The sequence below is a fragment of the Phalangium opilio genome, unplaced genomic scaffold (assembly GCF_054372755.1).
Source record: "Phalangium opilio isolate 3A_F unplaced genomic scaffold, DU_Popi_V2 ptg000390l_1, whole genome shotgun sequence".
Taxonomy (NCBI): domain Eukaryota; kingdom Metazoa; phylum Arthropoda; class Arachnida; order Opiliones; family Phalangiidae; genus Phalangium; species Phalangium opilio.
This window is the reverse complement of record NW_028324234.1, coordinates 7823497-8954907: the sequence shown is the minus strand read 5'-3', so window position 1 is coordinate 8954907 and position 1131411 is coordinate 7823497. Positions and strand designations below refer to the sequence as shown.

Sequence of the window (1131411 nt, the reverse complement as noted above, 5' to 3'; positions counted from 1 at the left end):
AGAGTACGTTGAAGCTGAACGTGTTAGAAATCAGTTGAGTAAGGCTAGTAAACGCCGAGATGCAGAGTACGTGGAAGCTGAACGTGTTAGAAATCAGTTGAGTAAGGCTAGTAAACGCCAAGATGCAGAGTACGTTGAAGCTGAACGTGTTAGAAATCAGTTGTGTAAGGCTAGTAAACGCCAAGATGCAGAGTACGCTGAAGCTGAACGTGTTAGAAATCAGTTGAGTAAGGCTAGTAAACGCCAAGATGCAGAGTACGTTGAAGCTGAACGTGTTAGAAATCAGTTGTGTAAGGCTAGTAAACGCCAAGATGCAGAGTACGCTGAAGCTGAACGTGTTAGAAATCAGTTGAGTAAGGCTAGTAAACGCCAAGATGCAGAGTACGCTGAAGCTGAACGTGTCAGAAATCATTTGGGTAAGGCTAGTAAACGCCAAGATGCAGAGTACGTTGAAGCTGAACGTGTTAGAAATCAGTTGAGTAAGGCTGCCTGTCGTGAAAATGTGGAGTTTAGGAACCCTGAACGTTCTAGGAATAGATTGTCTGTGGCAGAAAGAAGAACAGATCCTGTGTTTATAGAGCAGACGTATTTTGAAAGCATAAAAGAAGGTCCAACGTGGCCATGTGAAGGGTGTTCAAATCTTTTTTTTTAAAGCATCGGGTAGCTTAGTTGAGTCTAGAGTGTTTTTGGCAGTTCCTGGGATTCACGGGTGTCAATTGGGTGACAAAGTATTTTTATGTAGTGCTTGTAATAAAGCTGTCAAGAAGAACGGAATCCCCAAGTTTTCCAGAGAAAATGGATTTGAATTTCCTGAAGTTCCGTCAGAACTAGTTAATTTGTCTAATTTGGAGGAAAGGATGATTTCACCACGAATACCTTTTATGCAAATAAGAAGGTTGGGTTGTGATCAACAAAGGGGGATTAAGGGAAACGTGGTCAACGTTCCTATAAATGTCTAGTCTACAGTGTCAGTGTTACCACGGTTACCTCGTGAAACAGATACTATTCAAATTGAGTTTATGAGGAGAATGCAATATAACACATCATATTTGTATGAAACTGTTAGGCTTAAAACAATGCACGAAGCTCTTAAGGTTTTGATGAAAACACCGTTGTTTATTAAGCATGGAATATCTGTTAGAGTCGATATATTGGATCCAATTCCAGAAAATGACCGTTAGTTAAATCAAGATGATATATTAAGGAAAACCCAGTAGGGTCAGTGAATTTAGAGAACGAAAATGAAGTTAATTTATTACCAGTCGGGAATCAAGACACGTTGTTAGTATCATTGTCCGATTTCCTTCCGATTAGCCATGCACGTTAAGTTTGCTCCTGGTGAAGGTCAAACGCCAATGTCTTGCTCTATGACGAGGACGCTGAGGAATTGTCATTCCCTAGTATTTATGTTGGTCAGAAGAGAAACCTTAAGGTTAAAGGTAGGTTTGGGGATATTGCCAAGTGGGAGCTTCGTAATATTGATCGACGTTGTGCCAAGAATGTCTCAAAATTGTTTTACGCTTTTGTTAAGTTGGAAACAATGAAAGTTAGTGAATCTATACAAGTGTGTATGAGAAAAACCAAGAGAAAAGATGGCTCTAATTACACTGCTGGGTTTTTATCGTCTGCTGGTGCACTTGATTCAATTGTTAAGCAGGATGACGGTTTTAGAGTATTAGAGAAATTGCAGTCCTCGCCTTCATATTGGCAGCATAGGCAGAAAGAGTTGATGGCTATGATTAGGCAGCTTGGTACGGCTACATTTTTCATAACGTTTTCCGCTGCAGAAGGCAAATGGCCTGAGCTTTTGAACATACTGAGAGTGACCTCAGGTCTAGAACGCTTGGAGGATAATGAAATTAGGAATTTAAGTTTTTCGGAAAAGGCCAAGTTGATTCAGAATGATCCTGTTACTTGTGCTAGATATTTTGACCACCGTTTTCGGGCTCTGCTTAAAGCTTTACAAAAACTAGGTCCCCTTGGTGTTATTGAAGATTACTACTTTAGAGTTGAAATACAGCAAAGAGGCTCTCCTCATCAACATGGGTTGATATGGATTAAAGATGCGCCTAAGCTCAAAGATGATTTGTCGAATGTTAAAGAGGTAGAGGACTTTATTGATAAAGTTATTTCTTGCGCTGATAAATTGAACGATGATAATGGGGATTTGTTAACGTCTTTGCAAATGCACAAGCAAACGACAACGTGTAAGAAAAAGGTAAATAACAGTTCAGTTTGTCGTTTTGGAATTCCATTTCCTCCCATGCCTAGAACTATTGTTTATGATCCGAGTTTAAGAGAACACGGTACTCTTGACAAAGAACTGAAATAGAGAAATTCCAAAAAATTGAATGAACTTTTGCAATCGAAAGAAAAGGAATTTTGGGTAGATAGTTTCGAGGAGTTGTTGGCAAAGTTGCGAATGAGTGAAGAGGAATATATCAAGGCAGTTACGTATGACATAAAAAATAAAGTTGTTTTATTGAAAAGACACCCTAAAGATACTAGGGTTAATCCGTACAACCCGTGCACTTTACGCCTTTGGCCAGCGAATATGGACATTCAGTTTGTACTTGATCCTCACGCTCTGGTTATGTATATTGTGTCTTATATAGGAAAATCTCAGCGTGGTATGTCAATGCTTCTGCGTGAAGCTGCTAAACGAGCGCAGTCAGATAAATGCACGGTGAAGCAAAAGTTGAAGGTGATTGCTAATCAGTTTTTGAACGCGCACGAGGTAAGCGCGCAGAAAGCGGCTTATAGCGCTTTACAAATTCCAGTCTCCAGGTGTAGTCGGGCTTGCATTTATGTTAATACAAAGGTGCCCGAGAATCGTGTTCATATTCTCAAAAGCAAAGTTGAGCTTGAACAATTTCCAAAGATAGCTTGGATGTTTTCGCTTCTGGAATGTGAGACCATTATGCTCAAATGCCAGATGATTTAGAGGCAGTAACGTTAGGTCAATTTGCGGCTTGGTATGAATTTTCCATAAGTCGTAGAGTTTCGAAAACTCAAAGTCATATTGATGACAGTGAGAACGATGAAGTTCAATGTGGTAAATGGTTAAAACTGAAAAATGATTCAGGGTTCATTAGAAAACGTGGTCATTCTAAAATTATACGGTATCGCAGATTCAATTTAGTGAAAGATCCTGAGCAGTTTTATCGTGAACAAATCATGTTATTCTCGCCTTGGCGTGATGAGAGTAGAGATATTTTGACAAAGGATGTAAAATCTGAGTATGAGCTTAGACTTGAGACTATAACGGAATCTAGAAAAGAATTTCATAATGAAATTGACGAAGTAGCTATTGAACAGGCTGTGAGAGATTTCGAAAGTGAAGCTATTGAAGCTGATCTTACTAATATCCAACCTGAATTGGTACATCAAAATGAAATAGATAGGTCTTTAATTGTTGAAGATTCTGTATTTTTAATTAATACAGTGGAAGAGGCAATAGGAAATATTGACAGAGATATTCTTGATGGTAATGAGGAAAAAACTGATGCTCCATCAGTCACGTTAGTTAATGATTCAGAATACAATGCCCTTGTTAGAAAGCTGAATTTGAAACAAAAAGAAATATCTTATGAAGTTCTGCACCATAAAGTGCAAAGAAACGCCTCTATGGCTATTTCTAACAGGAGGCGCTGGTGTTGGCAAAAGCGTTTTGATAAGTGCCATATTTCAATCTGTTACAATAAGCAACGAGGGTCTAATCCCTCAGAGGTTAAAGTTCTGCGATGCGCACCTATACGGGCAAGGCTGCCTTTATTAATATATATATATATATATATATATATATATATATATATATATATGGGGCTACTTTGCATAGTACCTTTTGTCTACCCGTTAGTCAATTTGCCGGAAACATTTCCAGACTAGAAAGTGAAACTCTTCACTATTGTAGATTGATGTATGGTTTAGTGAAGTTATTAATTATTGACGAAATATCAATGGTTGGTGCGAAGGTTTTTAACCGAGTTAACTCGAGAATGCAAGAGATAATGGGTTGCCCAGATTATTTTGGTGGTGTGTCTGTACTTTTAGTTGGATATTTTAACCAACTTAAGCTTTGTCCACATTGAGCTCGTGCTCGCATGTTCTCGCCTTCGCCTATTTGCATCTTTGCAGCAGATTATGAAAAAGGTTTGCTCTACTGTTCATATGCATGGAAATATTTTGCATTTCATATTCTGAGAGCCAATGAAATTTGATCAATCATCTACGTTGTCCATGATTATTAATAGTAACATGACTGAGATGCACACTGCTTCCGCCATTGTGAAAAAGTGACAAAAACCAAACTAATCCGCACCGTCCACAACCCACCCATCTTCTCGTCTGTGATTCTTGCTTTTCTCGCGAAGGAGCAAAATTCTTGGCCTAGTGGCAAGAATTTTGCATCTTCGCGATGTCAGGACGCAAGGTAGCGAAAATGCAGTGTGGACAGTAGCGTGATCTTGCAAACAAGGAAAGCGAAGATGTGAACCCGCAAAATGTGTCGGTCTGGACAGGCCTTTAGACCCGTCCAGGATCATTTCGCTTTTCAAAATCAAAGTGATAGTGACAATCCATATGCGTCTTTAATTTGTAAACCCAATATGGGAGGAATTCGAATTTAGTGAGCTTGAAGAAATTATGAGGCAAAAAGATGATAAGAGGTTTGCGGAAGCTTCGAATAGAATGACTGTGGGAACTATGAATCAGGATGATATTCGTAAGTTAAGAAGTAAACAGAGAGCGTATACCGCCAAAAGAAGCGATACATCTTTTCCCTACTAACGTTGAAGTCAACCAATTTAACCAAGAGACTCTTTTAAAAATGAGTACGGAAAAGTGTATTTCAATTTCAGTTGATGTTGTAAATGGTGATCTTAGTAGCGAAGTTAAAAGTAACATTCTTTCCCAAGTTCAAACGTTAGCAACGTCTTATACGTATGGTCTTCCCGAGGGGTTAGTCACTTGACTAATCAGGTGTACAAAACCGCAGAAATCGATTACTTGATTTCTAGAATTCTTTGAAAATCATCAGTAATCAAAATCATTTCTGTGGGTAATCAGAAATCTCTGATAATCACTGGAAATCACGTGAAATCTTGAGAAAATTAGAAATTATCAAATGATTTACTAGTAATCTTTTGTAATCACCTTGGTAATCACGCCTTTCGTGAAATAATCACGCATAGTCAATGGAGGAATTCGAAAATCCAAAATAAAAATCATAATCAGTTGAAATAGTAATAATCACTGCATTCATCGAAATTCACGAGGAATCCAGTGGTAATCACGGCATTGACCAAAAAATCACCGGAATTCATTGGAATTCAAATGGAAATCACAAGTAATCCGCGGCAATAACGGTAAATCAGTGTAATGATTATGGCAATCACCGAAAATAATCGTAATCACAGAAATCAAGGAATTCGTACAGTAATCATAGGAATTCATTCAAAAATCCAGAAATCAGTAATCAGGTGTACAAAATTTTGGCGAATGACTAACCCCTCGGGTCTTCCTAAAAAACTAACACTCGCTTGTGGTGCGAGATATATGATGACTAACAATGTCGATACGTCTGATGGACTTACGAATGGTGCGAAAGGTTGTTTAAGAAAGATAGATTACGGTACTAATAGGCTCGGGGAACAACTTCCGTTCGAGTTTGGATTGAGTTTGCTGATGCTAATTTTGTGAAGTTGTTGAGACAAAAGTGTCTTGGATTGTACGAGCAGAATAACTATAACAGGACTTGAACTCCTGTCGAATAATTTATTAAGGCATTTAGTAGAAAATGGAGGCAAAATAATGTTTTAGTCTCTACAGACAGTTTCCTTTGGTCATTTCCGAGGCTATTACGATACACAAGAGTCATGGCGATACATACTCGTCCGTAGTAGTATGTTGTAATCCCAGAAAGAAATTAGAGAGAACTCATTTATACGTTGCTTGAAGTAGGGCTAGAAACGCCTCCGGTTTGTATATTGAGGGTAAATTTCAAGTTCCAAATGCGCCTAAAACATTCAAGTAGAATTGAAACTTCAAAGATTACGAGAAACGAACGGTTTTACATTTATGTTCATAATGTGCAGTCCTTAAACGCGCATTTGGAAGATATTTTAGCTGACTCGGTAATAAAAAATGCACAGTTATTATGCTTTGTTGAAACGTGGAAGAAAGATACCGATGAGTTTAGTGTGCCATCCTTTAAGGAAGTGGGCGGTATTTATCTGCCAAGAATGGCACGTAGAATTGCTTTTGGTTCTTCCATTTATTTAAAAGATATAACCGAAAATTTAGTTAACGATTTGGATAATAGGGTTTTGCGAACCGATAGATCTTTCAAAAATTCGGATGTGGAACGTTGCTGGTTGGATTTTTCCATTGAAAATGAACCGATGACTGTTGTTTTGTTGTACAAATCGCCCGGAGCGAGTTTGAGATCAGTTTTTGAGGATTTTAATCCTTTATTCGATATTAGATACGATGCCTCTGTTCCGACAGTTGGTGTCGGAGAATTTAATATAAATTTTTTAAAAAGTAAAACGGCACTGAAAATGTTTTTTGATTCTTTTAACATGTCACTTCTGTCGGGTCTTGGAGAGAAAATTTCAACTGTATATCATTGCCAGTTAGATTAAGCTTTCAGAAACAAATTTTTCGAGACAGATTCGAGGCCTCTTACAGAGAATCATACCATTCGTATCATAAAGGTATATGTTTTGTTAAAAAGAAACAGCTATAGAAGTTTAGTAAGAGCAATCGTTATGGTTGGTGAGCTTCCTAGCTGTAGAAGCTTTGTAAAATCAACCGAAAGGGTTTGATAAAGTCCTAGCTCTCGAAGCTTTGTATTTTAACCCGAAAGGGTCTGTGAAAGCCCTAGCTCTCGAAGCTTTGTATTGAAATCCTTGTGAAACTCCTAGCTCTCGAAGCTTTGTATTGAAATCCTTGTGAAACTCCTAGCTCTCGAAGCTTTGTATTATATCCCTGAGAAAGTCCTAGCTCTCGAAGCTTTGTATTATAACCCTGTGAAAGTCCTAGCTCTCGAAGCTTTGTATTATAACCCGAAAGGATCTGTGAAAGTCGTAGCTCTCGAAGCTTTGTATTTTAATCCGAAAGTGTTAGTGATAGTCCTAGCTCTCGAAGCTTTGTAAAATCAGCCGTAATCAATGTTTTTGGAAATCCTAGCTCTAGGTGCTTTGTAAAATGAACTTAAAACCCAGGTGGGTTAGAAGCTTTACCATTTTAAGTATTTGAAAACCCTAGCTGTAGAAGCTTTGAATTATAACCCTTAAGGGTTGGTGAAAGTCCTAGCTCTCGAAGCTTTGTATGATCAGCCGTAATTAATGGTTGGTGGAAATCCTAGCTCTAGGAGCTTTGTAAAATGAACTCACCCGAAAGGGTTGCTTAAATTGGAAACTTATCACCCGAAAGGGTCGCTAAAATTAGAAACCTTTTGCCCGAAAGGGTCGCTCAAATTAGAAACCTATTGCTCGATAGGTCGCTCAAATTAGAAACCTATTGCCCAAAAGGGTCGCTCAAATTGGAAACCTATTACCCGAAAGGGTCGCTCAAATTGGAAACCTTTTGTCCGAAAGGGTCGCTCAAATTGGAACCCTATTGCCCGCAATGGTCGCTCAAATTCGAAACCTATTGCCCGCAAAGGTCGCTCAATATGGAAACCTATTTTCAGCAAGGGTCGCTCAGATTGGAAACCTACTGCCCAAAATGGTCGTTCAAATTGGAAACCTACTGCCCGTAATGGTCGTTCAAATTGGAAAATAAATGCCCGAAATGGTCGCTCAAATTGGAAACTGTGGAAGTAGTAACTGTGATATCTAGATATGAAGGGTTGCTGAAACTGTTATGTTCAGTTGGTAGAGTTACTATTCTCTCATTAGATATAATTGGTAAGTTAAATAAAATCACTTTTGATCAAAAATAGAGGAGGTAGCCTATCGTTAAATATAAAAAAATCACTTCTGTGTTACGTATAGTGAACAACTTTATTTACATGAAGATGCTTTTGTACAAAGCGCGATACTAGTCGTATCCATATTAGTTATTACTAATGTTTAAATAAAAACAGATGAATTAACATTAGTTGACAATTTAACAAGAAGTGTTTTTTATCTTTAACATTATTACCTTTGATAGGGTTTAAAACGTTTTTTTACCATCGTAGAAAAAGGACGCTAACCATTATTGTATTTTGTGGGTGCAATCAAGAGTACAACAGGAAGTACAACGCATGCAACAGTTAGGCATCATAGCGCCCGTCACGGAGCTCCCCGATTGGGACCACCCAATGGTAGTAGTGGAAAAACCAAAGGGAAGGTCACACCCGGAATCCTATTATCCAGTGCCTACCGCTCAACAAATCTACGCTGATCTACACCGCCCTGGACGCGCAAAGTGCGTTCTGGCTCATAGAGCTGGATGAACCAAGCTCTTACTTGTGTACATTCGCAACACCTTTCGGACGATACAGATTCCTCTGGCTACCTTTTGGTCCCTTCTCAGTGTCAGAATTACTTCCAGCAACTAGCGGTAGACAAGATAGAATACTTGGGCAACATCCTGTCCTCCAAAGGCCTTGAAATTTCACCAACAAAAGTTCAAGCGATTTAATGAAAAACGTTCCCAGACAAAAAATCACTACTAAGATTCCTTGGCATGGTGAATTATTTGGCATAATTCCTGTCCCAACACTCATTAATTACAGCTCCACTACGCGAGCTCCTGAAGAAAGAGGTCTCATTCATGTGCGACGCAAAGAGAGAAGCTGTCTTCCTAAAACCTAAACACCTCATCTCCTCGTCCCCAGTACTGGCCTATTACAATCCGCTAGCCGCAAGCAACGAGTTTTACTTCGCAGTCCTTAAAAAACTGCATTTTTACACAATCCGCGACACTTTTTCAAACCCACAAAGGGCCAGAAACTACAAATTATTATATGTATTGCAATTTGAAATGAAGTTTAATCGTTATGAGAAATTTGCTTTTAATTGAGTAGTTCAAACATTTGTTATGATTAGAAATTTTACAACAAAAACGGGTATAAGTGCGGCAATACATATAATAATTTCTAGTTTCTTGCCCTTTGTGGGTTTGAAAAAGTGTCGCGGATTGTGTAAAAATGCAGTTTTTTAAGGACTGCGAATCAAAACTCGTTTTTGTATAATATCTGTTCCTTTTTGGGGTGAAACGTTATTTGGGAATAAATTAGTTCTGGAATAGTCAAACTCAATCGTCCAATTTTTTAAGACAAATTATATAGTATTTCACTAAATCGTAACTTACCTTTGGAAATTGGAATGGTCGGATAATAAAAAACACACTATGCTAAATATTCGTTGAAACCATGTGAAAATAATAAAAATTCTCCAACTATTTCTTATTTATTTAACCTTAGGCTTAGAAAGACAAAAACTAGGCCTAAAGAGTTTTTAAAAAATCACGTGAATTTAATAAGAGAATCAAAATGGTTAAATTAAGCGCGAGATTTGAATTGAAACTCTTATTGAAATGCAGCGCGTGCTGGCGCGTGAGCTAGCGCGTGGTTTAAAAATATTTTTAAAAAATGTCAAGTTAACCTAACGCTACGAGAAATGAGATACTATACCTATTCAGCCTTTGCTAGTGCAGTAAAGTTAGGCTGTGAAAAAAGTTTACCCCCTTGGTCGCAAAACCTTGGGTATAACTCGCAAAAACTTTTCCACCTCATAATGTTAAGCTCCATAGAGTTTAACGTTACGATTTAAATAAATAGAAATTTTCTTAATTGTCATCATTAAGACTCTAACCACGCATCCAGCGCTTAGTTCTTCGCCTGCTCAGATACCAAATAACGATGGTCTGCATACCTGGCACTCATTTACAAGTGGCCGTCACGTTGTCACGTGCTCCTCAATCCACGACAGAAATTGACACATCCTACTTAGAAACCGATGAGCCGGGAGTGTGGCGCACTCCTTTAAACCAAGCTAATGGGTGGCAAAGTTTGACGGAATAATACACTTGTCGGCGATCCTACCCTATAGATGCCGTCAACCCCTTGTCCGACAGAGGTGACTTGACCCCTCACACCCCCTTCCGCCACCTCCCAAGTAAACCTTATGTCCTTACCAAATAACGATGGTCTACATTCCTGGCACTCATTTACAAGTGGCTGACACGTTGTCACGTGCTCCTAAATCAACGACAGAAACTGATACATCTTACTTGGAGCCCATGTCGTAGTGCATACAACGACAGCTCTGTTGCAAGGAAAACAAACTCAATTCATTAACGCTACCGCATCTGAGCCAGCTGCAAAAACAATACTTTTCTACATGAAAGAAGGATGGCCATGGCCATCTGCATACGAAAAATTACACACCGAGTTAAAACCGTTCTGGGCGATAAAAGCAGAACTTCATGTATCAGAAGGCCTAATTTACCGAGGGGATGCGCTTTACGTCCCGAAGTGCTCCGCCGTGATGTCATGACCCAAATTCACTCAGTTCATCAAGGAATAACCGCGTGCCTATCTAAAGCCAAGCTGTATCTCTACTGGCCACAAATGAAAAGAGACATCACGGAGTATGTCCAGAACTGTACAACTTCCCGAAAAAAGGGACCGTTCCAACACGCTATGCGCTTACGCCTCACGATGTACCTCAGCTACCCTAGCACACTGTTGGTGCGGATCTCTTCCACATCAATAATACAAATCTGATCATTCTTGTTGACTATTACTCCAAATGCGTCGAAGCTCAAGAGTTACGAAACACTAATGATAATGCGATAATAAAGTTCCTAAATCCACAATTATGTCGATATGGTGCTCCGCAGAAATTGGTTTCTGATAATGGTCCTCCCTTTAACTGGAGCTTTTTCAAGGGTTTACTCCAACAATGAGCAGTAGAACACGTAACATCCAGCGTATATCATCCTTAAAAAGCAACGGTATGACAGAACGAACCATACAAACAATAAAAAACCTGGCAATCAAAGCGCAACAGGAAGGTCGTGACCTACAGTATGTTCTTATGGAATATCGTTCGACGCCCATTGGAAAGCTACCGTCACCCAGCGAGATGTTAAAAGGACGCCGTACCAGAACACCGTTAACTATAAAACTAACAAACACTTCGAACTCACTTCTCAACTTGTTATATTCGCAAACCTTACTGGATAAAAAACCCAATGGTTAAACGTCAAAATCACGCGCACCGCACAATACCTGAAACCCTTAAGGACGGGAGACCAGTATATTACCATGTCGGACCACGGTAATGGAAACCTGCAGAAGTACTACACGGAAGCAAAGAGCCCTTGTCGTATATCCTGAAGATAAATGACGGAAAAACATTGCGGAGAACTCCCAACCAAATACGTCCGACACACCTACTCAGTACAGTACCTCAAAGCGACTACGCTGAACCCAACACGGCACAAGAAGTACAACAGGAGGAGGGCAATTGTGTTAAGCATTTGCGGCAAACTTTAACCTATCTACCCGATCCTGCGGCCAATACTTACCGAATTACTTTCTATATAAACTTGAGTTTATAAAATACTAGCTCCCTATACTTTTCTCAGGCTACATGAATATATCCAGCGATTTCTTCCAATTTTGCGCTGGGAAAGGAAACTAGGTAAAAAACCGAATTTGACGACAAGTTTTATCATACAAATTTGTAAACGTCATCTGTTTTTCATTATCAACAGGGATTACGGGTTTTTGTCGTGATTGCGCATTTTTTAACGATTAAACGTTAAATCATGGTTGTGTCACTTCGGAGACGGCCATATTATGCTTTTGCGGAGCACTCTAGTGGCTAGAACTGGTATAATTCCGGCAAACATTTTTGGCGGTATTCTCTTCTTCATTATCAAATATCCTTTCGATTATGAACAAAATCAATTTTCTTCTGGTCAACTAAAAGAGGGCTTATGGCGTGGGGAAAAAGATGCAAATCCAGCATCTGGAATACGAAACTGCGAAGCTACTGCAGCAAGAAACTATTCGACGCGACTGAAATTAGAACAAAGTTCGCTGAGTATTTCTATGATAAAAGTTAAGTATGGTGGCAATGGAGCATTCCTGGACTAGTACCGCCATTGTAATTATTCCCAGTGAAACTAATTCATAATTATTTATACCAAGTTATCAATCAAATATATTGTTAAACATGTTTATTAAATGCTTTTTTGAAATTCATCCAGCTAGTTTCAATAATTGTACTTTTCTAGTCATCTTCTCGGGTCATATCAGATTATAAAAAAACGTCTTGGTTTGGACCAAGGCCGAAAAAACAAACGATATGTGTGAGGTTTATCAATTGGCTGAAGTTTCAGATATTGCAATTTTTTTAGTTATTTTTATCCATTTAATCCTTAATCAATATTAAATTCAATCAACTGATTTTACTGTTAATCGATCTATTCCCTCTAAATTAATTGAAAAAATTACATATCTACGCTTTTTCAAGAACAATTACATTTTCCGAAAACATTTTATCATGAAATTAATTATTTTGAAGGGAGTACGTGTTGAGGGATTTAATATTGAATATTTGAAATACTGTGTCTAAAAAGACCAAGCGAACTTTGACATAATTCGAAAGGAAGATGTAAATATTTAATAGTGGATGCCAAACCAGGGTGTTGCACGAATTCATACATTTAATTTCGTATATCGAAATGCTACATTTCTAATGTCGCGACTGTGAAAGAAAGGTTGCACTGCAATTTCCCTCTTCGTACTTTATACTTTCTTGGGGTGGGGGGTTAAGTTAAGTGTGACCTTCTTCGTTTAACTAGTAATGAATGGAAATGAATACAAAAGCCATTGGTACTGAAACGTATTTCTTTTTATGTAATCTTTACCTATACCTTTGGTTATATTTATACCGATATCATATTTTTCCAGTGCTACAGATAGCTACTTACTAACAAAAACCACACAGGATAAACGATGTTGCTTTGTCTTAAGTATACGGCATTCGTTTATTAACTAGTCTGAACAAAATAAATTTAAATTATCATATTTTTTTTAACATCAGTCTTCTTAGCAACTTACCGATTTAAGTTTTTTTTTTGATGCAAACTTGAAAATTTGTCAAGCCAGCAACAATTAAAACTATGTCCGTCAAGTGCTTACACGAAATCCCTTCAAAATAATTAATTTCATGATAAAATGTTTTCGGAAAATGTAATTGTTCTTGAAAAAGCGTAGATATGTAATTTTTACAATTAATTTAGAGGGAATAGATCGATTAACAGTAAAATCAGTTGATTGAATTTAATATTGATTAAGGGTTAAATGGATAAAAATAACTATAAAAATTGCAATATCTGAAACTTCAGCCAATTGATAAACCTCACACATATCGTTTGTTTTTTCGGCCTTGGTCCAAACCAAGACGTTTTTTTATAATATCTGTTACTTCAGTCTTAATGTAATTAAATTTTGAATAATTATGTTAGCTTTACCGTCATACATTTGGGGTTGATCTATTTCTAATTCCTTAAAGAAGTACTTCAGTATCGTTAATTACATTTATCTTATATCCAATAACATTGATTTCTATAAGCATATAATGTTGCACTTTATTTATGAAAGAAGCTTAAAAACGACGGTATTTGAAATATGGAAGAAAAATATTTGTTTCGTACACTGTATACGTATACAGTGGTGTCGAGATCAGACCAACAGCTTCCTTTATGTACAACCCCCAATACTGCCAACGGGTGATGTCATACTAAATTATACAGGGTGTAAATAAATGTTTAGAATTCATGTTTTATTGTATGCAAGTGACAACGAGTGACAAGGTACAAAACGAATACTGGAGAATGCAACAAAATATTTTAAAGCACTGTCCTACGATTAGTCTTAGAACGTGGGCCTCAAATTGCAACCTCTTAACTGTTTGGTAAACACCTCAACGTAAATATTCGACGTTTCTACCATTGTGGTTTAGGCAATCTTCCAGACGACTGTCCATGTCTTGCAATACATTTGCAAGCAGTAAACTCATGACGCATGGTAAGACTAATGGTATTGCCGTCTTGGGAAATCCTCGTCCGTTAAGGCTTGATGTAGGGGGTATAATAATGCTAGTAATGATGCCCTTGTAAACTGGCACAAACAGTAGAATGGCTTAGTGCAACTTCTTGTTCCACCGCTCTACTATTAGCATGAATTGGCTTCAAAACGTGCTACGATGTCAAAATCTATATCCTCATTACAGACTATACGGTCTCTTCTACGTTCATGATCTTGCACTACCGAAATCACGAAGGTGCTCGCCAATGTCGGAAAAGGTGCTTCGCACCGGATGTTGTCGGTGTGGAAACCGTTCGGCATAAAGCACTGCCTTTAGTTGAACGTTACTGCGACCTTCACCCAAAATAAACATCCTGTCCAATTTGTCCTGGTTAGAACAGGTTGGCATTTTGCTAGGAAACGAGACTAACTACTGTAATTCTTATACTTAGCTCCAACACTGAAGACCCTTATATCAAAAGGGACCGGAAGTACCTCAAAGTTGAGTTTTCAAAGATTGCCAGATTGAGCAGGTCATGGGATTTAAAGTGATGAAGGTCGCTTTAACGTTCAACAAGTGACACCGCGGTATGTTTTTGGTGCTCCAATGTCCTCACCCGATAGGTCCAAACAATTACCATCCTGGTTTTTCGGCTCAGCGTTGCGGTATTGCCGGTTCCATTAGAAATACAAGGTCTGTAGTGTTACAATTGTAACAATACTCCTGTTAAAAAGGCACACAAACTGTACCCCCGCCCCCTCCCCCCAAAACACTTTTAAATTTCGCGCCTTTTCAATGGCTCTCTTTTCAATATGGGAAAAATGATTTTAAATTTTTTAAGTGTAAGAATTAAACAGGAAAATGGAGGCTGAGTGAAAGATAAGTGTAGTTTTAATTATAATTTGTTAGTTTAATTATAAGGTATCCATGAATTTACCAAAAACATTCGTGTTTTGGGTTAATTTCACATTAATTATACTTAATTAAGTTTAATTTAACGGTTTATCTAGTGTGGATTTAGTTTATAATACAAGTTTCAATGAAATATTAACTTTAATTGCAATTACTCTAAAATATGTATGCGCTTTTGATGTATTTTAATGATGAATTAAATTAATTCGAAAGCGAAATAGGAAACATCTGTGGCTGTGCGAAAAACTTGCGTTGTTTTAATCTTAATTTGAGCGCAGTTCGGGAGAGTGGATTAAGCTTAAAAGTATAATTTATTGGAATTTTTTACCCTAATTGGAATATTTTGTGCAGTTTAACATTTTTGCCACAGTCATTATTTTACCCTAAACTTTTGAATTTCGCGCCAATTAATCTACTTTAAACATAGTTGAAATTAACTGAAGTGTGAAATAGAAAACATTGGGATTTACCAACGGCTTGGGTAGTTTTAATCTTAATTAAACAGTTTATTTAAAAGTTATTTGAGCTTTTAATCCAAAAAATGAATATTTTTGGTTTAATTTCACGTTAATTATATTTAATTGATTTAAAATTAACGTAAGATTGTATTTCGGCAGTGTACATTTAGGTTATAAATGACTTTCAATATATACTTAACCTTAATTGCAATTTTTAGTGGGTTTTGACTCTTATTTTACCTTAAACTTTCAAATTTCGCGCCTATTAATGTACTTTAAAGATAATTTAAATTAACTAAGTATGAGATAGAAAACATGGGGCTATACTAACAGCTTGTGCAGTTTTAATCTTAATTAAGTATTTTATTTCAAAGTTACTCGAGTTCTCATCCAAATATGTATATTTCATGTTTAAATTAACGTTAATTATACATAATTAAGATGAAATTAATGAAGGATTGAGGTTTGGCAGTGTTGATTTAGCTTATAAAATGAGTTTCAAATCACCTTAATTGTAAAGTTTAGAAGAGTTTTTCATTCTTGCCAACACAATGTGTTAAACTTTTATCATACCACGTGCTAAATTTGCGGTAACATAAAAATCATCTATAACATATGTTAATGAATGATGTGATTCTATAGTTTAGCAACTTTGGCTTCAATAACAGTAATTAAATTAAATACCTAAACAATTCATAGCAATTTAGACAAATAAATGTGAACTGTGGAGATAGCCAACAACGTAACCCTCCGTTGCTGACGTGGTTACGTTGGAAAAATCTGCGCTGATGTAAACATGGAAATTATTTGACTAATTAAATTACATAACGACACTGTCCTCCTGGATTAATCAGCACCACTGTTACTTATATTTATGAATTAACAAAATCCACTGTTGGTAACAAATAGTTAAGCTGCGCTAACGTAAACATCACGACTCTGCAGTAGGGAAAACATATTAAACTTTTTGTCATCTTACGAGTAGTATTTTGAAGTTTTCGATCTTTTCACAGGGTGAAAAGCATTATCTTTATTTCAACACGTTAATAATTTGAATAGGTATGCCATTTATTGGAAGCGCACACGGTAAATACAGCATAAAAAGCCTAGTGTTAACCCGGTTAGGCTATGTTTCTAGCATAAAATTGAGCAGACTATACACAGGATTCCAAAACAAATGAGAGCTGGAAATCAGCCTTTTTAATAATCTTTAAAGAGTAACTAAAATAGGGTAATGGCAGCCCTCTGCCTTCGACTGTATTAAGCTCTATGGGGAAATAAGATGGGGTGCTATTAGTCTATACAACTTAAGCCTTGGCCGTAAAGAACGTTCAAAAACTTACTTTAAATGATATAAAAACCTCTGTTAACTGTAATTATTTACCTGAATTACTTTTCTAGACGAAAATTCGACCTGATAACGACGTATTTCTTATTAAGGGTGCTACAGTTAATTAGAAAATACATATAAAGGTGCTCAAGCTCGGTTGAAATACCAAAGTAATTTGTTAGCGTCCACTGCTAAGAAATTAGGAAAATCAGCAAGAAAGCCAACATTTGAAATATGTCAACGTAACTTGTTAGCACCCACAAACCTAGGCCCTTCTAGTTGTCAACGAGAACGAAATGTAGAATTAGGTTTAAGCGTGCTATAAGGTTAGGCTGACTTCTGGCCCAAAAGTAATTTTTTGACGTACTATCTTAATTAGTTAAATTACAAAAATTAGAATTCATTAATTAAAAATCGAAACACGTAAGTTTCCCATTTAATAAATGCTTGTTAATTTAGAAGTATTGCGAAAACTAACTTCGCTATACTTTTCCCGTATGACCTATGACCATTTCGTTAAAAAACCGAAAATTTTTTAATGCTTTTTCTATGGGACGCTAACCCTAAAAGGTGTGACTTTTTCTTTAACATTACGGAAGGGTGTCATGTCATATCTACAAGGGCCTACCGGTCCTGTAGAATATGGGTTTTATTATTTTCATTTGCGTTTCAATTTGTCGAGCTTCACGTATTTTACGCATTACATACTCTCCAAAAACACCGCACTGATCGGGTTTATCAGCAGCCGCAAGTAAAGCTATTTCTCTAAAGAAAGAGGATGCTTAAAAAGTATTCAAAGACATAGAAACCACTCTGTATTTAAAGTATACTGTGTATATATTAGGCCTACATATCCATGCAATGCCACGGAGGAAAAAAAGGGCACCCTTTTTCTACCTATCCGGCAGTGCTTTCACCCACTAGTGGAAGAGTAAATATCATCATATACATTCGAGGGAGCTGCCATGTTTTCATTTTATCAGGCTCAGAACAACAAACTTTTTCCCTGAATCAAAAGCCACCTAGAGCTTGTCTATTCTCCTCCATTGTAATTTCCTCCAAGCCCTAGCAGAAATTCTATGTTATTGAAACGAATTTTAACCTATTCAACGAGTTCAACTGTCTAATTATTGGTGCATTAATGTCTCCCTTTTCTGCTTGCTTTTTCTTCTTATTGGGGGTATCCTGCCCTGCATAGCGTGCTCTTTTATTTTCCCGAAATGACGAAGTGTAGGCTTGGCAATTAACTGGAGTTTCATTAAATTCATTAAGGTTCACTTCATTGATATCCACTACATCATTATCAAAAGTGCAGCTAGTTTTTGAAGCCCCTTCATTCGCGTCAGTAGTTTGAAGGACTTCTTTCACCTCAAATTCACGCCCATCAGCTAATTCAATCACCTAAATTGTTATAAAACTCTTAATATAATTAAAATTATTTAGAGGAATGTAAGTCATATACATCAACGGTTCCAGAGTCTTCATCGGTAGGATTGTAGTTGGTGCTTGTTCTAAAATATATAACTTGTTCATAATTTGTGTGTCAAAAACTTAGTAAGTAGCACTTACTCTCTTCTAGCAGCAATGTCTCTCAGAAAGAGCATTGACTTGAAGAAAGTCCATTTAATTTTTCCAAATTCAATGCCTTCGTCATATGCAGCACCACTTTTCTTCACCGTTGCATTGTGGAATATGTTTCGAAAATTGTCTACAAGGCCTTTCCAGCACTTTTTACATTCTTCCTCTATTTAATTGAAACAATTATAAAACTTTGCCATAATATCAAAAACAGTTTATTGTACTTGGTAGTCCAGTTTCTATTGAAACTTCATTCCAAGCTCCATCAAGAACATCACGAAGCCTATGTGAATCCAGTCGTCTATCCCAAATTGCTTCCTTTTTCCTCACCGCATCTATCAATTTTTACCTCTCCGTGTGACGTAGTCCAGGAGAGGTTCTGTAACGGCCGTGTCTGTGTGTCTGTCTGTGTGTCTGTGTGTCTGTCCGTTGTTACACCCACGTGACCGCGTTCGCAGTTTGCGAATCGGAGCAAACGTGTTCGCCATTTCCGAACTGCTTTCACAGTCACGCAAATGGCTCCTCTACTTGAGTTCTCACACCACCAGCTTCTGGTCTTTGTCCATCCCACACGGACACCAGTCTGTTCTTAATGGCTTCTAATCACCACCATCTTTTGGTCTTCGTCCATCCCACACGGACACCAGTCTGTTCTTACTGGCTTCTAATCACCACCAGCTTCTGTTCTTTGTCAATCCCACATTGACACCAGTCTGCACTTACACTGGCTTCTAACATCACCATCCACTGGTCTCCCGTCTATTCCACATAGACACCAATCTGTATCATTGGCTTCTACTCCATTATCATCGTTTGGTTTTAGGATATACGCGGCGATCAGCTAGGGTTACGAGAAACGTCTAGCCTCCCTAAGGTGGGATCGCCACCAAAGGTTTTCGCAATTGCGCTTTTTCCTTACTATTATAATGGAAACGAATCGTATATATACCCCAAAATTTGAAGAAAGCGGGCAAGAGGGGTACCCTTCACTTTAAACGTCAATATTAGCAAAGTTTGAGATGATAATAGGTATAACTTTATTTTAAACGATTTAACTATTATTAATATTAATTATTGAAGATTAAAATAATTAAAAATAATTATATTTATTTAAATATAAAAGATAAACCTCTCGTGCAAAGAGAGAGATTATCATCGCCTCCTATATCTACCAAGGCCCGTGCATGCGATATATGAATCCTTGCCTGTCTATTAATATTTTACGAAGGAGTAATACGTTTTTAGCGAAGTCTAGAGAGGATAAACATAAGCGAGATTGTTTCGGGAAAAAAATTAGAGAGCTGCAAAATGAAAATATTAACCTCCAACTCCTTCCAACTCCAAGGCAATACACAACAATGACTCCAATTCCTCCCAATGCCATAATCAAAAGTTTCAACTCCGCAGAACTCCGCCAAGCGAAATGTAAAACTACTCCCAACTCCTTCCATGAAAATTAAAAGTTCTTAAACTCCTCCCAACTCCTTCCATGAAAAATAAAATTTCTTAAACTCCTCCCAACTCCTTCCATGAAAACTTCGCGAATCAAGAAATACTAACACTAGAGTCCATTCTGATATTAGTTTTGCCTGCCAATATGCCTACTGCCTTACTTTAATATGCCTCAAAGCTAGAAAGGAGACTCTTGTCAATGGGTTTAAGAGAAAAGGAAAGCGCCCGCGGCCCCATTGTGTGAGAGACACACTGAGGGGACGTGTCACGTCGGGTTACGGGTGGAAATAGAATTTCGTACGAAGCTTCTGAAGACAAACAACGCTAAAGTCCGCTTTTAAATTGGAGCTATACCACTTACCAGACTTAAGTTTTCAAACTCCGTAGATTTCCATGTTTTAATATAATTTTCCATTGCCTCCCAACTCCGCAATTATAATTATCATAATTCCCATTGCCTCCCAACTCCGCACACGAAAACTTCCACTGCCACCCAACTCCAATTTTATCTCAGAAAAACATTTCCAACTCCTGGAGTTCCCATCGCTTAAACGCGGAACCCAGAGGGTTTCGGAGTTCTTCCACGGAGTTGCAGCTCTCTAAAAAAATACTGCTTCCACTAATGGGTTTATACTCCTTGTTACTGTTGTATAGAGTAATCATGATAAAAGCTTAAAAAATTACGAGAGAACAGACCTTTTTTATCCTCTTGTTTTATTTTTAATAAGAATATAAAACATTTATTTTGTATCAAAAATATTTTTTGGTGCTAAGATTGCTTTAAAAAAATCTAAACGGTTAGGCATTGGTAAAAAAGACAAATGATATTTTTCAAATTAAATGAGATAACGCCCACCTAGTTGAAAATTGCCCTTTTTTATCCGCGGGAGCCATTCTTAATGAGAATTTCGATGCTAGTAGGTTGTCAATTAAACTACCGGTATATTATTGTTGTTGGAAAATGCATATTAAGTCAAATTAAGTGGTTGTAAAGAGCTAGCAGGTTTTTGCCGCTTCTTTTTGTGAGTATTTGATTTTTGTATGTAAAATGGAGGAAGATAATGTTGAGAGTAAGGATGAAATGCGGAAGCGCAAAGCGCGGGAAAGGATGAGGGCAAAAAGGTCGACGTTTTCGTTGGATACTTAAGTTTATATAATCTTCTCGACACGGAGAGGTAATATTTTGGTTTTCCCAACTTGTTCTTTTTGCTCTGTTTCTAAACGCCGTTTCTCTTCTCTTTGTTTTTTAACAAATTTCTTGGTATTTTAAATATAGATTACTAAAAATTGTGAGAAGAGTAGCTAGCGCCAAGTTAAAAACAGACAACAAAGTTTTCCCGCCCAAAAAGAATCGTACGTTTGAAAATCTCTCTGATTCGATAAAAAAAGTCACGTGATATTGAGCTTAAGCTTATTCGAATAGTGGAAGCGTAAAATATTTGAAAACCCGCTTAATCTCTGCGAAATCCGCGGTTATTTTCGTTTTGATCACGCATGAAAACGACACAAGGTTGTGCCTGTAGCGGATATTTGGTGTGTTTTACCCGCTACTAGCGAGCGTGAAAATGCACCTTAAGTGTAGGAGACGCGACAGCTTGCTCAACTTCCTCTATAACTGGAAATTTTGGTTTCTTCAACCCAGGGAGATTAATTACAAATGGAAACGTTCCGTCAATCTGATAAGTTTTTGTACCAAAGTCGAAAATGGCAAGATGTTTATAAACAAAATTTTTTCTAAAATAAAATTGTTCGGCAGTGAGGGAAGTATGTGAAATTCCTGCGTTAGTTTAAATTGTCCTAAGTGGAAGTTTATTCGCGCGCGCCGCTTTGTGAAGGTACAGTCGCCGCAATTAAAAACTTTCTCTCTCGCGACGTCTTGTTTCAATCATAAGCCGCAAATTATTGATCTGATACAATGGGTATAAAAAAACGTATCTTATATTGTTATTTCAATAAATTTTTTACTAAGCGCATTTTTACACTCTCCACTTTCCATTTCCAACTGCTTAATAGGGGGTTTTGAATGATTGGGATGATTTTAAAGAGAAGGTGAACAGTTGAGCATAGCTCGTCCGAATTGCCGAATGACATTCCAGTAAAGAGAGAGTGATGTTAATTGCAATTTTCGGAATACACGTCCCCCACGGAATCAATGCCTTGAGCCATATTCTTATGGATAGAGATACCCTTTAATGTTGCACAAAGATATAATCAACAATTGTGGAATGAAACTTCAAATCTTCCTCCGGTGAAGATATGGCCACGGGTGCGACATTCTGTTCAACTATGGTTCACAAATGCCAGGTGGTAGAGAAAGATTTCTATCTAGATTAGTGGGCGATTCTTGATGTCAGATTCAACATAAGTCTGCACGAACGTTTGGTTGAAAACGACGCATTTCGGAGAGAACCATCTAGAAATTCAATGACCAACCAATTCCCTCAATATGTCACCCATTGAAAACCGCTTGGTGGAGGAAATAAAGGTTCACTGAAAAGGAGAATACCCACATTCAACATAGCATGGGTCACAAAGTGGTGCCTACATTTGAGAAAGTGGTTGTGTTCATTGTCTTCAACTAATTTGGATTCGCCATAATCAAGATGACGAACCTTTCTCAAGAAACACTTTATTTACAACGCGAAATTAGTATTATACTAAAGTTCCACTAGTCTTAGCTGTGTATCCGATGGCAAATTACGGTCTTTTTGACAATCAATGGAATCTGTTCAGCTACACGAAGTATTAAATCCTTGAAGGTTAAAGGGAAAATGAAAACTGCGAGGCATACTTTTTTATTGTATTGGTTTTGAAATTCTACGTATTCAAAAACCTTAAAAAAAAAGTCTCAGAATTTTAGATTGTAAAAAAATATTTATAAAACACTTCATAAAACCTGAACGATAAATTTCTTCGGAGGAAAAATTTCTACTTGGCGCTTATTTTTGATTTCGTTACGCGACCAATGAGCTGGTGCCATGCCTCGTGACGCTTAACTGACCAATGAGTGAAAATCGTGGATTTTAAAGATGGGGTCGGGCTTAGAAACTCGAACAGCGAGAGTCGCGACGAGAAACTAAGTTGGCCTGGGTTAGTGTACTGTGATTTTCGGAATTCGTAGAACTCCTTCAACTTTAGCCATTTAAAATCTCTTGTAATTTCCAAGGATATAATCTTAATTAGTATGAAATTTTCTTTTAAAATTTTACTTAGTTTAAATATACATTCAAATAGTTTAGTAATTCCGTTTGTTTATAAATTTGCGTCGGCTAAGCCTTTGTATGTGGGATAAACAAACAGTCAGAAGGCATCGTTTAGAACATTTTACTTAGTTTAAATATACATTCAAATAGGTTAGTTATTCCGTTTGTTTATAAATTTGCGTCGGCTAAGCTTTTGTAATGAAGTGTATGGTATGTGGGATAAACAGTCAGAAAGCATCGTTTAGAAAATGCGGTATAGTCATACATCGGTTTCCAAATGACCGAACTGAAATCATAAGTTGGCTTACTGCCATTGGCAAACCTGAAAATACTTTAGTGGCGAATGGCGACGGCGTGTGCTCAAATCATTTTTTAGATTCGGATTATCGTTGTTTACCATTACCAAATTCCAATCAAAGGCCACTTTTGAAGAAAAATGCTATTCCAACTTTGCAACCTATTCCGCCTAGAATTTTTAACGATAATGCTGATGGAGCTTCGGCTAACCCAATTTTCGTAAGTCAACATTTTGATTCTTTAGCGAATGATTTGAAAATTTCCATCAACTACAAACCTTACCTAATACAAACATCTTTTAAATGTTTAGAATGCCTCGCACATTTCGATAGATACTATAAACTATGCATCTACTTCATCTGAAACTGATCTTGCAGAAAATTTGACAACTGATATTGATATAGCGGAACATTTCACAACTGAAATTGATATTGATATAGTGGAACATTTGACAATTGATGAAAGTCAAGATTGGGAAGGCAATTTATTAGCCTCTACACCAAAAACTGATATTCCTTTAGCGAGACCAAGTTCTTCTTTAGACCATACTTATTCTCGTGATAGTGATTCGGGGGTATGTGAAAGCTTACTCTATGTAATAAATAGATTAACATGAAATTTGTTTAGGGCTCTCGGCCTTCATCTAGATTGAATAAAAATATTTTTCATCAAGAAACGCATATTAGTCACAAGAAAGTTCAAGTTCAAGTGAATTCAAAAACAAAAGCAACTGAAACTAGTAAACTTGATTTTGAGAACTAAATATTTAGAAGTGGGAAAGATAATTGTTTAATTTTTAGGTAGAATAAAGACCAGAGATATAGGAGTTCAATGCGGTTTGGGGACTCGCACGTCAACACCTGTCAACCTAAGTCCTGAATTTTCAATGGAGGTTGAAGAAGCAGTTGTTGAAGATGTACCAGATCCGGATGATCCGACATTTGACCCTGACATGACCGCCGCATCATCAATAGATATGTCGTTTTGTTCAGAAAAGGCTGAAAAGTAAGTACACCGTGGGAAATGTCATTTTATAAATTTGACTTTTTGGCCATGACATTTCACTCAAGTTCACGTGGAAGGGTTTTTATAATGAAACTTTCTCTTATAGCATAGGGGCACAGTCTCCTAATGAAGAAAAAAAATATATAGTCTTTGAATCTTGCCTGCTTCTACTTTTTCACGTTTGTTTTCAATGTCAACAATCAGTAATTAAACTAGACAAAATTGTTTGTGGGACAGCTCTCACGATAAAAACTAAATGTGTAAATGGACATAATTGCGTGTGGGATAGTCAACCCAGGTTAGGGAAGACCTTTTGGGGAAACATAATTCTTGCGTCAGTCCTTTTCTACATGGGAAATCTTCCCCACAAATTTATATCCACTATGAAGAAAGCTGGAATTGAAATTTTCGTTGACAGAACTTATTTTTACTATCAGCGTATTTTTGTGTCTATTACGCAAAAGGTAAATAATTTTAAATTTCCATACTACAAAGCTTAAAACTAGGTCTTTTTTAGATCTGGAGAAAAGAACAAACGCTCCTATTAGAAGACTACAAAAGTTCAGAAGTGGCAATTTGTGGTGATGGCAGAGCCGATTCTCCTGGTCACACTGCCAAATATGGCACATACACATTTATGGACGGAGATCGCCGTAAAATATTACATTTCGAATTAGTTCAGGTATATTAGTCTTTTCCTGACTGAATTTAAAAAGCTAATGTCCTACAAACATTCTCTTTAGTCAACTGAAGTCAAGAATTCTTTTGCCATGGAACTTGAAGGGCTAAAAAGAGGTCTTTTGTACCTCGTTGAAAGTGGTATAAAAATGAAATGTCTTATCACTGATAGACATGTATCAATTCAGAAATTCATGCGTGAAAATTATACGGAAATTAATCATTACTTTGATAATTGGCACGTTGCAAAAGGTCGGTTGCAATGCTAATAAAATGGCTGTAAGAGTACTAACGTTTATGGTTTTTTAGGTATCCAAAAGAAATTGATAGCTCTGTCAAAACAAGAGAAATGTGAAATTGTAGCCCCTTGGATACCTTCCATAGTCAATCATGTTTATTGGTGCGCTGCCACCATTAAAATTCCAGGAAAAATTACAGACAAATGGACCTCCCTTGTGAATCACATTGCAAATCAACACCAAAACCACAAAGGCTCATACAAAAAGTGCGCCCATGGTGCTTTGTTAGATCATGATGAGAGAGTATGGATTGCAAAAAGTAAGATAACAAGTCATTAGCCTTCTTCAAATAAGAAACTGATCCATCAGCTGTCATTTCGCAGACTCAGAAGTTCATTCCAAACTATCAGCCCTTGTAAAATCTCCCCTTACGTTGAAAAGTATCGAAAAATTATCTCCCAAGTGGCAAACATCTTCAGTGGAGGCTTTTCATAGTGTGTTATTGTCTAAATGCCCAAAGAGGCTTCACTTCTTCTATGACAGCATGCTTGGACGGTAGGCACGTGACATTCTTAAATATGGTTTAATGGTAAAATATTTGAGTTTATTCAGCACTATACTTGCTATTTTGCATTACAATGAAAATGGAGCTAAGGACCAAGACCTTACAAATTTAAACGAGCCGCAATGGAAAGTTGTATATTCAAAAGCCAAAAAAGGCAAGCCCGTTGCTAAACCAGTTTTGGCTCAGAGTACTTATAGTAAGAACAAATTTTGCAGCATGATAAAATTATCTTTAATAATAATAATTCTATTCCTGAAGATTATATAGACAAACTTTTAGAAGAAACTGTAACCACCTTTTCAACCGCAACAACGATTGCCAGCTTAATTCCACCTAGTCTATCACCTGGCACTTTGTCACAAAAACACTCTGAAGGTGTGGTTAAAACCGATATTATCGAACAACACAAAAGCCGCTTTGCCAAATAAGATATTAAAAAACTTGACAAAAATTGTTTTAGTGGCACAAATTCTTCATTATCCTTATAAATAACCAAATGTCATTTTCGCTGTGAAATCACTTTAATTAAAATTTAACATTGTTATAAACATACATAAGTCTCAATTTATAAATTATTTTACATTTTACACATTTATTCATTGTAGTTTTTAAAACCGACATATACATCATCAGGAAATTCTTGCCGTATTTTATTGACCACACAGCTCGGAAGAACCTTTCTCGTGTGCCAAGGAAGTTTACGCCAAATGGCACTTACAAATTGTCTATAAGCAATGTATCTAAAACGGCTGAGAAAGTTAATTGGAAGCTATTATTTTTACTTTCAAATTCACATCAGATGATTTCAAAATGAAACAAACCTATAGGGAGCTAACAACTGGCTAGGGGGAAGAGATAGTCTGACGTCACGCAGCCCCTCTCTGGTTGGCATTTTTGCGCGTAGAATACGGTTTCCAACCGTTAGGGAGGATGAAACTCCAGTAAGAGATAGAAGGGCGGGACGTTTCTGGGTCAGAACTGTTAGCTCCCTATGGGTCAAGAAGCTGAAACATCACCCCCCCCCCCAACGTTTCAACTCTAAGCCTATTAAAATCGTATCTTTTTCCCACCTATGTAATTCCAAAATGTTTCGTTGAGGAAATAACATTTCTTTCGAACATAATAACCCCATTAAAAACAAACCTAAAGCCCAAAGAAATTATATTCCACCGAGAGCACACTATATCATTGACCTATAGTTTCCAAAAGCTAATAATCTTAGATAAAATTTATTTATGCAGGAGTAAATATTTACCTTGGAGAATAATCATGTTCTTCGTTTGTTTCAGCAACATATCGAACTATGGCTGTATCCAGCACATAATAATCCAGGCATACGCGATGGAAAAATTCATGTAACGTTGCACAAACGTTGTCACCAAGCTTCGCTTGGATTCTTGCAACTTCTTTGCAACATAAGCTCTCTCTCCCCGTCTCCATTGCTTTACATTCACCACACGTGCACCTGTAAATAAGTTTAGTTCATGTTCATAAACCCTAGAAAACTGACCCTAACAAACATAACATAGCAGCAAGTACAGCCTTCTGGCTATAGTGTTAAGCCTTGGTAAGAAATGTCAAACAAAAAACTTACCAATCTGTGTTTCCAATTCGATTTTCATTTATATCAATATTTACTTCCACATCATTTCCTTCGTCGTTAAATTGACCGACGTAATCTTGCAATAAAGGCTCAAAAGCATAGGCTTCTGGCATTTGTTGCTCTTCTTCTTCTTCTAACATTTTCTAAGCAGAGCAGATAGCAGACACAAGGGAGAAACGCGAGTTTTTTCCAGATTTACTTCTAACGAGTAGTATTGAGTTCTGATTGGTCGCGAGGTGACGATAGTGCTCATTGGTCGCGTACCGAATTCAATTTTGAAATGCATTAGACCCATAGATTTTTGTAGCAGACGAAAGTTTGTCTTTTAAAAAGGTTTTTTTAAGCATTTTCAAGGTTTTAAAAAAATTTCTAAAAATTTCAATATTAGTTTTTCATATCATAGAATCAAAAAATACCAAAATCTAAAATTCTTTAAGGCAGCTTTCTTTTATCCTTTAAGTAACGACACAATTAATGCAGAGTGTGTATATATTTTATTGAGAACAACCCAACCAACATAACAAGTTAAATAAAGAATAAAAAACTTTGCTAATTACTATCCAACATTTATTCTTAATTATGAACATGGTTAGGATAAATACATTTATACGTTTTCATTTTTAATTTCATTATGCGATTAATATTTGATCATTTTCCCGTTGGCGTTTACAACCTGTTGCATTCTCTGCGGCATTGATGAAAACAGATTGCTTATATAATCGGGCCGCTCGCCAACCTCTTCCCATGCGGCCTGGATGATGGTGAATAGTTCGTCCTTATCATTGGGAATTATATTGTTCTGGGATACAATCCTTTTCATAATCGCCCAGACGTTTTCGATTGGAGATAAGTCGGGTGAATTTCTTGGCCAGTTCATTAGATCTATTTCCGGATGATTCTCCTTCAAATACGCCATGGTTGCACGTGACTTGTGTATACTCGAATTATCTTTTTGAAATATAAACTTACCGTCAAGAAAATGATTGTCTACGACATGAGGGAAAAACGTATGTTCCAATACATCAATATATTTATCGAAATTAAGGTGCCCTTCTATTCGCGCTAAGGTGCCAATTCCATGTTTTGAAATATAACCCCACACTGGCACAGAAAACCGTCCGCTCTTCTGGATTGAATAAATGTTAGCCGCATCATATCGAGTCCCTTTCTCTCTCCACACTCTTACGTGATGGTCCGTAGATTAACAAAATGTTGATTCGTCGCTGATGACAACTTCATTCCATTCATTCCTCCAGTGAAGGTGAGCGCGCGCAAATGCTAGGCGTTCTTGTTCGTGCTCTGGTTTGAGATATGGCTTCTCCGCGGCGATACGACTGTGTAGCCCAACGTCACGTAATCGGTTTGTAATCGTTGTTTCCGACGCTTCCAATTCCATGATGGATTTTACAGATCGAACAGTGATGGTAGGATTATTCACAACAAGAGCAGCAATAACGTCGTCTTCTTCTGCAGTGGAAACGCGTGGAGTTCCAGGTCTTGGTTTGTCTGTCAATCGCCCATTTTCACCATAAGCGGCTAGCCATGACCTCACGGTTGGCTTTGAACAGCCCAGTTGCTGCGCAATAAAAGGAACACCCCGACCAGCCTCATGTAACGCAACGAGCCTATTACGTTCTTCCTGTGATAATCTTGGCATACAGACTGATGAGAGAGTGAGACAAACTGATGGTCTTTATATAACAAAATTGGGTACTTTGGAAATAATAGGGAAATGTATAGGAGTTCGGAAAAGTCGAATCATAAGGTCAACTCCAGGAAGCATGACCTTATTCGTACGAAATAAATCGGCCGGTAAATGTCCAATCATTTCAATTTGATTTGATAATTTTGTTCAAGCGGCTCTTTTCAACATTCCGTTTTCATTTGTTTTGTTTTGTTGAGTAAAATTTCGTCAGGGGAAGTTGGCGAGTCTTTGTAAAAACATTGTAAACCGAGTTGAGATTTTTTAGCATCTTCGGAACAACTTAAAACCGTTTCAATAAGCGGTCCGTACTAAGCGCAGTTGCTCGATGTTTGAGTTGGTGTATTTTGAGCCAAAACATCGATTTGACTGAATAGGGAGAATAAAAACAGATTGACCGGTCCAACGTTAACCTCGATAGGTTCGAGTGCCGTTCCGTCTTCGTGAAGAATTCTAGGTTTAACTTTAAGCTTTGTCTCGGCAAGATCCATATACTCTTCTTCGTTCGATTTAACGTAAAAGGTTATCGGTCCAGAGTCTGTAATCGCGCTAATCGGTTGATAGGTTACTTCGGTAGATGATATGACATTGCTGTTTTCAGTTGGAGTTTCAAAAATGTGTAGCTCGTTACGCATCCCCTCTCTCACCTCCACGGTTTTTGATTATGGTAGAAAATCTCTCTTACTGCGAGTTTTCTTAACGCGTTTACTTTTCTTTCTAGCTCCGCCTTGTGAATTTCTTTTCCTTTTTCGACGAGCACCCGAACCGAGCTGCGAAGCACTTACGTGATCACCAGCTTTATGTAAAAGATTACTTCCAGTTAGTTTTAGATTCTTTTTAAAAGCCTTTTTCGGGTCTTCTCCAGACTGGATATCGGTATACATTCTGGTACCGATACCTAAAGCCTCGCGTCCGACAACCTTAGCCACGGGTTTTAAAATTGGTGTAATGAATTTAATTAGCTTGCGAAACAAGTTTCCAAGACCCCTCCCGCGTTGAGAAAACCAGTGGGAAAAGCCAGGCTATACCCTTTGTCGCACTAAATAGTAACGGTTTGGTCTTCATTAATGAAAAATGGAAATTTTTCTCTATAAGCATCGGGAATCGTTTTTTTCATAGCTCTTAAAATATCTTCGATATCGTGATAAACACCCGCGGGTATGATATGCGTCAATTGATTAATCTTTATGGCTTGATCATTTGGCAAATCGTCGTCACTGGAATCAATCCCTCCTTAGCTGGTTGATCATTAGAGGGATGATCATCAGGTAGATCTTCCTCACCTTTTGCATCGTTAAGAGGTTCATCTTTTTCCCTAAGACCTCTGTTTCTAATTGGTATTACGTTAATCTCAATCGCTTTGAGCTCGTCATCGACAGTTTTGGGTGCATTAATCGGATGGTCATCTTCATCGTCTACGCTTCCCGTCCTTTGTAGATTTACGGCTTTGAAATCCTTTTTTGTGGACCTTATTTCGATATAATTATCCTTGTAGGAATTGGATAAGGTTTTGGCGTGACGCGATAAGGGGAAACGGGAAACGTACCGACCCGAGACGAAATTTTTCTCTCGAAACTCTAGCACGAGAGAGAGAGGTCCTTCCGGGATTCTTACTTTCACATCCGTGTGTATATTCATCAAAAGAAACCTTTCTTCCGATTTTCGACCAACGACATTCGGATGGCGATCCAGCTTCATTTGCAATAAATCTCTATATTTTTGTTTTATTTGATCGCGCAGGATATCAATTAAAGTTTTATGTAAAGAATATTTAACCGTATGACCTTTTTTCGTTCTTTTGCACTCATAATCACCTGGTGGTATTTCTAACTTGTAAGTAAACCAATTAGCATCATCATCGATAGAGGGTGCCATGGTTAAAAATCTATCATAACTCTGAGTAACATTATCCCAAACTGGTGGTAAAACCACTTCAGCCAAACCAACCTTCCAGTTTGATAAGAGTTTAATAGGTTGCGGCAACTTTACCCCAAAAGATGATTGGTTGTTCTCGGGGAAATCGTCCATAGACGCATTACTGGGCAAAGTGACGTAAAAAGAGTCTTCCATAATTAAGAGATTTGAAGAATACTGAGTTAGAATGGTGAAAGAGTGAAGGTTTTATAGTCGGGAAAAATATCTACCCCGGGGAGGTGGGCTCGCTAACACGACACTTGTTTACTTTGGGGGCGTAGTTGTTTACTTTTCTCTTAAAGTACAGGGTTTAACTACTATTCGAAACCCGTTTATACTATCAAATTTCTGTGAGGGGAAACAAGTGGCATACGCTGCACTTCAAACCTCAATTTTACAGAAGTGTTTCAAATATTTGTAATTGTTTTTCTTTAAAACGATGTAACGCACAATGATGTGAATAACTAACGAGGAAAATGTATAATATTTACTTAATATTAATCTTGAATTTCGTCTCAACATTAAAAGAGAAAGAGTAAGGGGCTAAAATTTTGCTTTCCGTATCACTTTTTGACGCCGGCGCTATAACCCTTTTGAATCATGAGAATGCTCAGAGACGGCAGTGTATCAACCCCTAGTATGTCCCAATACAGAGGGTTGTGTACATCGAAAAGGTTTCCAGTCGTTGTAGTGACGCGCCCCATAAATACCATGGAGAAAATACATTTAGTCGGATTAGTCCACTGAACGATCGTATTAAAATGCCATAAGCTGCTGATAATTCGCTCTTACCGATTTAAGAGATTTTATTCTAACTACCCATCTGTAAAAAAAATAAATTGGAAAATTTCATGAAATGTGTATTTTTAATATTAAACACATACTCAGAGTCTCGGCGTTTTCCCTGCCATAAGTCCCGTGAGATTCCGGGTGGGTATTTTACCCACCCGGAATTTCCCGGGTGGGTAGGCCTACCCACCATACCCACAGCATCCGCCGGCCCTGAAGAAGACATAAATTTTGGTCTCATTTCTCTTTCACTTACGCTGAAAGCCTCAGGCGTAGCCATAAATTTGGAAAATTCATCAAAATCCATTTTATTCCCTTCAAAAATTAACCTAAGCACCACAGACAAAATTATACAACGTAACATAAAATTATTATATTAATATTTAAAAGTTGAATTAAGAAAAACCCACCGAACCTTCATAAACTCACCTCCAGTGTCTTCACGTGGGAGTCTCTTGGGCGTACCTATAATTTTATTTAAATTATAAATCGGCAAATTACATTTAAGATTTCAGAATGCAAATTCTAGGTACTTGTATTTAAAATATCGATTATTTCCCAGAAATTCCATTTCGTTCAGCGCCGTTTTAAGCTCCACTTAAACCATAGCTTCTTCAATCCAAAAGAAGAAGACGGAATGTACATCAATCATTTAAAATGTCAAATGTCTCAAATTTTTGCGCGTAATTAATTCAAAAGAATATAAAGAAAATATGGTACTCTCCTTTGAGTACCATTTTGGCCTCGGGTATTTCCAGTTTCGAGCCGTACAGAGTTCTATGAACAAGCCAGTAATAACATTTTAACGACTCTTCTTGTTAACCACACTCTCCCGCTAGTGTTTTAGTTGCCAGGGTAACTTCAATGAAACAGATGAATAATTAATCAAAGTTTTATGAAACATGTCGTACAATCTAATCAATTCTTCAGTAATAAGACCAGAATTAGAGTTAGAAATGGAAATATTTACCATTAACTGGAATCAGTTTTATGTAGTAGTATTGACAGCGCGGTCACCAGCTAAAAATTTTAGGTTGGTGATTACGTTTTCGTATTTTACCCGAGAAAATCGTAAATTAGAATTACGCGGGTAAATTACCATGGCAATTTACCGATTTAGAACCCTAGTTTTTTTCTGTTAAACCCCTGTGAAAGTGTCACTGCTGAGTCCAGATGGTAGGATTTCACTTTACGATAACCCCTCAACAAACACTAGTTTCTGACGAATTAGACCATGGGAGTTAATAAAATATAATGAATCAATTCCAATCGTGCCGCAAGTATTTTTAATAAACTTTTGAAAATTTTAAAATTCATGTACTTACCACTATTGAGACTAAAGGCATACTTCACTCAATATTGCAATTAAAGTTTGGGGACTGATCAAATTGAAGGACTCGCGACGGTAGCATAACTATGAAATATTAAAGACCTACTGAAACAATTCATTTCTGAAAGAAAATAGAAAAAATATTTTGAAAGAGGGGTCAAATTCATGGTGGAAGAAACAAAGTGCAATCATAATATTTAAGAAAGGTGTAATTTATTGCTTTACGTAAGGAAATGTAAGCAACCATATTTTGGAAAAGATGTCAACCTAACCTAAATTATTTTTGCTTACATATCATTACTTACATATCATAATTTGACACCTTTTCCAAAATATTTTTTCTTACATATCGTTTGGAAAAAATGTCAAACTATTGGTTTAAGTAAGCAAAAATAAGTTAGGTTAGGTTGAAACCTTTTCCAATATATTGTTTTCACATATCGTAACTTAAAGCAATAAATGAAACCTTTTCTAAATATTATTGCTTTCATTTTGTTACTTCACTGAAGAGTTTGACCCCTTTTTCAAAATATTTTTTCTATTGCTTAAGTAGCTCTTTAATATTTCATAGTTATACTACCGTCGCGAGTCCTTCAATCAGTTGAAGTCCCCCCTACTTATTATAGTATTGCCTTTAGTTTCAACATGAAATTTAAATGTTCGAAAATACTTGCGACATGCTAGGAATTTTTTCAGTATATTTTATGACCTCCCGGTGATCTAATTAGTCAGAACCAATTGTTAGTTGATGGGGTACCGCAAAGTGAAATCCTACCGTACAAGAGAAATGGTGAATTTCCGTGATTTCATTACAAATATTTAGAGGTGTGCAGTTAACCTTTTCAATCGAATAATTCGATCCGGTATTCGAAAAGCCCATTTTCACTATTCGATACGAATATTGAATACCGAAGAGACTATTAAAAACTACCAGCAAGTGCCTAGGAAAATTTTAAGAAATACTTGGCCACCAATGAGGAGAGGTATTTTGAAATTTAGGAGCTTCTAAATGTTTTTTCCTTGCATTGTATTAACTATTCGCAAATAATATGGTTACTACTCGATTAGTCGCGAGTAGTTAGGCCTAGTATTCGCGAGTATTACGGTTAACTATTCGCGAAAACTAGGCTTAACTATTCGCGATAAATCGGGAAATAAAAAAAAAATTAGCAAGGCCTAACTATTCGGTATTCGATTTGGAATAAGCTGTTCGTTTCAGTATTTTATAAGGAAATTTTTTTGGCTATTCGGTAACCGGTTCGATACTCAACAAGTTGGGAAAACCAAAATTTTACCTCTCCGTGTCGAGAAGATTATATAAACTTAAGTATCCAATGAAAACGTCGACCTTTTGCCCTCATCCTTTCCCGCGCTTTGCGCTTCCGCATTTCATCCTTACTCTCAACATTATCTTCCTCCATTTTACATACAAAAATCAAATACTCACAAAAAGAAGCGGCAAAAACCTGCTGGCTCTTTACAACCACTTAATTTGACTTAATATCCAACTTCTAAACACAAATATTTACTGGTAGATAAATTGACAACCTACAAGCAAAGAGAAATTCTCCAGAATGGCTCCCGCAAATTAAAAGGTCTATTTTCAACTAGGTGGGCGTATCTGATTAGATTTAAAATATATATTTTTGAAATTTTTGGTCTGACTGTTATCTATCCCTAGATGGTTTTAAGTCAAAAAAACAAGGAGCATAAACACAATAGTGGAAGCTTCAGTCTTATTTAAAACATGTAAAACAATTATCTTCTCTGCAAATAGCTTACACATGTCTTTTTTACCAATGCCTAACCGTTTGGATTTTTCTAAAGCAATCTCAGCACCAAAAATACTTTTTGATACAAAATAAATGTTTTATATTCTTATTTAGAATAAAAGAAGAGGATAAAAAAGGTCTGTTCTCTCGTAATTTTTTAAGCTTTTATCATGATTACTCTATACAACAGTAACAAGTGGAAGCAGAATTTTTTTTCCGAAACAATCTCGCTTATGTTTATCCTCTCTAGACTTCGCTAAAAACGTATTAAGGTGGGTTGCCATACGCGCTTGAACATATAAAGATTGAGCTCAAGCTTGAAAATTTCAAGTTTACGCTTAAGCTCCAGGTCGGTACCATTTCCAAACTCGCTTTTTAAGTAGCTTGCGATTGAAAACAAGCCCGCTTGCGCTTGAAAATCGCGTCAAGCTTGTATCTGTCGCGAGTAGATATTTCCTTGAGCTTAGACATTTCAAGCTTGACGTCATAGACGTTTCGGCCAATGAGAATCAAATTCCATTTGGCCAAGGCCCAAGTTTTTATTAGTTTGGACTCGAATTGAGAAATGAAGATGCCTACACAACGCGAATTGAAAGAATTAATTAAAAAGATAGCAGGGAAATAAAGAAACGGTGGTGGTGAAAGAAATATTTATTTATCTTGTTATAAATAAGCCAGCAATTTGGGATAGACGAAGAAAATAGATACTGTGGAATGCCACTGCAAATTTATTGCAACTGAAATGAAATTATAGAGTAGGTTCAATATATGTTTTATCTATACATTTTGCTATTCAAATTGCCTTGTTTGAGGACACGTGTAAATTATTTTTGTTTGGCTTTAACTTTGAAATTAGTTGATTATAGAACTGAATTAGCAACATATTCCGTTTAATAAGCGAACGTCGTTTCCGCTGGTTGATAATCGCCATTTTGATTTCAGAATTTTTTGAACTATGCAACGCGAGCTAAGCAGCTTTTTTTAGATTCTTTGGAAACAGGTAACGCTTGTGCTTATACTTATGCTACGGCGCAAGATGGCACTAGTTATAGGAGCGCTAAAGACACGCCGATTTTGTAACGCTCAAGCTCAATCTTTTAGCTGTTCAAGCGCGTATGGAAACCCACCTTTACTCCTACGAAAAATATTAATAGACAGGCAAGGATTCATACCATTAAAGGAGCGTAATATTATCCATATTTTATACAGAGAAAAGAAATTATTATGCTTCTGAGAGGAGCTTCCCATTTTTGTTGTTGTTTTGAAAAATATATCGCAAGGCACGGGCCTTGATAGATATAGGAAGCAATGAATGAAATATATCACAATGCACGGGCCTTGATAGATATAGGAGGCAATGAATGAAATATATCACAATGCACGGGCCTTGATAGAAATAGGAGGCAATGAAGGAAATATATCGCATGCACGGGCCTTGGTGGATATAGGAGGCAATGATAATCTCTCTCTTTGCACGAGAGGTTTATCTTTAATATTTAAATAAATATAAATATTTTTAATTATTTTAATCTTCAATAATTAACATTAATAATAGTTCAATCGTTTAAAATAAAGTTATACCTATTATCTTCTCAAACTTTGCTATTATCGACGTTTAAATTGAAGCGTACCACTCTTACCCGATTCTTTTGAAATTTTGGTATATATATGGAAATCGTTTCCTTATAATAGTAAGGAAAAAGCGCAATTGCGAAAACCTTTGGTGGCCGATCCGACGTTTGGGAGGCTAGACGTTTCTCGTAACAATAGCTGATCGCCGTGTATATCCTAAAACCAAACGATGATAATGGAGTAGAAGCCAATGATACAGATTGGTGTCTATGTGGAATAGACGGAAGACCAGTGGATGGTGGTGTTAGAAGCCAGTGTAAGTGCAGACTGGTGTCAATGTGGGATTGACAAAGAACAGAAGATGGTGGTGTTGGAAGCCAGAAAAATACGAGACTGTAGTTCATGTGGGATGGACGAAGACCAAACATGGTGGCGTGAGAACTTACGTATAGAGTAGCCAACGGAGAGTGATACAATTTTCCAAATTTCTGTGAACTGTCAATGTGGTCCGGAAATTGGGAACACGTTTGCTCCGATACGCAAACTGCGAACGCGGTCACGTGGGTGTAACAACAGACAGACAGACAGACACGACCGTTACAGAACCTCTCCTGGACTACGTCAAACGGAGAGGTAAAAAGTGGCATTCGCACACCCCTACAAATATGGCATCAACGAAAAGAACGCGTGGCAATAGCCGGAAACTCCATCTCTCGCATTCCAGAAGTGATGCGGTCAAATATTCCTTCTATCACTGAGTGATCATTCCGTGTAATATTTTACCTGAGGATATTGTCAATGCGGGTTCTACAACCATTTTTAAACTCAAACGCTTAACATTTTATCGCAGAAATTAGATGTTCTGTCTTCTACCAAAAGTATATTTAGAGCCAGCTATTCCATATTTTTCCCCCATGAATTTCTTAGGGAGGGCCAAACCAACTACAGAGTGGGCCTGGCCCACTTGTACCCACCAGATTATGCTACACTCTTAAAGGTGTTATGCTACACTCTGAAAGGTGCTATGTGACACTGAAAGGTGTTAAATAAATAGTTCTAGGTTTATTAATAGAGTCATGGGACGTTACCATAACTTGTTGGCTGTAGTGAAAGGTTTGATCAAGCAATACACTCATTCTTTTATTTATATTCTCGTTTTTTGCGGCAAGAGATATTTCAGCTGAAGTATTTAGAAAAATTGGCAATTATTCTGTCTATTGAGGTATAATGAGAGGAAAGTGTTTTCATAGCATCCGAGTTGTGAATTGAACTTTTTATAACACTTGAATAACTTGTTTTTTTGCTATAGCTCAGGCAAATGCTTATCAATATTTCAGTTTGGTAGATAAGTAAGAAGATAGTTCTAATTTTGAATCGGTGAGGTAAAATGTTCGTTTCTCAAACTTGTTTTTCTTCTACTAGAAGGGGTTTACAAAATCGATCCAATTTGTAATGTATTCGTTTCCTCTACTAGGTAATGTTTTGGAAATCGCTTGAGGACTCCGTGTTTTAAAATGATCATTAGCAAAGGTTTAGTTCAAAAGTAGAAAAACACGAGTTCAGATATGATTCCTTTGTTGATTAGTGGATAAATTAATTTACATCATGAATACTGATTGTTCTGGTTTTCATCTTTCAGCCCTGCACAAGTGAGAATACTAGAGAAGAAAAAGACGAACCCAGAAAACATTCATGAGATGCGAACCAGCTTGAAAGGTGGCAATGTTAAATCGCGTGTTTTATAGCACTTAAAAGCTGATTGCTATCTTTCCGACACTTGATATTTTAACACATACGTGTAACTACGCATTTCGAGATTAAGTCGCGAATAGGAATATTTTACAGTCGAGTGTAACAGTTCAGAGCTTAAACATAGAAGAAAATACTGATAAATTTTTATTTCGTCAATACATTATTGAACTAGAATTTCGATTATTAGTTTTAATTAATGCCAATTTTCTGTGAGAGATATTGGTACCACTTTTTGACGACCAAATTGGACCACCAGGATTTTAGTAAGGGTAAATATCTTTCATTTAAAATTTTGATTTCTCAAGGTTGATAAATAGAACAGATTTTTGATGAAAATAATTCACATTTACTTAACGGAAGGGCAGGGTGTTACTGAGGTGTTACCGATTATCTTAAAGAACTTTAGGCGAATGCTGAGGGAAAATTAACAAGTTTTCCGCGCTCAAATAGAATGGCTCTTCTTAATAGGTTGACTATTATTTCAAATAATGAAAACTTTTAAATATAAGAAAACGATTTATTTGCAAGAAAATCAGTGAAATAAAATAAAGAGTAAAGAGAATGCACGCAAAGGAGAAAAAAGGGCTGACGAAAGGGTTGCTACCTTAGGATTGTTTTACTGAGTGAGTTATTGTGTCGGTAATCCTCTAAGCAGGGACGGAAATAAGATAAATTTTAGAAACCTATGGGGGTCACTGCCTATAAATTTTTTAGGTGTGCAACAATGCTACGGTGTGCCTCAACCATCTTGTTCAGTGTCCCAAAGCTTTTAAAAATTGTCTACGAAGCCTATAAAATAGTGTTTTTTTTTTTAAATTTTCTATTTCCAAATTTAATGTGTCCGTCATACTTGCGTCTTTAGAAACATATATAATTATATATTATTGTCTACATCATGGATCCCAGAACTCTAATGAAAGTCTTAGTGTTAGTGGTAAGTACTCTACTGAATTATTGAACTTATCGAGATTGACCAGAGTAAAGTTGCGCTATATTTTATTAAGAACGTAATTTCGTTCATTGTTTTTTCATATAGATCATAAATAGCCTATTTTGTATCTGTGAGTCAGATTCAATAGAGAATTTAAGATTCCAGAATATAGTAATAGACGAAAACGTGCAAAAGGAAGTGTGAATGAAGTAGACAAAAATAATAAAAAACAGACATTAAAATTTGAAAAAGTTTCCAAATTACTAAATGTAACTCAAGAAGCCAAATATTTCTGTATATAAGTGTTTATAGACAGATTAGAGGTTGTGATTTGAGGCCTAAGTTCTAATCCTAATCGTAGGACTGAGCTTTAAAACATTTTTTTGCATTCAGACATATTCTCCAGTATTCTTTTTGTACCTTGTCACTTGTTGTCACCTGCATACAATAAAACATGAATTCAAACATTTATTTACACCCTGTGCAATTTAGTATAGAGACGTCATCCGTTGGCAGTATTGAGGGTTGTCCACAAAGGAAGGTGTAGGTCTGATCTCGACCACACTGTATATATGGTATAAATTTAAATTTGACAACCGAGGCTTATAATTCGAAATCTTAATATTTGTAAATATCACAAAATATACTTGAAAATAATGTAGCCCATTATTAGGCCACATTGTTTACGTACTCTCGCTATAATAAATTTACTTCTCGTGAAAAATCCCCCACTATACCAGTGAGAGGGGAATAATTTTTCTTTAGCAACGTGGCAACGTGAACCACACGTCGCCGATTCCCTACTTACTTCCTCATTTCCGTTACTTTCTATTTGCCTTTGTTTATTTTTCTAATACTGCTACTAACGAAGAACTATTAGTTCCATCAGGAATAGATATCTTCTTCTTGGAATCTTTAAGAGACCATAGACCCCATACTAATAACTGAGTGAATGTAAGGGGAAGGGCTTGAAAATTTGTTTAACAGCCTGCGCCTCCTTCCTCGACTTTCTTTCGCTCTTCACATGTATAGGAACAAAAAAATTTATTTAAAAAAACCCTAAATACTAGTTCAGCACACGCAAAGAGAATTGGTTTGGCGCTCAGAGGTCAAGCGAATCGCGGTGAGGGTCGCTAGCTATGTTAATATCACGTGGCGTTTTAGTTTCAAATACATGAAAAAATAACACGCACTTTCCAACCCCCCAAAAAAAGAACAATCACGTTGAAAAACTTGGAGTATTTATTAAACATGGCTCGATAATGGTGTGTAAATAAACTACTAGTTGTAAAGAGATCTATATATAACGCATGAATAATAATAACCACAGTTCTTTATTATTAAATAGCAGAAAGTGTTGCATATTCGGGTGAAACTATTGGCAAGCTAGTGTTTGACTCGGCTTGAAGAGTTTAAATTTTGGTTTCAATACTTGTTGTCTCTTTTTGGTTTTTCTAGAATCACTTCAGCTTTATTACGAAAACAAAAGATTTCAGTAAATACCATCCAGGAGAGACCCTTTACTATGAATTTCTCTTGTATCCGACAGGCCGGTAATTTTTTCCAGCGTTTTCCAAAATAATGTAAACATAAGAGATAAATTATTAGTTTTTTTAGGGTTAACATTACGTACTCACCTGTCGTCGATCATATCGACTTGGCAAGTATTGTTTTTCTACACGACACACGGTATATTATATTGGTTTAAGGTTTGTTTTGTTTTAGTGCGGCGATTTAGCCTCTACACTTTGGATGCATTCTACGGCCTTTAACTTTCCGATGCCCCCGAACAAATCCTACACTCACCCATTTGAGCTCTACGAACGCAATGTTCTGTCAATTTATCGCGAAGCTGAATACCAAGTATCATTAACCCAATGCCTACTCAATTTAAAAAGGCCCATGCATGGTGCCTCGGGAGTAGGGGACCGGACATTTTATCGGCCGCCTCTCCCAGGAGCTAGGTGGCGCTTTCTGTTGTATAAATATTTGAATGAATTTAAAGTTCGCGCCAAAGATATTTTGGCGCCAAAATGCATGATACCTAAAATATCGGTTTTTGCTAGCATAATTTTTAAAATTAAGTGGAAATACGACTAAATGATGATAAGAAAAAAATTTTTACCCTAGAAATTAACATATATCATTACAAAAATTATAATATCTTATTAATGACCAGAATTAACATTTTGTAACAAAGCGGTATTATCGCAATGAAAAATATCACACTCTTCCCCTTTAGTCTACATTCATTTTAACTTTTTAAATCCCGTCCCTAATTGTATTTCATAATATAAGAAACTTAAACTAGTTAAATTTACTAACCTTTGCGAAAATTATTTCCTCCACATCAAAAACAGTTGAGAACTCCGTTTCCAAAGAGTCTCTAATAGGATAACAGTCGTATACTCCCCCCCTCAACTGCATAGACGTAGTTTCCCTCACCCTTATTGGCTCTTACACGGCGCGAAAACATTTTGAATCCTCTGTATCGGAGAGCGCCAAGTCGCTGTGCGGCATTTTTTGGCGAATTCGAAAAAGCGAAAATAAATTAAAAAACCGAGGCATGCATGGGCCTTTATAAATTGAGTCGGCATTGATTAACCGGACTGTTTGAAATTTTCCATCCTCAGGTATGTATCTTCGCTAAAATTTATTTGACGGTCAGAGGGTCGATGCACATGCCTAAATCTCGATCTAGAGTTTCAATTAACTATGGGCCGAAGTAAGACTGCGCGAATACTCAGCTCGAGTCTCGGGTTAGGTATCGAGCCTTTAAAAAAGATAAGCCTAGGCTCGAATAGGACTCGAAGACAAAGTTCAAGGTGCTTTGAGTAATCGTATATTTCCTTAAAGGAAAATTCCTAAGCGCAGAGGGTACAGTCACTAGCTAGCCAACTACTTCGATATTTAGTGGCTTTTGTTAAGGGAAACTAGATGGTAGATCTTGATAACCAAGGCATCGAGATCTTCGCCCAATGCCATTGTAGTTCAATTTCCTAAATTTTACGTACACTCTATTTCAAATGTATTTCCGTTGTTTTCATTTATTTTTTTTAATATTTTTGTTAATTCAAGACCTCTCCAGCATAAAGAAATGGTACCCGAGTCTATGATTCTTAATATATTTGTCCATCAATAGAAAACCAATTTGAAGTCAAGAAATGTTCCCAAATATGAAATTTTCCTAATAATTAAATATTTTTAATTATTAAATATTAACTTTAGAATAATTTGAAAATGATTATGGATATCAGCGAAGGGGATTTCTACGTGGATAGTGACTAGGGTTTCTTTGTATTTTTAATAGTGTACGCAATGTTTGCATTTGTAAAAATGAGAATCACCACAAAAAGTGAAAATTGAAACGATTTTTCCATTCAGGATGATTCTACCTATATCTAGTTTTATTACAAATAAGTTTACAGGTAATAAAGTTTATTTAAACAAATACTTAAAAACGAGCTTTGCTTGTTTGTATTTTTCCTTTACGCACAGTCACAATTCGTTTACAGTTTGACAAACTGCGTGTTTTACACCATTTACATCATAGGAAGGTCTCATATTTTGTTTAGATAAGTTCCTCAAGATTCGGTCCACTAATAAAGCATAGTTTTTATCCGGTTTGCCAGTATGGAGAAGATCAAGTGAAACCCATTTTTATGGCTAACCGTGCGAGGTCCTTTCAATGAATTGAAATATCCCGAAAACATAGAAAATTTTTTAATATAAATCGGCACCACTGATATCGAAAATCATAATAATTTTCTGCTAAAGATAATATTTATGAAACGTGCCTGGAATTTCGACTACAAATTGAACGTATTTTGATGGGCAACTATATTATGTATCATACTCTCAAGTATTAATTCTCTATGCTGAATAATGTTTGAACTATCAAAGGATTAAAAAAAAGGAACGGACAAAGACTCTAGAAAAAGGTAGTACAAGTATGATAAGAGCAGAAAAAGTTGAAAATGAATGAGACTTATGAAAAATGTGAATATTGTCCTCACGGAAATAATTCTATATTTCTAGCTTCTAAACGAGTCTCCTGTACCAGAAGTCCATTCAATTAGCCTAGGAAGTAAACAATTACAATAGCTGCTATAGCGCACGTCTCTGCTGGCAAAGAACCCCTTTTAACTCCATGGATGGGGGCTAGTTTCATTACCCCTTTTCCAAACACCGTTAAAAATCTCGAGCTCCTCTCTTGGAAGTCTTTCTTCACGAGAGCGGGCCGTGACTTCTTCAGCCCAAGAACGCTGTATCTCTAAAAGGACCGGAAAAGGGGGTGGATCCCTATATATAGCAAGTTTGGTTTTTAAAAAAATAGGGAAGGGAACGGCCCAGTCGTTAAATTGTTTTTTCTTCAATTGGTTTATGAAGAATTGTAAAAAACTCAAATGCCTTGACTGAAGGCTCGGTTTTACAGTGGTAGGGGGCGTTTTCCGGTCCCTTTAGAGATCCAACGTTAATTTTCAGTCAATAGCTGTTTCTCTCCCAAAAGGGGAAATTTTGGCGTTCGAGTCGCACCTAAAACGGAGATCTGAGAAAAATTATCGCGATTTGGTGAATGTGTCGCCCTTCTTCAGTATTGCTACACAAGAGAGGGGAGACCAAAACCCCAATTTTATTTACTTCCTACGCTAATTTAATGGACTTCTCCCTTTAATAATAACGAAACTGAATTTGAAACATATAATATAATAATATAAGGAAGTTCTTTTAAATTTAAAATTCACTTTACGGCCCGAATAAAATATTTTGACTTGTGAGTAAGGTTCGAGAACGCAACATCACATTTACTTGATACTAAAATTAAGAAATTGTGACGGCTCGAACTTGCCACGAAACCGAAAAGTCAAGTCTCACACCTGTAGGCCGCAAAAGTTAACATTTTTACATTAAAATGGCGTATTTTCACTTAAAAGGTGTGGATTTTTATTGTCTTGTTCAATTACACACTTTGGAAACTCATCTTTGCGATTGCAAAACAATTCGTGCCGCTACTACCCCGGGTATTCCTTGGTGTCTCTGATGTTTTTGACAACAAATGCGAAACTGTCAAGAACATTGTATTGGCTATCTATTTTATGGGTTGTTTCATTTTGGTGGAAAACTTTAAAGCCAAGCTGTCGACAAAACTGACCGTGGACATTGATCGCAACATAAATAACTTAAACGATATCTTAAAATACCCCGACATGCCCATTATTTTTGATTCTACTGACTTCGAACTCTATCATTCCATTAAGGTAAAAAGTCGCTTTTTGTTAAGCGCATTCTTAATTTTTCGCTCCCTTGAACTGGAGAGAAAGTCTGACTGCGAAGATGGTGACTTTTATACTCATTAAATTTTACTAAGGAAATAGTTAGGTTCTTGAGGAAACAGAAAATACTCGTTGATGCAACGATTACTGAATTTTTAAATTCATTGTTGCACGGTAATTAATTAGCTAAACACCATGAAACTTGGGATTGGCTTAACATTCCCGTTGTAGGCATATTTTTACACATTTAATTACCTTCCGCAGATAAGAAACAAAACGTTTTTTGATTGAACTTTGAAGGCTATTGAAATTGTCTAATAGTTCTGAACAAGCTGGTTACTCGGTTTAAAGTCGTACTAAAAATGCAGGATTTTTCTTTGTTATAGGGGAAAATGTTTGGGGGACATATCTCTGTAGCCATATGTTGTGCACCCCATGTTCATTGATATTTTCCACTCAGTTGGGCCCAATAAACACGCTCCTTCATTATTGATGGACTTTTCAAAAATCCATCGAGGGATGGTCCGTAAAATACGTCACACTCCAAAGGGAGGAGGGAGTTTCTAAATTTCTGATAGGTCCGAGACAAAGGGGTGGAGTTCTACTATGCGTGACGTCACATTTAACATTAATCTTGTTAAGAAGTCATTAAGAAAACGGAATATTTCAAAGTCCACCTTGGAACCAATGTCTACAATTATTTACCAAAATTTATGTTCCATCATGATCGAGTGGGCTATGCTTTAACTCCAGCGGTTATTCGCCAATAATGTTAGCGAGGATGAATCGGATCCCCCTTTCGATTGAAATGGTTACGTTTCTTTCCCAATTTTTGAAATCTGAATACCACGCTCGATTAGACTAAGTTGTTCGTGTGACAATGTAGACCCCTTTACACTGTTAGAAAAACCCGACATAATTCATAGTCAATATAAAGCAAGTAATTAAGACGTGTCACCATAGCTAGGGCTGTTCGATACTACTCGATGCCAACTTGGTATCGAGTACTTCAGTCTTTCGATACCGGTATCGAGTACCGTTTTTGGGATCCGATAATGGTATCGAGTACTTTCGAAAAATCCGAAGCATCGAGTACTTTATCCCCCTATCTTTTCCCCCTGGAATCGAAGGAACGTTTCTTTTTGAAACTTGCGGCCAATCATTTGCTTTATATTTTAACACGTGTATGTTTCCCTCGTCGACATAGTTTAGTCTCTCCTCCATCCCTAGAGTAGACTGACGTCAGACGTAGCTCCTTCAACCATAGCCCATTCGATCGCGCACAAAACGACGTAAGCTGCTCGTGCTATAGAATCCCGTTCAAAGAATTGGATTCACATATATAAGCGCGACTTTTGAAGAAAATTCGGAGTAACCGAAAATTAATATTAAGTTCTGTAGGAGGAGGTATGTTTTTTTGCCAGTTCCTTCGTCCTATTGAAACAAATGACCTGAAATTTAACTTAGACGCGTTTCGACGTGTTTTATTATTCTTAAAAGGATTTTAGCTTTCAGAAAATTTATGTGAATGGCGCTAACTAAACTAAAATCACATCTTAAAAATTAGATTAAGTAAATTTAAATTAAATGTTAAAATGTTGCAGCAATGCTTTTCCGAGAAATAAAAACTAATTACAAAGATTATTATAATTAAATACGCAAAATCTATCATAGGTGGCGCTTTAAAAAAAAGTACTCGATACTTTGGGTATCGAGTATTTTTTCTCCGATACCGATACCCGGTATCGAGTACAATATTCAGTACTCGATACCGGTATCGATACCAAAAATCTTCGATACTCCCAGCCCTAACCATAGCTTTACAAATCATGGAAAATATTAATTAAGGACGAGTAATGATATCGTTGCCATGATTATGGCTTGACATCCGTTACATTCGAGGGGCTAGTCACTAAGTGTGGTCGTTGTACACGGCGGTACATTGGAAAAAGATTACGCGTAATCTATAAAACCCTCCCTTTGACAGTGCTAAAATTATTATGCGTAATCCGTAGCCGGTGAACAAGAAGTACCTAAAAGTAGCAGTAGGTGGTGACGTTTCAAATGTAGGATGAGTTTCGTTGTTTTCTTTTATAAAAGGACTGCTACTTCATGGACTTTGGGAAAGCCCTTACATTACGGAAAAAACACTTTCTTACCGAACTTTACATATTCTTTTATGTCAACCAATGCAAGCACTTTCATGAAAAACGTCATAAACATAAGGTATTGTATTCTGCTAGTTACCTAAAGAGACAATAAGAACCTTTTGTTTCGTTGGGCTCTCCAAAACATTTACTGCACTAAAAGCCTAAACGAAAACAAAAATTATTTTTTTTCTATTGAACATAGAACATTTGCTTTTATTCTGCGTGTAATAAGAAGAACTTCCATCAAAAGGATATAAAGAAAGGGTAGATTTTACTGATGACTAATATTTTTGTAGCACCCTAGGAGCGATGGCACTCGGCGTTGCCCGTGAGCCCGTCGGGTCATTTTTTATTACTATTCACGCGGACATTATTCTATAAAGAAGGGTTTTTAAGGTTTTGGCCGCCATTTAAAAAGATGGCAAAAAATCGACCATTCAGCCCATCTATAGGTTAAAGGAAACCTGTGTACTAAATATTTTTGAAATCGGTCGAAACGCGCGGACTTTGTTGCATAGAGATGATGATTTTATATTTCTTAGCGCCATATTTTAAGATGGCGGCGGATTCGAAAAATCTGTCTTAGTACGCACCTACCTATGAGTAACGTTCCTGCAAATTTTCAGCCTTTTAGGTCACGCGGTTTGGGGTGGGCGTTGATTATCAGTCAGTCAGTCAGGAATTTAATTTGTATAGATATAGATTTTACAAAAACAAGACGACCCGAGGGCTGGGCCCGTAATTGTAGCCACATCAGGCATACAGAAAATTTCAGTGAATAGTCCTCGATGAGCTACCTTTAACTGTTTTAAAATGACTATTTAATTTTTATTTTACTTACAATTATAATACTGTGACACGAACGGAAAAACTTGAGTGAGTACCCTCACGATGAGCATCCTTTGACATTGGTAAAACTATATACCTATTAAAAGAAGTACTGAGAATAAGACTGAGGAGCTCCTCTATGTCCTAACAAAAAATTATGACCCATAATCTTTACTTCAATAAACTTACTTAGGTTATAATTGCAATATCCTGGGCCACAAGCTAGTACTTTCTTTTAAAACTGTTCTCGATTTGTTGAGAAATACACTTAACTTCTAATAATAAACACCGCTTTAAGATAATCCTAAATACATCGTTGTATATATACGTCCCATCGATTTCTTAGAATGTTGAAATAAGGGGAGCGGAGTTGAAAGCGTGAAACCCTTATTTATTGTCGACAGGTGACAGTAATTGAAACCTCCAATTTAAATTAAGGCAATACCATAATCCTCTCTTTGGCTTTCAATATATCAAGCAAACCTAAAAAACAATTCAAAATGTATAACCTTACTAGAACAATTAAATTCAATGCTTAAACTTACTATTATAATGCCCATCCTTTTAAAATACACGAATGAAAAATATCACCTCATCACCTCATCACTATTCTCTCCCATTCGCTCTCCCTTCAATGACAAACGAAAAATTTTACACTGGCAAAGGCAGTACTCATTCACAACGCCGCCGCCACCACCCCAACCGACAACAGGGCAGGTCAAACTAAGACCCACATCATAGATGTTCTTCATACGATGTGGCTAAAAAGTGATTGAAAACGTTCGCAGGGAGAGATTGTTTTAACCGGTGAAAACGCCGCGTAATTAAGCTTCAAAAACGTCGTACTTAAAATATACGCAAAACAGTGCGTAGAGCTCGGCGTTTTCTATCCATTATCCACAAATTAGTGGATAACCGATTATTTATAAAGAAAGTTGTGGATATAATACGATTTAACGTGTAAGTGCTATGGATAATTTTCGAGTGCGGATAAAGATAAAATGACGTAGAACATGGATAGAGCTTTACCAGTGCAGAAGAACGTTTTCATCGAAGATATTACCATGTAGTTGGCGCCACGATTCGCGCGCAAACACAGGTATTTTAAAAAAGGAGGGAGAAGAGCATGAAGTTGATAAAAAATCGAGACCTTTGCTTTAATTTTTTTCACATTAATTAATTAATCAAATCATATCATACTTATTATTACTGAAAACTGTCATTGTAGACAAAGACGGGAAAGTCTAAAAGATAAATGTAGAAAATTAATTGCCTGAAGTACAGATATTCAAATTTTCACTTTTGAAGACAAATTTATAAAACATCAATTTTTTGAAAAAAGTTAAGCATTGCATTTTATTTTCTCTTAAAAGTTTACAATTAGGTTGAGAAATCGGCACTATAAAGAGAATTAAATGGGCAAAAAATCGTTAAGAGCTGATAAAATATAAACCATATGAAAAATTAATAAAACGTATTCGTCAATTGTGAAGATTTGGAAAGTTTTCAAAATAAACGTGTTGTATAGCTCTCACAGATCACGAACACTACTGATATTTTTGACATTAATAACTACCTCACAATGAAAAGGCCTGTGTTATTTTCCGCTTCGCCATATTTCCTATTTTAAAATTAATAAAAACTGTCTTTGTAGACAAAGACGGGAAAAAGTAAGAGATAAGTGTAGAAAATTAATTGCCTGAAGTAACAGATATTTAATTTTCACTTTTGAACACATGATTTTAAAACATCAATTATTTAAAAAATTCTTATTTTAGTTTTTTTCACCAAAATTTCATTTGCGATAAATATTTTTCAACATTATTTACCCTAGTATTTTGCTCTCAATATTAGCTCTAGAAAAAGGCTTCATCAAGAATTTTTAAGGGGTACAAGCTTGATACTACGTTTTACTTTCGACTGACGTGGTCTTTAAGATCACTGCCAACTCGGCTCTGCCCCATTGGACCGAATCGCATTTGGCCGAAACCAGTCCCAATCAACCGAAAACCCCGCCTTTTTTGCTGATTCGGTGCAATGGGACATTCCCATTGGAGCGAAAACCCGCACTTCTCCCGGTTTCGGATACTATCTATTGGGACAAGAATGCATGCGCATATACAACCGATGGAACTAAAATGAATTTAATTCCCGGGAGCGCAAAGATGCAACTTTGAAAACAAACAATTTCTTGAACTTATAATAAAATAATGGTCAAAGAAATTGAGTATCATACGCGAACATTCGGTAAAATATTAAGCACCTATTTTAGTTTAGAAGGACCAATTGCTTTCAGATCCCCGAAAATTTACTTTTTTAAGGGAATTGCAGATTTTGTTTTTTTATTTTAAGTCATATTTATCACGTTACATGGTTTTAGCTGCAGTTTTAGAGTAAAAACTAGACATTTTCGAATATTGGTTTTTAGATATGAAAAAAAATAACCCTTAAAAAACCAATTCGTTCCCAAAGATATATATATATAGTATATAACTGCCGAAATACCTAACTTAACCAAACCAAACCTAACATAGCATAACAGTAATGTTTTGGAAAAGGCATATTATTTGAGAAGTCAATGAAGCTAAACATAAATAGTTTGTAAAAGGCGTAGCATAGTTAAATGATTTATAAAATATTTCTAACCTAACCTAACATAACATAACAGTAATGTTTTGGAAAAGGCATATTATTTGAGAAGTCAAAGAAACTAAACATCAATATTTTGGAAAAGGCGTACCATAGTTAAATGATTTATAAAATATTACAAACCTAACCAAACCTAACCTAACTTAACCAAACCAAACCAAACCTATAACCTATCAATAAACCAATTACAACCAAACCTAACCTAAACTGACTTTAAAAATGTTATAAAATATTCCACCTCAATTGAAACCAGCCGTTGGGCTAGATTTTGAAATTCTAGCCAAAACGTTTCTGTCGAATGCGATTCTGTCCAATGAGATTCGGTTGAATGGGAACCCCCCTGCCAACTTTAATACTAGGCCTTGAAATGTACGATAGAAGCATTTTTTATGTGACATTTTGAATTTCGGCTCAGTAACCGTTAGATGGCTCTTTTCTGAGACGATTTTTCGCGATGACGAAAGTAAATTCGTACTGCGCAGTCTCGCATGACGTCACGTCTTTCGCTTATGGTGGACCAGGGTAGGAAATAAGGATTTTGTTAAACTACTAAATAACCTGGTCCATGTTTCCATGACCATTGACCAGGGCACATCGTCTGCTAAACTAGAGAAGTGGGTAATTAAAATATTGGAGTTTATAATGTCTGTGTCCGAATTCATCTGCCAAAGAAATATCATCCTACCTCTCCTAAGCTCGCTCATTGGTCAATCCAAATCAAACTTAAGGCATTTCATTGGCAGTGGCTGTTTTTGGGAAAAACCTAAGGGCTGTGATAGGTTGAAATTTCCATGCAGACGCCATTGACACGTGTCAAAACGTACACCAAATTTAAACTAGTATTTTTCGAACTCGGAAACCGTTCAGCATCTGAACCGGTTTATTTACCGGTTTTTTGCTTTTTTTCGAGCCGAACTTAGCAGATTAAACTTCGTCGTTGCTAACAATTTCCCATAGTTTTGAATTTGCCGCCAGATTAAAACCTCAGAAAAGCGACATCTAGTGCCATTTATGAAATCCTAATTGCCACCCCCCTTTTATTCCTATCGCAAGGCCTAGTATTAGAGAAGGCAGTGTTAAGAAGGTTCAAATACTTCCATATCTGAAAAATTGAGATTTATGAGTTTAATTTTTATATTTTTAAATGGGAAATATTGCGAAGCGGAAAGTAACATAGGCAGTTTGATTGTGATGTTGATATTAGTGTCGAAAAGATCTGTAGAGTGACATTACGTCAATTTTTGAAACTTCGAAAACTTTCAAATTAACGCACACTTTTTGTTTTGATACGGTTTTTACTTTATCAGCTATTAACATTTTTCTGTCCATTTTATTTCCCTTACAAGGCTCAACCTAATTGTAAATATTTGAGAGAAAATAAAAGGAAAACCCGTATTATTTTTAAAATGATATATGTGTCATGTTAAAATATTTTTACTAAAGTAATTTTGGTGAAAAAAAAACTAAGATAAGAATTCTTTAAGATAAGAATTCTTTCAAATAATTGATGTTTAAATAATAATGTGTTCAAAATCCAAAATTAAATATCTGCACTTCAGGCAATTAATTTTCTACATTTATCTCTCACTTTTCCCCATCTTTGTCCACAAAGATCCCCAAAGGACAGTTTTTATTAATTTCGTTTGTGTATACTCAAAATTATTTTACTTTATACAAAAATATTTTGTATCAAATTAAATACTATTTGCTTCAGCCAAACACGCTCGAACGATATGATCACAAATAAAAGAGAGTCCCGATATGGAAAGACCAATAACGAAAATCATAAAAACTGGGGTCAAATAAGCAATCGAGTATCTTTTAATTTCGGACGACACAGAGAAACTAGATGTTTTGTCACAGAGATGTTCTCTATATTTCATCATAAGTTCTCGATGACAACCCAGTTCTTGACCTGTGGATATGTAAGTGATGATTCTGAAATATAAAAGTTTCAGTCACATTCATAGTGTAACGAAATTCAATAAGAAACCATAATTTTGCACTAAAACTCTATCACATAAAGTTGTTTTGATAGATGATACCAATAATTCTTGTTAATTATCTCAAATGATAAAATTTAAGATTTTATCTAACATCAAGATGACTTACCTATTGTCAATTTTTTCTCGTAATTGTCGCGAAATATTTTTCGTTAAAGCTAATGAAGCCCGCGTCAAATAATCAACATTACTTTCTTCACTGATTAAAATTTTCTTTCCATATGTATATTTCTCATTTTCTCTTATGAATCGAAAAATAAAATTCCACAAACTAGTTGAATCTTCCATAACGACCACTTTTCCTTCAAAAAACGTCCTTAGTTCAATGTCACTAATATACTTTTCAAAAATGTCGTAATGTGATGCCCTTTTAAAAATTGACATAATCTTTGGGTTTCTTGACCCCTAGAATGAAAATGCCATGTGAAATTAAGATTCCACACACAAAATTTTGTAAATGGCAGATAAATAAGTCACTCTTGGGACTAAAAATATTCTTTTAATAAAATACATTTTCGAAATTTAAACGTGTCAGCATGCGATTAATCGGAGAAGAATTCAAGGTAGCATCATCGAATACGAACACGTTGTAGTTAGCATCGAATTAATTGGCCAGCCTAAAAGTGCTTTATGGGTTCAAAATTTGTCACAATGACGCAGCACTCCCGACCCTAGCACATTTTTTTCCACTGACGATTAGTGTGCATAGCCGTGAGGCAATAAAACCATCCCTATTGCATTAGTGATAATTTAAATTGTCATGGACTTGGTTAGTCTTTTCTTACCTTATTCCACGTTGACAAAAAACTAAATTAAAATGGTCTTAATGTAATACACCAAACCCACCACGCTCTCGATGTTAATGGAAAGTTTTACTGAGGTATATTTTTACACTTTATCGGTGGTCTTTAATTTTAAAATATTTCCTCCCCACGGTTTGTCTACCATGCATCAATATTAGTTATCTCAAAGTGTTACGATAGGGGCCTAAGTTACTGACGTGAATTCATCGATCGGAAGGTTACGCCAAATCTCAACAACCGTGCACTCTAAGAATATAGAGTGCGCTTTAGCACCTTTTAAAGTAGTTTATTTGGGTCCAAATTTGACCACGTTTCAGGTGTTCATTTACACCCCTGAAAGGATTTAGTAAAACTTATTTAGCAATGGGTGTCAAAGATAAGAATAAAAATTGTGCAACAGATGTGTAGTTTAACACCATTTTAACTCTTATATCGCGCTAACAGTTAATCTTTACTCTCATATCAGTGCTGTGCAATTCCTTAAAGGGTGCGGCATAGCACCTTTCAAGTTTAAATAACACTTTTTGCATAACACCTTTAAGAGTGTCGCGTTTAACCTTTATGAGTGTCACGTTTAATCTTTATGAGTGTCGAATAACACCTTTAAGAGTGGAAAATGTTTTAGTATGGACTATCAAGTATGGAGTTACTAGTGATCAGTTTGTATTCTGTGCCTGTGTAATTAACACTTTGGTGAAAGTACGTGTCGTGGCACAGTGCGCGAGTGCCTACGGGCAGTAGAAGACAATATTTTCTGGAAATTAACATCATCGTTCCAAAAATGGTTATAATGTTGGTAGGGTATTTCATTGGTCCTAAGGTGGTTTTTAATTAGAGTTTCAGGGTCATAGGTATACAGATGTCCGCAGACCCGTCGTATGTTTGCACAGGGCTGTTATCTTGCTAGGCCGTAACTACCTCGAGCAAGATATCATAATTCAAGGTGGAATTGTATAAGACTAGAGAGGGAAGGAGATGAGGTTTTCTTGGGTGGGGACGGAAGGGTTGATGAGGTCAAGTCACACACCGGCGGACACGCGGCAAGCCGCAAGCGGTGGCTTTAGGTTATAGTCCAGGACAGATAGGCCAAAAAGGCCTAGACCTAGAACATTTGAACATAATGATGAAAATTGGTACTTGTGTTGTTTTTGACCCAACAAAAAATATACTAAAAGTCCCCTGCTGTAGAGCGCGAGCTTTCGCCGCCATCTTGGAAAATGGTCGCCGGGAATGCCAACTACAATGTATCCCACGTTCTTCTTCAAAAATTATGAAAATTGGTACACATTATGATTGGAACCATATTAACATCATGGCAGAACTTTACCATTTTATAATATGGCGGCGAAAACTCGCGCTCTACAGCAGGGGACTTTTAGTACATTTTTTGTTAGTTAAAAACAACACTACCAATTTTCATCTTTATGTTCAAATGTTCTAGGTCAAACCCTAAAAGTCCTGGGCTATTAGCAGTGCCGTATTACCTCAAACGTTGTCGTCCAGGAGCTTAGCCTACAGGAGTGCGCCAACCTCCCGGTTCCTGACAAAGTGTGCTATAATTAATGACTGCGGATTTATTTCATTTGTGGCATGTTTCCTTAATTCAAGTTCAATGTTACGTTTATCTGCTGATCATGCATTCATTTCGTTTCCTCCTTTCAGGGGCATGCTTCACCGAGCAACCAGTATTGCGCCTATCTCCAAACAAGAGAGAGAGAGAGAGATAGCATGGAGCCGCATAGTGACGATACGCGTCACCAACTCGCCACGCTAGGTTACTAGATGCTTATCAGTGAATAGGATTAAGTCTCTTCGATGTAACTTAGAGCAAAGGACATAGCTTTCCATCTCGCTTTTTAGTGCCTGCGCTCTAGGCGCTTTGGATGCAGTGAGAACGCAGAGACGGCTTGTATGTCTGAGGGTTGCCTACCCCGTTCTTTACTTCGAAGAGGCTTATTCCGAAAGGCCGAAACCTAAGTTTAACAACAGGTAGGCGAAGTCTCTTTTACCCTTCAATCTCCAAGGTTCTAGTATTTCAGGCTTTTGGTAACTTTAGCTAATTACATGGAAATATTTAATAACGCAAAGCTCCTTGAGGGAGCCGACAAAGATAAAGCTTGATTGTTCTGGAGAGACTTACTGACAAATAATCAAACAAAGCTGAATTTTCACGAATCGCAACTTCAAGATTGGGCGTCCTTAAAATGTCGTCGATGGTTCTTATGTAGCGATTTTCCAAGACAATGGTTTTGCTACTGAGGCATCCATAATAGCATACCATAATAATATAAAACATGAAAGAACAGACGGACATCAAAATATTTAGACTAATATTAGAAGACTGGTAATGAACTAGAATTATGTTACATTGGAATCCATAACTTTACTAGAGAAACGCTTCTTCTCTTTTACCATTATTGAAAATCAGAGATACAATTAGCCAAGTCGAGTTTAAAATAGCCCTTGAGAAGGTAATTGGTACATTTGTTTTCATAAAATAAGTCAAAAGAGAGAACAACAAGGTGACAGATATAATTGTCACCATAAAAGCAATCCACACCTATAAAGTTTAAAACTGGATTGTTGTTATTGTGAAAAATCACCTCAATAGAAAACGAAGTAAGAGAAATACGTCGAGAAAATGAAGACTCAAATACTCTAGAAAAGAGGACCACTCTTCCATAAGTAAAGGGCTGTGTTGGGGCAAACTTAAGAAATGCCACTTCCTTTGTCAATGACTGGGGATGTAAAAGTGCGTCAATTTCCTATAGGGTTATAAAAACAATATTTGCGTAATATCCAACTGTATTGATTGTTTTGCTTTGAAGTGTACAATGTTTAATGTTAGAAATAACACTAGGGCGTTGTTCGAACGATACATAATTTTTACTAGGTGACATGTGGTTATGTAACCACACCTAGCCTTGCGATAGTGTTTTGTATGCATATGTGTGTGTTTTGTTTGTTTGTGGCCCCAGGTACGAAAAGAAAGCGTGGATAGAAAACGATTAAGGCAAGATTAACTACCACCTTGGAGCTCGTAATGTGAAGGAACTGCTACAGAATATACGTTAGCGCTATGGTATGATTTAGCATACGATTTCCCTGACTTCGGATAGATGTAAAACAAGTTGGGCGGTGCCCGTTTCAAAAAAAGACCTGCATGATATCCAAAAATATTTGCTTCAAAATATACGCGTACAATCTTTAATGATAGAAATAACACCCTGATAAACACTAGTGCGCTTGCTGCTCGAACCACACTTAAAAAAAAACATTTATAATTCCGCTTCTTAACCGTGGAAAAACCCCAAATGTTCCCAAATGGTATAGTACTGCTACATAACTTCATTTCAAAACATGACCATGAATAAAGAATGCGAGTGAGGAAATGTGTTTTCACTCTACAGGATAGGCAACTCCATAACTCGAACGACAGCTTATTCTGTATATACTCTGTTACAGCATCGGTTGTCAGCACGCGTAAAGCTAGGTCTCTATGTAACCTAGCTTTGTACGTGCTGACAAGAGACGAAAAACTTCAGGGTGTTCAGGATTTAAAATATCCACGAGTTTTTTAGCTCGAGTGCACGGACCTCTAGGCCTTAGTTTCAAACACGTGAAGTAGGCTGTAGGCAATTTCACACGTATTTGAAGGCCAAGAGGTCCTAGAGATAGCTTACTTCCAACAATGATTTTCGTTGCGGAAACTTACCGCATTAATCAGAGCTCTAGCCGCATCGACTTGCGAATCAACAGGTACAATCCTACTCGTAAAAAAACCATCAGTCAATTTTAAAATAGTGCAAGATCATTTCACAAAAATAAAATCTATAGAGTTTTTTGTAAAGTTACAGCATACATAAAACAGATTTTCAACAAGTTGGGAAACCAAAATAAACCACTCCAAGTCGAGCCTCAATTAAGAGGTTTTTCTTCAATAATTAAATAATTGTAATAGATATTATTTATTTTAATCGACATTAAATTACATTAATTCTAGGTAAATCGTTTTTAGAAACTTCATTCCTAAAATCTTTTTAATCATAGCTTTTGTTGACGTTTGAATTCAAGCGCATCCTTCTTTAACAATTTTTGGAAATTTTGGGTATATAAGGCGATTGATTCACAATAAATGACAAAAAAACTCGCAATTGCGTGAACCTTTGGTGGAAGGCCTGCCATTGGGAGGCTAGACGTTTTTCGTAACTCTTGCCGATCACCGCGTACTTCTTAATCCTAACGATGGGAGTAGAAGCGTAAAAATTGCTTTCTGCGAACACGTTTGCTCCGATTAGCCAACTGCGAACGTGGTAGCAGACACACACTCACTCCAGTGAAATACCTCTCCGTGACGTCATCGTCACTCGGAGAGTTAAAAAGTGTTTCCATTTGTGCATTGGAAAATACTTTATATTGTGATTCAAACACAAAACAATTACACAATATTGCGACTCTTTTATGGGAAACGAAACACGCATGATGTTTTGCTATAATCTATTTAAAAATTTGATAGTTTAATATGGTCAACTTACGTATATCCTAATGTGAAAAATATAAACTTCACAGTAGTTAAAAACCCATTAAATGATATGTCTTTAAAAGTGTACAAGTTTAAATCATTCAATGTCTCTTTGAAATACATTAACGGCTGTTAAGATGTTCTCAAAATTACAATTATGACCTTAAAAATTAACATACTAGTTTGGTACAAATAAATATTTCACCTCAGATAGAAGCATGCGGAATATTCGTGAATTATTTGTCATTTCTGTAGAAGAAAACTAATAAACTTGGTATTGATATGTAATTGATATGTTGATCTCAACTTCACGGTAAATTCATCAAGGTTTGAAAACTTCAACTTATCCGAATAGGAAAGCTTTTTGAAAGGAAATGAAGTATCTACTTCCCCGAACTGAAAATGCCTTTTTTAAATACATAGAAAGAATAGCAAGGACATTGATTTATCACCCTCAGTAGCAGCTAAATTCATCACGCGCTGTTAGTTTGATTCTTGATAGATTTCCGTGTTCTTATAACCTTTTTCTTCAATCCCTCTTACCACCTTACACTAACCAGATGTCATTAATTTTCTAATTTAAATTTCAAAACACAAGTGTTTTTATTTTTGAACAGGTGTTCAGTTTTTCCAAACTGCACATAATTGTCCTTATGGTCTGTTTGGCTATTGTATAATGAATAAATGCACGCGTCCAAACGCTTGAGAACGGCATAGATTTCAGGATTGAGTGCAAGAAAGCAATTAAGGGTAACATGTTCCCAAGCGTCAAAATGTTTACCAAAGTATAGTACACGAATAAAATTATTATATTTATTTTTATTTCAAGTTGATTCCGAAGTGAAACATTTGCTACTATGGAAACCAACGATCGCAGAAACGTTTCATGTGACGAAACACAAAACGAATCCTCTTCAAATTTCTTCTCCCTTTCCCATGATTGTATGAGCCACTCTTTTAGTCTTAGTCTATATTGGAGTAACACCGCGACTACGTGGGTCGCTCAATTTTCGGCGGCGAAACCTAGCGCCATTTTCGGAGGTGCAATACTACCAAACCCTGGTTTCAGACACATTTCCTCTGTATGTTTAGATTTATTCTTATCTATGAATCAGACGATAATCAGCTACCAAAACCACAGTTCACGTTCTTACGGCCGTGATCGAGTTAGATATAAAAAACAATCTTCTCTCCGTAAATGGTCTCTGATCACTGTTCTATATCCAGGGATGCCTTTAACAACACTCAACCTGAAAATAAGCTTTTTTCTCTGTTGATTTTATATTGACACCAATAAAATTATATTTACTTCTTCCAAACTAGAAAGGGGTGTTCGATTTTAGGGTTCATTGTTCCACGTTATAGCTGTCATCTAGCATTTTTTATAACACTCGAGTTGTTTGTTTATTATTATAACTTTAGCGGCTGTTGCTCACATAGCTGTCCGCGCTCACCTCATTTCAGTGATCCCGAGCTCGAATTGAGCGAGGCTCTTCAAAATAATTGATAAGCTCACGACCTCGAGCCGAGCCTGAAGGTTTATGAAAAATATTTCTGAGATTGAGCCTGGGCTCACAATACGTCACAAACAAAGTGAGCCTTGAGCTGAGCCCAGGTTTAACTGTAAAATTAAGGAGAGCTTACGCTGAGACCTCTTTCAAATTTTTTAGCTTTTTGAGCTCGAATGAGGCCAATTCAAAACTATGAGAAAGCTCATTTTTAAAGGGCGCTTACTGATTTCAGACTGCGCTCAGCTTGGCTCAGCGCCCCATTCAGTGCCAACAGAAACTAGTGTAACTCATTGGTTGATGAAGATTTGAAGTTTTTTAGTAGTGCGAGTCATTTGGATGGTAAATATATATTGTAGTTTTGCATTTATCACCTTAAAATAGCTGCAAAATGATTTATTTCAACATCTACACTTCTTGGAAGAAATATTCTCCGGAAATATGAGACCAAGCTCGAGCTTGAGTTTACTAAACTGAATGAGCCCGAGATCGAAGTGAGTCTTAAAATCGATCGATTTTGAGCCCGCGGTGAGCCCGCAAAAGATATTAGAGGGAGCTTGAGCCCATAAAAATTATGTGAATGAACCAGAGCCCGAGGTGAGCTCATTTATAAAAACTAACTGAGCTTTATCTCACATTGAGCACTAAGGAAACATTGTTTCAATTTTGAGCTTGAAGTGAGCTCGTTGTGAATTTCTATAAAGTAAAGTGAGCTGAGCTGAGTCCAAGTGACGGTGGACAGGTATGGTTGCTCATCAATAAAAAGCAATATAAAATTTCATATTCTGGAATAAGTGGGGAGACAGTGGTCCTCGACTCAGAAAGGTAAAATTTTTATATCCCGACTTGTCATTTTTGATCTAGGCTTAACACGTACAAGTTCTTGGGAAATTTGACGAAAAATAAGTTTTCAATATCAATTTCTGGAAATAAGTTTTTACAAAAACGGATTTATGTACAGACTGTTAAAGACGTCTGCGCGTTGCAGTTTTTGCACATATTTTATTATATTTCGAAAACTATACAAGCTAGCGCTCTGGAATAAATTGCATTATAATAATTTTTCAATTCTCTTTCATATTTTATCCGTTTCATAGTTGTCCATTGCAAACTTTTACCGGAAACCGGAAGTGTCCAAATTAGCAGCTTTTTAAATATTGGATTCTCGCGGTTATAAATGCGATTTTCGGATTCCTTGGGGTCGATTCATATCTGAAAAGTTTTCACCAAATTCAATTCGGATGAGTAGGTCACGAGTAATTAGCCTTTATTCAAAATCTGGCAACTTCGATTTAAATGGCGATAATTAATAATCGAGAATCGAATCTTTGTCGAAATAATGCTTGTTAGATGTTATGGCGCTTTATGCATATATATACAGTGTGGAAAAGATCAGAGTGCCCAAATTTTTCGGACATTTTATAAAAAAAAACTCGAGATCAATGAGGAAATTAATTGTAGTACATTTTCCAGACTCATGGAAATTTATTTAAAGAATTCTCTGGCATCCACTAACAAATCGTTCATGTAGTTTCAAATTATCACAAAAATGAGAATTTGTAAGAAATCAATACAATAATGTTAATGAAAAATTAGATTTTGTAAGATATCATAAATTTTGCAAGATTAATCCTGTGACAAGCAGGAAATTAATGTCCTTTAGCGGAAATGTTCGATGTGTCTACCATCTTGATGTAGACATTCTTCAAGTCTACTGGCCATTGATTCGCTGGCGTGGCGAAGCATTCCTGGGGTGATGTTGGCAATGGCGATTCTTATTCTGGCTTTAAGGTCGTCGGGTGAATCTGGTTCAGTTGCGTATACCTTTCCCTTGAGGAAAAAATCTAACGGAGTTAGGTCAGGAGATCTTGGAGGCCAGGGCGTTGGTCCATTCCTACCAATCCATCGGTTAGGGAACTCTTTATTCAGCCACTCTCTTACGGATACGGCGAAGTGCAGTGGCGCCATCCTGTTGAAACCACATATCCCTCACTACTGCCAAGGGTAAATTATTAATGGCATCAGTAAATTCTTGACGCAAAAACTTCAACTAACGTTGGCCGGTGATGTTCTCGTCAAAAAAGAATGGCCCAATGATTCTGTCGCCAATGATGCCAACCCACACATTGGTTTTCAAACGCACCTGATAATAATGCTCCCGAAGCCAGTGAGGATTATGCTGCGACCAATAGTGAAGCGGTTATGTCGGTTGACTGTTCCATCTTGATGGAATGTAGCTTCGTCAGAGAACATAACCTTGCTAAGGAAACCTGGAATTTCTTCATCGAGGAACCGCATTGGCATACAAAAGTCCTGATGCCTAAGATAGTCATCTCCTGTTAACGCTTGGTGTAGGTGATTTTTAAAAGGATGGAATCGGTTAAAGAATTCTCTGGCATCCACTAAACAAATCGTTCATGTAGTTTCAAATAATCACAAAAATGCAAAATTTTAATAAATCAATACAATAATGTTAATGAAAAATTTGCTTTTTATCATAAATGTTGCAAGATTAATCCTGCAACAAACAGGAAATTTATGTCCTTCTAACGACAACAAAAAAACACCTACTGCCATGGAAGGCAGAACTATTGCGGCTTTTAACACGGGTCAATGTGCATTAAGGGTTATTTTTTATGTTTGTGACCTCTAGGCCGTAAATACGAGGTTATCTCACGGTAGTTTACTTCGGAATTGTGCCCTACTTACGAATTAAATTAGCTTGGTACTTCATTATGATGTCGCGTTTTACTAATCGCGAAAAGTTCGATATGATTTACGTTATGGGTGAATGCCGAGGAAATTCTCGCCTGGCAGTTATTTTGTACACCGAACGCTTTCCGAACCGAAGCCCACCTGCTCGAAGGACTTTTGGTGAGCTAGAAGCTAACCTACTAGCAGAAGGTAGCTTTACGGTTCAAAAAACGTCAACGTAGGGTTGACCGGATAGTTGGAAACAAAGCCCGAGAGATGGAAATTGTGGCAAGGTTCGAAGCCGACCCTCACACCAGCAGTAGAGCGGTACGAGACTTGTGTGGCATTAGCCATCGTACATTTCTGTTGATTTTGCATCGGAACCGATTCCATACTTACCGAATTCACCTACACCAAGCGTTAACAGGGGATGACTATCTTAGGCGTCAGGACTTTTGTATGCCAATGCGGTTCCTCGATGAAGAAATTCCAGGTTTCCTTAGCAAGGTTATGTTCTCTGACGAAGCTACATTCCATCTAGATGGAACAGTCAACAGATATAACCTTCACTATTGGTCGCAGCAAAATCCTCACTGGCTTCGGGAGCATTATTACCAGGTGCGTTTGAAAACCAATGTGTGGGTTGGCATCATTGGCAACAGACTCATTGGGCCATTCTTTTTTGACGAGAACATCACCGGGCAACGTTACTTGGAGTTTTTGCGTCAAGAATTTACTGATGCCATTAATAATTTACCCTTGGCAGTAGTGAGGGATATGTGGTTTCAACAGGATGGCGCCACCGCACTTCGCCGTACCCGTAAGAGAGTGGCTGAATAACGAGTTCCCTAACCGATGGATTGGTAGGGGTGAACCAACGCCCTGGCCTCCAAGGTCTCCTAACCTAACTCCGTTAGATTTCTTCCTCAAGGGAAAGGTATACGCAACTGAACCAGATTCACCCGACGACCCTAAAGCCAGAATAAGAATCGCCATTGCCAACATCACTTCAGGAATGCTTCGCCACGCCCGCGAATCAATGGCCAGTAGACTTGAAGAATGTCTACATCAAGATGGTAGACACATCGAACATTTGCGCTAAAGGACATTAATTTCCTGTTTGTTACAGGATTAATCTTGCAAAATTTATGATATCTTACAAAAACTAATTTTTCATTAACATTATTGTATTGATTTCTTACAAATTCTCATTTTTGTGATAATTTGAAACTACATGAACGAATTGTTTAGTGGATGCCAGAGAATTTTTTAATTAATTTTCCATGAGTCTGGAAAATGTACTACAATTAATTTCCTCATTGATCTCGAGTTTTTTTTTATAAAATGTCCGAAAAATTTGGGCACTCTGATCTTTTCCACACTATATATGTTAGGTCTTGTGGCGCAATGCTTTGAAACAAATCCGTCGTTTATTAAGAGAAAACCCGCGTATTTTGAAGAGGATAAGCGGTTTGAAAACGTTGTCGATTGGGCCATGACATAATAATATCTAGAACTCATTAATTATGTCTGGGTCTTCAGCCCGACTCATTGCAGCCCAGTGAAAATTTCATTCATGATGGCATATGCGCTGCACGAGAGACCTCCAAATTGACAAATTGGACTCTTCCATATATATAAAACAACTTCAGAGGAGATAGCTTTTATGCTAGGAACATTCGCTACACCATTGAGCGTCGCTAAACGGAACCTAGTGTTGTCTATAGCCTTGTTGAAAATAAGTATATGAGGTTTAAATTGATGTGCATTTTTGTAAGAATGTTTTTTAAAGAATTAGGCCTAATTCGCGCGCGCGCGAAAAATTCATATTTTTTGTTTGTATTAATTTGTTTTATTTATTTTTTGCAAACTTTAGATTATTATTGTTCCTTGCAAAACAGTATAGATAGCTTTAGTCGGATATTTTGTATAAGAAAAATAAATATAACTGCTTTAAATAGAATCTTTGAACGAAGGGATCGGTTCGCTTAAAAAACAAAGTAGAAAGACTATTTAGTTTGGATAGGAGTGTTCAAAGATTCAGGGTATTATATGAAATGCACGTGCACTGTTTCAAAGTTAAGATTAAGAAAAATAAAGGAGAAAATGAGGGGATAGAATAATAAGGGTAAAGGCCGATGCTCTGGCCATAAATGCAATTGGTAAAAACAAAACTGAACTTTGAATATGGAGGTGGAAAATAGAAATTGAACTTTGAGACCTAGCAAGAAGTTAGGAATCCTCACTTGGACATAAGAGAAAAGTCGGTTGGTTATGGGCTAGCGAAGAAGCGAGAAGTCCTTAGATAGACATAAGAAAATAAAATGTTGTTAGCAAGCAAAGAAGCTAGAAGTCCGTAGTCGGACATAACTTAAATGGAAAATGTTGAGATCTAGCAAAGAAGCTAGAAATAGAAATAATAGAAATGGAGCTCAGACCTAGGCCAGGAGCTATAGTCTTCGGACATAATAAGTAAAGAATGGAACTTGGAAATTTGAAAGGTAGTCTTCGGACATAATAAGGAAAGAATAGAAAGTAAGAATAGATTTGGAAAAGGTTTAGATACCACGGAAAGGATAATGCAAGAGAAAAGCTGAAGTAAAGGAACAGTTTGAAATAAAGGATGTTGAGTTGATTGAAATAAATATAGCGTTGATTCGTCTAAAGCAAAAAACTGAGTCACTTTGTCATTCATTGGAGTGATTCTTATGAGTTTCGCGACGAAAGGGGACTTAAGCTTTCGATTTTTCAGTCGGTTGAAACACTTACAAAAATTTGAGCTCTCCCAAAAATAAAGGTAACGGATTAAGAGAAAAAAAGCAATGAAAGCAACAAGCCTCCCGCGTTTAACGCAAATGTTAGGCTTAATAATAAAGCCGCCCGCAACTAAGGCAATGGCAAGGCGCATTTCACAACTGACGTTCTAAGCTACCGTATTTAAAATCATAAAAATCAAATGAACAAAAATACAAGCCGGTAACAAAGTTAAAAACTGAAAATAACTGCTTACAGCTAAAATGAGCCCGAATGGTAAAAAGTGAAGTTGGTCTCTCTGCGCTGCTGGCCTGCTACTCCTTTTGTTTATCTTCTATGGCAAAAACACTAACTTCGGGAATCGAGGTGTAGCAAATTGAAAAAAAAAACTCCATGCTGTTGTTAACTTGATCACATATATTTATTATCTAGACCGTGATTGGGATTTTCGGGAAACTTTGGGTTTTAAGATTATTAAGAAGGAAAGAAACCGTGTCTGTTTGAAGATTTTTTGGAAAATATTATACTTAGTATCTTTATTGATAATTTGTTAAAAAGTGAAACACAATAATAATAAAATATGCAAGTAAATCAACTTCCTCGGAGTTTCAAACTGAAGGAAGTTCGTTAGCTTTATTGAACTTTTAAAAACAAGACAGTCTCTTTCAATTGTTCCTTAATATTTTATTGGCCCTCCCCTAGCCCTTAAACACATTCTTAATCTTTTTCTAAACGACAGACATAAAAGCTGAATAAAATTAGGAGGCAAAGCATTGTAAGCTGCCATGACCATATTCAATAGGTCGGCCCTGTTCGCGGGTATTCGTTTCTCCATGTGATAAACCATGTAAGCCCACATGGTTTCGATCGGGTTTAAGTCGGGCGAGAGAGCGGGCCAGTCCAGAACGTCAATTCCATTGTTTTCCAGATATCCTGCTACGATTCGGGACGTATGGGCTGGGCAGTTGTCCTGCTGAAAACATACACTAAAACAATATTTTAAGTTAGAAAAGAATAATGATTAGTTTATTAATATGAATACCGGTCGCGGTCGTCTTCATTGTATATAGCTGCCATAGAGGGGAACATGGCGTTTCTCAAGATATCTATATAAGCATTGCCGTTGAGATGACCCTCAATTGGTTGCAATACTCCCACTCGTCCAACGCCAATGCAACCCAAAACGACCGCTGGTTTTGGTGTAGTTCACATACTCAGGAACTTAGAGCTGGTTTTTGACCCTCGCGACCCACACAAAAGGCGACGATGATGAACTTTGGAAAGTCTATAAAATAATACGGGTAAAGTAAGACATAACAGCTTTGACTAAAATTAATTGACATTAGTCGCTGAACCTTTTCGTCCGAAAATAGAATATATCGTTCTAGATCTTCCCTTGGCCAGGCTTAAAGTTCCCTGCAGAACTGGCGGCGTGTTCTATTAGGCATTACCGTCAATGATGGTTTTTTGCGGACCTGCCGCGCCTTACGCCTGCCTTCTTTAATCTATCCCAAACAGTTGGGGCGGTAACCCGAACACCGGCCATAACTTCAAAACGGTCCCGAAATTGTCTTATCGACAAGAACTTATGAGTTTTAGCGTCTTGAATTAACGCTCTATGCGGCCGAGCATTTCTCACCACAGGTCTTACTGACCTGTCCATATCCTACAGCGACATAAACGAATTACTCTCAACTATATATATATATATAAATATACACATAACGTTAAGGCTCCCTATAACCGGTTCTAGCAAAAGTAACTTTGAATCCATAATTACCCGTTTCCTCTGAAACCTTTGGTAGCGTGCATACGTATACTGAGCTCCACGACTTGAACATCCAACTTGGTTCGCAATGTGGTTCCAAATCAAGCCTTCTAGCTACAATCGAACGATTACCAAACGTTGGGCTTTTGTAATACGAGACATGATTTATGAATACAATTAACAAACTCTCGGGACCATATATACAACATTTTCTCATCGTAAAAAGATCTTGTCGATAAAATTCTAAATACGCTTCACCACCTAGGAGTGGTAGAAGTAAAATCGGACCAATAAGGCGGTTGCCAAGAAGTTCGGCTCAGACATTTATGGAAAACCGATGCTGATGACCTCCTTCTCGTGTTATATGAGGTTTTTCTGCAGTCCGGTAATGCAAATTGTGAATGTTTATTATTCCCGTTCTGGAAAAATGCGATTCATCCATAGAAAGAGTCCTTGGGTACGTTCAGTAACCCTCTTTGATGACCACGCTAACTGAGCGATGTCAGATTATTCCTACTGTACGTTTTTTTGCGTTTCCGGTTTCGACCTCATGATGCTCAGCGCTTGACCATCAAAAAAATCATCTAATCGATATGGTTTTCTTGATGGCGTGACGTAGCGCTAGACTTTTGTACTCTTGATAGACGAAAACTTGGCGCGGGACTTAAAATTTAATTCACATAATGCTGTTTCTTAACAAAACTAATTCTATCATTCAAACTGGCATAATTTTCTTAAACAATTTCATTATTTGAGAGCTGGTTAATAATTGAAAAATCCATTTGCGCTTCTTTGTGACTTTAGGGCCAGTAAGACGTTGTAAGGAGCTGCGGGTGCCACGGTTACAACGTTTCAGTGCTAACTTCAAAATGTTACTTTTCCGTTCAACAACTTTATAAGTCATTGTGACATCTCGAGCCCATTAACCAAACATCAAGAAAACAGCGATTTCCTTGAGATTTTCCTTACTGTACGTATCCCATGATAGGAAGTTGGGATCGTTTACTAATTTATGAAATTTAGAATTTCTTCAACAAGATCTACCTTTACTATTACTTGTTGCTGAATTGTCACTTGTTCATGTACTAACAGTAGAACTGCTTCGACACTTCTCTATATCGCACAGTGAATACAATGTATGCTAGTTCTTCTCATGGCAGGCTTTTATTACTTTTGTAGGGCTACCTGGTCCAGGAATTTTAACTAATAAACATTTGACAATATATTTCATTATTATTATTTTAAAAATAAAGGTTATTATGAAAACCATCAATGTAGGATACCTACTATAAATATATTATACCGGATGGACTGTGAGAATTTACTCTGACAGTCAAGCCGCCTTGAAAACGCTGAACCACTGTCGGATCACTTCTCAACTGGTGCGCAGCTGCCTTGATCTGCATGCGAAACTGGCATCCCTCAACAGGATCCAGTTGTACTGGGTGCCGAGGCATAGCGTACATCATGGCAATGAGCTAGCCGATAGGTTGGCAGAGTCAAAGTTCTTGGTACCGGCGCCGGTCGTGCCCATCCCCTACGGGTACGCTAGACGAAGCCTGCGTGACAGGTTGACTGTCATTCAAAATCAGCTCTAGCGTAATATGGATGGCCAGAAACAGACGAAACAGTTTGTCAATGGCCCCTAGAGATCTCGGGCTAGGGACCTTATTGCGCTCAGCAGATGGGATATTAGGCTGGCCACCGGTCTTCTGACCGGACACTGTCGACTAAATAGACACTTCCATCTGATGGGCCTTGCTGACGACCCTCTCTGCCGGTCGTGCCGGGAGAAGGAAGGAACTCCCTGTCACATACTATGCGAGTGCGATTACTTCGCCTCACTCAGATAAGATCACTTTGATTCACATACTGTGGAGCCCTCGCGGGTCTCTTCCATAACGGTGGAACGAATTCTACGTTACACCGCGGCCACGGGTCTCTTCAAGGCCTGAATATGAGGGTGCATTATATGCCTCTGGCATCGGTGCTAGGACGTGAGCCCCCCTCTCCCCCAATAATAATAATACTATAAATATAATGGTTTCATCAAACTCCAGTCCACTCCACGGCTCCACTGCCGCTTACCCGCATCAAGTCTCCAGCAGTCTGACTCTCCTACCGTGCTTGGGTGCCAAAAAACACAACGTCTACAATTTTGCATTCTAGAAGGGGAGAGTCGCTGCCAGAGGCTAACCGAAAAATATATAGAATTTGTCGCAAGAAAGTGTAGAATGAGAAACAGTCAAGGCTAGGAGTGTATATTCGTGGAGTAGATATTTAAAATCACTTGAATTTTTAAACTGGTCCCTCCTCAATTTTCATAAATTTTTTTTAATTAATAAGCTAGTCTCAAGGACCAGTAACCCCTATATTTGGATTAAAAAAACTGGTCCAAGCAATTAATAAACTTGTTTTGGACCTGTGCTAATTCCAAGAGTACTCTGATCCCATTGAACTCTACATTATGGAAGCTAGTATCCGAGACTCCTTTGTCGTCTCTTCCTATAATGACATAGAGGTGAGAAATTCTTTAGTGAAACTGATAAGTATTAATACTTGATAAAAGTATAAAATCTACATCGTAGTTACGCAGATAGGAGAAATATGTTTAGATTATATCAATTAATTTTAAAATTAGCAAAATAAAGATGAGTAAATTTACTTTATGTTATGATCGTTACTCATAAAAAGTTATATTTACTTTCTATTAATGCCTACATCTATAAGCCCATAGAGATATGATAGGAGTGACTTATAATTGGAACTATAATGAAAAATTTTGGTTTCCAATTAAACTGAGAATAAAAAAAATTAAATAGTATGAACAAAAGCTTAAATAAAAAGTAAGGACCAGAAAAAAGATTATGAACAAGTACCTAATACCCCATGTACTTAAAATTATTACCCTACAAAGGACCTACGTATGTTCATTATTCCTCTCTTATTTACTTCATATTACGATCTACACGTATAATCCTACATACACCAAATACATAATAGTAAACTTACATAGTACCATTGTAAAGAATAACAAAATGGCTCCGGCCAGATTATGCTTTTGCGGCGGCCTCTAGCGGCTAAAACTGATACGACCCCGGAAATTTTATTTTGCGTTATTCTTTTCTTATTTATCAAATATCCTTCCTATTGTAACCCTCGTTAGTAATTAATTAAAATTAAAGGAGGATTTTCCCGAGGGCCATAAAAATAAAATAAAATAAAGACAACTTACTTTAGTAATCAAAATATAGAAGAATATCTTTTGAACTTTTATTGAAGTAATCAGTTACTTAAGGGATAAAAATCCCTTAACTAAGTTTCCGTACAACAACTCCGCCTTAGGAGATCTTACTTTTACAAAACAATTGAGAGAACTGCTCTCGACCGAAGCCAACCGTAAACTAAAAATAACTTACAATTTATCGCAGTAAGTAAAGAGGAGGAGGAGTATGTAGCATGGAGGTATAATACCTTACCAGACTCAAGGAGTAGAACTCCAAGAGTCTGGCAGCCATGCTACATCCCCCCACCTCTCGTTAGGAACTTTGGTTATACGAAAATTCAAAATAATATACAAAGGTTACCCCGAGGAACCTTACAAAAACTTATTGGCAGGGGTTGGTATCACAAAATGTTTTTTTTTTTCATTCAGGGTCTATGTCCTTTTTCTTTTCTTGTTCGGCCTCCTTCCTTTTTTTCTCTAGTCGGAGTTTTTGTCGTACTGCCCTCCGTTCCAAGGACGCTTTACTTCGTTTGCCCGGGCAATCTGAGACAGCGTGGTGTCCCATCTTACGACATCGTGAACAGATCGAAGTGGACCAAACAAAAGGGTGTTTGGCATCCTTTATTTTTGAAGGGAGTAATATCCTAGGTGGAGTTTTCGGTGTCCACCCCATCGTCCCGAAGCGCTCCCAGTTCCGGACGTCCTCGTCGTAATGTAGGGGTATCCACTGGCGTGGTGATGATGCTACTTTCGGGGCGGTAGTGATAAAAGCGGCAACTTCCGTCTGACGATGGGGAGGAGGAGGAGGGAGGAATCTTGTAAGTGACCAGGGTTCCTTTTCGCACTGAGAGGGAGATGTAGAAGGGAAAAACCCTAAGGGCTGATCCGGAATGGACTGCTGATCGGTAATTTTCTCCATCTCCTCTCTGGAATTTTCCAAGATGAGGACATCCTCTTCTTCTTCTTTAAATGGGCAAGAGTTTGCGACATGTCCCCTCGTATAACATAAGGAGCATGAATCTTTTGAGTTCATGAATCTATTATGCATATAGCATTTTGAGGCCTCTTGGCCAATTTCCTCGCAATTTCGGCATTGAATAAGATTTGTTGTGTTTTTTGGGCAATACCCTTCCAAGATTCGTACAGATAGCTCCGTTTTGCTTAGTGTTTTTTGTTGATTTCTTTGTTTTATGTTCAACCCTTTTGGGAGATCAAATTTCCAAGGAGAATTCGAGGAGTTTGAAGCCATCTGAAAATATACAATATCAGTAAGTTCTCTTATTTGCTTGGGAAATAAATTCCCGAGGGAAAACAGAAATTGCCTCTCGGGAGAAGCAGAAATGTTCCCTTGTTAAGTTCGGGACATTATTATTATTAAGGTAAACTTGGACCTCATAAGGAGACCGTAACCTTTTGTTATCGGGAGGTCGGTAGTAGATATCTACTTCATTACCTCCGGGCTGAACCGTCGCCCTCTTACATACCTCTCGTCGCCATCCCAATTTAAAAGGTTCTAAATAAATATCGGGTAATGTAGCCCTATTTAGACGAGGAGTTCTCATTGATTCCGACAATGTGGTCGACGAACTGTCAGACACATGCTGTGATTGGGATTGTGAGTGTGGAGGCTGTTCAGGGGTTGATATTTCCTCCGAAAGAGTAGAAATCGGTTCAGGAGGTACTCTTTCCTCCGAAAAACGTGAAGAAGGTGAATGGTGTATCGCATGTTCCGATATGGACTGTTCAGAAGACGTTGATTTATCTGCTGGCGTTACAAGTTCTTCTGTAAAACTGGATGTTGGTGTATGTAGCTTATTTTCCACGACTGATTCACGATCAGACGGGGAAGCCTCCCCTGCCGCAGAAGGCGGGCTATCGTTAGAGGGATGATCGAGCTGAAAAGCCCTCATATCATGATAGGTAAAAAGGAGGAGAGGAGGGTCTTCAAAAAGGGCCATGCCCGGTTCACTATCAGAATCTGTAGGTTGATGTGAATCATCTCGAACTGCAGGAGGGATCTGTTGATCCTCTGCTTGATTTTCTAGAGTAGTAGATGTCGAGGTTTGAAGGACATCTGGTATAACAGGAATGATCAGTTGATCGACTTCCTGACCGTCCTGAGGTGACGGTGACGTAGAAGATGGAGATGATTCAGATGACGTGGTTGAGGAAGTCTCCGTAAGAGGGTGGTCCATGGTACCACCATTCGTTGGGGGACTAGACTCGGGATCATCTGCAACGTTCGATTGAGAAGTGGGGGCATTTTCGGCATTGTCGAAGACAGCTACATTGGTCCAATAGAGTTTTAAATGTTCTAAGTTAACTTTTCCGACATTCTGCCCTGAGTTAGCGTCTTCTAACTCGTAGACAACGGGAGAATGTTTAGCTATGATTTTAAAGGGACCTGCCCATTTAGGACTAAGCTTTTTCATAAGCTGACCAGTCGTAATTGATAACGGATGCGTTTCCATCCATACTAGAGTTCCTACCTCAAATTCTAGAGGGTCATGACGGAGGTCATAGTATTTCTTTTGGTGGGCTTTAGCTAATTTAGACAATTCATTACTGAATGCTAATTATTCCTTAAGAACCTTCAAAGCCTTATCACGACTGGGGTCATCAGGGTCCTGAATGGGTTCTTCAATATCTAAATCCCAAGGGAGACGTGGCTCCCGCCCTAAATTCAAAAAGAAAGGGGATCTGCCCGTGGTTTCATGGGGCGCGGAATTTATAGCGAATTGAAGAAGGTCAAGGGATTCATCCCATCTATCATGGTGATTCCCTACGTAGAATGATATTAATTCACCTATTACTCTATTGACTCGTTCAGTGGGATTTCCCTTAGGGGTATAGGGGGTGGTAAAATTTGGGTTTATTCTAAAAGCTCTGCACGTCTGCAGCCAAAGTTTCGAAGTAAACTGTACCCCTCTATCACTAAGAATAGCTTTCGGGGCTCCCCACCTAGTAATAATAGACTTGAAAGCCTGAACGCAAGTCTTGGCAGTAATAGTTTTTAGTGGTATCATTTCCACGAATTTAGTCATGTAATCGACAAAAACTATTAAATATTTATAATGGTGTCCACTTGAAGGGAAGGGTCCCATTATGTCGACACTTATTTGGTCCCAAGGACTTGTTATCTCAGAAGGTTGCATTAGCCCTGGCTTCTTCCTTTTTCTAGCCTTAAATTGTTGGCATAAAGAGCCTCCTCTAACATAATGCTGGACGTCACTAACTATAGTGGGCCACCAATATCTATAAGTCACTTTGCTAAGGGTCTTATCTTTGCCCCTGTGAGCTGATAGCGGGTGGTCATGTAATAACCTCATGGCTTCTAGCCTTAACCGAGGAGGTAAATAAATTTTCTCAGGATAGTTCCTGTAAGGCCTTCTATAAAGAAGATCATTTTTTAATTCAAAAAGTTTATGCCTAACGGGGTTAGGTCCTTGCAAGGAATTAATAATAGGGGAAGCAAATGGGTCTTCCTTTTGAGATGTTCTTACGTCTTCTAAGGTGAAGACTGAATATAGGGCTCTAGGACCTGGGGGACGTACTCGACCTTCAACAGAATCACTAGAGGAAGTTGAATTACTACTATTTGTAGAATTTTGACTAGTACTACTACTAGTTGGATCCATATTACTAGTAGAATTTGAAGTAGAAGAGCTAAGGTTTATACTAAGGACGTTTATCGGAGCTCTCGATAAAGCGTCGGCTACTACATTTTCTACTCCTTTTTTATGCTTAATAGTAAAGTCAAAGGTTGGAGGTACATTGCCCATTTAACTAGATGAGAATTTGGTTCTCTAATATTAAACAACCACTGTAAAGTCTGATGGTCAGTGAGGACAGTGAATTTACGACCTTCTAAAAAGGGCCTAAATTTCTTAACCGCCCAACATATGGCTAAACCTTCTTTCTCGCTAGTGGAATACCTTGTTTCCGCGTCTTTAAGTCCTGTGCTAGCGTAAGCTATGGGAACTTCGACATTATCTTGTATTTGGGAAAGAAGGGCACCTAACCCTGCATCACTAGCATCAGTAGTTAAGATGCAAGGGGAATCCCTTATAAAGGAAGCTAAGGGATGAGCCTTACAAATTGCTTCCTTAATTTTTTCGAACGCCTGTTGCTGTTCGAAGCCCCAAATAAATTTTTGATCCTTCCTTTAAAGCTTGTTAATAGGGGCTACTATTTGGGAGTAGTGACCAATAAACCTATTATTCCATCCTGCCATCCCTAAAAGTCTCTGGACTTCCTTAACATTTTTAGGAGGAGGGAATTTCTGAATAGCTTCTATTTTAGAAGGATCTATATGCATTCCTGATTCATTAACTATGTGACCAAATATGGTAGCTTCTTTTTGAGGGAAACGACCTTTTTTTAACTGTAGGGTGAGACCCGCTTCCTTTAATCTATTTAGGACATATTCTAAACACGTTAAGTGTTGATCCCAATCTTCGCTAAGCGAAATTAAATCATCTAAATAATCATTTAGTTGGAAGTAATCCGCGTCTCTAAAATTTTCGTCAATCAAACGCTGAAAAGAGCTAGGGGCGTTACACAGCCCATAAGGGAGTACATTGAACTCGTACTTTCCCATGTGAGTCACGAAAGCAGTTTTTTCTCTACTCTTAGGGTGCATTTCCAAATGCCAATACCCTGATTTAAGGTCAAGGGTTGTAATAAACTTGGGTTTTCCAACCCTAGCTAGCATATCCTCTATATTGGACAAAGGATAAGGGTCCTTAATGGTAACGCTGTTTAGTTTTCTGTAATCAATACAAAACCTGTAGGGTTTACCCCGTTTTGTTTGATCAACTAAAACTACGGGCGAGGCCCAAGGAGATACTGAGGGTCTAAATATCCCGTCATCTAACATTTCCCTAACATTTTGTTCAATAATTTTCCTTTTCTGGTCATTAACACGAGAAGGCTGAGACTTTATGGGTGGACTAGTACCCGTATGGATCTCATGGAAGACTAGTCCGGTTCTTCCGACTTTTTCCGAAAACAACTCAGGAAATTTCAATAACAGGGATTCTAATTAATGACGTTGTTCGTCAGAAATAGGGGCTGCGGATACTGCGTCCCTAATATTCTCTACAATCTCCTTATTTATTGGATCCTTTTCTGATGGTATTAAAAAGGGATCCTTAAGTTACCCACTAAGCATTGAGATAATTCAAAATCTAATTTTTCCTCAAGAAAATCTTGACCTAGTATAAAGTCACTATTGAGGGAAGGAACTATGTAGAATTTAAACTTGAATGGTTTCTCACTTTCATTTGATTTGAGAGTAAACTCTAGTTCGTGAGAACCTTTTGTAAATGTATAACGGCCATCGCCCCAAACTACACAATCTAGTTGTTCATCTTCAGGTAATTCTGAAGAATTTCTATGTTTACAAATTTTTGGCCATTGATCTAGACTGACAAAAGAGGCATCGGCCCCACTATCTAATTTAGCGTGAACTGTCGCGTGTTCAAAAGTAACGGGAATGGTAACCCTTTTATAAACTGAACCCTTTTGGACGGATTCAATCCTCAAGGGAAACGCGACACGCTTCTTGTTAGGGGAATTTATTGGGCACCGGGAGAGGGACCACGAGCGACCTCTCCCGTCTGGGCTTCCCCCGACTTGATGATCTTTTTGTTGGGACAGTCGGGTGCAAGATGAGCTGGTTCCTGGCAACTATAACAGGTGATAGAACGTGTAGAGGGGTAGGACAAGGCGAATTGACGACCAGGAGATTTAGATCTCTGATTATTATATCTAGTATAGGATCTTTGACCTCTATTGGAGTTACTAGCCCTAGCTTTGGCTCTAGAGTCTAAAGGTTGTAAGGGATATTCCCATTGAGGAGAAGTAGGAGGATTGCAAGGGCTTTGACAATGCCCGGAGGAACACTGACTATGGGCGGAGCCCCTGTTTGCTGGGCAAGAGGACTCATCTTTAACTTTAGGTTTTGGGGTGATCTCCTCTTTTCCTTTTTTTCGGCATTCCTTTTCCTAACTTCAATATCCTTCTCAATGGTTTTACAGGAATTTCTTAACTCTTCCATTGTAGTAAATTGTAAGAAAAGGAGGGGAGTTCTAAGCTCGTCCTTTAAATTACTTTTAATTATTGGAACCAACTCCTTTTGGGCATCGCTAATGACTCTACTTGTTAATCCAACAGCTTCGGACGCTAACGTACTAATGGCCGGCCTAATAAAGGGTGTAATTTTACGCAATAAAGAATTAAATATACCGCCGACACTAAAACGACCTCCGGATTGGAAAACGTTAGCGTGTAAAGCAGGCAGAGACGATCCTCTTTGGAAATACAGAGTATATCTATTGGGTACCGTCGCTCAAGTTCTATTGACGTCGACGCCTAAAAAACAGTTAAATATATACTTTACCTAAATTAAACGGGATATTTTCCCCGTAATCGGATTTTAGTTCAATTTCAATCTCTTGTATATTGTTAATTGAAACTGGATAAAAATCGATATTGTTAAATATTTCTTGGCTCTCCTCGTCTAGCAGCAAGAAAGTCGGCATTTTTATGAAGCGTAAAAGAGGAGCTTGACCCCCACCCACTACTTGCTGACGAATAATATTGGTATAGACAAACATAGCGTCGACGCCTCTCATGATATCGGCGGGGTAATCCGACGTCTCGTTATCGATATACCGGTCCATTTGTTTACTACTAAAACCTAAAAGTCTCTCGAGTCCTCGTCCGGGTGTTGTTTTGGGAAACAAGATTGAAACCGTGTCGCTTAATTTCGAAACCGTGACGGTTCCATCTACATTTTGCGTAAATTTAAGACTTTTTCTATGCGTAGGCGACATGGCTTCGCTCATCGCGCTTAAAACATCGCTAATATGATAACATACCCCGGGAGGAATCTCGCAAGTGTAATTATCAACTCGTTTGCCTTGAGACCCGGGAATATACGGTTGGTCAGCGTAGAACGGGTCTTCTGGAAATCTATCCACATCGTATTCGCTAGTCCAAAAATTATTATTCGCTGTCAGTGTCATCGATCTCAATCGGGGATTTTTCAGAGCCACTCCCGAGTGACTGTGTTGAAAAAATTCTCCCTCTTCGGGAATGTTAAATAACTGGGCCATCGGTCCAGCTACCGATACGCGAGCACCTGGCTCTATTTCAAGACGAACATAGTATCTATTTTCCACCGCCGTTTTGAGAATAAAGATTTTAAAATACCTGCGAGGCATAAATTCTTGACCCCCAATAACTTGTTTATAATTTTCAAATGTAAAGAGAAGGGGTTACCGCACCGGTCGAGGTATAATCACAGGTATATTCGCCCGCAGGTATTTTGATTTTCGTGAAATCAGTCTTAGTAAATAGATACATTAGAGAGTCATGGACGCGATAATTTACGTATGTGTCATTAGTTGTTTTGAAATGCGTAAAATTAAGCTCTAAAGGTTTAGTGGATAGAAACGTCCCCCCAACATATTTATCTTCTAAATTTAAAATGTTTTGCAAATCCGGGGAAAATAGCATTTCAATTTTTGCCGGACAAAAGACTAAAATAACGTTCCGCTCCTAGTTTAATAACGCTAAATTCGGCATTGTGCAATCTTAAAGGATCTTTTGTCGAGGCAGCTTTGAGCATTTCGGCGATTTCGTCATATATTTTGTAATCGTCAGGCAAAGTTTGTGTCGATCTAAACTCGCCTGACACATGGAAGCCGAAATACAACCAAGGTTCTTCCCAGGGGGTATAGCGCTTTATGGTTCTATTGACTCGATATTCTAAGTACGCATTGTTTTCATTTATGGTATATTCTTCTAACGTCATGCTCAAGGGACCAGATTGATTTAGTCCATTGTAATATTCATCAGAGTCAACGTCGTGCAATTTAGCTACTTGGGGAGAAAATTTAATTTCCACCCATTCTGGTGTTTTGAAATTATACATGATTGCATCACCCCAATTATCTACTTCGTGATATGTTACTTGAATTTTTTTAAATACTAATTTTTCTAAAGTGCGGGCTACGGTCCGATAAAGCCCTTCGGCGTTTTTCTCTGGCGTTTCACTGGCTTAAAAAGTTTGCGGTAAGAACAATAGTGTGTAGTTGTCATAATCTTCACAGTTATTTGGTTCTGGCTCTTCGGTTTTAATTGGCTCGGGTTTTCTCTCTGGCGGGTCAATTGGCTGCGTAAACAAGGGTTTCTCATCAACCAGCGGTGGGGAGGGAGTCGGTAATATGGGCTGCGTTCAGAAACACTCATCAGGAAAACATCGATGTTTGGGAAAATGAAATCGGTGTTCTTTTGACGTCATGATGACGTTGCAGTTGTTGAACGGCACACTTTTGTGTAATCGATGCTTTTCAAAATGGCGACGATATTATGATAACGTTACTGCAGAGGCTTAAATAATAAATCCGAAATATTTTCAAAGATATTATACTTAAATTTATCAATTAAATCAAAATTCTGTCAGAATCCATTTGTTACCGAAATAATATATTGCTTTTTAGTATTATTATCGATAAGGATAATATTTGTCAATTCTACATTATTTAAATTGTCGCGGCGCAAAAAGACGAAATTTACGTCATGAATCCGATGCTCATCAAAAAAACCTCCTCTCACAGCCGATTTTTCTGATGGGCATCCGATGAGCATCATGACGTCACGCCCAAAGACGCGAAAAACCGTTCAGTAAGACATCGATGTCATCTTTTAGTCATCGATGTTTTTGATGCCGGTTACTGAACGCAGCCATGGGTATCTCAAAAGTAGAGGATGTTGTAGAGTCTGGAGATTTTGAAGGTGTTGGAAGGGTTTGCCCTGGAGGGAGTGGTTCTGGAATAGGAAGCTTCGGGGGATCTGCAGTTGGAATTTTCGGGGGTTCTGGAATTGGAATCTTTGGGGGATCTGGAATTGGAATCTTCGGGGGATCTGGAGCTGGAATTTTCGGGGGTTCTGGAATTGGAATCTTTGAGGGATCTGGAGCTGGAATTTTTGGGGGTTCTGCAATTGGAATCTTCGGGGGATCTGGAGTCGGAATTTTTGGAGGTATCGGTTTAGTCGAAGTTGGAGGTATCGGTTTAGTCGAAGTTGGAGGTATCGGTTTAGTCGAAGTTGGAGGTATCGGTTTACTCGAAGTTGGAAGGATCGGTTTACTCGAAGTTGGAGGTATCGGTTTACTCGAAGTTGGAGGGATCGGTTTAGTCGAAGTTGGAGGGATCGGTTTAGTCGAAGTTGGAGAGATCGGTTTAGTCGAAATTGGAGTGGTCGGTTTAGATGGGTCAGGCTTTGGATATGTTGGATAGTAGGGTTTCGGTGGATCAGGTTTCGGTGGGTTTTGTTTTGAAGGTGTTTGTTTTGGAAAAGTTATTTTGGGTGGTGGTTTAGGGGTTATTTTGGATGGCAGTGGTTGTACAGGTACTATAGGGTTCGTTGGAGCAATAGGTATTGGCAGAAAGGGGGTAGTTCGCGGTAAAATAGGTATAGATGGCGGTAGAGGCTTATTTTCCGGTTTAGGGTTTATCTTATCGGCGGAACTTCGTGGCTAGTTTTACGTTTAATGGCGGCCTTAGGAACGTACTTGTAATCAAATTTTTTTAAAAACTATCTACAACATTTTTAATTTCGATTTCCACGTAATTGTTAGTGTAATTTAAACTTATATTTTTAGCATGCTTTGATACAGGAAATTTGGATATATAAGGAACGTCTTAGTAATTATTCTCCTTAAACTCAAACAATGTGGCCAGGGGGAAATCAGCTGGTATTTTGAACCGTATGTTCTCCTCTCCTAAAACTTGCAGGTAAACGGGAAAGTATGTATCTAATTGTTTTCCTCGGGCCCCGTCTTTATATTTATTCACTAATTTAAAAGATAATTTGCTTTTTAAATACGGATGACTGTTGATATCATCATTTAAAAGCTCGACAAAATTTTGGGGCAGTTCTTACTCTTTGGTCTTATTATAACGATTGACTGGTATCTCGACTTTATGATATTCAACAGGTTCTCGAACAGCCGCATAGTTGTCACGATTCGAGTCACTTATGACCTGAATTTCAAACTTGTTAAACTCTTCGCTTATATTCACCCAGTGATTTGGACATACAGTGTGGAAGAGATCAGAGCAACACCTACCTTTGTGGAAAACCCCCAAAACCCCTGACGGACTACTTCACTGCAGTACATTTTCGAGCTCGTATACAGGGTGTGACATGTGTCATTGTATGCAAATGAGAACGTGCAACAAGTATCATAGTGAATATCGTTTAATGATACGCACTTTGAAACGTTAAAGACCTACGATTAAGCTTAGGAACTAAGGCATCACACTACAAATTAAAGGGCTGTTTGGTAAACCCATCAGCGTAATTGTTCGATGTGCCTACCGTCGTGGTGTAGGCACTCTTCAAGACGATTTCCATGCCTTGTATTACGTTTTCTAGCATTTGAGGAGTGATTCGTTCAATTGCGCTTCGAATTCTGGCCGTCAAGTCGTCTACATTTAAAGGTTCTGTTGCAAACACCTTCCCCTTAACATATCCCCATAAGAAGAAATCAAGTGGGGTTAGGTCAGGGGATCTTGCTGGCCACGGAATTGGTCCACCTCTACCGATCCAACGGTTTGGAAAGTGCTCAGTTAGCCATTGGCGAACATTGACCGCCCAATGTGGTGGCGCACCATCCTGCTGGAACCACAGGTCCCGCATCACTACTAATGGTAATGCGTCTATCGCATCACTAAACTCGTGGCTTTGGACTACTTAGATAAGGAATCCATACGAGGTTACGAAGGTCAGAATTTTCCGCGGCACTGAGAATTCAGCACATTATTCAATCAAACGTACGCGTCGTTACTAGCAGCCTAGTTCGTATAAACGTTGTAAGTCCTATGTCGTAGACGAATGGCAGCCTACTGCAACCGAGAAAAATTGGACATGACGTTTATTTTGGGTGAATGTCGCGGTAACGTTCAACAAGCGGCATTGCTTTATGCCGAACGCTTCCCAAACCGACGAAGGCCGGTTCGAAGAACCTTCACGAACATTTGAGACAACCTACGAGATTTCGGGAGTTTCGTCGTGCAAGACCGTCATCGTAGAAGAGACCGTATAATTGGTAATCATGATAGGGAAGTCGACATTCTAGCACGTTTTGAAGCCAATCCTCATACTAGTAGTAGAGCGGTCGGTGAAGAGGTTGGTCTAAGCTATTCAACCGTTCTTGCCATTTTACATCGGCATCACTACCGGCCCTATCATATCTACCTCCATCAAGCCTTAACGGACGATGACTACCTAAGACGTCAAGACTTCTGTCTTACCATGCGCGAGCTAATTGAAGCCGATCCATTGTTCTTAAGAAAGGTTCTTTTTTATGATGAGGCGACATTTCACAGGGATGGTACGGTAAACCGACATAACTTACATTACTGGACCCAACGAAATCCATACTGGTTACGGCAACATTACCATCAAATTCGATGGAAGATAAATGTTTATTGTGGCATTCTGGGGAACAGAATCATCGGACCTTTCTTCTTCGAGGACAACATTACTGGTGACAGGTATTTGCACTTCCTGCGCCACGAGTTTAGTGATGCGATAGACGCATTACCATTAGCAGTGATGAGGGACCTGTGGTTCCAGCAGGATGGTGCGCCACCACATCGGGCGGTCAATGTTCGCCAATGGCTAACTGAGCACTTTCCAAACCGTTGGATCGGTAGAGGTGGACCAATTCCGTGGCCAGCAAGATCCCCTGACCTAACCCCTCTTGATTTCTTCTTATGGGGATATGTTAAGGGGAAGGTGTTTGCAACAGAACCTTTAAATGTAGACGACTTGACGGCCAGAATTCGAATCGCAATTGAACGAAACACTCTTCAAATGCTAGAAAACGTAATACAAGGCATGGAAATCGTCTTGAAGAGTGCCTACACCACGACGGTAGGCACATCGAACATTTACGCTGATGGGTTTACCAAACAGTCCTTTAATTTGTAGTGTGATGCCTTAGTTCCTAAGCTTAATCGTAGGTCTTTAACGTTTCAAAGTGCGTATCATTAAACGATATTCACTATGATACTTGTTGCACGTTCTCATTTGCATACAATGACACATGTCACACCCTGTATACGAGCTCGAAAATGTACTGCAGTGAAGTAGTCCGTCAGGGGTTTTGGGGGTTTTCCACAAAGGTAGGTGTTGCTCTGATCTCTTCCACACTGTATGATTTCCGCTTAACCGACTTCATAATTACTACTCAAGTTCAAGGGCTGATGCAGATAATTTTTTAAACTTGACTGGGTATTGTTCGGATATACATTTAGACACGTATTGGACGCTTAAGTTAAAAAAGTCGTTATTCATGACCAATGCTTGTTTGTCAACTAACATCGTCTTCTTAAGCTGCATTTTCATGGTAGCGTGTACCGAGTTGTTAGCGTGGGCGTGAGCGAAAACCGGTTTTGCGCTGGAGCTCGGAAAACGCGCGTAATTTGCGTTTCCGCTAAAGTCAGAGGAACTTTGAGCGCGTGGTTATTTTCATGCTTTTGAGAGAGCTGGCGCGAGGAGTACACCAGCGCTAGCTTATTGTTGAAAGTTCATTATTGAAGGTTTTTAAAGATGGCGGTTCAAAAGGAAAGCAATCGGAAGAATCTTTTAAACGCTCTTTTGCGCAAGAAATTATTATTGATTGCTTTGCTAGTACTGAATCGGGTGCCTACCCAAAAAAAATACCGCAAGAAAAGATGGTGGGTTCATCCTATTTGGAAGAAAAGAAAGAGAAGGACATCATACAACACTGGTAAATTTGAGTATGAGCAAATAAGCCAATAATTTCAATCTTCATAACATATTTGTCGTTTTAAGTTGAAAGCTATGAGACAACATGACTACGCATATTATTAATTTTCGTTTTTCAAGTCTCGCATCCTTCAAGGCTTTACTAGCCATAATATAAGTTTACAATAAACTATTGACACTTTTCTAGTTCTAAATTTTATTTTCCTAAAAAATCCTACGGTCCCGAAAAAAAATCCGTACCACAGTGGCAGGCTGCTGAGCTATTTTTTTTCGATCTCTCTCCAACCCCTACTGCTGATTTGTTGCAGGAAGATCACGGGGCTGTGACGTCAAGCTGATAAAGTTAGCTCAAGCGAAAATATCTATCTCGATCTGATACGAGCGTATTCTCAATATCTGCTAAATCTTCGTAAAAGTACACTATGCGCGATGTTTAAAAGCGTTCATGAAATAAGAAAACACATGTTACAGTTAACGGATTTTTAGATTACGTTTACGCTAAAGCTGATTTTTTTCCGCTACACGCTACCATGAAAATGCAGCTTTAGGCTAACGTTATTTTATACATAAAAGATTGTCAATAGCTCGGTGGATTGGCCAGGATTCGAACTCGTCACCTTCTGGTTAGCACAATAGTAAACCCTGCCTTTACCCATTGAGCCATTGACAATCTTAAGAAACACTCCATTTATTTTCATCAAAACCGCGAAATTGTTAAGACTTTAAAGTCGTCATCCTTGAAACATCTACGTAGTTAGGTAAGCAACCCTACCCGCTTCCAATAAAAAAAGGACCACGCCCTGACTAGTTCGAGCCGGTGTCAGCGTGTTTGAGACAGTTATTATATAAGCCGTCCGGCTTTAATAGTACGTTAAAGGGTGGGGTCGGTAAAAAATAAATTTCTTGAAAGAATTGCCTAGAGAACTTTTTCAGTATTAAATTTGGCCTCGATATTTTAGTATATAAACCCCGTGTTTCGAAGAGAAAGTTATCAGTTGCCTAACTACGCACTTATGTTTAAAACTATTTAGTACCAGTACGTCAATATCTTCAAAAAGCATTTTAATACTTTTACGAAGATGTCTTAATCCAAAGATCCTGGACTCACACAACTTTTGTTGTGTGAAAAGAGACCAAATTCGATTTTTCCATCTGTCTCTTCTCAGGCATCGCCTGAAAAGAGACCAAATTCGATTCACTTCTTGCAGAGTAACTAATTGGCCATTGAACAAGTAAGAAAAAACATTCGTATAGCAAAGTCGTGTCGTAGTTTTAGTTTAGCCTGACAAAGGCTTAATGTTCGAGTTCAGAAATCGAATACCTGACAAATTTTTCCATTCCCAAAATATTCTAATATTTTAAAAATTGGTGTTTAAAACGCTTGACTTAAACTATTTCAGTGTAGTAAACAGCCAGAAGTGAAAGAGAGTATTGTATCAAGCGTTTCAAGCCCCGCAGTGGCTCGAATGTAACTTCCTTTGGGAGGTAAAGGGTCAACGAAGAATTTTATGGGACATGGCACGTAAAAGTTCACAAGCCCCGCCCCCGCATAAGGTTCTGCGTACCTTGCACCAGTTGGAACACTTTCTCTTCAGTGAGGCTCTAATTAGGATCTTGATTTCAAACTTAATAATTTCCCGACATCAACGTGGCCCTCTTCAGCGATAGAGCTGCCTGTCTTTTATTAAAATTCATCCGGCATTGTTTATCCCACGCGACTCAACATCGGCCACCAGAATGCATGAACAAAGCTTACTGATGGTGGTCGATGTGATACACAAGGTATTGCGAACAAAGCCTACTGATGGTTGTGGATAATATTCACAAAGTATTACGTCTGGATACGGTTTAATTTAAGATTTAGCGTGTAACATGTTTTTTATGCTGCTGGCGAACAAGCCATTCCCAACTCAAAGAAAAGAAGTATTGACCTTATTGATTACGCTGACAAAACATTCTCAATATTTTTGTTTTATACATTCTTGTTATTCTCTATTATCTTATTGTATATATTATTTGGTACTTGTTATTAAAAAATCTTTATTCGTATATTTGTCTTTGTTTCTTAGACATATTTAGAGGTTTATTTTATATGGCGGGAAATTCAAACGGGGATCTTGCAAAATAATTGGACTGGTTTATTAAAAGAACTACACCCTCCGAGGGTTAAGCCGGGCTTGTTTGGGGGCAAAAAATTGGTAAAACCCCTCTGAATAGTCCTAGCAGGGTGGAAGGCAGGTAAGATTTTCCTATTAAATAACACAATTTTTGGTTGGAAGTTTGGTTGAAGTTTGCTGGATGAGAGTCTGGAAGTGTAAAAACTGACATATGAATCGTGTACGGTCGTATTGATTGCGTTGTGACTCGAAGCTCGCTCTCAGACGTTATCCCGTCACTGCCGAATGCGGTAACTTTTGGCTGCTGCGTTACCGCCCTGAGCCGTTTTGTCTCTCCTTAGAACAACCTGGTGCTCCATGAGCTACTTGAAGACGACCATATTGACACCCAGCTTAACGCGGACGTCCGATGTACAGTAGTCCTTGAGTCACAGGAATCCCAACCTCATACCATCTATAGATTCTAGCTTCCAAAAGGCTGGATTACAGGAGAACGCCACAACTCCCAGCTGCAAACTTATCTCAAATAAAACAATTCAAACTTGGCAAGGATAACAACATTGAAGCTAAAATCACATTTTGAAGTGTAACAAGTTGGGTAAACCAAAATATTACCTCTCCGTGTCAAGAAGATTATATAAACTTAAGTATCCAATGAAAACGTTATTATGTTTCTGAGTTGGGGTTTACCATTTTTGTTGTTGTTTTTAAAAATATATCGCAATGCACGGGCCTTGATAGATATAGGAGGCAATGAATGAAATATATCACAATGCACGGGCCTTGATAGATATAGGAGGCAATGAATGACATATATCACAATTCACGGGCCTTGATAGATATATCGGGCAATGAAGGAAATATATCGCATGCACAGGCCTTGGTAGATATAGGAGGCAATGATAATCTCTCTCTTTGCACGAGAGGTTTATCTTTAATATTTAAATAAATATAATTATTTTTAATTATTTTAATCTTCAATAATTAACATTAATAATAGTTAAATCGTTTACAATAAAGTTATACCTATTATCTTCTCAAACTTTGCTAATATTGACGTTTAAAGTGAAGGGTACCCCACTTCCCCGCTTTTTTCAAATTTTTGGGTATATATACGATTCGTTTCCATTATAATAGTAAGGAAAAAGCGCAATTGCGAAAACCTTTGGTGGCGATCCAACCTTAGGGAGGCTAGACGTTTTTCGTAACCCTAGCTGATCGCCGCGTATATCTTGAAACCAAACGATGATAATGGAGTAGAAGCTAATGATACAGATTGGTGTCTATGTGGAATAGACGGAAGAACAGAAGATGGTGGTGATTAGAAGCCAGTAAGAACAGACTGGTGTCCGTGTGGGATGGACAAAGACCAGAAGATGGTGGTGTGAGAACTCAAGTAGAGGAGCCATTTCCGTGACTGTGAAAGCAGTTCGGAAATGGCGAACACTTTGCTCCGATACGCAAACTGCGAACGCGGTCACTTGGGTGTAACAAAGGACAGACAGACACACAGAGAGACAGACAGACAGACAGACACACAGACACGGCCGTTACAGAACCTCTCCTGGACTACGTCACACGGAGAGGTAAAAACTGACATAAGAATCGTGTACGGTTTTATTGGTTGCGTTGTGAGTCGAAGCTCGCTCTCAGACGCTATCCCGTCACTGCCGAATGCGGGAACCTTTGCCTGCTGCGTTACTGCCCTGAGCCGTTTTGTCCCTCCTAAGAACAACCTGGTGGTCCATGAGGTACCTGAAGACAACCACATTGACACGCAGCTTAACGCGGACGTCCGATGTACAGTAGTCCTTGAGTCACAGGAATCCCAACCTCATACCATCCATAGAGTCTAGCTTCCAAAGGGCTGGATTACTGGGGACGCCACAACTCCCAGCCGCAAAGTTATCTCGAATAAAACAGTTCAAACTTTGCAAGGATAACAACATTGAAGCTAAAATCACTATTTGAAGTATAAAAACTGGCATAAGAATCGTGTATGGTCGTATTGGTTACGTTGTGACTCGAAGCTCGCTCTCAGACGTTATCCCGTAGATGCCGAATGCGGGAACCTTTGCCTGCTGCGTTACCGCCCTGAGCCGTTTTGTCCCTCCTTAGAATAACCTGGTGGCGCATGAGCTACCTGAAGACGACCAAATTGACATGCAGCTTAACGCGGACGTCCGATGTACAGTAGTCCTTGAGTCACAGGAATCCCAACCTCATTTCATCCATAGATTCTATCTTCCAAAGGGCTGGATTACTGGGGACGCCACAACTCCCAGCTGCAAAGTTATCTCGAATAAAAAAATTCAAACTTTGCTAGGATAACAACATTGAAGCTAAAATAACTATCTGAAGTGTAAAAACTGACATAAGAATCGTGTACAGTCGTATTTGTTGCGTTGTGACTCGAAGCTCGATCTCAGACGTTATCCCGTCACTGCCGAATGCGGGAACCTTTGCCTGCTGCGTTACCGCCCTGAGTCGTTTTGTCCCTCCTTAGAATAACCTGGTGGCGCATGAGCTACCTGAAGACGACCACATTGACACCCAGCTTAACGCGGACGTCCGATGTACAGTAGTCCTTGAGTCACAGGAATCCCAACCTCATACCATCTATAGATTCTAGTTTCCAAAGGGCTGGATTACAGGAGAACGCCACTACTCGCAGCTGCAAAGTTATCTCGAATAAAACAATTCAAACTTTGCAAGGATCACAACATTGAAGCTAAAATCACTATTTGAAGTTAAACAAGTTGGGTAAACCAAAATATTACCTCTCCGTGTCAAGAAGATTATTTAAACTTAAGTATCCAATGAAAACGTTATTATGTTTCTGAGTTGGGGTTTCCCATTTTTGTTGTTGTTTTTAAAAATATATCGCAATGCACGGGCCTTGATAGATATAAGAGGCAATGAAGGAAATATATCGCATGCACAGGCCTGGGTAGATATAGGAGGCAATGATAATATCTCTCTTTGCACGAGAGTTTTATCTTTAATATTTAAATAAATATAATTATTTTTAATTATTTTTAATTATTTTAATCTTCAATAATTAACATTAATAATAGTTAAATCGTTTAAAATAAAGTTATACCTATTATCTTCTCAAACTTTGCTAATATTGACGTTTAAAGTGAAGGGTACCCTCTTGCCCGCTTTTTTCAAATTTTGGGGTATATATACGATTTGTTTCCATTATAATAGTAAGGAAAAAGCGCAATTGCGAAAACCTTTGGTGGCGATCCCACCTTAGGGAGGCTAAACGTTTCTCGTAACCCTAGCTGATCGCTGCGTATATCCTAAAACCAAACGATGATAATGGAGTAGAAGCCAATGATACAGATTGGTGTCTATGTGGAATAGACGGAAGACCAGTGGATGGTGGTGTTAAAAGCCAGTGTAAGTGCAGACTGGTGTCCGTGTGGGATGGACAAAGACCAGAAGATGGCGGTGTGAGAACTCAAGTAGAGGAGCCATTTCCGTGACTGTGAAAGCAGTTCGGAAATGGCGAACACTTTGCTCCGATACGCAAACTGCGAACGCGGTCACTTGGGTGTAACAAAGGACAGACAGACACACAGAGAAACAGACAGACAGACAGACACACAGACACGGCCGTTACAGAACCTCTCCTGGACTACGTCACACGGAGAGGTAAAAACTGACATAAGAATCGTGTACGGTTTTATTGGTTGCGTTGTGAGTCGAAGCTCGCTCTCAGACGCTATCCCGTCACTGCCGAATGCGGGAACCTTTGCCTGCTGCGTTACTGCCCTGAGCCGTTTTGTCCCTCCTTAGAACAACCTGGTGGTCCATGAGCTACCTGAAGACGACCACATTGACATGCAGCTTAACGCGGACGTCCGATGTACAGTAGTCCTTGAGTCACAGGAATCCCAACCTCATTTCATCCATAGATTCTATCTTCCAAAGGGCTGGATTACTGGGGACTCACAACTCCCAGCTGCAAAGTTATCTCGAATAAAACAATTCAAACTTTGCAAGGATAACAACATTGAAGCTAAAATAACTATCTGAAGTGTAAAAACTGACATAAGAATCGTGTACAGTCGTATTTGTTGCGTTGTGACTCGAAGCTCGCTCTCAGACGTATCCCGTCACTGCCGAATGCGGGAACCTTTGCCTGCTGCGTTACCGCCCTGAGTCGTTTTGTCCCTCCTTAGAATAACCTGGTGGCGCATGAGCTACCTGAAGACGACCACATTGACACCCAGCTTAACGCGGACGTCCGATGTACAGTAGTCCTTGAGTCACAGGAATCCCAACCTCATACCATGCATAGATTCTAGCTTCCAAAGGGCTGGATTACAGGAGAACGACACAACTCCCAGCTGCAAAGATACTTCGAATAAAACAATTCAAACTTTGCAAGGATAACAACATTGAAGTTAAAATCACTATCTGAAGTGTAACAAGTTGGGAAACCAAAATAAACCTCTCCGAGCCTTGACGAATTTACTTTCCAAACACAGGTCCACCATGGACGAACCAATAGTGAAGGACGGATGGCAGAGGGAGAAAGTTGAAAAATACTTGTTAATTCGCCTTCTAGCGGCAGATAGTAGCAAACCGGATAGTGGGTGAATCAAATTTCTAACGAGGGAAGCAGCTAATGTCTTATTTTGCCTAGATGGCGCTAGCGTTTTCCGGGATTTGACTCCGAATTTTCATAACCCCCTCCATTTTTGGGCTGAAAAGGGGGAAGTAAGCTTTACATTGGTTGTTTAGTCGCTTAGTAATGGGTTGCCATTGGTTCTTCAGTATTTCTTCGTCCATGGGTCCACCAACCAATGAGAAAAACCGGAAATACGTATCTAAAATTGGCGGGATATTGCGAAGGTCATTTTTAAAGGTTTAATCGTTTAACAAATCCCTGTGTATTCTCATAATTCTAATGAGGACCTCATATCTATCACTGAAGTGTGTATTTATCTTTCGGCTCACTATGAACCGTTAACACCTCTTGTAAGAGGACACGAAACAAGGCCAATTCAGGCTTAAATCTAGGATATCTTATTTCATTGATCCAATCGCTTCAACACTTATAGAGAGACGATGTATTAAGATCCATATTATGTAGTGAAATTAAAAGTTGCGTTTACACTATATATAAATGTAGTAAAGCTGAATTAAAAAGTAAATACCAAATTTGAAATGTTAATATCAAAAGATGTTCTTGGAATATTGAGATGAAACAGAGCTTTATAGCTACACAACTACTAAAAGAATCGTAATGCCGAAAAATATTTAAAATATTTCCATTTAATATTCTGCAAAAAGGAAATGTTACCGTATTGTAAGAGATCTTATAATCCAACTCGCTTTAAGTTAATTTTGATATGCGTGTAGTGTTTCGATTCGGATGCAATCTTCATTACTCGTTCTATATAAACTCTCACTTGTGTCATTACCTAGAAATAAGTTTATCTTAAATAATTAATTAAATATAAATGATATTAACTATTTTAATCGCCAGTAAATAACTTTTAAATTAGTTAAATCGTTTAAAATAAAGTTGTTCCTATTATCTTTCGAAACTTTGCTAATATTGACGTTTAAAGTGAAGGGTGTCCTTCTTGCCCGCTTTTTTTTTCCAAATTTTGGGGTATATATACGATTCGTTTCCCTTATCATAATAGATAAAAAACGCATTCGCGTGAACCGATGGTGGAAGCCCTGCCATTGGGAGGCTCGACGTTTCTCGTAACCCTAGCCGATCGCCGCGTATATCTTGAAACCAAACGATGACGAAGGAAAAGAAGCCAGAATGTACTGACTGGCGTCCATGTGGAATGGACAAAGACATGAAGATGGTGGTGCATAGAAGCTGGTGTCAATGTGGAATTGACGAAGAACAGAAGATGGTGGTGCTTGGAAGCCAGCAAGTACAGACTAGTTTCCATGTGAGTGGACGAAAACCAAAACTGGTGGTGTGGGAACTCAAGTAAAATAGCCAGCGGAGACAAACACAATTTTCCAAATTTCCGTGAACTGTCAATGAAGTCCGGAAATTGGGAACACGTTTGCTCCGATACGCAAACTGCGAACGCGGTCTCGTGGGGTGTGACAGACACACACACACGTCCAGTTTAATACCTCTCCCTGACGTCATCGTCACTCGGAGAGGTAAAAACAGACATAAGAATCGTGTGCGGTCGTATTGGTAGCGTTGTGACTCGAAGCTCGTTCTCAGACGTTATCCCGTCACTGCCGAATGCGGGAACTTTTGCCTGCTGCGTTACCGCCCTGAGCCGTTTCGTCCCTCCTTAGAACAACCTGGTGATCCATGAGCTACCTGAAGACAACCACATTGACACCCAACATCGAGGACGTCCGATGTACAGTATTCCTTGAGTCACAGGAATCCCAACCTCATACCATGCATAGATTCTAGCTTCCAAAGGGCTGGATTACAGTAGAACGCCACAACTTCCAGCTGCAAAGTTATCTCGAATAAAACAATTCAAACTTTGCAAGAATAACAACATTGAAGCTAAAATCACTATTTGAAGTGTAAAAACTGACATAAGAATCGTGGGCGGTCGTATTGGTTGCGTTGTGACTCGAAGCTCGTTCTCAGACGTTATCCCGTCACTGCCGAATGCGGGAACTTTTGTCTGCTGCGTTACCGCCCTGAGCCGTTTCGTCCCTCCTTAGAACAACCTGGTGATCCATGAGCTACTTGAAGACGACCACATTGACACCCAGCTTAACGCGGACGTCCGATGTACAGTAGTCCTTGAGTCACAGGAATCCCAACCTCATACCATCTATAGATTCTAGTTTCCAATGGGCTGGATTACAGGAGAACGCCACTACTCCCAGCTGCAAAGTTATCTCGAATAAAACAATTCAAACTTTGCAAGGATAACAACATTGAAGCTAAAATCACTATTTGAAGTTAAACAAGTTGGGTAAACCAAAATATTACCTCTCCGTGTCAAGAAGATTATTTAAACTTAAGTATCCAATGAAAACGTTATTATGTTTCTGAGTTGGGGTTTCCCATTTTTGTTGTTGTTTTTAAAAATATATCGCAATGCACGGGCCTTGATAGATATAGGAGGCAATGAATGAAATATATCACAATGCACGGGCCTTGATAGATATAGGAGGCAATGAATGAAATATATCACAATGCACGGGCCTTGATAGATATATCGGGCAATGAAGGAAATATATCGCATGCACAGGCCTTGGTAGATATAGGAGGCAATGATAATCTCTCTCTTTGCACGAGAGTTTTATCTTTAATATTTAAATAAATATAATTATTTTTAATTATTTTAATCTTCAATAATTAACATTAATAATAGTTAAATCGTTTAAAATAAAGTTATACCTATTATCTTCTCAAACTTTGCTAATATTGACGTTTAAAGTGAAGGGTACCCTCTTGCCCGCTTTTTTTCAAATTTTGGGGTATATATACGATTTGTTTCCATTATAATAGTAAGGAAAAAGCGCAATTGCGAAAACCTTTGGTGGCGATCCCACCTTAGGGAGGCTAGACGTTTCTCGTAACCCTAGCTGATCGCCGCGTATATCCTAAAACCAAACGATGATAATGGAGTAGAAGCCAATGATACAGATTGGTGTCTATGTGGAATAGACGGAAGACCAGTGGATGGTGGTGTTAGAAGCCAGTGTAAGTGCAGACTGGTGTCAATGTGGGATTGACAAAGAACAGAAGATGGTGGTGATTAGAAGCCAGTAAGAACAGACTGGTGTCCGAGTGGGATGGACAAAGACCAGAAGATGGCGGTGTGAGAACTCAAGTAGAGGAGCCATTTCCGTGACTGTGAAAGCAGTTCGGAAATGGCGAACACTTTGCTCCGATACGCAAACTGCGAACGCGGTCACTTGGGTGTAACAACGGACAGACAGACACACAGAGAGACAGACAGACAGACAGACACACACACAGACACACAGACACACAGACACGGCCGTTACAGAACCTCTCCTGGACTACGTCACACGGAGAGGTAAAAACTGACATAAGAATCGTGTACGGTTTTATTGGTTGCGTTGTGAGTCGAAGCTCGCTCTCAGACGTTATCCCGTCACTGCCGAATGCGGGAACCTTTGCCTGCTGCGTTACTGCCCTGAGCCGTTTTGTCCCTCCTTAGAACAACCTGGTGGTCCATGAGCTACCTGAAGACGACCACATTGACATGCAGCTTAACGCGGACGTCCGATGTACAGTAGTCCTTGAGTCACAGGAATCCCAACCTCATTTCATCCATAGATTCTATCTTCCAAAGGGCTGGATTACTGGGGACGCCACAATTCCCAGCTGCAAAGTTATCTCGAATAAAACAATTCAAACTTTGCAAGGATAACAACATTGAAGCTAAAATAACTATCTGAAGTGTAAAAACTGACATAAGAATCGTGTACAGTCGTATTTGTTGCGTTGTGACTCGAAGCTCGCTCTCAGACGTTATCCCGTCACTGCCGAATGCGGGAACCTTTGCCTGCTGCGTTACCGCCCTGAGTCGTTTTGTTCCTCCTTAGAACAACCTGGTGGCGCATGAGCTACCTGAAGACGACCACATTGACACCCACCTTAACGCGGACGTCCGATGTACAGTAGTCCTTGAGTCACAGGAGTCCAAACCTCATACCATGCATAGACTCTAGCTTCCAAAGGGCTGGATTACATGAGAACGCCACAACAAAGAGAAGGGAAATAGGGAGAGATAATCGCATAGGCAGCCGTGATCCATCTAGAGGGGAAAATTTGTGATACGCGGCGGCTCTTAACGCGCACCTTATTCGCGCACAGTTGACGTTATTGGTTCTCCTCTTTCTGGCTACTACGCCACCAAAATTGCTCGGAAAGGTTTAAACGTTAAACGTACGCTTTAAAAATAAAAAGCCGAGGCTTAAGTGAAATGATCAGCCAAGTGGGCTTTTTTAAGCAGAGTTATTTATTTATCAGAGGTAATTTAAAATGGTTTACCACAAAAAATGCTGCTACTTGAATTGTAGTAGCAATACGCGGTATTCAAGTAATCCAAAAATGAACGGTATAACTTTTAAACCATTTCGAAAACCTATAACCAAACATCAACAATGTGTAATTAAAAAACATCATTTCGTGGGTTCGTGTGCTCAAGCCATTTTTCTAATGGTGATAGTGATCCATTAGCAGGATTTGGTGTTATATGTTTACAAGTAAGATATTTTGAATATTTTCCTGAAACATTACACGGCTCTAATCTTATACTATCTATCTAAATTACCTCTGATAAATAAATAACTCTTTGCTTAAAAAAGCCCACTTGGCTGAACATTTCACTTAAGCCTCGGCTTTTTATTTTTAAAGCGTACGTTTTAACAACGTTTAAACCTTTCCGAGCAATTTTGGTGACGTAGTAGTAGCCCGAAAGAGGAGAACCAATAACGTCAACTGTGCGCGAATAAGTTGCGCGTTAAGAGCCGCCGCGTATCACACATTTTCCTCTCTTCTCAATACGGATGGATCACGGCTGCCTATGCGATTATCTCTCCCTATTTCCCTCCTCATTGGCCACAACACCCAGCTGCAAAGATACTTCGAATAAAACAATTCAAACTTTGCAAGGATAACAACATTGAACTTAAAATCACTATCTGAAGTGTAACAAGTTGGGAAACCAAAATCAACCTCTCCGAGTCGAGACGAATTTAATTTCCAAACACAGGTCCACCATGGACGAACCAATACTGAAGGACGGATGGCAGAGGGAGGAAGTTGAAAAATACTTTTTAATTCGCCTTCTAGGGGCAGATAGTAGCAAACCGGATAGTGGGGGAATCAAAGTTCTAACGAGGGAAGCAGCTAATGTCTTATTTTGTCTAGATGGCGCTAGCGTTTTCCGGGATTTGACTCCGCATTTTCATAACCCCCTCCATTTTTGGGCTGAAAAGGGGGAAGTAAGCTTTACATTGGTTGTTTAGTCGCTTAGTAACGAGTTGCCATTGGTTCTTCAGTATTACTTCGTCCATGGGTCCACCAACCAATGAGAAAAACCGGAAATACGTAGCTCAAATTGGCAAGATATTGCGAAGGTCATTTTTAAAGGTTTAATCGTTTAACAAATCCCTGCGTATTCTCATAATTCTAATGAGGACCTCATATCTATCACTGAAGTGTGTATTTAACTTTCGGCTCACTCTGAACCGTTAACACCTCTTGTAAGAGGACACGAAACAAGGTCAATTCTGGCTTAAATCTAGGATATCTTATTTTATAGATCCAATCGCTTCAACACTTATAGAGAGACGAAGTATTAAGATCCATATTATGTAGTGAAATTAAAAGTTGCGTTTACACTATATATAAATGTAGTAAAGCTGAATTAAAAAGTAAACACCAAATTTGAAATGTTAATATCAAAAGATGTTCGTGGAATATTGAGATGAAACAGAGCTTTATAGCTACACAACTACTAAAAGAATCGTAATGCCGAAAAATATTTAAAATATTTCCATTTAATAATTTGCAAAAAGGAAATGTTATCGTTTTGTAAGAGATCTTATCATCCTACTCGCTTTATATTAACTTTGATATGCGTGTATTGTTTCGATTCGGATGCAATCTTCATTACTCGTTCTATATAAACTCTCACTTGTGTCATTACCTAGAAATAAGTTTATCTTAAATAATTAATTAAATATAAATGATATTAACTATTTTAATCGTCAGTAAATAACTTTTAAATTAGTTAAATCGTTTAAAATAAAGTTGTTCCTATTATCTTTCGAAACTTTGCTAATATTGACGTTTAAAGTGAAGGGTACCCTTCTTGCCCGCTTTTTTTCAAATTTTGGGGTGTATATACGATTCGTTTCCATTATAATAATGGATAAAAAAACGCATTCGCGTGAACCGATGGTGGAAGCCCTGCCATTGGGAGGCTCGACGTTTCTCGTAACCCTAGCCGATCGCCGCGTATATCTTGAAACCAAACGATGACGAAGGAAAAGAAGCCAGAATGTACTGACTGGCGTCCATGTGGAATGGACAAAGACATGAAGATGGTGGTGCATAGAAGCTGGTGTCAATGTGGAATTGACGAAGAACAGAAGATGGTGGTGCTTGGAAGCCAGCAAGTACAGACTAGTGTCCATGTGGGTGGACGAAAACCAAAACTGGTGGTGTTGGAACTCAAGTAGAATAGCCAGCGGAGACAAACACAATTTTCCAAATTTCCGCGAACTGTCAATGAAGTCCGGAAATTGGGAACACGTTTGCTCCGTTACGCAAACTGCGAACGCGGTCACGTGGGGTGTGACAGACAGACACACACGTCCAGTGTAATACCTCTCCCTGACGTCATCGTCACTCGGAGAGGTAAAAACTGTCATAAGAATCGTGTGCGGTCGTATTGGTTGCGTTGTGATTCGAAGCTCGTTCTCAGACGTTATCCCGTCACTGCCGAATGCGGGAACCTTTGCCTTCTGCGTTACCGCCCTGAGCCGTTTCGTCCCTCCTTAGAACAACCTGGTGATCCACGTGCTACCCGAAGACGACCACATTGACACCCAACTTAACGCGGACGTCCGATGTACAGTAGTCCTAGAGTCACAGGAGTCCCAACCTAATACCATCCAAAAATTCTAGCTTCCAAAGGAGAACGCCACAACTCCCAGCTGCAAAGATACCTCGAATAAAACAATTAAAAATTTGCGAGGATAACGACATTGAAGTTAAAATCACTATCTGAAGTGTAAAAACTGACATAAGAATCGTGTACGGTCGTATTGGTTGGGTTGTGACTCGAAGCTCGCTCTAAGACGTCATCCCGTCACTGCCGAATGCGGGAACTTTTGCCTGCTGCGTTACCGCCCTGAGCCGTTTTGTCCCTCCTTAGAACAACCTGGTGGTCCATGAGCTACCTGAAGTCGACCATATTGACACCCAGCTTGACGCGGACGTCCGATGTACACGAGTCCTTGAGTCACTGGAATCCCAACCTCATACCATCCATCTGTTACATAAAAAGTCACGTGTACATAGAGGGCGCGCATGTGCACCCGAGTTATCTTGTATAGTAACATAGATTGTACTAATTCATTCGAGCTCTGGCTTAGCCCCAATAAACATCTCTTAACTACTGTTACTTGTAGTCTCGCATATTGCATAGTTCAAGGCCTAACATGGTGTCAGAAGCGCAGGCCCGTCGAGAGACTTTGCGGGCCCCGGGAACGGCAATGGTTCGGGCCCCTAGAAAACTTCTCCAAATCATTGGTATAGAAAATATCTGCACGCACATTGTCAGGTCCGCACTACAAACGCTCTTTGCTCGTACCAATTTAGTCATTTCAAGGGGTCATATTTATTCCCAAGCCCGGGAAGGCTTCCTATCTCGAGGCGAAGGCATTTAGGCCCATATGCCTGACCTCCTTCTTCCTCAAAATTCTGGAGAAGCTGGTGGACAGGTACATTAGAGACGAGGTACTTTCGGTAACTCCTCCCTCTTCTTCACAATTTGCCTACTAAAAAGGCAAATCCACTGAGACGGCCCTTCACGGCCTTACGAATTGCCTGGATAGGGCATTCGAGTTTCAGGAAATTTCACTGGCCGTCTTCCTCGATATTGAGGGGGCCTTTGACAAGGTCTCTAGCTCGGTTATTACTGAAGCTGTCAAGAGATTTGGCATCAGCGACACTCTTGGCCGCTGGATCAAGTCCATGCTTACCGACCGCGAGGTGTCGGCGTCCCTCCTTGGGGACTCTCTAGGGGTAACTACCAGCAGGGGCTGCCCTCAGGGTGGAGTGCTCTCCCCCCTGTTGTGGTGCCTGGTGGTGGACGAACTCTTGGGGAGGCTCGGGGGTGCTGGGGGCTGTAGCTGCTTCGGGTATGCGGACGATGTAGCGGTAGTCTTTACCGGGAAGTTCCCGGATACTGTTACCGCGCTTATGAGATCTGCTCTCTCTAGCGTGGAGCAATAGTGTCAGGCGGTTAACCTCACCGTTAATCCTGATAAAACTGTCCTTGTTCCTTTTACAAGGAAGAATACTAAGGATCTGTTCAATGATATCTCTTTCTTTGGCCAGGTCCTGACAAAGTCCTCCGAGGTGAAATACCTGGGGGTGACCTTTGATTGCAGACTCACATGGAAGCCGCATCTTGATCGGTGTATTAAGAAGGCCAAGATGCTCTTCTGGAGGACCAGGAGCTCTGTCGGCCAGACTTGGGGCCTCAACCCCAAGGCTGTACACTGGCTCTATACTGGGATCATCAGACCCATACTTTCTTACGGGGCACTTGTCTGGTGGACAAGGGTCCGGCTTAAGACGGTGCAGGCTGCCCTGCGCAAGCTTCAAAGGCTTGCCTGCATTTGTGTTACGGGGGCCATGAGATCGACCCCAACTGCTTCCCTGGAGGTGCTCCTTGACATGCTTCCTCTCCATCTCTTCATTGAGGAGGAGGCTGTCATGGGAGCCTACAGGCTCAACATTAGTGGCTGCTGGGTTCCAAGACTTTGGGATTACAGCCATACGAAGCTCTTTCGGGAGTACGCCGCACTTGAGCCGTCGCTTACGATGTGCTCTGACAAAACCGTTACCAGTTTTGATTTCACTAAGCCTTTCAGCATCCACTTCCCCAGTCGGGCAGAGTGGACTAACCTGCTGCCTCTTGGCACTGGGGGTGAAACTATTTGGTTCACCGATGGTTCCAAGACTGATTCCGGCGCTGGCGCCGGCTATTACTGCCAAACCACAAGGGTCGGCTTTTCTGCTTGCCTCGGCACCTTCGCTAGTGTGTTCCAGGCGGAAATTGCCGCGATCTGTTATTGCGCAGATTACTGTATTAACAAAGGGTATACCGGACGGACTGAGAGAATTTATTCTGACAGTCAGGCCACCCTGAACGCGCTGAACCAGTGTCAGATTACCTCTCAACTGGTGCGCAGCTGCCTTGATCTGCTAGCGCGACTGGCATCCTGCAACAGGGTTCTGTTGTATTGGGTGCCAGGGCATAGCGGATATCATGGCAATGAGCAAGCCGACAGATTTGCGAAAAGGGGTGCGAAGGCCAAGCTCTTGGGGCCGGAGCCGGCCGTCCCCATCCCCTACAGGCACGTCAAACGGTGTCTGCATGACAGGTTGACTGTCATACAAAACCAGCTCTGGCATAACTTGGAGGGCCAGAGACAGACAAAACTTTTTGTCAATGGTCCCTGCAGGTCTCGTGCCAGAGACCTAATTTCGCTCCGCAGATGGGATATTAGGCTGGCCACCGGTCTTTTGACCGAGCACTGTCGGCTTAATAGGCACCTCCATCTGATGGGTTTTGCCGACGACCCTCTCTGTAGGTCGTGTCAGGAGAAGGAAGAAACATCCGCTCACGTACTTTGCGAGTGCGACTGCTTCGCCTCGCTTAGACTAGAATATTTTGATTCACATACTTTGGAACCCTCGAGGGTCTCCTCTATTACGGTGGAGCGAATTCTTCGCTACGCTGCTGCTACGGGCCTATTCAAGGCCTGAATATGAGGATGCACAATATGCCTTTGGCATCGGTGCTAGGGCGCGTACCCTCCTCAACAATAATAATAATAATACCTTCTGCGAGTCTCTTACACCTCAGAATTTACATAATAATATGATGTAAGTATGGTAGTCTATACCTTGATATTTTACAGTATTTACAAGATATTTTCGAAACTAATAGGAATCCTCTCAAGACTTTCCCTATTTCTACCACCAAAGGGGTAACGCAGGGCTGATACTCAGAGCTCGCCTGAATTTTAGTTGAAATAGTAACCAACTACTTTGAAAAAAGTAACTAAATAGTAACTTAATAGTAACTTAATTTAAATATTTAACATGCACAATTGAAGTAAAACTCAGTTTAAAATTGTATACACAGGTGTTTAATACTTTAGGGTAGCCTAACCTAACCTAACCTAACCTATAGAGTAATGGCACCTACTTGCCTTTGACTGTATTAAGCTCTATGGGTAGTTATCATGGAGTGCCACTACTCTATTCGGCCTAACATTAAACATCAATATTTTGGAAAAGGTGGCAATTCTTATGAGGGATAAGACTTTTTTTTTTTTTTTGGAAATTTGAAAAAAGCGGCGGCCATTTTAGATCTAAATTTTACGCTCTATCGAATGGTGTGCTTGATTTTGCTCTAAAATGATTTTTGACCTTATTCACTCATACCGAAATTGTACCCTGACTTGTAACCATTCTGTAACTCGAACCGCTCTTGAAAAAATAGCAGACTGCGCGAAAGCCGAAAAACGTACTAAACGGCCGCGGCCCCCTGGCTACGGTAACGCGCTGGCGGGCGCGGCTGGTCCTTCAGCTGCAGCATAGCCCATTCGATCACACAGGCAGATTTTTAAAGGGGCTGGAAATAATACGGCTACCTCGATGGGAATAAATGTCTGATCGTTTAAAAAAATTGCTTTTTAGTTTTTTCACCCTTCATTCACTCGGAAATTATAAGGAAAACATATTTTTTTAAGAGATGGCCTATCAAATTTTAAATTAATCAACTTTTAGTAACCAAAATTCAAAAAAAGTAACTTTAAGTAACCAATTTCAAAAATAGTAACTTTTAGTGAAAAAAGTGACTCAGTATCAGCCCTGGGTAACGGTTACTCCAGATTGTAACATTTTTATCGGAACTTTGGATGGACGTGTGGGCATCGCTTTAACAGAAAATCATTTCAAACAACTTCGGGACAAGAACGATCAAATATCTTCATTTTTGGGAAGTGATTCCATTGAAAACACTTCGTTTTTCTTCGAAGGATCAGAAACAAGACGAGTCCAGCTAAGCATTTTCCAAAATCGGAGAGTGGTGGACGTGAGAGAAATCATCGTCGGAACTGGGACGAATTATGGAAAGCAGTACCTAACCAAAAGGGGTTTTACCATTTCGCAATACCCTTGGAAGACCTTGATGGACAAATACGACGAAGTCATAGCGTATTACAACGAAGTGAAACGGGTCTTCAAAAATATCAAACGAGACGTACTGGACCATATTACTGAACACGTGGATAAGCAATGCAATGGTTGCAAAATTGATCATCCTTCACAAAAACAACACGATTGTCTGATGATTGATTGGAACACCCGTTTAGACACGTATTTTGTAGACGCGATGGATACTATTAGTTATTCCGAAATTACCCATAAAATTGACACCTTTTTAAATGAAAATATTCGCTATGCGATTATGTCTTACATTGTATGTAACGCTAAAAAGATGTTGTATAAAACTGAAGATTTTTAAATTTAACAATAAATATTTAGTATTAAAGTCTCAATTCTCTAAATCGTAGATCATTTAAAATCATGGACCCAGTTATGAAGCATCCATTCACTGATCTGGTCTCAGGTCCCACGCAATGTGGCAAGTCCCATTTCATTGCGAAATTAATTAAGCATAATGCGTACTGCATTTCTCCACCTCCCCAAAGAATAGTTTGGTGTTATACTGAGCACCAAGAGAAATTATTTAATTCCGTGTTGGAAAATAATCCTAACGTTGAGTTTCACGAGGGTTTATTAGACCCGAGCAATTTGAATCCCGAGGTTAGAAATTTTATAATCCTCGACGATCTATTATGCGAAATAGCTAAAAACAAAGACGTCACTAACTTATTTATTCGAGGTTCCCATAACCGTAACACTTCGGTACTCATTTTAATGCAAAATTTGTTTTATCACGGGAAAGAAGTTAGGACCCTCAATTTAAATTCCCAATACCTCGTAATTTTTCGTTCGGCTAGAGACGTCTCCAGTGTCTTAAATATCGCTAAACAAATTTCCCCTTCTAATACCAAGTTTGTTGTCGATGCATTTCGTCAAGCCGTGGCGAAACCATACGGTTATTTATTCATCGACCTGAAGCCAAACACTGCAGATGAATATCGACTGCGAACGGGAATAATACCAGGGGAAGAAGCCGCTATTTTTGTACCGAAATAAAATGACTATATCAACATCAAAACGGGTGTGTAAAAACTTGAATTTTTTTAAAATTTTGAGCACTTGTAACGCGAAATCAGAGGAAGGCTATCATCAAACTATCGAATCGTGACGCTATATTAGCCTTAGTCGAATGTTGTATAAATGTACTACGCGGTAACATTCAACTAACAGACGGGCAAAACATACAATTGAAGAAACACCGTAATGTGTTGCATAAACTTTGTAGAAAAATTCCTCTCGCTAAGAGAAAACAGATTCTAGTTCAGAAAGGAGCTTTTCTCCCACTTTTATTAGCACCGTTACTCTCAATCGTTAATTCAGTTGCAGGCTCTGCCATAAATCGTGCCATAAATAAATAAATGGCTCGGAAAATAGTTTTGGTGTCCGAGGACGCTTTACGTCGAATAAAGAATACTACCACCGAAGATGTCGCTCTCGAATCGGACATACCATCCTTGGATTAAGAAATGAAAACTATTATCGACAACCCTCGTATTTGCGAATCGGAGAAATTAACTTTATATAATCAAACTTTGCAACGACACATTGCATCTAATAGGAAACCAGTTGAAAAACAACAGACATCGGTTAAAAAAACCTGGTACGAAGAAATTGCAACGTCTATCCCACCGAGCATGCTTCCTGACGCGATATCGTTGTATACTTGGACATTGAGGTATATTTCGTGGAACGAAATTGGTGAAATGGAAATTGGGGGAAGGGTCGTGCCCGGTTCAAACGTAGTCGATTTAAGTTACGATGCGGTTAGAAAAACCATACCAAATACCGACCCAACGGGTTACAAAAGCTTCTACGAAATATTGCAAAATAACAGAAAAAATTTATCAAAAACCCTACTAGAGCGCGTGTATTGAAATCATTATTGTTTAACGCGACACCACCCAAACTTAATCAATGGGTGACGGTTTGATTATAATTACAAATAAAACGTTTATCACTAGTTATGAATATTTATTTCCGTTTCATATCTCAATATGGATGGTTGTGCAGAAGTTGTAGCGGAAGGTATCATGTCCAGATTATTTGAATCCTTTTCAAAAAATCCAAAAATATTAACCGGCGTCTTAATAATATTGTTTCGTAATAATCGAAGTTTTCGATTTCTTAATATTGTACTATGCAACACGTACATCCGGAAATAGTACCATTTATGGATAAGCTAGAAAAATATTTATTACGACGTATCTGACTCTGGTGGGTACGCTGGTATTCGTAGATTGTTTCGTTCAGCTAAAGAGAAGGGTCTCAAAGTGACGACAAAAAACGTCAAGGAATTTTAACAAAAGCAGGATACCTATACTCTACATAAAAATACCAGGTGGCGATATAAACGAAATAAGACGATAGCATACGGTATAGACGATCAATGGCAAGCCGACCTCATTGACCTCCAGAAACTTTCGAAACAAAACAAAGGGCATCGATATATACTTGCTTGTATAGATATTTTTAGTAAATACGCTTTCGTTGAACCGGTGAAAGATAAGAAAGGAGATATTATAGTAAAGGCGTTGAAAAAGATACTGGATGGTGAAAGAAAACCAAGGCGAATACAGAGTGACCATGGGAATGAATTTGTGTGTAAAGCCGTTCAAGCTGAATTAAAATCACGAGGAATTGAGTTTATCGCGACAAACTCGGAAGTGAAAGCCAGCATTGTCGAGCGATTTATCAGATCGTTTAAATCAAGGATGTATCGATACTTTACTGCGAAAAATACTTATACGTACGTTGATGTGCTCCCCAGATTAGTTAGTGCTTATAATAACAGTTACCATCGTTCAATTAAATGTAAACCTATAGAAGTAACACCTCAAAATTCCAAAATCATTTGGAAAAATTTATACGGAGATATTGACTTTAGTCCCCCTGTGAAGTACGATTTTGAAATCGGAGACATTATCAGAATAAACAAAAACAAAGGGCTTTTTGAGAAAGGATACGTCCCTAATTTTTCGGAAGAATTATTTCGAGTAATTAAGCAAATACCGAGACAGCCACCGGTATATAAACTGGAGGCGTTAAATTCGGAACCCATTTGGGAGTTTTTTACAAAGAGGAAGTACAAAAGGTGGGAAAAGATCTCGAGACGTGCGCGTTCAAAATTGAAAAAGTGCTGAAAAAGAGAAAAAAAGCTGATAATACCGTAAAATTGGTGGTGCGTTGGAGTGGATACGGACCTCAATTTGACAGTTGGGTGCAGGAAATTGACTTACAATGAGTTTCTATATCAATTTACCATCCGATTCATCCACAAAATACTTTCCCAACAATACTACGAGTAAATTTAGGACGTATCTTCCAGAAGTAGTAAAACTTATCGGCCATTACGAAGTTGGATTGACGGAAATCAGTTATCCAAGAACCTGGAATAATGTGAGGGGAGAAAGATCTATAAGAATTTGGTCCACTGACGCTAAAACTATGGAAACGGTAGTTGTTATTCCAAAAGGGAGTCTCTTATCAATTCGAGATTTACTCGGAATGCTGTTGTTCAATGATAGCACAATCAAATTCAAGTATACTGCTAGTTTAAAACGCGTATCCGTTTTTATGGACTATAATTACACGATAAATATACCTGGTGATATCGCGGTTATGATGGGATTTACGCTTGACTCAAATGAAGATTACGTAATTACGGAATCCATGATGGCGCCTTATATCGTGGATTTGGATGCTGGCTTACATTCTCTGTTTGTTTACTCTGACGTAGTTACAAATACGATCGTAGGGGATAGTAAAGTCCCCCATTTGAGAATAATCAGCGTGAAAGGAAAAGACGGAGAAACTGTCGATGTGGAATTTGCTCGACCTCATTATCTGCCTGTACCTTTTTCGGACATACAAACTATTGAAATTAACGTTATGGATGAACTGGAAACCCTATACAATTCGAACGAGGGAAGGTGAACGTTACTCTACACTTCAGACCGCAGAGAACCTGGCTCGCCTTATAATAATACGAGCTGGAACGGGTGACTTTCAGTTCAGTGAATAGCGGCGAATGACAAACATCATGGGACGACCCCATTACATTTCCGCCCTAAGCGATTATGAGAACTACTATTTAAACCAAGCTGGTTTCGGATCTATGCCTGTATATCGGGGTGTTCCCGTGCAAAGAGGGTATGAATTAGGGAACATACTGGCTTCGGCCTTTCGGAGCGCCATGCCCCTTTTTAAACGTGGTGCTCAGTTTCTTGGAAGAAAATTTCTCGATACCGGAGCGAAAGTCGTGACGGACGTTGCTAGTGGTGTTCCAATTAAAAAGTCTCTAGTGACTGGATCGAAGAGCGCCGGTAAAGAAACCTTATTGTCAGCTGCGAATGTGGTTAAGGAGATGACAGGATCCGGAATTAAAAAGAGGCGTAGGGTGCATCGCAAAGTCTCTCGGGTTAAAGCTAAGAAGAGGAAAACATCGTGTCGTTCTTATTCCGATATATTTTCCTGAAGCCCAAGAATATGGCGTTGATGCATCCTAACTCTAGTGGCTGCGTCAATTCCGAATTGGATATTTTCCAAGTCCCGTTAACGCAAACGGCAATTATCAGTGGTGAATGGGTCGAATACCTTCCCATTTCCAGCATCAGCAACAATTCAAACTTAGTTTTCTGTATTAGTGGAAATTCCGAATCCTACACGGATTTGTCCCAAACTCTGCTTCATGTTCAAGCGGATGTGAAAATGGACGATGGATCTTCCCCGAAAGCAGCCGTGATTGCCGCGGATGGTACAGTTACTACTTCGGCGGATGTAGCCCCAGTTAATTTGTTTTTGCATAGTCTCTTTCCCGAAGTGCATTTATTTTTAAACGAGAAATCGGTTACCCCTTCCGCTCAAAATTACCCGTACAAAAGTATGATTCAAACTTTGTTAACGTTTGGAGACTCTGCTAAAAATAGTCAATTAACGAGCTCATTATTTTATCGCGACACGCCGTGCAAGTTCAACGATTTTGCGAATAACAAGGGTTTCTTGAAGAGAGCTAAATTCGCCCAAAAAGGAACTATAGATATGATTGGTGTGTAAATTGAACATTGAAGCGGCATCGTTATATTTGAGGAAAGTCAAATTGATACCTGAAATCCCGCTTGCACACGCGAAGGTGTTACAAATGTCGAGAGCGAAATATCCAATTACCCGCACGGAAGTTACTTCGTTTTCGATCCCAAAAGGCAACATGAGGGTCGTGCAGGATCATTTATTTAATGGGCAGAAACCGAATAGAGTCGTCATAGGGATGGTCGAACAAAGTGCGTTTTTGGGTGATCTAAAATTGTCACCATATAATTTCCAGCCCTTTGATGTGAATCACATTGGTTTGTTCGCCGACGGAAGTAGCGTACCACATAAACCGCTGACGCCAAACTTTACAGAACATAGCTACATCCAAGCGTACGCTAATTTATTTCTTCAAACGGGTCAGTGGAATATTGACGAAGGAAATCAAATAAGCCGCGACGATTACCCTGGGGGAAACTGTCTTTTTGTCTTTGATTTGACGGCCGATTTAATAAACAATGCCACCCATTTTCAGCTCGTCAAAAATGGAAATTTGAGACTAGAAATGAAATTCGCTTCCGCGTTAAAAGAAACCATCGCCGTTATTGTATACGCCGAATTCCAGAGTTTGATTGAAATTGATAAAAACAGAACCGTAATCTTCGAGTAGAATGGATACGATACAACTAACGAGAATTTTGAGGAAAGATAAGTTCACCAGAAATTTATTTCGGGGTGTGTTTGCCGCTGACCAACTACCAAAATTTGTGACGACTTTTCCGTCTCTTTATATCGTGAACACCGATACGTCAAACGGTGCTGGTCAGCACTGGGTAGCCTTGTATTTCTCCAGAAATGCCTTTACCGAAATGTTCGACTCGTACGGGAAATCCACCTGATATGTTCCGTTTTAATGACTTTGTCGAAAGAAATAGTAAAACTGTGACTTTTAACTCGTTACAATTACAAGGAAATCTTAGTAGAACGTGGTGAGGATTTTGTGTGTATTTCGCTATTAATAGATGTAGGGGTGTTAAAAGGTTTAATATCGTGTCTAGATTTTCAAAAAATAAAAATCCAAATGATGTGATGATCAAAGAATTCATGTATTCAAGATATTCAATAAATTTTCAATAAATTATAGTGTTTTTCAAAGTTTATTTACAGAAAAATACATTCTATATTCATATATTTAAAAAAATCGTTAAATATAAGTTCATATTAACAATATTATTACCTCTCTGAGTGACGTATGTCACGGAGAGGTTCTGTAACGATCGTGTGTGTCTGTGTGTCTGTATGTGTGTCTGTTGTTACACCCACGTGACCGCGTTCGCAGTTTCCAAATCGGAGCAAACGTGTTCGCCATTTCCGAACTGCTTTCACAGTCACGGAAATGGCTCCTCTTCTTAAGTTCTCACACCACCATCTTCTGGTCTTAGTCCATCCCCCACGGACACCAGTCTGTACTAACTGGCTTCTAATCACCACCATTTTCTGGTCTTCGTCCATTCCACTTGGACACCAGTCTGTACATACTGGCTTCTAATCACCACCATCTTCTGGTATTTGTCCATCCCACTTGGACACTAGTCTGTACATACTAGCTTCTAATCACCACCATCTTCTGGTCTTTGTCCATCCCACTTGGACACTAGTCTGTACATACTGGCTTCTAAACACCACCAACTACTGGTCTTCCGTCTATTCCACATAGACACCAATCTGTCTCATTGGCTTCTAACTCCATCGTCAACGTTTGGCTTAAGACATTCGTGGCGATCATTTAGGGTTACGAGAAACGTCTAGCCTCCCTAGGGTGGGTTGTCCACCAAAGGTTTTCGCAATTGCGGTTGTTCTTGCTTTTAACTGTAGTTCGACACCCTTATATAATACCTATTTGAGTAAGGCGAAGCAACAGGCGTATGCTTCATTTCAAACGCCAATATTAATCAAGTCTCTCAAGAATGTTTAATTGTTCTTTATCAAAATGATGTAACGCTCAATAAGGCAAACAACTAACGAAGAAAATATTTAATATTAATTATATTTATTTTAATATTTAAGATAATCTTGTTTCTCAACTCAAAATTAATACGGAAAGAGTTAAAAATCAGTCTATGCTTTTGTCTGTGTGTGTCCGTCCATTGTTACACTAGTGCGTCGCGTTAGCAGTTAGCCTTGTGTTGATGTGTTAAGAAATCTTACAGAACCTTAATATTCCCTTTTTCCTTAATATAAAGTGAATATGTGGAAATATTTTTCGTAATTATGGTGCATTTAGTACTTTTGTAGCTTTAAAGCTCTGTTTCATTTTGATATTCCAAAGATTTTATTTTAATATTGTTATTTGAAATGACTGTTTATATATTACTTAAGCTATACTACATCTGTATATAGAATAACCCTGGGTTTAATGATTTCTTGAAGAAAGCTAAGACCTAGACTCCAGCGGGTATATCAATCATTATCCGCAATAGGCTTAGTGAAACAAAGAGTAAATATTTGAGGCCTAAGGTGAAGTAAACTTTTGGCTTTGATTTTCGTGTCTGAAATGAAGAGACATCAACGGTTCAGAGTGAGCCGAAAGTTAAATACACTCTTAAATAATCAGGTTAAGATTTTATAATAGAATTAAAGATCATGGTGGCAATTAGATTAGTTAAAGGGCTAATGGTAAACGGGTAGTAGCTACAGACTTATTATTCTCTTTATGGTGCGCATTGACTTTTAGTGCGTCTAGCTACAATTTAGCTTTGGTGTTATTTAACGTTAACATTCATGTTGGCAAACTAAGACTATTGTTGAGGTGAGACGAGACGATAGTGTTTACACTGCAAACCAGTTGTTAATGTAGCTATCAGAATATAGGGTAAACAGCTGAAGCGTAGACTTCATTTCCAGTTTTATTCCCCATTGACTGATTTCCATGTGTCCAAGATTTATCCTTATTGGATGTAAAATATCGTCTGCTTTACTGTATTATTCGCTATGCTTGGAATACTGCTTCAATATTTCGTAAATTTTTACTTCAAAAAAGAGAAATAATTCCATATCCAGGTAAATAAGTTTGTTGTAGTAGACCTCTTGACTCGGAGAGGTAATATTTTGGTTTTCCCAACTTGTTTTTTGTATAGAATTAACTGTTTTGAAAAAAAACGCGACCGTTAAAAAGGTGTTTAGAAATTAAACGCAATGCATACTGGACATGGGGTTTTTCCAGGATTCTATGTTGGCGAAATAGTCTCAGCCAGCATAGATCCTCGAGCGCATTGAAGGTATAATCAACTGCCATATCGTATTGTATTTCGTAGCTTTCTATTCTAATGCGCTCTTCTCTCTCCTGTACGCAAAATGGGTTTAAAAACCAAAATTTGTCTGCGTTGGGGCTAAACCACCAGCTAGTAAAGATACTATCGTTTTCGACTTTAAAAAACATATGGTCCGTGTAATTGGAACAACCTCTAACGAGAGCGTGGAGTAAATTCGCGTCAGGTCTATAATGGTGATTATAGACGTCTTGAATCGTAAACACTAGGAAAGAGGCATTGTATGCCCCTGTCACCCTACGCCAAATGTTCCTTTTCTGAGCGTCCGTGAAAGTATTTTTATCCCAAACATCTCTAAATAAATCATCCCAAGTAAAATTCTTTAAATCAGGATTGTCATAGAGCTTTCTATTCACCCTCCATATCATTGAGCGACCGCAAGGAATTAAAATAGACATTACTTACAAGTGTTTAAGAGCTTGTAAAGCGAAAGAGAGCTACTAGAAAATTTTCGAATGAAGAAAGTAACGAGACTCTGGTCTTTAAATACTCCAAAAAATTGATATTATTTACGCCCCAAAAATACATTTTTATTTATTGTGGAGTTGATACTAAAGATTATAAAGGGTGTTAGTATATGTAACTATATAAAAAATAACTCTAATATTTCAATATTAATATATATTTATTTAGATTTAACACATGTTAAAAAAACAATTTCTGTTCCTCTTAAAGTAATTACTTTTAACCTTCACTAATAAATAGTTTTTTCTTACATAAAGCGATCTCATGCAAATTATTCAAATTTAATGCCATTTAAATTATTTAAATTATGCCTAGACAATTTTTTTTGCATACAAAAAAGAAACTTAGACCTTGGAGAGATTTCTAATTTTATGCCTAATTAACTTTTTGCTATTTTGAATTTTAGAATCTTGAAAGTATTGGCTTATTCAAATTTAATTATTCGAAACACACCCAAACAAGCTTCTGCGTACAAAAAACTAGGACCTTGAGCTAAATAGAGATTTCTAACTTTATAAATATATATATGTAAAAGTCAATTATGAATTTGTTAGCGGAAAGTTTAAGATTTTCTCCTCCCATTATACAAGGTGTTTTTGCTTGCCATAAATCAAAATGTGTGAGTTAATACTCGAAAACCTGAGAAACACACGAAACAGTGTTACAATTAATTTGTCATATAGGACATGTCAAGAATTTTCTCTATTATAGTCGCTTTGTTTTTTTCACCTTTCAACCACAAATACATTAGATTTTTTCTTTTGCGTTACCTTAGAATAATATTTCAAAATACATAACTTGTCAAAAATGATTTGCTTGCTTATTTTAATATTTATCTACACTTCTAGTCATGTTTCTTTTTTGTTTGGAAGAGTAACGCTTGCTCATTTTCGGTAAATTTATAAAATTATCTCTAGAAGGACTATAATTAAGTCACAAAACAGTAAATGAATTATCCTATAATATTTTTTACTTAGAGGCATGTATACTTATTACAGACTCTAAAGATAGCTCTAGTATAAACATAGAAAAGGAAGCAGATTTATTTAACACGTTAATTTTACAGCTTAAAAAATAAGCCACTAAGTAACAGTTTTTTAAGACACCCTCCATTCTCTACAGCATATTCAATTTAATCACCTCTATGATTGACGTAATTATTATTGGCATCAATTTCAGAGGTTTACCTCTGGCATAATATTCAGCTGGGATTCCTTGTAATATAAAAAATTGGACAGGTAAACAATCTATGGGTGCTTTTTTTAATCGAGACACATCCTTTCTCTCAATGTATGTATTTTATCCCTTTCTTTGACTAGCCCAGCGTGTAACTTTAAACCATTCCTAGGTCTTTTGTAACAAGGTAAACGTGTACGGAAATATTACTAATCCGGAAAAGGCATATTATTTGAGAAGTCAATGAAGCTAAACATCAATATTTTGGAAAAGGCGTAGCATTGTTAAATGATTTATAAAATATTACTAACCTAACCTAATCTAACCTGTCCTAAATCAACGTCACCCCGTTGCATTCGAATCGATGGGATCTCCTTATCTTACGAAAATCCCAGTGGTTTGAAAACCCGCCGTTCCGCTAGTTTCTTATCTAATTTGGCGGTTTTCGGTTGAATGGGATTACGGTCCATTGGGAATTCGGTTCTATGGGATAGTACCGGCGGGATGGCCGGAGATAGTGATGAAGTCGTTGCTGCCGAGGTTGATGGTGTACTTCTTGGTTCCGTCATTGGTGATGATACGGGAGCCAAAATACATACGCTCAAAAGCTAAGATTGTGATATTACAAATTAAGGCGTGCCTGTAGCTTCAAGCTGGTCATGGATACATAACACCAGAAAAAAATACCAATGCCTAAAGCTTTGTCCACATTGAGCTCGCGCTCGCGTGTTCGCGCCTTCGTCTATTCGCACCTTTGCAACAGATCAACAAAAACATTTGCGTTATTGTTCAGATACACGCAAATATTTTGCTTCTCCTTTTTTGAGAGCCAATGAAATTCGAGCAATCATTGCGCCATCTACCCTTTGTTTATAAACAAAAATAAAAGTTTTTGCTAGTGAAATGGCGCCTGATGAAAGAACTCGTCGTATTTTATTAGCTTCAGCCTGTTTATTGTTACTGAGGCGTCGTCAAAAATGTAAACGAAAGAGATCAATTTGGGTCAGAGAAATTTTCAGGGACCGCAAAACTGATGGGGACTTTAATAATTTGGTTCCGAAATTAAAAATGGCATATCAGATTCGTGGTGATCGATTGTATGCTGAGTGCTTCAGAATGAGTCCAACACAGGTGGAGTACCTTTTGGGTCTTGTAGGGCCTTATCTAATTAAAGAGACCACGAACTTTAGGGAACCCATTTCGTCAGCTGAACGGCTATTAATGACCCTCCGGTAATCAAGATTACACTATGTTAAAATGACAATCATAACCAAAACATTTTGCAGGTTTCTCGCTACCGGAGATGGATATCGAACAATTTCTTTTGCGTATAGAGTTGGAAAATCAACTGTTGCTGAGATTGTTTCTGAAGTGTGTGAGGCCATTTGGAAAGCATTGACCCACCTTTATTTCCAAAAGCTAACCAAACCAGCTCTACTAGCAATAGCCAAAGATTTTGAGATAAAATGGAACTTCAACAACTGTGTAGGTGCAATAGATGGAAAGCACGTGAACTTAGTGGTCACCAAATTCTGGTTCAAAGTTCTACAATTATAAAGGAAGCCATAGCATTGTCCTAATGGCCGCTTGTGATGCACATAACCGCTTCACTTTCGTTGATATTGGAAATTTTGGAAGAATAAGCGATGGTGGTGTTTTTGGAGCCAGTGAGCTTGGCAGGGCTGTAGATACTGATTTCTGTCCCCCAAAGAAACTATTGAAGAACCATCCAATTCCAATGCCTCATTGCTTTGTTGGTGATGAAGCATTCCCATTGAAAACCAACTTAATGAAACCCTACCCTGGGAAAGGTGTCACCCCAATGCGGAGGATCTTTAATTATAGATTGAGCCGAGCAAGGCGCTGCATAGAAAATGCATTTGGGATTCTAGTAGGTCGGTGGAGATGCTTGACGTCAGCATTAAGTGTACTACCTGAAAATGCCACCAAGATTGTTCAAGCAACTGTCACATTACATAATTTCTTAATGAACAAAGACGGTGAAATGGGAAATAGAATATATGCACCCCATGGTTATGGTGATTGGATCAATTTAGAAGGACATGTCATTGGTGGAGAATGGAGAAATGAGTCAAATGGAAACGGTCTTTTGAACATTGGCCATCAGGGATCTAATTGTGGCTCGCGGGAAGCTATGGCCTACAGAGACTCATTTGCAGAATATTTCATGAAAGCCGGGGCTGTAGACTGGCAATATAAGGCTCTTGAATAAACATAAAGCTACCATTGTTAATTATTAACTATTATTTTCTCGCTTTGTATTTATAGAAAATAAAACCAAAGGCTTGATTTAAAAAAAAGTACATATTTATGTTTGCTACATTTCTTCATGAAAAATTTTTAAAATTTTCATTTGTGTTTCAAGTTTTTGTTTTTTTCCCATGTCCTTGAAATGAGGCAACAGCGACAACAGAAAACTTTGATCTGGGTCAATATTCTGCCCATAATTTTGACTTATTATTTGAACAAGTGGTTCTTGAATAGGATCACTTGTTTTTGGTTGTTTCCTTCTGTTGCCGGCAGGTTTGATATTGAGGTGTTCACCCCTTGAGTTGGGTCTGGAATAATTAGAGTCAAAGGAACGGCTTTCAGAGGCTACCCCTGGAACATCATACTCTAATTCTGAATGAGAGACAGGCAACTCTTCCACACTGTCACCATTGCCCATTTGGTTCAGAATTTGAAAAGCTATTTCATCATCATTCTTTCCATTCGTAGACATATTGCTTACAGTCCTAAAATAATAAGTGCTTAAGCATTGGAACAAAGCTTGTACATACCTATAAACATATGGCTTGAAGTAGTGGCACCCCATGTTAACTTCTAACAGTGCGTAATACAGTCACAAGCCATTTGACATGAATAGAAAAAGATAATTATTTACGTGCGATGACTTATTGAATCGTCCAAAAACGAGAGAAGGTCCATGAATATCCATTTTTTTCTATTAACCGCTCCTGAGCCACTTCTTTTCAGTTCATCATTTATCTTTATTTCTCTTACATATTTGTCCCTCAGCTGTTTCCATTTGGCTTTAGCATCATCAACTAGAAATAATCCAAATACCCTAAGCCTTGGTTAAAAAAAAAGCATTGAAATACTTACCCGAAACGTTAACGGCTTCCGCAATTCTTTCCAAGTACACGTCTTTTTTCCTGCTGTTTTTATAGTTTTTGCTTTTAATATCCCATAATTCTGGGCATTCGCGAATTTGAACAATGAACGCTTCTTCAAAGTCTACATTATCCATATTTATTCCGATAGACAGTACCGAGCTGCATGCCGCTTCCGCCATTTTGAAAAAGTGAAAAAATCGTCCCTCGACTCTCTCCACACCCCACCCTTCCTCTCGTCTCTGATTGGTGATTTTCTCGCGAAGGCGCGAAATTCTTGGTCTAGTCGCAAGAAGTTTGCATCTTCGCGAGGTGAGGACGCGTAGTAGCGAAAACCCAATGTGGACAGTAGCGCGATCTTGCAAACAAGCGAAGCGAAGATGCGAACGCGCAAAATGTGTCAGTCTGGACAGGCCTTAAGTCAGTTTGAATATCTCAATAGAACCACTCTTAAGTTCCTATCTAATCTCTCTCGCATCAGATTGGGCGAATTTGTTTTCTATCCCTCAAATTTCAGTGAAAAATCCGCCAATTTGAATCTTTTGTGGTATTTGTATTTCTTCCGGAAAACCCTTTCAAGCGAGAAAACACTAAATCGCAAATTACGATTATCTGTGGTTAATAATAACCTCGTTTAAACAGATTTCAAAATTCCGAAATTAAGGCTAGATCTCGAGAACTCTATTTTGTGAACGTTTATGAATACGAAAATTAAATCAACACTTTTATTGCAAGAATCTGATTTAGTCGTGGAATTAGTTTGATCATTCATATTGAGATTTAAAAACAACAGACTACCGATCTGTGTAGCGGGCAATCGCGTATTGAGCAGCGCGAGGGGGTTGTTTGCCATAAAACTACAAAATAATTGAGTCCAACCGCACGTTGAGGATATAAGAAAAAAAAACATAAGTTTATTTACATGAATTTAGTCAAAGAAAAACCTTTTAACCTCTCTCAACCATCCCTTGGTTAGAACTGTCTTTTCCTCTCCCTCAACCCCGGCTTAACGCCTCTCGCGGACAAAAGGGGTTTTGGGATGATAGGCGAAAAAACTTTCCATCACGTGGTCAGCGCGCAAAGCGCGGGACCCGTGGGTTTTTTGGGGCATCTCTCTTGAGATGACTAAGAGGTATTTTTCAGTAGGAAAAATACCTTTTCGATACTTTTATATTGCTTGGGGAGGGGAGCCAAATACGGGTGTTACATCTGTTACTATATCAACAGAAATCTCTGTGATAAACTCTTACGCGCTCGTACACGTACAAGTGGATGGAATCGCTCAGAATTGCGCACTTATTTCGGTATTGAAAATTATGAGAATTTTATAAATGTTTATACAATCAATAGATGACGCAAAATTAAAAAAAAGTTACAACGAACAATATATCGTAAACGACACGATTATGGCTAGCCCTGGATATGAGCCCTCTCCCCTTCTAAGCGCTTGGTGTTCACGCTAAGGCTTTATGCCAAGAACTCATTCAAATAGTTTCAGCTTTAGACTTAAACATCGTCAAAAAGAACTACAAACAATGTCACAAGTCCATTTTGCTTAAAGCGCTATCCATGTGTTTTACATTTCTTATGTAGACAAGTGACATTGTCCTGAAAAATGTGTATAGGATAAAAAACCAAGCAATAAAAGTGTTAAAAGTCGCATTTTCCCACGGTTCTTTCCCAGCAAATGCCAACTCTTCGAAAAATGTCTGCGTTTTGTCTGCTTTCCACAAATGGAATATGAATTCCAATGAATTGCGGTGATTTATAAGTGAATGCCTTGATTACAACTAGATTCTTCGTGAATTACGATGAATGCAGTGATTATAGAGTGATTACTCCTATTTCAACTGATTACGATTTTTATTTTGGATTTTCGAATTCCTCAATTGATTATGCGTGATTATTTCACGAAATGTGTGATTACCGAGATGATTACAATAGATTACTAGGAGATCATGTGATTATTTCTGATTCTCTCAATATTCCATTTGATTTCCAGTGATTATCGGAGATTTATGATTACTCACAAAAATGATTATGATTTTCTTAGAATTCTAGAAATCAAGTAATCGATTTCCGCGGTTTTGTACACCTGATTACTCAAGTGACTAGCCCCTCGCTTCATAGTGAGCTCCGAAACTTAAGAGAAACGCGCTTTTTTATTTAAATCTTATTTCTTTCCGTAAAAAAAACTTCCATTTGAGTTACACTAAAAGTTTGGAAAATTACTTCCTCAGGAAAAGTGATTCTCCGTATTCCACAATAATTTGTGGTTTTATGGTGAAACGTTTTGCTAATATTGCAATAATTTTATAATTCATCAGAAGTTTATAAGGTACGTTCCATAAGTATGCCACGTCCTAGGTTTTGCGGTCCATCTCCCTGATTCGTCTCTAATATGCCTTGGACGGCGCTTTTGGTTTTCCAAGAATTTAGGAATATTTAATTACGTCACGACTATCTCTTAATTAGCTGTGGAACACTTATGGAACACATCTTATAAACTTATGATACATGTATACCTTAAGAAACCATAAATGCAGATCATATAATTAGGACTCATTTCTTTAGATATAAAGTTTCGAAAGAAACCCTCGAAAAAGAAACGGGCCAAACTTCCCAGTTTTTTCCTCAAGGGATATGAAGAACTTGTGAAAAAACACCAACTTTTAGAAAAATGCTTCTTCTTCCAAGAGAATTTGCAAATTTCTATCCTCGCATAAAGGCGTCTGGAACAATATGTGCGGAAACAATGGTGGAAGGTGTGTTAAAACGTGATCTATTGGGAAAAATAATGATTTCTCGTTTTCAGAACAAACCGTTTCAGAAGGTTCGGAGGAAAGCGAACACAAAAGTTTAGATGTACCAAGTGTTAGTTTCACTGAAATGGGTATCGCAAACGAAACTGCGCAACAAAAGCATGCAAACCTAATTTAGAAAAAAGACGTAAAAATTATTGTGATTTATTTGAAAATAGTACCATATCCTATCTAATACAATCTTTTTTAGAAAATGATAGGTTTAAAAGCAAACCTCCAAAACAAATAGTCTATTGAAAAGGATTTGAAAATTGTCGAGCAGGACATTGCAGAAACTAAAAAAAATTGATAACGAAATTGAGGAAAGAAGAATTATTAAAAATTTGAGACCTGAGATACAAGAAGAAGAATTAGAAAAAGAAGTGCAAAGGATGCTTCACATGAAAAAACCATCAATATTTTAGCTAAATCGCATGGTCTGACCGAAATCGGTTTCCTGGTTTACCTGGACAAAGAGTTAAAAGGTGCTTTGTGTTTGAAATCGCAACACTTTTATGTTCAATACTAATGATAATTATCCTTTTTAGCTTTCAAAAAAAACAAAGAAAAAGGTAATTAAGATTCGTAGACAATTTATGTAGCAGAAACGAAACCTTGCCTTTTATGAAAATTTTAAATGACAAATTATATGTAAAAATTCACTAGTTTTTATAGGAAAAACCTTTTTCAGATTATAGAGAGAAATCCAAGAAAAACGGTGAAACAAAGGTAAAGATTCATATGTAATTGTAAAATTTCGAAATTAGACACAGCGAATCCAATGATAAGGGGACAGCCCGCTTTTATAATGTCTATCGCGCTAGAAGCAGCGCCATACCAAGGCAGAGTTCACTAAACGTGTGCCAACTCGCTCTGCCTCTAGCGTGGGAAATTATAAGGAAAAGCGGTGGGTGTATTGGCTTCCTTGTATGTAATTTTCGAAATGGTCTATTCAACTTTTTTCTATGAACATTGCAAATTCAAATATAGCATTTTCAATTGAAAATCTAATGTATCATTTTCAATTGAAAATCTAATGTATCATTTTCAATTGAAAATCTAATGTATCATTTTCAATTGAAAATCTAATGTATCATTTTCAATTGAAAATCTAATGTATCATTTTCAATTGAAATTAACGTCATCTAGTTCAAGCAGTTCAAGCTCGGGTTCTTCCAGCTCGGATTCTACTAGTTCTGATTCAAGATCAGATTCGTGCGATGAAAGTAAAAATATCAAAACGCGTGGAAGCGGATCAGAAGGTAAGGCTGCTAGTTCAGCTTAGTGCCTCAAAAACTTAAAAGGGAAAGTGATCATGTTATGATAATCATTACGTTTTTTTTCAGCATCGTCTTTTCGACACAGAAGTGATGATGAAAAGAGTGAAATTGATAAAACAGGAAGCTGCGATGAAAGTAACGCAGCTGAAGGTAAAGAATAAGTGGAAAGCTTTCAATAACGTGATAACTGTTGTTAATTAACATCTATTTCAAGGAATTGCTGATTCGTCCAAAAGGGCATCAACGGGAAAAGAAAGACGCGCATTGCTGCAATATCAAGAGGCGGGGGAAATTTCAATTCCCGAAGTTTCAAATGAAATTGAAATAGGCCCTAATGAAAAAGGTATTGAGGCGGCCACCAGTCATGAAATCGATACGGTGGCGTCCATCACTCATGAAATCGATACGGTGGCGTCCATCACTCATGAAAAAGATAATGAGGTGTCGAAGGAAATACAAACAATTGTTGAAACACAGTTAGCTTCTCGTAAGTCTGCGTTAAAATCAAATTTATTAGTTTACAAACATTGACAAATTTAGTTTATTACACATTAAGTAGACCAATATGAGGGTACGAAAAGAAAGCTTAAAAAGAGTAAAGGTCCACAATATCAAGAGGAGGGAGAAAAAGAAATTGAAAACTTAGCTACGGAAATAGTTCCTCGTGAAAAAGCTATTGAGGCGTCCACCCCTCATGAAATTGATATTGAGATGTCCACCAGTCCCTAAAATCAAACAATTGGTGACCAACTTAAGGGTACGAAAGGAAAAAAAATACAAAACATTGTAAGATACAATCCAAACATAAAATATAAAATTTTGTTTTTTAATTTGATAATTTCTTTCTTTTTTACAGCAAGAACCGAAAAAAATGGAAGCTCAAAATGAAAAATAAAGAAAAAGGCATGATTTCAAATACAACAAGATTGACTTTCAAAAGTTACAAAATGTAACATTAAACGTTTAATTAAAAACAACAAAATTTTCTAAAAGTAACGAAAATTTTTACAAAAAGCAAAAAATGAATAAAATATTTCCTGCAGTGTATTAAAATGTATGTTTAATATGTTAATTTTTGAAATGTTAAATTTTCATCCAAAATGTTTAAAACTTTCATACAATGTTCCAAAACATTTTTAAAACTTTCAAATTTTATACAATCTAACAAAAAGTGTAAAATGATAAAATTTCATGCAATATAACAAAATGTTTAAAATTTTTCATGCTATGTGACAAATGTTTAAAACGTAAGAAAATGTTATAGAAATTTGAAATATTAAAGAATTTTGAAATGCCCCGGGGAGTTAGCTGTTATTCTTGGATTTTCGAGCCATGGACGAAACAATACTGTATTGGGGCTTTGTGGGTCATCGTGCCAAGACTTATGAATATACAATTAGACAGTAAGCAAGCATTTGGTTAAATATTGTGGTAAAGGAATTGTATTTAATATTTATATAATTGGTAGTATTAGAAATATGTAGGTAAATTACTTAGGAAAAAATTATTTCTGCACGCTCGCTGTAACTCGAAAGTGGAAAACCAAACCGTTGCACAAAGGGTCGTAAGGGAAAGAAAGACTTGTTTATCAGAAAAATATTTTGTAGGAACGTGTTGCAGTGCTGCCACAGTTTTCCATTTAAATATGCTATGGAGAAATATAATTGTAGTCAAAATAAAAGTTTTCTTTGATGAGCTTTTCATTGATAGATCTCCTTCAAAACTGCTCCATGGTGCAGAGTTAAAAGGTTTCTGAATTTTGTGGAAAAAGAAGTCCAGAACATTAATAATTATTTCTTTCTGGTAACCATGAACGTTACGCCGGTGTGAGCCTGGGGAAGCTGAGAGGGTATCGAAGCATGGACACCATATTCGTGGCTTTTCGGAATCGATACCGTTATTGGAAATCACAGAACTGGTTTCGAATTTACAAATCAAAAAATTTGCCGCTTTCCAATCAGTGCTAGATATCTGCCATAAAGGAGGAATATTTTCAGAGAATTATGGCTCCAATATAGTGCACTATTAAGTAAACATTTGTTCCCACTTTTATAAGACTAAACGGCATGATGTCATCAGCCGCAATAGAGAGCTTTCAGTTGGCTATGGCTACGTTCAGTAACGACAAGGAAATCGCTGATGGGCTCGAAACGTCACAGTGACGTAAAATGTTGTCGAACGGGAAAGTGACATTTTGAAGTTAGCGCTGTTTTCGAAAATGGAGTTGGGGAAACGTCTTACTGGCCCCCAAAACGTAACCAAGCGCGAATGGCTCTATTCAATTATTAACGAGCTCGTAAATAAGAAAATGATGCCCTTTTGAACGGTAGAAGTAGTTTTGTAAAGATAACTAATAAAACTACTGAAGGAATAGCATTACTGGAATTTAGTTTTTAAATCCCGCGCAAACGTTTCCTCTGTCAAGTGTTCAACAGTCAAGGGCTACGTCACGCCATCGAAAAAACCATATCGATTAGATGGTTTCTTTGATTGGCAAGCGCTGAGCATCATGACGTCAAAACCGTAAACATGAAAAAGCGTACAGTAGGGAAAAACTGATATCGCTTAGTAAGCGCTATCATCAAAGAGGGTTACTGAACGTACCCTTTACCTCCTCCCCGCTGTCCGTAATTGCCACCATATCTTTGTTAATATCATGACTACCTCATCCAGTTAAAGAAAATATGAATTATACCCTGAACCAGATGATTCTGAAACTATTATTCCGAGAACTTCAAAATTCAATAAGGGTAAAGCCGCAAAGGAATGCCAACCGATTATTGAGTCTGACACTAACAGTGATAATTCTTTTCACGAAGATGAAACTGACGAAGTATGTTAAAACTTTGCTTTCAAAATTATTTAAGTCAATAATCAATCAACCGTACCGTCACAACTTGAATGAATGATAGCTCTTCATCCATGGTTGCAAATAAGGGTAATTTCTTTAAATATTTAGAGTTAACACTAAGGATTAGTGAGGATTCTGACGACCACCCTAAACACATTGAAAATGATGAATTACAATTTCAAAACCAATCTATCAATGACGTATTAGCCGACGCTGAAATTGAATTCAGTATGGATTTAGAAGACTATATGGAAATTGAAAGTAATGAGGATTTAGAAAATGGTGCGGGATCAGAAATAATCGTGGCAGTTGCTGAAGGTAATGGAGAATTGGAAAACCAAAAAATCCTCAATGAGTTACTGAAAGAAAAAATTCGTTTTGGAAATCATGGTATTACTAAAGGAGAAGCAAATTCGCTTCTACAAGCTTTTTCTTTGCGGCATGGGCTTACGGAGATTGCCTTGGATGACCTACTCAATACGATAATTACAATACTAGGAAGCGATTCACTTCCAACTTAGTACCATTACAAAAAGCTATTTCATCAAAATACTACTGTAAAGCATAGTATTTGTAAAGACTAGGCAGAAAAATTAAATGAGAACTTCATATGCTTAGGTTGTTCAAAAAGTTATGGAACGAACAATGTACCAATTAGTTTTTACACACTTTCTTTGGAAAAGCAGCTACGTGTTTTGCTTGAAGAATCCAACATTACTTCAAAGCTAAATTACAAATTTGACCGAAATAAGAGTCAAGAAACTGAATTTGAAGATATTTATGACGGACAAATATATAAAGAGTCATCAGAGCCAGGAATGCCTCTAAATAACCCCTATAATTTATCTATTAATTTTAGCACTGATGAAGCTGCACTTTTTCATTCCAGCAAGTATTAAGTCTGAACTACCACCTAAATAACGTTTGAATAGAGTTATTCTAATTGGTTTATGGTGCTGTATTGCTTCCGCAAAAAAGATGGATTTTTACAACCATTCGTGACTGAAATGCAACATCTGCATGATGTTGGTATTAGTTGTGTATAAGCTTTTACATTTTGAATTGGTGTCAAAGCCTATATGGTTCCATCAAGTATTTCAATTTCATTTTTCACACTCGATAAATTTACAAGTGGGGACCTTCACTGTCATTTCAACAGAAAAGTGGGGTCTTTTAAACACACAGTTTCAAATTTGATGTAGATTATAATTTTATAGTTAAAATATTGATTATCAGAATGAAATTTAAGTAATCAGTCCTATTTCTAGCTTAACACTTAAGTTTTAAGCTAATTTCAGGTTTACAAGTGGGGACCTAAACCGTCTTCCTACCTTATATCTGGGGACATTTTGTGATTATACACTTTCAAGATTTTCGCAGTGACTTCATTGACAAGTGGGGACTTTCACCTATCGACATCTTTATCTGAATTTTGAGAGTAATCTGGAATTAAGGTCCCCATTTATGCGGTGAAAATATCGTGTGTTTTTAGGTCCCTACATATAAATGTCTTGGGTTCTTTTTCCACGGCGAGTGTTTAATTATATGCTTTACGGCGCTCAACTAATTATTAAATTCTCTTTTTAATGAACTATAGTTAACTCGGTCCTCAGATGTCAATCACTCCTTACCGGTCCCCAAGTGTCAATCGTGTGCCCGTATGGGTGTGTGTGTCAGGCTGTTGTTATTGACTTACACCTCAGGGGACCGCGTTCGCAGTTTCCGAATCGAAGCAAATGTGTTCGCTATTTCCGGACCGCATTCACAGTTCCCGGAAAATTCAAAACTTGAGGCTATCCACAATTCAACTGGCCACTATTACTTTATCTGACTAGACAATTGTCCATTCCACATGAACACCAATCTGTATTCATTGGCTTCTAACACCGCCATCTTCTGGGCGTTGTTTTTGTCTATCCCACATAGACACCAGTCTGTACTTACTGGCATCTAACACCACCATCTTCTGGTCATTGTCCTTCCCACATGGACACCAGCTTGTACACACTGGCTTCTAACACCACCATCTTCAGGTCTTTGTTTTTGTTCATCCCATATGGACACCAGTCAGTACACCTGACTTCTACACCACCATCTTCTGGTCTTTGTTTTTGTCCATACCACATGGACACCAGTCTGCAGACCTGGCTTCTACTCCAACATCATCCTTAAGGTTAAGACATACGCGGCGATCGGCCAGGGTTACGAGAAAAGTCCGGCCTCCCAATGGCGGGGCTTCCACCAAAGGTTCACGCAATTGCGCTGTTCTTATCCATATCTGCGATTCGAAACCTACCTATTTGAGTAAGGCGAGGAACCGGCGTATGCTTTATTTCAAACGCCAATATGAGTCAAGTCTCTCATGAATGTTTAATTTTTCTTTATCAACACGATGTAACGCTCAATAAGGCGAACAACTAACGAAGAAAATATTTAATATTAATTATATTTATTTTAATATTTAAGATAATCTTGTTTCTCAACTCAAAATAAAACGGAAAGAGTTAAAAAGCAGCCTATGTTTTAGTCTGTGTGTGTCCGACCGTTGTTACACTAGTGCACCGCGTTAGCAGTTTGGCTTGTGTTTTGCGGAAAGAAATCCTACAAAACCTTAATATTTGGTTTTCTCATAATGTAAAATTAATATATGGAAATATTTTTCGTAAATTCGATGCGTTTAGTAGTTTTGTAGCTATAATGTTCTGTTTCTTTTTGATATCCCAAGAATATTTTTTAATATTATTATTTGAAATGGATGTTTATATATTACTTAAGGTATACTACATCTGCTTATAGCATAATCCTTTCTATAGTGATTTCAAGAAGAACGCTACGGTGTTGGTCAAATGAACTTTTAATTGTCATTAGGCTTGTGAACCAAAAAGTAAACGCTTGGTTTTCGTATCTGTAATGCAGAGACATTAACGGTTCCGAGTTGGCCGAAAGTTAAATACACTTTATATAATCAGGCTTAGATTTTATAATAGAAGAAAGCATCATGGTGGAAATCTGGGCCGCGTTCAGCAGAGCTCAGCGCTGTTAGAACTGTCCTACAGAACGGGATTTTGTTTTTCAATTACGACTTCACGGTGCTCAGCGCTGAGCCAGCTGGGTCACCAAAGAAAATTGTCGGGTTTTTGGATAACGTGACGTAACACGCGTAGTTCTCAGCTTGGCGAAAAAAACATGGAGGAATTATTACAAATAGCTCTTGCTGATTCTGATGGGACTATACCTATTTAATTGGCGTGAAACCAGTTGATCACACGAGAATTTTAAGAGACATGTTAGTCTTTCTAATTTTAATTATGAAAGTTGTTCTGATCTATCTCTATAAATATGTTATCATACGATTTTTGTTAAGCCTTGGTACCTTACACGCTTTATTGCGCTAGAGTTATTTTTAAAACACCGATGACCGGAGAAAGCGCTCAGCAAAGCTATGACGACAGAGCTCACTGGCAAACGTTTCCCAAAACCCGATGTCTTTTTTGGTGAGTTCTGCTGAACGCAGATCAGTGAAAGGTCTGATCGTTATCGGATTATAGCTTCGTGTCTTCATGCTTTTTAGGGTGCGCATTTACTTTCAGTGCATGTAGCCATAAATAAGCTTTTGTGTTATGTACCTTTAACAGTCATGCTGACAAACCAAGAAAATCGTTGAGGAGAAACGAGAGGGTAGTGTTTACACGGCTACCCTGTTGTGAATATGACTTTGAACATAGAGGGTATACAGTTGAGGAGTAGAAGATTAGGCCTTTACAAACACGTAAAAGTAATATTCCTCCAAAGTTTTATCTCTTCATTTCCCGTTTTTTTCCCAATCGGATGATTTTAATGTGTACAAGTATATCCTTATTGGATGTAAAATGTCGTCTGATTTACAGTATATTCGCTATGCTTTGTATACTGCTTTAATATTTCATAAATTTTAACTTCAGTATTTGTTCATGAATAAAAAAGAAACATTTCCATATCTGAGCAAATAAGTTTGTAAGTAGTCCTCTTGACTCGGAGAGGTAATATTTTGGTTTTCCCAACTTGTATTTAACTGAGTCGTGCAGAATCCAGCTCTAAACTAATTTAAAATGTGCACTACCTTGTAGTTACTTTCCTGTAATGTTGTAGTTCACAATTAACAATAGTTCAATTCAATTCAATTAATGGAGAATGTCCCCTTTCTATTCCTGCACGCATTACTGTTTGGTGAAGGGCCTTTAATTGGAACATGCGTAAGGTCAATTTCTCCAATAACGTTTGGTAAGCTGTAGGTTACTATCAAAGACGCGTATGATCGTAACAATTACAATTAATAAACGCTTCCTTGGAATGCTATTATCTGTGTAAATTCATCCTTTCATAGACCTGTTGGAAACTATATGAAATCACCTTTGACATTAATTTTGGCATTTGTGACCCGTTCACTGCTACGACTGTCTGACGCCTGACTCATGCCTTGTTCGTAGTTGCTGGCCAGAGCCTGCTGAAAGGTCCCCGAGCCATAAAAAGCCGTGTTACGAGCACTTCATCCTCCACATTAATAACATCCACACCACGATGGTGGTCTCTTTCCAAAAGCGGCCTAAGAGCTTTGCATAAGGCGCGCACACTTAAAATATAATAATAATAATAATAAAAATCTAAGCTTTGCCTATGAAGGGATTTCCACACTAAGCCTGTGGCTTGTTTACAGGTGGGTCCCTTTACAATGCATAGAGGGGTGGTGGCTAGCCCCTATGCCACAGCTAACCGACAGCGCCCTATACTAACTATTACCGTTAACCTGATACTGTGAAAAAAGATCCTTCTAAGGTAACATGAACGCATTACGCCCTTGTCCCCCGAACTGGAGATAAAATCCCCCGCTTACGGAACGAAATCTCCAGCCTGGAGTCGATCCCTTCAGAAACTATTAATGGAGAAAACCCCTCCTAAGTACAAGAACGTTCGACAATCAATAATATTCAAATTAAAATTGCGGTTCTTGATCCGGATGGGTCAAAGACCAATGTTATAAGGTTTTAGTTATTTTGATGGCGTTGTCTAAAAAAGACACTCTAATAGGCCAATATTTCTTTTCCCTACTTTTTTAAAGATATATATATATATACATATAAGCCGTCGCGTTTTACGGATGGCGGTTAAAATGCAGATTATCGCTTCGAACAAGGGTGTAAAGAAATTAATTCGCGAGAGTTTCATGTACGTTATGCAAAAGTCGCTGAGTTTAGGGTTAATTAAATGGGAATGTTTTAGTCGAAAAAGCGGCTGTCGAGGAAGTTTAACCACTGATGAGTTTATTAAGGAAGTAGTTCGTTTTACAACGCATGACCATTTGCCTGATAGGGCCGCTTGTCGCAAGATTTAGAGCATCAATTAAGAAGAATGTAGATCAATCAAGCGCTTCTACATTACGAATTTTTGCCACCGCACTCTCCAAAACGTCCAAGGATTTAAGGCATCGGCTACCGTCTGAGGAGGCACTGAAAAAGACCATCCGACGCAAGAAAGTGGCCCTTTATCCACCGGTACCCAAGAAGCTATCGGACCTCAAAATTGAAGGACCTTGGTGAAATACTCTAGAAGTCGAGCCTCGACCCTTTCTGCTATACGATAATTATCAAAGCAACTCTCCGCGAATTTTGATATTTTCTGTTCCTGAATGCCTACAAAAGCTTAGTGAAAGTAGCGAGTGGTACATGGACGGTACCTTTAAGAACGTTCCGACGGGATTTCTACAATTTTACGCAATTCACGTTAAGATTGGCGGTGGCATTAAGGCGATTGCAGTTGTTTATGGCTTACTTGAACGGAAGACTTTTGAAACGTATCGCGAGTTTTTCCAAGCTTTAATTAAACTTTGTAATGATCATTCGTTGAACTTAAGTCCTAGAAAAGTGGTTATTGATTTCGAAAAGTCAGTTTGTAATGCTGTTAAAACAGAATTTGGTTTAACTGTTAAAGTTCAGTATTGTTTTTTCCATCTGTTAAATAGCATTAAACGCAAAGTGCAAGAATTACGTTTAACCATAAGGTGCAGAGATGAAATTTTTAAAGATTATGTTAACATGATTGGGGCTTTAGCTCTTCTTCCGGTTGATGATGTGTCGCGTGGAATTCTTTACTTGTATGACGTAGTTAATGATGATGATTTGTGGGAGCTTTTAAGTTATTTTGATAGCGTATATGTCAGAGGTCCTTATAAGAAGAAAATTAGTGGTAGTAGCTTAAAATTGCGCCGGTCAAAACCCCATTTTGACCCAGAGTCTTGGAACGTCCACGATATTACGATAGAAGGGGCTAGCAGAACAAACAATATTTCGGAAGCTTGGAATAGGAAATTTGCTTAAGAAGTAATTGTTCGAAAATAAATATTTGGTCGCTTATTGAGGGCTTGCAATTATGTTTGGATTTAGTATTAAATGTCTTATATGGTGTTGAGTGTGGAGATTCACCAAAGGCACAAAGAAAAGTAAAGTATGAAAGATACCAAATACGACTGGTTATTGGTTAACTTGGTGAAACGGTAGTAGTAAGTTACCACACTTTTAGGCATGCAAATTAGCCAACAATGATCCAAATTTGCATAATTCAGAAATCCCACTTTTGGCTATGCAAATTAGGATCTAAATTTGTATAATTCAGAGATCCGACCTTAAACATGTAAATGAACCGAAAATGATTATAATTTGCATAATTCAGAATCCCACGCCTGTCAATCAAATGCGAGTCACGTGTGAGTCACGTGTAGTGTTGTGACGTAGGTAAAATTTGTAAGATATATCAGCAACAGTGGTTGAAATTATATTAGTTCGGGACAAAACGTAAAGCTATAATGAACTGGGAAAAACTACGGCTCGAAACTTTTAAAGATTACCCCGTTAGTAATATAAAACCGTCAGAGTTTGCGAAACATGGTTTTTATTATTTAAAGAAGGGCGACGCCGTTAAATGTTTTTATTGCGATATAACATTACATAGTTGGAAAGCTAATGATAAAGTAAATGAGGAGCATCGGAAATATTCCCCGGAATGCCCAATTGTGAAAGGGTTTTCGACATGCAACATACCCATACATTGTTCTATCGATGAGATAGGGAGAGATGTACCACCAACGGAGAAATACATTTCAACTACAAGCAAATCCAAGACTGAAGAATATTGTAATAATCGATGTTGTACGCAGCGTGTTTTACAGGTTGTAAAAGAAAATGTCTGTTTAGCTGGGTTATTACTTATCCTTCCCATAACTGTACCTGTAGGAGTTATTTGTGGAATGTTATCTATGAACCCAGGAGTAGCGCTTCTTGGTTTTTATCCTGTACTCTTACCGATTTTAGATCAGAATTTTTTTAAAACAGGATTGTGTCAATGGTGTAAAAAACAAATCAAAGGATGAAATAAATTTTTTAAAAAACAATGTTTATTTGTATTGATTACATCACGATTAAATTCTGCGATAAATATTCCAAAAATTTGGAAATAAATTTAAAAAGTGTCTTTCCATCCGCTCCAAGTCTTGATGATAATAATAATCAATAGCGTCTTTTGAAAATACTTTAAAAGTGGGGTCATACGCTAATCTCAAGTTTCTATCTTCCAAAATACTTGGAAGATATGGAGATCTTGTAATGAGACTAAATTTATTTTTAAATTTTTCGAAAGTGAAAGTTAAATCCATTAAAGAATGATTATATTTATGCAATTCTTCAACAACTACGCTAATATATAATAACTTAAACAAATTAACAGTATAACTAACAGGTGTAATAATATATTTAATATGGGGGTTGTCATTGCATTGTCTGTTCTTTATAGTCAAACGAGTGTTGATATCATACAAAAGTTTTATAATTGCAGTATTTAATACCGATTCAACACTCGCTTGATCGTGACACACATACCCTAAAACGTACGCTGCTCGATAACATTGATCAAGTTCATTAGGGTTGTATTTATGTAAACTTCCTAGTTTACATGCCGAACTACAAACGTAGCGTCCACAATCTCGGGTATTGATAGAGGTCCAATCTTTCCATCCATCATGTCGGTAGTAAGATATTTTAACGATGTTGTTAGCGCACAAGTTTTTAAACATTTCGCGACGTACAAGTTGATTAATGACACGCTTCGATATTAGATTGTTTCCTTCAAACTTTTTACGATTGTTCTCAATTTCGATCAAACATAATGTACCTAATCGAGGTATCTCGTTTGCACCTTCTGATTTAATACTAAAAGGTTTGCAACACACATAACTCGAAAACCGATGATTTATATTTTTACGCGATTCAATACCAAAAACGTTCTCCATTTTTGAGAATTTTTATTTCCCCAAAAGGTGATGGTTCACTATCTCGTGAATTATAATTGACAGCGTTCTTTAAAAATAACTTCTTTCTGGGGTTAAATTCTGCGAAAATAATTCCAAAAACTTGGAAATGAATATAACAGTTTTTGTTCTATTTTTTGCAACTCTAGGCGTGCATAATCAATAGCGTCTTTTGAAAATACTTTAAAAGTGGGGTCATATATTAAACCGATTTTATCTCTCAAAATTCTTGGAATATTTTTAGATTCTGTAAAGAGATTAAATTTTATTTTCATTTTTTCGAAAGTGAAAGTTAAATCCATTAACGAATGATTAAAGTTATGCAATTCTTCAATAACTACGTTAATATATAATAACTTTATCACATTAACAGTATAACTAATACGGGGATCACCATTAATATAATAGAAGTAATCATCATTGCCATTTTTATCCTTTATGATCAAACGAGTGTTAAATTCATACAAAAGTTTTATAATTGCTGTGTTTAATACCGATTCAACACTCGCTTGATCGTGACACACATACCCTAAAACGTACGCTGCTTGACTCGAATGTTGACGTTGATCAAGTTCATGAGGGTAGTATTTATGTAAACGTCCTAGTTTACACTCCGTAGTCAAGATGTAACGTCCGCAATCCCTGGTATCGATCGAGACTACATCTCTCCAAAAATCATATCGGTTACGAGATACTTTAACAATGTTGTTGGTCCACAAGTTTTTTAACATTTCACTGTGTACAAGTTGAGCAATAGCATACTTCGATATTCGATTGTTTCCTTCAAACTTTTTACGATTGTCCTCAATTTCGATCAGGCATAACGTACCTAACCGAGGTATCGCGTTCGCAGCTTGTGATTTAATACAAAAAGCTTCGCCACACGCGTAACTCGAAAATCGATAATTTATATTGTTACTTGAACCAAAAACCATGTGATGCATGCATTCTCCAGCCCCGGAATCCATTTTTTGAATTTTTATTTCACTAAAAGGTAAATGATGGTTCACTATCTTGCAAATCCTTACCAATCCCAATCTTCACCTTCAAGTTCTAGGAAAGATGGATTGGCATTTTGAAAATCTTCGTAAGATTTGTTAGTGGCATTCTTTGAAAAAATCACTTCAGACACGTTATCAATGGATACATTGTCACGAAAGTGACCGGTTTTTACAAAAAGAGTATCGAACCTTAAAAAATGTATCCCTAAATCTAGACAGTGTATTTGATAAGGATGATTTAGAGTAATTGCCGAACCGTAAAGAATCGATTACAACACTAATATATAACAGCTTCAAGAAATTTGAGCTGAAGCTGTTAGATGTTGCGTAATTCTTGCGAAATGGGTTTTTATACGTCAGCGTAGAGTTGCATTCCTAAATGATTTTAACAATCGCCGTGTTAATTACTGCTTGAACAGCCTCACTGTCGTGACAAACGTATCCCAGAACGTAGGCCGCCTCTTTTCGATGTTGACAACGCCAGTTTTGTTTGTTATAGTACTTATGAATCCGACCTAGTTTACACTCCGTTGTAGGGATGTAAATACCACAATCAACCGTATCGATTTGACATAATGAGTCAACTGTACAGAAAGTGACCCAAGATAGTTCTACAACATAACTCTCCCGCTTGTTTTTCAAAATTTCTTCGCAAACGAGTTTTCTAATCACTGTGTGAGTTATTTTATACTTTCGCGCAAATTTCTGACGATTGTCTTCAATTTCGATTAGACATAACGTCCCTAACCGAGGTACGTTATTTTTACAATCATGTTCAATAATATTTTTTTCATTAAAATTGTACGAATAAATTTCTCTCATTTTTTGGGGAAGCTACACAAATAATAGTTTGGTTCCTCTTCACTGTCCCAGTATGAACACTCTTTTTCTTGACGTTGAGCTTTGTAACAAAACTGGTTACAATTGATACAAAAAAAACTATTGTCCAGAATCGCGTAAGCGTTTTCAATATTGGTGATTAAAACTTTACCGTATTGTTTATAAATGGCTTTTTTAAATTTTTCACAATTATTGTTAACGCAGTAATGAATTTCACCACCAATAGATGAGAAACTAGCAATATCGTCTTTTTCACAAAAAAGACAGTTTAGATCCTGACCACTCTGTAACTCAGTTTGGCCTGTGGTATTTAATTCCGAAAATTGTTTTTCATTCAAGTCTGTGAAAAGTAATAATATCTTATAAGAAACACGCACGTTGTGAGGGCCTCTTTTAAAATTATACATTTATAATATGCACCCTTCTTAAAACGACTGATAAATATTTTTCGATAGGGACGCTCATTAATATGGACCCTTCTTTAAAATCGTTAATACATAAAAAACCAACAGTTAAATATTTTTTCAAAGAAAACTAGGGATGACCTCGACGCTCATTACAAATTCCTAACTAGACTTCTTAAGCTAACAACCTTGAAAATTTCATATATAAACTGAACGGATTTCAAAGTTTCACATCATAACGCAAAAAACTTTAAGTTTGAAAATATCTTCAAAGTCTAGAGTACTACTAGAAAAATGTGTCCAGCAAAATCTTTTGACTCAAACGCTGCTCAACCGGTTGAGGAATTGTAAGTTATTTTAGCTAGCAAGTTAAAATTATTTTTTAATACCAGATCTATTTTATATATTGCCCCAACTCTGGGATATCGATGATGAATTGGAAGTAGAACCAATCATCATCCACGAGGAGCATGATATCCCAGATGGCATGGAGGAGCAAATAAACGAATTAATCGCGAATTTTGATATGTTCGCCGAAGCGGACGACCCAGATGTGGTCTCTACCGAATCATCCTCGGATGAAGAAACGTAAGGTTTTAAATAAGTTTGAGGAATTGTAAGATACCTAACAAGAAATTTTTAAAACAGCGAAAGCGAAGAACTTTACAACGCAATGATTCAAGAATACCCATGCATGCAAATTGATTTAAAGTAAAGCAAAATAAATTATTATCTAAAAATTAATAAACTAATACATGATTTTTACAGTCTTAAATATCCCTATCCAACATTGTGTTCTTGTTGTTTTTCCACCGAATTTAATTCTCATGTCATATTTCGTACTACTGAATCCCGCTATATTTTATACTTTTGCGCTAATTCTAACTGCCCTCTTTTCCAAACTATCATCTGCCTTACCTGGGATCAGTCTAATTTCTATCCAATTAACATTTTCCTAGATACGTTTTTCCTTTCTAAATATAAAGCATACCGGCTTCCCGAATACGAAAAAGATCTACAAATTGACTTAAAGTAAGTTGGAAATGAGTCTTATTGTATATAAAAAACAAATTTTAACCTATTTTTATAGTTCTACCTACGATATTCCTACTCGCTGCCCTAATTGTTACTGCCGTTCTCCAAACCACTACACTATCAGGGAAACTGTCTGCGTTCCGGAACGACGTACAACTGTCTACAAGCTCTACTTTTGTCCTATTCGAGAGTGTCCTTTATATCTACATCTCATCTGCTTCTCCTATCATCAAAAATATTATCCTGTTCATATTTTAAATAATTCTCATTTCTGTTTTCTTATTGATCGTAGACGCTTACCTAAATTATTATCTCAAATTAATTCTCAATAAAAATATATATATTATAACGAAACTTGTCTCTTATCTTTTTATATTAAGCTTAAACACTCTATAAGAATCCCCTCTCTTAAACAACCGTAGTGCCAAACATTGCTTAAAAAGTAGTTAACCTTGAGACAACGCCCAATAATAATTCTTTTGAAATAGTAGATATCTCGGGGAAAACTTTATCATTTTCTTTTAACGCTTCATCCGAGAAAGTGTTTTAAAAAACATGGGTCTCCCAGAAGATAATCCTCAGCCGCAGTTACAGGAGATGGACTCTCTGTAAGCTAAAAGTTTACTAGTTGTTTTTAAGCTTCTAGTTTCTTAAGAGTGTTTTTTATAGAACCCTAGTACCGTTAGAAATTACAGCAGCTTTAGCGAGAGAAAGGGCATCTGCAGGGTAAGTGATATTTTTACCATTAAAAAGTATAGTTAAGTAAAAGTAGCTATGTATTTTAGAATCTTCGAAACTCATTCATACGCATTCGTACCGTGTTGCGTTTGTAAAGGAAGAGAGGTTTCTGAAATCGATAGAAATATTACAAAGGCTTTCTATTGTAGAACTCTATCCTGTCCCCGATATAATAAGATAGTGGGTATTTGCATCCCCGTTTTTATGTTTAATATTCATTACCCCTGTCGCGGCCATCCCGATGATTTTAATACGGCATTTATGGAAATGTTTGATTATCCTTTAAATGTTTAACTCTTTTTCTAAAAAAAATATTAACTTTTTCCAAATATATACCATTTATTATTGTTGTATTTTAATTTTACATGTTATTAAAAGATTTTTTAAAATTCAATTAAACAGTACGAAATCATTTGTTGAATGCTTAAAACACATTGAATATTTTGAGGATTACGTAAATTATTTTCGAAAGATTTTAACAGATCGGTTAAATTTAACGTGCTGCAAAATGCGTGTAAGGTAGTTTTATACTCGCGTTTAACATCCAATAGTTTTTTTTCAAAATCACCCAAAAGAATTCGAAAGGTGAGTAGCATATTTTTTATGAAAATTCTTTGATTAATAATAAAGTTAATATGGGTTGAAATAAACCCGTTCATGGGGTCTTGCATAATAAGCGTAAATACTTCGGGTTTAATTGTCACTGGAACGCTTTCGTCATATGTAAAGACAAGACCCAAATTCGTAATAGATATATAGATGTTTTGACAACGACAAAATTTAATTGACGATTTCTGCATACAGGCCGCGAATTCAGATTTACGTTTGTTCAAGATGTACCATATTTTATACGGTATTAAAATAAAGTTTCCACTTTCAACAATAACTGTTGGTTCTACGTCTCTTCCCCGCGGACAAACAGTTACCGTTACACCGCTTTTTGTTAAGTGTAAGTTCAAATCGCGAAACATAGCCATATTTTTATAAAAATAGTATTACTCACAACACATCACGGGTATTTTTATTCAGGAACGAGCAGTGCAGTTTCAAACATTTACTTTCGATTGACTTTCCTAACAAAAACTCGGGGTCTTTTTATAGTAAAATATCTCCACTTAAAAATTCCATAATATTACCCTTAAGCGATAGAAATTCTTATACCTGATAATTACGAGAAAATAAAAACCTTGGGAGAATTCACACGTGATTTTTGAAAGTATAATTTTAACCCTTCGACCTTTTTCCAAAAATATCATCCATTTTAAGATCGGAGCACCTTTCCCCCGAAAAATCCCTGTTTAAATTCCCACACTTTTTCGTTTTTTATAAAACCATTAAATACCAATTAAAGCTTTCCATCTGTGTAGGACGTGTATTGGAAAGCGTCTTTAGCCTTCTACATAAACTCCACCCAAATCGAAGCAAAAAATACTTCTCGGTAATTACACCCAGGTGCATCGTATAAAAAAGCAATTATTTTTTTGATACAATGTAATTTAAAAAATATATTTGATAACCTAGGGGAATTCAGGTGTTCCAATCGTATATCTAATATCATTAAAAAGTATACCCGCAGCCAGATAAAAAAAGCAATTATTTTTGATACATTGTAATACAAAAAATATATTTTACAACCTAAAAGTATCATTAAGTATAATTAACGACTAGAATTCTCGGTAAATTACTTTTAAAAAATATATTTGATAACCTAGGGGTATCCAGGTGTTTGAAATCGTATATCTACCCATCATTAAAAAGTATACCCCCAGCCAGCAATTATTTTTGTTACATTGTATATACCTAGGGTATCATTAAGTATAATTAACGACGAGAATTCAAAATATATTTTATAACCAAGAGGTATCATTAAGTATCATTAACGACGAGAATTCAAAATATATTTTTTATAACCAAGAGGTATCGTATAATTATCCATGAGAATTCTAACTTTTAAAAATTTTATAGAGGCTATAATTATCTACGAGAATTCCTATCGTAATTATTACTGGGAAAAAAATATTTTTAACCGTATAATTAAGCGTTCCCCGCGCGCTAGCGCGCGGGGACGCCGTGTGTCACCCCCCTCCCCCGGGGGCGGCGGGGACGCCGTGTGTCACCCCCCTCCCCCGGGGGCGGCGGGGACGGTGTATATAAACTCTCGGGATTTTCGGATATTTCATTCGTTCTTCACTCGACGTTCGTTATGGCATCTTCATCTTCACTCGGTAAGCGAAAACTTAATATATCAGATGATGAGGAGGAAATAGATATTTTTGAGCAAATTAAAAACGTTAAAGAGGAAAATACTATCGAAAAAACCGGCATTGTCCCTCGATACGATATTAAACGAGGTTTAGCTAGTTACGTGACTTCATTACCAGCGTCGCGTGACGATTTTTATTTCGATATTCAAATATACAAGTACGAGGATATAAAAGATAGAGATAATAAAGATATTTGGCAATGCGATGGAAGAAGATTAAGATTTGTCGCGTCTAAAGATAGCGTCGAATGTAAACAAATTCGATCTATCGTGAACAAGATCGCCAAGCATATCATCGATAATCCCGACAAGATCACGAAAAATTATTCGTTTTTTAACAAAAACGAATAATTAATCAATATGGAATTCCAATATCTATTACTCGTATATCTATTAACGTATCTATATATACTATATACCCAATATATCAATTACTACTACTATTTAATATAAAAAAAGAAGACACTATGTCTACGTTTGATGGGATGGATATGAGACTCGAAGTTAACAGATTATCAACGTTCAAGATATGGTCTGTCGAAGGTATTAGCGTGGATGACATGGCAGCTAGCGGTTTTTATTGCATTAGTCCTAAAACCGTTCGTTGTTTTTGTTGCCTTACCGCCTTGTCTGGATGGAGAGCCGACAATCATCCATTGGCTGTTCATTGGCGCGAACAACCGTTATGTCTATTTCTTCGTGGGGACGGAAAGAGGTGTGGAAACGTCCCTATCATTGGTCGTAATTATTTAGAGGAAATGCATAGGAAGTTCTCGGGACCGGAAAATGATCGCAGCAGAGTTTGTAAACTAACACCTTACGCGGACATGCTACAAGCCAGACTCGAAAACGATTTAAAAGAAAAAGAAGAAAAACGAAAAAAAAATATATAAAACTCTAAACAATTTGATAAACTTACTCATTTAAAGATGAGTAGTTCGAGCGATTCCGAAAATGAAGAACCGCTAAATTTAAGTGTTAAAGCTAATCCTAAACAATTTTATACTTGCGAAAAAATATTAGATAAAAAATCTCGAAAATACAAATGTAATCAAGTAGAATGTAAAATTAAATTTAAAAATTTAGAACGTATTAAATTAACCGAAGTAAACGAAACGTTTGTTAGTATAATTAATTCCATACTCTTTGAATTATTACGCAACCAGCAAGGATATAATAGAGTTAGATTTTGTATTCGTTCGGATGAGTTGGATAGTCCGATAAATTTAAGGTTTATGAATATTAATGAATTAACGGCTGAAAGAGTAATAGGAGCTATAAGTCAAGTTGCGCAATCAAATCGAAATTTCCATTTACAAAGCTCTTTAGTTTTTGACGTTATTTTTTTACATTGCGACGTACCCGTTGGACGTCGATCAAAATCATTAAAAAATAGAAATATAGTAATTTTGGATACGTTTATAAAAACGAGTCCAAATTATATTTACATTGACAATACCGATAACTTATGTTTTGGAAGAGCTTTGGTGATAGGAATTTATTTGGCTGATAAGAGATTCGAAAAGAATACGAATGAAAAGTATCAAACAACGAACGAGTCAATTAATTATTTTAGAAAGATAAAAAAATGTAATCACCCCCTCCAAAAAGAAAAAGCGGAGCAATTATATAAAAACGCTAATATTTCTCCGGATACCGTTAATTTATTAGATATTCAAAATTTTCAAACTTACTTAAACGAAAATCAAATTATTATATTCAGAGCTGATAATTTAGAAAAATATTTTGTCGGACCTTTCAAGGAAAAACAAATTTTTCTATTGTTAGTTAATGATCACGTGCATGTAGTTAAGGAATTGCATACAATGTTTGGCGGTATATCTTATTGTTCTAAATGTTTAAAAGTATTTCACGGAACTAATCAAAAGAATAATCACTTTTGCGAAACTCGAGTTAAATGTAGTAGATGTAGAACTTTAAATGTATTCCACGAAGATAAACTAATTAAACCTGTTAAATGTCGAAAATGCCATCGTTATTTTAAAGGAGAAGAATGTTTGAATTTTCATATATCTAACGGAACGTGCGATAACTTTAAAAGGTGTTTAAAATGTGGACTAGAACTGAAAGAAAAACACTCTTGCTCGAAACCATGTAAAAACTGTTTACGCGTACACGAGAGGAACCGTTGTTACGTTATGCCTCTTTCGAGAACGTACGAAAAAACCAGATATTGTTATTTCGATACCGAATCAATCGTTAAAAATAACGAACACGTCCCTGTCTTACTCGTAAGCGCTATGCAAGAAAATGAAGGGAGCAATTACGAGTACGAGATATTTCGGGGGTTCGACTGCGTCGATAAATTTCTAAATTATTTATTCCGGACGAAAGAAATGGTTTTCCAACACGCGACAAAACGGCTTAAAGCAACTAAACCGGTTTTTGAAAATATTACGTTGTTAGCCCATAACAGTAAAGGGTTCGATTCGTTCTTTATTCTTCGTGGGTTATTAAAATTGAACATCATACCGGATATTGTTTTTGACGGAAGCAAAATGTTGGCCATTTTTTTGAAAAATCAAAAAATGAAATTTATCGACTCTTTCAATTTCGTCTCGCAACCATTAAGATCGTTCCCCGCGACGTTTTCTTTGGGCGAAAATAGAAAAGAATTTTTCCCTTACATATTCCACACCGAAGAAACTTTGGATTATGTCGGTCCACTACCGCCGAAAGAGTATTTTCAACCGGAACATATGAAAGAAAAAGATTATAAAGATTTTCTCGAATGGTACGCTACGAAATCGAGACAATCGGTCTATAATTTACGCGAAGAATTGGAATATTATACTATCATGGATGTTAAGGTTTTACAACAGGGTATGGATAAATTTAGACAATTGTTCGAGAAGGAAACTGGTTTCGATGTTTTAAATAAGAACGCTTTAACCATAGTGGGGGCCTGCACGAATATTTTCCTTCATAAATACTTGGAAGAATTTACGCTCGGAGTAGTACCGTGTAACGGCTACAGGAATAACTACAATCAAAGCAAATCTGCTTTAAAATGGTTGGCGTGGGAAGAAAAAGAACGCGGAATAAAAATTCAATCGGTTCTCTCGTTGGAAGGGGAAAAGAAGATTGGACGATACCCGGTAGATGGTTATTCTTCTCAACCCGAAATAATATTTCAACTTGACGGAGATTTTATTCACGGATGTCCGAAACATACGAAAGGAGGCGAATGGAATCCGTTATTGCAAGATACGTTTAAAAATTTATACGAGAGAACTCTGGATCGAGATGATGATATCATGTGTAATGCACCGAACGCTGAATATGTTAGAATATGGAGTTGCGAGTTTGACGAAATGTTGAAAAACAGAATCGAGGTAAGAAAGTTTTGCGATTCGTTACACTTTCGAGATCCGATAGGACCAAGATCGGCATTATACGGTGGTCGTACTGAATGCTTCAGGCTGTATCATAAAACCAAACCAAACGAAAAAATTCTATATTACGATGTTTGTAGTTTGTACCCCTTTGTATGTAAAAACAGAGACTATCCTAAAAATCACCCGGAGATTATTACGAGAGATTTTTCATTCGATTTGAATCATTACTTTGGGGTAATGTCTTGTAAAATATTAGCTCCGAAAGACGCTTACATACCGGCATTACCAATTCGAACCAGAAAAAAACTATTTTTCGCTTTGTGTCGTACTTGCGTGGAAAACGATATACAAACAGCCTGCGCGCATAACGACTCCGAGCGAGCTTTCGAAGGGATTTGGCCCACCCCAGAAATATACATGGCGGTCGAAACCGGTTACGTTATATTGGAAATCTTCGAGGTTCACCATTACCCCGAAAGGTACACCTATATCAAGGATAAAGATCCTGGTTTTTTCGGCAGTTACAGTAATACATTTTTGAAACTAAAAATCCAAAACTCTGGCTGGCCTCGCAACGTTACCACCGACGAGGAAAAAACGGAATATTTAAGACTGATTAAAGAACGAGAGGATATCGAGATTAGACCCGAAGATGTAACAAACAATTCAGCTCTACGCGCGTTGGCGAAATTAGCTTTAAACTCGTTATGGGGTCGACATTGCTTAAACAACGATAAACCAAAATCGGTTTTCGTCAAGGATTATCAAGATTTCATTAAAATTATAATGGATCCGACATTGGAATTAACGGATATGCGGCCAATTAACGACGATGACGTTTGTTTAATGACCTACAAATTCAAAAAAGATTTTTGCCCGACATATTACAAAGGATCGGCAGTGTTGGGGAGTTTCGTTAGTTCGTACGGTCGGATCGAATTATTTCGAACTCTGAATAAATTAAAAGAAAGGGTTTTGTACTGCGATACGGATAGTATTATATTTATTCACAAAGAAAGTGACGAATTTCTTCCACCCGTCGGACAATTTATGGGTGATTGGACCGACGAAGTTCCAAATGGGTATATATCGGAATTCGTTACTTCGGGTCCGAAATCGTACAGTTACAAAACAAATACCGGGCATTGCGTTACGAAAATGAAAGGAATTTCGTTAAACAGGAAAAACGAACAGATAATTAACTTTGATTCGATCAAATCGGCTTTAGACACTCCGGGAACTAGTTACACTTTGGAAATCCCCTTTAACGTTGTGCGTGACAAAGCTCGCGCGAAACTACTTTTAGGAAATCTGAAAAAAAGTTTCGGCGTGACTTTTAATAAGAGAATAATCGCGGACAATTTTTTAACATATCCGTTTGGATACTCGTTAAAGCAAGATGCATCGTGAAAGTCTACGTTTAAAATCATTCAATGGTCATTGGACTTCCAATTCGTCGGAGTTGGAAGTTATCCCCGCGGAACTAGCAGCGTCGGGTCTCTTTTACTTAAACGACGGCTTAAAAACCATGTGTTTCAGCTGTCATAACTTATTCGATTGGGGAGGATCGAATGAGACTAATGCTCACGAAGTGCATCAAAAACAAGCTCCATTTTGTAATTATATTCTCGGACTCGATATTACTAACGTGAGTCTGGCTGATGAAGAAGGGGAAAAGAGAAGATTAAAGGAAGAAATCGTGGAATATTTTGACGAATCCATCAAAACGTTTACGTCTAGTTTCGTCGATTTAATTCTCGAATCGTCGATAGATGCTTTCAACACGGAATTTCAACTCTAAAAGAAAAAAAGTGACTTTCGACGATATCCCCGTGGTTTTTATTATTCCGTACGAAGATCGCGTTAATTGGAGAGAAATAAACAAACTCCAATTTCAAAAACGGATTGACGATTTTAATAAACTTTTTGAGAAATGTTTGATGCTTGTAGAATAAAATTCCAAGCCCCCATGCAAATTTTACTGGCCGGTAGTACTATGGCTGGTAAAACGACGTGGATATTTAACCTTTTGAAACACGCCCATTGTTTGATCGAACCACCTCCGGACAGGATAGTGTACTGTTATAAAGAATATCAACCGAAATTTGACATTGCGAAAAAAGAAATTAAAAACATTGAATTTATGGAAGGACTCCCCCCAGATGATTCTTCATTTTGGGATGAAAGTATTAATAATTTTCTAATAATAGATGATCTGGCATTCTCTTGTTATAATAGTTCCCATATCGCTAATATATTTTGCGTCGGCTCTCATCATAAAAATTTATCCGTCGCTCTTTTAACTCAAAATCTTTTTGGTCAAGGTAAAGAGAGTCGAACCATTAGTCTTAACTCTTCGTACATAATTGTTTTTAAAAATCCGCGAGACGGGTCTCAAATAACTTACTTGAGCAGACAAATATTTCCGAATAATAAAAACCTTGTAACTAGAGCGTATGATTTTGTTACCAAGGGTACTCCCTATTCTTACTTGTGTATCGATTTAAAACAAAACATTCACGATGATTTGCGTTTAAGAACAAATATTTTTCCGCCTGAAGGAAATATGATTATTGTATGCGATGACAAATAAAATTTTGTATATAAAACTATTTATCGTTTCCGTATGTCTTTTATTTCGCGTTGGAACGTTCGAGGAGTTGGAATGGTTAAGAGAAAGCGTAAATCCAGTTTGTTAAAAAAAGTATTAAAAAGAAATTTTAAACGAAAAATTCGAAAGAGAGGACGTCATCCGCTACATAGACATTTACCATTTTTTCGTGGATTGGTACGTGCCAGTCAAAGTGGCGGAGGAAAATTAACCAAGGTACTGAAAAAAGCAAAGCAAAGTCAAATCAAAGCCGTTCACAACACGTTTTATAATTTGTTAAAGGGAAATATTCCTTTACCCGAAAAGGATAGAATTTATATTAAAAAACATCGAGTATATATAAGAAAAATCGCTAATAAAAGAGGTCTGGCTAAAAACAAACGGAAACTTCTTATAAAACAGGCGGGAGGATTTTTACCCGGGTTAATAGCTGCTTTGGTACCGACCTTGATATCTACCATCACTTCATTAGCGAGATGAAACGAATGGTTTTACTACCCGAATCCGCTGTTTTATCGGGAGCTGAAAAAGAAGCGACAGAGTTGGATCGTGAAATGAGTCGGATTTTAAAACAAAACACCTCTTCGGAGGATAAACTTCGACATTATTTATTAACTTTACAAAAGTATTTGACTATGAAGAGCCTGATAGAACCTCCTAACGTCAACGTTGCAAATATTCCACCAGTTTTCCAAGTTCAACAACAACAACAACCCGTTCAACCACCGCAATTTCTAACACCTAATCCGTTTTCAGTATTGCAACAGCCGCCTTCGCAACAACAATCACCTCAAGGGACCCCCCTGGCTCTCTCAAGGTCAACGCCGAGGTCACCCTCGAGGGTGCCCTCGACGATTAAGAAGTCATTCCCACGGCCTAAACTCACGTCGACTCCGAAATCAAAAAGACATCGACGATATACCAGAGGTATACCGGAGGAGGAGGGTGATGATGGTGATGATGGTGACGGTCATCCTTATCGCCCGAGACGTCTCCTTACGGGTATGAAATTGCGAAAAGTCAAAACACCGATAAAATGGTCTAAATGAATATGTACCAATTTTTTTAAAATAAAAAATATTTTATTCATTTTTTCTCTTGATTCAATAAATGTATACACATATTTAACATAATAATCACGTCGTTGTAAGGTTTATCTTTCACGTCGTACAATTCTCGTATTATTTCATTAAAAGAAAATCCGTGACACAAACTTGTTAAAACAAAAATAACGTGTCCCCCGCATGTAAATGAACTGTTCGGCTGTATTTGACAATTATTGTAATACCAATTGGAAGCGTAGCTTGATAGATTAAAACCGTAATAACTAGGGTCTTTACCGTACGAGCAAAAGAAATAACCGTTATCGTTAGTATCGATATAGACTCCTAACCAATGCAATCCTTCGTTTGAGGATGGTTCCGAATTGACCACGAAACAATAGGGTTTCCGTTCTGGTGGGTCGGGTAAAATATCTTTCGGGAACACTCCTATGAAGTAGGGTCTCGTTCGAGGATCTGTGCTTAAAAAAAGGTTTAATTCTTCCGTATTCATTTAGCGACTTTTTGTAATTCCGGCTCGTAGAATGATCCTTTTATTATTTCGTCGTTTTCGTCTTTTATTATGTAAGCAGTTGGAGTACGTAGTAGTACTTTATGCACGACAAAAATTTCATTCGTCCAATATCCAGTGTATCCTTTACCAAAGGCGCCTTTGTCGGACGTAATTCTCACCAAATCACCCTTGCGAAATTTTGGCTTGTTGCTTGTACGTTTCTTCTTGTAGTATAATCGTTTCCATATTAAATGTTCGTTATTTATATTTACGTTTTTCGGAGCTATACCGATTGTTGAATGAACAGTGGCGTTATATCCATTTACAATTTTTTGTAAATGTTTCGTGTAATTATAATTGTTATTTCTCGTCATTAATCGAAACATTCGCGTTTTCAATGTTCTGTTCCATCTTTCTATCATGGCGCATTTTAAATTACCGTAACTAGCGTACCAATGGATATCCTTACTTTTAAGATAGGCTTGCACTTTTTTGTTTTTAAACTCGCTTCCTTCGTCGGAATTTAACCTCGAAGGTGTACGTTGCTTAAAGATTGTACCGAGAGCTTTTATAATTTCTTTCGCCCCCTTTGTTTTTAACGGTAAAGCCCACGCGTATCTCGACAAGACGTCAATAACGGTTAGAATATAACGATATTTGCTATTGTATTTGGATAATTGGGGTAAATCGATTAAATCGCATTGGAAAACCTCGTTCATACTAGTGACGTACGTTTGATTTCTAGGATATATTTTTCTTCTTGGTTTATGTTTCGTATACGCGGGCTGGGAAATCAACCATTGTTCGATATCTTCCTTTGATACATTTGGTAGAGCTTTTTGTAATTTTCGCACCGATCCTAAACTCGCGGGATGTTGCGGATCGTAATATATATTTTCGATTTTACGCGCTATTCGTTTACTAACCATCTTAGAAGGTATTTGGGTAATAAAGAAAAAAACCATCTGTGAATAAGCTTTTTATTTATCAAACGTAATTGTAAAAAACATCTCTTTTCAATTCCGATACATTGTCGGTAATAATAAGAAATAATTGATCCAAATTTTCGTTCTTCTCTCCAAATCGTTTTTCAAACTCATTCTTCAGGTTCGTCTTATTTAACATCGATATCGCTTGTAGGATATTCAAGTCCGTATTCGAATTTGAGGTGCAGGATACGTGGTGCTCGATTTCGCCTTGGCAATTAAGATTACCGCAGCAGTTGGTCTTTTCCAGTAAATTTTCGGTAATGTCTCGCAAAATCATTGTTCTGAATAATTCCTTGGTATTGGCTTTTATTTCCAATTGCCGGTCCAATTCCGGTTTTATTTGTTTCAATCGACTCCACGTGGTTTTATTTAAACAAAATCCTTTACACGTAGCCATCCACAGTAAATCGTAACGATGAATATTCGAATTTTCGCATACGTATTGTCGAATGTCGATATACTTTGTTCCGGTTCCAGATACGTAACCTTCAACTTGAAAATTTTCCGGTAGGGTACTGTGGAAGCGGGGTAAGACGTCTTGGAAAAACAAGTTTATATAATCCACCAGCAACCATAAGTTTTGATATACTTTGTTACTAATAGTAACCATATACTCCGTTCTCGCATTATCGGAAATGGAAATAATTAGATCATCGCCAGCTTCGGCTATCTCGATAGTTTGTTTATCGGAGAGATTGTACTGTTGTTGTTTCATGATTTTCACGCGATCATTTGACGCTAATTCGTTGGAGACGTTTAATTTTATATTTCTTTCAACACCTTTTTAATTTCCTTAAAATCCCAACAATTACCGACGATAGTTACGTGTCTTTTGTTATTTCTAGCTGTTACGAGAAGATTATTATCTTTTCGAGTTGGTAAATAAACGTACTCGTCCATACTCTCACTCTAGTTTGTACAAAACGTTACGATCCCTCGTTATTAATAACTCGTTTTCAAACTCGGCGTATACTATGGCTGTTACCGCGAAAGTGAGTGGTTTGTTAAAACGTATAGTCAACCTTAAACTACCGTGTTTTTCTAAAGAACAGTGCTCGGCACTAGCCTGCTCTTCCGGAGTAAAGTCAACAGCGTATAGAGTGTTACCTCTAGGATAATCAAAAAGACTAATGTAGTTTCCTTTATTTTTCCCATACATATCTAGAGCCGTAAATAAGGAAGCGTATTCCCTACAGTATTGATCGTGAGTAAAATCCGGTGTGAAGGGTTGATCTGGATAATTTTTATTCCCTACTGTAACTGATAAAAAGTTTAAATCTAAGTGTTCGAAATAAAATGGATTTTGAGATATACGCCCATTGAAGGCTGATGTTTTAACGAATCCGATAATCATTCGATTAGGAATTCTACCTAAAAATAGGTTTTCTTTAATCGTGTCACTGTTCCCGGTTTCGATACTAAAATACTTTGCTACAGTTTGATTAATGGGATACACGCACGGTGTTTTTTCCAAAACCATAGCATGCGCTAGCATAATTTCAGAGTTTGGTTTTATTTTCCGTACAAATAAAGAAGCTGATTTAATAACGATTTTATAATTAGTAATTGGATCAGCAGCAGCAGCGCCAGGTTGATAAATTATTGGAAAAGTATCCGCTGATCTAATAAATTTAAACTTTATATCAACGTTGTTCAATAAGAACTTGTTCATCTTACATACATCAACGTGTAATCTCCCTATCATTTCAAATATTTTAGATGCTCCGGTTCTGGTTCTTCTAGATTTCATTCCGTTATTCTCGGCATGGTGTGAATCGGCATTTGTTAGTTTTGTATCTTTGTAAAACATTTCTAACGCCAATTGCGTGTCTTTAGCTTCTTTCCCATAATTTAACATTGTTTCGAAATATGCGATATATGGGGCTAAATTATTCACGACTTGAACCTGGGTATCGTTAAACATAACTTCTATTTGATCAAATAAACTCCATAAGGTTAAATTAACCGGTCCGAGTTTATCGTTTCCCGCGATTTCTACCCATTTATTATCAGTTGTGTTAAATCCTAATATTTGAGCCTTAACGTACAGTTTAATTTTTGAAGTGTCTATATAACTATCAGGTGTTCCGGGAATAAAAAATTCCAATGGACCACCATCCGTTATAGCGTTAACAGTTTGTAGTTGTATGTCGTTACTGGCCACAATATTCAAATTAGAGACGGGTTTAGCGAAAAAATCTAATTCTGACATCATTCCTTCCATTTTTTTAATACCTTTATTTGTCACTGTTTAAGCGTAAACTAATTATTACTCGTGTAAATTCTCTACTTTTATACCCCCCTTAGATATTTAGGGTTCTTCTTTTAAGCTAAAAAATCAGTCTTCTTCCTTATTCTTTTCACTTTTCTCTTTCCTAGCTTACTGGCTCTTTTTCTTCTTTTACGTCTTCCACTCCCAAATTGCGCTTCCCCTATTTTATCACCCGCTTTATGTAATAAATTAGACCCCGCAATTTTAATATTCTTTTTGAAAGAGCTTTTAGGATCTGCTCCCGTTGATATGTCGCCGAACCATCTACTTCCGACACCTATCGCTTCTCGTCCAACAGCTTTTGCTGCTGGTTTGAGTATGGGGGTTATGAAGCGAACTAAACTCTTAAATATAGATCCTAACCCGTTTCCTCTTTGAAATACTGGCCCAACAAACGCCTCGCCCGATTGTTGTAAATAATAATTATAATATCTATTCCGTACAGACATTATTAGTGATTACGGATCCTTCTAAAATGTAAGGTCGTAACGGTTTTTCCGAGTTTGAATGGAATTTTCGTTCCCGAATCTGTCGTTATATCTATCTCAACTAAATTAAAATTGGGTGTACGTACTGGATAATAATTAATTGGATTGAATGTTAACACGTGAGGTTTATTATCTCGACTGTTTTCAGGTCTTGGAATTGTACGTAAAAGCCCACCCCAAGAGTCACCTATTACCTGGGGGTATATGAGACTCGTATAAATGAATAAAGTTTGTACACCTCTATTTATATCTCCGAGATGTTTACTTTCCGTATTGTTCCTCAACGGAGTGTCTACTTGACTCTTATCAAATCCCAACATGTAACCTAATCCGGGATTATCTTTTGGAAATGTAATTGAAAAATAATCCATATATTTTGCCTCATTTACGGTAATTTTATGCCATGGGGTATTCTCTTTAACAATTCCAACCCCGCATTTGATTGTTACTGTTCCTGTTTTATTATACACAAAATCGAAATATTTTCGTTTCGATTCGGGTAAAACCATTTTCATTGCTTCGAGTACAGTATCTATACTTTCATACGTACCGTGAGGTATCGTATAAGCTTTCGTTTCGATTGATGCTTTATTAACATCTTTATTTACGTCAACGGGTCTATTTCGGTCCCTTGGAACAAATTGTTTGACTTGGAATTTACCCAAATTTCTGGTATCTAATTGATCTCGTGCAGTGTCTAAAGGATTACTAGCTATATATGTTTCCCGAACAATCCATCGATCCCAATCTAATTCCGCTATTCCAAGTACTTTTCCATATTCTTTAGGAAACTTAATAGCCGTTTGTTTGTCTCCGTTAATTTTAATTTGCATAAATGTCATTCCCTCTTTCGTCATTAGTTCAAAATTTATATCATCCCTAGCTTTTGTTGTTATTGACTGTTTAAACGTTTCGAATAATTTTTGGTATATACTAGTAGGTTCGTCGTTCGGTCCCCTAACTATATTACCCAATTTACCACAACCCCCTTCCCCCATTTCGTACTCATAATCAAGATCCACCGATCTAACGACAAATTCATCAAAACAATCAGTTATGTTATCCCACTTTGAAGGCATATTTATTTCCGACAATCCAACCTCCCAATTTCCCTCCGATAAATTATACGTTGTAGGTACTTCCGTCCTATAACTTGTTTTAGTATTTTCAGGATATAATTGCATCGAGGCATTACTAGGTAAAGTAATGTAAAAGGAATCGTAAGCGGGTGCTAACATTGCCATGTTTACTTGTCAAGTTATTTATTGCTAATGACTTATTCATCAATGTACTAATTGCTTTTATTAACTATTTTGATTGACAGGTGTGATACGGTTCCTTTGCATGGTTTAAGGTATGGATTTCTGAATTATGCAAATTTAGATCCTACTTTGCATAGTCAAAAGTGGGATTTCTGAATTATGCAAATTTGGATCATTGTTGGCTAATTTGCATGCCTAAAAGTGTGGTAACTTACTACTAACGGTATCATTCGAAAGAAATATCATTGGAAATATTTCTAATGTCGGTTGGTAAAACTTTCCATGCATTCTTGTAAAAAAAAGCGCATTTGTCAAGAATATCATTTGCATAAAGAATGGGTTAAATATTTTTGTAAAAATTAATAACAAAATAAAAAACTTGCATTGTACTTCAAAGCGACTTATTTTGCTAAGTGCATGGTGTATGACGCGGGGTTAGGTTATGTTAGGTTACGTTTGGTTAAGTTAGGTTAGTAATATATTATAAATCATTTAACAATGTTACACCTTTTCCAAAATATTGACGTTTAGCTTCATTGACTTCTCCAATAATATGCCTTTTCCAAAACACTACTGTTAGGTTAGGTTAGGTTAGGTTTCGGTGGCTAACGGTACTAAAAAACCGGCTGGCTTCTTATGAGTGCTTTAAATGATAACTTTTACTTTACAAATTTCGTTGGTAGAAACCTGAATTTTGGAAATAATAAAAAACAAAATCAGTAGTTTACTTCTTTTGGTTTAGTAACATTGTTTGCAATACTTTTCACTCTTGTGAATTATATTATTTTTGCATTATTATCAAACATAATCTTTGGATTTGGGCTTCCGTTTACCTTTACTTCTAAATGCCTATTATCTCGGGGGATTTTCAATAAAATGATCCTTTCGGTAGGATTTTGTTGAACAGTTTTCCTTTTGGGGGATTTTGTCCTGGACGTTTTCACAAACACGTCTAGAATCGGAGGGAAAAAGTCTTGGCAAATCCAAAATAGGGGGATTTTGTCCGGGGTATTATGTCCAGGGGGATTATGTACGAGACCCGGCTTCAAGACATCGATTCAAGTATTTATAATGTCTCATTTCTTATTCAATAGTTTGTCCATGTTTCTAATTGAAATCAGGGCTTGTGAAAGCGGTAGTTTCAGATCATACAATCGTTGTAACATATAAAATTGACTATTCCAGTGCGTCTTGACGTTTGAACAAGTTGTTTGGTTTTGTATTTAGATACCCCAAACATGTTAACTTGAGCATCGCTAAGTAACTTATCCGCTTGAGCACTGATTTTGAAATGACCGACCAAGGTCCGAGCTTTCGTCAAAATATCGGTTACGGAAATGCCTCCTAAATTTAGCTTTCCGATGCTATCATTTATAAGTAACTGCAAAGTATGACATAAGCAGGGTTTGTGGGCCCACTTTGAAATATTGATGGCCATAATGATGTTGTATGCATTGTCAGTAACCACATATATAGGAATGGTTTCTCGATGTTCAGCTGACGTCTTTTATGATAACAGCAGTGTGTTTTTCATCAAAAGGCTGGCAGGCTATGTTGTTTAGTTTAGGATCAAAGTCTTTTGCTGGAAAATTACTTGTGATGCCGAGGAAACAGTCATTACATATACTATTCCAAAACTCAGTTGCAAAGGAGATGGGTTCAATTCTTTCGTCAAAGGCTTTTCCCAAATCATTTTTCATGCTTTCTATCATTGTCTCATAGAGTTTTAGAACCACAGATCTCGAAAAGGTTGTTGGGCTAGGCATACAATATCGTGGTTCACACTCTTGTATAACTTGCTTATCTTCCACAATACTGAATGGTTGAAAATCCAAAGCAATCATGCATCCATTGGAGTTGGTTTTCTTGACTGCTTTTAGGTTATTCGGTGAGAAGAGGGTCAGTTTGCCGTAAGCCTCAAATAGGTTGTTAAGCTGTTTTGCTTTTTCGGATTGAATATGGTTAAACTCATTAGTGTGATTATGACTTAAGTGCCACCTCAAACTCGGAAGTGTCTCCACATACGGAATTGATCAGTGCTAGCCATAATTTACACGTTGCAAACCCATCTCTCACATGGTCGAATTAATGGCATATTTTGCTTTTTCGGGACAGCTTAATTGTTGGTTCCTGATTCCAACATTGGTCTTCATTATCTTGATGGCTATTTTAACTTAGTTTTTGACTATCGTCTATGCTAATATCCTGACTATCATATTCGCTGGCTTCCATATCAGAAGCTTTAATGTTTGTTAATCTCTGATTATCTGGTATCTTTAACTTTTAAATAAGTTTTTAAATCAAATTTAGTTTATGCTAAGTTTTAAATTCTAATTTAGTTTATGCTAAGTTTTAAATTCTAATTTAGTTTATGCTAAGTTTTAAATTCTAATTTAGTTTATGCTAAGTTTTAAATTCTAATTTAGTTTATGCTAAGTTTTAAATTCTAATTTAGTTTATGCTAAGTTTTAAATTCTCATTTAGTTTATGCTTAGTTTTAAATTCTGTTTGAATTCTAATTTAAAAATAAATTATAAAACGACAAAACTTCCATTATCTCTGAATCTTGACCGCTACGCCCACAACAAAGGACTTTCTACCACCGAATGGCAAATCGGCGGAAAAAAATGGCACCAATTTCCTTCAACAACGCGGCTAACGTACGATGATAAAACAATTTCTTCGACTTGCATCATGAATGCTAACAAAAACGGATTTATGTAAGAAGAACGTTGAACGTAGCAAATTCCCGACCCATCCTCGACTACTTTGTATGTTTTATGGGAGTGGCTTTTAATTTCAAAACTCGTGCTCGCCATCTATCGGTCTTATTCTCCTATATTTTAGGCTTTAAATATGGATACTGCATAAGTAAAGTAATTATTAATAACTTAGAAATGTACTACAATAACAAGTTGGGAAAGCCAAAATATTACCTCTCCGAGTGGAGATGACTATCACTACCCCTTAAACAACCTAAATATATGCATCTATCGCTTTTTTTAATTCTTTGCAAGTGCAGGAATTCAATTTTAAAATAGTCTATTGTTCAAGCCTTTTCAATATCTCTCAATTGCGGTGGAAACTCTACTCTCTCGCTATACCTCAACCGTATTCTTAGTCTACCAGTATGATTTGTAACATTTGTCCATATCATAGCTGAATCATACCTCGCCACACAAAAAGCAAATGTCCCCAAAACATGGAAGCCACAACCCAATCACACATAAGCTAGGCTCCCACTTAACCAAAATAATTATTAAACAGTTAAATACTCACAAAGATTGGCAAAATCAATCTCCTTCAGTAATACGTAGCGCTTAAATATATTATTTTCCGAACAAAATTAATCGAGCAAATTTAACGCTCAACTTTTTCTCTTGAAATTCTATCAAAGAGTGATTCAACTGTTTAAAAAAAGGTTTTTTTCGCAAATAGGGCGCTATCATATCAACCGCAATTCCGTCATATTTAAAAAATATACTTTGCCAACAACTTTTTTAGACACAATAGTGGAAGTTTTAGCCTCATTTAAAACATGTAAAACATTATCTCATCTACAAATAGCTTACACATGTCTTTTTTACCAATACCTAGCCGTTTGGATTTTTCTAAAGCAATCTAAGCACTTAAATATTTTTTGATACAAAATAAATGTTCTATATTCTTCATTTTTGAAAATATATTTTTAAGCGTTTATAATGATTACTCTATACAGCTACACTAATCTTACACAAACAAGGAGTACTATAAACCCACTACTGGAAGCGGTATTTTTGTTCAAACGTAAAACAATTTCGCTTAAGTTGATCATCTCTAGACATCGGTAAAAATGTGTCTATCACTCCTAGGTAACTGTATGCACAGGATTTTACGACATTGTAACTCAAATTCATCTGATTATGTTTTAACAAGGTTAAATCTAACTGGGAGTGAGATGAAAGGAGCAGAAGCTTATTTGTCTTAGGAAATATGAAATTTTATCTTAACAGTTCGTTAAATCATAAGTTTATAACGAAAAAACGCGGAAGGGGAAAACGAGCAGACAACAGCGATTTTTTGGGGTAGAAGGTTAAGAGCGCCATCTGTCAGTAGTATAGGGCTACACTTCGTACCTCCGTAGGTGTAGAATGTAGGTGTAGAGTGTAGGTGTAGAATGTCAAGGTCACAGTGTCAATGCCCTCTCGCCACGCCCCCTTGGGAAACCGCGCCACCTGGCGCGCCCCCAACTCGCGCGCGCCCCCTCGCGCCCCCTCGCGGGAAAACTCGCGGGCCCCCGCGCGCCCCCTGGCGGGAAAACATTGCGCGGGTATCTGGCAGTCCTGTCTACAACTGTATCTGTGACGTCATTGGCGGGAAAATCTACAACTGTATTTGTGACGTCATTGATAAGAGACGAGAATTTATTAAACGTACATGGCCAAGGCTTAAATCTTCTACAATTGTATCTGTGACGTCATTGATATAGTAGATGAGGATGAATTGATAAAGGTTGAACTTATAGCTTTAAGCGTACATTGACAAGGTTAAATAGAAAATCTTTCATTGAGAAAGTGTAATTATGGAAAATAAGTTAAGCCGAGTGTATTATAACAGTGAAAGTCCTCTCAGTTACGGTAGCGTTAAGAAATTGAAACAAGGAGTGAAAAATGTTTCGAAGAAACAAATTAAGACATGGCTTCAGTCTCAACCAACATATACCAGTCACAAAGCAAGGAGGATATACTTTCCAAGAAATCGTACTTACGTTACAACAGCCAATGAAGTATTTCAGTGCGACTTGATCGATCTACGAAATCTTAAGAAATATAATAAAGGGTTTCAATATATTCTAACTATTATTGATATCCTCTCAAAATATGCTTGGAGTCTTCCTTTGAAAAATAAAACTAGTAAAGAGGTTTTGAAAGCTTTGCGGAGAGTTATTAAAGAAAGAAAACCGTTAAGAATTAATGTTGATCAAGGTAGCGAATTTTTATCAAAATTGTTTAAAGATTATTTAAGAAAAGAGGGGATAAGTCTTTATACTAGTGTAGGTGCGATTAAATCCGGAGTAATTGAAAGGTTTAATAGAACTTTAAAGGATAAAATCTTCAAGTTATTAACTAGAACGAAGAAACTAAATTACATTGATGCCTTACCCAAAATAATGAAAGCCTACAATTCAACTGTACATTCAAGTACTGGTTTCGCTCCTGTTGATGTCAATATGCAAAATGAGCATTTAGTGTGGAAACGTCTGTATGGTAAACAATCTAGTGCAAAACCACCAATGTTAAAGACCGGTGATCTTGTTAGGCTATCAAAAAACAAACCTTTGTTCGAAAAGGGTTACAAAGGGTACTGGACCAAGGAAATATTTATCATTTCAAAAATTCTGTACAGAAACCCCGTTTGTTATATTGTGAAGGACTTTGATGATGAAGAAATAAGGGGAGCTTTTTACGAATGTGAACTTCAAAAAGTTATCTTGTAAAATATATAGAATAGTAATTGAAAAATAAAAAACATTTAAAGTTAACGAGTCATGTCGAACGATTCATTTTACGTAACTCTCGTGAGTACGGCTTCTATGAACGTGTTTCCGGGAAACACGCAATCTCATTTTAAAGTTCAATTACCAGCTCCATTGCATTTGAATGGAAACTGGCATGTGGGTTTAGCCGAAGCATTTTTACCTAAAGCTTGGGATAATGTGTCTGCAGACTATCTTTATTTTAGGGCCGGAGTCTACGATTATACGGACAATATTTGGGATCAATTTAAGGTGCAATTTACCGGCGGAACTTTACGTGGAGATGGTTACGACGCGTACAAAAATTTATTAAAAACTATGAACAATACCATACCACCGGAAATACGATCTTCGGTATACATGTTTGAAGCATATAGTGACGATAATTAAAAAGCTTTTTGCGCCCTGAGGGCTAAAAATGGGTATGAAGTTCAAATACCTGAGGAGATGGGTAAAATCCTAGGATTGAGTTCCATGGAATGGATAAAAGAAAGATTTACGTTTCCCGAAGAACTCGTTAAAAGAAAGAAAGAGGACCCTCTCGTCCTAGATAGTTCCAATAATTTTTTCTACATCAGGAAGAGAAAAGGTCATAAAAATGCTCGAGAGTTGATATTACAAATACAACCGGGGCAATATACAAGCATTGAAAACGTCATCGAAGCTATGACCAATGAAATTCCTACGGAACATAGATCTATGATTAAAATAAACCTGAATCCCGACGGAAAAGTAAATATCAAATGTGTAAATGATTATTATCTACTGTTCACGAAAGAAAAGTCGGGTCTTGGAAGATTGTTAGGGTTTCACGAGGATCAAATGGACTATCCTCTTAGAAATTCAACTAGCAAGAGTATAGCGGATATTGACAAGGGCACTGCAAGTTTATATATTTATACAAATTTAATACTACCTCAAGTAGTTGGTGATGTCTATGCTCCGTTACTAAGGGTTGTGCCTATAGTCAATGATAAATCAACAACGTTAGCCGTCCATCGGTTTCAAAACATTGACTATTACCCATTAAGATGTCCGTCATTTGAAATGATAGAAATAGACATGAGAACTGATTATGGAGAGAATATTATGTTTAAGTTAAACAAATCAGTCATAAAACTTCATTTCATACTCAAACATGACACGAAGTAACATATACCTAAATTACTACTTGAACCAAACCGGAAGTGTTCTTACCGGAAGTGGTCTTAGTCACTTCCGGGGACCAGTATTTCAGAGAGGAAATGGTCTTGGGAGCATTTTTAAAAGCTTAATAAGATTTATAACACCAGTTTTTAAGCCCGTTGGAAAAGCATTAGGAAGAGAAGCCCTAAGAACTGGGTCCAAAATAGCTGGTGATTACATTGCGGGTAGAAACCTAAAAGAGTCTCTGAAATCTAATTTGAGCGAAGCTGGAGCCAATTTATTACAAAAAGCGAGTCAACACTTGTCACAACCGCAAACTGGTTCGGGTCGCCGTAGAAAGCTGAAGACTAGAAATCGAAGCATAAAGAAAAAACGAACCAAGACTGACTTTTTGGACTAAAAAACAATAAACATGGTTGAGGGTATGATGTCAGAACTGGATTTATTCGCGGTACCACCGGCGAATTACAATGTTGAAAATAGTGACTACGTAATTTACAAGCCTTTGGCATCAATTTCGGATCAAGGCCCTATTGAGTTCTTTGTTCCAGGATCTAATGATCTCTATACGGACTTGGCTAAAACATTGTTACAAGTTAGAGTAAAATTACTCAAAGATGATGGTTCTGCATTAACTGCTCTAGAAACGGATGTGGGTCCTGTGAATTTGTTACACGCTGCTCTGTTTAATCAAGTAGATGTGTTTTTCAGAGATACTCAAGTTAATACTTCGACAAACGCTTATCCGTATTTGGCATTCTTTGAAACGCATCTAAATTACGGTGACAGTGCAAAAAATTCCTATCTAGCTGCAAAAATGTACTACAAAGATAATCCAGTAGACGCCGCAAAAATGTTTTTAGCTGCGAATAAAAATGATAACAATGGTATGTTGAAAAGGAAAAATCGCGTAGCCCTCTCAAACCCCGTTGATATGATCGGTGATTTACATCTTGATGTGTGTCGAATGGACAAGTTTCTTTTAAATAACGTAGATGTTAGGTTTCGATTCATAAAGTCAGTAAACGAATTTGCTATTATCTCAACAATAGCAAATCAAAAATTTAAATTTAAAATATTAGACGTAACTTTACTAATTAAAAAGGTTAAGGTAAATGCGGAAATAATGTTAGCTCACGCTATGGTTCATAAAAAAACATAACGTTATTTACCCTATTAACCGGACCGTGTTAAAATACTTTTCTATTAGCAGTGGTTTAACGGATATTACACGCGAAAATGAATTTATGAACAAAATGCCAGCCCGGGTAATTATTGGTTTAGTTAGAACGGCAGCCTTTAACGGCGATCTGAGTTTAAATGGTTTCGAATTTGCTCATTTCAATTTAAACTACTTGGCCTTAACAATAGGGAACCAAACATTTCCCAACCCTCCGTTTACACCAAACTATAACGTTAACGAGTATTCCCGAGAGTATCTTTCAAATTATACGGCTTTGGACTTGTTCAAAAGAAATAAAGGAAATTGTGTTTCTTACGAAGAATATAAAGAAGGTAACGTTCTCTACGGATTTGATTTAACCCCGGAAGAGCAAGCTAGTGCTGACCATCTATCACGGAATAAACAAGGAAACTTGAGAATATCAATGAAATTTAAGTCTCCGTTGGTTCATAATGTAACGGCTATTGTTTACGCGGAATTTGAATCGGAAATAATAATTTCAAAAGATCGCACCGTGATTTACAATCCCTCAGGAGAATGAACACCGTAGAAATAAACGAATTTTTAACGTGTGAATCCGTAACAAAACCATTTTTTCTCGGTGTTTTTGCCTTTGATCAAAAACCATTACCACCCAGACAGAAAAAATATTGTTTTTGTTTGAATACGGAACCAAAATCAAGCCGAGGCCTTCACTGGTTAGCAATCTACGTAGATAATGGAATAGGTACCTTTTTTGATTCTTACGGAAATGATCCTTTTTACTACAATCTTGTAGACCTTAACCTTTACGCTAGTAAATGGTATTTTAACAACGTACCTATACAATATCCTTTGTCAGAAACGTGTGGACTACATTGTATTTTCTATTTATTTAACATGTGTAACGGCTATACCCTAGATATGATTATTCAAGACTTATATAATCCTCATGATTTAATGTATAACGAAGCAATGGTACTTTTGTTTATGTGCAATCATTTATTAAATCATAAAGACATGTATTGTAATCAATAAACTTTATTCGTATAAATCGATCCATTTATTTTCCGTCTTTCGTCTTTTGTTTTGTCGTCTTACAGTTATGTTTGATTCTTCTTCTTTTGGTTTGGAATTTTTTTTAGGTTTCCTTCTTAGTTCAAGCGGAGAGTACAATTTTTTCAGTTCTTGATATTCGTGAATTACTTGGGCCATACTGTTTTTCCTATTCTTTTTAAACCTTTCAGGATTTGGTAATACAGTAGATACTGGAGCAGTAAATGTAAATGGCGGAGCTGGTGCTGTTACTGCTGGTGACTGCGTTGGCATCACATTTGTAGGTGTTGATGGAATTATATTTGGAGGCATTGTATGTATTAGATTAGGTGTCGATGTGGGAACCATTGGAACTGGCAATGGTTGTACAATAGAGGGTTGACTTAATTTTACGGTCGGTGGTTCAACAAATTTCTTAACGTTTAGAAACTTTTGTAGCGTTGTCAAATATTCTCTCAATTTTGTTTCGGATGTTCCTGGTTTTTCAAGAATTTCACTCATTTCTTTGTCTAAATCGGATAGTTCTCTATGTACGGTCGACAAAACTGTCGAAGCCGGAACTAGTATCATTTTTTTCATCGTGCAGCGTTAATCGCCGAAATTACACTAGGTACCAATGTTCCTAGTAGTAAAGGCCAGAATCCTCCTGTTTGATTCGTCATCAAACGACGTTTCTTTTTTAATGACAAAGATTTCAAAGCTAATCTTCTTATAACCCTTTTATGACTCCTAAGTTTTGCCTTTTGAGCCTTGGTGATTGGCAAGCCTCCAGTTGTAATATTATGACAAATATTGCAAATAGCTTTTATCTGAGCATTGCTACTATTTTTAAGAATATTTTTTCTTTGTTTACTATGTTTTAAAACGTGTAAGAAGGGATAGTGTGGACGAAGTGATCGGGGTACCATCGTTATGGTAAATAATTTATTTTGGCGAGTTCACGTTAATTTAATCCTCGACAAAAACTATCATAGGACCATCAGAAGGAAGGACATTGCTCCTTAAACGAAGTTTATCATCTTGGTCCTGCGGTTTCTCCGTAGCCATTTCATAGGCTTTAGCTAAAAAATGTTTCTTTTTGGGAAACGTTTGCCGTCCTAGGTATTCAACAGCGGACGAATCTCTCGGAGATTTATAGATAATTATATAAGAACAATTAAGACTTATTGTCCTGGCCTCTTTCCCCTTAGCGAAGAGGTTCTGCGTAATTAAAATCAACGAGGTATTGAGATGATGAGACCCCTTGACAAACCAATCAGAAATTTGACTGCTACTATTACACTCGGATGATGTCAGTCGTCGAAAATCAACAGATTATTTTTAGTCCTATCGAAGAAATCTTCGTCATTAGGCGGTAAACCTTTTATAAAATCGATATTTCCAATTTTTCTTTTTAATTCGTCAAATTTTGGTTGATACATAGAATAACAATAAACTATACGATCTGGAGGTGGCTCAATCATTAATCGACTATTTTCCAACAATTTAAATACAAATGTCGATTTTCCCGACATAGTTGGTCCGGAGCAAACCATTTGATAAGGATGAATAAATTTTAATCTGCATGCCATAATTTATAATAAGTGAATAAAACCTTTTTTAGAAAAACGTTAATATATACGTACGAAAAAGGCTGGTGCAAAAGTCGTCAAGACGACCTCGTGGATATGTATCCCGCGAATTACGTTGAAGAAGTTAAGAAGTAATTGTCAAAAATTGCGCTTAATTGAAAAACAGCAGCGCGTGTGTGCATCTAGGGACTAGAGTACGTTACTTGAAATAAACCTCAGAAACAGATGAAATCGTTTCTTCGGGCTCTGCCCCCTCATTTTATTAAAAATGAAAAGAACGAAAAAAGAAATATCAAGGACAAATAAACAACAACAATATCTATTCATTTAAAAAAACAAACTCTTAATGAAACATCTCTTAGGATTGAGTTCGGGTTAGGTATAGGGTTCGAGGTTGGTTACGGTTAGGGTTTGGGTTACGGGTGGGGTTTGAGTTCGAGTTACGGGTTGGGATTTGAAGTTTAATAGGAGTATAGATTGAGGTTGAGTGCTTCAAAATGGTTAATATTTCCCCGCGAATTACGTTGAAGAAGTTAAGAAGTAATTGTCAAAAATTGCGCTTAATTGAAAAACAGCAGCGCGTGTGTGCATCTAGGGACTAGAGTACGTTACTTGAAATAAACCTCAGAAACAGATGAAATCGTTTCTTCGTCCCTGCCCCCTTGTTTTATTAAAAATAAAAAGAACGAAAAAAGAAATATCAAGGACAAATAAACAACAACAATATCTCTTCATTTAAAAAAAAAACAAACTCTTAATGAAACATGTCTTGTTTGTAAAGAAAAACATTAAATAAATGACACTATTAAACATTGTGGTGAACTGTTTTATTATTAATTTTAATTTTCTTAACCAATCAATTAAGTTATTAGGATATTATTTCTGTATTTTTCATAATAGAGTTGAACTGCCTATCTGTACTAGGTTGAATTCAGGGTTCGTACAAACCTGGGAAACTGGGAAAACTAAGGCAAAAAATTCAGGGAAATTTAGAGTTTATGGTAAAATTCAGTTGGAGCGGCGCCTGTACGTAATTAACTGTTAGAACGCGTCTTCTATTGTAGGTCTTGGAGTAGTGTTACGGTTAATGTCTTCCCCCATAAAACCGTGTTCGAAGGGATAATTATTTGACGGACTATGCCAATCAGTAGTTTGTTCGCAATCGTCAGCATCTTTTAATGAGAATAATGGTTGTAAAATGCAGTTGGAACACCAACTTTTGTTATAGTTCCAGATATAATAGTGTAACGCATCTTTACTATTAACCTGATAGTGATCAGTTAACTGTTCATATTTAGCGTTTAAACAATCGTTTAAACTATGATGAAAATAGCAACCGGGACATATTCGTCTATAATTTTGAGGGCAACCACATTAGCAAATTTTTGCAAAATATTGGTAATGTAAATGATTTTGTTCATTTGTTAAGATAAATGGTGGCGTTTCTATCCGATTGCGATGCACTAGTTCAAATTCTTCAAACGTTAAGGGAATGAATTCGTCGAACACTATTTTTCTCTCTATAGACGATTTTGATTTACTTATATCCAAATCTTCGAAAGTTCCAGGTGGTCGATGTTTCTCTACTTCGGCGGCTTTAAAAAAGACTGATTCTATTTGCCCCCAAAAAGTTTTCGGTATAAAATTTTTTACATCGTTAAAATTAAAATATCTTTCATTATGCAACTTATATTTAAAAACATGCATCAAATGTTTTATAGCGATATCTTGTAAAGACGTTACTTTAACGTCTTCTATTTTTTGTTTTTTTCTCGGAGATTCTATTATATTTTCTTCTTCCATTTCGGTCACAAGAGCGTGTCTCTTACTTTGATTCGCTGTATAAAATAACTATTTCCCTTTTACTAAATTTTCTAGTCCATTTGAAAAGTATAAAGTACTCACCTTTTTATGGAAATTTGTTATAGCAAGTTGTTAGTAAAGTATTTTCCGGTCCGAATGATTCTCGTCCTTTAAGGTATGCTGAACCGAGGTTCATAGATTTTTGTAGAACGAAGTCTATAACCTTGACGTCACACGTATATTTCGAATTACCTTTGACGCCAACCTTGTTTTCGCTTTATAAAAACACCTGTTAGTTATAAGAGAGAAAAATATAACACGGTATAGGCGCTATATTATTCACCTTAGGTATAACGAAGCCTCGGATCCTAGCTAGCTTAATAGTATTTTATGGAACGAAGTCTATAACCAACAACTGTTAAAGGAGCAAAATATATTTTTATCACGGTATAGGCGCTATATTATTCACCTTCAGGTATAACGAAGCCTCGGATCCTAGCTAGCTTAATAGTATTTTATGGAACGAAGTCTATAACCAACAACTGTTTGTTATAAGAGAAAAAAATATATTTCCAATTATCTTTGACGTCAACCAACCTTGTTTTCGCTTTATAAAAACAACTGTTTATTATAAAAATATATCCTTTACAAAAGTAACCTTGGTTCGCTTGTTAAGGACTCTCGCTAAGGGGATTCGAACTCGTGATACATAGAACAACGAGTTTAAAGGCAGATACGTTAACGAGCGAGCCAATGTTACTTGAGGGTGTATTCGGTTGATGACTATAGTACCGTGGATTTATTAATATAATATGATTCTTTCCCCCCGTGACGAAAAGTATATCTGCTGGATAATCAAGTTCGCTACTAACCATAAGTTACTGTATTCAGATCAAAAAACTATCAAATTCTCCCCGCCATAATAATAGTCATGTCTTTATCGAATATACCTTCTCTGTATACCTTGGCTAAAGAAGCGTCGCGCGAAACTTTTAATATACTATACGAGTATGAACTCGCTTCTCGGCATGATCTTTATTCGGGTTGTTTACCAACTCATATCGCTACTGAACTTGAAGAAACACTCGCTACCGCCGGTCAGTGCCTCGATTCAAACATTTTAAACTATCTTTCGGCGCAAGATGTTTTCGACACTCGAGTTAAAGCGCATTATAAACTTTCATTTCTTCAGTACAATTATGTTATGACGCACCCCTCGGAATTACCTCACAATATTCCCGATTGGCGTCACGGTAATCATGTTGTAAAAGACTATTTTAAATTAGAAAATGTTTTTGCGTGCCCCAACAAAAACACACATTGCTTAAGGTGTCACGAAAACGATTCAAAACGTATATTAAAACTTTGTTTCACGTGTTATTACGATATCGATATGAATATTGAGAAAGACTTTGATCAAGTGACCCGTGTAAAATATCATTCAATTATAGATAGAAACGATATTTACGACAATATCGTTCTGGATAAGGGTAACAATTGGTGTAACAATTGCTACACTACCCCCTTATTCACTATTTTTCCGGAAACCATTTGTAAAGAAACATTTAAAAATATTTACCACGCCGTTAAACGTCCCCTAATATTCGATGAAACAGACGTCGAATTCAAAATCTTAAAATACCCCCGCTTGTAATACTACTTTTAATGTATAAATTTAAACTTTATCCCCCCAGTTCCCGTGTAATTTAAAAATCCTTGTAAAATATTGTTTAATTTCTGTTACTTTTGTATTATATTTCCTATATCACGTAATACGTGGGGTACATGTGTATTTTCACAAAGTTTCTGTAAGACTCAATATCATATTGATCATAATAACACGTGAAACAAAGTTTTTTATTTAGTTTATTATTAGTGTATTTAGTTTATTATTATTAGTTTATTTATATATTGTGCATTTATAACATTAAAGTAAAACGAAATAAATTTCCTTACCTACATCCCCAATATGACTCCAAAATTATTACGATATTTTTCGTTTGAATCAACTAACCATTCCACGAACATCTGTCACGACAAAACGGAAACAGTAGGTGTACCATTCTTGAACGCTTTTCTCCCAATGTTAGTTCAATATAAACCAACTAGTTTTTTCTACCTTTGGCTGCATAGTGATAATTTATCTTGGTTTAGTGTAGTTTTAGAGTGTTCTATTGTGTTTTATTATAGATGTATTGTACCTTAGTGTATTTTATTTACTTTTAGTGTATTTTATTGTGGTTTTTTTATTTAAATCAGCAATTATACAGATCATAAACAAATAACATTGAGATTACTTGAATATCAAGTATAGATTAACTTAGTTTTGAAAAAGTCAATATCGTTTATGATACAATTAAAAAGAAATGGCTCGTCAATTGGTTGGTTAGAACCAAAATCATTTCTATAATTTTCCAAAACTTTTTCATAATCAATTTTTTTCAAGGCTTTAATGAGGTTTTTTTGCACTCTTTCATTCCAATCACTTTCCTCTAATTCACATTGTACATCGTGAGCAATCTGGTTTTGACAGGCCTCGTTTTGACAATATTTGGTTATTTCCAATAATATTTCAGTCAGATTCTTAAGAACAGCTTCTCTCATGGATTCCACGGCTCTAGTTTTCTCTACCAACTCATTGTCAAGCAGTCCTCTAATTTTTACCTCTCCGAGTGACGTATGTCACGGAGAGGTTCTAAATTCGACGTGTCTGTCTGTCTGTCTGTCTGTTGTTACACCCACGTGACCGCGTTCGCAGTTTGCAGATCGGAGCAAACGTGTATTCAATTTCCAGACCGCATTTACAGTCCCGGAAATTGTATTCCACTTACAGGCTATTACTCCATTGCCTGTCTAACAACTCTGTTCATTTGTCCACCCCACATGGACACCAGTCTGAACTTTCTAGCTTCTAAACACCACCATCTTCTAGTCTTTCGCCCATTCCACATGGACACCAGTTTGTACTTACTGGCTTCTAAACACCACCACCTTCTCGTCTTTGTCCATTCCACAAGGACACCAGTCTGTACACCTGGCTTCTAACACCACCATCTTCTGGTCTTTGTTTTTGTCCATCCCACATGGACCCCAGTCTGTATACCTGGCTTCTAACACCACCATCATCCTTAAGGTTAAGACATACGCGGCGATCGGCTAGGGTTACGAGAAACGTCTAGCCTTCCAATGGAGGGGTCTTCCTCCAAGGTTCACGCAATTGCGATGTTCTTATCTACAGCTGCGATTCGAATCCTTTATATACTACCTATTTGAATAAGGCGAAGCAACCGGCGTATGCTTCATTTCAAACGCCAATATTAGTCAAGTCTCTCAAGAATGTTTAATTGTTCTTTATCAAAACGATGTAACGCTCAATAAGGCAAACAACTGACGAAGAAAATATTTAATATTAATTATATTTATTTTAATATTTAAGATAATCTTGTTTCTCAACTCAAAATTAATACGGAAAGAGTTAAAAAGCAGCTTATGTTTTTGTCTGTGTGTGTCCGTCCATTGTTACACTAGTGCGTCGCGTTAGCAGTTAGCCTTGTGTTGATGTGTTAAGAAATCATACAGAACCTTAATATTCCCTTTTTCCATAATATAAAGTGAATATGTGGAAGTATTTTTCGTAATTATGATGCATTTAGTACTTTTGTAGCTTTAAAGCTCTGTTTCATTTTGATATTCCAAAGATTTGTTTTAATATTGTTATTTGGAATGGCTGTTTATATATTACTTAAGCTATACTACATCTGTATATAGAATAATCCTTGGTTTAGTGACTTCATGAAGAAATCTAAGACCTAGACTCCGGCGGGTATAACAAGTATTAGCCGCAATAGGCTTAGTGAAACAAATTGTAAATAATTGAGGCCTGAGGTGAAGTAAACTTTTGGCTTTGATTTTCGTGTCTGAAATGAAGAGACATTAACGGTTCAGAGTGAGCCGAAAGTTTAATACACTCTTAAATAATCAGGTTAAGATTTTATAATAGAGGAAAAGATCATGGTGGCAATTAGATTAGTTAAAGGGCTAATGGTAAACGGGTAGTAGCTACTGACTTATTATTCTCTTTATGGTGCGCATTAACTATTAGTGCGTCTAGGTACAATTTAGCTTTGGTGTTATTTAACGTTAACATTCATGTTGGCAAACTAAGAATATTGTTGAGGTGAGACGAGACGATAGTGTTTACACTGCAAACCAGTTGTGAATGTAGCTATCATAATATAGGGTAAACAGCTGAAGCGTAGACTTCATTTCCTGTTCTTTTCCCCATTGACTGATTTCCATGTGTCCAAGATTTATCCTTATTGGATGTAAAATGTCGTCTACTTTACTGTTCGCTTTGTTTGGAATACTGCTTCAATATTTCGTAAATTTTTACTTCAAAAAAGTGAAATAATTCCATATCTAGGTAAATAAGTTTGTAGTAGTAGACCTCTTGACTCGGAGAGGTAATATTTTGGTTTTCCCAACTTGTTTTTAAGTGTTCCCAAGAAGTATGATTAAGGGAAATTCCCTCGCCAGTAGCGTACATGACGTTATATTTTTCACATTTTCCTCTAGTGTATTTTCTAATGTCCAATATACGTTTCTTTCCACGGGTAAAACATTCCAATTTCAAATTTGAAGTAGTAGGATATAACCAAACGGAAAAACGCGGCGAATTACCCTTGAAGAACGTATCAATCTCGTTGGTAATCTCAAAGATATTACACCATAGATCCTTTTGCGAACATAACTCTACACCCGTATCAGTCCTTTTCCAGTAAACCTCCGGGGATAAGACGTTACCGATCCAAACCTCTACTTTATCCGCTACACTATGAACTTGACACATCTTCATTTAACAATGATAAAACTATGCCGCAGCCCCTTACGCGACACAACAACTCTTTGAATGACGTCACAGATACAATTGTAGAAGATTTAAGCCTTGGCAATGTACGTTTAAAGCTTCCATTCGTCTCTTATCAATGACGTCACAGATACAGTTGTAGATTTTCCCGCCAATGATGTCACAGATACAGTTGTAGATTTTCCCGCCAATGACGTCACAGATACAGTTGTAGACAGGACTGCCAGATACCCGCGCAATGTTTTCCCGCCAGGGGGCGCAGCCGCCAGGGGGCGCGCGGGGGCCCGCGAGTTTTCCCGCGAGGGGGCGCGAGGGGGCGCGCAAGTTTTCCCGCGAGGGGGCGCGCGCGAGTTGGGGGCGCACCAGGTGGCGCGGTTTCCCAAGGGGGCGTGGCGAGAGGGCATTGACACTGTGACCTTGACATTCTACACCTACACTCTACACCTACATTCTACACCTACGGAGGTACGAAGTGTAGCCCTATACTACTTCTGTCGTCCGTGCCAAAGTTGAACTTCCTCTCGAAACGCAATGAGAAAGTGGATAAAATAATGCCATCGGTTATTTAACTGCGTCGATATATTTAACGACTTGACCCATGACATGCGCGTGGCAACAATGTGGTACGCATGAAACAACTAAAAGATAGGATGTGTATTTATCTTTCGACTCACTCCAAGCCTTTAAGCCCTCATTACAGAGGATTTGAAACACTATCGTAATTCCTAGTGTCTCGAATCTCTACGTTCCTGTCCATTATGAACAGTGCTGAGAGAATGATACATCAGAAAGAGCCATTCAAATCGAATTGCCGAAAATATAATCCATATTTTCATTTCATATAACAGAGAAAACAAATTATTATGGTTCTGAGAGGAGCTTCCCATTTTGGTTGTTGTTCTCAAAAATATATCGCAATGCACGGGCCTCGATAGATATAGGAGGCAATGAAGGAAATATATCACAACGCACGGGCCTTGATAGATACAGGAGACAATGTAGGAAATATAACGCAATGCACGGGCCTAAATAGATATAAGAGGCAATGTAGGAAATATAGCGCAATGCACGGGCCTTGATAGATATAGGAGGCAATGATTTAACGACTTCGGTACTTGGGTTTATCTTTAATATTTAAATAAATGTAATTATTTTTACCTCTCCGAGTGACGTATGTCACGGAGAGGTTCTGTAACGATCGTGTGTGTCTGTTTGTTTGTTTGTTTGTTAGTTTGTGTGTGTGTTTGTGTGTCTGTTGTTACACCCACGTGACCGCGTTCGCAGTTTCCAAATCGTAGCAAACGTGTTCGCCATTTCCGAACTGCTTTCACAGTCACGGAAATGGCTCCTCTACTTGAGTTCTCACACCATCATCTTCTGGTCTTTGTCCATCCCACACGGACACCAGTCTGTACTTACTGGCTTCTAATCACCACCATTTTTTGATCTTCGTCCATTCCACATGGACACCAGTCTGTACATTCTGGCTTCTAAACACCACCATCTACTGGTCTTCCGTCTATTCCACATAGACACCAATCTGTCTCATTGGCTTCTACTCCATTATCATCGTTTGATTTTAGGATATACGCGGCGATCAGCTAGGGTTACAAGAAACGTCTAGCCTCCATAAGGTGGGATCGCCACCAAAGGTTTTCGCAATTGCGCTTTTTCCTTACTATTATAATGGAAACGAATCGTATATATACCCCAAAATTTGAAGAAAGCGGGCAAGAGGGGTACCCTTCACTTTAAACGTCAATATTGGCAAAGTTTGAGATGATAATAGGTATAACTTTATTTTAAACGATTTAACTATTATTAATGTTAATTATTGAAGATTAAAATAATTAAAAATTATTACATTTATTTAAATATTAAAGATAATCTTGTTTCTCAACTCAAAATTAATACGGAAAGAGTTAAAAAGCAGTCTATGTTTTTGTCTGTGTGTGTCCGTCCATTGTTACACTAGTGCGTCGCGTTAGCAGTTAGCCTTGTGTTGATGTGTTAAGAAATCATACAGAACCTTGATATTCCCTTTTTCCATAATATAAAGTGAATATGTGGAAGTATTTTTCGTAATTATGATGCATTTAGTACTTTTGTAGCTTTAAAGCTCTGTTTCATTTTGATATTCCAAAGATTTTTTTAATATTGTTATTTGAAATGGCTGTTTATATATTACTTAAGCTATACTACATCTGTATATAGAATAATCCTTGGTTTAGTGATTTCATGAAGAAAACTAAGATCTAGACTCCGGCGGGTATATTAAGTATCATCCGTAATAGGCTTAGTGAAACAAAGAGTAAATAACTGAGGCCTGAGGTGAAGTAAACTTTGGGCTTTGATTTTCGTGTCTGAAATGAAGAGACATCAACGGTTCAGAGTGAGCCGAAAGTTAAATACACTATAAAATAATCAGGTTAAGATTTTAAAATAGAAGAAAATATCATCGTGGCAATTAGAATAGTAAATGGGCTAATGGTAAACGGGTAGTAGCTACAGACTTTTTATTCTCTTTGTGGTATGCATTGACTATTAGTGCGTCTAGCTACAATTTAGCTTTAATGTTATTTAACGTTAACATTCATGTTGGCAAACTAAGAATATTGTTGAGGTGAGACGAGACGATAGTGTTTACACTGCAAACCAGTTGTGAATGTAGCTATCAGAATATACGCTAAACAGCTGAAGCGTAGACTTCATTTCCTGATCTTTTCCCCATTTACTGATTTCCATGTGTCCAAGATTTATCCTTATTGGATGTAAAATGTCGTCTGCTTTACTGTATTATTCACTATGCTTGGAATACTGCTTCAATATTTCGTAAATTTTTACTTCAAAAAAGAGAAATAATTCCATATCTAGGTAAATAAGTTTGTAGTAGTAGACCTCTTGCATCGGAGAGGTAATATTCTGGTTTTCCCAACTTGTTAATTTTTTTAATCGCCAGTAAGTACCCCAGTAGCAAAATCGACGTTGGGCCAACGGAGTCGGCTCGAGATTCAACCGACACTGCCCTATACTGCCGCAAAATGGTCGGTAGACTTTCCTTTTGACAGTCGAAATGTCCTACCCGAAAATGGGTCGGTCCGGCGGTTTTCCAACCTTTTCAAACGTGCACGGAAAATTTTCGGGATTTCCAAAATGAGGTCGGGATAGAAATTTTGCCAGCTCTTTAACCGACTCTAAAAAGTAAGCTTGGCCAGCTCTTACATTATCAAACAAGAAGTCGGCTTTGTTATCTGGTTATGGTCGGATTATTAATCTAATTGCGGTCGGCTTTATCGACTGTTATTTGTCGGATTTATGGCTTTTTTGTGGTCGGCTTTATGGTTTGTTTAGGGTCGGCTTTATAACTTGTTTAGGGTCGGATTTACGGCTTGTTTAGGGTCGGCTTTACGACTTGTTTATGGTCGGTTTTATGGATTGTTTATGGTCGGCTTAATGGATTGTTTATGGTCGGCATTATGGATTGTTTATGGTCGGCAGTAGAATTTTTTAAAGGTCGGTTTAGAGATCTTTTACTGTAGGTAATGCGAAGTGTCTCTAAAGATTCCCTTCCATTGGACCGTAATCCCATTCAACCGAATCCAAAGAAGGGAGGTCCCATTGAACCGAATTCTGCACCTTGGGCGGTTTACGAAAAGTGGAGATAGTCATGAATGACTGCACTTAACGTTAATGTACACTGCAGTTATCTCCGATAAAAACGAAGTAGCAATGAGTTCACCGTGGAAACTGTTTTAAAGGCTTATGTAAATTAATCAAAAATGTCTTGATTAGAATCAAGTCCTAAAAAGTATCGATAAGACTGAGGTTATCACTTGTCTGAAGGATCAGATATTAATTTTTCTTTTTAATTGAAACTTAAAGGCATGCTTAAGAAAAAAACAACGTTCCATTACCGTTTTCCGTTGAAATAACTTATTTTACAGGTAATCAATTTCAAAAATTTACTTATCTCGGGTTTTCGGGCACAATTCCATTCCCCGAAAAACATTTTATCATTACATTAATTACTTTTGAGAGAGTACGTGTATGACATTGAGTTTTAAAAGATTCCCTCATTTGTGCCCGGTATGCTTCGCAGTGGATACGTTTTAAAACAATGGCGGAAAATTAAGTAGGGACAGTTAGATTTTTACTCGTGGTTATGCAAAATGATGTAATGTCTAGTGTACTTCAGTCAACAGTCATACTGTTCATTCTCATAGCTCAGGACATGATTAATGCTGCTCACTATTTCTCTCTCTAGTTTCAAACAATGGTTAGAGACCATTCAGTGCCGCAGGTCGCACATGAATATATTTCAACTACAGTTTACATCAATTCTCCGTGGTCGTACTATTAGAGGGTTAAGCACTAATTTGTTCAGAACATGTCTCGAAAGTGTGCTTATTGTAAGTTTTTAAAGCAGTGTTGCCAATGTGTGGGTAATTTCCCACATCGTGGGAGATTTAGGTTTGGTTTTAGGCTCTGTGGGGAAAAAGTAATATTTTTCCGAAATCAATCGTCGGAATTTTCCTGTTCAAGGGTTAATAGTGCAAAATTTTCAAAAATGCACTAATTTTAACTGCACAGTTAAAATTAGTGCATTTTCGAAAATTTTATCCGGTTTAATAATTTCAAGCGACATTTTGAAATAAATTCGGTGATTTTAAGTTTGGCACTGAAAAAAAAGAAAGCATATTTTGAGAATTTTAAAGCTTTATAGCATTTGTACATATTGTCAAAGCCATGCGGAGTGATATTCCATATTAAACTTAGTATGATAAAATAGTCCAGATAAATATGACTGTAAAAAAGGGGGTGTGGGAAATGCGGCAAATTTTTAAAATGGAAGTGGGAACATCCACTTTCTAACATTAGCAACACTGATTTGAAGGTTATGGTCATGGCTAAACCATAGATGGGCACTATCATATCATTTGATAGTTTTACCACTTGATACGATAGAAAACTAAATCTGCCCCTATCAAAGTATCAATTTTGATAGTTATTTTCGAGAAAAATTTGAATTATAATGATCGATTGAGTTTGATAGCTTAGAAAGTGCACTCGAAGTTGATATGATTCATTGATTCGTTGAAATCTTCTAGAGAAAAATATCGATTCTCAACGTGATCTGGCTACTAACCCCATCTTTTAGAAATAATAAAAAATGATAGGCATTATTCCTTGAGAAATAAATTGATTCTTTGAGTGAGTTTATTTGGCGACATCTGTTTTCTGATTTCATTTTAAAAAATTATGTGCTAATCTTTGATAGGCAATTTTGATAGTTATGAAAATTTCTGGAAAGATAAGTCGTTTTTTGAATGATATCGAAGTTTTTAATATATTTGAACGTTAGCAAGTGTAGGTTTATTCTATAAGAAGATTCTGTACTTGGTGGTCGTTATAACCCTCTCAAACAAATAAATAAAAATAAAATAAACGATGGTTCAACAGTTCAAACTGTGAAGACGGAGCTTCTTGTATATAGAAGCTCCGTGCTGTCACTGATGTGAACGACTACTCGAGGAGGAAGAACGATTCCACGAAATCATCCAAACGTAGAATTAGATAAATTAAAGTGTAGATTTTCTGATTTTTATTACCCACAGTTTTAATTGCAATTTTTGCCTTTAATTATTATTAGTTAACCGTTTATAGTAGATGGTTTAGATTAAATCAAGGGCGAATAATTTGAAAAAGTTTGGATAGTAGCTTTTGAACTATAGACAGTTAAAAGTCAAACTTGAGAAATGAGATTATGGAAATTATATGAATATATGAAAATATTAGAAATTCTACAAAATCAGGAAATATCAGGAATCGATTAAACAGAGTAAAAGTAGGTAGAGCCCAAATCAGTTTGATCGAAAACAATCAAATTTAAAGTCCGGAAATTAAATAATCGATTAATTTAGTCGTTCCTAAAGATTTCAATTTGATTTGATAGGCAAAAAATCTATCTAACAATGAGAGCCAATCTAACATATTGAAGGAAGATTTGATAGTTTCACCATCTATGATTTGTTGAGAGGGAAAAAATCTATCTAACAAATAATGCCCGTCTAAAATATAGCTAGAAGAATTGATAGTTTCGCCAAATATGATAGTTTGAGAGGAAAAATATCTATCTAACCAGCAGTGTCAGTCTAAAATATAGTCAGAAGAGTTGATAGTTTCGCTATCTATGATAGTTTGAGAGGAAAAATAGATCTAACCAGCAATGTCAGTCTAAAATATAGTCAGAAGAGTTGATAGTTCCGCCATCTATGATAGTTTGAGAGGAAAAAAATCTATCTAAGAAGGAGTTCCACTCTAAAATATAGCCAGAAGAATTGATAGTTTCGCCATCTATGATAGTTTGATAGGAAAAAAATCTATCTAAGGAGGAGTGCCCAACTCTGGGCTAAACAGACCGCTCATTCAGTTTTTTATTGTTTTAAAGCTTATTTTGACACGTTATCTCTCAAAAGTAATTAATGTAATGATAAAATGTTTTTCGGGGAATGGAATTGTGCCCGAAAACCCGAGATAAGTAAATTTTTGAAATTGATTACCTGTAAAATAAGTTATTTCAACGAAAAACGGTAATGGAACGTTGTTTTTTTCTTAAGCATGCCTTTAAGTTTCAATTAAAAAGAAAAATTAATATCTGATCCTTCAGACAAGTGATAACCTCAGTCTTATCGATACTTTTTAGGACTTGATTCTAATCAAGACATTTTTGATTAATATCTGCTCCTTCAGTCTTCATTTTAATTAAGATTGTTAAGAAACTGTTTTACATTTTCAAAATCTACACTAAGCAGAAACATATAAAAAGGGGACCGTAACTTTAGCTCAATCAGTCATTTATTTATAATGATACTCCAAAAAATAAAAACGTAACTCATTGAAAGTTTGTATTCTTATTGTAATTAACATAATACAATTTTTTACAACCCTTTATTGAAACGCGAGGCGCTCCCCTAAAAATTCCACAAATAGGACCAAATTGACAGTTTTACACAATTTTTTAAAACGCTGATTTATGTCTGTTTAACCTTTAGCTCAAACTTTTCATAAGCCCAATATGAAATTCGGATATCCTTAAAACTTCTCAAAGACGATCCGAGATTATCAATTTCGAACTTTTTTTGTAGCATTAACTAACGTCTGTTTGATATTAAGCTTATAAACCTTAAACACAAAATAGTCAGGGCAATGCCGACTCAGTTTATAAGGGCTACCCTAAAAGTCCACAAAGGTGATCCAAGATTGTTAATAAATACGCCTAAAAAGTGCCCTCTTCAAAATATGTAGCCGGGGAAAAGAGAGCGTGATCGAGTGGGCTATGCTAGTGGGTATTTTGGTAGTAAGTAACGGGGGTTGGGACTCCAGGCATAGCCCGCTCCATCACGCACTCGACAACGCAAAGCAACTCGCGCCAGCGTGGGAAATAAGGCGGTAACACAGGGCAAATGACGAGTTTAAAAATTGCCTGGTACAGTTCAAAAATTAAATCGGAGGGGGGTCAGTGGTCCACGAGACTACTAAAAAATTCAAGGGTAACCAGAGTCCACACATTAAAATTCTAATATTTTAATTATCCACTTCCTTATCTTAGCAGACGACGTGCTCTGGCCAATTGTCACGGACCAGTTTATTTATTCCAAGTCAGGAGGGTCTCAGGCCTAATGTCCAGTTTAAAAAAATCCTTATTTCCCACCCTGACTCGCGCTATAGCGCAAGCAGCTTGCGACGTGTTGCGCGTTATCGAGTAGGCTATGGTCCGGTCAAAAGAAATCTTCAGTTCAGCGTTGCAAATAAGGCGGTGGCACAGGGAAAATGACCAGTTTAAAAATTAAATCGAAGGGTGAGCAGTGGTCCACAGCACCACTAAGGAAATTCTAGGGTAACCAGGGTCCAGACATTATCTGAACTATTTTAATTACCCACTTCTTTAGTTTAGCAGACGCCGCGCCCTGGTCAATGGTCATGGACCAGCGGCCGTATTCTGCAGAAAAGTTGAGCTCCTCCTTCTGCCCTTGGCTCTCTGATTGGACCGTCAACCATTGCCCTTGGCCTTTTAATTGGCTACGTCTACCGATGACGTTCCTTTCCTTGGCTCAGTGATTGGAGGTTCAACCGGCAAAAATAAGCCTTTGAATTCAGTTCAGTTTGAGTTTCAAGTTGAACCAAATTTCGGTGTAAGGTCAGTGTACAGTGTAAATTTGTCACCAAAGGTCAGTGCCGTAACCTTTAACCCAAAATTAAGTTATTAACGCCACCTATCTTATGAACTAAACAGTAATTTCGTGCCGGCTATTTCAATTTAGTTATTCGTTGCTGTCTGCTCTATTTTGCTTTGACTTTATTCAATCAATTCAACATACTAGAGACAGCCGCTTGTTAAGGTAATGATATGGTAACATGGTGTAATGTTGATTAATGTATATATTTTCGTATAAACAATGTGCTTCAAACATTTGTATGAAAACTAATTGTAATTGAATTACGTTTTAAACGTCTAATCTTTCCATGTTGTTAGTCACCTTGATAATATAGAATTTTCAACCAACCACAACTACCTAAGCTTAATGAAGGCATAATTGATAGAGATGGGCCGACACCGATATATCGGTTTATCCGAGGATCAGTATCGGGTCATCTCTTAAGGGCCATACAGCTCCAAATGATAATACTAATGTAATACAATGAATTGATAACAAAAATAAAATGAACCAGTACAGACTAGAACAGGAGATACAAGTTAAAATTGAGCCATGTTGAGAAATAAAGTTTAGGACTGTGAGAGTAAATGTAAATGTGCAATTTGAATGTACTTCTAAATTGATTGGCAGAGTGAAGTTTTATTTGTCTTGTGAAGCAGTTATTTTCTTATTCCTTTGTAATTGTCAAGTTGTAATTAAATGTATATTGATATGTTCTAAAGTTGTCAAGATTTATTTGTAATTATTGTAATGAATTATACATAGTATGGCTAAAAAACTGAAAAAGGCGCCATATACCCATGACGAGTTAGACACGTTATTAACTCAGTTGGAGTCTGTTCGCTCATTGGTAGTCAATGACTTTGGGAAGACGCCTGAAGAGAGGAGAAGTAGGTGGCAGGAAATAACCAGTCGGGTTAATGAAGTCCACCGTCAGAACCGCACTCCCGAAGAAATTAAAAAAAAATGGAGCTCCTTAAAGAGTGAGGTCCGCAAAAAGGTGGCAATTCTGTCGAGGGAGTCCCGTAAAACTGGAGGTGGTGTTAATAATTCGGAGCCATTGACACCCATTGAGTCAAGGGTTGCTTCCCTAATTCCAAAGGTGTCAATGGTAGGCATTCCTAATGCCTTCGATTTTGGTGCTTCCCAGTTTGGGGTATCTTTTGATAGTTCCTCTGAAATGTAAGTACTTATTGAGTCGTCATATAACAAATCCTAACGGATATGGGGGCAAATTCTGCAACATTTTCAGTGAGTTGTGATAGGTGATAACTATCGCTAAAACAGTTTTGGTGAGTCAACACCCGATTTTATGTCAGGGCTAGGTCTAAATATCCAATTACTATAGAGTAATGTCAGTTCTACGTACGCAAACGTCATACCCTTCTATCTCTTAGCTCAATGTCATCCCCCTACCAGGCGCGTACAGTATCCCCTCTTACAAAAGCGCGCCTAGAGGGAGGGATACACAGTCTACTCCCTTCTCTACCGACACTACTCTATGGGGTCTCATCAAACCTTGAGGGTTGTGTCGCGACTTCTTTTGTGCTTTTTTAAAAACAAAGATTGTCAAAGTAAACGTTTATCTGTTTTTCATTTTCACGACCCGATGTCGTGATAACTGAATACGGTAAAATTTTAAATAGTTTTATCAGCACGAGCAGAATCGACAGATATGCAACACTTAAGTTTGAGGACACCCAAGTCTTATGTCTATTTATGTTGACTGGACCCCCTAAACTAATAGTAATCACTTGCAATAACTCGCTAAAAAAGTTACGAAATAGGCCCCATGGCCCGAGAAAGTATAGTGAACTATTATTACAAACTGCAGTGTGTTCAATTATATTTAAAACAATTGCAGCCTACCTTCTTATGCCAATAATCCCACACCTGCTGATAAGCAAGACTGTGAGGACCCTTTAATCGAAACCATAAGTAAATTTACTTCTGTCGCAACTGATGTAGGTTCGCGTTTTGCAAATTTTGGTAAGTTTAAATTTTGCTAAGGTTTTGTAATGTATTTACCATGTCATTATCATCATTTCTTTCAGAACCAGATCCAGGAGCAAGCTGCTCGTACAGCGCTACTCCCGTTTCAAGTGAAGATAGGGAAAAATCCATGTCATCACAAATATCGGATTTTTTTGCAAATTATGGTAAGATGACATTTCATTAATGATTAGTTATGTATTTACCATGTCCTTGACATTATTTCTACAGAACCATTAAGCGTTCCTACAGATGTCTCTGAAGACCATTCAGAAGCAGTTCCGACTGTTCCGCCTTCCGTTTTGGATGAAGAAGATGCCTGTCATCCACCTACTACTTGTAAGTATGACATAAACATGGTTATAACAATGGTTTATAAAAGGTATATGTAAATATTTACAACCCCGACATTTCGGCAAACCTTGAATATATAGGGTTAATGTCTTTCTTTAATTGTCCATTTCGTTGTTCTTTATTTCATCACTTCTTGCTATTGTTTCTGCATGCATGGCCTTCCGTTTTTGTTGGATTTATTAATCGGGTAAACTTTCTTATAGCCGAGCCCCTGCGCAGCAAGAAAAGACCCGTGCCAACATCCGATAGGCTTTTGGATTCGGCGGAAGCGTGTTTGGAGTCGGACCAAAGAACGCAAGAGGCCCTACGCATGTTCGCGTCTGCTATGACGGAATTGACCCAAATGGAAAAGGTCAGGAATGAAAATGAAAGGGTCAGAAACGAAAATGAAAGGGTCAGAAACGAAAATGAAAGGGTGAGGAATGAAAATAAAAGGGCCAAACATGATAATGAACGGCTAAGGCTTGAAAATGAGAGGTTCAGGCTAGAAACTGAGCGAATTCAAGCGAACAATATGGCCGAAGCTTTGAGAAGGTTGGGAGAAAAATCTCAGCCAGGGAAAAATACGGATTAGTTTCGTTTTTGTTTTTTTATGATATGCTCAAGTGCAGCATAATCCATTATCCTGTACATATTCATTTACTTAATGCCGTGATAGATCGTCAAAACAACGTCTCTGATTTATTTTATTATTTTCAATGCTCAATTAGGCATGCACTTTTATCTTCACGGCATTTATTATTCATGTTCACGTTGGCATGAACTCTTTGTAATTACTATATTCTCCATTGTCATTTATAGATTGTACTCATTGTAGATATTTCATTGACTTCTTTTCAAATGCACTCTTTCCATTCTATCATTATTATTATTACTATTATTTTCTTCACGCTCAGTTTGGCGTGCAAAATTTTCGTTTCCTTCATTACATGCGTTACTTCCATGTTTTTAGAATTTAATTTATTGCTTGCGTACCCGCTTGCTTTTTATAATCTAATTTAATACTCGCATGCATTTTATTGTCTAATTTAATACTCGCATGCATTTTATTGTCTAATTTAATACTCGCATGCATTTTATTGTCTAATTTAATACTCGCATGCATTTTATAGTCTAATTTAATACTCGCATGCATTTTATTGTCTAATTTAATACTCGCATGCATTTTATTGTCTAATTTAATACTCGCATGCATTTTATTGTCTAATTTAATACTCGCATGCATTTTATTGTCTAATTTAATACTCGCTTGCTTTTTATTGTCTAATTTAATACTCGCATGCATTTTATAGTCTAATTTAATACTCGCATGCATTTTATAGTCTAATTTAATACTCGCATGCATTTTATTGTCTAATTTAATACTCGCTTGCTTTTTATTGTCTAATTTAATACTCGCATGCATTTTATAGTCTAATTTAATACTCGCATGCATTTTATAGTCTAATTTAATACTCGCTTGCTTTTTATTGTCTAATTTAATACTCGCATGCATTTTATAGTCTAATTTAATACTCGCATGCATTTTATAGTCTAATTTAATACTCGCATGCATTTTATTGTCTAATTTAATACTCGCATGCATTTTATTGTCTAATTTAATACTCGCATGCATTTTATTGTCTAATTTAATACTCGCTTGCTTTTTATTGTCTAATTTAATACTCGCATGCATTTTATAGTCTAATTTAATACTCGCATGCATTTTATAGTCTAATTTAATACTCGCATGCATTTTATTGTCTAATTTAATACTCGCTTGCTTTTTATTGTCTAATTTAATACTCGCATGCATTTTATAGTCTAATTTAATACTCGCATGCATTTTATAGTCTAATTTAATACTCGCTTGCTTTTTATTGTCTAATTTAATACTCGCATGCATTTTATAGTCTAATTTAATACTCGCATGCATTTTATAGTCTAATTTAATACTCGCATGCATTTTATTGTCTAATTTAATACTCGCATGCATTTTATTGTCTAATTTAATACTCGCATGCATTTTATTGTCTAATTTAATACTCGCTTGCTTTTTATTGTCTAATTTAATACTCGCATGCATTTTATAGTCTAATTTAATACTCGCATGCATTTTATAGTCTAATTTAATACTCGCTTGCTTTTTATTGTCTAATTTAATACTCGCATGCATTTTATAGTCTAATTTAATACTCGCATGCATTTTATAGTCTAATTTAATACTCGCATGCATTTTATTGTCTAATTTAATACTCGCATGCATTTTATTGTCTAATTTAATACTCGCATGCATTTTATTGTCTAATTTAATACTCGCTTGCTTTTTATTGTCTAATTTAATACTCGCATGCATTTTATAGTCTAATTTAATACTCGCATGCATTTTATAGTCTAATTTAATACTCGCATGCATTTTATTGTCTAATTTAATACTCGCATGCATTTTATTGTCTAATTTAATACTCGCTTGCTTTTTATTGTCTAATTTAATATTCGCATGCTTTTTATAGTCTTATTTAATATTCGCTTGCTTTTTATAATCTCGTTTTTTACATGTGCTCTTTGCATGCGTGTTATTGGTGTGGATCAAATAAGGCAATTAAATTACCATTCATTATATAATTTATTGGATGTGTTACGCACATTAACTTCATAATTTCTTTTAACTTCATAATTTCTTTTAATGCAATACATTATTTACATTTGTTTTATCATTTGACTGTTATTTAAAAGGAAAAGTCGGTTACCCCCTGCTTTAATGCATCAATTCAATACCGCTACTGGCGTGCTTTTATTCTGTTCACGGGTATTTTGCTTTTCACGTATATTGATGACGACTACCCTTTACTCTAGACATTATTTATAACCTGCATACAGTTACCGAACCCAACAACTCTGCAATTTATTTATATTCACATACTTATTTACAGGTGGATTAAACTTTACTGGAGTTCAGTGCTGGTTTCTGTAGCCCGATTTCAAATGACATCCTCCGAAGTCTTCACACCTATTCTACATAAAACTTTACTATGCTATTGTCATTAATCACATCATTACCTATTTCAGACTTATGATATTCATATCGAGAGAAACAGAGGGATTAATATACCAATTCCTGCATACTGAAATGGAAGTAAGAGTTCATTGGTTATGTTTCATAATTTATCTCGAGTACCAGTCGTAAAGGCCAAAGCGTGTGATCTGCGAGTTCCACAGTTACTTGCAAGGCGCGAATGGCTTTACAGTCAGTGTCTGAAGAAGCTGGTTCGTCGGCAGATGGAAGAGGTATCTCGTCGGAGACAGGATTTTCAAGTGCGTCAACACCTGAATGAGGAACAGATAATTTAAATATTGATAAAAGGGTAAGTCTTCAGCATGCCATTCCATGAGATTATGATATATCAATAAGCTCCAAATTGTGAGTGCCAAAAGAGCATCAAATTGCTCTTGCAATTTCGGTCTTCCTAATAAAAATACTCTGTGCTCAAACTAGACTTTTAACATTCATTTTCATCACGCTTATGTTTACGTAACAAAAGTGAAGATACAAATTGGGTCATTTCTCATTAGTTACCACGCGTGATAGGCCCCTCTCCGTTTTTAACCCATCCGCTGCACTGAGTTCTAGAAGGTCGGTGGCCAGTTGTTATACAATCTGAACAACTAATCTTAATAACAGTCAGGTAGTAATATACCAAGGGTAATTACGGTGAGTGAGTGAACGTGATATAGTTGTAAGTTAAAAGTTTCCTTCCAATCAACGATGCATTTTAAGTTCAGCCTTGCATAGAACCACAACAATGTTTTCAGGGGGATATGAAAATTATACAATGCGTGGGGGCAGATAAATTATAAAATATATAACAATCAATCCAATCGATTTGTTTAATTTATTGAAATACTAGTTAATCACCAACCTGTAAACTTTTGGGTCAAAATAAACCTAAAGCAAAATAATGATCAATATATTTATGCAAGACACTACAGACTGAAGGTCTGGGAAAAAACCAATTGAAATATGCCAAACCATGATGGTTTTTAATAAGAGATCTTCTCCAGTTAAGTTTCTGCAGGTATTTGGTGCAATTTTAGGAACCCTTGTTTTGAAAAATAAAAACATTTGATTTTAATCCAACTGATTTAAATCAAACCACCCTGTGCAGGCAAATATTAAATTTAATTATAAAATGCATGCGAGTATTCGATTATAAAATGAATGCGATTATTAAATTAGATTGTAAAAAGCATGCGAGTATTAGATTATAAAAAGCATGCGAGTATTAGGTTATAAAAAGCATGCGAGTATTAAATTAGATTGTAAAAAGCATGCGAGTATTAGATTATAAAAAGCATGCGAGTATTAGATTATAAAAAGCATGCGAGTATTAGATTATAAAAAGCATGCGAGTATTAGGTTATAAAATGCATGCGAGTATTCGATTATAAAATGAATGCAATTATTAAATTAGATTGTAAAAAGCATGCGAGTATTAGATTATAAAAAGCATGCGAGTATTAAATTAGATTGTAAAAAGCATGCGAGTATTAGATTATAAAAAGCATGCGAGTATTAAATTAGATTGTAAAAAGCATGCGAGTATTAGATTGTAAAAAGCATGCGAGTATTAGGTTATAAAAAGCATGCGAGTATTAAATTAGATTGTAAAAAGCATGCGAGTATTAAATTAGATTGTAAAAAGCATGCGAGTATTAAATTTGTTTATAAAATGCAAGCGGGTAGTGCGAGCAATAAATTAGATTATAAAATGCAAGCGGGTGGTGCGAGCAATAAATTAGATTATAAAATGCAAGCGGGTGGTGCGAGCAATAAATTAGATTATAAAATGCAAGCGGGTGGTGCGAGCAATAAATTAGATTATAAAATGCAAGCGGGTGGTGCGAGCAATAAATTATAACATACATGCCATTAGCGTATGTAATGAATTGTATCAACAAAACCGGTGCACGCCAGATTGAGCGCGATGAAAATAATAATTTACAATGATAATGAAAAAGATTGAACATTAAGCAAACGGGAATGAAATTACGATATTGACAATCAAGACTAGAATAATTAGCAATCAAGAATAGAAATAGCCATCAAAAATAGAATAAATAGCAATCAAAAAGAGAATAAATAGCAATCAAGAATAGAATAAATAGCAATCAAGAATAGAATAAATAGCAATCGGGAATAGAAATAGCAATCAAAAATAGAATAAATAGCAATCAAGAATAGAATAAATAGCAATTGGGAATAGAAATGGCAATCAAAAATAGAATAAATAGCAATCAAGAATAGAATAATTAGCAATCGGGAATAGAATATAATTAGCAATTGAGCATAAAATAATTAGCAATAAAGAATAGAGTTCATGTCAACTTGAACATGAATTAATAAAAGAATTGAGATATGGTATGCCATGACAAAAGTGCATAACAAATAATTGAAAAACTAAAGCAATTAGGGAGACGTTATTAACAAAAGTAAAGGTAAGTAGAGCATGCTTTGCTTCAGCATGCCACCAAAATTATAGTTCTTCTCAGGCTCCCGTTTGTCGTCTAACTGCCTCAAAGTTCCGCCATGTTGCGTGCCCTCTGCGTAGTGGCCTCAAGCTTGAATCCTATTTTGTATTTTCTGATTAAACATTGTGTAAAATCATTGATCACGGAACGTAAAAGAGGCATTCCATACGATAACGACCAGTGATTTTACTACGAACAGTAAAAGATATTCAAGGACCTTACATGGAAGGTTAATTAAGCCTTGTCTAGTGACACGTCCAGCTTGAAGCAGCTCATTGTCATTAGGCGGCTCAGCATTCATTGGACCTCCATTTGGATTTGGTGCAGCTACAATGAGACAATTTGGATTCAAGCCCTCATGTCCAAATTAACATTTCAAAATCATTTATTCTACCTCCCCCGGCAGGCATAGGCTGATCCACGCAGAAATTGTGCAGAATACAACAAGCACTAATGATTGCGCATACCTTTTCAGGTATGTAGCAAAGGGTCCCTCCAGTCGTGTCCAAGCAGCGGAACCGCATTTTTAAAATGCCATTGACACGTTCAATGACATTACGGCCTAAATGATAAAGATAATCAATGAACGGATTAAGTAAAACATAGGTCATTTAGAAGTCACATTATCTTAGAGGGGCAATGCAATGGTTAGATAAGCATTGCAAAATGGCTTTAGATTACAAGAATTATCTAGGACTGTGAACAACCTAATATTAGTTGGTATGTGACATCAATATGATTGCGCTTACACCAGTTTATGGTTTTGCGTGGAATATACCAATATCATCCCATAAATAAATAACGCCCGTGAGGCCACGTTTTTACGTTTCCTGGTGGAATATTCAACCAAAAAAACTGATGGAGTACTTTGTCAATAGGGTGAAACCACGAAGTAAACAAATATGAATGACAGAGTTTGAAACATGCGGACGGAATTGAATAATGAAGATATTTCCCCCTTCTGGCCGCTATTTGTCCAAATATACGCGGATTAGGAACATCTTTCTATTGTCTATGCAAAATTTAAACTTTGTTCATAGAACAGTGATTCGGGCGTGGAGTGGATTATCTGCCAGTCAGTCGGGACTTTCACTTATACAGGTATAGGTTAATCAAAGTCTTGACGGACTTGGCGATAATCAACGCAAGCCCTAATCGCTGTTTTACAAACAAAGTTTAAAATTTGCACAGACAATTAGAAACATTTCCTACAAGAAGTGGGAAAATATCTTCCCTATTCAATTCCATCCAGATATTTCAATCGCTCTCATATTTATTTTACTTTTGGTTCATCAAAAAGCGTCATATCAGTCAACTTAAGAGATAAAGAGTTGTGGCATTGCTACTGATAGTTTTCACTAAAGGGGCTACAGAATATTTCTCCCCTCTCTCTTCATTAATTTTAGTTAAGTGTTGTCAGGCCCTTGGTGAGGCAGGTTAGTCAAGTACTGGATCAAACTGTAGCCTTCTCTCTGAAGTCTCCACTTCATCAATGGCCGAGCAACACGGGGGAATGCAAAAACCTCACTTTGTGTAACATATGCATACTTAAAGGGACTACAACTTCTACAAGGAACGTAATGGTGGGTGGATATAAATTATTTGACATACGTCAGAGGCATGTGAGCGAGGAGAGGCGTGATTAAAAGAAACTTAGGTTGTTTTTATTCGACTTGAGGGATTGGCACTGCAATCTCATGAAGACAAGGAAGAAGTGTCCAGTCCCACTTAATTTGGAGTCTTTTAATCTTGGTTTCACGTTGTGCCTGTGACGTACTTCAAATAATTCTTACGCACCTGCCGCTGCCTTCTTTGGATTCCCTTTAACAGCTTATTAGTCTATAAATCTTCTAATTGGGTATAAGATTTGCTAAGCACTCTTGTACTTTTATATGATTTATCATAAGAGAATTATCTGCACAATATTATTTATGTATAACATTGTGGAATAATAAATGTTCTAATACCTGACATATGGCGTTCATTATAACGCTGTTCATTGGGTGTAGCAGCTCGCAGCAGAGGAGTCATTAAAAAAGATTGCAGTGGGTACCCACTATCTCCAAGCAGATAGCCACGCGGCATGTCCCCAGCCTTGAATCGCTCCAACACTCCACTGAAACGCCAAATGAATGCATCATGTGTACCACCAGGCCACATGGCTACGACATCTGTAATCTTGCATTCATTGTCGCAAATCTGTTGATAATCTTGTTAATATGCATATTATTAGACAAGTATGAAATAAATAAATATTACTTACTAGTTGAACATTAATGGAATAATTTCCTTTCCTGTCCAAGAATGCATTAGGATCCGTAGCTGGGGCCCTAATTCCAACATGTGTGCAGTCAATAGCACCCAATACCTCAGGGAAAGAGCAAGTAAGCCTGAATGACTCCTAAGACATTTGGAGGCAAATGGAAATAAGAGATATAACACACAACATTTGGTACAATGATTTAATATGACACTAACCTTAACCTCAACGACTTCAGCATCACCAGTAGGGAAGCGTATGAAGTTCCTCATTCTGGTATTTATGGCATTCGTCACTCTTTCAATAGCTCTGCTTACGGAGGACTGGCTCATTCCGTGCTCGTAATTACTTGCGAGGCTATGTTGGAAGCCACCAGAACCATAAAAGAGTAACGTCACTAGCACTTCATCCTCGACAGACAAAACATATTGGTTACGGCCTTCTAATTCTTTGCGCAACTCCGGTCTTAACAAATTGCACAACTCCGTAACTTTGGCCTTCGTCATGCGATATTGGCGCAAAAACTCGGCATCTGGCATGAGAAATGCGCGCCCTTCCTCTCTAGTTCGACGATATCTTTGTCGCCGTTCTGCTGCTTCTCGCTCCTCCGCTACTTGAGCAAGCAACACACGAGCCATAGCGCCAGCCATTTTAAATTGAAATTAGTTGAAACTTGAATCTTGAAAAATGAAAGGGATTAGTGTTGTCCTTAAAACTTTGTTGAATCCTTGAAAAACTAAACAGATTAGTTGTAGCCTGGAAAAATTTAAGAGATTCGTTGACTCCGGGAATAATTCAAGAGATTAGTTGAATACTTCATAAACTAAAGAGATTAGTTGAATACTACATAAATTAAAGCGATTAGTAGAATACTTCATAAATTAAAGAGATTAGTTGAATACTTCATAAATTAAAGAGATTAGTTTTATCCTTAAATAAATTACACTCACCACTTTACTTACTTGATCAAAGAAGGGATCGTAAATGTCGTCTGCTGTGGCTGCGTTCAGCACATGGAGTTACCGAAGCTACCGTTAAAACCGGTGTTTAACCGGTAACTCATTTGTCAGTTCATAAAAAAAACATTTTGAATTTGGTGTATAATTTGATAGTTTACATCTGAGTCTGCGCGGAATTTGCACCAACCACTGAGCCAAGGAAAGGAACGTCATCGGTAGACGTAGCCAATTAAAAGGCCAAGGGCAATGGTTGACGGTCCAATCAGAGAGCCAAGGGCAGAAGGAGGAGCTCAACTTTTCTGCAGAATACGGCCGCAGTTCATTTATTCCTGGGCAGGGGGTCGCTGGCCCAATGTCTAGTTTTAAAAAAAATCCCTATTTCCCACCCTGATTCAGTTGGGAGTCCTGGAGCTCCTAAAGTCCAGAGATGCATATGACAAGGATTCATTTCTCATAAGCGAGAATGGCCAACTCTGTTGTGTAAAGAGACAGCCTGACAGCCTGGTATTTTTTTACTTCTAAGTCAGCTGGGTTTTCACCTTTAAAAGTTAATACAGCCCTTTGAATTTAAATAATTAGAAATGAGAAATGTTATTAAATGAATAAATCTATACGGTTGCAGTTGTGTCGAAATGAGAGCAATTAAATATGTGTCTTTGATATTTAGCTCTGATAATTTCAGAAAATTAATAAAAAGTAGTGTTATGTATTTAACCAGAATTTATTTTATTGAAATTTATTAATAATTATTTAATTAAAAAAAATTGTAATACTATTTTATGTTTTAAATTTTACAAATAAAATTCAAAACAGTAAACATAGGGCAAAGGTTATATTGTATTATAATTAGCCCGTGGGATTGATTTTAGCTATATCGCAATTAGAGCTCGACATTTTCTATCCATTATCCATAAATTAGTAATTAATTTGAATGAAAATAGGTGTATATCTTTTATTAATTGGGAAATAATGCACACACTTTACATTTAAATTTTAGAAGTTAATTTATTATTTACTTTGTGTATATAATATTCAGCATTAATTTCACTAAGGAAATAAACTAATTACCTACGACTACGAGGAATTAACTAGTATATATGTTTAAAATTATAATTTAATCGTTTCAAAACTAATATGGTTTTGAACCGGTCTTTGTAATTTAGTTATTAAAATTTTTGATTGTCGAGTGGTCAATATTGAAAATTAACCAATGGTGGAACGAATTTTTTTAAACTCAATGAAACTGAAATATGAATGAATAATCTACTGAAAGAGGTATCAACCTATTATTTTTTTTCAAAAGAAGGTAAATAAGGATTAGATGGCTTGCTGCTTCAAACAAGATTTTTAACCATGAATAGAATATTTTGTTAATTTTAGTCAAATTTAGATATTCGGTAATCGAGTTGATATGAATAAAGCCCTTTTTGCTCATGTCTATTTTAAACTTTAATCACAGATTTCGATTACCATTTCACAAGCATAGTAAACAGTACTGAAGGGCGCAAATCTATCTGCGATCGGTAATGGTGACCAATATAGCAATTTGCCCAATTAATCAGTTAGAACTTCATTTGCACATTTCTATTCGTTAATTTGAAATGTTGCGAGAAATTTGAATGGAATATAAGTAGATATCTCTTTCAGAAGATAATTTTTGATGTTGATATTTAAGATTCATTGAGTTAAAAAAATTGGTATTGGTATTTCAAGTAAGCTTAGATATCAACATCGGTGAATTTACGATATGGGCTTATGATGTTAGTCTGTTTATAAGATTAAGTCGTTACTTTAAGTGTCACTAGACAGTATCTACCTCCAAAATCGAGAGTTAGTAACTTTATAACCATCTCCTAGTCAGAGGATATCCGAGGGTCAATTTCTTATATCATTGACTGACGAAGGCTAAGCTTAGTCAACTTTTGGCAAGGCCTAATACCGTTTTTGCATGACTGTCGCCGTCATATTCCTTTTAAAGCATAGATCATTAGATCATATAGTATCCACCCTTGATTTTCATTACGCAACACACGTTGGATTCGTAAACCTCGACGTGCACCACGATTAGAAGCATTAAAATGCAAAAACAACACACTGACCGCATACATTTTTGGTAAATAACAGACTCAAACAGAGTCACTACAGCTGTTTTCAGGGCTGAACGAGCGACCGAGAGGGCTTTAAAGAAAAAGCCTCCGGCGGCCGGTCTCTTAAAGGGGGTAGTTTCGAGGGAACGAAATTCAAATGCAAGGCGCGTCCCTTCAACAAAAAACATTGAATTCGTTAATACGGACGTTTTAGGCAATTATAATATTGAAATTTTATACAATTAAGTATTATTTAAGAAAACTAAGCACTACTTTCAAAGTCTAAACTTTAAAAACACGACGATACGAGAAGGCGAAGTAACAACAAGAGGTAAACATTTTTATAAATGGCAAAAATTAAAGGTAAGCCAAGGCTTAGCGCAATTTCACCGCCTTAAAGAAAGTGCCAAGTTTAGAAATAGATTGTGGGACAATAAAAAGGTGGAAAATTATGAAATTAGGCTTATATTAAAGCTTGAAACCTACTTTATATTATATTTAAAATCCATCCATGAGCAAATCCTCAAAAAATATGAAAATGGCAACGAAAAAGGACCCACTCTCAAATTTTTTTCCCCTTAAAAAAATGGCGGCCACAAACGGGGTAATTTGTCACGGCGGCAATATTAAAGCAGTCTTATCTCACTATCGATAGGCCATTTCAACCAAAAGGCATTAAGAAAAAACAATCGGATTATTATGACGCAACTATACGTAAAAAAAGGCCAATATTGGTCGCGCTGATATTTACCAATAAAACAGCGTATCCATGCTAAAATATCGCAGATTGGGGTAGTTTTTAAAATTTAAAATTAAACATACTTAAAATTAATTTTTCTCAAAAACCTTAAAAATGGTCCTAGAAAAAGGTTTAAATTTTGATATAAAACCGTTCCCAAACGTAACAAACGAATATTTCATTTCAAAAGGGTGGCGACAAAATGGCTAAATTTGAAAAAAACTCCATGTTATTTCTATGGGAAAATTTAACTTTTTCACCAAAAGGGCTGATTAATTTTATGGAAATGAAAACCACCCTTAGCAACTTTATTTTTTATACAATAAACTAATGGGTGGATCTTTTTGAAATTTTAACCACATATTGAGGGCCCGAATTGTAGTTCTGTGGAATTTTTTCAAAGCAGTTAATACGATACAAAAAAAGTTATAACCAATCAAAAAACCATCCTTATACATTGAAGTCGGTATGAGGTCTTATCAAAGAGAGCTATCGCTCTCATAGAATTTAAGGGAAAGCCAAAATAGGCCGTAAACCGTAACATTTTCTTTAATGTTACTTTAAAATGATACTTAAAACGAGAGATTTTATATTTATATCAAGGTGAATAAACATATTACACTATATTGTTGATTCTAAAATTTTATTTTATGTTTTGTTTGTAATACAAATCCAAGTGTCTTTGATTTGTCTTAAAACATATGAAAATAATATATAGCTCCCTATAAGTATGAAACGTAGTACATTTTCATACTACAGCATTTGCTCCCAAATTTGACGCGCTTATGCTTTTACGCCCCGTGGGAGAAGTTTCAGTACTACGAGTAAAAGGGGGGCGAAACCATCGCCGCCACCTAAGGTGCCCGCGAAAGGCACGATGGGCCGGGGAAATATCGCCGCGCAAGTAGAGACACTCTGATACTCCTTACCTCGTACCAGTGTAGGCGCCATCTATTAATTTATTATGATAATTTTGCAATGTACTTAATCAGTTATAATTATCATAACAATAATTTCAAGACTTTCAACTATTTAATTACGATATAAAATTTGAAAATTTCTTAAACAAATATTCCAACTTTTTAACGCCAAAAGCTCTTAATAGGTGGCATTAGAAACGTTTTACAAATTGCAATGGAAGAAAATGCTATTAACATGGCTTAAATGGAGAGTTTCATACTTATAGGGAGCTATATATTACTTTCTTATGCTTAAAATAACGAAATTTGAAATGTTTAGTATTGATCGGTAGGTAGTCAGATATGTCGACCTCTCGACCCTTGTTGTAAATTTGATAAAAACCCATGTTAGTTGGTAAGGCGTTGAGCAGCCGACCTAGTCCTTCCATACACCAACCGACTTAAAATGTATCTATCAGCCAACTCTATTTGTTTGTTCTCACGTCCAATTTCAAAGCGGAGCTAGTAACTGAAGTTGGATAAGAGTCGGACTTTAGTTGTAAGTGCCGATTAGACCATAAACCGACGAATCTACCTCTAACCGACTCAAACGCGGAAGAAGCTTCATAATCTGAAATCTTTAGTATGATCGGCAGGTAGTCGGATATGCCGACCTCTCGTCCCTTGTTGTTACTTTGATAAAAACCAATGTTAGATGGTAAGGAGTTGAGCAGCTGACCTAATCCTTTCTTACACCAACCGACATAAAATGTAACTTTCAGCACACTCTATTTGTTTGTTCTCACGTCCGACTTCAAAGCGGAGCTGGTATCTGAAGTTGGATAAGAGTCGGACTTTAGTCGTAAGTGCTGACTAGACCATAAAGCAAAGAATCTACCTCGAACCGACTCAAACGCGGAAGAAGCTTCATTACAACTAAATCTGAAATTTTCAGTGTGATCGGTAGGCCGTCGGATATGTCGACCTCTAGACCCATATTGTTATCTTTAATTTGATAGAAACGCGTGTTAGTTGGTAAGGAGTCGAGCAGCCGACCTAATCCTTCATTACATTAACCGACTTCAGGGCCGGATTAAGAAGATCTTCGCCCGGGGGCAGTGGCTCGATGGGCGCCCCCTCCCTTGGCCCCATAATTTATAAAAACCAGCTAAAAATTTTAACAATTTTGTTTTTATTAGAAATATAGGGAGCTAACAGTTCTGACCCTGAAACGTCACACCCTTCTATCTCTTACTGGAGTTTCATCCCTCCTAACGGTTGGAAACAGTATTCTACGCGCAAAAATGCCAACCAGAGGGCGGCTGCGTGACGTCAGACTATCTCTTCCCCCTAGCCAGCTGTTAGCTCCCTATTGTAATTTTGTTAAGTGAAAAGTATCCCTATGTATGGCTGATACTCACTCATACGCTCAATTTTAGTTGAATAAGTGACTAATAAATTTAAAAATAGTAAGGAAAAAGTGACTAAATAAGGGCAAATTAAGCTATAAAATAAGGGCACTTTAATTGAAATGTTTTCAGACATGATCGATTTTCATAATTATTTTCAGTAGTAAAAGATATTTTAAAGGTCGGTGCCGTAATTAAGCCCAATCTATGGGCTTAGATATTTCCAGTCAAAGGAAAGGTCCACTCATAAAATTTCTACGGCGAAATTGAATTAAACCATTTTGGAGCACAGCTCAGAATGCAAAGTAATTGATGTCGTTTTAAATCGAAACTAAAACATTCATTTGAATTGGATTGATTATAAACATTAAGTTAAATATTTGATGAGCGAGCGAAGCGAGCTCCACAATTTTTTAGGTTTGATCAACTGTAATCTCGCTGTTTTTGCGTTTAAACCGTCATACAGTCAAATATATTACGTTTAACCTTGTGGTCGAGAAGATAAATAACACCGAAAGACTCAAAAATCCAAAAAAGTGACAAATAGTAACTAATTTTTGGAAAAGTGACTTTTAGTAACCGAATTTGAAAAAAGTGACTTAGTATCAGCCCTGCCTATGTCTTTGAATAGGCTTTTCTAGATTTAGACTCGGAAAATCTATTTATCGTCTCCTCCTAACTAATTTGGTGTAATAAATTGGTCTCGATAGCTAATATACCTATTTAAAAACGAAATACAGTCCCGTAATCATTCAAAACTAACGTCATGTTTTCGAGTTTTTCGAAAATTTAATAAAACAATCGCTCAGATTTGGGTATCACCAGACATCTTGGGCGCCCCTATTTTGCTGGCGCCCGGGGGCAGGTGCCCCCTCTGCTCCCCCCTTAATCCGGCCCTGGGCGCCCCCTCCCTTGGCCCCATAATTTATAAAAACCAGCTAAAAATTTTAACAATTTTGTTTTTATTAGAAATATAGGGAGCTAACAGTTCTGACCCTGAAACGTCACACCCTTCTATCTCTTACTGGAGTTTCATCCCTCCTAACGGTTGGAAACAGTATTCTACGCGCAAAAATGCCAACCAGAGGGCGGCTGCGTGACGTCAGACTATCTCTTCCCCCTAGCCAGCTGTTAGCTCCCTATTGTAATTTTGTTAAGTGAAAAGTATCCCTATGTATGGCTGATACTCACTCATACGCTCAATTTTAGTTGAATAAGTGACTAATAAATTTAAAAATAGTAAGGAAAAAGTGACTAAATAAGGGCAAATTAAGCTATAAAATAAGGGCACTTTAAATGAAATGTTTTCAGACATGATCGATTTTCATAATTATTTTCAGTAGTAAAAGATATTTTAAAGGTCGGTGCCGTAATTAAGCCCAATCTATGGGCTTAGATATTTCCAGTCAAAGGAAAGGTCCACTCATAAAATTCCTACGGCGAAATTGAATTAAACCATTTTGGAGCACAGCTCAGAATGCAAAGTAATTGATGTCGTTTTAAATCAAAACTAAAACATTCATTTGAATTGGATTGATTATAAACATTAAGTTAAATATTTGATGAGCGAGCGAAGCGAGCTCCACAATTTTTTAGGTTTGATCAACTGTAATCTCGCTGTTTTTGCGTTTAAACCGTCATACAGTCAAATATATTACGTTTAACCTTGTGGTCGAGAAGATAAATAACACCGAAAGACTCAAAAATCCAAAAAAGTGACAAATAGTAACTAATTTTTGGAAAAGTGACTTTTAGTAACCGAATTTGAAAAAAGTGACTTAGTATCAGCCCTGCCTATGTCTTTGAATAGGCTTTTCTAGATTTAGACTCGGAAAATCTATTTATCGTCTCCTCCTAACTAATTTGGTGTAATAAATTGGTCTCGATAGCTAATATACCTATTTAAAAACGAAATACAGTCCCGTAATCATTCAAAACTAACGTCATGTTTTTGAGTTTTTCGAAAATTTAATAAAACAATCGCTCAGATTTGGGTATCACCAGACATCTTGGGCGCCCCTATTTTGCTGGCGCCCGGGGGCAGGTGCCCCCTCTGCCCCCCCCCCCTTAATCCGGCCCTGACCGACTTAAAATACAACTATCAGCTAACACTATTTTATTGTTCTCACGGCCAACTGCAAAGCGGAGTTGGCAACTGAAGTTGGATAAGAGTCGGAATTTAGTCGTAACTACCGACTAGACCATAAACCGACGAATCTACCTCGCACCGACTCGAACGCGGAACACTCGTGTTACTGGGGTAACTTTAAAAATAGTTAAATCGTTTAAAAAAAAGTTGTTCCTATTATCTTTCGAAACTTTGCTAATATTGACGTTTAAAGTGAAGGGTACCCCTCTTGCCCGCTTTTTTCAAATTTTGGGGTATATATACGATTCGTTTCCATTATAATAATAGATAAAAACGCATTCGCGTGAACCAATGGTGGAAGCCCTGCCATTGGGAGGCTAGACGTTTCTCGTAACCCTAGCCGATCGCCGCGTATATCTTGAAACCAATAATAGATAAAAACGCATTCGCGTGAACCTATGGTGGAAGCCGTGCCATTGGGAGGCTAGACGTTTCTCGTAACCCTAGCCGATCGCCGCGTATATCTTGAAACCAAACGATGACGAACAGGGCCAGATTAAGGGGGGGCAGAGGGGGCACCTGCTCCCGGGCGCCAGCAAAATAGGGGCGCCCAAGATGTCTGGTGATACCCAAATCTGAGCGATTGTTTTATTAAATTTTCGAAAAACTCAAAAACATGACGTTAGTTTTGAATGATTACGGGACTGTATTTCGTTTTTAAATAGGTATATTAGCTATCGAGACCAATTTATTACACCAAATTAGTTAGGAGGAGACGATAAATAGATTTTCCGAGTCTAAATCTAGAAAAGCCTATTCAAAGACATAGGCAGGGCTGATACTAAGTCACTTTTTTCAAATTCGGTTACTAAAAGTCACTTTTCCAAAAATTAGTTACTATTTGTCACTTTTTTGGATTTTTGAGTCTTTCGGTGTTATTTATCTTCTCGACCACAAGGTTAAACGTAATATATTTGACTGTATGACGGTTTAAACGCAAAAACAGCGAGATTACAGTTGATCAAACCTAAAAAATTGTGGAGCTCGCTTCGCTCGCTCATCAAATATTTAACTTAATGTTTATAATCAATCCAATTCAAATGAATGTTTTAGTTTCGATTTAAAACGACATCAATTACTTTGCATTCTGAGCTGTGCTCCAAAATGGTTTAATTCAATTTCGCCGTAGAAATTTTATGAGTGGACCTTTCCTTTGACTGGAAATATCTAAGCCCATAGATTGGGCTTAATTACGGCACCGACCTTTAAAATATCTTTTACTACTGAAAATAATTATGAAAATCGATCATGTCTGAAAACATTTCATTTAAAGTGCCCTTATTTTATAGCTTAATTTGCCCTTATTTAGTCACTTTTTCCTTACTATTTTTAAATTTATTAGTCACTTATTCAACTAAAATTGAGCGTATGAGTGAGTATCAGCCATACATAGGGATACTTTTCACTTAACAAAATTACAATAGGGAGCTAACAGCTGGCTAGGGGGAAGAGATAGTCTGACGTCACGCAGCCGCCCTCTGGTTGGCATTTTTGCGCGTAGAATACTGTTTCCAACCGTTAGGAGGGATGAAACTCCAGTAAGAGATAGAAGGGTGTGACGTTTCAGGGTCAGAACTGTTAGCTCCCTATATTTCTAATAAAAACAAAATTGTTAAAATTTTTAGCTGGTTTTTATAAATTATGGGGCCAAGGGAGGGGGCGCCCATCGAGCCACTGCCCCCGGGCGAAGATCTTCTTAATCCGGCCCTGTAAAACATGGTTGTTACAACGAAAGAGACATTCTCAGGTACATTTATTGAACGATTTACGAATCGATCCCGATGACTGGCGGTGTTATCTCCGAATGGACGAAACCATGTACACCCAATTACTACTTTTGATGACACCTATTATAAAACGTCAAGATACTTTGATGCGTCAAGCTATATCGCCGCATGAACGATTGCACTTTCTAGCTACCGGGCGATCAAACCGAGATTTACGATTTTCAACTGTCATGTCCCATCAATCTTTATCCGCTATTATCCCTGACACCTGTCGAGCCATCTATATGGTGTTGCGTAAGCAATACATGAAAGTAATACAAAGCTTCATGATTGTTTAACCAATATTTATTACATCCAATATACATAAATATACGTCTTGCGTATCTATTCACATGGGGTGAAAGTAGTTACATATGAAGCAATGTTTTCATGAGAAGGCACATTATCGTCAGGGTTATTGACAGTAATCTTGGTTGTGGTATCGTTGGGTAATTCCTGAATATGCCAGTTGGGTAGTAGGGTGTTGATTATGGTAGGCTGTGGAGGGGTGGGTAATGGTAAAGCGTCGCTACTTGGAATGCTGATGAAACAACTTCGCGACAGAGTTCCTAATTCCCCTTCATACAACGCGTCGTTAATGAGTTTTTCGACGTAAATACGCTGGACATTGGGCAAACGTCGCAACGTAGCAGCTACATTGCGCCCAAACGCGTCATGTTGGTCCTCATTTGTGATTTCGTTCAGCTTTTGCCCTACAGAAGCGTTAACACTGTCGATCTCTAGCCCCCTTTTCTTATTATTAAGACGTCTGGGTGGTGCCGACGAGCTATCATTGCTTGGAGTAGGAGGGAACACGTCCTGGTCTAGAGCCGACTGATCAGTTAGAGAACTGCTGTTTGAACATTGAGATGGCGGGCGGTGCTCTTGGTCTTGAGGAGAGCTGACTGACTCGATGGAGTTGTCACCCTAAAAATGATATTTTTATTTCGTAGGTGCCTACATCACAGGAAGAATGGAAAGAGGTAGCGCAAGACTTCGAAAGGAAGTGGAATTTTCCACATTGCCTGGGTGCTCTGGATAACAAGCATGTCAAGATTATTCCGCCACCAAAAAGCGGGTCCTACATTTATAATTATAAAAGGTTCCATAGCATGGTGTTGATGGCAGTGGTGCATGCGAATTATGAGTTCACAATCGTCGAATTTGGTGTAAATGGACGAATCTCAGACGGAGGTGTCATTGAGCACACAATATTCCATCGCAAATTAAACGATAATTCGTTACGCATTCCGGAACCGGAACAGCTACCTAATTCTAATACAGTCCTTCCTTACTCTTTCATAGGCTATGAAGCATTTGCGTTAACCCTTAATTTTTTAAAGCCCTTCAATAAAAGTAAAGGCGACGGGTCAGGGACGGTAAATGGTCGGATAACAGGCCGAAAGGTAACGGTTAAGAGTAGGCAAGGTTACCGTTTTTCTTGTTGGCTTAAGCAATCCCCAACACAAAAACGCATTGTGGGCCAAGTAGGACATTTAGACTCCAAAAAGGGTGGTGGGGCGACACTGTTGGCCAACTCATGCCCAACGGTTGCCCGCCCAACACTTATTTGCTACTAGTGTAGCATTGAACTTGTAATTGGAAAACAGGCTTTCAACAGCCGTGCCAATCAGTTGATTTGGCATGAGATGGTATCCTAGATACTTTGTTGTGAAATATTTCACCAGTCGTTTAAAATCGAACACCATAATTCGTAGAAGGTCCGAGGTCTTATAAAAATATTTGATGGTTAACTGTAAAAATTATTTTTTATTACCTGCCATGAAAGAAATTCCTTTGCAGGATAAATGCAATTAAATTTTGCATCCCCACCTAGAAAACAAAGAAATTTAATTACACCTTTAATATTAACATTGACGGTTAGCGCATACACAATTGAGAAAGACTTTTACTTACTTCTTAAATCAAGGAACCACTCTTTAAAGTATTCAAACCCATCTTCAATGTTCTACATAGCTAAGTCAATTGGCGAGTGGACTTTTAATTTTGATTGCATGCCATTCTCAAATATCCAACGGCCGTATTCTGCTGAAAATTATTCTCCTCCTACCTTTCCTAAGCTCGCTCATTGGTCAATCCGGATCAAACTTAAGGCTTTCCATTGGCAGTGGCGGTTATGACCACATTGAACTTAAGGGTTGTGATTGGATGTAGATAAGAGTTGATAAGAGGAAGAAAACGCATTCTAGTTCAGTTCAGTTTATTTTCTCGTGAACAATGAACTGTGGGTGTAAGGTCAATGGAATAACCTTTACACTAAATATTTAAGTGCTTTACGCCATCTAGTTTATGAACCTCAACTTCACCATACATGTTTCCCACGGGTTTGGGGACCTTGTTTCTTGTGTTTAATCACACTGACATAACATTGGAAAAGCTACCTATAAGGGTATTGAAATGTAAATTCCTGTATTTTTTCGTAGGTGTAATGCAATTAAATTTTATTAAAAATTACGTGTTTGACATCAACCCGAATGGGAACTATTTTTCACCTCTAATGTAGGAATTTCTCTTCATTTTCTTCTGTCACTAACAGGTTTGTTTTGAAAATTGAATTTGACTGGTAATGAATGGAAATGAATATAACAAGCCATTGGTACTGAAACGTATTTCTTTTTATGTAATCTTTACCTATACCTTTGGTTATATTTATACCGATATCATATATTTCCAGTGCTACAGATAGCTACCTACTAACAAAAACCACACAGGATAGACGATGTTGCTTTGTCTTAAGTATACGGCATTCGTTTATTAACTAGTCTGAACCAAATAAATTTCAATTATCATATTTTTTTAACATCAGTCTTCTTAGCAACTTACCGATTTAAGTTTTTTTTTTATGCAAACTTGAAAATTTGTCAAGCCAGCAACAATTAAAACTATGTCCGTCAAGGTGCTTACACGAAATCCCTTCAAAATAATTAATTTCATGATAAAATGTTTTCGGAAAATGTAATTGTTCTTGAAAAAGCGTAGATATGTAATTTTTTAAATAAATTTAGAGGGAATAGATCGATTAACAGTAAAATCAGTTGATTGAATTTAATATTGATTAAGGATGAAATGGATAAAAATAACTAAAAAAATTGCAATATCTGAAACTTCAGCCAATTGATAAACCTCACACATATCGTTTGTTTTTTCGGCCTTGGTCCAAACCAAGACGTTTTTTTTATAATATCTGTTACTTCAATCTTAATGTAATTAAATTTTGAATAATTATGTTTGCTATACCGTTATACATTTGGGGTTGATCTATTTCTAATTGCTTAAAGAAGTACTTAAGTATCGTTAATTACATTTAACTTATATCCAATAACATTGATTTCGATAAGCATATAATGTTGCACTTTATTTATGAAATGAGCTTAAAAACGACGGTATTTGAAATATGGAAGAAAAATATTTGTTTCGTACACTGTATACATATACAGTGGTGTCGAGATCAGACCAACAGCTTCCTTTATGTAGAACCCCCAGTACTGCCAACGGGTGATGTCATACTAAATTATACAGGGTGTAAATAAATGTTTAGAATTCATGTTTTATTGTATACAAGTGACAACGAATGACAAGGTACAAAAAGAATACCCCTGCAACAAAAATCAACTGCGGGGACAGTACGAATTTTAACTAGCTGGACGGTTTTTTGGATCGCCTGATTTGTGACTTTAGACCCTACCCTATAGTGCGAAATGTCCGCCCAGATAAGTGTCTTGCTATCCCAACGTTTACTACGGTTGATTGCAAAATGCACTTTACGGATGCAAAATCGGTAAGCGAATGGACAAGAAATTTGCAATCAAACGGTCAGGAAATCAGCTGGCGAATGGACTCAAAATTGGTAGTCTAGTGGACACGAAATTGGTAGTCTAGAGGACACGAAATTTGCAAGCAAACGGTTAGAAAATCGGCAAGCGGATGGACACGAAATCAACTGGCAAACGGTTATGAAATCGCAAGGTGAATAGACGCAAAATCGGCAAGCGGATGGACACGAAATTGACTGGCAAACGGTTATGAAATCGCAAGGTGAATAGACGCAAAATCGGCGACGTTGGAAACTCAAAAATAGAGCAGCCGGCAGATTGTTCCATTACAAGTCTAAATTTAGCACGCGCGAAGCTTAATATATCGTAACTTATGGACTGTCTGAATATAGTTCTGAAATAAGGAAGTCATAGAATTATTATGGGAGAGCCAGGGGAATGTCTCATTACAAGATATAACCAAGAAGTTATATCTAGTATCTCAGAGAGAAGGTATAAATTCGCCAGATTTCCAGCTTTATCTCCAGTCCAAACGTAGGGCCGGAGTTAATCCCCGTCTCTAAATTACAACCAGCATCTCATTGGTTCTTGAAAACTCACGTCAGCGCGACGACGCGAGTGACGAAAAGCACAGTCATATTTCCCGACTGAGGAAAGGCGAAATAGACCGGCGCCTCCTTTTACGTCCCCCCTTGTATTTTGAAAGGGGGACTGGGATTATGGCGCGCTAATACAAAGGCATCTTATACCTTCTCTCTGAGATACTGATATAACTTCTTGATATAACCAAGGAAGTCAGGGACTGAAATAAGGAATAAAATAAAAACAAATGATATCTAAAACATCTAATAACAATACTAATAATGGATATCACATACTGAAATGTAGAGAAGCCGGCGGACTGTCTCATGACGATCGTCATGAGACAGTCCGCCCGCTTCTCTAAATTAAGTCTCGCATTTTCAGTTTCAGTCTGGTTATGAGACAGTCCGCCGGCTTCTCTATTTTAAGTCTCACATTTTCAGTTTCAGTCTGGTTATGAGACAGTCCGCCGGCTTCTCTTTACTAAGTCTCGCATTTTCAGTTTCAGTCTGGTTATGAGACAGTCCGCCGGCTTCTCTATATTAAGTCTCGCACTTTCAGTTTTAGTCTGGTTATGAGACAGTCCGCCGGCTTCTCTTTATCAAGTCTCGAACTTTCAGTTTTAGTCTGGTTATGTGACAGTCCGCCGGCTACTTTGTATTAAGTGTTGTGCGTTCAAGTTATACTCTTGCATAGTTAAACGTGCGAGACTTAGAGAAGCCGGCAGACTGTCTCATAACAAGACTAATACTTGAATGAGCGAGACTTAATATAGAAAAGCTGGCGCACTGTCTCAAAACATGAGTATAACTAGAACGCGACACACTTAATACAGAGAAGTCAGCGGACTGTCTCATAACCAGACTAAAACTGAAAATGCGAGACTTGATATAGTAAAACCAGCGCAGTCTCATAAACAGACTAAAAATGAGAATGCGAGGCTTAATATAGAGAAGCCGGCGGACTGTCTCATAACCAGACTAAAACTGAAAAGGCGAGATTTGATATAGTAAAATCAGCGGACTGTCTCATAAACAGACTAAAACTGAAAATGCGAGGCTTAATATAGAGAAGCCAGCGGACTGTCTCATAACCAGAATAAAACTGAAAATGCGAGACGTAATGAAGTCGAGCCGGCGGACTGTCCCATATCAAGATTAAAACTTGATCTTGCCAGAGTTAAAATTGAGAAGCCAGCGGACTATCTCATAACCAGACTAAAACTGAAAATCCGAGACTTAATATAGTCAAGCCGGCGGAATGTTTCAAAACAAGACTAAAACTTGGTCGCGCCTGATTTAATATAATCTCGAGTAAGAAAAACAGGCTAAATTTTGAGCATTCGGAAGACTGTCAACCGACTTATAAAATTAGTAATAATAATGGACTGTTTACATCATTGCTTTTCGGCTTGTGTTTACATGTATTATCAGTCCCGAGTTTTTAAGACACCTTGCAGACACACGGACTGTTAAAAGACTGTACTGTGGAGCCCATGTGCTACTGGGGTACTGGAGAATGCAACAAAATATTTTAAAGCACTGTCCTACGATTAGTCTTTGAACGTGGGCCTCAAATTGCAACCTCTTAACTGTTTGGTAAACACCTCAACGTAAATATTCGACGTTTCTACCATTGTGATCTAGGCACTCTTCCAGAGGACTGTCCGTGTCTTACATTACATTTGCAACCACTAAGCTCATGACGCATGGTAAGACTAATGGTATTGCCGTCTTAAGTACTTCTCGTCCGTTAAGGCTTGATGTAGGGGGATATGTTTATGCCCTTGTAAACTGGCACGAACAGTAGAATGGCTTAGTGCAACTTCATGTTCCACCACTCTACTACTAGCATGAGATTGGCTTCAAAACTATCTACGATGTCAAAGTCTCTATCCTCATTACAGACTATACAGTCTCTTCTACGTTCACGATCTTGCACTACCGAAATCACGAAGGTGTGATTACGTTACCGCGACCTTCACCCAAAATAAACGTGCTGTCCAATTTGCTAGGAAACGAGACTAACTACTGTAATTCTACTACTTAGCTCCTACACTGAAGACCCTGTATATCAAAAGGGACCGGAAGTACCTCAAAGTTGGGTTTTCAAAGATTGCCAGATTGAGCAGGTCATGGGATTTAAAGTGATGAAGGTGGCTTTAACGTTCAACAAGTGACACCGTGGTGTTTTTGGTGCTCCATTGTCCTCACCCGATAGGTCCAAACAATTACCATCCTGGTTTTTCGGCTCAGCGTTGCGGTATTGCCGGTTCCATTAGAAATACAAGGTCTGTAGTGTTACAATTGAAACAATACTCCTGTTAAAAAGGCACACATACTGTACCCCCTCCCCCCAAAAAACTTTTAAATTTCGCGCCTTTTCAATATGGGAAAACTGATTTTAAATGACAATTTTTTAAGTGTAAGAATTAAACAGGAAAATGGAGGCTGATTGAAAGATAAGTGTAATTTTAATTTGTTAGTTTAATTATAAGGTATCCATGAATTTACCAAAAACATTCGTGTTTTGCGTTAATTTCACATTAATTATACTTGATTAACTTTAATTTAACGGTTTATCTAGTGTGGACGGAATTATTTACCCTAATTGGAATGTTTTGTGCAGTTTAACATAATTGCCACAGTCATTATTTTACCCTAAACTTTTGAATTTCGCGCCAACATAGTAGTTTTAATCTTAATTAAACAGTTTATTTAAACGTTATTTGAGCTTTTAATTCAAAAAATGAACATTTTTTGGTTTAATTTCACGTTAATTATATTTAATAGATTTAAAATTAACGTAGGATTGTGTTTCGGCAGTGTACATTTAGGTTATAAATGACTTTCAATATATACTTAACCTTAATTGCAATTTTTAGTGGGTTTTGAATCTTATTTTACCTTAAACTTTCGAATTTCGCGCCTATTAATGTACTTCAAAGATAATTTAAATTAACTAAGTATGAGATAGAAAACATGGGGCTATACTAACAGCTTGTGCAGTTTTAATCTTAATTAAGTATTTTATTTCAAAGTTACTCGAGTTCCTATCCAAATATGTATATTTAATGTTTAAATTCACGTTAATTATACTTAATTAAGTTGAAATTAATGAAGGATTGAGGTTTGGCAGTGTTGATTTAGCTTATAATATGAGTTTCAAATCACCTTAACTGTAAAGTTTAGAAGAGTTTTTCATTCTTGCCCACACAATGTGTTAAATTTTTATCATACCACGTGCTAAATTTGCGGTAACATAAAGATCTTCTATAACATATGTTAATAAATGATGTGATTCTATAGTTTAGCAACTTTGGCTTCAATAACAGTAATTAAATTAAATACCTAAACAATTCATAGCAATTTAGACAAATAAACAAACGGCAATGTGAACTGTGGAGATAGCGAACAACGTAACCCTCCGTTGCTGACGCGGTTACGTTGGAAAAATTTGCGCTGATGTAAACATGGAAATTATTTGACTAATTAAATTACATAACGACACTGTCCTCCTGGATTAATTAGCACCACTGTTACTTACATTTATGAATCAACAAAATCCACTGTTGGTAACAAATAGTTAAACTGCGCCAACGTAAACACCACGACTCTTTTAACTGCCGTAGGGAAAACATACTAAACTTTTTGTCATCTTACCAGTAGTATTTTGAAGTTTTCGATCTTTTCACAGGGTGAAAAGCACTATCTTTATTTCAACACGTTAATAATTTGAATAGGTATGCCATTTATTACATCAAATTGGAATCGCACACGGTAAATACAGCATAAAAAACCTAGGGTTAACCCGGTTAGGCTATGTTTCTAGCATAAAATTGAGCAGACTATATTCAGGATTCCAAAACAAATGAGAGCCGGAAATCAGCCTTTTTATTAATGCCTACGAGATAGATAGAAAGCCTGAGCACGGTCCCCTTTGAGCTGGGGAAAGATAGGGGATCTGGCCTGCTTGTTTTTGCGCGTTTCTGGCCTCAGGTGGCGCTTCTATGTGACACTTTTCTTTTTAAATATTTCGTTTCCCGCCAAAAATGTTAGAACGAAAAAAAAATCTTTCGAAATTATTACACAAAAATGTTTTTCATAACAATTTTTAATTTTTAAATAAATTCTTAAGTTGAATAAAGAAACTTACCGAAACTCGTGACAAATTGTGGTAAATTATTAGAAGTTAGGTAAAAAAAGACATTTTTACCAGTTTACAAATTTTAATTAAAAACATTTTTATTAATTCAAGAAGTTTAATTAAAACATGTTTTAATTTTTTTATTTAATTTTGAGCTTCTCATAATCACAACAATGTTAAAACATTTTTAATCCTTAAGGTGTATGAACTAAATTAACGAAACTTTGGACTATTGCTTTTAATTATTCTTACAAATTAGGTATAAAAAAGCATATTTTTACCAAATTACTAATTTTGAGTGAATTAAAACTAACAAATACTTAATATACTGACCAAAAATATTACTAATTGCTCAAATGTATTGCAAATTGACTTAGAAAGAACGAAAAATTTCACCCAAATTACTCAGTTTGAGGAAACGAATCACATTGTTTGAGTTAAATAAATCACATTGTCTGAGGTAAATAAATCACATAGTTTTAGGTATACAAACCAAATATAATTAAAGTCTTAACATAAAAAATCATGTATGTCTAAAGTTTGAAGACTTTCCCTTATAGCTCGGAAAAGAGTGAAAACTAACATTTTCATTTTCGTGACTTTCGTCTAGTCCTCTCTTTTTCTTCTTTCGATTACATTCATTGCAAGCTGGCACGATGCATTTGACCATTTTTAACTAATATATTTTAATAATATTACAGATCTAAGAAATTTGCAGGGAATTACACTGAAATAAGAAATAAATTAGCATCAGCCTCTGATAATTTAAATTGCTAGGCCTTGGCTATAATAAAGTTGTCAAAGCCAAACAACTACAAAACCACTTAATAACACGTTTAATGAAATCGTGATTAAAATTATAGTTATTTTAAAGATGTTCGATATTATTTATACAATTTGTAATTTTCTTTAGCTTACCTATAATTTCGAGCCAACACAACTCATCTCGTGATTTTCGTCCGTGCCCCGCTGAAGCAGACGATGGAGAGTCCGTTATGCCGCGAAAATATTTCAAATATAAAAAAGTGACACTTCAGAGCGCCTCTGTTGGCCAAAGCGGGCGAATTAAAATATCAGAAAATATATATTTTATGAGCAGGGTGCTCAGGCTTTCTATCTATCTCGTAGGCATTGTATGAGAATATAATTACATAGAGTAGCTAAAATACGGTAATGGCAGCCCTCTGCCTTCGACTGTATTAAGCTCTATGGGTAAATAACGTGGTGTGCCATTAGTCTATACAACTTAAGCCTTGGCAGTAAAGAACGTCGAAAAACTTACTTCAAAAGATATAAAAACCTCTATTAACTGTAATTATTTACCTGAATTAATTTTTTAGACGAAAATTCGACCTGATTTCAAAGTATTTGTTCTTAAGGGTGTTATAGATAATTAGCAAATCCAATCAAAGGTGTTCAAGCTCGGACAAAATACCTAAGTAATTAATTCTAGTTGCCTTACTGTCGTCTGCTATGAAATTACGAATTTTCCACATAAAAGCAAACGTTTGAAATATATCAACGTACCTTGTTAGCAAGCAAAAAGATAGGCCGTTTTAGTTATCAACGAGAACGAAAATGGAGAAATAAGTTTAAACGTGCTAGGAGGTTAGGCTGACTTCTGACCCAAAAGTAATTTTTTGACGTACTATCTTAATTAGTTAAATTACAATAATTAGAATTCATTAATTAAAAAAACAGGTAAGTTTCTCATTTAAGAAATGCTTGTTAATTTAGAAGCATTCCGAAAACTAACTTCGCTATAGAGTTTCCGTATGGCCTGCCACAATTTCCTTAAAAAACCGAAAAAGTTTTAATGCTTTTTCTATGGGACGCTAACCCTAAAAACTGTGAATTTTCCTTTATCATTACGGAAGGGTGTCAAGTCATAATGGGTGGTGCCGACGAGCTATCATTGCTTGGAGTAGGAGGGAACACGTCCTGGTCTAGAGCCGACTGATCAGTAAGAGAACTGCTGTTTGAACATTGAGATGGCGGGCGGTGCTCTTGGTCTTGAGGAGAGCTGACTGACTCGATGGAGTTGTCACCCTAAAAATGATATTTTTATTTCGTTGGTGCCTACATCACAGGAAGAATGGAAAGAGGTAGCGCAAGACTTCGAAAGGAAGTGGAATTTTCCACATTGCCTGGGTGCTCTGGATAACAAGCATGTCAAGATTATTCCGCCACCAAAAAGCGGGTCCTACATTTATAATTATAAAAGGTTCCATAGCATGGTGTTGATGGCAGTGGTGAATGCGAATTATGAGTTCACAATCGTCGAATTTGGTGTAAATGGACGAATCTCAGACGGAGGTGTCATTGAGCACACAATATTCCATCGCAAATTAAACGATAATTCGTTACGCATTCCGGAACCGGAACAGCTACCTAATTCTAATACAGTCCTTCCTTACTCTTTCATAGGCTATGAAGCATTTGCGTTAACCCTTAATTTTTTAAAGCCCTTCAATAAAAGTAAAGGCGACGGGTCAGGGACGGTAAATGGTCGGATAACAGGCCGAAAGGTAACGGTTAAGAGTAGGCAAGGTTACCGTTTTTCTTGTTGGCTTAAGCAATCCCCAACACAAAAACGCATTGTGGGCCAAGTAGGACATTTAGACTCCAAAAAGGGTGGTGGGGCGACACTGTTGGCCAACTCATGCCCAACGGTTGCCCGCCCAACACTTATTTGCTACTAGTGTAGCATTGAACTTGTAATTGGAAAACAGGCTTTCAACAGCCGTGCCAATCAGTTTATTTGGCATGAGATGGTATCCTAGATACTTTGTTGTGAAATATTTCACCAGTCGTTTAAAATCGAACACCATAATTCGTAGAAGGTCCGAGGTCTTATAAAAATATTTGATGGTTAACTGTAAAAATTATTTTTTATTACCTGCCATGAAAGAAATTCCTTTGCAGGATAAATGCAATTAAATTTTGCATCCCCACCTAGAAAACAAAGAAATTTAATTACACCTTTAATATTAACATTGACGGTTAGCGCAGACACAATTGAGAAAGACTTTTACTTACTTCTTAAATCAAGGAACCACTCTTTAAAGTATTCAAACCCATCTTCAATGTTCTACATAGCTAAGTCAATTGGCGAGTGGACTTTTAATTTTGATTGCATGCCATTCTCAAATATCCAGCGGCCGTATTCTGCTGAAAATTATTCTCCTCCTACCTTTCCTAAGCTCGCTCATTGGTCAATCCGGATCAAACTTAAGGCTTTCCATTGGCAGTGGCGGTTATGACCACATTGAACTTAAGGGTTGTGATTGGATGTAGATAAGAGTTGATAAGAGGAAGAAAACGCATTCTAGTTCAGTTCAGTTTATTTTCTCGTGAACAATGAACTGTGGGTGTAAGGTCAATGCAATAACCTTTACACTAAATATTTAAGTGCTTTACGCCATCTAGTTTATGAACCTCAACTTCACCATGCATGTTTCCCACGGGTTTGGGGACCTTGTTTCTTGTGTTTAATCACACCGACATAACATTGGAAAAGCTACTTATAAGGGTATTGAAATGTAAATTCCTGTATTTTTTCGTAGGTGTAATGCAATTAAATTTTATTAAAAATTACGTGTTTGACATAAACCCGAATGGGAACTATTTTTCACCTCTAATGTAGGAATTTCTCTTCATTTTCTTCTGTCACTAACAGGTTTGTTTTGAAAATTGAATTTGACTGGTAATGAATGGAAATGAATATAACAAGCCATTGGTACTGAAACGTATTTCTTTTTATGTAATCTTTACCTATACCTTTGGTTATATTTATACCGATATCATATATTTCCAGTGCTACAGATAGCTACCTACTAACAAAAACCACACAGGATAGACGATGTTGCTTTGTCTTAAGTATACGGCATTCGTTTATTAACTAGTCTGAACCAAATAAATTTCAATTATCATATTTTTTTAACATCAGTCTTCTTAGCAACTTACCGATTTAAGTTTTTTTTTTATGCAAACTTGAAAATTTGTCAAGCCAGCAACAATTAAAACTATGTCCGTCAAGGTGCTTACACGAAATCCCTTCAAAATAATTAATTTCATGATAAAATGTTTTCGGAAAATGTAATTGTTCTTGAAAAAGCGTAGATATGTAATTTTTTAAATAAATTTAGAGGGAATAGATCGATTAACAGTAAAATCAGTTGATTGAATTTAATATTGATTAAGGATGAAATGGATAAAAATAACTAAAAAAATTGCAATATCTGAAACTTCAGCCAATTGATAAACCTCACACATATCGTTTGTTTTTTCGGCCTTGGTCCAAACCAAGACGTGTTTTTTATAATATCTGTTACTTCAGTCTTAATGTAATTAAATTTTGAATAATTATGTTTGCTATACCGTTATACATTTGGGGTTGATCTATTTCTAATTGCTTAAAGAAGTACTTAAGTATCGTTAATTACATTTAACATATATCCAATAACATTGATTTCGATAAGCATATAATGTTGCACTTTATTTATGAAATGAGCTTAAAAACGACGGTATTTGAAATATGGAAGAAAAATATTTGTTTCGTACACTGTATACATATACAGTGGTGTCGAGATCAGACCAACAGCTTCCTTTATGTAGAACCCCCAGTACTGCCAACGGGTGATGTCATACTAAATTATACAGGGTGTAAATAAATGTTTAGAATTCATGTTTTATTGTATACAAGTGACAACGAATGACAAGGTACAAAAAGAATACCCCTGCAACAAAAATCAACTGCGGGGACAGTACGAATTTTAACTAGCTGGACGGTTTTTTGGATCGCCTGATTTGTGACTTTAGACCCTACCCTATAGTGCGAAATGTCCGCCCAGATAAGTGTCTTGCTATCCCAACGTTTACTACGGTTGATTGCAAAATGCACTTTATGGATGCAAGATCGGTAAGCGAATGGACAAGAAATTTGCAATCAAACGGTCAGGAAATCAGCTGGCGAATGGACTCAAAATTGGTAGTCTAGTGGACACGAAATTGGTAGTCTAGAGGACACGAAATTTGCAAGCAAACGGTCAGAAAATCGGCAAGCGGATGGACACGAAATCAACTGGCAAACGGTTATGAAATCGCAAGGTGAATAGACGCAAAATCGGCAAGCGGATGAACACGAAATCAACTGGCAAACGGTTATGAAATCGCAAGGTGAATAGACGCAAAATCGGCTTGCGGATGGACAACATAACGGCTGGCTAATGGACACGATATTGGCTGGCGAATGGACACGATATCGGCTGGCGAATAGACACGATATCGGCTGGCGAATGGACACGATATCGGCTGGTAAATGGACGGTTCCAAACCATTCGATCTAAAAATTAATTCGGAGGCCCCATGCGACCGAACTCCCGCACTTTTGGCGACTTTCGTGCTTCAAATGACTGCACTTAACGAAAGTGTTCATTGCTATTTAATCTCCGATAATAATAGAGCAGCAAAGAGATATGTTTTAGAACGATTTGAAGGCTTATCTAAATATAAGGGAGGGATGAAATTAGCCATAATCCGTAACATTTTCTTTGATATTATTGTAAAATCATGCTTATAAAGATAAATTTATATTTAAATCTGGGTAAATTAACATGTTACAGTTAGTTGTTGAGATATAATGGATTTTTAAATAAATCTTTGCTTGTAGTTCAAATTTACATCAGCAGAATCGTGGAACTTTAGTGGAGAATAGGTTTCGTTATTATGTGGATTTTCTAAACCTTTATTTCAACCGAAATCCTACACTTTGGGCCGTTCACGTAGAGTGTGGGAGTCGTGATCACTTGACGAGCATGCCGCTATCCATTGGCATTAAAGGAAACCACACATTTCCATAAACCTTTATCATTTAAATAAAATAACAGAAGTTTAGAATGAAAAACGGAACAAATTGAAGAAGTCAAACATTGACATGATATAGATACAATTCAGATAAATTCCAACAAGCTCGACGACGTTGGAAACTCAAAAATAGAGCAGCTGGCAGATTGTTCCATTACAAGTCTAAATTTAGCACGCGCGAAGCTTAATATATTGTAACTTATGGACTGTCTGAATATAGTTCTGAAATAAGGAAATCATAGAATTATTATGGGAGAGCCAGGGGAATGTCTCATTACAAGATATAACCAAGAAGTTATATCTAGTATCTCAGAGAGAAGGTATAAATTCGCCAGATTTCCAGCTTTATCTCCAGTCCAAACGTAGGTCCGGAGTTAATCCCCGTCTCTAAATTACAACCAGCATCTCATTGGTTCTTGAAAACTCACGTCAGCGCGACGACGCGAGTGACGAAAAGCACAGTCATATTTCCCGACTGAGGAAAGGCGAAATAGCCCGGCGCCTCCTTTTACGTCCCCCCTTGTATTTTGAAAGGGGGACTGGGATTATGGCGCGCGAATACAAAGGCATCTTATACCTTCTCTCTGAGATACTGATATAACTTCTTGATATAACCAAGGAAGTCAGGGACTGAAATAAGGAATAAAATAAAAACAAATGATATCTAAAACATCTAATAACAATACTAATAATGGATATCACATACTGAAATGTAGAGAAGCCGGCGGACTGTCTCATGACGATCGTCATGAGACAGTCCGCCCGCTTCTCTAAATTAAGTCTCGCATTTTCAGTTTCAGTCTGGTTATGAGACAGTCCGCCGGCTTCTCTATTTTAAGTCTCGCATTTTCAGTTTCAGTCTGGTTATGAGACAGTTCGCCGGCTTCTCTATATTAAGTCTCGCACTTTCAGTTTTAGTCTGGTTATGAGACAGTCCGCCGGCTTCTCTTTATCAAGTCTCGAACTTTCAGTTTTAGTCTGGTTATGTGACAGTCCGCCGGCTACTTTGTATTAAGTGTTGTGCGTTCAAGTTATACTCTTGCATAGTTAAACGTGCGAGACTTAGAGAAGCCGGCAGACTGGGAAATGGGAAAACTGATTTTAAATGACAATTTTTTAAGTGTAAGAATTAAACAGGAAAATGGAGGCTGATTGAAAGATAAGTGTAATTTTAATTTGTTAGTTTAATTATAAGGTATCCATGAATTTACCAAAAACATTCGTGTTTTGCGTTAATTTCACATTAATTATACTTGATTAACTTTAATTTAACGGTTTATCTAGTGTGGACGGAATTATTTACCCTAATTGGAATGTTTTGTGCAGTTTAACATATTTGCCACAGTCATTAATTTACCCTAATCTTTTGAATTTCGCGCCAACATAGTAGTTTTAATCTTAATTAAACAGTTTATTTAAACGTTATTTGAGCTTTTAATTCAAAAAATGAATATTTTTTGGTTTAATTTCACGTTAATTATATTTAATAGATTTAAAATTAACGTAGGATTGTGTTTCGGCAGTGTACATTTAGGTTATAAATGACTTTCAATATATACTTAACCTTAATTGCAATTTTTAGTGGGTTTTGAATCTTATTTTACCTTAAACTTTCGAATTTCGCGCCTATTAATGTACTTTAAAGATAATTTAAATTAACTAAGTATGAGATAGAAAACATGGGGCTATACTAACAGCTTGTGCAGTTTTAATCTTAATTAAGTATTTTATTTCAAAGTTACTCGAGTTCTCATCCAAATATGTATATTTAATGTTTAAATTCACGTTAATTATACTTAATTAAGTTGAAATTAATGAAGCATTGAGGTTTGGCAGTGTTGATTTAGCTTATAATATGAGTTTCAAATCACCTTAATTGTAAAGTTTAGAAGAGTTTTTCATTCTTGCCAACACAATGTGTTAAATTTTTATCATACCACGTGCTAAATTTGCGGTAACATAAAGATCTTCTATAACATATGTTAATGAATGATGTGATTCTATAGTTTAGCAACTTTGGCTTCAATAACAGTAATTAAATTAAATACCTAAACAATTCATAGCAATTTAGACAAATAAACAAACGGCAATGTGAACTGTGGAGATAGCGAACAACGTAACCCTCCGTTGCTGACGCGGTTACGTTGGAAAAATTTGCGCTGATGTAAACATGGAAATTATTTGACTAATTAAATTACATAACGACACTGTCCTCCTGGATTAATAAGCACCACTGTTACTTATATTTATGAATCAACAAAATCCACTGTTGGTAACAAATAGTTAAACTGCGCCAACGTAAACACCACGACTCTTTTAACTGCCGTAGGGAAAACATACTAAACTTTTTGTCATCTTACCAGTAGTATTTTGAAGTTTTCGATCTTTTCACAGGGTGAAAAGCACTATCTTTATTTCAACACGTTAATAATTTGAATAGGTATGCCATTTATTACATCAAATTGGAATCGCACACGGTAAATACAGCATAAAAAACCTAGGGTTAACCCGGTTAGGCTATGTTTCTAGCATAAAATTGAGCAGACTATATTCAGGATTCCAAAACAAATGAGAGCCGGAAATCAGCCATTTTATTAATAAGAGGAAAGACACTATATGAGACTATAATTACATAGAGTAGCTAAAATACGGTAATGGCAGCCCTCTGCCTTCGACTGTATTAAGCTCTATGGGGAAATAACATGGTGTGCCATTAGTCTATACAACTTAAGCCTTGGCAGTAAAGAACGTCGAAAAACTTACTTCAAAAGATATAAAAACCTCTATTAACTGTAATTATTTACCTGAATTAATTTTTTAGACGAAAATTCGACCTGATTTCAAAGTATTTGTTCTTAAGGGTGTTATAGATAATTAGCAAATCCAATCAAAGGTGTTCAAGCTCGGACAAAATACCTAAGTAATTAATTCTAGTTGCCTTACTGTCGTCTGCTATGAAATTACGAATTTTCCACATAAAAGCAAACGTTTGAAATATATCAACGTAACTTGTTAGCAAGCAAAAAGATAGGCCGTTTTAGTTATCAACGAGAACGAAAATGGAGAAATAAGTTTAAACGCGCTAGGAGGTTAGGCTGACTTCTGACCCAAAAGTAATTTTTTGACGTACTATCTTAATTAGTTAAATTACAAAAATTAGAATTCATTAATTAAAAAAACAGGTAAGTTTCTCATTTAAGAAATGCTTGTTAATTTAGAAGCATTCCGAAAACTAACTTCGCTATAGTTTTTCCGTATGGCCTGCCACAATTTCCTTAAAAAACCGAAAAAGTTTTAATGCTTTTTCTATGGGACGCTAACCCTAAAAACTGTGAATTTTCCTTTATCATTACGGAAGGGTGTCAAGTCATATCTACAAGGGCCTACCGGCCCTGTAGAATTGTGCATAGCCAAGAAGCAAATTTCCGTGTAGATTGTATTTTCTGTCAGCAACGATTCAAAAATTATTCAACATATAGATGTCACATTTATATTCATCATCGCCAACATGTCAATGCATATTTCGATAGAAGAGCAGATGGTCCAGTTGCTGAATTTGAAGTGGCACCGCAGCCCAATGATTTCGATGTCAATGTAGATGAAATAGTTCCGGAAAATCAAGAATGTATTGAAGATCCAGTTAAACATTTAGAAAAAGTTCAGCGCAATGCTGCTTTAATGACATTGAAACTCCGAGAAAAACATTTGCTACCACATTCGGTTACGGAAGAAGTAATACAGGATGTTGGATACTTGATCCAAAATGTAGTTAATTATTGCGAAGTCACTAAAAACCGAAATGAAAATGAACAGCTTAATTCATTCAGCGAAACAGCGTCTTCTGTAACCAAAGTCATTACTAGCGATTATGCATTAAATAAATATTGCATGGAAAATCTAAATCATATTCAGCCTGTTGAACACACTCTTGGCAGAGAGCCCAGAAATGGAAAATCTTTCAAACAAAGTTATCAGTATGTTCCCGTGAAACAATTACTGGCAAAATTATGCGGCATGCCTGATTTTGCTGCAGAAATTATTAGGTACAAAAATGTTTCCTCTGAAAGACGCTTAAGTCACCCAAACATCATGTACGACTACGATGATGGAGAGAACTACCAGAGGAAGTTTGACAACAACGATGATCTAAGGCTGCATTTATACTCAGATGAACTTGAAATCGTGAATCCCCTTGGTTCCAAGAGAGGAATGCATAAAGTGACAGTGTTTTATTTCACGATAGGGAACATTTCTCCAAAATACCGAAGCAAACTTTCTCAAAACCAATTAGTGCTCGTATGCCGAGAGAGATTTCTGAAACTTTATGGAATTGAAAAGGTTTTGGAACCACTTCTAAGCGACCTCTTAAATTTGCAAACCGAAGGAATTACTGTTGGAAATGGGGATACAGTCAAGGCTCGCCTTGCAACAATATCAGCCGACAACCTAGCAGCCCACACACTTGGTGGCTTTAAAAGGTCTTTTGTAGCCGGCAGAATTTATCGTTTCTGCATGGCAACAAGGAATGACATTTCGGAAAAATTTCGCGAGGAATGTTTCATCCAAAGAACTGTTGCAGTCCACAACCAACATTTAGAGGCTGTGAAAGAAAACGATCAGAATAAAAGCATCTATGGTGTGGAAGGCGAGTCTGCTTTCTCTATCTTGCCAGGATTTAAAGTCACCGAAATGTTTCCAGCTGATGTAATGCATGATTTGCGCGAAGGCGTAAAGCCGCATTTTCATAAAAGCTAGAAGCGTGAAAAAAACGCGCGAGAGCGAGAAAATGTCGCTAGAACTCAATCTCGCTTCCAGCTTTGGTATTTTCATTTACGCTGGAAGCATATACTAGAAGCCAGAAAATGACAAACTAGAGCGAGAAAATGACGCTAGCTCCGATCTGTCTGAGACAGATATTTCTAGCGTCCCGCTTAGCGAGAAGCGAGATGTTGCTGCCACGTGATGCATTTTTAACGAATCATAAGGACATAAACAAAAAGGGGTTTCATTACGTGGTTTCTTCTGCATTTGAAAGCACGAGTTCTATGTCGGCATGATGGCGAGTAAGAAAAAGTTAAAGGGAGGGTGAAGTCGAAAATCAAGTGAATTTTTTATCGACTATTCTACTAATTATAAGACCTATCAGCATAGTGAAACATCCAATAAATAACACCGAATGATTTAAAAATTCAAATAAGTTTAAAATATCATTTATAATTTTAAATAAGTACCTTGTACCAAATGCGTAATGCCCTGCCTTTTTATTAACAAAATTCTCGTGGCACGCTCCATGTCAAATATTATTTCTCGCGAGATTTGATAAAATTTGCGCGCGGTGTAAAAATTGTGGCGCGAGATGTGGAGCGTGCTACGATTTGAAATTAAATTTCAATCTAGGCCTAATTGTAATTTTAAAATAATTCAGTGTTATTTCTTGGATGTTTTCTATGCAGATTGGTCTTATAATTAGGAGAGGAATAGATAAAAATCACATGATTTTCCACTTCATCATCCCTTAAAAGAAAAGGTTTAACACGAAAGAGAAATAAATGAAAAGATTTGAGGAGGAGACAATTATTAGTTTCATAATAATTACAGAAGGTTTATGGACAGAAAGTCGAAAGATTATAGAAATAGGGAGATCAACGAAACGTTGTGGGAGAAAGTTGCTTACCAAAATAATCAGACCTATAAATTTCGTGTTGGCCTACTGTTGTCGTTGTTTTTGACTTTTAATGTTACTTCAGAGGAGAGTGTTAAGAGCAATTGTAGTATTAACTACTTATAGTTTTTGACGGTAGAGGGCGCAAAGGTTAAAAACTTCAAGTTTACCTTCTTCAATGAAAACGCGTCTAATAGAGAGTATCAAAAATTCTCTGGATGTTTTTTCAATAATTATTGAAAAATGTATCAATCTCAATCTTGATTTAAAGGTATTACTTGAAATTTTTCCTAATTTTTGAAATTCGATTGTAATTTGCGTAGGCTTAGTTTAAAGTTTATTATTTACTTAGTTTCGCAGCGATATATTTGGAGAACGAAGTGTAACTGTTTCTAACACCCGCAATTTAGGACTAATTCGTGATGGTGTTGATCCTGTGTATGCAGTGTTTTATGAAAATGGGAAAACATTTCTGCATTTTTTGTTTATACCCGTTTGCATATTGGATTTGTCACCGTCTAATTATAACTTGGCAGTTGATCTTCAAAATACACTGAATATGATTAATGGAAAAAATTACGTTTACTGCCCAGGCATTGAATTTAATGGTACAGAACAAACACCAGTCTCCACAACGTTCCACAGCCAACCATTTACAAGACTTCAGTCTGACTCATGCCCAGTATGGTACACTAGCGACAGAATATTCACGAAGAGGGTAGTAAAGTGTGTCACTTGTAATAGAGGCTCAAATTCAATGGCAAAGACATTAAAGAGAAAGCTGGAAGAAACATCAACGAGAAGAGAAAAAAGAAGAAAGTTGAACAGCAAATGCCCTTTAGTAAATGTAACACCACGATCTAAAAAGATAAGGCTCAGAAGACTGTCACATGCCAGGTCTATCCTAAACCAACGGGTTCGTAAACTAGAATCACAGTTAGCGCATAGAAGTATTTTGCTGGGTGATTCTCAGTCGGAAGAATTAAGAACGATTACAGAAATTATTAACCGTGACCATAGAGGTGACATTGATAAAGCATTAGAAGATGTTGGGCCACACAATTAAGCTCTAAGAGATGTTTGGGACAAAGACTCGGATCGAACCAATAAAGCTCAATTTTTGAAAAACCAGATTCAGTGTGAAGACTCGTCAAACACCGGTAACAGATGGAACACTATTACCTTGAGAATAGCATTAGCGGTATATCATAGAAGTCCAGCAGCGTACAAGGCTTTAAAATGGTTCAAAAACTTAAACCTTCCTTGCACGAACACTTTGAAAAACCGCTCAAAGCATCTTAACAACCAGCCCGGTATTGACCAAGAATATCTCAGCGAGCAACAAGAAAGGTATAAACGTCAAACCTAGCAAAATCATGCAACAGGAAGCCGTTTTAGGAGAGCTATATGCTTTTGGCCACAGTGAAGTAACAAATTTGGCAGAAGCAAGAAAGCGTGCAAGCGCTTATTTACGCGCCTGTAATCAAATATTTGAAAACGGTCTGCTTTCACACGAATAAATCAAAACCTTGGAAAACAAAGCATTGCTTTCAATTAAACAAGGCTACTCTTATTTTGTTGACTGGTTAATTGAAGTTAAGAGACGGGATCCGGCAATAAACCTCGAAGACCCACAGCAGAGGTCATTTCTTACGTGGCAAACATGGGATCTTTTGAGGATTTCCGTTTTTGGCTTCCAGATGTTTGTCAATGATTTTTTACGTGGCTATCCTGATCATTTTGTTGCACCACTAAGAATTAACGGTAGTGCAATAGAGTCATATTTTTCACAGCTAAAATATGCCACTGGAAGTAAGTTAAGTGGACTAAACTATACTCCAGCGCTAAAATCTTTTTATGTTAAACATAATGTTTTTAGTGATAGTGTTTCTCACACTCATTGTCGAGATGAAAAGTTATTGCTTTCGTTGAAAGATATATAAGTTCCATAAAGCTTATTTTTATAAATATGATTTTCAAAAAAAAAATAGAAATAAGTTACTTAAATTGCAAAGTGTGTAAGATTTATTCATTTTAGATATAAACATCAGAATCGTCATTTTCAAAAATATAAGTTTTTTAACAATTGAAAGAGATTCACTCATTTCGGACCCACAAATATTGTTATTAATTGCACTTAATGGACTTGAGTTATAGGAACTAACAGGAGGAAATTGGCATTGAGTTTGCTGATTAGAATAATCATGACTAAAAATATCACATTTGTCATTCTTATTAATTAGAAAATAATTATTTGGCTTCCTAGTATATTGGTCCCTTATTATATCAAAATTAGTTTTCTGACTAAGTTCATCACTAATCATATCACATTTTTCATTCTCACTAACTAAATCATGGTTAAATTTCTGACTGAATTCGTTACCAACATGCTTTTCTGCTGTTTTCTTCGATTTACACCTCTCCTTTTTGGTCTTCCCTAGTGGTGGCTTTAAAGTTTCCTTCTAGCTTTAGCTTCTTGCTTTTCTGATTCCTTTTTGGCTTTAGCTTCTTGTTTTTTCAATTCTTTTAGGGCTTTGGCAGCTTGTTTTTTCGATTTTTTTTTTCATTTTAACTGCTTCTTTTTCTGATGCTTTCTTCGCTTTAGGTAACTGCTTTTGGAATTCTTTTTGTCCCTTCACTGACTCCCTCTTAGCCTTTGCTGCAACCTGTTTTGATTCTTTATTGGCCTTTTGACTTTTTGGCTTAGCTACTGCTGTATTTGTTGTGATTTTCTGAGAATTTTCCAGTGCCTTCAGTTTCTTTTTCAATTCTGCTGTTTTTGCAAACTTATATAATTTGTCCCGAAGCGTTTGACCTAAACCTCTCGAATAAACAGAGAAAATTTCTCCAATCCTGGCGTGAATTAGTTTTCTTGTCCAAAACTGAAAACATAAATCGAAGACCACATCATCAAATGGCCCTTCTTTGGTGTTGACAAAAGCGACTTCTTCCATAAATAGTTTTTTAATATTTTTATTTAGTTTCACTGAAGAAACGCACAGAAACGCAAGTCTATAACATAAAATCAGGCATATTAAGAATTGGAAACTCATTCACGATAACAATGGAGGAAAGTTAAATTTAGACTTACCCTGATAATATTTTTCCCAAGATTTTTAAAGCCATCCTTAGTTGAAACTTGCCTAATTGTGTCATTTAACTCGGTTACGAAAGGATAAAACGCCTTCTTAGGGTAACACATGCCACCGCGGTCCCGATTGACTAATTCGATGGGCAAATCACCATTATCTTTCTCTTCATCCGTCATTTTGACGGCAAGAGTCAACCGATACACTCTTTCGTGATTTTTCCTCGTTGTCAACTTCAGCCTGTGGTTTTCCATTTGTTTTTTTTTTGATATTTTTCGAAGCATTTCTAAAGTCCCACCGCTCAATCTAATCAAAGCACTTAAACTTTCCTTTTGAACAGAAAAATTATCTGGCTTGAGTTCGGGCTGCTCTAATTGGCATTCTTGTGAAAACCTATATATGTATTAGTTTAAATTTAATAAAAGTTCGGTAATCAAAATCTGTATTGATGAATACCTGAATGTTAATCTCATATAGAAATTGAATAGTTTTTTCTAAATAATTTTGAGTTCCAAATTGACAATTTTCGCGGAGAAACCTTTCTTTCAGCCTAGTTTAACCAACTTCCCGTAAATAACTTATTAAACACTTATTACTGAACGCAATCTGTAGCAACTCGCCAAGGCTTAAATTAAGGCCAGCCGATGTTAATAGATTCAAATGGGTTTCATTTCTTTAATTCTTTTTTTTAATGTGAATTTCGAATTTGGCTTTATCATTTAACTCTTTAGCTAAGGCTTCTAATTTATCCATTTTGTCTTTAAAAAATATTAGCACCATACGACATCCGACGTCGCCGTAAAAAATATAAACACCATCACCGTCCACATGGATGAACCCTCCATGCTTGAACTTACTCAGCCTAAAATTAGCCCCGCCTATGTTAGTTCGAGTCTCCACCGCTGTGGAGTGCTGCTTCAAAAGCTCGTTCTCGGTCGTGGCCGACATTTTAGAATTTTTTTCTCAATTTCACGCGAGCTCGGTTGGGAATGTAAAAGAGCTCATCGTCACAACTTTCAGAACGAGAGGCTACGGCAAAAAGCTTACGTAGGAAGTTGGTGTAAGATTATTCTACTTGTGGATTTAAGTATATTGATTTAGCATTTTTTAGGCATTTGTCATCTGGAGGTATTACTTCGTATAGTTGTGTAATGTCTCTCAATATGTTCTGTGCCATTTTCTCGCCGATAGAGCAGAAAATGTCAATGATTAAATTGGCACATAGTTTGGGTTTTTTTTCAACATCAATTTCCATATTCTGTATGGGATAAATTAACTTAGCAATGGTTTCTTTTGGTTTAAGTCTGGAGGTGGACTCATTAATAATTGGCCATATCTTACGGCTATCTTTACCGCAGTTACTAATTTTGTGCGCGTAATAATTATATTTTACGATTTTAATTAGATTGGTAAGTTTGTTACGATAATTAAGGTATTTTTCCTTTCTTATAAGATTAAATGGCTCTTTCAGGTATTTTCGTCTTAACTTATCTCTAGTTTTCATAGAATTAACTAGACCTGGGGTTATCCATGGTTTAAGTAGTTTTTGTTTTTTAGGATTCATATTATTAACCGTTGTGGTTAAAATATTATCATTTTTAGAAAGGTTTATGTAAAATTGCATGTGTTCTATAAAAGTATCCAGCGCAGAATAAACATTTGTTTTTTTGTATATTACTGACCAGTTTTCAAATCCTAACAACATTTGTAACTTTTTGAGGTGTTTGCTCAACTTTTTTTAAAACTGTTGCCCGGAATTTCGGCTACAGCCGTCTCTAGACAAACATTAATAAGTATCGGAAAGTGATCTGTAATATATGATTGCAAAACTACTCTAACAGTTTCTTGTTCACGTGCAAATTTAACGAAGCAATGATCTAAACATGACTTTGAGGAGTCTGATACTCTAGTATAATTTTTAATAAGTGAAGAGTAGCCCTGCAGGTATAATATATCTAAATAATCCGAGTTCAAAGCAGCGCTCTCGTTAGGAAGTATGTTATTATTTAAATCTCCAATAATAATTATGTTTTCGACATGTTGTTTGTTAAATTCTGTTAATGTTAGATTTAATTCATGTATGAAATCTTTTAAAATACCATTAGGTGATCGATAGATACATAATAGGCGATATGTTATAATACCATTGTATTTCATATCTAGGTAAATTGCGTTAGATCCTCCAATACTTATTTCACAGCTTTCGACGTTGATTGCATTTTTTACAAATACAATCACACCATCACTTTTATTTGAAAATGTCGTGGTAGATAAAGTTTGATATCCTTTAATTTGAAAATGTTTCGAGTCCTTCTCGCCTAGCCAACACTCGGTTAATACTACGATGTCTAGGTTTAATGCGAGTTCATTGAGTAGTATGCAAAGTTCATCAAAGTTTTTTGATAAACTCCTAATATTTTGATGAAATAATCTAAGCGTTTTTTATTATTGCCAAGTTTTTTACGACAGTTATCAAGATTATACCCTAGTTCTGGGTAGAAATCGTTTTCGGGGTTATCAGTAATCATTAATGTATTTATGTAGGGTAATAATTTAATTTAACAGCTGGTTATTAACACTTATGTGAATCAGTGTAAATCTTTCAATGAGGATATTTTAATTATTTTTGAACCATCTTCTTTGCACAAGAATACTTTTCCATTTGTCGTCCAGGCATACTTGAATCCTTTTTCCTTAGCGTTAGTTTTTGCTTCGAATAAAAGTTTTTTGGTGTATGACGGAAGTATTTCATTTACATAGAATTTTTCATGTTTCAGTGATTTGTGGATATTATCACAATATAATTATTCTCTATTTTGCCTAGAATTTTCAAAAAATCTATGTCGCGAATGACAGTTAAGGAATTTTACAACTATAGGGCTTGGTATTTTTTTGACTTGTTAGGGGGGTCTATATTTACGATAACACTTGATAATGACATTAGTAGGTAATTCTAGATTTAATAATTTGCCTATTGTTTGTTTATTGGATTTTCGTTCGCGGTTTCTGGGATACCCGACAACTCTAAACTATCTTTGCTTTGATTGAATTCGAGGTCAGCAACCTTCCCTTCTAGAAATTGGACTTTATTATCCACCACTTGGTTCTTCAGGACTAAACCGCCAAATTCCTCTTTCACCTCCGACATTGACTTTTTAAAGTCTACTACAACTTTGCTAAATTCATCTCTTTTATCTGAGTTGAACTAGACAGCTTTCTCAAAATCATTCATTATTAAGTTTATAGTATCTAAGGCGTCAAGCTTTCGGGACATTTCATTTATCTTGACCATGATATCATGTAGAATATCTGGTGATTGCATTCACTTACTGAATTACTGGATGCCGAGTTTTTTCGCTTTGAATCGGTTGATTTACACGGGTCACACTTCCAGGTTGTTCTTTTTGCACCAAGTTTCCGTAAATTGTCTTCATTTCTTAGTGTGGTGCATTTCGCGTGAAAATAGCCCTCGCAATCTCCGGTACATTGGATAATTTCTTTAGTAGTGGTTATATCATTATCGCAACCAGCACAGTGCTCGGCCATAATTCCGTTTGAGTAAAAAAAGCGGAGCAAAAAATCATGCGAGTTTACGAAGTTCTTTGAGGTAAATAATCCATTAGTGTTAAGTTCTAAGAGGTAATAATCCATTAGCTTGAAGTTCTAAGAGGTACATAATCCATTACTGTGAAGTTCTTGGTGTATATTCCATCAATATATTACACAACGCACATTTGGTTGACCGTTGATGACGTCAGTTGAGTTTTTCCAATGAATAGTTGAATTCTGAAGCAAATGAAGCTTAAGGTGATAAATTTTGAGGTTTGTGCATAACCTCAGAGCGATATTTTCTACTACTTTGAGTTAATAAACGCCAATAATTAAACTTCTTTTATGACAATTGTAGCTATGCTAGACTGCAACTATGACCAACTCAAAATTCATATTTTCATAATGAATATACTGATAAGATACTGCGTAATTAGCGCACACACAGATTAATGTCAACGCCGACATGTTCAATCAACGCCCTGTCGAGCTAGGTGGCGAGCTCGTACTCCTCACCCCCATTTAAGCTGTTGCGAGAATCCCGTCTCCTTATCATGAATGTGAATATGGCGTTTTGAACACTGATAATAGTAAATAAGAGCAATAATTGTTTTAGTGAATATTTGTAAATTGTAATTAATGTAAATATAATTAAATATTTGTTAATGTATCATACCCATAGCCATTAGCGCTACTTATTGTGGGGTGTATAAATATGGATGTATTTACGTGTATCCGTCATAGTTTATGTTTAAGATTATCTCCACGTTAAAGCCATCGAAATCTCCCAGGTAGGCGCTAATTACATTAAAACAAACTTAATTATTGATACTAAACAACAATAACGGAAAAATTCACTTACATGGTGTGATAACCTTTGCACCTTATCGATTTTATATGTTTTTATGTTGTTGTTTGACGCAAGAACGACTCTGGGTTTAACTGGTTTTAAACTCTTTATTAATTTAATTAAAACATTGAAGTTAATTTCCGGGAACATTTCTGACTGAACATTGCTAACTGATATCTGAGAACAGATAACTGGGAACTGAACAAACGTTATCGGAATGTTATCCGGTTATATAGTTAAGGCATCGCGATAAAAAATAAAGATTACAAGAATGACAGCGATGCATAAAAAACATAAGTATAGAAAATAGAATCTGGATATAGATAAAAAACAACCGGTATTATCTCTAATTTACAACAGTCCCTCTTAATATCGGTGGTTTCAATCTTCTATCCAGGGGGTGGTCATATAATTATTTCCAGTCCAAGGGCTTTGACGCAGAAAAGGTGCTTCGGACGGAACAGGCTCTTTGTACAGATGTCAGCTGGCATTTCCTCTGTTGGTAGATACCGCAAGGCTATATGTCCCCGGTCGTAGGTGTCTCGAATGAAGTGGTGCCGGATATCAATGTGCTTCGTACTGGCATGGAAAACAGGATTCTGAACGAGTTTCTGGGCACCCTGGTTGTCGTTGTACAGCTCGATCGCCTGAACTGATACTCCAAGTTCGTTGAGAAGTCCCTTGAGATATATGGCTTCTTTGGTTTCGTCGGACATTGCCATATATTCTGCTTCTGTACTGGACAAGGCAACAGTTCGCTGTTTCCGGGCTTCCCAGGATACTGCAGCGCCGGCTAGTTTGAAGACATATCCAGTATATGACTTCCTATCTTTCGGACAGCCTCCATAGTCTGCATCAACGAAACCCTGGATTGGCAATCCGGTCTTCCGATAAAGCAACCCATGATGAAGAGTTCCCTTCAGGTATCTCAGAACTCTTTTCCCGGCAATCCAATGAGTGTCATCATAACTTGTGTTGAACTGGCTCAATGCGCTGACTGAATACGCCATATCCGGTAGTGATGATACTACCAGGTACATGAGAGAGCCGACCAGAGATTGATACGGAATACGACTGATGTCTTCTGCTACTGGGTGTTCTGGATTTTGCAACTTGTTGTTGGCATCCATTGGAGTCGCTTTTGTTTTGGAATCTTGCATGTTGAAACGTTCCAGGACCGTTTCTGCATATTTCGCTTGGGAGATCCGGATGTTATTTTGTTTTAGATCTTGGTGAAATTCCATTCCGAGACAGTGATGGATTGGCCCCAGGTCCTTCATATCGAATTTTCTCCCAAGTTCAATCTTTACTTCAGTCATCCAATCCGGGTTGTTGCTTGCAAGGATCAGATCGTTGACATAGACTCCAATGATCATAATATCTTCCGTGACTCTTAAAACGTATAACCAGGGGTCGCTCTTCAATGGTGTCATTCCAATTTCCGAAAGTCTTTGATGTAACTTCTTGTACCATTGGCGGCCCGATTGTTTTAGGCCGTAGAGGGATTTCTTGATACGACAGACTTTATGTCCCTCTACTTCCAGGTCGCTGGTCCATTTCTTTGCTCTGGCAATGATTGACTTGTCGAACCGGGTTGACTTGATGATTTCTTCGAGGGATTCTGTTAATCCTTCCAGGACGACCATATATATTTCCTCCTCGAGTTCGCCATTAAGATAGGCCGTGACGACATCCATTTGGTGGACTTCCAAACCGATTTCCACAGCAAGGGCCATAAGCAGTCTTATTGAGCTGGATCTAATGACGGGTGCGAACGTCTCTTGGTAGTCGATCCCTGGTCTCTGGGCAAAACCTTTCGCTACGAGCCTGGCTTTCCTTTTCTCTATTTCTCCGCTGGGTAAGTATTTCGTTCGGAAGACGAGACGATTTCCAAGGACCTTTTGGTTTTCCGGACAATCAACGATGTCCCAGGTTTCGCACTTGATAAGCGAAACGAACTCTTCCGTTACTGCTTTCCTCCAGTCGTTTGCGTACGGAGAAGCCAGGGCTTGTTTCATGGACAAAGGTTCTGACAAGATGGCTAGGTTTGCTGACTCATCGGACTGGGTTTCTTGCTCGTCAGTAGCCTCTTCAGTAGACCCTTCTGAGACGCTCGGAATCATGTTGAACGATTTTTTCGGTCGTCCGGGTACTCCAGTTCTTATTTTCTTCGGTCTTCCGGGACCTTTCTTCAGAACGAGGGTTTCTGACGGTTCTTCAAAGACCTCGTCGTTTTCCTGGGAATTAGATTCTTCCGGGATTTCATCTTTGAACTCCTTTTTGACTTCTTTGATTTCTTCTCTGCCTAGCGGTTTTGCAGCGTGTGTAGTGGCCGGGACTTCGATTTCGCCTTTAGCTTTGCTTCCGTATTTCAGGTTGACTTCTGGAGTGACGAAATCATCATATCCGCCTTGTTTATTAAATTCTCCCAGGAACTTGACACTTCGACTTCGGTAAATTTGCTTCTCGGACGGAAACCAGAGTCGATATGCCTTCGAGACTTCAGAATAGCCGATGAAAACGCATTCTTTGCTCCTGGCTGCAAACTTCCCCTTCCTTTTATCTTCGTCCAACAGCAAAGCTTTGTCGCCGAAAATCTTCAAATGTTGCAGGGATGGCTTCTTTCCGGTCCATCTGGTAAATGGTACTTCTCCATTTATGCTCCGGGAAGGACAACGGTTTCGAATGTAATTAGCCGTGGCCATCGCTTCTGCCCAGAATGATGGTGGAAGTTGCGCTTGTATCATCATGCATCGGGCCATATCCAGGAGTGTTCTGTTCTTTCTTTCAGCAATGCCATTCTGTTCCGGGGTGTATGGTACGGTGAGTCTTCTTTTTATCCCAGAGTCTTTCAGGAATCTGTCGAATTCATTGTTGCAGTATTCGGTTCCGTTGTCGGACTGCAATATCTTGATTTTTCTCCCGGTTTCCACTTCAGCTCGATGCTTGAATTCTTTGAAGGCTTTCAACACTTCGCTCTTGTGTTTTAGAAAGCTGACTTCACTCCACCGGGAATAATCATCAGTGAAAACGACGATGTACTTGGCTCCACTCATCGACGTTACTCTCATCGGGCCGCTATTCCAGAACATGCGGGGTGCGGCTATCTTCAGGTTTCGGGAACGGCTCATTCGATTGCTTTCCTGTGATACAGATTTTGCAGATTCCCAGACTCCCATCTTTTTCAATGTTGAGTCCCGTAGCCAAATTCTTCCGGGCCATTTCCTTTAAACTTCTCTCGTTCAAGTGACCGAGTAGGAAATGCCAGTTCTCCAGGTTGCTTCTAGGCTTTATTTCCGCTTGCACTGCATGGACCGTTTCTTCAGCCTTTCTCAGGAAATAAAGGTCTCCAACTCTGTTAGCAACTGCAATCACTTCCCCGGTTGCCGTTTTAATCCAGGCTTGCGACTACTTGAATGTGACCTCATGTCCTTTGTCTGTCATCTTGGCAGTGGATAGGAGATTTGTTCTTAAATCCGGGACATGAAGGGCTCGTTCCAGGCGAAGAATTCGATTGTCGCTGCGATTCGTTGCGTGTACTTTTACTTCGCCAACATCTCGTATCTTCGTTGACTCTGCAGTGGCCAGGTTTAAAGATTTTGTGGTCTCTTCGTAATCATTGAAGCAGTCTCTGCTGGAAGTCATATGCGATGTGGCTCCGCTGTCCAGGCACCAGGAATCGTGATAAGCCTTCAGGTGCAATGCGAATTCTTCCTCGGCCAATTTTTCTGCCAGTACATGATGGGCGTTTTCTTTCTTTCTGGTTCTTATGCCTGAACCATGGTTTCTGTCGGGGCAATCGGCTACCTTGTGGCCGGGTTTCCTGCATCCATGACATTTTGTACTTGAAGGTCGTGCTTCTATCCCTACTGCCCATCATCGCATTCTGCACGGGTTCGTCTTCTTTAGATTGCTTGGCGTCCGATTCCTCCAGGATCTCTATTTTCAAGGCTTCTGGATCAGGTAACGTATCCCTGGACTCTATTGCGCACCGGAAGTTCTCGTACGATTCTGGTAGACTGTATAACAACATAATGGCCAGTAGGTCGTCGTTTACAGCTACTCTTATGTCAGCCAACTTGTCTACTGCGTCGAAGAATTCTCGGACGTGGTCCCGGCCATCTTCTCCCTCCTTCATTTTCTTGAGGGTCAGTTTCTTCAGCAGCGTGGCTTTCCGGGCAGGTCCACTGGACTGGTAGATGGATTCGAGCTTCTTCCATAGTTCCCGTGAGGTGGTGCAATTTTTCACTTGCTTCAACTCCGACGGACTGATCGACAAGATTAGGTCCGCTCTTGCTTTCCGATCATTACTGTCCCAGGTAACGACCGCCTGGGCGTTGCCTACCGTTCCCCGTACCAGAGTTGGCCTCGTTGAAGTTCCATCTACGTACTCCCAGAGATCGTTCTTTTGAAGCAGGGCTTCCACTTGCATTTTCCAGGTATCATAATTATCGTTAGTTAACGTCTCGATTCGTCCCAGGTGATTTCCGGCCATTCTCCGTCTGACTACGCACCTTAAAGGATAATCTTCCCGGCGTTGAACTTCTTATGACTTCTAAACCTCTGCGCAGTGGAAGCGTGCTGGGCCCATAACCTGTTGTTGTTTGACGCAAGAACGACTCTGGGTCTAACTGGTTAAAAAACTCTTTATTAATTTAATTAAAATATTTAAGTTAATTTCCGGGAACATTTCTGACTGAACATTGCTAACTGATATCTGAGAGCAGATAACTGGGAACTGAACAAACGTTATCGGAATGTTATCCGGTTATATAGTTAAGGCATCGCGATAAAAAATAAAAATTACAAGAATGACCGCGATGCATAAAAAACATAAGTATAGAAAATAGAATCTGGATATAGATAAAAAAACAACCGGTATTATCTCTAATTTACAACATTTTATTAATACGTTCAAGTTGTATAAAAGCCAGTAGTAACCTAATAAAAAATGTCAGTTGTTGTTCTCACGTTTACAAGAGTAGTCGTGCTTCTTTCACGCGTTATATACGGCGTTATTACAGTGGCGACGGAGTGATCTTTCGATTCTCGATGGCGGCATATTTGGGGTCTGTTGGCGAGTTCCTTCCGGGGGAGGACGACTGGAAGTCTTACGTCGAACGATTGGAGCTGTTCTTCACGGTTAACGACATTGACAAGAAGTTACAGGCGGGCGTGTTGCTGATTTCGGTGGGTAAGAAGGTGTATGCTCTTATCCAGGACTTATGCGCGTCGACGGCGCCAAGCGATGTATCCTACACCGATCTTGTAGCTAAGTTAACGGCGCACTTCAACCCCGAACCAAATATCACGGCTGAGAGGCGACGTTTTGGCCGATGTCACCAAAAACCTCAAGAATCGATAGCGGATTACGTGGCTTCACTGCGACACCTGAGCAAAACTTGCAAGTTCGGGGCCCAGATCGATGACTACTTAAGAGACCAGTTTGTGGCGGGTATTCGTGACGAGTCTACGCTGAAGAAACTGTTGTCTGTCAAGTCTCTAACATTTTCCGCGGCTTCAGAACTGGCTATGTGAATGGAGCTAGCCACACGGGACGCGGAGGATATCAAGGGTAATGGATCTACGGTTCCGGTTCAAGCGCTCCGGGCCCAGAAGGCACGCCCTACGATGTCGGGTGCCAGTTGTGACCCTTGCTTTCGCTGCGGAAGAAGTAATCATAGTCCGGACGATTGTTTTGCTAAGGATAAGGACTGTCGTACCTGTAGTAGGAGAGGTCACTTTTCAACTGTGTGTCGTTCCAAAGAGGGCAAAGCAGGACCTAGGAGCCGACGACGGCGGAAGGGGAGAGACCAGGGTGACAGGCCGAAAACTCAGAATGACAAGCTGAGAGATAAGGATGTACGATCGGTGGATCACACCGATATTGACGATGTTTTGATGTTTCACTTAAGTAGCGGTGCTGATCCGTCAATTATGATTCGCATCCAGTCTAATGATGCCATATTGGACATGGAAATCGATACGGGTGCCGGTGTTTCGGTGTTATCATCAAACGATTACCATCGTTACTTCAACTGTCCGTTGCAGCCTCCTACGGTTGCACTTCGGCCGTATAAATCCACTGAGAAGATTTATCCGCTAGGATCGTTCTCTACTCCCATAACCCATAATAAGATCATTCGTACTCATGAGTTTTTCGTAGTCAAGGGCAAGGAACGACCATTACTTGGCCGTACGTTTTTCCGGCAGTTCCAGATCAAGCTGGAAGATGTCCGTAGCATGAATAAAGAAGTCGGAACGGTTACACTGAAGGACGTCATGGAAAAACATTCAACGCTATTCACGGACGAACTGGGTTGCGTTAAGAATCAAGTCGCTACACTCACGCTACGTCCAGATGTGAAACCGGTTTTTAAGAAACCGCGACCTATGCCGTTCGCGTTGCTCAAACCAGTTGAACGGGAACTGAGACGCCTACAAGAACAGGGAATCTTGAAACCAGTTAAAGTGTCCGACTGGGCCACGCCAATCGTCCCGGTAATGAAGAAAAACGGGGAGGTTCGTATTTGCGCGGATTACAGTGTCACCTTTAATCCAAATCTAAGGATCGAACAGTATCCCCTACCCACTGCACCTGAGCTTTTTAGTAAGCTGGCCGAGGGACAGAAGTTCACGAAGTTGGACATGCGACACGCGTACGCGCAGGTGAAATTGGACACGGACTCTCAGAAAATCTGCACTATAAACACGCATTTGGGCTTGTTTGAGGTGACTCGTTTGATGTACGGAGTTGCATCGGCCCCAGCCATTTTCCAACGCATTATGGCGAACGTTCTCGGCGGTATCCCCGGCTGTCAGTCATTCCTGGATGACGTGTTGGTCACAGCGCAGAACGACGACGATCATTTGCTGACCTTAGATCGAGTCTTGGGCACCATGGAGGACAACGGATTCCGGCTAGGTAAGGACAAATGTTCACTAATGTTACCAGAAGTTGTCTACCTAGGTCATAAGATTACACGGGACGGTATCCAGCCGACTGAGGATAAGGTCGAGGGCATACTCCGAGCTCAAGTACCAAAAGACCAGACTCAATTACGTGCCTTCCTTGGAGCACTTAACTTCTACGGGAAATTTCTACCGAATTTATCCGAGGTGCTGGGACCAATCCATCGTCTTCTGAGAGACAATGTGCCCTGGCAATGGGATTCAAAGTGTCAGAGGGCATTCGAAACCGCAAAACAGCTGCTAACTACGGCCCCGGTATTGGCACATTACGACCCCAAGTTACCTGTGGAACTATATTGTGATGCCTCCAGCTATGGTATTGGAGCGGTGCTAATTCAAGTAGCGGACACCGGTGCGAAGCGACCTATTGCCTTTGCGTCATAAGACACTATCTACGACTGAAGCTAAGTATGTTCAAATCGACAAGGAAGCCCTCGCAATTATATTTGCAGTTAAGAAATTTCATCAATATCTGTTTGGACGGCATTTCACCTTATGGACAGATCACAGGCCTTTGGTTACGCTGTTCAGGACAAACGCGCCGATTCCGTCCACATTATCGTTACGAATGCAAAGATGGGTGATATTCTTGACTGGATACCAATATACCATACAGTTCCTCAAGTCTAGTGACAACGTTATTGCTGATATGCTTTCACGACTGTCACAACGAAGCAGACCTGAGGATCACGAACCTAATGATATAGACTTCCGTCAAGTTCAGATTTTCAACGATTTGCCGGTGACAGCCTCTATCATTGCGCAACATTCAAGACGGGATCCGGTACTATCGGCTGCTATCCGAAGGACAAGGGACGGTTGGCCAGAACAGTGTCCTGATTCCGAGTTACGTTCGTTCTTCGATAAGAGAATGGAACTTACGTTGCACAATGACTGTCTTCTCTGGGGTACCCGAGTTGTTATACCCCGCACGCTACGTATCCAGATGTTAGACGAAGTTCATAAGGGACACCTTGGCATTAGCCGAATAAAGAATCTGGCCCGCCAGCACGTTTGGTGGCCTGGATTAGACAAGGCTATCGAGGATTGCGTCCAGAATTGCGAAGCTTGTCAAGAGACGAAGACAAATCCCCCCAAAGCGATTTTGCACCAGTGGGACTGGCCAGAAAAACCCTGGGTTCGCCTTCACGTGGACTTCGCTAGACCAATACATGGTTCCATGTTTTTGCTGATCTTGGATGCGCACAGTAAATGGCCAGAGATCTTCCGTATGCAGTCCATTACTGCCGAAAAAACCATAAGGGTGTTTCGCACTGTCTTTTCTCGATTCGGGTTGCCCGAGCACCTGGTGACGGATAACGGTAGTCAATTCCGGTCCGCCGAATTCGAGTCCTTTGTCAAGTCTTGTGGAATTTGCCATACTTTCACTGCTCCCGGACATCCGGCGACGAATGGCGCTGCTGAAAATTTTGTTGGCACGTTCAAAAGGGGTCTCTCCGCTGGGGTGAAGGATGGCCTTTCAGAAGATGAGGCATTTCTACGATTTCTAAGCTCATATCGTTGTGTACCGCATACAACGACAAGCGTTACGCCAGCCGAATTGCTACAGGGTCGTCGTCTTCGTACACGTCTCGATTTGGTACGTCCGTCTCTATCGACGATTGTCCAGGGATGCAAGTCACGTCAGGTTCAATACTATGGTGGCAAAAACCGACCGTTTTCTGCTGGTGATCAGGTCCTGGCCAAAGATTATCGTCGTGGCAAGACTTGGACTAGCTCTACAGTCCTCGATCAAGATTCTGGTACACGCAACTACATGGTCCGAACGAATGATAACCAAACATGGCATAGGCACGCCGACCAACTATGGCGTCATAAACCTGGGGCTCATGGCAATGGGCAAACAACGACCCTACCCGTGCCACCAGAAATACCGTTAGCGACACCAGAGGTTCAAGAACCCCCGGTTCTTACGCCAGACAGTTCACCCGAAGTACCAAGAGTTAACCAGGGACCGAGAAGATCATCCAGAATATCACGCCCACCCGAACGTTTTGGGCAATCTTAAATTAAGAATTTAGGAGGGAGGTGTGATAACCTTTGCACCTTATCGATTTTATATGTTTTTTATTAATACGTTCAAGTTGTATAAAAGCCAGTAGTAACCTAATAAAAAATGTCAGTTGTTGTTTTCACGTTTACAAGAGTAGTCGTGCTTCTTTTACGCGTTATATACGGCGTTATTACACATGGATAATTGGGAACATGCTTACGGAATCACTCCCATCATGATGTTCATAACTTCATCAGCTCCCTCATCAAGCATAAAATGATCCTCCATTTTTTCTATTATAAGAGGAGGAGCTTCTGCGGCAATTACCCATGATATTTCGTCCATAGGGACGCGACCCGCAACCATTATTAAGATTAATTTAGTTTTAAAAAAATGGGACTCAACTTGACACTAAGACAGAAAAAATCGTTGTAAATAGAAAATTCAAAATGGCCTATGTTCCTGGGTCCAAAGTGTAGTATGAACTTCTATCCATTACCAAAAGATCAGCCTTGGAGTTACGGGAGTTATCGAAAACGGAAGACCAGTTGTTTCCACATTTCTGCAGCGGAAATGCTATGTAAAGAAGATCCTCCCAAAATATTTAAAGAAAAAAAGGAAGCTGGGTTGCTCAATCTGTTCAAAACGACTCTCATAAAGTACAGTTGATTCCATCATTCCAAAAAATATGCAGACTTCCCGGGAGGAAGACAATAATGAAGATACATTTACTTCTGTAAGTAAAATATCACGTTTCAAAACAAAAATATTTCTTTCCAACAAATGACGATCCAATTTGCTTTTAAATAGTGGAAAAATTTTGACTTCCACTCCCCTTTAAACAGAAGTGATAAAATGAGTGTAGGAAATTGATAAAGAACATAAATCCGTTACACTTCAAGAAAATGATTTTTTAACATATACAAGTTGTCTCCAGAGAAATAAATTTAATAGGGGAAATTTAATGGGAAGAAATATTCCATTTTGTTGCCTGAGGAATAATTCTCAAACTCTAGATTGAACGATTCTATGCTTACATTAATTTGTAAGTTGGATATGAAAGATCTTGTACTAGGTATTAGCAGCGATCATTATATTCGAGCTTTCTACTGAAATGATTATAATTTCAATATCTCCTTCAATTTCTGATTGGTAGTGAAGCTGCAAAGAAAGAGGTTTTAGCTCTTTTGATTCCACGAAACCCTGGCGTACCATTAGATGCTGGGGCTTATTTTCATGAAAGCGAAAGAAATACATATTATGGATTCGTTAAACACATCAAGCAAGGAACTACTAAAACCTTTCCAAATCTAAATGTTGATTGCACCGTAAAGTCTGGGAGCTAGTGAAGATTTCAATATTTGTCAAATAGATTGGCAATTTACTATTCCGTATGATAACACTCAGCAAACAAATGACTACGATTGCGGATTACTCAATCAGTTATCGTTCTACTTCTTTCTAAAAGGAGAAAAAGCTAAAATAATAGAGACCGAACTTGGTAGAAAATGGCTCTATAAGATTTTAAATAGATCATCTAAGCAAGACAGAAAGGAAAGTATTGCTGACGAGAAAACTGTTAAACCTGATATATCAAAACGTCTAAAGAATTGAACTCAGAAATAAACCTAAAAAGACCGTCTAGCAATAAGCTATTTGAAGGCAAATCTGAATCGACACAAAGCGATGGGCCTAGTTAAAAAAAGAGTAGACAGAAGATGAAGATTTAGAATTTAAGCAAAATATTGTTCAAACCGTTAGCAAAGCACCGTCTACCTTTAAGAATGATGCAGCCTGCAAAGGTCGACTGCAAAATCAAAACGATTTAATTATTGATGAAGTGCTTAAACAATGGAATTACAAAATTGAGACACTTCCTTTTGCCAAAATCAATGAAAAAGACTTCAGAGAAGACCCTAACCATTAAACTCCGATTGTGATTCGAGAAATGCTAGAGAAGCTGATAAAGACAGCAATAAATACGAAAACGAGGCCGTATTTTATACGTGTTTTGACAGCATGTTTTCACTCTTATACCGCTTATCACAAGTGTTACAAAGAAACATTTATTCCAGTTTTACACCATTTCCAAAATATTACTAACCTAAGTCTAACCAAACGAAACAAAATCTAACCTAACCTGACCTAATACTATTTAGTTGAAATAATCAACTTTAACCTAACCAAATTATCCATATCTGACCTAGTTCTTTTGAGTTCATATAACCCAGCTGGGCAAGCTTACAACATAATTAACAACTATGGTTTTTCGCATATCTGTTTTTCCGCTCTTTAGAGAACTGCTGTAACGGTACGCCGCGTTTACGAGAACCGCTGTATCGGTAATTGCTGTAATGGGTAAACTGCCATTTCGGGAACCACTATTTAGAGAACTGTTGTTATGAGGACCGCTATTATGAAATCCGCTCATAAGGGAACTGCTCATGTGAAGGCTTCCCGTGTACAGCGCGTCTCAACTAGCGTAGCCAACAAAGGCAAAAGGCACGAACGTTGCAGCGACTAGACCGGATTCTGACTTAGAGGCGTTCAGTCATAATCCCACGGATGGTAGCTTCGCACCACTGGCCGCTCGACCAAGTACATGTACCAAGTGTCCGAACCTGCGGTTCCTCTCGTACTGAGCAGGATTACTATCGCAACAACGAGTCAACAGTAGGGTAAAACTAACCTGTCTCACGACGGTCTAAACCAGTAGTGATAGCTACCTAGCTGCGCAGAGATCCAAGATGGCCGCCACCCCAAGATGGCCGCCACTACCCAACTCCAACCAAACTTCCAACCCTAGATTGGTTTCAAACCAAAGTTTTCAGACAAGTCCGGACTGGCCCGAGCTCTTACAGGCTATTTTCAAACCCCACGACGTCATCTTCTTAACTCAAACCAAAACTTAAACTATATTCAACGCTGGCCTGCTACAAAAAAAGAAAATGAGGCACAGCATATTTTGAGGGTTCCAATAGTAAATGATATTTAAATAGCTAGTACAATAAGCCTATAATTATAAGTCTGAAAAGAAAATACAAATTTACAAATAAAAATTTTTAATAACATAAAGTATATACAATAACTAGCAAAAAGACATGTATAATAACAACAAAGATATTTACAAAAGAACCCACCACCATTAAAAAATGACTAGACACCAGTCGAGCCAAACCCCCCACTCCCACGAAGCGTTGGGGTTAGATTCTAGAAACAACATATAAAACGTGTTACACGCTGAATCCTAAATTAAAACTAAAGTTATTTACCGCTGTTTCCACCGGCCTTAACAATAGCACCGGTGTAACTATTAATTGGGCAACTCTATCGCCCCGCCGGACAGTGTAGGGGGTTTCCCCTACGTTGGCTATGACCACTTTCAGGGGGCCCCGATAGTCGGCGTCTATTGTTATTCTTTAGAAATATTATACTGTTGGGCATTATAAAATAGCTAATAAACACACCTATAGTCCCTTCGGCGACAAACAGCCCTTGGACCGTTAAGCTAGTACGGCCGACAATGCGACCGTAGCTGTTCGTCGGTAGCATAACGGCTAACTCGGTCGACAAGATTTTGACACCATGCGGTTCAATCATGGTATCTACTGGACAATATAAGTCCAGTCCGGCCGACTGGGGAGTGGCACGACGAGGAGTAAGCGCTGCCGGATGAATTTTGACAAACGACAGGGCGGGTAATCGAGGAGCGGTAGAGAAAGACATCTTAAAGTGGTTGGGATTGGTGTTTAAGTAACAGAAGTTAAACAACTGATAACTTTCACCTTGAAACACGGGGCTTATATAGTAAATTGTGGAGGTTAAATCTAATTGTGTCTAGCTTTCAAGATTCTTAAGAAACTATTTTTCGATAATAAGGAAAAAAGTTAATTAGGTATGTATTCATAGATTGAGAAATCTCTCCAAGGTCTAGGTTTATTTTTCTATATGCAAAACTTGTCTAGTCACGATTGAAATAATGCAAATAAGATCGTGTGATAGAAAAAATTTATGCGCGAAGGTTAAAAAGGCGTTACCTTGGCAGAAGTCCGAGGGGGGCAGAGTTTGTTTGAATCCGTCTGGGCGTGATGTGAATAATATAATTCGAATAATATGCATGAAATTTCCTTATAGGAAAATTTGGTTAAAATTATTTTAGGAGGAAGTGAAATAATTTTTTAACATGATTTAAATATAAATAAACGTATGTTAATATTAAACTAGAGAGGTATTTTTTTATATGCGTATTTATGCCAATATCCTTCATAATCTCCAGTATCAACTCGTCAATAAAAAATGCATTTAAGGTTAAATTAACAAATCGTGCATAATTATTTTTTTTAAACATTTAATAAAAGTAAAATAAGGTGGTTTTATAAAAAAAACCACGTCTGGGCCTGTATTCGAAAAAAATGACCCTGAGATTTTGGTATAAAAGCTGGAGCATCGCCAGTAGATTTCCACAATCGAACTTGCCACCATGAACAAGTACCAAGAATCGCAGTCTCTATCACAATCGCTCCTTAAGTCACCGCCGTCGTCGCAAGAAGATTTTCCACCCCCTTCTACCAGTAGTGGAAAAAGAGCCATCACCCAGTTCCTGAAGCCAGAACCCCTCGAAATACTGCTAGACTCGGACGACGATACCTTTGTGCAGGGCGTCCTGCAGAAAAATATCGTCGGGTCCAGTGGTATTGAGGGCTCCTTTCGCGTCAGAAAGGAAGGGCAGTACTTCGAGACAAAAGTCCCCCCACGCCAGGGGGATTTTTACATAGACGCGGCAGTCTATAAATTTTTCGATATTAGAAACTCCCAGCCTGATAAGGTCTGGGAGTGTAACCACAAAAGACTGAAAATAGTTTTAAAAAAAAACAACAAAGAAGGCGTTAAATTCCTTAACGCCTTCAAGAAGCTGGTGGAGACCGTCAAACAAGACGGAGAGGCCAAACAACAGCCTCCCAGCAAAGTACGTATCTATTTAACAATGGATCCGTAGACCAAGCTTTTTTCTAATTTTTTATTTCTGATAGAGATTTAAAAAATGAGCGACAGCAGTAGCAGCGGGAGTGACTCGGAGGGTAGTGAGGGAGAAGAACACGTAGAGGTAAACCGGTACTACACAATTGAGCGGCAGCTAGACAAAACGAGTCGCAAATGGCATTGTAAACAAATCGATTTGCGAATAGCTTTTAAAAATTTGGATGATATCCCAACGCGAGATTTTTTTCAAATTTTTCGAAAAATTCTCGACGAAGTTATACGTAAATTAGTAACCGAGAATCCCGGGTATAATCGGGTTCGATTTGTTTTAAGTTCCCCCGGATTGACGACCCCCGTTAATATTAAATTTATAAAAATTGATAAATTCACCAGTAAACGAATTATGCGCACCATCTATAGAGTAACGCAATCTAGTCGGGACTTTGTCTTTAATGGTGAAGATTTTCAGTTTGACATAATTTTTTTAAACCTCGATGCGAATATAGGGACTTATTATAAATCCATTAAAAATAGAACTTTGGTTAATTTGGATTATTTCGTTAAACAAAATAACCAATTTATTTTTATGGAGAATAATGATAACCTCTGTTTTGCTCGGAGTTTAGTTCTGGGTAAAGAGATGGCCGATCGCAATTATTATCAACAAAATAAGCAAGGTCCGCCCTTTAACAAGAACAATTTTGACAAACTGAAACGCAATAGCACCCTCGTGGGTAATATTGCGAAAATCTTGCACCGAAAAGCCGGCGTCCCCGAAGGGTTCGTCACTCTAGAAGATATTCAAAAATTTCAAAATTACTTAGCTCCCCATTATAGGATCGTAATAGTTGATGCTGCGAATAATTTTACCATATTTTTCAAAGGACCCCAAGCTCCTAAATTTATCTATCTCTTAAAAATTGGCGATCATATCCACCCCGCGAAAACTTGGCACGGCATGATGGGCGGATGTACCTCTTGCGATTTATGCTTAAAATCGTTTTACAAACGTGAATTGTTAAAAGAGCATAAATGCCCCGAGGGTACAAAACCCTATACATGTTTTCGATGCCAAGGAGAAGCTTTTCATTCGACCAGCGAGGACGTTTTAAAACGCTGCGACAAATGCCACCGCTATTTCTTCCCCGGCCCCTGCTTCGACACTCATGTTCTTAATGGCACCTGCGATAGTCAGAAACGATGTTTAGAATGTGGGCGGCTGATGGGTGAGGATCACGACTGCAATCCCGAATGCTCTCAATGTAAAATAGTTCATCCGCCAGGCGAGCATTTTGTTATGCCTTTGGAAACCAAAATGAAAGCCTCGCGGTTTATTTATTACGACATTGAGACTATTCTCAGAAATAATATCCACGTCCCCATTTTACTAGTTTGCGACGTGCAGACTGAAGCTGGCTTTGAAACCAAAATTTTTTACGGCGCCAATTGCGTCGAGCAATTTTTAAATTATTTATTTAGCGTAGAACAGGTAGTTTTGACTGGACAAAAACGTAAAACGTACCGACCACGCTTTACTAACACTCAAGTCGTAGCTCATTACGCGAAAGCTTTCGATAACTTCTTAATTCTTAACGCTCTAGTTCATAGACACGTCACCCCTGCCGTTATTTTTGACGGCAGTAAAATTCTCATGATTCATCTCGAGGGACCGCAAATTAGATTCCTCGATAGCTATAACTATATTAGTCAGCCTCTGCGTAATTTCACCAGCATGATTAGCCTCGGCGATGTGGCGAAAGGATTCTTTCCATTTGATTTTCATACCGAAGAAAATCTAAATTACATTGGCGTCATCCCTGAAGCTTCGTACTTTAACGTAGCTCAAATGAAGGCCAATGATTATCGAGATTTTCAAACTTGGTACGCGTCAATGGAAGGATCTATTTACAACATCAAAGAGGAGCTTATTAAATATTGCATTCAAGATGTCCGAGTCCTGAGACAAGGCGTCGAAGCTTTTAGAAAAATTTACTTAGATCTAACCAAATTAGACCCTTTCTGCTTGAAAAATATCACTTTGGCGGGTGCTCTAACCACTATTTATCTTAACAACTATTATAAACCTTACAGCATGGGTATTGTTCCTTCTAACGGGTATAACGCAAAATTTAATCATAGTCAAATTAGCTTAAAATATCTCGCTTGGGTGGAGAAAATGGAGGATATAAAATTGCGCACTGCTTTAAGCTACGGGGGCGAGTATCGCGTGGGTCGCTATTTAGTCGACGGCTATAGCGAAACTCCACCCAAAATTTTTGATTTCCACGGTTGCTACTATCACGGTTGTCCATGTCAAAAACTAAATGTCTACAATACCCAACTCAAAGCCAGCAACAGATTTCTGTACGAGCGGACGCTAGATAGAGAGCTCTTTATTAAAGAGAATATGCCCGGCTACGAGTACACATCGATTTTTGAGTGTCAATTTGTTAAGCTTTTAAAAGAAAACGCCGAAGCAAAGGCTTTTTGCAAAAGTTTAACTTTTCGGCCTCAAATATCAGCTCGTAGCGCTCTCTATGGGGGACGAACGGAAAATTTTGTTCTTAACTGCCACGTGCAAGGTGAGGAGAAAATTTTCTACAAGGATATTATTTCTTTGTACCCGAAAGTCTGTCGTGATTTTCCCTACCCTAGCGGCCATCCCATTATCTATAACAGAGATTTTGACAAATCGCCAGGGTGGTATTTTGGCGTTATGAGTTGTCGTCTGCTGGCCCCTCAAGATCTTCACATCCCCTTAATTCCCTTTCGCAGCGGTGGTAAATTAGCCTACGCCCTCTGTCGCACGTGTTTAGAATTGCGAGCGGAAATCTGCGATCACACTGTTAATGAACGGGCTTTCGAATCAGTCTGGCCAACGGTCGAAGTCTATGCCGCTATGGAGCATGGTTATAAACTCCTCGATATATTCGAGGTGTACCATTATCCAAAAACGGAATATTTCTTCGCCCAGTACATGACTGATTTTATCGCCTTGAAAGTGAAGAATTCCGGATTTCTCGCTCACGCGCAAACGCCTCTGCAAAAAGAGGCGTATATCGCCGATATAAACAAGAATGAAAAGCTTTCTTTGACCGTGGCGGATATTCAATCAAATCCCTCCCTGCGTAATATCGCTAAAATTAATTTAAATTCTCTTTGGGGTCGCATGGCGTTAAATACGGGAAAGATTCGCAGCATCTTTATCAACAACTATTACGAATTAATACGATACGCGAGCGATTACACTCTGGAATTAGTCGACTTACGGCCAGTTACGGAGTCGATCGCTCTCTTATCGTACAAAGCCAAAAGCGATTACATTCTAGACTACAAACTGGGGTCGGCCATTGTGGGGAGCTTCGTCTCGTGCTACGGGCGACTCGAATTGAACAAGATGCTGCTTCAATTGAACCGCGCAGCCTTGTATTGTGACACTGACTCAATAATCTACCGCCATCTACCGGGAAAATTTGACATTCCAACTGGCAACCATATTGGTTGCTGGGCGGATGAACTCGGCGGTGATTATATAACTTCCTTTTGTAGTACCGGCGCCAAAAGTTACTCGTTTCGCACTAGCAAAGGAAAAGAAGTCAAAAAAATTAAAGGCCTAACTTTAAATCGAGAAAATTTGGAAAAAATTGACTTTGAAACCTTTGAAAGTGTGGCGATGAATCCGGAAAAGGAAGTTATAGTCAATGTCCCCTTTAATTTTAAACGGGATAAATACAAGCTGCAGTTGGAGACCGTTAAGCTCACCAAGAAGTTTCGCCGAACCTCGGACAAAAGAGTGTTGAACGCGGATTTGAGAACCAGTCGACCGTACGGTTTTAAAGAGTCAGCATCCGCCTCAACATCTCTCGCGCATGAATTACGAGGCTAGGCGAAGACATACGTTCGAGGGCTTGTGGGAATCTTGCGTTCCCATCGAAGCCCTGGCCAAAGCCGGTTTCTATCTTGCAGATGTAGAAACACAGACGACGCGCTGCGCCTTTTGCGGCATCACCTTGTATCAGTGGCGTTGCACGGACAGTCCATCGAGGGAGCATCGCAAGCACAGTCCATCGTGCGCGATGGTTTCCAAAAAGCCGTGCAACAACAAACCACTGCGGCAAGGGTTTCCCGACTTCCCGACCAGCGAGGGCGCTGATGTTTGCGACCATCTGGTCCAGACACGCCCAACCACCAACGAAGAGCGGTCGGGAACCGAAAAAGTGCGCATCCATCCGTCGTGTTCGCTACAGTAGTGCGTGTTTACATCCTACCACCCTCCGAGTCGCGCGTCAACTTTAACCTCCTCAACGCCCAACGCTTCCGCCAGCGTTGTCTGGAATTAGAAGAGAAACTTTTTAAAAAAACAATTACTTCATAGGGGAGTTTTTTTTGGGTAAAAGGGTTTCGTTTATATTGTTTAAATATTTTCTAATTTGTGTTTATTAAGGGTCTTTGGTTTTTGGGCTAATTGTATTTTTGATTATATATATATTATATATATATATAAACTGTTAATTAAAATAAAAATGTTTATTAATCAAGATGAATCCAGCCGAGTCGGTCTCGCATTCTTTAAAGTTCCAAACACCCGCCCAGTTTCTAATCGTGGGGCCAACGCAAGCGGGGAAGAGTTTTCTTTTAAGTAACTTATTGCAAAATCATCAACTTATGTTTGACCCGCCGCATAAACAGGTTATTTATTGCTACGCGGCCTGGCAACCAAACTACGAAAAATTGAAACAATTGATTCCGGGAATTCAATTTATTCAAGGCTTGCCAACGGCCGATCCGGATTTTTGGGAAACTCATCGCGACTCCTACTTGGTATTAGATGATTTAGCTAGTCAATTATTTAAGCAAACTCATATTGCCGATTTAGTGTGCGTGACGTCGCATCATTTAGGGTATACGGTCATTATTATTACGCAACAACTGTTTCCTAAAGGTAGCCAGTCGCGAATAATTTCCCAAAACTCTTCGTATTTTATAATAATGAAAAATCCTCGCGACGTCGCCTCTATTCGTTATCTAGCCCAACAGATTAGTCCTGATAATCCGAAACGTATTACGGATGCGTACAGGCTAGCCACTAAAGAACCCTATAGTTATTTGGTAATTGATTTAAAACAAGAAACTCCGGACAACTTACGGCTCAGATCTCGAGTTCTACCTCACGAGGCGCCTATGTATGTGTATGTCGATTAAATTTAATTGTCATTTGAATAATGGCGCCGCGCGTTAAACAACGATCAGGAAAACGTTCTCGCCTCGTAGTAGCGCGTCCCTCATCAAAATTTGCTAAATTTGTCCCCTATTTACAGAGTCTACGTCAAACTAGCTGTAAACAACGGCGTACACTCTTAAACAATAGTAGCACGCCTCAATTAAAAAGCATTCAAACAATTTGTAAGAATTTAAAGGGCGGGGGCATTTTTTTAAGTAAAGACCGTAAAAAGAGGTTGGCCAAGTACAAGAAAATTATTAGACAATTAGGCTCGAGTACCTTGTCGCAGAAAAGCAAAAAGAAGTTGCTCTTGCAGCAATCAGGTGGATTTCTCACGACGTTGCTTGCCGCAATTTTGCCTTCAATTGTGCAAGCAATAGCGGCTAAACTATGAAACAAATGGTTCTTGTCCCCGCTAGCGCCGTAACTTCGACGGCGGCGCAAGAACATTCGGCCTTGGACCGAGAGATTGATGATATTTTAAAATCGCCATTGAGTGCTCGTGATAAATTATATAAATATTTAGACGCCTTTAATAAATATTTAAGTATCGAGAAAAAAATCCCCTTACCAAAATTTGAAGTAACGATGCCTTCAATGGCGTCTTCAGCCGCGTCTATACCGTCATTATTGACCACCTCTAAAACGCCGCCTCGAAAAAAACAATCTTCATGGCCAAGTTCTGCCCCGTCATCTCCCTCCTTAAGTTCTTCAGGTAGTGCTTTTACCACGCCGCCACGCTATAAAATTAAGCCTCGGGAGAGAGTTTTAAAAAGCGAAGCCGGAACTCCTGCACCTGATGAACTTTACCAGCAATTTGGGCCAACCTATGTTGGCGATATGGTAAAACGTCAAGCTGAAGTTTTGGCAAAAAGCTTGCAAAAAACATTTTTCACGCCAAAAAGAGAGATAGAAGAAGAAGAAGAGGGGGCTGTCGGATATGCAAATCGCGATGACGACGGCGATTTTCAAGAAGAAATCGTCGATGAACAGGAAAATATACCAGAAGACAACGCGGAAAGTTTAACGGACCTAGAAAACCTGTTTGAAAGCGCCTCTGCCAAGCAGAAGAAAAAAAAACAAAAAAAGCCTCGGAAGAAAAAAGATGAACTTCAAAACTTAGGACCGCTGGTTCCATCTAACGAGAGGAGAAAGAGGCACAATAAATGGCGCGATACTAATTAAATGTAATATTTAGACAAAATAAAAATTGTTTTATTGCGAACAATATCTGTGTACATGTTTTTTTAAATGTAAAGATAAATATAATAAAGCGACATAATCGTTAAGTTTAAGATTCTGATCATAGATGCCGTCTAATATCGTCTTCCTTGAGATTCCATCGGCCCTTAGTGTTAGGTACAGACAACAATGGATGCCGCACAGTTGAAAAAAGGGTGTTGAATTTGATGCTTGTTGTAAACAACTCTTTTCCCGTATCGTTTTAAATTAACCCTATAGAATCGTGGCGAATTTCCGTATGTGCAGAACATTTCCACCGTGTCATTGCTGCAATAACACGCTATCCAATGCTGTCCAGCCTGGCCAGATGGTTCATTGTTAAATACGAAGCAAAATTTGGATTGTTTAGGACGATGCGGTAGCTTGTCCACCGGGAAGCAACCCAGGTAATAGGGTCGCGTCCTTTTGTCGCAAGTTAAAAGAGCGTTTATTTGCGAAGTGTTCATAATTGGCTCTTGACGAGGCCCGTCTCAGGTAACGAGACTTTTTGCAATTCGGCGGCGTAGAAGACGCCCAGAATTTCTTCTCCCTTCAAATCTGCTACTCGATACACGGGTGGAGACCTTGGTATGACGTCAACAACGCGAAATATTTCGTCAGTAAAAGTCCCACCAGAGCTAATTTTTCTAAAAACCCGACTGGCTATAGAAAGACGCACATGGTCGCCAATTTTAAATCTTGGCGCGTATCGATGAATTCCGTTAGATTTGCCGTACAATTTATTCCAAATAATTGATTCGTTATCTATATTAACATTTGTCGGCGCTATGCCGGTAGTTGAATGAACCCGTTCATTATAAGCTCGAGTTATTAAAGGTAAATATTTCACGTAATTTTTATTTCCCGTGGCCGTTATAACCTTGGCAATCTGCTCCTTAATTGTTCTTATAAAACGCTCGGCTAAACTAGCTTTATGCTGACTTCGGGCAAAATGTATTTGCACATTGTTGCGCTTCAAAAAAGAGTCAAAGTTGCGCGAACTAAACTCCCCACCAAAGTCAGCGTATATTTTCAATGGAATCCTCTCTCGAAATATGGTTTTGAAAGCTTCGATAACCTCGCCAGATGTTTTGTTTTTAAGAGGTATTGTCCATCCGTACCGGCTTAAGACGTCAATGACGCACAAAACATAGCGAACATTTTTATTAAAACGTTTTAATTTTGGTAGATCCATCAAATCAGCTTGAAAGACATCGTCCATGCTCGAGGCGTACACTTGGTTGGTTTTGGAGCGGAAGCGTCTAAAACGATGTTTCGTGTAGGCTGGTTGTTTCTCGAGAAAGGCGGTTAATTTTGCTTTGGACACGCCCGGTAAAGCTTTTTGTAGCCTGGCTAGCGACCCATAAGCGGCCGGATTAGCCACGTCGTAATAAATTTTTCTAATTTTAGTATCCATATTGTAGCGAGTGTAAATAACGACTAAAATGTTTTCCCAATAAACAACTTTATTTATTATCCACAAAGGTATTTTAAAATCACAATATCAGTTAAACAATTACTATATATCAATACATTTTTTTTAAACATCCGTCATATTTAATAACCATAAATCAAGGCGTTCTTTAAATCGGCAAAATTGTTGGTAAAATAAGAGTAAATATCCTCTTGATCATCTAACCATCCATTTTCATCCTCAAACTGCCTTAAAATTTTGTTCCGGTCCAGTTGAGGCAGCGCTTCGTGCAAATTTCGCTCGACTCGATCACCGAAATTCGTGTCAAATTCCGAGCAGCTTTGAGAGTGGCAGATTTGTTTTCGACACTCGATGTTGCCGCAGGTGGAAGTGACGTCAAACAAAGTGGTGGTCAGCTCGTTTAAAATTAATTCACGCATTCGACAGACAGCTATTCCTTTAGCCTTGATAGTCTCGTCAATGAGAGGCTTTAAATTGAGCAACGTCTGCCAGCCTGTTTTGTCCAGGCTGAATCCTTCGCTGGTGCTAAAGTTGAGGAAATAACGACTTCCGCTGCCTCGTTCGTAGTGTCGAAGATCAATTAGCCGTTCTTCTTTCGAATTGACGAAACATTCCAGCTTGAGGTGTTCTTTGACGGGCAACCAAATATGATAGCGGGGAATTTTTCCCTCGAGAAAAGAGGTGATTTCATTTTGAAACCGAAACAAAGCGTACCAAGCGTTGGGTTTTAATATAGTTTTTGTACGCGTATCCGATCTTTGAACTAAGATTTTAGGTTCGATTGATTCAATGACGCAAATGTCGAGCTTCGGCGTGACGGTGTGGACTTGGTGCATGTTGACTCGCGACTGATATTGTATTTTTAATGCTTTAGTCTTTTATACGTTGGGGTGATTATAAATAATTTCTCTGTTTTTAGATATAATTAATTGATTGTTTGGAAATTCGGCCATAACAATGCACGTGACGTTCTCGGCTAGCGCAGCGCTGAATCTTAACGATAAACGCAAGTTACCAGTCTGGGGCATGGAATTTAAACCTAAAGACGCGAGATGTTCTCTACTCAAATCAAAAACAACGATAAAAAAGCCTTTTTTATATAAATCGTAAGATTTAATATTCCCTCGGTCAAGACCTAATGTGTCGAGCCCCTCGAATAAGGAATTGTAACATCTAACGTATTGATCATCGGCAAAATTAGGCGTGAAAGGTATATCGGGATAATTTTGAGAGTTTAACGAAAATTGCATGAAATCGAGATTGAAATGTTGGAAGTTTAGGGGGTTGGAAGTGGCGTCCCCCACAAATTTACTATTAGCAACGAAAGCGACGACAGTTCGCGATGGTAATGGCCCTGAAAACAAGCTGTCCCTAATATAATCTTGCGTTCCAGCAGTTATTAAGAAATTTTTCATAACAATCGAGTTTACTTCGTATCGAGCGTTTATTCCGGAATTTAACATTTGGGCGTGCGCTATTTGCAATTCGGGATTAACCTCAATCTCGCGCGTAAACAAGGTACATTCCGTTAAGTCAATCTTATAATTTTTGTTCTGCTCATTGTGGATAATGGCGAAATCCGAGGAGCTGCGATGCAATCTAATCCGAACCTCAATATTATCTAGTAAGAATTTGGGCGTTTTAAACATATCCAGAAATAACTCGCCAATTACGTCGCACATCTTTGATTTGGCGACGCGTTTACTGCGCCGCCCGATACCATTATCTTCTTTGTTAATATTAGCATCTTCGAGAGCCGTGGCCGGTTCAATAATTGTATCCAAATAGTATAGCATAGAAGTTAACCACGAGTTGGCCGCCGTTTGCCCATAATTTAAAAGTACTTTCAAATAGGCCATGTATGGGAACATATTATTAGGTTGCTGGACAGCAACGCCATTAAGAAATAATTCTACTTGACAAAAGAGCGCGGCAATTATTAAATTTGTCACCGAAACTTGCTTCTCAGCCGCGGGAACGACAGTCCCATCGCTATGTAAGACGCGAAATTTTAATCTCAAAAGAGTTTTAGTCAAATCCAAGTAATTGTTAGAGGGGGGTATAATAAATTCGACATATTTAGCATTAGTTAGCGGGGCAATTGGATAATGAGCTGTTGTTTTAGTCCCGACAATATTATTGTTCACCACCGGCTTTTCAAAGACTTCAAAATCGGAGAGAACGCTTTCGTAGGTCGACATGTTTAGTCTAGAAAATCGCGTTTAGTGCGTCTCTTAGTACGTTTGCTCCGGCTTGTTTTAGCAGTCCTCTTTCGTTTTCGGCCCGTTCCACTCTGAGTATTGACAAAGCGGTCCACGCCTTTATGTAGTAGGGAATTAATAGATTGTTTGACATTTCTTTTAATAGATTCACGTGGTGATATGTTGGGGTTTTGAGCATCGCTAATAACTCGGCCTGTCAAACCAACAGCTTCGGACGCTAGCGTACTAAGGGCTGGCCTAATAAAGGGTGTAATTTTGCGCAATAAAGAATTGAAAATTCCGCCAACACTGAAACGACCTCCGGATTGGAAAACGTTCGCGTGTAAAGATGGCAGAGACGATCCTCTTTGGAAATACAGAGTATATCTATTAGGCCCCATTGCTAAAGATCTATTGACGCCTACGCCTAAAAAACAGTTTAATATATACCTTGCCTATATTGAACGGGATATTTTCCCCGTAATCGGATTTCAATTCAATTTCAATTTCTTGTATATTGCTAATCGAAATTGGATAAAAATCGATATTGTTAAATATTTCCTGGTTCTCCTCGTCTAGCAGCGAAAAAGCAGGCATTTTTATGAAGCGTAAAAGAGGGGATTGACCACCACCTACTACCTGTTGCCGAATAATATTGGTATAGACAAACATGGCGTCGACGCCTCTCATGATATCCGCAGGGTAATCTGATGTCTCGTTATTAAGATACCGATCTAATTGATTGGCACTAAAGCCTAACAGCCTCCCGAGCCCTCTTCCGGGTGTTGTTTTGGGAAACAAAATTGAAACCGTATCGGTAAGTGTTGAAACCGTGACGCTTCCGTCTACATTTTGCGTAAAATTAAAACTTTTCCTATGCGCCGGGGACATGGCTTCGCCCATGGCACTTAAAACATCGCTAATATGATAATAAACCCCGGGAGGAATTTCACATGCAAAATTGTCAACTCGTTTGCCTTGAGGGTTATCCTGTTGATATCCGGGTAGGGACGGCTGGTCAGCCATATTTGGGTCTTCTGGAAATCTATCCACATCGTATTCGCTAGTCCAAAAATTATTATCCGCTGTCAGGGTCATTATTCTTAATCGAGGATTTACCAGAGCCACTCCCGAATGACTGTGTTGAAAAAATTCTCCCTCTTCGGGAATGTTAAATAACTTGGCCATTGGTCCAGCTACCGAGACGCGAACACCTGGCTCTATTTCGATACGAACATAAAATTTATCTTCCAGAGCATTTTTGAGAATGTACATTTTAAAATACTGGCGAGGCATATATTCTTGAACACCCAATAACTGGTTTATATTTTTAAATGTAAAGAGAAGGGAATTACGGCCCCGCTTGCCGTAAAATCGCAAATATAATCGCCCGCGGGTATTTTGATTTTTGCGACACTAGTCTTAGTAAATAGATGCATTAGTGAGTCATGAACGCGATAATTTACAAATGTGTCATTAGTTGTTTTGAAATGCGTAAAATTACGCTCTAAAGGTTTAGTGGATAGAAACGTCCCACCAACGTATTCAGCTTCTAAATTTAATATATCACGCAATTCCTTTGGGAAGAGCATTTCAATTTTTGCCGGACAATGGATTCTAAAATAATGCTCCGCTCCTTACTTAATAACGCTAAATTCGGCCTGATGTAATCTTAAAGGGTCAAAATTGCGCGCAGTTATTTGGAGGTTTTCGGCAATTTCTTCATAAATCTTATAATCATCTGTCGATCTAAACTCGCCTGACACTTTAAAAAAGAAATAAAGCCAGGGTTCTTCCCAGGCGGTATAGCGCTTTATGGTTCTATTGACTCGATATTCTATGTATGCATTGTCTTTGTCTATAGTATATTCTTCTAACGTCATGCTCAAGGGTCCTAGTTGGTGTTTTCCGGAGTAATATCTATCGGGGTCAGCGCCAAGCAATTTAGCTACTTGGGGAGAAAATTTAATTTCCACCCATTCTGGTGTTTTGAAATTATACACGATAGCATACCCCCAATTATCTACTGTGTGGTATGTTACTTGAATTTTTTTAAATACTAATTTTTCTAAAGTGTTGGCTACGGCTCGATAAAGCCCTTCGGCGTTTTTCTCTGGCGTTTTACTGGCTTTAAAAGTTTGAGGTAAGAACAATACTGTGTAATTGTCATAATCTTCAGGGTTAATAGGCTTAGGCTCTTCGGGAATAATTGGTTCAGGCTTTTTTTTCGGCGGATCAACCGGCTGCGGAAACAAGGGTTTTTCATCAACCGGTGGTGGGGAGGGAGTCGGTAATACGGGTAGCTCTGGAGATGAGGGGGGTGTGGGCGAAGGCGTGGGTGTTAATGGTTCAAAGGGGGCGAGGGGTCTTGAGCGTGGGGGGCGGTGGTGGAGTGGAGGGTTTTGGGGGTGGTGGCGGAGAAGAGGCTTTCGGGGGCGGTGGTAGGGTTTGTTTCGGGGCTGGTGGTGCTGGTGCCGGTGGAGGAGAGGGAGGTTTTGGGGGTGGTGGCGGAGAAGAGGTTTTCGGGGGCGGTGGTAGGGTTTGTTTCGGGGCTGGTGGTGCTGGTGCCGGTGGAGGAGAGGGAGGTTTTGGGGGTGGTGGCGGAGAAGAGGTTTTCGGGGGCGGTGGTAGGGTTTGTTTCGGGGCTGGTGGTGCTGGTGCCGGTGGAGGAGAGGGAGGTTTCGGGGTTGGTGGAGGAGAGGAGCGTCTCGGGGGTGGTGGAGGAGGGGTTATTTTGGGTGGTGGTGAAGGTTTTCGTATTGGAGGGGTTATTTTGGGTGGTGGTGAAGGTTTCCGTATTGGAGGGGTTATTTTGGGTGGTGGTGAAGGTTTTCGTATTGGAGGGGTTATTTTGGGTGGTGGTGAAGGTTTCCGTATTGGAGGGGTTATTTTGGGTGGTGGTGAAGGTTTTCGTTTTGGAGGGGTTATTTTGGGTGGTGGTGAAGGTTTTCGTTTTGGAGGAGGGGTTATTTTGGTTGGCTGTGGTTGTACAGGTACTACGGGCTTAGCTGCAGTAATAGGAATTGGAAGAAAGGGAGTAGTTCGCGGTAAAATAGGCATAGATGGGGCTACAGGCTTATATTCCGGTTGAGGTTTTTTTCTTATCGACGGAACTTCGTGGCTAGTTTTGCGCTTCAGAGCTGTCTTAGGAATATACTTGTAATCAAATTTTTTTTGAAACTATTTCCAATTTCGATTTCAACGTAATTGTTAGTGTAATTTAAAGATATTTTTCGCGCATGCTTTGATACAGGAAATTTGGATATAAAAGGAACGTCTTCGAAATTATTCCCCTTAAACTCAAATAACGTGGATATGGGAGAGCCATCTGGTATTTTGACCCGTATGTTTTCATCGCCTAAAACTTGCAAATAAACGGGAAAGTTTAAATCTAGCTGATTATTTGCACGAGCTCCGTCTTTATATTTATTAACTAATTTAAAAAGTAATTTATTTTTTAAATACGGATGAGTTCTAACATCATCATTTAAAAGCTCTACAATATTTTTAGGAAGTTCGTACTCCTTGGTCTTGGAATAAAGGTTGGCTGGTAACTCTTAATTTATAATATTCAACAGGCTCACGAACAGCCGTATAATTGCCACGATTTGGATCTTCTATGACCTGAATTTCGAATTTGTTAAAATCTTCGCTTATATTCACCCAATGATTTGGAAATATGATTACTGCCAACCCAACTTCATAATCACTACTCAAATTTAAGGGCTGATGCAAATAATTTTTAAAACTTGACTGGGTATTGTTTGGATATATATCTAGACACGTATTAGACGCTAGAGTTAAAAAGAAGTCGTCATTCATGACTGACGCTTGTTTACCAACTAACACTGATCTCTTAGGCTAACGTTATTTTATACATAAAAAAGATTGGCCATGGCTCGATGGCTGAGCCAGGATTTGAACCTGTCACCATTTTAGGTATCACCATAGTAAACCCTGCCTTTACGCATTGAGCCATGGACAATCTTGAAAAACACTCCGTTTATTTTCATCAAAACAACAAAATTGTTAGGCCTTTAAAGTCGCTATCCTTGAAACATATACGTGAATAGTTAATTAAACCGCATCCAATAAAATATTTTCCTCAAAACAAGGAAGATGTTAAGTCGTCATCCTCGAACTATCTACGTCAATAGTTAATTAAACCGCATCCAATAAAATATTTTCCTCAAAACAAGGAAGGTTTTAAGTCGCCATCCTTGAACCATCTACGTCAATAGTTAATTAAACCGCATCCAATAAAATAGATTAAAGATTGGGGGGTCGGTAACAAATAAATTTATCGAAAGCATTGCCTAGAGAACTCTTCTAATATTAAATTTGACCTCGATCTTTTAGTATATAAGAACCGTGTTTTAAAGAGAGAGTTATCAGTTGTTTAACTAGACGCTTATCCATAAAACTACTCAGTACCAGTACGAAGATGTCTTTACCCGCCGATCGTGGACTCACACAGCTTTTGCTGTGTGAGAAGAGACCAAATTCGATTGTTCCATCCGTCTCTTCTCAGGAATAGTCTGGGAAGAGACCAAATTCGACTCATTAGAACCCGACTTGTCGGGTTCTAAGTTGGCTATCAAGTAAGATTTTCGGAATCATTTATAACAAAAATTTAGTTTTTCATAATTAAATAAAACATTACCGATTATAGTATGGAAAAAGAAAGTAGCCCTGATCCAATTGATAGCCAAGAATCAACCTTCATTGCGGTGTCATATGTGTACATACAACTGACTACCGCAATGAAGGAAAATCGAGTTTAAGTTAAGTCCTGCTACTTCTTCCGCTGGATACATTTTGGACACAAGAAGTAACGAAAAAACAACCAAGCCTCGGTCCATGATCTTCGAGAACCAATGGAGGACTTTACTTAAAATATCTTTCTCTAACAATCCTCGATTACCCTGCCTGTCTTTCATCAAAATTCATCCGGCATCGTTTATCTTACGCCACTTGACGTCAGCCATCAGAATGCATGAAGAAAGCTAGTGGCGCTTATTACGATTTAAAGAGCGGCTTTCAGTTAAGATTTCGACTAAAATATCAAGTTTTGAAAATCAAAATGTCACTTTGAACAAGATGCTTTTACACTAGAGATAAGAACAATAAAATCTTTATTTGTATATTTGTCTTTGTTTCTCAGACATGGGCTTATGGCGGGAAATTCAAACAGGGATCTGTCAAAATAACACAAGTCTGGGTTGGTTTAGACTTGTTTGGGGGGCATAGCATGGTGGAAGGCAGGAATACCCCTAGCTCGGTGGAAGGTAGGGAATATCAGGTAAGATTTCTCCATAAAATAACACAATCTAGGGTTGGAAGTTTGGTTGGAGTTGGGTAGTGGCGGCCATCTTGGGGTGGCGGCCATCTTGGATCTCTGCGCAACTAGGTAGCTATCACTACTTAAACCCAGCCCACGTTCCCTATTAGTGGGTCTACAATCCAGCCCTTGACGAATTCTGCTGCGCAATGAAAGGAAGAGCCGACATCGAAGGATAAAAAAGCGACGTCGCTTTGAACGCTTAACCGCCACAATCCAGTTATCCCTGTGGTAACGTTTCTGATACCTCTTGCTTAAAACTCTTAAAGCCATAAGAATCGATAGGCCCCGCTTTCCCGGTCCGTATTCATACTGAAAATCTAGATCAAGCCAGCATTTGCCCTTTTGCTCTACGCGAGGTTTCTGTCCTCGCCCTAGGACACCTGCTTTACCTTTTGACAGATGTACCGCTCCAGTCAAACTCCCCGCCTGACACTGTCCTCGGAGAGCCACGAGAGGCCGGCACTTAGTGCAGTAGGGTAAAACTTACCTGTCTCACGACGGTCTAAACCCAGCCCACGTTCCCTATTTGTGGGTGTACAAATTGTCTACTATTGAGGTTTTTCAAGAATTGTCAAATTGATATCGATATTCCAGGAGAACCGGTGTTTAAATTCAAAAATCTATATGAATATGACGTAGGAAAAATATCTCCCATTGGAAGGGGGAGGATTAGACAGACATCGACAGCACCCAGTTTTCCAGATATTTTTGACTACCAAAAAGGACATAAATTTTATTAGGGAGGATGATTTTAAAAAATAATTGAAAAGAGCATGGTTCGAACTCTCAATAGAAAACTGTTATTTTAAAGAACCATAGCGCAAATTGAAGAGCGCACTAAGTGATAATGCCATACATTTTAATAGGGAGGATTAGTTTAGAAAAATAATTGAATTGCCAAAATTACCTTAAAGTGTGACTGATTTAGACTAGGAATTACGAATTAGGCCAAGGTATTCGAAAACCCTTCACAGAGGGGATTTTACGTTGGGAAAATTCAATCAGACAGTGGTCGTTGAAAGCTTACTTTTCATATCTCCTAATTTTATAGTTGAGCAAATGTCAAGTGTTCGCGAGATTCATGCTGATGGAACGTTTAAAGTGGTACCGAGGATGTTTTACCAGCTCATGACTATTCATTTAGTCAATTTTGATCATGTAATTCAAAATATATTTAACAATAGGGATTAAATTTTTCATGTTAATTTTAATATTTCAGATGTTTCCCTTTGTTTACGTTCTGATGAGTGACTGTGCTCAAAATTCTTATGGAAGAATTTTCCATACAATACGTGATCGTTTCCCAAGCCTTCGACCAAATTTAGTAATTACAGATTTCGAAACGGCTCTCATGAATGCGGCTCGGAATGTTTTCCCTCTTCCCATTCAAACAAGAGGATGTTTCTATCATTTCACGCAGGTACAGTATTCGCATCAAATTTAGATAGTTTTTAAGTAATAGTTCATGGGTAATGATTTTCAAAATTTATGTATAGGCCATATGGAGAAAAACTCAAAATCTCGGTCTGGTCGATAAATATCGTAGTCATGAAATAGCCAAGTTTGCCATAAGGAAGCTCATGGCAATTCCTTTGTTACCCTTGAATGATATTCCAGAAGGTGCGCAGCTTGTGCGCCACGAAATGACACAAATTGTAGAAAAGGAACCTGAATTATACCAACTTATGATCCTTAAGAACTACTTTCGGACACAATGGCTTGAACGAGTCGAGCCAGAAAACTTTTGCGTTCATGGTAACTCGAGGAGGACAAACAACGACGTGCAGTCGTTCAAAACTGGCTTAATAAAACAATCTATATATCGCACGCTAACATCTGGATTATTTTGGGTTATTCTCACTAATCGTTTGATGTTAAGGCCCCTCTAGAAATTAGAACAGTTGATCCGTCATATCGACATTCTAATTTTAATAGAAAAACTTCGATGGGTGGAGAACGCAAAAGGAATAGATTATAACGCGGCTATGGCAGGAAGACAAATAACCAGAAATAGAAAGCCTAAATATGTTCTAGAAGAGGACGCAGAGGCAAGGCTTGCTGATGGACGCTACTCAATTTCAAATTTTTACCTCTCCGTGTGACGTAGTCCAGGAGAGGTTCTGTAAGGGCCGTGTCTGTTTGTCTGTCTGTCTGTCCGTTGTTACACCCACGTGACCGCGTTCGCAGTTTGCGTATCGGAGCAAACGTGTTCGCCATTTCCGAACAGCTTTCACAGTCACGGAAATGGCTCCTCTACTTGAGTTCTCACACCACCATCTTCTGGTCTCTGTCCATCCCACACGGACACCAGTCTGTTCTTACTGGCTTCTTATCACCGCCATCTTCTGTTCTTTGTCAATCCCACATTGACACCAGTCTGCACTTACACTGGCTTCTAACACCATCATCCACTGGTCTTCCGTCTATTCCACATAGACACCAATCTGTATCATTGGCTTCTACTCCATTATCATCGTTTGGTTTTAGGATATACGCGGCGATCAGCTAGGGTTACGAGAAACGTCTAGCCTCCCTAAGGTGGGATCGCCACCAAAGGTTTTCGCAATTGCGCATTTTCCTTACTATTATAATGGAAACGAATCGTATATATACCCCAAAATTTGAAGAAAGCGGGCAAGAGGGGTACCCTTCACTTTAAACGTCAATATTAGCAAATTTTGAGATGATAATAGGTATAACTTTATTATAAACGATTTAACTATTATTAAAGTTAATTATTGAAGATTGAAATAATTAAATATAATTATATTTATTTAAATATAAAAGATAAACCTCTCGTGCAAAGAGAGAGATTATCATCGCCTCCTATATCTACCAAGGCCCGTGCATGCGATATATTTCCTTCATTGCCTCCTATATCTATCAAGGCCCGTGCATTGTGATATATTTTTCAAAACAACAACCAAAATGGGAAGCTCTTCTCAGAAACATAATAATTTCTTTTCTCTGTATATGAAATGAAAATATGGATAATATTGCGCTTCTTCTTTTATGGTATGAATCCTTGCCTGTCTATTAATATTTTACGTAGGAGTAATGCGTTTTTAGCGAAGTCTAGAGAGGATAAACACAAGCGAGATTGTTTCGGAAAAAAATACTGCTTCCACTAATGGGTTTATACTCCTTGTTACTGTTGTATAGAGTTTATTTCATGATAAAAGCTTAAAAAATTACGAGAGGACAGACCTTTTTTATCCTCTTGTTTTATTCTTAATAAAAATATAAAACATTTATTTTGTATCAAAAAATATTTTTTGGTGCTGAGATTGCTTTAGAAAAATCCAAACGGTTAGGCATTGGTAAAAAAGACATGTGTAAGCTATTTGCAGAGATGATAATTGTTTTACATGTTTTAAATAAGACTGAAGCTTCCACTATTGTGTTTATGCTCCTTGTTTGCTTGACTGAAAACCATCTAGGTGTAGATAACAGTCAGACCAAAAATTTCAAAAATATATATTTTAAATCTAGTTGAAAATAGACCTTTTAAATTTGCGGGAGCCATTCTTGAGAATTTCTCTTTGCTTGTAGGTTGTTAATTTATCTACCAGAAAATATTTGTGTTTGAAAGTTGGATATTAAGTCAAATTAAGTGGTTGGAAAGAGCCAGCAGGTTTTTGCCGCTTCTTTTTGTGAGTATTTGATTTTTGTATGTAAAATGGAGGAAGATAATGTTGAGAGTAAGGATGAAATGCGGAAGCGCAAAGCGCGGGAAAGGATGAGGGCAAAAAGGTCGACGTTTTCATTGGATACTTAAGTTTATATAATCTTCTCGACACGGAGAGGTAATATTTTGGTTTTCCCAACTTGTTTGGTCCGAGTTGCTTATCTTTCGCCAGTTTTTTCTAGCAGAGGACGTAAAGCAGACAACGTAGCTCACGAAAATGGTGGACTTGTTCAAGGTGAAGTTGTGAAGTTGGTGGAGCAAACGTCGATCAGATTTTTGGGGATGCAGCTAACGTCCGTCGGGATGTTGAGGATGGAACTGACGTCAGTCGGGCTGGTGGGGATCTAGCTCTCGCCGGTCAGGTTGTTGGTTTTGCACGTGTTTCTGGTCGAGGTAGAGGGGCTAGACGTGATCATGTTAGAGGTCGACCAAGAGGGGCTGAACGAGATCATGTTAGAGGTCGACCAAGAGGGGCTGAACGAGATCATGTTAGAGGTCGACCAAGAGGGGCTGGACGAGGTCATGTTAGAGGTCAAGGTAGAGGCGCCGTACATGGTCGTGCTTGTGGTCTTAGCGTCGCTGCTGGACGGAGTTCAACAATTGGTCCTACCGTATTTGACGAAACCTCTGACGTAGCAGTCGCTATTCATTTTGGAAAATTCACCGCTACTCAACCATTTCAAGTTGAAATTGAGCAGCGCAAAGAGGATGAAAAATAGTAGATTCTCGTAACGGAAACTTGTGTCCCGTTTTTCTTTGGGGAGAGGGGGTTGAAACAATTCTATTTCAATGAACTTTACAATAAAGTATTTTCGTTGTACTTCTTGAAATGAATTTATCAACATACTTTCGCCGATCTTACTACATTCAATGAACCGACATCCATGAAAGGATATTCGTTGAAAGAGACTTGGGCTAGGTTACGTTAATTGTGTTTGACTTACTTGCATTAAAAACAACCGGACCTTAATCTTAATTTGAACCCAAATGTTGGTAAATACTGCTCTTAAACTATATGCTGCTTGTGTATAAATAAACAGAGTAGTATAACTATATTCGTATTTTGCGTTCTTTAGAGTTACAGCGCAAAGTTGGTTGACAATCAACCTACTTGGTACATTTCGATCGAAGTTGCGCTTTTCATACCAGTACTGTTCCGTCAGCAGACGAGACAAATCTCCATGTTCTTGCTTTTCAGGGCATCTTGCTAACGTTTTTAAAAGACAATTTTACTATTCTATGTGGTATAGTTTACTTTAATACAAATCTTTTCGATACTATTCTCATTCATATAATTTCGACGATATACCTTTCGCCATTAATCCAAATTTTTTAAAATATTTTCCACACTATTCCAATGGCGGTCTTGACGCCCCCGATGCTATTCTGTTCGATGCTAAGATTTCCGATTCAATTGCATTCGGTGCTATTGCTACAACAAAAATATTCGATGCTAATCGTTTCGACGCTAATAGTACGCCCCATTCTTTGTTCTTACTAACGACCCCGCCCTTTTATACTGGGAACAGCTAACCTGATAATCCTTTGATTACTTAGTTTCTGTTAAATTCGTTCAGTACCTTTTACTTTCTTCCGCATACGAGGCCCATAACCTATTGGAAATATTTCTAATTTTTAGTTAATTCCTATGCTAGAAAGCAAAAGTACTGGCACAACATGTTAGTGTACGTAAAGTAAAAGAACAAATACGAAAATTATTTCTGAAGGTTACAACATGTACTGAAATAGCCAGAGTAAAAAATCAATAACAGATAAGGAGAAAACTGGCGCCATCTATAACGGCTTGTTTGGACACGAACTTTAACTTTGTTTCTGTTAGATTTTGCTTAGCTTAAAAAAGAAGGCGAGCGGGAGCGTAGTGTAATAAAGAAACTTTTTAATGGCTAACTCGAAGTAAAACTAAAAAGTATAAGAACGAAAAAAAAAACAAAAATATATTCTAAACTAGAGACCGTAAGGCCATCTATTAAATATCGAGTCCGGCATTTAGATTGCACCATCGTCTGACACTTCCCCTTGACGGGCTCGTTATTTGCTTTTTAGACTTAGTTTTTGGCAATGTTCCTTTACGTGTTGTGCACCCAAAGGTTTTTAATTGGTATACCACTAGCAACATCCGTCACGACTTTAGCTCCGGTATCGAGAAATTTTCTTCCAAGAAACTGAGCACCACGTTTAAAAAGGGGCATGGCACTCCGAAAGGGCGAAGCCAGTATGTTCCCTAATCCATACCCTCTTTGCACAGGAACACCCCGATAGACAGGCATGGATCCGAAACCAGCCTGGTTTAAATAATGGCTCTCATAATCGCTTAGGGCGGAAATGTATTGGGGTCGTCCCATGATGTTTGTCACTCGCCGCTATTCACTGAACTGAAAGTTGCCCGTTACAGCTCGTATTATTATAAGGTGAGCCAGGTCCTTCGCGGTCTGAAGTGTAGAGTAACGTTCACCTTCCCTCGCTCGAATTGTATGGGGTTTCCCAGTTCATCCATAATATTAATTTCTATAGTTTGTATGTCCGAAGAAGATACAGGCAGGTAATGAGGTCGAGCAAATTCCACATCCACAGTTTCGCCGTCTTTTCCTTTCACATTAATTATTCTCAAAAGAGGGACTTTACTATCCCCTACGATCGTATTTGTGACTACGTCAGAGTAAACAAACAAAGAATGTAATCCGGCATCCAAATCCACGATATAAGGTGCCATCATTGATTCCGTAATTACGTAATCCTCATTTGACTCAAGCGTAAATCCCATCATAACAGCGATATCACCGTGTATATTTATAGTGTAATTATAGTCCATAAAAACGGATACGCGTTTTAAACTAGCAGTATACGTGAATTTGATAGTGCTATCATTGAACAACAACATTCCGAGTAAATCTCAAATTGATAAGAAACTCCCTTTTGGAATAACAACTACCGTTTCCATAGTTTTAGCGTCAGTGGACCAAATTCTTATAGATCATTCCCCCCTCACATTATTCCAGGTTCTTGGATAACTTATTTCCGTCAATCCAACTTCGTAAGGGCCGTTAAGTTTTACTATCTCTGGAAGATACGTCCTAAATTTACTCGTAGTATTGTTGGGAAAGTATTTTGTCGATGAATCGGAAGGTAAAGTGATATAGAAACTCATTGTAAGTCAATTTCCTGCACCCAACTGTCAAATTGAGGTCCGTATCCACTCCAACGAACCAGTAATTCTACGGTATTATCAGCTTTCTTTCTCTTTTTTAACACTTTTTCAATTTTGAAGGCGCAAGTCTCGAGATCTTTTCCCACCTTTTCTACTTCCTCTTTGTAAAAAACTCCCAAAATGGGTTCCGAATTTAACGCCTCCAGTTTATATACCGGTGGCTGTCTCGGTAGCCTTTTAATTACTCGAAATAATTCTTCCGAAAAGTTTGGAACGTATCCTTTCTCGAATAGTCCTTTGTTTTTGCTTATTCTGACAATATCCTCAATTTCAAAATCATATTTTACCGGAGGACTAAAGTCTATCTCCATATAAGTTCTTCCAAATTATTTTGGAATTTTGAGGAGTTACATCGATGGGTTTACATTTAATTGAACGATGGTAACTTTGGTTAGTTTTTAGGTTCTAGAGCGGTTTATTCTTCCTTCGTCACAGTTTCGCGCACCATATTTCCATTCGCGCATACACACACCATCTTGATTTTTAATATAAATATTATTTTAATTTATTTTAATTTTATTTGATACGACTATGATATTTAATATAAATATTATTTTAATTTATTTTAATTTTATTTGATACGACTATGATATTATGTACGTTTCTAAATATGAGCGCCTGTCCGACGAAATTTTTCCGAACGCGAAACCCATCGGATAAGAGTCCGAAGCGTCCTTATTCGTCCTTCGAGTGTTTTTCTACGATACTCTCTCTTTCTGGGGCTCACCCCTATATATTAGTTTTTGGGGACTTGAAAATTGTTGTTCGGAGGCTATGTGAAATCCTTATTTTGGAATTTTGTAATGGGGGTGTTTTGACAGGTTTTAAAATTTAAAGTTGATTTATAATAAGAAGCGTTAAGTGCATGCCTCTGGCCACAAGGTCATACATTTACCCTTCTTTAAGAGTCCATTTAACCTTGATACGTGCCGAACGCCAGCATCCGACATTCCTCAAGATCAAAATGGAATATTTGAATATTTATTGTATGATATAGAATTATTTATTTATTTTAACTGTAACTGTTTAGGTTTAGATTTAGTTCTTATGTTTCTTTATTTATTCAACGTATGGCAATATTTAGCATTGCACTCTCCCCAACCTAAAGGCGAACGTTCCGTGAGACCGTGAGATGAATTTTCAAGGGTGCCATCTTTGGTGCCAGGTCAATATCAATATTTTTGGAGGTGGAGCGCGAGAAGGGGAAGGGCGAGGACCACCTCGTACGGGGCGCTTGCGGCCAGAAGATAAAATGTGTTCAAATTGCAAAAAAGCGGGGCATTTCGCCCGTAGTTGCCCAGAAAAAAATGTGAGTTAAATACTTATTTAAACTTATCGCGGATTCCTAACGTGAATGAAGTTTTATTTTTTAAAAAAGTGGCGAAAATGAAAAAAGAAAAAAATGCGAAAAAAATACGAAAAAGGTACACAAGAGCCCGAGAAGCGATGAGAGCCCGAGCAGCAGCGACGAGAAAATGGAAGTGGACCCGAACCCGAGCAGCAGCGATGAGAATTTCAGCTAGCCTTTTAGTATCCCCTTTCGATTACTCCCGGGTAAGTCTATTTTCTACTTTGGCAGCCACCCATCAAGGACTATAGATTGCTGTCAAAAGCGCCGGTGTGACGTCACCCATGCTGTTTTTCCATAAAGAAAAAACGGTAACTGTTTTGGCCGCCCATTGCTGAAGGTAGACTCATGACGTTTAACCTTGGATCCAACGTCACAACTGACAGCACTCTATAATCTTTTTGGAATGAAGGTTCTAGAGATACAGTGTCCTGCAACCATTGTAAGTTAGGAATATTTCAGGAAATATTAAGTTATCCTATATAAGAATATGATTCTTATATAGGAGGTAGTGATGCACCATTTCTGTTAAAGCGCGCATATTCCAAACAACACAGAAATCTGTAGATAAACAGGGTCATTTATGTTAAATGATGAGCGGCTAAATGTGCGCATGTTTTTGTTATTATGAAGTTTTAATTTAACAACTGAATAAATTTTCCCCTTTTCCAAAATTTAACTGAATTGGGTATGTTTTTACCCCTTAATATTGCTACCTATTCCGAATTATTATTATTGTTAAAATAGCACAGTGCACAGGCCTTGATACATAAAAGAGGCAACGGTCGAGCTGCAAATTCACGATCACCATTGAAAATGGTAAGACGTTTCGCCGCGGTGAAGGCTGAGGTTACGTGAGGTAGAAGCTAAGGAAATTTTGGAAAAACTTTACTTTAGCTCGCGCATTCAAAATAAAGTTTTTTCAATAAATATCATTTCTTGGAGGTTAATTATATGATAATTAATTACATTTAAGTCGCGGAAACTATTTTAATAAATATTTTCACGACCATAAAAACCCGACCAGTTCCTTCTTCATAGCCACGAAATACCATAAAATATCTAAAACTATAACCTAACCTAACCTTTAATCCTTTAAAATGAAGGGTAAAATATAGAAAAACATGGAAAATATACATTTTAATTAATTTCCACACCTTAATTTTAACTAATTATCCTATAATTAACCTTGAATAAACGATATTTATTGAAAAAACTGAATTTTGAATGCGCGAGCTGAAGTAAAGTTTAGCCGCTACATTTTCTAAATAATTGCTAATTAGCTTGTTTATAGCCACCTTTTCCAAAATATTATTCTATCCTAAAAAGAGGCGCACTTTTAGCCACTCGTTTAAATTTGTCAAGTGCTGTGATTGAAAGTAAGTTCAAGTAAACAATTTAATATTAATATGTCGTGATTTTCAGTTATTTTTAAACTTCGGCGTATAAAAAGAATTTACAACACTTAATTTTGTTGCCGAGTTTAAAAATACTTGGGAAGTAATGACTTTAAATTTAAAAAAAACAATTTTTCCTTTATTGATTTAGGCTTAGCAAAATGGAGGAAAAGTTCAGTATCCAAGGGTGCAGTGTCACCATCAATATTTATGTAGGAGGAGGGGGACGTGGTGGTGGACGGCATAGAGACTATAAACCCCAAGGAGTGGCAGGTCCCCCGCTCTACAAGCGCAAATAATGATGTTGCTCTAAAATTGGTACATGAGAGCTTCCGGTCCGTTTAATTTTGCTTAGCGGAAGTTGCCCTGTACCAGGAAAAAGGGCAACAAGTTGAGGCATTCCTTCCACTCCTCTACTTCCTTTCTCTTTGTGGACGGCGAGGTGGAAGGGGCGGTGGTACGGGGGAAAAGCTCCCCGAAGTTAAAATTTGTTCGCATTGTAGAAAGGCAGGGCATTTTGAAGTTTTATTTTTTTAAAAAGTGGTAAAAAAAAAAAGAAAAAAATCAGGAAAAGGTACAGGAGGGCCCGAGCAGCGAAGATGAGAACATGGAACAGGGCCCGAGCGGCGAAGATGAGAAAGCAAACCCATTTTACCTTCATGTTAACTGATAACCACACCAGTTTCATACTCCTTGTTAAAGCCCTATTAAAACCATGGAGATAGGAATTATGTTCCTATCTCTATGATCAAAACCGGTTTCCCCCTATTTAAACCTAATTAAAAAATTAAACAATGTAACATAAAAATTCTTTATTGTTTTGTAGCAAAAACAACCCTAATTTTTGCTCTGGAAGCGCTGTTGTACCAGACACTCCTGGTTAGTCGCTGTCAAAGGCGATGTTGGTGGGTACTCTAATAAGCTTGACGCTTGAACCATGGTGACGTCAAAATGGGATACAGTACAAGCGCCTCATATATCTATAAGTATCATCATAAGTTTATAAGATGTGTTTCATAAGTATGACACTATACTTCGTAACACTAGAGACTTACTGAGAGCTAGTTCGAGAACGACGGCAGAATTGACTACACGCGTTATTTCAGTCCATTTTCCTATTTTTGACAGCGCCTAACCAGAGAATCTTGGACGTTTCACCTACGTTATTATATCTCTCTTTTTTTGAAGTAAAAATTTACGAATTATTAAAGCAGTATTCCAAGCATAGAGAATATGTATATGGTAAAGCAAATGACATTTTACATCCAATAAGAATGTGCCTTGGACACGTGAAATCAGTTAGCGGGGAAAAAACAGGAAATTAAGTGTATTTTTCCAAAAGTTTATTGATATTACTTTGGGAGAAATATAACCTTTATGTGATTGAAACAGGCCAGTTGTCTACCCCTCAACTGTTAACCCTATATTCTTATTAATAGCAAAAGTGGATGAGAGGAAAAGTATGAAAATGGCCAAAAGTCGCGAGTCATCAGAGTTTCGCCGTAGTTGACCGTTTTATTGGCGTAGCTATACTGGGACTGTTCACTCTCTTTAAATAGGTCTTGTGTTAATTCGCGGTTACGCGGTTACCGTCGTCTGCTATTGTGTAATCTCGGTAATTTAGCTATAGCGCGAGCAGCTTGCGTCGTGATGCGCGTGATCGAGTAGGTTATGGTTAAACCAAGGAGCATAAATGTCTGAACTACTTTCAATCGCGAGTTTGCAAGTCCATCAGTCACTAGTAAACTAAATAGTTATTGGCGAAACTTTGATGTCCGCGTTTTTTAACACAGGCTCTATGGTCATTGTCATACTTTCCCTCTCATCCACATTTGTTAATAGAAACTGTCTTTGCAGACAAAGACTAGAAAAAGTAAGGGATAAGTTTATAAATTAATTGCCTGAAGTAACAGATATTAAAATGTTGACTTTTGAAGAGATGATTTTAAACATTTAAAAATTCTTATCTTATATTAAATATATAAATATCGTACGCGTTGATAGGGGCCAGGTTCTTTGATAGGGGCGCTGTATTGTTTTCAAAATGGCCGTTTCAACGGGGTATATAATGTGTTTATCGACATAGCACAATTGAAGAATTAAGAATTTTAAATGTTGACAAGTTTAAGGTAACATTATTTAAAATTTATACATACGCGAATTACTACGAAGGGATTGAAAACGATGTCAAATAGAAGGAGAACAGATACATAAGTGCAAACACGTCGTATTATGTGGCAGTGGCTGCAAGTAGAGAAGACCAAGGCTTGACAATCGTAAAGCTTTACTTAAAATGTTCAATAAATAATAATAGCTAGTTATCTTAAATAAATTTGAAAATAACGTTTTTTTCTATTGCACAAGAAATTGGATTTTAATTTATTTAAGTTATCTTGCGCAAGGTGCTTCTAATTTTTTCATTCTAACTAGTTATCTTCTAGGGGCTTACCCTCATCAAATAATCGTAAATTGAAAGGTCAAGATAAATTCACTATTTATTGCTCTTGTAATGCAGGATTAAGCGGAAAATGTAAATGCTGGAGTGGGTGGGGTGAAGGTATTAGATTAATTAATAAAGCCGTTTGTTAAACATGAATGTTGTTTTTTATGCGCTGGTGCTGCCATCTATGACATTGTCAGAATTAGGATGAGGCGCGAAATATAAACGGGTTTCAAACTGATATGACCCTAACATCACCTTCCCCGTTTAGAGAAAAAGTTATACATCAAATGGTACGCGGAGTTTTCGTGCACGTTGCGAACGTCGTGTTTCGGCAAGGGAGGTCCCGGCGGCTGCTTGGAAACCTGTGGTTGTTGGGGTCGTCGTCTGAGGACTTCTGTCGGCGGGCGTGTTTTGGTCAGGGGTAGGAATTGAGGCACGAGCTGCCGATTGTGTAGGTGATGCATTGGCAGTCATTTGTGGAAGTGGTTGATTAACGAATCCCGGATTTCTAGGAGTTTGGCAGCGGAAAGTAGATATGGCGGGGATCGTAGGTTTGGTTTGTTGAGGCAGCAGTGGCTGGTCGGAAGGATCTTCGGCAATATTTGTACGGAAACGAATTTGGTTTCTATGTCGTTGAATTATATGACCGTCCTCGGTTCGAATTCGGTACATCATGGTTCCAATGGGTTTTGTGATTTGTCCCTTTATCCATTTGGTACCTTTTTCGTAGTTGCGAGTGTAAACTAGGGTTCCTTCAGTTGTCGATTGTGAGGAGACGATTGGTTCTAGTTTGTTTTGAGTTGCAAGGCGTTCTGTGATTGGTTCTAGTTTGTATTGAGTTGCAAGGCGTTCTGTGGTTGGTTCTAGTTTGTTTTGTGTTGCAAGGCGTTCTGTGATTGGTTCTAGTTTGTTTTGAGTTGCAAGGTGTTCTGTTTTTGTATCCTTTTTTAAAACTATGGGCGTAGCGTAGTCGTCGTGACTAATGGGAGTGATTATTCCTTCTTTCTCTAGTCTCGTGATTTCATTTTCAACTAAGTCTTTCAAGTGGTACGGTATAGACCTAGCCTTGAAAAACGGCGGCCTGGGGGCGTCAGAGCGAATGATTAATTTGACTTGATGATCCTTTAGACGTCCTATGCCTGGCAAAAAGAGATTGGCATGTTTTTCTACCAGAGCAGTGAGCGCTGCGTCTGGGACAGCTACGTGTTGGATGACGGTTGGTTCCACTATAATGTCTGGTTTTGCGATGACAATAAAATTGGAAAAAATCCAATCACGCCCCATGAGAGCAGGTCCCGGTTAGGAGGGTATGCAATATTGCACGTCGAGCTCAAGAATGGTCTGAGAAGCGTTCGAAAATCTATGCAACTTTGGTTTTGCTCTATCAGAAGTGGTCCCGACACGGACACATTCTCAACTATTTCAGTTTACAATAAACATTGAACTTTTGGAAAATATTTGAATGTTATATAAAATGAAGAGGGTATGCAATATTGCACGTCGCAATCGAAAGGTACAAGAAGCCTTCGAAAATCCATGAAACTTTGGTTTTGTTCTATCAGAGGTGGTCCCGACTCGGACACATTCTCAACTATTTCAGTTTTCAATAAACATTGAACTTTTGGAAAATATTTGAATGTTATATAAAATTAAGAGGGTATGCAATATTGCACGTCGTACTCAAGAATGGTCTAAGAAGCTTTCAAAAATCTATGCAAGTATGGTTTTGTTCTATCAGAGGTGGCCCCGACTCGGACACATTCTCAACTATTTCAGTTTTCAATAAACATTGAACTTTTGGAAAATATTTGAATGTTATATAAAATTAAGAGGGTATAAAGTTACAGATACATAAATTGCACGTCGAGCTCAAGAATGGTCTGAGAAGCGTTCGAAAATCTATGCAACTTTGGTTTTGTTCTATCAGAGGTGGTTCCGACTCGGACACATTCTCAACTATTTCAGTTTTCATTAAACATTGAACTTTTGGAAAATATTTAATGTTATATAAAATTAAGAGGGTATGCAATATTGCACGTCGCACTCAAGAATGGTACAAGAAGCCTTCGGAAATCTATGCAACTCTAGTTTTGTTCTATCAGAGGTGGTCCCGACTCGGACGCATTCTCAACTATTTCAGTTTTCAATAAACATTGAACTTTTGGAAAATATTTGAATGTTATATAAGATGAAGAGGGTATGCAATTTTGCATGTCGGACTCGAGAATGGTACAAGAAGCCTTCGAAAGTCTATGCAACTTTGGTTTTGTTCTATCAGAGGTGGTCCCGACTCGTACACATTTTCAACTATTTCAGTTTTCAATGTACATTGAACTTTTGCAAAATATTTAAATGTTATATAAAATTAAGAGGGTATAAAGTTAATGATACATAAATTGCACGTCGAGCTCAAGAATGGTCTGAGAAGCGTTCGAAAATCTATGCAACTTTGGTTTTGTTCTATCAGAGGTGGTTCCGACTCGGACACATTCAACTATTTCAGTTTTCAATAAACATTGAACTTTTGGAAAATATTTAATGTTATATAAAATTAAGAGGGTATGCAATATTGAACGTCGCACTCAAGAATGGTACAAGAAGCCTTCGGAAATCTATGCAACTCTAGTTTTGTTCTATCAGAGGTGGTCCCGACTCGGACGCATTCTCAACTATTTCAGTTTTCAATAAACATTGAACTTTTGGAAAATATTTGAATGTTATATAAAATTAAGAGGGTATAAAGTTACAGATACATAAATTGCACGTCGAGCTCAAGAATGGTCTGAGAAGCGTTCGAAAATCTACGCAACTTTGGTTTTGTTCTATCAGAGGTGGTTCCGACTCGGACACATTCTCAACTATTTCAGTTTTCAATAAACATTGAACTTTTGGAAAATATTTAATGTTATATAAAATTAAGAGGGTATGCAATATTGCACGTAGCACTCAAGAATGGTACAAGAAGCCTTCGGAAATCTATGCAACTCTAGTTTTGTTCTATCAGAGGTGGTCCCGACTCGGACGCATTCTCAACTATTTCAGTTTTCAATAAACATTGAACTTTTGCAAAATATTTAAATGTTATATAAAATTAAGAGGGTATAAAGTTACAGATACATATATTGCACGTCGAGCTCAAGAATGGTCTGAGAAGCGTTCGAAAATCTATGCAACTTTGGTTTTGTTCTATCAGAGGTGGTCCCGACTCGGACACATTCTCAACTATTTCAGTTTTCAATAAACATTGAACTTTTGGAAAATATTTGAATGTTATATAAGATGAAGAGGGTATGCAATTTTGCATGTCGGACTCGAGAATGGTACAAGAAGCCTTCGAAAGTCTATGCAACTTTGGTTTTGTTCTATCAGAGGTGGTCCCGACTCGTACACATTTTCAACTATTTCAGTTTTCAATGTACATTGAACTTTTGAAAAATATTTAAATGTTATATAAAATTAAGAGGGTATAAAGTTAATGATACATAAATTGCACGTCGAGCTCAAGAATGGTCTGAGAAGCGTTCGAAAATCTATGCAACTTTGGTTTTGTTCTATCAGAGGTGGTTCCGACTCGGACACATTCTCAACTATTTCAGTTTTCAATAAACATTGAACTTTTGGAAAATATTTAATGTTATATAAAATTAAGAGGGTATGCAATATTGCACGTCGCACTCAAGAATGGTACAAGAAGCCTTCGGAAATCTATGCAACTCTAGTTTTGTTCTATCAGAGGTGGTCCCGACTCGGACGCATTCTCAACTATTTCAGTTTTCAATAAACATTGAACTTTTGGAAAATATTTGAATGTTATATAAGATGAAGAGGGTATGCAATTTTGCATGTCGGACTCGAGAATGGTACAAGAAGCCTTCGAAAGTCTATGCAACTTTGGTTTTGTTCTATCAGAGGTGGTCCCGACTCGTACACATTTTCAACTATTTCAGTTTTCAATGTACATTGAACTTTTGCAAAATATTTAAATGTTATATAAAATTAAGAGGATATAAAGTTAATGATACATAAATTGCACGTCGAGCTCAAGAATGGTCTGAGAAGCGTTCGAAAATCTATGCAACTTTGGTTTTGTTCTATCAGAGGTGGTTCCGACTCGGACACATTCAACTATTTCAGTTTTCAATAAACATTGAACTTTTGGAAAATATTTAATGTTATATAAAATTAAGAGGGTATGCAATATTGAACGTCGCACTCAAGAATGGTACAAGAAGCCTTCGGAAATCTATGCAACTCTAGTTTTGTTCTATCAGAGGTGGTCCCGACTCGGACGCATTCTCAACTATTTCAGTTTTCAATAAACATTGAACTTTTGGAAAATATTTGAATGTTATATAAAATTAAGAGGGTATAAAGTTACAGATACATAAATTGCACGTCGAGCTCAAGAATGGTCTGAGAAGCGTTCGAAAATCTACGCAACTTTGGTTTTGTTCTATCAGAGGTGGTTCCGACTCGGACACATTCTCAACTATTTCAGTTTTCAATAAACATTGAACTTTTGGAAAATATTTAATGTTATATAAAATTAAGAGGGTATGCAATATTGCACGTAGCACTCAAGAATGGTACAAGAAGCCTTCGGAAATCTATGCAACTCTAGTTTTGTTCTATCAGAGGTGGTCCCGACTCGGACGCATTCTCAACTATTTCAGTTTTCAATAAACATTGAACTTTTGCAAAATATTTAAATGTTATATAAAATTAAGAGGGTATAAAGTTACAGATACATATATTGCACGTCGAGCTCAAGAATGGTCTGAGAAGCGTTCGAAAATCTATGCAACTTTGGTTTTGTTCTATCAGAGGTGGTCCCGACTCGGACACATTCTCAACTATTTCAGTTTTCAATAAACATTGAACTTTTGGAAAATATTTGAATGTTATATAAGATGAAGAGGGTATGCAATTTTGCATGTCGGACTCGAGAATGGTACAAGAAGCCTTCGAAAGTCTATGCAACTTTGGTTTTGTTCTATCAGAGGTGGTCCCGACTCGTACACATTTTCAACTATTTCAGTTTTCAATGTACATTGAACTTTTGCAAAATATTTAAATGTTATATAAAATTAAGAGGGTATAAAGTTAATGATACATAAATTGCACGTCGAGCTCAAGAATGGTCTGAGAAGCGTTCGAAAATCTATGCAACTTTGGTTTTGTTCTATCAGAGGTGGTTCCGACTCGGACACATTCTCAACTATTTCAGTTTTCAATAAACATTGAACTTTTGGAAAATATTTAATGTTATATAAAATTAAGAGGGTATGCAATATTGCACGTCGCACTCAAGAATGGTACAAGAAGCCTTCGGAAATCTATGCAACTCTAGTTTTGTTCTATCAGAGGTGGTCCCGACTCGGACGCATTCTCAACTATTTCAGTTTTCAATAAACATTGAACTTTTGGAAAATATTTGAATGTTATATAAGATGAAGAGGGTATGCAATTTTGCATGTCGGACTCGAGAATGGTACAAGAAGCCTTCGAAAGTCTATGCAACTTTGGTTTTGTTCTATCAGAGGTGGTCCCGACTCGTACACATTTTCAACTATTTCAGTTTTCAATGTACATTGAACTTTTGCAAAATATTTAAATGTTATATAAAATTAAGAGGATATAAAGTTAATGATACATAAATTGCACGTCGAGCTCAAGAATGGTCTGAGAAGCGTTCGAAAATCTATGCAACTTTGGTTTTGTTCTATCAGAGGTGGTTCCGACTCGGACACATTCAACTATTTCAGTTTTCAATAAACATTGAACTTTTGGAAAATATTTAATGTTATATAAAATTAAGAGGGTATGCAATATTGAACGTCGCACTCAAGAATGGTACAAGAAGCCTTCGGAAATCTATGCAACTCTAGTTTTGTTCTATCAGAGGTGGTCCCGACTCGGACGCATTCTCAACTATTTCAGTTTTCAATAAACATTGAACTTTTGGAAAATATTTGAATGTTATATAAAATTAAGAGGGTATAAAGTTACAGATACATAAATTGCACGTCGAGCTCAAGAATGGTCTGAGAAGCGTTCGAAAATCTACGCAACTTTGGTTTTGTTCTATCAGAGGTGGTTCCGACTCGGACACATTCTCAACTATTTCAGTTTTCAATAAACATTGAACTTTTGGAAAATATTTAATGTTATATAAAATTAAGAGGGTATGCAATATTGCACGTAGCACTCAAGAATGGTACAAGAAGCCTTCGGAAATCTATGCAACTCTAGTTTTGTTCTATCAGAGGTGGTCCCGACTCGGACGCATTCTCAACTATTTCAGTTTTCAATAAACATTGAACTTTTGCAAAATATTTAAATGTTATATAAAATTAAGAGGGTATAAAGTTACAGATACATATATTGCACGTCGAGCTCAAGAATGGTCTGAGAAGCGTTCGAAAATCTATGCAACTTTGGTTCTGTTCTATCAGAGGTGGTCCCGACTCGGACACATTCTCAACTATTTCAGTTTTCAATAAACATTGAACTTTTGGAAAATATTTGAATGTTATATAAGATGAAGAGGGTATGCAATTTTGCATGTCGGACTCGAGAATGGTACAAGAAGCCTTCGAAAGTCTATGCAACTTTGGTTTTGTTCTATCAGAGGTGGTCCCGACTCGTACACATTTTCAACTATTTCAGTTTTCAATGTACATTGAACTTTTGCAAAATATTTAAATGTTATATAAAATTAAGAGGGTATAAAGTTAATGATACATAAATTGCACGTCGAGCTCAAGAATGGTCTGAGAAGCGTTCGAAAATCTATGCAACTTTGGTTTTGTTCTATCAGAGGTGGTTCCGACTCGGACACATTCTCAACTATTTCAGTTTTCAATAAACATTGAACTTTTGGAAAATATTTAATGTTATATAAAATTAAGAGGGTATGCAATATTGCACGTCGCACTCAAGAATGGTACAAGAAGCCTTCGGAAATCTATGCAACTCTAGTTTTGTTCTATCAGAGGTGGTCCCGACTCGGACGCATTCTCAACTATTTCAGTTTTCAATAAACATTGAACTTTTGGAAAATATTTGAATGTTATATAAGATGAAGAGGGTATGCAATTTTGCATGTCGGACTCGAGAATGGTACAAGAAGCCTTCGAAAGTCTATGCAACTTTGGTTTTGTTCTATCAGAGGTGGTCCCGACTCGTACACATTTTCAACTATTTCAGTTTTCAATGTACATTGAACTTTTGCAAAATATTTAAATGTTATATAAAATTAAGAGGATATAAAGTTAATGATACATAAATTGCACGTCGAGCTCAAGAATGGTCTGAGAAGCGTTCGAAAATCTATGCAACTTTGGTTTTGTTCTATCAGAGGTGGTTCCAACTCGGACACATTCTCAACTATTTCAGTTTTCAATAAACATTGAACTTTTGGAAAATATTTAATGTTATATAAAATTAAGAGGGTATGCAATATTGAACGTCGCACTCAAGAATGGTACAAGAAGCCTTCGGAAATCTATGCAACTCTAGTTTTGTTCTATCAGAGGTGGTCCCGACTCGGACGCATTCTCAACTATTTCAGTTTTCAATAAACATTGAACTTTTGGAAAATATTTGAATGTTATATAAAATTAAGAGGGTATAAAGTTACAGATACATAAATTGCACGTCGAGCTCAAGAATGGTCTGAGAAGCGTTCGAAAATCTATGCAACTTTGGTTTTGTTCTATCAGAGGTGGTTCCGACTCGGACACATTCTCAACTATTTCAGTTTTCAATAAACATTGAACTTTTGGAAAATATTTAATGTTATATAAAATTAAGAGGGTATGCAATATTGCACGTCGCACTCAAGAATGGTACAAGAAGCCTTCGGAAATCTATGCAACTCTAGTTTTGTTCTATCAGAGGTGGTCCCGACTCGGACGCATTCTCAACTATTTCAGTTTTCAATAAACATTGAACTTTTGCAAAATATTTAAATGTTATATAAAATTAAGAGGGTATAAAGTCACAGATACATATATTGCACGTCGAGCTCAAGAATGGTCTGAGAAGCGTTCGAAAATCTATGCAACTTTGGTTTTGTTCTATCAGAGGTGGTCCCGACTCGGACACATTCTCAACTATTTCAGTTTTCAATAAACATTGAACTTTTGGAAAATATTTGAATGTTATATAAGATGAAGAGGGTATGCAATTTTGCATGTCGGACTCAAGAATGGTACAAGAAGTCTTTGAAAGTCTATGCAACTTTGGTTTTGTTCTATCAGAGGTGGTCCCGACTCGTACACATTTTCAACTATTTCAGTTTTCAATGTACATTGAACTTTTGCAAAATATTTAAATGTTATATAAAATTAAGAGGGTATAAAGTTAATGATACATAAATTGCACGTCGAGCTCAAGAATGGTCTGAGAAGCGTTCGAAAATCTATGCAACTTTGGTTTTGTTCTATCAGAGGTGGTTCCGACTCGGACACATTCTCAACTATTTCAGTTTTCAATAAACATTGAACTTTTGGAAAATATTTAATGTTATATAAAATTAAGAGGGTATGCAATATTGAACGTCGCACTCAAGAATGGTACAAGAAGCCTTCGGAAATCTATGCAACTCTAGTTTTGTTCTATCAGAGGTGGTCCCGACTCGGACGCATTCTCAACTATTTCAGTTTTCAATAAACATTGAACTTTTGGAAAATATTTGAATGTTATATAAAATTAAGAGGGTATAAAGTTACAGATACATAAATTGCACGTCGAGCTCAAGAATGGTCTGAGAAGCGTTCGAAAATCTATGCAACTTTGGTTTTGTTCTATCAGAGGTGGTTCCGACTCGGACACATTCTCAACTATTTCAGTTTTCAATAAACATTGAACTTTTGGAAAATATTTAATGTTATATAAAATTAAGAGGGTATGCAATATTGCACGTCGCACTCAAGAATGGTACAAGAAGCCTTCGGAAATCTATGCAACTCTAGTTTTGTTCTATCAGAGGTGGTCCCGACTCGGACGCATTCTCAACTATTTCAGTTTTCAATAAACATTGAACTTTTGCAAAATATTTAAATGTTATATAAAATTAAGAGGGTATAAAGTCACAGATACATATATTGCACGTCGAGCTCAAGAATGGTCTGAGAAGCGTTCGAAAATCTATGCAACTTTGGTTTTGTTCTATCAGAGGTGGTCCCGACTCGGACACATTCTCAACTATTTCAGTTTTCAATAAACATTGAACTTTTGGAAAATATTTGAATGTTATATAAGATGAAGAGGGTATGCAATTTTGCATGTCGGACTCAAGAATGGTACAAGAAGCCTTTGAAAGTCTATGCAACTTTGGTTTTGTTCTATCAGAGGTGGTCCCGACTCGTACACATTTTCAACTATTTCAGATTTCAATGTACATTGAACTTTTGCAAAATATTTAAATGTTATATAAAATTAAGAGGGTATAAAGTTAATGATACATAAATTGCACGTCGAGCTCAAGAATGGTCTGAGAAGCGTTCGAAAATCTATGCAACTTTGGTTTTGTTCTATCAGAGGTGGTTCCGACTCGGACACATTCTCAACTATTTCAGTTTTCAATAAACATTGAACTTTTGGAAAATATTTAATGTTATATAAAATTAAGAGGGTATGCAATATTGCACGTCGCACTCAAGAATGGTACAAGAAGCCTTCGGAAATCTATGCAATTCTAGTTTTGTTCTATCAGAGGTGGTCCCGACTCGGACGCATTCTCAACTATTTCAGTTTTCAATAAACATTGAACTTTTGCAAAATATTTAAATGTTATATAAAATTAAGAGGGTATAAAGTTACAGATACATATATTGCACGTCGAGCTCAAGAATGGTCTGAGAAGCGTTCGAAAATCTATACAACTTTGGTTTTGTTCTATCAGAGGTGGTCCCGACTCGGACACATTCTCAACTATTTCAGTTTTCAATAAACATTGAACTTTTGGAAAATATTTGAATGTTATATAAGATGAAGAGGGTATGCAATTTTGCATGTCGGACTCAAGAATGGTACAAGAAGCCTTTGAAAGTCTATGCAACTTTGGTTTTGTTCTATCAGAGGTGGTCCCGACTCGTACACATTTTCAACTATTTCAGTTTTCAATGTACATTGAACTTTTGCAAAATATTTAAATGTTATATAAAATTAAGAGGGTATAAAGTTAATGATACATAAATTGCACGTCGAGCTCAAGAATGGTCTGAGAAGCGTTCGAAAATCTATGCAACTTTGGTTTTGTTCTATCAGAGGTGGTTCCGACTCGGACACATTCTCAACTATTTCAGTTTTCAATAAACATTGAACTTTTGGAAAATATTTAATGTTATATAAAATTAAGAGGGTATGCAATATTGCACGTCGCACTCAAGAATGGTACAAGAAGCCTTCGGAAATCTATGCAACTCTAGTTTTGTTCTATCAGAGGTGGTCCCGACTCGGACGCATTCTCAACTATTTCAGTTTTCAATAAACATTGAACTTTTGGAAAATATTTGAATGTTATATAAGATGAAGAGGGTATGCAATTTTGCATGTCGGACTCGAGAATGGTACAAGAAGCCTTCGAAAGTCTATGCAACTTTGGTTTTGTTCTATCAGAGGTGGTCCCGACTCGTACACATTTTCAACTATTTCAGTTTTCAATGTACATTGAACTTTTGCAAAATATTTAAATGTTATATAAAATTAAGAGGGTATAAAGTTAATGATACATAAATTGCACGTCGAGCTCAAGAATGGTCTGAGAAGCGTTCGAAAATCTATGCAACTTTGGTTTTGTTCTATCAGAGGTGGTTCCGACTCGGACACATTCTCAACTATTTCAGTTTTCAATAAACATTGAACTTTTGGAAAATATTTAATGTTATATAAAATTAAGAGGGTATGCAATATTGAACGTCGCACTCAAGAATGGTACAAGAAGCCTTCGGAAATCTATGCAACTCTAGTTTTGTTCTATCAGAGGTGGTTCCGACTCGGACACATTCTCAACTATTTCAGTTTTCAATAAACATTGAACTTTTGGAAAATATTTAATGTTATATAAAATTAAGAGGGTATGCAATATTGCACGTCGCACTCAAGAATGGTACAAGAAGCCTTCGGAAATCTATGCAACTCTAGTTTTGTTCTATCAGAGGTGGTCCCGACTCGGACGCATTCTCAACTATTTCAGTTTTCAATAAACATTGAACTTTTGCAAAATATTTAAATGTTATATAAAATTAAGAGGGTATAAAGTTACAGATACATATATTGCACGTCGAGCTCAAGAATGGTCTGAGAAGCGTTCGAAAATCTATGCAACTTTGGTTTTGTTCTATCAGAGGTGGTCCCGACTCGGACACATTCTCAACTATTTCAGTTTTCAATAAACATTGAACTTTTGGAAAATATTTGAATGTTATATAAGATGAAGAGGGTATGCAATTTTGCATGTCGGACTCAAGAATGGTACAAGAAGCCTTTGAAAGTCTATGCAACTTTGGTTTTGTTCTATCAGAGGTGGTCCCGACTCGTACACATTTTCAACTATTTCAGTTTTCAATGTACATTGAACTTTTGCAAAATATTTAAATGTTATATAAAATTAAGAGGGTATAAAGTTAATGATACATAAATTGCACGTCGAGCTCAAGAATGGTCTGAGAAGCGTTCGAAAATCTATGCAACTTTGGTTTTGTTCTATCAGAGGTGGTTCCGACTCGGACACATTCTCAACTATTTCAGTTTTCAATAAACATTGAACTTTTGGAAAATATTTAATGTTATATAAAATTAAGAGGGTATGCAATATTGCACGTCGCACTCAAGAATGGTACAAGAAGCCTTCGGAAATCTATGCAATTCTAGTTTTGTTCTATCAGAGGTGGTCCCGACTCGGACGCATTCTCAACTATTTCAGTTTTCAATAAACATTGAACTTTTGCAAAATATTTAAATGTTATATAAAATTAAGAGGGTATAAAGTTACAGATACATATATTGCACGTCGAGCTCAAGAATGGTCTGAGAAGCGTTCGAAAATCTATACAACTTTGGTTTTGTTCTATCAGAGGTGGTCCCGACTCGGACACATTCTCAACTATTTCAGTTTTCAATAAACATTGAACTTTTGGAAAATATTTGAATGTTATATAAGATGAAGAGGGTATGCAATTTTGCATGTCGGACTCAAGAATGGTACAAGAAGCCTTTGAAAGTCTATGCAACTTTGGTTTTGTTCTATCAGAGGTGGTCCCGACTCGTACACATTTTCAACTATTTCAGTTTTCAATGTACATTGAACTTTTGCAAAATATTTAAATGTTATATAAAATTAAGAGGGTATAAAGTTAATGATACATAAATTGCACGTCGAGCTCAAGAATGGTCTGAGAAGCGTTCGAAAATCTATGCAACTTTGGTTTTGTTCTATCAGAGGTGGTTCCGACTCGGACACATTCTCAACTATTTCAGTTTTCAATAAACATTAAACTTTTGGAAAATATTTAATGTTATATAAAATTAAGAGGGTATGCAATATTGCACGTCGCACTCAAGAATGGTACAAGAAGCCTTCGGAAATCTATGCAACTCTAGTTTTGTTCTATCAGAGGTGGTCCCGACTCGGACGCATTCTCAACTATTTCAGTTTTCAATAAACATTGAACTTTTGGAAAATATTTGAATGTTATATAAGATGAAGAGGGTATGCAATTTTGCATGTCGGACTCGAGAATGGTACAAGAAGCCTTCGAAAGTCTATGCAACTTTGGTTTTGTTCTATCAGAGGTGGTCCCGACTCGTACACATTTTCAACTATTTCAGTTTTCAATGTACATTGAACTTTTGCAAAATATTTAAATGTTATATAAAATTAAGAGGGTATAAAGATAATGATACATAAATTGCACGTCGAGCTCAAGAATGGTCTGAGAAGCGTTCGAAAACCTATGCAACTTTGGTTTTGTTCTATCAGAGGTGGTTCCGACTCGGACACATTCTCAACTATTTCAGTTTTCAATAAACATTGAACTTTTGGAAAATATTAAATGTTATATAAAATTAAGAGGGTATGCAATATTGAACGTCGCACTCAAGAATGGTACAAGAAGCCTTCGGAAATCTATGCAACTCTAGTTTTGTTCTATCAGAGGTGGTCCAGACTCGGACACATTCTCAACTATTTCAGTTTTCAATAAACATTGAACTTTTGGAAAATATTTGAATGTTATATAAAATTAAGAGGGTATGCAATATTGCACGTCGTACTCAAGAATGGTCTAAGAAGCTTTCAAAAATCTATGCAACTATGGTTTTGTTCTATCAGAGGTGGCCCCGACTCGGACACATTCTCAACTATTTCAGTTTTCAATAAACATTGAACTTTTGGAAAATATTTGAATGTTATATAAAATTAAGAGGGTATAAGGTTACAGATACATAAATTGCACGTCGAGCTCAAGAATGGTCTGAGAAGCGTTCGAAAATCTATGCAACTTTGGTTTTGTTCTATCAGAGGTGGTTCCGACTCGGACACATTCTCAACTATTTCAGTTTTCATTAAACATTGAACTTTTGGAAAATATTTAATGTTATATAAAATTAAGAGGGTATGCAATATTGCACGTCGCACTCAAGAATGGTACAAGAAGCCTTCGGAAATCTATGCAACTCTAGTTTTGTTCTATCAGAGGTGGTCCCGACTCGGACGCATTCTCAACTATTTCAGTTTTCAATAAACATTGAAATTTTGGAAAATATTTGAATGTTATATAAGATGAAGAGGGTATGCAATTTTGCATGTCGGACTCGAGAATGGTACAAGAAGCCTTCGAAAGTCTATGCAACTTTGGTTTTGTTCTATCAGAGGTGGTCCCGACTCGTACACATTTTCAACTATTTCAGTTTTCAATGTACATTGAACTTTTGCAAAATATTTAAATGTTATATAAAATTAAGAGGGTATAAAGTTACAGATACATAAATTGCACGTCGAGCTCAAGAATGGTCTGAGAAGCGTTCGAAAATCTATGCAACTTTGGTTTTGTTCTATCAGAGGTGGTTCCGACTCGGACACATTCTCAACTATTTCAGTTTTCAATAAACATTGAACTTTTGGAAAATATTTAATGTTATATAAAATTAAGAGGGTATGCAATATTGCACGTCGCACTCAAGAATGGTACAAGAAGCCTTCGGAAATCTATGCAACTCTAGTTTTGTTCTATCAGAGGTGGTCCCGACTCGGACGCATTCTCAACTATTTCAGTTTTCAATAAACATTGAACTTTTGGAAAATATTTGAATGTTATATAAAATTAAGAGGGTATAAAGTTACAGATACATAAATTGCACGTCGAGCTCAAGAATGGTCTGAGAAGCGTTCGAAAAAATATGCAACTTTGGTTTTGTTCTATCAGAGGTGGTTCCGACTCGGACACATTCTCAACTATTTCAGTTTTCAATAAACATTGAACTTTTGGAAAATATTTAATGTTATATAAAATTAAGAGGGTATGCAATATTGCACGTCGCACTCAAGAATGGTACAAGAAGCCTTCGGAAATCTATGCAACTCTAGTTTTGTTCTATCAGAGGTGGTCCCGACTCGGACGCATTCTCAACTATTTCAGTTTTCAATAAACATTGAACTTTTGCAAAATATTTAAATGTTATATAAAATTAAGAGGGTATAAAGTTACAGATACATATATTGCACGTCGAGCTCAAGAATGGTCTGAGAAGCGTTCGAAAATCTATGCAACTTTGGTTTTGTTCTATCAGAGGTGGTCCCGACTCGGACACATTCTCAACTATTTCAGTTTTCAATAAACATTGAACTTTTGGAAAATATTTGAATGTTATATAAGATGAAGAGGGTATGCAATTTTGCATGTCGGACTCAAGAATGGTACAAGAAGCCTTTGAAAGTCTATGCAACTTTGGTTTTGTTCTATCAGAGGTGGTCCCGACTCGTACACATTTTCAACTATTTCAGTTTTCAATGTACATTGAACTTTTGCAAAATATTTAAATGTTATATAAAATTAAGAGGGTATAAAGTTAATGATACATAAATTGCACGTCGAGCTCAAGAATGGTCTGAGAAGCGTTCGAAAATCTATGCAACTTTGGTTTTGTTCTATCAGAGGTGGTTCCGACTCGGACACATTCTCAACTATTTCAGTTTTCAATAAACATTAAACTTTTGGAAAATATTTAATGTTATATAAAATTAAGAGGGTATGCAATATTGCACGTCGCACTCAGATGGTATAAAGTTACAGATACATAAATTGCACGTCGAGCTCAAGAATGGTCTGAGAAGCGTTCGAAAATCTATGCAACTTTGGTTTTGTTCTATCAGAGGTGGTTCCGACTCGGACACATTCTCAACTATTTCAGTTTTCAATAAACATTGAACTTTTGGAAAATATTTAATGTTATATAAAATTAAGAGGGTATGCAATATTGCACGTCGCACTCAAGAATGGTACAAGAAGCCTTCGGAAATCTATGCAACTCTAGTTTTGTTCTATCAGAGGTGGTCCCGACTCGGACGCATTCTCAACTATTTCAGTTTTCAATAAACATTGAACTTTTGGAAAATATTTGAATGTTATATAAGATGAAGAGGGTATGCAATTTTGCATGTCGGACTCGAGAATGGTACAAGAAGCCTTCGAAAGTCTATGCAACTTTGGTTTTGTTCTATCAGAGGTGGTCCCGACTCGTACACATTTTCAACTATTTCAGTTTTCAATGTACATTGAACTTTTGCAAAATATTTAAATGTTATATAAAATTAAGAGGGTATAAAGATAATGATACATAAATTGCACGTCGAGCTCAAGAATGGTCTGAGAAGCGTTCGAAAACCTATGCAACTTTGGTTTTGTTCTATCAGAGGTGGTTCCGACTCGGACACATTCTCAACTATTTCAGTTTTCAATAAACATTGAACTTTTGGAAAATATTAAATGTTATATAGAATTAAGAGGGTATGCAATATTGAACGTCGCACTCAAGAATGGTACAACAAGCCTTCGGAAATCTATGCAACTCTAGTTTTGTTCTATCAGAGGTGGTCCCGACTCGGACGCATTCTCAACTATTTCAGTTTTCAATAAACATTGAACTTTTGGAAAATATTTGAATGTTATATAAAATTAAGATGGTATAAAGTTACAGATACATAAATTGCACGTCGAGCTCAAGAATGGTCTGAGAAGCGTTCGAAAATCTATGCAACTTTGGTTTTGTTCTATCAGAGGTGGTTCCGACTCGGACACATTCTCAACTATTTCAGTTTTCAATAAACATTGAACTTTTGGAAAATATTTAATGTTATATAAAATTAAGAGGGTATGCAATATTGCACGTCGCACTCAGATGGTATAAAGTTACAGATACATAAATTGCACGTCGAGCTCAAGAATGGTCTGAGAAGCGTTCGAAAATCTATGCAACTTTGGTTTTGTTCTATCAGAGGTGGTTCCGACTCGGACACATTCTCAACTATTTCAGTTTTCAATAAACATTGAACTTTTGGAAAATATTTAATGTTATATAAAATTAAGAGGGTATGCAATATTGCACGTCGCACTCAAGAATGGTACAAGAAGCCTTCGGAAATCTATGCAACTCTAGTTTTGTTCTATCAGAGGTGGTCCCGACTCGGACGCATTCTCAACTATTTCAGTTTTCAATAAACATTGAACTTTTGCAAAATATTTAAATGTTATATAAAATTAAGAGGGTATAAAGTTACAGATACATATATTGCACGTCGAGCTCAAGAATGGTCTGAGAAGCGTTCGAAAATCTATACAACTTTGGTTTTGTTCTATCAGAGGTGGTCCCGACTCGGACACATTCTCAACTATTTCAGTTTTCAATAAACATTGAACTTTTGGAAAATATTTGAATGTTATATAAGATGAAGAGGGTATGCAATTTTGCATGTCGGACTCAAGAATGGTACAAGAAGCCTTTGAAAGTCTATGCAACTTTGGTTTTGTTCTATCAGAGGTGGTCCCGACTCGTACACATTTTCAACTATTTCAGTTTTCAATGTACATTGAACTTTTGCAAAATATTTAAATGTTATATAAAATTAAGAGGGTATAAAGTTAATGATACATAAATTGCACGTCGAGCTCAAGAATGGTCTGAGAAGCGTTCGAAAATCTATGCAACTTTGGTTTTGTTCTATCAGAGGTGGTTCCGACTCGGACACATTCTCAACTATTTCAGTTTTCAATAAACATTGAACTTTTGGAAAATATTTAATGTTATATAAAATTAAGAGGGTATGCAATATTGAACGTCGCACTTAAGAATGGTACAAGAAGCCTTCGGAAATCTATGCAACTCTAGTTTTGTTCTATCAGAGGTGGTCCCGACTCGGACACATTCTCAACTATTTCAGTTTTCAATAAACATTGAACTTTTGGAAAATATTTGAATGTTATATAAAATTAAGAGGGTATGCAATATTGCACGTCGTACTCAAGAATGGTCTAAGAAGCTTTCAAAAATCTATGCAACTATGGTTTTGTTCTATCAGAGGTGGCCCCGACTCGGACACATTCTCAACTATTTCAGTTTTCAATAAACATTGAACTTTTGGAAAATATTTGAATGTTATATAAAATTAAGAGGGTATAAAGTTACAGATACATAAATTGCACGTCGAGCTCAAGAATGGTCTGAGAAGCGTTCGAAAATCTATGCAACTTTGGTTTTGTTCTATCAGAGGTGGTTCCGACTCGGACACATTCTCAACTATTTCAGTTTTCATTAAACATTGAACTTTTGGAAAATATTTAATGTTATATAAAATTAAGAGGGTATGCAATATTGCACGTCGCACTCAAGAATGGTACAAGAAGCCTTCGGAAATCTATGCAACTCTAGTTTTGTTCTATCAGAGGTGGTCCCGACTCGGACGCATTCTCAACTATTTCAGTTTTCAATAAACATTGAACTTTTGCAAAATATTTAAATGTTATATAAAATTAAGAGGGTATAAAGTTACAGATACATATATTGCACGTCGAGCTCAAGAATGGTCTGAGAAGCGTTCGAAAATCTATACAACTTTGGTTTTGTTCTATCAGAGGTGGTCCCGACTCGGACACATTCTCAACTATTTCAGTTTTCAATAAACATTGAACTTTTGGAAAATATTTGAATGTTATATAAGATGAAGAGGGTATGCAATTTTGCATGTCGGACTCAAGAATGGTACAAGAAGCCTTTGAAAGTCTATGCAACTTTGGTTTTGTTCTATCAGAGGTGGTCCCGACTCGTACACATTTTCAACTATTTCAGTTTTCAATGTACATTGAACTTTTGCAAAATATTTAAATGTTATATAAAATTAAGAGGGTATAAAGTTAATGATACATAAATTGTACGTCGAGCTCAAGAATGGTCTGAGAAGCGTTCGAAAATCTATGCAACTTTGGTTTTGTTCTATCAGAGGTGGTTCCGACTCGGACACATTCTCAACTATTTCAGTTTTCAATAAACATTGAACTTTTGGAAAATATTTAATGTTATATAAAATTAAGAGGGTATGCAATATTGAACGTCGCACTTAAGAATGGTACAAGAAGCCTTCGGAAATCTATGCAACTCTAGTTTTGTTCTATCAGAGGTGGTCCCGATTCGGACACATTCTCAACTATTTCAGTTTTCAATAAACATTGAACTTTTGGAAAATATTTGAATGTTATATAAAATTAAGAGGGTATGCAATATTGCACGTCGTACTCAAGAATGGTCTAAGAAGCTTTCAAAAATCTATGCAACTATGGTTTTGTTCAATCAGAGGTGGCCCCGACTCGGACACATTCTCAACTATTTCAGTTTTCAATAAACATTGAACTTTTGGAAAATATTTGAATGTTATATAAAATTAAGAGGGTATAAAGTTACAGATACATAAATTGCACGTCGAGCTCAAGAATGGTCTGAGAAGCGTTCGAAAATCTATGCAACTTTGGTTTTGTTCTATCAGAGGTGGTTCCGACTCGGACACATTCTCAACTATTTCAGTTTTCATTAAACATTGAACTTTTGGAAAATATTTAATGTTATATAAAATTAAGAGGGTATGCAATATTGCACGTCGCACTCAAGAATGGTACAAGAAGCCTTCGGAAATCTATGCAACTCTAGTTTTGTTCTATCAGAGGTGGTCCCGACTCGGACGCATTCTCAACTATTTCAGTTTTCAATAAACATTGAACTTTTGGAAAATATTTGAATGTTATATAAGATGAAGAGGGTATGCAATTTTGCATGTCGGACTCGAGAATGGTACATGAAGCCTTCGAAAGTCTATGCAACTTTGGTTTTGTTCTATCAGAGGTGGTCCCGACTCGTACACATTTTCAACTATTTCAGTTTTCAATGTACATTGAACTTTTTCAAAATATTTAAATGTTATATAAAAGTAAGAGGGTATAAAGTTAATGATACATAAATTGCACGTCGAGCTCAAGAATGGTCTGAGAAGCGTTCGAAAATCTATGCAACTTTGGTTTTGTTCTATCAGAGGTGGTTCCGACTCGGACACATTCAACTATTTCAGTTTTCAATAAACATTGAACTTTTGGAAAATATTTAATGTTATATAAAATTAAGAGGGTATGCAATATTGAACGTCGCACTCAAGAATGGTACAAGAAGCCTTCGGAAATCTATGCAACTCTAGTTTTGTTCTATCAGAGGTGGTCCCGACTCGGACGCATTCTCAACTATTTCAGTTTTCAATAAACATTGAACTTTTGGAAAATATTTGAATGTTATATAAAATTAAGAGGGTATAAAGTTACAGATACATAAATTGCACGTCGAGCTCAAGAATGGTCTGAGAAGCGTTCGAAAATCTACGCAACTTTGGTTTTGTTCTATCAGAGGTGGTTCCGACTCGGACACATTCTCAACTATTTCAGTTTTCAATAAACATTGAACTTTTGGAAAATATTTAATGTTATATAAAATTAAGAGGGTATGCAATATTGCACGTCGCACTCAAGAATGGTACAAGAAGCCTTCGGAAATCTATGCAACTCTAGTTTTGTTCTATCAGAGGTGGTCCCGACTCGGACGCATTCTCAACTATTTCAGTTTTCAATAAACATTGAACTTTTGCAAAATATTTAAATGTTATATAAAATTAAGAGGGTATAAAGTTACAGATACATATATTGCACGTCGAGCTCAAGAATGGTCTGAGAAGCGTTCGAAAATCTATGCAACTTTGGTTTTGTTCTATCAGAGGTGGTCCCGACTCGGACACATTCTCAACTATTTCAGTTTTCAATAAACATTGAACTTTTGGAAAATATTTGAATGTTATATAAGATGAAGAGGGTATGCAATTTTGCATGTCGGACTCAAGAATGGTACAAGAAGCCTTTGAAAGTCTATGCAACTTTGGTTTTGTTCTATCAGAGGTGGTCCCGACTCGTACACATTTTCAACTATTTCAGTTTTCAATGTAAATTGAACTTTTGCAAAATATTTAAATGTTATATAAAATTAAGAGGGTATAAAGTTAATGATACATAAATTGCACGTCGAGCTCAAGAATGGTCTGAGAAGCGTTCGAAAATCTATGCAACTTTGGTTTTGTTCTATCAGAGGTGGTTCCGACTCGGACACATTCTCAACTATTTCAGTTTTCAATAAACATTGAACTTTTGGAAAATATTTAATGTTATATAAAATTAAGAGGGTATGCAATATTGCACGTCGCACTCAAGAATGGTACAAGAAGCCTTCGGAAATCTATGCAACTCTAGTTTTGTTCTATCAGAGGTGGTCCCGACTCGGACGCATTCTCAACTATTTCAGTTTTCAATAAACATTGAACTTTTGGAAAATATTTGAATGTTATATAAGATGAAGAGGGTATGCAATTTTGCATGTCGGACTCGAGAATGGTACAAGAAGCCTTCGAAAGTCTATGCAACTTTGGTTTTGTTCTATCAGAGGTGGTCCCGACTCGTACACATTTTCAACTATTTCAGTTTTCAATGTACATTGAACTTTTGCAAAATATTTAAATGTTATATAAAATTAAGAGGGTATAAAGTTAATGATACATAAATTGCACGTCGAGCTCAAGAATGGTCTGAGAAGCGTTCGAAAATCTATGCAACTTTGGTTTTGTTCTATCAGAGGTGGTTCCGACTCGGACACATTCTCAACTATTTCAGTTTTCAATAAACATTGAACTTTTGGAAAATATTTAATGTTATATAAAATTAAGAGGGTATGCAATATTGCACGTCGCACTCAAGAATGGTACAAGAAGCCTTCGGAAATCTATGCAACTCTAGTTTTGTTCTATCAGAGGTGGTCCCGACTCGGACGCATTCTCAACTATTTCAGTTTTCAATAAACATTGAACTTTTGGAAAATATTTGAATGTTATATAAGATGAAGAGGGTATGCAATTTTGCATGTCGGACTCGAGAATGGTACAAGAAGCCTTCGAAAGTCTATGCAACTTTGGTTTTGTTCTATCAGAGGTGGTCCCGACTCGTACACATTTTCAACTATTTCAGTTTTCAATGTACATTGAACTTTTGCAAAATATTTAAATGTTATATAAAATTAAGAGGGTATAAAGTTAATGATACATAAATTGCACGTCGAGCTCAAGAATGGTCTGAGAAGCGTTCGAAAATCTATGCAACTTTGGTTTTGTTCTATCAGAGGTGGTTCCGACTCGGACACATTCTCAACTATTTCAGTTTTCAATAAACATTGAACTTTTGGAAAATATTTAATGTTATATAAAATTAAGAGGGTATGCAATATTGAACGTCGCACTCAAGAATGGTACAAGAAGCCTTCGGAAATCTATGCAACTCTAGTTTTGTTCTATCAGAGGTGGTCCCGACTCGGACGCATTCTCAACTATTTCAGTTGTCAATAAACATTGAACTTTTGGAAAATATTTGAATGTTATATAAGATGAAGAGGGTATGCAATTTTGCATGTCGGACTCGAGAATGGTACAAGAAGCCTTCGAAAGTCTATGCAACTTTGGTTTTGTTCTATCAGAGGTGGTCCCGACTCGTACACATTTTCAACTATTTCAGTTTTCAATGTACATTGAACTTTTGCAAAATATTTAAATGTTATATAAAATTAAGAGGGTATAAAGTTAATGATACATAAATTGCACGTCGAGCTCAAGAATGGTCTGAGAAGCGTTCGAAAATCTATGCAACTTTGGTTTTGTTCTATCAGAGGTGGTTCCGACTCGGACACATTCTCAACTATTTCAGTTTTCAATAAACATTGAACTTTTGGAAAATATTTAATGTTATATAAAATTAAGAGGGTATGCAATATTGAACGTCGCACTCAAGAATGGTACAAGAAGCCTTCGGAAATCTATGCAACTCTAGTTTTGTTCTATCAGAGGTGGTCCCGACTCGGACGCATTCTCAACTATTTCAGTTTTCAATAAACATTGAACTTTTGGAAAATATTTGAATGTTATATAAGATGAAGAGGGTATGCAATTTTGCATGTCGGACTCGAGAATGGTACAAGAAGCCTTCGAAAGTCTATGCAACTTTGGTTTTGTTCTATCAGAGGTGGTCCCGACTCGTACACATTTTCAACTATTTCAGTTTTCAATGTACATTGAACTTTTGCAAAATATTTAAATGTTATATAAAATTAAGAGGGTATAAAGTTACAGATACATAAATTGCACGTCGAGCTCAAGAATGGTCTGAGAAGCGTTCGAAAATCTATGCAACTTTGGTTTTGTTCTATCAGAGGTGGTTCCGACTCGGACACATTCTCAACTATTTCAGTTTTCAATAAACATTGAACTTTTGGAAAATATTTAATGTTATATAAAATTAAGAGGGTATGCAATATTGCACGTCGCACTCAAGAATGGTACAAGAAGCCTTCGGAAATCTATGCAACTCTAGTTTTGTTCTATCAGAGGTGGTCCCGACTCGGACGCATTCTCAACTATTTCAGTTTTCAATAAACATTGAACTTTTGGAAAATATTTGAATGTTATATAAGATGAAGAGGGTATGCAATTTTGCATGTCGGACTCGAGAATGGTACAAGAAGCCTTCGAAAGTCTATGCAACTTTGGTTTTGTTCTATCAGAGGTGGTCCCGACTCGTACACATTTTCAACTATTTCAGTTTTCAATGTACATTGAACTTTTGCAAAATATTTAAATGTTATATAAAATTAAGAGGGTATAAAGTTAATGATACATAAATTGCACGTCGAGCTCAAGAATGGTCTGAGAAGCGTTCGAAAATCTATGCAACTTTGGTTTTGTTCTATCAGAGGTGGTTCCGACTCGGACACATTCTCAACTATTTCAGTTTTCAATAAACATTGAACTTTTGGAAAATATTTAATGTTATATAAAATTAAGAGGGTATGCAATATTGAACGTCGCACTCAAGAATGGTACAAGAAGCCTTCGGAAATCTATGCAACTCTAGTTTTGTTCTATCAGAGGTGGTCCCGACTCGGACGCATTCTCAACTATTTCAGTTTTCAATAAACATTGAACTTTTGTAAAATATTTGAATGTTATATAAAATTAAGAGGGTATAAAGTTACAGATACATAAATTGCACGTCGAGCTCAAGAATGGTCTGAGAAGCGTTCGAAAATCTATGCAACTTTGGTTTTGTTCTATCAGAGGTGGTTCCGACTCGGACACATTCTCAACTATTTCAGTTTTCAATAAACATTGAACTTTTGGAAAATATTTAATGTTATATAAAATTAAGAGGGTATGCAATATTGCACGTCGCACTCAAGAATGGTACAAGAAGCCTTCGGAAATCTATGCAACTCTAGTTTTGTTCTATCAGAGGTGGTCCCGACTCGGACGCATTCTCAACTATTTCAGTTTTCAATAAACATTGAACTTTTGCAAAATATTTAAATGTTATATAAAATTAAGAGGGTATAAAGTTACAGATACATATATTGCACGTCGAGCTCAAGAATGGTCTGAGAAGCGTTCGAAAATCTATGCAACTTTGGTTTGGATCTATCAGAGGTGGTCCCGACTCGGACACATTCTCAACTATTTCAGTTTTCAATAAACATTGAACTTTTGGAAAATATTTGAATGTTATATAAGATGAAGAGGGTATGCAATTTTGCATGTCGGACTCAAGAATGGTACAAGAAGCCTTCGGAAATCTATGCAACTCTAGTTTTGTTCTATCAGAGGTGGTCCCGACTCGGACGCATTCTCAACTATTTCAGTTTTCAATAAACATTGAACTTTTGGAAAATATTTGAATGTTATATAAAATTAAGAGGGTATAAAGTTACAGATACATAAATTGCACGTCGAGCTCAAGAATGGTCTGAGAAGCGTTCGAAAATCTATGCAACTTTGGTTTTGTTCTATCAGAGGTGGTTCCGACTCGGACACATTCTCAACTATTTCAGTTTTCAATAAACATTGAACTTTTGGAAAATATTTAATGTTATATAAAATTAAGAGGGTATGCAATATTGCACGTCGCACTCAAGAATGGTACAAGAAGCCTTCGGAAATCTATGCAACTCTAGTTTTGTTCTATCAGAGGTGGTCCCGACTCAGACGCATTCTCAACTATTTCAGTTTTCAATAAACATTGAACTTTTGCAAAATATTTAAATGTTATATAAAATTAAGAGGGTATAAAGTTACAGATACATATATTGCACGTCGAGCTCAAGAATGGTCTGAGAAGCGTTCGAAAATCTATGCAACTTTGGTTTTGTTCTATCAGAGGTGGTCCCGACTCGGACACATTCTCAACTATTTCAGTTTTCAATAAACATTGAACTTTTGGAAAATATTTGAATGCTATATAAGATGAAGAGGGTATGCAATTTTGCATGTCGGACTCAAGAATGGTACAAGAAGCCTTTGAAAGTCTATGCAACTTTGGTTTTGTTCTATCAGAGGTGGTCCCGACTCGTACACATTTTCAACTATTTCAGTTTTCAATGTACATTGAACTTTTGCAAAATATTTAAATGTTATATAAAATTAAGAGGGTATAAAGTTAATGATACATAAATTGCACGTCGAGCTCAAGAATGGTCTGAGAAGCGTTCGAAAATCTATGCAACTTTGGTTTTGTTCTATCAGAGGTGGTTCCGACTCGGACACATTCTCAACTATTTCAGTTTTCAATAAACATTGAACTTTTGGAAAATATTTAATGTTATATAAAATTAAGAGGGTATGCAATATTGCACGTCGCACTCAAGAATGGTACAAGAAGCCTTCGGAAATCTATGCAACTCTAGTTTTGTTCTATCAGAGGTGGTCCCGACTCGGACGCATTCTCAACTATTTCAGTTTTCAATAAACATTGAACTTTTGGAAAATATTTGAATGTTATATAAGATGAAGAGGGTATGCAATTTTGCATGTCGGACTCAAGAATGGTACAAGAAGCCTTCGAAAGTCTATGCAACTTTGGTTTTGTTCTATCAGAGGTGGTCCCGACTCGTACACATTTTCAACTATTTCAGTTTTCAATGTACATTGAACTTTTGCAAAATATTTGAATGTTATATAAAATTAAGAGGGTATAAAGTTACAGATACATAAATTGCACGTCGAGCTCAAGAATGGTCTGAGAAGCGTTCGAAAATCTATGCAACTTTGGTTTTGTTCTATCAGAGGTGGTTCCGACTCGGACACATTCTCAACTATTTCAGTTTTCATTAAACATTGAACTTTTGGAAAATATTTGAATGTTATATAAAATTAAGAGGGTATGCAATATTGCACGTCGTACTCAAGAATGGTCTAAGAAGCTTTCAAAAATCTATGCAACTATGGTTTTGTTCTATCAGAGGTGGCCCCGACTCGGACACATTCTCAACTATTTCAGTTTTCAATAAACATTGAACTTTTGGAAAATATTTGAATGTTATATAAAATTAAGAGGGTATAAAGTTACAGATACATAAATTGCACGTCGAGCTCAAGAATGGTCTGAGAAGCGTTCGAAAATCTATGCAACTTTGGTTTTGTTCTATCAGAGGTGGTTCCGACTCGGACACATTCTCAACTATTTCAGTTTTCAATAAACATTGAACTTTTGGAAAATATTTAATGTTATATAAAATTAAGAGGGTATGCAATATTGCACGTCCCACTCAAGAATGGTACAAGAAGCCTTCGGAAATCTATGCAACTCTAGTTTTGTTCTATCAGAGGTGGTCCCGACTCGGACGCATTCTCAACTATTTCAGTTTTCAATAAACATTGAACTTTTGCAAAATATTTAAATGTTATATAAAATTAAGAGGGTATAAAGTTACAGATACATATATTGCACGTCGAGCTCAAGAATGGTCTGAGAAGCGTTCGAAAATCTATGCAACTTTGGTTTTGTTCTATCAGAGGTGGTCCCGACTCGGACACATTCTCAACTATTTCAGTTTTCAATAAACATTGAACTTTTGGAAAATATTTGAATGTTATATAAGATGAAGAGGGTATGCAATTTTGCATGTCGGACTCAAGAATGGTACAAGAAGCCTTTGAAAGTCTATGCAACTTTGGTTTTGTTCTATCAGAGGTGGTCCCGACTCGTACACATTTTCAACTATTTCAGTTTTCAATGTAGATTGAACTTTTGCAAAATATTTAAATGTTATATAAAATTAAGAGGGTATAAAGTTAATGATACATAAATTGCACGTCGAGCTCAAGAATGGTCTGAGAAGCGTTCGAAAATCTATGCAACTTTGGTTTTGTTCTATCAGAGGTGGTTCCGACTCGGACACATTCTCAACTATTTCAGTTTTCAATAAACATTGAACTTTTGGAAAATATTTAATGTTATATAAAATTAAGAGGGTATGCAATATTGCACGTCGCACTCAAGAATGGTACAAGAAGCCTTCGGAAATCTATGCAACTCTAGTTTTGTTCTATCAGAGGTGGTCCCGACTCGGACGCATTCTCAACTATTTCAGTTTTCAATAAACATTGAACTTTTGGAAAATATTTGAATGTTATATAAGATGAAGAGGGTATGCAATTTTGCATGTCGGACTCAAGAATGGTACAAGAAGCCTTCGAAAGTCTATGCAACTTTGGTTTTGTTCTATCAGAGGTGGTCCCGACTCGTACACATTTTCAACTATTTCAGTTTTCAATGTACATTGAACTTTTGCAAAATATTTGAATGTTATATAAAATTAAGAGGGTATAAAGTTACAGATACATAAATTGCACGTCGAGCTCAAGAATGGTCTGAGAAGCGTTCGAAAATCTATGCAACTTTGGTTTTGTTCTATCAGAGGTGGTTCCGACTCGGACACATTCTCAACTATTTCAGTTTTCATTAAACATTGAACTTTTGGAAAATATTTGAATGTTATATAAAATTAAGAGGGTATGCAATATTGCACGTCGTACTCAAGAATGGTCTAAGAAGCTTTCAAAAATCTATGCAACTATGGTTTTGTTCTATCAGAGGTGGCCCCGACTCGGACACATTCTCAACTATTTCAGTTTTCAATAAACATTGAACTTTTGGAAAATATTTGAATGTTATATAAAATTAAGAGGGTATAAAGTTACAGATACATAAATTGCACGTCGAGCTCAAGAATGGTCTGAGAAGCGTTCGAAAATCTATGCAACTTTGGTTTTGTTCTATCAGAGGTGGTTCCGACTCGGACACATTCTCAACTATTTCAGTTTTCATTAAACATTGAACTTTTGGAAAATATTTAATGTTATATAAAATTAAGAGGGTATGCAATATTGCACGTCGCACTCAAGAATGGTACAAGAAGCCTTCGGAAATCTATGCAACTCTAGTTTTGTTCTATCAGAGGTGGTCCCGACTCGGACGCATTCTCAACTATTTCAGTTTTCAATAAACATTGAAATTTTGGAAAATATTTGAATGTTATATAAGATGAAGAGGGTATGCAATTTTGCATGTCGGACTCGAGAATGGTACAAGAAGCCTTCGAAAGTCTATGCAACTTTGGTTTTGTTCTATCAGAGGTGGTCCCGACTCGTACACATTTTCAACTATTTCAGTTTTCAATGTACATTGAACTTTTGCAAAATATTTAAATGTTATATAAAATTAAGAGGGTATAAAGTTAATGATACATAAATTGCACGTCGAGCTCAAGAATGGTCTGAGAAGCGTTCGAAAATCTATGCAACTTTGGTTTTGTTCTATTAGAGGTGGTTCCGACTCGGACACATTCTCAACTATTTCAGTTTTCAATAAACATTGAACTTTTGGAAAATATTTAATGTTATATAAAATTAAGAGGGTATGCAATATTGAACGTCGCACTCAAGAATGGTACAAGAAGCCTTCGGATATCTATGCAACTCTAGTTTTGTTCTATCAGAGGTGGTCCCGACTCGGACGCATTCTCAACTATTTCAGTTTTCAATAAACATTGAACTTTTGGAAAATATTTGAATGTTATATAAAATTAAGAGGGTATAAAGTTACAGATACATAAATTGCACGTCGAGCTCAAGAATGGTCTGAGAAGCGTTCGAAAATCTATGCAACTTTGATTTTGTTCTATCAGAGGTGGTTCCGACTCGGACACATTCTCAACTATTTCAGTTTTCATTAAACATTGAACTTTTGGAAAATATTTGAATGTTATATAAAATTAAGAGGGTATGCAATATATGCACGTCGTACTCAAGAATGGTCTAAGAAGCTTTCAAAAATCTATGCAACTATGGTTTTGTTCTATCAGAGGTGGCCCCGACTCGGACACATTCTCAACTATTTCAGTTTTCAATAAACATTGAACTTTTGGAAAATATTTGAATGTTATATAAAATTAAGAGGGTATAAAGTTACAGATACATAAATTGCACGTCGAGCTCAAGAATGGTCTGAGAAGCGTTCGAAAATCTATGCAACTTTGGTTTTGTTCTATCAGAGGTGGTTCCGACTCGGACACATTCTCAACTATTTCAGTTTTCATTAAACATTGAACTTTTGGAAAATATTTAATGTTATATAAAATTAAGAGGGTATGCAATATTGCACGTCGCACTCAAGAATGGTACAAGAAGCCTTCGGAAATCTATGCAACTCTAGTTTTGTTCTATCAGAGGTGGTCCCGACTCGGACGCATTCTCAACTATTTCAGTTTTCAATAAACATTGAAATTTTGGAAAATATTTGAATGTTATATAAGATGAAGAGGGTATGCAATTTTGCATGTCGGACTCGAGAATGGTACAAGAAGCCTTCGAAAGTCTATGCAACTTTGGTTTTGTTCTATCAGAGGTGGTCCCGACTCGTACACATTTTCAACTATTTCAGTTTTCAATGTACATTGAACTTTTGCAAAATATTTAAATGTTATATAAAATTAAGAGGGTATAAAGTTAATGATACATAAATTGCACGTCGAGCTCAAGAATGGTCTGAGAAGCGTTCGAAAATCTATGCAACTTTGGTTTTGTTCTATCAGAGGTGGTCCCGACTCGGACACATTCTCAACTATTTCAGTTTTCAATAAACATTGAACTTTTGGAAAATATTTAATGTTATATAAAATTAAGAGGGTATGCAATATTGAACGTCGCACTCAAGAATGGTACAAGAAGCCTTCGGAAATCTATGCAACTCTAGTTTTGTTCTATCAGAGGTGGTCCCGACTCGGACGCATTCTCAACTATTTCAGTTTTCAATAAACATTGAACTTTTGGAAAATATTTGAATGTTATATAAGATGAAGAGGGTATGCAATTTTGCATGTCGGACTCAAGAATGGTACAAGAAGCCCTCGAAAGTCTATGCAACTTTGGTTTTGTTCTATCAGAGGTGGTCCCGACTCGTACACATTTTCAACTATTTCAGTTTTCAATGTACATTGAACTTTTGCAAAATATTTGAATGTTATATAAAATTAAGAGGGTATAAAGTTACAGATACATAAATTGCACGTCGAGCTCAAGAATGGTCTGAGAAGCGTTCGAAAATCTATGCAACTTTGGTTTTGTTCTATCAGAGGTGGTTCCGACTCGGACACATTCTCAACTATTTCAGTTTTCATTAAACATTGAACTTTTGGAAAATATTTGAATGTTATATAAAATTAAGAGGGTATGCAATATTGCACGTCGTACTCAAGAATGGTCTAAGAAGCTTTCAAAAATCTATGCAACTATGGTTTTGTTCTATCAGAGGTGGCCCCGACTCGGACACATTCTCAACTATTTCAGTTTTCAATAAACATTGAACTTTTGGAAAATATTTGAATGTTATATAAAATTAAGAGGGTATAAAGTTACAGATACATAAATTGCACGTCGAGCTCAAGAATGGTCTGAGAAGCGTTCGAAAATCTATGCAACTTTGGTTTTGTTCTATCAGAGGTGGTTCCGACTCGGACACATTCTCAACTATTTCAGTTTTCATTAAACATTGAACTTTTGGAAAATATTTAATGTTATATAAAATTAAGAGGGTATGCAATATTGCACGTCGCACTCAAGAATGGTACAAGAAGCCTTCGGAAATCTATGCAACTCTAGTTTTGTTCTATCAGAGGTGGTCCCGACTCGGACGCATTCTCAACTATTTCAGTTTTCAATAAACATTGAAATTTTGGAAAATATTTGAATGTTATATAAGATGAAGAGGGTATGCAATTTTGCATGTCGGACTCGAGAATGGTACAAGAAGCCTTCGAAAGTCTATGCAACTTTGGTTTTGTTCTATCAGAGGTGGTCCCGACTCGTACACATTTTCAACTATTTCAGTTTTCAATGTACATTGAACTTTTGCAAAATATTTAAATGTTATATAAAATTAAGAGGGTATAAAGTTAATGATACATAAATTGCACGTCGAGCTCAAGAATGGTCTGAGAAGCGTTCGAAAATCTATGCAACTTTGGTTTTGTTCTATCAGAGGTGGTTCCGACTCGGACACATTCTCAACTATTTCAGTTTTCAATAAACATTGAACTTTTGGAAAATATTTAATGTTATATAAAATTAAGAGGGTATGCAATATTGAACGTCGCACTCAAGAATGGTACAAGAAGCCTTCGGAAATCTATGCAACTCTAGTTTTGTTCTATCAGAGGTGGTCCCGACTCGGACGCATTCTCAACTATTTCAGTTTTCAATAAACATTGAACTTTTGGAAAATATTTGAATGTTATATAAAATTAAGAGGGTATAAAGTTACAGATACATAAATTGCACGTCGAGCTCAAGAATGGTCTGAGAAGCGTTCGAAAATCTATGCAACTTTGGTTTTGTTCTATCAGAGGTGGTTCCGACTCGGACACATTCTCAACTATTTCAGTTTTCAATAAACATTGAACTTTTGGAAAATATTTAATGTTATATAAAATTAAGAGGGTATGCAATATTGCACGTCGCACTCAAGAATGGTACAAGAAGCCTTCGGAAATCTATGCAACTCTAGATTTGTTCTATCAGAGGTGGTCCCGATTCGGACGCATTCTCAACTATTTCAGTTTTCAATAAACATTGAACTTTTGGAAAATATTTGAATGTTATATAAGATGAAGAGGGTATGCAATTTTGCATGTCGGACTCAAGAATGGTACAAGAAGCCTTCGAAAGTCTATGCAACTTTGGTTTTGTTCTATCAGAGGTGGTCCCGACTCGTACACATTTTCAACTATTTCAGTTTTCAATGTACATTGAACTTTTGCAAAATATTTGAATGTTATATAAAATTAAGAGGGTATAAAGTTACAGATACATAAATTGCACGTCGAGCTCAAGAATGGTCTGAGAAGCGTTCGAAAATCTATGCAACTTTGGTTTTGTTCTATCAGAGGTGGTTCCGACTCGGACACATTCTCAACTATTTCAGTTTTCATTAAACATTGAACTTTTGGAAAATATTTGAATGTTATATAAAATTAAGAGGGTATGCAATATTGCACGTCGTACTCAAGAATGGTCTAAGAAGCTTTCAAAAATCTATGCAACTATGGTTTTGTTCTATCAGAGGTGGCCCCGACTCGGACACATTCTCAACTATTTCAGTTTTCAATAAACATTGAACTTTTGGAAAATATTTGAATGTTATATAAAATTAAGAGGGTATAAAGTTACAGATACATAAATTGCACGTCGAGCTCAAGAATGGTCTGAGAAGCGTTCGAAAATCTATGCAACTTTGGTTTTGTTCTATCAGAGGTGGTTCCGACTCGGACACATTCTCAACTATTTCAGTTTTCATTAAACATTGAACTTTTGGAAAATATTTAATGTTATATAAAATTAAGAGGGTATGCAATATTGCACGTCGCACTCAAGAATGGTACAAGAAGCCTTCGGAAATCTATGCAACTCTAGTTTTGTTCTATCAGAGGTGGTCCCGACTCGGACGCATTCTCAACTATTTCAGTTTTCAATAAACATTGAAATTTTGGAAAATATTTGAATGTTATATAAGATGAAGAGGGTATGCAATTTTGCATGTCGGACTGAGAATGGTACAAGAAGCCTTCGAAAGTCTATGCAACTTTGGTTTTGTTCTATCAGAGGTGGTCCCGACTCGTACACATTTTCAACTATTTCAGTTTTCAATGTACATTGAACTTTTGCAAAATATTTAAATGTTATATAAAATTAAGAGGGTATAAAGTTAATGATACATAAATTGCACGTCGAGCTCAAGAATGGTCTGAGAAGCGTTCGAAAATCTATGCAACTTTGGTTTTGTTCTATCAGAGGTGGTTCCGACTCGGACACATTCTCAACTATTTCAGTTTTCAATAAACATTGAACTTTTGGAAAATATTTAATGTTATATAAAATTAAGAGGGTATGCAATATTGAACGTCGCACTCAAGAATGGTACAAGAAGCCTTCGGAAATCTATGCAACTCTAGTTTTGTTCTATCAGAGGTGGTCCCGACTCGGACGCATTCTCAACTATTTCAGTTTTCAATAAACATTGAACTTTTGGAAAATATTTGAATGTTATATAAGATGAAGAGGGTATGCAATTTTGCATGTCGGACTCAAGAATGGTACAAGAAGCCTTCGAAAGTCTATGCAACTTTGGTTTTGTTCTATCAGAGGTGGTCCCGACTCGTACACATTTTCAACTATTTCAGTTTTCAATGTACATTGAACTTTTGCAAAATATTTGAATGTTATATAAAATTAAGAGGGTATAAAGTTACAGATACATAAATTGCACGTCGAGCTCAAGAATGGTCTGAGAAGCGTTCGAAAATCTATGCAACTTTGGTTTTGTTCTATCAGAGGTGGTTCCGACTCGGACACATTCTCAACTATTTCAGTTTTCATTAAACATTGAACTTTTGGAAAATATTTGAATGTTATATAAAATTAAGAGGGTATGCAATATTGCACGTCGTACTCAAGAATGGTCTAAGAAGCTTTCAAAAATCTATGCAACTATGGTTTTGTTCTATCAGAGGTGGCCCCGACTCGGACACATTCTCAACTATTTCAGTTTTCAATAAACATTGAACTTTTGGAAAATATTTAATGTTATATAAAATTAAGAGGGTATGCAATATTGAACGTCGCACTCAAGAATGGTACAAGAAGCCTTCGGAAATCTATGCAACTCTAGTTTTGTTCTATCAGAGGTGGTCCCGACTCGGACGCATTCTCAACTATTTCAGTTTTCAATAAACATTGAACTTTTGGAAAATATTTGAATGTTATATAAAATTAAGAGGGTATAAAGTTACAGATACATTGCACGTCGAGCTCAAGAATGGTCTGAGAAGCGTTCGAAAATCTATGCAACTTTGGTTTTGTTCTATCAGAGGTGGTTCCGACTCGGACACATTCTCAACTATTTCAGTTTTCAATAAACATTGAACTTTTGGAAAATATTTAATGTTATATAAAATTAAGAGGGTATGCAATATTGAACGTCGCACTCAAGAATGGTACAAGAAGCCTTCGGAAATCTATGCAACTCTAGTTTTGTTCTATCAGAGGTGGTCCCGACTCGGACGCATTCTCAACTATTTCAGTTTTCAATAAACATTGAACTTTTGGAAAATATTTGAATGTTATATAAAATTAAGAGGGTATAAAGTTACAGATACATAAATTGCACGTCGAGCTCAAGAATGGTCTGAGAAGCGTTCGAAAATCTATGCAACTTTGGTTTTGTTCTATCAGAGGTGGTTCCGACTCGGACACATTCTCAACTATTTCAGTTTTCAATAAACATTGAACTTTTGGAAAATATTTAATGTTATATAAAATTAAGAGGGTATGCAATATTGCACGTCGCACTCAAGAATGGTACAAGAAGCCTTCGGAAATCTATGCAACTCTAGATTTGTTCTATCAGAGGTGGTCCCGATTCGGACGCATTCTCAACTATTTCAGTTTTCAATAAACATTGAACTTTTGGAAAATATTTGAATGTTATATAAGATGAAGAGGGTATGCAATTTTGCATGTCGGACTCAAGAATGGTACAAGAAGCCTTCGAAAGTCTATGCAACTTTGGTTTTGTTCTATCAGAGGTGGTCCCGACTCGTACACATTTTCAACTATTTCAGTTTTCAATGTACATTGAACTTTTGCAAAATATTTGAATGTTATATAAAATTAAGAGGGTATAAAGTTACAGATACATAAATTGCACGTCGAGCTCAAGAATGGTCTGAGAAGCGTTCGAAAATCTATGCAACTTTGGTTTTGTTCTATCAGAGGTGGTTCCGACTCGGACACATTCTCAACTATTTCAGTTTTCATTAAACATTGAACTTTTGGAAAATATTTGAATGTTATATAAAATTAAGAGGGTATGCAATATTGCACGTCGTACTCAAGAATGGTCTAAGAAGCTTTCAAAAATCTATGCAACTATGGTTTTGTTCTATCAGAGGTGGCCCCGACTCGGACACATTCTCAACTATTTCAGTTTTCAATAAACATTGAACTTTTGGAAAATATTTGAATGTTATATAAAATTAAGAGGGTATAAAGTTACAGATACATAAATTGCACGTCGAGCTCAAGAATGGTCTGAGAAGCGTTCGAAAATCTATGCAACTTTGGTTTTGTTCTATCAGAGGTGGTTCCGACTCGGACACATTCTCAACTATTTCAGTTTTCATTAAACATTGAACTTTTGGAAAATATTTAATGTTATATAAAATTAAGAGGGTATGCAATATTGCACGTCGCACTCAAGAATGGTACAAGAAGCCTTCGGAAATCTATGCAACTCTAGTTTTGTTCTATCAGAGGTGGTCCCGACTCGGACGCATTCTCAACTATTTCAGTTTTCAATAAACATTGAAATTTTGGAAAATATTTGAATGTTATATAAGATGAAGAGGGTATGCAATTTTGCATGTCGGACTGAGAATGGTACAAGAAGCCTTCGAAAGTCTATGCAACTTTGGTTTTGTTCTATCAGAGGTGGTCCCGACTCGTACACATTTTCAACTATTTCAGTTTTCAATGTACATTGAACTTTTGCAAAATATTTAAATGTTATATAAAATTAAGAGGGTATAAAGTTAATGATACATAAATTGCACGTCGAGCTCAAGAATGGTCTGAGAAGCGTTCGAAAATCTATGCAACTTTGGTTTTGTTCTATCAGAGGTGGTTCCGACTCGGACACATTCTCAACTATTTCAGTTTTCAATAAACATTGAACTTTTGGAAAATATTTAATGTTATATAAAATTAAGAGGGTATGCAATATTGAACGTCGCACTCAAGAATGGTACAAGAAGCCTTCGGAAATCTATGCAACTCTAGTTTTGTTCTATCAGAGGTGGTCCCGACTCGGACGCATTCTCAACTATTTCAGTTTTCAATAAACATTGAACTTTTGGAAAATATTTGAATGTTATATAAGATGAAGAGGGTATGCAATTTTGCATGTCGGACTCAAGAATGGTACAAGAAGCCTTCGAAAGTCTATGCAACTTTGGTTTTGTTCTATCAGAGGTGGTCCCGACTCGTACACATTTTCAACTATTTCAGTTTTCAATGTACATTGAACTTTTGCAAAATATTTGAATGTTATATAAAATTAAGAGGGTATAAAGTTACAGATACATAAATTGCACGTCGAGCTCAAGAATGGTCTGAGAAGCGTTCGAAAATCTATGCAACTTTGGTTTTGTTCTATCAGAGGTGGTTCCGACTCGGACACATTCTCAACTATTTCAGTTTTCATTAAACATTGAACTTTTGGAAAATATTTGAATGTTATATAAAATTAAGAGGGTATGCAATATTGCACGTCGTACTCAAGAATGGTCTAAGAAGCTTTCAAAAATCTATGCAACTATGGTTTTGTTCTATCAGAGGTGGCCCCGACTCGGACACATTCTCAACTATTTCAGTTTTCAATAAACATTGAACTTTTGGAAAATATTTGAATGTTATATAAAATTAAGAGGGTATAAAGTTACAGATACATAAATTGCACGTCGAGCTCAAGAATGGTCTGAGAAGCGTTCGAAAATCTATGCAACTTTGGTTTTGTTCTATCAGAGGTGGTTCCGACTCGGACACATTCTCAACTATTTCAGTTTTCATTAAACATTGAACTTTTGGAAAATATTTGAATGTTATATAAAATTAAGAGGGTATGCAATATTTAACGTCGCACTCAAGAATGGTACAAGAAGCCTTCGGAAATCTATGCAACTCTAGTTTTGTTCTATCAGAGGTGGTCCCGACTCGGACGCATTCTCAACTATTTCAGTTTTCAATAAACATTGAACTTTTGGAAAATATTTGAATGTTATATAAGATGAAGAGGGTATGCAATTTTGCATGTCGGACTCGAGAATGGTACAAGAAGCCTTCGAAAATCTATGCAACTTTGGTTTTGTTCTATCAGAGGTGGTTCCGACTCGGACACATTCTCAACTATTTCAGTTTTCATTAAACATTGAACTTTTGGAAAATATTTAATGTTATATAAAATTAAGAGGGTATGCAATATTGCACGTCGCACTCAAGAATGGTACAAGAAGCCTTCGGAAATCTATGCAACTCTAGTTTTGTTCTATCAGAGGTGGTCCCGACTCGGACGCATTCTCAACTATTTCAGTTTTCAATAAACATTGAAATTTTGGAAAATATTTGAATGTTATATAAGATGAAGAGGGTATGCAATTTTGCATGTCGGACTCGAGAATGGTACAAGAAGCCTTCGAAAGTCTATGCAACTTTGGTTTTGTTCTATCAGAGGTGGTCCCGACTCGTACACATTTTCAACTATTTCAGTTTTCAATGTACATTGAACTTTTGCAAAATATTTAAATGTTATATAAAATTAAGAGGGTATAAAGTTAATGATACATAAATTGCACGTCGAGCTCAAGAATGGTCTGAGAAGCGTTCGAAAATCTATGCAACTTTGGTTTTGTTCTATCAGAGGTGGTTCCGACTCGGACACATTCTCAACTATTTCAGTTTTCAATAAACATTGAACTTTTGGAAAATATTTAATGTTATATAAAATTAAGAGGGTATGCAATATTGAACGTCGCACTCAAGAATGGTACAAGAAGCCTTCGGAAATCTATGCAACTCTAGTTTTGTTCTATCAGAGGTGGTCCCGACTCGGACACATTCTCAACTATTTCAGTTTTCAATAAACATTGAACTTTTGGAAAATATTTGAATGTTATATAAGATGAAGAGGGTATGCAATTTTGCATGTCGGACTCAAGAATGGTACAAGAAGCCTTCGAAAGTCTATGCAACTTTGGTTTTGTTCTATCAGAGGTGGTCCCGACTCGTACACATTTTCAACTATTTCAGTTTTCAATGTACATTGAACTTTTGCAAAATATTTGAATGTTATATAAAATTAAGAGGGTATAAAGTTACAGATACATAAATTGCACGTCGAGCTCAAGAATGGTCTGAGAAGCGTTCGAAAATCTATGCAACTTTGGTTTTGTTCTATCAGAGGTGGTTCCGACTCGGACACATTCTCAACTATTTCAGTTTTCATTAAACATTGAACTTTTGGAAAATATTTGAATGTTATATAAAATTAAGAGGGTATGCAATATTGCACGTCGTACTCAAGAATGGTCTAAGAAGCTTTCAAAAATCTATGCAACTATGGTTTTGTTCTATCAGAGGTGGCCCCGACTCGGACACATTCTCAACTATTTCAGTTTTCAATAAACATTGAACTTTTGGAAAATATTTGAATGTTATATAAAATTAAGAGGGTATAAAGTTACAGATACATAAATTGCACGTCGAGCTCAAGAATGGTCTGAGAAGCGTTCGAAAATCTATGCAACTTTGGTTTTGTTCTATCAGAGGTGGTTCCGACTCGGACACATTCTCAACTATTTCAGTTTTCATTAAACATTGAACTTTTGGAAAATATTTAATGTTATATAAAATTAAGAGGGTATGCAATATTGCACGTCGCACTCAAGAATGGTACAAGAAGCCTTCGGAAATCTATGCAACTCTAGTTTTGTTCTATCAGAGGTGGTCCCGACTCGGACGCATTCTCAACTATTTCAGTTTTCAATAAACATTGAAATTTTGGAAAATATTTGAATGTTATATAAGATGAAGAGGGTATGCAATTTTGCATGTCGGACTCGAGAATGGTACAAGAAGCCTTCGAAAGTCTATGCAACTTTGGTTTTGTTCTATCAGAGGTGGTCCCGACTCGTACACATTTTCAACTATTTCAGTTTTCAATGTACATTGAACTTTTGCAAAATATTTAAATGTTATATAAAATTAAGAGGGTATAAAGTTAATGATACATAAATTGCACGTCGAGCTCAAGAATGGTCTGAGAAGCGTTCGAAAATCTATGCAACTTTGGTTTTGTTCTATCAGAGGTGGTTCCGACTCGGACACATTCTCAACTATTTCAGTTTTCAATAAACATTGAACTTTTGGAAAATATTTAATGTTATATAAAATTAAGAGGGTATGCAATATTGAACGTCGCACTCAAGAATGGTACAAGAAGCCTTCGGAAATCTATGCAACTCTAGTTTTGTTCTATCAGAGGTGGTCCCGACTCGGACACATTCTCAACTATTTCAGTTTTCAATAAACATTGAACTTTTGGAAAATATTTGAATGTTATATAAGATGAAGAGGGTATGCAATTTTGCATGTCGGACTCAAGAATGGTACAAGAAGCCTTCGAAAGTCTATGCAACTTTGGTTTTGTTCTATCAGAGGTGGTCCCGACTCGTACACATTTTCAACTATTTCAGTTTTCAATGTACATTGAACTTTTGCAAAATATTTGAATGTTATATAAAATTAAGAGGGTATAAAGTTACAGATACATAAATTGCACGTCGAGCTCAAGAATGGTCTGAGAAGCGTTCGAAAATCTATGCAACTTTGGTTTTGTTCTATCAGAGGTGGTTCCGACTCGGACACATTCTCAACTATTTCAGTTTTCATTAAACATTGAACTTTTGGAAAATATTTGAATGTTATATAAAATTAAGAGGGTATGCAATATTGCACGTCGTACTCAAGAATGGTCTAAGAAGCTTTCAAAAATCTATGCAACTATGGTTTTGTTCTATCAGAGGTGGCCCCGACTCGGACACATTCTCAACTATTTCAGTTTTCAATAAACATTGAACTTTTGGAAAATATTTGAATGTTATATAAAATTAAGAGGGTATAAAGTTACAGATACATAAATTGCACGTCGAGCTCAAGAATGGTCTGAGAAGCGTTCGAAAATCTATGCAACTTTGGTTTTGTTCTATCAGAGGTGGTTCCGACTCGGACACATTCTCAACTATTTCAGTTTTCATTAAACATTGAACTTTTGGAAAATATTTAATGTTATATAAAATTAAGAGGGTATGCAATATTGCACGTCGCACTCAAGAATGGTACAAGAAGCCTTCGGAAATCTATGCAACTCTAGTTTTGTTCTATCAGAGGTGGTCCCGACTCGGACGCATTCTCAACTATTTCAGTTTTCAATAAACATTGAAATTTTGGAAAATATTTGAATGTTATATAAGATGAAGAGGGTATGCAATTTTGCATGTCGGACTCGAGAATGGTACAAGAAGCCTTCGAAAGTCTATGCAACTTTGGGTTTGTTCTATCAGAGGTGGTCCCGACTCGTACACATTTTCAACTATTTCAGTTTTCAATGTACATTGAACTTTTGCAAAATATTTAAATGTTATATAAAATTAAGAGGGTATAAAGTTAATGATACATAAATTGCACGTCGAGCTCAAGAATGGTCTGAGAAGCGTTCGAAAATCTATGCAACTTTGGTTTTGTTCTATCAGAGGTGGTTCCGACTCGGACACATTCTCAACTATTTCAGTTTTCAATAAACATTGAACTTTTGGAAAATATTTAATGTTATATAAAATTAAGAGGGTATGCAATATTGAACGTCGCACTCAAGAATGGTACAAGAAGCCTTCGGAAATCTATGCAACTCTAGTTTTGTTCTATCAGAGGTGGTCCCGACTCGGACGCATTCTCAACTATTTCAGTTTTCAATAAACATTGAACTTTTGGAAAATATTTGAATGTTATATAAGATGAAGAGGGTATGCAATTTTGCATGTCGGACTCAAGAATGGTACAAGAAGCCTTCGAAAGTCTATGCAACTTTGGTTTTGTTCTATCAGAGGTGGTCCCGACTCGTACACATTTTCAACTATTTCAGTTTTCAATGTACATTGAACTTTTGCAAAATATTTGAATGTTATATAAAATTAAGAGGGTATAAAGTTAATGATACATAAATTGCACGTCGAGCTCAAGAATGGTCTGAGAAGCGTTCGAAAATCTATGCAACTTTGGTTTTGTTCTATCAGAGGTGGTTCCGACTCGGACACATTCTCAACTATTTCAGTTTTCATTAAACATTGAACTTTTGGAAAATATTTGAATGTTATATAAAATTAAGAGGGTATGCAATATTGCACGTCGTACTCAAGAATGGTCTAAGAAGCTTTCAAAAATCTATGCAACTATGGTTTTGTTCTATCAGAGGTGGCCCCGACTCGGACACATTCTCAACTATTTCAGTTTTCAATAAACATTGAACTTTTGGAAAATATTTGAATGTTATATAAAATTAAGAGGGTATAAAGTTACAGATACATAAATTGCACGTCGAGCTCAAGAATGGTCTGAGAAGCGTTCGAAAATCTATGCAACTTTGGTTTTGTTCTATCAGAGGTGGTTCCGACTCGGACACATTCTCAACTATTTCAGTTTTCATTAAACATTGAACTTTTGGAAAATATTTAATGTTATATAAAATTAAGAGGGTATGCAATATTGCACGTCGCACTCAAGAATGGTACAAGAAGCCTTCGGAAATCTATGCAACTCTAGTTTTGTTCTATCAGAGGTGGTCCCGACTCGGACGCATTCTCAACTATTTCAGTTTTCAATAAACATTGAAATTTTGGAAAATATTTGAATGTTATATAAGATGAAGAGGTTATGCAATTTTGCATGTCGGACTCGAGAATGGTACAAGAAGCCTTCGAAAGTCTATGCAACTTTGGGTTTGTTCTATCAGAGGTGGTCCCGACTCGTACACATTTTCAACTATTTCAGTTTTCAATGTACATTGAACTTTTGCAAAATATTTAAATGTTATATAAAATTAAGAGGGTATAAAGTTAATGATACATAAATTGCACGTCGAGCTCAAGAATGGTCTGAGAAGCGTTCGAAAATCTATGCAACTTTGGTTTTGTTCTATCAGAGGTGGTTCCGACTCGGACACATTCTCAACTATTTCAGTTTTCAATAAACATTGAACTTTTGGAAAATATTTAATGTTATATAAAATTAAGAGGGTATGCAATATTGAACGTCGCACTCAAGAATGGTACAAGAAGCCTTCGGAAATCTATGCAACTCTAGTTTTGTTCTATCAGAGGTGGTCCCGACTCGGACGCATTCTCAACTATTTCAGTTTTCAATAAACATTGAACTTTTGGAAAATATTTGAATGTTATATAAGATGAAGAGGGTATGCAATTTTGCATGTCGGACTCAAGAATGGTACAAGAAGCCTTCGAAAGTCTATGCAACTTTGGTTTTGTTCTATCAGAGGTGGTCCCGACTCGTACACATTTTCAACTATTTCAGTTTTCAATGTACATTGAACTTTTGCAAAATATTTGAATGTTATATAAAATTAAGAGGGTATAAAGTTACAGATACATAAATTGCACGTCGAGCTCAAGAATGGTCTGAGAAGCGTTCGAAAATCTATGCAACTTTGGTTTTGTTCTATCAGAGGTGGTTCCGACTCGGACACATTCTCAACTATTTCAGTTTTCATTAAACATTGAACTTTTGGAAAATATTTGAATGTTATATAAAATTAAGAGGGTATGCAATATTGCACGTCGTACTCAAGAATGGTCTAAGAAGCTTTCAAAAATCTATGCAACTATGGTTTTGTTCTATCAGAGGTGGCCCCGACTCGGACACATTCTCAACTATTTCAGTTTTCAATAAACATTGAACTTTTGGAAAATATTTGAATGTTATATAAAATTAAGAGGGTATAAAGTTACAGATACATAAATTGCACGTCGAGCTCAAGAATGGTCTGAGAAGCGTTCGAAAATCTATGCAACTTTGGTTTTGTTCTATCAGAGGTGGTTCCGACTCGGACACATTCTCAACTATTTCAGTTTTCATTAAACATTGAACTTTTGGAAAATATTTAATGTTATATAAAATTAAGAGGGTATGCAATATTGCACGTCGCACTCAAGAATGGTACAAGAAGCCTTCGGAAATCTATGCAACTCTAGTTTTGTTCTATCAGAGGTGGTCCCGACTCGGACGCATTCTCAACTATTTCAGTTTTCAATAAACATTGAAATTTTGGAAAATATTTGAATGTTATATAAGATGAAGAGGGTATGCAATTTTGCATGTCGGACTCGAGAATGGTACAAGAAGCCTTCGAAAGTCTATGCAACTTTGGTTTTGTTCTATCAGAGGTGGTCCCGACTCGTACACATTTTCAACTATTTCAGTTTTCAATGTACATTGAACTTTTGCAAAATATTTAAATGTTATATAAAATTAAGAGGGTATAAAGTTAATGATACATAAATTGCACGTCGAGCTCAAGAATGGTCTGAGAAGCGTTCGAAAATCTATGCAACTTTGGTTTTGTTCTATCAGAGGTGGTTCCGACTCGGACACATTCTCAACTATTTCAGTTTTCAATAAACATTGAACTTTTGGAAAATATTTAATGTTATATAAAATTAAGAGGGTATGCAATATTGAACGTCGCACTCAAGAATGGTACAAGAAGCCTTCGGAAATCTATGCAACTCTAGTTTTGTTCTATCAGAGGTGGTCCCGACTCGGACGCATTCTCAACTATTTCAGTTATCAATAAACATTGAACTTTTGGAAAATATTTGAATGTTATATAAAATTAAGAGGGTATAAAGTTACAGATACATAAATTGCACGTCGAGCTCAAGAATGGTCTGAGAAGCGTTCGAAAATCTATGCAACTTTGGTTTTGTTCTATCAGAGGTGGTTCCGACTCGGACACATTCTCAACTATTTCAGTTTTCAATAAACATTGAACTTTTGGAAAATATTTAATGTTATATAAAATTAAGAGGGTATGCAATATTGCACGTCGCACTCAAGAATGGTACAAGAAGCCTTCGGAAATCTATGCAACTCTAGTTTTGTTCTATCAGAGGTGGTCCCGACTCGGACGCATTCTCAACTATTTCAGTTTTCAATAAACATTGAACTTTTGCAAAATATTTAAATGTTATATAAAATTAAGAGGGTATAAAGTTAATGATACATAAATTGCACGTCGAGCTCAAGAATGGTCTGAGAAGCGTTCGAAAATCTATGCAACTTTGGTTTTGTTCTATCAGAGGTGGTTCCGACTCGGACACATTCTCAACTATTTCAGTTTTCAATAAACATTGAACTTTTGGAAAATATTTAATGTTATATAAAATTAAGAGGGTATGCAATATTGAACGTCGCACTCAAGAATGGTACAAGAAGCCTTCGGAAATCTATGCAACTCTAGTTTTGTTCTATCAGAGGTGGTCCCGACTCGGACGCATTCTCAACTATTTCAGTTTTCAATAAACATTGAACTTTTGGAAAATATTTGAATGTTATATAAAATTAAGAGGGTATAAAGTTACAGATACATAAATTGCACGTCGAGCTCAAGAATGGTCTGAGAAGCGTTCGAAAATCTATGCAACTTTGGTTTTGTTCTATCAGAGGTGGTTCCGACTCGGACACATTCTCAACTATTTCAGTTTTCAATAAACATTGAACTTTTTGAAAATATTTAATGTTATATAAAATTAAGAGGGTATGCAATATTGCACGTCGCACTCAAGAATGGTACAAGAAGCCTTCGGAAATCTATGCAACTCTAGTTTTGTTCTATCAGAGGTGGTCCCGACTCGGACGCATTCTCAACTATTTCAGTTTTCAATAAACATTGAACTTTTGCAAAATATTTAAATGTTATATAAAATTAAGAGGGTATAAAGTTACAGATACATATATTGCACGTCGAGCTCAAGAATGGTCTGAGAAGCGTTCGAAAATCTATGCAACTTTGGTTTTGTTCTATCAGAGGTGGTCCCGACTCGGACACATTCTCAACTATTTCAGTTTTCAATAAACATTGAACTTTTGGAAAATATTTGAATGTTATATAAGATGAAGAGGGTATGCAATTTTGCATGTCGGACTCAAGAATGGTACAAGAAGCCTTTGAAAGTCTATGCAACTTTGGTTTTGTTCTATCAGAGGTGGTCCCGACTCGTACACATTTTCAACTATTTCAGTTTTCAATGTACATTGAACTTTTGCAAAATATTTAAATGTTATATAAAATTAAGAGGGTATAAAGTTAATGATACATAAATTGCACGTCGAGCTCAAGAATGGTCTGAGAAGCGTTCGAAAATCTATGCAACTTTGGTTTTGTTCTATCAGAGGTGGTTCCGACTCGGACACATTCTCAACTATTTCAGTTTTCAATAAACATTAAACTTTTGGAAAATATTTAATGTTATATAAAATTAAGAGGGTATGCAATATTGCACGTCGCACTCAAGAATGGTACAAGAAGCCTTCGGAAATCTATGCAACTCTAGTTTTGTTCTATCAGAGGTGGTCCCGACTCGGACGCATTCTCAACTATTTCAGTTTTCAATAAACATTGAACTTTTGGAAAATATTTGAATGTTATATAAGATGAAGAGGGTATGCAATTTTGCATGTCGGACTCGAGAATGGTACAAGAAGCCTTCGAAAGTCTATGCAACTTTGGTTTTGTTCTATCAGAGGTGGTCCCGACTCGTACACATTTTCAACTATTTCAGTTTTCAATGTACATTGAACTTTTGCAAAATATTTAAATGTTATATAAAATTAAGAGGGTATAAAGATAATGATACATAAATTGCACGTCGAGCTCAAGAATGGTCTGAGAAGCGTTCGAAAACCTATGCAACTTTGGTTTTGTTCTATCAGAGGTGGTTCCGACTCGGACACATTCTCAACTATTTCAGTTTTCAATAAACATTGAACTTTTGGAAAATATTAAATGTTATATAAAATTAAGATGGTATAAAGTTACAGATACATAAATTGCACGTCGAGCTCAAGAATGGTCTGAGAAGCGTTCGAAAATCTATGCAACTTTGGTTTTGTTCTATCAGAGGTGGTTCCGACTCGGACACATTCTCAACTATTTCAGTTTTCAATAAACATTGAACTTTTGGAAAATATTTAATGTTATATAAAATTAAGAGGGTATGCAATATTGCACATCGCACTCAGATGGTATAAAGTTACAGATACATAAATTGCACGTCGAGCTCAAGAATGGTCTGAGAAGCGTTCGAAAATCTATGCAACTTTGGTTTTGTTCTATCAGAGGTGGTTCCGACTCGGACACATTCTCAACTATTTCAGTTTTCAATAAACATTGAACTTTTGGAAAATATTTAATGTTATATAAAATTAAGAGGGTATGCAATATTGCACGTCGCACTCAAGAATGGTACAAGAAGCCTTCGGGAATCTATGCAACTCTAGTTTTGTTCTATCAGAGGTGGTCCCGACTCGGACGCATTCTCAACTATTTCAGTTTTCAATAAACATTGAACTTTTGCAAAATATTTAAATGTTATATAAAATTAAGAGGGTATAAAGTTACAGATACATATATTGCACGTCGAGCTCAAGAATGGTCTGAGAAGCGTTCGAAAATCTATACAACTTTGGTTTTGTTCTATCAGAGGTGGTCCCGACTCGGACACATTCTCAACTATTTCAGTTTTCAATAAACATTGAACTTTTGGAAAATATTTGAATGTTATATAAGATGAAGAGGGTATGCAATTTTGCATGTCGGACTCAAGAATGGTACAAGAAGCCTTTGAAAGTCTATGCAACTTTGGTTTTGTTCTATCAGAGGTGGTCCCGACTCGTACACATTTTCAACTATTTCAGTTTTCAATGTACATCGAACTTTTGCAAAATATTTAAATGTTATATAAAATTAAGAGGGTATAAAGTTAATGATACATAAATTGCACGTCGAGCTCAAGAGCGTCTGAGAAGCGTTCGAAAATCTATGCAACTTTGGTTTTGTTCTATCAGAGGTGGTTCCGACTCGGACACATTCTCAACTATTTCAGTTTTCAATAAACATTGAACTTTTGGAAAATATTTAATGTTATATAAAATTAAGAGGGTATGCAATATTGAACGTCGCACTCAAGAATGGTACAAGAAGCCTTCGGAAATCTATGCAACTCTAGTTTTGTTCTATCAGAGGTGGTCCCGACTCGGACACATTCTCAACTATTTCAGTTTTCAATAAACATTGAACTTTTGGAAAATATTTGAATGTTATATAAAATTAAGAGGGTATGCAATATTGCACGTCGTACTCAAGAATGGTCTAAGAAGCTTTCAAAAATCTATGCAACTATGGTTTTGTTCTATCAGAGGTGGCCCCGACTCGGACACATTCTCAACTATTTCAGTTTTCAATAAACATTGAACTTTTGGAAAATATTTGAATGTTATATAAAATTAAGAGGGTATAAAGTTACAGATACATAAATTGCACGTCGAGCTCAAGAATGGTCTGAGAAGCGTTCGAAAATCTATGCAACTTTGGTTTTGTTCTATCAGAGGTGGTTCCGACTCGGACACATTCTCAACTATTTCAGTTTTCAATAAACATTGAACTTTTGGAAAATATTTAATGTTATATAAAATTAAGAGGGTATGCAATATTGAACGTCGCACTCAAGAATGGTACAAGAAGCCTTCGGAAATCTATGCAACTCTAGTTTTGTTCTATCAGAGGTGGTCCCGACTCGGACACATTCTCAACTATTTCAGTTTTCAATAAACATTGAACTTTTGGAAAATATTTGAATGTTATATAAAATTAAGAGGGTATGCAATATTGCACGTCGCACTCAAGAATGGTACAAGAAGCCTTCGGAAATCTATGCAACTCTAGTTTTGTTCTATCAGAAGTGGTCCCGACTCGGACGCATTCTCAACTATTTCAGTTTTCAATAAACATTGAACTTTTGGAAAATATTTGAATGTTATATAAGATGAAGAGGGTATGCAATTTTGCATGTCGGACTCGAGAATGGTACAAGAAGCCTTCGAAAGTCTATGCAACTTTGGTTTTGTTCTATCAGAGGTGGTCCCGACTCGTACACATTTTCAACTATTTCAGTTTTCAATGTACATTGAACTTTTTGCAAAATATTTAAATGTTATATAAAATTAAGAGGGTATAAAGTTAATGATACATAAATTGCACGTCGAGCTCAAGAATGGTCTGAGAAGCGTTCGAAAATCTATGCAACTTTGGTTTTGTTCTATCAGAGGTGGTTCCGACTCGGACACATTCTCAACTATTTCAGTTTTCAATAAACATTGAACTTTTGGAAAATATTTAATGTTATATAAAATTAAGAGGGTATGCAATATTGAACGTCGCACTCAAGAATGGTACAAGAAGCCTTCGGAAATCTATGCAACTCTAGTTTTGTTCTATCAGAGGTGGTCCCGACTCGGACGCATTCTCACTTATTTCAGTTTTCAATAAACATTGAACTTTTGGAAAATATTTGAATGTTATATAAAATTAAGAGGGTATAAAGTTACAGATACATAAATTGCACGTCGAGGTCAAGAATGGTCTGAGAAGCGTTCGAAAATCTATGCAACTTTGGTTTTGTTCTATCAGAGGTGGTTCCGACTCGGACACATTCTCAACTATTTCAGTTTTCAATAAACATTGAACTTTTGGAAAATATTTAATGTTATATAAAATTAAGAGGGTATGCAATATTGCACGTCGCACTCAAGAATGGTACAAGAAGCCTTCGGAAATCTATGCAACTCTAGTTTTGTTCTATCAGAGGTGGTCCCGACTCGGACGCATTCTCAACTATTTCAGTTTTCAATAAACATTGAACTTTTGCAAAATATTTAAATGTTATATAAAATTAAGAGGGTATAAAGTTACAGATACATATATTGCACGTCGAGCTCAAGAATGGTCTGAGAAGCGTTCGAAAATCTATGCAACTTTGGTTTTGTTCTATCAGAGGTGGTCCCGACTCGGACACATTCTCAACTATTTCAGTTTTCAATAAACATTGAACTTTCGGAAAATATTTGAATGTTATATAAGATGAAGAGGGTATGCAATTTTGCATGTCGGACTCAAGAATGGTACAAGAAGCCTTTGAAAGTCTATGCAACTTTGGTTTTGTTCTATCAGAGGTGGTCCCGACTCGTACACATTTTCAACTATTTCAGTTTTCAATGTACATTGAACTTTTGCAAAATATTTAAATGTTATATAAAATTAAGAGGGTATAAAGTTAATGATACATAAATTGCACGTCGAGCTCAAGAATGGTCTGAGAAGCGTTCGAAAATCTATGCAACTTTGGTTTTGTTCTATCAGAGGTGGTTCCGACTCGGACACATTCTCAACTATTTCAGTTTTCAATAAACATTGAACTTTTGGAAAATATTTAATGTTATATAAAATTAAGAGGGTATGCAATATTGCACGTCGCACTCAAGAATGGTACAAGAAGCCTTCGGAAATCTATGCAACTCTAGTTTTGTTCTATCAGAGGTGGTCCCGACTCGGACGCATTCTCAACTATTTCAGTTTTCAATAAACATTGAACTTTTGGAAAATATTTGAATGTTATATAAGATGAAGAGGGTATGCAATTTTGCATGTCGGACTCGAGAATGGTACAAGAAGCCTTCGAAAGTCTATGCAACTTTGGTTTTGTTCTATCAGAGGTGGTCCCGACTCGTACACATTTTCAACTATTTCAGTTTTCAATGTACATTGAACTTTTGCAAAATATTTAAATGTTATATAAAATTAAGAGGGTATAAAGTTAATGATACATAAATTGCACGTCGAGCTCAAGAATGGTCTGAGAAGCGTTCGAAAATCTATGCAACTTTGGTTTTGTTCTATCAGAGGTGGTTCCGACTCGGACACATTCTCAACTATTTCAGTTTTCAATAAACATTGAACTTTTGGAAAATATTTAATGTTATATAAAATTAAGAGGGTATGCAATATTGCACGTCGCACTCAAGAATGGTACAAGAAGCCTTCGGAAATCTATGCAACTCTAGTTTTGTTCTATGAGAGGTGGTCCCGACTCGGACGCATTCTCAACTATTTCAGTTTTCAATAAACATTGAACTTTTGCAAAATATTTAAATGTTATATAAAATTAAGAGGGTATAAAGTTACAGATACATATATTGCACGTCGAGCTCAAGAATGGTCTGAGAAGCGTTCGAAAATCTATACAACTTTGGTTTTGTTCTATCAGAGGTGGTCCCGACTCGGACACATTCTCAACTATTTCAGTTTTCAATAAACATTGAACTTTTGGAAAATATTTGAATGTTATATAAGATGAAGAGGGTATGCAATTTTGCATGTCGGACTCAAGAATGGTACAAGAAGCCTTTGAAAGTCTATGCAACTTTGGTTTTGTTCTATCAGAGGTGGTCCCGACTCGTACACATTTTCAACTATTTCAGTTTTCAATGTACATTGAACTTTTGCAAAATATTTAAATGTTATATAAAATTAAGAGGGTATAAAGTTAATGATACATAAATTGCACGTCGAGCTCAAGAATGGTCTGAGAAGCGTTCGAAAATCTATGCAACTTTGGTTTTGTTCTATCAGAGGTGGTTCCGACTCGGACACATTCTCAACTATTTCAGTTTTCAATAAACATTGAACTTTTGGAAAATATTTAATGTTATATAAAATTAAGAGGGTATGCAATATTGAACGTCGCACTCAAGAATGGTACAAGAAGCCTTCGGAAATCTATGCAACTCTAGTTTTGTTCTATCAGAGGTGGTCCCGTCTCGGACACATTCTCAACTATTTCAGTTTTCAATAAACATTGAACTTTTGGAAAATATTTGAATGTTATATAAAATTAAGAGGGTATGCAATATTGCACGTCGTACTCAAGAATGGTCTAAGAAGCTTTCAAAAATCTATGCAACTATGGTTTTGTTCTATCAGAGGTGGCCCCGACTCGGACACATTCTCAACTATTTCAGTTTTCAATAAACATTGAACTTTTGGAAAATATTTGAATGTTATATAAAATTAAGGGGGTATAAAGTTACAGATACATAAATTGCACGTCGAGCTCAAGAATGGTCTGAGAAGCGTTCGAAAATCTATGCAACTCTAGTTTTGTTCTATCAGAGGTGGTCCCGACTCGGACGCATTCTCAACTATTTCAGTTTTCAATAAACATTGAACTTTTGGAAAATATTTGAATGTTATATAGGATGAAGAGGGTATGCAATTTTGCATGTCGGACTCGAGAATGGTACAAGAAGCCTTCGAAAGTCTATGCAACTTTGGTTTTGTTCTATCAGAGGTGGTCCCGACTCGTACACATTTTCAACTATTTCAGTTTTCAATGTACATTGAACTTTTGCAAAATATTTAAATGTTATATAAAATTGAGAGGGTATAAAGTCAATGATACATAAATTGCACGTCGAGCTCAAGAATGGTCTGAGAAGCGTTCGAAAATCTATGCAACTTTGGTTTTGTTCTATCAGAGGTGGTTCCGACTCGGACACATTCTCAACTATTTCAGTTTTCAATAAACATTGAACTTTTGGAAAATATTTAATGTTATATAAAATTAAGAGGGTATGCAATATTGAACGTCGCACTCAAGAATGGTACAAGAAGCCTTCGGAAATCTATGCAACTCTAGTTTTGTTCTATCAGAAGTGGTCCCGACTCGGACGCATTCTCAACTATTTCAGTTTTCAATAAACATTGAACTTTTGGAAAATATTTGAATGTTATATAAAATTAAGAGGGTATAAAGTTACAGATACATAAATTGCACGTCGAGCTCAAGAATGGTCTGAGAAGCGTTCGAAAATCTATGCAACTTTGGTTTTGTTCTATCAGAGGTGGTTCCGACTCGGACACATTCTCAACTATTTCAGTTTTCAATAAACATTGAACTTTTGGAAAATATTTAATGTTATATAAAATTAAGAGGGTATGCAATATTGCACGTCGCACTCAAGAATGGTACAAGAAGCCTTCGGAAATCTATGCAACTCTAGTTTTGTTCTATCAGAGGTGGTCCCGACTCGGACGCATTCTCAACTATTTCAGTTTTCAATAAACATTGAACTTTTGCAAAATATTTAAATGTTATATAAAATTAAGAGGGTATAAAGTTACAGATACATATATTGCACGTCGAGCTCAAGAATGGTCTGAGAAGCGTTCGAAAATCTACGCAACTTTGGTTTTGTTCTATCAGAGGTGGTCCCGACTCGGACACATTCTCAACTATTTCAGTTTTCAATAAACATTGAACTTTTGGAAAATATTTGAATGTTATATAAGATGAAGAGGGTATGCAATTTTGCATGTCGGACTCAAGAATGGTACAAGAAGCCTTTGAAAGTCTATGCAACTTTGGTTTTGTTCTATCAGAGGTGGTCCCGACTCGTACACATTTTCAACTATTTCAGTTTTCAATGTACATTGAACTTTTGCAAAATATTTCAATGTTATATAAAATTAAGAGGGTATAAAGTTAATGATACATAAATTGCACGTCGAGCTCAAGAATGGTCTGAGAAGCGTTCGAAAATCTATGCAACTTTGGTTTTGTTCTATCAGAGGTGGTTCCGACTCGGACACATTCTCAACTATTTCAGTTTTCAATAAACATTGAACTTTTGGAAAATATTTAATGTAATATAAAATTAAGAGGGTATGCAATATTGCACGTCGCACTCAAGAATGGTACAAGAAGCCTTCGGAAATCTATGCAACTCTAGTTTTGTTCTATCAGAGGTGGTCCCGACTCGGACGCATTCTCAACTATTTCAGTTTTCAATAAACATTGAACTTTTGGAAAATATTTGAATGTTATATAAGATGAAGAGGGTATGCAATTTTGCATGTCGGACTCGAGAATGGTACAAGAAGCCTTCGAAAGTCTATGCAACTTTGGTTTTGTTCTATCAGAGGTGGTCCCGACTCGTACACATTTTCAACTATTTCAGTTTTCAATGTACATTGAACTTTTGCAAAATATTTAAATGTTATATAAAATTAAGAGGGTATAAAGTTAATGATACATAAATTGCACGTCGAGCTCAAGAATGGTCTGAGAAGCGTTCGAAAATCTATGCAACTTTGGTTTTGTTCTATCAGAGGTGGTTCCGACTCGGACACATTCTCAACTATTTCAGTTTTCAATAAACATTGAACTTTTGGAAAATATTTAATGTTATATAAAATTAAGAGGGTATGCAATATTGAACGTCGCACTCAAGAATGGTACAAGAAGCCTTCGGAAATCTATGCAACTCTAGTTTTGTTCTATCAGAGGTGGTCCCGACTCGGACGCATTCTCACTTATTTCAGTTTTCAATAAACATTGAACTTTTGGAAAATATTTGAATGTTATATAAAATTAAGAGGGTATAAAGTTACAGATACATAAATTGCACGTCGAGGTCAAGAATGGTCTGAGAAGCGTTCGAAAATCTATGCAACTTTGGTTTTGTTCTATCAGAGGTGGTTCCGACTCGGACACATTCTCAACTATTTCAGTTTTCAATAAACATTGAACTTTTGGAAAATATTTAATGTTATATAAAATTAAGAGGGTATGCAATATTGCACGTCGCACTCAAGAATGGTACAAGAAGCCTTCGGAAATCTATGCAACTCTAGTTTTGTTCTATCAGAGGTGGTCCCGACTCGGACGCATTCTCAACTATTTCAGTTTTCAATAAACATTGAACTTTTGCAAAATATTTAAATGTTATATAAAATTAAGAGGGTATAAAGTTACAGATACATATATTGCACGTCGAGCTCAAGAATGGTCTGAGAAGCGTTCGAAAATCTATGCAACTTTGGTTTTGTTCTATCAGAGGTGGTCCCGACTCGGACACATTCTCAACTATTTCAGTTTTCAATAAACATTGAACTTTTGGAAAATATTTGAATGTTATATAAGATGAAGAGGGTATGCAATTTTGCATGTCGCACTCAAGAATGGTACAAGAAGCCTTTGAAAGTCTATGCAACTTTGGTTTTGTTCTATCAGAGGTGGTCCCGACTCGTACACATTTTCAACTATTTCAGTTTTCAATGTACATTGAACTTTTGCAAAATATTTAAATGTTATATAAAATTAAGAGGGTATAAAGTTAATGATACATAAATTGCACGTCGAGCTCAAGAATGGTCTGAGAAGCGTTCGAAAATCTATGCAACTTTGGTTTTGTTCTATCAGAGGTGGTTCCGACTCGGACACATTCTCAACTATTTCAGTTTTCAATAAACATTGAACTTTTGGAAAATATTTAATGTTATATAAAATTAAGAGGGTATGCAATATTGCACGTCGCACTCAAGAATGGTACAAGAAGCCTTCGGAAATCTATGCAACTCTAGTTTTGTTCTATCAGAGGTGGTCCCGACTCGGACGCATTCTCAACTATTTCAGTTTTCAATAAACATTGAACTTTTGGAAAATATTTGAATGTTATATAAGATGAAGAGGGTATGCAATTTTGCATGTCGGACTCGAGAATGGTACAAGAAGCCTTCGAAAGTCTATGCAACTTTGGTTTTGTTCTATCAGAGGTGGTCCCGACTCTTACACATTTTCAACTATTTCAGTTTTCAATGTACATTGAACTTTTGCAAAATATTTAAATGTTATATAAAATTAAGAGGGTATAAAGTTAATGATACATAAATTGCACGTCGAGCTCAAGAATGGTCTGAGAAGCGTTCGAAAATCTATGCAACTTTGGTTTTGTTCTATCAGAGGTGGTTCCGACTCGGACACATTCTCAACTATTTCAGTTTTCAATAAACATTGAACTTTTGGAAAATATTTAATGTTATATAAAATTAAGAGGGTATGCAATATTGCACGTCGCACTCAAGAATGGTACAAGAAGAATTCGGAAATCTATGCAACTCTAGTTTTGTTCTATGAGAGGTGGTCCCGACTCGGACGCATTCTCAACTATTTCAGTTTTCAATAAACATTGAACTTTTGCAAAATATTTAAATGTTATATAAAATTAAGAGGGTATAAAGTTACAGATACATATATTGCACGTCGAGCTCAAGAATGGTCTGAGAAGCGTTCGAAAATCTATACAACTTTGGTTTTGTTCTATCAGAGGTGGTCCCGACTCGGACACATTCTCAACTATTTCAGTTTTCAATAAACATTGAACTTTTGGAAAATATTTGAATGTTATATAAGATGAAGAGGGTATGCAATTTTGCATGTCGGACTCAAGAATGGTACAAGAAGCCTTTGAAAGTCTATGCAACTTTGGTTTTGTTCTATCAGAGGTGGTCCCGACTCGTACACATTTTCAACTATTTCAGTTTTCAATGTACATTGAACTTTTGCAAAATATTTAAATGTTATATAAAATTAAGAGGGTATAAAGTTAATGATACATAAATTGCACGTCGAGCTCAAGAATGGTCTGAGAAGCGTTCGAAAATCTATGCAACTTTGGTTTTGTTCTATCAGAGGTGGTTCCGACTCGGACACATTCTCAACTATTTCAGTTTTCAATAAACATTGAACTTTTGGAAAATATTTAATGTTATATAAAATTATGAGGGTATGCAATATTGAACGTCGCACTCAAGAATGGTACAAGAAGCCTTCGGAAATCTATGCAACTCTAGTTTTGTTCTATCAGAGGTGGTCCCGTCTCGGACACATTCTCAACTATTTCAGTTTTCAATAAACATTGAACTTTTGGAAAATATTTGAATGTTATATAAAATTAAGAGGGTATGCAATATTGCACGTCGTACTCAAGAATGGTCTAAGAAGCTTTCAAAAATCTATGCAACTATGGTTTTGTTCTATCAGAGGTGGCCCCGACTCGGACACATTCTCAACTATTTCAGTTTTCAATAAACATTGAACTTTTGGAAAATATTTGAATGTTATATAAAATTAAGAGGGTATAAAGTTACAGATACATAAATTGCACGTCGAGCTCAAGAATGGTCTGAGAAGCGTTCGAAAATCTATGCAACTCTAGTTTTGTTCAATCAGAGGTGGTCCCGACTCGGACGCATTCTCAACTATTTCAGTTTTCAATAAACATTGAACTTTTGGAAAATATTTGAATGTTATATAAGATGAAGAGGGTATGCAATTTTGCATGTCGGACTCGAGAATGGTACAAGAAGCCTTCGAAAGTCTATGCAACTTTGGTTTTGTTCTATCAGAGGTGGTCCCGACTCGTACACATTTTCAACTATTTCAGTTTTCAATGTACATTGAACTTTTGCAAAATATTTAAATGTTATATAAAATTGAGAGGGTATAAAGTCAATGATACATAAATTGCACGTCGAGCTCAAGAATGGTCTGAGAAGCGTTCGAAAATCTATGCAACTTTGGTTTTGTTCTATCAGAGGTGGTTCCGACTCGGACACATTCTCAACTATTTCAGTTTTCAATAAAAATTGAACTTTTGGAAAATATTTAATGTTATATAAAATTAAGAGGGTATGCAATATTGAACGTCGCACTCAAGAATGGTACAAGAAGCCTTCGGAAATCTATGCAACTCTAGTTTTGTTCTATCAGAAGTGGTCCCTACTCGGACGCATTCTCAACTATTTCAGTTTTCAATAAACATTGAACTTTTGGAAAATATTTGAATGTTATATAAAATTAAGAGGGTATAAAGTTACAGATACATAAATTGCACGTCGAGCTCAAGAATGGTCTGAGAAGCGTTCGAAAATCTATGCAACTTTGGTTTTGTTCTATCAGAGGTGGTTCCGACTCGGACACATTCTCAACTATTTCAGTTTTCAATAAACATTGAACTTTTGGAAAATATTTAATGTTATATAAAATTAAGAGGGTATGCAATATTGCACGTCGCACTCAAGAATGGTACAAGAAGCCTTCGGAAATCTATGCAACTCTAGTTTTGTTCTATCAGAGGTGGTCCCGACTCGGACGCATTCTCAACTATTTCAGTTTTCAATAAACATTGAACTTTTGCAAAATATTTAAATGTTATATAAAATTAAGAGGGTATAAAGTTACAGATACATATATTGCACGTCGAGCTCAAGAATGGTCTGAGAAGCGTTCGAAAATCTATGCAACTTTGGTTTTGTTCTATCAGAGGTGGTCCCGACTCGGACACATTCTCAACTATTTCAGTTTTCAATAAACATTGAACTTTTGGAAAATATTTGAATGTTATATAAGATGAAGAGGGTATGCAATTTTGCATGTCGGACTCAAGAATGGTACAAGAAGCCTTTGAAAGTCTATGCAACTTTGGTTTTGTTCTATCAGAGGTGGTCCCGACTCGTACACATTTTCAACTATTTCAGTTTTCAATGTACATTGAACTTTTGCAAAATATTTAAATGTTATATAAAATTAAGAGGGTATAAAGTTAATGATACATAAATTGCACGTCGAGCTCAAGAATGGTCTGAGAAGCGTTCGAAAATCTATGCAACTTTGGTTTTGTTCTATCAGAGGTGGTTCCGACTCGGACACATTCTCAACTATTTCAGTTTTCAATAAACATTGAACTTTTGGAAAATATTTAATGTAATATAAAATTAAGAGGGTATGCAATATTGCACGTCGCACTCAAGAATGGTACAAGAAGCCTTCGGAAATCTATGCAACTCTAGTTTGGTTCTATCAGAGGTGGTCCCGACTCGGACGCATTCTCAACTATTTCAGTTTTCAATAAACATTGAACTTTTGGAAAATATTTGAATGTTATATAAGATGAAGAGGGTATGCAATTTTGCATGTCGGACTCGAGAATGGTACAAGAAGCCTTCGAAAGTCTATGCAACTTTGGTTTTGTTCTATCAGAGGTGGTCCCGACTCGTACACATTTTCAACTATTTCAGTTTTCAATGTACATTGAACTTTTGCAAAATATTTAAATGTTATATAAAATTAAGAGGGTATAAAGTCAATGATACATAAATTGCACGTCGAGCTCAAGAATGGTCTGAGAAGCGTTCGAAAATCTATGCAACTTTGGTTTTGTTCTATCAGAGGTGGTTCCGACTCGGACACATTCTCAACTATTTCAGTTTTCAATAAACATTGAACTTTTGGAAAATATTTAATGTTATATAAAATTAAGAGGGTATGCAATATTGCACGTCGCACTCAAGAATGGTACAAGAAGCCTTCGGAAATCTATGCAACTCTAGTTTTGTTCTATCAGAGGTGGTCCCGACTCGGACGCATTCTCAACTATTTCAGTTTTCAATAAACATTGAACTTTTGCAAAATATTTAAATGTTATATAAAATTAAGAGGGTATAAAGTTACAGATACATATATTGCACGTCGAGCTCAAGAATGGTCTGAGAAGCGTTCGAAAATCTATGCAACTTTGGTTTTGTTCTATCAGAGGTGGTCCCGACTCGGACACATTCTCAACTATTTCAGTTTTCAATAAACATTGAACTTTTGGAAAATATTTGAATGTTATATAAGATGAAGAGGGTATGCAATTTTGCATGTCGGACTCAAGAATGGTACAAGAAGCCTTTGAAAGTCTATGCAACTTTGGTTTTGTTCTATCAGAGGTGGTCCCGACTCCGGCGACTCGTACACATTTTCAACTATTTCAGTTTTCAATGTACATTGAACTTTTGCAAAATATTTAAATGTTATATAAAATTAAGAGGGTATAAAGTTAATGATACATAAATTGCACGTCGAGCTCAAGAATGGTCTGAGAAGCGTTCGAAAATCTATGCAACTTTGGTTTTGTTCTATCAGAGGTGGTTCCGACTCGGACACATTCTCAACTATTTCAGTTTTCAATAAACATTGAACTTTTGGAAAATATTTAATGTTATATAAAATTAAGAGGGTATGCAATATTGAACGTCGCACTCAAGAATGGTACAAGAAGCCTTCGGAAATCTATGCAACTCTAGTTTTGTTCTATCAGAGGTGGTCCCGACTCGGACGCATTCTCAACTATTTCAGTTTTCAATAAACATTGAACTTTTGGAAAATATTTGAATGTTATATAAAATTAAGATGGTATAAAGTTACAGATACATAAATTGCACGTCGAGCTCAAGAATGGTCTGAAAAGCGTTCGAAAATCTATGCAACTTTGGTTTTGTTCTATCAGAGGTGGTTCCGACTCGGACACATTCTCAACTATTTCAGTTTTCAATAAACATTGAACTTTTGGAAAATATTTAATGTTATATAAAATTAAGAGGGTATGCAATATTGCACGTCGCACTCAAGAATGGTACAAGAAGCCTTCGGAAATCTATGCAACTCTAGTTTTGTTCTATCAGAGGTGGTCCCGACTCGGACGCATTCTCAACTATTTCAGTTTTCAATAAACATTGAACTTTTGGAAAATATTTGAATGTTATATAAGATGAAGAGGGTATGCAATTTTGCATGTCGGACTCAAGAATGGTACAAGAAGCCTTTGAAAGTCTATGCAACTTTGGTTTTGTTCTATCAGAGGTGGTCCCAACTCGTACACATTTTCAACTATTTCAGTTTTCAATGTACATTGAACTTTTGCAAAATATTTAAATGTTATATAAAATTAAGAGGGTATAAAGTTAATGATACATAAATTGCACGTCGAGCTCAAGAATGGTCTGAGAAGCGTTCGAAAATCTATGCAACTTTGGTTTTGTTCTATCAGAGGTGGTTCCGACTCGGACACATTCTCAACTATTTCAGTTTTCAATAAACATTGAACTTTTGGAAAATATTTAATGTTATATAAAATTAAGAGGGTATGCAATATTGCACGTCGCACTCAAGAATGGTACAAGAAGCCTTCGGAAATCTATGCAACTCTAGTTTTGTTCTATCAGAGGTGGTCCCGACTCGGACGCATTCTCAACTATTTCAGTTTTCAATAAACATTGAACTTTTGCAAAATATTTAAATGTTATATAAAATTAAGAGGGTATAAAGTTACAGATACATATATTGCACGTCGAGCTCAAGAATGGTCTGAGAAGCGTTCGAAAATCTATGCAACTTTGGTTTTGTTCTATCAGAGGTGGTCCCGACTCGGACACATTCTCAACTATTTCAGTTTTCAATAAACATTGAACTTTTGGAAAATATTTGAATGTTATATAAGATGAAGAGGGTATGCAATTTTGCATGTCGGACTCAAGAATGGTACAAGAAGCCTTTGAAAGTCTATGCAACTTTGGTTTTGTTCTATCAGAGGTGGTCCCGACTCCGGCGACTCGTACACATTTTCAACTATTTCAGTTTTCAATGTACATTGAACTTTTGCAAAATATTTAAATGTTATATAAAATTAAGAGGGTATAAAGTTAATGATACATAAATTGCACGTCGAGCTCAAGAATGGTCTGAGAAGCGTTCGAAAATCTATGCAACTTTGGTTTTGTTCTATCAGAGGTGGTTCCGACTCGGACACATTCTCAACTATTTCAGTTTTCAATAAACATTGAACTTTTGGAAAATATTTAATGTTATATAAAATTAAGAGGGTATGCAATATTGAACGTCGCACTCAAGAATGGTACAAGAAGCCTTCGGAAATCTATGCAACTCTAGTTTTGTTCTATCAGAGGTGGTCCCGACTCGGACGCATTCTCAACTATTTCAGTTTTCAATAAACATTGAACTTTTGGAAAATATTTGAATGTTATATAAAATTAAGATGGTATAAAGTTACAGATACATAAATTGCACGTCGAGCTCAAGAATGGTCTGAAAAGCGTTCGAAAATCTATGCAACTTTGGTTTTGTTCTATCAGAGGTGGTTCCGACTCGGACACATTCTCAACTATTTCAGTTTTCAATAAACATTGAACTTTTGGAAAATATTTAATGTTATATAAAATTAAGAGGGTATGCAATATTGCACGTCGCACTCAAGAATGGTACAAGAAGCCTTCGGAAATCTATGCAACTCTAGTTTTGTTCTATCAGACGTGGTCCCGACTCGGACGCATTCTCAACTATTTCAGTTTTCAATAAACATTGAACTTTTGCAAAATATTTAAATGTTATATAAAATTAAGAGGGTATAAAGTTACAGATACATATATTGCACGTCGAGCTCAAGAATGGTCTGAGAAGCGTTCGAAAATCTATACAACTTTGGTTTTGTTCTATCAGAGGTGGTCCCGACTCGGACACATTCTCAACTATTTCAGTTTTCAATAAACATTGAACTTTTGGAAAATATTTGAATGTTATATAAGATGAAGAGGGTATGCAATTTTGCATGTCGGACTCAAGAATGGTACAAGAAGCCTTTGAAAGTCTATGCAACTTTGGTTTTGTTCTATCAGAGGTGGTCCCGACTCGTACACATTTTCAACTATTTCAGTTTTCAATGTACATTGAACTTTTGCAAAATATTTAAATGTTATATAAAATTAAGAGGGTATAAAGTTAATGATACATAAATTGCACGTCGAGCTCAAGAATGGTCTGAGAAGCGTTCGAAAATCTATGCAACTTTGGTTTTGTTCTATCAGAGGTGGTTCCGACTCGGACACATTCTCAACTATTTCAGTTTTCAATATACATTGAACTTTTGGAAAATATTTAATGTTATATAAAATTAAGAGGGTATGCAATATTGAACGTCGCACTCAAGAATGGTACAAGAAGCCTTCGGAAATCTATGCAACTCTAGTTTTGTTCTATCAGAGGTGGTCCCGACTCGGACGCATTATCAACTATTTCAGTTTTCAATAAACATTGAACTTTTGGAAAATATTTGAATGTTATATAAGATGAAGAGGGTATGCAATTTTGCATGTCGGACTCGAGAATGGTACAAGAAGCCTTCGAAAGTCTATGCAACTTTGGTTTTGTTCTATCAGAGGTGGTCCCGACTCGTACACATTTTCAACTATTTCAGTTTTCAATGTACATTGAACTTTTGCAAAATATTTAAATGTTATATAAAATTAAGAGGGTATAAAGTTAATGATACATAAATTGCACGTCGAGCTCAAGAATGGTCTGAGAAGCGTTCGAAAATCTATGCAACTTTGGTTTTGTTCTATCAGAGGTGGTTCCGACTCGGACACATTCTCAACTATTTCAGTTTTCAATAAACATTGAACTTTTGGAAAATATTTAATGTTATATAAAATTAAGAGGGTATGCAATATTGAACGTCGCACTCAAGAATGGTACAAGAAGCCTTCGGAAATCTATGCAACTCTAGTTTTGTTCTATCAGAGGTGGTCCCGACTCGGACGCATTCTCAACTATTTCAGTTTTCAATAAACATTGAACTTTTGGAAAATATTTGAATGTTATATAAAATTAAGATGGTATAAAGTTACAGATACATAAATTGCACGTCGAGCTCAAGAATGGTCTGAAAAGCGTTCGAAAATCTATGCAACTTTGGTTTTGTTCTATCAGAGGTGGTTCCGACTCGGACACATTCTCAACTATTTCAGTTTTCAATAAACATTGAACTTTTGGAAAATATTTAATGTTATATAAAATTAAGAGGGTATGCAATATTGCACGTCGCACTCAAGAATGGTACAAGAAGCCTTCGGAAATCTATGCAACTCTAGTTTTGTTCTATCAGACGTGGTCCCGACTCGGACGCATTCTCAACTATTTCAGTTTTCAATAAACATTGAACTTTTGCAAAATATTTAAATGTTATATAAAATTAAGAGGGTATAAAGTTACAGATACATATATTGCACGTCGAGCTCAAGAATGGTCTGAGAAGCGTTCGAAAATCTATACAACTTTGGTTTTGTTCTATCAGAGGTGGTCCCGACTCGGACACATTCTCAACTATTTCAGTTTTCAATAAACATTGAACTTTTGGAAAATATTTGAATGTTATATAAGATGAAGAGGGTATGCAATTTTGCATGTCGGACTCAAGAATGGTACAAGAAGCCTTTGAAAGTCTATGCAACTTTGGTTTTGTTCTATCAGAGGTGGTCCCGACTCGTACACATTTTCAACTATTTCAGTTTTCAATGTACATTGAACTTTTGCAAAATATTTAAATGTTATATAAAATTAAGAGGGTATAAAGTTAATGATACATAAATTGCACGTCGAGCTCAAGAATGGTCTGAGAAGCGTTCGAAAATCTATGCAACTTTGGTTTTGTTCTATCAGAGGTGGTTCCGACTCGGACACATTCTCAACTATTTCAGTTTTCAATATACATTGAACTTTTGGAAAATATTTAATGTTATATAAAATTAAGAGGGTATGCAATATTGAACGTCGCACTCAAGAATGGTACAAGAAGCCTTCGGAAATCTATGCAACTCTAGTTTTGTTCTATCAGAGGTGGTCCCGACTCGGACGCATTATCAACTATTTCAGTTTTCAATAAACATTGAACTTTTGGAAAATATTTGAATGTTATATAAGATGAAGAGGGTATGCAATTTTGCATGTCGGACTCGAGAATGGTACAAGAAGCCTTCGAAAGTCTATGCAACTTTGGTTTTGTTCTATCAGAGGTGGTCCCGACTCGTACACATTTTCAACTATTTCAGTTTTCAATGTACATTGAACTTTTGCAAAATATTTAAATGTTATATAAAATTAAGAGGGTATAAAGTTAATGATACATAAATTGCACGTCGAGCTCAAGAATGGTCTGAGAAGCGTTCGAAAATCTATGCAACTTTGGTTTTGTTCTATCAGAGGTGGTTCCGACTCGGACACATTCTCAACTATTTCAGTTTTCAATAAACATTGAACTTTTGGAAAATATTTAATGTTATATAAAATTAAGAGGGTATGCAATATTGAAAGTCGCACTCAAGAATGGTACAAGAAGCCTTCGGAAATCTATGCAACTCTAGTTTTGTTCTATCAGAGGTGGTCCCGACTCGGACGCATTCTCAACTATTTCAGTTTTCAATAAACATTGAACTTTTGGAAAATATTTGAATGTTATATAAAATTAAGATGGTATAAAGTTACAGATACATAAATTGCACGTCGAGCTCAAGAATGGTCTGAAAAGCGTTCGAAAATCTATGCAACTTTGGTTTTGTTCTATCAGAGGTGGTTCCGACTCGGACACATTCTCAACTATTTCAGTTTTCAATAAACATTGAACTTTTGGAAAATATTTAATGTTATATAAAATTAAGAGGGTATGCAATATTGCACGTCGCACTCAAGAATGGTACAAGAAGCCTTCGGAAATCTATGCAACTCTAGTTTTGTTCTATCAGAGGTGGTCCCGACTCGGACGCATTCTCAACTATTTCAGTTTTCAATAAACATTGAACTTTTGCAAAATATTTAAATGTTATATAAAATTAAGAGGGTATAAAGTTACAGATACATATATTGCACGTCGAGCTCAAGAATGGTCTGAGAAGCGTTCGAAAATCTATACAACTTTGGTTTTGTTCTATCAGAGGTGGTCCCGACTCGGACACATTCTCAACTATTTCAGTTTTCAATAAACATTGAACTTTTGGAAAATATTTGAATGTTATATAAGATGAAGAGGGTATGCAATTTTGCATGTCGGACTCAAGAATGGTACAAGAAGCCTTTGAAAGTCTATGCAACTTTGGTTTTGTTCTATCAGAGGTGGTCCCGACTCGTACACATTTTCAACTATTTCAGTTTTCAATGTACATTGAACTTTTGCAAAATATTTAAATGTTATATAAAATTAAGAGGGTATAAAGTTAATGATACATAAATTGCACGTCGAGCTCAAGAATGGTCTGAGAAGCGTTCGAAAATCTATGCAACTTTGATTTTGTTCTATCAGAGGTGGTTCCGACTCGGACACATTCTCAACTATTTCAGTTTTCAATATACATTGAACTTTTGGAAAATATTTAATGTTATATAAAATTAAGAGGGTATGCAATATTGAACGTCGCACTCAAGAATGGTACAAGAAGCCTTCGGAAATCTATGCAACTCTAGTTTTGTTCTATCAGAGGTGGTCCCGACTCGGACGCATTCTCAACTATTTCAGTTTTCAATAAACATTGAACTTTTGGAAAATATTTGAATGTTATATAAGATGAAGAGGGTATGCAATTTTGCATGTCGGACTCGAGAATGGTACAAGAAGCCTTCGAAAGTCTATGCAACTTTGGTTTTGTTCTATCAGAGGTGGTCCCGACTCGTACACATTTTCAACTATTTCAGTTTTCAATGTACATTGAACTTTTGCAAAATATTTAAATGTTATATAAAATTAAGAGGGTATAAAGTTAATGATACATAAATTGCACGTCGAGCTCAAGAATGGTCTGAGAAGCGTTCGAAAATCTATGCAACTTTGGTTTTGTTCTATCAGAGGTGGTTCCGACTCGGACACATTCTCAACTATTTCAGTTTTCAATAAACATTGAACTTTTGGAAAATATTTAATGTTATATAAAATTAAGAGGGTATGCAATATTGAACGTCGCACTCAAGAATGGTACAAGAAGCCTTCGGAAATCTATGCAACTCTAGTTTTGTTCTATCAGAGGTGGTCCCGACTCGGACGCATTCTCAACTATTTCAGTTTTCAATAAACATTGAACTTTTGGAAAATATTTGAATGTTATATAAAATTAAGATGGTATAAAGTTACAGATACATAAATTGCACGTCGAGCTCAAGAATGGTCTGAGAAGCGTTCGAAAATATATGCAACTTTGGTTTTGTTCTATCAGAGGTGGTTCCGACTCGGAAACATTCTCAACTAATTCAGTTTTCAATAAACATTGAACTTTTGGAAAATATTTAATGTTATATAAAATTAAGAGGGTATGCAATATTGCACGTCGCACTCAAGAATGGTACAAGAAGCCTTCGGAAATCTATGCAACTCTAGTTTTGTTCTATCAGAGGTGGTCCCGACTCGGACGCATTCTCAACTATTTCAGTTTTCAATAAACATTGAACTTTTGCAAAATATTTAAATGTTATATAAAATTAAGAGGGTATAAAGTTACAGATACATATATTGCACGTCGAGCTCAAGAATGGTCTGAGAAGCGTTCGAAAATCTATACAACTTTGGTTTTGTTCTATCAGAGGTGGTCCCGACTCGGACACATTCTCAACTATTTCAGTTTTCAATAAACATTGAACTTTTGGAAAATATTTGAATGTTATATAAGATGAAGAGGGTATGCAATTTTGCATGTCGGACTCAAGAATGGTACAAGAAGCCTTTGAAAGTCTATGCAACTTTGGTTTTGTTCTATCAGAGGTGGTCCCGACTCGTACACATTTTCAACTATTTCAGTTTTCAATGTACATTGAACTTTTGCAAAATATTTAAATGTTATATAAAATTAAGAGGGTATAAAGTTAATGATACATAAATTGCACGTCGAGCTCAAGAATGGTCTGAGAAGCGTTCGAAAATCTATGCAACTTTGGTTTTGTTCTATCAGAGGTGGTTCCGACTCGGACACATTCTCAACTATTTCAGTTTTCAATAAACATTGAACTTTTGGAAAATATTTAATGTTATATAAAATTAAGAGGGTATGCAATATTGAACGTCGCACTCAAGAATGGTACAAGAAGCCTTCGGAAATCTATGCAACTCTAGTTTTGTTCTATCAGAGGTGGTCCCGACTCGGACGCATTCTCAACTATTTCAGTTTTCAATAAACATTGAACTTTTGGAAAATATTTGAATGTTATATAAGATGAAGAGGGTATGCAATTTTGCATGTCGCACTCGAGAATGGTACAAGAAGCCTTCGAAAGTCTATGCAACTTTGGTTTTGTTCTATCAGAGGTGGTCCCGACTCGTACACATTTTCAACTATTTCAGTTTTCAATGTACATTGAACTTTTGCAAAATATTTAAATGTTATATAAAATTAAGAGGGTATAAAGTTAATGATACATAAATTGCACGTCGAGCTCAAGAATGGTCTGAGAAGCGTTCGAAAATCTATGCAACTTTGGTTTTGTTCTATCAGAGGTGGTTCCGACTCGGACACATTCTCAACTATTTCAGTTTTCAATAAACATTGAACTTTTGGAAAATATTTAATGTTATATAAAATTAAGAGGGTATGCAATATTGAACGTCGCACTCAAGAATGGTACAAGAAGCCTTCGGAAATCTATGCAACTCTAGTTTTGTTCTATCAGAGGTGGTCCCGACTCGGACGCATTCTCAACTATTTCAGTTTTCAATAAACATTGAACTTTTGGAAAATATTTGAATGTTATATAAAATTAAGATGGTATAAAGTTACAGATACATAAATTGCACGTCGAGCTCAAGAATGGTCTGAGAAGCGTTCGAAAATCTATGCAACTTTGGTTTTGTTCTATCAGAGGTGGTTCCGACTCGGACACATTCTCAACTATTTCAGTTTTCAATAAACATTGAACTTTTGGAAAATATTTAATGTTATATAAAATTAAGAGGGTATGCAATATTGCACGTCGCACTCAAGAATGGTACAAGAAGCCTTTGAAAGTCTATGCAACTTTGGTTTTGTTCTATCAGAGGTGGTCCCGACTCATACACATTTTCAACTATTTCAGTTTTCAATGTACATTGAACTTTTGGAAAATATATGAATGTTATATAAAATAAAGAGGGTATGCAATATTGCACAATGTACTCAAGAATGGTCTAAGAAGCTTTCAAATCTCTTTGCAACTTTGGTTTTGTTCTATCAGAGGTGGTCCCGACTCGGACACATTCTCAACTACTTCGGTTTTCAATAAACATTGAACTTTTGGATAATATTTGAATGTTATATAAAATTAATAGGGTATGCAATATTGCAAGTCATTCTCAAGAATGGTCTAAGAAGCTTTCAAATCTCTTTGCAACTTTGGTTTTGTTCTATCAGAGGTGGTCCCGACTCGGACACATTCTCAACTATTTCAGTTTTCAAAGTACATTGACTTTTTGCAAAATATTTAAATGTTATATAAAATTAAGAGGATATAGAGTTACAGATACATATATTGCACGTCGGACTCAAGAATGGTACAAGAAGCCTTCGAAAGTCTATGCAACTTTGGTTTTGTTCTATCAGAGGTGGTCCCGACTCATACACATTATCAACTATTTCAGTTTTCAATGTACATTGAACTTTGGAAAATATTTGAATGTTATATAAGATGAAGAGGGTATAAAGTTAATGATACATAAATTGCACGTCGAGCTCAAGAATGGTCTGAGAAGCGTTCGAAAATCTATGCAACTTTGGTTTTGTTCTATCAGAGGTGGTTCCGACTCGGACACATTCTCAACTATTTCAGTTTTCAATAAACATTGAACTTTTGGAAAATATTTAATGTTATATAAAATTAAGAGGGTATGCAATATTGAACGTCGCACTCAAGAATGGTACAAGAAGCCTTCGGAAATCTATGCAACTCTAGTTTTGTTCTATCAGAGGTGGTCCCGACTCGGACGCATTCTCAACTATTTCAGTTTTCAATAAACATTGAACTTTTGGAAAATATTTGAATGTTATATAAAATTAAGAGGGTTTAAAGTTACAGATACATAAATTGCACGTCGAGCTCAAGAATGGTCTGAGAAGCGTTCGAAAATCTATGCAACTTTGGTTTTGTTCTATCAGAGGTGGTTCCGACTCGGACACATTCTCAACTATTTCAGTTTTCAATAAACATTGAACTTTTGGAAAATATTTAATGTTATATAAAATTAAGAGGGTATGCAATATTGCACGTCGCACTCAAGAATGGTACAAGAAGCCTTCGGAAATATATGCAACTCTAGTTTCGTTCTATCAGAGGTGGTCCCGACTCGGACGCATTCTCAACTATTTCAGTTTTCAATAAACATTGAACTTTTGCAAAATATTTAATGTTATATAAAATTAAGAGGGTATGCAATATTGCACGTCGCACTCAAGAATGGTACAAGAAGCCTTCGGAAATATATGCAACTCTAGTTTCGTTCTATCAGAGGTGGTCCCGACTCGGACGCATTCTCAACTATTTCAGTTTTCAATGTACATTGAACTTTTGCAAAATATTTAAATGTTATATAAAATTAAGAGGGTATAAAGTTAATGATACATAAATTGCACGTCGAGCTCAAGAATGGTCTGAGAAGCGTTCGAAAATATATGCAACTTTGGTTTTGTTCTATCAGAGGTGGTTTCGACTCGGACACATTCTCAACTATTTCAGTTTTCAATAAACATTGAACTTTTGGAAAATATTTAATGTTATATAAAATTAAGAGGGTATGCAATATTGAACGTCGCACTCAAGAATGGTACAAGAAGCCTTCGGAAATCTATGCAACTCTAGTTTTGTTCTATCAGAGGTGGTCCCGACTCGGACGCATTCTCAACTATTTCAGTTTTCAATAAACATTGAACTTTTGGAAAATATTTGAATGTTATATAAAATTAAGAGGGTTTAAAGTTACAGATACATAAATTGCACGTCGAGCTCAAGAATGGTCTGAGAAGCGTTCGAAAATCTATGCAACTTTGGTTTTGTTCTATCAGAGGTGGTTCCGACTCGGACACATTCTCAACTATTTCAGTTTTCAATAAACATTGAACTTTTGGAAAATATTTAATGTTATATAAAATTAAGAGGGTATGCAATATTGCACGTCGCACTCAAGAATGGTACAAGAAGCCTTCGGAAATATATGCAACTCTAGTTTCGTTCTATCAGAGGTGGTCCCGACTCGGACGCATTCTCAACTATTTCAGTTTTCAATAAACATTGAACTTTTGCAAAATATTTAAATGTTATATAAAATTAAGAGGATATAAAGTTACAGATACATATATTGCACGTCGAGCTCAAGAATGGTCTGAGAAGCGTTCGAAAATCTATGCAACTTTGGTTTTGTTCTATCAGAGGTGGTCCCGACTCGGACACATTCTCAACTATTTCAGTTTTCAATAAACATTGAACTTTGGAAAATATTTGAATGTTATATAAGATGAAGAGAGTATGCAATTTTGCACGTCGGACTCAAGAATGGTACAAGAAGCCTTTGAAAGTCTATGCAACTTTGGTTTTGTTCTATCAGAGGTGGTCCCGACTCGTACACATTTTCAACTATTTCAGTTTTCAATGTACATTTAACTTTTGCAAAATATTTAAATGTTATATAAAATTAAGAGGGTATAAAGTTAATGATACATAAATTGCACGTCGAGCTCAAGAATGGTCTGAGAAGCGTTCGAAAATCTATGCAACTTTGGTTTTGTTCTATCAGAGGTGGTTCCGACTCGGACACATTCTCAACTATTTCAGTTTTCAATAAACATTGAACTTTTGGAAAATATTTAATGTTATATAAAATTAAGAGGGTATGCAATATTGAACGTCGCACTCAAGAATGGTACAAGAAGCCTTCGGAAATCTATGCAACTCTAGTTTTGTTCTATCAGAGGTGGTCCCGACTCGGACGCATTCACAACTATTTCAGTTTTCAATAAACATTGAACTTTTGGAAAATATTTGAATGTTATATAAAATTAAGAGGGTTTAAAGTTACAGATACATAAATTGCACGTCGAGCTCAAGAATGGTCTGAGAAGCGTTCGAAAATCTATGCAACTTTGGTTTTGTTCTATCAGAGGTGGTTCCGACTCGGACACATTCTCAACTATTTCAGTTTTCAATAAACATTGAACTTTTGGAAAATATTTAATGTTATATAAAATTAAGAGGGTATGCAATATTGCACGTCGCACTCAAGAATGGTACAAGAAGCCTTCGGAAATATATGCAACTCTAGTTTCGTTCTATCAGAGGTGGTCCCGACTCGGACGCATTCTCAACTATTTCAGTTTTCAATAAACATTGAACTTTTGCAAAATATTTAAATGTTATATAAAATTAAGAGGATATAAAGTTACAGATACATATATTGCACGTCGAGCTCAAGAATGGTCTGAGAAGCGTTCGAAAATCTATGCAACTTTGGTTTTGTTCTATCAGAGGTGGTCCCGACTCGGACACATTCTCAACTATTTCAGTTTTCAATAAACATTGAACTTTGGAAAATATTTGAATGTTATATAAGATGAAGAGAGTATGCAATTTTGCACGTCGGACTCAAGAATGGTACAAGAAGCCTTTGAAAGTCTATGCAACTTTGGTTTTGTTCTATCAGAGGTGGTCCCGACTCGTACACATTTTCAACTATTTCAGTTTTCAATGTACATTTAACTTTTGCAAAATATTTAAATGTTATATAAAATTAAGAGGGTATAAAGTTAATGATACATAAATTGCACGTCGAGCTCAAGAATGGTCTGAGAAGCGTTCGAAAATCTATGCAACTTTGGTTTTGTTCTATCAGAGGTGGTTCCGACTCGGACACATTCTCAACTATTTCAGTTTTCAATAAACATTGAACTTTTGGAAAATATTTAATGTTATATAAAATTAAGAGGGTATGCAATATTGAGCGTCGCACTCAAGAATGGTACAAGAAGCCTTCGGAAATCTATGCAACTCTAGTTTTGTTCTATCAGAGGTGGTCCCGACTCGGACGCATTCACAACTATTTCAGTTTTCAATAAACATTGAACTTTTGGAAAATATTTGAATGTTATATAAAATTAAGAGGGTTTAAAGTTACAGATACATAAATTGCACGTCGAGCTCAAGAATGGTCTGAGAAGCGTTCGAAAATCTATGCAACTTTGGTTTTGTTCTATCAGAGGTGGTTCCGACTCGGACACATTCTCAACTATTTCAGTTTTCAATAAACATTGAACTTTTGGAAAATATTTAATGTTATATAAAATTAAGAGGGTATGCAATATTGCACGTCGCACTCAAGAATGGTACAAGAAGCCTTCGGAAATATATGCAACTCTAGTTTCGTTCTATCAGAGGTGGTCCCGACTCGGACGCATTCTCAACTATTTCAGTTTTCAATAAACATTGAACTTTTGCAAAATATTTAAATGTTATATAAAATTAAGAGGATATAAAGTTACAGATACATATATTGCACGTCGAGCTCAAGAATGGTCTGAGAAGCGTTCGAAAATCTATGCAACTTTGGTTTTGTTCTATCAGAGGTGGTCCCGACTCGGACACATTCTCAACTATTTCAGTTTTCAATAAACATTGAACTTTGGAAAATATTTGAATGTTATATAAGATGAAGAGAGTATGCAATTTTGCACGTCGGACTCAAGAATGGTACAAGAAGCCTTCGAAAGTCTATGCAAGTTTGGTTTTGTTCTATCAGAGGTGGTCCCGACTCGTACACATTTTCAACTATTTCAGTTTTCAATGTACATTGAACTTTTGCAAAATATTTAAATGTTATATAAAATTAAGAGGGTATAAAGTTAATGATACATAAATTGCACGTCGAGCTCAAGAATGGTCTGAGAAGCGTTCGAAAATCTATGCAACTTTGGTTTTGTTCTATCAGAGGTGGTTCCGACTCGGACACATTCTCAACTATTTCAGTTTTCAATAAACATTGAACTTTGGAAAATATTTGAATGTTATTTAAATTAAGAGGGTATGCAATATTGCACGTCGCACTCAAGAATGGTCTGAGAAGCGTTCGAAAATCTATGCAACTTTGGTTTTGTTCTATCAGAGGTGGTCCCGACTCGGACACATTCTCAAATATTTCAGTTTTCAATAAACATTGAACTTTTGGAAAATATTTAATGTTATATAAAATTAAGAGGGTATGCAATATTGCACGTCGCACTCAAGAATGGTACAAGAAGCCTTCGAAAATCTATGCAACTCTAGTTTTGTTCTATCAGAGGTGGTCCCGACTCGGACGCATTCTCAACTATTTCGGTTTTCAATAAACATTGAACTTTTGGAAAATATATGAATGTTATATAAAATAAAGAGGGTATGCAATATTGCACAATGTACTCAAGAATGGTCTAAGAAGCTTTCAAATCTCTTTGCAACTTTGGTTTTGTTCTATCAGAGGTGGTCCCGACTCGGACACATTCTCAACTACTTCGGTTTTCAATAAACATTGAACTTTTGGATAATATTTGAATGTTATATAAAATTAATAGGGTATGCAATATTGCAAGTCATTCTCAAGAATGGTCTAAGAAGCTTTCAAATCTCTTTGCAACTTTGGTTTTGTTCTATCAGAGGTGGTCCCGACTCGGACACATTCTCAACTATTTCAGTTTTCAATGTACATTGACTTTTTGCAAAATATTTAAATGTTATATAAAATTAAGAGGATATAGAGTTACAGATACATATATTGCACGTCGGACTCAAGAATGGTACAAGAAGCCTTCGAAAGTCTATGCAAGTTTGGTTTTGTTCTATCAGAGGTGGTCCCGACTCGTACACATTTTCAACTATTTCAGTTTTCAATGTACATTTAACTTTTGCAAAATATTTAAATGTTATATAAAATTAAGAGGGTATAAAGTTAATGATACATAAATTGCACGTCGAGCTCAAGAATGGTCTGAGAAGCGTTCGAAAATCTATGCAACTTTGGTTTTGTTCTATCAGAGGTGGTTCCGACTCGGACACATTCTCAACTATTTCAGTTTTCAATAAACATTGAACTTTTGGAAAATATTTAATGTTATATAAAATTAAGAGGGTATGCAATATTGAACGTCGCACTCAAGAATGGTACAAGAAGCCTTCGGAAATCTATGCAACTCTAGTTTTGTTCTATCAGAGGTGGTCCCGACTCGGACGCATTCACAACTATTTCAGTTTTCAATAAACATTGAACTTTTGGAAAATATTTGAATGTTATATAAAATTAAGAGGGTTTAAAGTTACAGATACATAAATTGCACGTCGAGCTCAAGAATGGTCTGAGAAGCGTTCGAAAATCTATGCAACTTTGGTTTTGTTCTATCAGAGGTGGTTCCGACTCGGACACATTCTCAACTATTTCAGTTTTCAATAAACATTGAACTTTTGGAAAATATTTAATGTTATATAAAATTAAGAGGGTATGCAATATTGCACGTCGCACTCAAGAATGGTACAAGAAGCCTTCGGAAATCTATGCAACTCTAGTTTTGTTCTATCAGAGGTGGTCCCGACTCGGACGCATTCTCAACTATTTCAGTTTTCAATAAACATTGAACTTTTGGAAAATATTTGAATGTTATATAAAATTAAGAGGGTTTAAAGTTACAGATACATAAATTGCACGTCGAGCTCAAGAATGGTCTGAGAAGCGTTCGAAAATCTATGCAACTTTGGTTTTGTTCTATCAGAGGTGGTTCCGACTCGGACACATTCTCAACTATTTCAGTTTTCAATAAACATTGAACTTTTGGAAAATATTTAATGTTATATAAAATTAAGAGGGTATGCAATATTGCACGTCGCACTCAAGAATGGTACAAGAAGCCTTCGGAAATATATGCAACTCTAGTTTCGTTCTATCAGAGGTGGTCCCGACTCAAACGCATTCTCAACTATTTCAGTTTTCAATAAACATTGAACTTTTGCAAAATATTTAAATGTTATATAAAATTAAGAGGATATAAAGTTACAGATACATATATTGCACGTCGTGCTCAAGAATGGTCTGAGAAGCGTTCGAAAATCTATGCAACTTTGGTTTTGTTCTATCAGAGGTGGTCCCGACTCGGACACATTCTCAACTATTTCAGTTTTCAATGTACATTGAACTTTTGCAAAATATTTAAATGTTATATAAAATTAAGAGGGTATAAAGTTAATGATACATAAATTGCACGTCGAGCTCAAGAATGGTCTGAGAAGCGTTCGAAAATCTATGCAACTTTGGTTTTGTTCTATCAGAGGTGGTTCCGACTCGGACACATTCTCAACTATTTCAGTTTTCAATAAACATTGAACTTTGGAAAATATTTGAATGTTATATAAAATTAAGAGGGTATGCAATATTGCACGTCGCACTCAAGAATGGTCTGAGAAGCGTTCGAAAATCTATGCAACTTTGGTTTTGTTCTATCAGAGGTGGTCCCGACTCGGACACATTCTCAAATATTTCAGTTTTCAATAAACATTGAACTTTTGGAAAATATTTAATGTTATATAAAATTAAGAGGGTATGCAATATTGCACGTCGCACTCAAGAATGGTACAAGAAGCCTTCGAAAATCTATGCAACTCTAGTTTTGTTCTATCAGAGGTGGTCCCGACTCGGACGCATTCTCAACTATTTCGGTTTTCAATAAACATTGAACTTTTGGAAAATATATGAATGTTATATAAAATAAAGAGGGTATGCAATATTGCACAATGTACTCAAGAATGGTCTAAGAAGCTTTCAAATCTCTTTGCAACTTTGGTTTTGTTCTATCAGAGGTGGTCCCGACTCGGACACATTCTCAACTACTTCGGTTTTCAATAAACATTGAACTTTTGGATAATATTTGAATGTTATATAAAATTAATAGGGTATGCAATATTGCAAGTCATTCTCAAGAATGGTCTAAGAAGCTTTCAAATCTCTTTGCAACTTTGGTTTTGTTCTATCAGAGGTGGTCCCGACTCGGACACATTCTCAACTATTTCAGTTTTCAATGTACATTGACTTTTTGCAAAATATTTAAATGTTATATAAAATTAAGAGGATATAGAGTTACAGATACATATATTGCACGTCGGACTCAAGAATGGTACAAGAAGCCTTCGAAAGTCTATGCAACTTTGGTTTTGTTCTATCAGAGGTGGTCCCGACTCGTACACATTTTCAACTATTTCAGTTTTCAATGTACATTTAACTTTTGCAAAATATTTAAATGTTATATAAAATTAAGAGGGTATAAAGTTAATGATACATAAATTGCACGTCGAGCTCAAGAATGGTCTGAGAAGCGTTCGAAAATCTATGCAACTTTGGTTTTGTTCTATCAGAGGTGGTTCCGACTCGGACACATTCTCAACTATTTCAGTTTTCAATAAACATTGAACTTTTGGAAAATATTTAATGTTATATAAAATTAAGAGGGTATGCAATATTGAACGTCGCACTCAAGAATGGTACAAGAAGCCTTCGGAAATCTATGCAACTCTAGTTTTGTTCTATCAGAGGTGGTCCCGACTCGGACGCATTCACAACTATTTCAGTTTTCAATAAACATTGAACTTTTGGAAAATATTTGAATGTTATATAAAATTAAGAGGGTTTAAAGTTACAGATACATAAATTGCACGTCGAGCTCAAGAATGGTCTGAGAAGCGTTCGAAAATCTATGCAACTTTGGTTTTGTTCTATCAGAGGTGGTTCCGACTCGGACACATTCTCAACTATTTCAGTTTTCAATAAACATTGAACTTTTGGAAAATATTTAATGTTATATAAAATTAAGAGGGTATGCAATATTGCACGTCGCACTCAAGAATGGTACAAGAAGCCTTCGGAAATCTATGCAACTCTAGTTTTGTTCTATCAGAGGTGGTCCCGACTCGGACGCATTCTCAACTATTTCAGTTTTCAATAAACATTGAACTTTTGGAAAATATTTGAATGTTATATAAAATTAAGAGGGTTTAAAGTTACAGATACATAAATTGCACGTCGAGCTCAAGAATGGTCTGAGAAGCGTTCGAAAATCTATGCAACTTTGGTTTTGTTCTATCAGAGGTGGTTCCGACTCGGACACATTCTCAACTATTTCAGTTTTCAATAAACATTGAACTTTTGGAAAATATTTAATGTTATATAAAATTAAGAGGGTATGCAATATTGCACGTCGCACTCAAGAATGGTACAAGAAGCCTTCGGAAATATATGCAACTCTAGTTTCGTTCTATCAGAGGTGGTCCCGACTCAAACGCATTCTCAACTATTTCAGTTTTCAATAAACATTGAACTTTTGCAAAATATTTAAATGTTATATAAAATTAAGAGGATATAAAGTTACAGATACATATATTGCACGTCGTGCTCAAGAATGGTCTGAGAAGCGTTCGAAAATCTATGCAACTTTGGTTTTGTTCTATCAGAGGTGGTCCCGACTCGGACACATTCTCAACTATTTCAGTTTTCAATGTACATTGAACTTTTGCAAAATATTTAAATGTTATATAAAATTAAGAGGGTATAAAGTTAATGATACATAAATTGCACGTCGAGCTCAAGAATGGTCTGAGAAGCGTTCGAAAATCTATGCAACTTTGGTTTTGTTCTATCAGAGGTGGTTCCGACTCGGACACATTCTCAACTATTTCAGTTTTCAATAAACATTGAACTTTGGAAAATATTTGAATGTTATATAAAATTAAGAGGGTATGCAATATTGCACGTCGCACTCAAGAATGGTCTGAGAAGCGTTCGAAAATCTATGCAACTTTGGTTTTGTTCTATCAGAGGTGGTCCCGACTCGGACACATTCTCAAATATTTCAGTTTTCAATAAACATTGAACTTTTGGAAAATATTTAATGTTATATAAAATTAAGAGGGTATGCAATATTGCACGTCGCACTCAAGAATGGTACAAGAAGCCTTCGAAAATCTATGCAACTCTAGTTTTGTTCTATCAGAGGTGGTCCCGACTCGGACGCATTCTCAACTATTTCGGTTTTCAATAAACATTGAACTTTTGGAAAATATATGAATGTTATATAAAATAAAGAGGGTATGCAATATTGCACAATGTACTCAAGAATGGTCTAAGAAGCTTTCAAATCTCTTTGCAACTTTGGTTTTGTTCTATCAGAGGTGGTCCCGACTCGGACACATTCTCAACTACTTCGGTTTTCAATAAACATTGAACTTTTGGATAATATTTGAATGTTATATAAAATTAATAGGGTATGCAATATTGCAAGTCATTCTCAAGAATGGTCTAAGAAGCTTTCAAATCTCTTTGCAACTTTGGTTTTGTTCTATCAGAGGTGGTCCCGACTCGGACACATTCTCAACTATTTCAGTTTTCAATGTACATTGACTTTTTGCAAAATATTTAAATGTTATATAAAATTAAGAGGATATAGAGTTACAGATACATATATTGCACGTCGGACTCAAGAATGGTACAAGAAGCCTTCGAAAGTCTATGCAACTTTGGTTTTGTTCTATCAGAGGTGGTCCCGACTCATACACATTTTCAACTATTTCAGTTTTCAATGTACATTGAACTGTGGAAAATATTTGAATGTTATATAAGATGAAGAGGGTATAAAGTTAATGATACATAAATTGCACGTCGAGCTCAAGAATGGTCTGAGAAGCGTTCGAAAATCTATGCAACTTTGGTTTTGTTCTATCAGAGGTGGTTCCGACTCGGACACATTCTCAACTATTTCAGTTTTCAATAAACATTGAACTTTTGGAAAATATTTAATGTTATATAAAATTAAGAGGGTATGCAATATTGAACGTCGCACTCAAGAATGGTACAAGAAGCCTTCGGAAATCTATGCAACTCTAGTTTTGTTCTATCAGAGGTGGTCCCGACTCGGACGCATTCTCAACTATTTCAGTTTTCAATAAACATTGAACTTTTGGAAAATATTTGAATGTTATATAAAATTAAGAGGGTTTAAAGTTACAGATACATAAATTGCACGTCGAGCTCAAGAATGGTCTGAGAAGCGTTCGAAAATCTATGCAACTTTGGTTTTGTTCTATCAGAGGTGGTTCCGACTCGGACACATTCTCAACTATTTCAGTTTTCAATAAACATTGAACTTTGGAAAATATTTGAATGTTATATAAAATTAAGAGGGTATGCAATATTGCACGTCGCACTCAAGAATGGTCTGAGAAGCGTTCGAAAATCTATGCAACTTTGGTTTTGTTCTATCAGAGGTGGTCCCGACTCGGACACATTCTCAACTATTTCAGTTTTCAATGTACATTGAACTTTTGCAAAATATTTAAATGTTATATAAAATTAAGAGGGTATAAAGTTAATGATACATAAATTGCACGTCGAGCTCAAGAATGGTCTGAGAAGCGTTCGAAAATCTATGCAACTTTGGTTTTGTTCTATCAGAGGTGGTTCCGACTCGGACACATTCTCAACTATTTCAGTTTTCAATAAACATTGAACTTTGGAAAATATTTGAATGTTATATAAAATTAAGAGGGTATGCAATATTGCACGTCGCACTCAAGAATGGTCTGAGAAGCGTTCGAAAATCTATGCAACTTTGGTTTTGTTCTATCAGAGGTGGTCCCGACTCGGACACATTCTCAAATATTTCAGTTTTCAATAAACATTGAACTTTTGGAAAATATTTAATGTTATATAAAATTAAGAGGGTATGCAATATTGCACGTCGCACTCAAGAATGGTACAAGAAGCCTTCGAAAATCTATGCAACTCTAGTTTTGTTCTATCAGAGGTGGTCCCGACTCGGACGCATTCTCAACTATTTCGGTTTTCAATAAACATTGAACTTTTGGAAAATATATGAATGTTATATAAAATAAAGAGGGTATGCAATATTGCACAATGTACTCAAGAATGGTCTAAGAAGCTTTCAAATCTCTTTGCAACTTTGGTTTTGTTCTATCAGAGGTGGTCCCGACTCGGACACATTCTCAACTACTTCGGTTTTCAATAAACATTGAACTTTTGGATAATATTTGAATGTTATATAAAATTAATAGGGTATGCAATATTGCAAGTCATTCTCAAGAATGGTCTAAGAAGCTTTCAAATCTCTTTGCAACTTTGGTTTTGTTCTATCAGAGGTGGTCCCGACTCGGACACATTCTCAACTATTTCAGTTTTCAATGTACATTGACTTTTTGCAAAATATTTAAATGTTATATAAAATTAAGAGGATATAGAGTTACAGATACATATATTGCACGTCGGACTCAAGAATGGTACAAGAAGCCTTCGAAAGTCTATGCAACTTTGGTTTTGTTCTATCAGAGGTGGTCCCGACTCATACACATTTTCAACTATTTCAGTTTTCAATGTACATTGAACTTTGGAAAATATTTGAATGTTATATAAGATGAAGAGGGTATAAAGTTAATGATACATAAATTGCACGTCGAGCTCAAGAATGGTCTGAGAAGCGTTCGAAAATCTATGCAACTTTGGTTTTGTTCTATCAGAGGTGGTTCCGACTCGGACACATTCTCAACTATTTCAGTTTTCAATAAACATTGAACTTTTGGAAAATATTTAATGTTATATAAAATTAAGAGGGTATGCAATATTGAACGTCGCACTCAAGAATGGTACAAGAAGCCTTCGGAAATCTATGCAACTCTAGTTTTGTTCTATCAGAGGTGGTCCCGACTCGGACGCATTCTCAACTATTTCAGTTTTCAATAAACATTGAACTTTTGGAAAATATTTGAATGTTATATAAAATTAAGAGGGTTTAAAGTTACAGATACATAAATTGCACGTCGAGCTCAAGAATGGTCTGAGAAGCGTTCGAAAATCTATGCAACTTTGGTTTTGTTCTATCAGAGGTGGTTCCGACTCGGACACATTCTCAACTATTTCAGTTTTCAATAAACATTGAACTTTGGAAAATATTTGAATGTTATATAAAATTAAGAGGGTATGCAATATTGCACGTCGCACTCAAGAATGGTCTGAGAAGCGTTCGAAAATCTATGCAACTTTGGTTTTGTTCTATCAGAGGTGGTCCCGACTCGGACACATTCTCAAATATTTCAGTTTTCAATAAACATTGAACTTTTGGAAAATATTTAATGTTATATAAAATTAAGAGGGTATGCAATATTGCACGTCGCACTCAAGAATGGTACAAGAAGCCTTCGAAAATCTATGCAACTCTAGTTTTGTTCTATCAGAGGTGGTCCCGACTCGGACGCATTCTCAACTATTTCGGTTTTCAATAAACATTGAACTTTTGGAAAATATATGAATGTTATATAAAATAAAGAGGGTATGCAATATTGCACAATGTACTCAAGAATGGTCTAAGAAGCTTTCAAATCTCTTTGCAACTTTGGTTTTGTTCTATCAGAGGTGGTCCCGACTCGGACACATTCTCAACTACTTCGGTTTTCAATAAACATTGAACTTTTGGATAATATTTGAATGTTATATAAAATTAATAGGGTATGCAATATTGCAAGTCATTCTCAAGAATGGTCTAAGAAGCTTTCAAATCTCTTTGCAACTTTGGTTTTGTTCTATCAGAGGTGGTCCCGACTCGGACACATTCTCAACTATTTCAGTTTTCAATGTACATTGACTTTTTGCAAAATATTTAAATGTTATATAAAATTAAGAGGATATAGAGTTACAGATACATATATTGCACGTCGGACTCAAGAATGGTACAAGAAGCCTTCGAAAGTCTATGCAACTTTGGTTTTGTTCTATCAGAGGTGGTCCCGACTCATACACATTTTCAACTATTTCAGTTTTCAATGTACATTGAACTTTGGAAAATATTTGAATGTTATATAAGATGAAGAGGGTATAAAGTTAATGATACATAAATTGCACGTCGAGCTCAAGAATGGTCTGAGAAGCGTTCGAAAATCTATGCAACTTTGGTTTTGTTCTATCAGAGGTGGTTCCGACTCGGACACATTCTCAACTATTTCAGTTTTCAATAAACATTGAACTTTTGGAAAATATTTAATGTTATATAAAATTAAGAGGGTATGCAATATTGAACGTCGCACTCAAGAATGGTACAAGAAGCCTTCGGAAATCTATGCAACTCTAGTTTTGTTCTATCAGAGGTGGTCCCGACTCGGACGCATTCTCAACTATTTCAGTTTTCAATAAACATTGAACTTTTGGAAAATATTTGAATGTTATATAAAATTAAGAGGGTTTAAAGTTACAGATACATAAATTGCACGTCGAGCTCAAGAATGGTCTGAGAAGCGTTCGAAAATCTATGCAACTTTGGTTTTGTTCTATCAGAGGTGGTTCCGACTCGGACACATTCTCAACTATTTCAGTTTTCAATAAACATTGAACTTTTGGAAAATATTTAATGTTATATAAAATTAAGAGGGTATGCAATATTGCACGTCGCACTCAAGAATGGTACAAGAAGCCTTCGGAAATATATGCAACTCTAGTTTCGTTCTATCAGAGGTGGTCCCGACTCGGACGCATTCTCAACTATTTCAGTTTTCAATAAACATTGAACTTTTGCAAAATATTTAAATGTTATATAAAATTAAGAGGATATAAAGTTACAGATACATATATTGCACGTCGAGCTCAAGAATGGTCTGAGAAGCGTTCGAAAATCTATGCAACTTTGGTTTTGTTCTATCAGAGGTGGTCCCGACTCGGACACATTCTCAACTATTTCAGTTTTCAATAAACATTGAACTTTGGAAAATATTTGAATGTTATATAAGATGAAGAGAGTATGCAATTTTGCACGTCGGACTCAAGAATGGTACAAGAAGCCTTTGAAAGTCTATGCAACTTTGGTTTTGTTCTATCAGAGGTGGTCCCGACTCGTACACATTTTCAACTATTTCAGTTTTCAATGTACATTTAACTTTTGCAAAATATTTAAATGTTATATAAAATTAAGAGGGTATAAAGTTAATGATACATAAATTGCACGTCGAGCTCAAGAATGGTCTGAGAAGCGTTCGAAAATCTATGCAACTTTGGTTTTGTTCTATCAGAGGTGGTTCCGACTCGGACACATTCTCAACTATTTCAGTTTTCAATAAACATTGAACTTTTGGAAAATATTTAATGTTATATAAAATTAAGAGGGTATGCAATATTGAACGTCGCACTCAAGAATGGTACAAGAAGCCTTCGGAAATCTATGCAACTCTAGTTTTGTTCTATCAGAGGTGGTCCCGACTCGGACGCATTCACAACTATTTCAGTTTTCAATAAACATTGAACTTTTGGAAAATATTTGAATGTTATATAAAATTAAGAGGGTTTAAAGTTACAGATACATAAATTGCACGTCGAGCTCAAGAATGGTCTGAGAAGCGTTCGAAAATCTATGCAACTTTGGTTTTGTTCTATCAGAGGTGGTTCCAACTCGGACACATTCTCAACTATTTCAGTTTTCAATAAACATTGAACTTTTGGAAAATATTTAATGTTATATAAAATTAAGAGGGTATGCAATATTGCACGTCGCACTCAAGAATGGTACAAGAAGCCTTCGGAAATCTATGCAACTCTAGTTTTGTTCTATCAGAGGTGGTCCCGACTCGGACGCATTCTCAACTATTTCAGTTTTCAATAAACATTGAACTTTTGGAAAATATTTGAATGTTATATAAAATTAAGAGGGTTTAAAGTTACAGATACATAAATTGCACGTCGAGCTCAAGAATGGTCTGAGAAGCGTTCGAAAATCTATGCAACTTTGGTTTTGTTCTATCAGAGGTGGTTCCGACTCGGACACATTCTCAACTATTTCAGTTTTCAATAAACATTGAACTTTTGGAAAATATTTAATGTTATATAAAATTAAGAGGGTATGCAATATTGCACGTCGCACTCAAGAATGGTACAAGAAGCCTTCGGAAATATATGCAACTCTAGTTTCGTTCTATCAGAGGTGGTCCCGACTCGGACGCATTCTCAACTATTTCAGTTTTCAATAAACATTGAACTTTTGCAAAATATTTAAATGTTATATAAAATTAAGAGGATATAAAGTTACAGATACATATATTGCACGTCGGACTCAAGAATGGTACAAGAAGCCTTCGAAAGTCTATGCAAGTTTGGTTTTGTTCTACCAGAGGTGGTCCCGACTCGTACACATTTTCAACTATTTCAGTTTTCAATGTACATTGAACTTTTGCAAAATATTTAAATGTTATATAAAATTAAGAGGGTATAAAGTTAATGATACATAAATTGCACGTCGAGCTCAAGAATGGTCTGAGAAGCGTTCGAAAATCTATGCAACTTTGGTTTTGTTCTATCAGAGGTGGTTCCGACTCGGACACATTCTCAACTATTTCAGTTTTCAATAAACATTGAACTTTGGAAAATATTTGAATGTTATATAAAATTAAGAGGGTATGCAATATTGCACGTCGCACTCAAGAATGGTCTGAGAAGCGTTCGAAAATCTATGCAACTTTGGTTTTGTTCTATCAGAGGTGGTCCCGACTCGGACACATTCTCAAATATTTCAGTTTTCAATGTACATTTAACTTTTGCAAAATATTTAAATGTTATATAAAATTAAGAGGGTATAAAGTTAATGATACATAAATTGCACGTCGAGCTCAAGAATGGTCTGAGAAGCGTTCGAAAATCTATGCAACTTTGGTTTTGTTCTATCAGAGGTGGTTCCGACTCGGACACATTCTCAACTATTTCAGTTTTCAATAAACATTGAACTTTTGGAAAATATTTAATGTTATATAAAATTAAGAGGGTATGCAATATTGAACGTCGCACTCAAGAATGGTACAAGAAGCCTTCGGAAATCTATGCAACTCTAGTTTTGTTCTATCAGAGGTGGTCCCGACTCGGACGCATTCACAACTATTTCAGTTTTCAATAAACATTGAACTTTTGGAAAATATTTGAATGTTATATAAAATTAAGAGGGTTTAAAGTTACAGATACATAAATTGCACGTCGAGCTCAAGAATGGTCTGAGAAGCGTTCGAAAATCTATGCAACTTTGGTTTTGTTCTATCAGAGGTGGTTCCGACTCGGACACATTCTCAACTATTTCAGTTTTCAATAAACATTGAACTTTTGGAAAATATTTAATGTTATATAAAATTAAGAGGGTATGCAATATTGCACGTCGCACTCAAGAATGGTACAAGAAGCCTTCGGAAATCTATGCAACTCTAGTTTTGTTCTATCAGAGGTGGTCCCGACTCGGACGCATTCTCAACTATTTCAGTTTTCAATAAACATTGAACTTTTGGAAAATATTTGAATGTTATATAAAATTAAGAGGGTTTAAAGTTACAGATACATAAATTGCACGTCGAGCTCAAGAATGGTCTGAGAAGCGTTCGAAAATCTATGCAACTTTGGATTTGTTCTATCAGAGGTGGTTCCGACTCGGACACATTCTCAACTATTTCAGTTTTCAATAAACATTGAACTTTTGGAAAATATTTAATGTTATATAAAATTAAGAGGGTATGCAATATTGCACGTCGCACTCAAGAATGGTACAAGAAGCCTTCGGAAATATATGCAACTCTAGTTTCGTTCTATCAGAGGTGGTCCCGACTCGGACGCATTCTCAACTATTTCAGTTTTCAATAAACATTGAACTTTTGCAAAATATTTAAATGTTATATAAAATTAAGAGGATATAAAGTTACAGATACATATATTGCACGTCGGACTCAAGAATGGTACAAGAAGCCTTCGAAAGTCTATGCAAGTTTGGTTTTGTTCTATCAGAGGTGGTCCCGACTCGTACACATTTTCAACTATTTCAGTTTTCAATGTACATTGAACTTTTGCAAAATATTTAAATGTTATATAAAATTAAGAGGGTATAAAGTTAATGATACATAAATTGCACGTCGAGCTCAAGAATGGTCTGAGAAGCGTTCGAAAATCTATGCAACTTTGGTTTTGTTCTATCAGAGGTGGTCCCGACTCGGACACATTCTCAACTATTTCAGTTTTCAATAAACATTGAACTTTGGAAAATATTTGAATGTTATATAAGATGAAGAGAGTATGCAATTTTGCACGTCGGACTCAAGAATGGTACAAGAAGCCTTTGAAAGTCTATGCAACTTTGGTTTTGTTCTATCAGAGGTGGTCCCGACTCGTACACATTTTCAACTATTTCAGTTTTCAATGTACATTTAACTTTTGCAAAATATTTAAATGTTATATAAAATTAAGAGGGTATAAAGTTAATGATACATAAATTGCACGTCGAGCTCAAGAATGGTCTGAGAAGCGTTCGAAAATCTATGCAACTTTGGTTTTGTTCTATCAGAGGTGGTTCCGACTCGGACACATTCTCAACTATTTCAGTTTTCAATAAACATTGAACTTTTGGAAAATATTTAATGTTATATAAAATTAAGAGGGTATGCAATATTGAACGTCGCACTCAAGAATGGTACAAGAAGCCTTCGGAAATCTATGCAACTCTAGTTTTGTTCTATCAGAGGTGGTCCCGACTCGGACGCATTCACAACTATTTCAGTTTTCAATAAACATTGAACTTTTGGAAAATATTTGAATGTTATATAAAATTAAGAGGGTTTAAAGTTACAGATACATAAATTGCACGTCGAGCTCAAGAATGGTCTGAGAAGCGTTCGAAAATCTATGCAACTTTGGTTTTGTTCTATCAGAGGTGGTTCCGACTCGGACACATTCTCAACTATTTCAGTTTTCAATAAACATTGAACTTTTGGAAAATATTTAATGTTATATAAAATTAAGAGGGTATGCAATATTGCACGTCGCACTCAAGAATGGTACAAGAAGCCTTCGGAAATCTATGCAACTCTAGTTTTGTTCTATCAGAGGTGGTCCCGACTCGGACGCATTCTCAACTATTTCAGTTTTCAATAAACATTGAACTTTTGGAAAATATTTGAATGTTATATAAAATTAAGAGGGTTTAAAGTTACAGATACATAAATTGCACGTCGAGCTCAAGAATGGTCTGAGAAGCGTTCGAAAATCTATGCAACTTTGGTTTTGTTCTATCAGAGGTGGTTCCGACTCGGACACATTCTCAACTATTTCAGTTTTCAATAAACATTGAACTTTTGGAAAATATTTAATGTTATATAAAATTAAGAGGGTATGCAATATTGCACGTCGCACTCAAGAATGGTACAAGAAGCCTTCGGAAATATATGCAACTCTAGTTTCGTTCTATCAGAGGTGGTCCCGACTCGGACGCATTCTCAACTATTTCAGTTTTCAATAAACATTGAACTTTTGCAAAATATTTAAATGTTATATAAAATTAAGAGGATATAAAGTTACAGATACATATATTGCACGTCGGACTCAAGAATGGTACAAGAAGCCTTCGAAAGTCTATGCAAGTTTGGTTTTGTTCTATCAGAGGTGGTCCCGACTCGTACACATTTTCAACTATTTCAGTTTTCAATGTACATTGAACTTTTGCAAAATATTTAAATGTTATATAAAATTAAGAGGGTATAAAGTTAATGATACATAAATTGCACGTCGAGCTCAAGAATGGTCTGAGAAGCGTTCGAAAATCTATGCAACTTTGGTTTTGTTCTATCAGAGGTGGTTCCGACTCGGACACATTCTCAACTATTTCAGTTTTCAATAAACATTGAACTTTGGAAAATATTTGAATGTTATATAAAATTAAGAGGGTATGCAATATTGCACGTCGCACTCAAGAATGGTCTGAGAAGCGTTCGAAAATCTATGCAACTTTGGTTTTGTTCTATCAGAGGTGGTCCCGACTCGGACACATTCTCAAATATTTCAGTTTTCAATAAACATTGAACTTTTGGAAAATATTTAATGTTATATAAAATTAAGAGGGTATGCAATATTGCACGTCGCACTCAAGAATGGTACAAGAAGCCTTCGAAAATCTATGCAACTCTAGTTTTGTTCTATCAGAGGTGGTCCCGACTCGGACGCATTCTCAACTATTTCGGTTTTCAATAAACATTGAACTTTTGGAAAATATATGAATGTTATATAAAATAAAGAGGGTATGCAATATTGCACAATGTACTCAAGAATGGTCTAAGAAGCTTTCAAATCTCTTTGCAACTTTGGTTTTGTTCTATCAGAGGTGGTCCCGACTCGGACACATTCTCAACTACTTCGGTTTTCAATAAACATTGAACTTTTGGATAATATTTGAATGTTATATAAAATTAATAGGGTATGCAATATTGCAAGTCATTCTCAAGAATGGTCTAAGAAGCTTTCAAATCTCTTTGCAACTTTGGTTTTGTTCTATCAGAGGTGGTCCCGACTCGGACACATTCTCAACTATTTCAGTTTTCAATGTACATTGACTTTTTGCAAAATATTTAAATGTTATATAAAATTAAGAGGATATAGAGTTACAGATACATATATTGCACGTCGGACTCAAGAATGGTACAAGAAGCCTTCGAAAGTCTATGCAACTTTGGTTTTGTTCTATCAGAGGTGGTCCCGACTCATACACATTTTCAACTATTTCAGTTTTCAATGTACATTGAACTTTTGCAAAATATTTAAATGTTATATAAAATTAAGAGGGTATAAAGTTACAGATACATAAATTGCACGTCGAGCTCAAGAATGGTCTGAGAAGCGTTCGAAAATCTATGCAACTTTGGTTTTGTTCTATCAGAGGTGGTCCCGACTCGGACACATTCTCAACTATTTCAGTTTTCAATAAACATTGAACTTTGGAAAATATTTGAATGTTATATAAAATTAACAGGGTATGCAATATTGCACAATGTATTCAAGAATGGTCTAAGAAGCTTTCAAAAATCTATGCAACTTTGGTTTTGTTCTATCAGAGGTGGTCCCGACTCGGACACATTCTCAACTATTTCAGTTTTCAATAAACATTGAACTTTTGGAAAATATTTGAATGCTATATAAAATTAAGAGGGTATGCAATATTGCACGTCGCACTCAAGAATGGTCTAAGAAGCCTTCAAAAATCTATGCAACTTTGGTTTTGTTCTATTAGAGGTGGTCCCGACTCGGACACATTCTCAACTATTTCAGTTTTCAATAAACATTGAACTTTTGGAAAATATTTGAATGTTATATAAAATTAATAGGGTGTGCAATATTGCACGTCGCACTCAAGAATGGTCTATGAAAACTTCGAGAACCTATGCAACTTTGGTTTTGCTCTATCAGAAGTGGTCCCGACACGGACACATTCTCAACTATTTCAGTTTACAATAAACATTGAACTTTTGGAAAATATTTGAATGTTATATAAAATTAAGAGGGTATGCAATATTGCACGTCATACTCAAGAATGGTCTAAGAAGCCTTCGAAAATCTATGCAACTTTGGTTTTGTTCTATCAGAGGTGGTCCCGACTCGGACACATTCTCAACTATTTCAGTTTTCAATAAACATTGAACTTTTGGAAAATATTTGAATGTTATATAAAAATAAGAGGGTATGCAATATTGCACGTCGTACTCAAGAATGGTCTAAGAAGCTTTCAAAAATCTATGCAACTATGGTTTTAATCTATCAGAGGTGGTCCCGACTCGGACACTTTCTCAACTATTTCGGTTTTCAATAAACATTGAACTTTTGGAAAATATTTGAATGTTATATAAAATTAAGAGGGTATGCCATATTGCACGTTGTACTCAAGAATGGTCTAAGAAGCCTTCAAAAATCTATGCAACTATGGTTTTGTTCTATCAGAGGTGGTCCCGACTCGGACACTTTCTCAACTATTTCGGTTTTCAATAAACATTGAACTTTTGGAAAATATTTGAATGTTATATAAAATTAAGAGGGTATGCCATATTGCACGTTGTACTCAAGAATGGTCTAAGAAGCCTTCAAAAATCTTTGCATTTTGGTTTTGTTCTATCAGAGGTGGTCCCGACTAGGACACATTCTCAACTTTTTCAGTTTTCAATAAACATTGAACTTTTGGAAAATATTTGAATGTTATATAAAATTAAGAGGGTATGCAATATTGCACGTCGCACCCAAGAATGGTACATGAAGCCTTCGAAAATCTATGCAACTCTAGTTTTGTTCTATCAGAGGTGGTCCCGACTCGGACACATTCTCAACTATTTTAGTTTTCAATAAACATTCAACTTTTGGAAAATATTTATTTATTTGAATGTTATATAAAATTAAGAGGGTATGCAATATTTCACGTCGGACTCAAGAATGGTACAAGAAGCCTTCGAAAGCCTATGCAACTTTGGTTTTGTTCTACCAGAGGTGGTCCCGATTCGGACGCATTCTCAACTATTTCAGTTTTCAATAAACATTGAACTTTGGAAAATATTTGAATGTTATATAAAATTATGAGGGTATGCAATATTGCACGTCGCACTCAAGAATGGTACAAGAAGCCTTCGGAAATCTATGCAACTCTAGTTTTGTTCTATCAGAGGTGGTCCCGACTCGGACACATTCTCAACTATTTCAGTTTTCAATAAACATTCAACTTTTGGAAAATATTTGAATGTTATATAAAATTAAGAGGGTATGCAATATTGCACGTCGGACTCAAGAATGGTACAAGATGCCATCGAAAGTCTATGCATCTTTGGTTTTGTTCTATCAGAGGTGGTCCCGACTCGGACACATTCTCAAATATTTCAGTTTTCAATAAACATTGAACTTTTGGAAAATATTTGAATGTTATATAAAATTAAGAGGGTATGCAATATTGCACGTCGCACTCAAGAATGGTACAAGAAGCCTTCGGAAATCTATGCAACTCTAGTTTGTTCTATCAGAGGTGGTCCCGACTCGGACACATTCTCAACTATTTCAGTTTTCGATAAACATTCAACTTTTGGAAAATATTTGAATGTTATATAAAATTAAGAGGGTATGCGATATTGCACGTCGGACTCAAGAATGGTTCACGAAGCCTTCGAAAAGCTATGCAACTTTGGTTTTGTTCTATCAGAGGTGGTCCCGACTCGTACACATTTTCAACTATTTCAGTTTTCAATGTACATTGAACTTTTGCAAAATATTTAAATGTTATATAAACTTAAGAGGATATAAAGTTACAGATACATGTATTGCACGTCGAGCTCAAGAATGGTCTGAGAAGCGTTCGAAAATCTATGCAACTTTGGTTTTGTTCTATCAGAGGTGGTCCCGACTCGGACTCATTCTCAACTATTTCAGTTTTCAATAAACATTGAACTTTGGAAAATATTTGAATGTTATATAAAATGAAGAGGGTATGCAATATTGCACGTCGCACCCAAGAATGGTACAAGAAGCCTTCGAAAGTCTATGCAACTTCGATTTTGTTCTATCAGAGGTGGTCCCGACTCGGACACATTCTCAACTATTTTAGTTTTCAATAAACATTCAACTTTTGGAAAATATTTATTTACTTGAATGTTATATAAAATTAAGAGGGTATGCAATATTTCACGTCGGACTCAAGAATGGTACAAGAAGCCTTCGAAAGCCTATGCAACTTTGGTTTTGTTCTACCAGAGGTGGTCCCGATTCGGACGCATTCTCAACTATTTCAGTTTTCAATAAACATTGAACTTTGGAAAATATTTGAATGTTATATAAAATTATGAGGGTATGCAATATTGCACGTCGCACTCAAGAATGGTACAAGAAGCCTTCGGAAATCTATGCAACTCTAGTTTTGTTCTATCAGAGGTGGTCCCGACTCGGACGCATTCTCAACTATTTCAGTTTTCAATGTACATTGAACTTTTGCAAAATATTTAAATGTTATATAAAATTAAGAGGGTATAAAGTTACAGATACATAAATTGCACGTCGAGCTCAAGAATGGTCTGAGAAGCGTTCGAAAATCTATGCAACTTTGGTTTTGTTCTATCAGAGGTGGTTCCGACTCGGACACATTCTCAACTATTTCAGTTTTCAATAAACATTGAACTTTGGAAAATATTTGAATGTTGTATAAAATTAAGAGGGTATGCAATATTGCACGTCGCACTCAAGAATGGTACAAGAAGCCTTCGGAAATCTATGCAACTCTAGTTTTGTTCTATCAGAGGTGGTCCCGACTCGGACACATTCTCAACTATTTCAGTTTTCAATAAACATTCAACTTTTGGAAAATATTTGAATGTTATATAAAATTAAGAGGGTATGCAATATTGCACGTCGGACTCAAGAATGGTACAAGATGCCTTCGAAAATCTATGCATCTTTGGTTTTGTTCTATCAGAGGTGGTCCCGACTCGTACACATTTTCAACTATTTCAGTTTTCAATGTACATACATTGAACTTTTGCAAAATATTTAAATGTTATATAAAATTAAGAGGATATAAAGTTACAGATACATATATTGCACGTCGAGCTCAAGAATGGTCTGAGAAGCGTTCGAAAATCTATGCAACTTTGGTTTTGTTCTATCAGAGGTGGTTCCGACTCGGACACATTCTCAAATATTTCAGTTTTCAATAAACATTGAACTCTTGGAAAGTATTTAATGTTATATAAAATTAAGAGGGTATGCAATATTGCACATCGCACTCAAGAATGGTACATGAAGCCTTCGAAAATCTATGCAACTTTGGTTTTGTTCTATCAGAGGTGGTCCCGACTCGGACACATTCTCAAATATTTCAGTTTTCAATAAACCTTGAACTTTTGGAAAATATTTAATGTTATATAAAATTAAGAGGGTATGCAATATTGCACGTCGCACTCAAGAATGGTACAAGAAGCCTTCGGAAATCTATGCAACTCTAGTTTTGTTCTATCAGAGGTGGTCCCGACTCGTACACATTTTCAACTATATCAGTTTTCAATGTACATTGAACTTTTGCAAAATATTTAAATGTTATATAAACTTAAGAGGATATAAAGTTACAGATACATGTATTGCACGTCGAGCTCAAGAATGGTCTGAGAAGCGTTCGAAAATCTATGCAACTTTGGTTTTGTTCTATCAGAGGTGGTCCCGACTCGGACGCATTCTCAACTATTTCAGTTTTCAATAAACATTGAACTTTGGAAAATATTTGAATGTTATATAAAATGAAGAGGGTATGCAATATTGCACGTCGCACCCAAGCAGGGCCGGATTAAGGGGGGGCAGAGGGGGCACCTGCCCCCGGGCGCCAGCAAAATAGGGGCGCCCAAGATGTCTGGTGATACCCAAATCTGAGCGATTGTTTTATTAAATTTTCGAAAAACTCAAAAACATGACGTTAGTTTTGAATGATTACGGGACTGTATTTCGTTTTTAAATAGGTATATTAGCTATCGAGACCAATTTATTACACCAAATTAGTTAGGAGGAGACGATAAATAGATTTTCCGAGTCTAAATCTAGAAAAGCCTATTCAAAGACATAGGCAGGGCTGATACTAAGTCACTTTTTTCAAATTCGGTTACTAAAAGTCACTTTTCCAAAAATTAGTTACTATTTGTCACTTTTTTGGATTTTTGAGTCTTTCGGTGTTATTTATCTTCTCGACCACAAGGTTAAACGTAATATATTTGACTGTATGACGGTTTAAACGCAAAAACAGCGAGATTACAGTTGATCAAACCTAAAAAATTGTGGAGCTCGCTTCGCTCGCTCATCAAATATTTAACTTAATGTTTATAATCAATCCAATTCAAATGAATGTTTTAGTTTTGATTTAAAACGACATCAATTACTTTGCATTCTGAGCTGTGCTCCAAAATGGTTTAATTCAATTTCGCCGTAGAAATTTTATGAGTGGACCTTTCCTTTGACTGGAAATATCTAAGCCCATAGATTGGGCTTAATTACGGCACCGACCTTTAAAATATCTTTTACTACTGAAAATAATTATGAAAATCGATCATGTCTGAAAACATTTCATTTAAAGTGCCCTTATTTTATAGCTTAATTTGCCCTTATTTAGTCACTTTTTCCTTACTATTTTTAAATTTATTAGTCACTTATTCAACTAAAATTGAGCGTATGAGTGAGTATCAGCCATACATAGGGATACTTTTCACTTAACAAAATTACAATAGGGAGCTAACAGCTGGCTAGGGGGAAGAGATAGTCTGACGTCACGCAGCCGCCCTCTGGTTGGCATTTTTGCGCGTAGAATACTGTTTCCAACCGTTAGGAGGGATGAAACTCCAGTAAGAGATAGAAGGGTGTGACGTTTCAGGGTCAGAACTGTTAGCTCCCTATATTTCTAATAAAAACAAAATTGTTAAAATTTTTAGCTGGTTTTTATAAATTATGGGGCCAAGGGAGGGGGCGCCCAGGGCCGGATTAAGGGGGGGGCAGAGGGGGCACCTGCCCCCGGGCGCCAGCAAAATAGGGGCGCCCAAGATGTCTGGTGATACCCAAATCTGAGCGATTGTTTTATTAAATTTTCGAAAAACTCAAAAACATGACGTTAGTTTTGAATGATTACGGGACTGTATTTCGTTTTTAAATAGGTATATTAGCTATCGAGACCAATTTATTACACCAAATTAGTTAGGAGGAGACGATAAATAGATTTTCCGAGTCTAAATCTAGAAAAGCCTATTCAAAGACATAGGCAGGGCTGATACTAAGTCACTTTTTTCAAATTCGGTTACTAAAAGTCACTTTTCCAAAAATTAGTTACTATTTGTCACTTTTTTGGATTTTTGAGTCTTTCGGTGTTATTTATCTTCTCGACCACAAGGTTAAACGTAATATATTTGACTGTATGACGGTTTAAACGCAAAAACAGCGAGATTACAGTTGATCAAACCTAAAAAATTGTGGAGCTCGCTTCGCTCGCTCATCAAATATTTAACTTAATGTTTATAATCAATCCAATTCAAATGAATGTTTTAGTTTTGATTTAAAACGACATCAATTACTTTGCATTCTGAGCTGTGCTCCAAAATGGTTTAATTCAATTTCGCCGTAGAAATTTTATGAGTGGACCTTTCCTTTGACTGGAAATATCTAAGCCCATAGATTGGGCTTAATTACGGCACCGACCTTTAAAATATCTTTTACTACTGAAAATAATTATGAAAATCGATCATGTCTGAAAACATTTCATTTAAAGTGCCCTTATTTTATAGCTTAATTTGCCCTTATTTAGTCACTTTTTCCTTACTATTTTTAAATTTATTAGTCACTTATTCAACTAAAATTGAGCGTATGAGTGAGTATCAGCCATACATAGGGATACTTTTCACTTAACAAAATTACAATAGGGAGCTAACAGCTGGCTAGGGGGAAGAGATAGTCTGACGTCACGCAGCCGCCCTCTGGTTGGCATTTTTGCGCGTAGAATACTGTTTCCAACCGTTAGGAGGGATGAAACTCCAGTAAGAGATAGAAGGGTGTGACGTTTCAGGGTCAGAACTGTTAGCTCCCTATATTTCTAATAAAAACAAAATTGTTAAAATTTTTAGCTGGTTTTTATAAATTATGGGGCCAAGGGAGGGGACGCCCATCGAGCCACTGCCCCCGGGCGAAGATCTTCTTAATCCGGCCCTGGCAACTTCGATTTTGTTCTATCAGAGGTGGTCCCGACTCGGACACATTCTCAACTATTTTAGTTTTCAATAAACATTCAACTTTTGGAAAATATTTATTTATTTGAATGTTATATAAAATTAAGAGTGTATGCAATTTTTCACGTCGGACTCAAGAATGGTACAAGAAGCCTTCGAAAGCCTATGCAACTTTGGTTTTGTTCTACCAGAGGTGGTCCCGATTCGGACGCATTCTCAACTATTTCAGTTTTCAATAAACATTGAACTTTGGAAAATATTTGAATGTTATATAAAATTATGAGGGTATGCAATATTGCACGTCGCACTCAAGAATGGTACAAGAAGCCTTCGGAAATCTATGCAACTCTAGTTTTGTTCTATCAGAGGTGGTCCTGACTCGGACGCATTCTCAACTATTTCAGTTTTCAATGTACATTGAACTTTTGCAAAATATTTAAATGTTATATAAAATTAAGAGGGTATAAAGTTACAGATACATAAATTGAACGTCGAGCTCAAGAATGGTCTGAGAAGCGTTCGAAAATCTATGCAACTTTGGTTTTGTTCTATCAGAGGTGGTTCCGACTCGGACACATTCTCAACTATTTCAGTTTTCAATAAACATTCAACTTTTGGAAAATATTTGAATGTTGTATAAAATTAAGAGGGTATGCAATATTGCACGTCGCACTCAAGAATGGTACAAGAAGCCTTCGAAAGTCTATGCATCTTTGGTTTTGTTCTATCAGAGGTGGTCCCGACTCGTACACATTTTCAACTATTTCAGTTTTCAATGTACATACATTGAACTTTTGCAAAATATTTAAATGTTATATAAAATTAAGAGGATATAAAGTTACAGATACATATATTGCACACCGAGCTCAAGAATGGTCTGAGAAGCGTTCGAAAATCTATGCAACTTTGGTTTTGTTCTATCAGAGGTGGTTCCGACTCGGACACATTCTCAAATAATTCAGTTTTCAATAAACATTGAACTTTTGGAAAATATTTAATGTTATATAAAATTAAGAGGTTATGCAATATTGCACGTCGCACTCAAGAATGGTACAAGAAGCCTTCGGAAATCTATGCAACTCTAGTTTTGTTCTATCAGAGGTGGTCCCGACTCGGACGCATTCTCAACTATTTCAGTTTTCAATAAACTTTGAACTTTTGGAAAATATTTAAATGTTATTTAAAATTAAGAGGGTATGCAGTATTGCACGTCGCACTCAAGAATGGTACATGAAGCCTTCGAAAATCTATGCAACTCTAGTTGTGTTCTATCAGAGGTGGTCCCGACTCGGACACATTCTCAAATATTTCAGTTTTCAATAAACATTCAACTTTTGGAAAATATTTGAATGTTATATAAAATTAAGAGGGTATGCAATATTGCACGTCGGACTCAAGAATGGTACAAGAAGCCTTCGAAAGTCTATGCAACTTTGGTTTTGTTCTATCAGAGGTGGTCCCGACTGGTACACATTTTAAACTATTTCAGTTTTCAATGTAGATTGAACTTTTGCAAAATATTTAAATGTTATATAAAATTAAGAGGATATAAAGTTACAGATACATAAATTGCACGTCGAGCTCAAGAATGGTCTGAGAAGCGTTCGAAAATCTATGCAACTTTGGTTTTGTTCTATCAGAGGTGGTTCCGACTCGGACACATTCTCAACTATTTCAGTTTTCAATAAACATTGAACTTTGGAAAATATTAAATGTTATATAAGATGAAGAGGGTATGCAATTTTGCACGTCGGACTCAAGAATTTTACAAGAAGCCTTCGAAAGTCTATGCAACTTTGGTTTTGTTCTATCAGAGGTGGTCCCGACTCGGACACATTCTCAACTATTTCAGTTTTCAATAAACATTGAACTTTTGGAAAATATTTAATGTTATATAAAATTATGAGGGTATGCAATATTGCACGTCGCACTCAAGAATGGTACAAGAAGCCTTCGGAAATCTATGCAACTCTAGTTTTGTTCTATCAGAGGTGGTCCCGACTCGGACGCATCCTCAACTATTTCAGTTTTCAATGTACATTGAACTTTTGCAAAATATTTAAATGTTATATAAAATTAAGAGGGTATAAAGTTACAGATACTTAAATTGCACGTCGAGCTCAAGAATGGTCTGAGAAGCGTTCGAAAATCTATGCAACTTTGGTTTTGTTCTATCAGAGGTGGTTCCGACTCGGACACATTCTCAACTATTTCAGTTTTCAATAAACATTGAACTTTGGAAAATATTTGAATGTTGTATAAAATTAAGAGGGTATGCAATATTGCACGTCGCACTCAAGAATGGTACAAGAAGCCTTCGGAAATCTATGCAACTTTGGTTTTGTTCTATCAGAGGTGGTCCCGACTCGGACACATTCTCAAATATTTCAGTTTTCAATAAACATTGAACTTTTGGAAAATATTTAATGTTATATAAAATTAAGAGGGTATGCAATATTGCACGTCGCACTCAAGAATGGTACAAGAAGCCTTCGGAAATCTATGCAACTCTAGTTTTGTTCTATCAGAGGTGGTCCCGACTCGGACGCATTCTGAACTATTTCAGTTTTCAATAAACTTTGAACTTTTGGAAAATATTTAAATGTTATTTAAAATTAAGAGATTATGCAGTATTGCACGTCGCACTCAAGAATGGTACATGAAGCCTTCGAAAATCTATGCAACTCTAGTTGTGTTCTATCAGAGGTGGTCCCGACTCGGACACATTCTCATCTATTTCAGTTTTCAATAAACATTCAACTTGTGGAAAATATTTGAATGTTATATAAAATTAAGAGGGTATGCAATACTGCACGTCGGACTCAAGAATGGTACAAGAAGCCTTCGAAAGTCTATGCAACTTTGGTTTTGTTCTATCAGAGGTGGTCCCGACTGGTACACATTTTCAACTATTTCAGTTTTCAATGTAGATTGAACTTTTGCAAAATATTTAAATGTTATATAAAATTAAGAGGGTATAAAGTTACAGATACTTAAATTGCACGTCGAGCTCAAGAATGGTCTGAGAAGCGTTCGAAAATCTATGCAACTTTGGTTTTGTTCTATCAGAGGTGGTTCCGACTCGGACACATTCTCAACTATTTCAGTTTTCAATAAACTTTGAACTTTTGGAAAATATTTAAATGTTATTTAAAATTAAGAGGGTATGCAGTATTGCACGTCGCACTCAAGAATGGTACATGAAGCCTTCGAAAATCTATGCAACTCTAGTTGTGTTCTATCAGAGGTGGTCCCGACTCGGACACATTCTCAACTATTTCAGTTTTCAATAAACATTCAACTTTTGGAAAATATTTGAATGTTATATAAAATTAAGAGGGTATGCAATACTGCACGTCGTACTCAAGAATGGTACAAGAAGCCTTCGAAAGTCTATGCAACTTTGGTTTTGTTCTATCAGAGGTGGTCCCGACTGGTACACATTTTCAACTATTTCAGTTTTCAATGTAGATTGAACTTTTGCAAAATATTTAAATGTTATATAAAATTAAGAGGATATAAAGTTACAGATACATAAATTGCACGTCGAGCTCAAGAATGGTCTGAGAAGCGTTCGAAAATCTATGCAACTTTGGTTTTGTTCTATCAGAGGTGGTTCCGACTCGGACACATTCTCAACTATTTCAGTTTTCAATAAACATTGAACTTTGGAAAATATTAAATGTTATATAAGATGAAGAGGGTATGCAATTTTGCACGTCGGACTCAAGAATTTTACAAGAAGCCTTCGAAAGTCTATGCAACTTTGGTTTTGTTCTATCAGAGGTGGTCCCGACTCGGACACATTCTCAACTATTTCAGTTTTCAATAAACATTGAACTTTTGGAAAATATTTAATGTTATATAAAATTATGAGTTTGTGCAATATTGCACGTCGCACTCAAGAATGGTACAAGAAGCCTTCAGAAATCTATGCAACTCTAGTTTTGTTCTATCAGAGGTGGTCCCGACTCGGACGCATCCTCAACTATTTCAGTTTTCAATGTACATTGAACTTTTGCAAAATATTTAAATGTTATATAAAATTAAGAGGGTATAAAGTTACAGATACTTAAATTGCACGTCGAGCTCAAGAATGGTCTGAGAAGCGTTCGAAAATCTATGCAACTTTGGTTTTGTTCTATCAGAGGTGGTTCCGACTCGGACACATTCTCAACTATTTCAGTTTTCAATAAACATTGAACTTTGGAAAATATTTGAATGTTGTATAAAATTAAGAGGGTATGCAATATTGCACGTCGCACTCAAGAATGGTACAAGAAGCCTTCGGAAATCTATGCAACTTTGGTTTTGTTCTATCAGAGGTGGTCCCGACTCGGACACATTCTCAAATATTTCAGTTTTCAATAAACATTGAACTTTTGGAAAATATTTAATGTTATATAAAATTAAGAGGGTATGCAATATTGCACGTCGCACTCAAGAATGGTACAAGAAGCCTTCGGAAATCTATGCAACTCTAGTTTTGTTCTATCAGAGGTGGTCCCGACTCGGACGCATTCTCAACTATTTCAGTTTTCAATAAACTTTGAACTTTTTGAAAATATTTAAATGTTATTTAAAATTAAGAGATTATGCAGTATTGCACGTCGCACTCAAGAATGGTACATGAAGCCTTCGAAAATCTATGCAACTCTAGTTGTGTTCTATCAGAGGTGGTCCCGACTCGGACACATTCTCATCTATTTCAGTTTTCAATAAACATTCAACTTGTGGAAAATATTTGAATGTTATATAAAATTAAGAGGGTATGCAATACTGCACGTCGGACTCAAGAATGGTACAAGAAGCCTTCGAAAGTCTATGCAACTTTGGTTTTGTTCTATCAGAGGTGGTCCCGACTGGTACACATTTTCAACTATTTCAGTTTTCAATGTAGATTGAACTTTTGCAAAATATTTAAATGTTATATAAAATTAAGAGGGTATAAAGTTACAGATACTTAAATTGCACGTCGAGCTCAAGAATGGTCTGAGAAGCGTTTGAAAATCTATGCAACTTTGGTTTTGTTCTATCAGAGGTGGTTCCGACTCGGACACATTCTCAACTATTTCAGTTTTCAATAAACATTGAACTTTGGAAAATATTTGAATGTTGTATAAAATTAAGAGGGTATGCAATATTGCACGTCGCACTCAAGAATGGTACAAGAAGCCTTCGGAAATCTATGCAACTCTAGTTTTGTTCTATCAGAGGTGGTCTCGACTCGGACGCATTCTCAACTATTTCAGTTTTCAATAAACATTGAACTTTTGGAAAATATTTAAATGTTATTTAAAATTAAGAGGGTATGCAGTTTTGCACGTCGCACTCAAGAATGGTACATGAAGCCTTCGAAAATCTATGCAACTCTAGTTGTGTTCTATCAGAGGTGGTCCCGACTCGGACACATTCTCAACTATTTCAGTTTTCAATAAACATTCAACTTTTGGAAAATATTTGAATGTTATATAAAATTAAGAGGGTATGCAATTTTGCACGTCGGACTCAAGAATGGTACAAGATGCCTTCGAAAGTCTATGCATCTTTGGTTTTGTTCTATCAGAGGTGGTCCCGACTCGGACACATTCTCAACTATTTCAGTTTTCAATAAACATTGAACTTTTGGAAAATATTTAATGTTAAATAAAATTATGAGTTTGTGCAATATTGCACGTCGCACTCAAGAATGGTACAAGAAGCCTTCAGAAATCTATGCAACTCTAGTTTTGTTCTATCAGAGGTGGTCCCGACTCGGACGCATCCTCAACTATTTCAGTTTTCAATGTACATTGAACTTTTGCAAAATATTTAAATGTTATATAAAATTAAGAGGGTATAAAGTTACAGATACTTAAATTGCACGTCGAGCTCAAGAATGGTCTGAGAAGCGTTCGAAAATCTATGCAACTTTGGTTTTGTTCTATCAGAGGTGGTTCCGACTCGGACACATTCTCAACTATTTCAGTTTTCAATAAACATTGAACTTTGGAAAATATTTGAATGTTGTATAAAATTAAGAGGGTATGCAATATTGCACGTCGCACTCAAGAATGGTACAAGAAGCCTTCGGAAATCTATGCAACTTTGGTTTTGTTCTATCAGAGGTGGTCCCGACTCGGACACATTCTCAAATATTTCAGTTTTCAATAAACATTGAACTTTTGGAAAATATTTAATGTTATATAAAATTAAGAGGGTATGCAATATTGCACGTCGCACTCAAGAATGGTACAAGAAGCCTTCGGAAATCTATGCAACTCTAGTTTTGTTCTATCAGAGGTGGTCCCGACTCGGACGCATTCTCAACTATTTCAGTTTTCAATAAACTTTGAACTTTTTGAAAATATTTAAATGTTATTTAAAATTAAGAGATTATGCAGTATTGCACGTCGCACTCAAGAATGGTACATGAAGCCTTCGAAAATCTATGCAACTCTAGTTGTGTTCTATCAGAGGTGGTCCCGACTCGGACACATTCTCATCTATTTCAGTTTTCAATAAACATTCAACTTGTGGAAAATATTTGAATGTTATATAAAATTAAGAGGGTATGCAATACTGCACGTCGGACTCAAGAATGGTACAAGAAGCCTTCGAAAGTCTATGCAACTTTGGTTTTGTTCTATCAGAGGTGGTCCCGACTGGTACACATTTTCAACTATTTCAGTTTTCAATGTAGATTGAACTTTTGCAAAATATTTAAATGTTATATAAAATTAAGAGGGTATAAAGTTACAGATACTTAAATTGCACGTCGAGCTCAAGAATGGTCTGAGAAGCGTTTGAAAATCTATGCAACTTTGGTTTTGTTCTATCAGAGGTGGTTCCGACTCGGACACATTCTCAACTATTTCAGTTTTCAATAAACATTGAACTTTGGAAAATATTTGAATGTTGTATAAAATTAAGAGGGTATGCAATATTGCACGTCGCACTCAAGAATGGTACAAGAAGCCTTCGGAAATCTATGCAACTCTAGTTTTGTTCTATCAGAGGTGGTCTCGACTCGGACGCATTCTCAACTATTTCAGTTTTCAATAAACATTGAACTTTTGGAAAATATTTAAATGTTATTTAAAATTAAGAGGGTATGCAGTATTGCACGTCGCACTCAAGAATGGTACATGAAGCCTTCGAAAATCTATGCAACTCTAGTTGTGTTCTATCAGAGGTGGTCCCGACTCGGACACATTCTCAACTATTTCAGTTTTCAATAAACATTCAACTTTTGGAAAATATTTGAATGTTATATAAAATTAAGAGGGTATGCAATATTGCACGTCGGACTCAAGAATGGTACAAGATGCCTTCGAAAGTCTATGCATCTTTGGTTTTGTTCTATCAGAGGTGGTCCCGACTCGTACACATTTTCAACTATTTCAGTTTTCAATAAACATTGAACTTTTGGAAAATATTTAAATGTTATTTAAAATTAAGAGGGTATGCAGTATTGCACGTCGCACTCAAGAATGGTACATGAAGCCTTCAAAAATCTATGCAACTTTGGTTTTGTTCTATCAGAGGTGGTCCCGACTCGGACACATTCTCAAATATTTCAGTTTTCAATAAACATTGAACTTTTGGAAAATATTTAATGTTATATAAAATTAAGAGGGTATGCAATATTGCACGTCGCACTCAAGAATGGTACAAGAAGCCTTCGGAAATCTATGCAACTCTAGTTTTGTTCTATCAGAGGTGGTCCCGACTCGGACGCATTCTCAACTATTTCAGTTTTCAATAAACTTTGAACTTTTTGAAAATATTTAAATGTTATTTAAAATTAAGAGATTATGCAGTATTGCACGTCGCACTCAAGAATGGTACATGAAGCCTTCGAAAATCTATGCAACTCTAGTTGTGTTCTATCAGAGGTGGTCCCGACTCGGACACATTCTCATCTATTTCAGTTTTCAATAAACATTCAACTTGTGGAAAATATTTGAATGTTATATAAAATTAAGAGGGTATGCAATACTGCACGTCGGACTCAAGAATGGTACAAGAAGCCTTCGAAAGTCTATGCAACTTTGGTTTTGTTCTATCAGAGGTGGTCCCGACTGGTACACATTTTCAACTATTTCAGTTTTCAATGTAGATTGAACTTTTGCAAAATATTTAAATGTTATATAAAATTAAGAGGGTATAAAGTTACAGATACTTAAATTGCACGTCGAGCTCAAGAATGGTCTGAGAAGCGTTCGAAAATCTATGCAACTTTGGTTTTGTTCTATCAGAGGTGGTTCCGACTCGGACACATTCTCAACTATTTCAGTTTTCAATAAACATTGAACTTTGGAAAATATTTGAATGTTGTATAAAATTAAGAGGGTATGCAATATTGCACGTCGCACTCAAGAATGGTACAAGAAGCCTTCGGAAATCTATGCAACTCTAGTTGTGTTCTATCAGAGGTGGTCCCGACTCGGACACATTCTCAACTATTTCAGTTTTCAATAAACATTCAACTTTTGGAAAATATTTGAATGTTATATAAAATTAAGAGGGTATGCAATATTGCACGTCGGACTCAAGAATGGTACAAGATGCCTTCGAAAGTCTATGCATCTTTGGTTTTGTTCTATCAGAGGTGGTCCCGACTCGTACACATTTTCAACTATTTCAGTTTTCAATAAACATTGAACTTTTGGAAAATATTTAAATGTTATTTAAAATTAAGAGGGTATGCAGTATTGCACGTCGCACTCAAGAATGGTACATGAAGCCTTCAAAAATCTATGCAACTTTGGTTTTGTTCTATCAGAGGTGGTCCCGACTCGGACACATTCTCAAATATTTCAGTTTTCAATAAACATTGAACTTTTGGAAAATATTTAATGTTATATAAAATTAAGAGGGTATGCAATATTGCACGTCGCACTCAAGAATGGTACAAGAAGCCTTCGGAAATCTATGCAACTCTAGTTTTGTTCTATCAGAGGTGGTCCCGACTCGGACGCATTCTCAACTATTTCAGTTTTCAATAAACTTTGAACTTTTTGAAAATATTTAAATGTTATTTAAAATTAAGAGATTATGCAGTATTGCACGTCGCACTCAAGAATGGTACATGAAGCCTTCGAAAATCTATGCAACTCTAGTTGTGTTCTATCAGAGGTGGTCCCGACTCGGACACATTCTCATCTATTTCAGTTTTCAATAAACATTCAACTTGTGGAAAATATTTGAATGTTATATAAAATTAAGAGGGTATGCAATACTGCACGTCGGACTCAAGAATGGTACAAGAAGCCTTCGAAAGTCTATGCAACTTTGGTTTTGTTCTATCAGAGGTGGTCCCGACTGGTACACATTTTCAACTATTTCAGTTTTCAATGTAGATTGAACTTTTGCAAAATATTTAAATGTTATATAAAATTAAGAGGGTATAAAGTTACAGATACTTAAATTGCACGTCGAGCTCAAGAATGGTCTGAGAAGCGTTCGAAAATCTATGCAACTTTGGTTTTGTTCTATCAGAGGTGGTTCCGACTCGGACACATTCTCAACTATTTCAGTTTTCAATAAACATTGAACTTTGGAAAATATTTGAATGTTGTATAAAATTAAGAGGGTATGCAATATTGCACGTCGCACTCAAGAATGGTACAAGAAGCCTTCGGAAATCTATGCAACTCTAGTTTTGTTCTATCAGAGGTGGTCCCGACTCGGACGCATTCTCAACTATTTCAGTTTTCAATAAACATTGAACTTTTGGAAAATATTTAAATGTTATTTAAAATTAAGAGGGTATGCAGTATTGCACGTCGCACTCAAGAATGGTACATGAAGCCTTCGAAAATCTATGCAACTCTAGTTGTGTTCTATCAGAGGTGGTCCCGACTTGGACACATTCTCAACTATTTCAGTTTTCAATAAACATTCAACTTTTGGAAAATATTTGAATGTTATATAAAATTAAGAGGGTATGCAATATTGCACGTCGGACTCAAGAATGTTACAAGATGCCTTCGAAAGTCTATGCATCTTTGGTTTTGTTCTATCAGAGGTGGTCCCGACTCGTACACATTTTCAACTATTTCAGTTTTCAATAAACATTGAACTTTTGGAAAATATTTAAATGTTATTTAAAATTAAGAGGGTATGCAGTATTGCACGTCGCACTCAAGAATGGTACATGAAGCCTTCAAAAATCTATGCAACTTTGGTTTTGTTCTATCAGAGGTGGTCCCGACTCGGACACATTCTCAAATATTTCAGTTTTCAATAAAAATTGAACTTTTGGAAAATATTTAATGTTATATAAAATTAAGAGGGTATGCAATATTGCACGTCGCACTCAAGAATGGTACAAGAAGCCTTCGGAAATCTATGCAACTCTAGTTTTGTTCTATCAGAGGTGGTCCCGACTCGGACGCATTCTCAACTATTTCAGTTTTCAATAAACTTTGAACTTTTGGAAAATATTTAAATGTTATTTAAAATTAAGAGGGTATGCAGTATTGCACGTCGCACTCAAGAATGGTACATGAAGCCTTCGAAAATCTATGCAACTCTAGTTGTGTTCTATCAGAGGTGGTCCCGACTCGGACACATTCTCAACTATTTCAGTTTTCAATAAACATTCAACTTTTGGAAAATATTTGAATGTTATATAAAATTAAGAGGGTATAAAGTTACAGATACATAAATTGCACGTCGAGCTCAAGAATGGTCTGAGAAGCGTTCGAAAATCTATGCAACTTTGGTTTTGTTCTATCAGAGGTGGTTCCGACTCGGACACATTCTCAACTATTTCAGTTTTCAATAAACATTGAACTTTGGAAAATATTTGAATGTTGTATAAAATTAAGAGGGTATGCAATATTGCACGTCGCACTCAAGAATGGTACAAGAAGCCTGCGGAAATCTATGCAACTTTGGTTTTGTTCTATCAGAGGTGGTCCCGACTCGGACACATTCTCAAATATTTCAGTTTTCAATAAACATTGAACTTTTGGAAAATATTTAATGTTATATAAAATTAAGAGGGTATGCAATATTGCACGTCGCACTCAAGAATGGTACAAGAAGCCTTCGGAAATCTATGCAACTCTAGTTTTGTTCTATCAGAGGTGGTCCCGACTCGGACGCATTCTCAACTATTTCAGTTTTCAATAAACTTTGAACTTTTGGAAAATATTTAAATGTTATTTAAAATTAAGAGATTATGCAGTATTGCACGTCGCACTCAAGAATGGTACATGAAGCCATCGAAAATCTATGCAACTCTAGTTGTGTTCTATCAGAGGTGGTCCCGACTCGGACACATTCTCATCTATTTCAGTTTTCAATAAACATTCAACTTGTGGAAAATATTTGAATGTTATATAAAATTAAGAGGGTATGCAATACTGCACGTCGGACTCAAGAATGGTACAAGAAGCCTTCGAAAGTCTATGCAACTTTGGTTTTGTTCTATCAGAGGTGGTCCCGACTGGTACACATTTTCAACTATTTCAGTTTTCAATGTAGATTGAACTTTTCAAAATATTTAAATGTTATATAAAATTAAGAGGGTATAAAGTTACAGATACTTAAATTGCACGTCGAGCTCAAGAATGGTCTGAGAAGCGTTCGAAAATCTATGCAACTTTGGTTTTGTTCTATCAGAGGTGGTTCCGACTCGGACACATTCTCAACTATTTCAGTTTTCAATAAACATTGAACTTTGGAAAATATTTGAATGTTGTATAAAATTAAGAGGGTATGCAATATTGCACGTCGCACTTAAGAATGGTACAAGAAGCCTTCGGAAATCTATGCAACTCTAGTTTTGTTCTATCAGAGGTGGTCCCGACTCGGACGCATTCTCAACTATTTCAGTTTTCAATAAACATTGAACTTTTGGAAAATATTTAAATGTTATTTAAAATTAAGAGGGTATGCAGTATTGCACGTCGCACTCAAGAATGGTACATGAAGCCTTCGAAAATCTATGCAACTCTAGTTGTGTTCTATCAGAGGTGGTCCCGACTCGGACACATTCTCAACTATTTCAGTTTTCAATAAACATTCAACTTTTGGAAAATATTTGAATGTTATATAAAATTAAGAGGGTATGCAATATTGCACGTCGGACTCAAGAATGGTACAAGATGCCTTCGAAAGTCTATGCATCTTTGGTTTTGTTCTATCAGAGGTGGTCCCGACTCGTACACATTTTCAACTATTTCAGTTTTCAATAAACATTGAACTTTTGGAAAATATTTAAATGTTATTTAAAATTAAGAGGGTATGCAGTATTGCACGTCGCACTCAAGAATGGTACATGAAGCCTTCAAAAATCTATGCAACTTTGGTTTTGTTCTATCAGAGGTGGTCCCGACTCGGACACATTCTCAAATATTTCAGTTTTCAATAAAAATTGAACTTTTGGAAAATATTTAATGTTATATAAAATTAAGAGGGTATGCAATATTGCACGTCGCACTCAAGAATGGTACAAGAAGCCTTCGGAAATCTATGCAACTCTAGTTTTGTTCTATCAGAGGTGGTCCCGACTCGGACACATTCTCAACTATTTCAGTTTTCAATAAACATTCAACTTTTGGAAAATATTTGAATGTTATATAAAATTAAGAGGGTATGCAATATTGCACGTCGGACTCAAGAATGGTACAAGAAGCCTTCGAAAGTCTATGCAACTTTGGTTTTGTTCTATCAGAGGTGGTCCCGACTGGTACACATTTTAAACTATTTCAGTTTTCAATGTAGATTGAACTTTTTCAAAATATTTAAATGTTATATAAAATTAAGAGGATATAAAGTTACAGATACATAAATTGCACGTCGAGCTCAAGAATGGTCTGAGAAGCGTTCGAAAATCTATGCAACTTTGGTTTTGTTCTATCAGAGGTGGTTCCGACTCGGACACATTCTCAACTATTTCAGTTTTCAATAAACATTGAACTTTGGAAAATATTTGAATGTTGTATAAAATTAAGAGGGTATGCAATATTGCACGTCGCACTTAAGAATGGTACAAGAAGCCTTCGGAAATCTATGCAACTCTAGTTTTGTTCTATCAGAGGTGGTCCCGACTCGGACGCATTCTCAACTATTTCAGTTTTCAATAAACATTGAACTTTTGGAAAATATTTAAATGTTATTTAAAATTAAGAGGGTATGCAGTATTGCACGTCGCACTCAAGAATGGTACATGAAGCCTTCGAAAATCTATGCAACTCTAGTTGTGTTCTATCAGAGGTGGTCCCGACTCGGACACATTCTCAACTATTTCAGTTTTCAATAAACATTCAACTTTTGGAAAATATTTGAATGTTATATAAAATTAAGAGGGTATGCAATATTGCACGTCGGACTCAAGAATGGTACAAGATGCCTTCGAAAGTCTATGCATCTTTGGTTTTGTTCTATCAGAGGTGGTCCCGACTCGTACACATTTTCAACTATTTCAGTTTTCAATAAACATTGAACTTTTGGAAAATATTTAAATGTTATTTAAAATTAAGAGGGTATGCAGTATTGCACGTCGCACTCAAGAATGGTACATGAAGCCTTCAAAAATCTATGCAACTTTGGTTTTGTTCTATCAGAGGTGGTCCCGACTCGGACACATTCTCAAATATTTCAGTTTTCAATAAAAATTGAACTTTTGGAAAATATTTAATGTTATATAAAATTAAGAGGGTATGCAATATTGCACGTCGCACTCAAGAATGGTACAAGAAGCCTTCGGAAATCTATGCAACTCTAGTTTTGTTCTATCAGAGGTGGTCCCGACTCGGACACATTCTCAACTATTTCAGTTTTCAATAAACATTCAACTTTTGGAAAATATTTGAATGTTATATAAAATTAAGAGGGTATGCAATATTGCACGTCGGACTCAAGAATGGTACAAGAAGCCTTCGAAAGTCTATGCAACTTTGGTTTTGTTCTATCAGAGGTGGTCCCGACTGGTACACATTTTAAACTATTTCAGTTTTCAATGTAGATTGAACTTTTTCAAAATATTTAAATGTTATATAAAATTAAGAGGATATAAAGTTACAGATACATAAATTGCACGTCGAGCTCAAGAATGGTCTGAGAAGCGTTCGAAAATCTATGCAACTTTGGTTTTGTTCTATCAGAGGTGGTTCCGACTCGGACACATTCTCAACTATTTCAGTTTTCAATAAACATTGAACTTTGGAAAATATTAAATGTTATATAAGATGAAGAGGGTATGCAATTTTGCACGTCGGACTCAAGAATTTTACAAGAAGCCTTCGAAAGTCTATGCAACTTTGGTTTTGTTCTATCAGAGGTGGTTCCGACTCGGACACATTCTCAACTATTTCAGTTTTCAATAAACATTGAACTTTGGAAAATATTAAATGTTATATAAGATGAAGAGGGTATGCAATTTTGCACGTCGGACTCAAGAATTTTACAAGAAGCCTTCGAAAGTCTATGCAACTTTGGTTTTGTTCTATCAGAGGTGGTCCCGACTCGGACACATTCTCAAATATTTCAGTTTTCAATAAAAATTGAACTTTTGGAAAATATTTAATGTTATATAAAATTAAGAGGGTATGCAATATTGCACGTCGCACTCAAGAATGGTACAAGAAGCCTTCGGAAATCTATGCAACTCTAGTTTTGTTCTATCAGAGGTGGTCCCGACTCGGACGCATTCTCAACTATTTCAGTTTTCAATAAACATTGAACTTTTGGAAAATATTTAATGTTATATAAAATTATGAGGGTATGCAATATTGCACGTCGCACTCAAGAATGGTACAAGAAGCCTTCGGAAATCTATGCAACTCTAGTTTTGTTCTATCAGAGGTGGTCCCGACTCGGACGCATCCTCAACTATTTCAGTTTTCAATGTACATTGAACTTTTGGAAAATATTTGAATGTTATATAAAATTAAGAGGGTATGCAATATTGCACGTCGGACTCAAGAATGGTACAAGAAGCCTTCGAAAGTCTATGCAACTTTGGTTTTGTTCTATCAGAGGTGGTCCCGACTGGTACACATTTTAAACTATTTCAGTTTTCAATGTAGATTGAACTTTTGCAAAATATTTAAATGTTATATAAAATTAAGAGGATATAAAGTTACAGATACATAAATTGCACGTCGAGCTCAAGAATGGTCTGAGAAGCGTTCGAAAATCTATGCAACTTTGGTTTTGTTCTATCAGAGGTGGTTCCGACTCGGACACATTCTCAACTATTTCAGTTTTCAATAAACATTGAACTTTGGAAAATATTAAATGTTATATAAGATGAAGAGGGTATGCAATTTTGCACGTCGGACTCAAGAATTTTACAAGAAGCCTTCGAAAGTCTAGGCAACTTTGGTTTTGTTCTATCAGAGGTGGTCCCGACTCGGACACATTCTCAACTATTTCAGTTTTCAATAAACATTGAACTTTTGGAAAATATTTAATGTTATATAAAATTATGAGGGTATGCAATATTGCACGTCGCACTCAAAAATGGTCCAAGAAGCCTTCGGAAATCTATGCAACTCTAGTTTTGTTCTATCAGAGGTGGTCCCGACTCGGACGCATCCTCAACTATTTCAGTTTTCAATGTACATTGAACTTTTGCAAAATATTTAAATGTTATATAAAATTAAGAGGGTATAAAGTTACAGATACATAAATTGCACGTCGAGCTCAAGAATGGTCTGAGAAGCGTTCGAAAATCTATGCAACTTTGGTTTTGTTCTATCAGAGGTGGTTCCGACTCGGACACATTCTCAACTATTACAGTTTTCAATAAACATTGAACTTTTGGAAAATATTTAATGTTATATAAAATTAAGAGGGTATGCAATATTGCACGTCGCACTCAAGAATGGTACAAGAAGCCTTCGGAAATCTATGCAACTCTAGTTTTGTTCTATCAGAGGTGGTCCCGACTCGGACGCATTCTCAACTATTTTAGTTTTCAATAAACTTTGAACTTTTGGAAAATATTTAAATGTTATTTAAAATTAAGAGGGTATGCAGTATTGCACGTCGCACTCAAGAATGGTACATGAAGCCTTCGAAAATCTATGCAACTCTAGTTGTGTTCTATCAGAGGTGGTCCCGACTCGGACACATTCTCAACTATTTCAGTTTTCAATAAACATTCAACTTTTGGAAAATATTTGAATGTTATATAAAATTAAGAGGGTATGCAATATTGCACGTCGGACTCAAGAATGGTAAAGTCGCCGCAATTAAAAACTTTCTCTCTCGCGACGTCTTGTTTCAATCATAAGCCGCAAATTATTGATCTGATACAATGGGTATAAAAAAACGTATCTTATATTGTTGTTTCAATAAATTTTTTACTAAGCGTTTTTTTTTTTGCACTCTCACTTTCCATTTCCAACTGCTAAATAGGGGGTTTTGAATGATTGGGATGATTTTAAAGAGAAGGGGAACAGCTGAGCATAGCTCGTCCGAATTACCGAATGACATTCCAGTAAAGGGAGAGTGATGTTAATTGCAATTTTCTGAATACACGTCCCCACGGAATCAATGCCTTGAGCCATATTCTTATGGATAGAGATACCCTTTAATGTTGCACAAAGATATAATCAACAATTGTGGAATGAAACTTAAAATCTTCCTCCGGTGAAGATATGGCCACGGGTGCGACATTCTGTTCCACTATGGTTCGCAAATGCCAGGGGGTGGAGAAAGATTTCTATCTAGATTAGTGGGCGATTCTTGATGTCAGATTCAACATAAGTCTGCACGAACGTTTGGTTGAAAACGGCGCATTTCGGAGAGAACCATCTAGAATTTCAATGGCCAACCAATTCCCTCAATATGTCACCCATTGAAAACCGCTTGATGGAGGAAATAAAGGTTCACTGAAAAGGAGAATACCCACACTCAAAGTATAGCATGGGTCACAAAGTGGTGCCTACATTTGAGAAAGTGCTTCTGTTCATTGTCTTCAACTAATTGGGATTCGCCATAATCAAGATGACGAACCTTTCTCAAGAAACCCTTTATTTACAATGCGAAATTAGTATTATACTAAAGTTACACTAGTCTTAGCAGTGTATCCGATGGCAAATTATGGTCTAATTGACAATCAATGGAATCTGCTGAGCTGCACGAAGTATTAAATCCTTTAAGGTTAAGTAAGGACGCAATTAATGCAGAGTGTGTATATTTTATTGAGAAAAACCCAACCAACATAACAAGTTAAATAAAGAATAAAGACACTTTGCTAATTACTATCCAACATTTATTCTTAATTATGAACATGGTTAGGATAAATACATTTATACGTTTTCATTTTTAATTTCATTATGCGATTAATATTTGATCATTTTCCCGTTGGCGTTTACAACCTGTTGCATTCTCTGCGGCATTGATGAAAACAGATTGCTTATGTAATCGGGCCGCTCGCCAACCTCTTCCCATGCGGCCTGGATGATGGTGAATAGTTCGTCCTTATCATTGGGAATTATATTGTTCTGGGATACAATCCTTTTCATAATCGCCCAGACGTTTTCGATTGGAGATAAGTCGGGTGAATTTCTTTGCCAGTTCATTAGATCTATTTCCGGATCATTCTCATTCAAATTAGCAATGGTTGCACGTGACTTGTGTATACTCGAATTATCTTGTTGAAATATAAATTTACCGTCCGGAAAATGATTGTCTACGACATGAGGAAAAAAAGTATGTTCCAATACATCAATATATTTATCGGAATTAAGGTTCCCTGCTATTCGCGCTAAGGTGCCAATTCCATGTTTTGAAATATAACCCCACACTGGCAAAGAAAACCGTCCGCTCTTCTGGATTGAATGAATGTTAGTCGCATCATATCGGGTCCCTTTCTCTCTCCACACTCTTACGTGATGGTCCGTAGATGAACAAAATGTTGATTCGTCGCTGATGACAACTTCATTCCATTCGTTCCTCCAGTGAAGGTGAGCGCGCGCAAATGCTAGGCGTTCTTGTTCGTGCTCTGGTTTGAGATATGGCTTCTCCGCGGCGATACGACTGTGTAGCCCAACGTCACGTAATCGGTTTCTAATCGTTGTTTCCGACGCTTCCAATTCCATGATGGATTTTACAGATCGAACAGTGGTGGTAAGATTATTCAAAACAAGAGCAGCAATAACGTCGTCTTCTTCTGCAGTGGTAACGCGTGGAGTTCCCGGTCTTGGTTTGTCTGTCAATCGCCTATTTTCACCATAAGCGGCTAGCCATGACCTCACGGTTGGCTTTGAACAGCCCAGTTGCTGCGCAATAAAAGGAACACCCCTACCAGCCTCATGTAACGCAACGAGCCTATTGCGTTCTTCCTGTGATAATCTTGGCATACTGACTGGTGAATGAGTGAGACAAACTGATAGTCTTTATATAACAATTTAAGGTAAAAAATATATTCTAACACATATTTGTTCTATTTTATTCAGGCAACATATATTTTTAAAATAGAACAAATATGTGTTAGAATATATTTTTTACCTTAAATTGTTATATAAAGACTATCAGTTTGTCTCACTCATTCACCAGTCAGTATGCCAAGATTATCACAGGAAGAACGCAATAGGCTCTTTGCGTTACATGAGGCTGGTAGGGGTGTTCCTTTTATTGCGCAGCAACTGGGCTGTTCAAAGCCAACCGTGAGGTCATGGCTAGCCGCTTATGGTGAAAATGGGCGATTGACAGACAAACCAAGACCGGGAACTCCACGCGTTACCACTGCAGAAGAAGACGACGTTATTGCTGCTCTTGTTTTGAATAATCCTACCACCACTGTTCGATCTGTAAAATCCATCATGGAATTGGAAGCGTCGGAAACAACGATTAGAAACCGATTACGTGGCGTTGGGCTACACAGTCGTATCGCCGCGGAGAAGCCATATCTCAAACCAGAGCACGAACAAGAACGCCTAGCATTTGCGCGCGCTCACCTTCACTGGAGGAACGAATGGAATGAAGTTGTCATCAGCGACGAATCAACATTTTGTTCATCTACGGACCATCACGTAAGAGTGTGGAGAGAGAAAGGGACCCGATATGATGCGACTAACATTCATTCAATCCAGAAGAGCGGACGGTTTTCTGTGCCAGTGTGGGGTTATATTTCAAAACATGGAATTGGCACCTTAGCGCGAATAGCAGGGAACCTTAATTCCGATAAATATATTGATGTATTGGAACATACTTTTTTTCCTCATGTCGTAGACAATCATTTTCCGGACGGTAAATTTATATTTCAACAAGATAATTCGAGTATACACAAGTCACGTGCAACCATGGCTAATTTGAATGAGAATGATCCGGAAATAGATCTAATGAACTGGCAAAGAAATTCACCCGACTTATCTCCAATCGAAAACGTCTGGGCGATTATGAAAAGGATTGTATCCCAGAACAATATAATTCCCAATGATAAGGACGAACTATTCACCATCATCCAGGCCGCATGGGAAGAGGTTGGCGAGCGGCCCGATTACATAAGCAATCTGTTTTCATCAATGCCGCAGAGAATGCAACAGGTTGTAAACGCCAACGGGAAAATGATCAAATATTAATCGCATAATGAAATTAAAAATGAAAACGTATAAATGTATTTATCCTAACCATGTTCATAATTAAGAATAAATGTTGGATAGTAATTAGCAAAGTGTCTTTATTCTTTATTTAACTTGTTATGTTGGTTGGGTTTTTCTCAATAAAATATACACACTCTGCATTAATTGCGTCCTTACTTAACCTTAAAGGATTTAATACTTCGTGCAGCTCAGCAGATTCCATTGATTGTCAATTAGACCATAATTTGCCATCGGATACACTGCTTAGACTAGTGTAACTTTAGTATAATACTAATTTCGCATTGTAAATAAAGGGTTTCTTGAGAAAGGTTCGTCATCTTGATTATGGCGAATCCCAATTAGTTGAAGACAATGAACAGAAGCACTTTCTCAAATGTAGGCACCACTTTGTGACCCATGCTATACTTTGAGTGTGGGTATTCTCCTTTTCAGTGAACCTTTATTTCCTCCATCAAGCGGTTTTCAATGGGTGACATATTGAGGGAATTGGTTGGCCATTGAAATTCTAGATGGTTCTCTCCGAAATGCGCCGTTTTCAACCAAACGTTCGTGCAGACTTATGTTGAATCTGACATCAAGAATCGCCCACTAATCTAGATAGAAATCTTTCTCCACCCCCTGGCATTTGCGAACCATAGTGGAACAGAATGTCGCACCCGTGGCCATATCTTCACCGGAGGAAGATTTTAAGTTTCATTCCACAATTGTTGATTATATCTTTGTGCAACATTAAAGGGTATCTCTATCCATAAGAATATGGCTCAAGGCATTGATTCCGTGGGGACGTGTATTCAGAAAATTGCAATTAACATCACTCTCCCTTTACTGGAATGTCATTCGGTAATTCGGACGAGCTATGCTCAGCTGTTCACCTTCTCTTTAAAATCATCCCAATCATTCAAAACCCCCTATTTAGCAGTTGGAAATGGAAAGTGAGAGTGCAAAAAAAACGCTTAGTAAAAAATTTATTGAAACAACAATATAATATACGTTTTTTTATACCCATTGTATCAGATCAATAATTTGCGGCTTATGATTGAAACATGACGTCGCGAGAGAGAAAGTTTTTAATTGCGGCGACTGTACAAGATGCCTTCGAAAGTCTATGCATCTTTGGTTTTGTTCTATCAGAGGTGGTCCCGACTCGTACACATTTTCAACTATTTCAGTTTTCAATGTACATACATTGAACTTTTGCAAAATATTTAAATGTTATATAAAATTAAGAGGATATAAAGTTACAGATACATATATTGCACGTCGAGCTCAAGAATGGTCTGAGAAGCGTTCGAAAATCTATGCAACTTTGGTTTTGTTCTATCAGAGGTGGTTCCGACTCGGACACATTCTCAACTATTTCAGTTTTCAATAAACATTGATATTTGGAAAATATTTGAATGTTATATAAAATTAAAAGGGGATGCAATATTGCACGTCGCACTCAAGAATGGTACATGAAGCCTTCGAAAATCTATGCAACTTTGGTTTTGTTCTATCAGAGGTGGTCCCGACTCGGACACATTTTCAACTATTTCAGTTTTCAATGTAGATTGAACTTTTGCAAAATATTTAAATGTTATATAAAATTAAGAGGATATAAAGTTACAGATACATATATTGCACGTCGAGCTCAAGAATGGTCTGAGAAGCGTTCGAAAATCTATGCAACTTTGGTTTTGTTCTATCAGAGGTGGTCCCGACTCGGACACATTCTCAACTATTTCAGTTTTCAATAAACATTGAACTTTGGAAAATATTTGAATGTTATATTCGATGAAGAGGGTATGCAATATTGCACGTCGCACTCAAGAATGGTACAAGAAGCCTTCGAAAGTCTATGCAACTTTGGTTTTATTCTATCAGAGGTGGTCCCGACTCGTACACATTTTCAACTATTTCAGTTTTCAATGTACATTGAACTTTTGCAAAATATTTAAATGTTATATAAAATTAAGAGGATATAAAGTTACAGATACATATATTGCACGTCGAGCTCAAGAATGGTCTGAGAAGCGTTCGAAAATCTATGAAACTTTGGTTTTGTTCTATCAGAGGTGGTCCCGACTCGGACGCATTCTCAACTATTTCAGTTTACAATAAACATTGAACTTTTGGAAAATATTTAATGTTATATAAAATTAAGAGGGTATGCAATATTGCACGTCGCACTCAAGAATGGTACAAGAAGCCTTCGGAAATCTATGCAACTCTAGTTTTGTTCTATCAGAGGTGGTCCCGACTCGGATACATTCTCAACTATTTCAGTTTTCAATAAACATTGAACTTTGGAAAATATTTGAATGTTATATAAGATGAAGAGGGTATGCAATATTGCACGTCGCACTTAAGAATGGTACAAGAAGAGAGAGTAAGGACGGCCTTATAACCCAGGTTTTACCCCCCTTCTTTCCCCCCCTTTCAGGGGGGGGGTAAAACCCGGGCTATAAAGCCATCCCTGGGGTGGGGGGGATGGGGGGGAATTGATGACGTCACGTGATGGTGTTGGAGGGGAGGAGATGGGGGGAATTGATGACGTCACGTGATGGTTTTGGCGGGAAATTTGAATTGTTGCGTCCTTGGTTGTGGATGTTTTGGGGGCATATTTTAGCGTCCTTGGTTGTGGTTGTTTTGGGGGCATATTTAAGCGTCCTTGGTGGTACATGTTGTTCATTGTTGCGCCACCTGGTGGTGGTTTTCTTGATGACGTCACGGCTAATTTTTGGTGCCGTCACGTGGCTGGTACCTGTAGGGATAGGCTTATGCTATAGTAGGCTTATGCTATTGTAGATCCTGAAAGATAGGCTTATGCTAGGTTATTCTATGGAATATCTTGAAAGATAGGCTTATGCTAGGCTTATTCTATGTTAGATCCTGGTGGGTTTATGCAATTGTAGATCCTGAAAAGATATGCTTATGCTAGGCTTATTCTATGGTTATCGTGAAAGATAGGCTTATGCTATATTAGATCATGAAAAAGATAGACTTATTATATAGTAGATCCTGGCAGGCTTATGCTGTATTAGATTCTTTGGTAAATGCAGCAAAAATATACTCTTATGCTAGGTTATTCTATGGTAGATCCTAGGCGTTTTACAATAGCTTCGTAAATGCATTTTATAACTTGATCATTCAAAAGGTTGTAGTGAAATTTCATAAAACTAAATTTCTCGTTCAGTTTCCCTACCTCGGCCTTTTTACAGTGAAGACGCTATCCTCGTTGAATACTTTATTCCCCTCCATAACGGTTACTTTTATTTTAAAGTTTAAGTAACGATAATTACCCAAGTCGCCAGTTTCCAACGCTGAATAGATCTCCGTCCACTCCTCCATAAATTCCTTCAAAACGTCTTCCGAGATGCCAACAATGGTTCCATCCACGGCATAACATTCATGCCCATAGTCTAACGAGTGCATTTGCGCGGTTTTCTTCAGAGTACGGGTTGATATTTAGCCTGAGGGTATATTGACTGATGCTTGTCTTTTTTTTTATTGTCCTTTATTGGCTACATACAAGGTGGTTTAGGACCTTAAAAGGGGGCGTGGCTAAAGCGTAACGAATGGAATTTATCCCCATCGGCTTTTATTTATAGGTAAACACGACCAGACGCGTTTTAATGACGTCACGTGTCTAAATCTTAGGCTTATGCTATAGTAATTCTTGAAGCATAGGCTTTTGCTAGGTTTATTCTTGGTAAATGCTGAAAAATATAGTCTTATGCTAAGTTATTCTATGTTAGATCCTGGTAGGCTTATGCTAGGTTATTTTAGTTGTATAGGCGGAAGAATTAGAGTTTGTATTAGGTTTAGAACATCATTTAATGAGCACGAAAATCTGATTTTTCATAGAAATATTACTACAGTTTTTTTTCATTCGAATACTACTAAAATACCCATGAATATTGATTAAAATACGAACATTTATATAATACTACCTAAAAAACACCAATTTTAACCTGCACAGGTGGCTTATTAGAAACTAATACTGAATTTCATACGAATAATACTAAACTACAAGGGATTTATATAAAATACATGCAAAGGTTATGCTGACTACTACTAAAATACCCATGAATATTGATTAAAATACGAGCTATTTATATAATACTACCTAAAAAACACCAATTTTAACCTGCACAGGTGGCTTATTAGAAACTAATACTGAATTTCATACGAATAATACTAAACTACAAGGGATTTATATAAAATACATGCAAAGGTTATGCTGACTACTACTAAAATACCCATGAATATTGATTAAAATACGAGCATTTATATAAAACAACCTAAAAAACACCAATTTTACCCTGCACAAGTGGTTTATTAGAAACTAATACTGAATTTCATACGAATAATACTAGACTACAAGGGATTTATATAAACTACATGCAAAAGTTATAGCTGATTACTACTAAAATACACATGAATATTGAATAAAATACTGGCATTTATATAATACTACCTTAAAAAACACCAAACGTGATTTATATAAACTACATGCAAAAGTTATAGCTGACTACTACAAAAATACACATGAATATTGAATAAAATACTGGCATTTATATAATACTACCTTAAAAAAACACCAATTTTACCCTGCACAAGTGGCTTATTAGAAACTAATACTGAATTTCATACGAATAATACTAAATTACACGTGATTTATATAAAATACATGCAAACGTTATAGCTGATTACTACTAAAATACACATGAATATTGAATAAAATACTGGCATTTATATAATACTACCTTAAAAAACACCAATTTTACCATGCACAAGTGTCTTATTATATACTAATGCTGAACTTGATACAAACAATACTAAATTACACGTGATTTATATAAAATACATGCAAAGGTTATAGCTGACTACTACTAAAATACCCATGAATATTGATTAAAATACTGCCATTTATATAATACTACCTAAAAAAACACCAATTTTACCATGCACAAGTGGCTTATTAGAAATTAATACTGAACTTCATACGAATAATACTAAAGTACACATGAATATCGACTAAAATACAAACATTGTTATGATGCAAAGTGAAACATACCCATTTTTTTATGAAGCAAAAGTTGAACTATGATGCTTCCACAATTCTATTTCATCTCGAAAGTCACTGCCGTACCTGATTTAAATCTCTGGTGAATCATCTGTCCATTTGTAACACGGGCACAAGTCCTTAATCCGGTATTTAAACTCACCGCACAGAGTACAAAAGTTTCGCTCGTCAAGAAGATGTTTTCGCTCTTTATGGGTCGACATACGGATAAGGTTTTTAGATTGAACTGAAACACAACGTCTGAAGTGCGCACAGTCACGTGATGTGCAGAAATAATTTAATTGGCCGCAGTCAGGCACGTCTTTTAAAGTCCCAGCACAATGAGGGCAATGTAGATGACCCGTACGGGGCATAGGGGCATACCCTAGTTTTTTGAGGTTTCCATGAACATTTTCGGCCATACCGAAAGAGATATGGTCAGATGAATTAAATATACCGGAATATTACTTATTATGCTAAAACTTTTACCGATCTTAACATTTCCGAGTAAAGTATACAAGAATATGGCTAGACTGTCTCTTATGTTTTCTATTTAGCACACATTTTAAGGGACATTTTTACCAAAACAAGAATTACATATTACGTAAGGTGCATCGGAGGAAACACGTCATTTCTTACTAGCCTTGTCACCAACCTTTCTCTCCAGAGTTCGGAAGTGAAATGACTCTCTATAGTTTACAAAATCCCCTTTTGGCCACCCAGGTGTATTTATATGACATTAAGGGGGGAGGAGGGGGGTCGAACATGGTTCATAACAAAAGAATTTATCCCAATCTGTTTTTTTTTACTTAGAGGTAAACACGTTCAGACGTGTTGTAATGGCTTTTGGGGGCGTGGTCGAACCAGTTGTATTGTTATCAATGGAATTTATTTTGTCCTTTCTTTAATTGGAACACCCACCAGGTTTTATGACATTACAAGGGGAGCGAGGGTAAACCTTTATCCCCATCTGTTTTTTTTTTATTTGTAAGTAAACACGTTCAGACGTATCTTAAGGGCTTTGGGGGTGGGGGGTCGTACCATTTGTATTGCTATGAATGGAATTTGTATTTAGAGTGATTTATTGCTTTGTTAATTGGTGGCCCATCCTACCACCAATTATTTAATTGATTCCAGGTGGTTGCCCTGAGGGCATTATCCGGACAAGTCTCAACAAGTTATGTTTATGTAGCGTTAGCAGAGATACAACATATCATTAAACCGAAGCATTAACCTAATACGTACTATATTTATCAAAATTATCAACCTCGTAATCAAAAATTTGTGGAAAACATAAAACGGTATTGAAAGAAGCATCATTCACAACGCATTTCGTGTTAGAAGTAAAAAACAATCGAAACGTTTTTGATCAACTACGTTACATTTTTTCGAAACGAAATTGAGCATTTAAAATTCCTAAAATTACATAGGAATACATGGGAAAATGAATAGACCACCGAAACGAAATCAGTCGTTTAGCATACATTCTACCGACACGAAAAGCGTCATTTGAAAAACATTTCAAATTGTTAAAAACGTTTCGATAAATTTTAGCTAAATTTATCAAAATTACTCTATGTTTCACCAAAAAACTTTTAATTTAGCACCGATTAAGAATTTAGGATACATTTCTTAACGGTATATACTCCACCCAAGGGGGGTGGGAGGGGGGTAAGGAGATCAACAAAGATGTTAACGGCATGATTGTAAAAATAACTCACTCTGACACGCTGAAGGGTCCGTTACCATTAGGTGCGGGAGGTTGCTACGTTCTCCCCATCCCCATTGTATGTTTTTAGTTGTTATGGAGGCAAGTACACAAAGGTTGACAAGAATACGCCAGATCTTGGAGATCAACCCCCTAAAATCTACTTATTGTACTATTTATTTTATTGATCTTGGGAATGCTGGAATTCCTTAATCTCTGGTTTCAGAGTTTGGATGAGACTGTTTGAAGAATGACGTCATCTTACAAACATGTTGAAACGCGCCCGTAAAGAATAACTTAATCCTTTTGTTAAGAAATACTCTTTGTAATCTCTTTTGTATTTTTAAAAAATAAATGTGTCACCTTTTTAATACTGTTTTCTTTTATTTCATATAAAAAGTAATGGAGGGGGGTAAAAGAGAGGGGTAGGAACTATTGGTGATAAATAAATCGAATGTTTCTATCAATATATTCATTCATCATCATGAACTAGGAGCTGCAGAGATATCATACTTTTTACTCCTGGCCACAAGATGGAAACTATAAAAAAGCTTTAAGTAGAGCGGGGTTTTATTCGTTACATACCGATGATCTAGTACAGTGCTTCGAATGCAACGGCATTTTATTAGCCTGGAAACCCACCGATAGTCCTTACGAAGAACATTTGAAACATTTCCCTATGTGCAACTTTATCAGAGGTAGGCACACAAAAAACATACCCTTTAGCATAGATGAAACAGAGACGTACACCAAGTCAATAAATAACAAAATCAAGACCGAGGAAAAAACACCTGAAAAACCCCAAGAAAACCAGGAAGAAATTTATCATACCTTTAAAGTTAAAACTACAGATCTCGAAAGATTAGTCTTGGAACTTTACGTTAGAAATCAACTAAACGCTTTGTATATCAAAGAAAAACTTAATGACTTACGTAAGATTTACAAATAATATTAAAATTTATCATCTTCCTTACGAAGATAGAAGAAATTACTATAGGTTAAATCAAACGCAATTTAAAATGAAAATTGAAAAAATATCCTTATTGTTAGAACCTATACTTTTAAAGAAAATAAATAACTTTTTACTTTATAAATTTATTCCTACAGAAGCATCCTTTGTTATAAGCTTACAAAACTATAAGCCTACACAATCAATCAAATATTGACAGGTTGAGAAAAAAAAGAGGGGAGTACGTAAAACCCCGCTCTACTTAAAGCTTTTTTATAGTTTCCATCTTGTGGCCAGGAGTAAAAAGTATGATATCTCTGCAGCTCCTAGTTCATGATGATGAATGAATATATTGATAGAAATATTCGATTTATTTATCACCAATAGTTCCTACCCCTCTCTTTTACCCCCCCTCCATTACTTTTTATATGAAATAAAAGAAAACAGTATTAAAAAGGTGACACATTTATTTTTTAAAAATTCAAAAGAGATTACAAAGAGTATTTGTTAACAAAAGGATTAAGTTATTCTTTACGGGCGCGTTTCAACATGTTTGTAAGATGACGTCATTCTTCAAACAATCTCGTCCAAACTCTGAAACCAGATATTAAGGAATTCCAGCATTCCCAAGATCAATAAAATAAATAGTACAATAAGTAGATTTTAGGGGGTTGATCTCCAAGATCTGGCGTATTCTTGTCAACCTTTGTGTACTTGCCTCCATAACAACTAAAAACATACAATGGGGATGGGGAGAACGTAGCAACCTCCCGCACCTAATGGTAACGGACCCTTCAGCGTGTCAGAGTGAGTTATTTTTACAATCATGCCGTTAACATCTTTGTTGATCTCCTTACCCCCCTCCCACCCCCCTTGGGTGGAGTATATACCGTTAAGAAATGTATCCTAAATTCTTAATCGGTGCTAAATTAAAAGTTTTTTTGGTGAAACATAGAGTAATTTTGATAAATTTAGCTAAAATTTATCGAAACGTTTTTAACAATTTGAAATGTTTTTCAAATGACGCTTTTCGTGTCGGTAGAATGTATGCTAAACGACTGATTTCGTTTCGGTGGTCTATTCATTTTCCCATGTATTCCTATGGAATTTAGGAATTTTAAATGCTCAATTTCGTTTCGAAAAAATGTAACGTAGTTGATCAAAAACGTTTCGATTGTTTTTTACTTCTAACACGAAATGCGTTGTGAATGATGCTTCTTTCAATACCGTTTTATGTTTTCCACAAATTTTTGATTACGAGGTTGATAATTTTGATAAATATAGTACGTATTAGGTTAATGCTTCGGTTTAATGATATGTTGTATCTCTGCTAACGCTACATAAACATAACTTGTTGAGACTTGTCCGGATAATGCCCTCAGGGCAACCACCTGGAATCAATTAAATGTTTGGTGGTAGGATGGGCCACCAATTAACAAAGCAATAAATCACTCTAAATACAAATTCCATTCATAGCAATACAAATGGTACGACCCCCCACCCCCAAAGCCCTTAAGATACGTCTGAACGTGTTTACTTACAAATAAAAAAAAACAGATGGGGATAAAGGTTTACCCTCGCTCCCCTTGTAATATCATAAAACCTGGTGGGTGTTCCAATTAAAGAAAGGACAAAATAAATTCCATTGATAAAATACAACTGGTTCGACCACGCCCCCAAAAGCCATTACAACACGTCTGAACGTGTTTACCTCTAAGTAAAAAAACAGATTGGGATAAATTCTTTTGTTATGAACCATGTTCGACCCCCCTCCTCCCCCCTTAATGTCATATAACATACACCTGGGTGGCCAAAAGGGGATTTTGTAAACTATAGAGAGTCATTTCACTTCCGAACTCTGGAGAGAAAGGTTGGTGACAAGGCTAGTAAGAAATCACGTGTTTCCTCCGATGCACCTTACGTAATATGTAATTCTTGTTTTGGTAAAAATGTCCCTTAAAATGTGTGCTAAATAGAAAACATAAGAGACAGTCTAGCCATATTCGTGTATACTTTACTCGGAAATGTTAAGATCGGTTAAAGTTTTAGCATAATAAGTAATATTCCGGTATATTTAATTCATCTGACCATATCTCTTTCGGTATGGCCGAAAATGTTCATGAAAACCTCAAAAAACTAGGGTATGCCCCCATGCCCCGTACGGGTCATCTACATTGCCCTCATTGTGCTGGGACTTTAAAAGACGTGCCTGACTGCGGCCAATTAAATTATTTCTGCACATCACGTGACTGTGCGCACTTCAGACGTTGTGTTTTAGTTCAATCTAAAAACCTTATCCGTATGTCGACCCATAAAGAGCGAAGACATCTTCTTGACTAGCGAAACTTTTGTACTCTGTGCGGTGAGTTTAAATACCGGATTAAGGACTTGTGCCCGTGTTACAAATGGACAGATGATTCACCAGAGATTTAAATCAGGTACGGCAGTGACTTTCGAGATGAAATAGATTTGTGGAAGCATCATAGTTCAACTTTTGCTTCATAAAAAAATGGGTATGTTTCACTTTGCATCATAACAATGTTTGTATTTTAGTCGATATTCATGTGTACTTTAGTATTATTCGTATGAAGTTCAGTATTAATTTCTAATAAGCCACTTGTGCATGGTAAAATTGGTGTTTTTTTAGGTAGTATTATATAAATGCCAGTATTTTAATCAATATTCATGGGTATTTTAGTAGTAGTCAGCTATAACCTTTGCATGTATTTTATATAAATCACGTGTAATTTAGTATTGTTTGTATCAAGTTCCGCATTAGTATATAATAAGACACTTGTGCATGGTAAAATTTGTGTTTTTTATTTAAAGTACTTATAAAAAACAGTCAGATACTAAAACAATAAAGTACTTATAAAAATTGAAAGTTCTTATAAAAAATTTAAAGTACTTATAAAAATTGAAAGTTCTTATAAAAAATTTAAAGTACTTATAAAAATCTAAGTTAAAATGAAAATACTAAAACACTTGTAAAAAATTGAAAATACTTGTAAAACTAAGTTAAAAATACTAAAACACTTGTAAAAAATTTAAGTTAAATTGAAAACACTTGTAAAAACTAAGTTAAAATACTAAAATACTAGGAGTCAACTAACAGTCAAAAATACTAAAGCACTAAGATATGGGCACGGAATAACTCACAAGTTTTGTTTGGGAGCAGAAGATTTCTTGGCTTGCATCAACAGCGGTCAGAAGTAAACTGATAAGTAGCCTAGAGTGATCCGCCCTTTTATACTTTCGTGATACAATTAGAAAAACAGATCCCCCTCAATGTCATAAACATGTCTTAACACGTTTGGGCTAGTCATAAAACACTCTAAATATAAATTCCATTGATAACAATACAACTGGTTCGACCACGCCCCCTTTTAAGGCCCTAAACCATCTGGTGTGGGGTCCAATTAAAGAATTGACAAAATAAGTTCTTTTGTTCAAGTTCAGCCCTCTTTTATGGCCATAGAAGTCTTGGAATGACCCAAAAAGACAAAGGGAATAGATGCTTTTGTTCAGCCCCCCTTTTCAAGGTCATAAACCAACCTGTGGGGTGGCCCAATCAAAGAAAAATAAATTCCCATGCATCTCAGGGACCCGAGGTCATTCACCCCTCCCTAAAGCCACAAATCATTTTGAGGAACCAAATTGAAAATAGGAATAATTTGAATAAATTTAGTTAGAATTTATTTCAACGAGGTTTTATCAAGACTGTAGTAGGTATAATAGCAATACAAAGAACAAATTAAGGAAAAAATTATATTTATTTCGAGTTACATTTCAAGTTTTTTGATAGGTTCTTTTATAATTTAGAAACGTAATAAGGTATGGAATATATTACAATAATAGGATCTAACTTTCATGTCGCAAAAGTTCTTGAATAAACATTTCAATTATAGCTTTCTCGAGATTAACGCGTTTAATTCTTAGTACAATATCGTCATTCGTAGTAAGTGTTGTTGGTATGGGTTGGGTTGGCGGAATGACTTTTACTTTCTCCCACTCTTCTTGAGGGACATCTCTGTACTTTCTGTTTGGCGGCATGTCTTTAGTCAATGGGTTTTGGACGAATATAGGTATGTTATTTGTTGGTAATCCTTGAAGTAGTGGATAGTCTGCCTTGAATTTCTGATGCTCTTCGAAAACATTGTCGTTAGGTTCCCATCCTCGTAGAGTTAAGTCACAAAAATGGCATTTAACAGCGTCCGTCCCCGAACTTAAATAGTAAAACCCATGACGGGCTAGTTCTGACGGTTTTACAAACGTACTCGCAAATGCGCCAAACGTTTCTAGACGGGTAATTTCACGATTCATCTTATCCTGGCGGTGTCTAACAATCAAATGAGGTCTGGACCAAATCAGACGCTATTTATATCCCAAATAAGGGGATGAAAGGTTAGATTGTAATGGATGCTGTTACTAAGCAGACGTTAATTCGCGAAGCTCTTTCAAAGCCAGGGAAAATAGTGGCCGTTACTTTCATCCTCGTAACTGTATTCCTAGTTGAATTTGCATTTTGGTATTTTAAAAATATTACTTTAATTTCGGGTAACGCAACAAAGACATAACATGTTGAGACTTGTCAGGATAATGCCTTAGGGGCAAACACCTGGAAACAATTAAATGTTTCGTGGTAGGAAGAGTCACTGACTAACAAAGCAATAAATCCGAAAATAGATTCAATTCATAAAAATACAACTGATTCGACCATACCCCTAAACCCATTAAAACACGTCTTTATAGTAAAAATAAAAACGGATGGGGATAAATTCTTTTGTTCAAGTTCTGCCCCTTTTTATGGCCATAGACCAGTCTGAACGATGTTACGTATAAATATTACGTATAAATAAAAAGCCGATGGAATGTCTTAACACGTTTGTGTGAGTCATAAACACTCAGATTCCATTGACAACAATACAAATGGTGTACCCTCGCCCCCCTTTTAAGGTCCTAAACCATCGTGTATGTAGCCAATAAAGGGCAATAAAAAAAGAAAAGCATCGGTCAATATACCCTCAGGGTAATTATCAATCCCGCACTCTCAAGAAAGTCTCGCAATAAAGACCATTCAGTTGTAACCTTTTAAACCGTAAAGACCTGCCGTAAGGATGTCCGCCAAAGTAGGAGTTTACCGCGTGAACGCCCGTGTTAGACTAAGTAATGAATGCTATGCCGTTTTCGGTGTAAATGGATTCGAGCCAAGCTTACTTTTGACAAAGAAGGACGGGATTATTCTCACAATCTCGGAAGACGTTTTGAAGGAATTTATGGAGGAGTGGACGGAGATCTATTCAGCTATGGAAACTGGCGACTGGGGTAATTATCGTTACTTGAACTTGAAAATAAAAATAACCGTTATGGAGGGGGATATAGTATTCGACGATGGCAGCGTATTCACTCTAACAAAGGCCGAGGCAGGGAAACTGAACGAGAAATTTAGTTTTATGAGATTTCACTTCAAGCTTTTAAATGATCAAGCCGAAGTTATTAAATGCATGTACGAAGCTATTGTAAAACGCATGAATGATATATATCAAAAATATTATGTAAGTCGCGGTACTATGTCTCACAATGATTACGACCGTGTAAAAAATTTCCTAGCAGCGTGTATAGTTCCTTCGAGCATTTTCGAAGATTTTTGTAACTTGGTTCGTGACAAAAACTTGACGCGTAAGCTACAATTATATAATTTATTCTACATTTGCTTAAATAACGACGCGTACATTCGCGAATTAATTGGAATTGATTGTGTTCATTAAAGGTTTTTGACTAAAATTCTGATTCATAATTATAATAAGCCTAGAATAACCTAGTTAAGCCTATGTTTTTCAGGATCTACAATAGCATAAGCCTATCCCTACAGGTACCAGCCACGTGACGTCATAAAAAAATTAGCCGTGACGTCATACCAATACACTAAAAATAAATTCAAATTTCCCGCCAACACCATCACGTGACGTCATATACCCCCCCTCCCCACCCACGGGATGGCTTTATAAACCCAAAACAATTTACCATTCTCAACTATTTCAGTTTTCAATAAACATTCAAGTTTTGGAAAATATTTGAATGTTATATAAAATTAAGAGGTTATGCAATATTGCACGTCGGACTCAAGAATGGTCTGAGAAGCGTTCGAAAATCTATGCAACTTTGGTTTTGTTCTATCAGAGGTGGTCCCGACTCGGACACATTCTCAACTATTTCAGTTTTCAATAATTATTGAACTTTAGGAAAATATTTACTGTTATATAAAATTAAGAGGGTAGACAATATTGCACGTCGGACTCAAGAATGGTACAAGAAGCCTTCGAAAGTCTAGGCAACTTTCGTTTTGTTCTATCAGAGGTGGTCCCGACTCGGACACATTCTCAACTATTTCAGTTTTAAATGTACATTGAACTTTTGGAAAATATTTAAATGTTATATAAAATTAAGAGGATATAAAGTTACAGATACATATATTGCACGTCGAGCTCAAGAATGGTCTGAGAAGCGTTCGAAAATCTATGCAACTTTGGTTTTGTTCTATCAGAGGTGGTTCCGACTCGGACACATTCTCAACTATTTCAGTTTTCAATAAACATTGAACTTTGGAAAATATTTGAATGTTATATAAAATTAAGAGGGTATGCAATATTGCACGTCGCACTCAAGAATGGTACATGAAGCCTTCGAAAATCTATGCAACTCTAGTTGTGTTCTATCAGAGGTGGTCCCGACTCGGACACATTCTCAACTATTTCAGTTTTCAATAAACATTGAACTTTTGGAAAATATTTAATGTTATATAAAATTAAGAGGGTATGCTATATTGCACGTCGCACTCAAGGATGGTACAAGAAGCCTTCGAAAATCTATGCAACTCTAGTTTTGTTCTATCAGAGGTGGTCCCGACTCGGACGCATTCTCAACTATTTCAGTTTTCAATGTACATTGAACTTTTGCAAAATATTTAAATGTTATGTAAAATTAAGAGGGTATAAAGTTACAGATACATAAATTGCACGTCGAGCTCAAGAATGGTCTGAGAAGCGTTCGAAAATCTATGCAACTTTGGTTTTGTTCTATCAGAGGTGGTTCCGACTCGGACACATTCTCAACTATTTCAGTTTTCAATAAACATTGAACTTTGGAAAATATTTGAATGTTATATAAGATGAAGAGGGTATGCAATATTGCACGTCGCACTCAAGAATGGTACAAGAAGCCTTCGAAAGTCTATGCAACTTTGGTTTTGTTCTATCAGAGGTGGTCCCGACTCGTACACATTTTCAACTATTTCAGTTTTCAATGTACATTGAACTTTTGCAAAATATTTAAATGTTATATAAAATTAAGAGGGTATAAAGTTACAGATGCATAAATTGCACGTCGCACTCAAGACAGGTCTGAGAAGCGTTCGAAAATCTACGCAACTTTGGTTTTGTTCTATCAGAGGTGGTCCCGACTCGGACACATTCTCAACTATTTCAGTTTTCAATAAACATTGAACTTTGGAAAATATTTGAATGTTATATAAAATTAAGAGGGTATGCAATATTGCACGTCGCACTCAAGAATGGTCTGAGAAGCGTTCGAAAATCTATGCAACTTTGGTTTTGTTCTATCAGAGGTGGTCCCGACTCGGACACATTCTCAACTATTTCAGTTTTCAATAAACATTCAACTTTTGGAAAATATTTGAATGTTATATAAAATAAAGAGGGTATGCAATATTGCACGTCTCACTCAAGAATGGTCTGAGAAGCGTTCGAAAATCTACGCAACATTGGTTTTGTTCTATCAGAGGTGGTCCCGACTCGGACACATTCTCAACTATTTCAGTTTTCAATAAACATTGAACTTTGGAAAATATTTGAATGTTATATAAAATTAAGAGTGTATACAATATTGCACGTCGCACTCAAGAATGGTACATGAAGCCATCGAAAATCTATGCAACTCTAGTTGTGTTCTATCAGAGGTGGTCCCGACTCGGACACATTCTCAACTATTTCAGTTTTCAATAAACATTCAACTTTTGGAAAATATTTGAATGTTATATAAAATTAAGAGGGTATGCAATATTGCACGTCGGACTCAGGAATGGTACAAGAAGCCTTCGAAAGTCTATGCAACTTTGGTTTTGTTCTATCAGAGGTGGTCCCGACTCGTACACATTTTCAACTATTTCAGTTTTCAATAAACATTGAACTTTTGGAATAAAATTAAGAGGGTATGCAGTATTGCACGTCGCACTCAAGAATGGTACATGAAGCCTTCGAAAATCTTTGCAACTCTAGTTGTGTTCTATCAGAGGTGGTCCCGACTCGGACACATTCTCAACTATTTCAGTTTTCAATAAACATTCAACTTTTGGAAAATATTTGAATGTTATATAAAATTAAGAGGGTTTGCAATATTGCACGTCGGACTCAAGAACGGTACAAGAAGCCTTCGAAAATTTATGCAACTCTAGTTGTCTTCTATCAGAGGTGGTCCCGACTCGGACACATTCTCAACTATTTCAGTTTTCAATAAACAATGAACTTTGGAAAATTTTTGAATGTTATATAAAATAAAGAGGGTATGCAATATTGCACGTCGCACTCAAGACAGGTCTGAGAAGCGTTCGAAAATCTACGCAACTTTGGTTTTGTTCTATCAGAGGTGGTCCCGACTCGGACACATTCTCAACTATTTCAGTTTTCAATAAACATTGAACTTTGGAAAATATTTGAATGTTATATAAAATTAAGAGGGTATGCAATATTGCACGTCGCACTCAAGAATGGTCTGAGAAGCGTTCGAAAATCTATGCAACTTTGGTTTTGTTCTATCAGAGGTGGTCCCGACTCGGACACATTCTCAACTATTTCAGTTTTCAATAAACATTCAACTTTTGGAAAATATTTGAATGTTATATAAAATAAAGAGGGTATGCAATATTGCACGTCTCACTCAAGAATGGTCTGAGAAGCGTTCGAAAATCTACGCAACATTGGTTTTGTTCTATCAGAGGTGGTCCCGACTCGGACACATTCTCAACTATTTCAGTTTTCAATAAACATTGAACTTTGGAAAATATTTGAATGTTATATAAAATTAAGAGTGTATACAATATTGCACGTCGCACTCAAGAATGGTACATGAAGCCATCGAAAATCTATGCAACTCTAGTTGTGTTCTATCAGAGGTGGTCCCGACTCGGACACATTCTCAACTATTTCAGTTTTCAATAAACATTCAACTTTTGGAAAATATTTGAATGTTATATAAAATTAAGAGGGTATGCAATATTGCACGTCGGACTCAGGAATGGTACAAGAAGCCTTCGAAAGTCTATGCAACTTTGGTTTTGTTCTATCAGAGGTGGTCCCGACTCGTACACATTTTCAACTATTTCAGTTTTCAATAAACATTGAACTTTTGGAATAAAATTAAGAGGGTATGCAGTATTGCACGTCGCACTCAAGAATGGTACATGAAGCCTTCGAAAATCTTTGCAACTCTAGTTGTGTTCTATCAGAGGTGGTCCCGACTCGGACACATTCTCAACTATTTCAGTTTTCAATAAACATTCAACTTTTGGAAAATATTTGAATGTTATATAAAATTAAGAGGGTTTGCAATATTGCACGTCGGACTCAAGAACGGTACAAGAAGCCTTCGAAAATTTATGCAACTCTAGTTGTCTTCTATCAGAGGTGGTCCCGACTCGGACACATTCTCAACTATTTCAGTTTTCAATAAACAATGAACTTTGGAAAATTTTTGAATGTTATATAAAATAAAGAGGGTATGCAATATTGCACGTCGCACTCAAGACAGGTCTGAGAAGCGTTCGAAAATCTACGCAACTTTGGTTTTGTTCTATCAGAGGTGGTCCCGACTCGGACACATTCTCAACTATTTCAGTTTTCAATAAACATTGAACTTTGGAAAATATTTGAATGTTATATAAAATTAAGAGGGTATGCAATATTGCACGTCGCACTCAAGAATGGTCTGAGAAGCGTTCGAAAATCTATGCAACTTTGGTTTTGTTCTATCAGACGTGGTCCCGACTCGGACACATTCTCAACTATTTCAGTTTTCAATAAACATTGAACTTTTGGAAAATATTTAAATGTTATTTAAAATTAAGAGGGTATGCAGTATTGCACGTCGCACTCAAGAATGGTACATGAAGCCATCGAAAATCTATGCAACTCTAGTTGTGTTCTATCAGAGGTGGTCCCGACTCGGACACATTCTCAACTATTTCAGTTTTCAATAAACATTCAACTTTTGGAAAATATTTGAATGTTATATAAAATTAAGAGGGTATGCAATATTGCACGTCGGACTCAGGAATGGTACAAGAAGCCTTCGAAAGTCTATGCAACTTTGGTTTTGTTCTATCAGAGGTGGTCCCGACTCGTACACATTTTCAACTATTTCAGTTTTCAATAAACATTGAACTTTTGGAATAAAATTAAGAGGGTATGCAGTATTGCACGTCGCACTCAAGAATGGTACATGAAGCCTTCGAAAATCTTTGCAACTCTAGTTGTGTTCTATCAGAGGTGGTCCCGACTCGGACACATTCTCAACTATTTCAGTTTTCAATAAACATTGAACTTTTGGAAAATATTTGAATGTTATATAAAATTAAGAGGGTATGCAATATTGCACGTCGAACTCAAGAACGGTACAAGAAGCCTTCGAAAATTTATGCAACTCTAGTTGTGTTCTATCAGAGGTGGTCCCGACTCGGACACATTCTCAACTATTTCAGTTTTCAATAAACATTGAACCTTGGAAATTTTTTGAATGTTATATAAAATAAAGAGGGTATGCAATATTGCACGTCGCACTCAAGACAGGTCTGAGAAGCGTTCGAAAATCTACGCAACTTTGGTTTTGTTCTATCAGAGGTGGTCCCGACTCGGACACATTCTCAACTATTTCAGTTTTCAATAAACATTGTACTTTTGGAAAATATTTAAATGTTATATAAAATTAAGAGGGTATGCAATATTGCACGTCGGACTCAAGAACGGTACAAGAAGCCTTCGAAAATTTATGCAACTCTAGTTGTCTTTTATCAGAGGTGGTCCCGACTCGGACACATTCTCAACTATTTCAGTTTTCAATAAACATTGAACCTTGGAAATTTTTTGAATGTTATATAAAATAAAGAGGGTATGCAATATTGCACGTCGCACTCAAGACAGGTCTGAGAAGCGTTCGAAAATCTACGCAACTTTGGTTTTGTTCTATCAGAGGTGGTCCCGACTCGGACACATTCTCAACTATTTCAGTTTTCAATAAACATTGTACTTTTGGAAAATATTTAAATGTTATATAAAATAAAGAGGGTATGCAATATTGCACGTCGCACTCAAGAATGGTCTGAGAAGCGTTCGAAAATCAATGCAACTTTGGTTTTGTTCTATCAGAGGTGGTCCCGACTCGGACACATTCTCAACTATTTCAGTTTTCAATAAACATTGAACTTTTGGAAAATATTTAATGTTATTTAAAATTAAGAGGGTATGCAGTATTGCACGTCGTACTCAAGAATGGTACATGAAGCCTTCGAAAATCTATGCAACTCTAGTTGTGTTCTATCAGAGGTGGTCCCGACTCGGACACATTCTCAACTATTTCAGTTTTCAATAAACATTGAACTTTTGGAAAATATTTAAATGTTATTTAAAATTAAGAGGGTATGCAGTATTGCACGTCGCACTCAAGAATGGTACATGAAGCCATCGAAAATCTATGCAACTCTAGTTGTGTTCTATCAGAGGTGGTCCCGACTCGGACACATTCTCAACTATTTCAGTTTTCAATAAACATTCAACTTTTGGAAAATATTTGAATGTTATATAAAATTAAGAGGGTATGCAATATTGCACGTCGGACTCAGGAATGGTACAAGAAGCCTTCGAAAGTCTATGCAACTTTGGTTTTGTTCTATCAGAGGTGGTCCCGACTCGTACACATTTTCAACTATTTCAGTTTTCAATAAACATTGAACTTTTGGAATAAAATTAAGAGGGTATGCAGCATTGCACGTCGCACTCAAGAATGGTACATGAAGCCTTCGAAAATCTTTGCAACTCTAGTTGTGTTCTATCAGAGGTGGTCCCGACTCGGACACATTCTCAACTATTTCAGTTTTCAATAAACATTGAACTTTTGGAAAATATTTGAATGTTATATAAAATTAAGAGGGTATGCAATATTGCACGTCGAACTCAAGAACGGTACAAGAAGCCTTCGAAAATTTATGCAACTCTAGTTGTGTTCTATCAGAGGTGGTCTCGACTCGGACACATTCTCAACTATTTCAGTTTTCAATAAACATTGAACCTTGGAAATTTTTTGAATGTTATATAAAATAAAGAGGGTATGCAATATTGCACGTCGCACTCAAGACAGGTCTGAGAAGCGTTCGAAAATCTACGCAACTTTGGTTTTGTTCTATCAGAGGTGGTCCCGACTCGGACACATTCTCAACTATTTCAGTTTTCAATAAACATTGTACTTTTGGAAAATATTTAAATGTTATATAAAATAAAGAGGGTATGCAATATTGCACCTCGCACTCAAGAATGGTCTGAGAAGCGTTCGAAAATCAATGCAACTTTGGTTTTGTTCTATCAGAGGTGGTCCCGACTCGGACACATTCTCAACTATTTCAGTTTTCAATAAACATTGAACTTTTGGAAAATATTTAATGTTATTTAAAATTAAGAGGGTATGCAGTATTGCACGTCGTACTCAAGAATGGTACATGAAGCCTTCGAAAATCTATGCAACTCTAGTTGTGTTCTATCAGAGGTGGTCCCGACTCGGACACATTATCAACTATTTCAGTTTTCAATAAACATTGAACTTTTGGAAAATATTTAATGTTATATAAAATTAAGAGGGTATGCAATATTGCACGTCGCACTCAAGAATGGTACAAGAAGCCTTCGGAAATCTATGCAACTCTAGTTTTGTAGTATCAGAGGTGGTCCTGACTCGGACACATTCTCAACTATTTCAGTTTTCAATAAACATTGAACTTTGGAAAATATTTGAATGTTATATAAGATGAAGAGGGTATGCAGTATTGCACGTCATACTCAAGAATGGTACATGAAGCCTTCGAAAATCTATGCAACTCTAGTTGTGTTCTATCAGAGGTGGTCCCGACTCGGACACATTATCAACTATTTCAGTTTTCAATAAACATTGAACTTTTGGAAAATATTTAATGTTATATAAAATTAAGAGGGTATGCAATATTGCACGTCGCACTCAAGAATGGTACAAGAAGCCTTCGGAAATCTATGCAACTCTAGTTTTGTAGTATCAGAGGTGGTCCCGACTCGGACACATTCTCAACTATTTCAGTTTTCAATAAACATTGAACTTTGGAAAATATTTGGATGTTATATAAGATGAAGAGGGTATGCAATATTGCACGTCGAACTCAAGAACGGTACAAGAAGCCTTCGAAAATTTATGCAACTCTAGTTGTGTTCTATCAGAGGTGGTCCCGACTCGGACACATTCTCAACTATTTCAGTTTTCAATAAACATTGAACCTTGGAAATTTTTTGAATGTTATATAAAATAAAGAGGGTATGCAATATTGCACGTCGCACTCAAGACAGGTCTGAGAAGCGTTCGAAAATCTACACAACTTTGGTTTTGTTCTATCAGAGGTGGTCCCGACTCGGACACATTCTCAACTATTTCAGTTTTCAATAAACATTGTACTTTTGGAAAATATTTAAATGTTATATAAAATAAAGAGGGTATGCAATATTGCACCTCGCACTCAAGAATGGTCTGAGAAGCGTTCGAAAATCAATGCAACTTTGGTTTTGTTCTATCAGAGGTGGTCCCGACTCGGACACATTCTCAACTATTTCAGTTTTCAATAAACATTGAACTTTTGGAAAATATTTAATGTTATTTAAAATTAAGAGGGTATGCAGTATTGCACGTCGTACTCAAGAATGGTACATGAAGCCTTCGAAAATCTATGCAACTCTAGTTGTGTTCTATCAGAGGTGGTCCCGACTCGGACACATTATCAACTATTTCAGTTTTCAATAAACATTGAACTTTTGGAAAATATTTAATGTTATATAAAATTAAGAGGGTATGCAATATTGCACGTCGCACTCAAGAATGGTACAAGAAGCCTTCGGAAATCTATGCAACTCTAGTTTTGTAGTATCAGAGGTGGTCCTGACTCGGACACATTCTCAACTATTTCAGTTTTCAATAAACATTGAACTTTGGAAAATATTTGAATGTTATATAAGATGAAGAGGGTATGCAGTATTGCACGTCGTACTCAAGAATGGTACATGAAGCCTTCGAAAATCTATGCAACTCTAGTTGTGTTCTATCAGAGGTGGTCCCGACTCGGACACATTATCAACTATTTCAGTTTTCAATAAACATTGAACTTTTGGAAAATATTTAATGTTATATAAAATTAAGAGGGTATGCAATATTGCACGTCGCACTCAAGAATGGTACAAGAAGCCTTCGGAAATCTATGCAACTCTAGTTTTGTAGTATCAGAGGTGGTCCCGACTCGGACACATTCTCAACTATTTCAGTTTTCAATAAACATTGAACTTTGGAAAATATTTGGATGTTATATAAGATGAAGAGGGTATGCAATATTGCACGTCGCACTCAAGAATGGTCTGAGAAGCGTTCGAAAATCTATGCAACTTTGGTTTTGTTCTATCAGAGGTGGTTCCGACTCAGACACATTCTCAACTATTTCAGTTTTAAATAAACATTGAACTTTGGAAAATATTTGAATGTTATATAAAATTAAGAGGGTATGCAATATTGCACGTCGCACTCAAGAATGGTCTGAGAAGCGTTCGAAAATCTATGCAACTTTGGTTTTGTTCTATCAGAGGTGGTCCCGACTCGGACACATTCTCTACTATTTCAGTTTTCAATAAACATTGAACTTTTGGAAAATATTTAATGTTATATAAAATTAAGAGGGTATGCAATATTGCACGTCGCACTCAAGACAGGTCTGAGAAGCGTTCGAAAATCTACGCAACTTTGGTTTTGTTCTATCAGAGGTGGTCCCGACTCGGACACATTCTCAACTATTTCAGTTTTCAATAAACATTGTACTTTTGGAAAATATTTAAATGTTATATAAAATAAAGAGGGTATGCAATATTGCACGTCGCACTCAAGAATGGTCTGAGAAGCGTTCGAAAATCAATGCAACTTTGGTTTTGTTCTATCAGAGGTGGTCCCGACTCGGACACATTCTCAACTATTTCAGTTTTCAATAAACATTGAACTTTTGGAAAATATTTAATGTTATTTAAAATTAAGAGGGTATGCAGTATTGCACGTCGTACTCAAGAATGGTACATGAAGCCTTCGAAAATCTATGCAACTCTAGTTGTGTTCTATCAGAGGTGGTCCCGACTCGGACACATTATCAACTATTTCAGTTTTCAATAAACATTGAACTTTTGGAAAATATTTAATGTTATATAAAATTAAGAGGGTATGCAATATTGCACGTCGCACTCAAGAATGGTACAAGAAGCCTTCGGAAATCTATGCAACTCTAGTTTTGCAGTATCAGAGGTGGTCCTGACTCGGACACATTCTCAACTATTTCAGTTTTCAATAAACATTGAACTTTTGGAAAATATTTAAATGTTATATAAAATAAAGAGGGTATGCAATATTGCACCTCGCACTCAAGAATGGTCTGAGAAGCGTTCGAAAATCAATGCAACTTTGGTTTTGTTCTATCAGAGGTGGTCCCGACTCGGACACATTCTCAACTATTTCAGTTTTCAATAAACATTGAACTTTTGGAAAATATTTAATGTTATTTAAAATTAAGAGGGTATGCAGTATTGCACGTCGTACTCAAGAATGGTACATGAAGCCTTCGAAAATCTATGCAACTCTAGTTGTGTTCTATCAGAGGTGGTCCCGACTCGGACACATTATCAACTATTTCAGTTTTCAATAAACATTGAACTTTGGAAAATATTTGGATGTTATATAAGATGAAGAGGGTATGCAATATTGCACGTCGCACTCAAGACAGGTCTGAGAAGCGTTCGAAAATCTACGCAACTTTGGTTTTGTTCTATCAGAGGTGGTCCCGACTCGGACACATTCTCAACTATTTCAGTTTTCAATAAACATTGAACTTTGGAAAATATTTGAATGTTATATAAAATTAAGAGGGTATGCAATATTGCACGTCGCACTCAAGAATGGTCTGAGAAGCGTTCGAAAATCTATGCAACTTTGGTTTTGTTCTATCAGAGGTGGTCCCGACTCGGACACATTCTCAACTATTTCAGTTTTCAATAAACATTCAACTTTTGGAAAATATTTGAATGTTATATAAAATAAAGAGGGTATGCAATATTGCACGTCTCACTCAAGAATGGTCTGAGAAGCGTTCGAAAATCTACGCAACATTGGTTTTGTTCTATCAGAGGTGGTCCCGACTCGGACACATTCTCAACTATTTCAGTTTTCAATAAACATTGAACTTTGGAAAATATTTGAATGTTATATAAAATTAAGAGTGTATACAATATTGCACGTCGCACTCAAGAATGGTACATGAAGCCATCGAAAATCTATGCAACTCTAGTTGTGTTCTATCAGAGGTGGTCCCGACTCGGACACATTCTCAACTATTTCAGTTTTCAATAAACATTCAACTTTTGGAAAATATTTGAATGTTATATAAAATTAAGAGGGTATGCAATATTGCACGTCGGACTCAGGAATGGTACAAGAAGCCTTCGAAAGTCTATGCAACTTTGGTTTTGTTCTATCAGAGGTGGTCCCGACTCGTACACATTTTCAACTATTTCAGTTTTCAATAAACATTGAACTTTTGGAATAAAATTAAGAGGGTATGCAGTATTGCACGTCGCACTCAAGAATGGTACATGAAGCCTTCGAAAATCTTTGCAACTCTAGTTGTGTTCTATCAGAGGTGGTCCCGACTCGGACACATTCTCAACTATTTCAGTTTTCAATAAACATTGAACTTTTGGAAAATATTTGAATGTTATATAAAATTAAGAGGGTATGCAATATTGCACGTCGAACTCAAGAACGGTACAAGAAGCCTTCGAAAATTTATGCAACTCTAGTTGTGTTCTATCAGAGGTGGTCCCGACTCGGACACATTCTCAACTATTTCAGTTTTCAATAAACATTGAACCTTGGAAATTTTTTGAATGTTATATAAAATAAAGAGGGTATGCAATATTGCACGTCGCACTCAAGACAGGTCTGAGAAGCGTTCGAAAATCTACGCAACTTTGGTTTTGTTCTATCAGAGGTGGTCCCGACTCGGACACATTCTCAACTATTTCAGTTTTCAATAAACATTGAACTTTGGAAAATATTTGAATGTTATATAAAATTAAGAGTGTATGCAATATTGCACGTCGCACTCAAGAATGGTCTGAGAAGCGTTCGAAAATCTATTTAACTTTGGTTTTGTTCTATCAGAGGTGGTCCCGACTCGGACACATTCTCAACTATTTCAGTTTTCAATAAACATTTAACTTTTGGAAAATATTTAATGTTATATAAAATTAAGAGGGTATGCAGTATTGCACGTCGCACTCAAGAATGGTACATGAAGCCTTCGAAAATCTATGCAACTCTAGTTGTGTTCTATCAGAGGTGGTCCTGACTCGGACACATTCTCAACTAGTTCAGTTTTCAATAAACATTCAACTTTTGGAAAATATTTGAATGTTATATAAAATTAAGAGGGTATGCAATATTGCACGTCGGACTCAAGAATGGTACATGAAGCCTTCGAAAATCTATGCAACTCTAGTTGTGTTCTATCAGAGGTGGTCCCGACTCGGACACATTCTCAACTATTTCAGTTTTCAATAAACATTGAACTTTTGGAAAATATTTAAATGTTATTTAAAATTAAGAGGGTATGCAGTATTGCACGTCGCACTCAAGAATGGTACATGAAGCCATCGAAAATCTATGCAACTCTAGTTGTGTTCTATCAGAGGTGGTCCCGACTCGGACACATTCTCAACTATTTCAGTTTTCAATAAACATTGAACTTTTGGAAAATATTTAATGTTATTTAAAATTAAGAGGGTATGCAGTATTGCACGTCGTACTCAAGAATGGTACATGAAGCCTTCGAAAATCTATGCAACTCTAGTTGTGTTCTATCAGAGGTGGTCCCGACTCGGACACATTCTCAACTATTTCAGTTTTCAATAAACATTGAACTTTTGGAAAATATTTAAATGTTATTTAAAATTAAGAGGGTATGCAGTATTGCACGTCGCACTCAAGAATGGTACATGAAGCCATCGAAAATCTATGCAACTCTAGTTGTGTTCTATCAGAGGTGGTCCCGACTCGGACACATTCTCAACTATTTCAGTTTTCAATAAACATTCAACTTTTGGAAAATATTTGAATGTTATATAAAATTAAGAGGGTATGCAATATTGCACGTCGGACTCAGGAATGGTACAAGAAGCCTTCGAAAGTCTATGCAACTTTGGTTTTGTTCTATCAGAGGTGGTCCCGACTCGTACACATTTTCAACTATTTCAGTTTTCAATAAACATTGAACTTTTGGAATAAAATTAAGAGGGTATGCAGTATTGCACGTCGTACTCAAGAATGGTACATGAAGCCTTCGAAAATCTTTGCAACTCTAGTTGTGTTCTATCAGAGGTGGTCCCGACTCGGACACATTCTCAACTATTTCAGTTTTCAATAAACATTGAACTTTTGGAAAATATTTGAATGTTATATAAAATTAAGAGGGTATGCAATATTGCACGTCGCACTCAAGAATGGTACAAGAAGCCTTCGGAAATCTATGCAACTTTGGTTTTGTTCTATCAGAGGTGGTCCCGACTCGGACACATTCTCAAATATTTCCGTTTTCAATAAACATTGAACTTTTGGAAAATATTTAATGTTATATAAAATTAAGAGGGTATGCAATATTGCACGTCGCACTCAAGAATGGTACAAGAAGCCTTCGGAAATCTATGCAACTCTAGTTTTGTTCTATCAGAGGTGGTCCCGACTCGGACGCATTCTCAACTATTTCAGTTTTCAATAAACATTGAACTTTTGGAAAATATTTAAATGTTATTTAAAAATAAGAGGGTATGCAGTATTACACGTCGCACTCGAGAATGGTACATGAAGCCTTCGAAAATCTATGCAACTCTAGTTGTGTTCTATCAGAGGTGGTCCCGACTCGGACACATTCTCAACTATTTCAGTTTTCAATAAACATTGAACTTTTGGAAAATATTTGAATGTTATATAAAATTAAGAGGGTATGCAATATTGCACGTCGAACTCAAGAACGGTACAAGAAGCCTTCGAAAATTTATGCAACTCTAGTTGTGTTCTATCAGAGGTGGTCTCGACTCGGACACATTCTCAACTATTTCAGTTTTCAATAAACATTGAACCTTGGAAATTTTTTGAATGTTATATAAAATAAAGAGGGTATGCAATATTGCACGTCGCACTCAAGACAGGTCTGAGAAGCGTTCGAAAATCTACGCAACTTTGGTTTTGTTCTATCAGAGGTGGTCCCGACTCGGACACATTCTCAACTATTTCAGTTTTCAATAAACATTGTACTTTTGGAAAATATTTAAATGTTATATAAAATAAAGAGGGTATGCAATATTGCACCTCGCACTCAAGAATGGTCTGAGAAGCGTTCGAAAATCAATGCAACTTTGGTTTTGTTCTATCAGAGGTGGTCCCGACTCGGACACATTCTCAACTATTTCAGTTTTCAATAAACATTGAACTTTTGGAAAATATTTAATGTTATTTAAAATTAAGAGGGTATGCAGTATTGCACGTCGTACTCAAGAATGGTACATGAAGCCTTCGAAAATCTATGCAACTCTAGTTGTGTTCTATCAGAGGTGGTCCCGACTCGGACACATTATCAACTATTTCAGTTTTCAATAAACATTGAACTTTTGGAAAATATTTAATGTTATATAAAATTAAGAGGGTATGCAATATTGCACGTCGCACTCAAGAATGGTACAAGAAGCCTTCGGAAATCTATGCAACTCTAGTTTTGTAGTATCAGAGGTGGTCCTGACTCGGACACATTCTCAACTATTTCAGTTTTCAATAAACATTGAACTTTGGAAAATATTTGAATGTTATATAAGATGAAGAGGGTATGCAGTATTGCACGTCATACTCAAGAATGGTACATGAAGCCTTCGAAAATCTATGCAACTCTAGTTGTGTTCTATCAGAGGTGGTCCCGACTCGGACACATTATCAACTATTTCAGTTTTCAATAAACATTGAACTTTTGGAAAATATTTAATGTTATATAAAATTAAGAGGGTATGCAATATTGCACGTCGCACTCAAGAATGGTACAAGAAGCCTTCGGAAATCTATGCAACTCTAGTTTTGTAGTATCAGAGGTGGTCCCGACTCGGACACATTCTCAACTATTTCAGTTTTCAATAAACATTGAACTTTGGAAAATATTTGGATGTTATATAAGATGAAGAGGGTATGCAATATTGCACGTCGAACTCAAGAACGGTACAAGAAGCCTTCGAAAATTTATGCAACTCTAGTTGTGTTCTATCAGAGGTGGTCCCGACTCGGACACATTCTCAACTATTTCAGTTTTCAATAAACATTGAACCTTGGAAATTTTTTGAATGTTATATAAAATAAAGAGGGTATGCAATATTGCACGTCGCACTCAAGACAGGTCTGAGAAGCGTTCGAAAATCTACACAACTTTGGTTTTGTTCTATCAGAGGTGGTCCCGACTCGGACACATTCTCAACTATTTCAGTTTTCAATAAACATTGTACTTTTGGAAAATATTTAAATGTTATATAAAATAAAGAGGGTATGCAATATTGCACCTCGCACTCAAGAATGGTCTGAGAAGCGTTCGAAAATCAATGCAACTTTGGTTTTGTTCTATCAGAGGTGGTCCCGACTCGGACACATTCTCAACTATTTCAGTTTTCAATAAACATTGAACTTTTGGAAAATATTTAATGTTATTTAAAATTAAGAGGGTATGCAGTATTGCACGTCGTACTCAAGAATGGTACATGAAGCCTTCGAAAATCTATGCAACTCTAGTTGTGTTCTATCAGAGGTGGTCCCGACTCGGACACATTATCAACTATTTCAGTTTTCAATAAACATTGAACTTTTGGAAAATATTTAATGTTATATAAAATTAAGAGGGTATGCAATATTGCACGTCGCACTCAAGAATGGTACAAGAAGCCTTCGGAAATCTATGCAACTCTAGTTTTGTAGTATCAGAGGTGGTCCTGACTCGGACACATTCTCAACTATTTCAGTTTTCAATAAACATTGAACTTTGGAAAATATTTGAATGTTATATAAGATGAAGAGGGTATGCAGTATTGCACGTCGTACTCAAGAATGGTACATGAAGCCTTCGAAAATCTATGCAACTCTAGTTGTGTTCTATCAGAGGTGGTCCCGACTCGGACACATTATCAACTATTTCAGTTTTCAATAAACATTGAACTTTTGGAAAATATTTAATGTTATATAAAATTAAGAGGGTATGCAATATTGCACGTCGCACTCAAGAATGGTACAAGAAGCCTTCGGAAATCTATGCAACTCTAGTTTTGTAGTATCAGAGGTGGTCCCGACTCGGACACATTCTCAACTATTTCAGTTTTCAATAAACATTGAACTTTGGAAAATATTTGGATGTTATATAAGATGAAGAGGGTATGCAATATTGCACGTCGCACTCAAGAATGGTCTGAGAAGCGTTCGAAAATCTATGCAACTTTGGTTTTGTTCTATCAGAGGTGGTTCCGACTCAGACACATTCTCAACTATTTCAGTTTTAAATAAACATTGAACTTTGGAAAATATTTGAATGTTATATAAAATTAAGAGGGTATGCAATATTGCACGTCGCACTCAAGAATGGTCTGAGAAGCGTTCGAAAATCTATGCAACTTTGGTTTTGTTCTATCAGAGGTGGTCCCGACTCGGACACATTCTCTACTATTTCAGTTTTCAATAAACATTGAACTTTTGGAAAATATTTAATGTTATATAAAATTAAGAGGGTATGCAATATTGCACGTCGCACTCAAGACAGGTCTGAGAAGCGTTCGAAAATCTACGCAACTTTGGTTTTGTTCTATCAGAGGTGGTCCCGACTCGGACACATTCTCAACTATTTCAGTTTTCAATAAACATTGTACTTTTGGAAAATATTTAAATGTTATATAAAATAAAGAGGGTATGCAATATTGCACGTCGCACTCAAGAATGGTCTGAGAAGCGTTCGAAAATCAATGCAACTTTGGTTTTGTTCTATCAGAGGTGGTCCCGACTCGGACACATTCTCAACTATTTCAGTTTTCAATAAACATTGAACTTTTGGAAAATATTTAATGTTATTTAAAATTAAGAGGGTATGCAGTATTGCACGTCGTACTCAAGAATGGTACATGAAGCCTTCGAAAATCTATGCAACTCTAGTTGTGTTCTATCAGAGGTGGTCCCGACTCGGACACATTATCAACTATTTCAGTTTTCAATAAACATTGAACTTTTGGAAAATATTTAATGTTATATAAAATTAAGAGGGTATGCAATATTGCACGTCGCACTCAAGAATGGTACAAGAAGCCTTCGGAAATCTATGCAACTCTAGTTTTGCAGTATCAGAGGTGGTCCTGACTCGGACACATTCTCAACTATTTCAGTTTTCAATAAACATTGAACTTTTGGAAAATATTTAAATGTTATATAAAATAAAGAGGGTATGCAATATTGCACCTCGCACTCAAGAATGGTCTGAGAAGCGTTCGAAAATCAATGCAACTTTGGTTTTGTTCTATCAGAGGTGGTCCCGACTCGGACACATTCTCAACTATTTCAGTTTTCAATAAACATTGAACTTTTGGAAAATATTTAATGTTATTTAAAATTAAGAGGGTATGCAGTATTGCACGTCGTACTCAAGAATGGTACATGAAGCCTTCGAAAATCTATGCAACTCTAGTTGTGTTCTATCAGAGGTGGTCCCGACTCGGACACATTATCAACTATTTCAGTTTTCAATAAACATTGAACTTTGGAAAATATTTGGATGTTATATAAGATGAAGAGGGTATGCAATATTGCACGTCGCACTCAAGACAGGTCTGAGAAGCGTTCGAAAATCTACGCAACTTTGGTTTTGTTCTATCAGAGGTGGTCCCGACTCGGACACATTCTCAACTATTTCAGTTTTCAATAAACATTGAACTTTGGAAAATATTTGAATGTTATATAAAATTAAGAGGGTATGCAATATTGCACGTCGCACTCAAGAATGGTCTGAGAAGCGTTCGAAAATCTATGCAACTTTGGTTTTGTTCTATCAGAGGTGGTCCCGACTCGGACACATTCTCAACTATTTCAGTTTTCAATAAACATTCAACTTTTGGAAAATATTTGAATGTTATATAAAATAAAGAGGGTATGCAATATTGCACGTCTCACTCAAGAATGGTCTGAGAAGCGTTCGAAAATCTACGCAACATTGGTTTTGTTCTATCAGAGGTGGTCCCGACTCGGACACATTCTCAACTATTTCAGTTTTCAATAAACATTGAACTTTGGAAAATATTTGAATGTTATATAAAATTAAGAGTGTATACAATATTGCACGTCGCACTCAAGAATGGTACATGAAGCCATCGAAAATCTATGCAACTCTAGTTGTGTTCTATCAGAGGTGGTCCCGACTCGGACACATTCTCAACTATTTCAGTTTTCAATAAACATTCAACTTTTGGAAAATATTTGAATGTTATATAAAATTAAGAGGGTATGCAATATTGCACGTCGGACTCAGGAATGGTACAAGAAGCCTTCGAAAGTCTATGCAACTTTGGTTTTGTTCTATCAGAGGTGGTCCCGACTCGTACACATTTTCAACTATTTCAGTTTTCAATAAACATTGAACTTTTGGAATAAAATTAAGAGGGTATGCAGTATTGCACGTCGCACTCAAGAATGGTACATGAAGCCTTCGAAAATCTTTGCAACTCTAGTTGTGTTCTATCAGAGGTGGTCCCGACTCGGACACATTCTCAACTATTTCAGTTTTCAATAAACATTCAACTTTTGGAAAATATTTGAATGTTATATAAAATTAAGAGGGTTTGCAATATTGCACGTCGGACTCAAGAACGGTACAAGAAGCCTTCGAAAATTTATGCAACTCTAGTTGTCTTCTATCAGAGGTGGTCCCGACTCGGACACATTCTCAACTATTTCAGTTTTCAATAAACAATGAACTTTGGAAAATTTTTGAATGTTATATAAAATAAAGAGGGTATGCAATATTGCACGTCGCACTCAAGACAGGTCTGAGAAGCGTTCGAAAATCTACGCAACTTTGGTTTTGTTCTATCAGAGGTGGTCCCGACTCGGACACATTCTCAACTATTTCAGTTTTCAATAAACATTGAACTTTGGAAAATATTTGAATGTTATATAAAATTAAGAGGGTATGCAATATTGCACGTCGCACTCAAGAATGGTCTGAGAAGCGTTCGAAAATCTATGCAACTTTGGTTTTGTTCTATCAGAGGTGGTCCCGACTCGGACACATTCTCAACTATTTCAGTTTTCAATAAACATTCAACTTTTGGAAAATATTTGAATGTTATATAAAATAAAGAGGGTATGCAATATTGCACGTCTCACTCAAGAATGGTCTGAGAAGCGTTCGAAAATCTACGCAACATTGGTTTTGTTCTATCAGAGGTGGTCCCGACTCGGACACATTCTCAACTATTTCAGTTTTCAATAAACATTGAACTTTGGAAAATATTTGAATGTTATATAAAATTAAGAGTGTATACAATATTGCACGTCGCACTCAAGAATGGTACATGAAGCCATCGAAAATCTATGCAACTCTAGTTGTGTTCTATCAGAGGTGGTCCCGACTCGGACACATTCTCAACTATTTCAGTTTTCAATAAACATTCAACTTTTGGAAAATATTTGAATGTTATATAAAATTAAGAGGGTATGCAATATTGCACGTCGGACTCAGGAATGGTACAAGAAGCCTTCGAAAGTCTATGCAACTTTGGTTTTGTTCTATCAGAGGTGGTCCCGACTCGTACACATTTTCAACTATTTCAGTTTTCAATAAACATTGAACTTTTGGAATAAAATTAAGAGGGTATGCAGTATTGCACGTCGCACTCAAGAATGGTACATGAAGCCTTCGAAAATCTTTGCAACTCTAGTTGTGTTCTATCAGAGGTGGTCCCGACTCGGACACATTCTCAACTATTTCAGTTTTCAATAAACATTCAACTTTTGGAAAATATTTGAATGTTATATAAAATTAAGAGGGTTTGCAATATTGCACGTCGGACTCAAGAACGGTACAAGAAGCCTTCGAAAATTTATGCAACTCTAGTTGTCTTCTATCAGAGGTGGTCCCGACTCGGACACATTCTCAACTATTTCAGTTTTCAATAAACAATGAACTTTGGAAAATTTTTGAATGTTATATAAAATAAAGAGGGTATGCAATATTGCACGTCGCACTCAAGACAGGTCTGAGAAGCGTTCGAAAATCTACGCAACTTTGGTTTTGTTCTATCAGAGGTGGTCCCGACTCGGACACATTCTCAACTATTTCAGTTTTCAATAAACATTGAACTTTGGAAAATATTTGAATGTTATATAAAATTAAGAGGGTATGCAATATTGCACGTCGCACTCAAGAATGGTCTGAGAAGCGTTCGAAAATCTATGCAACTTTGGTTTTGTTCTATCAGACGTGGTCCCGACTCGGACACATTCTCAACTATTTCAGTTTTCAATAAACATTGAACTTTTGGAAAATATTTAAATGTTATTTAAAATTAAGAGGGTATGCAGTATTGCACGTCGCACTCAAGAATGGTACATGAAGCCATCGAAAATCTATGCAACTCTAGTTGTGTTCTATCAGAGGTGGTCCCGACTCGGACACATTCTCAACTATTTCAGTTTTCAATAAACATTCAACTTTTGGAAAATATTTGAATGTTATATAAAATTAAGAGGGTATGCAATATTGCACGTCGGACTCAGGAATGGTACAAGAAGCCTTCGAAAGTCTATGCAACTTTGGTTTTGTTCTATCAGAGGTGGTCCCGACTCGTACACATTTTCAACTATTTCAGTTTTCAATAAACATTGAACTTTTGGAATAAAATTAAGAGGGTATGCAGTATTGCACGTCGCACTCAAGAATGGTACATGAAGCCTTCGAAAATCTTTGCAACTCTAGTTGTGTTCTATCAGAGGTGGTCCCGACTCGGACACATTCTCAACTATTTCAGTTTTCAATAAACATTGAACTTTTGGAAAATATTTGAATGTTATATAAAATTAAGAGGGTATGCAATATTGCACGTCGAACTCAAGAACGGTACAAGAAGCCTTCGAAAATTTATGCAACTCTAGTTGTGTTCTATCAGAGGTGGTCCCGACTCGGACACATTCTCAACTATTTCAGTTTTCAATAAACATTGAACCTTGGAAATTTTTTGAATGTTATATAAAATAAAGAGGGTATGCAATATTGCACGTCGCACTCAAGACAGGTCTGAGAAGCGTTCGAAAATCTACGCAACTTTGGTTTTGTTCTATCAGAGGTGGTCCCGACTCGGACACATTCTCAACTATTTCAGTTTTCAATAAACATTGTACTTTTGGAAAATATTTAAATGTTATATAAAATTAAGAGGGTATGCAATATTGCACGTCGGACTCAAGAACGGTACAAGAAGCCTTCGAAAATTTATGCAACTCTAGTTGTCTTTTATCAGAGGTGGTCCCGACTCGGACACATTCTCAACTATTTCAGTTTTCAATAAACATTGAACCTTGGAAATTTTTTGAATGTTATATAAAATAAAGAGGGTATGCAATATTGCACGTCGCACTCAAGACAGGTCTGAGAAGCGTTCGAAAATCTACGCAACTTTGGTTTTGTTCTATCAGAGGTGGTCCCGACTCGGACACATTCTCAACTATTTCAGTTTTCAATAAACATTGTACTTTTGGAAAATATTTAAATGTTATATAAAATAAAGAGGGTATGCAATATTGCACGTCGCACTCAAGAATGGTCTGAGAAGCGTTCGAAAATCAATGCAACTTTGGTTTTGTTCTATCAGAGGTGGTCCCGACTCGGACACATTCTCAACTATTTCAGTTTTCAATAAACATTGAACTTTTGGAAAATATTTAATGTTATTTAAAATTAAGAGGGTATGCAGTATTGCACGTCGTACTCAAGAATGGTACATGAAGCCTTCGAAAATCTATGCAACTCTAGTTGTGTTCTATCAGAGGTGGTCCCGACTCGGACACATTCTCAACTATTTCAGTTTTCAATAAACATTGAACTTTTGGAAAATATTTAAATGTTATTTAAAATTAAGAGGGTATGCAGTATTGCACGTCGCACTCAAGAATGGTACATGAAGCCATCGAAAATCTATGCAACTCTAGTTGTGTTCTATCAGAGGTGGTCCCGACTCGGACACATTCTCAACTATTTCAGTTTTCAATAAACATTCAACTTTTGGAAAATATTTGAATGTTATATAAAATTAAGAGGGTATGCAATATTGCACGTCGGACTCAGGAATGGTACAAGAAGCCTTCGAAAGTCTATGCAACTTTGGTTTTGTTCTATCAGAGGTGGTCCCGACTCGTACACATTTTCAACTATTTCAGTTTTCAATAAACATTGAACTTTTGGAATAAAATTAAGAGGGTATGCAGCATTGCACGTCGCACTCAAGAATGGTACATGAAGCCTTCGAAAATCTTTGCAACTCTAGTTGTGTTCTATCAGAGGTGGTCCCGACTCGGACACATTCTCAACTATTTCAGTTTTCAATAAACATTGAACTTTTGGAAAATATTTGAATGTTATATAAAATTAAGAGGGTATGCAATATTGCACGTCGAACTCAAGAACGGTACAAGAAGCCTTCGAAAATTTATGCAACTCTAGTTGTGTTCTATCAGAGGTGGTCTCGACTCGGACACATTCTCAACTATTTCAGTTTTCAATAAACATTGAACCTTGGAAATTTTTTGAATGTTATATAAAATAAAGAGGGTATGCAATATTGCACGTCGCACTCAAGACAGGTCTGAGAAGCGTTCGAAAATCTACGCAACTTTGGTTTTGTTCTATCAGAGGTGGTCCCGACTCGGACACATTCTCAACTATTTCAGTTTTCAATAAACATTGTACTTTTGGAAAATATTTAAATGTTATATAAAATAAAGAGGGTATGCAATATTGCACCTCGCACTCAAGAATGGTCTGAGAAGCGTTCGAAAATCAATGCAACTTTGGTTTTGTTCTATCAGAGGTGGTCCCGACTCGGACACATTCTCAACTATTTCAGTTTTCAATAAACATTGAACTTTTGGAAAATATTTAATGTTATTTAAAATTAAGAGGGTATGCAGTATTGCACGTCGTACTCAAGAATGGTACATGAAGCCTTCGAAAATCTATGCAACTCTAGTTGTGTTCTATCAGAGGTGGTCCCGACTCGGACACATTATCAACTATTTCAGTTTTCAATAAACATTGAACTTTTGGAAAATATTTAATGTTATATAAAATTAAGAGGGTATGCAATATTGCACGTCGCACTCAAGAATGGTACAAGAAGCCTTCGGAAATCTATGCAACTCTAGTTTTGTAGTATCAGAGGTGGTCCTGACTCGGACACATTCTCAACTATTTCAGTTTTCAATAAACATTGAACTTTGGAAAATATTTGAATGTTATATAAGATGAAGAGGGTATGCAGTATTGCACGTCGTACTCAAGAATGGTACATGAAGCCTTCGAAAATCTATGCAACTCTAGTTGTGTTCTATCAGAGGTGGTCCCGACTCGGACACATTATCAACTATTTCAGTTTTCAATAAACATTGAACTTTTGGAAAATATTTAATGTTATATAAAATTAAGAGGGTATGCAATATTGCACGTCGCACTCAAGAATGGTACAAGAAGCCTTCGGAAATCTATGCAACTCTAGTTTTGTAGTATCAGAGGTGGTCCTGACTCGGACACATTCTCAACTATTTCAGTTTTCAATAAACATTGAACTTTGGAAAATATTTGAATGTTATATAAGATGAAGAGGGTATGCAGTATTGCACGTCGTACTCAAGAATGGTACATGAAGCCTTCGAAAATCTATGCAACTCTAGTTGTGTTCTATCAGAGGTGGTCCCGACTCGGACACATTATCAACTATTTCAGTTTTCAATAAACATTGAACTTTTGGAAAATATTTAATGTTATATAAAATTAAGAGGGTATGCAATATTGCACGTCGCACTCAAGAATGGTACAAGAAGCCTTCGGAAATCTATGCAACTCTAGTTTTGTAGTATCAGAGGTGGTCCCGACTCGGACACATTCTCAACTATTTCAGTTTTCAATAAACATTGAACTTTGGAAAATATTTGGATGTTATATAAGATGAAGAGGGTATGCAATATTGCACGTCGAACTCAAGAACGGTACAAGAAGCCTTCGAAAATTTATGCAACTCTAGTTGTGTTCTATCAGAGGTGGTCCCGACTCGGACACATTCTCAACTATTTCAGTTTTCAATAAACATTGAACCTTGGAAATTTTTTGAATGTTATATAAAATAAAGAGGGTATGCAATATTGCACGTCGCACTCAAGACAGGTCTGAGAAGCGTTCGAAAATCTACACAACTTTGGTTTTGTTCTATCAGAGGTGGTCCCGACTCGGACACATTCTCAACTATTTCAGTTTTCAATAAACATTGTACTTTTGGAAAATATTTAAATGTTATATAAAATAAAGAGGGTATGCAATATTGCACCTCGCACTCAAGAATGGTCTGAGAAGCGTTCGAAAATCAATGCAACTTTGGTTTTGTTCTATCAGAGGTGGTCCCGACTCGGACACATTCTCAACTATTTCAGTTTTCAATAAACATTGAACTTTTGGAAAATATTTAATGTTATTTAAAATTAAGAGGGTATGCAGTATTGCACGTCGTACTCAAGAATGGTACATGAAGCCTTCGAAAATCTATGCAACTCTAGTTGTGTTCTATCAGAGGTGGTCCCGACTCGGACACATTATCAACTATTTCAGTTTTCAATAAACATTGAACTTTTGGAAAATATTTAATGTTATATAAAATTAAGAGGGTATGCAATATTGCACGTCGCACTCAAGAATGGTACAAGAAGCCTTCGGAAATCTATGCAACTCTAGTTTTGTAGTATCAGAGGTGGTCCTGACTCGGACACATTCTCAACTATTTCAGTTTTCAATAAACATTGAACTTTGGAAAATATTTGAATGTTATATAAGATGAAGAGGGTATGCAGTATTGCACGTCGTACTCAAGAATGGTACATGAAGCCTTCGAAAATCTATGCAACTCTAGTTGTGTTCTATCAGAGGTGGTCCCGACTCGGACACATTATCAACTATTTCAGTTTTCAATAAACATTGAACTTTTGGAAAATATTTAATGTTATATAAAATTAAGAGGGTATGCAATATTGCACGTCGCACTCAAGAATGGTACAAGAAGCCTTCGGAAATCTATGCAACTCTAGTTTTGTAGTATCAGAGGTGGTCCCGACTCGGACACATTCTCAACTATTTCAGTTTTCAATAAACATTGAACTTTGGAAAATATTTGGATGTTATATAAGATGAAGAGGGTATGCAATATTGCACGTCGCACTCAAGAATGGTCTGAGAAGCGTTCGAAAATCTATGCAACTTTGGTTTTGTTCTATCAGAGGTGGTTCCGACTCAGACACATTCTCAACTATTTCAGTTTTAAATAAACATTGAACTTTGGAAAATATTTGAATGTTATATAAAATTAAGAGGGTATGCAATATTGCACGTCGCACTCAAGAATGGTCTGAGAAGCGTTCGAAAATCTATGCAACTTTGGTTTTGTTCTATCAGAGGTGGTCCCGACTCGGACACATTCTCTACTATTTCAGTTTTCAATAAACATTGAACTTTTGGAAAATATTTAATGTTATATAAAATTAAGAGGGTATGCAATATTGCACGTCGCACTCAAGACAGGTCTGAGAAGCGTTCGAAAATCTACGCAACTTTGGTTTTGTTCTATCAGAGGTGGTCCCGACTCGGACACATTCTCAACTATTTCAGTTTTCAATAAACATTGTACTTTTGGAAAATATTTAAATGTTATATAAAATAAAGAGGGTATGCAATATTGCACGTCGCACTCAAGAATGGTCTGAGAAGCGTTCGAAAATCAATGCAACTTTGGTTTTGTTCTATCAGAGGTGGTCCCGACTCGGACACATTCTCAACTATTTCAGTTTTCAATAAACATTGAACTTTTGGAAAATATTTAATGTTATTTAAAATTAAGAGGGTATGCAGTATTGCACGTCGTACTCAAGAATGGTACATGAAGCCTTCGAAAATCTATGCAACTCTAGTTGTGTTCTATCAGAGGTGGTCCCGACTCGGACACATTATCAACTATTTCAGTTTTCAATAAACATTGAACTTTTGGAAAATATTTAATGTTATATAAAATTAAGAGGGTATGCAATATTGCACGTCGCACTCAAGAATGGTACAAGAAGCCTTCGGAAATCTATGCAACTCTAGTTTTGCAGTATCAGAGGTGGTCCTGACTCGGACACATTCTCAACTATTTCAGTTTTCAATAAACATTGAACTTTTGGAAAATATTTAAATGTTATATAAAATAAAGAGGGTATGCAATATTGCACCTCGCACTCAAGAATGGTCTGAGAAGCGTTCGAAAATCAATGCAACTTTGGTTTTGTTCTATCAGAGGTGGTCCCGACTCGGACACATTCTCAACTATTTCAGTTTTCAATAAACATTGAACTTTTGGAAAATATTTAATGTTATTTAAAATTAAGAGGGTATGCAGTATTGCACGTCGTACTCAAGAATGGTACATGAAGCCTTCGAAAATCTATGCAACTCTAGTTGTGTTCTATCAGAGGTGGTCCCGACTCGGACACATTATCAACTATTTCAGTTTTCAATAAACATTGAACTTTGGAAAATATTTGGATGTTATATAAGATGAAGAGGGTATGCAATATTGCACGTCGCACTCAAGAATGGTCTGAGAAGCGTTCGAAAATCTATGCAACTTTGGTTTTGTTCTATCAGAGGTGGTTCCGACTCAGACACATTCTCAACTATTTCAGTTTTAAATAAACATTGAACTTTGGAAAATATTTGAATGTTATATAAAATTAAGAGGGTATGCAATATTGCACGTCGCACTCAAGAATGGTCTGAGAAGCGTTCGAAAATCTATGCAACTTTGGTTTTGTTCTATCAGAGGTGGTCCCGACTCGGACACATTCTCTACTATTTCAGTTTTCAATAAACATTGAACTTTTGGAAAATATTTAATGTTATATAAAATTAAGAGGGTATGCAATATTGCACGTCGCACTCAAGACAGGTCTGAGAAGCGTTCGAAAATCTACGCAACTTTGGTTTTGTTCTATCAGAGGTGGTCCCGACTCGGACACATTCTCAACTATTTCAGTTTTCAATAAACATTGTACTTTTGGAAAATATTTAAATGTTATATAAAATAAAGAGGGTATGCAATATTGCACGTCGCACTCAAGAATGGTCTGAGAAGCGTTCGAAAATCAATGCAACTTTGGTTTTGTTCTATCAGAGGTGGTCCCGACTCGGACACATTCTCAACTATTTCAGTTTTCAATAAACATTGAACTTTTGGAAAATATTTAATGTTATTTAAAATTAAGAGGGTATGCAGTATTGCACGTCGTACTCAAGAATGGTACATGAAGCCTTCGAAAATCTATGCAACTCTAGTTGTGTTCTATCAGAGGTGGTCCCGACTCGGACACATTATCAACTATTTCAGTTTTCAATAAACATTGAACTTTTGGAAAATATTTAATGTTATATAAAATTAAGAGGGTATGCAATATTGCACGTCGCACTCAAGAATGGTACAAGAAGCCTTCGGAAATCTATGCAACTCTAGTTTTGTAGTATCAGAGGTGGTCCTGACTCGGACACATTCTCAACTATTTCAGTTTTCAATAAACATTGAACTTTGGAAAATATTTGAATGTTATATAAGATGAAGAGGGTATGCAGTATTGCACGTCGTACTCAAGAATGGTACATGAAGCCTTCGAAAATCTATGCAACTCTAGTTGTGTTCTATCAGAGGTGGTCCCGACTCGGACACATTATCAACTATTTCAGTTTTCAATAAACATTGAACTTTTGGAAAATATTTAATGTTATATAAAATTAAGAGGGTATGCAATTTTGCACGTCGCACTCAAGAATGGTACAAGAAGCCTTCGGAAATCTATGCAACTCTAGTTTTGTAGTATCAGAGGTGGTCCCGACTCGGACACATTCTCAACTATTTCAGTTTTCAATAAACATTGAACTTTGGAAAATATTTGGATGTTATATAAGATGAAGAGGGTATGCAATATTGCACGTCGCACTCAAGAATGGTCTGAGAAGCGTTCGAAAATCTATGCAACTTTGGTTTTGTTCTATCAGAGGTGGTTCCGACTCAGACACATTCTCAACTATTTCAGTTTTAAATAAACATTGAACTTTGGAAAATATTTGAATGTTATATAAAATTAAGAGGGTATGCAATATTGCACGTCGCACTCAAGAATGGTCTGAGAAGCCTTCGAAAATCTATGCAACTCTAGTTGTGTTCTATCAGAGGTGGTCCCGACTCGGACACATTATCAACTATTTCAGTTTTCAATAAACATTGAACTTTGGAAAATATTTGGATGTTATATAAGATGAAGAGGGTATGCAATATTGCACGTCGCACTCAAGAATGGTCTGAGAAGCGTTCGAAAATCTATGCAACTTTGGTTTTGTTCTATCAGAGGTGGTTCCGACTCAGACACATTCTCAACTATTTCAGTTTTAAATAAACATTGAACTTTGGAAAATATTTGAATGTTATATAAAATTAAGAGGGTATGCAATATTGCACGTCGCACTCAAGAATGGTCTGAGAAGCGTTCGAAAATCTATGCAACTTTGGTTTTGTTCTATCAGAGGTGGTCCCGACTCGGACACATTCTCTACTATTTCAGTTTTCAATAAACATTGAACTTTTGGAAAATATTTAATGTTATATAAAATTAAGAGGGTATGCAATATTGCACGTCGCACTCAAGACAGGTCTGAGAAGCGTTCGAAAATCTACGCAACTTTGGTTTTGTTCTATCAGAGGTGGTCCCGACTCGGACACATTCTCAACTATTTCAGTTTTCAATAAACATTGTACTTTTGGAAAATATTTAAATGTTATATAAAATAAAGAGGGTATGCAATATTGCACGTCGCACTCAAGAATGGTCTGAGAAGCGTTCGAAAATCAATGCAACTTTGGTTTTGTTCTATCAGAGGTGGTCCCGACTCGGACACATTCTCAACTATTTCAGTTTTCAATAAACATTGAACTTTTGGAAAATATTTAATGTTATTTAAAATTAAGAGGGTATGCAGTATTGCACGTCGTACTCAAGAATGGTACATGAAGCCTTCGAAAATCTATGCAACTCTAGTTGTGTTCTATCAGAGGTGGTCCCGACTCGGACACATTATCAACTATTTCAGTTTTCAATAAACATTGAACTTTTGGAAAATATTTAATGTTATATAAAATTAAGAGGGTATGCAATATTGCACGTCGCACTCAAGAATGGTACAAGAAGCCTTCGGAAATCTATGCAACTCTAGTTTTGTAGTATCAGAGGTGGTCCTGACTCGGACACATTCTCAACTATTTCAGTTTTCAATAAACATTGAACTTTGGAAAATATTTGAATGTTATATAAGATGAAGAGGGTATGCAGTATTGCACGTCGTACTCAAGAATGGTACATGAAGCCTTCGAAAATCTATGCAACTCTAGTTGTGTTCTATCAGAGGTGGTCCCGACTCGGACACATTATCAACTATTTCAGTTTTCAATAAACATTGAACTTTTGGAAAATATTTAATGTTATATAAAATTAAGAGGGTATGCAATTTTGCACGTCGCACTCAAGAATGGTACAAGAAGCCTTCGGAAATCTATGCAACTCTAGTTTTGTAGTATCAGAGGTGGTCCCGACTCGGACACATTCTCAACTATTTCAGTTTTCAATAAACATTGAACTTTGGAAAATATTTGGATGTTATATAAGATGAAGAGGGTATGCAATATTGCACGTCGCACTCAAGAATGGTCTGAGAAGCGTTCGAAAATCTATGCAACTTTGGTTTTGTTCTATCAGAGGTGGTTCCGACTCAGACACATTCTCAACTATTTCAGTTTTAAATAAACATTGAACTTTGGAAAATATTTGAATGTTATATAAAATTAAGAGGGTATGCAATATTGCACGTCGCACTCAAGAATGGTCTGAGAAGCGTTCGAAAATCTATGCAACTTTGGTTTTGTTCTATCAGAGGTGGTCCCGACTCGGACACATTCTCTACTATTTCAGTTTTCAATAAACATTGAACTTTTGGAAAATATTTAATGTTATATAAAATTAAGAGGGTATGCAATATTGCACGTCGCACTCAAGAATGGTACAAGAAGCCTTCGGAAATCTATGCAACTCTAGTTTTGTTCTATCAGAGGTGGTCCCGACTCGGACACATTCTCAACTATTTCAGTTTTCAATAAACATTCAAGTTTTGGAAAATATTTGAATGTTATATAAAATTAAGAGGTTATGCAATATTGCACGTCGGACTCAAGAATGGTACAAGAAGCCTTCGAAAGTCTATGCAACTTTGGTTTTGTTCTATCAGAGGTGGTCCCGACTCGGACACATTCTCAAATATTTTAGTTTTCAATAAACATTGAACTTTTGGAAAATATTTGATTGTTATATAAGATGAAGAGGTTATGCAATATTGCACGTCGCACTCAAGAATGGTACAAGAAGCCTTCGAAAATCTATGCAACTTTGGTTTTGTTCTATCAGAGGTGGTCCCGACTCTACACATTTTCAACTATTTCAGTTTTCAATGTACATTGAACTTTTGCAAAATATTTAAATGTTATATAAAATTAAGAGGATATAAAGTTACAGATACATATATTGCACGTCGAGCTCAAGAATGGTCTGAGAAGCGTTCGAAAATCTGTGCAACTTTGGTTTTGTTCTATCAGAGGTGGTCCCGACTCGGACACATTCTCAACTATTTCAGTTTTCAATAAACATTGAACTTTGGAAAATATTTGGATGTTATATAAGATGAAGAGGGTATGCAATATTGCACGTCGCACTCAAGAATGGTCTGAGAAGCGTTCGAAAATCTATGCAACTTTGGTTTTGTTCTATCAGAGGTGGTTCCGACTCAGACACATTCTCAACTATTTCAGTTTTAAATAAACATTGAACTTTGGAAAATATTTGAATGTTATATAAAATTAAGAGGGTATGCAATATTGCACGTCGCACTCAAGAATGGTCTGAGAAGCGTTCGAAAATCTATGCAACTTTGGTTTTGTTCTATCAGAGGTGGTCCCGACTCGGACACATTCTCTACTATTTCAGTTTTCAATAAACATTGAACTTTTGGAAAATATTTAATGTTATATAAAATTAAGAGGGTATGCAATATTGCACGTCGCACTCAAGACAGGTCTGAGAAGCGTTCGAAAATCTACGCAACTTTGGTTTTGTTCTATCAGAGGTGGTCCCGACTCGGACACATTCTCAACTATTTCAGTTTTCAATAAACATTGTACTTTTGGAAAATATTTAAATGTTATATAAAATAAAGAGGGTATGCAATATTGCACGTCGCACTCAAGAATGGTCTGAGAAGCGTTCGAAAATCAATGCAACTTTGGTTTTGTTCTATCAGAGGTGGTCCCGACTCGGACACATTCTCAACTATTTCAGTTTTCAATAAACATTGAACTTTTGGAAAATATTTAATGTTATTTAAAATTAAGAGGGTATGCAGTATTGCACGTCGTACTCAAGAATGGTACATGAAGCCTTCGAAAATCTATGCAACTCTAGTTGTGTTCTATCAGAGGTGGTCCCGACTCGGACACATTATCAACTATTTCAGTTTTCAATAAACATTGAACTTTTGGAAAATATTTAATGTTATATAAAATTAAGAGGGTATGCAATATTGCACGTCGCACTCAAGAATGGTACAAGAAGCCTTCGGAAATCTATGCAACTCTAGTTTTGTAGTATCAGAGGTGGTCCTGACTCGGACACATTCTCAACTATTTCAGTTTTCAATAAACATTGAACTTTGGAAAATATTTGAATGTTATATAAGATGAAGAGGGTATGCAGTATTGCACGTCGTACTCAAGAATGGTACATGAAGCCTTCGAAAATCTATGCAACTCTAGTTGTGTTCTATCAGAGGTGGTCCCGACTCGGACACATTATCAACTATTTCAGTTTTAAATAAACATTGAACTTTGGAAAATATTTGAATGTTATATAAAATTAAGAGGGTATGCAATATTGCACGTCGCACTCAAGAATGGTCTGAGAAGCGTTCGAAAATCTATGCAACTTTGGTTTTGTTCTATCAGAGGTGGTCCCGACTCGGACACATTCTCTACTATTTCAGTTTTCAATAAACATTGAACTTTTGGAAAATATTTAATGTTATATAAAATTAAGAGGGTATGCAATATTGCACGTCGCACTCAAGAATGGTACAAGAAGCCTTCGGAAATCTATGCAACTCTAGTTTTGTTCTATCAGAGGTGGTCCCGACTCGGACACATTCTCAACTATTTCAGTTTTCAATAAACATTCAAGTTTTGGAAAATATTTGAATGTTATATAAAATTAAGAGGTTATGCAATATTGCACGTCGGACTCAAGAATGGTACAAGAAGCCTTCGAAAGTCTATGCAACTTTGGTTTTGTTCTATCAGAGGTGGTCCCGACTCGGACACATTCTCAAATATTTTAGTTTTCAATAAACATTGAACTTTTGGAAAATATTTGATTGTTATATAAGATGAAGAGGTTATGCAATATTGCACGTCGCACTCAAGAATGGTACAAGAAGCCTTCGAAAATCTATGCAACTTTGGTTTTGTTCTATCAGAGGTGGTCCCGACTCTACACATTTTCAACTATTTCAGTTTTCAATGTACATTGAACTTTTGCAAAATATTTAAATGTTATATAAAATTAAGAGGATATAAAGTTACAGATACATATATTGCACGTCGAGCTCAAGAATGGTCTGAGAAGCGTTCGAAAATCTGTGCAACTTTGGTTTTGTTCTATCAGAGGTGGTCCCGACTCGGACACATTCTCAACTATTTCAGTTTTCAATAAACATTCAACTTTTGGAAAATATTTGAATGTTATATAAAATTAAGAGGTTATGCAATATTGCACGTCGGACTCAAGAATGGTACAAGAAGCCTTCGAAAGTCTATGCAACTTTGGTTTTTTTCTATCAGAGGTGGTCCCGACTCGGACACATTCTCAAATATTTTAGTTTTCAATAAACATTGAACTTTTGGAAAATATTTGATTGTTATATAAAATTAGGAGGGTATGCAATATTGCACGTCGAGCTCAAGAATGGTACAAGAAGCCTTCGAAAGCCTATGCAACTCTAGTTGTGTTCTATCAGAGGTGGTCCCGACTCGGACACATTCTCAACTATTTCAGTTTTCAATAAACATTGAACTTTGGAAAATATTTGAATGTTATATAAGATGAAGAGGGTATGCAGTATTGCACGTCGTAATCAAGAATGGTACATGAAGCCTTCGAAAATCTATGCAACTCTAGTTGTGTTCTATCAGAGGTGGTCCCGACTCGGACACATTATCAACTATTTCAGTTTTCAATAAACATTGAACTTTTGGAAAATATTTAATGTTATATAAAATTAAGAGGGTATGCAATATTGCACGTCGCACTCAAGAATGGTACAAGAAGCCTTCGGAAATCTATGCAACTCTAGTTTTGTAGTATCAGAGGTGGTCCCGACTCGGACACATTCTCAACTATTTCAGTTTTCAATAAACATTGAACTTTGGAAAATATTTGGATGTTATATAAGATGAAGAGGGTATGCAATATTGCACGTCGCACTCAAGAATGGTCTGAGAAGCGTTCGAAAATCTATGCAACTTTGGTTTTGTTCTATCAGAGGTGGTTCCGACTCAGACACATTCTCAACTATTTCAGTTTTAAATAAACATTGAACTTTGGAAAATATTTAATGTTATATAAAATTAAGAGGGTATGCAATATTGCACGTCGCACTCAAGAATGGTACAAGAAGCCTTCGGAAATCTATGCAACTCTAGTTTTGTTCTATCAGAGGTGGTCCCGACTCGGACACATTATCAACTATTTCAGTTTTAAATAAACATTGAACTTTGGAAAATATTTGAATGTTATATAAAATTAAGAGGGTATGCAATATTGCACGTCGCACTCAAGAATGGTCTGAGAAGCGTTCGAAAATCTATGCAACTTTGGTTTTGTTCTATCAGAGGTGGTCCCGACTCGGACACATTCTCTACTATTTCAGTTTTCAATAAACATTGAACTTTTGGAAAATATTTAATGTTATATAAAATTAAGAGGGTATGCAATATTGCACGTCGCACTCAAGAATGGTACAAGAAGCCTTCGGAAATCTATGCAACTCTAGTTTTGTTCTATCAGAGGTGGTCCCGACTCGGACACATTCTCAACTATTTCAGTTTTCAATAAACATTCAAGTTTTGGAAAATATTTGAATGTTATATAAAATTAAGAGGTTATGCAATATTGCACGTCGGACTCAAGAATGGTACAAGAAGCCTTCGAAAGTCTATGCAACTTTGGTTTTGTTCTATCAGAGGTGGTCCCGACTCGGACACATTCTCAAATATTTTAGTTTTCAATAAACATTGAACTTTTGGAAAATATTTGATTGTTATATAAGAGGAAGAGGTTATGCAATATTGCACGTCGCACTCAAGAATGGTACAAGAAGCCTTCGAAAATCTATGCAACTTTGGTTTTGTTCTATCAGAGGTGGTCCCGACTCTACACATTTTCAACTATTTCAGTTTTCAATGTACATTGAACTTTTGCAAAATATTTAAATGTTATATAAAATTAAGAGGATATAAAGTTACAGATACATATATTGCACGTCGAGCTCAAGAATGGTCTGAGAAGCGTTCGAAAATCTGTGCAACTTTGGTTTTGTTCTATCAGAGGTGGTCCCGACTCGGACACATTCTCAACTATTTCAGTTTTCAATAAACATTCAACTTTTGGAAAATATTTGAATGTTATATAAAATTAAGAGGTTATGCAATATTGCACGTCGGACTCAAGAATGGTACAAGAAGCCTTCGAAAGCCTATGCAACTCTAGTTGTGTTCTATCAGAGGTGGTCCCGACTCGGACACATTCTCAACTATTTCAGTTTTCAATAAACATTGAACTTTGGAAAATATTTGAATGTTATATAAGATGAAGAGGGTATGCAGTATTGCACGTCGTAATCAAGAATGGTACATGAAGCCTTCGAAAATCTATGCAACTCTAGTTGTGTTCTATCAGAGGTGGTCCCGACTCGGACACATTATCAACTATTTCAGTTTTCAATAAACATTGAACTTTTGGAAAATATTTAATGTTATATAAAATTAAGAGGGTATGCAATATTGCACGTCGCACTCAAGAATGGTACAAGAAGCCTTCGGAAATCTATGCAACTCTAGTTTTGTAGTATCAGAGGTGGTCCCGACTCGGACACATTCTCAACTATTTCAGTTTTCAATAAACATTGAACTTTGGAAAATATTTGGATGTTATATAAGATGAAGAGGGTATGCAATATTGCACGTCGCACTCAAGAATGGTCTGAGAAGCGTTCGAAAATCTATGCAACTTTGGTTTTGTTCTATCAGAGGTGGTTCCGACTCAGACACATTCTCAACTATTTCAGTTTTAAATAAACATTGAACTTTGGAAAATATTTGAATGTTATATAAAATTAAGAGGGTATGCAATATTGCACGTCGCACTCAAGAATGGTCTGAGAAGCGTTCGAAAATCTATGCAACTTTGGTTTTGTTCTATCAGAGGTGGTCCCGACTCGGACACATTCTCTACTATTTCAGTTTTCAATAAACATTGAACTTTTGGAAAATATTTAATTTTATATAAAATTAAGAGGGTATGCAATATTGCACGTCGCACTCAAGAATGGTACAAGAAGCCTTCGGAAATCTATGCAACTCTAGTTTTGTTCTATCAGAGGTGGTCCCGACTCGGACACATTCTCAACTATTTCAGTTTTCAATAAACATTCAAGTTTTGGAAAATATTTGAATGTTATATAAAATTAAGAGGTTATGCAATATTGCACGTCGCACTCAAGAATGGTCTGAGAAGCGTTCGAAAATCTATTTAACTTTGGTTTTGTTCTATCAGAGGTGGTCCCGACTCGGACACATTCTCAACTATTTCAGTTTTCAATAAACATTGAACTTTTGGAAAATATTTAATGTTATATAAAATTAAGAGGGTATGCAGTATTGCACGTCGCACTCAAGAATGGTACATGAAGCCTTCGAAAATCTATGCAACTCTAGTTGTGTTCTATCAGAGGTGGTCCTGACTCGGACACATTCTCAACTAGTTCAGTTTTCAATAAACATTCAACTTTTGGAAAATATTTGAATGTTATATAAAATTAAGAGGGTATGCAATATTGCACGTCGGACTCAAGAATGGTACAAGAAGCCTTCGAAAGTCTATGCAACTTTGGTTTTGTTCTATCAGAAGAGGTCCCGACTGTTGTTGTTTGACGCAAGAACGACTCTGGGTTTAACTGGTTATAAACTCTTTATTAATTTAAGTAAAACATTTTATGTTAATTTCCGTGAACGCTACTGACAACTGATAACTGGGAACTGAACAACTGTGAACTGACGACTGAGAACTGACAAACGTTATCGGAATGTTATCCGGTTATATAGTTAAGGCATCGCGATAAAAAATAAAGATTACAAGAATGACCGCGATGCATAAAAAATACAAGTATAGAAAATAGAATCTGGATATAGATAAAAAACAACCGGTATTATCTCTAATTTACAACACCGACTCGTACACATTTTCAACTATTTCAGTTTTCAATAAACATTGAACTTTGAAAAAAATATTTGAATGTTGTATAAAATTAAGAGGGTATGCAATATTGCACGTCGCACTCAAGAATGGTACAAGAAGCCTTCGGAAATCTATGCAACTCTAGTTTTGTTCTATCGGAGGTGGTCCCGACTCGGACGCATTCTCAACTATTTCAGTTTTCAATAAACATTGAACTTTTGGAAAATATTTAAATGTTATTGTAAATTAAGAGGTTATGCAGTATTGCACGTCGCACTCAAGAATGGTACAAGAACCCTTCGGAAATCTATGCAACTCTAGTTTTGTTCTATCAGAGGTGGTCCCGACTCGGACGCATTCTCAACTATTTCAGTTTTCAATAAACATTGAACTTTTGGAAAATATTTAAATGTTATTTAAAAATAAGAGGGTATGCAGTATTACACGTCGCACTCGAGAATGGTACATGAAGCCTTCGAAAATCTATGCAACTCTAGTTGTGTTCTATCAGAGGTGGTCCCGACTCGGACACATTCTCAACTATTTCAGTTTTCAATAAACATTCAACTTTTGGAAAATATTTGAATGTTATATAAAATTAAGAGGGTATGCAATATTGCACGTCGGACTCAAGAACGGTACAAGAAGCCTTCGAAAATTTATGCAACTCTAGTTGTCTTCTATCAGAGGTGGTCCCGACTCGGACACATTCTCAACTATTTCAGTTTTCAATAAACAATGAACTTTGGAAAATTTTTGAATGTTATATAAAATAAAGAGGGTATGCAATATTGCACGTCGCACTCAAGACCGGTCTGAGAAGCGTTCGAAAATCTACGCAACTTTGGTTTTGTTCTATCAGAGGTGGTCCCGACTCGGACACATTCTCAACTATTTCAGTTTTCAATAAACATTGAACTTTGGAAAATATTTGAATGTTATATAAAATTAAGAGGGTATGCAATATTGCACGTCGCACTCAAGAATGGTCTGAGAAGCGTTCGAAAATCTATGCAACTTTGGTTTTGTTCTATCAGAGGTGGTCCCGACTCGGACACATTCTCAACTATTTCAGTTTTCTATAAACATTGAACTTTTGGAAAATATTTAAATGTTATTTAAAATTAAGAGGGTATGCAGTATTGCACGTCGCACTCAAGAATGGTACATGAAGCCATCGAAAATCTATGCAACTCTAGTTGTGTTCTATCAGAGGTGGTCCCGACTCGGACACATTCTCAACTATTTCAGTTTTCAATAAACATTCAACTTTTGGAAAATATTTGAATGTTATATAAAATTAAGAGGGTATGCAATATTGCACGTCGGACTCAGGAATGGTACAAGAAGCCTTCGAAAGTCTATGCAACTTTGGTTTTGTTCTATCAGAGGTGGTCCCGACTCGTACACATTTTCAACTATTTCAGTTTTCAATAAACATTGAACTTTTGGAATAAAATTAAGAGGGTATGCAGTATTGCACGTCGCACTCAAGAATGGTACATGAAGCCTTCGAAAATCTTTGCAACTCTAGTTGTGTTCTATCAGAGGTGGTCCCGACTCGGACACATTCTCAACTATTTCAGTTTTCAATAAACATTGAACTTTTGGAAAATATTTGAATGTTATATAAAATTAAGAGGGTATGCAATATTGCACGTCGAACTCAAGAACGGTACAAGAAGCCTTCGAAAATTTATGCAACTCTAGTTGTGTTCTATCAGAGGTGGTCCCGACTCGGACACATTCTCAACTATTTCAGTTTTCAATAAACATTGAACCTTGGAAATTTTTTGAATGTTATATAAAATAAAGAGGGTATGCAATATTGCACGTCGCACTCAAGACAGGTCTGAGAAGCGTTCGAAAATCTACGCAACTTTGGTTTTGTTCTATCAGAGGTGGTCCCGACTCGGACACATTCTCAACTATTTCAGTTTTCAATAAACATTGAACTTTGGAAAATATTTGAATGTTATATAAAATTAAGAGTGTATGCAATATTGCACGTCGCACTCAAGAATGGTCTGAGAAGCGTTCGAAAATCTATTTAACTTTGGTTTTGTTCTATCAGAGGTGGTCCCGACTCGGACACATTCTCAACTATTTCAGTTTTCAATAAACATTTAACTTTTGGAAAATATTTAATGTTATATAAAATTAAGAGGGTATGCAGTATTGCACGTCGCACTCAAGAATGGTACATGAAGCCTTCGAAAATCTATGCAACTCTAGTTGTGTTCTATCAGAGGTGGTCCTGACTCGGACACATTCTCAACTAGTTCAGTTTTCAATAAACATTCAACTTTTGGAAAATATTTGAATGTTATATAAAATTAAGAGGGTATGCAATATTGCACGTCGGACTCAAGAATGGTACATGAAGCCTTCGAAAATCTATGCAACTCTAGTTGTGTTCTATCAGAGGTGGTCCCGACTCGGACACATTCTCAACTATTTCAGTTTTCAATAAACATTGAACTTTTGGAAAATATTTAAATGTTATTTAAAATTAAGAGGGTATGCAGTATTGCACGTCGCACTCAAGAATGGTACATGAAGCCATCGAAAATCTATGCAACTCTAGTTGTGTTCTATCAGAGGTGGTCCCGACTCGGACACATTCTCAACTATTTCAGTTTTCAATAAACATTGAACTTTTGGAAAATATTTAATGTTATTTAAAATTAAGAGGGTATGCAGTATTGCACGTCGTACTCAAGAATGGTACATGAAGCCTTCGAAAATCTATGCAACTCTAGTTGTGTTCTATCAGAGGTGGTCCCGACTCGGACACATTCTCAACTATTTCAGTTTTCAATAAACATTGAACTTTTGGAAAATATTTAAATGTTATTTAAAATTAAGAGGGTATGCAGTATTGCACGTCGCACTCAAGAATGGTACATGAAGCCATCGAAAATCTATGCAACTCTAGTTGTGTTCTATCAGAGGTGGTCCCGACTCGGACACATTCTCAACTATTTCAGTTTTCAATAAACATTCAACTTTTGGAAAATATTTGAATGTTATATAAAATTAAGAGGGTATGCAATATTGCACGTCGGACTCAGGAATGGTACAAGAAGCCTTCGAAAGTCTATGCAACTTTGGTTTTGTTCTATCAGAGGTGGTCCCGACTCGTACACATTTTCAACTATTTCAGTTTTCAATAAACATTGAACTTTTGGAATAAAATTAAGAGGGTATGCAGTATTGCACGTCGTACTCAAGAATGGTACATGAAGCCTTCGAAAATCTTTGCAACTCTAGTTGTGTTCTATCAGAGGTGGTCCCGACTCGGACACATTCTCAACTATTTCAGTTTTCAATAAACATTGAACTTTTGGAAAATATTTGAATGTTATATAAAATTAAGAGGGTATGCAATATTGCACGTCGCACTCAAGAATGGTACAAGAAGCCTTCGGAAATCTATGCAACTTTGGTTTTGTTCTATCAGAGGTGGTCCCGACTCGGACACATTCTCAAATATTTCCGTTTTCAATAAACATTGAACTTTTGGAAAATATTTAATGTTATATAAAATTAAGAGGGTATGCAATATTGCACGTCGCACTCAAGAATGGTACAAGAAGCCTTCGGAAATCTATGCAACTCTAGTTTTGTTCTATCAGAGGTGGTCCCGACTCGGACGCATTCTCAACTATTTCAGTTTTCAATAAACATTGAACTTTTGGAAAATATTTAAATGTTATTTAAAAATAAGAGGGTATGCAGTATTACACGTCGCACTCGAGAATGGTACATGAAGCCTTCGAAAATCTATGCAACTCTAGTTGTGTTCTATCAGAGGTGGTCCCGACTCGGACACATTCTCAACTATTTCAGTTTTCAATAAACATTCAACTTTTGGAAAATATTTGAATGTTATATAAAATTAAGAGGGTATGCAATATTGCACGTCGGACTCAAGAACGGTACAAGAAGCCTTCGAAAATTTATGCAACTCTAGTTGTCTTCTATCAGAGGTGGTCCCGACTCGGACACATTCTCAACTATTTCAGTTTTCAATAAACAATGAACTTTGGAAAATTTTTGAATGTTATATAAAATAAAGAGGGTATGCAATATTGCACGTCGCACTCAAGAATGGTCTGAGAAGCGTTCGAAAATCTATTTAACTTTGGTTTTGTTCTATCAGAGGTGGTCCCGACTCGGACACATTCTCAACTATTTCAGTTTTCAATAAACATTTAACTTTTGGAAAATATTTAATGTTATATAAAATTAAGAGGGTATGCAGTATTGCACGTCGCACTCAAGAATGGTACATGAAGCCTTCGAAAATCTATGCAACTCTAGTTGTGTTCTATCAGAGGTGGTCCTGACTCGGACACATTCTCAACTAGTTCAGTTTTCAATAAACATTCAACTTTTGGAAAATATTTGAATGTTATATAAAATTAAGAGGGTATGCAATATTGCACGTCGGACTCAAGAATGGTACATGAAGCCTTCGAAAATCTATGCAACTCTAGTTGTGTTCTATCAGAGGTGGTCCCGACTCGGACACATTCTCAACTATTTCAGTTTTCAATAAACATTGAACTTTTGGAAAATATTTAAATGTTATTTAAAATTAAGAGGGTATGCAGTATTGCACGTCGCACTCAAGAATGGTACATGAAGCCATCGAAAATCTATGCAACTCTAGTTGTGTTCTATCAGAGGTGGTCCCGACTCGGACACATTCTCAACTATTTCAGTTTTCAATAAACATTGAACTTTTGGAAAATATTTAATGTTATTTAAAATTAAGAGGGTATGCAGTATTGCACGTCGTACTCAAGAATGGTACATGAAGCCTTCGAAAATCTATGCAACTCTAGTTGTGTTCTATCAGAGGTGGTCCCGACTCGGACACATTCTCAACTATTTCAGTTTTCAATAAACATTCAACTTTTGGAAAATATTTGAATGTTATATAAAATTAAGAGGGTATGCAATATTGCACGTCGGACTCAGGAATGGTACAAGAAGCCTTCGAAAGTCTATGCAACTTTGGTTTTGTTCTATCAGAGGTGGTCCCGACTCGTACACATTTTCAACTATTTCAGTTTTCAATAAACATTGAACTTTTGGAATAAAATTAAGAGGGTATGCAGTATTGCACGTCGCACTCAAGAATGGTACATGAAGCCTTCGAAAATCTTTGCAACTCTAGTTGTGTTCTATCAGAGGTGGTCCCGACTCGGACACATTCTCAACTATTTCAGTTTTCAATAAACATTGAACTTTTGGAAAATATTTGAATGTTATATAAAATTAAGAGGGTATGCAATATTGCACGTCGCACTCAAGAATGGTACAAGAAGCCTTCGGAAATCTATGCAACTTTGGTTTTGTTCTATCAGAGGTGGTCCCGACTCGGACACATTCTCAAATATTTCCGTTTTCAATAAACATTGAACTTTTGGAAAATATTTAATGTTATATAAAATTAAGAGGGTATGCAATATTGCACGTCGCACTCAAGAATGGTACAAGAAGCCTTCGGAAATCTATGCAACTCTAGTTTTGTTCTATCAGAGGTGGTCCCGACTCGGACGCATTCTCAACTATTTCAGTTTTCAATAAACATTGAACTTTTGGAAAATATTTAAATGTTATTTAAAAATAAGAGGGTATGCAGTATTACACGTCGCACTCGAGAATGGTACATGAAGCCTTCGAAAATCTATGCAACTCTAGTTGTGTTCTATCAGAGGTGGTCCCGACTCGGACACATTCTCAACTATTTCAGTTTTCAATAAACATTCAACTTTTGGAAAATATTTGAATGTTATATAAAATTAAGAGGGTATGCAATATTGCACGTCGGACTCAAGAACGGTACAAGAAGCCTTCGAAAATTTATGCAACTCTAGTTGTCTTCTATCAGAGGTGGTCCCGACTCGGACACATTCTCAACTATTTCAGTTTTCAATAAACAATGAACTTTGGAAAATTTTTGAATGTTATATAAAATAAAGAGGGTATGCAATATTGCACGTCGCACTCAAGACAGGTCTGAGAAGCGTTCGAAAATCTACGCAACTTTGGTTTTGTTCTATCAGAGGTGGTCCCGACTCGGACACATTCTCAACTATTTCAGTTTTCAATAAACATTGAACTTTGGAAAATATTTGAATGTTATATAAAATTAAGAGGGTATGCAATATTGCACGTCGCACTCAAGAATGGTCTGAGAAGCGTTCGAAAATCTATGCAACTTTGGTTTTGTTCTATCAGAGGTGGTCCCGACTCGGACACATTCTCAACTATTTCAGTTTTCAATAAACATTGAACTTTTGGAAAATATTTAAATGTTATTTAAAATTAAGAGGGTATGCAGTATTGCACGTCGCACTCAAGAATGGTACATGAAGCCATCGAAAATCTATGCAACTCTAGTTGTGTTCTATCAGAGGTGGTCCCGACTCGGACACATTCTCAACTATTTCAGTTTTCAATAAACATTCAACTTTTGGAAAATATTTGAATGTTATATAAAATTAAGAGGGTATGCAATATTGCACGTCGGACTCAGGAATGGTACAAGAAGCCTTCGAAAGTCTATGCAACTTTGGTTTTGTTCTATCAGAGGTGGTCCCGACTCGTACACATTTTCAACTATTTCAGTTTTCAATAAACATTGAACTTTTGGAATAAAATTAAGAGGGTATGCAGTATTGCACGTCGCACTCAAGAATGGTACATGAAGCCTTCGAAAATCTTTGCAACTCTAGTTGTGTTCTATCAGAGGTGGTCCCGACTCGGACACATTCTCAACTATTTCAGTTTTCAATAAACATTGAACTTTTGGAAAATATTTGAATGTTATATAAAATAAAGAGGGTATGCAATATTGCACGTCGCACTCAAGACAGGTCTGAGAAGCGTTCGAAAATCTACGCAACTTTGGTTTTGTTCTATCAGAGGTGGTCCCGACTCGGACACATTCTCAACTATTTCAGTTTTCAATAAACATTGTACTTTTGGAAAATATTTAAATGTTATATAAAATTAAGAGGGTATGCAATATTGCACGTCGGACTCAAGAACAGTACAAGAAGCCTTCGAAAATTTATGCAACTCTAGTTGTCTTCTATCAGAGGTGGTCCCGACTCGGACACATTCTCAACTATTTCAGTTTTCAATAAACATTGAACCTTGGAAATTTTTTGAATGTTATATAAAATAAAGAGGGTATGCAATATTGCACGTCGCACTCAAGACAGGTCTGAGAAGCGTTCGAAAATCTATGCAACTTTGGTTTTGTTCTATCAGAGGTGGTCCCGACTCGGACACATTCTCAACTATTTCAGTTTTCAATAAACATTGTACTTTTGGAAAATATTTAAATGTTAAATAAAATAAAGAGGGTATGCAATATTGCACGTCGCACTCAAGAATGGTCTGAGAAGCGTTCGAAAATCTATTTAACTTTGGTTTTGTTCTATCAGAGGTGGTCCCGACTCGGACACATTCTCAACTATTTCAGTTTTCAATAAACATTTAACTTTTGGAAAATATTTAATGTTATATAAAATTAAGAGGGTATGCAGTATTGCACGTCGCACTCAAGAATGGTACATGAAGCCTTCGAAAATCTATGCAACTCTAGTTGTGTTCTATCAGAGGTGGTCCTGACTCGGACACATTCTCAACTAGTTCAGTTTTCAATAAACATTCAACTTTTGGAAAATATTTGAATGTTATATAAAATTAAGAGGGTATGCAATATTGCACGTCGGACTCAAGAATGGTACATGAAGCCTTCGAAAATCTATGCAACTCTAGTTGTGTTCTATCAGAGGTGGTCCCGACTCGGACACATTCTCAACTATTTCAGTTTTCAATAAACATTGAACTTTTGGAAAATATTTAAATGTTATTTAAAATTAAGAGGGTATGCAGTATTGCACGTCGCACTCAAGAATGGTACATGAAGCCATCGAAAATCTATGCAACTCTAGTTGTGTTCTATCAGAGGTGGTCCCGACTCGGACACATTCTCAACTATTTCAGTTTTCAATAAACATTGAACTTTTGGAAAATATTTAATGTTATTTAAAATTAAGAGGGTATGCAGTATTGCACGTCGTACTCAAGAATGGTACATGAAGCCTTCGAAAATCTATGCAACTCTAGTTGTGTTCTATCAGAGGTGGTCCCGACTCGGACACATTCTCAACTATTTCAGTTTTCAATAAACATTGAACTTTTGGAAAATATTTAAATGTTATTTAAAATTAAGAGGGTATGCAGTATTGCACGTCGCACTCAAGAATGGTACATGAAGCCATCGAAAATCTATGCAACTCTAGTTGTGTTCTATCAGAGGTGGTCCCGACTCGGACACATTCTCAACTATTTCAGTTTTCAATAAACATTCAACTTTTGGAAAATATTTGAATGTTATATAAAATTAAGAGGGTATGCAATATTGCACGTCGGACTCAGGAATGGTACAAGAAGCCTTCGAAAGTCTATGCAACTTTGGTTTTGTTCTATCAGAGGTGGTCCCGACTCGTACACATTTTCAACTATTTCAGTTTTCAATAAACATTGAACTTTTGGAATAAAATTAAGAGGGTATGCAGTATTGCACGTCGCACTCAAGAATGGTACATGAAGCCTTCGAAAATCTTTGCAACTCTAGTTGTGTTCTATCAGAGGTGGTCCCGACTCGGACACATTCTCAACTATTTCAGTTTTCAATAAACATTGAACTTTTGGAAAATATTTGAATGTTATATAAAATTAAGAGGGTATGCAATATTGCACGTCGCACTCAAGAATGGTACAAGAAGCCTTCGGAAATCTATGCAACTTTGGTTTTGTTCTATCAGAGGTGGTCCCGACTCGGACACATTCTCAAATATTTCCGTTTTCAATAAACATTGAACTTTTGGAAAATATTTAATGTTATATAAAATTAAGAGGGTATGCAATATTGCACGTCGCACTCAAGAATGGTACAAGAAGCCTTCGGAAATCTATGCAACTCTAGTTTTGTTCTATCAGAGGTGGTCCCGACTCGGACGCATTCTCAACTATTTCAGTTTTCAATAAACATTGAACTTTTGGAAAATATTTAAATGTTATTTAAAAATAAGAGGGTATGCAGTATTACACGTCGCACTCGAGAATGGTACATGAAGCCTTCGAAAATCTATGCAACTCTAGTTGTGTTCTATCAGAGGTGGTCCCGACTCGGACACATTCTCAACTATTTCAGTTTTCAATAAACATTCAACTTTTGGAAAATATTTGAATGTTATATAAAATTAAGAGGGTATGCAATATTGCACGTCGGACTCAAGAACGGTACAAGAAGCCTTCGAAAATTTATGCAACTCTAGTTGTCTTCTATCAGAGGTGGTCCCGACTCGGACACATTCTCAACTATTTCAGTTTTCAATAAACAATGAACTTTGGAAAATTTTTGAATGTTATATAAAATAAAGAGGGTATGCAATATTGCACGTCGCACTCAAGACAGGTCTGAGAAGCGTTCGAAAATCTACGCAACTTTGGTTTTGTTCTATCAGAGGTGGTCCCGACTCGGACACATTCTCAACTATTTCAGTTTTCAATAAACATTGAACTTTGGAAAATATTTGAATGTTATATAAAATTAAGAGGGTATGCAATATTGCACGTCGCACTCAAGAATGGTCTGAGAAGCGTTCGAAAATCTATGCAACTTTGGTTTTGTTCTATCAGAGGTGGTCCCGACTCGGACACATTCTCAACTATTTCAGTTTTCAATAAACATTGAACTTTTGGAAAATATTTAAATGTTATTTAAAATTAAGAGGGTATGCAGTATTGCACGTCGCACTCAAGAATGGTACATGAAGCCATCGAAAATCTATGCAACTCTAGTTGTGTTCTATCAGAGGTGGTCCCGACTCGGACACATTCTCAACTATTTCAGTTTTCAATAAACATTCAACTTTTGGAAAATATTTGAATGTTATATAAAATTAAGAGGGTATGCAATATTGCACGTCGGACTCAGGAATGGTACAAGAAGCCTTCGAAAGTCTATGCAACTTTGGTTTTGTTCTATCAGAGGTGGTCCCGACTCGTACACATTTTCAACTATTTCAGTTTTCAATAAACATTGAACTTTTGGAATAAAATTAAGAGGGTATGCAGTATTGCACGTCGCACTCAAGAATGGTACATGAAGCCTTCGAAAATCTTTGCAACTCTAGTTGTGTTCTATCAGAGGTGGTCCCGACTCGGACACATTCTCAACTATTTCAGTTTTCAATAAACATTGAACTTTTGGAAAATATTTGAATGTTATATAAAATAAAGAGGGTATGCAATATTGCACGTCGCACTCAAGACAGGTCTGAGAAGCGTTCGAAAATCTACGCAACTTTGGTTTTGTTCTATCAGAGGTGGTCCCGACTCGGACACATTCTCAACTATTTCAGTTTTCAATAAACATTGTACTTTTGGAAAATATTTAAATGTTATATAAAATTAAGAGGGTATGCAATATTGCACGTCGGACTCAAGAACAGTACAAGAAGCCTTCGAAAATTTATGCAACTCTAGTTGTCTTCTATCAGAGGTGGTCCCGACTCGGACACATTCTCAACTATTTCAGTTTTCAATAAACATTGAACCTTGGAAATTTTTTGAATGTTATATAAAATAAAGAGGGTATGCAATATTGCACGTCGCACTCAAGACAGGTCTGAGAAGCGTTCGAAAATCTATGCAACTTTGGTTTTGTTCTATCAGAGGTGGTCCCGACTCGGACACATTCTCAACTATTTCAGTTTTCAATAAACATTGTACTTTTGGAAAATATTTAAATGTTAAATAAAATAAAGAGGGTATGCAATATTGCACGTCGCACTCAAGAATGGTCTGAGAAGCGTTCGAAAATCAATGCAACTTTGGTTTTGTTCTATCAGAGGTGGTCCCGACTCGGACACATTCTCAACTATTTCAGTTTTCAATAAACATTGAACTTTTGGAAAATATTTAATGTTATTTAAAATTAAGAGGGTATGCAGTATTGCACGTCGTACTCAAGAATGGTACATGAAGCCTTCGAAAATCTATGCAACTCTAGTTGTGTTCTATCAGAGGTGGTCCCGACTCGGACACATTCTCAACTATTTCAGTTTTCAATAAACATTGAACTTTTGGAAAATATTTAAATGTTATTTAAAATTAAGAGGGTATGCAGTATTGCACGTCGCACTCAAGAATGGTACATGAAGCCATCGAAAATCTATGCAACTCTAGTTGTGTTCTATCAGAGGTGGTCCCGACTCGGACACATTCTCAACTATTTCAGTTTTCAATAAACATTCAACTTTTGGAAAATATTTGAATGTTATATAAAATTAAGAGGGTATGCAATATTGCACGTCGGACTCAAGAATGGTACAAGAAGCCTTCGAAAGTCTATGCAACTTTGGTTTTGTTCTATCAGAGGTGGTCCCGACTCGTACACATTTTCAACTATTTCAGTTTTCAATAAACATTGAACTTTTGGAATAAAATTAAGAGGGTATGCAGTATTGCACGTCGCACTCAAGAATGGTACATGAAGCCTTCGAAAATCTTTGCAACTCTAGTTGTGTTCTATCAGAGGTGGTCCCGACTCGGACACATTCTCAACTATTTCAGTTTTCAATAAACATTGAACTTTTGGAAAATATTTGAATGTTATATAAAATTAAGAGGGTATGCAATATTGCACGTCGAACTCAAGAACGGTACAAGAAGCCTTCGAAAATTTATGCAACTCTAGTTGTGTTCTATCAGAGGTGGTCCCGACTCGGACACATTCTCAACTATTTCAGTTTTCAATAAACATTGAACCTTGGAAATTTTTTGAATGTTATATAAAATAAAGAGGGTATGCAATATTGCACGTCGCACTCAAGACAGGTCTGAGAAGCGTTCGAAAATCTACGCAACTTTGGTTTTGTTCTATCAGAGGTGGTCCCGACTCGGACACATTCTCAACTATTTCAGTTTTCAATAAACATTGTACTTTTGGAAAATATTTAAATGTTATATAAAATAAAGAGGGTATGCAATATTGCACGTCGCACTCAAGAATGGTCTGAGAAGCGTTCGAAAATCAATGCAACTTTGGTTTTGTTCTATCAGAGGTGGTCCCGACTCGGACACATTCTCAACTATTTCAGTTTTCAATAAACATTGAACTTTTGGAAAATATTTAATGTTATTTAAAATTAAGAGGGTATGCAGTATTGCACGTCGTACTCAAGAATGGTACATGAAGCCTTCGAAAATCTATGCAACTCTAGTTGTATTCTATCAGAGGTGGTCCCGACTCGGACACATTATCAACTATTTCAGTTTTCAATAAACATTGAACTTTTGGAAAATATTTAATGTTATATAAAATTAAGAGGGTATGCAATATTGCACGTCGCACTCAAGAATGGTACAAGAAGCCTTCGGAAATCTATGCAACTCTAGTTTTGTAGTATCAGAGGTGGTCCTGACTCGGACACATTCTCAACTATTTCAGTTTTCAATAAACATTGAACTTTGGAAAATATTTGAATGTTATATAAGATGAAGAGGGTATGCAGTATTGCACGTCGTACTCAAGAATGGTACATGAAGCCTTCGAAAATCTATGCAACTCTAGTTGTGTTCTATCAGAGGTGGTCCCGACTCGGACACATTATCAACTATTTCAGTTTTCAATAAACATTGAACTTTTGGAAAATATTTAATGTTATATAAAATTAAGAGGGTATGCAATATTGCACGTCGCACTCAAGAATGGTACAAGAAGCCTTCGGAAATCTATGCAACTCTAGTTTTGTAGTATCAGAGGTGGTCCCGACTCGGACACATTCTCAACTATTTCAGTTTTCAATAAACATTGAACTTTGGAAAATATTTGGATGTTATATAAGATGAAGAGGGTATGCAATATTGCACGTCGCACTCAAGAATGGTCTGAGAAGCGTTCGAAAATCTATGCAACTTTGGTTTTGTTCTATCAGAGGTGGTTCCGACTCAGACACATTCTCAACTATTTCAGTTTTAAATAAACATTGAACTTTGGAAAATATTTGAATGTTATATAAAATTAAGAGGGTATGCAATATTGCACGTCGCACTCAAGAATGGTCTGAGAAGCGTTCGAAAATCTATGCAACTTTGGTTTTGTTCTATCAGAGGTGGTCCCGACTCGGACACATTCTCTACTATTTCAGTTTTCAATAAACATTGAACTTTTGGAAAATATTTAATGTTATATAAAATTAAGAGGGTATGCAATATTGCACGTCGCACTCAAGAATGGTACAAGAAGCCTTCGGAAATCTATGCAACTCTAGTTTTGTTCTATCAGAGGTGGTCCCGACTCGGACACATTCTCAACTATTTCAGTTTTCAATAAACATTCAAGTTTTGGAAAATATTTGAATGTTATATAAAATTAAGAGGTTATGCAATATTGCACGTCGGACTCAAGAATGGTACAAGAAGCCTTCGAAAGTCTATGCAACTTTGGTTTTGTTCTATCAGAGGTGGTCCCGACTCGGACACATTCTCAAATATTTTAGTTTTCAATAAACATTGAACTTTTGGAAAATATTTGATTGTTATATAAGATGAAGAGGTTATGCAATATTGCACGTCGCACTCAAGAATGGTACAAGAAGCCTTCGAAAATCTATGCAACTTTGGTTTTGTTCTATCAGAGGTGGTCCCGACTCTACACATTTTCAACTATTTCAGTTTTCAATGTACATTGAACTTTTGCAAAATATTTAAATGTTATATAAAATTAAGAGGATATAAAGTTACAGATACATATATTGCACGTCGAGCTCAAGAATGGTCTGAGAAGCGTTCAAAAATCTGTGCAACTTTGGTTTTGTTCTATCAGAGGTGGTCCCGACTCGGACACATTCTCAACTATTTCAGTTTTCAATAAACATTCAACTTTTGGAAAATATTTGAATGTTATATAAAATTAAGAGGTTATGCAATATTGCACGTCGGACTCAAGAATGGTACAAGAAGCCTTCGAAAGTCTATGCAACTTTGGTTTTGTTCTATCAGAGGTGGTCCCGACTCGGACACATTCTCAAATATTTTAGTTTTCAATAAACATTGAACTTTTGGAAAATATTTGATTGTTATATAAAATTAGGAGGGTATGCAATATTGCACGTCGAGCTCAAGAATGGTACAAGAAGCCTTCGAACGTCTATGCAACTCTAGTTGTGTTCTATCAGAGGTGGTCCCGACTCGGACACATTCTCAACTATTTCAGTTTTCAATAAACATTGAACTTTGGAAAATATTTGAATGTTATATAAGATGAAGAGGGTATATTGCACGTCGTACTCAAGAATGGTACATGAAGCCTTCGAAAATCTATGCAACTCTAGTTGTGTTCTATCAGAGGTGGTCCCGACTCGGACACATTATCAACTATTTCAGTTTTCAATAAACATTGAACTTTTGGAAAATATTTAATGTTATATAAAATTAAGAGGGTATGCAATATTGCACGTCGCACTCAAGAATGGTACAAGAAGCCTTCGGAAATCTATGCAACTCTAGTTTTGTAGTATCAGAGGTGGTCCCGACTCGGACACATTCTCAACTATTTCAGTTTTCAATAAACATTGAACTTTGGAAAATATTTGGATGTTATATAAGATGAAGAGGGTATGCAATATTGCACGTCGCACTCAAGAATGGTCTGAGAAGCGTTCGAAAATCTATGCAACTTTGGTTTTGTTCTATCAGAGGTGGTTCCGACTCAGACACATTCTCAACTATTTCAGTTTTAAATAAACATTGAACTTTGGAAAATATTTGAATGTTATATAAAATTAAGAGGGTATGCAATATTGCACGTCGCACTCAAGAATGGTCTGAGAAGCGTTCGAAAATCTATGCAACTTTGGTTTTGTTCTATCAGAGGTGGTCCCGACTCGGACACATTCTCTACTATTTCAGTTTTCAATAAACATTGAACTTTTGGAAAATATTTAATGTTATATAAAATTAAGAGGGTATGCAATATTGCACGTCGCACTCAAGAATGGTACAAGAAGCCTTCGGAAATCTATGCAACTCTAGTTTTGTTCTATCAGAGGTGGTCCCGACTCGGACACATTCTCATTTATTTCAGTTTTCAATAAACATTCAAGTTTTGGAAAATATTTGAATGTTATATAAAATTAAGAGGTTATGCAATATTGCACGTCGGACTCAAGAATGGTACAAGAAGCCTTCGAAAGTCTATGCAACTTTGGTTTTGTTCTATCAGAGGTGGTCCCGACTCGGACACATTCTCAAATATTTTAGTTTTCAATAAACATTGAACTTTTGGAAAATATTTGATTGTTATATAAGATGAAGAGGTTATGCAATATTGCACGTCGCACTCAAGAATGGTACAAGAAGCCTTCGAAAATCTATGCAACTTTGGTTTTGTTCTATCAGAGGTGGTCCCGACTCTACACATTTTCAACTATTTCAGTTTTCAATGTACATTGAACTTTTGCAAAATATTTAAATGTTATATAAAATTAAGAGGATATAAAGTTACAGATACATATATTGCACGTCGAGCTCAAGAATGGTCTGAGAAGCGTTCGAAAATCTGTGCAACTTTGGTTTTGTTCTATCAGAGGTGGTCCCGACTCGGACACATTCTCAACTATTTCAGTTTTCAATAAACATTCAACTTTTGGAAAATATTTGAATGTTATATAAAATTAAGAGGTTATGCAATATTGCACGTCGGACTCAAGAATGGTACAAGAAGCCTTCGAAAGTCTATGCAACTTTGGTTTTGTTCTATCAGAGGTGGTCCCGACTCGGACACATTCTCAAATATTTTAGTTTTCAATAAACATTGAACTTTTGGAAAATATTTGATTGTTATATAAAATTAGGAGGGTATGCAATATTGCACGTCGAGCTCAAGAATGGTACAAGAAGCCTTCGAAAGTCTATGCAACTCTAGTTGTGTTCTATCAGAGGTGGTCCCGACTCGGACACATTCTCAACTATTTCAGTTTTCAATAAACATTGAACTTTTGCAAAATATTTAAATATTATATAAAATTAAGAGGATATAAAGTTACAGATACATATATTGCACGTCGAGCTCAAGAATGGTCTGAGAAGCGTTCAAAATCTATGCAACTTTGGTTTTGTTCTATCAGAGGTGTTCCCGACTCGGACACATTGTCAACTATTTCAGTTTTCAATAAACATTGAACTTTTGGAAAATATTTAATGTTATGTAAAATTAAGAGGGTATGCAGTATTGCACGTCGCACTCAAGAATGGTACAAGAAGCCTTCGGAAATCTATGCAACTCTAGTTTTGTTCTATCAGAGGTGGTCCCGACTCGGACGCATTCTCAACTATTTCAGTTTTCAATAAACATTGAACTTTTGGAAAATATTTAAATGTTATTTAAAATTAAGAGGGTATGCAGTATTGCACGTCGCATTCAAGAATGGTACAAGAAGCCTTCAAAAATCTATGCAACTCTAGTTGTGTTCTGTCAGAGGTGGTCCCGACTCGGACACATTCTAAACTATTTCAGTTTTCAATAAACATTCAAGTTTTGGAAAATATTTGAATGTTATATAAAATTAAGAGGTTATGCAATATTGCACGTCGGACTCAAGAATGGTACAAGAAGCCTTCGAAAGTCTATGCAACTTTGGTTTTGTTCTATCAGAGGTGGTCCCGACTCGGACACATTCTCAAATATTTTAGTTTTCAATAAACATTGAACTTTTGGAAAATATTTGATTGTTATATAAGATGAAGAGGTTATGCAATATTGCACGTCGCACTCAAGAATGGTACAAGAAGCCTTCGAAAATCTATGCAACTTTGGTTTTGTTCTATCAGAGGTGGTCCCGACTCTACATATTTTCAACTATTTCAGTTTTCAATGTACATTGAACTTTTGCAAAATATTTAAATGTTATATAAAATTAAGAGGATATAAAGTTACAGATACATATATTGCACGTCGAGCTCAAGATAGGTCTGAGAAGCGTTCGAATATCTGTGCAACTTTGGTTTTGTTCTATCAGAGGTGGTCCCGACTCGGACACATTCTCAACTATTTCAGTTTTCAATAAACATTCAACTTTTGGAAAATATTTGAATGTTATATAAAATTAAGAGGTTATGCAATATTGCACGTCGGACTCAAGAATGGTACAAGAAGCCTTCGAAAGTCTATGCAACTTTGGTTTTGTTCTATCAGAGGTGGTCCCGACTCGGACACATTCTCAAATATTTTAGTTTTCAATAAACATTGAACTTTTGGAAAATATTTGATTGTTATATAAGATGAAGAGGTTATGCAATATTGCACGTCGCACTCAAGAATGGTACAAGAAGCCTTCGAAAATCTATGCAACTTTGGTTTTGTTCTATCAGAGGTGGTCCCGACTCTACACATTTTCAACTATTTCAGTTTTCAATGTACATTGAACTTTTGCAAAATATTTAAATGTTATATAAAATTAAGAGGATATAAAGTTACAGATACATATATTGCACGTCGAGCTCAAGAATGGTCTGAGAAGCGTTCGAAAATCTGTGCAACTTTGGTTTTGTTCTATCAGAGGTGGTCCCGACTCGGACACATTCTCAACTATTTCAGTTTTCAATAAACATTCAACTTTTGGAAAATATTTGAATGTTATATAAAATTAAGAGGTTATGCAATATTGCACGTCGGACTCAAGAATGGTACAAGAAGCCTTCGAAAGTCTATGCAACTTTGGTTTTGTTCTATCAGAGGTGGTCCCGACTCGGACACATTCTCAAATATTTTAGTTTTCAATAAACATTGAACTTTTGGAAAATATTTGATTGTTATATAAAATTAGGAGGGTATGCAATATTGCACGTCGAGCTCAAGAATGGTACAAGAAGCCTTCGAAAGTCTATGCAACTCTAGTTGTGTTCTATCAGAGGTGGTCCCGACTCGGACACATTCTCAACTATTTCAGTTTTCAATAAACATTGAACTTTTGCAAAATATTTAAATATTATATAAAATTAAGAGGATATAAAGTTACAGATACATATATTGCACGTCGAGCTCAAGAATGGTCTGAGAAGCGTTCAAAATCTATGCAACTTTGGTTTTGTTCTATCAGAGGTGTTCCCGACTCGGACACATTGTCAACTATTTCAGTTTTCAATAAACATTGAACTTTTGGAAAATATTTAATGTTATGTAAAATTAAGAGGGTATGCAGTATTGCACGTCGCACTCAAGAATGGTACAAGAAGCCTTCGGAAATCTATGCAACTCTAGTTTTGTTCTATCAGAGGTGGTCCCGACTCGGACGCATTCTCAACTATTTCAGTTTTCAATAAACATTGAACTTTTGGAAAATATTTAAATGTTATTTAAAATTAAGAGGGTATGCAGTATTGCACGTCGCATTCAAGAATGGTACAAGAAGCCTTCAAAAATCTATGCAACTCTAGTTGTGTTCTGTCAGAGGTGGTCCCGACTCGGACACATTCTCAACTATTTCAGTTTTCAATAAACATTCAAGTTTTGGAAAATATTTGAATGTTATATAAAATTAAGAGGTTATGCAATATTGCACGTCGGACTCAAGAATGGTACAAGAAGCCTTCGAAAGTCTATGCAACTTTGGTTTTGTTCTATCAGAGGTGGTCCCGACTCGGACACATTCTCAAATATTTTAGTTTTCAATAAACATTGAACTTTTGGAAAATATTTGATTGTTATATAAGATGAAGAGGTTATGCAATATTGCACGTCGCACTCAAGAATGGTACAACAAGCCTTCGAAAATCTATGCAACTTTGGTTTTGTTCCATCAGAGGTGGTCCCGACTCTACATATTTTCAACTATTTCAGTTTTCAATGTACATTGAACTTTTGCAAAATATTTAAATGTTATATAAAATTAAGAGGATATAAAGTTACAGATACATATATTGCACGTCGAGCTCAAGATAGGTCTGAGAAGCGTTCGAAAATCTGTGCAACTTTGGTTTTGTTCTATCAGAGGTGGTCCCGACTCGGACACATTCTCAACTATTTCAGTTTTCAATAAACATTCAACTTTTGGAAAATATTTGAATGTTATATAAAATTAAGAGGTTATGCAATATTGCACGTCGGACTCAAGAATGGTACAAGAAGCCTTCGAAAGTCTATGCAACTTTGGTTTTGTTCTATCAGAGGTGGTCCCGACTCGGACACATTCTCAACTATTTCAGTTTTCAATAAACATTGAACTTTTGCAAAATATTTAAATATTATATAAAATTAAGAGGATATAAAGTTACAGATACATATATTGCACTTCGAGCTCAAGAATGGTCTGAGAAGCGTTCAAAATCTATGCAACTTTGGTTTTGTTCTATCAGAGGTGTTCCCGACTCGGACACATTGTCAACTATTTCAGTTTTCAATAAACATTGAACTTTTGGAAAATATTTAATGTTATGTAAAATTAAGAGGGTATGCAGTATTGCACGTCGCACTCAAGAATGGTACAAGAAGCCTTCGGAAATCTATGCAACTCTAGTTTTGTTCTATCAGAGGTGGTCCCGACTCGGACGCATTCTCAACTATTTCAGTTTTCAATAAACATTGAACTTTTGGAAAATATTTAAATGTTATTTAAAATTAAGAGGGTATGCAGTATTGCACGTCGCATTCAAGAATGGTACAAGAAGCCTTCAAAAATCTATGCAACTCTAGTTGTGTTCTGTCAGAGGTGGTCCCGACTCGGACACATTCTCAAATATTTTAGTTTTCAATAAACATTGAACTTTTGGAAAATATTTGATTGTTATATAAGATGAAGAGGTTATGCAATATTGCACGTCGCACTCAAGAATGGTACAAGAAGCCTTCGAAAATCTATGCAACTTTGGTTTTGTTCTATCAGAGGTGGTCCCGACTCTACACATTTTCAACTATTTCAGTTTTCAATGTACATTGAACTTTTGCAAAATATTTAAATGTTATATAAAATTAAGAGGATATAAAGTTACAGATACATATATTGCACGTCGAGCTCAAGAATGGTCTGAGAAGCGTTCGAAAATCTGTGCAACTTTGGTTGTGTTCTATCAGAGGTGGTCCCGACTCGGACACATTCTCAACTATTTCAGTTTTCAATAAACATTCAACTTTTGGAAAATATTTGAATGTTATATAAAATTAAGAGGTTATGCAATATTGCACGTCGGACTCAAGAATGGTACAAGAAGCCTTCGAAAGTCTATGCAACTTTGGTTTTGTTCTATCAGAGGTGGTCCCGACTCGGACACATTCTCAAATATTTTAGTTTTCAATAAACATTGAACTTTTGGAAAATATTTGATTGTTATATAAAATTAGGAGGGTATGCAATATTGCACGTCGAGCTCAAGAATGGTACAAGAAGCCTTCGAAAGTCTATGCAACTCTAGTTGTGTTCTATCAGAGGTGGTCCCGACTCGGACACATTCTCAACTATTTCAGTTTTCAATAAACATTGAACTTTTGGAAAATATTTAAATGTTATTTAAAATTAAGAGGGTATGCAGTATTGCACGTCGCATTCAAGAATGGTACAAGAAGCCTTCAAAAATCTATGCAACTCTAGTTGTGTTCTGTCAGAGGTGGTCCCGACTCGGACACATTCTCAACTATTTTAGTTTTCAATAAACATTGAACTTTTGGAAAATATTTGAATGTTATATAAAATTAGGAGGGTATGCAATATTGCACGTCGAGCTCAAGAATTTTACAAGAAGCCTTCGAAAGTCTATGCAACTCTAGTTGTGTTCTATCAGAGGTGGTCCCGACTCGGACACATTCTCAATTATTTTAGTTTTCAATAAACATTCAACTTTTGGAAAATATTTGAATGTTATATAAAATTAAGAGGTTATGCAATATTGCACGTCGGACTCAAGAATGGTACAAGAAGCCTTCGAAAGTCTATGCAACTTTGGTTTTGTTCTATCAGAGGTGGTCCCGTCTCGGACACATTCTCAAATATTTTAGTTTTCAATAAACATTGAACTTTTGGAAAATATTTGATTGTTATATAAAATTAGGAGGGTATGCAATATTGCACGTCGAGCTCAAGAATGGTACAAGAAGCCTTCGAAAGTCTATGCAACTCTAGTTGTGTTCTATCAGAGGTGGTCCCGACTCGGACACATTCTCAACTATTTCAGTTTTCAATAAACATTGAACTTTTGCAAAATATTTAAATGTTATATAAAATTAAGAGGATATAAAGTTACAGATACATATATTGCACGTCGAGCTCAAGAATGGTCTGAGAAGCGTTCAAAATCTATGCAACTTTGGTTTTGTTCTATCAGAGGTGGTCCCGACTCGGACACATTGTCAACTATTTCAGTTTTCAATAAACATTGAACTTTTGGAAAATATTTAATGTTATGTAAAATTAAGAGGGTATGCAGTATTGCACGTCGCACTCAAGAATGGTACAAGAAGCCTTCGGAAATCTATGCAACTCTAGTTTTGTTCTATCAGAGGTGGTCCCGACTCGGAAGCATTCTCAACTATTTCAGTTTTCAATAAACATTGAACTTTTGGAAAATATTTAAATGTTATTTAAAATTAAGAGGGTATGCAGTATTGCACGTCGCATTCAAGAATGGTACAAGAAGCCTTCAAAAATCTATGCAACTCTAGTTGTGTTCTGTCAGAGGTGGTCCCGACTCGGACACATTCTCAACTATTTTAGTTTTCAATAAACATTGAACTTTTGGAAAATATTTGAATGTTATATAAAATTAGGAGGGTATGCAATATTGCACGTCGAGCTCAAGAATTTTACAAGAAGCCTTCGAAAGTCTATGCAACTCTAGTTGTGTTCTATCAGAGGTGGTCCCGACTCGGACACATTCTCAATTATTTTAGTTTTCAATAAACATTCAACTTTTGGAAAATATTTGAATGTTATATAAAATTAAGAGGTTATGCAATATTGCACGTCGGACTCAAGAATGGTACAAGAAGCCTTCGAAAGTCTATGCAACTTTGGTTTTGTTCTATCAGAGGTGGTCCCGACTCGGACAAATTCTCAAATATTTTAGTTTTCAATAAACATTGAACTTTTGGAAAATATTTGATTGTTATATAAAATTAGGAGGGTATGCAATATTGCACGTCGAGCTCAAGAATGGTACAAGAAGCCTTCGAAAGTCTATGCAACCCTAATTGTGTTCTATCAGAGGTGGTCCCGACTCGGACACATTCTCAACTATTTCAGTTTTCAATAAACATTGAACTTTTGCAAAATATTTAAATGTTATATAAAATTAAGAGGATATAAAGTTACAGATACATATATTGCACGTCGAGCTCAAGAATGGTCTGAGAAGCGTTCAAAATCTATGCAACTTTGGTTTTGTTCTATCAGAGGTGGTCCCGACTCGGACACATTGTCAACTATTTTAGTTTTCAATAAACATTGAACTTTTGGAAAATATTTGAATGTTATATAAAATTAGGAGGGTATGCAATATTGCACGTCGAGCTCAAGAATTTTACAAGAAGCCTTCGAAAGTCTATGCAACTCTAGTTGTGTTCTATCAGAGGTGGTCCCGACTCGGACACATTCTCAATTATTTTAGTTTTCAATAAACATTCAACTTTTGGAAAATATTTGAATGTTATATAAAATTAAGAGGTTATGCAATATTGCACGTCGGACTCAAGAATGGTACAAGAAGCCTTCGAAAGTCTATGCAACTTTGGTTTTGTTCTATCAGAGGTGGTCCCGTCTCGGACACATTCTCAAATATTTTAGTTTTCAATAAACATTGAACTTTTGGAAAATATTTGAATGTTATATAAAATTAGGAGGGTATGCAATATTGCACGTCGAGCTCAAGAATTTTACAAGAAGCCTTCGAAAGTCTATGCAACTCTAGTTGTGTTCTATCAGAGGTGGTCCCGACTCGGACACATTCTCAATTATTTTAGTTTTCAATAAACATTCAACTTTTGGAAAATATTTGAATGTTATATAAAATTAAGAGGTTATGCAATATTGCACGTCGGACTCAAGAATGGTACAAGAAGCCTTCGAAAGTCTATGCAACTTTGGTTTTGTTCTATCAGAGGTGGTCCCGTCTCGGACAAATTCTCAAACATTTTAGTTTTCAATAAACATTGAACTTTTGGAAAATATTTGATTGTTATATAAAATTAGGAGGGTATGCAATATTGCACGTCGAGCTCAAGAATGGTACAAGAAGCCTTCGAAAGTCTATGCAACCCTAGTTGTGTTCTATGAGAGGTGGTAGCGACTCGGACACATTCTCAACTATTTCAGTTTTCAATAAACATTGAACTTTTGCAAAATATTTAAATGTTATATAAAATTAAGAGGATATAAAGTTACAGATACATATATTGCACGTCGAGCTCAAGAATAGTCTGAGAAGCGTTCAAAATCTATGCAACTTTGGTTTTGTTCTATCAGAGGTGGTCCCGACTCGGACACATTGTCAACTATTTTAGTTTTCAATAAACATTGAACTTTTGGAAAATATTTGAATGTTATATAAAATTAGGAGGGTATGCAATATTGCACGTCGAGCTCAAGAATTTTACAAGAAGCCTTCGAAAGTCTATGCAACTCTAGTTGTGTTCTATCAGAGGTGGTCCCGACTCGGACACATTCTCAATTATTTTAGTTTTCAATAAACATTCAACTTTTGGAAAATATTTGAATGTTATATAAAATTAAGAGGTTATGCAATATTGCACGTCGGACTCAAGAATGGTACAAGAAGCCTTCGAAAGTCTATGCAACTTTGGTTTTGTTCTATCAGAGGTGGTCCCGTCTCGGACAAATTCTCAAACATTTTAGTTTTCAATAAACATTGAACTTTTGGAAAATATTTGATTGTTATATAAAATTAGGAGGGTATGCAATATTGCACGTCGAGCTCAAGAATGGTACAAGAAGCCTTCGAAAGTCTATGCAACTCTAGTTGTGTTCTATCAGAGGTGGTCCCGACTCGGACACATTCTCAACTATTTCAGTTTTCAATAAACATTGAACTTTTGGAAAATATTTAAATGTTATTTAAAATTAAGAGGGTATGCAGTATTGCACGTCGCATTCAAGAATGGTACAAGAAGCCTTCAAAAATCTATGCAACTCTAGTTGTGTTCTGTCAGAGGTGGTCCCGACTCGGACACATTCTCAACTATTTTAGTTTTCAATAAACATTGAACTTTTGGAAAATATTTGAATGTTATATAAAATTAGGAGGGTATGCAATATTGCACGTCGAGCTCAAGAATTTTACAAGAAGCCTTCGAAAGTCTATGCAACTCTAGTTGTGTTCTATCAGAGGTGGTCCCGACTCGGACACATTATCAATTATTTTAGTTTTCAATAAACATTCAACTTTTGGAAAATATTTGAATGTTATATAAAATTAAGAGGTTATGCAATATTGCACGTCGGACTCAAGAATGGTACAAGAAGCCTTCGAAAGTCTATGCAACTTTGGTTTTGTTCTATCAGAGGTGGTCCCGTCTCGGACACATTCTCAAATATTTTAGTTTTCAATAAACATTGAACTTTTGGAAAATATTTGATTGTTATATAAAATTAGGAGGGTATGCAATATTGCACGTCGAGCTCAAGAATGGTACAAGAAGCCTTCGAAAGTCTATGCAACTCTAGTTGTGTTCTATCAGAGGTGGTCCCGACTCGGACACATTCTCAACTATTTCAGTTTTCAATAAACATTGAACTTTTGCAAAATATTTAAATGTTATATAAAATTAAGAGGATATAAAGTTACAGATACATATATTGCACGTCGAGCTCAAGAATGGTCTGAGAAGCGTTCAAAATCTATGCAACTTTGGTTTTGTTCTATCAGAGGTGGTCCCGACTCGGACACATTGTCAACTATTTCAGTTTTCAATAAACATTGAACTTTTGGAAAATATTTAATGTTATGTAAAATTAAGAGGGTATGCAGTATTGCACGTCGCACTCAAGAATGGTACAAGAAGCCTTCGGAAATCTATGCAACTCTAGTTTTGTTCTATCAGAGGTGGTCCCGACTCGGAAGCATTCTCAACTATTTCAGTTTTCAATAAACATTGAACTTTTGGAAAATATTTAAATGTTATTTAAAATTAAGAGGGTATGCAGTATTGCACGTCGCATTCAAGAATGGTACAAGAAGCCTTCAAAAATCTATGCAACTCTAGTTGTGTTCTGTCAGAGGTGGTCCCGACTCGGACACATTCTCAACTATTTTAGTTTTCAATAAACATTGAACTTTTGGAAAATATTTGAATGTTATATAAAATTAGGAGGGTATGCAATATTGCACGTCGAGCTCAAGAATTTTACAAGAAGCCTTCGAAAGTCTATGCAACTCTAGTTGTGTTCTATCAGAGGTGGTCCCGACTCGGACACATTCTCAATTATTTTAGTTTTCAATAAACATTCAACTTTTGGAAAATATTTGAATGTTATATAAAATTAAGAGGTTATGCAATATTGCACGTCGGACTCAAGAATGGTACAAGAAGCCTTCGAAAGTCTATGCAACTTTGGTTTTGTTCTATCAGAGGTGGTCCCGACTCGGACAAATTCTCAAATATTTTAGTTTTCAATAAACATTGAACTTTTGGAAAATATTTGATTGTTATATAAAGTTAGGAGGGTATGCAATATTGCACGTCGAGCTCAAGAATGGTACAAGAAGCCTTCGAAAGTCTATGCAACCCTAATTGTGTTCTATCAGAGGTGGTCCCGACTCGGACACATTCTCAACTATTTCAGTTTTCAATAAACATTGAACTTTTGCAAAATATTTAAATGTTATATAAAATTAAGAGGATATAAAGTTACAGATACATATATTGCACGTCGAGCTCAAGAATGGTCTGAGAAGCGTTCAAAATCTATGCAACTTTGGTTTTGTTCTATCAGAGGTGGTCCCGACTCGGACACATTGTCAACTATTTTAGTTTTCAATAAACATTGAACTTTTGGAAAATATTTGAATGTTATATAAAATTAGGAGGGTATGCAATATTGCACGTCGAGCTCAAGAATTTTACAAGAAGCCTTCGAAAGTCTATGCAACTCTAGTTGTGTTCTATCAGAGGTGGTCCCGACTCGGACACATTCTCAATTATTTTAGTTTTCAATAAACATTCAACTTTTGGAAAATATTTGAATGTTATATAAAATTAAGAGGTTATGCAATATTGCACGTCGGACTCAAGAATGGTACAAGAAGCCTTCGAAAGTCTATGCAACTTTGGTTTTGTTCTATCAGAGGTGGTCCCGTCTCGGACACATTCTCAAATATTTTAGTTTTCAATAAACATTGAACTTTTGGAAAATATTTGAATGTTATATAAAATTAGGAGGGTATGCAATATTGCACGTCGAGCTCAAGAATTTTACAAGAAGCCTTCGAAAGTCTATGCAACTCTAGTTGTGTTCTATCAGAGGTGGTCCCGACTCGGACACATTCTCAATTATTTTAGTTTTCAATAAACATTCAACTTTTGGAAAATATTTGAATGTTATATAAAATTAAGAGGTTATGCAATATTGCACGTCGGACTCAAGAATGGTACAAGAAGCCTTCGAAAGTCTATGCAACTTTGGTTTTGTTCTATCAGAGGTGGTCCCGTCTCGGACAAATTCTCAAACATTTTAGTTTTCAATAAACATTGAACTTTTGGAAAATATTTGATTGTTATATAAAATTAGGAGGGTATGCAATATTGCACGTCGAGCTCAAGAATGGTACAAGAAGCCTTCGAAAGTCTATGCAACCCTAGTTGTGTTCTATGAGAGGTGGTAGCGACTCGGACACATTCTCAACTATTTCAGTTTTCAATAAACATTGAACTTTTGCAAAATATTTAAATGTTATATAAAATTAAGAGGATATAAAGTTACAGATACATATATTGCACGTCGAGCTCAAGAATAGTCTGAGAAGCGTTCAAAATCTATGCAACTTTGGTTTTGTTCTATCAGAGGTGGTCCCGACTCGGACACATTGTCAACTATTTTAGTTTTCAATAAACATTGAACTTTTGGAAAATATTTGAATGTTATATAAAATTAGGAGGGTATGCAATATTGCACGTCGAGCTCAAGAATTTTACAAGAAGCCTTCGAAAGTCTATGCAACTCTAGTTGTGTTCTATCAGAGGTGGTCCCGACTCGGACACATTCTCAATTATTTTAGTTTTCAATAAACATTCAACTTTTGGAAAATATTTGAATGTTATATAAAATTAAGAGGTTATGCAATATTGCACGTCGGACTCAAGAATGGTACAAGAAGCCTTCGAAAGTCTATGCAACTTTGGTTTTGTTCTATCAGAGGTGGTCCCGTCTCGGACACATTCTCAAATATTTTAGTTTTCAATAAACATTGAACTTTTGGAAAATATTTGAATGTTATATAAAATTAGGAGGGTATGCAATATTGCACGTCGAGCTCAAGAATTTTACAAGAAGCCTTCGAAAGTCTATGCAACTCTAGTTGTGTTCTATCAGAGGTGGTCCCGACTCGGACACATTCTCAATTATTTTAGTTTTCAATAAACATTCAACTTTTGGAAAATATTTGAATGTTATATAAAATTAAGAGGTTATGCAATATTGCACGTCGGACTCAAGAATGGTACAAGAAGCCTTCGAAAGTCTATGCAACTTTGGTTTTGTTCTATCAGAGGTGGTCCCGTCTCGGACAAATTCTCAAATATTTTAGTTTTCAATAAACATTGAACTTTTGGAAAATATTTGATTGTTATATAAAATTAGGAGGGTATGCAATATTGCACGTCGAGCTCAAGAATGGTACAAGAAGCCTTCGAAAGTCTATGCAACCCTAGTTGTGTTCTATCAGAGGTGGTCCCGACTCGGACACATTCTCAACTATTTCAGTTTTCAATAAACATTGAACTTTTGCAAAATATTTAAATGTTATATAAAATTAAGAGGATATAAAGTTACAGATACATATATTGCACGTCGAGCTCAAGAATGGTCTGAGAAGCGTTCAAAATCTATGCAACTTTGGTTTTGTTCTATCAGAGGTGGTCCCGACTCGGACATATTGTCAACTATTTCAGTTTTCAATAAACATTGAACTTTTGGAAAATATTTAATGTTATGTAAAATTAAGAGGGTATGCAGTATTGCACGTCGCACTCAAGAATGGTACAAGAAGCCTTCGGAAATCTATGCAACTCTAGTTTTGTTCTATCAGAGGTGGTCCCGACTCGGACGCATTCTCAACTATTTCAGTTTTCAATAAACATTGAACTTTTGGAAAATATTTAAATGTTATTTAAAATTAAGAGGGTATGCAGTATTGCACGTCGCATTCAAGAATGGTACAAGAAGCCTTCAAAAATCTATGCAACTCTAGTTGTGTTCTGTCAGAGGTGGTCCCGACTCGTACACATTCTCAACTATTTTAGTTTTCAATAAACATTGAACTTTTGGAAAATATTTGAATGTTATATAAAATTAGGAGGGTATGCAATATTGCACTTCGAGCTCAAGAATTTTACAAGAAGCCTTCGAAAGTCTATGCAACTCTAGTTGTGTTCTATCAGAGGTGGTCCCGACTCGGACACATTCTCAATTATTTTAGTTTTCAATAAACATTGAACTTTTGGAAAATATTTGAATGTTATATAAAATTACTAGGGTATGCAATATTGCACGTCGAGCTCAAGAATGGTACAAGAAGCCTTCGAAAGTCTATGCAACTCAAGTTGTGTTCTATCAGAGGTGGTCCCGACTCGGACACATTCTCAACTATTTTAGTTTTCAATAAACATTGAACTTTTGGAAAATATTTGAATGTTATATAAAATTAGGAGGGTATGCAATATTGCACGTCGAGCTCAAGAATGGTACAAGAAGCCTTCGAAATCTATGCAACTCTAGTTGTGTTCTATCAGAGGTGGTCCCGACTCGGACACATTCTCAACTATTTCAGTTTTCAATAAACATTGAACTTTGGAAAATATTTGAATGTCATATAAGATGAAGAGGGTATGCAGTATTGCACGTCGCACTCAAGAATGGTACAAGAAGCCTTCGGAAATCTATGCAACTCTAGTTTTGTTCTATCAGAGGTGGTCCCGACTCGGACGCATTCTCAACTATTTCAGTTTTCAATGTACATTGAACTTTTGCAAAATATTTAAATGTTATATAATATTAAGAGGATATAAAGTTACAGATACATATATTGCACATCGAGCTCAAGAATGGTCTGAGAAGCGTTCGAAAATCTATGCAACTTTGGTTTTGTTCTATCAGAGGTGGTCCCGACTCGGACACATTGTCAACTATTTCAGTTTTCAATAAACATTGAACTTTTGGAAAATATTTAATGTTATGTAAAATTAAGAGGGTATGCAGTATTGCACGTCGCACTCAAGAATGGTACAAGAAGCCTTCGGAAATCTATGCAACTCTAGTTTTGTTCTATCAGAGGTGGTCCCGACTCGGACGCATTCTCAACTATTTCAGTTTTCAATAAACATTGAACTTTTGGAAAATATTTAAATGTTATTTAAAATTAAGACGGTATGCAGTATTGCACGTCGCATTCAAGAATGGTACAAGAAGCCTTCAAAAATCTATGCAACTCTAGTTGTGTTCTGTCAGAGGTGGTCCCGACTCGGACACATTCTCAACTATTTTAGTTTTCAATAAACATTGAACTTTTGGAAAATATTTGAATGTTATATAAAATTAGGAGGGTATGCAATATTGCACGTCGAGCTCAAGAATTTTACAAGAAGCCTTCGAAAGTCTATGCAACTCTAGTTGTGTTCTATCAGAGGTGGTCCCGACTCGGACACATTCTCAATTATTTTAGTTTTCAATAAACATTCAACTTTTGGAAAATATTTGAATGTTATATAAAATTAAGAGGTTATGCAATATTGCACGTCGGACTCAAGAATGGTACAAGAAGCCTTCGAAAGTCTTTGCAACTTTGGTTTTGTTCTATCAGAGGTGGTCCCGTCTCGGACAAATTCTCAAATATTTTAGTTTTCAATAAACATTGAACTTTTGGAAAATATTTGATTGTTATATAAAATTAGGAGGGTATGCAATATTGCACGTCGAGCTCAAGAATGGTACAAGAAGCCTTCGAAAGTCTATGCAACCCTAGTTGTGTTCTATCAGAGGTGGTCCCGACTCGGACACATTCTCAACTATTTCAGTTTTCAATAAACATTGAACTTTTGCAAAATATTTAAATGTTATATAAAATTAAGAGGATATAAAGTTACAGATACATATATTGCACGTCGAGCTCAAGAATGGTCTGAGAAGCGTTCAAAATCTATGCAACTTTGGTTTTGTTCTATCAGAGGTGGTCCCGACTCGGACACATTGTCAACTATTTCAGTTTTCAATAAACATTGAACTTTTGGAAAATATTTAATGTTATGTAAAATTAAGAGGGTATGCAGTATTGCACGTCGCACTCAAGAATGGTACAAGAAGCCTTCGGAAATCTATGCAACTCTAGTTTTGTTCTATCAGAGGTGGTCCCGACTCGGACGCATTCTCAACTATTTCAGTTTTCAATAAACATTGAACTTTTGGAAAATATTTAAATGTTATTTAAAATTAAGAGGGTATGCAGTATTGCACGTCGCATTCAAGAATGGTACAAGAAGCCTTCAAAAATCTATGCAACTCTAGTTGTGTTCTGTCAGAGGTGGTCCCGACTCGTACACATTCTCAACTATTTTAGTTTTCAATAAACATTGAACTTTTGGAAAATATTTGAATGTTATATAAAATTAGGAGGGTATGCAATATTGCACTTCGAGCTCAAGAATTTTACAAGAAGCCTTCGAAAGTCTATGCAACTCTAGTTGTGTTCTATCAGAGGTGGTCCCGACTCGGACACATTCTCAATTATTTTAGTTTTCAATAAACATTGAACTTTTGGAAAATATTTGAATGTTATATAAAATTACTAGGGTATGCAATATTGCACGTCGAGCTCAAGAATGGTACAAGAAGCCTTCGAAAGTCTATGCAACTCAAGTTGTGTTCTATCAGAGGTGGTCCCGACTCGGACACATTCTCAACTATTTTAGTTTTCAATAAACATTGAACTTTTGGAAAATATTTGAATGTTATATAAAATTAGGAGGGTATGCAATATTGCACGTCGAGCTCAAGAATGGTACAAGAAGCCTTCGAAATCTATGCAACTCTAGTTGTGTTCTATCAGAGGTGGTCCCGACTCGGACACATTCTCAACTATTTCAGTTTTCAATAAACATTGAACTTTGGAAAATATTTGAATGTCATATAAGATGAAGAGGGTATGCAATATTGCACGTCGCACTCAAGAATGGTACAAGAAGCCTTCGAAAGTCTATGCAACTTTGGTTTTGTTCTATCAGAGGTGGTCCCGACTCGTACACATTTTCAACTATTTCAGTTTTCAATGTACATTGAACTTTTGCAAAATATTTAAATGTTATATAAAATTAAGAGGATATAAAGTTACAGATACATATATTGCACGTCGAGCTCAAGAATGGTCTGAGAACCGTTCAAAATCTATGCAACTTTGGTTTTGTTCTATCAGAGGTGTTCCCGACTCGGACACATTCTCACCTATTTCAGTTTTCAATAAACATTGAACTTTTGGAAAATATTTAATGTTATATAAAATTAAGAGGGTATGCAGTATTGCACGTCGCACTCAAGAACGGTACAAGAAGCCTTCGGAAATCTATGCAACAATAGTTTTGTTCTATCAGTTGTGGTCCCGACTCGGACGCATTCTCAACTATTTCAGTTTTCAATAAACATTGAACTTTTGGAAAATATTTAATGTTATATAAAATTAAGAGGGTATGCAGTATTGCACGTCGCACTCAAGAATGGTACAAGAAGCCTTCGGAAATCTATGCAACTCTAGTTTTGTTCTATCAGAGGTGGTCCCGACTCGGACGCATTCTCAACTATTTCAGTTTTCAATATACATTGAACTTTTGGAAAATATTTAAATGTTATTTAAAATTAAGAGGGTATGCAGTATTGCACGTCGCACTCAAGAATGGTACATGAAGCCTTCGAAAATCTATGCAACTCTAGTTGTGTTCTATCAGAGGTGGTCCCGACTCGGACACATTCTCAACTATTTTAGTTTTCAATAAACATTGAACTTTTGAAAAATATTTGAATGTTATATAAAATTAGGAGGGTATGCAATATTGCACGTCGAGCTCAAGAATGGTACAAGAAGCCTTCGAAAGTCTATGCAACCCTAGTTGTGTTCTATCAGAGGTGGTCCCGACTCGGTCACATTCTCAACTATTTTAGTTTTCAATAAACATTGAACTTTTGGAAAATATTTGAATGTTATATAAAATTACGAGGGTATGCAATATTGCACGTCGAGCTCAAGAATGGTACAAGAAGCCTTCGAAAGTCTATGCAACTCAAGTTGTGTTCTATCAGAGGTGGTCCCGACTCGGACACATTCTCAACTATTTTAGTTTTCAATAAACATTGAACTTTTGGAAAATATTTGAATGTTATATAAAATTAGGAGGGTATGCAATATTGCACGTCGAGCTCAAGAATGGTACAAGAAGCCTTCGAAAGTCTATACAACTCAAGTTGTGTTCTATCAGAGGTGGTCCCGACTCGGACACATTCTCAACTATTATAGTTTTCAATAAACATTGAACTTTTGGAAAATATTTGAATGTTATATAAAATTAGGAGGGTATGCAATATTGCACGTCGAGCTCAAGAATGGTACAAGAAGCCTTCGAAAGTCCATGCAACTTTGGTTTTGTTCTATCAGAGTTGGTCCCGACTCGGACACATTCTCAACTATTTCAGTTTTCAATGTACATTGAACTTTTGCAAAATATTTAAATGTTATATAATATTAAGAGGATATAAAGTTACAGATACATATATTGCACGTCGAGCTCAAGAATGGTCTGAGAAGCGTTCAAAATCTATGCAACTTTGGTTTTGTTCTATCAGAGGTGGTCCCGACTCGGACATATTGTCAACTATTTCAGTTTTCAATAAACATTGAACTTTTGGAAAATATTTAATGTTATGTAAAATTAAGAGGGTATGCAGTATTGCACGTCGCACTCAAGAATGGTACAAGAAGCCTTCGGAAATCTATGCAACTCTAGTTTTGTTCTATCAGAGGTGGTCCCGACTCGGACGCATTCTCAACTATTTCAGTTTTCAATAAACATTGAACTTTTGGAAAATATTTAAATGTTATTTAAAATTAAGAGGGTATGCAGTATTGCACGTCGCATTCAAGAATGGTACAAGAAGCCTTCAAAAATCTATGCAACTCTAGTTGTGTTCTGTCAGAGGTGGTCCCGACTCGTACACATTCTCAACTATTTTAGTTTTCAATAAACATTGAACTTTTGGAAAATATTTGAATGTTATATAAAATTAGGAGGGTATGCAATATTGCACTTCGAGCTCAAGAATTTTACAAGAAGCCTTCGAAAGTCTATGCAACTCTAGTTGTGTTCTATCAGAGGTGGTCCCGACTCGGACACATTCTCAATTATTTTAGTTTTCAATAAACATTGAACTTTTGGAAAATATTTGAATGTTATATAAAATTACTAGGGTATGCAATATTGCACGTCGAGCTCAAGAATGGTACAAGAAGCCTTCGAAAGTCTATGCAACTCAAGTTGTGTTCTATCAGAGGTGGTCCCGACTCGGACACATTCTCAACTATTTTAGTTTTCAATAAACATTGAACTTTTGGAAAATATTTGAATGTTATATAAAATTAGGAGGGTATGCAATATTGCACGTCGAGCTCAAGAATGGTACAAGAAGCCTTCGAAATCTATGCAACTCTAGTTGTGTTCTATCAGAGGTGGTCCCGACTCGGACACATTCTCAACTATTTCAGTTTTCAATAAACATTGAACTTTGGAAAATATTTGAATGTCATATAAGATGAAGAGGGTATGCAGTATTGCACGTCGCACTCAAGAATGGTACAAGAAGCCTTCGGAAATCTATGCAACTCTAGTTTTGTTCTATCAGAGGTGGTCCCGACTCGGACGCATTCTCAACTATTTCAGTTTTCAATGTACATTGAACTTTTGCAAAATATTTAAATGTTATATAATATTAAGAGGATATAAAGTTACAGATACATATATTGCACATCGAGCTCAAAAATGGTCTGAGAAGCGTTCGAAAATCTATGCAACTTTGGTTTTGTTCTATCAGAGGTGGTCCCGACTCGGACACATTGTCAACTATTTCAGTTTTCAATAAACATTGAACTTTTGGAAAATATTTAATGTTATGTAAAATTAAGAGGGTATGCAGTATTGCACGTCGCACTCAAGAATGGTACAAGAAGCCTTCGGAAATCTATGCAACTCTAGTTTTGTTCTATCAGAGGTGGTCCCGACTCGGACGCATTCTCAACTATTTCAGTTTTCAATAAACATTGAACTTTTGGAAAATATTTAAATGTTATTTAAAATTAAGACGGTATGCAGTATTGCACGTCGCATTCAAGAATGGTACAAGAAGCCTTCAAAAATCTATGCAACTCTAGTTGTGTTCTGTCAGAGGTGGTCCCGACTCGGACACATTCTCAACTATTTTAGTTTTCAATAAACATTGAACTTTTGGAAAATATTTGAATGTTATATAAAATTAGGAGGGTATGCAATATTGCACGTCGAGCTCAAGAATTTTACAAGAAGCCTTCGAAAGTCTATGCAACTCTAGTTGTGTTCTATCAGAGGTGGTCCCGACTCGGACACATTCTCAATTATTTTAGTTTTCAATAAACATTCAACTTTTGGAAAATATTTGAATGTTATATAAAATTAAGAGGTTATGCAATATTGCACGTCGGACTCAAGAATGGTACAAGAAGCCTTCGAAAGTCTTTGCAACTTTGGTTTTGTTCTATCAGAGGTGGTCCCGTCTCGGACAAATTCTCAAATATTTTAGTTTTCAATAAACATTGAACTTTTGGAAAATATTTGATTGTTATATAAAATTAGGAGGGTATGCAATATTGCACGTCGAGCTCAAGAATGGTACAAGAAGCCTTCGAAAGTCTATGCAACCCTAGTTGTGTTCTATCAGAGGTGGTCCCGACTCGGACACATTCTCAACTATTTCAGTTTTCAATAAACATTGAACTTTTGCAAAATATTTAAATGTTATATAAAATTAAGAGGATATAAAGTTACAGATACATATATTGCACGTCGAGCTCAAGAATGGTCTGAGAAGCGTTCAAAATCTATGCAACTTTGGTTTTGTTCTATCAGAGGTGGTCCCGACTCGGACACATTGTCAACTATTTCAGTTTTCAATAAACATTGAACTTTTGGAAAATATTTAATGTTATGTAAAATTAAGAGGGTATGCAGTATTGCACGTCGCACTCAAGAATGGTACAAGAAGCCTTCGGAAATCTATGCAACTCTAGTTTTGTTCTATCAGAGGTGGTCCCGACTCGGACGCATTCTCAACTATTTCAGTTTTCAATAAACATTGAACTTTTGGAAAATATTTAAATGTTATTTAAAATTAAGAGGGTATGCAGTATTGCACGTCGCATTCAAGAATGGTACAAGAAGCCTTCAAAAATCTATGCAACTCTAGTTGTGTTCTGTCAGAGGTGGTCCCGACTCGTACACATTCTCAACTATTTTAGTTTTCAATAAACATTGAACTTTTGGAAAATATTTGAATGTTATATAAAATTAGGAGGGTATGCAATATTGCACTTCGAGCTCAAGAATTTTACAAGAAGCCTTCGAAAGTCTATGCAACTCTAGTTGTGTTCTATCAGAGGTGGTCCCGACTCGGACACATTCTCAATTATTTTAGTTTTCAATAAACATTGAACTTTTGGAAAATATTTGAATGTTATATAAAATTACTAGGGTATGCAATATTGCACGTCGAGCTCAAGAATGGTACAAGAAGCCTTCGAAAGTCTATGCAACTCAAGTTGTGTTCTATCAGAGGTGGTCCCGACTCGGACACATTCTCAACTATTTTAGTTTTCAATAAACATTGAACTTTTGGAAAATATTTGAATGTTATATAAAATTAGGAGGGTATGCAATATTGCACGTCGAGCTCAAGAATGGTACAAGAAGCCTTCGAAATCTATGCAACTCTAGTTGTGTTCTATCAGAGGTGGTCCCGACTCGGACACATTCTCAACTATTTCAGTTTTCAATAAACATTGAACTTTGGAAAATATTTGAATGTCATATAAGATGAAGAGGGTATGCAATATTGCACGTCGCACTCAAGAATGGTACAAGAAGCCTTCGAAAGTCTATGCAACTTTGGTTTTGTTCTATCAGAGGTGGTCCCGACTCGTACACATTTTCAACTATTTCAGTTTTCAATGTACATTGAACTTTTGCAAAATATTTAAATGTTATATAAAATTAAGAGGATATAAAGTTACAGATACATATATTGCACGTCGAGCTCAAGAATGGTCTGAGAACCGTTCAAAATCTATGCAACTTTGGTTTTGTTCTATCAGAGGTGTTCCCGACTCGGACACATTCTCACCTATTTCAGTTTTCAATAAACATTGAACTTTTGGAAAATATTTAATGTTATATAAAATTAAGAGGGTATGCAGTATTGCACGTCGCACTCAAGAACGGTACAAGAAGCCTTCGGAAATCTATGCAACAATAGTTTTGTTCTATCAGTTGTGGTCCCGACTCGGACGCATTCTCAACTATTTCAGTTTTCAATAAACATTGAACTTTTGGAAAATATTTAATGTTATATAAAATTAAGAGGGTATGCAGTATTGCACGTCGCACTCAAGAATGGTACAAGAAGCCTTCGGAAATCTATGCAACTCTAGTTTTGTTCTATCAGAGGTGGTCCCGACTCGGACGCATTCTCAACTATTTCAGTTTTCAATATACATTGAACTTTTGGAAAATATTTAAATGTTATTTAAAATTAAGAGGGTATGCAGTATTGCACGTCGCACTCAAGAATGGTACATGAAGCCTTCGAAAATCTATGCAACTCTAGTTGTGTTCTATCAGAGGTGGTCCCGACTCGGACACATTCTCAACTATTTTAGTTTTCAATAAACATTGAACTTTTGAAAAATATTTGAATGTTATATAAAATTAGGAGGGTATGCAATATTGCACGTCGAGCTCAAGAATGGTACAAGAAGCCTTCGAAAGTCTATGCAACCCTAGTTGTGTTCTATCAGAGGTGGTCCCGACTCGGTCACATTCTCAACTATTTTAGTTTTCAATAAACATTGAACTTTTGGAAAATATTTGAATGTTATATAAAATTACGAGGGTATGCAATATTGCACGTCGAGCTCAAGAATGGTACAAGAAGCCTTCGAAAGTCTATGCAACTCAAGTTGTGTTCTATCAGAGGTGGTCCCGACTCGGACACATTCTCAACTATTTTAGTTTTCAATAAACATTGAACTTTTGGAAAATATTTGAATGTTATATAAAATTAGGAGGGTATGCAATATTGCACGTCGAGCTCAAGAATGGTACAAGAAGCCTTCGAAAGTCTATACAACTCAAGTTGTGTTCTATCAGAGGTGGTCCCGACTCGGACACATTCTCAACTATTATAGTTTTCAATAAACATTGAACTTTTGGAAAATATTTGAATGTTATATAAAATTAGGAGGGTATGCAATATTGCACGTCGAGCTCAAGAATGGTACAAGAAGCCTTCGAAAGTCCATGCAACTTTGGTTTTGTTCTATCAGAGTTGGTCCCGACTCGGACACATTCTCAACTATTTCAGTTTTCAATGTACATTGAACTTTTGCAAAATATTTAAATGTTATATAATATTAAGAGGATATAAAGTTACAGATACATATATTGCACGTCGAGCTCAAGAATGGTCTGAGAAGCGTTCGAAAATCTATGCAACTTTGGTTTTGTTCTATCAGAGGTGGTCCCGACTCGGACACATTCTCAACTATTTCAGTTTTCAATAAACATTGAACTTTTGGAAAATATTTAATGTTATATAAAATTAAGAGGGTATGCAGTATTGCACGTCGCACTCAAGAATGGTACAAGAAGCCTTCGGAAATCTATGCAACTCTAGTTTTGTTCTATCAGAGGTGGTCCCGACTCGGACGCATTCTCAACTATTTCAGTTTTCAATAAACATTGAACTTTTGGAAAATATTTGAATGTTATATAAAATTAGGAGGGTATGCAATATTGTACGACGAGCTCAAGAATGGTACAAGAAGCCTTCGAAAGTCTATGCAACTTTGGTTTTGTTCTATCAGAGGTGGTCCCGACTCGGACTCATTCTCAACTATTTCAGTTTTCAATGTACATTGAACTTTTGCAAAATATTTAATTGTTATATAATATTAAGAGGATATAAAGTTACAAATACATATATTGCACGTCGAGCTCAAGAATGGTCTGAGAAGCGTTCGAAAATCTATGCAACTTTGGTTTTGTTCTATCAGAGGTGGTCCCGACTCGGACACATTCTCAACTATATCAGTTTTCAATAAACATTGAACTTTTGGAAAATATTTAATGTTATATAAAATTAAAAGGGTGCGCAGTATTGCACGTCGCACTCAAGAATGGTACAAGAAGCCTTCGGAAATCTATGCAGTTCTAGTTTTGTTCTATCAGAGGTGGTCCCGACTCGGACACATTCTCAACTATTTTAGTTTTCAATAAACATTGAACTTTTGGAAAATATTTAAATGTTATATAAAATTAGGAGGGTATGCAATATTGCACGTCGAGCTCAAGAATGGTACAAGAAGCCTTCGAAAGTCTATGCAACTCTAGTTGTGTTCTATCAGAGGTGGTCCCGACTCGGACACATTCTCAACTATTTTAGTTTTCAATAAACATTAAACATTTGGAAAATATTTGAATGTTATATAAAATTAGGAGGGAATGCAATATTGCACGTCGAGCTCAAGAATGGTACAAGAAGCCGTCGAAAGTCTATGCAACTTTGGTTTTGTTCTATCAGAGGTGGTCCCGACTCGAACACATTCTCAACTATTTTAGTTTTCAATGTACATTGAACTTTTGCAAAATATTTAAATGTTATATAATATTAAGAGGATATAAAGTTACAGATACATATATTGCACGTCGAGCTCAAGAATGGTCTGAGAAGCGTTCGGAAATCTATGCAACTCTAGTTTTGTTCTATTAGATGGGGTCCCGCCTCGGACGCATTCTCAACTATTTCAGTTTTCAATAAACATTGAACTTTTGGAAAATATTTGAATGTTATATAAAATTAAGAGGGTATGCAATATTGCACGTCGCACTCAAGAATGCTCTGAGAAGCGTTCGAAAATCTACGCAACTTTGGTTGTGTTCTATCAGAGGTGGTCCCGACTCGGACACATTCTCAACTATTTTAGTTTTCAATAAACATTGAACTTTTGGAAAATATTTGAATGTTATATAAAATTAGGAGGGTATGCAATATTGCACGTCGAGCTCAAGAATGGTACAAGAAGCCTTCGAAAGTCTATGCAACTCAAGTTGTGTTCTATCAGAGGTGGTCCCGACTCGGACACATTCTCAACTATTTTAGTTTTCAATAAACATTGAACTTTTGGAAAATATTTGAATGTTATATAAAATTAGGAGGGTATGCAATATTGCACGTCGAGCTCAAGAATGGTACAAGAAGCTTTCGAAAGTCTATGCAACCCTAGTTGTGTTCTATCAGAGGTGGTCCCGACTCGGTCACATTCTCAACTATTTTAGTTTTCAATAAACATTGAACTTTTGGAAAATATTTGAATTTTATATAAAATTACGAGGGTGTGCAATATTGCACGTCGAGCTCAAGAATGGTACAAGAAGCCTTCGAAAGTCTATGCAACTCAAGTTGTGTTCTATCAGAGGTGGTCCCGACTCGGACACATTCTCAACTATTTCAGTTTTCAATAAACATTGAACTTTGGAAAATATTTGAATGTCATATAAGATGAAGAGGGTATGCAATATTGCACGTCGCACTCAAGAATGGTACAAGAAGCCTTCGAAAGTCTATGCAACTTTGGTTTTGTTCTATCAGAGGTGGTCCCGACTCGTACACATTTTCAACTATTTCAGTTTTCAATGTACATTGAACTTTTGCAAAATATTTAAATGTTATATAAAATTAAGAGGATATAAAGTTACAGATACATATATTGCACGTCGAGCTCAAGAATGGTCTGAGAACCGTTCAAAATCTATGCAACTTTGGTTTTGTTCTATCAGAGGTGTTCCCGACTCGGACACATTCTCACCTATTTCAGTTTTCAATAAACATTGAACTTTTGGAAAATATTTAATGTTATATAAAATTAAGAGGGTATGCAGTATTGCACGTCGCACTCAAGAACGGTACAAGAAGCCTTCGGAAATCTATGCAACAATAGTTTTGTTCTATCAGTTGTGGTCCCGACTCGGACGCATTCTCAACTATTTCAGTTTTCAATAAACATTGAACTTTTGGAAAATATTTAATGTTATATAAAATTAAGAGGGTATGCAGTATTGCACGTCGCACTCAAGAATGGTACAAGAAGCCTTCGGAAATCTATGCAACTCTAGTTTTGTTCTATCAGAGGTGGTCCCGACTCGGACGCATTCTCAACTATTTCAGTTTTCAATATACATTGAACTTTTGGAAAATATTTAAATGTTATTTAAAATTAAGAGGGTATGCAGTATTGCACGTCGCACTCAAGAATGGTACATGAAGCCTTCGAAAATCTATGCAACTCTAGTTGTGTTCTATCAGAGGTGGTCCCGACTCGGACACATTCTCAACTATTTTAGTTTTCAATAAACATTGAACTTTTGAAAAATATTTGAATGTTATATAAAATTAGGAGGGTATGCAATATTGCACGTCGAGCTCAAGAATGGTACAAGAAGCCTTCGAAAGTCTATGCAACCCTAGTTGTGTTCTATCAGAGGTGGTCCCGACTCGGTCACATTCTCAACTATTTTAGTTTTCAATAAACATTGAACTTTTGGAAAATATTTGAATGTTATATAAAATTACGAGGGTATGCAATATTGCACGTCGAGCTCAAGAATGGTACAAGAAGCCTTCGAAAGTCTATGCAACTCAAGTTGTGTTCTATCAGAGGTGGTCCCGACTCGGACACATTCTCAACTATTTTAGTTTTCAATAAACATTGAACTTTTGGAAAATATTTAAATGTTATATAAAATTAGGAGGGTATGCAATATTGCACGTCGAGCTCAAGAATGGTACAAGAAGCCTTCGAAAGTCTATGCAACTCTAGTTTTGTTCTATCAGAGGTGGTCCCGACTCGGACACATTCTCAACTATTTTAGTTTTCAATAAACATTAAACATTTGGAAAATATTTGAATGTTATATAAAATTAGGAGGGAATGCAATATTGCACGTCGAGCTCAAGAATGGTACAAGAAGCCGTCGAAAGTCTATGCAACTTTGGTTTTGTTCTATCAGAGGTGGTCCCGACTCGAACACATTCTCAACTATTTTAGTTTTCAATGTACATTGAACTTTTGCAAAATATTTAAATGTTATATAATATTAAGAGGATATAAAGTTACAGATACATATATTGCACGTCGAGCTCAAGAATGGTACAAGAACCCTTCGAAAGTCTATGCAACTCTAGTTGTGTTCTATCAGAGGTGGTCCCGACTCGGACACATTCTCAACTATTTTAGTTTTCAATAAACATTGAAATTTTGGAAAATATTTGAATGTTATATAAAATTAGGAGGGTATGCAATATTGCACGTCGAGCTCAAGAAGAGTACAAAAACCTTCGAAAGTCTATGCAACTTTGGTTTTGTTCTATCAGAGGTGGTCCCGACTCGGACACATTCTCAACTATTTCAGTTTTCAATGTACATTGAACTTTTGCAAAATATTTAAAGGTTATATAATATTAAGAGGATATAAAGTTACAGATACATATATTGCACGTCGAGCTCAAGAATGGTCTGAGAAGCGTTCGAAAATCTACGCAACTTTCGTTTTGTTCTATCAGAGGTGGTCCCGACTCGGACACATTCTCAACTATTTCAGTTTTCAATAAACATTGAACTTTTGGAAAATATTTAATGTTATATAAAATTAAGAGGGTATGCAGTATTGCACGTCGCACTCAAGAATGGTACAAGAAGCCTTCGGAAATCTATGCAACTCTAGTTTTGTTCTATCAGAGGTGGTCCCGACTCGGACACATTCTCAACTATTTTAGTTTTCAATAAACATTGAACTTTTGGAAAATATTTGAATGTTATATAAAATTAGGAGGGTATGCAATATTGCACGTCGAGCTCAAGAATGGTACAAGAAGCCTTCGAAAGTCTATGCAACTCTAGTTGTGTTCTATCAGAGGTGGTCCCGACTCGGACACATTCTCAACTATTTTAGTTTTCAATAAACATTGAAATTTTGGAAAATATTTGAATGTTATATAAAATTAGGAGGGTATGCAATATTGCACGTCGAGCTCAAGAAGAGTACAAAAACCTTCGAAAGTCTATGCAACTTTGGTTTTGTTCTATCAGAGGTGGTCCCGACTCGGACACATTCTCAACTATTTCAGTTTTCAATGTACATTGAACTTTTGCAAAATATTTAAATGTTATATAATATTAAGAGGATATAAAGTTACAGATACATATATTGCACATCGAGCTCAAGAATGGTCTGAGAAGCGTTCGAAAATCTATGCAACTTTGGTTTTGTTCTATCAGAGGTGGTCCCGACTCGGACACATTCTCAACTATTTCAGTTTTCAATAAACATTGAACTTTGGAAAATTTTTGAATGTTATATAAAATAAAGAGGGTATGCAATATTGCACGTCGAGCTCAAGAATGGTCTGAGAAGCGTTCGGAAATCTATGCAACTTTGGTTTTGTTCTATCAGAGGTGGTCCCGACTCGGACACATTCTCAACTATTTCAGTTTTCAATAAACATTGAACTTTTGGAAAATATTTAATGTTATATAAAATTAAGAGGGTATGCAGTATTGCACGTCGCACTCAAGAATAGTACAAGAAGCCTTCGGAAATCTATGCAACTCTAGTTTTGTTCTATCAGATGGGGTCCCGCCTCGGACGCATTCTCAACTATTTCAGTTTTCAATAAACATTGAACTTTTGGAAAATATTTGAATGTTATATAAAATTAAGAGGGTATGCAATATTGCACGTCGCACTCAAGAATGCTCTGAGAAGCGTTCGAAAATCTACGCAACTTTGGTTGTGTTCTATCAGAGGTGGTCCCGACTCGGACACATTCTCAACTATTTTAGTTTTCAATAAACATTGAACTTTTGGAAAATATTTGAATGTTATATAAAATTAGGAGGGTATGCAATATTGCACGTCGAGCTCAAGAATGGTACAAGAAGCCTTCGAAAGTCTATGCAACTCAAGTTGTGTTCTATCAGAGGTGGTCCCGACTCGGACACATTCTCAACTATTTTAGTTTTCAATAAACATTGAACTTTTGGAAAATATTTGAATGTTATATAAAATTAGGAGGGTATGCAATATTGCACGTCGAGCTCAAGAATGGTACAAGAAGCCTTCGAAAGTCTATGCAACTCTAGTTGTGTTCTATCAGAGGTGGTCCCGACTCGGACACATTCTCAACTATTTTAGTTTTCAATAAACATTGAAATTTTGGAAAATATTTGAATGTTATATAAAATTAGGAGGGTATGCAATATTGCACGTCGAGCTCAAGAAGAGTACAAAAACCTTCGAAAGTCTATGCAACTTTGGTTTTGTTCTATCAGAGGTGGTCCCGACTCGGACACATTCTCAACTATTTCAGTTTTCAATGTACATTGAACTTTTGCAAAATATTTAAATGTTATATAATATTAAGAGGATATAAAGTTACAGATACATATATTGCACATCGAGCTCAAGAATGGTCTGAGAAGCGTTCGAAAATCTATGCAACTTTGGTTTTGTTCTATCAGAGGTGGTCCCGACTCGGACACATTCTCAACTATTTCAGTTTTCAATAAACATTGAACTTTGGAAAATTTTTGAATGTTATATAAAATTAAGAGGGTATGCAATATTGCACGTCGCACTCAAGAATGCTCTGAGAAGCGTTCGAAAATCTACGCAACTTTGGTTGTGTTCTATCAGAGGTGGTCCCGACTCGGACACATTCTCAACTATTTTAGTTTTCAATAAACATTGAACTTTTGGAAAATATTTGAATGTTATATAAAATTAGGAGGGTATGCAATATTGCACGTCGAGCTCAAGAATGGTACAAGAAGCCTTCGAAAGTCTATGCAACTCAAGTTGTGTTCTATCAGAGGTGGTCCCGACTCGGACACATTCTCAACTATTTTAGTTTTCAATAAACATTGAACTTTTGGAAAATATTTGAATGTTATATAAAATTAGGAGGGTATGCAATATTGCACGTCGAGCTCAAGAATGGTACAAGAAGCTTTCGAAAGTCTATGCAACCCTAGTTGTGTTCTATCAGAGGTGGTCCCGACTCGGACACATTCTCAACTATTTTAGTTTTCAATAAACATTGAACTTTTGGAAAATATTTGAATGTTATATAAAATTAGGAGGGTATGCAATATTGCACGTCGAGCTCAAGAATGGTACAAGAAGCCTTCGAAAGTCTATGCAACTCTAGTTGTGTTCTATCAGAGGTGGTCCCGACTCGGACACATTCTCAACTATTTTAGTTTTCAATAAACATTGAAATTTTGGAAAATATTTGAATGTTATATAAAATTAGGAGGGTATGCAATATTGCACGTCGAGCTCAAGAAGAGTACAAAAACCTTCGAAAGTCTATGCAACTTTGGTTTTGTTCTATCAGAGGTGGTCCCGACTCGGACACATTCTCAACTATTTCAGTTTTCAATGTACATTGAACTTTTGCAAAATATTTAAAAGTTATATAATATTAAGAGGATATAAAGTTACAGATACATATATTGCACATCGAGCTCAAGAATGGTCTGAGAAGCGTTCGAAAATCTATGCAACTTTGGTTTTGTTCTATCAGAGGTGGTCCCGACTCGGACACATTCTCAACTATTTCAGTTTTCAATAAACATTGAACTTTGGAAAATTTTTGAATGTTATATAAAATTAAGAGGGTATGCAATATTGCACGTCGCACTCAAGAATGCTCTGAGAAGCGTTCGAAAATCTACGCAACTTTGGTTGTGTTCTATCAGAGGTGGTCCCGACTCGGACACATTCTCAACTATTTTAGTTTTCAATAAACATTGAACTTTTGGAAAATATTTGAATGTTATATAAAATTAGGAGGGTATGCAATATTGCACGTCGAGCTCAAGAATGGTACAAGAAGCCTTCGAAAGTCTATGCAACTCAAGTTGTGTTCTATCAGAGGTGGTCCCGACTCGGACACATTCTCAACTATTTTAGTTTTCAATAAACATTGAACTTTTGGAAAATATTTGAATGTTATATAAAATTAGGAGGGTATGCAATATTGCACGTCGACCTCAAGAATGGTACAAGAAGCCTTCGAAAGTCTATGCAACTCTAGTTGTGTTCTATCAGAGGTGGTCCCGACTCGGATGCATTCTCAACTATTTCAGTTTTCAATAAACATTGAACTTTTGGAAAATATTTGAATGTGATATAAAATTAGGAGGGTATGCAATATTGCACGTCGAGCTCAAGAATGGTACAAGAAGCCTTCGAAAGTCTATGCAACTCAAGTTGTGTTCTATCAGAGGTGGTCCCGACTCGGACACATTCTCAACTATTTTAGTTTTCAATAAACATTGAACTTTTGGAAAATATTTGAATGTTATATAAAATTAGGAGGGTATGCAATATTGCACGTCGACCTCAAGAATGGTACAAGAAGCCTTCGAAAGTCTATGCAACTCTAGTTGTGTTCTATCAGAGGTGGTCCCGACTCGGACGCATTCTCAACTATTTCAGTTTTCAATAAACATTGAACTTTTGGAAAATATTTGAATGTTATAAAAATTAGGAGGGTATGCAATATTGCACGTCGAGCTCAAGAATGGTACAAGAAGCCTTCGAAAGTCTATGCAACTCTAGTTGTGTTCTATCAGAGGTGGTCCCGACTCGTACACATTCTCAACTATTTCAGTTTTCAATGTACATTGAACTTTTGCAAAATATTTAAATGTTATATAATATTAAGAGGATATAAAGTTACAGATACATATATTGAACGTCGAGCTCAAGAATGGTCTGAGAAGCGTTCGAAAATCTATGCAACTTTGGTTTTGTTCTATCAGAGGTGGTCCCGACTCGGACACATTCTCAACTATTTCAGTTTTCAATAAACATTGAACTTTGGAAAATTTTTGAATGTTATATAAAATTAAGAGGGTATGCAATATTGCACGTCGCACTCAAGAATGCTCTGAGAAGCGTTCGAAAATCTACGCAACTTTGGTTGTGTTCTATCAGAGGTGGTCCCGACTCGGACACATTCTCAACTATTTTAGTTTTCAATAAACATTGAACTTTTGGAAAATATTTGAATGTTATATAAAATTAGGAGGGTATGCAATATTGCACGTCGAGCTCAAGAATGGTACAAGAAGCCTTCGAAAGTCTATGCAACTCAAGTTGTGTTCTATCAGAGGTGGTCCCGACTCGGACACATTCTCAACTATTTTAGTTTTCAATAAACATTGAACTTTTGGAAAATATTTGAATGTTATATAAAATTAGGAGGGTATGCAATATTGCACGTCGACCTCAAGAATGGTACAAGAAGCCTTCGAAAGTCTATGCAACTCAAGTTGTGTTCTATCAGAGGTGGTCCCGACTCGGACACATTCTCAACTATTTTAGTTTTCAATAAACATTGAACTTTTGGAAAATATTTGAATGTTATATAAAATTAGGAGGGTATGCAATATTGCACGTCGAGCTCAAGAATGGTACAAGAAGCTTTCGAAAGTCTATGCAACCCTAGTTGTGTTCTATCAGAGGTGGTCCCGACTCGGACACATTCTCAACTATTTTAGTTTTCAATAAACATTGAACTTTTGGAAAATATTTGAATGTTATATAAAATTAGGAGGGTATGCAATATTGCACGTCGACCTCAAGAATGGTACAAGAAGCCTTCGAAAGTCTATGCAACTCTAGTTGTGTTCTATCAGAGGTGGTCCCGACTCGGACGCATTCTCAACTATTTCAGTTTTCAATAAACATTGAACTTTTGGAAAATATTTGAATGTTATAAAAATTAGGAGGGTATGCAATATTGCACGTCGAGCTCAAGAATGGTACAAGAAGCCTTCGAAAGTCTATGCAACTTTGGTTTTGTTCTATCAGAGGTGGTCCCGACTCGGACACATTCTCAACTATTTCAGTTTTCAATGTACATTGAACTTTTGCAAAATATTTAAATGTTATATAATATTAAGAGGATATAAAGTTACAGATACATATATTACACATCGAGCTCAAGAATGGTCTGAGAAGCGTTCGAAAATCTATGCAACTTTGGTTTTGTTCTATCAGAGGTGGTCCCGACTCGGACACATTCTCAACTATTTCAGTTTTCAATAAACATTGAACTTTGGAAAATTTTTGAATGTTATATAAAATTAAGAGGGTATGCAATATTGCACGTCGCACTCAAGAATGCTCTGAGAAGCGTTCGAAAATCTACGCAACTTTGGTTGTGTTCTATCAGAGGTGGTCCCGACTCGGACACATTCTCAACTATTTTAGTTTTCAATAAACATTGAACTTTTGGAAAATATTTGAATGTTATATAAAATTAGGAGGGTATGCAATATTGCACGTCGAGCTCAAGAATGGTACAAGAAGCCTTCGAAAGTCTATGCAACTCAAGTTGTGTTCTATCAGAGGTGGTCCCGACTCGGACACATTCTCAACTATTTTAGTTTTCAATAAACATTGAACTTTTGGAAAATATTTGAATGTTATATAAAATTAGGAGGGTATGCAATATTGCACGTCGACCTCAAGAATGGTACAAGAAGCCTTCGAAAGTCTATGCAACTCTAGTTGTGTTCTATCAGAGGTGGTCCCGACTCGGATGCATTCTCAACTATTTCAGTTTTCAATAAACATTGAACTTTTGGAAAATATTTGAATGTGATATAAAATTAGGAGGGTATGCAATATTGCACGTCGAGCTCAAGAATGGTACAAGAAGCCTTCGAAAGTCTATGCAACTCAAGTTGTGTTCTATCAGAGGTGGTCCCGACTCGGACACATTCTCAACTATTTTAGTTTTCAATAAACATTGAACTTTTGGAAAATATTTGAATGTTATATAAAATTAGGAGGGTATGCAATATTGCACGTCGAGCTCAAGAATGGTACAAGAAGCTTTCGAAAGTCTATGCAACCCTAGTTGTGTTCTATCAGAGGTGGTCCCGACTCGGACACATTCTCAACTATTTTAGTTTTCAATAAACATTGAACTTTTGGAAAATATTTGAATGTTATATAAAATTAGGAGGGTATGCAATATTGCACGTCGAGCTCAAGAATGGTACAAGAAGCCTTCGAAAGTCTATGCAACTCTAGTTGTGTTCTATCAGAGGTGGTCCCGACTCGGACACATTATCAACTATTTTAGTTTTCAATAAACATTGAAATTTTGGAAAATATTTGAATGTTATATAAAATTAGGAGGGTATGCAATATTGCACGTCGAGCTCAAGAAGAGTACAAGAAGCCTTCGAAAGTCTATGCAACTTTGGTTTTGTTCTATCAGAGGTGGTCCCGACTCGGACACATTCTCAACTATTTCAGTTTTCAATGTACATTGAACTTTTGCAAAATATTTAAATGTTATATAATATTAAGAGGATATAAAGTTACAGATACATATATTGCACATCGAGCTCAAGAATGGTCTGAGAAGCGTTCGAAAATCTATGCAACTTTGGTTTTGTTCTATCAGAGGTGGTCCCGACTCGGACACATTCTCAACTATTTCAGTTTTCAATAAACATTGAACTTTGGAAAATTTTTGAATGTTATATAAAATTAAGAGGGTATGCAATATTGCACGTCGCACTCAAGAATGCTCTGAGAAGCGTTCGAAAATCTACGCAACTTTGGTTGTGTTCTATCAGAGGTGGTCCCGACTCGGACACATTCTCAACTATTTTAGTTTTCAATAAACATTGAACTTTTGGAAAATATTTGAATGTTATATAAAATTAGGAGGGTATGCAATATTGCACGTCGAGCTCAAGAATGGTACAAGAAGCCTTCGAAAGTCTATGCAACTCAAGTTGTGTTCTATCAGAGGTGGTCCCGACTCGGACACATTCTCAACTATTTTAGTTTTCAATAAACATTGAACTTTTGGAAAATATTTGAATGTTATATAAAATTAGGAGGGTATGCAATATTGCACGTCGACCTCAAGAATGGTACAAGAAGCCTTCGAAAGTCTATGCAACTCTAGTTGTGTTCTATCAGAGGTGGTCCCGACTCGGATGCATTCTCAACTATTTCAGTTTTCAATAAACATTGAACTTTTGGAAAATATTTGAATGTGATATAAAATTAGGAGGGTATGCAATATTGCACGTCGAGCTCAAGAATGGTACAAGAAGCCTTCGAAAGTCTATGCAACTCAAGTTGTGTTCTATCAGAGGTGGTCCCGACTCGGACACATTCTCAACTATTTTAGTTTTCAATAAACATTGAACTTTTGGAAAATATTTGAATGTTATATAAAATTAGGAGGGTATGCAATATTGCACGTCGACCTCAAGAATGGTACAAGAAGCCTTCGAAAGTCTATGCAACTCTAGTTGTGTTCTATCAGAGGTGGTCCCGACTCGGACGCATTCTCAACTATTTCAGTTTTCAATAAACATTGAACTTTTGGAAAATATTTGAATGTTATAAAAATTAGGAGGGTATGCAATATTGCACGTCGAGCTCAAGAATGGTACAAGAAGCCTTCGAAAGTCTATGCAACTCTAGTTGTGTTCTATCAGAGGTGGTCCCGACTCGTACACATTCTCAACTATTTCAGTTTTCAATGTACATTGAACTTTTGCAAAATATTTAAATGTTATATAATATTAAGAGGATATAAAGTTACAGATACATATATTGAACGTCGAGCTCAAGAATGGTCTGAAAAGCGTTCGAAAATCTATGCAACTTTGGTTTTGTTCTATCAGAGGTGGTCCCGACTCGGACACATTCTCTACTATTTCAGTTTTCAATAAACATTGAACTTTGGAAAATATTTGAATGTTATATAAAATTAGGAGGGTATGCAATATTGTACGTCGAGCTCAAGAATGGTACAAGAAGCCTTCGAAAGTCTATGCAACTCTAGTTGTGTTCTATCAGAAGTGGTCCCGACTCGGACGCATTCTCAACTATTTCAGTTTTCAATAAACATTGAACTTTTGGAAAATATTTGAATGTTATAAAAATTAGGAGGGTATGCAATATTGCACGTCGAGCTCAAGAATGGTACAAGAAGCCTTCGAAAGTCTATGCAACTCAAGTTGTGTTCTATCAGAGGTGGTCCCGACTCGGACACATTCTCAACTATTTTAGTTTTCAATAAACATTGAACTTTTGGAAAATATTTGAATGTGATATAAAATTAGGAGGGTATGCAATATTGCACGTCGAGCTCAAGAATGGTACAAGAAGCCTTCGAAAGTCTATGCAACTTTGGTTTTGTTCTATCAGAGGTGGTCCCGACTCGGACACATTCTCAACTATTTCAGTTTTCAATGTACATTGAACTTTTGCAAAATATTTAAATGTTATATAATATTAAGAGGATATAAAGTTACAGATACATATATTGAACGTCGAGCTCAAGAATGGTCTGAAAAGCGTTCGAAAATCTATGCAACTTTGGTTTTGTTCTATCAGAGGTGGTCCCGACTCGGACACATTCTCTACTATTTCAGTTTTCAATAAACATTGAACTTTGGAAAATATTTGAATGTTATATAAAATTAGGAGGGTATGCAATATTGTACGTCGAGCTCAAGAATGGTACAAGAAGCCTTCGAAAGTCTATGCAACTCTAGTTGTGTTCTATCAGAGGTGGTCCCGACTCGGACGCATTCTCAACTATTTCAGTTTTCAATAAACATTGAACTTTTGGAAAATATTTGAATGTTATAAAAATTAGGAGGGTATGCAATATTGCACGTCGAGCTCAAGAATGGTACAAGAAGCTTTCGAAAGTCTATGCAACTTTGGTTTTGTTCTATCAGAGGTGGTCCCGACTCGGACACATTCTCAACTATTTCAGTTTTCAATGTACATTGAACTTTTGCAAAATATTTAAATGTTATATAATATTAAGAGGATATAAAGTTACAGATACATATATTGAACGTCGAGCTCAGGAATGGTCTGAAAAGCGTTCGAAAATCTATGCAACTTTGGTTTTGTTCTATCAGAGGTGGTCCCGACTCGGACACATTCTCTACTATTTCAGTTTTCAATAAACATTGAACTTTTGGAAAATATTTAATGTTATATAAAATTAAGAGGGTATGCAGTATTGCACGTCGCACTCAAGAATGGTACATGAAGCCTTCGAAAATCTATGCAACTCTAGTTGTGTTCTATCAGAGGTGGTCCCGACTCGGACACATTCTCAACTATTTTAGTTTTCAATAAACATTGAACTTTGGAAAATATTTGAATGTTATATAAAATTAGGAGGGTATGCAATATTGTACGTCGAGCTCAAGAATGGTACAAGAAGCCTTCGAAAGTCTATGCAACTCTAGTTGTGTTCTATCAGAGGTGGTCCCGACTCGGACACATTCTCAACTATTTCAGTTTTCAATGTACATTGAACTTTTGCAAAATATTTAAATGTTATATAATATTAAGAGGATATAAAGTTACAGATACATATATTGAACGTCGAGCTCAAGAATGGTCTGAAAAGCGTTCGAAAATCTATGCAACTTTGGTTTTGTTCTATCAGAGGTGGTCCCGACTCGGACACATTCTCTACTATTTCAGTTTTCAATAAACATTGAACTTTTGGAAAATATTTAATGTTATATAAAATTAAGAGGGTATGCAGTATTGCACGTCGCACTCAAGAATGGTACATGAAGCCTTCGAAAATCTATGCAACTCTAGTTGTGTTCTATCAGAGGTGGTCCCGATTTGGACACATTCTCAACTATTTTAGTTTTCAATAAACATTGAACTTTGGAAAATATTTGAATGTTATATAAAATTAGGAGGGTATGCAATATTGTACGTCGAGCTCAAGAATGGTACAAGAAGCCTTCGAAAGTCTATGCAACTCTAGTTTTGTTCTATCAGAGGTGGTCCCGACTCGGACACATTCTCAACTATTTTAGTTTTCAATGTACATTGAACTTATGCAAAATATTTAAATGTTATATAATATTAAGAGGATATAAAGTTACAGATACATATATTGCACGTCGAGCTCAAGAATTGTCTGACACATCCTTGAGCATCAGTTTCAATGGATTTGACTGTCCCAACACTACCATTGACTAGGCCTTTCTCAATTGATAGATTTCGCCTTAACATAATTCTAGCATCAACGCAAATTCTTAGATTATATTCCAGTCCCGCTGTTAGAGAAGCCATGTCTTCAACTTTTTTTAAATTGGCCTTTATGGACTTTGTCATTTCTTGAACGCCAGATACAGTGTCTATTGCAATTATTTCTTCAATGGGATTACCACACTTTTGCAACATGACGGTGTTCATTTTAGCACAATGAGCATTTGTGGGTAATAAACATATAGGATTGCTGCCTTGTCTTATTAAAGAGTCATAGAATTTTGCGACCGAAGTAATATTTTGTGCATCAGGGATATATCTTGTTTTAAGGAGGTCCATATCTTCTTGAGTACAATCTCCAGTTCTTAGCCTACCAAGAAGTTCGCCGTACACCAAATCGCTCTTTTGTCTTTTGTTTATAGTAAGTTCATCATACAACATATTTTCTTTCCAGATATTTAATTCACCAATGCAGCCAATTTTAAGACGAGCCTCTAAATGTGTCAAATTACAGAAAGGAGGATCACCTTTCACAGGGGAAAGTTGTAATAGATCGCCAAACATAAGCACACTAACCCCACCAAAGAGTTTGTCGCAGTCACTAATTTCGCATAACCGCAAATGGATATAAACTAAAAGTAGAGAAGACACCATGGATATTTCGTCTATCACTAGAAGTTTTAGAGCACGAAGTGTGTTTCTCATAGCTGCTAAGCTATCATGCCCTAATTTTGTATATTTGGCTGTTTTTCCATGCTCAACGGGCAGAAGTAAAAGGCGATGAAGTGTTACACCACATATGTTTAAAGCTGCCAGACCAGTTGGAGCAGCTAGTGCAACACTTCTATTGCTCTTGTATCTGTAGGATACGAATTTTTCAATTGTTTTTATCAAGTAGCTTTTGCCATAGCCACCAGAGCCACTGATGAACATGACTAAATTACTTTTGTTGGGGTCTTGACTGCTGAAATGTTCCTTAACCTTGTTAAAGATAAGGAGTTGATCTTCTTGAAGGGAGTTTATTTGTATAGTTAAATCTTCGGAAGACAAACTATCATTTTTATCCATGGATGTGTGAACTTCGATCATGGCAGTTTCAGCTTCATTGTTTTGAATATCATCACTGTTTACTCTACGTGGTTCATTTTGAGACTTGTCTTGAAGAAGTTTTTTATTAAGGTCAAGCTGCGCTTTTTTAATATATTGTAGCTTTTCATGATATTGCATCATAGCCTGCAAGTTTTCCGAACAATTTTCAAAGGCCTTGGCGTAAGATGGAAGACCATTTAACAGTTCAGTCTCCATTCGCCACGGTTGGAAAAGCATTAATAAGGTACGGAAGTAGTTTTCACACTCTGTGTCAGATTTATCAGGATCATAGTTGTTATGCTGAATTAAAAATGGTTTACTTCGCTTTCTAAGGAAGCCAAGGTTATTTTTCAATTTCATGTTATTATTGGGTGTAGCAGTTTTGGCTATAATAAAAGCGAGCGAAATCGTATAACCATGTCTTTTCAAGTTGATCCAGTCTATTTGGGTAGATATCTTCAGTCATGTTGACCCTATAAATGTCATTGCTATTGGGATCTATATTTTTTAAGTGTTGAGGGTCCTTAAAGGTTTTGAGAATACGCTTCCTTGCTTCTTTGGCAGCAGTGTTTATGTAGAGAACTGATGCAGATTTTCCATACAAATGATGACCCAACAATCTATCGGCAACTTCATAAGCACCACATTCCCGATGTGTGAGCCGCCTGAGTCCTAAACACCAAAGACGTTTTTTCATATCAGCATTTGCTAGCTCTGCCCACATATCTTCTAACTGAGATTTTTCTTTTTTGGTAACATACGAGGTTATGTATTTCGCAATGGCCATCTCGTTGTCTGCTACATATTGAATGTCCATGTTAGCATTCATAGCTAAAAGTAACAGGGCGTTGTAATCGTTTACATACATTTCGCTTACATTTATAGGAAGAGAATACAGTCTTTTAGAGGATTTTGCAGATAAATGAGCATTGATAGATGAATGAACATCGTTAAGTTCGGCTTTTTGCGTAGCCTGCCTTGGAAACATAAAACGTTATTTAGCTTTATTATTACCACTTTTTTTTCTTAAACACGTTGAGCTGCAGTTGTGCGTCTGGTAGCGTGTAACGTAGTCGTGTAGTATTGGACTATTATTTTTGGATGGTATGGAGCACGTAACGTGCTTTAAAATGAAAGGTAGGATATCCTTATTTTCAGAAACCCCAATTTTAGGGGCATCTTTTATCCACAAAACCATATGGTAATGAGGAGCACCACGCCCTTGATGCTCGACGCGCTAAAAGTAATTTTCAACTTGTCCAAGGACAGGATCTGTTTTTGCCATAATAAGGTTTCGGAAAACCGATTGAAACCTATTGTGGTAATGTAAAACCACTGACACTGGATCTGAGCTGCATAGTTCCGACGCAGTCCTAGCTCCTGGGTTTGTGAGAAATGATCGTATATGGTCACGAAGTGCAATCCAGTCGTATTCGGCACAACTAAGCGTGACAAACCATGTCGGTGGGCCATAGTGTTGAAGCATGGTTTTAAGTTCACCATGACGTTTATACCAATATTCTTGCGTTCCTCGCATGTTTTGCGATGACAGAATATAGTGGATTAAGTTCTTTTAGCTTAAGTAACGCTGTCCGAACATTTCCCAAATTGACGAGGCTTTGCCACACAAGTTTGTTTTTTGTAGGAATACCATTGACTAAAATGTGTAGATCATGATCCGTTGGTAGGTTGTTTGGAATGATGTTAGCGTTGCTTTGCAGTGGCAAAGGTATATAAAGAATTGTTCCTTTAATCGCTTTGGTTAAACCACTATGATTAAATGTTTTTCTTTTTGTGCCTAGTCTAACAATAGTTTGGAATGCTTTTGCTTTTTGAATCAATATTTTTTCAAACAAGTTTAGTTTTTTAATTTCATCTGGGACAGGGTCAACACTAAGACCGTTCAGAAAGCATCGCAATGGAACTTTTGCGTTTAGAAGAGCTTTTTTACAATAATCGCAAATAAAACATTGTGCGAGTTTGATGTTTCTTAAGAGCAAAGCTTCACAGAGTGCTTCAAAAGCCAGATTCCCATGCATATGTTTTTACGAAATCACGACCGCTAAGAGTGTTAATTTTTTCTTTTGAAATAACCGTTCGCAAGAAGAGCAAGGAGTATTGTGAAAATCATTTATGTCACTGAAACAACTACCCAACTGGCTTTTGCATCGCGAGCATAAATTTATTTCATCTAATATAGGCCGTTCTAAAACAGAAATATCATGGCTAAGATCCGCATCCTGCGAGCATCCAAACGTCTGGTTTTCAAATAATGTCATATTCGATTTGAGTGTTTCAAAATTGTCGTTTCTCATTGACTGTTGGATAGCGTGGTAGTCATGTGCTAGTTGTCTTAAATTGACAATTTTTGGCAAGTGTTTTCTTAGGCCACTAAAATGAGGGGAGAGTTCCCTAAAAAGTCGCAATATACTACTACATTTAAAATTGTTAATACATAAAATGGAATGTCCTTGTTTGGAAAGAATGGTTTCATTTGGGCGATAAGGGCAAGAATCAATTTCTCTGAAAAAGTTACTTATGTCATGTTCTTTGCAACCAGCTATTATTTTTAAGCTCTCTTCAAGCCTTTCAATAGTAGTACCGCGAATATTGCAGAGTTCAGTGCACTTCCAATAATATGCAGATTTTTAACTTGTAGCTGTATATGTTTCCCCTACTGTAGCCTTTTCATCGTAAGCAATTTTTACTGAGATATCCCTAGTGTCTAATCCAGAGGGGTTTATTTGACTTCCCTTTTCGAGTACACTTTCTGGAGACTGTTCACTTTCGTCAGCCAATTCAACTGGAGTGCCACACTCTTTTTTATTTTCCTCTTCAACGCATTTTTCGCTATCTTCTATGGGCATGCCGGACCGATCTAACAGAAGTACAACGTTACGTATTTGTCCTGTTGAATCGATAATTAAAGGATCATACTGGTTCTCATAGACATGAGACATTGTCTCCAAAAAGAAGGAGCCTTGCGTTGTGGTGTGAATTTGTTCACCTCCAAAGGCCGTACACATATTCATGGTATGAAGTTTCTCCACAGACAACCTTTGAAGTATATTTGAGCACAGATCTATATACACCTTGGCCGATGCGTGAAGTTTTGCGTAGCAGATAGTTTTCAATCTAAACGACCTTGCAGCAAGCAATTCAGCTTCGACCTTCATTTCTAGAAATTTTGGATTCATGCGGGTGGAAGAACGACAATTTTGAGGAATACCAGCAAGCAGCCTGCTGACAAGTTTTTGAAGCTCTGCGTATTTCATATTTTTACTAAGGTCAGTCTTGGGTATAAAGAACGGTTTAGCTTTAAAATGCTGTGGGTCAATAGCCAAATTTTTTCTCTTTTCTTGAAATTTTAAACTGGTCTTTTGATAAAAAATTTTAATTTTTTTGGCAATTTTAAATTTTAGCAGACGAGCTTTTTTTCCCCCGTTTTTTTCTAATACGTATTTTTGGGCGCTCTCATTAAAGTAGGCTTTCTTTTTGATTTGGTATTTTCCTTTGTAAGTGTTAATTTTAAGAGAGTTTGAAAGGCGATATTCGGCATTTCGCCTGTGCTTTTTTTCTTTGGATTTCATATTGTATTTTTTCTGGCAAATTGCTTTCCGTTCCACGCGTGAAATTTCAAAAGTTTTAAAATCACGCTCTTCTTTTTTTCTTATTCTGTATTTTCTTTGATAAGCTGCTAACGGTTGTAAATTTTTCAAGCGATAATCCTTCCGTTTTTGTTTTCGATTGTTTTTTTCAAGTTCTTCCGTAAACTCGGCATTTCGGCTTTTTTCTCGTTGATGTTCATGTGTTAATTCTTCTTTTTTTCTTTTTCTGTACTTTCTTTGGTAAGCTGCCAACTGTTGTAAATTTTTCAAGCGATAATCCTTCCGTTTTTGTTTTTGATTGTTTTTTTCAAGTTCTTCCGTAAACTCGGCATCACGGCTTTTTTCTCGTTGATGTTCATGTGTTAATTCTTCTTTTTTTCTTTTTCTGTACTTTCTATGGTAAGCTGCTAACTGTTGTAAATTTTTCGAGCGATAATCCTTCCGTTTTTGTTTTTTCCGTTCAAATTCGTGCGTCAGCTCGTTACAATTTTTGAATTTTTTCACGTGTAAGGCCTTGAGGGTTTCATTTTCCATTTTTTCGAAATGATTTTGAATGTTATTTTTTACATGAACATGTAAATTGTTATCACTTTTCCATAGTAATTTTGAAAATTATTTTTGTCGGATCAATTAAATTTATTATGTTACAACCGCTTCTTTAAGGTGGAAGTGGAAAAATTGACAATGGGTTTAAAATGAGATTTAAGTAAAATTTTGGAACCGCATATTGTGAGTAGATGAAAAATTATTTTTAAAAGTTAAATTTCCCAGCCGCGTTAAAATTAAAATTTTTTAACCGTGTTGGGGAGGGGGGAGAATTGTTACAATCGACTTTAAAATTAAATATAGCAACACCGTTTTGTCGGCATAAGTTGAGAAACGCAAAAAGGTTAAAAAATGATTTATAAAAGTTTAAATGTAGCGTTGAGATGGCTTGACTACTTCTCCCGTCTTTAGTTTTTTCTGCGGAACTTGTTGAGCAAGCTGCACAACGCTTTGGGCTAGAGCAATAGTAATATTGGTATTATATCAGTTTATTTTACAGTTCTACTTCAAACAAACAATTACATGTTTGATTTAAATACCATTTTGCAGGACTCGCTCTTCATTTGTGTTTTCTGTAACTAGGGTATCTGATGTCTTGCCATGTGGGGAAGGTTTGACAGCTTCTACTATTCTTTTTTATGCGGAACCTGTTGCGAATGTTTAACCTTTTCTCCCAATTTTTGTTTTTTATGCCTGAGTTGCTGCGTATGGTGTTCTAAAGATTTTCCTTCTTTATCACAGAGAAGCGCGACGCTTGCTTCCGCTACAAACACGCGAATTTATTTGATTTTAAGTTATAGATTCACGGCAAACACACAATTAAATATTTGATTTAAATACCATTTTGTAGGACTTCCTCTTCATTTATGTTTTCTGTAACTGGAATATCTGTCTCTCCCTGTTTCAGATCGCTATTGGTTTTCTCCCTTATTGACGCGAGATCCTGAACTTTCTCATTTGTTAGATCAACTTGAATAGTTTTACCATCTACTTTCTCATTTGTTAGATCAACTTGAATAGTTTTACCATCAACTTTCTCACTTGTTAGATCAACTTGAATAGTTTTACCTTTAGAATTTTAAAGATACAATATAGTATATTATGACTTTGAAATGCATAAGAAGAGCTCAATATTACCATCCAAAAGATTTTCAGGAATATCTGCTAAATATTTATCATCGTCAGAGAATAATTCTAACTGATCATCGGAAGCGCAAGCGTGTGACGTTGAGGCATGCGTGTTACTGAGCTGTAAATTTTCTTCAGATGATGCAGAATTATTTTCAATATTTAATCCGCAAGCATTGGTCTCGTATGTAGAAGCTCTAAAAATAACGAGTCTCGTGTGTAGAAGCTCTAAAAATAACGAGTCTCGCGTGTAGAAGCTCTAAAAATAACGAGTCTCGTGTGTAGAAGCTCTAAAAATAACGAGTCTCGTGTGTAGAAGCTCTAAAAATAACGAGTCTCGTGTGTAGAAGCTCTAAAAATAACGAGTCTCGTGTGTAGAAGCTCTAAAAATAACGAGTCTCGTGTGTAGAAGCTCTAAAAATAACGAGTCTCGCGTGTAGAAGCTCTAAAAATAACGAGTCTCGCGTGTAGAAGCTCTAAAAACGTGTAGAAGCTCTAAAGACGTGTAGAAGCTCTAAAAATAACGAGTCTCGCGTGTAGAAGCTCTAAAAACGTGTAGAAGCTCTAAAGACGTGTAGAAGCTCTAAAAATAACGAGTCTCGCGTGTAGAAGGTCTAAAAATAACGAGTCTCGTGTGTAGAACGTTTTGATACTCATATTAGCTAGCATGCTTACACCGAGTGACTGGCCCCTCGGAGGACTGGCCACCCCAATCCGACTTATCGAAAATTCCCCACTTTCTCTCCCATTACATTGAGCTCGAAAGGGTATTTTTTTTAAACTCATATTAGCTAGCATGCTTACACCGAGTGACTGGCCCCTCGGAGGACTGGCCACCCCATCCTAAAGTTTTCCACTTTCTCTCCCATTACATTGAGCCCGAAAGGGTATTTTTTTTTAACTCTTATTGGCTAGCATGGTTACACCGAGTGACTGGCCCCTCGGAGGACAGGCCACCCCATCCTAACGTTATGATGGTATCCTACTCATGGAAAATTTTCCGCCTTCTCTCCCATTACATAGAGCCCGAAAGGGTAACTTCCCCCCTTTTTTTTAGCCCTTTCTATGGGCGTTTAGCACCATGCCTCTCTAAATATCATTTTATAAAATTCTAACCCAAACTCTTGTAAGTAAGTAACCGTTGAAGACATTCCTTAAATGACAAAATGGCAACCAAAGAAAGGTATTTATAGAATTATATGCAAGCCCGTCTTGGGTTGAAGCAAATTAAAATATATAGGTTTTTGCTAATTTTATCTCAAATTTTTGTTGAAGTGCAAAAGAAAAATGTATCAAAAATGATATAAGTGAAACCGACGAGTGGGAAGATTCTCAGTCGATAAGAGACGAATGGGCGATGAGCGAAATAATTGAACAAGAAATTATTGAACAATAAATTATAGAACAAGAAATTATAGAACAAGAAATTTTTGATCAAAACTTGGACGAAGAATTTGAAAACCTTGAAGAAATGGAAAGAGAAAGAGAAGAAGATGAAGATATTGATCATGCAATGATCTTGTGGGAACATAAACATGGTTTATTGGGGGTTGAAGGCGGGGTCGGGAACGAGGTTATTCACGTGCAAATAAACATGGATGATGACGAGGACAGTTGTGACGAGGGGATTTGTGACATTTAAATTTAAATTTTCTCATAGCCGAAAATAGTATGACGTGCAACACCTCGAATGTAATTAATAAATTTTCGTAAATAAAAATATACTTTTGAAATATTTCTTACCTTTCTCCTTCCAAATTCATGTAGACCTTATCATTCAAATTAAACGCTACAACAGTTCTTCTTATGTCGATATTTTCATCTTTTGACCAAACAGTATATAGGTCCGTTAAAGCAACCTCGCAATTATTAAAGGCCTTCGAGCCACCACAAAATTTCAGCGCATTTATGACGGTGGTTAATTTAACATCGTTAACAAAACAAAAGCTTGCCAATTTTATAATTTGGCGGAAATCTATTATAGTTCTTTTAAAAAACAATTTGGCGATATTATCAGGCCATTCCTTTGAAGGTTTACCAATCAGTATTTGTAAATTTTCCCACGGATTATCAAGCAAAAGATTTTTTCTAGGAGAAGATTTTACTTTGCGACTCATTTTCACGCACAAAAGTAATCGACTAGTAGATAACTAAACGGTGGAAAATTAGGGAATGGGGTGGTAAAAATACTGTGACATACGCTAGAGTGAGACCACCAAAATCTCAGTAAACGAATATATATCAGCCAGTAGAGGCAACCGAACCTCTGATCCCCCACCAGCACAAGGGTTAAAAACGAATAGTCGTTTATTCGTTTGAAGCCATAGGCCTGCCATTTGTGGCGTCAAAATTATCTACTCTCCAGTTCAAAAGAGGGGCAACCGAGCCTCTGACCACCCACCGTGACATACGCTATAGAGAGTACGGAGATACGTGCATTCTAACCTCAGTGCCTTGGAGTTACCAGAATTTTGAACTCGAGTACGTCGTTAAAAGATCCCCCACCATGATAAGAGCTAGATAGAGCCTACCCTCGAGAAAAACCTACGCGACTTACGCGACCTATACGCTCGTGGTAGCAGAAGGGTTAAAAACGAATTGTCGTTTATTCGCGTGAAGCTGTAGGGTTGCCATTTCTGCACCTCAAAAAAACTTACGCTAAAGGGGCTGTTTGCGACACAAGGGTTAAAAATGAATTGGCGTTTATTCGCTTGAAGCCATCGGCCTGCCATTTCTGGCGTCAAAATTATCTACTCTCCCGTTCCAAAAATTTGCCCGTACATGGGCAGGAAACTCGAACGACCCGTATATATCAGCCAGTCTGTCGACTGGCTTAATAAGTTACTAAGATGGAATGCATTAAATCGAGAACTCCCTGAACTGGAATCTCCAGTTTTAAACACTCGAATTGCAAAATTCCAATTGTCAGTGGTCCGTACCGAGGCTTTGTAGCGAATGATTTGCTTTGGTGACTCTAGCTTAAATAGATTTAAATTAAATGCGAAATTTGTAATCCGAAGCCAGCTTTTCAGGTTTTCTAAAGATGGCACCACTATGTATGAGTTGGCTTTTGATATAAACCTTATCTCAACCCTGGGCGAGTTCTAGATCTTCCTGTGAATCATTCGTCCACGACCTTGTTGATTTATTTACAGAGTCAAGTGGTATCGTGTAAATTTTGACGGCTTAAAAAATTATATACTAAATCTGCGAGTAATTTATACAAAGTAAGTGATTAAAACGGTTTGATTAATTCCCGAATTTCGAAGTATAAATCCATAACTTTTACGGTGGTTTTAGAAAACGCATATCTTCACGGTAGACATGCCACTTTCGTATTTCGATAAACGATTGAAATATTTCACCCCGTCTTCTCCCTATGGAACGCTCAACACGATTATCCTTTCGGCTGCCCCGAAGAGAGTCACGTTCATCTCATTGCCCTTAAATATGGACACTCCAGTAAGTTTCGCTCAATTAACATTCCATTCACCACCCATTTTGTTGAATTTCGGTTCTCGGTTCAATTAGGAAGTGATATTAATTGTGTCCACCGTGATCATTCTGTCACTTTTGCTCGTCGTTCACTCCATCGTTACCAACAAATACAAATCGTTGCCCACCAAGAAAATTTTCAAGAAACAGGCCAGAGAAACCTTGGAGAGTATTTGGGACAACGCGTCGCTCTTGTGTGCCGAACGTAAGCAATTCATAACTCACTAACATTTGAAAACAATTCACCCTTGCGCGAGCCAGTTTCTTATGAGGGATTCAATAAACATAATGAAAGATGGCCGGCGCCTTAATCACACATGGTAAAGCGTACTGAATAATAATGTTCTCAATAGCGATTACCTCAGTTTTGCCCCACATTACTTGTCGTCTGCTCTCTTCAACGTGGCAAATCGGAGCGACTTTCATTCTCATTTTCTTGGGTTGTTTCTAGCGGACGGAATTCACGACGGAAAGCTACTATGGCATCGACACCTTTTCGGACTTGATCAAATCGGGAATCCCACCAGGAATGTTCCCGGAAACATACGACCACCTCCAAGTTTCGGTGAATAGCCTTCACTATGTTAAGTCCTCTATTTTTTGACGTCGTTGGGGCGTATCTGCAGGCAACCTTGGACCCTGTTGTTAATGATTGGCTAGGCGCACTCGATAAGGAGACACTTCACCGCAATTTACTAGATAGTGTCGCTACTGGTTACATTTCCATTACGTCCGGGGAAAATGTTGCGATCACAACGGTGGAATATCTGAATTATTGGATGGAATACTTGACCGAAGGTAGGAAAAAAATATTTCCGAACATAGGAGGACTTTATTTTTCGCAAGAAGACGTTGTCTTCGACTACTTACACACCATGTTCAACACCTCTTGGGTGAGAAGCAGTCCGCAAGTGCACGAGTCTGTCCAACTGAGGTCGGTAAAAATTTTATCGTAAATTAACTATTAGCGAGTTTTGATGAATCTTCTATTGCAGCGTGGCACCCTTATTCGAAACTCAAGTTTTCAAATATCTGGATATTCAGAACCAATACGCGATTCATTACCTAATTTGGATGAAACCGTTGAAAAGCGTGGCTGATTTGGACCTGAGTAGCGTCAACGTTCCTTTCTACTTTCTTCTCATGTTGTTGTCAGGAACAGTAGCCGTTGTCATAACCCAAATAATCTTCTACAAATTAGCTTGAAAGATGCAAATTAAATACGTCACTACACCAGATGCAAATTAAATACGTCACTACACCAGATGCAAATTAAGTACGTCACTACACCAGATGCAAATTAAATACGTCACTACACTAGATGCAAATTAAATACGTCACTACACCAGATGCAAATTAAATACGTCACTACACCAGATGCAAATTAAATACGTCACTACACCAGATGCAAATTAAATACGTCACTACACCAGATGCAAATTAAATACGTCACAACACCAGATGCAATTTCTCAATAGTACATAGAATTTCTATTTACTTCGAAATGTATAGTTCACGAAAGAATATCACTGCGTGTTGCGATCTGTTCTTGAACTTATTGGCGGTGCACTTATGACACAAATGCGATTAAATATTTACTTAATCTCGTGTGAATTTAAATAAAATTTATTAAGCTTGGCAAAAATTATGGATATATGGTTTTCGTTTCATCAATTAGAAACTTGCCGATAGAATATTTGTCGTCGTCTTTATGACGGTTTTGACTCATAGGGTAAAAATTACAGTTGGAATTTCCGTTTGAAATTTGAAAACATAGCGCAAATCTAAATGAAATTTCTTGTAATTTTGCTTTGCCAAATAAAATTATAAATCGTATTTAAATCTAAAATATTATCGTTTATTGTTAAAAAGCATCAATCGAGATAGATGCGCTAGAAGCTAAATTACAATTAAAAAAATGGCCCAAAAAACCCCTGGGAAATGTTCGGGACAACGCTGCGCTCTTTTGAGCCAAACCAGGGGTAAATAACGAAAGGAGTTAGAGACGCTAGCTTCCGTAGTGTAGAATACAGTGGGACCTTGAAACGTCATAGAATTTGTAACTGACTTAGTGCCATCTTTGGAACTGTATTGTAAATAAGACCAGAGCCTTAAAAGTTTTGCCTTAAAATCTCGCGCCGCAAGGTATTCTGGGTAAAGTAAAATGGCGGGTGTCGATGTTGTGAAGTCGTCTCATAAATCAACCCAATATAATTATTATATTCAATCGCGAGAAAACAGCGATTAAAAGAAGAAAGATAAATCAACAATTTGCACTTTGAAGCCGGGGAAATCCTCAAAATGTGTTCAAACTTGTTTTGCCGTAAGTGCGCGGTTACAGAGTCGGCCCAGTGACCCAAGGCTTAGTGATTTTTCCGAGTCAGTGCCAGTGGGAACTGTGGGATCAGGATCATCGACTGTATCTGTGACTAAAGAAATTAAAACAACTAAATCTGTATTGAAGGATGCAAAAACGACATTTAATTCCATTTCATTATCGAATAAGGAATTTACCAACTTTAAAGTTGCATGTTTCTAATTCAAGTGCACCTTAATGAATAAACTTTACTCTAAGCCTAATTGTCACTCAGTCGTAAGCAGACGAACACTAGCAGACAGGAGGAAATCGATATCCCAGCATGACTTTCGACACTTTGCTGCCACGCTATTGGTTGGAAAATATCATACTTATTTTGAATTATAGGCGGCGCAACCGAGGCGTTTTCTCTTTTCTGAGACTGTGTCTACGTTTGAAAGTCCCACTGCATTCTACACTACGGAAGCTAGCGTCTCTATTTCCTTTCGTTGTTAACCCCTGGCCAAACGTAAGCGATTTAGCCCTCGCTAACAAATGATAAAAATTCACCCTCGAGCAAGCCAGTTTCGTATAAACCCTGATTATGTTCCCATAACGAAATATGGAGCTTTATTCAGACATGATTACATCGACAGCCTCTCGGACTTGATCAAATCAGGAATACTAACGGGTATGAACTACAAAACTTTCGAACAACTCCAATTTTTGGTGAATATCTTTCTGGATGATAAGTTTCTTTATTTCTCGAAGATACGCAAACTTACTCTGTTCTTTAAATTGACTGCACGTGTACGTTACTTCAAATCTTCTCTTTTAACTTAAAGCAGTAATTACGCACTTGACCAAATACATTGTATTTCAAACCCTTTTATCGTTAAATTCATGGGAATTTATAAAGTTCTATTTCTTGTAAAGTGCGTATAAATACGTTTCAATTCAATTTCGAAAAAAAAAATTGCACAGATGAAATTTTGGAAAGCCACGACACAGAACGAACGATCGAAGTCGGTAATGCCATGACTGAAAAATTGCAAACTTCCCAAATTTGCACACTTTTATTTCGAGTACAGATATCTTCATTGTTCATTTCAATAATAAACTGAATAAAGTTTTGCTCGATTTTTATCAATCCCAATTAATATTGGCCATGAAGTTAGCCCATACTTAAATACATAATTGCAACATTCACCTGTTAGTTCCCGTGAACTATTTCAAAGGTTATTGATTAAATTGTTGAATAAAAACAGATCAACTGTCGTGTTGTTTTCGTTTGAATGCAAAATGAATTACAATGGTTTTCAGACTGATAGGGTTGATACCATTTACAACAAGTGGCCAGGAAATTTGGCAGAGATAGTGCAGTAAAATAACATAATATAAACTAGATCAAAGAGGTTGTTTAGCCGGATTCGTTTTTTAAGGCGTTGTTGCTTATCTCCAACACCCCTTCTCGACAGCGTCCGGTCAAACCCGCTTTAATCATCAGATGGTTTAGCTTCACCGCAGGTAACGGTTTGGTCAGGGTGTCAGCAGTCATTTCTTCCGTAGGACAATACTGGATACTAATTTTGTTCCTTTCTTTTGCATATCACGAAGGAAGTGATATTTCACGTTGATGTGCTTGGTCCGGTTAATTTTTTCGGACAAGGTCAACTTGATACACCCGACGAAAGTTTTCGTTTGGTGAATAGTGATAACGAATTTTCTCCTTAAAGTTTTGAAAAAGAAATGCTAAAAGGGTCTTTAAAGTAGGCATCGGTGGATGGGTTGAAATTATTTGAAATACTTCACATGCATGTGACTGAGCAAAGGCGTGGTTCAAAGACGCTTAGTTGGTTTTCATTCAAAGCTACCACTTCAGGGAATTGGCGCTGCAATCTCGCGATGACCAATGACTAGGTGTCCAGTCCCACTCCATTTGGAGTCTTTGGAACTTGAAGTATGCTTAAAAATTGAAAAATATGTAAATATATGTAATACATATAAACATATACGCTATCTAGTCAGTATATTAAGATCATGGCTATGCTTTGGAACTTTACTACATATTGGGAATTTGGAATCGTTATTTGTCTACTCAATATTGTATTTTAAAATGAAATAAACAGGAATTAAACACTATGAAATGTTGCATTAACAATGCAATTTGTCGGTATTGATAGTCTAAGCTTCCATGACACAAGGCTTTCATAGAATACAAAAGCCCGGCTTTTGAGTAGAACGGTCGATATAATGGAAACAAAGCCATTTTGATTAGCTTTCCCTCTTTGGTTGATTGCGAAAAACAAATTTAATATGAACCTCGAGTTTCTTTCAACTAAAATCGGAATGGAGGAAAATTATTCCGGAGTCGCCAAGGGAAGCTTAACCGCACCATTTGATTCAAAGTGAAATAGGTAGTACCACTATTTGCGGAATGTACGTATTAAAAGTACATACGCATAATTCACGTATCTAATTGAATGTCATAGTTATTTTTGTAAAGTTCCTTTTGTTGGCATCAATAGAATATAGCTTTCTTAAATTTATGATGGTTTTTACGTATATAATATGCGTCTAGTTTAAATATCTCGTTTATGTATCCCTTGCAATCCAATATTCTTTTCCAATTACTCTCTTTATTAAACCATGTTTTGTTTCGCTGTGCCTCGAAAATAGGCTAATATTCGAACGTGCACTGCACGAGAGCATAACTTACAACGCAATTGTTCAATAAAGAAATATGCGCCGAACTTGCTTAAGAGCCTTTTGAGAAGTTATTTCCGTTGCCTTTCATTCTAATACAGTCCTTTAATTCTGTATTTCAATATATTTGTACGCCTCAGACAGTAGTACACTAAAGATAGTTGTATGCTTCATGAAACTCTATAAGAGTTTTCAACATTTATATCACAATTAAGTTTGTTAATTGTCGTGTATTAAAGGGACAGTTTAACACTTAGTAAAACACACCATGGTTTAAACAATATGGATTTTGAAATCGAGACTATCCTGTTTAAATTTGGTTTTAACTGCTCGTGAACAACTAAGTATTTGCAAATTGCCTGAAGGCTTTTATTCTTTGCAAAAAGTTTCCCAAAAATTATGAATTTAGCCGGCAAATCTTTTAGTCACTATTAATCCCGCGCTCAATTGATACTGACGTGATAATCATGGCGCGAGACATGGAGCGTGCCACGAGAAATTTGTTAATAAAAAGGCAAGGCATTACGCGATTGGTCGGAGGACCTTCTTTAAAATTATCCTTAATCTGAACCTAATTTGAATTTTAAAATCATTCGGAAGTATTTCCTGGATGTTTGGCTATGCAGACTGGTCTTATAATTAGTTGAAAAATCGATAAAAAATCACTTGATTTTCTACTTCACCCTCCCTTTAAGCTGTAGGCAATACGTTAACCATTATTTCGATTACAGCAGTCTATTGTATTACATATCTATTATTCACGTTATCAATCCTGCAACACAATATGGTAGGAAACATACTATTTTCAGTGGAATAATACTATCCCATAGAAGCTATTGGCCACAAATACCGAAGCCACCCTGTATAGGAATATTCCAAGTTTAGAGAAGATTTACTCTCGTAGAAATACAGTCGCCTACTGTCTATTGGATATTTGATTACAAGTCGCTTTACTGAAAGGTAATTTAAATCACGACTTGGGTGATTAAATTGCCTACTCGGTTTCAAGTCGGTGTAGTGACGTGCCACATAAATCACAGCAGCAAAAACTAGTCGGGCCAACAACAAATCTGATCAATCGGTCCGATAGAGTTTTCAGGCAGTTGGTACAAAATAGACCCAACCAACAAATCTTTTCAATTTTTATATCAGCTCAGATCTCGTTCTCGGGTTTTGAGGCGAGAAAGGGATACCTGATTGGCTTGATTTTGCCATGCGCAGAACCCTTGTTACCCCAAGAGTCAGACTTTAATCCAATCAGAAAAACTAGAGATTTATTTCGTCGCGCAACGACAGATGGAGGTATACTACAGTCAACTTTGTTAGTCACGTGATCCTATCCCTTAGATGGATACGAAATCAAGTCGAGTAGTCGATGAGTGCTTAAATAATAATCAAGCGGGCTTCAAGTAACTCAAAACTAACTTGTCGACTGACAGGAGAAATATTGGATTAGCGTCACTAAACCGACTCAATACTAACTAGTCGAGCGGCAGTTAGAAAAGTCTCGCTCGCTTACTTTTGATGGAAAGTTGAACTCCTTCAACAAGTGTGGAGAGAAGTTGCAAACTCAACGCAAATGGGTTTGTTTCAAAGTTTTAGCCCGGTGACACAATCTGGGATGGAACCCGGGACAATCCAGATGTAAGGCTAAAACATAAACCATTTAGCCACCCCACCTTATCGATCAGTTCTTGATGGGCACTAATACTTTGTCAATTTTAACGTTTTATAGAATCAGTATCTTCGCTTGAGCAAAATATTTATCTAGTAGCTGCGAATAACACCAATGTGTAAACACTGGTGTAAATTAGACACTAACATTTTAAATGAACCAGTATCGTTATATAAATTTTTTATAATAAAATAATCATAACTTTACACTCTTATAGCTGGAACTTAAAAATGGCAAACTAATTTATTTCGCTTATTCTAAAGAATATTATTTACTTCCCGAATTTTTATTTTCGTATCCAAAAGACAAGTAAGCTCATCAAAACTGAACTAATTCTCGATAGCAATATGCTTCCTGTCACATTTTGAAGATATCTAGATTTAATGAAATGTAATGTCATTTTCAGAGTCAATGTAATATTTTCGGATGACGCACTAAAAAAGGTAAATATCAATGAAACATTTGGACCACGGTGAAAATATATAAATAAATCAAATAGCCGGGTTATGTAATAAGTTTCAAGTCAATGTTGCGGGGCCCAATGATGTTATATTTGTATTTGATACTTTTGATCCATCTTTGATAAATATAATGTGATTTTAATAGAGATGGACGATACCAGGCAGGCTTAACCCGATACCGATCGATACCGGTGCAAACATGAACCGATACCGATATTTACTCACTAAGATCCAAAACCCGATACTTCAACCGATACCGATATGGTATCGGTACCGGTTCATCCCTACAGGCGCGTACTAAGAAAGATTTTCGCTTAAAAGTTGTTAGATAAACTGAATTCAGGTACTTTTTATATAAATGAGAACTCGTCACGATTTAAAATGAGATATAATCACCATTGATTAAACCAACCGATCCGATACTATCGGGAAACCCCGAGTATCGGTGCCGATACCGGTTCATCCCTAGATTTTAAGCTATAAGATCAAAGTTTGATTAAATAAAACAGATCTACATGTCGTCTCACTTTCAGTAAAATTATTTGATAAAACGGATTTCATGCTTGTTAGAAATTATTTTCGTAAGATCTAAGCTTAAACTTTAACAGGTTGTTTCGAAAATCGGAATTTGGTATGACCAGAAGTAAGATGAGACTAGAAGTACTGAGCAAACCAAATTCTTCACTTGGCGAAAGTGAATATTCTTGATAACACAAGAACGGTTGACCCTCTGGTAGCGGTTTCTGAATTTTCCCTCCAAAACGTGAGACGCTCGTGGCGGTAGACGGCCGAGCTAGATTCAAGCATCCGCGTCCGTATTCCGCGGCTTTAGGTTGAGGGGAAGGGGGTAGGACATTTTTTGGAACTCGACCAATTTCTTCTCTATAGTGTAGGCGCGATGGAAGCAGCATAAAATCCTCAAATTTGTTCACTAGTGCCAGGATCTACTACCAATGCCAGAGCTCTTTACTTCTAGTCTCATCTTACTTCTGGTATGGTATGACCTACGTTTATTCCGAGAAAAGCCCATCAATCGTTTAGTAATGTGTAACTCTCATCGGACAACAAACCTTATGCTATACCTGCGGATATATGTGTGTTCTAGTTGACATAAAACGTACTCGCTCCTGTATTGATAAATTTAAGCAAAGAGAATATACCAAGAAGAGCCGAAACTTTGGAAATAAGGATCGGCTCTGAATTTGGAGAAACTAGTTCCGGTTGTTCACGTGACCGTGCTTAAAAATTACCTTTATACGTCAACGGTCAACCCAGAGATAAACCCTTTACAACCACCAATAATAAGCAGTCGACATAATTTAACAAATAAAAGGCGTCACTGCTTAGCCAATCAACAAAAACCGGATCCAGATACTCCAAAACCGTGGCCGGGCTTTTAAAAAGCCTTGTGAAAGACTAAAGTTTCTGATCTTCTTGGTATCATCTCTTTGATTTAAGTAACTGCTTGACACGCGAGTCGCGAAAGGCATCATGTACATTCGTAAATTGCTAATCTACCAATAATACATATGCCTAAAGGGGAACTATAGAGGACTAATTTGTCTCCCTGCTGCCTATAATCAGTCTCACACCATTATGGTATTAAATGAAATGAGACACTACCGCGAGAGGTGATAAAAACCTCTCAACGACTGTAGACGAGGTTTTCGCTCAGTAATTTTCTAACCATAAATGTCTTTATAAGAGCATGGTCGCTTTCAAACTATGATAGAACAAGAAGGCCCAAGGGCTGGGCCTTAATAGTAGCCACATCGTTATCTATTTAAATAGCACATAAATCACTTTTGCATAGTGTAAGATTTGAGACGATGTTTGAATCGGCATTGTCCGCATCGGTCTGTGATTTTAACAAGACGGCCCAAGGGCTCGTAATAGTAGCCACATCGTACGAGTGAATAGCCCCTCTATACCCTACCCTAATGAGTGGATAGCCCCTCTATACCTTAACCTAATAAGTGAATAGCGCTAGCTTTTACAATGCTTAAATGATTTACCGTTCATAGAATCAGAGTTAATAGGCTAACGATGCCCTACTCTAAACAGTGATAAAATTATAGTCCCATATAAATTTACTTATGCTGTAATTCTAATATTCCGGCGAATCGAAGTACAGATAGTTTTAGTGATAATCCCCGCGATAGACTTATGCCGATGCACACTTATCGCTTCTTATAAATTTCTTACAAGGAATTATGCCCAGATACTTATGAAAGAGAAAGTTTAATTATAGTGATTACCCATTTTAGTGATTATCCCCTCGAATTACCTTTAGCAATGCTAAAATAATCAAACGCATAACGCTCATTTAGCTCTGTTAGCTCTATCTAAACCCACATTCGAATTAACTGCCAAAACGTTCCAGTCAAACATAGCATAGATGGCGATAGCTACCAAACGAGAACGAAACACACGAGGAGCGCGGTAGGAAACGGGGAAAATCGTTATCTATTTAATTAGCACATAAATAAATAGAAAATAAATATAAAAACCCCAAACATACAAATTCATAAGTATCCGATCCCACAGATAAAAATTCCAAAGTATCCGACCCCAGAGATTAAGATGGACCCCACCCCACATCACCCCGACATTTTAGAGATAGAGCTTAATAATAAAAACTCGGGAATTCTACCAAGTTTCTATGGCTCAGTGGTAGAAGGTCTGTCTACTGGGTGATCGTGGGTGAGCGACGCGGGTTTGATTCCCGGCTGCGATCCGAAAAATTTTTTAATTAATATTAAATCTCTAACCGAGCTCAGTTACCCCTGTGGGTGGGTTGTTGTTATGTAAAGTTCCTATTAAGATAAAAAATAACGATAACGAAGCGACAACCCCGGCCACTACTACTACTTCTACTACGACGACGATGGCACGGGTCAAACTAAGAGCCTCATCGTATACTACGATGTGGCTAAAAAGTAGACGAGCCAAAAATCGAGGTAGGAGAGTGCATAGTTATGAATTTGAACTGTGGTAGACGTCAGAGGAGCTTGAAAGATTAGCGAAACTGTTGGCAAACCGTAACAGGCTTACCCGCCGAGCTGGCGAATGTCGCGACCTTGTCGGAGTTATAAGCCATTTGTTTGCCCCTTTCCCGTCGTCGAAAAAACCTCTGCCAAGCTGAATAAACCACGTCTATGACGACACACATTCGTCGCTTTCTATTGGTCACAGCTTTCCTTAATAAGCTATGCTCACACTTGCATGAGAGTCGGTTGACAACTCGTTTGCCCAACTAGTTTTGTCCTCCTCTTCGAAGCAATTTCAACAGGCTCGGTTCACAGTTCACACTTTAAGTTTCTGTTAGTGCTGTCTTCTTGTGCTTTCGTTGTTGCTTGCTGCTAAGGCTGGTGAAAATATCGTTTAAGACCAAGCGAAATAAAAGTTAGTTTTCGAAGCAACTTCAAGAAACTGCGTTCGAAATTAGGTTCTCAAGCATCAGTTTTGTTCACACTTAACTTTAAAAGTATTTTGAATAGCTTTGAACCGGCTTCTATATAAGTGTGAACATGGCTAGAGAAAAACAACAGATCATCGAGAAATTAATAATGAAAGCGGTTTCTTGAAATAGCTTTGAGAGAACCAATTTAAAGTGAGTTTATACTTTGGACTTTGGAGGCTAATACCAGGAGTTCATAATAACCCCCCTTCGGGGGGAAGTACGAAACTTGCCATAGAGCTAATGGTAAAAATCGCGAACAACAAGATTTTGTCGTTGCGCATATAAAGGACTAGCCTGTTGATGGACATACAACTTTACAGTAGATTGTAGTAGTATCTATACTCCTTGGTTTTCGTTCAAAAACTTGGCAGCATTTGGCAGGGATCTCCGTCGTTAAAAGAAAAATGGCGAGTATGTGGACGTAGAAACACGATGGAATTCTTAGATTAAAGATACTGGGAATCAATTTGTCCATACCGTTTTAATTTAACCACGGAATTCTCACACATATCACAAGAAAACAATAATGACTATCGTTTAAATGTTTTGTAGAAAACTAGAAACCATCGCAAAGCCAACTTCTTAGCCAAGGCTTAATGTACACCGCGGCTGCCCGCGCGCCGCGCCGACAGACGTGATACGCGACTCGCAAGCCATTTTCGCTCCCAAAATCACAAGATAAAAATAGTGCTAACCCGGAATATGGGAAATTAATGCGCGTGGGCGCTAAACATTGGGGTAACTATTTCTTTGGGAGTTAAGCGGTGTATAAATCCGCTGAGTTTTACGGCGAAACTTTGTTGTTACAGGCTTTTTAACCAGTTTCGTACTTCCCCCCCCCGAAGGGGCCCCTGCAACAAAAATCAACTGCGGGGACAGTACGAATTTTAACTAGCTGGACGGTTTTTTGGATAACCTGATTTGTGACCTAACACCGTACCCTACAATGCGAAATGTCCGCCCAGATAAGTGTATTGCTATCCCAACGTTTACTACGGTTGATTGCAAAATGCACTTAATGGATACAAAATCGGTAAGCGAATGGACAAGAAATTTGCAATCAAACGGTCTGAAAATCAGCTGGCGAATGGATTCAAAATTGGTAGTCTAGTGGAAACGAAATTGGTAGTATATAGGACACGAAATTTGCAAGAAAACGGTCAGAAAATCGGCAAGCGGATGGACACGAAATCAACTGGTAAACGGTTACGAAATCGCAAGGTGAATAGACGCAAAATCGGCTTGCGGATGGACAACATAACGGCTGACTAATGGACACGATATCGGCTGGCGAATGAACACGATATCGGCTGGAGAATGGAGACGATATCGGCTGGGAAATGGACACGATATCGGATGGGGAATGGACACGATATCGGCTGGGGAAAGGACACGATATCGGCTGGGGAATGGACACGATATTGGCTGGCGGGATGGACACGATATCGGCTGGCGAATGGGCACGATATCGGCTGGCGAATGGACACGATATCGGCTGGCGATTGGACACGATATCGGCTGGGAAATGGACACGATATCGGCTGGGGAATGGACACGATATCGGCTGGGGAATGGACACGATATTGGCTGGCGGGATGGACACGATATCGGCTGGCGAATGGACAGGATATCGGCTGGCGAATGGACACGATATCGGCTGGCGAATGGACACGATATCGGCTGGCGAATGGACACGATATAGGCTGGGGAAATGGACACGATATAGGCTGGGGAAATGGACACGATATAGGCTGGGGAAATGGACACGATATAGGCTGGGGAAATGGACACGATATAGGCTGGGGAAATGGACGGTTCCAAACCATTCGGTCGAAAAATTAATTCGGAGGCCCCATTCGACCGAACTCCCGCACTTTTGGCGACTTTCGAAAAGTGGTAAATAGCTTCAAATGACTGCACTTAACGAAAGTGTTCATTGCTATTTAATCTCCGATAATATAGAGTAGCAAAGAGTTATATTTTCAAACGATTTGAGGCCTATCTAAATATAAGGGAAAGATGAAATTAGTCATAATTCGTAACATTTTCTTTGATATTATTGTAAAATCATGCTTATAAAGATAAATTTATATTTAAATCTGGGTAAATTAACACGTTACAGTTAGTTGTTGAGATATAATGGCTTTTTAAAGAAAGTTTTTCTTGTAGTTCAAATTTACATAAGCAGAATCGTGGAACTTTAGTGGAGAATAAGTTTCGTTATTATTTGGATTTTCTAAACCTTTATTTCAACCGAAATCCTACACTTTGGGCCGTTCACGAAGAGTGTGGGAGTCGTGATCACTTGACGAGCATGCCGCTATCCATTGGCATTAAAGGAAACCAAACATTTCAATAAACTTTTATCATTTAAATAAAATAAGAGAAGTTTAGAATGAAAAACGGAAAAAATTGAAGAAGTCAAACGTTGACATGATATAGATACAATTCAGGTAAATTCCAACAAGCTCGACGACGTTGGAAACTCAAAAGTAGAGCAGCTAGCAGATTGTTACATTGCAAGTCTAAATCTATTACGCGCGAAGCTTAATATATAGTAATTATTGGACTGTCTGATTAGAGTTCTGAAATAAGGAAGTCATAGACTTATTAGGGGAGAGCCAGAGGAATGTCCCATTACAAGATAAAACCAAGAAGTTATATCAGTATCTAAGAGAGAAGATATAAATTCGCCAGATTTCCAGCTTTATCTCCAGTCCTAACGTAGGTCCGCAGTCAATCCCCGTCTCTAAATTACAACCAGCATCTCATTGGTGCTTGAAAACTCACGTCAGCGCGACGACGCGAGTGAGGAAAATTTCCGACTGACGAGAGCGAAATAGCCCGGCGCCTCCTTTTACGTCCCCCCTTGTATTTTGAAAGGGGGACTGGGACTATGGCGCGCGAATACAAAGGCATCTTATATCTTCTCTCTGAGATACTGATATAACTTCTTGATAAAATAAAGGAAGTCAGGGACTGAAATAAGGAATAAAATAAAAACAAATGGCACCTAAAACATCTAATAACAATACTAATAATGTATATCAGATACTGAAATGTAGAGAAGCCGGCGGACTTTCTCATGACGATCGTCATGAGACAGTCCGCCGGCGTCTCTATATTAAGTCTCGCATTTTCAGTTTCAGTCTGGTAATGAGACAGTCCGCCGGCGTCTCTATATCAAGTCTCGCATTTTCGGTTTTAGTCTCGTTATGAGACAGTCCGCCGGCTTCTCTATATTAAGTCTCGCATTTTCAGTTTCAGTCTGGTTATGAGACAGTCCGCCGGCTTCTCTATATCAAGTCTCGAACTTTCAGTTTTAGTCTGGTTATGTGACAGTTCGCCGGCTACTTTGTATTATGTGTGGCGCGTTCAAGTTATACTCTTGTTTAGTTAAACGTGCGAGACTTAGAGAAGCCGGCGGACTGTCTCATAACAAGACTAATACTTGAATGAGCGAGACTTAATATAGAAAAGCTGGCGCACTGTCTCAAAACATGAGTATAACTTGAACGCGCCACACTTAATACAGAGAAGCCAGCGGACTGTCACATAACGAGACTAAAACCGAAAATGCGAGACTTGATATAGTAAAACCAGCGGAGTCTCATGAACAGACTAAAACTGAAAATGCGAGGCTTAATATAGAGAAGCCGGAGGACTGTCTCATAACCAGACTAAAACTGAAAATGCGAGACTTAACATAGTCAAGCCGGCGGACTGTCTCTTAACCAAATTTAAACTGAAAAGGCGAGTTTTGATATAGTAAAACCAGCGGACTGTCTCATAAACAGACTAAAACTGAAAATGCTAGGCTTAATATAGAGAAGCCGGCGGACTGTCTCATAACAAGACTAAAAGAAAGAAATTCATCTCCACAAACAGACTCACGTGAAAAATATTAATTCTTACTCCCTCGAGAACAGTGGCCTAATAGGCGTCAATAGATGGTAAAAATCTTATAAATGTGACAAATTGAGTAAACCTTTATCATTAGTTAATTTTTAGTTCATCTCATTAAAAATTTATAAACGTTAAATTAGTAATACTTTAGTAAATATAACTCTCGGTTACTTTATAAGACGAATATAATATTAAGACTTGGCCAAAAAACGAATTTTGTCTCTTTAAATGATCACGTGTCACTTGTGGAGATATATTGCGGTCCGCCGACAAATGAGGGCGCGTGCTACGCGTTTCAATTCGAAAGCCGCGGTTTAACACGGGGATGCCTGTCCATGGGTAGGTGGTCTGAGCTCTAACCGTATTTTCGGGTTTACCCTTTTTGAATTTCCTTCCCAAAGGATCAAGTGATGTCTTACTCCTCGGCTGTGCGCCGAAGTAGGTGCGCATGAGAGCCATGGTACCCAGCCGTTATAGTTTGCCTTCCCCCTTCTATCGTTGACTCTTTTGCTGTAAACATGAAAACCCCCTCCCGCTCCCTTGGGGTGCCACCCCTTGTGGAGCAGAGCAAAAGGCCTTGTCGTGGCGGAGGGGGCCCGAGTTCGGTGTGCCGGTTAGGATGGTTCCTTGGGTTCGCCCTTGGTTCGGACCTTTCCCTGCCCCGTTCCGCGAACGTTTTTCTCGGCCGCCTCGACCCCGCCCGGGAGTTGCTATGGCTCATTCCCAGCTCTTGGCAACCCTCTGGGGGCCGCGGATACATTTTTGGACCGTATGGCACTGCTGTGCTCGGAGGGCGATCCCCCGGCCCCTCGAGCCTTCTGCTGCCTTAGTCCGAGCCCTGTCACCGACCACTTCCTGGCTGGGCTCGCCGCTGACGGTGTACCGCTTCAGTCACCTGCTCAAGGGGCGTTGTCGGGCCCGCTGGCCGATCCCGTATGCCTTGATGGGGGTTTCGCAGGTTCCATTGGGCACAAGGATGAATGGCAGGAGGGGGCGCTGTAGATGCCCCCGCGCGCAAGAGCAGCGCCTAATCAAAATGGGTATCGTTCCTTTCAACCGAATTCCCAATGGACCGAAATCCCATTCGACCGAATATCCCGCAATGATTTTAGATTTCCAGCCCAATGGCTATATTCCCGATGGACCGAAATCCCAATCGTCCGAATATGCCCCTAAAAAATACATGAATATAACTTGAAACACTGTAGCCGTCAGCGATTCGGTGGTGTAGTGGATACGATGTTGGACTGCGAAGCGATAGGTTGTTAGTTCGAATCTCCGAAAGGTATGTTAATAATATTAAAAGTAAATGTTTCGTGATACTAATTAAAACGCTCACTTTCATTCCTTTCAAGGCAAGAGATATATAGAATTAATAAACAAATTGTGCTTAAAATGAAGTACAGTCTTAATGGTGGTTCCATCAATGTCTTTAAATTTTAAATTAAAATTTTAATATATTGGTTTCGGGTGGGTTAGGTTAGGTTAGGTTAGATTAGATTAGGTTAGGTTAGGTTAGGTTTGGTTTGGTTTGGTTTGGTTTGGTTTGGTTTGGTTATGTTTGGTTTGGTTAGCTTTGGTTTGGTTAGGTTTGGTTCCAATAATTCGTTGACACCTTTTCCAAAATATGCTCCATTTAATTAGCTACCACCTTTTCCAAAATATTCTCCCTTTAAATAGCTACCACCTACTCCAAAACATTCTCCTATTAATTAGCTGCCACCTTTTCCAAAATATTCTCCAATTAATTATCTGACATCTTTTCCAAAATATTTCTATTATTGCTAATAAATTGTTCGTGGTAAGAGGCGGGCTTTTAATACTCATGTAAATAATCTTTTTACCTCCAAACAAGGTTGGGTTGGGTTAGCTTAGGTTAGGTTAGGTTACGTTTGGATAGGTTAGGTTAGGCTAGGGTAGGTGAGGTTCGCCGTAATTAAAACGTAGTTAAAATAAGTGCAGTAATACATTTTCAACTCAAATTTATTTTAACAATAATAAGTTGTGAAATTAAAAATATATTTAATGCAAAACCACACAGTATGTCTTCTTCCAGTTCAATAGAATTTCGGTCCAATGGGACTATAATAAAATCGCACCTTTGGCTACGTTCGGTCGAATGGGACCCCAAAAAACCCCCTTCTGTCGAATGGGAATTCGGTTCAATGGGACCAAAGCATCAAATGCTTCCTGAGTGTAAGCATGACAAAAAAGATTTTACTTTCGCGCGCTTTAGAGGTTCTGAAAAGTATTGATCCGACCCTAGCTGGCAGGCAGATTGTCCCATCAACCCCATTTTAAACTCTAAAATTATTTTCTCAATAAGTTTTTACTTTCGCGCGTTTTAGAGGTTCGAAAAAGTATTGGTCGGACCCTGGCTGGCAGGCTGAGCGTCCCTTCAACCCCATTTTTTAATTCTAAAATTCTTTTATACAAAAATAAATAAATGCTTTTATGCATATAAAATTGTTATTAAATTAACTTTTTGGGCACAAGTATTATCAGATTTTTGTTTTTTCGGTTCTGGCTTCTCTGATTAATTGGCACTTAGTCCGTCATAAACAAAAAAGGAATGAGGCTGCTTTTGGCGGTAATATCTATCGGTCCTGCCTTCTATTCCAGTACGATTTTCTCTGTTATTTATCTCCACCATCCGTTTCCATGTCACGTCTAGCGTTGTTCGGTAGGGCTTATGCAAATTACCTCATTTCTATGGTGTAAAGTTTAAAGACAACATGACTAGAGGCTAATTTTAAGCGGTTGTTGCATATTGCTATAAGCGTGCAATCAATGAATAATTTTAGTACCGAAACCATAGAGATACAAGAGGAACAGTTGAGGGTCAGTTTTGTGACGGTTTTAAGGCATTCAACCCTTCGCATGTGTGATGGGGTGAAAGACTGGTGGCACCCCTACACGCGGCGAAGGTAAACTAAAAATACGTTTTCAAAAATCCAGAAAATGCAACTTGGATTTCCGGCGCTTTAGTTTTTTATTTAATAACTCCTTCGCTCGTCGATAGGGAGGCGCCACCAGTCCTTCACCCTATCACACATGCTAAGGAGGAGGAGCGAAAAATCCCTCACAAAACGTTAAAGGACCGCTTTCCCCAATAGTTTGTCTAGGCCTTAATAGTGTTATAATGTCTATGACCGAAACGCATCTATTATCACACAAATATTAGGTTTGCAACAAAAATATCTACAAAATTGTTCCAGTTCATAGGACAGAAGTTGGTTATTTACTTTTTTCATTAATCTATAACCCAAAATCAAGATTGATTATTTTTATTCATAATTGGATTGATATTTGATATTTAAAATAAAAAAAAATAACCGTAAAGTATATAGGCCGGGGTCACCTTACAATAAATTTAGCTAGCCTAGTCAAAACGTTAATTTTCAGATATATGATGTAGGTTCATATGGCTACGGTTACACATATGAACTTTTTCAAATGGGTCAAGATAGTAACGCAACATTCACTAGCGAGACCGATCTGATTGAATTTAAGCTACTTAGTAAATTCTGCGAGAAAAACTTTTCGTCGTACGATACATTCTTCAACGTTTTCACCATCACGGTAACGATTTTCGCATTGAACTTTGATCACCCCTTGTGTGAGTTAAAAGGCAAAGATAAGATAGACAATACAATTGAACGGAATGAGAAGTTGGAAACACTGTAAGGTTATTTATTTCCCTATAAGTTCTCGCAAAAGTGGTACGAGAGAGAGGTGAAAGGCTGTAGCATTAGCAATAGATAAAGGTGTCGAATAATTATCATTAGCGGCGCATTTAATCCTTCTGTGGATGAATAGTGTATTCCTAAGCGTCAGCGATTCTCTATACAATTGTATTAAAAAGGCTTTCGTGTAATCAGAAGTAAATTTACTTCTGGTGTAATATAGAGTAATGTCTTTCCCATATATAAGCCACTACCATCAAAACATGCAAAGTAGTCGAGGATGGGTAGGGACTTTGCTACATTCAACGTTCTTCTTACATAAATCCGTTTTTGAATAAACTTAGTAAGTTTCCTTTTGGTTAAATTTCAACGGTATTTTTTCAATGCAGGTTTGGCTCATTGTTCTTTGTAACTTCACATTACTTAGCTTTAGAACCTTTCTTAAGTTAATAATTCCAAAAAGAAGCCTCTGTAGACTCCAACTATTTATCCGTGAATCATTCCCACTATTATATAAAGGTAAGAAATTCAGTTACGTTCGAAAATATCATTTCAAGAAACTAGTAGTCGAATAGACCCAACCAACAAATAAACAAGTTGGATTGGTTTCGTATCCATCTAAGGGATAGGATCACGTGACTAACAAAGTTGACTGTAGTACCACCATCTGTCATTGAGCGACGAAAATAAATCTCTTATTTTTCTGATTGGATTAGAGTCTGACTCTTGGGTAAAACGGGTTCTGCGCATGGCAAAATCAAGCCAATCAGGTTATCCCTTTCTCGCCTCAAAACCCGAGATCGAAATCTGAGCCGTTATAACAATTCAAAAGATTTGTTGGTTGGGTCTTTTACTTAGCTTCGTTGTGAAAGCGTATAGCTGGAATAGACCCTAAAATAAAAAAAAGCTGAGAGGAGCAACCGCCACGAAAGGGGGGATGAAAAGGGAGGGCAATTCGGTTCAGTTCAGTTCTTTGACCAATGAAATACGTTATTTTTCACCTCCCGAGTCGCACTCCCAATTTCCCAAATCATAATATCGTCTGCTCGACCAAAATCCAAACATTAGGCTTAAGCTTGTTGATTTAGCGATCTTTACTTAATGCCGAGATTACCCTCGTAATATTGTATATTATATTAGAGATATTTTGTAAATGGGGAACTTAAGACGTGGTTCGAAATGTTGCGTCAACAACTGCAATAGTTTCTCTCGTACGCATCGTGATTTGACAAGCAATAAGATTGGATTTTATAAGTTTCCAAATGATGTTTGCCTTCGCAATGAATGGATTGCAATAGTACAACTGAGTTACGATAATCAAAACATCCAATTTCACCCGAAATCAAGGAGTATGGTATGCGGCTTGCATTTCAATGCTAACGGGAAAAAAAGCTATGACGACAAAGTTCCTGTCATCATAATGGATCATCATCTCGCCAGAACTGTTTTTATTTCAAACATCGTTAGGCTTGATGAGGATCCGCATGGAATGTTACTAAATATAGCAGCAGATGTTACCGTCGGAATAGAGCCAGTAGAGGTTGATCCACCAAGCAAAATTGCAGTATCAGCATGCCCAGCTTCCAACAATTTGGTTCATTTGGGTATGTTATATTTCGAAGGATATTAATAAGAGTGGAAATGTATATTTACGTAATTGTTTCTAGAACACACATACTGCATTCCTGAAAGTAAAGAGGTTCAACTTCTAAATCAGATGGATTTAATGCGAAAGAATGAGAAAACATTAACAGAGGAGTTGAAGCAACTTCGAAAGAGTGTAACATTTTTCGAGACGGAGAATAATCAGTTAAAGAGAAAGATCATTCGTCTGCAAGAGGCTGTCAAAAATAAAGAAGAAGAGAACCAAAAACAAACATTCACACTGGAAAATGTGTCACTTAAAAAAGATGTCCTCAAATTTTACACCGGATTTTCATGTGTAGAAGATTTCAATGTTCTCTATCATCAGATTGAGCCTGAATTATCAACAATTTCTCTTTACAACAATGGCAAATTATATATATATATAATCATCTCGTGGGAGGTCAATGGCGTTAAGATTTAGGGAACAATTATTTCTAACTCTCTGTAAATTGAGAGTTGGGCTATTAAACCAAGACTTAGCATACCGTTTTAACATTTCACACACGACTGTTAGCAATTACATAACAACATGGTTGGATCTACTATACCGAAAACTAACTATCATTCCAATTTGGCCATCGAAAGATATCGTAAATAAGTACATGCCTCAAGAATTCAAAGAGAAGTTCCCAACTACCCGCGTTATAATTGATTGCACAGAATTTTTTATCGAAAGGCCTTCAGATTACGGTACCCAGTGTGATACATTTTCTAATTATAAGAGACATACTACCGCGAAAGGGCTGATTGGAGCAACTCCTAATGGTTTTGTCTCTTTTGTCGCCCCTTTGGCTCCGGGCAGAGAATCAGACACAGAATTGACAACAAATAGTGGGCTCGTCGAACTATTAGAAAATGGAGACTCTGTTATGGCAGATAGAGGTTTTTTGATCCACGACATTCTAGCTGCGAAAGGGGTAGAATTAAATATGCCTCCTTTCTTAGGGGACAAAAAACAGCTGTTCGCCATTGAAGAACAACGAACAAGAGACATTGCCAGTGTAAGAATACACATTGAGAGAGTCATCAAAGAACTGAAAAATTTTAGAATCCTGAAATATACATTTCCAAATTCTATGGCTGCAAGTTTGGACAAAATCTGGGTTGTATGTTGTTATTTGCTAAACTTTATAAACGAACCACTTCTGAACAGAAACGAACAAAACACAACAGTTACTGATGACAGTTTTTAATTGTGTGTCAAATTGTTAATTGCTTTTTCACAATAAAGTAACGTACATGTGATTTTTGTTTTCATGACTTAAATTTGCTTTTGAGATCAGAAAATGATCAAAATTATACTCTTATACTTAGTTATTGCTACCCAATTGATACTCAATTTTATAAAGCAAGTCTAGGAATACAAGACATTATTGCATCGTGCCCCACTACTTTGGCTATCAACATTTCTTTACAAAACCACAATAATAATTAATATCACAGACGTTTGCAAATTGCAATCGTCATAGGAACCTATTCCTACACGTTGTAAAATAGAATGAAAGTTTCATCGCGTGATTTGAAATTATAAAAATAATAAATAACGAAAACTAAAATCAGGTACAGTCAAACTAAAAAACTAAACCAAAACATCAGGTACACTTGGTTATCTTAATTCTTAAATATTGGCAAAATAAACCATATTGCGCCATAAATATAATAAATAAAGAAAACTAAACTTAACATTTCGATACAGTCAGCATTCTTAGCGTAGTTTGAATTAATAAATTTAACTACAAACACTATATTGAGAATCAGGTAACTCAGATGTCGAATAATGTTGAAAGTAAAACCTTTCCAGTTTCGGAAGCATCGTTTCAAAGAAAAAAACCGAATCAAACGTAATCCTTTGACAAAAAATATCATCACCACTGTCAACAACAAAGTCGCACCAGGATAGTCCTGTTAACCCTAATTGACCCTGCACTTGATAATAAAAATTATGCGTCGGATTCAAGATTATTTTCCCCAATGTATCTTTTTTCAGACAGTTGTTAAGTTTTTTAGTTATCACTTCACTAATAGTCATCCCGAGTTCTTTAGCTTTTGATAGGGTTTTGATTTCCAAGAGGCCAAATTCTTTCTCCTTTTCATCAAACACCAACCCGTCAGGAGAGGCTCCTAAGACTGGGAAACCTGGATTGATAACTAATCCTACGTTGAAAACCTGCACTTCTTGTTTCTTGTAGTTGCAGTATTTGGTTTTTGCCTTCTCTTCATTTTCAATTCCTTCTTTGACATACTTCATGCGACTTATATCAGCGCCACCCCTCAAACTATTGAGAAATTTGTCAGTTACTTTAGCACGCCTCTTGATGATTTGTCCAAAATGTGACGCTGTCAGCCTTTCGCGTCTCTCAGCTTTCCACAATTGTGATGCAGCTTGATCTCTCGTTTTTTCCTCAATTAATTGACAGTCATCCGTAGAAACCATTAATGATTCGGGAAATGTTATTTCTTCATTTTCTAACTTCGCTTGGATTATTTGGACCGGTAATGAAATTCTACCAAAATCACATGATGATTGCTCTTCAGGAGGAACTTCGATGCTATTTGTGTACTTTATTGGTTTGAAATCCAACGGAGTATATTGAGTCTCCATTAATATTTGTTGCCACATTGGCCTTTTTTTCATGGATTTAAATTCTTCCGCCAAACGTTTAATTTGCGCCTTATCGCCAGCCACGTTTGATCCCCGAGTTACTGATATATAATATACAAACGCACATCTTTCATGCCCTCCTGGTACTTTTCTTCTCCCCAGGGTTGTGTTTTAAGAAATGTAAAATACTGAAACGTGTCGTAGACAACGTTTTTTTAACGTTTAACTTACCCCATTTCTGGGCAACATCAGTGGGGGAGACGTCATTTGGTACGAATGTTAAGCGTTCTAAAGTACAATCCAGGATAAACCACAGAGTCGCAGCTACATGGCAACATACACCACATCTTCCCGATTTACAATCACAACATCCAGCCTTGACATCTCCACTCTTTGCATTTAACGCAACATGTACATTGTATATTTTATGCGCTTTGAACGAAGCATGTACTTTTGATTTCACATGTGTAATGTTTTTCGAGCTTTCAAGTGAAATTAACACATTTGTAACTCGCTTCGCTTTAAACATGCGATACCCTTTAATTTTGTGTTTGCTAGTTTTCCTCCCATTATGGTGATCATGGATAATCTTATCACTAAAGCTGAGTGGAATGGCTTTTAATAGCTTCGTCCAATTCCCTTTTGGTAATTTCAATTCATTTGTGACGTCCGACAATGGCCCTGATCTATAAGAAACAAACATTACAAACAATATATTATTTCATAAGCCTTGGCTTAACTAACAATATTTTAAATCGAAATAATATTTCTCAAAGAAATGGTTTTCTTCCTTACCTCTCACTGGGGATTTTTTCGTCCATATTTTCTCGTTCACAACATTAAGAAAATTGATATATAAGTCAAGACACGTCAACAATATAATTAATTTGATGTTTTACCATAATATTTACCAGCTCGATTCCATCGAAGTAAAGGTTGTCTGCACAAATTCCCACAAACCCACCATCAACCAAAGACAAAAAACAGTGCTGTGTTATGTTCAGCACTGAATATTGTAACCTGCGTTCAGGAATATTAACCATAAATGTCAACGCCGTATACTATAAGACTTCGGTTTTATCGATTACAGTTGACTGAACGCAGTTTAAGGAACCAATCAGGTTCGTCATACGGGTTGTCTTTTCCCAGCAAGCTCTGCGGCTACTGGAAAAACCGTTGGGATTTTTGAACGATTAGTTTTAAGCGCGTATAGGTGACCGAAGTGAAGTCCTAAGACTTTGGCTGTGCTTTAAAGAGGTGAACTAGATTCAAAATGAGTACATGAGCTTTTACAAAAATTGCCAAAAATATACAAGCAAAAGAATTTACAAGATGAGCCGTATTAGCTCAGTTAAAGAACGGTATTTTTTGGTCATCTCTCTAAATAAGATTGAAATTGGCACCCACTGAAAATATTCGAAAAGTGCCCGAGTCTAGGACGCTTGATTTCGCCACCATATTGGAAAATGGCCCCCATTGTTCGAAAATTAAAATTTTATTAATCATTCGAAAATTATGAAAAGTGAATTTTTAATCAACTGAATAAAATATTAAAACTAAGTTCTCTTGTCAAGGGCGCTTGCTTTCGCTGCCTTATCGGAAAATGGCCGCGGCTTGTCGAAAATAAAAATTTAACGATAATAATTTTTTTAAATTGGGAAAAGTGACGAATAAGTTGCTTTGATTCACTAAAAAACATATTAAAAGTCACGCTTCTTTTCTTCGGCATATTGTCAAATGGCCACCGCTATTAAAAAATTATAAAAAAAATTGTGTTGAAGGGAACACTATTATTATTATTTTGATTTATGTTCAAAAATAGCAGTGCATTAAATAATACCATGAATGTATTCATAAGTACCCAAGAATTTTAAGTGAATACATTCACTATCGAAATTGTAAAGAAATTATGTATGAAATGAGATGAGTATTTATGAAGGTACTATTATCGATTTACGAATTAATGATGTTTCGAAACTTTTTGGTATAAATCTTATCTGAAATCTATTTTTAATTTCGGATGATTTTTAATAATTCCTAATATTTTGTGGTTTTTAAAACTTAAAATTCGTCCCAAAAGTTTACGGAATCAATTGAAAAAAGTCGCATGTTCGAGGCGTAAACACTAGAAAAACTTCCACTTGCATCTTGAAATGTTGTTTGTTTATCAACCTCCACGTTACCTCGAATCGCAATTCGAAACAATTTCAAACTTTAATTTTCTTTTGAAAAACCTGGAAATTCAATTCAATTTTTTACAGCATTTCAAAATGAACTGTCTTTAAATTTATTAACGGGCCTACAATTTCTTGAACTCTTCATTCTAATAGAAATTTACAAAGCATCGCTTTCCACAAAGGCGACAATAAACGTTCATTGTAATGTTGACACATTAAACGACATATTCAAGTATCCGAATATACCAATTGCAACTCATGTGCAATTGTTACATTTTTACTTTCAGGTATGTAATAGTTTTTATCGCGCATTGTAATATGAATGGTGCTTACCTTACGATTCTTGAATGGGGGAAATCCAGGGGCTATGACTAGCGTTTTCGAAATATTTCTTTTCTAATTCATACTATGTTTTCATTTATTTTTCATTCATTGAGTTTTGAGTTAGTAAACTCGATTAGGGTTAGGGAGAGCAAAGTTTGAAATAACGAGAGTTCGATTAATACAAACCATTTTGTTAAACCAATTAAACGGTGAACACATTTAAACAAACATACAAAAATCAAGTTGGGAAATCAAAATAGACTTCTCCTAGTCGAGACGCAATTAAGAGTTTTTCTTAAATAATAAAATAAATATAATTGATATTAATTATTTTAATCGTCATTAATTTAGCCGTTTTAAGAAAATTCATTACTAAAATCATTTTAAACATAGCTATTGTTAACGTTTGAATTCTAGCGTACGCCTCTTTAATAATTTTTGAAAATTTAGGGCATATAAGGAGATTGATTAACAATAAATGATAAGAAAAGTCGCAATTGCATGAACCTTTGGTGGAAGCTCTGCCATTGAGAGGCCAGACGTTTCTCTTGGCGTTGGCATTTATAGCTTCCAACTGGAGTTGGTGGCACTGAATGCCAGCTTTTGCTTATAGAACAGGGCGGGGTTGGGTGGTATCATTGGCAGTCTGGGAAATAGCACACTTCCTGTGGTCTAAACCAGTTTATTAATTGCTTGGGCATAGACGCTGCTATTTTATAATTTTGCCCTGCTTCATTATTGAGAGAACTACAGGGCCTGTAGTTCTCTCAATTATGAAGCAGACGATAATCAGTTACCAGAACCACGGCCCACCCGCTCTCGGAAGTGATCGATTTAGCCATGTTAAAAAGAAATCCCTCTCTGCACAAATGGCGGCCGATCAGGTGATTTTATTTTTCCCGCGGAAAACGCCGCGTGATTCTCGAGGACTCTGCGGCGCTCAAATGGACCAATACTATTGAAGCAGAAAGGCCTGCTAAAGATTCCAAGTAGAAGAAATCTATGTATTCCTGATAGTACTAATCGTTAAAATGTCTTTCAAAACATAATTCGCTTTTAGGCTGTTACCACAATTATTTATTTTTTCAGGACGAAGAAAAATATATCGTAGAAGAATACGAGATGAGACGCGTTTCATTGGGCATTGAAAAGGAAACCAGCGAGGATGATGTGTTTAACAAAGCCCCTCAAGCCATTTACTTGGCCACCTATGATCATTTGGAATATTTTTGCACCGTTGGGTATAAAGCAAATGCCAGGCATTCCAGACTTTATTACGGAAGAAACAGTTTCAAAACAAGTTACGCTGCTATTCCTTTATCTAAAAACGCATTGCCCATCATTAAAAAACTAATAAATAGAAGGTTTGATCCTAGATTATACCGATAAAGCTTGAGCTTCTAGTGTTAAACTAATTCTTGAACCGCAGAAATATATGGCACTGTACAAATGCTTCAAGTATCCTTTAAAATAAACCCAACTAACAAATCTTTTGAGTTTTTATAACGGCTCAAATCCAAGGCCGGAAATAAGCACAGGACTCTAGACATTGTCCAGAAAAATTTTAAAATGTCGCATAAGTTTTTCAAAACTAAGGGGGTCACTGGACATTATGACCAAAAAAATTGTCCGAAGTTTTGATAGCTTGACTATGATGATGCGACACTATTTTTGCACACTCCAGTAGACAATGTCCTATAAATTTTACAGTCAAACAGGGGGGGGTCACTGGACATATGTCCTATTAGAAAATTTTCTTATTTCCGGCCCTGCTCAGATCTCGTTCTCGGTTTCTGAGGCGAGAAAGGATAATCTGATTGGCTCCATTTTGCCATGCGCAGAACCTGTTTTACCCCCAAGAGTCAGACTCTATCGAGACTAGTCCAATCAGAAAAAACTAAATTTATTTTCGTCCCTCAAGGACAGATGGTACTATAGGCACCCATGAGGCAACCTAATTGTTAGTCACGTGATCATAGCATCTCTATGCCTTATCAAACACGGCTTTGAAATAATCGAATGATATGCTCAAATTCCTCACATAATTCCAAATTTACGAAACTGTATTTCTTTCCAGGCTTAAACTTAAAACAAATTTAAAAACCATTAGCGTTTTACATAGCAACAGCGGTATAATTCAAAACTGCTGTTCGAGAAATAGCGGCTGCTGTTTCAGAAAAAGAGACTGCTGCTTTGGAAAACTGCTGTATAGGGTACTGCCGTAATGCTTAAATCTAATATTTATCCCCTAACGCAAAAAAAATTACCAGTGATTCCAGTCATATATTTTCATCAATATTCAATAATTAAAACAGATTAACAGCCAACTCATATTTGTAACGTTCTAAGTTAAATATCTTTTCCAACCCGTTTTGACGGCATCACCAAAGTGAATAAGCTGGCTAAGGGTAATTGTTTTCCGTTTTCACAATATTTTTAGTATTCAAGTACGTATAGTAATTTATTAAAGCATAGCATGGCTCCAGTGGATCCCCTACTAAGTGACTTTCCTCCTGAACTCCGGGTTTGGCTTGGCAAAGGCTAGTGGGCGGGATTTATACATGCACCTATAAATCCTGCCCACAAATGCCTCTAGCTTTGCCAAGCCATAACTGGAGTTCGTAAGGAAAGTTAACTTTTAGGTGATCCACTGGAGCTGCGCTATGCTTTAAGCTTAATTTTCACATTTTCTAGTTTATAAAACTATGAAAAGCCTTACTAAAGGCAAAATAAAAATATACCATCCTTTCACTTAAGTTAGGGGAAAATTAAAATGAATAAATTACGATAAAATATTAATTGCTTCGTATTTATGACTTTTCAACCCACGATGACACTATATAAATGCAAAACTTTAACAAAAACGGAGCCTCCGACTAAAATGAAAAGAAATGCAGTTTAGCGGTAAAATTGTCATCGATTACATTTCAAAGTTTAAAATTAGGTATATTGCAATAAAATATCTCCACCAGTAAGTCCCATGTACAAGGCCATAAAAATATCATTGCAATTTTATGGATGTTGTAATAGCGTAGTTTCTTCAAACATTAAAATTTGGTCTTCCCTTAGTAGATACCAAAATATTGCTCTAATGCTAAAATTGATGCTGCATTGTGAGATGCCCTTTTACAATAAAATATACTGAACTTTCAGAATTCGTGCTTTTTGGGAAACTGGCCACCACATCCTGGTGTTAAAATTAAAACAGAAAAAAGGATGCTATATGACGAATGAACAAGTTTTGAAACAAGAAACCCTTACAATATTTGACTTAAAAGCGGTGTTCATGCTCTACGTCTTTATCAATTCAGGCGTTATCGTTATATTTTTTTGTTCGCAGATGAAAAATCTCACTAAGAAAAAGGTTAGTTGAGGATAAAAACATTAGGTATTTAATAATTTCTCACGTTGGCATATATTTTCAGGAAAGATTCATCTACCAAAGACCAAAAATAATAAGACGACGGGGCCGCCGCTCCTATAAATCTCGTCTAGGTCACCGGGTCAGATTTGTGAATCCATCAAATAACATGGAGATTTATCCACATGATCCAGTGTTAAAAGCTGACCGAACCAGCGCATTAACAAACGAAACACATATTGACTCTTGTAAGGGAATTTTTATATATATAAGGTGTGAGAGTGTGAATATGAGTTCCCTACAAAGGTCGTTTAACAAGGTCCGGGTAACCGCCAAGTCTTCACTATTGGGACTTGCGGAATAGAGATTTAATAGGTCGTTGTCTAGGGGAATGGTCTTCGATATTTAATAAAATTTAGAAAGAGAAATAGCTAGGTTTTTAAGGTTGCCAAAGAACATAATGATTTATTTATAAAATAATTAACACACCTTAATGGTATCTAAATATAGACGTACGTACGCTTCCTTATGCTTATACATGATTACCAACGAATCTTAAGGATTCTACTAAACAGAGATATTTAATAATGAAATGATAAAAATAACCCATTTAAATGGGAGGGATACTTAAGTTCAACTTCGGTCCTCGTGTTAGAGTCTGATTCCAAAAAGGTGAGGTATCCAGGTCTGGCGATTCGTTTTAATTAACGCGCACAAAACAGATAATTTCTTTTCGCATAATCGTTTTCGCGCACAACAGCGATACGCGATTCGGCTCGTGGTGGCTTACACGGGTCTATCCTACTTTACTCGGCGGCGTTACTTCGGTGCTTGCGGGCCCAACTTTTAAAGTACGGGGACCTAGCATTACTCCGGTTTAAAAATTAGTCGCGAGACTTAAACAGCTCGATCTTTCGCTGTGGACGTCCAAAGATAGATTAAAATGTTTCTCACTTCTTTTTGACCTGGTCCTCCGATTTCTTACTGTTCGGACCTTCTCTTCTGACCTCGTGTAGTATTCCTTTTTCCTTCTACGTCATGGGTTTTCTCTGTACGTCAGAGGTGTTTTTCTTCTTTACCAAAAATATTATGCTTGGCAACATGCAGGTGTTTTTACTTAACTTATACAATGGGAAAGGTTTGGCAACCCTGTTTATCCTAGTTATTTTTGAAAGGGAAACAACATTTACGTGTGGGGAGAGTTTAGTTTATAGGGGTCATCCCTGCAAGTTCAACAGCTGACCTTAGCGGAACGAATGGACTGAATGGGGCGAACAACCTCTGCAGTAGGTGGAACTCCCATTTTGGGTAGCTACTAAAGGGTTTGATTTGTCAAGGTATCTTGAATGCCCGCATTCAAGAGTCCCCAGCTGACCAAACAAAACCCTTAGTTTCTTTGAAATAGTTTGAATAAGTATTTTCTTTTATTTAGTTATTTTAAAATTAGGATCGAAAGGTAAAAATAGGTTTTTAAATTTTGAAATAATTTGGAATTTGGAAATAAATTTAATGTTTATATTTGACCGTTACACTCTCCCCCACCTTATTTCTCATGTCCTCATGAGAACACATGTTAAAATATGTATGTACAGGGCAAAAAAAAGTTAAAAATTTGACGTAAACAAAAAAAATTATGGTGGCATGCCACCGAGAGTATCTCATATGTACAGGTATACCATGAATAAAAACAAAATTACATATAAAGAGGCCTAAAATGATCTGGAATTACAAGGGTCACGTACCTAGGGTACGCAACCATCCAGTTTGATAAAAAATGTCTTCCTGGTTTTCTAAAACCTAGAAAGGGGTTGAGAGTCCGCTGGCTTCAAACCATTGGACACAAAAAAATATTCCTTTGGGTTTTTCTAACACCTTGAGGAGAGAGAGATATATATAATAATGTTAATATAGATACTAATTATGAGAGGGTTGTCCAGAGTTGAACCCTTCCAGTACTTGGGGCCTTTGGCCTTAAAGTGTACCCACCAAAGGGTTTTGGGGGTTTTGAATTAAATATATGAATGTCAGGGGAATATGTCCCAACAGCTAAATCAGAATTCTGCAAAACAAAGTTAGTCCTGGAAACATAGGTCTTCAGGTCTTTAATAATGTGAAAGTTCCTTTTAAAGGACGTCCTTTCATGGACTCTAGCCTATATGTGAGGGATTTTTAAAATGTCTTGGAATTCAGTAGAAATAACAGTTTGACGTATCGAAATTATATAGAAAGATTCGGGTCCGAAGAACCCGGAGTCGGTAGAGATGCTGGAGCCACAGAATGGCTGCCGAACACTTGGGCACCAACCGAGTGGGCGTTTCCTGAACTTTGGGGATTTTGACAATTTAAATTAGTAGTGGGGTAATTGGGGCACGCAGGGCTAAGGTGACCCTTTTGTAAACATTTGTGACAGGTTGGTACCCATGGTTGGTTATTAACATTCCAAGCTATGTTTTTAGGCTGGGTGTTAGGATTGGAGGGAATTTGGATATTATTTCCGCGAGACGCGTTAAAAGGGGGTTTTGGTCGCCCTGGGTTCCAGTTCTGACCGCTATTGTTATTATATCTCGGATTATGAGAAGGCTGAGGGTTTTGGGCAGTCGAAGCAGGGTTAGGGGTTCCCATCCCTCGCTTTTGCTTGCCTACAGATCTTTCTACTCCGGAGGCATCATCTAATAATTCTCTGAGAGAAGTGTAAGTTTTAGTGACGAAATATGGTTTGATATCGTCACGCATGTTACGAAAGACGTATTTTATTTGTTTTCTCTCATCTGGAGGGTTAACTAACTGATGACACAGTTTTAAAATAGCTTCCGTGTACTCATGCACGGATTCTTGCGCGCGTTGGATTCTGTCGGCTATCTTCCCTTTAATATTTTCATCGTGTTCTTTTCTTTCGAATCTGGTGCTCAAAGCGTTTTCGAAAGTGACGAAGTCGGTAAAGGGGGTAATTGCGTTTTGAGTATAGAACCACTCTAACTCTTCGCCGGTTAATAAAGTGGGCACCCATTGTTGGGTGAATATAGGTTCTGGGACGTTGTACGTCATACGCATTTGTTTAACCCTACATAAGAATAATTTTGGGCCTGCATCTGTGGGATTGCCGGCGTAGGTGGGTGCAGGTAATGGGTTGGAAAACATAAATGGGGTAGTTGGTGGACAATACATTGGTGGTGGTGCTGTAGCGGCATTGGGGTTTGACGTTATAGAGTAATTAGCTACGCTGGGCGCTGGGGTATTAAAAAGAGGTTGGGGCGCTATTTGGCATGGGCAATGGCGGCGTTCCCATAATGGGTGCCTGGCTTAATTGACTACCTGGGTTATGTGGTAACAACTGATTAGTCGATTGATTTGCGTTACCAGGGCTATTAGCTGGTAAAAATTGATTAGGGGCTACATTAAGACGGCCCGGATTATTAGCTGGTGTACTAACTATATTGGGAGAGGGTGGCGCAGGAGCTACTGCGGTTTGAAGGTTAGCTATCATGGTGGAAAATTGTTGATGTTGAGCTGATAATTGTTGATTTTGGACTGATAGAGCTGAGAGTTGGTTAAGGATTTGGGTTAAAACATCCCCGGGAATTGAAACGGGGACCGAGCTATTGGCTACAGGCGCTGTAGGGGGTTGAATATTGGAGCTAGGTCCAGCTGCATTGGGTACGGTAGAGGTGTTTGTTCCCGTACTTATAGAAGGGGTTAAACTTTGGTTACCCCCAGCGAAGATGTTGTTATTTGGCGGGATAAAGACGTTGCTCGCGCTTGTTACTACAGCGGAGGGGGCGTTAACCGAAAATCCGGTGGCCATGCTTTGGCTTATACTGGCATTTGGGTTATTGTTACCCGTAGAAAAAGGGGGGATTCCCCACTGGGATAAATTAGCAGAATTTCTAACTGGAGAGGGATTTCTGGAAGAATTATTGCTAGCCATATTGACTGGACTTAATTGTTTGGATTTTGATTTAGACTGTTTTGTTTTAACTATTGGGAGAGATTGCCTACGGTCGTTACGACTTGCTAAACGTGCCGCTCTTAGACGGGCACAGTGTTCCTTATGGGCTTTATCTCCCGTTCTATACATAAAAAATAATTTAACACTAATAACTAATCAATAAACAAAGCACTCTAAACTAACCCTGGGAAGGTTCAACAAATAAAACAACATACAATTCGCACTATAGCATCTATAGCATGGGTCAAAAAAAAATTCTTATCAAAATATATAAAGCACAATCGTGCAAATTCATGGGTTACCAGGGCGATTAGAGATACTCCGAAATTTTGAAATTAATAAATCAGGGCTAATGCATTAAAAAAATTGTACGACATATATAACATGATATCCCGGACGGACCCCCAATTTTGTAAGGGAATTTTTATATATATAAGGTGTGAGAGTGTGAATATGAGTTCCCTACAAAGGTCGTTTAACAAGGTCCGGGTAACCGCCAAGTCTTCACTATTGGGACTTGCGGAATAGAGATTTAATATGTCGTTGTCTAGGGGAATGGTCTTCGATATTTAATAAAATTTAGAAAGAGAAATAGCTAGGTTTTTAAGGTTGCCAAAGAACATAATGATTTATTTATAAAATAATTAACACACCTTAATGGTATCTAAATATAGACGTACGTACGCTTCCTTATGCTTATACATGATTACCAACGAATCTTAAGGATTCTACTAAACAGAGATATTTAATAATGAAATGATAAAAATAACCCATTTAAATGGGAGGGATACTTAAGTTCAACTTCGGTCCTCGTGTTAGAGTCTGATTCCAAAAAGGTGAGGTATCCAGGTCTGGCGATTCGTTTTAATTAACGCGCACAAAACAGATAATTTCTTTTCGCATAATCGTTTTCGCGCACAACAGCGATACGCGATTCGGCTCGTGGTGGCTTACACGGGTCTATCCTACTTTACTCGGCGGCGTTACTTCGGTGCTTGCGGGCCCAACTTTTAAAGTACGGGGACCTAGCATTACTCCGGTTTAAAAATTAGTCGCGAGACTTAAACAGCTCGATCTTTCGCTGTGGACGTCCAAAGATAGATTAAAATGTTTCTCACTTCTTTTTGACCTGGTCCTCCGATTTCTTATTGTTCGGACCTTCTCTTCTGACCTCGTGTAGTATTCCTTTTTCCTTCTACGTCATGGGTTTTCTCTGTACGTCAGAGGTGTTTTTCTTCTTTACCAAAAATATTATTCTTGGCAACATGCAGGTGTTTTTACTTAACTTATACAATGGGAAAGGTTTGGCAACCCTGTTTATCCTAGTTATTTTTGAAAGGGAAACAACATTTACGTGTGGGGAGAGTTTAGTTTATAGGGGTCATCCCTGCAAGTTCAACAGCTGACCTTAGCGGAACGAATGGACTGAATGGGGCGAACAACCTCTGCAGTAGGTGGAACTCCCATTTTGGGTAGCTACTAAAGGGTTTGATTTGTCAAGGTATCTTGAAAGCCCGCATTCAAGAGTCCCCAGCTGACCAAACAAAACCCTTAGTTTCTTTGAAATAGTTTGAATAAGTATTTTCTTTTATTTAGTTATTTTAAAATTAGGATCGAAAGGTAAAAATAGGTTTTTAAATTTTGAAATAATTTGGAATTTGGAAATAAATTTAATGTTTATATTTGACCGTTACACTCTCCCCCACCTTATTTCTCGTGTCCTCATGAGAACACATGTTAAAATATGTATGTACAGGGCAAAAAAAAAGTTAAAAATTTGACGTAAACAAAAAAAATTATGGTGGCATGCCACCGAGAGTATCTCATATGTACAGGTATACCATGAATAAAAACAAAATTACATATAAAGAGGCCTAAAATGATCTGGAATTACAAGGGTCACGTACCTAGGGTACGCAACCATCCAGTTTGATAAAAAATGTCTTCCTGGTTTTCTAAAACCTAGAAAGGGGTTGAGAGTCCGCTGGCTTCAAACCATTGGACACAAAAAAATATTCCTTTGGGTTTTTCTAACACCTTGAGGAGAGAGAGATATATAAAATAATGTTAATATAGATACTAATTATGAGAGGGTTGTCCAGAGTTGAACCCTTCCAGTACTTGGGGCCTTTGGCCTTAAAGTGTACCCACCAAAGGGTTTTGGGGGTTTTGAATTATATATATGAATGTCAGGGGAATATGTCCCAACAGCTAAATCAGAATTCTGCAAAACAAAGTTAGTCCTGGAAACATAGGTCTTCAGGTCTTTAATAATGTGAAAGTTCCTTTTAAAGGACGTCCTTTCATGGACTCTAGCCTATATGTGAGGGATTTTTAAAATGTCTTGGAATTCAGTAGAAATAACAGTTTGACGTATCGAAATTATATAGAAAGATTCGGGTCCGAAGAACCCGGAGTCGGTAGAGATGCTGGAGCCACAGAATGGCTGCCGAACACTTGGGCACCAACCGAGTGGGCGTTTCCTGAACTTTGGGGATTTTGACAATTTAAATTAGTAGTGGGGTAATTGGGGCACGCAGGGCTAAGGTGACCCTTTTGTAAACATTTGTGACAGGTTGGTACCCATGGTTGGTTATTAACATTCCAAGCTATGTTTTTAGGCTGGGTGTTAGGATTGGAGGGAATTTGGATATTATTTCCGCGAGACGCGTTAAAAGGGGGTTTTGGTCGCCCTGGGTTCCAGTTCTGACCGCTATTGTTATTATATCTCGGATTATGAGAAGGCTGAGGGTTTTGGGCAGTCGAAGCAGGGTTAGGGGTTCCCATCCCTCGCTTTTGCTTGCCTACAGATCTTTCTACTCCGGAGGCATCATCTAATAATTCTCTGAGAGAAGTGTAAGTTTTAGTGACGAAATATGGTTTGATATCGTCACGCATGTTACGAAAGACGTATTTTATTTGTTTTCTCTCATCTGGAGGGTTAACTAACTGATGACACAGTTTTAAAATAGCTTCCGTGTACTCATGCACGGATTCTTGCGCGCGTTGGATTCTGTCGGCTATCTTCCCTTTAATATTTTCATCGTGTTCTTTTCTTTCGAATCTGGTGCTCAAAGCGTTTTCGAAAGTGACGAAGTCGGTAAAGGGGGTAATTGCGTTTTGAGTATAGAACCACTCTAACTCTTCGCCGGTTAATAAAGTGGGCACCCATTGTTGGGTGAATATAGGTTCTGGGACGTTGTACGTCATACGCATTTGTTTAACCCTACATAAGAATAATTTTGGGCCTGCATCTGTGGGATTGCCGGCGTAGGTGGGTGCAGGTAATGGGTTGGAAAACATAAATGGGGTAGTTGGTGGACAATACATTGGTGGTGGTGCTGTAGCGGCATTGGGGTTTGACGTTATAGAGTAATTAGCTACGCTGGGCGCTGGGGTATTAAAAAGAGGTTGGGGCGCTATTTGGCATGGGCAATGGCGGCGTTCCCATAATGGGTGCCTGGCTTAATTGACTACCTGGGTTATGTGGTAACAACTGATTAGTCGATTGATTTGCGTTACCAGGGCTATTAGCTGGTAAAAATTGATTAGGGGCTACATTAAGACGGCCCGGATTATTAGCTGGTGTACTAACTATATTGGGAGAGGGTGGCGCAGGAGCTACTGCGGTTTGAAGGTTAGCTATCATGGTGGAAAATTGTTGATGTTGAGCTGATAATTGTTGATTTTGGACTGATAGAGCTGAGAGTTGGTTAAGGATTTGGGTTAAAACATCCCCGGGAATTGAAACGGGGACCGAGCTATTGGCTACAGGCGCTGTAGGGGGTTGAATATTGGAGCTAGGTCCAGCTGCATTGGGTACGGTAGAGGTGTTTGTTCCCGTACTTATAGAAGGGGTTAAACTTTGGTTACCCCCAGCGAAGATGTTGTTATTTGGCGGGATAAAGACGTTGCTCGCGCTTGTTACTACAGCGGAGGGGGCGTTAACCGAAAATCCGGTGGCCATGCTTTGGCTTATACTGGCATTTGGGTTATTGTTACCCGTAGAAAAAGGGGGGATTCCCCACTGGGATAAATTAGCAGAATTTCTAACTGGAGAGGGATTTCTGGAAGAATTATTGCTAGCCATATTGACTGGACTTAATTGTTTGGATTTTGATTTAGACTGTTTTGTTTTAACTATTGGGAGAGATTGCCTACGGTCGTTACGACTTGCTAAACGTGCCGCTCTTAGACGGGCACAGTGTTCCTTATGGGCTTTATCTCCCGTTCTATACATAAAAAATAATTTAACACTAATAACTAATCAATAAACAAAGCACTCTAAACTAACCCTGGGAAGGTTCAACAAATAAAACAACATACAATTCGCACTATAGCATCTATAGCATGGGTCAAAAAAAAATTCTTATCAAAATATATAAAGCACAATCGTGCAAATTCATGGGTTACCAGGGCGATTAGAGATACTCCGAAATTTTGAAATTAATAAATCAGGGCTAATGCATTAAAAAAATTGTACGACATATATAACATGATATCCCGGACGGACCCCCAATTTTGTAAGGGAATTTTTATATATATAAGGTGTGAGAGTGTGAATATGAGTTCCCTACAAAGGTCGTTTAACAAGGTCCGGGTAACCGCCAAGTCTTCACTATTGGGACTTGCGGAATAGAGATTTAATATGTCGTTGTCTAGGGGAATGGTCTTCGATATTTAATAAAATTTAGAAAGAGAAATAGCTAGGTTTTTAAGGTTGCCAAAGAACATAATGATTTATTTATAAAATAATTAACACACCTTAATGGTATCTAAATATAGACGTACGTACGCTTCCTTATGCTTATACATGATTACCAACGAATCTTAAGGATTCTACTAAACAGAGATATTTAATAATGAAATGATAAAAATAACCCATTTAAATGGGAGGGATACTTAAGTTCAACTTCGGTCCTCGTGTTAGAGTCTGATTCCAAAAAGGTGAGGTATCCAGGTCTGGCGATTCGTTTTAATTAACGCGCACAAAACAGATAATTTCTTTTCGCATAATCGTTTTCGCGCACAACAGCGATACGCGATTCGGCTCGTGGTGGCTTACACGGGTCTATCCTACTTTACTCGGCGGCGTTACTTCGGTGCTTGCGGGCCCAACTTTTAAAGTACGGGGACCTAGCATTACTCCGGTTTAAAAATTAGTCGCGAGACTTAAACAGCTCGATCTTTCGCTGTGGACGTCCAAAGATAGATTAAAATGTTTCTCACTTCTTTTTGACCTGGTCCTCCGATTTCTTATTGTTCGGACCTTCTCTTCTGACCTCGTGTAGTATTCCTTTTTCCTTCTACGTCATGGGTTTTCTCTGTACGTCAGAGGTGTTTTTCTTCTTTACCAAAAATATTATTCTTGGCAACATGCAGGTGTTTTTACTTAACTTATACAATGGGAAAGGTTTGGCAACCCTGTTTATCCTAGTTATTTTTGAAAGGGAAACAACATTTACGTGTGGGGAGAGTTTAGTTTATAGGGGTCATCCCTGCAAGTTCAACAGCTGACCTTAGCGGAACGAATGGACTGAATGGGGCGAACAACCTCTGCAGTAGGTGGAACTCCCATTTTGGGTAGCTACTAAAGGGTTTGATTTGTCAAGGTATCTTGAAAGCCCGCATTCAAGAGTCCCCAGCTGACCAAACAAAACCCTTAGTTTCTTTGAAATAGTTTGAATAAGTATTTTCTTTTATTTAGTTATTTTAAAATTAGGATCGAAAGGTAAAAATAGGTTTTTAAATTTTGAAATAATTTGGAATTTGGAAATAAATTTAATGTTTATATTTGACCGTTACACTCTCCCCCACCTTATTTCTCGTGTCCTCATGAGAACACATGTTAAAATATGTATGTACAGGGCAAAAAAAAAGTTAAAAATTTGACGTAAACAAAAAAATTATGGTGGCATGCCACCGAGAGTATCTCATATGTACAGGTATACCATGAATAAAAACAAAATTACATATAAAGAGGCCTAAAATGATCTGGAATTACAAGGGTCACGTACCTAGGGTACGCAACCATCCAGTTTGATAAAAAATGTCTTCCTGGTTTTCTAAAACCTAGAAAGGGGTTGAGAGTCCGCTGGCTTCAAACCATTGGACACAAAAAAATATTCCTTTGGGTTTTTCTAACACCTTGAGGAGAGAGAGATATATAAAATAATGTTAATATAGATACTAATTATGAGAGGGTTGTCCAGAGTTGAACCCTTCCAGTACTTGGGGCCTTTGGCCTTAAAGTGTACCCACCAAAGGGTTTTGGGGGTTTTGAATTATATATATGAATGTCAGGGGAATATGTCCCAACAGCTAAATCAGAATTCTGCAAAACAAAGTTAGTCCTGGAAACATAGGTCTTCAGGTCTTTAATAATGTGAAAGTTCCTTTTAAAGGACGTCCTTTCATGGACTCTAGCCTATATGTGAGGGATTTTTAAAATGTCTTGGAATTCAGTAGAAATAACAGTTTGACGTATCGAAATTATATAGAAAGATTCGGGTCCGAAGAACCCGGAGTCGGTAGAGATGCTGGAGCCACAGAATGGCTGCCGAACACTTGGGCACCAACCGAGTGGGCGTTTCCTGAACTTTGGGGATTTTGACAATTTAAATTAGTAGTGGGGTAATTGGGGCACGCAGGGCTAAGGTGACCCTTTTGTAAACATTTGTGACAGGTTGGTACCCATGGTTGGTTATTAACATTCCAAGCTATGTTTTTAGGCTGGGTGTTAGGATTGGAGGGAATTTGGATATTATTTCCGCGAGACGCGTTAAAAGGGGGTTTTGGTCGCCCTGGGTTCCAGTTCTGACCGCTATTGTTATTATATCTCGGATTATGAGAAGGCTGAGGGTTTTGGGCAGTCGAAGCAGGGTTAGGGGTTCCCATCCCTCGCTTTTGCTTGCCTACAGATCTTTCTACTCCGGAGGCATCATCTAATAATTCTCTGAGAGAAGTGTAAGTTTTAGTGACTAAATATGGTTTGATATCGTCACGCATGTTACGAAAGACGTATTTTATTTGTTTTCTCTCATCTGGAGGGTTAACTAACTGATGACACAGTTTTAAAATAGCTTCCGTGTACTCATGCACGGATTCTTGCGCGCGTTGGATTCTGTCGGCTATCTTCCCTTTAATATTTTCATCGTGTTCTTTTCTTTCGAATCTGGTGCTCAAAGCGTTTTCGAAAGTGACTAAGTCGGTAAAGGGGGTAATTGCGTTTTGAGTATAGAACCACTCTAACTCTGGGCCGGTTAATAAAGTGGGCACCCATTGTTGGGTGAATATAGGTTCTGGGACGTTGTACGTCATACGCATTTGTTTAACCCTACATAAGAATAATTTTGGGCCTGCATCTGTGGGATTGCCGGCGTAGGTGGGTGCAGGTAATGGGTTGGAAAACATAAATGGGGTAGTTGGTGGACAATACATTGGTGGTGGTGCTGTAGCGGCATTGGGGTTTGACGTTATAGAGTAATTAGCTACGCTGGGCGCTGGGGTATTAAAAAGAGGTTGGGGCGCTATTTGGCATGGGCAATGGCGGCGTTCCCATAATGGGTGCCTGGCTTAATTGACTACCTGGGTTATGTGGTAACAACTGAATAGTCGATTGATTTGCGTTACCAGGGCTATTAGCTGTTAAAAATTGATTAGGGGCTACATTAAGACGGCCCGGATTATTAGCTGGTGTACTAACTATATTGGGAGAGGGTGGCGCAGGAGCTACTGCGGTTTGAAGGTTAGCTATCATGGTGGAAAATTGTTGATGTTGAGCTGATAATTGTTGATTTTGGACTGATAGAGCTGAGAGTTGGTTAAGGATTTGGGTTAAAACATCCCCGGGAATTGAAACGGGGACCGAGCTATTGGCTACAGGCGCTGTAGGGGGTTGAATATTGGAGCTAGGTCCAGCTGCATTGGGTACGGTAGAGGTGTTTGTTCCCGTAGTTATAGAAGGGGTTAAACTTTGGTTACCCCCAGCGAAGATGTTGTTATTTGGCGGGATAAAGACGTTGCTCGCGCTTGTTACTACAGCGGAGGGGGCGTTAACCGAAAATCCGGTGGCCATGCTTTGGCTTATACTGGCATTTGGGTTATTGTTACCCGTAGAAAAAGGGGGGATTCCCCACTGGGATAAATTAGCAGAATTTCTAACTGGAGAGGGATTTCTGGAAGAATTATTGCTAGCCATATTGACTGGACTTAATTGTTTGGATTTTGATTTAGACTGTTTTGTTTTAACTATTGGGAGAGATTGCCTACGGTCGTTACGACTTGCTAAACGTGCCGCTCTTAGACGGGCACAGTGTTCCTTATGGGCTTTATCTCCCGTTCTATACATAAAAAATAATTTAACACTAATAACTAATCAATAAACAAAGCACTCTAAACTAACCCTGGGAAGGTTCAACAAATAAAACAACATACAATTCGCACTATAGCATCTATAGCATGGGTCAAAAAAAATTCTTATCAAAATATATAAAGCACAATCGTGCAAATTCATGGGTTACCAGGGCGATTAGAGATACTCCGAAATTTTGAAATTAATAAATCAGGGCTAATGCATTAAAAAATTTGTACGACATATATAACATGATATCCCGGACGGACCCCCAATTTTGTAAGGGAATTTTTATATATATAAGGTGTGAGAGTGTGAATATGAGTTCCCTACAAAGGTCGTTTAACAAGGTCCGGGTAACCGCCAAGTCTTCACTATTGGGACTTGCGGAATAGAGATTTAATAGGTCGTTGTCTAGGGGAATGGTCTTCGATATTTAATAAAATTTAGAAAGAGAAATAGCTAGGTTTTTAAGGTTGCCAAAGAACATAATGATTTATTTATAAAATAATTAACACACCTTAATGGTATCTAAATATAGACGTACGTACGCTTCCTTATGCTTATACATGATTACCAACGAATCTTAAGGATTCTACTAAACAGAGATATTTAATAATGAAATGATAAAAATAACCCATTTAAATGGGAGGGATACTTAAGTTCAACTTCGGTCCTCGTGTTAGAGTCTGATTTCAAAAAGGTGAGGTATCCAGGTCTGGCGATTCGTTTTAATTAACGCGCACAAAACAGATAATTTCTTTTCGCATAATCGTTTTCGCGCACAACAGCGATACGCGATTCGGCTCGTGGTGGCTTACACGGGTCTATCCTACTTTACTCGGCGGCGTTACTTCGGTGCTTGCGGGCCCAACTTTTAAAGTACGGGGACCTAGCATTACTCCGGTCTAAAAATTAGTCGCGAGACTTAAACAGCTCGATCTTTCGCTGTGGACGTCCAAAGATAGATTAAAATGTTTCTCACTTCTTTTTGACCTGGTCCTCCGATTTCTTATTGTTCGGACCTTCTCTTCTGACCTCGTGTAGTATTCCTTTTTCCTTCTACGTCATGGGTTTTCTCTGTACGTCAGAGGTGTTTTTCTTCTTTACCAAAAATATTATGCTTGGCAACATGCAGGTGTTTTTACTTAACTTATACAATGGGAAAGGTTTGGCAACCCTGTTTATCCTAGTTATTTTTGAAAGGGAAACAACATTTACGTGTGGGGAGAGTTTAGTTTATAGGGGTCATCCATGCAAGTTCAACAGCTGACCTTAGCGGAACGAATGGACTGAATGGGGCGAACAACCTCTGCAGTAGGTGGAACTCCCATTTTGGGTAGCTACTAAAGGGTTTGATTTGTCAAGGTATCTTGAATGCCCGCATTCAAGAGTCCCCAGCTGACCAAACAAAACCCTTAGTTTCTTTGAAATAGTTTGAATAAGTATTTTCTTTTATTTAGTTATTTTAAAATTAGGATCGAAAGGTAAAAATAGGTTTTTAAATTTTGAAATAATTTGGAATTTGGAAATAAATTTAATGTTTATATTTGACCGTTACACTCTGCGTAAAAAGCGCATTTGACGTCTTAACGTTAGATATAACAAAATGAAATTTCTCTCCTCAAAACAAAATCTTCAAAATTTTCGCTTTATATAGTTGAAGTTGATGCCAGGTCCCTGTGACGTAGAAGGTGAATATTACACATAGCCCTTGTCTTAATCTAAGTCGTAATGTTGTTGCTAAGCCTAAAACTTTAAATTGAAGCCCTAACTCGCGAGAGAGCCAACCTCTTTTAAATAATTATGGAGCAGATGGAAAATAAACTTTTCCGGTGCATTTCGAATATCAGAATAGATATATTACTTCAAAAATTTGTATCTGGATCAAATGTTAACCGATTTTAACAAAATTTGTTCAAATTTAAAGGCAAAATCCGTTAGCTGGGGGATTAGTTCATAGAGACAAGCTTTCATTACATTTTAAATTTATTATAATATCATTGACAGAAAAGTATTATTCAATATAATACTACAGTTACGAAAACACGAGTTTCACTGCAGGATTTTTCTTATGTTTTTTTTAGATATGGTTTTAATGAAAATGAAGTTTTAAATTAAATATATTTTTCTGTAAATATGAACATGTTGTTTATTGTATGATGTGAAAAAATATTCAGAACATCTGCATGCTTTTCAATTTACTCAAATTTACGAATGGCTAGTATGCACTCCTGAATCGCGAGAACCACACGAGTTACTAGATAAATAAGAAGTTGCTAACAGTTATTATATATATTCCCTTGAAATCTAAAATTGTAGTTAAATTAATTTAAAGGAAACAAAAATATTAAATTATTGAGTGTGAGATTATGTATCAAAATTCAAAAATTTTTCCTTTTCCCTCTAAAACATCGTTTTTATTCGGTTGTTTTCAACTATTTGTAACTAAAAAAATACACTTTAGAAATCAATATATTCATTGCAAATCTTCAAAATGTGTTGCTAAGTAATAAAGTATAAAAAGTGCATTTGTCTTTTTTTTTCAAATAAAAACTGGCTTTTGAATTATCAGGAATCTACTTTGACAATAGGTTTCGCGCCAAAACAGTCTCCCCTGCACGTCCGACTTTCAATTTTTACGTTTTCTTTCCAAAAAGAATTCATTACCATTTTTAGCCACATCGTATGATGAACATCTACGATGTGGGTCTTGGTTTGACCTGGCCGGTTGGTGGTGGTGGTGGTGGTGGTGGTGGTGAGGGCGTCGTGAAAGAGAACTGCCTTAGACAGTATATATTTTTCGGTCGTCATTGAAGGGAGAGTGAATGGGAGAGAATTGGGGTGAGGTGATATATTTCGTTCGTGTATTTGAGAATTGTGTTTTACGTTTGCTCAATATATTTAAAGCGAGAGAGAGGACTATGGTATTGCCTTAATTTAAATGGAAGGTTTAATACTCCCTTTAAAATTCCGGTCACCCGTGGACAATAAAAGGTTTCACGCCATCAATCATCCCGACCCCCGATTTCAAAATTCAAAGAAATGGAGGGGGATTTTTAAGAAGCAAAAGCAAGTAAATACCGACGTTATATGTAGAATGGTGTTTATTATTAGAATTTACGTGTATTTCTCCTCAAATCGAGAAGAATTTTAAAAGAAAGTCCGAGCGGGCAAAAATTCTAGAAGCGCGCTTTAGAAATCGTTTTAGTTTCTTCTTAGCTACAAGGTATCGATGGGATTAATAGTGTTACCTGAGTAGTAGTGGTAGTAGTAGTAGTGTTAGTAATTTAGTTACGGGCGTTGGCGATATTTGATTCTCTTTACCAAGCAGCCATTGAAAAATTATTCCCTCTGTCCGGTATATTAGGGGATATTTCACTAGAAGTATATTTATTGTAGTAGGGATAGCGAGAGTACGTAAACGATGTGGCTTAATTATGGGCTAGACCATCTTGTTCTGCATGAAATCTTCTAAGTGAACAGCATAGTTATCGATTCTCCATATTTAAAGAGTCCAAGGTAAATAAACCTCAAAATGCAACTCGGTAAAGTGGTCACCATAATGGATTTTATGAAACTAGATACGGTATCGCAAAAAAATAAGCTAGACTATGTACACATAATGGCCAAACATAGCGCGGTTTCAGTGAAAGATAAATATATAAAACATTGTTTTACCTAAATTCAGTCACAGAGTTTTAGTAAAAATACCGGAAAACTTCAATCTGTTAGTTAAGTACTTCTCTAGCTCGTTAACCATAAGTTTCGACCTAATTTTAACTGTAGCAGAATTTCTAGAAATGTCCGCCTCTACTGCTAAATATGAAAAACTGTTTCCGGAGAGATTTTTCAAGTTCAGATGAGTAAACTGTAATTAGTGTAAATTTTACTTGATCACTATAAGCGCACGTCAGGAAAATAAGGAAAACGTATTTGGGGTTTCTTTAGTAACTGGGGCAACTAGAAAATTATGCAGCTAAAATGGTTACGTAGATAATAGTATGGACTGTGTTCAGATCTATGCAACATTGTACTAACAATAGTATTTCGACAAAGTTAATTTTGTCTGTTTTCCATCGAATAAAATGAAAATGTGGGGAACATTTTTTTTATAATTCGAGGCAGAGTGTAATTCTGTAGCCAGTAAAGACAATTTAAACTCAATATTACGATAATTTTGGTTAATTTTTGCATTTCAAAATGTGTTTTGATCCTAACTTAGCTAGACCAAAATGGATATATATACTAAGCCAAATCATCTCCACGGCACCGAGCTCAGTATCCTAAGCTTGGAGCAGGTAAATCCTGCTGCCTCGAAATCGAGGCTTTAACGGTCTGGAGTGGACCGAAAGTTAATTACACACTTAAATTATGCCTACATTTAAGATTAATGGTATAGTCAGATTTCATTACATGGCCTCTTTTATTTCAGGGTTATTAGGGTCATACACATTTTTAACACATTTAAGAATGTTTAGGAAAAGGTGGCAGCTAATTAATAGGAGAATATTTTGGAAAAGGTGGCAGCTAATTAATAGGAGAATATTTTAGAAAAGTTGGCAGCTAATTAATAGCAGAATATTTTGGAAAAGGTGGCAACGAATTATTGGAACCATTGTTTAGGAAAAGGTGGCAGCTAATTAATGGCAGAATAATTTGCAAAAGGTGGCAACGAATTATTGGAACCATGGTTTTGGAAAAGGTGGCAGCTATTTAATAGCAGAATATTTTGGAAAAGGTGGCAACGAACTATTGGAACCATTATTTTGGAAAAAGGTGGCAGCGAATTATTGGAACCATTGTTTTGGAAAAGGTGGCAACGAATTATTGGAACCATTGTTTTGGAAAAGGTGGCAGCTAACTATTAGGAGAATATTTTGGAAAAGGTAGCAGCTAATTAGTAGGAGAATGTTTAGGAAAAGGTGGCAGCTAACTATTTGGAGAATATTTTGGAAAAGGTGGGAACTAATTAATAGGAGAATATTTTGGAAAGGTGGCAGCTAACTATTAGGAGAATATTTTGGAAAAGGTGGCAGCTAACTATTAGGAGAATATTTTGGAAAAGGTGGCAGCTAACTATTAGGAGAATATTTTGGAAAAGGTGGCAGCTAACTATTAGGACAATAGATAAAATTATGGTGGAGGAATACCAAATTGGGGGTGTGGGTTAGGTGGTAGAGATAGACGAAATCAAAATTGGCAAAATGAAGTACCATCGAGGCCGTAAAGTTGCCGGACAATGGATGGGATGATAGACTGGAAGCGAACGCCGTGGAGGGAGGTTCCGCATCGAATTATGTCCGGATAATTGCCGCGATAGTACTACATTATTGTCTATTACTTTATATTGAAAAGAAGTATTTGTCGAGGAGGTGTTCAAACCAAGGACTTGGACAGGCACCTATGCGAGTATTTGTGGCGCCGTGAAGCTTTACGATGTGGAGATGTCGTGTTTTTTCACTTTCTTTAATGTGTTCAAAATGTGTATGACCCTAACAACCCTTTAAAAGAGGCCATGTAATGAAATCTGACTAATCCGTTAATCTTAAATGTAGGCATAATCTAAGTGTGTCCACTCCAGACCGTTAAAGCCTCGATTTCGAGGCAGCAGGATTTACCTGCTCCAAGCTTCGGATACTGAGCTCGGTGCCGTGGAGATGATTTTGCTTAGTATTAATATCCATTTTGGTCGAGCTAAGTTAGGATCAAATTCATTTTGAAATGCAATAATTAACCAAAATTATGGTAATATTGAGTTAAAATTGTCTTTACTAGCTACAGAACTACACTTTGCCTCGAATTATCAAAAAATATTCCCCACATTTTCATTTTATTCGATGAAAAACAAACAAAATTAACTTTGTCAACGTTATGTCCAAATACTATTGTTAGTACAATGTTGCATAGATCTGAACACAGTCCATACTATTATCTACGTTAGTATATTGGCTTCATAATTTTCTAGTTGCCCCAGTTATTAAAGAACAGCCATTTCCATTACGGAATCACCACGGTAATTTCGTTTTGTCTAAGATAAATTTTATTCCAAGGAAAATATATTTGATGGAATAGAATCGTGAATAGGCCAACCTATCAAACACCCGCCACGATCTCTTAACGATCATTGGTCCGCTCACTGAAGGCAGCAAATCGCTATGTAAAAACCCTCTTAGTTATCAGTTTGAAGCGATTTCAACAGCCTCAGTTAACAATTAAAGACGCTTTAATTAGTGATATCAACTAAGGCTGTCGGTATAATCCTCTATATCAGATGGAAATATTGCTAACAAGACTTTTCTCATTACCCCAGGCGTTAGTATCCTTAAAACATCTCATTACAGCTTAAAGGGACTGTAAGGAAGGCATCGGTGGGTGGTCAAAAATTATTTGAAATACGTCAGAGGCACGTGACCGAGGAGAGTCATGGTTCAAAGAAGCTTAGTTCCTTTTTATTTCGAAAACTACCGCTTCCGGGAATTGGCGCTGGAATCTAGCGAAAAACAAGGACTAAGTGTTCAGTCCCAATTTATACCTAGTCTTTGCATCTTGTTGTCACGTGGTGCCTGTAGCGTATTTCAAATAATTTTTACCCGCCTGCCGATACCTTCTTCACAGTTCCTTTAAAATGTTATTCAGATTAGGCTCATTCCAGGTTTAAATACCATAACGAATAGTCTCATCCCCAAGTGTAAATACCCCTAACACACCCGCTTCAAGTTGGTTTTCAAAGTAGCTTCAAAAATTCATGTTTGTAATTATTTTCTCGATTGTGAGTTTTTATCACACTTAAGTTAGGAAGCGTTTTGTGTCGCTGCGAACTGCTTTACCCTATAATCTTGAAAACGGTTTAAGAGAAAATAACTAATTGGATCGTTTAGCCTTGGTTGGTGATGTGGAGTATATGCTTTAGAGGTAGTTCTCGGTTTTGAACACGAGACGTCTCTTCCTACAGATATATATTCCTTAATTGAATTTAGTTTTCTTTTTCCATTAAAGTTCTCATCAATAGGAAACAGATGACTTGCCGCTAGTAATGAAGAGGATTTCATTTGGTATAGAGTATGCCCAAAGAATTCATAATATAACGTACATTTTGGTTGCTGATGATTTAGGGTAGTCAAATGTTAAAGTTTGAAAATATTTTTAGCCCTCGTCTTACATTGATAGACTACTTAGACTTAACGAAAGTAATCAAGGGTGATGTGTTAAATTTAGTAAGATACTTTTTGAAACGTTAATAACAGCATGGATTAAGCTTGACTAGATCTAACGTATTTTTCAACACTGTGGAATTAAACGATAAAAAATTATTTAAATGCAGCTTCATGTACCTATCAAAGGGAAAGCGAATTTACAATTTCATATCGTATTTTACCACGATAGTGGTATTATGTTTACTTTCAATATATCAAGTTTTTAATAAAATTGAACCAAAGTTTAAAATCCATTGAAATATCACGGAAACTCACTTTCGATATATATAAATAATTTTGTCTTGTCGAGCTTGTTCGTCCGTTTTGATGACATCACTATGGCGTGAGGAAAAAGCGCGGGAATCCTATACGCGTCTCGAGCTTCTGGCCAGTCTAAACTCTGGGTCTGATAGCGGAGAGAGTGGCACCATCTCACGTGAAAAATATATCTGTGACATCAACCTATAGGGAAACGTTTTAGCCTTTCATAAAAAGTGGATTTCAAATGAAGCATTTTCAAATGCATATTGCCAGAAGGGGATAATAGAAGAAGGATGACACTCTGTATCCTCTTAATGCTTTAGTTATGTAACGTCAATCTTCCCAGGCTCACCCTTTTAGTTTGCTTTCCCGCTCATCAAACTCCAGATGGGCATCGCACCGTATGGTGAATTCTATAGTTGTTTGGCACTAAATCCCCAGCAATCATCCCACAAGCCTCGTCTTGACGTGGGACAAAAATGCACAAGCGCGTATTGCCAAATATTTAAACGCTAATAGAGTAATGATGAGGGAACTATTTATCGTGTATGTGATTCGGTTTAGTAACCTTGCTCCAAATGATCCGATGTTGGTAAGAGTGACGTTACACTTACCCCGCTTTGTGGTACACTTCTCTCGAAGAGAAGTATTATATACTTCTGATATTGCCAAATAACTAGAAATCGGAGAATTAAAAGCTTGATATTTTTGAATTCACAGAAATTAATTCTATCTTTTGTTATATAAATCGGAGGTTTTTCAAACGAAGCTTCTCATTCCCTTTAACTAACAGTAGTAAACAAATTAAATCAGTATTACCCGCATTAAAACCTTTTATCTTAAATAGCCTAATAGCCGTACCACGCCTTATTTAGTAGTGTTTGTTTTTCGGATGCGTTTTCAGAGTTTGGACTCGATCATGTTTCCAGTGGAAATTACCGAGTCCGACAATATGAAAGAATTTGTTGCCGGTGGTTTATTTGACGCCACCGAGACAATCATATTGTCAGCGGCTCCGAAACTGTCAGTATCAACATCTCTCTCTCGTTTTTGTCAATGGATTTAACGGTACATCTTGCAAACACCACTTACGCGTAACTCCGTAGTTCTAATTGATACTATTTCTAGTCTGCCGCGTGCATTTGCCTTTTTGCCATTGTTATTTCAATACTTTTGACGCACAAAGTGTGGCACGCATTCATAACAATGCCAGGAAATAGATTAAGTCAAGCAATCACGCAATATTTCAAAGTTTTATGGGATATCCTTTCCATATTTTTTTCCGAACGTAAGTAATAGCCCTTTTTGAAGAAAAACTAATGAAAGAAATCCGGGATTAAAGGTTTTCTTCGAGTCATTTCAACCGTCGTGGCAACAGATTTTACAAAACCCATCATCAATCAAAGTCCTGACTGACTGATAATCAACGCCCAGCCCAAACCGCTTGCCCTAGAAGGCTGAAAATTTGCAGGAATGTTACTCAAGTAGTAGGCGCGTACAAAGAAAGATTTTACCAATCCGCCGCTATCTTAAAAAATGGCACCCAGAAATGTAAAAAATCTTTTCTATGCAACAAAGTCCGCGCGTTTCAACCGATTTCACAAATGTTTAGTACACTGGTTTCCTTTAATCTGTAGACGGGCTGAATGGTCTTTCGGGTTCGATTTATTGCCATCTTTTTAAATGGCGGCCAAAAACTTAAAACCCTTCTTTATGGAATAATGTCCGCATGAAAAGTAGCAAGAAATGTCCTGACGGGCAACGCCGAGTGCCTTCGCTCCTAGGGTGCTACAAAAATATCAGTCATCAGTAAAATCTACCCATTCTTTATATCATTTTGATGGAAGTTCTTATTACATGCGAGCGACGCCGAGGGTAACAGCTAGTTATGATATATGATCAACAAAATATCTAGTTGCCTTTACATTTTGTCACGTGATTATAGGAGCGCGTGATTTTAAAATATTTCAAATCACGCGCGATTCAAAATTGCTAGGCCTAACTTCATTTTAAAAATTTTCGAGCAAAGTGAAAGTCATCAAAATTTTCCAGTAAAGGTAAGACCTTCAAGTTTTTATATGAGCGGAGCGGCTAAATGTGCGCCTGTTTTTGTTATTATCAAGTTAAGTCAACTGAATAAATTTCCCCCTTTTCCAAAATTGTATGTTTTACTTCAAAATAATTGCTAATTAGCTTGTTTATTGTCACCTTTTCCAAAATACTTGGGAAGTAATGACTTTAAATTAAAAAAAAAAATAATTTTTCCTTTATTGATTTAGGCTTACAAAAATGGAGAAAGAATTAAGAAATATGGGGGAAAACCTCAAAAAAATTGAGGAAACAATAAGTTTCCAAGGATGCCAGGTGTCCCAGGTAACGATAAATTTTTACGTTGGAGGCCGCCGGAACAATGGCACTGAGGAAAGAAACATTTGTACAAGTGGCAAAAAAAATGGGGAATTTCCCGGAAAAAAAAATTTCCTTTAACCTGTAGACGGGCTGAATGGTCTTTCGGGTTCGATTTGTTGCCATCTTTTTAAATGGCGGCCAAAAACTTAAATTCCTTCTTTATGGAATAATGTCCGCATGAAAAGTAGCAAGAAATGTCCCGACGGGCTGGCGGGCAACGCCGAGTGCCTTCGCTCCTTACAAAAATGGAGAAAGAATTAAGAAATATGGGGGAAAACCTCAAAAAAATTGAGGAAACAATAAGTTTCCAAGGATGCCAGGTGTCCCAGGTAACGATAAATTTTTACGTTGGAGGCCGCCGGAACAATGGCACTGAGGAAAGAAACATTTGTACAAGTGGCAAAAAATGGGGAATTTCCCGGAAAAAAAATATCCTTTAACCTGTAGACGGGCTGAATTGTCTTTCGGGTTCGATTTGTTGCCATCTTTTTAAATGGCGGCCAAAAACTTAAAACCCTTCTTTATGGAATAATGTCCGCATGAAAAGTAGCAAGAAATGTCCCGACGGGCTGACGGGCAACGCCGAGTGCCTTCGCTCCTTACAAAAATGGAGAAAGAATTAAGAAATATGGGGGAAAACCTCAAAAAATTGAGGAAACAATAAGTTTCCAAGGATGCCAGGTGTCCCAGGTAACGATAAATTTTTACGTTGGAGGCCGCCGGAACAATGGCACTGAGGAAAGAAACATTTGTACAAGTGGCAAAAAAATGGGGAATTTCCCGGAAAAAAAATTTCCTTTAACCTGTAAACGGGCTGAATGGTCTTTCGGGTTCGATTTGTTGCCATCTTTTTAAATGGCGGTCAAAAACTTAAAACCCTTCTTTATGAAATAATGTCCGCATGAAAAGTAGCAAGAAATGTCCCGACAGGCTGACGGGCAACGCCGAGTGCCTTCGCTCTTTACAAAAATGGAGAAAGAATTAAGAAATATGGGGGAAAACCTCAAAAAAATTGAGGAAACAATAAGTTTCCAAGGATGCCAGGTGTCCCAGGTAACGATAAATTTTTACGTTGGAGGCCGCAGGAACAATGGCACTGAGGAAAGAAACATTTGTACAAGTGGCCAAAAATGGGGAATTTCCCGGAAAAAAAATGTGAGTTAAATACTTATTTAAATTTATCGCGGATTCCTAACGTTTTTTTTTGAGGGGGTTTCAATGTGAATTGGGCTCTTACGTCCGCAACAAGGATGCGATTATTCAGGTTTCAGTATGTGAATAATCAGGGAAGGAAATGAATTTTACTCGGGAGGTGACGGAAGGGGTGTGGGGGTCAAGTCACCTCCGGCGGACACGGGGCAGTCGGCACCTATAGGGTAGGATCGCCGACATGTGTCGTATGCCCTTAAACCCAGAAGCTTGGCTTACCGGAGTGCGCCACACTCCCGGCTATTCCTAACGTTTCTCGGCGCAACTGTTATTGATTTAAATCTAGCTTCTGCTATAAGTTAATGGTAATGAAGTTTTATTTTTTAAAAAAGTGGCGAAAAAAAAAGAAGAAATTAATGAAAAGGAACAGCCAGGCCCAAGCTCTGATATGGAACTAGACCCATGAATTTCCCCATATATTTTGGTGCGTTTTTCAGGTTTTTTTTCCCGTAAGTGGAATAATGACAAAATTGCTTGGCCTAACTTCAATTTCAAAATTTTCCAGCAAAAGTGAACAAAATTTTCGAACAAAGTAAACTTCATTGGTTTGTACAAGAAAAGGCTCGCTTGGAATGCTTTAAAGGGATTGCAACCACTAAAGCCTTAAGAAGATGGAAGGGAAGAGGGTTAAATTAAATTGTTCAATACATATTTGAAACCATTCCAAAAGTAACAAACAATTCATGGAAAAAATAAAATTAAACTTTAAAATAATAAATAAAAAATTAAAAAACACCTTTATTCATTGTATAAATTACAATTTTAATTTTAATTTAAAAACATTAATTTTTTTGTAGCAATATTTGTTATTTATTGTTATTTATTATTATAAATGATTAAAATCAATAATAATATTAAATAATCACAAGAAAATTAATTAATAATTATCCTTTAATTTTTTTAATTGAGAAGGAATTCAATGTTTGTCTGGATTCTTTTACGCGGGATTTGTTTGCATCTACAATTCCCAATGCAAAAACTGCAGCATTTATTTACCCTACTATCTAAAATAATCATTAAAATAAATTGATTCGGACGTTTTTTGGTGTATTCAACTAAAGTCGATGTTTTACCGATTCCGGCATAAGCAACAATTTTAACGATTTGATTTAGAGCTAGCTCGTGGTTTATGATACGGACCTGTTGACTGATTAGACGCGTTCTCCCATCTTTAATGCATTGAAATTCATAATATATTTATGTGATAATTTTCAGACTCGGTAACTAAGGGTATCGATGCGTCAGACAATGGCATAAATGTGAACAGATTACCATGTTATCTTACAAGATTTATAGCTTTGCCCTCGCGTATAACTACACCCACTTAGCCTTTTTACATATACATAGAATTGATTGGATGGGGGATAATAGACCTTTTCAACGTAAAAAAGGGGCTCGCCAAAGTTACCAACCCTCGGGATCGGCACGTACAAGCCATCAGTCTCCGCGCACTCTCAAGATACAAAGAGACTAAAGCGCAGGCGCCAAAAAGCAAGATGGAAGGCAGTTTTACACCCCTGTTCTTTTCACTTCAATACCCTATAGTCCTAAGACAACAAGTTAAAATACACGTATTTATCAATGCATTGCTGTCCAACATTACTCCGTCTAGCAATTTGCATATCTTTCTGGGTTTCAAACCACGAATCAGGCATAATACAGTCTATAATGAATGCTAAAATCGATGGAGAATTTCATTTCCGGTTGAATTTACCCCAGACGTAAAAATTGTAATCTTACCCTTTCCCGAATTTGTGTTTCAACGTGGCGAAATAATAAATGCACGCCAAGTAATAGAAACATTCCAATAGGTAATTTAGATAACAGGAAGACTTTGAGTGCGTAAGCAGTTTTAATATTCTGCTAATATCCTCGAAAGTTTCTGATATCGCTACAATAGCCGCGATAATCGCGTAAGGATTGTGGTCATTGTCTGATTCGACCTCTGGGAACTGCTTTTTAACAATTTGCGGTGATATTTAAGATAACCCATCATTTCTGCGTTAGTTTTACGTTCGGCTCGAGTATTTTTCTTTTCAAAAATAGGGATATCTTGAATGATTCCAAAAATAAGCTCTTCTGGGCTTAAAAGTTCGAGATCCTCTAAATACAGGATTACTATTACTTTAACATAATGAGCTTCCACCAAAGGTTCACGGAATTACGCATTTTCTTATTCCTTAACGTGAATCAATCGCCATATACACCCTAAATTTAAAAAAGTTCTGAAATAGGTGTTCGCTAGAAGTGAAACGTTAACAATAGCTTTGTTTAAAATTATTTTAGGAATAAAGTTTCTTAAATCGACTTATCTATAGTTAATGTAAAATACTGACGAATAAAATAATTATTATCAATTATAATTATTTAATTATTTAAGATAAACTTCTTTCTTTGAAGTGACACAAGTAGGAGTTTATGTAGAACGAGTAATGAAGATTTCATCTGAATTGAAACACTATACGCATATCGAAGTTAATATAGAACGAGTAATGAACATTGCATCTGAATCCAAACACCATAAGCGTATCAAAGTTAATCTAAATTGAGTACGATGAAAAGATCTCTTACATAATGATAACAATTTCTTTTTGCAGAATTCTAAATGAAAATATTTTAAACATGTTTCGGCATTACGATTCTTTTTGTAGTTTTGTAGCTATAAAGCTCTGTCTCATCTCAATATTCCAGAAACATCTTTTGATATTATTATTTCAAATTGGGTGTTTACTTTTTAATTCAGCTTTACTACATTTATATAATAATAATCAAAGCTTTTGTCTTTGAAAGGATTTCCACACTACGCGTGTGGCTTATTTAGAGGTGGTCCTTTTACAATGCATAGGAGGGTGGTGGCTAGCCCCTATGCCACAGCTAACCCACAGCGCCCTATACTAACTATTACCGTTAACCTCTGCAAGTTTTGATGGAAAGGAGAAATCGGGTTAGACCGCGGAGGAAAACTCCTTTTAACAAGTGGGGAGAGAACTTAAAAACTCAACGCAGAAGGATTTGTTCCATGATTTTCCCCGGTGTCACAATCCGGGACCGAACCCGGGATCCTCCTGATGCGAGGCGAAAGAGCTAACCGCTTCGCCACCCTAATTTCCACGTTATATAGTATAAACGTAAATTTAGACTCCACTAAACAAAAGGATGTTAAGGCTAGTTAGCGTTAGTTAATCCATGGTGTGTTAGGTAAGTTTCGTTTACGTTTTGTTTTATCATTTTAAATCGAAAATAATGGTTGTTAGATCATTTCATTATCCATTTAAGACTATGTCGTAAGGATCGAAAGACGTTGAATATGGCTTCAAACAATGGGCTTTGGTGGACTGGTAACTTTGAAGCTATATCTAACGTCTTTGGATCCACATAAATTCCGGAGTTTCCGTCTTAACATATATCAAGCAGACGATAAGGTGGCCTCCTTCTTTTTGAATTAGGTCTATTTTAAAAGCCAAAAATATGGATTGAATTTCTATATTATTCATAGAATCTTGAATATCATGGAGCACAAGATTACGCACTATAAATCAATACCCAAGGGCCAAGCAAATTATTTATGAGATGTCACAATGGAGACGACCTCCCGAGGAAATATAACCTTTGACTGTCAAAGTTGTCAGTGGATCATTTTTTGCGGCTAATGCGTCTCGCTATTTCAACCTGCGTACTCACTGCAGAAATATTTTGGAGCTTCAAAAAATACTTTTAATACCATGTGGATACTAACTTTCATTATATTGAATGCATAAAAAACTTATCACAGGCATCATCAGCTTTTGGCTTCGACCTAAAATATTTGTATTGACCATTTCGATGTAACTAAAGGCAAGCGCACATCTAACATCATCGGACGGACCGCACGGATCTTACGCATCGGATAATTTTTTTCAACTGCACACACGTAATTAGCAGCATTCGGATTTCCGAAATTCCAACGAGCATATGAGCAATTGAGCATGCGCGGAGGAATACTTGGGAAGTTTCAAAAGACGCGAAATATAAATCTAGGCTTAACATAGTGGCTAGCTGTGTTTCTTTTTTTTTTGTTCAGAAAAATTAGCGGTTTTATCTCATTTTTCCGCTTTAAATTGCTTACCGAAAAAACGTTTCAACTTTTAAAGAAATCCTATGAAAAATATTAACATGTACAAAAATGGGCCTAGCCTCGCCTCGTGCCCTCTCCGCCGTTAAAAGTTCTGAGATCCCATGTAGAGCCAAGTCTGTATTTCTGTTCTCATTCAATCGCCAATTGAACAATTATGTTATAAATAAAGTCGTTCTCCTAATTAATAACCAATATTCTTTGACTCTATCTGAGACGAAATATCTTTCATTTAATTAAATTTAATTGTTTAAATATTGTTTTTCTCGTTTATGATTTTCATATTAAAATTTGGATAAGAGTTTCCTTCCACATAATAAATTGAAGAATTAAATAAACCTAACCTTAATATCCTAAATAAACATTGATTTAATACCTTCTACCTAAATTACATGGATCGCTTTCCCTTTACATGACTCACTAATATTTAAATTACATTAATTACTCTTGTGCTTAATTTGTAATAATTAATATAACATCCCTAACACTATCCCTTGAATTATTACACTAGCCCGTGAAATTCCAAGTTTCCAAACTAAATAGAGTAGAAGTCATATATCACGATTGACAGTAAACTCCAGAAAGTTGCAAAATAGATTCCCCGTACCAGGCTACAGCATTAACACGTGCAAAACCAGAGCAGTATTTTCAAATCAAGCATTGGCCTACGTAAACTACGTGCATGGTTTTTCCAGAAAGTTCTAGTTTTAAACTCATAACGTCATCAAGATGCCTCGTGATTAGTTCAGAATCTACTGCCTCAGAACCCATTGGTAAAAAGGATAAAAGCCCATTCCGGGGGCTCTTCACGTCATTCGAGATAAAAATATCACGGCGAAGCTCTGTGCGGTTAAACCTCGGATCACACTAAATTTTATCATACCGTAATTCTTTACCCCTACTGGAGTACGGACATTCCTAGTGCGTGAAAGTGCGCGAAAGAAAAAAAGAGAAATATTATATATCTTCATCGAACTCCAAAAAATCATAAGAAACAATCTAAGATCAATTTTTTGAATAGAAACTTTAACGGAAAATTGTTTGCAATTGAGAATTGTTAATTTTATTATTTCGACATTGATGAATAATTAAGAAATAATCCCCTTAATAACCCCTTACAAAAGATGTTTTTAAAGAAAATTTAATTTTAATGCATGCGCTAAATTTACATTTGGTCCTAACTTAAATATTTTCAGGTAAATGGCAGAAGGAGGTATTACCCTAAAAGAAATTAAGACCCCGGGAACTCCAGTCATTGCTAATCAAGGTTATAAATTCGAGAGAAATTTAAGATGTAAGTAAAACTAATGAAATTAATATCCCCTACCAGAATAGGTTCAAACATAAGTTTTTAGGTCCAAAGTTATCTTTTTCTATCTTAATAAATATTAATTGTTTGCAACTGATCTTATTTGACTCTTTTGACATACAAAACGCGGATACGCTTTTGGTCCAAAAATTTTATGAGCCACCCCGTTTATATTTATAACTCACTCGCCACTACTAACTGCAATGATTCCCTTAATGAGTATACTCGAGGTTGGACCAAGGGTGTGAAGTAACGAAGGTTGGATCTTTATGATTTTCCCCCTACCAAAGATCTAAACTTTATTACCTTCGAACAAAAAGGCTTATAAATTGGCGCAGTCGGCAGGATTCGAAACTGAGAAATCTTATCAAGTTTAAGGATTTCTAATCATTAAAGAGCAAAGTCTGATTATGTTAAATGTGTTAAGATAGGTCAACTGAAAAAAAATATAAATAAAAAGAAATTTGAGCAATCACAATGACGCAAATAACCCTAGACTCGTCAGATCTATTCCTGTTATTATCTATAATATCCTGTTATATTATCTATCCATTATCGTAAGTGTGGTATCGATATGGATATTCAGAGATACGATTTTAAATACTTTGATAAATGGCGTTAAAAACTTAGTGGTTTCCGCCCAACGTTCCCCTACCGACAAAACCCAGGACGATGAAATACGACATTTGGTACGGCAAAACATTGACTCACAACGGGTATTTTCCGAAACGCTGGAAGCGCTACGGGACAGTTTGAAAGGCTTAGAAGATCGGAAATATTCCCCATCTTCATCGAAAAGTTCCAGCGAACATTCAGATAATGAAAACTCCCCTTATCGTTTGAAACGTCATTCCAAGAGAAAAGAATATTATAATTTCCCAACGGAAAGAATTACCCCAAGACCTATATTAACGTCAACCCCTTATGACCCAATTAATCATGAAAGAATGAAGAAAGTCACTCTACCTCCCCCAATAAACGATGACCCTCTTTCGCAAGAACCTTCTAATACTATAGCGAAAGAATTACACACTCCCGCTATTGAGTGGACAACGAGACCTGAGAAAGACGCTCTTTTCCCTCCATTTCGACAAAACTATGAACAAGAAACTTCCTTTCAAGAAAAATTGAGATCCCTTTGTTTCCCCTTACCGAAAGAGAACAAGAGATAAATAACTTTCCCTCTCTAGATCTTACAAATCTTACCAGAAACCCTCATTTTAGAACCAATCAAAGTCCACCTTCTAGACATAGAGCCTTACCCATTCCTCCCTTTACAAGCAAATTTAATGGAGAAGCAAACCCCGTAGAATTTTTATATAGCGTAACGGACCCTATTTTGTTCATAAACGAACATAGAGGAAAGCTAGAGGGTTACGTAAGAAACAAACTGAGTGAGAAGAAAGGTATTAAATGGTACCTTGTTGTACACGCGAGATACACGCGTGAGTTACGGAACACGGGCGCTGTGACTGAAATTAGTCCGTACTTTCGTGGGTTTACACACGCCACTATATCACCAGACGTTATTCCGCGACAGGTCAACGCCAGTCGGGATAAAATAGCCGAAACTATGAATGCATTCGAGTCTAAGGGGAGTGGTTGGGAGATTGACCGTATTTTATACATTCAAATTAACATTATCCAATACCTACCGCTAGTAGGTGGAACGTATTTCCAATTACCGTCTGTAATTGAAAACAAAAGGGCTACCGTGAACGTTAAACCGGAAGATATGCGTGACAATAAGTGTTTTTTATGGTCGATTATTGCCAAAATCCACCCAGTTGTAGGCAACCCATCTCGTATCGCCCATTATCAACAGTACGAGAATGAACTAAACTTGTGTGGAATTTAGGGTTCTAAATCGGTAAATTACCATGGTAATTTACACGGTAATTTACCAGGGTAACTGTAATTTACGATTTTCTCGGGTAAATTACGAAAACGGTAATTACCCTGGTAATTACCGTGGTAATTTACGCTGGTAAATTACCACGATGGTAATTTACCACCGAATTTTCATTTCTAACACTTGGAAAATGGTCTAAAAGCTCCATATTTTGCTCTATCCGTGCATACACACTTATTTCTTCCCATGATATATGAGTAAGTCATAAAAGGTTGAACGGCAAGCGTGGGAAAAATTTGATTAAGGAAATGAAATTTGATTTTCTCGTCTATTCTTGTTGTCGAGTTCGTTTGCTTTAGCTGGAAAGCTGTAGTTGTTAGAATTTTCTAGAGATGGGCCCATACCGAAACCAATATCGGCACCGAAATTTGACTAAACCGATATATCGGCACCGAAATTTGACTAAACCGATATATCGGCACCGAAATTTGACTAAACTGTTATGGGCCCTTCTCTAGAATTTTGTTTTAAAAACATGAAATAGCAAAAATTCGCAAAATTGGTAAGAAGAAGAAAGTGGATGTTGCTGTTCAAAAGTATTTTGAGCTGCAAACATCAAAACTCGGTGTTTAAATATTGTAAAACACTATGCTATAAAAAGAATAGCTGTGTTGAAGTGATATTTTCATTATTTAACTTAAAAACGATCAATATAATTCAATTTTTTAATTTTCGTAAATTACCATGAACGGTAATTTACGCGGTAAATTACGGCGTAATTTACCATTTTCCAAAATTATGGGAATTTTCGAACCCTAGACATGTCCCATAAGTGCACCACTGTTACATGAGCTTGTCTTTGGAGTGACGTAAAGCAGCGACTTTTGACCCGCTGTCTAATTAAATTTTAATACAGACAGAATTCGGCATTTGACTGCAATTGGGAGGGCTCAAACTTGTGGAACATGTCTTTTAAACCTATGGTTGATTTTTACCTTTCCAAAAAATGTTATTATCTGTTGCGTGTTAGATGTATGCCATAGTGAGCTTTGTAGATGAGGCAGGGGCTATGGATATTGTGCCAGAATCTTGGTGTATTGACAATAACAAATGCTATTGGCCAACTAAATCCAAAAGCAGTGAAATATCTAAATTGCAAATGCTTTGCCAACCTCGAGCATCGAATTGGGATAAATTGAACGTCAAAATTCTTGCCAAAGCCCGTTAGTATATAATATTGGGACGGGATTTAAACTTGAGTGCGATAGAAGAATAATAGTTTATTTATCTCCCGAAGCCAACTATGATAAAGCGAGACAAATATGCACAAAAGCAGAGTATACGTTGACACAAGAAAGAGAAAGAGAAATCGCGCTTATGTTAGTGACTATGAGAGTGACATTGGAGATGGAGATGAGAGTAACAGCTGTGACTCTGATCATATTTCTGAGAAAAATTCTGGTGAGCCCACTTCATTTGTAAATAGTTTTTACTTACTCTCAGAAACAACTTTTCCAACTATAGCAATGGTAAAAGAAAAAAAGAAAGGTTTCCTCAAAGGGTGAGATAAGGCCATATAAAAGTTCTTTATTTTGAAAATTTTATAAAGTTATCTTAACTAAATTTAGAAATCAAGGATGATGGGGGGATAATGCGTAATCTGAGAGATATCTGCGCGCTAACTGTGGTACAGCTCATGTTCGATGGGACGCGAGAAAATGGCGGGACAAGGATGACGGTATCTGGAGTAGCCTGCCCGATATTTATTCCCGAACATCCCCCATTTGTAGCGTCCCACCAGACCTGATCGCTGCACCCCAACTAGCGCGTCAATTTCTCCCAGATTATGCATCCTTGGAGAAATAACATGTTTTAGCACCAATTTGTAAAGTAAAAACCGATCAGAGGGTCTAATCACTCAGGTTTCCTGTACACCGCGATTACAGATGGCCTGTAATTGTTTTATCACTGTGAAACGCTGGATTTTCAAATATTATGCGTAAAAATTTTAGTATAGTCAAAGGTACAGCCGTATACACCGATTACTCGGAGTGAATAGCCCCTCGGAATGATCCAAATAAGTATATACTGTATTGAAATTAGAGAAACATATTACATGAAATTTAAATTTTTCTCTATGGTGTTATAATAGTAATCTCAGCATGTTTTGGAATCAAAAAACCACATAAAAATTAAACGACGCAGAAATTGATCTCATACGTTTCTTATAAAATTATAGGGTTATCACGTGAACAAAAGAACGCTTCCACAGTTCTGTTACCACCTCCTCCAGAATTTGCTCCCACTACTTTGAAAACACGTTCAAACCGAAATGATTCACATGTAAAACAGAGTAACAAGTCGCAAAATATTCTGCATTTATCCAAGAACGTCAAGAAACCCATAGTACAAAATGAAAACATTCCCAACTTGAATCGAGAAAATTCTACAGCTATGAACGACACATCCATTTTTACGTCGCATGAAAAGATCATGGAAAAATTAAACTCATTACCATTAGCCCCACCTCAGGTTATCATTGCCAATACCACTTATGGATAGAATAAGACTATAGGTAATGATGTGCCACCTGGAGCGCCCAATCTCATTAAACAGCAAGAAGTTGACGGATTTAATGAACTTAAAGAAATTGACGATGACAATGACGTAACTCAAGAAGTTGGTGTCAATGATCGTCCAAAATGTCACGGTGCTAGTGAACCTCAAGAATGTCACGGTGCTAAAGGAACTCAACTAATTGAATGTGTTTATCAGCCACGAGGTATTGAATATGATAATGAACGACAAGATCTTAAAGGTTTAAACGAACCCGAATATCTTGAAGGTTTAAACGAACCCGAAGATCTTGAAAGTTTAAACGAACCCGAAGACATTGAAGGTTTAAACGAACCCGAAGACATTGAAGGTTTAAACGAACCCGAAGACATTGAAGGTTTAAACGAACCCGAAGACATTGAAGGTTTAAACGAACCCGAAGACATTGAAGGTTTAAACGAACCCGAAGACATTGAAGGTTTAAACGAACCCGAAGACATTGAAGGTTTAAATGATCCTGAAGATGTAGAAGGTTTAAATGAGCCTCGAAATATTGAAGATTTTAATGATCCTGAAGATGTAGAAGGATATAATGATCCTAAAGAAGATGTAGAAGGATATAATGATCCTAAAGAAGATGTAGAAGGATATAATGATCCTAAAGAAGATGTAGAAGGATATAATGATCCTAAAGAAGATGAAGAAGGATATAATGATCCTAAAGAAGATGTAGAAGGATATAATGATCCTAAAGAAGATGTAGAAGGATATAATGATCCTAAAGAAGATGCAGTTATAAATGAAGTGATTAAAGAGACCGAACGACAACAAATCATAATTGTCAACCAAATACAAGGCGATGTTGAAGAAAGTTCAAACATTGTGTCATTCTCTAGTCTAAACAACATAGAAGGAATGGAACATGAAAAGACAGTTGAAAAAAGTCTCAATTCAACTGTAAAGAAGACCTTTACAAAAACCAGAAAAGGTTGTTTGGGAAGTCAAATTAAAAATCCAGGAACAGTTATGATGGACGGTTCACGTAAGACAGGATCAATCATGAAAGAGATGTTAAAAAAATCCCCAAGAAAATTGAGATTATTTGGATTAAATTGTAAGCCTTTAAATGGAAAGTCAATGCTCAAACCCACATATGGTTCATCAGGACGAAGTGTATTGAGCCGCGAAGATGTTAGCACCGCGAAAGGCCCAAAAAATGGTGATAATAGAAAAAGCCCGAAAAAAGGTGGTACTATGAAAAGCTCAAAAATAGGTAGCGGCACAAGCCAAAAACAAACCAGCACCGGTTCGAGACGTCCCGCTAGTAACCCTTCAAGCAACCCTTCAAGCCGTCCCGCTAGTAACCCTTCAAGCAACCCTTCAAGCCGTCCCGCTAGTAACCCTTCAAGCAACCCTTCAAGCCGTCCCGCTAGTAACTAGGGTTCTAAATCGGTAAATTACCATGGTAATTTACACGGTAATTTACACGGTAATTTACCAGGGTAACTGTAATTTACGATTTTCTCGGGTAAATTACAAAAACGGTAATTACCCTGGTAATTACCGTGGTAATTTACCCTGGTAATTACCGTGGTAATTTACGCTGGTAAATTACCACGATGGTAATTTACCACCGAATTTTCATTTCTAACACTTGGAAAATGGTCTAAAAGCTCCATATTTTGCTCTACCCGTGCATACACACTTATTTCTTCCCATGATATATGAGTAAGTCATAAAAGGTTGAACGGCAAGCGTGGGAAAAATTTGATTAAGGAAATGAAATTTGATTTTCTCGTCTATTCTTGTTGTCGAGTTCGTTTGCTTTAGCTGGAAAGTTGTAGTTGTTAGAATTTTCTAGAGATGGACCCATACCGAAACCAATATCGGCACCGAAATTTGACTAAACCGATATATCGGCACCGAAATTTGACTAAACTGTTATCGGACCTTCCCTAGAATTTTGTTTTAAAAACGTGAAATAGCAAAAATTCGCAAAATTGGTAAGAAGAAGAAAGTGGATGTTGCTGTTCAAAAGTATTTTGAGCTGCAAACATCAAAACTCGGTGTTTAAATATTGTAAAACACTATGCTATAAAAAGAATAGCTGTGTTCAAGTGATATTTTCATTATTTAACTTAAAAACGATCAATATAATTCAATTTTTTAATTTTCGTAAATTACCATGAACGGTAATTTACGCGGTAAATTACGGCGTAATTTACCATTTTCCAAAATTATGGGAATTTTCGAACCCTAGACATGTCCCATAAGTGCACCACTGTTAGATGAGCTTGTCTTTGGAGTGACGTAAAGCAGCGACTTTTGACCCGCTGTCTAATTAAATTTTAATACAGACAGAATTCGGCATTTGACTGCAATTGGGAGGGCTCAAACTTGTGGAACATGTCTTTTAAACCTATGGTTGATTTTTACCTTTCCTAAAAATGTTATTATCTGTTGCGTATTAGATGTATGCCATAGTGAGCTTTGTAGATGAGGCAGGGGCTATGGATATTGTGCCAGAATCTTGGTGTATTGACAATAACAAATGCTATTGGCCAACTAAATCCAAAAGCAGTGAAATATCTAAATTGCAAATGCTTTGCCAACCTCCAGCATCGAATTGGGATGCATTGAACGTCAAAATTCTTGCCAAAGCCCGTTAGTATATAATATTGGGACGGGATTTAAACTCGAGTGCGATAGAAGAATAATTGTTTATTTATCTCCCGAAGCCAACTATGATAAAGCGAGACAAATATGCAAAAAAGCAGAGTATACGTTGACACAAGAAAGAGAAAGAGAAATCGCGCTTATGTTAGTGACTATGAGAGTGACATTGGAGATGGAGATGAGAGTAACAGCTGTGACGTGACTCTGATCATATTTCTGAGAAAAATTCTGGTGAGCCCACTTCATTTGTAAATAGTTTTTACTTACTCTCAGAAACAACTTTTCCAACTATAGCAATGGTAAAAGAAAAAAAGAAAGGTTTCCTCAAAGGGTGAGATAAGGCCATATAAAAGTTCTTTATTTTGAAAATTTTATAAAGTTATCTTAACTAAATTTAGAAATCAAGGATGATGGGGGGATAATGCGTAATCTGAGAGATATCTGCGCGCTAACTGTGGTACAGCTCATGTTCGATGGGACGCGAGAAAATGGCGGGACAAGGATGAGGGTATCTGGAGTAGCCTGCCCGATATTTATTCCCGAACATCCCCCATTTGTAGCGTCCCACCAGACCTGATCGCTGCACCCCAGCTAGCGCGTCAATTTCTCCCAGATTATGCATCCTTGGAGAAATAACATGTTGTATCACCAATTTGTAAAGTAAAAACCGATCAGAGGGTCTAATCACTCAGGTTTCCTGTACACCGCGATTACAGATGGCCTGTAATTGTTTTATCACTGTGAAACGCTGGATTTTCAAATATTATGCGTAAAAATTTTAGTATAGTCAAAGGTACAGCCGTATACACCGATTACTGGGAGTGAATAGCCCCTCGGAATGATCCAAATAATTATATACTGTATTGAAATTAGAGAAACATATTACATGAAATTTAAATTTTTCTCTATGGTATTATATTAGTAATCTCAGCATGTTTTGGAATCAAAAAACCACATAAAAATTAAACGACGCAGAGATTGATCTCATACGTTTCTTATAAAATTATAGGGTTATCACGTGAACAAAAGAACGCTTCCACAGTTCTGTTACCACCTCCTCCAGAATTTGCTCCCACTACTTTGAAAACACGTTCAAACCGAAATGATTCACATGGAAAACCGAGTAACAAGTCGCAAAATATTCTGCATTTATCCAAGAACGTCAAGAAACCCATAGTACAAAATGAAAACATTCCCAACTTGAATCGAGAAAATTCTACAGCTATGAACGACACATCCATTTTTACGTCGCATGAAAAGATCATGGAAAAATTAAACTCATTACCATTAGCCCCACCTCAGGTTATCATTGCTAATACCACTTATGGACAGAATAAGACTATAGGTAATGATGTGCCACCTGGAGCGCCCAATCTCATTAAACAGCAAGAAGTTGACGGATTTAATGAACTTAAAGAAATTGACGATGACAATGACGTAACTCAAGAAGTTGGTGTCAATGATCGTCCAAAATGTCACGGTGCTAGTGAACCTCAAGAATGTCACGGTGCTAAAGGAACTCAACTAATTGAATGTGTTTATCAGCCACGAGGTATTGAATGTGATAATGAACGACAAGATCTTAAAGGTTTAAACGAACCCGAAGATCTTGAAGGTTTAAACGAACCCGAAGATCTTGAAAGTTTAAACGAACCCGAAGATCTTGAAAGTTTAAACGAACCCGAAGACATTGAAGGTTTAAACGAACCCGAAGACATTGAAGGTTTAAACGAACCCGAAGACATTGAAGGTTTAAACGAACCCGAAGACATTGAAGGTTTAAATGATCCTGAAGATGTAGAAGGTTTAAATGAGCCTCGAAATATTGAAGATTTTAATGATCCTGAAGATGTAGAAGGATATAATGATCCTAAAGAAGATGTAGAAGGATATAATGATCCTAAAGAAGATGTAGAAGGATATAATGATCCTAAAGAAGATGTAGAAGGATATAATGATCCTAAAGAAGATGTAGAAGGATATAATGATCCTAAAGAAGATGAAGAAGGATATAATGATCCTAAAGAAGATGTAGAAGGATATAATGATCCTAAAGAAGATGTAGAAGGATATAATGATCCTAAAGAAGATGCAGTTATAAATGAAGTGATTAAAGAGACCGAACGACAACAAATCATAATTGTCAACCAAATACAAGGCGATGTTGAAGAAAGTTCAAACATTGTGTCATTCTCTAGTCTAAGCAACATAGAAGGAATGTAACATGAAAAGACAGTTGAAAAAAGTCTCAATTCAACTGTAAAGAAGACCTTTACAAAAACCAGAAAAGGTTGTTTGGGAAGTCAAATTAAAAATCCAGGAACAGTTATGATGGACGGTTCACGTAAGACAGGATCAATCATGAAAGAGATGTTAAAAAAATCCCCAAGAAAATTGAGATTATTTGGATTAAATTGTAAGCCTTTAAATGGAAAGTCAACGCTCAAACCCACATATGGTTCATCAGGACGAAGTGTATTGAGCCGCGAAGATGTTAGCACCGCGAAAGGCCCAAAAAATGGTGATAATAGAAAAAGCCCGAAAAAAGGTGGTACTTTGAAAAGCTCAAAAATAGGTAGCGGCACAAGCCAAAAACAAACCAGCACCGGTTCGAGCCGTCCCGCTAGTAACCCTTCAAGCCGTCCCGCTAGTAACCCTTCAAGCAACCCTTCAAGCCGTCCCGCTAGTAACTAGGGTTCTAAATCGGTAAATTACCATGGTAATTTACACGGTAATTTACCAGGGTAACTGTAATTTACGATTTTCTCGGGTAAATTACGAAAACGGTAATTACCCTGGTAATTACCGTGGTAATTTACGCTGGTAAATTACCACGATGGTAATTTACCACCGAATTTTTATTTCTAACACTTGGAAAATGGTCTAAAAGCTCCATATTTTGCTCTACCCGTGCATACACACTTATTTCTTCCCATGATATATGAGTAAGTCATAAAAGGTTGAACGGCAAGCGTGGGAAAAATTTGATTAAGGAAATGAAATTTGATTTTCTCGTCTATTCTTGTTGTCGAGTTCGTTTGCTTTAGCTGGAAAGCTGTAGTTGTTAGAATTTTCTAGAGATGGACCCATACCGAAACCAATATCGGCACCGAAATTTGACTAAACCGATATATCGGCACCGAAATTTGACTAAACCGATATATCGGCACCGAAATTTGACTAAACTGTTATCGGCCCTTCCCTAGAATTTTGTTTTAAAAACGTGAAATAGCAAAAATTCGCAAAATTGGTAAGAAGAAGAAAGTGGATGTTGCTGTTCAAAAGTATTTTGAGTTGCAAACATCAAAACTCGGTGTTTAAATATTGTAAAACACTATGCTATAAAAAGAATAGCTGTGTTCAAGTGATATTTTCATTATTTAACTTAAAAACGATCAATATAATTCAATTTTTAATTTTCGTAAATTACCATGAACGGTAATTTACGCGGTAAATTACGGCGTAATTTACCATTTTCCAAAATTACGGTAATTTTCGAACCCTACTAGTAACCCTTCAAGCAACCCTTCAAGCCGTCCCGCTAGTAACCCTTCAAGCCGTCCCGCTAGTAACCCTTCAAGCCGTCCCGCTAGTAACCCTTCAAGCCGTCCCGCTAGTAACCCTTCAAGCCGTCCCGCTAGTAACCCTTCAAGCAACCCTTCAAGCCGTCCCGCTAGTAACCCTTCAAGCCGTCCCGCTAGTAACCCTTCAAGCAACCCTTCAAGCCGTCCCGCTAGTAACCCTTCAAGCCGTCCCGCTAGTAACCCTTCAAGCCGTCCCGCTAGTAACCCTTCAAGCAACCCTTCAAGCCGTCCCGCTAGTAACCCTTCAAGCCGTCCCGCTAGTAACCCTTCAAGCAACCCTTCAAGCCGTCCCGCTAGTAACCCTTCAAGCCGTCCCGCTAGTAACCCTTCAAGCCGTCCCGCTAGTAACCCTTCAAGCCGTTCCGCTAGTAACCCTTCAAGCCGTTCCAACTCTTCAAGCCGTCCCGCTCTTAACTCGTCAAGCCGTCCAGTCAGTGACGCGTCAGATTGTGTTTCATCAATACAAAATGTGGCAAGTAACTGTTCAGATATTAGATTTCGAACCACAGTATATCGTCGTAAGGAACAAGAGGGAACACCAATACGTAAGGGAACTGGAAATAATATTATGAAGCAACCTGACAATGCCAAACGTCGATCTGCGTTTTCGTTGTCACCGCCAAGATGCGCAACAACCAACTCAGTGAATATTGAGGATAAAGACAGTGATGATGACCTAAATGTGTCAACGGGAAATTTAATGTCTCAAGGTGAGGAATTACAATGACTTCATTTTTCTATATTAAAACTGGAGAGCACCATAGTTATGCACAAAATTCACATAAAAAACTGGTTTTTGGGACAAAACATATTCTTTTGTATCCACCCTTGGAAGGAGCCACATTTTACCTAATTTTCAAATCTCTCTTCCTTAAAGACATGGTGCTATGATTTATTCAATACAATAACGATCCGTTATTCGTAGTGTTTCGTTTTTAGCACCGTACTCAACTGTAAAACTGGTTTCCAAAAGCGCGTGTTGAGGGTCAAAACTGAGCAGGTGCGAGGATAAACGTGAAATTCGAAAACCGACTATTCATGTTTTATGGCACCCACTCGGTTTTTACCCTAAATATGCGCCTTTGAAAACCAGCCTTAACATTATGACTGTTAGAGATCTGAATGAATATTGTTTAAATACTGGGTTCAATTAGGCTGTCTTTCATCAAAAAAACTATCTTTACACAGAAATGTTCCAGAAAACTGTTATTTTAATGCTAACTGACTTAAATACGAAAACGGAGCAAATATCAAAAGGTCTTTTGGAAAATTTTGGATTTCATTCAGCACACGCGCAAGTAAATAATTTGCGGCTACCAATTCCTGATGAAGAAACGTTATATGAAGTAGAAGAACTCCTTCAAAATGAAGAGGAAAGAAGCAAGGCAGTAAGTGCAGGATGATATACACGGGAATTTTCAGATTCGGAATCTATTAATTCCAGCTAAAAAAAACTTTTACGTATAACTAGATTGCTTTGGTTAAAACTTGGGGTGGTCGATCTTCCGATGATATTATTAGCAGGCCTGTGCGAGTACTCGATGAAAGGCGAGTACTCGATCGAGTGTCGAGTCGAGTACTCGACTCGAGACTTGAAAATCAAAATTTTAGGACTTGAGATTAATTTCGAGTCCTCAAAAATCGTCACTACTGGACTCGAGGAGGACTCGAACCGAGGTTTAACACCATATCAAGTCCAAAAATATTTACCATGGATAAAGAATTTATTCTTCTTTCGTGTCTTGTCAGCACGCACAAATCTACATTTCATAGTGGCTTAATTTTCCCGTGCTGACAACCGAAGCTGTAACAAAGTATATATCGAATAAGCTGCCTTCGGAGATAGGGATCGAGTTGCCTACCCTCTAGCGTGAAAACAAATTTCCTCACTCTCATTCTTTATCCATGTATTTCCCCTGACCTCGTTGACCCGGAATTTCCAGTAAAGCGTGGCATCTAGTGGGGTTATACTGTTTAAGATTTTAGGGAAGACAGGTAATTGGACAAAAATTTGACGTCAGCTAGAACAAACCAAAACCAAAAGTTAAAATTATGTTTATTGACGTTTGTTACTTTTTATATCCAAGCTGTGATATTTGAACAAATGAAGGGTAAAAGATAAAAGATATGAAAATATTTAGCCTTGATTTTGACATGAAATAATTTATTAGGACTCGACTGGGACTTGATATAATTTATCAGGACTCGACTTTGGGCTTGAGACGTAGTTTTGAAGCTGACTTTAGGACTCGAGGACTCGATATCAGTTAAAAGACTCGACTCGAGATTCTATATCAGCTTTTTTAGGACTCGAGACTCGACTCGAAGCCCAAAAAACTGGACTCGCACAGGCCTAATTATTAGACGAGCTTTGCGGAAAACATTCGAACACAGTTTAGTTATGAAAATGAACTGGAAGGGTGCTAACGGAAAGATTGCCTTTGCCAAATTAACTTTGAAGAATGTCATCTTTGGTATGTTATCTCATTAAAGGGATATGTATATAACAAATACCTAAACCAAAAAAAAACTTATTTTGAATTATAGATGCAGTTATGGCACGTCCGAAGTTGAAAAAAGTAACCGAATATGGAGTCGAATAGGTGGTTATAAAATGGCTTAAGCACAAGTGTGATCGCAATGGTGGAAGAATGAAGCGAATGAAAAAAAATAGGAACTTATCTCGTGATGAGGGTGAAAACGATGATGACGACGAAAACCTTAAAGACAGCAGAAACCGTAGGAACTGCGAAAGCAATGAAAACAATATAATTTGCGAAGAATCCGAAGCTGGAGAGCTTTTTGACAGTGATGTCTATGATTAAAGACGTTTATTTTTTAATTTAGCCTAATATCTATTCCGCACCTCTAGCTTTATGTCTGGAAAGTACTCCCATAAGAATCATATATCTTAGGAATTAAGATTTGCAAAATCTTCGTCAGATATTTTGTGGCGCCCGAGCCCCTAGGGGCACTGAATAGATATAAGGCTAATTGTAGTACTAAAAGTGGTTTTTTTTTCTAAATTGTTTCATTAAAACATGTATTCGTTTGAAAGTATAAAAACGAAGGGAAAATAAATAAATGGGGTTTAAAACCTACTTTAATTTTCTCCGAAACTTCACTAATTCGATTTTTGGTAAACCATTTAAAGACCAGTAAGCCAGCCTTTCAAAATTTTATGTCTGGGTGCTTTTATCAGTCCTTCAGCCGAGCTAGCGTTTGCTGACCCGTTAGCCGACCACTAACAAGCCTGGTTTGCAAGCCAACCATTAATAATCCATATAGCCGACCCTTAACAATCCTGGTATGCAAGCCAGCTATTAATAGTCGATATACCCGACCATTTACAAATCATGTTTACAAGCCCAACATTTAAAGACCATATAGCCGACCCGTGACAAAACAAGTCTGCAAGCCAACCAATAACAGTCCATAAAGCCGACCATTAACAAATCTGGTCTGCAACCCAGCCTTTATAAGTCCTTTAAGCCGACCATTAACAAATCTGGTCTGCAATCCAGCTTAATAAGTCCTTTAAGCCGACCATTAACAAATCTGGTCTGCAACCCAGCCTTAATAAGTCCTTTAAGCCGACCATTAACAAATCTGGTCTGCAGCCCAGCCTTTATGAGTCCTTTAAGCCGACCATTAACAAATCTGATCCATAACTAAGCCACCCATTATAAATCTGTTAAGACGACCGTAAACCAACAGCAAGCCGACCATGATCTGGTAAGCATGACAACTATAAATTTTCCGTTCATCCGACCATAAACACATCATCAATCCGACCATTAAACAGTCAGGTCGAGATCGCCAACCATAAACGGAGTAGTAAGAAGACGGCGAAATATACTTTTACCGACGGAAAAGCCGCATGTAGACAGTCGGATAAAACACGAAAAATAGTCGGCAAAGTAAAAGAAGCCGACTTGTAGATAATGTTATCCAACGGTGAGCTATCCACAAAACCGACTAATTGCAGAACATAATCCCGACCTCATTTTGGAAATCCGGAAATTTTTCCGTGCACGTTTGAAAAGGCAGCAAAACCGCCGGACCGACCCATTTTCGGGTAGGACATTTCGACTGTCAAAAGGAAAGTCTACCGACCATTTTGCGGCAGTATAGGGCAGTGTCGGTTGAATATCGAGCCGACTCCGTTGGGCCAACGTCGATTTTGCTACTGGGGTGGACTCTTGGGCTTCTGAGCTCACGAACTTCGCCCGTCGTATCCGTCTGGTCGTTTTAAGATCTCACTGACACTTCTGGGACTAGTCTTTCTTAAGATAGGTCCTGGAAAAAACATCACACTGGTATCCTTGTGGGGTTTTGGTGTATTCACGGTTTTCGCCTCGTGGTGTCGCTATACGCGTTTTTGGATTATGTTGTTGGTACTTTTCTGAAGCCCCGTGATCTACTCTTTCTTCTCATACCAACCGCAATCCTCTCCGACTTACCAAACTCCAGATAAGTACTTTCTAATGTTTTGGCAACCAACGTTGAACGCTAACACTATTATACAAACTTATTTGTGGTGCAGCTCTCGCGCCAGTCGGCCGCGTATCAACTTAAGTTTCTAATAGATCTTTCAACGCTCGTTCGTTTGCAACCACTTTCAGCCTGCTACGCGCATTTGTCGCGATTTTATGAGCATATTATTACTTTCGAGCCTCTACCGGGTTATTTCTACTAGCTTTCATGGATATTTCACGCTTTTTCGGTTAATTCCTGATGGCTCATTCTAAGGATCACTGTTTAAATTGCGACAAGCCATTCTTTGGCTCGCAAAAAGTACAGTGGTGCACTGGTGAGGCCTGTAGCAGAAGAGTGCACGAGAAGTGTGCCACTAAATCAAGTTTTACGTGCCATGATTGCAAACGGGTTGCCAGGTCAAGTAGGCAATCAGGTAGCCGCACTGCCACTGAGCAGGAAAACGACGACGATGAACAAGCTACTAAATTAGATTCGCCAGTTACTGGTACCATGACTTCCAGTTCAGCCGACAAAGGCAAATTTATCCCGATCAACGAAATTCATGAGGCCCTCAACCAACTACTTAAACCAGATAGCCTCACTATAGAGCCGACGTCAATTCTTGATCGCATATTGCAAACAGTTGAATCGTCAGAGAATATGATGGCCTCTCTGGTATCCCGAGTGGACACTTTGGAAACCAGAGTTACCAAATTAGAACAAGAAAACAAGGAATTGCTTCAACTAGTGCACACCCAACGCTCTGCATCAGGCAGTGTCTCTACAGAAACGCCTACTGCGCTTGGTCCTTTCACTCTACCACCACCTATGATGGCCGCCAATTAAACTTGGTTTCAACAAGCTCAATCGCGTTCTAGTCAATTACCCCAAGTTGCTACCAAGGTGCCTCCTAGAAGAGATTCTAAACCAGTCAAAACTGGGTCAGCTGCCAATACTCGACTAAAGGCTGTTGCACGCCGCCCTTTTGAGAGAAGACCTGTGCGTAGAGCCATATTTGTCAGTCGCCTTGACAAAACACTTGTCTCCACTGAACTCAAGGCTATCCTAGCCGATGACGCGGGTATCCTCACTGCCATTTGTAAACGGCTAAAGACAAAGCATCCTGATGCAGACCACTCGTCATTTTATGTTACTTGTGAAAATGACGATGAATTTGACCAACTTTCTGATCCCTCAACTTGGCCCGTTGATTGCCTGATTACGGACTTTAATGGTGTACCCCGCGAAGCTCACTTACACCCTTCCGAGAAAACCTTACCAGATCAATCTGTGCAGCCCGTGGATATCTCTACTGACGACCAATGCAACAACAAACTATAGCATATCAAAATGTGCGGGGTCTTCGTACAAAATCAGATTTATTTTTGAAAAACGTTATTGCGCTCGACTTAGATGTACTCTGCTTAACAGAGACATGGTTAAACAGTACTCATTTTAACTGTGATTACTTTCCCTCAACCTATCAAGTATTTAGATCTGATAGACTAGATCCTAATTACAAAAACGTCAGGGGTGGAGGAGCCCTGATCGCTATTAAAAACACGTTTGTTTGTAGCCGAAGACCAGAACTTGAGGGTGATCAGGAAAGCGTTTTCATAGAAATTAAGTTTAAAAATAATAATTCTCTAATATTAGGTAGCAGTTACTTCCGTCCTTTATACGACGATTCGCAATACAAAATTTATAAAAATTGTCTCTTGAATGCGCTACAAAATAGCAATGCTGATTTCCTATTCTTAGGCGATTTTAATCTCCCCGGTGTAAACTGGGATTTATATAGTGACCAGGGTTGCTCATCCCCTATAAAATTAAAAGCAAATCATATATTTGAGCTCTGCTACACTCTTAACTTAAATCAAACGAACAAGAAGACCGATAATTTAAATTTGCTCGATCTTTGTCTGACAAATATTAATGGTCTTACGATTAGTAAACTACCTGACCCACTGGTCGACATTGATTTCTACCATCCACCGTTTTGTGTGCATTTTACTGCTGATATTGCCCCTGCCTTGCCACACCGTACATTAGCATACAACTATAAAAGAGGTGATTACCACCTTCTATATACAAATTTTAGAGACAAGGATTGGTCTTCTGTCATAGAGTCTAATGATGTTAACGGTTGTGTTGCCAGACTAACCGAAGGCATTAGTGATTCGATGGAGCGCTCAATTCCTATGCGAGTTCGACGAGAATTCCCCAAGTTTCCCTTGTGGTATTCGCGTGAACTAGTACGTGCCATAGCAAGGAAAAAATATTTTTTTAAAAAAAAGCAACGCACGGGCAATTTGTCAGATGCCATAGAATTTAGGAAATGTAGAGCAATTGTTAAGCGTTGTCTGCCAGGGATGCTAGCCTTAGAGCTGAATCAATTTGCGATGAAGCTCTGTCACACCCCAAAAAGTTCTGGAGCTATATTAATGGCAACATCAAGGATGGTCTAAAAACAATTTCGCTTAAAATTGGTAAGAAGTTAGAGTCTGATCCAGAAAATATTGCCACAGTTTTCGGTCAGCACTTCTCGGAAATTTCTAAGGACAAATCAAAACACAGACCCGATAGATTTACTTCTCCTGACATAGCAACAAGTCACTACACTGGCGAAATATTTTTGCAATCAGAAGTCTCTAAGGCCATCGACCGGCTCCCTGCTAAGTTTTCGACAGGGGTGGATGGCATTCCGACTTTCGTCATTAAAGGATGTCGGGATGTCATTTTACCCCTGTTTAAACATATTTTTTATTTGTCCTTGCGTACGCGTTGCTTTCCCACCCTATGGAAAAAATCAGTAGTGGTTCCTGTTTACAAATCAGGACCTTCGACCGATCAAGCTAACTATAGGCCAATCTCTCTCCTGTGTGTTTTAGCTAAGGTTTTTGATTCGGCTATGCATTTGCGACTGCAGCGTTGGTTCAACTGCTTCCCTAATAACTGCCAGCATGGGTTTGTGCCAGGCAAAAGTGTCGATACAAATTACGCTATGTTTATGGATCTTGGGGCACCAGAGGTGGTTAACCAGGGACAGGTTGACGTTGTTTATCTGGATCTCGCTAAAGCTTTCGATCGAGTGTCCCATGATATTCTAGTCAAAAAAATGCAAGCCTTAGGCATCAGTGGTGACTTGCTGGGCTGGATTGACGATTACCTACTCTATCGCGTTAATGTCCTAAAATGCAATGGCTTTCTAACTCAGGTTACTTATCCGGTACAATGTGGCGTTCCGCAGGGCTCATCTCTAGGGCCACTGCTTTTTAATATATACTTATACGATCTCCAATTTGAAGTACGTCACTCGCAACTTATACAATTTGCTGACGACAATAAAGTCTGTAAAATTGTAAATTCAATAGCTGATTGTCATTTGCTGCAGGAGGACCTTGACTCGATTGCTGGTTGGTGTCAGACTAACAACCTCCCAGTCAACCCGGTTAAATCAGTACACGTGACTTACACGCGAAGGATTTGTAGGACGGTCGTCACTACGTATACGATCGACGGTGCCCCTGTACGGAGACATACAGTGATGAAAGACCTTGGCATAATATTTGATAGTGGTCTATACTTCAAAGATCATATTTCTCACTGCGTCAACCGATGTCGCCGTACTCTTTCGGTGTCACTAAAACTTACTAGGAAACTTAAATCGTTAAGGCACTTTCGCTTGCTTTATTTAAGTTTAGTACGATCACGTCTTGTATATGGCTGGGTTGCCTGGGGTGGCTGTAGTAAATATTTACTTGATAAAATTGAAAGCGTCCAGAGGAAATTCGTTTTTTACTGTCATTATAATTTTTTAAACCATCTTTATTACAATTATGAAACATTTTATCAGTTCTGGGCTTGCCAACAATTAGAACTTTTTGTACCATGTTTGATTTCAAGTTCATTTTTAAATTAATTAATTGCATACTACCACTACCAGTATTGTTAGCTAAACTAAACTTTTTAGTTCCGAGACTTTCAAGAAATAATCCTTGTGCATTTTACGTAGTCGGTAAGAATTTAATACCAATTAACAGGATGCAACATTCGTGCAACTTACTGGCGCACAAATTTGATATTTTTTCCACTCGCCTTGAGCATCTTCGATAGCATATATATGTTAAAATATTTAAATTTAAAACACTAGCCTTAATTGAAAGGAGAGTTTTTATGTCTTTTTTCTGTAAATATTGTTTTGTAAATATTTTTCTCGATACTAATGTGTACATTCTCGTGAGTTCCTGTAACTTTTTATGTACACAATAAACTTCTATTTCATTCATATCTTATCAACTTAAGACACGAGCCATATACCACACTGTGAAGCAGGAAGCGGTCTTAGTAATAATTCAATCGGACGACACTGGAAAAATTAGTCGGGTGTAACTTGCCCAAACGCCCTCTGCCTCACAGTGTAGCCTCTCATCTTCTTGAATATTTTTCATAGACATGTAGTTTCACTGTCTATTAATTATATTTATATGCTCGTTTGATTATCAATATCTTAACGAGTTTCGAAAGAATCGTATATTTGTGGAACAGAAATTTAGAAAAGTCCCTGAGATGATAACTGTGCTTCGTGCTTATACGTGAAGTTTATAGTTAAGAGCGTCTCAGATTTGAAAATAAAGTTGTTTTTCCACCGCTTTTGGATACTATCATATAATTGGGCAATTGTTTCCGTGACACTGCAAAATTAAATTGTGAAGTTTGTTTTCGAAAAATGGAAATATTGGAAATCGAAAATAGCTTTCATTTAGGCTTCTATAACGCTGCCTGTCATTGTTGTTAACTAGTAGTTATAGTAGAACTACCTCAACAACAGCTGGTTAAAGTAAGTCAAAAGGTTTGAAAAAATAATGTTTTTGCACAAGCGTGTGAATAATATTCTTGTTTGTTTTTTGTTAGAGTATAGAGCAACTTTAGAAGCGTAAAGTTTTCTGGCCAGTAATTTGACAGAATATACGAGTTTAAAGTGTAATAAGTATTATAAATATTATATAACGATAAGTTTAGCAAAAAACAATTAAGTTCGCATTAGTCTTTCTATCCCATTTCTAATTGATTCTCTACTTTGGGACGTCAGTACTCCGTTTTGAAAGCGACATATATATTTAAGGATATCATCGCACTACCCTTTTCTTCATTACGACGCTAAATACTTCAAGCTACAATCATAAGTAAGTTCGGAGCTAACCGAATTCTTCACTTGGCGAAAGTGAATATTCTCGATAAGACAAACGGTTGGCCCTCTGGTAGCGGTTTCAAAATTTCCCCTCCGAAACGTGAGACACTCGCGGCGGTAGACGGCCGAACTATAGATTCAAGCACCTGCGTCCGTGTTCCGCGGCTTTAGGTTGAGGGGAAGGGGGTAGGAAATGTTTTTGGAACTCGACCAAATTTTTTCTCTCTAGTGTAGGCGCGATGGAAGCGGCATAAAATCCTCAAATTTGTTCACTAGTGCCAGGATCTATGCAGGCCCGTAGCCACGGGGGGGGCACCAGGGGGCAATGCCCCCTCAAAAAATATCCTGCCCCCTCAAATAAGATTTCGGTTTGCCCCTAAATGCCCCCTCAAAATTTTCCAATGCCCCCTTATCAAATTTACTTTGCCCCTGTAATGAATATTTTCATTTTGGTACACAAATATTAAAACGATTTAGAATGTATATTAACATATTTTAGACTATTTATTGTCTTTACCTGTGTATATTCCTGATAAACTTGGATTTTTTTACTTGATACACTGCCTTCTCTAATACTAGGCCTTGCGATAGGAATAAAAGGGGGGTGGCAGTTAGGATTTCACAAATGGCACTAGATGTCGCTTTTCTGAGGTTTCAAACTGGCGGCAAATTCAAAACTATGGGAAATTGTAAGCAACGACGAAGTGTAATTTGCTAAGCTCGTCTCGAAAAAGAAAGCAAAAAACCGGTCAAAACCGGTTCATGATCCTGATCGGTTTCCGAGTTCGAAAAATACTAGTTTAAATTTGCTGTATGTTTTGACACGTGTCAATGGCGTCTGCATGGAAATTTCAACCCATCACAGCCCTTAAGTTTTCCCCAAAAACTGCCACTGCCAATGAAATACCTTAAGTTTGATTTGGATTGACCAATGAGCAAGCTTTGTAGAGGTAGGTAACTTTGCTAGCCTAAGAAAAAGATCTGACTAGAAATTTAGATTTAGAATCGTTTATTAACAATTCTTTCTTTTAAATTTTTAAAAAAAGTTTGATTTTCAAATTTTAAATGAGTGTCAATAATGAAATACCTGCGGAAATATTTATTGTTCGACAACTTTGATATTTATGTTATTCTACAAAAAAATACATTTGCCATGCCCCCTCTCAGAAAGATACTGCCCCCTCTGCGTAACCTTTCTGGCTACGGGCCTGGATCTATGACCTTCTAGTTCCTTATCTTATTTCTGCTACAACCTATCAGGTCTAGAATAAATATTACCTTTGACATTACGGGGGGTGCGGGATCTTATCTAGCCAAAGAAAATATACGCTCCAGGAATGGAAGGTATGTCTGGGGGTTGGGTTGAATAAGGAACTTCCGGTCTATGCAATTTCAATGTAGCCGGAAATACCTCGGTCAACCGAGCCTGCCTTTGGAGCGTACTAGGAGGGGCCAGACAAAAATTCACACTAGAGGAAGCTACACTTTCCATTCCTGGGGCGTGTTTCTTCTTTGATTTAGCAGGGCTTACAACCCTGCACGCTTGTGTGAAATAGGCGCTTACTCACGGTGTATTTGGCATAGAATAGGTTAGATTAGGTTTGGTTTGTTGCAAACAGACATTGGATTAAACATTTTTCTCATCATAAAAAATATGGCACGACATTCGTAACATCTACTCCATTATCATCGTTAGGGTTAAGAAGATGTACGCGGCGATTGGCTTGGGTTACAAGAAATGTCTAGCCTCCCAATGGCAGGGCTTCCACCAAAGGTTCACGCAATTGCGGCTTTCCATTTATGCTGAATCAATCGCGTTTAGAAAAAACTTATTAATTGGACAGATAGTCCGCGTCTCGACTCGGAGAGGTTTATTTTGATTTCCCAACTTGCTAGAATTTGGCTCCAAAAAGGAACGAAATTACTGGTTGCATCAACGCTTATATCTTCAAGATTATTTCATTTTAGAGTGGAAATTCTTTTATCTCGAGTGTAGGAAGTTTTGTTCTATGACTTCGATGTGTAAATGAAAAAATCAAAAAATTAGAAAATCGAAACGTTTGGGTTTCTTGTTTTAGAGTCATTTAGCAACGTCAAAAGCAAATTAACCGTTAGCGCAATTAAACTTCTACACAACGATTCCCTAGTTCGAACCTTATAAGTATATGAAGCTGTGATACGTGCACAAGTTAGGGTCGCTAGAATATCTTGAAACCGCCTTCATTTCATGATTAAATGATAATGTGTTTGTGTTTCCGCCTTTTTCTATGCAATGCTTTATTATCCTCAAGTGCCATAGCTGCATGGCTCTTTCTCTCCTTAAATAGACATAACATGAATTTATTCATTAACATGAATATATATGTGTATCATTAGCCTTTCTATCATGCTAGTCAGGGATGGGAGGGACCTTTCTATTACGAACGCGTTTATCGTCATCGCGGTAGCCAATCAAAATCGAGACACCTGGAAGTTCGAACAGCAGACGAACTGTTTAACAAAGTTGTATGAGGGATACAATTTTCGGTGTAGGTTTAACAAACTGCGACAACTGAATATTAAAAATGATCGCCGATTCGTGAATAAATATCTCAACACGATGTCCGAATGTGATATTGATCTTTTAAAGGAAATTATATTAAGTGCGTACAATGTTTTTCCTAATCCAAAACTGAAAACTGTTGGTAAAATGCTAAGCCTTGGCCATAAAGAAAATGAAACGGTTGAAAATTAACTACCAATATCTGAATTGGTGAGAATTGATCTTGCTGGTTTTTTTACCTGCTGTTGGAGGTAAAATTAATGCGGTAGTTGATCAATTTACAAGCATAATTAGCCTTTCGCATGACGAGAGCTTTAGCTTTAAAAACAAACGGGCGGAATTCTCTGACGTCACGCAAACTAAGCCCCTCCCATCCCTAAATATGTAGTTTAACTAGTCAACGCATATACATGTTAAATGAGTAAATTCATGGTCATAAGTTAATTGACGAAAACGGTCGATATAAAGCAGTGGTATTCTGGCTAGATTTCTCTTCGGGTCTACAAGGGACACTTAAAAGTACATGTTTTGACATCTGATTCTTGAGATTGAACGGCAACAGAATGAAATTGCATCTTTGTGGAATGTCAAAAAATAAATTGAGATGTCGTAAGGAAGAAAACGTTATGCATAATTTAATTAAAATCGGGATCGTCAGGCACTTCTAGATTAAACCTTAAAAGAACGGTCTTTTTCTAAATGTAAATGAAAAATATTAAAAAAAGTAAATGATCTCTTATTGCAAAATTAGTATTTAATTAGTCTTAATATCAAATTAGTGGCGTCTGCTAAACAGAACCTACCTTACCCTTACCCTTACCTCTCTCAGCCTGTGAGAATTGCGTAATCAATAGTGTAGGAGTAAGATTTTCGGTGTAGCTAAACTAAAACTATGGCTGCGCAGAAGCTTTCGTTTTTAAGACTAATTAAATGCTAATAATTTAGTAATAAGAGATTATTTTTTTCTATATTTTTTCTTTTATATTTAGAAAATGGACGTTTTTTGAAGGTATAATGTTATGTAAACTGAACTTTTTCTTTAAGCACGAGCATCGGGATTACTTGAAAACATATAGCATAACATAAGCATTAAGAAAAGTAATTTTTAAAGAGAACAATTTGTATTTGGTAATTTTCATCGTTTATTTATCTTGTGATTACTGTAAATCGCATTTGGGCTCGTTTATGTATCCCTTCCCATCCAATATACATTTTTAATTAAACAATGCCTGTTTTTACTAAGCTTCGAAGGCCAGGTCAATTATTCCATTGCACGAAAGAGCAAATTTTGTCCCGCTCGAGATATCACCTGATATTCAGAAACAAACGCTGTTTGTAACGAAGAGAATGGACTTGAAAAATGTAACGATTCTTGTGAGTGCCTGGGAGGTAATAAACATTTTAATACTCTTGAAGTCACACTATTGATATCCTAGTTGTTGTTAGTAAGATGTTACCACTCTGTAACACACTACAAATAGAACCAAAAATGTTTCCCAGAACCATTTTTAACTGCTCCTTTTAAAAATAATAATAATAATAATCTAAGCTTTGTCTACGAAGGGATTTCCACACTAAGCCTGTGGCTTATTTACAGGTGGGTCCCTTTACAATGCATAGAGGGGTGGTGGCTAGCCCGTATGCCACAGCTAACCTACAGCGCCCTATACTAACTATTACCGTTAACCTCTGCAAGTTTTGATGGAAAGGAGAAACCGGGTTAGACCGCGGAGGAAAACTCCTTTTAACAAGCGGGGAGAGAACTTGCAAACTCTACGCAGAAGGATTTGTTCCCGGATTTTCACCCGGTGCCACAGTCCGGGATCGAACCCGGGATCCTCTTGCTGCGAGGCGAAAGCGCTAACCGCTACGCCACCCCACTAAAGTGAACTTATTTAGATTAGTCATTGCACGTATATCTAATCTCACACACAAAATAGTATATTGTTTCTTCAGAGTGAAAATTATATGATTTTCAAATACACCAAAAATCTGAACTCTCATGTGAATAGCAAAAACGGTTTTATATTATAAATTATTATATGTATTGCAATTTGAAATTAAAGGACCACCGACAACAGAATCAAAATTTTCGTGTTTTCTGTACAGGGTGATAGATTTTATATCAAATATTATCCCTCTTAAAGGATTTAATTATTAAAACTTTATTTAAAATGTTATTACAAAAAGTTCAAATTGTATAGGATAGCCGCTCAGATTTTAAAGATTCTAGGTTTAACCTACGTGCAGCGCCTCTCTAGGGAATTTAGTGTAACTATCGACGCCAGCTGATCGTAACTTCTAGGAGGTAGACCGTAGCTCCCGCGAGTGCGCGTCGGGTCTAGCCAAGGCTTACAGGATTTGTCAAGGGAAATTTTTCGGATTATGTTAGTTTTTTCTGTTAAACAACTTGAACATCCAAGAATCGCGCATCGTTTATTGTTAGGCATCGCAAAATAAATCTCGATCAAATGTAAATTAACTAGCGATAACGGATAATTGAAAAAATTAGCCGAGGCCTAATACCACAAGACCGCCGCCATAGAATGATAGAAATTAGATCGCTGTCAGCGGAAAACCGGGAATGAAACTCGACGCGAAAGAGATGGCGCTACACGTAGGTTCTTTCTGGCGGTCTAACTAAACTTTTTGTTGGGGGGTGAAACTGTATCTTTCGCTGTTAATTACCTAATTAAATTTTTATCGTATTCTGATGAAAATTGGAAATTAACCATTTTTTGGTGTCCTCTATATATTTTCATGGTTTTTAAACAAATTTTTTCTGGTGACGGTTCTCCTTTAAGTTTAATCGATATGACAGATTTGGTTTCAATTGCGTAGTTCAAACATTTGTTAGGATTGGAAATTTTACAACAGAAACGGGTATAAATGCGGCGTCACCCCCCCCCCACCATATAGATCATGTTTGCATAAGTACGCTTGTGGTTGCTGGTTGGTATCATTTTGACCTTAAAACGATGTTACTCCCAATCTTGATGGACTCAATTAAGCTCACTTATTGCTATGATTTCAATTTTTAAAGGAGTCAGTTTCTTTATATAAATAATACCACAAAGATATTATTTAGACGTCACAAACATTGTTATATATGCCATCTAATTTTTTTCCTGTTTTACAGGGTCATTTAAAAAATGGCAAATTTGCTTACCCGACTTGGTCTACAGAATATTCCTTACCTTACGATTTTTTATTTTCTTACCCAAAAGACAAGCAAGTTAAACAAAGTTCAACAAATTCTTCTTGTCATAAAATTCCAATTCACATTTTCAAAACACCTACTTTTAATATTATGAAATACGTTCTTCCTCAGAGTCAATGTTATAGTTTGGGATGAAAAACTAAATAAGGTAATTAACAGTAAAGTCTTGGGTACTTAAGAAGAGAAACCTCTCTGTGAAGCCAGTTTAGTTGTAGAGTAATTAAATAGCTTTTATACACGTACTGTATGTGGTATAAATCGGTTCTTAAAGGGAATGAGAAGCTTCGTTTGAAAAACCTCTAATTTATATAACAAACGATAGAATTAATTTCTGTGAATTCAAAAATATCAAGCTTTTAATTCTCTGATTTCTGGTTATTTGCCAATATACATTTGAAAATGCTTCAGATGAAATTATTTGAAATGCAATTTTTTGAAAGGCTAAAACGTTTCCCGTAGGCTGACGTCACAGATATATTTTTTTCGCGTGAGATGGTGCCACTCTCTCCGCTATCAGATCCAGAGTTGCGACTGGCGAGAAGCTCGAGACGCGTATAGAATTCCCGCGCTTTTTTGCTCACGTCATAGTGATGCCATCAAACGGGTGAACAAGCTCGACAAGGCAAAATTATTGATATATCGAAACTGAGTTTTCGTGATTTTTCAATGGATTTTAAAAATAGAAACTTTGGTTCATTTATATTAAAAACTTGATATTTTGAAAGTAGAGACTTGAAAGTGTAACATAATACCACTTTCGTGGTAAAATATGATATAAAATTGTAAATTCGCATTCCCTTTAAGGTGGAGACAGCCAAAGAAGCTGTAGCGTTAGTGAATTATTTCCCTCCTCGTGTGGGGAGGTTTATTCCTAGAAGCAAAAGTATATAGGTATAATGACAAAAAGTACACTTCGTTGAAACTTTCTTGCGCCGTGTAATATGAGAAGCCACCGTTTATCCCAGAATAGCGTCGACCCCCTTTACGTACGATTACTATCCCGAGCGTGACACTGGGAGGCTCATAAAGAGCCAGATGCTAGCTCTAGCACCAAAAATTAACGTTTTGGATAGCCAGCATAATGTACTACTTTCTATAAACCTATGACGTCAAGCAGCTCTTCCCTGATTGGTTAATTCGTGTAGGGACATGAGAGAAGGGTAGTTTGCATCCCAGTTTACATGTCTTTTACAGCCAAAGACAGATCATTGTTAATGAAGTGTGCTTTCTGTTTCATTATCTATGTACTTTTGCTATAGGCTTAGAATATATGATGTAGCTTGCACAGGCTCGAGAAGGTAGCGATTTTATATTTACTTTCATTCCTAAATTTACACAAAATCTCTCAGAGGTTTCACCAGTAGCTAATAAAATAAAGTAATCCTAATTTGAACTTTCTAATTCTTAGAAATATGATATACGTTTTTGGAGCTTAGGTTTGACATTTGCCGTATTACAATACTTTCAAAATACATTTAACGAAACGTTTACCAGCGAAATCAACTATTTTGAACAAAAAAGCCTCAGCAAATTCTGCGAAAAAGATTTCGCCTCGTTTGATACACTGTTCAACGTTTTTACCAAAAGGGTAACTATTAATTTAAGTATTGATCTAGAGCGACCCTTTGTGCGAGTTAAATGGCAAAGAATAGCTCTTCACATGTTCAATTTCCTAGGTTTTCGAATTTTGTTGCTCCACAGAATATGCAAGAATGAAATGAGAAGCTGAAACTTGTTTTTCTATAAAGTGACCACCCTTGCTTATCTCGTTGCCCGTTCAGCTTAATTATTTCATAATAAAAATTACTATATAAACAATTCCACTTTTTCTTCTTTTGTTCCACCTTTTTCCATTGCCTTTCTCCTGACTTACCCAAAATATATCGCAGTGCACCACTTCTACTTGCAATTTCATGAAACATTTGCCCATTTTTTTAGCTGTTATTTTTGAAGTATTCTATCACTCGTTAGAGATGTAACACCAATGTGATAGAACATATGTATTAAACGATGAATAAACCTAGAGTCCCACCGTGGGATCTCGAGATCGACGTTTCACGATACACATTTTGTCGAGCATGAATCTTTATAAAATACGGGTGGAGCCACCTATTAATCATTCGAAGAACTTGTTTATTACCTTCTGCTGCAATAATCTGTGTAACCAGCTGTCAAGATAGTTTTAAATGTGATAAATAAAATACGCGAGTTAAATAATAAAAAATCAAGACCTTTTTAATCTAATAAATAGATGAAATAAAAATCATAACGATGTATCTCATTACAAATAAGCGAGTAACAGTTGTAATTAGTTCCGCTAGAGGCTCACAGCTGGCGCTGTCACGTTTTGATAAACGTCCTTGATAAAAACTATGTGTTTCGCGGTGAGCCGATTTGAATTGTAACTCTTTCTATTTCATTGTGTAACACCAACCTTAATTCAAGGTTTGATGCACAGTGATCCAACGCCATTAGTTAGTGATATTTCTACAGTTGAGCCTTTTAATTTTAAAAGGAAATAGATCAGTGGTACTGAGAGGGGATGAGATATACGGGGGACGTAACGTGACTAACGTCAATATTGGTAGTCTGAATTGTATGGCCTGAGCTGACGACTTCCAATATGGTCGCCAAAACCGAGATAAAAGATAGGAGGTGTGACGCCACGTGAACGTTCGTGGTAGCAGACTTTACCTGTCATGGAATTAATGTTGGAGGATCCCGGCTAAGGTGATAACCCTTAGAAAGTAGACCCGAAAAGTTGCTGAAGCACACCATCCGTTAGGTCAAGGATCTCCCACAAAATAAGTTCATACGAAAAATGCTACATCCAATATAGAAATTATTATTATCAGGGATAGATTTAATTTTAGAAGTAGGAATGGAGAACGGTTAGTATTTACTTCAGTCCGACTCATCGCCCAGAATAGAGCCCCTCCCGCCAACACGTAACGAAAAGTTCAAATTACCTTATTGGCTCACTTAAACTACGTTTTGATGACGTTGCTGACGGCGACGGCGAAAAAAACGTAATTCCTTTTTACCTCTGTCGCTATGACCCGCCTTTTCTTTCATATCTCCTTCCCAGGGAAGGGGGTCCGGGACTTTGACGCGCGCCCACATTACTCTGTTCTCCATTCCTACTTCTAATATTAAATCTCGCCCTGTTATTATACAAGTGGGCATTATGATCTTTAGAGGGGAAAATATTCAGCTTCCTTGAATTACAATTCTTAGTTTTAAACTCGTCTTGAACGGAATTTGTTTCAGCTTTGGTTCCTTATTGTTTGCACGTTCATCTTATTTCGATTTAAAAATATTCTCAAGTTGATAATTCCAAAAAGAAGGTTCTGTAGATTCCAATTGTTCATCGTCGAATCATTTCCACTGCTCTATAAAGGTAAGACATTCAATCACTTTCCGTAACATTCTTGCAAGAAATTAATTGACGAATTATTTAATTTTACTCGGATAATCAAAAAATTTAATAATTTGCAACTGTCAAAAATTTCTCCTTTAGTTAAAAAATATATGAAATAAAAAAACTCACATCATAAAACTGATTTTGATGAAATCAGTATTAGAGTTCGAATATTTCCCTCATCATTTATTCGTTAGTTTCTTATCTAAAATATTGAATCAAGGAAGAAAATTATTGTTCTTGAATAATTGAACACCCCTAGCTTGCAGTCTATTTCGTAGATAGCTTAATTCTAATTGCGGTTAAGCCTAATTTAGCGAGTACCCTTTTACTAAACAATATTGATTTTATAGTTTAATTTGAAAAATGTTAATGCCAATGGTTTGATTTTTACCAGCCTTTCAAAGTAAACTGTCGTCTTATTTTTTAACGGGCGTGCATTTTGTGGGACTCTTTCTTTTATTGGAAATTTACATAGCTTCGCTTTCCACAAAAATGACGATAAAAGTTGAATGCAATATTGACACTTTAAATGATTTGATGAAACAGCCAAAAAGTACCAATTGCAATTCATCTGGAATCATGGGAATTAGCATACTTCTTGCAGGTTTGTAATCATTTATATAACCTAAATAGCGCTTCGACATATAACAAGTTGGTAAACCGAAATTTTAACTCTCCGAGTCGAGACGAAGACTATCTACCTACATATTAAACTGACTATTAAACTGAATATTCAACTAATGCTAGAGAGTATGCAGCCAGTATGACGTACAAGATGGCGGCCGCTGCTAAGTCGGAGGAGTCGTGTTTTTTTTCGCTCTCTCTCTCGTCTTTTTTTGGTGGGGAGATTAATATAAAATATAATTTTTCAATTTGTTATTTAAAGTTAATTATAATTAAGATACTAAATAAGATTATTAAAAACTTACAAATAGGCCTATATACAATTTTTCGGATTGAAATTCAATTGGTTTAATAACCATATGGTGTGGTAGTATAATCGGGGAAAACTCTGACTTTGTCGACGACTACTTGATATATTTTTGTTTGATCTATTGTAATGAGGGTATGATTGGCAGGCGACGTATTTGGGGGCCAATGGGTACTTGGATAGAATTCATTTCAGGTTTCCCCTGGTTGTTTACGCCTAATAATTTTTTCAATATAACAAAATTAACGTGGTTTTCTGTTGAAGAATTTAAGTAGAAGCCTTTAACTTTAATTGTATTTGTGAATTTGGCGACCCCTGTTAAGGCGGGGAGACGGGGTTTTTCTGTCTCTTCTCCCTTTTTTATTGATAACAAAGGATGATTTTGTAGGCTTATAGTGTTGTAAGTTTATAAATAAAGACCATAATATAAAGTAAAACATTATTTCACATTACTGTCAAATTTTGTTCTTATTTTTATCTAAAGTTAATTACGACTAATATATTAAAAAATATAAATTGTTAAAATCTATACAAATATATACAATTTTACATATTAAAATTTTATTTGATATGTCCGCAAGGCGCAGTGGTAAAATAGGGAAAGACTAACTTTATCGACAACGACCGGATATGTTTTTGTTTGATCTATTGTAATTAAAGTATGATTAGGCTGGAGGCGTATTTGGGGGGAGGGCATTGGGTACTTGTACTGAGTTTATTTCGGGTTTGCCTTGATTGTTTACACCTAACAGGTTTTTCATGATTTTCGGTAGATGAATTTAAGTGAAAGCCTTTAAAATGTATTTGATTTATTCTATAATAATTCCATCAATCTTTGTAAAGAGGATAAAAATCTGAATATTTTTTTTAAATTTTACTTACGACATTAAGTTTTGCAAGTGATTAAATATGCTAGGTATACCTAAGGCAGGTGAGTGAGAGTTGAGTTCAATACGTTTTCCTTTCGTAAATAGGAAGACAACCCCTTTCTTATTCATAACAATGGTATGAAAGTTTGCTGTAATACATTTGGTGTACGTACGATCATAGATAAAGATCGTAATATAAAGTAAATAAGACAAGAATAAAGACCATGTTTTGGTCTGATCTATTGTAAGTTAGCGAAGTATTTGGAGGCCAGTGGTTACTTGTATATAGTGCATTTCTGGTTCTTATTGGTTATTTAAGCCTTTTTTCATACAATCCAAATTTATATGATACTCAGTTGGCGAATTCAAGTAGAAACCAAAAACTTCCATAATATTTCCCATTCCTTCCTCCTCTCATATCTCTATGGGCTTATAGATGTAGGCCCTAATATAAGGTAAATAGAGCTTTTCAAGAATAAAGATCATAATATAAAGTAAATTTACTCCTTTGTATTTTGCTATAAAAGCATAATATCTAATTTTAATATGAAATTGATATAATCTAAACAAATTTCATCTAATTTTAAAATGAAATTGATATAATCTAAACAAATTTCATCTAATTTTAAAATGAAATTGATATAATCTAAACAAATTTCTCCTATCTGCGTGACTACGGTGTAAATTTAAGATTCTTCTTCACGGTTATCACGTTCTATTTCTTGCTTCCGCCTTTTCACGCGGTCTGTGTAAGAAATTTTAAAGGGGTAGGAATCAAATTACAAAAATGTTAAAATTCGTCATGTGTTTGACACGTTTCGGGTGTACGAGGAACGTTCTTCACATAGTCTATTAGATCGAGGAACGTTTGAATAATATTTAAACCGCCATTTATGATAAAACCGAGTAATGTTGAAGGTATATTACCAGGATCTAAGTGTAAATAAGAGCATAGAAAATAATAAAACTTGTATATTTTGACTATGTTCCAAGGCTTATTTACGGCCATTTCGTCAAGTGTCCAGCGAAGTGCTTCAGCGTCCATGTTGAGGTTTTGACGATTGATGTTCGACTGTGAAGTACTATTATTTTCTCACGTTCTTTATACTAGATTCCTACCCCCCTCTCTCTTCCTCCTCTCAAGGGAGTCAAGGCCAGATACTAACAATACAAAGTACTAGCAAAGGCCATCGCCGCTGATTTCCGACATGTTTAAACACGTCTAATATTGTTTGGCAGTGAACAATAGGTGATATAAGATTCAAATTGGATTGACAGGGTGTCAAATAGTCGTATAACAAAACAACGAATTTAGAATAGATTTTATAATTCAACAAAAGGAATAATTACAACAAAAGAGTTGGTGCATCATTCCATTAGGTGGGGGCTTCTTCAACAATGACATTGGGTCTTTGCAGATGTTAGGAAAGATTTTCTTCAATCAATCAAATGTCCAAATTTCCCCCAAAAAGAGTTAAGGATAAGCTTACTGAGGCATCTCAACCCTTCGTTCTTTTCAATTTTATCTATATCTAGATCTATCCCCTCAACTTCTTTGTAGTTCCTGACTTAGTTTTCTTTGTCCTCCCGGGTGATGCACTCGGCAGGGAAACCGCTAGCCAGAGTTTTGTACTCTAAAAAGGCGTTTACGTAGTCTTTAAAAAGACCGCCTTGTTTAGTCTCTGTGTTGTATTGCGTTATTTTGTAGGACCAGGCTTCATGCATGCGTAGGGTTCGAAAATTACCGTAATTTTGGAAAATGGTAAATTACGCCGTAATTTACCGCGTAAATTACCGTTCATGGTAATTTACGAAAATTAAAAATTGAATTATATTGATCGTTTTTAAGTTAAATAATGAAAATATCACTTGAACACAGCTATTCTTTTTATAGCATAGTGTTTTACAATATTTAAACACCGAGTTTTGATGTTTGCAACTCAAAATACTTTTGAACAGCAACATCCACTTTCTTCTTCTTACCAATTTTGCGAATTTTTGCTATTTCACGTTTTTAAAACAAAATTCTAGAGAAGGGCCGATAACAGTTTAGTCAAATTTCGGTGCCGATATATCGGTTTAGTCAAATTTCGGTGCCGATATATCGGTTTAGTCAAATTTCGGTGCCGATATTGGTTTCGGTATGGGTCCATCTCTAGAAAATTCTAACAACTACAGCTTTCCAGCTAAAGCAAACGAACTCGACAACAAGAATAGACGAGAAAATCAAATTTCATTTCCTTAATCAAATTTTTCCCACGCTTGCCGTTCAACCTTTTATGACTTACTCATATATCATGGGAAGAAATAAGTGTGTATGCACGGGTAGAGCAAAATATGGAGCTTTTAGACCATTTTCCAAGTGTTAGAAATAAAAATTCGGTGGTAAATTACCATCGTGGTAATTTACCAGCGTAAATTACCACGGTAATTACCAGGGTAATTACCGTTTTCGTAATTTACCCGAGAAAATCGTAAATTACAGTTACCCTGGTAAATTACCGTGTAAATTACCATGGTAATTTACCGATTTAGAACCCTATGCATGCGCGTGATTTTGTATCCTCGCTCTACGGCGTATCTCAACTCGTCGGTAACCCAGGTACCCCGCAGCTCTCTCTGATCTGGTGTGTGTGAGCAGTCACCTAATTAAATTTGCTAGTTATACTTACGACAGGTGTGAAAGGACGGAGTTCAATACTTTTTCCTTTCGTAGAAAGGAAGGTAACCCCTTTCGTATTCTTTACAATGGTATGTAAGTTTGCTGTTATACATTCGGTCCACGTAGGATTAGAGATAAAGATCATAATATAAAGTAAATAAGACAAGAATGAAGACTATGTTTTTGGTCTGTTCTATTGTAATAGGGTAAGTTAGCGAAGTATTTGGAGGCCAGTGGCTACTTTCATATAGTGCATTTCTGGTTCTTATTGCTTATTATAGATTTTTTTACATACAATCCAAATTTATGTGATTCTCAGTTGACGAATTTAAGTGATTCTCAGTTGACGAATTTAAGTAGAAAGCAAAAACTTTCGTAATATTTCCCATTCATCTGTCACTTTCTCCTTTCATATCTCTATGGGCTTATAGATGTTTGCCCTAATTTAAAGTAAAAGAGCTTTTCATGAATAAAGATTATAATATAAAATAAATTTACTCCTCTTTTTTATTTTGCTATAAAAGCAAGAGATCTAATTTTAAAATGAAATTGATATACAAGGTAGATTCACTAAAAAATATCTGAGCTTAGATTGTCACATCTATGTCATAGTGGAGGGGGAGGGAGAAGTTAGTATACTCCCGTCACGACTGTATTATCTATGCAGAGTTAACTTCTTAATACAAAGGTAATTAAATTTGCGTAGTATAAAATTTATTTTAGAGTATAGGCCATAGTTTACCATTCTTTATGACTCTCATAATAAGTAGTACTTGATTTATTCTAAATTAACTTCTATCTTCAAAAGAAAGTTGATATTAACTATCATTAAATTTAGTGTAAGGCATTAAGCTATTTTTTAAATTAAAATGCCAAGTCAAATATTTTTGAGAATAAAACTTTGCATTACTTAAAGATCTTAGATCAGTGGCCTCTCTCTCGCTCGCAGTCTATGGTACTGAGAAAGGTACCGAAGCTATTATAGTATCTACCCGATATACGAAGAAATTTACTACCCCTTCCCTCCCCCGCAAACCAATTTTTTGAGATGTTTACCCCCAATAAACCCTCCCATCTGTGACGTATGCAATATCTTTGAAAATATTCTTATTTTAATTAAAGAGGACCATTATAAAAAATGTACAGTCGCCGCAATTAAAAACTTTCTCTCTCGCGACGTCTTGTTTCAATCATAAGCCGCAAATTATTGATCTGATACAATGGGTATAAAAAAACGTATCTTATATTGTTGTTTCAATAAATTTTTTACTAAGCGTTTTTTTTTACACTCTCCACTTTCCATTTCCAACTGCTAAATAGGGGGTTTTGAATGATTGGGATGATTTTAAAGAGAAGGTGAACAGTTGAGCATAGCTCGTCCGAATTACCGAATGACATTCCAGTAAAGGGAGAGTGATGTTAATTGCAAAATTCTGAATACACGTTCCCCACGGAATCAATGCCTTGAGCCATATTCTTATGGATAAAGATACCCTTTAATGTTGCACAAAGATATAATCAACAATTGTGGAATGAAACTTCAAATCTTCCTCCGGTGAAGATATGGCCACGGGTGCGACATTCTGTTCCACTATGGTTCGCAAATGCCAGGGGGTGGAGAAATATTTCTATCTACATTAGTGGTTGATTCTTGATGTCAGATTCAACATAAGTCTGCACGAACGTTTGGTTGAAAACGGCGCATTTCGGAGAGAACCATCTAGAAATTCAATGGCCAACCAATTCCCTTAATATGTCACCCCCCCAGTAGCAAAATCGACGTTGGGCCAACGGAGTCGGCTCGAGATTCAACCGACACTGCCCTATACTGCCGCAAAATGGTCGGTAGACTTTCCTTTTGACAGTCGAAATGTCCTACCCGAAAATGGGTCGGTCCGGCGGTTTTCCAACCTTTTCAAACGTGCACGGAAAATTTTCGGGATTTCCAAAATGAGGTCGGGATAGAAATTTTGCCAGCTCTTTAACCGACTCTAAAAAGTAAGCTTGGCCAGCTCTTACATTATCAAACAAGAAGTCGGCTTTGTTATCTGGTTATGGTCGGATTATTAATCTAATTGCGGTCGGCTTTATCGACTGTTATTTGTCGGATTTATGGCTTTTTTGTGGTCGGCTTTATGGTTTGTTTAGGGTCGGCTTTATAACTTGTTTAGGGTCGGATTTACGGCTTGTTTAGGGTCGGCTTTACGACTTGTTTATGGTCGGTTTTATGGATTGTTTATGGTCGGCTTAATGGATTGTTTATGGTCGGCATTATGGATTGTTTATGGTCGGCAGTAGAATTTTTTAAAGGTCGGTTTAGAGATCTTTTACTGTAGGTAATGCGAAGTGTCTCTAAAGATTCCCTTCCATTGGAACGTAATCCCATTCAACCGAATCCAAAGAAGGGAGGTCCCATTGAACCGAATTCTGCACCTTGGGCGGTTTACGAAAAGTGGAGATAGTCATGAATGACTGCACTTAACGTTAATGTACACTGCAGTTATCTCCGATAAAAACGAAGTAGCAATGAGTTCACCGTGGAAACTGTTTTAAAGGCTTATGTAAATTTAAGGGAAAGCCAAAATAGGCCGTAAACCGTAACATTTTCTTTAATGTTACTTTAAAATGATACTTAAAACGAGAGATTTTATATTTATATCAAGGTGAATAAACATATTACACTATATTGTTGATTCTAAAATTTTATTTTATGTTTTGTTTGTAATACAAATCCAAGTGTCTTTGATTTGTCTTAAAACATATGAAAATAATATATAGCTCCCTATAAGTATGAAACGTAGTACATTTTCATACTACAGCATTTGCTCCCAAATTTGACGCGCTTATGCTTTTACGCCCCGTGGGAGAAGTTTCAGTACTACGAGTAAAAGGGGGGCGAAACCATCGCCGCCACCTAAGGTGCCCGCGAAAGGCACGATGGGCCGGGGAAATATCGCCGCGCAAGTAGAGACACTCTGATACTCCTTACCTCGTACCAGTGTAGGCGCCATCTATTAATTTATTATGATAATTTTGCAATGTACTTAATCAGTTATAATTATCATAACAATAATTTCAAGACTTTCAACTATTTAATTACGATATAAAATTTGAAAATTTCTTAATCAAATATTCCAACTTTTTAACGCCAAAAGCTCTTAATAGGTGGCATTAGAAACGTTTTACAAATTGCAATGGAAGAAAATGCTATTAACATGGCTTAAATGGAGAGTTTCATACTTATAGGGAGCTATATATTACTTTCTTATGCTTAAAATAACGAAATTTGAAATGTTTGGTATTGATCGGTAGGTAGTCAGATATGTCGACCTCTCGACCCTTGTTGTAAATTTGATAAAAACCCATGTTAGTTGGTAAGGCGTTGAGCAGCCGACCTAGTCCTTCCATACACCAACCGACTTAAAATGTATCTATCAGCCAACTCTATTTGTTTGTTCTCACGTCCAATTTCAAAGCGGAGCTAGTAACTGAAGTTGGATAAGAGTCGGACTTTAGTTGTAAGTGCCGATTAGACCATAAACCGACGAATCTACCTCTAACCGACTCAAACGCGGAAGAAGCTTCATAATCTGAAATCTTTAGTATGATCGGCAGGTAGTCGGATATGCCGACCTCTCGTCCCTTGTTGTTACTTTGATAAAAACCAATGTTAGATGGTAAGGAGTTGAGCAGCTGACCTAATCCTTTCTTACACCAACCGACATAAAATGTAACTTTCAGCACACTCTATTTGTTTGTTCTCACGTCCGACTTCAAAGCGGAGCTGGTATCTGAAGTTGGATAAGAGTCGGACTTTAGTCGTAAGTGCTGACTAGACCATAAAGCAAAGAATCTACCTCGAACCGACTCAAACGCGGAAGAAGCTTCATTACAACTAAATCTGAAATTTTCAGTGTGATCGGTAGGCCGTCGGATATGTCGACCTCTAGACCCATATTGTTATCTTTAATTTGATAGAAACGCGTGTTAGTTGGTAAGGAGTCGAGCAGCGGACCTAATCCTTCATTACATTAACCGACTTAAAATACAACTATCAGCTAACACTATTTTATTGTTCTCACGGCCAACTGCAAAGCGGAGTTGGCAACTGAAGTTGGATAAGAGTCGGAATTTAGTCGTAACTACCGACTAGACCATAAACCGACGAATCTACCTCGCACCGACTCGAACGCGGAACACTCGTGTTACTGGGGCCATTGAAAACCGCTTGGCGGAGGAAATAAAAGTTCACTGAAACGGAGAATACCCACATTCAAAGTATAGCATGGGTCAAAAAAGTGGTGCCTACATTTGAGAAAGTGGTTGTGTTCATTGTCTTCAACTAATTGGGATTCGCCATAATCAAGATGGAGAACCTTTCTCATGAAACCCTTTATTTACAATGCGAAATTAGTATTATACTAAAGTTCCACTAGTCTTAGCAGTGTATCCAATGACAAATAATGGTCTTTTTGACAATCAATGGAATCTGCTGAGCTGCACGAAGTATTAAATCCTTGAAGGTTAAGTACGGACGCAATTAATGCAGAGTGTGTATATATTTTATTGAGAACAACCCAACCAACATAACACGTTAAATAAAGAATAAAGACACTTTGCTAATTACTATCCAACATTTATTCTTAATTATGAACATGGTTAGGATGAATACATTTATACGTTTTCATTTTTAATTTCATTATGCGATTAATATTTGATCATTTTCCCGTTGGCGTTTACAACCTGTTGCACTCTCTGCGGCATTGATGAAAACAGATTGCTTATATAATCGGGCCGCACACCAACCTCTTCCCATGCGGCCTGGATGATGGTGAATAGTTAGTCCTTATCATTGGGAATTATATTGTTCTGGGATACAATCCTTTTCATAATCGCCCAGACGTTTTCGATTGGAGATAAGTCGGGTGAATTTCTTGGCTAGTTCATTAGATCTATTTCCGGATGAGTCTCATTCAAATACGCCATGGTTGCACGTGACGTGTGTATACTCGAATTATCTTGTTGAAATATAAATTTACCGTCCGGAAAATGATTGTCTACGACATGAGGGAAAAACGTATGTTCCAATACATCAATATATTTATCGGAATTAAGGTGCCCTTCTATTCGCGCTAAGGTGCCAATTCCATGTTTTGAAATATAACCCCACACTGGCACAGAAAACCGTCCGCTCTTCTGGATTGAATGAATGTTAGCCGCATCATATCGGGTCCCTTTCTCTCTCCACACTCTTACGTGATGGTCCGTAGATTAACAAAATGTTGATTCGTCGCTGATGACAACTTCATTCCATTCATTCCTCCAGTGAAGGTGAGCGCGCGCAAATGCTAGGCGTTCTTGTTCGTGCTCTGGTTTGAGATATGGCTTCTCCGCGGCGATACGACTGTGTAGCCCAACGTCACGTAATCGGTTTCTAATCGTTGTTTCCGACGCTTCCAATTCCATGATGGATTTTACAGATCGACCAGTGGTGGTAGGATTATTCACAACAAGCGCAGCAATAACGTCGTCTTCTTCTGCAGTGGTAACGCGTGGAGTTCCCGGTCTTGGTTTGTCTGTCAATCGCCCATTTTCACCATAAGCGGCTAGCCATGACCTCACGGTTGGCTTTGAACAGCCCAGTTGCTGCGCAATAAAAGGAACACCCCTACCAGCCTCATGTAACGCAACGAGCCTATTGCGTTCTTCCTCTGATAATCTTGGCATACTGACAAACTGATAGTCTTTATATAACAATTTAAGGTTAAAAATATATTCTAACATACAGGGTGTTTCTGGAAAGTCTGGCACAAATTAACAGGCATGTTCCTTGGGTCAAAAGGAGTCCGAAAGGTCCTATGACGTTTCAGGGTAAAGCGCTCCGTTGCGACGTTATGGGCTCTCAAAAGTAGGCCTAAAACAAGGAGATTTTGCAGAATTATAGCAATTTTTTTAAATCAGATAGAACCTAAAATTACGTTTTCAAAAATATATAGATATTGATAGTTTTAATAACTTAACTATTTTTAATTAATTTTTAAAAGTATTAGTTTTCGGGGCCGCTCCGATCACTGCTCCCTCTACAGGCGTTTGCAAAAACACGAGCGAAAGAACTAAATTACTCCCGCGACTCTCCTCTCGCTCGGAGGTACAGTAGATTTATTCCTAAAAGTAGTTTTCATACTATTCTGCATTTTCGCCAAATTAATATAACTCAATTCGATCGGGGATGCTTTGAAAGTTATAAAGGAAGGTAAATAGTTTCACTGTAATTTTGGTGTTCATAGTAATAGTTTTACTATGTTTAATTACAATTAAAAATATGTTAAAGCTTAGATTAGGGCCATTAGGCTAAAATATGGCCATACCATTATTATACATGGAAGCTAAGCCTTTGCCAAAATAGCGCAAAAATGTGGTGTTTTGGACATTACCTGTAACAATTTTGACAAATCTCTATCATCCTTACTCTACAACGTAACCGAGAGTTAAGAGAACAAAGGATAATAAACATGAAAAATCAGAATTAAGTTTACAAAGGTCTTCTCAAATATGCGCGCTTCCTCAGTGATAGTGAAAGTGAAAAGCTATTATACAGTGGTCTAGAGCTCCCTTGATTCTCCTATTTCCAAACAACCAATGAATCAAGAGACATTTACAACGTCATAGTGTGAAAAACAAGTTGGGCGGTATTTCGCGGCTAGTTTGAATTTAAAAATATCTAACGTACTTTTCTTAATTTTAAACGTTTTAATTCTATTTTTTTCTTGGCACACATAATTTTAGGCACATTTTTTTACCTAAAACTGCCCTCATCTTGTACTAGTCGGAAAACATTGAACCTATCCCTTTAATTGAAACTGAAAACCACGAAAGCTATGTCTATATTTATGAGTAGACTAGCATATTTCTACAGGAAATAACCTAATGGCTAAGTACCCCAGAAGGAACTATGTTACGGTCGCGACCCTGATACATGGAAAAACTAAAAGCGTTAAATTCCTCTTTTAAATGGGTTTTTTAGAACATTTAAATGCTGTTTGGTTTAACTAACCGTGATGGCCAGATAATTTTATTCTACTCGAGTCTCCATTTGCCTGTTTAACCAATCAGAGTTTGGTTGAATTATCTAATTTCACTTATTGTGTATCATATGGTACAGATGACAAAACTAACCATATAAAGACATTGTGAAGTATAACAACGCGAATGCGAAACACTATGTAGTAACAATCATAAATATGAATGTTAAAATTCAAATTTGGTTGTTTTTTTCATTTTATTCTAAATTTCTCAATAGTAGCAAAACCCCGATTAACCGTAGGTACATACGTTATTATAACAAATTAATTAGATTGTTTATTTCATATTTAACGTAAGAAATAAAATTCTCAGAAGAAATGGCAAAACCAACGTACATGCTAAAATGTCTGTCATTTGAATTAACGCCCCAATTCCTACTAAGCCACAGGGAATGTTAAAATATATTTAAGTTATAAAACTAAGCGCACTTTGCAAATTACTCTACTGAATATCAAGTACTAAAAACCCCTCTTTAACTATCTTTTCTTATTTTTAGGGAGGTACTGGTTAAAAATGTTTAGGTATCTAGGATACCCCTGACAATTTATTCATATGATAGCAACACTATGCTTAATGCACGTGGTGAAACAAAGAATAGATAGAGTATTCCTTTACATATTCAAATGACGTACCGAAATAAATGAATACAAGCGATGTTAGAAATGCGCTCGCACCCCCTCCCACAAATACTAGATATACTACGCCTGGTTTTATTAACCTCTGTGAGTGCAAGAGAACATAAAATTTAAAGGAAATAGTTTACTACTACCATATATCAATGGTTATATAAAATGGATAATTTCTAGGTCTGATTAATCAGTTGGATTTAATGATGGTTTTTTTAGTTTTAAAAACATTTGTAAAATAGGGAATACCCCACTGTTACAATATGAACATATAGCCATTTATAAAATAAATTTTAGTTATAATATTTTACAAGTTTTTTTGTAACTTTTCGTAATTTTAATATTTTTTTAACTTTATATTTTTAATTATTTCGCGTTTTTTATTAGCTTTATTTTTTAATTATTTTATTTAAGGTATATAACCCAATTCTAGCATTTGCGGGTGGATAGAAAATTGATTCAGAAGTTCAAGTCTGACTTCGAAGCAAAGTCAGTTATCCATCCCTCGATAGGGAAGGATAACAGACTTGAACTTCTGAATCCCCGGATTACTCTGTTCTCCATTCCTGATTCTAAAATTAAATCTATCCTTGAAACTATACTCTTAATTTCCAGGATTCGGGCTTTTTGGGAAACTGGCCATCGTCTCCGGGTTTTAAAATTAATAAGCAGAAAAGGATGCTCGAGGTTCATGACAGACGAACAAGTATTGACATACGAAGGCCTGACAGTATTTGACTTAAAAGTAGTCTTCTTGCTCTACGCTTTCCTCTGTGCCGGCGCTATTGCTTTCTTTTCCTTTTCATTGTTGAAATTTCTATCTAGAAAAAGGTGAATTAAAATAGAAAATAAACATTTTATAATTTCTCACTTTGACATATATTGACAGAAAAGACCCTTCGTCCATAGAGCAAAGTTAACGAGTAGACTGGGCCGTCACCCCTACGAATCTCGTCTAGGTCACCGGTTCAGATTTGTGAAACAGGAAAATTAAACAGATTTGTCCTTCTACTCCGATGCTTATAACCACACATCGACGCAGCCTAAAACTGCAAGTCCACAGTGGAAGTACTAATAAACATTGACGTATGTAGTTAGAACGAAGGGAAGAGAAAATTGTATTACCCCTAGGATAATTGGAGACCACCTAGCACCCACTGCTATTTTGAAGAACCTTCAGAGTTGTTCAAATCAACTAATTCCAATAGCCACATATAAAATATCTAAATCACACCTTAAACAACTCTTGCCAGTTATTGATTGTAAAAGATTTATTTACCTAGTAGAAATTAGTTTTCGTCTAGATCACCTATATTTTGAAGATAAACATCTTTAATGGCTCCAAAACGCGAAGAATTGTTTAATTGAAAACCTTTGTTACATCCGCAATTGATCTAAAATCTAAAAGAATTAAAGTGCTGTTATTAGATGCTATTTTTCTCATTACGCTACACTCTAAGAAATTACAGTAGCCAAAAAGTAGGAACACAGTAAAATTTACAGTCATACGAATGAAACAAGTTTTGCTGTAAATATTGATAATAGTCAATTTAATGGTCTCCTAGATCATGTTAACTTGCCATTATTATTAAATGACTGTTAAAACAACAGTGAAACTGCAGTTATATTTTTTAACGGTAACAAGTAATTGCATAAAGCTGTAGAACGTGGAAAAAAGATTATCCCTGTTAAAATTAATTTGAAATCGCATTATTTTCATTTGACGGCACAAACATTAAAAAAAGTACACATTTAAAAAAAGTATGCAGTTTAAAAAAATGTCAAATAGCGCTTTTCTCTACGATGATACAGATCAAAATCTAACGTATAGTAGATAAAAATTAATGTATAGAAACAGGAATACATAGATTTTTTCTTCTTGGAAATTTTAAGAGGCCATAGACCCCATACCAGAAGTCCATTAAATTAGGCAATTTAAATTAAATACACTTCTGCCCATACTAATTACTGATTGAATGTAAGGGGAAGTGCTTAAAAATTTGTGTAACAGCCCACGCCTCCCTTCTTGCGTTTCATTGGCCGTTCATATGTATAAAAGGAAATTAAGAAAACCACAGGTAAAAATGACACCTAATCAAACAACAAAATAAATCCTCTCGCAAGGACGCTAAATAACCGATACGCTTATACAAAAAACTTCTGTTGTCAATTTCAACGCGGGTTTTTAAGAATTAGAGAGAAATTAGTAACCATTAACAGTGAGCACAAAAATTTGTGCTCCCTACCATTAAGAACACGATTTATTTTCTGACTATCTTTCTTAATCAAAAATACAAGTGAAGTTGTTTACAAAATGTCGGTACAGTTGGGTTATTTTTTTGGTCTCCTGTGGGGCCCAGGTTATTTTCCACTCCAGAGGGAAAGAGTTTAGGTGTCTATAAAAAAGGGGGAGGGGATACCGACCCCTGTTAAAAAAAGGAACACTTCGAAAGTAATTTGGTAAATAAATAATTGCTTTCGGTACAATAAACTTTGCAACTTCATTGGCAGGTAATAGTTTATTTCAGCAATGTAAAATTAAAGCAACTTCTCGCGTTGGAGGTATTGTCGAGAGTGACGTAGAATGCTGCCAGTTGTGACGTCAGATCCAAGGTTAAACGTCACGAGTCTGCCTTTAGCAATGGGCGGCCATGACTGTTACCGTTTTTAGCCACATCGTAAGATGTGAGCTATTAGTTTCACTGGGGATGGAAGTGGGAGTTGCCGTGTCTGTTGTGGTGGCCGTGGGTGTGTTCGTCCTCCCTCGTAATACATTATAGTTAATTAATAAAAAAAACAAATAAAAAATATTAAATTTGCATTTAATTGAACAACATAAAATTAATTATGTAATAGAAAAATTTAAACATTGTAGTTTTATTTTTAATATTGTAGTTCAACTTGGTTTAAATAGATGTCGCTGTGTAAGTTGCCCTGACGCTATGAATACATTAGACCCTGAATACATGAATTTACACCAATTACACCCTGAATATTTAAAAATTATACTTCTGAACTTGTGTCTTTGAGGTCGGATACTTCTGAACTTGCATCTTTGGTGTCGGATACTTCTGAACTTGCATCTTTGGGGTCGGATACTTCTGAACTTGCATCTTTGGGGTCGGATACTTCTGAACATGTATCTTTGGGGTCGGATACTTCTGAACTTGCATCTTTGGGGTCGGATACTTCTGAACTTGCATCTTTGGGGTCGGATACTTCTGAACTTGCATCTTTGGGGTCGGATGCTTCTGAACTTGCATCTTTGGGGTCGGATACTTCTGAACTTGTATCTTTGGGGTCGGATACTTCTGAACATGTATCTTTGGGGTCGGATACTTCTGAACATGTATCTTTGGGGTCGGATACTTCTGAACATGTATCTTTGGGGTCGGATACTTCTGAACTTGTATCTTTGGGGTCGGATACTTCTGAACATGTATCTTTGGGGTCGGATACTTCTGAACTTGTATCTTTGGGGTCGGATACTTCTGAACTTGTATCTTTGGGGTCGGATACTTCTGAACTTGTATCTTTGGGAAAGTCTTAAATACCCAACCAAAATTCATTAAAATGAAAGTTGTTTTTTAAATTTTATAATATTTATTTTCTTCTCCACCGCCACCGGGAACCGGACCCCGGACCTATGGCATGCCAGCCTGATACTAAACTGCCTTCTCTATAGTCGCTTGTTGAAAGAGGGTTGCAGAGATAGGAGAGAGAACGAAAGTATCTACGAGCTGTGCTGGGATGGATGTAGAACCGGTCCGAGTGGGCGAGAATTCTAGATGCGCGCTTTGGAACTTTTTTGACTTCTTCTTAGCTATAAAGTATCGATGGGACTAATAGTTTTACCTGAGTAGTAGTGGTAGTAGTAGTAGTAGTATTAGAAATTTAGTAACGGGCGTTGGCGATATTTGATTCTCTTTGCCAAGCAGCCATTGAAAAATTATTCCCTCTGACCGGTATATTAGGGGATATTTCACTAGAAGCATATTTATTGTAGTAGGGATAGCGAGAGTACGTAAACGATGTGGCTTAATTATGGGCTTGACCATCTTGTTTCTTTATGGGAAAACAGCATGGGTTTACGTCACACCGGCGCTTCTGACAGCACTCTATATTAGGAAGAGACGCGATACCCTATTGGTCACGTGACTATTTTTTGTAAATTTCCATTATCAAACAGAACAGGGTTTTTAGCTGATGTATATTTTGAGTTGAATATATTTTTCTACATTGGTATATTTTGTTAATTTTAGACCTATACATTTATTTATATTTTATGATTATTTGATTTTTATTTTACGTCTCAAAACAGTTTAAAACCTAAAATTTCGGCACGACATTCGTAACATCTACTCCATTATCATCGTTTGTGGAATAGTTCTGGGAGAGCTAGGGTTTTTATTTCTCACGGACTAATTACGAACCGACTGAAAAATCCGTAACTAGTGATCTTAAGTTTGTTTTGAAAGGATTTCACGAGAAATTAATATTAACAAGAACTTTTACTATTTAATAGCACAATTTAATGATATCAATTTACAGTTTAAAATCTTTCTCTTTTGGAGCGTCCGCGACAATTCAACAAATTATTCTAAGTTTAAAATTGACCTTTTTGGTCTGGGCTCTGGTTGAAAAGTGATTTTATTTTAGTTTAGTTTACTATTCTGGTTGTAAGGTGTTTTTTGAGTTTTTTAAGATAAAAATTATAGATAAGGGGCCGCGGGTTACAGTTAGACGAAATGACGTATTCTATAGTCTAAAAAACTACTGTTAAAGGTTTTTTCTTTTATACTATTCTTAAATGGTTGCAATAAAATATATAGTGTTTTACAGATTATCGGATTGGTTTTTTATAAAATTTGATTAAAGTCTAAAAATATTCAACACTCCCCCAAAAATAATTAGAATGATTATTTTTCTAAGAATATTTTCATCTAAGTGATCAAATTAATTTCCATAGCGTATAGGAGGGATGTGGGTCGTCTTATGATGTTTCCGTTAGGAGTGCGTACTAAATAGGAGCGAATATTCCCGTCGCGACCTTTAATTGCTTCTGTTACAACGGCAAGCTTCCACATTTGTTTGGAAACCTTTTCTTCGTGGATAAGCACGACATCTCCAACCTGCATGTCTCTTAGCTTCCCTTTAGCTAGAACGTGATGCGCATTGCGTAACTCCATCAAATACTCTTCTTTCCAACGTTTCCATAAGCGTTGTTCTAACGCGACACGTGACTTTAAATTTCTGGACATTTGTTTTTGTGAAGTTGGAATGTCCGCTTCTTTTGGTCTTTGAGGTGGCAGGGAAGTAAGTCGTTGGCCAATCAAAAAATGCGAAGGCGTGAGAGGTGTTGGTTCCGTGGCTTCGTTGTAGACATATGTCATAGGACGAGAGTTGATAATGGATTCAGTTTCTACCAGGACGGTTTCCATTTCTTGATATGATAAGGTAGCGCGGCCTAGGACTTTCTTTAGGATGGTCTTTACCGACCGTACTAGCCTTTCCCAGAAGCCGCCCCACCAGGCGGCTCTGTCAGCAATAAATTTCTAAGTGATAGATTTTGTTCCGAAGAAATTTTGGGTGGCTTCATCACTTATGCTCTTCCATATCTGCTTAAGGTCTTCACTCGCTCTGATGAAGGTTTTGGCGTTGTCGGAATAGATGTAATGAGGTACGCCTCTGCGAGCTATGAACTTTCTAAAGGCCATCATAAATTCATCGGTGTTTTGGAACGGGACTAATTCAAGGTGAATGGCTCTAGTAGTCGCACAAGTGAATAAGCAAATGTACGCTTTAACGAGATCGTTGCCGATGTGAACATATAGCGGTCCTGCGAAATCTATGCCAGTGGTTTGAAAGGGAGGCGTGGCATCGACTCTATCTAATGGCAAGGGTGCCATGGGTGCTTCTCCTGGCTTCGCTTGGTCTCTCCTACACACCATACAACTTTGTATAACGCTTTTGGCTATTTGATGTCCGGTTATGGTCCAATATTTTCCGCGAGATTGAGTGAGGGTGGCTTGAACGCCTGAATGTAGCATTCCCAGTGGCTTCTTATCATGAGAAGTTTCGTTAAGTGCTATTTTTTACTAAGGATGATCGGGTGCTTTTCGGTTTCTGTCAATCTTGAGTTATGCAATCGCCCACCTACGCACAGAAGTCCATTATCGTTTAACGTGGGTTTTAGACTGGCGATTTTCGAGTCTTTCTTAATGATGCTTCCTGTAGTTAGGGCTTCAATTTCTGTCTGGTAGTCTAGCTTTTGAACGCTTGTTATCCAATCTATCTCCGCGTCCACTCTCTCCTTCGCAGTTACAGGTCCACGTTCTATCTTTTGCTTTCTGCTGGCGTTTATGAATCGGTGGACGTAGGCCGTGATTCGTAAAACCTTATTGATGTAATAATACTTCTGGAGGTCCATTAGGTTGGATATACCTCTCCCGAATTCGTCTGGGCTACTTTGAATGGTTAGAACTGTTTTTCTTGTTTCCGCTTGCAGGTCCGTGTCCTTGACTTCTATTTTTTCTGAGGGCCATTCCGATTTGTTCTTCTTAAGCCAGTGAGGGCCCTGCCATAAAAGGTTATTGTTCAGGATGTCTTCGGCCTTGGCACCTCTACTGGGAATGTCAGCAGGGTTTTCGGTTCCTGGGCAGTGATACCAATCCTTTGTTTTGGTTAATTCCTGGATCTCCTTGACTCGATTATGGACAAATGGCTTCCAAGTTTATGCCTTTGACTTGATCCAATAGAGGGCTACCATAGAGTCACTCCATAGGTATTCTTCCATTTCCGTGTGAAATACCGATTTTACGTTTCTAAGCAGACGAGCAGCGAGGAGGCAAGCCATAAGTTCCAGGCGGGGTGGGAAAAGATCTTCGATTGGTGCAACTCTTGTCTTGCTAGCTACGAATGAGACTTCTTGTTTTCCAGATTCGGTGACGCAACGTAGATAGATTATAACAGCGTAGGCTTTTGTGCTGGCGTCACAGAAGGCATGAAGTTCTTGATGAACTATTTTTTCCGAGGTGTGGTAGCATCTCTGAAGCTTAATCTTGCGGATCAGGGGCATTTCTAGACTCCATTTTTCAAATTCGTCTTTGATTCCGGCTGGCTAAACTTCATCCCATTTGACCTTCTCTTTCCAAAGTTGCTGAAACAGCATTTTCGCTCTAATGACGTAAGGAGCAAGTATTCAGATCGGATCGTATATTTGAGATACGGCGCTTAACAAGTGCCTCTTGGTTAACTTGCCTTCTTGGAGTACTTTTAACAACTTAGTTAGGTCAAAGGAGAATTCATCTAAGTCAGAATTCCATAGAATCCCCAAGATCTTTTTGTTGTGGTCTTCTTCCAAAACAGAGGTTCCTATTTCCCTTTTCCATTTTTCTAGAAGCTCCGGAGAATTAGTCCTAAACTTCCTCAAAGTCATGTTAGCTTTGCTAAGTATGCTGGAAGCCGAGATGGATAGATTGTATGCCGATTCAACGTCTTTTCCTCCGCTACACAGATCGTCCACGTATAAATCGTCCCGTAGGGCCTCGACAACTTGCTGATCCTCTTCCAGTTGATTTTTAAGGTGTAGCTTGATTGTAGCCGCGAGTAGGAATGGGCTCGACGTTACACCAAATAGTACGCGAGTCATTCTTAGTTCTTGGAATTGGTTTTCTACTATTCGACCATTATTTTCTGTTACCCACAAGAACCTGACCGAGTCTCTTTCTTCTTTGTTAAGAGACACCTGAAGGAAGGCTTTGGCAATGTCCGCAGTTACAGCTATGCGATGGCTTCGGAATCTTAGTAGTAGCTGGAGAAGGTCCGGGTTTAAGTTGGGTCCGGCAGATAGGCAATCATTTAGGCTGGGCTGGTCTTTAGCGTGGGCGGAGCCATCCATTACTACTCTTAGACTGGTAGTTGAGCTTTCGTCTCTACGCATCCCTTGGTGGGGCAAATAATAGGTTCCTACTGGTCGGATTTCTGGATTCTCCACTGGTTCAACTATTCCTGATTTTACTTGTTCTTCAATAATGGTTTTGTACTCGTGGTATAGGATGGGATCTCTCTTGAATTTCTGTACTAGGCTTCTAGCTGTCTGCGTTGCTAATGGTAGGTTATTTGGCAAGTCTTCTTTTGGTAATTTCCAAGGGAATTTGACTTGGTATCTGCCGTCTTGAAAGGTGGTTTCTGTTTCGAATTTCTCCAAGACTTCTGTACCATTAGGATCTTCATCTGGCTTGTCATGAATCCCTAGAGATTCAAGATCCCAGAATTTGCACATGGTGTCTGATAATTTAGCTTCTGATACGCTTATGTGCATAGCCACTATTTGGGTATTGTTGACTGAAAGGGTGTGGGTTACGGGTCCTTGTATAACCCATCCGATCTTGGTTTCAGTTGCTGCTAGTTTTCCGTCTATCATCTCGATTCTTCCTGAAGCCAAGTCGTAATACTGGTCGGCTCCTATCAATAGCTCAATACTGCTGGCTGTGGGCGTATCTTCTGTGGGTTCATCGGCTAGGATTAGGTTACGCGATCTGGCAAATTCTTGAACTTTGGTACAGTTTACGAGGGTTAGGGCGTTGCAAAGGAACGGTACTTCTATGGCGGTGATTTCAATCACTTCATTGGCTTCTCTCGCGTTTTTCAGGGCTACTCGTACGACTCTTCTTGTACACTTGCGGGGTGCAGCGTTCATAAATTCAGCTATTTCCAATGATTGCTGTCCGACTACTGGTAGATTTAGTTTTCTCGATATGTCTTCCTTTATGAATGTGGCTTGGCTTCCGTTATCTAATAAGCATCTAATCTTCTGATGTCTTCCGCTTTCTTCTGGTGAACTAACTAAGGCCATGGCAGTTTGTAAGACAACCATGTTTCGACATCCTGCGACCGTGGTTACGCTGATTCTTTTGGGTACGGTTTCTGGGTTGGCTTCTGTAACTCTATTTTCTTTAGGGGGTTGAGATCTTTCCCTTTCATCAATCTTGTGAAACTTATTGTCTTCGCAAATTACGCAATTATGGCGTCGACGGCAAATCTTGCAGCTTTGAAAGCGAGAACTGCATTGACGTGCGGTGTGACCGATTCGGGTGCATATAAAACATCGTCCTTGGCTTTTAATAATTTCTTTCTTATCTTCTAGGGTATAGTTCGCGCATTCGATGGTAGGGTGAGCGGAAACTTTGCAGAATATGCAGTAGATTCGCGGTCCTGGCGTCACGCTTACGTTTAATGCAGTGGCGCTGGGATAATTAGGCTTAGGTCGTTCGCGATACTCGTATTTTGGTGCAGATGTCTGGTATTTTTCCGATTTTGACACGCGTTTGTCACACTTGATATTTTTTAACCTAGCGCTAGTCTCTCTACCCTGAACTTCACCTTTTATGAACTTTATTAAATGCTCTACATCCCAGTCCTCAATGTCCTTTCTTTGCATGCTATATTTTAACCTAATATCATCAGGTAGACAACCTACTATAGCTGGGCACAGTGTGGGACCATTAGCCTTTAAATCTAAGCCTAAACCTTTTAAACTTCTAAGATTGGTTTCACAAGAATCATAAAACATTCTTAAAGATACAGTGTCATGTGAATTTTCTACTGGATCTAGCGTTAATATTTCTTGCATTAAAGAGTGAACAACTAAACCTGACTGATCAAAACTTTCTTTCAATAATTCTACAGCTTCCTCGTAATTTTGATCTGACACAATAAATCCCTTTACAATACTAAGGGCTTCCCCTTCCAAATACGTTAAAAGATAAGAAAAAAGAGTGGACTTAGATAAGTTTCTGCCTTCTACGACCGATGAGTTGAACTGACTCCAGAAGCGTGGCCAATCCGTGATGTCTCCGGAGAACTTCTTTATGACGAGTTGTGGTAACCTTGATTCTTCTCTTACGGTCACTGCTGATGTTGAATGCGTACTTGTGTTGGCTGATGCGGTTGAAGAACCCGACGACATTTCTAGCTTTTTTATCCTCCGTTTAATGGCGTTCTTCTCCAGCGCGATGTCATTCTGGTATTCTTCGGCGTTGTTGGTCTCTGCTGCAAGAAGTGGGTCATCATCTACGGTTGTGGTCAATAGACTCTCAATTTTGCTATCCAATTCTTGTAAGGCTTTTTCCTTGATTTCGAGTAAGGATAACTGATCCTCGAAATCTTCGATGGTGGCGGTCCTGTCCTTATATAAGACCTTTAGTGTGGTGTGGATCTTTGTGGTATTCGATCTGACTTTGATCCTAATTGACTTGAATTTCATAAGGTCTGCTGTTCTCTGGTCTTCTCTGGTAGCCATTGATTCGTGTTCTCACTAATAGTTCGTCCGATTCTCACTTAAAGTTCCGATTAAAGTTAATTATCTCGCGTCTGTACGAATCCCGGGTTTCGGCACCATAAATTATGTGGAATAGTTCTGGGAGAGCTAGGGTTTTTATTTCTCACGGACTAATTACGAACCGACTGAAAAATCCGTAACTACTATTCTTAAAGGAAAAGTTCAGGCAACGTAACATTATGCCTTAAAAGAACGGCCTTTTTCTAAATATGAAAGGAAAAATATTAAAAAAAAATAAATAATCTCTTATTACAAAATAATTAGCATTTAATTAGTCTGAAAACGAAAAATACGGACCCGCCATGTCGTCTGTCTCCCAGTGACCATCGCGCGGGATTGGTTGATTGAGAGGCCAATGCCGCCAATCGGTGATCGCGATTCTGTAGCAGACAGAAAATTATATTTGAAGTCGCTTGAATTGAAGTTTGACCAGAAGTCTTGGCTTATATCTGATAGTTTTATTAAATTAAAACGAATATGGTAGTTTGCGCGTCACTCCCGGCACGGTATTAGTTTTATTAACATACTTTACAAACATCCCGAAGTGACTAAAAGTGGGTGAAGTACGCTAAGCCTAACGTTAAGGCTTTATATGCTAAATGCTTTCAAGGTGATGAAAAAGAACAAATTATGTTGCAATTCTCTAGCTTTAACCTCAGAAAATGTGAGTACTTTGACTTTCTCCTATTCAAAACCAAAATTTTAAGTATAATACTGTTAGAAGCATGGATGGAGTTAGGGTTGTACCTTACATGTTTGAGCCTGAATATACAGAAGAAGAACTAGCTGAAAGAAGGCGGCAAGTGGCTGAAGAAAATGTTAGGCAAGAGCCAGGCCTTCAGATTGATATTGAAGCTATCAAAAACAACTGCGATTGTGGTAACTGCATACCAGATTGGTTGAGCAATGGAGAGGAAAATGTGGACATCGATAGACAGCAAGTATACGAGCGGCTTACTACCCTTTTAAATGCAACTGATATTCGCAATGGCATAGTTTGCTGTAAGCAAATACCCAATGTGGTTCGTTTCACTGCTGCTCAGAGTGACGAAGAAGACAGTCTCGATGAAAATGGTGATATCAACGTAAATTGTGTCTGTCAACATTCAATTTTTAAATCTAATTGCCTGCGAAGAAGAACACTGAAAACGATTTATCGTGGCTACTATCATTTGAGGAGACAAGGACCGCCCCCTAGATTTCTAAACAATCGGTAGTGGTGATAATTTTTTTTCCTGAGGCTGAGTAATAACTAAACATACTTTTTAGAACTTACAGGTATACTGCATACCGTAATTTCACACACATGATTCATAACCGCTTGGGTGCTAAAAACAGAAGAGTCATTCCACTTTGTGCATTATTAAAAATTAGGAAAAAATTTCCAGAAGAGGATCCCAATTCATACATAGGATTTAAAGCAGCGTGAGAGTTCCTATGAACAATTTATAAATAATGGTTATTTGCATAAAGTAGTGTTATTGTAGTATTGATCTCAATTAGTGTTACTGTTTTAAGTGAAATGTGATATGTAATATGAAGTTATAAATGTATTTTTGTTGAAAATAAGTCATTTTCATCTAGACTAGTATTATTGACACTGTTGTTTATGTCAAACTAAGTCCAAGCTCAAGTTTTGTGATACGTAAACCAAAGTATTGTTTTAAAATTATTTTTTAAATTTCATAAGTGATATTTTAAAGAGATAATGATGGATAACAAGTTATTTTAGTTGACTAAGGCTGTGGAAATAGGAGTTAAAAAATTAGGATAACACACCAAACCTTTCTTGTTAATTTCTAATTTAAATTTTCAAAGTTGTGATTTCAAAATAGTGTTTGGCTTAGTGACAAGAAAACAAAACTTTGAAAATAAATCATGAAATAACCTAAAAGATTTGTTGAGTTTTTCCAGGTTTTTAACTGGTATTTCCACAGACTTGGTGAACTAAAATAACATGTCCTTATTCATTTATCCCTTTTATCAGTAATTCCAGTTACAGTAAGCCAAAAATTTTAAAAATAAAGACCATTTAGTTGTACAATATTTTATTCAAGTACTAAATAATAGTGATAAACTCCTGTTATCTTTTAGCCCAAAGCAATAACTTTGAAATGTAACCAAAGTATTTCATTTTGAAAATTTATGTACATTTATCCTGTTAAATATGGTCATAAAATTGAATTAGAATATGAAATGTTCATTTTGTTTTTAATATAAAATCGTGCAAAGAAAAAAGAATACATTTATATTTAAAATTCAGAAAAGCTTTCTCTTTTTAACATCATTAATTAGTTCTGTTTTATCGGGGCAAGGAATTGGAGCTATGTTGTTAGCTAGCTTTCGTTTACATCCTATTATTGGCTTTACATTTTTTCCTTCTAATTGTCTGTTAACAATGTTTTTTAGCAAATCATATACATAATCGTACGTTTTGGGTTCTTTAAGTGGTCTTGCAAACCATTCGGCAGTAGCTTTGGAATAATAAAATGTAAAGTCCTGGGCTTTGGTTGTTTCTGACATTTTACAACGATATTTTCTGTCAGTGTTCGAATTATGATCTAGAATTGTCAATATTATTCTCGCTTCCATTGCATCAAAGTCGAAGTCCCTCTGTTTGCTGCAATACTTGTTCATTAGACTATGGTAATTTTCAAGAGAGGAAGTATGAGAAAAAGAATTAATTTGTCTAACGTCATTTAACAATCGCTTGTCATTGATGAGGTTATTGAGAGCCTCGTGAGTTGGACTTAAAGGCTCTAAAAACTTTTTTCTTTCAATCACCTCTTTTTTCAATAGACCATGACTGCATTTTTTGAACTTTTTAAGGCTTGGAAAATAATGACGGTTAACCACGTGGTAACTGATTGATTTCCACATGTCTTGAAGAACATCAGCGCTGTTTTTACAGTTTTGGGCACTAAACCATAAATGTCTACAGATGGATTTCAGCCATGGTTTTAAAGTTACGTGATTTTTGTTTGTTGCTAATTTGGCTAATTTCGCTCTTACGCTTTTTGCGAGATGCCAAACGTCAAATTGATGGTTAATCTTGGGCCAAAATTTCTTAAGGTATGCTCTGACTTGTATGTGGCGATCCGTTGTTAATTGCGTGATTTTAACCTTCCACTCTTTCATTTTATTGAGACACCTCTTTAAAGCTTCCAGTTCCATATTTGTTGATTTGTACTCCACCTCTGACTTCTGAACTAATTCAAAATGAATGCATTTATCTGTTTCCTGATCCATTAATGTCACTGCGCAATATTTGGCACTGTGCCCTGGTGAGTCACATCTTCCATCAGCGGATATATTAAATTTTTTTCGCTTTCTTACTTCAGTTAAAATCAAACGTTGCATTTTCAGCCATGCTGATTTGATTTCCGGAATGAGTATATTCCGCTGCATAGAAAAATACGTGGTTTTCCCGATTCCCTTTATACCCATGAAATCAAATAAGGATTGCAGCTGATGAAAAATACAACCGGTTAACAATATACACGCTGCGATTAAAAGATTTCCAGCTGGCATTTTTCCAATTCTTGGTTGGCTTTCCCAGGTTTGATCATGCCCGTCTAAACAGCTATACTTAACCGTAATCAAACTACCTTCATTTTCAGATTTCGTTATTGTGCTTTCATCAATAATTTTAGGGCATTCTTTAATTTGGCACTTTGCACGGCAAATTAATTGATCTAATTGTTTTTCAAACACAATGTACTTCTTTTGGTTTACTATTTCACTAGGAATAGATTGAAACTCTTCAAGAGAAGAATCCAAAAAACTTTCTTCTTCAGTCGCATCAAAACTTGGCTCGTAGAGAGATACGTCTTCAAAATTCGAGGTATCAGGTGAAGAAGGAGCAATAGGTGAAATTGCATTATTCTTAAGATTAGTTAGTATTTTCACAGGGGTTGACTGGCTAAATTGGCTTGAGTTCCCTTTGGATGCGGCTAAAGTAAAACCATCATTGATTTCTGGTGGTTGAACTGCGTACAAATGATCTTTTAAAACTAAGTTTCTACGCTCGATATTCAGAGCTTCCATATCAGAAGCAATTGTTTCTTCTGAACAAGTTTCAGTTCCTACATCTGAGAATAAGGTTCCACCAACTTGACAACCAACTGCCTCAACTGTTTTCGAACTCTCCCCTGAATTTTCTTGGCAGACATTTTCAGCAAATAAACTCTGGTTCTCTTCACTAATTAGATGCTGGCTTGGTTGTATTTCATGCTGGCTTGGTTCTTTTACATGCAGGCTTGGTTGTATTTCATGCTGGCTTGGTTGTATTTCATGCTGGCTTAGTTGTATTTCATTATCGCTTGTAGTAGAAATATTCACGTTTAATGTAGGAAACGCGTGTGGGTAGAGTTTTTTTTTATTAAAGAATGTTGGTTTAACCGGCTCAAAATCACCTTCAGCAAAATGTTTTATGCACACTCTGTATAAATATCCTGAATTTATACTTCTCAAAGAAATAATTTGTTCTTTTTCATCACCTTGAAAGCATTTAGCATATAAAGCCTTAACGTTAGGCTTAGCGTACTTCACCCACTTTTTAGTCACTTCGGGATGTTTGTAAGGTATGTTAATAAAACTAATACCGTGCCGGGAGTGACTGTTGCAGCCCTCAATCGCGCAAACTACCATATTCGTTTTAATTTAATAAAACTATCAGATATAAGCCAAGACTTCTGGTCAAACTTCAATTCAAGCGACTTCAAATATAATTTTCTGTCTGCTACAGAATCGCGATCACCGATTGGCGGCATTGGCCTCTCAATCAACCAATCCCGCGCGATGGTCACTGGGAGACAGACGACATGGCGGGTCCGTATTTTTCGTTTTCAGACTAATTAAATGCTAATTATTTTGTAATAAGAGATTATTTATTTTTTTTTTAATATTTTTCCTTTCATATTTAGAAAAAGGCCGTTCTTTTAAGGCATAATGTTACGTTGCCTGAACTTTTCCTTTAAGTTTGTTTTGAAAGGATTTCACGAGAAATTAATATTAACAAGAACTTTTACTATTTAATAGCACAATTTAACGATATCAATTTACAGTTTAAAATCTTTCTCTTTTGGAGCGTCCGCGACAATTCAACAAATTATTCTAAGTTTAAAATTGACCATTTTGGTCTGGGCTCTGGTTGAAAAGTGATTTTATTTTAGCTTAGTTTACTATTCTGGTTGTAAGGTGTTTTTTGAGTTTTTTAAGATAAAAATTATAGATAAGGGGCCGCTGGTTACAGTTAGACGAAATGACGTATTCTATAGTCTAAAAAACTACTGTTAAAGGTTTTTTCTTTCATACTATTCTTAAATGGTTGCAATAAAATATATAGTGTTTTACAGATTATCGGATTGGTTTTTTATAAAATTTGATTAAAGTCTAAAAATATTCAACATCGTTAGGGTTAAGAAGATGTACGCGGCGATTGGCTTGGGTTATGAGAAATGTCTAGCCTCCCAATGGCAGGGCTTCCACCAAAGGTTCACGCAATTGCGGCTTTCCATTTATGCTGAATCAATCGCGTTTAGAAAAAACTTATTAATTGGACAGATAGTCCGCGTCTCGACTCGGAGAGGTTTATTTTGATTTCCCAACTTACTAGAATTTGGCTCCAAAAAGGAACGAAATTACTGGTTTGCATAAACGCTTACATCTTAAAGATTATTTCACTTAGAGTGGCAACTCTTTTTTCCTCGAGTGTAGGAAGTTTTGTTCTATGACTTCGATCAGAAGTTCATTAAATTAGGCTAATTTAATCGACTTCTCCTTCGATTTGTAAATTAAAAAATTGGAAAATATCAATCGAAACGTTTGGGTTTCTTTTTTTAGGGTCATTTAGCAACTTCAAAAGCAAATTAACCGTTAGCGCAATTAAACTTCTACAGAACGGTGCCCTAGTTCGAATCTTTTAATGTATGAAGCTGTGATACGTGCACAAGTTAGGGTCGCTAGAATATCTTGAAAACTTAAATAAGCCTTCATTTCATGATTAAATGATAATATCATTGTGTTTCCGCCTTTTATATATTGCAATGCTTAATTATACTCAAGTGCCATATAGCTGGCTCTTTCTCTCCTTAAATAGCCATAAGTTAACTGACGAAAAGGGTCGATATAAAGCAGACAGTGGTATTCTGGCTAGATTTTCACTTTTAAGTTGATTGCTATATAGCCCACTTAAATTATTCTTGGGAATAATATAAACCTTGAGTTCATTGATTGCTATATAGCCCATTCACATTCCCCTCTGAATAATATAGGACTAAACCATGAGTTCATTTATATATATTAATCCCGGGTCTACAAGGGACACTTAAAAGTACATGTTTTGACATCTGATTCTTGGTTTTGTGTGATTTTAGACGTTTAAAAATTGCGGTCGGTTGGTATAAAGTATGATGCTGTTGTTCACAAAGTCACAGAGTCACTTAAACCTCCGGTAGTGACATAATGGCGTACACTAATGCAGAATATGCGGATATGCATCTTATGTATGGACTTGTGCGGGATAATTTTATGGAGGCACGGAGACAATATCAGGAACAATGTCCGCAACGTCACGTACCGGATAGACGAACATTCAAGGCTGTTGACTGGCGCTTGAGGTACACGTGTCAACTACAACCAGGAAATGATCGTGAACGAGATCTTCAAGAAGGTTTCGAGGACATCGAACAAGACGTTCTTACCATGTTCGAGCATTGCCCATCAACTAGTACCAGACAAGTTAGACGACAGTTAGGCGTCAATCACGTCTTACTATGGAGAATTCGAAAAGGGCATCAGTTTCACCCGTATTACATTCAGAAGGTGCAAGCTCTTAACCATGCAGATTATCCTAGACGCCTAGACTTTTGCTGGTGGTTTGTGGCTAGAGTTGAAGATCATCTATTCCCACGCGCTCTTTTAGTTACCGATGAGGCATCATTGTCCCGTGATGGTATTTTGAACTATCACAACGACCACGAATGGCGTCAGATAAACCCACATGCAACAACTGTTAGGAGCCACCAAGTTCAATTTAGTTTAAATGTGTGGTGCGGAATTTTTAAGAGACACTTTACCGCAACTACTTGAGGACATACCGTTAGCATTGCTACGTGACATGTGGTTTATGCACGATAAGACACCACCACACTTCAGCCGCATGGTTCGAGAACATCTCGACGCTACATTTCCTTTGAGGTGGATTGGACGAGGAGAACCAGTTGCGTGGCCGGCGAGATCTCCAGATTTGAATCCATGTGATTTCTACCTTTGGGGTCATCTCAAGGACTTGGTGTACAAGAGTGAAGTCCGTGATGTGGAGGACTTGCGAGAACGAAACTTGAAGTGTGTGAAACAATCCGAAACACACCAGGCATCTTTCAACATGTCCAAGAATCGTTCGTTAGACGGGCACATGTTTGCATTAATGCTATGGTAAGCATTTTGAACAATACCTCTAAAACTGTGCTGACGTTGTACATGTACGAAGAAATGATACATTAACTGGAAACTCTTCTTTGTTTGTCACTTTGAGCCAACTTTTATTGACCAATCCTTGCACACTTCTACCTTTAATAATACGCTTCTGCTAGAAAATGACTCATTAGAATTCTAAGATGGGAGGGTATTGGAATTGTCTAATCAAGATGAGCAGCTGATATGTCCTAGTCCACATTTGTGACATTTTTCACGTTTTGGTGGTCAATGTTTGGGGGCCCGTACCTCCGAAACTAAGCGTTGTAGACCCCATGTTCTTTGACACTTTTTACTCAGTTTAAGCCAAAGAACACAACCTTAAATTTATGACATGCTCATCAGAAACACCCTGTATATTAATATAGAATAGAATCAAAGTTTATGTGCACAAAAAAGTGTATGGGAGCTTAGGAGAATTTGCACAGGCGAACATGGAGGCGCGTATAGCTAAAATGTAGACACTTGAATACGAGAATATCTCGCCAAAATTTATGCTGGTCATTTCCTCTTTTATCCCACTGCCTGCCTAATTTTCTTCTGTACAAGACATAAACTTATTCCTTGAAGAATGTTGTCTCTTTAACAAATACGTTCAATGCTCTTATTAATGCTTTCATAATTCATTAAATGTAGCTTCTTTAATCCCATATTAATAAAGAGCAATAATTGCAAATGTAGGTAAGTAAGTTTTAAGTATAGCTCTCATATCGACTAGGAGAGGTAATGTTTTGTCTTTCCCAACTGGGATTGCGTCTGCTGGAGGGAGTCATTAAATATGCGAGTCTGGTAGGATTATTGCAGGGGTTGCTTGCTTGTTGGTATGTTCTTTGCTAGCCGCGGAAACTGTTTTTAGGTCTAGCATACTATGTTTTTCGTTAATTTTAATGGCTTGCTTCATGGTACTATTAATCCAATTGTGTAAAGTCCTCTCAAAACACGTCGATTTTGGGAAAGCATTCGTTAAGTTTCCATGAAATGCCTGAAATTAGTATCAATAGGGTCTGCAAACTTTATCAAATCCCAATATAATTGGACTAGCTCAGTTAGAAAGTTCAATGTATTGCGCTTTTACTTCCTCTTTCTTATGTAAGGATAATTGGAATACAAGGAGAGGATAGTGATCAGACTCGTCGTAGTCACTTAGAACGCTAATATCAACTGCCAGGGTCGAGTAACAGTCGTCGAACAGCGTCTCGAAGCTAGTAAATACAGACTGGTGTCTGGGGTAGACAAAGACCAAAAGATGGTAATGTTTGGAAGCCTGCAACTACAGATTGGTGACCAGTTGGGATGGAAATTACTAGAATATGGTGGTGTTTAGAAGCCAGTAAGGAAAGACTGGTGTCTTTGTCGGAGAGACAAAGACCGTAAAGGGTTGTTGTTAAACAGATTGATGATGACAGATAATGGAATAGTGAGTAGATAGATTTTGAGAGTTTTGCCGGTGAGATGCCGCTGTTGGCGCCGTTGCCGCTGTTGACGCCTGACACCCAGTTGGCGTCTGACACCAAGTTGGCGCCGTTGTCGCTGTTGCCGCCGTTATCACTGAAGTCGCTTCAAACCCCCTCTGACGCCAGATATTCAATGCGCGCCTTATCCTTATTGACTTTGATAAGGGAAAACATATGTTAGGCTTAAGACTAAGCGCCATAGTAAACCACAACTTCACCTCAAACTAGAATTCATTGCATCATTATTTTGTGGCGCCAGATATTTGTGGGTGCCTTATTGACTTTGACAATGTAGCGGGGAAATACGTATGGAAAAATACGCGACCAATGGGGTAAATAAGTGAGGGGAATTCCTTGTTTTTCAATGGCGCCTTCTTATTGACTTTGACAATGCGGTAGGGGAAATACGTGTTAAGTAGATGAGTGTCGTATCAACATTTGCGGGGAATGATAGACCCATGTCACGTGATAGGATGGTAAAACCAGGGGAAAGCTTGACACCATGTTGACTTTGTGAATGCCGTGGAAATTTTCAATTTCGGCGGGAAAACCAGGGGAAAGCTTGACACCATGTTGACTTTGTGAATGGCGTGGAAATTTTCAATTTCGGCGGGAAAACCAGGGGAAAGCTTGACACCATGTTGACTTTGTGAATGGCGTGGAAATTTTCAATTTCGGCGGGAAAACCAGGGGAAAGCTTGACACCATGTTGACTTTGTGAATGCCGTGGAAATTTTCAATTTCGGCGGGAAAACCAGGGGAAAGCTTGACACCATGTTGACTTTGTGAATGGCGTGGAAATTTTCATTTTCGGCGGGAAAACCAGGGGAAAGCTTGACACCATGTTGACTTTGTGAATGGCGTGGAAATTTTCATTTTCGGCGGGAAAACCAGGGGAAAGCTTGACACCATGTTGACTTTGTGAATGGCGTGGAAATTTTCAGGGATAATTCCATGACGTGGCTGGGGAAATTAGAAAATCAGGCGTCATAGAATACACTGTGTTTGACCTAAAATATATTATTGGAATACCCTATGTTAGGCTTAACATTTTTAACGAAGTAGGCGGGGAATATGAACGGAAAAAAGAGTGTACGGTTTTCGGATACGACGGTGTACGTGATTCCTCAAGAGGACAGGGTGAACCATGAATTTTGTAACCTGCAATGGTTTAGAATGCAATTAAAGTGTAAATACGAATACATATTATCCCCGATATTGGAGTTGAAAATTGAACTTTTCGCTAACCCTTGTCTTACACGCGACTCGAGGCTTCGAACCTCAGGATCGAGGCGGGGCCGCCACGCGCAAATTATTTCCCGGCGCGTGTTTCATTACGCGGCCCTTCCTCGGTCCTGAGGTTCGAAGCCTTGACGTATCCATCCAGGGCTGATGATGATTCACTTTAGCGAGTCCGAGAATTTCCATTGGTTTCAAATAATTTGTAATTTTTTCTTTGATATATTGAAATTTCTCACTAAATCACACAAATTCGTTAGTTCATAATTAGGGTAAAATTGGTTTTATCGTTCACTGATTGCTTTTTGATTAGTGATAGTTATTTCACCTTGCAATTCGAAGCGGATATTTTTCCGGATTTGGGAAATTTTCGACTTGCAAGTTTATTGCTTTTAACCTAAAATCCAAGATCTCCTAAAACTCAAGAAAAACTTAACATTATCGTAATGGAATTTAAATAAACGTTAATTAACCGAAAGACCTAACTTTATTTGCATTGCTAGTCATTCGACGTCGTCTTTAATTGAAATTTAGTCATTTGTAAACGTCTTCAACAGCATTTTAGTAGTTTAACCACACTTTGATCCATTTCCTTAGTCATTTAAGATTACTTTCAATCGAATTTTTTTTAATTTTATAACAGGTTGATCCGTATTTTATTAATTTAACAACACTTTCGTCCACGTTTTGATTTTAGTCATTGAACTTCGTCCTCAATTGTGTTTTAGACATTTATTAACAAAATGTTAGACTTGCGGATTTATTGCTTTTATCCGAAAAATATAAGATCTCCGCGACACACTTTCTAGAAACGAAGGTAAACTTAACAATATCGTAAATTCTATGAGAGCGGTAGCTCTCTTAGATAAGACTTCATACTGCTCTTAATGTATAAGGAGGGTTTTTTGTTTGGATGTAGTTTTTTTTGTATTGTACTAATTGGTTCAAAAAATATCCACTGAACTACAATTCGGACCCTTAATATGTGGTTAAAATTTTAAAGAGATCCATTAATTAGTTTATTTTATAAAAAATAAAGTTGCTAAGGGTGGTTTTTATTTCCATAAAATTAATCACAGATTTTGACGAAAAACTGGAAATTTCCCATAGAAATAACGTGGGAAATTTTCCAATGTTACAAATTTTGTCCATACCCTTACAAAAATAACTATACGTTAGATAGATTTGAAAACTGTCTTAAATGAAAGCCCCATATCCATAGTTGGCGCCTATTTTTTTTTCATCAAGAAAAATTAAGTTTAAGTACTGTTTTTCATAGTTTTAATTACATGCTCCGACTTACGTGGTTTACCCTGAAACTATGGAACCTGCGACATTTTAGCATGAGTAATGTAGTGTATGAAGCGAGTTTGGTCGTTTTACCGCGGTTATAGTCAAATTCTTGGAACAAATAGCTAGCTTAATGGACATTTTATCTTTTCTCTGTTTAGGTTAAAGCTATTTAAACTTGATTACCTTGTGGGTGCTTGTAGGTACTTGTGGGTGCTTGTAGGTACTTGTGGGTACTTGTGGGTGCATGTAGGTACTTGTGGGTGCTTGTCGGTACTTGTTGGTGCTTATGGGTACTTGTGGGTACTTGTAGGTGCTTGTGGGTACTTGTGGGTGCTTGTAGGTACTTGTGGGTTCTTGTGGGTACTTGTAGGTACTTGTGGGTTCTTGTGGGTACTTGTAGGTACTTGTGGGTACTTGTAGGTACTTGTGGGTGCTTGCAGGTACTTGTGGGTGCATTTAGGTACTTGTGGGTGCATGTAGGTACTTGTGGGTTCTTGTGGGTACTTGTAGGTACTTGTGGGTGCTTGTGGGTGTTTGTATTTACTTGTGGGTGCTTGTGGGTGTTTGCGGGTACTTGTGGGTGCTTGTAGGTACTTGTGGGTGCTTGTAGGTACTTGTGGGTGCATGTAGGTACTTGTGGGTGCTTGTAGGTACTTGTGGGTGCTTGTAGGTACTTGTGGGTGCATGTAGGTACTTGTGGGTGCATGTAGGTACTTGTGGGTGCATGTAGGTACTTGTGGGTGCATGTAGGTATTTGTGGGTACTTGTGAGTGCTTGTAGGTACTTGTGAGTGCTTGTAGGTACTTGTGAGTGCTTGTAGGTACTTGTGAGTGCTTGTAGGTACTTGTGAGTGCTTGTGGGTACTTGTGAGTGCTTGTATGTACTTGTGGGTGCTTGTGGGTGCTTGTAGGTACTTGTGGGTGCTTGTAGGTACTTGTGGGTACTTGTGAGTGCTTGTGGGTACTTGTGGGTGCTTGTAGGTACTTGTGGGTGCTTGTAGGTACTTGTGAGTGCTTGTAGGTACTTGTGGGTGCATGTAGGTACTTGTGGGTTCATGTAGGTACTTGTGGGTACTTGTGAGTGCTTGTAGGTACTTGAAGGTACTTGTGGGTACTTGTGAGTGCTTGTAGGTACTTGTGGGTACTTGTGAGTGCTTGTAGGTACTTGTGGGTACTTGTGAGTGCTTGTAGGTACTTGTGGGTGCTTGTAGGTACTTGTGGGTGCTTGTAGGTGCTTGTGGCTGTTTGTAGGTGCTTGTGGGTGTTTGTAGGTGCTTGTGGGTGTTTGTAGGTGCTTGTTGGTGTTTGTATGTACTTGTGAGTGCTTGTAGGTACTCGTAGGTACTTGTGGGTGTTTGTAAGTACTTGTAGGTACTCGTAGGTACTTGTGGGTGTTTGTAAGTACTTGTGGGTGCTTGTGGGTGTTTGCAGGTACTTGTGGGTGCTTGTAGGTACTTGTGGGTGCTTGTAGGTACTTGTGGGTGCATTTAGGTACTTGTGGGTGCATGTAGGTACTTGTGGGTTCTTGTGGGTGCTTGTGGGTGTTTGTAGGTACTTGTGGGTGCTTGTGGGTGTTTGCAGGTACTTGTGGGTGCTTGTAGGTACTTGTGGGTGCTTGTAGGTACTTGTGGGTGCTTTTAGGTACTTGTGGGTGCTTGTAGGAACTTGTGGGTGCTTGTAGGTACTTGTGGGTGCATGTAGGTACTTGTGGGTGCATGTAGGTACTTGTGGGTGCATGTAGGTACTTGTGGGTGCATGTAGGTACTTGTGGGTGCATGTAGGTACTTGTGGGTGCATGTAGGTACTTGTGGGTGCATGTAGGTATTTGTGGGTACTTGTGAGTGCTTGTAGGTACTTGTGAGTGCTTGTAGGTACTTGTGAGTGCTTGTAGGTACTTGTGAGTGCTTGTAGGTACTTGTGAGTGCTTGTGGGTACTTGTGAGTGCTTGTATGTACTTGTGGGTGCTTGTGGGTGCTTGTAGGTACTTGTGGGTGCTTGTAGGTACTTGTGGGTACTTGTGAGTGCTTGTGGGTACTTGTGGGTGCTTGTAGGTACTTGTGGGTGCTTGTAGGTACTTGTGAGTGCTTGTAGGTACTTGTGGGTGCATGTAGGTACTTGTGGGTTCATGTAGGTACTTGTGGGTACTTGTGAGTGCTTGTAGGTACTTGAAGGTACTTGTGGGTACTTGTGAGTGCTTGTAGGTACTTGTGGGTACTTGTGAGTGCTTGTAGGTACTTGTGGGTACTTGTGAGTGCTTGTAGGTACTTGTGGGTGCTTGTAGGTACTTGTGGGTGCTTGTAGGTGCTTGTGGCTGTTTGTAGGTGCTTGTGGGTGTTTGTAGGTGCTTGTGGGTGTTTGTAGGTGCTTGTGGGTGTTTGTATGTACTTGTGAGTGCTTGTAGGTACTCGTAGGTACTTGTGGGTGTTTGTAAGTACTTGTAGGTACTCGTAGGTACTTGTGGGTGTTTGTAAGTACTTGTGGGTGCTTGTGGGTGTTTGCAGGTACTTGTGGGTGCTTGTAGGTACTTGTGGGTGCTTGTAGGTACTTGTGGGTGCATTTAGGTACTTGTGGGTGCATGTAGGTACTTGTGGGTTCTTGTGGGTGCTTGTGGGTGTTTGTAGGTACTTGTGGGTGCTTGTGGGTGTTTGCAGGTACTTGTGGGTGCTTGTAGGTACTTGTGGGTGCTTGTAGGTACTTGTGGGTGCTTTTAGGTACTTGTGGGTGCATGTAGGTACTTGTGGGTGCTTGTAGGTACTTGTGGGTGCTTGTAGGTACTTGTGGGTGCATGTAGGTACTTGTGGGTGCATGTAGGTACTTGTGGGTGCATGTAGGTACTTGTGGGTGCATGTAGGTACTTGTGGGTGCATGTAGGTACTTGTGGGTGCATGTAGGTACTTGTGGGTGCATGTAGGTATTTGTGGGTACTTGTGAGTGCTTGTAGGTACTTGTGAGTGCTTGTAGGTACTTGTGAGTGCTTGTAGGTACTTGTGAGTGCTTGTAGGTACTTGTGAGTGCTTGTAGGTACTTGTGAGTGCTTGTGGGTACTTGTGAGTGCTTGTAGGTACTTGTGAGTGCTTGTGGGTACTTGTGAGTGCTTGTGGGTACTTGTGAGTGCTTGTGGGTACTTGTGAGTGCTTGTGGGTGCTTGTATGTACTTGTGGGTGCTTGTGGGTGCTTGTAGGTACTTGTGGGTTCTTGTGGGTGCTTGTGGGTGTTTGTAGGTACTTGTGGGTGCTTGTGGGTGTTTGCAGGTACTTGTGGGTGCTTGTAGGTACTTGTGGGTGCTTGTAGGTACTTGTGGGTGCTTTTAGGTACTTGTGGGTGCATGTAGGTACTTGTGGGTGCTTGTAGGTACTTGTGGGTGCTTGTAGGTACTTGTGGGTGCATGTAGGTACTTGTGGGTGCATGTAGGTACTTGTGGGTGCATGTAGGTACTTGTGGGTGCATGTAGGTACTTGTGGGTGCATGTAGGTATTTGTGGGTACTTGTGAGTGCTTGTAGGTACTTGTGAGTGCTTGTAGGTACTTGTGAGTGCTTGTAGGCACTTGTGAGTGCTTGTAGGTACTTGTGAGTGCTTGTAGGTACTTGTGAGTGCTTGTAGGTACTTGTGAGTGCTTGTGGGTACTTGTGAGTGCTTGTAGGTACTTGTGAGTGCTTGTGGGTACTTGTGAGTGCTTGTGGGTACTTGTGAGTGCTTGTGGGTGCTTGTATGTACTTGTGGGTGCTTGTGGGTGCTTGTAGGTACTTGTGGGTGCTTGTAGGTACTTGTGGGTACTTGTGAGTGCTTGTGGGTACTTGTGGGTGCTTGTAGGTACTTGTGGGTGCTTGTAGGTACTTGTGGGTGCTTGTTGGTACTTGTGAGTGCTTGTAGGTACTTGTGGGTTCATGTAGGTACTTGTGGGTTCATGTAGGTACTTTTGGGTACTTGTGAGTGCTTGTAGGTACTTGAAGGTACTTGTGGGTACTTGTGAGTGCTTGTAGGTACTTGTAGGTACTTGTGGGTACTTGTGAGTGCTTGTAGGTACTTGTGGGTGCTTGTAGGTACTTGTGGGTGCTTGTGGGTACTTGTGGGTGCTTGTGGGTACTTGTGGGTGCTTGTGGGTACTTTTGGGTAGATGCTTTGCCCGGGTGCTTGTAGGTGCTTGTGGGTAGGTGGAATTTTTAGGGGGGCGCCTCGCGTTTCAATAAATGATTGTAAAAAATGTATTATTCTAATTACAATAAGAATACAAACTTTTAATGATTTACGTTTTATTTTCGAAGTATCATTATAAATAAATGTCTGATTGAGCTAAAGTTATGGTCCCCTTTATATATGTTTCTGCTTAGTGCAGATTTTGAAAATGTAAAACAGTTTCTTAACATTGTTAATTAAAATGAAGACTGAAGGAACAGATATTAATCAAAAATGTCTTGATTAGAATCAAGACCTAAAAAGTATCGATAAGACTGAGGTTATCACTTGTCTGAATGATCAGATATTAATTTTTCTTTTTAATTGAAACTTAAATGCATGCTTAAGAAAAAACAACGTTCCATTACCGTTTTCCGTTGAAATAAATTATTTTACTGGTAATCAATTTCAAAAATTTACTTATCTCGGCTTTTCGACCACAATTCCATTCCCCGAAAACATTTTATCATTACATTAATTACTTTTGGGAGATAACGTGTCAAAATAGCCTATAAAAGAAGATAAAACTGTAATAGCGGTCTGTTTAGCCATGATAACAACCTTTTAAAAGTTGCAAGCACTATATAACCCTTTCGAGACTAACTGGACCTGAGCAAACTATAGCTTAACCTGCTACTAGTACGACCAGAGAGAATTGATGTAATCTGGAGTTGAAATTTCATCATGTGCGACCTGCGGCCCTGAAACTCTCCTATAGTCCCAATGTGTGTAGAACATAATTTTTTCGCTGTTATCTGCCAAAATCAATCTTTCTAGATAGTGCCGCCTGCTCACTTGAATTTTTCATGATATAATAAGGTTTGAATGAACAAAATTCTAGATTACTATTTTCACTACTATGTCCCTCTGCTAACTTGAAGCAAACTTTCCTCTCTTTCTGCTGCTCATTACCGGTGCCATTCCCTTGACTTTCTGTTCGTTATAACTACTATCATGAATTTATTTATTTCAAACCAAAATATAAAAAAATGGATTCTTTTTCCTTTTGTGCTACTTAGATTTTTCAAATGTATATAATGTTGTGCCGTGCCATATCAAATAGTCTCTAACCATTGTTAGAAACTAGAGATAGAAATTGGGCAGTAACACTGATCATGCCCTGAACTATGAGAAAGAACAATACGACGGTTGACTAAAGTACACTTGATATTACATCATTTTGCAAAACCGCGAGTAAAAATCTTGCTGTCCCTATTCAATTTGGCGCCATTGGTTTTAGAATAATTAAAATGTTCCACTGCGAAGCGTGCCGGTCACAAATGGGGATGTAACGTCTTTAGGAACCTTTTAAAACGCAAAACCATACACGTACTCTCCCAAAAGTAATTAATGTAATGATAAAATGTTTTCGGGGAATGGAATTGTGGTCGAAAAGCCGAGATAAGTAAATTTTTGAAATTGATTACCAGTAAAATAATTTATTTCAACGGAAAACGGTAATGGAACGTTGTTTTTTCTTAAGCATGCATTTAAGTTTCAATTAAAAAGAAAAATTAATATCTGATCATTCAGACAAGTGATAACCTCAGTCTTATCGATACTTTTTAGGTCTTGATTCTAATCAAGACATTTTTGATTAATGGAATTTGATTTTTAGTCTCTTAACAGTAATACCAATTACACTTAAGTTATTCAACATCGCTTTCAAGTGTATTTTAACAGTAAAACCTAACTTTTATTTGCATTGCTAATCATTTCACGTCACTTTTAATTGAAATTTGACCATTTGATAAAGTTTTTAAGAACTTTGATCCATTTTCTTAGTCGATGTAGATTACTTTCAATCGATTTGTTTTCATTTTACATCAGGTTTATCCACACTTTAGTAATTTAACAACATTTCCGCCCACTTTATAGTCATTTAACTTCATTCTGAATTATGTTTCAGTCATAACTTAAAATCACATTTTCGCACTTTCCATTATAATAGTCATATATTAACAATATGAGTCGAATAACGAAACGTTTACGAAACATTTAGTGAAACTTTAACCAATTTTTAGTGTTTTTAATTGAATTATAGACATTTCATGACACTTTTAATGTACTTTTGTCATTTCATGAACGTTCAACTGCTTCTTAGTTCCTTTGAATGTGATTTGAACCACATTTTAGTAGTTAAACAAAACTTTGATCCACTTTCTTAGTTGTATTAGTTCGCTTTGATACGAAAGCTTTCATTTCACATCAGTTTCATCCGAATTTTAGTAGATTAACAACACCTTCGACCACTTTTTCGTCATTCAACTTCATTATCTGTTTTATAATAGTCATATATTAACAATATCGGATATATTTAAGTTGAACAACGAAACGTTTACTAAACATTTAGCGAAACTTTAACCAATTTTTAGTGTTTGCCGAAACTTTAAATTAGTTTCTTGTGAACAAAACTTAATCGCAATTCAGTCATTTGAAAACGTTTTCTGTTACGTAAATAAATATAAAGATATTAGAAACCAAACTGCAATAATATCAAAACATAAATTAATGTTAATGAGGAGATGGTGGTTCATTGATTTTCTGTTATTTAGTCTGAACTTTGAAATCCACCGTTTTACACTACGTATCTTTCACCTTGAAAATTCGTTTTCCATATAAACTTTTGCAGTAGGATTACGAATTTCTCTAGAGTGAACAGAAGTAGTGAAACTTTGACAAGAAATAGTGAAACTTTGAACGGAAATAGTGAATTTTTGAACATAAATAGTGAATTTTTGAACAAAAATAGTGAAACTTTGAACGGAAATAGTGAAACTTTGAAGGGGAAATAGTGAAACTTTGAACGGAAATAGTGAAACTTTGAACGGAAATAGTGAAACTTTGAACGGAAATAGTGAAACTTTGAACGGAAATAGTGAAACTTTGAGCGGAAATAGTGAAACGTTGAGCGGAAACCGTGAATGTCTGAAGGGAAATCGGGAATGTTTGAACGGAAATAGGAGATGTTTCAACTAAAATAAGAAATGTTAGAACGAAATTAAGAAATCTTTGAACAGATATATGTATGTTTCTAAGTAATATATTAATTAATATTTTAAGCTCATTTTTAATTATTGGTAAGCCTATTTTAAATCTTATCATCATATTTTCTCTCAAACCGATAAAATATCCAATTATACTTTCAACCGATAAGAGATGATATTTTCCGTCAACGCGGAATGGTCAAATTAGTTTCGAAGGACAGATATTTCGTATTGATGTAAAAGAAAAACACTTTTACTATTTCCTTCGATGCGTAAGTAAATGTTTCCCCTAAACGTCATACAAATATCGGAATATGTTAATCTTATTTCCGAAACGCAACAAACAGATATTGCGAAGATATCAAACTCTCTTCCCGCGCGCATGTTTAAACATCGGATTAAATAATGGAAATGTTTTTCTTCTTCTAATCATGTCTGGTAAAAAATAGTGTGGTTAAATTGATTGAAAACGTTTTTCGCAAGATGTAAATTTTATTTCGAAAACACAACAAACATTGTGAATAAATCAATCCCTCTCCCCACGCGCATTTATTCGATTATAATTGAAACCCAAGATAAGAGTATGGAGACGGATGGTATATAAGACGTGGTAGGTCAAAGAAAAAAGTCATTTACGACTCTTCAAGCTTTTCACCCCAGCTAACGATATCCACGTCTTATCCCAAAGAAATGGACTCAGTTAAATTGTAAGTATACTCTTAACAATGTATACCCATCCCTTTAAACTTATATTTAGAGAATTCACTTATTAATTTATTAGTAATTTATGGATATGGTTTTTAGTGTGTAGAATTTCATGAGGGATTATTGAATGTTAGCACCTTAGATGTTAGTGCGGGGAAATTCGTAATATTAGACGATCTTTTATGTGAAATAGCGAATAACAAGGATGTGACAAATCTCTTCATTAGAGGTTCCCACCATAGAAACACTTCCGTTCTAATTTTAATGCAGAATCTATATTATCCTGGAAAAGGGAGATACGCGTATTACCTAGTTATGTTTAAAACACCTCGTGTCCAGTCGACGATTGTAAATATCGGAAAGTAAATTTCACCAGGTAATAATAGTTATTAGGCGGGCGATGAAAGAGCCACGCGGTTATCCCCCTCTTTGTAGACCTTAAGGCCAACACCCCGGATAATCATAGATTAAGAACCGGTATTATTCCAGGACAACAGCGACAACGGCGGTCCTGGAGGCGAATTTCTTCAGGGTTAAAGGAAAATCGATCGTTAAGTAGCTGACGATGTTCATAAGGGAAACGGGCGCCTACGAAGTCTGGATTTTTCAGTCACCATGCCCATTCTCGGAACTATCCATGAAGGATAAAAGACAGGTCCGCTGGTTGTCTCACAACATTTGCGATCTTAACTTCGAGGAGGGGGATTATCCCTACGAGACGTTAACAGAAGTTGGCGATTATATTCGCCTGCGGGCATCATCCTTCGTAACGAAGGGGATGGAGAAAGCTTCGGTTTTATCCAGGGTCTTGGGAGTGGACGTTACCAACGCCGAGGAGTACGGGTGTCCGAAACTGACCACCATCGAGGACTGCGAGACCCCCAGAGCATGTACCTTCCACAGGTATGAAAACAACTGCACCCTGGTGAAAGCCGCGAGGTTGGCTACATGGCTCCTACAAAGAGAGTGCGAGAGCATTCCGGTTTTTAATTAAAAAATGTACAAAAAAATTAAATAAATAAGCGGATTTTATTATATTAATGTCTCTTTGTAGTTTTTTTATATAGACAATAAATAATTATTTCATTTCATTTCATATTTTTTTTCGTTTGCTCTCAGTTCATACTTTTAAGTTCAAATTGATAAGTACAGAAGTAAATTAATTTCAAAATCATGTTTGCTTCCATTATCAGTTCACTGGTATGTTATCGAGATAAAGTTTTTGAGTTTAATTCCATTACCCTTTTAGATAGAGTATTATGATAGGAGAGACTACGTGAGGACGCCATCTTGGTGTCAGACGTGAACAGGGCTTAAAATATAAATTATATTAAACCTACGAAAAATAATTAGAAACCCATATCAATCAAACATTTTCTTTTTATTCGAGATTCTACAAATATTTTTTATTATTTAACACTATCCTTAGCCCACAAAATGTAGATCTTACAAAAGTTTTATTAATTAAAGAAAGTCTGCGAAATACTTATTCGCGAAATAATTATTCGCGTCATTGGATCTCATGTGACAATGAACTTCGTGAAACATTAAACTGTGAGTGTTATCACACAGACACTTGGCTAACCTGCAAATCTGCAGGGCCTTGAATATATAATGCGTAGCTAGGTCGTTTTCATCACTATAATTTTTCCTTACGGTTTTGTTAGTTTTGTATACCATAAACATACACATATGAAGAGCTAAGTTCCGAACTCTTAAGTACTAGTATGGACAATGAAATTCGTATCCACCGTAATAAAAGGTGCGAAATTTACATTCCCCCTCATTGCGGGGGTGACAACTCCCTAAATGGCAAATATTTGGGTTTGGCATTCCGTACATTTTGTGTGGAGTGATGTGTACGGGAAATTCGAGGATAGTATCTCCCGCAAATTCTTCCAATTTGAATTGATGGGTCTTCTTATTTATGATACATGGAAACTGTCTAGCGTACATGTCAATTAATGACCCTGCGGGTAATTGTACTGTAGAAGTTAGTAATCTGTACAAACCAAAATTTATATTAGGGCCATTAACGTATTGCCATATATAACCTTCACCATCGTCTACATTATAGACTTCATTCGGTGAGGGGTTTATTAGTAAATCCCTCGTTTCGGGATCTGTAGTCATTTCGGATTTTCCGTAATCTTTATCCCATCCGATAGCACCAAATTTTTCAATTCGTCTTAAGTTGTTTCGTCTAACGGCGGCTTCTAAAGTAATGGGTGAATTCATTCTACCATCCTCACTACAGCAGATAGGACAGGAAGGCGTGTCCGGCATATTGTCAGTTTCGGAGAACGCTTTTGATTCGTCCCTGATGGAGTAAAAATGAACCGAATACTCTAATTATAAGTCTGGATACAAATGGACATGCAAGGGTTAACTATATTGTTAAGAGCATACTTACAATTTAACTGAGTCCATTTCTAAGTGATGACACGTGGATATCGTTAGCTGGGGTGAAAAGCTTGAAGAGTCGTAAAATGGCTTATCTTTTAAACTACCGCGTCTTTTAAAGGATCTTATCGCGAGACGATCACCCAAGATATGATGGGTGTATTTTCTCAATCAACGACGTAACGGGAATTTACCGTGACGCTCTGAACCCGGGTATTTACCATGGCATCCTCAAACACGTTGACGAAAGACGATATGACACTTAATCTCTAAGCCTAACATATATAATTTCCCCCTCCCACCACGTTGTCGAAAGTTAACGTGACGTAGAAAGCCTCGAGTCGCGTGTAAGACAAGGGTTAGCGAAAAGTTCAATTTTCAACTCCAATATCGGGGATAATATGTATTCGTATTTACACTTTAATTGCATTCTAAACCATTGCAGGTTACGAAATTCATGGTTCACCCTGTCCTCTTGAGGAATCACGTACACCGTCGTATCCGAAAACCGTACACTCTTTTTTCCGTTCATATTCCCCGCCTACTTCGTTAAAAATGTTAAGCCTAACATAGGGTATTCCAATAATATATTTTAGGTCAAACACAGTGTATTCTATGACGCCTGATTTTCTAATTTCCCCAGCCACGTCATGGAATTATCCCTGAAAATTTCCACGCCATTCACAAAGTCAACATGGTGTCAAGCTTTCCCCTGGTTTTCCCGCCGAAAATGAAAATTTCCACGCCATTCACAAAGTCAACATGGTGTCAAGCTTTTCCCTGGTTTTCCCGCCGAAATTGAAAATTTCCACGCCATTCACAAAGTCAACATGGTGTCAAGCTTTCCCCTGGTTTTCCCGCCGAAATTGAAAATTTCCACGCCATTCACAAAGTCAACATGGTGTTAAGCTTTCCCCTGGTTTTACCATCCTATCACGTGACATGGGTCTATCATTCCCCGCAAATGTTGATACGACACTCATCTACTTAACACGTATTTCCCCTACCGCATTGTCAAAGTCAATAAGAAGGCGCCATTGAAAAACAAGGAATTCCCCTCACTTATTTACCCCATTGGTCGCGTATTTTTCCATACGTATTTCCCCGCTACATTGTCAAAGTCAATAAGGCACCCACAAATATCTGGCGCCACAAAATAATGATGCAATGAATTCTAGTTTGAGGTGAAGTTGTGGTTTACTATGGCGCTTAGTCTTAAGCCTAACATATGTTTTCCCTTATCAAAGTCAATAAGGATAAGGCGCGCATTGAATATCTGGCGTCAGAGGGGGTTTGAAGCGACTTCAGTGATAACGGCGGCAACAGCGACAACGGCGACAACTTGGTGTCAGACGCCAACTGGGTGTCAGTCGTCAACAGCGGCAACGGCGCCAACAGCGGCATCTCACCGGCAAAACTCTCAAAATCTATCTACTATAGTGGCCAGTGTAACTTTGTTATTAAACTTAAATGGAATGCAATTTTCCAGATCTCAGTGAACTGTGAATACGGTCCGGATATTGAGAACATGTTTGCTCTGATTTACAAAATTCGAACACGATCCCCTGGGGTGTATCAACAGACAGACCGTCAAATCGAGAACAGAGCCTCTCCGTGACGTACGGTACTCGATGATGTAAATTCGTGATCGTGCGACGGTACAAAACCGTGAAGCCTTGTCTAGCAAAGTTTATTCACATTCATTTTAAAATTAGAATAAGATAATGTAAATCAGTGCTCAATTTAATGCTATAATTAATTTATAAAACGCCAAACCTTGGACTGATTTAAGCTACTGGCCCCTAAATATTTTTTGAAACATAAATGGTACCCTACAATACATCTAGGTCACCTGACTTAGAGACATTGCAACATTTCAACAAGATGGCCTAGACCACAAGTGTTATTTTTTAAAACCAACTATTGCAGAAGTTAAAATTTATGAATTATAAAAGCAGTATTCAAATCTTCTCGACTAAACAGTAAAGCAGACGTCATTTTACATCTAATGATGATAAGACTTGTACACATGGAAATCAGTCAATAGGCAAAAACAAGAAATGAATAGCATAAATTTTGGAAAGATATTACCTTTATGTGTTTGTAAAGGCCCAATTGTTCGCGCTTCAACTTTATCCCATCTATGATCCAAACTACATTTACAACTGGTTTTCCGTGTAAAAACTATGCTCTCGTTTCGCCTCAACGATATTCTTAGTTCGCCATCATGACTGTTAACGTTCCATAACACCAAACTTGATTTGTGCTGACGCTCTTAAAGTGAATTCGCACCATAATGTAATGAATGAAAACCCCGAGGCTATAACTCAATTTCGATCAGACGTTTCACTGATCTAATTGCCACCACGATCTTTTCTTCTATTGTAAAATCTAAACCTGATATCTAGCTTGTGTATTTAACCTTCGGCTCACTCTGAACCGTTAATGTTTTATCATTACAGTGATGAAAAACAAAACCACATTTTTATTTTACTTAGGGCCTCAATTGTTTACTTTTTGGTTCACTAGGCCTATTAACATTTAAAACATGGTTTGAACGACTGAATCTAAGCCTTAGCGACTTTTTAATCTCTAAAGCATGGTTTATACTATATACTGATGTATTATAGATTAAGTAATATATAAGCAGCCGGTACAAATAATGATAGAAAAATTTCTGGGAATGTTAGAAAGAAACAGAGGTTTATAACTACTAAAGGCATCGAAATTACGAAAATTATTTTCATATATTCATCTTATATCATAAAAAATAACAAGGTTTTGTAGGATGTATTTCCATATGCTTCAGTAGCATTTGCGCCGAATCCCCATCAACTGAACCCAATCCCATTCGAGCGAAAAACCTTCACTTTGGCGGATGTACGATTCTGTCCAATTGCACCGGAAATCCCGCACTTTTTTCCTAATGGACTTTAAATAAATTAAAGAAATTAAAGGGATAGAATCAATGTTTTCCGACTAGTACAAGATGAGGGCAGTTTTAGGTAAAAAATGTGCCTAAAATTATGTGTGCCAAAAAAAAAAATAGAATTAAAACGTTTAAAATTAAGAAAAGTACGTTAGATATTTTGAAATTCAAACTAGCCGCGAAATACCGCCCAACTTGTTTTTCACACTATGACGTTGTAAATGTCTCTTGATTCATTGGTTGTTTGGAAATAGGAGAATGAAGGGAGCTCTAGACCACTGTATAGTAGCTTTTCACATTCACTATCACTGGGGAAGCGGCGCATATTTGAGAAGACATTTGTAAACATAATTCTGATTTTTCATGTTTATTATCCTTTCTTCTCTTAACTCTCGGTTACGTTGTAGAGTAAGGATGATGGAGATGTGTCAAAATTGTTACAGGTAATGTCCAAAACCCCACATTTTTCCGCTATTTAGGCAAAGGCTTAGCTTCCATATATAATAATGGTATGGCTTTATTTTAGCCTAATGGCCCTAATCTAAGCTTTAACATATTTTTAATTGTAATTAAACATAGTAAAACTATTACTATGAACACCAAAATTACAGTGAAACTATTTACCTTCCTTTATAACTTTCAAAGCATCCCCGATCGAAATGAGTTATATTAATTTGGCGAAAATGCAGAATAGTATGAAAACTACTTTTAGGAATAAATCTACTGTACCTCGGAGCGAGAGGAAGGTCGCGGGAGTAATTTAGTTTTTTCGCTCGTGATTTTGCAAACGCCTGTAGAGTGTGCAGTGATCGGAGCGGCGCCGAAAACTAATGCTTTTAAAAATTAATTAAAAATAGTTAAGTTATTAAAACTATCAATATCTATATATTTTTGAAAACGTAATTTTAGGTTCTATCTATTTACTTAATTTCAACACAAGAGTAGTGAAAATACTGTAAAGAGTGACCACACGTTACCATGGGGGTCCGACTGTATTTCTCATCTCTACGATTAAAATTGCAACCAGTAGTTGGGAAGAATTTTTGTCTCGTGCATATGAATCCGGAACTCGGGGTACCGGATTATTGACGATTGGCTAAAAGTGAGCCGCTTTTTAGGGTAGAAATGACGTGAAAAAACATCATTGGCAAAAAGGTAACAATAAACAAGCCAATAAACAATAATTTGGAAAAACTCCAATATTTTGAGGTAAAAACATACAAAATTTAGTAACATTTTGGAAAAGGGGGAAATTTATTCAGTTGATAAACCTTGATAATAACAAAAACGCGCGCATTTAGCCGCTCATGATTATTGTCTGTTTAATAAACTGTAATCGTCTATATCGAAATGCACACTTTGTAACCGTAAATTTAAGCATAAAATTCGTTAAATAAAAATTTAGATTAAATTAGATCTATCGTTAAGTTTAAAGGTAAAATAAAATTATAATAACGTCAACTAGACCGAGACTTAGGCCTTTGCCATACGATTTGCGGCAGTAAAACTGGGGAACCTCGGGTTAAGGCTTAGTGGGGCAATAAAACAGAGCGACTTCACTCGATGAAGGCAATAGAAACTATCGTATTGGTGAAAAATACTAAGAAATGTTTTCAAATAATTGATGTTAATGATCGTGTCTTCAAAATTGAAAGTTTGATTATCTGTACTTCCAGCAATTAATTTCCGACTCTCAATAAAGAACGAGACGATTGGTTTTTCATAATAAACGATAACAACAAGGAAACCAATAATGCGATACGTTTAGATCTCAAATCCCTAGAACTGGGAAGATTATTTTACAGAAATAAAAGTTTCAGTTTTTTATTTCTAATTTACTCTACATATTTGTGGATATTATGCATTAAGCGAATAATTAACCAACATATTAACCACATGTAACATAATTAATTACAAATCATAGGATCCATCAAATGCAAATAGATAATAACAGACAGTAAGGAGGGCCCAAACGACGTGTGATTCACGTTGTTTGCGAGATAACGATAACACTATTTATTGCGGCTACTGTCCACGTGGTATACTAAGATCATAGCCGACTTGTATTATTAATACAAGTCGGCTATGCTAAGATAAAACACGTATACAGGTAAGCTGACAAACATTTACACGGTTTGCAATACAAACTCTATAAGCAACAATAGCCAAAAATGTTAACACCTTGAATGGAGATAAGAAAAAGACGACGTCACAAATTTGGGCGCTGACTGGTCAACCAAACAATCTTAAAACAAATTGAGACTCTGATTTTTAGACATAGCAATGGAAACCACGGAAATATTTCATCCAAGCCATTTCCTTTTTTTTCAGTAGTTTCTTTATACCTTTGCTATTATGTAAGTGTTTATAATTTCAAGTTAGATTTGAAAGCCTACAAATTTTACAATTCTGTTTTGTTCACTAATTATACAGGATGATCCAAGAAAGGATGGCAGGACCGAAGCAAAAAACCAGTTATGATTGAAATGCTTTACTGATGATGCCTTATTTAAATTAGCAGTTTCTTATTTTTAAAGGGTCCTCCGTTAATCACTACAATCATAACTTAAAAACGTTGTAACTTAGGAAAGTATTCTTAGAACATTTTTATTCAAATCGACCATAGAACCCACTGACGTAGGCATTATACCACCCGCTGTATATCATATAGTCCGATTTTTCCATACATTGGACCACAATTTATATATTGTTGTCCTGGACTCTTTTCAATCTTACGGAATATGCACGTGAATTTTATGTGGGCCTACATAAATTTTATTTCATATTACTGATGAAACTGATGACTAAAACAAACCTAGATAACCCTGTTCCAAGCAAAAAGACACAAAAGGGGAGTTTCAAGTTGCCAATTGCAAGTTTGCTAACAGGCTGGGATTTCAATTCGATCCTCATTTTCTGAATGCACTTGACGCCTTCTTTGACGATATCGTTTCTTTCCCGAAAATCCATACTACCAGCTTCGTAATAGTTTCTCAAGCTGTAAAACAAAATAACGTGTTTATTAACTGAAGCGAATATTTCGTTGCTTCTGACATCATTTTCTCTGAATATAAAAGCTGCTTAGATCATCGAAAAAATACCTACTACAGGTATTGTAACGTAAGTTGATTAACATTCGTCCACGCAAAAACGGATTAATTTAATAAGAAAGTCGGATTAGAGCTTCAGCCTCTGGTACCATCCTCGCATACTTCATACAGAAAGAAAGCAACAAAAACCACATACTTAATTTTAATATTTCAAAAGTTATATCGCATTGTTGTCCGCATTTTTTATCACTGGGGCAATGTCCGAACGAATTATTTAACCAGGACAATAGAAATAAGAATGCTATTTTTTCCCACTATATACAAAAGTTTGCGACGATGGTACCAGGGGCTAAAACTATGATCCGACGTTCTTATTACATTAATCCGTTTTGGTAATATATACTTGAAGTCATCGAGACATACTTATTTTGTGTTAATTAAAAACGAACGAAACGGTTTACTTAAAGTAGTTTACTTTGGATTTTTGAAGTGATTATCAACTCCTTATGTAGGGGCGGGGCCTATATCAAGCTTATCAAACAGAGTTTTAAAGTTCACGCTTCTATTTCATAGCATTATCAGAGCATTGAGAATTTGCATCAGCATGCTGCATTACCATTGAATATCTGCCGAATCGTTTCACGCTTAAGCTGGATTCTCACTCGACGGAAATCACGACGGAAACCCGGCGTTTTGTACTCGACGGCAAAACCTGGCCGTCGACCACGACGGAACCACCGCGCCGTCGGACGGAATCTGTGTTCTATTTTTGCCGTCCAACGCTGCGTTTATCTCATTGCTCCACCAATGAAAACGCGATAATGAAATCGTCATCGATGACGTAAATTTTAGGCGGGAAAGTGAAATATTTCATCCTATTGCGCAATCAGTCTTGGAAAGTTGGAACGAGGGAAGAGTCAGAGGGAATTGTGCAGCAAAATGGGCCCTAAAAAACCACCACTAATGTTGAGAGATATTTATCGAGGAAGTTAAAAAGTACCCGTATTTGTATGACCTTGGTCATAAAAATTATAAAGATACAGTTCTAAAAGATGATCGTTAGTCTGCAATCGGGGCCTTGTTCAAACTAACAGGTAAATTAATATTTAAAATCTTAGTTATTTACTTTTTCATTAATCATAAGTATATTTTACAGGTGTTGAGGCTTACAACTCGTGGAAGAATATGTGAGATCGATCATCGATACCGAAAGGAATAAAAGGTTCTTGACACAACGAAAAAAAGCGGGGCTGGCTCCGACGATATTAAATATCCCAAGTGGGATCTTTTTAAAATACTGGATGGATTTTTAAAAACTACCATAGAACCTAGAGAGTAAGTTAATTTAATTTAATTTAATTTGTTTATTAATTTGTTATTGCTTCTCAAGAACTTGCAGCAATATTGACGAGTCAACATTGCTTGAAAACACTTGTTCAAATTCTGGGGATGTGGATGAACTAGTCGAAGACCGGCAGGCAACAGCTATTTTTAATTCCCTTGGAAAGGACGTGTTGTGAGATAATGCAAAATAAATTATGTTAATATAAGTCTAAAACGTGAAATTAATTTCTAGCGAGGAGCTTTCGGATGCTGAAGCACCATTGTGGGTTTATGCTACAAATAAAAATGATTCATTGAAAAGAAAGTCCCCTGATAAGCCAAATGAAGATGAACTCCCAAAGAAGAAAAAAAAAGACAGTCTGGAATCTGGATTGTAAATTTGAGAAAATGTTAGATTTTTCTCAAAAAACTCTCATTACTCAACAAACCTCCAGTCAAAAAACCGGCGAGAAAGATGAAATATTCCACTATTTTAATAGCTTAAGAAGTTTGTCAAAAAAAACCAACGAGAAGCAAGGCACGAAATAGAAAAAATATTTTATGAAATTGAAAGTCAAGATTGAATTATCCATTAAAATAAAAGGTTCCCAAAAAGTATTAAAAGGGGTTCGGATATGATTATCCACTTTTATTTAATTTTCAAATGTTCCTTAACAAATGTTAACAATTTAAATGTTCTTTCATTTAGAAAATAAAATGCAATAATTCACTGAACAATAAAAAATGTTTTCAAAATATTATGATTGATTGTTAATAAACTTTTAGGTTGAGCCCCTCGTTACACGTTCGATTTGCCAGGATACTTTTCCTTCGTTACACAAATAAGTAGACAAAGTGTCTCTCATTTGACCAACATTCACTGGGTGTCGGTTTACATGAAATAGATTCCTGCAGGGAGAGAGTGGATTTTCGGATCCCATTTCTTTACGCCATTGTCCAGGGATTATTTTTCCATCAATTGCTTCTCTGTCAAGTGTCAACGTAGTTTGAAGATGGAATGTACATTTTTTGGTCTTCATTTTTCGAAGCTTCTTTTGTTATAATGAAATTGTGTAAGCACACTGTTGCCTTAATAGTCTCTGTAACATTTGGAATCAGTAAAATTAAAACATCCGCCAAAAGCAATAACATAAGTACTCTACCGCCATCTAGGAAAAGATATGTAAAAGAAAAGAAACTGTGAGGGACACGCCCGAGGAAAATATTTTTAGTCAGCCATCATCACGTGATCTCAATAGTCATGTAGACAAACCTTCCCAAAGTGTATCAATAAATACGTTTTTTATATCTCTTTTATATCTCATTAATCTGAATGCGGATATTGCATTAATGGCGACGGAGATGGGATCGCGATAGCCCTCTCATTTTTTTCGTACCTCGTGATAATTAACGGAGTTAATTATATCTGTATCACCACCGCCACCTCCGAAGGACTTTGTCTCTTTACCTTTGTTTGAGCCCTTCACCGTTTATGGCGCAGCCGCAGAAACGGAGACTCGTTGGAAAACGTGGCTCCGACGATTCGAAAATTTGTTGACGGCAACCGCTGTCACCAATGATTCGCAGAAGAAAGCGTTATTGCTCCATTATGCTGGCGCTGAAGTCGAGGAGATCTTTGAAAATATCAACGTCCCAACCGATCCTCAAACCTACCCAGAGGCTAAATCAAAGCTAAGTAACCACTTCGCGCCTGCTTGCAATCGTGATTATGAAATCATAGTTTTCCGCGCGGCTAAACAAAGACAAGGCGAAACCATGGACCAACATCATACCCGCTTACGTCATTTACCTGCCACATGTAATTTTGCGGATATCGCTCGAGAACGCAAGATCCAAATCATCCAGGGTTGTCGATCATCAACTCTCAGAAACAAAATCTTACGGGATGCAAGCCAAACCTTACTCAGGTTCTCGATACAGCTCGTGCTGACGAACTGTCATCTGCCCAATCTAAAGGTATCGAAGATAGTACGCTCCTCCACCAGACGGCACAGAAACCTCTTTTCGCGCTGACTCAAACCAAGCACAAATCATCGCCTACCAACGCTCAGCAAACCAGAGTCTGCGGATTGTGTGGCGGCACCTATCCACACAAAGACGGCAGAAGTGGCTGTCCAGCATATGGCAAGACTTGTCATACCTGTGGGAGAGAAGGCCATTTTGCTCAATGCTGTCGTTCTGGCAAACCGCTATCGTACCGAAGCGCAAGCGTTTCTGCACCGACACGAACCAATCAGACCAACACAAAGACGAGAAACCAACCACGTCGACAAATTCGATCCGTTTTACCAGCGTCTACGGAATCAACCGCTTCCGCGTCCCACAACCGGGAAGATTCAGATGAATCCATCTTTTATCTTGAAACCCCAGAAACAACTATCTCACCAGTTCTAACCGAACCCGAACCCATCTGGGATCCACCACAAGTCAAGATCGCTATCGGAAACACCAATATCAAATGAATTGTAGACACCGGCGCCACGGTTAATATTCTTGATCGAGCTGATTATCTTTCTCTCGACCCTGCACCACCTCTACACGAACCGACTACCAAGATCTTTGCCTATGGTGCTAATAAAGCCTTGAACATAATAGGTTCCTTTGGTACCCGGCTGACGCACAAAGAGAGAACCATTGAAACCTCGATAATGGTCGTCTCCACTGTTGGACCACATACCAAACCAATTCTGGGTTATAAATCCAGTGTATACCTGGGCTTTGTCTTTGTCGTGAACAATAATACGCTCATCGATTCTACCAAGATCCTGTTGTCACGATATCCGGAAGTATTCCAAGGCATAGGGAAGCTCAAGTGCAAGCCGATCACGCTTCACATTAATCCCAATATACCGCCCGTGGCTCAACCAGCACGGCGCGTGCCTTTTCACCTAAGAGATGCTCTGGATGAAGAACTCCGAAACCTAGAACACCAAGACATCGTTGAAAAGGCTACCGGCCCGAACTCTTGGATTTCGCCACTGGTAATCGTAACGAAACCACAGCGGAACGATTCCCTAAAACCAAACATAAGAGTTTCCGTTGACATGCGAGCACCAAACGCTGCAATAATCCGTGAACGCTATCCTACACCAACCATCGATGACATTGTAGCGACCCTGAATGGATGTGAAGTCTTTTCCAAATTGGATCTACGCAGTGGGTATCATCAACTGGAGTTAGACCCATCATCATGGCACATAACCACCTTCGTCTCTCACAGCGGGATCTATAGATTTAAGCGTTTGAATTTTGGCATCTCATCTGCCGCCGAGGTCTTCCAACATGCCATACACGAAGTCATACGACACATACCTCGCACACTAAATCTGGCGGACGACATTGTCGTGGGTGGACCTGATCAGGCCACTCATGATAAAACCTTGCATGACACACTAAAGGCTATTTCGGAAAGCGGGATAACGCTAAACCAAGAAAAATGTGAGTTCAACAAGACCTCACTCTCATTTTTGGCATGATCATCAGTGCCCAAGGTTTACAACTGGATCCTGGCAAAGTAGCAGCATTAGTCCATGCTGCTCCCCCGAAAACAGCGAAAGACGTTCGCAGCTTCTTAGGGATGGTAACATTCTGCTCTCGCTTCTTACCACATTATTCCACATTGGCTGAACCTCTACGACGCCTTACCAAGGCAGAAGCCATCTTCGAATGGAAGACACCACAAATAGAGGTATTTAAGCAAATAAAGGCCGAACTGACCTCCGCACGCAGCCTGGCCTTCTTTAACCCAAATTTACCGTCCGAAGTATACACCGACGCTAGTCCTGTCGGCTTGGAAGCCATCCTTACTCAAGTCGACCGACAAAGGAAGCGCCTGGTCATCGCTTTTGCCAGCCGAACCTTAACGTCCTCCGAGAGGAATTATTCTCACATCGCGAAAGAGGCCCTGGGCATTGTTTGGGCCTGCGAAACGTTTCATATCTACCTTTCTGGCAAATGCTTTACCATTGTGACTGACCACAAACCGCTGGTTTTTGTCTTTAACTCTACCAATCCGCATTCACCGGCTCGAATCGAACGTTGGCGCTTACGCTTACAACGGTATGACTATGTCACCCGATACGAAGTCGGCGCAACCAACCCTGCCGATTTACTCTCGCGCTCCCCTGACGTCCAAGCGGTACCATACCAGAATGCACACTTGGCTGATGTGTATGCCCTCCACATCTTAACCAAAGCCATACCTCACGCCATGACGTACGCTCAGGTTATTCAAGCCTCACGGGAGGATGCAGCCATTCAGAAAATCTGACTCGTGGCGTAAGTCTCGCACATCTGATTGTAATGATAGCGTAGATCATTAACTTCTAGCTATGGAACCAATCAAAGATGAGTTGAACATGGTCGATGAGGTCCTCATGCGTAACTCTCGCATCGTCCTACCGACATCTTTGCGGGAAGCTGCTGTAACCCTTGCACATGAGGGTCACCAAGGTATAACGAAGACCAAACAATTGTTACGAGCAAAGGTGTGGTTCCCTGGGATGGATCTAATGGTAGACAAGATGGTCCAAGACTGTCTCGCTTGCCAAACCACCACATTACCAAGCAATCGTGGACCCCTCAATCCTTTGCCCTTACCAGAAGCGCCGTGGAAGTCTCTATCAATTGACTTTGCCGGTCCACTTCCTACAGGCGAATAGCTTCTCGTCTTGGTGGATGACTATTCACGTTTTCCCCTTGTGGAACTGGTCCGCTCCACAGCAGGAGGATACGTTATTCCCATCTTACAACGTCTCTTCTGCACATTCGGTATTCCGACCACGGTTCGCTACGATAACGGACCCCCCTTTAACGGCTATCAGTTTTCGGACTTCGCGAAGGAGATGGGTTTTACGCATCGTCGCGTAACTCCTCTCTGGCCACAAGCTAATGGTCTAGTAGAAAGAATGAATCGAATCTTGAAGAAATCGCTCCAAACGTCTTCCATCGAACGATCTAAATGGCAAGACGCCTTGAATACGTTTCTACTAAACTACCGCGCAACACCACACTCGTCAACAAACCTTGCACCAGCGACGGTGATGTTTGGTCGTGATTTACAATGCAAGTTACCTCAATCTCCAAAACAGATCGAAATACCGCCCAACAATATTCAAGAAAACGACGCCGCAGCTAAGGCGAAAATGAAATACCACGCTGATAAACGTTTCATTATACATGCAACATCTTTCTCAATAGGCGATTCAGTATTAGTCCAGACCCGAAAGAAAGGAAAACTTTATCCGACGTATGATCCAGAGATTCTGGTGGTCACGAAAATAAAAGGTTCAATGATCACAGCTACTAATAGCCATCGCACGATAACGCGTACCAAAGCTTCTACAAGTCGTATAAAGGAGTATCCGATCAGCGTTGGAGTCAACCTAACAAGGACAATCCCGTGCCTCTGCCACAACCGACCACGACCTAGCCCAGCCAAGAGGCATGCCCAAGGGATGTTTCTATCACAGATAGCACAGATCCTATCAACCCCCCTCGAGAGATTCCACAAGTATCAAATCCTGATCCACCTATCCGAGAACGTCGCTATCCCCAGCGAGAACATCGACGTACCCCTCGTTACTTGATAGATGAAATGTGACATTCTACAATTCCTGAACATTTAACCATTTAGACTAATTCTGTCAATTGTGATTTTTTTGTTTTTCGCGTTAACTTAGTTTGGTTTCGGATTAAAATCTTATAATAAATAAAAATCCCAAGGGGAAGATTCTAACATTTGGAATCAGTAAAATTAAAACACCCGCCAAAAGCAATAACATAAGTACTATACCGCCATCTAGGAAAAGATATGTAAAAGAAAAGAAACTGTAAGGGCCACGCCCGAGGAAAATATTTCTAGTCAGCCATCATCACGCGATCTCAATAGTCATGTAGACAAACTTAACCTTACCAAACCTATCATAACATAACAGTAATGTTTTGGAAAAGGCAAATTATTTGAGAAGTCAATGAAGATAAACATCAATATTTTGGAAAAGGCGTACCATAGTTAAATGATTTATAAAATATAACTAACCTAACTTAACCAAACTTAACCTAACTCAACCAAACCTAACCTAACCTACCTAACCCTAACTCAGAAAAATGTGTTGATTCGTACTTTGTTAACAGAATCCAGTGGCTTTGAAATAACTCTATCCTTCATAATCTCAACTGCCTATCATGGTGCATTAGATGATTTTGCTCATTTTTGGCATAGCAAACGGTTTTATTAGCGGTCACCGCTGTCACCTTGCATTCCATTATCGGGCATCGCCAGTATTTGCGATCTTAAAAGGATATCCAATAAAGCATTTATTATTATTATTATTATTATTATTATTATCTTTGTATGATTCTTTTTATACACATTAAACACCTTTTCAATTCAATTATTATTATTATCTTGAACTGTGCTTTTTATCATCATCACCTGGCCACAAATTACGAGGGCATATTTTCCTTTGAAGTTTTCAGCCATTCGACTTCCATATTTAATAAATTACACTGATCAGCAGTCTATATACTAATTTTAAAATATTGCTTTTTTAATGGAAAATATGAACAAATAAAACGGGTATATTATTTGTGCCAAATTCCTGTGTAATCGCCTTTTGTGGCAAACGGGAATTGGGAGAAATACATTTGGGTGAATCAGTAATATATGATTTGGGTTAAATTCTGATTGGGACAAATGATATCGGGTGATATGGGGGGGAAACTATCTAGCTTAATTACCTTTAATCTTTTATCTAGCTCAAATACCTTTAATGGCAAAATGTAGCTTAATTACCTGTAATCGGTAATCTAGCTTAGTTAACTGTAATCTCTAATCTAGTTTAATCACCATTAATTGTTACTATCCCCACGTAGTGAGCAAAATCGATTAATTATAACACTAATTATCTGGTAATTTTTATTCCATCCTAAAAAGTGTTTTATATTTCAATATCGTTTATGCAACGAAAGAGAGATAAAAGTCTGCGGTAAAACAGCGTAAGTTCAAGAGTGACATACTCCTCGGCTTTATCCACGGTAAAACGCCGTAAGTCCAACAGTATGGCACATAGGGTGCAACAACGTAAGTCAAAGCATGATTTAAAAACATGAAATTTTGCACTTAAACTTCATTTTTCTCAAAAACCATTTGTTCCGAGAAAAATGTTTATATTTTGGTATAAAACCGTTCCCAAACGTAACAAACGTATATCTAATTGAAAAATGGTGGCCACAAAATGGCTAAATTAGAGAGAAACTCCCATGTTATTCCTAAGGGAAAATGTCCCGATTTTGATCAAAAGGGCTGATTAATTTTATGGAAATGAACACCACCCTTAGCAACTTTTTTTAATTTTACGCGGAATATTAATTCCGGTAAAATTTAAGAAAGGGCCCAAGCGCCTGTCGCTGTCCCTGTCCCTGTCCCTATGCCGGACGCGTACACGATACGAAGAAAGCGTACACGATATGGAGAGAGAGTAGCTCGGAGGGGAACAAATGAAATAGTACAGGAAAAATAGGTTTTAACCCGCAACAAATTGAAACAAAGCTGAAAATTTCAGATCTTATAGATTTTTGGGCGCTCTTTAACGTGGTGTGGTCTCCCACACTCTCCCATTGGAGGAATTTCCGCCATATTGGAAAATGGCGGACAAAATAACTCCGGTTCTACTTAACCGATTAACAGGTAATTAGGCTTAAATTGTAGATCGCCTTCAAGCACATAATTCACCTCTTAAGATATTTCGTCCTACAACTAACCGAAAGTTCACAATCTGACCCTGAAGATTAGCCTCATATAAAAAATGGGGATTTAAAGCATTTATGGTTTCTATTTTCAGAATACGTTTCCAAAATTAAACATATAGTTCCTATTACTGACAAATTTTGTTTATTTTCTGACAAGAGCTATAATGTATAGTACGGGAGATGGTAAAACAGCCTTTTTACCATCATAGAACTTAATATTTTAATATATACTTTGTTCGCCCACACTTGTCAATACGGCTAAAGTTGAGTTAAAGCGTGTGAAACAAAGTTGACATAACCAAGTGTATACTTTAAATGAAGATTATGGAATTGAGCTTTTGAATTAGCTTCTCTTCCACCAACAAGTGCGGCAGCAAAGCAACATTCAAATAGAGTTTATCACCAAGTTCAAACATGGCTTGGAAGCAGCCTAAATGCTAGAGAATGGGGTTGGAGACAGGTAGGATCTGAACTCATACCAATCGTTACCATTCTACAACCTGCTCCAGCTGAGCTTCTGTTCTGCAGATGATCCCTCGTAAATGCAAGGAAGTCTGTGATTTGAAATGTGAATGCGGTAAAATTGTAGACAATGCAAGGGAGTATCTTGTTCAAATGAACATAGAGATTTTGAGGCTCAACCTCAAGTAGAGGACTATGATTAAACTTAAGCTTAACCAATATTGATTAATATACTAATATACAAGTTTTTCTAAACCTCTCCGATACGAGACGCAATTAATAATATTAAGAAAATAATTAAGAAAATATAATTGATATTAATTACTTTAGTCGTCGGTAGTTTAACGTAATTCTACTGAAGTCGTTTTAAGAAACTTAATTCCTAGAATAATTTTAAACATAGCTATTGTTGACGTTTGAATTCTAGCGTATGCCTTTTTAACAATTTTTGAAAATTTAGGGTATATAAGGCGATTGATTAACAGTAAATGATAAGAAACCCCGCAATTGCATGAACCTTTGGTTGAAGCCCTGCAATTGGGAGGCTAGACGTTTCTCGTAACCCTAGCCGATCGCCACGCACTTCTTGATCCTAACGTTGGGAGTAGAAGCAAAACGTTTGCTCCGATTTGCCAACTGCGGTCGCGGTGACCGACACACAGACAGACAGACACCCCCCACACACACGTCCAGTATAATACCTCTCCGTGACGTCATCGTCACTTATAGAGGTAAAAATATAGTGGGAATAATATATTTTAGGTTTAAAACCCTCTTTGCATTTATTTCGCTTGAAACCATTTCGAAAAACTCAAAGTTAGATTTGCCTTACCTTCCGGGCTGAATTGTGAACTTCCGGTTAGTTGTAGGACAACATATCTTTTGGATGAATTATGTGTTTGAAAGTAATCTACGATTGAAGCCTAATAACTTGTTAATCGGGTTAGTAGAACCAGAGTTATTAAACTTTTTCCCGATTTTGGAAATGTATTCTTAATATAGAAACCATAAAATGCATTAAATCCCCATTTTTATATGAGGCTAATCTTCAGAGTCAGATTGTTAACTTCCGGTTAGTTGTAGGACAAAATATCTTTAGAGGTGAATTATGTGTTTGAAGGCGCTCTACAATTGAAGCCTAATTACGTGTTAATCGGTTAAGTAGAACCGGAGTTATTAAACGTTTTCTCGATTTTGTCCGCCATTTTCCAATATGGCGGAAATTCCTCCAATGGTAGAGTGTGAAAGACCACACCACGTTAAAGAGCGCCCAAAAATCTATAAGATCTGAAATTTTCAGCTTTGTTTCAATTTGTTGAGGGTTCCCTCTATTTTTGGGCTAAAATGACTGTACTAAAAGTGCGACGTAGAGACTAGAGAGAGAGAACCAGTCTTGGAAATAAGGATTTTTTTAAACTAGTCCTCGGGACCAGTGACCCCCAGCGTCTACAATATTAAACTGGTTTTTGGGACCAGTGACCCTATCCCTAATTTTTTTTTTTACTAATCCTATTAAAAAATCATTTATATACTAGATAGCTTTGAAACAAACAATTAAAGCATAGTTTTAAAACCAACAAATTAACTTTATTTTTGATATTACAAGTTCACAACTACATAAGTTATTATTATCACATTTTTTTTTAAATTATTTCGTTTCTTTTGGTTTATTTGCACCTTGTTTTTAATACTATTAGAGAAAAAATTTGACAAATTTAGGCAGTTAGGAACTTATCCATTTCTAATTCAAAATTATCAGTTTCTGAATCAAAAATTTTATCATTACTGGCGGTATTATGATACGCCATTCTCCTTTTTTATCACCAAGCCACAATGCCACAGCTGGAACCGGGTTAAAATCATCCAAAGAAATTTCTTACAAGCAAATTCTTAATGAGATATCCAAGTTTTTGAACTGAGTAACATACGATGCTTGCTTTTAATACTGTTTGTTTTGCTAAACCCCCGTTCAGCCTCAGCTGAAGAAGGAACGACTAGGGAAATATCTTGCATAGGGCTGGATAACGACATGAATATTTGTCTAACATTAATGAGTAGACATCTTTAGGACTGTTCCTGTCTTTCATCGGCAATTGACTTGAAACCATTCTTTTGAATGAGTTCCATTCTGTCTTGAAACTCATACTTTCATCTTCATTAAGAATTGGTTTGAAGAATTCTCCTACTAATGTAATTTCTAATGCCCCGAAATCTTCAAATTCTTTGGAATTTATTTCTTTATTTGGCCATAATCTTGTGTCAAAGATATGAGTGCCTGGAATTTCATCAGTAGTTTTGTAAAGCTCTTCTAAAAAAGATGCGACATTTTCGCACAGATTAGCACTTGCTTCTAAGAAGGAATTAACATTTTCCAAATCCATTTTTATGGGCAGGCCCCTAAATTCATGTGGCTTTTACAAAAGCTCATTAGTGATGGACTTGACTTTCAACCCCCCATCAACTTTCATATTTCTAATTTCTTTAACTGTGCTTTGAACTTCATCTTTGGCTTCGTAGAGCAACAAATCCTTTTTTTGGAGCTTTTGGGAAAGATGACTTAGATGAAAATAGACATCATACATATTAGACCAAGAGCCAGTGGCCTGGATCTTACCTCATAAAGTACAAAAGGTCTGACCATTGGAATGAGTTCAGTTTTGATGCTCATTAATAGATTTGGCCGTCTTACGCGTCACAGCTGGGGCATTTGAGGGGGGCGGGGTCATGTTTGACCCTAATGAGGTATGATTTCTTACCTCATGAGGTACATGAATAAAAAAGGTGGCAAATGATAGAACTGGAAATGACGATTCCAAATATATGAAATCTGACGTCATCAAAGGGGGCCATCAATAAATCAGACGGGGGTTAAAATGGTCGAATGAGGTATGAATTCTTACCTCATGAGGTACATGTATGAATCCGGTGTTCTTTGATAGATCTGGTCGTGCTAAATAACAGAATATAAAATCTGACTGGAAAATACGCGGCTTAAGTTTAATCTGACGGCCTGATTCTTGCGTCAGACTATGACAACTTCGTGCTTCGTAAAGCTAGATTCCCATTCGACCGAAAAAACCGGCCCAAATCACGCAGCATATGGTAGAAATTTTACGTTACGCCGTCGTCCGGCTGTAGACTGTTCACACTACGACTGAATTTTGAGTTTCCATAACTTTTATTTCGCACTCTGAATTGGTATCTCTGTCCCATTGTCGCTTAGATCGTACAAGAAAGTATATTTTCTAACCCCCTCAATAAAGACTTCCTTATTAACATCTTACCTCTATATACTTCCATTAGATACATTTTTCTTTCTTCGTGGCATGTTTCCGACAAAAAAAAATACATGGCGGCTATCAATCTATCTAGCTTATGCGTGCACTCTTGAAATTTATGACGTATTTATGACAATGATAATTTCATTGGCTGAGACACCGGCGTAACGCCGAACACGACCGAAAAATAGAACACAACTTGCGCCCGGCCGAGTGGAAATTCCGTCGGGCTCGGCGTAAAGATTTTTCGGTCGAACCCCTTTCTGCCGGGTCTCCGTCTTGATTTCCGTCGAGTGCGAGTCTAGCTTAAAGGTTGCAGGTGATATATTGTAAAACCTATTAGAATTAAGCAACGAGACTAACTTAACATGGCAACAGTTTATTCACAAGTGGAACTTTAAAATACAGAGTTAACGCATTTATATATCTTTAGTATACATTAGTAAAAAACTATAATAAAACATTAGTTGACCTATTATTGATCTACAGCTGTACGGCACCGTCGCTTATCTATGATAACGCCAACACCCCTTCTCGACGGTGTCCGGAAATGGTGAGTCCAACTTTTGCTCGGAGATGGCTAAATTTTGGATATGGCAAAGGTTTGGTTAGGATGTCAGCTACCATGTCTGCTGTAGGACAGTATTGTTCGTCTACGACCCCTTTTTTTTGCATATCTCGTAGTAAATGATGGCGCACGTCGATGTGTTTGGTCCTTGCATTCATTTTCTCCGACATGCTTAATTTAATACATCCTTGGTTGTCTTCAAAGAGTGTTGTCGCTGAAGAAACGGCCAATCCCATGTCGGCGAGCAGTTGTCTTAACCAGATAACTTCCTGAGTGGCGTACGCTGCGGCTATATATTCAGCTTCCGTTGACGATAGGGCTACGGTAGATTGCTTTCGGCTTGACCATGAGATGACACTGCCGCCCATTTGGAATAAATATCCGCTAGTTGACTTCCGGTCGGAGTAGTCTCCAGCCCAATCCGCATCAACAAAGGCAACCAATTCAGTTGATGTGGACGCTAGTATTTGATGTGACAAGTCGATAGTGCCTTTCAGATATCTCATGATTTGTTTTGCTGCGGTCCAGTCTCGTTCTCTTGGACTTGCAACCCTTCTACAAAGAACTCCAACAGCATGTGCGATATCCGGCCAGGAAACTCTAGCAATGTGAAGCAGTATCCCGATGGCCTTGCGGAAGAGTTTATTATCTGGAAGTATGTCATCTTCACCAGACAACTTCGGGTATGCAGGATCCATTGGTATCCGTGAAGGCTTCGCATCAGTCAGGTTGAAGTCGTGGAGCATATAATTTATCTTTGAAGTTTGGTTAAGTGCGTACTGACCCTCCTTCGTTTTCCCGATTTGTATTCCAAGATAGTAGGATATTGCACCCAAATCCTTGATATCGAAGCATTGTCTTAATTGTTCCAGTAGAGCGTCGATAATATGATTTGCCTCGTTGGCATCCAGAATATCATCAACATAAAGTAGGACGTAAGTCCATTTTGAGTCTTCGGCTTGTTTACTATACACACAAGGCTCCGCTCTACTTCTGGTAAATCCTTGTTGGATGAAAAACTCGTTCGCTTTTTGATTCCATGCTCTTGCTGATTGTTTAAGGCCATATATGGATCTCTTGAGTTTGCATACCAGGTGTTCTTGACAAAACCAGCCCCACTGATGTCAAGTACATTAAACTTAACTTGTTTGAGCGAGTTGCCTCTGTTTCTATCGAGGTAATGTGGTGAAATATTTTTGACTGTGATAAATTAGATGAACTTAAATTGGCATCATTTAATAATAGAGCTATTTCAATTCGGGGGTAAGGAGAGTTTTTGAGGAGGGGTTTCGCCAGTCCCCGCCCAGATACCTTATTGTACGCGAAATTTAGCATAGAGTTCTACAGTGGCCCGCACGGAGGGAGGGTGAAAACCGGCTCCGTTTATTGGCAGGCCCAACTGTGACGTTTCCCCCTTCAACTGATGCAGGCACATTTTATTTCAAACTCCTTCATTGAAACCTTCTAACGTTAAATTATTATTTAATGCAAATAAAGATACAAAAATGTTACATTTTAAACGTCATCTGGTTCATTATCTGAATCAGTCTGATAATCAATATATACGGTTTCATCGTCATAGTCACCCTCCTTCCGTGTGGGCCACTGTAAAACTCTATGCTAAATTGCGCGCACAATAAGGTATCTGGGCGGGGACTGGCGAAACCCCTCCTCAAAAACTCTCCTTACCCCCGAATTGAAATAGCTCTATTATTAAATGATGTCAATTTAAGTTCATCTAATTTATCACAATCAAAAATATTTCACCACATTACCTCGATAGAAACAGAGGCAACTCGCTCAAACAAGTTAAGTTTAATGTACTTGACATCAGTGGGGCTGGTTTTACAATATATCACCTGCAACCTTTAAGCTAGACTCGCACTCGACGGAAATCACGACGGAGACCCGGCAGAAAGGGGTTCGACCGAAAAATCTTTACGCCGAGCCCGACGGAATTTCCACTCGGCCGGGCGCAAGTTGGGTTCTATTTTTCGGTCGTGTTCGGCGTTACGCCGGTGTCTCAGCCAATGAAATTACCCCACTGACTACGTCATAAATTTCAAGAGTGCACGCATAAGCTAGATAGATTGATAGCCGCCATGTATTTTTTTGGTCGGAAACATGGCACGAAGAAAGAAAAATGTATCTAATGGAAGTATACAGAGGTAAGATGTTAATAAGGAAGTCTTTATTGAGGAGGTTAGAAAATATACTTTCCTGCACGATCTAAGCGACAATGTGACAGAGATACCAATTCAGAGTGCGAAATAAAAGTTATGGAAACCACTCTAATCTGTCACGTGATCCAAAAATATCAACCGCCAAACTCAAAATTCAGTCGTAGTGTGAACAGTCTACAGCCGGACGACGGCGTAACGTAAAATTTCTACCATATGCTGCGTGATTTGCGCCTGTTTTTTCGGTCGAGTGGGAATCTAGCTTTATGAAGCACGAAGTTGTCATAGTCTGACGCAAGAATCAGGCCGTCAGATTAAACCTAAGCCGCGTATTTTCCAGTCAGATTTTATATTCTGTTATTTAGCACGACCAGATCTATCAAAGAACACCGGATTCATACATGTACCTCATGAGGTAAGAATTCATACCTCATTCGACCATTTTAACCCCCGTCTGATTTATTGATGGCCCCCTTTGATGATGTCAGATTTCATATATTTGGAATCGTCATTTCCAGTTCTATCATTTGGCACCTTTTTTATTCATGTACCTCATGAGGTAAGAAATCATACCTCATTAGGGTCAAACATGACCCCGCCCCCCTCAAATGCCCCAGCTGTGACGCGTAAGACGGCCAAATCTATTAATGAGCATCAAAACTGAACTCATTCCAATGGTCAGACCTTTTGTACTTTATGAGGTAAGATCCAGGCCACTGGCTCTTGGTCTATATGGGCTAGGTTTGCTACAAATGACGAGCTTGCTATCTTTTCTACCAAATATTTGGCTTTTGCCTGAGTTTTGAAGTCCTTGGTGTTGATAATAATGTCCTGAAGGTGAAGCACTAATGCCTTCCAGTTCCTTTCAACAGCCTTTAAAGCCTTAAAATGGAAGGACAGCCATCTCGTCTGGGGCAATGTCCCAAATTTTAAGATTGTTTCATCAATTTGCTCTGAAATTTCTTTTAATCCATCAAGCTTTTTGTAAGACTTGTGATAGTTACAGTAAACCACTACCAGAGGGCAGAGGCTAGCCGAAAAAATCAAAATATAATGTAGAATTTGTAGCAAGAAAGTCGAGAATGAGAACCTGTCAAGGCTAGGAGTGGAGTAGAAATAGAAAATAACTTGAATTTTTAAACTGGTCCTTCCTCAATTTTCATAAAAATTCTCAATTAATAAACTAGTCCCAAGGACCAGTAACCCCTCGACTTGGAATAAAAAAAACTGGTCCAAGCAATTAATAAACTGGTTTTGGACCTGTGGACCTGTGCTATTTCCAAAACTGGAGAGAACTCCCTGCCTGGTATATAAGTGAGAGGGGGAAGAGGGAGAGGGGGAGTCTCGCCCGAAGAAGAGAGAGAGGAAAGTAGGGGTCGGACTTTCTATATTATTTGCTATTGCTATATTGATTTGTGGCATATTTATATATATAACAGATAGGAACGTGTAAATGCGTTTATACTCGCCTACAAATTGTTTATAAACAATTATCTACAAGCATTGAAATAAAGATACATGTGCATTCGCCTGATCTTGATAAACAATAACATTGGATATACTTTACGAGTTGTGGTATCCCAGGGCTCGACAATTTATATCGCTAAACAAATAAACACGCTCATTAAAATATAATATGTTGTTCATAAATCGTTAACTTCTTTTTTATAAATAATTGTTTTTTAGGTCTCTATAGATAGTATTGTTAGAATCGTGAAGACATATTCATAATTATACGCCTACTAGCCTGGGGTGCGCGCGACCAGAACCTATATTCAATCCAACGTTAAAAAATAGTGAAGAAGTATTTAAATTGTAATTATTCATGGGAATGGTCATTCCGTAATACAACGGAACGATTAAATACATAGTTTTACATCGCTTTCGCCGCACTTGATCATGACCGAAGCTCCTACCTTAGAGCCTCGTATTTCACAGTTAGAAACTCCAAGCTCTGCTAATGCTTCACGCCTGAATCCTCGTACCCGCAGTGACGTGTGGCAGCATTATAATGTTCTTCTCGAAACATCAGATGGTAAAACAAAACGCGTTGCCAAATGCAAATATTGTGAGAAGTAAGTATTGATTTCTTTGGTTATTTAAGTCGGTGTCATTCTAACTAAACCCGAACACGCCAAACATTAAAGGGAATAGTCGACAATATTATTCTGTCCTTTTTGTAACCTACATGAAGGTTCTCCAATAAATATTAATTACGTGTTTAATGTTTCTTATTCGGAAGGGAAGAATTCCATTATAGCAACTGGTAACTTGAAATATCACTTAGAAAAGAAACATCCCGAAAAGATCGAAGAGTACCTAAAGTCAACTGTTAGTGGTAATCTTGGTTCACCTCATTGCTATTGTGTGCCCATGTTTAATGTTATGATGGCCTGGAACAAAAAGGTTTCTTACAAACTGAAAACCAAGGATCGAGACTAACAATGGGGCGACCTTGCTGAATTTGGAAGGCCCTTTATGACAAACTTTTGACGGGTTCTTACTAACTGAAAGGCGTGAAAGGAGGACGTTTGCCAATTGGAGATCGACAATACAATATATCTTCGTTATTACAATTATTGATCTGCAATTTGCAAGAACCCTCTTTCAGTTAGTAATAACGCCTCAAGTTAAGGACCTTGCCGCTCGGGACGTTCGCCTCAATCCCCATTGCCAGTCTTCATGCTTGCTCTTCAGTTCGCCAGAACCCATTTCATTGGAACTCGGCCTTTAACCCATATCAGAATGTTCACGTAGTTCGAATTAGATTTGTTACTCAGTACACCAACTGAATACCCATGACATTGAAACGTTTCAAATGGTAAAACGTAAACAAGTGTTTATAGTCTCTCAAGTTATCATGGTTACGGCCGGTTTGGTGACATTAGTTTATTGTTTGAAGGTCATGGCAACCGATTTTGGTGATGAAAACTAGCATTGGTCGTGCAATAGTTCAACCTACATATGTATTAATATTCCCCAGTTAGTGTGTAATTAATAGCTTCTATTAGATGTACTTGACCGCCATTGAAAATGCAAAACAGAAACTGTTGCGATGGATCGTTTTAAATGACATACCATTTGACGAAGTTGAAACATCAAGTTTTAGAGATTTTGTAAACGCCATTGACCCAAAGAGTTCTGTTGTATCCAATAGTATAATTTTGTCGGGTAAAACTATTAAGAGCTACGTAATGAAGGCATATGCGGAGGAAATACCAAAATTTAACGCAATTTGTGAGTTATACATTTTAAACGTAGCTACTGTTAATATGCAAATGGCATTGACGTCCACTTTCGTATTTCAAAGAACATAGATAGTCAGATAGATTATACCCTAGACATTTGGACATCAACTAACCGCATACCCTTTATGGGTGTTACTGCCCATTGGATTGACAAAACATGGGGCGTAAGATCGATTTTGCTAGGCTTTATACACTTTCCTGGAAGACATACGGGTGTAGAAATATGCAATGTTTTCCTAGAGCTTATGAAGGAGCGAAACATTAATCAAGTAAACCAGTTAATTGTTATATAAAGACTCAAGTTAAAAGAACAAGTACCACCATTTCAGATCAATCAAACCTTCTCCAAGGAGCTTGCCGAAAGAAGTGCCCTTCTTGGATATCGATACTCTATGCAACATAGGCTTCGTTGTTTTGCTCATGTGTTGAATTAAGCCGTGAAAGTTATTCTGGACACGTTGAAATCCAACCCGAAGCACCAAACGGAGGAGGAGTATTGACTGGACGATGACGAATCTCTCCGGCTGTCAAATGATGCCCCTATTGGGAATGCAATAGTCAAGGTACACAAATACGTGGTCTGACTATCATTTCACAGCCTCTAATTAAGTGTCGATTTTGGTCGGGAATCTCCTTGCTTTTTGTGTCTGATCTATGGTCCTAGCCAGAACGGTAAATAGTTCGCCGCTTGTCTTCATTAAGTATCGGTGCTCGATGGGCCGTGGTATTAATTATGGTTCGGGGTCAGTAGGTCGTGGTCCTTATCGTGGTTCGGGGTCAGTAGGTCGTGGTCCTTATCGTGGTTCGGGTCAGTAGGTCGTGGTCCTTATCGTGGTTCGGGGTCAGTAGGTCGTGGTCCTTATTGTGGTTCGGGGTCAGTAGGTCGTGGTCCTTATCGTGGTTCGGTGTCAGTAGGTCGTGGTCCTTATCGTGGTTCGGTGTCAGTAGGCCGTGGTCCTTATCGTGGTTCGGTGTCAGTAGGTCGTGGTCCTTATCGTGGTTCGGTGTCAGTAGGTCGTGGTCCTTATCGTGGTTCGGTGTCAGTAGGCCGTGGTCCTTATCGTGGTTCGGGGTCAGTAGGTCGTGGTCCTTATCGTGGTTCGGGTCAGTAGGTCGTGGTCCTTATCGTGGTTCGGGGTCAGTAGGTCGTGGTCCTTATCGTGGTTCGGTGTCAGTAGGTCGTGGTCCTTATCGTGGTTCGGTGTCAGTAGGTCGTGGTCCTTATCGTGGTTCGGGGTCAGTAGGCCGTGGTCCTTATCGTGGTTTGGTGTCAGTAGGCCGTGGTCCTTATCGTGGTTCGGTGTCAGCAGGCCGTAGTACTTGGTCACGTTCAAGCCATTTGTAACACAAAGTAAAGTGCCAGGAAGCGGTTATCTTACAATATATATTGCCCATTTTTCCGACATGTCAGATGAGAGTTGCCATAGTCCACATTCGATTATCCATCTTGAAGGAAGAGAAACTGCACCACTTAAACAAGTCGTTTGTAATCAAGGACTTATCATTTGTATTAGATGTCACACATCGCAGGAATTCCACATACGAGATGCTCAAAAGGGCACTGACTTTGAAACCGGTAATGTTATGCATATTTCGGAATGTACTTATGTGTTTGTTTTGTAATGCATTTATATATAGTCATTACCATCGCTCATGAGAAGTGAAAAGGACCTTTTTAAATATAATGTTTCTGATGCAGAAGGGACTCAAATTGAAGAGTTTGTTGACGTCTTGAAAACCAGTTAACGCTCATTGAATGACATACGTTTTAAAATCGTCTATGTTTGTAAAATATATCCAAGGACTTCGAACTGGCAACAAGACGAGTATCGGTTTCCAAGTACCCTACCATCTCAATTGTTATGCCTGTTTATCATTGGCTGCAGGACAGGTTAAAGGATACAATAAGCAAAACTGATGGACCTCTAAAAGAAGCTTCCTGCCTTGCCCGAAAGAAGCTTTAGGAATATTCCGAACAATCTAACGTGGAGGCTCAGTGGATAGCAATAGGTAATAAACACGAAATAGGAAACGTACTTTTACTCGCAATACGATCTCGTCCCACAAAGAAAGCATGTCATTATATTCATAGAAATAACTTTATTTTTATGAATGTAACCACACGCTTTCTCGGTTGGGTGAGACGGCACTTCGAGTAAAAGTACGTTACCTTCAATGCCCTATTCTATGGCCCACGGTAACTGTTGATGTCGCTACAATATTCCTTCTATCGTCAGTTGTAGATCCAACCCTCAAACTGGATTTCTTCAAAGATCATTATGATAAAACATCTGTGAAGAATATTAAATCTGCCGTTTTAAACACGTTCAACAAGTTTTATGACGCAAATAGCGGTCCGGCAGAATACCCAGCTAATGCTTCGGACAAATGTAGTTCAGACCTAACTAATGCAATGCTGTCGGTATATCCTAAGCGAGCCAGGAAATGTATCAAAGGTTCAGAACTCCTACTATATTTAAAGGACGAACTAGCGTCACCAAATTCGGATATTCTTGAATGGTGGAGGGTAAGTGGCATAGGAAGGTTCGATTATTTCCTGTTGAGTATAAAATGTCAGATGGCAATAGAAACTGAGATCTCTCATCACAAACAAAACCAAATTCCAATCCAATTTGTCCCATAGATTAATGAAACAAAGTATCCCAATGTTGCCACAATGGCGAGGGACTATTTGTCAATCCAAGGGTCATCCGTGCCATCAGAAAGAACGTTTTCTAAAGGAGGAAACCTAGTATCACCCAAGCGTGGATCGTTAAAGCCAGATACAATTTCAGCCGGTATGTGTTTGGAGTCATGGTGGACGGCTTCACTATAATGCTTGTTATATAATTACAAATATGAACATAATAAAACTTTTTGAACCTATTGCTAATCCTTTGCTGACTTATTTGAAAATAGGTGCATCATGGTTTATGCAGAGCTTTAAATCGCGTTAACGTTAGCAAGTAACTATCCAGTGTTTAACTTGTGTACAAGAGAGCTGGATCTCCGCACTATTCTTATGGATGGTTACGTGGTAATAGATTAATACGCTATTATTGTAACACATCAGTTACATGAATTCGTAGAAAACAATATCTTTGCGTGTAATTTACTATTAAAGTCATCTGAATTTACTAAGGGAAATGGTGTTGTTCATGAATATATGAGCGTATATCGGAAATGGGTGTTTTATTCATCGTATAATATTATATACATCTGCTTACGCATATATATATTATTGTTCATAAACAATTCATATTTGATTGGTACAGCTTGTCATTTTTTCCGTGTATATTTCCTTACGGATTGGATAGCATTATCAGTTATTCATAACCCTTTGTCTATAAGTAATATGTACAAGAGACTATGTGTAATTTAGTGTAATCTATAACAGAGTCCAAGCCCTAGAGGAAAGAAAGGTAGTTTAAATTTCGCGGGCTTTTTGAGTGAAGGAAAGAATATGATAATTTTCGCGCACTTTGAGCACGTGATACATCAGATTATGCTAGATTTTTAGGTTCGGTTAGTTTCATTCATATAAATGGAAATGTGATGTGTGATTAAGGGAATACACGATTGTGTTTCAGAAATGGTTTTAGTTGTACGATTTATTTTAATAATACCTTAGGGAGATCAACTATATGGGGGGACAAATGAGCGGTGTAAAATTAGTATCTTGTTTTATATAAAATAAACTAATGGATGGATCATTTTTAAATTTTAACCACATAATAAGGGCTCCGATTTTAGTTCAGAGGAATTTTTTCAAAACCGTTACCATAATAATAACAAAAAAGTTACATCCAATCAAAAAACCACCATTATATATTAAAGGCAGTATGAAGTCTTATCTAAGAGAGATACCGCTCTCTCAGAATTAAAGGGGCAGGATAGCTCATTGCGCCTTTGCTTATTGTTGAATCAATGCTATTCGCAAGTTAGTTCTCACTTTTAATTTCCATCAACAGTGATTATTGTAGCGTGTCGAAACCATTAAATGTCGTTAATAGTTTCCCTAAGTCAAAAAGTAAACCAGAGAGATAATCGTCCTACCTTGCCTTGGGGAATGACATTATTTCGGTAAGGTCTATTTTTCTACTGTTATTGGCCCGTTAGTCTTTCGTTGCTAAGAGTATAAACTTTGTTTAATGTCAGTAGTTTTTGAAGCTTCTCACGATATTAACCTCGTGACATCAACGAAGTGAAATTATGCTGATATGGTGATCTAGCCAAGCGGCGCACGATAGAAACACTAATTAAGCTATAAAATAAAAACTGTCTTATTTGTTGAAAACACGATGTTTTGGTCAACCAAAATTCAAATAAATTTGATGATATTTCTGGGGGAGCCATGTAGAGGCCGAATGACATCAGTTAACTATTGCAGTAGTTGAAAATATTCAGTTAACAGGAGAATGCCAATAAAGCGATTTTGTGGGTGATGGATATAGTTTTGTAGACACTGTTCTTTTAATTATAATTTCTTTTTATTGAGTTATGTTGCACTAAAGATCAGTTACCGATAAGCTAAGGCGCCACTATGTTAACTTTCAACATATCAACGTATATTTCGAGAACGAGAGTGACTAAGGAAGCAGAGAATCCAAAGAGGCAAACGCGTAAAATGACCATGAATGCTGAGACTTTGATAACGATGAACAATTCAGGGGTTTCCGATCTCTGACAGGGATGCAATTCGTTTTTCAAAGCCGGGTTCAAATCCTCGAAGACATCGCCCTCGCTCAGCTGTCGCAACCTGACAAATACGGTGAAATAAACTCAACCCTAAACCTAAAGCTTCTAAGGAGACACTAACCTTTTGTTTACGGTCATGATAAGCGTTTGCGAAATATTTTTCTTAAAATACAGCACCAAGTGTGTTATCATTAGAGGCTGGCTTAGTTTCATTTTGCAATTTCCTGTCTTTGTGTACCGGGTCTTGATAATATTCCAGTCAAGAATATCCGTAGAAATGATAAATTTTTCTCGATGTTCAATTCCTGAATGAATGTCGTCGTTTTCCAATAAACTTCCGAATGTCAGGTAACACGAATCTGGGTTGGCGTCTCCTCGCTTTAATACTTCCGCATATGCCATGTTAATCAATGCATTTTTCTAAATTGAGAACATAAGATTTTTTAAAACATTTCTTTAAAACTAGGAGGAACCGAATTAAAACGTTCCGTGTAATTCTTATATAAACCTGACCTGAATGAATCTGAAATCGGCAGAGTTTCTAAACAACAAAGGTTTCGCATTGGGAAAGTGATATACGTCGTCGATGGTGTCGAAGGGAAGTGCTTCGGATTTGCTTGAGAACTGTGACGTCATTTCCGAGGATACGAAAACCAATAGAACGAAAGTCGCCAAACTCCACGAGACCGAAAGAAAACGAGAGACTCCGTTGCAATTAAAACTTTGGGGACCTGAGATTGAAATTGAATTCAGTGTGGAAACGAGTAAAGCCTTCTTCTAGAAGTTCTTACTCGTTCCCAGAAGACACTGCAACAAAAACATGAAGGGAAGTTCCGATTTAACTTTATTGAGTTTAGAGTTTAGTTTCCCCGTCATATATATCAGAAGAGCGACACCAACTGACCCCACAATTATCTAGATATATTTCATAACAATTTTAAAACACTGCACATAGGTCAACTGCCTCAGGATGGAAAGAATTAGAAACCAAAACTAAACATATTTTTGCAATTGAAAACTTCCCTCAGAAAAAGAGACGGATAAAATTTGGGAAAGAAACTTGACATCTTTAATAACAATGCTATATGGAAATTATGAAAGGCTAAGTTACCCATTTATTTATAACAGAGAAAATATCGTTTTCATTCGCTTGGTTTGTTCCGAATAATATATGGATTCTCAAACTCAAAAATGGGTGTGAAGATGGAAAGAAATTGAAACGATCAGTGGTTAATATCATAGGAGATATTGCAAAATCTCCCTCCTGAGTATTGAAAACATTTTTGCAATTACTAATGAAACAAGTTGACCAAGAATCAACCCTTTTTACAACAAGAATATGGCAAGAATTGGATTCTAAATTAATTCTTTCATTTTACATGATAATTTATCTCTACATAATATCCAATGCCACTTATTTTCGAATTAACTATGCCCTTAATATTTCCACGAAAATTTAACAATAATATGGCAAAACGTGCTATTTATATTGTGTCAGCACCATAAAAAACCATGAAATTTCGTTACAAAGATGCTAAAACCATGTTAACATATTCTTGGTATCAAGAATGAATTCTTGGTTCAGAATATTTTTCGAATTTTACATTTCTCTCGAGAATCCCTAGCATTCCATTCCACGAATTATTAACTTTCGCACCGAAAAACTTATCCGCATTCGGGAGAAAAGTAACACTGAAAATTTTTCCACCATAACGAATAACATAAAAACAGACCACAAACTTTACGCTTAATTACTTGATATTGTCAAATATTTGCAAAACACGCAATAATTTAACCATGTAGCCAGTTTTCTCTCCTTGAGCATTCAAAATAACGAATGGCGAAAACTGGTAAAAAATATAACGTACTCAGCTGAAGTGTATGAATCCTTAAGATTGGACTCTATACTTTATTTTTGAGCAGAAGAAAATCATGAAATGGTTTAAACTTACTGGCATGAAGGGTGCTCTATAGTATTTTGCTGTTTCGAGGTTCATTATTATTACTTTTTTAGTTCTTTAATTGCAAAAGGACAACCACTTGCAAAGGAATAAAACAGAATGTTTTCAAGTAGCACCGTAACACTCATAAGAATAATTTGATGGAAATATTGAGAAAGGCCTTGCGTGTTTCAACTTCGCTTTCGAATGTTTCTTTTAATTTGTAACGCGTTAAAACCCAGTTAGTTCTTTTGTTTTTTTACCATATTAAAAATAAATTAGAGGAAAGATAATAAACCCTTTCGTGATCGATGACACGCGACTTTTGTGGGAACTGGACATGTTCGTTGCTAAGCAACAATTTTTTATCTGCATTAGTTTGACGCGTGCTAATATACACTTACATACCAGTCTAGTTTTGAGATTGAGCTGATAAGAAGGCCACGCGTAGTGTCACGCTGTTGTTTTCACAAAGTAACTAGTAACACTAGATAAACGATCGAACTGTTCTGAAAAATATAAAAGGGGCAGTATATTTCATTATGTCGTTGTTTGTTATTTAAGTATGTGGTTGTTCTTAATATTAAAAGATGGGTATTTCTAGACCGCTACGCCGGTATACTTCCATTGGATAGAAACCCCTTTCACTTGAATTACCAGTCGACAGAAATCTTACTAGGACGAACAGAAATCCAATTTTAGCAAACGAAACATTTAAAGGTATATTCCAGGGTAAAAAAAACTTTATTCTAATTTAAAGAGCGTTTTTTAAAATTAATTATGGCGAATACCTTAAACTTAAACACTTACATAATCTTTAGAAAATTAAATCTTGAAATGTAAATACTTAAATAATGTAAGGCACCATATGTCTTTTCTGACGTACCCGCACCGAATTGCTTTCATTGGCCCAAACTTTCGCAAAAGATTGTTGTCTCTGTAATAGTACAAACTAGAGGAGATGCAAAGGCTTCCGTACATTGTCAAGAGAAGTGAGACTTTTGTATAGGACCGCGATATGACGTTAAAGGAAATTTCGGATGCCCGCGCCGGCGCAAAGACGCGAACATGAAGCTTCCGGCCTTTGCCGACAGTCCGACACCGACATTTTATATTGATGGCAAAGTTCCGGCCAGGTTCTAACTACACGCGGTCATTTTGGAGAATTCATTCTGTTAGAATCGCAATTTGCGCCGACAATTTGGAAAAAAGATCTCCTATACTACGTTTTATCGTTACTTGCGAGCGATACTCCACCCACACTGCAGTACGAAGAAGTAGAACTCTGAGAATAGCCAAGGCTTAGGTGAGTTTTTACTGGTTTTGTTATGCGAATGCGATAGTTATTGATGCATTAAATCATGTTTGACACTGTTAATAGACATAATGGCTGAAGCGAGAAGAGTAGAAGGGTATGCCTTTGATGCAGAATATACTGAGGCTGAAATTCTACAACGCAGGGCTGCTGCTGCCGAAAGGAATGCTGATGTAAATCAACCGAACATCGACATTAGACAGTTAACTGAAAACTGCTCCTATGATGGAGGCTGTACAAATATGCTTTAGAAACTGAAGATACTTTGGGAGAAGAAATACAAAAATATATATGTGCTGCTGATACTCGACAAGGTGTTATTTGTTGCAGACAAATACCCCGAGTTCAGCGATTTTTGAGGCAAAAGCCAGATATTTCAAATCCACAATGCATAACGGAACATAAGGGATTTAAGGATATGTGCTTGAACCACATAGTTCTTGAAACCAACCATAAACTAAACCTAGTCCACAGAAGGCGAGCGCAGAATTTACCTGATGGGTTTAGTAATCAGTAAGTTACTATATAGTATCTCGTTTTAATTGAATTTAAAAAACGTTTAACATTATTTTAGGGAGTTGCGATACACTGCATATCGTAATTTTTCATCATTAATTTATAAAAAACTGGGGAAAAATAACCGTAGGTGTTTGCCAATTTGTGCTTTAATCAAAATAAGAAGTAATTATCCTGAAGATGATGAAAATAATTATGTTGGATGACGTTTAATCCTCTGGAAGTTCAAGCTGCCTTAAATGCCTAAAATACTGGTCAAATTTAAACCGAGAAAACTAAAATTTATAAAATGCATATCAATTAATTTTCAGTTAAGACAACTGTGATTTAAATAACCCATGTAAAATTAATTTCATTTAAGGTATTAAAAGTTAAGAAAACTGTGATATAGGTATAAAATTACTACCATTTTCATTGTAGATTTTTGAAGTTAAGAAAATTGTGATTTAACTTGACGAAACTTGTTTTAAGTTAAATAATTTGGTTGTATTTTGTAAATCTAAGTGATTCATTTGAAGTGAAAAAAGGTTTGAATACTGTTATTAAAATCTATAAATCAATTTCAAGTAAAAAAAGTCAAAAAGTGATACAAAATTATGAAAACTGTGATATGCGTGAAATTTAATTCCAGTTTAACTGACATAAATTCATGTAGCCATACAACTAGTGATTTTTTAAATCTTAATAAAAAAATTTACTGATTACAAAAACTTGAACAAGAAATTTTATTCAATTGATATTAAAGTTTGCTAACAATTAATGTAATTTTTTAAATCCTTGAAATATATCAGTCTAACTGTAATCTTCTTTTAGCAGCAATTACAAGTTGACTTTTGTCTGGTCTTGAGATGGGAGCTATGGAACCAATTCTTTTAATTGCTTTACCCTCTTTAACGGAACCCATTTGCCTCCTAAGAATATTTTCCATTATATCATAAATATAACAGTAGCTTTTGGGTTCTTTCAGTGGTCTTGCATGCCATTCGCCTGTGGCTTTTGAATAATAATATGCAAATTCTTCCTTCTGAACTTCAATAGTTGCAACCTCAATACCATTTTTCTATCTGCATTGTAGTTGTGATCTAATGCAGCTAGCTCTGTTCTAGCTTCCAATACATCAAAATCGAAATCCAGCTGCTTACTACAATACTTATTCATCAGGCTATGATAACTTTCCAATTTAGAGGTATGGGAGTATTTACTAATTTGGCGGATGTCTTTAAGTAACCTCTTGTCGTTAACCAGCTTAGAGAGTGCTTTATAAGAGTCACTTTCTGGATGAAGTCATTTTTTTCTTCTCTCTTTCTTGTTCATGAAGTTCTTTGTGGCCACACGCCTTAAAATATTTGAAGTTAGGAAACTCATGAACATTGGTCACGTGATATAAAAGCTATTTCCACATATCAATGAGCTTGTCCGGGTCTTCTTCACAGTGTTCGGAACAATACCAAAGGTGGCGACCAAGGATCCAGTTCAGCGTTCTCTCTTATTTTACATAATCGCAGTAATTTTGTCCTGATGGATTTGTTCAGGTGCCAGACATCAAATTGATGGTCTATATTGGGATGTTCCTCCCTGATATATTTTCTTATTTGAATATGGCGATCAGTTGTAAGCTGATTGATAACCAATTCCGATTTCTCTAGACAATTTAAACATCGTTTTAATCCTTCTAGTTCCATGTTTGTTGATTTAAAATCTACTTCAGACTTTTGCACTATCTCAAAATGCACAATTAAGTTCGATTCTTGCTCCATTAGTGAGTATGTGCAATACTTTGCTGAATGTCCTGGAGAATCGCAACGACCATCGGCAGAAAGTTTGATTTCATCCTTTTCAGTGAGTTCATCATTTATATTATACTGTCCTTCTTGCCATGTTCTGTTTATTTCTGGTATAACTAATTGACGTTGGCTATAATAGTAAGTGCTCTTGCTAATACCTTTCAGTCCTATGAACTCAAAAATGGTACTTGTGCGATGGAAAGTAGCTCCACTAAGTAAAACAGCAGATGCGATCAGAAGATTACCACAAGGCATTTTACCAAGCACCGGTTGGCTCATAAAAAGAGGGGTCTTGACAATGTGTTGTTGAAGTTTCAGTACTAACATTTGTAAAATTATTTGCTGATGTTATTGGTGACAAATCATTGATGAACGGGCTGCTGCTTGTGATTTTACACACTGGGCTTGAATTGATAAGAGCACTTTCAATATGTGCGTGTGATTCAGTGGGATTTGATGAAGGAACTGCGTAAGAATGTTCTATTAAAAGTTTTCTAAACGAGTTATATATTTCCAGGGCTATACTTTCTTGATTTTCACTCTCACTATATGCATCTGAGCCTTGATTAACTAGCAATTTGATATTAAATTCTTCAATATCAACTTGGGAAGATTTATCTTGAACTGAAGGAGTTTTCTCTGCCATAAATTCATTGTTACAAGTTTGAGTAGCGACACTGGCTGTAAAAGGTTCTTCAACGATTTCTTCTTCAATGATTTTGGTTTGATTGTCTATATTAATTGGCTCACATATGGTAGACGTAGAACTTGAAATGAAAGGCTCAGAAGGAAAGACAGGTTCGTTTACAAAGTCAATGTTGTTGGAGGTTAGGAAATCAAAAATTGTTGGATAAGAACCATGAATAAGATCATACTTTGTTACATTTTTTAAGTATTTAGCTCTAAGATCAATTTTGAAGCATTTTTCATCAAAGCGTGCCTGGCAAACCATATATGGCCGGTTCTTCAAAATCACGTCTCTTTCCCATATCATAACAGGATCCGTGAGCAAAGGCTTAGTTATTATTTCATAAAGTTTCCGAATATCATCCCGAGCGTACTTTACCCATAGCATTACAAGATCGGGATATTTAATCATATTTGGAACACCAAATAACCTCATTGATTCGCCAACTTGATTCTGGCATCCTTTAATTATACAATTTCGCATTTTTAATTTGTATCGTTACGATTCTACGAACAGGCTTTGCCAAAAAAGAAGAAACATATGAAGTAAATGTATATATTTTTGACGTAGCTTCCGTAAGCAGCCGACTGCTATGAAAGTAGTGGTGGACTAGGAGCGGCCAGGGAGCCAATGACAATACGAGGGCCGGCATACGTCACAAAATTCAAAATTTACTAAAAACTGCGAAAAAAATGGCACCTTCTATAAACTAGCGGGAAGTGAGAATGTAAGGTCGAGGTAGTTTTGGAGAGATTTTAGTTTTGGCGGGAAAAAGGAAAATACGAGTGGATTGTAAAAGGAACGGAATAAACTTTATTTTATCTTTAACTTTAAAGAGTTGTCGTAATTTACTAAATTATTACTTAACACGCGAAACCCACCCTAACATTTGGTGTCAGAAGTGGGATATGACACAGGTGCTTTGCTACGCCTGGAGCTGAATGAAGTGTTAACTAACTAATGCTAGCCAATCCAACGGACGATTCCTTGGACTACGAAACGGACGTTTCTACAGAAGTCTACGATACCGAACTCTTTGAAACTGCAAACAACGAAATTCCGGCCCTTGACGAAGACCACGCGGCCACAATGTCGTGTAACGGTAACCCTAGTCTGCAAATTGGATACTTTTCGGCCGATTTCGGGGAATCAGCCGCCGAATGGCTGGTTCAATATGAGAGGCTCGCCACCCAACTAAAATGGACGGCCGCCATAAAGCTCAGCGCTGCCGCGGGGTATATGCTACCGAACAGTACAGCATATAACTGGCATCGCGTCTGGGGAGAAAAATGTGCGGACTTCGACGAATGGAAAAAGAGTTTCCTAGAAGCGTTCCCCGATCGGTTTTCAGAGGAGGAATGGCGCGTACAGATGAGAGCCCGCGGACAGCAGCCGAACGAAAGCGTTGAAGCCTATGTTTTCGCCAAACTCGATCTGTGCAAAAGGAGCGGTCTCGACCCGGACGATCAGGAAACAATCCGACAAGTCTTAACTGGACTCGCAAATCGTAACCACGCGGCGGTAATTAGTTCGTCTAAACCCAAAACGTCTGGAGAAATTTTGAAGCTGGCCAAGGATCTTGAGAAATCTGACCGTTTTCATAACGGAAATATAACCGCACTAGCTACGCCTTTTCCGTGTACACCACGTGCCGCCCTCTCGGCCGCCTCCTTCGCGCCGCACATGGTCGCACCGTACAATTATTGTCCGGCGCCGACGTCTTTCCCAGCGTATGGTTATCTGCCCTTCCCGATGATGGCCCCTGTCGCCCATCCGCAGCCCTTCAGCGCCCAGAAAGCGGACGCCCCAACCAATCCGTCTGATGATGCAAAATACAAGCAGTTAACCGAAAAAATTGAAAAGCTAGAAACTATGATCGAAAATATGGCGTTAAACCAGAAGAAGGAAAGACGGGAAGTTGAGTATTACCGGAGCTACCCACAATCCAGGAATTACCGGCAAGACCCCTTTCCCCGGGGCCGAGAATGCTATAACTGTGGCCGGCTAGGGCACATCTCGCGTGACTGCCGACAACCCAGGAATACCGAGCCGAATAGTGCCGCGCGGAACAACGCCCCTAGTTCGGGAAACGAGAGGTCAGCTTCGTAGAGAGGGGCTCGGAGCTGTCAACCGCATACATACCAGACCCCTCACTAGATGCTAGGAACGAAGCCTCTGTCGTGCCTGTCTTGGACGTCTCAGTAAGAGACATTGGCCCGATTAAAACTCTTTTGGACACAGGCGCCCGGAAATCGGTCATCGATGAGTCTTACGTAGCGCGAAACAATTTACTCGGAAACGTGAAGCCATGGGACGGCGCCCCTGTCATCGGTTTTGACAAGCGACTCGCGATGCCGAAAGGAGTGATAGATATTATGGTTGAAGTAAGCGGTTTTGACGCGGTGCGCGTAGAGTGTTTTGTGGTTCCAAACGCGATCCTACCCCTCGTTCTGGGTGTGGACTGGTTCACGTCACAACGAGCTGGAATTATATTCGACGAAGGGCAGTTTCGTCTGATTTATCTGGATGATAATCATCAGATGCAATACCTCAACCCCGTCCCTCGTAGCGGACAGACCCATTTAAATGCGGACGCCCTCTCAGGAGCTACAATCCTTCCGCAAGATCCCGAAATAACTGCGGGTCAAATCCCCACCTGTGCCTTGAACTTTGAAGCCATCCCCATTAATGGACTAGCCCTTGCTCAACAAAGCTTACCTAAACTAAAGGAGATGATGATGAAACTATACCGTCAAGAAGGAAACCAAGCCGAACCCCGAATAGCCGAGTACACAATGAAGAACGGAACCCTATATAGAGATAACCCTTTCGGAGAAGGCCGGGACAAGCTTCTGGTCGTACCCCCATCCCTTCGAAAAACCATTCTCGACGTGGCCCATGACTCAGAAACCGGAGGGCACATGGGAATAGAGAAAACACTCTCTAAAGTCCGACAACGATATTGGTGGCCAAGACAAAGGAAAATGGTTAAAAGGTACGTCGAGTCATGTCAAACCTGTCAATTCCGTAAAGTACCCCCAGGCACGTCAGACGCGTCCCTACACCCGACAACACTCCCCACCAAACCCATCGAATTAGTCCCTGGAAGATTACCGGGTCTGCCAGGCGAAGGAAAAATAATTGGACCACTAGAAGAGCCGGTCAAAGTTGTGACCGTCTCGAAACGTACCGAAGACACCCGGAGTGAAGCGCGGACAACAACAGTCGAGAGTGAAGCCCATCAGAAACAGCGTAACGATGAGAAAAACAGCAAAACTGCTACGAAAGTACCGGGACCCGTAAAGCCATTCCAGGTTCGTAACCTTGACGACGATGGAGACGCGCTCGACGACAGTTGGGATGACGAAAGCGAAAGTGACCGCAGCAACGACGAAACAATTAGTTTCGACCCCCGCGATTTCGACACAACCCATCTCGATGACCATGCGGTCACTCCAAACTGGCCACAACGGCGGAAGATTCCGATAGTTCGCTATGGAAATCCCATTTGCTGGTCAGCCCAAACGCTGATGGTAACGATCTGCGTGGTAATGCTCTTCATGTTATTCTAATTATTACCCACCTAAGGACTGGAAGACTACAATTAATGTGTTAATATTTGTTTGTTTGTAATTATTTATTTGTAATTATTTGTTTGTATAATTAGTTTTGCTTTAAGTGATAATCTCGCGAATGAGGGCATTCGTATTACAGGATGGCCGAGAAATGTTACAATGATAATCGATACGCTTCATATTAGGCTCGACCTTTCACCTCACGGGCAATAACAACACAATAACAACACCTGCGCTTTTGTCAAGCGATTGAGCTCGTGGAAATGCGAGATCAACGACACCTAGGACAGCGAGGGCAAGAGAGAGGGGAAGGAAGCAGGGGACCTCGATGGGTCAAGAAGGGAAAGGATTAAAAAAGGGAAAGGAGAGGGAGAAGCGCGCGGGAAGTGAGAATGTAAGGTCGAGGTAGTTTTGGAGAGATTTTAGTTTTGGCGGGAAAAAGGAAAATACGAGTGGATTGTAAAAGGAACGGAATAAACTTTATTTTATCTTTAACTTTAAAGAGTTGTCGTAATTTACTAAATTATTACTTAACACGCGAAACCCACCCTAACAATATTAAATGAAAATATATTAAATATATTTCGGCATTACGATTCCTTTAGTAATTTTGTAGCTATAAAGCTCTCTCTATTTCAATATTCCAAGAAATTATTTTATATTAATATTTCAAATTTGGTGTTTACTCTTTAATTCAGCTTTACTACATTTATATATAGTGTAAACTTATACTTCATGGTGAAGTGTTTTTAAAGAGTCACCAAGAGAGAAAAATTGAATATCATTGTCATGATTGCAGCCTAACACTGTTAAAATAAGAACCTCTATGAGGTGGTCATATGCTATAGGGAGAGGGCGTTTGTCAGGGAGGGAAAGAACATCCGACGTCATTTCATACCTCTACTTAGGGGAGCGTTTGTAGGCGCGATGCTGAAATTCCCCCGTTAAGGGTATGGAATCGAGGTAAAAGATATAAGCCTATGACGTGGCAAGAATGGGTTTGCCCTCTCCCTATAATATATTTCCAACGGATTTGAAACAAACGAGGGTTCTGAGTCAAAATAAATCAGGTTCAGATTTGAACTAAACCGGAGTCAGAGTCGAGCTACACGGGTTCTGGGTTGACTGCAACACGGTTCTTAGGCCAACTCGACAGAGTTCAGAGTCAAACTCGACAGGGTTCAGAGGCAAACTCGATAGGGTTCAGAGTCGAACTACACAGCGTTCTGATTATAACTAAACAGGGTTCAGAGTCGAACTACACAGCGTTCGGATTATAACTAAACAGGGTTCTGGGTCGAACTAAACCGGATTCTGGGTTTAACGCAATACAATTCTTAGCCGTACGAAGCGGGGTTCTCAGTCAAACTACACATGTTTCCGATTACAACTGAACAAAGTTCTGATGCACACGCCACATGATTCAGGGAGGAACCTAATACGATTCCAAAAGAAACTAACTTGGTTCAAAGAAAAACCAAAGCTCGGTAGTAGATCAAAAAAGGGTTTAAAATAGGGGACAAGCGTTAAGAACCCTTTTCTCGGCTAAGTAGAACCTTTTTTTCTTAGAGTGTAGGGCGAAACAACAGGCGGATCCTTCATTTCAAACGTTGAACTTAGTCAATTCTCTCAAGAATGTCTAATTATTCTTTTTTAAAAAAATACAACGCTCAATAAGGAGAATAACTAACGAAGAAAATGTTTAATATTAACAAAAACTGATTTATGTAAGAAGAACGTTGAAGGTAGCAAATTCACTACCCATCCTCGCATACTTTATTGAGAAATTTCGTCTGCTTATATTTTCACTCCAGCCACAAATTCTGTATATAGCGACTTCTAGAGATCAAAAATGTCATTCTTATCTCTATTTTCGTGGTTAAATATTTTTTTCCGAAATTGTGCCAGTGGTAATAAAGCAAAGTGGACAACAATGCGATATAACTCCCGATTTAGTGGAATTAAGTTTTAAAGTTAAGAATTTAAATAATTGATGTTTCTTTTTTTAAGTATCTAGTTTTTCTTTCTTTGTACTAAAATTATTATTGTAGTACAATTATAAGCTATTATTATTATTTCGCATTGTTTTCCACTTTGCTTTTTTACCACTGGCTTAATTTCGGAAAAAAATATTTACCCACGAAAATAGAGATAAGAATGAAATTTACGATCTCTAGAAGTCAATATATACAGAATTTGTGGGGGGAGTCAAAATATAAGCAGACGAAGTTTCTCAATAAAGTATGCGAGGATGGTACTAGAGGCTAAAGCTACGATCCAACGTTCTTAGTACATAAATCCGTTTTTGATATTAATTATATTTTTTTCAGTATTTAAGATAATCTTGTTTCTCAACTCAAAAGTAAGACAGAAAAGTTACGCAGGAGTCTATGTGTGTCCGTCCGTGGTTACACAAGTGCATCGCGCTAGCAGTTTGCCTTGTGTTGATGTGTAAAGAAATCCTACAAAACATTAATATTTCCTTTTGTCATAATATAAAGTGAATATTTGGAAATATTTTTAGTAATTGCGATGCCTTTAGTAGTTTTGTAGTTTTAAAGCTCTGTATAATTTTGATATTCCAAGGACGTTTTTTTAAATTTTTATTTGAAATGGCTGTTAAGATATCACTTAAGCTCTACTACATCTGCATATAGGAAAACCCTTGCTTCAGAGATTACGAAAAGAACGCTAAGGCTTAGACTCTGTCGGTTAAATGGAGTATTATCCGTAATAGGCCTAGTGAACCAAAGAGTAGACAATTGAGGCCCGAGGTTAAATGAAATATGGGATTTGTTTTCTTTTTCTGTGTTAAAGAAACAGTAACGGTTCAGAGAGAGCCGAAAGTTAAATACAAATTTAAATAATTGGGTTTAGATTTCTTAATAGAAGAAAGAATCACGGTGGTCTTCAGATCAGTGAAAAGTATGGTCGTAAACGGTTTATAGGTACTAAGAATATTGTTGAGGTGAAACGAGAGGATGGTATTTACCCGGCAATTCAGATGTAGCTTTGGTCATAAAGGGTATACAGTTGAGGCGTAGACAATTGGGGCCCTTACTAACACATAAAGGTAATATCTCTCCAAAATTTATACTCTTCATTTCCTGTTTTTCTCCATTGACTGATTTCCTTGTGTACATGACATATCCTTATTGGATGTAAAATGTTGTCTGCTTTAAAATATCGTCTGCTTTAATGTATATTCGCAAAGCTTTGAATACGGCTTTAACAATTTACAAATTTTAACTTATGCAATTGCTTATAAAAAAAAAGAGAAATAATACCGTGTCTAGTTGTGTAAGTTTGTAAGTAATCCTATCGACTCAGAGAGGTAAATTTTGGTTTTCCCAACTTGTTTAAAAGGGTTGTGTTTAATAGATATTCAATAGGTGAATTAGCATCAATTAGAGAGACTCCGACCTTCACTCATGCATGCTTTTATACAGTTTCGGTCAATAAAAGACAGTGAAATTAAAGAAATATCTTTAGTAATGTAAAGTAAAAACAGTCTCCCTCCTGTATTTTTCTCGCCTTTTATCAATATACAAATTAGCCCAGGACTTTTAGGGTTTGACCTAGAACATTTGAACATGAAGATGAAAATTGGTACATGTGTTGTTTATGACCCAACAAAAAATATACTAAAAGTCCCCTGCTGTAGAGCGCGAGCTTTCGCCGCCATCTTGGAAAATGGCCGCCGGGAATGCCAGCTACAATGTATTCAACGTTCTTCTTCAAAAATTATAAAAATTGGTACACATTATGATTGGAACCACATGAACATCATGGCCTAATTTTACAGCTCTGTGTTCAATAGTTTGGTCGCCATATTGGAAAATGGCCGCCGTTAATGCTAGGTACAGTATATTTCACCATGTTGTTGGAAAATTATGAAAATTGATAGGTATTACAATCAGAGCTGTGTGAACCTCATAGTAAAATATTGAAGCCATTAATCAGATAGTTTGGCCGCCATGTTGGAAAATGGCCGCCATCAATGTCATATAGATACAGTATATGGTTCAAAAATTATGAAAATTGGTAATAATTATGCTTAAGACCGTCTCAGCATCATACTTGAATATTGAAGACATGCTGCTGTTAGTTTGGGCGCCATCTTCGGAAATGACTGCTGGAAATGCTAAATATATTTCAAATATATAAATCTTTTTGAAATTCTTTTTTTTGAATAGATGATTTTCATTAACGTAATAAACAACAAAAAAATGGATATCTCGAAGTGGAAATTATCGACGCCATCTTTAAAAATGGCCACATGAAAATCATTGCCCTAAATTCTGAAAGAAAGAAAAGTTATTCTAAGCTGTTATTCTCAACATGTTGATTAGAGAATATGATTTAATATGGGGTTTATAAATTCTACTGTTGTTTAAGATTAGAATTTAGACAGAGCTCTAGCATTTCATACATATTCATCGTCATCCTGATGATTTTTCATAATAATTGCATGTCATAACCCTTGATTAGGTGCTACACAGCTGGGGGCCTTATCAGCGCCCTTTCCCATCATATTACAAATTGAACCTGCGGAACTGCCGTCATGGCACACTGGATCTGCCAGTGGGACCGACAAACGCCACTTGAGCAGGTGACAGAAGCTGGACACCGTCAGCGGCGAGCCCAGTCAGGAGGTGGTCGGTGACAGGGAAGGATTAAGGCAGCAGAAGACTCGAGGGGACGGAAGAGTTCTCTCCAAGCACAACAGTGCCATAAGGCCCAAACAAATAGTGTATCCGCGACCCCTAGAGGGCTGACAATAGCGGAGGTGAGCCATGGCAACACCTGAGCGGTGGCGAAGCGGCCCAGCAAAACCTTCACGGAATGGGGCAAGGAACGATCTGAACCAATGGCGAACCCAAGGAACTCCCGAACCGTCACACCGAACTCAGGCCCCTCCGCCACGATAAGTCGTTTGAGTAAAAAAGGTTAAGAGAGCATTTCTTTCATTTACGTGCTGTAACTGGGTGTGGTTATGATAAGGCGTGGTTTAAAGTAATGACAGATAATCAACATCTTACAAATTTGTTGCGCTTTTTTAATGACCATATTGCATCTAGGGAATCCATAGCTGCTGCCGAAGAGAGATTTCTTTTTGCTTTTTTTAGGGTGATAATTGACACGTCACGCTTCAACTATGTAGAAATTACAAGTATAATCGAACCGTTGTCACATATACTGTCAAGTCCTCATTTGATCTCGCTAAGCTTCATCCAACAACCGACACCGCAAAACTACATTTTTTTCCGAGCGTATCTTCAAGTCCAAAATAGCTAGGAAACGATTTAATCCCATTCACACCATTCTCCTTCCGGCATCAGATGATTTTGTAACACTCATTTGTACCTGCAGTCTGCAAAACATCTTGTATAAAGAACTGTGAATGTAGACGATCTGTATTAGCTTGCTGGGCAATGTGTGGTCATTGTCAAGGTATTAGCCGTAATAAAAAATCTTCAGGATGACAAGAAATATGAACGAAATGTTAAAAATGTGTCTTAAATCTAATCTTTAACGACATTAGAATGTATATACCCCATATAAAACGGTTTTTCATAACCAAAATTCGAGTAATATGGCTTTCCTTTTCTTTTTTCCAGATTTTAGGATAGTAATCTTTCAGGGACCATTTTTGAAGATGGGTCGATAATTTAGACTCAAAAGTAGTTATTTTTATGGCGTTTTATACGTTCATGAAAATCATCTACTCCATAAAAAAATATCGAAAAAATTTATTTATCGGTAATATATTTGGCACTTCGAGCAGTCATTTTAGAAGATAGCGCCCAAACTATCAGAAGCACGTCTTCAATATTCAAGTATGACATTTTGACGGTCTTCAACATAATAATTACCAATTTTCATAATTTTTGAACCATATACTGTACCTAATTGGCATTGATGGCGGACATTTTCCAACATGGCGGCCAAACTATCTGTCTAATTGCTTCAATATTTTACTATGAGATTCACACAGCTCTGATTATAATACTTATCAATTTTCATAATTTTCCAACAACATGGTGAAATATACTGTACCTAGCATTCACGGCGGCCATTTTCCAATATGGCGACCAAACTATTAAACACAGAGCTGTAAAATTTTGCCATGATGTTCATGTGGTTCCAGTGATAATGTGTACCAATTTTCATAATTTTTGAAGAAGAACGTTGAATACATTGTAGCTGTAATTCACGGCGGCCATTTTCCAAGATGGCGGCGAAAGCTCGCGCTCTACAGCAGGGGACTTTTAGTATATTTTTTGTTGGGTCAAAACAACACATGTACCAATTTTCATCTTTATGTTCAAATGTTCTAGGTCAAGCCCTTTTTTGGCCTATCTGTCCTGGCCTAAATGTAATAACCTTGGTAATGGTAAAACAGTCAACGTGGTCGTCCCTTAACAAAACCTTGGAACTGACCGGTCCCATTTAAATTATCTAGAAGCCTACAAAGGCTTAAGAAAAACTTTAAACCTATTTTATACACCCATTTGCAAGTTTAGCATCATCTTGATTTTTAATAAAAAACCCCATTTTGATGTTTTTACGATGGTACACCAAGATAACTAGTAATATATTTTGATCGGTTATAATTAATAAACCTCTGATCTAAACTTACAGTTCAAAACAAAAATAACACTGAAACATTTTTGATGAGTCAAACCGTTTAATGAGCAACATTTTTGTAAAATTAGAATTCATAACTCAAATTTAAACCCTGTTACATTATAAACCTAACTAATATAATAATAAAATTTTATTTACTTACCAAATATGGCCGAAGTGCTAATATGACTCTTTTGTGAGTAAATTCTTTCTTTTAACGCGTCAAACACCAGAGAATGAATGAATGTACCCCGTTCCCTTGGCCTCTTGGCATGAGAAGGGGTTAAAACAGATTCACCAAATAAAATATTAATTATTCTTCCTTAGGTGCTCGAGTTAACCACATCACGTCAATATGTTTATACCATTTACACCTAGAGACTGTTTTGAACACGTTAAACCCTGGTGTTTCTGTTTATGCCCACTTTACTACAAGTTTAGATTTTAAACGTGTTTTCATAGGCTTTCATTGCGCTGTTGTGTTTAGTTTTTATATGTTTAGGTATTAAACCCATTGGTACTAGTTGGTGTTTAGTTTTTGCACGTCAAATCTAGGGATTTAGATTTTCAACATGTTTAAATCAAATCGATGTGCTCAAAACCTACACGTTGTTTTTTCTGTGTATTGTTAATCGCCTATTTAGATATCGAGCTCCCATAGACCACGGAACGAGGTTGGCACCAACCCTTTGAACGATACGTAGCACTTGCCATAACTCGCTTTAAAAGTTAGAGAATTGCCTCCAGTGGGAGCATGAAAGGTTGAAACAATTTGAACCATAAGAAAATAATATATAACTCCCTATAAGTTTGAAACTCTCCATTTAAGCCATGTAAACGGCATTTTCTTCCATTGAAATTTGAAAAAAGTTTCTAATGCCACCTATTAAGAGTTTTTGGCGTTAAAAAGTTGAAATATTTGTTTAGAAAATTTTCAAATTTTATATCGTAATTAAAAAGTTAAAAGGTCTAGAAGTTATTATTATTATGATAAATATAACTGATTAATTACATGTCAAAATTATCATAATAAATTAATAGATGGCGCGATATTTTGACGAACGAGGCTAGCGCCTACATTGTACTGAGGTAAGGAGTATCTTGTGTCTCTACGGGCGCGGCCATATTTTCCCGGCCCATCGTGCCTTTCGCGGACACCTTAGGTGGCGGCGATGGTTTCAACCCCCCTTTTACTCGTAGTACCGAAACTTCTCCCACGGGGCGTAAAAGCGTAAGCTCGTCAAATTTGGGAGCAAATGCTGTAGTATGAAAATGTACTACGTTTCATACTTATAGGGAGCTATATATTATTTTCTTATGTTTGAACTCAACAGCTTTAAAATTACACAGTGAAATCAAAAGGTTAATGAAAAATCATGCGTCGCTTTTTTAACGATTTTAAGTTGCCTGAAATGTATTCTCGACCATTTTTCCTCTGAACGTCCAAGCAAAGCTTGACCAGGGCTTGAAATAGGATTTGTCATGAAAACTTGGAGCATTTAGAAGATAACGACGTCGGCGTTTTTCCGCCAGAAGTAAAACAATAAGTCAACCTAACGTAAGTGAAAACCTATACCATGGTATAACGATGGAATAAGAACAAACCGTAAAACAATAAGAGCTTTGCACCTTTTGTAACATCATTTCGTATAATAACCGTTTTAATAATTAACCATTTTGCATATTGACTAATAATCCTTTGTTCCTTTGAATTAATTAAATTAGAATTTATGAGTGAATGTAAAAATAAGAAATGTTCCGTAATACTTAATTAATTATAACCTAAATCCTTCCTCGTTTCCCTAATTAGAACAATCCTAACGTTAGTTTAAGTTATAAATAAGATTAGATTTTGTCAACGAAGTGAGCTAGATGCCTATGCTAGAATGAAAAAGAAAAATAGTTGCAGATTTAGCGTATCGTTTTGAAATTTCGTCTTCAACGGTTACAAATTGTGCATTGTATGGATTGACTTATTAGAGAAAAGATTATCTAAATGAAGAATCTGGCCTTCTCGAAAGCTAGTGGATGACCATGAGCCTGAAGAATTTAAGAAGAAACTTGGAAAAACTAGGGTTATTATTGATGCCACCGAGTTTTTCATTCAAAAGCCTGACGATTTCAAGAGCGATACTTGGTCCTCTTGTAAGACCCATAACACAGCGAAGGGCTTAATCGGTTGTACTCCAAAATTTATTTATATGTTTTGTTTTCGATTTGGTACCAGAACGCATTTCTGATAGGGAACTAACCATGGTTAGTTCCCTGATTAAAGCTGCTGATTCGGTAATGGCCGATAGAGGCTTTACTTAGTTATTATAACAAGTATGAATGAAACTAAGGTACGAGAGTAGTTTAATTTTAGTATTAGGTAAGACTTTCATGGCTACGTGGGGCGAGTTTAGAAATCTCGAATGCGCGATTAGTGTTCCCTTTAAGAATATCGAAAAACAATTTCTCTTTCCCAACCTTTTGAAATCATTTGTTTTGACGCTTATGAATCTTATTGTGACGGTTTTGGGACACAAAAACCCAAACTGAGTATAAAAAACATTTCAGCCAATCTATTTTTATGAACAAATGTTTGACTTTCTTGGTCAAATATATGCCAAACATCAAGAACTCAAAGCCTTCTTAGTATTTTCTTTTTCCTCTCTTTCAGAGAGTTGTATTTGATATTCCAAGTAATCATAGAGGCCATCTCGAATAGAAGTACAGCACAAGCGAGAGATAGTACAAAGGCCCATAGTGTGAACGCCATTTCGATTCTTTCCATTTTAAGTGGATGAACACTAGTGTCAATTGTCGCATGGCGCGCTTCCACTTCGAGTCCCCAAAATCTTTCCACGTAACGGTGCCAAAGAGTAACTTGACTAGTCTCGAAAAATGAACGTAGCCTAATATGCAAATAAAAAAGGTATTAGATCGGGGTATTAGTTGGGTTTGTTTGTCTGCGCCTGTCCTGTCACTTCTAAAAATCAATTCTCATAAAAACCTTAAGCGAGCTTTATGGTTTCTTCCCAATTGTTCTAATTGCAGTCGGAAAAACTCCTCGCGATATTTCAATGATAATCACATGATACAGAAGTCTAGATGTTTCGGTTAGTGGACCATTATAGTAAATTTTTTTTCGGTTTTTACACAACGAAAAGAACGCAGAACAGTAATTAAATTGTTATATGTATAAATATCCATTGTGCTTAGGACTCAATGGGTTAAGATTTTAGTCTATCCATTCCATTTATTGTTCATACGACCCAGTAATACAATTTTATCCTGTTTTATTTCGATAGTTTAGAAATTTTAGGTACTGATATTATGCAGTAGCATTTTAAACACTATTGAATTACTTTTTTCCTCTCAATCGTTGACAACGAAGTGACCAAAACACCGAAACGTCCTGCAGTGAAAAATCCACCCAAATGTCATAGACCCGCGTGATACAATTTCATATTTATATATTGTATTTAAAAGTTGTCGAGTTTTCTCATAGGATATGTTGTCAGTCTATGATATGTCAGTCGAAGGCTACTAGGATATATTTTAGTAGGTCAAAATCGCTTGAACATAGTTTGATTTATGTGACTCGCTTGCTCTAATCGATTTGCTTTCGTGCGGTGTTAAATACAGAAAGGTTTTCTGCGATGGATTGGAATTCGTTCCAATGTACGATTCATTTTATTGGATCTTATTCCATATTGATTACCAAAGAGCTATTTCCACACGATAAAGCAAATCGGTTCCTTACCATTGAACCGAATTCCAATTCGATCGAAGCAAATCGGTTCCCTACCATTGAACCGAATTCCCATCGACCGAACTCTAGCACTTTGGGTGGTTTTCGAAAACCTGCACTTAACGATGTCCAATGTTAAATTATCTCCGATCATCATTATAAAAAATATTTAAGGGAAGCACTACCATTCACGTCTCTATATTTAGTTGGTATATCCTAACCAAACCTACAACTTTTCTTCATTTAACTGTTTATATTTTGAGTTTGAGTTAAATAACCTAAAATAGTTTTACCTAATCATCAATTACCTGACTTATTTTAGCCCAGACGAAGAAAAACTAACCCAGGTTTCAAGTTATTGTCAGGAACAGTATTTTGTAAAAGGCCTCATAATTCTGCGGAAGTAACTAAAGCAAAGATATTTTAAAAAGGCGTCGAATTACTACAGTAGTATCTAATTGTAGTCACCAATATTTTGGAAAAGGCATCAAATTATTCTAAACGCAAAATAACTGAACTATACGAAACAGTGCTGTGTTAACCAAACCTAACCAGTGCCTAGCACAAGAGAGAATAATGAAATTATAATTTTGCGAAACTGAATGCCAATTATGTACGTCATTTACGCCACCTATGTGTAAGATTAAAGCAAACATTTATTTCTTATTGTGAATTACTTCATTAATTACGCTAAATGGAAATCATTTTAAAACGACGTTCTATGTAAATCCCGGTGGTTTGAAAGCTGTCATTCCGCTAGATTTGTATTTTATTTGGCACATTTCGGTCGAATGGGAATTCGGTCTACTGGGAATTAGGCTCATCTGAAGGATACCTGTAAATCGGCCACGTCTGTTGGTGTCAGTTGATTGGGATGCGGTCAAATGGTTCACAAGTCTCTTATTAGGCGTGGCGAATGTATTTAGTTTCCCAGTAATAAAATTGAACTTTTTAAGTCCAACATACAATATTTATTCGGCTAAACATTTCCTTTAATCCCATAATCCCAAGGCACTTAGTGTGATTAGTTTAAAACCTAAAATCACAGATTTATTCCATTGCGTAGAAATTTTGATTAGTATGCAACTATAAACAAATTTTTAACTGGCTGTAACGTTTGTGTGACTTTCAAGAGGAGTGACATTGGGTAAATCACGAATGATCGACCAAAAAGTGGTGCTTTTGAATCGTCAACCGACTACTAGAGATGTTAAATCTCAAATGCATTCTTTAGACATTGAGGCGGAAATGCTTTGGAAAATCCATAGTAAAGTAGTGACATTTTATCGCAAAATCCATTTGACTGCTCAGAGCAACTCGGATTGAGTGATAAAAGCGTTACTTAATAATAACAATAAACGGCTTTTTATTAGAATCAACCTTTAAGTTCTATCTTAATTACAAAGGTGTCCTGCAATGTTAATTTATTTAAAATTTAGATTTATTTGTTTCTTTTCAATATTTTTTAAAATTCATCTAATTTGTTTTTAACTAGATTTACAGATTTTTCTAGTTTTATATCTCTCGGTAGGTTGTTCCAAAGTTTTATACACGCATGTTTATAATAATAATAAGCTAAGCTTTTGTCTATGAAGGGATTTCCACACTAAGCCTGTACCTTATTTACAGGTGGGTCCCTTTACAATGCATAGGAGGGTGGTAACTAGCCCCTATGCCATGGCTAGCATACAGCTCTCTATCCTAACTATTACCGTTAACCTCTGCAAGTTTTGATTGAAAGGAGAAACCGGGTAACGACCGCGGAGGAAAACTCCTTTTAACCAGCGGGGAGAGAACTTCCAAACTCTACGCAGAAGGATTTGTTCCCAGATTTTCACCCGGTGCCACAGTTCGGAATCGAACCCGGAATCATCATGCTGCGAGGCGAAAGCGCTAACCGCTACGCCACCCCACGCTTTTATTTCTGAAACTGGAAAGGAAATCTGCGTAGAAATCAGTATCTGCGGATCTCGTAGCTCTGTGTCCTGTTTTCACCTGGAACCATTTTTGTACAAAATCTGGCAAGGAGTTAGCCTTTACTATGGACATGAAAACTTCAGATTTTCGTTAAATCCCCAATCTCCTCTTGATATAACTCCGTGATATTTGCCTCGGAGGGCACAATGTACTTTACCATTAGTTTCAAGAGACGCAGGGATATACTCGTGCTATGGGTATGAAACGAGTAAAATGCATAGTGAAGTCAAAGATAAGAAATTTCGAGTAGGCCTTGGCTAAATTACCACTAAATTACGCCATTTGATTTGGTTTCTTTGGTTGGCTGAAACTTTGGCTAATAATATCGCCAGACGGTTATTCTCAATTATTCGTAAACCCTAATAAAAGACTTATGTGCCATCCATGTAGAACGAAGTTAGAATCGCGTACTGTGAACACTTAAAGCCAGAAAAAATGCGACGCAACAAGAAAAGTTTAAGACGCATTAACAATCAATGCTAACGTTTATTGCGCGATTGAGAGTATCAAATGAAACCACCTTTTGTTTACTATTTTCAAAGCTTGGCGATTTAGTTTCCGGCTGACCAAGTAAATTAATGGTTTGTCAAAGTATTTGGTTGAACTTATGTGCATTTGATGCTGGTAATTGCGTTGGTCACCGCCATTCATGCTTATATGAAGGCTTATCTGGGTTATTATCATTGATAGTTCGATGAATTCTGCTCCTTTACCAGCCCAAACATTGCACCTTTTCCCTCTTCGTTGCAACAATTCGCAAAGCTTGATCATCTCTGTGTCATTCTGGAAAAGTAAAATATGTTTAAAGTGTTAGTGCCATAATTTTCGTCATCCACAAACTTAAATTTCGAAAATGATATGTTTTCTTTTTTATTTGGTTTCGTAGCAATTTATAAAATTGCAATCAAAGTTTTGTGTTTGGAAAAGGCCTAGTTAAAATTTTGTTTCGTTTGATGATGTAGTAAGGAGACATTTTCACTCTAAATGTCGCTTACGTGACGGCTGTTGGTGTCGCTGCCCGCGTTAAGCCCATTTTATTCCGATTCGTGCGGCATTAGTAGACTCGGGAGTTCCGGGCGCACGCGCTTATCTTTTCCGCGAGATGCCATGCCGTGAGTGACGTAACAAGGAGAAACACCCACCAATTTTGCTTTTGCCCCCAAATTTCAAGTTTTCGAAGTGTTTTTCCTGAGTTTTCCCTCATATTTAAATATTTATTAAGCATATTTTTGGAATCAGAAGAGTTAAAACTCTCAAAAAAGTAAGGTTTTTTTACATTTGAGAAAATTTTTAAATCAGGTCGCTATTCCTTTAAGTATTAAACACGTATTGAAAGTCACAAAGCGATTAAAATTATTTAAGGAGTTTCCGTCATTTCGAAGCTCGTTAAAGAAAATAACTTGGTAGCAAAAGTTCGCCGTGTTGTCGTTGTAAAGCTACTTTTACCATAACCACGCGACCTCTCGATTACATGCATTTTTCTATGTTAGTCGCAGATTCAAAGAAATAGCTCTATATTCCTTCTGTATATGGTTAACCACATACTGAATAACAAAATTGGACAGACGTCATTCTGTGAGGCATAAACTTGGAAACTAATTTCAAAATTTTTCAAAGGTCAAAATAAAACTTTTCTTGTTATCTATTGTCCGCGAATTATTGTTAAATCAAGTAACGTTTAATTGAATTTTGCATCGAAAGCGTGGTGAAAAATTGTAGCCTTTATAAGCCTTTTTAATTTCATTTGTTTTTATGTGGTGGGGTATTCGACTTCTTATTAGAGGGGTTAGGATACAAGACAAGATTAGTGCCTCCACCGAAATTGTAGTCACATCGAACATTTACGATGAGGTGTTTACCAAACAGATTAAAGGTTGTAATTGAGGCCCAAGTTCTAAGACTAATCGTAGGACTGTGCTTTAAAACATTTGGTTGCATTCAGGCATATTCTCAATAATTCCTTTTGTATCTTGTCACTTGAATAAAATAAGATAAGAATTCCAAACATTTATTTAATAAAAACTGTCTTTCTAGACAATGACGGGAAAGTGTAAGAGATAAGTGTAGAAAGTTAACTGAGTGAAGTACAGATGTTCAATTTTCACTTTTGAACACATGATTATAAAACTAATATTATTTAAAAAAAATTTTTTGTCATTGTTGTTTGCAAATCTACGTTGTTTTAAACCAGTTCAAAAACGGATTTATGTAAGAAGAACTTTGATGGTAGCAAATTCCGTACCCAACCTCGACTACTTTGTATGTTTTGATGGGAGTGCCTTATAATTTCAAAACTCGCGCTCGCCATCTATCGGCCTTATTCTAATATATTTTAGGCTTTGAATATAGATACTGCATAAGGCAAGCAAATAATAATAATAACTTATAATTGTACTTCAATAATAATTTTAGTACAAAGAAAGAAAAACCAGATACTTAAAGAAAATATTTAAGGAAACATCAATTATATATATATTCTTAACTTAAAAAAATTAATTCCACTAAATCGTGAGTTATGTGGCATTAATGTCCAATTTGCTTTTTTACCACTGGCACAATTTCCAAAAAACTTAACCACGAAAATAGAGAAAAGAATGATATTTTTGACCACTAGAAGTTGCTTTATAAAACATTTGTAGGTGGAACCAAAATTTTAAATATATTGGAATAATTCACAAATATTAAAAACCAAATTTCGGTCGGGTGCTAAGGGCCTAGCTTATGGGCCTTAGGTTTTCAAGGAAGGATACTTTAACCTGGCCCCGAAATCCATACCAGTTAATTTATTTACCAGAACTATTTTGGTAAATTGTGTTTGTGATTTAGAGACAAATATTATTCTTAATAGTAAAGTAAAAATTTACCGAATGACAAACGTTGTATTCCTCCAAACTATCTGCACTTGCGCATTTATCGGTTGACCCAGCAAGATCAGCAATTGAGTCGATTGAGTTCTTCTTGATAGACGCATAACTAGCTGTCAGAATAGCGCTGAAAATAGTGATGATAACCACGATTTGCAAGAGCCAGACTCCGGTAATTATTCTTGCAGCTGGTAGCTTTGAGATGGAAAATCCTTTACGAAGAAAATAAGTTTCGTTATGGAACCAAAACTTAATATAATCAAATTAAACTGTCTTGCAAAGAACCAAGACTTAAAAAGCATCGATACAAATAGGGTTTATCACTTGACTAAATGGCCTAGACATCGAAATATTTTTGAAAGAAAAATTCAAAGATTTGCGTAAGACGGATTGGAAGGATAACCACTCTAAGTAATTACCTCCAAAGAGTCCAAATGTGGGAAAGTCTAATTTTGGTAACCTTATGTCATCACTTCGTGTGCTTGTTCTAGCTCCCAAGACTGCACTCGCAGCTACCGCCGCGGCTTGACTTTGATTCAGAGTGCTCGTTAAATATATTTGCAAGTCTTCTAGTCTTTTCACTAACGCATTGTATTTTGCTTCGTGTAATGAAATGTCATCGGGTGGACAAAGGCCCAATATATCATGATGTAAGTCATGGAAATCTGTCGTTAGTTTGTCAGTTTTGTCTAGATATAGTTTTAACGCGGCTTAGTATGTAGTTTGGCTTCCAAAAATTATTATGCCATAAAAAGTGACACTTGTGGCTATACTAGGACGTTAGTAATACAGGAAATAGTTTAGACGCTGATAACGGCGTCAAGAATATGCCTCAAATGTATCAACACTGATATCATTGCAGGCGTCCAGTCATGTAGAATCGAAAACCGTTTTCAAATTGTATATAGGTTCACCAAGTGAAAAGTTATGGCACAAAACATGACTTCTAAAACATTAAAAAATAATTGTAATGATTACTTAAATATATCAGTATCTACTTATCTCTAAAGCTATCTTTAACGATAAGAAAAAATGAGGTGTTCAAACCCAAGTATTCTTTGTTTCAACCTTAAATATGAGAAATTAGAACTTCTGAATTGAATTCAGAATTTGGGTGTTGTACATTGATTGACAGGTGGACGAATATTGTGAAAAGTAAATTTGCGACGATTGGGAATGGAGCTCTGAGTGCCGGTTTGTAAATGCCGAAATGATTGCTTGTGCTTAATGGCTAGCATTCAGTGCAGATTTTATCGCTAATTTTATTACAACTGCAGTGTGTGGGTGGATATTTAGGGATTAAATACTATTGCCAACGCCATGCAATTGGTCATGTCTACTACAGATTTAAGTTTATATTGATACAAAGGAATAATCGTTAGGCTTATTTCACAAAGTTTTAAGCGTCATGTTTGAATCATTTTTTCGTGATGTCATTATACTCCTAGTAATGCCACCGTTGCCATTTTCATAGCGAAATAATCTCCTGTAGTCAAACTATCTAGTTAATCCAATCTTGTTACTCTAGCACTAATAGAATCAAAATGGCAATCAAACTTTTGTTTGGAACTGTACATAAAACCAAAAAATCACTTTCTAAAAGATATACAGTATACTACTGCGCTGACTGCATCTTCTTTCGATTTCGAAAACATATTTGTACTGAACGTTATTAAGAAACACCTAGTATTTCATTCATTTTAAAATTTTCTGCTTCGCCTGTTAGCAGACAAAACTATTCCCATTTGTATCTTTATTAAACTTACCAATTCCCAAAATAGATCCTAAGTAATCAAACATTATATGATAGGCTTTAAAGGCTTTAATTCCAACAATCCATTTTTCGAAAATCTCGACTATCATCATCAAGAAACACGCACCAACCAAGGTTATATAAATCTGAAACTCACAATAAGTTAATTGAATCCTATTGGTTAGCGTAAAAAATCCATCCATTAAGAGAGTGATTCCTTTATATATATATATATATGTAATCCAGCCCTTTGGAAGCTAGAATCGATGGATATATATATATATATATATATATATATATATATATATATATATATATATATATATTTAACCAGCTATTCACTATAGTTTCACCAAGTTTCAAGAATTGACAATAATTTCAGTATCTTTCAAGAATTCAGTATGATTCAAGAATTCACTTGGATTTCAAAACCGTTTTATATCGATTTCGTGATGATTTCAAATAGGTTATGATTTCAGTAACAATTCAACAATTTCATATCATTGCAAATAATTTCACGATTTCAAGAATACAATTTGATTTCAAAAAGATTTCTGGTCAAAAACTCACTTTGATTTATTTCTAGAACTCACTTTGATTTCAAAATTATTTCTGGTCAAAAATTCACTTTGATTTATTTCTAGAACTCACTTTGATTTATTTCTAGAATTCACTTTGATTTATTTCTAGAATTCACTTTGATTTATTTCTAGAATACACTTTGATTTATTTCTAGAATTCACTTTGATTTATTTCTAGAATTCACTTTCATTTATTTCTAGAATTCAGTTTCAACTCAAAATGATTTCAAAAATTCCATTTAGTTTCAAAATAATTTCTAGAATTCAGTTTCAATTCAAAATGATTTTTAAAAATTCCATTTAGTTTTAAAATAATTTCTGCTCAAGAATTCACTTTGATTTATTTCTAGAATTTAATATTGTTTCAAGAACTCACTTTTATTTCTAGAGTTCATTATACTTGCAAGAACTCACTTTATTTATTTCAAGAAGTCATTATTATTTCAAGAACTCACTTTTAATTCAAAATTGTTTCAAGAACTCACTTTGACTTCAAAATATGATTTTTAAAATTATTTGTATAATCTCTTTGATTCAAAAATCATTTCAAGAAGTCTCTTTGATTTCGTAATGATCAAAAGATTTCCTTTTAATTCCAAAATGTATGCAAAATCATGTAAGAAATCATCTTAATTTCAAAACAATTTCGTCTAGAAAGTCTAGTCGCTTGAAAATCCTCACATTAAAAGAAAAGAGGTAACATCAAAAACGGATTTATGCACTAAGAACGTGGGATCATAGCTTTAGCCTCTGGTTCCATCCTCGCATACTTTATTGAGAAACTTCGTCTGCTTATATTTTGACTACACCCACAAATTCTGTGTATAGAGACTTCTCTATTTTTGTGGTTAAATATTTTTTCCGAAATTGCGCCAGTGGTGAAAAAGCAAAGTGGACAACAATGCTATATAACTCCCGATTTAGTGGAATTAAGTTTTAAAGTTAAGAATATAAATAATTGATGTTTCTTTTTTAAGCATCTAGTTTTTCTTTCTTTATATATTTAACCACGAAAATAGAGATATACAGAATTTGTGGGTGGAGTCAAAATATAAGCAGACGACGTTTCTCAATAAAGTATGCGAAGATGGGTAGTGAATTTGCTACCTTCAACGTTCTTCTCACATAAATCCGTTTTTGGTAACATACATCACATGATATTTTTTTAATGTTACTAAATGCTCCTGGTCCATCGTCATTTAACGTGCAATTTTTCAATGTCAATAGTGTGTTGAAAGAATACATAAATGGAACTGTGCTTTCGAACATTTCGTATTCCTTTGTACCACGCGTTAATGGATGGTCAATAGGGTATGAAAACGGGAAAAGCAAGATGTCTTGATCCTAAAATTAATTGATACTCTTATTAGTTTCTTAGAAATATGAGAGAACGAGAGTAAATATATCATCTTGCATGCATTTATACATATCTTTAAAAGTTTATTAACCCAAAGAATCAGAATAATGGCATATATATATATATATATATTAAATGCCTTCTCCTTACGATCCTACGTTTTCACTTTACACATGATATTTTTGATGTGGTTCAAGAGCCAGGAATTCGGAAACTCGCAAACAATTGATTCAGGAAAAGTGATTCACTGGGAACTACAGGAATTTCACTTATCTATCTCACTGCGAATGACATTAATTATGAAACTCGGAAGATGGCAATGTTTTTGACTTTACTTGGCCAAACTGGCGAAAGACACTTTTACATCGTTCCTTCAAAGTTAATTGACAAGTCGATTGGATTTACAAACCAAGAGCGCTACTCTAGTTGGCATCATGGTCTTTAAGGATAAATTGGTCTTAACAAGAAAATACGAGGACACAAGTGGTACCAAGAATAAAGCCTGACGTCTATAGAAACTCGATTTTATCTATCTCTACAACAGCCGGAGACACACCACATGTAAACAAGACAAGTAAGGTCAACGCTCTACTTTCAGATTCCTATTACCGCTACAATTGCGAAACACGGCAACAACTAGAATCTTCATAGCAACCTTCTTCGAAAATTGGACTACTTCCTTGTAAAAAGATTTACTTCAGTCTTGAAAAGAAGAAAATTGCGAAACACCATGACCACCAATGGATTAGTTCAATGAGTCGTTGTAGGCCTATACCAATACGTTTCAATTTCTTACGGAAACGTTAAACTAATTGAGGATGGAAAAGTGTCTTCTTTCTATTAAAAAATCCGGCAAACTTTAATCGTTTCCCTCGATTATTTACAGTTAGTATATAAAGCCGATATTATTACTTCAAAATCAATCTCCTATACACCGATTGATCTATGTATTAACTGCATCTTGACTAATTGCGTTTCAGTAATGAAAGTAATTTAACTAAGGTCATAATTAAAGTTTGTATCTCAAACTTTACCATAAATCTATAGGACTTTCACGTATGTCCTCTAAAAGAGGCGTGAAGGGTTTGTTGTTAGATGAAAGTAAATTTCACAATGAACTGAATATTTTCATTGCTCAACCCTAGGAACATAACCTCAATTAGACCGCCATAGTTTTGTCTTCCAGTATGAGCCAAAATAAATGGGTAGACAATATTATACTTGTAGAAAAGTGGTTTTTAGAGACCACTCTGAAATGACGACATCTGCGTCGCGTCCCCAGAAGAACATGTAGGACCGGGTTGCAAGAGAATACAGGATTCTTCTTTGTTCAAATCAATATAGCATTGGATGTGAGATAGTGAGTGAAATCCGACCCGAAAAGGATGATATACTAGCGATTTGGTTAAAAAACTGTCTCTTTTTAATAGAGCGAGTAATATTTGCTAATGCTAAGGCTCAAGCCATTTAATTTTCCGAAAACTGGGTGAAGTTTGAAAAATATCGGTATTTTTTAAAAGGGGTACATTATCATTTCTTTGTAATTTCACTCATTTTGGAATAATTTTGTGTTTTAAGTAAATAATTACGTATTTCAAATTCTCCATATCGAGAGGTTGGTGGATGAATCTGTAAGAAGAAATATGGTAAATATGATGCGATTTCTATTCGTGCTTATTACTCTCAGTGCGTGAAATTTTTTCGAGTTTTACCTCAGCACTGAGTGTTAGAGTGACTTTCACTACTTGTCAAATTACACAAAGAAGGATAAACCACAATTTCAAACGGAATATGGACCGATTTAGCTAATTACTAAAATCAGGTGCCCAGATTTTTCTCTACGATTATTAGCAGGAATGTGATGACTACTAGAAGTTTGGAGATAATCCAACTCCTCACTCGGCATAACTGAATATACTGGAAAAGACCCGTATAAAATTTAGGGCTGCTAATAAGGGGCAAACTTGCTGTTTTTAGGATACTTTGCTGATACTTGACAGAGCCTAGACTTCACTTGACTGCAGGCTCATTCGCAAATTATTTAGCTAAAAATCGATGTGCAATTTGACTGCTAAAGCTTTTAAAGAGCGGCATTCCAACATCTTATTCAGGTGATTATCTCTAAAACTGACTAATCTATTTGAAAAAGTAGTCATGTAGCTGCACATATTAAAATGCTTTAAATAGAATGTTTTTGTTTGGCCATTTTAGAGTTAACGCTGTTAGATGGCTGAAAAAGCATCGCATATAAGTCAAATTGATCAACCTACAATATGAATGGAAACAAACTGTAAAGGCAGCCAATGTGAGATGCCATAATTAGGGCTGTTCACGAGTTCTAGTCAGCTCGGGCTCATGACAAGCCGAGCCGATAGGTATCGAGCCACTACGACTCGCGAGGAGTTTAGTCACGGAAATATTGCTTTCCTTTTAGTCCATCTTCATGCGTTCTGTTGTATTTTTGCATGAAATAAAGCGTGGGAAAATTTGCTTTCTCTCGCCTCTAACCGTGAGCATATAACGATTTCTTCACTTTTTACCGAGCAGGTTTTACTAAACCACTACATTTCCAAGCACTGTCGTTCTCAAGTCTTACTTTGGTATTAGCAAAAGTAATATAAGAAACCTCCCTTCGGGAGGAAAGTATACAAAGGCGAATTTTTCCCGATACATCCTCGTACCGCGAATGTCCCCGCGCACTTATACAGCCGTAAACAAAGTTTAAAAAATAGGGCCGCGCCGCGTAGAGCGTAGGAATACATTCCCTGATCTCGCGATTGCGTCGGCTGCTTAAGTTAAGTCAATTTCACAGACTCATTGTAATTTTAAACTTTTCCAATGAAATAATGCATGCAGCATTTTTAGACTTTGATGATAATGAATCATTGATAAACAGGCAGTGACTAGATTATAGGATTTTCATAAGTCTTTGCATAAAATTTGAAATAAACCCTAACCTTGCCAAGGTATATGACTAACACTATACATAGATAGATTTTAAAATGGTGTTATTATCTATCTTGAAATTTTGTTCTTGTATTCATAATTTTCATCTTTTTCTTAATTGGCTTCACAACAAACTAGATTTTCGTTTCGAAAGAACCGTATGAGAATATTTATTAGCAAAATCAGGAATCTTCTATTTCTTTACGACAGACGATTAAGCGGACTACACTAGTTTAAAGCGCTTTTTCCTCTTTCCCTTTCCAACGACCATATCAAAGGACTAAGATTTACCGTACCTTGTCCATGAGAAATAGTGTCTGAGTATGGTATTTGGCGGTTCGAGGATGTGTCGCGTGTTTTAACGTTATGCCTATGGCGTCTTGTATACTTCCCTCCCGTAGGGAGGTTTCTTATATTACTTCTGGTATTAGCATTTTTTTAAACATTTATATGCTAACCGAGCGGAGGTTTTGAAAAACTCGCTTAGCTTTGCTTGTGAACAGTCCTAGCCATATTATAGCTGCACTCAAGCTACTTATCCAGCAAGTATGTTTTATGGCTCTTTCATGGATGGAGTTGCAAATCTTATTGACTGGAATAGGACTACGAATGCATCATTATGTAGCCGTTAAAATATGGTGCTGTATCTTAAAAACAGACTTTATGAAGCTTATTGGCAGTGCTAGATTTTTGTACGGGCTATCTGTCAGCCAATTAAGCTGATCTGTATAGGGGCAAAAATTATTTAAATTACATAAAGTGTTTTCATCTACGATAATCATTATAAAGTTACTTCTTTGTGATTATTGTCGTTTCCTTTACAACAGGGCCCTGAAAGGAATAGAACCACTATAACGGGGGCTGCAATGGGGCTTCAGTTATAAGCTGTGAGTGAGTTGCAATATGGCTGTTAGTAGACTTTAGTATGCTTGGAGATACTTGTCAGTGGTGTTCAGACTCTTTGGTTTATGGCATGTTTACGCGCACTTGTACCAACGTGTATTACTTAATGTAATTCATGGTTGAGATGGAATACTGTACTGCTCCAAGCATCCTACACAAGAGTTAAGTTTTAATTACATTGATTTGTTTAAACAAACCCCAAAAAATACTTCCAACGGTTTATGAAAAATATTTCAGGGTTTTCGTTTTTGACAAAAATGATCACTCAGTAGGTGTTTCGTGTCAAATCAATATTTTATACAGTGTAGGGCTGCGATGGGTCAGGAGAGACCTGCAAGCTGGGTGCGATGGGGCACAAGGTTGTCAAACCAATTCCGTCCAAGGTTCATGTAGCTAAACGTTCTCATATTTAGAACGACGCTGCAGTTCTACGCTCCGACTTGTAGTGCCCGACTAACCTTAGGAAATCTGCCGCAATAGCCAAACGGGAAAGAAAGCATAGCCTTAAATCGTGAATAGGAACAATAGTAGAATTTTTTTTCTGCAATTTCTCGTTAAGCTAGATTCCTACTCGACGGAAAACACGACGGAAATCCTGCAGAAAGGGGTTCGACCGAAAAATCTTTACGCCATGCACGACGGAATTACCGTTCGGCCGGGCGTAAGTTGTATTCCATTTTTTGGTCGTGTTCGGCGTTACGCTGGTGTCTCATCCAATAAAATTAACCCACTGACTACATCATAAATTTCAAGAGCGCTCGCATACGCGAGACAGATTTATTGCCGTCACTTTTTGAGAAGAAAAAGAACTTCTCAATTGATGTTTTTACTAACATTATATATTAGTCAAAAAAACACCCAGAAGTTCGAGGTTTTTTGGGTTCCTGACATAATAATATGAAAGTTGCTAAAAAAATTAAGTTATTTTCTCCAATATCTTCGTATTAATAATAAGTAGAATTTAGTGCAGTATGCCTTTAAACATATTCTTCATTTTTCTTACTTCAGTTGTTTATTGTTTTCAAATACGTAGAAGTTCATTCGGTCAGTTGAATCGTACGGTTCCAGCCAGGGTTTTTCCTGCGAAAGTGTTCTATATTTCAGCTATCAATCATTTTTTAATTTAGTCATGCTATCCCCGTATTAGTGTTAATTGATAAATAAGTAAATTATTCTATTATAATAAATTAAAATGAATGCCTGATAAATTAAAAAAAAATTTGAGCTGAACCTTGAAGTTGAAAAAAAGGTCAATTTAAGTAATGCGTAAAAACAAATGTGGATGAGAGGGAAAGTACCTACTTCAATTTGCTATTAATTCAGCACCCCATGAAACCACGGGCAGATCCCCCTTTTTTTAATTTAGGGCGGAAGTCTCGTCTCCCTTGGTATTTAGTAATTGAAGAACGCGTTAGGAACCCTGATGATCCTGACCGTATAAAGGTTTTAGACGTTCTTAAAGAACAGTTAGCATTTATTAATGAATTATCTAACTTAGCTAAGGCTTATCAGAAAAAATACTATGACCTCCGCCATGACCCTCTAGAATTTGAGGTAAGAATATTAGTATGGATGGAAAGTCATCCACTGTCTAGTACGTCAGGACAAATCATGAGAAATCTCAGCCCAAAATTGGCAGGTCCTTTTCGAATAGTTGAAAAACATTCTCCGGTAGTCTACGAGTTAGAGGATGCTAACTCAGGTCAGGGTTGGCAAAAAACCGGATTTTTCCTGAAAAGTCCACTGGTCTGGTTTTTTGCTGGTTAAAACCGGATTTTTCGGTTTTATCCGGATTTTTCAAAAATTACTCCTAGGTGTGCCAGAAATAAGCAAGTAACAGTTTTTTGCTTATTTCCTGCACTCTTGAATCATAAGCCGTCGTCTGCTACATACAGTACTATTAGAAAATCAGTCTCACTTAGCCACTTTGTGTTTATAACTCATCTTAGATGTTTTGTATAGCTGTACTTTCTGTAAAAAGATAAAAACCGTAAAACTAACAATACTAGATAGTTTTTTATCATGCCTAAAGCGGGTGGGCATCATAGTGGTGGAAGGAAAATTGATCCAGTATGGATGGAAGTAGATAAACTCCCAAATGAAGATGATAACGATGGTTCTTCATTAAGTTCAAAAGCCAAATGCAAACATTGTGGAGCTGAAGTTAGTGCAAGAGCAGAAAGGATTCGTTCTCATTTGGAAAAATGCACAAAAAGAAACCCGAGGGGTAACACTGAAATTGGAACCTGGTCACCTTGTTCTTCAGAATTGTCTCCTGCAGCTCTAAGTACCAGTGAAAGTTTATCTTTTGCTGATGAACTGTCATTTTCAACTTCTTCTTCTGCTCCCGCTACACCTAGCCCTAGTCCTACATTTGGTCAATTGGACAAATTGAAGAAGGCCCAGTTGAAGTTACTGAAACCTAGTAATCAGTCACGAATAACAGAATATGGAGTTCAAACTACCGCATCTCAAAAACCTGCTATTGATAAATCAATTGCTAAATTTTTCTTCAGCAACAACATTGCTTTCAATACAGCTGAAAGTGTATACTACATAGAAATGATGAAACAAATGCGCCCAGGGTACATTCCACCAAATAGAAAGGACTTGGCTGGAAAATTGCTAGACGAAGTGGCTGAAGATGTAGATTCTGCTCTTCAAGCAGATCTGAAAAATAATAAGTTCATTACCATTACATTAATGCAAGATGGATGGTCCAGTTGTAAAAACGACCCAATTCTTGCTAGTAGCATACACACTGGTCAGCATGTGTTTCTCTTAAATTCTGAAGATTCAGCTGAAGAAAGGAAGAGCAGTGACTACTGTAAAGAAGCAGCTTTAAAATCTATGAAGTTAGTAGAAGAAAAATATCATCTCAAGGTTTTTGCTATTGTCACGGACAATGAAAATAAGATGAAAAAGATGAGAAGAGATTTGGAAAAAGACCATCCACAATTGATAACGTATGGCTGTAGCGCACATTACATGAACTTGCTAGAAAAAGAAGTTACCCCTAAAACAGTGCTAAAACATTTAGTGGAAGTAAATAAATATTTCAGAAATCATCACCAGCCCAGAGGTTGGTTACTGGCTAAAGATGGAAAAATGCCCCAATTACCCAATGATACAAGATGGAATAGCCAAGAAGCAGCAGTATCTTCGTATGTGGCTAACTATAATAAATATTTAGAAATTAGAGCAGAGCACCCCAATGAGCTTGAAAGGAACATAGAAAGAATTTTGGATAATTTTCAAATATATCATGGAGCCCTTCACATGGCTAAGCAGTTAGAAGTTGTCAGTTGCTGTTTAAACAGGTTGCAGTCTGACAATTGTGGTCTTAGTGAAGCCGTTGAAGTATGGAAAAACCTCCAAGAGAATGACCAATTTACAAACTCCATTAAGAAACGAAATGAAGATGCAATCCACCCCTGTCATTTGGTAGCTAATATGTTGGACCCAAGATATAAAGGGCTACGCTTGACCTCTAAAGAAGAAGAGATTGCAGAAAATTGGCTGTCTGAAAAGTATGAAACTTTCTTGCCACTTGCAATGGCATTTAAATTCTTGCCACTTGCAATGGCATTTAAAATACAAGATGCGGATCTATACCCAGAAACCTTGCTCAAAAAGGAGGTGATAGACAACATTCTGCCTAAAAAGTGGTGGCTATATTTGGCATCTAAACAAAAGCCTGAAAATGAAAACTCTAATCTTATGGTGGAATTTTGTAATTTTGTATCTTCACTTTTGTCTTGCCCAGCAAGTTCAGCGGGTATAGAAAGATTATTCTCCACGTATGGACTGGTTTGGACCAATCTCAGAAATAGATTAGGGTATGAAAAAGCAGAAAAACTAGTTAAAATAAACAGATACCTTAATACTCAGAATAATGAGAAATAAATATTCATAAATACTAGATACTGACACTATTATATACTTAGTTCTATTGGTAACTGTATGTTTTCACAAATAAAAAGGAAAAACATCAATTTTGGCTAAGAAAAGAAACGTTTCTTTTTTAAACAATGATTTTTTGAAAAGTCCGGAATTTTCCCTGGATTTTTCAACGTGGATTAAACCGGTTTAATCCAGGTGGATAAAACCGGACTGGTTACCACTGTGCCAACCCTGGGGCAGATTGTGGGAAAAGTCAACTTGGAATATCTAAAACTTTACTGGACAAATGTAGCTATCTTCGACAACACACCCGTTTCCCAGTCAGAAGTTGACGACGATCCTTAGACAAGCTCTTCAACGGAAGATGGTCGCGAACACCAACCTGCGGATACTTCCTCAACCTCATCGTTTGATACCTCAACTTCAACAACGTTGGACAACCAGGCCAACGATCAACCCATCATTCCTGCAGCTCAAATTGTACCTAATCAACCTATTGACTCTGGTAGTGAACCAGACATGACCCTACTCGCAGATCCTCCTCCATAGCAATTACGATATACGAGCTTTCCAGCTCACTAGTTCTACTAGTGGCTGTCCGCCTTCTGCGGCAGGGGGCTTCCCCGTCTGATCCTGAACAACAGTAGCGGAAAACAAGCCAAATTTGTGAAATTCTAGTTCTTCAGAAGAAGTGATTCAACCTGCGCCTGATTTTCAATCGCATTCTCAATCGGTTCGTGCGTCCGAGAGTTCATCGATCACGTTATCGGAGTCCATGAGAACTCCACGATTAAATAGGGCTACCTTTCCCGTTGATTATTTAGAACCCTTCCGATTGGGATAGCGAAGAGAAGTATGCAAACGGGCAAATGCTAGACCAGGAGGCCCTGAATGTAAAAATTGCGGGCAAAAAGGACATTTCCTAGACGATTCCTATATCCCGCGTAACAAAAAGGATTCTCCCCTTTGATGCCTTAATTGCGGAAATAATTATTTAACTAAGGAATGCAGCGTTGCTTTGGAAGACCTACCAATAGTGATCTCAGTTTCCCCAAATGACAGACACTCGTTTATCGAAGATGACCGCCAGTGAGAGCCAATTACTTAATTATAAAAAAACGTCTTGGTTTGGACCAAGGCCGAAAAAACAAACGATGTGCGAGGTTTATCAATTGGCTGAAGTTCATATATTGCAATTTATTTAGTTATTTTTATCCATTTAATCCTTAATCAATATTAAATTCAATCAACTGATTTTACTGTTAATCGATCTATTCCCTCTAAATTAATTGAAAAAATTACATATCTACGCTTTTTCAAGAACAATTACATTTTCCGAAAACATTTTATGATGAAATTAATTATTTTGAAGAGAGTACGTGTTGAGGATTCAATATTGAATATTTGAAATACTCAGTAACTCTGTCTAAAAAGACCAAACGAACTTTGACATAATTCGAAAGGAAATTGTAAATATTTAATAGTGGATGCCAAACAAGGGTGTTGCACGAATTTATACATATAATTTCGTATATCGAAATGCTACATTTCTAATGTCGCGACTAAGAAGGAAAGGTTGCACTGCAATTTCCGTCTTCGTACTTAAGAATTTCTTGGTCATAACACAGTCTTCATTTGAAACGTCACCACCGCTTTCGGTATTACTTGTACACCGGTAACGTATTACGCGTAATCATTTTAGCATGCGTATAGACCATTTTGGAAAACATATAGTGGCGAAGTCACCATTGGGTATTGTCCCTCGCATCAAGGTTCACCGCCAGACGGTAACAAAACTGACTACAGGCAGGAGGCTAGTCAACCACTGGTGATTGTAAAATTTTAAATATTGGGGAAATGGAGGAAGGGGTGGGGGTTAAGTTAAGTGTGACCTTCTTCATTTAACTGGTAATGAATGGAAATGAATATAACAAGCCATTGGTACTGAAACGTATTTCTTTTTATGTAATCTTTACCCTTACCTTTGGGTATATTTATACCGATATCATATTTTTCCAGTGCTACAGATAGCTACCTACTAAAAGAAACCACACAGGATAAATGATGTTGCTTTCCGACGCCCTTTTCTGGGAACGCTTTGGTGGGATGAGGTAGACCCCCCGGACCCGAATTCTTAAGATAACCATCCCCTCAAAAGTAAACAAGCTAAACACCCACTTATTTGAAGCAAAACCCCTTTCACTAGGTTTATTAAAACTTTAACGCTTGGTTTTATGTCAGGAATACCCAAAAAAAACCCTTGACTATATTAGATTCAACCCTGTTTAAACATAATTTCACCATGATTTTTATGTTTTCATTTTTGTATATTAATTTATCATTAATGTTCTAAAAATGGAGAATAGTTCATACCTTGAGAGTTAATGCAGTCAAATTGTGAACTATTTCAGACATGATGCAACGACTATTTATCTACTTGCTTATGGGAATATAGTAAGGGACGAAATAAAGACTCCTCTGCATAGACATTTACGCGGAAAAATAACTCTAAATTGCTTTTCTTTTGATAGTATAGCCTTATTACTTAGGGTTTAATTATTAATCGGTCGATATTTTAATTTCCCAAAAGTGATGTAAAAATATTCTTACACGAGGCTGAAAATATTAATAAGTTTTGCGCGTCGCTATTCTCACGGTCGTTTCAATGGAAGTAGAAGATATGGAACCGAGCGAAAAAGTTATAAACCATAACATTTCAAAGGGTTTCTTAATTAAAACAAGATGGGTCAAAGCTATAGTCCTTCCTTAGCCTGATTCAAACGTAACAATGTTTTTCAATGGAGCCTTGGCTCTTTGGTATTATTGAAGAAAATATCTAAATATTACCAAAGATGGATTTAAATTGACATTTCTGGGTCGTCTTTGCAGACTTCTAGGGGAAGCTATGATTTTATATTGGGTTCATAAAATAAAGTTGATCTATTCGAAATAGATATGTTTTGTTTTAAGTATTATAATAATAGTGTTCTATTTTTCTGTTAGAAAATTTTAACTCCAATTGGTTTCATTAATTAACGTTACCGAAGTTAAAAATTAGTTTATTTAATGCAGTTAAATTTTAGACACTTCTCTTTTGCGGCGACTTTTAACGAACTTCGGAAAATTTTACTGTGTTTTTTAATTTTAAACTTTATAGACAAGTGTCTTCACTTTTACTTATATTTGTGCTTGGAAATTTTAAAGACTAACACAATACCTTAAAATAACCATTAATTCGTAACCTTTTTGCAAATGTCTGATTGTGCTAAAGTTCTTTATCGTTTTGCGCTATTATAAGAGCTGGAAAACGGTTGTTCCTTCCCCTTGCGGCTGGGCGCCTTTTCCCCTCCCTTCTTCCCCATTTTTGGTGTGACCTGACGCATTTTGTTATTAATGAAGTTCCCGTATTTCAAATTTCCCCCGAATTTTTAACTTAAACTTCTCTTCTAGTTCACTTTACAAATGATAGGAGGCGTAATGTAATTTATTTCAAGTAAAATAATCTTCCTGCCACACCGGGAACCGATCCCTCGACCTGCTGATCTATATTTGACGCCAGTGTTTACGCCTTAAGCGACTGTGCAACGGCCGCTTACTACATACCTTGAATAATTCTGTTTAAGAGAAGAGAGAGGAAGAAGGATCTAGACCCCCTCCCCTACGCACGCCACTATCTGGATATTGTGAGCGGGAGACGAGATAGAGTTGAGTTTAATCTCAAGCAGAGCTGTGCTAATTAGCTGCCAGCTAATTGAACTAGGAATTAAATAAATATAATCACCCAATGAAAATCTGGACAAACTATGTGAAATAAGAATTTAATAATTAAATTTTGTATAATTGGTTCGTCGGAATATATGTAGACATTTAGAACTATCCAAAAATTTATGTTAACTGTTAACGTGAAATTATTTGCATTTTACAGATACAGAAACTTTTATCGACAAAGAGTACAGAACCGAATTTAAGGACTGTTGAAAAATGTTTTATGGGTGAAAATTCTAACTGTTTATATTTGCATATAATTTTTCAATCCAAACCGTGAACCTCTTCGACACTATTCTCTAAAAATTGAAAATAATTCTGATCACTCCCAATTTTTATGATTCGGATCGGCCTCTTTAGGAGTGAACCGAAAAAACCGTATTCTCTAACCCCAATCCTAATCGTCAATCGCATACTTTGGTTGCGTTCAGTAACCGGCATCTAAAACATCGATGACTAAATGATGACTTTGATGTCTTACTGAACGGTTTTTCGCCTCTTTGGGCGTGACGTCATGATGCGCATCGGGTGCCCATCAGAAAAATTGGCTGCGAGAGGAGGTTTTTTTAGATGAGCATCGAATTGATGACGTAAATTTCGTCATTTTGCGCAGAGCCAAAAATGGAGGGAACATTCCTATCTCCTGAATTTGTTAAGAATGAAGAATTAACCAATATTATCCTTTTCGATGATTATACCAAAAAGCAATACATGATTGCTGTTAAAAAATGATTATGACAGAATTTTAAGAGGTGGGCGCTTTGATTGATCATTGTAAATATTTCGGGGTTTTTTTTTTTGTTTAGGCCTTTGCCATAACGTTATCGTATTAAATATATTCTTATTATTATAGACCCACTTTTCGCTTGGTTTTGTTTACAGAAAGCGAAAGAATTTGGAATTGCTCCAGTAGCTGACAATGAAGCCAGTGGGTGAAAAAATAATATATCTCCATTCCCAACTTCACAATCGGAATTATTAGGCTCTCAAGTACCAGTTGCAGAGGAAGAAGAACCAACCGCTGCAAGTCTTTTGAGTTCCACGGATTTTGTTGATAAAAATGACAAGCAAGGTAACAAGTACATTTGAAGATTTTAGTTTATTGACTGACAAAATGAAATAATCAGACTTTGTTTATAGTTAAGTGGTCAAGAAGCACTGTCATTTTGTTATCCCTATTTGCGGAACATAGAAATGAACTAGAAAAGTCTAGAAAAAAACAACTGTTTGGACCAAAATTGCGAAGGGAGTGGAAGAAAAGGGTTTCTTCTGAACAGACGATGAATGTTATGTTAAGTTCAGGAATTTGAAAGGAACGTATGTGTAATAACTGTACATCTTACTTTGGTACATTTTTAAATTATTTTCATTTCTTAGTTATAAAAAGGGTAAAGAAAGGGCGTCAAGACTGGACAAAGATGTGAACGCTGGGAATATTTTTAAGAAATGAATGAAATCTTTCATCAAGATCATTCCATAACTCCAATAAATTTCTGAACACCATTTCGGAAAAATCAAATGGCAAATTCGTACATTTCATACTTGTGTATTATTTCAAAATTTAATCGTATCTTATAGGCAACTCGCAGATCTCTTCAACTTCTTCAGTAAACACAATTCCAAGTGCATCTTGAGCCACAACTCCAAGTACGTCTGGAGCGACAACTCTATGTACAGAACAAACAACAATATCGAGATCCACAACGCCAATTGCATTACTGACAACAATATCTAGAGCACCAACACCAGAATTATCTACATCAACTCGAAATACAGATATGATGATCCTCCCACTAAGAAGAAAAAGCAGAAAGAAGTTGCAAAGAAAAATGAAGCACCTCAATGGTTTGTGGAATGGTCCAAACGTAATGAAGAATTTGAAGTGAAAGCACAGGAGCAAACTAAAAAATTCCAATCTGAACTGTTAAAAAGACTCGATACGAAAACCGAAACATTGGCCAAACTTTTGGACAGTTGGTCATATGCCTGATCAGCGCACAGACGGCATAGCGGCCCAAAATTGGAACTATCATAAGGATGAGCTTAGAGTAGTGGCACTCTATGTTAACTCCCTATAGGGCATAATAAGTCAAACCCTCGGAGATGCTATTACTCCATTTCATGCGGAAAAAAATTTTTCCGCGATTCGGGGAGACGAGCTAAGAGCGGAAAAACGTATTTTATAAATTTTAAATCTGTAAAATCTTTTAACAAACACTTGGAACTTGTATTTCTACTTACTTTCGAGGAAATACCACCGTTTTCTGAAGATAAGAGTTTTTTTATATACATTTATTATTAATAAAAACATTTAAGGCGAGCTAAGCCTTGGTCTTGTAAAATATTGGTCTATAAATATTCTAAGTTTCAATTCATATTCTTCTCTTCTGATATATAAACTATCGATCCTACGCCTGTGTGGTTGCCGGCAACTTTTCAAGGTTGTGAAAAAAATATTATAAATCTTGTAACAGTTCCCCCTCGTGAAATACTATGGGGCCGGTCGTTTGAGGGGTTCTGACAAGTCCCTTAGGGTTAATAGTGAGGAGAGTTATTGTAGGCCTAACATGAAGCCGTCACTATCGTCCCGTAAGGGAATTTCAATCCAGAAAATACACATACCTTTTTTTCTGAACTTTGAAATAATTTTATTACTTGCGACGTAAGTTTTTAACTCTTGACAAATTTAACCGGATCCAATTTTTGGAGTCGCGACATTTCACGGAGTACAAAATCGTTTATTTCTCGAAAAATACTTCTGACCGAATACTGACCCGTGCCTGGTCAAGTGGGAAACAAAAACGAACTGAACTAGTAGAAAACAACCGGCGTTTCTTATCGCCTTGGTTTGTTTTTGGACGGGGGTTTGGGATGAGAAAGAGGAGGAGCTTAGATTGCGGCGGGCTGAACATAGTCCCAAAGTTGGACGAGGATGCTCAGCCCTCCGTCATTGTCTGCAACGGCTTCAGGGGTGAGGCCGCTGCATGCACCCCCTCGGAAAAGAAGGAGAAGAAGAGCGTGGAAAGAAAATTGAAGTGAGGAAGAATAGGGGGGGAAACAATGGAAAGAAAAAGTAACATGGAACAATGGTATGCACAAAGATCAATCGGCTTGAATAGTAGTTTTCATTCGTTCATGACGACGATCCCGGAGGATAAATTTTCGCGGACAAAGAGAGGCAAAGTGGCGCCCGACCGCGTTGCAGGCCTTGCATTCATAAGCCGTATTTGGACGGTGGAGGACGGGATACCCGTCCGGGTAAACGGGGTAGAGACGGATGGACATGCTGTGAGGCATTCCATCCCACGCAACGGGAAAAAGGTCCCGGTTCTTCGGAAGTTCTTGGAGATACGGGAGGTCCTCGAGGAATAGCTGGCCGTAGTCCGATATTTGGTAAAGCTTGTCTTGGGGGATGGGGAGGGGACCATAATCCATGAAATACCGAAAGTCTTGCGAACCTGGTGGGAAAGTGTTCGGCTCATGTTCGTTGACGGCGTCAATGGGGTCTGGAAGTTGGCGTGGTTCGTCATGGGTTTGGTGATTTCGCTGTGCTGCGGCGATTGGAGGGTCCTGCGGTGGGATGGTTTCGGGGAGAACGGGCGTCTGTTCAGCGGCTGGAGGAGCTTGTAGTGGGGCGACTCCTGGAAAATCAGGCAATTGTTCGGCGGCTGGCGGAGCTTGTGGCTGGGCGACATCTAAAGGAGAGTGCGTCGGAGTAGTCACTGGAGGAGCTTGCGGCCAAGGGGCCACATAACGGCGTGCGACTTCCCACATCATTTCGTCCAGGGATCTCTGGGGAGCAACTTCGGCAATGGCCGCTTGAGGACGTTCCGTCTCTTCCGGGGGTAGTATCTGGTTTCGCGGGCGGTTCTCGTGCGGACCTCCTGCCACTGGGCGAGCGTTTGAGCCGGGGGTGTCGTCCTCCAGATTGGGCTGGTCCTCGTTCAGGATTAAAGGGATAGAATCGGATTTATCTGAGTTGGTCACACTAACATTGGTTTTCTATAAATTAACCACCCCTAAAAACATGGGGGTCAGTAGAAATCGCGAGAAAAATTTCTTAATTAAAATAAACGTGAACAAAAATTAAAATTTTGAACGCCAGATTTAAAATCGGCCACCATTTTCAACCCATTACCTACGTAGGTAAAGTTCGGCCTCTGATTGGTTGCTAGTAGTTGGAATGAAAACTGTCGTTTAAGGAGTAAAAAGTAGTAGGAACGAGAATCTAGGTCAGCTTGCCTGGTGAATCGTCGTCTGCTTATATGCTTGAGAATGTCAGACGAGAAAGTATTTCTGATCATTCCGGTCCTGAATCTGAGGATGAAAGTTCGAACTCTGATTCTTTGGATTCAGAAAATTCGGAACAATTTATAATAAACGGATCTGAGGGTAGTTCTTCTGAAGTAGAAGAATTTGGTGTGCAGCCATACCAATTCCCGTCAATCTGTATCATACTGCGCTCACAGAATGAATCCCCCTACCAGTAGGAAAAACACAACGGAGCCTTAGAGACTTATCACGTCGAAATTGGTAGAGACGAACTAGTAACGTTTTTCGGTGGTTCGGCTCTGTGTCACCAGGTGCCCTCATGATCGCAAAACAAGAGCATTTTGGATCTTTTAATCGTAATTTAAAAATCATTAATTAAACTAAAATATAAAAACATATATATTTTCAGAATCCTTATTTGTCTATCTATCGAAATAAATTAACCTTATAGGGATTTATTGCAATGAAATTAAAAGAAAGTATCCCTTTAAGATATGGATGTCCTGTGCCCTATTCCTTGCTGGACGAGCTGGTACCTCCAAGCTTTCTGCTTCCCGGACAAGGGGTCTAAAATGGTGAGCCGCGAGACAGGAAACTAGGGGAAAATCCCGGGGGGATGGAGTCAAGAGGAAATCCTCCGGCGTTACTGTGGTCATCCTTCCTCGTCTTTGGCGAGGGGCCAATCTCCAATAGAGAGGAGGAGTAGCCATCTAAAAAAGAGAATATAAGAATTCCATAGGGATGAAGGAAGTGTTCCCATTGGGATCGAGCGTGACGGATCGCAATGGTATTAACACGTTGGTTTCGGTTTAAACGGCTGTTGGCACCAAATGTCTTGGGTGAGCTAGTCTAACTCTTTCCCAAGGTGGTTTAGCAATGGGTAATCTCTTGAATCAGAAGTCTATGGGGTCTTAGTCCCTGATGTCGTTATTTCGTAGGTACTGCGAAACTTCATTTGTTGAACGTAGCATGCGACTCTTTCTTCCCGGTGGATAATAGTATACATCCATGTCTACCTTGCCTGGTTGTACCGTGTGTCTATACACAGCTCTCGAATCCAATCTTTCTTGAATGGTTTATCATAGTTCGTGGGAAATTGATCTGCAATCGACGGCACTAAGGGAGAGTGATTATCTTCTCTCGTACTTTCAGACTCAGACAATTCATTCATTGGAACTAAAGGAGTACGGTTCGCAGCTGCTGGCGACGTCGAACGTGTTCCATTTGTCGGAAGAGGGGGTTCTCCTTCGGCATTAGTTGATAGCGTATGTACTTTCGGCGTCTTTTTCAAGGGCTTGGTTGACGAGCTTGTCGTCGTGGTGGCTCTCATTCCCTTTTTTCGCCGTTGTCTATCTTCCTTCCTGTCTATCTCTTCCGAAGATGAACTGAGTTGTTCTCGAAGCTGATCTGGTGGACGATCTTTTCTTCGGGGTTTACCTTGCGGACGAGGAATGGATGGTTCTTTCATCGATGTATTTCTGCTACTTGATACCTTCCGTAGCGGTTTCTTTCGTCTTCCAATAATAGAAGATGAAGTGGTAGGGTGATGTCTTTTGCGGAGATCGTGGATCTCTGGCGCATCACTCGAGAGACTGCTACTTGATAAGTGTCCTACAGATGTACGGCTCGTTCTAGGAGCAGCGGAAGAAGTGGTCGGATGACCTCCTTTTTCCTGTTCCGGCTCGGATCTTCTCTCGTCATCCGTTGAAGCGCTCAATTTCCGAAGAGCTTTTTTCTTGGGTTGAATTCCTTCGGTTGTTGTCGTAGTCGGGTGATCTCTTTTTTCTCTTTCAGGTTTTGAAGATTCCTTTGGGATTTGTGGTTCAGGAGTCAGTGACTTCTGGACTGACAAGATTTTCTTGACACTTTTCCGGTTGGATTTATTCCGCTGGTCGGACTTCTGCGTTAGTCGTTTCGGGTTCTTTTGATCTCGTTTTCGGTATCTTGTCCACAAATCGGAATGGTCCGATCATTTCCACAACTTCCTCGAAGGATTCTGAGGAAGGTTGAGGTCTTTCCTGTTGTACTTCTTAAGGAGGTGTTCTATCAGGAGGTGGCGTGTTTGTTACTCTTTCTGGAGGAATAGGTTCCTTCGGGATGGTGTTTTCCTTTTCCTGCACAGTTTCCTCGGCGTGGACTTCTACTGGTTCTGCTGGTTCTTCTTCTTCGGGAGAAGGCGCCTCTTCGTTTTCCTCTAACGGAACTTCAGGGGTGTGGTACAACTTGAGTTGTGACATGTTAATTGGGCCGGTCTTCTGTCCCGAGATCATATGTTCTAGGACGTAAACTAGCGGACTTCTTTTCTCTATGATCTTGTAGGGGCCCGTCCACTTTGGACATAGCTTGGCCATTCGACCCAAGTTAGCGTTGGATAGGGGATGAGTCAGTTTCCAAACGATCGTCCCAATGTCGAACTCTAGGTCTTCTCTTGTAAGATCATAGTATTTTTTCTGTTTGGCCTGAGCCAGTTTCGAGAAGGTCTTGGTTAATTTCCACTGGTTCTTCAAGATCTTAAAGGTCTCCGAACAATCTTCAAATTCCTCGATGGGCATCGCTATGTCGATGTCCCACGGGAGTCTCGGTTCTCGTCCCATGTTTAAGTAAAAGGGAGATCTATTAGTCGTTTCGTGGGGAGCTGAGTTTATCGCGAACGCAAAAGCGTTCAGGGTTTCATCCCACGTTCTGTGATTATTTTCGACGTATATGGAAATGGTTTCTCCAAGGACTCGGTTTACTCGCTCAGTGATGTTCGACTGAGGGTGATACGGTGAATTGTGAATTGGTCCAATGTTGAATAATTTGCACGTGTTGTGCCATAGGGAGGACACGAACTGAGTTCCTCTGTCGCTTAGTAATTGCATCGGTGCTCCCCATCGAAATACGAAGTTCTTCAGTGCGAGGGCGCATGCGTCTGCTGTTATTCTTTTTAAAGGGATTAGTTCGACGAATTTTGTCATGTAATCCGTAAAGACGAGGAGAAATTTGTATCCTCTTCTGCTGATCAGAAAGGGTCCCATGATATCGACTCCTATTTTGTCGAAGGGTCCAGTTGGAACTGTAGATATCATAAGACCAGGTGTCCTACGGTTACTGATCTTGTACTGTTGGCATAGGACGCACTCCTTGACGTATTTCCTGACGTCCTTGTCAAGATCGGGCCACCAGTATCTATGTTCCACTTTCTCTCGCGTCTTGTATTTACCTCTATGGGATGATCATGCAAGAGTCTCATAGCTTCTCTTCTGAGAGATTGAGGTAGGTAGATTCGCGCTGGACGAACTCCTGACGCTTTTCGGTAAATAGATTGTTTACCATCTCGTACTCTGTATTGTCTGGAGGGTTATCTTGTCTCAATTGTTCAATGATTTCTCGAATAACAGGATCTTCCCCTTGAGCGGTAATGATATCATCTCTATCAAAGATATGAAAATTCGCGTGTGGATATGGTGGTAAAATATACGCGACGTGTGAATGATCTGATGATACGTTCGACTCTTCAGATGACGTGTCTTGATTTTCTTCTTCCATGGTGGAGGCTATTGACATGGCGAACAGTCCTATTGGAGCTCGTGAAAGGGCGTCGGCCACGACGTTTTCTACTCCTTTCTTATGTTGAACCTTGAAATCGAATGTTTGTAGATACATCGCCCATCTGACGAGTTTTGAGTTCGGTTCTTTGAGCCCAAATAGCCATTGTAACGCCTTGTGGTCTGTTACGACTGTAAAAGCTTTACTTTCCAGGTACGGGCGGAAATGTCCAATGGCCCAATATATCGCTAGACATTCCTTTTCGGAAGTACTATACTTCGCTTCAGCGTTTCGAAGACTTCTACTAGCGTAGGCGATTGGGGCTTCGATTCCGTCTTGAATCTGAGATAGCATTGCACCCAAGCCAGCACCCAAGCCAGCATCTGACGCATCTGTTGTCAAAATGCTTGGCACATCCGGTTTATGCTCGGCCAATGGTGGTGAACTGCAAACGGCGTCTTTTATCTTCTGGAAAGATTCCTCTTGGTCAGGACCCCATGCGAACTTGACTCCTTTCTTCTTTAATTGATTGAGTGGAGTGGCTATTTTTGAGTAATGAGGTATAAATCTATGATGCCATCCGGCCATTCCAAGGAATCGTTGGAGTTTTTTAGCGTCTTTGGCTGAGGATATTTCTTGATTGCGTCAACCTTGGAAGGATCTATGTAAATTCCGGTTTCGTTGATTACATGTCCGAGGACGACTGCTTCCGATTGGGCAAAGCGGCATTTCTTCATCTGAAGAGTTAAGCCAACGTTTTTTAGTTTGTTCATTACGTACTCTAGAGCGTTCTTCTGCTCTTTCCATGTCTCGGAGGCTATTAGGATGTCGTCGAGATACACGACGATAGCGAATTTTTCTCCATCTCGGAAGACTTCATCCATGAGACGCTGGAATGTACTTGGCGCGTTGAAAATTCCGAACGGTAATAGGTTAAATTCGTATTTTCCCGCGTGCGTTATGAAAGCTGTGTTCGGTGCACTTCCTGGTTCCATTTCAACTTGCCAATATCCGGATTTCAAGTCCTGGGCGGTAATGTATTTGGGCTTTCCTAGTTTACTGAGGGTCTCATCAATTCTAGGAATCGGATATGGGTCCTTTGCGGTGATTGAATTTAATTCTCTGAAATCGATGCAGAAACGGTATTTCTTCTTGCCTGTACCGGATCCGTCGTCTTGCTCTAGGATCACTACTGGCGAGGCCCATGGTGACGTCGAAGGTTTGATTATCCCATCCTTGAGCATGTCATAGATGCTTTGTTCGATGATTTTTTTCTTAGCATCACTAACTCGGTATGGTTTTTTTGTATAGGCTTAGCAGTCCCTGTGTGTATTTCATGAACCACTAAGCTGGTTCTTCCTAACTTATCACTAAAGAGTTCCGGAAATCGAAGGAGTTCTTTCAACTCTCTCTTCTGCTCATATGAGAGAGGTTGATTCAACTGCTTCGTTGACGTTAGAAACCATTTGAGGTGAGGGAGGAAGCTTATCTTCTGATACGTCTACGAGTTTCAATAATAGTCCATCAATATTACAAGTTAAATTTCCAAAATCGATAATGGTCTTCCAGTCTTCTAGAAAATCCTGGCCTAAGATTGCATCGCAGAGAAGTGAAGGGACTATATGGAACTCTTGACTAAATCACCTCGTTATATCCTGTTCAAACTTGATTTCAAAATCTAATACGGTAGAGCCTTTAGTGAAAGAGTATTGTCCATTTCCCATTACGATACATTCTGATTTTTCTGAATTGGGTTCTAATCTGATATCCCCTCGAAATTTCTGTATAGCCCGCCATTGGTCTAAACTAATCATGGAAACTTCTGTCCCATTATCGATTCTAGTCTGTATGGTTGTGTGTTCGAATTGAATGTTTATTAAATGTGGTTTTCTTTTGGGGAGTCCTCTTCTTTTTCGTATTGTGGCCAGTCGTAAAGAGGATCGTGCCACGATTCGATTTTCTTCTCGCGGGACTATTGTGTTGCGGGAGGGAGGCGTCCTCGGGGATTCCCTCCCGGGTTGGCGTTTCCCGGAAACGGACCTCTTTGTCTTTCTACCCTTGGGGATGGACATTCGCTGGCATAGTGACGCAAGCCACCGCAGATGAAACAGGTGACTGGTCGGTCGTCGTGAGTGACTCTCGGAGGATTTTGGCCTTCCTGTATTTGATTCTGTGGACGTCTAGGAAGGAGCTGTAGTTCTTGTTGCTGAGGCTTGTTTTCTCTGGGTTCAACGTCAGGATTTCTTCTCTCGAAGACTCGAGTTGGACGAAGGAATTCGTCCCTGGGTAGGCTTCGTCTTCTTTGTGTTGGTCTTGTCGCAAGGTGGGGTTGCCTTGGTTGGGAACTGGGCCTTTGGAAAGGAGCTCGATAATTTAGAACCGGGCAGGTTTGAGGAACAGTTTGGACGGGGATAGGATTATAACATCCGTCCTGATGTGGGTTGTTATTGTTCCCATGCGGGATGTCCATGTTAGTGTAAGTTCCCATGTTCGGGATGTACCCTTGATTTGTTCCCGTCTGGGAATAACCAGTTGTAGGGGGAGCTATCAGTTTCACACCCGAAGGTAGAGCAACTACTTGTTAGGTCTGGGTGCTATAAAAGGCAGGGCCTGTTGTATAGGTTGCTCTCTCACATCCATAGTTTGCTGCGCGATAGGATTTTGATTGTCTTGGGATGAGAGAGGTTGGTCTAGCTCAAAAGTTTGTGCTTTTTGTAGGCATATATCGTGCAAGTCTGAAATCGCCTGCGCTGGGAGAACCATAAGTTACCCCTTATAATCTATCCTCAAGTTTCGTTTAATAATGAGGAGCAGTTCATCTTCCGGTATTGGGGGATGTAAATTCTGATTTACCCTAACGAAATATCCGAAAAACTCGTCGATGGATTCAATTTGTTTTTGTCTTCTACTATGTAAACCTATTCGGGCCTTAGCTTCCTCATCCTTAATCCTATAATGGCGTTTTAGTCATCCCTTAAATTCGGCCCAATCTACTTCTTGGGGGAGGGAACGATACCAATATAGGGCATTGCCTCTTAACAGGAGGGGCATGAAAAGCATTTTGTCATCCTCACTGATTTTATGGAAGCTCGCATATTTTTCGAATTGTCTGAGAAATTCGGGAACACTTCTACCATAAAACGCTTATCTCTCAGGGGGTTCTAAATCTTTCGCACTGCCCTGGTTAGACACCGCCAGGTTCGAAAAGGATTGCAAGACTGACGCTAGGAATGCTGCCTGCAGGGTACCTCCAGTATTTGGACTACTCTGTGCTTGAGGATTTTGTGTCCCGTGTGGCTGACTAGCATCTTGTGAACTTTGAGGTTGAAAACTAGGTGGGGACTGAGGAATTCCCTGTGGAATCTGTCCTGTAGGGCGCAGAGTTTGTCCAGGGTTTACTGGACTGGTTCTATTTTGCCTACTAGGGGCATTTGTGTATGCGACCGAACTACGACGTGGAGTTGCCCCACAGGGAGCGTAGTAGTTACTGTTACTGTCGGAATATTTGCAGTTGACGTGGCTTTTGATAAACTTGCCTTGAGGAAACCCAACTATTCAGAGAATGCTTTGCCCTTGCATATGAGTTTAATTCAATCCCTACCTTTTGTTTGGGAGGACTGGGTCTAGGTATCCCGCTTAACTTGACTAAATCACGGGTACTTCCCTTATGTCGAGTTCTAACTAGGCCACTCCCCTGGGGGTTGAAACTTTGGCTCATGCTATCAAATAGGGCTAAATTATTCTCATGTCTAATTCTTTCTTCCTCTCTTAAGTTGCTCCTCGTAGAAGTATGGGAGGAATTTTCTGTCCTTGCATCCCTTGTATTCTAGAGGGCCGGTAGGCCCTTCTAGACAAGAACCCACACCCTCCCGTAATGTTAAATAAATAATTCACAGATTTTAGGCTTAGGGTCCCATAGAAAAAGCATGGGATTTTTGGTGGTCCACTCCATCGAATAACTCAGAAACTACTGCGAAGTTAAGGTTCGGAACACTTTTGAATTATCAAGGAACTATTGAATGTTGAACTTCTGAAGTTTGATTAAGAACAATTAATTCTAAGTATTTTATTTTAATTAATTTATAAATCATGGTAAAACCGTTACATATATTACACTGTTTTCATAGCATTTTGTTCAGCCTCCATCGGGTTTGTGGCGCATAGGATAACGCGTCTGCCTATGGAGCAGTAGATTCCAGGTTCGAGTCCTGGCAAGCGCGGTGTTTATTTTTTCATATTTTTTATTCAACATAAATGAAATAATCCTATAAATACAATGTTTGGATAGTTTTTTAGTTACGAAGTAAGGGATTGTGGCGTAATGGATAACGCGTTTGCATTCGAGGCAAAACATTGCAGGTTGGAGTCTTGGAAAGATCGTTATCTATTTTTGATGAAGAATCTTAGTATATATAAGGGAAAATTCTTAAATAACAAACTTTCAATGAAATGTGCGCGTGCTGGCGCGTGGGTTAGAAAGAACTTTTGTTTTAAATCTATACAAAAAGGTCATATAAGCTTAATTGAGTCACCAACCGCCTTTTTATATGAAATAAGTTACCACCCGCCTATCTATGGTGAATTAATTTACAACCCGCCTACCAATTGTGAATTAATTTACCACTCCCCTGCCAAATGATTTAAAATTTTAATCTTTCCCATAAAACAGTGAGAGGCACTTGGAGTGAGCCAATATGCTCACGAACATTTTACTGGAACATCGAATTAATGACGTTTGACAAGCATATTATTATTTTTATAATAGATTAATAAAAATTAAGGCTGAAGGAACAGATATTATATAAAAAAGACTTGGTTTGCCCAAGCCTTAAAAACAAAACGATAAGAGTTTTTCCAGTTGTCTGAAGCGCGGATATTATTTTTTTTTCTATTGAATTTTAAAGACAATCCGTATTTTACTACTCTTTAGAATTTAATTCAATCACCTGATTTTACTGCTAATGGATTAGTTTCCTATAAATTAATTGAAATAAAAAATTACTTATCTCAGATTTTTCAACAACAATTCCATTTTCCTGAAACATTTTATCATGCATTTATTATCTTGAGGGCTATCGTGTAAACTTAATCAAATTGACTCTTTCTTTTTTAATTTCCGAGAATTTTCCTTTCAAAAGGTTATAAACACATCAAGTTGTCAACAAAATAGCAACTCAATCAACAGTTCTAAAATCATCCCCACAAGTACTGATATACACAGTTCAATAATTGTGACTGTGCTTAAAGAAGAAACGAACCCCTTTATCAAATATAAGAAAGGTGATAACAGCCCCCTTTTGTATTCGAAAAGACCGCATATAATACATAATTAATGAGAGTATTATTTGAAAATTAAAGTACGTTCTCCATTGAAAAGAAAAAAATTCATGAGAAATATTTCAGGAAAATGGAATTGTTGTTGAAAAATCTGAGATAAGTAATTTTTTATTTCAATTAATTTATAGGAAACTAATCCATTAGCAGTAAAATCAGGTGATTGAATTAAATTCTAAAGAGTAGTAAAATACGTATTGTCTTTAAAATTCAATAGAAAAAAAAATAATATCCGCGCTTCAGACAACTGGAAAAACTCTTAACGTTTTGTTTTTAAGGCTTGGGCAAACCAAGTCTTTTTTATATAATATGTTAAGGGATACATTTCTATCGAAACTTACAAACGCACGTCAAACGAGCCATCAAAGGTATAAGCAATCTCAGAATTGGACAATAGGCTGACACTATGGTGCCCATTATAAAAATGAGGGATGTTTTGAGGGTGACCCAGGACCAGGTTCAACTTAAACCTAAGCAATGGGTTCGATTTAAAAGAATTATCTATAGACTCTAGTTTTTGATATATATCTTTTTAATTGAAATGTATAATTCATCCCATACTGTATGTAATTTTCAATTTTTACATCCGCTATGGGGCCCCTTGTTCTAACGTTTTTCCATAACTTTTTTCGATTAAAATACGTGAGCTTCGTAAGGTTTAAAGTATCGCAAGTACGTTGAATTTTTCGTATCTACCTATTTAATTAAAATTTACAATACATACAATTTGTTTCATTTTGACTTTCTTCATCCGGTATTAGGACCTCTTTTCTAAGGGTTTTTCATTATATTTATTATTAAGGTGTCGTACAACGCACTAAAATTTACCTATCATTTTAGATATATTCAATTTTCTTTGACATAAATAGAAAATTCAATTTTGGCTTTGTAAATCCGCAGTGGCAACCCTAGTTCCTAAGATTTTTCATGTTTTTTTAGTTTCTATTAATCTAGATAATTTCTTAAGTTATCAAGTAATGCACTACGTAAGAATCGTTATCCAGATATACATCTGTTTTTCTAAATTGAGAATAAATCACACTTTGTGTTTTATTTTAGTTTTTACATTTGACGTGGGGACCTTTTTTCCTACAGGTTTTCGTGGTCTTGCTTTAGATGAATATCACACTTAATCACGCCATGTATTTATTCTATCTTCCAAATTCATTAGACTTAAAAATCAATCGAAAATGTTTTGGGGTTGAGGTTTTACATTCGACTTTGGGACCCTTTTCTTCATGATTTTTAAATTTTGTTATTGAAAGTTATTAAATCTCCTAAGGTACAACGCACTGAAAATAGCCTCGAATTTATTATATAAACATATTAAATTGAAATTTAAAATAATTCCATATGAAATCTATTTTCGAATTTGGATGAAACTAGATAATTTCTAAGGGTTCTGAATGGTGTCCTCCCATTGGATCGAATACCATTAGACCGAATTCCATATCGACCAATTTTATCTGACATATGATTTTAAATCCCGCCGTTTGTGCGGTTTCTGCCTATTGGGACTTTTTTATTAGGAATATTATTATTACTTATAAGGCTATATAAGTTAATTTAGCAATTGGAACTTTCGTTTCACCGTGGCGCTAAAATTATTTTAAAAAAACCTTTATAAAGGAAATTTGTAATTTACACCATTTTGTGTCTAATTTTGGATTTTTAAATCCTTTACGGGGACCTTTGACCCAACGGTTTTTCATGTTTTTTGCTTTTGGTGAACATAATGCGATTTATCTATATATCGTATAACGAAGTACAAATATCTTCTTTTTTATGTCTTTCTGTTAAATTGAAATTTGTAGTAAATCACATTTTGTGTTTAAATTTGAATTACTACATCCGCTATGGGGACCCCATTCCCAACGTTTTTCTATTTTCTTTCATATGGATGAATAACAGTTAATTTCAAAGGTTGTCGTGTATAAAATTATTTAAAAAAAACCTTTTACTTGATATTTATAATTTACACCATTTTGTGTCTAATTTTCGATTTTTAAATGTTTTATGGGAACCTTTGATCCAACGGTTTTTCATGATTTTTGCTTTTGGTGAAAATAATGCGATTTATCTAAATATCGTATCACGAAGTAGAAATATCTTCGTGTTTTTGATGTCTTTCGGTTAAATTGAAATTTGTAGTAAATCACATTTTGTGTTTAAATTTAAATAACTATGAAACTAGATAATTTCTTAGGGTTCTGAATGATGTCCTCCCATTGGATCGAATACCGTTCGACCGAATTCCCAATCGACCAATTTTATCTGAAATATGATTTTAAATCCCGCCGTTTGTGCGGTTTCTGCCTATTGGCACTTTTTTATTAGGAATATTATTATTACTTATAAGGCTATATAAGTTAATTTAGCGATAGGAACTTTCATCTCACCGTGGCGCAGTGGAAGAGTATCGGCCTACCGTGCGACAGTCCTTGGATCGATTCCCCGATAGAAAAAGGAAACTACGTAATAATGGTTTCAAGCAATTGATTATTAATTTCATTTGAACTTAATTGCAGTTACGTTAGACAGTGTGGGAAACTATAAAGTAATAAAAAATACTATTGAAATAATGGCCTTTGAGTATTTGAAATATTTTGCGTAAATATTATTAAAATTACGGTAATAATTTAGTGGGTTTAGGTTATATTAGGTTTGGAAGTGGTAGGATAATCGATTTTCCAAATTATTTTTGATTTCATTGAGGTCCTTGCATAATATTAGCGGGCCTTTTCCAACAAATTATTTTTGTAAAGATTCTGGAATAATTAACGCTGCGTTTATTAAGTTCCTTGAACAATAAATATATGCCTTTTCCAAAATATTGATTGTTTAAGGGGTCATTTCAGAGGCGTCCTTTTAAACTGGGGATTTGACCATCACAGTATCATTAGTTATATAGGAAAGTGTATTGATAGACGCAAGCTTAAGGACAAGGGTATTTTCTTTAAACCAAAAGAGGTATTTTTTAATTCGGTTTTAAAATACGGCGTTAAAAATATTTCGTTTAATAGCAATAAAAATTTTAAGATAATAAACCCGCACATTTTGGCTATATGCGGTCCAACGGGATTCGGTTTAATGGGACATTCGATCTAATGGGATTCGGCCCAATGGGCCAGCAGCTTCTGAATCATGCAGTAAATTAGAATCATAGTTTAGATATAATGTTTAATTGAAATCTAGAATAAATCTGGACCTGTTTTTAACATTGACTTTTTACCTCCAGAATCAACGGTTTTTAGTTTTTTCATAATGCTATGCACAGAAATTTGAAATTTTGTTTCAAAGGTATAAAACATTTAATATAGCCTTGTATTTTCAATATCTTATTTACTTGAAATCCAGAAATGTCCCATCTCGTCTCTAACTGTTTACGTCCGTTATGCTGATCGTTGTTCCAAGGGTTTTCATATGTTTTAAGATTAACTAAATAGATGCCTAATGGTGTACTTAAAATAGGCTCAAATATTTGATATATACCTCTATTTTTCAAATTGAGAATTAATCCCTTTTTGTGTTTAATTTTGACTGTTTATACGCGTTATGAGGACCCTTGTTATAACGGTTATACACTTTTTCGTCGAAAATTTCACGAGCTATCTCCTATTACACGTAAAACCGCTCGCTTTTTTGAGGTATTCTAAAATTATTATTATTATTAATAAATCCAATTTTAAGTTTAATTTGTCACTTTTACATCTAATATGGGAAAATTCATTAACAATTTTCATGTGGTTTTTTTCTCTGTTTATAGGGAATTACAAAAGTGATAATAGGATTCAAGTGTATTTATAGTCAAAAAAAGTATATCTGTTATATTTAAGACTTAATAGTGTTCTTTCCTATGAAAAGTAATTAAATGTATAAAACAGTAGCATTGAAAATTAAGAGCTAAAATTGAAAGTCGTTAAGGCTCACCATAGAAATTTAATGCGCGATAAAAGCCCGAAACCAGATTTTGAACATGCAGCTAAAGGCTCGATGCTCGATAAGAAACTCGAGACTCGGCTCGAAGCTCGAAAACCGAAAAAAGAGGCGGGAGGCTCGACTCGAAACCAAAAAATCAAGACTCGCACAGCCCTTATATATAGTACATTATATATCAAAAATCTTAGTTACGACACCTAACCAAGTTTACTATTATTCAACCGAGAGAAAAATAATGAAAAGCGTTAAAAAAGGTCCTCATAGCGGATGTAGTAAGTCAAATTTGAACAGAAAATTTTATTTATCACAAATGTCAATTAAACAGGAAGATATCAAAAATTCGAAGCTATTTCAACTTCGTAATAAGATATCTCGAAAAATCCCATTACTTTCACCTAAAGCAAAACACATGGAAAACCGTTTGGTCAAAGGTCCCCTTAAAGGGCTTAAAATCCAAAATTAGACACAAAATGGTGTAAATTGTAATATTCTATTAAAAAGGTATATATCAAAACTTTTAGACATCATACCTTACGAAGTTTACTATTATTCATCCACAAGGAAAATAGCAAAGAACCGTTGGAAAAAGGGATGTAGTAAGTCAATTTTAAACTCAAATTTTATTTATCACAAATTTAAATTAAACAGGTAGATATCAAAAATACAAAGCTCTTGCTACTGCGTTATACGAAACCTTAAGGAATGGTATTATTTCCAACTAATGCAAAAAACATGAAAAACCGTTGGGTCAAGGGTTCCCACAAAGTGTGTGAAAATCCAAAATTAGACAAAAAATGGTGTAAATTATAAATTTCAATTGAATAAGTATATATTAAAAATTTTAGATACGACACCTTACGAAATTTACTACTCACCTGAAAAATAGTGTAAAATGGGTGATATTAAAATTACAATTCAACGGGAATATATCGAAAATTGAATTTATTTACTTACAAAGACTACTAACTAGAAACATAATGAAATACCGCTTGAAAAAGGCTGCCCATAGTGGATATAAGAGTTCAAAATTGAACAAAAATGAGATGTATTATGCATTTCTATGAAACAGGACAGGTAGATATCAAATATTCGAGGCTCCTTTAATGTGTTATACGATACCTTCGGAAATTTTCCAGTTTTTATCTAAAGCAAAAACATAAAAACCCATTTAAAGAAGGGTCCATATAACAGGTGTAAATAGTCACAATTAGACACAATACGGGATTTTATTAACATTTCATTTAAACAGGTTTATATCAAAAATTGTAATCATTTTCCGTGCGTTTGGTTAAGGAAGTTTTTTTAATATTCATTAAAAGAAAAAAGACGAAAAATCGCCATCTCGGGTATGAAAATTTCAGAGTTAAACTCAAGATGAATCATAAATTCTTCAAATTTTCCTTTAAAGCAAAGAAAGTGAAAAATTGTTGGTACAAAAGTATTATAGATGTAATAAGTCAAATGAAACACAAAATAGAATTTACTCTCAATATCAACTAAACAGGTATTTATCAAACTAATGATTATTTTTTAAGTGCAAAAATAAAAAAATTAAAAACCATTGGTACACTTTGCAGTAAAAAAATGAGCATTGAAAATATTTTGATAAAAGAGGAAGTTATTAAAAACCCTATTCTAAGTTTAATTGACGATGCCATTCGTAAATATATCTCTTCTAACCTTTGTCATTCTTTAGAGTGTATTAGACTATAAAAATTGAAATGCAGTATATTATACAAGAACGAGTTTTTCTTCGCAGTGCTTAAAAAACTTCACATATAGACAATCATTGGCCACAGTTTTTTAAACTCACAAAGGCCCAGAAATTGGAAACTACATGTATTACAATTTGAATTTCAGTTTTATCAATACGAGAAATTTGGTTTTAATTGGGGAGTTCAAACATTTGCTATGATTCGAAATTTTACAACAAAAACGTCTAACTCGCAAGCTATTATCCACCTCGTAATGTTAAGCTCCATAGAGATTAACATAACGACTTCGAATTCAATATAAATAGAAAATATTCAAATACTTTTACTACGTGCTAGAACCTATTTTATTGTGGATATGCATAAAAAACCTTTCTTTTAAATAATTGTTCTGGAAAGATTTAATTCTTGATTAAAATATCGAACCGAATTATTTCCTCTCAACCCATTAAGCTATATTATATAATATCCAGAAAAATGCTGTGAGTTGCCTAATTTGGACATTTTTGGCTATAGAAAAATTAAAAATATTAATGCGGGAGTGAAAAGGGATTCAGGCTGGAATGATATTTCTCTTTGGATGAGAAAAATTCCCAATTTTTAGCTTCCACAATTCATTTTTTCTCCAGCGCACGTAACGGTGAGCAAACAAGACGAGTTTATAGCCCTTCCGCCTCCCCCCCGTCCCAACCTGAGTTGAGACCAGGGCCGGAAATAAGCACAGGACACTGGACATTGTCCGATAAAATTTCAAAATGTCCCATAATTTTGTTAAAAAATAAGGGGGTCACTGGACAGTTTGACCAATAAATTTTCCGAAGTTTTGATAGCTTGACTATGGAGATGCGATACTACTTTTGCACACTCCAGTGGACATTTTGGACAATGTCCTATAAATTTTCCAGTCAAACAGGGGGTCACTGGACACATGTCCTATAAGAAATTTTTCTTATTTCCGGCCCTGGTTGAGACTGAAGCTCGTTTACGTTTCTCTCGGCGCAAGCGCGACGTTTTAAAAATATCTTCAGCAGACCGATTTGAAAAGGTGGGGGGGGGGGGGTTGAGCCGGCAGAGCGTACCCGTTTCCGCTGACGTAGCACCCCCTTTCCCACCGGATCTATCTCTCTATCAGTCTACTGAGGATAGCGGCCCCTTTTGATATCGGTCTATAATTGTTAAGTACCGTAGCATTGGCTTTATGCAGTTTTTGATTGTCATTAAATTATCTGAAACTTATTATAATTCTAGGAGAGTGGTACATCTCTTACATAAGACTTCATACAGCCTTTAATGATTAATGAGGTGTTTTTTGATTGGTTTTAACCTTTTTCGAACTATTTTTACTGTTTTGAAAAAATCTATAGAACAACAACCCGGACTCACAATATGTGGTTAAAATTTCGAAGAGATCCATCTAATAGTTTATTTTATAATAAGTCAATTTGCTAAGGGTGGTTTTCATTAACATAAAATTAGTCAGCCTTTTTGGAAAAAAACTCGAAACTTCCCATTGAAATATCATGGGATTTTTTATTTAAAAAAAGCCAAATTCTGGACCGTATATTCCAAAAATTATAAATTCCTTAGGATTCAAAACGTTTTTAAATAAACATAAGATCTTTATATTAGGTCCTTTTCTACTTTTCATTCAGAAACTTTTATGTTAAGTATATTTAGTTTTAATTTTTCAAAAATACCTCGATTTACGATTTTTTCAATGATACCCTGTTTTATTAGAAATTGACAGCACGTTCGAAACTCGCATTTTTTAGCGTTTAGTGGTTGAAAACAAATTTGAGTAATTCTATTTAAAGTTTTATGGATGAAATACTCTATAGAAAGTTAAGTAAGCTTGAATCCAAGCGCTGTCTGTTCGCGAGTCGATAACCTCGGTTGAAATCTAATTAATTTTCTTTAACAATACAGCTCTGCACAAGTCTATGGCATTAAACTAAGGAGTAACATTGATTTCTTACTGTTTAAGACAAACAACGAAATTCTGATCATAGGGGACACGAACTGTAACCTCAAAGCCACCACGCTATCGGCAAAGGCAAGACTACCTCTCAAGACACTGAGGAATTTCATACAAATGATAACATCCCCGATCAGAATTACCCTAAACTCAACAACTTTGATTGATCATATTTATGTAAATCACCCGGAACGAATCACAGAGGTCATAGTAAAGGCATGTGGAGCATCTGACCATGACCTAACATGGATCATAAGGAAGAAAATGAATATAAAACTGCGTAAGAAAATTAACTCGAAATTCGTTCAAGAACTCCATACAAAATTAAACAAGGCTAAGGAATCCATTGACAGCCCCGAAAGGGGCCTACAGATGTTACAAAATGAAAAAATTGACCACCTGGACAAGCATGCTCCGCTAAGAGTAAAATATGTATCTACTAAAAGCGCCCCGTGGCTAACCTCAAATATAAAACATCATATTCACATAAGAGACAAATTCAAGACAAAGACAAGAACAGTAAACCATGCTCATAAGGAAAAGTACCAAAATATGTACAGGAAACAGACAAACTTGGTCAACACTCTTATCCATAAAGAGAAGACAAGACACTTCAAAATTAATATTGGAATCGGCAGTAATGAAACGACCAATATTTGGAAAACCATTAAGCCATACCTCAAGCAAAAGAATACCAAACCTATAACGGAGATGGAATACAAGGCCAATAAAAGCAAAGATGCAGAAACTGTAGCAAACATGTTTAACGAATGCTTTTTGAACATAGCAGGGGAACTGCTAAACATGAAGAGTGTATCAAGATGATAGTTAAAGCGCCAAAATTTGACTCACTTACAGCTGCCAGCGCAAAAGCTAATATTACATCTCTGCAACATAAATACCACCTAGAAGTGCTGAAATTCATGTACAGAATAAAAATTAGTTATTACCCTGACTTTATTCAAGGATGGTTTCAAACAACAAATAATACTTAAAAACTCGTGGCACAAAAAATAACTTCTATACGGAAAACTTCTCCAGATATAGAATTAAAAGCTTGAAGCATAGGGGTATAGAGCTCGGGAATAGACTCCCAATGGACATCAAACAAAAACAATCTTATAAACGCTCCTGGCCCATTCGACCGAAACCTAATCGACCGAAACCCATTCGACAGAATCCCATTCGACCGAAATGTAGCCGAATTTGGCGGTAAATTATTGCGGCAATTTGGTCTAAAAAGCCTCAATAGTTATCTTCTTATAAAAATGTTTTAGCCAATTAATGTTTTTATATTTTGTACGTAAATATATGAAAAATTAAAGGTCATATTGCACTTATAACTTTTTGGGTTCTAATTAAGGTTAGCCCCCTTTTCACCCAATTTAAAACACCCAATTCCCATTTACCCAAACCTCATTCAACCCAATTCCCAGTTCTCCTATTCCAATTAACGCAATATTGCATACCCAAAAATACTCAAATAGAGTAGAATTTGATGGTTTTATTTATTTTTTCAGTCCATAAGGGATACACTTACTTGAAGTGTAAAACCGCTCCAAATAGAAGAGACGTCCTCCTAACCAAACCAAACCTAACATAACAGTAATGTTTTGGAAAAGGCATATTATCGGAGAAGTTAATGAAGCTAAACATCAATATTTTGGAAAAGGCGTAACATTGTTAAATGATTTTTAAAATATTACTAACCTAACGTAACCAAACCTAACCTAACATAACAGTAATGATTTGGAAAAACATTTTATTTGAGAAGTCAGTGAAGCTGAACATCACTATTTTGGAAAAGGCGTAACATTGTTAAATGATTTATAAAATATTACTAACCCAATTTAACCAAACCTAACCTAACAGTAATGTTTTGGAAAAGGCATATTATTTGAGAAGTCAATGAAGCTAAACATCAATATTTTGGAAAAGGCGTAACATTGTTAAATGATTTATAAAATATTACTAACCTAACTTAACCAAACCTAACCAAACATAACCCAACCTAACCTAAAAAAACCAAAATAAAATACCCCAGCTATAACATCTAATTTGTAACTCAACCTAACAATGTTATATTTCTTGTTGTGAAATCCTTAATACTGTTGAATAATAAACTCGCCTTCTAAATTCAGCACCTGCAAGGAAATTAAATTCGATTATTATCGATTATTCAGAATTATACTTATAAATCGATTTTAGTAAACTTACCTTCCTGATGGAGATTCGAACGAAATTTTCTGCGTAACGATCCGACGCTTTACCACTAGACCACGGCGGGACGCAGACCACTTCGAAATAAACTAATATTACTAGCTTGGAACGTTTGGTTGAAGGGAATTCGTTCCAATGGGATTCGATTGAATGGGAAAATATTCGCTTTTAAAAGAAAACCGCCATTGGGCTAGATTTTAAAATACTGGCTAGAAATTTTCGGACGAATGGGATTCGTTCCAATGGTATTCGGTTGAATGGGCAGACTCCCTTATAAACTAGTTATAGATAAGATAAACAATTATTTGAACAATCTTACTAGTCTTGAGTAATAGCAGAAAAATTAGAGTTTTTCTCTTTTTAATTTTAAAATTTTAACTTAAAAGCAGGACACTTTTGTAAATAAGAAAATTCTTAAAGGTATATCCTAAAAAAGTCTATTATTATTATTATTATTATTATTATTATTATTATTATTATTATTATTATTATTAATATTATTATTATTATTATTAAACTAGATTACCGATAACAGGAAGTTAAGCTAGATTACCGATTAAAGGAAGTTAAGCTAGATTACCGATTAAAGGAAGTTAAGCTAGATTACCGATTAAAGGAAGTTAAGCTAGATTACCGATTAAAGGAAGTTAAGCTAGATTACCGATTAAAGGAAGTTAAGCTAGATTACCGATTAAAGGAAGTTAAGCTAGATTACCGATGGCGGGTAATTAAGCTAGATTACCGATGGCGGGTAATTAAGCTAGATTACCGATGGCGGGTAATTAAGCTAGATTACCGATGGCGGGTAATTAAGCTAGATTACCGATGGCGGGTAATTAAGCTAGATTACCGATGGCGGGTAATTAAGCTAGATTACCGATGGCGGATAATTAAGCTAGATTACCGATGGCGGGTAATTAAGCTAGATTACCGATGGCGGGTAATTAAGCTAGATTACCGATTCGTAATAATTTCCAGTTAGTGTTTAAATTTCACTAACCACTTCTGCTATGAGGATCCTTTTACCGACGTTTTTTTTTATTATTTTTCATATGGATGAATAATAGTAAACTTCGAAGGTTGTCGTGTCTGAAATTATTTAAAAAACCTTTGTAACTGAAATTTATAATTCACACCATTTTCTGTCTAATTTTGTATTATTAAATCTTTAACGGGGACGTTTGATCCAACGGGTTTTCTTGTTTTTTACTTTAGGTGAAAATAATGCGAATTTTCAAGATATCGCATAACGAAGTAGAAATATCTTCATGTTTTTGACGTCCTTCTGTTAAATTGAAATTTTTAATAAATCACATTTTGTGTTTAAATTTGAATTACTACATCCGCTATGGGGACCCTTTTCTTAACGTTGTATTATTATTTTTCATATAAATGAATAGTAGTAAACTTCGTAAGTTGTCGTATCTAAAATTGTTTAAAAAAAACTTTATAAATGAAATTTATAATTTACATCATTTTGTGTCTAATTTTGGGTATTTCAAGTACATTACGGGGACCTTTGAGCCAACGGTTTTTCATGGTTTTTGCTTTTGGTGAAAATAATGCGATTTAATTAGATATCGTATAACGAAGTAGAATTATCTTCGTGTTTCTGATGTCTTTCTGTCAAATTGAAATTTGTAATAAATCACATTTTGTGTTTAAATTTGAATTACTACATTCGCTATGGGGACCCTATTCCCAACGTTTTTTTATTAACTAAACTTTTAAATATATTAAAAATAAGGCATTGTATAGTACACTTCAAGTTACCCATTAAGTATTCAGCTATTGATTTCTTAGTTCCGTTATGGACTTTAAGAACCTTTCAGTTTTGGTATATTCCGACGTAATGGAAATTATTATTCTATAGGTGAATATATATATATATATATATTATACTTTAGAGACGGTATGCTGTCTTATCTTAGAGGCCTACATAAATATTGACTACACCTTATAATTTTATTCATACTATTATTATCATTTGAAATTAAAAGTTCTTAAATTTTTAATAATACAGTAATACTGGCAACACAAGTGCCTTTTCATAGTCGTTTTATATAAGAGCTAGTTAAGATAGAAAGTATTCATGTGCTTATCTTCTCAAATTAAAGAAAACGGTGCGTTTGTGTTTAATTTTTCTGATCATTGTTAAAATACCGCTTTTATGGGGCCTTCACTCATACCGGAAGTAGTAGTGTGTGCTTTCTAGTTCTTGCGAGGACCGATAAGGGGGCGCTATTATCAGTCCGTGTGTTACACAAAATCGCCAATGTGTAATTTGCCGTCTTTGTGGGGACCACCTTAAAAACTAATTTTAAGCAATTAAAATCAAAAAATAAATAATTTGAGCATATGTTTTTTTTGGGTTTAATGGGGACCGGGGTGTGCGTCCCCATAAGTGACTACGGTCCCCACAGGATTGGTGTGTTTTCTCGTCACGGTCCTCATAAGTATAGTAATGCAAACGCACACAGACACACAGACACACACACACGTCGAAATTAGAACCTCTCCGTGACATACGTCACTCGGAGAGGTAAAAAACACTAAATACACAAATTAAGAGAAATAAATAAATAACAACAGCGAATAATTAATTTAAATTACAATCCAAGAGCCATTTATCAAGAAACAATTTGGAAATTAAGGACCGAAACTGGGGAACTGAAGAGTGAGAGGCGGCTTCTCTGAGGTGTGCAGGTAAGGCGTTCCAAACTTAGGCGCTTCTATAGAAAAACGAATTTTTCAAAGCAAGGCATCGCGCATAGTGAATAAAATACGTTGGAACAGCTTGGCGGGGGCTCAGAGCCATATACTGAGAAAGGTCGAAGTAGGGCAAGGTGGCAAGGCGGATGAGCGTAATAATATCACACACATCTCGACGAACTGATAAGGGCTAGAGATGTAAAGTGCACAGTCTGTCCGCGTACGGTATGTGATTGGCCTTGTGTGGTTTAGGAGACTTCAGGAAAAAACTAGTGAAGCGCCGCTGAACACCCTCCAAGGCAGCAATATCCTGCTTTAGGTGGGGACTCCAAACTGGGGATGCAAATTCCAAGACCGGGAGACACATCGAGCGAAAGAGAGTGAGTGACGCCTTGGAATAACCAGTAGTTCGACGAATGAGCCCACACAAGTGCTTGGCACGGTTGGCAGAGTAGGTGACATGCGAACCCCACCGCAGGTCGCTGCTAACCCTGACCCCTAGTAGCCTCATCATGACAACTCGGGTAATGGGAACGGAGTTAATGTGATAGAAAACGTAATCCTGATATTTTCGCCTTGACAAGACCATGAAAAGGCACTTCTTGAGGTTAAGCTTAATGTTGTTGGCAACTCCCTACTGAAAAATGCGGTCGATATTATTTTGCAAAGCAACCCGATCAGCCGCTGTTCATATGTCTTGAGATATATAGCTGTCTTCTGCATACTGATAAATAGAACAACCCGCAGACAACACGGATGGGAGGTCGGCAACAAACAGGTTGAAGAGCAATGGTCTGAGAATTGACCCTTGAGGGACTCCAGACAAGACAGGGCGGTAGGAACTAAACTCTCCTCGGTAAATTACACGTTGATATCGGTTGGACAAGAAGTTGCGGAACCATAGGAGAACGGCTCCCGAAACTCCAGCACACTCGAGCTTGTAGATAAGGCGTTTGTGACAGACCGAATCAAAAGCCTTCGACCAGTCGAAAGAGACTATATGTACATCTGGCGGACTTCTTTCATCAATAAAAGATGACCAGTGATGAAAAGATTGCAAAAGCTGCTGTATGCACGAACGGCCAGTCCTAAAGCCAAATTGTGACGAAGGTAATAGAGAATGGTCTTCAACGAACTTCTTTAGTTTTTCCGCTATGATCGATTCGAGGAGTTTCCCAATGACAGAAGTAAAAGATATGGGTCGGTAGTTCGAGATTTTGTTTCTTTTACCGGATCCCTAAAAAATTGGCACAACATTGGCTAGCTTCCATCCTGAGGGTAGGGTCGATGTTTCCAAAGAGCGATTAAAAAGTGTAGTCAGAGGAGCAGTAAGTACGGGGGCCATCAACTGTAGTAGGCGGGGCGTGACCCCATCAGGCCCGCATGCAGAACCGGGCTTCAAACGAGCCAAGGCACGGGCAACATCAGCTGAATCAATGTAGTTCAAGGTGAAGCATGGGTCTGGTTGGGGAACGGACGGCAAGGTCAAATCCGGATCCGGAGTACTGAAGCTGTTGTAAAAAAGTCTCCGAAAGCAGAGGCGATGGCGCAAGGGCAAGAAAGGAGTCCACTAGGTACCTCAAAGGATGACGGTGGAGGTAGTAGAGATTTCGACCGAACAAAACTCCAGGGGTGTTTAGGATACGTGGCCAGGGTGTCGTGCAAATGCCCAACGAATTTGTCATAAGCTTCGCGAGTCGACGCACGTAAAACATTGCTGAAACGTCTGTATTTGTGCCAGTCGGATTCCTTTTGAGTTTTCTTGGCCTTATTATAAAGCGAATTCTTTTTGTGACTCAGGTGAACGAGTTCCTTCGTGATCCAAGGCGATCGCTTTTCCCACGTATAGCAGTTGACTTAAAGTTATCCTTTACGCTGTTGTCAGCCCAGAAAGCCAAGTCCCAATGATCGAGACGTATCGTGTTGTGAAGGTCCTCCAAGACCAGATCTTTATAATTCAGGACTAAACGGTTGACTCGTTGGACGAAGCGACGCGGCATTCGTAGAGAGCAAGTAACCGCAGAATGGTCGCAGCCTGGGAGATTGTCAATAGTGCGAATTTCAGAACGGAACCTTTCGTCATTGACAAAAACCAGGTCCAAGAAATTATTTCCGCGAGTGGGAGACGGTACAGATTGATGTAGGCCAAGACCGAAAACAGTGTCGCAGAACAACTGCTCTTCTGCAGTTCTTGGAGAAGGTTCCAACCAAGACACATGCAGGTTGAAATCGCCCATCAAAAGAAACACATCATGTGGCGGCAGGGTCTCATGGAGGTGTCCAAAAAGGTCGCAAAGCGTAACCAGGTAAGCCAGGGAAGAGCTTGGTGACAAGAGTTTTTCCAGTTGTCTGAAGCGTGGATATTTTTTTTTCTATTGAATTTTAAAGAAAATCCGTATTTTACTACTCTTTAGAATTTAATTCAATCACCTGATTTTACTGCTAATGGATTAGTTTCCTATAAATTAATTGAAATAAAAAATTACTTATCTCAGATTTTTCAAGAACAATTCCATTTTCCTGAATCATTTTATCATGAAATTTTTTCTTTTCAATGGAGAACGTACTTTAATTTTCAAATAATACTCTCATTAATAATGTATTATATGCGGTCTTTTCGAATACAAAACGGGGCTGTTATCACCTTTCTTATATTTGAAAAAGGTGTTCGTTTCTTCTTTAAGCACAGTCTCAATTATTGAACTGTGTATATCAGTACTTCTTGGGAAGATTTTAGAAGTGTTGGTTGAGTTGCTATTTAGTTGACAACATTATGAAATCTTGATGTGTTTAAAACCTTTTGAAAGGAAAGTTCTCGGAAATTAAAAACGAAAGAGTCAATTTGATTAAATTTACACGATAGCCCTCAAGATAATAAATGCATGATAAAATGTTTCAGGAAAATGGAATTGTTGTTGAAAAATCTGAGATAAGTAATTTTTTATTTCAATTAATTTATAGGAAACTAATCCATTAGCAGTAAAATCAGGTGATTGAATTAAATTCTAAAGAGTAGTAAAATACGGATTGTCTTTAAAATTCAATAGAAAAAAATATCCACGTTTCAGACAACTGGAAAAACTCTTATCGTTTTGTTTTTTAGGCTTGGGCAAACCAAGTCTTTTTTATATAATATCTGTTCCTTCAGCCTTAATTTGTATTAATCTATTATAAAAAAATAATATGCTTGTCAAACGTCATTAACTCGATGTTCCAGTAAGATGTTCGTGAGCATATTGGCTCCCTCCGAGTGCCTCTCATTATTTTATGGGAAAGATTAAAATTTTAAATTATTTGGCAGGGGAGAGGTAAATTAATTCACAATTGGTAGGCAGGTTGTAAATTAATTCACCATAGATAGGCGGGTGGTAACTTATTTTATATAAAAAGGCGGTTGGTAACTTATTTTATATAAAAAGGCGGTTGGTAACTTATTTTATATAAAAAGGCGGTTGGTGACTCAATTAAGTTTACTTGACCTTTTTGTATAGATTTAAAAGAAGTTATTTCTAGACCACGCGCCAGCACGCGCACATTTCATTGAAATTTTGTTATTTAATAATTTTCCCTTATATATACTAAGATTCTTCATCAAAAATAGACAACGAGCTTTCCAAGACTCGAACCTGCAATGTTTTGCCTCGAATGCAAACGCGTTATCCATTACGCCACAAGCCCGTACTTCGTAAACAAATTATCCAAACATCGTATTTATAGGATTATTTCATTTATGTTGAATAAAAGATCTGTAAAAATAAACACTGAGCTTGCCAGGACTCTACCTGCAATCTCCTGCTCCATAGGCAGACACGTTATCCTATGTGCCACAAACCCGATGAAGGCTGAATAAAATGCTATGCAAACAGTGTAATATATTTAACGGTTTTACCATGATTTATAACTTAATTAAAGTAAAATACTTAGACTTAATTGTTCTTAATCAAACTTCAGAAGTTCAACACTCAATAGTTGCTTGATAATTCAAAAGTGTTCCGAACCTTAACTTCGCAGTAGTTTCTGAGTTATTCGATGGAGTGGACCACCAAAAATCCCATGCTTTTTCTATGGGACGCTAAGCCTAAAATCTGTGAATTATTTCTTTAACATTACAGGAGGGTGTGGGTTCTTATCTAGAAGGGCCTACCGGCCCTCTAGAATAGTTGCAGATGGTAATAAAAAAGTTCTTTGAGTGATAAATAGGTGGCGCCACCCGTATTTGATAAAGATTCATCCAAATTACAAAAAGTGTATCGCGAAACGTAGATCTCGAGATCCCACGTTGTGACTCTAGGTTTAATACATGTATTCTATCTCATTGCAACGCGTTCCAGATATAGCATACACGTTTACTATGATTTGCCAACTGCGAACGCGGTGACAGACGGACAATACCACTCCGTGACGTCATCGTCACTCGGAGAGGTATCAATCAGGGCCCGAGTAATTGAGCAAACGGAATGACTCGAAAGCGTTTGATGCTCCCTTTAGTAGGAGACATCGAGGCGTGATTAACTTTGCGGATATCCTATCTGCGCGAAAGATTGAGCTGTCAGAGCAGGTGCGAAGAAATTTCAAAACAAACGCTAGAGGTAAGTACCTAGACAAAGCGATGAGGCCGACAAAAGATGTAAGATCTTCATTAGCAATATCGAATTTCGTGATTTCCAACAGAAACCCGGCTAATCTATCATGTTAAACCCCGGGCTAACACGATTACACATTTAATTTCACTTTTATCCAGACGATTTTATTTGTCGATAAAAAAACTCCTGTTTTTCTAAAACAAAAGAACAGTGCGAGTGACAATCTAGTCTAAGATCCAAATGAACGACTAATAAGAAACATTAACAATCAAATAAAAATAATATATGTAAAAGTAATTATTTATTTTCCAACAAGTACGTTTAGAAATTATTTATTTTCTCGCAAATACATTTAGAAATTGTTTATTTTCGCACAAGTACATTTAGTAATTATTTATTTTCCCACAAATACATTTAGGAATTATTTATTTTCCCCACAAATACATTTAGTTATTATTTATTCTCCCACAAATACATTTAGGAATTATTTATTTTCCCACAAGTACATTTAGGAATTATTTAATTTCACACAAATACATTTAGTAATTATTTATTTTCCATTTATATCTTAGAATACATCAATAAATATCTATGTAGTATTTTAAATATCTCGTGAACAAATTCGTTCGCGTATTTTCGTTTTAAGAGTCATCGCGATTTTACAAAAATATTAGTAATTCCAATATTCTATGTAATTTTAGTAGTATATACTATTAACTTTGGATTCCCTAATCGGAACGCACTAGGTCCATAGCTGTCCGCGCTCACCTCAATTTAGCGAGCCCGAGCGCGAATTGAGCGAGGCTCTTCGAAATAATTGATTAAGTCACGAGCCCGAGCCGAGCCCGAAAGTTTATGAAAAAGTTTTCTGAGCTTGAGCCCGGGCTCACAATACGTCACAAACAAAGTGAGCCTTGAGCTGAGCCCAGGTTCGACTGTAAAATCAACGAGAGCTTGCGCTGAGCTCTCTTACAAATGTTTTGGCTTTCCTGAGCTCGAGCGAGGCCAACTGAAAACTATGAGACAGCTCATTTTGAAAGGGCGCTCACTGTTTTGAGACTGCGCTCAGCTTGGCTCAGCGCCGTATTCAGTGCCAACAGAAACTAGCGTAACTCATTGGTAGATGAAGTTTTGAAATTTTTTTAATACAAATATAGTGCAAGTCATTTGGATAGTAAATATTATTGTAGTTTTGCATTTATCGCGTAAAAATAGCTGCAAAATTATTTATTTCAACATCTACACTGTTTGAAAGAAATATTCTCCGGAAATATGAGACCAAGCTCGAGCTTGAGCTTACTAAATTGAATGAGCCCGAGCTCGAGGTGAGCCTTAAATTCTATCAATTTTGAGCCCGAGCTGAGCCCGCGAAAGATATTAGAGAGAGCTTGAGCTCGAGCTTAGCCCATCAAAATTATGCGAATGAACCCGAGCCCGAGGCGAGCTCATTTATAAAAACTAACTGAGCTTGAGCTCACATTGAGCTCTAAGGAAACATTGTTTCAATTTTGAGCTTGAGGTGAGCTCGTTGTCAATTTCTATAAAGTAACGTGAGCTGAGCTGAGCCCAAGCGATGGTGGACAGGTATGAGTCTAGGTCATGCTTATTTTTAAAAATTTAGAAAAAGACTAGTTTCATTCGCTGACAGAATTTGTTTACGGGTACAACTTCTATTTTGTTTCACTTAGAACTTTGGTCAGTTGAGTATTTGCCGAAGATTGCATTAGCTCTTTACTCGCTATTATAGTAACTTTAGCTTATGGGGATTTCCAAGTGTCACTTAATTAAATAAACGTGGTTTCATCCGCGAACGACAATAAATGAAGTAGGCCCTAGCTTAGTATCACCAAAAGTGGACGAGGGGAAAGTTTGAAAGTGCCCAGAAGTCGCGAGGCATCAGAGTTTCGCCATGATTGGCCGTTCAGTCGGCGTAGCTCTATTAGACCGCCGTCTGCTATTGTGTATGCTAAACTGAATTCGGTCAAATGCGGCCTCGCTCCAAGTCTTAAAATTTGAAATCTTCGCTTACGGGTGGTGTACAATTTTGATGCGTGATTTAACCATGAAGATACCTATGCTTTGTGCAAATACATACTAGTCTGAACCGACTCTTAGCCATGTGTTTGTTCGGATCAAAATCGTTTTAAATCAGTTTCCGGTTTAAAGTTCCGTTGCGAGGGTTTTCATTCCTACAATCTTCGTTTAAGCTTAATGATGTGCAGTGGTTCTCGAAACTGGAATCTTGTCAGTAGCTCGACGGTGAAGACGAAAGAAGCGACTCCAAGCATTGCCGCCCACAATCGGAACTTGGCTTCAATGTCGTTGAACTTGAGTACGTGTACTTCATTCTCCGCCGTCGAATGTTGAGGTTCCAATTCGAAATGAAAGTCTCTCTCAAACACGCGGTGAAATGCTGTGATTTGACCGATTTCCATGAAAGACCGGAATCTGCAATCACCAAATGGTGAGATACTTTAATTTTTCAATTCAGTAACTTAAATCAGTTTGCAAAATTTGTCCGCGTGATTAACGCTGACATTATTTGATAGTTTCAAGGTACACACGACACTTTTGGCCGGGACTTGAATAATGATATTCCCCAAAGATTTCAAGTGACACTATGAAGAGTTGACGATAATTATACCGATTTCGAATAAAATACGCGAGTTATTAAATGAATTCGGGTGGATTTCACGGTAGCGTAGCGATATGAACATTTAACAAAAACCCTCATTTTAAGCGTGTTTCGTGATTTGCACGCTTCTCATTTGGACTTTATTGACAGCGTATTACCAAATGAGCAATTGATTGGTTTAGCGGTGTCAAAATTAAGGGGTGCTATGAAAATGGTCTATGGGATCAATCGGCAGTTGGAAGTGGAACTGCTATAAATTTTCATTAAACTACGCATCGGTTCCGCGAGCAATAACGTAACGCAATACGGAGCTCTTGAACTCGCCATTTCGCGCTCGAGAGTAGTTGTATAATAATTAGCATTTTTCCAGCGTTATTACTCAATGCGCGTGAACGCCAGTTGAGGTATAGAATTATGGAAGAAGACTCAAGTAGCACAAAAACGTAGACTGTTCTTGCATTAAGAAAGTTAACGAACCTTTGGTTGATGTTCTTCAGAGCTTTCGGATTCATTGTTGCATTGTTAACTAGGAGCAATAGCGGGTGTTCCAAGTAGTTGGCCGAACCAAGATGAAGGCGCGATAGTTTCAGCTTTTGCTCCTTCGAGAGTATAAACAAGCCCATCTGTAAAAAAAGTATATCTCCAAACCATATTTGCTTTCCTGACTGTAAATATCCCGCTTGAAAGCTTTTTGCTCCCTGATCCCAGAGAGTTTTCATGTCATCGTCAGTCTGTTAGAATTGAAATTTTATTAATGGACTTTGGAAATGAAATTTAAGTATTTAAAAATCTCCACCGATTGTTCAACACTGTCTTCTATAAAGCCAGAAATGTAAACGTTGACGTCCGGTACTTTCAATAAATCGCGAATTCCGTTAATGTTCTCTATTTTCTGAGACGAGAAATTGGCTTTCAAGACTCCGTTGAACAAATTGACGAAGACCACTACTATCAAGAGGTAAACTCCAACGCTGAAGCGAATCGCCAGTGACGAAGGAATGTCGAAGCCTGCACCAACACAAACGAATAGAAAAATTGAGTGGTTGAAGACACTGTTCATTTTGTTTGACTAAAACCATTCGCTTTGTTGGACGTGTAGGTGTGTCTGTGTGCTGCATTCTTACAACCAAGTGGACCGCGTTCGCAGTTTGCAAATCCAAGCGAGCGTGTTCGCAAATTCAATACCGCATTCATAGTTCAGGGAAATTCGAAAAAGTTGAATTTTCACTACCTTAGCTATTCCGCGTTTAATAGTGGCTTTAAAGTATAAGGGATCTTTTTTAGAACTCCGCATTATGTCTCCATGTTGTCAACGCCATTATCCTCAGAACTTGCTTGTTAAATCGTATTATATCCTCAACTTCGTTTATAAATAATCGTTTATCCACTAATTTACGGAAAATGGATAGAAATGGTTTTTTTTCTTTACTTTTGATTGGATTTTTTTTTAACTTTGCGCGTCCATCATAGATGGCATGCAAACTTTAGAGATTTATACGGCATCTTTCGTGTTTAGTGTTTACGCGTGCGACGGTGCGAGACAGGCAAGGGGGGCTCACGCTCCCTTCGAAATTTTTTCTCTCTCAAACAATTCGCTTGAGTGATGTCACACTAGACCACCGCGGCTCTGCTTGGCATAGGAATCAGGGCGCGCGCTTTAAAATTTTGTAACTAACTGCCCCTTAATTTCCAAAATTTGAAAAGCCCGACCCGGCCCGGCCCGATAAATTGTTCGACTCTGGAGACTCTACCTTTTCCCAAAATGGCTCCGAAGTAAAGAAAGATTTTTTGAGCAGCGATGGATATCGTTGATCCTGGAATTCTTTTTACTCGCTTGTGAATGATATCAATCATCGTTAAGACTCCTATAACGCAAAGCAACCCGCTCCAAATCTGGAAAAGTGTTTTCAGAGAAGCAACGTTTAAGAATTACTTTGCAAATAAATAGATGGCTCTCAAGCAAAGGGCTTAACCTTAACATCACCGGCACTAACAGCAGAGTTTTTGAATACGCTTCACATACTTAAATATATACACGAAGACCCAATTCTACATATTTTATATACACTCCATTCTACATCATTATTTTGAAAGAAAGATTTTACACGAACTGCAGATAATTTGGAACTGAAGGAAAATGTTTTCCCTGAATTGAAACTCGTTCCTCGACAACTAAATCTGATTGGTTGGAGTAGTTTGACATTTCTTAATTCTTATTGTTACGTTAGGTTTGGTCATAGCTTACATGTTGGGAACGATTTCAAAATCGCGGTGTAATCATGTTACACCAAAAGCCTGATAAGACTTTTATGAAGTCTTATCAGATTTTTGGTTACACCACCCTATAGCTGGAGGCTCCTAGCTGCCCACAAACTATATGATATGTTTATTTAGTATTTGTAGACGATAAATTGTTTTTCATGAATTAAAGTTAAGTAATTGAGATAAACAAAGGGTGTAGTTCTTCGCATTTAATTCTGACACCCAAAATTGCAACACTAATCATGTAAAGCTAGTTCAGAAAAAGAGCTCACACTTAGAGATGTGAAATTTCCGTGATTTTTAACAAGTCACGAAAAAACATTTAAGTATCAGCTAGGTGTAATTGGGAGTGGGGAGGGCGTGTTAGTTTCGTATGAGCTTATTTACAGTATTCGTGTTTTTAACCCGTTTAGGTAATATTCGGTTGGGGTACATTAAGGTCTTACCACACATAGCACAAAGGTCTTTTCGTCTACCCAACATACACAGCAACCCAGCATTTACACATAGTGCCTTTTCCGCCTAAAAATGAATCTCGCACACTAACTACCTTGTCCGTATTCCATATCCCCCTCCCCGCACTAACCCCAGAAACCGTAGTAAAGAGAAAATATTTTAATTTGAAACGCTTTCAACAAATGGGCTTCACTACAGCTGTCCATCAAATTAAACCAAATTGGAGGGTTACCACAATGCCAATGTTGTTTACCAATACTCCCAAGAGCCGGAGCAGGGGTCCCGACTAATTATTTTTACGTCCGTCCGAATTCTTTGCTTAATCGGTATCTAGCCACACTTGTTCCTGGCGTACCCGGCCACAAACACACAAACAAACACACGTACAGATCATCAGTGCAAAGCAAGGTCCTGTTTCATAACCACACCGAGCTAAATTACCTGTAAGTTAGCGATTAAAATTATTGAATAACAAAAATAACCGTAATTTATGGTATTTTATATTATCACAGGCTTATTGCCGTGGTAATTTACGTAATTTACCAGTAAATTACCTTTGCAATACGGTAATTTACGGACCCACATCTCTATACTTACACCAATGGAAATAGTTTTTAAATCGTCGAAGGCTCCGACTGGAGCAGCGTTGAACGTCAGATTTTTGGCAGACAGTAATCTTTGATGGGCATACACGAATGGCACTGTGAATGTTGACAACGTAATATCTCGCATTGTAAATTCGTAAGACACTGGCACTGCTGTCAGGTCCACTTTCTGGAAATGCGTATGAGAAATACAGTTTTAGTTAGCCCTTAATTGGAGTATGAAGAGTTGAAACAAGTTGAACTCATTTTCTTTAAAATTATACAGTGAAATGAGAAAAGGTTAATGAAAAATAACGCCTTGCTTTTAAGCGATTTTCATGTTGCCTGAAATGTATTCTCGACCATTTTTACTCTGAATTTCCAAGCAAAGCTCGACCATCCATTTTAAATAGGCCTTTCCAAGAAAACTTAAGAACGTTTAGTCAGTGGAACACGATCTAACAGGCTACTACGTCACACTTGTTTTGTACTTTACTTATTTAAATTTTGCGGGTCAAATGTTTTGCATTACTCATCGCTAGGGGTCGCTAACGGACTAGTCAAAGCAGGCTACAATAAACATCGGAACAAATATGGCACCTGAACATCGTGGTTGTTGTTTTTCATTCTTAATAAACACTCGAAAGAACCAGCCATTATAATTAGTTAAGAGTCAAAGAAACCGAACTAATATCAAAGAACGTAAAAACACCCGATGACCGTTGCTCCGCCAAATTTTACAGAGCAAGAAAGAGCAATTCTCTGGCAGTTTTTGGGGCCAGTGGAAAACGCAACTCTGGGCGAGTGTTGCACTCGTGTTCCCAGTGACGGACGAAAACTGGCCCAGAGTGCGCTTAGAGTGTTCTAGTGCAGTCGGTGGACATCGCTATTAAGTTTACCCAGTTCCTCTCATGAACCCTTCAAGCTCTTTTTAAAGCTTAATCTATCAGGGAAGTGAGAATAGTAGGTAGAAAGTGTACGTTCTAACTCAGTGGTATTCAATGGTATCGATGGTATCAATGGTATCGATCGACGCCATTTTTTTTTCTGAGCGCCATCTTGTTTTTTCTCGGCGCCATCTTGATCGACGCCATTTTTTTCTGGGCGCCATCTTGTTTTTTCTCTGACGTCATCGCTCCTTCTCGGCGCCATCTTGTTTTTCTCTGGGCGCCATTTTTTTTTCTCGGCGCCATTTTATCTCTGACGTCATCGTTTCTTCTCGGCGCCATTTTGTTTTTATTTGGGCTGGAATTTTGAAAATGTTAAGTCTTATCTGACTTCAATCAAGACCAAAGTTCGTTGCGATATTCAAAACCCCGGGCTTCAATCATTTGCTGATAAGGCAAGCAATCAAAGATTAGGTAGATAAACCACAGTTATAATATTATAGAAACTGAACGTCTTATATACTAAGATATTTTGGGAATGGTGACAGACGGCATACATTCTGATTCAAACCTTAATCCTAATTAATGTATACCATTTATAATAATTGTATTGACTTAACAGGGTGCAACGCACGCTAACTTAAATAGTTGTCGAAGAAAATAATAAATATTATTATTATTATTATTATTATTATTATTTTAGAAAAACTGGAAATTCAAAACACTTTCTTCAAAACTTTGACACGAAATTTGAAATTGTTAAGCCTTTGCGTGGGTAATTTTAATCTCGGGTATAAAACCAAACCGAACCTAACCTATTCTAAGCCTATCGCACTGCGAATACTCTATTTAAATCTCTACACTTGATCCCGAAGTCGATATTTTCAAATCTCGCGCCAAAGCGGAAATGTGATCGGAATTCCGGCTGTCTGTCCAAAATGTTTGTTTAAGAGATTCTAGTCGAACTTGGGATGGAGCCAATTAACTAATATATTTAGCTAAATTAAATAATTGTCGAAGAAAATAATTAATATTAATTGCATTTATTTAAATATTTAAGAAAAACTGGAAATTCAAAACACTTCAAAACTTTGACACGAAATTTGAAATTGTTAAGCCTTTGCGTGGGTAATCTAAATCTCGGGTATAAAACCAAACCAAACCTAACCTATTCTATCGTGCTTGAAAGTTTTGTTAAATGAATGAAAAGTCGTAGAAAGTGTTGTTAAATTAATAAAAAGTCGTTGAAATGGCTGAGAAAAAAAAAAAGATGGTTGAATGCGCTTATAAATGACTAAAAAGTGGTTGAAAGTGCCGTTAAATGACTAAAACATTAATGGAAACGTCTTTAATTGACTAAAACATTAATTAAAATGTCATTAAATGACTAAACATGATAGAAAATGTCGTTAAATTGCTGAAAAGCGGTTGGAGGTGTTGTGAAATGGGTAAAATTTGGTTGAAAGTGTTGTTCAATGACTAAATCGTGCGTGAAAGTGCTGTTAAATGAACAAAAAGTCGTTGAAAGGGTTGAGAAAAAGATGGTTGAACTTGTTGATAAATGACTAAAATGTGGTTGAAAGTGTCGTTAAATGACTAATACATGATAGAAAATGTCGTTAAATTACTGAAAAGCGGTTGGAGGTGTTGTTAAATGGGTAGAATTTGGTTGAAGTGTTGTTAAATGGGTAGAATTTGGTTGAAAGTGTTGTTAAATGACTAAATCGTACGTGAAAGTGCTGTTAAATGAATAAAAAGTTGTTGAAAGGGTTGAGAAAAAGATGGTTGAACTTGTTGATAAATGACTAAAATGTGGTTGAAAGTGTTGATAAATGACTAAAATGTGGTTGAAAGTGTCGTTAAATGACTGAAATGTGGTTGAAAGTGTCGTTAAATGACTAAAATGTGGTTGAAAGTGTCGTTAAATGACTGAAATGTGGTTGAAAGTGTCGTTAAATGACTAAAATGTGGTTGAAAGTGTCGTTAAATGACTAATACATGATAGAAAATGTCGTTAAATTACTGAAAAGTGGTTGGAGGTGTTGTTAAATGGGTAAAATTTGGTTGAAAGTGTTGTTAAATGACTAAATCGTGCGTGAAAGTGTTGTTAAATGAATAAAAAGTCGTTGAAAGGGTTGAGAAAAAGATGGTTGAACTTGTTGATAAATGACTAAAATGTGGTTGAAAGTGTTGATAAATGACTAAAAATCATAACATTTTCTTATTGCTGAATATTAAATGAAAATATGTTAAATATGTTTCGGCATTACGATTCCTTTAGTAGTTTTGTAGCTATAAAACTCTGTTTCATTTCAATATTCCAAGAAATTATTTTATATTAATATTTCAAATTTGGTGTTTACTCTTTAATTAAGCTTTACTACATTTATATATAATGTAAACTTATACTTCATGGTGAAGTGTTTTTAAAGAGTCACCAAGAGAGAAAAATTTAATATCATTGTCATGATTGCAACCTAACACTGTTAAAATAAGAACCTCTATGAGGTGGTCATATGCTATAGGGAGTGGGCGTTTGTCAGGGAGGGAAAGAACATCCGACGTCATTTTATACCTCTACTTAGGGGAGCGTTTGTAGGCGCGATGCTGAAATTCCCCCGTTAGGGGGATGGAATCGAGGTAAGAGATATAGGCCTATGACGTGGCAAGAATGGGTTTGCCCTCTCCCTATAATGTATTTCCAACGGATTTGAAGCAAACGAGGGTTCTGAGTCAAAATAAATCAGGTTCAGATTTGAACTAAACCGGAGTCAGAGTCGAGCTACACGGGTTCTGGGTTGACTGCAATACGGTTCTTAGGCTAACTCGACAGGGTTAAGAGTCAAACTCGACAGGGTTCAGAGGCAAACTCGATAGGGTTCAGAAGCAAACTCGATAGGGTTCAGAGGCAAACTCGATAGGGTTCAGAGTCGAACTACACAGCGTTCTGATTATAACTAAACAGGGTTCAGAGGCAAACTCGACAGGGTTCAGAGTCGAACTACACAGCGCGCGGATTATAACTAAACAGGGTTCTGGGTCGAACTAAACCGGGTTCTGGGTTTAACGCAATACAATTCTTAGCCGTACGAAGCGAGGTTCAGAGTCGAACTCAACACGGTTCTCAGTCAAACTACACATGGTTCCGATTACAACTGAACAAGGTTCTGATGCACACGCCACATGATTCAGGGAGGAACCTAATACGGTTCCAAAAGAAACTAACTTGGTTCAAAGAAAAACCCCAGCTCGGATCGTAGATGAACTCCTTAGGGCTTTATAGAGAACTCATATCAAGAGTTCTTTGTAGATCAAAAAAGGGTTTAAAATAGGGGACAAGCGTTAAGAACCCTTTTCTCGGCAAAGTAGAACCTTTTTTTCTTAGAGTGTATCTTAATTACCAGTCTTCGGTAATCTGGCTTTATTACCAGTCTTCGGTAATCTGGCTTTATTACCAGTCGTCGGTAATCTGGCTTTATTACCAGTCGTCGGTAATCTGGCTTTATTACCGGTCGTCGGTAATCTGGCTTTATTACCGGTCGTCGGTAATCTGGCGTATTTACCGGCCGTTGGTTATCTGGCTTATTTACCGGTCGTTGGTAATCTTGCTTAATTGCCCGTCGTCGATAATCTAGTTCAATTACCAGTCGTCGGTAATCTTGTTAAATCACCTTTATTGTAACTGTCTCTATAGTCTAAGAGAGCTGAAATTGAAATATAAAAGACTCTTAAGGAAGGAATTAGTATTAACAAATAATTTTTGTGGTAACTAATCGATTTTGCTGATAATTTCGAAACTGATGCCTTCCTCAATACATATGGATAGTAACAATTCAAGGTTATTAATCTAGATTACCGATTACAAATTACAGGTATTTAAGCTTGATTACCGACTACAGGTAATTAAGCTTGATTGCCGATTACAGGTAATTAAGCTAGATTACCGATTAGTATATGACTACTGTTGGTGCACATATCTATGACATGCGTTGGTGCAAAAGTCTTAGACACATGTTGGTGCTCAGATCTATGGAATATTTTTGTGCACAGGCCTAATTAATATTTTTGTGGTATAACTACCGCTTGCTCTATGATTTGCTTGTGAAAATGAAGGGAAAGCAATTTGAGTTTGATGGGACGTTGACTGTCAAGTCAAGCAGTCAGGATTGAAGTTGTGTAATAGATGTAATTAAATTTTCACTTTTGAACACATGATATGAAACATCAATGATTTTAAAAAATTCTTATCTTAGTCTTTTTCACAAAAATTTCGTTTGCGAAAAATATTTTTGAACACTATTTACGCTAGTATTTTGCTCTCAATATTAGCTTTGGAAAAAATATCTTCAAGAATTTTTTAAAGGGATACTAGCTTGATACTACGTTTTAATTTCGACTGACATGGTCTTTAAGAAGGTTCAAATACTCTCATATCTGAAAAAGTTGAGATTTATGAGGTTATTTTTTATTTTTAAATGGGAAAAATTGCGAAGCGGAAAGTAACATAGGCAGTTTGAATTTGATGTAGATATTAGTGTCGAAAAAATCTGTAAATGTGTCGTATTCTTTTGAGAGCTATACATTACATTAACTTTTGAAACTAGGAAAACTTACAAATTAACGAACACTTTTTGTTTTGGTACGGTTTTTACTTTATCAGCTACTAACCTTTTTCTGTCCATTTTTTCGCCTTATAGGGCTCAACCGAATTGCAAATATTTGAGAGAAAAAAATCAAAAACGTGCATTATTTTTAAAATGATATATATGGGTCATGATAATGTATTTTCTTGAAATAATTGATGTTTCATAATTATGTCTTCTAACTGAAAAATTTTAATATCTGGGACTTCGGTGAGTCCATTTTCTTCTCTTATCGTTTACTTTTTCTCGCCTTTGTCTAAAAAGACATTTTTTATTAATTTATAAAGGCTGTGTTGGTTTTATTTGTTATAGTTGTCGTTGACCCTTCAATCGCTACGAGTGTGAAAGACATTTAAGATTATGATCTGACAGTGTGCATGTTTGTGGTTTGTGTTTGGAGAGAGGTTGGGTAGACGAAAAGTCTGAAAAGACCCTTTTACCTAGGCGTGGTAAGAACTTTAAGTACCCCAAATGTTGGGTAATATCGAATATTACCTTAGCGAAAGAGAAAACACGAATTATGTACTACATTAGCTCATACGAAACTAGCACGCTCTCTTCACTCTCAACCACACGTAGCTAATGCAAAAATTGTATTTGCGTGACTTGTTTTCATAACGGTTTCTATTTACTCTCACTTGTAAATAAATTTTAACCTTATCTCTTTGGGAAAATTAAATCTTTCTCACTAAAAAGTCTGATTAATTTTATGGATTCTAAAACCACCCTTAGCAAACTTAATTTTCGATTAACTTAATTTTCGATTAAATTTGTTCAAGGTTCATAGTTTGGTACTACCCCTTGGTTTTGCTCTTGGTGTTGTAAAAGACGCTTTCCTAATTGAGCTTATATTTTAAGGTACATACACGTGAATGATGGTAATGAAGATACCGTGGAGGTTTGTCACTATAAATATAACATTTTAGCCCTTAGTTTGAAATAAGTGCCCCACCCTCGGTTTCATTGAGTGCTATTCAAGTTGCCAAGCAGATCTATTCCACACAAGAGAGGAAAATTTGAAAATTGGCACAACTCCCGCTGCGTAGGCTGTCTTTAACTTCTGGCAAATCTCGCTAGGAGAAAATGTAACCAGAGCGCGCTATTGATGTCAAAATTGCAACAAGTAACGCCTTGACTAAAAACCTTAGGGCTCAAATATTGATCTTACGCGTGAATTGAAAAATTATATTCTCAGTAGGTAGAAAGTGTACTTTCTAACTCAGTGGTATTCAATGGTATCGATGGTATCAATGGTATCGATCGACGCCATTTTTTTTTCTGGACGCCATTTTTTTTTTCTGAGCGCCATCTTGTTTTTTCTCGGCGCCATCTTGATCGACGCCATTTTTTTCTGGGCGCCATCTTGTTTTTTCTCTGACGTCATCGCTCCTTCTCGGCGCCATCTTGTTTTTCTCTGGGCGCCATTTTTTTTTTCTCGGCGCCATTTTATCTCTGACGTCATCGTTTCTTCTCGGCGCCATTTTGTTTTTATTTGGGCTGGAATTTTGAAAATGTTAAGTCTTATCTGACTTCAATCAAGACCAAAGTTCGTTGCGATATTCAAAACCCCGGGCTTCAATCATTTGCTGATAAGGCAAGCAATCAAAGATTAGGTAGATAAACCACAGTTATAATATTATAGAAACTGAACGTCTTATATACTAAGATATTTTGGGAATGGTGACAGACGGCATACATTCTGATTCAAACCTTAATCCTAATTAATGTATACCATTTATAATAATTGTATTGACTTAACAGGGTGCAACGCACGCTAACTTAAATAGTTGTCGAAGAAAATAATAAATATTATTATTATTATTATTATTATTTTAGAAAAACTGGAAATTCAAAACACTTTCTTCAAAACTTTGACACGAAATTTGAAATTGTTAAGCCTTTGCGTGGGTAATTTTAATCTCGGGTATAAAACCAAACCGAACCTAACCTATTCTAAGCCTATCGCACTGCGAATACTCTATTTAAATCTCTACACTTGATCCCTAAGTCGATATTTTCAAATCTCGCGCCAAAGCGGAAATGTGATCGGAATTCCGGCTGTCTGTCCAAAATGTTTGTTTAAGAGATTCTAGTCGAACTTGGGATGAAGCCAATTAACTAATATATTTAGCTAAATTAAATAATTGTCGAAGAAAATAATATTAATTGCATTTATTTAAATATTTAAGAAAAACTGGAAATTCAAAACACTTCAAAACTTTGACACGAAATTTGAAATTGTTAAGCCTTTGCGTGGGTAATCTAAATCTCGGGTATAAAACCAAACCAAACCTAACCTATTCTATCGTGCTTGAAAGTTTTGTTAAATGAATGAAAAGTCGTAGAAAGTGTTGTTAAATTAATAAAAAGTCGTTGAAATGGCTGAGAAAAAAAAAAGATGGTTGAATGCGCTTATAAATGACTAAAAAGTGGTTGAAAGTGCCGTTAAATGACTAAAACATTAATGGAAACGTCTTTAATTGACTAAAACATTAATTAAAATGTCATTAAATGACTAAACATGATAGAAAATGTCGTTAAATTGCTGAAAAGCGGTTGGAGGTGTTGTGAAATGGGTAAAATTTGGTTGAAAGTGTTGTTCAATGACTAAATCGTGCGTGAAAGTGCTGTTAAATGAACAAAAAGTCGTTGAAAGGGTTGAGAAAAAGATGGTTGAACTTGTTGATAAATTACTAAAATGTGGTTGAAAGTGTCGTTAAATGACTAATACATGATAGAAAATGTTGTTAAATTACTGAAAAGCGGTTGGAGGTGTTGTTAAATGGGTAGAATTTGGTTGAAAGTGTTGTTAAATGGGTAGAATTTGGTTGAAAGTTTTGTTAAATGGGTAGAATTTGGTTGAAAGTGTTGTTAAATGACTAAATCGTACGTGAAAGTGCTGTTAAATGAATAAAAAGTTGTTGAAAGGGTTGAGAAAAAGATGGTTGAACTTGTTGATAAATGACTAAAATGTGGTTGAAAGTGTTGATAAATGACTAAAATGTGGTTGAAAGTGTCGTTAAATGACTGAAATGTGGTTGAAAGTGTCGTTAAATGACTAAAATGTGGTTGAAAGTGTCGTTAAATGACTGAAATGTGGTTGAAAGTGTCGTTAAATGACTAAAATGTGGTTGAAAGTGTCGTTAAATGACTAATACATGATAGAAAATGTCGTTAAATTACTGAAAAGTGGTTGGAGGTGTTGTTAAATGGGTAAAATTTGGTTGAAAGTGTTGTTAAATGACTAAATCGTGCGTGAAAGTGTTGTTAAATGAATAAAAAGTCGTTGAAAGGGTTGAGAAAAAGATGGTTGAACTTGTTGATAAATGACTAAAATGTGGTTGAAAGTGTCGTTAAATTACTAACACATTAATGGAAACTTCGTTAAATGACTATTTATTTAAGTGGGTGTTGCTTGTCTCCGAAACAAAACATACGAATAATAAGAACACTTGGTAAGAACTGTTTGTAAATATAAGTTATAAGCTGAATATTAAGCCTCGGATCTCTGTTTACAGTATATGGTAGTAGATATGCAATATTTCACCTATAAAATAAATTCAACTCTCCATTTAAAACCATTCCGGAGGAGAATTAAAATGTTTAGACGGGTTTACATGTGGTGGTGGTTTGAAATATCTAGATATGTGAATGGACACGTTGCCGGCGATAAAAAAGAACCGATAAGAAATATGGAATCTTCTATCGATAAGATATGTTTCCACGTGGTAGGAAAATTTCCAGATAGTAAACTAGAACCGAAACTAGAACTATTTATCGATAAGATATCTTTCCACGTGGCGACGGAAACCAGAACCGAAACTAGAACTGTTTATCGATATCGTTCCACGTGGTGGGGGTAAACCAGAACCGATAACTGAAACAAGAACTGTTTATCGATATATTTCCACATGGCATGGGTAAACCAGAACCGATATCGTGCTATTTCCAAACTTATCGATGTCTTGGAGATCTTATTGGGCTTATCAAAGGTTTCTCAAGTATAAAAACTCCTGCACGTGGCGATAAGATATGTTTCTACGTGGTAGGAAAATTTCCAGATAGTATAGTAAACCAGAACCGAAACTAGAACTATTTATCGATAAGATATATTTCCACGTGGTGGGGGTAAACCAGAACCGATAACGGAAACAAGAACTGTTTATCGATATCTTTCCACGTGGTGGGGAAAAACCAGAACCGATATCGTGCTATTTCCAAGCTTATCGATGTCTTCATCGAGTGTTATCAGACTTATCAAAGGTCTTTGAGTTTATCGGGCATAAAAACTCAGGCACACGATGATAAGATCATTCTACGGCTAACCTAACTCTCTCCAGCGACTAAAGTACCAGCAGGACTCTCTCTCTCACCGCAGGAAACTCTACGCTAATGTAAGTACACTCTCCGGAGTCTAAAATCCTATCCTTAATTAAATATATATATGGAACATGTCTTAGACATTTAGAATATTTCTAGAGATAGGTTTAAATTATGTGTGTGTGGATTTTAATTAATTTGTTTTTCTCTAATTAGGGACACCACCAATATCTTCGAAATATCATCCACGAAGTCCGTCTCGGTTACTCCTGACTGTAAAGTTAGACTAGGCTTAACGGACGGTTCAACCGGCATCACGTTGACGGAAGCTGAATATTATCAACTCTACGGAATGCGGGAACAAGTAACCAACTATTTCCTGAATGATGGTGCTACACCGTCGTCTTCGTTCTTTGATGGGTCGAACCTGAAACGTATCGAACTGAATATGTACCAGGATTGGAAAGTACTCAACATTCGTGAGATGAGGGCGGGAAGTGGTGTAAACTACGGAACACTCTACCCGACCAGGATTGGGTTTGCAATTGGAGCCGTCCTTTGGGGGAAACTTTTGGAGAAGCACGATCAAGTGGTAACATTTCTAAACGCCGCTAAGCGCGTGTCCTCGGAGGTCGACGAGATTGTTAAACAACAACTGACCAAGTACATAAAGGATGCCTGCAACGGTTGTATCATATCCCACGGATCTCAGCTACAACACGAGTGCATGACTATGGACTGGATTGAACGCGTGAATTTACATTACGAAAATGCTGTTAATAATTTAGATATCAATGTAATTATCCAATTGTTTAATAATTCAACATTTTTAAGTATGGAATTTTGTAAAAGAATTGCTTCAAATGTAATATGTTATTCAAAACTTGCTTTATGAATAAAACTTGAAAAATATTGAAGTCTTATCATTTATAATGAATAATTAAATAGGTTAGTTTAAATTAGGCCTAAGTTTTTTGTGAATTAGAAGGTTCGCATCCTCGAAATGACTAAAAATATAATTTCGCACATTTTATTAATGTTTTACGGGGTCCATCTCCACATGCTATAATTATATCGCGGACTTTCTATAACTACGTCTGACCTCGATTGTCTAAACGTGAAAGATTTATATCAATATAATATGGTTGAAAATGTATTTAAGACGAGTTGTATCTTTAAAACCATTCCGGAGGAGAATTAAAATGCTAAGACTGGTTTACACGTGGTGGTGGTTTGAAATATCTAGATACGTGAATAGACACGTTGCCGGCGATAAACAAGAACCGATAAGAAATATGGAATCTTCTATCGATAAGATATGTTTCCACGTGGTAGGAAAATTTCCAGATAGTAAACCAGAACCTAAACTAGAACTATTTATCAATATATTTCCACATGGCGGGGGTAAACCAGAACCGATATCACTCACGCTATTTCCAAACTTATCGGGCTTATCGATGTCTTCATCGAAACTAGAAATCTTATCGGGTTTATCGATGTTTTCATTGAGACTAGAAATCTTATCGGGCTTATCAAAGGTCTCCGGTTTATCATGTATAAAAACTCCTGCACGTGGCGATAAGATCATTTTACGGCTAACCCAGCTCTCTCCAGCAACTAAAGTACCACAGCAGCGGAATTCAGCAACTATAGTCCCGCAGGAAACTCTACGTTATAATGTAAGTACACTCTCTGGAATCTAAATTTCTTAGTTTGTAATTATATACATATAGTGCATGACCATAGTAATTTAAATTACTTAAATTAATATATATTAAATAATGTACAACTAAAATTGTTCTTAAATCATCTTTAATGTAAGTATGATTTTTTTATGTTAAACCTGATATTTACGTATAACCTCTATTTCTTTCGATATTATATTTTGTTCTCTGAGTATACTATATACTAGATCTTTCTCTCTCAATATTTTATTTTGTTCTCTGGGTATTTTATATACGATATGTTTCTCTCGATTTCAACAGGGATACACTCAAGGAAGAGTTGGAGAAATTGGGATTCGGCACTGTACCCGTTAGTGGAGAATTGGAGTGCCCCTATTGCGAGGGCGAGTTAAAGGAGTCCCCCGATTGCGGAAAACTTAACCACTATTGCATTTCACCGGAATGTGAAAGATTTCGGAGGGTCGTCCTTGTCCAGAGGAAAACCATCCTGAGGATTCCAACCACCGCCGAGTCTCGGCACTTATTGGACGCCCGGAACCATTGCGCTGAATGCGGGCAGTATAAGCGCGTCATTAAAAGTATTTGTCCATGTCGGGAGTGGGTAAAGGAAAACGAATGATGTATTTCAATTGTTTTGATTAAAAAAGAACATTTTGCACCGTCCTTAATGTGTATGCATACATTTTTTTTTAAACTATTTTAAATCTGATGTTTTCATTGTTATTTACAAACATTCCATATCTACAGCTGAACACAGCACAGCCGCATTTATCACGATGTCAGAGATTAGGCGTATTTAAAAAACATTTACTCTTGACTTCTATTTCATAGCCCAATAACCTAAATTTCTATAAGATGTTATGGTGCAAACCCTAAGGCTTGACAATGAATTCCTAGAAGAGACGCCTTACTCTTAACCGAGATACATTAAAAACCTGTAAATTTCTGATTTTACCATGTTTTTGTTTGGTGCGATGTAGACTATAAATAAATTCATCAACCCACTTTAAAGGTTTAGGAAAAACGAATGATCAAGGTGGCAGGTGCAGGGTGTAAAACGGGTGATTTGAATGCTCAAGCTAAATAACACAAAATCGTTGAAACACCATACGTTTAACATTAATTTCCAGTTTTATATTATCGCAGTTTGGTTTCCAAATAATTTATGGGGATTTGTGTAAGAGACCACGTTGTCAATTGACTGAAATGCGATTGATTTAGTTCTTAAGGAACTTAAAAGCGATTGAAACTGACATGAAATGGCTACAGCTCAATTAAGAGTATCAGCAAAACTCTTAAAAACTACGTTCAAGCTTCTTTAAATGTATTTATGTTTAATGACTAGTGGTACGGTAAAAAAGTGTTGCTATCCTACTTAAATGTTGTTAAAACGATGTCAAATAAACAAATTTCAATAAAACGTGGAATGACTAACAATGCAGATGAAATTTTCGCTATTCATTTTACTTAAAATTTACCAATGTTTCACATATTCTTCTAAAAAAATGGAATATCAAACCATTAATGACTGATATGCCATAACCCTGGCACGCTTGGGAGATACAGAACCTTATTCACAGTGTATTTGGAATAGAATAGGTTAGGTTTGGTTTTCAATGGGGTTAATTTTCCGAAAACCCAAGAAATGCCACTGCTCATTTATAAAAAGGTCAAGTCTCTAAACCTCGAGGCTAGGGGGGGGGCGCCTAATAAAACACGCACCGGCGAATAACAAAAACACGCGCGCGGCGGCCCTCCCAGCCTTGAGGTTTAGAGACTTGACCTTTTTATAAATGAGCAGTGGCATTTCTTGGGTTTTCGGAAAATTAACCCCATTGAAAACCAAACCTAACCTATTCTATTCCAAATACACTGTGAATAAGGTTCTGTATCTCCCAAGCGTGCCAGGGTTATGGCATATCAGTCATTAATGGTTTGATATTCCATTTTTTTAGAAGAATATGTGAAACATTGGTAAATTTTAAGTAAAATGAATAGCGAAAATTTCATCTGCATTGTTAGTCATTCCACGTTTTATTGAAATTTGTTTATTTGACATCGTTTTAACAACATTTAAGTAGGATAGCAACACTTTTTTACCGTACCACTAGTCATTAAACATAAATACATTTAAAGAAGCTTGAACGTAGTTTTTAAGAGTTTTGCTGATACTCTTAATTGAGCTGTAGCCATTTCATGTCAGTTTCAATCGCTTTTAAGTTCCTTAAGAACTAAATCAATCGCATTTCAGTCAATTGACAACGTGGTCTCTTACACAAATCCCCATAAATTATTTGGAAACCAAACTGCGATAATATAAAACTGGAAATTAATGTTAAACGTATGGTGTTTCAACGATTTTGTGTTATTTAGCTTGAGCATTCAAATCACCCGTTTTACACCCTGCACCTGCCACCTTGATCATTCGTTTTTCCTAAACCTTTAAAGTGGGTTGATGAATTTATTTATAGTCTACATCGCACCAAACAAAAACATTGTAAAATCAGAAATTTACAGGTTTTTAATGTATCTCGGTTAAGAGTAAGGCGTCTCTTCTAGGAATTCATTGTCAAGCCTTAGGGTTTGCACCATAACATCTTATAGAAATTTAGGTTATTGGGCTATGAAATAGAAGTCAAGAGTAAATGTTTTTTAAATACGCCTAATCTCTGACATCGTGATAAATGCGGCTGTGCTGTGTTCAGCTGTAGATATGGAATGTTTGTAAATAACAATGAAAACATCAGATTTAAAATAGTTTAAAAAAAAATGTATGCATACACATTAAGGACGGTGCAAAATGTTCTTTTTTAATCAAAACAATTGAAATACATCATTCGTTTTCCTTTACCCACTCCCGACATGGACAAATACTTTTAATGACGCGCTTATACTGCCCGCATTCAGCGCAATGGTTCCGGGCGTCCAATAAGTGTCGAGACTCGGCGGTGGTTGGAATCCTCAGGATGGTTTTCCTCTGGACAAGGACGACCCTCCGAAATCTTTCACATTCCGGTGAAATGCAATAGTGGTTAAGTTTTCCGCAATCGGGGGACTCCTTTAACTCGCCCTCGCAATAGGGGCACTCCAATTCTCCACTAACGGGTACAGTGCCGAATCCCAATTTCTCCAACTCTTCCTTGAGTGTATCCCTGTTGAAATCGAGAGAAACATATCGTATATTATAAAAAAACGTCTTGGTTTGGACCAAGGCCGAAAAAACAAACGATATGTGTGAGGTTTATCAATTGACTGAAGTTTCAGATATTATAAAAAAACGTCTTGGTTTGGACCAAGGCCGAAAAAACAAACGATATGTGTGAGGTTTATCAATTGACTGAAGTTTCAGATATTGAAATTTTTTTCTAGTTATTTCTATCCACTCAATCCTTAATCAATATTTAATTCAATCAACTGATTTTACTGTTAATCGATCTAGTCCCTCTAAATTAATTGAAAAAATTACATATCTACGCTTTTTCAAGAACAATTACATTTTCCGAAAACATTTTATCATGAAATTAATTATTTTGAAGGGAGTATGTGTTGAGGGATTAGTATTGAATATTTGAAATGTTCTACTGGATGTCTAAAAAGAGCAAGCGAACTTTGGTATAACTCGAATGGAAAATGTAAATATTTAATAGATGCCAAACCAGGGTGTTGCGCGAAATTATACATTTAATTTCGTATATAGAAATTCTTCATTTCTATTGCCGCCTCTATGAAGGTAAAGTTGCACTGGAACTTCCATTTCCGTACTTTAGAATTTCTTGGTCATAACTCAATCCTCATTTGAAACGTCACCACCCCTTTCTACATTGTTGGCGCTACTTTTACACCGGTTACGTATTACGCGTAATCATTTTAGCAAGCGCAAAGATCAGGGGCGAGGTGTATTCTCCGTCGCACCAAGGGTCATCGCCAGACGGTGCCAAAGTTCACTACGGGCAGGAGGCTAGTCAACTAGCACTGCCTATAGCGGTGTTTCTAAGCGAGCGAGAGAATGAGAGAAAACACCCCAATGGCGGGATCACACCTGTGTTTTAGTTTCTCTGTATGTAATTTCCAAAATGGTCTACTCACTTACAAATGTACACCTATTACACTGAGTGATCGGTCGTTCGGGCGCTAGCGAGTGTGAAGCCATAACCATAATCATTCATGTACACGAATGTTTTATAGTGTTGGGTTAAAAAGGTTGGTGGGCAAGTCCGGAGTGTCATGTACCGTTTACTAATGTGAAAAGGTTTCGATCTATTGGCTGAGTGTGTTGCGACGGCTCAGATGACCCATACACTGGAACTGGTTATTATAAAACGCCATATATTGGGAAAATAGAGGAAGGGAAGGGTGTCGGAGTTAAATGTGACCTTCTTGGCATAACTAGTAATGAATGATGTGTTTAACCATATTATTTCCGCGGGAAATGAATATAACAAGTCATTGGTACTGAGAAGTATTTCTGTTTATGTGATCTTTACCCTTTACCACACAGGATAAACTTTGTTGCTTTGTCTTAAGTAGACGACATTCACTGTAAACGACAGTTATCAACAACTTAAAACAGATTTAAACTTCTTTTGGTGCAAACTTGAAAATTTGTCAAGCCAGCAACAATTAAAACTATGTCGGTCAAGGTGCTTACAAGTTAGTGAGCATCGACACGAAATCCCTTCAAAATAATTAATTTCATGATAAAATGTTTTCGGAAAATGTAATTGTTCTTGAAAAAGCGTAGATATGTAATTTTTTCAATTAATTTAGAGGGACTAGATCGATTAACAGTAAAATCAGTTGATTGAATTAAATATTGATTAAGGATTGAGTGGATAGAAATAACTAGAAAAAAATTTCAATATCTGAAACTTCAGTCAATTGATAAACCTCACACATATCGTTTGTTTTTTCGGCCTTGGTCCAAACCAAGACGTTTTTTTATAATATCTGAAACTTCAGTCAATTGATAAACCTCACACATATCGTTTGTTTTTTCGGCCTTGGTCCAAACCAAGACGTTTTTTTATAATATCTGTCACTTCAGTCTTAATGTAATTAAATTTTGAATAATTATGTTTGCTTTACCGTCATACCATTGCACTCTAAAATATAACGGTTCATTCAAACACCATTTATGCTGTTTTTTCCGGTGCCAAAAAAGACATCATTCATGGTGTACTTTAACCCCATTTTTATGATCAATTGACGCCATTTTCTAATATCATTTGCAAGTATTAAGGAAATATTAGGCATTTATGCACCATTTACAGTGGTTTTTAACATCTTTTTTAGGCAATCTGTTGAACTTCTAATATTACTTAGTTTAATGGTGTTAAAAGTAGGGAAAAAGTACGCTACCTATGTCACATTATTAAACCAAGTGAAGTGAAAAACTGTGAAATAGTTGTTAAATATTTATTTTTTCCATATTTAGCACCACGTTTATGGAGTAAAACAAACCCGTTAATACACCATTTCAAGTCCCTGTTTACCCATTTAAAGACCCTATTTCCCCCGTTTTAAGGCCCTATTGACCCATTTAGGTCTGATTAATTTATAAAGATTGAGTGGTTATGTAAAATGAGCAAAAATCCCATCTATTTTGTAAAACATTAAGCAAAATTTATAGTTTAGAAGAATGAAATATTTTTAAGTCGCAGAAATGGACCGTTATAAAGCGATTCGCTTATTTTAATTTTTAAGTCAAATTACGTAACACTGTAACGAACTTAAACGAAGTTTGAACATAGAATGAGTTCCCAAAAATAATTTTCTAACGTAATATAGTGCCTATATTATTACATATTATTAAAAGCAAATATTTTTATTTTAAACGCTGTCAACGATAAAACGTTTGTTATTATTGAACTATTTTTTTTAAATTTATAGCATTTATAGGATAAATACTTCTACTATTAAGAGGCACAATGCTTGAAATTTGTGTCTCAATGAAACGTAACCTAACTAACATATGCCTTACCTAACCCGACCTATAAAACAAGCAATATTTTCAACGTTTTTAGTTGAAGGACCTTGAAAAATAAACGATTTTTTTTGGAAAAGGCCCGCGTTGTTTAGTAATGACCTAATATTAAATCTCGGTTTGTAAAATAAAAATAAAATTTTTATGCCATGAAATATTTTCCAATAAGCAATAATTGAAAGCATGTATTTTTAAAAAATTGTGCATACAAAACTCAGAACGGTTTTTAAGTGATGTTTTAAAAAGTAAAACATGCTCATTATTAAAACCAATCTGACTCCAGTAGTTGTTGCCCAAAAGAGTTCATTTGGATAATTTCAACGGCATTAACTTATAATCGTGTTCATTCAGGATTGATATAATAAGAAAGCCTTCAACGTGTACATACACAATAGGAAAGGTTGTGAAGTCTCACTGAACACGACTATAAATATTCCTGTAAATCAGGCGTATGGTCCTGAAATGGGGTGAACATGGGTTTGATATGAGATTAATAGGGGTTTTAATTTGGGACATGAAATGGGGGTAAATATGGACTTGAAATGGGGGTAAATATGGACTTGAAATAGGGGTAAATATGGACTTGAAATGGGGGTAAATATGGACTTGAAATGGGGGTAAATATGGACTTGAAATGGGTGTCAATATGGACTTGAAATGGGTGTCAATATGGACTTGAAATGGGTGTCAATATGGACTTGAAATGGGTGTCAATATGGACTTGAAATGGGTGTCAATATGGACTTGAAATGGGTGTCAATATGGACTTGAAATGGGTGTCAATATGGACTTGAAATGGGTGTCAATATGGACTTGAAATGGGTGTCAATATGGACTTGAAATGGGTGTCAATATGGACTTGAAATGCGTGTCAATATGGACTTGAAATGCGTGTCAATATGGACTTGCAATGGGTGTCAATATGGACTTGCAATGGGTGTCAATATGGACTTGCAATGGGTGTCAATATGGACTTGAAATGGGTGTCAATATGGACTTGAAATGGGTGTAAATATCGACTTGAAATGGGTGTAAATATCGACTTGAAATGGGTGTAAATATCGACTTGAAATGGGTGTAAATATCGACTTGAAATGGGTGTAAATATCGACTTGAAATGGGTGTAAATATCGACTTGAAATGGGTGTAAATATCGACTTGAAATGGGTGTAAATATCGACTAGAAATGGGTGTAAATATCGACTTGAATCCTCATTTAATTGTAAAGATTAAAAAGGAAAATTGAGACTGGGTGAAAGATAAGTTTAGTTTTAATTTTAATTAAATAAGGTATCCATGAATTGAACCAAAAAAATCGTGTTTTGGGTTAATTTCACCTTAATTTTATTTAAGTTTAAAGGTTTATCTCGATTAAGTTTAGTTTAAAGGTTTATCTCGATTAAGTTTAGTTTAAAGGTTTATCTCGATTAAGTTTAGTTTAAAGGTTTATCTCGATTAAGTTTAGTTTAAAGGTTTATCTCGATTAAGTTTAGTTTAAAGGTTTATCTCGATTAAGTTTAGTTTAAAGGTTTATCTCGATTAAGTTTAGTTTAAAGGTTTATCTCGATTAAGTTTAGTTTAAAGGTATATCTCGATTAAGTTTAATTTAAAGGTATATCTCGATTAAGTTTAATTTAAAGGTATATCTCGATTAAGTTTAATTTAAAGGTATATCTCGATTAAGTTTAATTTAAAGGTATATCTCGATTAAGTTTAATTTGAAGGTATATCTCGAATAAGTTTAATTTAAAGGTATATCTCGATTAAGTTTAATTTAAAGGTATATCTCGATTAAGTTTAATTTAAAGGTATATCTCGATTAAATTCAATTTAAAGGTATATCTCGATTAAGTTTAATTTGAAGGTTATATCTCGATTAAGTTTAATTTAAAGGTATATCTCGATTAAGTTTAATTTAAAGGTATATCTCGATTAAGTTTAATTTAAAGGTATATCTCGATTAAGTTTAATTTAAAGGTATATCTCGATTAAGTTCAAATTAAAGGTATATCTCGATTAAGTTCAATTTAAAGGTATATCTCGATTAAGTTTAATTTGAAGGTATATCTCGATTAAGTTTAATTTGAAGGTATATCTCGATTAAGTTTAATTTAAAGGTATATCTCGATTAAGTTTAATTTAAAGGTATATCTCGATTAAGTTTAATTTAAAGGTATATCTCGATTAAGTTTAATTTAAAGGTATATCTCGATTAAGTTTAATTTGAAGGTATATCTCGAATAAGTTTAATTTAAAGGTATATCTCGATTAAGTTTAATTTAAAGGTATATCTCGATTAAGTTTAATTTAAAGGTATATCTCGATTAAATTCAATTTAAAGGTATATCTCGATTAAGTTTAATTTGAAGGTTATATCTCGATTAAGTTTAATTTAAAGGTATATCTCGATTAAGTTTAATTTAAAGGTATATCTCGATTAAGTTCAAATTAAAGGTATATCTCGATTAAGTTCAAATTAAAGGTATATCTCGATTAAGTTCAATTTAAAGGTATATCTCGATTAAGTTTAATTTAAAGGTATATCTCGATTAAGTTTAATTTAAAGGTATATCTCGATTAAGTTTAATTTAAAGGTATATCTCGATTAAGTTTAATTTGAAGGTATATCTCGATTAAGTTTAATTTGAAGGTATATCTCGATTAAGTTTAATTTGAAGGTATATCTCGATTAAGTTTAATTTAAAGGTATATCTCGATTAAGTTTAATTTAAAGGTATATCTCGATTAAGTTTAATTTGAAGGTATATCTCGATTAAGTTTAATTTAAAGGTATATCTCGATTAAGTTTAATTTGAAGGTATATCTCGATTAAGTTTAATTTGAAGGTATATCTCGATTAAGTTTAATTTAAAGGTATATCTCGATTAAGTTTAATTTGAAGGTATATCTCGATTAAGTTTAATTTGAAGGTATATCTCGATTAAGTTTAATTTGAAGGTATATCTCGATTAAGTTTAATTTAAAGGTATATCTCGATTAAGTTTAATTTAAAGGTATATCTCGATTAAGTTTAATTTGAAGGTTTATCTCGATTAAGTTTAATTTAAAGGTATATCTCGATTAAGTTTAATTTGAAGGTTTATCTCGATTAAGTTTAATTTAAAGGTATATCTCGATTAAGTTTAATTTAAAGGTATATCTCGATTAAATTCAATTTAAAGGTATATCTCGATTAAGTTCAAATTAAAGGTATATCTCGATTAAGTTCAATTTAAAGGTATATCTCGATTAAGTTTAATTTAAAGGTATATCTCGATTAAGTTTAATTTAAAGGTATATCTCGATTAAGTTTAATTTGAAGGTTTATCTCGATTAAGTTCAATTTAAAGGTATATCTCGATTAAGTTTAATTTGAAGGTATATCTCGATTAAGTTTAATTTAAAGGTATATCTCGATTAAGTTTAATTTAAAGGTATATCTCGATTAAGTTTAATTTGAAGGTTTATCTCGATTAAGTTTAATTTAAAGGTATATCTCGATTAAGTTTAATTTGAAGGTTTATCTCGATTAAGTTTAATTTAAAGGTATATCTCGATTAAGTTTAATTTAAAGGTATATCTCGATTAAATTCAATTTAAAGGTATATCTCGATTAAGTTCAAATTAAAGGTATATCTCGATTAAGTTCAATTTAAAGGTATATCTCGATTAAGTTTAATTTAAAGGTATATCTCGATTAAGTTTAATTTAAAGGTATATCTCGATTAAGTTTAATTTAAAGGTATATCTCGATTAAGTTTAATTTGAAGGTATATCTCGATTAAGTTTAATTTGAAGGTATATCTCGATTAAGTTTAATTTGAAGGTATATCTCGATTAAGTTTAATTTGAAGGTATATCTCGATTAAGTTTAATTTAAAGGTATATCTCGATTAAGTTTAATTTAAAGGTATATCTCGAATAAGTTTAATTTAAAGGTATATCTCGATTAAGTTTAATTTAAAGGTATATCTCGATTAAGTTTAATTTAAAGGTATATCTCGATTAAGTTTAATTTAAAGGTATATCTCGATTAAATTCAATTTAAAGGTATATCTCGATTAAGTTTAATTTGAAGGTTATATCTCGATTAAGTTTAATTTAAAGGTATATCTCGATTAAGTTTAATTTAAAGGTATATCTCGATTAAGTTCAATTTAAAGGTTTATCTCGATTAAGTTCAATTTAAAGGTATATCTCGATTAAGTTTAATTTAAAGGTATATCTCGATTAAGTTTAATTTGAAGGTTTATCTCGATTAAGTTTAATTTAAAGGTATATCTCGATTAAGTTTAATTTGAAGGTATATCTCGATTAAGTTTAATTTAAAGGTATATCTCGATTAAGTTTAATTTAAAAGTATATCTCGATTAAATTCAATTTAAAGGTATATCTCGATTAAGTTTAATTTGAAGGTATATCTCGATTAAGTTTAATTTAAAGGTATATCTCGATTAAGTTTAATTTAAAGGTATATCTCGATTAAATTCAATTTAAAGGTATATCTCGATTAAGTTTAATTTAAAGGTATATCTCGATTAAGTTTAATTTGAAGGTATATCTCGATTAAGTTTAATTTAAAGGTATATCTCGATTAAGTTTAATTTGAAGGTTTATCTCGATTAAGTTTAATTTGAAGGTATATCTCGATTAAGTTTAATTTGAAGGTATATGTCGATTAAGTTTAATTTGAAGGTATATGTCGATTAAGTTTAATTTAAAGGTATATCTCGATTAAGTTTAATTTAAAGGTATATCTCGATTAAATTCAATTTAAAGGTATATCTCGATTAAGTTTTATTTGAAGGTTTATCTTGATTAAGTTTAATTTAAAGGTTTTAGGCTTAATTGAGTTGAAATTAATGAAGGATTATGGTTTGGCAATATTGATTTAGCTTATAAATTGAGCTTGTTTAGATGAGTTTTTAATTAGTTCCAACACATAGCCCCGTGCTAAATTTGCGGTAACGTGAAGATTAACAATAAAATATGTTGTAACGGGGAGCCTGTTACAAGGGATCACTACAAAGATTACAATGTTAATGAATGATGTGATTCCATAGTTTCGCTTAAATACCAGTAATTAAATCAAATACCTAAACAATTCATAGCAATTCTGACAAATAAACAAATGGCAATGAGGACTGTGGAAATAGCGAACGTAACCCTCTGTTTCCCACATGGTTACGTTGAAAAAATCTCCACATGCAATTTATTTGACTAATTAAATTACGTAAAGACAATGTTCTCCTGGATTAACCAGCACCACTGTTACTTATATTTCTGAATTAAACAATCCACTCTTGGAAACAAATAATTTATAAAACGAAATATCATATACGGACTGTTGCAACGGGAAAAAATTGTTTTAACGAATGATGTCGTCCTCTACATTGGTTGAGTTTCAGGAATTATACCACACACCTTCTGAATTAGTAGCATTTTGGTGAGATTAACAAATACTAAAACCCTGTATACCTCAAAGGAATGTTGAATTAACTGCTATAGAAACAGTTATTGTAACGGTTGCGGAGCTTCTGAAATTTTAATAATACTTCTAAAATAAAATAAAGATAAGTCCTTCAAGTAGTAGCTCTTTTTCTACAACATACTGTTACTATCCTAAAGAGTAAAGATCAAGAAGCATCACTATTATTAAAATTATCCAAGTCTGTAAACCAAAAACATTGCAAGTTTGCAACATAACCTTCAGCTTAAAAACACGAGAGCGTAGGCCAAACTAGACGACACTGGAGGCTCGGAAGCTGGGTAAGTGTAACTGGGTTCTCCCGAGTCCCGAGTCCCGACTCCGAGAATCAAGAATATATACAAATACAATACATAAGAAATCTAAGCCTTGGTCTTAAAGAACATCCAAAAACCAATATCTTATAATTTAATGAAATCAATTACCTTTAGTTTTATACCTGGATTGCTTTATTAAACAAAATTTCGACCTGATAGCAAAGTGTTTCTTAGCAAGAGTGTTACAGAAAATTTATAAAATGAAATAAATATTTTGAGCCGGTAAAATACTAAACAAGCGTCGACTGCTCAAAAACAAGTTTAACCATGGAGCCTGTATCTTTTTAAGATTAAGGCTCCATGGTTCAACTTCCACAGAATGAATCAAACTGAAAATGTCAATTTAACTTGTTATTAGGCACAAAGCTAGGCCCTCCCTTGTTCTCAATATGCTTGAAAATTGAAGAAATGGGTATCAGCGCGCTAACAGGTTAACCTGACGTTTAACTCAAGAGTTGTACTTCCGTAATTAACTAAAATTAACATACTTAGACTTAATTGTTTCTGATTAGACTAGCCGATCGCACACCCTGAATACTTAATTGTTAAATTAAGAGTATTCCGAAAAGTAACTTCGCTCTAGTTTTTCGGTTAGAGGTGGCTAAATATCACGAAAAACCCCATGTTAATCTCCATAGGAAAATTGGCAAAAGCATGTGAATTTTGCTTTAACGTTAAAGAAGAGTATCAAGTCATATCTACAAGGGCCTACCGGCCCTGTAGAATAAAATACCCAGAGAACAAAATAAAATATTGAGAGAGAAAGATCTAGTATATAGTATACTCAGAGAACAAAATATAATATCGAAAGAAATAGAGGTTATACGTAAATATCAGGTTTAACATAAAAAAAATCATACTTACATTAAAGATGATTTAAGAACAATTTTAGTTGTACATTATTTAATATATATTAATTTAAGTAATTTAAATTACTATGGTCATGCACTATATGTATATAATTACAAACTAAGAAATTTAGATTCCAGAGAGTGTACTTACATTATAACGTAGAGTTTCCTGCGGGACTATAGTTGCTGAATTCCGCTGCTGTGGTACTTTAGTTGCTGGAGAGAGCTGGGTTAGCCGTAAAATGATCTTATCGCCACGTGCAGGAGTTTTTATACATGATAAACCGGAGACCTTTGATAAGCCCGATAAGATTTCTAGTCTCAATGAAAACATCGATAAACCCGATAAGATTTCTAGTTTCGATGAAGACATCGATAAGCCCGATAAGTTTGGAAATAGCGTGAGTGATATCGGTTCTGGTTTACCCCCGCCATGTGGAAATATATTGATAAATAGTTCTAGTTTAGGTTCTGGTTTACTATCTGGAAATTTTCCTACCACGTGGAAACATATCTTATTCTAGGAGAGCGATAGCTCTCTTAGATAAGACCTCATACCGACTTTAATGTATAAGGATGGTTTTTTGATTGGTTATAACTTTTTTTGTATCGTATTAACTGCTTTGAAAAAATTCCACAGAACTACAATTCGGGCCCTCAATATGTGGTTAAAATTTCAAAAAGATCCACTCATTAGTTTATTTTATAAAAAATAAAGTTGCTAAGGGTGGTTTTCATTTGCATAAAATGATTCAGCCCTTTTGGTGAAAAAGTTAAATTTTCCCATAGAAATAACATGGAGTTTTTTTCAAATTTAGCCATTTTGTCGCAACCCTTTTGAAATGAAATATTCGTTTGTTACGTTTGGGAACGGTTTTATATCAAAATTTAAACCTTTTTCTAGGACCATTTTTAAGGTTTTTGAGAAAAATTAATTTTAAGTATGTTTAATTTTAAATTTTAAAAACTACCCCAATCTGCGATATTTTAGCATGGATACGCTGTTTTATTGGTAAATATCAGCGAGACCAATATTGGCCTTTTTTTACGTATAGTTGCGTCATAATAATCCGATTGTTTTTTCTTAATGCCTTTTGGTTGAAATGGCCTATCGATAGTGAGATAAGACTGCTTTAATATTGCCGCCGTGACAAATTACCCCGTTTGTGGCCGCCATTTTTTTAAGGGGAAAAAAATTTGAGAGTGGGTCCTTTTTCGTTGCCATTTTCATATTTTTTGAGGATTTGCTCATGGATGGATTTTAAATATAATATAAAGTAGGTTTCAAGCTTTAATATAAGCCAAATTTCATAATTTTCCACCTTTTTATTGTCCCACAATCTATTTCTAAACTTGGCACTTTCTTTAAGGCGGTGAAATTGCGCTAAGCCTTGGCTTTCCTTTAATTTTTGCCATTTATAAAAATGTTTACCTCTTGTTGTTACTTCGCCTTCTCGTATCGTCGTGTTTTTAAAGTTTAGACTTTGAAAGTAGTGCTTAGTTTTCTTAAATATTACTTAATTGTATAAAATTTCAATATTATAATTGCCTAAAACGTCCGTATTAACGAATTCAATGTTTTTTGTTGAAGGGACGCGCCTTGCATTTGAATTTCGTTCCCTCGAAACTACCCCCTTTAAGAGACCGGCCGCCGGAGGCTTTTTCTTTAAAGCCCTCTCGGTCGCTCGTTCATCCCTGAAAACAGCTGTAGTGACTCTGTTTGAGTCTGTTATTTACCAAAAATGTATGCGGTCAGTGTGTTGTTTTTGCATTTTAATGCTTCTAATCGTGGTGCACGTCGAGGTTTACGAATCCAACGTGTGTTGCGTAATGAAAATCAAGGGTGGATACTATATGATCTAATGATCTATGCTTTAAAAGGAATATGACGGCGACAGTCATGCAAAAACGGTATTAGGCCTTGCCAAAAGTTGACTAAGCTAAGCCTTCGTCAGTCAATGATATAAGAAATTGACCCTCGGATATCCTCTGACTAGGAGATGGTTATAAAGTTACTAACTCTCGATTTTGGAGGTAGATACTGTCTAGTGACACTTAAAGTAACGACTTAATCTTATAAACAGACTAACATCATAAGCCCATATCGTAAATTCACCGATGTTGATATCTAAGCTTACTTGAAATACCAATACCAATTTTTTTAACTCAATGAATCTTACATATCAACATCAAAAATTATCTTCTGATAGAGATATCTACTTATATTCCATTCAAATTTCTCGCAACATTTCAAATTAACGAATAGAAATGTGCAAATGAAGTTCTAACTGATTAATTGGGCAAATTGCTATATTGGTCACCATTACCGATTGCAGATAGATTTGCGCCCTTCAGTAGTGTTTATTATGCTTGTGAAATGGTAATCGAAATCTGTGATTAAAGTTTAAAATAGACATGAGCAAAAAGGGCTTTATTCATATCAACTCGATTACCGAATATCTAAATTTGACTAAAATTAACAAAATATTCTATTCATGGTTAAAAATCTTGTTTGAAGCAGCAAGCCATCTAATCCTTATTTACCTTCTTTTGAAAAAAAAATAATAGGTTGATACCTCTTTCAGTAGATGATTCATTGATATTTCAGTTTCATTGAGTTTAAAAAAAATTAGTTCCACCATTGGTTAATTTTCAATATTGACCAATCGATAATCACAAATTTTAATAACTAAATTATTAAAACCGGTTCAAAACCATATTAGTTTTGAAACGATTAAATTATAATTTTAAACATATATACTAGTTAATTCCTCGTAGGTAATTAGTTAATTGTCTTAGTCAAATTAATGCTGAATATTACATACAAAAAGTAAATAATAAATTAACTTCTAAAATTTAAATGTAAAGTGTGTGCATGATTTCCCAATTAATAAAAGATATCCACCTATTTTCATTCAAATTAATTACTAATTTGTGGATAATGGATAGAAAATGTCGAGCTCTAATTGCGATATAGCTAAAATCAATCCCACTGGCTATTTATAATACAATATAACCTTTGCCCTATGTTTACTGTTTTGAATTTTATTTGTAAAATTTAAAACATAAAATAGTATTACAATTTTTTTAATTAAATAATTATTAATAAATTTCAATAAAATAAATTCTGGTTAAATACATAACACTACTTTTTATTAATTTTCTGAAATTATCAGAGCTAAATATCAAAGACACATATTTAATTGCTCTCATTTCGACATAACTGCAACCGTATAGATTCATTCATTTAATAACATTTTTAAAGGGCTGTATTAACTTTTAAAGGTGAAAACCCAGCTGACTTAGAACTTTAGAAGCAAAAAATACCAGGCTGCCAGGCTGACTCTAACACAACAGAGTTGGCCATTCTCGCTTATGAGAAATGAATCCTTGTCATATGCATCTCTGTACTTTAGGAGCTCCAGGAGTCAGACTCCCAACTGAAGCAGGGTGGGAAATAGGGATTTTTTTAAAACTAGACATTGGGCCAGCGACCCCCCTGCCCAGGAATAAATGAACTGGTCCATGACCATTGACCAGGGCGCGGCGTTTGCTAAACTAAAGAAGTGGGTAATTAAAATAGTTGAGAGAATGTCTGGACCCTGGTTACCCTAGAATTTCCTTAGTGGTCCTGTGGTCCACTGCTCCCCCTCCGATTTAATTTTTAAACTGGTCATTTTCCCTGTGCCACCGCCTTATTTGCAACGCTGAACTGAAGATTTCTTTTGACCGGACCATAGCCTACTCGATCACGCGCAACACGTCGCAAGCTGCTTGCGCTATAGCGCGAGTCAGGGTGGGAAATAAGGATTTTTTTAAACTGGACATTAGGCCTGAGACCCTCCTGACTTGGAATAAATAAACTGGTCCGTGACAATTGGCCAGAGCACGTCGTCTGCTAAGCTAAGGAAGTGGATAATTAAAATATTAGAATTTTAATGTGTGGACTCTGGTTACCCTTGAATTTTTTAGTAGTCTCGTGGACCACTGACCCCCCTCCGATTTAATTTTTGAACTGTACCAGGCAATTTTTAAACTCGTCATTTGCCCTTTGTTACCGCCTTATTTCCCACGCTGGCGCGAGTTGCTTTGCGTTGTCGAGTGCGTGATGGAGCGGGCTATGCCTGGAGTCCCAACCCCCGTTACTTACTACCAAAATACCCACTAGCATAGCCCACTCGATCACGCTCTCTTTTCCCCGGCTACATATTTTGAAGAGGGCACTTTTTAGGCGTATTTATTAACAATCTTGGATCACCTTTGTGGACTTTTAGGGTAGCCCTTATAAACTGAGCCGGCATTGCCCTGACTATTTTGTGTTTAAGGTTTATAAGCTTAATATCAAACAGACGTTAGTTAATGCTACAAAAAAAGTTCGAAATTGATAATCTCGGATCGTCTTTGAGAAGTTTTAAGGATATCCGAATTTCATATTGGGCTTATGAAAAGTTTGAGCTAAAGGTTAAAGGGGCTGTCCGGACCGTGGGACAAACGACGATCTTCCTCATAGATCTTAGCATAGCGGGTGGGTAAAAAAGGAGAGGGGGTCGGTCAGCCCCTTTAAACAGACATAAATCAGCGTTTTAAAAAATTGTGTAAAACTGTCAATTTGGTCCTATTTGTGGAATTTTTAGGGGAGCGCCTCGCGTTTCAATAAAGGGTTGTAAAAAATTGTATTATGTTAATTACAATAAGAATACAAACTTTCAATGAGTTACGTTTTTATTTTTTGGAGTATCATTATAAATAAATGACTGATTGAGCTAAAGTTACGGTCCCCTTTTTATATGTTTCTGCTTAGTGTAGATTTTGAAAATGTAAAACAGTTTCTTAACAATCTTAATTAAAATGAAGACTGAAGGAGCAGATATTAATCAAAAATGTCTTGATTAGAATCAAGTCCTAAAAAGTATCGATAAGACTGAGGTTATCACTTGTCTGAAGGATCAGATATTAATTTTTCTTTTTAATTGAAACTTAAAGGCATGCTTAAGAAAAAAACAACGTTCCATTACCGTTTTCCGTTGAAATAACTTATTTTACAGGTAATCAATTTCAAAAATTTACTTATCTCGGGTTTTCGGGCACAATTCCATTCCCCCAAAACATTTTATCATTACATTAATTACTTTTGAGAGATAACGTGTCAAAATAAGCTTTAAAACAATAAAAAACTGAATGAGCGGTCTGTTTAGCCATGACCAAAACCTTCAAATCAGTGTTGCTAATGTTAGAAAGTGGATGTTCCCACTTCCATTTTAAAAATTTGCCGCATTTCCCACACCCCCTTTTTTACAGTCATATTTATCTGGACTATTTTATCATACTAAGTTTAATATGGAATATCACTCCGCATGGCTTTGACAATATGTACAAATGCTATAAAGCTTTAAAATTCTCAAAATATGCTTTCTTTTTTTTCAGTGCCAAACTTAAAATCACCGAATTTATTTCAAAATGTCGCTTGAAATTATTAAACCGGATAAAATTGCACTAATTTTAACTGTGCAGTTAAAATTAGTGCATTTTTGAAAATTTTGCACTATTAACCCTTGAACAGGAAAATTCCGACATTTGATTGATTTCGGAAAAATATTACTTTTTCCCCACAGAGCCTAAAACCAAACCTAAATCTCCCACGATGTGGGAAATTACCCACACATTGGCAACACTGCTTTAAAAACTTACAACAAGCACACTTTCGAGACATGTTCTGAACAAATTAGTGCTTAACCCTCTAATAGTACGACCACGGAGAATTGATGTAAACTGTAGTTGAAATATATTCATGTGCGACCTGCGGCACTGAATGGTCTCTAACCATTGTTTGAAACTAGAGAGAGAAATAGTGAGCAGCATTAATCATGTCCTGAGCTATGAGAATGAACAGTATGACTGTTGACTGAAGTACACTAGACATTACATCATTTTGCATAACCACGAGTAAAAATCTAACTGTCCCTACTTAATTTTCCGCCATTGTTTTAAAACGTATCCACTGCGAAGCATACCGGGCACAAATGAGGGAACCTTTTAAAACTCAATGTCATACACGTACTCTCTCAAAAGTAATTAATGTAATGATAAAATGTTTTGGGGGAATGGAATTGTGCCCGAAAACCCGAGATAAGTAAATTTTTGAAATTGATTACCTGTAAAATAAGTTATTTCAAGGGAAAACGGTAATGGAACGTTGTTTTTTTCTTAAGCATGCCTTTAAGTTTCAATTAAAAAGAAAAATTAATATCTGATCCTTCAGACAAGTGATAACCTCAGTCTTATCGATACTTTTTAGGACTTGATTCTAATCAAGACATTTTTGATTAATCGATAGAAGATTCCATATTTCTTATCGGTTCTTGTTTATCGCCGGCAACGTGTCTATTCACGTATCTAGATATTTCAAACCACCACCACGTGTAAACCAGTCTTAGCATTTTAATTCTCCTCCGGAATGGTTTTAAAGATACAACTCGTCTTAAATACATTTTCAACCATATTATATTGATATAAATCTTTCACGTTTAGACAATCGAGGTCAGACGTAGTTATAGAAAGTCCGCGATATAATTATAGCATGTGGAGATGGACCCCGTAAAACATTAATAAAATGTGCGAAATTATATTTTTAGTCATTTCGAGGATGCGAACCTTCTAATTCACAAAAAACTTAGGCCTAATTTAAACTAACCTATTTAATTATTCATTATAAATGATAAGACTTCAATATTTTTCAAGTTTTATTCATAAAGCAAGTTTTGAATAACATATTACATTTGAAGCAATTCTTTTACAAAATTCCATACTTAAAAATGTTGAATTATTAAACAATTGGATAATTACATTGATATCTAAATTATTAACAGCATTTTCGTAATGTAAATTCACGCGTTCAATCCAGTCCATAGTCATGCACTCGTGTTGTAGCTGAGATCCGTGGGATATGATACAACCGTTGCAGGCATCCTTTATGTACTTGGTCAGTTGTTGTTTAACAATCTCGTCGACCTCCGAGGACACGCGCTTAGCGGCGTTTAGAAATGTTACCACTTGATCGTGCTTCTCCAAAAGTTTCCCCCAAAGGACGGCTCCAATTGCAAACCCAATCCTGGTCGGGTAGAGTGTTCCGTAGTTTACACCACTTCCCGCCCTCATCTCACGAATGTTGAGTACTTTCCAATCCTGGTACATATTCAGTTCGATACGTTTCAGGTTCGACCCATCAAAGAACGAAGACGACGGTGTAGCACCATCATTCAGGAAATAGTTGGTTACTTGTTCCCGCATTCCGTAGAGTTGATAATATTCAGCTTCCGTCAACGTGATGCCGGTTGAACCGTCCGTTAAGCCTAGTCTAACTTTACAGTCAGGAGTAACCGAGACGGACTTCGTGGATGATATTTCGAAGATATTGGTGGTGTCCCTAATTAGAGAAAAACAAATTAATTAAAATCCACACACACATAATTTAAACCTATCTCTAGAAATATTCTAAATGTCTAAGACATGTTCCATATATATATTTAATTAAGGATAGGATTTTAGACTCCGGAGAGTGTACTTACATTAGCGTAGAGTTTCCTGCGGTGAGAGAGAGAGTCCTGCTGGTACTTTAGTCGCTGGAGAGAGTTAGGTTAGCCGTAGAATGATCTTATCATCGTGTGCCTGAGTTTTTATGCCCGATAAACTCAAAGACCTTTGATAAGTCTGATAACACTCGATGAAGACATCGATAAGCTTGGAAATAGCACGATATCGGTTCTGGTTTTTCCCCACCACGTGGAAAGATATCGATAAACAGTTCTTGTTTCCGTTATCGGTTCTGGTTTACCCCCACCACGTGGAAATATATCTTATCGATAAATAGTTCTAGTTTCGGTTCTGGTTTACTATACTATCTGGAAATTTTCCTACCACGTAGAAACATATCTTATCGCCACGTGCAGGAGTTTTTATACTTGAGAAACCTTTGATAAGCCCAATAAGATCTCCAAGACATCGATAAGTTTGGAAATAGCACGATATCGGTTCTGGTTTACCCATGCCATGTGGAAATATATCGATAAACAGTTCTTGTTTCAGTTATCGGTTCTGGTTTACCCCCACCACGTGGAACGATATCGATAAACAGTTCTAGTTTCGGTTCTGGTTTCCGTCGCCACGTGGAAAGATATCTTATCGATAAATAGTTCTAGTTTCGGTTCTAGTTTACTATCTGGAAATTTTCCTACCACGTGGAAACATATCTTATCGATAGAAGATTCCATATTTCTTATCGGTTCTTTTTTATCGCCGGCAACGTGTCCATTCACATATCTAGATATTTCAAACCACCACCACATGTAAACCCGTCTAAACATTTTAATTCTCCTCCGGAATGGTTTTAAATGGAGAGTTGAATTTATTTTATAGGTGAAATATTGCATATCTACTACCATATACTGTAAACAGAGATCCGAGGCTTAATATTCAGCTTATAACTTATATTTACAAACAGTTCTTACCAAGTGTTCTTATTATTCGTATGTTTTGTTTCGGAGACAAGCAACACCCACTTAAATAAATAGTCATTTAACGAAGTTTCCATTAATGTGTTAGTAATTTAACGACACTTTCAACCACATTTTAGTCATTTATCAACAAGTTCAACCATCTTTTTCTCAACCCTTTCAACGACTTTTTATTCATTTAACAACACTTTCACGCACGATTTAGTCATTTAACAACACTTTCAACCAAATTTTACCCATTTAACAACACCTCCAACCACTTTTCAGTAATTTAACGACATTTTCTATCATGTATTAGTCATTTAACGACACTTTCAACCACATTTTAGTCATTTAACGACACTTTCAACCACATTTCAGTCATTTAACGACACTTTCAACCACATTTTAGTCATTTAACGACACTTTCAACCACATTTCAGTCATTTAACGACACTTTCAACCACATTTTAGTCATTTATCAACACTTTCAACCACATTTTAGTCATTTATCAACAAGTTCAACCATCTTTTTCTCAACCCTTTCAACAACTTTTTATTCATTTAACAGCACTTTCACGTACGATTTAGTCATTTAACAACACTTTCAACCAAATTCTACCCATTTAACAACACTTTCAACCAAATTCTACCCATTTAACAACACCTCCAACCGCTTTTCAGTAATTTAACGACATTTTCTATCATGTATTAGTCATTTAACGACACTTTCAACCACATTTTAGTCATTTATCAACAAGTTCAACCATCTTTTTCTCAACCCTTGCTAAAATGATTACGCGTAATACGTAACCGGTGTAAAAGTAGCGCCAACAATGTAGAAAGGGGTGGTGACGTTTCAAATGAGGATTGAGTTATGACCAAGAAATTCTAAAGTACGGAAATGGAAGTTCCAGTGCAACTTTACCTTCATAGAGGCGGCAATAGAAATGAAGAATTTCTATATACGAAATTAAATGTATAATTTCGCGCAACACCCTGGTTTGGCATCTATTAAATATTTACATTTTCCATTCGAGTTATACCAAAGTTCGCTTGCTCTTTTTAGACATCCAGTAGAACATTTCAAATATTCAATACTAATCCCTCAACACATACTCCCTTCAAAATAATTAATTTCATGATAAAATGTTTTCGGAAAATGTAATTGTTCTTGAAAAAGCGTAGATATGTAATTTTTTCAATTAATTTAGAGGGACTAGATCGATTAACAGTAAAATCAGTTGATTGAATTAAATATTGATTAAGGATTGAGTGGATAGAAATAACTAGAAAAAAATTTCAATATCTGAAACTTCAGTCAATTGATAAACCTCACACATATCGTTTGTTTTTTCGGCCTTGGTCCAAACCAAGACGTTTTTTTATAATATCTGAAACTTCAGTCAATTGATAAACCTCACACATATCGTTTGTTTTTTCGGCCTTGGTCCAAACCAAGACGTTTTTTTATAATATACGATATGTTTCTCTCGATTTCAACAGGGATACACTCAAGGAAGAGTTGGAGAAATTGGGATTCGGCACTGTACCCGTTAGTGGAGAATTGGAGTGCCCCTATTGCGAGGGCGAGTTAAAGGAGTCCCCCGATTGCGGAAAACTTAACCACTATTGCATTTCACCGGAATGTGAAAGATTTCGGAGGGTCGTCCTTGTCCAGAGGAAAACCATCCTGAGGATTCCAACCACCGCCGAGTCTCGACACTTATTGGACGCCCGGAACCATTGCGCTGAATGCGGGCAGTATAAGCGCGTCATTAAAAGTATTTGTCCATGTCGGGAGTGGGTAAAGGAAAACGAATGATGTATTTCAATTGTTTTGATTAAAAAAGAACATTTTGCACCGTCCTTAATGTGTATGCATACATTTTTTTTTAAACTATTTTAAATCTGATGTTTTCATTGTTATTTACAAACATTCCATATCTACAGCTGAACACAGCACAGCCGCATTTATCACGATGTCAGAGATTAGGCGTATTTAAAAAACATTTACTCTTGACTTCTATTTCATAGCCCAATAACCTAAATTTCTATAAGATGTTATGGTGCAAACCCTAAGGCTTGACAATGAATTCCTAGAAGAGACGCCTTACTCTTAACCGAGATACATTAAAAACCTGTAAATTTCTGATTTTACAATGTTTTTGTTTGGTGCGATGTAGACTATAAATAAATTCATCAACCCACTTTAAAGGTTTAGGAAAAACGAATGATCAAGGTGGCAGGTGCAGGGTGTAAAACGGGTGATTTGAATGCTCAAGCTAAATAACACAAAATCGTTGAAACACCATACGTTTAACATTAATTTCCAGTTTTATATTATCGCAGTTTGGTTTCCAAATAATTTATGGGGATTTGTGTAAGAGACCACGTTGTCAATTGACTGAAATGCGATTGATTTAGTTCTTAAGGAACTTAAAAGCGATTGAAACTGACATGAAATGGCTACAGCTCAATTAAGAGTATCAGCAAAACTCTTAAAAACTACGTTCAAGCTTCTTTAAATGTATTTATGTTTAATGACTAGTGGTACGGTAAAAAAGTGTTGCTATCCTACTTAAATGTTGTTAAAACGATGTCAAATAAACAAATTTCAATAAAACGTGGAATGACTAACAATGCAGATGAAATTTTCGCTATTCATTTTACTTAAAATTTACCAATGTTTCACATATTCTTCTAAAAAAATGGAATATCAAACCATTAATGACTGATATGCCATAACCCTGGCACGCTTGGGAGATACAGAACCTTATTCACAGTGTATTTGGAATAGAATAGGTTAGGTTTGGTTTTCAATGGGGTTAATTTTCCGAAAACCCAAGAAATGCCACTGCTCATTTATAAAAAGGTCAAGTCTCTAAACCTCAAGGCTGGGAGGGCCGCCGCGCGCGTGTTTTTGTTATTCGCCGGTGCGTGTTTTATTAGGCGCCCCCCCCCTAGCCTCGAGGTTTAGAGACTTGACCTTTTTATAAATGAGCAGTGGCATTTCTTGGGTTTTCGGAAAATTAACCCCATTGAAAACCAAACCTAACCTATTCTATTCCAAATACACTGTGAATAAGGTTCTGTATCTCCCAAGCGTGCCAGGGTTATGGCATATCAGTCATTAATGGTTTGATATTCCATTTTTTTAGAAGAATATGTGAAACATTGGTAAATTTTAAGTAAAATGAATAGCGAAAATTTCATCTGCATTGTTAGTCATTCCACGTTTTATTGAAATTTGTTTATTTGACATCGTTTTAACAACATTTAAGTAGGATAGCAACACTTTTTTACCGTACCACTAGTCATTAAACATAAATACATTTAAAGAAGCTTGAACGTAGTTTTTAAGAGTTTTGCTGATACTCTTAATTGAGCTGTAGCCATTTCATGTCAGTTTCAATCGCTTTTAAGTTCCTTAAGAACTAAATCAATCGCATTTCAGTCAATTGACAACGTGGTCTCTTACACAAATCCCCATAAATTATTTGGAAACCAAACTGCGATAATATAAAACTGGAAATTAATGTTAAACGTATGGTGTTTCAACGATTTTGTGTTATTTAGCTTGAGCATTCAAATCACCCGTTTTACACCCTGCACCTGCCACCTTGATCATTCGTTTTTCCTAAACCTTTAAAGTGGGTTGATGAATTTATTTATAGTCTACATCGCACCAAACAAAAACATTGTAAAATCAGAAATTTACAGGTTTTTAATGTATCTCGGTTAAGAGTAAGGCGTCTCTTCTAGGAATTCATTGTCAAGCCTTAGGGTTTGCACCATAACATCTTATAGAAATTTAGGTTATTGGGCTATGAAATAGAAGTCAAGAGTAAATGTTTTTTAAATACGCCTAATCTCTGACATCGTGATAAATGCGGCTGTGCTGTGTTCAGCTGTAGATATGGAATGTTTGTAAATAACAATGAAAACATCAGATTTAAAATAGTTTAAAAAAAAATGTATGCATACACATTAAGGACGGTGCAAAATGTTCTTTTTTAATCAAAACAATTGAAATACATCATTCGTTTTCCTTTACCCACTCCCGACATGGACAAATACTTTTAATGACGCGCTTATACTGCCCGCATTCAGCGCAATGGTTCCGGGCGTCCAATAAGTGCCGAGACTCGGCGGTGGTTGGAATCCTCAGGATGGTTTTCCTCTGGACAAGGACGACCCTCCGAAATCTTTCACATTCCGGTGAAATGCAATAGTGGTTAAGTTTTCCGCAATCGGGGGACTCCTTTAACTCGCCCTCGCAATAGGGGCACTCCAATTCTCCACTAACGGGTACAGTGCCGAATCCCAATTTCTCCAACTCTTCCTTGAGTGTATCCCTGTTGAAATCGAGAGAAACATATCGTATATAAAATACCCAGAGAACAAAATAAAATATTGAGAGAGAAAGATCTAGTATATAGTATACTCAGAGAACAAAATATAATATCGAAAGAAATAGAGGTTATACGTAAATATCAGGTTTAACATAAAAAAATCATACTTACATTAAAGATGATTTAAGAACAATTTTAGTTGTACATTATTTAATATATATTAATTTAAGTAATTTAAATTACTATGGTCATGCACTATATGTATATAATTACAAACTAAGAAATTTAGATTCCAGAGAGTGTACTTACATTATAACGTAGAGTTTCCTGCGGGACTATAGTTGCTGAATTCCGCTGCTGTGGTACTTTAGTTGCTGGAGAGAGCTGGGTTAGCCGTAAAATGATCTTATCGCCACGTGCAGGAGTTTTTATACATGATAAACCGGAGACCTTTGATAAGCCCGATAAGATTTCTAGTCTCAATGAAAACATCGATAAACCCGATAAGATTTCTAGTTTCGATGAAGACATCGATAAGCCCGATAAGTTTGGAAATAGCGTGAGTGATATCGGTTCTGGTTTACCCCCGCCATGTGGAAATATATTGATAAATAGTTCTAGTTTAGGTTCTGGTTTACTATCTGGAAATTTTCCTACCACGTGGAAACATATCTTATCGATAGAAGATTCCATATTTCTTATCGGTTCTTGTTTATCGCCGGCAACGTGTCTATTCACGTATCTAGATATTTCAAACCACCACCACGTGTAAACCAGTCTTAGCATTTTAATTCTCCTCCGGAATGGTTTTAAAGATACAACTCGTCTTAAATACATTTTCAACCATATTATATTGATATAAATCTTTCACGTTTAGACAATCGAGGTCAGACGTAGTTATAGAAAGTCCGCGATATAATTATAGCATGTGGAGATGGACCCCGTAAAACATTAATAAAATGTGCGAAATTATATTTTTAGTCATTTCGAGGATGCGAACCTTCTAATTCACAAAAAACTTAGGCCTAATTTAAACTAACCTATTTAATTATTCATTATAAATGATAAGACTTCAATATTTTTCAAGTTTTATTCATAAAGCAAGTTTTGAATAACATATTACATTTGAAGCAATTCTTTTACAAAATTCCATACTTAAAAATGTTGAATTATTAAACAATTGGATAATTACATTGATATCTAAATTATTAACAGCATTTTCGTAATGTAAATTCACGCGTTCAATCCAGTCCATAGTCATGCACTCGTGTTGTAGCTGAGATCCGTGGGATATGATACAACCGTTGCAGGCATCCTTTATGTACTTGGTCAGTTGTTGTTTAACAATCTCGTCGACCTCCGAGGACACGCGCTTAGCGGCGTTTAGAAATGTTACCACTTGATCGTGCTTCTCCAAAAGTTTCCCCCAAAGGACGGCTCCAATTGCAAACCCAATCCTGGTCGGGTAGAGTGTTCCGTAGTTTACACCACTTCCCGCCCTCATCTCACGAATGTTGAGTACTTTCCAATCCTGGTACATATTCAGTTCGATACGTTTCAGGTTCGACCCATCAAAGAACGAAGACGACGGTGTAGCACCATCATTCAGGAAATAGTTGGTTACTTGTTCCCGCATTCCGTAGAGTTGATAATATTCAGCTTCCGTCAACGTGATGCCGGTTGAACCGTCCGTTAAGCCTAGTCTAACTTTACAGTCAGGAGTAACCGAGACGGACTTCGTGGATGATATTTCGAAGATATTGGTGGTGTCCCTAATTAGAGAAAAACAAATTAATTAAAATCCACACACACATAATTTAAACCTATCTCTAGAAATATTCTAAATGTCTAAGACATGTTCCATATATATATTTAATTAAGGATAGGATTTTAGACTCCGGAGAGTGTACTTACATTAGCGTAGAGTTTCCTGCGGTGAGAGAGAGAGTCCTGCTGGTACTTTAGTCGCTGGAGAGAGTTAGGTTAGCCGTAGAATGATCTTATCATCGTGTGCCTGAGTTTTTATGCCCGATAAACTCAAAGACCTTTGATAAGTCTGATAACACTCGATGAAGACATCGATAAGCTTGGAAATAGCACGATATCGGTTCTGGTTTTTCCCCACCACGTGGAAAGATATCGATAAACAGTTCTTGTTTCCGTTATCGGTTCTGGTTTACCCCCACCACGTGGAAATATATCTTATCGATAAATAGTTCTAGTTTCGGTTCTGGTTTACTATACTATCTGGAAATTTTCCTACCACGTAGAAACATATCTTATCGCCACGTGCAGGAGTTTTTATACTTGAGAAACCTTTGATAAGCCCAATAAGATCTCCAAGACATCGATAAGTTTGGAAATAGCACGATATCGGTTCTGGTTTACCCATGCCATGTGGAAATATATCGATAAACAGTTCTTGTTTCAGTTATCGGTTCTGGTTTACCCCCACCACGTGGAACGATATCGATAAACAGTTCTAGTTTCGGTTCTGGTTTCCGTCGCCACGTGGAAAGATATCTTATCGATAAATAGTTCTAGTTTCGGTTCTAGTTTACTATCTGGAAATTTTCCTACCACGTGGAAACATATCTTATCGATAGAAGATTCCATATTTCTTATCGGTTCTTTTTTATCGCCGGCAACGTGTCCATTCACATATCTAGATATTTCAAACCACCACCACATGTAAACCCGTCTAAACATTTTAATTCTCCTCCGGAATGGTTTTAAATGGAGAGTTGAATTTATTTTATAGGTGAAATATTGCATATCTACTACCATATACTGTAAACAGAGATCCGAGGCTTAATATTCAGCTTATAACTTATATTTACAAACAGTTCTTACCAAGTGTTCTTATTATTCGTATGTTTTGTTTCGGAGACAAGCAACACCCACTTAAATAAATAGTCATTTAACGAAGTTTCCATTAATGTGTTAGTAATTTAACGACACTTTCAACCACATTTTAGTCATTTATCAACAAGTTCAACCATCTTTTTCTCAACCCTTTCAACGACTTTTTATTCATTTAACAACACTTTCACGCACGATTTAGTCATTTAACAACACTTTCAACCAAATTTTACCCATTTAACAACACCTCCAACCACTTTTCAGTAATTTAACGACATTTTCTATCATGTATTAGTCATTTAACGACACTTTCAACCACATTTTAGTCATTTAACGACACTTTCAACCACATTTCAGTCATTTAACGACACTTTCAACCACATTTTAGTCATTTAACGACACTTTCAACCACATTTCAGTCATTTAACGACACTTTCAACCACATTTTAGTCATTTATCAACACTTTCAACCACATTTTAGTCATTTATCAACAAGTTCAACCATCTTTTTCTCAACCCTTTCAACAACTTTTTATTCATTTAACAGCACTTTCACGTACGATTTAGTCATTTAACAACACTTTCAACCAAATTCTACCCATTTAACAACACTTTCAACCAAATTCTACCCATTTAACAACACCTCCAACCGCTTTTCAGTAATTTAACGACATTTTCTATCATGTATTAGTCATTTAACGACACTTTCAACCACATTTTAGTCATTTATCAACAAGTTCAACCATCTTTTTCTCAACCCTTTCAACGACTTTTTGTTCATTTAACAGCACTTTCACGCACGATTTAGTCATTGAACAACACTTTCAACCAAATTTTACCCATTTCACAACACCTCCAACCGCTTTTCAGCAATTTAACGACATTTTCTATCATGTTTAGTCATTTAATGACATTTTAATTAATGTTTTAGTCAATTAAAGACGTTTCCATTAATGTTTTAGTCATTTAACGGCACTTTCAACCACTTTTTAGTCATTTATAAGCGCATTCAACCATCTTTTTTTTTTCTCAGCCATTTCAACGACTTTTTATTAATTTAACAACACTTTCTACGACTTTTCATTCATTTAACAAAACTTTCAAGCACGATAGAATAGGTTAGGTTTGGTTTGGTTTTATACCCGAGATTTAGATTACCCACGCAAAGGCTTAACAATTTCAAATTTCGTGTCAAAGTTTTGAAGTGTTTTGAATTTCCAGTTTTTCTTAAATATTTAAATAAATGCAATTAATATTAATTATTTTCTTCGACAATTATTTAATTTAGCTAAATATATTAGTTAATTGGCTTCATCCCAAGTTCGACTAGAATCTCTTAAACAAACATTTTGGACAGACAGCCGGAATTCCGATCACATTTCCGCTTTGGCGCGAGATTTGAAAATATCGACTTAGGGATCAAGTGTAGAGATTTAAATAGAGTATTCGCAGTGCGATAGGCTTAGAATAGGTTAGGTTCGGTTTGGTTTTATACCCGAGATTAAAATTACCCACGCAAAGGCTTAACAATTTCAAATTTCGTGTCAAAGTTTTGAAGAAAGTGTTTTGAATTTCCAGTTTTTCTAAAATAATAATAATAATAATAATAATATTTATTATTTTCTTCGACAACTATTTAAGTTAGCGTGCGTTGCACCCTGTTAAGTCAATACAATTATTATAAATGGTATACATTAATTAGGATTAAGGTTTGAATCAGAATGTATGCCGTCTGTCACCATTCCCAAAATATCTTAGTATATAAGACGTTCAGTTTCTATAATATTATAACTGTGGTTTATCTACCTAATCTTTGATTGCTTGCCTTATCAGCAAATGATTGAAGCCCGGGGTTTTGAATATCGCAACGAACTTTGGTCTTGATTGAAGTCAGATAAGACTTAACATTTTCAAAATTCCAGCCCAAATAAAAACAAAATGGCGCCGAGAAGAAACGATGACGTCAGAGATAAAATGGCGCCGAGAAAAAAAAATGGCGCCCAGAGAAAAACAAGATGGCGCCGAGAAGGAGCGATGACGTCAGAGAAAAAACAAGATGGCGCCCAGAAAAAAATGGCGTCGATCAAGATGGCGCCGAGAAAAAACAAGATGGCGCTCAGAAAAAAAAAATGGCGTCCAGAAAAAAAAATGGCGTCGATCGATACCATTGATACCATCGATACCATTGAATACCACTGAGTTAGAACGTACACTTTCTACCTACTGAGAATATAATTTTTCAATTCACGCGTAAGATCAATATTTGAGCCCTAAGGTTTTTAGTCAAGGCGTTACTTGTTGCAATTTTGACATCAATAGCGCGCTCTGGTTACATTTTCTCCTAGCGAGATTTGCCAGAAGTTAAAGACAGCCTACGCAGCGGGAGTTGTGCCAATTTTCAAATTTTCCTCTCTTGTGTGGAATAGATCTGCTTGGCAACTTGAAGAGCACTCAATGAAACCGAGGGTGGGGCACTTATTTCAAACTAAGGGCTAAAATGTTATATTTATAGTGACAAACCTCCACGGTATCTTCATTACCATCATTCACGTGTATGTACCTTAAAATATAAGCTCAATTAGGAAAGCGTCTTTTACAACACCAAGAGCAAAACCAAGGGGTAGTACCAAACTATGAACCTTGAACAAATTTAATCGAAAATTAAGTTAATCGAAAATTAAGTTTGCTAAGGGTGGTTTTAGAATCCATAAAATTAATCAGACTTTTTAGTGAGAAAGATTTAATTTTCCCAAAGAGATAAGGTTAAAATTTATTTACAAGTGAGAGTAAATAGAAACCGTTATGAAAACAAGTCACGCAAATACAATTTTTGCATTAGCTACGTGTGGTTGAGAGTGAAGAGAGCGTGCTAGTTTCGTATGAGCTAATGTAGTACATAATTCGTGTTTTCTCTTTCGCTAAGGTAATATTCGATATTACCCAACATTTGGGGTACTTAAAGTTCTTACCACGCCTAGGTAAAAGGGTCTTTTCAGACTTTTCGTCTACCCAACCTCTCTCCAAACACAAACCACAAACATGCACACTGTCAGATCATAATCTTAAATGTCTTTCACACTCGTAGCGATTGAAGGGTCAACGACAACTATAACAAATAAAACCAACACAGCCTTTATAAATTAATAAAAAATGTCTTTTTAGACAAAGACGAGAAAAAGTAAACGATAAGAGAAGAAAATGGACTCACCGAAGTCCCAGATATTAAAATTTTTCAGTTAGAAGACATAATTATGAAACATCAATTATTTCAAGAAAATACATTATCATGACCCATATATATCATTTTAAAAATAATGCACGTTTTTGATTTTTTTCTCTCAAATATTTGCAATTCGGTTGAGCCCTATAAGGCGAAAAAATGGACAGAAAAAGGTTAGTAGCTGATAAAGTAAAAACCGTACCAAAACAAAAAGTGTTCGTTAATTTGTAAGTTTTCCTAGTTTCAAAAGTTAATGTAATGTATAGCTCTCAAAAGAATACGACACATTTACAGATTTTTTCGACACTAATATCTACATCAAATTCAAACTGCCTATGTTACTTTCCGCTTCGCAATTTTTCCCATTTAAAAATAAAAAATAACCTCATAAATCTCAACTTTTTCAGATATGAGAGTATTTGAACCTTCTTAAAGACCATGTCAGTCGAAATTAAAACGTAGTATCAAGCTAGTATCCCTTTAAAAAATTCTTGAAGATATTTTTTCCAAAGCTAATATTGAGAGCAAAATACTAGCGTAAATAATGTTCAAAAATATTTTTCGCAAACGAAATTTTTGTGAAAAAGACTAAGATAAGAATTTTTTAAAATCATTGATGTTTCATATCATGTGTTCAAAAGTGAAAATTTAATTACATCTATTACACAACTTCAATCCTGACTGCTTGACTTGACAGTCAACGTCCCATCAAACTCAAATTGCTTTCCCTTCATTTTCACAAGCAAATCATAGAGCAAGCGGTAGTTATACCACAAAAATATTAATTAGGCCTGTGCACAAAAATATTCCATAGATCTGAGCACCAACATGTGTCTAAGACTTTTGCACCAACGCATGTCATAGATATGTGCACCAACAGTAGTCATATACTAATCGGTAATCTAGCTTAATTACCTGTAATCGGCAATCAAGCTTAATTACCTGTAGTCGGTAATCAAGCTTAAATACCTGTAATTTGTAATCGGTAATCTAGATTAATAACCTTGAATTGTTACTATCCATATGTATTGAGGAAGGCATCAGTTTCGAAATTATCAGCAAAATCGATTAGTTACCACAAAAATTATTTGTTAATACTAATTCCTTCCTTAAGAGTCTTTTATATTTCAATTTCAGCTCTCTTAGACTATAGAGACAGTTACAATAAAGGTGATTTAACAAGATTACCGACGACTGGTAAATGAACTAGATTATCGACGACGGGCAATTAAGCAAGATTACCAACGACCGGTAAATAAGCCAGATAACCAACGGCCGGTAAATACGCCAGATTACCGACGACCGGTAATAAAGCCAGATTACCGACGACCGGTAATAAAGCCAGATTACCGACGACTGGTAATAAAGCCAGATTACCGACGACTGGTAATAAAGCCAGATTACCGAAGACTGGTAATAAAGCCAGATTACCGAAGACTGGTAATTAAGATACACTCTAAGAAAAAAAGGTTCTACTTTGCCGAGAAAAGGGTTCTTAACGCTTGTCCCCTATTTTAAACCCTTTTTTGATCTACAAAGAACTCTTGATATGAGTTCTCTATAAAGCCCTAAGGAGTTCATCTACGATCCGAGCTGGGGTTTTTCTTTGAACCAAGTTAGTTTCTTTTGGAACCGTATTAGGTTCCTCCCTGAATCATGTGGCGTGTGCATCAGAACCTTGTTCAGTTGTAATCGGAACCATGTGTAGTTTGACTGAGAACCGTGTTGAGTTCGACTCTGAACCTCGCTTCGTACGGCTAAGAATTGTATTGCGTTAAACCCAGAACCCGGTTTAGTTCGACCCAGAACCCTGTTTAGTTATAATCCGCGCGCTGTGTAGTTCGACTCTGAACCCTGTCGAGTTTGCCTCTGAACCCTGTTTAGTTATAATCAGAACGCTGTGTAGTTCGACTCTGAACCCTATCGAGTTTGCCTCTGAACCCTATCGAGTTTGCTTCTGAACCCTATCGAGTTTGCCTCTGAACCCTGTCGAGTTTGACTCTTAACCCTGTCGAGTTAGCCTAAGAACCGTGTTGCAGTCAACCCAGAACCCGTGTAGCTCGACTCTGACTCCGGTTTAGTTCAAATCTGAACCTGATTTATTTTGACTCAGAACCCTCGTTTGCTTCAAATCCGTTGGAAATACATTATAGGGAGAGGGCAAACCCATTCTTACCACGTCATAGGCCTATATCTCTTACCTCGATTCCATCCCCCTAACGGGGGAATTTCAGCATCGCGCCTACAAACGCTCCCCTAAGTAGAGGTATAAAATGACGTCGGATGTTCTTTCCCTCCCTGACTAACGCCCACTCCCTATAGCATATGACCACCTCATAGAGGTTCTTATTTTAACAGTGTTAGGTTGCAATCATGACAATGATATTAAATTTTTCTCTCTTGGTGACTCTTTAAAAACACTTCACCATGAAGTATAAGTTTACATTATATATAAATGTAGTAAAGCTTAATTAAAGAGTAAACACCAAATTTGAAATATTAATATAAAATAATTTCTTGGAATATTGAAATGAAACAGAGTTTTATAGCTACAAAACTACTAAAGGAATCGTAATGCCGAAACATATTTAACATATTTTCATTTAATATTCAGCAATAAGAAAATGTTATGATTTTGTAAGAGATCAATTTATCCTACTCGCTTTATATTAACCTTGTGTTTCTATTCATATACAATCTTCATTACTCGTTCTATATAAACTTTCACTTGTGCCGTTCCAAAGAAAAGAAGATTATCTTAAATAATTAAATAAATATAACTGATATTAATTTTTTTAATCGTCAGTATTTTACCTTAATTCTAGTTAAGCCGTTTTAAGAAACACTATTCTTAAAATGAATTTAAACATAGCTATTGTTGACGTTTGACTTCTAGCGTATAGCGTTTTCACAATTTTTGGAAATTTAGGGTATATAAAGCGATTCATTCACAAATGATAAAAATAAGAGCAATTGCGTTAGCATTTGGTGGAAGCCATGCCATTGGGAAGCTAAACGTTTCTCGTTACCGTAGCCGATCGCGCGTACATCTTAACCCCAACGATGATAATGTAGTAGAAGCTAATGTTCCAGATTGGCGTGTATGTGGTATACAGAGAAGCCCAATGGTGTTGTCAGAAGCCAATAAGTACAGATTTGCGTGTATGTGGTATATACCATACGAAAGACAAGTGTGAAGATAGCGTAATGAAGTAGAATTTTCCTAATTTCTGTTAACTGCGAACGCGGTCCGGAAATTGCGAACACGGTTGCTCTTATTTGCCAACTGCGAACGCGGTGATAGACAGACACACACACACACTCACCCCCGTCATCGTCACTCGGAGAGGTAAAAACCTGTGTTAAGGAAAAATTCAAGTAATTTTATGAATTCCTCTAATTCCAGCATTTTGAACTCTCCTAGAATTATTTGCCAATGATTGAAAAATCAAAATAAGTATAAATTCCTTCAAATATTTAGTATAAGGTAGTCCAAAGAATTATAAATTAATTTTGATTTTTAAAATCTTTGAGATATTTTTAGGATGTTCCACTATGCAGGTAGAATTAGTAGATGATTTATCTCTTCACCCTTCACGCTCTAAGCTCATATCAAAAAGCCTTTAACTAAAAACACACCAAATGAGGAAAAAAAAGTGTTAAGTAAAGCCCAAAGGTGTTTATCCCCACCATTCAAAAAGTTTTATGTTAAACAACAATGCGATTTGGAATTGATTCGGTTAAAAAAGGTTGTGTAATCGTTTCCAATGCGTTGGCAACGCTTGTGCAAGCTCGTGTAAACGTGGCTTATATTTCCGTTTAAAAACATTTCAATAAGGGTCAATTAACACCGTGCCGTTTTTCTAAGCACCCATTGATAGAACACCTTCAAGGATCTATTAAAACCCCACACGTTATTACAAGAACCCTTTTAAATAGATACGATCTGCTAAGAACCTTCCTGTTCTTCTGTGAACCTTCATCCACGTCTGGGAACCTGTAGCGTTCCAACTAGAACGTAAGAGTTCTATTGAAAACCCTCGAAGAACCCCCCTTTTTTTACAGTGTATATTACCGAAGACTGATAATTAGGCTAGACTACCGACGACTGGTAATTAACCCAGATTACCGACGACCGGTAAGTAAGTCACATTACCGAAGACCGGTAATTAAGCCACATTACCGACGACCGGTAATTAAGCCGGATTACCGACGACCGGTACTTAAGCCAGATTACCGACGACTGGTACTTAAGCCAGATAACCGTCGACCGGTAAACAAGCCAGATTACCGACGGCTAGTAATGAAGCCAGATTACCGACGGCTAGTAATGAAGCCAGATTACCGACGACTAGTAATGAAGCCAGATTACCGACGACTAGTAATGAAGCCAGATTACCGACGACCAGTAATGACGCTAGATTACCTACGACTGGTATTGATGCTAGATTACGGACGAGTAGTAATTAAGTTAGACTGTGATGTAATTATTAGTGTCGAAACTTTCTGTATTTGATCGTGATCTTTGAGGGCTATACTGCAAACGAGTACTAGACCTATTTGTAAAATGATGCGCATGGTTCATGTTAAAATATTTTACTGAAACAATTTTGGTGAAAAAAACTAATATAAGAATTTTTTAAAATAATATAATCATGTCTTCAAAAGTTGAAAATTTTAATATCTGTAATTAAAGGCAATTTTATACACTTATCTTTTACACTTTCCGGTCTTTGCCTAGAATGACAGTTTTTATTAATATCATTCAGTTTTTGCAACGAGAGTAAAATCATATAAAAGTCCGCGGTAAAACATCGTAAGTGCAAGAGTGGCTTTCTCCTCGGTTTCATCCACGGCAAAACGCTGTAAGTCCAACAGTATGACATATAGGGTGCAATAACGAAAGTCAAGCATAATTTAAAAATATGAAATGTAGCACTTAGACTTAATTTTTCGCAAAAACCTTAAATTTGTTCCTAGAAAAAGCTTTTCATTTTGATATAAAACCGTTCCCAAACGTAATAAACAAATACTTCATTTCAAAACGGTGGCGACAAAATGGGTAAAATGGAGAAAAACACTATTTCTATGGGGAAATTTGAACGTTTTCACCAAAAACACTGACTAATTTTATGCAAATGAAAAACCACCTTTATCAACTTCATTTTTTATAAAATGAACTAATGGGTGGATAATTTTGAATTTTGAACCACATACTAAAGGTCCAAATTTTAGTTCAGAGGAATATTTTCAAATCAGTAAACATAATACGAAAAATGTTACATCCAATAAAATATACCCTCATACATTAAAGGCAGTATGAAGTCTTTTCTAAGAGAGCTTCCGCTCTCTCAGAATAATGAGTGCGTGATAACTGTTTATTTTGGAGAAGACGTAACCGTAAATTTTATACGCAACAAACCGTTAATTTAGTGGAAACTATTCATTAATAACTAATTTCATTTAATCATAGACTTAAATATGATAAAGCAGAAAATTTAATTCCAGCTAGTAGCGTTTTTGGTAACATTTCGCTTCGATTAATTTTACGGTAATTTCTTAAAGTGTAGAGACAAGGTGAAATTTGTTTTTGCTTAGACGCGTAATCAAGGGAATATTTAACAGCTGAGAATTTTCCTCCACCTAAATTTGCTCTTGGGTAACGGTTACCTGCGTACTCTACCGGAGACGTTTATTATTTTCAAATACGTAATAAATCATTCTGTGGACAGAAAAGTTAGGTAAATCCCAAAGCGGCTAAGAAATTTAAATTTATTACGCAATTAGAGTTTATTTAAAAAGTTTTCAATTTCATTCAAATAAGAAGATTAAATTTAATATGTTATCATAAAGTTCACAACTATAGTCTGGAACGCGGAATCTCAATGCGCAATTTCTTCAAACTCAAAAAACCCCGAGGCAATAATCGACTATTTCGACAATCTTACAGCGTCAAGTTAACGTCACAACGAACACTATCAATACAATATTCACAACTAAAACGTTTCAGATATTGATAACTTACCTTTTCAGAGAAACTGAATACGCTTACGTTATAGACGTCTTCTTCCATATTTTAAGCAAATAGAAGCCCCTTGTCCAACAGCAAATTTATGCTTAGATTTAGAGACACAAAATGATCGAATCTACAGCGTGTCCTCACCACGAGAAGTCAAAACGAGTTTTACCACCGGAATCGACCGAAGAGTCCAATTATGTGCGCATACTATTTTTGTTGTCGCATCATTAACCTGTAAAAACAGAGCCTTAATAGTGCTTCGACACCATTTAGTTAAAACGTTCATTACTAATCACGAAAGAAGACTTGAGTTAACTACGCCAAACGTGGAGCCAATCACCCTCAGATTCCCGCTCCACCTATTACGTATTACGCGCTATATTTCTAGCGCTGTCAAGAATAGGCCTTTAAAAGAATAGGCGTCATAATTTTTGCACAAGCGAGGGTGCAGACTTGTTCACTGATTACTCTGAGTGGCTGGCCCCTCGACTCCAAGTTGGAATAGTTACTTTTTGAAATGATGGCATATACGAGATGCAATCACGGAGTGGTATTAAAGTCATTTTAGAGTCCACTTTGTTTTGCACGTACATTTGCGAAATCGAAACTCGACAGTGTTACGACGCCATGAAGTTAAAATGTTCATTTCTAAAGGCCCGTTTTCAATCAAGACTTTTTTGATAAGAAAATAAGTCTTTGCGTCTAATGTAATGTTCAGTCAAAAGTGGAAACACAAATTGTAGATGGTTTTCGGACAAGTTTTAAATTCAGTTCGAGAAGCGGATATCTAAAAGAGATAAGATATTTGTTTCTCATTTTCTTTAGGTTTCAACCGCTCAAAGTGAAAGTAATTGAGTTACGCCCTCTTCAGTCAATTTTATTCGTTTGATGCTTGTTTGAAAACGATCCGAGTTGCGGCTTTTCGATTTCGATTTTCATTTGTGTTCGAAAACGCGTCAAAAGTTCGAAAGGAAAGCCAAAAGCGAAGAGCTTGTAAAACGTTGATTGAAAATGACCCTTAATTTAAAGTCAGGGATAAAATCTCAGTTAATACAGGCGAAAAGCTGCAAAAATGGCTTTGGTAATTATGGTTCAATATTAGGAAAATAGCTAGAATATTGTAACATGGCTGCCAGAATTCTTGGAGCTTCCACTCCTTTGTTCTGGTAGGGCATATCTAGCCTCCATGTCACAAGCCACTCCCCCTTCGACACATGTGATCTACGATAATTTAGTTTTGCTAATCCATAGCCCACTCGATCACGCGCGTCACGACGCAAGCGTCTCGCGCTATAGAAGCCCGATGAAAGAATTCAGTTTACATGTATAAGCGCGACTTTTGAAAAAAAATCCAAGTCTACGAAAATTAACATTACGTTCCATGGGAGGAGGTCGGAGTTTTGGCTACATCCTTTGTCCTATTGATCGAAATGACCTGAAATTTTTATGAGACGTGAAATTCGACGTGTTTTATTATTCTAAAAAGGATTCAAGCTTCTAGAGTGGATAGTTTAATTAAAAAAAATATTTTCAAAATCAAAATGATGGGTTCAGTGCTAAGACTGATAATATCTTCGGATCTACTGGTCCAAATGTCCTGAAATTTTAATGAGAGGTGTGTTACAATCTATTCTATCTAAAACTGGTTAAAAAATTCATAACTAAATTGCTTCATAAAAAAATTTTAGTACTTTCACTCCCGTTCCCAGATTAAACGTGTTGCTTAACATTAGGCTAAAAATCTTATAATTAAACAAAATTATAGGCCCTAAAGCCTAAAACACACCTATTTTGGGAAAGTTCAGAAGAGCCCTTGTGTTTCTACCAAAAGAACTTTATTATGTAAACGCAATTTTAGTTCAAATGCATTGAAAATATCACAAATTTTACAAAAACAAAGAATTAAACATGGAAAAATCATGATTAAGAAACTAACTGAAAAAGGTCGGAGAAAAGTATCATAATACCAGTTGCAGTTGGTACAAAACAAAGATTTAGTGGAGAGATAGTTTTAAATTATAATTGTCAAGGAGGCCCAATAAGCTAAAAGCTTCGTCACAGCGATCCTCTGCTTGTTCAATGAAGCGTGGTGCTTGATCTTAGTTTTGATTACAGGGCCGTCGAGAGAGGGGGGCAATTCGGTGCATTTTCCCGGGGCCCGTACCTCTCAGGGTGCCCGGCTGGGCCTCGACCTTTGTTAATTCTATTCGATATTGGCTTTGAAAATTTAAGTATGAAGCTTTTATCTTCAACAGTAAAAGGTATAAATTGAACGAAAAGTGGTAGTTTCTTAACTTGAGCCTGCTCTTAAAATGCTCTCAGTCCCTAATTCTCCCCTTTTCCCATTAAGCATTTTACTGAAAGTAAAATATAAACGAAGGCTTCGGCTTAAGTTTTGTTCTCACGAGAATCACCCTAGGCCACTGAAAAACTTTTTACAGTTATTTCTTTGCTATGGACGATCGGGCAGGCAAGCCAAATAGTCATATACCAACAGCTCTCTGACTTCAAAGTTAATGGTTATGTGTTTAGGCAAAGTAGTCACACAACAACTAGTATACACAGCGTCTCGCAGTCGATCGTAAATGGTTTGCTTAGTTGTAACTTCATATTTTGTGGGTTGAAATTAAAGAAGCATAAAGAATATCACAATTTTATGTAAAATGAACTTCTAAACTAATTATCCGTGGAAAAAACTTGTAAAAGTATGACAAGCGTCGCCTGGGACCTGCTACACCGTTAAATGTTCAGACATGCCATTTACAGCCTAGTTTTAAAGAAAATTTTGTACACTTCGTTTATATAATGCATATCTTTAATTGTTTATAATATTGGTAATATTTAGAGGTGTGCGGTTAACCGTTTCAATCGAATAATTCGCTCGAATACCGAACCGAATAATTCGATTCGGTATTCGATAAGCCCGTTTTCACTATTCGATTCGAATATCGAATACCGAACTGACTATTCGGTTAAAGTTTGACTACCATAAATTTAGGTCCTTGGCACTAGAGAGACCCACCTTATTTAAAAAAATTTCATCCCAATTTTATTTGTCTCCCATCAAAAACTACCAGCAAGTGCATAGGAAAGTTTTAAGAAATACTAGACCACCAACGAGGAGAGGTATTTTGAAATTTAGGAGTTTCTAAATGTTCCTCTCCTTGCTTTGTATTGACTATTGGCGAATATTCGGGTTACTATCCGATTAACCGCGAATAGTTGGCCTAGTATTCGCGAATATTAGGGTTAAATATTCTCGGTTACTAGGCTTAACTATTCGCGATTAATCGGGAAGGAAAAAATTACCAAGGCCCAACTATTCGGTATTCAATTTGGAATAAACTATTCGATTCGGTATTTGATAAGGAAATTTTTTTGGTATTCGATAACCGGTTCAATACCCAAAAAGTGGTATTCGCACACCCCTAGTAATATTATTATTATGTCATTTTAGCTGTGCTAAAACATATTGCAAGTGAGAATATAATTTATATGAAAGTGTATGAAGTTCAAGAATATTTATATGAAACTTAGCTGTCCATGGGATTTTAGAACTTATGATGTAGCAGTTCGAAAACAAAGCTTTGCATATTTTTACACGTTAGTTTTTTTTTGTTAGGATTTCACTTCTTTTAAGTTTTTAAAGTGAGAACTAAAACACAATTTAAAGAACTTTAAGAATTTTTAAATATTCCCTTACTCCATAAATTACAAACTGAATAAATCCCAAATTTTAGGTGACCACCTCTTCCAGAAGTACTTTAGATTTTTCATGAGTGAAATAGTGAAAATTTGACTTTCGCAAACTATATAAGGTACAAAATTGTAATTTGGCGATACAAGTAACCCAGTGAGTTCTATTAGTTAATGAAATTTCACACTTTTAACTTGAACCAAAACTAAGATACCGGGCTTTAAAGTGCTTAAGTTGCTCCGAGAAAAGAGTGTTTGAAATGCTTTTGACGAATGCACGGCGTGCTTAATTTGGCAGACCGACTGCGGTGTACCAGGATTAGGGTTCGAAAATTACGGTAATTTTGGAAAATGGTAAATTACGCCGTAATTCTCAGCGTAAATTACCGTTCAAATTAATTTATCAAAGTTCAAAAATAAATTATATTGATAGTTTTTAAGCTAAATAATGAAAAATACATGAACTTTTCACAGCATTTCTCAAATAAGAACACATGTGCGGGTACAGCAAAATTTGTAAGTCTAACACGATATAAAACATTTAGCTTTTAGACGATTTCTATGCAAAAGAATTCCGTGGTAAATTAAACTGGTAATTACCATTTTCGTAATTTACCGGAGAAAATCGTAAATTATAATTACCCTGGCAAATTACCATGTTAAATAACCGATTTAGATCTCTAGCCAGGATATTTTGCCTCCCAATGAGTTGGTGAATTTTTCTAGGGGCCCGCAAAGTCTCTCGACGGCCCTGGAACTTTTGAAGCTTTGTTTTAGGATTTGTCAACTTTTCTTGAAGATCCTATCATTTCTTATTTTGACGATAGACTTTATATTTTAATTGATTGATTTTTTAAATACCTCGCCCAACAAGTAAGGATAACTTTTAAAATTGGCCCATGGCTTGGGAAAATGATATTCTCAGCTGGGCATCATCACAAGGGTTTTCGTGACATCTGCCCCTCTGCACGTTTACAAATCTCAGAAAATTGGTGCAAGAGGTCTAGGTTTTATAATCTATTACTCCCTAAAAGGCAAGTTTTGGACAAATATAATGGGGTTGGTTTTTTATTGTGGAAAACAATTGTAAGTACCAGAACGGAATGATTATATACTTCTGTAAGTACTGAATTTACAATTGTGACATAGGAAATTAATTTTATTTAAAAAATCTATCGACTTTAAAAGCTTGAATCCTATTTAATATAATATAATCGATTGTAACACACCTCTAATTAAATTTTCTGGACATTTGGGCCATTAGAAACAAAGATATTGTGCATAAGCACTTAATTTACAATTATGACATTGGAAATTAAGTTTTATTAAAATAATTATCCACTCTAGAAGCTTGAATCCTTTTGTATATAATAGAATAGATTGTAACACACCTCTCATTAAAATTTCAGGACATTTGGGCCAGTAGATCCGAAGAAATAATCAGTCTTAGCAAGTTAGCACTGAACCCATCATTTTGATTTTGAAAATATTTTTAAAAAAAAAACTATCCTCTCTAGAAGCTTGAATCCTTTTTAGAATAATAAAACACGACGAACTTCACGTCTAATAAAATTTTCAGGTCATTTTGATCAATAGGACAGAGGATCTGGCCAAAAAAACCGACCTTCTCCCATAGAACGTGATGTTAATCTTCGTAGACTTCGAATTTCCCGCCAAGAATCCTGAAGTTGCACTTTTTGGCCTTCTGAAGGGACTTCTATAGCGCGAGCAGCGCAGCGTCCGGGAGCGCGGATCGAGTGGGCTATGGCTAATCAGTTCTGTTTATGATTTCTCCTAAGACGGATTGACTTTTGTATTCCAGTTCGGTTACGGATTTATCCCTATATCAGTTAACTGAAATAAAATTGTTGTTGAAATTGGATTAAACTGTAAGTTGTCCTTAATTTATTTTATGACCCTCGGGAAGATATTCCCTTTCGTTCAAATATTATACTGAGGGTTACAATATCGGTAATTAAAGTTTCGATTGCCTAGACCTTAGATCTTACTGGGCGGAAAAATCAGAGCGGAATACGGTGGAAAGAAGTTCGACCGAATTATTTCACGCCAATTGCATGACTGAATTGCCGTTCAGTTGGACAGAACGTGTTTGATATTTTTTCTGTTGAACTTGGCGTAAATTCTGGGTATTCCACCAATGAACAAACGTTTTGGAAATGGTCTTTGAGCTAAAAGAAACAAGTTGGGAAAGCAAACTACATACTGGTTTTAATGTATAAGGAATAGTTTTTGATTGGATAAAACTTTTTTTTGTATCGTATTAACTGTTTTGAAACAATTCCACAGAACTACAATTCGGGCCCTCATTTTATGGTTAAAATTTCAAAGAGATCTATTTAATAGTTCATTTTATAAAAAAAAGGGTGGTTTTCACTTCAATAAATATAAACGAAAAACTCGAATTTTTTCCATAGAAATAACATGGGAAAATATTTTACAATTAACCTTTTTGAGGAAGCCGTAATGCAATAAATACTCGTCTGTTTGACTTGAATACAGTTTTAAACGAAAGCCTGGTATTTGGATTTTCCGCTTTCCAATTTTCATTGATTAAATTTTAGTTTAAGCATGTTTAATTTCAAATTTTCCAAACCATTCCAATCTGCGATATTTTAGCATGGATAAGAATCAGTTTATGATGTTAGCACGGTTATGGCTGTTTGGTACAATGTTCGTGGTAGTTGAAAAACAAGGGGACCTAAGCTTGTGTTCTCTAACAAGTTAAGTTGGAAAAGGGCCCCACATATGTGTATTAAGTTACCAACTGCCTTAGAGAATTAAGCTAGATTACCTACGACTGGTAATTAAGCTTGATTACCGACGACTGGTAATTAAGCTAGATTACCGACGACTGGTAATTAAGCTAGATTACCGACGACTGGTAATTAAGCTAGATTACCGACGACTGGTAGTCAAGCTAGATTACCGACGACTGGTAATTAAGCTAGATTACCGACGACTGGTAATTAAGCTAGATTACGGACGACGGGTAATTAAGCTAGATTACCGACGACGGGTAATTAAGCTAGATTACCGACGACTGGTAATTAAGCTAGATTACCGACGACTGGTAATTAAGCTAGTTTAACGACGACTGGTAATTAAGCTAGTTTACCGACGACTGGTAATTAAGCCATATTACCGACGACTGGTAATTAAGACAGACTACTGACGACTGGTAATAAAGCCAGACTACCGACGACTGGTAATAAAGCCAGACTACCGACGACTGGTAATTAAGCCAGACTACCGACGTATGCACAATGTCCCAATACCTTTACTCTCCTAAGGTTTCTGAACAATTTGAATTAATACTAAGACTGAAGTAACTAATATTAATAAAAACTCTCATTGTAGACAAAGACGGGAAAGTTTGAAAGATAACTTCGATAAGTGTACAAAATGAATTGCCTGAAGTAACAGATATTTAAATTTTCACTTTTGAAGACATGAGCATAAAACATCGATTAATTAAAAAAATTCTTATCATAGTTTTTTTCACCAAAATTACTTTAGTCAAAATATTTTGTCATGAAACATGTGCATCATTTCAATACCAGTACGTGTGTACATTTTATTTTATGTCAAAAATTTACAACGAGTTTTGAGTATTCGGTCCTATAAGGAGAAAGTGCTGTGCGAGTACTCGATAAGAGATTTTCTGAGACCCGAAAAAGTTGCCAGTATCAAACCAAGGCTCGATAAATACTCGAACCTGCTTTTGGATAGCCTTCAACTCTGAAAATAGGATGTAATAGCTATAAAATTCCACAAGGAAGTCAGGCTTATTGGTTAACAGACGCATATTAGTGCTCATTGGGTAGTTAAGATCATAATGCCTGTGCAATGTAGTAGGGTAGTAGCTCCTAGCTGGTAAAACAGTGGAAGTAAAAGTAATGAAAGGCAGTTAAAGGCGCGTTTACTATTATTATTTTATTAATTAATTTTTTTAAGTTTAGGCTAGTAATTTTCGTTTGGAACTTTGCGCGAAGTATAACAATGGCTAAATTTAAAGAGAAGAAGACTAATACCGTCTGGGAATTGATGGAAGTAGTTGTCGATGATCAAAATTACACCAAATGTCTATTATGAGAGCAAGAAATTTACAGAAAGTGTGAAAACACTAGAAAATCAATTCCCGATTACTCGATAAATACTCGAAACAAATTTTCCAACTACTCGATACTCGATTCGAGTACTCGAGACTCGGCTCGATACTCGATAAGGGAAAATTTCAATACTCGAGACTCGACTCGAAACCAAAAATTCAAGTCTCGCACAGCCCTAAGGAGAATAAAATAGTCAGAAAATGGTTTAAAAAATTATGAAAACTTGGCAAATCGTAGTCGTTATTTTAAATATTTTAAAAATATCAAAATTAACGTGATGTATAGCTCCCAAAATATCACTATCAATCTAAAGATCTTTTCGACACTAATAACTACATCACAGTCAAACGGCCTTTGTAATTTTCTGCTTGGCAATATTTACAATTTTAAAATATAAAAATTGGAGTATTAGTCAAAAGTAAAACCTAGTATCAAACCAGTATCCCTTTAAAAAACTTGAAGATACCATAGAGCAAAATACTTGTGTAAATAATGTTGAAAAATATTTTGAGCTTAATTGAAATTTGGTGAATAAAAGTAAGATAAGAATTTTTTAAAATAATCGATGTTTTATGATCATGTCTTCAAAAGTAAAAATTGTAGTATCTGTCACTTCAAGGCAATTCATTTTGTACACCTATCTTTTACACTTTCCCGTCTTTGTCTACAATGACAGTTTTTATTAATTATTAACTTGTGATTGCGGACTTCATTTGAAGCAAAGACTATCTCGGAACGTTCAACGGGGTCCTCATCTAAAAGCTAACCCACCTGTTAAATTTTTGGTACTTAATTTTATCCTTCAGAAATATGAACTAGGCCTGTAGAAAAAAATTAAAAGTTCATAATTTAATTTGCTTTCTTTTAATAAAATTTCCTGAAGTGGTGACACGAAATCAAGCTATTCACAGTGTAGTATTAACGTCAGGGAGTAGTTAGTGGCATCATCTAGGGACAATTTTTTCGTGTATGTAGATTTTTCGCTGTGTTATGGCGCAAAGTTTCAGTGTATTTTTGAGGTTGGTGACTTGGTCGAACTCTGGTTAACGTCCCGGACCAATATTGCTCCATTCTTTAATTAATCTTTTCCGTAAACACATAATATTCTCCATTGCATTTTGTACCTTGAAGTTGTATTGTTAACTTGTGATTGCAGACTTCACATTTGAATCAAAGACTATCTCGGAACGTTCAACAGGGTCCTCATCTAAAAGCTAACCCACCTGTTAAATTTTTGGTACTTAATTTTATCCTTCAGAAATATGAACTAGGCCTACTCATATTTTGGTTCAAAATGTTAACTTCGTTAATTTAATGGGAAAGTGACAGAACATTAATTAGAAAGTTGAAATAGGATGAGGAATTTGTGGAATGGAAATTGCGTATAAAACTGCGAAAGAAATTTAAATGAAAGTACTTTAAATTAAGACAGTATTTTTTTAATGAAAAAATTAAGCAACACAAGTAGTTTCGCGTCAGGAAATATGCGTCGACGTTTCATTTTTGGAAAAATAATTTTAATGTGTTAATTAAAGTAGCTTAATTAAACTATAATCTTGTTTAACCGCATGAATGGTTACTGGCGTAGATTAATGGACAGTAACGCGATGACAAACGTGTAGCTTGTTTACGTTAATATTTAAATCACGAATCGGTAATATTCTAGCACGCCTCGTGCTGCCATCTTTAAAAAGAAAAATCCAACTTGTAATTATAGAGAATTCATTTGCCTCATAACTAGGGTTCGAAAATTAGGGTAATTTTGGAAAATGGAAAATTACGCCGTAAGTTACCGCGTTACGAAAAGTTCAAAAATTAATTATATTGATCGTTTATAAGCTAAATAATGAAAAAATCACTTGAACACAGCTATACTTTTGATAGAACAGTATTTTACACTATTTAAACCCCGAGTTTTGATGTTTGCAGCTCAAAAAACTTTTGAATAGCAATATCTACTTTCTTCTTCTTAAGGCCTTTTCAGACGATCCAACTTTTTGACTCAGCTTGATGGGTCAACTCGAGTTGATCCAACTAGTTGGATCGTGTGAATAAAAGCTGGATGAGTTGAGTCACCAAAAAAGTTGGCTTGGAAAAATTGGATCACTGATCCAATTTTTGCTGACTCAACTTTTTGATTTCATGTCTTCAGCCAATCAAAATGCATTACAGAAAAAGCCTTTTTCGCGGGTTATTTCGTAAGTGCCAAGGTAGAGGGCGCTTAAAAAGCTCCATTTGGCGGTAAAAGTTTAGTCGTGTGAAAAGGAAGTATTTACTACACTTTTCCCTTCAAAAGTTGGGCAAGTTGATAGAACTTTTTGACCCATCGAGCTGAGTCAAAAAGTTGGATCATCTGAAAGAGCCTTTACTCATTTTGAGAAGATGGATCTTTTAGACCCTTTTGCAAGAGAAATAAATGAGAATTTGGTGGTAAATTACCACGGTATGACCAGGGTAATTACCGTTTTCGTAATTTACCTGAGAAAATCGTAAATTACAGTTACCCTGGTAAATTACCATGTAAATTACCGTGTAAATTACCATGGTAATTTACTCCTAACCAAAAATATCCTGTTTTCCATTCATTTCCACTTCCCTTTAAATAGGGCGGTTTGTTATAAATCATTTTATTTAAAGTAAGATCTATGTTTCTTTAAGAGAGTGTCTATTCACTTTCTTGACAACTTTGAGAAGAAAAACGCGACGGACGTAAACATCAAAAGGCAACAGCCATTTTTAAAGAGAGTACCAAGCAAATCGATTAACAATTCCTTAAGACAACGAGTCACTTCAATATTGGCTTGTAAGAATGGTTGGGCTAAACTTACCAATCTAACATGTGAATTTGTGACATCAGAATTCTGGTGAAATAATTAAGAGATGGTTTAAAGTTGTGATAACCTGACTTCTCTTTTAACCTCTCTGTGGCGATGACGTCACGGAGAGGTATTACACTGGACGTGTCTGTCAGTGTGTCTGTCACCGCGTTCGCAGTAGGGAAATCGGAGCAAACGTGTTCGCAGAAAGCAATTTTTGGCTTCTACTCCTTTCGTTAGGATTAACAAGTTGGGAAACCAAATTAAACCTCTCCGAGTCGAGACGTTTATCTTAAATAATTGATTAAATATAACTAATTTTAATTATTTATTCGCCAGTAATTTACCTAAATATTAGTTAAGACGTTTTAAGAAACGTGTTTCCTAAAATCATTTTAAATAAAGTTATTATTGATGTTTGAATTCTAGCGTATGCCTCTTTAACAACTTTTGTAAAAGGGTATATAAAGCGATTGGTTCACAGCAGCGTTGCCAGATGTACCATAATTATGGTACAGTACCATATTTTCACCTAGAAATTCACAGTGTACCATAATTTCTACTATGTACCATTATGGTACGCAGAAACACAATAATTTTGATATTTAGTACCATAAATTCAATAATTTTTTAAATAGTACCATAAATTCAATAATTTTACTATTAGTACCATATTTTCAATAATTTTTCAAGGTGTACCTTAAATACAATTCCTAGAAATTTATTGTATACTACTTCTTGGAAGTTGCAGACGAAAGTCACGAAACCCAATAGAGGTGGCAGTTGGGCACTCCTCCTTAGATAGATTTTTTTCCTATCAAACTATCATGAAGGCGAAACTATCAATTCTTCTGGCTATATTTTAGAGTGGAACTCCTTCTTAGATAGATATTTTTACTCTCAAACTATCATAGATAGCGAAACTATCAACTTCTCAGACTATATTTTAGACTGACACTGCTGGTTAGATAGATATTTTTCCTCTCAAACTATCATATTTGGCGAAACTATCAATTCTTCTAGCTATATTTTAGACTGGCATTATTTGTTAGATAGATTTTTCCCTCTCAACAAATCATAGATGGTGAAACTATCAAGTCTTCCTTCAATATGTTAGATTGGCTCTCATTGTTAGATAGATTTTTTTCCTATCAAATCAAATTGAAATCTTTAGGAACGACTAAATTAATCGATTATTTAATTTCCGGACTTTAAATTTGATGGTTTTCGATCAAACTGATTTGGTCTCTACCTAATTTTACTCTGTTTAATCGATTCCTGATATTTCCTGATTTTGTAGAATTTCTAATATTTTCATATATTCATATAATTTCCATAATCTCATTTCTCGAGTTTGACTTTTAACTGTCTATAGTTCATAAGCTACTATCCAAAATTTCTCAAATTATTCGCCCTTGATTTAATCTAAACCATCTACTATAAACGGTTAACTAATAATAATTAAAGGCAAAAATTGCAATTAAAAACTGTGGGTAATAAAAATCAGAAAATCTACACTTTAATTTATCTACTTCTACGTTTGGATGATTTCGTGGAATCGTTCTTCCTCCTCGAGTAGTCGTTCACATCAGTGACAGCACGGAGCTTCTATAAACAAGAAGCTCCGTCTTCACAGTTTGAACTGTTTACCATCGTTTATTTTATTTTTATTTATTTGTTTGAGAGGGCTATAACGACCACCAAGTACAGAATCTTCTTATAGAATAAACCTACACTTCCTAACGTTCAAATATATTAAAAACTTCGATATCATTCAAAAAACAACTTAACTTTCCAGAAATTTTCATAACTATCAAAATTGCCTATCAAAGATTAGCTCATAACTTTTTTAAACTGAAATCAGAAAACAGATGTCGCCAAATAAAATCACTCAAAAATCAATATATTTCTCAAGGAATAATGCCTATCATTTTTTATGATTTCTAAAAGATGGGGTTAGTAGCCAGATCACGTTGAAAATCGATATTTTTCTCTAGAAGATTTCAACGAATAAATGAGTCATATCAACTTCGAGTGCACTTTCTAAGCTATCAAACTCAATCGATCATTATAATTCAAATTTTTCTCGAAAATAACTATCAAAATTGATACTTTGATTGGGGCAGATTTATTTTTCTATCGTATCAAGTGGTAAAAGTATCAAATGATATGATAGTGCCCATCTATGTAGAGGTCTCACGGCAAGGATGGATGATAGGGTAGGATAGGAAGGCGGCTAGCACGTCCTTGAACATAGTCCACTTGATCACGCTATGCCTAAAAGGGCTTTACCAGCCGTACCATAATTTTGCCAAGAATTCAATAATTTTGGAGCGAGAATACCATAATTTCGTTTTTTCAATCTGGCAACGCTGGTTCACAGTAAATGAGAAGAAAATCCGCAGCCATTGGGAGGCTCGACGTTTCTCGTACCCTGGATAGACAGAGTTACAATTCCAACGGGCTTACGATGAAACACATTGTTTTCGTCAAGGACGTTTATCAAAACGTGACGGCGCCATCTGTGAGCCTCTAGCGGAACCAATTACAACGTTTACTCGCTTATTTGCGATTAGAAACATAGTTATGATTTTTATTTCATCTATTTTTAGATTAAAAAGGACTTGAGTTTTTATTACTTAACACGCGTATTTTATTTAACACGTTTAAAAATATCTTGACAGCTTGTTACACAACAGATTATTGCAGCAGACGGTAATAAAAGAGTTCTTCGAGTGATTAATAGGTGGCGCCACCCGTATTTGTTAAAGATTCATGCAAATTACAAAAAGTGTAACGCGAAACGTAGATCTCGAGATCCCTCGTTGTGACTTTAGGTTTAATACATGTATTCTATCTCATTGCACCGCGATCCAGATATAGCATACACGTTTACTATGATTTGCCAACTGCGAACGCGGTGACAGACGGACAATACCACTCCGTGACGTCATAGTCACTCGGAGAGGTATCAATCAGGGTTCGAGTAATTGAGCAAACGGAATGACTCGAAAGTGTTTGATGCTCCCTTTAGTAGGAGACATCGGGGCGTGATTAACTTTGCGGATATACTATCTGTGTGTGAAATGATCGCGAAGAAATTTCAAAACAAACCCCAGAGTGAAATACCTAGACAAAGCGATGAGGCCGACAAAAGATGTAAGATCTTCATAAGCTATATCGAATTTCGTGATAACCAACAGAAACCCGGCTAATCTATCATGTTAAACCCCGGGCTAACACGATTACACATTTAATTTCACATTTTTATCCAGACGATTTATTTTAACAAAAGAAAAAGGCGAGTGATAAGCTAGTCTAAGATCCTAATGAACGACAAATAAGAAATATTACCAATCAAATAAAAATAATATAGGTAAATATAATTAATTATTTTCCAACAAGTACGTTTAGGAATTAATTATTTTCCCACAAATACATTTAGTAATTATTTATTTTCTCACAAATTCTACAGGGCCGGTAGGCCCTTGTAGATATGACTTGATACTCTTTTGTAACGTTAAAGCAAAATTCACATGCTTTTACCTATTTTCCTATGGAGATTAACATGGGGTTTTTCGTAATATTTAACCACCTCTAACTGAAAAACTAGAGCGAAGTTACTTTTCGGAATACTCTTAATTTAACAATTAAGTATTCAGGGTGTGCTTTCGGCTAGTGTAATCAGAAAAAATTTAGTCTAAGTATGTTAATTTTAGTTAATTACGGAAGTACGGCTCTTGAGTTAAACGTCAGGTTAACCTATTAGCGCGCTGATACCCATTTCTTCATTTTTCAAGCAGATTGAGAACAAGGGAGGGCTTAGCTTTGTGCCTAATAACAAGTTAAGTTGACATTTCCAGTTTGCTTCATTCTGTGGAAGTTGAACCATGGAGCCTGAATCTTAAGAAGATACAGGCTCCATGGTTGAACTTGTTTTTGAGCAGTCGACGCTTGTTTAGTTTTTTACCGAGCTTGAACAACTTTATCTGGATTTTCTTACTAACTATAACACCCATAGAAACAAATACTTTGTTATCAGGTCGAATTTTCGTCTAAAAAGGTAATTCAGGTAAATAATTACAGTTAATAGAGGTTTTTTAATCGTTTGAAATAAGTTTTTCGACGTTCTTTAAGCTTACCGAACACATATCAATTTTCGCTAAAATTGACGGTTTTTTCGTTCATTTTAGTTGATATCCACTAAATTGAGGATCAATATTGATGGTTGACCGCAGTAGACTTGATTGATGAGGCAACTAGCCAATTAGGAAACGTCTAATCACGTGCTTAGATGCTGAGGCAGCAATATGGCGAACTCTTTATGCGCAATAACTCGTAGTTTTGTTTCATATTAGTATAAAAATATGGGGAAAAATGAAAAAGGTATAACCAAGAAGTCCAAGAATGAGTGGAAGGAGCACGAGAAGATAGTTGTAGATTTTTATATGAGTTCATAAATATTGTAGATAAAAAATATAGCGCGTGTTGGATGCCAGCAAGACTTGGCTATTGGATAGTTAGATCTTGTGCTCTTCATACATATTTTTCAGTACATATCCAAATGCTTGTAAATAATATCACAATATTTAGATCATATGCCACTTTGGGATCGAAAGTATGAAGGTCATTTTAATAGTTTTAAAACAGACTACTTTAGGAAACTTAGTTCAATTGCTAGGGCTAGATGGCTAGGACCAGGCGTATACAGGTACCACAAATGATTTAACTTATCTTTATAGTGTGAATGACATATAAAGCCTAATATTATCGTACACTGTTAAAAATAACCTTATATAAGGTGTATTTCACTTTTTCCCAAAATTCAGCCCTTTTAGGGTTTTTTTCTATTCCATTTTTACTCCAGTCACATACCTTTTCAAACCCTTTTTTAAACCAATTACAGAACCCTTTTAAACCGTAAACTAGGCCTTTATAATTTCTTTTTAGTCCCTTCCCAAACCTTAAAGTGAGCTTTAAGAAACTCCTTTTATTCCTTTCACAAACCTTAAAATGAGCCTTAAGAAACTCCTTTTATTCCTTTCACAAACCTTAAAATGAGCCTTAAGAAACTCCTTTTAGTCCCTACACAATCCTTAAAGTGAGCCTTAAGAAACTCCTTTTAGTCCCTTCAAAAACCTTGAAGTGAGCCTTAAGAAACTCCTTTTAGTCCCTTCACAAACCTTGAAGTGAGCCTTAAGAAACTCCTTTTAGTCCCTTCACAAACCTTAAAGTGAGCCTTAAGAAACTCCTTTTAGTCCCTTCAAAAACCTTATAGTGAGCCTTAAGAAACTCCTTTTAGTCCCTACTCAAACCTTAAAGTGAACCTTAAGAAACTCCATTTAGTCCCTTCAAAAACATTAAAGTCAGCCTTAAGAAACTCCTTTTAGCCCCTTCACAAACCTTAAAGTGAACCATAAGAAACTCCTTTTAGTCCCTTCACAAACCTTAAAAACTAATTTTAGTCCTTTCGCAAACCTTTAAATGAATGTTAAGAAACTTTTAAGTCCCTTCACAAACCTTAAAGTGAGCCTTAAGAAACTCCTTTTAGTCCCGTCGCAAACCTCAAGAGACTTGTTTAAAAATTCTAGAAACACCTTTCATGAACCTTGAAAATAGCATTTACAATCGTTTTCCTAACCTTATGGAACCTTTGCATTTGCGTGTTTAAACAAAATATGGAATAATATTTCTCAATAAACATCAAGCCCATTTTTAGTTTGTTATTTTAAGTTCTACAAGTGTATTTGATCATTTAATTTAAAATAAAAGAGAACAAAACGTATCACATTTTATAGAAATTTTTATTAGTGGAACCGCAAATAGTTATGGATCCTACATTTCTAACCAAAAATGTTTTGGCATATGGTTAAGTTTATGGTTGAAATTGTTTTTTGCATTGTAATCAAGATTACTTTTAAATTTATTAAATTTCCTTTTCAATGTAATAACTATACTCATGGTCAAATTTTAAAAAATCTTAAGGCAAAAAATAATAATAATAAACCAAGAAACAACAAGCAGCCAGAGTTTTTAAAAACGACTGAAACTTAAGGATAGTAAGATTTAAAACCAAATGGGAGAATTAAATGGTCATAAATCTTTTTTGTCAATGGGTTTTGGTAAAAGACAATAAAGAGGAGATATTTAACGATTGATTTTTTTAATTTGGTGGCACTTAGGTTCAACGCTTTTTCAATATTAAATAAGTCCTGATTTTAGTGGTTAAAGTCAGTTCGAAAAAACTGTTAAAATGACAAATGCTTGTCTAAACCGATTACCCTTTCACTCGTTCGCCTTTTTAAAGTTTCCTTAATTTACTCAGGAGTTGCATTTCTTTCCTCATCTAAAAGCTGGAATTTTTTCAGTCTATTTCTGACTTGAACTCCGTATTTGGTATGTTTCAGTCCAAGTAATCCAGCTTCCATAAATGACAATGTTTTCAATAAAAGAGGGGAGTAAACAATATTAAAGATCCAAAAAGTCTCAAAAAAGCCAATTATGGCAGTCGATACGTCACAGACTTCTGCAAGTTTAACTGAATCGACATAAATTTCAAAAGAGGAGCTTCCCAAAAAGTGTTCCCCATCTGAATATACAATTGTGGGGACGTTTTTAATTTCTTCTACTTTGTCCAAGGGCAAGAACATTCTTTGGACAAGTTTATTAAAAAGGCTTGGAATGAGCAGCAAAGTGCTAAATACTCTCAATCCTACACCAAAGGAAAATTTTAAAAATTGGGCGTCATATATTCTGTATTTTTCTCATTACGTTTTTGAACATCTAAATTAGTTTCCTTTGTTATGAGAACCATGACTTTTGCTTTTAAATCTTGGGTTAAAGCTTTAGGAGCAGTGTTCCAAATTTGTTCCGAACACTTATTCAAACAGAGCATATTTTATCCACAGCAGAAATTTTGCTAATTCTTTTGAATTCCAAATGAATCTAACAAAGTGTGTTACAGTCTGGATTAGTAATATGACTTAAAAACCATAATAAATTTTGGAAACCGACTTGGTTAATATCTGAAATCGCTGGATAAACTTCTAGAATTTTTTAACGTTTTTCTCCTCGCGGATAAATTTAACTCTGGCATTAAAAGTGGTGTCCATTTTAGAATTGATAATAAAAGTATCCTGAGTAGATTTGGCAATTTCTTCTTGCATAAATTTAACGTGAGCTTCAATGCTCAATTCATCCTCCATGTCTTCATCAGCCTTAATGATTATTTTAATAGTATAAAAACAAAACTTTAGATACCCAAGGAAAAATGTACCTCAAATCTGAGTACTACTGTAGATTCGTCTTTCACTTTAGATCTACCAAATCTTTTTTTCATTTCAGCAATCTCAACTACATTTTTATGACTCATCCTATGGTTTTTAAACTTGCATTTTAGTTGATGCCACCAGGAATTCTGAAAACCATTATCATTTACAGAAAGGGATTCTGAACAGTGGTAATTCTGAAGTTATCTAGTTTTCTTGAGACGCTCGAAAAACATTTTCTCAATTTTTCATGGGATAGATGAGAGAGATCAGCACAAACTTACATATCCTGGTTCAGGCACACAACTTAGATGCGGGAATTTCTGTACTAGCTTTTGAGCCACAAATAAATGATTATTCGGAAAGCTTAAAAAATAAGATTTTTTGTAACACAAGAGAATTACAATTTTGAAATGCTTACTAAGAATATTTTTCCAGCAAATCGTTAAAAAGGAAAGATATAATTTCTCTTCCAATTCTGCGTTTTTCAATTTGTGGGGCAGCTTTGTATATTTCTGCATTTGTAATGTATTCAGGGAAATCGGGCAGCCGATAGTTTAGCGAAAATTCACTTCTGGACAAAATTGCTTTTATTGGTTTTTTAGTGTTTTGCACTATCCTATGAATATAACAACGCTGTCTTAATAATTGTCATAATTAAAGATGATTGATATTATTTACCAAATCGAATTATCAGTTGAGCTACTGGCATCTGATTCCGAGGATGCCCATTTCCGCACAATTTTCGAAAATCAGAGCCCAATTCCGCACAGTTTTTACATTGAAATTTTAGTTCACCATTTTTTATCATAACCCATTTCCGCACACTTTGCAAATAAAACATTTTTATTTTCTTGTTGATTAGGTTAGGTTCGGTTGCGGTTAAGTTAGGGTTAGGTTATGCTACAATAGAGGCATGCTACTAAACTTGTGGTTTGACGATTGCAATATCACTATTGATACAGAAAATGGATTTATAGACGAAAGCATTAAAAGAAATATGTTTTTGTTGAAAAATAGAAGTAAAAGGAGCAATTTTTAATTCCGTTTGTAAAATCTGCATTAAAAATAAATCTATCGACAAATTTATAATCATAAATCCTCACATTTTGCCTATTTTTGGTCCAATTGGTCAGTGGCATAAGTTAAAGTTTTTAAAATGTAATCAACAAGAAAATATTTTTTGCAAACTGTGCTGAAATGGGTTATGAAAAATTGAGCGGAATCGGGCTATAGGTCTCTAAGGTGTGAAAAATAAAACTGTGCGGAAACGGGCGACCACCTCTGATTCAATGACCTTGGTGAAATAACCAATAATACATAAAAAATTAAGGTGTTTTAAAAAAACCGTTTTTAACATGTGTCCAAGTTCATGACACTCTTGCTTTTATTCATGCCATGCCTTTTGTCCCACTATTTTTCCCATTTTTATGACTGACTCTATGCATTGAAAGGAAGTAACTAATTCTAGTTCTAGACATTCTAAAGACAAGCTCAAATAATTGTGGGACACATTTCAAACAATACAGCGGTATAAATAGTATCGAAACAAGAAACAGACCTCTTTATCAGATGTTTGTTCTGAGTTTGAAAGTTTAATTTTTTTTTTCGAGCAGAGCTTTCTGGTTCATCAGAAGGATTTCCATTAAGTTTCTAGAGCAGATAAAGAACTTTTAGGGTTTTTTTCTGGTTTGTACTATTTACAGGCAACTTACTAAGCGTTTAACGTGTATTTGGGCCTTATTTGGAATCTCAGTGTCCTTTTCAATGTTTACTAATATTTGTAAATCCTCATCTCTAACCTAAATAATGTCGTAATTTTCCGCTGTAGACCATTTCGACAGTACGTTGCCTACGGAATACAAAAAGAATTCCGTAGGCAACGGACAGTAGGTCTGCAACTCTCCGTGCATCGAGGCACGTGGGATGGAAAAACCAAGGGGGTCTTTTCTTCAAAAACAATTTTAAATCCAGCAAAAGTTATATTTAATCGAAGTAAAACTCCTTGTTTTTCCTTCATATTTTAATCCAAATTGTCTATTTGCTTAATAGTGTTTCATTGGGAAGCCCTGACATGAGCGGTTCCCGTATGAGTGATCCCATAATAGAGAGCTTTCAAATGGGATAGTAGTACGTCACACCCTCCCAAGTCTTACCACTGTTCTGGTGGCCATATTGGGTGGTCTCACCTTCATGCCCGCTTTAAACCTACCAATATGGCAGCGTAAATTATGTCATGAGACTCAGCTACTCCTCCAACTGAAAGCTCTCTTTAGGGACTTGGAAATTCGGGCTTAACTCCGCCCCCAGCGCCATTATAGTATGTTATTTTTAACAGAATGAAAGCTATATAAGCCCCTCCTCCTGGTATGTTTTTTAGCAGTAGTGGAAGGTAGCCTGACGTAGTACTGCCAAGTCCCTATAGCGATCCTGATAACCGTGGTTCCCTAAGTTGAGTAATTTCTTTCTCATCTATGGCAACGTCATAACCCTCTATCTCTTACCTTAGTGCTATCCCCCTTCCGAAGGCAAATAGTATTCGCTATAGTTGCCTCCAACACATGGGATACACAGTTCACTCCCCCTCTCTACCGAAATTATTCTATAGCAAGGACCGCATTCTATACATGTATATGTGTAAGAAAACTGGATCTAAAGTCGTAAAACTGGTGAGTCAAGAACAATATATACCCATACGGGACTATCAAACAGTGCGCATTTCCTCATTTCCAGTATAAGTTTAAAAATGACCCTACACTTCTTCAAACTCTTGTAAAATACGTTTCACAATTCCTTTCAGAATCCCAGCCTTATATTTAACTTCCAAACCGTCCTCGCGCCACGATTTTTGAACTATCAAAGTTGTTACTTTTACCAGTCCCCTTTATGATTACAATAATCCATGGAATCTCTTGCACTGCCTTTTAGCATGCATTATACTAACGAACTATCTAACTTACTTAATAACTGGGTATCCGTTGGTTATTACATAACCACGCGGAGTAAAAACTAGGTGAGGTAATTATATGATGATCTATTACTTAATATGTAAAGCAAACTGTAGGGTTAAGATGTTAAAAACTTTAGTTTAGCTGCTATTTCTAAATAAGCAGTTTTGAACAACGCCCCTATTTTTGTGGAATCGCGGCTGCTACTTCGGGAACTGCTCTTTTGGTAACTGCTGATACTAGGTACACCTGCCATCAATTATAGCATTAACCTTTTGAAACTTGCAAGTGCTCTACAGTTCATACATCAATGACTGTGTTGAAAAAGTGATTACGCGAATCCCTTAAATTAATTTCTCATTCTAGAGAGTCCCTTTTTCCTACTTTTCTCTTTCGCCAATCGCTTGAAAACAGATCAAAAAGTGAAACGTTTCCTACCAACAACCAAAAACCAAATGCCGATGCAAAAGCAACCAAACCTTGTCGACACTCCTTCGGTACTGTATTTGATCTGGCACAAAAGTTTATAATGTACGCCTTAGAGCGGTCAAAAAGAGGGCCGCTTCGACATTTTAACTTGGCTGACCGCTATTATTACTGGAAGTCTAAGTATAAGAAGTACAAGGGGTAGTAACTGTCACAGGCCCTTTCTTCGTAGGAGAAAAACAGAAATGCCGAGGGGATGTGTCATTTATTTGGTATTGAAGTAAATTCAGATTTTTTTTCGGGAATAAAAAAATAAAGTATGGATGTAAATATTTTATATTTTAGAAGTCAAAACCCTGCCCATCTTGCAGGGTTGGGGAAATCATTTCTTGTTCTGATTTTAATTCCCCTTCATTTAACTGATCCACAGGCAAGATTCCTATTCATTTAACTAATAGCTGTTAAATAAAATGGCTTGATAATTAACATGAAAACATTACCTTTAATCTTTAATAATTTCAAAATAAGTGAGGCTTGGCCATCGCTGATTTTTCTCACTTTCTTGAGTTCCTTTTTTAATGCAAGTTTCCTCTTTTTCTGTTTTGTGATTTCTATTTGGGTCTGTTGGTTGAGCTCTGCACGTGCAAAAACATTGACTGTTGTCAACATATTCTACTACGGATTTACACTTTCTAGAGACCTTTTAATTGGCCATTCTCATTTTCAAGATGTTTAATTTTTACCATTTGTTGAGAAACTGTTTTCTTGTAACTTTCTATCTGAACAAGATAGCTAGGCCGTTCATAGTCTTCGTCATCCAAAGACAAATTCAAAGAATCAAGAGTACAGTTTTTCGTCATTTTTTTTATTAAATCGCGTTTATTTATAAAATAAGTTTAGATAAACTATGAAGTTTCCGTTATTGCAGTTCCACTGAATCCCCGCAATGAATTATACATTCCGAAGTTTTGTTGTAGGCCACAAGAGCTCTTTCCTATTTCCAGTTCCTATTTCTAGTTAGTACCCCCTTTTACGAAAGCCGTACCGAATCTAAAGATGTACACAGATAAGAAAAAAGGCGTTACTGTGCGTGGCTGTTACCAGCTCTCTCCTCCCTGCTGTTACTAAAAATTCTTGGAAAGAGTGCAGTTTCAACCAGTTCTAAGAATCCTTTCCGTGACACAAAGGTATTGGTAACCTTGGAGCCTTACTGACGTTCTCTATTCGGAAGATGAAAATGCAGTAACACTATGGTTTTTCGAACGTTACAATAGAGTAACCTCCATGGCTCCTAGCTTAAAAAACTCAAAACCAATATAGTCACCTTGAAATACGGAGAAAATTTATCAGACTTTCCTCTGAATCTTTGTGATCTGTTCTGAGTGACAAAAACTGAGTTATTGTACCTGATAAAATATGGAATACCGTTGCTTTATGTGTCGTTTCTACTCAAAGCGTTTTTCGTGGCTCTTAAGTCATATTAAAAATACTCATGAAAGTCAGAAAGACTTCAATATGGTGTGTGGTTTAGATGGTTGTGGAAGAAGTTTTAGAAGAATTGATACGTTTCGAAAACATGTTGCTAAATATCATAAACAAGTGATTGAACAAGATAAAGGTAGAAACGAATTTTCTTGTCAAGACGAAATAGTAAATACAGAACTACCTGAACAAGGATATGACAATGATAACGAAACTCGAGAGGAACCAATTTTCGAACCGAATGAGAGATTTGAAAATAATTTAAAACCGGTAGATATTAGAGACACTATAATTAAGATACTGCTCAAATACTGAGAGGGGCATCAGCTTCCATATTCTGTAGTTGAGGGTTTTTCAAATGATTTGCTACAGTTTTCCCTTCATCTTTTGGAATTGCAAACCCAACAATTACAACAAGAACTTACGAATAAAAACATTTCTTTGAATGAAATCGACTTCAGCAAGACAATTGATACAGTACACGCAGCTTTTGAAAGTCTTAATTCAAAGTATAAAGTTCATTCGGCTTGTAAGACACAACTGGGATTAATCGAGCCTATGGAAATAAGTTTCTCTAGGAGTGAAGGCAAAAAAAGTTTCATTACGTTCCACTGTTAAAGGTATTAGAGAAAATATATTCAAGGGAAAATGAGTTTGAAAAGCATGTAGATTTAGAGGGAAGAGCAAAAGATAGTATTTCCCATTTTTTGCAAGGAGAACTATCGAAAAATATTACACGAGGTTCAGAAACCTTTGATACAGAAACAATTCAACTACAAATTTATGTTGACGAATTTGAGGTCTGTGACCCTCTGTCCTCTAAGCGAGGGAAGAAGAAATTTATGGGCTGCTATTTTTCAATTTTAAACCGAGAAGCGAAGCATCGCTCGAAAATAAGTGACATTCACTTGATACTATTAGTTAAATCAGTTTACCTTAAAGAATACGGTTGGGAAGAAGTTCTGAAGCCCCTTTTTTATTTAGATGTTCTCTCAAAACAAGGGATTTATATTGATTCTTTAGAAAAAACTATTTACGGCTTTGTTTCTATATTCAGTGGCGACAACCTGGGTTTACATGATTTAGGTGGGTTTAATTGCAATTTTGGAGAAGGACGAATTAGTCGCTTTTGTATGACACATCGTAAAGAGATATATAACAAAACTAAAGAGAGCGCCGTCACACTTAGATCACTACCACGTCATAAATACCACTTGAATCACGTGGCCCATGATCCGAGGGAAGGCTCAATATACGGAGTTAGATTTGAGAGCCCTCTTATGCATCTTGATTATTTTGACATCACGAAACAAATGCCACCAGATATTATGCATGACATACTGAAAGGGGTTATACCAGCAATTTTAAAATGTGGCTTAAAAGCGCTTTTAAATGGCAAATTAATATCAATTACTGCTATAAATGAAAAAATCCAAAATTTCCATTATGGAAAGACTGAATCTAATCGGCCGGAAACACAAAATAGAAGTGCCATTACAGGCCCCGGGAATTTGAAAGGTACAGCCAGTGAGGTATTTTGTTTATTCCGGTTATTTCCATTTATTTAAGTGAGTACTGGAAGAATTATTTATATTTGAGAAAGATTTGCGATATCTTATTTGCCCCTAGCTGCGCACTTGAATGTATCCCTCGTCTTCAGGTTTTAATTGAGGAATTTTTAATAAGTGTTCGTGAAACCTTTGGCACCGGGTTGCTGACACCTAAATTCCATTACTTAATTCACTATCCTTCAGCTATTAAACAATATGGTCCTTTGTATCCAATCTCGTGCATGAGATTCGAAAGTAAACATAGCTACTTTAAATCACTATTTCAAAAGACGCGTAATACAATCAATGTGACTAAAACCCTATCTATTAGACATCAGTTTTACCAATGTTATAACTGGCTTTCAGAAAGCATTCCTGGAATACAACAAACCTCTATGGGAAAATTCTTAGATAAAAAGCAATTGCCTATAAAACTACAAGAAATATTCCCTCAAAATCTACCAAATCCCCTTTATTCGTTAAAAACCGTGACATACAACAATGTCACTTATACCCTGTATTGCTTTTTAGTTGAAAACGTCAAGGGAGAAACCGTAACAGAATTCATGAAAATTGAGTTTATATTTTCAGTTAACGGATTTGTATATTTAGCGGGGCAAATTTATAAAGCAACACATTTTAATACAGATTTGCACTGTTACGAAATATCACTACCAGAGGAATCTAGCTGGTGTTTTAAAATGTGTGGAAACGAGAACTACCACGTAATGCATGACTCTTGCAATCTGAGAGGAAAAGATTTCATAACTTTGCGATCCGCTGTTTGGGATAAAAGTAGTTTGTAGCATAGCTGTCCGCGCTCACCTCAATTTAGCGAGCCCGAGCGCGAATTGAGCGAGGCTCTTCGAAATAATTGATTAAGTCACGAGCCCGAGCCGAGCCCGAAAGTTTATGAAAAAGTTTTCTGAGCTTGAGCCCGGGCTCACAATACGTCACAAACAAAGTGAGCCTTGAGCTGAGCCCAGGTTCGACTGTAAAATCAACGAGAGCTTGCGCTGAGCTCTCTTACAAATGTTTTGGCTTTCCTGAGCTCGAGCAAGGCCAACTGAAAACTATGAGACCGCTCATTTTGAAAGGGCGCTCACTGTTTTGAGACTGCGCTCAGCTTGGCTCAGCGCCGTATTCAGTGCCAACAGAAACTAGCGTAACTCATTGGTAGATGAAGTTTTGAAATTATTTTAATACAAATGTAGTGCAAGTCATTTGGATAGTAAATATGTATTGTAGTTTTGCATTTATCGCGTAAAAATAGCTGCAAAATTATTTATTTCAACATTTACACTGTTTAAAAGAAATATTCTCCGGAAATATGAGACCAAGCTCGAGCTTGAGCTTACTAAATTGAATGAGCCCGAGCTCGAGGTGAGCCTTAAATTCTATCAATTTTGAGCCCGAGCTGAGCCCGCGAAAGATATTAGAGAGAGCTTGAGCTCGAGCTTAGCCCATCAAAATTATGCGAATGAACCCGAGCCCGAGGCGAGCTCATTTATAAAAAACTAACTGAGCTTGAGCTCACATTGAGCTCTAAGGAAACATTGTTTCAATTTTGAGCTTGAGGTGAGCTCGTTGTCAATTTCTATAAAGTAACGTGAGCTGAGCTGAGCCCAAGCGATGGTGGACAGGTATGGACTTTGTAGTCTCAAAAACATTCTATAGATTTCTAGAGAAAATTTGTTAAATAAGGCAAAAGCGTTTACATATGCATAGTGTGAAAATAATCGAGGCCGGATTTTGAGGTGTGGAAGGCCGTGGAGCAAGAAAGGAGTGGATACCCCTAATATGGGGGGGGTTGTGCGTCGGGAGTAGAGTATTGCTATACAATGCACATTCGCCACTTCGAGCTCGTATGTTAAAATGAAAACAATTTATCTTTGGTTTTTTAACGGTTTAAGTTGGTTTTTGATGCTAGTTTATCTGCTCAGGAATTCGGTGTTGTCTCCACCATTTCTCAGTGTCTTTGCTACGTTTGATATAAACGGATTTTAATATCACATAGTTCTAATGTAAATTTAAATTTAATTTAAAATTAAATGATTGAGTTTCGGGTGACCATAAAAATATCGAAAGTTAATGTATTTATTATTATCCATTTTTCGCGTAAAATGGAATAAAGATCGTTTTAAATATAATTTCAAAAGCAGCACTTTTTCCCATGTAACTGTCCTTTGTATCATGTCTTTGAAAATAAAGGAATTGAAATGTTTTAAAAAAGGATTAAAGGTATAATAGCCTTTAAAATACCATCAAAAGTATTGTATCGAAAAGGATTTTAAACAGTTTTAACTGTAAAAGTTGTTTTGTAGACCTTTAAAATAAAGGAATAAAGACGGCTTAGAAAAGGTTTAAAAATTAATAAAACCTTTATAATACCATTAATCTTAAAGGAATAGAAAAGGATTAGATTAATAAAATACCCCTATTTTAAACCCTTCGGGGTTTATATGTAAAAAGGGTATTTTTTACAGGGTTTAAAAATATTTTTAGTACCCTTTCATACCCTTGGGGTTATAAATTGTTAAGCAAAGGGTTTATTTTTTGAAAGTATTCCTTTTTGAGAACTTCAACAAACCCTTATTTTTAACAGTGTATGGCCATCTCAACAAACAGCATCAATATTGATAAGGTTGAGGACTGTGTTTTCGCGCTACTTATCAACGTCAACTACCAATGTGATTGACATTGGCCAAAATGGTTGACACGTGTTCGGTCAGCTTTACGGTCAAAGCTAAGTAAGTCTCTGCAAAGACTGTAATATAGTCTTTATAGTGTCTTTCCTTTTTAAAGATTATTAAAAAAGCTAATTTTTAGCTCCTTTTTGGAATTCTGTTGTTTGTAGTCTGCTTCCTTTCCTGCTAGAAACATATCCTAAACCTAGATTTTACTGTATTTACACAGTATTTATCGTTGGCGCTTCCAATTTGAAGGATGTTACGTAATTTTTTTAAACTATTTGTTACCAACAGTGGATTGTTTAAACCATAAATATAAGTAGAAGAAGAGAATTTATTTTGCACGGACAAATTAATAAAACAATGCCGTTTACTTAAGACATAGGAACAATGTTTGTCCCATGTGGTTTCTTTTAGTAGGTAGCGCTTTTTTCATGGACTTGAAAAATATTATATAGGCATAACAAAGGTTAGGGTAAAGATTCCATAGAAAAGAAAACTTCTCAGTACCAATGATATTTATATTTATATTCTTTTCCTTCGGAATAAATACATAAACCACCCCATTCTAAACGAGTTATGCGAAGGAGGGCACACTAAAGCTCGCCCCTTCCAAAATTTTCTTAGTATATAAAATTTTGAAATCATCAGTGCTTGCAGTGTATGGGTCATCAGAGCCGTCTCAAAACACGCGGTCAGATCCAAATCTTTCCACATTGTAAACGGTACGTGACTCTCTGGACTTGCCTGCCAACCTTAATAATCTATGACTCGAAAACATATTCGTTTACATGAAGGAGGTTTATTATGACTTGACACCCTCTAGCGCCGGTCACTAAGTGTGATCGGTGTAAACGGCGGTACATTTGAAAGTGATTTCGCGTTATCTTAAATCGTTACCCTTGACAGTGCTGAAATTATTACGCGTGATCTATGAACAAGAAGCGCCTACAAAGTAGCAAGAAATGGCGGCATTTAAAATTTTGGATGAGTTATGACCAAGAAACTCTAGTACTACGGCGGCGAAAGTTCCTTGATAGTGATATCCAAGGTTAAATGCATAAATTCGCGCATCACTCTAATTTTTCCATCCGCTATAAAAAAATTTACATTTTCTTTTCGAATTATGTCAAAGATTGTTTGCTCTTTTTAGGGAGTCAGCAAAATATTTCAAATATTCATTATTGATCCCTCAATACGAAATCCCTTCAAAATAATTTCATGATAAAATGTTATCGGAGAATGGAATTGTTCTTGAAAAAACGTAGATATGCAATTTTTTTAATAAATTTAGAGGGAATAAATCGATTAACAGAAAAATCAGTTGATAGAAATAAATTGTGATTAAGGATTAAATTAATAATAATAATAATTAAAGAAAAATTGCAAGATCTGAAACTTCAGTCAATTGAAAAACCTCACTAATATCATTTGTTTTTTCGGCCTTGGTTCAAACCAAGACATTTTTGTATAATACATTTAGTATTTATTTATTTTCCCACAAATACAATTAGTAATTATTTATTTTGCCACATATACATTTAGTAATTATTTATTTTGCCACAAATACATTTAGTAATTATTTATTTTGCCACAAAAACATTTAGTAATTATTTATTTTGCCACAAATACATTTAGTAATTATTTATTTTGCCACAAATACATTTAGTTATTATTTATTTTCCCACAAATACATTTAGTAATTATTTATTTTGCCACAAAAACATTTAGTAATTATTTATTTTGCCACAAATACATTTAGTAATTATTTATTTTCCCACAAATACATTTAGTAATTATTTATTTTGCCACAAATACATTTAGTTACTATTTATTTTCACACAAATACATTTAGTAATTATTTATTTTGGCACAAATACATTTAGTAATTATTTATTCTCCCACAAATACATTTAGGAATTATTTATTTTCCCACAAATACATTAAGTAATTATTTATTTTCACACAAATACATTAAGTAATTATTTATTTTGCCACAAATACATTTAGTAATTATTTATTTTCACACAAATACATTTAGTAATTATTTATTTTCCCACAAATACATTTAGTAATTATTTACTTTCCCACAAACACATTTAGTAATTATTTATTTTCCCACAAATGCATTTAGTAATTATTTACTTTCCCACAAAACATTGAGTAATTATATATTTTCCCACAAATACATTTAGTAATTATTTATTTTCCCATAAACACATTTAGTAATTATTTATTTTCCCATAAACACATTTAGTAATTATTTATTTTCCCACAAACACATTTAGTAATTATTTATTTTCCCACAAATACATGTAGTAATTACTTATTTTCCGACAAATTCATTTAGTAATTATTTATTTTCCCACAAACACATTTAGTAATTATTTATTTTCCCACAAATACATTTATTAATTATATATTTTCCCACAAACACATTTAGTAATTATTTATTTTCCCACAAACACATTTAGTAATTATTTATTTTCCCACAAATACATGTAGTAATTATCTATTTTCCGACAAATACATTTAGTAATTATTTATATTCCCACAAACACATTTAGTAATTATTTATTTTCCCATAAATACATTTAGTAATTATTTAGTTTCCCACAAAAACATTTAGCAATTATTTATTTTCCCACAAATTTTTTAGTTAATATTTATTTTCCATTTATTTCTTAGAATACATCAATAAATATCTGTGTAGTAATTTTTATATCTCGTTAACAAATTCATACGCGTATATTCGATTTAAGAGTCATTGCGATTTTACAAAAATATTAGTAATTCCAATATTCTAAGTAATTTTAGAATATTACTTTGGATTCCCTAATTGGAACGCACTAGGTCATGCTTATTTTTTCAAATTATGAAAAAGACTGCTTTCATTCGCCGACAGAAGAATTTGTTTACGGTTACAATTATTTTGTTTCACTTAGAACTTTGGTCAGTTGGAGTATTTGTCTAAGATCGCGTTAGCTATTTACACGCCATTATAGTTACGCCAGTTTCCAAGTGTCACTTATTTAAATAAACTTGGTTTCATCCGCGAACGACAATAAATGAAGTAGGCCCTAGCTTAGTATCACCAAAAGTGGATGAGGAAAAAGTTTGAAAGGGGCCAAAAGTCGCGAGGCGTCAGAGGTTTGCCATGATTGGCCGTTGAATTGGCTTAGCTATATTAGGCTTATTCACTCCCTAAAAGTAGGCTTTGTGCTAGTTCGCGGTTACCGTCGTCCGCTATTGTGTATGCTAAATTGAATTTGGTCGAATGCGGCCTCGCTCCATGTCTTAAAATTTGTAATATTTGCTCACGGGTGGTGTACAATTTTGATGCGTGATTTAACCATGAAGATACCTATGCTTTGTGCAAATAAATACTAGTCTGAACCAACTCGTAGCCATGTCTTTGTTCGGAACGGAATCGTTTTAAATCAGTTTCCGGTTTAAAGTTCCATTGCTAGGGGTTACATTCCTAACAATTTTCGTTTGATTTTAGTGATGTGCAGTGGTGTTCAAAACTGGAATCTTGTCAGTATCTCGACGGTGAAGACGAAAGAAGCGACTCCAAGCATTGCCGCCCACAATCGGAACTTCGCCTCAATTTCCTTGAACCCGAGTACTTTGACTTCATTCTCAGCCGTCGAATGTTGTGGTTCCAATTCGATGTGAAAGTCTCTCTCGAACACGCGGTGAAATGCTGTGATTTGGCCGGTTTCCACGAAAGACCGCAATCTGCAATCGTGAATGGGTGAGATGCTTTAATTTTTCATTTCAGTAACTTAAATCAGGTTGCAAAATTTGTGCGCGTGATTAACGCTGACTTTATTTGATAGTTTCAAGGTACAAACGACACTTTTGGCCGGGACTTGAAAAATGATGTTCCCCAAAGATTTCAAGTGACACTATGAAGAGTTGACGATAATTATACCGATTTCGAATAAAATACGCGAGTTACTAAATGAATTCGGGTGGATTTCACGGGCACGTAGCGATATGAACATTGAACAAAAGCCCTCATTTTAAGCGTGTTTCGTGATTTGCACGCTTCTCATTTGGACTTTGTTGACAGCGGATTACCAAATGAGCAATTGATTGGTTTAGCGGTGTCAAAATTAAGCGGTGCTATGAAAATGGTCTATGTGATCAATCGTTAGTTGGAAGTGGAAATTCTATAAATTTCCATTAAACTACGCATCGGTTCCACGAGCAATAACGTAACGCGATACGGAGCTCTTGAACTCGCCATTACGCGCTCGAGAGTAGTTGTATTATAATTAGCATTTTTCCAGCGTTATTAGTCAATGCGCGTGAACGCCAGTTGAGGTATAGAATTATGGAAGAAGACTCAAGTAGCACGAAAACGCAGACTATTCGTGCATTAAGAAAGTTAACGAACCTTTGGTTGATGTTCTTCAGAGCTTTAGGATTCATTGTTGGATTGTTAACTGGGAGCACTAGCGGTTGTTGCAAGTACTTGGCCGAACCAAGATGAAAATGCAATAGTTTCAGCTTTGGCTCATCGAAGCGCGTTAACAAGCCCATCTGTAAAGTTGGTAAATCTGCAAACCATATTTGCTTTCCTGACTGTAAATCTCTCGGTTTAAGCTCTTGGCCATTTACTCGCTGATGCCACAGAGTTTTCATTTCATCGTCAGTCTGTTAGAATTGAAATGTTAATAATGGACTTTAGGAATGAGATTAAAGTGTTCAAAAATCTCCACCGATTGTTTAACACTGTCACCTATTAACTCAGAAATTATAACTTTGACGTCGGGTACTCTCAATAAATCCGGTATTCCGTTAATGTTTTGTCTCTTCTGAGACGAGAAATTGGCTTTCAAGACTCCGTTGAACAAATTGACGAGAACCACAATTATCAAGAGATAAACTCCAACGCTGAAGCGAATCGCCAGTGACGAAGGAATATGGAAGCCTGCACCAACACAAACCAGTTAAATTGAGTGGTTGAAGGCCCCGTTCATTTACTTCGCTGTACTGGACGTTTGGGTCTGTCTGTGTGCATTGTTACATCGAAGGGGAGCGCGTTCGCGGTTTGCAAATCAAAGCAAACGTGTTTGAAATTTCTGGTCCGTATTCATACTTCGAAAAATTGTATTTCACTACCTTAGCTATTCCGCGTTTAATAGTGGCTTTAAAGTATTACGGACGGATTTTTTAGAACTCGGAATTATCTCTCCATTGTCAACGTCATCTTATCTTTATCGATACTCGAAAGTTGTTCTCAGAACTTGCTTGTTAAATCTTATAATATCGACAACTTTGTTTATAAATAATCGTTTATCCACTAATTTGTGGAAAATGGATAGAAAATGCCCACCTCTAGGGTTTTTTTCTCTTTTGGTTGGATGTAATTTTAACGTTGCGCGTCCCTTATAGATAGCGTGCAAAATTGATAGATTTATACGGCATCTTTCGTGTTTTGTGTTTACGCGTGCAACGGAGCGAACAGGCTTCGAAATGTTTTCTCTCCCCAACAATTCGCTTGTGTGACGTCACACTAGACCACCGCGGCTCTGCTTGAAATAGGAATCAGGGCGCACGCTCTAAAATTTTGAAACTAACTGCCCTCTAATTTCCAAAATTTGAAAAGCCCCACCCGGCCCGGCCCGGCCCGATAAATTGTTCGACTCTGGAGACTCTACCTTTTCCCAAAATGGCTCCGAAATAAAGAAAGAGTTTTTGAGCAGCGATGGACGTCACTGATCCTGGCATTCCCTTCACTCGCTTGTGAATGATATCAATCATCGTTAAGACTCCTATGACGCAAAGCAACCCGCTCCAAATCTGAAAAAGTGTTTTCAGAGAAGCAACGTTTAAGAACTACTTTGCAAATAAATAGATGAATGAATGAATGTTTTAGTGACCCAAAAATTGATAATCCCTTTTGAATCAGGGAGGAACCCGCAAGGGGTTCACAGGTCAAAAATAAAAACTAATTTTTACAAACAAAAATACCGACGATAATAATAAGACAAATATCAAATTAATAATATCAAATATATAAATAATATCAAAATAGGCTATCCACAGAACAGGCTAAGGAGGGCGCTGGAGGCGAGCGTTTGCCCATTAAGCAGGAAGACATTTGGTTATAACACTAATATTTACATCTACATTTACATTGGGACAGTCTATCAGCCAGCGTGGCAGCCCCAACTTCTTGGTACGGCTCTCTCTCTTTTTCCAAGGCTGGACAATATAAAAGGACGTGTGCGACATCCTTAATATCCGCCCCCACAGAGCGGACAGCTACTCTCCGCACTACCAAAAATTTGGGCCAACCGTTCGGCTGTGGGTAGCGCCGCCGACCGAGCCAGGAATAAAAACCCACTACCAATAGAGTTGTCGTAAAGTGGTTCTAGGCCCGGGCGAGCCTTTAAGGCGTAGAGGTTCAAGCTTGGATGGCGAGCGAGCTCTAACCGCCATCGTGCCTGAGAACATTCAGCCACCGCCTCATCAACTCGGCTGTACCACCTATGTAAGGATTCAACAGCTCTTTGTGACAAACCAGCGCCATATTGCTCGTGTAAACGCTCTACGCGCTTTAACCACGTTGTCTTGCGGTTCATCGCCCGGACGTAGAAAAACACCGGCTGTTCAATGCGCGATTCTGCCATAAACATAAGCCGACCCAGATACCGGAGTTTACTTCTGGCCTCCCTCTCCTCGAAAGTAGAACAGGCCTTTGACGGCGCCATTAGAGGTCATAAAATTTCCGCCCAACGCAGCCTTACCCACGGAAAATTGGGCCTGATCAAGGCGGCGACACGTAACAGTGCTGAGACAAAGGACCTCATTTGCGTAGGTCGATGGCTCTCGAGCAAATGGCTTAAACTTAACATCACCGGCACTAACAACAGAGTTCTTGAAAAGGCTTCACATATTACAGATTGGTATGAAGATATACATTCTACAGATTTACACGAAGACATATTTCTACATATTTTATATACACTCCATTCCACATCATTATTTTGATGGAAATATTTTACACGAACAAGAGGATAATTTTGAACTGATGGAAAATGTTTGCCCCGAATTGTAACTCGTTGCTCGACGTGTAAATCTGATTGGTTGGAGTAGTTTGACATTTCGTAACTCTTATTGTTACGTTACGTTTGGTCATAGCTTACATGTAGGGAACGATTTCAAAATCGCAGTGTAATCATGTTAGACCAAAAGTCTGATAAGACTTTTATGAAGTCTTATCAGATTTTTGGTTACACCACCCTATAGCTGGATGCTCCTAGCAGCCCACAAACTAAATGATATGTTTATTTAGTAGTTGTAGACGATAACCTTGTTTTTCATGAATTAAAGTTAAGTAATTAAGATAAACAAAGGGTGTAGTTCTTCGCATTTTATTCTGACACCCACAATTGCAACGCTAATCGTGTAAAGCTAGTTCAGAAAAGGAGATGTGAAATTTCCGTAATTTTTAACAAGTCACGAAAAAACATTTACGTATCAGCTAGGTGTGGTTGGGAGTGGGAAGGACGTGTTAGTTTCTTATGAGCTTATTTAATACTGTATTCGTGTTTTTAGCCACATCGTAGTATACGATGAGGCTCTTAGTTTGACCCGAGCCGCAGTAGTAATAGTAATAGTAGTAGTAATAGTAATGGTAATAGTAATAGTAATAGTAGTTGTGGCCGGAGTTTTCGCTTTCGTTATCGTTATTTTTTAGCTTAAAAGGAACTCTATATTACCACAACTCACCCATAGGGGTAACTGGGCTCGGTTAGAGATTTAATTTTAATTAAAATTTTTCAGATCGCAGCCGGGAATCGAACCCCAGTCGCTCACGTAGTAGAAAGACATTTTACCACTGAGCCATGGAGACTTGACAGAAACCCCGAGGTTTAATCAATAAGTTTTATCTTTCAAATGTCGGGGTGATGTGGGGTGGGATACCTCTTAATCTGTGGGGTCAGATACTTTTGAATTTTTATTGTTGGGGTCGGATACTTATGAATTTGTGTGATTGGGGTTTTTAGCCACATTGTATCTTTGGGGTCGTATACTCCACCAGACTTCATTAATTAAAATTAAAGTGGCGAATTTAGTTCTTAAATGAACTTGTATCTTTGGGGTCGGATACTTCTGAACTCGTATCTTTGGGGTCGGATACTTCTGAACTTGTATCTTTGGGGTCGGATACTTCTGAACTTGTATCTTTGGGGTCGGATACTTCTGAACTTGTATCTTTGGGGTCGGATACTTCTGAACTTGTATCTTTGGGGTCGGATACTTCTGAACTTGTATCTTTGGGGTCGGATACTTCTGAACTTGCATCTTTGGGGTCGTATACTTCTGAACTTGTATCTTTGGGGTCGGATACTTCTGAACTTGCATCTTTGGGGTCGGATACTTCTGAACTTGCATCTTTGGGGTCGGATACTTCTGAACTTGTATCTTTGGGGTCGGATACTTCTGAACTTGTATCTTTGGGGTCGGATACTTCTGAACTTGCATCTTTGGGGTCGTATACTTCTGAACTTGTATCTTTGGGGTCGGATACTTCTGAACTTGTATCTTTGGGGTCGGATACTTCTGAACTTGTATCTTTGGGGTCGAATACTTCTGAACTTGTATCTTTGGGGTCGGATACTTCTGAACTTGTATCTTTGGGGTCGGATACTTCTGAACTTGTATCTTTGGGGTCGGATACTTCTGAACTTGCATCTTTGGGGTCGGATACTTCTGAACTTGTATCTTTGGGGTCGGATACTTCTGAACTTGTATCTTTTGGGGTCGGATACTTCTGGACTTATATCTTTGGGGTCGGATACTTCTGAGCTTGTTACGTTAGGGCATCGAGGGGCTATCCCCTCTGATTGTATGTACGATAAATCATTTAAGCATGGTAAAAGATAGCGCTATTCACTTATTTCGGTAAGGAAAGAGGGGTTATCCACTCATTAGGGTAGGGTATAGAGGGGCTATTCACTCGTACGATGTGGCTACTATTACGAGCCCTTGGGCCGTCTGGTTTAATTCGTTTAGGTAATATTCGGTTGGGGTACATTAAGGTCTTACCACACATAGCTGAAAAGGTTTTTTCGTCTACCCAAAATACACAGCAACCCAGCCTTCACACATATTGCCCTTTCCGCCTAAAAATTAATCTCTCACACTAGCTACCTTGCCCGCATTCCCTATCCCCCTCCCCGCGCTAACCCCAGAAACCGTAGTAAAGAGGAAAAATTTTAATTTGAAACGCTTTTAACAAATGGGCTTCGCTACAGCTGTCCATCAAATTAAACCAAATTGGAGGGTTACCACGATACCAATGTTGTTTATCAATACTCCCAAGAGCCGGAGCAGGGGTCCCGACAAATTAGTTTTACGTCTGTCCGAAGTCAGTTAAACTGCTGCAAACGCAAACAAAAGCCCCAATGTAATTTTTTTTTCCAAATTCTTTGCTTAATCGGTATCTAGCCACACTTGTTCCTGTCGTACCCCGGCCACAAACACACAAACAAACACACGTACAGATCATCAGTGCAAAGCAAAATTACCTGTAAGTTAGCGATTAAAACTATGGTGTAACAAAAATAATCATAATTTGTGGAATTTTATATTATAACAGGCTTATTACCGTGGTAATTTACTGGTAAAATTTGTAACATTACGGTTATTTCCGTCGTACTCTGTATACTTACACCAATGGAAATAGATTTTAAATCGTCGAATGCTCCGACTGGAGCAGCGTTGAACGTCAGATTTTTGGCAGACAGTAATCTTTGATGGGCGTACGTGACTGGTACTGTGAATTTTGAGGACAATTGGATTCCAAATTCGAAACTCATTGGCAATGCTGTCAGGTTCGCTTTCTGGAAATGCGTATGAGAAAAACCGTTTGCAGTTGGCCCTTAATGGGAGCATGAAGGGTTGAAAGAAGTTGAACTCATTCGCTTTAAAATTATACAGTAAAATGAAAAAGGTTAATGAAAAATAACGCCTCGCTTCTAAACGGTTTTCATGTTGCCTGAAATGTATTCTCGACCATTTTTTCTAGTTATTTTTATCCACTCAATCCTTAATCAATATTTAATTCAATCAACTGATTTTACTGTTAATCGATCTAGTCCCTCTAAATTAATTGAAAAAATTACATATCTACGCTTTTTCAAGAACAATTACATTTTCCGAAAACATTTTATCATGAAATTAACTATTTTGAAGGGATTTCGTGTCGATGCTCACTAACTTGTAAGCACCTTGACCGACATAGTTTTAATTGTTGCTGGCTTGACAAATTTTCAATCTTGCACCAAAAGAAGTTTGTTCTGTTTTAAGTTGTTGATAAGACTGTCGTTTACAGTGAATGTCGTCTACTTAAGACAAAGCAACAAAGTTTATCCTGCGTGGTTAAGGGTAAAAATCACATAAACAGAACTACGTCTCAGTACCAATGACTTGTTATATACATTTCCCGCGGAGATAATATGGTTAAACACATCATTCATTACTAGTTATGCCAAGAAGGTCACATTTAACTCCGACACCCCTCCCTACCTCTATTTTCCCAATACATAAATGGCATTTTATAATCACCAGTGGTTTCAGTGTATGGGTCATCTGAGCCGTCGCAACACAATCAGCCAGTATTACCATAGACTGAGTTATGACCAAGAAATTCTTAAGTACGGAAATGGAAGCTCCAGCGCAACTTTACCTTCATAGAGGCGACAGTAGAAATATAGCATTTCGATATACTAAATTAAATGTACATATTCGCGCAACATCCTTGTTTGGCATCCACGATTAAATATTTAAATTTTCCATTTGAGTTATGAAAAAGTTCGCTTGCTCTTTTTAGACATCCAGTAGAACATTTCAAATATTCAATACTGATCCCTCAACACGTACTCCTTTCAAAATAATTAATTTCATGATAAAATGTTTTCGGAAAATGTAATTGTTCTTGAAAAAGCGTAGATATGTAATTTTTTCAATTAATTTAGAGGGACTAGATCGATTAACAGTAAAATCAGTTGATTGAATTAAATATTGATTAAGGATTGAGTGGATAAAAATAACTAGAAAAAAATTTCGATATCTCAACTTCAGTCAACTGATAAACCTCACACATATCGTTTGTTTTTTCGGCCTTGGTCCAAACCAAGACGTCTTTTTATAATATTTGTCACTTCAGTCTTAATGTAATTAAAATTTAAATAATTATGTTTGCGTTACCTTCATACATTTGCACTCTAAAATATAATGGTGCATTCAAACACCATATATGCTGTTTTTTCCGGTGCCAAAAAAGACATCATTTAGGGTGTACTTTAAACCCATTTTTATGATCAGTTCACGCCATTTGCTAATACTATTTGCAAGTATTAGGCATTTATGCACCATTTACAGTTTTTTTAACATCTTTGTTAGGCAATCTGTTGAACTTCTAATATTACTTAGTTTAATGGTGTTAAAAGTATGGAAAACGTACGCTACCTCTGTCACATTATTAAACCAAGTGAAGTGAAATAGTTGTTAAATATTTATTTTTTCCATATTTAGCACCACATTTATGGTGTAAAACAAATCCGTCAATACACCATTTCAAGTTCCTGTTTACTCATTTAAAGACCCTATTTCCCCCGTTTTAAGGCCCTATTGACCCATTTCAAGTTAATTGTACTATGATAATTAACCGCTTGCCTGCCTTACGACCGAATTCCAATTCGGCTGAAAACTACCGCAATTTGGCGGTTTTTTTTCTAACGGGATAAACATCTTGGCTTAAATTAAAATTCTATCTACGCCCGTTAACATCTGATTAACTCGAGTGGTTATGTAAAATGAGCAATAATCCCATCTATTTTGTAAAACATTAAGCAAAATTTATAGTTTAGAAGAATGAAATATTTTTAAATCGCAGAAATGCACCGTTATAAAGCGATTCGCTTATTCTAATTTTTAAGTGAAATTACGTAACACTGTAACGAACTTAAACGAAGTTTGAACATAGAATGAGTTCCCAAGAATAATTTTCTAACGTAATATAGTGCCTATGAAAAACCACATATTATTAAAAGCAAATATTTTTATTTTTAAACGCTGTCAACGATAAAACGTTTGTTATTATTGAACTTTTTTTATTAAATTTATAACATTTATAGGATTATGTCTACTATTAAGAGGTACAATGCTTGAAATTTGTGTCTCAATGACAAGTAACCTAACTAGCATATGCCTTACCTAACCCGACCTATAAAACAAGCAATATTTTCAACCTTTTTTGTTGAGGGACCTTGAAAAATAAACGATTTTTTGTAAAAGGCCCGAGTTGATTAGTAATGACCTAATATTAATCTCGGTTTGTAAAATAAAGATAAAATTCTTATGCCATGAAATATTTTCCAATAAGCATGTATTTTTAAAAAATTGTGCATACAGACCTCAGAAAGGTTTTTAAGTTATGTTTTAAAAACTAAAACATGCTCATTATTAAAACCAATCTGACTCCATTACTTGTTGCCCAAAAGAGTTAATTTGGATAATTTTAACGGCATTAACATTTTTACTTAAAATCGTGTTCAGTCAGGATTGATATAATAAGAGAGCCTTCAACGTGTACAAACACAATAGGAAAGGTAGTGAAGTCCCACTGAAAAAGACTAAAAATATTCCTGTAAATCAGGCGCATGGTCCTGAAATGGGGTGAACAGGGGTTTGATATGAGATTAATAGGGGTTTTAAATTGGGACATGAAATCGGGGTAAATACGGACTTGAAACGGGGGTAAATACGAACTTGAAATGGGGGTAAATACGAACTTGAAATGGGGGTAAATAGGAACTTGAAATGGGGGTAAATACGAACTTGAAATGGGGGTAAATACGGACTTGAAAAGGGTCTAAATACGGACTTGAAATGGGTCTAAATACGGACTTGAAATGGGTCTAAATACGGACTTGAAATGGGTCTAAATACGGACTTGAAATGGGTCTAAATACGGACTTGAAATGGGTCTAAATACGGACTTGAAATGGGTCTAAATACGGACTTGAAATGGGTCTAAATACGGACTTGAAATGGGTCTAAATATGAACTTGTAATGGGTCTAAATATGAACTTGTAATGGGTCTAAATATGAACTTGTAATGGGTCTAAATATGAACTTGTAATGGGTCTAAATATAAACTTGTAATGGGTCTAAATATGAACTTGAAATGGGTCTAAATATGGACTTGAAATGGGTCTAGATATGGACTTGAAATGGGTCTAGATATGGACTTGTAATGGGTCTAAATATGAACTTGTAATGGGTCTAAATATGAACTTGTAATGGGTCTAAATATGAACTTGTAATGGGTCTAAATATGAACTTGTAATGGGTCTAAATATAAACTTGTAATGGGTCTAAATACGGACTTGAAATGGGTCTAAATACGGACTTGAAATGGGTCTAAATACGGACTTGAAATGGGTCTAAATACGGACTTGAAATGGGTCTAAATACGGACTTGAAATGGGTCTAAATACGGACTTGAAATGGGTCTAAATACGGACTTGAAATGGGTCTAAATACGGACTTGAAATGGGTCTAAATACGGACTTGAAATGGGTCTAAATATGGACTTGAAATGGGTCTAAATATGGACTTGAAATGGGTCTAGATATGGACTTGAAATGGGTCTAGATATGGACTTGTAATGGGTCTAAATATGAACTTGTAATGGGTCTAAATATGAACTTGTAATGGGTCTAAATATGAACTTGTAATGGGTCTAAATATGAACTTGTAATGGGTCTAAATATAAACTTGTAATGGGTCTAAATATGAACTTGAAATGGGTCTAAATATGGACTTGAAATGGGTCCAAATATGGACTTGAAATGGGTCTAAATATGGACTTGAAATGGGTCTAAATATGGACTTGAAATGGGTCTAAATATGGACTTGAAATGGGTCTAAATATGGACTTGAAATGGGTCTAAATATGGACTTGAAATGGGTCTAAATATGGACTTAAGTGCTGATTTAATTGTAAAGATTAAATAGGACAATTGATACTGGGTGAAAGATAAGTGTAGTTTTAATTTTAATTAAATAAGGTGTCCATGAATTTAACAAATAAATCGTGTTTTGACTTTTGAGTTAATTTTACCTTAATTTTACTTACGTTTAAAGGTTTATCTCGATTAAGTTTAGTTTAAAGGCTTATCTCGATAAAGTTTGGTTTAAAGGCTTATCTCGATTAAATTTGGTTTAAAGGCTTATCTCGATTAAGTTTGGTTTAAAGGCTTATCTCGATTAAGTTTGGTTTAAAGGCTTATCTCGATTAAGTTTATTTTAAAGGCTTATCTCGATTAAGTTTAGTTTAAAGGCTTATCTCGATTAAGTTTAGTTTAAAGGCTTATCTCGATTAAGTTTAGTTTAAAGGCTTATCTCGATTAAGTTTAGTTTAAAGGCTTATCTCGATTAAGTTTAGTTTAAAGGCTTATCTCGATTAAGTTTAGTTTAAAGGCTTATCTCGATTAAGTTTATTTTAAAGGCTTATCTCGATTAAGTTTAGTTTAAAGGCTTATCTCGATTAAGTTTAGTTTAAAGGCTTATCTCGATTAAGTTTAGTTTAAAGGCTTATCTCGACTAAGTTTAGTTTAAAGGCTTATCTCGACTAAGTTTAGTTTAAAGGCTTATCTCGATTAAGTTTAGTTTAAAGGCTTATCGCGATTAAGTTTAGTTTAAAGGCTTATCTCGATTAAGTTTATTTTGAAGGCTTATCTCGATTAAGTTTAGTTTAAAGGCTTATCTCGATTAAGTTTATTTTAAAGGCTTATCTCGATTAAGTTTAGTTTAAAGGCTTATCTCGATTAAGTTTAGTTTAAAGGCTTATCTCGATTAAGTTTATTTTAAAGGCTTATCTCGATTAAGTTTATTTTAAAGGCTTATCTCGATTAAGTTTAGTTTAAAGGCTTATCTCGATTAAGTTTAGTTTAAAGGCTTATCTCGATTAAGTTTAGTTTAAAGGCTTATCTCGATTAAGTTTAGTTTAAAGGCTTATCTCGACTAAGTTTAGTTTAAAGGCTTATCTCGATTAAGTTTGGTTTAAAGGCTTATCTCGATTAAGTTTGGTTTAAAGGCTTATCTCGATTAAGTTTAGTTTAAAGGCTTATCTCGATTAAGTTTAGTTAAAAGGCTTATCTCGACTAAGTTTAGTTTAAAGGCTTATCTCGATTAAGTTAAGTTTAAAGGCTTATCGCGATTAAGTTTAGTTTAAAGGCTTATCTCGATTAAGTTTATTTTGAAGGCTTATCTCGATTAAGTTTACTTTAAAGGCTTATCTCGATTAAGTTTATTTTAAAGGCTTATCTCGATTAAGTTTAGTTTAAAGGCTTATCTCGATTAAGTTTAGTTTAAAGGCTTATCTCGATTAAGTTTATTTTAAAGGCTTATCTCGATTAAGTTTATTTTAAAGGCTTATCTCGATTAAGTTTAGTTTAAAGGCTTATCTCGATTAAGTTTAGTTTAAAGGCTTTTCTCGATTAAGTCTATTTTAAAGGCTTATCTCGATTAAGTTTAATTTAAAGGCTTATCTCGATTAAGTTTAGTTTAAAGGCTTACCTCGATTAAGTTTAGTTTAAAGGCTTATCTCGATTAAGTTTTGTTTAAAGGCTTATCTCGATTAAGTTTAGTTTAAAGGCTTATCTCGACTAAGTTTAGTTTAAAGGCTTATCTCGATTAAGTTTAGTTTAAAGGCCTATCTCGATTAAGTTTAGTTTAAAGGCTTATCTCGATTAAGTTTAGTTAAAAGGCTTATCTCGACTAAGTTTAGTTTAAAGGCTTATCTCGATTAAGTTAAGTTTAAAGGCTTATCGCGATTAAGTTTAGTTTAAAGGCTTATCTCGATTAAGTTTATTTTGAAGGCTTATCTCGATTAAGTTTACTTTAAAGGCTTATCTCGATTAAGTTTATTTTAAAGGCTTATCTCGATTAAGTTTAGTTTAAAGGCTTATCTCGATTAAGTTTAGTTTAAAGGCTTATCTCGATGAAGTTTATTTTAAAGGCTTATCTCGATTAAGTTTATTTTAAAGGCTTATCTCGATTAAGTTTAGTTTAAAGGCTTATCTCGATTAAGTTTAGTTTAAAGGCTTATCTCGATTAAGTTTAGTTTAAAGGCTTATCTCGATTAAGTTTAGTTTAAAGGCTTATCTCGATTAAGTTTAGTTTAAAGGCTTATCTCGATTAAGTTTAGTTTAAAGGCTTATCTCGATTAAGTTTAGTTTAAAGGCTTATCCTCGATTAAGTTTAGTTTAAAGGCTTATCTCGATTAAGTTTAGTTTAAAGGCTTATCTCGATTAAGTTTAGTTTAAAGGCTTATCTCGATTAAGTTTAGTTTGAAGGATTATCTCGATTAAGTTTAGTTTAAAGGCTTATCTCGATTGAGTTTATTTTAAAGGCTTATCTCGATTAAGTTTATTTTAAAGGCTTATCTCGATTAAGTTTAGTTTAAAGGCTTATCTCGATTAAGTTTAGTTTAAAGGCTTATCTCGATTAAGTTTAGTTTAAAGGCTTATCTCGACTAAGTTTAGTTTAAAGGCTTATCTCGATTAAGTTTGGTTTAAAGGCTTATCTCGATTAAGTTTGGTTTAAAGGCTTATCTCGATTAAGTTTAGTTTAAAGGCTTATCTCGATTAAGTTTAGTTAAAAGGCTTATCTCGACTAAGTTTAGTTTAAAGGCTTATCTCGATTAAGTTAAGTTTAAAGGCTTATCGCGATTAAGTTTAGTTTAAAGGCTTATCTCGATTAAGTTTATTTTGAAGGCTTATCTCGATTAAGTTTACTTTAAAGGCTTATCTCGATTAAGTTTATTTTAAAGGCTTATCTCGATTAAGTTTAGTTTAAAGGCTTATCTCGATTAAGTTTAGTTTAAAGGCTTATCTCGATTAAGTTTATTTTAAAGGCTTATCTCGATTAAGTTTATTTTAAAGGCTTATCTCGATTAAGTTTAGTTTAAAGGCTTATCTCGATTAAGTTTAGTTTAAAGGCTTATCTCGATTAAGTTTAGTTTAAAGGCTTATCTCGATTAAGTTTAGTTTAAAGGCTTATCTCGACTAAGTTTAGTTTAAAGGCTTATCTCGATTAAGTTTGGTTTAAAGGCTTATCTCGATTAAGTTTGGTTTAAAGGCTTATCTCGATTAAGTTTAGTTTAAAGGCTTATCTCGATTAAGTTTAGTTAAAAGGCTTATCTCGACTAAGTTTAGTTTAAAGGCTTATCTCGATTAAGTTAAGTTTAAAGGCTTATCTCGATTAAGTTTATTTTGAAGGCTTATCTCGATTAAGTTTACTTTAAAGGCTTATCTCGATTAAGTTTATTTTAAAGGCTTATCTCGATTAAGTTTAGTTTAAAGGCTTATCTCGATTAAGTTTAGTTTAAAGGCTTATCTCGATTAAGTTTATTTTAAAGGCTTATCTCGATTAAGTTTATTTTAAAGGCTTATCTCGATTAAGTTTAGTTTAAAGGCTTATCTCGATTAAGTTTAGTTTAAAGGCTTATCTCGATTAAGTCTATTTTAAAGGCTTATCTCGATTAAGTTTATTTTAAAGGCTTATCTCGATTAAGTTTAGTTTAAAGGCTTACCTCGATTAAGTTTAGTTTAAAGGCTTATCTCGATTAAGTTTTGTTTAAAGGCTTATCTCGATTAAGTTTAGTTTAAAGGCTTATCTCGACTAAGTTTAGTTTAAAGGCTTATCTCGATTAAGTTTAGTTTAAAGGCCTATCTCGATTAAGTTTAGTTTAAAGGCTTATCTCGATTAAGTTTAGTTAAAAGGCTTATCTCGACTAAGTTTAGTTTAAAGGCTTATCTCGATTAAGTTAAGTTTAAAGGCTTATCGCGATTAAGTTTAGTTTAAAGGCTTATCTCGATTAAGTTTATTTTGAAGGCTTATCTCGATTAAGTTTACTTTAAAGGCTTATCTCGATTAAGTTTATTTTAAAGGCTTATCTCGATTAAGTTTAGTTTAAAGGCTTATCTCGATTAAGTTTAGTTTAAAGGCTTATCTCGATTAAGTTTATTTTAAAGGCTTATCTCGATTAAGTTTATTTTAAAGGCTTATCTCGATTAAGTTTAGTTTAAAGGCTTATCTCGATTAAGTTTAGTTTAAAGGCTTATCTCGATTAAGTTTAGTTTAAAGGCTTATCTCGATTAAGTTTAGTTTAAAGGCTTATCTCGATTAAGTTTAGTTTAAAGGCTTATCTCGATTAAGTTTAGTTTAAAGGCTTATCTCGATTAAGTTTAGTTTAAAGGCTTATCCTCGATTAAGTTTAGTTTAAAGGCTTATCTCGATTAAGTTTAGTTTAAAGGCTTATCTCGATTAAGTTTAGTTTAAAGGCTTATCTCGATTAAGTTTAGTTTGAAGGATTATCTCGATTAAGTTTAGTTTAAAGGCTTATCTCGATTGAGTTTATTTTAAAGGCTTATCTCGATTAAGTTTATTTTAAAGGCTTATCTCGATTAAGTTTAGTTTAAAGGCTTATCTCGATTAAGTTTAGTTTAAAGGCTTATCTCGATTAAGTTTAGTTTAAAGGCTTATCTCGACTAAGTTTAGTTTAAAGGCTTATCTCGATTAAGTTTGGTTTAAAGGCTTATCTCGATTAAGTTTGGTTTAAAGGCTTATCTCGATTAAGTTTAGTTTAAAGGCTTATCTCGATTAAGTTTAGTTAAAAGGCTTATCTCGACTAAGTTTAGTTTAAAGGCTTATCTCGATTAAGTTAAGTTTAAAGGCTTATCGCGATTAAGTTTAGTTTAAAGGCTTATCTCGATTAAGTTTATTTTGAAGGCTTATCTCGATTAAGTTTACTTTAAAGGCTTATCTCGATTAAGTTTATTTTAAAGGCTTATCTCGATTAAGTTTAGTTTAAAGGCTTATCTCGATTAAGTTTAGTTTAAAGGCTTATCTCGATTAAGTTTATTTTAAAGGCTTATCTCGATTAAGTTTATTTTAAAGGCTTATCTCGATTAAGTTTAGTTTAAAGGCTTATCTCGATTAAGTTTAGTTTAAAGGCTTATCTCGATTAAGTCTATTTTAAAGGCTTATCTCGATTAAGTTTAGTTTAAAGGCTTATCTCGATTAAGTTTAGTTTAAAGGCTTATCTCGATTAAGTTTTGTTTAAAGGCTTATCTCGATTAAGTTTAGTTTAAAGGCTTATCTCGACTAAGTTTAGTTTAAAGGCTTATCTCGATTAAGTTTAGTTTAAAGGCCTATCTCGATTAAGTTTAGTTTAAAGGCTTATCTCGATTAAGTTTATTTTAAAGGCTTATCTCGATTAAGTTTATTTTAAAGGCTTATCTCGATTAAGTTTAGTTTAAAGGCTTATCTCGATTAAGTTTAGTTTAAAGGCTTATCTCGATTAAGTTTAGTTTAAAGGCTTATCTCGATTAAGTTTAGTTTAAAGGCTTATCTCGATTAAGTTTAGTTTAAAGGCTTATCTCGATTAAGTTTAGTTTAAAGGCTTATCTCGATTAAGTTTAGTTTAAAGGCTTATCCTCGATTAAGTTTAGTTTAAAGGCTTATCTCGATTAAGTTTAGTTTAAAGGCTTATCTCGATTAAGTTTAGTTTAAAGGCTTATCTCGATTAAGTTTAGTTTGAAGGATTATCTCGATTAAGTTTAGTTTAAAGGCTTATCTCGATTGAGTTTATTTTAAAGGCTTATCTCGATTAAGTTTGGTTTAAAGGCTTATCTCGATTAAGTTTATTTTAAAGGCTTATCTCGATTAAGTTTAGTTTAAAGGCTTATCTCGATTAAGTTTAGTTTAAAGGCTTATCTCGATTAAGTTTAGTTTAAAGGCTTATCTCGACTAAGTTTAGTTTAAAGGCTTATCTCGATTAAGTTTGGTTTAAAGGCTTATCTCGATTAAGTTTGGTTTAAAGGCTTATCTCGATTAAGTTTAGTTTAAAGGCTTATCTCGATTAAGTTTAGTTAAAAGGCTTATCTCGACTAAGTTTAGTTTAAAGGCTTATCTCGATTAAGTTAAGTTTAAAGGCTTATCGCGATTAAGTTTAGTTTAAAGGCTTATCTCGATTAAGTTTATTTTGAAGGCTTATCTCGATTAAGTTTACTTTAAAGGCTTATCTCGATTAAGTTTATTTTAAAGGCTTATCTCGATTAAGTTTAGTTTAAAGGCTTATCTCGATTAAGTTTAGTTTAAAGGCTTATCTCGATTAAGTTTATTTTAAAGGCTTATCTCGATTAAGTTTATTTTAAAGGCTTATCTCGATTAAGTTTAGTTTAAAGGCTTATCTCGATTAAGTTTAGTTTAAAGGCTTATCTCGATTAAGTCTATTTTAAAGGCTTATCTCGATTAAGTTTAGTTTAAAGGCTTATCTCGATTAAGTTTAGTTTAAAGGCTTATCTCGATTAAGTTTTGTTTAAAGGCTTATCTCGATTAAGTTTAGTTTAAAGGCTTATCTCGACTAAGTTTAGTTTAAAGGCTTATCTCGATTAAGTTTAGTTTAAAGGCCTATCTCGATTAAGTTTAGTTTAAAGGCTTATCTCGATTAAGTTTATTTTAAAGGCTTATCTCGATTAAGTTTATTTTAAAGGCTTATCTCGATTAAGTTTAGTTTAAAGGCTTATCTCGATTAAGTTTAGTTTAAAGGCTTATCTCGATTAAGTTTAGTTTAAAGGCTTATCTCGATTAAGTTTAGTTTAAAGGCTTATCTCGATTAAGTTTAGTTTAAAGGCTTATCTCGATTAAGTTTAGTTTAAAGGCTTATCTCGATTAAGTTTAGTTTAAAGGCTTATCCTCGATTAAGTTTAGTTTAAAGGCTTATCTCGATTAAGTTTAGTTTAAAGGCTTATCTCGATTAAGTTTAGTTTAAAGGCTTATCTCGATTAAGTTTAGTTTGAAGGATTATCTCGATTAAGTTTAGTTTAAAGGCTTATCTCGATTGAGTTTATTTTAAAGGCTTATCTCGATTAAGTTTGGTTTAAAGGCTTATCTCGATTAAGTTTATTTTAAAGGCTTATCTCGATTAAGTTTAGTTTAAAGGCTTATCTCGATTAAGTTTAGTTCAAAGGCTTATCTCGATTAAGTTTAGTTCAAAGGTTTATCTCGATTAAGTTTAGTTCAAAGGTTTATCTCGATTAAGTTTAGTTCAAAGGTTTATCTCGATTAAGTTTAGTTCAAAGGTTTATCTCGATTAAGTTTAGTTCAAAGGTTTATCTCGATTAAGTTTAGTTCAAAGGTTTATCTCGATTAAGTTTAGTTCAAAGGTTTATCTCGATTAAGTTTAGTTCAAAGGTTTATCTCGATTAAGTTTAGTTCAAAGGTTTATCTCGATTAAGTTTAGTTCAAAGGTTTATCTCGATTAAGTTTAGTTCAAAGGTTTATCTCGATTAAGTTTAGTTCAAAGGTTTATCTCGATTAAGTTTAGTTCAAAGGTTTATCTCGATTAAGTTTAGTTCAAAGGTTTATCTCGATTAAGTTTAGTTCAAAGGTTTATCTCGATTAAGTAACTTGTTAGCACGCACAAAACTAGGCCCTTTTAGTTGTCAACGAGAACGAAATGAAGAAATAGGTTTAAGCGCGCTATAAGGTTAGGCTTACTTCTGACCCAAAAGTAATTTTTTGACGTACTTTCAGAATTAACTAAAATTAACATACTTAGACTTAATTGTTTTTGATGACACTTGCAAAAGGCACACCCTGAATACTTAATTGTTAAATTAAAAGTATTCCGAAAAGTAACTTCGCTCTAGTTTTTCAGTTAGAGGTGGCTAAATATCACGAAAAACCCCATGTTAATCTCCATAGGAAAATTGGTAAAAGCATGTGAATTTTGCTTTAACGTTACAAAGGAGTATCAAGTCATATCTACAAGGGCCTACCGGCCCTGTAGAATATCCCAAACAATAATCAGGCACATATAACTAATCAAACCTATCTACCCGCTGGAGGAAGCTTAGCGAGCGCCTCTACGTTTTCTCAGCCCCCTTATCACCCCCCGCCAACGCCTTTTATGTATTCTAATCCTTTACCAGCTCCCACCTATGCAGGTAACCCCACGGACCCTGGTCCGAAAGTATTTCTTAGGAGGGTTAATCAAATGAGGTTAACTTCTAACGTCCCCGAAGCTACCTTTGTTTAACAGTGGGTCCCGACCCTTTTAACAGGTCCAGCACAAGAATGGTTTTTCACCCAGCCTGACTTTCTCACTTTTGCTCAATTTGAACAGGCCCTTCGAACCAGGTTCGAAAGGCGCGAGAATGATGAGCATATCAAAAATAAAATATGTGATAGGATTCAAAGGGCGCACGAATCAGTGCATGAATATGCCGAAGCCCAACTTAAATTGTTTAGTCAGCTTATAAAGCCCCTAACTGAGAAAAAGCAGGTGAAAAACGTTTTCAAAAATCTTAGAGACGACATAAAACCCTATCTTGAAACGAAGACCTATGATAACCTACGAGATTTACTAGATGACGCTTCCAGTATAGAAAGATCTCTGAATAAACAAAAGCGAAGTGATGTTAAGCCCCCTAGCGCTAATGTAGTACAAAATACCACCCTATCTCAGAAGACTGAGCCCAAACCGAATTCCAATAGATGGAGCCCGAACCCCCTTTTAGTTCAAATAGTTCCAATAACCAGTCTATTCAGCCTAGCCAATCTAGAGGTAATTATGGTGTTTCCCCAAATTCCAATCAAGCGTCCCAAGCCGCTACTAATATTCGTCCTCGCTTTGACCCTACTTGCCACACCTGTGGAAGAGAGGGTCATATCAGCCCAGGTTGTCCCAACAGAAATAACCGGTCCTTTGGACCCTCCCTTACCAACAACACTGTAAATCCTCCACGTAACCAAACTTCTCCCTCAACTTCGGGAAACTTGAATCAGGCGGCTCCCAGCGGGGTGGGAGACCGGCCTGCGCATTCATAAACAACCCCAATGAAGTAAATACTAATCCCACTCACGAATCTTTAGCATCTCCCCCGGTATCTCAAGACTTTTTGGATATATTTTTAGGAACACTACCTTGTTCAGCTCTTATAGACCCAGGTTCAACACACACTATTTTACACACTAATTTAAAACCTATTTTAGAAGAATTGGGTTATCCAACTATTAATACAGGGTTGTTAGCTCTCGACCAGCCTGACGGCACTCTTTTAACCACTCATGGAGCGGTTTCTCTACCGTTTTGTCTTCCTCGGAAGCAAGTTACCTTTCAAGCAGTTTATGTTTCTGGTCTAAATTACCAATGTATTTTAGGTAAAGACCTCTTGCGTCATGTAGGCATGTTAGTTGATTATGGTAGCAATAGTTTTTGTTATAAAGATTCTCTTGATCGTCAATTTTATTTTTCTCATGGTTTTGCCGCCAAAAATCACGGTAGTGTATGCAGGTTAGCAGCTATCAATAGTTTAATGCTTGAAGAATCCGTCCACGCGGATCCAAATTGATAAATCGACCACGAGGGTATCACTGAAGCCTTAAAAACGGCGTCGTTACCCCCCGATCAAATGCAATCTTTAGAACAACTTGTAGACAAATATAAATCTATATTTTCCACTGTACCTGGCCGCACGGCTTCAGTAGAACACTACATTGTGCTAACGAACCCCCGGGCAATTTCTGTCCCCCCTTACCGTGTCTCACACCCTAAGAGGATTTTAATAGATAAAACCCTGAACGAAATGCTTGAGCAGGATATTATCGAGCCGGCCAATGGCCCTTGGGCCAGTCCCATAATCATCATCCCTAAAAAGGATGGTGGATCGAGGCTTTGTATCGATTATCGTAAATTAAATAATGTCACCCGTAGAGACGTATATCCTCTACCCCGAATCGACGATATCCTCGAATCAATGCAAAATCCCAAGTTCATTACCACTTTAGACATGAGAGCTGGCTATTGGCAGGTCCCCCTGCATGAGGCACACCGGGACATGGCTGCGTTTGTTACGCACAAAGGTCTTTTTAGACCCAAAGTCCTAATGTTTGGTCTTACAAACGCGCCAGCGACGTTCCAACGCATGGTAAACGCCCTATTTTTAGATTTATCAGGTCGTGGCGTGTGTGCGTATCTGGATGACCTGATAATAGCCTCTCTAGACTTTGAAAGTCATTTGCAAACCCTCGGTGAAGTTTTTGATCGGCTGATGAAGGCCGGACTAACTATTAAAGCGTCAAAAACTCAGTTTTGCCAGGAAGAAGCAAAAATTTTAGGCCACATTGTTTCCGAATCTGGAATTCAGGTAGACCCCGAAAAGACGGCTACCATTCGAGAATTCCCCGCCCCCAAGAACGTTAGACAATTACGTCGCTTCTTGGGGATGGCTTCATATTACCGTCGTTTCGTAGAGAACTTTGCCAAGATTGCGAGCCCTTTAAACCATCTTTTACACAAAGATATTACCTGGAATTGGTCGGAGGAACAGGAAACCGTGTTTCAAATATTAAAATCTAAACTTGGTTCCGCGCCTATTCTCTGTACCCCAGATTATAATTTCCCTTTTATTGTCCACACGGACGCCTCAAATGTAGGCTTAGGGGCAGTTCTTAGTCAGAAAATAAACGGAAAGAAATGCGTCGTTCAATACGCCAGTACATCATTAAGTGCCGCCGAGCGAGAGGCATTAGGCGTTTTATTTGCAGTTGAAACTTTCCGACCCTATATAGAGGGAACGCATTTTGAACTTTTTACTGATAACAGCGCCCTTAAGTGGCTTCATAAGGCCCCAGACCCGACAGGCAAATTTGCCCGCTGGAACGCACGTCTCCAGTCGTTCGATTTAACCATCTCACACGTCCCCGGAAACAACAATGTTGTCGCGGACACACTATCCAGAATTCCAGAAGGTTTAGAGGAAGGACACATTTCTGCCCTTACTGCTACAGCACCCCAACCCCGTTTAGTCAAATTTGACAATCAGGAATTAATTGAAGCCCAGCGCGCCGATGAAAAATTAGGCCCACTAATCCACTATTTGGAAGATAATGAGTTGCCCCAGAATCAAGAACTTAGCGCCTGGATACAACTCAAGGCTCCCCAATGCGATATTAGAGACAAGATATTATTCAAAGACACCGGAACTATTGACCCCTATGGGTGGGATAATTTCAAAATACTCCTCCCGTCCGCTCTTAAAGCTAGACTTTTACATATTAGCCACGACATTCCCTCATCTGGCCATTTTGGAATCAAGAAAACGCTTAAAAGAATCCAAAGCCAATACACGTGGGACGGAATGACGTTGGATGTAGTGAATTATATTCGCTCTTGTTCCATCTGTCAAACTCACAAAGCACCAAACCAGCCCCCTCCAGGGTTAATGAAACCAAGCGAAATAGGTACCCCATGGGCAGTTTTATCTATTGACCTTAAAGGCCCCTTTCCACGTTCCAAACGAGGTTTTAAATACATCCTAGTCGTATCAGATTATCTCACCAAGTGGGTGGAGATCTTTCCACTAAAGAAAGCTACCACGCCACCTATTGTGCGCCACTTAGTGGACGATGTTTTCTCTAGGTATGGTCTCCCTGCCACCGTAGTAAGTGACAATGGAAGCCAGTTCATTAGCAACCTTTTTGAAAATGTGTTTGAAAAACTTCAAATCAAACACAGATGCACCTCGGTCTATTCGCCTCAGTCGAACCCTACCGAGCGTTATAATCGTACCATTGGCACGATGATATCATCCTATATTTATGGTAACCAGCAGGAATGGGACCGTGGTTTACAGCAGTTTGCCATGGCTATAAGATCCGCTGTCCAAGACAGTACGGGTTTTACCCCCTCTTTTCTTATGTTTGGGCGCGAAATGCGGACAGCCGCGACCCCTTTAACCACCCATAATCCCGATTATTATGACAATGGGGAGACATCTATGGTATATGGATTAACCATTCAACCAAAGATTCAAGCCGCTCTGAAAGAAGCTCAGGATAGCATTCGTAAAGCCCAGACCGCTCAAAAAGTCCAATATGATAAGCATCATAGAGATTTAGAGTTTGAAGTAGGCTCCCTAATTTATAAGAAAACCCATTATCTCTCCAACGCGTCAGAGTTTTTCTCTTCTAAACTTGCACCCCGTTATGATGGCCCGTATCGCCATCATGTTGCCATGACCATGGTCCACCCTTAAGGTGATTTAGTAATTAATTCATTTAAGCTAAGACGTAATTAAAAATTGTTATTCTTTGGCAACCCTGAAAAACCTCTTTTTATTATTTCATCAACCATTCGTAAAACCCCTAGACAACGAACCATATTTTAAATATCTGTTTTCCCCGCAAGCCCCAATAGTGTAAACTTAGCGGTCACCCGGGCATTTTTGAAGTAACCTTTGTAACAACCAACCAACTAGAAAAACATTATCTCTGCCCTTACATCACATCGTGAACGAAGAAAGCTAAGCCCCTTGAGTCTGGCGCCTTAGACCGCCCGGCCATCCTGACGTAGTTTTATGTAATTTGGACGTTTTAAAATTACATCTCTTCCAGTTATTTTCAAAAAGACATCGTGTCAGAAGTGGGATTCGAACCCACGCCCTCAAACGAGGACGAGAATACACAGATTCACATCGTGAACGAAGGAAGCTAAGCCCCTTGAGTCTGGCGCCTTAGACCGCTCGGCCATACTGACGTGGTTTTGTGTAATTTGGACGTTTCAAAATTACATCTCTTCTAGTTATTTTCATAAAACACATCGTGTCAGAAGTGGGATTCGAACCCACGCCCTCAAACGAGGACCAGAATACAGTGATTCACATCGTGAACGAAGGAAGCTAAGCCCCTTGAGTCTGGCACCTTAGGCCGCTCGGCCATCCTGACGTGGTTTTATGTAATTTGGACGTTTTAAAATTACATATCTTCCAGTTATTTTCAAAAAACACATCGTGTCAGCAGTGGGATTCGAAACCACGCCCTAAAACGAGGACGAGAATACACAGATTCACATCGTGAACGAAGGAAGCTAAGCCCCTTGAGTCTGGCACCATAGACCGCTCGGCCCTCCTGACGTGGTTTTATGTAATTTGGACGTTTTATAGTTTCATCTCTTCCAGTTATTTTCATAAAACACATCGTGTCAGAAGTGGGATACGAACCCACGCCCTCAAACGAGGACCAGAATACACTGATTCACATCGTGAACGAAGGAAGCTAAGCCCCTTGAGTCTGGCGCCTTAGACCGCTCGGCCATCCTAACGTAGTTTTATGTAATTTGGACGTTTTAAAATTACATCTCTTCCAGTTATTTTCATAAAACACATCGTGTCAGAAGTGTGATTCGAACCCACGCCCTCAAACGAGGACCAGAATACACAGATTCACATCGTGAACGAAGGAAGCTAAGCCCATTGAGTCTGGCGCCTTAGACCGCTCGGCCATACTGACGTGGTTTTATGTAATTTGGACGTTTTAAAGTTACATCTCTTCCAGTTATTTTCATAAAACACATCGTGTCAGAAGTGGGATTCGAACCCACGCCCTCAAACGAGGACCAGAATACACAGATTCACATCGTGAACGAAGTAAGCTAAGCCTGTTGAGTCTGGCGCCTTAGACCGCTCGGCCCCCCTTACGTGGTTTTATGTAATTTGGACGTTTTAAAATTACATCTCTTCCAGTTATTTTCATAAAACACATCGTGCCAGAAGTGGGATTCGAACCCACGCCCTCAAACGAGGACAAGAGTACACAGATTCACATCGTGAACGAAGGAAGCTAAGCCCCTTGAGTCTGTCGCCTTAGACCGCTCGACCATCCTGACGTGGTTTTATGTAATTTGGACGTTTTAAAATTACATCTCTTCCAGTTATTTTCAAAAAACACATCGTGTCAGAAGTGGGATTCGAACCCACGCCCTCAAACGAGGACGAGAATACAGTGATTCACATCGTGAACGAAGGAAGCTAAGCCCCTTGAGTCGGGCACCTTAGGCCGCTCGGCCATCCTGTTGTGGTTTTATGTAATTCGGACGTTTTAAAATTACATCTCTTCCAGTTATTTTCATAAAACACATCGTGCCAGAAGTGGGATTCGAACCCACGCCCTCAAACGAGGACAAGAGTACACAGATTCACATCGTGAACGAAGGAAGCTAAGCCCCTTGAGTCTGTCGCCTTAGACCGCTCGGACATCCTGACGTGGTTTTATGTAATTTGGACGTTTTAAAATTACATATCTTCCAGTTATTTTCAAAAAACACATCGTGTCAGCAGTGGGATTCGAAACCACGCCCTAAAACGAGGACGAGAATACACAGATTCACATCGTGAACGAAGGAAGCTAAGCCCCTTGAGTCTGGCACCATAGACCACTCGGCCCTCCTGACGTGGTTTTATGTGATTTGGACGTTTTAAAGTTTCATCTCTTCCAGTTATTTTCATAAAACACATCGTGTCAGAAGTGGGATACGAACCCACGCCCTCAAACGAGGACCAGAATACACAGATTCATATCGTGAACGAAGGAAGCTAAGCCCCTTGAGTCTGGCGCCTTAGACCGCTCGGCCATCCTGACGTAGTTTTATGTAATTTGGACGTTTTAAAATTACATCTCTTCCAGTTATTTTCATAAAACACATCGTGTCAGAAGTGGGATTCGAACCCACGCCCTCAAACGAGGACGAGAATACACAGATTCACATCGTGAGTGAAGGAAGCAAACCCCTTGAGTCTGGCGCCCTATACCGCTCGGCCATCCTGACGTGGTTTTATGTGATTTAGACGTTTTAAAATTACATCTCTTCCAGTTATTTTCATAAAACACATCCTGTCAGAAGTGGGATTCGAACCCACGCCCTCAAAAGAGGACCAGAATACAGCAATTCACATCGTGAACGAGGGAAGCTAAGCCCCTTGAGTCTGGCACCTTGGGCCGCTCGGCCATCCTGACGTGGTTTTTTGTAATTTGGACGTTTTAAAATTACATCTCTTCCAGTTATATTCAAAAAACACATCGTGTCAGAAGTGGGATTTGTTACGTTCATCGATTAAATAATGAGGGCATGATTTAATAATGAAAGGTTTAGTTTAATGATTAATACTTAAAGTTACATTGTTGTGAAACATGGTACTCGATACTTTTAACTATGTAGTTCCATTCCCGAGCAGAGAGTGCCTACAGAGAGAATTAAGTAGGGAGCGGAAGCTATAGCCTTTGACAGTGCAAAACGGGATGTAGCGCAAAACAAGTGGGCTACGTTGCTATTTTCTCTGTTTCTGTACAATCTCTTTTCCGGTCACATGACTTTGTTTTAAAAGCAAGTGTTTTACTGGTTGTAAAGTGTTGGGGGTGTGGCACTGTGTGAACCAACCAGCAGCAGCCTCTGGCAGTAGCAGACCTGAGCGCGTAACCATCGAAACCTGTCGGTTCGTGTTTCAATCACATTTAATTTCTCAAATGTTAAAACTAACGTTTAATTGTACCAAGTACTATTTAGAAGATAAAATGTGACGTTATAATTACTCCTTATAAAAAGAAGTTAATATTTAATAGTAATTCTAACAGGGGTTAATCGTTGGAAAAAGGTTTTGTAAGAAGTCCAAGGCTTAGAGTAGAGGCTTCTGACAGTGACAGAGAAAGTCGCGATATTTGGATTTTTGACACGGAATAACGTTAAAACTTACGTTTAATCGTAACAAGTACTATTTAGAAGATAAAAGGTGAAGTTTTAATTACTCCTTATAAAAAGAATTTAATATTTAATAGTAATTCTAACAGTAGTAATTCTGACAGTGACAGAGAGCGTCGCGATATTTGGATTTTTGACACGCAATAATAATGCGAATTGTTTGTAAATATGGCTCTTGCTCGTCTAAACAAACTTCATGTTACATCTCTTCCAGTTATTTTCATAAAACACATCGTGTCAGAAGTGGGATTCGAACCCACGCCCTCAAACGCGGACCAGAATTCAAAGATTCACATCGTAAACGAAGGAAGCTAAGCCCCTTGAGTCTGGCGCCTTAGACCGCTCGGCCCTCCTGACGTGGTTTTATGTAATATGGACGTTTTAAAATTACATCTCTTCCAGTTATTTTCATAAAACACATCGTGTCAGAAGTGGGACTCGAAAACACCCCCGCAAACGAAGACCAGAATACAGCGATTCACATCGTGAACCAATGAAACTAAGAACCCTTGAGTCTGTCGCCTAAGACCGCTCGGCCATCCTGTTGTGGTTTTATGTAATTTGGACGTTTTAAAATTACATCTCTTCCAGTTATTTTCATAAAACACATCGTGTCAGAAGTGGGATTCGAACCCACGCCCTCAAACGAGGACCAGAATACAGCGATTCACATCGTGAACGAAGGAAGCTAAGCCCCTTGAGTCTGGCGCCTTAGACCGCTCGGCCCTCCTGACGTGGTTTTATGTAATTTGGACGTTTTAAAATTACATCTCTTCCAGTTATTTTCATAAAACACATCGTGTCAGAAGTGGGATTCGAACCCACGCCCTAAAACGAGGACGAGAATACACAAATTCACATCGTGAACGAAGGAAGCTAAGCCCCTTGAGTCTGTCGCCTTAGACAGCTCGGCCATCCTGTTGTGGTATTTGGTAATTTGGACGTTTTAAAATTACATCTCTTCCAGTTATTTTCAAAAAACACATCGTGTCAGAAGTGGGATTCGAACCCACGCCCTCAAACGAGGACGAGAATACAGTGATTCACATCGTGAACGAAGGAAGCTAAGCCCCTTGAGTCTGGCGCCTTAGACCGCTCGGCCATCCTGACGTAGTTTTATGTAATTTGGACGTTTTAAAATTACATCTCTTCCAGTTATTTTCATAAAACACATCGTGTCAGAAGTGGGATTCGAACCCACGCCCTCAAACGAGGACGAGAATACACAGATTCACATCGTGAGTGAAGGAAGCAAACCCCTTGAGTCTGGCGCCCTAGACCGCTCGGCCATCCTGACGTGGTTTTATGTGATTTAGACGTTTTAAAATTACATCTCTTCCAGTTATTTTCATAAAACACATCGTGTCAGAAGTGGGATTCGAACCCACGCCCTCAAAAGAGGACCAGAATACAGCGATTCACATCGTGAACGAAGGAAGCTAAGCCCCTTGAGTCTGGCACCTTGGGCCGCTCGGCCATCCTGACGTGGTTTTTTGTAATTTGGACGTTTTAAAATTACATCTCTTCCAGTTATATTCAAAAAACACATCGTGTCAGAAGTGGGATTTGTTACGTTCATCGATTAAATAATGAGGGCATGATTTAATTCTAGAGGGCCGGTAGGCCCTTCTAGATAAGATCCCACACCCTCCCTTAATGTTAAATGAAAATTCACAGATTTTCGCCGATTTTCCCATAGGAATAACATGGGGTTTTTGGTGCTCCTGTACATCGAATCATTTAAAAACTAAAGCGAAGTTACGTTTCGGAATACTTTCAAATTAACAAGTAACTATTCAAGGTGTGCCTTTTTCAAGTTTCATCAAAATTAATTAAGTCTAAGTATGTTAATTTAATTAAAAATGTAAGTACCTCAAAAGATTATTCTACAGCAGACGACGCTAATTGTTCATTACTCTACAGTAGACGACGCTAATTTGCCCTTTCACCGCCTTGAAACTTTAACTTGATATTTTTCAATAAATATAACACTATATTTATTAAAAATTTCTTTGGCGGGTCTATTTTTCGTTTAATTATGTGTCTCGGTTGAAATTATATACTTAAGATACCTTTTTAATTTATATTTTAGATGTTAGTTTCGACCAAGGCTTAAGTTGCCTTACTTAGGCCATGGATTTATAATAGAAGCTTACGCTTCATGGATATTTCACTGTAGCCTTCAGTAAGGCATAAGGATAGATGGATCAGTGTTGGAAATAAGGATTTTTTTTTTAAACTGGACCTGTGGCCTAGGTATTTTTATTAAAACAACTGGCCACGGTGCCACTCACTGTAAACGTACAAGGGCAGTGAACGCAATGTCATGGATAATTGTAATCGTAGAGTGGACTGTAAAAGATACGGATTTGATAGTTTAAAAATCGTGGCAGGATGTTGGTTTTGAAGTTGACTATTAAGCTCGGGTTCTAAAACGAATTGTGAGCCGTATCTTATAAGAATTAGTAGAAGTGTAGAACCATTTTTAACCTCGTCCTGGAAGTGAAAAATTTCGCATTTCAGGCAAAAAATTGTTTTATAATAGATTAATACAAATGCAGACTGAAGGAACAGATATTATATAAAAAAGGACTTGGTTTGCCCAAGCCTGAAAAACAAAACGATAAGAGTTTTTTCCAGTTGACTGAAGCGCGGATATTTTATTTTTCTATATAATTTTAAAGACAATCCGTATTTTACTACTCTTTAGAATTTTATTGAATCTCCTGATTTTACTGGTAATGGATTTATTTCCTATAAATTAATTGAAATAAAAAATTACTTATCTCAGATTTTTCAACAATTCCATTTTCGTAAAATTTTATCCTGAAAAATCTGAGATAAGTAATTTTTTATTTCAATTAATTTATAGGAAATAAATCCATTACCAGTAAAATCAGGAGATTGAATTAAATTCTAAAGAGTAGTAAAATACGGATTGTCTTTAAAATTATATAGAAAAATAAAATATCCGCGCTTCAGTCAACTGGAAAAAACTCTTATCGTTTTGTTTTTCAGGCTTGGGCAAACCAAGTCCTTTTTTATATAATAATGAAAGGTTTAGTTTAATGATTAATACTTAAAGTTACATTGTTGTGAAACATGGTACTCGATTCTTTTAACTATGTAGTTCCATTCCCGAGCAGAGAGTGCCTACAGAGAGAATTAAGTAGGGAGCGGAAGCTATAGCCTTTGACAGTGCAAAACGGGATGTAGCGCAAAACAAGTGGGCTACGTTGCTATTTTCTCTGTTTCTGTACAATCTCTTTTCCGGTCACATGACTTTGTTTTAAAAGCAAGTGTTTTACTGGTTGTAAAGTGTTGGGGGTGTGGCACTGTGTGAACCAACCAGCAGCAGCCTCTGGCAGTAGCAGACCTGAGCGCGTAACCATCGAAACCTGTCGGTTCGTGTTTCAATCACATTTAATTTCTCAAATGTTAAAACTAACGTTTAATTGTACCAAGTACTATTTAGAAGATAAAATGTGACGTTATAATTACTCCTTATAAAAAGAAGTTAATATTTAATAGTAATTCTAACAGGGGTTAATCGTTGGAAAAAGGTTTTGTAAGAAGTCCAAGGCTTAGAGTAGAGGCTTCTGACAGTGACAGAGAAAGTCGCGATATTTGGATTTTTGACACGGAATAACGTTAAAACTTACGTTTAATCGTAACAAGTACTATTTAGAAGATAAAAGGTGAAGTTTTAATTACTCCTTATAAAAAGAATTTAATATTTAATAGTAATTCTAACAGTAGTAATTCTGACAGTGACAGAGAGCGTCGCGATATTTGGATTTTTGACACGCAATAATAATGCGAATTGTTTGTAAATATGGCTCTTGCTCGTCTAAACAAACTTCATGTTACATCTCTTCCAGTTATTTTCATAAAACACATCGTGTCAGAAGTGGGATTCGAACCCACGCCCTCAAACGCGGACCAGAATTCAAAGATTCACATCGTAAACGAAGGAAGCTAAGCCCCTTGAGTCTGGCGCCTTAGACCGCTCGGCCCTCCTGACGTGGTTTTATGTAATATGGACGTTTTAAAATTACATCTCTTCCAGTTATTTTCATAAAACACATCGTGTCAGAAGTGGGACTCGAAAACACCCCCGCAAACGAAGACCAGAATACAGCGATTCACATCGTGAACCAATGAAACTAAGAACCCTTGAGTCTGTCGCCTAAGACCGCTCGGCCATCCTGTTGTGGTTTTATGTAATTTGGACGTTTTAAAATTACATCTCTTCCAGTTATTTTCATAAAACACATCGTGTCAGAAGTGGGATTCGAACCCACGCCCTCAAACGAGGACCAGAATACAGCGATTCACATCGTGAACGAAGGAAGCTAAGCCCCTTGAGTCTGGCGCCTTAGACCGCTCGGCCCTCCTGACGTGGTTTTATGTAATTTGGACGTTTTAAAATTACATCTCTTCCAGTTATTTTCATAAAACACATCGTGTCAGAAGTGGGATTCGAACCCACGCCCTAAAACGAGGACGAGAATACACAAATTCACATCGTGAACGAAGGAAGCTAAGCCCCTTGAGTCTGTCGCCTTAGACAGCTCGGCCATCCTGTTGTGGTATTTGGTAATTTGGACGTTTTAAAATTACATCTCTTCCAGTTATTTTCAAAAAACACATCGTGTCAGAAGTGGGATTCGAACCCACGCCCTCAAACGAGGACGAGAATACAGTGATTCACATCGTGAACGAAGGAAGCTAAGCCCCTTGAGTCTGGCACCTTAGGCCGCTCGGCCATCCTGACGTGGTTTTATGTAATTTGGACGTTTTTAAATTACATCTCTTCCAGTTATTTTCATAAAACACATCGTGTCAGAAGTGGGATACGAACCCACGCCCTCAAACGAGGACCAGAATACACAGATTCACATCGTGAACGAAGGAAGCTAAGCCCCTTGACTCTGGCGCCTTAGACCGCTCGGCCATCCTGTTGTGGCCTTATGTAATTTTGACGTTTTAAAATTACATCTCTTCCAGTTATTTTCATAAAACACATCGTGTCAGAAGTGGGATTCGAACCCACGCCCTCAAACGCGGACCAGAATACAAAGATTCACATCGTAAACGAAGGAAGCTAAGCCCCTTGAGTCTGGCGCCTTAGACCGCTCGGCCCTCCTGACGTGGTTTTATGTAATATGGACGTTTTAAAATTACATCTCTTCCAGTTATTTTCATAAAACACATCGTGTCAGAAGTGGGACTCGAAAACACCCCCGCAAACGAAGACCAGAATACAGCGATTCACATCGTGAACCAATGAAACTAAGAACCCTTGAGTCTGTCGCCTAAGACCGCTCGGCCATCCTGTTGTGGTTTTATGTAATTTGGACGTTTTAAAATTACATCTCTTCCAGTTATTTTCAAAAAACACATCGTGTCAGAAGTGGGATTCGAACCCACGCCCTCAAACGAGGACGAGAATGCAGTGATTCACATCGTGAACGAAGGAAGCTAAGCCCCTTGAGTCTGGCACCTTAGGCCGCTCGGCCATCCTGACGTGGTTTTATGTAATTTGGACGTTTTTAAATTACATCTCTTCCAGTTATTTTCATAAAACACATCGTGTCAGAAGTGGGATTCGAACCCACGCCCTCAAACGAGGACCAGAATACAGCGATTCACATCGTGAACGAAGGAAGCTAAGCCCCTTGAGTCTGGCGCCTTAGACCGCTCGGCCCTCCTGACGTGGTTTTATGTAATTTGGACGTTTTAAAATTACATCTCTTCCAGTTATTTTCAAAAAACACATCGTGTCAGAAGTGGGATTCGAACCCACGCCCTCAAACGAGGACGAGAATACAGTGATTCACATCGTGAACGAAGGAAGCTAAGCCCCTTGAGTCTGGCACCTTAGGCCGCTCGGCCATCCTGACGTGGTTTTATGTAATTTGGACGTTTTTAAATTACATCTCTTCCAGTTATTTTCATAAAACACATCGTGTCAGAAGTGGGATACGAACCCACGCCCTCAAACGAGGACCAGAATACACAGATTCACATCGTGAACGAAGGAAGCTAAGCCCCTTGACTCTGGCGCCTTAGACCGCTCGGCCATCCTGTTGTGGCCTTATGTAATTTTGACGTTTTAAAATTACATCTCTTCCAGTTATTTTCATAAAACACATCGTGTCAGAAGTGGGATTCGAACCCACGCCCTCAAACGCGGACCAGAATTCAAAGATTCACATCGTAAACGAAGGAAGCTAAGCCCCTTGAGTCTGGCGCCTTAGACCGCTCGGCCCTCCTGACGTGGTTTTATGTAATATGGACGTTTTAAAATTACATCTCTTCCAGTTATTTTCATAAAACACATCGTGTCAGAAGTGGGACTCGAAAACACCCCCGCAAACGAAGACCAGAATACAGCGATTCACATCGTGAACCAATGAAACTAAGAACCCTTGAGTCTGTCGCCTAAGACCGCTCGGCCATCCTGTTGTGGTTTTATGTAATTTGGACGTTTTAAAATTACATCTCTTCCAGTTATTTTCAAAAAACACATCGTGTCAGAAGTGGGATTCGAACCCACGCCCTCAAACGAGGACGAGAATGCAGTGATTCACATCGTGAACGAAGGAAGCTAAGCCCCTTGAGTCTGGCACCTTAGGCCGCTCGGCCATCCTGACGTGGTTTTATGTAATTTGGACGTTTTTAAATTACATCTCTTCCAGTTATTTTCATAAAACACATCGTGTCAGAAGTGGGATTCGAACCCACGCCCTCAAACGAGGACCAGAATACAGCGATTCACATCGTGAACGAAGGAAGCTAAGCCCCTTGAGTCTGGCGCCTTAGACCGCTCGGCCCTCCTGACGTGGTTTTATGTAATTTGGACGTTTTAAAATTACATCTCTTCCAGTTATTTTCAAAAAACACATCGTGTCAGAAGTGGGATTCGAACCCACGCCCTCAAACGAGGACGAGAATACAGTGATTCACATCGTGAACGAAGGAAGCTAAGCCCCTTGAGTCTGGCACCTTAGGCCGCTCGGCCATCCTGACGTGGTTTTATGTAATTTGGACGTTTTTAAATTACATCTCTTCCAGTTATTTTCATAAAACACATCGTGTCAGAAGTGGGATACGAACCCACGCCCTCAAACGAGGAACAGAATACACAGATTCACATCGTGAACGAAGGAAGCTAAGCCCCTTGACTCTGGCGCCTTAGACCGCTCGGCCATCCTGTTGTGGCCTTATGTAATTTTGACGTTTTAAAATTACATCTCTTCCAGTTATTTTCATAAAACACATCGTGTCAGAAGTGGGATTCGAACCCACGCCCTCAAACGCGGACCAGAATTCAAAGATTCACATCGTAAACGAAGGAAGCTAAGCCCCTTGAGTCTGGCGCCTTAGACCGCTCGGCCCTCCTGACGTGGTTTTATGTAATATGGACGTTTTAAAATTACATCTCTTCCAGTTATTTTCATAAAACACATCGTGTCAGAAGTGGGACTCGAAAACACCCCCGCAAACGAAGACCAGAATACAGCGATTCACATCGTGAACCAATGAAACTAAGAACCCTTGAGTCTGTCGCCTAAGACCGCTCGGCCATCCTGTTGTGGTTTTATGTAATTTGGACGTTTTAAAATTACATCTCTTCCAGTTATTTTCATAAAACACATCGTGTCAGAAGTGGGATTCGAACCCACGCCCTCAAACGAGGACCAGAATACAGCGATTCACATCGTGAACGAAGGAAGCTAAGCCCCTTGAGTCTGGCGCCTTAGACCGCTCGGCCCTCCTGACGTGGTTTTATGTAATTTGGACGTTTTAAAATTACATCTCTTCCAGTTATTTTCATAAAACACATCGTGTCAGAAGTGGGATTCGAACCCACGCCCTAAAACGAGGACGAGAATACACAAATTCACATCGTGAACGAAGGAAGCTAAGCCCCTTGAGTCTGTCGCCTTAGACAGCTCGGCCATCCTGTTGTGGTATTTGGTAATTTGGACGTTTTAAAATTACATCTCTTCCAGTTATTTTCAAAAAACACATCGTGTCAGAAGTGGGATTCGAACCCACGCCCTCAAACGAGGACGAGAATACAGTGATTCACATCGTGAACGAAGGAAGCTAAGCCCCTTGAGTCTGGCGCCTTAGACCGCTCGGCCATCCTGACGTAGTTTTATGTAATTTGGACGTTTTAAAATTACATCTCTTCCAGTTATTTTCATAAAACACATCGTGTCAGAAGTGGGATTCGAACCCACGCCCTCAAACGAGGACGAGAATACACAGATTCACATCGTGAGTGAAGGAAGCAAACCCCTTGAGTCTGGCGCCCTAGACCGCTCGGCCATCCTGACGTGGTTTTATGTGATTTAGACGTTTTAAAATTACATCTCTTCCAGTTATTTTCATAAAACACATCGTGTCAGAAGTGGGATTCGAACCCACGCCCTCAAAAGAGGACCAGAATACAGCGATTCACATCGTGAACGAAGGAAGCTAAGCCCCTTGAGTCTGGCACCTTGGGCCGCTCGGCCATCCTGACGTGGTTTTTTGTAATTTGGACGTTTTAAAATTACATCTCTTCCAGTTATATTCAAAAAACACATCGTGTCAGAAGTGGGATTTGTTACGTTCATCGATTAAATAATGAGGGCATGATTTAATAATGAAAGGTTTAGTTTAATGATTAATACTTAAAGTTACATTGTTGTGAAACATGGTACTCGATTCTTTTAACTATGTAGTTCCATTCCCGAGCAGAGAGTGCCTACAGAGAGAATTAAGTAGGGAGCGGAAGCTATAGCCTTTGACAGTGCAAAACGGGATGTAGCGCAAAACAAGTGGGCTACGTTGCTATTTTATCTGTTTCTGTACAATCTCTTTTCCGGTCACATGACTTTGTTTTAAAAGCAAGTGTTTTACTGGTTGTAAAGTGTTGGGGGTGTGGCACTGTGTGAACCAACCAGCAGCAGCCTCTGGCAGTAGCAGACCTGAGCGCGTAACCATCGAAACCTGTCGGTTCGTGTTTCAATCACATTTAATTTCTCAAATGTTAAAACTAACGTTTAATTGTACCAAGTACTATTTAGAAGATAAAATGTGACGTTATAATTACTCCTTATAAAAAGAAGTTAATATTTAATAGTAATTCTAACAGGGGTTAATCGTTGGAAAAAGGTTTTGTAAGAAGTCCAAGGCTTAGAGTAGAGGCTTCTGACAGTGACAGAGAAAGTCGCGATATTTGGATTTTTGACACGGAATAACGTTAAAACTTACGTTTAATAGTAACAAGTACTATTTAGAAGATAAAAGGTGAAGTTTTAATTACTCCTTATAAAAAGAATTTAATATTTAATAGTAATTCTAACAGTAGTAATTCTGACAGTGACAGAGAGCGTCGCGATATTTGGATTTTTGACACGCAATAATAATGCGAATTGTTTGTAAATATGGCTCTTGCTCGTCTAAACAAACTTCATGTTACATCTCTTCCAGTTATTTTCATAAAACACATCGTGTCAGAAGTGGGATTCGAACCCACGCCCTCAAACGCGGACCAGAATTCAAAGATTCACATCGTAAACGAAGGAAGCTAAGCCCCTTGAGTCTGGCGCCTTAGACCGCTCGGCCCTCCTGACGTGGTTTTATGTAATATGGACGTTTTAAAATTACATGTCTTCCAGTTATTTTCATAAAACACATCGTGTCAGAAGTGGGACTCGAAAACACCCCCGCAAACGAAGACCAGAATACAGCGATTCACATCGTGAACCAATGAAACTAAGAACCCTTGAGTCTGTCGCCTAAGACCGCTCGGCCATCCTGTTGTGGTTTTATGTAATTTGGACGTTTTAAAATTACATCTCTTCCAGTTATTTTCATAAAACACATCGTGTCAGAAGTGAGATTCGAACCCACGCCCTCAAACGAGGACCAGAATACAGCGATTCACATCGTGAACGAAGGAAGCTAAGCCCCTTGAGTCTGGCGCCTTAGACCGCTCGGCCCTCCTGACGTGGTTTTATGTAATTTGGACGTTTTAAAATTACATCTCTTCCAGTTATTTTCATAAAACACATCGTGTCAGAAGTGGGATTCGAACCCACGCCCTAAAACGAGGACGAGAATACACAAATTCACATCGTGAACGAAGGAAGCTAAGCCCCTTGAGTCTGTCGCCTTAGACAGCTCGGCCATCCTGTTGTGGTATTTGGTAATTTGGACGTTTTAAAATTACATCTCTTCCAGTTATTTTCAAAAAAAACATCGTGTCAGAAGTGGGATTCGAACCCACGCCCTCAAACGAGGACGAGAATACAGTGATTCACATCGTGAACGAAGGAAGCTAAGCCCCTTGAGTCTGGCACCTTAGGCCGCTCGGCCATCCTGACGTGGTTTTATGTAATTTGGACGTTTTTAAATTACATCTCTTCCAGTTATTTTCATAAAACACATCGTGTCAGAAGTGGGATACGAACCCACGCCCTCAAACGAGGACCAGAATACACAGATTCACATCGTGAACGAAGGAAGCTAAGCCCCTTGACTCTGGCGCCTTAGACCGCTCGGCCATCCTGTTGTGGCCTTATGTAATTTTGACGTTTTAAAATTACATCTCTTCCAGTTATTTTCATAAAACACATCGTGTCAGAAGTGGGATTCGAACCCACGCCCTCAAACGCGGACCAGAATTCAAAGATTCACATCGTAAACGAAGGAAGCTAAGCCCCTTGAGTCTGGCGCCTTAGACCGCTCGGCCCTCCTGACGTGGTTTTATGTAATATGGACGTTTTAAAATTACATCTCTTCCAGTTATTTTCATAAAACACATCGTGTCAGAAGTGGGACTCGAAAACACCCCCGCAAACGAAGACCAGAATACAGCGATTCACATCGTGAACCAATGAAACTAAGAACCCTTGAGTCTGTCGCCTAAGACCGCTCGGCCATCCTGTTGTGGTTTTATGTAATTTGGACGTTTTAAAATTACATCTCTTCCAGTTATTTTCAAAAAACACATCGTGTCAGAAGTGGGATTCGAACCCACGCCCTCAAACGAGGACCAGAATACAGCGATTCACATCGTGAACGAAGGAAGCTAAGCCCCTTGAGTCTGGCGCCTTAGACCGCTCGGCCCTCCTGACGTGGTTTTATGTAATTTGGACGTTTTAAAATTACATCTCTTCCAGTTATTTTCAAAAAACACATCGTGTCAGAAGTGGGATTCGAACCCACGCCCTCAAACGAGGACGAGAATACAGTGATTCACATCGTGAACGAAGGAAGCTAAGCCCCTTGAGTCTGGCACCTTAGGCCGCTCGGCCATCCTGACGTGGTTTTATGTAATTTGGACGTTTTTAAATTACATCTCTTCCAGTTATTTTCATAAAACACATCGTGTCAGAAGTGGGATACGAACCCACGCCCTCAAACGAGGACCAGAATACACAGATTCACATCGTGAACGAAGGAAGCTAAGCCCCTTGACTCTGGCGCCTTAGACCGCTCGGCCATCCTGTTGTGGCCTTATGTAATTTTGACGTTTTAAAATTACATCTCTTCCAGTTATTTTCATAAAACACATCGTGTCAGAAGTGGGATTCGAACCCACGCCCTCAAACGCGGACCAGAATTCAAAGATTCACATCGTAAACGAAGGAAGCTAAGCCCCTTGAGTCTGGCGCCTTAGACCGCTCGGCCCTCCTGACGTGGTTTTATGTAATATGGACGTTTTAAAATTACATCTCTTCCAGTTATTTTCATAAAACACATCGTGTCAGAAGTGGGACTCGAAAACACCCCCGCAAACGAAGACCAGAATACAGCGATTCACATCGTGAACCAATGAAACTAAGAACCCTTGAGTCTGTCGCCTAAGACCGCTCGGCCATCCTGTTGTGGTTTTATGTAATTTGGACGTTTTAAAATTACATCTCTTCCAGTTATTTTCAAAAAACACATCGTGTCAGAAGTGGGATTCGAACCCACGCCCTCAAACGAGGACGAGAATGCAGTGATTCACATCGTGAACGAAGGAAGCTAAGCCCCTTGAGTCTGGCACCTTAGGCCGGTCGGCCATCCTGACGTGGTTTTATGTAATTTGGACGTTTTTAAATTACATCTCTTCCAGTTATTTTCATAAAACACATCGTGTCAGAAGTGGGATTCGAACCCACGCCCTCAAACGAGGACCAGAATACAGCGATTCACATCGTGAACGAAGGAAGCTAAGCCCCTTGAGTCTGGCGCCTTAGACCGCTCGGCCCTCCTGACGTGGTTTTATGTAATTTGGACGTTTTAAAATTACATCTCTTCCAGTTATTTTCAAAAAACACATCGTGTCAGAAGTGGGATTCGAACCCACGCCCTCAAACGAGGACGAGAATACAGTGATTCACATCGTGAACGAAGGAAGCTAAGCCCCTTGAGTCTGGCACCTTAGGCCGCTCGGCCATCCTGACGTGGTTTTATGTAATTTGGACGTTTTTAAATTACATCTCTTCCAGTTATTTTCATAAAACACATCGTGTCAGAAGTGGGATACGAACCCACGCCCTCAAACGAGGACCAGAATACACAGATTCACATCGTGAACGAAGGAAGCTAAGCCCCTTGACTCTGGCGCCTTAGACCGCTCGGCCATCCTGTTGTGGCCTTATGTAATTTTGACGTTTTAAAATTACATCTCTTCCAGTTATTTTCATAAAACACATCGTGTCAGAAGTGGGATTCGAACCCACGCCCTCAAACGCGGACCAGAATTCAAAGATTCACATCGTAAACGAAGGAAGCTAAGCCCCTTGAGTCTGGCGCCTTAGACCGCTCGGCCCTCCTGACGTGGTTTTATGTAATATGGACGTTTTAAAATTACATCTCTTCCAGTTATTTTCATAAAACACATCGTGTCAGAAGTGGGACTCGAAAACACCCCCGCAAACGAAGACCAGAATACAGCGATTCACATCGTGAACCAATGAAACTAAGAACCCTTGAGTCTGTCGTCTAAGACCGCTCGGCCATCCTGTTGTGGTTTTATGCAATTTGGACGTTTTAAAATTACATCTCTTCCAGTTATTTTCAAAAAACACATCGTGTCAGAAGTGGGATTCGAACCCACGCCCTCAAACGAGGACGAGAATGCAGTGATTCACATCGTGAACGAAGGAAGCTAAGCCCCTTGAGTCTGGCACCTTAGGCCGCTCGGCCATCCTGACGTGGTTTTATGTAATTTGGACGTTTTTAAATTACATCTTTTCCAGTTATTTTCATAAAACACATCGTGTCAGAAGTGGGATTCGAACCCACGCCCTCAAACGAGGACCAGAATACAGCGATTCACATCGTGAACGAAGGAAGCTAAGCCCCTTGAGTCTGGCGCCTTAGACCGCTCGGCCCTCCTGACGTGGTTTTATGTAATTTGGACGTTTTAAAATTACATCTCTTCCAGTTATTGTCATAAAACACATCGTGTCAGAAGTGGGATTCGAACCCACGCCCTCAAACGAGGACCAGAATACAGCGATTCACATCGTGAACGAAGGAAGCTAAGCCCCTTGAGTCTGGCGCCTTAGACCGCTCGGCCCTCCTGACGTGGTTTTATGTAATTTGGACGTTTTAAAATTACATCTCTTCCAGTTATTTTCAAAAAACACATCGTGTCAGAAGTGGGATTCGAACCCACGCCCTCAAACGAGGACGAGAATACAGTGATTCACATCGTGAACGAAGGAAGCTAAGCCCCTTGAGTCTGGCACCTTAGGCCGCTCGGCCATCCTGACGTGGTTTTATGTAATTTGGACGTTTTTAAATTACATCTCTTCCAGTTATTTTCATAAAACACATCGTGTCAGAAGTGGGATACGAACCCACGCCCTCAAACGAGGACCAGAATACACAGATTCACATCGTGAACGAAGGAAGCTAAGCCCCTTGACTCTGGCGCCTTAGACCGCTCGGCCATCCTGTTGTGGCCTTATGTAATTTTGACGTTTTAAAATTACATCTCTTCCAGTTATTTTCATAAAACACATCGTGTCAGAAGTGGGATTCGAACCCACGCCCTCAAACGCGGACCAGAATTCAAAGATTCACATCGTAAACGAAGGAAGCTAAGCCCCTTGAGTCTGGCGCCTTAGACCGCTCGGCCCTCCTGACGTGGTTTTATGTAATATGGACGTTTTAAAATTACATCTCTTCCAGTTATTTTCATAAAACACATCGTGTCAGAAGTGGGACTCGAAAACACCCCCGCAAACGAAGACCAGAATACAGCGATTCACATCGTGAACCAATGAAACTAAGAACCCTTGAGTCTGTCGTCTAAGACCGCTCGGCCATCCTGTTGTGGTTTTATGCAATTTGGACGTTTTAAAATTACATCTCTTCCAGTTATTTTCAAAAAACACATCGTGTCAGAAGTGGGATTCGAACCCACGCCCTCAAACGAGGACGAGAATGCAGTGATTCACATCGTGAACGAAGGAAGCTAAGCCCCTTGAGTCTGGCACCTTAGGCCGCTCGGCCATCCTGACGTGGTTTTATGTAATTTGGACGTTTTTAAATTACATCTCTTCCAGTTATTTTCATAAAACACATCGTGTCAGAAGTGGGATTCGAACCCACGCCCTCAAACGAGGACCAGAATACAGCGATTCACATCGTGAACGAAGGAAGCTAAGCCCCTTGAGTCTGGCGCCTTAGACCGCTCGGCCCTCCTGACGTGGTTTTATGTAATTTGGACGTTTTAAAATTACATCTCTTCCAGTTATTGTCATAAAACACATCGTGTCAGAAGTGGGATTCGAACCCACGCCCTCAAACGAGGACCAGAATACACAGATTCACATCGTAAACGAAGGAAGCTAAGCCCCATGAGTCTGGCGCCTTAGACCGCTCGGCCCTCCTGACGTGGTTTTATGTAATTTGGACGTTTTAAAATTACATCTCTTCCAGTTATGTTCATAAAACACATCGTGTCAGAAGTGGGATTCGAACCCACGCCCTCAAACGCGGACAAGAATACAGCGATTCACATCGTAAACGAAGGAAGCTAAGCCCCTTGAGTCTGGCGCCTTAGACCGCTCGGCCCTCCTGACGTGGTTTTATGTAATTTGGAAGTTTTAAAAATACATCTCTTCCAGTTATTTTTATAAAACACATCGTGTCAGAAGTGGGACTCGAAAACACCCCCGCAAACGAAGACGAGAATGCAGTGATTCACATCGTGAACGAAGGAAGCTAAGCCCCTTGAGTCTGGCGCCTTAGATCGCTCGGCCATCCTGTTGTGGCCTTATGTAATTTTGACGTTTTAAAATTACATCTCTTCCAGTTATTTTCATAAAACACATCGTGTCAGAAGTGGGATTCGAACCCACGCCCTCAAACGCGGACGAGAATACAGTGATTCACATCGTGAACGAAGGAAGCTAAGCCCCTTGAGTCTGGCACCTTAGGCCGCTCGGCCATCCTGACGTAGTTTTATGTAATTTGGACGTTTCAAAATTACATCTCTTCCAGTTATTTTCAAAAAACACATCGTGTCAGAAGTGGGATTCGAACCCACGCCCTCAAACGAGGACGAGAATACAGTGATTCACATCGTGAACGAAGGAAGCTAAGCCCCTTGAGTCTGGCACCTTAGGCCGCTCGGCCATCCTGAAGTGGTTTTATGTAATTTGGACGTTTTTAAATTACATCTCTTCCAGTTATTTTCATAAAACACATCGTCTCAGAAGTGGGATTCGAACCCACGCCCTCAAACGAGGACCAGAATACAGCGATTCACATCGTGAACGAAGGAAGCTAAGCCCCTTGAGTCTGGCGCCTTAGACCGCTCGGCCCTCCTGACGTGGTTTTATGTAATTTGGACGTTTTAAAATTACATCTCTTCCAGTTATTTTCATAAAACACATCGTGTCAGTAGTGGGATTCGAACCCACGCCCTCAAACGAGGACCAGAATACACAGATTCACATCGTAAACGAAGGAAGCTAAGCCCAATGAGTCTGCCGCCTTAGACCGCTCGGCCCTCCTGACGTGGTTTTATGTAATTTGGACGTTTTAAAATTACATCTCTTCCAGTTATTTTCATAAAACACATCGTGTCAGAAGTGGGATACGAACCCACGCCCTCAAACGAGGAACAGAATACACAGATTCACATCGTGAACGAAGGAAGCTAAGCCCCTTGACTCTGGCGCCTTAGATCGCTCGGCCATCCTGTTGTGGCCTTATGTAATTTTGACGTTTTAAAATTACATCTCTTCCAGTTATTTTCATAAAACACATCGTGTCAGAAGTGGGATTCGAACCCACGCCCTCAAACGCGGACCAGAATACAAAGATTCACATCGTAAACGAAGGAAGCTAAGCCCCTTGAGTCTGGCGCCTTAGACCGCTCGGCCCTCCTGACGTGGTTTTATGTAATTTGGACGTTTTAAAATTACATCTCTTCCAGTTATTTTCATAAAACACATCGTGTCAGAAGTGGGACTCGAAAACACCCCCGCAAACGAAGACCAGAATACAGCGATTCACATCGTGAACCAATGAAACTAAGAACCCTTGAGTCTGTCGCCTAAGACCGCTCGGCCATCCTGTTGTGGTTTTATGTAATTTGGACGTTTTAAAATTACATCTCTTCCAGTTATTTTCATAAAACACATCGTGTCAGAAGTGGGATACGAACCCACGCCCTCAAACGAGGACCTAAATACACAGATTCACTGTAACGTGGAATTTATTAAAACTCTTAAAATTCATAATAAATTACTATTTATCTCTAAATTCAAAATTTCAATTTTTAAAACCATTCAAAATTCCAATTCTTTAAATTCTGTTGTCAAAAATAAGAACGAAAATAAATACAAAGGATGGGTATTTTTCGCAAGGGCCCTCTGGAATGCTGGCGTTCAAGGAACCTTGCGGTGACAATGACCATACCTTCTAAACCTTATGGGCGCGGTTGACCTTCTGCAGGGGTTAAACTAAAGCCCATCCGTTCCGCTAAGCGTTGACCCCTTCATCCATACAATTCTAAACATACATTCTCCTCTGGTTGAAATAAATATAAAGAAACTTATAGGGTTGCCAAACCAAATCTTTTGTATAACTTTAAGAAAGGTGTAAACACCTGATTTTATAAAAACAACTTTACGAGAGACCCATGACGTAGGGAACTTGTAGAGAGACCCATGACGTCAGGGGAAATATTCAAGAGACCCATGACGTATGGAAACCAACAAATCAAGGAAAGGGGTTTTGTAAGAAAACCCCAACAAGACGATGCGAAGAATGAAGAGGTCGAAAATAACAAAGTGAGAGGACACTTCTTTTTCTGGGCTCGATAGAGCAAGTCGACTACCTGGTCGAAGGTCCGTAGGGCCGCCACGTTACAACGACCACGGTTAAAACTTCTATATGTTAACCTAGACTTAGTACCTAGCCTTAGATGCTAATAAAAAGTTTAAAACGAAACTTAGTACGTTAAGCAAAGGCGTACGTGGAAACGCGTTAAAATGATAATTAACTCGTGCGCGCATCAAATCGCCAATTAATCTTTCGCGACGGAAATAATATATTTTGTCTTGTGCGCGCCAAAATAAATCTTGTGCGCGTTAACCGTTATGCTGTTACGTCCGAAGGAACCACCACAGTAAAAGGATAATCCATAAAGACGAACGAAACAATTAAGTATCAACCCCCGTTCTCGGGTCTCTCTATCATTTCTTTCCTTTGTTTTATTAATTTTTACATTGTTTAATTTGACTTTATTGTTATATTATGTTAATATTGAATTTTTAGGTTTAAGTTTAAGTGTTGCCAAGACCATGGTCCACCCTTAAGGTGATTTAGTAATTAATTCATTTAAGCAAAGACGTAATTAAAAATTGTTATTCTTTGGCAACCCTGAAAAACCTCTTTTTATTATTTCATCAACCATTCGTAAAACCCCTAGACAACGAACCATATTTTAAATATCTGTTTTCCCCGCAAGCCCCAATAGTGTAAACTTAGCGGTCACCCGGGCATTTTTGAAGTAACCTTTGTAAGGAGTTTAAAAACAACCAACCAACTAGAAAAACATTATCTCTGCCCTTACAAATTGGGGGTCGAGTCCGGGATTACTCATTTTTAGCCAAATGAATAGTTATTTTGTTTCCCTGAATAATCCAATTTTTAATATCTTTATGAAACTATGTTAGGTCGTCTCAATTATCCATGGTTTGCCTTATGCACTATTGTGCCCAATTATTAATTTTTCTCTCGTAAAGGCTTAGCCCTTTTTATTTTAGGGTCAACCCCTCATTTTTTGTTTATTTTGCATTTTGGCCTCCCATGGGATAAGAAAGAAGTTCTGTTTACAGTATTCTACATTTTATGATTTTGATTTCTTTGCTACAAATTTTTGGAATTAAGGATTTAGTTTATTATATTTTTGAATCAGTTGCGTTACCCTTATGAGTAATAGACCAGATCTTACGTATGTTGCCCATTGTAATCAATTACGTAAAACACGATTAGAAAGAAGAGAAACGCTGCCCAAATACCAACCCAAAAAGCGTGCTAGAAGAACAAAACCCAAACCAGTACCAATGGCTACCAATAGTAATAGCTCTTCTCGTGCTACGTCACCCACGGGGCGCTCCAACCCCAATCCAGTTTTACCATTATTTTCTTTAGCGGGAAATACCAGTACTACCACAAGTAACCCGCCAGTTTTTACGCCCACCTCTAGTGTTAATACTACGGCATCTGCATCGGGGACAACAATGGTCTCCGTTCCAGGCGATGTTCTAACCCAAATCATGAATCAATTGTCCTTTTTATCAACACAATACCAACAGGTGCAAAATACTTTAACAACATTGCAAACGCAAAATATAGCTAGCCAAAGCGTACCCCCGGCGCCTCCCGTGCCGCAAATTACACCACCATTTAATTATAATTATAAAAAACCGTCTTGATTTGGACCAAGGCCGAAAAAACAAACGATATGTTTGAGGTTTATCAATTGACTGAAGTTTCAGATATTGAAATTTTTTTCTAGTTCTTTTTATCCACTCAATCCTTAATCAATATTTAATTCAATCAACTACTGACTTTACTCTTAATCGATCTAGTCCCTCTAAATTAATTGAAACAAGTTGGGAAAACCAAAATATTACCTCTCCGAGTCAAGACGACTACTTACAAACTTATTTACCCAGATATGGAAATGTTTCTTAAGTTAAAATTTATGAAATATTAAAGCAGTATACAAAGCATAGCAAATTTACTGTAAATCAGACGACATTTTACATCCAATAATGATATACTTGTACACATTAAAATCATCCGATGGGGGAAAAACGGGTCATCGGCGTTTTATAAATGACGCTAGCGCAATAAAGCGTGCAAGGTACCAAGGCTTAACAAAAATTGTAGGATAACATATTTATAGAGATAGATAACAACTTTTATAATTAAAATTAGAAACTAACATATCTCTTAAAATTCTCGCGTGATCAACTGGTTTCACGCCAATTAAATAGCTATAGTCCCATAGAGCTATTTGTATTAATTCCTCCATGGTTTTTTCGCTAAGCTGAGAACTACGCGTTTTACGTCACGTTATCAAAAAAGCAGACTATTTTCTTTGAAGACCGCGCTAGCTCAGCGCTAAGCACCGTGACGTCAAAATTCAAAAACAAGATCCCCGGGCCGCGTTCAGCAACGCGAGGCTCTGCTGAACGCGACCCAGATTTCCACCATGATTATAAATCTAAGCCTAATTATTTAAAAGTGTATTTAACTTTCGGCTCACTCTGAACCGTTAATGTCTCTGCATACAGAAACGAAAACCAAACCCAAACCCAAACTTTTACTTTTTGGTTCACTAGGCCTATTGACAAATAAGAGTTCATTTGACCAACATAGCAGCGTTGTACTTGTATTCACTATGATTTTAGAAAGGATTATGCTATAAACAGATGTAGTATAGCTTAAGTAATATATAAACATCCATTTTAAATAATAATATTAAAAAAAATCTTTGGAATATCAAAATGAAATAGAGCTTTAAAGCTACAAAAGTACTAAATGCATCATAATTACGAAAAATATTTCCACATATTCAGTTTATATTAAGGATAAAGGGAATATTATGGTTGTGTTGGATTTCTTTACACATCAAAAGAAAACGAACTTCTAACGCAGCGCACTACTGTAACAACGGACGGACACATACAGACAAAAACATAGACTGCTTTTAACTCTTTCCGTATTAATTTTGAATTGAGAAACAAGATTATCTTAAATATTAAAATAAATATAATTAATATTTAATATTTTCTTCGTTAGTTATTCGCCTTATTGAACGTTACATCGTTTTAAAAAAGAACAATTAAACATTCTTGAGAGACTTGACTAATATTGGCGTTTGAAATGAAGCATACGCCGGTTGCTTCGCCTCACTAAAATAGGTAGTATATAAGGGTTTCGAATCGCAGCTATAGATAAGAACAGCGCAATTGCGTGAACCTTTGGTGGAAGCCCCACCTTAGGGAGGCCGGACGTTTCTCGTAACCCTGGCCGATCGCCGCGTATGTCTTAACCTTAACGATGATGATGGAGTAGAAGCCAGGTGTGCAGACTGGGGTCCATGTGGGATGGACAAAAACAATGACCAGAAGATGGTGGTGTGTAGAAACCAGTGTGTACAGACTGGTGTCCATGTGGGATGGACAAAAACAAAGACCAGAAGATGGTGGTGTTAGAAGCCAGGTGTACAGACTGGTGTCCATGTGGGATGGACAAAGAGCAGATGACGGTGGTGATTAGAAGCCAGTGTGGACAGACTGGTGTCCATGTGGGATGGACAAAGACCACAAGAGGGGGGGGATTAGAAGCCAGTGTGTACAGACTGGTGTCCATGTGGGATGGACAAAGAGCAGCAGATGATTGTGATTAGAAGCCAGTGTGTACAGACTGGTGTCCATGTGGGATGGACAAAGACCAGAGGCTGGTGATGTTAGACAGGCAATGGAGTAATAGCCTGTAAGTGTAATACAATTTTCGAAATTTCCGGAAATTGAGAACACGTTTGCTCCGATTTGCAAACTGCGAACGCGGTCACGTGGGTGTAACAACAGACAGACACACACACACACACACACACACACAGACACGTCGAAATTAGAACCTCTCCGTGACATACGTCACTCGGAGAGGTAAAAATTACATATCTACGCTTTTTCAAGAACAATTACATTTTCCGAAAACATTTTATAATGGAATTAATTATTTTGAAGGAAGTACGTGTTGAGGGATCAGTATTGAATATTTGAAATGTTCTACTGGATGTCTAAAAAGAGCAAGCGAACTTTGGCATAACTCGAATGGTAAATGTAAATATTTCATAGATGCCAAACCAGGGTGTTGCGCAAATATATACATTTAATTTCGTATATCGCAATGCTACATTTCTATTGTCGCCTCTATGAAGGTAAAGTTGCACTGGAATTTCTTGGTCATAACTCAGTCTTCATTTGAAACGTCACCCCCTACTTTACAGCGGTTACGTATTACGCGTAATCATTTTAGCAAGCGTAAAGATCATTTCGGAAAACACAGGGGCGAGGTCACCATTGGGGTGTATTCTCCCTCGCACCAAGGGTCATCGCCAGACGATGCCAAAGTTCACTACGGGCAGGAGGCTAGTCAACTAGCACTGCCTATAGCGGTGCTTCTAAACGAGCGAGAAAATGAAAGAGAGAACACCCCAATGGCGAGATCACACCTGTGTTTTAGTTTCTCTGTATGTAATTTTCAAAATGGTCTACTCACTTACAAATGTACACCAATTACACTGAGTGATCGGTCGTTCGGGCGCTAGCGAGTGTCAAGCCATAACCATAACCATTCATGTACACGAATGTTTTATAGTGTTAGGTTAACAAGGTTGGCGGTAAAGTCCGGAGTGTCATGTACCGTTTACTAATGTGAAAAGGTTTTGATCTATATGGTAATATTGGCCGAGTGTGTTGCGACGGCTCAGATGACCCATACACTGGAACCACTGGTGATTATAAAATGCAATATATTGGGAAAATAGAGGAAGGGAGGGGGTGTCGGAGTTAAATGTGACCTTTTTGGCATAACTAGTAATGAATGATGTGTTTAACCATATTATCTCCGCGGGAAATGAATACAACAAGTCATTGGTTCTGAGAAGTATTTCTGTTTATGTGATCTTTACCCTTAACCACGCAGGATAAACTTTGTTGCTTTGTCTTAAGTGGACGACATTCACTGTAAACGACAGTCTTATCAACAACTTAAAACAGATTTAAACTTCTTTTGGTGCAAACTTGAAAATTTGTCAAGCCAGCAACAATTAAAACAATGTTGGTCAAGGTGCTTACAAGTTAGTTATCATCGACATGAAATCCCTTCAAAATAATTAATTCCATGATAAAATGTTTTCGGAAAATGTAATTGTTCTTGAAAAAGCGTAGATATGTAATTTTTTCTATTAATTTAGAGGGACTAGATCGATTAAGAGTAAAATCAGTAGTTGATTGAATTAAATATTGATTAAGGATTGAGTGGATAAAAAGAACTAGAAAAAAATTTCAATATCTGAAACTTCAGTCAATTGATAAACCTCAAACATATCGTTTGTTTTTTCGGCCTTGGTCCAAACCAAGACGGTTTTTTATAATATCTGTAACTTCAGTCTTAATGTAATTAAATTTTGAATAACCATGTTTGCTTTACCGTCATACATTTGCACTCTAAAATATAACGGTGCATTCAAACACCATATATGCTGTTTTTTCCGGTGCCAAAAAAGACATCATTTAGGGTGTACTTTAACCCCATTTTTATGATCAGTTCACGCCATTTGCTAATACTATTTGCAAGTATTAGGCATTTATGCACCATTTACAGTTTTTTTAACATCTTTGTTAGGCAATCTGTTGAACTTCTAATATTACTTAGTTTAATGGTGTTAAAAGTATGGAAAACGTACGCTACCTCTGTCACATTATTAAACCAAGTGAAGTGAAATAGTTGTTAAATATTTATTTTTTCCATATTTAGCACCACATTTATGGTGTAAAACAAATCCGTCAATACACCATTTCAAGTTCCTGTTTACTCATTTAAAGACCCTATTTCCCCCGTTTTAAGGCCCTATTGACCCATTTCAAGTTAATTGTACTATGATAATTAACCGCTTGCCTGCCTTACGACCGAATTCCAATTCGGCTGAAAACTACCGCAATTTGGCGGTTTTTTTTCTAACGGGATAAACATCTTGGCTTAAATTAAAATTCTATCTACGCCCGTTAACATCTGATTAACTCGAGTGGTTATGTAAAATGAGCAATAATCCCATCTATTTTGTAAAACATTAAGCAAAATTTATAGTTTAGAAGAATGAAATATTTTTAAATCGCAGAAATGCACCGTTATAAAGCGATTCGCTTATTCTAATTTTTAAGTGAAATTACGTAACACTGTAACGAACTTAAACGAAGTTTGAACATATAATGAGTTCCCAAGAATAATTTTCTAACGTAATATAGTGCCTATGAAAAACCACATATTATTAAAAGCAAATATTTTTATTTTTAAACGCTGTCAACTATAAAACGTTTGTTATTATTGAACTTTTTTTTATTAAATTTATAACATTTATAGGATTATGTCTACTATTAAGAGGTACAATGCTTGAAATTTGTGTCTCAATGACAAGTAACCTAACTAGCATATGCCTTACCTAACCCGACCTATAAAACAAGCAATATTTTCAACGTTTTTTGTTGAGGGACCTTGAAAAATAAACGATTTTTTGTAAAAGGCCCGAGTTGATTAGTAATGACCTAATATTAATCTCGGTTTGTAAAATAAAAATAAAATTCTTATGCCATGAAATATTTTCCAATAAGCATGTATTTTTAAAAAATTGTGCATACAGACCTCAGAAAGGTTTTTAAGTTATGTTTTAAAAACTAAAACATGCTCATTATTAAAACCAATCTGACTCCATTACTTGTTGCCCAAAAGAGTTAATTTGGATAATTTTAACGGCATTAACATTTTTACTTAAAATCGTGTTCAGTCAGGATTGATACAGGGTGTTTCTGAAAAGTCCATCACAAATTAAGGGGCGTGTTTATGGGACCAAACTGAGCGGAAAGTACCAAAGAACATGGGGTGTACAACATTTTGTTACGGAGATATGGCCTTCCAAACATTCGCCCCTAAAACAAGGAAATATCCAAAAATGAGGAGTAACACTTAAGACCGACTAACCAGCTTGTTTAAAATTACTAGACAATTTCAATAGCCTTTAATCGAACAATTGATTTCTACCTTTACTAATCAGAAGCGTATAAATGAGTAGAAGTATGCCTACGGTGGTAATGTAAAATTAATCCCAAGTGACATGATGTTTCAAGATCTTCCCAGCACCAAGTAAAATGGTTCTGATTGAAGGGACTTTTATTAGCACAGCGTAAACAACGTTATTTTCAGGAATTAGTCCAAATGTCCACGGGCGGCATTACAAAAACGAGGCAGTCTTTCGAATGATACTTGGACATGTTGGAAGATCCCTGGCTTGTTCCTGTTATCTCAAACCGTAAAAAGCTACGCAAATCTTCATCATCACGGACAACACTCTTGTACGTTAGGTACGGCCATTAACGCCGAAACGTGGCTCTGCATTGTAATTGTTCTCTGGGCGAGTTTACTCTGTTGGAAACAAACAACACGCCCCTTAATTGGAGATGGGTTTTTCAAATACATTCGAGATGTCCTTTTAGGTTTTCTCAAGGTCATACCTAACGTACAAGAGTGTTGTCCGTGATGATGAAGATTTGCGTAGCTTTTTACGGTTTGAGATAACAGGAACAAGCCAGGGATCTTCCAACATGTCCAAGTATCATTCGAAAGACTGCCTCGTTTTTGTAATGCCGCCCGTGGACATTTGGACTAATTCCTGAAAATAACGTTGTTTACGCTGTGCTAATAAAAGTCCCTTCAATCAGAACCATTTTACTTGGTGCTGGGAAGATCTTGAAACATCATGTCACTTGGGATTAATTTTACATTACCACCGTAGGCATACTTCTACTCATTTATACGCTTCTGATTAGTAAAGGTAGAAATCAATTGTTCGATTAAAGGCTATTGAAATTGTCTAGTAATTTTAAACAAGCTGGTTAGTCGGTCTTAGGTGTTACTCCTCATTTTTGGATATTTCCTTGTTTTAGGGGCGAATGTTTGGAAGGCCATATCTTCGTAACAAAATGTTGTACACCCCATGTTCTTTGGTACTTTCCGCTCAGTTTGGTCCCATAAACACGCCCCTTAATTTGTGATGGACTTTTCAGAAACACCCTGTATAATAAGAGAGCCTTCAACGTGTACAAACACAATAGGAAAGGTAGTGAAGTCCCACTGAAAAAGACTAAAAATATTCCTGTAAATCAGGCGCATGGTCCTGAAATGGGGTGAACAGGGGTTTGATATGAGATTAATAGGGGTTTTAAATTGGGACATGAAATCGGGGTAAATACGGACTTGAAATGGGGGTAAATACGAACTTGAAATGGGGGTAAATACGAACTTGAAATGGGGGTAAATAGGAACTTGAAATGGGGGTAAATACGAACTTGAAATGGGGGTAAATACGGACTTGAAAAGGGTCTAAATACGGACTTGAAATGGGTCTAAATACGGACTTGAAATGAGTCTAAATACGGACTTGAAATGGGTCTAAATACGGACTTGAAATGGGTCTAAATACGGACTTGAAATGGGTCTAAATACGGACTTGAAATGGGTCTAAATACGGACTTGTAATGGGTCTAAATATGAACTTGTAATGGGTCTAAATATGAACTTGTAATGGGTCTAAATATGAACTTGTAATGGGTCCAAATATGAACTTGTAATGGGTCTAAATATGAACTTGTAATGGGTCTAAATATAAACTTGTAATGGGTCTAAATATGAACTTGAAATGGGTCTAAATATGGACTTGAAATGGGTCCAAATATGGACTTGAAATGGGTCTAAATATGGACTTGAAATGGGTCTAAATATGGACTTGAAATGGGTCTAAATATGGACTTGAAATGGGTCTAAATATGGACTTGAAATGGGTCTAAATATGGACTTGAAATGGGTGTAAATATGGACTTAAGTGCTGATTTAATTGTAAAGATTAAATAGGACAATTGATACTGGGTGAAAGATAAGTGTAGTTTTAATTTTAATTAAATAAGGTGTCCATGAATTTAACAAATAAATCGTGTTTTGACTTTTGAGTTAATTTTACCTTAATTTTACTTACGTTTAAAGGTTTATCTCGATTAAGTTTAGTTTAAAGGCTTATCTCGATAAAGTTTGGTTTAAAGGCTTATCTCGATTAAATTTGGTTTAAAGGCTTATCTCGATTAAGTTTGGTTTAAAGGCTTATCTCGATTAAGTTTGGTTTAAAGGCTTATCTCGATTAAGTTTAGTTTAAAGGCTTATCTCGATTAAGTTTAGTTTAAAGGCTTATCTCGATTAAGTCTATTTTAAAGGCTTATCTCGATTAAGTTTATTTGAAAGGCTTATCTCGATTAAGTTTAGTTTAAAGGCTTATCTCGATTAAGTTTAGTTTAAAGGCTTATCTCGATTAAGTCTATTTTAAAGGCTTATCTCGATTAAGTTTATTTGAAAGGCTTATCTCGATTAAGTTTATTTTAAAGGCTTATCTCGATTAAGTTTATTTTAAAGGCTTATCTCGATTAAGTTTAGTTTAAAGGCTTATCTCGATTAAGTTTAGTTTAAAGGCTTATCTCGATTAAGTCTATTTTAAAGGCTTATCTCGATTAAGTTTATTTTAAAGGCTTATCTCGATTAAGTTTAGTTTAAAGGCTTATCTCGATTAAGTTTAGTTTAAAGGCTTATCTCGATTAAGTTTTGTTTAAAGGCTTATCTCGATTAAGTTTTGTTTAAAGGCTTATCTCGACTAAGTTTAGTTTAAAGGCTTATCTCGATTAAGTTTAGTTTAAAGGCTTATCTCGATTAAGTTTAGTTTAAAGGCTTATCTCGATTAAGTTTAGTTTAAAGGCTTATCTCGATTAAGTTTATTTTAAAGGCTTATCTCGATTAAGTTTAGTTTAAAGGCTTATCTCGATTAAGTTTAGTTTAAAGGCTTATCTCGATTAAGTTTAGTTTAAAGGCTTATCTCGATTTAAGTTTAGTTTAAAGGCTTATCTCGATTAAGTTTAGTTTAAAGGCTTATCTCGATTAAGTTTAGTTTAAAGGCTTATCTCGATTAAGTTTACTTTAAAGGATTATCTCGATTAAGTTTAGTTTAAAGGCTTATCTCGATTAAGTTGAGTTTAAAGGCTTATCTCGATTAAGTTTAGTTTAAAGGCTTATCTCGATTAAGTTAAGTTTAAAGGCTTATCTCGATTAAGTTTAGTTTGAAGGCTTATCTCGATTAAGTTTAGTTTAAAGGCTTATCTCGACTAAGTTTAGTTTAAAGGCTTATCTCGATTAAGTTTATTTTAAAGGCTTATCTCGATTAAGTTTATTTTAAAGGCTTATCTCGATTAAGTTTAGTTTAAAGGCTTATCTCGATTAAGTTTAGTTTAAAGGCTTATCTCGATTAAGTTTATTTTAAAGGCTTATCTCGATTAAGTTTATTTTAAAGGCTTATCTCGATTAAGTTTAGTTTAAAGGCTTATCTCGATTAAGTTTAGTTTAAAGGCTTATCTCGATTAAGTTTAGTTTAAAGGCTTATCTCGATTAAGTTTAGTTTAAAGGCTTATCTCGACTAAGTTTAGTTTAAAGGCTTATCTCGATTAAGTTTGGTTTAAAGGCTTATCTCGATTAAGTTTGGTTTAAAGGCTTATCTCGATTAAGTTTAGTTTAAAGGCTTATCTCGATTAAGTTTAGTTTAAAGGCTTATCTCGACTAAGTTTAGTTTAAAGGCTTATCTCGATTAAGTTTAGTTTAAAGGCTTATCGCGATTAAGTTTAGTTTTAAGGCTTATCTCGATTAAGTTTATTTTGAAGGCTTATCTCGATTAAGTTTAGTTTAAAGGCTTATCTCGATTAAGTTTATTTTAAAGGCTTATCTCGATTAAGTTTAGTTTAAAGGCTTATCTCGATTAAGTTTAGTTTAAAGGCTTATCTCGATTAAGTTTATTTTAAAGGCTTATCTCGATTAAGTTTATTTTAAAGGCTTATCTCGATTAAGTTTAGTTTAAAGGCTTATCTCGATTAAGTTTAGTTTAAAGGCTTATCTCGATTAAGTCTATTTTAAAGGCTTATCTCGATTAAGTTTATTTTAAAGGCTTATCTCGATTAAGTTTAGTTTAAAGGCTTATCTCGATTAAGTTTAGTTTAAAGGCTTATCTCGATTAAGTTTTGTTTAAAGGCTTATCTCGATTAAGTTTTGTTTAAAGGCTTATCTCGACTAAGTTTAGTTTAAAGGCTTATCTCGATTAAGTTTAGTTTAAAGGCTTATCTCGATTAAGTTTAGTTTAAAGGCTTATCTCGATTAAGTTTAGTTTAAAGGCTTATCTCGATTAAGTTTATTTTAAAGGCTTATCTCGATTAAGTTTAGTTTAAAGGCTTATCTCGATTAAGTTTAGTTTAAAGGCTTATCTCGATTAAGTTTAGTTTAAAGGCTTATCTCGATTAAGTTTAGTTTAAAGGCTTATCTCGATTAAGTTTAGTTTAAAGGCTTATCTCGATTAAGTTTAGTTTAAAGGCTTATCTCGATTAAGTTTACTTTAAAGGATTATCTCGATTAAGTTTAGTTTAAAGGCTTATCTCGATTAAGTTGAGTTTAAAGGCTTATCTCGATTAAGTTTAGTTTAAAGGCTTATCTCGATTAAGTTAAGTTTAAAGGCTTATCTCGATTAAGTTTAGTTTGAAGGCTTATCTCGATTAAGTTTAGTTTAAAGGCTTATCTCGATTGAGTTTATTTTAAAGGCTTATCTCGATTAAGTTCGGTTTAAAGGCTTATCTCGATTAAGTTTATTTTAAAGGCTTATCTCGATTAAGTTTAGTTTAAAGGCTTATCTCGATTAAGTTTAGTTCAAAGGCTTATCTCGATTAAGTTTAGTTCAAAGGTTTATCTCGATTAAGTTTAGTTCAAAGGTTTATCTCGATTAAGTTTAGTTCAAAGGTTTATCTCGATTAAGTTTAGTTCATAGGTTTATCTCGATTAAGTTTAGTTCAAAGGTTTATCTCGATTAAGTTTAGTTCAAAGGTTTATCTCGATTAAGTTTAGTTCAAAGGTTTATCTCGATTAAGTTTAGTTCAAAGGTTTATCTCGATTAAGTTTAGTTCAAAGGTTTATCTCGATTAAGTTTAGTTCAAAGGTTTATCTCGATTAAGTTTAGTTCAAAGGTTTATCTCGATTAAGTTTAGTTCAAAGGTTTATCTCGATTAAGTTTAGTTCAAAGGTTTATCTCGATTAAGTAACTTGTTAGCACGCACAAAACTAGGCCCTTTTAGTTGTCAACGAGAACGAAATGAAGAAATAGGTTTAAGCGCGCTATAAGGTTAGGCTGACTTCTGACCCAAAAGTAATTTTTTGACGTACTTTCAGAATTAACTAAAATTAACATACTTAGACTTAATTGTTTTTGATGACACTTGCAAAAGGCACACCCTGAATACTTAATTGTTAAATTAAAAGTATTCCGAAAAGTAACTTCGCTCTAGTTTTTCAGTTAGAGGTGGCTAAATATCACGAAAAACCCCATGTTAATCTCCATAGGAAAATTGGTAAAAGCATGTGAATATTGCTTTAACGTTACAAAGGAGTATCAAGTCATATCTACAAGGGCCTACCGGCCCTGTAGAATATCCCAAACAATGATCAGGCACATATAACTAATCAAACCTATCTACCCGCTGGAGGAAGCTTAGCGAGCGCCTCTACGTTTTCTCAGCCCCCTTATCACCCCCCGCCAACGCCTTTTATGTATTCTAATCCTTTACCAGCTCCCACCTATGCAGGTAACCCCACGGACCCTGGTCCGAAAGTATTTCTTAGGAGGGTTAATCAAATAAGGTTAACTTCTAACGTCCCCGAAGCTACCTTTGTTTAACAGTGGGTCCCGACCCTTTTAACAGGTCCAGCACAAGAATGGTTTTTCACCCAGCCAGACTTTCTCACTTTTGCTCAATTTGAACAGGCCCTTCGAACCAGGTTCGAAAGGCGCGAGAATGATGAGCATATCAAAAATAAAATATGTGATAGGATTCAAAGGGCGCACGAATCAGTGCATGAATATGCCGAAGCCCAACTTAAATTGTTTAGTCAGCTTATAAAGCCCCTAACTGAGAAAAAGCAGGTGAAAAACGTTTTCAAAAATCTTAGAGACGACATAAAACCCTATCTTGAAACGAAGACCTATGATAACCTACGAGATTTACTAGATGACGCTTCCAGTATAGAAAGATCTCTGAATAAACAAAAGCGAAGTGATGTTAAGCCCCCTAGCGCTATTGTAGTACAAAATACCACCCTATCTCAGAAGACTGAGCCCAAACCGAATTCCAATAGATGGAGCCCGAAACCCCCTTTTAGTTCAAATAGTTCCAATAACCAGTCTATTCAGCCTAGCCAATCTAGAGGTAATTATGGTGTTTCCCCAAATTCCAATCAAGCGTCCCAAGCCGCTACTAATATTCGTCCTCGCTTTGACCCTACTTGCCACACCTGTGGAAGAGAGGGTCATATCAGCCCAGGTTGTCCCAACAGAAATAACCGGTCCTTTGGACCCTCCCTTACCAACAACACTGTAAATCCTCCACGTAACCAAACTTCTCCCTCAACTTCGGGAAACTTGAATCAGGCGGCTCCCAGCGGGGTGGGAGACCGGCCTGCGCATTCATAAACAACCCCAATGAAGTAAATACTAATCCCACTCACGAATCTTTAGCATCTCCCCCGGTATCTCAAGACTTTTTGGATATATTTTTAGGAACACTACCTTGTTCAGCTCTTATAGACCCAGGTTCAACACACACTATTTTACACACTAATTTAAAACCTATTTTAGAAGAATTGGGTTATCCAACTATTAATACAGGGTTGTTAGCTCTCGACCAGCCTGACGGCACTCTTTTAACCACTCATGGAGCGGTTTCTCTACCGTTTTGTCTTCCTCGGAAGCAAGTTACCTTTCAAGCAGTTTATGTTTCTGGTCTAAATTACCAATGTATTTTAGGTAAAGACCTCTTGCGTCATGTAGGCATGTTAGTTGATTATGGTAGCAATAGTTTTTGTTATAAAGATTCTCTTGATCGTCAATTTTATTTTTCTCATGGTTTTGCCGCCAAAAATCACGGTAGTGTATGCAGGTTAGCAGCTATCAATAGTTTAATGCTTGAAGAATCCGTCCACGCGGATCCAAATTGTTAAATCGACCACGAGGGTATCACTGAAGCCTTAAAAACGGCGTCGTTACCCCCCGATCAAATGCAATCTTTAGAACAACTTGTAGACAAATATAAATCTATATTTTCCACTGTACCTGGCCGCACGGCTTCAGTAGAACACTACATTGACCTAACGAACCCCCGGGCAATTTCTGTCCCCCCTTACCGTGTCTCACACCCTAAGAGGATTTTAATAGATAAAACCCTGAACGAAATGCTTGAGCAGGATATTATCGAGCCAGCCAATGGCCCTTGGGCCAGTCCCATAATCATCATCCCTAAAAAGGATGGTGGATCGAGGCTTTGTATCGATTATCGTAAATTAAATAATGTCACCCGTAGAGACGTATATCCTCTACCCCGAATCGACGATATCCTCGAATCAATGCAAAATCCCAAGTTTATTACCACTTTAGACATGAGAGCTGGCTATTGGCAGGTCCCCCTGCATGAGGCACACCGGGACATGGCTGCGTTTGTTACGCACAAAGGTCTTTTTAGACCCAAAGTCCTAATGTTTGGTCTTACAAACGCGCCAGCGACGTTCCAACGCATGGTGAACGCCCTATTTTTAGATTTATCAGGTCGTGGCGTGTGTGCGTATCTGGATGACCTGATAATAGCCTCTCTAGACTTTGAAAGTCATTTGCAAACCCTCGGTGAAGTTTTTGATCGGCTGATGAAGGCCGGACTAACTATTAAAGCGTCAAAAACTCAGTTTTGCCAGGAAGAAGCAAAAATTTTAGGCCACATTGTTTCCGAATCTGGAATTCGGGTAGACCCCGAAAAGACGGCTACCATTCGAGAATTCCCCGCCCCCAAGAACGTTAGACAATTACGTCGCTTCTTGGGGATGGCTTCATATTACCGTCGTTTCGTAGAGAACTTTGCCAAGATTGCGAGCCCTTTAAACCATCTTTTACACAAAGATATTACCTGGAATTGGTCGGAGGAACAGGAAACCGCGTTTCAAATATTAAAATCTAAACTTGGTTCCGCGCCTATTCTCTGTACCCCAGATTATAATTTCCCTTTTATTGTCCACACGGACGCCTCAAATGTAGGCTTAGGGGCAGTTCTTAGTCAGAATATAAACGGAAAGAAATGCGTCGTTCAATACGCCAGTACATCATTAAGTGCCGCCGAGCGAGAGGCATTAGGCGTTTTATTTGCAGTTGAAACTTTCCGACCCTATATAGAGGGAACGCATTTTGAACTTTTTACTGATAACAGCGCCCTTAAGTGGCTTCATAAGGCCCCAGACCCGACAGGCAAATTTGCCCGCTGGAACGCACGTCTCCAGTCGTTCGATTTTACCATCTCACACGTCCCCGGAAACAACAATGTTGTCGCGGACACACTATCCAGAATTCCAGAAGGTTTAGAGGAAGGACACATTTCTGCCCTTACTGCTACAGCACCCCAACCCCGTTTAGTCAAATTTGACAATCAGGAATTAATTGAAGCCCAGCGCGCCGATGAAAAATTAGGCCCACTAATCCACTATTTGGAAGATAATGAGTTGCCCCAGAATCAAGAACTTAGCGCCTGGATACAACTCAAGGCTCCCCAATGCGATATTAGAGACAAGATATTATTCAAAGACACCGGAACTATTGACCCCTATGGGTGGGATAATTTCAAAATACTCCTCCCGTCCGCTCTTAAAGCTAGACTTTTACATATTAGCCACGACATTCCCTCATCTGGCCATTTTGGAATCAAGAAAACGCTTAAAAGAATCCAAAGCCAATACACGTGGGACGGAATGACGTTGGATGTAGTGAATTATATTCGCTCTTGTTCCATCTGTCAAACTCACAAAGCACCAAACCAGCCCCCTCCAGGGTTAATGAAACCAAGCGAAATAGGCACCCCATGGGCAGTTTTATCTATTGACCTTAAAGGCCCCTTTCCACGTTCCAAACGAGGTTTTAAATACATCCTAGTCGTATCAGATTATCTCACCAAGTGGGTGGAGATCTTTCCACTAAAGAAAGCTACCACGCCACCTATTGTGCGCCACTTAGTGGACGATGTTTTCTCTAGGTATGGTCTCCCTGCCACCGTAGTAAGTGACAATGGAAGCCAGTTCATTAGCAACCTTTTTGAAAATGTGTTTGAAAAACTTCAAATCAAACACAGATGCACCTCGGTCTATTCGCCTCAGTCGAACCCTACCGAGCGTTATAATCGTACCATTGGCACGATGATATCATCCTATATTTATGGTAACCAGCAGGAATGGGACCGTGGTTTACAGCAGTTTGCCATGGCTATAAGATCCGCTGTCCAAGACAGTACGGGTTTTACCCCCTCTTTTCTTATGTTTGGGCGCGAAATGCGGACAGCCGCGACCCCTTTAACCACCCATAATCCCGATTATTATGACAATGGGGAGACATCTATGGTATATGGATTAACCATTCAACCAAAGATTCAAGCCGCTCTGAAAGAAGCTCAGGATAGCATTCGTAAAGCCCAGACCGCTCAAAAAGTCCAATATGATAAGCATCATAGAGATTTAGAGTTTGAAGTAGGCTCCCTAATTTATAAGAAAACCCATTATCTCTCCAACGCGTCAGAGTTTTTCTCTTCTAAACTTGCACCCCGTTATGATGGCCCGTATCGCATTGCCCAAAAATTATCCTTTCTCACTTATAGGTTAGAAACCATGAACGGTCGGTTAATCAAAGGGACGTACCACATTCGGGATTTAAAGCCATTCGTGGCTCGCACGGACCTGGAGTTACAGGATTCAGATTTAGTTGACGGGACTTGTGATCCCGATATCTTTATTCCAAATGCAAAGGAGTCAAAACCTTACGGAGGTCACAACTTAAGACCCCGTGATACGATTTCTGGGAAGGTAAAGCGCTAACGCCCCTGCCCAAACAAAATGTTTTTGGTCATTTAAGACTATTATTTTTGGGAATGATTCTCCCATTTATTTTGGCCCCCAAGAGGTAAAACCTTAAGCCCAGGGAAGCCTATGCAATTTATCTGGAGGGTTGCGTCTCGGCGTATTCCAGTATTCTCTCTCAGTTATTATTAGGACATCCGTCCCCATTATTTTTTTTATTCAAAATTTATTTGGTACCATGTATATATTTTGAGATAATCTCAGAGCATTTCATTTATTTTCCCTTTTTTTTGTAAACTTCGTCAAAAATTTTAGTTTCTCCCCTTATTCTTTTGCTAACTATGAGTCTCAGGAGGACATGCGACTTCCAGTGGGGGGAGAGTGTAACGTGGAATTTATTAAAACTCTTAAAATTCATAATAAATTACTATTTATCTCTAAATTCAAAATTTTAATTTTTAAAACCATTCAAAATTCCAATTCTTTAAATTCTGTTGTCAAAAATAAGAACGAAAATAAATACAAAGGATGGGTATTTTTCGCAAGGGCCCTCTGGAATGCTGGCGTTCAAGGAACCTTGCGGTGACAATGACCATACCTTCTAAACCTTATGGGCGCGGTTGACCTTCTGCAGGGGTTAAACTAAAGCCCATCCGTTCCGCTAAGCGTTGACCCCTTCATCCATACAATTCTAAACATACATTCTCCTCTGGTTGAAATAAATATAAAGAAACTTATAGGGTTGCCAAACCAAATCTTTTGTATAACTTTAAGAAAGGTGTAAACACCTGATTTTATAAAAACAACTTTACGAGAGACCCATGACGTAGGGAACTTGTAGAGAGACCCATGACGTCAGGGGAAATATTCAAGAGACCCATGACGTATGGAAACCAACAAATCAAGGAAAGGGGTTTTGTAAGAAAACCCCAACAAGACGATGCGAAGAATGAAGAGGGTCGAAAATAACAAAGTGAGAGGACACTTCTTTTTCTGGGCTCGATAGAGCAAGTCGACTACCTGGTCGAAGGTCCGTAGGGCCGCCACGTTACAACGACCACGGTTAAAACTTCTATATGTTAACCTAGACTTAGTACCTAGCCTTAGATGCTAATAAAAAGTTTAAAACGAAACTTAGTTCGTTAAGCAAAGGCGTACGTGGAAACGCGTTAAAATGATAATTAACTCGTGCGCGCATCAAATCGCCAATTAATCTTTCGCGACGGAAATAATATATTTTGTCTTGTGCGCGCCAAAATAAATCTTGTGCGCGTTAACCGTTATGCTGTTACGTCCGAAGGAACCACCACAGTAAAAGGATACTCCATAAAGACGAACGAAACAATTAAGTATCAACCCCCGTTCTCGGGTCTCTCTATCATTTCTTTCCTTTGTTTTATTAATTTTTACATTGTTTAATTTGACTTTATTGTTATATTATGTTAATATTGAATTTTTAGGTTTAAGTTTAAGTGTTGCCAAGACCATGGTCCACCCTTAGGGTGATTTAGTAATTAATTCATTTAAGCTAAGACGTAATTAAAAATTGTTATTCTTTGGCAACCCTGAAAAACCTCTTTTTATTATTTCATCAACCATTCGTAAAACCCCTAGACAACGAACCATATTTTAAATATCTGTTTTCCCCGCAAGCCCCAATAGTGTAAACTTAGCGGTCACCCGGGCATTTTTGAAGTAACCTTTGTAAGGAGTTTAAAAACAACCAACCAACTAGAAAAACATTATCTCTGCCCTTACATCACATCGTGAACGAAGAAAGCTAAGCCCCTTGAGTCTGGCGCCTTAGACCGCCCGGCCATCCTGACGTAGTTTTATGTAATTTGGACGTTTTAAAATTACATCTCTTCCAGTTACTTTCAAAAAGACATCGTGTCAGAAGTGGGATTCGAACCCACGCCCTCAAACGAGGACGAGAATACACAGATTCACATCGTGAACGAAGGAAGCTAAGCCCCTTGAGTCTGGCGCCTTAGACCGCTCGGCCATACTGACGTGGTTTTGTGTAATTTGGACGTTTCAAAATTACATCTCTTCTAGTTATTTTCATAAAACACATCGTGTCAGAAGTGGGATTCGAACCCACGCCCTCAAACGAGGACCAGAATACAGTGATTCACATCGTGAACGAAGGAAGCTAAGCCCCTTGAGTCTGGCACCTTAGGCCGCTCGGCCATCCTGACGTGGTTTTATGTAATTTGGACGTTTTAAAATTACATATCTTCCAGTTATTTTTAAAAAACACATCGTGTCAGCAGTGGGATTCGAAACCACGCCCTAAAACGAGGACGAGAATACACAGATTCACATCGTGAACGAAGGAAGCTAAGCCCCTTGAGTCTGGCACCATAGACCGCTCGGCCCTCCTGACGTGGTTTTATGTAATTTGGACGTTTTAAAGTTTCATCTCTTCCAGTTATTTTCATAAAACACATCGTGTCAGAAGTGGGATACGAACCCACGCCCTCAAACGAGGACCAGAATACACAGATTCACATCGTGAACGAAGGAAGCTAAGCCCCTTGAGTCTGGCGCCTTAGACCGCTCGGCCATCCTGACGTAGTTTTATGTAATTTGGACGTTTTAAAATTACATCTCTTCCAGTTATTTTCATAAAACACATCGTGTCAGAAGTGTGATTCGAACCCACGCCCTCAAACGAGGACCAGAATACACAGATTCACATCGTGAACGAAGGAAGCTAAGCCCATTGAGTCTGGCGCCTTAGACCGCTCGGCCATACTGACGTGGTTTTATGTAATTTGGACGTTTTAAAGTTACATCTCTTCCAGTTATTTTCATAAAACACATCGTGTCCGAAGTGGGATTCGAACCCACGCCCTCAAACGAGGACCAGAATACACAGATTCACATCGTGAACGAAGTAAGCTAAGCCTGTTGAGTCTGGCGCCTTAGACCGCTCGGCCCTCCTTACGTGGTTTTATGTAATTTGGACGTTTTAAAATTACATCTCTTCCAGTTATTTTCATAAAACACATCGTGCCAGAAGTGGGATTCGAACCCACGCCCTCAAACAAGGACAAGAGTACACAGATTCACATCGTGAACGAAGGAAGCTAAGCCCCTTGAGTCTGTCGCCTTAGACCGCTCGGCCATCCTGACGTGGTTTTATGTAATTTGGACGTTTTAAAATTACATCTCTTCCAGTTATTTTCAAAAAACACATCGTGTCAGAAGTGGGATTCGAACCCACGCCCTCAAACGAGGACGAGAATACAGTGATTCACATCGTGAACGAAGGAAGCTAAGCCCCTTGAGTCTGGCACTTTAGGCCGCTCGGCCATCCTGTTGTGGTTTTATGTAATTTGGACGTTTTAAAATTACATCTCTTCCAGTTATTTTCATAAAACACATCGTGTCAGAAGTGGGATACGAACCCACGCCCTCAAACGAGGACCAGAATACACAGATTCATATCGTGAACGAAGGAAGCTAAGCCCCTTGAGTCTGGCGCCTTAGACCGCTCGGCCATCCTGACGTAGTTTTATGTAATTTGGACGTTTTAAAATTACATCTCTTCCAGTTATTTTCATAAAACACATCGTGTCAGAAGTGGGATTCGAACCCACGCCCTCAAACGAGGACGAGAATACACAGATTCACATCGTGAGTGAAGGAAGCAAACCCCTTGAGTCTGGCGCCCTAGACCGCTCGGCCATCCTGACGTGGTTTTATGTGATTTAAACGTTTTAAAATTACATCTCTTCCAGTTATTTTCATAAAACACATCGTGTCAGAAGTGGGATTCGAACCCACGCCCTCAAAAGAGGACCAGAATACAGCGATTCACATCGTGAACGAAGGAAGCTAAGCCCCTTGAGTCTGGCACCTTTGGCCGCTCGGCCATCCTGACGTGGTTTTTTGTAATTTGGACGTTTTAAAATTACATATCTTCCAGTTATTTTCAAAAAACACATCGTGTCAGCAGTGGGATTCGAAACCACGCCCTAAAACGAGGACGAGAATACACAGATTCACATCGTGAACGAAGGAAGCTAAGCCCCTTGAGTCTGGCACCATAGACCGCTCGGCCCTCCTGACGTGGTTTTATGTAATTTGGACGTTTTAAAGTTTCATCTCTTCCAGTTATTTTCATAAAACACATCGTGTCAGAAGTGGGATACGAACCCACGCCCTCAAACGAGGACCAGAATACACAGATTCATATCGTGAACGAAGGAAGCTAAGCCCCTTGAGTCTGGCGCCTTAGACCGCTCGGCCATCCTGACGTAGTTTTATGTAATTTGGACGTTTTAAAATTACATCTCTTCCAGTTATTTTCATAAAACACATCGTGTCAGAAGTGGGATTCGAACCCACGCCCTCAAACGAGGACGAGAATACACAGATTCACATCGTGAGTGAAGGAAGCAAACCCCTTGAGTCTGGCGCCCTAGACCGCTCGGCCATCCTGACGTGGTTTTATGTGATTTAAACGTTTTAAAATTACATCTCTTCCAGTTATTTTCATAAAACACATCGTGTCAGAAGTGGGATTCGAACCCACGCCCTCAAAAGAGGACCAGAATACAGCGATTCACATCGTGAACGAAGGAAGCTAAGCCCCTTGAGTCTGGCACCTTTGGCCGCTCGGCCATCCTGACGTGGTTTTTTGTAATTTGGACGTTTTAAAATTACATATCTTCCAGTTATTTTCAAAAAACACATCGTGTCAGCAGTGGGATTCGAAACCACGCCCTAAAACGAGGACGAGAATACACAGATTCACATCGTGAACGAAGGAAGCTAAGCCCCTTGAGTCTGGCACCATAGACCGCTCGGCCCTCCTGACGTGGTTTTATGTAATTTGGACGTTTTAAAGTTTCATCTCTTCCAGTTATTTTCATAAAACACATCGTGTCAGAAGTGGGATACGAACCCACGCCCTCAAACGAGGACCAGAATACACAGATTCATATCGTGAACGAAGGAAGCTAAGCCCCTTGAGTCTGGCGCCTTAGACCGCTCGGCCATCCTGACGTAGTTTTATGTAATTTGGACGTTTTAAAATTACATCTCTTCCAGTTATTTTCATAAAACACATCGTGTCAGAAGTGGGATTCGAACCCACGCCCTCAAACGAGGACGAGAATACACAGATTCACATCGTGAGTGAAGGAAGCAAACCCCTTGAGTCTGGCGCCCTAGACCGCTCGGCCATCCTGACGTGGTTTTATGTGATTTAGACGTTTTAAAATTACATCTCTTCCAGTTATTTTCATAAAACACATCGTGTCAGAAGTGGGATTCGAACCCACGCCCTCAAAAGAGGACCAGAATACAGCGATTCACATCGTGAACGAAGGAAGCTAAGCCCCTTGAGTCTGGCACCTTGGGCCGCTCGGCCATCCTGACGTGGTTTTTTGTAATTTGGACGTTTTAAAATTACATCTCTTCCAGTTATATTCAAAAAACACATCGTGTCAGAAGTGGGATTTGTTACGTTCATCGATTAAATAATGAGGGCATGATTTAATAATGAAAGGTTTAGTTTAATGATTAATACTTAAAGTTACATTGTTGTGAAACATGGTACTCGATTCTTTTAACTATGTAGTTCCATTCCCGAGCAGAGAGTGCCTACAGAGAGAATTAAGTAGGGAGCGGAAGCTATAGCCTTTGACAGTGCAAAACGGGATGTAGCGCAAAACAAGTGGGCTACGTTGCTATTTTCTCTGTTTCTGTACAGTCTCTTTTCCGGTCACATGACTTTGTTTTAAAAGCAAGTGTTTTACTGGTTGTAAAGTGTTGGGGGTGTGGCACTGTGTGAACCAACCAGCAGCAGCCTCTGGCAGTAGCAGACCTGAGCGCGTAACCATCGAAACCTGTCGGTTCGTGTTTCAATCACATTTAATTTCTCAAATGTTAAAACTAACGTTTAATTGTACCAAGTACTATTTAGAAGATAAAATGTGACGTTGTAATTACTCCTTATAAAAAGAAGTTAATATTTAATAGTAATTCTAACAGGGGTTAATCGTTGGAAAAAGGTTTTGTAAGAAGTCCAAGGCTTAGAGTAGAGGCTTCTGACAGTGACAGAGAAAGTCGCGATATTTGGATTTTTGACACGGAATAACGTTAAAACTTACGTTTAATCGTAACAAGTACTATTTAGAAGATAAAAGGTGAAGTTTTAATTACTCCTTATAAAAAGAATTTAATATTTAATAGTAATTCTAACAGTAGTAATTCTGACAGTGACAGAGAGCGTCGCGATATTTGGATTTTTGACACGCAATAATAATGCGAATTGTTTGTAAATATGTCTCTTCCTCGTCTAAACAAACTTCATCTTACATCTCTTCCAGTTATTTTCATAAAACACATCGTGTCAGAAGTGGGATTCGAACCCACGCCCTCAAACGCGGACCAAAATTCAAAGATTCACATCGTAAACGAAGGAAGCTAAGCCCCTTGAGTCTGGCGCCTTAGACCGCTCGGCCCTCCTGACGTGGTTTTATGTAATATGGACGTTTTAAAATTACATCTCTTCCAGTTATTTTCATAAAACACATCGTGTCAGAAGTGGAACTCGAAAACACCCCCGCAAACGAAGACCAGAATACAGCGATTCACATCGTGAACCAATGAAACTAAGAACCCTTGAGTCTGTCGCCTAAGACCGCTCGGCCATCCTGTTGTGGTTTTATGTAATTTGGACGTTTTAAAATTACATCTCTTCCAGTTATTTTCAAAAAACACATCGTGTCAGAAGTGGGATTCGAACCCACGCCCTCAAACGAGGACGAGAATGCAGTGATTCACATCGTGAACGAAGGAAGCTAAGCCCCTTGAGTCTGGCACCTTAGGCCGCATGGCCATCCTGACGTGGTTTTATGTAATTTGGACGTTTTTAAATTACATCTCTTCCAGTTATTTTCATAAAACACATCGTGTCAGAAGTGGGATTCGAACCCACGCCCTCAAACGAGGACCAGAATACACAGATTCACATCGTAAACGAAGGAAGCTAAGCCCCATGAGTCTGGCGCCTTAGACCGCTCGGCCCTCCTAACGTGGTTTTATGTAATTTGGACGTTTTAAAATTACATCTCTTCCAGTTATTTTCATAAAACACATCGTGTCAGAAGTGGGATTCGAACCCACGCCCTCAAACGAGGACGAGAATACACAGATTCACATCGTGAGTGAAGGAAGCAAACCCCTTGAGTCTGGCGCCCTAGACCGCTCGGCCATCCTGACGTGGTTTTATGTGATTTAGACGTTTAAAATTACATCTCTTCCAGTTATTTTCATAAAACACATCGTGTCAGAAGTGGGATTCGAACCCACGCCCTCAAAAGAGGACCAGAATACAGCGATTCACATCGTGAACGAAGGAAGCTAAGCCCCTTGAGTCTGGCACCTTGGGCCGCTCGGCCATCCTGACGTGGTTTTTTGTAATTTGGAAGTTTTAAAATTACATCTCTTCCAGTTATATTCAAAAAACACATCGTGTCAGAAGTGGGATTTGTTACGTTCATCGATTAAATAATGAGGGCATGATTTAATAATGAAAGGTTTAGTTTAATGATTAATACTTAAAGTTACATTGTTGTGAAACATGGTACTCGATTCTTTTAACTATGTAGTTCCATTCCCGAGCAGAGAGTGCCTACAGAGAGAATTAAGTAGGGAGCGGAAGCTATAGCCTTTGACAGTGCAAAACGGGATGTAGCGCAAAACAAGTGGGCTACGTTGCTATTTTCTCTGTTTCTGTACAATCTCTTTTCCGGTCACATGACTTTGTTTTAAAAGCAAGTGTTTTACTGGTTGTAAAGTGTTGGGGGTGTGGCACTGTGTGAACCAACCAGCAGCAGCCTCTGGCAGTAGCAGACCTGAGCGCGTAACCATCGAAACCTGTCGGTTCGTGTTTCAATCACATTTAATTTCTCAAATGTTAAAACTAACGTTTAATTGTACCAAGTACTATTTAGAAGATAAAATGTGACGTTGTAATTACTCCTTATAAAAAGAAGTTAATATTTAATAGTAATTCTAACAGGGGTTAATCGTTGGAAAAAGGTTTTGTAAGAAGTCCAAGGCTTAGAGTAGAGGCTTCTGACAGTGACAGAGAAAGTCGCGATATTTGGATTTTTGACACGGAATAACGTTAAAACTTACGTTTAATCGTAACAAGTACTATTTAGAAGATAAAAGGTGAAGTTTTAATTACTCCTTATAAAAAGAATTTAATATTTAATAGTAATTCTAACAGTAGTAATTCTGACAGTGACAGAGAGCGTCGCGATATTTGGATTTTTGACACGCAATAATAATGCGAATTGTTTGTAAATATGTCTCTTCCTCGTCTAAACAAACTTCATCTTACATCTCTTCCAGTTATTTTCATAAAACACATCGTGTCAGAAGTGGGATTCGAACCCACGCCCTCAAACGCGGACCAAAATTCAAAGATTCACATCGTAAACGAAGGAAGCTAAGCCCCTTGAGTCTGGCGCCTTAGACCGCTCGGCCCTCCTGACGTGGTTTTATGTAATATGGACGTTTTAAAATTACATCTCTTCCAGTTATTTTCATAAAACACATCGTGTCAGAAGTGGAACTCGAAAACACCCCCGCAAACGAAGACCAGAATACAGCGATTCACATCGTGAACCAATGAAACTAAGAACCCTTGAGTCTGTCGCCTAAGACCGCTCGGCCATCCTGTTGTGGTTTTATGTAATTTGGACGTTTTAAAATTACATCTCTTCCAGTTATTTTCAAAAAACACATCGTGTCAGAAGTGGGATTCGAACCCACGCCCTCAAACGAGGACGAGAATGCAGTGATTCACATCGTGAACGAAGGAAGCTAAGCCCCTTGAGTCTGGCACCTTAGGCCGCATGGCCATCCTGACGTGGTTTTATGTAATTTGGACGTTTTTAAATTACATCTCTTCCAGTTATTTTCATAAAACACATCGTGTCAGAAGTGGGATTCGAACCCACGCCCTCAAACGAGGACCAGAATACACAGATTCACATCGTAAACGAAGGAAGCTAAGCCCCATGAGTCTGGCGCCTTAGACCGCTCGGCCCTCCTAACGTGGTTTTATGTAATTTGGACGTTTTAAAATTACATCTCTTCCAGTTATTTTCATAAAACACATCGTGTCAGAAGTGGGATTCGAACCCACGCCCTCAAACGAGGACGAGAATACACAGATTCACATCGTGAGTGAAGGAAGCAAACCCCTTGAGTCTGGCGCCCTAGACCGCTCGGCCATCCTGACGTGGTTTTATGTGATTTAGACGTTTAAAATTACATCTCTTCCAGTTATTTTCATAAAACACATCGTGTCAGAAGTGGGATTCGAACCCACGCCCTCAAAAGAGGACCAGAATACAGCGATTCACATCGTGAACGAAGGAAGCTAAGCCCCTTGAGTCTGGCACCTTGGGCCGCTCGGCCATCCTGACGTGGTTTTTTGTAATTTGGAAGTTTTAAAATTACATCTCTTCCAGTTATATTCAAAAAACACATCGTGTCAGAAGTGGGATTTGTTACGTTCATCGATTAAATAATGAGGGCATGATTTAATAATGAAAGGTTTAGTTTAATGATTAATACTTAAAGTTACATTGTTGTGAAACATGGTACTCGATTCTTTTAACTATGTAGTTCCATTCCCGAGCAGAGAGTGCCTACAGAGAGAATTAAGTAGGGAGCGGAAGCTATAGCCTTTGACAGTGCAAAACGGGATGTAGCGCAAAACAAGTGGGCTACGTTGCTATTTTCTCTGTTTCTGTACAATCTCTTTTCCGGTCACATGACTTTGTTTTAAAAGCAAGTGTTTTACTGGTTGTAAAGTGTTGGGGGTGTGGCACTGTGTGAACCAACCAGCAGCAGCCTCTGGCAGTAGCAGACCTGAGCGCGTAACCATCGAAACCTGTCGGTTCGTGTTTCAATCACATTTAATTTCTCAAATGTTAAAACTAACGTTTAATTGTACCAAGTACTATTTAGAAGATAAAATGTGACGTTGTAATTACTCCTTATAAAAAGAAGTTAATATTTAATAGTAATTCTAACAGGGGTTAATCGTTGGAAAAAGGTTTTGTAAGAAGTCCAAGGCTTAGAGTAGAGGCTTCTGACAGTGACAGAGAAAGTCGCGATATTTGGATTTTTGACACGGAATAACGTTAAAACTTACGTTTAATCGTAACAAGTACTATTTAGAAGATAAAAGGTGAAGTTTTAATTACTCCTTATAAAAAGAATTTAATATTTAATAGTAATTCTAACAGTAGTAATTCTGACAGTGACAGAGAGCGTCGCGATATTTGGATTTTTGACACGCAATAATAATGCGAATTGTTTGTAAATATGTCTCTTCCTCGTCTAAACAAACTTCATCTTACATCTCTTCCAGTTATTTTCATAAAACACATCGTGTCAGAAGTGGGATTCGAACCCACGCCCTCAAACGCGGACCAAAATTCAAAGATTCACATCGTAAACGAAGGAAGCTAAGCCCCTTGAGTCTGGCGCCTTAGACCGCTCGGCCCTCCTGACGTGGTTTTATGTAATATGGACGTTTTAAAATTACATCTCTTCCAGTTATTTTCATAAAACACATCGTGTCAGAAGTGGAACTCGAAAACACCCCCGCAAACGAAGACCAGAATACAGCGATTCACATCGTGAACCAATGAAACTAAGAACCCTTGAGTCTGTCGCCTAAGACCGCTCGGCCATCCTGTTGTGGTTTTATGTAATTTGGACGTTTTAAAATTACATCTCTTCCAGTTATTTTCAAAAAACACATCGTGTCAGAAGTGGGATTCGAACCCACGCCCTCAAACGAGGACGAGAATGCAGTGATTCACATCGTGAACGAAGGAAGCTAAGCCCCTTGAGTCTGGCACCTTAGGCCGCATGGCCATCCTGACGTGGTTTTATGTAATTTGGACGTTTTTAAATTACATCTCTTCCAGTTATTTTCATAAAACACATCGTGTCAGAAGTGGGATTCGAACCCACGCCCTCAAACGAGGACCAGAATACACAGATTCACATCGTAAACGAAGGAAGCTAAGCCCCATGAGTCTGGCGCCTTAGACCGCTCGGCCCTCCTAACGTGGTTTTATGTAATTTGGACGTTTTAAAATTACATCTCTTCCAGTTATTTTCATAAAACACATCGTGTCAGAAGTGGGATTCGAACCCACGCCCTCAAACGAGGACGAGAATACACAGATTCACATCGTGAGTGAAGGAAGCAAACCCCTTGAGTCTGGCGCCCTAGACCGCTCGGCCATCCTGACGTGGTTTTATGTGATTTAGACGTTTAAAATTACATCTCTTCCAGTTATTTTCATAAAACACATCGTGTCAGAAGTGGGATTCGAACCCACGCCCTCAAAAGAGGACCAGAATACAGCGATTCACATCGTGAACGAAGGAAGCTAAGCCCCTTGAGTCTGGCACCTTGGGCCGCTCGGCCATCCTGACGTGGTTTTTTGTAATTTGGAAGTTTTAAAATTACATCTCTTCCAGTTATATTCAAAAAACACATCGTGTCAGAAGTGGGATTTGTTACGTTCATCGATTAAATAATGAGGGCATGATTTAATAATGAAAGGTTTAGTTTAATGATTAATACTTAAAGTTACATTGTTGTGAAACATGGTACTCGATTCTTTTAACTATGTAGTTCCATTCCCGAGCAGAGAGTGCCTACAGAGAGAATTAAGTAGGGAGCGGAAGCTATAGCCTTTGACAGTGCAAAACGGGATGTAGCGCAAAACAAGTGGGCTACGTTGCTATTTTCTCTGTTTCTGTACAATCTCTTTTCCGGTCACATGACTTTGTTTTAAAAGCAAGTGTTTTACTGGTTGTAAAGTGTTGGGGGTGTGGCACTGTGTGAACCAACCAGCAGCAGCCTCTGGCAGTAGCAGACCTGAGCGCGTAACCATCGAAACCTGTCGGTTCGTGTTTCAATCACATTTAATTTCTCAAATGTTAAAACTAACGTTTAATTGTACCAAGTACTATTTAGAAGATAAAATGTGACGTTGTAATTACTCCTTATAAAAAGAAGTTAATATTTAATAGTAATTCTAACAGGGGTTAATCGTTGGAAAAAGGTTTTGTAAGAAGTCCAAGGCTTAGAGTAGAGGCTTCTGACAGTGACAGAGAAAGTCGCGATATTTGGATTTTTGACACGGAATAACGTTAAAACTTACGTTTAATCGTAACAAGTACTATTTAGAAGATAAAAGGTGAAGTTTTAATTACTCCTTATAAAAAGAATTTAATATTTAATAGTAATTCTAACAGTAGTAATTCTGACAGTGACAGAGAGCGTCGCGATATTTGGATTTTTGACACGCAATAATAATGCGAATTGTTTGTAAATATGTCTCTTCCTCGTCTAAACAAACTTCATCTTACATCTCTTCCAGTTATTTTCATAAAACACATCGTGTCAGAAGTGGGATTCGAACCCACGCCCTCAAACGCGGACCAAAATTCAAAGATTCACATCGTAAACGAAGGAAGCTAAGCCCCTTGAGTCTGGCGCCTTAGACCGCTCGGCCCTCCTGACGTGGTTTTATGTAATATGGACGTTTTAAAATTACATCTCTTCCAGTTATTTTCATAAAACACATCGTGTCAGAAGTGGAACTCGAAAACACCCCCGCAAACGAAGACCAGAATACAGCGATTCACATCGTGAACCAATGAAACTAAGAACCCTTGAGTCTGTCGCCTAAGACCGCTCGGCCATCCTGTTGTGGTTTTATGTAATTTGGACGTTTTAAAATTACATCTCTTCCAGTTATTTTCAAAAAACACATCGTGTCAGAAGTGGGATTCGAACCCACGCCCTCAAACGAGGACGAGAATGCAGTGATTCACATCGTGAACGAAGGAAGCTAAGCCCCTTGAGTCTGGCACCTTAGGCCGCATGGCCATCCTGACGTGGTTTTATGTAATTTGGACGTTTTTAAATTACATCTCTTCCAGTTATTTTCATAAAACACATCGTGTCAGAAGTGGGATTCGAACCCACGCCCTCAAACGAGGACCAGAATACACAGATTCACATCGTAAACGAAGGAAGCTAAGCCCCATGAGTCTGGCGCCTTAGACCGCTCGGCCCTCCTAACGTGGTTTTATGTAATTTGGACGTTTTAAAATTACATCTCTTCCAGTTATTTTCATAAAACACATCGTGTCAGAAGTGGGATTCGAACCCACGCCCTCAAACGAGGACGAGAATACACAGATTCACATCGTGAGTGAAGGAAGCAAACCCCTTGAGTCTGGCGCCCTAGACCGCTCGGCCATCCTGACGTGGTTTTATGTGATTTAGACGTTTAAAATTACATCTCTTCCAGTTATTTTCATAAAACACATCGTGTCAGAAGTGGGATTCGAACCCACGCCCTCAAAAGAGGACCAGAATACAGCGATTCACATCGTGAACGAAGGAAGCTAAGCCCCTTGAGTCTGGCACCTTGGGCCGCTCGGCCATCCTGACGTGGTTTTTTGTAATTTGGAAGTTTTAAAATTACATCTCTTCCAGTTATATTCAAAAAACACATCGTGTCAGAAGTGGGATTTGTTACGTTCATCGATTAAATAATGAGGGCATGATTTAATAATGAAAGGTTTAGTTTAATGATTAATACTTAAAGTTACATTGTTGTGAAACATGGTACTCGATTCTTTTAACTATGTAGTTCCATTCCCGAGCAGAGAGTGCCTACAGAGAGAATTAAGTAGGGAGCGGAAGCTATAGCCTTTGACAGTGCAAAACGGGATGTAGCGCAAAACAAGTGGGCTACGTTGCTATTTTCTCTGTTTCTGTACAATCTCTTTTCCGGTCACATGACTTTGTTTTAAAAGCAAGTGTTTTACTGGTTGTAAAGTGTTGGGGGTGTGGCACTGTGTGAACCAACCAGCAGCAGCCTCTGGCAGTAGCAGACCTGAGCGCGTAACCATCGAAACCTGTCGGTTCGTGTTTCAATCACATTTAATTTCTCAAATGTTAAAACTAACGTTTAATTGTACCAAGTACTATTTAGAAGATAAAATGTGACGTTGTAATTACTCCTTATAAAAAGAAGTTAATATTTAATAGTAATTCTAACAGGGGTTAATCGTTGGAAAAAGGTTTTGTAAGAAGTCCAAGGCTTAGAGTAGAGGCTTCTGACAGTGACAGAGAAAGTCGCGATATTTGGATTTTTGACACGGAATAACGTTAAAACTTACGTTTAATCGTAACAAGTACTATTTAGAAGATAAAAGGTGAAGTTTTAATTACTCCTTATAAAAAGAATTTAATATTTAATAGTAATTCTAACAGTAGTAATTCTGACAGTGACAGAGAGCGTCGCGATATTTGGATTTTTGACACGCAATAATAATGCGAATTGTTTGTAAATATGTCTCTTCCTCGTCTAAACAAACTTCATCTTACATCTCTTCCAGTTATTTTCATAAAACACATCGTGTCAGAAGTGGGATTCGAACCCACGCCCTCAAACGCGGACCAGAATTCAAAGATTCACATCGTAAACGAAGGAAGCTAAGCCCCTTGAGTCTGGCGCCTTAGACCGCTCGGCCCTCCTGACGTGGTTTTATGTAATATGGACGTTTTAAAATTACATCTCTTTCAGTTATTTTCATAAAACACATCGTGTCAGAAGTGGGACTCGAAAACACCCCCGCAAACGAAGACCAGAATACAGCTATTCACATCGCGAACCAATGAAACTAAGAACCCTTGAGTCTGTCGCCTAAGACCGCTCGGCCATCCTGTTGTGGTTTTATGTAATTTGGACGTTTTAAAATTACATCTCTTCCAGTTATTTTCAAAAAACACATCGTGTCAGAAGTGGGATTCGAACCCACGCCCTCAAACGAGGACGAGAATGCAGTGATTCACATCGTGAACGAAGGAAGCTAAGCCCCTTGAGTCTGGCACCTTAGGCCGCATGGCCATCCTGACGTGGTTTTATGTAATTTGGACGTTTTTAAATTACATCTCTTCCAGTTATTTTCATAAAACACATCGTGTCAGAAGTGGGATTCGAACCCACGCCCTCAAACGAGGACCAGAATACACAGATTCACATCGTAAACGAAGGAAGCTAAGCCCCATGAGTCTGGCGCCTTAGACCGCTCGGCCCTCCTAACGTGGTTTTATGTAATTTGGACGTTTTAAAATTACATCTCTTCCAGTTATTTTCATAAAACACATCGTGTCAGAAGTGGGATACGAACCCACGCCCTCAAACGAGGACCAGAATACACAGATTCACATCGTGAACGAAGGAAGCTAAGCCCCTTGAGTCTGGCGCCTTAGACCGCTCGGCCTCCTGACGTAGTTTTATGTAATTTGGACGTTTCAAAATTACATCTCTTCCAGTTACTTTCAAAAAACACATCGTGCCAGAAGTGGGATTCGAACCCACGCCCTCAAACGAGGACCAGAATACAGCGATTCACATCGTGAACGAAGGAAGCTAAGCCCCTTGAGTCTGGCGCCTTAGACCGCTCGGCCATCCTGTTGTGGTCTTTGGTAATTTTGACGTTTTAAAATTACATCTCTTCCAGTTATTTTCATAAAACACATCGTGTCAGAAGTGGCATTCAAACCCACGCCCTCAAACGAGGACCAGAATACACAGATTCACATCGTAAATGAAGGAAGCTAAGCCCCTTGAGTCTGTCGCCTTAGACAGCTCGGCCATCCTGTTGTGGTCTTTGGTAATTTTGACGTTTTAAAATTACATCTCTTCCAGTTATTTTCATAAAACCCATCGTGTCAGAAGTGGGATTCGAACCCACGCCCTCAAACGAGGACCAGAATACACAGATTCACATCGTAAATGAAGGAAGCTAAGCCCCTTGAGTCTGGCGCCTTAGGCCGCTCGGCCATCCTGACGTGGTTTTATGTAATTTGGACGTTTTAAAATTTCATCTCTTCCAGTTATTTTCAAAAAACACATCGTGTCAGAAGTGGGATTCGAACCCACGCCCTAAAACGAGGACGAGAATACACAGATTCACATCGTGAACGAAGGAAGCTAAGCCCCTTGAGTCTGGCACCTTAGGCCGCTCGGCCATCCTGTTGGGGTCTTATGTAATTTGGACGTTTTAAAATTACATCTCTTCCAGTTATTTTCATAAAACACATCGTGTTTGAAGTGGGATACGAACCCACGCCCTCAAACGAGGACGAGAATACACAAATTCACATCGTGAACGAAGGAAGCTAAGCCCCTTGAGTCTGTCGCCTTAGACAGCTCGGCCATCCGTTTGTGGTATTTGGTAATTTGGACGTTTTAAAATTACATCTCTTCCAGTTATTTTCAAAAAACACATCGTGTCAGAAGTGGGATTCGAACCCACGCCCTCAAACGAGGACGAGAATACAGTGATTCACATCGTGAACGAAGGAAGCTAAGCCCCATGAGTCTGGCACCTTAGGCCGCTCGGCCATCCTGACGTGGTTTTATGTAATTTGGACGTTTTTAAATTACATCTCTTCCAGTTATTTTCATAAAACACGTCGTGTCAGAAGTGGGATTCGAACCCACGCCCTCAAACGAGGACCAGAATGCAGCGATTCACATCGTGAACGAAGGAAGCTAAGCCCCTTGAGTCTGGCGCCTTAGACCGCTCGGCCCTCCTGACGTGGTTTTATGTAATTTGGACGTTTTAAAATTACATCTCTTCCAGTTATTTTCATAAAACACATCGTGTCAGAAGTGGGATTCGAACCCACGCCCTAAAACGAGGACGAGAATACACAGATTCACATCGTGAACGAAGGAAGCTAAGCCCCTTGAGTCTGGCACCTTAGGCCGCTCGGCCATCCTGTTGGGGTCTTATGTAATTTGGACGTTTTAAAATTACATCTCTTCCAGTTATTTTCATAAAACACATCGGGTCAGAAGTGGGATTCGAACCCACGCCCTCAAACGAGGACCAGAATACAGTGATTCACATCGTGAACGAAGGAAGCTAAGCCCCTTGAGTCTGGCACCTTATGCCTCTCGGCCATCCTGACGTGGTTTTATGTAATTTGGACGTTTTAAAATTACATCTCTTCCAGTTATTTTCATAAAACACATCGTGTCAGAAGTGGGATACGAACCCACGCCCTCAAACGAGGACCAGAATACACAGATTCACATCGTGAACGAAGGAAGCTAAGCCCCTTGAGTCTGGCGCCTTAGACCGCTCGGCCATCCAGACGTAGTTTTATGTAATTTGGACGTTTTAAAATTACATCTCTTCCAGTTATTTTCAAAAAACACATCGTGTCAGAAGTGGGATTCGAACCCACGCCCTAAAACGAGGACGAGAATACACAAATTCACATCGTGAACGAAGGAAGCTAAGCCCCTTGAGTCTGTCGCCTTAGACAGCTCGGCCATCCTGTTGTGGTATTTGGTAATTTGGACGTTTTAAAATTACATCTCTTCCAGTTATTTTCAAAAAACACATCGTGTCAGAAGTGGGATTCGAACCCACGCCCTAAAACGAGGACGAGAATACACAAATTCACATCGTGAACGAAGGAAGCTAAGCCCCTTGAGTCTGTCGCCTTAGACAGCTCGGCCATCCTGTTGTGGTATTTGGTAATTTGGACGTTTTAAAATTACATCTCTTCCAGTTATTTTCAAAAAACACATCGTGTCAGAAGTGGGATTCGAACCCACGCCCTCAAACGAGGACGAGAATACAGTGATTCACATCGTGAACGAAGGAAGGTAAGCCCCTTGAGTCTGGCACCTTAGGCCGCTCGGCCATCCTGACGTGGTTTTATGTAATTTGGACGTTTTTAAATTACATCTCTTCCAGTTATTTTCATAAAACACATCGTGTCAGAAATGGGATTCGAACCCACGCCCTCAAACGAGGACCAGAATACAGCGATTCACATCGTGAACGAAGGAAGCTAAGCCCCTTGAGTCTGGCGCCTTAGACCGCTCGGCCATCCTGACGTGGTCTCTTGTAATTTGGACGATTTATAAATAACATCTCTTCTAGTTAATTTCATAAAACCTATCGTGTCAGAAGTGGGATTTGAACCCTTGCCCTCAAACGAGGACCAGAATACACGGATTCACGTTGTGAACGAAAGAACTAAGCCCCTTAAGTCTGGCGCCTTAGACCGCTCGGCAATCCTGACGTGGTCTATTGTAATTTGGTCGTTTTATAAATTACATCTCTTGCAGTTAATTTATTAAAATATATCGTGTCAGAAGTGGGATTCGAACCCACGCCCTCATACGAGGACCAGAAAACACAGATTCACGTTGTGAACGAAGGAAACTAACCCCCTTAAGTCTGGCGCCTTAGACCGCTGGGCCCTCCTAACGTAGTCTCTTTTAATTTTGACGTTTTATAAATTACATCTCTTCTAGTTAATTTATTGAAACATATCGTGTCAGAAGTGGGATTTGAACCCTTGCCCTCAAACGAGGACCAGAATACACGGATTCACGTTGTGAACGAAAGAACTAAGCCCCTTAAGTCTGGCGCCTTAGACCGCTCGGCAATCCTGACGTGGTCTATCGTAATTTGGACGTTTTATAAATTACATCTCTTGCAGTTAATTTATTAAATTATATCGTGTCAGAAGTGGGCTTCGAACCCACGCCCTCATACGAGTACCAGAAAACACAGATTCACGTTGTGAACGAAGGAAAGTAAGCCCCTTGAGTCTGGCGCCTTAGACCGCTCGGCCATCCTGACGTGGTCTTCGGTATTTTGGACGTTTTATAAATTACATTTCTTCCAGTTAATTTATTAAAACATATCGTGTCAGGAGTGGGATTCGAACTCACGCCCTCATACGAGGACCAGAAAACACAGATTAACGTTGTGAACGAAGGAAACTAACCCCCTTGAGTCTGGCACCTTAGACCGCTCGGCCATCCTGACGTGGTCTATTGTAATTTGGACGTTTTATAAATTACATTTCTTCCAGTTAATTTATTAAAATATGTCGTGTCAGAAGTGGGATTTGAACCCTTGCCCTCAAACGAGGACCAGAATACACGGATTCACGTTGTGAACGAAAGAACTAAGCCCCTTAAGTCTGGCGCTTTAGACCGCTCGGCAATCCTGACGTGGTCTATTGTAATTTGGACGTTTTATAAATTACATCTCTTGCAGTTAATTTATTAAATTATATCGTGTCAGAAGTGGGCTTCGAACCCATGCCCTCATACGAGGACCAGAAAACACACATTCACGTTGTAAACGAAGGAAACTAACCCCTTTGAGTCTGGCGCCTTAGACCGCTCGGCCATCCTGACGTGGTCTCTTGTAGTTTGGACGTTTTATAAATTACATCTCTTCCAGTTAATTTATTAAAATATATCGTGTCAGAAGTGGGATTCGAACCCTTGCCCTCATACGAGGACCAGAAAACACAGATTCACGTTGTGAACGAAGGAAACTAACCCCCTTAAGTCTGGCGCCTTAGACCGCTGGGCCCTCCTAACGTAGTCTCTTTTAATTTTGACGTTTTATAAATTACATCTCTTCTAGTTAATTTATTAAAACATATCGTGTCAGAAGTGGGATTTGAACCCTTGCCCTGAAACGAGGACCAGAATACACGGATTCACGTTGTGAACGAAAGAACTAAGCCCCTTAAGTCTGGCGCCTTAGACCGCTGGGCAATCCTGACGTGGTCTATTGTAATTTGGACGTTTTAAAATTACATCTCTTCCAGTTATTTTCAAAAAACACATCGTGTCAGAAGTGGGCTTCGAACCCACGCCCTCATACGAGGACCAGAAAACACAGATTCACGTTGTGAACGAAGGAAAGTAAGCCCCTTGAGACTGGCGCCTTAGACCGCTCGGCCATCCTGACGTGGTCTTTGGTATTTTGGACGTTTTATAAATTACATTTCTTCCAGTTAATTTATTAAAACATATCGTGTCAGAAGTGGGATTCGAACCCACGCCCTCATACGAGGACCAGAAAACACAGATTCACGTTGTGAACGAAGGAAACTAACCCCCTTGAGTCTGGCGCCTTAGACCGCTCGGCCATCCTGACGTGGTCTCTTGTAGTTTTGACGTTTTATAAATTACATCTCTTCCAGTTAATTTATTAAAATATATCGTGTCAGAAGTGGGATTCGAACCCACGCCCTCATACGAGGACCAGAAAACACAGATTCACGTTGTGAACGAAGGAAACTAACCCCCTTAAGTCTGGCGCCTTAGACCGCTGGGCCCTCCTAACGTGGTCTCTTTTAATTTTGACGTTTTATAAATTACATCTCTTCTAGTTAATTTGTTAAAACATATCGTGTCAGAAGTGGGATTTGAACCCTTGCCCTCAAACGAGGACCAGAATATACGGATTCAGTTGTGAACGAAAGAACTAAGCCCCTTAAGTCTGGCGCCTTAGACCGCTCGGCAATCCTGACGTGGTCTATTGTAATTTGGACGTTTTATAAATTACATCTCTTGCAGTTAATTTATTAAATTATATCGTGTCAGAAGTGGGCTTCGAACCCATGCCCTCATACGAGGACCAGAAAACACAGTTTCACGTTGTGAGCGAAGGAAAGTAAGCCCCTTGAGTCTGGCGCCTTAGACCGCTCGGCCATCCTGACGTGGTCTATTGTATATTGGACGTTTTATAAATTACATTTCTTCCAGTTAATTTATTAAAATCTATCGTGTCAGAAGTGGGATTCGAACCCACGCCCTCATACGAGGACCAGAAAACACAGATTCACGTTGTGAACGAGGGAAACTAACCCCCTTGAGTCTGGCGCCTTAGACCGCTCGGCCATCCTGACGTGGTCTCTTGTAGTTTTGACGTTTTATAAATTACATCTCTTCCAGTTAATTTATTAAAATATATCGTGTCAGAAGTGGGATTCGAACCCACGCCCTCTAACGAGGACCAGAAAACACAGATTCACGTTGTGAACGAAGGAAACTAACCCCCTTAAGTCTGGCGCCTTAGACCGCTGGGCCCTCCTAACGTGCTCTCTTTTAATTTTGACGTTTTATAAATTACATCTCTTCTAGTTAATTTATTAAAACATATCTTGTCAGAAGTGGGATTTGAACCCTTGCCCTCAAACGAGGACCAGAATACACGGATTCACGTTGTGAACGAAAGAACTAAGCCCCTTAAGTCTGGCGCCTTAGACCGCTCGGCAATCCTGACGTGGTCTATTGTAATTTGGACGTTTTATAAATTACATCTCTTGCAGTTAATTTATTAAATTATATCGTGTCAGAAGTGGGCTTCGAACCCACGCCCTCATACGAGGACCAGAAAACACAGATTCACGTTGTGAACGAAGGAAAGTAAGCCCCTTGAGTCTGGCGCCTTAGACCGCTCGGCCATCCTGACGTGGTCTATTGTAATTTGGACGTTTTATAAATTACATCTCTTGCAGTTAATTTATTAAATTATATCGTGTCAGAAGTGGGCTTCGAACCCATGCCCTCATACGAGGACCAGAAAACACAGTTTCACGTTGAGAGCGAAGGAAAGTAAGCCCCTTGAGTCTGGCGCCTTAGACCGCTCGGCCATCCTGACGTGGTCTATTGTATTTTGGACGTTTTATAAATTACATTTCTTCCAGTTAATTTATTAAAACATATCGTGTCAGAAGTGGGATTCGAACCCACGCCCTCATACGAGGACCAGAAAACACAGATTCACGTTGTGAACGAAGGAAACTAACCCCCTTGAGTCTGGCGCCTTAGACCGCTCGGCCATCCTGACGTGGTCTCTTGTAATTTGGACGATTTATAAATTACATCTCTTCTAGTTAATTTCATAAAACATATCGTGTCAGAAGTGGGATTTGAACCCTTGCCCTCAAACGAGGACCAGAATACACGGATTCACGTTGTGAACGAAAGAACTAAGCCCCTTTAGTCTGGCGCCTTAGACCGCTCGGCCATCCTGACGTGGTCTATTGTAATATGGACGTTTTATAAATTACATCTCTTGCAGTTAATTTATTAAAATATATCTTGTCAGAAGTGGGATTCGAACCCACGCCCTCATACGAGGACCAGAAAACACAGATTCACGTTGTGAACGAAGGAAACTAAGCCCCTTGAGTCTGGCGCCGTATACCGCTCGGCCATCCTGACGTGGTCTCTTGTATTTTGGACGTTTTATAAATTACATTTCTTCCAGTTAATTTATTAAAATATATCGTGTCAGAAGTGGGATTTGAACCCTTGCCCTCAAACGAGGACCAGAATACACGGATTCACGTTGTGAACGAAAGAACTAAGCCCCTTAAGTCTGGCGCCTTAGACCGCTCGGCAATCCTGACGTGGTCTATTGTAATTTGGACGTTTTATAAATTACATCTCTTGCAGTTAATTTATTAAATTATATCGTGTCAGAAGTGGGCTTCGAACCCATGCCCTCATACGAGGACCAGAAAACACAGTTTCACGTTGTGAGCGAAGGAAAGTATGCCCCTTGAGTCTGGCGCCTTAGACCGCTCGGCCATCCTGACGTGGTCTATTGTATATTGGACGTTTTATAAATTACATTTCTTCCAGTTAATTTATTAAAATCTATCGTGTCAGAAGTGGGATTCGAACCCACGCCCTCATACGAGGACCAGAAATTACAGATTCACGTTGTGAACGATGGAAACTAACCCCCTTGATTCTGGCGCCTTAGACCGCTCGGCCATCCTGACGTGGTCTCTTGTAGTTTTGACGTTTTATAAATTACATTTCTTCCAGTTAATTTATTAAAATATATCGTGTCAGAAGTGGGATTCGAACCCACGCCCTCATACGAGGACCAGAAAACACAGATTCACGTTGTGAACGAAGGAAACTAACCCCCTTAAGTCTGGCGCCTTAGACCGCTGGGCCCTCCTAACGTGGTCTCTTTTAATTTTGACGTTTTATAAATTACATCTCTTCTAGTTAATTTGTTAAAACATATCGTGTCAGAAGTGGGATTTGAACCCTTGCCCTCAAACGAGGACCAGAATACACGGATTCACGTTGTGAACGAAAGAACTAAGCCCCTTAAGTCTGGCGCCTTAGACCGCTCGGCAATCCTGACGTGGTCTATTGTAATTTGGACGTTTTATAAATTACATCTCTTGCAGTTAATTTATTAAATTATATCGTGTCAGAAGTGGGCTTCGAACCCATGCCCTCATACGAGGACCAGAAAACACAGTTTCACGTTGTGAGCGAAGGAAAGTAAGCCCCTTGAGTCTGGCGCCTTAGACCGCTCGGCCATCCTGACGTGGTCTATTGTATATTGGACGTTTTATAAATTACATTTCTTCCAGTTAATTTATTAAAATCTATCGTGTCAGAAGTGGGATTCGAACCCACGCCCTCATACGAGGACCAGAAAACACAGATTCACGTTGTGAACGAAGGAAACTAACCCCCTTGAGTCTGGCGCCTTAGACCGCTCGGCCATCCTGACGTGGTCTCTTGTAGTTTTGACGTTTTATAAATTACATCTCTTCCAGTTAATTTATTAAAATATATCGTGTCAGAAGTGGGATTCGAACCCACGCCCTCATACGAGGACCAGAAAACACAGATTCACGTTGTGAACGAAGGAAACTAACCCCCTTAAGTCTGGCGCCTTAGACCGCTGGGCCCTCCTAACGTGCTCTCTTTTAATTTTGACGTTTTATAAATTACATCTCTTCTAGTTAATTTATTAAAACATATCTTGTCAGAAGTGGGATTTGAACCCTTGCCCTCAAACGAGGACCAGAATACACGGATTCAAGTTGTGAACGAAAGAACTAAGCCCCTTAAGTCTGGCGCTTTAGACCGCTCGGCAATCCTGACGTGGTCTATTGTAATTTGGACGTTTTATAAATTACATCTCTTGCAGTTAATTTATTAAATTATATCGTGTCAGAAGTGGGCTTCGAACCCACGCCCTCATACGAGGACCAGAAAACACAGATTCACGTTGTGAACGAAGGAAAGTAAGCCCCTTGAGTCTGGCGCCTTAGACCGCTCGGCCATCCTGACGTGGTCTTTGGTATTTTGGACGTTTTATAAATTACATTTCTTCCAGTTAATTTATTAAAACATATCGTGTCAGAAGTGGGATTCGAACCCACGCCCTCATACGAGGACCAGAAAACACAGATTCACGTTGTGAACGAAGGAAACTAACCCCCTTGAGTCTGGCGCCTTAGACCGCTCGGCCATCCTGACGTGGTCTCTTGTAATTTGGACGATTTATAAATTACATCTCTTCTAGTTAATTTCATAAAACATATCGTGTCAGAAGTGGGATTTGAACCCTTGCCCTCAAACGAGGACCAGAATACACGGATTCACGTTGTGAACGAAAGAACTAAGCCCCTTAAGTCTGGCGCCTTAGACCGCTCGGCCATCCTGACGTGGTCTATTGTAATTTGGACGTTTTATAAATTACATCTCTTGCAGTTAATTTATTAAAATATATCTTGTCAGAAGTGGGATTCGAACCCACGCCCTCATACGAGGACCAGAAAACACAGATTCACGTTGTGAACGAAGGAAACTAAGCCCCTTGAGTCTGGCGCCGTATACCGCTCGGCCATCCTGACGTTGTACTCTTGTATTTTGGACGTTTTATAAATTACATTTCTTCCAGTTAATTTATTAAAATATATCGTGTCAGAAGTGGGATTTGAACCCTTGCCCTCAAACGAGGACCAGAATACACGGATTCACGTTGTGAACGAAAGAACTAAGCCCCTTAAGTCTGGCGCCTTAGACCGCTCGGCAATCCTGACGTGGTCTATTGTAATTTGGACGTTTTATAAATTACATCTCTTGCAGTTAATTTATTAAATTATATCGTGTCAGAAGTGGGCTTCGAACCCATGCCCTCATACGAGGACCAGAAAACACAGTTTCACGTTGTGAGCGAAGGAAAGTATGCCCCTTGAGTCTGGCGCCTTAGACCGCTCGGCCATCCTGACGTGGTCTCTTGTAATTTGGACGATTTATAAATTACATCTCTTCTAGTTAATTTCATAAAACATATCGTGTCAGAAGTGGGATTTGAACCCTTGCCCTCAAACGAGGACCAGAATACACGGATTCACGTTGTGAACGAAAGAACTAAGCCCCTTAAGTCTGGCGCCTTAGACCGCTCGGCCATCCTGACGTGGTCTATTGTAATTTGGACGCTTTATAAATTACATCTCTTGCAGTTAATTTATTAAAATATATCTTGTCAGAAGTGGGATTCGAACCCACGCCCTCATACGATGACCAGAAAACACAGATTCACGTTGTGAACGAAGGAAACTAAGCCCCTTGAGTCTGGCGCTGTATACCGCTCGGCCATCCTGACGTGGTCTCTTGTATTTTGGACGTTTTATAAATTACATTTCTTCCAGTTAATTTATTAAAATATATCGTGTCAGAAGTGGGATTTGAACCCTTGCCCTCAAACGAGGACCAGAATACACGGATTCACGTTGTGAACGAAAGAACTAAGCCCCTTAAGTCTGGCGCCTTAGACCGCTCGGCAATCCTGACGTGGTCTATTGTAATTTGGACGTTTTATAAATTACATCTCTTGCAGTTAATTTATTTAATTATATCGTGTCAGAAGTGGGCTTCGAACCCATGCCCTCATACGAGGACCAGAAAACACAGTTTCACGTTGTGAGCGAAGGAAAGTATGCCCCTTGAGTCTGGCGCCTTAGACCGCTCGGCCATCCTGACGTGGTCTATTGTATATTGGACGTTTTATAAATTACATTTCTTCCAGTTAATTTAATAAAATCTATCGTGTCAGAAGTGGGATTCGAACCCACGCCCTCATACGAGGACTAGAAATCACAGATTCACGTTGTGAACGAAGGAAACTAACCCCCTTGATTCTGGCGCCTTAGACCGCTCGGCCATCCTGACGTGGTCTCTTGTAGTTTTGACGTTTTATAAATTACATTTCTTCCAGTTAATTAATTAAAATATATCGTGTCAGAAGTGGGATTCGAACCCACGCCCTCATACGAGGACCAGAAAACACAGATTCACGTTGTGAACGAAGGAAACTAACCCCCTTAAGTCTGGCGCCTTAGACCGCTGGGCCCTCCTAACGTGGTCTCTTTTAATTTTGACGTTTTATAAATTACATCTCTTCTAGTTAATTTGTTAAAACATATCGTGTCAGAAGTGGGATTTGAACCCTTGCCCTCAAACGAGGACCAGAATACACGGATTCACGTTGTGAACGAAAGAACTAAGCCCCTTAAGTCTGGCGCCTTAGACCGCTCGGCAATCCTGACGTGGTCTATTGTAATTTGGACGTTTTATAAATTACATCTCTTGCAGTTAATTTATTAAATTATATCGTGTCAGAAGTGGGCTTCGAACCCACGCCATCATACGAGGACCAGAAAACACAGATTCACGTTGTGAACGAAGGAAAGTAAGCCCCTTGAGTCTGGCGCCTTAGACCGCTCGGCCATCCTGACGTTGTCTTTGGTATTTTGGACGTTTTATAAATTACATTTCTTCCAGTTAATTTATTAAAACATATCGTGTCAGAAGTGGGATTTGAACCCTTGCCCTCAAACGAGGACCAGAATACACGGATTCACGTTGTGAACGAAAGAACTAAGCCCCTTAAGTCTGGCGCCTTAGACCGCTCGGCCATCCTGACGTGGTCTATTGTAATTTGGACGTTTTATAAATTACATCTCTTGCAGTTAATTAATTAAAATATATCTTGTCAGAAGTGGGATACGAACCCACGCCCTCATACGAGGACCAGAAAACACAGATTCACGTTGTGAACGAAGGAAACTAAGCCCCTTGAGTCTGGCGCCTTATACCGCTCGGCCATCCTGACGTGGTCTCTTGTATTTTGGACGTTTTATAAATTACATTTCTTCCAGTTAATTTATTAAAATATATCGTGTCAGAAGTGGGATTTGAACCCTTGCCCTCAAACGAGGACCAGAATACACGGATTCACGTTGTGAACGAAAGAACTAAGCCCCTTAAGTCTGGCGCCTTAGACCGCTCGGCAATCCTGACGTGGTCTATTGTAATTTGGACGTTTTATAAATTACATCTCTTGCAGTTAATTTATTAAATTATATCGTGTCAGAAGTGGGCTTCGAACCCATGCCCTCATACGAGGACCAGAAAACACAGTTTCACGTTGTGAGCGAAGGAAAGTATGCCCCTTGAGTCTGGCGCCTTAGACCGCTCGGCCATCCTGACGTGGTCTATTGTATATTGGACGTTTTATAAATTACATTTCTTCCAGTTAATTTATTAAAATCTATCGTGTCAGAAGTGGGATTCGAACCCACGCCCTCATACGAGGACCAGAAATCACAGATTCACGTTGTGAACGAAGGAAACTAACCCCCTTGATTCTGGCGCCTTAGACCGCTCGGCCATCCTGACGTGGTCTCTTGTAGTTTTGACGTTTTATAAATTACATTTCTTCCAGTTAATTTATTAAAATATATCGTGTCAGAAGTGGGATTCGAACCCACGCCCTCATTCGAGGACCAGAAAACACAGATTCACGTTGTGAACGAAGGAAACTAACCCCCTTAAGTCTGGCGCCTTAGACCGCTGGGCCCTCCTAACGTGGTCTCTTTTAATTTTGACGTTTTATAAATTACATCTCTTCTAGTTAATTTGTTAAAACATATCGTGTCAGAAGTGGGATTCGAACCCACGCCCTAATACGAGGACCAGAAAACACAGATTCAGGTTGTGAACGAAGGAAACTAACCCCCTTGAGTCTGGCGCCTTAGACCGCTCGGCCATCCTGACGTGGTCTCTTGTAGTTTTGACGTTTTATAAATTACATCTCTTGCAGTTAATTTATTAAATTATATCGTGTCAGAAGTGGGATTCGAACCCACGCCCTAATACGAGGACCAGAAAACACAGATTCACGTTGTGAACGAAGGAAACTAACCCCCTTGAGTCTGGCGCCTTAGACCGCTCGGCCATCCTGACGTGGTCTATTGTAATTTGGACGTTTTATAAATTACATCTCTTGCAGTTAATTTATTAAAATATATCGTGTCAGAAGTGGGATTCGAACCCACGCCCTCATACGAGGACCAGAACACACAGCTTCACGTTGTGAACAAAGGAAACTAAGCCCCTTGAGTCTGGCGCCTTAGACCGCTCGGCCATCCTGACGTGGTCTATTGTAATTTGGACGTTTTATAAATTACATCTCTTGCAGTTAATTTATTAAAATATATCGCGCCAGAAGTGGGATTCGAACCCACGCCCTTATACGAGGACCAGAAAACACGGATTGACGTTGTGAACGAAAGAACTAAGCCCCTTAAGTCTGGCGCCTTAGACCGCTCGGCAATCCTGACGTGGTCTATTGTAATTTGGACGTTTTATAAATTACATCTCTTGCAGTTAATTTATTAAATTATATCGTGTCAGAAGTGGGCTTCGAACCCACGCCCTCATACGAGGACCAGAAAACACAGATTCACGTTGTGAACGAAGGAAAGTAAGCCCCTTGAGTCTGGCGCCTTAGACCGCTCGGCCATCCTGACGTGGTCTTTGGTATTTTGGACGTTTTATAAATTACATTTCTTCCAGTTAATTTATTAAAACATATCGTGTCAGAAGTGGGATTCGAACCCACGCCCTCATACGAGGACCAGAAAACACAGATTCACGTTGTGAACGAAGGAAACTAACCCCCTTGAGTCTGGCGCCTTAGACCGCTCGGCCATCCTGACGTGGTCTCTTGTAATTTGGACGTTTTATAAATTACATCTCTTCCAGTTAATTTCATAAAACATATCGTGTCAGAAGTGGGATTCGAACCCACGCCCTTATACGAGGACCAGAAAACACAGATTCACGTTGTGAACGAAGGAAACTAACCCCCTTGAGTCTGGCGCCTTAGACCGCTCGGCCATCCTGACGTGGTCTCTTGTAGTTTTGACGTTTTATAAATTACATCTCTTGCAGTTAATTTATTAAATTATATCGTGTCAGAAGTGGGATTCGAACCCACGCCCTAATACGAGGACCAGAAAACACAGATTCACGTTGTGAACGAAGGAAACTAACCCCCTTGAGTCTGGCGCCTTAGACCGCTCGGCCATCCTGACGTGGTCTATTGTAATTTGGACGTTTTATAAATTACATCTCTTGCAGTTAATTTATTAAAATATATCGTGTCAGAAGTGGGATTCGAACCCACGCCCTCATACGAGGACCAGAACACACAGCTTCACGTTGTGAACAAAGGAAACTAAGCCCCTTGAGTCTGGCGCCTTAGACCGCTCGGCCATCCTGACGTGGTCTATTGTAATTTGGACGTTTTATAAATTACATCTCTTGCAGTTAATTTATTAAAATATATCGCGCCAGAAGTGGGATTCGAACCCACGCCCTTATACGAGGACCAGAAAACACGGATTGACGTTGTGAACGAAAGAACTAAGCCCCTTAAGTCTGGCGCCTTAGACCGCTCGGCAATCCTGACGTGGTCTATTGTAATTTGGACGTTTTATAAATTACATCTCTGGCAGTTAATTTATTAAATTATATCGTGTCAGAAGTGGGCTTCGAACCCACGCCCTCATACGAGGACCAGAAAACACAGATTCACGTTGTGAACGAAGGAAAGTAAGCCCCTTGAGTCTGGCGCCTTAGACCGCTCGGCCATCCTGACGTGGTCTTTGGTATTTTGGACGTTTTATAAATTACATTTCTTCCAGTTAATTTATTAAAACATATCGTGTCAGAAGTGGGATTCGAACCCACGCCCTCATACGAGGACCAGAAAACACAGATTCACGTTGTGAACGAAGGAAACTAACCCCCTTGAGTCTGGCGCCTTAGACCGCTCGGCCATCCTGACGTGGTCTCTTGTAATTTGGACGTTTTATAAATTACATCTCTTCCAGTTAATTTCATAAAACATATCGTGTCAGAAGTGGGATTCGAACCCACGCCCTCATACGAGGACCAGAAAACACAGATTCACGTTGTGAACGAAGGAAACTAAGCCCCTTGAGTCTGGCGCCTTAGACCGCTCGGCCATCCTGACGTGGTCTCTTGTAATTTGGACGATTTATAAATTACATCTCTTGCAGTTAATTTATTAAAATATATCGCGCCAGAAGTGGGATTTGAACCCTTGCCCTCAAACGAGGACCAGAATACACGGATTCACGTTGTGAACGAAAGAACTAAGCCCCTTAAGTCTGGCGCCTTAGACCGCTCGGCCATCCTGACGTGGTCTATTGTAATTTGGACGTTTTATAAATTACATCTCTTGCAGTTAATTTATTAAATTATATCGTGTCAGAAGTGGGCTTCGAACCCACGCCCTCATACGAGGACCAGAAAACACAGATTCACGTTGTGAACGAAGGAAAGTAAGCCCCTTGAGTCTGGCGCCTTAGACCGCTCGGCCATCCTGACGTGGTCTTTGGTATTTTGGACGTTTTATAAATTACATTTCTTCCAGTTAATTTATTAAAACATATCGTGTCAGAAGTGGGATTCGAACCCACGCCCTCATACGAGGACCAGAAAACACAGATTCACGTTGTGAACGAAGGAAACTAACCCCCTTGAGTCTGGCGCCTTAGACCGCTCGGCCATCCTGACGTGGTCTCTTGTAATTTGGACGTTTTATAAATTACATCTCTTGCAGTTAATTTATTAAAATATATCTTGTCAGAAGTGGGATTCGAACCCACGCCCTCATACGAGGACCAGAAAACACAGCTTCACGTTGTGAGCGAAGGAAACTAAGCCCCTTGAGTCTGGCGCCTTAGACCGCTCGCCCATCCTGACGTGGTCTATTGTGTATTGAACGTTTTATAAATTACATTTCATCCAGTTAATTTATTAAAATCTATCGTGTCAGAAGTGGGATTCGAACCCACGCCCTCATACGAGGACCAGAAAACACAGATTCACGTTGTGAACGAAGGAAACTAACCCCCTTGAGTCTGGCGCCTTAGACCGCTCGGCCATCCTGACGTGGTCTCTTGTAGTTTTGACATTTTATAAATTACATCTCTTGCAGTTAATTTATTAAATTATATCGTGTCAGAAGTGGGCTTCGAACCCACGCCCTCATACGAGGACCAGAAAACACAGATTCACGTAGTGAACGAAAGAACTAAGCCCCTTAAGTCTGGCGCCTTAGACCGCTCGGCAATCCTGACGTGGTCTATTGTAATTTGGAAGTTTTATAAATTACATCTCTTGCAGTTAATTTATTAAATTATATCGTGTCAGAAGTGGGCTTCGAACCCACGCCCTTATACGAGGACCAGAAAACACAGATTCACGTTGTGAACGAAAGAAACTAAGCCCCTTGAGTCTGGCGCCTTAGACCGCTCGGCCATCCTGACGTGGTCTCTTGTAATTTGGACGATTTATAAATTACATCTCTTCTAGTTAATTTCATAAAACATATCATGTCAGAAGTGGGATTTGAACCCTTGCCCTCAAACGAGGACCAGAATACACGGATTCACGTTGTGAACGAAAGAACTAAGCCCCTTAAGTCTGGCGCCTTAGACCGCTAGGCCATCCTGACGTGGTCTATTGTAATTTGGACGTTTTATAAATTACATCTCTTGCAGTTAATTTATTAAAATATATCGTGTCAGAAGTGGGATTCGAACCCACGCCCTCATACGAGGACCAGAAAACACAGATTCACGTTGTGAACAAAGGAAACTAAGCCCCTTGAGTCTGGCGCCTTAGACCGCTCGGCCATCCTGACGTGGTCTATTGTAGTTTTGACATTTTATAAATTACATCTCTTGCAGTTAATTTATTAAATTATATCGTGTCAGAAGTGGGCTTCGAACCCACGCCCTCATAAGAGGACCAGAAAACACAGATTCACGTAGTGAACGAAAGAACTAAGCCCCTTAAGTCTGGCGCCTTAGACCGCTCGGCAATCCTGACGTGGTCTATTGTAATTTGGAAGTTTTATAAATTACATCTCTTGCAGTTAATTTATTAAATTATATCGTGTCAGAAGTGGGCTTCGAACCCACGCCCTCATACGATGACCAGAAAACACAGATTCACGTTGTGAACGAAGGAAACTAAGCCCCTTGAGCCTGGCGCCTTAGACCGCTCGGCAATCCAGACCTGGTCTGTTGTAATTTTGACGATTTATAAATTACATCTCTTGCAGTTAATTTATTAAAACATATCGTGTCAGAAGTGGGCTTCGAACCCACGCCCTCATACGAGGACCAGAAAACACAGATTCACGTTGTGAACGAAGGAAAGTAAGCCCCTTGAGTCTGGCGCCTTAGACCGCTCGGCCATCCTGACGTGGTCTTTGGTATTTTGGACGTTTTATAAATTACATTTCTTCCAGTTAATTTATTAAAACATATCGTGTCAGAAGTGGGATTCGAACCCACGCCCTCATACGAGGACCAGAAAACACAGATTCACGTTGTGAACGAAGGAAACTAACCCCCTTGAGTCTGGCGCCTTAGACCGCTCGGCCATCCTGACGTGGTCTCTTGTAATTTGGACGTTTTATAAATTACATCTCTTCCAGTTAATTTCATAAAACATATCGTGTCAGAAGTGGGATTCGAACCCACGCCCTTATACGAGGACCAGAAAACACAGATTCACGTTGTGAACGAAAGAAACTAAGCCCCTTGAGTCTGGCGCCTTAGACCGCTCGGCCATCCTGACGTGGTCTCTTGTAATTTGGACGATTTATAAATTACATCTCTTCTAGTTAATTTCATAAAACATATCGTGTCAGAAGTGGGATTTGAACCCTTGCCCTCAAACGAGGACCAGAATACACGGATTCACGTTGTGAACGAAAGAACTAAGCCCCTTGAGTCTGGCGCCTTAGACCGCTCGCCCATCCTGACGTGGTCTATTGTATATTGAACGTTTTATAAATTACATTTCTTCCAGTTAATTTATTAAAATCTATCGTGTCAGAAGTGGGATTCGAACCCACGCCCTCATACGATGACCAGAAAACACAGATTCACGTTGTGAACGAAGGAAAGTAAGCCCCTTGAGTCTGGCGCCTTAGACCGCTCGGCCATCCTGACGTGGTCTTTGGTATTTTGGACGTTTTATAAATTACATTTCTTCCAGTTAATTTATTAAAACATATCGTGTCAGAAGTGGCATTCGAACCCACGCCCTAATACGACGACCAGAAAACACAGATTCACGTTGTGAACGAAGGAAACTAACCCCCTTGAGTCTGGCGCCTTAGACCGCTCGGCCATCCTGACGTGGTCTCTTGTAATTTGGACGTTTTATAAATTACATCTCTTCCAGTTAATTTCATAAAACATATCGTGTCAGAAGTGGGATTCGAACCCACGCCCTTATACGAGGACCAGAAAACACAGATTCACGTTGTGAACGAAAGAAACTAAGCCCCTTGAGTCTGGCGCCTTAGACCGCTCGGCCATCCTGACGTGGTCTCTTGTAATTTGGACGATTTATAAATTACATCTCTTCTAGTTAATTTCATAAAACATATCATGTCAGAAGTGGGATTTGAACCCTTGCCCTCAAACGAGGACCAGAATACACGGATTCACGTTGTGAACGAAAGAACTAAGCCCCTTAAGTCTGGCGCCTTAGACCGCTAGGCCATCCTGACGTGGTCTATTGTAATTTGGACGTTTTATAAATTACATCTCTTGCAGTTAATTTATTAAAATATATCGTGTCAGAAGTGGGATTCGAACCCACGCCCTCATACGAGGACCAGAAAACACAGATTCACGTTGTGAACAAAGGAAACTAAGCCCCTTGAGTCTGGCGCCTTAGACCGCTCGGCCATCCTGACGTGGTCTATTGTAGTTTTGACATTTTATAAATTACATCTCTTGCAGTTAATTTATTAAATTATATCGTGTCAGAAGTGGGCTTCGAACCCACGCCCTCATACGAGGACCAGAAAACACAGATTCACGTAGTGAACGAAAGAACTAAGCCCCTTAAGTCTAGCGCCTTAGACCGCTCGGCAATCCTGACGTGGTCTATTGTAATTTGGAAGTTTTTTAAATTACATCTCTTGCAGTTAATTCATTAAATTATATCGTGTCAGAAGTGGGCTTCGAACCCACGCCCTCATACGATGACCAGAAAACACAGATTCACGTTGTGAACGAAGGAACGTAAGCCCCTTGAGTCTGGCGCCTTAGACCGCTCGGCCATCCTGACGTGGTCTTTGGTATTTTGGACGTTTTATAAATTACATTTCTTCCAGTTAATTTATTAAAACATATCGTGTCAGAAGTGGGATTTGAACCCTTGCCCTCAAACGAGGACCAGAATACACGGATTCACGTTGTGAACGAAAGAACTAAGCCCCTTAAGTCTGGCGCCTTAGACCGCTCGGCCATCCTGATGTGGTCTCTTGTAATTTGGACGTTTTATAAATTACATCTCTTGCAGTTAATTTATTAAAATATATCGTGTCGGAAGTGGGATTCGAACCCACGCCCTCATACGAGGACCAGAAAACACAGATTCACGTTGTGAACGAAGGAAAGAAAGCCCCTTAAGTCTGGCGCCTTAGACCGCTCGGCCATCCTGACGTGGTCTCTTGTAATTTAGAGGTTTTATAAATTACATCTCTTGCAAATAATTTATTAAAATATATCGTGTCAGAAGTGGGATTCGAACCCACGCCCTCATACGAGGACCAGAAAACACAGATTCACGTTGTGAACGAAGGAAACTAAGCCCATTGAGTCTGGCGCCTTAGACCGCTCGGCTATCCTGACGTGGTCTATTTTAATTTGGACGTTTTATAAATTACATCTCTTGCAGTTAATTTATTAAAATATATCGCGCCAGAAGTGGGATTCGAACCCACGCCCTCATACGAGGACCAGAAAACACAGATTCACGTTGTGAACGAAGGAAACTAAGCCCCTTGAGTCTGGCGCCTTAGACCGCTCGGCCATCCTGACGTGGTCTCTTGTAATTTGGACGTTTTATAAATTACATCTCTTGCAGTTAATTTATTAAAATATATCGTGTCGGAAGTGGGATTCGAACCCACGCCCTCATACGAGGACCAGAAAACACAGATTCACGTTGTGAACGAAGGAAACTAAGCCCCTTGAGTCTGGCGCCTTAGACCGCTCGGCCATCCTGACGTGGTCTCTTGTAATTTGGACGATTTATAAATTACATCTCTTCTAGTTAATTTCATAAAACATATCGTGTCAGAAGTGGGATTAGAACCCTTGCCCTCAAACGAGGACCAGAATACACGGATTCACGTTGTGAACGAAAGAACTAAGCCCCTTAATTCTGGCGCCTTAGACCGCTCGGCCATCCTGACGTGGTCTCTTGTATTTTGGACGTTTTATAAATTACATTTCTTCCAGTTAATTTATTAAAATCTATCGTGTCAGAAGTGGGATTCGAACCCATGCCCTTATACGAGGACCAGAAAACACAGATTCACGTTGTGAACGAAGGAAACTAAGCCCCTTGAGTCTGGCGCCTTAGACCGCTCGGCCATCCTGACGTGGTCTCTTTTAATTTGGACGATTTATAAATTACATCTCTTCTAGTTAATTTCATAAAACATATCGTGTCAGAAGTGGGATTAGAACCCTTGCCCTCAAACGAGGACCAGTATACACGGATTCACGTTGTGAACGAAAGAACTAAGCCCCTTAATTCTGGCGCCTTAGACCGCTCGGCAATCCTGACGTGGTCTATTGTAATTTGGACGTTTTATAAATTACATCTCTTTCAGTTAATTTATTAAATTATATCGTGTCAGAAGTGGGATTCGAACCCACGCCCTCATACGAGGACCAGAAAACACAGATTCACGTTGTGAACGAAGGAAAGTAAGCCCCTTGAGTCTGGCGCCTTAGACCGCTCGGCCATCCTGACGTGGTCTCTTGTCATTTGGACGTTTTATAAATTACATCTCTTCCCGTTAATTTATTAAATTATATCGTGTCAGAAGTGGGATTCGAACCCACGCCCTCATACGAGGACCAGAAAACACACATTCACGTTGTGAACGAAGTAAACTAAGCCCCTTGAGTCTGGCGCCTTAGACCGCTCGGCCATCCTGACGTGGTCCCTTGTATTTTGGACGTTTTATAAATTACATCTCTTGCAGTTAATTTATTAAAATATATCGTGTCAGAAGTGGGATTCGAACCCACGCCCTCATACGAGGACCAGAAAACACAGATTCACTTTGTGAACGAAGGCAACAAAACCCCTTGAGTCTGGCGCCTTAGACCGCTCGGCCATCCTGACGTGGTCTGTTGTAATTTGGAGGTTTTATAAATTACATCTCTTGCAGTTAATTTATTAAAATATATCGGGTCAGAAGTGGGATTCGAACCCACGCCCTCATACGATGACCAGAAAACACAGATTCACGTTGTGAACGAAGGAAACTAAGCCCCTTGAGTCTGGCGCCTTAGACCGCTCGACTATCCTGACGTGGTCTACTGTAATTTGGACGTATTATAAATTACATCTCTTGCAGTTAATTTATTAAAATATATCGTGTCAGAAGAGGGATTCGAACCCACGCCCTCATACGAGGACCAGAAAACAAAGATTCACGTTGTGAACGAAGGAAACTAACCCCCTTAAGTCTGGCGCCTTAGACCGCTGGGCCCTCCTAACGTGGTCTCTTTTAATTTTGACGTTTTATAAATTACATCTCTTCTAGTTAATTTATTAAAACATATCGTGTCAGAAGTGGGATTCGAACCCACGCCCTCATACGAGGACCAGAAAACACAGATTCACGTTGTGAACGAAGGAAACTAAGCCCCTTGAGTCTGGCGCCTTAGACCGCTCGGCTATCCTGACGTGGTATACTGTAATTTGGACGTATTATAAATTACATCTCTTGCAGTTAATTTATTAAAATATATCGTGTCAGAAGTGGGATTCGAACCCACGCCCTCATACGAGGACCAGAAAACAAAGATTCACGTTGTGAACGAAGGAAACTAACCCCCTTAAGTCTGGCGCCTTAGACTGCTGGGCCCTCCTAACGTAGTCTCTTTTAATTTTGACGTTTGATAAATTACATCTCTTCTAGTTAATTTATTAAAACATATCGTGTCAGAAGTGGGATTCGAACCCACGCCCTCATACGAGGACCAGAAAACACAGATTCACTTTGTGAACGAAGGCAACAAAACCCCTTGAGTCTGCCGCCTTAGACCGCTCGGCCATCCTGACGTGGTCTGTTGTAATTTGGAGGTTTTATAAATTACATCTCTTGCAGTTAATTTATTAAAATATATCGTGTCAGAAGTGGGATTCGAACCCACGCCCTCTTACGAGGACCAGAAAACACAGATTCACGTTGTGAACGAAGGAAACTAAGCCCCTTGAGTCTGGCGCCTTAGACCGCTCGGCTATCCTGACGTGGTCTATTGTAATTTGGACGTTTTATAAATTACATCTCTTGCAGTTAATTTATTAAAATATATCGTGTCAGAAGTGGGATTCGAACCCACGCCCTCATACGAGGACCAGAAAACAAAGATTCACGTTGTGAACGAAGGAAACTAACCCCCTTCAGTCTGGCGCCTTAGACTGCTGGGCCCTCCTAACGTAGTCTCTTTTAGTTTTGACGTTTGATAAATTACATCTCTTCTAGTTAATTAACTAAAACATATCGTGTCAGAAGTGGGATTCGAACCCACGCCCTTATACGAGGACCAGAAAACACAGATTCACGTTGTGAACGAAGGAAACTAAGCCTCTTGATTCTGGCGCCTTAGACCGCTCGGCCATCCTGACGTGGTCTGTTGTAATTTGGACGATTTATAAATTACATCTCTTCTAGTTAATTTCATAAAACATATCGTGTCAGAAGTGGGATTTGAACCCTTGCCCTCAAACGAGGACCAGAATACACGGATTCACGTTGTGAACGAAAGAACTAAGCCCCTTAAGTCTGGCGCCTTAGACCGCTCGGCAATCCTGACGTGGTCTATTGTAATTTGGACGTTTTATAAATTACATCTCTTGCAGTTAATTTATTAAATTATATCGTGTCAGAAGTGGGCTTCGAACCCACGCCCTCATACGAGGACCAGAAAACACAGATTCACGTTGTGAACGAAGGAAAGTAAGCCCCTTGAGTCTGGCGCCTTAGACCGCTCGGCCATCCTGACGTGGTCTCTTGTATTTTGGACGTTTTATAAATTACATTTCTTCCAGTTAATTTATTAAAATATATCGTGTCAGAAGTGGGATTCGAACCCACACCCTCATACGAGGACCAGAAAACACAGATTCACGTTGTGAACGAAGGAAACTAACCCCCTTGAGTCTGGCGCCTTAGACCGCTCGGCCATCCTGACGTGGTGTATTGTAATTTGGACGTTTTATAAATTACATCTCTTCCAGTTAATTTATTAAAATATATCGTGTCAGAAGTGGGATTCGAACCCACGCCCTCATGCGAGGACCAGAAAACACACATTCACTTCGTGAACGAAGGAAACTAACCCCCTTGAGTCTGGCGCCTTAGACCGCTCGGCCATCCTGACGTCGTCTCTTGTAATTTGGACGATTTATAAATTACATCTCTTTTAGTTAATTTCATAAAACATTTCGTGTCAGAAGTGGGATTTGAACCCTTGCCCTCAAACGAGGACCAGAATACACGGATTCACGTTGTGAACGAAAGAACTAAGCCCCTGAAGTCTGGCGCCTTAGACCGCTCGGCAATCCTGACGTGGTCTATTGTAATTTTGACGATTTATAAATTACATCTCTTCTAGTTAATTTCATAAATCATATCGTGTAAGAAGTGAGATTTGAACCCTTGCCCTCAAACGAGGACCAGAATACACGGATTCACGTTGTGAACGAAAGAACTAAGCCCCTTGAGTCTGGCGCCTTAGACCGCTCGGCCATCCTGACGTGGTCTCTTGTATTTTGGACGTTTTATAAATTACATCTCTTGCAGTTAATTTATTAAAATATATCGTGTCAGAAGTGGGATTCGAACCCACGCCCTTATACGAGGACCAGAAAACAAAGATTCACGTTGTGAACGAAGGAAACTAACCCCCTTAAGTCTGGCGCCTTAGACCGCTGGGCCCTCCTAACGTGGTCTCTTTTAATTTTGACGTTTTATAAATTACATCTCTTCTAGTTAATTTATTAAAACATATCGTGTCAGAAGTGGGATTCGAACCCACGCCCTCATACGAGGACCAGAAAACACAGATTCACTTTGTGAACGAAGGCAACAAAACCCCTTGAGTCTGGCGCCTTAGACCGCTCGGCCATCCTGACGTGGTCTGTTGTAATTTGGAGGTTTTATAAATTACATCTCTTCCCGTTAATTTATTAAAACATCGTGTCAGAAGTGGGATTCGAACCCACGCCCTCATACGAGGACCAGAAAACACACATTCACGTTGTGAACGAAGTAAACTAAGCCCCTTGAGTCTGGCGCCTTAGACCGCTCGGCCATCCTGACGTGGTCTCTTGTATTTTGGACGTTTTATAAATTACATCTCTTGCAGTTAATTTATTAAAATATATCGTGTCAGAAGTGGGATTCGAACCCACGCTCTCATACGAGGACCAGAAAACACAGATTCACTTTGTGAACGAAGGCAACAAAACCCCTTGAGTCTGGCGCCTTAGACCGCTCGGCCATCCTGACGTGGTCTGTTGTAATTTGGAGGTTTTATAAATTACATCTCTTGCAGTTAATTTATTAAAATATATCGTGTCAGAAGTGGGATTCGAACCCACGCCCTCATACGATGACCAGAAAACACAGATTCACGTTGTGAACGAAGGAAACTAAGCCCCTTGAGTCTGGCGCCTTAGACCGCTCGGCTATCCTGACGTGGTATACTGTAATTTGGACGTATTATAAATTACATCTCTTGCAGTTAATTTATTAAAATATATCGTGTCTGAAGTGGGATTCGAACCCACGCCCTCATACGAGGACCAGAAAACAAAGATTCACGTTGTGAACGAAGGAAACTAACCCCCTTAAGTCTGGCGCCTTAGACCGCTGGGCCCTCCTAACGTGGTCTCTTTTAATTTTGACGTTTTATAAATTACATCTCTTGCAGTTAATTTATTAAAATATATCGTGTCAGAAGTGGGATTCGAACCCACGCCCTCTTACGAGGACCAGAAAACACAGATTCACGTTGTGAACGAAGGAAACTAAGCCCCTTGAGTCTGGCGCCTTAGACCGCTCGGCCATCCTGACGTGGTCTCTTGTAATTTGGACGTTTTATAAATTACATCTCTTGCAGTTAATTTATTAAAATATATCGTGTCAGAAGTGGGATTCGAACCCACGCCCTCATACGAGGACCAGAAATCAAAGATTCACGTTGTGAACGAAGGAAACTAACCCCCTTAAGTCTGGCGCCTTAGACCCCTGGGCCCTCCTAACGTAGTCTCTTTTAATTTTGACGTTTGATAAATTACATCTCTTCTAGTTAATTAACTAAAACATATCGTGTCAGAAGTGGGATTCGAACCCACGCCCTTATACGAGGACCAGAAAACACAGATTCACGTTGTGAACGAAGGAAACTAAGCCTCTTGATTCTGGCGCCTTAGACCACTCGGCCATCCTGACGTGGTCTGTTGTAATTTGGACGATTTATAAATTACATCTCTTCTAGTTAATTTCATAAAACATATCGTGTCAGAAGTGGGATTTGAACCCTTGCCCTCAAACGAGGACCAGAATACACGGATTCACGTTGTGAACGAAAGAACTAAGCCCCTTAAGTCTGGCGCCTTAGACCGCTCGGCAATCCTGACGTGGTCTATTGTAATTTGGACGTTTTATAAATTACATCTCTTGCAGTTAATTTATTAAATTATATCGTGTCAGAAGTGGGCTTCGAACCCACGCCCTCATACGAGGACCAGAAAACACAGATTCACGTTGTGAACGAAGGAAAGTAAGCCCCTTGAGTCTGGCGCTGTATACCGCTCGGCCATCCTGACGTGGTCTCTTGTATTTTGGACGTTTTATAAATTACATTTCTTCCAGTTAATTTATTAAAATATATCGTGTCAGAAGTGGGATTCGAACCCACGCCCTCATACGAGGACCAGAAAACACAGATTCACGTTGTGAACGAAGGAAACTAACCCCCTTGAGTCTGGCGCCTTAGACCGCTCGGCCATCCTGACGTGGTGTATTGTAATTTGGACGTTTTATAAATTACATCTCTTCCAGTTAATTTATTAAAATATATCGTGTCAGAAGTGGGATTCGAACCCACGCTCTCATGCGAGGACCAGAAAACACACATTCACTTCGTGAACGAAGGAAACTAACCCCCTTGAGTCTGGCGCCTTAGACCGCTCGGCCATCCTGACGTCGTCTCTTGTAATTTGGACGATTTATAAATTACATCTCTTTTAGTTAATTTCATAAAACATTTCGTGTCAGAAGTGGGATTTGAACCCTTGCCCTCAAACGAGGACCAGAATACACGGATTCACGTTGTGAACGAAAGAACTAAGCCCCTGAAGTCTGGCGCCTTAGACCGCTCGGCAATCCTGACGTGGTCTATTGTAATTTTGACGATTTATAAATTACATCTCTTCTAGTTAATTTCATAAAACATATCGTGTAAGAAGTGAGATTTGAACCCTTGCCCTCAAACGAGGACCAGAATACACGGATTCACGTTGTGAACGAAAGAACTAAGCCCCTTGAGTCTGGCGCCTTAGACCGCTCGGCCATCCTGACGTGGTCTCTTGTATTTTGGACGTTTTATAAATTACATCTCTTGCAGTTAATTTATTAAAATATATCGTGTCAGAAGTGGGATTCGAACCCACGCCCTTACACGAGGACCAGAAAACAAAGATTCACGTTGTGAACGAAGGAAACTAACCCCCTTAAATCTGGCGCCTTAGACCGCTGGGCCCTCCTAACGTGGTCTCTTTTAATTTTGACGTTTTATAAATTACATCTCTTCTAGTTAATTTATTAAAACATATCGTGTCAGAAGTGGGATTCGAACCCACGCCCTCATACGAGGACCAGAAAACACAGATTCACTTTGTGAACGAAGGCAACAAAACCCCTTGAGTCTGGCGCCTTAGACCGCTCGGCCATCCTGACGTGGTCTGTTGTAATTTGGAGGTTTTATAAATTACATCTCTTCCCGTTAATTTATTAAAACATCGTGTCAGAAGTGGGATTCGAACCCACGCCCTCATACGAGGACCAGAAAACACACATTCACGTTGTGAACGAAGTAAACTAAGCCCCTTGAGTCTGGCGCCTTAGACCGCTCGGCCATCCTGACGTGGTCTCTTGTATTTTGGACGTTTTATAAATTACATCTCTTGCAGTTAATTTATTAAAATATATCGTGTCAGAAGTGGGATTCGAACCCACGCCCTCATACGAGGACCAGAAAACACAGATTCACTTTGTGAACAAAGGCAACAAAACCCCTTGAGTCTGGCGCCTTAGACCGCTCGGCCATCCTGACGTGGTCTGTTGTAATTTGGAGGTTTTATAAATTACATCTCTTGCAGTTAATTTATTAAAATATATCGTGTCAGAAGTGGGATTAGAACCCTTGCCCTCAAACGAGGACCAGAATACACGGATTCACGTTGTGAACGAAAGAACTAAGCCCCTTAATTCTGGCGCCTTAGACCGCTCGGCCATCCTGACGTGGTCTCTTGTATTTTGGACGTTTTATAAATTACATTTCTTCCAGTTAATTTATTAAAATATATCGTGTCAGAAGTGGGATTCGAACCCACGCCCTCATACGAGGACCAGAAAACAAAGATTCACGTTGTGAACGAAGGAAACTAAGCCCCTTGAGTCTGGCGCCTTAGACCGCTCGGCCATCCTGACGTGGTCTCTTGTAATTTGGACGATTTATAAATTACATCTCTTCTAGTTAATTTATTAAAACATATCGTGTCAGAAGTGGGATTCGAACCCACGCCCTCATACGAGGACCAGAAAACACAGATTCACTTTGTGAACGAAGGCAACAAAACCCCTTGAGTCTGGCGCCTTAGACCGCTCGGCCATCCTGACGTGGTCTGTTGTAATTTGGAGGTTTAATAAATTACATCTCTTGCAGTTAATTTATTAAAATATATCGTGTCAGAAGTGGGATTCGAACCCACGCCCTCCTACGAGGACCAGAAAACACAGATTCACGTTGTGAACGAAGGAAACTAAGCCCCTTGAGTCTGGCGCCTTAGACCGCTCGGCCATCCTGACGTGGTCTCTTGTAATTTGGACGATTTATAAATTACATCTCTTCTAGTTAATTTCATAAAACATATCGTGTCAGAAGTGGGATTAGAACCCTTGCCCTCAAACGAGGACCAGAATACACGGATTCACGTTGTGAACGAAAGAACTAAGCCCCTTAATTCTGGCGCCTTAGACCGCTCGGCCATCCTGACGTGGTCTCTTGCATTTTGGACGTTTTATAAATTACATTTCATCCAGTTAATTTATTAAAATATATCGTGTCAGAAGTGGGATTCGAACCCACGCCCTCATACGAGGACCAGAAAACACAGATTCACGTTGTGAACGAAGGAAACTAACCCCCTTGAGTCTGGCGCCTTAGACCGCTCGGCCATCCTGACGTGGTCTATTGTAATTTGGACGTTTTATAAATTACATCTCTTCCAGTTAATTTATTAAAATATATCCTGTCAGAAGTGGGATTCGAACCCATGCCCTTATACGAGGACCAGAAAACACAGATTCACGTTGTGAACGAAGGAAACTAAGCCCCTTGAGTCTGGCGCCTTAGACCGCTCGGCCATCCTGACGTGGTCTCTTTTAATTTGGACGATTTATAAATTACATCTCTTCTAGTTAATTTCATAAAACATATCGTGTCAGAAGTGGGATTAGAACCCTTGCCCTCAAACGAGGACCAGAATACACGGATTCACGTTGTGAACGAAAGAACTAAGCCCCTTAATTCTGGCGCCTTAGACCGCTCGGCAATCCTGACGTGGTCTATTGTAATTTGGACGTTTTATAAATTACATCTCTTTCAGTTAATTTATTAAATTATATCGTGTCAGAAGTGGGATTCGAACCCACGCCCTCATACGAGGACCAGAAAACACAGATTCACGTTGTGAACGAAGGAAAGTAAGCCCCTTGAGTCTGGCGCCTTAGACCGCTCGGCCATCCTGACGTGGTCTCTTGTCATTTGGACGTTTTATAAATTACATCTCTTCCCGTTAATTTATTAAATTATATCGTGTCAGAAGTGGGATTCGAACCCACGCCCTCATACGAGGACCAGAAAACACACATTCACGTTGTGAACGAAGTAAACTAAGCCCCTTGAGTCTGGCGCCTTAGACCGCTCGGCCATCCTGACGTGGTCCCTTGTATTTTGGACGTTTTATAAATTACATCTCTTGCAGTTAATTTATTAAAATATATCGTGTCAGAAGTGGGATTCGAACCCACGCCCTCATACGAGGACCAGAAAACACAGATTCACTTTGTGAACGAAGGCAACAAAACCCCTTGAGTCTGGCGCCTTAGACCGCTCGGCCATCCTGACGTGGTCTGTTGTAATTTGGAGGTTTTATAAATTACATCTCTTGCAGTTAATTTATTAAAATATATCGGGTCAGAAGTGGGATTCGAACCCACGCCCTCATACGATGACCAGAAAACACAGATTCACGTTGTGAACGAAGGAAACTAAGCCCCTTCAGTCTGGCGCCTTAGACCGCTCGACTATCCTGACGTGGTCTACTGTAATTTGGACGTATTATAAATTACATCTCTTGCAGTTAATTTATTAAAATATATCGTGTCAGAAGAGGGATTCGAACCCACGCCCTCATACGAGGACCAGAAAACAAAGATTCACGTTGTGAACGAAGGAAACTAACCCCCTTAAGTCTGGCGCCTTAGACCGCTGGGCCCTCCTAACGTGGTCTCTTTTAATTTTGACGTTTTATAAATTACATCTCTTCTAGTTAATTTATTAAAACATATCGTGTCAGAAGTGGGATTCGAACCCACGCCCTCATACGACGACCAGAAAACACAGATTCACGTTGTGAACGAAGGAAACTAAGCCCCTTGAGTCTGGCGCCTTAGACCGCTCGGCTATCCTGACGTGGTATACTGTAATTTGGACGTATTATAAATTACATCTCTTGCAGTTAATTTATTAAAATATATCATGTCAGAAGTGGGATTCGAACCCACGCCCTCATACGAGGACCAGAAAACAAAGATTCACGTTGTGAACGAAGGAAACTAACCCCCTTAAGTCTGGCGCCTTAGACCGCTGGGCCCTCCTAACGTGGTCTCTTTTAATTTTGACGTTTTATAAATTACATCTCTTCTAGTTAATTTATTAAAACATATCGTGTCAGAAGTGGGATTCGAACCCACGCCCTCATACGAGGACCAGAAAACACAGATTCACTTTGTGAACGAAGGCAACAAAACCCCTTGAGTCTGGCGCCTTAGACCGCTCGGCCATCCTGACGTGGTCTGTTGTAATTTGGAGGTTTTATAAATTACATCTCTTCCCGTTAATTTATTAAAACATCGTGTCAGAAGTGGGATTCGAACCCACGCCCTCATACGAGGACCAGAAAACACACATTCACGCTGTGAACGAAGTAAACTAAGCCCCTTGAGTCTGGCGCCTTAGACCGCTCGGCCATCCTGACGTGGTCTCTTGTATTTTGGACGTTTTATAAATTACATCTCTTGCAGTTAATTTATTAAAATATATCGTGTCAGAAGTGGGATTCGAACCCACGCCCTCATACGAGGACCAGAAAACACAGATTCACTTTGTGAACAAAGGCAACAAAACCCCTTGAGTCTGGCGCCTTAGACCACTCGGCCATCCTGACGTGGTCTGTTGTAATTTGGAGGTTTTATAAATTACATCTCTTGCAGTTAATTTATTAAAATATATCGTGTCAGAAGTGGGATTAGAACCCTTGCCCTCAAACGAGGACCAGAATACACGGATTCACGTTGTGAACGAAAGAACTAAGCCCCTTAATTCTGGCGCCTTAGACCGCTCGGCCATCCTGACGTGGTCTCTTGTATTTTGGACGTTTTATAAATTACATTTCTTCCAGTTAATTTATTAAAATATATCGTGTCAGAAGTGGGATTCGAACCCACGCCCTCATACGAGGACCAGAAAACAAAGATTCACGTTGTGAACGAAGGAAACTAAGCCCCTTGAGTCTGGCGCCTTAGACCGCTCGGCCATCCTGACGTGGTCTCTTGTAATTTGGACGATTTATAAATTACATCTCTTCTAGTTAATTTATTAAAACATATCGTGTCAGAAGTGGGATTCGAACCCACGCCCTCATACGAGGACCAGAAAACACAGATTCACTTTGTGAACGAAGGCAACAAAACCCCTTGAGTCTGGCGCCTTAGACCGCTCGGCCATCCTGACGTGGTCTGTTGTAATTTGGAGGTTTAATAAATTACATCTCTTGCAGTTAATTTATTAAAATATATCGTGTCAGAAGTGGGATTCGAACCCACGCCCTCTTACGAGGACCAGAAAACACAGATTCACGTTGTGAACGAAGGAAACTAAGCCCCTTGAGTCTGGCGCCTTAGACCGCTCGGCCATCCTGACGTGGTCTCTTGTAATTTGGACGATTTATAAATTACATCTCTTCTAGTTAATTTCATAAAACATATCGTGTCAGAAGTGGGATTAGAACCCTTGCCCTCAAACGAGGACCAGAATACACGGATTCACGTTGTGAACGAAAGAACTAAGCCCCTTAATTCTGGCGCCTTAGACCGCTCGGCCATCCTGACGTGGTCTCTTGCATTTTGGACGTTTTATAAATTACATTTCTTCCAGTTAATTTATTAAAATATATCGTGTCAGAAGTGGGATTCGAACCCACGCCCTCATACGAGGACCAGAAAACACAGATTCACGTTGTGAACGAAGGAAACTAACCCCCTTGAGTCTGGCGCCTTAGACCGCTCGGCCATCCTGACGTGGTCTATTGTAATTTGGACGTTTTATAAATTACATCTCTTCCAGTTAATTTATTAAAATATATCCTGTCAGAAGTGGGATTCGAACCCATGCCCTTATACGAGGACCAGAAAACACAGATTCACGTTGTGAACGAAGGAAACTAAGCCCCTTGAGTCTGGCGCCTTAGACCGCTCGGCCATCCTGACGTGGTCTCTTTTAATTTGGACGATTTATAAATTACATCTCTTCTAGTTAATTTCATAAAACATATCGTGTCAGAAGTGGGATTAGAACCCTTGCCCTCAAACGAGGACCAGAATACACGGATTCACGTTGTGAACGAAAGAACTAAGCCCCTTAATTCTGGCGCCTTAGACCGCTCGGCAATCCTGACGTGGTCTATTGTAATCCTATGAAAAACATTAACATGTACAAAAATGGGCCAAGCCTCGCTTCGTGCCCTCTCCGCCGTAAAACGTTCTGAGATCCCATGTAGAGCCAAGTCTGTCTTTTGTTCTCATTCAATCGCCAATTGAACAATTATGTTATAAATTAAATCCTTTTCCTAATTAATAACCAATATTCTTTGACTCTATCATTATTATACATCTTTGTTCGTATCAAAAATATCGTGACTTGGCAAGCGCAGGTGTACATAAGGTTATGCATAACTCACCATATAATTTGTACATAGGGTTGTGCATGACTCATCTTATAAACTTGTACATATCCCCTCGACCATAAACGATTTAGTGAATATCCCTTCGATTATTTTAAAATCGGCAACGATTTAGTGAATATCCCCTCGACTTCCTTTTAATATTACTTATCTGCGATTGCCAAGTCACGATATTTTTGATACGAACAAAGATGTATAATAATGATAGAGTCAAAGAATATTGGTTATTAATTAGGAAAAGGATTTAATTTATAACATAATTGTTCAATTGGCGATTGAATGAGAACAAAAGACAGACTTGGCTCTACATGGGATCTCAGAACGTTTTACGGCGGAGAGGGCACGAAGCGAGGCTTGGCCCATTTTTGTACATGTTAATGTTTTTCATAGGATCTCACTTCTTTTTGTAGACCCTCTAGTTATACTTCGGTAGTCATATTAAAACAAGACTCTCTCGTGGTACTTCGTTTGCCAATATAATGGCTAACGTTTGTCCATATTTACGCTGAATTACCCCTTTCGACCCGCAGAGAATATGCAATAAAGATTGTATGCGATATCCTAATAAAAGAATGTAGCATCAGTTAAGACACATTTCTTTTAAACTACTACTCCTACTAGCTTTAATATATATTTAACTTTCGGTTAACTTTGGACCATTACGTCCTTTCACCAAGAACACACACTATTTCTGTTGAAAAGACGGCAGCGCCATCTAGTTTTAAAATAAAGAACTAAAGAACAATTTTATAAAAATTTCGGGATGTTTTAATTTTTCTGTGCTTTATAAAATAAATGAAAACTAAATCCTGAATTTTAAGTTTCTATCTCCTCTAGAAGTACCTTAGAATTTTGATGATCGGTGAGTGAGTGAGTGAGTGACAAAATAAGGTAAATTTCACCTGCGATATTTCGAAAAGTATATAGGGTAGGAACTTGAAACTTGGAAACTATAGCTACAATTGACAGTCCTCGCGGCAAGCAAAATTTCAGGCTTTTACCTGTACCCATCACGAAGTTACAGTGGGCTTAAAAGTGCCACGAGTTGCTTCGAGAAAAGGATGTCAGTGCTCGACTTGGCTGGGAGCACTGCCGTGCTCCCAGATTTGGACGTTTTATAAATTACATCTCTTTCAGTTAATTTATTAAATTATATCGTGTCAGAAGTGGGATTCGAACCCACGCCCTCATACGAGGACCAGAAAACACAGATTCACGTTGTGAACGAAGGAAAGTAAGCCCCTTGAGTCTGGCGCCTTAGACCGCTCGGCCATCCTGACGTGGTCTCTTGTCATTTGGACGTTTTATAAATTACATCTCTTCCCGTTAATTTATTAAATTATATCGTGTCAGAAGTGGGATTCGAACCCACGCCCTCATACGAGGACCAGAAAACACATATTCACGTTGTGAACGAAGTAAACTAAGCCCCTTGAGTCTGGCGCCTTAGACCGCTCGGCCATCCTGACGTGGTCCCTTGTATTTTGGACGTTTTATAAATTACATCTCTTGCAGTTAATTTATTAAAATATATCGTGTCAGAAGTGGGATTCGAACCCACGCCCTCATACGAGGACCAGAAAACACAGATTCACTTTGTGAACGAAGGCAACAAAACCCCTTGAGTCTGGCGCCTTAGACCGCTCGGCCATCCTGACGTGGTCTGTTGTAATTTGGAGGTTTTATAAATTACATCTCTTGCAGTTAATTTATTAAAATATATCGGGTCAGAAGTGGGATTCGAACCCACGCCCTCATACGATGACCAGAAAACACAGATTCACGTTGTGAACGAAGGAAACTAAGCCCCTTCAGTCTGGCGCCTTAGACCGCTCGACTATCCTCACGTGGTCTACTGTAATTTGGACGTATTATAAATTACATCTCTTGCAGTTAATTTATTAAAATATATCGTGTCAGAAGAGGGATTCGAACCCACGCCCTCATACGAGGACCAGAAAACAAAGATTCACGTTGTGAACGAAGGAAACTAACCCCCTTAAGTCTGGCGCCTTAGACCGCTGGGCCCTCCTAACGTGGTCTGTTTTTATTTTGACGTTTTATAAATTACATCTCTTCTAGTTAATTTATTAAAACATATCGTGTCAGAAGTGGGATTCGAACCCACGCCCTCATACGAGGACCAGAAAACACAGATTCACTTTGTGAACGAAGGCAACAAAACCCCTTGAGTCTGGCGCCTTAGACCGCTCGGCCATCCTGACGTGGTCTGTTGTAATTTGGAGGTTTTATAAATTACATCTCTTGCAGTTAATTTATTAAAATATATCGTGTCAGAAGTGGGATTCGAACCCACGCCCTCTTACGAGGACCAGAAAACACAGATTCACGTTGTGAACGAAGGAAACTAAGCCCCTTGAGTCTGGCGCCTTAGACCGCTCGGCTATCCTGACGTGGTCTATTGTAATTTGGACGTTTTATAAATTACATCTCTTGCAGTTAATTTATTAAAATATATCGTGTCAGAAGTGGGATTCGAACCCACGCCCTCATACGAGGACCAGAAAACAAAGATTCACGTTGTGAACGAAGGAAACTAACCCCCTTAAGTCTGGCGCCTTAGACCCCTGGGCCCTCCTAACGTAGTCTCTTTTAAGTTTGACGTTTGATAAATTACATCTCTTCTAGTTAATTAACTAAAACATATCGTGTCAGAAGTGGGATTCGAACCCACGCCCTTATACGAGGACCAGAAAACACAGATTCACGTTGTGAACGAAGGAAACTAAGCCCCTTGATTCTGGCGCCTTAGACCGCTCGGCCATCCTGACGTGGTCTGTTGTAATTTGGACGATTTATAAATTACATCTCTTCTAGTTAATTTCATAAAACATATCGTGTCAGAAGTGGGATTTGAACCCTTGCCCTCAAACGAGGACCAGAATACACGGATTCACGTTGTGAACGAAAGAACTAAGCCCCTTAAGTCTGGCGCCTTAGACCGCTCGGCAATCCTGACGTGGTCTATTGTAATTTGGACGTTTTATAAATTACATCTCTTGCAGTTAATTTATTAAATTATATCGTGTCAGAAGTGGGCTTCGAACCCACGCCCTCATACGAGGACCAGAAAACACAGATTCACGTTGTGAACGAAGGAAAGTAAGCCCCTTGAGTCTGGCGCCTTAGACCGCTCGGCCATCCTGACGTGGTCTCTTGTATTTTGGACGTTTTATAAATTACATTTCTTCCAGTTAATTTATTAAAATATATCATGTCAGAAGTGGGATTCGAACCCACGCCCTCATACGAGGACCAGAAAACACAGATTCACGTTGTGAACGAAGGAAACTAACCCCCTTGAGTCTGGCGCCTTAGACCGCTCGGCCATCCTGACGTGGTGTATTGTAATTTGGACGTTTTATAAATTACATCTCTTCCAGTTAATTTATTAAAATATATCGTGTCAGAAGTGGGATTCGAACCCACGCCCTCATGCGAGGACCAGAAAACACACATTCACTTCGTGAACGAAGGAAACTAACCCCCTTGAGTCTGGCGCCTTAGACCGCTCGGCCATCCTGACGTCGTCTCTTGTAATTTGGACGATTTATAAATTACATCTCTTTTAGTTAATTTCATAAAACATTTCGTGTCAGAAGTGGGATTTGAACCCTTGCCCTCAAACGAGGACCAGAATACACGGATTCACGTTGTGAACGAAAGAACTAAGCCCCTTAAGTCTGGCGCCTTAGACCGCTCGGCAATCCTGACGTGGTCTATTGTAATTTTGACGATTTATAAATTACATCTCTTCTAGTTAATTTCATAAAACATATCGTGTAAGAAGTGAGATTTGAACCCTTGCCCTCAAACGATGACCAGAATACACGGATTCACGTTGTGAACGAAAGAACTAAGCCCCTTGAGTCTGGCGCCTTAGACCGCTCGGCCATCCTGACGTGGTCTCTTGTATTTTGGACGTTTTATAAATTACATCTCTTCTAGTTAATTTATTAAAACATATCGTGTCAGAAGTGGGATTCGAACCCACGCCCTCATACGAGGACAAGAAAACACAGATTCACTTTGTGAACGAAGGCAACAAAACCCCTTGAGTCTGGCGCCTTAGACCGCTCGGCCATCCTGACGTGGTCTGTTGTAATTTGGAGGTTTTATAAATTACATCTCTTCCCGTTAATTTATTAAAACATCGTGTCAGAAGTGGGATTCGAACCCACGCCCTCATACGAGGACCAGAAAACACACATTCACGTTGTGAACGAAGTAAACTAAGCCCCTTGAGTCTGGCGCCTTAGACCGCTCGGCCATCCTGACGTGGTCTCTTGTATTTTGGACGTTTTATAAATTACATCTCTTGCAGTTAATTTATTAAAATATATCGTGTCAGAAGTGGGATTCGAACCCACGCCCTCATACGAGGACCAGAAAACACAGATTCACTTTGTGAACGAAGGCAACAAAACCCCTTGAGTCTGGCGCCTTAGACCGCTCGGCCATCCTGACGTGGTCTGTTGTAATTTGGAGGTTTTATAAATTACATCTCTTGCAGTTAATTTATTAAAATATATCGTGTCAGAAGTGGGATTCGAACCCACGCCCTCATACGATGACCAGAAAACACAGATTCACGTTGTGAACGAAGGAAACTAAACCCCTTGAGTCTGGCGCCTTAGACCGCTCGGCTATCCTGACGTGGTATACTGTAATTTGGACGTATTATAAATTACATCTCTTGCAGTTAATTTATTAAAATATATCGTGTCAGAAGTGGGATTCGAACCCACGCCCTCATACGAGGACCAGAAAACAAAGATTCACGTTGTGAACGAAGGAAACTAACCCCCTTAAGTCTGGCGCCTTAGACCCCTGGGCCCTCCTAACGTAGTCTCTTTTAATTTTGACGTTTGATAAATTACATCTCTTCTAGTTAATTAACTAAAACATATCGTGTCAGAAGTGGGATTCGAACCCACGCCCTTATACGAGGACCAGAAAACACAGATTCACGTTGTGAACGAAGGAAACTAAGCCCCTTGATTCTGGCGCCTTAGACCGCTCGGCCATCCTGACGTGGTCTGTTGTAATTTGGACGATTTATAAATTACATCTCTTCTAGTTAATTTCATAAAACATATCGTGTCAGAAGTGGGATTTGAACCCTTGCCCTCAAACGAGGACCAGAATACACGGATTCACGTTGTGAACGAAAGAACTAAGCCCCTTAAGTCTGGCGCCTTAGACCGCTCGGCAATCCTGACGTGGTCTATTGTAATTTGGACGTTTTATAAATTACATCTCTTGCAGTTAATTTATTAAATTATATCGTGTCAGAAGTGGGCTTCGAACCCACGCCCTCATACGAGGACCAGAAAACACAGATTCACGTTGTGAACGAAGGAAAGTAAGCCCCTTGAGTCTGGCGCCTTAGACCGCTCGGCCATCCTGACGTGGTCTCTTGTATTTTGGACGTTTTATAAATTACATTTCTTCCAGTTAATTTATTAAAATATATCATGTCAGAAGTGGGATTCGAACCCACGCCCTCATACGAGGACCAGAAAACACAGATTCACGTTGTGAACGAAAGAACTAAGCCCCTTAAGTCTGGCGCCTTAGACCGCTCGGCAATCCTGACGTGGTCTATTGTAATTTTGACGATTTATAAATTACATCTCTTCTAGTTAATTTCATAAAACATATCGTGTAAGAAGTGAGATTTGAACCCTTGCCCTCAAACGAGGACCAGAATACACGGATTCACGTTGTGAACGAAAGAACTAAGCCCCTTGAGTCTGGCGCCTTAGACCGCTCGGCCATCCTGACGTGGTCTCTTGTATTTTGGACGTTTTATAAATTACATCTCTTCTAGTTAATTTATTAAAACATATCGTGTCAGAAGTGGGATTCGAACCCACGCCCTCATACGAGGACAAGAAAACACAGATTCACTTTGTGAACGAAGGCAACAATACCCCTTGAGTCTGGCGCCTTAGACCGCTCGGCCATCCTGACGTGGTCTGTTGTAATTTGGAGGTTTTATAAATTACATCTCTTCCCGTTAATTTATTAAAACATCGTGTCAGAAGTGGGATTCGAACCCACGCCCTCATACGAGGACCAGAAAACACACATTCACGTTGTGAACGAAGTAAACTAAGCCCCTTGAGTCTGGCGCCTTAGACCGCTCGGCCATCCTGACGTGGTCTCTTGTATTTTGGACGTTTTATAAATTACATCTCTTGCAGTTAATTTATTAAAATATATCGTGTCAGAAGTGGGATTCGAACCCACGCCCTCATACGAGGACCAGAAAACACAGATTCACTTTGTGAACGAAGGCAACAAAACCCCTTGAGTCTGGCGCCTTAGACCGCTCGGCCATCCTGACGTGGTCTGTTGTAATTTGGAGGTTTTATAAATTACATCTCTTGCAGTTAATTTATTAAAATATATCGTGTCAGAAGTGGGATTCGAACCCACGCCCTCATACGATGACCAGAAAACACAGATTCACGTTGTGAACGAAGGAAACTAAGCCCCTTGAGTCTGGCGCCTTAGACCGCTCGGCTATCCTGACGTGGTATACTGTAATTTGGACGTATTATAAATTACATCTCTTGCAGTTAATTTATTAAAATATATCGTGTCAGAAGTGGGATTCGAACCCACGCCCTCATACGAGGACCAGAAAACAAAGATTCACGTTGTGAACGAAGGAAACTAACCCCCTTAAGTCTGGCGCCTTAGACCGCTGGGCCCTCCTAACGTGGTCTCTTTTAATTTTGACGTTTTATAAATTACATCCCTTCTAGTTAATTTATTAAAACATATCATGTCAGAAGTGGGATTCGAACCCACGCCCTCATACGAGGACCAGAAAACACAGATTCACTTTGTGAACGAAGGCAACAAAACCCCTTGAGTCTGGCGCCTTAGACCGCTCGGCCATCCTGACGTGGTCTGTTGTAATTTGGAGGTTTTATAAATTACATCTCTTGCAGTTAATTTATTAAAATATATCGTGTCAGAAGTGGGATTCGAACCCACGCCCTCATACGAGGACCAGAAAACACAGATTCACTTTGTGAACGAAGGCAACAAAACCCCTTGAGTCTGGCGCCTTAGACCGCTCGGCCATCCTGACGTGGTCTGTTGTAATTTGGAGGTTTTATAAATTACATCTCTTGCAGTTAATTTATTAAAATATATCGTGTCAGAAGTGGGATTCGAACCCACGCCCTCATACGAGGACCAGAAAACACAGATTCACTTTGTGAACGAAGGCAACAAAACCCCTTGAGTCTGGCGCCTTAGACCGCTCGGCCATCCTGACGTGGTCTGTTGTAATTTGGAGGTTTTATAAATTACATCTCTTGCAGTTAATTTATTAAAATATATCGTGTCAGAAGTGGGATTCGAACCCACGCCCTCTTACGAGGACCAGAAAACACAGATTCACGTTGTGAACGAAGGAAACTAAGCCCCTTAAGTCTGGCGCCTTAGAAAGCTCGGCTATCCTGACGAGGTCTATTGTAATTTGGACGTTTTATAAATTACATCTCTTGCAGTTAATTTATTAAAATATATCGTGTCAGAAGTGGGATTCGAACCCACGCCCTCATACGAGGACCAGAAAACAAATATTCACGTTGTGAACGAAGGAAACTAACCCCCTTAAGTCTGGCGCCTTAGACCCCTGGGCCCTCCTAACGTATTCTCTTTTAATTTTGACGTTTGATAAATTACATCTCTTCTAGTTAATTAATTAAAACATATCGTGTCAGAAGGGGGATTCGAACCCACGCCCTTATACGAGGACCAGAAAACACAGATTCACGTTGTGTCCGAAGGAAACTAAGCCCCTTGATTCTGGCGCCTTAGACCGCTCGGCCATCCCAACGTGGTCTGTTGTAATTTGGACGATTTATAAATTACATCTCTTCTAGTTAATTTCATAAAACATATCGTGTCAGAAGTGGGATTCGAACCCACGCCCTCATACGAGGACCAGAAAACACAGATTCACGTTGTGAACGAAAGAAACTAAGCCCCTTGAGTCTGGCGCCTTAGACCGCTCGGCTATCCTGACGTGGTCTCTTGTATTTTGTACGTTTTATAAATTACATCTCTTGCAGTTAATATATTAAAATATATCGTGTCAGAAGTGGGATTCGAACCCACGCCCTCATACGAGGACCAGAAAACACAGATTCACGTTGTGAACGAAGGAAACTAACCCCCTTGAGTCTGGCGCCTTAGACCGCTCGGCCATCCTGACGTGGTGTATTGTAATTTGGACGTTTTATAAATTACATCTCTTCCAGTTAATTTATTAAAATATATCGTGTCAGAAGTGGGATTCGAACCCACGCCCTCATACGAGGACCAGAAAACACAGATTCATTTTGTGAACGAAAGAACTAAGCCCCTTAAGTCTGGCGCCTTAGACCGCTCGGCAATCCTGACGTGGTCTATTGTAATTTTGACGATTTATAAATTACATCTCTTCTAGTTAATTTCATAAAACATATCGTGTAAGAAGTGAGATTTGAACCCTTGCCCTCAAACGAGGACCAGAATACACGGATTCACGTTGTGAACGAAAGAACTAAGCCCCTTGAGTCTGGCGCCTTAGACCGCTCGGCCATCCTGACGTGGTCTCTTGTATTTTGGACGTTTTATAAATTACATCTCTTGCAGTTAATTTATTAAAATATATCGTGTCAGAAGTGGGATTCGAACCCACGCCCTCATACGAGGACCAGAAAACACAGATTCATTTTGTGAACGAAGGCAACAAAACCCCTTGAGTCTGGCGCCTTTGACCGCTCGGCCATCCTGACGTGGTCTGTTGTAATTTGGAGGTTTTATAAATTACATCTCTTGCAGTTAATTTATTAAAATATATCGTGTCAGAAGTGGGATTCGAACCCACGCCCTCATACGAGGACCAGAAAACACAGATTCACGTTGTGAACGAAAGAAACTAAGCCCCTTGAGTCTGGCGCCTTAGACCGCTCGGCTATCCTGACGTGGTCTCTTGTATTTTGGACGTTTTATAAATTACATCTCTTGCAGTTAATTTATTAAAATATATCGTGTCAGAAGTGGGATTCGAACCCACGCCCTCATACGAGGACTAGAAAACACAGATTCACGTTGTGAACGAAGGAAACTAACCCCCTTGAGTCTGGCGCCTTAGACCGCTCGGCCATCCTGACATGGTGTATTGTAATTTGGACGTTTTATAAATTACATCTCTTCCAGTTAATTTATTAAAATATATCGTGTCAGAAGTGGGATTCGAACCCACGCCCTCATGCGAGGACCAGAAAACACACATTCACTTCGTGAACGAAGGAAACTAACCCCCTTGAGTCTGGCGCCTTAGACCGCTCGGCCATCCTGACGTGGTCTCTTGTAATTTGGACGATTTATAAATTACATCTCTTTTAGTTAATTTCATAAAACATATCGTGTCAGAAGTGGGATTTGAACCCTTGCCCTCAAACGAGGACCAGAATACACGGATTCACGTTGTGAACGAAAGAACTAAGCCCCTTAAGTCTGGCGCCTTAGACCGCTCGGCAATCCTGACGTGGTCTATTGTAATTTTGACGATTTATAAATTACATCTCTTCTAGTTAATTTCATAAAACATATCGTGTAAGAAGTGAGATTTGAACCCTTGCCCTCAAACGAGGACCAGAATACACGGATTCACGTTGTGAACGAAAGAACTAAGCCCCTTAAGTCTGGCGCCTTAGACCGCTCGGCAATCCTGACGTGGTCTATTGTAATTTGGACGTTTTATAAATTACATCTCTTGCAGTTAATTTATTAAATTATATCGTGTCAGAAGTGGGCTTCGAACCCACGCCCTCATACGAGGACCAAAACACAGACTCACGTTGTGAACGAACGAAAGTAAGCCCCTTGAGTCCGGCGCCTTAGACCGCTCGGCCATCCTGACGTGGTCTCTTGTATTTTGGACGTTTAATAAATTACATCTCTTCCAGTTAATTTCATAAAACATATCGTGTCAGAAGTGGGATTCCAACCCACGCCCTTATACGAGGACCAGAAAACACAGATTCACGTTGTGAACGAAGGAAACTAAGCCCCTTGAGTCTGGCGCCTTGGACCGCTCGGCCATCCTGACGTGGTATCTTGTAATTTGGACGTTTTATAAATTACATCTCTTGCAGTTAATTTATTAAAATATATCGTGTCAGAAGTGGGATTCGAACCCACGCCCTCATACGAGGACCAGAAAACACACATTCCCGTTGTGAACGAAGGAAAGTAAGCCGCTCGAGTCTGGCGCCTTATACCGCTCGGCCATCCTGACGTGGTCACTTGTAATTTGGAGGTTTTATAAATTACATCTCTTGCAGTTAATTTATTAAAATATATCGTGTCAGAAGTGGGATTCAAACCCACGCCCTCATACGAGGACCAGAAAGCACAGATTCACGTTGTGAACGAAGGAAAGTAAGCCCCTTGAGTCTGGCGCCTTAGACCGCTCGGCCATCCTGACGTGGTCTATTGTAATTTGGACGTTTTATAAATTACATCTCTTGCAGTTAATTTATTAAAATATATCGTGTCAGAAGTGGGTTTCGAACCCACGCCCTCATACGAGGACCAGAAAACACAGATTCACGTTGTGAACGAAAGAAACTAAGCCCCTTGAGTCTGGCGCCTTAGACCGCTCGGCTATCCTGACGTGGTCTCTTGTATTTTGGACGTTTTATAAATTACATCTCTTGCAGTTAATTTATTAAAATATATCGTGTCAGAAGTGGGATTCGAACCCACGCCCTCATACGAGGACCAGAAAACACAGATTCACGTTGTGAACGAAGGAAACTAACCCCCTTGAGTCTGGCGCCTTAGACCGCTCGGCCATCCTGACGTGGTCTCTTGTAATTTGGACGATTTATAAATTACATCTCTTTTAGTTAATTTCATAAAACATATCGTGTCAGAAGTGGGATTTGAACCCTTGCCCTCAAACGAGGACCAGAATACACGGATTCACGTTGTGAACGAAAGAACTAAGCCCCTTGAGTCTGGCGCCTTAGACCGCTGGGCCCTCCTAACGTGGTCTCTTTTAATTTTGACGTTTTATAAATTACATCCCTTCTAGTTAATTTATTAAAACATATCATGTCAGAAGTGGGATTCGAACCCACGCCCTCATACGAGGACCAGAAAACACAGATTCACTTTGTGAACGAAGGCAACAAAACCCCTTGAGTCTGGCGCCTTAGACCGCTCGGCCATCCTGACGTGGTCTGTTGTAATTTGGAGGTTTTATAAATTACATCTCTTGCAGTTAATTTATTAAAATATATCGTGTCAGAAGTGGGATTCGAACCCACGCCCTCATACGAGGACCAGAAAACACAGATTCACTTTGTGAACGAAGGCAACAAAACCCCTTGAGTCTGGCGCCTTAGACCGCTCGGCCATCCTGACGTGGTCTGTTGTAATTTGGAGGTTTTATAAATTACATCTCTTGCAGTTAATTTATTAAAATATATCGTGTCAGAAGTGGGATTCGAACCCACGCCCTCATACGAGGACCAGAAAACACAGATTCACTTTGTGAACGAAGGCAACAAAACCCCTTGAGTCTGGCGCCTTAGACCGCTCGGCCATCCTGACGTGGTCTGTTGTAATTTGGAGGTTTTATAAATTACATCTCTTGCAGTTAATTTATTAAAATATATCGTGTCAGAAGTGGGATTCGAACCCACGCCCTCTTACGAGGACCAGAAAACACAGATTCACGTTGTGAACGAAGGAAACTAAGCCCCTTAAGTCTGGCGCCTTAGAAAGCTCGGCTATCCTGACGAGGTCTATTGTAATTTGGACGTTTTATAAATTACATCTCTTGCAGTTAATTTATTAAAATATATCGTGTCAGAAGTGGGATTCGAACCCACGCCCTCATACGAGGACCAGAAAACAAATATTCACGTTGTGAACGAAGGAAACTAACCCCCTTAAGTCTGGCGCCTTAGACCCCTGGGCCCTCCTAACGTATTCTCTTTTAATTTTGACGTTTGATAAATTACATCTCTTCTAGTTAATTAATTAAAACATATCGTGTCAGAAGGGGGATTCGAACCCACGCCCTTATACGAGGACCAGAAAACACAGATTCACGTTGTGTCCGAAGGAAACTAAGCCCCTTGATTCTGGCGCCTTAGACCGCTCGGCCATCCCAACGTGGTCTGTTGTAATTTGGACGATTTATAAATTACATCTCTTCTAGTTAATTTCATAAAACATATCGTGTCAGAAGTGGGATTCGAACCCACGCCCTCATACGAGGACCAGAAAACACAGATTCACGTTGTGAACGAAAGAAACTAAGCCCCTTGAGTCTGGCGCCTTAGACCGCTCGGCTATCCTGACGTGGTCTCTTGTATTTTGTACGTTTTATAAATTACATCTCTTGCAGTTAATATATTAAAATATATCGTGTCAGAAGTGGGATTCGAACCCACGCCCTCATACGAGGACCAGAAAACACAGATTCACGTTGTGAACGAAGGAAACTAACCCCCTTGAGTCTGGCGCCTTAGACCGCTCGGCCATCCTGACGTGGTGTATTGTAATTTGGACGTTTTATAAATTACATCTCTTCCAGTTAATTTATTAAAATATATCGTGTCAGAAGTGGGATTCGAACCCACGCCCTCATACGAGGACCAGAAAACACAGATTCATTTTGTGAACGAAAGAACTAAGCCCCTTAAGTCTGGCGCCTTAGACCGCTCGGCAATCCTGACGTGGTCTATTGTAATTTTGACGATTTATAAATTACATCTCTTCTAGTTAATTTCATAAAACATATCGTGTAAGAAGTGAGATTTGAACCCTTGCCCTCAAACGAGGACCAGAATACACGGATTCACGTTGTGAACGAAAGAACTAAGCCCCTTGAGTCTGGCGCCTTAGACCGCTCGGCCATCCTGACGTGGTCTCTTGTATTTTGGACGTTTTATAAATTACATCTCTTGCAGTTAATTTATTAAAATATATCGTGTCAGAAGTGGGATTCGAACCCACGCCCTCATACGAGGACCAGAAAACACAGATTCATTTTGTGAACGAAGGCAACAAAACCCCTTGAGTCTGGCGCCTTTGACCGCTCGGCCATCCTGACGTGGTCTGTTGTAATTTGGAGGTTTTATAAATTACATCTCTTGCAGTTAATTTATTAAAATATATCGTGTCAGAAGTGGGATTCGAACCCACGCCCTCATACGAGGACCAGAAAACACAGATTCACGTTGTGAACGAAAGAAACTAAGCCCCTGGAGTCTGGCGCCTTAGATCGCTCGGCTATCCTGACGTGGTCTCTTGTATTTTGGACGTTTTATAAATTACATCTCTTGCAGTTAATTTATTAAAATATATCGTGTCAGAAGTGGGATTCGAACCCACGCCCTCATACGAGGACTAGAAAACACAGATTCACGTTGTGAACGAAGGAAACTAACCCCCTTGAGTCTGGCGCCTTAGACCGCTCGGCCATCCTGACATGGTGTATTGTAATTTGGACGTTTTATAAATTACATCTCTTCCAGTTAATTTATTAAAATATATCGTGTCAGAAGTGGGATTCGAACCCACGCCCTCATGCGAGGACCAGAAAACACACATTCACTTCGTGAACGAAGGAAACTAACCCCCTTGAGTCTGGCGCCTTAGACCGCTCGGCCATCCTGACGTGGTCTCTTGTAATTTGGACGATTTATAAATTACATCTCTTTTAGTTAATTTCATAAAACATATCGTGTCAGAAGTGGGATTTGAACCCTTGCCCTCAAACGAGGACCAGAATACACGGATTCACGTTGTGAACGAAAGAACTAAGCCCCTTAAGTCTGGCGCCTTAGACCGCTCGGCAATCCTGACGTGGTCTATTGTAATTTTGACGATTTATAAATTACATCTCTTCTAGTTAATTTCATAAAACATATCGTGTAAGAAGTGAGATTTGAACCCTTGCCCTCAAACGAGGACCAGAATACACGGATTCACGTTGTGAACGAAAGAACTAAGCCCCTTAAGTCTGGCGCCTTAGACCGCTCGGCAATCCTGACGTGGTCTATTGTAATTTGGACGTTTTATAAATTACATCTCTTGCAGTTAATTTATTAAATTATATCGTGTCAGAAGTGGGCTTCGAACCCACGCCCTCATACGAGGACCAAAACACAGACTCACGTTGTGAACGAACGAAAGTAAGCCCCTTGAGTCCGGCGCCTTAGACCGCTCGGCCATCCTGACGTGGTCTCTTGTATTTTGGACGTTTAATAAATTACATCTCTTCCAGTTAATTTCATAAAACATATCGTGTCAGAAGTGGGATTCCAACCCACGCCCTTATACGAGGACCAGAAAACACAGATTCACGTTGTGAACGAAGGAAACTAAGCCCCTTGAGTCTGGCGCCTTGGACCGCTCGGCCATCCTGACGTGGTATCTTGTAATTTGGACGTTTTATAAATTACATCTCTTGCAGTTAATTTATTAAAATATATCGTGTCAGAAGTGGGATTCGAACCCACGCCCTCATACGAGGACCAGAAAACACACATTCCCGTTGTGAACGAAGGAAAGTAAGCCGCTCGAGTCTGGCGCCTTATACCGCTCGGCCATCCTGACGTGGTCACTTGTAATTTGGAGGTTTTATAAATTACATCTCTTGCAGTTAATTTATTAAAATATATCGTGTCAGAAGTGGGATTCAAACCCACGCCCTCATACGAGGACCAGAAAGCACAGATTCACGTTGTGAACGAAGGAAAGTAAGCCCCTTGAGTCTGGCGCCTTAGACCGCTCGGCCATCCTGACGTGGTCTATTGTAATTTGGACGTTTTATAAATTACATCTCTTGCAGTTAATTTATTAAAATATATCGTGTCAGAAGTGGGTTTCGAACCCACGCCCTCATACGAGGACCAGAAAACACAGATTCACGTTGTGAACGAAAGAAACTAAGCCCCTTGAGTCTGGCGCCTTAGACCGCTCGGCTATCCTGACGTGGTCTCTTGTATTTTGGACGTTTTATAAATTACATCTCTTGCAGTTAATTTATTAAAATATATCGTGTCAGAAGTGGGATTCGAACCCACGCCCTCATACGAGGACCAGAAAACACAGATTCACGTTGTGAACGAAGGAAACTAACCCCCTTGAGTCTGGCGCCTTAGACCGCTCGGCCATCCTGACGTGGTCTCTTGTAATTTGGACGATTTATAAATTACATCTCTTTTAGTTAATTTCATAAAACATATCGTGTCAGAAGTGGGATTTGAACCCTTGCCCTCAAACGAGGACCAGAATACACGGATTCACGTTGTGAACGAAAGAACTAAGCCCCTTGAGTCTGGCACCTTAGACCGCTCGGCCATCCTGACGTGGTCTCTTGTATTTTGGACGTTTTATAAATTACATCTCTTGCAGTTAATTTATTAAAATATATCGTGTCAGAAGTGGGATTCGAACCCACGCCCTCATACGAGGACCAGAAAACACAGATTCATTTTGTGAACGAAGGCAACAAAACCCCTTGAGTCTGGCGCCTTTGACCGCTCGGCCATCCTGACGTGGTCTGTTGTAATTTGGAGGTTTTATAAATTACATCTCTTGCAGTTAATTTATTAAAGTATATCGTGTCAGAAGTGGGATTCGAACCCACGCCCTCATACGAGGACCAGAAAACACAGATTCACGTTGTGAACATAAGAAACTAAGCCCCTTGAGTCTGGCGCCTTAGACCGCTCGGCTATCCTGACGTGGTCTCTTGTATTTTGGACGTTTTATAAATTACATCTCTTGCAGTTAATTTATTAAAATATATCGTGTCAGAAGTGGGATTCGAACCCACGCCCTCATACGAGGACCAGAAAACACAGATTCACGTTGTGAACGAAGGAAACTAACCCCCTTGAGTCTGGCACCTTAGACCGCTCGGCCAACCTGACGTGGTGTATTGTAATTTGGACGTTTTATAAATTACATCTCTTCCAGTTAATTTATTAAAATATATCGTGTCAGAAGTGGGATTCGAACCCACGCCCTCATGCGAGGACCAGAAAACACACATTCACTTCGTGAACGAAGGAAACTAACCCCCTTGAGTCTGGCGCCTTAGACCGCTCGGCCATCCTGACGTGGTCTCTTGTAATTTGGACGATTTATAAATTACATCTCTTTTAGTTAATTTCATAAAACATATCGTGTCAGAAGTGGGATTTGAACCCTTGCCCTCAAACGAGGACCAGAATACACGGATTCACGTTGTGAACGAAAGAACTAAGCCCCTTAAGTCTGGCGCCTTAGACCGCTCGGCAATCCTGACGTGGTCTATTGTAATTTTGACGATTTATAAATTACATCTCTTCTAGTTAATTTCATAAAACATATCGTGTAAGAAGTGAGATTTGAACCCTTGCCCTCAAATGAGGACCAGAATACACGGATTCACGTTGTGAACGAAAGAACTAAGCCCCTTAAGTCTGGCGCCTTAGACCGCTCGGCAATCCTGACGTGGTCTATTGTAATTTGGACGTTTTATAAATTACATCTCTTGCAGTTAATTTATTAAATTATATCGTGTCAGAAGTGGGCTTCGAACCCACGCCCTCATACGAGGACCAAAACACAAACTCACGTTGTGAACGAACGAAAGTAAGCCCCTTGAGTCTGGCGCCTTAGACCGCTCGGCCATCCTGACGTGGTCTCTTGTATTTTGGACGTTTAATAAATTACATCTCTTCCAGTTAATTTCATAAAACATATCGTGTCAGAAGTGGGATTCCAACCCACGCCCTTATACGAGGACCAGAAAACACAGATTCACGTTGTGAACGAAGGAAACTAAGCCCCTTGAGTCTGGCGCCTTGGACCGCTCGGACATCCTGACGTGGTATCTTTTAATTTGGACGTTTTATAAATTACATCTCTTGCAGTTAATTTATTAAAATATATCGTGTCAGAAGTGGGATTCGAACCCACGCCCTCATACGAGGACCAGAAAACACACATTCCCGTTGTGAACGAAGGAAAGTAAGCCGCTCGAGTCTGGCGCCTTATACCGCTCGGCCATCCTGACGTGGTCACTTGTAATTTGGAGGTTTTATAAATTACATCTCTTGCAGTTAATTTATTAAAATATATCGTGTCAGAAGTGGGATTCAAACCCACGCCCTCATACGAGGACCAGAAAGCACAGATTCACGTTGTGAACGAAGGAAAGTAAGCCCCTTGAGTCTGGCGCCTTAGACCGCTCGGCCATCCTGACGTGGTCTATTGTAATTTGGACGTTTTATAAATTACATCTCTTCTAGTTAATTTCATAAAACATATCGTGTAAGAAGTGAGATTTGAACCCTTGCCCTCAAACGAGGACCAGAATACACGGATTCACGTTGTGAACGAAAGAACTAAGCCCCTTAAGTCTGGCGCCTTAGACCGCTCGGCAATCCTGACGTGGTCTATTGTAATTTGGACGTTTTATAAATTACATCTCTTCTAGTTAATTTCATAAAACATCGTGTAAGAAGTGAGATTTGAACCCTTGCCCTCAAACGAGGACCAGAATACACGGATTCACGTTGTGAACGAAAGAACTAAGCCCCTTAAGTCTGGCGCCTTAGACCGCTCGGCAATCCTGACGTGGTCTATTGTAATTTGGACGTTTTATAAATTACATCTCTTGCAGTTAATTTATTAAATTATATCGTGTCAGAAGTGGGCTTCGAACCCACGCCCTCATACGAGGACCAAAACACAGACTCACGTTGTGAACGAACGAAAGTAAGCCCCTTGAGTCCGGCGCCTTAGACCGCTCGGCCATCCTGACGTGGTCTCTTGTATTTTGGACGTTTAATAAATTACATCTCTTCCTGTTAATTTCATAAAACATATCGTGTCAGAAGTGGGATTCCAACCCACGCCCTTATACGAGGACCAGAAAACACAGATTCACGTTGTGAACGAAGGAAACTAAGCCCCTTGAGTCTGGCGCCTTGGACCGCTCGGCCATCCTGACGTGGTATCTTGTAATTTGGACGTTTTATAAATTACATCTCTTGCAGTTAATTTATTAAAATATATCGTGTCAGAAGTGGGATTCGAACCCACGCCCTCATACGAGGACCAGAAAACACACATTCCCGTTGTGAACGAAGGAAAGTAAGCCGCTCGAGTCTGGCGCCTTATACCGCTCGGCCATCCTGACGTGGTCACTTGTAATTTGGAGGTTTTATAAATTACATCTCTTGCAGTTAATTTATTAAAATATATCGTGTCAGAAGTGGGATTCAAACCCACGCCCTCATACGAGGACCAGAAAGCACAGATTCACGTTGTGAACGAAGGAAAGTAAGCCCCTTGAGTCTGGCGCCTTAGACCGCTCGGCCATCCTGACGTGGTCTATTGTAATTTGGACGTTTTATAAATTACATCTCTTGCAGTTAATTTATTAAAATATATCGTGTCAGAAGTGGGTTTCGAACCCACGCCCTCATACGAGGACCAGAAAACACAGATTCACGTTGTGAACGAAAGAAACTAAGCCCCTTGAGTCTGGCGCCTTAGACCGCTCGGCTATCCTGACGTGGTCTGTTGTATTTTGGACGTTTTATAAATTACATCTCTTGCAGTTAATTTATTAAAATATATCGTGTCAGAAGTGGGATTCGAACCCACGCCCTCATACGAGGACCAGAAAACACAGATTCACGTTGTGAACGAAGGAAACTAACCCCCTTGAGTCTGGCACCTTAGACCGCTCGGCCAACCTGACGTGGTGTATTGTAATTTGGACGTTTTATAAATTACATCTCTTCCAGTTAATTTATTAAAATATATCGTGTCAGAAGTGGGATTCGAACCCACGCCCTCATGCGAGGACCAGAAAACACACATTCACTTCGTGAACGAAGGAAACTAACCCCCTTGAGTCTGGCGCCTTAGACCGCTCGGCCATCCTGACGTGGTCTCTTGTAATTTGGACGATTTATAAATTACATCTCTTTTAGTTAATTTCATAAAACATATCGTGTCAGAAGTGGGATTTGAACCCTTGCCCTCAAACGAGGACCAGAATACACGGATTCACGTTGTGAACGAAAGAACTAAGCCCCTTAAGTCTGGCGCCTTAGACCGCTCGGCAATCCTGACGTGGTCTATTGTAATTTTGACGATTTATAAATTACATCTCTTCTAGTTAATTTCATAAAACATATCGTGTAAGAAGTGAGATTTGAACCCTTGCCCTCAAATGAGGACCAGAATACACGGATTCACGTTGTGAACGAAAGAACTAAGCCCCTTAAGTCTGGCGCCTTAGACCGCTCGGCAATCCTGACGTGGTCTATTGTAATTTGGACGTTTTATAAATTACATCTCTTGCAGTTAATTTATTAAATTATATCGTGTCAGAAGTGGGCTTCGAACCCACGCCCTCATACGAGGACCAAAACACAAACTCACGTTGTGAACGAACGAAAGTAAGCCCCTTGAGTCTGGCGCCTTAGACCGCTCGGCCATCCTGACGTGGTCTCTTGTATTTTGGACGTTTAATAAATTACATCTCTTCCAGTTAATTTCATAAAACATATCGTGTCAGAAGTGGGATTCCAACCCACGCCCTTATACGAGGACCAGAAAACACAGATTCACGTTGTGAACGAAGGAAACTAAGCCCCTTGAGTCTGGCGCCTTGGACCGCTCGGCCATCCTGACGTGGTATCTTGTAATTTGGACGTTTTATAAATTACATCTCTTGCAGTTAATTTATTAAAATATATCGTGTCAGAAGTGGGATTCGAACCCACGCCCTCATACGAGGACCAGAAAACACACATTCCCGTTGTGAACGAAGGAAAGTAAGCCGCTCGAGTCTGGCGCCTTATACCGCTCGGCCATCCTGACGTGGTCACCTGTAATTTGGAGGTTTTATAAATTACATCTCTTGCAGTTAATTTATTAAAATATATCGTGTCAGAAGTGGGATTCAAACCCACGCCCTCATACGAGGACCAGAAAGCACAGATTCACGTTGTGAACGAAGGAAAGTAAGCCCCTTGAGTCTGGCGCCTTAGACCGCTCGGCCATCCTGACGTGGTCTATTGTAATTTGGACGTTTTATAAATTACATCTCTTGCAGTTAATTTATTAAAATATATCGTGTCAGAAGTGGGTTTCGAACCCACGCCCTCATACGAGGACCAGAAAACACAGATTCACGTTGTGAACGAAGGAAACTAACCCCCTTGAGTCTGGCGCCTTAGACCGCTCGGCCATCCTGACGTGGTCTCTTGTAACTTGGACGTTTTATTAATTACATCTCTTCCAGTTAATTTATTAAAATATATCGTGTCAGAAGTGGGATTCGAACCCACGCCCTCATACGAGGACCAGAAAACACAGATTCACGTTGTGAAAGAAGGAAAGTAAGCCCCTTGAGTCTGGCGCCTTAGACCGCTTGGCCATCCTGACGTGGTCTCTTGTAATTTGGACGATTTATAAATTACATCTCTTCTAGTTAATTTCATAAAACATATCGTGTCAGAAGTGGGATTCGAACCCACGCCCTTATATGAGGACCAGAAAACACAGATTCACGTTGTCAACGAAGGAAACTAAGCCCCTTGAGTCTGGCGCCTTAGACCGCTCGGCCATCCTGACGTGGTCTATTGTAATTTGGACGTTTTATAAATTACATCTCTTGCAGTTAATTTATTAAAATATATCGTGTCAGAAGTGGGATTCGAACCCACGCCCTTATACGAGGACCAGAAAACACAGATTCACGTTGTGAACGAAGGAAAGTAAGCCCCTTGAGTTTGGCGCCTTAGACCGCTCGGCCATCCTGACGTGGTCTATTGTAATTTGGACGTTTTATAAATTACATCGCTTGCAGTTAATTTATTAAAATATATCGTGTCAGAAGTGGGATTCGAACCCACGCCCTCATACGAGGACCAGAAAACACACATTCCCGTTTTGAACGAAGGAAAGTAAGCCCCTTGAGTCTGGCACCTTAGACCGCTCGGCCATCCTGACGTCGTCTTTTGTAAATTGGACGTTTTATAAATTACATCTCTTGCAGTTAATTTATTAAAATATATCGTGTCAGAAGTGGGATTCGAACCCAAGCCCTCATACGAGGACCAGATAACACACATTCCCGTTTTGAACGAAGGAAAGTAAGCCCCTTGAGTCTGGCGCCTTAGACCGCTCGGCCATCCTGACGTCGTCTTTTGTAAATTGGACGTTTTATAAATTACATCTCTTGCAGTTAATTTATTAAATTATATCGTGTCAGAAGTGGGCTTCGAACCCACGCCCTCATACGAGGACCAAAACAAAGACTCACGTTGTGAACGAAGGAAAGTAAGCCCCTTGAGTCTGGCGCCTTAGACCGCTCGGCCATCCTGACGTGGTCTCTTGTATTTTGGAAGTTTTATAAATTACATCTCTTGCAGTTAATTTATTAAAATATATCGTGTCAGAAGTGGGATTCGAACCCACGCCCTTATACGAGGACCAGAAAACACAGATTCACGTTGTGAACGAAAGAACTAAGCCCCTTGAGTCTGGCGCCTTAGACCGCTCGGCCATCCTGACGTGGTCTCTTGTATTTTGGACGTTTTATAAATTACATCTCTTGCAGTTAATTTATTAAAATATATCGTGTCAGAAGTGGGATTCGAACCCACGCCCTCATACGAGGACCAGAAAACACAGATTCACTATGTGAACGAAGGCAACAAAACCCCTTGAGTCTGGCGCCTTAGACCGCTCGGCCATCCTGACGTGGTCTGTTGTAATTTGGAGGTTTTATAAATTACATCTCTTGCAGTTAATTTATTAAAATATATCGTGTCAGAAGTGGGATTCGAACCCACACCCTCATGCGAGGACCAGAAAACACACATTCACTTCGTGAACGAAGGAAACTAACCCCCTTTAGTCTGGCGCCTTAGACCGCTCGGCTATCCTGACGTGGTCTCTTGTATTTTGGACGTTTTATAAATTACATCTCTTGCAGTTAATTTATTAAAATATATCGTGTCAGAAGTGGGATTCGAACCCACGCCCTCATACGAGGACCAAAACACAAACTCACGTTGTGAACGAACGAAAGTAAGCCCCTTGAGTCTGGCGCCTTAGACCGCTCGGCCATCCTGACGTGGTCTCTTGTATTTTGGACGTTTAATAAATTACATCTCTTCCAGTTAATTTCATAAAACATATCGTGTCAGAAGTGGGATTCCAACCCACGCCCTTATACGAGGACCAGAAAACACAGATTCACGTTGTGAACGAAGGAAACTAAGCCCCTTGAGTCTGGCGCCTTGGACCGCTCGGCCATCCTGACGTGGTATCTTGTAATTTGGACGTTTTATAAATTACATCTCTTGCAGTTAATTTATTAAAATATATCGTGTCAGAAGTGGGATTCGAACCCACGCCCTCATACGAGGACCAGAAAACACACATTCCCGTTGTGAACGAAGGAAAGTAAGCCGCTCGAGTCTGGCGCCTTATACCGCTCGGCCATCCTGACGTGGTCACTTGTAATTTGGAGGTTTTATAAATTACATCTCTTGCAGTTAATTTATTAAAATATATCGTGTCAGAAGTGGGATTCAAACCCACGCCCTCATACGAGGACCAGAAAGCACAGATTCACGTTGTGAACGAAGGAAAGTAAGCTCTTGAGTCTGGCGCCTTAGACCGCTCGGCCATCCTGACGTGGTCTATTGTAATTTGGACGTTTTATAAATTACATCTCTTGCAGTTAATTTATTAAAATATATCGTGTCAGAAGTGGGTTTCGAACCCACGCCCTCATACGAGGACCAGAAAACACAGATTCACGTTGTGAACGAAGGAAACTAACCCCCTTGAGTCTGGCGCCTTAGACCGCTCGGCCATCCTGACGTGGTCTCTTGTAACTTGGACGTTTTATTAATTACATCTCTTCCAGTTAATTTATTAAAATATATCGTGTCAGAAGTGGGATTCGAACCCACGCCCTCATACGAGGACCAGAAAACACAGATTCACGTTGTGAAAGAAGGAAAGTAAGCCCCTTGAGTCTGGCGCCTTAGACCGCTTGGCCATCCTGACGTGGTCTCTTGTAATTTGGACGATTTATAAATTACATCTCTTCTAGTTAATTTCATAAAACATATCGTGTCAGAAGTGGGATTCGAACCCACGCCCTTATATGAGGACCAGAAAACACAGATTCACGTTGTCAACGAAGGAAACTAAGCCCCTTGAGTCTGGCGCCTTAGACCGCTCGGCCATCCTGACGTGGTCTATTGTAATTTGGACGTTTTATAAATTACATCTCTTGCAGTTAATTTATTAAAATATATCGTGTCAGAAGTGGGATTCGAACCCACGCCCTCATACGAGGACCAGAAAACACACATTCCCGTTTTGAACGAAGGAAAGTAAGCCCCTTGAGTCTGGCACCTTAGACCGCTCGGCCATCCTGACGTCGTCTTTTGTAAATTGGACGTTTTATAAATTACATCTCTTGCAGTTAATTTATTAAAATATATCGTGTCAGAAGTGGGATTCGAACCCAAGCCCTCATACGAGGACCAGAAAACACACTTTCCCGTTTTGAACGAAGGAAAGTAAGCCCCTTGAGTCTGGCGCCTTAGACCGCTCGGCCATCCTGACGTCGTCTTTTGTAAATTGGACGTTTTATAAATTACATCTCTTGCAGTTAATTTATTAAATTATATCGTGTCAGAAGTGGGCTTCGAACCCACGCCCTCATACGAGGACCAAAACAAAGACTCACGTTGTGAACGAAGGAAAGTAAGCCCCTTGAGTCTGGCGCCTTAGACCGCTCGGCCATCCTGACGTGGTCTCTTGTATTTTGGACGTTTTATAAATTACATCTCTTGCAGTTAATTTATTAAAATATATCGTGTCAGAAGTGGGATTCGAACCCACGCCCTTATACGAGGACCAGAAAACACAGATTCACGTTGTGAACGAAAGAACTAAGCCCCTTGAGTCTGGCGCCTTAGACCGCTCGGCCATCCTGACGTGGTCTCTTGTATTTTGGACGTTTTATAAATTACATCTCTTGCAGTTAATTTATTAAAATATATCGTGTCAGAAGTGGGATTCGAACCCACGCCCTCATACGAGGACCAGAAAACACAGATTCACTATGTGAACGAAGGCAACAAAACCCCTTGAGTCTGGCGCCTTAGACCGCTCGGCCATCCTGACGTGGTCTGTTGTAATTTGGAGGTTTTATAAATTACATCTCTTGCAGTTAATTTATTAAAATATATCGTGTCAGAAGTGGGATTCGAACCCACACCCTCATGCGAGGACCAGAAAACACACATTCACTTCGTGAACGAAGGAAACTAACCCCCTTTAGTCTGGCGCCTTAGACCGCTCGGCTATCCTGACGTGGTCTCTTGTATTTTGGACGTTTTATAAATTACATCTCTTGCAGTTAATTTATTAAAATATATCGTGTCAGAAGTGGGATTCGAACCCACGCCCTCATACGAGGACCAAAACACAAACTCACGTTGTGAACGAACGAAAGTAAGCCCCTTGAGTCTGGCGCCTTAGACCGCTCGGCCATCCTGACGTGGTCTCTTGTATTTTGGACGTTTAATAAATTACATCTCTTCCAGTTAATTTCATAAAACATATCGTGTCAGAAGTGGGATTCCAACCCACGCCCTTATACGAGGACCAGAAAACACAGATTCACGTTGTGAACGAAGGAAACTAAGCCCCTTGAGTCTGGCGCCTTGGACCGCTCGGCCATCCTGACGTGGTATCTTGTAATTTGGACGTTTTATAAATTACATCTCTTGCAGTTAATTTATTAAAATATATCGTGTCAGAAGTGGGATTCGAACCCACGCCCTCATACGAGGACCAGAAAACACACATTCCCGTTGTGAACGAAGGAAAGTAAGCCGCTCGAGTCTGGCGCCTTATACCGCTCGGCCATCCTGACGTGGTCACTTGTAATTTGGAGGTTTTATAAATTACATCTCTTGCAGTTAATTTATTAAAATATATCGTGTCAGAAGTGGGATTCAAACCCACGCCCTCATACGAGGACCAGAAAGCACAGATTCACGTTGTGAACGAAGGAAAGTAAGCCCCTTGAGTCTGGCGCCTTAGACCGCTCGGCCATCCTGACGTGGTCTATTGTAATTTGGACGTTTTATAAATTACATCTCTTGCAGTTAATTTATTAAAATATATCGTGTCAGAAGTGGGTTTCGAACCCACGCCCTCATACGAGGACCAGAAAACACAGATTCACGTTGTGAACGAAGGAAACTAACCCCCTTGAGTCTGGCGCCTTAGACCGCTCGGCCATCCTGACGTGGTCTCTTGTAACTTGGACGTTTTATTAATTACATCTCTTCCAGTTAATTTATTAAAATATATCGTGTCAGATACTGTCAGCTTTACTCTTCTAGTAAGGATGGTTGTTGGTTTTTTCGCCCCGAAAGGGAAGTAATTTAACTGTACCGCTCCCACCTCGGGCAAGGCGAGTCTCTCCGAAAGGTCCTTCCTTATGAATGTCCTTTGACTCCCCCCGTCAATCAGGCATCTAGTGGGGGCTTGGTTCTTTTCGCCTTTCAATATGACCGTTGCAGTTTGAAGTAAAACTTGACTCGATGGGCTTAGTGGTTCGTTTTGAACAATGGTATTGTTCGCCGACTCTTCGGTTTTCGCCAAAGTTTTTTCTTTTTCTTCTTTTTCTCTCGTTTCGCACATGGCCGTATGATGGCGCCTTTGGCAATGTTTGCACTGAATTTTCGCCTTACACCTCCTTGACATGTGGTCACTTTTCATGCATCGAAAGCATTTTCTATCTTTCTTAAGAACTTCTAACCTTTCCTCTAAACTCTTGGCTTTGCATTCTTCAGCGCTGTGCGACGCTTCGCAGAAAGGACAAGTTAACTCCACACCGTTACTTAACATAGCGGATGAAAATGGTTTCTTTCTTGGAAGTTGCGACTCTCTGTTTCTCTGGAATGTTCTATACTCTTTGTCGCTACTCTGTTCGGTCCTCTCATTTAACCTTGTAAAGGCTAACGCTCTTTCTCTACTTTCGAGCTCTTTACGAATAAATTCTAGCAAATCTTGAACCTTTCTTTGATTAGTTCCGTGAATTTGTCTGCTATAATCTAGGGCTAACTCATACGGTAATAATTTCGTGATGATTTTGTGCAAGAAACCGTCATCTAATGATTTTCCTAAGGACTCTAAGCTTCTAACTTCGACTATGCAACTATCGTACAATGTTCGCAACGCCACCGTGTCTCCCTTACGACGAACAGGTGTCAAGTCCATAATGTTGTTCATGTGAGCGTCGGTGATTCCTTCTACGCCACCAAATCTTTCTTCTAATGTGACGATTGCCTTGTCATAATTTGTCTCTGTTAACGATAAGCCTCCCACCGCCGTTGCTGCCAGTCCTCCCAAATACGATTTTAAGTAATTAAATTTATCTACCTTCGTCAGGGCATTGTTCTGATGTATAGACACTTCGAACTGATTCCAAAAATTCAGCCACTTACTACAGTCACCGTAATATTTTTCTATATTAAGCCGCGGTAATTTAACAGTTACTTGTTGACTTTGCATCACTTGTGGATTCGGCTGTGTCGCGCTCGCGGTTATAGACCCTTGGCCTTGGGTTGTACTTTGGAAGGGAACGGTCGCTGAATTTTGGCTCTGAGACGCTACTGACGGAGGTCCACTGGCATTGGGATTAGTCGTTAAGGCATGCTGAGTCACGTTGGTTGACGAGGATGCTGGTATGGTGGTAATGGCGTCCAAGGCTTTCTCTGCCTCATCTCTACAATCGCTGATATTGTCTTCGTACGTTTGTACGGCCTCTAGTTCCACGTCCAAGTCCGCGACGGACGTTAACTCGTATATTTTCTCGTCCAGTTCTTTTAATTCTGACTCTTTGGTCGCTAAATGTCTTAGATTTCTTTGAACATCACCAACACAAATTACCGTTCTGGTTAGATCGTCTTTTATTTTGTTTATATATCTCGTTACTCCGGCTCTCTTTGAGGTTCTTGATTTGCGTAGTTTCCCTAACTCTTCCGCTGTCGGCATCTTCTTCACTTTACTTTTCTACTCTAAACGCTAATTAACTTTCTTTAACTCTCTTAACTACCTACCGGTCCCGGGTTTCGGCACCATAAAATAACTAATTCTCTAATTTGATTGTTATTTTACTTTAACTCTGGTTCGACCAAATAAGTAGCCATATAATTTTCAAAAGTTTTTTTAATAAAAAGTAAAAGTCAAAAAGAAACGCTGCCTAACTTGTTCATCTCTCTCCTTCGCGCGCTAACCGACAACTACTCTCTCTTTTTTTCTTGGGGTTGAACCCCACCTTAAAAACCAGTTTTCTTGGTTCCCCCTTTTCTCCTTTTTTGCTTAGAATGAATTCCCTTATAGATTTGAACAAGCCGGGCAACACCAAATTACAAAATTGTTTTACACAGAATTTTAAGTGAAATTCCCACAGTAATAAAAGATTAAAAATGTGTTTAAGGGCTGAGGGAGGTTAAGTCAAATATTAAGCTTAAATTGAAACTGAAAATAACAGTCTTGTTTGTAATAGATAGTTCAAGAACGCAGACGGTATTTCCTGGATGTTTCACTGTGCAAAATGGTCTTATAATTAGAAGAAGAATCGTTAAAAAAATCACTTTATTGTCCTCTTCATCCTCCCTTTAAGGGCTAGGCGAGGGCTAGGGGATGTCCAATAAAATATCAAGCAACAATTCAAGCTGAAAGTGACTGTCTTGTTTGTATAAAATAGTTCAATAAACCACACGAGCATTCTTCAATTTGAAACTCGAAGGAAGTCTTGTTATTTGAAAATTTTCGTCCAAATTTTTTAAATATTTTTCAACTAGTTATCAATAATGATATTAATAGTTATCCAAAATTTCTTTTAAAAGGCTAGTTATCTTTCCTACACAATAAAAGTCTTAAAACACAAAATGGCCTAATATCCCAATACCTCCCAAAGTTAGTATTTTTGCCATAGAAAATAAACGAAAGGAGTAGCAGACCAGCAGCGCAGAGACCAACTTCAAGTGTTTACCGTTCGGGTTCGTTTTAGCTGTTAGCTGTTATTTTCAGTTGTGATCATTGTTACCGGCATTCATTTTTTTTTTCATTTAATTTTTAGGTTTTTCCATCGGTAGCTTTGAACGTCAGTTGTGAAATACGCCTTTGCCCATGCTTTGGTTGTGGTCGGCTTTATTATTAAGCCTCAATAGAGATAGATTTAATTTTAGAAGCAGGATTCGAGAACGGTTAGTGTTTAATTCAGTCCGACTCATTGCCCAGTATAGAGCCCTCCCTCTAACGCGTGATGAAAAGTTTAAATTTTCGTATTGCTCAATTAAACTACGTTTTGCTGACGTTACTGACGGGATCGGCAAAAAATACGTTATTCCTTTTTACCTTTGTCGCTTTGACACGCCTCTTCTTTCATTCCCCTCCCTTCCGTGGAAGGGGGTCCGGGAATTTGACGCGCTCCTAGATTACTCTAATCTCTATTCCCACTTCTAAAATTAAATCTATCCCTGGCCTCACATCTGCGCTAAACGCGGGAGGCTATAGTCAACCTCAGGCTCCGTTTAGCGAAGCTCAATCGCTCAGCGAACATTCCTAGCATAGAAGCCCTCTCCTCTGAAGTTGTTTCATATATGGAATAGTCGAATATGTCAATTTGAAGGGATCTCGTGAAGCGCATATGCCATCATGAATGAGATTTTCTCTAGGCTGCAATGAATCGGGCTTAAGACCTAGACGTAATTAATATGAGTTCTAAATATTATGATATCACGGGCTCATGGCCCAAATAACAATAATTTCAAACCGCTTCTCCTCTTCAAAAGACGGGAGTTTTCTCTTAAAGGGAGTAGGAAGTGGAAAATAAAGTGATTTTTTTTATGGATTCTTCTACTAATCATGAGACCAGTATGCATAATGAAAAATTCAGGAAATACCTCCCATTGATTTTAATATTCAAATTAGGCTATGATTTTAAGAATAGTTTTAAATAAGGAACTCCGACCAATCCCGTAACGCCGTCCCTTTGTGTTAACAAAATTCTCGTGGCACACTCCATGTCTCGCGCCACAATTGTCACATCGTGCAAATTTTTTCAAATCTCGCGATAAATTGATTCAACACGGAGCGTGCCAAGAGAAAATTGTTGATAAAAAGGCGGGGCGCTACGCGATTGGTCGGAGATCCCTATTTAAAACTATCCATGAAATTTCAAACTAATTGTCGTTTAAAAATCGTTCGGTGTTATTTCCTGGATGTTTCACGATGCAGATTGGTCTTATAGAAGAATCAATAAAAAATTACTTTATTTTCCACTTCACCATCCCTTTAATGAACGTCCGATTTGTTTCAAAGTATTGCGCCACAACACCAATCATATATATATGCATAAAGTGTCATAACATCTAACAAGCATTATTACGACAAAGATTCGATACTCGATTATGAATTATCGCCACTCTAACCAAGTTTGCCAGATTTTGAATAAAGGCTGATTACTCGTGACCTATTCATCCGAATTGAATTTGGTGAACACTTTTCAAATATGAATCGACCCCAAGGAATCCGAAAATCGCATTTATATCCTCGAGAATCCAATATTTTCAAAGTTGATAATTTTGACATTTCCGGTTTCCGGTATAAGTATGCAAAGGACAACTTTGGAACGGGTAAAATATGAAAGAGGAAGGCAAAACTTTTATAACGCACTTTATTCCAGAGCGCTAGCTTGAATAGTTTTTGAAATATAGTATAATATGTGCGAAAAACGCAACGCGCAAAGACTTTTTTAACAGTCTGTATAATTCTTTATCCAAACATAATGCTGTTAATCTACAACAATTTAAAAATATTGCCAAGTTTTTTGTTACAAACCCCCACTAATATAATTCCTTCCTTCCGTCTTCTCTCCTCAATTTTCAAATTTTAGGAACAATACGTGACCCTGAACCAAGCAATTAATATACTGTATATAATTAATCTACTTTATTTAACTATTCACTCTTACTATTTGTATTAATTTGAGAAGGCTCTGTCGAAAATGAGTTGCGTTGGCCCATAAGTCTTTTTAGACTTGGCCTTGATAGCTTTGTTGTGTAAAATAGAGCCAAATTGAAAATAATAAATAAAAAAAAGTATGTTATAGACCAATTTGTCCAACATCTAGCCATACTAAGAATTAGGGCTACGACAAACAGTAGTCGAGTAATTAAGCTAATCGTAAACAAACAAACCCCTCCATAGGAAATACATTAGACTAAATTCTGGAGGCTCGTAACTCTGGTTCTACCAGAGATACGGGGATGTAAATAATGTGACCTTGACACAAATGTTCGGATAATTATAAAGGTCTTTGCATGTTCCAAGCAAAAAAAAAACTTCGCGGTTTCGAACCTGTGGCCTTCCGGGAGTGAGGCGGATGCGATAACCGCTACACTAAAGATATGTTATTATTTTTAATCGAAGGAACAGGGTCAAGTAATTAAGCAATACGTGAACAAACAAACCCCTCCATAGAAAATGCATTAGACTATACTTTGCAGGCTCGTAACTCTGTTTCTAGTGGAGATACGGGGATGTCCTTTGAGTATGTTTTACTCCAATTTGTCCCCCATCTAACCATACTAAAAACATTGAGCTACGACAAACAGGGGCCGAGATATTAAGCAAAATGTTTGTCAACTTTGGTATCGTCTCACTTATTTTTATTATGTTACTTATGATTTTTGCACTAAACTTTGGAGGCTCATAACTCTTGTTCTACAAGAGATACTGGGATCTCCTTTGGATATGTTATAGTACTCTTTGCTCACCATACAAGGATACTTTAAACTTGAGGCTACCTGAATATCGTCGTCAACTTATTTTTTGTCTCACTTATTGTTAGAAGGTTACTTTTGATTTTTGAAAATAAACTTTGCAGGCTCGTAACTCTGTTTCTACTGGAGATACGGGGATGTCCTTTGAGTATGTTATAGACCAATTTGTCCCCCATCTAGCCATGCTAAGAATTAGGGCTACGACAAACAGTAGTCGAGTAATTAAGCTAATCGTAAACAAACAAACCCCTCCATAGGAAATACATTAGACTAAATTCTGGAGGCTCGTAACTCTGGTTCTACCAGAGATACGGGGATGTAAATAATGTGACCTTGACACAAATGTTCGGATAATTATAAAGGTCTTTGCATGTTCCAAGCAAAAAAAAAAACTTCGCAGTTTCGAACCTGTGGCCTTCCGGGAGTGAGGCGGATGCGATAACCGCTACACTAAAGATATGTTATTATTTTTAATCGAAGGAACAGGGTCAAGTAATTAAGCAATACGTGAACAAACAAACCCCTCCATAGAAAATGCATTAGACTATACTTTGCAGGCTCGTAACTCTGTTTCTACTGGAGATACGGGGATGTCCTTTGAGTATGTTTTACTCCAATTTGTCCCCCATCTAACCATACTAAAAACATTGAGCTACGACAAACAGGGGCCGAGATATTAAGCAAAATGTTCGTCAACTTTGGTATCGTCTCACTTATTTTTATTATGTTACTTATGATTTTTGCACTAAACTTTGGAGGCTCATAACTCTTGTTCTACAAGAGATACTGGGATCTCCTTTGGATATGTTATAGTACTCTTTGCTCCCCATACAAGGATACTTTAAACTTGAGGCTACCTGAATATCGTCGTCAACTTATTTTTTGTCTCACTTATTGTTAGAAGGTTACTTTTGATTTTTGAAAATAAACTTTGCAGGCTCGTAACTCTGTTTCTACTGGAGATACGGGGATGTCCTTTGTGTATGTTATAGACCAATTTGTCCCCCATCTAGCCATACTAAGAATTAGGGCTACGACAAACAGTAGTCGAGTAATTAAGCTAATCGTAAACAAATAAACCCCTCCATAGGAAATACATTAGACTAAATTCTGGAGGCTCGTAACTCTGGTTCTACCAGAGATACGGGGATGTAAATAATGTGACCTTGACACAAATGTTCGGATAATTATAAAGGTCTTTGCATGTTCCAAGCAAAAAAAAAAAAACTTCGGGGTTTCGAACCTGTGGCCTTCCGGGAGTGAGGCGGATGCGATAACCGCTGCACTAAAGATATGTTATTATTTTTAATCGAAGGAACAGGGTCAAGTAATTAAGCAATACGTGAACAAACAAACCCCTCCATAGAAAATGCATTAGACTATAATTTGCAGGCTCGTAACTCTGTTTCTACTGGAGATACGGGGATGTCCTTTGAGTATGTTTTAGTCCAATTTGTCCCCCATCTAACCATACTAAAAACATTGAGCTACGACAAACAGGGGCCGAGATATTAAGCAAAATGTTCGTCAACTTTGGTATCGTCTCACTTATTTTTATTATGTTACTTATGATTTTTGCACTAAACTTTGGAGGCTCATAACTCTTGTTCTACAAGAGATACTGGGATCTCCTTTGGATATGTTATAGTACTCTTTGCTCCCCATACAAGGATACTTAAAACTTGAGGCTACCTGAATATCGTCGTCAACTTATTTTTTGTCTCACTTATTGTTAGAAGGTTACTTTTGATTTTTGAAAATAAACTTTGCAGTCTCGTAACTCTGTTTCTACTGGAGATACGGGGATGTCCTTTGTGTATGTTATAGACCAATTTGTCCCCCATCTAGCCATACTAAGAATTAGGGCTACGACAAACAGTAGTCGAGTAATTAAGCTAATCGTAAACAAACAAACCCCTCCATAGGAAATACATTAGACTAAATTCTGGAGGCTCGTAACTCTGGTTCTACCAGAGATACGGGGATGTAAATAATGTGACCTTGACACAAATGTTCGGATAATTATAAAGGTCTTTGCATGTTCCAAGCAAAAAAAAAAACTTCGCGGTTTCGAACCTGTGGCCTTCCGGGAGTGAGGCGGATGCGATAACCGCTACACTAAAGATATGTTATTATTTTTAATCGAAGGAACAGGGTCAAGTAATTAAGCAATACGTGAACAAACAAACCCCTCCATAGAAAATGCATTAGACTATAATTTGCAGGCTCGTAACTCTGTTTCTACTGGAGATACGGGGATGTCCTTTGAGTATGTTTTAGTCCAATTTGTTCCCCATCTAACCATACTAAAAACATTGAGCTACGACAAACAGGGGCCGAGATATTAAGCAAAATGTTCGTCAACTTTGGTATCGTCTCACTTATTTTTATTATGTTACTTATGATTTTTGCACTAAACTTTGGAGGCTCATAACTCTTGTTCTACAAGAGATACTGGGATCTCCTTTGGATATGTTATAGTACTCTTTGCTCCCCATACAAGGATACTTTAAACTTGAGGCTACCTGAATATCGTCGTCAACTTATTTTTTGTCTCACTTATTGTTAGAAGGTTACTTTTGATTTTTGAAAATAAACTTTGCAGGCTCGTAACTCTGTTTCTACTGGAGATACGGGGATGTCCTTTGTGTATGTTATAGACCAATTTGTCCCCCATCTAGCCATACTAAGAATTAGGGCTACGACAAACAGTAGTCGAGTAATTAAGCTAATCGTAAACAAATAAACCCCTCCATAGGAAATACATTAGACTAAATTCTGGAGGCTCGTAACTCTGGTTCTACCAGAGATACGGGGATGTAAATAATGTGACCTTGACACAAATGTTCGGATAATTATAAAGGTCTTTGCATGTTCCAAGCAAAAAAAAAAACTTCGGGGTTTCGAACCTGTGGCCTTCCGGGAGTGAGGCGGATGCGATAACCGCTGCACTAAAGATATGTTATTATTTTTAATCGAAGGAACAGGGTCAAGTAATTAAGCAATACGTGAACAAACAAACCCCTCCATAGAAAATGCATTAGACTATAATTTGCAGGCTCGTAACTCTGTTTCTACTGGAGATACGGGGATGTCCTTTGAGTATGTTTTAGTCCAATTTGTCCCCCATCTAACCATACTAAAAACATTGAGCTACGACAAACAGGGGCCGAGATATTAAGCAAAATGTTCGTCAACTTTGGTATCGTCTCACTTATTTTTATTATGTTACTTATGATTTTTGCACTAAACTTTGGAGGCTCATAACTCTTGTTCTACAAGAGATACTGGGATCTCCTTTGGATATGTTATAGTACTCTTTGCTCCCCATACAAGGATACTTAAAACTTGAGGCTACCTGAATATCGTCGTCAACTTATTTTTTGTCTCACTTATTGTTAGAAGGTTACTTTTGATTTTTGAAAATAAACTTTGCAGTCTCGTAACTCTGTTTCTACTGGAGATACGGGGATGTCCTTTGTGTATGTTATAGACCAATTTGTCCCCCATCTAGCCATACTAAGAATTAGGGCTACGACAAACAGTAGTCGAGTAATTAAGCTAATCGTAAACAAACAAACCCCTCCATAGGAAATACATTAGACTAAATTCTGGAGGCTCGTAACTCTGGTTCTACCAGAGATACGGGGATGTAAATAATGTGACCTTGACACAAATGTTCGGATAATTATAAAGGTCTTTGCATGTTCCAAGCAAAAAAAAAAACTTCGCGGTTTCGAACCTGTGGCCTTCCGGGAGTGAGGCGGATGCGATAACCGCTACACTAAAGATATGTTATTATTTTTAATCGAAGGAACAGGGTCAAGTAATTAAGCAATACGTGAACAAACAAACCCCTCCATAGAAAATGCATTAGACTATAATTTGCAGGCTCGTAACTCTGTTTCTACTGGAGATACGGGGATGTCCTTTGAGTATGTTTTAGTCCAATTTGTTCCCCATCTAACCATACTAAAAACATTGAGCTACGACAAACAGGGGCCGAGATATTAAGCAAAATGTTCGTCAACTTTGGTATCGTCTCACTTATTTTTATTATGTTACTTATGATTTTTGCACTAAACTTTGGAGGCTCATAACTCTTGTTCTACAAGAGATACTGGGATCTCCTTTGGATATGTTATAGTACTCTTTGCTCCCCATACAAGGATACTTTAAACTTGAGGCTACCTGAATATCGTCGTCAACTTATTTTTTGTCTCACTTATTGTTAGAAGGTTACTTTTGATTTTTGAAAATAAACTTTGCAGGCTCGTAACTCTGTTTTTACTGGAGATACGGGGATGTCCTTTGAGTATGTTATAGACCAATTTGTCCCCCATCTAGCCATGCTAAGAATTAGGGCTACGACAAACAGTAGTCGAGTAATTAAGCTAATCGTAAACAAACAAACCCCTCCATAGGAAATACATTAGACTAAATTCTGGAGGCTCGTAACTCTGGTTCTACTAGAGATACGGGGATGTAAATAATGTGACCTTGACACAAATGTTCGGATAATTATAAAGGTCTTTGCATGTTCCAAGCAAAAAAAAAAACTTCGCAGTTTCGAACCTGTGGCCTTCCGGGAGTGAGGCGGATGCGATAACCGCTACACTAAAGATATGTTATTATTTTTAATCGAAGGAACAGGGTCAAGTAATTAAGCAATACGTGAACAAACAAACCCCTCCATAGAAAATGCATTAGACTATACTTTGCAGGCTCGTAACTCTGTTTCTACTGGAGATACGGGGATGTCCTTTGAGTATGTTTTACTCCAATTTGTCCCCCATCTAACCATACTAAAAACATTGAGCTACGACAAACAGGGGCCGAGATATTAAGCAAAATGTTCGTCAACTTTGGTATCGTCTCACTTATTTTTATTATGTTACTTATGATTTTTGCACTAAACTTTGGAGGCTCATAACTCTTGTTCTACAAGAGATACTGGGATCTCCTTTGGATATGTTATAGTACTCTTTGCTCCCCATACAAGGATACTTTAAACTTGAGGCTACCTGAATATCGTCGTCAACTTATTTTTTGTCTCACTTATTGTTAGAAGGTTACTTTTGATTTTTGAAAATAAACTTTGCAGGCTCGTAACTCTGTTTCTACTGGAGATACGGGGATGTCCTTTGTGTATGTTATAGACCAATTTGTCCCCCATCTAGCCATACTAAGAATTAGGGCTACGACAAACAGTAGTCGAGTAATTAAGCTAATCGTAAACAAATAAACCCCTCCATAGGAAATACATTAGACTAAATTCTGGAGGCTCGTAACTCTGGTTCTACCAGAGATACGGGGATGTAAATAATGTGACCTTGACACAAATGTTCGGATAATTATAAAGGTCTTTGCATGTTCCAAGCAAAAAAAAAAAAACTTCGGGGTTTCGAACCTGTGGCCTTCCGGGAGTGAGGCGGACGCGATAACCGCTGCACTAAAGATATGTTATTATTTTTAATCGAAGGAACAGGGTCAAGTAATTAAGCAATACGTGAACAAACAAACCCCTCCATAGAAAATGCATTAGACTATAATTTGCAGGCTCGTAACTCTGTTTCTACTGGAGATACGGGGATGTCCTTTGAGTATGTTTTAGTCCAATTTGTTCCCCATCTAACCATACTAAAAACATTGAGCTACGACAAACAGGGGCCGAGATATTAAGCAAAATGTTCGTCAACTTTGGTATCGTCTCACTTATTTTTATTATGTTACTTATGATTTTTGCACTAAACTTTGGAGGCTCATAACTCTTGTTCTACAAGAGATACTGGGATCTCCTTTGGATATGTTATAGTACTCTTTGCTCCCCATACAAGGATACTTTAAACTTGAGGCTACCTGAATATCGTCGTCAACTTATTTTTTGTCTCACTTATTGTTAGAAGGTTACTTTTGATTTTTGAAAATAAACTTTGCAGGCTCGTAACTCTGTTTCTACTGGAGATACGGGGATGTCCTTTGTGTATGTTATAGACCAATTTGTCCCCCATCTAGCCATACTAAGAATTAGGGCTACGACAAACAGTAGTCGAGTAATTAAGCTAATCGTAAACAAATAAACCCCTCCATAGGAAATACATTAGACTAAATTCTGGAGGCTCGTAACTCTGGTTCTACCAGAGATACGGGGATGTAAATAATGTGACCTTGACACAAATGTTCGGATAATTATAAAGGTCTTTGCATGTTCCAAGCAAAAAAAAAAAACTTCGGGGTTTCGAACCTGTGGCCTTCCGGGAGTGAGGCGGATGCGATAACCGCTGCACTAAAGATATGTTATTATTTTTAATCGAAGGAACAGGGTCAAGTAATTAAGCAATACGTGAACAAACAAACCCCTCCATAGAAAATGCATTAGACTATAATTTGCAGGCTCGTAACTCTGTTTCTACTGGAGATACGGGGATGTCCTTTGAGTATGTTTTAGTCCAATTTGTCCCCCATCTAACCATACTAAAAACATTGAGCTACGACAAACAGGGGCCGAGATATTAAGCAAAATGTTCGTCAACTTTGGTATCGTCTCACTTATTTTTATTATGTTACTTATGATTTTTGCACTAAACTTTGGAGGCTCATAACTCTTGTTCTACAAGAGATACTGGGATCTCCTTTGGATATGTTATAGTACTCTTTGCTCCCCATACAAGGATACTTAAAACTTGAGGCTACCTGAATATCGTCGTCAACTTATTTTTTGTCTCACTTATTGTTAGAAGGTTACTTTTGATTTTTGAAAATAAACTTTGCAGTCTCGTAACTCTGTTTCTACTGGAGATACGGGGATGTCCTTTGTGTATGTTATAGACCAATTTGTCCCCCATCTAGCCATACTAAGAGTTAGGGCTACGACAAACAGTAGTCGAGTAATTAAGCTAATCGTAATCAAACAAACCCCTCCATAGGAAATACATTAGACTAAATTCTGGAGGCTCGTAACTCTGGTTCTACCAGAGATACGGGGATGTAAATAATGTGACCTTGACACAAATGTTCGGATAATTATAAAGGTCTTTGCATGTTCCAAGCAAAAAAAAAAACTTCGCAGTTTCGAACCTGTGGCCTTCCGGGAGTGAGGCGGATGCGATAACCGCTACACTAAAGATATGTTATTATTTTTAATCGAAGGAACAGGGTCAAGTAATTAAGCAATACGTGAACAAACAAACCCCTCCATAGAAAATGCATTAGACTATACTTTGCAGGCTCGTAACTCTGTTTCTACTGGAGATACGGGGATGTCCTTTGAGTATGTTTTACTCCAATTTGTCCCCCATCTAACCATACTAAAAACATTGAGCTACGACAAACAGGGGCCGAGATATTAAGCAAAATGTTCGTCAACTTTGGTATCGTCTCACTTATTTTTATTATGTTACTTATGATTTTTGCACTAAACTTTGGAGGCTCATAACTCTTGTTCTACAAGAGATACTGGGATCTCCTTTGGATATGTTATAGTACTCTTTGCTCCCCATACTAGGATACTTTAAACTTGAGACTACCTGAATATCGTCGTCAACTTATTTTTTGTCTCACTTATTGTTAGAAGGTTACTTTTGATTTTTGAAAATAAACTTTGCAGGCTCGTAACTCTGTTTCTACTGGAGATACGGGGATGTCCTTTGAGTATGTTATAGACCAATTTGTCCCCCATCTAGCCATGCTAAGAATTAGGGCTACGACAAACAGTAGTCGAGTAATTAAGCTAATCGTAAACAAACAAACCCCTCCATAGGAAATACATTAGACTAAATTCTGGAGGCTCGTAACTCTGGTTCTACCAGAGATACGGGGATGTAAATAATGTGACCTTGACACAAATGTTCGGATAATTATAAAGGTCTTTGCATGTTCCAAGCAAAAAAAAAAACTTCGCAGTTTCGAACCTGTGGCCTTCCGGGAGTGAGGCGGATGCGATAACCGCTACACTAAAGATATGTTATTATTTTTAATCGAAGGAACAGGGTCAAGTAATTAAGCAATACGTGAACAAACAAACCACTCCATAGAAAATGCATTAGACTATACTTTGCAGGCTCGTAACTCTGTTTCTACTGGAGATACGGGGATGTCCTTTGAGTATGTTTTACTCCAATTTGTCCCCCATCTAACCATACTAAAAACATTGAGCTACGACAAACAGGGGCCGAGATATTAAGCAAAATGTTCGTCAACTTTGGTATCGTCTCACTTATTTTTATTATGTTACTTATGATTTTTGCACTAAACTTTGGAGGCTCATAACTCTTGTTCTACAAGAGATACTGGGATCTCCTTTGGATATGTTATAGTACTCTTTGCTCCCCATACAAGGATACTTTAAACTTGAGGCTACCTGAATATCGTCGTCAACTTATTTTTTGTCTCACTTATTGTTAGAAGGTTACTTTTGATTTTTGAAAATAAACTTTGCAGGCTCGTAACTCTGTTTCTACTGGAGATACGGGGATGTCCTTTGTGTATGTTATAGACCAATTTGTCCCCCATCTAGCCATACTAAGAATTAGGGCTACGACAAACAGTAGTCGAGTAATTAAGCTAATCGTAAACAAATAAACCCCTCCATAGGAAATACATTAGACTAAATTCTGGAGGCTCGTAACTCTGGTTCTACCAGAGATACGGGGATGTAAATAATGTGACCTTGACACAAATGTTCGGATAATTATAAAGGTCTTTGCATGTTCCAAGCAAAAAAAAAAAAACTTCGGGGTTTCGAACCTGTGGCCTTCCGGGAGTGAGGCGGATGCGATAACCGCTGCACTAAAGATATGTTATTATTTTTAATCGAAGGAACAGGGTCAAGTAATTAAGCAATACGTGAACAAACAAACCCCTCCATAGAAAATGCATTAGACTATAATTTGCAGGCTCGTAACTCTGTTTCTACTGGAGATACGGGGATGTCCTTTGAGTATGTTTTAGTCCAATTTGTCCCCCATCTAAGCATACTAAAAACATTGAGCTACGACAAACAGGGGCCGAGATATTAAGCAAAATGTTCGTCAACTTTGGTATCGTCTCACTTATTTTTATTATGTTACTTATGATTTTTGCACTAAACTTTGGAGGCTCATAACTCTTGTTCTACAAGAGATACTGGGATCTCCTTTGGATATGTTATAGTACTCTTTGCTCCCCATACAAGGATACTTAAAACTTGAGGCTACCTGAATATCGTCGTCAACTTATTTTTTGTCTCACTTATTGTTAGAAGGTTACTTTTGATTTTTGAAAATAAACTTTGCAGTCTCGTAACTCTGTTTCTACTGGAGATACGGGGATGTCCTTTGTGTATGTTATAGACCAATTTGTCCCCCATCTAGCCATACTAAGAATTAGGGCTACGACAAACAGTAGTCGAGTAATTAAGCTAATCGTAAACAAACTAACCCCTCCATAGGAAATACATTAGACTAAATTCTGGAGGCTCGTAACTCTGGTTCTACCAGAGATACGGGGATGTAAATAATGTGACCTTGACACAAATGTTCGGATAATTATAAAGGTCTTTGCATGTTCCAAGCAAAAAAAAAAAAACTTCGGGGTTTCGAACCTGTGGCCTTCCGGGAGTGAGGCGGATGCGATAACCGCTGCACTAAAGATATGTTATTATTTTTAATCGAAGGAACAGGGTCAAGTAATTAAGCAATACGTGAACAAACAAACCCCTCCATAGAAAATGCATTAGACTATAATTTGCAGGCTCGTAACTCTGTTTCTACTGGAGATACGGGGATGTCCTTTGAGTATGTTTTAGTCCAATTTGTCCCCCATCTAACCATACTAAAAACATTGAGCTACGACAAACAGGGGCCGAGATATTAAGCAAAATGTTCGTCAACTTTGGTATCGTCTCACTTATTTTTATTATGTTACTTATGATTTTTGCACTAAACTTTGGAGGCTCATAACTCTTGTTCTACAAGAGATACTGGGATCTCCTTTGGATATGTTATAGTACTCTTTGCTCCCCATACAAGGATACTTAAAACTTGAGGCTACCTGAATATCGTCGTCAACTTATTTTTTGTCTCACTTATTGTTAGAAGGTTACTTTTGATTTTTGAAAATAAACTTTGCAGTCTCGTAACTCTGTTTCTACTGGAGATACGGGGATGTCCTTTGTGTATGTTATAGACCAATTTGTCCCCCATCTAGCCATACTAAGAATTAGGGCTACGACAAACAGTAGTCGAGTAATTAAGCTAATCGTAAACAAACAAACCCCTCCATAGGAAATACATTAGACTAAATTCTGGAGGCTCGTAACTCTGGTTCTACCAGAGATACGGGGATGTAAATAATGTGACCTTGACACAAATGTTCGGATAATTATAAAGGTCTTTGCATGTTCCAAGCAAAAAAAAAAACTTCGCGGTTTCGAACCTGTGGCCTTCCGGGAGTGAGGCGGATGCGATAACCGCTACACTAAAGATATGTTATTATTTTTAATCGAAGGAACAGGGTCAAGTAATTAAGCAATACGTGAACAAACAAACCCCTCCATAGAAAATGCATTAGACTATAATTTGCAGGCTCGTAACTCTGTTTCTACTGGAGATACGGGGATGTCCTTTGAGTATGTTTTAGTCCAATTTGTTCCCCATCTAACCATACTAAAAACATTGAGCTACGACAAACAGGGGCCGAGATATTAAGCAAAATGTTCGTCAACTTTGGTATCGTCTCACTTATTTTTATTATGTTACTTATGATTTTTGCACTAAACTTTGGAGGCTCATAACTCTTGTTCTACAAGAGATACTGGGATCTCCTTTGGATATGTTATAGTACTCTTTGCTCCCCATACAAGGATACTTTAAACTTGAGGCTACCTGAATATCGTCGTCAACTTATTTTTTGTCTCACTTATTGTTAGAAGGTTACTTTTGATTTTTGAAAATAAACTTTGCAGGCTCGTAACTCTGTTTCTACTGGAGATACGGGGATGTCCTTTGTGTATGTTAAAGACCAATTTGTCCCCCATCTAGCCATACTAAGAATTAGGGCTACGACAAACAGTAGTCGAGTAATTAGACTAATCGTAAACAAACAAACCCCTCCATAGGAAATACATTAGACTAAATTCTGGAGGCTCGTAACTCTGGTTCTACCAGAGATACGGGGATGTAAATAATGTGACCTTGACACAAATGTTCGGATAATTATAAAGGTTTTGCATGTTCCAAGCAAAAAAAAAAAATTCGCGGTTTCGAACCTGTGGCCTTCCGGGAGTGAGGCGGATGCGATAACCGCTACACTAAAGATATGTTATTATTTTTAATCGAAGGAACAGGGTCAAGTAATTAAGCAATACGTGAACAAACAAACCCCTCCATAGAAAATGCATTAGACTATACTTTGCAGGCTCGTAACTCTGTTTCTACTGGAGATACGGGGATGTCCTTTGAGTATGTTTTAGTTCAATTTGTCCCCCATCTAACCATACTAAAAACATTGAGCTACGACAAACAGGGGCCGAGATATTAAGCAAAATGTTCGTCAACTTTGGTATCGTCTCACTTATTTTTATTATGTTACTTATGATTTTTGCACTAAACTTTGGAGGCTCATAACTCTTGTTCTACAAGAGATACTGGGATCTCCTTTGGATATGTTATAGTACTCTTTGCTCCCCATACAAGGATACTTTAAACTTGAGGCTACCTGAATATCGTCGTCAACTTATTTTTTGTCTCACTTATTGTTAGAAGGTTACTTTTGATTTTTGAAAATAAACTTTGCAGGCTCGTAACTCTGTTTCTACTGGAGATACGGGGATGTCCTTTGTGTATGTTATAGACCAATTTGTCCTCCATCTAGCCATACTAAGAATTAGGGCTACGACAAACAGTAGTCGAGTAATTAAACTAATCGTAAACAAACAAACCCCTCCATAGGAAATACATTAGACTAAATTCTGGAGGCTCGTAACTCTGGTTCTACCAGAGATACGGGGATGTAAATAATGTGACCTTGACACAAATGTTCGGATAATTATAAAGGTCTTTGCATGTTCCAAGCAAAAAAAAAAAAATTCGCGGTTTCGAACCTGTGGCCTTCCGGGAGTGAGGCGGATGCGATAACCGCTACACTAAAGATATGTTATTATTTTTAATCGAAGGAACAGGGTCAAGTAATTAAGCAATACGTGAACAAACAAACCCCTCCATAGAAAATGCATTAGACTATACTTTGCAGGCTCGTAACTCTGTTTCTACTGGAGATACGGGGATGTCCTTTGAGTATGTTTTAGTTCAATTTGTCCCCCATCTAACCATACTAAAAACATTGAGCTACGACAAACAGGGGCCGAGATATTAAGCAAAATGTTCGTCAACTTTGGTATCGTCTCACTTATTTTTATTATGTTACTTATGATTTTTGCACTAAACTTTGGAGGCTCATAACTCTTGTTCTACAAGAGATACTGGGATCTCCTTTGGATATGTTATAGTACTCTTTGCTCCCCATACAAGGATACTTTAAACTTGAGGCTACCTGAATATCGTCGTCAACTTATTTTTTGTCTCACTTATTGTTAGAAGGTTACTTTTGATTTTTGAAAATAAACTTTGCAGGCTCGTAACTCTGTTTCTACTGGAGATACGGGGATGTCCTTTGTGTATGATATAGACCAATTTGTCCCCCATCTAGCCATACTAAGAATTAGGGCTACGACAAACAGTAGTCGAGTAATTAAGCTAATCGTAAACAAACAAACCCCTCCATAGGAAATACATTAGACTAAATTCTGGAGGCTCGTAACTCTGGTTCTACCAGAGATACGGGGATGTAAATAATGTGACCTTGACACAAATGTTCGGATAATTATAAAGGTTTTGCATGTTCCAAGCAAAAAAAAAAATTCGCGGTTTCGAACCTGTGGCCTTCCGGGAGTGAGGCGGATGCGATAACCGCTACACTAAAGATATGTTATTATTTTTAATCGAAGGAACAGGGTCAAGTAATTAAGCAATACGTGAACAAACAAACCCCTCCATAGAAAATGCATTAGACTATACTTTGCAGGCTCGTAACTCTGTTTCTACTGGAGATACGGGGATGTCCTTTGAGTATGTTTTAGTTCAATTTGTCCCCCATCTAACCATACTAAAAACATTGAGCTACGACAAACAGGGGCCGAGATATTAAGCAAAATGTTCGTCAACTTTGGTATCGTCTCACTTATTTTTATTATGTTACTTATGATTTTTGCACTAAACTTTGGAGGCTCATAACTCTTGTTCTACAAGAGATACTGGGATCTCCTTTGGATATGTTATAGTACTCTTTGCTCCCCATACAAGGATACTTTAAACTTGAGGCTACCTGAATATCGTCGTCAACTTATTTTTTGTCTCACTTATTGTTAGAAGGTTACTTTTGATTTTTGAAAATAAACTTTGCAGGCTCGTAACTCTGTTTCTACTGGAGATACGGGGATGTCCTTTGTGTATGTTATAGACCAATTTGTCCCCCATCTAGCCATACTAAGAATTAGGGCTACGACAAACAGTAGTCGAGTAATTAAACTAATCGTAAAAAAACAAACCCCTCCATAGGAAATACATTAGACTAAATTCTGGAGGCTCGTAACTCTGGTTCTACCAGAGATACGGGGATGTAAATAATGTGACCTTGACACAAATGTTCGGATAATTATAAAGGTCTTTGCATGTTCCAAGCAAAAAAAAAAAAAATCGCGGTTTCGAACCTGTGGCCTTCCGGGAGTGAGGCGGATGCGATAACCGCTACACTAAAGATATGTTATTATTTTTAATCGAAGGAACAGGGTCAAGTAATTAAGCAATACGTGAACAAACAAACCCCTCCATAGAAAATGCATTAGACTATACTTTGCAGGCTCGTAACTCTGTTTCTACTGGAGATACGGGGATGTCCTTTGAGTATGTTTTAGTTCAATTTGTCCCCCATCTAACCATACTAAAAACATTGAGCTACGACAAACAGGGGCCGAGATATTAAGCAAAATGTTCGTCAACTTTGGTATCGTCTCACTTATTTTTATTATGTTACTTATGATTTTTGCACTAAACTTTGGAGGCTCATAACTCTTGTTCTACAAGAGATACTGGGATCTCCTTTGGATATGTTATAGTACTCTTTGCTCCCCATACAAGGATACTTTAAACTTGAGGCTACCTGAATATCGTCGTCAACTTATTTTTTGTCTCACTTATTGTTAGAAGGTTACTTTTGATTTTTGAAAATAAACTTTGCAGGCTCGTAACTCTGTTTCTACTGGAGATACGGGGATGTCCTTTGTGTATGATATAGACCAATTTGTCCCCCATCTAGCCATACTAAGAATTAGGGCTACGACAAACAGTAGTCGAGTAATTAAGCTAATCGTAAACAAACAAACCCCTCCATAGGAAATACATTAGACTAAATTCTGGAGGCTCGTAACTCTGGTTCTACCAGAGATACGGGGATGTAAATAATGTGACCTTGACACAAATGTTCGGATAATTATAAAGGTCTTTGCATGTTCCAAGCAAAAAAAAAAAAAATCGCGGTTTCGAACCTGTGGCCTTCCGGGAGTGAGGCGGATGCGATAACCGCTACACTAAAGATATGTTATTATTTTTAATCGAAGGAACAGGGTCAAGTAATTAAGCAATACGTGAACAAACAAACCCCTCCATAGAAAATGCATTAGACTATACTTTGCAGGCTCGTAACTCTGTTTCTACTGGAGATACGGGGATGTCCTTTGAGTATGTTTTAGTTCAATTTGTCCCCCATCTAACCATACTAAAAACATTGAGCTACGACAAACAGGGGCCGAGATATTAAGCAAAATGTTCGTCAACTTTGGTATCGTCTCACTTATTTTTATTATGTTACTTATGATTTTTGCACTAAACTTTGGAGGCTCATAACTCTTGTTCTACAAGAGATACTGGGATCTCCTTTGGATATGTTATAGTACTCTTTGCTCCCCATACAAGGATACTTTAAACTTGAGGCTACCTGAATATCGTCGTCAACTTATTTTTTGTCTCACTTATTGTTAGAAGGTTACTTTTGATTTTTGAAAATAAACTTTGCAGGCTCGTAACTCTGTTTCTACTGGAGATACGGGGATGTCCTTTGTGTATGATATAGACCAATTTGTCCCCCATCTAGCCATACTAAGAATTAGGGCTACGACAAACAGTAGTCGAGTAATTAAGCTAATCGTAAACAAACAAACCCCTCCATAGGAAATACATTAGACTAAATTCTGGAGGCTCGTAACTCTGGTTCTACCAGAGATACGGGGATGTAAATAATGTGACCTTGACACAAATGTTCGGATAATTATAAAGGTCTTTGCATGTTCCAAGCAAAAAAAAACTTCGCGGTTTCGAACCTGTGGCCTTCCGGGAGTGAGGCGGATGCGATAACCGCTACACTAAAGATATGTTATTATTTTTAATCGAAGGAACAGGGTCAAGTAATTAAGCAATACGTGAACAAACAAACCCCTCCATAGAAAATGCATTAGACTATAATTTGCAGGCTCGTAACTCTGTTTCTACTGGAGATACGGGGATGTCCTTTGAGTATGTTTTAGTCCAATTTGTTCCCCATCTAACCATACTAAAAACATTGAGCTACGACAAACAGGGGCCGAGATATTAAGCAAAATGTTCGTCAACTTTGGTATCGTCTCACTTATTTTTATTATGTTACTTATGATTTTTGCACTAAACTTTGGAGGCTCATAACTCTTGTTCTACAAGAGATACTGGGATCTCCTTTGGATATGTTATAGTACTCTTTGCTCCCCATACAAGGATACTTTAAACTTGAGGCTACCTGAATATCGTCGTCAACTTATTTTTTGTCTCACTTATTGTTAGAAGGTTACTTTTGATTTTTGAAAATAAACTTTGCAGGCTCGTAACTCTGTTTCTACTGGAGATACGGGGATGTCCTTTGTGTATGTTATAGACCAATTTGTCCCCCATCTAGCCATACTAAGAATTAGGGCTACGACAAACAGTAGTCGAGTAATTAAGCTAATCGTAAACAAACAAACCCCTCCATAGGAAATACATTAGACTAAATTCTGGAGGCTCGTAACTCTGGTTCAACCAGAGATACGGGGATGTAAATAAAGTGACCTTGACACAAATGTTCGGATAATTATAAAGGTCTTTGCATGTTTCAAGCAAAAAAAAAAAAATTCGCGGTTTCGAACCTGTGGCCTTCCGGGAGTGAGGCGGATGCGATAACCGCTACACTAAAGATATGTTATTATTTTTAATCGAAGGAACAGGGTCAAGTAATTAAGCAATACGTGAACAAACAAACCCCTCCATAGAAAATGCATTAGACTATAATTTGCAGGCTCGTAACTCTGTTTCTACTGGAGATACGGGGATGTCCTTTGAGTATGTTTTAGTCCAATTTGTTCCCCATCTAACCATACTAAAAACATTGAGCTACGACAAACAGGGGCCGAGATATTAAGCAAAATGTTCGTCAACTTTGGTATCGTCTCACTTATTTTTATTATGTTACTTATGATTTTTGCACTAAACTTTGGAGGCTCATAACTCTTGTTCTACAAGAGATACTGGGATCTCCTTTGGATATGTTATAGTACTCTTTGCTCCCCATACAAGGATACTTTAAACTTGAGGCTACCTGAATATCGTCGTCAACTTATTTTTTGTCTCACTTATTGTTAGAAGGTTACTTTTGATTTTTGAAAATAAACTTTGCAGGCTCGTAGCTCTGTTTCTACTGGAGATACGGGGATGTCCTTTGTGTATGTTATAGACCAATTTGTCCCCCATCTAGCCATACTAAGAATTAGGGCTACGACAAACAGTAGTCGAGTAATTAAGCTAATCGTAAACAAACAAACCCCTCCATAGGAAATACATTAGACTAAATTCTGGAGGCTCGTAACTCTGGTTCTACCAGAGATACGGGGATGTAAATAATGTGACCTTGACACAAATGTTCGGATAATTATAAAGGTCTTTGCATGTTCCAAGCAAAAAAAAAAACTTCGCGGTTTCGAACCTGTGGACTTCCGGGAGTGAGGCGGATGCGATAACCGCTACACTAAAGATATGTTATTATTTTTAATCGAAGGAACAGGGTCAAGTAATTAAGCAATACGTGAACAAACAAACCCCTCCATAGAAAATGCATTAGACTATAATTTGCAGGCTCGTAACTCTGTTTCTACTGGAGATACGGGGATGTCCTTTGAGTATGTTTTAGTCCAATTTGTTCCCCATCTAACCATACTAAAAACATTGAGCTACGACAAACAGGGGCCGAGATATTAAGCAAAATGTTCGTCAACTTTGGTATCGTCTCACTTATTTTTATTATGTTACTTATGATTTTTGCACTAAACTTTGGAGGCTCATAACTCTTGTTCTACAAGAGATACTGGGATCTCCTTTGGATATGTTATAGTACTCTTTGCTCCCCATACAAGGATACTTTAAACTTGAGGCTACCTGAATATCGTCGTCAACTTATTTTTTGTCTCACTTATTGTTAGAAGGTTACTTTTGATTTTTGAAAATAAACTTTGCAGGCTCGTAGCTCTGTTTCTACTGGAGATACGGGGATGTCCTTTGTGTATGTTATAGACCAATTTGTCCCCCATCTAGCCATACTAAGAATTAGGGCTACGACAAACAGTAGTCGAGTAATTAAGCTAATCGTAAACAAACAAACCCCTCCATAGGAAATACATTAGACTAAATTCTGGAGGCTCGTAACTCTGGTTCTACCAGAGATACGGGGATGTAAATAATGTGACCTTGACACAAATGTTCGGATAATTATAAAGGTCTTTGCATGTTCCAAGCAAAAAAAAAAACTTCGCGGTTTCGAACCTGTGGCCTTCCGGGAGTGAGGCGGATGCGATAACCGCTACACTAAAGATATGTTATTATTTTTAATCGAAGGAACAGGGTCAAGTAATTAAGCAATACGTGAACAAACAAACCCCTCCATAGAAAATGCATTAGACTATAATTTGCAGGCTCGTAACTCTGTTTCTACTGGAGATACGGGGATGTCCTTTGAGTATGTTTTAGTCCAATTTGTTCCCCATCTAACCATACTAAAAACATTGAGCTACGACAAACAGGGGCCGAGATATTAAGCAAAATGTTCGTCAACTTTGGTATCGTCTCACTTATTTTTATTATGTTACTTATGATTTTTGCACTAAACTTTGGAGGCTCATAACTCTTGTTCTACAAGAGATACTGGGATCTCCTTTGGATATGTTATAGTACTCTTTGCTCCCCATACAAGGATACTTTAAACTTGAGGCTACCTGAATATCGTCGTCAACTTATTTTTTGTCTCACTTATTGTTAGAAGGTTACTTTTGATTTTTGAAAATAAACTTTGCAGGCTCGTAACTCTGTTTCTACTGGAGATACGGGGATGTCCTTTGTGTATGTTATAGACCAATTTGTCCCCCATCTAGCCATACTAAGAATTAGGGCTACGACAAACAGTAGTCGAGTAATTAAACTAATCGTAAACAAACAAACCCCTCCATAGGAAATACATTAGACTAAATTCTGGAGGCTCGTAACTCTGGTTCTACCAGAGATACGGGGATGTAAATAATGTGACCTTGACACAAATGTTCGGATAATTATAAAGGTCTTTGCATGTTTCAAGCAAAAAAAAAAAAAATTCGCGGTTTCGAACCTGTGGCCTTCCGGGAGTGAGGCGGATGCGATAACCGCTACACTAAAGATATGTTATTATTTTTAATCGAAGGAACAGGGTCAAGTAATTAATCAATACGTGAACAAACAAACCCCTCCATAGAAAATGCATTAGACTATAATTTGCAGGCTCGTAACTCTGTTTCTACTGGAGATACGGGGATGTCCTTTGAGTATGTTTTAGTCCAATTTGTTCCCCATCTAACCATACTAAAAACATTGAGCTACGACAAACAGGGGCCGAGATATTAAGCAAAATGTTCGTCAACTTTGGTATCGTCTCACTTATTTTTATTATGTTACTTATGATTTTTGCACTAAACTTTGGAGGCTCATAACTCTTGTTCTACAAGAGATACTGGGATCTCCTTTGGATATGTTATAGTACTCTTTGCTCCCCATACAAGGATACTTTAAACTTGAGGCTACCTGAATATCGTCGTCAACTTATTTTTTGTCTCACTTATTGTTAGAAGGTTACTTTTGATTTTTGAAAATAAACTTTGCAGGCTCGTAACTCTGTTTCTACTGGAGATACGGGGATGTCCTTTGTGTATGTTATAGACCAATTTGTCCCCCATCTAGCCATACTAAGAATTAGGGCTACGACAAACAGTAGTCGAGTAATTAAACTAATCGTAAAAAAAACAAACCCCTCCATAGGAAATACATTAGACTAAATTCTGGAGGCTCGTAACTCTGGTTCTACCAGAGATACGGGGATGTAAATAATGTGACCTTGACACAAATGTTCGGATAATTATAAAGGTCTTTGCATGTTCCAAGCAAAAAAAAAAAAAATTCGCGGTTTCGAACCTGTGGCCTTCCGGGAGTGAGGCGGATGCGATAACCGCTACACTAAAGATATGTTATTATTTTTAATCGAAGGAACAGGGTCAAGTAATTAAGCAATACGTGAACAAACAAACCCCTCCATAGAAAATGCATTAGACTATACTTTGCAGGCTCGTAACTCTGTTTCTACTGGAGATACGGGGATGTCCTTTGAGTATGTTTTAGTTCAATTTGTCCCCCATCTAACCATACTAAAAACATTGAGCTACGACAAACAGGGGCCGAGATATTAAGCAAAATGTTCGTCAACTTTGGTATCGTCTCACTTATTTTTATTATGTTATTTATGATTTTTGCACTAAACTTTGGAGGCTCATAACTCTTGTTCTACAAGAGATACTGGGATCTCCTTTGGATATGTTATAGTACTCTTTGCTCCCCATACAAGGATACTTTAAACTTGAGGCTACCTGAATATCGTCGTCAACTTATTTTTTGTCTCACTTATTGTTAGAAGGTTACTTTTGATTTTTGAAAATAAACTTTGCAGGCTCGTAACTCTGTTTCTACTGGAGATACGGGGATGTCCTTTGTGTATGATATAGACCAATTTGTCCCCCATCTAGCCATACTAAGAATTAGGGCTACGACAAACAGTAGTCGAGTAATTAAGCTAATCGTAAACAAACAAACCCCTCCATAGGAAATACATTAGACTAAATTCTGGAGGCTCGTAACTCTGGTTCTACCAGAGATACGGGGATGTAAATAATGTGACCTTGACACAAATGTTCGGATAATTATAAAGGTCTTTGCATGTTCCAAGCAAAAAAAAAACTTCGCGGTTTCGAACCTGTGGCCTTCCGGGAGTGAGGCGGATGCGATAACCGCTACACTAAAGATATGTTATTATTTTTAATCGAAGGAACAGGGTCAAGTAATTAAGCAATACGTGAACAAACAAACCCCTCCATAGAAAATGCATTAGACTATAATTTGCAGGCTCGTAACTCTGTTTCTACTGGAGATACGGGGATGTCCTTTGAGTATGTTTTAGTCCAATTTGTTCCCCATCTAACCATACTAAAAACATTGAGCTACGACAAACAGGGGCCGAGATATTAAGCAAAATGTTCGTCAACTTTGGTATCGTCTCACTTATTTTTATTATGTTACTTATGATTTTTGCACTAAACTTTGGAGGCTCATAACTCTTGTTCTACAAGAGATACTGGGATCTCCTTTGGATATGTTATAGTACTCTTTGCTCCCCATACAAGGATACTTTAAACTTGAGGCTACCTGAATATCGTCGTCAACTTATTTTTTGTCTCACTTATTGTTAGAAGGTTACTTTTGATTTTTGAAAATAAACTTTGCAGGCTCGTAACTCTGTTTCTACTGGAGATACGGGGATGTCCTTTGTGTATGTTATAGACCAATTTGTCCCCCATCTAGCCATACTAAGAATTAGGGCTACGACAAACAGTAGTCGAGTAATTAAACTAATCGTAAAAAAACAAACCCCTCCATAGGAAATACATTAGACTAAATTCTGGAGGCTCGTAACTCTGGTTCTACCAGAGATACGGGGATGTAAATAACGTGACCTTGACACAAATGTTCGGATAATTATAAAGGTCTTTGCATGTTCCAAGCAAAAAAAAAAAAAATTCGCGGTTTCGAACCTGTGGCCTTCCGGGAGTGAGGCGGATGCGATAACCGCTACACTAAAGATATGTTATTATTTTTAATCGAAGGAACAGGGTCAAGTAATTAAGCAATACGTGAACAAACAAACCCCTCCATAGAAAATGCATTAGACTATACTTTGCAGGCTCGTAACTCTGTTTCTACTGGAGATACGGGGATGTCCTTTGAGTATGTTTTAGTTCAATTTGTCCCCCATCTAACCATACTAAAAACATTGAGCTACGACAAACAGGGGCCGAGATATTAAGCAAAATGTTCGTCAACTTTGGTATCGTCTCACTTATTTTTATTATGTTACTTATGATTTTTGCACTAAACTTTGGAGGCTCATAACTCTTGTTCTACAAGAGATACTGGGATCTCCTTTGGATATGTTATAGTACTCTTTGCTCCCCATACAAGGATACTTTAAACTTGAGGCTACCTGAATATCGTCGTCAACTTATTTTTTGTCTCACTTATTGTTAGAAGGTTACTTTTGATTTTTGAAAATAAACTTTGCAGGCTCGTAACTCTGTTTCTACTGGAGATACGGGGATGTCCTTTGTGTATGATATAGACCAATTTGTCCCCCATCTAGCCATACTAAGAATTAGGGCTACGACAAACAGTAGTCGAGTAATTAAGCTAATCGTAAACAAACAAACCCCTCCATAGGAAATACATTAGACTAAATTCTGGAGGCTCGTAACTCTGGTTCTACCAGAGATACGGGGATGTAAATAATGTGACCTTGACACAAATGTTCGGATAATTATAAAGGTCTTTGCATGTTCCAAGCAAAAAAAAAAACTTCGCGGTTTCGAACCTGTGGCCTTCCGGGAGTGAGGCGGATGCGATAACCGCTACACTAAAGATATGTTATTATTTTTAATCGAAGGAACAGGGTCAATTAATTAAGCAATACGTGAACAAACAAACCCCTCCATAGAAAATGCATTAGACTATAATTTGCAGGCTCGTAACTCTGTTTCTACTGGAGATACGGGGATGTCCTTTGAGTATGTTTTAGTCCAATTTGTTCCCCATCTAACCATACTAAAAACATTGAGCTACGACAAACAGGGGCCGAGATATTAAGCAAAATGTTCGTCAACTTTGGTATCGTCTCACTTATTTTTATTATGTTACTTATGATTTTTGCACTAAACTTTGGAGGCTCATAACTCTTGTTCTACAAGAGATACTGGGATCTCCTTTGGATATGTTATAGTACTCTTTGCTCCCCATACAAGGATACTTTAAACTTGAGGCTACCTGAATATCGTCGTCAACTTATTTTTTGTCTCACTTATTGTTAGAAGGTTACTTTTGATTTTTGAAAATAAACTTTGCAGGCTCGTAACTCTGTTTCTACTGGAGATACGGGGATGTCCTTTGTGTATGTTATAGACCAATTTGTCCCCCATCTAGCCATACTAAGAATTAGGGCTACGACAAACAGTAGTCGAGTAATTAAACTAATCGTAAAAAAACAAACCCCTCCATAGGAAATACATTAGACTAAATTCTGGAGGCTCGTAACTCTGGTTCTACCAGAGATACGGGGATGTAAATAATGTGACCTTGACACAAATGTTCGGATAATTATAAAGGTCTTTGCATGTTCCAAGCAAAAAAAAAAAAAATTCGCGGTTTCGAACCTGTGGCCTTCCGGGAGTGAGGCGGATGCGATAACCGCTACACTAAAGATATGTTATTATTTTTAATCGAAGGAACAGGGTCAAGTAATTAAGCAATACGTGAACAAACAAACCCCTCCATAGAAAATGCATTAGACTATACTTTGCAGGCTCGTAACTCTGTTTCTACTGGAGATACGGGGATGTCCTTTGAGTATGTTTTAGTTCAATTTGTCCCCCATCTAACCATACTAAAAACATTGAGCTACGACAAACAGGGGCCGAGATATTAAGCAAAATGTTCGTCAACTTTGGTATCGTCTCACTTATTTTTATTATGTTACTTATGATTTTTGCACTAAACTTTGGAGGCTCATAACTCTTGTTCTACAAGAGATACTGGGATCTCCTTTGGATATGTTATAGTACTCTTTGCTCCCCATACAAGGATACTTTAAACTTGAGGCTACCTGAATATCGTCGTCAACTTATTTTTTGTCTCACTTATTGTTAGAAGGTTACTTTTGATTTTTGAAAATAAACTTTGCAGGCTCGTAACTCTGTTTCTACTGGAGATACGGGGATGTCCTTTGTGTATGATATAGACCAATTTGTCCCCCATCTAGCCATACTAAGAATTAGGGCTACGACAAACAGTAGTCGAGTAATTAAGCTAATCGTAAACAAACAAACCCCTCCATAGGAAATACATTAGACTAAATTCTGGAGGCTCGTAACTCTGGTTCTACCAGAGATACGGGGATGTAAATAATGTGACCTTGACACAAATGTTCGGATAATTATAAAGGTCTTTGCATGTTCCAAGCAAAAAAAAAAACTTCGCGGTTTCGAACCTGTGGCCTTCCGGGAGTGAGGCGGATGCGATAACCGCTACACTAAAGATATGTTATTATTTTTAATCGAAGGAACAGGGTCAATTAATTAAGCAATACGTGAACAAACAAACCCCTCCATAGAAAATGCATTAGACTATAATTTGCAGGCTCGTAACTCTGTTTCTACTGGAGATACGGGGATGTCCTTTGAGTATGTTTTAGTCCAATTTGTTCCCCATCTAACCATACTAAAAACATTGAGCTACGACAAACAGGGGCCGAGATATTAAGCAAAATGTTCGTCAACTTTGGTATCGTCTCACTTATTTTTATTATGTTACTTATGATTTTTGCACTAAACTTTGGAGGCTCATAACTCTTGTTCTACAAGAGATACTGGGATCTCCTTTGGATATGTTATAGTACTCTTTGCTCCCCATACAAGGATACTTTAAACTTGAGGCTACCTGAATATCGTCGTCAACTTATTTTTTGTCTCACTTATTGTTAGAAGGTTACTTTTGATTTTTGAAAATAAACTTTGCAGGCTCGTAACTCTGTTTCTACTGGAGATACGGGGATGTCCTTTGTGTATGTTATAGACCAATTTGTCCCCCATCTAGCCATACTAAGAATTAGGGCTACGACAAACAGTAGTCGAGTAATTAAACTAATCGTAAACAAACAAACCCCTCCATAGGAAATACATTAGACTAAATTCTGGAGGCTCGTAACTCTGGTTCTACCAGAGATACGGGGATGTAAATAATGTGACCTTGACACAAATGTTCGGATAATTATAAAGGTCTTTGCATGTTTCAAGCAAAAAAAAAAAAATTCGCGGTTTCGAACCTGTGGCCTTCCGGGAGTGAGGCGGATGCGATAAACGCTACACTAAAGATATGTTATTATTTTTAATCGAAGGAACAGGGTCAAGTAATTAAGCAATACGTGAACAAACAAACCCCTCCATAGAAAATGCATTAGACTATACTTTGCAGGCTCGTAACTCTGTTTCTACTGGAGATACGGAGATGTCCTTTGAGTATGTTTTAGTTCAATTTGTCCCCCATCTAACCATACTAAAAACATTGAGCTACGACAAACAGGGGCCGAGATATTAAGCAAAATGTTCGTCAACTTTGGTATCGTCTCACTTATTTTTATTATGTTACTTATGATTTTTGCACTAAACTTTGGAGGCTCATAACTCTTGTTCTACAAGAGATACTGGGATCTCCTTTGGATATGTTATAGTACTCTTTGCTCCCCATACAAGGATACTTTAAACTTGAGGCTACCTGAATATCGTCGTCAACTTATTTTTTGTCTCACTTATTGTTAGAAGGTTACTTTTGATTTTTGAAAATAAATTTTGCAGGCTCGTAACTCTGTTTCTACTGGAGATACGGGGATGTCCTTTGTGTATGTTATAGACCAATTTGTCCCCCATCTAGCCATACTAAGAATTAGGGCTACGACAAACAGTAGTCGAGTAATTAAACTAATCGTAAACAAACAAACCCCTCCATAGGAAATACATTAGACTAAATTCTGGAGGCTCGTAACTCTGGTTCTACCAGAGATACGGGGATGTAAATAATGTGACCTTGACACAAATGTTCGGATAATTATAAAGGTCTTTGCATTTTCCAAGCAAAAAAAAAAAAATTCGCGGTTTCGAACCTGTGGCCTTCCGGGAGTGAGGCGGATGCGATAACCGCTACACTAAAGATATGTTATTATTTTTAATCGAAGGAACAGGGTCAAGTAATTAAGCAATACGTGAACAAACAAACCCCTCCATAGAAAATGCATTAGACTATACTTTGCAGGCTCGTAACTCTGTTTCTACTGGAGATACGGGGATATCCTTTGAGTATGTTTTAGTTCAATTTGTCCCCCATCTAACCATACTAAAAACATTGAGCTACGACAAACAGGGGCCGAGATATTAAGCAAAATGTTCGTCAACTTTGGTATCGTCTCACTTATTTTTATTATGTTACTTATGATTTTTGCACTAAACTTTGGAGGCTCATAACTCTTGTTCTACAAGAGATACTGGGATCTCCTTTGGATATGTTATAGTACTCTTTGCTCCCCATACAAGGATACTTTAAACTTGAGGCTACCTGAATATCGTCGTCAACTTATTTTTTGTCTCACTTATTGTTAGAAGGTTACTTTTGATTTTTGAAAATAAACTTTGCAGGCTCGTAACTCTGTTTCTACTGGAGATACGGGGATGTCCTTTGTGTATGATATAGACCAATTTGTCCCCCATCTAGCCATACTAAGAATTAGGGCTACGACAAACAGTAGTCGAGTAATTAAGCTAATCGTAAACAAACAAACCCCTCCATTGGAAATACATTAGACTAAATTCTGGAGGCTCGTAACTCTGGTTCTACCAGGGATACGGGGATGTAAATAATGTGACCTTGACACAAATGTTCGGATAATTATAAAGGTCTTTGCATGTTCCAAGCAAAAAAAAAAACTTCGCGGTTTCGAACCTGTGGCCTTCCGGGAGTGAGGCGGATGCGATAACCGCTACACTAAAGATATGTTATTATTTTTAATCGAAGGAACAGGGTCAAGTAATTAAGCAATACGTGAACAAACAAACCCCTCCATAGAAAATGCATTAGACTATACTTTGCAGGCTCGTAACTCTGTTTCTACTGGAGATACGGGGATGTCCTTTGAGTATGTTTTAGTCCAATTTGTCCCCCATCTAACCATACTAAAAACATTGAGCTACGACAAACAGGGGCCGAGATATTAAGCAAAATGTTCGTCAACTTTGGTATCGTCTCACTTATTTTTATTATGTTACTTATGATTTTTGCACTAAACTTTGGAGGCTCATAACTCTTGTTCTACAAGAGATACTGGGATCTCCTTTGGATATGTTATAGTACTCTTTGCTCCCCATACAAGGATACTTTAAACTTGAGGCTACCTGAATATCGTCGTCAACTTATTTTTTGTCTCACTTATTGTTAGAAGGTTACTTTTGATTTTTGAAAATAAACTTTGCAGGCTCGTAACTCTGTTTCTACTGGAGATACGGGGATGTCCTTTGAGTATGTTATAGACCAATTTGTCCCCCATCTAGCCATACTAAGAATTAGGGCTACGACAAACAGTAGTCGAGTAATTAAGCTAATCGTAAACAAACAAACCCCTCCATAGGAAATACATTAGACTAAATTTTGGAGGCTCGTAACTCTGGTTCTACCAGAGATACGGGGATGTAAATAATGTGACCTTGACACAAATGTTCGGATAATTATAAAGGTCTTTGCATGTTCCAAGCAAAAAAAAACTTCGCGGTTTCGAACCTGTGGCCTTCCGGGAGTGAGGCGGATGCGATAACCGCTACACTAAAGATATGTTATTATTTTTAATCGAAAGAACAGGGTCAAGTAATTAAGCAATACGTGAACAAACAAACCCCTACATAGAAAATGCATTAGACTATACTTTGCAGTCTCGTAACTCTGTTTCTACTGGAGATACGGGGATGTCCTTTGAGTATGTTTTAGTCCAATTTGTCCCCCATCTAACTATACTAAAAACATTGAGCTACGACAAACAGGGGCCGAGATATTAAGCAAAATGTTCGTCAACTTTGGTATCGTCTCACTTATTTTTATTATGTTACTTATGATTTTTGCACTAAACTTTGGAGGCTCATAACTCTTGTTCTACAAGAGATACTGGGATCTCCTTTGGATATGTTATAGTACTCTTTGCTCCCCATACAAGGATACTTTAAACTTGAGGCTACCTGAATATCGTCGTCAACTTATTTTTTGTCTCACTTATTGTTAGAAGGTTACTTTTGATTTTTGAAAATAAACTTTGCAGGCTCGTAACTCTGTTTCTACTGGAGATACGGGGATGTCCTTTGAGTATGTTATAGACCAATTTGTCCCCCATCTAGCTATACTAAGAATTAGGGCTACGACAAACAGTAGTCGAGTAATTAAGCTAATCGTAAACAAACAAACCCCTCCATAGGAAATACATTAGACTAAATTCTGGAGGCTCGTAACTCTGGTTCTACCAGAGATACGGGGATGTAAATAATGTGACCTTGACACAAATGTTCGGATAATTAAAAAGGTCTTTGCATGTTCCAAGCAAAAAAAAAACTTCGCGGTTTCGAACCTGTGGCCTTCCGGGAGTGAGTCGGATGCGATAACCGCTACACTAAAGATATGTTATTATTTTTAATCGAAGGAACAGGGTCAAGTAATTAAGCAATACGTGAACATACAAACCCCTCCATAGAAAATGCATTAGACTATACTTTGCAGGCTCGTAACTCTGTTTCTACTGGAGATACGGGGATGTCCTTTGAGTATGTTTTAGTCCAATTTGTCCCCCATCTAACCATACTAAAAACATTGAGCTACGACAAACAGGGGCCGAGATATTAAGCAAAATGTTCGTCAACTTTGGTATCGTCTCACTTATTTTTATTATGTTACTTATGATTTTTGCACTAAACTTTGGAGGCTCATAACTCTTGTTCTACAAGAGATACTGGGATCTCCTTTGGATATGTTATAGTACTCTTTGCTCCCCATACAAGGATACTTTAAACTTGAGGCTACCTGAATATCGTCGTCAACTTATTTTTTGTCTCACTTATTGTTAGAAGGTTACTTTTGATTTTTAAAATAAACTTTGCAGGCTCGTAACTTTGTTTCTACTGGAGATACGGGGATGTCCTTTGATTATGTTATAGTCCAATTTGTCCAACATCTAACCATACTAAAAACTTTGGGCTACGACAAACAGGGGCCGAGTAATTAAGCTAAACGTAAACAAACAACCCCTCCATAGGAAATGCATTAGACTATACTTTGCAGGCTCGTAACTCTGTTTCTACTGGAGATACGGGGATGTCCTTTGAGTATGTTTTAGTCTAATTTGTACCCCATCTAAACATACTAAAAACATTGAGCTACGACAAATAGGGGCCGAGATATTAAGCAAAATGTTCGTCAGCTTTGGTATCGTCTCACTTATTTTTATTATGTTACTTATGATTTTTGCACTAAACTTTGGAGGCTCATAACTCTTGTTCTACAAGAGATACTGGGATCTCCTTTGGATATGTTATAGTACTCTTTGCTCCCCATACAAGGATACTTTAAACTTGAGGCTACCTGAATATCGTCGTCAACTTATTTTTTGTCTCACTTATTGTTAGAAGGTTACTTTTGATTTTTGAAAATAAACTTTGCAGGCTCGTAACTCTGTTTCTACTGGAGATACGGGGATGTCCTTTGAGTATGTTATAGACCAATTTGTCCCCCATCTAGCCATACTAAGAATTAGGGCTACGACAAACAGTAGTCGAGTAATTAAGCTAATCGTAAACAAAAAAACCCCTCCATAGGAAATACATTAGACTAAATTCTGGAGGCTCGTAACTCTGGTTCTACCAGAGATACGGGGATGTAAATAATGTGACCTTGACACAAATGTTCGGATAATTATACAGGTCTTTGCATGTTCCAAGCAAAAAAAAAAACTTCGCGGTTTCGAACCTGTGGCCTTCCGGGAGTGAGGCGGATGCGATAACCGCTACACTAAAGATATGTTATTATTTTTAATCGAAGGAACAGGGTCAAGTAATTAAGCAATACGTGAACAAACAAACCCCTCCATAGAAAATGCATTAGACTATACTTTGCAGGCTCGTAACTCTGTTTCTACTGGAGATACGGGGATGTCCTTTGAGTATGTTATAGAACAATTTGTCCCCCATCTAGCCCTACTAAGAATTAGGGCTACGACAAACAGTAGTCGAGTAATTAAGCTAATCGTAAACAAACAAACCCCTCAATAGGAAATACATTAGACTAAATTCTGGAGGCTCGTAACTCTGGTTCTACCAGAGATACGGGGATGTAAATAATGTGACCTTGACACAAATGTTCGGATAATTATACAGGTCTTTGCATGTTCCAAGCAAAAAAAAAAACTTCGCGGTTTCGAACCTGTGGCCTTCCGGGAGTGAGGCGGATGCGATAACCGCTACACTAAAGATATGTTATTATTTTTAATCGAAGGAACAGGGTCAAGTAATTAAGCAATACGTGAACAAACAAACCCCTCCATAGAAAATGCATTAGACTATACTTTGCAGGCTCGTAACTCTGTTTCTACTGGAGATACGGGGATGTCCTTTGAGTATGTTTTAGTCCAATTTGTCCCCCATCTAACCATACTAAAAACATTGAGCTACGACAAACAGGGGCCGAGATATTAAGCAAAATGTTCGTCAACTTTGGTATCGTCTCACTTATTTTTATTATGTTACTTATGATTTTTGTACTAAACTTTGGAGGCTCATAACTCTTGTTCTACAAGAGATACTGGGATCTCCTTTGGATATGTTATAGTACTCTTTGCTCCCCATACAAGGATACTTTAAACTTGAGGCTACCTGAATATCGTCGTCAACTTATTTTTTGTCTCACTTATTGTTAGAAGGTTACTTTTGATTTTTGAAAATAAACTTTGCAGGCTCGTAACTTTGTTTCTACTGGAGATACGGGGATGTCCTTTGATTATGTTATAGTCCAATTTGTCCAACATCTAACCATACTAAAAACTTTGGGCTACGACAAACAGGGGCCGAGTAATTAAGCTAAACGTAAACAAACAACCCCTCCATAGGAAATGCATTAGACTATACTTTGCAGGCTCGTAACTCTGTTTCTACTGGAGATACGGGGATGTCCTTTGAGTATGTTTTAGTCTAATTTGTACCCCATCTAACCATACTAAAAACATTGAGCTACGACAAATAGGGGCCGAGATATTAAGCAAAATGTTCGTCAGCTTTGGTATCGTCTCACTTATTTTTATTATGTTACTTATGATTTTTGCACTAAACTTTGGAGGCTCATAACTCTTGTTCTACAAGAGATACTGGGATCTCCTTTGGATATGTTATAGTACTCTTTGCTCCCCATACAAGGATACTTTAAACTTGAGGCTACCTGAATATCGTCGTCAACTTATTTTTTGACTCACTTATTGTTAGAAGGTTACTTTTGATTTTTGAAAATAAATTTTGCAGGCTCGTAACTCTGTTTCTACTGGAGATACGGGGATGTCCTTTGAGTATGTTATAGACCAATTTGTCCCCCATCTAGCCATACTAAGAATTAGGGCTACGACAAACAGTAGTCGAGTAATTAAGCTAATCGTAAACAAAAAAACCCCTCCATAGGAAATACATTAGACTAAATTCTGGAGGCTCGTAACTCTGGTTCTACCAGAGATACGGGGATGTAAATAATGTGACCTTGACACAAATGTTCGGATAATTATAAAGGTCTTTGCATGTTCCAAGCAAAAAAAAAACTTCGCGGTTTCGAACCTGTGGCCTTCCGGGAGTGAGTCGGATGCGATAACCGCTACACTAAAGATATGTTATTATTTTTAATCGAAGGAACAGGGTCAAGTAATTAAGCAATACGTGAACAAACAAACCCCTCCATAGAAAATGCATTAGACTATAATTTGCAGGCTCGTAACTCTGTTTCTACTGGAGATACGGGGATGTCCTTTGAGTATGTTTTAGTCCAATTTGTTCCCCATCTAGCCCTACTAAGAATTAGGGCTACGACAAACAGTAGTCGAGTAATTAAGCTAATCGTAAACAAACAAACCCCTCAATAGGAAATACATTAGACTAAATTCTGGAGGCTCGTAACTCTGGTTCTACCAGAGATACGGGGATGTAAATAATGTGACCTTGACACAAATGTTCGGATAATTATACAGGTCTTTTCATGTTCCAAGCAAAAAAAAAAAAACTTCGCGGTTTCGAACCTGTGGCCTTCCGGGAGTGAGGCGGATGCGATAACCGCTACACTAAAGATATGTTATTATTTTTAATCGAAGGAACAGGGTCAAGTAATTAAGCAATACGTGAACAAACAAACCCCTCCATAGAAAATGCATTAGACTATAATTTGCAGGCTCGTAACTCTGTTTCTACTGGAGATACGGGGATGTCCTTTGAGTATGTTATAGACCAATTTGTCCAACATCTAGCCATACTAAGAATTAGGGCTACGACAAACAGTAGTCGAGTAATTAAGCTAATCGTAAACAAACAAACCCCTCCATAGGAAATACATTAGACTAAATTCTGGAGGCTCGTAACTCTGGTTCTACCAGAGATACGGGGATGTAAATAATGTGACCTTGACACAAATGTTCGGATAATTATAAAGGTCTTTGCATGTTCCAAGCAAAAAAAAAAAAAATTCGCGGTTTCGAACCTGTGGCCTTCCGGAAGTGAGGCGGATGCGATAACCGCTACACTAAAGATATGTTATTATTTTTAATCGAAGGAACAGGGTCAAGTAATTAAGCAATACGTGAACAAACAAACCCCTCCATAGAAAATGCATTAGACTATACTTTGCAGGCTCGTAACTCTGTTTCTACTGGAGATACGGGGATGTCCTTTGAGTATGTTTTAGTCCAATTTGTCCCCCATCTAACCATACTAAAAACATTGAGCTACGACAAACAGGGGCCGAGATATTAAGCAAAATGTTCGTCAACTTTGGTATCGTCTCACTTATTTTTATTATGTTACTTATGATTTTTGCACTAAACTTTGGAGGCTCATAACTCTTGTTCTACAAGAGATACTGGGATCTCCTTTGGATATGTTATAGTACTCTTTGCTCCCCATACAAGGATACTTTAAACTTGAGGCTACCTGAATATGGTCGTCAACTTATTTTTTGTCTCACTTATTGTTAGAAGGTTACTTTTGATTTTTGAAAATAAACTTTGCAGGCTCGTAACTCTGTTTCTACTGGAGATACGGGGATGTCCTTTGAGTATGTTATAGACCAATTTGTCCCCCATCTAGCCATACTAAGAATTAGGGCTACGACAAACAGTAGTCGAGTAATTAAGCTAATCGTAAACAAACAAACCCCTCCATAGGAAATACATTGGACTAAATTCTGGAGGCTCGTAACTCTGGTTCTACCAGAGATACGGGGATGTAAATAATGTCACCTTGACACAAATGTTCGGATAATTATAAAGGTCTTTGCATGTTCCAAGCAAAAAAAAAAAAAACTTCGCGGTTTCGAACCTGTGGCCTTCCGGGAGTGAGGCGGATGCGATAACCGCTACACTAAAGATATGTTATTATTTTTAATCGAAGGAAAAGGGTCAAGTAATTAAGCAATACGTGAACAAACAAACCCCTCCATAGAAAATGCATTAGACTATACTTTGCAGGCTCGTAACTCTGTTTCTACTGGAGATACGGGGATGTCCTTTGAGTATGTTATAGAACAATTTGTCCCCCATCTAGCCCTACTAAGAATTAGGGCTACGACAAACAGTAGTCGAGTAATTAAGCTAATCGTAAACAAACAAACCCCTCAATAGGAAATACATTAGACTAAATTCTGGAGGCTCGTAACTCTGGTTCTACCAGAGATACGGGGATGTAAATAATGTGACCTTGACACAAATGTTCGGATAATTATACAGGTCTTTGCATGTTCCAAGCAAAAAAAAAAAACTTCGCGGTTTCGAACCTGTGGCCTTCCGGGAGTGAGGCGGATGCGATAACCGCTACACTAAAGATATGTTATTATTTTTAATCGAAGAAACAGGGTCAAGTAATTAAGCAATACGTGAACAAACAAACCCCTCCATAGAAAATGCATTAGACTATACTTTGCAGGCTCGTAACTCTGTTTCTACTGGAGATACGGGGATGTCCTTTGAGTATGTTATAGACCAATTTGTCCAACATCTAGCCATACTAAGAATTAGGGCTACGACAAACAGTAGTCGAGTAATTAAGCTAATCGTAAACAAACAAACCCCTCCATAGGAAATACATTAGACTAAATTCTGGAGGCTAGTAACTCTGGTTCTACCAGAGATACGGGGATGTAAATAATGTGACCTTGACACAAATGTTCGGATAATTATAAAGGTCTTTGCATGTTCCAAGCAAAAAAAAAAAATTCGCGGTTTCGAACCTGTGGCCTTCCGGAAGTGAGGCGGATGCGATAACCGCTACACTAAAGATATGTTATTATTTTTAATCGAAAGAACAGGGTCAAGTAATTAAGCAATACGTGAACAAACAAACCCCTCCATAGAAAATGCATTAGACTATACTTTGCAGGCTCGTAACTCTGTTTCTACTGGAGATACGGAGATGTCCTTTGAGTATGTTATAGTCCAATTTGTCCAACATCTAACCATACTAAAAACTTTGGGCTACGACAAACAGGGGCCGAGTAATTAAGCTAATCGTAAACAAACAAACCCCTCCATAGGAAATACATTAGACTAAATTCTGGCGGCTCGTAACTCTGGTTCTACCAGAGATACGGGGATGAAAATAATATGACCTTGACACAAATGTTCGGATAATTATAAAGGTCTTTGCATGTTCCAAGCAAAAAAAAAAAAACTTCGCGGTATCGAACCTGTGGCCTTCCGGAAGTGAGGCGGATGCGATAACCGCTACACTAAAGATATGTTATTATTTTTAATCGAAAGAACAAGGTCAAGTAATTAAGCAATACGTGAACAAACAAACCCCTCCATAGAAAATGCATTAGACTATACTTTGCAGGCTCGTAACTCTGTTTCTACTGGAGATACGGGGATGTCCTTTGAGTATGTTTTAGTCCAATTTGTCCCCCATCTAACCATACTAAAAACATTGAGCTACGACAAACAGGGGCCGAGATATTAAGCAAAATGTTCGTCAACTTTGGTATCGTCTCACTTATTTTTATTATGTTACTTATGATTTTTGCACTAAACTTTGGAGGCTCATAACTCTTGTTCTACAAGAGATACTGGGATCTCCTTTGGATATGTTATAGTACTCTTTGCTCCCCATACAAGGATACTTTAAACTTGAGGCTACCTGAATATGGTCGTCAACTTATTTTTTGTCTCACTTATTGTTAGAAGGTTACTTTTGATTTTTGAAAATAAACTTTGCAGGCTCGTAACTCTGTTTCTACTGGAGATACGGGGATGTCCTTTGAGTATGTTATAGACCAATTTGTCCCCCATCTAGCCATACTAAGAATTAGGGCTACGACAAACAGTAGTCGAGTAATTAAGCTAATCGTAAACAAACAAACCCCTCCATAGGAAATACATTGGACTAAATTCTGGAGGCTCGTAACTCTGGTTCTACCAGAGATACGGGGATGTAAATAATGTCACCTTGACACAAATGTTCGGATAATTATAAAGGTCTTTGCATGTTCCAAGCAAAAAAAAAAAAAACTTCGCGGTTTCGAACCTGTGGCCTTCCGGGAGTGAGGCGGATGCGATAACCGCTACACTAAAGATATGTTATTATTTTTAATCGAAGGAAAAGGGTCAAGTAATTAAGCAATACGTGAACAAACAAACCCCTCCATAGAAAATGCATTAGACTATACTTTGCAGGCTCGTAACTCTGTTTCTACTGGAGATACGGGGATGTCCTTTGAGTATGTTATAGAACAATTTGTCCCCCATCTAGCCCTACTAAGAATTAGGGCTACGACAAACAGTAGTCGAGTAATTAAGCTAATCGTAAACAAACAAACCCCTCAATAGGAAATACATTAGACTAAATTCTGGAGGCTCGTAACTCTGGTTCTACCAGAGATACGGGGATGTAAATAATGTGACCTTGACACAAATGTTCGGATAATTATACAGGTCTTTGCATGTTCCAAGCAAAAAAAAAAAACTTCGCGGTTTCGAACCTGTGGCCTTCCGGGAGTGAGGCGGATGCGATAACCGCTACACTAAAGATATGTTATTATTTTTAATCGAAGGAACAGGGTCAAGTAATTAAGCAATACGTGAACAAACAAACCCCTCCATAGAAAATGCATTAGACTATACTTTGCAGGCTCGTAACTCTGTTTCTACTGGAGATACGGGGATGTCCTTTGAGTATGTTATAGACCAATTTGTCCAACATCTAGCCATACTAAGAATTAGGGCTACGACAAACAGTAGTCGAGTAATTAAGCTAATCGTAAACAAACAAACCCCTCCATAGGAAATACATTAGACTAAATTCTGGAGGCTAGTAACTCTGGTTCTACCAGAGATACGGGGATGTAAATAATGTGACCTTGACACAAATGTTCGGATAATTATAAAGGTCTTTGCATGTTCCAAGCAAAAAAAAAAAAATTCGCGGTTTCGAACCTGTGGCCTTCCGGAAGTGAGGCGGATGCGATAACCGCTACACTAAAGATATGTTATTATTTTTAATCGAAAGAACAGGGTCAAGTAATTAAGCAATACGTGAACAAACAAACCCCTCCATAGAAAATGCATTAGACTATACTTTGCAGGCTCGTAACTCTGTTTCTACTGGAGATACGGAGATGTCCTTTGAGTATGTTATAGTCCAATTTGTCCAACATCTAACCATACTAAAAACTTTGGGCTACGACAAACAGGGGCCGAGTAATTAAGCTAATCGTAAACAAACAAACCCCTCCATAGGAAATACATTAGACTAAATTCTGGCGGCTCGTAACTCTGGTTCTACCAGAGATACGGGGATGAAAATAATATGACCTTGACACAAATGTTCGGATAATTATAAAGGTCTTTGCATGTTCCAAGCAAAAAAAAAAAACTTCGCGGTATCGAACCTGTGGCCTTCCGGAAGTGAGGCGGATGCGATAACCGCTACACTAAAGATATGTTATTATTTTTAATCGAAAGAACAAGGTCAAGTAATTAAGCAATACGTGAACAAACAAACCCCTCCATAGAAAATGCATTAGACTATACTTTGCAGGCTCGTAACTCTGTTTCTACTGGAGATACGGGGATGTCCTTTGAGTATGTTTTAGTCCAATTTGTCCCCCATCTAACCATACTAAAAACATTGAGCTACGACAAACAGGGGCCGAGATATTAAGCAAAATGTTCGTCAACTTTGGTATCGTCTCACTTATTTTTATTATGTTACTTATGATTTTTGCACTAAACTTTGGAGGCTCATAACTCTTGTTCTACAAGAGATACTGGGATCTCCTTTGGATATGTTATAGTACTCTTTGCTCCCCATACAAGGATACTTTAAACTTGAGGCTACCTGAATATCGTCGTCAACTTATTTTTTGTCTCACTTATTGTTAGAAGGTTACTTTTGATTTTTGAAAATAAACTTTGCAGGCTCGTAACTCTGTTTCTACTGGAGATACGGGGATGTCCTTTGAGTATGTTATAGACCAATTTGTCCCCCATCTAGCCATACTAAGAATTAGGGCTACGACAAACAGTAGTCGAGTAATTAAGCTAATCGTAAACAAACAAACCCCTCCATAGGAAATACATTGGACTAAATTCTGGAGGCTCGTAACTCTGGTTCTACCAGAGATACGGGGATGTAAATAATGTCACCTTGACACAAATGTTCGGATAATTATAAAGGTCTTTGCATGTTCCAAGCAAAAAAAAAAAAACTTCGCGGTTTCGAACCTGTGGCCTTCCGGGAGTGAGGCGGATGCGATAACCGCTACACTAAAGATATGTTATTATTTTTAATCGAAGGAAAAGGGTCAAGTAATTAAGCAATACGTGAACAAACAAACCCCTCCATATAAAATGCATTAGACTATACTTTGCAGGCTCGTAACTCTGTTTCTACTGGAGATACGGGGATGTCCTTTGAGTATGTTATAGAACAATTTGTCCCCCATCTAGCCCTACTAAGAATTAGGGCTACGACAAACAGTAGTCGAGTAATTAAGCTAATCGTAAACAAACAAACCCCTCCATAGGAAATACATTAGACTAAATTCTGGAGGCTAGTAACTCTGGTTCTACCAGAGATACGGGGATGTAAATAATGTGACCTTGACACAAATGTTCGGATAATTATAAAGGTCTTTGCATGTTCCAAGCAAAAAAAAAAAAATTCGCGGTTTCGAACCTGTGGCCTTCCGGAAGTGAGGCGGATGCGATAACCGCTACACTAAAGATATGTTATTATTTTTAATCGAAAGAACAGGGTCAAGTAATTAAGCAATACGTGAACAAACAAACCCCTCCATAGAAAATGCATTAGACTATACTTTGCAGGCTCGTAACTCTGTTTCTACTGGAGATACGGAGATGTCCTTTGAGTATGTTATAGTCCAATTTGTCCAACATCTAACCATACTAAAAACTTTGGGCTACGACAAACAGGGGCCGAGTAATTAAGCTAATCGTAAACAAACAAACCCCTCCATAGGAAATACATTAGACTAAATTCTGGCGGCTCGTAACTCTGGTTCTACCAGAGATACGGGGATGAAAATAATATGACCTTGACACAAATGTTCGGATAATTATAAAGGTCTTTGCATGTTCCAAGCAAAAAAAAAAAACTTCGCGGTATCGAACCTGTGGCCTTCCGGAAGTGAGGCGGATGCGATAACCGCTACACTAAAGATATGTTATTATTTTTAATCGAAAGAACAAGGTCAAGTAATTAAGCAATACGTGAACAAACAAACCCCTCCATAGAAAATGCATTAGACTATACTTTGAAGGCTCGTAACTCTGTTTCTACTGGAGATACGGGGATGTCCTTTGAGTATGTTTTAGTCCAATTTGTCCCCCATCTAACCATACTAAAAACATTGAGCTACGACAAACAGGGGCCGAGATATTAAGCAAAATGTTCGTCAACTTTGGTATCGTCTCACTTATTTTTATTATGTTACTTATGATTTTTGCACTAAACTTTGGAGGCTCATAACTCTTGTTCTACAAGAGATACTGGGATCTCCTTTGGATATGTTATAGTACTCTTTGCTCCCCATACAAGGATACTTTAAACTTGAGGCTACCTGAATATCGTCGTCAACTTATTTTTTGTCTCACTTATTGTTAGAAGGTTACTTTTGATTTTTGAAAATAAACTTTGCAGGCTCGTAACTCTGTTTCTACTGGAGATACGGGGATGTCCTTTGAGTATGTTATAGACCAATTTGTCCCCCATCTAGCCATACTAAGAATTAGGGCTACGACAAACAGTAGTCGAGTAATTAAGCTAATCGTAAACAAACAAACCCCTCCATAGGAAATACATTGGACTAAATTCTGGAGGCTCGTAACTCTGGTTCTACCAGAGATACGGGGATGTAAATAATGTCACCTTGACACAAATGTTCGGATAATTATAAAGGTCTTTGCATGTTCCAAGCAAAAAAAAAAAAACTTCGCGGTTTCGAACCTGTGGCCTTCCGGGAGTGAGGCGGATGCGATAACCGCTACACTAAAGATATGTTATTATTTTTAATCGAAGGAAAAGGGTCAAGTAATTAAGCAATACGTGAACAAACAAACCCCTCCATATAAAATGCATTAGACTATACTTTGCAGGCTCGTAACTCTGTTTCTACTGGAGATACGGGGATGTCCTTTGAGTATGTTATAGAACAATTTGTCCCCCATCTAGCCCTACTAAGAATTAGGGCTACGACAAACAGTAGTTAAGCTAATCGTAAACAAACAAACCCCTCAATAGGAAATACATTAGACTAAATTCTGGAGGCTCGTAACTCTGGTTCTACCAGAGATACGGGGATGTAAATAATGTGACCTTGACACAAATGTTCGGATAATTATACAGGTCTTTTCATGTTCCAAGCAAAAAAAAAAAACTTCGCGGTTTCGAACCTGTGGCCTTCCGGGAGTGAGGCGGATGCGATAACCGCTACACTAAAGATATGTTATTATTTTTAATCGAAGGAACAGGGTCAAGTAATTAAGCAATACGTGAACAAACAAACCCCTCCATAGAAAATGCATTAGACTATAATTTGCAGGCTCGTAACTCTGTTTCTACTGGAGATACGGGGATGTCCTTTGAGTATGTTATAGACCAATTTGTCCAACATCTAGCCATACTAAGAATTAGGGCTACGACAAACAGTAGTCGAGTAATTAAGCTAATCGTAAACAAACAAACCCCTCCATAGGAAATACATTAGACTAAATTCTGGAGGCTCGTAACTCTGGTTCTACCAGAGATACGGGGATGTAAATAATGTGACCTTGACACAAATGTTCGGATAATTATAAATGTCTTTGCATGTTCCAAGCAAAAAAAAAAAAAATTCGCGGTTTCGAACCTGTGGCCTTCCGGAAGTGAGGCGGATGCGATAACCGCTACACTAAAGATATGTTATTATTTTTAATCGAAGGAACAGGGTCAAGTAATTAAGCAATACGTGAACAAACAAACCCCTCCATAGAAAATGCATTAGACTATACTTTGCAGGCTCGTAACTCTGTTTCTACTGGAGATACGGGGATGTCCTTTGAGTATGTTATAGACCAATTTGTCCAACATCTAGCCATACTAAGAATTAGGGCTACGACAAACAGTAGTCGAGTAATTAAGCTAATCGTAAACAAACAAACTCCTCCATAGGAAATACATTAGACTAAATTCTGGAGGCTAGTAACTCTGGTTCTACCAGAGATACGGGGATGTAAATAATGTGACCTTGACACAAATGTTCGGATAATTATAAAGGTCTTTGCATGTTCCAAGCAAAAAAAAAAAAATTCGCGGTTTCGAACCTGTGGCCTTCCGGAAGTGAGGCGGATGCGATAACCGCTACACTAAAGATATGTTATTATTTTTAATCGAAAGAACAGGGTCAAGTAATTAAGCAATACGTGAACAAACAAACCCCTCCATAGAAAATGCATTAGACTATACTTTGCAGGCTCGTAACTCTGTTTCTACTGGAGATACGGAGATGTCCTTTGAGTATGTTATAGTCCAATTTGTCCAACATCTAACCATACTAAAAACTTTGGGCTACGACAAACAGGGGCCGAGTAATTAAGCTAATCGTAAACAAACAAACCCCTCCATAGGAAATACATTAGACTAAATTCTGGCGGCTCGTAACTCTGGTTCTACCAGAGATACGGGGATGAAAATAATATGACCTTGACACAAATGTTCGGATAATTATAAAGGTCTTTGCATGTTCCAAGCAAAAAAAAAAAACTTCGCGGTATCGAACCTGTGGCCTTCCGGAAGTGAGGCGGATGCGATAACCGCTACACTAAAGATATGTTATTATTTTTAATCGAAAGAACAAGGTCAAGTAATTAAGCAATACGTGAACAAACAAACCCCTCCATAGAAAATGCATTAGACTATACTTTGCAGGCTCGTAACTCTGTTTCTACTGGAGATACGGGGATGTCCTTTGAGTATGTTTTAGTCCAATTTGTCCCCCATCTAACCATACTAAAAACATTGAGCTACGACAAACAGGGGCCGAGATATTAAGCAAAATGTTCGTCAACTTTGGTATCGTCTCACTTATTTTTATTATGTTACTTATGATTTTTGCACTAAACTTTGGAGGCTCATAACTCTTGTTCTACAAGAGATACTGGGATCTCCTTTGGATATGTTATAGTACTCTTTGCTCCCCATACAAGGATACTTTAAACTTGAGGCTACCTGAATATCGTCGTCAACTTATTTTTTGTCTCACTTATTGTTAGAAGGTTACTTTTGATTTTTGAAAATAAACTTTGCAGGCTCGTAACTCTGTTTCTACTGGAGATACGGGGATGTCCTTTGAGTATGTTATAGACCAATTTGTCCCCCATCTAGCCATACTAAGAATTAGGGCTACGACAAACAGTAGTCGAGTAATTAAGCTAATCGTAAACAAACAAACCCCTCCATAGGAAATACATTGGACTAAATTCTGGAGGCTCGTAACTCTGGTTCTACCAGAGATACGGGGATGTAAATAATGTCACCTTGACACAAATGTTCGGATAATTATAAAGGTCTTTGCATGTTCCAAGCAAAAAAAAAAAAACTTCGCGGTTTCGAACCTGTGGCCTTCCGGGAGTGAGGCGGATGCGATAACCGCTACACTAAAGATATGTTATTATTTTTAATCGAAGGAAAAGGGTCAAGTAATTAAGCAATACGTGAACAAACAAACCCCTCCATATAAAATGCATTAGACTATACTTTGCAGGCTCGTAACTCTGTTTCTACTGGAGATACGGGGATGTCCTTTGAGTATGTTATAGAACAATTTGTCCCCCATCTAGCCCTACTAAGAATTAGGGCTACGACAAACAGTAGTCGAGTAATTAAGCTAATCGTAAACAAACAAACCCCTCAATAGGAAATACATTAGACTAAATTCTGGAGGCTCGTAACTCTGGTTCTACCAGAGATACGGGGATGTAAATAATGTGACCTTGACACAAATGTTCGGATAATTATACAGGTCTTTTCATGTTCCAAGCAAAAAAAAAACTTCGCGGTTTCGAACCTGTGGCCTTCCGGGAGTGAGGCGGATGCGATAACCGCTACACTAAAGATATGTTATTATTTTTAATCGAAGGAACAGGGTCAAGTAATTAAGCAATACGTGAACAAACAAACCCCTCCATAGAAAATGCATTAGACTATAATTTGCAGGCTCGTAACTCTGTTTCTACTGGAGATACGGGGATGTCCTTTGAGTATGTTATAGACCAATTTGTCCAACATCTAGCCATACTAAGAATTAGGGCTACGACAAACAGTAGTCGAGTAATTAAGCTAATCGTAAACAAACAAACCCCTCCATAGGAAATACATTAGACTAAATTCTGGAGGCTCGTAACTCTGGTTCTACCAGAGATACGGGGATGTAAATAATGTGACCTTGACACAAATGTTCGGATAATTATAAAGGTCTTTGCATGTTCCAAGCAAAAAAAAAAAAAATTCGCGGTTTCGAACCTGTGGCCTTCCGGAAGTGAGGCGGATGCGATAACCGCTACACTAAAGATATGTTATTATTTTTAATCGAAGGAACAGGGTCAAGTAATTAAGCAATACGTGAACAAACAAACCCCTCCATAGAAAATGCATTAGACTATACTTTGCAGGCTCGTAACTCTGTTTCTACTGGAGATACGGGGATGTCCTTTGAGTATGTTTTAGTCCAATTTGTCCCCCATCTAACCATACTAAAAACATTGAGCTACGACAAACAGGGGCCGAGATATTAAGCAAAATGTTCGTCAACTTTGGTATCGTCTCACTTATTTTTATTATGTTACTTATGATTTTTGCACTAAACTTTGGAGGCTCATAACTCTTGTTCTACAAGAGATACTGGGATCTCCTTTGGATATGTTATAGTACTCTTTGCTCCCCATACAAGGATACTTTAAACTTGAGGCTACCTGAATATGGTCGTCAACTTATTTTTTGTCTCACTTATTGTTAGAAGGTTACTTTTGATTTTTGAAAATAAACTTTGCAGGCTCGTAACTCTGTTTCTACTGGAGATACGGGGATGTCCTTTGAGTATGTTATAGACCAATTTGTCCCCCATCTAGCCATACTAAGAATTAGGGCTACGACAAACAGTAGTCGAGTAATTAAGCTAATCGTAAACAAACAAACCCCTCCATAGGAAATACATTGGACTAAATTCTGGAGGCTCGTAACTCTGGTTCTACCAGAGATACGGGGATGTAAATAATGTCACCTTGACACAAATGTTCGGATAATTATAAAGGTCTTTGCATGTTCCAAGCAAAAAAAAAAAAAACTTCGCGGTTTCGAACCTGTGGCCTTCCGGGAGTGAGGCGGATGCGATAACCGCTACACTAAAGATATGTTATTATTTTTAATCGAAGGAAAAGGGTCAAGTAATTAAGCAATACGTGAACAAACAAACCCCTCCATAGAAAATGCATTAGACTATACTTTGCAGGCTCGTAACTCTGTTTCTACTGGAGATACGGGGATGTCCTTTGAGTATGTTATAGAACAATTTGTCCCCCATCTAGCCCTACTAAGAATTAGGGCTACGACAAACAGTAGTCGAGTAATTAAGCTAATCGTAAACAAACAAACCCCTCAATAGGAAATACATTAGACTAAATTCTGGAGGCTCGTAACTCTGGTTCTACCAGAGATACGGGGATGTAAATAATGTGACCTTGACACAAATGTTCGGATAATTATACAGGTCTTTGCATGTTCCAAGCAAAAAAAAAAACTTCGCGGTTTCGAACCTGTGGCCTTCCGGGAGTGAGGCGGATGCGATAACCGCTACACTAAAGATATGTTATTATTTTTAATCGAAGGAACAGGGTCAAGTAATTAAGCAATACGTGAACAAACAAACCCCTCCATAGAAAATGCATTAGACTATACTTTGCAGGCTCGTAACTCTGTTTCTACTGGAGATACGGGGATGTCCTTTGAGTATGTTATAGACCAATTTGTCCAACATCTAGCCATACTAAGAATTAGGGCTACGACAAACAGTAGTCGAGTAATTAAGCTAATCGTAAACAAACAAACCCCTCCATAGGAAATACATTAGACTAAATTCTGGAGGCTAGTAACTCTGGTTCTACCAGAGATACGGGGATGTAAATAATGTGACCTTGACACAAATGTTCGGATAATTATAAAGGTCTTTGCATGTTCCAAGCAAAAAAAAAAAAATTCGCGGTTTCGAACCTGTGGCCTTCCGGAAGTGAGGCGGATGCGATAACCGCTACACTAAAGATATGTTATTATTTTTAATCGAAAGAACAGGGTCAAGTAATTAAGCAATACGTGAACAAACAAACCCCTCCATAGAAAATGCATTAGACTATACTTTACAGGCTCGTAACTCTGTTTCTACTGGAGATACGGAGATGTCCTTTGAGTATGTTATAGTCCAATTTGTCCAACATCTAACCATACTAAAAACTTTGGGCTACGACAAACAGGGGCCGAGTAATTAAGCTAATCGTAAACAAACAAACCCCTCCATAGGAAATACATTAGACTAAATTCTGGAGGCTCGTAACTCTGGTTCTACCAGAGATACGGGGATGTAAATAATGTGACCTTGACACAAATGTTCGGATAATTATACAGGTCTTTGCATGTTCCAAGCAAAAAAAAAAAACTTCGCGGTTTCGAACCTGTGGCCTTCCGGGAGTGAGGCGGATGCGATAACCGCTACACTAAAGATATGTTATTATTTTTATTCGAAAGAACAGGGTCAAGTAATTAAGCAATACGTGAACAAACAAACCCCTCCATAGAAAATGCATTAGACTATACTTTGCAGGCTCGTAACTCTGTTTCTACTGGAGATACGGGGATGTCCTTTGAGTATGTTTTAGTCCAATTTGTCCCCCATCTATCCATACTAAAAACATTGAGCTGCGACAAACAGGGGCCGAGATATTAAGCAAAATGTTCGTCAACTTTGGTATCGTCTCACTTATTTTTATTATGTTACTTATGATTTTCGCACTAAACTTTGGAGGCTCATAACTCTTGTTCTACAAGAGATACTGGGATCTCCTTTGGATATGTTATAGTACTCTTTGCTCCCCATACAAGGATACTTTAAACTTGAGGCTACCTGAATATCGTCGTCAACTTATTTTTTGTCTCACTTATTGTTAGAAGGTTACTTTTGATTTTTGAAAATAAACTTTGCAGGCTCGTAACTCTGTTTCTACTGGAGATACGGGGATGTCCTTTGAGTATGTTATAGACCAATTTGTCCCCCATCTAGCCATACTAAGAATTAGGGCTACGACAAACAGTAGTCGAGTAATTAAGCTAATCGTAAACAAACAAACCCCTCCATAGGAAATACATTAGACTAAATTCTGGAGGCTCGTAACTCTGGTTCTACCAGAGATACGGGGATGTAAATAATGTGACCTTGACACAAATGTTCGGATAATTATACAGGTCTTTGCATGTTCCAAGCAAAAAAAAAAACTTCGCGGTTTCGAACCTGTGGCCTTCCGGGAGTGAGGCGGATGCGATAACCGCTACACTAAAGATATGTTATTATTTTTATTCGAAAGAACAGGGTCAAGTAATTAAGCAATACGTGAACAAACAAACCCCTCCATAGAAAATGCATTAGACTATACTTTGCAGGCTCGTAACTCTGTTTCTACTGGAGATACGGGGATGTCCTTTGAGTATGTTTTAGTCCAATTTGTCCCCCATCTATCCATACTAAAAACATTGAGCTGCGACAAACAGGGGCCGAGATATTAAGCAAAATGTTCGTCAACTTTGGTATCGTCTCACTTATTTTTATTATGTTACTTATGATTTTTGCACTAAACTTTGGAGGCTCATAACTCTTGTTCTACAAGAGATACTGGGATCTCCTTTGGATATGTTATAGTACTCTTTGCTCCCCATACAAGGATACTTTAAACTTGAGGCTACCTGAATATCGTCGTCAACTTATTTTTTGTCTCACTTATTGTTAGAAGGTTACTTTTGATTTTTGAAAATAAACTTTGCAGGCTCGTAACTCTGTTTCTACTGGAGATACGGGGATGTCCTTTGAGTATGTTATAGACCAATTTGTCCCCCATCTAGCCATACTAAGAATTAGGGCTACGACAAACAGTAGTCGAGTAATTAAGCTAATCGTAAACAAACAAACCCCTCCATAGGAAATACATTAGACTAAATTCTGGAGGCTCGTAACTCTGGTTCTACCAGAGATACGGGGATGTAAATAATGTGACCTTGACACAAATGTTCGGATAATTATACAGGTCTTTGCATGTTCCAAGCAAAAAAAAAAAACTTCGCGGTTTCGAACCTGTGGCCTTCCGGGAGTGAGGCGGATGCGATAACCGCTACACTAAAGATATGTTATTATTTTTATTCGAAAGAACAGGGTCAAGTAATTAAGCAATACGTGAACAAACAAACCCCTCCATAGAAAATGCATTAGACTATACTTTGCAGGCTCGTAACTCTGTTTCTACTGGAGATACGGGGATGTCCTTTGAGTATGTTTTAGTCCAATTTGTCCCCCATCTATCCATACTAAAAACATTGAGCTGCGACAAACAGGGGCCGAGATATTAAGCAAAATGTTCGTCAACTTTGGTATCGTCTCACTTATTTTTATTATGTTACTTATGATTTTCGCACTAAACTTTGGAGGCTCATAACTCTTGTTCTACAAGAGATACTGGGATCTCCTTTGGATATGTTATAGTACTCTTTGCTCCCCATACAAGGATACTTTAAACTTGAGGCTACCTGAATATCGTCGTCAACTTATTTTTTGTCTCACTTATTGTTAGAAGGTTACTTTTGATTTTTGAAAATAAACTTTGCAGGCTCGTAACTCTGTTTCTACTGGAGATACGGGGATGTCCTTTGAGTATGTTATAGACCAATTTGTCCCCCATCTAGCCATACTAAGAATTAGGGCTACGACAAACAGTAGTCGAGTAATTAAGCTAATCGTAAACAAACAAACCCCTCCATAGGAAATACATTGGACTAAATTCTGGAGGCTCGTAACTCTGGTTCTACCAGAGATACGGGGATGTAAATAATGTGACCTTGACACAAATGTTCGGATAATTATAAAGGTCTTTGCATGTTCCAAGCAAAAAAAAAAACTTCGCGGTTTCGAACCTGTGGCCTTCCGGGAGTGAGGCGGATGCGATAACCGCTACACTAAAGATATGTTATTATTTTTAATCGAAGGAACAGGGTCAAGTAATTAAGCAATACGTGAACAAACAAACCCCTCCATAGAAAATGCATTAGACTATACTTTGCAGGCTCGTAACTCTGTTTCTACTGGAGATACGGGGATGTCCTTTGAGTATGTTATAGACCAATTTGTCCCCCATCTAGCCATACTAAGAATTAGGGCTACGACAAACAGTAGTCGAGTAATTAAGCTAATCGTAAACAAACAAACCCCTCCATAGGAAATACATTAGACTAAATTCTGGAGGCTCGTAACTCTGGTTCTACCAGAGATACGGGGATGTAAATAATGTGACCTTGACACAAATGTTCGGATAATTATACAGGTCTTTGCATGTTCCAAGCAAAAAAAAATAACTTCGCGGTTTCGATTCTGTGGCCTTCCGGGAGTGAGGCGGATGCGATAACTGCTACACTAAAGATATGTTATTATTTTTAATTGAAGGAACAGGGTCAAGTAATTAAGCAATACGTGAACAAACAAACCCCTCCATAGAAAATGCATTAGACTATACTTTGCAGGCTCGTAACTCTGTTTCTACTGGAGATACGGGGATGTCCTTTGAGTATGTTATAGACCAATTTGTCCAACATCTAGCCATACTAAGAATTAGGGCTACGGCAAACAGTAGTCGAGTAATTAAGCTAATCGTAAACAAACAAACCCCTCCATAGGAAATACATTAGACTAAATTCTGGAGGCTCGTAACTCTGGTTCTACCAGAGATACGGGGATGTAAATAATGTGACCTTGACACAAATGTTCGGATAATTATACAGGTCTTTGCATGTTCCAAGCAAAAAAAAAAAAACTTCGCGGTTTCGAACCTGTGGCCTTCCGGGAGTGAGGCGGATGCGATAACCGCTACACTAAAGATATGTTATTATTTTTAATCGAAAGAACAGGGTCAAGTAATTAAGCAATACGTGAACAAACAAACCCCTCCATAGAAAATGCATTAGACTATACTTTGCAGGCTCGTAACTCTGTTTCTACTGGAGATACGGGGATGTCCTATGAGTATGTTATAGTCCAATTTGTCCCCCATCTAACCATACTAAAAACATTGAGCTATGACAAACAGGGGCCGAGTAATTAAGCTAAACGTAAACAAACAACCCCTCCATAGGAAATGCATTAGACTATACTTTGCAGGCCCATTAATCTGTGTCTACTAGAGATACGGGGATGTCCTTAGGATATGTTATAGTCCAATTTGTCCCCCATCTAGCCATACTAAAAACTTTGGGCTACGACAAACAGGGGCCGAGTAATTAAGCTAAACGTAAACAAACAACCCCTCCATAGGAAATGCATTAGACTATACTTTGCAGGCTCGTAACTCTGTTTCTACTGGAGATACGGGGATGTCCTTTGAGTGTGTTTTAGTCCAATTTGTACCCCATCTAACCATACTAAAAACATTGAGCTACGACAAACAGGGGCCGAGATATTAAGCAAAATGTTCGTCAACTTTGGTATCGTCTCACATATTTTTATTATGTTACTTATGATTTTTGCACTAAACTTTGGAGGCTCATAACTCTTGTTCTACAAGAGATACTGGGATCTCCTTTGGATATGTTATAGTACTCTTTGCTCCCCATACAAGGATACTTTAAACTTGAGGCTACCTGAATATCGTCGTCAACTTATTTTTTGTCTCACTTATTGTTAGAAGGTTACTTTTGATTTTTGAAAATAAACTTTGCAGACTCGTAACTCTGTTTCTACTGGAGATACGGGGATGTCCTTTGAGTATGTTATAGACCAATTTGTCCCCCATCTAGCCATACTAAGAATTAGGGCTACGACAAATAGTAGTCGAGTAATTAAGCTAATCGTAAACAAACAAACCCCTCCATAGGAAATACATTAGACTAAATTCTGGAGGCTCGTAACTCTGGTTCTACCAGAGATACGGGGATGTAAATAATGTGACCTTGACACAAATGGTCGGATAATTATAAAGGTCTTTGCATGTTCCAAGCAAAAAAAAAAACTTCGCGGTTTCGAACCTGTGGCCTTCCGGGAGTGAGGCGGATGCGATAACCGCTACACTAAAAATATGTTATTATTTTTAATCGAAGGAACAGGGTCAAGTAATTAAGCAATACGTGAACAAACAAACCCCTCCATAGAAAATGCATTAGACTCTACTTTGCAGGCTCGTAACTCTGTTTCTACTGGAGATACGGGGATGTCCTTTGAGTATGTTATAGACCAATTTGTCCCCCATCTAGCCATACTAAGAATTAGGGCTACGACAAACAGTAGTCGAGTAATTAAGCTAATCGTAAACAAACAAACCCCTCCATAGGAAATACATTAGACTAAATTCTGGAGGCTCGTAACTCTGGTTCTACCAGAGATACGGGGATGTAAATAATGTGACCTTGACACAAATGTTCGGATAATTATACAGGTCTCTGCATGTTCCAAGCAAAAAAAAAAAAACTTCGCGGTTTCGAACCTGTGGCCTTCCGGGAGTGAGGCGGATGCGATGACCGCTACACTAAAGATATGTTATTATTTTTAATCGAAGGAACAGGGTCAAGTAATTAAGCAATACGTGAACAAACAAACCCCTCCATAGAAAATGCATTAGACTATACTTTGCAGGCTCGTAACTCTGTTTCTACTGGAGATACGGGGATGTCCTTTGAGTATGTTATAGACCGATTTGTCCAACATCTAGCCATACTAAGAATTAGGGCTACGACAAACAGTAGTCGAGTAATTAAGCTAATCGTAAACAAACAAACCCCTCCATAGAAAATTAATCAAAAATGTCTTGATTAGAATCAAGACCTAAAAAGTATCGATAAGACTGAGGTTATCACTTGTCTGAAGGATCAGATATTAAGTTTTCTTTTTAATTGAAACTTAAATGCATGCTTAAGAAAAAACAACGTTCCATTACCGTTTTCCGTTGAAATAAATTATTTTACTGGTAATCAATTTCAAAAATTTACTTATCTCGGCTTTTCGACCACAATTCCATTCCCCGAAAACATTTTATCATTACATTAATTACTTTTGGGAGAGTACGTGTATGGTTTTGCGCTTTAAGGTTCCTAAAGACGTTACATCCCGATTTGTGACCGGCACGCTTCGCAGTGGAACATTTTAATTATTCTAAACCAATGGCGCCAAATTCAATAGGGACAGTAAGATTTTTACTCCCGGTTTTGCAAAATGATGTAATATCAAGTGCACTTTAGTCAACCGTCGTGTTGTTCTTTCTCATAGTTCAGGGCATGATCAGTGTTACTGCCCAATTTCTCTCTCGAGTTTCTAACAATGGTTAGAGACTATTTGATATGTCACGGCACAACGTTATATATATTTGTAAATTCTAAGTAGCACAAAAGGAAAAAGAATCCATTTTTTTATTTTGGTTTGAAATAAATAAACTCATGATAATAGTTATAACGAACAGAAAGTCAAGGGAATGGCACCGGTAATGAGCAGCAAAAAGAGAGGAAAGTTTGCTTCAAGTTAGCAGAGGGACATGGTAGTGAAAATAGTTATCCAGAATTTTGTTCGTTCAAACCTTAATATATCATGAAAAATTCAAGTGAGGAGGCGGCACTACCTAGAAAGATTGATTTTGGCAGATAACAGCGAAAAAACTATGTTCTACACACACTGGGACTATGGGAGTTTCAGGGCCGCTGGTTGCACATGATGAAATTTCAACTCCAGTTTACATCAATTCTCCCTGGTCGTGCTAGTAGCAGGTTAAGCTATAGTTCGCTCAGGTCCTGTTAGTTTCGAAATGGTTATATAGTCCTTGTTACTTTTAAAAGGTTGCTGTCATGGCTAAACAGACCGCTATTACAGTTTTTTATTGTTTTATACGTTATTTTGACACGTTATCTCCCAAAAGTAATTAATGTAATGATAAAATGTTTTCGGGGAATGGAATTGTGGTCGAAAAGCCGAGATAAGTAAATTTTTGAAATTGATTACCAGTAAAATAATTTATTTCAACGGAAAACGGTAATGGAACGTTGTTTTTTCTTAAGCATGCATTTAAGTTTCAATTAAAAAGAAAACTTAATATCTGATCCTTCAGACAAGTGATAACCTCAGTCTTATCGATACTTTTTAGGTCTTGATTCTAATCAAGACATTTTTGATTAATATCTGTTCCTTCAGTCTTCATTTTAATTAAGAATGTCAAGAAACTGTTTTACATTTTCAAAATCTGCACTAAGCAGAAACAAATATAAAGGGGACCATAACTTTAGCTCAATCAGACATTTATTTATAATGATACTTAACAAAAACGTAAATCAATAAATGTTTGTATTCTTATTGTAGTTAACATAATACAATTTTTTACAATCATTTATTGAAACGCGAGGTGCCCCCCTAAAAATTCCAGAAATAGGACCAAATTGACAATTTTACAAAATTTATAAAAATGCTGATTTATGTCCGTTTAACATTTAGCTCAAAATTGTCATAAGCCCAATATGAAATTCGGATATCCTTAAAGCTTCACAAAGACGATCCGAGATTGTCAATTTCAAACTTTTTTGTAGCATAAACTAACGTCTGTTTGATATTAGGCTTAAAACCTTAAACAAAACATAGTCAGGGCTACCCTAAAAGTTCACAAAGATGATCCAAGATTGTTAATACGCCTAAAAAGTGCCATCTTCAAAATATGTAGCCGGGGAAAAGAGAGCGTGATCGAGTGGGCTATGCTAGTGGTTGGAAGTCGCGTGGGGCTGGGACAGGGATAAGGGAGTAGAGATGGATTGGAAATGATGATGGGCGACCTGCGGCTAGTGCTTAAAATTATGAACTGTTTCTTCTTTTATGACATCTGATTGCGATATCTTTCCCGCAAAATCGTCAACAGTTCATTGAACGTCGTATTTACTTTCAGTTATTAAATCTGATCCGATAAGGTGATAATTTTCATCCGACCTAGCGCTATCTGAACGATTTCTAATCTTATATCTGTTCAGATATCTTTATAATTTTACAGATATCCGTGTTTAACCTTATACGCTGATTATATATACAACCATTTCAGTACACATGAAAACCTTCAATTATCTAGTCAAGACAGAGATACAGAGATTCATGCAATTTTTGAAGCGGGAATAGAGAACAGGGTACTTTTTGCGTGCGTCAAAGTCCACGACACCCTTCCTCGAGATGGGGGGGGGGTATGAAAGAAGAGGCTGGTCATTGTGGCGGAGTTAAAAAGCAACGATGTATTTTTGGCCGTCACCGTCAGCAACGTCATCAAAATGTAGTTTAAGTGAGCCTGTTAGATAAGTTAAAATTTTCGGTACGAATTGAAGGGATTGGATCTATGAGTCGCACTGAAGTAAATACTAACCGTCCTCATTCCTGCTAATAAAATTACACGGATCCCTGGTCAAGACTAGTCACTGTTTTGATAAATCATAGCCCCCCCTCTGGCGCGATAAGTTCTTTCTATCTTTATTAAATAGGTGGAACAAATTACAATGGCAACCATTGTTGTGATTTTGAATAAATTGGTGCCACACAAATAATTGCCCGCATCTAAGGACAAGTATTACCTCGTACCTAGTATAAACTAAACTATATAAAGTTTTTTACATGATTTTGCGGCAGCCGTGGCCTTTCTAATCCGATCTTTAACTAACGATTTTTAGTTCTGGCTGACGCCTGGCAACTCCATTTGGAAGTAAATACAGTATTAGTTGATCATTTAAATATAAAATGAACTTTTAACGCGCAATGAGCCCTTGACCCAAATAAAAGAGCACTAGCATGTGCGTGTGACAACTTGGTCCGGCTTTCAAGTAAACACCACTTCAGTGACTAACAATGAATCACTATTTTAAGCTAGAACAGCCGCATGAACGAAAGGGGTACAGAGGAAAACGGGACTCCGAAGTAAGAGAGGACATTGTTTTAGTCTCAGGAAGGATAGTACACTTGGTTTCACTCCCAGAACACAAAAATTTCAAAAATGTTTCATAAACTGAACTGCTTCCCTCGACATCCAACCTACAAAAAACATCCAATTTGCCTGGAGTTTTTTAAGTATATGCGTTATAAATACATTTGAAACATATAAATTCTTAAAAGGTATTAATCCGAAACTACGACCGATGCCACAGATATCTGTTTCAAATGTCTACAATCTGGTTGTTATCTCAGATATGATTTGATCCGAATGTGTATCTGAAAAATGCATCTGATCTGAACAGAAAACGGTCCTCAACTGTTTATCTGATAGCTCAAGTCAAGCAAACATATTTGATCTGTTCGGATCACAAATCAGATAACTGTGTTCGGTTTAAAGCACTACCTGCGGCACCGTATCTCTCCCAATGTACCTCGCACACGCCCCTACCCTTCGGTAGGTGATTGCTAAGTGCTGCCGCGTAGCGCCATTTTATTTGTATGAGAACTAGCTTCTATTTTGAAGATAGAGGGAGCGCCTTTTACAATTTCGTCCAGTACGACCCTAACTAACCGCTGAGGATGCTCGGAGGGCTATGGTGCCGTAGGTGGGGGTACACAGGCAACGCTATAGGTATGGGGGTTTCCAATCCAATCCTCTCTCCTTCAAGGTTGGGACTCCAGGCATAGCCGAATCCATCACGCACTCGACAACGCAAAGGAACTCGCGCCAGCGTGGGAAATAAGGCGGTGACACAAGGCAAATGACCAGTTTAAAAATTGCCTGGTCCAGTTCAAAAATTAAATCGGAGGGGGGTCAGTGGTCCACGAGAATACTAAGAATGCACCAATTACCCACAAGCACCTACAAGTACCCACACGCACCTACAAGCACGCACAAGAACCTACAAGTACCTAAAAGCCCCCACAAGAACCTACAAGTACCCACAAGCACCTACAAGTACCCACAAGCACCTACAAGTACCCACAAGCACCCACAAGTACCCACAAGCACCCACAAGTACCTACAAGCACCCACAAGTACCTACAAGCACCCACAAGTACCTACAAGCACCCACAAGTACGTAAAAGTACCTACAAGCACCCAGAAGAACCTACAAGTACCTACAAGCACCCAGAAGAACCTACAAGTACCTACAAGCACCCAGAAGAACCTACAAGTACCTACAAGCACCCAGAAGAACCTACAAGTACCTACAAGCACCCAGAAGAACCTACAAGTACCTACAAGCACCCACAAGAACTTACAAGTAACCACAAGTACCTACAAGTACCCACAAGTACCTACAAGTACCCACAAGTACCTACAAGTACCCACAAGTACCTACAAGCAACCACAAGTACCCACAAGCACCCACAAGTACCCACAAGAACCCACAAGTACCTACAAGTACCCAAAAGCACCCACAAGCACCCACAAGTACCCACAAGCACCCACAAGTACCCACAAGCACCCACAAGTACCCACAAGAACCCACAAGTACCTACAAGTACCCAAAAGCACCCACAAGCACCCACAAGTACCCACAAGCACCCACAAGCACCCACAAGTACCCACAAGAACCTACAAGCACCCACAAGTACCCACAAGAACCTACAAGCACCCACAAGTACCCACAAAAACCCACAAGTACCTACAAGCACCCACAAGAACCCACAAAAACCCACAAGTACCTAAAAGCACCCACAAGCACCTACAAGTACCCACTAGCACCTACAAGTACCCACAAGCACCTACAAGTACCCACTAGCACCTACAAGTACCCACTAGCACCTACAAGTACCCACTAGCACCTACAAGTACCCACTAGCACCTACAAGTACCCACTAGCACCTACAAGTACCCACTAGCACCTACAAGTACCCACAAGCACCTACAAGTACCCACAAGCACCTACAAGTACCCACAAGCACCCATAAGTACCCACAAGCACCTACAAGCACCCACAAGCACCCACAAGTACCTACAAGTGCCCACAAGTACCTACAAGTACCCACAAGTACCTACAAGCACCCACAAGAACCTACAAGAACCTACAAGCACCCACAAGAACCTACAAGTACCTACAAGCACCCACAAGAACCTACAAGTACCCACAAGTACCCACAAGTACCTACAAGTACCTACAAGTACCCACAAGTACCTACAAGTACCCACAAGTACCCACAAGTACCTACAAGCACCTACAAGCACCTACAAGCACCCACAAGTACCTACAAGCACCCACAAGTACCCAAAAGTACCTACAAGCACCCAGAAGAACCTACAAGTACCTACAAGCACCCAGAAGAACCTACAAGTACCAAAAAGCACCCAGAAGAACCTACAAGTACCTACAAGCACCCACAAGTACCCACAAAAACCCACAAGTACCTAAAAGCACCTACAAGTACCCACAAGCACGAACAAGTACCTACAAGTACCTACAAGTACCCACTAGCACCTACAAGTACCCACTAGCACCTACAAGTACCCACTAGCACCTACAAGTACCCACTAGCACCTACAAGTACCCACAAGCACCTACAAGTAACCACAAGCACCCACAAGTACCCACAAGCACCTACAAGTACCCACAAGCACCTACAAGTACCCACTAGCACCTACAAGTACCCACAAGCACCTACAAGTACCCACAAGCACCTACAAGTACCCACAAGCACCCATAAGTACCCACAAGCACCCACAAGCACCTACAAGTGCCCACAAGTACCTACAAGTACCCACAAGTACCCACAAGCACCTACAAGCACCCACAAGTACCCACAAGTACCTACAAGCACCCACAAGTACCCACAAGTACCTACAAGCACCTACAAGTACCCACAAGTACCCACAAGTACCTACAAGTACCTACAAGTACCCACAAGTACCCACAAGTACCCACTAGTACCTACAAGCACCTACAAGTACCTACAATCACCCAGAAGAACCTACAAGTACCTACAAGCACCCAGAAGAACCTACAAGTACCTACAAGCACCCACAAGTACCTACAAGTACCCACAAGTACCTACAAGTACCCACAAGTACCCACAAGTACCTACAAGTACCTACAAGTACCCACAAGTACCCACAAGTACCCACTAGTACCTACAAGTACCTTCAAGTACCCACAAGTACCTTCAAGTACCCACAAGTACCTACAAGTACCCACAAGTACCTACAAATACCCACAAGTACCTACAAGTACCCAAAAGCACCCACAAGCACCCACAAGTACCCACAAGCACCCACAAGTACGCACAAGAACCTAGAAGCACCCACAAGTACCCACAAGCACCCACAAGTACCCACTAGCACCTACAAGTACCCACTAGCACCTACAAGTACCCACTAGCACCTATAAGTACCCACTAGCACCTACAAGTACCCACTAGTACCTACAAGTACCCACAAGCACCTACAAGTACCCACAAGCACCCATAAGTACCCATAAGTACCCACAAGTACCCACAAGTACCCACAAGTACCTACAAGTACCTACAAGTACCCACAAGTACCTACAAGTACCTACAAGTACCCACAAGTACCTACAAGTACCCACAAGTACCCACAAGTACCTACAAGCACCTACAAGCACCCACAAGTACCTAGAAGCACCCACAAGTACCCAAAAGTACCTACAAGTACCCAAAAGTACCTACAAGCACCCAGAAGAACCTACAAGTACCTACAAGCACCCAGAAGAACCTACAAGTACCAAAAAGCACCCAGAAGAACCTACAAGTACCTACAAGCACCCACAAGTACCCACAAAAACCCACAAGTACCTAAAAGCACCTACAAGTACCCACAAGCACCTACAAGTACCTACAAGTACCCACTAGCACCTACAAGTACCCACTAGCACCTACAAGTACCCACTAGCACCTACAAGTACCCACTAGCACCTACAAGTACCCACAAGCACCTACAAGTAACCACAAGCACCCACAAGTACCCACAAGCACCTACAAGTACCCACAAGCACCTACAAGTACCCACTAGCACCTACAAGTACCCACAAGCACCTACAAGTACCCACAAGCACCTACAAGTACCCACTAGCACCTACAAGTACCCACTAGCACCTATAAGTACCCACTAGCACCTACAAGTACCCACTAGTACCTACAAGTACCCACAAGCACCTACAAGTACCCACAAGCACCCATAAGTACCCATAAGTACCCACAAGTACCCACAAGTACCCACAAGTACCTACAAGTACCTACAAGTACCCACAAGTACCTACAAGTACCTACAAGTACCCACAAGTACCTACAAGTACCCACAAGTACCCACAAGTACCTACAAGCACCTACAAGCACCCACAAGTACCTAGAAGCACCCACAAGTACCCAAAAGTACCTACAAGTACCCAAAAGTACCTACAAGCACCCAGAAGAACCTACAAGTACCTACAAGCACCCAGAAGAACCTACAAGTACCAAAAAGCACCCAGAAGAACCTACAAGTACCTACAAGCACCCACAAGTACCCACAAAACCCACAAGTACCTAAAAGCACCTACAAGTACCCACAAGCACCTACAAGTACCTACAAGTACCCACTAGCACCTACAAGTACCCACTAGCACCTACAAGTACCCACTAGCACCTACAAGTACCCACTAGCACCTACAAGTACCCACAAGCACCTACAAGTAACCACAAGCACCCACAAGTACCCACAAGCACCTACAAGTACCCACAAGCACCTACAAGTACCCACTAGCACCTACAAGTACCCACAAGCACCTACAAGTACCCACAAGCACCTACAAGTACCCACAAGCACCCATAAGTACCCACAAGCACCCACAAGCATCCACAAGCACCTACAAGTGCCCACAAGTACCTACAAGTACCCACAAGTACCCACAAGCACCTACAAGCACCCACAAGTACCCACAAGTACCTACAAGCACCCACAAGTACCCACAAGTACCCACAAGTACCTACAAGTACCTACAAGTACCCACAAGTACCCACAAGTACCCACAAGTACCCACTAGTACCTACAAGCACCCACAAGTACCCACTAGTACCTACAAGCACCTACAAGTACCTACAATCACCCAGAAGAACCTACAAGTACCTACAAGCACCCAGAAGAACCTACAAGTACCTACAAGCACCCACTAGTACCTACAAGTACCTTCAAGTACCCACAAGTACCTTCAAGTACCCACAAGTACCTACAAGTACCCACAAGTACCTACAAGTACCCACAAGTACCTGCAAGTACCCAAAAGCACCCACAAGCACCCACAAGTACCCACAAGCACCCACAAGTACGCACAAGAACCTAGAAGCACCCACAAGTACCCACAAGCACCCACAAGTACCCACTAGCACCTATAAGTACCCACTAGCACCTACAAGTACCCACTAGCACCTACAAGTACCCACTAGCACCTACAAGTACCCACTAGTACCTACAAGTACCCACAAGCACCCATAAGTACCCATAAGTACCCACAAGTACCCACAAGTACCCACAAGTACCTACAAGTACCTACAAGTACCCACAAGTACCTACAAGTACCTACAAGTACCCACAAGTACCCACAAGTACCTACAAGCACCTACAGGCACCCACAAGTACCTAGAAGCACCCACAAGTACCCAAAAGTACCTACAAGTACCCAAAAGTACCTACAAGCACCCAGAAGAACCTACAAGTACCTACAAGCACCCAGAAGAACCTACAAGTACCAAAAAGCACCCAGAAGAACCTACAAGTACCTACAAGCACCCACAAGTACCCACAAAAACCCACAAGTACCTAAAAGCACCTACAAGTACCCACAAGCACCTACAAGTACCTACAAGTACCCACTAGCACCTACAAGTACCCACTAGCACCTACAAGTACCCACTAGCACCTACAAGTACCCACAAGCACCTACAAGTACCCACAAGCACCTACAAGTACCCACAAGCACCTACAAGTACCCACAAGCACCTACAAGTACCCACAAGCACCTACAAGTACCCACTAGCACCTACAAGTACCCACTAGCACCTACAAGTACCCACAAGCACCTACAAGTACCCACAAGCACCCATAAGTACCCACAAGCACCCACAAGCACCTACAAGTGCCCACAAGTACCTACAAGTACCCACAAGTACCCACAAGCACCTACAAGCACCCACAAGAACCTACAAGAACCTACAAGCACCCACAAGAACCTACAAGTACCTACAAGCACCCACAAGAACCTACAAGTACCCACAAGTACCCACAAGTACCTACAAGTACCTACAAGTACCCACAAGTACCTACAAGTACCCACAAGTACCCACAAGTACCTACAAGCACCTACAAGCACCCACAAGTACCTACAAGCACCCACAAGTACCCAAAAGTACCTACAAGTACCCAAAAGTACCTACAAGCACCCAGAAGAACCTACAAGTACCTACAAGCACCCAGAAGAACCTACAAGTACCAAAAAGCACCCAGAAGAACCTACAAGTACCTACAAGCACCCACAAGTACCCACAAAAACCCACAAGTACCTAAAAGCACCTACAAGTACCCACAAGCACCTACAAGTACCTACAAGTACCCACTAGCACCTACAAGTACCCACTAGCACCTACAAGTACCCACTAGCACCTACAAGTACCCACAAGCACCTACAAGTAACCACAAGCACCCACAAGTACCCACAAGCACCTACAAGTACCCACAAGCACGTACAAGTACCCACTAGCACCTACAAGTACCCACAAGCACCTACAAGTACCCACAAGCACCTACAAGTACCCACAAGCACCCATAAGTACCCACAAGCACCCACAAGCACCCACAAGCACCTACAAGTGCCCACAAGTACCTACAAGTACCCACAAGTACCCACAAGCACCTACAAGCACCCACAAGTACCCACAAGTACCTACAAGCACCCACAAGTACCCACAAGTACCTACAAGCACCTACAAGTACCCACAAGTACCCACAAGTACCTACAAGTACCTACAAGTACCCACAAGTACCCACAAGTACCCACAAGTACCCACTAGTACCTACAAGCACCCACAAGTACCCACTAGTACCTACAAGCACCTACAAGTACCTACAATCACCCAGAAGAACCTACAAGTACCTACAAGCACCCAGAAGAACCTACAAGTACCTACAAGCACCCACAAGTACCTACAAGTACCCACAAGTACCTAAAAGTACCCACAAGTACCCACAAGTACCTACAAGTACCTACAAGTACCCACAAGTACCCACAAGTACCCACTAGTACCTACAAGTACCTTCAAGTACCCACAAGTACCTTCAAGTACCCACAAGTACCTACAAGTACCCACAAGTACCTACAAGTACCCACAAGTACCTACAAGTACCCAAAAGCACCCACAAGCACCCACAAGTACCCACAAGCACCCACAAGTACGCACAAGAACCTAGAAGCACCCACAAGTACCCACAAGCACCCACAAGTACCCACTAGCACCTACAAGTACCCACTAGCACCTACAAGTACCCACTAGCACCTATAAGTACCCACTAGCACCTACAAGTACCCACTAGTACCTACAAGTACCCACAAGCACCTACAAGTACCCACAAGCACCCATAAGTACCCATAAGTACCCACAAGTACCCACAAGTACCCACAAGTACCTACAAGTACCCACAAGTACCTACAAGTACCTACAAGTACCCACAAGTACCTACAAGTACCCACAAGTACCCACAAGTACCTACAAGCACCTACAAGCACCCACAAGTACCTAGAAGCACCCACAAGTACCCAAAAGTACCTACAAGTACCCAAAAGTACCTACAAGCACTTGAGGCTACCTCAATATCGTCGTCAACTTATTTTTTGTCTCACTTATTGTTAGAAGGTTACTTTTGATTTTTGAAAAAAAACTTTGCAGGCTCGTAACTCTGTTTCTACTGGAGATACGGGGATGTCCTTTGAGTATGTTATAGACCAATTTGTCCCCCATCTAGCCATACTAAGAATTAGGGCTACGACAAACAGTAGTCGCGTAATTAAGCTAATCGTAAACAAACAAACCCCTCCATGGGAAATACGTTAGACTAAATTCTGGAGGCTCGTAACTCTGGTTCAACCAGAGATACGGGGATGTAAATAATGTGACCTTGACACAAATGTTCGGATAATTATAAAGGTCTTTGCATGTTCCAAGCAAAAAAAAAACTTCGCGGTTTCGAACCTGTGGCCTTCCGGGAGTGAGGCGGATGCGATAACCGCTACACTAAAGATATGTTATTATTTTTAATCGAAAGAACAGGGTCAAGTAATTAAGCAATACGTGAACAAACAAACCCCTCCATAGAAAATGCATTAGACTATAATTTGCAGGCTCGTAACTCTGTTTCCACTGGCGATACGGGGATGTCCTTTGAGTATGTTATAGTCCAATTTGTCCCCCATCTAACCATACTAAAAACATTGAGCTACGACAAACAGAAGCCGAGTAATTAAGCTAAACGTAAACAAACAACCCGTCCATAGGAAATGCATTAGACTATATTTTGCAGGCCCATAACTCTGTGTCTACTAGAGATACGGGGATGTCCCTAGGAAATGTTATAGTCCAAATTGTCCCCCATCTAACCATACTAAAAACATTGAGCTACGACAAACAGGGGCCGAGATATTAAGCAAAATGTTCGTCAACTTTAGTATCGTCTCACTTATTTTATTATGTTACTTATGATTTTTGCACTAAACTTTGGAGGCTCATAACTCTTGTTCTACAAGAGATACTGGGATCTCCTTTGGATATGTTATAGTATTCTTTGCTCCCCATACAAGGATACTTTAAACTTGAGGCTACCTCAATATCGTCGTCAACTTATGTTTTGTCTCACTTATTGTTAGAAGGTAACTTTTGATTTTTGAAAAAAAACTTTGCAGCCTCGTAACTCTGTTTCTACTGGAGATACGGGGATGTCCTTTGAGTATGTTATAGACCAATTTGTCCCCCATCTAGCCATACTAAGAATTAGGGCTACGACAAACAGTAGTCGAGTAATTAAGCTAATCGTAAACAAACAAACCCCTCCATAGGAAATACATTAGACTAAATTCTGGAGGCTTGTAACTCTGGTTCTACCAGAGATATGGGGATGTAAATAATGTGACCTTGACACAAATGTTCGGATAATTATAAAGGTCTTTGCATGTTCCAAGCAAAAAAAAAAACTTCGCGGTTTCGAACCTGTGGCCTTCCGGGAGTGAGGCGGATGCGATAACCGCTACACTAAAGATATGTTATTATTTTTAATCGAACGAACAGGGTCAAGTAATTAAGCAATACGTGAACAAACAAACCCCTCCATAGAAAATGCATTAGACTATACTTTGCAGGCTCGTAACTCTGTTTCTACTGGAGATACGGGGATGTCATTTGAGTATGTTATAGACCAATTTGTCCCCCATCTAGCCATACTAAGAATTAGGGCTACGACAAACAGTAGTCGAGTAATTAGCTAATCGTAAACAAACAAACCCCTCCATGGGAAATACGTTAGACTAAATTCTGGAGGCTCGTAACTCTGGTTCAACCAGAGATACGGGGATGTAAATAATGTGACCTTGTCACAAATGTTCGGATAATTATAAAGGTCTTTGCATGTTCCAAGCAAAAAAAAAAAATTCGCGGTTTCGAACCTGTGGCCTTCCGGGAGTGAGGCGGATGCGATAACCGCTACACTAAAGATATGTTATTATTTTTAATCGAAAGAACAGGGTCAAGTAATTAAGCAATACGTGAACAAACAAACCCCTCCATAGAAAATGCATTAGACTATACTTTGAAGGCCCATAACTCTGTTTCTACTGGAGATACGGGGATGTCCTTTGAGTATGTTATAGTCCAATTTGTCCCCCATCTAACCATACTAAAAACATTGAGCTACGACAAACAGGGGCCGAGTAATTAAGCTAAACGTAAAAGAACATGCCGTCCATAGGAAATGCATTAGACTATACTTTGCAGGCCCATAACTCTGTGTCTACTAGAGATACGGGGATGTCCCTAGGAAATGTTATAGTCCAAATTGTGCCCCATCTAACCATACTAAAAACATTGAGCTACGACAAACAGGGGCCGAGATATTAAGCAAAATGTTCGTCAACTTTGGTATCGTCTCACTTATTTTATTATGTTACTTATGATTTTTGCACTAAACTTTGGAGGCTCATAACTCTTGTTCTACAAGAGATACTGGGATCTCCTTTGGATATGTTATAGTACTCTTTGCTCCCCATACAAGGATACTATAAACTTGAGGCTACCTCAATATCGTCGTCAACTTATTTTTTGTCTCACTTATTGTTAGAAGGTTACTTTTGATTTTTGAAAAAAAACTTTGCAGGCTCGTAACTCTGTTTCTACTGGAGATACGGGGATGTCCTTTGAGTATGTTATAGACCAATTTGTCCCCCATCTAGCCATACTAAGAATTAGGGCTACGACAAACAGTAGTCGAGTAATTAAGCTAATCGTAAACAAACAAACCCCTCCATGGGAAATACGTTAGACTAAATTCTGGAGGCTCGTAACTCTGGTTCAACCAGAGATACGGGGATGTAAATAATGAGACCTTGACACAAATGTTCGGATAATTATAAAGGTCTTTGCATGTTCCAAGCAAAAAAAAAACTTCGCGGTTTCGAACCTGTGGCCTTCCGGGAGTGAGGCGGATGCGATAACCGCTACACTAAACATAGGTTATTATTTTTAATCGAAAGAACAGGGTCAAGTAATTAAGCAATACGTGAACAAACAAACCCCTCCATAGAAAATGCATTAGACTATAATTTGCAGGCTCGTAACTCTGTTTCCACTGGCGATACGGGGATGTCCTTTGAGTATGTTATAGTCCAATTTGTCCCCCATCTAACCATACTAAAAACATTGAGCTACGACAAACAGGGGCCGAGTAATTAAGCTAAACGTAAACAAACAACCCGTCCATAGGAAATGCATTAGACTATATTTTGCAGGCCCATAACTCTGTGTCTACTAGAGATACGGGGATGTCCTTAGGATATGTTATAGTCCAAATTGTCCCCCATTTAACCATACTAAAAACATTGAGCTACGACAAACAGGGGCCGAGATATTAAGCAAAATGTTCGTCAACTTTGGTATCGTCTCACTTATTTTATTATGTTACTTATGATTTTTGCACTAAACTTTGGAGGCTCATAACTCTTGTTCTACAAGAGATACTGGGATCTCCTTTGGATATGTTATAGTATTCTTTGCTCCCCATACAAGGATACTTTAAACTTGAGGCTACCTCAATATCGTCGTCAACTTATGTTTTGTCTCACTTATTGTTAGAAGGTTACTTTTGATTTTTGAAAAAAAACTTTGCAGGCTCGTAACTCTGTTTCTACTGGAGATACGGGGATGTCCTTTGAGTATGTTATAGACCAATTTGTCCCCCATCTAGCCACACTAAGAATTAGGGCTACGACAAACAGTAGTCGAGTAATTAAGCTAATCGTAAACAAACAAACCCCTCCTTAGGAAATACATTAGACTACATTCTAGAGGCTCGTAACTCTGGTTCTACCAGAGATACGGGGATGTAAATAATGTAACCTTGACACAAATGTTCGGATAATTATAAAGGTCTTTGCATGTTCCAAGCAAAAAAAAAAAAAACTTCGCGGTTTCGAACCTGTGGCCTTCCGGGAATGAGGCGGATGCGATAACCGCTACACTAAAGATATGTTATTATTTTTTATCGAAGGAACAGGGTCAAGTAATTAAGCAATACGTGAACAAACAAACCCCTCCATAGAAAATGCATTAGACTATACTTTGCAGGCTCGTAACTCTGTTTCCACTGGAGATACGGGGATGTCCTTTGATTATGTTATAGTCCAATTTGTCCCCCATCTAACCATACTAAAAACATTGAGCTACGACAAACAGGGGCCGAGTAATTAAGCTAAACGTAAACAAACAACCCGTCCATAGGAAATGCATTAGACTATATTTTGCAGGCCCATAACTCTGTGTCTACTAGAGATACGGGGATGTCCTTAGGATATGTTATAGTCCAAATTGTCCCCCATTTAACCATACTAAAAACATTGAGCTACGACAAACAGGGGCCGAGATATTAAGCAAAATGTTCGTCAACTTTGGTATCGTCTCACTTATTTTATTATGTTACTTATGATTTTTGCACTAAACTTTGGAGGCTCATAACTCTTGTTCTACAAGAGATACTGGGATCTCCTTTGGATATGTTATAGTATTCTTTGCTCCCCATACAAGGATACTTTAAACTTGAGGCTACCTCAATATCGTCGTCAACTTATGTTTTGTCTCACTTATTGTTAGAAGGTTACTTTTGATTTTTGAAAAAAAACTTTGCAGGCTCGTAACTCTGTTTCTACTGGAGATACGGGGATGTCCTTTGAGTATGTTATAGACCAATTTGTCCCCCATCTAGCCACACTAAGAATTAGGGCTACGACAAACAGTAGTCGAGTAATTAAGCTAATCGTAAACAAACAAACCCCTCCTTAGGAAATACATTAGACTACATTCTAGAGGCTCGTAACTCTGGTTCTACCAGAGATACGGGGATGTAAATAATGTAACCTTGACACAAATGTTCGGATAATTATAAAGGTCTTTGCATGTTCCAAGCAAAAAAAAAAAAAAAACTTCGCGGTTTCGAACCTGTGGCCTTCCGGGAATGAGGCGGATGCGATAACCGCTACACTAAAGATATGTTATTATTTTTTATCGAAGGAACAGGGTCAAGTAATTAAGCAATACGTGAACAAACAAACCCCTCCATAGAAAATGCATTAGACTATACTTTGCAGGCTCGTAACTCTGTTTCCACTGGAGATACGGGGATGTCCTTTGATTATGTTATAGTCCAATTTGTCCTCCATCTAACCATACTAAAAACATTGAGCTACGACAAACAGGGGCCGAGTAATTAAGCTAAACGTAAACAAACAACCCGTCCATAGGAAATGCATTAGACTATATTTTGCAGGCCCATAACTCTGTGTCTACTAGAGATACGGGGATGTCCTTAGGATATGTTATAGTCCAAATTGTCCCCCATTTAACCATACTAAAAACATTGAGCTACGACAAACAGGGGCCGAGATATTAAGCAAAATGTTCGTCAACTTTGGTATCGTCTCACTTATTTTATTATGTTACTTATGATTTTTGCACTAAACTTTGGAGGCTCATAACTCTTGTTCTACAAGAGATACTGGGATCTCCTTTGGATATGTTATAGTATTCTTTGCTCCCCATACAAGGATACTTTAAACTTGAGGCTACCTCAATATCGTCGTCAACTTATGTTTTGTCTCACTTATTGTTAGAAGGTTACTTTTGATTTTTGAAAAAAAACTTTGCAGGCTCGTAACTCTGTTTCTACTGGAGATACGGGGATGTCCTTTGAGTATGTTATAGACCAATTTGTCCCCCATCTAGCCACACTAAGAATTAGGGCTACGACAAACAGTAGTCGAGTAATTAAGCTAATCGTAAACAAACAAACCCCTCCTTAGGAAATACATTAGACTACATTCTAGAGGCTCGTAACTCTGGTTCTACCAGAGATACGGGGATGTAAATAATGTAACCTTGACACAAATGTTCGGATAATTATAAAGGTCTTTGCATGTTCCAAGCAAAAAAAAAAAAAAAACTTCGCGGTTTCGAACCTGTGGCCTTCCGGGAATGAGGCGGATGCGATAACCGCTACACTAAAGATATGTTATTATTTTTTATCGAAGGAACAGGGTCAAGTAATTAAGCAATACGTGAACAAACAAACCCCTCCATAGAAAATGCATTAGACTATACTTTGCAGGCTCGTAACTCTGTTTCCACTGGAGATACGGGGATGTCCTTTGATTATGTTATAGTCCAATTTGTCCTCCATCTAACCATACTAAAAACATTGAGCTACGACAAACAGGGGCCGAGTAATTAAGCTAAACGTAAACAAACAACCCGTCCATAGGAAATGCATTAGACTATATTTTGCAGGCCCATAACTCTGTGTCTACTAGAGATACGGGGATGTCCTTAGGATATGTTATAGTCCAAATTGTCCCCCATTTAACCATACTAAAAACATTGAGCTACGACAAACAGGGGCCGAGATATTAAGCAAAATGTTCGTCAACTTTGGTATCGTCTCACTTATTTTATTATGTTACTTATGATTTTTGCACTAAACTTTGGAGGCTCATAACTCTTGTTCTACAAGAGATACTGGGATCTCCTTTGGATATGTTATAGTATTCTTTGCTCCCCATACAAGGATACTTTAAACTTGAGGCTACCTCAATATCGTCGTCAACTTATGTTTTGTCTCACTTATTGTTAGAAGGTTACTTTTGATTTTTGAAAAAAAACTTTGCAGGCTCGTAACTCTGTTTCTACTGGAGATACGGGGATGTCCTTTGAGTATGTTATAGACCAATTTGTCCCCCATCTAGCCACACTAAGAATTAGGGCTACGACAAACAGTAGTCGAGTAATTAAGCTAATCGTAAACAAACAAACCCCTCCTTAGGAAATACATTAGACTACATTCTAGAGGCTCGTAACTCTGGTTCTACCAGAGATACGGGGATGTAAATAATGTAACCTCGACACAAATGTTCGGATAATTATAAAGGTCTTTGCATGTTCCAAGCAAAAAAAAAAAAAAAACTTCGCGGTTTCGAACCTGTGGCCTTCCGGGAATGAGGCGGATGCGATAACCGCTACACTAAAGATATGTTATTATTTTTTATCGAAGGAACAGGGTCAAGTAATTAAGCAATACGTGAACAAACAAACCCCTCCATAGAAAATGCATTAGACTATACTTTGCAGGCTCGTAACTCTGTTTCCACTGGAGATACGGGGATGTCCTTTGAGTATGTTATAGTCCAATTTGTCCCCCATCTAACCATACTAAAAACATTGAGCTACGACAAACAGGGGCCGAGTAATTAAGCTAAACGTAAACAAACAACCCGTCCATAGGAAATGCATAAGACTATACTTTGCAGGCCCATAACTCTGTGTCTACTAGAGATACGGGGATGTCCTTAGGATATGATAAAGTCCAAATTGTCCCCCATCTAACCATACTAAAAACATTGAGCTACGACAAACAGGGGCCGAGATATTAAGCAAAATGTTCGTCAACTTTGGTATCGTCTCACTTATTTTATTATGTTACTTATGATTTTTGCACTAAACTTTGGAGGCTCATAACTCTTGTTCTACAAGAGATACTGGGATCTCCTTTGGATATGTTATAGTACTCTTTGCTCCCCATACAAGGATACTTTAAACTTGAGGCTACCTCAATATCGTCGTCAACTTATGTTTTGTCTCACTTATTGTTAGAAGGTTACTTTTGATTTTTGAAAAAAAACTTTGCAGGCTCGTAACTCTGTTTCTACTGGAGATACGGGGATGTCCTTTGAGTATGTTATAGACCAATTTGTCCCCCATCTAGCCATACTAAGAATTAGGGCTACGACAAACAGTAGTCGAGTAATTAAGCTAATCGTAAACAAACAAACCCCTCCATAGGAAATACATTAGACTAAATTCTGGAGGCTCGTAACTCTGGTTCTACCAGAGATACGGGGATGTAAATAATGTAACCTTGACACAAATGTTCGGATAATTATAAAGGTCTTTGCATGTTCCAAGCAAAAAAAAAAAACTTCGCGGTTTCGAACCTGTGGCCTTCCGGGAGGGAGGCGGATGCGATAACCGCTACACTAAAGATATGTTATTATTTTTAATCGAAGGAACAGGTCAAGTAATTAAGCAATACGTGAACAAACAAACCCCTCCATAGAAAATGCATTAGACTATACTTTGCAGGCTCGTAACTCTGTTTCTACTGGAGATACGGGGATGTCCTTTGAGTATGTTATAGACCAATTTGTCCAACATCTAGCAATACTAAGAATTAGGGCTACGACAAACAGTAGTCGAGTAATTAAGCTAATCGTAAACAAACAAACCCCTCCATAGGAAATACATTAGACTAAATTCTGGAGGCTCGTAACTCTGGTTCTACCAGAGATACGGGGATGTAAGTAATGTAACCTTGACACAAATGTTCGGATAATTATAAAGGTCTTTGCATGTTCCAAGCAAAAAAAAAAAACTTCGCGGTTTCGAACCTGTGGCCTTCCGGGAGGGAGGCGGATGCGATAACCGCTACACTAAAGATATGTTATTATTTTTAATCGAAGGAACAGGTCAAGTAATTAAGCAATACGTGAACAAACAAACCCCTCCATAGAAAATGCATTAGACTATACTTTGCAGGCTCGTAACTCTGTTTCTACTGGAGATACGGGAATGTCCTTTGAGTATGTTATAGACCAATTTGTCCAACATCTAGCAATACTAAGAATTAGGGCTACGACAAACAGTAGTCGAGTAATTAAGCTAATCGTAAACAAACAAACCCCTCCATAGGAAATACATTAGACTAAATTCTGGAGGCTCGTAACTCTGGTTCTACCAGAGATACGGGGATGTAAATAATGTAACCTTGACACAAATGTTCGGATAATTATAAAGGTCTTTGCATGTTCCAAGCAAAAAAAAAAACTTCGCGGTTTCGAACCTCTGGCCTTCCGGGAGTGAGGCGGATGCGATAACCTCTACACTAAAGATATGTTATTATTTTTAATCGAAAGAACAGGGTCAAGTAATTAAGCAATACGTGAACAAACAAACCCCTCCGTAGAAAATGCATTAGACTCTACTTTGCAGGCTCGTAACTCTGTTTCTACTGGAGATACGGGGATGTCCTTTGAGTATGTTATAGTCCAATTTGTCCCCCATCTAACCATACTAAAAACATTGAGTTACGACAAACAGGGGCCGAGATATTAAGCAAAATGTTCGTCAACTTTCGTATCGTCTCACTTATTTTATTATGTTACTTATGATTTTTGCACTAAACTTTGGAGGCTCATAACTCTTGTTCTACAAGAGATACTGGGATCTCCTTTGGATATGTTATAATACTCTTTGCTCCCCATACAAGGATACTTTAAACTTGAGGCTACCTCAATAACGTCGTCAACTTATTTTTTGTCTCACTTATTGTTAGAAGGTTACTTTTGATTTTTGAAAAAAAACTTTGCAGGCTCGTAACTCTGTTTCTACTGGAGCAAGGATTATTTAAAATGTCTAAGGATAAAACGCAGAGAAAGAAATATCGAAGGTAGATGTTCCAAACGCTACCTAGCGGGCACAATCGGCAAACCGGAAAGCCAATATTTTGAAGCGTCAACACGTGACCGGATTCTTGAAAGTTTTGTCGCTCTCTGCCTGCTCTAGCAGATCTACTAAAACCTTGCCTACTAAACTAAATTAGTGTAAACTCACCTCATATATTCTTGAACTGAATGTTTGCTTTAATCAAGGATTATTGCTTTAATCTATTATTAAAATTAAATTATGATTTTTAGGAACTAACCTCATTGTTGAATCTTGAACTAAATGTTCTTAACGACCGTTAGCAATTCGAAATAGAACTATACAGCATGCTTTCGAAAACTATCTCTCTTTCGTCTATGCTTTCGTGATAATAAGATAGGTGGCGCCATATCGGTATTTCTTTTCCGTTTGACGCACCAAAACTGTAGGTGGAGAAGAGGGGGATGGGTTAAAATTTCGGAACAACTAGAGAACATTCCCTTACTATAGAGATCTGTGTGTGCGTTTTATCCTTAGACATTTTAAATAATCCTTGACTGGAGATACGGGGATGTCCTTTGAGTATGTTATAGACCAATTTGTCCCCCATCTAGCCATACTAAGAATTAGGGCTACGACAAACAGTAGTCGAGTAATTAAGCTAATCGTAAACAAACAAACCCCTCCATGGGAAATACATTAGACTAAATTCTGGAGGCTCGTAACTCTGGTTCAACCAGAGATACGGGGATGTAAATAATGTGACCTTGACACAAATGTTCGGATAATTATAAAGGTCTTTGCATGTTCCAAGCAAAAAAAAAACTTCGCGGTTTCGAACCTGTGGCCTTCCGGGAGTGAGGCGGATGCGATAACCGCTACACTAAAGATATGTTATTATTTTTAATCGAAAGAACAGGGTCAAGTAATTAAGCAATACGTGAACAAACAAACCCCTCCGTAGAAAATGCATTAGACTATACTTTGCAGGCTCGTAACTCTGTTCCTACTGGAGATACGGGGATGTCCTTTGAGTATGTTATAGACCAATTTGTCCAACATCTAACCATACTAAAAACATTGAGCTACGACAAACAGTAGTCGAGTAATTAAGCTAATCGTAAACAAACAAACCCCTCCATAGGAAATCCATTAGACTAAATTCTGGAGGCTCGTAACTCTGGTTCTACCAGAGATACGGGGATGTAAATAATGTGACCTTGACACAAATGTTCGGAGAATTATAAAAAAAAACTTCGCGGTTTCGAACCTGTGGCCTTCCGGGAGTGAGGCGGATGCGATAACCGCTACACTAAAGATATGTTATTATTTTTAATCGAAGGAACAGGTCAAGTAATTAAGCAATACGTGAACAAACAAACCCCTCCATAGAAAATGCATTAGACTATACTTTGCAGGCTCGTAACTCTGTTTCTACTGGAGATACGGGGATGTCCTTTGAGTATGTTATAGACCAATTTGTCCAACATCTAGCAATACTAAGAATTAGGGCTACGACAAACAGTAGTCGAGTAATTAAGCTAATCGTAAACAAACAAACCCCTCCATAGGAAATACATTAGACTAAATTCTGGAGGCTCGTAACTCTGGTTCTACCAGAGATACGGGGATGTAAATAATGTAACCTTGACACAAATGTTCGGATAATTATAAAGGTCTTTGCATGTTCCAAGCAAAAAAAAAAACTTCGCGGTTTCGAACCTCTGGCCTTCCGGGAGTGAGGCGGATGCGATAACCTCTACACTAAAGATATGTTATTATTTTTAATCGAAAGAACAGGGTCAAGTAATTAAGCAATACGTGAACAAACAAACCCCTCCGTAGAAAATGCATTAGACTCTACTTTGCAGGCTCGTAACTCTGTTTCTACTGGAGATACGGGGATGTCCTTTGAGTATGTTATAGTCCAATTTGTCCCCCATCTAACCATACTAAAAACATTGAGTTACGACAAACAGGGGCCGAGATATTAAGCAAAATGTTCGTCAACTTTCGTATCGTCTCACTTATTTTATTATGTTACTTATGATTTTTGCACTAAACTTTGGAGGCTCATAACTCTTGTTCTACAAGAGATACTGGGATCTCCTTTGGATATGTTATAGTACTCTTTGCTCCCCATACAAGGATACTTTAAACTTGAGGCTACCTCAATATCGTCGTCAACTTATGTTTTGTCTCACTTATTGTTAGAAGGTTACTTTTGATTTTTGAAAAAAAACTTTGCAGGCTCGTAACTCTGTTTCTACTGGAGATACGGGGATGTCCTTTGAGTATGTTATAGACCAATTTGTCCCCCATCTAGCCATACTAAGAATTAGGGCTACGACAAACAGTAGTCGAGTAATTAAGCTAATCGTAAACAAACAAACCCCTCCATAGGAAATACATTAGACTAAATTCTGGAGGCTCGTAACTCTGGTTCTACCAGAGATACGGGGATGTAAATAATGTAACCTTGACACAAATGTTCGGATAATTATAAAGGTCTTTGCATATTCCAAGCAAAAAAAAAAAAACTTCGCGGTTTCGAACCTGTGGCCTTCCGGGAGGGAGGCGGATGCGATAACCGCTACACTAAAGATATGTTATTATTTTTAATCGAAGGAACAGGTCAAGTAATTAAGCAATACGTGAACAAACAAACCCCTCCATAGAAAATGCATTAGACTATACTTTGCAGGCTCGTAACTCTGTTTCTACTGGAGATACGGGGATGTCCTTTGAGTATGTTATAGACCAATTTGTCCAACATCTAGCAATACTAAGAATTAGGGCTACGACAAACAGTAGTCGAGTAATTAAGCTAATCGTAAACAAACAAACCCCTCCATAGGAAATACATTAGACTAAATTCTGGAGGCTCGTAACTCTGGTTCTACCAGAGATACGGGGATGTAAATAATGTAACCTTGACACAAATGTTCGGATAATTATAAAGGTCTTTGCATGTTCCAAGCAAAAAAAAAACTTCGCGGTTTCGAACCTCTGGCCTTCCGGAAGTGAGGCGGATGCGATAACCTCTACACTAAAGATATGTTATTATTTTTAATCGAAAGAACAGGGTCAAGTAATTAAGCAATACGTGAACAAACAAACCCCTCCGTAGAAAATGCATTAGACTCTACTTTGCAGGCTCGTAACTCTGTTTCTACTGGAGATACGGGGATGTCCTTTGAGTATGTTATAGTCCAATTTGTCCCCCATCTAACCATACTAAAAACATTGAGTTACGACAAACAGGGGCCGAGATATTAAGCAAAATGTTCGTCAACTTTCGTATCGTCTCACTTATTTTATTATGTTACTTATGATTTTTGCACTAAACTTTGGAGGCTCATAACTCTTGTTCTACAAGAGATACTGGGATCTCCTTTGGATATGTTATAGTACTCTTTGCTCCCCATACAAGGATACTTTAAGATTGAGGCTACCTCAATAACGTCGTCAACTTATTTTTTGTCTCACTTATTGTTAGAAGGTTACTTTTGATTTTTGAAAAAAAACTTTGCAGGCTCGTAACTCTGTTTCTACTGGAGATACGGGGATGTCCTTTGAGTATGTTATAGACCAATTTGTCCCCCATCTAGCCATACTAAGAATTAGGGCTACGACAAACAGTAGTCGAGTAATTAAGCTAATCGTAAACAAACAAACCCCTCCATGGGAAATACATTAGACTAAATTCTGGAGGCTCGTAACTCTGGTTCAACCAGAGATACGGGGATGTAAATAATGTGACCTTGACACAAATGTTCGGATAATTATAAAGGTCTTTGCATGTTCCAAGCAAAAAAAAAACTTCGCGGTTTCGAACCTGTGGCCTTCCGGGAGTGAGGCGGATGCGATAACCGCTACACTAAAGATATGTTATTATTTTTAATCGAAAGAACAGGGTCAAGTAATTAAGCAATACGTGAACAAACAAACCCCTCCGTAGAAAATGCATTAGACTATACTTTGCAGGCTCGTAACTCTGTTCCTACTGGAGATACGGGGATGTCCTTTGAGTATGTTATAGACCAATTTGTCCAACATCTAACCATACTAAAAACATTGAGCTACGACAAACAGTAGTCGAGTAATTAAGCTAATCGTAAACAAACAAACCCCTCCATAGGAAATCCATTAGACTAAATTCTGGAGGCTCGTAACTCTGGTTCTACCAGAGATACGGGGATGTAAATAATGTGACCTTGACACAAATGTTCGGAGAATTATAAAGGTCTTTGCATGTTCCAAGCAAAAAAAAAAAAACTTCGCGGTTTCGAACCTGTGGCCTTCCGGGAGGGAGGCGGATGCGATAACCGCTACACTAAAGATATGTTATTTTTTTAATCGAAGGAACAGGTCAAGTAATTAAGCAATACGTGAACAAACAAACCCCTCCATAGAAAATGCATTAGACTATACTTTGCAGGCTCGTAACTCTGTTTCTACTGGAGATACGGGGATGTCCTTTGAGTATGTTATAGACCAATTTGTCCAACATCTAGCAATACTAAGAATTAGGGCTACGACAAACAGTAGTCGAGTAATTAAGCTAATCGTAAACAAACAAACCCCTCCATAGGAAATACATTAGACTAAATTCTGGAGGCTCGTAACTCTGGTTCTACCAGAGATACGGGGATGTAAATAATGTAACCTTGACACAAATGTTCGGATAATTATAAAGGTCTTTGCATGTTCCAAGCAAAAAAAAAACTTCGCGGTTTCGAACCTCTGGCCTTCCGGAAGTGAGGCGGATGCGATAACCTCTACACTAAAGATATGTTATTATTTTTATTCGAAAGAACAGGGTCAAGTAATTAAGCAATACGTGAACAAACAAACCCCTCCGTAGAAAATGCATTAGACTCTACTTTGCAGGCTCGTAACTCTGTTTCTACTGGAGATACGGGGATGTCCTTTGAGTATGTTATAGTCCAATTTGTCCCCCATCTAACCATACTAAAAACATTGAGTTACGACAAACAGGGGCCGAGATATTAAGCAAAATGTTCGTCAACTTTCGTATCGTCTCACTTATTTTATTATGTTACTTATGATTTTTGCACTAAACTTTGGAGGCTCATAACTCTTGTTCTACAAGAGATACTGGGATCTCCTTTGGATATGTTATAGTACTCTTTGCTCCCCATACAAGGATACTTTAAGATTGAGGCTACCTCAATAACGTCGTCAACTTATTTTTTGTCTCACTTATTGTTAGAAGGTTACTTTTGATTTTTGAAAAAAAACTTTGCAGGCTCGTAACTCTGTTTCTACTGGAGATACGGGGATGTCCTTTGAGTATGTTATAGACCAATTTGTCCCCCATCTAGCCATACTAAGAATTAGGGCTACGACAAACAGTAGTCGAGTAATTAAGCTAATCGTAAACAAACAAACCCCTCCATGGGAAATACATTAGACTAAATTCTGGAGGCTCGTAACTCTGGTTCAACCAGAGATACGGGGATGTAAATAATGTGACCTTGACACAAATGTTCGGATAATTATAAAGGTCTTTGCATGTTCCAAGCAAAAAAAAAACTTCGCGGTTTCGAACCTGTGGCCTTCCGGGAGTGAGGCGGATGCGATAACCGCTACACTAAAGATATGTTATTATTTTTAATCGAAAGAACAGGGTCAAGTAATTAAGCAATACGTGAACAAACAAACCCCTCCGTAGAAAATGCATTAGACTCTACTTTGCAGGCTCGTAACTCTGTTTCTACTGGAGATACGGGGATGTCCTTTGAGTATGTTATAGTCCAATTTGTCCCCCATCTAACCATACTAAAAACATTGAGTTACGACAAACAGGGGCCGAGATATTAAGCAAAATGTTCGTCAACTTTCGTATCGTCTCACTTATTTTATTATGTTACTTATGATTTTTGCACTAAACTTTGGAGGCTCATAACTCTTGTTCTACAAGAGATACTGGGATCTCCTTTGGATATGTTATAGTACTCTTTGCTCCCCATACAAGGATACTTTAAACTTGAGGCTACCTCAATAACGTCGTCAACTTATTTTTTGTCTCACTTATTGTTAGAAGGTTACTTTTGATTTTTGAAAAAAGACTTTGCAGGCTCGTAACTCTGTTTCTACTGGAGATACGGGGATGTCCTTTGAGTATGTTATAGACCAATTTGTCCCCCATCTAGCCATACTAAGAATTAGGGCTACGACAAACAGTAGTCGAGTAATTAAGCTAATCGTAAACAAACAAACCCCTCCATGGGAAATACATTAGACTAAATTCTGGAGGATCGTAACTCTGGTTCAACCAGAGATACGGGGATGTAAATAATGTGACCTTGACACAAATGTTCGGATAATTATAAAGGTCTTTGCATGTTCCAAGCAAAAAAAAAACTTCGCGGTTTCGAACCTGTGGCCTTCCGGGAGTGCGGCGGATGCGATAACCGCTACACTAAAGATATGTTATTATTTTTAATCGAAAGAACAGGGTCAAGTAATTAAGCAATACGTGAACAAACAAACCCCTCCGTAGAAAATGCATTAGACTATACTTTGCAGGCTCGTAACTCTGTTCCTACTGGAGATACGGGGATGTCCTTTGAGTATGTTATAGACCAATTTGTCCAACATCTAACCATACTAAAAACATTGAGCTACGACAAACAGTAGTCGAGTAATTAAGCTAATCGTAAACAAACAAACCCCTCCATAGGAAATCCATTAGACTAAATTCTGGAGGCTCGTAACTCTGGTTCTACCAGAGATACGGGGATGTAAATAATGTGACCTTGACACAAATGTTCGGAGAATTATAAAAAAAAACTTCGCGGTTTCGAACCTGTGGCCTTCCGGGAGTGAGGCGGATGCGATAACCGCTACACTAAAGATATGTTATTATTTTTAATCGAAAGAACAGGGTCAAGTAATTAAGCAATACGTGAACAAACAAACCCCTCCATAGAAAATGCATTAGACTATAGTTTGCAGGCTCGTAACTCTGTTTCTACTGGAGATACGGGGATGTCCTTTGAGTATGTTATAGTCCAATTTGTCCCCCATCTAACCATACTAAAAACATTGAGCTACGACAAACAGGGGCCGAGATATTAAGCAAAATGTTCGTCAACTTTCGTATCGTCTCACTTATTTTATTATGTTACTTATGATTTTTGCACTAAACTTTGGAGGCTCATAACTCTTGTTCTACAAGAGATACTGGGATCTCCTTTGGATATGTTATAGTACTCTTTGCTCCCCATACAAGGATACTTTAAACTTGAGGCTACCTCAATATCGTCGTCAACTTATGTTTTGTCTCACTTATTGTTAGAAGGTTACTTTTGATTTTTGAAAAAAAATTTGCAGGCTCGTAACTCTGTTTCTACTGGAGATACGGGGATGACCTTTGAGTATGTTATAGACCAATTTGTCCCCCATCTAGCCATACTAAGAATTAGGGCTACGACAAACAGTAGTCGAGTAATTAAGCTAATCGTAAACAAACAAACCCCTCCATACACTGTAAAAAAAGGGGTTCTACGAGGGTTTTCAATAGAACTCTTACGTTCTGGTTGGAACGCTACAGGTTCCCAGACGTGGATGAAGGTTCACAGTAGAACAGGAAGGTTCTTAGCAGATCGTATCTAATTAAAAGGGTTCTTGTATTAAGGTGTGGGGTTTTAATAGATCCTTGAAGGTTCTTGAAAGAACATTCGGGTTCTTGAAAGATCCTTGAACGTTCTTGAAAGAACATTTCGGTTCTTGCGAGAGCCTTCACGGTTCGTGAGAGAACATTCAGGTTCTCGATAGATCCTTGAGGGTTCGCGAAAGAACATTTCGGTTCTTGATAGATCCTTGAGGGTTCATGAAAAAAATACGGGCTCTTGAAAGATCCTTAAAGGTTCGTGAAAGAACACTGTTTGAAAAAAAGGTGTTTCATGGGTGTTTTTTAGAGTGCTTTGTAACTGGGATGGTACTTTCTCGGTAAAAACGTGCTAGTTGACTCTTTTTAGGTATTTTTTAAAGGAAATGGCGATTCACTGGTACTTAGAAACACCTTTAGGTTTTATTAACTCTTCCAGGTGTGCTTTAATCTGCAGGGTGTTTTTGTTTCAGTTGGAAGGTGTTCTATCAATGGGTGCTTAGAAAAACGGCACGGTGTTAATTGACCCTTATTGAAATGTTTTTAAACGGAAATATAAGCCGCGTTAACACGAGCTTGCACAACCGTTGCCAACGCGTTGGACACGATTACACAACCGTTTTTAACCGAATCAATTCCGAATCGCATTGTTGTTTAACATAAAACTGTTTGAATCGTGGGGATAAACACCTTTGGGCTTTACTTAACACTTTTTTCCTCATATGGTGTGTTTTTAAGTTAAAGGTTTTTCGATATGAACTTAGATCGTGAAGGGTGAAGAGAGAAACCATCTATTAATTCTACCTGCATAGTGAAACATTCTAAAAATATCCCAAAGATTTTAATAATCAAAATTAATTTATAATTCTTCGGACTACCTTATACTAAATATTTGAAGGAACTCATATTTATTTTGATTTTTAAGTCATTGGGAAATAATTCTCGGAGAGTTCAATATGCTGGAATGTCTTCAAATTAGAGGAATTCGTAAAATTACCTGAATTTTCCCTTAACACAGGTTTTTACCTCTCCGAGTGACGATGACGTCACGAAGAGGTATAACACTGAACGTGTCTGTGTGTCTGTCTATCACCGCGTTCGCAGTTGGCAAATCAGAGCAACCGTGTTCGCAATTTCCGGACCGCGTTCGCAGTTAACAGAAATTAGGAAAATTCTACTTCATTACGCTATCTCCACACTTGTCTTTCGTATGGTATATACCACATACACGCAAATCTGAACTTATTGGCTTCTGACAACACCATTGGTCTTCTGTGTATACCACATACACGCCAATCTGGAACATTGGCTTCTACTACAAAATCATCGTTGGGGTTTAGATGTACGCGCGATCGGCTACAGTTACGAGAAACGTTTAGCCTCCCAATGGCAGGGCGTCCACCAAATGCTAACGCAATTGCTCTCATTTTTATCATTTGTGAATGAATCGCTTTATATACCCTAAATTTCCAAAAATTGTGAAAACGCTATACGCTAGAAGTCAAACGTCAACAATAGCTATGTTTAAATTCATTTTAAGAATTATGTTTCTTAAAACGGCTTAACTAGAATTAAGGTAAAATACTGACGATTAAAAAAATTAATATCAGTTATATTTATTTAATTATTTAAGATAATCTTCTTTTCTTTGGAACGGCACAAGTGAAAGTTTATATAGAACGAGTAATGAAGATTGCATATGAATAGAAACACAAGGTTAATATAAAGCGAGTAGGATGAATTGATCTCTTACAAAATCATAAAATTTTCTTATTGCTGAATATTAAATGAAAATATGTTAAATATGTTTCGGCATTACGATTCCTTTAGCAGTTTTGTAGCTATAAAGCTCTGTTTCATTTCAATATTCCAAGAAATTATTTTATATTAATATTTCAAATTTGGTGTTTACTCTTTAATTCAGCTTTACTACATTTATATATAGTGTAAACTTATACTTCATGGTGAAGTGTTTTTAAATAGTCACCAAGAGAGAAAAACTGAATATCATTGTCATGATTGCAACCTAACACTCTTAAAATAAGAACCTCTATGAGGTGGTCATATGCTATAGGGAGAGGGCGTTTGTTAGGGAGGGAAAGAACATCCGACGTCATTTTATACCTCTACTTACGGGAGCGTTTGTAGGCGCGATGCTGAAATTCCCCCGTTAGGGGGATGGAATCCAGGTAAGAGATATAAGCCTATGACGTGGCAAGAATGGGTTTGCCCTCTCCCTATAATATATTTCCAACGGATTTGAAACATATGAGGGTTCTGAGTCAAAATAAATCAGGTTCAGATTTGAACTAAACCGGAGTCAGAGTCGAGCTACACGGGTTTTGGGTTGACTGCAACACGGTTCTTAGGCTAACTCGACAGGGTTCAGAGGCAAACTCGATAGGGTTCAGAGTCGAACTACACAGCGTTCTGATTATAACTAAACAGGGTTCTGGGTCGAACTAAACCGGGTTCTGGGTTTAACGCAATTCAATTCTTAGCCGTACGAAGCGGGGTTCAGAGTCGAACTCAACGCGGTTCTCAGTCAAACTATACATGGTTCCGATTACAACTGAACAAGGTTCTGATGCACACGCCACATGATTCAGGGAGGAACCTAATACGGTTCCAAAAGAAACTAACTTGGTTCAAAGAAAAACCCCAGCTCGGATCGTAGATGAACTCCTTAGGGCTTTATAGAGAACTCATATCAAAGAGTTCTTTGTAGATCAAAAAAGGGTTTAAAATAGGGGACAAGCGTTAAGAACCCTTTTCTCGGCAAAGTAGAACCTTTTTTTCTTAGAGTGTAGGAAATACATTAGACTAAATTCTGGAGGCTCTTAACTCTGGTTCTACCAGAGATACGGGGATGTAAATAATGTAACCTTGACACAAATGTTCGGATAATTATAAAGGTCTTTGCATGTTCCAAGCAAAAAAAAAAAAACTTCGCGGTTTCGAACCTGAGCCTTCCGGGAGTGAGGCGGATGCGATAACCTCTACACTAAAGATATGTTATTATTTTTAATCGAAAGAACAGGGTCAAGTAATTAAGCAATACGTGAACAAACAAACCCCTCCATAGAAAATGCATTAGACTCTACTTTGCAGGCTCGTAACTCTGTTTCTACTGGAGATACGGGGATGTCCTTTGAGTATGTTATAGTCCAATTTGTCCCCCATCTAACCATACTAAAAACATTGAGCTACGACAAACAGGGGCCGAGTAATTAAGCTAAACGTAAACAAACATGCCGTCCATAGGAAATGCATTAGACTATACTTTGCAGGCCCATAACTCTGTGTCTACTAGAGATACGGGGATGTCCCTAGGATATGTTATAGTCCAAATTGTCCCCCATCTAACCATACTAAAAACATTGAGCTACGACAAACAGGGGCCGAGATATTAAGCAAAATGTTCGTCAACTTTCGTATCGTCTCACTTATTTTATTATGTTACTTATGATTTTTGCACTAAACTTTGGAGGCTCATAACTCTTGTTCTACAAGAGATACTGGGATCTCCTTTGGATATGTTATAGTACTCTTTGCTCCCCATACAAGGATACTTTAAACTTGAGGCTACCTCAATATCGTCGTCAACTTATTTTTTGTCTCACTTATTGTTAGAAGGTTACTTTTGATTTTTGAAAAAAAACTTTGCAGGCTCGTAACTCTGTTTCTACTGGAGATACGGGGATGTCCTTTGAGTATGTTATAGACCAATTTGTCCCCCATCTAGCCATACTAAGAATTAGGGCTACGACAAACAGTAGTCGAGTAATTAAGCTAATCGTAAACAAACAAACCCCTCCATAGGAAATACATCAGACTAAATTCTGGAGGCTCGTAACTCTGGTTCTACCAGAGATACGGGGATGTAAATAATGTAACCTTGACACAAATGTTCGGATAATTATAAATGTCTTTGCATGTTCCAAGCAAAAAAAAAAAAACTTCGCGGTTTCGAACCTGTGGCCTTCCGGGAGTGAGGCGGATGCGATAACCTCTACACTAAAGATATGTTATTATTTTTAATCGAAAGAACAGGGTCAAGTAATTAAGCAATACGTGAACAAACAAACCCCTCCATAGAAAATGCATTAGACTCTACTTTGCAGGCTCGTAACTCTGTTTCTACTGGAGATACGGGGATGTCCTTTGAGTATGTTATAGTCCAATTTGTCCCCCATCTAACCATACTAAAAACATTGAGCTACGACAAACAGGGGCCGAGTAATTAAGCTAAACGTAAACAAACATGCCGTCCATAGGAAATGCATTAGACTATACTTTGCAGGCCCATAACTCTGTGGCTACTAGAGATACGGGGATGTCCCTAGGATATGTTATAGTCCAAATTGTCCCCCATCTAACCATACTAAAAACATTGAGCTACGACAAACAGGGGCCGAGATATTAAGCAAAATGTTCGTCAACTTTCGTATCGTCTCACTTATTTTATTATGTTACTTATGATTTTTGCACTAAACTTTGGAGGCTCATAACTCTTGTTCTACAAGAGATACTGGGATCTCCTTTGGATATGTTATAGTACTCTTTGCTCCCCATACAAGGATACTTTAAACTTGAGGCTACCTCAATATCGTCGTCAACTTATTTTTTGTCTCACTTATTGTTAGAAGGTTACTTTTGATTTTTGAAAAAAAACTTTGCAGGCTCGTAACTCTGTTTCTACTGGAGATACGGGGATGTCCTTTGAGTATGTTATAGACCAATTTGTCCCCCATCTAGACATACTAAGAATTAGGGCTACGACAAACAGTAGTCGAGTAATTAAGCTAATCGTAATCAAACAAACCCCTCCATAGGAAATACATTAGACTAAATTCTGGAGGCTCGTAACTCTGGTTCTACCAGAGATACGGGGATGTAAATAATGTAACCTTGACACAAATGTTCGGATAATTATTAAGGTCTTTGCATGTTCCAAGCAAAAAAAAAAAAACTTCGCGGTTTCGAACCTGTGGCCTTCCGGGAGTGAGGCGGATGCGATAACCTCTACACTAAAGATATGTTATTATTTTTAATCGAAAGAACAGGGTCAAGTAATTAAGCAATACGTGAACAAACAAACCCCTCCATAGAAAATGCATTAGACTCTACTTTGCAGGCTCGTAACTCTGTTTCTACTGGAGATACGGGGATGTCCTTTGAGTATGTTATAGTCCAATTTGTCCCCCATCTAACCATACTAAAAACATTGAGCTACGAAAAACAGGGGCCGTATAATTAAGCTAAACGTAATCAAACATGCCGTCCATAGGAAATGCATTAGACTATACTTTGCAGGCCCATAACTCTGTGTCTACTAGAGATACGGGGATGTCCCTAGGATATGTTATAGTCCAAATTGTCCTCCATCTAACCATACTAAAAACATTGAGCTACGACAAACAGGGGCCGAGATATTAAGCAAAATGTTCGTCAACTTTCGTATCGTCTCACTTATTTTATTATGTTACTTATGATTTTTGCACTTAACTTTGGAGGCTCATTACTCTTGTTCTACAAGAGATACTGGGATCTCCTTTGGATATGTTATAGTACTCTTTGCTCCCCATACAAGGATACTTTGAACTTGAGGCTACCTCAATATCGTCGTCAACTTATTTTTTGTCTCACTTATTGTTAGAAGGTTACTTTTGATTTTTGAAAAAAAACTTTGCAGGCTCGTAACTCTGTTTCTACTGGAGATACGGGGATGTCCTTTGAGTATGTTATAGACCAATTTGTCCCCCATCTAGCCATACTAAGAATTAGGGCTACGACAAACAGTAGTCGAGTAATTAAGCTAATCGTAATCAAACAAACCCCTCCATAGGAAATACATTAGACTAAATTCTGGAGGCTCGTAACTCTGGTTCTACCAGAGATACGGGGATGTAAATAATGTAACCTTGACACAAATGTTCGGATAATTATTAAGGTCTTTGCATGTTCCAAGCAAAAAAAAAAAAAACTTCGCGGTTTCGAACCTGTGGCCTTCCGGGAGTGAGGCGGATGCGATAACCTCTACACTAAAGATATGTTATTATTTTTAATCGAAAGAACAGGGTCAAGTAATTAAGCAATACGTGAACAAACAAACCCCTCCATAGAAAATGCATTAGACTCTACTTTGCAGGCTCGTAACTCTGTTTCTACTGGAGATACGGGGATGTCCTTTGAGTATGTTATAGTCCAATTTGTCCCCCATCTAACCATACTAAAAACATTGAGCTACGAAAAACAGGGGCCGTATAATTAAGCTAAACGTAATCAAACATGCCGTCCATAGGAAATGCATTAGACTATACTTTGCAGGCCCATAACTCTGTGTCTACTAGAGATACGGGGATGTCCCTAGGATATGTTATAGTCCAAATTGTCCTCCATCTAACCATACTAAAAACATTGAGCTACGACAAACAGGGGCCGAGATATTAAGCAAAATGTTCGTCAACTTTCGTATCGTCTCACTTATTTTATTATGTTACTTATGATTTTTGCACTTAACTTTGGAGGCTCATTACTCTTGTTCTACAAGAGATACTGGGATCTCCTTTGGATATGTTATAGTACTCTTTGCTCCCCATACAAGGATACTTTGAACTTGAGGCTACCTCAATATCGTCGTCAACTTATTTTTTGTCTCACTTATTGTTAGAAGGTTACTTTTGATTTTTGAAAAAAAACTTTGCAGGCTCGTAACTCTGTTTCTACTGGAGATACGGGGATGTCCTTTGAGTATGTTATAGACCAATTTGTCCCCCATCTAGCCATACTAAGAATTAGGGCTACGACAAACAGTAGTCGAGTAATTAAGCTAATCGTAAACAAACAAACCCCTCCATGGGAAATACATTAGACTAAATTCTGGAGGCTCGTAACTCTGGTTCAACCAGAGATACGGGGATGTAAATAATGTGACCTTGACACAAATGTTCGGATAATTATAAAGGTCTTTGCGTGTTCCAAGCAAAAAAAAAAACTTCGCGGTTTCGAACCTGTGGCCTTCCGGGAGTGAGGCGGATGCGATAACCGCTACACTAAAGATATGTTATTATTTTTAATCGAAAGAACAGGGTCAAGTAATTAAGCAATACGTGAACAAACAAACCCCTTCATAGAAAATGCATAAGACTATACTTTGCAGGCTCGTAACTCTGTTTCTACTGTAGATACGGCGATGTCCTTTGAGTATGTTATATTCCAATTTGTCCCCCATCTAACCATACTAAAAACATTGAGCTACGACAAACAGGGGCCGAGTACTTAAGCAAAACGTAAAGAAACAAACCCCCTCCATAGGAAATGAGTTAGACTATACTTTGCAGGCTCGTAACTCTGTTTCTACTGGAGATACGGGGATGTCCTTTGAGTATTTTATAGTCCAATTTGTCCCCCATCTAACCATACTAAAACATTGAGCTACGACAAACAGGGGCCGAGTAATTAAGCTAAACGTAAACAAACAACCCGTCCATAGGAAATGCATTAGACTATACTTTGCAGGCCCATAACTCTGTGTCTACAAGAGATACGGGGATGTCCTTAGGATATGATATAGTCCAAATTGTCCCCCATCTAACCATACTAAAAACATTGAGCTACGACAAACAGGGGCCGAGATATTGAGCAAAATGTTCGTCAACTTTGGTATCGTCTCACTTATTTTTATTATGTTACTTATGATTTTTGCACTAAACTTTGGAGGCTCATAACTCTTGTTCTACAAGAGATACTGGGATCTCCTTTGGATATGTTATAGTACTCTTTGCTCCCCATACAAGGATACTTTAAACTTAAGGCTACCTCAATATCGTCGTCAACTTATTTTTTGTCTCACTTATTGTTAGAAGGTTACTTTTGAATTTTGAAAATAAAGTTTGCAGGCTCGTAACTCTGGTTCTACCAGAGATACGGGGATGTAAATAATGTGACCTTGACACAAATGTTCGGATAATTATAAAGGTCTTTGCATGTTCCAAGCAAAAAAAAAACTTCGCGGTTTCGAACCTGTGGCCTTCCGGGAGTGAGGCGGATGCGATAACCGCTACACTAAAGATATGTTATTATTTTTAATCGAAAGAACAGGGTCAAGTAATTAAGCAATACGTGAACAAACAAACCCCTCCATAGAAAATGCATTAGACTATACTTTGCAGGCCCATAGCTCTGTGTCTACTAGAGATACCGTGATGTCCTTAGGATATGTTATAGTCCAATTTGTCCCCCATCTAACCATACTAAAAACATTGAGCTACGACAAACAGGGGCCGAGTAATTAAGCTAAACGTAAACAAACAACCCGTCCATAGGAAATGCATTAGACTATACTTTGCAGGCCCATAACTCTGTGTCTACAAGAGATACGGGGATGTCCTTAGGATATGATATAGTCCAAATTGTCCCCCATCTAACCATACTAAAAACATTGAGCTACGACAAACAATGGCCGAGATATTAAGCAAAATGTTCGTCAACTTTGGTATCGTCTCACTTATTTTTATTATGTTACTTATGATTTTTGCACTAAACTTTGGAGGCTCATAACTCTTGTTCTACAAGAGATACTGGGATCTCCTTTGGATATGTTATAGTACTCTTTGCTCCCCATACAAGAATACTTTAAACTTGAGGCTACCGCAATATCGTCGTCAACTTATTTTTTGTCTCACTTATTGTTAGAAGGTTACTTTTGATTTTTGAAAATAAACTTTGCAGGCTCGTAACTCTGTTTCTACTGGAGATACGGGGATGTCCTTTGAGTATGTTATAGACCAATTTGTCCCCCATCTGGCCATACTAAGAATTAGGGCTACGACAAACAGTAGTAGAGTAGTTAAGCTAATCGTAAACAAACAAACCCCTCCATAGGAAATAAATTAGACTAAATTCTGGAGGCTCGTAACTCTGGTTCTACCAGAGATACGGGGATGTAAATAATGTGACCTTGACACAAATGTTCGGATAATTATAAAGGTCTTTGCATGTTCCAAGCAAAAAAAAACTTCGCGGTTTCGAACCTGTGGCCTTCCGGGAGTGGGGCGGATGCGATAAACGCTACACTAAAGATATGTTATTATTTTTAATCGATAGAACAGGGTCAAGTAATTAAGCAATACTGGAACAAACAAACCCCTCCATAGAAAATGCATTAGACTATACTTTGCAGGCTCGTAACTCTTTTTCTACTGTAGATACGGCGATGTCCTTTGAGTATGTTATATTCCAATTTGTCCCCCATCTAACCATACTAAAAACATTGAGCTACGACAAACAGGGGCCGAGTAATTAAGCTAAACGTAAACAAACAACCCGTCCATAGGAAATGCATTAGACTATACTTTGCAGGCCCATAACTCTGTGTCTACAAGAGATACGGGGATGTCCTTAGGATATGATATAGTCCAAATTGTCCCCCATCTAACCATACTAAAAACATTGAGCTACGACAAACAATGGCCGAGATATTAAGCAAAATGTTCGTCAACTTTGGTATCGTCTCACTTATTTTTATTATGTTACTTATGATTTTTGCACTAAACTTTGGAGGCTCATAACTCTTGTTCTACAAGAGATACTGGGATCTCCTTTGGATATGTTATAGTACTCTTTGCTCCCCATACAAGAATACTTTAAACTTGAGGCTACCGCAATATCGTCGTCAACTTATTTTTTGTCTCACTTATTGTTAGAAGGTTACTTTTGATTTTTGAAAATAAACTTTGCAGGCTCGTAACTCTGTTTCTACTGGAGATACGGGGATGTCCTTTGAGTATGTTATAGACCAATTTGTCCCCCATCTGGCCATACTAAGAATTAGGGCTACGACAAACAGTAGTAGAGTAGTTAAGCTAATCGTAAACAAACAAACCCCTCCATAGGAAATAAATTAGACTAAATTCTGGAGGCTCGTAACTCTGGTTCTACCAGAGATACGGGGATGTAAATAATGTGACCTTGACACAAATGTTCGGATAATTATAAAGGTCTTTGCATGTTCCAAGCAAAAAAAAACTTCGCGGTTTCGAACCTGTGGCCTTCCGGGAGTGGGGCGGATGCGATAAACGCTACACTAAAGATATGTTATTATTTTTAATCGATAGAACAGGGTCAAGTAATTAAGCAATACTGGAACAAACAAACCCCTCCATAGAAAATGCATTAGACTATACTTTGCAGGCTCGTAACTCTTTTTCTACTGTAGATACGGCGATGTCCTTTGAGTATGTTATATTCCAATTTGTCCCCCATCTAACCATACTAAAAACATTGAGCTACGACAAACAGGGGCCGAGTACTTAAGCAAAACGTAAAGAAACAAACCCCCTCCATAGGAAATGAGTTAGACTATACTTTGCAGGCTCGTAACTCTGTTTCTACTGGAGATACGGGGATGTCCTTTGAGTATTTTATAGTCCAATTTGTCCCCCATCTAACCATACTAAAACATTGAGCTACGACAAACAGGGGCCGAGTAATTAAGCTATACGTAAACAAACAACCCGTCCATAGGAAATGCATTAGACTATACTTTGCAGGCCCATAACTCTGTGTCTACTAGAGATACGGGGATGTCCCTAGGATATGTTATAGTCCAAATTGTCCCCCATCTAACCATACTAAAAACATTGAGCTACGACAAACAGGGGCCGAGATATTAAGCAAAATGTTCGTCAACTTTCGTATCGTCTCACTTATTTTTTTATGTTACTTATGATTTTTGCACTTAACTTTGGAGGCTCATTACTCTTGTTCTACAAGAGATACTGGGATCTCCTTTGGATATGTTATAGTACTCTTTGCTCCCCATACAAGGATACTTTAAACTTGAGGCTACCTCAATATCGTCGTCAACTTATTTTTTGTCTCACTTATTGTTAGAAGGTTACTTTTGATTTTTGAAAAAAAACTTTGCAGGCTCGTAACTCTGTTTCTACTGGAGATACGGGGATGTCCTTTGAGTATGTTATAGACCAATTTGTCCCCCATCTAGCCATACTAAGAATTAGGGCTACGACAAACAGTAGTCGAGTAATTAAGCTAATCGTAAACAAACAAACCCCTCCATGGGAAATACATTAGACTAAATTCTGGAGGCTCGTAACTCTGGTTCAACCAGAGATACGGGGATGTAAATAATGTGACCTTGACACAAATGTTCGGATAATTATAAAGGTCTTTGCATGTTCCAAGCAAAAAAAAAACTTCGCGGTTTCGAACCTGTGGCCTTCCGGGAGTGAGGCGGATGCGATAACCGCTACACTAAAGCTATGTTATTATTTTTAATCGAAAGAACAGGGTCAAGTAATTAAGCAATACGTGAACAAACAAACCCCTCCATAGAAAATGCATTAGACTATACTTTGCAGGCTCGTAACTCTGTTTCTACTGGTGATACGGGGATGTCCTTTGAGTATGTTATAGACCAATTTGTCCAACATCTAACCATACTAAAAACATTGAGCTACGACAAACAGTAGTCGAGTAATTAAGCTAATCGTAAACAAACAAACCCCTAAATAGGAAATCCATTAGACTAAATTCTGGAGGCTCGTAACTCTGGTTCTACCAGAGATACGGGGATGTAAATAATGTGACCTTGACACAAATGTTCGGATAATTATAAAAAAAAAACTTCGCGGTTTCGAACCTGTGGCCTTCCGGGAGTGAGGCGGATGCGATAACCGCTACACTAAAGATATGTTATTATTTTTAATCGAAAGAACAGGGTCAAGTAATTAAGCAATACTGGAACAAACAAACCCCTCCATAGAAAATGCATTAGACTATACTTTGCAGGCTCGTAACTCTTTTTCTACTGTAGATACGGCGATGTCCTTTGAGTATGTTATATTCCAATTTGTCTCCCATCTAACCATACTAAAAACATTGAGCTACGACAAACAGGGGCCGAGTACTTAAGCAAAACGTAAAGAAACAAACCCCCTCCATAGGAAATGAGTTAGACTATACTTTGCAGGCTCGTAACTCTGTTTCTACTGGAGATACGGGGATGTCCTTTGAGTATTTTATAGTCCAATTTGTCCCCCATCTAACCATACTAAAACATTGAGCTACGACAAACAGGGGCCGAGTAATTAAGCTATACGTAAACAAACAACCCGTCCATAGGAAATGCATTAGACTATACTTTGCAGGCCCATAACTCTGTGTCTACTAAAGATACGGGGATGTCCCTAGGATATGTTATAGTCCAAATTGTCCCCCATCTAACCATACTAAAAACATTGAGCTACGACAAACAGTAGTCGAGTAATTAAGCTAATCGTAAACAAACAAACCCCTCCTTAGGAAATGCATTAGACTATACTTTGCAGGCCCATAACTCTGTGTCTACTAAAGATACGGGGATGTCCTTAGGATATGCTATAGTCCAAATTGTCCCCCATCTAACCATACTAAAAACTTTGGGCTACGACAAACATGGGCCGAGTACTTAAGCAAAACGTAACGAAACAAAACCCCTCCATAGGAAATGCATTAGACTATACTTTGGAGGCTCGTAACTCTGTTTCTACTGGAGATACGGGGATGTCCTTTGAGTATGTTATAGTCCAATTTGTCCCCCATCTAACCATACTAAAACATTGAGCTACGACAAACAGGGGCCGAGTAATTAAGCTATACGTAAACAAACAACCCGTCCATAGGAAATGCATTAGACTATACTTTGCAGGCCCATAACTCTGTGTCTACTAAAGATACGGGGATGTCCCTAGGATATGTTATAGTCCAAATTGTCCCCCATCTAACCATACTAAAAATATTGAGCTACGACAAACAGGGGCCGAGTAATTAAGCTAAACGTAAACAAACAACCCGTCCATAGGAAATGCATTAGACTATATTTTGCAGGCCCATAACTCTGTGTCTACTAAAGATACGGGGATGTCCTTAGGATATGCTATAGTCCAAATTGTCCCCCATTTAACCATAATAAAAACATTGATCTACGAAACCAAGGGCCGAGATATTAAGCAAAATGTTCGTCAACTTTGGTATCGTCTCACTTATTTTTATTATGTTACTTATGATTTTTGCACTAAACTTTGGAGGCTCATAACTCTTGTTCTACAAGAGATACTGGGATCTCCTTTGGATATGTTATAGTACTCTTTGCTCCCCATACAAGGATACTTTAAACTTGAGGCTACCTCAATATCGTCGTCAACTTATTTTTTGTCTCACTTATTGTTAGAAGGTTACTTTTGATTTTTGAAAATAAACTTTGCAGGCTCGTAACTCTGGTTCTACCAGAGATACGGGGATGTAAATAATGTGACCATGACACAAATGTTCGGATAATTATAAAGGTCTTTGCATGTTCCAAGCAAAAAAAAAAACTTCGCGGTTTCGAACCTGTGGCCTTCCGGGAGTGAGGCGGATGCGATAACCGCTACACTAAAGATTTGTTATTATTTTTAATCGAAAGAACAGGGTCAAGTAATTAAGCAATACGTGAACAAACAAACCCCTCCATAGAAAATGCATTAGACTATAGTTTGCAGGCTCGTAACTCTGTTTCTACTGGAGATACGGGGATGTCCTTTGAGTATGTTATAGTCCAATTTGTCTCCCATCTAACCATACTAAAAACATTGAGCTACGACAAACAGTAGTCGAGTAATTAAGCTAATCGTAAACAAACAAACCCCTCCATAGGAAATACATTAGACTAAATTCTGGAGGCTCGTAACTCCGGTTCTACCAGAGATACGGGGATGTCCTTGGGATATGTTATAGTCCAAATTGTCCCCCATCTAACCATATTAAAAACATTGAGCTACGACAAACAGGGGCCGAGATATTAAGCAAAATGTTCGTCAACTTTGGTATCGTCTCACTTATTTTTATTATGTTACTTATGATTTTTGCTCTAAACTTTGTAGGCTCATAACTCTTGTTCTACAAGAGATACTGGGATCTCCTTTGGATATGTGATAGTACTCTTTGCTCCCCATACAAGGATACTTTAAACTTGAGGCTACCGCAATATCGTCGTCAACTTACTTTTTGTCTCACTTATTGTTAGAAGGTTACTTTTGATTTTGGAACATAAACTTTGCAGGCTCGTAACTCTGTTTCTACTGGAGATACGGGGATGTCCTTTGAGTATGTTATAGACCAATTTGTCCCCCATCTAGCCATACTAAGAATTAGGGCTACGACAAACAGTAGTCGAGTAATTAAGCTAATCGTAAACAAACAAACCCCTCCATAGGAAATACATTAGACTAAATTCTGGAGGCTCGTAACTCTGGTTCTACCAGAGATTCGGGGATGTAAATAATGTGACCTTGACACAAATGTTCGGATAATTATAAAGGTCTTTGCATGTTCCAAGCAAAAAAAAAACTTCGCCGTTTCGAACCTGTGGCCTTCCGGGAGTGAGGCGGATGCGATAACCGCTACACTAAAGATATGTTATTATTTTTAATCGAAAGAACAGGGTCAAGTAATTAAGCAATACGTGAACAACCCTCCATAGAAAATGCATTAGACTATACTTTGCAGGCTCGTAACTCTGTTTCTACTGGAGATACGGGGATGTCCTTTGAGTATGTTATAGTCCAATTTGTCCCCCATCTAACCATACTAAAAACATTGAGCTACGACAAACAGTAGTCGAGTAATTAAGCTAATCGTAAACAAACAAACCCCTCCATAGGAAATACATTAGACTAAATTCTGGAGGCTCGTAACTCTGGTTCTACCAGAGATACGGGGATGTAAATAATGTGACCTTGACACAAATGTTCGGATAATTATAAAAAAAAACTTCGCGGTTTCGAACCTGTGGCCTTCCGGGAGTGAGGCGGATGCGATAACCGCTACACTAAAGATATGTTATTATTTTTAATCGGAAGAACAGGGTCAAGTAATTAAGCAATACGTGAACAAACAAACCCCTCCATAGAAAATGCATTAGACTATACTTTGCAGGCTCGTAACTCTGTTTCTACTGGAGATACGGGGATGTCCTTTGAGTATGTTATAGTACAATTTGTCCCCCATCTAACCATACTAAAAACATTGAGCTACGACAAACAGGGGCCGAGTAATTAAGCTAAACGTAAACAAACAACCCGTCCATAGGAAATGCATTAGACTATTCTTTGCAGGCCCACAACTCTGTGTCTACTTGAGATACGGGGATGTCCTTAGGATATGTTATAGTCCAAATTGTCCCCCATCTAACCATACTAAAAAAATTGAGCTACGACAAACAGGGGCCGAGTAATTAAGCTAAACGTAAACAAACAACCCCTCCATAGGAAATGCATTAGACTATACTTTGCAGGCCCATTACTCTGTGTCTACTTGAGATACGGGGATGTCCTTAGGATATTTTATAGTCCAATTTTTTTCCCATCTAACCATACTAAAAACTTTGGGCTACGACAAACAGGGGCCGAGTAATAAAGCTAAACGTAAACAAACAACCCCTCCATAGGAAATGCATTAGACTATACTTTGCAGGCTCGTAACTCTGTTTCTACTGGAGATACGGGGATGTCCTATGAGTATGTTATAGTCCAATTTGTCCCCCATCTAACCATACTAAAAACAATGAGCTACGACAAACAGGGGCCGAGTAATTAAGCTAAACGTAAACAAACAACCCGTCCATAGGAAATGCATTAGACTATACTTTGCAGGCCCATAACTCTGTGTCTACGGCCATATCACGCTGAATACACCGGTTCTCGTCCGATAACCGAAGTTAAGCAGCGTCGAGCGCAGTCATTACTTGGGAGGGAGACCACTTAGGAACACTGCGTGCCGTTGGCTTTTTCACTTTATTTTCCTCTTTTAAATTTTAATAGATATGTAAAAAGCAAAAAGGTTTTCTTTTTGTTATTGTTTTAAAATGATGAAGGTTAATTTGTCTCACTTAATTTAAATTCGAATTATTAACTAGCACTCTCGGCAACGGCCATATCACGCTGAAAACACCGGTTCACGTCCGATCACCGAAGTTAAGCAGCGTCGAGCGCATACAGTACTTGGGAATACTGCGTGCCGCTTGTTTTTTCACTTTTGTTTCCTCTTTTAAATTCCACCAGATATGAAAAAAGCAAACATATCTTCTTTTTGTTATTGTTTTATAAAGATGAAAGTTAATTAAATTCAAATTATTAACTAGCACTCTCGGCAACGGCCATATCACGCTGAAAACACCGATTCTCGTCCGATAACCGAAGTTAAGCAGCGTCGAGCGCAGTCATTACTTGGGAGGGAGACCACTTAGGAACACTGCACGCCGTTGGCTTTTTCACTTTTTTTTCCTCTTTTAAATTTTAATAGATATGTAAAAAGCAAACAGGTTTTCTTTTTGTTATTGTTTTAAAATGATGAAGGTTAATTTGTCTCACTTAATTTAAATTCGAATTATTAACTAGCACTCTCGGCAACGGCCATATCACGCTGAAAACACCGGTTCACGTCCGATCACCGAAGTTAAGCAGCGTCGAGCGCATACAGTACTTGGGAATACTGCGTGCCGTTGCCTTTTTCGCTTTTGTTTCCTCTTTCAAATTCCACCAGATATGAAAAAAGCAAACATATCTTCTTTTTGTTATTGTTTTATAAAGATGAAAGTTAAATAAATTCAAATTATTAACTAGCATTCTCGGCAACGGCCATATCACGCTGAATACACCGGTTATCGTCCGATAACCGAAGTTAAGCAGCGTCGAGCGCAGTCATTACTTGGGAGGGAGACCACTTAGGAACACTGCGTGCCGTTGGGTTTTTCACTTTTTTTTCCTCTTTTAAATTTTAATAAATATGTAAAAAGCAAACAGGTTTTTTTTTTGTTATTGTTTTAAAATGATGAAGGTTAATTTGTCTCACTTAATTTAAATTCGAATTATTAACTAGCACTCTCGGCAACGGCCATATCACGCTGAAAACACCGGTTCACGTCCGATCACCGAAGTTAAGCAGCGTCGAGCGCATACAGTACTTGGGAATACTGCGTGCCGTTGGCTTTTTCACTTTTGTTTCCTCTTTCAAATTCCACCAGATATGAAAAAAGCAAACATATCTTCTTTTTGTTATTGTTTTATAAAGAAGAAAGTTAATTAAATTCAAATTATTAACTAGCATTCTCGGCAACGGCCATATCACGCTGAATACACCGGTTCTCGTCCGATAACCGAAGTTAAGCAGCGTCGAGCGCAGTCATTACTTGGGAGGGAGACCACTTAGGAACACTGCGTGCCGTTGGCTTTTTCACTTTTTTTCCTCTTTTAAATTTTAATAGATATGTAAAAAGCAAACAGGTTTTCTTTTTGTTATTGTTTTAAAATGATGAAGGTTAATTTGTCTCACTTAATTTAAATCCGAATTATTAAATAGCACTCTCGGCAACGGCCATATCACGCTGAGAACACCGGTTCTCGTCCGATCGCCGACGTTAGCAGCGTCGAGCGCAGTCATCACTTGGGAATACTGCGTGCCGTTTGCTTTTTCACTTTTGTTTCCTCTTTCAAATTCCACCAGATATGAAAAAAGCAAACATATCTTCTTTTTGTTATTGTTTTATAAAGATGAAAGTTAATTAAATTCAAATTATTAACTAGCATTCTCGGCTACGGCCATATCACGCTGAATACACCGGTTCTCGTCCGATAACCGAAGTTAAGCAACGACGAGCGCAGTCATTATTTGGGAGGGAGACCACTTAGGAACACTGCGTGCCGTTGGGTTTTTACCTCTCCGTGTGACGTAGTCCAGGAGAGGTTCTGTAACGGCCGTGTCTGTGTGTGTGTCTGTGTGTCTGTCTGTTGTTACACCCACGTGACCGCGTTCGCAGTTTGCGTATCGGAGCAAACGTGTTCGCCATCTCCGAACTGCTTTCACAGTCACGGAAATGGCTCCTCTACTTGAGTTCTCACACCACCATCTTCTGGTCTTTGTCCATCCCACACGGACACCAGTCTGTTCTTACTGGCTTCTAATCACCACCATTTTCTGTTCTTTGTCAATCCCACATTGACACCAGGCTGCACTTACACTGGCTTCTAACACCACCATCCACTGGTCTTCCGTCTATTCCACATAGACACCAATCTGTATCATTGGCTTCTACTCCATTATCATCGTTTGGTTTTAGGATATACGCGGCGATCAGCTAGGGTTACGAGAAACGTCTAGCCTCCCTAAGGTGGGATCGCCACCAAAGGTTTTCGCAATTGCGCTTTTTCCTTACTATTATAATGGAATCGAATCGTATATATACCCCAAAATTTGAAGAAAGCGGGCAAGAGGGGTACCCTTCACTTTAAACGTCAATATTAGCAAAGTTTGAGATGATAATAGGTATAACTTTATTTTAAACGATTTAACTATTATTAATGTTAATTATTGAAGATTAATATAATTAAAAATAATTATATTTATTTAAATATTAAAGATAAACCTCTCGTACAAAGAGAGATTATCACTGCCTCCTGTATCAACCAAGGCCCGTGCATGCGATATATTTCCTTCATTGCCTCCTATATCTACCAAGGCCCGTGCATGCGATATATTTCCTTCATTGCCTCCTATATCTATCAAGGCCCATGAATTGTGATATATTTCATTCATTGCCTCCTATATATATAAAGGATGAGGGCAAAAGTGTTTTCATTGGATAATTTTGTTTATATAATCTTCTCGACACGGAGAGGTAATATTTTGGTTTTCCCAACTTGTTCACTTTTTTTTCCTCTTTTAAATTTTAATAGATATGTAAAAAGCAAACAGGTTTTCTTTTTGTTATTGTTTTAAAATGATGAAGGTTAATTTGTCTCACTTAATTTAAATCCGAATTATTAACTAGCACTCTCGGCAACGGCCATATCACGCAGAAAACACCGGTTCACGTCCGATCACCGAAGTTAAGCAGCATCGAGCGCATACAGTACTTGGGAATACTGCGTGCCGTTGGCTTTTTCACTTTTGTTTCCTCTTTCAAATTCCACCAGATATGAAAAAAGCAAACATATCTTCTTTTTGTTATTGTTTTATAAAGAAGAAAGTTAATTAAATTCAAATTATTAACTAGCATTCTCGGCAACGACCATATCACGCTGAATACACCGGTTCTCGTCCGATAACCGAAGTTAAGCAGCGTCGAGCGCAGTCATTACTTGGGAGGGAGACCACTTAGGAACACTGCGTGCCGTTGGCTTTTTCACTTTTTTTTCCTCTTTTAAATTTTAATAGATATGTAAAAAGCAAACAGGTTTTCTTTTTGTTATTGTTTTAAAATGATGAAGGTTAATTTGTCTCACTTAATTTAAATCCGAATTATTAACTAGCACTCTCGGCAACGGCCATATCACGCTGAAAACACCTGTTCACGTCCGATCACCGAAGTTAAGCAGCGTCGAGCGCATACAGTACTTGGGAATACTGCGTGCCGTTGGCTTTTTCACTTTTGTTTCCTCTTTCAAATTCCACCAGATATGAAAAAAGCAAACATATCTTCTTTTTTGTTATTGTTTTATAGTGATGAAAGTTAATTAAATTCAAATTATTAACTAGCACTCTCGGCAACGGCCATATCACGCTGAATACACCGGTTCTCGTTCGTTAACCGAAGTTAAGCAGCGTCGAGCGCAGTCACTACTTGGGAGGGAGACCACTTAGGAACACTGCGTGCCGTTGGCTTTTTCACTTTTTTTTCCTCTTTTAAATTTTAATAGATATGAAAAAAGCAAACATGTTTTCTTTTTGTTATTGTTTTAAAATGATGAAGGTTAATTTGTCTCACTTAATTTAAATTCGAATTATTAACTAGCACTCTCGGTAACGGCCATATCACGCTGAAAACACCGGTTCACGTCCGATCACCGAAGTTAAGCAGCGTCGAGCGCATACAGTACTTGGGAATACTGCGTGCCGTTTGTTTTTTCACTTTTGTTTCCTCTTTTAAATTCCACCAGATATGAAAAAAGCAAACATATCTTCTTTTTGTTATTGTTTTTTAAAGATGAATGTTAATTAAATTCAAATTATTAACTAGCACTCTCGGCAACGGCCATATCACACTGAATACACCGGTTTTCGTCCGATAACCGAAGTTAAGCAGCGTCGAGCGCAGTAAGTACTTGGGAGGGCGACCACTTAGGATCACTGCGTGCCGTTGGCTTTTTCACTTTTTTTTCCTCTTTTAAATTCCAATAGATATGAAAAAAGCAAACATATTTTCTTTTTGTTATTGTTTGAAAAATATGAAGGTTAATTTGTCTCACTTAATTTAAATTCGAATTATTATCTAGCACTCTCGGCAACGGCCATATCACGCTGAGAACGCCGGTTCTCGTCCGATCGCCGACGTTAGCAGCGTCGAGCGCAGTCAGTACTTGGGAATACTGCGTGCCGTTTGCTTTTTCACTTTTGTTTCCTCTTTCAAATTCCACCAGATATGAAAAAAGAAAACATATCTTCTTTTTTTTATTGTTTTATAAAGATGAAAGTTAATTAAATTCAAATTATTAACTAGCACTCTCGGCAACGGCCATATCACGCTGAATACACCGATTCCCGTCCGATAACCGAAGTTAAGCAGCGTCGAGCGCAGTCATTACTTGGGAGGGAGACTACTTAGGAACACTGCGTGCCGTTGGCTTTTTAATTTTACACGTAATTTTAATTACGGTAAAATTTAAGAAACGGCACCAAAACCCCTGTCCCTGTCCCTGTCCCTGTCCCTGTGCCGGACGCGTCCGCGAAACGAACGCTTACGATAAGAGAGGGAAACCGGTCGCGTCCGCGAAACGTACGCTTACGATGAGAGAGAGAGATCGCTAGCGTACGCGGTGGCGATACGAAGCTCCGCGTAGAGAGAGAACTGCCTGCCTGGTATATTAGTGAGAGGGGGAAGAGGGAGAGGGGGCATCCCGCTCGGAGAGAGAGGAAAGAAAGGTAGTTTAAATCTCGCGGGCTTTTTTGAGTGAAGGGAAACAAGATGATAATTTTCGTGCACTACTGCACTTTGTGCGCGTGATACATCAGAGATTATGCTGGATGGTTAGGTTAGGTTTCGTAAAATAGAGGGGACGCTTTACGGTCATAGTGATTTCTGGTTTAGGGGATCCAGGATTTTGTTCAAATACATTATTTGATTCGTATGGTTTTTAAAAATTATACTTTAGTGGGGTGCACAATTTAGTTTCATTAATATTATTTGAAATGTGACGTTATTAGAAATTAAAGGGATACACGATTGTGTTTCAGAAATGTTTTTAGTTGTCAACTATACGGGGGGTCACGTGAGCCGTGTAAAATTACTATTAAGGCCCAACCCTTGGGCCATCTTGTTCACTTTTTTTTCCTCTTTTAAATTTTAATAGATATGTAAAAAGCAAACAGGTTTTCTTTTTGTTATTGTTTTAAAATGATGAAGGTTAATTTGTCTCACTTAATTTAAATTCGAATTATTAACTAGCACTCTCGGTAACGGCCATATCACGCTGAAAACACCGGTTCACGTCCGATCACCGAAGTTAAGCAGCGTCGAGCGCATACAGTACTTGGGAATACTGCGTGCCGTTTGATTTTTCACTTTTGTTTCCTCTTTCAAATTCCACCAGATATGAAAAAAGCAAACATATCTTCTTTTTGTTATTGTTTTATAAAGATGAAAGTTAATTAAATTCAAATTATTAACTAGCACTCTCGGCAACGGCCATATGACGCTGAATCCACCGGTTCTCGTCCGGTAACCGAAGTTAAGCAGCGTCGAGCGCAGTCACTACTTGGGAGGGAGATCACTTAGGAACACTGCGTGCCGTTGACTTTTTCACTTTTTTTTCCTCTTTTAAATTTTAATAGATATGAAAAAAGCAAACATGTTTTCTTTTTGTTATTGTTTTAAAATGATGAAGGTTAATTTGTCTCACTTAATTTAAATTCGAATTATTAACTAGCACTCTCGGCAACGGCCATATCACGCTAAAAACACCGGTTCACGTCCGATCACCGAAGTTAAGCAATACGTGAACAAACAAACCCCTCCATAGAAAATGCATTAGACTATACTTTGCAGGCTCGTAACTCTGTTTTTACTGGAGATACGGCGATGTCCTTTGAGTATGTTATAGTCCAATTTGTCCCCCATCTAATGATACTAAAAACAATGAGCTACGACAAACAGGGGCCGAGTAATTAAGTTAAACGTAAACAAACAACCCCTCCATAGGAAATGCATTAGACTATACTTTGCAGGCTCGTAACTCTGTTTCTACTGGAGATACGGGGATGTCCTTTGAGTATGGTTTAGTCCAATTTGTCCGTCATCTAACCATACTAAAAACATTGAGCTACGACAAACAGGGGCCGAGATATTAAGCAAAATGTTCGTCAACTTTGGTATCGTCTCACTTATTTTTATTATGTTACTTATGATTTTTGCACTAAACTTTGGAGGCTCATAACTCTTGTTCTACAAGAGATACTGGGATCTCCTTTGGATATGTTATAGTACTCTTTGCTCCCCATACAAGGATACTTTAAACTTGAGGCTACCTCAATATCGTCGTCAACTTATTTTTTGTCTCACTTATTGTTAGAAGGTTACTTTTGATTTTTGAAAATAAACTTTGCAGGCTCGTAACTCTGTTTCTACTGGAGATACGGGGATGTCCTTTGAGTATGTTATAGACCAATTTGTCCCTCATCTAGCCATACTAAAAATTAGGGCTACGACAAACAGTAGTCGAGTAATTAAGCTAATCGTAAACAAACAAACCCCTCCATAGGAAATACATTAGACTAAATTCTGGAGGCTCGTAACTCTGGTTCTACCAGAGATACGGGGTTAAATAATGTGACCTTGACACAAATGTTCGGATAATTATAAAAAAAACTTCGCGGTTTCGAACCTGTGGCCTTCCGGGAGTGAGGTGGATGCGATAACCGCTACACTAAAGATATGTTATTATTTTTAATCGAAAGAACAGGGTCAAGTAATTAAGCAATACGTGAACAAACAAACCCCTCCATAGAAAATGCAATAGACTATAGTTTGCTGGCTCGTAACTCTGTTTCTACTGGAGATACGGGGATGTCCTTTGAGTATGTTATAGTCCAATTTGTCCCCCATCTAACCATACTAAAAACATTGAGCTACGACAAACAGGGGCCGAGTAATTAAGCTAAACGTAAACAAACAACCCGTCCATAGCAAATGCATTAGACTATACTTTGCAGGCCCATAACTCTGTGTCTACTAGAGATACGGGGATGTCCTTAGGATATGTTATAGTCCAAATTGTCCCCCATCTAACCATACTAAAAACATTGAGCTAGGACAAACAGGGTCCGAGATATTAAGCAAAATGTTCGTCAACTTTGGTATCGTCTCACTTATTTTTATTATGTTACTTATGATTTTTGCACTAAACTTTGGAGGCTCATAACTCTTGTTCTACAAGAGATACTGGGATCTCCTTTGGATATGTTATAGTACTCTTTGCTCCCCATACAATGGTACTTTAAACTTGAGGCTACCTCAATATCGTCGTCAACTTATTTTTTGTCTCACTTATTGTTAGAAGGTTACTTTTGATTTTTGAAAATAAACTTTGCAGGCTCGTAACTCTGTTTCTACTGGAGATACGGGGATGTCCTTTGAGTATGTTAAAGACCAATTTGTCCCTCATCTAGCCATACTAAGAATTAGGGCTACGACAAACAGTAGTCGAGTAATTAAGCTAATCGTTAACAAACAAACCCCTCCATAGGAAATACATTAGACTAAATTCTGGAGGCTCGTAACTCTGGTTCTACCAGAGATACGGGATGTAAATAATGTGACCTTGACACAAATGTTCGGATAATTATTGTTGTATAATGTAAAAAACTATGTTAGTTAAAAAACTATTTTATCTATTGGCATAAGATAAAACAAGAGTGAAACCGAGTCTTCCTTATCGGTAGATATATTTCAAGGAAGCACTTCTCTTAAGATCAGCTACCATGTAACAACGCGTACTTTTTATCGTGACAAATAAATCTTTTATTATGCACAAACGTTTATTAAAATAATCAAATAGAAAACTACAACATGGTGTCAGAAGTGGGGTAATTTTTATAATTCAGGCCCAACCACCCACTCGCGTATCGTTACAAATATGATGGCCTCCTTCAAAAGTCCGGAACCTTTTACACCTGTCAACACTCCAGCGGAAGCCTTTGAGGCTTACAAGGAACGCTTCAAAATTTACGCCATTGCCTCAAAACTTAACAAGGAAGAGCATGAACTGCAACTTAATGTATTTCTACACGTCATCGGTACGGAGGGACTACGGATTTACAAAACACTCTCGTTTACATCCACCATCGGCAATCGTACGCTACAAAACGTCTATGATGCCTTCGACGCCTATTATAAACCATATAAAAACGTAACCTATTCTCGGTACAAGTTCTTTACAACGAAACAAGAGTCAGGCGAACCATTTGATGTTTACCTGACGAAAATCAAAACTCTCGCAGCCCAATGTGATCTGGACAAACCCAACCTGACGGACTCGCTGGTAGCCACCCAGATTGCGATAGGAACGACCAATGCCGAGGTTCGAAAACAACTACTAAAACTAGAACCACTCTCGCTGGGCCAAGCTATAGCCATAGCCCAAGCTGAGGAAACGTCCATGCAGCAGGCCCAAGTAATCAATCCAACAAAATCCATAATCACCTCCTCATACGGACAGCCAGAGCAGGAATATTCTATGGTACATGAAGTGAATAGCCTCACTAACGTGCAACACTGGCGCGACCGCCAATCTACAAGCCAATATCATGCACAACGGGGTCGGCCAAGGACTCGCAACAACAATTACCACCAAATCGCTCCAGACAGGAACAACTTCCGCCCAGCCTCGCAATTTCGATCCGCTATGCCGCCACGACGTCGACCAAGCCAGAATTCTACATCTTCAGACCCAACCTGCACACGATGCGGTCTGCGACACCTATCACAACAATGTCCCGCAATGGGATCCACATGTCGGGCTTGCGGAGGACCGAACCACTGGTCAACGGTTTGCCGTGCCATCAATGAACTTAATGCTTATCTACCAATTTCCCGTACCACTGACGAAGAACACGGACACAACATCCGACGTGTAGACGAAATAATGTATGACGACAACCACACAATCCAAAATGACGAATTCTTGTACTTATCTTCTCTGACACTACACGCAACATTTGCAAATCTGGAAGATGACCATCTCTGGCGGGCACAACTCATGGTGGCGAATACACCGACCACCTTCAAAATCGATACGGGCTCCCAAGTCAACGTTATTCCGGAAGCACTGTACTCTCGGCTACATCCACGGCCCGCCATGTTAACCCCAAGACACATAATCAAAGCATATTCTGGGCATGCTGTCGAAGTTCTGGGTATGACTCAACTCATCTGCTCCTCAAACCTCGCCTCCATACCGCTCGACTTCTATATAACGCCAAAGGATCAAACTCCCATCATTGGAGCGAGTGCATCTCGAAAACTCGGCCTAATCACAAGATTACCACACAATGAACATAGCGCAATTCCCCCATTCATGGCACTCCAACCTGCCGTTGGTATTAGGACTCCACCGCAAGCAACCGCGTCCCTACATTCTTGCACAGTGCCACCTGATGTTGCGACTAGCACGCCACAAGAAATAATGAAGAGATTCCCTGATGTTTTTGACACGGTAGGAAAACTCCCGGGACAACATCACATGAAACTTCGCCCGGATGCGATCCCAACAAGAACACCAGCCCGCAAAATCCCGATCCAACTGATTCCACGGGTTCAAGCCGAAATACAACGCATGGTCGCTGCTCAGGTCATAGTTCCTGTCACCGAACACACAGAATGGCTTCATCCAATGGTAGTGGTTCCCAAACCAGGCAATGACATCCGCATTTGTTTGGATCCGCGCAATTTGAACAAGGCACTATTAAGAGAACACTATCCCATGCCAACATCCCAACAAATCTTCTCTGAGTTATCTGACGCCCAAGTTTTCACCGCATTGGATGCCAAATCGGCCTTTTGGCAAATCGAACTTACACCAGAGAGCTCTCGAATGTGCGCATTTGCAACGCCATTTGGAAATTTCCGATTCACGCGTCTACCCTACGGGATATCCACTGCTTCTGAATACTGCCAAAGGATAATGAATTCTATATTTGGCGATATACCTCGAACACGAATTGCCACAGACGACTTCCTTATACACGGTTCAAACGAAGCAGAACACAAGAAAATCCTATATACAGTATTGGAACGGGCGCAAAGAAAAGGACTGATGTTTAATTCCAAAAAGATCCAACTAGCCGTTACCCGCATCAAATATCTCGGTCATATCATATCTCCCAAGGGCGTCGAAACTGATCCGGAGAAGGTTGGAGCGATCAGAGAACTACCACCACCAGCGGACAAACCGGCACTACTAAGATTTCTGGGCATGGTTAACTTCATGGCAAAATTTATTTCTGGATATTCCGAACGAACTGCTCCCCTACGGCCTCTTCTCAAGCAAGACACAGTATTTCGATGGGATGAAACCCACCAAGACGCTTGTGACGGCTTGAAACAAGCCATCACTTCAGCGCCAGTGTTAACATTTTACAATCCCAAACTACATAACACTGTATCCGTCGACGCTAGTCAACATGGAATTGGTGCCGTACTTCTGCAGCAAGGCAAACCTATTGAATACGCGTCGATGACCTTTACATCCGCACAAACGCGCTACACTCAAATTGAAAAGGAGCTGCTCGCCATATTATATGCATGCGAACACTTTCATTATTATGTGGGAGCCGCCCCACTAACAGTGCAGACAGACCACAAGCCGCTGCTTGCCATTATCCGGAAGCCGTTCCATCTTCTCTCTCCGAGGCTCCAGCGCCTAACATTGCGGTTGGCGCGGTATGACCCGACATTAATTTATGTTCCTGGTACCAAGCTTTTCATCGCTGACGCCCTCTCGAGAGTACCACAACCCAACTGCACAATGACAACGGACTTTTTGGAAGGTCCCGCTGCAACAATATATACTCTGACCACTCTTTCCGATGACCGACTCCGCAAGTTCCAACACGCAACAAATCAAGATCCTGACCTGCAACAGATTCAAAGCTACGTGGAAAATGGCTGGCCCTTGCATCACAAGTCAATCCGTCTTCCTGGCGTAAGGGCATTCTGGGCACTACAGGAGGAAATACACTCACAGAACGGACTCCTATACAGAGGCGATCGTCTGTTGGTTCCGGCAATATTACAAGGAGACACTATGAAGCAGATACACGCCATACATCAAGGTGTTACAGCTTGTCTTGCAAAAGCCAAAATGAATGTATACTGGCCGACAATGACTGCCGACATTACCAGATTTATAGCAAATTGCCCCGTTTGCAAGGAAAGAGAACGCGCAAACACTGCGATGCCTTTACATCCCTTGACAATTCCACCACATCCATGGCACACGGTCTCGTCTGATCTGTTCAAATTCTGCTCTAAAAACTATATTCTTCTGATTGACCACTTTTCGAAATATGTAGAAGCCCAAGAATTGACAACTACGAATGCTGAAGCTGTCATCAAGTTCCTAACACCAAATTTTGCCCGCCATGGCATTCCAAGACGTTTTCAGTCGGACAATGGACCACCCTACTCCTCATACATGTTTACGAAATTTCTCGAAAAATGGGGCGTGGAACAAATCACATCGAGTCCTTATCACCCGCAAAGTAATGGATTAGCAGAGCGCATGGTCCAAACGCTAAAGAGCTACCTAGCTAAATCGCAACCTGAAGGCAAAGACCTCAATCAAATCTTGCTAGAATCCCGGACGACTCCTTTGGAAAATCTTCTCACACTTGCAGAAATGGAATGGGGAGAAAACTTCGTAGTCCCATCACAATGAATGACGCATCACTCAACCCGAATTTTCCGACACAAGAAATCATATCTGGACTACAACACAGACAGTTCACCATGCAAAGACATGCTGACACAAAACCGCATAGAAATCTACGTCCACTCGAGATAGGGGAGAAAGTCTGGTACTTCGTGGGAACACGTTCTTGGAAACCGGCAATAATACTCCAAAAAGCTACCTCCCCAGATTCCTACATCATAGAAACGGAACAAAATCAAATTTTCCGGCGATCAAGAATTCACCTTCGCCCTCAAATTCAACGAAAACCCGACAATCAAAATAAGCCAGAAATTCCGAGAAGGATTAACGCACAAAGATTTCAAAACAACTCATGTGCTAACCTCCTTGAAGAAGCTTTCAACAAAACCCCTAAAGTGGCTCATTATGCGTACAAACCTGTCGCTGTGACAGAGACGACGTCTCCGAGATCTTCCAGTGCATTGACAGATCACTCCCAGCGATCATCTATCCTACCTAATCTTCCTGATATCCCTGAATTAGATGCTAACCCTCCTTTAGAATCACTCATCGTGAACCCATCAAGACAATCCCTGCAAGAGACGTCAACACGTGATGAAACCGGGCCAAGGATGATCCCACAACAAACTGCTCTAATAAAATCTCGACCACCAATCGTACCACCTTTCCCACAAACAATTGTCAAGACACCCACTTCCTCGTATGGACGACCATTGAAAACCCCGGCGTGGTTCTCACCTGCATAGACCGTATAAAAAAAAAAAAAAAAGCTTGTTGTATAATGTAAAAAACTATGTTAGTTAAAAAACTTTTATCAATTGGCATAAGATAAAACAAGAGTGAAACCGAGTCTTCCTTATCGGTAGATATATTTCAAGGAAGCACTTCTCTTAAGATCAGCTACCATGTAACAACGCGTACTTTTTATCGTGACAAATAAATCTTTTATTATGCACAAACGTTTATTAAGATAATCAAATAGAAAACTACAACAATTATAAAAAAAAAACTTCGCGGTTTCGAACCTGTGGCCTTCCGGGAGTGAGGCGGATGCCATAACCGCTACACTAAAGATATGTAATTATTTTTAATCGAAAGAACAGGGTCAAGTAATTAAGCAATACGTGAACAAACAAACCCCTCCATAGAAAATGCATTAGACTATACTTTGCAGGCTCGTAACTCTGTTTCTACTGGAGATACGGGGATGTCCTTTGAGTATGTTTTAGTCCAATTTGTCCCCCATCTAACCATACTAAAAACATTGAGCTACGACAAACAGGGGCCGAGATATTAAGCAAAATGTTCGTCAACTTTGGTATCGTCTCACTTATTTTTATTATGTTACTTATGATTTTTGCTCTAAACTTTGGAGGCTCATAACTCTTGTTCTACAAGAGATACTGGGATCTCCTTTGGATATGTGATAGTACTCTTTGCTCCCCATACAAGGATACTTTAAACTTGAGGCTACCGCAATATCGTCGTCAACTTACTTTTTGTCTCACTTATTGTTAGAAGGTTACTTTTGATTTTGGAAAATAAACATTGCGGGCTCGTAACTCTGTTTCTACTGGAGATACGGGGATGTCCTTTGAGTATGTTATAGACCAATTTGTCCCCCATCTAGCCATACTAAGAATTAGGGCTACGACAAACAGTAGTCGAGTAATTAAGCTAATCGTAAACAAACAAAACCCTCCATAGGAAATACATTAGACTAAATTCTGGAGGCTCGTAACTCTGGTTCTACCAGAGATTCGGAGATGTAAATAATGTGACCTTGACACAAATGTTCGGATAATTATAAAGGTCTTTGCATGATCCAAGCAAAAAAAAAAACTTCGCGGTTTCGATCCTGTGGCCTTCCGGGAGTGAGGCGGATGCGATAACCGCTACACTAAAGATATGTTATTATTTTTAATCGAAGGAACAGGGTCAAGTAATTAAGCAATACGTGAACAAACAAACCCCTCCATAGGAAATGCATTAGACTATATTTTGCAGGCCCATAACTCTTTGTCTACTAGAGATACGGGGATGTCCTTAGGATATGTTATAGTCCAAATTGTCCCCCATCTAACCATACTAAAAACATTGAGCTACGACAAACAGGGGCCGAGATGTTAAGAAAAATGTTCGTCAACTTTGGTATCGTCTCACTTATTTTTATTATGTTACTTATGATTTTTGCACTAAACTTTGGAGGCTCATAACTCTTGTTCTACAAGAGATACTGGGATCTCCTTTGGATATGTTATAGTACTCTTTGCTCCCCATACAAGGATACTTTAAACTTGAGGCTACATCAATATCGTCGTCAACTTATTTTTTGTCTCACTTATTGTTAGAAGGTTACTTTTGATTTTTGAAAATATACTTTGCAGGCTCGTAACTCTGTTTCTACTGGAGATACGGGGATGTCCTTTGAGTATGTTATAGTCCAATTTGTCCCCCATCTAACCATACTAAAAACATTGAGCTACTACAAACAGTAGTCGAGTAATTAAGCTAATCGTAAACAAACAAACCCCTCCATAGGAAATACATTAGACTAAATTCTGGAGGCTCGTAACTCTGGTTCTACCAGAGATACGGGGATGTAAATAATGTGACCTTGACACAAATGTTCGGATAATTATAAAAAAAAACTTCGCGGTTTCGAACCTGTGGCTTTCCGGGAGTGAGGCGGATGCGATAACCGCTACACTAAAGATATGTTATTATTATTAATCGAATGAACAGGGTCAAGTAATTAAGCAATACGTGAACAAACAAACCCCTCCATAGAAAATGCATTAGACTATTCTTTGCAGGCCCACAACTCTGTGTCTACTAGAGATACGGGGATGTCCTTAGGATATGTTATAGTCCAAATTGTCCCCCATCTAACCATACTAAAAACATTGAGCTACGACAAACAGGGGCCGAGATATTAAGCAAAATGTTCGTCAACTTTGGTATCGTCTCACTTATTTTTATTATGTTACTTATGATTTTTGCTCTAAACTTTGGAGGCTCATAACTCTTGTTCTACAAGAGATACTGGGATCTCCTTTGGATATGTGATAGTACTCTTTGCTCCCCATACAAGGATACTTTAAACTTGAGGCTACCGCAATATCGTCGTCAACTTACTTTTTGTCTCACTTATTGTTAGAAGGTTACTTTTGATTTTGGAAAATAAACTTTGCGGGCTCGTAACTCTGTTTCTACTGGAGATACGGGGATGTCCTTTGAGTATGTTATAGACCAATTTGTCCCCCATCTAGCCATACTAAGAATTAGGGCTACGACAAACAGTAGTCGAGTAATTAAGCTAATCGTAAACAAACAAAACCCTCCATAGGAAATACATTAGACTAAATTCTGGAGGCTCGTAACTCTGGTTCTACCAGAGATTCGGAGATGTAAATAATGTGACCTTGACACAAATGTTCGGATAATTATAAAGGTCTTTGCATGATCCAAGCAAAAAAAAAAAACTTCGCGGTTTCGATCCTGTGGCCTTCCGGGAGTGAGGCGGATGCGATAACCGCTACACTAAAGATATGTTATTATTTTTAATCGAAAGAACAGGGTCAAGTAATTAAGCAATACGTGAACAAACAAACCCCTCCATAGAAAATGCATTAGACTATACTTTGCAGGCTCGTAACTCTGTTTCTACTGGAGATACGGGGATGTCCTTTGAGTATGTTATAGTCCAATTTGTCCCCCATCTAACCATACTAAAAACATTGAGCAACGACAAACAGTAGTCGAGTAATAAAGCTAATCGTAAACAAACAAACCCCTCCATAGGAAATACATTAGACTAAATTCTGGAGGCTCGTAACTCTGGTTCTACCAGAGATACGGGGATGTAAATAATGTGACCTTGACACAAATGTTCGGATAATTATAAAAAAAAACTTCGCGGTTTCGAACCTGTGGCCTTCCGGGAGTGAGGCGGATGCGAGAACCGCTACACTAAAGATATGTTATTATTTTTAATCGAAAGAACAGGGTCAAGTAATTAAGCAATACGTGAACTAACAAACTCCTCCATAGGAAATGAGTTAGACTATACTTTGCAGGCTCGTAACTCTGTTTCTACTGGAGATACGGGGATGTCCTTTGAGTATCTTATAGTACAATTTGTCCCCCATCTAACCATACTAAAAACATTGAGCTACGACAAACAGGGGCCGAGATATTAAGCAAAATGTTCGTCAACTTTGGTATCGTCTCACTTATTTTTATTATGTTACTTATGATTTTTGCTCTAAACTTTGGAGGCTCATAACTCTTGTTCTACAAGAGATACTGGGATCTCCTTTGGATATGTGATAGTACTCTTTGCTCCCCATACAAGGATACTTTAAACTTGAGGCTACCGCAATATCGTCGTCAACTTACTTTTTGTCTCACTTATTGTTAGAAGGTTACTTTTGATTTTGGAAAATAAAATTTGCAGGCTCGTAACTCTGTTTCTACTGGAGATACGGGGATGTCCTTTGAGTATGTTATAGACCAATTTGTCCCCCATCTAGCCATACTAAGAATTAGGGCTACGACAAACAGTAGTCGAGTAATTAAGCTAATCGTATACAAACAAACCCCTCCATAGGAAATACATTAGACTAAATTCTGGAGGCTCGTAACTCTGGTTCTACCAGAGATACGGGGATGTAAATAATATGACCTTGACACAAATGTTCGGATAATTATAAAGGTCTTTGCATGTTCCAAGCAAAAAAAAAACTTCGTGGTTTCGAACCTGTGGCCTTCCGAGAGTGAGGCGGATGCGATAACCGCTACACTAAAAATATGTTATTATTTTTAATCGAAAGAACAGGGTCAAGTAATTAAGCAATACGTGAACAAACAAACCCCTCCATAGAAAATGCATTAGACTATACTTTGCAGGCTCGTAACTCTGTTTCTACTGGAGATACGGGGATGTCCTTTGAGTATGTTATAGTCCAATTTGTCCCCCATCTAACCATACTAAAAACAGCTACGACAAACAGGGGCCGAGTAATTAAGCTAAACGTAAACAAACAACCCGTCCATAGGAAATGCATTAGACTATTCTTTGCAGGCCCACAACTCTGTGTCTACTAGAGATACGGGGATGTCCTTAGGATATGTTATAGTCCAAATTGTCCCCCGTCTAACCATACTAAAAACATTGAGCTACGACAAACAGGGGCCGAGATATTAAGCAAAATGTTCGTCAACTTTGGTATCGTCTCACTTATTTTTATTATGTTACTTATGATTTTTGCTCTAAACTTTGGAGGCTCATAACTCTTGTTCTACAAGAGATACTGGGATCTCCTTTGGATATGTGATAGTACTCTTTGCTCCCCATACAAGGATACTTTAAACTTGAGGCTACCGCAATATCGTCGTCAACTTACTTTTTGTCTCACTTATTGTTAGAAGGTTACTTTTGATTTTGGAAAATAAACTTTGCAGGCTCGTAACTCTGTTTCTACTGGAGATACGGGGATGTCCTTTGAGTATGTTATAGATCAATTTGTCCCCCATCTAGCCATACTAAGAATTAGGGCTACGACAAACAGTAGTCGAGTAATTAAGCTAATCGTATACAAACAAACCCCTCCATAGGAAATACATTAGACTAAATTCTGGAGGCTCGTAACTCTGGTTCTACCAGAGATACGGGGATGTAAATAATGTGACCTTGACACAAATGTTCGGATAATTATAAAGGTCTTTGCATGTTCCAAGCAAAAAAAAAAAAACTTCGTGGTTTCGAACCTGTGGCCTTCCGAGAGTGAGGCGGATGCGATAACCGCTACACTAAAGATATGTTATTATTTTTAATCGAAAGAACAGTGTCAAGTAATTAAGCAATACGTGAACAAACAAACCCCTCCATAGAAAATGCATTAGACTATACTTTGCAGGCTCGTAACTCTGTTTCTACTGGAGATACGGGGATGTCCTTTGAGTATGTTATAGTCCAATTTGTCCCCCATCTAACCATACTAAAAACAGCTACGACAAACAGGGGCCGAGTAATTAAGCTAAACGTAAACAAACAACCCGTCCATAGGAAATGCATTAGACTATTCTTTGCAGGCCCACAACTCTGTTTCTACTAGAGATACGGGGATGTCCTTAGGATATGTTATAGTCCAAATTGTCCCCCGTCTAACCATACTAAAAACATTGAGCAACGACAAACAGTAGTCGAGTAATAAAGCTAATCGTAAACAAACAAACCCCTCCATAGGAAATACATTAGACTAAATTCTGGAGGCTCGTAACTCTGGTTCTACCAGAGATACGGGGATGTAAATAATGTGACCTTGACACAAATGTTCGGATAATTATAAAAAAAAACTTCGTGGTTTCGAACCTGTGGCTTTCCGGGAGTGAGGCGGATGCGATAACCGCTACACTAAAGATATGTTATTATTATTAATCGAATGAACAGGGTCAAGTAATTAAGCAATACGTGAACAAACAAACCCCTCCATAGAAAATGCATTAGACTATACTTTGCAGGCTCGTAACTCTGTTTCTACTGGAGATACGGGGATGTCCTTTGAGTATGTTATAGTCCAATTTGTCCCCCATCTAACCATACTAAAAACAGCTACGACAAACAGGGGCCGAGTAATTAAGCTAAACGTAAACAAACAACCCGTCCATAGGAAATGCATTAGACTATTATTTGCAGGCCCACAACTCTGTGTCTACTAGAGATACGGGGATGTCCTTAGGATATGTTATAGTCCAAATTGTCCCCCATCTAACCATACTAAAAACATTGAGCTACGACAAACAGGGGCCGAGATATTAAGCAAAATGTTCGTCAACTTTGGTATCGTCTCACTTATTTTTATTATGTTACTTATGATTTTTGCTCTAAACTTTGGAGGCTCATAACTCTTGTTCTACAAGAGATACTGGGATCTCCTTTGGATATGTGATAGTACTCTTTGCTCCCCATACAAGGATACTTTAAACTTGAGGCTACCGCAATATCGTCGTCAACTTACTTTTTGTCTCACTTATTGTTAGAAGGTTACTTTTGATTTTGGAAAATAAACTTTGCAGGCTCGTAACTCTGTTTCTACTGGAGATACGGGGATGTCCTTTGAGTATGTTATAGACCAATTTGTCCCCCATCTAGCCATACTAAGAATTAGGGCTACGACAAACAGTAGTCGAGTAATTAAGCTAATCGTAAACAAACAAAACCCTCCATAGGAAATACATTAGACTAAATTCTGGAGGCTCGTAACTCTGGTTCTACCAGAGATTCGGAGATGTAAATAATGTGACCTTGACACAAATGTTCGGATAATTATAAAGGTCTTTGCATGATCCAAGCAAAAAAAAAAAAACTTCGCGGTTTCGATCCTGTGGCCTTCCGGGAGTGAGGCGGATGCGATAACCGCTACACTAAAGATATGTTATTATTTTTAATCGAAAGAACAGGGTCAAGTAATTAAGCAATACGTGAACAAACAAACCCCTCCATAGAAAATGCATTAGACTATACTTTGCAGGCTCGTAACTCTGTTTCTACTGGAGATACGGGGATGTCCTTTGAGTATGTTATAGTCCAATTTGTCCCCCATCTAACCATACTAAAAACATTGAGCAACGACAAACAGTAGTCGAGTAATAAAGCTAATCGTAAACAAACAAACCCCTCCATAGGAAATACATTAGACTAAATTCTGGAGGCTCGTAACTCTGGTTCTACCAGAGATACGGGGATGTAAATAATGTGACCTTGACACAAATGTTCGGATAATTATAAAAAAAAACTTCGTGGTTTCGAACCTGTGGCTTTCCGGGAGTGAGGCGGATGCGATAACCGCTACACTAAAGATATGTTATTATTATTAATCGAATGAACAGGGTCAAGTAATTAAGCAATACGTGAACAAACAAACCCCTCCATAGAAAATGCATTAGACTATAATTTGCAGGCTCGTAACTCTGTTTCTACTGGAGATACGGGGATGTCCTTTGAGTATGTTATAGACCAATTTGTCCCCCATCTAGCCATACTAAGAATTAGGGCTACGACAAACAGTAGTCGAGTAATTAAGCTAATCGTATACAAACAAACCCCTCCATAGGAAATACATTAGACTAAATTCTGGAGGCTCGTAACTCTGGTTCTACCAGAGATACGGGGATGTAAATAATATGACCTTGACACAAATGTTCGGATAATTATAAAGGTCTTTGCATGTTCCAAGCAAAAAAAAACTTCGTGGTTTCGAACCTGTGGCCTTCCGAGAGTGAGGCGGATGCGATAACCGCTACACTAAAAATATGTTATTATTTTTAATCGAAAGAACAGGGTCAAGTAATTAAGCAATACGTGAACAAACAAACCCCTCCATAGAAAATGCATTAGACTATACTTTGCAGGCTCGTAACTCTGTTTCTACTGGAGATACGGGGATGTCCTTTGAGTATGTTATAGTCCAATTTGTCCCCCATCTAACCATACTAAAAACAGCTACGACAAACAGGGGCCGAGTAATTAAGCTAAACGTAAACAAACAACCCGTCCATAGGAAATGCATTAGACTATTCTTTGCAGGCCCACAACTCTGTGTCTACTAGAGATACGGGGATGTCCTTAGGATATGTTATAGTCCAAATTGTCCCCCGTCTAACCATACTAAAAACATTGAGCTACGACAAACAGGGGCCGAGATATTAAGCAAAATGTTCGTCAACTTTGGTATCGTCTCACTTATTTTTATTATGTTACTTATGATTTTTGCTCTAAACTTTGGAGGCTCATAACTCTTGTTCTACAAGAGATACTGGGATCTCCTTTGGATATGTGATAGTACTCTTTGCTCCCCATACAAGGATACTTTAAACTTGAGGCTACCGCAATATCGTCGTCAACTTACTTTTTGTCTCACTTATTGTTAGAAGGTTACTTTTGATTTTGGAAAATAAACTTTGCAGGCTCGTAACTCTGTTTCTACTGGAGATACGGGGATGTCCTTTGAGTATGTTATAGATCAATTTGTCCCCCATCTAGCCATACTAAGAATTAGGGCTACGACAAACAGTAGTCGAGTAATTAAGCTAATCGTATACAAACAAACCCCTCCATAGGAAATACATTAGACTAAATTCTGGAGGCTCGTAACTCTGGTTCTACCAGAGATACGGGGATGTAAATAATGTGACCTTGACACAAATGTTCGGATAATTATAAAGGTCTTTGCATGTTCCAAGCAAAAAAAAAAAAAACTTCGTGGTTTCGAACCTGTGGCCTTCCGAGAGTGAGGCGGATGCGATAACCGCTACACTAAAGATATGTTATTATTTTTAATCGAAAGAACAGTGTCAAGTAATTAAGCAATACGTGAACAAACAAACCCCTCCATAGAAAATGCATTAGACTATACTTTGCAGGCTCGTAACTCTGTTTCTACTGGAGATACGGGGATGTCCTTTGAGTATGTTATAGTCCAATTTGTCCCCCATCTAACCATACTAAAAACAGCTACGACAAACAGGGGCCGAGTAATTAAGCTAAACGTAAACAAACAACCCGTCCATAGGAAATGCATTAGACTATTCTTTGCAGGCCCACAACTCTGTTTCTACTAGAGATACGGGGATGTCCTTAGGATATGTTATAGTCCAAATTGTCCCCCGTCTAACCATACTAAAAACATTGAGCAACGACAAACAGTAGTCGAGTAATAAAGCTAATCGTAAACAAACAAACCCCTCCATAGGAAATACATTAGACTATATTCTGGAGGCTCGTAACTCTGGTTCTACCAGAGATACGGGGATGTAAATAATGTGACCTTGACACAAATGTTCGGATAATTATAAAAAAAAACTTCGTGGTTTCGAACCTGTGGCTTTCCGGGAGTGAGGCGGATGCGATAACCGCTACACTAAAGATATGTTATTATTATTAATCGAATGAACAGGGTCAAGTAATTAAGCAATACGTGAACAAACAAACCCCTCCATAGAAAATGCATTAGACTATACTTTGCAGGCTCGTAACTCTGTTTCTACTGGAGATACGGGGATGTCCTTTGAGTATGTTATAGTCCAATTTGTCCCCCATCTAACCATACTAAAAACAGCTACGACAAACAGGGGCCGAGTAATTAAGCTAAACGTAAACAAACAACCCGTCCATAGGAAATGCATTAGACTATTATTTGCAGGCCCACAACTCTGTGTCTACTAGAGATACGGGGATGTCCTTAGGATATGTTATAGTCCAAATTGTCCCCCATCTAACCATACTAAATACATTGAGCTACGACAAACAGGGGCCGAGATATTAAGCAAAATGTTCGTCAACTTTGGTATCGTCTCACTTATTTTTATTATGTTACTTATGATTTTTGCTCTAAACTTTGGAGGCTCATAACTCTTGTTCTACAAGAGATACTGGGATCTCCTTTGGATATGTGATAGTACTCTTTGCTCCCCATACAAGGATACTTTAAACTTGAGGCTACCGCAATATCGTCGTCAACTTACTTTTTGTCTCACTTATTGTTAGAAGGTTACTTTTGATTTTGGAAAATAAACTTTGCAGGCTCGTAACTCTGTTTCTACTGGAGATACGGGGATGTCCTTTGAGTATGTTATAGACCAATTTGTCCCCCATCTAGCCATACTAAGAATTAGGGCTACGACAAACAGTAGTCGAGTAATTAAGCTAATCGTAAACAAACAAAACCCTCCATAGGAAATACATTAGACTAAATTCTGGAGGCTCGTAACTCTGGTTCTACCAGAGATTCGGAGATGTAAATAATGTGACCTTGACACAAATGTTCGGATAATTATAAAGGTCTTTGCATGATCCAAGCAAAAAAAAAAAAACTTCGCGGTTTCGATCCTGTGGCCTTCCGGGAGTGAGGCGGATGCGATAACCGCTACACTAAAGATATGTTATTATTTTTAATCGAAAGAACAGGGTCAAGTAATTAAGCAATACGTGAACAAACAAACCCCTCCATAGAAAATGCATTAGACTATACTTTGCAGGCTCGTAACTCTGTTTCTACTGGAGATACGGGGATGTCCTTTGAGTATGTTATAGTCCAATTTGTCCCCCATCTAACCATACTAAAAACATTGAGCAACGACAAACAGTAGTCGAGTAATAAAGCTAATCGTAAACAAACAAACCCCTCCATAGGAAATACATTAGACTAAATTCTGGAGGCTCGTAACTCTGGTTCTACCAGAGATACGGGGATGTAAATAATGTGACCTTGACACAAATGTTCGGATAATTATAAAAAAAAACTTCGTGGTTTCGAACCTGTGGCTTTCCGGGAGTGAGGCGGATGCGATAACCGCTACACTAAAGATATGTTATTATTATTAATCGAATGAACAGGGTCAAGTAATTAAGCAATACGTGAACAAACAAACCCCTCCATAGAAAATGCATTAGACTATACTTTGCAGGCTCGTAACTCTGTTTCTACTGGAGATACGGGGATGTCCTTTGAGTATGTTATAGTCCAATTTGTCCCCCATCTAACCATACTAAAAACAGCTACGACAAACAGGGGCCGAGTAATTAAGCTAAACGTAAACAAACAACCCGTCCATAGGAAATGCATTAGACTATTCTTTGCAGGCCCACAACTCTGTGTCTACTAGAGATACGGGGATGTCCTTAGGATATGTTATAGTCCAAATTGTCCCCCGTCTAACCATACTAAAAACATTGAGCTACGACAAACAGGGGCCGAGATATTAAGCAAAATGTTCGTCAACTTTGGTATCGTCTCACTTATTTTTATTATGTTACTTATGATTTTTGCTCTAAACTTTGGAGGCTCATAACTCTTGTTCTACAAGAGATACTGGGATCTCCTTTGGATATGTGATAGTACTCTTTGCTCCCCATACAAGGATACTTTAAACTTGAGGCTACCGCAATATCGTCGTCAACTTACTTTTTGTCTCACTTATTGTTAGAAGGTTACTTTTGATTTTGGAAAATAAACTTTGCAGGCTCGTAACTCTGTTTCTACTGGAGATACGGGGATGTCCTTTGAGTATGTTATAGATCAATTTGTCCCCCATCTAGCCATACTAAGAATTAGGGCTACGACAAACAGTAGTCGAGTAATTAAGCTAATCGTATACAAACAAACCCCTCCATAGGAAATACATTAGACTAAATTCTGGAGGCTCGTAACTCTGGTTCTACCAGAGATACGGGGATGTAAATAATGTAACCTTGACACAAATGTTCGGATAATTATAAAGGTCTTTGCATGTTCCAAGCAAAAAAAAAAAAAACTTCGTGGTTTCGAACCTGTGGCCTTCCGAGAGTGAGGCGGATGCGATAACCGCTACACTAAAGATATGTTATTATTTTTAATCGAAAGAACAGTGTCAAGTAATTAAGCAATACGTGAACAAACAAACCCCTCCATAGAAAATGCATTAGACTATACTTTGCAGGCTCGTAACTCTGTTTCTACTGGAGATACGGGGATGTCCTTTGAGTATGTTATAGTCCAATTTGTCCCCCATCTAACCATACTAAAAACAGCTACGACAAACAGGGGCCGAGTAATTAAGCTAAACGTAAACAAACAACCCGTCCATAGGAAATGCATTAGACTATTCTTTGCAGGCCCACAACTCTGTTTCTACTAGAGATACGGGGATGTCCTTAGGATATGTTATAGTCCAAATTGTCCCCCGTCTAACCATACTAAAAACATTGAGCAACGACAAACAGTAGTCGAGTAATAAAGCTAATCGTAAACAAACAAACCCCTCCATAGGAAATACATTAGACTAAATTCTGGAGGCTCGTAACTCTGGTTCTACCAGAGATACGGGGATGTAAATAATGTGACCTTGACACAAATGTTCGGATAATTATAAAGGTCTTTGCATGTTCCAAGCAAAAAAAAAACTTCGCGGTTTCGAACCTGTGGCCTTCCGAGAGTGAGGCGGATGCGATAACCGCTACACTAAAGATATGTTATTATTTTTAATCGAAAGAACAGGGTCAAGTAATTAAGCAATACGTGAACAAACAAATTCCTCCATAGAAAATGCATTAGACTATACTTTGCAGGCTCGTAACTCTGTTTCTACTGGAGATACGGGGATGTCCTTTGAGTATGTTATAGTCTAATTTGTCCCCCATCTAACCGTACTAAAAACATTGAGCAACGACAAACAGTAGTCGAGTAATTAAGCTAATCGTAAACAAACAAACCCCTCCATAGGAAATACATTGGACTAAATTTTGGAGGCTCGTAACTCTGGTTCTACCAGAGATACGGGGATGTAAATAATGTGACCTTGACACAAATGTTCGGATAACTATAAAGGTCTTTGCATGTTCCAAGCAAAAAAAAAAAGTTCGCGGTTTCGAACCTGTGGCCTTCCGGGAGTGAGGCGGATGCGATAACCGCTACACTAAAGATATGTTATTATTTTTAATCGAAAGAACAGGGTCAAGTAATTAAGCAATACGTGAACAAACAAACCCCTCCATAGAAAATGCATTAGACTATACTTTGCAGGCTCGTAACTCTGTTTCTACTGGAGATACGGGGATGTCCTTTGAGTATGTTATAGTCCAATTTGTCCCCCATCTAACCATACTAAAAACATTGAGCAACGACAAACAGTAGTCGAGTAATTAAGCTAATCGTAAACAAACAAACCCCTCCATAGGAAATACATTGGACTAAATTCTGGAGGCTCGTAACTCTGGTTCTACCAGAGATACGGGGATGTAAATAATGTGACCTTGACACAAATGTTCGGATAATTATAAAGGTCTTTGCATGTTCCAAGCAAAAAAAAAACTTCGCGGTTTCGAACCTGTGGCCTTCCGAGAGTGAGGCGGATGCGATAACCGCTACACTAAAGATATGTTATTATTTTTAATCGAAAGAACAGGGTCAAGTAATTAAGCAATACGTGAACAAACAAACCCCTCCATAGAAAATGCATTAGACTATACTTTGCAGGCTCGTAACTCTGTTTCTACTGGAGATACGGGGATGTCCTTTGAGTATGTTATAGTCTAATTTGTCCCCCATCTAACCGTACTAAAAACATTGAGCAACGACAAACAGTAGTCGAGTAATTAAGCTAATCGTAAACAAACAAACCCCTCCATAGGAAATACATTGGACTAAATTTTGGAGGCTCGTAACTCTGGTTCTACCAGAGATACGGGGATGTAAATAATGTGACCTTGACACAAATGTTCGGATAATTATAAAGGTCTTTGCATGTTCCAAGCAAAAAAAAAAAACTTCGCGGTTTCGAACCTGTGGCCTTCCGGGAGTGAGGCGGATGCGATAACCGCTACACTAAAGATATGTTATTATTTTTAATCGAAAGAACAGGGTCAAGTAATTAAGCAATACGTGAACAAACAAACCCCTCCATAGAAAATGCATTAGACTATACTTTGCAGGCTCGTAACTCTGTTTCTACTGGAGATACGGGGATGTCCTTTGAGTATGTTATAGTCCAATTTGTCCCCCATCTAACCATACTAAAAACATTGAGCAACGACAAACAGTAGTCGAGTAATTAAGCTAATCGTAAACAAACAAACCCCTCCATAGGAAATACATTGGACTAAATTCTGGAGGCTCGTAACTCTGGTTCTACCAGAGATACGGGGATGTAAATAATGTGACCTTGACACAAATGTTCGGATAATTATAAAGGTCTTTGCATATTCCAAGCAAAAAAAACTTCGCGGTTTCGAACCTGTGGCCTTCCGAGAGTGAGGCGGATGCGATAACCGCTACACTAAAGATATGTTATTATTTTTAATCGAAAGAACAGGGTCAAGTAATTAAGCAATACGTGAACAAACAAACCCCTCCATAGAAAATGCATTAGACTATACTTTGCAGGCTCGTAACTCTGTTTCTACTGGAGATACGGGGATGTCCTTTGAGTATGTTATAGTCTAATTTGTCCCCCATCTAACCGTACTAAAAACATTGAGCAACGACAAACAGTAGTCGAGTAATTAAGCTAATCGTAAACAAACAAACCCCTCCATAGGAAATACATTGGACTAAATTTTGGAGGCTCGTAACTCTGGTTCTACCAGAGATACGGGGATGTAAATAATGTGACCTTGACACAAATGTTCGGATAATTATAAAGGTCTTTGCATGTTCCAAGCAAAAAAAAAAAAACTTCGTGGTTTCGAACCTGTGGCCTTCCGGGAGTGAGGCGGATGCGATAACCGCTACACTAAAGATATGTTATTATTTTTAATCGAAAGAACAGGGTCAAGTAATTAAGCAATACGTGAACAAACAAACCCCTCCATAGAAAATGCATTAGACTATACTTTGCAGGCTCGTAACTCTGTTTCTACTGGAGATACGGGGATGTCCTTTGAGTATGTTATAGTCCAATTTGTCCCCCATCTAACCATACTAAAAACATTGAGCAACGACAAACAGTAGTCGAGTAATTAAGCTAATCGTAAACAAACAAACCCCTCCATAGGAAATACATTGGACTAAATTCTGGAGGCTCGTAACTCTGGTTCTACCAGAGATACGGGGATGTAAATAATGTGACCTTGACACAAATGTTCGGATAATTATAAAGGTCTTTGCATGTTCCAAGCAAAAAAAAACTTCGCGGTTTCGAACCTGTGGCCTTCCGAGAGTGAGGCGGATGCGATAACCGCTACACTAAAGATATGTTATTATTTTTAATCGAAAGAACAGGGTCAAGTAATTAAGCAATACGTGAACAAACAAACCCCTCCATAGAAAATGCATTAGACTATACTTTGCAGGCTCGTAACTCTGTTTCTACTGGAGATACGGGGATGTCCTTTGAGTATGTTATAGTCTAATTTGTCCCCCATCTAACCGTACTAAAAACATTGAGCAACGACAAACAGTAGTCGAGTAATTAAGCTAATCGTAAACAAACAAACCCCTCCATAGGAAATACATTGGACTAAATTTTGGAGGCTCGTAACTCTGGTTCTACCAGAGATACGGGGATGTAAATAATGTGACCTTGACACAAATGTTCGGATAATTATAAAGGTCTTTGCATGTTCCAAGCAAAAAAAAAAAAACTTCGTGGTTTCGAACCTGTGGCCTTCCGGGAGTGAGGCGGATGCGATAACCGCTACACTAAAGATATGTTATTATTTTTAATCGAAAGAACAGGGTCAAGTAATTAAGCAATACGTGAACAAACAAACCCCTCCATAGAAAATGCATTAGACTATACTTTGCAGGCTCGTAACTCTGTTTCTACTGGAGATACGGGGATGTCCTTTGAGTATGTTATAGTCTAATTTGTCCCCCATCTAACCGTACTAAAAACATTGAGCAACGACAAACAGTAGTCGAGTAATTAAGCTAATCGTAAACAAACAAACCCCTCCATAGGAAATACATTGGACTAAATTTTGGAGGCTCGTAACTCTGGTTCTACCAGAGATACGGGGATGTAAATAATGTGACCTTGACACAAATGTTCGGATAATTATAAAGGTCTTTGCATGTTCCAAGCAAAAAAAAAAAAACTTCGCGGTTTCGAACCTGTGGCCTTCCGGGAGTGAGGCGGATGCGATAACCGCTACACTAAAGATATGTTATTATTTTTAATCGAAAGAACAGGGTCAAGTAATTAAGCAATACGTGAACAAACAAACCCCTCCATAGAAAATGCATTAGACTATACTTTGCAGGCTCGTAACTCTGTTTCTACTGGAGATACGGGGATGTCCTTTGAGTATGTTATAGTCCAATTTGTCCCCCATCTAACCATACTAAAAACATTGAGCAACAACAAACAGTAGTCGAGTAATTAAGCTAATCGTAAACAAACAAACCCCTCCATAGGAAATACATTGGACTAAATTTTGGAGGCTCGTAACTCTGGTTCTACCAGAGATACGGGGATGTAAATAATGTGACCTTGACACAAATGTTCGGATAATTATAAAGGTCTTTGCATGTTCCAAGCAAAAAAAAAAAAACTTCGCGGTTTCGAACCTGTGGCCTTCCGGGAGTGAGGCGGATGCGATAACCGCTACACTAAAGATATGTTATTATTTTTAATCGAAAGAACAGGGTCAAGTAATTAAGCAATACGTGAACAAACAAACCCCTCCATAGAAAATGCATTAGACTATACTTTGCAGGCTCGTAACTCTGTTTCTACTGGAGATACGGGGATGTCCTTTGAGTATGTTATAGTCCAATTTGTCCCCCATCTAACCATACTAAAAACATTGAGCAACGACAAACAGTAGTCGAGTAATTAAGCTAATCGTAAACAAACAAACCCCTCCATAGGAAATACATTGGACTAAATTCTGGAGGCTCGTAACTCTGGTTCTACCAGAGATACGGGGATGTAAATAATGTGACCTTGACACAAATGTTCGGATAATTATAAAGGTCTTTGCATGTTCCAAGCAAAAAAAAAAAACTTCGTGGTTTCGAACCTGTGGCCTTCCGGGAGTGAGGCGGATGCGATAACCGCTACACTAAAGATATGTTATTATTTTTAATCGAAAGAACAGGGTCAAGTAATTAAGCAATACGTGAACAAACAAACCCCTCCATAGAAAATGCATTAGACTATACTTTGCAGGCTCGTAACTCTGTTTCTACTGGAGATACGGGGATGTCCTTTGAGTATGTTATAGTCTAATTTGTCCCCCATCTAACCGTACTAAAAACATTGAGCAACGACAAACAGTAGTCGAGTAATTAAGCTAATCGTAAACAAACAAACCCCTCCATAGGAAATACATTGGACTAAATTTTGGAGGCTCGTAACTCTGGTTCTACCAGAGATACGGGGATGTAAATAATGTGACCTTGACACAAATGTTCGGATAATTATAAAGGTCTTTGCATGTTCCAAGCAAAAAAAACTTCGCGGTTTCGAACCTGTGGCCTTCCGAGAGTGAGGCGGATGCGATAACCGCTACACTAAAGATATGTTATTATTTTTAATCGAAAGAACAGGGTCAAGTAATTAAGCAATACGTGAACAAACAAACCCCTCCATAGAAAATGCATTAGACTATACTTTGCAGGCTCGTAACTCTGTTTCTACTGGAGATACGGGGATGTCCTTTGAGTATGTTATAGTCTAATTTGTCCCCCATCTAACCGTACTAAAAACATTGTGCAACGACAAACAGTAGTCGAGTAATTAAGCTAATCGTAAACAAACAAACCCCTCCATAGGAAATACATTGGACTAAATTCTGGAGGCTCGTAACTCTGGTTCTACCAGAGATACGGGGATGTAAATAATGTGACCTTGACACAAATGTTCGGATAATTATAAAGGTCTTTGCATGTTCCAAGCAAAAAAAAAACTTCGCGGTTTCGAACCTGTGGCCTTCCGGGAGTGAGGCGGATGCGATAACCGCTACACTAAAGATATATTATTATTTTTAATCGAAAGAACAGGGTCAAGTAATTAAGCAATACGTGAACAAACAAACCCCTCCATAGAAAATGCATTAGACTACACTTTGCAGGCTCGTAACTCTGTTTCTACTGGAGATACGGGGATGTCCTTAGGATATGTTATAGTCCAATTTGTCCTTCATCTAACCATACAAAAAACTTTGGGCTACGACAAGCAGGGGCCGAGTACTTAAGCAAAACGTAAAGAAACAAACCCCCTCCATAGGAAATGAGTTAGTCTATACTTTGCAGGCTCGTAACTCTGTTACCACTGGAGATAAGGGGATGTCCTTTGAGTATGTTATAGTCCAATTTGTCCCCCATCTAACGATCATAAAAACATTGAGCTACGACAAACAGGGGCCGAGTAATTAAGCTAAACGTAAACAAACAACCCGTCCATAGGAAATGCATTAGACTATACTTTGCAGGCCCATAACTCTGTGTCTACTAGAGATACGGGGATGTCCTTAGGATATGATATAGTCCAAATTGTCCCCCATCTAACCATACTAAAAACATTGAGCTACGACAAACAGGGGCCGAGATATTAAGCAAAATGTTCGTCAACTTTGGTATCGTCTCACTTATTTTTATTATGTTACTTATGATTTTTGCACTAAACTTTGGAGGCTCATAACTCTTGTTCTACAAGAGATACTGGGATCTCCTTTGGATATGTTATAGTACTCTTTGCTCCCCATACAAGGATACTTTAAACTTGAGGCTACCTCAATATCGTCGTCAACTTACTTTTTGCTCACTTATTGTTAGAAGGTTACTTTTGATTTTTGAAAATATACTTTGCAGGCTCGTAACTCTGTTTCTACTGGAGATACGGGGATGTCCTTTGAGTATGTTATAGACCAATTTGTCCCCCATCTAGCCATACTAAGAATTAGGGCTACGACAAACAGTAGTCGAGTAATTAAGCTAATCGTAAACAAACAAACCCCTCCATAGGAAATACATTTGACTAAATTCTGGAGGCTCGTAACTCTGGTTCTACCAGAGATACGGGGATGTAAATAATGTGACCTTGACACAAATGTTCGGATAATTATAAAGGTCTTTGCATGTTCCAAGCAAAAAAAAACTTCGCGGTTTCGAACCTGTGGCCTTCCGAGAGTGAGGCGGATGCGATAACCGCTACACTAAAGATATGTTATTATTTTTAATCGAAAGAACAGGGTCAAGTAATTAAGCAATACGTGAACAAACAAACCCCTCCATAGAAAATGCATTAGACTATACTTTGCAGGCTCGTAACTCTGTTTCTACTGGAGATACGGGGATGTCCTTTGAGTATGTTATAGTCTAATTTGTCCCCCATCTAACCGTACTAAAAACATTGAGCAACGACAAACAGTAGTCGAGTAATTAAGCTAATCGTAAACAAACAAACCCCTCCATAGGAAATACATTGGACTAAATTCTGGAGGCTCGTAACTCTGGTTCTACCAGAGATACGGGGATGTAATTAATGTGACCTTGACACAAATGTTCGGATAATTATAAAGGTCTTTGCATGTTCCAAGCAAAAAAAAACTTCGCGGTTTCGAACCTGTGGCCTTCCGGGAGTGAGGCGGATGCGATAACCGCTACACTAAAGATATATTATTATTTTTAATCGAAAGAACAGGGTCAAGTAATTAAGCAATACGTGAACAAACAAACCCCTCCATAGAAAATGCATTAGACTACACTTTGCAGGCTCGTAACTCTGTTTCTACTGGAGATACGGAGATGTCCTTAGGATATGTTATAGTCCAATTTGTCCTTCATCTAACCATACAAAAAACTTTGGGCTACGACAAACAGGGGCCGAGTACTTAAGCAAAACGTAAAGAAACAAACCCCCTCCATAGGAAATGAGTTAGTCTATACTTTGCAGGCTCGTAACTCTGTTTCCACTGGAGATACGGGGATGTCCTTTGAGTATGTTATAGTCCAATTTGTCCCCCATCTAACGATACTAAAAACATTGAGCTACGACAAACAGGGGCCGAGTAATTAAGCTAAACGTAAACAAACAACCCGTCCATAGGAAATGCATTAGACTATACTTTGCAGGCCCATAACTCTGTGTCTACTAGAGATACGGGGATGTCCTTAGGATTTGATATAGTCCAAATTGTCCCCCATCTAACCATACTAAAAACATTGAGCTACGACAAACAGGGGCCGAGATATTAAGCAAAATGTTCGTCAACTTTGGTATCGTCTCACTTATTTTTATTATGTTACTTATGATTTTTGCACTAAACTTTGGAGGCTCATAACTCTTGTTCTACAAGAGATACTGGGATCTCCTTTGGATATGTTATAGTACTCTTTGCTCCCCATACAAGGATACTTTAAACCTGAGGCTACCTCAATATCGTCGTCAACTTACTTTTTGCTCACTTATTGTTAGAGGGTTACTTTTGATTTTTGAAAATATACTTTGCAGGCTCGTAACTCTGTTTCTACTGGAGATACGGGGATGTCCTTTGAGTATGTTATAGACCAATTTGTCCCCCATCTAGCCATACTAAGAATTAGGGCTACGACAAACAGTAGTCGAGTAATTAAGCTAATCGTAAACAAACAAACCCCTCCATAGGAAATACATTGGACTAAATTCTGGAGGCTCGTAACTCTGGTTCTACCAGAGATACGGGGATGTAAATAATGTGACCTTGACACAAATGTTCGGATAATTATAAAGGTCTTTGCATGTTCCAAGCAAAAAAAAACTTCGCGGTTTCGAACCTGTGGCCTTCCGAGAGTGAGGCGGATGCGATAACCGCTACACTAAAGATATGTTATTATTTTTAATCGAAAGAACAGGGTCAAGTAATTAAGCAATACGTGAACAAACAAACCCCTCCATAGAAAATGCATTAGACTATACTTTGCAGGCTCGTAACTCTGTTTCTACTGGAGATACGGGGATGTCCTTTGAGTATGTTATAGTCTAATTTGTCCCCCATCTAACCGTACTAAAAACATTGAGCAACGACAAACAGTAGTCGAGTAATTAAGCTAATCGTAAACAAACAAACCCCTCCATAGGAAATACATTGGACTAAATTCTGGAGGCTCGTAACTCTGGTTCTACCAGAGATACGGGGATGTAAATAATGTGACCTTGACACAAATGTTCGGATAATTATAAAGGTCTTTGCATGTTCCAAGCAAAAAAAAAAAACTTCGCGGTTTCGAACCTGTGGCCTTCCAGGAGTGAGGCGGATGCGATAACCGCTACACTAAAGATATATTATTATTTTTTATCGAAAGAACAGGGTCAAGTAATTAAGCAATACGTGAACAAACAAACCCCTCCATAGAAAATGCATTAGACTACACTTTGCAGGCTCGTAACTCTGTTTCTACTGGAGATACGGGGATGTCCTTAGGATATGTTATAGTCCAATTTGTCCTTCATCTAACCATACAAAAAACTTTGGGCTACGACAAACAGGGGCCGAGTACTTAAGCAATACGTGAACAAACAAACCCCTCCATAGAAAATGCATTAGACTATACTTTGCAGGCCCATAACTCTGTGTCTACTAGAGATACGGGGACGTCCTTAGGATATGTTATAGTCCAAATTGTCCCCCATCTAACCATACTAAAAACATTGAGCTACGACAAACAGGGGCCGAGTAATTAAGCTAAACGTAAACAAACAACCCGTCCAAAGTAAATGCATTAGACTATGCTTTGCAGGCCCATAATTCTGTGTCAACTAGAGATACGGGGATGTCCTTAGGATATGTTATAGTCCAAATTGTCCCCATCTAACCATACTAAAAACATTGAGCTACGACAAACAGGGGCCGAGATATTAAGCAAAATGTTCGTCAACTTTGGTATCGTCTCACTTATTTTTATTATGTTACTTATGATTTTTGCACTAAACTTTGGAGGCTCATAACTCTTGTTCTACAAGAGATACTGGGATCTCCTTTGGATATGTTATAGTACTCTTTGCTCCCCATACAAGGATACTTTAAACTTGAGGCTACCTCAATATCGTCGTCAACTTACTTTTTGTCTCACTTATTGTTAGAAGGTTACTTTTGATTTTTGAAAATAAACTTTGCAGGCTCGTAACTCTGTTTCTACTGGAGATATGGGGATGTCCTTTGAGTATGTTATAGACCAATTTGTCCCCCATCTAGCCATACTAAGAATTAGGGCTACGACAAACAGTAGTCGAGTAATTAAGCTAATCGTAAACAAACAAACCCCTCCATAGGAAATACATTGGACTAAATTCAGGAGGCTCGTAACTCTGGTTCTACCAGAGATACGGGGATGTAAATAATGTGACCTTGACACAAATGTTCGGATAATTATATAGGTCTTTGCATGTTCCAAGCAAAAAAAAACTTCGCGGTTTCAAACCTGTGGCCTTCCGGGAGTGAGGCGGATGCGATAACCGCTACACTAAAGATATGTTATTATTTTTAATCGAAAGAACAGGGTCAAGTAATTAAGCAATACGTGAAAAAACAAACACCTCCATAGAAAATGCATTAGACTATATTTTGCAGGCTCGTAACTCTGTTTCTACTGGAGATACGGGGATGTCCTTTGAGTATGTTATAGTCCAATTTGTCCCCCATCTAACCATACTAAAAACATTGAACTACGACCAACAGGGGCCGAGTAATTAAGCTAAACGTAAACAAACAACCCGTCCATAGGAAATGCATTAGACTATATTTTGCAGGCCCATAACTCTGTGTCTACTAGAGATACGGGAATGTCCTTAGGATATGTTATAGTCCAAATTGTCCCCCATCTAACCATACTAAAAACATTGAGCTACGACAAACAGGGGCCGAGATGTTAAGCAAAATGATCGTCAACTTTGGTATCGTCTCACTTATTTTTATTATGTTACTTATGATTTTTGCACTAAACTTTGGAGGCTCATAACTCTTGTTCTACAAGAGATACTGGGATCTCCTTTGGATATGTTATAGTACTTTTTGCTCCCCATACAAGGATACTTTAAACTTGAGGCTACCTCAATATCGTCGTCAACTTATTTTTTGTCTCACTTATTGTTAGAAGGTTACTTTTGATTTTTGAAAATAAAGTTTGCAGGCTCGTAACTCTGGTTCTACCAGAGATACGGGGATGTAAATAATGTGACCTTGACACAAATGTTCGGATAATTATAAAGGTCTTTGCATGTTCCAAGCAAAAAAAAAAAACTTCGCGGTTTCGAACCTGTGGCCTTCCGGGAGTGAGGCGGATGCGATAACCGCTACACTAAAGATATGTTATTATTTTTAATCGAAAGAACAGGGTCAAGTAATTAAGCAATACGTGAACAAACAAACCCCTCCATAGAAAATGCATTAGACTATACTTTGCAGGCCCATAACTCTGTGTCTACTAGAGATACGGGGACGTCCTTAGGATATGTTATAGTCCAATTTGTCCTTCATCTAACCATACAAAAAACTTTGGGCTACGACAAGCAGGGGCCGAGTACTTAAGCAAAACGTAAAGAAACAAACCCCCTCCATAGGAAATGAGTTAGTCTATACTTTGCAGGCTCGTAACTCTGTTTCCACTGGAGATAAGGGGATGTCCTTTGAGTATGTTATAGTCCAATTTGTCCCCCATCTAACGATCATAAAAACATTGAGCTACGACAAACAGGGGCCGAGTAATTAAGCTAAACGTAAACAAACAACCCGTCCATAGGAAATGCATTAGACTATACTTTGCAGGCCCATAACTCTGTGTCTACTAGAGATACGGGGATGTCCTTAGGATATGATATAGTCCAAATTGTCCCCCATCTAACCATACTAAAAACATTGAGCTACGACAAACAGGGGCCGAGATATTAAGCAAAATGTTCGTCAACTTTGGTATCATCTCACTTATTTTTATTATGTTACTTATGATTTTTGCACTAAACTTTGGAGGCTCATAACTCTTGTTCTACAAGAGATACTGGGATCTCCTTTGGATATGTTATAGTACTCTTTGCTCCCCATACAAGGATACTTTAAACTTGAGGCTACCTCAATATCGTCGTCAACTTACTTTTTGCTCACTTATTGTTAGAAGGTTACTTTTGATTTTTGAAAATATACTTTGCAGGCTCGTAACTCTGTTTCTACTGGAGATACGGGGATGTCCTTTGAGTATGTTATAGACCAATTTGTCCCCCATCTAGCCATACTAAGAATTAGGGCTACGACAAACAGTAGTCGAGTAATTAAGCTAATCGTAAACAAACAAACCCCTCCATAGGAAATACATTTGACTAAATTCTGGAGGCTCGTAACTCTGGTTCTACCAGAGATACGGGGATGTAAATAATGTGACCTTGACACAAATGTTCGGATAATTATAAAGGTCTTTGCATGTTCCAAGCAAAAAAAAACTTCGCGGTTTCGAACCTGTGGCCTTCCGAGAGTGAGGCGGATGCGATAACCGCTACACTAAAGATATGTTATTATTTTTAATCGAAAGAACAGGGTCAAGTAATTAAGCAATACGTGAACAAACAAACCCCTCCATAGAAAATGCATTAGACTATACTTTGCAGGCTCGTAACTCTGTTTCTACTGGAGATACGGGGATGTCCTTTGAGTATGTTATAGTCTAATTTGTCCCCCATCTAACCGTACTAAAAACATTGAGCAACGACAAACAGTAGTCGAGTAATTAAGCTAATCGTAAACAAACAAACCCCTCCATAGGAAATACATTGGACTAAATTCTGGAGGCTCGTAACTCTGGTTCTACCAGAGATACGGGGATGTAAATAATGTGACCTTGACACAAATGTTCGGATAATTATAAAGGTCTTTGCATGTTCCAAGCAAAAAAAAACTTCGCGGTTTCGAACCTGTGGCCTTCCGGGAGTGAGGCGGATGCGATAACCGCTACACTAAAGATATATTATTATTTTTAATCGAAAGAACAGGGTCAAGTAATTAAGCAATACGTGAACAAACAAACCCCTCCATAGAAAATGCATTAGACTACACTTTGCAGGCTCGTAACTCTGTTTCTACTGGAGATACGGGGATGTCCTTAGGATATGTTATAGTCCAATTTGTCCTTCATCTAACCATACAAAAAACTTTGGGCTACGACAAACAGGGGCCGAGTACTTAAGCAAAACGTAAAGAAACAAACCCCCTCCATAGGAAATGAGTTAGTCTATACTTTGCAGGCTCGTAACTCTGTTTCCACTGGAGATACGGGGATGTCCTTTGAGTATGTTATAGTCCAATTTGTCCCCCATCTAACGATACTAAAAACATTGAGCTACGACAAACAGGGGCCGAGTAATTAGGCTAAACGTAAACAAACAACCCGTCCATAGGAAATGCATTAGACTATACTTTGCAGGCCCATAACTCTGTGTCTACTAGATATACGGGGATGTCCTTAGGATTTGATATAGTCCAAATTGTCCCCCATCTAACCATACTAAAAACATTGAGCTACGACAAACAGGGGCCGAGATATTAAGCAAAATGTTCGTCAACTTTGGTATCGTCTCACTTATTTTTATTATGTTACTTATGATTTTTGCACTAAACTTTGGAGGCTCATAACTCTTGTTCTACAAGAGATACTGGGATCTCCTTTGGATATGTTATAGTACTCTTTGCTCCCCATACAAGGATACTTTAAACTTGAGGCTACCTCAATATCGTCGTCAACTTACTTTTTGCTCACTTATTGTTAGAAGGTTACTTTTGATTTTTGAAAATATACTTTGCAGGCTCGTAACTCTGTTTCTACTGGAGATACGGGGATGTCCTTTGAGTATGTTATAGACCAATTTGTCCCCCATCTAGCCATACTAAGAATTAGGGCTACGACAAACAGTAGTCGAGTAATTAAGCTAATCGTAAACAAACAAACCCCTCCATAGGAAATACATTGGACTAAATTCTGGAGGCTCGTAACTCTGGTTCTACCAGAGATACGGGGATGTAAATAATGTGACCTTGACACAAATGTTCGGATAATTATAAAGGTCTTTGCATGTTCCAAGCAAAAAAAAACTTCGCGGTTTCGAACCTGTGGCCTTCCGAGAGTGAGGCGGATGCGATAACCGCTACACTAAAGATATGTTATTATTTTTAATCGAAAGAACAGGGTCAAGTAATTAAGCAATACGTGAACAAACAAACCCCTCCATAGAAAATGCATTAGACTATACTTTGCAGGCTCGTAACTCTGTTTCTACTGGAGATACGGGGATGTCCTTTGAGTATGTTATAGTCTAATTTGTCCCCCATCTAACCGTACTAAAAACATTGAGCAACGACAAACAGTAGTCGAGTAATTAAGCTAATCGTAAACAAACAAACCCCTCCATAGGAAATACATTGGACTAAATTCTGGAGGCTCGTAACTCTGGTTCTACCAGAGATACGGGGATGTAAATAATGTGACCTTGACACAAATGTTCGGATAATTATAAAGGTCTTTGCATGTTCCAAGCAAAAAAAAAAAACTTCGCGGTTTCGAACCTGTGGCCTTCCAGGAGTGAGGCGGATGCGATAACCGCTACACTAAAGATATATTATTATTTTTTATCGAAAGAACAGGGTCAAGTAATTAAGCAATACGTGAACAAACAAACCCCTCCATAGAAAATGCATTAGACTACACTTTGCAGGCTCGTAACTCTGTTTCTACTGGAGATACGGGGATGTCCTTAGGATATGTTATAGTCCAATTTGTCCTTCATCTAACCATACAAAAAACTTTGGGCTACGACAAACAGGGGCCGAGTACTTAAGCAATACGTGAACAAACAAACCCCTCCATAGAAAATGCATTAGACTATACTTTGCAGGCCCATAACTCTGTGTCTACTAGAGATACGGGGACGTCCTTAGGATATGTTATAGTCCAAATTGTCCCCCATCTAACCATACTAAAAACATTGAGCTACGACAAACAGGGGCCGAGTAATTAAGCTAAACGTAAACAAACAACCCGTCCAAAGTAAATGCATTAGACTATGCTTTGCAGGCCCATAATTCTGTGTCAACTAGAGATACGGGGATGTCCTTAGGATATGTTATAGTCCAAATTGTCCCCATCTAACCATACTAAAAACATTGAGCTACGACAAACAGGGGCCGAGATATTAAGCAAAATGTTCGTCAACTTTGGTATCGTCTCACTTATTTTTATTATGTTACTTATGATTTTTGCACTAAACTTTGGAGGCTCATAACTCTTGTTCTACAAGAGATACTGGGATCTCCTTTGGATATGTTATAGTACTCTTTGCTCCCCATACAAGGATACTTTAAACTTGAGGCTACCTCAATATCGTCGTCAACTTACTTTTTGTCTCACTTATTGTTAGAAGGTTACTTTTGATTTTTGAAAATAAACTTTGCAGGCTCGTAACTCTGTTTCTACTGGAGATATGGGGATGTCCTTTGAGTATGTTATAGACCAATTTGTCCCCCATCTAGCCATACTAAGAATTAGGGCTACGACAAACAGTAGTCGAGTAATTAAGCTAATCGTAAACAAACAAACCCCTCCATAGGAAATACATTGGACTAAATTCAGGAGGCTCGTAACTCTGGTTCTACCAGAGATACGGGGATGTAAATAATGTGACCTTGACACAAATGTTCGGATAATTATAAAGGTCTTTGCATGTTCCAAGCAAAAAAAAAAAACTTCGCGGTTTCGAACCTGTGGCCTTCCAGGAGTGAGGCGGATGCGATAACCGCTACACTAAAGATATATTATTATTTTTTATCGAAAGAACAGGGTCAAGTAATTAAGCAATACGTGAACAAACAAACCCCTCCATAGAAAATGCATTAGACTACACTTTGCAGGCTCGTAACTCTGTTTCTACTGGAGATACGGGGATGTCCTTAGGATATGTTATAGTCCAATTTGTCCTTCATCTAACCATACAAAAAACTTTGGGCTACGACAAACAGGGGCCGAGTACTTAAGCAATACGTGAACAAACAAACCCCTCCATAGAAAATGCATTAGACTATACTTTGCAGGCCCATAACTCTGTGTCTACTAGAGATACGGGGACGTCCTTAGGATATGTTATAGTCCAAATTGTCCCCCATCTAACCATACTAAAAACATTGAGCTACGACAAACAGGGGCCGAGTAATTAAGCTAAACGTAAACAAACAACCCGTCCAAAGTAAATGCATTAGACTATGCTTTGCAGGCCCATAATTCTGTGTCAACTAGAGATACGGGGATGTCCTTAGGATATGTTATAGTCCAAATTGTCCCCATCTAACCATACTAAAAACATTGAGCTACGACAAACAGGGGCCGAGATATTAAGCAAAATGTTCGTCAACTTTGGTATCGTCTCACTTATTTTTATTATGTTACTTATGATTTTTGCACTAAACTTTGGAGGCTCATAACTCTTGTTCTACAAGAGATACTGGGATCTCCTTTGGATATGTTATAGTACTCTTTGCTCCCCATACAAGGATACTTTAAACTTGAGGCTACCTCAATATCGTCGTCAACTTACTTTTTGTCTCACTTATTGTTAGAAGGTTACTTTTGATTTTTGAAAATAAACTTTGCAGGCTCGTAACTCTGTTTCTACTGGAGATATGGGGATGTCCTTTGAGTATGTTATAGACCAATTTGTCCCCCATCTAGCCATACTAAGAATTAGGGCTACGACAAACAGTAGTCGAGTAATTAAGCTAATCGTAAACAAACAAACCCCTCCATAGGAAATACATTGGACTAAATTCAGGAGGCTCGTAACTCTGGTTCTACCAGAGATACGGGGATGTAAATAATGTGACCTTGACACAAATGTTCGGATAATTATATAGGTCTTTGCATGTTCCAAGCAAAAAAAAACTTCGCGGTTTCAAACCTGTGGCCTTCCGGGAGTGAGGCGGATGCGATAACCGCTACACTAAAGATATGTTATTATTTTTAATCGAAAGAACAGGGTCAAGTAATTAAGCAATACGTGAAAAAACAAACACCTCCATAGAAAATGCATTAGACTATATTTTGCAGGCTCGTAACTCTGTTTCTACTGGAGATACGGGGATGTCCTTTGAGTATGTTATAGACCAATTTGTCCCCCATCTAGCCATACTAAGAATTAGGGCTACGACAAACAGTAGTCGAGTAATTAAGCTAACCGTAAACAAACAAACCCCTCCATAGGAAATACATTAGACTAAATTCTGGAGGCTCGTAACTCTGGTTCTACCAGAGATACGGGGATGTAAATAATGTGACATTGACACAAATGTTCGGATAATTATAAAGGTCTTTGCATGTTCCAAGCAAAAAAAAACTTCGCGGTTTCGAACCTGTGGCCTTCCGGGAGTGAGGCTGATGCGATAACCGCTACACTAAAGATATGTTATTATTTTTAATCGAAAGAACAGGGTCAAGTAATTAAGCAATACGTGAACAAACAAACCCCTCCATAGAAAATGCATTAGACTATACTTTGCAGGCTCGTAACTCTGTTTCTACTGTAGATACGGGGATGTCCTTTGAGTATGTTATAGTCCAATTTGTCCTTCATCTAATTATACTAAAAACATTGAGCTACGACAAACAGTAGTCGAGTAATTAAGCTAATCGTAAACAAACAAACCCCTCCATAGGAAATCCATTAGACTAAATTCTGGAGGCTCGTAACTCTGGTTCTACTAGAGATACGGGGACGTCCTTAGGATATGTTATAGTCCAAATTGTCCCCCATCTAACCATACTAAAAACATTGAGCTAGGACAAACAGGGTCCGAGATATTAAGCAAAATGTTCGTCAACTTTGGTATCGTCTCACTTATTTTTATTATGTTACTTATGATTTTTGCACTAAACTTTGGAGGCTCATAACTCTTGTTCGACAAGAGATACTGGGATCTCCTTTGGATATGTTATAGTACTCTTTGCTCCCCATACAAGGATACTTTAAACTTGAGGCTACCGCAATATCGTCGTCAACTTATTTTTTGTCTCACTTATTGTTAGAAGGTTACTTTTGATTTTTGAAAATAAACTTTGCAGGCTCGTAACTCTGTTTCTACTGGAGATACGGGGATGTCCTTTGAGTATGTTATAGACCAATTTGTCCCCCATCTAGCCATACTAAGAATTAGGGCTACGACAAACAGTAGTCGAGTAATTAAGCTAACCGTAAACAAACAAACCCCTCCATAGGAAATACATTAGACTAAATTCTGGAGGCTCGTAACTCTGGTTCTACCAGAGATACGGGGATGTAAATAATGTGACATTGACACAAATGTTCGGATAATTATAAAGGTCTTTGCATGTTCCAAGCAAAAAAAAACTTCGCGGTTTCGAACCTGTGGCCTTCCGGGAGTGAGGCTGATGCGATAACCGCTACACTAAAGATATGTTATTATTTTTAATCGAAAGAACAGGGTCAAGTAATTAAGCAATACGTGAACAAACAAACCCCTCCATAGAAAATGCATTAGACTATACTTTGCAGGCTCGTAACTCTGTTTCTACTGTAGATACGGGGATGTCCTTTGAGTATGTTATAGTCCAATTTGTCCTTCATCTAATTATACTAAAAACATTGAGCTACGACAAACAGTAGTCGAGTAATTAAGCTAATCGTAAACAAACAAACCCCTCCATAGGAAATCCATTAGACTAAATTCTGGAGGCTCGTAACTCTGGTTCTACTAGAGATACGGGGACGTCCTTAGGATATGTTATAGTCCAAATTGTCCCCCATCTAACCATACTAAAAACATTGAGCTAGGACAAACAGGGTCCGAGATATTAAGCAAAATGTTCGTCAACTTTGGTATCGTCTCACTTATTTTTATTATGTTACTTATGATTTTTGCACTAAACTTTGGAGGCTCATAACTCTTGTTCGACAAGAGATACTGGGATCTCCTTTGGATATGTTATAGTACTCTTTGCTCCCCATACAAGGATACTTTAAACTTGAGGCTACCGCAATATCGTCGTCAACTTATTTTTTGTCTCACTTATTGTTAGAAGGTTACTTTTGATTTTTGAAAATAAACTTTGCAGGCTCGTAACTCTGTTTCTACTGGAGATACGGGGATGTCCTTTGAGTATGTTATAGACCAATTTGTCCCCCATCTAGCCATACTAAGAATTAGGGCTACGACAAACAGTAGTCGAGTAATTAAGCTAACCGTAAACAAACAAACCCCTCCATAGGAAATACATTAGACTAAATTCTGGAGGCTCGTAACTCTGGTTCTACCAGAGATACGGGGATGTAAATAATGTGACATTGACACAAATGTTCGGATAATTATAAAGGTCTTTGCATGTTCCAAGCAAAAAAAAACTTCGCGGTTTCGAACCTGTGGCCTTCCGGGAGTGAGGCTGATGCGATAACCGCTACACTAAAGATATGTTATTATTTTTAATCGAAAGAACAGGGTCAAGTAATTAAGCAATACGTGAACAAACAAACCCCTCCATAGAAAATGCATTAGACTATACTTTGCAGGCTCGTAACTCTGTTTCTACTGTAGATACGGGGATGTCCTTTGAGTATGTTATAGTCCAATTTGTCCTTCATCTAATTATACTAAAAACATTGAGCTACGACAAACAGTAGTCGAGTAATTAAGCTAATCGTAAACAAACAAACCCCTCCATAGGAAATCCATTAGACTAAATTCTGGAGGCTCGTAACTCTGGTTCTACCAGAGATACGGGGATGTAAATAATGTGACCTTGACACAAATGTTCGGATAATTATAAAAAAAACTTCGCGGTTTCGAACCTGTGGCCATCCGGGAGTGGGGCGGATGCGATAACCGCTACACTAAAGATATGTTATTATTTTTAATCGAAAGAACAGGGTCAAGTAATTAAGCAATACGTGAACAAACAAACCCCTCCATAGAAAATGCATTAGACTATAATTTGCAGGCTCGTTACTCTGTTTCTACTGTAGATACGGCGATGTCCTTTGAGTATGTTATATTTCAATTTGTCCCCCATCTAACCATACTAAAAACATTGAGCTACGACAAACAGGGGCCGAGTAATTAAGCTAAACGTAAACAAACAACCCGTCCAAAGGAAATGCATTAGACTATGCTTTGCAGGCCCATAATTCTGTGTCAACTAGAGATACGGGGATGTCCTTAGGATATGTTATAGTCCAAATTGTCCCCATCTAACCATACTAAAAACATTGAGCTACGACAAACAGGGGCCGAGATATTAAGCAAAATGTTCGTCAACTTTGGTATCGTCTCACTTATTTTTATTATGTTACTTATGATTTTTGCACTAAATTTTGGAGGCTCATAACTCTTGTTCTACAAGAGATACTGGGATCTCCTTTGGATATGTTATAGTACTCTTTGCTCCCCATACAAGGATACTTTAAACTTGAGGCTACCTCAATATCGTCGTCAACTTACTTTTTGTCTCACTTATTGTTAGAAGGTTACTTTTGATTTTTGAAAATAAACTTTGCAGGCTCGTAACTCTGGTTCTACCAGAGATACGGGGATGTAAATAATGTGACCTTGACACAAATGTTCGGATAATTATAAAGGTCTTTGCATGTTCCAAGCAAAAAAAAAACTTCGCGGTTTCGAACCTGTGGCCTTCCGGGAGTGAGGCGGATGCGATAACCGCTACACTAAAGATATGTTATTATTTTTAATCGAAAGAACAGGGTCAAGTAATTAAGCAATACGTGAACAAACAAACCCCTCCATAGAAAATGCATTAGACTATACTTTGCAGGCCCATAACTCTGTGTCTACTAGAGATACGGGGACGTCCTTAGGATATGTTATAGTCCAAATTGTCCCCCATCTAACCATACTAAAAACATTGAGCTACGACAAACAGGGGCCGAGTAATTAAGCTAAACGTAAACAAACAACCCGTCCAAAGGAAATGCATTAGACTATGCTTTGCAGGCCCATAATTCTGTGTCAACTAGAGATACGGGGATGTCCTTAGGATATGTTATAGTCCAAATTGTCCCCATCTAACCATACTAAAAACATTGAGCTACGACAAACAGGGGCCGAGATATTAAGCAAAATGTTCGTCAACTTTGGTATCGTCTCACTTATTTTTATTATGTTACTTATGATTTTTGCACTAAACTTTGGAGGCTCATAACTCTTGTTCTACAAGAGATACTGGGATCTCCTTTGGATATGTTATAGTACTCTTTGCTCCCCATACAAGGATACTTTAAACTTGAGGCTACCTCAATATCGTCGTCAACTTACTTTTTGTCTCACTTATTGTTAGAAGGTTACTTTTGATTTTTGAAAATAAACTTTGCAGGCTCGTAACTCTGTTTCTACTGGAGATATGAGGATGTCCTTTGAGTATGTTATAGACCAATTTGTCCCCCATCTAGCCATACTAAGAATTAGGGCTACGACAAACAGTAGTCGAGTAATTAAGCTAATCGTAAACAAACAAACCCCTCCATAGGAAATACATTGGACTAAATTCAGGAGGCTCGTAACTCTGGTTCTACCAGAGATACGGGGATGTAAATAATGTGACCTTGACACAAATGTTCGGATAATTATATAGGTCTTTGCATGTTCCAAGCAAAAAAAAAAACTTCGCGGTTTCGAACCTGTGGCCTTCCGGGAGTGAGGCGGATGCGATAACCGCTACACTAAAGATATGTTATTATTTTTAATCGAAAGAACAGGGTCAAGTAATTAAGCAATACGTGAAAAAACAAACACCTCCATAGAAAATGCATTAGACTATATTTTGCAGGCCCATAACTCTGTGTCTACTAGAGATACGGGAATGTCCTTAGGATATGTTATAGTCCAAATTGTCCCCCATCTAACCATACTAAAAACATTGAGCTACGACAAACAGGGGCCGAGATGTTAAGCAAAATGATCGTCAACTTTGGTATCGTCTCACTTATTTTTATTATGTTACTTATGATTTTTGCACTAAACTTTGGAGGCTCATAACTCTTGTTCTACAAGAGATACTGGGATCTCCTTTGGATATGTTATAGTACTTTTTGCTCCCCATACAAGGATACTTTAAACTTGAGGCTACCTCAATATCGTCGTCAACTTATTTTTTGTCTCACTTATTGTTAGAAGGTTACTTTTGATTTTTGAAAATAAAGTTTGCAGGCTCGTAACTCTGGTTCTACCAGAGATACGGGGATGTAAATAATGTGACCTTGACACAAATGTTCGGATAATTATAAAGGTCTTTGCATGTTCCAAGCAAAAAAAAAAAACTTCGCGGTTTCGAACCTGTGGCCTTCCGGGAGTGAGGCGGATGCGATAACCGCTACACTAAAGATATGTTATTATTTTTAATCGAAAGAACAGGGTCAAGTAATTAAGCAATACGTGAACAAACAAATCCCTCCATAGAAAATGCATTAGACTATACTTTGCAGGCCCATAACTCTGTGTCTACTAGAGATACGGGGACGTCCTTAGGATATGTTATAGTCCAAATTGTCCCCCATCTAACCATACTAAAAACATTGAGCTACGACAAACAGGGGCCGAGTAATTAAGCTAAACGTAAACAAACAACCCGTCCAAAGGAAATGCATTAGACTATGCTTTGCAGGCCCATAATTCTGTGTCAACTAGAGATACGGGGATGTCCTTAGGATATGTTATAGTCCAAATTGTCCCCATCTAACCATACTAAAAACATTGAGCTACGACAAACAGGGGCCGAGATATTAAGCAAAATGTTCGTCAACTTTGGTATCGTCTCACTTATTTTTATTATGTTACTTATGATTTTTGCACTAAACTTTGGAGGCTCATAACTCTTGTTCTACAAGAGATACTGGGATCTCCTTTGGATATGTTATAGTACTCTTTGCTCCCCATACAAGGATACTTTAAACTTGAGGCTACCTCAATATCGTCGTCAACTTACTTTTTGTCTCACTTATTGTTAGAAGGTTACTTTTGATTTTTGAAAATAAACTTTGCAGGCTCGTAACTCTGTTTCTACTGGAGATACGGGGATGTCCTTTGAGTATGTTATAGACCAATTTGTCCCCCATCTAGCCATACTAAGAATTAGGGCTACGACAAACAGTAGTCGAGTAATTAAGCTAATCGTAAACAAACAAACCCCTCCATAGGAAATCCATTAGACTAAATTCAGGAGGCTCGTAACTCTGGTTCTACCAGAGATACGGGGATGTAAATAATGTGACCTTGACACAAATGTTCGGATAATTATATAGGTCTTTGCATGTTCCAAGCAAAAAAAAAAACTTCGCGGTTTCAAACCTGTGGCCTTCCGGGAGTGAGGCGGATGCGATAACCGCTACACTAAAGATATGTTATTATTTTTAATCGAAAGAACAGGGTCAAGTAATTAAGCAATACGTGAAAAAACAAACACCTCCATAGAAAATGCATTAGACTATATTTTGCAGGCTCGTAACTCTGTTTCTACTGGAGATACGGGGATGTCCTTTGAGTATGTTATAGTCCAATTTGTCCCCCATCTAACCATACTAAAAACATTGAACTACGACAAACAGGGGCCGAGTAATTAAGCTAAACGTAAACAAACAACCCGTCCATAGGAAATGCATTAGACTATATTTTGCAGGCCCATAACTCTGTGTCTACTAGAGATACGGGAATGTCCTTAGGATATGTTATAGTCCAAATTGTCCCCCATCTAACCATACTAAAAACATTGAGCTACGACAAACAGGGGCCGAGATGTTAAGCAAAATGATCGTCAACTTTGGTATCGTCTCACTTATTTTTATTATGTTACTTATGATTTTTGCACTAAACTTTGGAGGCTCATAACTCTTGTTCTACAAGAGATACTGGGATCTCCTTTGGATATGTTATAGTACTTTTTGCTCCCCATACAAGGATACTTTAAACTTGAGGCTACCTCAATATCGTCGTCAACTTATTTTTTGTCTCACTTATTGTTAGAAGGTTACTTTTGATTTTTGAAAATAAAGTTTGCAGGCTCGTAACTCTGGTTCTACCAGAGATACGGGGATGTAAATAATGTGACCTTGACACAAATGTTCGGATAATTATAAAGGTCTTTGCATGTTCCAAGCAAAAAAAAACTTCGCGGTTTCGAACCTGTGGCCTTCCGGGAGTGAGGCGGATGCGATAACCGCTACACTAAAGATATGTTATTATTTTTAATCGAAAGAACAGGGTCAAGTAATTAAGCAATACGTGAAAAAACAAACACCTCCATAGAAAATGCATTAGACTATATTTTGCAGGCTCGTAACTCTGTTTCTACTGGAGATACGGGGATGTCCTTTGAGTATGTTATAGTCCAATTTGTCCTTCATCTAACCATACTAAAAACATTGAGCTACGACAAACAGTAGTCGAGTAATTAAGCTAATCGTAAACAAACAAACCCCTCCATAGGATATCCATTAGACTAAATTCTGGAGGCTCGTAACTCTGGTTCTAAAAGAGATACGGGGATGTAAATAATGTGACCTTGACACAAATGTTCGGATAATTATAAAAAAAACTTCGCGGTTTCGAACCTGTGGCCTTCCGGGAGTGGGGCGGATGCGATAACCGCTACACTAAAGATATGTTATTATTTTTAATCGAAAGAACAGGGTCAAGTAATTAAGCAATACGTGAAAAAACAAACACCTCCATAGAAAATGCATTAGACTATATTTTGCAGGCTCGTAACTCTGTTTCTACTGGAGATACGGGGATGTCCTATGAGTATGTTATAGTCCAATTTGTCCCCCATCTAACCATACTAAAAACATTGAACTACGACAAACAGGGGCCGAGTAATTAAGCTAAACGTAAACAAACAACCCGTCCATAGGAAATGCATTAGACTATATTTTGCAGGCCCATAACTCTGTGTCTACTAGAGATACGGAAATGTCCTTAGGATATGTTATAGTCCAAATTGTCCCCCATCTAACCATACTAAAAACATTGAGCTAGGACAAACAGGGTCCGAGATATTAAGCATAATGTTCGTGAACTTTGGTATCGTCTCACTTATTTTATTATGTTACTTATGATTTTTGCACTAAACTTTGGAGGCTCATAACTCTTGTTCTACAAGAGATACTGGGATCTCCTTTGGATATGTTATAGTACTCTTTGCTCCCCATACAAGGATACTTTAAACTTGAGGCTACCGCAATATCGTCGTCAACTTATTTTTTGTCTCACTTATTGTTAGAAGGTTACTTTTGATTTTTGAAAATAAACTTTGCAGGCTCGTAACTCTGTTTCTACTGGAGATACGGGGATGTCCTTTGAGTATGTTATAGACCAATTTGTCACCCATCTAGCCATACTAAGAATTAGGGCTACGACAAACAGTAGTCGAGTAATTAAGCTAATCGTAAACAAACAAACCCCTCCATAGGAAATACATTAGACTAAATTCTTTAGGCTCGTAACTCTGGTTCTACCAGAGATACGGAGATGTAAATAATGTGACCTTGACACAAATGTTCGGATAATTATAAAGGTCTTTGCATGTTCCAAGCAAAAAAAAAACTTCGCGGTTTCGAACCTGTGGCCTTCCGGGAGTGAGGCTGATGCGATAACCGCTACACTAAAGATATGTTATTATTTTTAATCGAAAGAACAGGGTCAAGTAATTAAGCAATACGTGAACAAACAAACCCCTCCATAGAAAATGCATTAGACTATATTTTGCAGGGTCGTAACTCTGTTTCTACTGTAGATACGGGGATGTCCTTTGAGTATGTTATAGTCCAATTTGTCCTTTATCTAACCATACTAAAAACATTGAGCTACGACAAACAGTAGTCGAATAATTAAGCTAATCGTATACAAACAAACCCCTCCATAGGAAATCCATTAGACTAAATTCTGGAGGCTCGTAACTCTGGTTCTACCAGAGATACGGGGATGTAAATAATGTGACCTTGACACAAATGTTCGGATAATTATAAAAAAAACTTCGCGTTTTTGAACCTGTGGCCTTCCGGGAGTGGGGCGGATGCGATAACCGCTACACTAAAGATATGTTATTATTTTTAATCGAAAGAACAGTGTCAAGTAATTAAGCAATACGTGAAAAAACAAACACCTCCATAGAAAATGCATTAGACTATATTTTGCAGGCTCGTAACTCTGTTTCTACTGGAGATACGGGGATGTCCTTTGAGTATGTTATAGTCCAATTTGTCCCCCATCTAACCATACTAAAAACATTGAACTACGACAAACAGGGGCCGAGTAATTAAGCTAAACGTAAAAAAACAACCCGTCCATAGGAAATGCATTAGACTATATTTTGCAGGCCCATAACTCTGTGTCTACTAGAGATACGGGAATGTCCTTAGGATATGTTATAGTCCAAATTGTCCCCCATCTAACCATACTAAAAACATTGAGCTACGACAAACAGGGGCCGAGATGTTAAGCAAAATGATCGTCAACTTTGGTATCGTCTCACTTATTTTTATTATGTTACTTATGATTTTTGCACTAAACTTTGGAGGCTCATAACTCTTGTTCTACAAGAGATACTGGGATCTCCTTTGGATATGTTATAGTACTTTTTGCTCCCCATACAAGGATACTTTAAACTTGAGGCTACCTCAATATCGTCGTCAACTTATTTTTTGTCTCACTTATTGTTAGAAGGTTACTTTTGATTTTTGAAAATAAAGTTTGCAGGCTCGTAACTCTGGTTCTACCAGAGATACGGGGATGTAAATAATGTGACCTTGACACAAATGTTCGGATAATTATAAAGGTCTTTGCATGTTCCAAGCAAAAAAAAAAACTTCGCGGTTTCGAACCTGTGGCCTTCCGGGAGTGAGGCGGATGCGATAACCGCTACACTAAAGATATGTTATTATTTTTAATCGAAAGAACAGGGTCAAGTAATTAAGCAATACGTGAACAAACAAATCCCTCCATAGAAAATGCATTAGACTATACTTTGCAGGCCCATAACTCTGTGTCTACTAGAGATACGGGGACGTCCTTAGGATATGTTATAGTCCAAATTGTCCCCCATCTAACCATACTAAAAACATTGAGCTACGACAAACAGGGGCCGAGTAATTAAGCTAAACGTAAACAAACAACCCGTCCAAAGGAAATGCATTAGACTATGCTTTGCAGGCCCATAATTCTGTGTCAACTAGAGATACGGGGATGTCCTTAGGATATGTTATAGTCCAAATTGTCCCCATCTAACCATACTAAAAACATTGAGCTACGACAAACAGGGGCCGAGATATTAAGCAAAATGTTCGTCAACTTTGGTATCGTCTCACTTATTTTTATTATGTTACTTATGATTTTTGCACTAAACTTTGGAGGCTCATAACTCTTGTTCTACAAGAGATACTGGGATCTCGTTTGGATATGTTATAGTACTCTTTGCTCCCCATACAAGGATACTTTAAACTTGAGGCTACCTCAATATCGTCGTCAACTTACTTTTTGTCTCACTTATTGTTAGAAGGTTACTTTTGATTTTTGAAAATAAACTTTGCAGGCTCGTAACTCTGTTTCTACTGGAGATACGGGGATGTCCTTTGAGTATGTTATAGACCAATTTGTCCCCCATCTAGCCATACTAAGAATTAGGGCTACGACAAACAGTAGTCGAGTAATTAAGCTAATCGTAAACAAACAAACCCCTCCATAGGAAATCCATTAGACTAAATTCAGGAGGCTCGTAACTCTGGTTCTACCAGAGATACGGGGATGTAAATAATGTGACCTTGACACAAATGTTCGGATAATTATATAGGTCTTTGCATGTTCCAAGCAAAAAAAAAAACTTCGCGGTTTCAAACCTGTGGCCTTCCGGGAGTGAGGCGGATGCGATAACCGCTACACTAAAGATATGTTATTATTTTTAATCGAAAGAACAGGGTCAAGTAATTAAGCAATACGTGAAAAAACAAACACCTCCATAGAAAATGCATTAGACTATATTTTGCAGGCTCGTAACTCTGTTTCTACTGGAGATACGGGGATGTCCTTTGAGTATGTTATAGTCCAATTTGTCCCCCATCTAACCATACTAAAAACATTGAACTACGACAAACAGGGGCCGAGTAATTAAGCTAAACGTAAACAAACAACCCGTCCATAGGAAATGCATTAGACTATATTTTGCAGGCCCATAACTCTGTGTCTACTAGAGATACGGGAATGTCCTTAGGATATGTTATAGTCCAAATTGTCCCCCATCTAACCATACTAAAAACATTGAGCTACGACAAACAGGGGCCGAGATGTTAAGCAAAATGATCGTCAACTTTGGTATCGTCTCACTTATTTTTATTATGTTACTTATGATTTTTGCACTAAACTTTGGAGGCTCATAACTCTTGTTCTACAAGAGATACTGGGATCTCCTTTGGATATGTTATAGTACTTTTTGCTCCCCATACAAGGATACTTTAAACTTGAGGCTACCTCAATATCGTCGTCAACTTATTTTTTGTCTCACTTATTGTTAGAAGGTTACTTTTGATTTTTGAAAATAAAGTTTGCAGGCTCGTAACTCTGGTTCTACCAGAGATACGGGGATGTAAATAATGTGACCTTGACACAAATGTTCGGATAATTATAAAGGTCTTTGCATGTTCCAAGCAAAAAAAAACTTCGCGGTTTCGAACCTGTGGCCTTCCGGGAGTGAGGCGGATGCGATAACCGCTACACTAAAGATATGTTATTATTTTTAATCGAAAGAACAGGGTCAAGTAATTAAGCAATACGTGAACAAACAAACCCCTCCATAGAAAATGCATTAGACTATACTTTGCAGGCCCATAACTCTGTGTCTACTAGAGATACGGGGATGTCCTTTGAGTATGTTATAGTCCAATTTGTCCTTCATCTAACCATACTAAAAACATTGAGCTACGACAAACAGTAGTCGAGTAATTAAGCTAATCGTAAACAAACAAACCCCTCCATAGGATATCCATTAGACTAAATTCTGGAGGCTCGTAACTCTGGTTCTAAAAGAGATACGGGGATGTAAATAATGTGACCTTGACACAAATGTTCGGATAATTATAAAAAAAACTTCGCGGTTTCGAACCTGTGGCCTTCCGGGAGTGGGGCGGATGCGATAACCGCTACACTAAAGATATGTTATTATTTTTAATCGAAAGAACAGGGTCAAGTAATTAAGCAATACGTGAAAAAACAAACACCTCCATAGAAAATGCATTAGACTATATTTTGCAGGCTCGTAACTCTGTTTCTACTGGAGATACGGGGATGTCCTATGAGTATGTTATAGTCCAATTTGTCCCCCATCTAACCATACTAAAAACATTGAACTACGACAAACAGGGGCCGAGTAATTAAGCTAAACGTAAACAAACAACCCGTCCATAGGAAATGCATTAGACTATATTTTGCAGGCCCATAACTCTGTGTCTACTAGAGATACGGAAATGTCCTTAGGATATGTTATAGTCCAAATTGTCCCCCATCTAACCATACTAAAAACATTGAGCTAGGACAAACAGGGGCCGAGATATTAAGCAAAATGTTCGTCAACTTTGGTATCGTCTCACTTATTTTTATTATGTTACTTATGATTTTTGCACTAAACTTTGGAGGCTTATAACTCTTGTTCTACAAGAGATACTGGGATCTCCTTTGGATATGTTATAGTACTCTTTGCTCCCCATACAAGGATACTTTAAACTTGAGGCTACCGCAATATCGTCGTCAACTTATTTTTTGTCTCACTTATTGTTAGAAGGTTACTTTTGATTTTTGAAAATAAACTTTGCAGGCTCGTAACTCTGTTTCTACTGGAGATACGGGGATGTCCTTTGAGTATGTTATAGACCAATTTGTCACCCATCTAGCCATACTAAGAATTAGGGCTACGACAAACAGTAGTCGAGTAATTAAGCTAATCGTAAACAAACAAACCCCTCCATAGGAAATACATTAGACTAAATTCTGGAGGCTCGTAACTCTGGTTCTACCAGAGATACGGAGATGTAAATAATGTGACCTTGACACAAATGTTCGGATAATTATAAAGGTCTTTGCATGTTCCAAGCAAAAAAAAAACTTCGCGGTTTCGAACCTGTGGCCTTCCGGGAGTGAGGCTGATGCGATAACCGCTACACTAAAGATATGTTCTTATTTTTAATCGAAAGAACAGGGTCAAGTAATTAAGCAATACGTGAACAAACAAACCCCTCCATAGAAAATGCATTAGACTATACTTTGCAGGCTCGTAACTCTGTTTCTACTGTAGATACGGGGATGTCCTTTGAGTATGTTATAGTCCAATTTGTCCTTCATCTAACCATACTAAAAACATTGAGCTACGACAAACAGTAGTCGAGTAATTAAGCTAATCGTAAACAAACAAACCCCTCCATAGGAAATCCATTAGACTAAATTCTGGAGGCTCGTAACTCTGGTTCTACCAGAGATACGGGGATGTAAATAATGTGACCTTGACACAAATGTTCGGATAATTATAAAAAAAACTTCGCGGTTTCGAACCTGTGGCCTTCCGGGAGTGGGGCGGATGCGATAACCGCTACACTAAAGATATGTTATTATTTTTAATCGAAAGAACAGGGTCAAGTAATTAAGCAATACGTGAACAAACAAACCCCTCCATAGAAAATGCATTAGACTATACTTTGCAGGCTCGTTACTCTGTTTCTACTGTAGATACGGCGATGTCCTTTGAGTATGTTATATTCCAATTTGTCCCCCATCTAACCATACTAAAAACATTGAGCTACGACAAACAGGGGCCGAGTAATTAAGCTAAACGTAAACAAACAACCTGTCCATAGGAAATGCATTAGACTATACTTTGCAGGCCCATAACTCTGTGACTACTAGAGATACGGGGATTTCCTTAGGATGTGATATATTCCAAATTGTCCCCCATCTAACCATACTAAAAACATTGAGCTACGACAAACAGGGGCCGAGATATTAAGCAAAATGTTCGTCAACTTTGGTATCGTCTCACTTATTTTTATTATGTTACTTATGATTTTTGCACTAAACTTTGGAGGCTCATAACTCTTGTTCTACCAGAGATACGGGGATGTAAATAATGTGACCTTGACACAAATGTTCGGATAATTATAAAAAAAACTTCGCGGTTTCGAACCTGTGGCCTTCCGGGTGTGGGGCGGATGCGATAACCGCTACACTAAAGATATGTTATTATTTTTAATCGAAAGAACAGGGTCAAGTAATTAAGCAATACGTGAACAAACAAACCCCTCCATAGAAAATGCATTAGACTATACTTTGCAGGCTCGTTACTCTGTTTCTACTGTAGATACGGGGATGTCCTTTGAGTATGTTATAGTCCAATTTGTCCCCCGTCTAACCATACTAAAAACATTGAACTACGACAAACAGGGGCCGAGTAAATAAGCTAAACGTAAACAAACAACCCGTCCATAGGAAATGCATTAGACTATATTTTGCAGGCCCATAACTCTGTGTCTACTAGAGATACGGTTATGTCCTTAGGATATGTTATAGTCCAAATTGTCCCCCATCTAACCATACTAAAAACATTGAGCTACGACAAACAGGGGCCGAGATGTTAAGCAAAATGTTCGTCAACTTTGGTATCGTCTCACTTATTTTTATTATGTTACTTATGATTTTTGCACTAAACTTTGGAGGCTCATAACTCTTGTTCTACAAGAGATACTGGGATCTCCTTTGGATATGTTATAGTACTTTTTGCTCCCCATACAAGCATACTTTAAACTTGAGGCTACCTCAATATCGTCGTCAACTTATTTTTTGTCTCACTTATTGTTAGAAGGTTACTTTTGATTTTTGAAAATAAAGTTTGCAGGCTCGTAACTCTGGTTCTACCAGAGATACGGGGATGTAAATAATGTGACCTTGACACAAATGTTCGGATAATTATAAAGGTCTTTGCATGTTCCAAGCAAAAAAAAACTTCGCGGTTTCGAACCTGTGGCCTTCCGGGAGTGAGGCGGATGCGATAACCGCTACACTAAAGATATGTTATTATTTTTAATCGAAAGAACAGGGTCAAGTAATTAAGCAATACGTGAACAAACAAACCCCTCCATAGAAAATGCATTAGACTATAATTTGCAGGCCCATAACTCTGTGCCTACTAGAGATACCGGGATGTCCTTAGGATATGTTATAGTCCAATTTGTCCTTCATCTAACCATACTAAAAACTTTGGGCTACGACAAACAGGGGCCGAGTACTTAAGCAAAACGTAAAGAAACAAACCCCCTCCATAGGAAATGAGTTAGACTATACTTTGCAGGCTCGTAACTCTGTTTCTACTGGAGATACGGGGATGTCCTTTGAGTATGTTATAGTCCGATTTGTCCCCCATCTAACCATACTACAAACATTGAGCTACGACAAACAAGGGCCGAGATATTAAGCAAAATGTTCGTCAACTTTGGTATCGTCTCACTTATTTTTATTATGTTACTTATGATTTTTGCACTAAACTTTGGAGGCTCATAACTCTTGTTCTACAAGGGATACTGGGATCTCCTTTGGATATGTTATAGTACTCTTTGCTCCCCATACAAGGATACTTTAAACTTGAAGCTACCTCAATATCGTCGTCAACTTACTTTTTGTCTCACTTATTGTTAGAAGGTTACTTTTGATTTTTGAAAATAAACTTTGCAGGGTCGTAACTCTGTTTCTACTGGAGATACGGGGATGTCCTTTGAGTATGTTATAGACCAATTTGTCCCCCATCTAGCCATACTAAGAATTAGGGCTACGACAAACAGTAGTCGAGTAATTAAGCTAATCGTAAACAAACAAACCCCTCCATAGGAAATACATTGGACTAAATTCAGGAGGCTCGTAACTCTGGTTCTACCAGAGATACGGGGATGTAAATAATGTGACCTTGACACAAATGTTCGGATAATTATATAGGTCTTTGCATGTTCCAAGCAAAAAAAAAAACTTCGCGGTTTCGAACCTGTGGCCTTCCGGGAATGAGGCGGATGCGATAACCGCTACACTAAAGATATGTTATTATTTTTAATCGAAAGAACAGGGTCAAGTAATTAAGCAATACGTGAAAAAACAAACACCTCCATAGAAAATGCATTAGACTATATTTTGCAGGCTCGTAACTCTGTTTCTACTGGAGATACGGGGATGTCCTTTGAGTATGTTATAGTCCAATTTGTCCCCCATCTAACCATACTAAAAACATTGAGGTACGACAAACAGGGGCCGAGTAATTAAGCGAAACGTAAACAAACAACCCGTCCATAGCAAATGCATTAGACTATACTTTGCAGGCCCATAACTCTGTGTCTACTAGAGATACGGGGACTTCCTTAGGATATGTTATAGTCCAAATTGTCCCCCATCTAACCATACTAAAAACATTGAGCTAGGACAAACAGGGTCCGAGATATTAAGCATAATGTTCGTGAACTTTGGTATCGTCTCACTTATTTTATTATGTTACTTATGATTTTTGCACTAAACTTTGGAGGCTCATAACTCTTGTTCTACAAGAGATACTGGGATCTCCTTTGGATATGTTATAGTACTCTTTGCTCCCCATACAAGGATACTTTAAACTTGAGGCTACCGCAATATCGTCGTCAACTTATTTTTTGTCTCACTTATTGTTAGAAGGTTACTTTTGATTTTTGAAAATAAACTTTGCAGGCTCGTAACTCTGTTTCTACTGGAGATACGGGGATGTCCTTTGAGTATGTTATAGACCAATTTGTCACCCATCTAGCCATACTAAGAATTAGGGCTACGACAAACAGTAGTCGAGTAATTAAGCTAATCGTAAACAAACAAACCCCTCCATAGGAAATACATTAGACTAAATTCTTTAGGCTCGTAACTCTGGTTCTACCAGAGATACGGAGATGTAAATAATGTGACCTTGACACAAATGTTCGGATAATTATAAAGGTCTTTGCATGTTCCAAGCAAAAAAAAAACTTCGCGGTTTCGAACCTGTGGCCTTCCGGGAGTGAGGCTGATGCGATAACCGCTACACTAAAGATATGTTATTATTTTTAATCGAAAGAACAGGGTCAAGTAATTAAGCAATACGTGAACAAACAAACCCCTCCATAGAAAATGCATTAGACTATATTTTGCAGGGTCGTAACTCTGTTTCTACTGTAGATACGGGGATGTCCTTTGAGTATGTTATAGTCCAATTTGTCCTTTATCTAACCATACTAAAAACATTGAGCTACGACAAACAGTAGTCGAATAATTAAGCTAATCGTATACAAACAAACCCCTCCATAGGAAATCCATTAGACTAAATTCTGGAGGCTCGTAACTCTGGTTCTACCAGAGATACGGGGATGTAAATAATGTGACCTTGACACAAATGTTCGGATAATTATAAAAAAAACTTCGCGTTTTTGAACCTGTGGCCTTCCGGGAGTGGGGCGGATGCGATAACCGCTACACTAAAGATATGTTATTATTTTTAATCGAAAGAACAGTGTCAAGTAATTAAGCAATACGTGAAAAAACAAACACCTCCATAGAAAATGCATTAGACTATATTTTGCAGGCTCGTAACTCTGTTTCTACTGGAGATACGGGGATGTCCTTTGAGTATGTTATAGTCCAATTTGTCCCCCATCTAACCATACTAAAAACATTGAACTACGACAAACAGGGGCCGAGTAATTAAGCTAAACGTAAACAAACAACCCGTCCATAGGAAATGCATTAGACTATATTTTGCAGGCCCATAACTCTGTGTCTACTAGAGATACGGGGATGTCCTTAGGATATGTTATAGTTCAAATTGTCCCCCATCTAACCATACTAAAAACATTGAGCTACGACAAACAGGGGCCGAGATGTTAAGCAAAATGTTCGTCAACTTTGGTATCGTCTCACTTATTTTTATTATGTTACTTATGATTTTTGCACTAAACTTTGGAGGCTCATAACTCTTGTTCTACAAGAGATACTGGGATCTCGTTTGGATATGTTATAGTACTCTTTGCTCCCCATACAAGGATACTTTAAACTTGAGGCTACCTCAATATCGTCGTCAACTTATTTTTTGTCTCACTTATTGTTAGAAGGTTACTTTTGATTTTTGAAAATAAAGTTTGCAGGCTCGTAACTCTGGTTCTACCAGAGATACGGGGATGTAAATAATGTGACCTTGACACAAATGTTCGGATAGTTATAAAGGTCTTTGCATGTTCCAAGCAAAAAAAAAACTTCGCGGTTTCGAACCTGTGGGCTTCCGGGAGTGAGGCGGATGCGATAACCGCTACACTAAAGATATGTTATTATTTTTAATCGAAAGAACAGGGTCAAGTAATTAAGCAATACGTGAACAAACAAACCCCTCCATTGAAAATGCATTAAACTATACTTTGCAGGCCCATAACTCTGTGTCTACTAGAGATACCGGGATGTCCTTAGGATATGTTATAGTCCAATTTGTCCTTCATCTAAATATACTAAAAACTTTGGGCTACGACAAACAGGGGCCGAGTACTTAAGCAAAACGTAAAGAAACAAACCCCCTCCATAGGAAATGAGTTAGACTATACTTTGCAGGCTCGTAACTCTGTTTCCACTGGAGATACGGGGATGTCCTTTGAGTATGTTATAGTGCAATTTGTCACCCATCTAACCATACTAAAAACATTGAGCTACGACAAACAGGGGCCGAGTAATTAAGCTAAACGTAAACAAACAACCCGTCCATAGGAAATGCATTAGACTATACTTTGCAGGCCCATAACTCTGTGTCTACTAGAGATACCGGGATGTCCTTAGGATATGTTATAGTCCAATTTGTCCTTCATCTAACCATTTTAAAAACATTGAGCTACGAAAAACAGGGGCCGAGTAATTAAGCTAAACGTAAACAAACAACCTGTCCATAGGAAATGCATTAGACTATACTTTGCAGGCCCATAACTCTGTGTCTACTAGAGATACGGGGATGTCCTTAGGATGTGATATAGTCCAAATTGTCCCCCATCTAACCATACTAAAAACATTGAGCTACGACAAACAGGGGCCGAGATATTAAGCAAAATGTTCGTCAACTTTGGTATCGTCTCACTTATTTTTATTATGTTACTTATGATTTTTGCACTAAACTTTGGAGGCTCATAACTCTTGTTCTACAAGAGATACTGGGATCTCCTTTGGATATGTTATAGTACTCTTTGCTCCCCATACAAGGATACTTTAAACTTGAGGCTACCTCAATATCGTCGTCAACTTATTTTTTGTCTCACTTATTGTTAGAAGGTTACTTTTGATTTTTGAAAATAAAGTTTGCAGGCTCGTAACTCTGGTTCTACCAGAGATACGGGGATGTAAATAATGTGACCTTGACACAAATGTTCGGATAGTTATAAAGGTCTTTGCATGTTCCAAGCAAAAAAAAAACTTCGCGGTTTCGAACCTGTGGGCTTCCGGGAGTGAGGCGGATGCGATAACCGCTACACTAAAGATATGTTATTATTTTTAATCGAAAGAACAGGGTCAAGTAATTAAGCAATACGTGAACAAACAAACCCCTCCATAGAAAATGCATTAAACTATACTTTGCAGGCCCATAACTCTGTGTCTACTAGAGATACCGGGATGTCCTTAGGATATGTTATAGTCCAATTTGTCCTTCATCTAAATATACTAAAAACTTTGGGCTACGACAAACAGGGGCCGAGTACTTAAGCAAAACGTAAAGAAACAAACCCCCTCCATAGGAAATGAGTTAGACTATACTTTGCAGGCTCGTAACTCTGTTTCCACTGGAGATACGGGGATGTCCTTTGAGTATGTTATAGTGCAATTTGTCCCCCATCTAACCATACTAAAAACATTGAGCTACGACAAACAGTAGTCGAGTAATTAAGCTAATCGTAAACAAACAAACCCCTCCATAGGAAATGCATTAGACTATATTTTGCAGGCCCATAACTCTGTGTCTACTAGAGATACCGGGATGTCCTTAGGATATGTTATAGTCCAAATTGTCCCCCATCTAACCATACTAAAAATAATGAGCTACGACAAACAAGGGCCGAGTAATTAAGCTAAACGTAAACAAACAACCCGTCCATAGGAAATGCATTAGACTATATTTTGCAGGCCCATAACTCTGTGTCTACTAGAGATACGGGGATGTCCTTAGGATATGTTATAGTCCAAATTGTCCCCCATCTAACCATACTAAAAACATTGAGCTACGACAAACAAGGGCCGAGATATTAAGCAAAATGTTCGTCAGCTTTGGTATCGTCTCACTTATTTTTATTATGTTACTTATGATTTTTGCACTAAACTTTGGAGGCTCATAACTCTTGTTCTACAAGAGGTACTGGGATCTCCTTTGGATATGTTATAGTACTCTTTGCTCCCCATACAAGGATACTTTAAACTTGAGGCTACCTCAATATCATCGTCAACTTATTTTTTGTCTCACTTATTGTTAGAAGGTTACTTTTGATTTTTGAAAATAAACTTTGCAGGCTCGTAACTCTGTTTCTACTGGAGATACGGGGATGTCCTTTGAGTATGTTATAGACCAATTTGTCCCCCATCTAGCCATACTAAGAATTAGGGCTACGACAAACAGTAGTCGAGTAATTAAGCTAATCGTAAACAAACAAACCCCTCCATAGGAAATACATTAGACTAAATTCTGGAGGCTCGTAACTCTGGTTCTACCAGAGATACGGGGATGTAAATAATGTGACCTTGACACAAATGTTCGGATAATTATAAAGGTCTTTGCATGTTCCAAGCAAAAAAAAAAACTTCGCGGTTTCGAACCTGTGGCCTTCCGGGAGTGAGGCGGATGCGATAACCGCTACACTAAAGATATGTTATTATTTTTAATCGAAGGAACAGGGTCAAGTAATTAAGCAATACGTGAACAAACAAACCCCTCCATAGAAAATGCATTAGACTATACTTTGCAGGCTCGTAACTCTGTTTCTACTGGAGATACGGGGATGTCCTTTGAGTATGTTATAGACCAATTTGTCCCCCATCTAGCCATACTAAGAATTAGGGCTACGACAAACAGTAGTCGAGTAATTAAGCTAATCGTAAACAAACAAACCCCTCCATAGGAAATACATTAGACTAAATTCTGGAGGCTCGTAACTCTGGTTCTACCATAGATACGGGGATGTAAATAATGTGACCTTGACACAAATGTTCGGATAATTATAAAGGTCTTTGCATGTTCCAAGCAAAAAAAAAAAACTTCGCGGTTTCGAACCTGTGGCCTTCCGGGAGTGAGGCGGATGCGATAACCGCTACACTAAAGATATGTTATTATTTTTAATCGAAGGAACAGGGTCAAGTAATTAAGCAATACGTGAACAAACAAACCCCTCCATAGAAAATGCATTAGACTATACTTTGCAGGCTCGTAACTCTGTTTCTACTGGAGATACGGGGATGTCCTTTGAGTATGTTATAGACCAATTTGTCCCCCATCTAGCCATACTAAGAATTAGGGCTACGACAAACAGTAGTCGAGTAATTAAGCTAATCGTAAACAAACAAACCCCTCCATAGGAAATACATTAGACTAAATTCTGGAGGCTCGTAACTCTGGTTCTACCAGAGATACGGGGATGTAAATAATGTGACCTTGACACAAATGTTCGGATAATTATAAAGGTCTTTGCATGTTCCAAGCAAAAAAAAAAACTTCGCGGTTTCGAACCTGTGGCCTTCCGGGAGTGAGGCGGATGCGATAACCGCTACACTAAAGATATGTTATTATTTTTAATCGAAGGAACAGGGTCAAGTAATTAAGCAATACGTGAACAAACAAACCCCTCCATAGAAAATGCATTAGACTATAGTTTGCAGGCTCGTAACTCTGTGTCTACTAGAGATACGGGGATGTCCTTAGGATATGTTATAGTCCAAATTGTCCCCCATCTAACCATACTAAAAACATTGAGCTACGACAAACAAGGGCCGAGATATTAAGCAAAATGTTCGTCAGCTTTGGTATCGTCTCACTTATTTTTATTATGTTACTTATGATTTTTGCACTAAACTTTGGAGGCTCATAACTCTTGTTCTACAAGAGGTACTGGGATCTCCTTTGGATATGTTATAGTACTCTTTGCTCCCCATACAAGGATACTTTAAACTTGAGGCTACCTCAATATCATCGTCAACTTATTTTTTGTCTCACTTATTGTTAGAAGGTTACTTTTGATTTTTGAAAATAAACTTTGCAGGCTCGTAACTCTGTTTCTACTGGAGATACGGGGATGTCCTTTGAGTATGTTATAGACCAATTTGTCCCCCATCTAGCCATACTAAGAATTAGGGCTACGACAAACAGTAGTCGAGTAATTAAGCTAATCGTAAACAAACAAACCCCTCCATAGGAAATACATTAGACTAAATTCTGGAGGCTCGTAACTCTGGTTCTACCAGAGATACGGGGATGTAAATAATGTGACCTTGACACAAATGTTCGGATAATTATAAAGGTCTTTGCATGTTCCAAGCAAAAAAAAAAACTTCGCGGTTTCGAACCTGTACTTCCGGGAGTGAGGCGGATGCGATACCGCTACACTAAAGATATGTTATTATTTTTAATCGAAGGAACAGGGTCAAGTAATTAAGCAATACGTGAACAAACAAACCCCTCCATAGAAAATGCATTAGACTATACTTTGCAGGCTCGTAACTCTGTTTCTACTGGAGATACGGGGATGTCCTTTGAGTATGTTATAGACCAATTTGTCCCCCATCTAGCCATACTAAGAATTAGGGCTACGACAAACAGTAGTCGAGTAATTAAGCTAATCGTAAACAAACAAACCCCTCCATAGGAAATACATTAGACTAAATTCTGGAGGCTCGTAACTCTGGTTCTACCAGAGATACGGGGATGTAAATAATGTGACCTTGACACAAATGTTCGGATAATTATAAAGGTCTTTGCATGTTCCAAGCAAAAAAAAAAAACTTCGCGGTTTCGAACCTGTGGCCTTCCGGGAGTGAGGCGTATGCGATAACCGCTACACTAAAGATATGTTATTATTTTTAATCGAAGGAACAGGGTCAAGTAATTAAGCAATACGTGAACAAACAAACCCCTCCATAGAAAATGCATTAGACTATACTTTGCAGGCTCGTAACTCTGTTTCTACTGGAGATACGGGGATGTCCTTTGAGTATGTTATAGACCAATTTGTCCCCCATCTAGCCATACTAAGAATTAGGGCTACGACAAACAGTAGTCGAGTAATTAAGCTAATCGTAAACAAACAAACCCCTCCATAGGAAATACATTAGACTAAATTCTGGAGGCTCGTAACTCTGGTTCTACCAGAGATACGGGGATGTAAATAATGTGACCTTGACACAAATGTTCGGATAATTATAAAGGTCTTTGCATGTTCCAAGCAAAAAAAAAAACTTCGCGGTTTCGAACCTGTGGCCTTCCGGGAGTGAGGCGGATGCGATAACCGCTACACTAAAGATATGTTATTATTTTTAATCGAAGGAACAGGGTCAAGTAATTAAGCAATACGTGAACAAACAAACCCCTCCATAGAAAATGCATTAGACTATAGTTTGCAGGCTCGTAACTCTGTTTCTACTGGAGATACGGGGATGTCCTTTGAGTATGTTATAGTCCAATTTGTCCCCCATCTAACCATACTAAAAACATTGAGCTACGACAAACAAGGGCCGAGATATTAAGCAAAATGTTCGTCAGCTTTGGTATCGTCTCACTTATTTTTATTATGTTACTTATGATTTTTGCACTAAACTTTGGAGGCTCATAACTCTTGTTCTACAAGAGATACTGGGATCTCCTTTGGATATGTTATAGTACTCTTTGCTCCCCATACAAGGATACTTTAAACTTGAGGCTACCTCAATATCATCGTCAACTAATTTTTTGTCTCACTTATTGTTAGAAGGTTACTTTTGATTTTTGAAAATAAACTTTGCAGGCTCGTAACTCTGTTTCTACTGGAGATACGGGGATGTCCTTTGAGTATGTTATAGACCAATTTGTCCCCCATCTAGCCATACTAAGAATTAGGGCTACGACAAACAGTAGTCGAGTAATTAAGCTAATCGTAAACAAACAAACCCCTCCATAGGAAATACATTAGACTAAATTCTGGAGGCTCGTAACTCTGGTTCTACCAGAGATACGGGGATGTAAATAATGTGACCTTGACACAAATGTTCGGATAATTATAAAGGTCTTTGCATGTTCCAAGCAAAAAAAAAAAACTTCGCGGTTTCGAACCTGTGGCCTTCCGGGAGTGAGGCGGATGCGATAACCGCTACACTAAAGATATGTTATTATTTTTAATCGAAGGAACAGGGTCAAGTAATTAAGCAATACGTGAACAAACAAACCCCTCCATAGAAAATGCATTAGACTATACTTTGCAGGCTCGTAACTCTGTTTCTACTGGAGATACGGGGATGTCCTTTGAGTATGTTATAGACCAATTTGTCCAACATCTAGCCATACTAAGAATTAGGGCTACGACAAACAGTAGTCGAGTAATTAAGCTAATCGTAAACAAACAAACCCCTCCATAGGAAACACATTAGACTAAATTCTGGAGGCTCGTAACTCTGGTTCTACCAGAGATAGGGGATGTAAATAATGTGACCTTGACACAAATGTTCGATTAATTATAAAGGTCTTTGCATGTTCCAAGCAAAAAAAACTTCGCAGTTTCGAACCTGTGGCCTTCCGGGAGTGAGGCGGATGCGATAACCGCTACACTAAAGATATGTTATTATTTTTAATCGAAAGAACAGGGTCAAGTAATTAAGCAATACGTGAACAAACAAACCCCTCCATAGGAAATGCATTAGACTATACTTTGCGGGCCCATAACTCTGTGTCTACTAGAGATACGGGGATGTCCTTAGGATATGTTATAGTCCAAATTGTCCCCCATCTAACCATACTAAAAATAATGAGCTACGACAAACAAGGGCCGAGTAATTAAGCTAAACGTAAACAAACAACCCGTCCATAGGAAATGCATTAGACTATATTTTGCAGGCCCATAACTTTGTGTCTACTAGAGATACGGGGATGTCCTTAGGATATGTTATAGTCCAAATTGTCCCCCATCTAACCATACTAAAAACATTGAGCTACGACAAACAAGGGCCGAGATATTAAGCAAAATGTTCGTCAGCTTTGGTATCGTCTCACTTATTTTTATTATGTTACTTATGATTTTTGCACTAAACTTTGGAGGCTCATAACTCTTGTTCTACAAGAGATACTGGGATCTCCTTTGGATATGTTATAATACTCTTTGCTCCCCATACAAGGATACTTTAAACTTGAGGCTACCTCAATATCATCGTCAACTTATTTTTTGTCTCACTTATTGTTAGAAGGTTACTTTTGATTTTTGAAAATAAACTTTGCAGGCTCGTAACTCTGTTTCTACTGGAGATACGGGGATGTCCTTTGAGTATGTTATAGACCAATTTGTCCCCCATCTAGCCATACTAAGAATTAGGGCTACGACAAACAGTAGTCGAGTAATTAAGCTAATCGTAAACAAACAAACCCCTCCATAGGAAATACATTAGACTAAATTCTGGAGGCTCGTAACTCTGGTTCTACCAGAGATACGGGGATGTAAATAATGTGACCTTGACACAAATGTTCGGATAATTATAAAGGTCTTTGCATGTTCCAAGCAAAAAAAAAAACTTCGCGGTTTCGAACCTGTGGCCTTCCGGGAGTGAGGCGGATGCGATAACCGCTACACTAAAGATATGTTAATATTTTTAATCGAAGGAACAGGGTCAAGTAATTAAGCAATACGTGAACAAACAAACCCCTCCATAGAAAATGCATTAGACTATACTTTGCAGGCTCGTAACTCTGTTTCTACTGGAGATACGGGGATGTCCTTTGAGTATGTTATAGTCCAATTTGTCCCCCATCTAACCATACTAAAAACATTGAGCTACGACAAACAGGGCCGAGATATTAAGCAAAATGTTCGTCAGCTTTGGTATTGTCTCACTTATTTTTATTATGTTACTTATGATTTTTGCACTAAACTTTGGAGGCTCATAACTCTTGTTCTACAAGAGATACTGGGATCTCCTTTGGATATGTTATAGTACTCTTTGCTCCCCATACAAGGATACTTTAAACTTGAGGCTACCTCAATATCGTCGTCAACTTATTTTTTGTCTCACTTATTGTTAGAAGGTTACTTTTGATTTTTGAAAATATACTTTGCAGGCTCGTAACTCTGGTTCTACCAGAGATACGGGGATGTAAATAATGTGACATTGACACAAATGTTCGGATAATTATAAAGGTCTTTGCATGTTCCAAGCAAAAAAAAAAAAACTTCGCGGTTTCGAACCTGTGGCCTTCCGAGAGTGAGGCGGATGCGATAACCGCTACACTAAAGATATGTTATTATTTTTAATCGAAGGAACAGGGTCAAGTAATTAAGCAATACGTGAACAAACAAACCCCTCCAAAGAAAATGCATTAGACTATACTTTGCAGGCTCGTAACTCTGTTTCTACTGGAGATACGGGGATGTCCTTTGAGTATGTTATAGACCAATTTGTCCCCCATCTAGCCATACTAAGAATTAGGGCTACGACAAACAGTAGTCGAGTAATTAAGCTAATCGTAAACAAACAAACCCCTCCATAGGAAATACATTAGACTAAATTCTGGAGGCTCGTAACTCTGGTTCTACCAGAAATACGGGGATGTAAATAATGTGACCTTGACACAAATGTTCGGATAATTATAAAGGTCTTTGCATGTTCCAAGCAAAAAAAAAAAACTTCGCGGTTTCGAACCTGTGGCCTTCCGGGAGTGAGGCGGATGCGATAACCGCTACACTAAAGATATGTTATTATTTTTAATCGAAGGAACAGGGTCAAGTAATTAAGCAATACGTGAACAAACAAACCCCTCCATAGAAAATGCATTAGACTATACTTTGCAGGCTCGTAACTCTGTTTCTACTGGAGATACGGGGATGTCCTTTGAGTATGTTATAGTCCAATTTGTCCCCCATCTAACCATAATAAAAACATTGAGCTACGACAAACATGGGTCGAGCAATTAAGCTAAACGTAAACAAACAACCCGTCCATAGGAAATGCATTAGACTATACTTTGCAGGCCCATAACTCTGTGTCTACTAGAGATACGGCGATGTCCTTAGGATATGTTAAAGTCCAAATTGTCCCCATCTAACCATACTAAAAACATTGAGCTACGACAAACAGGGGCCGAGATATTAAGCAAAATGTTCGTCAACTTTGGTATCGTCTCACTTATTTTATTATGTTACTTACGATTTTTGCACTAAACTTTGGAGGCTCATAACTCTTGTTCTACAAGAGATACTGGGATCTCCTTTGGATATGTTATAGTACTCTTTGCTCCCCATACAAGGATACTTTAAACTTGAGGCTACCTCAATATCGTCGTCAACTTATTTTTTGTCTCACTTATTGTTAGAAGGTTACTTTTGATTTTTGAAAAAAAACTTTGCAGGCTCGTAACTCTGTTTCTACTGGAGATACGCGGATGTCCTTTGAGTATGTTATAGACCAATTTGTCCCCCATCTAGCCATACTAAGAATTAGGGCTACGACAAACAGTAGTCGAGTAATTAAGCTAATCGTAAACAAACAAACCCCTCCATAGGAAATACATTAGACTAAATTCTGGAGGCTCGTAACTCTGGTTCTACCAGAGATACGGGGATGTAAATAATGTGACCTTGACACAAATGTTCGGATAATTATAAAGGTCTTTGCATGTTCCAAGCAAAAAAAAAAAACTTCGCGGTTTCGAACCTGTGGCCTTCCGGGAGTGAGGCGTATGCGATAACCGCTACACTAAAGATATGTTATTATTTTTAATCGAAGGAACAGGGTCAAGTAATTAAGCAATACGTGAACAAACAAACCCCTCCATAGAAAATGCATTAGACTATACTTTGCAGGCTCGTAACTCTGTTTCTACTGGAGATACGGGGATGTCCTTTGAGTATGTTATAGACCAATTTGTCCCCCATCTAGCCATACTAAGAATTAGGGCTACGACAAAGAGTAGTCGAGTAATTAAGCTAATCGTAAACAAACAAACCCCTCCATAGGAAATACATTAGACTAAATTCTGGAGGCTCGTAACTCTGGTTCTACCAGAGATACGGGGATGTAAATAATGTGACCTTGACACAAATGTTCGGATAATTATAAAGGTCTTTGCATGTTCCAAGCAAAAAAAAAAACTTCGCGGTTTCGAACCTGTGGCCTTCCGGGAGTGAGGCGGATGCGATAACCGCTACACTAAAGATATGTTATTATTTTTAATCGAAGGAACAGGGTCAAGTAATTAAGCAATACGTGAACAAACAAACCCCTCCATAGAAAATGCATTAGACTATAGTTTGCAGGCTCGTAACTCTGTTTCTACTGGAGATACGGGGATGTCCTTTGAGTATGTTATAGTCCAATTTGTCCCCCATCTAACCATACTAAAAACATTGAGCTACGACAAACAAGGGCCGAGATATTAAGCAAAATGTTCGTCAGCTTTGGTATCGTCTCACTTATTTTTATTATGTTACTTATGATTTTTGCACTAAACTTTGGAGGCTCATAACTCTTGTTCTACAAGAGATACTGGGATCTCCTTTGGATATGTTATAGTACTCTTTGCTCCCCATACAAGGATACTTTAAACTTGAGGCTACCTCAATATCATCGTCAACTAATTTTTTGTCTCACTTATTGTTAGAAGGTTACTTTTGATTTTTGAAAATAAACTTTGCAGGCTCGTAACTCTGTTTCTACTGGAGATACGGGGATGTCCTTTGAGTATGTTATAGACCAATTTGTCCCCCATCTAGCCATACTAAGAATTAGGGCTACGACAAACAGTAGTCGAGTAATTAAGCTAATCGTAAACAAACAAACCCCTCCATAGGAAATACATTAGACTAAATTCTGGAGGCTCGTAACTCTGGTTCTACCAGAGATACGGGGATGTAAATAATGTGACCTTGACACAAATGTTCGGATAATTATAAAGGTCTTTGCATGTTCCAAGCAAAAAAAAAAAACTTCGCGGTTTCGAACCTGTGGCCTTCCGGGAGTGAGGCGGATGCGATAACCGCTACACTAAAGATATGTTATTATTTTTAATCGAAGGAACAGGGTCAAGTAATTAAGCAATACGTGAACAAACAAACCCCTCCATAGAAAATGCATTAGACTATACTTTGCAGGCTCGTAACTCTGTTTCTACTGGAGATACGGGGATGTCCTTTGAGTATGTTATAGACCAATTTGTCCAACATCTAGCCATACTAAGAATTAGGGCTACGACAAACAGTAGTCGAGTAATTAAGCTAATCGTAAACAAACAAACCCCTCCATAGGAAACACATTAGACTAAATTCTGGAGGCTCGTAACTCTGGTTCTACCAGAGATAGGGGATGTAAATAATGTGACCTTGACACAAATGTTCGATTAATTATAAAGGTCTTTGCATGTTCCAAGCAAAAAAAAACTTCGCAGTTTCGAACCTGTGGCCTTCCGGGAGTGAGGCGGATGCGATAACCGCTACACTAAAGATATGTTATTATTTTTAATCGAAAGAACAGGGTCAAGTAATTAAGCAATACGTGAACAAACAAACCCCTCCATAGGAAATGCATTAGACTATACTTTGCGGGCCCATAACTCTGTGTCTACTAGAGATACGGGGATGTCCTTAGGATATGTTATAGTCCAAATTGTCCCCCATCTAACCATACTAAAAACATTGAGCTACGACAAACAAGGGCCGAGATATTAAGCAAAATGTTCGTCAGCTTTGGTATCGTCTCACTTATTTTTATTATGTTACTTATGATTTTTGCACTAAACTTTGGAGGCTCATAACTCTTGTTCTACAAGAGATACTGGGATCTCCTTTGGATATGTTATAGTACTCTTTGCTCCCCATACAAGGATACTTTAAACTTGAGGCTACCTCAATATCATCGTCAACTTATTTTTTGTCTCACTTATTGTTAGAAGGTTACTTTTGATTTTTGAAAATAAACTTTGCAGGCTCGTAACTCTGTTTCTACTGGAGATACGGGGATGTCCTTTGAGTATGTTATAGACCAATTTGTCCCCCATCTAGCCATACTAAGAATTAGGGCTACGACAAACAGTAGTCGAGTAATTAAGCTAATCGTAAACAAACAAACCCCTCCATAGGAAATACATTAGACTAAATTCTGGAGGCTCGTAACTCTGGTTCTACCAGAGATACGGGGATGTAAATAATGTGACCTTGACACAAATGTTCGGATAATTATAAAGGTCTTTGCATGTTCCAAGCAAAAAAAAAAACTTCGCGGTTTCGAACGTGTGGCCTTCCGGGAGTGAGGCGGATGCGATAACCGCTACACTAAAGATATGTTAATATTTTTAATCGAAGGAACAGGGTCAAGTAATTAAGCAATACGTGAACAAACAAACCCCTCCATAGAAAATGCATTAGACTATACTTTGCAGGCTCGTAACTCTGTTTCTACTGGAGATACGGGGATGTCCTTTGAGTATGTTATAGTCCAATTTGTCCCCCATCTAACCATACTAAAAACATTGAGCTACGACAAACAGGGCCGAGATATTAAGCAAAATGTTCGTCAGCTTTGGTATTGTCTCACTTATTTTTATTATGTTACTTATGATTTTTGCACTAAACTTTGGAGGCTCATAACTCTTGTTCTACAAGAGATACTGGGATCTCCTTTGGATATGTTATAGTACTCTTTGCTCCCCATACAAGGATACTTTAAACTTGAGGCTACCTCAATATCGTCGTCAACTTATTTTTTGTCTCACTTATTGTTAGAAGGTTACTTTTGATTTTTGAAAATATACTTTGCAGGCTCGTAACTCTGGTTCTACCAGAGATACGGGGATGTAAATAATGTGACATTGACACAAATGTTCGGATAATTATAAAGGTCTTTGCATGTTCCAAGCAAAAAAAAAAAAACTTCGCGGTTTCGAACCTGTGGCCTTCCGAGAGTGAGGCGGATGCGATAACCGCTACACTAAAGATATGTTATTATTTTTAATCGAAGGAACAGGGTCAAGTAATTAAGCAATACGTGAACAAACAAACCCCTCCAAAGAAAATGCATTAGACTATACTTTGCAGGCTCGTAACTCTGTTTCTACTGGAGATACGGGGATGTCCTTTGAGTATGTTATAGACCAATTTGTCCCCCATCTAGCCATACTAAGAATTAGGGCTACGACAAACAGTAGTCGAGTAATTAAGCTAATCGTAAACAAACAAACCCCTCCATAGGAAATACATTAGACTAAATTCTGGAGGCTCGTAACTCTGGTTCTACCAGAAATACGGGGATGTAAATAATGTGACCTTGACACAAATGTTCGGATAATTATAAAGGTCTTTGCATGTTCCAAGCAAAAAAAAAAACTTCGCGGTTTCGAACCTGTGGCCTTCCGGGAGTGAGGCGGATGCGATAACCGCTACACTAAAGATATGTTATTATTTTTAATCGAAGGAACAGGGTCAAGTAATTAAGCAATACGTGAACAAACAAACCCCTCCATAGAAAATGCATTAGACTATACTTTGCAGGCTCGTAACTCTGTTTCTACTGGAGATACGGGGATGTCCTTTGAGTATGTTATAGTCCAATTTGTCCCCCATCTAACCATAATAAAAACATTGAGCTACGACAAACATGGGTCGAGCAATTAAGCTAAACGTAAACAAACAACCCGTCCATAGGAAATGCATTAGACTATACTTTGCAGGCCCATAACTCTGTGTCTACTAGAGATACGGCGATGTCCTTAGGATATGTTAAAGTCCAAATTGTCCCCATCTAACCATACTAAAAACATTGAGCTACGACAAACAGGGGCCGAGATATTAAGCAAAATGTTCGTCAACTTTGGTATCGTCTCACTTATTTTATTATGTTACTTACGATTTTTGCACTAAACTTTGGAGGCTCATAACTCTTGTTCTACAAGAGATACTGGGATCTCCTTTGGATATGTTATAGTACTCTTTGCTCCCCATACAAGGATACTTTAAACTTGAGGCTACCTCAATATCGTCGTCAACTTATTTTTTGTCTCACTTATTGTTAGAAGGTTACTTTTGATTTTTGAAAAAAAACTTTGCAGGCTCGTAACTCTGTTTCTACTGGAGATACGGGGATGTCCTTTGAGTATGTTATAGACCAATTTGTCCCCCATCTAGCCATACTAAGAATTAGGGCTACGACAAACAGTAGTCGAGTAATTAAGCTAATCGTAAACAAACAAACCCCTCCATAGGAAATACATTAGACTAAATTCTGGAGGCTCGTAACTCTGGTTCAACCAGAGATACGGGGATGTAAATAATGTGACCTTGACACAAATGTTCGGATAATTATAAAGGTCTTTGCATGTTCCAAGCAAAAAAAAAAAAACTTCGCGGTTTCGAACCTGTGGCCTTCCGGGAGTGAGGCGGATGCGATAACCGCTACACTAAAGATATGTTATTATTTTTAATCGAAGGAACAGGGTCAAGTAATTAAGCAATACGTGAACAAACAAACCCCTCCATAGAAAATGCATTAGACTATACTTTGCAGGCTCGTAACTCTGTTTCTACTGGAGATACGGGGATGTCCTTTGAGTATGTTATAGTCCAATTTGTCCCCCATCTAACCATAATAAAAACATTGAGCTACGACAAACATGGGTCGAGCAATTAAGCTAAACGTAAACAAACAACCCGTCCATAGGAAATGCATTAGACTATACTTTGCAGGCCCATAACTCTGTGTCTACTAGAGATACGGCGATGTCCTTAGGATATGTTAAAGTCCAAATTGTCCCCCATCTAACCATACTAAAAACATTGAGCTACGACAAACAGGGGCCGAGATATTAAGCAAAATGTTCGTCAACTTTGGTATCGTCTCACTTATTTTATTATGTTACTTATGATTTTTGCACTAAACTTTGGAGGCTCATAACTCTTGTTCTACAAGAGATACTGGGATCTCCTTTGGATATGTTATAGTACTCTTTGCTCCCCATACAAGGATACTTTAAACTTGAGGCTACCTCAATATCGTCGTCAACTTATTTTTTGTCTCACTTATTGTTAGAAGGTTACTTTTGATTTTTGAAAAAAAACTTTGCAGGCTCGTAACTCTGTTTCTACTGGAGATACGGGGATGTCCTTTGAGTATGTTATAGACCAATTTGTCCCCCATCTAGCCATACTAAGAATTAGGGCTACGACAAACAGTAGTCGAGTAATTAAGCTAATCGTAAACAAACAAACCCCTCCATAGGAAATACATTAGACTAAATTCTGGAGGCTCGTAACTCTGGTTCTACCAGAGATACGGGGATGTAAATAATGTGACCTTGACACAAATGTTCGGATAATTATAAAGGTCTTTGCATGTTCCAAGCAAAAAAAAAAAACTTCGCGGTTTCGAACCTGTGGCCTTCCGGGAGTGAGGCGGATGCGATAACCGCTACACTAAAGATATGTTATTATTTTTAATCGAAGGAGCAGGGTCAAGTAATTAAGCAATACGTGAACAAACAAACCCCTCCATAGAAAATGCATTAGACTATAGTTTGCAGGCTCGTAACTCTGTTTCTACTAGAGATACGGGGATGTCCTTAGGATATGTTATAGTCCAAATTGTCCCCCATCTAACCATACTAAAAACATTGAGCTACGACAAACAAGGGCCGAGATATTAAGCAAAATGCTCGTCAACTTTGGTATCGTCTCACTTATTTTTATTATGTTACTTACGATTTTTGCACTAAACTTTGGAGGCTCATAACTCTTGTTCTACAAGAGATACTGGGATCTCCTTTGGATATGTTATAGTACTCTTTGCTCCCCATACAAGGATACTTTAAACTTGAGGCTACCTCAATATCGTCGTCAACTTATTTTTTGTTCACTTATTGTTAGAAGGTTACTTTTGATTTTTGAAAATATACTTTGCAGGCTCGTAACTCTGGTTCTACCAGAGATACGGGGATGTAAATAATGTGACATTGACACAAATGTTCGGATAATTATAAAGGTCTTTGCATGTTCCAAGCAAAAAAAAAAAACTTCGCGGTTTCGAACCTGTGGCCTTCCGAGAGTGAGGCGGATGCGATAACCGCTACACTAAAGATATGTTATTATTTTTAATCGAAGGAACAGGGTCAAGTAATTAAGCAATACGTGAACAAACAAACCCCTCCATAGAAAATGCATTAGACTATACTTTGCAGGCTCGTAACTCTGTTTCTACTGGAGATACGGGGATGTCCTTTGAGTATGTTATAGTCCAATTTGTCCCCCATCTAACCATAATAAAAACATTGAGCTACGACAAACATGGGTCGAGCAATTAAGCTAAACGTAAACAAACAACCCGTCCATAGGAAATGCATTAGACTATACTTTGCAGGCCCATAACTCTGTGTCTACTAGAGATACGGCGATGTCCTTAGGATATGTTAAAGTCCAAATTGTCCCCCATCTAACCATACTAAAAACATTGAGCTACGACAAACAGGGGCCGAGATATTAAGCAAAATGTTCGTCAACTTTGGTATCGTCTCACTTATTTTATTATGTTACTTATGATTTTTGCACTAAACTTTGGAGGCTCATAACTCTTGTTCTACAAGAGATACTGGGATCTCCTTTGGATATGTTATAGTACTCTTTGCTCCCCATACAAGGATACTTTAAACTTGAGGCTACCTCAATATCGTCGTCAACTTATTTTTTGTCTCACTTATTGTTAGAAGGTTACTTTTGATTTTTGAAAAAAAAACTTTGCAGGCTCGTAACTCTGTTTCTACTGGAGATACGGGGATGTCCTTTGAGTATGTTATAGACCAATTTGTCCCCCATCTAGCCATACTAAGAATTAGGGCTACGACAAACAGTAGTCGAGTAATTAAGCTAATCGTAAACAAACAAACCCCTCCATAGGAAATACATTAGACTAAATTCTGGAGGCTCGTAACTCTGGTTCTACCAGAGATACGGGGATGTAAATAATGTGACCTTGACACAAATGTTCGGATAATTATAAAGGTCTTTGCATGTTCCAAGCAAAAAAAAAAAACTTCGCGGTTTCGAACCTGTGGCCTTCCGGGAGTGAGGCGGATGCAATAACCGCTACACTAAAGATATGTTATTATTTTTAATCGAAGGAGCAGGGTCAAGTAATTAAGCAATACGTGAACAAACAAACCCCTCCATAGAAAATGCATTAGACTATAGTTTGCAGGCTCGTAACTCTGTTTCTACTAGAGATACGGGGATGTCCTTAGGATATGTTATAGTCCAAATTGTCCCCCATCTAACCATACTAAAAACATTGAGCTACGACAAACAAGGGCCGAGATATTAAGCAAAATGCTCGTCAACTTTGGTATCGTCTCACTTATTTTTATTATGTTACTTACGATTTTTGCACTAAACTTTGGAGGCTCATAACTCTTGTTCTACAAGAGATACTGGGATCTCCTTTGGATATGTTATAGTACTCTTTGCTCCCCATACAAGGATACTTTAAACTTGAGGCTACCTCAATATCGTCGTCAACTTATTTTTTGTTCACTTATTGTTAGAAGGTTACTTTTGATTTTTGAAAATATACTTTGCAGGCTCGTAACTCTGGTTCTACCAGAGATACGGGGATGTAAATAATGTGACATTGACACAAATGTTCGGATAATTATAAAGGTCTTTGCATGTTCCAAGCAAAAAAAAAAAACTTCGCGGTTTCGAACCTGTGGCCTTCCGAGAGTGAGGCGGATGCGATAACCGCTACACTAAAGATATGTTATTATTTTTAATCGAAGGAACAGGGTCAAGTAATTAAGCAATACGTGAACAAACAAACCCCTCCATAGAAAATGCATTAGACTATACTTTGCAGGCTCGTAACTCTGTTTCTACTGGAGATACGGGGATGTCCTTTGAGTATGTTATAGTCCAATTTGTCCCCCATCTAACCATAATAAAAACATTGAGCTACGACAAACATGGGTCGAGCAATTAAGCTAAACGTAAACAAACAACCCGTCCATAGGAAATGCATTAGACTATACTTTGCAGGCCCATAACTCTGTGTCTACTAGAGATACGGCGATGTCCTTAGGATATGTTAAAGTCCAAATTGTCCCCCATCTAACCATACTAAAAACATTGAGCTACGACAAACAGGGGCCGAGATATTAAGCAAAATGTTCGTCAACTTTGGTATCGTCTCACTTATTTTATTATGTTACTTATGATTTTTGCACTAAACTTTGGAGGCTCATAACTCTTGTTCTACAAGAGATACTGGGATCTCCTTTGGATATGTTATAGTACTCTTTGCTCCCCATACAAGGATACTTTAAACTTGAGGCTACCTCAATATCGTCGTCAACTTATTTTTTGTCTCACTTATTGTTAGAAGGTTACTTTTGATTTTTGAAAAAAAAACTTTGCAGGCTCGTAACTCTGTTTCTACTGGAGATACGGGGATGTCCTTTGAGTATGTTATAGACCAATTTGTCCCCCATCTAGCCATACTAAGAATTAGGGCTACGACAAACAGTAGTCGAGTAATTAAGCTAATCGTAAACAAACAAACCCCTCCATAGGAAATACATTAGACTAAATTCTGGAGGCTCGTAACTCTGGTTCTACCAGAGATACGGGGATGTAAATAATGTGACCTTGACACAAATGTTCGGATAATTATAAAGGTCTTTGCATGTTCCAAGCAAAAAAAAAAAAACTTCGCGGTTTCGAACCTGTGGCCTTCCGGGAGTGAGGCGGATGCGATAACCGCTACACTAAAGATATGTTATTATTTTTAATCGAAGGAGCAGGGTCAAGTAATTAAGCAATACGTGAACAAACAAACCCCTCCATAGAAAATGCATTAGACTATAGTTTGCAGGCTCGTAACTCTGTTTCTACTAGAGATACGGGGATGTCCTTAGGATATGTTATAGTCCAAATTGTCCCCCATCTAACCATACTAAAAACATTGAGCTACGACAAACAAGGGCCGAGATATTAAGCAAAATGCTCGTCAACTTTGGTATCGTCTCACTTATTTTTATTATGTTACTTACGATTTTTGCACTAAACTTTGGAGGCTCATAACTCTTGTTCTACAAGAGATACTGGGATCTCCTTTGGATATGTTATAGTACTCTTTGCTCCCCATACAAGGATACTTTAAACTTGAGGCTACCTCAATATCGTCGTCAACTTATTTTTTGTTCACTTATTGTTAGAAGGTTACTTTTGATTTTTGAAAATATACTTTGCAGGCTCGTAACTCTGGTTCTACCAGAGATACGGGGATGTAAATAATGTGACATTGACACAAATGTTCGGATAATTATAAAGGTCTTTGCATGTTCCAAGCAAAAAAAAAAAACTTCGCGGTTTCGAACCTGTGGCCTTCCGAGAGTGAGGCGGATGCGATAACCGCTACACTAAAGATATGTTATTATTATTAATCGAAGGAACAGGGTCAAGTAATTAAGCAATACGTGAACAAACAAACCCCTCCATAGAAAATTCATTAGACTATACTTTGCAGGCTCGTAACTCTGTTTCTACTGGAGATACGGGGATGTCCTTTGAGTATGTTATAGACCAATTTGTCCCCCATCTAGCCATACTAAGAATTAGGGCTACGACAAACAGTAGTCGAGTAATTAAGCTAATCGTAAACAAACAAACCCCTCCATAGGAAATACATTAGACTAAATTCTGGAGGCTCGTAACTCTGGTTCTACCAGAGATACGGGGATGTAAATAATGTGACCTTGACACAAATGTTCGGATAATTATAAAGGTCTTTGCATGTTCCAAGCAAAAAAAAAAAAACTTCGCGGTTTCGAACCTGTGGCCTTCCGGGAGTGAGGCGGATGCGATAACCGCTACACTAAAGATATGTTATTATTTTTAATCGAAGGAACAGGGTCAAGTAATTAAGCAATACGTGAACAAACAAACCCCTCCATAGAAAATGCATTAGACTATACTTTGCAGGCTCGTAACTCTGTTTCTACTGGAGATACGGGGATGTCCTTTGAGTATGTTATAGTCCAATTTGTCCCCCATCTAACCATAATAAAAACATTGAGCTACGACAAACATGGGCCGAGTAATTAAGCTAAACGTAAACAAACAACCCGTCCATAGGAAATGCATTAGACTATATTTTGCAGGCCCATAACTCTGTGTCTACTAGAGATACGGGGATGTCCTTAGGATATGTTATAGTCCAAATTGTCCCCCATCTAACCATACTAAAAACATCGAGCTACGACAAACAGGGGCCGAGATGTTAAGCAAAATGTTCGTCAACTTTGGTATCGTCTCACTTATTTTTATTATGTTACTTATGATTTTTGCACTAAACTTTGGAGGCTCATAACTCTTGTTCTACAAGAGATACTGGGATCTCCTTTGGATATGTTATAGTACTCTTTGCTCCCCATACAAGGATACTTTAAACTTGAGGCTACCTCAATATCGTCGTGAACTTATTTTTTGTCTCACTTATTGTTAGATGGTTACTTTTGATTTTTGAAAATAAACTTTGCAGGCTCGTAACTCTGTTTCTACTGGAGATACGGGGATGTCCTTTGAGTATGTTATAGACCAATTTGTCCCCCATCCAGCCATACTAAAAATTAGGGCTTCGACAAACAGTAGTCGAGTAATTAAGCTAATCGTAAACAAACAAACCCCTCCATAGGAAATACATTAGACTAAATTCTGGAGGCTGGTAACTCTGGTTCTACCAGAGATACGGGGATGTAAATAATGTGACCTTGACACAAATGTTCGGATAATTATAAAAAAAAACTTCGCGGTTTCGAAACTGTGGCCTTCCGGGAGTGAGGTGGATGCGATAACCGCTACACCAAAGATATGTTATTATTTTTAATCGAAAGAACAGGGTCAAGTAATTAAGCAATACGTGAACAAACAAACCCCTCCATAGAAAATGCATAGACTATACTTTGCAGGCTCGTAACTCTGTTTCTACTGGAGATACGGGGATGTCCTTTGAGTATGTTATAGTCCAATTTGTCCCCCATCTAACCATACTAAAAACATTGAGCTACGACAAACAAGGGCCGAGATATTAAGCAAAATGTTCGTCAACTTTGGTATCGTCTCACTTATTTTTATTATGTTACTTATGATTTTTGCACTAAACTTTGGACGCTCATAACTCTTGTTCTACAAGAGATACTGGGATCTCCTTTGGATATGTTATAGTACTCTTTGCTCCCCATACAAGGATACTTTAAACTTGAGGCTACCTCAATATCGTCGTCAACTTATTTTTTGTCTCACTTATTGTTAGAAGGTTACTTTTGATTTTTGAAAATAAACTTTGCAGGCTCGTAACTCTGTTTCTACTGGAGATACGGGGATGTCCTTTGAGTATGTTATAGACCAATTTGTCCCCCATCTAGCCATACTAAGAATTAGGGCTACGACAAACAGTAGTCGAGTAATTAAGCTAATCGTAAACAAACAAACCCCTCCATAGGAAATACATTAGACTAAATTCTGGAGGCTCGTAACTCTGGTTCTACCAGAGATACGGGGATGTAAATAATGTGACCTTGACACAAATGTTCGGATAATTATAAAGGTCTTTGCATGTTCCAAGCAAAAAAAAAAAACTTCGCGGTTTCGAACCTGTGGCCTTCCGGGAGTGAGGCGGATGCGATAACCGCTACACTGAAGATATGTTATTATTTTTAATCGAAGGAACAGGGTCAAGTAATTAAGCAATACGTGAACAAACAAACCCCTCCATAGAAAATGCATTAGACTATAGTTTGCAGGCTCGTAACTCTGTTTCTACTGGAGATACGGGGATGTCCTTTAAGTATGTTATAGTCCAATTTGTCCCCCATCTAACCATACTAAAAACATTGAGCTACGACAAACAAGGGCCGAGATATTAAGCAAAATGTTCGTCAACTTTGGTATCGTCTCACTTATTTTTATTATGTTACTTATGATTTTTGCACTAAACTTTGGAGGCTCATAACTCTTGTTCTACAAGAGATACTGGGATCTCCTTTGGATATGTTATAGTACTCTTTGCTCCCCATACAAGGATACTTTAAACTTAAGGCTACCTCAATATGGTCGTCAACTTATTTTTTGTCTCACTTATTGTTAGAAGGTTACTTTTGAATTTAGAAAATAAACTTTGCAGGCTCGTAACTCTGTTCCTACTGGAGATACGGGGATGTCCTTTGAGTATGTTATAGACCAATTTGTCCCCCATCTAGCCATACTAAGAATTAGGGCTACGACAAACAGTAGTCGAGTAATTAAGCTAATCGTAAACAAACAAACCCCTCCATAGGAAATACATTAGACTAAATTCTGGAGGCTCGTAACTCTGGTTCTACCAGAGATACGGGGATGTAAATAATGTGACCTTGACACAAATGTTCGGATAATTATAAAGGTCTTTGCATGTTCCAAGCAAAAAAAAAAGAACTTCGCGGTTTCGAACCTGTGGCCTTCCGGGAGTGAGGCGGATGCGATAACCGCTACACTAAAGAAATGATATTATTTTTAATCGAAAGAACAGGGTCAAGTAATTAAGCAATACGTGAACAAACAAACCCCTCCATAGAAAATGCATTAGACTATAATTTGCAGGCTCGTAACTCTGTTTCCACTGGAGATACGGGGATGTCCTTTGAGTAAGTTATAGTCCAAATTGTCCTTCATCTAACCATACTAAAAACTTTGGGCTACGACAAACAGGGGCCGAGTACTTAAGCAAAACGTAAAGAAACAAACCCCCTCCATAGGAAATGAGTTAGACTATAATTTGCAGGTTCGTAACTCTGTTTCTACTGGAGATACGGGGATGTCCTTTGAGTATGTTATAGTCCAATTTGTCCTTCATCTAACCATACTAAAAACATTGAGCTACAACAAACAGGGGCCGAGTAATTAAGCTAAACGTAAACAAACAACCCCTCCATAGGAAATGCATTAGACTATACTTTTCAGGCTCGTAACTCTGTTTCTACTGGAGATACGGCGATGTCCTTTGAGTATGGTATTGTCCAATTTGTCCCCCATCTAACCATACTAAAATATTTGGGTTACGACAAACAGGGGCCGAGTACTTAAGCAAAACGTAAAGAAACAAACCCCCTCCATAGGAAATGAGTTAGACTATACTTTGCAGGCTCGTAACTCTGTTTCTACTGGAGATACGAGGATGTCCCTTGAGTATGTTATAGACCAATTTGTCCAACATCTAGCCATACTAAGAATTAGGGCTACGACAAACAGTAGTCGAGTAATTAAGCTAATCGTAAACAAACAAACCCCTTCATAGGAAATACATTAGACTAAATTATGGAGGCTCGTAACTCTGGTTCTACCAGAGATACGGGGATGTAAATAATGTGACCTTGACACAAATGTTCGGATAATTATAAAGATCTTTGCATGTTCCAATAAAAAAAAAAACTTCGCGGTTTCGAACCTGTGGCCTTCCGGGAGTGAGGCGGATGCGATAACCGCTACACCAAAGATATGTTATTATTTTTAATCGAAAGAACAGGGTCAAGTAATTAAGCAATACGTGAACAAACAAACCCCTCCATAGAAAATGCATTAGACTATACTTTGCAGGCTCGTAACTCTGTTTCTACTGGAGATACGGGGATGTCCTTTGAGTATGTTATAGACCAATTTGTCCCCCATCTAGCCATACTAAGAATTAGGGCTACGACAAACAGTAGTCGAGTAATTAAGCTAATCGTAAACAAACAAACCCCTCCATAGGAAATACATTAGACTAAATTCTGGAGGCTCGTAACTCTGGTTCTACCAGAGATACGGGGATGTAAATAATGTGACCTTGACACAAATGTTCGGATAATTATAAAGGTCTTTGCATGTTCCAAGCAAAAAGAAAACTTCGCGGTTTCGAACCTGTGGCCTTCCGGGAGTGAGGCGGATGCGATAACCGCTACACTAAAGATATGTTATTATTTTTAATCGAAAGAACAGGGTCAAGTAATTAAGCAATACGTGAACAAACAAACCCCTCCAGTGAAAATGCATTAGACTATACTTTGCAGGCCCATAACTCTGTGTCTACTAGAGATACCGGGATGTCCTTAGGATATGATATAGTCCAAATTGTCCCCCATCTAACCATACTAAAACATTGAGCTACGACAAACAGGGGTCGAGATATTAAGCAAAATGTTCGTCAACTTTGGTATCGTCTCACTTATTTTTATTATGTTACTTATGATTTTTGCACTAAACTTTGGAGGCTCATAACTCTTGTTCTACAAGAGATACTGGGATCTCCTTTGGATATGTTATAGTACTCTTTGCTCCCCATACAAGGATACTTTAAACTTGAGGCTACCTCAATATCGTCGTCAACTTACTTTTTGTCTCACTTATTGTTAGAAGGTTACTTTTGATTTTTGAAAATATACTTTACAGGCTCGTAACTCTGTTTCTACTGGAGATACGGGGATGTCCTTTGAGTATGTTATAGACCAATTTGTCCCCCATCTAGCCATACTAAGAATTAGGGCTACGACAAACAGTAGTCGAGTAATTAAGCTAATCGTAAACAAACAAACCCCTTCATAGGAAATACATTAGACTAAATTCTGGAGGCTCGCAACTCTGGTTCTACCAGAGATACGGGGATGTAAATAATGTGACCTTGACACAAATGTTCGGATAATTATAAAGGTCTTTGCATGTTCCAAGCAAAAAAAAACTTCGTGGTTTCGAACCTGTGGCCTTCCGAGAGTGAGGCGGATGCGATAACCGCTACACTAAAGATATGTTATTATTTTTAATTGAAAGAACAGGGTCAAGTAATTAAGCAATACGTGAACAAACAAACCCCTCCATAGGAAATCCATTAGACTAAATTCTGGAGGCTCGTAACTCTGGTTCTACCAGAGATACGGGGATGTAAATAATCTGACCTTGACACAAATGTTCGGATAATTATAAAAAAAACTTCGCGGTTTCGAACCTGTGGCCTTCCGGGAGTGAGGCGGATGCGATAACCGCTACACTAAAGATATGTTATTATTTTTAATCGAAAGAACAGGGTCAAGTAATTAAGCAATACGTGAACAAACAAACCCCTCCATAGAAAATGCATTAGACTATACTTTGCAGGCTCGTAACTCTGTTTCTACTGGAGATACGGGGATGTCCTTTGAGTATGTTATAGTCCAATTTGTCCCCCATCTAACCATACTAAAAACATTGAGCTACGACAAACAAGGGCCGAGATATTAAGCAAAATGTTCGTCAACTTTGGTATCGTCTCACTTATTTTTATTATGTTACTTATGATTTTTGCACTAAATTTTGGAGGCTCATAACTCTTGTTCTACAAGAGATACTGGGATCTCCTTTGGATATGTTATAGTACTCTTTGCTCCCCATACAAGGATACTTTAAACTTGAGGCTACCTCAATATCGTCGTCAACTTATTTTTTGTCTCACTTATTGTTAGAAGGTTACTTTTGATTTTTGAAAATAAACTTTGCAGGCTCGTAACTCTGTTTCTACTGGAGATACGGGGATGTCCTTTGAGTATGTTATAGACCAATTTGTCCCCCATCTAGCCATACTAAGAATTAGGGCTACGACAAACAGTAGTCGAGTAATTAAGCTAATCGTAAACAAACAAACCCCTCCATAGGAAATACATTAGACTAAATTCTGGAGGCTCGTAACTCTGGTTCTACCAGAGATACGGGGATGTAAATAATGTGACCTTGACACAAATGTTCGGATAATTATAAAGGTCTTTGCATGTTCCAAGCAAAAAAAAAAAACTTCGCGGTTTCGAACCTGTGGCCTTCCGGGAGTGAGGCGGATGCGATAACCGCTACACTGAAGATATGTTATTATTTTTAATCGAAGGAACAGGGTCAAGTAATTAAGCAATACGTGAACAAACAAACCCCTCCATAGAAAATGCATTAGACTATAGTTTGCAGGCTCGTAACTCTGTTTCTACTGGAGATACGGGGATGTCCTTTAAGTATGTTATAGTCCAATTTGTCCCCCATCTAACCATACTAAAAACATTGAGCTACGACAAACAAGGGCCGAGATATTAAGCAAAATGTTCGTCAACTTTGGTATCGTCTCACTTATTTTTATTATGTTACTTATGATTTTTGCACTAAACTTTGGAGGCTCATAACTCTTGTTCTACAAGAGATACTGGGATCTCCTTTGGATATGTTATAGTACTCTTTGCTCCCCATACAAGGATACTTTAAACTTAAGGCTACCTCAATATGGTCGTCAACTTATTTTTTGTCTCACTTATTGTTAGAAGGTTACTTTTGAATTTAGAAAATAAACTTTGCAGGCTCGTAACTCTGTTCCTACTGGAGATACGGGGATGTCCTTTGAGTATGTTATAGACCAATTTGTCCCCCATCTAGCCATACTAAGAATTAGGGCTACGACAAACAGTAGTCGAGTAATTAAGCTAATCGTAAACAAACAAACCCCTCCATAGGAAATACATTAGACTAAATTCTGGAGGCTCGTAACTCTGGTTCTACCAGAGATACGGGGATGTAAATAATGTGACCTTGACACAAATGTTCGGATAATTATAAAGGTCTTTGCATGTTCCAAGCAAAAAAAAAAGAACTTCGCGGTTTCGAACCTGTGGCCTTCCGGGAGTGAGGCGGATGCGATAACCGCTACACTAAAGAAATGATATTATTTTTAATCGAAAGAACAGGGTCAAGTAATTAAGCAATACGTGAACAAACAAACCCCTCCATAGAAAATGCATTAGACTATAATTTGCAGGCTCGTAACTCTGTTTCCACTGGAGATACGGGGATGTCCTTTGAGTAAGTTATAGTCCAAATTGTCCTTCATCTAACCATACTAAAAACTTTGGGCTACGACAAACAGGGGCCGAGTACTTAAGCAAAACGTAAAGAAACAAACCCCCTCCATAGGAAATGAGTTAGACTATAATTTGCAGGTTCGTAACTCTGTTTCTACTGGAGATACGGGGATGTCCTTTGAGTATGTTATAGTCCAATTTGTCCTTCATCTAACCATACTAAAAACATTGAGCTACAACAAACAGGGGCCGAGTAATTAAGCTAAACGTAAACAAACAACCCCTCCATAGGAAATGCATTAGACTATACTTTTCAGGCTCGTAACTCTGTTTCTACTGGAGATACGGCGATGTCCTTTGAGTATGGTATTGTCCAATTTGTCCCCCATCTAACCATACTAAAATATTTGGGTTACGACAAACAGGGGCCGAGTACTTAAGCAAAACGTAAAGAAACAAACCCCCTCCATAGGAAATGAGTTAGACTATACTTTGCAGGCTCGTAACTCTGTTTCTACTGGAGATACGAGGATGTCCCTTGAGTATGTTATAGACCAATTTGTCCAACATCTAGCCATACTAAGAATTAGGGCTACGACAAACAGTAGTCGAGTAATTAAGCTAATCGTAAACAAACAAACCCCTTCATAGGAAATACATTAGACTAAATTATGGAGGCTCGTAACTCTGGTTCTACCAGAGATACGGGGATGTAAATAATGTGACCTTGACACAAATGTTCGGATAATTATAAAGATCTTTGCATGTTCCAATAAAAAAAAAAACTTCGCGGTTTCGAACCTGTGGCCTTCCGGGAGTGAGGCGGATGCGATAACCGCTACACCAAAGATATGTTATTATTTTTAATCGAAAGAACAGGGTCAAGTAATTAAGCAATACGTGAACAAACAAACCCCTCCATAGAAAATGCATTAGACTATACTTTGCAGGCTCGTAACTCTGTTTCTACTGGAGATACGGGGATGTCCTTTGAGTATGTTATAGACCAATTTGTCCCCCATCTAGCCATACTAAGAATTAGGGCTACGACAAACAGTAGTCGAGTAATTAAGCTAATCGTAAACAAACAAACCCCTCCATAGGAAATACATTAGACTAAATTCTGGAGGCTCGTAACTCTGGTTCTACCAGAGATACGGGGATGTAAATAATGTGACCTTGACACAAATGTTCGGATAATTATAAGGGTCTTTGCATGTTCCAAGCAAAAAGAAAACTTCGCGGTTTCGAACCTGTGGCCTTCCGGGAGTGAGGCGGATGCGATAACCGCTACACTAAAGATATGTTATTATTTTTAATCGAAAGAACAGGGTCAAGTAATTAAGCAATACGTGAACAAACAAACCCCTCCAGTGAAAATGCATTAGACTATACTTTGCAGGCCCATAACTCTGTGTCTACTAGAGATACCGGGATGTCCTTAGGATATGATATAGTCCAAATTGTCCCCCATCTAACCATACTAAAACATTGAGCTACGACAAACAGGGGTCGAGATATTAAGCAAAATGTTCGTCAACTTTGGTATCGTCTCACTTATTTTTATTATGTTACTTATGATTTTTGCACTAAACTTTGGAGGCTCATAACTCTTGTTCTACAAGAGATACTGGGATCTCCTTTGGATATGTTATAGTACTCTTTGCTCCCCATACAAGGATACTTTAAACTTGAGGCTACCTCAATATCGTCGTCAACTTACTTTTTGTCTCACTTATTGTTAGAAGGTTACTTTTGATTTTTGAAAATATACTTTACAGGCTCGTAACTCTGTTTCTACTGGAGATACGGGGATGTCCTTTGAGTATGTTATAGACCAATTTGTCCCCCATCTAGCCATACTAAGAATTAGGGCTACGACAAACAGTAGTCGAGTAATTAAGCTAATCGTAAACAAACAAACCCCTTCATAGGAAATACATTAGACTAAATTCTGGAGGCTCGCAACTCTGGTTCTACCAGAGATACGGGGATGTAAATAATGTGACCTTGACACAAATGTTCGGATAATTATAAAGGTCTTTGCATGTTCCAAGCAAAAAAAAACTTCGTGGTTTCGAACCTGTGGCCTTCCGAGAGTGAGGCGGATGCGATAACCGCTACACTAAAGATATGTTATTATTTTTAATTGAAAGAACAGGGTCAAGTAATTAAGCAATACGTGAACAAACAAACCCCTCCATAGGAAATCCATTAGACTAAATTCTGGAGGCTCGTAACTCTGGTTCTACCAGAGATACGGGGATGTAAATAATCTGACCTTGACACAAATGTTCGGATAATTATAAAAAAAACTTCGCGGTTTCGAACCTGTGGCCTTCCGGGAGTGAGGCGGATGCGATAACCGCTACACTAAAGATATGTTATTATTTTTAATCGAAAGAACAGGGTCAAGTAATTAAGCAATACGTGAACAAACAAACCCCTCCATAGAAAATGCATTAGACTATACTTTGCAGGCTCGTAACTCTGTTTCTACTGGAGATACGGGGATGTCCTTTGAGTATGTTATAGTCCAATTTGTCCCCCATCTAACCATACTAAAAACATTGAGCTACGACAAACAAGGGCCGAGATATTAAGCAAAATGTTCGTCAACTTTGGTATCGTCTCACTTATTTTTATTATGTTACTTATGATTTTTGCACTAAATTTTGGAGGCTCATAACTCTTGTTCTACAAGAGATACTGGGATCTCCTTTGGATATGTTATAGTACTCTTTGCTCCCCATACAAGGATACTTTAAACTTGAGGCTACCTCAATATCGTCGTCAACTTATTTTTTGTCTCACTTATTGTTAGAAGGTTACTTTTGATTTTTGAAAATAAACTTTGCAGGCTCGTAACTCTGGTTCTACCAGAGATACGGGGATGTAAATAATGTGACCTTGACACAAATGTTCGGATAATTATAAAGGTCTTTGCATGTTCCAAGCAAAAAAAAAACTTCGCGGTTTCGAACCTGTGGCCTTCCGGGAGTGAGGCGGAAGCGATAACCGCTAAACTAAAGATATGTTATTATTTTTAATCGAAAGAACAGGTCAAGTAATTAAGCAATACGTGAACAAACAAACGCCTCCATAGGAAATGCATTAGACTATGCTTTGCAGGCCCATAACTCTGTGTCTACTAGAGAGACCGGGATGTCCTTAGGATATGTTATAGTCCAATTTGTCCTTCATCTAACCATACTAAAAACATTGAGCTACGACAAACAGGGGCCGAGATATTAAGCAAAATGTTCGTCAACTTGGGTATCGTCTCACTTATTTTTATTATGTTACTTATGATTTTTGCACTAAACTTTGGAGGCTCATAACTCTTGTTCTACAAGAGATACTGGGATCTCCTTTGCATATGTTATAGTACTCTTTGCTCCCCATACAAGGATACTTTAAACTTGAGGCTACCTCAATATGGTCGTCAACTTATTTTTTGTCTCACTTATTGTTAGAAGGTTACTTTTGAATTTAGAAAATAAACTTTGCAGGCTCGTAACTCTGTTCCTACTGGAGATACGGGGATGTCCTTTGAGTATGTTATAGACCAATTTGTCCCCCATCTAGCCATACTAAGAATTAGGGCTACGACAAACAGTAGTCGAGTAATTAAGCTAATCGTAAACAAACAAACCCCTCCATAGGAAATACATTAGACTAAATTCTGGAGGCTCGTAACTCTGGTTCTACCAGAGATACGGGGATGTAAATAATGTGACCTTGACACAAATGTTCGGATAATTATAAAGGTCTTTGCATGTTCCAAGCAAAAAAAAAAGAACTTCGCGGTTTCGAACCTGTGGCCTTCCGGGAGTGAGGCGGATGCGATAACCGCTACACTAAAGAAATGATATTATTTTTAATCGAAAGAACAGGGTCAAGTAATTAAGCAATACGTGAACAAACAAACCCCTCCATAGAAAATGCATTAGACTATAATTTGCAGGCTCGTAACTCTGTTTCCACTGGAGATACGGGGATGTCCTTTGAGTAAGTTATAGTCCAAATTGTCCTTCATCTAACCATACTAAAAACTTTGGGCTACGACAAACAGGGGCCGAGTACTTAAGCAAAACGTAAAGAAACAAACCCCCTCCATAGGAAATGAGTTAGACTATAATTTGCAGGTTCGTAACTCTGTTTCTACTGGAGATACGGGGATGTCCTTTGAGTATGTTATAGTCCAATTTGTCCTTCATCTAACCATACTAAAAACATTGAGCTACAACAAACAGGGGCCGAGTAATTAAGCTAAACGTAAACAAACAACCCCTCCATAGGAAATGCATTAGACTATACTTTTCAGGCTCGTAACTCTGTTTCTACTGGAGATACGGCGATGTCCTTTGAGTATGGTATTGTCCAATTTGTCCCCCATCTAACCATACTAAAATATTTGGGTTACGACAAACAGGGGCCGAGTACTTAAGCAAAACGTAAAGAAACAAACCCCCTCCATAGGAAATGAGTTAGACTATACTTTGCAGGCTCGTAACTCTGTTTCTACTGGAGATACGAGGATGTCCCTTGAGTATGTTATAGACCAATTTGTCCAACATCTAGCCATACTAAGAATTAGGGCTACGACAAACAGTAGTCGAGTAATTAAGCTAATCGTAAACAAACAAACCCCTTCATAGGAAATACATTAGACTAAATTATGGAGGCTCGTAACTCTGGTTCTACCAGAGATACGGGGATGTAAATAATGTGACCTTGACACAAATGTTCGGATAATTATAAAGATCTTTGCATGTTCCAATAAAAAAAAAAACTTCGCGGTTTCGAACCTGTGGCCTTCCGGGAGTGAGGCGGATGCGATAACCGCTACACCAAAGATATGTTATTATTTTTAATCGAAAGAACAGGGTCAAGTAATTAAGCAATACGTGAACAAACAAACCCCTCCATAGAAAATGCATTAGACTATACTTTGCAGGCTCGTAACTCTGTTTCTACTGGAGATACGGGGATGTCCTTTGAGTATGTTATAGACCAATTTGTCCCCCATCTAGCCATACTAAGAATTAGGGCTACGACAAACAGTAGTCGAGTAATTAAGCTAATCGTAAACAAACAAACCCCTCCATAGGAAATACATTAGACTAAATTCTGGAGGCTCGTAACTCTGGTTCTACCAGAGATACGGGGATGTAAATAATGTGACCTTGACACAAATGTTCGGATAATTATAAGGGTCTTTGCATGTTCCAAGCAAAAAGAAAACTTCGCGGTTTCGAACCTGTGGCCTTCCGGGAGTGAGGCGGATGCGATAACCGCTACACTAAAGATATGTTATTATTTTTAATCGAAAGAACAGGGTCAAGTAATTAAGCAATACGTGAACAAACAAACCCCTCCAGTGAAAATGCATTAGACTATACTTTGCAGGCCCATAACTCTGTGTCTACTAGAGATACCGGGATGTCCTTAGGATATGATATAGTCCAAATTGTCCCCCATCTAACCATACTAAAACATTGAGCTACGACAAACAGGGGTCGAGATATTAAGCAAAATGTTCGTCAACTTTGGTATCGTCTCACTTATTTTTATTATGTTACTTATGATTTTTGCACTAAACTTTGGAGGCTCATAACTCTTGTTCTACAAGAGATACTGGGATCTCCTTTGGATATGTTATAGTACTCTTTGCTCCCCATACAAGGATACTTTAAACTTGAGGCTACCTCAATATCGTCGTCAACTTACTTTTTGTCTCACTTATTGTTAGAAGGTTACTTTTGATTTTTGAAAATATACTTTACAGGCTCGTAACTCTGTTTCTACTGGAGATACGGGGATGTCCTTTGAGTATGTTATAGACCAATTTGTCCCCCATCTAGCCATACTAAGAATTAGGGCTACGACAAACAGTAGTCGAGTAATTAAGCTAATCGTAAACAAACAAACCCCTTCATAGGAAATACATTAGACTAAATTCTGGAGGCTCGCAACTCTGGTTCTACCAGAGATACGGGGATGTAAATAATGTGACCTTGACACAAATGTTCGGATAATTATAAAGGTCTTTGCATGTTCCAAGCAAAAAAAAACTTCGTGGTTTCGAACCTGTGGCCTTCCGAGAGTGAGGCGGATGCGATAACCGCTACACTAAAGATATGTTATTA

At 37.7% G+C, this 1131411-nt stretch overlaps 10 protein-coding genes, 16 long non-coding RNA genes, 140 other non-coding genes and 14 pseudogenes across 167 annotated transcripts; 32 read left to right on the top strand and 148 right to left on the bottom strand.

Annotated features, from left to right (window-relative positions):
* Positions 1–13775: 13775 nt before the first annotated feature.
* LOC149597093 (uncharacterized) lies at positions 13776–14678 on the bottom strand. The gene is made up of 2 exons (XR_016379462.1): positions 14537–14678; positions 13776–14454 (listed from the first exon to the last, which is right to left on the bottom strand). It is a non-coding gene; the product is annotated as an uncharacterized LOC149597093 (long non-coding RNA).
* LOC149597092 (uncharacterized) lies at positions 14292–16250 on the top strand. The gene is made up of 2 exons (XR_016379463.1): positions 14292–14432; positions 14494–16250. It is a non-coding gene; the product is annotated as an uncharacterized LOC149597092 (long non-coding RNA).
* A 6298-nt stretch (positions 16251–22548) lies between these two features.
* LOC149597091 (uncharacterized) lies at positions 22549–26316 on the top strand. Its single transcript, XM_089861233.1, has 11 exons — positions 22549–23491; positions 23583–23846; positions 23900–24011; positions 24073–24277; positions 24384–24741; positions 24795–24959; positions 25021–25207; positions 25265–25513; positions 25578–25749; positions 25807–25955; positions 26018–26316. Exons 1-11 carry the CDS (start codon positions 23174–23176, stop codon positions 26185–26187), a joined length of 2349 nt encoding a protein of 782 aa, XP_089717359.1. The 5' UTR covers positions 22549–23173; the 3' UTR covers positions 26188–26316.
* LOC149597090 (P2X purinoceptor 7-like) lies at positions 26262–27519 on the bottom strand. Its single transcript, XM_089861234.1, has 3 exons — positions 27354–27519; positions 27015–27224; positions 26262–26508 (listed from the first exon to the last, which is right to left on the bottom strand). The coding sequence occupies exons 1-3, from the start codon at positions 27500–27502 to the stop codon at positions 26352–26354; spliced, it is 516 nt and encodes a 171-aa protein (XP_089717360.1). The 5' UTR covers positions 27503–27519; the 3' UTR covers positions 26262–26351.
* Positions 27520–84440: 56921 nt separating this feature from the next.
* LOC149597089 (signal recognition particle RNA) lies at positions 84441–84739 on the bottom strand. Its single transcript, XR_016379469.1, has one exon.
* Positions 84740–85828: 1089 nt separating this feature from the next.
* On the bottom strand, positions 85829–86127 carry LOC149597088 (signal recognition particle RNA). The gene has a single exon (XR_016379477.1).
* Positions 86128–86216: 89 nt separating this feature from the next.
* LOC149597087 (signal recognition particle RNA) lies at positions 86217–86515 on the bottom strand. Its single transcript, XR_016379485.1, has one exon.
* An 89-nt stretch (positions 86516–86604) lies between these two features.
* LOC149597086 (signal recognition particle RNA) lies at positions 86605–86904 on the bottom strand. Its single transcript, XR_016379478.1, has one exon.
* Positions 86905–87905: 1001 nt separating this feature from the next.
* On the bottom strand, positions 87906–88203 carry LOC149597085 (signal recognition particle RNA). Its single transcript, XR_016379482.1, has one exon.
* Positions 88204–88292: 89 nt separating this feature from the next.
* Positions 88293–88591, bottom strand: LOC149597084 (signal recognition particle RNA). Its single transcript, XR_016379473.1, has one exon.
* Positions 88592–90398: 1807 nt separating this feature from the next.
* On the bottom strand, positions 90399–90696 carry LOC149597083 (signal recognition particle RNA). The gene has a single exon (XR_016379471.1).
* Positions 90697–90785: 89 nt separating this feature from the next.
* LOC149597082 (signal recognition particle RNA) lies at positions 90786–91085 on the bottom strand. The gene has a single exon (XR_016379466.1).
* Positions 91086–92260: 1175 nt separating this feature from the next.
* Positions 92261–92559, bottom strand: LOC149597081 (signal recognition particle RNA). Its single transcript, XR_016379483.1, has one exon.
* Positions 92560–92648: 89 nt separating this feature from the next.
* Positions 92649–92941, bottom strand: LOC149597080 (signal recognition particle RNA). The gene has a single exon (XR_016379484.1).
* A 2675-nt stretch (positions 92942–95616) lies between these two features.
* Positions 95617–95903, bottom strand: LOC149597079 (signal recognition particle RNA). Its single transcript, XR_016379476.1, has one exon.
* A 90-nt stretch (positions 95904–95993) lies between these two features.
* On the bottom strand, positions 95994–96288 carry LOC149597078 (signal recognition particle RNA). The gene has a single exon (XR_016379481.1).
* Positions 96289–104702: 8414 nt separating this feature from the next.
* On the top strand, positions 104703–105269 carry LOC149597077 (uncharacterized protein F54H12.2-like). Its single transcript, XM_089861441.1, has one exon. It carries the CDS (start codon positions 104703–104705, stop codon positions 105267–105269), a length of 567 nt encoding a protein of 188 aa, XP_089717567.1.
* A 151-nt stretch (positions 105270–105420) lies between these two features.
* On the top strand, positions 105421–105912 carry LOC149597076 (uncharacterized protein F54H12.2-like). Its single transcript, XM_089861440.1, has one exon. The coding sequence runs from the start codon at positions 105421–105423 to the stop codon at positions 105910–105912; it is 492 nt and encodes a 163-aa protein (XP_089717566.1).
* Positions 105913–131408: 25496 nt separating this feature from the next.
* LOC149597075 (uncharacterized) lies at positions 131409–131697 on the top strand. Its single transcript, XR_016379460.1, has 3 exons — positions 131409–131443; positions 131504–131566; positions 131624–131697. It is a non-coding gene; the product is annotated as an uncharacterized LOC149597075 (long non-coding RNA).
* A 20473-nt stretch (positions 131698–152170) lies between these two features.
* Positions 152171–154100, bottom strand: LOC149597074 (uncharacterized). The gene is made up of 3 exons (XR_016379398.1): positions 153381–154100; positions 152568–152681; positions 152171–152224 (listed from the first exon to the last, which is right to left on the bottom strand). It is a non-coding gene; the product is annotated as an uncharacterized LOC149597074 (long non-coding RNA).
* A 399-nt stretch (positions 154101–154499) lies between these two features.
* On the top strand, positions 154500–155811 carry LOC149597073 (uncharacterized protein F54H12.2-like). The gene is made up of 2 exons (XM_089861439.1): positions 154500–155104; positions 155298–155811. Exons 1-2 carry the CDS (start codon positions 154500–154502, stop codon positions 155809–155811), a joined length of 1119 nt encoding a protein of 372 aa, XP_089717565.1.
* A 13644-nt stretch (positions 155812–169455) lies between these two features.
* On the top strand, positions 169456–753067 carry LOC149597066 (uncharacterized). The gene is made up of 2 exons (XR_016379329.1): positions 169456–170954; positions 752211–753067. It is a non-coding gene; the product is annotated as an uncharacterized LOC149597066 (long non-coding RNA).
* Positions 173473–174884, bottom strand: LOC149597072 (uncharacterized). The gene is made up of 3 exons (XR_016379403.1): positions 174791–174884; positions 174632–174682; positions 173473–173937 (listed from the first exon to the last, which is right to left on the bottom strand). It is a non-coding gene; the product is annotated as an uncharacterized LOC149597072 (long non-coding RNA).
* LOC149597071 (uncharacterized) lies at positions 174951–178445 on the top strand. The gene is made up of 4 exons (XR_016379339.1): positions 174951–174963; positions 175007–175093; positions 175312–175502; positions 178021–178445. It is a non-coding gene; the product is annotated as an uncharacterized LOC149597071 (long non-coding RNA).
* Positions 201479–202535, bottom strand: LOC149597070 (uncharacterized). Its single transcript, XR_016379377.1, has 2 exons — positions 202325–202535; positions 201479–202133 (listed from the first exon to the last, which is right to left on the bottom strand). It is a non-coding gene; the product is annotated as an uncharacterized LOC149597070 (long non-coding RNA).
* Positions 509257–509990, top strand: LOC149597069 (uncharacterized). The gene has a single exon (XM_089861550.1). The coding sequence runs from the start codon at positions 509378–509380 to the stop codon at positions 509966–509968; it is 591 nt and encodes a 196-aa protein (XP_089717676.1). The 5' UTR covers positions 509257–509377; the 3' UTR covers positions 509969–509990.
* LOC149597068 (uncharacterized) lies at positions 598223–600605 on the top strand. 2 transcript variants are annotated; one of them, XM_089861327.1, is made up of 4 exons: positions 598223–598734; positions 598792–599011; positions 599114–599283; positions 599349–600605. In XM_089861327.1, exons 2-4 carry the CDS (start codon positions 598796–598798, stop codon positions 599497–599499), a joined length of 537 nt encoding a protein of 178 aa, XP_089717453.1. In that variant the 5' UTR covers positions 598223–598734; positions 598792–598795; the 3' UTR covers positions 599500–600605. The 2 variants fall into 2 exon arrangements, with proteins under 2 accessions (XP_089717453.1, XP_089717452.1); XM_089861326.1 differs by having other exon boundaries at positions 599340–600605.
* LOC149597067 (uncharacterized) lies at positions 735633–736516 on the top strand. Its single transcript, XM_089861355.1, has 2 exons — positions 735633–735678; positions 735821–736516. Coding segments are annotated over exons 1-2 (681 nt in total). The 5' UTR covers positions 735633–735676; the 3' UTR covers positions 736500–736516.
* A 3588-nt stretch (positions 753068–756655) lies between the features above and the next one.
* On the bottom strand, positions 756656–757539 carry LOC149597065 (uncharacterized). The gene is made up of 2 exons (XM_089861348.1): positions 757494–757539; positions 756656–757351 (listed from the first exon to the last, which is right to left on the bottom strand). Coding segments are annotated over exons 1-2 (681 nt in total). The 5' UTR covers positions 757496–757539; the 3' UTR covers positions 756656–756672.
* Positions 757540–763848: 6309 nt separating this feature from the next.
* On the bottom strand, positions 763849–764732 carry LOC149597064 (uncharacterized). The gene is made up of 2 exons (XM_089861330.1): positions 764687–764732; positions 763849–764544 (listed from the first exon to the last, which is right to left on the bottom strand). Coding segments are annotated over exons 1-2 (681 nt in total). The 5' UTR covers positions 764689–764732; the 3' UTR covers positions 763849–763865.
* A 31675-nt stretch (positions 764733–796407) lies between these two features.
* On the bottom strand, positions 796408–796770 carry LOC149597063 (uncharacterized). The gene is made up of 2 exons (XR_016379376.1): positions 796658–796770; positions 796408–796596 (listed from the first exon to the last, which is right to left on the bottom strand). It is a non-coding gene; the product is annotated as an uncharacterized LOC149597063 (long non-coding RNA).
* Positions 796771–830651: 33881 nt separating this feature from the next.
* On the bottom strand, positions 830652–830773 carry TRNAL-CAA (transfer RNA leucine (anticodon CAA)). Its single transcript has 2 exons — positions 830736–830773; positions 830652–830697 (listed from the first exon to the last, which is right to left on the bottom strand). It is a non-coding gene; the product is annotated as a tRNA-Leu (tRNA).
* A 220-nt stretch (positions 830774–830993) lies between these two features.
* LOC149597061 (uncharacterized) lies at positions 830994–831709 on the top strand. The gene is made up of 3 exons (XR_016379402.1): positions 830994–831249; positions 831389–831543; positions 831617–831709. It is a non-coding gene; the product is annotated as an uncharacterized LOC149597061 (long non-coding RNA).
* Positions 831710–832875: 1166 nt separating this feature from the next.
* Positions 832876–832997, bottom strand: TRNAL-CAA (transfer RNA leucine (anticodon CAA)). Its single transcript has 2 exons — positions 832960–832997; positions 832876–832921 (listed from the first exon to the last, which is right to left on the bottom strand). It is a non-coding gene; the product is annotated as a tRNA-Leu (tRNA).
* Positions 832998–834665: 1668 nt separating this feature from the next.
* LOC149597059 (uncharacterized) lies at positions 834666–835376 on the top strand. The gene is made up of 3 exons (XR_016379404.1): positions 834666–834916; positions 835056–835210; positions 835284–835376. It is a non-coding gene; the product is annotated as an uncharacterized LOC149597059 (long non-coding RNA).
* Positions 835377–839929: 4553 nt separating this feature from the next.
* TRNAL-CAA (transfer RNA leucine (anticodon CAA)) lies at positions 839930–840051 on the bottom strand. Its single transcript has 2 exons — positions 840014–840051; positions 839930–839975 (listed from the first exon to the last, which is right to left on the bottom strand). It is a non-coding gene; the product is annotated as a tRNA-Leu (tRNA).
* A 6243-nt stretch (positions 840052–846294) lies between these two features.
* Positions 846295–846416, bottom strand: TRNAM-CAU (transfer RNA methionine (anticodon CAU)). Its single transcript has 2 exons — positions 846379–846416; positions 846295–846340 (listed from the first exon to the last, which is right to left on the bottom strand). It is a non-coding gene; the product is annotated as a tRNA-Met (tRNA).
* A 23180-nt stretch (positions 846417–869596) lies between these two features.
* On the bottom strand, positions 869597–869718 carry TRNAL-CAA (transfer RNA leucine (anticodon CAA)). Its single transcript has 2 exons — positions 869681–869718; positions 869597–869642 (listed from the first exon to the last, which is right to left on the bottom strand). It is a non-coding gene; the product is annotated as a tRNA-Leu (tRNA).
* Positions 869719–870347: 629 nt separating this feature from the next.
* TRNAL-CAA (transfer RNA leucine (anticodon CAA)) lies at positions 870348–870469 on the bottom strand. The gene is made up of 2 exons: positions 870432–870469; positions 870348–870393 (listed from the first exon to the last, which is right to left on the bottom strand). It is a non-coding gene; the product is annotated as a tRNA-Leu (tRNA).
* A 629-nt stretch (positions 870470–871098) lies between these two features.
* Positions 871099–871220, bottom strand: TRNAL-CAA (transfer RNA leucine (anticodon CAA)). Its single transcript has 2 exons — positions 871183–871220; positions 871099–871144 (listed from the first exon to the last, which is right to left on the bottom strand). It is a non-coding gene; the product is annotated as a tRNA-Leu (tRNA).
* A 23-nt stretch (positions 871221–871243) lies between these two features.
* Positions 871244–872130, top strand: LOC149597053 (uncharacterized). Its single transcript, XR_016379432.1, has 3 exons — positions 871244–871696; positions 871836–871990; positions 872064–872130. It is a non-coding gene; the product is annotated as an uncharacterized LOC149597053 (long non-coding RNA).
* A 1003-nt stretch (positions 872131–873133) lies between these two features.
* TRNAL-CAA (transfer RNA leucine (anticodon CAA)) lies at positions 873134–873255 on the bottom strand. The gene is made up of 2 exons: positions 873218–873255; positions 873134–873179 (listed from the first exon to the last, which is right to left on the bottom strand). It is a non-coding gene; the product is annotated as a tRNA-Leu (tRNA).
* Positions 873256–873475: 220 nt separating this feature from the next.
* On the top strand, positions 873476–874165 carry LOC149597051 (uncharacterized). The gene is made up of 3 exons (XR_016379407.1): positions 873476–873731; positions 873871–874025; positions 874099–874165. It is a non-coding gene; the product is annotated as an uncharacterized LOC149597051 (long non-coding RNA).
* Positions 874166–875168: 1003 nt separating this feature from the next.
* Positions 875169–875290, bottom strand: TRNAL-CAA (transfer RNA leucine (anticodon CAA)). The gene is made up of 2 exons: positions 875253–875290; positions 875169–875214 (listed from the first exon to the last, which is right to left on the bottom strand). It is a non-coding gene; the product is annotated as a tRNA-Leu (tRNA).
* A 220-nt stretch (positions 875291–875510) lies between these two features.
* On the top strand, positions 875511–876200 carry LOC149597049 (uncharacterized). The gene is made up of 3 exons (XR_016379406.1): positions 875511–875766; positions 875906–876060; positions 876134–876200. It is a non-coding gene; the product is annotated as an uncharacterized LOC149597049 (long non-coding RNA).
* A 1003-nt stretch (positions 876201–877203) lies between these two features.
* On the bottom strand, positions 877204–877325 carry TRNAL-CAA (transfer RNA leucine (anticodon CAA)). Its single transcript has 2 exons — positions 877288–877325; positions 877204–877249 (listed from the first exon to the last, which is right to left on the bottom strand). It is a non-coding gene; the product is annotated as a tRNA-Leu (tRNA).
* Positions 877326–877545: 220 nt separating this feature from the next.
* Positions 877546–878235, top strand: LOC149597047 (uncharacterized). Its single transcript, XR_016379408.1, has 3 exons — positions 877546–877801; positions 877941–878095; positions 878169–878235. It is a non-coding gene; the product is annotated as an uncharacterized LOC149597047 (long non-coding RNA).
* A 1003-nt stretch (positions 878236–879238) lies between these two features.
* TRNAL-CAA (transfer RNA leucine (anticodon CAA)) lies at positions 879239–879360 on the bottom strand. The gene is made up of 2 exons: positions 879323–879360; positions 879239–879284 (listed from the first exon to the last, which is right to left on the bottom strand). It is a non-coding gene; the product is annotated as a tRNA-Leu (tRNA).
* Positions 879361–879580: 220 nt separating this feature from the next.
* LOC149597045 (uncharacterized) lies at positions 879581–880270 on the top strand. The gene is made up of 3 exons (XR_016379409.1): positions 879581–879836; positions 879976–880130; positions 880204–880270. It is a non-coding gene; the product is annotated as an uncharacterized LOC149597045 (long non-coding RNA).
* Positions 880271–881650: 1380 nt separating this feature from the next.
* On the bottom strand, positions 881651–881772 carry TRNAL-CAA (transfer RNA leucine (anticodon CAA)). Its single transcript has 2 exons — positions 881735–881772; positions 881651–881696 (listed from the first exon to the last, which is right to left on the bottom strand). It is a non-coding gene; the product is annotated as a tRNA-Leu (tRNA).
* A 1946-nt stretch (positions 881773–883718) lies between these two features.
* On the bottom strand, positions 883719–883840 carry TRNAL-CAA (transfer RNA leucine (anticodon CAA)). The gene is made up of 2 exons: positions 883803–883840; positions 883719–883764 (listed from the first exon to the last, which is right to left on the bottom strand). It is a non-coding gene; the product is annotated as a tRNA-Leu (tRNA).
* A 1952-nt stretch (positions 883841–885792) lies between these two features.
* TRNAL-CAA (transfer RNA leucine (anticodon CAA)) lies at positions 885793–885914 on the bottom strand. Its single transcript has 2 exons — positions 885877–885914; positions 885793–885838 (listed from the first exon to the last, which is right to left on the bottom strand). It is a non-coding gene; the product is annotated as a tRNA-Leu (tRNA).
* A 632-nt stretch (positions 885915–886546) lies between these two features.
* Positions 886547–886668, bottom strand: TRNAL-CAA (transfer RNA leucine (anticodon CAA)). Its single transcript has 2 exons — positions 886631–886668; positions 886547–886592 (listed from the first exon to the last, which is right to left on the bottom strand). It is a non-coding gene; the product is annotated as a tRNA-Leu (tRNA).
* Positions 886669–887490: 822 nt separating this feature from the next.
* On the bottom strand, positions 887491–887612 carry TRNAL-CAA (transfer RNA leucine (anticodon CAA)). The gene is made up of 2 exons: positions 887575–887612; positions 887491–887536 (listed from the first exon to the last, which is right to left on the bottom strand). It is a non-coding gene; the product is annotated as a tRNA-Leu (tRNA).
* A 67-nt stretch (positions 887613–887679) lies between these two features.
* TRNAF-AAA (transfer RNA phenylalanine (anticodon AAA)) lies at positions 887680–887800 on the bottom strand. Its single transcript has 2 exons — positions 887763–887800; positions 887680–887725 (listed from the first exon to the last, which is right to left on the bottom strand). It is a non-coding gene; the product is annotated as a tRNA-Phe (tRNA).
* Positions 887801–889188: 1388 nt separating this feature from the next.
* TRNAL-CAA (transfer RNA leucine (anticodon CAA)) lies at positions 889189–889310 on the bottom strand. Its single transcript has 2 exons — positions 889273–889310; positions 889189–889234 (listed from the first exon to the last, which is right to left on the bottom strand). It is a non-coding gene; the product is annotated as a tRNA-Leu (tRNA).
* Positions 889311–889943: 633 nt separating this feature from the next.
* On the bottom strand, positions 889944–890065 carry TRNAL-CAA (transfer RNA leucine (anticodon CAA)). The gene is made up of 2 exons: positions 890028–890065; positions 889944–889989 (listed from the first exon to the last, which is right to left on the bottom strand). It is a non-coding gene; the product is annotated as a tRNA-Leu (tRNA).
* A 3841-nt stretch (positions 890066–893906) lies between these two features.
* Positions 893907–894028, bottom strand: TRNAL-CAA (transfer RNA leucine (anticodon CAA)). The gene is made up of 2 exons: positions 893991–894028; positions 893907–893952 (listed from the first exon to the last, which is right to left on the bottom strand). It is a non-coding gene; the product is annotated as a tRNA-Leu (tRNA).
* A 444-nt stretch (positions 894029–894472) lies between these two features.
* Positions 894473–894594, bottom strand: TRNAL-CAA (transfer RNA leucine (anticodon CAA)). Its single transcript has 2 exons — positions 894557–894594; positions 894473–894518 (listed from the first exon to the last, which is right to left on the bottom strand). It is a non-coding gene; the product is annotated as a tRNA-Leu (tRNA).
* A 445-nt stretch (positions 894595–895039) lies between these two features.
* Positions 895040–895161, bottom strand: TRNAL-CAA (transfer RNA leucine (anticodon CAA)). Its single transcript has 2 exons — positions 895124–895161; positions 895040–895085 (listed from the first exon to the last, which is right to left on the bottom strand). It is a non-coding gene; the product is annotated as a tRNA-Leu (tRNA).
* Positions 895162–895605: 444 nt separating this feature from the next.
* On the bottom strand, positions 895606–895727 carry TRNAL-CAA (transfer RNA leucine (anticodon CAA)). Its single transcript has 2 exons — positions 895690–895727; positions 895606–895651 (listed from the first exon to the last, which is right to left on the bottom strand). It is a non-coding gene; the product is annotated as a tRNA-Leu (tRNA).
* A 67-nt stretch (positions 895728–895794) lies between these two features.
* TRNAL-CAA (transfer RNA leucine (anticodon CAA)) lies at positions 895795–895916 on the bottom strand. Its single transcript has 2 exons — positions 895879–895916; positions 895795–895840 (listed from the first exon to the last, which is right to left on the bottom strand). It is a non-coding gene; the product is annotated as a tRNA-Leu (tRNA).
* Positions 895917–896360: 444 nt separating this feature from the next.
* On the bottom strand, positions 896361–896482 carry TRNAL-CAA (transfer RNA leucine (anticodon CAA)). Its single transcript has 2 exons — positions 896445–896482; positions 896361–896406 (listed from the first exon to the last, which is right to left on the bottom strand). It is a non-coding gene; the product is annotated as a tRNA-Leu (tRNA).
* Positions 896483–896738: 256 nt separating this feature from the next.
* Positions 896739–896860, bottom strand: TRNAL-CAA (transfer RNA leucine (anticodon CAA)). Its single transcript has 2 exons — positions 896823–896860; positions 896739–896784 (listed from the first exon to the last, which is right to left on the bottom strand). It is a non-coding gene; the product is annotated as a tRNA-Leu (tRNA).
* A 632-nt stretch (positions 896861–897492) lies between these two features.
* TRNAL-CAA (transfer RNA leucine (anticodon CAA)) lies at positions 897493–897614 on the bottom strand. Its single transcript has 2 exons — positions 897577–897614; positions 897493–897538 (listed from the first exon to the last, which is right to left on the bottom strand). It is a non-coding gene; the product is annotated as a tRNA-Leu (tRNA).
* Positions 897615–898247: 633 nt separating this feature from the next.
* TRNAL-CAA (transfer RNA leucine (anticodon CAA)) lies at positions 898248–898369 on the bottom strand. The gene is made up of 2 exons: positions 898332–898369; positions 898248–898293 (listed from the first exon to the last, which is right to left on the bottom strand). It is a non-coding gene; the product is annotated as a tRNA-Leu (tRNA).
* Positions 898370–899568: 1199 nt separating this feature from the next.
* Positions 899569–899690, bottom strand: TRNAL-CAA (transfer RNA leucine (anticodon CAA)). Its single transcript has 2 exons — positions 899653–899690; positions 899569–899614 (listed from the first exon to the last, which is right to left on the bottom strand). It is a non-coding gene; the product is annotated as a tRNA-Leu (tRNA).
* Positions 899691–900511: 821 nt separating this feature from the next.
* On the bottom strand, positions 900512–900633 carry TRNAL-CAA (transfer RNA leucine (anticodon CAA)). Its single transcript has 2 exons — positions 900596–900633; positions 900512–900557 (listed from the first exon to the last, which is right to left on the bottom strand). It is a non-coding gene; the product is annotated as a tRNA-Leu (tRNA).
* A 67-nt stretch (positions 900634–900700) lies between these two features.
* Positions 900701–900822, bottom strand: TRNAL-CAA (transfer RNA leucine (anticodon CAA)). The gene is made up of 2 exons: positions 900785–900822; positions 900701–900746 (listed from the first exon to the last, which is right to left on the bottom strand). It is a non-coding gene; the product is annotated as a tRNA-Leu (tRNA).
* A 67-nt stretch (positions 900823–900889) lies between these two features.
* Positions 900890–901011, bottom strand: TRNAL-CAA (transfer RNA leucine (anticodon CAA)). The gene is made up of 2 exons: positions 900974–901011; positions 900890–900935 (listed from the first exon to the last, which is right to left on the bottom strand). It is a non-coding gene; the product is annotated as a tRNA-Leu (tRNA).
* A 632-nt stretch (positions 901012–901643) lies between these two features.
* Positions 901644–901765, bottom strand: TRNAL-CAA (transfer RNA leucine (anticodon CAA)). The gene is made up of 2 exons: positions 901728–901765; positions 901644–901689 (listed from the first exon to the last, which is right to left on the bottom strand). It is a non-coding gene; the product is annotated as a tRNA-Leu (tRNA).
* A 67-nt stretch (positions 901766–901832) lies between these two features.
* TRNAL-CAA (transfer RNA leucine (anticodon CAA)) lies at positions 901833–901954 on the bottom strand. Its single transcript has 2 exons — positions 901917–901954; positions 901833–901878 (listed from the first exon to the last, which is right to left on the bottom strand). It is a non-coding gene; the product is annotated as a tRNA-Leu (tRNA).
* A 67-nt stretch (positions 901955–902021) lies between these two features.
* On the bottom strand, positions 902022–902143 carry TRNAL-CAA (transfer RNA leucine (anticodon CAA)). Its single transcript has 2 exons — positions 902106–902143; positions 902022–902067 (listed from the first exon to the last, which is right to left on the bottom strand). It is a non-coding gene; the product is annotated as a tRNA-Leu (tRNA).
* Positions 902144–902588: 445 nt separating this feature from the next.
* On the bottom strand, positions 902589–902710 carry TRNAL-CAA (transfer RNA leucine (anticodon CAA)). The gene is made up of 2 exons: positions 902673–902710; positions 902589–902634 (listed from the first exon to the last, which is right to left on the bottom strand). It is a non-coding gene; the product is annotated as a tRNA-Leu (tRNA).
* Positions 902711–903155: 445 nt separating this feature from the next.
* On the bottom strand, positions 903156–903277 carry TRNAL-CAA (transfer RNA leucine (anticodon CAA)). Its single transcript has 2 exons — positions 903240–903277; positions 903156–903201 (listed from the first exon to the last, which is right to left on the bottom strand). It is a non-coding gene; the product is annotated as a tRNA-Leu (tRNA).
* An 822-nt stretch (positions 903278–904099) lies between these two features.
* On the bottom strand, positions 904100–904221 carry TRNAL-CAA (transfer RNA leucine (anticodon CAA)). Its single transcript has 2 exons — positions 904184–904221; positions 904100–904145 (listed from the first exon to the last, which is right to left on the bottom strand). It is a non-coding gene; the product is annotated as a tRNA-Leu (tRNA).
* A 67-nt stretch (positions 904222–904288) lies between these two features.
* Positions 904289–904410, bottom strand: TRNAL-CAA (transfer RNA leucine (anticodon CAA)). Its single transcript has 2 exons — positions 904373–904410; positions 904289–904334 (listed from the first exon to the last, which is right to left on the bottom strand). It is a non-coding gene; the product is annotated as a tRNA-Leu (tRNA).
* Positions 904411–905042: 632 nt separating this feature from the next.
* On the bottom strand, positions 905043–905164 carry TRNAL-CAA (transfer RNA leucine (anticodon CAA)). Its single transcript has 2 exons — positions 905127–905164; positions 905043–905088 (listed from the first exon to the last, which is right to left on the bottom strand). It is a non-coding gene; the product is annotated as a tRNA-Leu (tRNA).
* A 65-nt stretch (positions 905165–905229) lies between these two features.
* Positions 905230–905351, bottom strand: TRNAL-CAA (transfer RNA leucine (anticodon CAA)). The gene is made up of 2 exons: positions 905314–905351; positions 905230–905275 (listed from the first exon to the last, which is right to left on the bottom strand). It is a non-coding gene; the product is annotated as a tRNA-Leu (tRNA).
* A 67-nt stretch (positions 905352–905418) lies between these two features.
* TRNAL-CAA (transfer RNA leucine (anticodon CAA)) lies at positions 905419–905540 on the bottom strand. The gene is made up of 2 exons: positions 905503–905540; positions 905419–905464 (listed from the first exon to the last, which is right to left on the bottom strand). It is a non-coding gene; the product is annotated as a tRNA-Leu (tRNA).
* Positions 905541–905985: 445 nt separating this feature from the next.
* On the bottom strand, positions 905986–906107 carry TRNAL-CAA (transfer RNA leucine (anticodon CAA)). The gene is made up of 2 exons: positions 906070–906107; positions 905986–906031 (listed from the first exon to the last, which is right to left on the bottom strand). It is a non-coding gene; the product is annotated as a tRNA-Leu (tRNA).
* Positions 906108–906929: 822 nt separating this feature from the next.
* On the bottom strand, positions 906930–907051 carry TRNAL-CAA (transfer RNA leucine (anticodon CAA)). The gene is made up of 2 exons: positions 907014–907051; positions 906930–906975 (listed from the first exon to the last, which is right to left on the bottom strand). It is a non-coding gene; the product is annotated as a tRNA-Leu (tRNA).
* Positions 907052–907118: 67 nt separating this feature from the next.
* Positions 907119–907240, bottom strand: TRNAL-CAA (transfer RNA leucine (anticodon CAA)). Its single transcript has 2 exons — positions 907203–907240; positions 907119–907164 (listed from the first exon to the last, which is right to left on the bottom strand). It is a non-coding gene; the product is annotated as a tRNA-Leu (tRNA).
* Positions 907241–907872: 632 nt separating this feature from the next.
* TRNAL-CAA (transfer RNA leucine (anticodon CAA)) lies at positions 907873–907994 on the bottom strand. Its single transcript has 2 exons — positions 907957–907994; positions 907873–907918 (listed from the first exon to the last, which is right to left on the bottom strand). It is a non-coding gene; the product is annotated as a tRNA-Leu (tRNA).
* A 65-nt stretch (positions 907995–908059) lies between these two features.
* Positions 908060–908181, bottom strand: TRNAL-CAA (transfer RNA leucine (anticodon CAA)). The gene is made up of 2 exons: positions 908144–908181; positions 908060–908105 (listed from the first exon to the last, which is right to left on the bottom strand). It is a non-coding gene; the product is annotated as a tRNA-Leu (tRNA).
* A 67-nt stretch (positions 908182–908248) lies between these two features.
* TRNAL-CAA (transfer RNA leucine (anticodon CAA)) lies at positions 908249–908370 on the bottom strand. Its single transcript has 2 exons — positions 908333–908370; positions 908249–908294 (listed from the first exon to the last, which is right to left on the bottom strand). It is a non-coding gene; the product is annotated as a tRNA-Leu (tRNA).
* Positions 908371–908625: 255 nt separating this feature from the next.
* TRNAL-CAA (transfer RNA leucine (anticodon CAA)) lies at positions 908626–908747 on the bottom strand. The gene is made up of 2 exons: positions 908710–908747; positions 908626–908671 (listed from the first exon to the last, which is right to left on the bottom strand). It is a non-coding gene; the product is annotated as a tRNA-Leu (tRNA).
* A 67-nt stretch (positions 908748–908814) lies between these two features.
* On the bottom strand, positions 908815–908936 carry TRNAL-CAA (transfer RNA leucine (anticodon CAA)). The gene is made up of 2 exons: positions 908899–908936; positions 908815–908860 (listed from the first exon to the last, which is right to left on the bottom strand). It is a non-coding gene; the product is annotated as a tRNA-Leu (tRNA).
* A 67-nt stretch (positions 908937–909003) lies between these two features.
* On the bottom strand, positions 909004–909125 carry TRNAL-CAA (transfer RNA leucine (anticodon CAA)). Its single transcript has 2 exons — positions 909088–909125; positions 909004–909049 (listed from the first exon to the last, which is right to left on the bottom strand). It is a non-coding gene; the product is annotated as a tRNA-Leu (tRNA).
* A 255-nt stretch (positions 909126–909380) lies between these two features.
* Positions 909381–909502, bottom strand: TRNAL-CAA (transfer RNA leucine (anticodon CAA)). Its single transcript has 2 exons — positions 909465–909502; positions 909381–909426 (listed from the first exon to the last, which is right to left on the bottom strand). It is a non-coding gene; the product is annotated as a tRNA-Leu (tRNA).
* Positions 909503–909946: 444 nt separating this feature from the next.
* Positions 909947–910068, bottom strand: TRNAL-CAA (transfer RNA leucine (anticodon CAA)). Its single transcript has 2 exons — positions 910031–910068; positions 909947–909992 (listed from the first exon to the last, which is right to left on the bottom strand). It is a non-coding gene; the product is annotated as a tRNA-Leu (tRNA).
* Positions 910069–910135: 67 nt separating this feature from the next.
* On the bottom strand, positions 910136–910257 carry TRNAL-CAA (transfer RNA leucine (anticodon CAA)). Its single transcript has 2 exons — positions 910220–910257; positions 910136–910181 (listed from the first exon to the last, which is right to left on the bottom strand). It is a non-coding gene; the product is annotated as a tRNA-Leu (tRNA).
* Positions 910258–910324: 67 nt separating this feature from the next.
* On the bottom strand, positions 910325–910446 carry TRNAL-CAA (transfer RNA leucine (anticodon CAA)). Its single transcript has 2 exons — positions 910409–910446; positions 910325–910370 (listed from the first exon to the last, which is right to left on the bottom strand). It is a non-coding gene; the product is annotated as a tRNA-Leu (tRNA).
* Positions 910447–911269: 823 nt separating this feature from the next.
* TRNAL-CAA (transfer RNA leucine (anticodon CAA)) lies at positions 911270–911391 on the bottom strand. The gene is made up of 2 exons: positions 911354–911391; positions 911270–911315 (listed from the first exon to the last, which is right to left on the bottom strand). It is a non-coding gene; the product is annotated as a tRNA-Leu (tRNA).
* A 65-nt stretch (positions 911392–911456) lies between these two features.
* TRNAL-CAA (transfer RNA leucine (anticodon CAA)) lies at positions 911457–911578 on the bottom strand. The gene is made up of 2 exons: positions 911541–911578; positions 911457–911502 (listed from the first exon to the last, which is right to left on the bottom strand). It is a non-coding gene; the product is annotated as a tRNA-Leu (tRNA).
* A 67-nt stretch (positions 911579–911645) lies between these two features.
* On the bottom strand, positions 911646–911767 carry TRNAL-CAA (transfer RNA leucine (anticodon CAA)). The gene is made up of 2 exons: positions 911730–911767; positions 911646–911691 (listed from the first exon to the last, which is right to left on the bottom strand). It is a non-coding gene; the product is annotated as a tRNA-Leu (tRNA).
* A 255-nt stretch (positions 911768–912022) lies between these two features.
* TRNAL-CAA (transfer RNA leucine (anticodon CAA)) lies at positions 912023–912144 on the bottom strand. Its single transcript has 2 exons — positions 912107–912144; positions 912023–912068 (listed from the first exon to the last, which is right to left on the bottom strand). It is a non-coding gene; the product is annotated as a tRNA-Leu (tRNA).
* Positions 912145–912211: 67 nt separating this feature from the next.
* On the bottom strand, positions 912212–912333 carry TRNAL-CAA (transfer RNA leucine (anticodon CAA)). Its single transcript has 2 exons — positions 912296–912333; positions 912212–912257 (listed from the first exon to the last, which is right to left on the bottom strand). It is a non-coding gene; the product is annotated as a tRNA-Leu (tRNA).
* Positions 912334–912400: 67 nt separating this feature from the next.
* Positions 912401–912522, bottom strand: TRNAL-CAA (transfer RNA leucine (anticodon CAA)). The gene is made up of 2 exons: positions 912485–912522; positions 912401–912446 (listed from the first exon to the last, which is right to left on the bottom strand). It is a non-coding gene; the product is annotated as a tRNA-Leu (tRNA).
* A 255-nt stretch (positions 912523–912777) lies between these two features.
* Positions 912778–912899, bottom strand: TRNAL-CAA (transfer RNA leucine (anticodon CAA)). Its single transcript has 2 exons — positions 912862–912899; positions 912778–912823 (listed from the first exon to the last, which is right to left on the bottom strand). It is a non-coding gene; the product is annotated as a tRNA-Leu (tRNA).
* A 1820-nt stretch (positions 912900–914719) lies between these two features.
* Positions 914720–914841, bottom strand: TRNAL-CAA (transfer RNA leucine (anticodon CAA)). The gene is made up of 2 exons: positions 914804–914841; positions 914720–914765 (listed from the first exon to the last, which is right to left on the bottom strand). It is a non-coding gene; the product is annotated as a tRNA-Leu (tRNA).
* A 67-nt stretch (positions 914842–914908) lies between these two features.
* Positions 914909–915030, bottom strand: TRNAL-CAA (transfer RNA leucine (anticodon CAA)). Its single transcript has 2 exons — positions 914993–915030; positions 914909–914954 (listed from the first exon to the last, which is right to left on the bottom strand). It is a non-coding gene; the product is annotated as a tRNA-Leu (tRNA).
* Positions 915031–915097: 67 nt separating this feature from the next.
* Positions 915098–915219, bottom strand: TRNAL-CAA (transfer RNA leucine (anticodon CAA)). Its single transcript has 2 exons — positions 915182–915219; positions 915098–915143 (listed from the first exon to the last, which is right to left on the bottom strand). It is a non-coding gene; the product is annotated as a tRNA-Leu (tRNA).
* A 445-nt stretch (positions 915220–915664) lies between these two features.
* Positions 915665–915786, bottom strand: TRNAL-CAA (transfer RNA leucine (anticodon CAA)). Its single transcript has 2 exons — positions 915749–915786; positions 915665–915710 (listed from the first exon to the last, which is right to left on the bottom strand). It is a non-coding gene; the product is annotated as a tRNA-Leu (tRNA).
* A 67-nt stretch (positions 915787–915853) lies between these two features.
* On the bottom strand, positions 915854–915975 carry TRNAL-CAA (transfer RNA leucine (anticodon CAA)). The gene is made up of 2 exons: positions 915938–915975; positions 915854–915899 (listed from the first exon to the last, which is right to left on the bottom strand). It is a non-coding gene; the product is annotated as a tRNA-Leu (tRNA).
* Positions 915976–916797: 822 nt separating this feature from the next.
* On the bottom strand, positions 916798–916919 carry TRNAL-CAA (transfer RNA leucine (anticodon CAA)). The gene is made up of 2 exons: positions 916882–916919; positions 916798–916843 (listed from the first exon to the last, which is right to left on the bottom strand). It is a non-coding gene; the product is annotated as a tRNA-Leu (tRNA).
* A 67-nt stretch (positions 916920–916986) lies between these two features.
* Positions 916987–917108, bottom strand: TRNAL-CAA (transfer RNA leucine (anticodon CAA)). The gene is made up of 2 exons: positions 917071–917108; positions 916987–917032 (listed from the first exon to the last, which is right to left on the bottom strand). It is a non-coding gene; the product is annotated as a tRNA-Leu (tRNA).
* Positions 917109–917551: 443 nt separating this feature from the next.
* Positions 917552–917673, bottom strand: TRNAL-CAA (transfer RNA leucine (anticodon CAA)). Its single transcript has 2 exons — positions 917636–917673; positions 917552–917597 (listed from the first exon to the last, which is right to left on the bottom strand). It is a non-coding gene; the product is annotated as a tRNA-Leu (tRNA).
* Positions 917674–917738: 65 nt separating this feature from the next.
* Positions 917739–917860, bottom strand: TRNAL-CAA (transfer RNA leucine (anticodon CAA)). The gene is made up of 2 exons: positions 917823–917860; positions 917739–917784 (listed from the first exon to the last, which is right to left on the bottom strand). It is a non-coding gene; the product is annotated as a tRNA-Leu (tRNA).
* Positions 917861–917927: 67 nt separating this feature from the next.
* Positions 917928–918049, bottom strand: TRNAL-CAA (transfer RNA leucine (anticodon CAA)). Its single transcript has 2 exons — positions 918012–918049; positions 917928–917973 (listed from the first exon to the last, which is right to left on the bottom strand). It is a non-coding gene; the product is annotated as a tRNA-Leu (tRNA).
* A 1387-nt stretch (positions 918050–919436) lies between these two features.
* TRNAL-CAA (transfer RNA leucine (anticodon CAA)) lies at positions 919437–919558 on the bottom strand. Its single transcript has 2 exons — positions 919521–919558; positions 919437–919482 (listed from the first exon to the last, which is right to left on the bottom strand). It is a non-coding gene; the product is annotated as a tRNA-Leu (tRNA).
* A 65-nt stretch (positions 919559–919623) lies between these two features.
* TRNAL-CAA (transfer RNA leucine (anticodon CAA)) lies at positions 919624–919745 on the bottom strand. Its single transcript has 2 exons — positions 919708–919745; positions 919624–919669 (listed from the first exon to the last, which is right to left on the bottom strand). It is a non-coding gene; the product is annotated as a tRNA-Leu (tRNA).
* Positions 919746–919812: 67 nt separating this feature from the next.
* On the bottom strand, positions 919813–919934 carry TRNAL-CAA (transfer RNA leucine (anticodon CAA)). Its single transcript has 2 exons — positions 919897–919934; positions 919813–919858 (listed from the first exon to the last, which is right to left on the bottom strand). It is a non-coding gene; the product is annotated as a tRNA-Leu (tRNA).
* A 445-nt stretch (positions 919935–920379) lies between these two features.
* Positions 920380–920501, bottom strand: TRNAL-CAA (transfer RNA leucine (anticodon CAA)). The gene is made up of 2 exons: positions 920464–920501; positions 920380–920425 (listed from the first exon to the last, which is right to left on the bottom strand). It is a non-coding gene; the product is annotated as a tRNA-Leu (tRNA).
* Positions 920502–920568: 67 nt separating this feature from the next.
* TRNAL-CAA (transfer RNA leucine (anticodon CAA)) lies at positions 920569–920690 on the bottom strand. The gene is made up of 2 exons: positions 920653–920690; positions 920569–920614 (listed from the first exon to the last, which is right to left on the bottom strand). It is a non-coding gene; the product is annotated as a tRNA-Leu (tRNA).
* A 67-nt stretch (positions 920691–920757) lies between these two features.
* Positions 920758–920879, bottom strand: TRNAL-CAA (transfer RNA leucine (anticodon CAA)). The gene is made up of 2 exons: positions 920842–920879; positions 920758–920803 (listed from the first exon to the last, which is right to left on the bottom strand). It is a non-coding gene; the product is annotated as a tRNA-Leu (tRNA).
* A 634-nt stretch (positions 920880–921513) lies between these two features.
* TRNAL-CAA (transfer RNA leucine (anticodon CAA)) lies at positions 921514–921635 on the bottom strand. The gene is made up of 2 exons: positions 921598–921635; positions 921514–921559 (listed from the first exon to the last, which is right to left on the bottom strand). It is a non-coding gene; the product is annotated as a tRNA-Leu (tRNA).
* A 67-nt stretch (positions 921636–921702) lies between these two features.
* On the bottom strand, positions 921703–921824 carry TRNAL-CAA (transfer RNA leucine (anticodon CAA)). Its single transcript has 2 exons — positions 921787–921824; positions 921703–921748 (listed from the first exon to the last, which is right to left on the bottom strand). It is a non-coding gene; the product is annotated as a tRNA-Leu (tRNA).
* Positions 921825–922267: 443 nt separating this feature from the next.
* Positions 922268–922389, bottom strand: TRNAL-CAA (transfer RNA leucine (anticodon CAA)). The gene is made up of 2 exons: positions 922352–922389; positions 922268–922313 (listed from the first exon to the last, which is right to left on the bottom strand). It is a non-coding gene; the product is annotated as a tRNA-Leu (tRNA).
* A 67-nt stretch (positions 922390–922456) lies between these two features.
* Positions 922457–922578, bottom strand: TRNAL-CAA (transfer RNA leucine (anticodon CAA)). The gene is made up of 2 exons: positions 922541–922578; positions 922457–922502 (listed from the first exon to the last, which is right to left on the bottom strand). It is a non-coding gene; the product is annotated as a tRNA-Leu (tRNA).
* A 256-nt stretch (positions 922579–922834) lies between these two features.
* TRNAL-CAA (transfer RNA leucine (anticodon CAA)) lies at positions 922835–922956 on the bottom strand. The gene is made up of 2 exons: positions 922919–922956; positions 922835–922880 (listed from the first exon to the last, which is right to left on the bottom strand). It is a non-coding gene; the product is annotated as a tRNA-Leu (tRNA).
* Positions 922957–923775: 819 nt separating this feature from the next.
* Positions 923776–923897, bottom strand: TRNAS-CGA (transfer RNA serine (anticodon CGA)). Its single transcript has 2 exons — positions 923860–923897; positions 923776–923821 (listed from the first exon to the last, which is right to left on the bottom strand). It is a non-coding gene; the product is annotated as a tRNA-Ser (tRNA).
* A 67-nt stretch (positions 923898–923964) lies between these two features.
* On the bottom strand, positions 923965–924086 carry TRNAL-CAA (transfer RNA leucine (anticodon CAA)). Its single transcript has 2 exons — positions 924049–924086; positions 923965–924010 (listed from the first exon to the last, which is right to left on the bottom strand). It is a non-coding gene; the product is annotated as a tRNA-Leu (tRNA).
* Positions 924087–924153: 67 nt separating this feature from the next.
* Positions 924154–924275, bottom strand: TRNAL-CAA (transfer RNA leucine (anticodon CAA)). The gene is made up of 2 exons: positions 924238–924275; positions 924154–924199 (listed from the first exon to the last, which is right to left on the bottom strand). It is a non-coding gene; the product is annotated as a tRNA-Leu (tRNA).
* Positions 924276–924342: 67 nt separating this feature from the next.
* On the bottom strand, positions 924343–924464 carry TRNAL-CAA (transfer RNA leucine (anticodon CAA)). The gene is made up of 2 exons: positions 924427–924464; positions 924343–924388 (listed from the first exon to the last, which is right to left on the bottom strand). It is a non-coding gene; the product is annotated as a tRNA-Leu (tRNA).
* A 255-nt stretch (positions 924465–924719) lies between these two features.
* TRNAL-CAA (transfer RNA leucine (anticodon CAA)) lies at positions 924720–924841 on the bottom strand. Its single transcript has 2 exons — positions 924804–924841; positions 924720–924765 (listed from the first exon to the last, which is right to left on the bottom strand). It is a non-coding gene; the product is annotated as a tRNA-Leu (tRNA).
* A 67-nt stretch (positions 924842–924908) lies between these two features.
* TRNAL-CAA (transfer RNA leucine (anticodon CAA)) lies at positions 924909–925030 on the bottom strand. The gene is made up of 2 exons: positions 924993–925030; positions 924909–924954 (listed from the first exon to the last, which is right to left on the bottom strand). It is a non-coding gene; the product is annotated as a tRNA-Leu (tRNA).
* Positions 925031–925097: 67 nt separating this feature from the next.
* On the bottom strand, positions 925098–925219 carry TRNAL-CAA (transfer RNA leucine (anticodon CAA)). The gene is made up of 2 exons: positions 925182–925219; positions 925098–925143 (listed from the first exon to the last, which is right to left on the bottom strand). It is a non-coding gene; the product is annotated as a tRNA-Leu (tRNA).
* A 634-nt stretch (positions 925220–925853) lies between these two features.
* On the bottom strand, positions 925854–925975 carry TRNAL-CAA (transfer RNA leucine (anticodon CAA)). Its single transcript has 2 exons — positions 925938–925975; positions 925854–925899 (listed from the first exon to the last, which is right to left on the bottom strand). It is a non-coding gene; the product is annotated as a tRNA-Leu (tRNA).
* Positions 925976–926042: 67 nt separating this feature from the next.
* On the bottom strand, positions 926043–926164 carry TRNAL-CAA (transfer RNA leucine (anticodon CAA)). Its single transcript has 2 exons — positions 926127–926164; positions 926043–926088 (listed from the first exon to the last, which is right to left on the bottom strand). It is a non-coding gene; the product is annotated as a tRNA-Leu (tRNA).
* Positions 926165–926607: 443 nt separating this feature from the next.
* On the bottom strand, positions 926608–926729 carry TRNAL-CAA (transfer RNA leucine (anticodon CAA)). Its single transcript has 2 exons — positions 926692–926729; positions 926608–926653 (listed from the first exon to the last, which is right to left on the bottom strand). It is a non-coding gene; the product is annotated as a tRNA-Leu (tRNA).
* A 445-nt stretch (positions 926730–927174) lies between these two features.
* TRNAL-CAA (transfer RNA leucine (anticodon CAA)) lies at positions 927175–927296 on the bottom strand. Its single transcript has 2 exons — positions 927259–927296; positions 927175–927220 (listed from the first exon to the last, which is right to left on the bottom strand). It is a non-coding gene; the product is annotated as a tRNA-Leu (tRNA).
* Positions 927297–928115: 819 nt separating this feature from the next.
* TRNAS-CGA (transfer RNA serine (anticodon CGA)) lies at positions 928116–928237 on the bottom strand. The gene is made up of 2 exons: positions 928200–928237; positions 928116–928161 (listed from the first exon to the last, which is right to left on the bottom strand). It is a non-coding gene; the product is annotated as a tRNA-Ser (tRNA).
* A 67-nt stretch (positions 928238–928304) lies between these two features.
* On the bottom strand, positions 928305–928426 carry TRNAL-CAA (transfer RNA leucine (anticodon CAA)). Its single transcript has 2 exons — positions 928389–928426; positions 928305–928350 (listed from the first exon to the last, which is right to left on the bottom strand). It is a non-coding gene; the product is annotated as a tRNA-Leu (tRNA).
* A 67-nt stretch (positions 928427–928493) lies between these two features.
* On the bottom strand, positions 928494–928615 carry TRNAL-CAA (transfer RNA leucine (anticodon CAA)). Its single transcript has 2 exons — positions 928578–928615; positions 928494–928539 (listed from the first exon to the last, which is right to left on the bottom strand). It is a non-coding gene; the product is annotated as a tRNA-Leu (tRNA).
* A 67-nt stretch (positions 928616–928682) lies between these two features.
* On the bottom strand, positions 928683–928804 carry TRNAL-CAA (transfer RNA leucine (anticodon CAA)). Its single transcript has 2 exons — positions 928767–928804; positions 928683–928728 (listed from the first exon to the last, which is right to left on the bottom strand). It is a non-coding gene; the product is annotated as a tRNA-Leu (tRNA).
* Positions 928805–929059: 255 nt separating this feature from the next.
* On the bottom strand, positions 929060–929181 carry TRNAL-CAA (transfer RNA leucine (anticodon CAA)). Its single transcript has 2 exons — positions 929144–929181; positions 929060–929105 (listed from the first exon to the last, which is right to left on the bottom strand). It is a non-coding gene; the product is annotated as a tRNA-Leu (tRNA).
* Positions 929182–929248: 67 nt separating this feature from the next.
* TRNAL-CAA (transfer RNA leucine (anticodon CAA)) lies at positions 929249–929370 on the bottom strand. The gene is made up of 2 exons: positions 929333–929370; positions 929249–929294 (listed from the first exon to the last, which is right to left on the bottom strand). It is a non-coding gene; the product is annotated as a tRNA-Leu (tRNA).
* Positions 929371–929626: 256 nt separating this feature from the next.
* On the bottom strand, positions 929627–929748 carry TRNAL-CAA (transfer RNA leucine (anticodon CAA)). The gene is made up of 2 exons: positions 929711–929748; positions 929627–929672 (listed from the first exon to the last, which is right to left on the bottom strand). It is a non-coding gene; the product is annotated as a tRNA-Leu (tRNA).
* An 819-nt stretch (positions 929749–930567) lies between these two features.
* Positions 930568–930689, bottom strand: TRNAS-CGA (transfer RNA serine (anticodon CGA)). The gene is made up of 2 exons: positions 930652–930689; positions 930568–930613 (listed from the first exon to the last, which is right to left on the bottom strand). It is a non-coding gene; the product is annotated as a tRNA-Ser (tRNA).
* Positions 930690–930756: 67 nt separating this feature from the next.
* Positions 930757–930878, bottom strand: TRNAL-CAA (transfer RNA leucine (anticodon CAA)). Its single transcript has 2 exons — positions 930841–930878; positions 930757–930802 (listed from the first exon to the last, which is right to left on the bottom strand). It is a non-coding gene; the product is annotated as a tRNA-Leu (tRNA).
* Positions 930879–931695: 817 nt separating this feature from the next.
* TRNAS-CGA (transfer RNA serine (anticodon CGA)) lies at positions 931696–931817 on the bottom strand. Its single transcript has 2 exons — positions 931780–931817; positions 931696–931741 (listed from the first exon to the last, which is right to left on the bottom strand). It is a non-coding gene; the product is annotated as a tRNA-Ser (tRNA).
* A 67-nt stretch (positions 931818–931884) lies between these two features.
* Positions 931885–932006, bottom strand: TRNAL-CAA (transfer RNA leucine (anticodon CAA)). The gene is made up of 2 exons: positions 931969–932006; positions 931885–931930 (listed from the first exon to the last, which is right to left on the bottom strand). It is a non-coding gene; the product is annotated as a tRNA-Leu (tRNA).
* A 67-nt stretch (positions 932007–932073) lies between these two features.
* TRNAL-CAA (transfer RNA leucine (anticodon CAA)) lies at positions 932074–932195 on the bottom strand. Its single transcript has 2 exons — positions 932158–932195; positions 932074–932119 (listed from the first exon to the last, which is right to left on the bottom strand). It is a non-coding gene; the product is annotated as a tRNA-Leu (tRNA).
* A 256-nt stretch (positions 932196–932451) lies between these two features.
* On the bottom strand, positions 932452–932573 carry TRNAL-CAA (transfer RNA leucine (anticodon CAA)). Its single transcript has 2 exons — positions 932536–932573; positions 932452–932497 (listed from the first exon to the last, which is right to left on the bottom strand). It is a non-coding gene; the product is annotated as a tRNA-Leu (tRNA).
* An 819-nt stretch (positions 932574–933392) lies between these two features.
* Positions 933393–933514, bottom strand: TRNAS-CGA (transfer RNA serine (anticodon CGA)). The gene is made up of 2 exons: positions 933477–933514; positions 933393–933438 (listed from the first exon to the last, which is right to left on the bottom strand). It is a non-coding gene; the product is annotated as a tRNA-Ser (tRNA).
* Positions 933515–933581: 67 nt separating this feature from the next.
* Positions 933582–933703, bottom strand: TRNAL-CAA (transfer RNA leucine (anticodon CAA)). Its single transcript has 2 exons — positions 933666–933703; positions 933582–933627 (listed from the first exon to the last, which is right to left on the bottom strand). It is a non-coding gene; the product is annotated as a tRNA-Leu (tRNA).
* A 67-nt stretch (positions 933704–933770) lies between these two features.
* TRNAL-CAA (transfer RNA leucine (anticodon CAA)) lies at positions 933771–933892 on the bottom strand. The gene is made up of 2 exons: positions 933855–933892; positions 933771–933816 (listed from the first exon to the last, which is right to left on the bottom strand). It is a non-coding gene; the product is annotated as a tRNA-Leu (tRNA).
* Positions 933893–933959: 67 nt separating this feature from the next.
* TRNAL-CAA (transfer RNA leucine (anticodon CAA)) lies at positions 933960–934081 on the bottom strand. The gene is made up of 2 exons: positions 934044–934081; positions 933960–934005 (listed from the first exon to the last, which is right to left on the bottom strand). It is a non-coding gene; the product is annotated as a tRNA-Leu (tRNA).
* A 67-nt stretch (positions 934082–934148) lies between these two features.
* Positions 934149–934270, bottom strand: TRNAL-CAA (transfer RNA leucine (anticodon CAA)). Its single transcript has 2 exons — positions 934233–934270; positions 934149–934194 (listed from the first exon to the last, which is right to left on the bottom strand). It is a non-coding gene; the product is annotated as a tRNA-Leu (tRNA).
* A 256-nt stretch (positions 934271–934526) lies between these two features.
* Positions 934527–934648, bottom strand: TRNAL-CAA (transfer RNA leucine (anticodon CAA)). The gene is made up of 2 exons: positions 934611–934648; positions 934527–934572 (listed from the first exon to the last, which is right to left on the bottom strand). It is a non-coding gene; the product is annotated as a tRNA-Leu (tRNA).
* Positions 934649–935279: 631 nt separating this feature from the next.
* On the bottom strand, positions 935280–935401 carry TRNAL-CAA (transfer RNA leucine (anticodon CAA)). Its single transcript has 2 exons — positions 935364–935401; positions 935280–935325 (listed from the first exon to the last, which is right to left on the bottom strand). It is a non-coding gene; the product is annotated as a tRNA-Leu (tRNA).
* Positions 935402–935468: 67 nt separating this feature from the next.
* On the bottom strand, positions 935469–935590 carry TRNAF-AAA (transfer RNA phenylalanine (anticodon AAA)). Its single transcript has 2 exons — positions 935553–935590; positions 935469–935514 (listed from the first exon to the last, which is right to left on the bottom strand). It is a non-coding gene; the product is annotated as a tRNA-Phe (tRNA).
* Positions 935591–935657: 67 nt separating this feature from the next.
* TRNAL-CAA (transfer RNA leucine (anticodon CAA)) lies at positions 935658–935777 on the bottom strand. Its single transcript has 2 exons — positions 935740–935777; positions 935658–935703 (listed from the first exon to the last, which is right to left on the bottom strand). It is a non-coding gene; the product is annotated as a tRNA-Leu (tRNA).
* A 256-nt stretch (positions 935778–936033) lies between these two features.
* TRNAS-CGA (transfer RNA serine (anticodon CGA)) lies at positions 936034–936155 on the bottom strand. The gene is made up of 2 exons: positions 936118–936155; positions 936034–936079 (listed from the first exon to the last, which is right to left on the bottom strand). It is a non-coding gene; the product is annotated as a tRNA-Ser (tRNA).
* A 67-nt stretch (positions 936156–936222) lies between these two features.
* On the bottom strand, positions 936223–936343 carry TRNAL-CAA (transfer RNA leucine (anticodon CAA)). The gene is made up of 2 exons: positions 936306–936343; positions 936223–936268 (listed from the first exon to the last, which is right to left on the bottom strand). It is a non-coding gene; the product is annotated as a tRNA-Leu (tRNA).
* Positions 936344–936410: 67 nt separating this feature from the next.
* On the bottom strand, positions 936411–936532 carry TRNAL-CAA (transfer RNA leucine (anticodon CAA)). Its single transcript has 2 exons — positions 936495–936532; positions 936411–936456 (listed from the first exon to the last, which is right to left on the bottom strand). It is a non-coding gene; the product is annotated as a tRNA-Leu (tRNA).
* A 67-nt stretch (positions 936533–936599) lies between these two features.
* TRNAL-CAA (transfer RNA leucine (anticodon CAA)) lies at positions 936600–936721 on the bottom strand. Its single transcript has 2 exons — positions 936684–936721; positions 936600–936645 (listed from the first exon to the last, which is right to left on the bottom strand). It is a non-coding gene; the product is annotated as a tRNA-Leu (tRNA).
* A 67-nt stretch (positions 936722–936788) lies between these two features.
* Positions 936789–936910, bottom strand: TRNAL-CAA (transfer RNA leucine (anticodon CAA)). Its single transcript has 2 exons — positions 936873–936910; positions 936789–936834 (listed from the first exon to the last, which is right to left on the bottom strand). It is a non-coding gene; the product is annotated as a tRNA-Leu (tRNA).
* A 67-nt stretch (positions 936911–936977) lies between these two features.
* TRNAL-CAA (transfer RNA leucine (anticodon CAA)) lies at positions 936978–937099 on the bottom strand. Its single transcript has 2 exons — positions 937062–937099; positions 936978–937023 (listed from the first exon to the last, which is right to left on the bottom strand). It is a non-coding gene; the product is annotated as a tRNA-Leu (tRNA).
* A 631-nt stretch (positions 937100–937730) lies between these two features.
* Positions 937731–937852, bottom strand: TRNAL-CAA (transfer RNA leucine (anticodon CAA)). The gene is made up of 2 exons: positions 937815–937852; positions 937731–937776 (listed from the first exon to the last, which is right to left on the bottom strand). It is a non-coding gene; the product is annotated as a tRNA-Leu (tRNA).
* Positions 937853–937919: 67 nt separating this feature from the next.
* TRNAF-AAA (transfer RNA phenylalanine (anticodon AAA)) lies at positions 937920–938041 on the bottom strand. The gene is made up of 2 exons: positions 938004–938041; positions 937920–937965 (listed from the first exon to the last, which is right to left on the bottom strand). It is a non-coding gene; the product is annotated as a tRNA-Phe (tRNA).
* Positions 938042–938108: 67 nt separating this feature from the next.
* Positions 938109–938228, bottom strand: TRNAL-CAA (transfer RNA leucine (anticodon CAA)). Its single transcript has 2 exons — positions 938191–938228; positions 938109–938154 (listed from the first exon to the last, which is right to left on the bottom strand). It is a non-coding gene; the product is annotated as a tRNA-Leu (tRNA).
* A 256-nt stretch (positions 938229–938484) lies between these two features.
* TRNAS-CGA (transfer RNA serine (anticodon CGA)) lies at positions 938485–938606 on the bottom strand. Its single transcript has 2 exons — positions 938569–938606; positions 938485–938530 (listed from the first exon to the last, which is right to left on the bottom strand). It is a non-coding gene; the product is annotated as a tRNA-Ser (tRNA).
* A 67-nt stretch (positions 938607–938673) lies between these two features.
* TRNAL-CAA (transfer RNA leucine (anticodon CAA)) lies at positions 938674–938795 on the bottom strand. The gene is made up of 2 exons: positions 938758–938795; positions 938674–938719 (listed from the first exon to the last, which is right to left on the bottom strand). It is a non-coding gene; the product is annotated as a tRNA-Leu (tRNA).
* Positions 938796–938862: 67 nt separating this feature from the next.
* Positions 938863–938984, bottom strand: TRNAL-CAA (transfer RNA leucine (anticodon CAA)). Its single transcript has 2 exons — positions 938947–938984; positions 938863–938908 (listed from the first exon to the last, which is right to left on the bottom strand). It is a non-coding gene; the product is annotated as a tRNA-Leu (tRNA).
* A 99437-nt stretch (positions 938985–1038421) lies between these two features.
* LOC149596927 (5S ribosomal RNA) lies at positions 1038422–1038540 on the top strand (annotated as a pseudogene).
* A 362-nt stretch (positions 1038541–1038902) lies between these two features.
* LOC149596926 (5S ribosomal RNA) lies at positions 1038903–1039021 on the top strand (annotated as a pseudogene).
* A 137-nt stretch (positions 1039022–1039158) lies between these two features.
* Positions 1039159–1039261, top strand: LOC149596925 (5S ribosomal RNA; annotated as a pseudogene).
* A 122-nt stretch (positions 1039262–1039383) lies between these two features.
* LOC149596924 (5S ribosomal RNA) lies at positions 1039384–1039502 on the top strand (annotated as a pseudogene).
* Positions 1039503–1039639: 137 nt separating this feature from the next.
* LOC149596923 (5S ribosomal RNA) lies at positions 1039640–1039742 on the top strand (annotated as a pseudogene).
* A 122-nt stretch (positions 1039743–1039864) lies between these two features.
* On the top strand, positions 1039865–1039983 carry LOC149596922 (5S ribosomal RNA; annotated as a pseudogene).
* Positions 1039984–1040343: 360 nt separating this feature from the next.
* LOC149596921 (5S ribosomal RNA) lies at positions 1040344–1040462 on the top strand (annotated as a pseudogene).
* Positions 1040463–1041812: 1350 nt separating this feature from the next.
* LOC149596920 (5S ribosomal RNA) lies at positions 1041813–1041931 on the top strand (annotated as a pseudogene).
* A 137-nt stretch (positions 1041932–1042068) lies between these two features.
* LOC149596919 (5S ribosomal RNA) lies at positions 1042069–1042171 on the top strand (annotated as a pseudogene).
* Positions 1042172–1042294: 123 nt separating this feature from the next.
* On the top strand, positions 1042295–1042413 carry LOC149596918 (5S ribosomal RNA; annotated as a pseudogene).
* Positions 1042414–1042550: 137 nt separating this feature from the next.
* On the top strand, positions 1042551–1042653 carry LOC149596917 (5S ribosomal RNA; annotated as a pseudogene).
* A 122-nt stretch (positions 1042654–1042775) lies between these two features.
* LOC149596916 (5S ribosomal RNA) lies at positions 1042776–1042894 on the top strand (annotated as a pseudogene).
* A 361-nt stretch (positions 1042895–1043255) lies between these two features.
* LOC149596915 (5S ribosomal RNA) lies at positions 1043256–1043374 on the top strand (annotated as a pseudogene).
* A 1051-nt stretch (positions 1043375–1044425) lies between these two features.
* LOC149596914 (5S ribosomal RNA) lies at positions 1044426–1044544 on the top strand (annotated as a pseudogene).
* The last annotated feature ends 86867 nt before the right edge of the window (positions 1044545–1131411 follow it).

Coding starts and splice junctions, on each gene's coding strand:
- LOC149597091 (XM_089861233.1), top strand. CDS start 23,174: ATGAAGTGTATGGTATGTGGGATAAACAGTCAGAAAGCATCGTTTAGA. Junction 24,742..24,794: donor TTGTGTCTATTACGCAAAAG/GTAAATAATTTT, acceptor GGTCTTTTTTAG/ATCTGGAGAAAAGAACAAAC. Junction 24,960..25,020: donor TACATTTCGAATTAGTTCAG/GTATATTAGTCT, acceptor CATTCTCTTTAG/TCAACTGAAGTCAAGAATTC.
- LOC149597090 (XM_089861234.1), bottom strand. CDS start 27,502: ATGTTAGAAGAAGAAGAAGAGCAACAAATGCCAGAAGCCTATGCTTTT. Junction 27,225..27,353: donor CGAATTGGAAACACAGATTG/GTAAGTTTTTTG, acceptor ACTTATTTACAG/GTGCACGTGTGGTGAATGTA. Junction 26,509..27,014: donor GAACATGATTATTCTCCAAG/GTAAATATTTAC, acceptor TAACTTTCTCAG/CCGTTTTAGATACATTGCTT.
- LOC149597077 (XM_089861441.1), top strand. CDS start 104,703: ATGGCGTTGATGCATCCTAACTCTAGTGGCTGCGTCAATTCCGAATTG.
- LOC149597076 (XM_089861440.1), top strand. CDS start 105,421: ATGAGGGTCGTGCAGGATCATTTATTTAATGGGCAGAAACCGAATAGA.
- LOC149597073 (XM_089861439.1), top strand. CDS start 154,500: ATGGTTGAGGGTATGATGTCAGAACTGGATTTATTCGCGGTACCACCG. Junction 155,105..155,297: donor GTTAGGTTTCGATTCATAAA/GTCAGTAAACGA, acceptor CTTTTCTATTAG/CAGTGGTTTAACGGATATTA.
- LOC149597069 (XM_089861550.1), top strand. CDS start 509,378: ATGCCTCAAGAATTCAAAGAGAAGTTCCCAACTACCCGCGTTATAATT.
- LOC149597068 (XM_089861326.1), top strand. CDS start 598,796: ATGGATGGAGTTAGGGTTGTACCTTACATGTTTGAGCCTGAATATACA. Junction 599,012..599,113: donor TGGACATCGATAGACAGCAA/GTATACGAGCGG, acceptor ACTGCTGCTCAG/AGTGACGAAGAAGACAGTCT. Junction 599,284..599,339: donor CCTAGATTTCTAAACAATCG/GTAGTGGTGATA, acceptor CATACTTTTTAG/AACTTACAGGTATACTGCAT.